The sequence below is a fragment of the Elephas maximus genome, chromosome 9 (genome assembly GCF_024166365.1).
Source record: "Elephas maximus indicus isolate mEleMax1 chromosome 9, mEleMax1 primary haplotype, whole genome shotgun sequence".
Classification (NCBI taxonomy): Eukaryota; Metazoa; Chordata; class Mammalia; order Proboscidea; family Elephantidae; genus Elephas; species Elephas maximus.
In genome coordinates, this window is record NC_064827.1 from 46,901,788 (window position 1) to 47,927,105 (window position 1,025,318).

Consider the following 1,025,318-nt stretch of genomic DNA (forward strand, 5'->3'; position numbering starts at 1 on the left):
CTGCCCGCTGTCTCGGGGGGCACTGCAGTGCACTCCAGGGATCCCCACTGTTGGGGGTAGGGTGATTAACAGGGGACATTGTCACAGTTTACAGCACGGCCTTCACGGAGGAAAGGTGGTGCCGAGTGCCCTTAGGGACGGGGCGGCTACCCACTTTTCCTTTAAAGGGACTGAGCCTCCGGTTCATTCCCCGCGCGCCAGGTCCTCGGAGAAATATTTATGCTAATGAGCATATTAGCATTGCAGATGATGGATGCGGCCTACCGAGGCCACTGGGGCCGGCCGGGCACCAGTCGGAGAGCAAGGCTAAGGGGAGGTCGGAATGTTTGCTTACCTTTTCACCTCTGAGGAAGTCTTGGTTTTAACCGCGTTCGCTGTTTACCTGGCAGAGCGAACTGTGGGAACTTTTAATGCCTAAGGTTGTGGGAGTTGACAAGGCTCCATGTTATTCAAGGCCCTCGGTTTACAGATGGAGAAACTGAGGCTCAGTGGAACATCACACAGGGGCCCCGATACCAGTTCCCCAGTGTGGTCACGTAATGATGTCATTTCCACTAGTCTTTTCTTTGCAACTTCAGATCATGTTGTCCTCAAAAATGAGGAAACTGAGGCAGAAGGAGGGATATAGCTTGTTCAGTATATCTTTTCCTGGTGTTCACACCCAGGGAAGGCAGTATGCTCCAGAAAGCTGCCTGAAATTGAGGTAGCTACCTCTAGGGCCTCGTTGAATTTGGGTGGGCAAGCCCCAGAATACGCTTAACCCTAAGGTGTGAGTACCTAAGAGCTGAGACATTCTGTAAGAATGTTGATTTATTAAAATGATAGCCCACTGGATGCCTGTATATTATAGATGTCATCTGGGCTCTTGGAGAGCCTGTTTTTCCTGTCCTTAGGAAGAGTGGGCCCTGTCAGGGCAGGCAGCAAGGCCAAGGGCCCTGTTGGCCATGACACAGCCTTAGCTATGCTGGAGCTGGAGGTCAGCTCTCTGTGTGAGACTCGAACAGAGAGCTCTTGCTTCTTCCTCTTGAACCCATCAAGACTCATGCCTGAGATTACAACGATGAAGTGTGAGAACCTAGACTCCAACTTGGGTCTTACTCTGAAGCCGGTGCACTGATCACTCAACCACACACAGTGATGCGGTAGAGTTGACTGCAGACTGACTCTTCAGGATCAAGCTGTTTGCCTTTTCCTCTTTGGTCAGACAGGATTGTCATCCTGTATGAGCCAACTGAATTTTCCAAACCCACTCTCTGACCCCCCACAGTCACAGACACCCACACAACCACACAGCCTTTTCATTGCCTGAGATCCACTTATTTATCATTTACAAGAAATAATCTAAAACGTGTGTACGTCTGTCTGTGTGCACACACCCTTCGTGTGTCCCGAGGGATGGTGGAAGGACCGGAAGTTGACCTGGGCTAAGATGTTTGAGTATCCTTAGACTTAAATATCTCAAATTACTCTTTAAATCACCCTTCTGCTGTGTAAGCACTTAATTATCCTGCATGGAGGGGAGGTCCAAATAGAAAACCTGAGAGGCAAGGACATCTTCATTGGAAGCCCCACCTTTCAACCAACTACACACCCTCTCCTGCTCCTTCCCCTCTGATTTCTGCTCCCAGTCTCTTAGGGGTACAACAGCCAGATCCTGGCAACAGGCCAGGTCACCTGGGACAAGAAAGTCCTCTCCAGGATCTAGAAGCCTGTTCTCTGCATGTGGGTTGAACATGGAAGAGTTCCCTTTGCCTTCTCTAAAGGTTTGGAAAGAGAAGTTATGTTTCACCACTTCTTTTTTTCATTTCACTTAGAGCAGGCCGTGGGGTCAGACCCACTTTCCCATGTGATGCCCCTGCGGGGGTTATAATTTGTAAGCCAGAATTATTGTAATACTATAGCATTATGCCAAGAACTTCCAGAGCGTTTGTGTATCTGCGCAACCCCCAAATGCTCTGTATGTAATTAAGCCTCCACAGCATCCCTGCAATCTGGTATTGTTCCCAGTGTACAGATGGGGTAACTGGCTCAAGGTGGTGTTTACTTCAAGCAGACAAAAAAGCACATGGGTGTTTTCCTTTGGAAACCAGTAGAAATGTACCTTACAAGATTCAGAATCAGAAATAATCATTGTGAAATGAAATATAGGAGCTTCCAAAGAAAGATATTGGAGTAACAGGTGTGTCAAATGATTTCGGGAGATAGGGACTTGTAGGAAAAGGAGCAGAGCAGTATAGGGGTTTAAAGCTGGTCAGATTCTCCTACCGTAGACCCAGCAACGCCGTTTCACAGAGGGAAAACTGGGACCAGTGAAGGGAAGAGATTTGAGTCAGGAGGCACAGCTGGAATTAGTACCCAGGATCTCAGCGTCACAAACCCAACACGATGCTAGCCTGTAAACTCTGTCCATCATTCTTGGCATTTTTATTTTTGTGCCCCCACCCCCATATATTCTTATTGGAAGTGTTGGCTATGACCCAGTTTTTGCCCTTGTCTCAGCTTCTCACTTTTGATCAAAAGCTCCCCAGAGGCTGCACCTTTATCTGCCCACTTTTGGGAGGAAAGCCATGCCAGCGGTAGAGGCCCAGAAAAATGGTGCCACCACCACAGACTCATTTACTTTTAAGAAGCATCATTCGTTCAGTTGAGTTGATCAGATATTAATGTCAGTTCTCTGTCTATGTACCAGAGACAATTTAGATGCTGGTTCTATCTCTCACCAATAACTGGACAAGACAAGTGGAATACAGGACAGAACAAGGTACAAAGTGCTATGGGACCATGGAGGAGAGAGTTTAATTCCGAGGGAAGTATGTCACGGAAGGTTTCCTAGAGGAGGTGATATCTGGGCTAGGCCTTGAAGAATGAGTAGCGTTTGGGTATGGGAAGTGTAGACAAGGGGATTCCAGGCAGAGGGAACAGTATAAGCAAAGACATAGAAGCAGGAACATGGGGGGTACCCCTTGGGCAATAGTAGTAGTCAGTCTGGTTTGAGTGGAATGTGAGTAAATGAGAGTTTGTGAGGGCATGAAATGGTGGGTAAAGGTAGAAACATAGGCTGTGGCCCATCAAGGAGAGTTTTGAATGCCAGACTAAGGAGAATGGAACTTTTATGTTGTAAGCAATAGTGAGCCATTGCCGTAGGAATAGGGAGTCTTTGAGCAAGGAAATGACCTAATTGTTTCTGCATTTTATAAAGATTGCTCAGTACATAGTTGTGAATGATTAAATAACATTGGAATAGTGGAAGAGTGTTAAGCCATTCTCAGAGTGGACTCTGCATGACTCCCAGGCCTCTGTCTTTAGGCTACCCATGAGTGGTGGCAGCCCCTTCCCAAAGAGGGGTAATACTGTAGCAAAGAGTAAGCAGCATTTTGGGGAGAAAATGTGGGCTCAGCATTAGCACAAATGTGATGTGCAGGACAAGGGTCTGGGCTGGAGGCATAGATTGGGAAGTCATTAGTGCTTTGCTGCTAACTGAAAGGTTGGCGGTTCAGACCCACCTAGCAACTCTGTGGGAGAAAGACCTGGCCATCTGCTCCTGTAAAGATTACACCATAAAAAAAAAAAAAGAGAGATTACAGCCTAGAAAACCCTATGGGGGCAGTTCTGTTCTGTCACATGGGGTCGCTATAAGTTGGTATCTATGTGACAGCACCTAACAACAGCAACGGTGCTTAGTGAAGATCTGAAACAAAACCCTCAGTCATCCTTGATCCTTTGGTTCACTACTGCTCCATCCAACCCATCAGCAAGGTGTATGTGGAATCTGACCACTTCTCACCACCTCTGCTGCTACCACTCTGGTCCAAGATACCCTGGTCTCTCAACTGGATTATTGCAGGAGCATCTGACCCATTTTCCTGGCTTCCGCCTCAACACAACAGCCACTGATCCTATTAAAAGTTAGTCTAATTATGTCCCTCCTCTGCTCAAATCCCCAATTAAATCCTGTTTCCCTAATAGTAAATGCTGAGATTCTTACAGTGACCCACAAGGCCTTGTCGGACCAGGCCCCCTTAAACTCCTGACCTCATCTCGTGCTCTCCCCTCTCTCCGCTCCAGTCACACGGACTCTTTGCTGGCCTTTGAACACTGGAGGCACACTCTTTCCTTGGGTCTTTGCACCTCTGTCTCCTCTCCTGGAATAATTTCCCCCAGCAATCCCCATTGCTGGCACTTCACTTTCTTCAGGTCTTTATTTAAATGTCATATTCTCAGTGAAACATTCTCTGGCACCATAACTAGAATTACAGGTCCCACTCAGCACTTTCTATTCCTGCTCTATGCTTTATTGTTCTGAGTATCACTTATCTCCATCTAACACACTGCATATTTTTTGCTTGTTGTTTGTCTGGCACCACGATGTAAACTCTACAGTTGTCCATTGCTATATCTCCAATGTCCAGAACAGTGCCTGGCACATAGTTGTTGTTAGGTGCCATTGAGACAGTTCTGACTCATAGCAACCCTATGTACAATAGAACAAAACACTGCCCAGTCCTGTGCCATCCTCATAATTGTTGTTATGCTTCAGCCCATTGTTGCAGCCACTGTGTCAGTCCATCTCAAGAGTCTTCCTCTTTTTCACTGACCCTCTGCTTTACCAAGCATGATGTCCTTCTCCAGGGACTGATCCCTCCTGATAACATGGTCAAAGTATGTGAGATGTAGTCTCGCCATCCTTGCTTCTAAGGAGCATTCTGGTTGTACTTCTTCCAAGACAACTTTGTTCTTTTGGCAAGCCATGGTATATTCAATATTCTTCACAATATTGACACCACACTTCAAAGGTGTCAATTCTTGGGTCTTCCTCATTCATCGTCCAGCTTTCACATGCATATGAGGCGATTGAAAACACCATGGCTCGGGTCAGGTGCACCTTAGCCTTCAAGGTGACATCTTTGCTCTTCAACACTTTAAACAGATCTTTTCCCAATGCAATGTGTCTTTTGATTTCTTGACTGCTGCTTCGATGGGTATTGATTGTGGATCCAAATAAAATGAAATCCTTGACAACTTCAATCTTTTCTCTGTTTATCATGCTGTTGCTTATTGTTCCAGTTATGAGGATTTTTGTTTTCTTTATGTTGAGGTGTTATCTATACTGAAGGCTATGGTCTCTAACCTTCATCAGTAAGTGCTTCAAGTCCTCTTCACTTTCAGCAAACAAGATTGTGTCATCTGCGTAATGCAGGTTGTTAATGAGTCTTCCTCCAATCCTGATGCCTCGTTCTTCTTCATACAGTCTAGCTTCTCGGATTGTTTGCTGAGCATACAGATTGAATTGGTGTAGTGAAAGGATACAACTCTGATGCATACCTTTCCTGACTTTAAAGCACACAGTATCCCCTTTTTCTATTCAAATGACTGTCTCTTGATCTATGTACAGGTTCCTCATGAGCACAATTAAATGTTCTGGAATTCCCATTTTTTGCAATATTATCCATAATTTATTATGATCCACAAAATTGAATGCATTTACACAGTCAATAAAACACAGGTAAACATCTTTCTGGTATTCTCTTTCAGCCAGGATCTATCTGACATCAGCAATGATATCCCTGGCTCCATGTCCTCTTCTGAATCTGGCTTGAATTTTTGGCAGTTCCTGTCAGGGTACTGCTGAAGCGGCTTTTAAATGATCTTGGCAAAATTTTACTTGTGTGTGATATTAATGATATTGTTCGAGTAATTTCCACATTCTGTTGGATCACCTTTTTTTGGGAATAGCCATAAATATGAATGTCTCCTGGTCGATTGGCCAAGTAGCTATCTTCCAAATTTCTTGGCATAGATAAGTAAGTACCTCCAGTGCTACAGCTGTTTGTTGAAATATCTCAGTTGATATTCCATCAATTCCTAGAGCCTTGTTTTGCAATGCAATTCCAATGCTTTCAGTGCAGCTTGGACTTCTTCCTTTAGTACCATTGGTTCCTGATCATATGCTACCTCCTGAAATGGTTGAATGTTCACCAGTTCTTTTTGATATAGTGACTGTGTATTCCTTTCATCTTCCTTGGATGCTTCCTGTGTTGTTTAATATTTTCCCCATGGAATCCTTCACTATTGCAACTCGAGGCTTGAGTTTTTCCTTCAGTTCTTTCAGCTTGAGAAATGCCAAGCATGTTCTTCCTTTTGGTTTTCTATCTCCAGATCTTTGCACATGCCATTATAATATTTTGTCTCCTTGAGCTGCCCTTTGAAATCTTCTGTTCAGCTCTTTTACTTCATTATTTCTTCCACTTGCTTTAGCTATTCAACGTTCAAGAACAAGTTTCAGAGTCTCTTCTGACATCCATTTTTGTCTTTTCTTTCTTTCCTATCTTTTTAATACCCGTTGCTTCTTCATGTATAACGTCCTCGATGTCATTCCACAACTCCTCTGGTCTTCGGTCATTAGTGCTCAAGGCAACAAATCTATCCTTGAGATGGTCTCCAAATTCAGGTGGAATATACTTGAGGTCGTACTTTGGCTCTCATGGACTTGTTCTAATTGTCTTCAGTTTCAGTTTGAACTTATGTATGACCAATTGATGGTCTGTTCCTCAGTTGGCCCCTGGCCTTGTTCTAACTGATGATATTGAGCTTTTCTGTTGTCTCTTTCCAAGATGTAGTCAATTTGATTCCTATATATTTCATCTGGCAAGTCCACGTATATAGTCACCATTTATGTTGGTGAAAAAAGGTGTTTGCAATGAAGAAGTCATTTGTCTTGCAGAATTCTATCATGGGATTTCTGGCATCATTTCTATCATCAAGGCCATATTTTCCAACTACCAATCCTCCTTTGTTTCCAACTTTTGCATTCTGATCACCAGTAATTATCAGTGCATCCTGATTGCGTGTTCAATCAATTTCAGACTGCGGAAGTTGGTGAAAATCTTCAGTTTCTTCATCTTTGGTCTTAGCACTAGGCATGTAAATTTGAATAATAGTTGTATTAACTGGTCTTCCTTGTAGGTGTATGGATATTATCCTATCACTGACAGCATTATACTTCAGGATAGATCTTGAAATGTCCTTTTTTACAATGAATGCAACACCATTCCTCTTCAATTTGTCATTCCCTGCATAGTAGACCATATGATTGTCTGATTCAGAATGGCCGATACCAGCCCACGTCAGCTCACTAATGCCTAGGATATCGATGTTTATGTGTTCCATTTCATTTTTGACAATTTCCAATTTTCCTAGATTCATACCTCGTACATTCCACATTACGATTATTAATGGATCTTTGCAGCTGTTTCTTATTTTGAGTTGTGCTACATCAGCAAATGAAGGTCCAGAAACTTAACTCCGTCCACATCATTAAGGTCGACTCTACTTTGAGGAGGCAGGTCTTCCCCAGTCATCTTTTGAGTACCTTCCAACTGGAGGGGCTTATCTTCCAGCACTATATCAGACAGTGTTCTGCTGCTATTCATACATAAGGTTTTCACTAGCTAATTCTTTTCAGAAGTAGACTGCCAGATCCTTCTTCCTAGTCTGTCTTAGTCTGGAAACTCAGCTGAAACCTGTCCACAATGGGTGACCCTGCTGATATTTAAATACCGGTGGCATAGCTTCTAGCATCACAGCAATATACCAGCCCCCACAGTATGACAAACTGACAGACACAAGGGATGGCACATAGTAGGCACACAATAAATATTTGTTGAAAGAATGAGTGGACGTGAGTGGTTGAGATGATGGAGGGTGGACTAGCAGAGGACTAAACCCTGATGTGTTATCCCTGCCTGCTTCAGACTTGGGGCGACTGGCTGGCTGTTAGCTTTGGCCTGGATGGGACCTGTCAGACTAGCTGCATTTCTGAAGCAGATGTGTCCCCTAAGTGGAGGAGGCTGTAGTGATTCATCTCTGTCTCTCTAGCATCTAGTGGGGGCTCCAGGGAGAGTGTGGCATCCAGGTAGCCCCTTGGCACACAAGGCGAGGTTCTGCTGGCACTCACGCCTGTCCCAGTTGTCGCCAAGCCAGCTCTGTTGTTTTCTCTGCATCAGGTACAACTAATCTTAGGAATCTCATTACAGGTGGAAAGATAAATCCGCTATATCTAGATTAAAGGCTGTGTTTTGACCGTTACTGTATATTGAGCATTGAGCCGACAGTTTAATTGAGCTGTTTATGCCTCTGCCTTGATCTCTTCCCAGAGAATTTACAACTAATTCCGAGTGTCTCTGTGAATTAAGTGGGCCTCTCCCAACATGCTTTGCCTGTTGTCTGCCTGTGCCAAATCCCACTTGTCCTTGTGTTACCCAATTACGGACTCTCTCACACTGCTGTCTCTGGCCAGGACCGCTTCCAGCCCACTTCCTCCCTGAGATGACCATTAACGATATGGCCCTAAGAATGGCCAAACCCCAGGACAGGCTCTGTAATAACTGCAGCAAAGAATGGAGGTGGAGGTGAGGAGGGGAGGGAGAGAAGAGAGGACATAAATCACACTCAACCCTTTGAAGTCACCTCTGAGCAACTGACAAGTAACCCCCTAAGAATAGGAGGGTGCTTGTATGTTTAGCGCAGTTAAATGTAATAGAAGGAAAGGGTTCTGGATTGGAATCAAGGCTCCGGAATTATTTTCCTGGCTCTTAATTGGGGGCCTCGGTTTTCCTGTTTGTAAAATGGGAGCTGGCAGATCATTGTTTCTCATTCTGTGTTATGGAGATGGCTTAAGGGTAGGGTTGCCAAATGTAGAAAAAAAAAAAAACAACAACAAAAAACAAAAATGGGGATTCCTGCAGTGGAACATACTCATACTAAAATATTGTTTGTCTGAAATTCAAATACTACTGGGTGGTCTATATTTTATCTGGCAACTCTACTCAAGGGTCACTGTAGGGGATAAAGAGGACTCCCCACCCCTCTTCGGGCCTCTGTTAAGGAAAAAGACAAGAGCAAAGGTTCTCAACCCTGTTTGAACATTAGAATCACGTACCCTCCCCAACACCCCCACAAAAAACGAAACCTGCTGCAGTCGAGTCAGTCCAATTCATGACGACCCCATGTGTTACAGAATAGAACTGAGCTCCATAGGGTTTTCTTGGCTGTCATTTTTACAGAAACAGATTGCCAGGGCTCTCTTCCGTGGCACTGTTGGGTGGGTTCAAACTGATAACCTTCAGGTTAGTAGTGGAACGCAAACTGCTTGCACCACGAAGGGACCTAGAATCACCTACGGAACTTACAAAACTCCCTGTGACCAGTCTTTACCCCAGAACAATTAAATCACAATCTCTGGGGGCAGGTACAGGCATTGTTTAGAAAGCTCCCCAGGTGAGTCCAATGTACAGTCAAGTTCAAAAACCAGTGGTCCCTGAACCAGAGCACCAGCATTACTTGGGAACTTGTTAGAAATACAGACTCGCGGGTCCTACTGCCAGGCCCTTAGAATCAGGAACTGGGGGCTGGGGGCCCAGCAATCTGTTTTAACTAGCCCTCCAGGCGATTTCAATGTATACTAAAGACTAAGAGCCAGTAAACGAAACTATTTGAGGGTTCCTTTGATGACATTGGAGCCCTTTTGGCACAGTGATTAATAGCTGAGCTGCTACCCACAAGGTTGGCAGTTCGAATCCTTATGGGGCAGTTCTACTCTGTCCTGTAGGATTGCTATGAATCAGAATTGAATTGACAGCAACGGGTTTGGTTTTATTTTTTGATGACGGTGGAGCCCTGGTGGTACAGTGGTTAAGAGCTCAGGCTGCTAACCAAAATGTTGGCAGTTAAAATCCACCACCCGCTCCTTGGACACCATATGGGGCAGTTCTGCTCTGTCCTATGGGGTCTCTGTGAGTTGGAATGAACTCGATGGCAGCAGGTCTGATGGCATTAGAGGAGTCCTGGTGGCACAGTGGTTAAAGTGCTCAGCTCCTAACTGAAAGGTAATGGGTTTGAACCTGCCAGCCGCCCAGTGGGAGACATGGGAGTCTGCTTCCATAAAGATTACAGCCTTGGAAGCCCTATGGGGCAGTTCTGCTATGTCCTGTAGGGTGGCTATGAGTTATCAACTCTACAACAACTGGTTTTTTGATGACAGTGGGGCTCTGTATCTCCTGGCCGGTCTACAAGTGGGTGCTAGGAAAGCAGATGAGTTAAATTGCCTTGCAGGAATGCATCTTAATGGTCAAACTGCCTGCCATCTGGCAATTTCAGCATAAATTATGGAGATTGCAAATGCACGGAATGCATTCCTCCTACCCCCCAACATCAGTCTTAAAGGCCACCACTGGCACCTGGAGTTTATTGGTAATAGGATGAATTAAGCCAGGAAGAGCCAGAAGGTGGGCCAGAGGGATCTGAGTGCACAGGTCTGGCTTAGACAGCCTGAAAAGCCTGTGGAGTCTGGGCAAGGAGCAAGGAGAAAGTGGAACACTTGGAGGCAAGGAACCAGGTGGAGTCAGAAGGTGCACCCCAAGGAGCCCGCCAGCAGTGAGAAGGGGGCCTCGGGATATCTCCAGGGCTGGCCAGGCTGGGTTGAGCACTGCTTCTGAGCTAAGGCTGGCTGGAGCAGGGGGTGTGAGAGGTGAAGAAGGAGGGCTGGCCTGTTTTAACGAGCAAGTAGTGATCCAGAATAGCTGCGTTTTCCTACAGTCAAGGAGGCCTTAAATACAACCAATCCAATAGCACCATTAGGTTTTCTTCTATGAGGACAGTCACAGCTTGGTTTCAGGGATGCCAGGTGCCCAGGATGTGTGATGGACCTGCCCTTGAGAGACATCTGCAGGACAGCAGCAGAGGCTGCGCGTTAGTCATTCTGTCCTGCCTGGGATTCACTCAGGGCCTGCCAAGTGCTGGGCCAGTGGCTGTGTGTAGAGCTGAATCCATAGAGAGCCACCAAATCACTGTTCTTAAGTGTGAGTTCTCAGCTCAGGCCTGAACAAACGCACCACTTAAACCGCAAATGTTCCATGTAAAAAAGGCACTTTTCTTCCGGGTGGGAACATTGCAGTGACTCCCCTCCTCCTCCCTCCCTCCCTTCTCCTTCCTTCCACTTCCTTCCATTGAGCATCTCTCCCAGGCTTGGTGCAGACATGTCCAGATGTTAGAGCCACACACAGCTCCCCTACGAGGGCTCTGCACACAGTAGGGTACAATTGAAAAGGAAGGCATAATCACACCAAACACTGAAAATCGCCAGGATTAAATTTGTTGTTGTCATTAGTTGCCTACTCACGGGGACCCCAACTATGCAGAGTAGAACTGCTCCATAGACTTTTCCAGGCCGTGGCCTTTTCTAAGCAGGTGTCCCGGGCTCTCTTCACAGGTGCTTCTGGGTGGGTTTGAACCACCAACGTTTTGGTTAGTAGTCCAGTGCTAAACTATTTGTGCCACCCACAGACTCCTAAGATTAAATTTACTTGGGTTTTGAATGACTTTGGGTGCTAGTGTGTAGAAGTATAAATCTAAATAGTTTAATCTGTAGTCTCCTCCTTTCTAACATAAACTTTGGAGTTCCTGAAAAGGTGAAATATTACTCTAAACCCTATAGTTGTGAAAGTGATTGATTTCTTCAAACTTAAACCACACCCACACACTCACCCACCCACACACACCATGTTCTTCTCATGCAGTTTCTATCCTTTTACTTTGGTTGTAACATTTAAAGACAATTTTCAAAACTCACTTTTCATGCATAATTTTCTCCCACTATATACACTTTGTTATTTTTTTCTTTGAATTAAAATGGTTTCCATGCTGCCATCTGAGTCTTTGCTAAGTGGAATGTGTTAGTCTTTGCCAGAGCCAAGAAAGAGTTAAAGTTGCCCATGGCTGTCTCTTGGCGGGGGAGGGGAGCTGGAGACTGCCCAGTTGTCTGTCCTTCCCCTCCCCTCTCTTGGGCTGAGTGCAAGATGTTGGGTCTCCCAAATAACTCAGACCCTGTGGGTAGATGCCTGCTGGAAGCAGGGGCTGCCTTGGAATGGAGAATTCTCAGGGTTAGAAGGGAACTTTAGTGGTCTGATCCCCAGGGCTGCAAGGGAGAGGAGCCCAGACACCTAAGCCAAATATCCACCTTCTAAACCACTTGAGTCCTCACCCGGACCACAGGGAAACCAGGTAACCACTGTTGGGCTTCCTGCAACCAGATGGCATCCCCAGGTGGCATTTGACAGCATGTGGGTCCCCAGGGAGAGAGTCCAGAGATATCTGCAGATCCAGGCCAGAATCTAAGTAAGCATCTCTGATACTGGAATTTCTGGAGCCCTTGGAGTTTACAAGATGCTGTAGAATTGCTGCATATTCTAGATGTCCAGAGGTGGGCACTATTGGTTTTTGAGGCTTCCCATAGTCACAGTGGCTGAAGGGTCTCCCACCCTGCCTCAGAGCCCCCTCTGATCCTTTGGTCCTAAGGTACAGACAGGGATGGATTTTGAGGCTCTAGACTGTGGGTCCCCCTTGCCTCCACTCCCGGGGCAGGTGCACCATTTCATCCATACACTCTTGAACCTGGAGCTCAGGGAGAAACATAACGTTCTATTTTTCCAAGTCTCCTGCTTTTATCTTTATGTACAACTCAATTCATATTTCCATTTGCTCCCATTTGTGGACATTTTTGTGGCAGACATAACCTTTTAATGCCATTATTAGGCGGAATCACCTCAAAGGCTGCATACAACTAGTATCTGGCGTCCTCTCAGAAACAGGCGCAGGTACCTTAACCCAAAGTTTGACGCTGCGGATGGAGCCATTTTCCAGAAGAGGAGATGGAGGCTTAGAGGTCACACTGCCAGTAAGTGGTAGACAGTTCTAGTACACTCAGGTATGTTCAACTTAAAGGGGCTGGCTCTTTTCTTTCTTTTTTATGGAGGGGGTGTGGGGGAGGAAGGGGATTGCGTGTAATTTTTTTCTCTCAGCACTTTATTTTGGAAAATTTCAAACCTGCAGAAAAATTGCAAGAATAGTACAATGAATCCCCACAGACGCTTTCATTGTTAGTATTTTGCCACATTTGCATTCTATGTATTTATCTCTATCTTTGTATCTGGAAACCTGGTGGTGTAGTGGCTAAGTGTTATGGCTGCTGCCCAAAAGGTTGGGAGTTCAAATCCACCAGGTGCTCCTCGGAAACTCTATGGGGCAGTTCTACTCTGTCTTATAGAGTCGCTGTGAGTGGGAAGGAAACCCTGGTGGCGTAGTAGTTAAGTGCTACGGCTGCTTACCAAGAGGTCAGCAGTTCAAATCTGCCAGGTGCTCCTTGGAAACTCTATGGGGCAGTTCTACTCTGTGTTGTAGGGTCACTGTGTGTCGGAATCAACTCTACGGCAGTGGGTTTGGTTTTGGGTTTATGAGTTGGAGTTCACTTGATGGCAACAGGTGTTTTTGGTATGTCCGTATCTAAATCTATAGCTATCTGTACAGCTATAGCTATATCTATACTACCTATCTGTCTAATTTTGTTAATCCATTTGAGAATTACTTGGAAGAATTGTGTCATTTACTTCTAAATGCTTCAGTTTATCTCCAAAGAAGGGCATTTTCCCACAAGCCACAATAAAATTATCACATCTGGGAGAGTTAACATTAATACATTGCTATTTAACTAACATGTGGTTTATTTTCCCAGTTGTTTAAAAAATGTCCTATATAGTTTGTTTGTTTTTTTTAATTCAAGTCCCAATCCAGGATCACTCATCGCATTTAGTTGTCCTGCCTCTTTAGACTCCTTTAATCTAGAACAGTATTCCCAGTCTTTTTTATTTTTTATTTTTTATTTTTGTCTTTCATAAAATTGGCTATTTAAAAGAGTCCAGGCCAATTGTTTTGCAGAGTATCCCTCAGTTTGTATTTGTCTGATTGTTTCACCATGATTGTGTTCCCCTTAGGGCTTTATAACAGGGAGAAAAGCTTTGCTCTTTTGAATACTTCCCCCTGTCTCTTACCAGGTTAGGATCAAGTTTGGCCTTTGTATTGTTAAGGGGACCAGTGGTAGTAAGGGAAGCAGCAGAGCTTGATGGAACGGATGTAACCTTTGAAGGGCAACAAAATGAGTTCAGGTCCTTGCTGGCTGACCTTAAGCATGTCAGTGAACATTCCTAAACCTTGGCTTTCTACTTCATAAATGTAGATGACTTCTGTCTTGTAGGATTATAACTTCATGTTAGTAAAGAACCTAGAAGATCACCTTCTGTATAATTAATCAAAACTTCATAAATGGCAGCTGTTACTATTAGTTGGCAATCCTGGTGGTATAGTGGTTTAAGAGCTACAGCTGCTAACCAAAAGGTTGGCAGTTCAAATTCACCAGGCGCTGCTTGGAAACCCTATGGGGCAGTTTTACTCTGTCCTGTAGAGTTGCTATAAGTTGGGATCGACTCGATGGCAACAGGTTCAGGTTTGGTTCGGTTATTATTATTGTTAAGTCCTTAAATATAATATGACAAAATACCGTATTTCTTTTTCCAACACATGTCTTGGATGCACCCTTTTCTGTGCTTTTTTACATTCTACCGCTTTAGAGCACCTCCATCGCCACTGGCTCCTTACTGTTGCCCATGCCCCAATCTGTCCCATGCACGCCACAACTGGAGGAGTGCTTGCCCTAAAATGTAGCCCTTGCCATTGTATTCATCTGGCTTCCTTCTTCCCCAGCACCTCAAATTTGAATGTCTGGCGTTCAACACCTTCCATACCCTCATGCCATCCCACCTACTGAACTTACCTCCCACTGTTTCTCATGGGGAAATGTGGTTGCTCTTGAATTGGCTATTAGCACATTCTTCCCACATTCTTTTATTAGAGCCACAGATCCTTCCCCTCCTCCATCACAGGGTATATACACGGATCAGTTAGGGCACAGCACAAACAGAAACCAACCTAAACCAAAATCACTGCCATTGAGTCAATTCAGACTCTTAGTGACCCTATAGGACAAAGTAGAACTGCCCCAAGGTTGTAAATCCTTACAGAAGCAGACTGCCACATCTTTCTCCTGCGGGGTGACTGGTGGGTTCAAACCACCAGCCTTTTAGTGAGCAGCCAGGCACTTTAACCACTGTGCTACCACAGGTCCTTAAACAGAAAACCCTTCTAGGTATTTCAAGTAGGAAGGAATTTAATGAAGGAGATTAGGTACTTGCAAAATCACTGGAAAGGCTAGACAATCAAAGGTCAAGGAAGGTCACCACTGCCTCTCAGTTTTGTCACAAGCTTTCATTGCTAGGAGTTTGAAAGAACTCAGGAAACCACTGGGAATTATCATAGCTGCCTCCAATACTGAGGCTCCTGATTCTCAGGAAAACACTAAGAGGCTGCTGCAAAATGTCTGCCTAAGCCCAGAGTTTGACACTACCAGGGAAAAAAAAATTATTTATTTATTTATTTTTTTTTACTGCCAGAGGAGCAGATATATGGCTTCTGCTTTTCTCCTGTCTTCCAAATCTTGACAAGTGCTTCTCATGGATGTAGTCTCATCTAGAACTCTGTGGACGGGGATTCTGAGACCTATAGTTTCCAGGCTTCTAGCCCCCAGTGATAGTTTTTCTCTGGAACTGTTCTGATGGACGTGGTGGGGAAGACTTTCTCTTGCTTCTGGAGTCACAGCTGGAAGGACATGAAATTGCTTACCTTGAAGGCCGTCTTCCCCGACTCTTGGAAGGAAGCCCCCCTGCCTTAGGAGAGAATGAGGCACTCAAAGGGTGAAAAACAGAGTTGCAGATGGAGGAGACAGGGAAAGAGGAGGATGGAGGAAGACTGAGCTGATGACATTGTGTCAGTCCCAGGCTTAGTCATACCTTTGCCAGTGCTATCCACGTCCTTCTCAGTTACTTCAGCCCATAAATTCCTTTTTGTCTAAACTAATGTAACCAAAATCATCCTAATGAATATGAGAAGGGAGACATGCAAACATAGATTCAAGGTGTGATATGTACTATGCTAAGGGGGTTAACAAAGTGATGTGAGCTCCCAGAGAAGATAATGAGGAAGGAGCCTATCATCATTTTAACTTTTATCTTAGAAACATTATTTTAGCCATACATTTTATCTTACTTATTACTTCTCAGGAGCCCTGGTGGCACAGTGGTTAAGAGCTCAGCGGCTAACCAAAAGGTCAGCAGTTCAAATCCACCAACTGCTCCTTAGAAACCCTATGGGGCGGTTCTACTCTGTCCTGTAGGGTCACTACGAGTCAGAACCGACTGGACGACACCTAACAACAACAACAGCAATATTACTTCTCAGGGCCTTTATTCCTTTCTAGAATTCTCTTCTTCCTTTCCTTCTGCTTTCCAGAATCCTGCCTGTCTTCTAAAGGCCAGTTCAAATCAGCCTTCTCCGGGGGCCTCCTTGACCACTTTATTTCTGAATTCTTGGTGTACTTAGCACAGAACAGTTGGGCATCAAACTACTTTTTATTTTTTGTGTATTTTGACTCCTCTTATTGACTGTGAACTCCTTGAGGTCATGGACTACGTCTTCCAACCCCTGAGCATCCCCCATTCCCAGGTTTATCACTGTTGTCTCGTGGTCAATTAATATTTGAGAATTCATGAACTGATTGCTCAATGGGGAGACTGAAGTTGCCACAAGCAATTAATTGAAAGAGTACGAGTGGAGGAGAGGAATGCTGCCCAGGTACCAGGCATCCAGAAATAAGGGCACCTTTCCAGAAAGAATAATCAAGCTGGCTCAAATGTGCTTGGCACTCAGGAATAGACCCAGTACCAGGCATTGCACCTCTCCTAATGGCCACAAGGGGGAGGCAGAGGGCATGGGCCCTGTGCCAGGCTGTTGCATCTCTGAGCCTGGACTTTTCAGAAAAGACATCAAGGTCTTGATGATCTGCTTAGGACAAGGTGGGCCTCCAGAAAGCCTGGGAAGCTAAGTGCTTGTACCATGGTTGGGAAAGCCAAAAATTGAACAAGTGGATGGCTGACATCAATAGGCATCTGGGAATATGAGTGGGAGCCTCTGAAATCAAAAGTGAGTGGACTTCAAGAAACCCAGATATTCTACTAAGGACAAGGAGGTACTTCAGTGCCTTGGTGAAGGAAGCAGGAAATCCGGGCATAGTATAGTGAGAAGGACAAAGCCTGAGAGGCAGCTGTCTTGGAGTCCCATGTCTATGTTTTTGTTGTGTAACCTAGGCGATGACTTTTCACCTCTCTGACCTCAGGTGTCTCAGCCTATACAAAGAAGATTGGTATCTGGAGACCTAGAAACCAGCCCCACCTTTGCATTTGGCTCTGGGGATCCTTGCAGCTTAAATGGTCTCTGGGATTATGTGAACAAAGCAGTTCAGTTGACTGCAGACATTTCATTACCCGTGTCTGTGCACATCTGTTGTCTTTACAACTTTAGGTGGGCCCCAACCCTTGGGACCAGGAGTGTTCAAGGACCTCTGTAGGAGCTAATCAGTCTAACCTTAGATACACCACACCACATCATATCACACATCAAAATGCCCCTACAGCCCACTGCAAATGGCAGCTATTTTTGCTCTAAAATAATTTTGAAGCCCTTTTTTTTTTTTTTTTTATCATTTTGCTCCCAGAATTCTTTTGTGAATTGATTTAATTTTCAGTGGCTACAATTTTCAGAAATCATTGTGCATAGTTGGGAATTCCTTGAAGTGAAAGACTCCACAAATTGTTTTCAAATATAATATTTTATAGCCACTACATTTAACAATTCACAGAGTTGACATTATGTTGTGTTTCATAGACATTTTCTTAAATTTCAAGTTAGGAGATTTCATTTTGTATCTTGCCATCAACACAAGTTTTTTGCAGTGTGTGAACATTTTTAGAGGCTCTTCAAAAGCTGTAGGTCCTCAGCTCTGTGTCTGCAGCACCTGATGAATAAAACCCCCCTGCCTTGGACAACTGAAATGATGGTGGGTAGTCACCCCTTTCAGTTATTACGTTTTGTCTTATGTCGCCCAGCCTGAGATCCTCAGTAAGCTCTGTGTGCATCCTCAAGACAAGGTTGTCCCCTCCCCCCCCCGCCACTTACCGTTAATCTCAGAAACTTCATTTTAACACATATCTTTCAGCTGAGTGCTGTCATATAGGCAAGCATTGAGGTGGCAGTATATCCCCCTTCTGGGATTTTTTTTAAAGACTGGCTCTCCGCAACCCTCTCAGGAATACCATGTTCAAACCAGACAACATCCCCATTATCAGAGTTTCCACAGAAATAGATACCCCACAAAGGGGAATACCTCACCCAAGAAGTTGTTTTCTCTTGCTGATAATTTCTCTCCATAAACATTTTTGAAAGAGATGAATAAGTGTACCTTTCTGGAACAGCGGGCAGATGCTGGGGCATGAAATGACTTTGCACAGTGCACCATGTTTTATGGATGAGGGGAAGGCGCCCAGGACTGCCTTTTATTTCCCCAGCCTCTGACCTGCGAGCAGCTTGCCAGGGTCCTCTTCTGCAGCTCTGTCTCTTTCACTGCTGCTACTTTGACGCTTTAAAGGTTCAGCTTGTGTGGAAGCTGCAGAGACGTTCACAGACTTGGCTCAGAACACCAAGAGCCTATAACAGCTCTAGGTCCATTGAAGACCTGGGTTCCCTTGGTGCATTTCACAGCCAGAGCTATAGTCTTCAGATACTTCATTATGTTAGGCTGTATATATATACATATGTGTATATGTGTACACACACCCAGATAACATACACGCTTATATGTATATTATATACATGTACGTGTATATAATATACATATATGTATATGCATATTTTTTTCCCTATATTACAGCTATGAAAGGAATGAATTTCTTCCCATCATGGTGTTAATGAATCTCGAAAGAAAAAAAAAAGAGATGTGAGCTCAGAAAAATAAAGATGCCAACATAAAAATGGAAGACACAGTGACTGACCTTCAACAGAATGAACAAACGAGGGAGTTTTCTGTTTGTCTTTGTCTGGGGGATGGGGAGGATGCTTGTTAATAACGAAGTGGTCCAGAGTCATTTGCCAACAGTTCATCAGGGTCCCTCTAAAGCCCAGAGTCATGAATACCAAGTAACTAATGAAGATGGCAGACCAATGTCCAGTGAGATGGAGGAACACAGAGCTCAGGCCCAGGCCACCAGCTTCGAAAGGAATTTATTCTCACCCCAGGGTCTGGTTGCTAGGTTTAGCAAAGAAAAGTACAGGACGCCCAGTTATGTTTGGGACATTGATCTGAAATTCAAATGTAAGTGGATGTCCTGTATGTTCTCTGGCCAGCCCACCCCAGGGGCACAGCACTTGTCATCATTTTTCTAGTACTTACCCACTGCCAGGCTGGCGCTCCACCACAAAGAGGCCCCTTCCAGTCAAGGCTTCTTGAATTTGTTATTGTTAGCTCTCACAGAGTTGGCCCCCGATTCAGGGTGACACCATGCGCCATAGGACAAATAGATCAGCAGACCTTCCTTCTTAGTCTGTCTTAGTTTGGAAGCTCTGCTAAAGCCTGTTCATAGCAACATGCAAGCCTTCACTGACAGGCAGGTGGTGTCCGCACATGAGGGGCATTGGCTGGGAATTGAACCTGGGCCTCTCACATGGAAGGTGAGAATTCTACCACTGGACCACTACAGCCCCCTCTTGAATCATCTTAAGCCATTGCTGTCGAGTCAATTCCAACTCATAGTGACCCTGGTGGTGTAGTGGTTAAGAGCTATGGCGAGTTACAGCTGCTAACCAAAAGGTTGGCAGTTCAAATACAGCATGTGCTCCTTAGAAACTCTATGGGGCAGTTCTACTCTGTCCTACAGGGTCAGAATCACGTTAGAGACCCAGATAAATAAAGACTCCCTTCCTCCCCTCCCCCCGAATCAGTTACTCCTTTCTGTCCCCCTCACCTGTATCGTTTTGTTAATTCTTCTGTTTTGGTTTGTTTAGTTGCTTATAAGTTCCCCCTCTCCCCGCCAGACTGGAAGCAGCTCAAGGGTAAAGATTATGGCATGAATTGAACTGTGTCCCCCCAAAATATCTGTCAACTTGGCTAGGTCATGATTCCTGGTATTGTATGATTGTCTACCATTTTGTCATCTGATGTGATTTCCGTATGTGTTGTAAATCCTATTGCTATGATGTAATGAGATGAATTAGTGGCAGTTATATTGATGGAATCTACAAGATTAGGTAGTGTCTTAAGCCAATCTCTTTTGAGTTATAAAAGAGAGAAGCAAGCAGAGAGACAGGGGGACTTCACACCACCAAGAAGGCAGCACCAGGAGCAGAGCACATCCTTTGGACTGGAGGTTCCTGCACTGAGAAGCTCCTACACCAGGGGAAGATTGATGACAAGGATCTTCCTTCAGCGCCAACAGATAAAGCCTTCCCCCGGAGCTCACGCTCTTGATTAGGACTCCTGGCCTACTAGACTGTGAGACTACATTCTGTTGAAGCCATCCGCTTGTGGTATTTCTTTTATAGCCGCACTAGGTGACTAAGATGGATTATATCTAGACTCTTTTACAAGTCATCCCCAGTATAGCTTCTCCTTTGCCTGATGTGATGTAGGTACTCAAGGAATGTTTGCTGAAAGAATGAATGAGTGGATTATCATGGCTAACATACTTTGAGTGCTGACTATGCGCCAAGTGTCGTTCTAGGCACTTAACATATAGATTTACATCATTTAATCTTCTAGTAGCCCTTTCAGGTAGACACCATTTTTATTTTGATTTTAGAGATGGAGAGAAGGAGGCACAGAGAGGCTGAGTAACTTGTCCAAGGTCACACAGCCTAGTAAGGGACAAAGCTGGGATTTGAATACAGGCAGTATGCTTCCAGAGTCTGTGCTCTTAACCTCTAGAATATATTAAATGAATGAATGAACAGAAGAATAAGTGAAAGAACAAATGAAGAAATGCATGAGCAGAGGCAGTAAACAGGTATTAAAACCAGGAAGACCCAAGAGGTGAGAGTCAAGATAGGTGCTAGGAGATCAGAGGCTGGTGGAGTCAGGGAGACACTAAGAAGACAAGGTGAGAGACAAACCTGGAGTAATCTGGGTGGCTTGAATCCAAAAGGCAGCTCAGTAATAGAAAAGGGCTGGTCTCCTCTTTTCTTGTTCCTGCCTTGGAATTCAGACTTTGTATTCCATCTCCATCTCTTCAGGGGCCTGACTCTAGTCCTCTTCCTTGCTTCCTGCCCTTTAGCCCTTCCCTTCCCAGAGTGAAACCTACCCTGTCCTTTGCTGAGAGGTTCAGACCAGCTGAGCTCTGAAGCCAATCCTACCTTCTCCCTGGGAGCTCTCAGCCAGAACTTAAAGGGCCTCAACACAGTCAGCTGGACCTTGGTATGGCACTTGCCAGGGTGTGATGTGTTTTGTGACGGAACTGATGTGATCCATGGAGGGTAACCATGGACTGCCAATCAGCACTGCCAAGGTTCTCCTAGCAGCAATGGCACAGACACGTAACAACCCTTTAAGCCTACGGAAACAGTAGACAGTGGCCTGTTCATGTCTTGAACCTCTTCCTTATGAAAGGCTGTGTTTCTATAATGGCCAAGAGCAATCTCTCATTACTTAATGGAACTGAGCAAATAGAAAGGTATAACACAATTCTGTGGGCATATAGGAGTCCCTGGGTGGTGCACATAGTTAACACACTTCACAGTTAATTGAAGGGTTGGAGATGCGGGTCCATCCAGAGACTCCTTGGAAGAAAGATCTAATGATCAACTTCTGAAAAATCAGCCATGGAAAACTTTATGGGAAACGGTTCTACTCTGACACACATAGGGTCTCCATGAGTGAACTCGACCGCAACTCATTTGGTTTATGAGTAGATGATCTAGAGACAGAGACCAATCCTAATTTTGACTTTGTGTCTCTGAACAAGTTATGCAACCTCTAAGTTTCCATCTGTTTATTGGAGGAAAGGCCTCTTTTTGTTGTTGTTGTTGAGAATATATGCAGCAAAATATATACCAATTCAACAGTTTCTACATGTACAATTCAGTGACATTGATTACATTCTTTGAGTTGTACAACCATTCTCACCCTCCTTTTCTGAGTTGTACTTCCCCCATTAACATGAGTTTACTGCCCCCTAAGGTTCCTGTCCAGTCTTTTGAGTTGCTGTTGTCAATATGATCCTGTAATGATAGATCTTGGAGCTGTAGATCTGGTGGCACAGTGGTTAAGAGTTATGGCTGCTAACCAAAACATCAGCAGTTTGAATTCACCAGCCACTCTTTGGAAACCCTATGGGGCGGTTGTACTCTGTCCTGTAGGGTCATTATGAGTCAGAATCAACTCCACAGCAATGGGTATAGATCTTAAAAGAGCATAATGCTCGAGGCAGACTTTTTTTTTACTAGTTAAGCTAAACTAGTGTTTGGTTTTAAGACAACTTCAGGGGATATTTTTGATTTAAGGTTTAAAGATTACCTTAGGGCAGCAGTTTTAGGGGTTCATCCAGTCTCCATGGCTCCAGAAAGTCTGGAGTCTATAAGAATTTAAAATACTGTACTGCATTTCTTGTAGAATCTTTGATCAAAATGTTTAGTAATGGTAGCTGGGCACCATCCAGCTCGTCTGAACTCATGGCAAAGGCACATATTCCATTTCCTCCTATTCCTGGCTCTCCTTCCTCTGTTGCTCTAGGCGAATAGAGAGACCAGTTGTTATGCCCTGGATGTCCACTGGGCAAGGCCCTGATGACACAGCCTTCTCCTTCCTCTGCCCTGATGTTGTTCCTCAAAGAGACGGGAAGTGAGAAATGGGAAATGACTTGTTAGATATATGTCTTCATCTCAGCAGCCATTACTTCGAGTGTACTATTTTTTTCCTTTTCATTATAAAAATAATTATTGCTTATTTTTTAAAATGTGGAAAGCTCAGAAAAGCGTTGGAATCGGGGAAACATTCATAACTCCGTCACTTAGAGGCAACAATTGATAACATTTTAGATCCATTACTTGTAGTCTGTTTTCTAAGTGAGGCAAACTTCTTTAATCCTTGAGAGTTCCTGTTTTCTAAAAAGGAGCTATTCATAAGGTTTTCAGTGGTTAATTCTGAAGAACGGGGCATCAGGATTGGAAGAAGATTCATCAGCAACCTGCGTTATGCAGGTGACACAACCTTGCTTGCTGAAAGTGAAGACTTGAAGCACTCACTGATGAAGATCAAAGACCACAGACTTTAGTATGATTATACCTCAATATAAAAAAAACAAAAATCCTCATTACTGGACCAATAAGCAACATCATGATAAGTGGAAAAAACATTGAGGTTGTCAAGGATTTCACTTTACTTGGATCCACAATCAACACCCATGGAAGCAGCAGTCAAGAAATCAAATGACACATTGCATTGGGCAAATCGGCTACAAGAGATCTCTTTAAAATGTTAAAAAGCAAAGATGTCACCCTGATGACTAATGTGCACCTGACCCAAGCCATGGTGTTTTCAGTTGCCTCACAGGCATGCAAAAGCCGGACAATGAATTAAGAGGCCCAAAGAAGAATTGATGCCTCTGAATTGTGGTGTTGGTGAAGAATATTGAATATACCATGGGCTGCCAAAAGAATGAACAAATCTGTCTTGGAAGAAGTACAACCAGAACGCTCTTTGGATGCAAGGTTGGTGAGACTGTGCCTCACGTGCTTTGGACACATTGTCAGGAGGGACCAGTCCCTGGAGAAGGACATCATACTTGGTAAAGTAGAGCTTCATTGAAAAAGAGAAGGACCCTCAACGAGATGGATTGACACAGTGGCTGCAATAGTGGGCTCAAGCATAGCAACAATTGTGAGGTTGGTGCAGGACTGGGCAGTGTTTCGTTCTTGTTGTGCATAGGGTTGCTATGAGTGGGAATCAACTCAACGGCACCTAACAACAGCAACAAAGAGGAGCTACTCATTTTCACAGCAATCAGCAGCAAAGTTAGCAGACCTCTCAGTTTCTTAAACATATCTTTCTTTGTGCTTGTTCACTTTTTAGATGTGTCACTTTGAGTGAAAAGCAATTAATTATAGTGGAAATGCCGCTTGGAGACGTCATATGAAATTATGTTAATATGAATAGAAAGAGAGAGAGGGAGGGAAAAGGAAGTTGATGGGCAAAACAACTGAAGTCTATTTAAGTGGATAATTTCCTTTCCTTTCAAGTTGCAGAGTTGGGGGCCTATATATTTATGAAAGGCTAGAAAGCTGTTATAGTATTTCCAATTTGTCAAAATCAGTAAGACGTATAACTGATAAGCAAAGTTGATAAACCAGCCAACAGGCAACAAAAGAATGACTTTGGTAAGTGTCATTTTAAGTGTTTTTGATTTAAGGAACACTGTTTTATCAGTTCAGGAAAAAAAGATCTGAATTATCTTCTGAAGATGCAAAAAGCTGGTGTTTGGGAGGGTACAGAATGTAAAGGCTACAGGTGTGGGGTGTGAACACCACTTCTCTCTCCTGCCCTCTCAGGAATTTCCAGGCTCAGAAAACAATGCTTGGGGAGCTTTGGGGTTGGTGTTGTCTAAAGGGGTTGGGCTTTGGGACTGTGGGAGTCCTACCAAAAGCCAAACCAAACCCATTGCCGTCAAGTCAATTCCAACTCATAGCAACTGTAGGACAGAGTAGAACTGCCCCATAGAGTTTCCAAGGAGCGCCTGGTGGATTCAAACCGCTAACCTTTTGGTTAGCAGCCACAGCATTTAACCACTACCCCACCAGGGTTTCTGTGGGAGTCCTAGAAGGTATCCTTATAGACTGGCCAGCTGGGACCCCTGGGATGGCCTGACCTGCCTCCTGGACTGGTGGGATAGTACGTGAAAGGTGCTTAGCACAGCATCTGGCACAGAGGAAGTGCTTGATAAGTGTTCCCTGTAATTGCTGTTATGTGGGGTGGGGAAGGGAATAGGCTTCTGGGTCTTCTCTTGGAGGTGGGGGTGGGGAAGGGAAAGGAGGAATAGCAGGGAGTAGATGGGTCTCTTTATCTACTTTCTAATTCCACTTTAATCCAGGCCTCCAGGGTCCTGGTTGGGAAAGGCAGGTATATGTATGTATGTGTTAGGGCATATAGAGTGAGGGAGGCTAAGGGAGGGGGAAGAGTCAGCTAATATTTATTGAGCATTATATTTTTTTTTTATATACAGGAGGCATTGGTGGTTCAGTGGTAGAATTCTCACTTGCCATGCGAGAGACCCAGATTCAAGTCCTGGCCAATGTACATCATGCACAGCTACCACCCATCTGTCAGTGGAGGTTTGCTTGTTGCTATGATGCTGAACAGGTTTCAGTGGAGCTTCCAGACTAAGATACACTAGGAAGAAAGGCCTGGCAATCTACTTTTGAAAATCAACCAATGAAAACCCTATGGATCACAATGATCTGATTGGTTGGGAATGGCACAAGACCGGGCAGTGTTTCATTCTGTTGTGCATGAGGTTGCCACGATCAAGGGCTGACTCCACTGGAGCTAACAACAACTCTATACCGGACGCCATGCTAAGCACAACCTTGCATGAGAGGCTAAGTAATATGACTAAGCGTTTGCATCAGGCTTGTCTGCCTGAAAGGAGCCCTGGTTGCACAGTGGTTAAAGTGCTTGACTGCTAACCAAAAGGTCGGTGATTTGAATCCACCAACCATTCCATGGGAGAAAGATGTGGCAGTCTGCTTCTATAAAGATCACAGCCTTGGAAACCCTATGGGGCAGTTTTACTCTTTCCTAAGGAAACCCTGGTGGCGTAGTGGCTAAGGGTTGAGATGAGTTGGAATTGACTCGAGCGGCTTGTTTGGTTGATTTGTCTGCCTGACCCAAAAGCCTGAGCAGAGACAGCTCCTCTACTTTCTGTGGACTTACAAAAAGATTTCCTCCATCAAGTTCCTTTAGGGCTTGGGTCTAACTTTGTGTCTGGTAGGGTTTTAAGAAGCAGAGTTTCCCCCATTCATGAAAAAAACAGAGATCGGTCCCTTGGGATATGGAGGGGCTTTCTCCCATTCAGCAGTTAAAGGGGCTGAGGGACACCTTCTTGGGGTCCTGGTGTGCCCTTGCCAGAAACTTTCTCCCAGGCCATACAGAAAGCCAGGAGACCCCATGGCCCCTGCCGGGTCCCACTCAAATCCTATGGAAGGGCTGCAAGCTCCAACCTGCAGGCCAGGCCTGGCACACAGTGGGGCGGTGGGCAGACTGCCATCCTTGGCACCGTTGGGGCCACGCTTCTTGCCAAATGGTCTTGAGTTTCAACATGTTGGGAGAGCACAGGAACTTGTGAGCATAACTTTGCCGTCATCCCTGAAGCCAGGCCAAAGACCCTAGAGAGCTCCACCAGCACAGATGGAAGAGAAAGGACAGGGACACTGGGTTCCTGGGGACTCAAGGCTTGGGGTGCAACCCTCTCTGGGGGAAGGTGGAGCAGCATCTCACTCCAGGGGATGGGGCTGTGATGGGTATTTCACGAGCCATACCAGAGGATGGAAGTGAGCTGCTTTCTTCAGGTGTCTTACCTGTGAGATCTTAAAATGTAGTCTAGAAAGGAATGTAGAAATGATCTAGTCTAACTCCATCATCATACAGTTGGGGAAACAGAGGTCCAGAAAGAACAAAGGACTTGCCTGGGGTCACATGTTGGAGCTGGTAGTAGAGCTGGACCAGAACACTATGCAATGTTCTTTATACTTCTCATATTAATTGATTCTCTCAAATGACTGCATAGTTATAAAGGGCTCATAATTGTGCAGGACTGGTCTACTAAGGTAGAACCCAGGTGGCACAGTGGTTAAGAGCTTGGGTGCTAACCAAAGGTCAGCTGTTCAGATCCACCAACTGCTGCTTGGAAGCCCTATGGGGCAGTTCTGCTCTGTCCTATAGGATCTCTATGAGTCGGAATCAACTCAACGGCAACAGGTTTGGTTTTGTTTGGGACCCTTTTGCTTTCAACAAACTCTGTGAAGTCTTGAGAGTTTCCCAACAAACGAGGGGATTATAGCATTTTTTGATTCAAAGAACAGGGATTAGGTCAGATCTCTCTCCCTAGCCAAACCTTCCTTGCTTATTCAAAATCCCCTGAAACTCCAATGAATAGTGGATGGAAGCCAGCCTAACAGGCCAACCCACTGTCTCCACCAGTGGAACATTCCCGCCTGACGTTTTGATGTGTATGCCCCTGACACACTGCCTATATCTGTATGTCTAATCTATATCCAAGGAGCCTTGGGGTGGCGTAACAGTTAGGAGTCTGGCTGCTAAAGGAAAGGTTGATGATTTGATAAAAGACCTGGAGATCTGGTCCCGTAAAAATTAAAAACAAACCAAAAAAACCAAACCCATTGCTGTCAAGTCAATTTTGACTTATAGTGTCTCTATAGGACAGAGTAGAACTGCCCCATAGGGTTTCCAAGGAGCACCCAGTGGATTTGAACTGCAGTCTTTTTGGTTAGCAGCCATAGCTCTTAACTACTCTACCACCAGGGTTTCCCTGTAAAAGTTACAGCCTAGGAAACCCTATGGGGCAGTTCTACCCTGTTCTGTAGGGTCACTGTGTCTGAATTGACTTGCTAGTGCACAACAAATCTATATTTAATCATTTATCTATTTCTTTTATATACATTGTGAGTATCTTTCCATCTTTTTTGATATGTGCTACATTTCCATTGTATGATCATACCCAATTTGTTTAATTAATAAGCTAGAGTTAAGTTTGTAGGTTTTTTTCCTTATTTTTTGTTGACTGCATCAGCCAGGCACTTCAAACAGTACTAAACAATGGAAGAGATAAGTGCTATTCTCTTATTTTGATTTCTAGAGACCTGTTCCTAGCATTTTACTGCTGAGTGAATGTTGCTGAAATTACATATCCTTTATCCTGTTGGAAACCCTGGTGGTGTAGTGGTTAAGTGCTACAGCTGCTAACCTAAAGGTCGGCAGTTCAAATCCACCAGGCACTCTCTGGAGACTCTGTGGGGCAGTTCTACCCTGTACTATAGGGTCGCTATGAGTCGGAATTGACTCGACAGCAATGGGTTTGGTTTTTTTTTTTTTTTTTTAATCTTGTTAAGGATTTTTATCAGATTCTTTTTTGACCTTTATCAAGATTATCGTATTTCTCTCTCCTGACCTACTAAAACAATAAATTATAATAGATTTTCTAATATTGAATCAGCCTTGTAGTCATCATGAGATATTATTCTTTTGATATATTGCTGGATTTGATTTATCAGTATTCAACTTGATATTTTGCAAATGTATTTATGTGATATTAATCTTTAGCTTTTTTATGTGTTCAGTACATTTTTGTGAATGAACAAATGATAAGGTTTGGCATGAGGGCTGTGTTAGCTTTGTAAAACATTTTAGGGGATATTTCAGCTTTTATGCTGTGGCCCACATAAATAGCATAGGAGTTATCTATTGCTTGAGGCTTTTAAGTAATTAACCTGTAAAACTATATAGGCTTAACACCTATTTGGAGGGTTATTATTATTATTTTTTTAACTACTTTTCCAGGCTCTTCCATTTTTTAAAAAAATCTCTTCTTTCTATATCTTCTTCAGCAAAATTTACTTTTTTTTAAGAAAAGTATTTGTTTTAATTCAAATATTAAAATTTCCTCAGAATCTCTGATTATGTCTCCTTTCTTACTTTAGTTATTATTTGTGTTTCTCTTTTTTCCTTGATTAGAGATGGCTATTATTTGTCTCTACTGTTAGCCTTTTTGGGTAATTTGCTCTTGGATTTACTTATTAATTCTACTGTTTTTTTCTTTGATGTGGGGAGGGTAGTTCATTAATATCTACTCTTACTATCTGCTAATTCCTCCTTCTTTCTTTAGATTAATTTTCCCCCCTACCTTTTTTAGTTGAATGCTGAGTCTATTATTTTAATTTTTTTTTTCTTATTTTAAAATAAAAGTATTTAAACCTAAGAATTTTTCCCAGATTGCAGCTTTAGCTGTACCACATAAGATATTTGCAACATTGTATTTGCACATGAATAACAACTTGGCTGAATATAGAATTTTTGGCTTATAATCTTTTCCCTTCAGACTCTTCAGATGTTACATCATTTTTTTCTTGTGTTTACTATTTCAGAGAACTTTAATGTAATCAGATTTTTTTTCTTTTATCTGAAGGTTATTGTTATTTTTATTCTGCTTTGATTAGCCTATGGAAGTTTTATTCATCTCTGGCATGGAGCTGGTGCTGACTGAATGATTAAAAATTATTAAAAAAATTCACCAGATTATAACAAGGAGTACATCTCATTTATTTAATTTTGCCTGGTATTCTGTATGCTCTTTTGATCTGAAAACTACTGTGTTGTTTGGCTGAGGGAAATTTTATTCTACTTTTTCTTTGATTATCGCTTCTCTATCTGCTCAGTTCTTGCTCTTTGAGATTCCTACTAATATCTGGATTCATCATTCAAGTCACTTTTATTTTCTCTGTTCCTCTCCTTTGAATTCTCAGAGAATTCCTTGAGTTTGTCATCCAATTCAAAGAGACACAGCTTCCACAGAGATTTAAAATTCAGCAATTGTGTTCTACATTTCAAAACAACCTTTCCTGATCTAGTGGCTTCCCACATTCATAGGCTCAACAGACACTTCTTTTCCTTATATCACTCAGTCTTTCCGCAGAATATACAAAGTTATGTCGTTTTTCTATATAGTAGCAATGAAGAATCCAAAAATGAAATTAAAAAAAAAAATTCAATTTATACTAGCATTAAAAAGAATAAACCACTTAGGAATAAATTTAACAAAAGAAACGTAAGACTTGTACACTGAAAACTACAAAATATGATCTGAAGGAATTAAAAAGACTTAAATAAAATGGAAAGATATCCTGTGTCCATGGTTTCTTTTTGGGGTGATGAGCATATTCTGGAAATAGTGATGGTAGTTGCAGAGCTTTGTGAATACACTCAAAACTACTGAAGTATATACTTTAAAAGGTCAATATTATAGTATATGATATACATTTCAGTTAAAAAAAAAAAAAAAGTGACTCACCCCAAAGCAGGAACACTGGTGGAGAAAGAACTCTCACAGACCATAACAAGTTTGGCACATCTACCAGACACAGGTTCCTACAGCAGGGAAGGACCCTCATCTGGAGGCAGACAAGCCCCCTCTTGGGCTAGGAGGGCACTCAGAGGACGCTGGGTCCAACTCTGAGTCCAGGACAGAATCCTCTTTTAAGCATTCCTGCCAGGCATCATCAGGGCTCCACTTGCTTGCCTCCCTTGACAGGGAGCTCATTTCTGCTTATGGCAATGACTTTTATCTTAAGCTGCTCAATTTTCTGAAAGTTGTTTTATTGAAGCTGGATTTTTCACAGAGTAAACTAGGAAATTATCATCACATACATTTAGATTGTTGTTGTTGGGTGCTGTTGTTGGGTGTTACAGGAGCAAATCACATCTTTCTCTTGTGGAGCAGGTAGGTGGGTTAGGACACCAAACTTTGGGTTAGCAGCTGAGCACTTAATCATTGCACCACGAGGGCTCCTTGAAAGTTGTTTCATGGAGAAGAAATTCTTCCTGTACTTTTCTTCTACTGGTTCTGGCTCTGCCCCCTTGAACACAAGAGAACATGTCCACTCCCTTCCCTTGGTGACAGCCCTTCCCAGACCTAAATCTGCCCACCACAATCTCACAATCTGCTACTCTCTGTACGTTCAAAATCCTTGGCTTACCAGGCACTGGATATCCTGAATTGCCTTCATCAAAGCAAGAGATAATTTTTTGTATTGCTATTATAAAAAAATTTTAAAAATAAAATTTTTTTTTTTTTTTGATAATGTGTGTGGTGTGGTGTGTTTTAAATAAAAACAACCCTCTACTTATGTAAAAACTCTTCTAACAAAACACAGCTGAGGACGAGGAACTAAACCAGAAGTCCTGTGAACCTTTCTAAATGGTGTCAGAGTCCAGGCACTTTACTCAAAAAATAGATAATACCCAGCCTTTTGGTGCTCTGGTGGCATAGTGGTTAAGAGCTCGGGTGCTAACCAAAAGGTTGGCAGTTTGAATCCACCAGCTGCTCCTTGGAAACCCTATTTTAACTCTTCATTTACATATGGTTTTAACACATTTGACTTCCTGTTCACCAGACCATGGCAGAACAGAATGAAGATAGAACCTTCTAGGAGCAGGCCCATCATTTCCAGCTCCTTTAAAAGGACCCAGCTTGCCCACCCATTGAATATCGTATACAAAGCTGCTAGTGGTAACCATGCCATCTCCAGAAATGCCCTGTTACTCCTTATCTTCCATTATCCTAATTTCTATCCATCCCACCATTACCCACATTTTGTCACCATACCTGGCCACTTCAATTGATGACCAGGTTTTGGACACGCCATTCTAGTCTTTATCTTAGGATTTAGGCTCTTTTTCCACTTACTTGTCACATACAGGTCACTTAACCACATTAAACTCTATTTAATCTGTAAAATGGGCATGTGCTTATACCAATCTCACAAGTTTGCATGTGAGCACCAGAAGCTTTAGTGTGTGTGAAGCAATAAGCAGTAAAAATCAACTGTCAAGGTGATCTGACTTGTTTGCACAGATAGCAGCTCAGTGTTTACAATTTGGGGAATTGCTCTAGCCAGGCCTAGCTTTCAAAGGCAGGTGTTTGGGAGGGCAACAGCAGCCTGAGAGTAAGGACAGAGGCAGGAAAACTTGAAGACTCTGGCACTAATGTCTGGGTCCTTTAGTGAAGGGGCAATAGCTCACCATCCTTCATGGATTTCCAAGAACATCATCATTACAACATGTCCTTCATTCTCTAAGCAAAAATGTTTTGATCACTCTGTGCTAGTCACTGTTCTACCCACTGGAGTTACAGCAGTGAACCAGAGACAAATATCTGTGCCCTCATGAAGCTCCCATTCTCATCGAGCCTGAGTCAGGAGAGGAGATGAACTAACCCATCACTAGAAAAGGACATCATGGTTGGTGAAGTAGAGGGTCAGCTAAAGCAAGGGAAGTCCTCAGTAAGATGGACTGACACAATAGTCACAACAATGGACTTAAACATACCAATGATCATGAAAATGGCACAGGACCAGGCAGTGTTTCTTTCTGTTATACATACAGTCACCATGATTCGGGGCTGACTTGACAGCGACTTGACAGCAACTAACAGCAACAACAGGAAGCAAGAAATGCCATTGTGTGTTTTAGAAAGATGTACATTCTGAATGATTACAAGTCTTATTATATCCAATATAATTATAGTTTCAGCATTTTGACCAAGGGAAAGCTTCAGTTATCAATCAATTTGAAATGGAGCAGAAAGTACCAGATTTTGTTAGGTAATGATACAGTCAACATTTTATGAGTGTTTACTATATACCAGGCTCTGTTCTAAGTGCTTTACTTGTATTAACTCCACTGATCCACGTAACAACCCTATGCAAGGGTACAAATAAATTATTCTCAGTTTAAAAATGAGGAAACTGAAGCACAGAGGGGTTTAGTAACTTATCCAAGGTCGCAGAACTAATAAGTGGCAAGCTTGGATTTGAGCCCAGGGAGTCTGGCTCCTGAGCCTACGCTCTTAAACGATATGTTCTAGGTTGTCCCAGATAATGAGGGCTTTCTCTGGATTTTTTTACTCATTCACAGAAGGTGTATTGCAATGAGAACTTGAGAGTCAGAACAAATTGGGAAGACCTTGGAAGCTTGACATCTTGACCCCTCTCCAGCCCTCTGCAATTTTACAGATGAGGAAACTAAAGACACGGGGACTTCCCTGAGGTTACAGCGGCAAAGCCTGACTTTCCCTAATTGTTATGGGTTGAATTGTGTTCCCCAAAAATATGTGTTGGAGTCCTAATCCCCATACCTGTGGATGTAATCCTGTTTGGGAATAGGGTTTTCTTTGTTAATGAGGCCATATCAGTGTAGGCGTGTCTTAAACCTAATCACTTTTGAGATATAAAAAGATGATTAGGCACAGAGAAGCAAGCACAAATGGGGAAAGAGATGCCACCTGGTGATCACCAAGGAATGCTGAGAGAAGGCTAGAGAAGCCGAGACAAGATTTTCCCCCAGAGCAGAGAGAGCATTCCCCTAGAGCCAGGGCCCTGAATTTGGACTTCTAGCTTCCTAAACTGTAAGAAAATAACATTTTGTTTGTTAAAGCCACCCACTTGTGGTATGTCTGTTATAGCAGCACTGGGAACCTAAGACAACTAATACGTTTATCATGCTATCATTCTTACTCACTCTCTCCTTCTTTGTCTCTTTGTTTCCCAGCCCCAAAACTTCTCAGTCAGAAAGTGCTTGCATTTTCCTCCCCAGTATAAGTAATCCCCTGGTCCTGAATCCATCAAAAACACACTCTGGCTCCCCCGTTTCTGCCTTGCCTGCTTTGTAGGAGCTGTTCGTGGAGGGAAAACACTGGATCTGTTTTGCCCTTAATTAGAGTCAGGGTCAGAGCTGAGGAATGAGGAAAGGAACATTGAACCACGAGATCCAGGCCATGTGATTGGAATGATAGAAACCAAGTAATTTCAGAACGTTTTCAACCCTAAAAAGAAATTCCGTACCCGCTGGAGCTGCTTCCTGTTCCCACCTCCTCCCGGCCCCTGGGAACAACTAATCTACTTTTTTGTCTCTGTGGATTGATACAATGGCTACAACAACGGACTCAAACATATCAATGATTGTGAGGATGGCACAGGACCAGACAGTGTTCCCTTCTGTTGCACATAGGGTCACTACAGAGTTGGAACTGACTCGACGCAACGTAACAACAACAACACATGGGTTTGCCTATTCAGGACATTTCATGTAAATGGAATCACGTGTGTTTTTGTATGTGTGTGTGGCTCCTTCTGTTCAGCATAATGTTTTCAAGGTTTGTCCATGTTGTAGCATGTCTCAATACTTCGTTCTTTTTTATGACTGAATAATATTTCATTGTATGCATCTTCCACATTTTGGGTTGTTTCCACTTTGCGGCTAATATGAATAATGCTGCCATGAACAAGTCTTTGAATGGACATATGTTTTCTTGAATAAACACTCCCCAGATTGCTATAAGCCTTTGGTTAATTACTAGAGTTTTGAAAAGCTTAATTCTGACCGTTTTTTTTTTTTTTTGCCAGTATTTTCATTGCTTTCGTGGAAGAGAGAATTTGCCATTTTCACTGATGTCACCCTGGATCACTTCATGTTAAACCCTGTACTAGTATTTGATGAACCAAAATGGGTTGAGTTTTCAAGGTAAGTAACCCTGAAGTTTGTCTTCCAGATCATTGCTGTGGTCAGCAACATCACCTGCCTCTGTTTTTTAAATTTACTTTTTCCAGTGGGCCAAATGCTGAATGAGATAAGGGGCCAACTAAGCAAATTAGACCTTTAACCAGCCTCTGGGTAGGACTTGAGGGAGCAGGGCTAGTGTGTTTCTGGGAAAGATGGCCGAGTTCCCACAGAGCAAGCTATGGGGGATGGGAAGTGACTGTGAGATGTTGAGAGTCCTGGACTGGTGGGAGAAGGCCTGGCTTGTGGCCCTGACAGGCCGTGGGACCTTCTTCCAGGCCTCAAATCCCTAGCTGTATAACACATTGTGACCAGGAGTCCCCAGAAGCCTCCTGGGTGACCTGCCCTGGGAACCACGTGTTGCCAGGTGATGGAGATGCTGACATGCTGTGGCACATCACAGCTTCTGTGGGATTTCCTGTCTAGGTAGATGGGGGATGGTGCTGTCCAGCAGCAGAGGGATGAACAAGTTGACCTCTCAGAGTCTGTTGCTCCTGCGGAACAAAGTATGATCATCTACTTCTCCTGGGTTGGCAGAAAATGGATGTTATTTATGCCCGTATGGAAGATGGAGGAACTGAGGCCAGAGTGGGGTGGGGACAATCTCAGCTCTCCCTCACACCATCTGGTTTGTCCTGCAGAATGGCCCACAACAAGGCAAAATTTATCCAGGACCAATGTCAAGTGCTACTTTTGGAACCAAAAAGCTAATTGCAGTATTCCAGCTCAACAGAGGTAAATGAAAGAGGCAGGTGGCTGAGTTGATGGCATTGGGTAGGAAGTGTGGAGACTAAGAGGGTCTTGGGCTGCACTGATGGTGGAATAATGTCTAGAAGGAGGGAGGTGAGTGTTCTACTTACTGTGGGCTGTATCAGACATGCCCGAGGTTTTGTGTCCTGGACTATGTCTGAGCTGAGGAGGGAGGCCTGGATACTGTGTTATGCTGGAACAAGTGAAGGACAGCTGAAGGACAGACTCAAGGGACATGAGCATTGTCTGCAAAGCTCTAAAGGGCTCTTGGTCCTGGCGCAGAGAGAGCAGATTGCAGGGCCCCTGACAGCAGGGTTGAACCCAGAGGGGGAAGCCTCAGAGAGGCAGACCTCAGCTCAGCATAGGCCTTATAAGCAGAGCACCCACGCATGGAAGCCTGGGCCCAAGTTTATAGGTAGTGATCTCCCAAGTCAATCTTAAGTGGCTGGGCTGAGAGAATTCCAGAAAGTGTTTTGCACAACATCTGCAATGATGTTCTCCCCAAACGTGTTGGAGCTGGCCAGGTCATTGTGTCTTCAGAACTGCCCTTCCTTCATTCCAGATCTCTGAAAGAATGGCCCTGCCACCCACCTAGCCTGGAAGTCAGAAACCTGGGCATTTTCCTAGAATCCTCCTCCTTTCCCACCCACAGCAATCAATCAGCCAATCAATCACCAGGTCCTGTCCAAGACAATGCCAAGATACCTCATGCACTTGGCCTCTTTTCTCCATCTCCATTGCTGCTGCCTTAATTCAGATCCTCCTCTTTCTTCCTTGGCCTTTAATGAAGCTTCAGGTTTGTCTAGTGACAATCTTAAATGATTGTCTTAGTTATCTAGTGCTGCTATAACAGAAATTCCACAAGTGGATGAGTTTAACAAAGAGGAATTTATTCTCTCACAGCCTAGGAGGCTAGAAGTCCAAATTCAGGGTGCCAGCTCCAGGGAAAGACTTTCTTCCTCTGTTGGCTCTGGGGGAAGGTCTTTGTCATCAATCTTTCCCTGTTCTAGGAGGTTCTCAGTGCAGGGACCCTGGGTCCAAAGGATGTGCTCCTCTCCTGGCACTTCTTTCTTGGTGGTATGAGGTCTCTCTTGTCTCTGCTCACTTCTCTCTTTTATATCTCAAAAGAGATTGACCCAAGATATAACCAAATCCTGTAGATTGATTCCTGCCTCATTAATATAACTGCCTCTAATCCTGCCTCATTAACGTCATAGAAGTTAGGATTTATAACACATAGGATAATTACATCAGATCACAAAACGGAAGACAACCGCACAATACTGGCCTAGCAAGGTGACACACATTTTGGGGGGATACAATTCAGTCTGTAAAAATGATCCTCCTTAAATGCAGACTGATTATGTTCATAGCTTGTTTGAAATATTTGCCATCTGTCCACAATCTCAAGATATAGCATAGAAACCTGCTTCTCTGGGCTCACTGTCCCGTCAGGTACTCTACACTCCAGCCACCCTTGGGTACTGCCCTGCCTTTGTCCATGCTGGTCTTCTTAACATTCTCTTCCACGGCTTTTTACACATCAAAATCTCCCCATCCTTTAGGGTCTTATGTAGATGCTACCTCCTCCACGAAGCCTTCACCAATTCTTTCAGTTGGAAATATTGGCTCTCTTCTCTCAATAATATTTAAGGCCCATCTTTTATAAATCAATCTCTCTCTGTCCAGTAGGGTTGGATATCCTCCAGCAGGTCTGTCTAACCACCAGTATACATACTCCATACATCAACCCTGCTGGATAAATTTTAACTTACAGATGAAGAAACAGCTAGCAGACATGAGGGCTGAGACTTGAACCCAGGCCTGTTTGCCTCCAAACCTGCCCAGAGCCCTTTTCTTGAGTCCTCGACCCTGTGCACTTTCTGTCTTCCCCTCTAGAGTGATAACTTGAAATCAGGGGCCATTTCCAATTCATCACTGGGCCCCCAGAATGCAGCACAGGACCCAAAGCAGAGCAGGGGTTCAAATACATGTGGATGGATTGACATATACTTGGTTTTGTCAAATCCAATGAACTCCTAGCTGGAAGCACTGAAGAAAGAAAGCAGGAGTGCTTGGGCTGTCTGCAGGAAAGGATTGTTGCCCCACACACTCCGCAGAGCCTCTGGGCCCCTCTCACGAGTGAACATGTTAATTTCAGTGAAAATGACCTGAGCTGTGCGTGCGTGTGCCTGCTGCTGCGTGGGCTCCACCTCCCCACATCTGGGACACTCTTAAGAGGGAAATGGGCTCCTTTCATCCCAGCCTGGAGAGGCCTGGAGAGGCCCATCCTTCCGCTGCGGCTCAGCTGGAGCCGAGCCAGGCTCCAAATGGGCTCACGTGTGTGCACTTGAGCGCCAGCCACCTTGTCTTCTTCAGAGATCGCACCTCCAGACACATAGTTCTCCTCTCCGCTAATGCAATTTATATGTCTGAGCATGAACGGGGGATTTGTGAGCGTTCAAAGCGGTGGCTTTGGAAATTACCACAGCTGGCTGAGGCTGCTGGATAGAGACCTGGGGTGTTAGGAGACTTTGGGAGGATTATTTTTGAAGGAGGAGAGGCTCCTCCTGGACAGCGGAAAAATGTATTCTGGGCTCGGGGAAGCTCATGTCTATCCATGTCCTCCCCCAGACCTGTCTCTAACATTGTTGTTGTGCGATGTCAAATTGATTCCAACTCATAGTGACCCTCTAGGACAGAGTAGAACTGGCGCATAGGGTTTCCTAGGCTATAACCTTACAGGGGCAGATTGCCAGGCCTTTTCTTCCACAGAGTGGCTGGTGGGTTCGAACCGCCAACCTTTCATTTAGCAGCCGAGTACTTAACCATTGTGCCACCAGGGCTCCTTGATCCTTCTCTAGGGTCCCTTTTTAGACACACCCAGTAAGACTTTCTGGTTGTAACAATGAGTATGACGAGAACTACACAATACAAAGGAACAATGGTGACAATGGCTCAGGGTCAGGTAATGTTTCGTTTTGTTGTACCTGGGGTTGCCATGAGTTGGAGCCAACTCAGCAGGAATTTAACAACAACAAACAGCTACCCTGCAGGATTGCTTGGAGGGACTACCAGTACACGAGATTATGGGTACCCAGAGTAGTACCTGGCACACAGTAAGGACTCACTAGTCATCAGTTCCTTTCTCTCTCCTTCTTAGTAGATGTCGCTCTCTCCGGCCCCATTTCCAGGCCTTAACTTCCCCTTCTGTCCCGATAGACCTTCACATACATCCCTCTCTAAACCCTCTCATCTCTCTTGATTGACAGTCATGAATCTGCTGACATTTCCCCATCTTCAGTTCGAAATTGCCTTCTACACCTGCCTAGAAAAGGCTGTTTGTGAATCCCATTCTGACCAAGCCATTTTCCTGCTTAGAAACCTCTTATGACTCCATTTTGCCTAGAAGATAAAACCTAAACTCCTCGTCCTAGCCCTCAAGGCCTTCCCCATCCAGCTTACTTTTTCTTCCCTTAAGCAGATGTTTGGTCACTGTGTCAGATTCAGTGGCTGCGGTTCCCAGTTTTAAACCTCTCTCATCCGTATTTCTTATGTTTTTCATTATTGATCTTCCTCCCTCCCAAGATGAGGAGGGTTTTCATGCTGAATTTTGAAAATGATGATTTCTTGATCTGGTTTAAAAAATAATTCCAGGGAAAAACAAAATGGCAACTTTTTTCTTTACGCCTTGAAAACCTCTTGCGTTTTGCCATGGATTTATTCACTGTTTTCTCTGAGCTTCAGTCAGAACATTTTTTCTCTGTAATTTCCCTGTGCTGGGTTGCAGGCCTGGAAAATGATAGATGCCTAAAATTGATCAGGGTAATCGATGCTACGTGGAGTATTTACACATGATGGATGTATCATCTGCCAGATGTGAGCATTGGCAACAGCTTTCGTGTTTATAAAGCCCGAGATCCCATTTGTATCAGTGACTAATGTTTGTGCACAGGCCTGTTTGCTGTTTCAGAAATGGCTATTCGACATGACCACCTTTCTCCTTTACTTCCTCATTCATCACCAAGCCTTGCTGCTCTTTTCTACATAACACATTCTGGGTTTTATTCAATCTTCTTTCTCCTTGACCTCTGTGATATGTGGGGCAGGTTTTAGTTTGCATTTCCAACTGGCCTGTAGTCTCGCCTCCCCTTCTAATCCCAAAGTTTCATGTTGCTGGTATTTTCTCAGGAAGCTACCCATGACCGTACCTACAACACAAACTCCCAACACCCTTAAATGATGTATAGAGCCTACTCCAGTCTGGCCTCAGCTCATCTTTCCAGCTGTACCTTTTACTGAGGACCCCAGCACTGGACAGGGATATTTGAGTTGTAAGTATGAGAAACCCAACCTGACTAGTTTATAACAAACGAAAAACCAAACCTATTGCTGTCAAGTCGATTCTGACTCGTAGCGACTTGATAGGACAGAGTAGAACTGCCCCATAGGGTTTCCACGGAGCAGCTGGTGGATTAGAACTGCCGAACTTTTGGTTAGCAGCTGTAGCTCTTAACCGCAGTGACACCAGGGCTCTGACTACCTTACAAGCACAACAGTATTTGCTGAGAGGTCCTGCCATGGGACACAGAATTGAAGACAGACCTGCCCGAACCAGTCCAGCTCTGAGGACCTGACCAAAACCATCAGCAATGCTCATGCCCCTGTTTCTGCTTCTCTTGTGTGATGGCTCCCTTCTCTCCTTCTGCAAATAGGCTTTCTCTATATGGCAAGCAATATGGCCACTTTCAGCCCAACTCCTCAATGAGGGTAGCAGGCTTCCTCCCACCTGAATGAGGGGAAGAACTCTAATTGGCCTGGCTTGGGTCACCTGCATTCCTGGACCAGTTATGGTATCCAGGGGGTGGGGCACTATAACTGACCCAGCTGGCATCATTGACCCAACTTTGTAGTCAGAAGCGCAGGGCCTGCTCCTAGCAGAAGGGGATAGAGAAGTGTGCTGGGCAGAATGAGCTGTGGCTACCACCCCTACTCTCCATGGTCACTGGGCATCCGTGCTCTGTGCCAGGCTTCAGCCTCGACTTCAGTTGAGCTCCAACCTGGTTGAGGTAACAAGCACTCAAACAGACCATACAATGCAGGGTGTTGCGTGACCATCAAGACAGACTCAGAACACGATCAGAGCACAGGTGGGAGGCCTTTAACTCAACCTGTTCAGCCAAGGAGGCTTCTTGGAAAACTGACTTGAACCTGAGCCTTATAGACTAGCTGGGGTGAGCTGAGGGAAGGGAGGAAGGGCATTGCAGGTAAACAATAGCACGAAGGTGTGAAGTTGTAGGCCTGTGCCCAGAAGTACCAGCCGCTTAAGCAGGCCAAGGCATCAGTATAAGATGGAGAGAGGCCAGGCAGGGCTTGCAAATGCCTCACCATTTGCCTTTGCTCCTGCCCCTCCCTCCTGCCTCGCATGTAATGAAATCAATTCCACTCTGCCTCAAGCTCTAAAGCTGTTGTGTCTTCTCTCATCCCTCGGTGTCAAATCACAGCTTTCTTGGGGATTCCGCAGCGTCTTACAGGTGCCTCTATTCCAGATGTCTGTTCCGCCTTGCTTTCAGTTATTTATTTACACATCTGAGAGCCTTCACTGCATCAAAAAACCCTTGGATACAGGAACTGCGTTCTAAACTTCTTCCTCTCTCCCATGGCCCAGCTTAGGGCAGGGGCTTGTTCAGTGTTTTAATTGATGAATTGTGATCCTTTGCCTGCTTGGACAGTTTTTCTTGTTTTGTTATGCTTTTTTTTAACCGCTTAGGCTCAACTAGCCCAATGATACTAGTTTCATGTAAGTAGAGAGAATTTAAAAATCATCTGTCAATATTTTCTCAACATATCCCGCTATTTTTTTCCCCAAAAATGAAAAGAGCTTTATGGCTTTTACGATTATAAGGTTGATAAATACGCATGTAGACAATGTACGCATAAAACTATTGCCATCAAGTCAGTTCTGACTCATAGTGACTCTATAGGACAGAGTAAAGCTGCCTCATAGGGTTTCCAAGGCTGTAAATCTTTATGGAGGCAGACTGCCACATCTTTCTCCCATGTAGTGGCTGGCAGGTTCAAACCGATAACCTCCTGGTTTGCAGCTGAACACTTCAACCACTGTGCCGTAAACGATACATAAAAGCTTAAAGAATAAATTTAAAATCACTAAAGATACCATCTCCCAGAGGCAGCCACTGTTAACATTTCAGAGAACCACCTTCCGGACATTTCTCTATAAATCCAGCTATTACTAATATATACTTTCATAACAAGGTAGTAAAAAATGCAACATTAACTAGCCCTCAGATAATAAGTTCAAAGGAAAGTAACAGTTGAATATTTTTTTCTAGACTGTCTCAATTAGTTCTCTGATGTTCCCTGAGGGATTAAATAACAATATTTGCTGCGGGAGGTTCTACTTAATCCCTATCTTTTTGAGCACCACTCACTCAATCCTGTTTTCTTTCAAAATATCCGTTCCCCCATCTTTTCTTTTCACCTTCGCTGCTCCTGTCCCAGCTCTGCCGAACTCTGAGAGGGGTGTCTTCCTGTGATACCGCAGTCACCTGCCCACTTCTGATCCTTGGTCTTTGGGTGTGGCCCTCACTGGAGCTGGGGTTCTAAGGAGCTTCGTGTGGTTCCTTGTGGCTCTGCCTCTTGGCAAAGTGGAGTCACACATGGTGAAATGCGAAGGAGAGGATCCGCTGTGGGATTTGGAGGCAGGAGCTCTGGGTTCTAAACCAGGCTCTGCCACTGCTTGCCAGTGGACTCAGACAAGCCCTTCATGTTCTTCGGACCCTGGTTTCCCACTGTGCGGTGGGCATACAGAGTTTAACAGTCTCAAAGTCCCCTGCCAGCTCTGATGTATGGTGATCTACCACTGGTCATCTTTCTTCCAAATTCAAAGCTCACTCTTGGGGCTTCTGAGAGGTTTTTCTTCTTCCCGTTCTTGACAGACTCCTCCTCTACCAAGTCCTACTCAGACCTCCTTTCCTGTCCTTGACTCACCCCACTCGGCTTTTCTCCCTGCCCTGTGGCTTAGGGGGTGTATGTTGATGTACAAATTTATTCTGATTGTTGGCATAGCTTCTGTTTCTGTATTCTCTTGGTCTTTTCAGAGATTCTTCTGCCTTCTGTCTCTCTATTCCACCCCAGTCTCTGCACTAATGACTAGCAGGATCTTTCTAAAGCATAAGTCTGAGTGTGTCACTCCCCTGCTGAAATACCTTCAATGGCTCCCCAGTGTCGCAGGATCAAGGCCATCCTTTTGTCCTCTTTTTCAAGGCTCCCACATCTCACTGCAGTCTGTTCTCAACTCAGCTGCTCTGTTCAGCTATTCCTGAAGGGACAGGCCTTCTATTCTTTTCCTTACTCTGTTCCCTCTGCTTAGAGTGTGCCTTTCCCTGCACGCTGAAATCCTACTTGCCCACTAGGCCTCAGATCAAACGTCATCTTCTTAGGAAGCATTCCTTTATCTCCTCATCCAAAGCAAAACACTTGTGCTTCTGGATTCCCACAGAATGTTATTCATTCAGTCACTTCCAGTCCCTCCACACTCCCATGGCCTCACACTGTGCTGCCCAATGTGTGACCCATGGAATGTGGCCTCTGGATAACGTAACTATAACTGCAGAGTTCCACAGGCAGGGTATTGACTGCACTGTTCGGATTTAGAGTTGGAGAGTCAGAGAAGTGAAGTGTTGGTTTAAGACCACACAGGTAGAAAGTGGCAGGGCTGGAGATTTGAACCCAGAACTTCTGACTCCTATCTGGCTCAGGGCTTTCTCCACTGCACTTCATGGCTAGGTGCATCCGTTGCCAAACCTGACTCATGTGCATCCATATTTAAGCACAGAGCAGATAATAGCAAGAAGCAAGGATTCACACGAGGACCTAATCACTGAACACAGAGACGCCTGTTGGCACAGGGCGCTGTGGTGAAATTCCCAGCGAGTGGTCACAAAAGCAAGTGGTCAGTGAAGCTCACAGGTAGGGTTCATACCGTGTCGAGCTGGGAAATTTGAGCATCTGGACCCTTCCAGAGCCTGGAATGTCAGAGGTAGTGCCGATGCCCCAGATCAGTGTACCCCAGCCATCTCATTTTATAGATACAGAGCCTGAAGCCCCAGGAAGGCTGCCCAAGGCCACCCAAGGAGCCAGGGCAGGGTCAGGACTGAGGCTGAAGCCCCAGGAAGGCTGCCCAAGGTCACCCAAGGAGACAGGGCAGGGCCAGGACTGAGACCTAGGCTTCTTCCTCCCAGCCCTGGGCTCTTCCCCTCCCCAGGTTGTGCTGTATCGTTGGAGTTCCTTCATCCTTGATTTCATGAACAGGAATCTTCCTAGACCGGGATTAATAAGGCCTTGAAATTGACACCTATCTTTGAAATTCCAAGAGCAAAATCACTGACGGAGAAAGTAGGAAAGAGCCAGAGAGAATAAGAGAGACATCAAGTGTGTGTGAGAGCAAGAGAGAGAGAAAGGAAGATGAGACAGAGAGAAACAAAGAGGAAAGCCAGAAAGAGACAGAGGGACAGAAAGAGTTAGCACGGAAACAACAAAAAGCCAACAGACAAAGAGACAAAACGAGAGGCAGAGAGAGACAATGTGTGAGAGACAGCAAGAAGCAGAGAGACATGAAGAATATATCAGAGCCCTGTCCCTGAGTAGTGCAAATGATTAATGTGCTTGGTTATTAACCAAAATGCTGGAGGTTCTGGTCCATCCAGAGGTGCCTCAGAAGAAAGGACTGGCAATCTTCTTCAGTCATTGATAACCCTACGGAGCACAGTTCTACCCTGACACACATACAGTCACCATGAGTCAGAATAGAGTAGATGCAACTTTTTTTTTTTTTTCTTTCCCTCTGCTTCCTGCTTTCTCCGTCTACCCAACCTCTGAGAAATTCTCCAAAGGTAAGAGCAGATGTCTTCCCTTTTGGGTTCTCTGAGACTCTGGGATGATATGGCCTCTAGGGCCTTTGTCCCAAGAGTACTTTATTGGGGGCTGAGGCTTCAGCTTTTCAGGTATGTGTGAGCTGTAGCAGCCATGTGGGCTGCAGAAGGAGATCAGGAAGGCAGGGACATTAGGAGCTCTGACACTGGTGTGGGGTTTGGCACTACCTGGCTCAGGTCTTCAGAAGGTTTTCATCCCAGGCCTGGGACCAGCAGACCCCTGAGGGTCTTCTAGCTTTAAAATTCATGACCAAGCGAACCCATTGGACCTAAGGATAAAGGGTTCAATCATTTCAGGAGGTAGCATATAATCAAGAACCAATGGTATCAAAGGAAGAAGTCCAAGCTGCACTGAAGGCATTGGTGAAAAGCGAGGCTCCAGGAATTGACAGAATACCAACTGAGACAGTTCAACAAATGGATGCAAAGCTGGAGGTGCTCACTCGTCTATGCCAAGAAATTTAGAAGACAGCTACCTGGCCAGCCAACTAGAAAAGATCCATATTTGTGCCTATTCCAAAGAAAGGTGATCCAAGAGGATGTGGAAATTATTGAACAATATCGTTAACATCACACACACAAGTAAAATTTTGCTGAAGATCATTCAAAAGCGGTTGCAGCAGTACATTAACAGGGAACAGCCAGATTCAGAAGAGGACATGAAGCGAGGGCTGTCATTGCTAAGGTCAGATGGATCTTGGCTGAAGGTAGAGAATATTAGAAAGATATTTACCTGTGTTTTATTGACTATGCAAATGCATTTGACTGTGTGGATCGTAACAAATTATGGATAACATTTCGAAGAATGGGAATTCCAGAACACTTAATTGTGTTCATGTGGAACCTGTACATAGACCAAGAGGCAGTTGTTCAAACAGAACAAGGGGATACTACGTGGTTTAAAATCAGGAAGGGGGTCCATCAGGGCTGTATTCTTTCACCATACTTATTCAATCTGTATGCTGAGCAAATAACCTGAGAAACTGGACTACATGAAGAAGAGCAAGGCATCAGGATTAGAGGAAGACTCGTAACAACCTGCATTATGCAGATGATACAACCTTGCTTCCTGAAAGCCAAGAGGACTTGAAACACTGATGAAGATCAAAGGCTATAGCCTTCCATATGATTATACCTCAACATAAAGAAAACAAAAATCCTCACAACCGGACCGATAAGCAACATCATGATAAACCGAGAAAAGATTGAAGTTGTCAAGGATTTAATTTTTCTTGGATCCACAATCAATGCCCATGGTACCAGCAGTCAAGAAATCAAATGACATGTTACATTGGGCAAATCTGTTGCGAAAGACCTGTTTAAAGTGTTAAGAAGCAAAGATATCACCTTGAGGACTAAGATGTGCCTAACCCAACCTATTGTATTTTCATTCACCTCATATGCACACAAAAGTTGGACAGTGAATAAGGAAGACTGAAGAAGAATTGATACCTTTGAATTATGGTGTTGGCGAAGAATATTGAATATACCATGGACTGCCAGAAGAATGAACAGATCTGACTTGGAAAAAGTAGAGCCAGATGCTCCTTAGAAACGAGAATGGCGAGGCTTCGTCTCAAGTACTTTGGACATGTTATCATCAGAAGGGACCAGCCCCTGGAGAAAGACATCAAGCTTGGTAAATTAGAGGGTCAGTGAAAGAGGGGAAGACCCTCAACAAGATGGATTGACACAGTGGCTACAACAGCAGGCTCAAACACAGCAATGATTGTGAAGATGGTCCAGGACCAGGTAGTGTTTCGTTCTGTTGTACATAGGGTCGCTATGAGTTGGAACCAACTCCATGACACCTAACAACAACAACATCCCTTCTCCTTGGGTATTGCCACTCACTGACTACCACTCCTTTGAGATCATGTCAGCTATTAAGGCTGTATATAGAGAGGGATTGATTATCCATGCAAGGACACTAACTCTGCCTATTGATTTCTCCAGCAATGAAAGCTTCTTGGTAGAAATGTTAAGTCACAGACCATCAGAGCAGAAAGGGTAGCAGACACATCTTACTCAACTTCGTCATGCTCAGATGGGAGGCAGAGCCCTGAGAGTCGTCGTCAGGGCAGGAGCTAAAAGCTAGAACTCAGGTCTGTGGGCCCCTAGCTATGTATCCCAGAGCATCAGGCTACATGCTGAGAGGCAGAAAGGTAAGCTGGGAAGACAAGACTGGGGTTTCTTAGGCAGTAAGAACAGCCAAGGCTCCAGAAACACCCCAGAACTTGAGGCGGGGCAGCACTGTTTCTCCCTTCCTCATTTTAAATCAGGCTGTTACTCAGAGCTTCTTGATAGCCCTACTTCACTGCCCAGGAGCTGAGAGGCAGCTGGCTGCACACTTTACCTTTATGTGCCAGGAACGCAGGTTTCCAGCAACTCAGTCACAAACCTTGCTGGCCAGTGGGGCACTACCTTCAGAGAAGGCTCCTCCATGACTGAGCTTTGTTGGGGAGGGTGCTGGACAGTGGCTGAAGGAGGCAGCTGGTGGGGATAAGTGGAGAAGGCAAGAATGTTAAAGAGATGAAGTTCAGAAACATCTATCTACATTCCACACCACCAATCACCAAGTGGTGGAACTGACTTTTTTTACAGACATTTTAGTGTTGTCTTTTTCTTCATTTCTTTACTTATTCATTCATCTGCTTATTCATTCACTCATGTAACCAACCCTCCAGTCATTCATGGTACATATGCTCACTAGTGGTGATAGTAGTGGTGGAAGTGGTGGGTCTGGGGGTGGGAAGATGGTGGTGGTGGGTGTAGGTGGTAGTGACAATAGGGATAGTGGTGAAAGGTGTTGTTTAGAGGATAAAGGTGGTCTGTTGATGGGGATAATGGTAAGAGTGCTTCTATTGTTGATGGTGGTAGTTTTGGTTGTACTGGTAATGGATGTAGTGGTGGTGTTGATGGGTAGTGGTTATTGCAGTGTTTCTGATGATGTTGTTGGTGGCGATAATTGTAGTGGTGACTGTGATGGTATTGTTGATGATAGTATTATTGTGGTGGTATTGTTGATGATGGAGTTTGTATTAGTTTTCTATTGCTGCTGTAACAAATTACCACAAATTTAGTGATTTAAAACAACACAAATTTATTATCTTACAGTTCTGTAGGTCAGAAGTCCAACCAGGTCGTACTAAGCTAAAATTAAGGTGTCATCAGGCTGAGTTCCTTTCTGGGGGCTCTAAGGGAGAGCTGTTTCCTTGCCTCTTCCATTTTCTAAAGGCCACCCACATTCCTTGGCTCATGGCCCCCCTCCTCTATCTTCAAAGCAAGCAAGATCACATCTCTCTGACTCTTCCTTCATTGTCAATTTCTCTGTCCATAGCCAGGAAAGGTTCTCCATTTTTATGGGTTCATGTTTATTTGACCCACCTAGATAATCCAAGATCATCTCCCCATTTCAAGGTCCTTACACTTAATCACGTCTAAAAATCTCTTTTTCTGTGTAAGGTAACGTATTCACGGGTTCCAGGGATTAGAGCGTGGGCATGTTTGGGGGACTAGTATTCTGCGTACCATAGGGGTAATGGTGGTAGTGGTGATGGTGATTATTTTTGGTGGTGGTCTCTGTGATGTTAGTGATGATAAGTATAGTAATGGTGGTGGGTGATAGTGGTTGTAGTGATGGGGATAGAGGTGGTGGTGATGATGTTGGTAGGTGGTGGTGGATGGTGATAGTTGTGATGATATTGATGGGGGTAATGATGGTAGTGTTAATGGGGGTATTGAAGGTGGAGATTTGGGCAGTGGAGACAGATCACCCAGTTTGGTCCTCAGTGCACTCACAGTCTGTTTAGGAAGGAGATGTGACCTGGATACAACACCTATAACTGCAAACACCTGGTGCCCAGGGATGTGGACAGGGAAAATGAAGAACTTTGGGGACTTAGAAGAAGTAGAGGTTCTTGCTGGCTGGAAGTTAGAAAGCTATTCCTGGACACTGAAGTGTAAGTAGCCATTAAAAAAAAAAAGAAGAAATCTCCATAAAATTAATGACTTTATTGTTATATTTGCAATACATGTTAATTAAACAGAGTCAAACAATATAAAAAAATAGAAGAAAAAATGTAAAATTAACCAAAATCTCACTTCCCAGACATGAAGAATGGGGAAGGGGATCATTTTTATAGTCGGGGATAGGGGTTGGGTAATTCCCTGACTCTGAAGGACATTCCCTTCCAGATGGAGAAACCAGTGAGATCAATGAGAAGGAGGCTTCAGAGGGTAGGACTTGTTCCAGAATAGCCATGTCCTTCCGCAGAGGGGAGGGCCTGCCCTCCCTGGGAGGAAGGGGCATAGCCCATGGGGTTGTGAAAGGGAACATGCTGTTCCCAGATTTGGGCACAGATGAGATAGGGTGGTGTGGGCTGGGCCCTCCCCCGCCTGCCGTTTGTCCTGTGACCCACCTGGGCGAGCAGATAAGCTTTGGGAATCATTGTGTTCTGTTTGTCACTGGGGGAGTGTGTATCCAAGTGTATCAATGCAGGCTGATGCAGAATCTCAATGAGCTAGAGAAAGCCTGGAAAGGAGCAAGATCATGTCCTTTGTCTCCTCTGCCTCTGACACCATCCCTCCCTTCCCTGCCCAGAAGCAGAGCCTCCCTAGAAATCCTGGCATTTCTGGTGGTTCGTGGATCTGTGGAAGGCATTGGAGCACTCTTGGAAATGACCTTGGGGGAAAAGGCTCTTTGAGTCCTGTAGCAGCTAAGGGATACCTGGACGGTTTCAGTGCAATCCTCGGAATTCTAAGGACCCCTTATCAAGCCTAGGTCTTTTCAGTTCTTCCCTCCTTATTTATCTGTTAAAGGTATAGCATCCTTTTATCAAGCAAAATCTGTGGTGAAAGTCTAATATGGACGCCAACAAAAAGGAGGCTGCTTTGATTGAAACAAAGGAAGAATATGCTATATAAGTGGGCATCTTGATCATGTCATCCCTGGGCCTTGGTTTCCTTATCTGTAAATGGGGATGATCATACTTGCCTTTCAGGGATGTTAGGAGGACTAAATGGGATGACTCCATATGCTGAGGGCATTGAGGGCTTCCTAGCAGTTTGGGGTTCACTCTGAACTCAGCTTGGGAGGAGGAGCCCAGGGGATAGAACCTGAAAGATGGCTCTGGAAGTTGTCTGGGCAGGCCAGTTGATATTCTGACAGTCCCTAAAAAAAAAAAGGTTATGGATTAAATTGTGTCCTCCTCAACATATGTGTTAGAATCCTAATCCCTATACCAATGGATATAATCCAATGTGGAAATAATATTTTTTTTTGTTAGGTTAATTAGGTCATACCTGAGTAGCCAAAAAAACCAAACCTGTTGCTGCGAGTTGATTCTGACTCCTAGCAGCTCTATAGGACAGCGTAGAACTGCCCCATAGAGTTTCCAAGGAGCATCTGGTGAATTTTAACTCCCAACCTTTTGGTTAACAGCCATAGCATTTAACCACTATGCCACCAGGAGTAGAGTGGGTTCTAAATCTAATCACTTCTGAGTTATAAAAAGAGCAGATTAGACTTACACACACACACAGGAAGACAGACGCTACGTGGGGATTGTCTACAAGCTAAGGAACTCCAAGAAACCAAGGAACACTTAGAGCTTCCAACAAGGAAGGAATTGATGAGGCCAGGGCCCTGATTTGCACTTCTAGCCTCCAGAACTGTGAGACAATACATGTCTTATTTATCTAGTGCTGCTGTAACAGAAATACCACAAGCGGATGGCTTTAACAAAGAGAAATTTATTCTCTCACAGTCTAGTAGACTAGAAGTCCAAATTCAGTGCGTCAGCTCCAGGGGAAGGCTTTCTCTTCTCTGTCGGCTCTGGTGGAAGGTCCTTGTCATCAATCTTCCCCTCATCTAGGAGCTTTGCAGTGCAGGGACCCCAGGGCCCAAAGGATGCGTGCTCCTGCTCCCAGTGCTTCTTTCTTGGTGGTGTTAGGTCCTCATGTGTCTCTGCTCGCTTCTCTCTTTTATATCTCAAAAGAGATTGGCTTAAAACACAATCTAATTATGTAGATCTCATCAACAAACTGCTTCTAATCCATCTCATTAACATAATGATGATAGGACTTATGCCACATAGGAAAATCACATCAGGTGACAAAATGGTGGACAATCACACAAAAGTGGGAATCATGGCCTGGCCAGATTAATACACATATTTTGGGGGGACACAATTCAATCCATGACGACACTTTTGTTTTTTAAAGCCACTCACTTGTAGTATTTGTGTTACAGCAGCACTAGGTAACTAAGATAGTCCCCAGCCACCTCTTGCTGCAGGCAGCATTTAATTCAGGGTCCCCTTGATGTATACGTTTCTTCAACCTCTCAGTTCCAGGATCATCTTTATAACAATACTAACCAAACCAAACCCTTTGCTGTGGAGCCAATTCTGACTCATAACAACCCTATAGGACAGAGTAGAACTGCCCCCATAGGATTTCTAAGGAATGGCTGGTGGATTTGAACTGTCGACGTTTTGTTAGCAGTTGTAGCTCTTAACGACTGTGCCACCAGGGCTCCATAACAATATTAGCAGCTAATACTCCTGAAGCACTTGCCTCATGCCAGGTACTGTTTAAGGTCTCCACACATGTTATCTCATTTGATGTTCCCAATGACTCTTTGAGGTAAGTTCTGTCACTATACCTATTTTATGAGGGAGTTGCATCACACAGGGGTACATGATTTGACAAGGCCATGCAGTTAATAAATAGCAGAGCTGGCACTTGATGTAGGCACAACTGTGCCAGAACACACACCCTGTGAACCCCACTTGTAGTGTTCCCATCCCTGAAATTTCAGCAACCACATCTCATTCCCTGGCCATAGCTTCCCTCTGCCCTTACTCTTCAACCTTACACAGACTTCTAGGCCCTTTTTGTCCCCGCCACATTTGCACTTAGTCTGTTAGCCCCCTCCTATCTTCACTTCTTTATCAGCCAGAAGCTTTGACCTCCCATTCTCCCGTCACCATGTCTGTGAAAACCTGACTTTGCTCCTATTCAACTATATGGAATGAGAGAAAACTGCTCTTTTGAAAACTGGCTGTTTTGGAACCTACTGAAAGGTCTGCAAAATTCTTCTGAAGAAAATTGTTCTTCCATTTAAAGAAGCTCCTTTGAGAGACTTTAGGTGAGGCTCAGCAGGTGGATTGGGGCTAGGCCAGGTCCAGATAGGAGAGAGGAAGAGCAGGATGGGCATTGGAAGTAATGGGCTCTACTCAATAGTAAAGAGTAAGTTAAAAAAAAAAAGTTAGACAAAAGTTACCCCCCTAGAACAGTGCTGTTCAATAATAGGACTTTCTGTGATGACGGAAATGTTCTATACCTGTACCATCTAAATATGACTGCCACTAGCCACACGTGACTACTGAAACTCTCGAAATGTGGTTGGTATGACTGGGAAACAATTTTAGGTTTTAATTAATCAAAATTAAGTTAAATGTTAATAAATTTAATGAATATATTATGTATAGGGTTGCTGTGAGTCAGAATCGACTTGATGGCAGTGGGTTTATTATGTATATTATATTTACATGTAATATAATTTAATTGAACATACAGTCATGCATTGCTTAGCATCCACAATATACAGTCTGTGAAATAGGACATTATTTGATTTGGACGTTGTGTGAACACCATATTGCAGTATTACAAGAGACACGAGATACATGTGTTGCGTGTGGGAAGCTGTTGTGTTTGCTACGTCCACTATCTCCCGTTCTCCAGTCAGGATTTCTGAATTCCATTATTACCTTCTGGAACCATGGATGTATAAGCAGTCAGACATTGCCCAAACCAATGTTATGTAATGCATGATTATAAGTATATTTAATATATGACTTATAATTCATGTAAGCGTAATTTATATATAAATATATACTTTATATTTATATATTAAATACATAATTAACTTAATATAAACTCAATAAATTAAATTTTAATGAATTTCAATTTAAATAGCCACAGGTGGCTCATGCCTATCATGCTGGACAGCACAGCCCTAGAAAGCCAACCACCCTTGCACCGCCCGTTGGACAGTGCTCTCATGTGACATTGAAAGGCCTTATTTTTGTGTTTTGAATAAATGTTCTTAACTCTGACGTATGTTTATTTGCTTATTGCCCTTTGTTGCTACTAGAAAGCAAGCTTCATAATGGCAGGGACTTTGTTTTCTGCAGTATCTCCAGCACTTAAAAGCGTGCCAGGGACACAGCAGGTGCCCAGTAAATGATTGTGGAATGAACAAATAAACATAGGAGGTTACAGTCTTATCAGGAGCCCAAGTAACAAGGGACTCCCCAAGGTGAGTTCGGCTGATGAGCTTTAACAAGAACGATGCCCGATGTTTAATTTTTAAATGGTTTCTGTGTTCTGCAAAGTAATTCCCTGCCCTTAACCTCAGAACTTCAGTGAAGTGTGTGGCTGTTGTTAATGATTCTTTGGGAAATGAAGGTCCATGAGGTGGGGCGGGGTTTTCTTTTAGAAGCAGATTGCCAGGCCTCTCTTCTGAGGCACCACTGGGTGGGTTGGAACAGCCAGCTTCAGGTTAGAAATTGAATAGTTAACCAGCTGTGCCACCCAGGGACTTGCACACTCCCATAGCTTCTCTCAAAGGGACCTGTGCTTTGGACTTGTCCCTTGGGTCCTCCTGACCTTTTCCCTACTATCAAAGGGAGCCACAATGAAATGGGAGGAGGAGAAGTGGTGGGATTTGAAGAGAGAGGATGCCTTTCTAGGCTTTCTGTTCTAGGGACTCAAGCCAGGGTCCTTGTCATGAGGTCCTCGTCTCTGGGCATGGGGCTGTCTGAAGTGAGGGGGCTTAGGCAGGGTGGAACGCACTGGTCTCAGTTATGCCTGTGACTGGGATGGGGTCCCAGGCTGCCATTTTGCTGCATATCTCCTGCCCCTGGGAATTCCCCGTTCCCTCTCCCTTTCCACCTAACAGGGAATTCACCAACATCAGAGTTGGAAGGACCCTTAGAAACCATTCAAACCTGCCCCCCCAGCCCCCTCCCCCACCTCCCCGGTCCTACTTCATCTTACATCTGTAGAAAGAGAGCCCCAGAGAGAGGAAGGAGCTTGCACTCCTCCACGTTGCCAGTTGGCGCAGGGCTGGGCCTAGAGCCCGAGGCTTCTGACCCAGCCAGGGGGTTTCCAAAGCATCAGCCTGTCTCCCGCTCATCATCTTATCCTGTCTCATCTTGTCTATTCTCATTAAGGGTGAAGGCTGAAGAGAGAGAGAACCAAGATGGGATCTTCAAATCAACTTTAGAACAGCTCTTGGCGTGTACAGTGTGTTTTCTGATAGAAACCCTTCCCTTCCCCTTCACTTGAGCCAGGACTGGCAACCACCCATCCCAGGCCTCCACGCCAGTCTCCCTTCTTTGCTGGCCAGGCTGTCTATGTGGGGTCTCTGGACAAAGCTCCGAGCAGGGGAGAAGTGAGTAATAATGAGCACGACACTCCTTTGGGGTGAGAAACCTCACCAAGCATGTGCTTTTGGCACCAAGGCAGACGGACAGTCAGCCCCCTGTTAGAATGGTTGCTTCGGGATTTCATGGAGTTCTCTAAAGGGAAGGTGGAGGGAGGGAAGCAACTAAGACTGGAGCCAGTGAAGAAGGAGAAAAGGCAATGACTAAGGCCTCTTGTTACCCCAGGTAGATAGAGAGTATATTTAGGGCCCCTTTCTACAGGAAGTCCTCCGGGATTGATTGCAGGATTCCTTGCAGCAAAGGCAAGTGCATTTTGTTCACTGAGTTGTTTATGTTCACAACTCTTGATTGTGACAGAAACCCAATTCAAACAGTCTTAGGCTGGTTGGGAGCGAGAGGTTATTAGAAAACACTGGGTTTTCCCATGTCACTAAATTATGGGAAGGCTTTTCTCATATCAACAAATCATGTCCCTGTGGACCTCAGGGACACTGGAACAGGAATGCAAATGCAACCAAGATCCTCTTCCCATCCCTCATCTCTGCTTATCTGTGTGTCAGTGTCATCGTTCAATGGCTTCTTCCATGTTGGGGGACACAGTGTTAACCCCTCTTGAGTTCAGTGATTTGCCCCAAGAGACAGATTGCTCCCTTCCCACAGGTCCAGCTGGGGGAAGTCCTTAGAAGGATTCAAACTGGCCTGGATGGTTAGCTTGGTGCTTACCCATGGCCTGAACCATGGTGTGTTGGGAACTGTCTCCAGAGAACAGAAAATCACAGTGAGCCAGGGAGCCTGCTTCAAGAGGAGCCTACTCCCGATTTATTTATTTAGAATGCTTATGAATGTCTCCTGTGTGCCACACCCAGTCTGGGGCAGAGCTGTGAGGCAGCCCCAGTCCTTAGGGAGATCAGTTTAACAGGCCAGCAAAGCACAAGGCAGGAGGTTCTCAGGGCCTTAAACAGAGACAGATACAGGGCTCTGGGGAGAAGATCATTTTAGAATCACCTAGAGAGAGCAGTGTGCAAAGGCTTGGAGGGAGCTGTGAGCCTCTAGTGCATTGCTGGCGGGGGTAATGGGTGGTGAGGCTTATGAACAAGGCTGTGGAGCTTCAGTTTTGTCCTGGGGACCACAGAAGGCTTTTAAGCAGGGGAGCGACAGGGTCAGTCTTGTCCAGTTCTGTCCTATAAGGCCCAGTGCTGGGTCTGGCACAGAGTTGTTGGCTGGCTGTTTTTAGGAACTCCCTTTCAATGGTGTGTGAGCTGAGCTGGAAGGCAGGGAGTGGATGGGGTGCAGCCACAGGCTGGTACTGGCTTGGGCTCAGCACTCCAATGTACAATGAAGGAAAAGCCATTACTAGCATCACTGAGCTCCTTTGTTCCGTGCGGCTATTTCTCTGTGAGAGCCAGGAGAGAGACAGCCGAGACTACAAGAAAGGGAAAAGTGTTTGCTCCATGAAATGTAATTAGTTCATCAGCTGCAGAAGCTGCTTCTGGTCTAACTTGAACGTTAACTTAGCTTTCTTCCCTGGCCTTGTCCTTAGAAAGCTTCCAGTCCTCTGCAGCAGGCTGCTCCTGCCATTGGCAGCCGAGGCAGGCAGGCTATGTCCTGCCCTTTGGTGCCTGGGGTAGTTCGAAGCTTTGGTCAGCCTCTGTGGTGAGGAGGAAGCTCCTGGTAGGACAGCTGGTGACGGGAGAGTCCTGGGGGCATGGTGCCAGGCACAGGAGTCACGTGTTTGTTAGGCTCTCATGCACCCCTGGCAGCATGCTGGGCACTGGGGAAGAGGGCAGAAATGGGTTAGACACACGGCCCCCCTTCACAGGGACACTGGGTATCTGGTCTTCACTCACCGGGGTCAGGAGAAACATGCGGTATCTTCCTGGTGCATCAGTTGATATCAAAGATTTTGGGAGAAAAAATATTCTGTATCTTTTTTTTAACTATTTAATTAATTTTTTGTTGTTGTTGTTGAGAGCATACATAGCTAAACATACACCAATTCAGCAGTTTCTACATGTAGAATTCAGTGACATTGATTACATTCTTCAAGTTGTGCAACCATTCTCACCCTCCTTTCCTGAGTTGTTCCTCATCATTAACATAAACTCACTGCTCCCTAAGGTTCCTATCTAATTTTTCTAGTTGCTGTTCTCAATTTGATCCCATATACATAGATCTAAAACAGCATAATGCTCAAGGCAGACATACTTTACTAATATGTGTGCTTATATATGGATAAGCATGTATGAATATACAGGTGCATATGTATAGGTGTTTCTGTAGGCAAATGTATATATATGTATGTGTGTGTTACATATATATTCATATATAAAATAAAGCACATAAGGGACACAGTTATAGATACTTCCTAGAGATAACCAAATACATTCAGGGATTGGTTTACTGGGTTTCAGGGCCTAGGACCATAGTCTTGTGGGGCAACTTGGTCAATTGGCATAACACAGCTCATAAAGGTAATGTTCTACATCCTAGGTTGGTGAGTAGCACCTGGGGTCTTACAAGCTTGTGAGTGGCCTTCTAAGATACAACTACTGGTCTCTACACATCTACAAAAGAGAAAGAAACCAAAGACTCAAAGAAGAAGCTAGTCTATAAGACTAATAGTCTATGCGAACCACCACAACGTTACCTACTTTGAGACAAGAACTAGATGGTGCCTGGCTACCACTACCAACCATTTGGACCAGGGACACAGTAGATGGCCCAGGATAGAATGGGAGAAAAATATAGAACAAAACTCAAATTCCAAAAAATGTCATACTTACTGGATCAGTAGAGACTAGAGGAACCCCCGAGACTGTCTCCTTGGGATACCCTTTAAACTTGGAGCTCAGAACAATTCCAGTGGTCACCTATCAGCCAAAAGAGAGAGTGGCTCGTAAAATAAATAATATCAATGTGAGTACTGTGCTCTTCTAAACAATCGTCTAAATGAGACCCAACGGTCAACATTTACCCTAGACCGAAGATGAAAAGGTAAGGGGGAACAAGGAAGCCAGATTAATGGAAACAGAACAACCAAAATGGAAATAATGAAAATGCTGACACATTGTGTGAAGTGTAACCGACATCACTGAATAATATGTATAAAAAACCAAAAAACCAAGCCCGTTGCCATCAAGTGTATTCCAACTCATAGCAACCCTACAGGACAGAGTAGAACTGGCCCATAGAGTTTCCAAGTGGATTTGAACTGCCGACCTTTTGGTTAGCAGCCATATCATTTAACCTCTGTGCCACCAGGGTTTCTGAAGAATATGGATGGAAACTGTTAAGTGAGAACCTAAGATACTCTGTAAATTTTCTCCAAAAATACTATAAATTATTTTTTAAAATTATGATACCAAAAAATTTGTAAAAATCAGATGGGTGTATTATGGAGTAGAATGCAAAGAAAAAAATCTTACTTCTGATGGCTGCCTTGAACCCCATCCTCAGTGCCCAGGGGTCTGTGCTCTTGACCCTTAGTCCTTAGGGACTTAAGGAGCTAAAGAGAGCATCCAAGCTTGGATTTAGCACACAGCAGGCCTGCAGAAATAACTTCCCTTCCTCCTTCTCTTCCTTCCATCTTTTTTTTTTTTTTTAATGTAGCCATTAAAAACAAAACAAAAACCAAGCCTGTTGCCATCAGGTTGATTCTGACTCATTAGAAAGCCTTTATTGCAAACCAAGATGTCGTGAATCTGAGTCCCCTCTCCCACCATCGCTGATTTCGTTTATTCTGGAGGTACTTTCAGAAAGCTAAGTCTGAACTATTGCTCAGCTGAACCCTAGAGAGTGACAAAGACAAATTAGTGGGATCCTTGTATGCCAACATAAAGTATGGACCCTGTCACCACCAATATGTTTAGTCCAGTAAGGATTTTTGTTGTTTTGTTTTAGAACATTAAAAAAAATTATTGTGGTAAAATATATATAATGTAAAATTTGCCATTTTAACTATTTTTAAGTGTGCAATTCAGTAACATTAATTACTTTAACAGTGTTGTGCAACCATCACAACTATTTCCAAAACTTTTTCCATCCCCCCCAAACAGAAACTCAGTACCCTTTAAGCAATAACTCCCAGTCCCCATCTCCCCCCAGCCTCTGGTAACCACTAATCTACTTTTGTCTATTCTAGACGGTTCATCCCTTTCCCCCATCTTGCTCTCACAGTCTAGACGGCAGGGTGTGCCCCAGACGACTCTGATAGGCAGCAGGATAAAACACCTTTCACCAGGAGTTAGAGCATTAAGTTGGGAAGATGGGCAATCCCTCCCATCTGGGACATCCTCAGGTAGACAGCTTCATGGAGGGGCTGATATTAAGCTGGGCAGAGAAGGTGGAGAAGCACTTTGCAGGTGGGAGAAAATGGCAGCAGCAAAGGAGTCTACACCTGAGCAAAGGCCTGGAGGCAGGAAAGTTTGTTTGAATTAGCCATCACTGAGGAGAAGGAAGAGGGTTTTTCTCCTTTCAGTGACATAAGCAGGCCTGAGGGATTCCAGTGGGCTCAGGCCTAACCCTACCCTCCTTGCCCCGTGCCAGTCAAGGTGCTCCTTTAGGCCAAGGGAGCTGGCATTTTCTGGCTCCTTCTCTAGACCTCTGCCTCTGGTGTGGCACTTTTCTCTGCCGACCACCCACTCTTTCTTGAAACTCTCTCTTCCTGGGGCTCCTAACACATGGATCCCTAGGTTTTTTTTTTCTCATCTCAGGCTGCCCCTTCTTGTCATCTTTGATTCTTCATCCAGCTCCTGAAGTGTCTCTAAGGGAGAGGCCTTGGCAGCTTTCTGCACATGATGCAAACCTGCCATCAGGATCCCAGGGAAGGGGCTGTCACTGGTTGAGGGAGTGACCTGCCCTGTGAATTTAGCCTTTATTGTTGATGCCCCTAGAGGAGCCCCACTCTGCCCTCTCATTTCTCTTGCTCCAGATAAAACAGCAACTGCTCCTTTCTGGCCGAGCTCAATCAATCTGAGTTTCTAGAGGCACCCAGGCATCTGGTTAAGGAAACAGAGCCTTGGACAAAGGGATGAGGGCCCTACCTACATCTGGTCTCATGGTGGAGACAGAGATGAGTCCCCTGGCTCCTGCACTCAAAGAGGGGAGCCAGGTTGGGGAGGCGTTACAGTCACCGTGACAGACAGTGTCAGAGAGACAAGCCCTGTTGCTATGAAGCTCAGAGGAGGAAGCCATCAATCCAGCCTCAACGAGGAGATTTGAGTAGATTTGACATTTTCACTGGGGAGATAAGCTGTGTAAACCCACACACGGAAACAAAAACCAAAGCCAGTGTGTTCTCAGAGGCACCAGAGATAAAAACAAATGCTTTAGGTATGGGAGGAAAAAGGCATTCTCCCCTCTAGGGGACCAAAACCTCCTGGAGGAAGTTGAGTTTGATCCAAACCTCGGCAGGCTGGAAGCAGAGATGGGGTGGCAGTAGAATGAGTCCAGAAAGCGAGCAGAGTCCCTGGGGGCAGGAAAGTATGTTTGTTGTTGTCGTTAGGTGCCGTGGAGTCAGTTCCAACTCATAACGACCCCATATACAACAGAAAGAAACACTGCCTGGTCCTGTGCCATCCTCACAATCGTCGTTATGCTTGAACCCATTCTTGCCGCCACTGTATCAATCCATCTCTGTTGAGGGTCTTCCTTTTTTTCGCTGACCCTCTACTTTACCAAGCGTGATGTCTGTCTCCAGAAACTGATTCCCCCTGATAAAGTGTCCAAAGTATGTGAGATGCAGTCTCGCCATCCTTGTCTCCAAGGAGCACCGTGGCTGTACTTCTTCTAAGACAGACCTATTCGTTCTTTTGGCAGTCCATGGTATATTCAATATTCTTTGCCAGCACCACAATTCAAAGGAGTCAATTGTTTTTCAGTCTTCTTTATTCATCATCCAGCTTTCACATGCATATGAGGCAATTGAAAACACCATGGCTTGGGTCAGGCACACCTTAGTCTTCAAGGTGACATTTTTGCTTTTGAATACTTTAAAGAGGCCTTTTATAGCAGATTTGCCCAGTGCAGTGCGTCATTTGATTTTTTGACTGTTGCTACCATGGGTGATGATTGTGGATGCAAGTAAAAAGAAATCCTTGACAGCTTCAATCTTTTCTCCATTTATCATGATGTTGCTTATCGGTTGTGAGGATTTTTGTCTTTTTTTGTCAACGTGCAATCCATTCTGAAGGCTGTAGTCTTTGACCATCATCAGTAAGTGCTTCAAGTCCTCTTCATTTTCAGCAAGCAAGGTTGTGTCATCTGTATATTGCAGGTTGTTTATGAGTCTTTCTCCACCCCTGATGCCCGTTAGTCCAGCTTCTCAGATTATCTGCTCAGCATACAGATTGAATAAGTATGGTGAAAGTATACAGCCCTGATGTACACCTTTCCTGACTTTAAACCATGCAGTATCCCCTTGTTCTGTTTGAAACACTGCCTCTTGTTCTATGTAAAAGTTCCTCATGAGCACAATTAAAGGTTCTGAATTTCCATTCTTTGAAATGTTATCCATGATTTGTTATGATCCACATAGTCGAATGCCTTTGCATAGTCAATAAAACACAGGTAGACATCCTTCTGGTATTCTCTGCTTTCAGCCAGGATCCATCTGACATCAGCAATGATATCCCTGGTTCCAGGTCCTCTTCTGAATCCACCGTGAATTTCTGGGAGTTCCCTGTTGATGTACTGCTGCAGCCGCTTTTGAATGATCTTCAGCAAAATTTTACTTGTGTGTGATGATTGTTCAATAATTTCCACATTCTCTTGGATCACCTTTCTTTGGAATAGGCATAAATATGGATGTCTTCCAGTCAGTTGGCCAGGTAGCTGTCTTCCAAATTTCTTGGCACAGATGAGTGAGTACTTCCAGTGCTGCATTCATTTGTTGAAATATCTCAATTGGTATTCCGTCAATTCCTGGAGCCTTGTTTTTTGGCCAATGCCTTCGGTACAGCTTGGACCTCTTCCTTCAGTACCATCAGTTCCTGATCATATGCTACCTCCTGAAATGGGTGAATGTATGTTTTAAAAAAAAAAAATAATGGCAAATGATCTAGGGTGGCTGGAGCCTTTTGGTGATGGGGACTCAGAGAAGGTTCTTAAGTGGGGCGATGGGATCGGAGGTGTGCAGTGATTGGCAAGGTTCTCCTAATAGCAGCATTGTACCTGCCATTAGCTGAAAGTATTTGGCTTGGGAAAAGTGAAATCCAACCTGCATGGACACCGTAGCAATGATTTCTGGGCAAGCAAAATGGGAGATAGTCTAACTTTTTGGAAACCAGTTGCTTGAGGCATTGATGAGCAGCTGTTTAGTGGATCCTCAATCTTTCTAAAGATGCCATCTTAACCTAGTTTCCTGGGACTTGTACCACTGAATATCTAATGCTTTTAAAATTGAATTGGAAAACCTCAAACAGGGTAGAAAGAACTGTTACTTCAAGCTTCCTATTGGCCCAGTTTCTATTGCCTGTGTGTCTGGCAGCTGGAAAGGCAGTCTCTGAGAAGAGACATTGATGGAGGAGCAGGTCTGCTGGGAGAGCAGAAGATGAGGGCTTGGTTCTGGGTGTTGGGTTTGAGGTGCCTGGTGGCTTGGTAAGTGGAGATATCCAGCAGGCAGTTGTGGCTATGAATTTGAAGCTTTGGATATAGATTTGGGAGCATATTAGCCAGGGCTCTTCTAGTTGTAAATGACAGAATTCCGACATCAAATGGCTTAAGCCAAAGAAATTTAGTGGCTCATGTAAGTGAGAAGCCCAGGGGCTAGATGGTCAGGACTTTAGGCATGGCAGGATCTAGGGGTTCAATGATGTTGTCAGAGCTCTGTCTGTCTGATTGTCTCTCCACATCTCATTTCTGTTGGTCTCTGCTTGGTTTCCTTTTGCATGTATGCTTTCTCCATGAGACAAGTTTCGAATCTCCAGTGGAAAGAGGGAGTAGTGGCCAGAGAAACAAACACACAAACAAAAAAGCCAAATCCATTGCCATCGAGTTAATTCTGACTCATGACCCCATAGGACAGAATAAAACTGCCCCATAAGGTTCCCAAGGAGTGGCTGGTAGATTTGAACTGCCAACCTTTTGCTTAGCAGCTGGGCTCTTAACCACTGTGCCACCAGGGCTTCAGTAGCCAGAGAGGTTGTTGTTTTTTTGTTTTTGTCTTAATAAGGAGACACCTGATCTTGTGTTAATGCTTAAAGGAAAGGTTTTGGCTCAGGGAGGGGACTCTGAAGGAGATGGGCAGGGAGTTAAGAACAGAGGCAGCAGCATTACCTTTGGTTCCAAAAGACCGTTCTTTCTGCATGCAGCCACACGACACGCAGAGTATACATTCCATTTTGGTCACTTAATATTATAGCATATGCATTTGTCATTTGCTGTACAGTATTCATACTTACCTTCTAAAAACTTATATAAAATTTTAAGTTATAAAAGCAATGCATACACCAAACCAGTTACCGTCAAGTCGGTTCCCACTCATAGTGACCTTATAGGACAGAGTAGAACTGCCCCATAGGGTTTCCAAGGAGTGCGTAGTGGATTTAAACTGCTAGCCTTTTGGTTAGTAGCCATAGCTCTTAACCGCTATGCCACCAGGGTTTCTGTTAATGCATATACAGTACAAACGACAAAAAATGCAAACAGTTCAGAAAGGAGTAAGATGAAAAATAAAAGCCTACTTCCTAGAAGTTATGGCTTTTTATAGTTTTCTTCGGAATTCTTCCAAAAACTTTCAATGCATAGATAAGTGTATACATGCACATGTTTTTAAATTGACAAGTGGGATCTCACTGTGCATACTTTCCTGCATTTTGCTTTTTTCACTCAATGCTGTATCTTGAAAACACTTCCTTATTAGTATATATAGAGATAGCTCATTCCTCTTCAAGAGCAAGGTGGTGTTCTATTGTGGCGTTAGATCAGGGCTTGGTTAACCACTGCTCTACTGAGTGGGTTTTCTGTTGTTTCCAATCTATTGCCATTAAAAATAATACTTCACCATACCTTTTAGTCCATTCATCTTTGCATACAGGTGGAACTATTTATATAGGACCCTAGAAATGGAACTAGTGGAGAATACATATTTGCTGTTGTTAGGTGCCGTCCAGTTGATTCTGACTCATGGTGACCCCATGTGTTACAGAGTAGAACTGCTCCATAGGGTTTTCTTGGCTGTAATCCTTACAGAAGTGTAACAGGTAATGCTAACTTGCTCTCTAAAGAGGTCCCATAAATGTTAATATTTTAAAACATGGTCAGGAGATGCACGGATGTTCATTATGTTATTGTCTGTATTTTTCTGGCTGCTTGAATAGTTTATAAACATGGACAGGAGGTCACACAATTTACACTTTCATGAGCAGTGATGGAGAATGCCCCATTTTGGCCAACAGAACATTAACAAACCTTTTAAACCCTTGCCCATCTTAAGGATGGAAAATAGTATGTCCCTTTTTTTTTTTTTTTATGGCTTTAATTTGCGTTTATTTAATCACAAAGGTGGCTGATCTTTTTTTTTCAGTGAATTGCTTTTTCCATTTCTATTGAGTCATATTTGTTCAATGCCTACCAAATATTTCATTTTACATATGTGCCCTAATTTACTTAACTGTCTTCTTGTGGGTTATTTATGCTGTTTCCAAATGCCTGTGAACATCTGTATAGATAAAGCTTTTTTCTGTTCTCCTTTTAGATTTTTTTCTTTAGTGTACCATTCCAGAAAAAGAATTGCTGGGTCAGTGGTTTGGACAGTTTTATGACTCAGTACATATTGTCAGATTGCTTCCTCAAGGGACAGAACAATGTATGATACCCTGAGTTTCACTATATTCTTGCCAGTGTTGGACATTGTTAGTAAAATTATGATTATTATTTTTGCTACTTTTATAAGTAAAAAGATAGTGCCTTACTTTCATTTGTATTTTTTAACCATCAACGTGGTCTGACATTTTAATATATGTTTGTTTATTGACTGTGTTTTCTCTTCTCTGAACTGCCTGTTCCTCTCCTCTGCCTATTTAACTGATAGCACATTCTTATACAAAGGAAATGGCATCGTGTCTTATCAAGGAAACCCCTATTTCCTCAGGCCTTGTAACCCTCTAGGAAATTATTGATTGATACCATGGTGTCAAAGTCAATGTCTTACATGACAACGTGTGGGTGGGAGTGGTTGGGAAGACTTGTGCTTGCTGTTAGCTGCCGTCAAGTTGACCCCCAACTCATGATGAAACCATGAACAACAGAACAAAATGCTGCCCTGTCCTGTGCTATCTCCATGATGGCTTGGGGATCTGACCATTGGATCCATAGAGTTTTCACTGGGTGATTTTTGGGAGTAGATTGTCAGGTCTTTCTTCCAAGTCTGTCTTCGTCTGGAAGCTCCACCGAAACCTATTCAGCATCATAGGAATACATAAGCTTCCACTGACAGACAGGTGGTAGCTATGCATGAGGTCCATTGACTGGGAATCAAACCTGTATATCCCACATGGAAGGTTAGAATTCTGCCACTGAACCACTACTGCTCCCTGAAAAGACAGAGAAACGCTATTGAGTGAAGAAGGAAGACTTGAATGAATAGAACCCTAGGCAATGATGGTGGGTTCCAGAGATGGGAGGTGAGAGGAAGGTGGGAAAGAATTTGTGAGTCAGATTGAAAATATCTGGGTAACATACTAGGCTCAGAGCTTTTGGGATCTGAGCTTCAAATGGAACTCTGAGATGACCAGTACAGCAATGGCTGTTTCAGAATTTCAACCTGGCGTCATCATTTCTGCTAGGTGAGGCCTTCTTCCAAGGCCAATGCTGCAGAGTAGAAAAGGGTTGAGATGAGGGAGAATTTTGTCTAGCCCTGGGGAAGCAGTTACTGAGCCCTGCTTCTTCAATAAATTTCCCTTTTTATCCAGAGAGTCATTCCATTTCATCATTGTGAAGCAATCTTTGTTAATTAATTTGATATCTAGATTTATTGTTGTTTCAATTTGTATTTCTTTTATTACTACTTTTCATTTTTCATGTATATCATTTCCTTTTATTACCTGTCATATATATAAGGATGGATATATACTATCTGTATGTATGTACATGTGTAATATATATACTTACCATTTTATTACTGTGTGTGTGTACTCCCATCTTTTGAGGGAAGTTGACTGTTCATATTTATTTTCTTTCTTTTGGGATGTTAATGTTTTCTTATTGGTTTCTAAATAATCCTATATATTAAATGTCATGTTTCTCACAAACACTTTTTCTAATTTGTCATTTGCCTTCTAATTTTGTTTATTTTTCCCCCTTTTTGTTATTGAAATGCATAGGGCTTAAGTATAAGTTTAATGAGTTTTGACAAATGCATATGCCTGTGTAACCCATATTCCTTTCAAAATATAAAATATTTCTGTTATCCCAGAAAATGTCCCTGCCTCCCCTCCCAGTTAATTCTCACCCTCCTGCTGCTCTGCCAGAGGCAATAACTGCTCTGATTTCTACCACCGTAGATCAGTCTTGCTTGTTCTAGACTTTCATTTCATATAAATGGAATCATAAAATATGTGCTTTTCTGTGTCGGTTTCTTTAACTCAGCATGATGTCTTTGAGATTTACCCATGCCGTTAGTATATCAGTAGTTTGTCCCCCCCCCCCCTTTTTTTGCTTGGGATTGCATTGTATGAATATAGCACAGTTTATATCCATTCTTCTACTGTTTGCTGTTTGAGTTGTTTCTAGTATTTAGCTATTATGAATAATTCTCCAATGAACATTCTTATATAAGTGTTTTTGTGTACATATATTTTTATTTCTCTTGGGTAAATATCTAGGAATGGAATTGCTGGGTTTTTTTATGATAGGTGTATGTTAAAATTTTTTTTAGCATCTTCCAAACTGTTTTCCGAAGTGATTTACCATTTTACATTCCCACCAGCAGGGTATGAGAATTCCAGTTGTTCCATATCCTTGCCAACATTTGGTGTTGTAAGTCTTTTTAATTTTCGTTATTCTAGTGGATTGTAGTGGCATTTCATCATAATGTTAATTTTCATTTCCCTGATAACTTATAATATAAACACATTGGCCACTCATATTATAGTGTATTTGACTTGGAGAAACTTTAAGTTTTATGTAGTTGAATTCATTCATCTTTTCTGTTATGACTTTTATTGCTTTTATATGGAAAAATCTTTCTTAGTACCAAAATCTAATAAGTATTTACCTATATTTCCTTCTAGTACTTTATTGGTTTAATTTTTTTTACTTTTGATTCTTTAATCTACGTATGATTTGTTGTGTCTTAAGTTTCAAGTAAACTATTTGTCCTCATATAGCTAACAAATTGAACTATATACTGTATAATCAGTTCTTCCTTTCCCCATTTATTTGATTACCACATTTATCTTAAACCTACATATAACATATTATTGGATCTATTTTCATGCCACTACTTTACTGTCTGAGTCCCTGGGTGGTACAGCAATTAACATGTTCCACCAAAAGGAGCCGTTAATTGAAAGGTTGGAGGTTCAAGTCCATCCAGAGGCACCTTGGAATAAAGCCGGGAGATCTACTTCCCAAAAATCAGCCAGTGAAGACCCTATGGAGCACAGTTCTACTCTGACACACATGGGGTTGCTAGGAATTGAAAGCAGCTCAGTGACAATTGATTTGGTTATGTTACTGTTCATTTTTCCACCAATAGCACATTGTTCCAATTATTAAAGTTTTAGAATGTATTTACCAAGTAAACAAATCTACCTTCATTACTCTTTATTTCTTCAAAAATGTCTTGGCAATTTCAGCTGTTTGTCTAAGCTAACTATGGTAGGCTGAGTAATGGTATCCCCAAAGATGCCCATGTTGTAATCTCCAGAACCTATGAATATGTTAACTTACATGGTAAAAGGGACTTTGGAGGTGTGATTAAGTTGAGGATCTTGTGATAGGAAGGCTATCCTGGATTACCTGGGTAGGGCCGAAGTAATCACAAGGGTCCTTATAAGAGGGAGGCAGAGAGAGGAGATGATGGAAGCGGAGACCGGAGACATGCGGCCACGGGTCAAGGAATGCCAGCAGCCTTTAGAAAATAGAAAAGGCAGGAAATGCAGTCTCCCCTGGAACCTCCAGAAGAAACCAGCCCTTAAGGAGCCTGGTGACACAAAGGGTTTGCACTCGGCTGGTAACCAAAAGGTTGGAGGTTCTAACCCATCCAATGGCACCGCAGAAGAAACAGACTTAGAGGTCTGCTTCTGTAAAGAGTATAGCCAAGAAAACCCTATAGAGCAGTTGTACTCTGTAACATATAAACCAAAAAACCAAACCTGTTGAAGGGAAGGACAACACACAATACAGGGGAAGTCAGCACAACTGGACTAAACCAAAAGCTAAGAAGTTTCCTGAATACAACCAAACACTTTGAGGTACAGTAGCAGGGGCGAGGGTCTGGGGACTATAGTTTCAGGGGACATCTAGGTCAATTAGCATAACAAAGTTTATTAAGAAAATGTTCTGCATCCCACTTTGGTGAGTGGCATCTGGGGTCTTATAAGCTAGCAAGCAGATCTAAGATCCATGAATTGGTCCCAACCCACCTGGAGCAAAGGAGAATGAAGAACACCAAAGACAAGGGAAAACAGGAGCCCAAGAGACAGAAAGGGCCACATAAATCAGAGACTCCGTCAGCCTGAAACCAGAAGAACTAGATGGTGCCCAGCTACCACCAATGGCTGCCCTAACAAGGAACATAATAGAGAGTCCCTGACAGGGAAGGAGAAAAGTGAGGTGCAGAACTCAAATTCTAGTAAAAACACCAGACTTAATTGTCTGACTGAGACTGGAGGGACCCCAGGAGACATGGTCCTCAGATTCTCTGTTAGCCCAAAACTAAAACATTCCCGAAGCCAACTCTTCACTCAAAGATTAGACCGGACTATAAGACATAAAATGATACTTGTGAAGAGTGTATTTCTTAGCTCAAGTAGATACTTGAAACCAAGTGGGCAGCTCATGTCTGGAGACAAGATGAGAAGGCAGAAGGGGACAGGAGCTGGTTGAGCGGACACGGGAAATACAGGGTGGAAAGAAGGAGTGGCTGTCACATTATAGGGAGAGCAACTAGGGTCACATAACAAGGTGTGTATAAGTTTTTGTATAAGAAAACTAACTTGATCTGTAAACTTTCACTGAAAGCACCCATAGACACACACAAAAAACCAAACCCGTTGCTGTCAAGTTGATTCCGACTCAGTAACTCTATAGGACAGAGTAGAACTGCCCCATAGGATTTCCAGGGAGCGGCTGGTGGGTACAGACTGCCAACCTTTTGTTTAGCAGCCGTAGCTCTTAACCCCTGCACCATCAGGGCTCCCTGTGACACATGGGGTCTCCTAAATCACAAATCAACAATAAAAACAAATCAACAGATGGAACCAGCCCAACTGATGTCTTGATTTTAGCTCCCTAAGACTCATCTTTTTTTTTTTTTTTTTTTTTTTTAAGACTCATCTTAGACTTCTGACCTCCAGAACTATACGGGGATAAATTTGTGTTGTTTTCAGCTACTCGGTTTTTGGTAATTTATTACAGCAGTGATAGGAAACTAATACACTAAATTAAGAATTTTTTAAAAAATCCGGTTCTGTATGTTGCGCCACTGTGCTTTTGATTGGAATTATATTAAGCAGAAAATTTAGTTGGGGAAGAACTGACAACTTTTATACTCTTCAGCCTTGCTATCTAGACTTCTTTAGAAAAGTGCCCCATATCACCTCTCTGGCCACTTCTGTCCATGGCTCGCTGTCTTTGGTTTCTCCAGACATATACCTGAGGCAAGGGTTTGCGTGCAAGTAGGTCATTTGAATGGTGATTCTAGGAAACACCTGTGGGAGCATGAACACACAAAGCAGGGAAGGGAACGCAGCCAATAAAGGTGCTTTATCAAGCAAGTGACCACCGTGGGAGACTGGTGTTTAATCCCACAGGGGGGCACTCTGGGAGCCTATGTAGAAAGAACATGCATTTCAGAGGTGTCCGAGTTTTCTCTAGGGAGAAAATGCATCACTTAAGCAATGGGAGGGGTATCAGACCTGGTAAGATCAAGTGAGCCTGGTCTCTGCATCCGCTGGCTACGTTTGGGCATCTCCCTTCCCTACCTCGGGTCTCCAAACCAAAACTAAACCAACTGCAGCTGAGTCAATTCCAACTCACGGCAACCCCAGGTGTGCAGAGAACTGCACTCCATAAGATTTTCAAGACTGTGACCTCTCAGAAACAGATTACCAGGCCTTTCTTCCAAGGCACAGTTCTAGGTGGGTTCAAACTGCCAACCTTTCAGTTAGTAGTCAAGTGCTTAACTGTTTGCACCACCCAGGGACTCCTTGCCCTGGGTCTCAGTGTCTCCGTAGTCCCTCCCTGCCTCCTCACAGGGAGGTTGTTTTACGAAAGGGGATAAGGCTGGTCTAACTCTGCACAGGAAGTGGCAGCCAGAACAGCTTCCCACAGGTGAGTTGCCCACCAAGTGTTTAAATAGATGTAGCAGGTGAGCCCTTTGCCCTAACCATTGTGATGGGCGCCTGATTCCCAAGTGCCAGCATCTGCATCTCTTTGCCCAAGGGCTTCCCCTGCTGGCCAGAGCTTCTGGCAGGCCAGCAGTGCCAAAGGATTAAGAACACCCTGTCTGAAGCCTCCAACCAATGGCTGAGTGAGGTGGATGTGCAAATACCCCAGCTCTCTTGCCCCAGGGAAGTGGGAATGCAGAACTCTGAGGCATGAGTCCTCACAGGTTCGCAGCATTCCCCATGGGCTAAAGCTCCAGGCACTCCATGCTTGATAACACACCCCTTATTGGCTACCTTCCTTTCCCTGTCTCACATCCTCATGCCCCAAAAGGTGTCTTCTGAAGTCACCTCCCAAATAAATACTTACACCGGAATCCTTGTGTCATGGTCATTATCTGGGGGAACCCAAACTAAGATAGTCAGGAATGGGCTTAAATGGCTCAAGAGGTGAGATGGAGGCATTTCCAGGCATAGGAATCAGAGACAGGCAACCTCTGAGCTGAGAGAGGGAATGTTTGAGCCTGGGTGCTAGCTGGGAAAATCTAGGCCTTCTTTTACAGCTTTTGTTGTGGTTGTTATTTGCTGCCGAGTTCATTCAACTCATGGCAACCCCATATGTGCAGAGTAGAACTGCTTCATAGGGTGTTCAAGGCTGTGAAATTTTGGAGGCAGATCACGAGATCTGTCTTCCAAGGTGCCTCTGGGGGGTTTGAACCGCTAACCTTTCAGCTAGTAGTTGAGCACTTAACTGTCTGTACCACCCAGGAATCCCCTTTACACCTGTATTTTTATGACTTCCCTGACCTTTCCTTTTGCTTGGCTGGCTGGTCACAATGACTATTATTTGGGGTCTAACCCTAAGAATAGCATTCTAATAGTGGTTCTGGCCTCAGGGCAAGCCACTCTGAACTTCCAGAAGGAGTGAGAGTGAGGCCCTTTACCTGTCTGGAAAGTTGTTTGCTCCTTTCCATTGAGGCAGCAGAACAGGGGGCCACCTAGAAGGCATGTCGGCAGGAGAGCTGAGAACAAAGGCTCTAGTAGGAACAACTATCTGTGCAGGAGAACTTAATGTGCTCCTGGGAGGGAGGAACATTGGCAAGACTGATCTAGTGCTCCAAGGAGGACATTCTGAGGGGCCCTCCCTTGTAACCATGGGGATGGAGGGAAGTGGGAGCCTGGCAGGATCCATACCCCCATAAAAACGTTGGCGGCTGGATTTCAGGATGAAGTGCCTGCAGATACCCTCAGACGCCACGTAATTTATGGGGCAATCAGAACTCCTCCTGAAGGGCTGCGAGGGAAAAGAAGCTGTGATTCAGGGCCTCCAGGGCTTGGATGTTTAATGCGGCACTGGGAGCCCATAAAGATTTAGATCAGAATGATTTGCCCATTTAGGATGCTGAAGTGTGTATCAGCACGGCACCCCAGGATGCCGCTTCTCCTCCGAAGCTCAGATGTCTGGATACCGAAATCAGCAAACCCAGTATTGAAGGGGTACCGTGTAAGTCGCCAAGCCAGAGATCCGGAGGCCAAAAATTATCCATCTGGAACCTGTGGGCTGGCTACCACCAAGGCACTAAGAGAAGCTAAGAACCTCTAGCTGGAAAGGTTCTTGCACAGGAGAAAGCTGAAGCCAGAGAAGTCAAGTGACTTGCTCACAGTCACACAGTGTGCCCGGGCCGTTGGCACCAATGTTAAGTTCAACTTTAAGAAAAAAGGAACTAAAGTCTATGCAAGTAGTCCCTGGGTGGCACAAACTGGTTAAGCACTTGACTGCTAACAAAAAGTTTGATGGTATGAACCCACCCAGTGGGTGCCTCAGAAGAAAGGCCTGGCGATCTGCTTCCACAAGGTTACAGCTATGAAAACCCCATGGAGTGCAGTTCTACTCCGAAACACACAGAGTCACCAAGAGTCGAAACTGACTCGACAGCAACTTTTTTTTTAATAATTTTTACTGTGCTTTAAGTGAAAGTTTACAAATCAAGTCAGTCTGTCACATATAAGCTTATATACACCTTACTCCATACTCCCACTTACTCTCCCCCTAATGAGTCAGCCTGCTCCCTCCTTTCAGTCTCTCCTTTCGTGACGATTTTGCCAGTTTCTAACCCCCTCTACCCTCCTATCTCCCCTCCAGACAGGAGAGACAGCAACTTTTTGATGTTGTTTTTAATCTATGCGAGAAAAAGCTGACATGATTCCTTCTTGGAATGCAACGAAAACCAAAACCAAACCCAGTGCCGTTGAGTTGATTCCGACTCATAGCGACCCTATAGGGCAGAGTAGAACTGCCCCACAGAGTTTCCAAGGAGCGCCTGGCGGATTCGAACTGCCGACCCTTTGCTTAGCAGCCATAGCACTTGACCACTGCACCACCAGGGTTTCCCTTGGAGTGCAAAGAGGTGCAAGATACACAAATAGTATCTTGGTGTTTTAAAGCTTGACTATTCAGGTTGCTTTTCTAAGTGCAAGATATGAAGCAGTGTTGCAACATTTTCAGAATCTGTAATGGTTGGTTCAGCAATTAAGAGGGAACCTATTAAACCATATATGTGGTGACTGACTCGTGAAATTGACTAAAAATGGCACCTGTGTGCCTTTGAGCTGAGAGATTTCCAGGGCCTGGGGATGAAAATGCTCAGCAGATGTTCACTGAATCAAAGGATGAGTAAGTCCAACTCTCTCAGAGGAAAAAAAAATTTTTTTTCCTTTCTGACTTAAAAAGTAATACATGTTTATCTCAGAAAAGTTAAAAAATTCAGAAAAATATAAAGAGGAAAACAATAACACTCATCAACCACTCTACCACTTCTAGAAACAACCATTATTAACATTAGGATATGTTTCTAACAAGCCTTTTGTTTTTTCTTACATAGATATTTTTTAAATTTGTTATCGGCTTTAGCTAGAGGTTTATGTTTCGCTTTGATTCTAGCTTACCATTTAACAGCGAGTCTCCAAAGAGATGACGTTAGGTAGCTGCATTATATTCCACTGAAAGGTGGTGACATAATTTATTAACCTGTTTCTAGGTCGTTTCCAATCTTTCAGTATTATAAATAACACGGTGATAAACACCCTGGTGCATAAATCTGGGTGCCCCCTCTGGCCGTGAGGGGCAGTTCTGCTCCCAGCAGTGAGAGCCCGCAGAGAATCATGCCCTCCTGGCACTTCTGGTGCCAGGCCCCGAAACCTCCAAATCCTGGAAATGACCTAACGTGGTGGAGGAGAAAGACTGGATCATGTGAACTCACTGACTGCACTGCTGAGCGCTGTGCCCTGGGGCAAGTCCCTCTGCCTTTCTGTGCCTCAGTTTCCCTTCTGTGAAAGGTGAAGCAGGAACTAGGTCAGTGGTTTTCAATTTAATTTTTAAAACCCATTTTGTTTAAAGGAAAATCTACATAGAAGCCCATATGGAAAACTGAAAAGAAAGGTACTCCTTTGGCTGGGGTTAGAGACTTGTCTCCTTGTTTTTCTTTAATTCAACAGAAATCACGGAGGGCCTGTGTGCCTGGCTCTGTGCCTAGACCCGTTAGGCCCTTTGTTGGGGTTTGAGCTGAAATGGACACTGCTGGTGGTACTAAGGTTGACACCATCAAACAGTTACTTTTTGACAACATTAGTTGAATTGCCCAAGGCTCTGCTCCCTTGCAGTGACAGCCTTGCCTGATTCCATGGTGTCTGGTGGCCCCTGAGGTACCTGCTCAGAGCCCCAAGGCCCTGCAGGCCCAGTCTGGACAAGGCCCTGCACGTCTGTCCATTCCAGAGACCTGCAGCTCTGGTACCACGATTTATACCACTAATACTCTCAGGAACAGATTACCCAATAAGCAAGGTGTGAACGGGCTTACTTGTGCTTACTTTCTATAGTGCACAATTTCACTTGTTTTTCACCACAGCAAAGATGTGGTCAAACCCACGTGTAATCGTTCACTACAGATTAGTGAGTAAACACAAACAAGCTCATGCGTACCACGCTTACTAGTTAATCCGCTCCCAACAGCAGCCGCTGTCCATTGAGCTCTCCTGACTCACTGGGCCCCATGCTAAGTGTTTTATGAGTGCTGTCTCACTCAGTCCTCACAATGACTTGGAGGTAGTTTCTACCATTATCCCCATTTTACAGATGAGGAGACTGGGTTCAGCGTTGCTAAGTATTCTCCTAAGGTTACCGTCCTTCTGGCTCCAGAGCCCATGCCCCTGGCCACTGCACTCGCTGGCTGTGGGAGCCCGACTTCATGCTTCCACACATGGCAAGACTCAGATTCCCACAAGGCTCTGGGTGCAGAGGGCTCTTCTATCACCAGCTGGTGCCCTCCTGTGTACCCTGCTGACCCATCACCACTTCTGCCTGTACCACAGAGGAGCTGTGAATGGGGTGATGCTGACTCCATCTTGAGGCAGCCGTGGTTCTAGCCTGACTGGGTCTGGCTGGTAGCATGGGTTGGGGCTGAGGGACCCAGGCTATGTGTCTCTGTCTAGAATTCCCTGACCTGCCCTGAACCCTGCTGTGCTTCCCCACACCCACCCCTCCTCAGTAGAAAGCTATTGGCAGCTTTCTCTTTCCTGTCATCTCAACCCAGGCACCTCAGTAAGCCCAAAAATAATTTGTGACAAATCAACTAACTTTGGGACTAGAGTTCCCAGGGACCTTAGGTTCTAGAATTGGCTCAGCTATATACTGGCTCTGTCTCCTTGGCCCCCAGCTTCTTGGCTGTGATGCAGGAGGATGTTGCTGCCCTCCCCCTCCTCCAGGCTCTGGGCCGGGCTCTTGGAGACTCCTGATAGAGTGGACTTTGTGAACCCTGGAGTGGTGCATGTGAGAAGGGAGCCTAGAATGACCTAGGGAACGAAGCTCCAGGAATGGTGTTCACCAGTGGATTGAGCCCGGAAGGACCTTACTGTGATGCTGAACAACCTTCTGGCTGGTGAAGCTTAGAGACTGGCCAGCAGTGACCTGCAGCCTCTCTTGGAGCCTGAGTTTCCTTATCTGTAGGATGCGGTCATCCTACTCCCAAACAGCGGATGTGAGGACGAATTGAGACAACACATGGGAAGGTCTTAACACTACCCCTGTCCCCCGTAGGTGCTCCAAAACCAAATCCATTACTGTCAAGTTGATTCAGACTCATAGCGACCCTATAGGACAGAGTAGAACTGCCGATTGCCACATCATTCTCCCACGGAGCAGCTGGTGAGTTCGAGCCGCCAACCTTTCAGTTAGCAGCTGAGATGCTTAACCACTGCAACACCAGGGCTCCTTCCGTAGGTGCTCAGTAAGTGTGAATTCCCTCCTCCTCTCCCTCTCCCCCAAACCCTGGTGGCATAGTAGTTAAGTGCTACGGCTGCTAACCAAAGTGTCAGCAGTTCAAATCCACCAGGCGCTCCTTGGAAACTCTATGGGGCAGTTCTACTCTGTCCTATAGGGTCGCTATGAGTTGGAATTGACTCAATGGCACTGGGTTTGGTTTTTTTTTTTTTTGGTCTCCCTCTCCCACAGATTCCTGCCCTGGACAGAAGGGCCTCACAGTTCCAGCCTCTCTGGGTTCACCTCCAAGGTTTGCAGTGTGGCCAAGAAGCTCGGCAAAGCAGTCTGGGATGGGGATAGCCAGGTTTGAGCAGTGTGACAAGTCCTGAGTCTCTGGGAGCAGAGATGAAGATCAGAGGCCAGGCCCCAGGCAGGTGCCGGGCTGAGCTGAGTGTGAGAGCTGCGGCTGCACCAGGCCTGGGGGATGGGCACTGGGAACGGAGCGTTGGGTCCTTTTGTCTGTTGTAACCCAAATCTCACAACTGCCCTGGGAAGTAGGTGCATATTCAGTCTCTAAGATTTCTACCTTTCAAACGGGGTGAAAGGGTGGGGTGTGATGACAGCTGGCCCTGCTGCTGACAACTGTGTGGCCGTGGGCAAGCCCCCTCCCCACTTTGGCCCTCAGTTTCCATACTGGTAAAACCAAGGTGTGTTTCGATGCATGCTGAGGAATTGTGGTCTGCGACTCTGTCTCCCCCACCTGGCCCCTGGACGGGATTTGCAGGTGTCTTGGTTCTGCGCATTAGTGGGATGGTTGTTGTGTCTGTGGCCCACCCTGCCCACTGGCCTGTGAAATCCCCGAGGGCAGGGACCGTATCTGATTCATCTGTCAGTACCCTCCTGGGCTCAGGCCACAGTGCTGTTCAGTCCACGTCTGACTAAATGAGGGAGTGCAGAGCTCTCTGGGTGGGGGCTGCCAGCCAGTGTCCCTGCCTGCCTGCCCTCCCCCAGGACCAGCCTGGCTCCAAGGCTGGGAGCTGGGAGACTGGCTGTCAGGGCCACAGGCAGGTTTAGTGTGCTCTTGTCATTTTCTCTCCAGTGCAAAGCAGGGTTTGTCTGGGTGATGCTAGACAATAGCCCACAGGGCTTCTGTTATCGGTTCCAGATCTGTCTGGTTGGCCAGGCTGGGCTTTTAGAGGTCAGGGGCCCGGTCAGATTCCTCTCTGTGTCCACAGTATCCAGTGCAGGGTCTGGCACAGAGTGGGGCCCAGCGGCGGGCAGAGAAGCCATTTCATTGTTGGCCTTTACTACTGTCCCCCATTTAAACCTTCATTCAGACCATTCCTCAGTCACCATCACCGAGAGCCACGCAGACCTGCACTAGGCTGTACTACGCAGGAGACAGAGCTAAAACTACCCAGTCCTGATCCTAGCCTGGAAGAGGCTGACAGGTCAGCTTAGGGTTGTAGTGGACAGTGTGCTATGGGTGCAATGGAGGACAAACCAGAGGAGGGAGACAGTAACCAGGGACAGGAAGCCAGCCTCTGAATCCACAGGCCCCAGAGCCAGATGCATGTGCTCAAATGCCAGCTCTTTCATGATGAGCTATGCAACTCTGAACAAGTTATTTAACTCTTTGTGCCTCCGTTTCCTCATCTGTAACAAAAATAATACCAGTAAGGACCTTAGAGCAACTATTGGCAGATAGCGAGCGAGTGAAAACCAGGTGCTGTTGAGTCAACTCCAACTCCATGTGAGTCAGAGTAGAAATGTGCCCCACGGGGTTTTCAATGGCTGATTTTTTGGAAGTAGATCACCAGGCCTTTCTTCCAAAGCACTCCTAGGTGAACTTGAACCACTAACATTTCAGTTAGCAGCAGAACATGTTAACCACCCAGTGAGTGAGTAGTTATTATTGTCAGTTAAAGGAAGAAAACAGACGGCTTCACATTTGAATGGGTTTCCTGCAGGGGACAGGAGAGGTTTCTAGCCCACTCCCTGGCCTCTAGGTCCCCTGAGGACTTTCTCAGAATTCAAGAGCTTTGCCACCCAGTTTGAACACTGCTCATCTAGGGGGAGACTGAGGTGCAGGGAGAGACAAGTGCTTGTCTGAGTGGCAAAGCCAGGACTGAACCCAGGAGCTCCTGCCTCCCAGCCTAACCTGTTTTCTCCTTACCAGGCTACCTTCCTTGTAAAACTCCATACCTGTTTGTCACTTATATCAATCACACCAGGCCTGGTGTGAAGCGCAGCCGGATGCTTTTCAAAATTCTTCCCAAAGCAAGTGCGTGAGCTGGTATTCACTGATGCTTATACCAGCCGGAGCTGTGATGAATTTAGAAGGGTTTCTTTTTTAAAAAATATTTAGTTTAGGTGCTTTTGCCATTTGGAAACCCTGGTAGTGTACTGGTTAAGAGCTATGGCTGCTAACCAAAAGGTCAGCGGTTTGAATCCACCAGGCATTCCTTGGAAACTCTATGGGGCAGTTCTACGCTGTCCTATGCGGTAGCTAGTTGCTTTGAGTCAGACTCGACAGCGAAGGGTGTGTTTTTTTTTGCCGTTTAAAAATCTATCCAGGGAAGTGTGATCACATACCTCCCTTTTCTTATGATGCATTCATCAAAACAAGAGAGAATGTGATTTTTTGAAAATCACTTGCTTCCCTTCTACTTCCCTTCTTGCAAAAGCCACCTTCTCTGTCTCCTGCCAGGATTCAAAGACCTCGAGAGCCTCTTCACCTGACCTCTCCAGCCAGGCTCCCACTCAGCCTCTTGCCTTTCTTACACTATTGCAGCAGCATCTTCCCTGTGTCCTGGCACATCGTCTTGCTGCCTCCATTCCTTTCTCTACAGAGCTGTTATCTACAGAGCTGAGGTATATTTAAAAAAAAAAAAAAATGTATTCCCACCCTTTTCCTACCCCAAATCTTCTGACTCCCCGGAATCTGCAGGGTAAGGTCCAAAGTCCTCAGCTTCAGTTGGCCTATTCGTTTCACTTCCCTCCTCCTTCCTCCTTCCTCCTTCCTAGACACAAACCATGTAAACCCTGCAGAGAAGGTAGAACAGTGTTTGTAATGTATATATTAATGGCAAAGCATAATGGTAAAATGAGCATCTGTGAATCCACTACCCGCCTCTGGAACTTGAACATTCTTGGTGCTCTTGCATCTTCCTGATCCTACCCCCTTGCTTCTCCGGAGGTGACCATGAACCAGAATCTGGTGGTTATCATTTCTTTGCTATTTTGTAATAGCTTTAGCCCATATGGAAACCCTGGTGGCGTAGTGGTTAAGTGCTACAGCTGCTAACCAAAAGGTCAGCAGTTCAAATCCACCAGGCGCTCCTTGGAAACTCCATGGGGCAGTTCTACTCTGTCCTATAGAGTCGCTATCAGTCGGAATCAACTCAATGGCACTGGTTGGTGGGTTGTGTTAGCCCATATGTAAATAAAAAAACAAACCAAATCTGTTGCCGTTAAGTCAATTCCAACTCACAGTGACCCTATAGGACAGAGTAGAACTGCCTGCCCCACAGAGCTTCCAAAGTGTGCCTGGTGGGTTGGAAATGCCAACCTTTTGGTTAGCAGCTGTAGCTCTTAACCACTACACCACCAGGGTTTCCGAATAATAACAGCTGCCATTTATGAAGGTTTGATTAATTATACATCAGGTGATCTGCTAGGTTCTTTACTAACGTAAAGTTATAATCCTAAAAAGAAAAAAAGTTATAATCCTACAGGACAGAAATTATCTGCAGGGTGTTTCCCTGGCTTCTCCACCTTGGGGCTCCCTTTAGCGCCCCCTATTGGCAGAGCCTAGGGAGCCGGTTTGCCAAACAGTTGCTAACAGAGTCCTAGCTCTGGCATCACAAAGCAAAATTCAGAGAGGTAGATTTAGAGATGAGAGGCACAGCAACCAATTAAAAAACACGTGATCACTTTTGACTGAATAAAAAACAACTAGACTGGGTGTGGCCTGGAGGCCACCAGTTTAAAATCTCTGCAAAGCGGCATTATTTCCTCTGAATCTCCATTTTGTACTTTCTGTTCTTGCCACAGGGAACGTCTCAACCTTTCCCCAAACCTGGAGCTCTTCCATGGCTACACCTTCATTTATCCTTTTCTGTCTCAGATCCTTCCCCACCTGCCATACTTTGCTCCCTGTTAAGTCCTTCTCATTGCTGAAGGCCCATTTCAAATGCTGCTTCCTTTGTAGCGTTTTCTCTGATCTCTCCAGTTGGAGGTAATAAAAATATCCTTCCCTTGGGTTCCACAGCTCCGTGGCTGCCCTCTCTCTGGGCAACAGGCATTGCTCCCTCAGCTTCACAGTTGCTTTGGTTATGACTCATCTCTTTGCTTGGAAATTTTTTTTTTAAGTTTACGAAAGGCAATACAACAGTATGGGAATAGAGAAATGATCGCTTATAACCCCACTGCTGACACAGCTTCTATCATTTTAATTTATTCCTTTCTAGTCTTTCTGTCTGCATGTTCTGATGTATGTAGCACACATATAATGCTGTATCCGATTTTTTTACCCTTAATAAAGGGTCAAAAAACTTTTTCCCATGTTGCTTCAGTCTTCATCACAATTTTAATTGTTACGCACTGTTCATGGTGTACTCGTTAGTAATTTTTTGGTTATGAGTGGCAGAAACTCGAATCTTAACAAGCTTAAGCAAAAAAGGGAACTTTGTGAAGAGGATATTGAAGTATTTCACAGAAGCCAAGGGTAGATGTGTGGCTGGGCCTTGGGGGGCCCCTGAAACAGGGAGCCAAATGACACAAGGTTTGTCTGTGGCTTGCCTTGGCTTTACTCTCTTCTATTCTGCTCACAGACTGGCTCCCTCTGCTTTCCCTCTTCATGTGGCAGGAAACACCTGCTACAAAGCAGAGTTACATTCTGCTAATGTTAGTTGCATCGAGTGGACCCCAACTCATAGCAACCTACGCACAACAGAACAAAATGTTGCCCAGTCCTGGGTCATCTTCATAATTGGTGGCATGTTTGCATCTTCCAGCACTATATTGGACAATGTCTTGTTGTCATTCATAAGATTTTCATTGACTGATTTTTGGAAGTAGATCACCTGGCATTTCTTCCTAGTCTGTCTTAGTCTGGACGCTGCTGAAACGTGTCCATCATGGGTGACCCTGCTAGTATTTGAAATACTGGTGGCATAGCTTTCATCATCACAGCAACATGCAAGCCACCACAGTATGACAAACTGAGAGACAGGTAGTGGTACTAATGTGGTGACCCTTAAATAACCAGTAGTTAGTAGTGGCACAGGGGTTAAGAGCTCAGCTGCTAACCAAAATGTCGGCAGTTCGAATCCATTAGCTGGCTCCTTGGAAATCCTATGGGGCAGTTCTACTCCGTCCTATAGGGTCGCTATGAGTCAGAATTGACTCGACAGCAATGGATTTCAATGGGTAGCGTAGAAAAAAAGCCCTAGTGGCCTAATGGTTAAGAGCTTGGCTGCTAACCAAAAGGTTGGCAGTTGGAATCCACCAGCCGCTCCTTGCAAACGCTACGGGACAGTTTTACTCTGTCGTGTTATAAGGGTTGCTACGTGTTGGAATAGACTCAATGGCAATGGGTTTGCTTTTAGTGTAGAAAACGAGAAGATACTTTCATTTTGAGATTTTACTTTGCTTCCAGATAACTGCTGCTGTAGTCATGTCATGTATTAGCATATAAAGTTTTCTTCATTTTAAATTGTTTTCTTTGGATTAATTCTTCGATGGGATGACTTGGTTGTAAAGTGTTTACATTTTTATGATACTTGATATTATTGCTCAATTGATTTCAAAGAGTTACCCGAGTTCACTCCCATCTAACAGTAGTGTGTAAGAGAGACCTGTTTCATTGCACCGTTGAGAGAACTGGGCGTTATGACTTGAAATATATTTTTTGCTTTTTTAATAATCGTTAAAGGAGATCTCACTGTAACCTTTATTAGCAGTTTTCCTCTACTAAGGCTGAAGACTTTCCCATAGATTTGTTTATTAGAGTATATCCCCTTTTGTGAATTGTCTCTTCCTGTTTCTGTCCATTTATCCAGTGGAATGTTAATCCCCATTCAGACGTAATTCTTTCTTTCTTTTGTATGTGCATGGCACTTTCTCTACCTTTTAGGGGGCACGAATCACATTCTGTCTTGTATTGTGGTTCTTTGTGTCCATGTCTGATCTCTCTTGTTGGACTGTGAGCTCCTGCTGGGCAGAGCCAGTCCAGGCACCATCCTTGCATGGAGCCTTGTCCTAGTAACATGCTTAAAACAAAACAAAAACAAACAAACCCACTGCCCTTGAGTCGATTCTGACTCATAGCAACCCTATAGGACAGAGTAGAACTGCCCCATGGAGTTTCCAAGAAGCGCCTGGCAGATTTGAACTGCTGATCTCTTGGTTAGCAGCCATAGCACTTAACCGCTATATCACCAGGGTTTCCAGTAACGTGCTTAAAAAAAAAGGGGGCTTAGTGATGATTAATTGGATAAGATAAACATACGGCTACAGTCTACATGCTGCAGAAGTAATTGTTCAGCCTGGGTCCTACTGCATACAGGCTACCAGGATGCAAGAAGCACAGACTTCATTCATTCATTCATTCAACACATGGTTACCGAAGATCTAGTGCATTCCAGGTTCTGGGGGAGTGCTGGTGAGCACGTCTTCCTGGAGCTTACAGTACAGCGGAGGCAGAGAAACAAACACCTGTCGCATGGTTAGTGACACTTCCTCCTTATCCCAGAGACTTCCAGACAGTTCTGGAGTGCAGGTCTAACACTGTCTAGCGTAGGGATCAGCAATTTTTTTCTGTAAAAGGCCAGAGAGTAAATATTTTAGGCATTGCAGGTCATATATTCTTCGTGTGTGTGTGTGTGTGTGTCTTACAACCCTTTAAAAATGTAAAAACAATTCTTAAACTCATCAACCTTGCAAAAACGGACTACAGTTCTGATATGCTTTGCAGGCTGTAGTTTGCCAACCTTCATCCAGCACGTCAAAGCTGGGAGGGCCAACTCCCTCATTATACAGATGGGGAAACTGAGGCCCAGCGAGGAGAAGCTATGTGTTGGGGTCCTGTGGTGATAAGTGTGCTGAGCAAGGTAGCGGCAGACTTCCCTGGGCCTCAGCACAGTCCCTGCACCTGTGTTCTGGGATAACCCATTCCCTTCCTCCTAAGGGAGCAGGATTATGGCTCTACCGGCGCTACCCCGCAGGTCAGGATGTGGCTTGTTAGCAGAGCACAGTGTCCCTCCTCAAGGGGTGGTTCCTATCCCTTCCAGCATGGAAATTCTTTGACGCTATGGCCTCCTGTTGAACTGGGGCTGAGGGCCTTGGAAAAGATGGAGCAGCAGCATTGTTAATTAAAGCTTGTGTACCCTGAGGCTGAGAATTCTGTTGCATGTTGAAGTGTTTTCCTTATTACAACTGATTTTTACAGCAGAGGTGACATTGTTTTTCAACTGAATCATGTATGAGGTAGAAAATACTAAATATAATGCTTCTTCTCTCAAGATAGCTCCCCTGACCAAATACACAGTCAGCAACAAACAGGACCCGCAGCTGTTTGGTCTGTCTCCAGAGGCTTCCACTGGCTCAGTGATCTCCCCGGCCCTCCCCTCACAGTGCAGAAAAGAGGGAGGCCAGAGGGACACTCCACTGGAGGTGCCTCTGCGTGGTCTGTTAGCCCAGGGTCACAGGGACCTTGCAGATGCCTCGACACTTCTGCCTGCACCCCCGAGGGTCATGAACCACAGGGCCATGTTAGGAGCCAACACCACTCCTGTTTGATACAAGTGTCCTGCCCAGCCACAGGTCCCCGCGAGGCTCCCATGTCTGCTCTCATCAGGCTGTTTTCCTGCAAAGAACCACCACCCCATCATCCCCAACTTGGTGTTCTTAATATCACCTCTCACCGTGGAATGTTTTGATAGCCCAGCTTGGGATGGGGAAAATTTGCCAGGAATGAGGAATCACTTGACCTGATAATCAGATGGTTACTTAGGGGCCCGGGTTCTTGTGTTCACACTGCTTCTGCCTGCAAAGTGACCTTGGGTGAGTCTCCACCTCTGTCTGAGCCTCAGTTTCCCCTTTGGTACTAACGGAGAGCTGACGTTGCTGTTCCTTGGTGTGTTTGTTTCTGGCAACCTTATTTTTTTTATGACAAGGCTGACTCACCAGAAGCCACTGGAGGTTTCTGTGTGGGTGAGTGAAGGAGTCAGGGCTTCGGATCACTCTCTGTTCAACAGTTTGGACCTTGGAGGGACGGGTTTAAAGAGGTAGTAGCCGTGGTGAAAGTATTAAGAGCTGACATTCTAGTGGCTCACACGTGCCAGCACCTTTTCAGGGGTTTCATGTCCATTGACTTCTTTACCTCTCACAGCTCTCTAGGGTGAGGGTAAGTGCTGTTATGATCCTCATTTCACTGATGCGGAAATCGAGGCACAGAGCAGATAGGAGAGTTGACCAAGGTCAAACTACTAAGTCAAGGCAAAGTTTGGACCTGGGAAATCAAGCCCCAGATATCATGCCCTTAACCATATTCTCTCCTGCCTCTCAGGGTACATGTGATGGAGAAGGAGGAGTTTGGGAATGCTGAGAAGGGCTTGTGGCTGCAGGGGTGTGGGGGTGAGGGAGAGACCAAGTCTGACGCAATCCCTGGTTTCTGATTTGGGACATGGAGGATGGTGGGGTCATTTGATTCAGCCTCGTGAGTTTCAGGGCCTTCCTCTGGCCTTTTCCTTTTTTCCTAAACTCTGTTCAAGGACGGAGCATCTGGTCATCATTGTACCTTTTGTAGTTCAGCAGGATATGTCAACACATTTCAGTTATCATGCAAATGAAAACCAGAAACACTTTCACCTATGGAAAACATGACTCTATTCTATGTATGCAAAACAGTGAAAAGCACACACTCATGGACAAGCAAAGTTGTTGAACTTGCAGTTTTATTCTGTTTCCCATTAAGATTCATTCTGCCATTTGTTCACTTATTTTTTTTAAATCTCTGCTCAGTAGTAGACAAGCATTTGCAAGTACTAGAGTTATAAGGAAAATGCATCAAACAAAAAATTTTAATTCAGAAAATTCTGTCCATGAATTTAATGTTTATTATCATTATTTTGAAATTGAGAATGTTCCCACCCAACCCTCAAAGTACCAGAGTTGGAGAGCCATATCCAACGCTCATTCTGTCTGACTCTGGAAATAAGTGTAACCTGAATTCCCTTGCCCTCACTCACCTGTGGTTGCAAATGAGGTTATATGAACAATAATGACTTAAATTCTGCTAGATCTTCAGCCACCTCTCAAAATCTCTCCAGGATGTTCCTTGGGAGTGTCCCACATGTGCTCACAAGTAGTTCCTGCCTCCCACTGATGTCTGTACTCATGGAGTCCCTTGAAGGAGATGCCTCATCCCTGGGTCTACTGCTAAAGCCCTCTGTGGTAAAGCTGATTGTCTGTCCAGAGTTTATCTCTTGGCGCTCCCAACATGCAATCCTGAGAGATCTATGGCTTATAGTAGCAGAAACCCTGGTTTTTAACTAGGCACAAAGCCACATAGAATGAAGAGTAAATTTCCTAGCCTCCTTTGCAACTTGGTGTGGTCAAGCAATTAAGTTTAAGCAAAAAAAAAAAAGGGAGGTAAATAGAGATGGCATATAATAAACCTTATAGGAAGTGCCTTTTAAAAGCAGAAGAGATGCCCTTCTTCCTAACTTCCTGCTTGCTAGATTATAGCTGTAATGGTGTAGGTCCAGCAGCCATTTTGGACCACGGGTTGACTTTGGGAGTAGAAGCCATGCATGGTAGAGCATCAAGACAGAAGGAACCTAGGTTTTTTATATTGTTGATAGTGAACGAGTGCAGCTAGCAGTTGCTCAGCCACTATCAAGCAAGACCTGTTCTTGATGTCCATTATCATCAAGACCCTGAGCATTGCCTGTAACTCAGCTTCTGTCTTAAATCAGCCAAAAGTGGTCAAAATCAGTTTACTAGCCTCAAAAGTGTCCTATAGTAACCTAAGCCTCATTAAGATCTAATTAAATATTAAAATCTCCACCCAGGGTGGAACTTACCTGCCATTTTCTGTACATACTAAGGGAAAAAAAAAAAATGCCATTTGTCTCACTATGCTTGCGTGCCATGGTAATCTATGTACTCCATGACGTTTGTATGTACTTCCTTGTGAAGAGTGGTATAGAAAGTTCTGCCTCCATTTGTTCGGGAAGCTTGAATTGAAGTATGCACCTCTTTACTCCTTGCCTGCACACTTGTAATAAATGCTCTTCCTCCCTCCTCACCTAGGTGTGTCTTTATTGATGAGAAGCTGCACAGGGCAGAACCTGCTTCAGGTGACACTGTGGCACGCCTTACCAGCTCAGTACCGTCTACAACTGGACTTCTAGTTTACAACACTTGTCAAAGAGAGAAATTGATAGCAGATATCTTGCTTTGATTTGAGGGTTTTCTTACCCACAAAACCAAATAGTTTTCACTTTAGAGAAATCCTTGACCAAAATTAATCAGCCAGCACTTTCCTTTCACCCAAAGTTGCAAATCCTTTCTTTCCTGTTCAAAGTGTTGAATGGAAAAATTAATAACAGACATCTTACTTTGATTTCAAGGTTTTTTTCTTATCTACAAAACCAAATATTGACCATAAAAAGCCTGACCCAAACTGTAAAAGTCTGACAGAAACTGCTCTCTAGCAATGTAAATTTGCCTTATCCTGCTAGAAAAGGATAGTTGTCAAACCAAAAAGCTCATGACTGCAGACAGGTGAGGGGCTAAATTATTAGCAATCAGTCCAGAGGTAACATAACGTCAGTGGATCTCAGTAAAGGGGGAAGGCAGGGTTCAATCAATCACATTAAGATTAGCCAGTGGTTGATCTTCTATGTTTCTCGCTCCTCTTCTCTTTATAAACCCCATTGTACCTAGCTTCTTTAAGCCATTTGCTTTTTCTGGAATCAAAATGGCCTCCCTATACGCATATAGAATAACTGGTCAGAATAAACCTTATGTTCAAATTGTGTTGAGTGTTGATTATTTCCAACACACTATTGCTTGGAGTTTTCTTCAAAGCTGAACCCTACCTCAATGAATACTGATGGCAGAATGGAACTACCATCTCCTCAGTCCTCATGGCCAGAGCCTTACTGTATCCAAGCTAAAGTGGGGACAGTCTGCCCCTCCCCAACTCTGCTACCCACCATTTAACTTCAGCCCCAAAGCAAAATGTCCCCAGCTTCCCAGTGCAGCCCTTTTCCTTGCCTTCTTTTCCTCTGCGAACAGAAAAAGTTGCTATCAGGCTGATTCTGACTCATGGAGACCCCACTTGTGCAGAGTGGACCTGCACCCTGGAGGCAGATCACCAGGCCTCTTCTTCAGAGGCATCTCCGGGAGAGTTAGAACCTCCAACCTTTCAGTCAATACCCATTGCCATCAAGTTGATTCCGACTCATAGTGACCCTGTAGAACAGAGTAGAACTGCCCCAAAGGGTTTCCAAGGAGTGGCTGGTGGACTCAAACAGCTGACCTTTTGATTAGCAGCTGTAGCTCTTAACCACTGCACCGCCAGGGCTCTTTTCACTCAATCGCTGAATGGTTAGCCATTTACACCATCCAGGGACTCACTAGCAGTACCTTAGTCCGGGGCTTCTCACACCTTAACATACACAGGAATCACCTCGGAGCTTGTCAAAATGCAGATTCTGATTCAGTAGCCTGGGGGTGGGGCTGGAGATTCCACAGTTTGGGAAGGAGCTCCCAGTTAAAGCTTACTAGCCTGAGGGCACTGAGTACTGTGTAGACTGCTGGCTGCTGGCGAGCACAGGCTGTGCAGAATCTTTCCTGTCTCCACAGAGCTTGGCACACAGTAGGTACTCCGTGTATGCAGAATGATTGACTAACTAATAAGCAATAATTATACAAGATGCCAGGAAGTCCTGCAGGAAAGAAACCTGCCACTCTGTTTACTCTGACATCTCGACTTTTTAAAACTGAAACCCAGTTTTCAAAAATACCTATTAATATTTCATGGAAATAGTGCTCTGAGAAACCCACTTTGGGGACCCTGGTTTAGAGCGGGGTCTTGGCAGACAGTGTAACCAGAATGAGATGATCTCTGTAAGAGAGTCTTAAACCCAAGATTCTATCTGGGTGTCTGACTCCCTGTATCCCTGAGGGCTAGTAAACTCCTTGAGGGGACATATTTGAATATATTAAAATATGGGAGCAGATGCCATTGATAAGGTGTTCATTTTTTTTCCTCTCTTGGCAGTGCCCAACAGGCCTCTGACCCCCTCAGGGCAACGGGAGCCAGAGTTATTTGCCAATTAACATGATCCTGTAGATTTGTTCAAATTTCTTTGTTCCCAGGTTGAGGTGAGGAGGAAGTGCTGGGGAGGAAACTGAAGGAGGAATTGGCTGTAGTTTGAAGCTGGGGGAAAAAAGCTGGGTCCCCCTCAGGGGGCAATGTTGACTAGTTTAAGCCCCAGAGCTTTTCGCTGTAAAAGAAGCCTCCTGGGCTCTGGAGGGCCCAATTTGCCAGCTTTGAGGGAAGGAGGATACTGGGAGTTAGGGCTTCATCATTTCTCTGGGGTAGCACTGTCAGAAATGCAGATCTGCCTGTCTGCTCAGGAGCCCCAAGTGTGGCCCGCAGCCCCCCAAAAGTAGGCTTCATAGGATCAAGTCGTTGGGTCTGCTTGGGCTATATCCCGTAAAATAGAACTTGGGCCCTTTGTCTTCATTTTGGGCCTTTGCATCAACTGAGTCAATAGGGAAAATCCTACTCAACATCCTGCGACATATGTAAGAAGAAATGGCCCCATGAAATAAAGTCAAGGAGTCAGAAGGAGAAAAGGGATAGGCATTCTTTAAGAAGTCATAGAATGAGACTTTTATTTTGTTTTAAATTAAATGAAAAGGAAAATTGATGAGAAAAGGAAATACTGTAAGAGAAACTGAAAATGTAATCACAGAATTAAAATCCACTTTTAATCCCTTGGTAAAATTAAAGAACAGAACTACTGGAGCTGTAAAATATTAAATCAGCGCTGTTAGAGGTCAAGGTTGATAAATCTCATCAAAAATGCAGAGGAAAGGATAAGGAAATTAAGATGACTGGAGGAAAGCTTAAAGATATGGAGACCGGAGAATAAAGCGCCAGGCAAATGCTCTGTGCTTAAGCAGACACCTGGTGCCTCCGAAGGTGACACCAGAGAGAAGCAGTAATCCAACAGTTAGAGAATACCACACAAATCCTGTGTGTGCAGCTCAAAAGAGATCAATATGTGTCAGGATGAAGTTGCTGAAAACGGATCTACATCTAGACATTGGTGAAGGAGCTTTTAAAAAATCTAGGTGCTTGGTGTAAAGAGAGGCTTCTGCCAAAACTGCGGGCTGGAGTCCGTTTTTGCTGTTTACTGCTCATTCTGAGGAAACCCTGGTGGCGCAGTGGTTAAGTGCTACGGCTGCTAACCAAGAGGTTGGCAGTTCAAATCCACCAGGCACTCCTTGGAAACTCTATGGGGCAGTTCTACTCTGTCCTATCGGGTCGCTATGAGTCAGAATTGACTCGACGGCAGCGGGCTTGGTTTTGGTTTGACTCATCCTGAGCTCTCAAAAGTCAGCTAGCCAGCAAACCTCAGAAAGCCTGCAGGCTCCCCTCCTCTCCCTTCCTTCCTCTCACAGCATGCTCCCAGGAAGGATAGTCACTCTGGCTGGCTCCTGAAATATCCATAGATTGAGCTGTTAAATGACTCAACCTTTACAATTAACAAAACAATGTTTAAGGGAGTTTGCAGTTGTCGGGTGCCTGTTAAATCATAAATTTGTAAATATCAACCAGTCAGAACTTTTTCCTTGTAAGTTCCTGGCTTTTCTGTATTTAAATTCCGTGAAAAAATTTCTTTCCTTGGAGTCCTCTGGTGAAACCTCATGAGGTACTTGCTCCACCTGGATCTTTGCTCCTTCAATAAACTCTTCGCTTTAGAAGCTCCAGCTTGCTCTTTGACACATCCCACAAAAATGTCTGAAGAATCCAGATTTTAAGCCTATACGCAGAATGAAGAAGAAATCTACAAAGGAAGACAAATCAGACAGGCTTGTCCTCAATTCCAATGGAGAATACCTACAGTTTTCAGAAGAATAAAAAAGATCGTGATCCAATAATTTAATTCCCAATCAAGGCAGATTTTTATGTTTAGAGTCTAAATGAAGATACCCTGGAATATGCAAGGGTTTAGAGAACATCCCACCCTTGTACCCTTTTTGAATAAGGAACTTTGTAATAAGGAACTCAAGACAGGAAGCAAATGTTAGAACTCAGAATGGTACAAAAGGACAGAGAGTGAGTGCCTGTTACACAGGTCTATCAAGCACTTTAAAACAAAAAGGAAGCAGAAGCCCTAATGTTAATTTCAGGCTAAGCAGGATTTAAGGCCAAACAGATTAAATGCGACAATACTTTGATAGCGGGTACAATTTCCTTGAAGATATAACTGTCATGAATATGCAATAAATAACATAGCATCAAACTATACAAAACACACACAGCGGTTGTCACTAGGCAGGGAAAGATAAGAGACACCTGCCTTTTCCTTTCTCCTTGTCCCAATTCAAGAGAGGAAGTACAGGGTAAAAGGGAGGGGTATGTCCACCAGTCTTGCGCACCATCAAAGTCAACAGCAGGGCCTGCAAAGGCTCTCTTCTGCTACGTAAAATAGGAGGGAGTGGGCTGGTGTGCACTGAAGGTGCTTTTTTTTTTCTCAGTCTGTCCTACGAATGGAACCGTTCAGGCAAAAGCCTACCTTTCTTTCTTTTTTTTTAATTGTACTTTAGATGAAGGTTTACAGAACAAACTAGTTTCTCATTAAACAGTTAGTGCACATATTCTTTTATGATATTGGTTAACAACCCCCCCACATGTCAACACTCTCCCTTCTCAGCCTTGGGTTCCCAATTACCAGCTTTCCTGTCTCCTCCTGCCTTCTAGTCCTTGCCCCTGGGCTGTTGTGCCCCTTTAGTTTTGTTTTGTTTTATGGGCCTGTCTAATCTTTGGCTAAAGGGTTACCCTCAGGAGTGACTTCATTACTGAGCTAAAAGGGTGTCAGGGGGCCATACTCTTGGGGTTTCTCCAGTCTCTGTCAGGCCAGGAAGTCCAGTCTTTTTTTGTGAGTTAGAAATTTGATCTATATTTTTCTCCAGCTCTGTCCGGGACCCTCTATTGTGATCCCTGTCAGAGCAGTCAGTGGTTACAGCCAGGCACCATCTAGTTGTACTGGACTCAGTCTGGTGAAGGATGTGGTAGATGTGGTCCATTAGTCCTTTGGACTAGTCTTCCCTTGTATCTTTAGTTTTCTTCATTCTCCCTTGCTTCTGAAGGGGTGAGACCAGTGGAGTATCTTAGATGGCCCGCTACTCACAGACTTCTAAGACCCCAGCCACTGCTCACCAAAGTAGAAGGTAGAACATTTTCTTTATAAACTGTGTTATGCTAATTGAGCTAGATGTTCCCTGAGACCATGGTCCCCACAGCCCTCAGCCCAGCAATTTCGTCCCTCAGGGAGTTTGGATGTGTCTATGGAGCTTCCAAGACCTCGCCTTGTACAAGTTGTGCTGAAAAGCCTACCTTCTGAGTCACCACCAAAGAGAAGACTAAAACCTCCTAGATCATTGTTGGCCATTAAAAACACCATTTGGTTATTCTATTCACCCAAACTCCAGCAGTGGCCTGACACTTGCCTAGGCTAAATTCTCACTTATACTTGACATTTATACAACTAATGCATAAGCAGGACCCAGGCTTCCTCCCAGTAGGAGTGGGGGAGTGAGGCAAAGTGAGAGTGACCAGGGAGCTCATATTCCTCAGAAAGTCCCCATTCCAACCAAGAACAAAGAAAAAACAGAAAAATCAGCTATGGTAGTTTCTGGGGCTCTCTCCCTGTGCAAGGAAGATGTTTAGGCCTGGGCGGGGGATGGGAGGCCAGCAGCAGCCAGGGTTGGGAAGAATATCTGCAAAGGGACTACCTGGACTTGGAAACCCAGAGGAAAGCCTGATATAAAAGGGTCCTTTCCTGAGAAAAGCCACTTTTGCTACCCATAAAGAGTCACCTGCAGATAGGTTTTTATTTTCTATAGAAAGAGTTCTATATTCTGTCCTATACGGTTGCTGTGAGTCAGAATCGTCTTGATGGCAACTGGTATAGAAATAGTCAATCCTTCCCTGTCTCCTTCTCTTGTCTTGAGACCAGAGCAAAATAAGAAGATAAGTGGTTAAGAGCTAGGGCTGCTAACCAAAATGTTGGCTGTTTGAATCCAGCAGCCGCTCCTTGGAAACCCTATGGGGCAGTTCTACTCTGTCCTATATATATGGTTGTTATGAGACAGAATTGACCTGATGGCAACAGGGTTTTTCCTGGAGAGGAACAGGAATCCTGTGACCTGGCGGGGGGTGGGGGGAGGTGGGGGGGGTGGGGGGGTGGGGGAGTGGGTTAGGGTGGAGAAGAGACCTCCAGGCCTGAGTATGTCACTTATCATCATCCTCTTCCTCCAATACTTAGGACTTGGGTGTGTTCACTGCCTTTTTACCTCCTTCTCAATGGTGCCTGCTGTGTGAATCAGATGGCCGTTTTGAATTCAAATATATCACACACCTAAGGAGCCGCAGGGAACCCTGGTGGCGTAGTGGTTAAGTGCTATGGCTGCTAACCAAAGGGTCGGCAGTTTGAATCCACCAGGTGCTCCTTGGAAACTCTATGGGGCAGTTCTACTCTGTCCTACAGGGCCCTCTGTCCTACAGGGTCACTATGAGTTGGAATCGACTCGATGGCACTGGGCTTGGTTTTTTTTTGGGTAAGGAGCTGCAGACCGCGGCCTATTCTGCCTTAGCACCTGGCCTTTCTTGCACACTCTGTAATGGCTCAGCACAGTCTTCACACCTCTCTCCTTTTAAAAATTTTAACAGCTTTATTGAGACATAATTCACATGTAATACAATTGACCCATTTTAAAGTGTACAATGTAATAGTTTTTAGTGTATTCACAGATATGCGCAACCATTACCACAATCAATTTTAGAACATTTTTATCACCTCAAAAAAAAAAAGAAACCCTGTGCTCTTTTGTTATCACCCTCATATTCCCCCACTCCCCCTAGCCCTGAGCAACTATTAAACTACTTTCTGTCTCTATGGATTTCCCTGTTCTGAATTCTCATATGAGTGGAATCATAGAATGTGGTCTTTGTGACTGACTTCTTTCACTCAGCATAATGGCTTTAAGGTTTATCCATGTTGTAGCAGGTATCAGTACTTCATTCCTTCTACACCTTTCTTGAGGGTAGTGGGCAGATGAAGCTATGGCTCTGTGGAGTAAAGAAATATTTCCAGAAACCCTGGTGGTGTAGTGGTCAAGTGCTATGGCTGCTGACCATAAGGTTGGCAGTTCAAATCCACCGGGCGCTCCTTGGAAACTCTATGGGGCAGTTCTACTCTGTCCTATAGGGTTGCTATGAGTCGGAATTGACTCGACAGCAGTGGGTTTGGTTTTTTTTGGTTTTCCAATTCCAGGTTCACAGTGAACGTTGCTTTGTTTCCAGCCCTGGGTATACTTCAGTTTGGAGAATTTCATATATTTCCTTCTTAAGGCAGTAGGTGAGCTAGAGACGAACTTCTTACTTTAACTTCTTGTTGGCCTGGTACAAATTGTCTTCACACTAGATGGATGAACTTTCACTCAAGGCCACCATGATCACCTCACTCTTGCCAAAGGGCATCTGCTGTGTTTCCAGGTGTTCCGGATGCACTTCATCCTGCTGTAGTTCACGCTGGCCACAGGGAGGATCAAAAGGTATTACTAGGTGTCTGCACGTTTCTGAAGCCCTTCTATAGGCTCCGTTTGAGTCCTAAACTGTCCTTGGCCACTTTGGGTAAGGAAAATTCTTGGCATTCTTAGACTTGGGCATAGTGCTGTCACTGGAGTTTTAAACTAGACTTGGTTGGTCTGGACTTTTAATACCAAAAAATGACCTGAGAGGCATATGATCTGTTCGAATGTCATCATGGGGCAGGAAGGAGAGATTTGATAGAATTTATTTGAAGGCAAGAGATTGGAGGAAAAAAAATAAAACAATTTCATGTTTGTGGCCCACCAACTTCAGACCGTTCAATACACTGGTTATACACTTAAGAACACAGATGCAAAAATCCCAAATAAAATAGAATTGAATCCAGTATTATATTAAATGAACAATACGTCATGACCAAGTCAGTTTTATTTCAGGAATATAAAGATAGCTCAGTATTAGTAAATGCATTAGAGGAATTTATCACAGCAACAGGTCAAAAGAAAAATCTTTGGCAATAGTTAGGGAACCTGTTCACACAAGCATTTTTATTACACTAGGACCCGTGCCAAGCAGAAGCCACCATGACAAAGGCGATGTCTGTTAGGGATGACAATGTATGCTGCTTTGATAGACTTATCCTCAAAGAAGCCACTGGACTTTGGAGCAGCGACAAGTGTGCCTCGTATGACTGAAGTGCCGCATTGCGTCATTTTTGCAGCAACAGAGGAAGTTCAGGCATGGGTGAAAAATTTCTTGAGTGTGGAAGAGTCCTGAAGTTCAAGGTGTCAAGACTTGTATTTGAGAAACTCTTCAGGCTCCATCTGTAATTGCCAATGGGGCTTGTCAAGGTGCTTCAAAGGCCAGGAAAAGGAAATTGCTAAACACGGGAGCAGCAACCCACCCGGTTCAATGAAGGAGTGGCCAATGATTCAGAGGATATTAGGGCAAACACTGGATGCAGCTTCTAAACATTTCAAGTTCAAAGTGATTTTGTTGTCTGATTCTTCAAGAAGGGTCCAGGTCATATTTCTTTAGAACAGTTCCATTAAGGTATATCTTACATATAATAAAAGACACTAATTTTAAGTTGTGTGTACAATTTTTTAAGTTTTAGTTGTGTGTACAATTTTTTAAGTATACAATTCAATGAGTTTTGGCAAATGTTTTCATTTTAACTACTACCGCAATCAAGATACACTTTTCCATCACACCCAAAATTTTCCATGTGTTTACTTACGGTCAATTCCCTTCACACACCTTCGTGCAACCACTGATCTTTCTATCACTATAGTTTTACCTACTGCTGGTCTCTAGAAAGGAGCCCTGGTGATGCAGTGGTTAAAGTGCTTGGCTGCTAACTGAAAGGTTAGCGGTCCAAACTCACCATTCTTCTATGAGGGAGAAAGACAAGGCAGTCTGCTTCTGTAAAGATTTCAGCCTTGGAAACCCTATGGGGCAGTTCTCTTCTGTCCTATAGGGTCACTATGAGCTGAAAAGGACTCTATGGCAATGAGTTTTTTTTTTTTCCTGGCAGGTAGGAGTGGTCTCTAGAGCTCTCTCTCTGTGTGCAGCTCCCCCGTCTCTGGTATTCTACCCTGCAAATTCTAGCTGCCTCAGCCTCTCCAAATTCTGGTCTCTGTCCCTCAACTAAGTGGATCTGCCTGACTTGTTTTGGGTCATGCTCCTTGTGTTGTGGCCTGGAAACTCCCTCCAAGCAGTTAGCTGGCACAGATGCAGGCCTTGCCTTGTGGTTTTCCCTCTCACAGGGATCACACTCCTGCGCCGCCCGTGTCCAATAGCTATAGGGGAAGTTTTATACATTTTGTTTGGTTTTTAGTTGTTTACATTAGAGGGGCAGTTTCTGTAGCAGTTAACCCTTCGTGGGCAGTAGCTACAGGGCTATCACTCATATTTTGATCATCTCACCAGAGGAAGTGCGCTATGCCTTCCTCTCTTGAGGGCGGTGTACAATGTCAGCTGAAATGGAACAATTGGTGTCTCCAGTTTGGAACCCAGTGCTTCCTCAAGACATGAAGAAATGTGCAGGTGCTTTTCCCCCACTTTAAAAAAATTGTCATAAAAGGGACAGGACATAAAATTTGCTATTTTGATCATTTTCAAGTGTACAATCCTGTGGCATCAATCACACTCACAATGCTGGGCAACCATCATACAGGTGTCTTTTTTAATAATTTATTTTGAAATAATTTCAAGCATAGTGGAAAGTCGCAAAACCAGTAGTATGAAGACCTCCCATTGTTTCCAACTGTCCCGGCAATGTTTCCTTTTCCAGGGTGCCACACTGCACTAGTTGACATGTCTCTGTAGATCTCTTCAGTCGGAAACAGTTCCTCCATCTTCCCTGGTTCTTTCATGTCCTCGGCAGTTTTAAAGGTACAGGCCTTTTGTTCTGTAGCAGGTTCCTCAGTCTGAGTTCATCTAATGTTGCCTTGTTGTCCACTCTCAGGCCATCCATACTGTCCTGGCGGGAATTACACAGAAACGATGCTGTTCGGTACACTGAGTCTGGAAACACATGATGTCAACCCGTCCTACTTGTAGTGATTTAATTTTAATCACCTGATTGAGTTTGCTGTACAACAACTTTCTCCATTGTCAAGGCACCATTTCCTCCTTTGCAACTCAACAGTATTTTACCAGGACACCCTCTAAGACCGTGCTGATATTGACAGGTGCCTTTTTGAGGGAGGAAAACATTTAGGGTTTAACTTTGCCCTAAATAATAACAACGGTATAACAATTGCTATCATTTAACGAACATTTATTACGTGTCAGGCACTGTGCTAAGCACTTTGTTGATAGCTGCTGTCAAGTTGGCCCTCAATTCATGGTGACCCCATGCACAAAGAAGGGGAATTCTGCTCAGTCCTGTGCCATCTCCACAGGTTGCAGATTTGACCATTGTGATTCATAGGGCTTTCACTGGCTGATTTTTAGAAGTCAGAAGTAGATCATCAAGTCTTTCTTCCTAGCTGTCTTAATCTGGAAATGCTGCTGAAACCTTTCCAACATCCTAGCGACATTCAAGCCTCCACTGACAGATGGGTGGTAGCTACACGTGAAAGGTGCGTAGGCCAGAAATCAAACCCAGGCCTTCCACACGGAAGGTGAGAATTCTACCACTGAACCACCAGCATCCCTGGCTAAGCACTTTACTAATCTTGATCCAATCCTCAAACCCTGTGAGTTAGGCACCGTTATTATCCCCTTTTAAAAGGAGTCCTGGTGATGCAGTGGTTAAGTGCTCGGCTGTTAACCTAAAGGTCTGTGGTTGTAACCGGTCAGCCCCTCAGAGGGGAAAGATGTGGCAACCTGCTTCTGTAAAGATTTACAGCCTTGGAAACCCTATGGGGCAGTTCGACTCTGTCCTGCAGGGTCTCTATGAGTTGGAATCAACTTGATAGCAATGTTTTTTGTTTGTTTGTTTTGGTATTATTCCCTTTTACAGGTAAGGAAACTGAATTGTGATGATGGATTTTGAACAGAAGGCATTGGATGCCACCTACTCAGTGTTCTTGAGTACCAAAAAAAAAAACTTATTTCTGTCTAGTAAAAAAAATTGTTAAGGCATTAGCCAAGGGAGAGTTAAAAGCAGAAAACGTAAGTGATTTGTATGTCTCTTCTGCAGCCCAGACGATTCTGTTTGTGGCAGTGATGATCCACGGGCTCCGTCTGCTAGCAGGTAACATATCTTCCAATCTGTACCCATTTTAAAATCGGGTCAAAGGCACTTATTTAGAGTCACCAAAATTGTCAAAAATAAGCCCCACCAGACCCCATTATTTCTACCCAGGTATGTCAGTTCGTGAAAGGAAAATGAAAGATAATGACTTAAAATGTCAACCCAGTCAAAGTCATCGAGAAATTTGTTGGTACAGGGCCAAGGCCAAAAGAGACCTGGAATACGACCTCTACGTATAAAGAAAAGAACCATCACAGGCATTACTAAAATATAAGAACTCATGGAATAATTTTGATGATGGTAATAAATCAGGAAAGTATTTTCACATACCCTAGACAAAGAGATCATAATTTTCTCCTGTATTAATTATAAAGTAAACCTTGTCTATCAATCTTTGTTTTAATTCTTAATGAATATTTTTCTCTGAATTCATTTTTATTAAATCTTTCTTGGGAGAAAAATGGTGCATTTACAGATTTTACTAAACAAAAAACCAGACCCATTTATTATGGGCAATTTGCTCTGGCCATAAATTTTGCAGTTGAATGACAGTGACAAGGGGGTAGAATAAAAAGTGAATTGAGGCTGAGAAATAGGGTGGGATTAGAGGTAGGGCTTGCACAGCAGACAATATTTACGTTTCGGTACAGCTCAAAGTGGCCCAGGTAAAAACGAATGAAAATGTTGTTGTCGTTGTTAGGTGCCCTTGAGCTGGTTTTGACTCATAGCTACCCCATGTATAACTGAATAAAACATTGCCTGGCCCTGTGCCGTTCTCTCAGTCGTTGCTACGTTTGAGCCCATTGTTGCAGCCACTGTGCCAATCCATCTCATTGAGGGTCTTCTTCTTTTTTGCTGACCCTCTACTTTACCGAGCATAATATACTTCTCCAGAGACTGATCCCTCCTGATAATGTGTCCAAAAGTAAGCAAGACAAAGTCTCACGAGCCTCACTTCTAAGGAGCATTCTGGCGGTACTTCCTCCAAGACAGGTTTGTTCATTTTTGTAGCAGTTCATGTGTCTTAGTTATCTCGTGCTGCTATAACAGAAATAGCTCAAGTGGATGGCTTTAACAAACAGAAATTTATTTCCTCACAGTTTAGGAGGCTAAAAGTTCAAATTCAGAGCGCTGGCTCTAGGCGAAGGGTTTCCCTCTCTGTTGGCTCTGGAAGAAGGTCCTCATCCCTTCAGTTTCTGCTTCCTGGTTCCTTGGAGATCTCCAAGGGTCTTGGCGTATATCTTACCCTACCTCTCATCTGCTAACTTCTTTAATCTCTTTTATATCTCAAAAGAGAGATTGACTGAAAATACAACACCCTACACTAATTCTGCCTCATTAGAAAAGACAATCTATTCCCAGATGGGAGAGGTTAGGATTTACAACACATATATTTGGGGGAACATAATTTAATTCATAACATCATGGTATATTCAGTGTTCTTTGACAATACCATAATTCAAATGCATCGATTTTTCTTTGGTCTTCCTTTTTCATTGTCCAGCTTTTACTTCCATATAAGGTGACTGAAAACACAGTAGCTTGGGTCGGGTACACCTTAGTCCTCAAAATGACATCTTTGCTTTGCTCACACAGAAGACAGTTGTTAAACATTTTGATACAGCTCAAAATAAGCCAAGTAAGAAGTGAATTGAAATAGCCACATCAAAACAGACTGCTTCAAGTGGCGCACAAAATAAAGGCTATTACTTGCAAGATTGGTGCCCTACTTAGAAACCATCAATACGAGACCAGAAGGTCAACAATTACTCAAAAGCAAGGATGAGAAGGTAAGGACACAGGGAAACTAGAGTACTGGAAAGGGAACAAACCAAACACAAATGAAAGAGAATGTTGACACAGTGTGATAAATGTAACTAATGTCACTGAACAATTTATGTGGAAATTATCAAATGGAAACCTGACTTACTGTGGAAACTTTCACCAAAAACTCAATAAAATGTTAAAAGCCTGAAAAGCCCGTTGCGGTTGAGTTGATTCCGACTCATAGCGGCCCGGTTGGACACAGTAGAACTACCCCATAGGGTTTCCAAGGAGTGGCTGGTGGATTTGAACTGCCGACCTTTTGGTTAGCAGCCGTAGCTTTTAACCACTGCACCACCAGGGCTCCAGTAAAATATTATTAAAAAAAAAAAAAAAAGACTGTTTAGCCCGTACACCTATCACCCGCTCATTCCAACTCAAAGGATTTGTGGCATTCACTGGCATAACATGCAGTGTGGGCTCTTTCTAAAGGTTCCACAGGCCACGGATTGGATTCCTGAGTGATCAGGCCAGCATGTTTGATTTAGGAAATAATATTGGAGCTATTATCCCCTGTCCTTGAGTATAGAGAATGTGACCCAGCTGGAGCTGGGCTCACAAGGACTCACAAGGACACATCAACTGGGCCCTGAGGTATAAAGACAATAGTTAAGATAATCTTGGAAAATATCTTCTAGGAAACATTTCACATAAGCCGGGACACAAAAGATTTTCCACTCTTACCTTTTTCTGTTAATATTTAGTGAATAGAAATTTGTTGGACCAATGACTGTCGTTACTGAAACCTGTACCAATGATTGTTAAGAAAGACAATTCAAAATGTAGGATCACAGTTTCTAGCCAATCTGTGAAATGGTGAAGCTTTTGTCCATTTATAATGTTAATATATACTGATGACTCTATAACCTTCCCTGGACTCGGACAGACATGGCTGTGGCGGCATGCTTGTCCGTTTTCCCATTCTTGCTTATTCTGTAATATTTCCTTGGACTCGGGCAGATGTGGGTCTGGCAGCATGCTTGTCTCCTTCTCAACTTTTGCCTTTTTGGATATATGCCAAATGAAACTTTCTTTTTGCTTTACTAAACTTCTTGAGTTTTTTCCCCTACAACATGTTGAACCAAGATGCTGAGCTAGTGAGTGAACCTAACAGACCGCTCAGCAACCAATTCCCCCTGAAGTTTGATGTTCTCAAGTCACCATTTGGAAGTGCGTTTCCCTAGGGCCTGAATGGAGTAAGTAACAAATTGGATGTCTATGTCAACGCTGAGCACTTGATCCCAAATATAGAAACCATCTGTGTGGTAAGAAAGATTTGTGTTGTGTGTGGTATTTGAGGCTCTTTAAAGCTTGGGGTTCAGAGCAGGGTCTGAGGACAGTACTGAAAAGACTTCTTAGGGAACCCCACCCAAGCGACCTCTGCTTACATGTCATTGGCCATGACATGTAATTGGCTGTTAACTGCAATGGAGCCTGGGAACATTGTCACTTCCTGCAAAACCAGGATGAAGGGATGACTATCAGGCCGGCCACGAGTGGTCTCTGCTATACTCCCCTTGTCCCTCTCCTCCCCCACTCCCACTCTCTCTGCCTTAACCCTCTTCCCCAGCCTCCTTTCCCTACCTCCATATCTCAGTCCTCCCTGCTGTGCCTCCACCTTGAGCTGAGAACCTCTGTTCCTCTGGGTGCCACACTTAGCCTAGCAGCCCTGGACACAGAGACCGAAAGAAGCTCTAGGCGGCCCCCGGTACTCCCTGAGCCGTGCCTCCAGGAGCAAGCCATCATCCCTAGGCCCAGTGGTTGTCATGGAGACAATTGGCATGAGCAGGGTGGGGGACCATGGTGCCACCTGTCTCCCTGCTCGCCCTCCACCCAGGCATGGAAGGGCCGTGTCTCCAAATGTTTATAGATTATTATCCTCTGAAGAGCTGCCAAAAGGGTTTGCTGCATTCCCGACGGCTCAGAGTGGTGCCTTTCTCTGGGAAGGTGAGAGTCCTACCCAGAACTCACACTAACCACAGGGTCTGGCTGTAGGGGCTTCAGTTCCCCCTCCCCCCTTAGGCCCTGCCCCTTTCAGAGCTAATATTATAAACAGAAGATTTTTGGAGTTGACTCAAGACTGGGAAGGTGAGAGATACTCTTTTTATATAATCAGTTACCAGAGATACGCCAGCAAGAAATTGTCTTTTGTAGACTAGGAAGTCTGACAGTTTTTTGGGTATTTCACCTGGAGGCCAGACCAGAGTGACCTCAGCTGCCACCTTTATCCTCGGGACCTGGAGCATCCGCTCCCTTCTCAAGTCTCAGATCGAGCAAAGTAAATGATGACTGACAGTTTAGCCTGGAGGCTGGGATTGAGGATGAGGTGGGAACTGGGGAAGAAGTGTGGTTCAAAAGAGCCTGGAACTATGAGGTAGGGGTGGGGTGTATGGAAGGTTGGCTGGGGGCAGAGGCATGAGTCCCTCCCATGGCTGAGGGCAGCTATGTGGGATACCTTGAAGTTCTAGAGTACAAGGGGTCCTGCTTGAGTCTTCCACACTCTGTGGACTTGGACAAGTTGGACTCACTTGAACTAAAATGAAGGACTGAACACACTTGCTCCGTGTGTGCATTTATCTAATGAAAAAGGGGTACTTTCCCGTTGTGAACTCCTCTCTTTGGGGACCTATCATCCTGGAAACGAGCAAGCGAGCAAGGGGCAGATTTCCCTGGTGCCTTGATAGGGAGCCTCATCAGAAACAGAGCTGTGTGTATATGCACGTGGGTGTGAGCACAAGGTCATATGTGTGAGTGTGTGTTCATGGCATGCTCAAGAGTGCATGTATACATACATGTAGGTGCCTGGGTATGGCTGACCCCCTTGTCCTCCTTGTGACTAGCCTCTATTTCACCTCTGTCTCTGCATTCACAAATGTGAAAGCCAGAGACCCTAAAAGGACACCTCTCCGAAACCAAAAGTGCAGAATAGCACCCCAAGCTGTAGGTCCTAGGGAAGCAGCTTTGCAGGCTGAACATACTGTAGAAAAATAAGCAACTGGGCTCATGGCAGCCTGGGGCTGGTCCTCCCTTGCCAGGGCCTGCTCTAACAGAATCATTGGTGAAGATCAGTCAGACAGAGTGGACAAGCACAGAGTGGCCACAGACCCCAGGTAACTAGGGTGGAGGTGGAATGAGCAGGTCAGAGAGACAGCAGAAGAAGTCTCTGCTTTCCTTGCGGCCTTCCTGGCTGTATCTTGCACAAAGAGAAGCCAAAGAAAGCCCTGCTGTTTCTGTAGAAATATTGTGTAGCATGTGTATGTGTGTGCACATGTGTGCATCTATGTGGGTGTGTATGCATGTGTGTGCATCCATGCATGTGTGCAGGTGTATGTGTGTGCACATGGGTGCGTGTGTATGTGAATGACCATGAGGGTGCACACACGGAATACACCCACAACGAATGTCATAAAGGGTGGGGGACACACATTATCCCTTTAGTTCAAGAGTTCATAACTGGGGCCCACACCTGGGTGTCCGTGAATTCCCTCAGATCGTACGCCAGAAATTCATGTGTATAGTGTTTTGGGAGAGAAGACCTGATTTTCTTCAGATTCTCCAAGTTGCCAGATGGTTGAGGACTATGATAGACAGAATAATGACCCACCACACCTTAATCCCCAGAGCCCATGAATACGTTAGTTTACATGGTGAAGGAGAATAAAGGTTGTAGATGGAATTAAGGTTGCTAATCAGGTGGCTTTGAGATGGGGAGATTAGCCTGGATTATCCAGGTGGACCCAATGTAATCACAAGGATCTTATAAGGGAGGGAGGGAGGCAGAAGAAGACCTGTTTCAGAGTGAGGCTACATGATAAAGACTCAACCAGTTATTGATGGCTTTGAAGGTGGAAGGGGCCATGAGCCAAGGATTTCAGGCAGCCTCGGGAAACCGGAAAAGACAAGAAAATGAATTCTCCCCTAGATACTCCAGAAAGCCCTGCCAAATCCTTAATTTTAGTCCAATGAGGCCCATTCGAGACTTCTGACTTACAGAGTTGTAAGATAATAAATTTGTGTTGTTTTAACCCTCTTAGTTTGTGGTATTTGTTACAGCTGCCCCAGGAAACTAATGCAAATACCACTTTTCTCAATCATGTCACTTCATGTTTGTAGTGGGCAAATACAGGCCAACCACCTTCCACATTCCTGGCCTGGTGCTAGCTCCTTTACATCCACTGCCTTAGTCCTTAGCAAGACTCCCACAGGTGGACATTGCTCTCCCCTTCTGACCAACTAAGGAAATGAAGGCCAAGACCGATTAAGTGGTTTACTTAAATTCATTCAGATATAAAGTCGGTGTTATAGATTGAATTTTGTCCCCCCCGCCAACCCCATACACATATTGAAATCCTAACTCTTGTACCTGTAAATATGGCCCTCTTCAGAAATAGGGGATTTCTTTTAGGTTAATGAGGTCATATCAGAGTAAGATGGGTCCTAACCCTAATCACTTCTGAGCTATAGAAAGAGCAGAATAGACACAGACACGGGGGAAGATGCCATGTGAATACAGACACACATGGCAGATGCATCTACAAGACCAGGAACACCAAGAGTTTCTACCTACTAGAAGCTGAAATAGACAAAGAAGGACCTTCTGTATAGCCACATCCTGAATTTAGACTTTTAGCCTCCTGAACTGTGAGAAAATAAACCTCTGCTCTTTAAAAGTCACCCACTTGTGGGATTTTTTTTTTACAGCAGCACTAGGTAACTAATACAATGGGGAAGTCTGTTCTATGCCTAAGGTGGGGCAAGGAGTGGGTTTAGCAAAGAGTCAGTGTGCGGCGGTGGGAAGAACTAGACTGTGTCTTAGCTGTGGCTCCACACTAACTTGCTGTATGACATGAGGCAAGTCCCTTCCCCTTTCTGGGCCTCAGTTTCCCCATCTTTAATGAGAGAATTGTACTAGAGCATTAATAGTCCGGACGCTCAGTGGCTCTGAAACAAAGAACATATATATAATCTCAAGTGATTTATTAAGACTCCTGGAACAACAAAGAAGAAGGAAACGCCGCCCTCCCCAGCCCTGCCCCTGCTTCCCAGCCTTCTTGCCAGATCGCATTGCCTTGGGGCCAAAATAGCTGGAAGGAGGCCCAAATGTGTCAGTGATTGCTGAGGTGAGAAGAAAGTGTAGTAATTAGCAAGGATGTAAAATTAGACTTGTGAGAGGGTGCTGGGGAAGGGAAGACCCATGGGGAAAAGCAGAGTCTTCCCACCTCCAATATCTCTGAGATGCCACCTTGGGTCATTCTAGCTCTGCAGTTTTGATGGGGAAGTTTGTTTTCTGGCAGAGTCCTATGTAACCATGAAATGACCCGACTCCTGCCAATACTTGCTCCAAAATATCAGGTAGGTTCCGCACAGCACCAGCAAACAGAAGACCTGGACTTAGAATCAAGAGGCCTACATTCAGTTCCCCCACCAATCTGCAGTCATTGCCTCTCTGGCTGGAGTTTCCTCCAGGACCACTGGGAGAACCAGTGAGCTAGTGAGGCTAGAATGAGTTGTAAAACCAAAGCACAATACAGCTTTGAGTCCTTATTGTGAACTTATTGTTTCTTAAGCTGTTTCCTTCATTCTGGAGAACCACAGACTCAAACTTATTTTACCCATCAATTGGCAAAGAAGACTCACTATAGGTAATGTAGCGCCATCGCTCTTGGACCTGGTCCTCGTGCTTTAGACTTTTGCTACTCTTAGTGGCAGGGCAGTGGTGGTTCAGTGTAGGGTTCTCGCCTTCCATGTGGAGACTGGAGGCTTTCATGTTCAAACCCTGCAGAAGGGAACAAGAATCTTTGTCCAGCATTTCCAGCTGAAGTTCTGGTGTTTACTCTGATTGGACCAGTGCAATCACTGTGGCCCAAGATAATTCTCTGTAAAATGAAAGAAGGTAATTTTTGACAACTTAAATCAAGTTGGCAGGACAGAGTGATAAATTCAGTCATTTATTAAAAAAGGAGATGAGAAACCACACTGAGTTTGCTGGAAAATATCTGCTACTGAAATCGTGGAACTGCATTTAGCTCTGAGCTTCCTGGTGGCCAAGGCAAAGAGAAACCCTAATAACTCACAGAGGTCTTGTTAGCTGAGAGAAACAGATGCAGCAGGAACTAATTCTGCCCCCAAAATAAGGGACCAGAAAAAAAACAAACCCAGTGCCATCGAGTCGATTCTGACTCATAGTGACCCTATATCACATAACAAAATGATAACATCATTGTTGTTGGTCTTTATGCAAGATACTGACGTGTTCTTCTGTGGCTCCTCCTTATAGACTTCCTTCTGTTAAGCAGAGAGCATAACATTAGATCGCAGTTCAGAGAGTGAGGATTCCGTAGACTTCACACCTGCTTTGTGCTGGTTTATTCAGATCCAGGAATTATGCTGAGAAACTCAGGGGAGTGGCTGGGTCATCACCAGGTCCTCAAAGCTGCTTGGAACTTGGGGTTTTGCACTGTCTGTGATGGACCATCAGTACAAGGGGAGAGGTCTCGTTTGTAATGAATCAAACAGCGGTGAGAGCTCCTGCAGGGAGCTTTCATTGATTCCAAACACATCAAGCAAAATGGCGCCCAGCAGCCAGTGAGTGCAGCCTTGGAGAGGCTTGCCAAATTGGATTAGCGAACTAAATGTCTATTCTAATGGCTGAGAGATAGACGAGGCACTTATTAAACGGTCCACAGGCAGAGATGTTTCGAATACTTAATCAACTCTTCATTTCCCTCCTCCAGGGAACAGGGCAGCCTCAGTGCCACCTATGGTGAAAAATTACCAATCCCTGCAGGATCCATCTCTGCCATTTTCACTGCAGAACGTGCATGAATCATAGGAAGGGCAAGGAGGACAGGGTGAGGGGTATACAGATGCAGGGCTGTGGAAACTGCCGGAGACAGGTCCTGCCCCTCCACCCGCTCACTGTGAGACCTTGGGTCAGTCCACTTCCTTCTCGGACCTCAGTGCTCGCTTCCAGACTCTCTCTGATCTAAGGAGCTCAGGACAGTTCTCTGAGGAAATGTGACAAGAGGCAGCTGGCAAAGAGGCCTGTGTAGCCAGTGGCTTTCCCAGGTGAGGGCTTACTTCAAAAGTAATATCCTATGTGGCTGTGTTGCTGGAGGAGAGGTAGGATGCTCCTTTTTGGTTTTAATTCATCCTCTGCCTCCTGGATGGAAGCCCCCTTCTGTCCTCTCAATGCCTCTCCTTCCTCTGTTGTCACTTGAGAAATTTAAATTTTAGAGCAGAGGAAACCCTGGTGGCACAGTGGTTAAGAGCTCTACTGCTAACCAAAAGGTCAGCAGTTTGAATAAACCAGCCACTCCTTGTAAACCCTATGGAGCGGTTCTACCCTGTCCTATAGAATTGCTAAGAGGTTTTGGAGGCTGGCTCTCTGTTGGAATCCCTGAGGCATCCCTCTGTATTCTTTGGTATTCACTCTCCCAGGGTTTTTTTTTTTTTTTAATTAGGTGGAATTTCCTCTCTTTTTTTTTTTTTTTTTTTTGCCTTCTCCACCACATTCTCTTGCCAAGGATATTTCTGATTAAGCCCACTTTTCCCCTCAAAGGAGAAACAAAGGTTGGATGGGTTTGCATCAAGGCTCCTTAATTCTAGTTGCATGGTGGCTTTGACCTAAATTGGTCCAGGCCCTTCCTTGTACACTTTGGGAGACTGAGGCTAAAGACCGCGTGGTGAGTTTGCAGCGGAGCTAGTCTGGCTCTCTCCCGTGCCATTCCTCCCCTCCCTGCCTTGCCTCAGGCCCCACCTAACCAAGCCAGGAACCTCCTGCCAGCACAGGGCCTGGTCAGCAGGGGACACAGTCACAGAGGAGCCCACCACACTCTTCTTGAGTCCTTGCTTGAGTCCTGAGGCATGGGATGTGTTCTCTGCTGGATGCCCTGGGTATAGGAGGAGAAGTAGCCATTGTTTCTTTGCTCTCAGGAGTGTTTCCTATAATTAGAACAAGCTCCCCAGGCCAGATTCCTGGTGGATATAGTTCACTTAGTGGAGGCTTAGCAAGTCTTCCCGTATCATTCCTTATTAAGACAGCCAAACACAAACACCAAAGAAAGGAGTAGAAAGTCCTGGGGGCAGGGGACTGGCAGGGGACAAACCCACGAACTTCTTGTTAAAATTTGGCACTCATCACCCTAATCCTTACCTTATCCATCAGTGCTGAATCTAATCCCGCTCTTATCACCACACTTCAGTAGAACACTTCTTTCAAGCCGACCAGAACATTCTTTTTCAGGGTCCAACACTTTTTACCTTTGATGTTCTTGCAAACCAGGCCCTTCTCCTAGCTCTCCACTGATCAGATGCCAGGGGCAGCTTCCACTTTCAAATCTCCCTGACTCCATAAGAATGAGGATAGAAATACTTGGGTGGGGGGAGGGTGGGCTCCCTTGGGCTCCAGCTGCCCCTCTCCTTCCACATGGGAGGATCAAAGGGAGGGATCAGTTAACACCTCAGTAGGGGTGGGGGCGGCCCTGTTCCCTGCCCTTCCCGGTAGGAGCTGATTTCTTTACTGATTTATTTGCCGCCTGGCTCTTTCCTCATTTTTTCTGATTAATAGTTTAGTTGGGGGTTCTGGGAAATTTACATCCAATTGTTACCATAGCAACGAGCACTCTCCCACAGGATCCCATAGAAAATGCATTTGGGGCCTTCTGAAGGAGCTGGAATTTACAAGGATCTCAGCTTATACCAGGGCGGAATGGGCAAAAAGATAATTTGACTGATAACCCAAATCCAGTGCCATCGAGTCGATTCCGACTCATATGAGTAAGAATTATGAGCAGGGATGTGAAAGGATCTCGCCACATCATAAATTGGGAAGGATGGTTTTAGTGCATTCCCTCTTCGCTTTTCTTTGTTTCTCTTTCACCAGACCCCCCTCCCTCTCAACCTTCTCTCCTGGGTACCAGGAAGTTAGTTCCCCACAGGACAAAGGCAGAACCCGAGGGGGTGGAGGGGGAGGGTTGTCATGGGGAGCCCATTTCCTTTCAGCAAGAGGAAGAATTTGTAGCAGGCAGAACCATCTGAAGAGGCAGTTGGCAGCCTTGGGAGCTTGGGAGGTGGTAATCTCCTCCTCTCTGGAGGTGTGTTAGTGGGGGTGGGGGTGAGGGGTGGGGGGGTGCTGTCAGGGGGCTCTAGAGAGTACTGTGCAGAGGCCAGGGTGAGGGGCGGCATGGTGGAGCCCCTGGGCCTCCCCCGGCCCTGACATTGGAGAGCTGAACTGAGCTTGTTTCTGAGACAAGCTCTCACCTAACCCCAGCCCAGCAGAATGTCAGATTGGGCACTTTAGCCCCTGGGCCCCTGAAATGTCATTTGTTTCCTATAAACTCAGTGTCCAGGACCTTGCCTGGCCCATGGGTGAATGAATGGATTTCCTGGGGTTTTATTAAGTGTGCTGGCATAATTTATTAACCATCTAGGTGTTCTCTTATTATGATGATTAAAATATACTTTTTGGAGCACAGTCAAATAACCTGAACACATTCAGAGAGAGAAAAAAAAAAGACATTGCTACAAGACCTTGTCCCACAGGCTGGAGTTGTTCCCTGAATTACAGTGAGAGATGGAAGTGTTTGTCTTACACAAACCTCGTGGAAAAGATGAAAGGCCGTGCAGTTGGGAGGAAAGCTCTGCCCAAGGAAATGGAAAAGCTCACCTTGGACAAGACCCTTAACCTCTCTCTGCCTCCATTTTCTCATCTGAGAAATGGGAGTAATAGAAAGCATCAGGAATGATCAACTGATTTTCCCGTACAGGCTGACTCTGATTGACTTGTAGAGGCTGTCTGTAGTGCAATGCACAGACGGATTCAGAAGTTGTTTCTGGGCTCAGTCAAAGGGTATGTGAAATAGATTAGCAGTGTCTATTCTGGGCACCAGGTAGGAGCAGAGAGGCACATATGTCACTTAATTGCTGTCCCTGGAATGTGTGGTCTTGGAGGGCCTAATGGCTCTAGGTACCAAGGCTTAATGATTCTAGGTCACCTCAGTCATTCCTCTGCCTTGAAGCCAACTTTCTTGGTCCTTCTCCACTCCCAGGTCTCTGAAAAATTGTGAGGAATCTGCGAGGTGCTGCTTCAAAACTTCGTCATATTCTCTTTTCTAAACAGAGTGGCCTGTGGGGAAGAAGTGTCTAGAAGCAAGAGGGTGTTGGATTGGTTTGTCAAGATGCTGATCAGTGGAGAAATGCAGGATTTAGATTCTAAGAAACATCTGGCCTGCAGCAGCTTGCAGAATAGTTAAATGCAGGCTAGGGGCTGCTGAAGTCTTTTGACAAGAGGACAGTGAATGAGCCGCTAGAAGGTATGGTATCTTAGTTATCTAATGCTGCTATAACAGAAATATCACAAGTGGATGGCTTTAACAACGAAAAATTTATTATTTCACAGTTTAGGAGGCTAGAAGTCCGAATTCATGGCACCAGCTCCACGGAAAGGCTTTTTCTGTTGGCTCTGGGGGAAGACCCTTGTCATCAATCTTCCCCTGGTCTAGGAGATTCCCCGTGCAGGGACCCCGGGTCCAAAGGATGCACTCCGCTCCTGGCCCCTCTTTCTTGGTGGTAACGAGGTCCCTCTCCTCTCTGCTCACTTCTTTCTTTTATATCTAAAAAGAAATTGACTTAAGATACAACCTACCCCTGTAGATTGTGTGCAGCCTCCTTAACATGTTGTTGTTGTTGTTAGGTGCCGTCGAGACGGTTCCAACTCATAGCAACCCTATGCACAACAGAATGAAACACTGCCTGGTCCTGCGCCATCCTTACAATCGTTGTTATGCTTGAGCTCATTGTTGCAGCCACTGTGTCAATCCATCTTGTTGAGGGTCTTCCTCTCTTCCGCTGACCCTGTACTCTGCCAAGCTTGATGTCCTTCTCCAGGGACTGATCCCTCCTGACAACATGTCCAAATTATGAAAGGCACAGTCTCGCCATCCTTGCCTCTAAGGAGCATTCTGGTTGTACTTCTTCCAAGACAGACTTGTTCATTCTTTTGGCAGTCCATGGTATATTCAATATTCTTTGCCAACACCACAACTCAAAGGTGTCAACTCTTCTTCGGTCTTATTCATTATTCAGCTTTCATATGCATATGATGCGATTGAAAACACCCTGGCTTGGGTCAGGTGCACCTTAGTCTTCAAGGTGACATCTTTGCTCTTCAACACTTTGAAGAGGTCCTTTGCAGCAGATTTACCCAATGCAATGCGTCTTTTGATTTCTTGACTGCTGCTTCCATGGCTGTTGATTGTGGATCCAAGTAAAATGAAATCCTTGACAACTTTAATCTTTTCTCCATTTATCATGATGTTGCTCATTGATCTAGTTGTGAGGATTTTTGCTTTCTTTATGTTGAGGTGCAATCCATACTGAAGGCTGTGGTCTTTGATCTTCATTAGTAAGTGCTTTAAGTCCTCTTGACTTTCAGCAAGCAAGGCTGTGTCATCTGCATAAAGCAGGTTGTTAATGAGTCTCCCTCCAATCATGATTCTCTGTTCTTCTTCATATAGCCCAACTTCTTGGATTATTTGCTCAGCATACAGATTGAATAGGTATGGTGAAAGAATACAACCCTGACGCGCACCTTTCCTGACTTTAAACCAATCAGTATCCCCTTGTTCTGTCCGAACAACTGCCTTTTGATCTATGTAAAGGTTCCTCAAGAGCATAGTTAAGTGTTCTGGAATTCCCATTCTTCTCAATGTTATCCATAATTTGTTATTATCCACACAGTCAAATGCCTTTGCATAGTCAATAAAACACAGGTAAACATCCTTCTGGTATTCTCTGCTTTCAGCCAGGATCCATCTGACATCAGCAATGATATCCCTGGTTTCATGTCCTCTTCTGAAACCAGCCTGAATTTCTGGCAGTTCCCTGTCGCTATACTGCTACAGCCATTTTTGAATGATCTTCAGCAAAATTTTGCTTGCGTGTGATGTTAATGATATTGTTCTATAATTTCCACATTCGGCTGGATCACCTTTCTTGAGAATAGGCATAAATATGGATCTGTTCCAGTCAGTTGGCCAGGAAGCTGTCTTCCATATTTCTTGGCATAGATGAGTGAGCACCTCCAGTGCTATATCTGTTTGTGGAAACATCTCATCTGATATTCCATCAATTCCTGGAGCCTTGTTTTTCGCCAATGCCTTCAGAGCAGCTTGGACTTCTTTCTTCAGTACCATCAGTTTCTGATCATATGCCACCTCTTGAAATGGTTGAACATCGACAAATTCTTTTTGGTATAATGACTCTATGTATTCCTTACATCTTCTTTTGATGCTTCCTGCGTCATTTAATATTTTCCCCATAGAATCCTTCACTATTGCAACTCAAACCTTGAATTTTTTCTTCAGTTCTTTCAGCTTGAGAAACGCCAAGTGTGTTCTTCCCTTTTGTTTGTCCATCTCCAGCTCTTTGCTTATGTCATTATAATACTTTGTCTTCTCGAGATGCCCTTTGAAATCTTCTGTTCAGTTCTTTTACTTCATCAATTCTTTCTTTTGCTTTAGCTGCTCGACATTCGTGAACAGGTTTCAGAGTCTCCTCTGACACACATCTTGGTCTTTTCTTTCTTTCTTGTCTTTTCAATGACTTCTTGCTTTCTTCATGTATGATGTCCTTGATGTCATTCCACGACTCATCTGGTCTGCGGTCACTAGTGTTCAATGCATCAAATCTATTCTTCAGATGGTCTCTAAATTCAGGTGGGATATACTCAAGGTCATATTTTGGCTCTCGTGGACTTGCTCTGATTTTCTTCAGTTTCAGCTTGAACTTGCATAGGAACAATTGATGGTCTGTTCCATAGTCAGCCCTTGGCCTTGTTCTGACTGATAATATTGAGCTTTTCCATTGTCTCTTTCCACAGATGTAGTCAATTTGATTTCTGTGTGTTCCATCTGGCGAGGTCCATGTATATAGTCACCGTTTATGTTGGTGAAAGAAGGTATTTGCAATGAAGAAGTTGTCCGTCTTGCAAAATTCTATCATTCGATCTCCAGCATTGTTTGTATCACCAAGGCCATATTTTCCAACTACTGATCCTTCTTCTTTGTTTCCAACTTTCGCATTCCAATCGCCAGTAATTATCAATGCATCTTGATTGCATGTTCAATCAATTTCAGACTGCAGCAGCTGATAAAAATCTTCTATTTCTTCATCTTTGGCCCTAGCGGTTGGTGCGTAAATTTGAATAATAGTCGTATTAACTGGTCTTCCTTGTAGGCGTATGGATATTATCCTATCACTGGCAGTGTTGTGTTGTACTTCGGGATAGATCTTGAAACTTTCTTTTTGACAATGAATGCAACGCCATTCCTCTTCAAGTTGTCATTCCCAGCATAGTATTCTATGTGATCGTCCAATTCAAAACGGCCCAATATCAGTCCATTTCAGCTCACTAATGTCTAGGATATTGATGTTTATGCATTCCATTTCATTTTTGATGATTTCCAATTTTCCTAGATTCATTCTTCGTACATTCCAGGTTCCGATTATTAATGGACGTTTGCAGCTATTTCTTCGCATTTTGAGCCGTGCCACATCAGCAAATGAAGGTCCCGAAAGCTTTACTCCATCCACGTCATTAAGGTTGACTCTACTTTGAGGAGGCAGCTCTTCCCCAGTCATCTTTTGAGTGCCTTCCAACCTGGGGGGCTCATCTTCCAGCACTATATCAGACAATGTTCCACTGCTATTCATACGGTTTTCACTGGCTAATGCTTTTCAGAAGTAGACTGCCGGGTCATTCTTCCTAGTCTGTCTTAGTCTGGAAGCTCAGCTGAAACCTGTCCTCCATGGGTGACCCTACTGGTATCTGAATACTGGTGGCATAGCTTCCAGCATCACAGCAACACGCAAGCCCCCACATACAACAAACTGACAGACACGTGGGGGCTCCTTAACATAACTGCCTCTAATCCTGCTTCATTAACAGAATATAGGATAATTACTGCAGGTCACAAAATGGAGGACAACAGCACAATAGTAGACATCGTGGCCTAGCCAAATTGACACACATTTCTGGGGGGCACAATTCAGTCCATAACACATGGGTAGAATTAGTCCTGTAGGGTTTTCTTTTGGGCACACATCTGTGCTGCAGGGCTGAGGTTCCTCTTTGGCAGCAAGAGCCCAAAGCGAGAGAGAATTGGCTGGACCTTCTTGGGTAGGTGGCTTCTACTATTTCCCCCCTAATCTCTCCTCTGGCTTCATCTGCCTCTGTTCCTCCCATCCACCAGGGCTCTGCTTACACTGGCTTCTGCATCATTCCTGAACCTACCACATGTTCTCTAAACTCATGCCTTTGTCAGCACACCTTTCTCTACCCAGCAGACTCCTATTCGTGCTTCAAGATCTGGCCTCAAAGTTATCTCTGAGATGCCTTCCCAGCCCTCAGAACCACACAGAGTCCTGCAGCCCCTTCTCCATGTCTAGACTAATAATGTTGGCTAGATTTTTAGTAAATCTTTGTTTTGCCCTGGGTAAGCGTGGACATTGTGGGGTGAAACACCCCAGAACAAGGTCCTTTTGTTACAGAAAACAAAGATGACTTAATTCTCTGATGAGAGCAGGGAATCCAGTTCCAACCAGACCCTCTGGAAAGTGCATCTCTCAGCTGAGGGCTGCTTGAGGGTTTTGAGTGGATTCCCTTGGCCCAGGGCCAGGCTTCTCTTGGAGACTGGCCCAGAGGGCCATGTGGCTGAACCTGACCTCACAAAGGCCTCCTATTTAATTACTTCATGGTATCTCCATGTGAGGATACATGACCCGTCATACAGATACACTGACCAGATTGAAAGAAAAAAATGTTCAACAGACAAAGTCACATTTGCATCCTGTTACTGAACCACACTCCCTGTTGTGCACTACAGATTCATATGCTTTAAAAATAAATCCTGTAATTATCTTGTGATTAGCAATTAACTTGCATCGCCTTTTTTATTTGATAGTAGATGTGATTGTTTGTCAAGCATAAAGATTTAAATAAATTACAATTTTGGTAACTATTTCTTCATATCTTCACTTAGTATAAAATATTATAGTATTAGGCACCTCAAAAATTGGAAGTAGCGCAGGCCTTGCTCAGCCTCTCAGGGACCTCACACTGCCTAGGAATGAGTTTGTATGCAATCCTGTATGATAGTTGTGTATCCTTGGGCAAGTTGCTTAAACTCTCTCCCCAGGCCTCAGGTTCTTCATCTGCTTAGCTGGAAAATCTTTCTGTGATTCAAAGACAAAGTAAGGTGATGTACATGAAGTACCTATCAAGTTTCATGTATACAAGGTTCCAGATATATAGTGTGTACCCAGTAATTGGTAGTGATGGTTATCATTATTTTATCCAAGTTCCAGTTTATTTTTAGTTGTTTGGATACAGAACACTTCCATATCAGTTATCTATTACTGCATAAAAAATCACTCTAAAACTTAGTGGCTTAAAACAATAAACATTTATTTAATTTTACTTAAGATTCTGTAGGTTGGCAGTTTAGGCTAGGCTCAGCTGGTAGGTTTTTTGCTCTCAGCTGGGATTCCTCTTGCTTTTGTAGTCAGCTGTGGGTTTGCTGTAGGTTGTCTTTGTTGATCTCTCTCATGCATCTGGGGCCTCTGCTGGGACAACTGGGCTCACTCATTATCTCTCATAATTCAGTAGGCTAGTTCTGGGCTTGATCACATGGCAGAGACAAGGGTCCCAAGAAGGCGAGTGAGAGGGTGCAAGGCCTCTTGAGGCGTAGGCTTTGCACAGTGTTACTTTGGTCACATTCTATTGATCAAAGCTAGTCACAGATCCAAGAAGTGGGGAAATAGACTCCACCCCTTCATGGGAGGAGCAGCAAAGTCACATCTGCAAAGCAGCATATATAAATATATATATATATTAAAAAAAATTTTTTTTTTTTTCAATGAGGGAAATGATTGTGGCTATTTTTACCCACACTCCACCACAGCTGCCCCTTTTTAAAGAAAAAAAAACCAGTCTTAACATTATCCCCTATGTGCCCCAGTGGGCTAGTAGGAATAAATTCTGCTCTTTTCCGATGGCTGATTTAAGCCTATTTTTAGATCGAGTCTAATAAAATGAATTTCACACCTGGTTTACTCACCCACTAACAAACACTTTATTCTTATTGATGCCTGAGACAAGCATCTAGGCAGCCTGGATTTGTAGTTCCATTACCTCCAGAGCACAATAATTGTAAATTACTTGCTTTATTTGGTTCTGTTGCGTTTGCCAATAGTCAATTACCCATGTTAGGTTTTCTTGTGATCAGTGGGGCTTATCCAATATTGCAGCTTAGGTCTGTTTTTGTCTCAGAGATGTCTTTTCCAACAGAGTTAAAGAAAACCCTTGTTCACTAGTTTATTGAATATTAGCCTTTATCTGCTTATTTCAAAGTCCCCTTATTCACTGCTTGCAGCACCACAGCGCTCAGGCTGAGCTGTTAGAATCGAACAAAAGACTAAAGATAAGCCTCCCCTTTGCTCATCTGACTAAATCCCAGAACATGGGATAGAGAAGAGAGAATTGTGGGATCTCAGGGAGTTCATTTAGCTCATGCCAGAATCTCTGAAACTGCTTATCCCCTCTAATCCATCCTCCACCTTGCTGCCAGTGACCTAACACAGAGATCCAGTCACATTACACATAGTAGATTGCACTGATGGGCCTGATTCTTCAGTCCTCCTTACAGCCATGCCCTTTGTCACATGATTTTGCAGGCTTACTTTGTCACATGACTTTTCAGGTTTTCTTTGTCACATGACTTTGTAGGTTCTTTCACTAGTTCGCTTCTCCTTAAAGTTGGACTAGGCCACATGCCTCCTTTTGGTCAACAGAATGAGGTGGAAGTGACAACGCATCAGTTCTGAGCTCAGTCCCCAACATACCTTGTATGTTTCCTTTTGCACTCTTGTGCCTCTACCATTGCCATGAGCATGACATGCCCAGGCTGGCCTGGGGGGTCCCAGGAAGAAGGGAAGAGACACATGGAGAAGAACTCACAGTCTTTGTGTGAAGCCCAGCCAAAATCAACCAACCCGAGATGCGTAAGCATAAAAATGCTGTTTGTTGTTTTAAGCCACTGAGTTTTGGGGTGGGTTGTTACGTGGCAAAAGCTGACTCATCATTCTTCTGCTTAACCTCCAACACTGGTCCTCTGTAGCCTGAGGCATAAAGTCCAGGCAAAACCTTCCAGCATCTGTGTCCAGCTACTTCTGTCTCCTTTTCCTTTCACTTTACACTCTAGTAATGAGCTCAAATGTCTTGCAGTTCTTCAGATGCATCATGCTGGTTCACATATATGTGCCTGTGATCATTAAGGTTGTGTGTTAACTTGGCTGGGCCACGCTTCTCAATGGTTTGGCAGTTATGATGTAGTTTGGCAGTCACATGGTGATGTGATCACTTCCATCGTGAGATTTAATATAATGTGATCACCTTCATGATGGGATCAGCTGTGAGTAGCCAATCAGTTGGAAGGGAGTTTCCTTGGCGATGTGGCCTGCATCCAATATAGGTGGACCCTCTGACAAGGCTCATAGGCTTTTGCTCACTCTGGATCTTGAAGTTGGCTCCTGTTCTTCTGACCTTCAGTACTTGGGACTTGAGCTAGCAGCTTACCTGCAGCCTTACCTGCACATAGCCTGTGAGCAAGAGCCCTGTTGTCTGACCTTCAGATCTTGGGTTCACCAGCCCCTGTGGCTACATGAATCAGGAGTAACCTTCAGCTTGACCTGTGGATTTGGGATGTTCCTGTCTGTATAACTGCATGAGCCATTTCCTCTATGTAAATTTATTTATATAGATATTTATACCCTTTACTGGTTTTGCTTCTCTAGAGAACCTAGCCTAAGACAATGCTTTTGTGCATGGTGTCCTCTTTGCCTAGAATACCACTCTCTTTTGTCTGCCTGGAAAACTCCTACTCATCTGTAAAAACCGAGCTCAGGTATTGCCTCCTCCAGGAAGCCTCACAGTACTTTCCTCTCCCCTGTGAACTCCTGTTGGTGGCCTGGACTCACAAACACATCTGTTGATACTGCATATAACATGGTACTATGATGTGGGTTCTTTTTGCTTTTGTTTTTGCCCATCTTGGCCATCTATAAGACGACTCATTTGAGAAGAAGAACAGCCTAATCTACTAATGTATTATCAGTACCTAGCACCAGGCCCGATTCCAACAATGCTTGATGACTAAGAGGTGTTGGGATTTGTCTAGCTGGGGTATCTGGAAAGGTGTAACATCTGGGCTGGGCCTTGACCAAGGGGTAGGATTCTGTAAAAATGGTATGGGGACTTGGATCTCCTCATCTAACTTCACAATGGCGGAAGAGAGTCATTATCAGCATCAACAACCCAAGGCTGATAGCTATGAGGTAGAGGTCAGACATACCTCCACCCTCTAACCTTTTTACCAATTCTGACACCACTCTTCCCTCCCAGTCTCTACTTCTCTTCATTCTCTCTAGAATGAATGAATGTTATCTTTCTGGAGGACTCACCTACTGAGAAGATATACAAGGCTGTGTCCCATAGGAAGCCAGATACCCTTTGAATGCGGAGCCAATGATCTGGCCAGGGTGGCGTAAGGGCCGTCCTCAGAGCCACCCCCCTCCCCCAGCTGGATGCATCTGTCTTCTTCAAGGCAGCTCTTCACTTGCTGCCCCTGCTACAGCCTCGGGGAGTCTGGCGGCCGAGGGGTTAGCTAGAGGATGTCTCTTCACCCTTGGGTGGTAGATAGTGACCCTAGACACTGCCATGTGTAGCTTGGCCCCTTCTGGAAGGCGAATCTCTCTGCTTTCTGATTGGAGGAAATTGTACCTCAAGGAACAAACACAAAAAATATTACCAGAATATAAAAGCAGAGATGCTAAGTACCCCATCCTTGGTCCCCATCTCACAGAGAAGGGAAGGGACTTGCCAGAGGTTTCTCCCTGCACAGGGTTTTTCCCTCACCAGCTGTCTCTGCCACTTGAAACAAATTCAAACATTATGATGGACTGGGATTTTTAAACGTTGTTGTCAGGTGCTGTCGAGTTGATTTTGACTCAAAGTGACCCTGTGTATGCATAGTAGAACTCCCCATAAGGTTTTCTAGACTGTAATTTTTACAAAAGCAGATAGCCACATCTTTCTTCCGTGGAGCTACTGTCAACCTTTCAGTTAGCAGCTGAGAGCTTAACGGTCGTACCACCAGGGCTCCTTTTTTAAACATTAACTTTCCTCAATTATAAAACTGATACATATCTCTGTGATCTGATCCTGTGGCACCCTGTATCAGCTACATCATGGCTCTTGTTCCTTGGACCTATGGTTCCCTAGTTACTCTCTGTCACCCCCACTAGGCCACAGGACTAGGGGACAGGAACTAGTCTGTATAGTTTGCAGCTGGATCTTCAAGGCCTGGTACTGGACCTGGCATTGAGGAGATAATGCATTTGTTGAATAAATATATTGGTAAAAAGTTCAGAAAACAAAGATATGCTCACCCACTAGCCCAACACACAGAGCAATGACTGCAAACATTCTAGCAATATTCCTTCCACGTTTCTCCCTATGCATATATATTTTCTATGTTTCTGAATGAAGCTTTTCTTCTTAATACTATCTCACGTGATTAAAATTCTTCACAAGTAACAATTTTAAGGACTACATAATTTCCCATCATATGGGGGCTCCCTATTGTTGAATATTTACGTTTTCTCCAATTTTTCACAATTCTCCCAAAATAAGTATCTGAGTGGGGAAGATATTTTTGCACATCAGTTTTTGCTTATTTTCAAATTATTTTTTTCAGGATAGACTTCCAGAAGGGGGCTAAAAAAGCTGAGCATTATAGAAACTCCTGGTACTTTTTTGCCTAGAAAGGCTTGGACTCATGTCTGCTCTGATAGGTTGACATCAGGGTGGGCTAGAAGCTCAGAGAGGCAGCCTGGAGTATTGGAAAGATGCCATCCATAGTATATGAAAACCTGGATTTAGGGAGGACTTTGAACAGGCCCTCCCCTCTCTGGTCCTCAGTCTTCACTTCTGTGCAATGGGAGAAAAAGCATTGCACTGCTTAATTCACAGGCTGCTGTGCAGTGGTCCAAATGAGGGGAGACACTGGCAAGGCCTTTGAGAGCCGAGAAAATCAGTTCTTGTTGTTGTTCTTTTCATTTCACTATAAAGAGTTTAAGGACTAGGATTATTAAGACAAATAGCATCTTCCAGAGGAACGGTCACTGCTGTGCTTGCCCCAGCACTGTGAGCCTTCAGGAAACCAAATAAAATTTCCTTTCTCTATTTCAGTAATCACTCTTTTCTCACAAATACCCTGCTATTTATGTCATTGCACTTACGGTATGACTCCACTGTACCAAAAAAACCAAACTCTAATCAATTCCAGCAATGTAGTGAATTACTTAATATGGCCCCTCTAGCCATGTAGCCATGCATGGTTTTGTGACTTCTAAAAAATGATTGGGTGAGACTATGCAAATAAGGTGCTTGTGGTCCACCAAGTGGATTGGACAAACAGACAGCATTGCTAATAATGCAAGTCGGGTGCATGGCACCTTTGTGGGGGTGGGACCATGCAAATAAGGTATATGGAACCCTAACAAGGGAATTGGTCAGTTTTGCCATCCAGCTAGGATTAAAAAGAATCAACCCCAGAGTAGATGAGGGGCCCCACTACCACCTAGAAAGTAGAGCCAGGAGTGGAGCACACCCCTTGGACCCAGGGTCCCTGCTATGAGAACTTTCTAGGCCCAGGAGACAGGAGGCAGTAACACCGAAGATAGCACTAGACGGTGAGAAACAGTGGCAGAGAAATAGTGGCAGCAGAACCAGGAGACAGTGAGGTGGGCTTCTCAGCCCATGGAGCAAGGTGGCTACAGTGGGCTTGCAACCCACAGAGTGAAAGAACTGAGCACCTCCAGGGAGAAGTTTCCTGGTGGAGTGGGGTGCCTCTGGGCACTTACTGGCAAAGCTAGAGTTTTGTAACACTTGCCTGAGCAGGGCAGAAGCAAGGCTGAGAGGCTGAGGGCCCGAGAGAAGCCTGCCTGCGAACACGGCTGAGAAGCAGCTTTCTGATCAAAGAACGGTATCCTGGGTGGTTTCTGATCCTGAATTGTAACCTGTTACTTCCCTAATAAACCCCAGAACGGTGAGTATGGTCTGTGAGTTCCGTGTGGCCATTGCAATGAATTATTGAACCCAGCAGAGAAATAGTGCTGTGGGAGAGATGGCTCGTGTCAGAATTAGTAAAAAGATTGAAGGGTGGAGGTATGTTTGATCTCCACTTTTTAGCAATCAGCCTTGGTCTGTTGAGGCTGATAATGATTCTACCTCCCCCTTTGTGAAGTTAGAGGAGGCAGTCAGACTAGCCATGCTATTACTTTTGCAGTTGCCATTGAATTGATTCCCACTCATAATGACCCCATAAGACAGAGAAGAGCCGCCCCATAGGATTTCCAAGGCTGTAAAACTTTACAGAAGCAGACTGCCACATCTTTCTCCCAACTCAGAGTGACCCTATAGGACAGAGTAGAACTTGCCCATAGGGTTTTCAAGGATAGGCTGGTGAATTCAAACTGCTGAACTCTTAACCACTGTGACACCAGGGCTCCTAGGAGTTCCTAGGTGGCGCAATGGTTAAGAGCTTGACTACTGGTTGAAAGGTTGGTGGTTCAAACCCACCCAGAGGCACCTTGGAAGACAGGTCTGGCGATTTGCTTTCAAATAGTTACAGCCTTGAAAACCCTGTGCACACCTACAGTTGGCGTGAGTCGGAATCAACTGGACAGCAACGAACAACACAGCATATTGGATTAGGATCCACTCTAGTACGGCCTCATCTAAACCTGGTCAAATCTACGAGGACCCTATTTCCAAATAAGGTCTGGTTTACAGGTACTGGAGCTTAGGACTTCAACATTTATTTTTCGGGGGTCGGGGGAGGGGACACAACTCAACTCATAACGCCTCTGAGGTGCCAGGCACTGTTCTGGGCCTGTGGATAGGGTGGTGGCCATCACAGACACAGGTCCCTGCCTTTGGAAGCATGCATTCTAACTGGGGAGGCAGGAAAAAAGAAGATTAAACAATCTGGTTAAATAAAATATCGTTTCTGTCTGTTCGTTCCCACGGCTGGAGGAAGTTTCTATGCATTAGGAAAATAGGTTAGTGACTGTCTGATCTAAAAATTAGCCATATGTGAAAAGCACTTGGGAGGCCAAGGGCATTTCAAGGAGACAGGCAGTTGTTCTGCAGAGCAGTGAAGCCTGAGCTACAAGCAGAGGTCAGTTAAGGCTGATCCTGCGACGCTGGCTACCGTACACCATGGGCAGAGAAGGGGCAAAGTAACGGTGCTTTTAAGTATGAGCCCCACTTCAAATGGCTCTAGGGCACAGTCTAAACTGCAAGCGCTGATTTGCAGTCAAGCTGTTTTTCACTTGGACAACTTTATATATTGTGCTCCAGGGTGGGAAGCAACAGGGGTGTATTTATGTAATGATGTAGGGAAGGCCAGCCAGTAAATAAAACAATTACAAAGTGTGACAAGCACTTTATAAAGCGGCCTGAGATGAGGTTGGGGGAAAGGCAGGGGCCAGATTGGGTGGGGGTTTGAGACGGTGTTAAGGAGTTAGGATTTTATAGTAAGTGCATCGGAGAGCGCTGCGATGGGATTTACATTTAAAGAATACCACTTCTGCTGGCATGTGGAGTCAATCTTGATTTAATTGAATCAAATATTTCTGCAGAGCGGTCAAACAAATTGGCATGTACTTCCTGAAGCCATCAGCTCCCCAGGCTGAATTCGACTACCTCCTCGTAGAATTGGAGACCCTAATTTCCCAAGGAGACAAACATTCCATTTCTGGCTTAGATTTGCATTAGAAAGAGACCCTAATTACTCTGATCTCTAACACCTCTGAGGAGCTGATCTGAGCTTTTCAGATGCAAAAAGTGTTAATTGGCTAAGGGGCCCAGCTGAGTGAAGCCCTCAACCACCAAGTGGGAAGGGGGTGGGGTGGGGAGATGGGGTTAGAAAGAGGAGGGGGCACACCTCCCATTTGTCAAGTTTTCTGGAGGTCTGCTGGGGCACTTGAGGGGAATGCATGTAGACCCATATGCCTGCTTTCAATTTTTGAAGTCTCCCTCCTCCTTCAAGATCCAGCTCACTCCCACTGCCTCCAGGACTCCCCCTGACCCCAATGCACCTGTCCCCTTGCTTCTTGAGCAGACGGTCACTCCCTTGTTGTTAGGTGCTGTGAGGCCGATTTCCACTCATAACCACCCCATGTGACAGAGTAGAACTGTCCCATAGGGCTTCCTAAGCTATAGGTCTCCATGAATTGAAATCGACTCAAACAGCGATAGGTTGGGTAATCTTTACAGAAGCAGATTGCCAGGCCTTTCTCCCTCAGAGCCACTGAGTAGGTTTGAACCACCAATCTTTCAGTTAGTAGCTGAGTGCTTAACTGTTGCGCCACCAGAGCTCCTTAGTCACTCCCCATTGTTGTTGACTCATAGAGACCCTGTAAGACAAGGTAGAACTGCCCCATAGGGTTTCCAAAGCCGTAGTCTTTAGGGAAACCGACTGCCACGTCTCTCTCCCATGGAGCAGCTGGTGGGTTTGAACCACCAACCTTTAGATTAGCAGCCGAGCACTTAACCACAGCACCACCAGGGCTCCTTCATTCCAACTCATAGCAACCCTAAAGGACTGAGTAGAATTGCCCCTTAGGGTTTCCTAGGCTGTAAATCTTTACAGGAGGAGATTGTCTGGTTTTTCTCCCCGAGAGCCACTGGGTGGGGTTTGAATTGTCAACCTTTGGTTAGCAGCTGAATGCTTAACCATTTCGACACCAGGACTCCTAGTCCCTACTTATGCTTCTGGTTTTTAATCACAGTAAACCCCCTTATCCAAGGGGGATGTGGTCCAAACCCCCCCTCCCCCCGTGAATGTCTGAAATCTAAGTACCAAATCCTATACATGTTATGCTTTATTCTGTACATACCTATGATAAAATTTAATTTATAAATTAGGTACAATAAAAGATTAACAATAACTAATAAAAATAGGACAATTATAACAATATACTGTAATAAAAGTTTTATGAATGACAGAGTTGGATGGCACCTGTTGAGATTTCATCACTCTATGTACTGTACTCAACATTTTCAGACTAGGGTTGACTGTGGGTAACTGAAACTGTGGAAAGAGAAACGGCTGATAAGGGGGGATTACTGTATAGCACTTCCCACCCTGAACTGCATGGTCAGGTTCCTAGATGGCACCTCCACTTGGGGACAAAGGCTCTGTCTCATGTAGCACTCTCTGTCTCCTTGTACAACCCTAAGTGGGCACCCAGGAAATGTGAAATGAATGACTAATTGAACAAATTCCAATAACATAATAACAAAAGTCAGCAATTATATAGGGCTTTCTGTGTAATGGGCCTGTTCAATGCTCTTTAGTCTCAGAGTTAGAAGATGTTTAATTCTGTTCTCCAATTCCTGCCAGAGCAAATCTCCTGCATGAATCTCTGTTGGTAGTTATAGTTATTTGTGGAACAAGAGCCTAAGAACTGGAACCTGGGACCCAAATGTTCATCAACAGTTGGATGTATAGACACATTCTGGTACATGCGTACAATGGAATACTATTTAGTAACAAAAAGGACTGAACCGTGGGTCCACACAATATGGATGAATCTTCAAATAATTACGCTGAGTGAAAGGAACCAGACAAAAGAGAAAGCATGGTGTACAATCCCATTGTTATAATTTTCTGTCCCTAATGACAGAAAGCAAATCTGGGAGGTTGGGGAGGCGGGAAGAGCAAAAGCATAGGAAACCTTTGAGGGTGATGGATACGCTCACTATCTTGAGTGATTTAGTTATATACATGATTAAGTTGTATATATCTGCCAAAGCTTACCAAATTGTATACTTTGGAATTATACACTTAAAATATCTACAATTTGTTGTATGTCAGTTATATTTCAAAAGTTGTTTTTAGAAAGTGTATTTGAGCCATAATAAGGCATATGCCAAAACAAAACAAACAAGCATATTCCTGAGCCTTGTCCTACATCTACCGATTCTGATGATCTGCGTATGAGGCCCAGGGTTGAGGTTTTGTGATTCTTTTAAAAAAAAAAAAAAAAAAGAATTATTGTGGTAAAGATATAGGTAGCAAAACATTTGCCATTTCTACAATCTTCACATGTACAGTGCAGCGACATTGACTGCATTCATCAAGTTGTTCAACTATCACCCATATCTGTTCCCAAATTTTTCCATCACCCTTAACAGGAGTTCAGTGTCCCCTAAGCATTGTGTTTTCCTTCCCAATCCCCTCCCCAACCACTAGCGGTTTTGCAATTCTGATGCACACTACAGTTTGATGAAGTTGATGAAGTTGAAGCCCCTTCCTGTGGCCTGCTGCGTTTTGCTCTTTCTCTCCCTGCTTCTTTGGAGAGTCTCACCTCTCCCTACTCCCCATTTCAATCTCTGACCTCCAGCCAGCCCTGGCTGCCAGGGGTTCCCTGAAGATCCAGGCTGTTTTGTCTCCAAGCCTTGTTAAACACTATGCCCTCTTCTTCCTGGAACACACTTCTGCTCTTCTTCTGTTGACCAGTTCCTACTCAGGCTTCAAAACCCAGCTCAGACTTCACCTCCTTTGGGAAGCCTTCCCTGACACCCTGTCCCTTCTCCCCCAGGTCTGGGGTGCCACCACCTACCAGCTATCTTTTCCTGGGGATCTCGCTGAATTTCAGTTTCATGATAAACTATAAAACGAGCTTTAAAATGATAGCTACCTCACGGGATTGTTTTGAAGACCCAGTGAGGTAACATATAAACTAGTATAGTTCCTGGTACGTTTTAGAATTCAAGAAATGGTGGCCTGTTATTGTGGCTGTTACTGGTATTAGGTCATCATCACTGTTGTCACCAGCTCCTCGTTGTGCCCCCAGAGCCTACTGAACACATCCTGCATAACCCCCAACACACTGGCTGCAGCTGTTGGGTCAATTGTTGGCCTCCTCCCCTAGTCTGTGACTTCCCTGAGGTCAGGAGTGTGCCATAGGCATTGGGTGAGTTCAGCTCACAAACACTGTCTCTGGGCGTCAGCCCCTGTCCCAGGTGCTAGGGACACAAAGATTAGGAGGAAGGGAAGGGCATGGGATTGAATCTGAGCTCTATCACATGTAGCTGTGTGATCTTGGGCAAGTTAATCTGTTTCTCAGTTTCCTCAGCTGTAAAATGGGGGTTACTAACACCTTTCTCACTAGGTTGTTGTCTTAGTTATCCAGTGCTGCTATTGTAACCAAAGGAGGGTTCTTGTCCTGTCCTATTAGCAAACGGAAGTAAAACGGACACCATGCCACCAGTTGCAAAGGAAAAAGAAAGTGGAAATTTATTGTTTGCAGCAGACAAGGAGCAACGCTAGGTCTAGCGTCTGTAAGGCCACATGCTCGCTTTTTGAGGAGGTTGGGGAGTTTTTTATTTCCAGTGGCGTCTGGGGGTTGGGTTTGGTGCCTGGAACTCTCCACCCTTAGCCCTCCCACATCCACATTTGGAGGTCTGGATGCTGAACGTTGGTGATGTTCAGGTCCAAGCACAGATTGAGGACACTGTGCTTCAGGTCCTGCGCATGCGCTAAAATCTTTGCGCATGCGCGGGATTCTGGCACCAAATTCAAACTGCGTTAGGGCCACAGTGTGGTTGGGCCAAACTGTAGTTTGAAGCCTGGCTTGGCTGGCTGCAAGGGGCTGGGGAACCAGGGCTGAGCAGGGGGAAGTCTCGGCGGAGGCTTCACTATAACAGAAATACCACATTAACAACGAGAAATTTATTCTCTCAGAGTCTAGGAGGCTTAAAAAACCAAAAACCAAACCCAGTGCCATCGAGTTGATTAGGGACCCTATAGGACAGAGTAGAACTGCCCCGTAGAGTTTCCAGGAGCGCCTGACGGATTCGAACTGGAGACCCTTTGGTTAGCAGCGGTAGCAATTAACCACTACACCACCAGGGTTTCCCTAGGAGGCTTAGAAGTCCGAATTCAGGGTGCCAGCTCCAGGGGGAAGGTTTTCTCTCTGTGTCGGCTTTGGGGGAAGGTCCTTGTCATACATCTTCCCCTGGTTGAGGAGATTCTCAGCTCAGAGACCCCAGGTCTAAAGGACATGCTATTCTCCTGGCTCTTGTTTGTGTTCTGAGGTCCCCATGTCTCTCTGCTGGCTTCTCTCTTTTGTACCTCAAAAGAGATTGACTCAAAACACAACCTAATCCTGTAGATTGAGTCCTGCCTCATTAACATAACTGCTGCTAATCCCACCTCATTAACATCATAGAGGTAGGATTTACAACACATAGGATAATCACATCAGGTGACAAAATGGTGGATAATCACACAATACTGGGAACCATGGCCTAGCCAAGTTGATAAACATTTTGGGGGGACACAATTCAATCCATGACAGTTGTCATATCATTTTATTTTACTTTAACATAGATAGTGCTTTCTCAAATGAGCTAATATCTCTGTAAAACACTGAAGGTCCACTGGTCTGGCAATTAGCAGGCCCTCTGAGAAGGAGAGACCCCTTTCAGAGGCACCAGAAGCCAAAGTGCCAGGGGTTACTCAAAAGGAGGAAGGGAGGGCCGTTAGTGGAAACAGCTCCTGGGAGATATGAAGATGGAACGGGAGAGGCAGAGGGCAGCAGCTTGGTGGGGGAGGGTGGGCAAGGGAGAGACTGAACATGTTAATAAGCTAAAGGGAAGGTGTCACTAGGACAAAAGTGACTGCAGCTACAGGAGAGAGGGAGGAGGGCAGAGTGCAGTGCAAGGCAGGGAGGAAGAGGGTGGGGTTATATTCAGGGTCAGGACTCTCCTCCTCCTTCAGGCATGGAGGACAGACATGAGGATGATGGTGTGTGTGTAGGTACAATGGCAGCTCCTTTGTGTCTGCTGCCCTCCATGCTCTCAGGGGAGCAAACTCATCTGTGGAGGGAGAGAAGGGTGGTGTAGGGGGGCCTGGGGAGGGCAGATAATACGTGAAATAGCTCCTGAGGGGATTTCAGGAGGGCATGGACCAGGTCTAGGGGAGGGTTATAAAGAACACCAGAGACCAGAATTTGAAAGTGTGCCAGTCATAGGGTATAGAGTTTGCGGGGAGGGGTTGTTTCCCGTACAGCCACTGCCCCTGGGGCAGAGGACAATGAGGGTAAAATGAGGGTAGAGGGTAGCATTGCTTTAGGACTGGGGAAGTTGGGCAGTAGAATGACCAACTTGTCTTGGTTTGTGCAGGACTGTTAGGTTTGAAAACTGAAAGTCCTGAGTCCCAGGAATGCCCTCAGGCAGAGGCAAACCAGGCCAGTTGGTCACCCTATTGAGCAGGGTGATGAAAACTGGGATCCAAGGGATATGTGGATGCTGGTTCCCAGGATCAGGGATCGGGTCCAGGGTGGAGCGGGGGTGGGGAGGACAGAGGAGTAGCCTAGACATTCAGGAAATAGGTGTGGGGGAGAGGCATGTATTAGGTTCCTTGAGCTGCAGTAACAGAGTACCACAAATTGGGTGGCTTATAAGAGCAGGTTTTTTTGTCTCTCAGTTCTGAAATTGGGTTATTCCTTCTGAGGAAGAATCTGTTCTATGCCTCTCAGCTTCTCATGACAGCCAGCGATCCTTGATGTTCCTCCATTCACTGCCTCCTCCTTCATATGGCCATCTTCTCTTGATGTCTCTGTTTCTTCCCTTTTATTAGGACACCACTCATATGGGATTAGGACCCACCCTACTCCAGCATGGAAACCCTGGTGGTGTAGCGGTTAAGTGCTATGGCTGCTAACCTAAAAGGTCAGCAGTTCGAATCCACTAGGCGCTCCTTGGAAACCCTATGTGGCAGTTCTACTCTGTCCTTTAGTGTCGCTGTGAGCCAGATTGGACTCGATGACAGTGGGTTTGGTTTGGTTTCTACTCCAGTATGACCTCCTGTTAACTGATAATATCTTTAAAGACAAGATCACATTCACAGGTACCAGGGGTTAAGGCTCCAGGATTTTGGGGGGGGGGGGACACAATTCAATCCATAACAGGGGGTCACAGATCTGAGGGTCTTACTCACTCCTGTTTCCTGGCACCAGAACAGTGACTGACCCTCAGTAAGCACTAAATAAATATTCATCTAGATATTGCAAAACCAGGCATTCAAATACCATTTTTAATTTTTGCCACATCTGCACAGCTTCTTTATTATTCACTTAATATTCTTTAAAATCAGCCCCTCAGTAAATGTATCTTAGAGGAAATAATCTATATCCTGTATGAAACAAACAACAACAAAAAGCCCATACATCACCACCAAACAGGTTTGGATTCTAACTGGATCTGCTGCCTGACAAAGGATCCCTCTGAGGCTAAGGCTGCCCGTGCCCTGTTAACCTGGGAGATGAGCCAGCGTTGGAGAGACGGTTAAGATGTGCTAACCCCAAACTTTGGGGCAGTGGTAGTTCAGTGGCAGAATTCTCTCTTTTCATGCAGGAGGCCTGGGTTCGATTCCCAGCAAATGCACCTCACGCATTGCCACCACATGTCTGTCAGCAGAGGCTTGCTTGTTGCTATCATGCTGAACAGGTTTCAATGAAGCTTCCAGACTGAGATGGACTAGGAAGAAAGGACTGGCAGTCTGATCCACAATCGATCATGGGGATGGTGCAGGACCAGGCAGTGTGTCATTCTGTTGTGAATGGGTCGCCGTGGGGGTGGGCAGCAGCTAACAACAGCACCAAACTGAGCCTTTCTCTTGGAGGTGTTTGAAGGACTGGGGCTCAAAAGGGGCACAGCTTCCTATGTTATTGGATTCTCTGTTCCTTTACTGCCTAAAAACCATCCAGCCTCCCTCGCTTTGGAAAATGCTGTGGGAAAGTGATTGAGACTATAGCTTTCTCTAGTGTTTGCATGAGTCAATGACAGCTGTGTATTTAAATAAAAAACCCCCGATGAAATTCTTGTGGCACTCTCTGAGTATAGGCTAGGAGAATGTTGTGGCTGCAAAAATCCCTGAAGACTTAAATCATCTGGGCCCCCACCCATCTTGGTGTGTGTTTTTTTCTTTTTTCCCCAAATGGAGGAAGAAATTCAAGTCCACAGAGGGGTAGGGACTTACCCAGGGCCTCACAGCCAGAGCTGGACCAGTCCCTACCCTCCCATCTCAGCCATCACAACCAGTTGGCTACTTATCTCACTCTTTCCCCATTTGCCTTTGGAGACAATTTTGCTTCTTGATTTCTGACTTCTTGTCAGCTGTGATTAATGAGAGAGTCTCCTGCATACACAATTTTCAGCTGTACCCGCTTTACAACAAACAGATTAGACCATTTAAGTCAGAATAATGCCATTTAGCAAAGCCAGATTTAGAGCTGGCAGAAATTAAGAAGATTAATTTAAAGGTAAAAAAAGAGTGACAATCATAGATCAACACCTGAAAAATCTTGCTGCCTGTACACATTCCTAATTGAGAAGTATGTGGGAGATTCCATCCGTGAAATTCAATTATCACGCAAGCTGGAGGAAGCAGCTTCCCTGGGGAAGAAACCAAGCAGTCCAAATCAAAACGGCCCCACCTGTCTGTTTTCCTGTCAAAAGAGCGAGAAAACCTGCCTTGGTGACAATGAAATATGGATGGTCTGCATCAACTTAATGAAAGTTTCCAGGGGTTCTTTCCCATAATGGGATTACCTCCTGAGTGCCTCCATCAAAGGTCAGCACAGAACACCTCTGAGGCACCACAAAGCTGCAGGATACTGAGGGCAGGCAGCACTGGCACCCCACTCCTGACACCCCTGCTCCCAGCTTCAAGGCAGAACTGGATGGGGCTCACAGACAAAAGGAGCTCTTGAGGCCCCATAGCCCCTGCCACTGATGAGGGGTTTCTTAACGGAGCAATCAGTGCAGAAAACTGGAGACAACAACTATAATGATTACAAATGAGCCAATGGTAATTGGCCTGCCTTTTAACTGCAGGGAGGGGTGCTGGGCGATGGGGGTGGTGGAAGATTCTTCAACACTTGCTTTGTCTCCTGGATTCTGTTGGGAATTGCCCAGGCATGTGGTGGAGAATAAAGGCATATTCCCTTCTGGTCCTTAAACTAGTACGACCAGTTGCTGTCCAGTCAGCTCTGACTCAGGGCGACCCTGTGTGTGTCAGAGTAGAACTGTGCCCCACAGGGTTTTCGGTGGCTGATTTTGTGGGAAGTAGATCACCAAGTCTTTCTTCTGAGGCACGTCTGGATACACTTGAACCTCAAACCTCTCAGTTAGCAACCGAGTGCATCAACCGTTTTTGCACAACCCAGGGACTCCTTCTGGAGTTCCCACTCATTGCTGTCAAGCCGATTCTAAATTCATAGTGACCCTGTAGGACAAAGTAGAACTACCCATAGGGTTTCCAAAGCTATAAATCTTTACAGAAGCAGATTGCACATCTTTCTTCCATGGAGCAGCTGGTGGGTTCTAACCACCAACCTTTTGGTTAGCAGCCAAGTGCTTTAACCACTGTGCAACGGAGGTTTCTCGTCTAGAGTAAGAGTTTACAGTTTGCGGATGCTTTCACATTCATCAACTCAGAAAATTCCACTTAGAAAACTGAAGATAATGTCTCCCATTATTCAGACGAAGAAGCTGAGGTTAAGAATTGGCCTTGCCCCTTTGAAAGATAGTTGTTGGGTTCTGGTTTGTGTATGTTTGGCACTATGTGAGTTAATTTAGAGCAAAAGAAGGTGCAGATGTTGGTCTTTCAGGAGCTCGTATTCTCCTGGGGAAGATAAAACAAAGACTGATGGGAATCATCATTGAAGGTCAAGTGCCATAGCGTTATCAGAGCAGGTGCTTGGGGGTTGTTCAGAGTGGGAGAAGCTGCATGCAGTTCAGGAGAAGGGAGGAAGGAATTCTCCCTAAGGGCAGGGCCAAGTCTGTCTTAATCACCATTGTAGCTCCAGATCCCAGGACTGTGGCTGGCACAAAACAGATTTCAAAAATTTCTGTTGAATAAATGAATGAATGATGGTGATGCCATTTGAGATAGGCCTTGAAAGATCTTATACATTTTGATAGAAAAAGATGGGATCTTGGAGGAGAGCAAGTATGTCAGGAATTATTAACCAGGGGAGTAGAGCGTGAAAATTGTAGGATATCAAAAGCCCAATAATATTGGTTTTGCTGAATCCATGCTGAGTACAGACAGATTCTGGCTGATGTTAGCAATGTGTTTTGCTAATCTATTAAAGTGCAACAAATCTTTGCAGCATTATCTCATGGAGGGTGATAATCATGTCCCTGGTTCAGGCCCATCCCCCTTCTTTCTAAGTTCACTAAAAGTGTTGCTTTGAAGACCATCTGTGCTTCTTCCACTGGCTTAACCCATTGTCGTCAAGTTGATTCCAACTCATAGTGACACTGTAGGACAGAGTAAAACTGCCCCACAAGGTTTCCTAGGCTGTAATTCAAAATGGATGTCAGAAGAGAATCTGAAACTTGCTCTCGAATGTAGAGTAGCTAAAGTGTTTGGAAGAAATAATGAAGTAAAAAAGCTGAACAAAAGATTTCAAAGGGCAGCTCACGAAGACAAAGTAAAATTTTATAATGAAACATGCAAAGACCTGGAGTTATAAAACAAAAAGGGAAGAACACACTCAGCATTTCTCAAGCTGAAAGCACTGAAGAAAAAATTCAAGCCTCAGGTTGCAATATTGAAGAAAATCTATGGGCAAAATATTGAACGACACAGGAAGCATCAAAAGAAGATGGAAGGAATACACAGAGTTACTATGCCAAAAACAATTGGTCAACAGTTAACTATTTTAGGAGGTCGTATATGATCAAATACAAAAAAAAAAAATTTTTTTTTTTTTTTATATGATCAAGAACCTATGGTACTGAAGGAGGAAGTCCAAGATGCACTGAAGGCATTCTAGAAATACAAGGCTCCTGGAATTGACAGAATACCAATTGAGATGTTTCAAAAATGGATGCAATGCTGGAAGCACTCGCTTGTCTATGCCAAGAAATTTGGAAGACAGCTACTTGGCCAACTGACTGGAAGAGATCCATACTCATGCCCATTCCAAAGAAATGTGATCCAAGGGAATTTGAAAATTATTGAACAATATCATTAATATCACATGAAAGTAAAATTTTGCTGAAGATCATTCAGAAGTGGTTGCGACATCAACAGGGAACTGTCAGAAATTCAAGCCAGATTCAGAAGAGGACATGGAATAAGGGGTAATTACTAATGACAGATGGATCTTGGCTGAAAGCAGAGAATACCAGAAAGATTTTTACCTGTGTCTTATTGACTATGCAAAGGCATTCAACTGTATGGATCATAACAAATTATGGATAACATTGCAAAGAATGGAATTTCCAGAACACTTAGTTGTGCTCACGCAGGACCTATTATAGATCAAGAGCCAGGTGTTCAAACTGAACAAGGGGATAATGAATGGCTTAAAATCAGAAAAGGTGTGTATCAGGATTGTATCCTTTTACCATACTTATTCAACCTGTATACTAGCAAATAATCCGAGAAACTGGACTATATGAAGAAGAATGCGGCCTCAGGATTGGAGGAAGACTCATGAACAACCTGCCATATGTAGATGACACAGCCTTGCTTGCTGAAAGCGAAGAGGATTTGAAGCACTTACTGTTAAAGATCAAAGACTACAGCTTTCAGTATATGTTACATCTCAACATAAAGTAAACAAAAATCCTCACAACTGGACAAATCAGCAACATCATGATAAATGGAGAAAAGAATGAAGTTGTCAAGGGTTTCATTTTACTTGGATCCACAATCAATGCCCATGGAAGCAGCAGTCAAGAAATCAAACAACGTATTGCATTGGGCAAATCTGCTGCAAAAAAAACCTCTTTAAAGTGTTAAAAAGCAAAGGTGTCACCTTGAGGACTTAGGTGCGCCTGACCTAAGCCACGGTATTTTCAGTCACCTTATATTCATGCGGGAAAACCCTGGTGGCGTAGTGCTTAAGTGCTAAGGGTGCTAACCAAAAGGTCAGCAGTTCGAATCCTCCAGGCGCTCCTTGGAAACTCTATGGGGCAGTTCTACTCTGTCCTATAGGGTCACTATGAGTCGGAATCGACTCAACGGCAGTGGATTTTGGTTTTTATATTCATGCGAAAGCTGGACAAAGAGTAAGGAAGACCAAAGAAGAGTTGATGTCTTTGAATTATGGTGTTGGTGAAGAATAATGGATATACCATGGACTGCCAGAAGAACAAAAAAATCTGTCTTAGAAGAAGTACAGCCAGAATGCCCCTAGAAGCAAGGATGGCGAGACTTCATCTCATGTACTTTGGACATGTTATTGGGGTGACCAGTCCCTGCAGAAGAACATCATGTTTGGTAAAGTAAAGGGTCATCAAAAAAGAGGAAGACCCTCAATGAGGTGGATTGACACAGTGGCTGCAATAATGGGCTCAAACATTGTGAGGATGTCACAGGACCAGGCAGCTTTTTGTTCTGTTGTGCATAGGGTTACTTTGAGTTGGAACTGACTCAATAGCACCTAGCAACAACAATCTTTATGGGAGCAGACTGCCACATCTCTGTTCTGCGGAGTGGCTGGTGGGTTTGAACTGCCAAGCTTTCAGTTAGCAGCTGAGCTCTTTGACCGCTACACCACCAGGCCGCCAGTGACTTAAACGAAAACAAAAAGCCCAGTGCCGTCAAGTCGATTCCGACTCATAGCAACCCTACAGGACAGAGGAGAACTGCCCCATAGAGTTTCCAAGGAGTGCCTGGCAGATTCGAACTGCAGACCCTCTGGTTAGCAGCTGAAGCACTTAACCACTACACCAGCAGGGTTTCCTCCAGTGACTTAGAGGTTTCAAATTAGTTTCCCTCTCCAATAATAATTTTGAATTCTAATGGCTAGTCCCACATTGGGGCAGGACTAAAGGGAGAGGAAACAAGCTGAGGGGAATGGGAAAATGCTGTGTTTAATTTGGGGCTTGCGTAATTTTCAGTGCATAATGAAAATCCATGAAGATGGCTCTTTATGCTGACTGTGTATTTTGAATCCTCAAGAAATACAGTGATGAAGGGGGTGCATACCTCAGCCTGGAAGGGAGGGTCCAGTGTCAGGGCAGATGCTCTGGTACTACTGTGCCCCCTCAACCACCCTCCCTGAGCTGGAAGGGATAGAGAACATGACATCATCTCTAGCACTGAACCATGGTCTTCACACTTGTGGTCTGAGACAAGTGGGCCTGACAGGCTCAGGATCAACGTGAAAGTCAACAACTTCATAAAAGGGTGAAAACAGGTTGTGTTCATTTACATGAAGAAAATCTGCCTGTCCCTGACTATGGAATTACCATTTCCAACATCTAACCTAAAAATAACAATGGATTTGTCAAGCCTGATCAGGAGAGTTTTGTTGGAGAAATCTGATGGTCACATTCCAGGGTTAGATGGAAGCACCGTGAGCAAGCTCTCCATTTGTAATTTCCTTCTAGATCTGTTCTCTGGTTTTCTTGGCCCCGCTCTGTCCCTCAGTGGCTGACCCACATGGATGGCACTTTCTGGGCACCTTTCGCCTCTGATGAGTAGCGCAAATGATCAATGTGCTCAGCTGCTAACTGAAAGGTTAGAGATTTGAGTCCACTCAGAGGCACCTCAAAAGAAAAGTCTGGTGATCTACTTCTGAAAAACCAGCCATTGCAAACTCTATGGAGCACAGTTCTACTTTGACATGCATAGCATCACCATGAGTCGGGGTCAACTCCACAGCCACTGATAACTGATTGACTTCCGACATCTTGTTAGGTGCAGCCAACGGAAAGCTCTAGAAGAGATCAGAGTGCAGGAGGAGAGAGAAGTCAGGGTATCTCTTCCATGCTCTCTTCTTGCTTTGGCATCATGTCTCTGGCAGGGTCTGGGTTCCTCTGTGACCACCGGTCCTGCCAGGCGACCACTTTTCTGAAGCTTCAGCTGTAACCAGGCTCCTGGAACACCATTCTTTCCCCTTGTTCCTTCGAGTAGTAATGGTTCCCGCTGTTGCTTGTCTCTGGATGCCTCAACATCCTGCTTACATGTCTGGAAGGTGTTCCTTAAATAAAGTCTCTTCATTGAGTGGATTTACATTTTCTGCTAAAATCCTGACTGATATGTCCCTGGAAATCAGGAATCCTGCCTGGACTCTCCTGGTCTGATTGCAGAGCCTGGCTTCAGAACTCTCAGTAAATAGACACCGAAGTCCTATCTTCCAGGAGTCCACAAGGCTTGAGGGAATCCCTGTTCATTCCCCTCCTCTTTCCCCCTGGGCTCTGCCTCTGTCACAGGGAGCCTGGACACATCAGGGCTTGGCTTGAGAGGCTCACACCTCTAGGCCCTGCAGCTTAAGATCTTGGCTACTGGTCTGATGTGCAGTGCATCTATGTTCCACTCCCAGGAACCCACCCTGAGATCTCTAGAAATGACACACGTACCATGTGGCTGTCATGGGGGCAGGTGAGAAAAACCATAGTGAAGGAGGAGAAAGACCTCACCCTACCTTCAAACTTACCATGTCCCATGAAACCAGGTTTCATGGCAGAAGAAAACAGATGACTTTAAGGGTTGAATAAACCTGGATTTGAATCCTGGTTCCTTCTCTTGCTCACTGGGTAGCCTGGGGTAAGTTGTTTCATCTCTCTGAGTCTCTTTCCTCATATGTAAAATGGGAATGATGTTGGTCTCCAGGGTCCAAGTTCCCTGTGAGAACCACACAAGGTTGTGGACAGGAAGTCCTGGATATGCGGCTGGTCCCTTGTGTCCCCCACGTGCTCATCCTCAGAGCCGCCTCACTTTTGAGTAGGATGCTGGTGGGGAAAGTATTTCCCTAGCTCAATCTTCCTCTCTCCTGTGAAATAACTTTATAATACTTCATTCCAAATGCAGTCTTTTACAATAGAATAAGATGATAAGATTGACTCAAACCCCCAATTCCATTCTGAAGCAAGTCTAATGGTCCCCAAGATTCTTGTCCCATGGCCACCTTTGACTCTGAGCTAGTTCCCTTTCTGGATCATCTTTTTATCTCACCAGTGGTGTTTTTTTCTACACTGCTAATGAGGTACAAAACACAGCCCTCTTCACTATTTCCGCAAAAACAAACAAACCTTCCCCAAACAGAACAAAATTTGTACCCTGCGATAGCAGATTCTAGCAGGTTCTCCCCTCACTTCATCTCCCCTCCTCAGCCCTCCCTCTTGGATTGTACCTTGGGAACTCCAAATTCTCCCTGTATTGTGCTGAGCTCCAAAGCTTGGTGTAGTCCCTGCTCCCAAATCCTGCTGCAGACCACCTTTGGTGGCCTGAGTCTATAAAGTGTACTCAGAGAACAAAAGGGCTTTCATCTTACAGGTCCACCCCTGTGAAAGTAGCCATGCATGTAAGCAGGGATGTTTTCCATCCACTGCAGAACCAGGGTGAAGTCCAAAAGCTCTGCTGCCGGTAAGACTCGATGTCCTTCTGCCTCTTCCACCGGCTCTCCTCAGGAGGTTGGACAGAGGTGGAATGGGAGCTGCCTTCTCCATCTCTTCAGACCTCACTTTGAGTCCTGATGCTGGTGACCTTGAGATGTTCTAGGCATGAAACACTCCTTTGAAGAGCCTGCCTTGAAAGTCTAGCACTGGCCAGCCAAGGCTGAAGGTAGAAGAATTCTATGTAAAAATGTGTGGTGAGAGTGGAGAGGGTGGGGACAGTCCAGGGGAGTCAGTTCATAGGCATCAGCCACCACCCTGACAGTAAGAATTGCAGCTGGCTGGTGTGGAGTCAGGCATCCTGGCTCTAGTCCCAGCCCTGTGAATGGCTTACTGGGTAACCCTAGGCAGTCTGCAGCCCCTCTCTGGGTCTCAGTGTCCACAGTGACAGGTGAAGGTGTGGGGCCAGGCAAACTCTGGAGGCTCCATCTTGAGAGTCCCCAGCCTGGCACTGGGGGCCTGCTGAGATGGCCGGAGCACAGATGTCCCGGCTTGGTGCTCACACATGCACACTTTCAGACTGAGCCCATGTTTTCTCTTGATCACGCTTTCTCCTCACCTTGTCCTTGTGTCACTGGATAAGATCCCATCTGTCACGCTGAGCCATCTGCTTCTTCTCTTGCCATCTCTGCTGCCCAACTCTAAGTAAATTAAAAAACAAAGAGGCAGGAAGCTGCTGACAGCCGCATTTATTCTCATTTCTGCGGCTGGTGATGGGGGCTGAAGGGCTTCGTGAGTCTGAATTAAACATTAGTTAGGGCTGTGGAGTGGGCAACAGTCCCGTGGTTGTGAGATTCTGACCACGGATGATACCACAGTGACAATGAACATCAGCCAGGGCTGGGGCGGTAGAGATTTAAGTCAGAGTGAGGGGCAGAGGTGGGACGCTGGCTTCAGAGTCCGGCACACCTGGGTTCTGGTCCAGTTTTCTGCCTTCTATGTGTATGACCCTTGGCAAGTCATTCACCCATAAGCCTCAGTTTTCTCTTTTAGAAAGAGGGCATAATCAATCTTACTTACCTCCCAGAGTGGTCGGGAGACTCTAAGGGAAAAGCATATAGACTACTAGCAGGTATACAGCAGGTGCTCCATGGAGAGCCGATATTACTGAGGGGCTCAGGGTAGGCAAGGAAGAGGTTGGGCTAAGCACTGGGATAAGTGGTAGAGTTACTTGACAAGGAAAGAGCATTAGGGAGGAGTTTAGCGACCTGCGTCTTCTCTGCAGGCCTCCTCATCCCTAAAATGGGACTAGGACTGTGGGGCCAAACATTAGGGAAGGTGCTAAAGGAGCGGGAAGGACAGGCCCTCAGGGGGTGAGCCTGGAGGATAGGGACAGATTACCCAATAAGCAAGGTAAGCACATACTTAACAACAATAACAAAAAACCAGGCCTATTGCCATCGGTAGATTCTGACTCATAGAGACCCTATAGGACAGAGTAGAACTGCCCCATAGAATTTTCAAGGAGCCGATGGTGGATTTCAACTGCCAATCTTTTGTTTAGCAGCCAAGCTCTTAACCACTGTGCCACCAGGGCTCCAGCATGTGCTTAGAGCATTAACAAAACGGGGGGACCTGTTGTCCAAAGCAAAGACCCAAAGATGTCAAGCAGACAGGACACAAGGAAGAGAGCGCTGCAGTGGAAGGGAACAGGCAGAGCACTAAATTAAATTGATACCAGCTCTAGTGCATGAGAGTATCCTGGATAGAAATAAAGCTCACGAGGGTGCCCACGCACAAGTTTGTATAAGCTATGAGGCCTCTACCATTTCAACACCTTCATTGACATCTGTGTCCTACAGTTCCCTTCCGTGTAATTGAAACTCCTTATCTTGGTTATCTCTTAGGAGTATGCTATCTCATTCTAATAAACAACAGGTGGGAGTAGGCTGACAGGAAACCCTAGTGGCGTAGTGGTTAACTGCTACGGCTGCAAACCAAAGGGTTCGCAGTTCGAATTCGCCAGGACCTCCTTGGAAACTCTATAGGGTAGTTCTACTCTGTCCTATAGGGTCGCTATGAGTCGGAATCCACTCAACGGCACTGGGTTTGGTTTTTTGGTTTTGGGGGTGGGCTGCCAAGTCTTACTCTTGCTACATTCACCCAATACACAACTGTAGCCAACATGAGCAGTTACTGGGCAAGGGTGGGTTATATTAATAGATAATGGGTCTCTGATCCATTTTGAGAGAACCATCTTGTACATTCATGTCTGCTGACCCAAAAATTCCAACCTGGAGGGCCTCAGCAATGCTCTTTGCCATGATACAAACACAAGGGTATACTCTTTTGCACGTCCTGGTAAACAACCAGTGGGAATTCTAGTCCGAGATGATGCACAAGAGTGAGGAAGCTCAAATAAGTCGGCCATTGCAATGAATTCAATCAAGTTCCTTTTTGACTGTATACCACTTACGTACAGTTATGTCCTAAGTAAAAAACCTTAGTAAAACATCCTACATCCACTAAAAATTTTATAATCCAGTTCATCTCATTCTGCTAAATGGCATATGACAATTTTGCATTCAATTTCTAGTAGTATAAAAAAAATGAAGTTACATCATGAATAGCTAAGACATGCACACGCACACATATGCACACACACAAAAACCAAAAACACCAAACCCGATGTCATCAAGTTGATTCTGATTCATAGTGACCCTATAGGACAGAGTAGAACTGCCCCATAGGTTTCCAAGGAGTGGCTGGTAGATTCGAATTACCAACATTTTGGTTAGCAGCCAAGCTCTCAACCACTGCACCATCAGGGCTCCACACACACACACACATAGACACATGTACAGATATAACTCACATATCCCATTCAAAAGCATGAGTAAGCAGAGGAGGGGGTACTACAAATTATCAGTGCCTAGGGCCCTCACATGCCTTAATCCAGCCCTGCTGGAGGACATGCGGTGGCAGAGGTGCAGAAGACACAGAGGGAGGGCCATCTGCTGTGACTTTATTATTGCTCTTTCCCTTCTGCCATGAGACCAAAATAAGCTGTTCTTATTTAGTTTGGGTCTAGAACATGGAACAGAGTCACAGCTGACCCACAGCAGGTATGAATGTGAGCCAGAAATAAATGTTCATGGGAGTCACTGAAATTTTAGGCTTATTTGTTACTGAGGCAAAACTTGGCAAAAACTGATTTAATCAGCTCCTTAGAATTCCAAAAAAAAATTTTTTTTTTTTTTAGAATTCAAGCTGGTCCTGACCTGCATCTTGGAAAATGGGTGCAGTCTGCTCCTGCCTGGATTACTGAAGTCTCTGGGTTTTGCCAGATGGGGTGCCTGGGCAGGTGGATGACCCTCTCTGGGTCTCAGTAATTTTGTACAAAATGATTGGGTGTGGACAGGTGAAAGGCAACAAGGGAGGGGGAGGACGAAGGACCATACTGCCTTGCCATCCCCAGTCCCAGAGGGCCCTCAAGTGTTGACATGTATGTGGCATGAATCAAAGTGTGATGGGCATTCCATTCTCTTTGTGTTCTCAGCTTCACAGCGTTCCCGATGTTCTCACAAAACACACCTCTGTGATCGTCAGGGACCAGTGAGCAGGCCACTCTATCCCCAAGCCATGTACCTGCAATTATAGAGAGGCCTTCAGGACTCATTCCAGCGATGCCAGCTTCACCCTCCCTTGATGTCAGGGCCTAAGTCACCCCTTCCTGATCTGACCCAATAGCACTCATGGTCAGGAAATGGCCAGGGTTTAACTGAGATTCGGCAGTGTCTGTCCCAGGCAGGCTTATAGTTTAATTAGCTTCAAAATGAAAGCTGTGACATTTATTTAGAAAGAGGGGATAGCTCATGGCAACACTAATCCTCTTCCTAGCGTACTGAGATATTCAGTTCTGGTCCCAAAGTTGATTATTCCACTCAGTCAGCGCTGTAGGCAACCAGGTCTTCCTGTTTGTGAACGTCTGTCCCTGGGGAGGCATCCCAGCATCCAAACTCCCTGCCTATGTTTGGGCTGCAGGCAGAACCTGACTCTCCCCTTAGAAGCAGGAAAGTCTGGACACTCACTTTCCAGGCCTCCCTTGCAGCTAGGCCACACGTGAATAGACCCACCTGCTCCAGTGACACAAAGCACAGTGGGGGCTCCATCCTGGTGCAGCAGCAGCACCCAGCCTCAGGGACTGTGGTGGCCGTGGGGCAAGTGGCAGCACTCAGTGCCCAGTGCTAGCAGCAGTGCTATGTGATACTCTGGCTCTGTGACGTCACTGGGGCTCTGGTCCTGACTCTTTTCCAGCATTCCTTTTTCTTGTCCATTTTCTAATCCAGGTTCTGTGCCTGTCCCAACCATCCTGTGAGTTGTTCACTATGCTTTCACTGAATTAATTTCCTGCTTATATCAGCTACAGTCAGTTTTTGTTGCTTGCTAATAGGTGCCCTGGTGGTTATACCACTCTACTTAGAAGGCTGTTTAGCAAGCAGCTGTTGTCACCAGACCTAGCAGATTATCAGGGTGTTCTCTCCAGCCATGTTTGGTTACACCTGAGAGAAGCATTCTGGGAAATACATTTTGTTCTATTTCCAGGATTATTTTATTGCTCCTTGTAAATTACCATCCCAAACAGCAGCTCCACTTGTCCCTTCCTTAATCTGAGCAGGACTGGCCCCACCCTCAGAAGGAAAATGTGTTGAGGCATCACATAATTGTGGTTTGTTGTGACTCCAGTCACATGTGACAAGAGCCAACTCCTATTCTGAGCATCATACAGGAGGTGGGTGCCTGTCCACAGCTTCATAGGTGTCATCCCTAGAAGGACCCCTGAGATGGTCTAGTCCAGTGAGTTTCAAAATGGTGCCAGCAAACCAACTGTATCAGAATCACTTGGGAAGCCTTTTTAAAAAGTACATCCCAGGTCCTATCTACTGAATCATGAGGCTCAGGGATCTGTATTCTGACTCTCAAATCCAACTTCCAGACCCCATTACAGAGATAGGGAAAGAAGAACCCTGGTCTCCTGGGCCTCAGTCCAGTCAATAAACCCTCTGCAGTCCTTTAGGTAGATTCTACCCCGCCAAGGCAAGAAAGTGTGATCCAGGTTGGCTGTCCACAAGGCCAAGCTGTTGGGGAGGGGATGCTGCTTCTGGAAAAAACTGCCATGAGTATGGAATTTATAATTGGGCTATTTCAGCAAATATTTGTGTACTTTGCTGAAAGGTGCACTTTCAGATCAATTCTGCACTGCGTCTTTTTAAAATTACTATTCTAAGCTTGCAAAATTGAGTTTATTACTGATGTGAAAATAATAAACTCAGGAATCATTCTTTACTCTCCATCCTCAGGAGTCAGACTGTTTCCAAAAAAACAACACAGGGAAGTTCAGGATGACCTCAGATTTCTTGACGAAGGGGCTGGGGATGGTGATGCCATCCACTGAGGTGGGAACTCGATGAAGGGCAGGTTTGGGAAGCAGGTCATGTTGATGTTGTGGTGCCTATGGAATAACTGTAGGAGTATCAGTGGGCAGAAGGCCAAACAGGCCTGGAGCTCTGGGGAGAGGTCAGGTCCTAAAGCAGAATTAGAACGCTGTAGCAACGCGAGATGATTCAGAGACAGCGTTTTCTGTGAGGAGTGAGAGGACAGACCTAATCAGCCATTTTGTCCTTCAGTAGAATATGGGGGAAGGGTAGGGAAGGAAGGGCAAGGGGTGAGAGGCTTGGGCTAAATGGCTTATAAATTTCATCTAGCACCAACATTCAAATGTGCCATAAACATTTGTGAATTCAATTCAATCCAATTCATTTCAATTTAACATTTTCTTTCACTGTGCTGAGCACAACTTAATTTGTCAACTATTTATTGTGCACTATTTACATTTTAGAGGGGCTCCTGGGTGGTGCAAACAGTTAAGTGCTCAACTACTAGCTGAAAGATCGGTGGTCCAAATCCACCTAGAGGTGTCTTGGAAGACAGACCTGGCGATCTGCTTCCTAAAGGTCACAGCCTTGAAAACCCAATGAAGCAGCTCTACTCTGCACGCATGGGGTCGCTGTGAGTTGGAATTGACTCAATGGCAACTAACAATAACAATAATATATTTTAGACCCTGGGGATATACTGGTGAACCTTGAGATGGTCCTTATTCTGAGTGGACTGCCACTTGTCGTATTTGGCAATGGGTCAGGTTGTGATGTTTAATGTCAGGACAGATGAGAAAACTGAAGTCCAGAGAGGGGAGACAACATTTCCAAGGTCACGGGGTGAGATGGTGACAGAGGCCCAACCCGTGACTCCTGACTCCCAGCCCAACATGGGGGATTTCTCTGCTGCATGGTGTAGCCCGGAAAAGGTGACAGAATATGAACAGGACAACGTAAAAACATGATTAACACTTGATTATTTGCACAGGGGATTAACAAGTGGGTTGGTCTGGAGTCCTATTGAAGGTAGTACGGTTTCTGGGCTCATGACAATATTTACGATTTCTTGAGGTGGATGAATGGATGAGACAATCTCAGGACTCAGAGGTCATCTCATTCAATCTTCTACCATTTAAAACAATCCTGTACACCCACAGTGACGAGGAGCTCACTGGCCTTCGAGGTAGCTCATTTCATACTTAAGCAGCTCTGATGGTTAGGATTTGTTTTTTACAATGAGGTGAGGTCTTTCAGACTGTGGTTCCTATCCGCTGATTTATTTTAGCTCAGCCCTGCATCCCACAAATCATGTCTTTTCCCTTTATCTTGTGATAGCCCCTCAGAGACTTGGAGGTGACCACATCCCATTGAGCTTGTTCTTCTCCAGGTTGAGTGCCCCAGATTCCTCAGCCATTGGGCCCTCCCAGAATTGGGTTCTTTCCCCATCCTTTCCTCCCACACCCGATGCATTGTGGTTCACCATTGTCGCTCTTGCAGAGCAGAGGTCAGCACTGTGGAAGTGTAAGCTAGCACACCCTGTGATGAATGTGTCCCTTTAATGCTCATTGCAGGAGCAGGAGTCATATGATCTTGTGACCCACAGCCCATCTACCAATGACCCTGCTTCCACTTAAGGACAAAGGCACCTCCTTGTTCCTCCGTGTATGTGGGAGAGGGGTGGAACAGGCAGGGCACAATAAAGATGGTTTCAATACTGTGTGAGTGAAAACCTGAGAATACAGAAGGTGACCTATAAATTCACAGCATTCATTAGTGACTGGCTGGCAAGTAGGTTTCATTCCCTTGCTACTCAAAGTGTGGTCTATGGACCAGCAGCATCAGCACCATCTGGGAGCATTTTTAGAAGTGCAAAATCTGAGGTCCCACTCCAGACCTGTTGAACCAGGATCTGTATTTTAACAAGGCCCCCTGGTGGTCCATATGCCCTTTATTTGCCTTTTGTAGGTCATGTTGATTGGTTCAAGCTCCAGGGCATGATCCACACAGAGGCCAAGATGATCTTCTTAAAACTCAGATTTGGTCATGTCACTCCTCTGCTGATATCATTTTAAGGGGTCTGTCATGGATTGAATTGTGTCCTACCAAAATATCTTTCAACTTAGCTGGGCCATGATTCTCAGTATTATGTGATTGCCTACCATTTTATGTGATTATCCACCATTTTATCCACTATGATGTTATAAGATGGATTAGCGGCAGTTATGTTGATAAGGTTTACGAGATTAGGTAGTGTCTTACGCCAATCTCTTTTGAGATATAAAAGAGAGAAATGAGCAGAGAGACATGGGGATCTCATCCCACCAACAAAGCAGCACTGGAAGCACAGTGTGTCTTTTGGACCTGAGGTTCCTGCACTGAGATGCTTCCAGACCAAGGCAAGACTAATGACGAGGACCTTCCTCCAGAGCCGACAGAGAGAGAAAGCCTCCTTCTGGAGCCAGTGCCCTGAATTCAGACTTCTAGCCTACTGGACTTTGAGAGAATAAAATTCTCTTTGCTAAAGCCAGAAACCCTGGTGGCGTAGTGGTTAAATGCTATGGCTGCTAATCAAAGGTTCGGCAGTTTGAATCCACTAGGTACTCCTTGGAAACTCTATGGGGCAGTTCTACTCTGTCCTATAGGGTCGCTATAGGGTCAGTATGAGTTGGAATCAACTCAATGTTACTGGGTTTGGTTTGGTTTTTGCTAAAGCCATGCATTTGTGGCATATCTAGCAGCACTAGATAACTAAGACAAGGTCCCCATTGCTTTTAAGACAAAGTCTACACTGTTAGGTTGGCTTTATGATCCGGCTTGCTTCTGTACCTTGGTTGCACCTCTGTTACTCCACTCATACCGAAATGCCCCAGTTGTACCAAATGACCCCTAAACCAAAAACCAAACCAAACCCAGTGCCGTCCAGTCGATTCCGACTCATAGGGACCCTATAGGACAGGGTAGAACTTCCCCATAGAGTTCCCAAGGAGCGCCTGGTGGATTTGAACTGCCAACCCTTTGGTTAGCAGCCATAGCACTTAACCACTACACCACCAGGGTTTCCAAATGACCCGTAGTCCCTCCAAAATGTCAGGCTGTTTCCCACCTCTATGCCTTTGTACATGGTTTCTTCTGCCTGGAATTCGATCCCTAGAGTTTTTCCTCTGAGAGACTCCTCCTCAGCCTTCATCTCAGCTTCAATACCTCTTCCTCCAGGTGTTGCCTGATCTGTGCCTGCTCCAAACCTAGTCCTTCTCTCTAGCAGAGTGCTTAGCACACTGAGCTGTCATTACTGACCCGCATATGTCTTCCTCACCAGGCAGTGGATTCCCTGGCAAGTCTATGTCTGATTTATCTCAGGCACACAGTGAGTGCTCAGTAAATGCTAAAATTGCTGAAGTAGTTAGCAAAGGCCCCGTGTACATAGAAGAGCCCAGCTGGAGGAAAGGCTGATTAAGAAACTGTATTCCTCATATCGTACCTGTCTCACTGCTCCCCAGGGAGGGGGCCGCTCTGCCCATGAAGGGTCCTCAGAGAGTCAGTCACATCATCATCCCCTCATCAGTACTTAGTTAAACAGCAGCCAATGTCACCCACCAAGAAATGAGTTTCTGAGAAATGAGAAAAAAGTTTCCCTGACTTCTGGAGGCCTTCTTCAACTCGGGCCATTTTTTTGTGCTCATTGGGCTGAGCTTAACTCCCAGGAAGCCAGAGATAGAGCCGACCCATTCCTTGCCTTAGGTGGCTCAGAGTCGGGCCAGGAGGACTGGCCCAAATAACTTGCAAACAGTGTTCTGAGGTTTAGGGATGGCAACTCCCCACTGGGTAGGATGTCACCAGGCAGGGGCAGGGCAATGATGACATCCAAAGCAGAGGGAACAGCACTAGCAAAGGCTGGTATAGGGAATGGTTATTTAGCTGAAACAGAGGGTATGTGAAATGAGAGATTGGGGCCAGATCACATTGTTGTTGCCGTCTAACATCCCTCATGGTGACCTCACACACAATGGGACCAGACCATTGTGATCCATAGGGTTTTCCTTGGTTAATTTTTGGGAACTGTGTCACCAGGCCTTTCTTCCTAGTCTGGAAGCTTTGCTGAAACCTGTTCAGCATTATAGCAACATGCAAGCCTCCAATGACAGACAGGTGGTGGTTGCACTTGAGGTCCGTTGACTGGGAATGGAACCCACATCTACCACATGGAAGTCGAGAATTCTACCACCGAACCACTACTGCCCACTGGCCAGCCATGAAGGGCCTTAAGTGCTTAGAAGACCCATTGTCCACAGGGTCTCCCATATGTGGCTGTGCAGGTTATAGACTGCATAAGGTCATATCTCAGGATTACATCCACGTCGTAGGCATCTTCATTATTTAGAAAGTTAAAAAAAATAGTGTTTAATTATAAATTTGTTCACTCTAAAGATGGGTGATACATACATTTATCGTGACAATTTTCTAGTAAATGAAAGTAGACCATCTTGTTCTAAGTTGATTAATACATGTTGGTCTCTTTCTACTTTTGAAGGAGGGAAAAATTTGATATTCAAAAGACCTGGTTAGCAAAGATATAGACTATAGATTATAAGCTAAGATGTACTCTCAAAAATATTCACTTTTAAATTAATTTTCTTAGTACCAATTTTGACATGATGTTTCATATAAAGTTAGTAGTATAAATAAAAGAATGCATGAACCGAAATCAGTGTACAAAATGCCTTCGAAAGCATCAAAGGAGATTAAAAATTCTTTAAAGAAAAATTAAATGATGTTTAAGAAGAATATATTCTTGATGCTAAGCAAATTGCCAGCTTCTCCAAGGAAGGGAATATGAGTTAACTATGAATTCCATGACTGGCCCATGTATAACTCAAACGAAATTTAAAAAATCAATTTCTTTTTAAAAAACGTTGAATGCAACAGTATTATTTTTATAAGATTTGCAATACCAAAAAAAATCATGATCTTTTTATTCTCTAAATGACTAATGTAATTTGAAGAATTATTAAGAACTTGAACTACTGCAACTATCTAAAAATTTACAATAGAAATTAACTGCTATGCTATTGATGGAGCATCGACCTGTCAGGTACTAAAAACCCTGAATTGTTTTCTAAACTCTCCTTTGATATTTAGCAATACACTTCCATCAATAATTTACTAGACACATGTCTGAATACTTTTGTAGCTCTGAGAATATATTTAACTTTGCCAATATTGGTTGCCAACGGAGAACATAACTTCTTGAAATTAAAATGTATTTAAAATTACTTAAGATTTATAATTTGTCTAATCTAACAACTATTTCCAGAGACAATAAGATATTAAAGCAAGCAAGCATTAAAATAATCAAAAACAATTTGTTTCCATAAAAACAAGATGCATGTCTTAGCCTAAAAAGCAGAACCTGAGAACATGGCTTACGTATAACCTTAAATTGTTTTCTAAACTCTCCTGGGAAAACGACGCCAAGGAACTGGGAAGAGTAAAACAGGAAGGAAAGTCAGTCCATGCCATTGTTATCCAGTTGGCCTGTGCCTTGAGCAGTGGGCCTCCATCTTGCTGGGACCCTCTGAGAAGCCCAGTCTAATGCACCTCAGAATTGTCTGCCTATAGGATTGGAATGTGAAAGTTGGAAACAAAGAAGAAGGATCCGTAGTTGGAAAATACGGCCTTGGCAGAAACAACGCCAGAGATCACATGATAGAATTCTGCAAAACAAACAACTTATTCATCAGATATATCTTTTTTGAACAACATAAACAATGACTACGCACGTGGACCTCTCCAGATGGAATACACAGGAATCAAATCAACTACGTCTGTAGAAACAGACAATGGAGAAGCTCAATATCATCAGAACAAGGCCAGGGGCCTACTGAGGAACAAATGAAAAGCTGCTCATATGCAAGTTGAAGTTGAAGAAAATTAAAACAGATTCATGAGAGCCAAAGTACAACCTTGAATATACCTTGCCTGAATTTAGAGACCTACTCAAGAATAGGTTTGACGAACTAAACAGTAATGACCAAAGACAAAAAGAGTTGTGGGATGACATCAAGGATATCACACATTAAAAAGACAGGAAAGAAAGAAAAGACCAAAATCAATGTCAGAAAAGACTCTGAAACTTGCTCTTGAAAGTAGAGCAGCTAAAGCAAATAGAAGAAATGACAAGGTGAAAGAACTGAAGATTTCAAAGGGTAGCTCGAGAAGACAAAGTAATGCTTTATAATGAAATGCAAAGACCTAGAGTTAGAAAACTAAAAGGGAAGAACACATTCGGCCTTTCTTAAACTGAAAGAACTGAAGAAAAAACTCAAGCCTTGAGTTGCAATATTGAAGGATTCTATGGGAAAAATAGTTAAGTGCTACAACTGCTGACCAAAAGTTCAAATCTACCAACTGCTCCTTGGAAACCCTATGGGGCAGCTCTACTCTGTCCTATATGGCAGCTATGAGTCAGAATCAACCTGACGGCAATAGGTTTTTATGGGCAAAATATTGAACAACGCAGGAAGCATCAAAAGAAGATGGAAGGAATACACAGAGCCACTGTGCCCAAAAGAATTGGTCAATGTTCAATCATTTCAAGAGGTAGCATCTGATGAAGAACTAATGGTACTGAAGGAAGAAGTCCAAACGCCACTGAATGCTTTGGCAAAAACAAAACTCCAGGAATTGACAGAATACCAACTGAGATGTTTCAACAAACAGATGACATGCTGGAAGCAAAGTATGGAAGACAGCTACCCGGCCAACCAAATGGAAGAGAGCCATATTCGTGCCCATTCCAAAGAAAGGTAATCCACAGGAATGCAGAAATTATCAAACAATATCATTAATATCACATACAAACAAAATTTTGCTGAAGATAATTCAAAAACAGCTACAGCCATACATCAACAGGAACTTACAGAAATTCAAGCCAGAGGAATATCATTGCTGATGTCAGATGGATCTTGGCTGAAAGCAGAGGATACCTAAAAGAGATTTACCTGTGTTTTATTGACTATGCAAAAATATTTGACTGTGTAGATCGTAACAAATTATGGATAACATGGCAAAGAATGGGAATTCCAGAACACTTAATTATGCTCATGTGGAAGCTGTACATAGACCAAGAGACAGTTGTTCAAGTAGAATAAGAGAATTCTGTGTGGTTTAAAAATCAGAAAAGGTGTGCATCAGGCTTGCATCCTTTTACCATACTTATTCTATCTGTATGCTGAGCAAATAATCTGAGAAACTGGACTATATGAAGAAGAATGTGGCATCAAAATTGGAGGATGACTTATTGACAACCTGCTGTATACAGGTGACACAACCTTGCTTGCTGAAGGTGAAGAGGGCTTGAAGCACTTACTAAAGAAGATCAAACACTTCAGTATGGCTTATAGCTCAACATAAAAAGAACAAAAATCCTCTCAACTAGATCAAGAAGCAGTATCATGAGAAGTGGAGAAAAGACTGAAGTTGTCAGGGATTTCATTTTACTTGGATCCACAATCAATGCCCGTGGAAGCAGCAGTCAAGAAATCAAATGACATATTGCATTGGGCAAATCTGCTGCAAAAGACCTCTTCAAAATGTTAAAAATCAAAGATGTCACTTTGAGGACTAAGGTGGGCCTGAGCCAAGTGTGGTATTTTCAGTTGCCTCATATGCATGTGAAAGCCATTTAAAAAAAGACTGTAAGAAGAATTGACGCATTTGAATTATAGTGTTTTTGAAGAATATTGAATATACCATGGACTGCCAGAAAAACAAGCAAATCTGTCTTGGAAGAAGTACAGCCAGAATGCTCCTTAGCAGCAAGGTTGGTGAGACTTAACCAGTCCCTGGAGAAGGACATCATGCTTTTTATCTGCACAGTCAAATATTTTTGCATAGTCAATAAAACACAGGTAAATCTCTTTTTGGTATCCTCTGCTTTCAGCCAAGATCCATCTGACATCAGCAATGATATTCCTCTGGCTTGAATTTCTGGAAGTCCCTGTTGATGTGTGGCTGTAGCTGTTTTTGAATTATCTTCAGCAAAATTTTGTTTGTATGTGATATTAATGATATTGTTTGATAATTTCTGCATTCCTGTGGATTACCTTTCTTTGGAATGGGCACGTAAAGGGTTATCAAAATAGAGGAAGACCCTCAATGAGGTGGATTGACACAATGACTGCAGCAATGGACTTAAACATAGCAATGATTGTGAGGATGGCACAGAACCGGGCAGCATTTCATTCCATTATATACATAGGGTCACTGTGAGTCAGAGTTGACTCAATAGCACCTAACAACAACAAAAACAAGACGGAAGAATGGAGTATGTGTCTACTGGTGCCCATTCCCCACTGGCCAGACGTTGTTGCTCAGTGAGGTCCTAACTTCCTGTACTTCAAAGTTTGTCAGAATGTCCTAAGAGGCTGCAATAGGAAAGTCCCAGAGCTGAAACCAAGAGACTGGGATCAGATGAGGTGAGGTGCTATTGGTTACACTTGCCCACTGCGATTACCTCAGAAACAGCTGGAGTAATAGGTGGCTGAGAGGATGTGAAGTGGGGCACAAGAGGAGTCCAATACAAATATAACAATTTAAAAACAAATAATTGTATTCTAATCCTAATTATTGTTTTTAGGTGCTGTTGAGTCAATTCCAACTCATAGTGACCCGGTGTACAGAAGAACTAAACATCCTCATAATCATTGCTATGTTTGAGCTCATTGTTGCAGCCAGTGTATCAATCCATCCCATTGAGGGTCTTCCTCTTTTTTGATCACCCTCTACTTTACCAAGCATGACGTCCTTCTCCAGGGACGGGTCCCTCCTGAAAACATGTCCAAAGTATGTGAGACAAAGTCTCGCCATCCTCACTTCTAAGGAGCTTTCTGGCTGTATGTCTCCCAAGACAGATTTGTTTGTTCTTCTGGCAGTCCATGGTATATTCAATATTCCTTGCCCACACCATAATTCAAAGGCATCCATTCTTCTTCACTCTTCCTTATTCATTATCCAGCTTTCACATGCATATGAAGCAATTGAAAATACCACAACTTGGCTCGGGCACACCTTAGTTCTCAAAGTGGTATCTTTGCTTTTTAACATTTTAAAGACGTGTTTTGCAGCAGATTTGCCCAATGCAATACATAGTTTGATTTCTTGGCTGCTAATTCCGTGGGCATTCATTGTGGATCCATGTAAAATGAAGTCCTTGACAACTTCAATCTTTTCTCCACTTCTCACGATATTGCTTCTTGATCCAATTTTTGTTTTCTTTATGTTGTAGTGCAATCATACTGAAGGTTGTGGTCTTCGATCTTCATCGGTAAGTGCTTCAAGACCTCTTCACTTTTAGCAAGCAAAGTTGTGTCATCTGCACATCACAGGTTGTTAGTGAGTCTTCCTTTTATCCTGATCCCATGTTCTTCTTCATACAGTCCAGTTTCTCGGATTATTTGCTCAGCATACAGATTGAATAAGTATGGTGAGATGATACAACGCCGACACACATTTCCTGACTTTAAACCATGCAATATCCCCTTGTTCTGTTCAAAAGACTGCCTCTTGATCAATGTTCAGGTTTCTCATGAGCAAAATTAAGTGTTCTGGAATTCCTATTCTTTGCAATGTTACCTATAATTTGTTATGATTCACACACTCAAATGCATTTGCATAGTCAATAAAACACAGATAAACATGTTTCTGGTATTGTCTGCTTTCAGCCAAGATCCACCTGACATTAGCAATGATATCCCTCGTTCCACGTCCTCTTCTGAATCTGGCTTGAATTTCTGACAGTTCCCCATCAGTGTACTGCTGCAACCACTTTTGAATGATCTTCAGCAAAATTTTACTTGCATATGATATTAATGATATTGCTTGATAATTTCCACATTCTGTTGGATCACCTTTCTTGGGAATAGGCACAAATATGGATCTCTTTCAGTCAGTTGACCAGATAGTGGTCTTCCAAATTTCTTGGAGTGAGAGCTTCAACATCTATTTGTTGAAATATCTCAATTGGTATTCTGTCAATTCCTGGAGCTTTGTTTTTCACCAATACCTTCAGTGCAGCTTGGACTTCTTCGTTCAGTACCATCGGTTCTTGATCATATGCTACCTTTTGAAATGGTTGAACATCAACCAATTTTTTGGCACAGCAACTGTCTGTATTCCTTCCATCTTCTTCTGATGCTTCCTGAGTCATTCAATATTTTGCCCATAGAATTCTTCACTATTGCAACTTGAGGCTTGAATTTTTTCTTCAGTTCTTTCAGCTTGAGAAATGCTGAGTGTGTTCTCTTTTGGTTTTCCAACTCCAGTTCTTTGCATATTTTATTATAAAACTTTGTCTTCTGGAGCTGCCCTTTGAAATTGGCTCAGCTTTTTCATGTCATCATTTCTTCCATTTGCTTTAGCTGCTCTACAATTAAGAGCAAGTTTCAGAGTCTCTTGTAACACCCATTTTGGTCCTTACTTTCTTTTTTTTGTCTTTTTCATGACCTCTTGTTTTCTTCATGTATGATGCCCTTGATGTCATCTCACAACTCTTTTTGTCTTTGGTCATTAGTGTTTAATCTGTCAAACCTGTTCTTAAGAAGTCTCTAAATTCAGGTGGAATACACTCAAGGTCTTATTTTAGCTCCGATGGACTTGCTCTTATTTTCTTCAGCTTTAGCTTGAAATCCAAAACCAAAACCAAACCCAGTGCTGCCAAGTCGATTTCGACTCATAGTGACCCTATAGGACAGAGTAGAACTGCCCCATAGAGTTTCCAAGGAGCACCTGGCAGATTCAAACTGCCGACCCTTGGTTAGCAGCCATAGCACTTAACCACTAAGCCACCAGGGTTTCCAACTTGAACTTACATATGAGCAATTGATGGTCTGTTCTGCAGTCAGCCCCTGACCTTGTTCTGAGTGACAATATTGAGCTTCTCCATAGTCTGTTTCCACAGATGTGGTTGATTTTATTCCTGCGTATTCCATCTGGCAAGGTCCACGTTTATAGTCACCATAATTTACGTTGTTGAAAAAATGTACTTGCAATGAAGAAGTCATTGATATTGCAGAATTCTATCATGTGATCTATGGCATCATTTCTATTACCAAGGCCAATTTTTCCAACTACTGATCCTTCTTCTTTAGCATTCCAATCACCAGTAATTATCGATGCAACTTGATTGCGTGTTTGATCTATTTCAAACTGCAGAAGTTGGGAAAATTTTTCAACTTCTTCATCCTTGGTGTGTAAACTTGAATAATGATTATATTAACTGGTCTTCCTTGTAGACATATGGATATTATCCTATCACTGACAGCATTGTAATTCAGGATAGCTCTCGAAATGTTCTTTTTTACAATGAATATAACACCATTCCTCTTTAAGCTGTCATTCCCAGTATAGTAAACCATATGATTGTCTGATTCAGAATGGCCAAATGCCAGTCCATTTCAGGTCACTAATGCCTAGGATATCGGTCTTTATGTGTTCCATTTCATTTTTGATGACTTCTAATTTTCCTAGATTCACAGTTCGTACATTCCATGTTCCTATTATTAATGAATTTTTGCAGCTGTTTCTTGATGTTTTGAGCCATGCCGCATCAACAAATGACAGTCCTGAAGGCTTGACTCCATCCACGTTATTACGGTTGATTCTACTTTGAGGCAGCGCCTCTTCCCCAGACGTCTTTTGAGTGCTTTCCAACCTGAGCAGCTCATCTTCTGGCACCATATCAGACAATGTTCCTTTGCTATTCATAAGGTTTTCACTGGCTAATTTTTTTTCAGAAGTAGACTGCCAGGTCCATCTTCCTAATCTTTCTTTGGAAGCTCTGCTGAAACCTGTCCACCATGGGTAACCCTGCTGGTATTTGAAATGCTGGTGACATAGCTTTCAGCATCACACACCACGCAAGCTGCTACAGTATGACAAACTGACAGACAAATGGTAGATTATTTTATTGAAAATATTTTATTGTGGTATAATATAAATATGACACACATATCTCAATAAATTTCAAATATTCTTTTGTGTTCTACAAAATGACTTTGTTATAATTATGTTGTTATTGATACATAAATAATATATTCATTAAAAAATTTATGTGGCAGGGGGCATCTTGTTCTAATTTGCACAAAGGTGCCATGAAGGCTCGTGGTTGAACCTCTGAGCAATAGTTCTGTGTGTCCTAAACGAGGTAAAAAGACAGATGCTGCATTACTCAGCACTTGAGACTTGGGAAAATTGTGGCCAAACTGACTTTTTGTCATCTGAATATTTTTAAAGCCTCAACTAGGAGAACTTGCTCTCATAAGGTACTTGCAGTAATAAGAGGACTTCTTTAGAGCAGGGTTTTTCAGCCTCGGCACTACTGACATTTGGCCCAGATAATCCTCTGTTCAAGCAAGCTGTCCTGTGCACTGCAGGCTGCTTAGCAGATCCCTGGCCTCCACTAAATGCCAGTAGCATGCCATCCTCAGTTGTGACAACCAAAAATGTCTCTAGACAATGCTGAAGGGCAAAATCACCTGCAGCTGAAGAACCACTGCGTTAGGGGGCGAAGGATCTATTCCCACAGTGAATGGTTTCCCTCCAAAACTTCTGTTCAATAAGCACTGGTGTTTATACTTTTTAAAAAACCAGTCCTGAGGCTTCAGTGAAAACCACAACTCAGGAGCCTGAATGATGAGATGGCCAATGTCTGAGAGAGTTCAGTTTCTGGAAGCTGGGTCAGGTTCTCCGACCACAAGACCACTTCTGACCACAGCTGGGCCAGCATGTGTGTGATGGGGACCGATTAGAGGTGGACAGGCGTCCAGGTGAGACTGCATCACCCTGTTAGAAAAGCGTGCAGCTGCACCACTGTAGCTGGACGACACCATGGGACCCAGGGCCAGGCAGCCCAGAGCTGAACTGACTGGCCTGCAAGGTGCAGAACCTGGATCTTCAGGTCTTGGAGTACAGCAATCTCTTTTTCCCTATGTGGGTGAAAGTACTAGGCACGGTGTTCAAACAACATGGGGCAGGACTGTTATCTTCTGTGGATCTACACTGTTTTAAAGTTGTTCGACCTTGTTCACATTCATTCACTTAGCTGATCCCCACAAACAACCTAACGAAGGAAGAAAGTCTGGACATGTTTCCCCTGATTTCCTGAAAAAGAAAGTGAGGCTTGGAGAGGGGGAAGGTCATACAAGAAAGAAATAATGGAGTAACAATTTCAACACAGGTCTTCTGACCCTAAATCAATGTATCTGTAGAAAACTCAACAGACATGGCTGGATTTAAAATAAAATATTAAAATTCTATTTTTCCTGCTTAAAAGTTAGATGTCAATGAATGTTCATTACAGTAACAATTATACCCCCACAAAAATTGAAACAACGTAGATTTTTGTTTCTGAAAGAGTTCTCTCAGAAAAATGGCACTATGTAACCAACAAGCAAATGAAAACATGCTCAATGTCGTTAACCATTGTTGTTGTTGTTACCGTGTGCCATTGCGTCAATTCCAACTCATAGTGGCCTTCTATGACACAGTAGAATTGCCTCCAAAATTTCCTATGTTGTAATCTTTATGAGAGCAGATCACCAGATTTTCTTCCTTAGAGTCAATGGGTTAGGTGTTTTTGAGGGCAAGTACTCAAACAGGTACTTGTACACCAATGTTCATTGCGGCACTATTCAATAGCCAAAAGGTAGAAAAAACTTGAGTCTATCAACAAATGGATGAATAAACAAAATGTGGTTTATCACACAATTGAATATTATTCATCCATAAATAGAAACGAAGTTCTGATACATCATATATATACATACACATACATTTATAAAACCGAATTCATTGCCATCGATTGGATTCTGAGTCATAGCAACCCTAATGGACAGAGTAGAACTGCCTTAGGGTTTCCAAGGCTGTAATCTTTACGGGAGCAGACTGACATCTTTCTCCCTGGAGCAACTGGTGGGTTTGAACTGCCAACCTTTCAGTTAGAAGCCGAGTCCTTAACCACTGTGCCACCAGGGCTCCTATTTGTACTACATACCTTATAAAAAAGAATAAAGTAGATTGATATATATATAATGTGACAATGATGTCATAGAAAAATATTTAATAATATGGAAAACTTTATGAAATATTAAGTACAAGTGGCAAGTTAATAAAGAGTATGTTGAGTATTATTGTATTTTTGTAAAAGCCCGCCTAAGCATTGAGAAACTAGATTAAGACATCACATGAGAATGTTCAGAGTGGTAATTACTGAGTGCTGAGAGAATGGGTGATATAAATTTTCTCCGGTTTGCTTATGTGTATTTTCTAAATTATTTACAATGAATAAATGCTACTTTATAATCAGCAAAATTTAAATATTCTATTTCAGAGACATTAGGAAACCTTCCTAATTAAAGAACAGCAGGCCTCTCCCATAGGGTGTAGGGGGAGAGGGGCTTCCTCTCCCCTCCCCACTCTCTCTGCCTTCCCTTCCCTATCTGCTTACAGGCCCCAAAGTTATTTGCAAGATAGGAGCTCCCAGGTCTTGGAATGAAAATGTTTCCCTCTTATTGCTCTCCTTAACAAGCGAGTGCTGTGGGTGCTGTGGGCAAGATGTCAAAAGTAAGTGTTCAATTTGGAATGCACAGTAGAGAGAACCTTTAATATAATATTAATTCATCGTGCAAATTAGCAAGGCTTAATGATCATGCGAGCCATCGGGAATCCTGGTGTGACTCAAAATGACATCTGCATTAATAATCTAATTAATAATGTATATGTTAATAAGAATCTCATTAAAGACTGGGTACAATTATCAATGTAGAATGCAATTCCTTAGCATCCATGGGCCAGTGCAGTGTTTTGGTGATTCCAGTTGCAATTTTCAATGATAAATGACCTTTTAAGTCTCATGAATTGATTAAGGAGGCAGCTATTAGTGTAAAAACTCAACTCCTTTGGAAATACAAAAACCACTGGTAAGACAGTGATTACAAACCTAGAGGAATGGGAGCAGTGCATCAGCAGGTGGGTGGGGGTTGCACAGAGAGTAATGAAAGACCGCAGATGCGTTAACCAAAGCCCACTCATCCACGTCTCCCTCCCTACACCCCAGACCTGGGCATTTGGCTCTGCTCTTAGGAACATTTTAACAAGAATGACATCAACACTGCTTAAGTTTTATGGGAAAATTATTTTTTTCAGATCAAGCATAGTAAAGTTAGTTGACTCCTCTGGTCATTTTTCTCTTTGATTTAGTTCTTGTCTTCCCAAGTTTTCCAATTCTCATTTTGATCTTAATTGAATTAGTTCAATCAAGGCTATAAAGACTTGGTTTATCATCAGGTTCTTTGAGATGGCATATATTAAAATTGACTCACGATATTGTCTGTCATTGTGGCTCTTGTTTTGTGGCCACTATTTCTACCAAGTTCAAGTGCCCTGGGTCGCATTTAGCAAATCAACATAGTGTCAAGAAGATTCAATTCTTTGTCAATAAAAATGTCCACTCTGTGGGGCTTTAACCCTTGTCAATTTTATTTTATGCTGATTATTGCCACTAGTAATCCTCATCATAAATTGGGTAAATGACTGAGACCTTGTCTTTAGTCTTTCCCAATCCATGGAGGGAGAAAATGTGAGCAAGTTTATGAGCTGGAGGTGGACACTGAGGAGAGGGAAGAAGGAAGGCAAGTGGGAAAGGAGAGTGGTAGATTCAAGAGGGAAATAACAGTTCTGGACAGTGGTGTTGGTGTCACCCAGTGCGGTGACTCATGGTGTAACAGTTTTGGTTTATGAGCTTGAGGTGAACATTGGGGTGAGGGAAGTTTATGAGCTAGAGGCAGATATCAGGGAGAGGGAAAAAGGAAGGGAAGTGGGGATGGAGAGTGATAGATCCAAGAGGGAACAATACAGCAAGAGATGGAAACTGATTAGAAAATGTTGTAATACTTCTCACCAGTAGGAGTGGTGTCACCCAGTGCAGTAACTCATGGTGTCACCCTCCCTCCCATCCCACCCCCCTGGCAGCAGTGAAAACAATAGTGCATGGGGCCCAGCTGGGGTTCAAGGGTGTCCGGTATCTGAGTGAGCCCGCCGCTTGAGGGCAGAGTACCCTAGCGACTCCTGGAGTGACAGCACTGGGCGGGCTGGGGCCAGGTGCTGCAGCCCTGGGCGCAGACGGAGCAGCTCCTGGGCACCCCAATGCAGACCTAACAGGGTGTGTACCAGCAAGCACAGCTCTGTGGGCAGAAACAAGGGTCCAGGCGGGGTCAGGCAGGGACCAGGCGCCCTGCTCCTAGCTCCCCATTCAGGGGAGGGACTGATGACATCACTGCTGTCGTTGCAGGCACTGCTGGTATCACCCCCCAACAGTGTCACCTGGTACAGTCCACACCCCCTGCAGCCCCCTAATGATGCCCCTGGTTCTAGCTTATTTGTGGCAATCTCAGTTTCCTAGTGCTGTTGTAATAGAAATACCAAGAATGGATTGCTCTGAAGAACTGAAATTTATTTTCTCACAGTTCTGGAGGATAAAAGTCCAAATCAGGGTCTCAGCCATTTTGACTCCTTCAGTGTCAGTAGCTGTGGGTATTACTTGGTTTGTAGTCAATCCTCACACGCATTTGTCTTCCTCTGTTTGTGTGCCTCTGCGTGTAATCTGCTGCTTTTATAACTCAGAAGTGATTCGATTTAGGATATACCCTACACTAGAGGGATTGATTAATTATATTACTTTATATTGCAATATGGAAAGTGATTACATTACATTACATTACATTACATTACATTACATTACATTACATTACATTACATTACATTACATTACATTACATTACATTACATTACATTACATTACATTACATTACATTACATTACATTACATTACATTACATTACATTACATTACATTACATTACATTACATTACATTACATTACATTACATTACATTACATTACATTACATTACATTACATTACATTACATCGACAGGTATAAACTAGTCGTTGTCAAGTCGATTCCAACTCATGGTGACCCCATGCATATCAGAGTAGAACTGTGCTCCATAGAGTTTTCAATGGCTGATTTTTCAGAAGTGGATCACCAGGCCTTTCTTCTGGGTCACTGGACTCTCCAACCTTTCAGTTAGCAGCCAAGGGTCACCCATGACTCCTTCCGTCTAGGTCAGAGCACCCCCTAAGGGAGCCTCCTGATCTCTCCTTCTTCACCCTCCAGTAAGGGTTGACTAGGGGCTTTTTCCTGGATGTCCCAAGACAGCTATGAGACACTGTGAGAGGTCCTGCAGGTACTCCTTCAGCCCAGGAGGCTAGTCCCAGGGTCTACCGAGAGGCCAAGTCTTCTTTGGTCCAGAAGTATATTGGGGCCCGCAGGACCTCACCAAGCCACCACCTCCAGGGGAAGCAGGAGCAGCTATGATAATGAGCTCTGGGCAGCAGCTCCTGGCTTAGCCCTCTCCTTGCCAAAGGACCCATCAGAGAGATAGACCACCAGAAGTCAGCCCCTGCAGCCCCCAGACTGCGCTAACGAGAGACAATATAATTCCCCTTGACGCTATGCAGAATCTTTTTGTTGTTGTTTTTCTTGTGTTTTAGATGAAAGTTTACAGCTCAAGATAATTTCTTATACAAACATTTATACGTGTATTGTTAGGTGGCCCTAGTTGCAATCCCTATAATGTGACAGCACACTCCCTCTTTTCATCCCGGATTTCCTGTGTACATTCAACCAGCTCCTATCCCTTTCTGCCTTCTAATCCCATCTCTGTACAGGAGCTACCCATTTAGTCTCGTGTACCTACTTGAAGGAAACCCTGGTGGTGTAGTGGTTAAGTGCTAAGGCTGCTAACCAAGAGGTCAGCAGTTCGAATCCGCCAGGTGCTCTTTGGAAACTCTATGGGGGAGTTCTACTCTGTCCTACAGGATCGCTATGAGTCAGAATCAACTTGATGCAGTGAGTTTGGTCTTCACGAGCATTATTTTATGCTTTATAGTCCAGTCTAATCTTTGTCTGAAGAGTTGGCTTTGGGCATGATTTTATTTCTGGGTTAACAGAGAGTCCAGGGGCCATGTCTTCAGGGGTTCCTCTAGTTTCAGTCAGACCATTAAGTAGAATTTGAGTTGTGCACCACACTTTTCTCCTGCTCCATTAGGGACTCTCTGTTGTGTTCCCTGTCAGGGCGGTCATTGGTGGTAGCTGGGCACCATCTAGTTCTTCTGGTCTCAGGCTGATGGAGTCTCTGGTTTATGTGGCCCTTTTGTCTCTTGGGCTAATATTTTCCTTGTGTCTTTGGTGTTCTTCGTTCTCCTTTGCTCCAGGTGGGTTGGGACCAATTGTTACATTTTAGATGGTTGCTCAGTAACTTTTAAGACCCCAGACACCACTCACCAAAGTGGAACGCGAACATTTTACTAATAAACTTTGTTATGCCAACTGACTTAGATATCCCCTGAAAACGTGGTTCCCAGACCCCTGCCTCTGCTACTCTTCCCTCAGAATGTTTGGTTGTGTTCAGGAAACTTCTTAGCTTTTGGTTTAGTCCAGATGTGCTGACTTCCCGTGTATTGTGTGTTGTCCTTCCCTTCATCTAAGATAATTCTTGTCTACTTTGGAAACCCTGGTGGTGTAGTGGGTAATTACTACAGCTGTTAACCAGGAGGTTGGCAGTTCAAATCCTCCAGGCGCTCCTTGGAAACTCTGTGGGGCAGTTCTACTCTGTCCTATAGGGTTGCTATGGGTCGGAATTGACCCGATGGCAGTGGGTTTGGTTTTTTTGGTTTTACTATCTGGTTAGTGAATTCCCCTCTCCCTCCCTTCCTACCCATGTAACCATCAAACAATGTTTTCTCCTGTGTTTCAACCTTTCCTTGAGTTCTTCTAATAGTGGTCTCATACAATATTTGTCATTTTGAGAAAGACTAATTTCCCTCAATAATGCCTTCCAGGTTCATCCATATTGTGAGATGATTCATGGATTCATCATTGTTTTTTATCACTGCGTAGTATTCCATTGTGGGTACATACCATAATTTCTTTATCCATTCATCTGTTGATGGGAACCTAGGTTGTTTCCATTTTTTTGCTGTTGCGAACAGTGCTGCAATGAACATGGGTGTGCATATATTTATTCATGTGACGGCTCTTATTTCTCTAGGATATATTCCAAGAAGTGGGATTTCTGGATCATATGGTACTTCTATTTCTAGCTTTTTAAGGAATCGCCAAATCGTTTTCCAAAGTGGTTTTACCATTTTACAGTCCCACCAGAAGTGTGTAAGTGTTCCAGTCTCTCCACAACCTCTCCAACATTTATTTTGTGTTTTTTGGATTAATACTAGCGTTGTTGGGCTGAGATGGTATTTCATTGTAGTTTCTCTAATGGCTAATGATCATGAGCATTTCCTCATGTATCTGTTAGCTGTCTGAATGTCTTCTTTGGTGAAATGTCTGTTCATATCCTTTGTCCATTTTTTAATTGGGTTATTTGTCTTTTTATTGTTGAGGATTTGCAGTATCTTGTAGATTTTAGAGATTAGATGCTGGTATTATTAGATCAGATCAGATAGGTCGTAGCCACAATTTTTCTGTCTGTAAGTTGTCTTTTGACTCTTTTGGTGAAGTCTTTCGATAAGCATAAGTGTTTGATTTTTAGGAGCTCGCAGTTATCTAGTTTCTCTTCTGGTGTTTGTGCATTGTTAGTTATGGTTCGTATTCTGTTTATGCCATGTATTAGGGCTCATAGCGTCGTCATGATCTTTATCGTTTTAGATGTTATATTTAGGTCTTTGATCCATTTCAAGTTAGTTTTTGTATGTGGTGTGAGGTATGGGTCATGTTTCATTTTTTTGCAGATGGATATCCAGTTATGCCAGTACCATTTGTTAAAGAGACTGTCTTTTTGCAACTTAATGGACTTTGGGCCTTTGTCAAATACCAACTGCTCATAGGTGGATACAATTACGTCTGGATTCTCAATTCTGTTCCATTGGTCTATGTATCTGTTGTTGTACAAGTACCAGGCTGTTTTGACTACCGTGGCAGTATAATATGTTCTAAAATCAGGTAGTGTGAGGCCTTCCACTTTGTTCTTCTTCTTCAGTAATACTTTACTTATCTGGGGCCTCTTCTCTTTCAATATGAAGTTGGTAATTTGTTTCTCCATCTCATTAAAAAATGCCACTGGAATTTGGGTCAAGATTGCATTGTATCTGTAGATTGCTTTGGGTAGATTGACATTTTCACAGTGTTGAGTCTTCCTATCCATAAGCAAAGTATGTTTTTCCACTTATGTAGGTCCTTTCTCGTTTCTTGCAGTAGTGTCTTGTAGTTTTCTTTGTGTAGGTCTTTTACGTCTCTGGTTAGATTTATTCCTAAGTACTTTATCTTCTTGGGGGCTGTTGTAAATGGTATTGATTTGGTGATTTCCTCTTCAACATTCTCTTTGTTGGCATAGAGGAATCCACCTGATTTTTGTATGTTTCTCTTCTATCCTGATACTTTGTTGAAAACTTCTATTAGTTGCAGTAGTTTTCTTGTGGATTTTGGGGGGTTTTCTGTGTATAAAGTTCATATCATCTACAAATAGGCACACTTCTACTACTTCTTTCCCAATTTGGATGTCCTTTATTTCTTTTTCCTGCCTTTTTGGTCTGGCTAGGACCTCTAGCACAATGTTGAATAAGAGTGGTGAAAAGGGGCATCCTTGTCTGGTTCCCGTTCTCAAGGGGAATGCTTTCAGAATCTCTCCATTTAGGATGATGTTGGCTGTTGGCTTTGTATAAATGCTCTCCTGTTTTGCTGAGAGTTTTTATCATGAATAGGTGTTGGACTTTGTCAAATGCCTTTTCTGTATCAATTGGTAAAATCATGTGGTTCTTGTCTTTTGTTTTATTTATACGGTGGATTACATTAATCGTTTTTCTAATGTTGAACCAACCCTGCATACATGGTATAAATCCCACTTGGTCATGGTGAATTATTTTTTTGAATACGTTGTTGAATTCTGTTGGCTAGAATTTTGTTGAGGATTTTTGCATCTATGTTCCAGAGGGATATAGGTGTGTAATTTTCTTTTTTTGTGTGGAGTCTTTAGCTGGTTTTGGTATCAGGGATATGCTGGCTTCATAGAATGAGTTAGGGAGTATTCCGTCCTTTTCTATGCTTTGAAATACCTTTAGTAGTAGTAGTGTTACCTCTTCTCTGAAAGCTTGGTAGAGCTCTGCAGTGAAGCCGTCAGGGCCAAGGCTTTTTTTGTTGTCGTTGGGAGTTTTTTGATTACCTTTTCAATCTCTTTTTTTGTTATGAGTATATTTAGTTTTTCTACTTCTGTTTGTGTTAGTTTAGGTAGGTAGAGTGTTTTTAGAAATTCATCCATTTCTTCTAGGTTTTCAAATTTGTTAGAGTACAATTTTTCATAGTAATCTGATATGATTCTTTTAATTTCAGTTGAGTCTGTTGTGATATTGTCCGTCTAATTTCTTATTCTGGCTATTTGCTTCCTCTCCTGTTTTTCTTTGGTCAGTGTGGCCAATGGTTTATTGATTTCATTAATTTTTTCAAAGAACCAGCTTTTGGCCTTTTAACTCTTTCAGTTGCTTTTCTATTCTCTATTTCACTTAATTCTGCACTACTTTGTATTATTTCCTTTCTTCTGGTGCCGTTGGGCTTCTTTTGCTGGTCTCTTCCTGTTTGTTCAAGTTGTAGGGTTCATGTTTTGATTTTGACCCTTTCTTCTTTTTGGATGTGTACATTTATTGCTATAAATTGACCTCTTAGCACAGTTTTTGCTGTGTCCCAAAGGTTCTGGTAGGATGTGTTTTCATTCTCATTTGATTCTGTGAATTTCTTTATTCCGTTCTTGATTTCTTCTATAACCCAGTAGTTTTTAAGCAAGACGTTGTTAAGTTTCCATGTATTTGATTTTTGTCCTTGCTTTTCCTGTTATTTATTTCTACTTTTATGGCTTTTTGGTCAAAGAAGATGTTTTGTAGTGTTTTAATGTTTTGGATTCTGTTAAGACTTGCTTTCTGACCTAATATGTGGTCTATTCTAGAGACTGTTCTATGTGCATTGGAAAAGAAAGTATACTTTTTTGCTGTTGGGTGTAGTGTTTTTATGTGTATGAGTTCAAGTTAGTTGATTGTGGCATTTAGCTTTTCTGTGTCTTTATTGAGCTTCTTTCTGAATGCTCTGTCCTTCACTGAAAGTGGTGTGTTGTGGAGCTGTATAACTCACTTTTCAATGCTGTTAGTTTGTTTTAGGTATCTTGCAGCCCTGTCATTGGGTGCATGAATATTTAATATGGTTCTATATTCCTGGTATATTGTCCCTTTAATCATTATATAGTGTCCTCCCTTATCCTTTGTGATGGATTTTGCTTTAAAGTCTATTTTGTCAGAGATTAATATTGCCACTCCTGCTCTTTTTTGATTGTTGTTTGCTTGATATATATTTTTTCCATCCTTTGAGTGTCAGTTTGCTTGTGTCTTTGAGTCCAGTGTTTGTCTCTTGTAGGCAGCATATAGACGGATCATGTTTTTTTTTTTTTTTTTATCCTTTCTGCCACTCTCTGTCTCTTTATTGGTACATTAAGTCCATATACATTCAGCGTAGTTATGGATAGGTATGAGTTTAGTGCTGTCATTTTGATGTATCTTTTTTTTTAATGTATGTCATTGACAGTTTTTTTGTTTCACTTAATTTTCTGTGCTGAGACATTTTTCTTTATGAATTTTCTTTTCCTCTTTTTCATTGTTGTTGATTTTGTATTTGTTGAGTCTTTATTTTTTCTCCTTTTTAATTTTTATGTGTAAAATTGTTAGTTTCCTTTGTGGTTACCTTAATATTTACCTCTATTTTTCTAAGTTTAAAGCAATCTTTTATTTCTTGTTATCGACTTAACTTCTCCATATGGAAGTTTTATGACTAGTCCTTTTTTGTTTTAATGTTGTCATCTCTTACAGATTGACATCTCTGTTTTCCTATTTTCAGTTTTGATTTATTTTTGTGACATCCCTATTGAGGTTGGTATTTGGTTGTTCTGTCCTGTGTTCTAGTTTTGGGTTGTTATCTGATGGTATTTATTTTCTAGCCAGAGGAGTCCTCTTAATATTTCTTGTAATTTTGGTTTTGTTTTTACAAATTCCCTTAACTTCTGTTTATCTGGAAATGCCCTATTTTCACCATCATATTTGAGAGACAGTTTTGCAGGGTGTATAATTCTTGGCGAGCAATTTTTATCCTTCCAGGCTTTATACATGTCATCCCACTGCATTCTTGCCTGCATGATTTCTGCTGAGTAGTCAGAGCTTAGTCTTATTGACTCTCCTTTGTAGATGACTTTTGTTTTATCCCTAGATGCTCTTAAAATTCTCTCCTTATCTTTGGTTTTGGCAAGTCTGATTATAATATGTCTTCATTACTTTCTTTTGGGATCTACCCTGTATGGGGTTTGATGAGTTTCTTGGATAGATATCTTCTCGGATAGGTATCTTTTCATCTTTCAAGATATCAGGGAAGTTTTCTGCCAATAAATCTTCAACAATTCTCCCTGTATTTTCTGTTATTCCCCCACCCCCACCCTGTCCTGGTACTCCAATCACTCGTAGGTTATTCCTCTTGATAAAGTCCCACATAATTCTTAGGGTTTCTTCATTTTTTTAAATTCTTTTATCTGATTTTTCCTCAAATAAATTGACATCAAATGCTTTATCTTCAATCTCACTAATTCTGATTTCCATTTCTATGACTTTGTATTTAGTTGTCTGATCCTGAAATTTTATTGTTAAGCTTTTGGATTTCTATAAGCTGTCTGTCTATGGATTCTTGCAGCTTATTAAATTTGACGATATGCTCTTGTATAACCTTCTTACATTCTTCTGTTGCTTTGTCTGTGTGTTTCATGGCTTGGTCTGTGTTTTGCCTGGCCTCCTTTCTGATCTCTTGGAGAGCTCTGTATAGTAATCTTTTCAATTCTACCTTTGGTAATTCCAAGGCCTCCAGGAGGTTTCTTAGTTCTTTTTTTTGGTTGCTCACTGAAGCATCATGGCCTGCCTCTTTATGTGATTTGATATTGACTGTTGTCTCTGAGCCATCAGTAAATTATTATATTTATTTTATGTTTGCTTACTGTGTCCTAGCTTCTTGTGCTGTTTTGATATGCCCAAATAGGCTGGTTATGTGAGGTAATTTGATTATTGGCACCTTTGAAGCTCTCACATCCTGTCACCAGGTAGTTAGAGCTGTTGCTAGGTATGTGAGCCCAAGAGTCTGTTTACTTTTCTTGTGTAGATTCGGGTCAGGTGTCCAGGTCATCAGTCAATGGGTGTGTGGTACAGGCTCTCACCTACAGTCCTAGATGGGAAGGGCTACATAGGGGTGATTGGAGTAGGCACAGATATCCGGCTTCAGTAGTGGGTTATGTGTTTAGCTACCCCTGAGTGCCTGGGTGGAAGTCATATCCCTGTTCCCTAGAGTGTGTAGGTGGAAGGTGTATCCCTGTTCCCTAGAGTGTGTAGGTGGGTGGGTGTTGCAGCTGGACTTTGGGCACCCAATGCTGTTGGCTGTAAGGACTGGGAGACACCGCTTATTCTCAGACCCCTGTTGTGGGTGGCTAGGTGGAATGGGTGAGCCACCAGTCCTCAGGCCCCTGACGTGGGAAGGTGAGGACCCTGCTTAATGGGCAGGGCAGTGTCAAACGTCATAAATCTGCCACTCCCCCTTATTTGTTGCAGTTGAAAATAGGCTTCAGGTATATACCCTCTGGTACTATGCTAATGAGGGCCTGTGCTGTTAAAATGGGCCCACACAGGTCTAGGCAGGGGTTAGGTCATTCAAAGTTCATGGACCCCTTATGCCTGTGCCTAGGCAAAGGGGCTGTGCTTGCCCTGAGTTCTCGGTCTAGGGTTGCTCAGAGATTATTTTTTCTTGTTTGTTAATTTGTTCCCTTTCCAAAGCCTGGAGAATGGCTGGGGATATGTGATGGGTCCCACTTCTGGCCCATGTGGGCAGGAATCATTGAAGCTGGCCTGGGACCGAAACAGAGTGAGGAGGGGTACGGTGAATGGTAGAGAGGTACTTCTCAGAAGCAGGAAGGGTTTTTTTTTTTAATCTCACAAGGTACGTTAGATGCACTTAACTTTCGCAGATTCGGTATTGGCTCTCCCCGGTTTCAGAGGCTTGACCAAACTCTCCCCCTGCTCAGTTTCTCCTAATGTGGAAAACTCACCTCGAGCACTACTTCTTGCCTCAGCCTGCACCCGCATGCAGATCCAGCCTGCAGGGTGTTGGCCAGGCCAGGTCTGGCACATCTTCATTGCTTTGGAACTGTCTCTACCTCCCCCTGCTGCTTAGTCCAACTCCTCAACTTTGTCTTTGATGTTCAGGGCTCCTAGATTGTCACATGTAATTGATTCATATGTTTTTTCAGGTCTTTGTTGTAAGAGGGACCACATGAAAAGTCTGACTACTCTACCATCTTGGCCCGCCCTCATGCAGAATCTTATTTTTTTTTTTTTAGAAAGGAAGGGCCTTAGGAGATGATCTGGTTGTAACCCTTGCTGTTCAGAGGGGAAAGCAACTGTCCAAAAATCAGGGCAGGGCCGGGCCGGGCCCTACCCGGGCCTTCTGATGGCACGAGGCTCTTCTTCTGCCTTTTCTCAAGAATTCAAAAGTCAAATGAGGCTCAGCTCCAGAGCCTTACAAAGGCTTTTCTTCTTTTGCTCCTCCTTCCCTTAAATTTCCTTTTTTAGAGTCACTTTCTGCTTTCCTTGTGCTAAGAATTTCACAGCAATTCACACACCCTCAGGGGTGAATGTATAGCAGATTGCGAGAGCCAAGCTGTAATTATCCATTGTTCTGCACGGAGTGAAGAATTCACTTGCACCAGAATGAAGGCTTGCTGGTCTGTTACCCTTGATGGGGTTTGTAGAACACCCAACCTGGGGCTGCCCTAGACAGGGAGGAGACACAGAGACAATCAAAGTGTGCGCCCTCAGGGAGTTCCTAGTCCAGTGGGGGACTGGAGGAGGACCACAAACAGCTAGGAACAGAGAGACGTGAGGCATGTGTTCAAGGAACAGACACCTAAAGCCCTGCAAAGATTCAGGTGGGATTTGGACAGCGGAGGTGGCAGGGGTGGGGCTTGGGGACAGTTGTTTTATATATGGAAGTAGCATGAGCCAAGGAGTAGTAGAATGGAAGGGGAGGATTTGGCTGTGTAAGGTGAGTCATGAGGTGTCATGTATTGAATTGTGTCCCCCCAAAATATGTGTCAACTTGGCCAGGCCATGACTCCCAGTACTGTGTGTTTGTCTACCATTTTGCCATCTGATGTGATTTTCCTGTGTGTTGTAATCCTACCTCTATAATGTTATTAAGGCAGGATTAGAGGCAGTTATGTTAATGAGGCAGGACTCAATCTACAAGATTAGTTTGGGTCTTAAACCAATCTATTTTGAGATATAAGAGAGAGGAGCAAGCAGAGAGAAGACATGGAGAACTCATACCACCAAGAAAGCAGCACGAGAAGCAGAGCTTGTCCTTTGGACCCCGGGTACCTGTGCCTGAGAAGTTCCTAGTCCAGGGGAAGATTGATGACAAGGACCTTCCTCCAGAGCCAACAGAGAAAGAAAGCCTTATCCTGGAGCTGATGCCCTGAATTTGGACTTCTAGCCCACTAGACTGTGAGAGAATAAAATTCTGTTTGTTGAAGCTGTCCGCTTCGAAATCGACTTGACAGCAATGGATTTTTTGGTTTGGAGATAACTAAGGCATGAGAGATGAAATTGCAAATATGAATTGGGATTTGTGTATTATGTATTAAATTGTGCCCTCCCCGCCCCAAATATGTGTTGAATTCCTGGCCCTTATACCTGTGGGTGTGATTCTGTTTGGAAATATGATTTTCTTTTCTTATGTTAATGAGGTCATACTAGCATACGATGGGTCCTAAATCTAATCACTTCTGAATTATAAAAAACCAGAATAGACACAGAGATACACACATGGTGGAAGCTAGACACTGTATGAGGTTCATCTACAAGCCAAGGAACCATGGAACATCCAGGGCTACCAACAAGGAAGGCATTGATACTGCTGGACCTTGATTTGGACTTTTAGTCTCCAGATCTGAGAGAAAATAAATTTCTGTTCTTCAAAGCCACCAACTAGTGGTATTTGTGTTACAGCAGCACTAGGTAACTAAGACAGTTCATAGGCCCTAAACTCCTGTGAACTTGGCCTTGGTCCAGAGCTTATAAACCAGCTGCCTCACACCAGACTGGGGTTTCAGACAAATGAGGCCCCAGTTTCATTTTCATTTTTAATATTTTGAACCAGTTGCCAACCTTTAAAAACCAGATGATTTCACATGAGAAAGGGATTTCCAGCTCTCTGGGAAAATCCAAAGAACTGGCAACTCTGTGCCTGCATTTCTGTCCAGCAACACAATTGCCATGTATTTGGGGATGTGCATTTTTTGAGAAGCAGGTGTGTGCTTCCATAAGATTTTCAGAGGGGTCCATGACCCCTCCAAAATTTAGAGTCACTGTTGAAGAAGACCTTTTAATGACATGGAAGACTGTTCATGAAATAAGTGGGAAAAAGTTACACAGGAATATTGTATGATATTTTAGAAAAATGTATATAGTCATAGGAAACCCTGGTGGTGTAGTGGTTAAGAGTTCAGCTGCTAACCCAAAGGTTGGCAGCTCGAATCCACCAGGCTCTTCTTGGAAACCCTATGGGGCAGTTCTACTCTGTCCTATATGGTTGGCTATGAGTTAAAATCTACTCAACAGCAAAGGGTATATATTCATAGAAAACACTGGTTATCTGTAGATGGCATGATTAAAGATGATTTTTACTTTCTTTTTTTGCTTGTCTTCATTTTTTTACAAGGAACGTATATAGCAAGACAATTATTTTTTTAATCAGCTTTTAAAGTAAATCTGAGTTGATCGACAGTGTTTAAATCCTTTCAAAAATTTCCAGCCACTTATAAGAAGAAACATAAACTCTTTAGTCCCAAGGTGCAGAAATCTGCCTAGAGGAAAACTTACTGTCACTAGGCATACTTAATCATGCCTACACATCAGCCTCACAGAGGCCAATGGCAGAGAAGATGCTGAATTGTGGGAAAATGTGCCCCCAGAACTTGGGCACCATCACCATAACAAAAATAATTTGTTAAGTGTGAGCAGAGAGGGCATAAAAAGTTGGTACTTTCTGGAGCATAACTCCTATACCAGGTTAGATATGGTCTGCTCAGGAATTGGGGACCCCTCAGCTCCATAGCTCCAGGTTTCTCCTGTGAACTTGGGTGAGCCGCTAGCCCTCCTGAGTCTTCCTTTCCTTTGTCTGTATGATAACGGATTCCTTCATTCAACAAATATCTACTGGGAGCCTGTTTATTATGGGCTGAGGGTACCTCAGTGAACAAAACAGACAAGACACCTGCCCTCAAATAGTTCTTTTTCTAGGGTGATGGTGGCACTTCCTGCCCTTCTTTCTCCTGGTGAGGAGACAGAAAGTTGGGGAAAGCCTGTGAGAGGCTGTTGTGGAGATCTACCCACCCTGTAAATCAGGTGGTCTTTAGTCATTCAGAAAACTATGTTTCTCCAGCATTTGGGTTCCAGGGTGACCCTTGGATGTGACTTCTGCTCCTGAAATCAGCCCTCTGGCAGAAGGTTCAGGACCAGACAAACATAAGCTCTGGCTGCACTGCTGGCCCAAAAGGCACATGGGCTACTATCAGGCTCTCAGGACCAGAGGTGTAACTAGGGTGAGGCAAGCAGGACACAACATTTAGAGACACTCTCAGGTTCTTGCAGTGCTGACCTTGCATGACCCAAGAGTGAGGCCTTTCTTTCATTTCACTCCCTAGGCATCCTGCTTGCCTCAACCTAGTACGGAGCTGCCTAGAACCCACCTCCAACTCCCTACCTGCCTTCCCTTGAGGCCTGCCCTTTACAGAAACATCATGTTTTGTAGACTCTGTCCTCTATTTCCTTCCAGAAAGCACCTGGTTCTTTGGCTTCATTCTGCCTTCCTAAGCACAAAGCAGCATCCTGAACAGTGGCTTGCAAAGTGTGGTCCTGGACCAGCAGCCTCTGGGAATTTGTCAAAATGCAAATTCTCATGCCCTACCTGAGACTGACTGAACAGGAAACTGGTTAAATGGGGGCCCATTAACCAGTGGCTTAATGTGGCCTCCCGGTGCTTCTGATGCCCACTCAAGCCTGATACCCTATCCTCTGGAGGGGAGGTCACCAGCCCAGAATCCCAGGCCTGGCTCTGCCCTGACTCACTGTGACTGGGCCACTGGGTCTGCCTCCCCTCTCTCTGTACAATAAGGAGAGGCTGCAGGAGACTTCAGCCTTGACTTTCAGGACTCCCTGCTCACCAGCTCTCTCCAGTCCAGACCACAGTGCCCGTGGCAAAGAGCTGTCCCTGGAGCTGACTCCGGGGACACGGCTGTGCACTGCAAACTCCTCTGTCTCCATGGACATCGTTAGCCAAAGAGTGGTGCTGGCTGAGGAGGTCTGACTCTGAAATGGAGGCTTAGCAAAGACAGGGATTTCTACATAGGCTGTAGGGAGAGGCACTGTGAGCTGCGGGGCAGTCATAGCCCTCACCCTGGTAGTGGCAGTAGGGATTGACTGAAAAAAGGCACGAAGGAAATTTCTAGTATGAAGGTAATGTTCTTTCTTTTGATGTGGGGTTCAGTTACACAGGTGGATGAACATGGCAAAGCTCACTACATAGTAGACTTAAAATATGTGCATTTGATTGCATGAAAATTTACCTTAAAAAAAAAACTGTAAACAAATATGGAGCTCAAGTTAATGATATGTGTGTTGAAGTGTTTCTGGGTAAAGCATATTGATGTCTGCATCTTATTTTGAAACGCAACCAAAAAATAAGATAGAGAGATGGGTAGATGGATAGACAGGTGATAAAGCAAATAAGGCCAAAGGTTAATTGTAGTGAGTATATGGATGTTAACACTACCATTTTTTCCATATGTTTGAAAATTTTCATAATAGAACATTGGGGGAGGGGAAATAATCGGTGTGAATTCTATTTCTTGACTGGGCTCTGATGGACACGATCTATGCGTACACTGTAATTGACTCAAGGATTCCTCTATTGAGTGACATGTAGATGAACATTTTTCACTGTAACTAGGAAGAATGCCATCCTTATTTGTGTCTCTTTGTATATAAATGCACTCTGAGAGTACATTTCCCAGGCAAACATCTAGAAGTGGCTTTGTTGGGTCTCCATCACTTTATAAGGGCCCACAGGAAACCAGGTCCCAAGAAGAAGATGACTGACTCAGGGTCACACAGGGAGTCAGCAGTGGAATTGGACCTGGGCTCTAGCTCCCACGCTCTTTCTACGCAAGGCGGAGGCCTTTCCTTGCTTCCTTAACCTCTAGGCAATGCCTATCTCTGTCTTGGGGAGACAGAAATGGCACAGGTGAACAATTCAGAGTTAGGTCGGGGTGACAAGATCCTTGGAGGAACATGATCAGCAGGGGGGACCACCTAGAGCAGGTGGCCGTGTTCACCCTCAATGCTGTCCAAAGCCTCCATGCCTAACTCAGAGGCACAGCACTGAGGAGAAGCAGTGGGCAGAGAGGGGGCTGTGCTTTTCCTAGCAAGCATGTCCTGGCCAATGACCACCAACCATAAGAAAGCAGGCTGGGCTCGTGGAGATGACAGTGATATTCTAGACAGTGACTCAGGTCTGGAAGGACCATCTGTTCCCCAGGGTGAGACACTCAGGGGCTGTAGATGCAAAAAGGCAGCAAAGCCAGGCAGGCTGGGGCTCCCCTCTCCACTTACTGGTGTCTTTGTAAATTCCCATAGTAGAAGAAAAGAAAGAGGAGAGAAGACCAGAGGCAGGGAGTCCCCTGTGAGAGTCATCTGGGTGAGAGGTGACATTAGCCCGAGAGGCAGGGGGAGGCAGGAGGGCAGATGTCAAGAACATGATGGAGGTGTAAGTAACAGGGAACTATTTAGATGAAGAGAATAGGAAAGGGAGAAGCATGAGTGCCCTCCCTCCTCCCTGTCTGTCCTCTGAACATTGGTGTGCCTGTGGTACCCTTTACCATTCAGGGAATGACATTTGGATTGGGGAACAATGATGGTTCTTTTTTAGACATAATGAGTGTCAGAATGAGTTCTTGATGTGGAGGATAATTTTTTGGTGCAGAAAAAAGTAACAAATTAAAAACCATATTTTTGCTAATAGAAATAAGTCAGACCCAAAAGGACAAATATTGTTTGATACCACGTATATGAAATATCTAAAATAGGCAAACACATTGGGACAAAAGTAGATGAGTGGTTACCAGGGGCTGGATGAAGAGGGGAATGGAGAGTCATGAAAAACAAACAAACAAAAAACAAAAGCATATTTTTCCCTAAGACTTTAAGTTTAATTTTAGTTATTACCCTAATTATAAATCCAAATTATCTTCAACAGTCTTAGTTACAATTGATTTTATTAAATTCCTTTAAGCATTTTGAAGTACATTTTTAATTTGATGCATCCTATTTTTGTTGGGAGCACTTTGCACACATGACCTAACAAGCAAAACCTTTCCAAGCACTTAAACTACTCTTGTAAATTTAATAAATCAAAATCATAAATATGGTGGATCTCAAGTTCTCATAAACATTCCAATACTGTTTACAAAACTAATCAAATTCTCTTACAACTTTTAATTTAAAATCACAAGTCTAAAATCAATTATTCCAGTACATACTTACAGGGTAATCCCAGAAAGCCAAATTCTCTTTATACATCACAGACCTCGCAAATACTGAATAGGTACAGATCATTCCTAAACGTAACACAAATATATTAACATTATGGATTCAATTTACTTCAAAATTTCCGTATTTAATTTTATGCTTTTCAAGGGATTAAAGGATCCCTTTTCATTAAGGGAATCAATCCCCCCTCCCAAAAGAATTGAGGTCACCATCTCAGAAATACTTCTTCTTATTTCAAGTGAGTTGAGGTTCTTCAGTCGATCTTTCATAGCCATGCTATAGTTGCCATCCCAGTGGACTGCAGTTGCTAGTTGCCCAGAGGTTTTAACTGGCACTCAAGACTTAGGACCATAATGTTCTGGATGATTCCTCTCATGTCCTTTCTAATGTGACTTAAGGGGATTCCAAGTTCATACTGTTCAAATGGAGGTGGACTCATAACCTGGGCCCCCAAGGTTCAAGTTGCATCTTTACTTAAATTATTTATCTAATTTGACTGCAATTCCCCAAACCATGTTGCACCTAGCTTTCTTCAACTAATCACTTTGTTCAATATCTAATTAAAAGCTCTATTCTTTTCCTATTTTTCCTTTCTGAGAGGGACATCACTTGTAATAAATTTGAAAACAATGTCCAACTGGATTCTACTTGACTCTCATGCCTTTGCCAGGCTCTCTCGTCGGTAGACTAAATTAATTTAATGGCATTGCATTGAAGGTGGGGCAAGCCAATGGAGATTTGTGGTGGCTATGGAGGTGTGTGCTGCTCCAAGCTTCCTTTCAGAGAGTCTTTGTTGGGGGCATAGGTCACTGACAGCTTCCATTGCAACACCGTTGAATCCATTGCAGCATTTATGTGGTGAGGCTGCACTTCCCTAGGGCTGCTACCAGCCAAAGACTGAGCACAGCAGAAGTACTAGTGTGGCTGGTTCCTACCCATCATAGGACTACTCTACGGGGCAACTTTTGCTTGGCAACTGCCCATTGTGCTGACCAAGACCTTCTCAGAACTGCACTGGAGTCTGACACCTTCTATCCTGACAATCCTTCCTGTCCTCTTTCTCTCCAGAGGTGTCAGACCCACATCATGGTCTGAAGGCTCTCCCTGCCTTTTTCTACTCCCTCCCCCTTTATCCTTCACAGTTGTGTCTCTTAAGATATCTTTTGCACGTCTAATCTTATCTTGGTGTCTGCTTCTTGGAGGACTTGAACTCTCAGAGGTGATACCAGAAGTTGGGTAGAAGAAGACAGGCAGTAAGATGTTGGGGCTTTGGTACTGGCTCATTCGCCACTGGCTGTGTCAAGATGGACCCCATCCCAAAATTCCTCAATGTAATAAAGGGCATCTATATAAAACCTACATCATTCTTAATGGAAAGAGACTGAAAACATTCCCCTTGAGAATAGGAACAAAAGGATGCCCTTTATTACCACTCCTATTTAATGTTGTGCTGGAAGTCCTAGCTAAAGCAATAAGGCAAGAAAAATAAAGGGCATCCAAATTGGAAATTGGAAAGGCAGAAGTAAAACTGTCCCTATTTGTGAATGATATGACACTATACATAGAAAACCCAAAAGACTCCATGAGAAAACTAATAGAGCTAATGGAAAGATTCAGCAGAGTAGCAAGATATAAGATAAATGTACAAAAATCAGTTGGATTCCTATACACCAATAAAGAGAACTATGAAAAGGAAATCAGAAAAATACCATTTATAATAGCCCTTAAAAAAAAAAAAAAACTTAGGAATAAATCTAACCAGGGATAAAAAAAGACCTATTCAAAGAAAACTACAAAATATTACTGCGAGAAAATAAGAGACCCACATAAATGGAAAAACATTCCTTGCTCAGGTTGTTGTTGTCAGATGCTGTCGAGTCAGTTCCAACTCATAGTGACCCTATGCACCACAGAACGAAACACAGTCTGGTCCTGCGCCATACTTACAATTGTTGTTATACTTCAGCCCATTGTTGCAACCACTGTGTCAATCCATCTCATTGAGGGTCTTCCTGTTTTCCACTGACCCTGTACTTTACCAAGCATGATGTCCTTCTACAGGGACTGATCCCTCCTAACAACATGTCCAAAGTATGTAAGACGCAGTCACGCCATCCTTGCTTCTAACAAGCATTCTGGTTGTACTTCTTCCAAGACAGATTTGTTCGTTCTTTTGGCAGTCCATGGTATATTCAATATTCTTCACCAACACCACAATTCAAACGCATCACTTCTTCAGTCTTCCTTATTCATTGTCCAGCTTTCACATGCATATGACGTGATTGAAAATGCCATGGCTTGGGTCAGGCTCACCTTAGTCTTTGAGGTGACATCTTTGCTTTTCAACACTTTGAAGAGGTCCTTTGCAGCAGATTTGCCCAACGCAATCCGTCTTTTGATTTCTTGACTGGGTGTTGATTGTGGATCTAAGTAAAATGAAATCCTTGACAACATCAATCTTTTCTCCGTTTATCATGATGTGGCTTATTGGTCCAGTTGTGAGGATTTTTATCTTCTTTATGTTGAGGTGTAATCCATACTGAAGGCTGTGGTCTTTTTTCTTCATCAGTAAGTGCTTCAAGTCCTCTTCACTTTCAGCAAGCAAGGTTGTGTCATCTGCATATCGCAGGTTGTTAATGAGTCTTCCTCCAATCCTGATACTCCGTTCTTCTTCATAGAGTCCAGCTTCTCAGATTATTTACTCAGCATACAGATTGAATAGGTATGGTGAAAGGATACAACACTGACACACACCTTTCCTGACTTTAAACCACTCAGTATCCCCTTGTTCTGTCCACAAAAGTGCCTCTTGATCTATGTACAGGTTCCTCATGAACACAAGTGTTCTGGAATTTCCATTCTTTTGAATGTTATCCATAATTTATTATGATCCACACAGTCAAATACCTTTGTGTAGTCAAAAAAACACAGGTAGACATCCTTCTGGTATTCTCTGCTTTCAGCCAGGATCCATCTGACATCAGCTATGATATCCCTGGTTCCATGTCCTCTTCTGAAGCCTGCCTAAATTCTGGTAGTTCCCTGTTGATATATTGCTACAGCCGCTTTTGAGTGATCTTCAGCAAAATTTTGCTTGCATGTGATATTAATGATATTGTTCAATGATTTCTACGTTCAGTTGGATCACCTTTCTTGGGAATAGGCATAAATATGGATCTATTCCAGTCGGTCAGCCAGGTAGCTCTCTTCCAAATTTCTTGGCATAGACTAGTGAGCACTTCCAGTGCTGCATCCATTTGTTGAAACATCTGAATTGATACTCCTTCAATTCCTGGACCCTTGTTTTTCGCCAGTGCCTTCAGGGTAGCTTGGACTTCTTCCATCAGTACCATCGGTTCCTAATCGTGTGCTACCTCTTGAAATGGTTGAACATTGACTAATTCTTCATGCTCATGGGTGGGTAGAATTATGTCAATGTCAATTCTACCTAAAACAATCTACAAATACAATGCAATACTGATCCAAATACCAATAGCATTCTTTAAAGAAATGAAAAAAAAACTAATCATTAGCTTTATGTGGAAAGGGAAGAGGACCCAAATAAGTAAAGCAGTATTAAAGAAGAAAAAATAGGAGGACTCGAACTACCTGACCTCAGAACCTACTATACAGCTATGGTACTCAAAACAGCCTGGTGCTGGTACAAAGACACACACATTGACCAATGGAACAGAATAGAGAACTCAGATGTAAACCCATCCACCTACAGTTACCTGATCTTCAACAAAAGCCCCAAGTCCACCAAATGGGAAGAAGAGTCTTTTTAGCAAATGGTGCTGGCAAAACTGGATAACCACCTGCAAAACTATGAAACAGGACCCATACCTTGCACCATACACACACACACACACAAAAAATACACAAAAGCTAATTCAAAATGAGTCAAAGACCTAAATATAAAGCCAAAAACTATAAAGATCATAGAAGAAAAAACAGGGTCGGCACTAGAGGCCCTAATATACAGCATTAACAGGATACGAGTCAAAATTAACAATACATAAACACCAGAAAGTAAGCTAGACAGCTGGGGTCTTCTAAAAATTAAACACTTATGCTCGTCAAAAGACTTCACCAAAAAAGTAAAAAGAGAGCCTACACACTGGGAAAAAAAATTTGACTATGACAAATTTGATAAAGGTCTAATCTCTAAATTCTACAGGAAAATCCAACATCTCTACAACAAAAAGACAAATAATTCAATTTAAAAAATGGATATGAAGAGACACTTCACTAAAGAAAACATTCAAGGGGCTAACAGATACAGATACATGAGGAAATACTCTACATCACTAGCCATTAGAGATGCAAGTCAAAACCATGATGAGATACGATCTCACCCCGACATTACTGGCATGAATAAAAAAAAAAAAAAAACAGAAAATAACAAATGTTGGAGAATCTGTAGGGAAATTGGAACTCTTGCACACTGCTGGTGGGAATGTAAAATAGTACATTTTGGAAAATGATATGGTGCATCCTTAAAAAGCTAGAAATAGAAATACCATATGATCCAGCAATCCCACTCCTAGGAATATATCCTGGAGAAATAAGAGCCATCACAGGAATAGATACATGCACACCCACGTTCATTGCAGCATTATCCACAATAGCAAAAAGATGGAAACAATCTAGGTGCCCATCAACAGATGAATGAATAAATAAACCATGGTACATACACACAACGGAATACTAAAAAACCAAAAATCAAACTCACTGCCGTCTAGTCAATTCTGACTCATAGTGACCCTATAGGACAGAGTAGAACTGCCCCATAGAGTTTCCAAGGAGCACCTGGTGGATTTGAACTGCCGACCTCTTGCTTAGCAGCCATAGCACTTAACCACTATGACACCAGGGTTTCCAATGGAATACTATACAACGATAAAGAACAAGGATGAATCTGGGAAGCATCTCAGAGAATCTGGAGGGTATTATGCTAGGTGAAATAAGTCAATCACAAAAGGACAAATATTGTATGAGACCACTACTTTAAAAACTCATGAAAAGGTTTACACACAGAAAGAAACAATCTTTGATGGTTACGAGGGAGGGGAGAGGATGGAAAAACGGTAAATAGACAAAAGATAAGTGGTAACTTTGGTGAAGCTTAAGACAGTACACAATACTGGGGAAGCCAGCTCAACTTGTCCAAGGCAAGGTCATGTAAGCTCCATAGACACATCCAAACTCCCTGAGGGACTGAATTACTGGGCTGAGGGCTGTGGGGACCATGGTCTCAGGGAACATCTAGCTCAATTGGCACAACATAGCCTATAAAGAAAATGTTCTACATCCTACTTTGGTGAGTAGCATCTGGGGCCTTAAAAGTTTGTGAGGAGCCATCTAAGGCACTCTACTGGTCTAACCCCGTCAGGAGCAAGGAAGAATGAAGAAAACCAAAGACAGAAGGGAAAGATTAGTCCAAACGACTAACGGACTACAATTATCACAGCCACCACCAGACTGAGTCCAGCACAGCTAGATGGTGCTGGGCTGCTACCACCAACAGCTCTGACAGGGATCACAACAGAGGGTCCTAGACAAAGTTGGAGAAAAATGTAGAGCAAAATTCTAACTCACAAAAAAAAGACCAGGTTTACTGGTCTGAGAGAGACTGAAGAAACCCCTATGGGGCAGTTCTACTCTGTCCTATAGGGTTGCTATGAGTTGGAATTGACTCAACAGCAATGGGCATTGCTTCCTCCATATTTTTCAAATGTATGTACAGTGGAACCTGTGAAAACCGGAACTCAGTGGGACTGACTTGGTTGATAACTAGGTTGATAACTAGGGTTAAATCCCAGCATAACCTGGCTGGGGACACGCTGGGCCTGATAAGGGAGGAAAGAGATTACACCTCAAAGGAGCTGCAAGAATTAGCCAGCACATACCAGGGCAGGGGAGTCTTCTGGGTTTGGATTACAAGGGTGCTTGACAAGGAGGCTGGAACATATGAAATAAGAAAGAATTTATAGACTTGGGGGCACTTTTTTGGAACATCGAGATTTAACACCCTGGCAAGGATTCCAGGGCTCTAGGCAAACTCACTGCAAGAGTGGCTCTTGGAAGCCTGGTGAAAGCAGTGCCCACCCTGAGCAAAGTGGAAAGGCCTGGGTTGCCCTGCTGATGGTAGAGGGAGGGAGAAGTCGGCTCAGGGAGGTGGGCATGCTGGAGTGGGAATATCGCATGAGGCTGGAAGATCCACTGGAAGATTATGCTCCATGGGAGGGCCCAAGGACACGCCATTCACCCAGCCATCAAGCACGTTCTGGTAAGCAGACACTAGTATCCCCAAGTGGAACAGTGATGACTCCCCTTTGCCACTAGGGCTAACAGTAGGAGAGGTGGTCACAGAGCAGGGCTTGTGGACAGCCATGAAGAGGATGGGACCCTGAAACAGGCCAGGTGGCAGCACTTATCTACCAGGGGGCACAATATGGTGACAACCAGCCAGGTTGAGTGGCAGCCAAGTGGGGTTGACCACTCGAGGGATTGTGGAGATGGTTAACAGAACATGGCTTCCCTAGGGGCAGAGTCCCCGGGTGGGTTAACACACTGGGCTACCAGAAAGATCGATGGTTGACATCTATACAAAGGCACCTCAGAAGAAAGGCCTGGCAATCTACTTCTAAAAAATCAACTACTGAAAACTCTATGGATCCTACGCACATGGGGTTACCATGAGTTGGAGTCCACTCAACAGCAACTGGTTTCCTAGGGGCAAAACAGGCAGGTGGGCAGTCAATGAGCATGCTGCGTAACCTCTACAATCAGAAGACACCATTGAAGGAGCAGGGGGCTGAGGATGGTTGCCCCAAGAAAAAGTCATGACCCTTTGCTCAGCTCACAGACGTGAGCCAGTTTTCATTTTCGGGGCCCACTGACTGAAGAGGTGGCCAGTCTCTAGGAAGAAGGACCCGAAGACACCATAGCAAGTGTACGCTGTGATGATTCCTCCATTCCTCCTTCAAGGGGTCTACACTGGGAGCACCACACGCGGTCCCTGTCGCAGCTGCTCCACTCTGCCATTGTGGTACAAAACCAGCCATAGACAACACATAAATGACTGTGGCTGTGTTAAAATACAAGTTTACGTATTGACACGAAAATTTGAATTTTATATCATTTTCACATGTCATGAAATATTCTTCTTTTGATTTTTTTCAACTATTTAAAAATGTAAAAACCATTCTTAGCTCAGGAGTCATGGGAAAACAGGCAGGTGGTGGGCAGATTTGACCTATAGGCCATAGTTTGACAATCTCTGTTCTAGTGTGTTAATATTTGTCAATTTAACATTTTTAATAAAAAATAATTAGTATTACTGATAAAGAAGTTATAGCATCTTGGGAAGTCACTGACTGGTTGTGTCTACCTCAGCCCATGCTGCTAAGATTCACTCCTTCTTGGGAACAAGAGCCTTTTCTCCCAGTCTTAAGGTTCCCCAAAATTTTGCCTTTGAGATCCTCAGGAACCTGGACTCAGTTAACATTATAAACTCTCTAAGTGTCATGAATTGTACTGTGTCCCCCCAAAATATGTGTCAACTTGATTAGGCCTTGATTCATGGTATTGTGTGATTGTCCACCATTTTGTCATCTGATGTGATTTTCCTCTGTATTGTAAATCCTATCTTTAAGATGTTAAGGAGATAGGATTAGTGGCAGTTATGTTAATGAGGCAGGACTCAATCTTCAAGATTAGGTTGTGTCTTAAGCCAATCTCTTTTGAGATATAAAAGAGATTAGGGAACAGAGAGATGTGGGGACCTCTTAACACCAAGAAAGCAGTGCTGGGAGCAGAATGTATCCTTTTGACCTAGGGTGCCTGCACCTGAGAAGCTCCTAGATCGGGGAAGATTGATAACAAGGACCTTCCTCCAGAACCGACAGAGAGAGAAAGTCTTCCCCTGAAGCTGACGCCCTGAATTCGGACTTCTAGCCTACTACACTGTAAGAGAATAAACTCTGTTGAAGCCATCCACTTGTAGCATTTCTGTTACACCAGCACTAGATAACCAAGACACCAAGTAAGACCTGGCTTTACTTTATCAATGCAGAGCAATTTTGCTCCCATTTGTCACAACCTCTACTACTACCTCCCACTCCCCAAAACCAAGTTCTGGGCTTTGCCTTTATATAACAAAGATCTAATTGTGTGTTTTCCCAAACAAAGCAAGTCTGCCACTAAGGTGAATTTAGCTTTGATCTCTAAAATGCAATGACTCTGGCAAGCAGTCTTATGAATAGCAAATTTGATCCCCACTCTACACAGCCAACTCGATTCTTACCACAATCATATGTGGATGGAAAGTAAGGAAACTGAGACTTTGCCAAGTTGTACAGCTGAACACTTCAATGAATGGGAAGTGGTTTGGTTAAACTGGAAACATAAAACAAGTGTGGGCATTATCGTCGTCACTCTTTTGACCCTATCCACAGAAAATGATTCAACCAACCCAGCAGTTGCCAGCTCAAATGTCTACAGAGGCCAGACTGGTAACATCAGTGACTGAAGGGGACCAGGTGTAGGAAAACAGGGAAAGGTGGGATTGAGCCCAACTAATGACGTACAGTGTGTTCGCTATGTAAAGCATATCCCTGGATGGATGCAACCCTCGGGCCATCAGTTTGTAGCCTCTCCGTCTGTCTTTGACATTTATCCAGCTAGACCATGCACGAACGCTGTGTAGAGTGACATCCTGAAAAAGCCCCTTCTTGAACTCCCCAAGTCCAACTCCTTCATTGTGAAGACCAGCCAACTAAAGCACACATTGGGGAAGGGACTTGTCCAAATCAATACAACCAAGCTGCTGAGGCAAAACTGGGATTCGAATCCACTTCCCCTCAAGTCCGATTCCCAGGGCTGCTTTTCCCAGCCCTGTCTGCATCCACCTAAAAGAGCTCACAACAGAGGATTGGAAGGCTGGCAAAGTAAAGCCTGTAGCTGTTCATTCTGGCTGCATCACTTAATTAATTCATCTACCAACTGGCTGAGCAAATGAAAAAAAATGAGTCAGCTGGCATTATGAATAAGTGGCTCCCAGCTGCCTCCCGAAGGCCAGAGCTGCCCTACATTTGAAGGTCAGACATCAGAGCGCCAGGTCTCCCTGTGGAATTTAACTAGCCGGGCCTACATGCAGGCAGCTAGACTGAGGAGGGGGATGGATGCTCACAGACTCGGGGTCCCGGCCACTCAGAGCCACTTGGCTACCTTCCCACCCTCCCACGTGGGACTCAGATGATTTAAATATCACAGCCAGGGAAGACAGACACACACTTCAATGTCACAGCATTTATGGGGCTTGCAAGGTTGGGTGGGCCCCTGAGGGAGCACCCGGGACGCCTGCTGGATGAGAGTGTGAGAGCCACACAGCCACGGAGGCCCCGCACCCAAGTCTTTTTTAAGGGCAGTAGGAAACTTTGGGTCCAGCTGTGCCGTGTGATCAAACCCCAGTCCTTTCCTTGACCACTGCTGTGACACAGACTGATAGGATCCTTACCTTGCCTATCAGACCGTGTACTCTTGAGGGACAAGAGCCATTATGAAGGTGGCAATGAAGAGTAAAGCACGAGAAGATGCTGCTATTACTACTAAGGGCCCAGAAGGTGGCTGTTAGGTGTGAAGGGCTAATAGAAATATTTCTTTAGGAGTGAGTCACTATTATGCTTGGGTTGTGGCTACTGTTGTTGCTATCAGAAGGGCTCTATTGAGAGGGAGGAGACACAGAACTGCTCTGTGTGGCTCTATTCCAGGGGAGGGGACACAGGGCTACTCTATGTGGCCCCAGAGACAGAAAGATTAGAAGGCCAAATAACAGGCAGTTTGGGGAACAGCAGGATGAAAACTTGTACTAAAGCTATACAAAGAAGAAGGGACTGCCACCAGAGACAGTGGGTTTGCCATCAGTGGGTCTGTCCAAGCTAAGGCATTTGGCAGTGATGCTGGGAGACAGCCCAGGCATCTAGTGGAAGGAGGAGGATTGCTCTGAATCACTTCTGGAGTCCTTTTCAGGCCCCATTCTCTGAATTTCAGATTTGGTAGAAGGTAATGTGGGTAAAAGGGGCAGTAGTGGTTCAGTGGTAGAATTGCCTTCCATGTGGGAGACTTGGGTTCGATTCCCAGCCAGTGCACCTCATGCACAGCCACCACTCCTCTGTCAGTGGAGGCTTGCATGATACCCTGATGATGAACAGGTGTCAGACTAAGACAGGCTAGGACGAAAGGCCTGACAATCTATTTCCAAAAATCAGTCGGTGAAGACCCGGTGGATCACAATGGTCTGATCCAAAACCAATCATAGGGATGGCACAGGCCTAGGCATCTTTTTGTTCTGTTGTGCATGGGGTTGCCATGAGTTGGGGGCCAAACTTACGGCAGCTAACAACAACAGCGGTGTGGGAGCAAAAGGAGGAAGTGAAAACAGGGACCAAGAAGCATGGCTCTAGCTCAGGCTCTGCCTGTCTAGCCCCCTCCCCACCCACCCCCACCTCTCCTCCCTGAACTCCACAGCCTAAAAGCAGTAACTTCACTAGCTCAGTGTGTTTGGATTCTTTTCCATTTACAGATGCCATGATGGTTAAGGTTGTGTGTCAACTTGCTGGGCCATGGTTCTCAGCGGTTTGGCAGTTATGATACAGTTTGGCAGTCGTATGATGATGTGATCCCTTCCGTGATGAGGTTTGATATAATGTGATCACCTCCATGATGGGATCTATTGTGAGTAGTTGATCAGTTGAAACGGAGTTTCCTTGGGGGTGCGGCCTGCGTCCAATATAGGTGGGCTCTCTGGCAAGACTTGTGGGGTTTTGCTCACTCTGGATCCTGCAGCTGGCTCCTATTCATCTGACCTCCAGTTCTTGGGACTTGAGCTAGCAGCTTACCTGCTGTCTTGCCTGCCCATCTTGGGATTCGTTGGTCATCACAGCCTGTGAGCAAGAGCCCTGCTCTCTGACGTGCTGATCTTGGGTTTACCAGCCTCTGTGGCTACGTGAATCAGGAGAAGCCTCCATCTTGACCCACAGACTTGGAATATTCCAGGCTCTACAACCTTGTGAGCCATGTCCTTGATATAAATCTGTCTATACAGATATTTATGTGCTTTACTGGTTTTGCTTCTCTAGAGAACCCCGACTAAGGCAGATGCCTTTTCAAGTGGAAGGCATACATTGAAGAGCTGGGGTAGAGTTGTTTGCCCCCTGGTGACCTTGGTGGTCCCTTCAGGCAAAGTAGGACTTTGAGGAACACAGATTAGAAACCACAGCTTGTACACTAAGGACGCTTCAGCTTTATATTGGGTTCCAGGATCACCTGGGAAGACAGGGCCCCCTCTTAAGTTGTTGTTGTTAGGTGCCGTCAATTCAGCTCCGACTCATGGCGACCCTATGCACAACAGAACGAAACACTGCCTGGTCCTGAGCCATCCTTAAAATCGTTATGCTTGAGCTCATTGTTGCAGCCACTGTGTCAATTCACCTCATTGAGGGTCTTCCTCTTTTCCGCTGACCCTGTACTCTGCCAAGCATGATGTCCTTCTCCAGGGACTGATCCCTCCTGACAACATGTCCAGAGTATGTAAGATGCAGTCTCGCCATCCTTGCCTCTAAGGAGCATTCTGGCTGCACTTCTTCCAAGACAGATTTGTTCGTTCTTTTGGCAGTCCACGGTATATTCAATATTCTTTGCCAACACCACAATTCAAAGGGGTGAATCCTTCTTCAGTGTTCCTTATCCATTGTCCAGCCTTCACATGCATATGATGTGATTGAAAATACCATGGCTTGGTTCAGGCACACCTTAGTCTTCAGGGTGACATCTTTTCTCTTCAACACTTTGAAGAGGTCCTTTGCAGCAGCAATGCATCTTTTGATTTCTTGACTGCTGTTTTCATGGCTGTTGATTGTGGATCCAAGTAAAATGAAATCCTTGACAACTTCAATCTTTTCTCTGTTTATCATGATGTTGCTCATTGGTCCAGTTGTGAGGATTTTTGTTTTCTTTATGCTGAGGTGTAATCCATACTGAAGGTTGTGGTCTTTGATCTTCATTAGCAAGTGCTTCAAGCCCTCTTCACTTTCAGCAAGGAAGGTTGTGTCATCTGCATATCGCAGGTTGTTAATGAGTCTTCCTCCAATCCTGACACCCCGTTCTTCTTCATATAGTCCAGCTTCTCATATTATTTGTTTAGCATACAGATTAAATAGGCATGGTGAAAGGATACAACACTGACGCACACCTTTCCTGACTTTAAACCAATCAGTATCCCCTTGTTCTGTCTGAACAACTGCCTCTTGATCTGTGTAAAGGTTCCTCATGAGCACAATTAAGTGTTCTGGAATTCCCATTCTTCGCAATGTTATCCATAGTTTGTTATGATCCACACAGTCTAATGCCTTTGCACAGTCAATAAAACACAGGTAAACATCCTTCTGGTCCCCTCTTAAGAGATTAAAAACCCCTCTTAAGAGATTCTCAATTTGTCTCCCAGAAGAAGCCTTCTCAGGCCTCTCCCCTTTCCCTCCCTGCCTGCCGCCCCCCCCCCCCGCCATGTTCTGTGCCCTGAAAATCAAAGGTGGGAGTGTGGATTTCCATAGGAAATTACTTGATTAATGTCCCTGGTTCTGTCAGAGACTTAGGTTGAAGGGAGATTGTTCGAATTATGAAAACATGCCCATGTCTCTGGGGAAATCAGTCCATTTTCATATCCTGGGCTAACAATTAGTCCACAGGGAGCCGGAGCCCTGTGATTCCTGAGTTGTCTTAACCTCCCCTGCTGCCTGAGCCATCCTGCTGGCCAGCCGCAACTTGGGGGTGGGGAATGGAGATGCAAATGGGGCTCCACCATACAAGCTCAGCTCCTTGCTCACTCCCAGTGCAAAGCACGCCTCAATTCCCTGGTGGCATACCATTTAAGTGGCTGCTAACTGAAAAGTTGGTCATTCGAACCCACCAGCCGCTCCAAGGGAGAAAGATGTGGCAGTCTGCTTCTGTAAAAGATTACAGACTAGGAAACCCTATTAGGCAGTTCTACTCTGTCTTCTGCGGTCACTACGAGTCGGAATCAACTCGATGGCAACGAGTTTATTTTGCGGGTGAAGGATCCCTGGTGGGGCAACAGTTAAGCGCTCCGCTGCTAACCAAAAGGTTGGCAGTTCCAACCCATCCAGCAGTTTCTCGGAAGAAAAGACCTGGAGATCTGCTTCCGTAAAGATTACAGCCTATGGAACCCTATGGGAAAATTCTCCTCTGTCATATGGGGTCGCTATGAGTTGGAATAGACTCAGTGGCAACTAACAGCACCATTTTGCAGGTGATCTTTAGAAAAGTGAAGACAAAGTCAAATGTGAAAGTAAATCCGCCTGTTTTCACATACATTTGTCTTCTGAGCTCCTTGTGAGCAGGGACAGCGCTAATGTCTGAGGTGGGTACATGCGGGCTCTCCCAGTCCTCCTCAGGTGCCTTTTACTGGTTCTGGGGGGCTTCTCTTCTGGATCCCCTCTTCTTTCGCTTCTAATGGTCTACAGCTGTGGCTCTTCTTCAACAGCCTGCCCCTAGGCGACTGGAAACTCTTTCCTTCCCACAAATGCAGACAGACTGAAGTGCCAGGAAATTAACTTGCCCTTGGCAGTGACTGGCAGGTGCAGGAGTGTGGGGCCCAATTCCCTGGTCTTGGGACAGGAAGCCCTCAGGCTCAGGCATAAACCTGTATCCTACATGGGATCAGGCCGAAGCTACCATCAGCGAGACTTGGCCTGAAATACTCCCTGGCTTATCTTCCTCCTCTTCCCTCTCCTGCTGCCCACTCCCCTTACTGTTTTTCCTGGGCCTGTTCCAAGCACTGGGAATCTGGAGAAGAACAACACAGGCTCCCCGCTCAGGAGGGGTGCCCAGGCTAAGCAGGAGACAGATGATAAACAGCCTATTTTAATATAATGCAGTACAGGCCAATCTGGGGTGAAAGGAGGGCTGGCCTGACCCATTTTTGAGTGGACATCAATGGTGATGGAGTGTGAGGCTGGGGGTGACTGTCAAGCTTCTGGGTCCCACTATGGCAGTCCCCTGGGCTGTTAGCCTGGAGAAGATGAAACATCAGGTTAACGGTTCTCAGAGTGATCCCTGATCCAGTAGGATCATCACCACTTGGATACCTGCTGGAAAAATGAAATTCTCCCCTCTCACCCCAGACCTGCTGAATCAGAAACCCTGGGTGCGGGGTCCAGCAATCTGGGTCTTTACGTGCTCTCCAGGTGACTCTGATGCATGCTAGGCTTTGAAACCACTGCATGAGACGATAATTATCTATCGGCTTAAGGGTTTGATAATCAGTATTTGGAATTTGCAGGTTATAGCAAGCGATCAGGTGTTATCGATTTGTCCAGTGGATTCTGGAGTTTGTTTTATTTCACTGTCTACTGCTTGATTTATTGGTCCAACTATCATTGACTTCTGGTTCCATAACATAACTCTCCCCCTGGACCCAGGAGTGCCTGGGTGGTGCAAACGGTCAGAGTGCCAGCGGCTAACTGAAAGGTTGGGGGCTCGAGTCTACATAGAAGCACCTCAGAAGACAGCCCTGGTGATCTGCTCCCCAAACATTGGCCACCGAAAGCTCTAAGGAGCACAGTTCTACTCTGACACCCATGGGGTCACCACGAGTCAGAATGGACTCAATGGCAACTGGTTTCCCCTGGGCCTAAACATAAGGTGTTTTTGAGCACCTGAAATGTCACTGGGGCAGAGCCCTTATCCTTTATCAGCCTGTTTCCCACCCGTGAGATGAGCTGCGAGAGTTGGAGTGCATGAACTCTAAGGTTCTCTGCACCGGTGACTGTTCTGAGGGAACATACGCACTACTCATGCTATGTGACTGGGTAGGAGCTGAGGGCCCATGGCCTGGAATGGGGTGGAGTCTGGAGTGGGGGCAGGGTCTGGAGTGGGGGGCAGATCCCAGAGCAAGAGGAAGCAGGGCAGGTAAGGAACCCATACAGGAGCCTGTGGGGCCCAGAAGGCACTGTGTCACAAGCTACATGCTAGGAAAGTACAAAAGAGACAGAACTTACTCTCTAGGCGGAGGAGGTGCTTGAGTTCCCTATGATGTCCATTGCTCCCCACAGAGCCTCCCCAGATAAACACACAGCCCACCTAAGACAAAACACAGCTTTTAGACATTTGGCATACCATGCCCCACTCCTTCAATACAGTGCTGCCCCTAAACTCCTGCTGCAAAGGTTCTGGGTTGTCAGTACTGAGCAATCCCAGGAGGCTTCTGGGAAGAGGTGAGGTAGCAGGTAGGCCTGGAGAGGTGAGCAAGAGTCTCTGGGCACAGGAAGCATCAGGAGCAAAGGCCTGGAGGCCTGGGCAGGCAGCCACAGTGGGGCACAGTGAAAGACCTCTGAGGCTGGCACCTGGGTATCTGAAAAGGGGTGGAAAAACCCGATGAGCAAAGAGAAAGGACCACACATGCCAGGGTAAAACATTTCAAATTTATCTTCTAAGCCAGTTTCTTGTCCTATATTCCTTAGCAGCCAAATCCTTTAAAAACCTGAAATCGTACATCAATCTCTTATGTCTAAACCAGGTAACAGTGGCTAACAGTTATTGATTACTTTCTATGTGCCTGACATCCATTGATTCATTTAGGTCTCATAATAGGGCAGGCGTATCGCTATACCTGTTGTACATTTGGTTAGAGGCAGAAGTGGGCTTTGAGCTCCGGGATTCCAGTGTCAGAGCCCTCCAAACTCAAGCTTTGTTTGAAGTGGGGCTGGAGGCTAGCACTGGACTTGCTCAGACTCTCCCACCCCTACAGTGGGCCACTTGCTGGACTTGCTCAGACTCCATGTGACATGATGGCTCTAGGGAGAAGGGGTTAAAACTGTTGTTCTGATCTGCCCAGGATTTTAACGGGAGAGACTCAGGGGTCCCAGTGAGGGAAGAGGGCTGAACCAGGCATGGGGTAGAGACAGAGCTGGGCAGAGACATGAAGTGAGGGCCTCTTCACAGCTCCAGCACTGCTGGAGGTCAGGGGACCCGGCTTCTCAGCCCAACCCTGGCCCTAACTCATAACTTATAAATTTATATTTTGGCTCAAATTTATCAGCACTACTTATTATAAAGTCAACCAATGAGAATCATGAGGCTATGTCAATAACCCAGATAATTTGAAATTGCACATTATGAGTTATAATTGCAATCCCGTACTAGCATCAATATTCAGTTTATTCTAGGATTTTGATTTGGTTTCTCTGTGTCATAAAAATCCTGATTCACCCCCAAAACTAGTTGCAGATGGTAACAGATTTTCAAAACACTTCACCTTACAATTTCGGAATATTCTTCACTTAAACTGATTCAGGAACTTCAAGAGGAATAATAGGACATTATTTTGTTTTAGGTTTGAATTATTAATAATATCTAGGTCCTGCTCTCATTCCTTGAACAGCGATTATTAAATCTGGAGGAAGACCACGAGTAGGTTTCTTAGTTTAAATATTCATTGTTGGGCAGGACAGATGCTTTTCACATGTAGCTTAAAGGAGGTTCAGGATCGTCCTTTAAGAATATCGCATGCCTTTGTGCCCATTTTTGACAGCTCTTCACTCAAACTTTCTCAACAGTCAGATTGTATCCTGTTTTGCATGTTAAGTCAGTGCTTTAGGGTTCAATTCATCCTAAAGACTGTATAGTGGGACCCTACATTACCAAACAGAATCCGTCCGAGTTAAAAAAGTCAGACAAGACATCCCCAAACTTCTTTGTGCAACCAAAGATTTTTACCATGCAACAGTATCGAGACTTGTGGTGTCCTGACCCATCCGGTTTTTCTGCCCAGCCCTGTGCTATGTCCCAGCAGGCTTCTAGCTGGGCCATACATTAAGTTGAGCCACAGCACTCAAGTCACTGAGGAGTGGGCCCACAGGGACAAGGCGACATGTTCAGACCGAATTATCAGCGGGGACCAGTGCATGTGAACAACCTTCTCAGGCAGTGGCTCAGAACCCACCCTGTGGCAGGCCCGAAGGACAGCTGGAGAAGCTCTATCCCAAGGTCTGAGTACATATGCCGTGGGCGCCCGTGGGCTAAAACTGGGGAGCATGCACAGCCTTTTTGTTTCAAGATGTGAAATAATTTAAGATATACTGGAGCCCTGGTGGTGCAGTGGTTAAGAGCTGTGGCTGCTAACCAACAGGTCCGCAGCTGAAATCCACCAGCTGCTCCTTGGAAACCCTATGGGGCAGTTCTACTCTGTCCTAATAGGGTCGCTATGAGTGGGAACCTGTGCCACCTGAGGCCTAACAACATTTAGACAATGCTTGGCCTTCCTTGGACCCTGAGGGCTCCAAAACCGCCAGTCTGGAAACCACAGGCTTAGCGTTCTCCCAGGGCCTGACATGAAGGACCACCGAGCCTTCGGCCGACAGAAACGGGTTGATGATTAATTCTATTTATCCTCCCATCCCCCAACCCGGATGTTTCCAGGAGTGGAAACCCCAAGCCCTCCCGGTCACCCCGCCCCCCAGCCTATGGGATTCCCTTCTAGGAAAGTCATTACTGCCTCTCTTGGTCGTCTGCCAGCTCTAAAGTGTCTTTTTAATTGCATCTAATTTGGCCTCATCTCATTAAATCCTTAATTTAAACCGGAGCGATCCCTCCAGCGCTGGCTGCCTAATGACAAAGGGGCCCGCGTTGCCCTTCCCCCTCCAGCGGCTCCCTAGTCGGGTCGCTCTAATTTCCAGATGGTCTCTCTGGGAGGCTTCTGACAAGTGGCTGTCGTCCTCGCCACGCTGAGTGCAGAGCCCAGCCAAGAGGGCTTCCCGGGAGTGGTAATTACTGGTAAAGCCTCAACCCTCCACCCCACTGGCACCCCGGCACAGTACCCAAGTTGCTGCATCGACAGCGTCAATTCCGGTGGAGCAGGAATGGGAGCCGAGTGGGCAGAAGACACTGAGATTAAACGATAACAAACACATGATGATAACAGGAGCTACTGCAGAGCTCAGAACATCATGCTTTAGATACATGAGCTCACTGGCCTCATGCTGCTAGTGAGGAAATTCAGGCTGGACCATGGAAAGTGGTGGGAGGATCTCAGAATATAAACACACACCGTCCAGCCTCAGCAGCGGGGTCTTCCCCTCATCTCCTCAGCCAACCTCATCTCCTACCAGGCTCACCCTTGGCAACTCCTCCCAGCCACCCAGCCATGTCAATGCTCCTCAAACATGCTCACAGACTCCTGCCCCAGGGCCTTTGCTCTTGCTATCCCCTCTGCCTGGAATGCTCTTTCCCTACATGCTTATCTGGCTCACTTCTTTCCATCAGATTTCAGCTCAAATCTTCTCTCTTCAGAGAGACCGTCCTTCCTCCAACATTCCTTATTCGCTTTCTATCTCCTTACCCTGTTTTATTTTTGTTTTGTTTATTATTGCTGGTAGTACTTATCACTGGAGTCCTGGTGGTGCAGTGGTTGAGAGTTTGGCACCTAAACAAAGGGTTGGCAGTTAGGATCCACCAGCCGCTCCTTGGAAACCCTGTGGGCAGTTTTACTCTGTCCTATAGGGTTGCTAGCTCTTATTAAATTATACATTATCTGTTTATTGTCTGTGTCCCCTTTTAAAAATGAAGCACTATAAGGGCGGAGATTTTTCTGTCCTCTTCGCTGCTCTATGTCTAATACCTAGAACAATGTCTGGCTCATACTAGGTCTTCAATTCACATTTGTTACTTGAATCCATCATGGCAATGTGGACTGTAACCGTTTCACATTCCTCCAGCACTTCCTTGGCTCGAATGGTTGCCAGGATCGAGGTCTCTCCTAACTTTCTCTGAATCAATTCCACCAAGGAGAGGCCAGCCAGAACTCTTCCCTGGGGACAAGACTTTACCCTAGAGGCCCTGAGGCGTGCTACATTGATGTGGACCTTGGGAAGCTGGTTACTATAGAAACACCTATTGCCTCCTAGATTCCTGCCACAGAGTGGGTTTCCCATGCTGTGCTAGGCACCCTGCATCGCTAGGATATGGGAGGGAGGCACTAGGTCTGAATGAGAATAGTTGGGCATCTAATTCAAATTGCCCATTCTGTGGGCAAGTCCTCTCACCTATCAGAGCCCCAGTTTCCCCAACTGTAAACTGGGGTTCATCATGCACACCCTTCACAGGGCTGTCGAGTCAGTGAAATGCCAGCTCTATTCACAATTTTATAAAACGTCAGGAAAACTGGAGCCTGCTTTTATAAGAGTCAACCTTTCACAGTCAAGAATTGTGAAGGGTCTGAGATTTTGCCCTAATTACATGCTAAGAAGTTAGCCTGCCAGTTTCACAGATATTGGCAGGAGATACAAGACTCCTGGGTCAGAGACAAAAGACTTTATTGCTTATGGTCTAGCAAGCAGCATGAGCTTCACATTCACCCCCCAAGTCCCACTGCGGTGATGCAGAGCAGCCTGGGGGGTGCTGCACATGCTGTGGGTATATGTCAAAACTGAGGGACCCCAAGTTTCAAAAACCCAAATCTGTTATAAGCAAACTTATCTTTGCCCCAGAGGAAGACATTACCTTTATTATTATTATTTTTTTTTTACCGGACAGCAAACAAACCTTCCCTCTACTCTGGAGGACAGCCTGAAGGGAGAGTAGATTCAGGGTGCAGGAGCACCCTTGAAAAAGATGCCAAAGCATTTTTCCACTTTAACCTGCAGGTAATGACTGACCACTGAAGGGGAGTGGGATGTAACATAGATTCTAGTTAATTTTCTTATTACTGAAATAAAATATCCTGTTAGAGAAAATTTATAAATATCAATTAGAAAAAAGAAACAAAAGAAAAACCCAGAATACTCTGTTGCCCTGGAGTCGATTCTGACTCATAGCGACCCTAAAGGACAGAGTAGAACCGCCCCATAGAGTTTCCAAGGAGCGCCTGGTGGATTCGAACTGCTGACCTTTTGGTAGCACTTTACTATTATGCCACCCAGAATATTAATCACCCCTAATTCCTCCACCCAGAGAAAGCTACTGCTAACATTTAGTGAATTTCTTTCTAGTCATTTTCGTATGGGTACCCAGTCACCCAAGCCAGAATCCTGAAAGTGCCTTGCCTTCTCTTTTCTTCCACACCCTGTATCTTCTTTCAAAAGCATGCACGTAAAAGACAAATCATATTACTTTATTTTTAAAAAATCAGACTCACAGCCTCTACCTCTCCCCCTGCTGAGATGGTGGGGTATTCATGGTCAGCCATTTAGGTGTGTGAGGGGAGCACCTACCCTTCCTAGATCTACAAGATGCAGGAAAACGAGGAGACTGGCTCCTAGTTCTTGGTCTGTCCTGGACATCCCTAATTGCCGCTCTGGCCTACAGGTGGTCGCTGCCAGAAGCCCTGTGGCCTCCGTGCCACCTGTGGTGCCAGGAACACTTGCTGAGCCTGGGTGCTGTGGAGACAGAGTCCGGCCCCCTTGGGGACACCTCACCTATGAAGACTGCCACCTCCTTCCTCATGGCTTCTCACAGGCCCTGCTGGCCTCGCCTCCACTGTCGTGGGGAGCCTTACCTCTTTAGGCCAGCTGCTCTCTTGCTTCCTCCTTTGCAGGAACCCCTCAAGCAGCTCAAGTGTTTGGAAAACAAAAGCTAAGAAGGACTAGATGCCCACAAGCAAAACCTCCTGAGTCAAGGGAGAGCAAGGCCTGGTTCCTTCTTGGAGCCAGGAGGGAAAACACAGAAGAAATACAGACAAGCATCTAAATATATGTCTGCAAGACACACACATATATATACATGTGCTTTTGAAAAGTAAAGCACGAATCCCCTGCCTCATTAGGTGGCAGTGCTGAGTGAGCTGCCTTCCTTCCTAGGGCAGATTTGCGCTCAGAGAATCCGTCATCCCCTCCATCCTCCACCCCTCCCCCCTGCCCCCCCCCTCCCCACCACCACCACCAGAGAAGCCAGGCCTCCCCTCCCCACCCCACCACCAGGCTGATGAAGAGGCAGGTAATGAGGCCCTGGGCAGCAGACTCCTTTCACACTTATTCCTGATAATTGGTCACCACTTTCAGGAACAGGTGGGTCCTGATGTGGTAATTGACAGGGGGCAGGGCGGTCACTCAGGGACTGGAAAGGTGTTAATTGCTCTTCCTTCTCGCCCCACGTCTATTCCTATTAGGAAGGGGGCTGTCAGGATAAGGGATATCCAGGAGAGGTCCCAAGACCACAGAGGCTTAGAGGCTTTCCCCTGATTCTGTAAAGAGGGCAAGGTGGACAGGCCACCATTCAGGAACCCCTTCAAGGTGCCCTGGCTAGTAAATGGTAGAGGCGGGACTTAGAGACCAGGCTGTGAGACTCCAGAGCCTGAGACTTGACCACTTCTTGTCGAGTAAAAAAAATCTTGTCGAGTGGAACTGATTAAAGAGAGGACACCAGCTCAGGTGATCCCTGCGGTCCTTTCCGACTGAGTTCTGGCAAGTCCACCAGCTTGGGGAACTAGAGCCCAGGTTAGGGGCCAGGTCCCTTCCCCCCATAGAGTTCACCTCAGGAAATGAGTGCTCAGTGGGGCTGTTCTTTTTAAATCACACTCTCTACCCAACACATTTTATTCATTGGAAATTACCTCCGTCCAATATTTTATCAGCCTGACACACCGGGTAATTGGAAACAGGTGGACTTTCCCACGACAATGATCGGTCCTGGAGAGCATTAATTAAGCTTCCCATAGATGAAGGTGGGCCTCAGTCTGTGGCATGTGGAAATGCCTCTGGAGGCCCAGGCAGTGTTCCAGCAGCCAGAGGCCCTGAGCGCTGGCGTTCTACTCTGCGGGGGGAACACCAGCCTTGTCTGGGTTTTGGCGGCCAGGCACTGCCGCAGTCACTGTGGGGACAGCAGTATACATGCATACAAACATACATGAACATGAACACACTCACTGTGCCCTTGAGACCGCAGTTATCCTGAAGACAGAGACTTAGAGACCAGATTCTTTTAGCCAGTGCTCATGAAGTTGTCTAAGCCTTCTCCTTTCCTTCATACCTTGTACCCAATCAATCCCCAGGTCCTGGGCATCATGCCTCCTGCTTCTGATAATTCTGCCCCCTGTCAATGTCTTAGTTCAAGTCTCATCATCTCTGACCAGGATCTCCACAGCAGCCTCATTGCTGGTATCTCTGACCCCTGTGGCGCAAATGGCTTGAGCTCAACTACCAACTTTGACTCAGATACTTTGGACATGTTATCAGGTGGGATCAGTCCATGGAGAAGGACATCGTGCTTGATAAAGCAGAGGGTCAGCAAAAAAGAGGAAGATTTTCAGCAAGATGGATTACACAGTGGCTGCAACAATGGGTTCAAGCATAACAATGATTGCAAGGATGGCACAGGACTGGGCAGTGTTTTGTTCTGTTGTACATTGGGTCTCTATGAGTCAAAACTGGCTCCATGACACCTAACAACAACAACTAATCTAAAGGTTGGCAGTTTGAAACCACGCAGCAGGCCATGGAAGAAAGGCCTGGCAGACTACTTCTGTAAATATTATAGGCAAGAAACCCTATGAAGTACTCTGTAGTACATGGGGTCACCATGAGTTGGAATTGACTCCAGGGCCATGGGTTCTTCGGTTTGGTATCAATCCTCCACCCTGTTACCACAATAATCTTTATGAAATTCAAACCCTCTGTGGTTGCTCATCACCAAAGCATGGCATTCAAGGCCTCTGCCTCTCTCTCTTGCCTCAGCCTCTTACTTGCAGTCCTGACGTTCTCCATCTTGAACCTCCAGGCCTCTGCTCCTATTGTTCCTGTTGTCTGGCATGTTCTTCCCATTCTCCAGAGCCTAAATCTCACTCACACTTCCAGGGCCACTTCTAACGGTACCTTCAAGCCTCCCCAGGAAGACTGACTCCCTCTGTTCATTTCAGCTTTGGACAGTTTACATCATATTAGAGTTGATTGTTCATGTGTCGGTGAGTCCCTGAAGGGCTAGGGTTGGAGCTGATCCTTTTTCTAGCTCCCAGTACAAGGTCTGCCACAGATATGATGCTGAGCAAACATCGGATGAACGAATGAATGAAGGAGTGAGTGAGCGAGTGAGATGCTTCCGCCCACCCCCAGTACCAGCAGGCCCACTCTAGACATCAGGCCTTTGAGGCCCCATGGGCTGAAACTCTATGGAACTGATTTTTGTTTCACAGCCAGAAAGCATGATTTCCTGTGTTTTTAATCCTACCACCCTATCCTGCCATGTCCAAAAATATTATTTATGTTTCCTCAAGAACAGCCTCCCTGGCTTACCGAGAACACTTGGCCTTCCTACATCAGCTCACTTCTAGTAACGCTCATGTCCATTAACAAGGACATTAGGGTCAGAGACTTGTGGAACATCAGGACTGTGCGAGCCTTTACAAATTCGTCCATCTCACCTCCTCATTTACAGATGGGGAGACTGAGGCTAAGGGAGGGAAGGGGGCACATGGTCAAACTGCGGCACTGCAGGATCAGGACAAGAACCCAGGCCAGAGCTGTTTCACCTGCCTCTCTCTAGGGCCCAGATGCTGGTATCAACACTCCCATTTTACAGTAGAAAAAACTGAGGCAGAGAGAAGTTAAATCACTCCCCCAAGGTCAGCTAGCTGGTGGTGCTGATTTGAACTGGTCATAGCTCCAGAGTTTTCCCTTTAAACCTTTGCATTGTACTGACAGATAGGGAAACTGAGGCTCAGAGAGGGTCCAGAGAGTGGTGGCTGAAGAGGAAGCAGGTTAGAGGTAAAGTTCAAATCAGAGCCTTCCAAACCCCCAAGGGAGGGAGAGCCTTGACTGAAAGCTGGCCTTAGGAGTTTGCCTTCTTCAATTAAGCCATTTGCTTTTCTGAATTCAGAGGATAATTTAACTAATGGCACTGGTTTTCTGACACTATCGATCGGCCAAGATTAAATATGTTTGTCACAGTCAAGTGAACTAATCACTTTATTGTATTTCAAATACTAATTTCATCAGATAGATGTCGGGGCTGACCCGGGGGAGGTGAGGGGAGATGCACCCGTGCATAGAGCAGGGCTCAGAGGGGGGGCAACGGCGTGATCAATGGAGCCAGTCTACCTGGAGGAGTCTGGAATCTCAGGCTCCTCGGACGCCTGCAGCTATGCCACTCAGACAAGAGGAATCTGCGTTTGCCCGGCCTCCTCCATCACTGTTCCAGGCCCTCCTGAAATCTCTGTTCTAGGGCGAGGCAATTTCTCAAGCATTATTGGAAAATGGTAGATGTTCCCAAATAGCTATCCTAAATCACCCCCTGGCCACTAATCCTACAGCTGCTCTGACATTGCCAGATGCAAATGCCGCCTCTTGGAGCCATTAGCCTTTCCAGGAGCCACCGATTCACGGCAAAACCTGAAAATGAACTCATCTGTCTTTCAGGTTCGGAAAGGCTTTGCCATTTTCATAGCTCAGCATGTTGGACAAGGAGACCCAGCGCTCATTAAATCACCCCCCGGTCCTGGTACAATTGAGCAAAGTCATCCCTTATGGGAGAGGGTGGGTATATGCGTGTATACACATGCACACATGTACACGTGTCCACACAAACGTGCACACATACAACATGTACCCACACACCACACATGTATGCACAAATATGCACATATACATGCAATGCACAGAGCGCCATGTACACTCACGTTCACATTCACACATACACACGTGTACATATGCTCAGTGCTCACACATTCACACACATACAAGTTTTGAAATTTCCCAAACGCATGAAATTGGTTTGCCCCCCTGCACACAGAAGCACCTGAAATGGCGTGATCGAGTGCTTCTGAAGACCCAGCTAATTTCTCTAACTCTGGACACAAGACCACCAACATATCACTCACCTCATGTTGGCGTATTTAATCACACCAAACATAGGCTATGAACAGTAGCCCCTGCAGCTGAAAAAGTTAGGTAATTTTCTTCTACACTTAGGTTTCTGAATGTCAACCCTTTGGTGATTAGACTCGAGAAGGGAATGGTTTCCATCTTAGCTTCAGGAGTAACCCACCACAATCCTCGTAAGCGCTCATTTAAAAGGGAAATACGTATTCAGGCACAGGGTTCTTCAGGAGGGAGTCCTTGGGTGGTGCAAATGGTCAGCATGCTGGACTGTTAACCAAAAAGTTGGTGGTTCGAGTCCACTCAGAGACACCTTGAAAGCAAAGCCAGTAATCCACTTCCAAAAAATGAGCCACTGAAAACCCTGTGGGGCACAGTTCTGCTCCGACACACATGGGGTCACCAGGAGTCGGAATTGACTTGGTGGCAACTGTTACTGTTCCAGAGGAAAAGGCATTCATCTGTACGGAAAAGCCACTCACAGCTGCCCCCAGAGCCCCACAGGCTGTCTGAACGTGCTTGGCCCGAGCTCCTTAACCCGAGATCAGGTTCTTTTACAGGGACAGATGCCTCACATCTGTACTGCTTCCAAGGCCATTATCTCCCAGCAACTCTGGAAGCAGGTAGGGCTTGGAATTTACCAACCCTATTTAAAAAAAAAAAAAAATATATTTATTTATTTTTTTATTTTAGATGAGGGGCCCTGGTGGCACAGTGGTTAAAGAGCTTGGCTTACAAATGAAGGTGCCCTCGTGGCACAATGGCTAAGCGCTCTGCTGCTAACAGAAAGCAGCTCTGCGGGAGAAAAGACCTGGATATCTGTCCCCATAAAGATTACAGCCTAGGAAACCCTATGGGGCAATTCTACTCTGTCATATAGGGTCACTATGAGCCAGAATCAACTTGATGGCATACAACAACAACATTTTATAGATGAGAAAACTGAGGCCCAGAGAGGAAAAGACTCACTAATGCCATTCAGACAATCAGTGTAGAATTGGAGTTGGAACTTAGATTTCCTCACTCCAAGACCAGTGTGCCAGTCCTTTGTGAATCTCTGGCCAAAACTTACCCAAGCTTTCAGAGCTTTGCAAAGTCCTCACTGTATCATTTCCTGTTCATTTTTCAGTCTTTGAACTCATTGCTGGATTCCCTGACCACAGTTCTGACCTGGAGCAGAAGTCCCCAAATACTCTTCCACGCGGCTGCATTTCCAGGGAACTTCAAGCCTGGTATCAGGAAAAGACTCCCCGTGTGGCAGGGTTGAGCGGGATCTAGACCTTTGTCCTTCTCAGGACGCTTCTCTTTGAGAAGCACCTTTTTATGGCTTAGAACCTGTGACATGTGGAGCTCTGCTGAGGAGTTTGCTCAAGCTCCAGAAGAAACATCCATTCCTGGGAGTCCTACTGGGTTAAACAAGACAGAAAAAAACTAGCAGCATCTCCCCAGCGGAACACTGGAAATCAGAGCATCAACAAACAAATTTGCGGAACGTTTCAAATCTTCCAGGATGGTTAAAACCCAGAGAGCCGTGCGTTGAGTGTGCATCCTGGCCTTTTAGTCTCTTTTCGTGCTAGGTAACTCCACATGTTTTACCTCCTGAAAAGATCTGTTTTTCTACATGACAGAGTACCCAGTTTGCAAAAAAAGTCCCGGTACCTGCCCCGAGCCAGCAAAACATCAGCAGCGCTCCAACTTCCAATGCATTTGTTAAAACCCAGACCTAAGAAGTGTTCCACACTTGAGCCTTGAGGCCTGATGGATTTGAAATCAGAGGACCTGAGCCTTAGCCCCAGCTCTGCCTTCAACTTGTTGACTGAGTGGCCTGAGGTCCCACAGAACATCAGGGCAGACCCAGTGTTGAATACCCAGCCACATGCACTTTGAGCAAAGGAGAATCAAATTGAACAAGATCAACAAGCACGTACAAACGGGGGCTGGGAACAGGGAGAAAGTTTAAGCATGTGGGCAGTAATCGTGTCTAAAATATCTCCTGGTTGAGCTGTTGGAGGAAGAAAATATTCCCTTTCCATCTTCTTTTTCCCTAAGCAACCTTCTGGGAGGTGCCAGCCAGTGAGGTACCCCCAGTCCCACAGGGAGGGACTGGGGCCATAGGACAACCAGAGGGGCCCTCAGGCATACTGGCATTAATGTGTTGGAATCGTCAGCCCTTGTCAGGATCACTGCCAAGTCTCTTTCTCTGATGTTGGCTACTGGTCCTCTCTGTCATTTATACTGGTGACACTTAGCACTTCCCAAATCCCTGCCCCTCCCTCTCCCCATTCTCCAAGTGTCTCCTCCCTCTGTGGCTGCTTCCTCTTTGCTGGTCCTATCCTTCAACCAATTTCTTGAAGACTGGTTGGTGTTCTCCAGGGCCCTCTTCTTTCCTAGCCTATCTATCTTTTTTCCTTCCTTCTACTTCCCCACCCCCATGGCTCCTATCACCCCCCACATATGTGCAGAAGACTCTCCAGAGCTCCAGTCATGTACATACACTTCACTATGTAACTTCTCCACCCTTTGCCCCACAGGGATTTTTCTCACATGATAAGTCTAGAAGCAGGCAGTATCTGACATTGACTCAGCAGCTCAGATATCAAAGCTGAGGTCTCTGTGGTTCTCTCGGCCTTTTCCTATGGTTGCATAAAGGTGGCCGTTGCACCAGCCATCCCACCTGCATTCTTGATGAAAAAGAAGACATGCAGAGGGACAAAGGGGCTTCAATGACTAAGAAGCCTTTTATAAAGAGTCTTCCAAGAAGCTCCACCCAGCGACTTCCACTTACATCTCCTTAGGCATGCCTATCTGCAGGGGGAAGGCAGTGTGTCCTATCTGGATATGGTTTTAGTGACCATGCTGCCATCCCCACTGTGGGAACAATAAGGGATAGGAGGAGACCCCTCCCCAGACTCCTCAGCCCCTGTCCCTCTCGTTTCTTCTGATGGGTCCCTACACACACCCAGAATGATCTTTCCAGCGTGAGACTGATCCCACAACCCTCATCAATGCCTTCGCCAGTTGTCTGCCCCATCCTGAACGCCCCTAGGTAAGACTCACTGGCCTGGAGGGTAAAACTGCCAGCCTGGTATTCAAGGCCCTGGCAGATTAGCAGAGTTTCCAGGAACTGAATGGTCTGTTTCCTTGTTGCAATGTTCCTGCTGGATTTCATAAAAGTGCAGCCATTCCTGAGGGGAAGGGTGGCTGCTATCAGAGGATTTAAGAAACAAACACATTAGCTCTGGCCTGCCCAAATAATGGATAGAGGAGAAGGTTATCTCTCTAGCTGATTTATATTTTTATGGTCTTTTCCACCTACTGAAGTGGGAGCATCTCTACATCTCCCGCCCTCTTCATTTGCTGTGGCAAGGAAATCTCATTTTTCACGAACCATGGGAATTACCGAACAGCGGTGGTTTTATTTGCTAAGGATGGAACTTGGCCATCTCTTCCAGCAGGGGCTGAGCCCTGCTATTATGCATAACTTCTCATCCAGAGAAGATGGAGAATAAATCAGGATCAGGGCTCAGTATGTCAGCCGCAGTCTGGCAGGACCTGGGGGCTTGGGGGTAATAGGGTCTCCTGGCAGAGAGGAACTGCCAGCCAGGCAGGGAAGAGGTGGGGAGGTGGAAACTTTGAAAAAAGAATGGGAGAATTTTGCCACTTCATAAAATCAATGTCAGTGGGTGAATCATAAACCATCCTGGGAAAGTGAGAGGTGATAAGGCCTTCATGATAGGTGAGTTTGGGGGTACTTCTTAACCTAAGAACTGCGGGTAAGTTCTAAGGGGTCCATGAACCCCTGAAATTGTGTGTAATTTTATCTGTGCATGTGTGTATTTCCTGGGGCTACAGTTCATAGCTTTCATCAGTTCATAAAGGTTAAGAACTACTGCCTGGTTTGACCCTCTAATCCTATAGATGAGAGCACTATGGGGCCCTGGGAGAGAGAAAGGGCCAATAGAGTTCCAGGTGAGAAAGTGGCAGAAGTGGGATTAGGAGTTAAGAGACAGACTCAGTCAGGTTCTGGCTGTGTGACCTTGAGCTGATCACATCACTTCTCTGAGTGTTTTACCACATATGAAATTAAGGGGCTATTAAAGGGATTAATATGGGAGCCTTGGTGGTGCAGTGGTTAAGAGCTACAGCTGCTAACCAAAAGGTCAGCAGTTCGAATCTAGCAGCTGCAACTTGGAAACCCTGTGGGGCAGTTCTGTTCTGTCCTGTAGGGTGGCTATGAGTCAGAATCGACTCAATATAAATGAATTTGCTTTGGCTTTGGGCTTTTTTTTGGGCTTGGGTGGTGTAAACAGTTAAGTGCTCGGCTATTAACCAAAAGGCTGTCAGTTTGAACCCATTCAGAGATGCCTTGGAAGAAAGACCTGGCAATCTACTTCCAAAATGTCATGGCCATTGAAAATCCTATGGTGCAAACCCCTACTCTGACATACATGGGGGCCACGATGAGCCGAAATTGACTTGATGGCAACTGGTAAGGGGATTAAATTAAAAAAAAAAATTAATTCAGTGTCAACACCTACCCACAATGTTAGTATGTAACTCATGTTCAATAAGTATTCTTTGAATCACTGACTAATTTTGAAAATCATTCATTTCAGCTATCATTTATTCAGCAAATATTTATTGAGTATCTGCTATACCAGGACATTGGACAAACAAGGCAGGCACAGTCCCTGCCCTCAGAGAGCTGGGAGTTAAGTAGGTGGTACAGTTAAGAAAACAGACCATTGTAATAGCATTGTTTTTTGTTTTAAAAATATTTTATTGTGTTTTAGGTGAAAGTTTACACAGCAAATTAGGTTCCCATTTAATAATTTTTATACAAATCGTTCTGTGATGATGTTTACAATTTTTACAACGTGTCACCATTCTCATTATTTCCCTTCTGTTTGTTCTGTTTCCATTGATCTAGCTTCCCTTCCCTTCCTTGCCTCCTCACGTTTGCTCTAGGGTAAATGTTGACTGTTTGGTCTCATATGTTGATTGTTTAAGGGACCATATTACTCACAGGTGCTACTGTTTATTTTATAAACGATCTATTATTTGGCTGAAAGGTGACCTCTGAAAGTGGCTTCAGTTCCAAGTTCAAAGGGTATCTTAGGGCAATAATCTCTGGGGTTTCTCTAGCCTGTATTGGTCAGGTAAGCCTGGCCTTTTTTAGGATGAACTATGACACTGTTGATGTAGCCGTTGTAACACAGTGTGGTAAATGCCATAACAGAGTCAGCACAGGATACTGGGGAAGCACAGGGTGGGGCACATAAATAAAGGTGGGGTGGGTTAAGGGGAATCAGGAAAGGCTTCCCAGAGGAAGCAGCAACTAAGCTAAGACCTGAAGGATGAGTAGGAGTTGGCCAGACAGAGAGGGCTGGAACATCGTCCAGAGAACAGCATGTGCAAAAGTCCAGAGGCAAGAGAAAGCTTGATGCATTTGTTTTGGGGAGTGAAAATAGATCAGTCTTGCTGATTTTAGTTTCTGCAGGCAGACAAGAGAGGGTGCTCTAGAATCAGCATGAGTTCCTGGCACACCTGCTTCCCTCTTCACCATTCATCATCTGTTGCATTTGTTTATTTGCATTGGGCAAATCTGCTGCAAAAGACCTCTTCACAGTGTTGAAAACCAAAGATGTCACTTTGAGGACTAAGGTGTGCCTGACCCAAGCCATGGTGTTTTCAGTTGTCTCATATGCATGTGAAAGCTGGGCAGTAAATAAGGAAGATGAAAGAAGAATTGACACCTTTAAATTGTGGCATTGGCGAAGAATATTGAATATACCATGGACTGCCAAAAGAACGAACAAATCTATCCTGGAAGAAGTACCAGCAGAATGACTGCTCCTTAGAAGCAAGAATGGCAAGGCTATGTCTCACACGCTTTGGAAATGTTGTCAGGAGGGACCAGTCCCTGGAGAAGGACATCATGCTTGGTAAAGTGGAGGGTCAGCGAAAAAGTGGAAGACCCTCAACGACATGGATTGACACAGTGGCTGCAACAATGGGCTCAAATGTAGCAACAATTGTGAGGATGGCACAGGGCTGGACAGTGTTTCGTTCTGCTGTACATGGGGTCACTGTGAGTCAGAACTGACTCATTGGCATTTAACAACAATGACAAAAATCTTTGTACATAACCATCTCCTCCTCCTTGCTGATCCAAAATGTGGGACCTCCCTCTAGCTAGCCCCAGGGACTCTTTCCACCTCCTGTCTTTAGAGGTGGGGAAACCGGATGGGCAGTCTTGCAAGCTCCTGTTATCAAAGGCAGATGACCACTATATGGCTTGCTTGGGCTGGCCCAGCCTGACCGAGCTGCCTGGGTTGCTGCCCTGCCAGGGAGAGCCTGAGTTATTGCCCCGGAGATGATGAATTCCTGCATCCCTCAGATGGCCCTAGGTCTGCAGCCAAGTGCTGCTGTCATCTCTTTATTCTTCTGCTCCATCCTTATTGAAAATCAATACGCCGTCCAAGCCGAATGAAGTTCAGTGACTGGGACCGAGTCCATAAATCAAATAAAAACTAAATTATATTTAAAAAAGGGAAATAGAACTAAGAAGGCAGCTCTGAGGCGGAGCTGGAGTCCCTGAGAGTTAGTTATCAAAGAGGTAAACAGATGAGCAAGAAACTGGTACTACTTGCCCAGAGACACCTTACCCGGCTCCCTTATTTTACAGATCAGAAGACTGAGGCCCAGAGGGGAGAATTTTCCCTCTGGTCGCACAGTGAGAGGCAGAGCTACCTCCAGACCCAGGCTTCGTGCCTCCCTAGAGATATGTTCTCTCTACCAACTGGCACTCAAATCAAAAATAGCAACTAAACTGAAGTGAATTTAAGAGGAGGCCAACAACTAGGTTTTACATTTTTATGTTGTCTAAGATATCACTCTTTTCCTTTACAGTTGCTGCCTTTAACGTTATGCTTTAAAATTCCTAAGCAAAGATGTCTGCTTCCAGCCAAGAAGTGGAGGCAGGGTAATTCCTGAAGTTGATGCAGGGCTGGGAATTCTTTATGTTCCCACCAGCCAGGATGGAAAGGCCTCCTAACACAAGGTGCATTGAGTAGGGACCTCAGATGGGTGTTACTTAATGGAAAAGCCTAGAGTAAAGGCTGCTCAGGGCCCAACTTAACAAATCTTAAAAGAAAGCCTTCAAGAGGTCTGAACTGTGCTTCAGAGTAAAATCCAGTGGTATTTCAAGGAATACTACAAAATCCAGAAACCAACAATGTAAAATTTACAATATCCAGCATCCAACAAAAAATTACCCAAGGGGGAGAAACCCTGAGAGTATGGCCCCCCGAAACCCTTTCAGTGCAGTAATGAGGTCACTGTTGAGGTTCACCCTTCAGCCAAAGATTGAACAGACCCGTGGAACAAAAGAAGATTAACGGGTACACCAGCCCTGGGGCAGGGACTGGAAGGTAGGAGGGAACAGGGAAGCTGATAATAGGGAACCCCGGGTTGAGAAGGAAGAGTGTTGATGTGTCCTGGGGTTGTCAACCAATGCCATGGAACAATGTGCGTACTAACTGTTTGATGAGAAACTAGTTTGTTCTGTAAACCTGTATCTAAACTTCAATTAAAAAACAATAAATAAATAAAAAGAAGTTAAAAAAAAAATTGCCCTCGGAAATGAAGTAGGAAAATATGGCCTATAACCAGAAGAAAAACTAGCCAATAGAAACAGACAAAGAAATTAGAGCTGATGGAGTTAGTTGACAAGAACATTAAAATAGCTATTATTCTCCATATGTTCAAAAAGATAGAGGAAAATACAACCATTGTAAGGAGAGAAATGGCTTTTTTTTTTTTTTAAGATCCGAATAGAATTTCCGGAACTGAAAAATATGGTGTCTGAAATTAAAAAAACACGTGGGATGGGATTAATACAGATTAGACTCTGAAGAAGGACACATCAGTGAACTTGAAGATATATAGCTTTAAAAACTTTCAAAAATGAAACGTATGCTTATCAAATGACCCAGCCCTCATAGATATCAACTCTTAGGTATCCACTCATGAGAAATGAAAACATATGTTCACATGAAGACTTGAACTTGAATATTCATAGCTTTATCATAATAATAAAAAGCTGGAAGCAACCCAAGTTTATCTATTGACTGGTGTATGGATAAGCTAATGTGATATATCAATACAATGGAATACTACTCAGCAATAAAAAGAACTACTGATACTTGCAATAAAGCTGGTTGCCATGGAATCGATTCCAACTCATAGCGACCCTATAGGACAGAGTAGAACTGCCCCATAGAGTTTCCAAGGAATGCCTAGTGGATTTGAACTGCCTACCTTTTGGTTAGCAGCTGTAGCACTTAACCACTATGCCATCAAGGTTTCTGTCTTACCACAGGGTAATGTAAATATCCACCTACATTTTCTTCTTGTTTCATTTCTACAATTGAAATTTATTGTGGTCTGTGCTGTAAGAAAATGTTTTTGTGTTTTGTTTTCTTTCCAAAATGTTAACCAATTTTCCTAACACCACTTACAGTGTAATTCATTTTCCCTAAACCCTCAACACATGTTTGAAAAGTTACCTTTATCACATACTAAATTTGCAGTTATTTTTTTAATTTGTGTCTGTTCCATTGAGCTGAATGTACATTTCTTTACCAGTGCCTCCCTGTTTTCTTCCTGTAATCTTATAATATTTTTTAATGACTGGTAATGTAAGTCTCCTAGTTTGATTTTTCTTTTAAAAATGGTCTTGGCTGTCCTTCCATTTATGAACTTTAAAGTCATTTTGCCAAGTTCTCAAATATTCTGTTGGATTTTGATTGATATTTAATTAAATTTACAAATTCATTTGGGGGAGAATTGAGAATTTCACGTTATTGAATCTTCCTACCCAGGAACATGATATGTTAAAGACAGAGAAGTGATTGAGAGCTACAGCTGTTAACCAAAAGGAGAGCAGTTCGAATCCACCAGCTACTCTTTGGAAACCCTGTAGGGCAGTTCTACTCTGTTCTGTAGGATTGCTATGAGTTGGAATCGACTCAGTGTCAGTGCGTTTTTTTCTATCACACTGCACAACCTGAGGGGGATGCCATTCACATTAGAGTTGTGAAGTGTTCAGCCTGTGTGGCTATAGTCAGAGGCTGTGGATATGTTCTCCCATTTACTCAAGTTGTCTTTACATCCCTCAGTAAAGCATTATAGTTCTTGTCGTAGAGATCCTATACATTTTCTGAACATTGATTTCTGGGTCATTCATTTTTTGCTACTATTATAAATGGGCTCTTTTGGTCCTCTGGATTTTCTCCCTTGTTATTGATCATGTATAGAGAGGGAATGATTTTTATATTTTTATTTTGTAACCGACTACCTTACTGAATACAGGCAGCTCCAGGATTATGAATGAGTTCCATTCCTAAGTCTGTCTTTAAGCCGAATCTTTATGTAAGTGGGAACAGTTAGGTATAGTTCGTATCTAACATCAGTCAAATGTTTGTCTTAGTATATAGTATATAGTGTACCTTTCTATGCATAAAAAACATTAAAGAAACACTTCCAGGTACACTAAAACGTCTTTAACCTAATAATGCAGCAATAGTAATAACAATGTTTTGATGCACGTCACAAAGTAGCACCTGTTTGTTATTACGAACCATTGTATGTACCTTGAATTTTTAATACAATAGGCTTTTTTTTGGTTCATAAGTACGGGTTGCCTGTAACTCAGATGTTTGTAACCCAGGGACTGCCTCTATTCTCATTCATTCTAGCATAGTTTATCAGCTGATACTTTTGGATCTTCAAGCTAGAAAATTATATCACCTACAAATAATATCTTTGATGCCTTCTTTACATATACACCCTTTGCTTAAAAAACAATAAGCTCTCTTCTGTTAAATGAGAATGGTAATTTCAGGGATTCATGTTTTGTTCCTGCCCACAATGAGGATATATCTGAGGCTGCACTTTGGGTACTATGTCAGCTATCAGATATTCATCTCAGTTACAGAGATATCTTTCTATTACAAGTTTACTAAGAGTATTTAAAATTAGGAATAGAGGTTGAATTGTATTTAAACTCTGTGGTTGCTTTTTCAAAATGTTGTTGACGTTAGGGGCCTTCAAGTCAGTTCTGACTCATAGTGGCCCCATGTACAGCAGAACGAAACACTGCCCACTCCTGAACCATCCTCACAATCATTGCTGTGTTTGACCTCATTGTTGTAGCCACTGTGTCAATCCATCTCATCGAGGGTCTTCCTGTTTTTCGTTGACCCTCAACCTTACCAAGCATGATGTCCTCCTCCAGGGACTAGGGCCTCCAATAACACGTCCAAAGTACGTGAGATGAAGTCTTGCCATTCTCGCTTCCAAGGAGTGTTCTGGCTATACTTCCAAGGCAGATTTGTTTGTTCTTTAGGCAGTCCGTGGTTCAATATTCTTTGCCAACACCATAACCATCAATTTTCCTTCAGTCTTTCTTATTCATTGTCCAGCATTTGTATGCATATGATGTGATTGAATATACCATGGCTCGGGTCAGGCACACCTTAGTCCTCAAGGTGACATCTTTGGTTTTCAACACTTTAAAGAGGTCTTTTGCAGCAGATTTGCCCGATACAATTCATTGTTTGATTTATTGACTGCTGCTTCCATGGACGTTCATTGTGGATCCAAGTCAAATGAAACCCTTGACAACTTCAATCTTTTCTCTGTTCATCATGGTGTTGCTTATTGGTCCAGTTGTGAGGATTTTTGCTGAAATGCAATCCAAACTGAAAGCTGTTGTTTTTGATCTTCATCAATAAGTGCTTCAAGTCTTCTTTGATTTCAGCAAGCAGGGTTCTGTCATCTGCATATTGCAGGTTGTTAATGAGCCTTCCACCAAACCTGATGCCATATACTTCTTCATATAGTCCAGCTTCTCAGATTATTTTGTTTAGCATACAAATTGAATAAGTATGGTGAAAGAATACAATCCTGATGCATACCTTTCCTGATTTTAAACCACACAGTATCCCCTTATTCTGTTTGAACGAATACCTCTTGGTCTACGTACAGGTTCTTCAGGAGCACGATGAAGTGTTCTGGAATTCCCATCCTTTGCAATCCAAAAACCAAACCAAACTCAGTGCCGTCGAGTCGATTCCGACTCATAGCAACCATATAGGACAGAGTAGAACTCCCCCATAGAGTTTCCAAGGAGCGCCTGGGGGATTCAAACTGCCGACTGTTTGGTTAGCAGCCATAGCACTTAACCACTATGCCACCAGGGTTTCCCATTCTTTGCAATGTTATCCATAATTTGTTATGATGTACACAGTTGAGTTCCTTCTTGTAGTCAATAAAACACAGGTTGTCATCTTTCTGGTATTCTCTGCTTTCAGCCAAGATCCATCTGACATCAGCAATGATATCCCTCGTTCCAATACTTTTCTGAGCCTGGCCTGAATTTCTGGCAGTTCCCTATCAATGTACTGCTACAATTGTTTTTGAATTATCTTCAGATTTTCAAAATAATCACATGGTATTTCTTATTCGTCCTGTTAATATAATGGTTCATGTCAATAGATTTATTAATATTGAACCATTCTAGCACTCTTGAAATAAACCTGATTTGTCATGGTGTATTATCATTTTTGTTTGTTTGTTTTATTATCATTTTAATATATTGTTTTTTTTTTTTTGCTATTGCTTTATTTGTAAAGAAAATCTATACACAAGCATACTGTATTGTGGTATCTCTGTCAGGCCTGGGTATCAGGGATATGCTAGGCTTGTCGAAGGAGTTTGGAAGATTTCCATATTTTTATTTGGCCTGGAACTGCTTAACTAGCATAGGAATTGTTTCTTGAAGGTTTAGGAAAATTGACTCATAAGACAGTGTGAGCTCTTAGCCTTATTCGATGGTAGCTCTTTAGTAATGTTGTTTTCCTCCATGGTTTTTTTTCTCTTCAGTTAATTTTGCCAATTTATATTTTCTGATAAGATTATCCATTTCTCCCAATTTTCAAGATATTAGCATAGATAATGACACAGAATCTTCCTATAATTATAAAATCTCATCAGTATTTTTGGTTTTGTCACCTTTCTCAATATTAATATTGTGTTTTCAGTTTTCCATCTTTTTGTCTTGATTAAATTTTCCCAAAGTGTGTCTAATTTATTGGACTTTTGAAAGAAACTGCTCTTATTTTTTTTTTTTTATTAATCTCTCTATTGGGTCCTTGTTATTGAGTATATCTGTTTTATTTTAATCTTTTTTTATTATTATTATTTTCCACAGGTTTATTTTATTACTTTTTGTAACTTCTTAAATTGAATGCTTATTGACTGATGTTGATTGTATATTTTTAAGATACGCTATGAAATTTTCTTCAAGAACAACAAAACAAAGCAAACCAAACCCATTGTCCTCAAGTTGATTCTGACTCAGAGTGATGCTATAGGACGGAGTAGAACTGCCCCATAGGGTTTCCACGGAGCATCTGGTGGATTGGTGAGCAAATCACACTTAACCACTGTGCCACCAGGGCCCCCAGAGAACAATAGTAACCGTTAGTTGTTTATTTAATTTTGTTGTGGTAAATATATATTATATGAAGTTCGCCATCTTAATAATTTTTAGCTGTACAATTTAGTCGTTAGTTTTTTTTCTTTTTTTACATCCAATGATGTTTTAATATATAATATTTTCATTTTTCTAATTTCTCTGCTGTTAGGTTTGATTTCTTCTTCGATGCAAGATTTATTTAGAATATTTTTTTAATTTCCAAGTCTTTTTTTTCTCTATTTTAATTTTCATTTCTAAGCTCCAGCTTTTGTAATAGAAGTTCTTTCTCTCAGTTTTGGCTGAAGCCCAAAGGCTAGGAATTAAAATCCCACATTTTGAAGCTAGAAGCCAGACCACCTATGCAGGTCTTGCAAAGGAAAAGAACAAAAGGAAGCATCTGGAAACTGACTTTTGCCACCTTAGTCCAATGTCCACTTTAAGAATATAAAAGGTTGGTAGTGAAGAGCTGGGAGGGAACACTTCTCTGGTCAAAGATGTTGGAGTGCTGAGATATTTGCCTTTCCTTTGTCCATGACGGCTGGGAGTGCTTCCTCTTCATTCGGGGGAAGAGGGAGTGGACTGGGAATGATTCACTCCTGAAAGATGCAAAGGCATAAGGCTGAGGTTGTCCACCTGCAATGGCAGAAAGGAAAGGACTGCACAGAGCATGAGTCCCACTTCCGCCAGTGGTTGGAGGAGGACCAAGGATGCATACACTTTCCCACGGACGTGCTGTAGGTCATGTGGGGGAGGCTTGACCTGGGGCCATCTTAAGAAGGAGCACCCCAAAAGGCCACTTGGAGGATTGATGGACCCAAAAAAGATAAGGTGGGGGAAATGGACCACTAGGTAGCCCAGGGCTCAGGGTTGAAGTCAGCTGGAGTCAGTTGGAGATGTCCACCACCAACTGAAGACAAGCCTCCATGGGGAACATCTCTGTGAAACCCACAAATATGCCATCAAGCCCAGAGAACACCAGCAGCACATCCAAGCAGGACCAGCCACATCAGACTGTGTACTTGCCTCTAACACTGTCTTTCTCTGGGCCCCACCTGAAGGGCAGGGAGGAGCAGAGCAAGGAGGGATGTGAGCAGAGCTTACCATGTCCACCTCCCCACCATAGGCTTCCCAGCCCCAACTTGCTAGAGCCGAGGGAGGGGAGGAGCTTTAACTTTGGAAAGAGGGCACATTTTAATCACTGGAAGAAAAGTATTTTTATGGCCAAAAGTGGAGGTGGCCAGGAGGGTTTTGTTTGTTTTAAATCCAAGTTCTTGTTGTTGTTAGATGCAGTCGAGTCAGTTCCGACTCATAGCGACCCTATGCACAACAGAACGAAACACTGCCTGGTCCTGAGCCATCCTTACAATTATTGTTATGCTTGAGCTCATTGTTGCAGCCACTGTGTCAATCCACCTCACTGAGGGTCTTCCTCTTTTCTGCTGACCCTGTACTCTGCCAAGCATGATGTCCTTCTCCAGGGACTGATCCCTCCTGACAGCATGTCCAAAGTATGTAAGACGCAGTCTCACCATCCTTGCTTCTAAGGAACATTCTGGTTGTACTTCTTCCAAGACAGATTTGTTCGTTCTTTTGGCAGTCCATGGTATATTCAATATTCTTCACCAACACTACAATTCAAAGGCATTGATTCTTCTTTGGTCTTCCTTATTCATTGTCCAGCTTTCACATGCATATGATGTGATTGAAAGTACCATGGCTTGGGTCAGGCGCACCTTAGTCTTCAGGGTGACTTCTTTGCTCTTCAACACTTTGAAGTCCTATGCAGCAGATTTGCCCAATGCAACGCATCTTTTGATTTCTTGACTGCTGCTTCCACGGCTGTTGATTGTGGATCCAAGTAAAATGAAATCCTTGGCAACTTCAATCTTTCTCCGTTTATCCTGATGTTGCTTATTGGTCCAGTTGTGAGGATTTTTGTTTTCTTTATGTTGAGGTGCAATCCATATTGAAGGCTGTGGTCTTTGATCTTCATCAGTAAGTGCTTCAAGTCCTCTTCACTTTCAGCAAGCAAGTGCTGAAAGTGAAGAGGATTAAATCAAGGGTAATCAGAAAAGCTGTGGGACACACCCAAAATTTTAACTAGGGACTGGAGAAGAAGTAATTTACACTCAATTTATTTCTGCTTGTACGTTCTTGAATTTTGCCTGCTTACCAAACAGCTAGAATGTATCACATTGTGAAAAGAAGATGGCCTGTACAATTCCTTCTTTTTGGAACTTCTTAGGCTTCCTTCACGGCCTAATATACCCCAATGGAGTGGACATTTATCTTTTTTTTTTTTTTTGGCTGCTCAATATCTGAGATTTCCTTTGTAAGTTTGGTATTGGAAGTGCCTGATACCTGCTTTCCCGGCCTTCCGTGCCACTGGGGCTAGGCTCAGCCAAATTGATGCACCTGCCTTAGACAGAACCTATTGGTGCATGACGCAGGAGCCTTGAAAAACCCACTTCTGGCCATGAATTGCAGCAATTCTGAGTTTCCAGGGCTAGCAGGACCAGGAACTTCATTCAATGCCTGATGTCCACCTTATGGGTGGCACATCCAGAGCTCAGGGCTCTTCACCAGTAAAGATAATAAGTAAATAAATTATATAGTGTGTTTGAAAGTAAGAAATCCTACAAAGAAAAATAACGCTGAGTAAGGAAAATCAGGAGTGCGAGGGGAGTTCAGATAGGGTGTTTGAGGTAGTGATATTGAGCAAAGACTTGAAAGAGTCAAGAGAGTATACCAAGTGGATATCTGGGGGACCAGCAGGAGAAAAGGTCCTCAGGTAGGAGTGCCTGGGGGGTTCAGAGAGCAGCAGAGATACCAATGTAGTTAGAGTGGAGTGAATGAGGGGAAGAGAAGTAGGAGATAAGGTCAGAGAGGTGACAGGGGTAGTCGCGGTGGGCCTTGTAGGTGATTATTTACTCTGAGTGAAATGACAGTCCATGGAAGGTTTTGAGCTGAAAACTGCCACGATCTATCTGACTTACATTTTAAAGGAATCACTTTGAGTGTCTTTGGAGAACAGGCTGTAGAGAGAATAGGGTAGAAACATGGAGACTAGATCATAGGCTATTGTGATATTCCAGACCAGAGAAGATGGTGGCCTGCGATAAGGTGGTAGTAATGAAGGTAGAGAGAAGAGATCAGATCTTGGACATATGTTGAAAGAACAGCCAACAGGATTTGCTAAGAGGAGTCCAAGTTGAGCCCCAGGTTCCTGGCCTGATCACCTACGACAAAGTTGCCATTTCCTGAAAGAGGGAGGATTGTGTGTAGCACCATTTGGGGGAAGATGAGGAGGTCAGTTTTGTACATCAGAAGCTTGAGACAACGCTTAGGTATCCAAGTGGATGTATTCGGTTTGCAGTTGGAAATTCAAGCCTCCGATTCAAGGAAAAAGCTTTGGGTGCCAATGTAAATTGGGGAATTGTTAGCAATTAGATGGCATTAAAGGAGACCTGGTGGTGCAAGAACTAAGTGCCGGGCTACTAACTGAAATGTTGGCGATTCGAAGCCACCAGTGGCTCCTCAGACCTGGTGATCTGCTTCTGTAAAGATTACAGCCTAGAAAACCCTATGGGGCAGTTCCACTGATGCCACCTAACAAAAACAAAAACAGAAAAACAAAATCCGTTGCCGTCGAGTCAATTCCAACTCATAGGGACCCTATAGTGAACCTTAGGACAGAGTAGAACTACCCCATAGAGCTTCCAAGGGGCGCACGGTGGATTCAAACTGGCGACCTTTTGGTTAGCAGTCATAGCACTTAACCACTACATTACCAGGGTTTCCATAACAACAACAGATGTTATAAAATTCAGGATTTGCAAAGGGAAGACTGTGGATGGTGGAAAGAAAAAGCCCAAGCACTGAGTTTGGGGGCGTGTCAGCAGCAACAAGGGGGGAAGAGGATCTAGAAAAGAAGACTGAGAGGCAACAGAAAGTGAAGGGGAAAAACCTGAAGAGTGGTTTCCAGTGGAGAAAGTCTTTCAAAGAGGAGAGATAGTTCCACTGCACCAAATGCTGCTGATAAGTTATAGAAGAAGACAGAGAATTTACCGTTAGCCTTTGAGGCCTGAAAGTTATTGGCGAGGTCCTATCCTCTCAACACTTGGTATTGTCAGACTTTTTCCCTAATCTAACGGGTGTGAGTGGTAACTCACATTTACTCAACTGTTTTCTCTGAGATTCTGGGCATGAATTAAATAAGAAAATGGTGTTTGCAGGGAGTGGGCCCTAAAGGTGTGGCTGTTTCCAAAAAGCAGCCCTCACTGTTCTTGTTTGACTCTACGCTTGTCAAGGGTCTGACAGTGGAAAAGGTGCGAAAGGTTTCTGGCTGTTTTAAGTAATTCTTTGATTCACTAGATGAAATTGAGAAGGCTTTTTTCAGTCAGCTTTACTTGTCTTATTGATGGAGTATCCTTTCAGATACTGGGATTAAGTTTTCTGTCCACCTTAGTCTTGTTAATCTTCTGTGTGTTTGTGAGGAAATCTATGTCTCCTTATTGTATTAGTGACAAAATGAAGGGGAGGGACATGGTTAATCAGGTGCCATTTTAAACAAGAAATCTCTCTTAGAAATATTTAAGTAAGAAAAGCTCCAAACCACCTGTCCCCAAATTCTTGCCTGTTTTAAATATCCATCTCATAGACATACCTCTGCTTGCTTAACTTCTGAAAATTTTTCAACTTTTATGGAGAAAACAGAAAAAAAACCCAAAAGCATTGCCGATGCAGAGACTGCCAAGTGGCCTTAAGTGCTACAAGTCTCCTTGACCCACCCAGCTGAGGGACCTGGCCTCCAGGACCTCTGCTTCCCAGTCCAATCAACAAGAGGTTGGACTAGATGATTCCCGAGGGCCCTTTCAGTTCTAATATCCCGGGCGGTCTGAGATGTGGAATTCCTGAGAACACACCATTTCCATCTACCAAAATGGCAACATTTACTCCAGCTAATAAAAAAGAATAATAGACGGTGTTGGCAAGGATGTAGGGAAATAGGCAGGAGAAGGCATTCTAAGCAGAGGGAGTAGCATGAGCAAAGGGTAGGAAATTACTTGTATTCAGGGAAGGAAAAGTGGCTCCGGGTAACAGGATCACTCAGTGATAGAGAGAAGGATTTTTTTTTTTTTAATTGTTTTGTTTGGTACAATATATATAACAAAACATTTGCTGAGTCAACATTTGTTACATATACAATTCAGTGATATTGATTTTCCATATTATTCCATCACCATTAACAGAAGCTCAGTGCCCCCTAAGCAATGACTCACCCTTTCCTCCCTTCCCACCCCTGGTAAAATAATCTTTGTTCTCCATGCATTTGCCTGTTCTAGCTGTACAAATGGCTTGGCGGGGGTAGCTTCGGATCTTCCCTAACTTCACAAGGGGGTAGGAGGATAAGATCAACAGTCCAAGGCTGATTCCTACTATGTGGAGGTCAGACATGCCTCCACCCTCCAACCTTTTTACTAATTCTGACACCAACCGTCCCTCCCACAGCACTCTATGCTTCTCTCCGGGGTTTGATAATTTGTTGCAATGGCTACACAGAACTCACAGACAATGCTTATGATTAAGGGGTTTATTAGGGAAGTAACAGGTTACAATTCAGGTTCAGGAATGCTCAGGATACAGTTACTCCACCAGGACAGCCTCTTCTCAGCTGCGCTCACAGGCACACTTCTGTCTGGCCCCTCAGCCTTTGTCCTGTTCAGGCAAGTGTTACAAAGCTCTTTCAGCTCTGCCAAAAAGTGCCCCCAAGGCACCCCACTTTGCCAGTAAGCCTATGGCCGAAGGCGCTCAGCTCTCTCTCTCTGTAGTTAGGTGAGCCTAGCTCTGCCGCCAAGTGTCCAGAGGCACTGTACTCCACCAGTAAGCCTCAGCACCAAGGTGCTCAGCTGTAGGTCTGTGGGTTGGCATGGGCCAGGGGGCTCACTGCTCCGTCTCCTGCAAGTCTCCTGGTTTGGCTGCCTCTGCTGCCATGGTCTCTTGTTGCTGCTTCTGGCTGTCTCTGGTGTTACAGCTCTCTCGTGTCTCCTTGGTCTAGGATGTCTCAGTGCAGGGATTCTGGGTCCAGTGGATGTGCTCCTAGCTCTTCTTTCTTGGTGGTAGTAGGTCCCCCTCTGCTCTGGGATTAACTGCTCTTTTTAGCCTAGCAGGATGGCTAAACTGACCAACCCCTTCATTGGGGTTCCATACACCTTACATGGTCCCACCCCTACAAGCGTGCCATGCACCTCATTTACATTATTAGCAAGCTATCCAATTCATTTGCATAGTCTCATTTGGTGGGAGTTACAAAGACTATGGCCAGAAGGGCCATATTAAATAATTCAATACACCACACTAAGTATTTTATATAAATGGGATCTGTCTTGGTTACTAGTGCTGCTATAACAGAAATTCCACAAGTGGATGGCTTTAACAAAGAGAGATTTATTTTCTTACAGTCTAGTAGGCTAGAAGCCCAAATTCAGGGCATTAGCTCCAGCGGAAGTCTTTCTCTCTCCGGCAGCTCTGGAGGAAGGTCCTTGTCATCAATCCTCCCCTGGACTAGAATTTTCCCAGCACAGGAACCCCAGGTCCAAAGAACGTACTCTGCTCCTGGTGCTGCTTTCTTGGTGGTATGAGATCCCCACTCTCTCTTCTCACTTCTCTCTTTTATATCTCAGAACAGGTTGGCTTAAGATGCTATCTAATCTTGTAGATCTCATCAATATAACTGCCACTAATCCATCTCATTAACATCATAATGATAGGATTTACAACACACAGGGAAATCACATCTGATGACAAAATGGTAGGCAGTTATACAGTACTGGGAATAATGACCTAGCCAGATTGAAAGATATTTTGGGGGGACACAATTCAATCTATGACAGGATCATAAATATTTGTCCTTTTGTGACTGACTTTTTTCACTGGGCGTAAGGTTTTCAGGGTTCATCCATGCTGTTGCACCGATCAGGACTTCATTTGTCTCTGTGGCTGAGTAATACTTCGTTGTATGTATGTACTGTGTTTTGCTTATCCATTCATCTATTGGTGGACATTTAGATTATTTCCCTTTTTGGCTGCTGAATAGTGCTGCAACGAACATTGGTGTACAGTATCTGTTTGTATTCCTGCTTTCAACTCTAGAAGGAAGGATCTTGATGTCTGCACTTTGTGGTTTCTGAAGCCCTTTCACATCCTCCTCACAGTCATACCACAGGGCCAGTATTTTTATGCTTATTTTACAGAAAAGGAAACTGAGGCTCAGAGGGCAGAAGTTACTTTCTTAGGGTCCCATAGCTGGGAAGCAGCAGGGCTGAGATTTGAACCCGAATCTATCTGTACCTGTTATGGATTGAATTGTGTCCTCTGAAAATATGTGTCAATTTGGTTAGGCCGTGATTCCCAGTATGGTGTGGTTGTCCTCCATTTTGTGATTTTTCCTATGTGTTATAAATCATAATCTCTGCCTTTGGTTAAAGAGAATTCGGGTGGGATGTAACACCCCTGCTCAGATCACAAGCCTAATCCAGTGTAAATGGAGTTTCCCTGGGGTGTGGTCTCCACCATCTTTGATCTTAGAAGAGATAAAAGGAACAGGAAGCAAGCAGAGAGTTGGGGACCTCATACCACCAAAAAAGAAGCACTGGGATCAGAACTGGTCCTTTGGACCCAGGGTTCCTGTGCAGAGAAAATTCTAGTCCAGGGGAGGATTGATGACAAGGACCTTCCTCCACAGCCAACAGAGAGAGAAAGCCTTACCCTGGAATTAATGCCCTGAATTTGGACTTCTAGCCTACTAGATTGTGAGAAAATAAATTTCTCTTTGTTAAAGCCGTCCACTTGTGGTATTTCTGTTATAGCAGCGCTAGATGACTGAGGCAGCACCCTTCCCCTGACACAGCAGAGCCTTAGAGGCTGTGATTGAGCATGTCTAGTCCCTCTTTAACATTACCCTAATGATAAATGAGCATGTAATTCGTTAGGCCAGCCTTACAGTCATTCTGAGTCCACTGTCAAACTAGGGGAAAAACAGCTCCGTCATTTCTTGATCCAAGGTTTTTTATTTTGATTCCCCCTCCTGCCCACCCCCTGGAGAGCCTGGCGAGGAGACATATTTTGATTCTAACAGTGGTGTGTACACCGGTGCCTGCCTGCATGTGCGCGAGGTGAAGGAGAGATTATAAGTTTATTCTCGCTTGGGGGCAACTGGTTATGTCTGGAAACATTTGAACATACTATAAAGCTCATTTCTTTTGCAAATGAGTCAGATAACACGGAACACTTCAAAGCGAAATTCCGTTGGGCTTTCCATCTGGCTGGCCTCTGGGGGAATGCGTTGCACACTGCCTTTGTTAATCAGGTCCTGGGATTTACAATTTTATGCTGAAATACAAATAACTGTGCATTCGTGGGGAACAAAGCCAAGATATGATCTCAACTGCATTTGGAGCAAAATTCCCCATTTCCCGCTAATGCGCTCCACCTTCCAGCAGAGAGCAACGAACATTTTCTTGCTCCAGACAGCTGTGCTTTTTTTCACCCCTTTCACCTAGGAAGGCTATCATGGTTTAAGACACGGCTCACTCAGCCCTGTCTCCGATTGCTGTGTGCTGTTAGAACTCTCGTCTGTGCGAGCCTCCCTCTCTTTGCCTGTGTGTAATCCTAGAGCCTCCCACGTTCTCCAGAACATAGTGCCCTGAAGAATCACGTGGAGTGGAGAATTCTGCCTGTCGTGGACTGAATTATGTCCCCTCCCCCAAAACATGTGTATCGATTTGGCTGGGCCATGATTCCCGGTATTGTGTGATTTTCCTGTATGTTGTAAATCCTGCCTCTATGATGTAAATGAGGAAGGAAGGGCAGCGGTTGTGGTAGTGAGGCAGAGCTCAGCCTACAAGACTGAATTGTGTCTTGAGGCAATCTCTTGAGATATAAAAGAAAGAAGCAAGCAGAAACAGGGGGACCTCATACCACCTAGGAAGCAGTTCCAGGAGCAGAGCGCATCTTTGGACCTGGGGTCCCTGCACAGAGAAGCTTCTAGTCTGGGGGAAGATTGATGAGAAGGCTGACAGAGAAAGAAGCCACCCCCTGGAGCTGACACCCTGAATTTGGACTTTTAGCTTACTTTACCGTGAGAAAATAAACTTCTCTTTGTTAAAGCCATCCACTTGCCGTATTTCTGTTATAGCAGCACTAGATGACTAAGACACTGCCTAGTCTCCATTCCATCCTTTTCTGGATGGAGAGGGTGAAAAGCTTAAGATCACATTCCGCAGACTCCCTTGCAGCCAGAGTTGTGGATGTGAAGAAGGTACCATCTATATGATGCACACATTGGATGCCATGTTGATGGGCCCACTTATAGGAGTTTTGGAACTCAGAAGTGAGGTAGATTCATTTTCCTGCCCCCCCCTACTTGCTGTTCCTCCTGGCGACCAAGGTCTCAGAAGCAAGAGGGCTTCCTGAAGCCACGCTCCCTGTCCTTTCCCCAGTTTCCTAGTATCCAGTCTTGTGCAACAGTGGTGCAAAGGTGGCAGTTTCGGCTTTTTTTTTTTTTTTCAAGCAAAGCCCCAGCGGTGTTCTCAGGGGCATTAGCAATCCCAGTGGATCAGTTCTGTACTGTCCTGAGAGTCATTCCTGGAGGCTAGCCTAGAGCTCACTCCTTTAACCTTCCAATGATTTAAGCCATTGAATGCCATCTGTTGAGTCCTGCTTAAAATGCCTAGCGTGGTTTGTGTTCCCTGCACTGAACCTGCTTGATCTACCTCTGTCCTGAATTTGATAAAGTCAGTCTCCTCAGGAATATTTCTTAAGATTTTTGTACGTGGGGAGGGAAATAGATGTGCCCTGGTTTTTGCCTACATCTCTTGTTCTAAACATCTGTAGTAGCTTCCACTCACCATCTCTGGCTGCCTCTTTGCCTTGTCTCCATTATATTCCTGTACTTTTTGGTCCTCTCTGGTCCCTTGTACTATCAGTTTTGACACAAACCCTTCTCTATCATTCTCCAAAGCACCACTAACACAAAGGCCAAAATGGCATCGTAGAGCAAGAAACAACTTAAAATTGCTGGCCAGCCATTACTTGTGCTCAAATTCATTGACCATCCCTGTGGTAGGGAGCCACTTTTGAGACACCTCTCTCCTTGGTTCCTACCCATGGCCGTGCTGATGGGCCCACTTCTCCCTACTGAGTCCTCCGCCATCTCCACACTCTCAATGCTAATGGAAAAATTGGAAATTCCTATTGCTTCCTTATACAGAGAAAATGTGTTCCCTCTGTCTCGACTTTTTCCTTTCAAATCATGCCTTTGGTCTTACCTTTCGCAAGCCAAGGCCCAGTAGCATATCTCCTTAACAAACCTGGTCTTCTCCAGGTAACTACTTAGTAACACAAAAAAAAGGGGCACAAACTCTGACATTACCGTTATTATCCATCATATGAGGCAGGGCTTAGGGTCAGAGTATCTGTGCTTCCCTCCACTCTCAACAGCCTCTATAAACAGAAAGCATGGACCAAGGATTTGTGTGCATGGTCTCTGCTCACCGTGGCCAAAGCAAACACTAGGGGTTATAGAGTTTTGTTCTCTTTTTTTTCTATTTTCTCTTCTTCCCATTACAGTGTTTCCAAAATCTCTAGAATAGCTTTTGTCCACGATTTAGTCCTGGCACCTGGATATTGCCTCAGATGGTTGGTAATATGCTCACCAAATGATACCTAGCTACCCAGGGCAGATTCCCCAACTCATCAGTTACCTTATAAAGTATCAGAGATATTGTGGGAGGGGGGCGGGGGCGGGTACCCTACCTAGGTCCCTCCACCTCATCTAGCTCCTCTACAAAACCCTGTGTCAGGCTGAACTCAACCAAAACCACTGGACATCTCTATCAGGTCCTGTGTGGCCCGGAATAGTCCCCGGTGGGGACTTTCATGACCAGACAAGAGGAATGGGATCCTCACCTTTGCTCGCAGCTACCTCCTACTTATCCCCAGATCTAAGCTCATTACTGTGTTTATTCAAGCAAGAAAGGATGGGCCCTGCTGCTATTGAGAGACGCTTCTTCCTGCTCCACCCCAGTCTTCTGTGGGGTCCAAGGTATAGCCATGTGCAAAGCAGTCCTCCCTAAAGCCCTCATAGGCACAAATTAAGAGAAAACTCATCTAAGCCCCAGGAATCCTGCTTACATTTACATGCTGAGCTTATTGAAATGTTGGTCTCGTGATAGCTCCCCTGAGCATGACCTTTGCTTCATTGTCCTTCCGTTTGTCACAGCCCCGCTTCGCATGCATGGTCCAAACTGCCTCACAAAACCCTAACGCCCAGGACAGTAGAGGTGTAGCTGAGCAAAGCCCCATGTGAAAAGACGGAGGGATTTGACTGAAACATCAGTTGTGGATGCAGCGAAAGTGGACACACCTACAACCATTTTCGAAGTTTGCGTTTGTAAAGCCAGCTCTTCAAGCCATCAGTTTATGTATTCACACAGGATCCTCCCTTCCTTTTCCAGCTGTGCTACAACAGGAATTCAAGACCGCTGCTCATCCCCACATCCCCTTTTCTTCAGAGGCTCCATTAAGCTACTTTATAACCCTGGTGGTGTACTGGTTAAGTGCTACGGCTGCTAACCAAAGGGTAAGCAGTTCGAATCTGCCAAGCGCTCCTTGGAAACTCTATGGGGCAGTTCTACTCTGTCCTATAGGGTCGCTATGAGTCAGAATCAACTCGACAGCACTGGGTTTGGTTTTTTTTTTTTTTTTGGTTTTATATCTAGCAATAATAAAGACCTGCAAGTGCGCTAACATAACCCACAAAAGGAGCCATGTGCATGTCTTGGGTCTCAAGCATTAAAACAAACAACTCTTCCCCAGTTCTCTAGACCCAGCCATTTCATTTTCCAACAGCTGTTCTGACATACAAGGAACATGCTGACAGGCAGGAGGTCAAAGATGAGCTGGATGACTTCCAGGCACAAAGGACAAAAAGGACCCAAACTGCAACGAGAGGTCCCCAGCAGCTGAATGAGTGATCTGGCTGTAGTTTGGTGGACATTGTGAGAAGGAGGAAGATGCCTCCTTTTAAACCCAGGCCCTGGAACTTTCTCCAGCCCCAGCAAGATCTCACTGCTTTTTTTACAATCAGCATCTGGCAGGCCGATTCACAGATTGTGGAAGTGGAAAGTGACCTTAGACTCATCTGGTCCAACTCCTTCATTTTGGAAACTGAGGCCTGGAGTGAAGAAAGCCCTTCTAGAACATACTTCTTGTCCTAGATTGCCTGGCTAGGGAGGCAGGACTCAACCTACAGGATTGGATTCCCCCCTCCTGCCCACCCTCTTTTCCTTCCTTCCTTCTCTTCTTTGTTTCTTTTGTTCTTTCATTTGTCTTCTGCTTCTTTCTTTTTATTTAAAAAAATTTTAACACATTAAAAAAATATATTCATGCTCAAGAATTGCCCAAGACATCTGGGTCTTTTTAAAAGTTACTACAATTTCAATAAATAAGATGTATTTTAAAACATTTTAAAATGACATTCCATTTTGTTAAGATCAGTGACTTATTAAATAGCTTTTAAGATCATTTCTATATTATGACATCTTTAACCAAGGTAAATTTCTAACAGTGTGCTTATATTGTTTCCATATGGCTCTCTATAATTACATATATCTGATGTTTTCTAAAGCCTTAGTAAATATCACCGAAAAGATATGTCCCTTTTTTGTTTTCTAAGTGTAGCCTAGAGATGGGCTTTACTCACTATTCGCTTATTCAGCAAACATTTCTGAGCACCGATTACATGCCAGGCCTTGTACAGTATGCAGACATGGAGGTGAATGAGGCCCGGTCTCCAGCTCCTAGGGGCTCACAAGTTAAAGGGTGCAGAGACATGCAGTCAAGGGAGAGGCCAGGTACCCCAGGTGCTGTGAATCACAAAGAGGTTGAGGGGGGTTGTCTTAGTCATTGGGTGCTGCTTTAACAGAAATACCACAAGTGGATGCCTTTAACAAAGAGAAATTTATTTCCTCACAGTAAAGTAGGCTAGAAGTCCTGATTCAAGGTGTCAGCTCCAGGGGAAGTCTTCTCTGTCTCTATGGGCTTTGGAAGAAGGCCTTTGTCCTCCTCAATCTTCCCGTGGTGCAGGGGCTTCTCAGGAGCGGGGACACGCTCTACTCCTGGTGCTGCTTTCTTGGTGAGGTCCCCCTGTCTCTTGCTTGCTTCTATCTTTTATATCTCAAGAGATTTCCTCAAGACACAATCCAATCCTGTAGGTTGAGTCCTGCCTCCCTAACAGAATTGCACCCATCCTCCCTCATTAAGATCATAGAGGCAGGATTTACAATTTACAGGAAAATCACAGAATACCAGGAATCACGGCCCAGCCCAATTGATACACACATTTATGGGGGGGACACAATTCAATCCATGACAGGTGTACAAAGCAGAGGCAGGTCAAGTGCACTGGTAGGGAGCGGGGTGAGTTAGGGAAGAACGGCTCCAAGATTCATATCAGATCTTGGCCTGAATCTTAAAACAAGTTATTGTTAGTTGCCGTCAAGTTTTCTCTGACTCATGGCTACCCCACGCACAATAGAACAAAGTGTTGCCCAGTCCTGTGCCATCTTCACGATCATTGGCATGCTCGAGTCCATTGTTGCAGTCTCCGTGTATTTTGAATGCCTTCCAATGTCGAGTGTCTTCCAGCACTCTACTGCACAATATTCACTTGTGATTCATAAGGTCTTCAATGGTTGATTTTCAGAAGTAGATTGCCAGGCGTTTCTTTCTAGTCTGTCTTAGTCTGGAGGCTCTGCTGAAATCTGTCCACCATGAACGACCCTGCTGGTATTTGAAACACCAGTAGGAGTCAGGAAAGGGCAGCTCAGGCAGCAGTAGCAAAAGAATGGAAGGCTCAGTGGTATTGAAGAATGTGTACACTGGGAAATTGGACATGATTCCTTCACGGGACTGGGAAGGGGGCAAGAAGTGAGAAGACCAAGACACAAATGTCACACAACTGAGCTGACACTCGATTCCAGGACTCAGACTCCCAGGCCATTCTTCCTCTTTAGAAAATCAAAATGTCCTGAGCAACGTGCACCTCACTTCCCTGTGACCTGCCCCACTGAGGCCTCCAAGGAGCAGACCTTTAGGAAGTGTCAGTACTAAACCCCCACCTGCCTTGGCCGATCCAGCACCAACCCCAGCCCTCGGCAGATGCCCTCCACCGGGGCTGTGCGCATTTCTAGATGGTGTTGCAGTGCATTTGCATGGGAATCACCCTCAAGTTCATTTTGGGGGCCAAGGTTGAAAGGGAAAGAACGTGAACAGAGCATTCACTTGTAAGCCAGGCATTGTGCTCAGAATGTCCCATGTGTTGTCCCTCGTCATCGTCACCCCAGCCCTGCAACTGTCATCTGCCTCCCCTTGACTTCTTGACTTTGCAGTGGCTCCAGTCAGCACAGAATGTGATTGTCCCCGGCCTCCCTCAGCAGACTGAGTAGAACTGTGGAGAAGGTGGACAGGTGTGTCCATCCAGAAAGCAGCAGTTCCCTGTGTCTGGGGAAGGATGCCAGCACGCAAGGGGGAACTGAGGGCATTGACCAGAAATAATGGAAGAAATAGCTCACTGGATATGCAGCCTGAAAGGGAAGGAAGCGAAGTCACGAAGCAGTTGAGTGAGTAGAAAAGTGTAAAGAGGGCAAAAGGCTCGAGGACCCGGTGGAGCCAAAGGATAGAAGGAATGCTGTGTGAGCGTGGGCATTGGCACTACAGTCAGAAAGAGGCGGCTCAAATTTAAGGTTTGGGAAGTGGATCAACGGCAGGTACCACGAAGACCTGGTTGTGGCCACGGGAGTCCTTCGTCTCCTGCACTCAGACATCTGTTTTGAGTACCTTCTGTGTACCAGCCTTGGCAGTCAGGGGTTGAAGAGAATGGAGAGGAATTCCCCAGGGATGAGGAGGTGAAGGGCCTGAGATACCAAGGTGTGGACAGGTGATCATCCATGTAGACATGGTAGTCACCCAGGTTGAGGCAGAAAGGAAAATTGGTCATGCACATTTTTGATGAAGTAACTAGGTGACCTTGACAAGGGTAGGTGTCAGATAGCATGGACTCCAAAAGGTAAGAGAGATTGCCACCCCCACCCCCAGCCCTGAGTGGGGTGTGGTCAATTTAGAGCCTCCCTGTGGGAGGGCTACAGGGTAGCAGTGTACTCAGGGGCTCCAAAGCTCAGCCAAGGCAAAGGTGGAGGTTGTGGTCAGAGAAGGCTGCAGGTACAGGAGGGCTTGTTAGCCATGGAGCAGGCAGGCATCCTGCAGAGGGATGCAGCAGGGGTTGGATCATCTGCGGATGAGTCCATGGGTGAGGCTGGATAAACACAGGGGCTATATCTTAGGCAGTGACCAACGGATCTGAGGCGAGGATGGGATTGGTGCCTGTCATGGATTAAATTGTGTCCCTCCAAAATATGTGTCAACTTCGCTAGGCCATGATTCCCAGTATTGTGTGGTTGTCTTCCATTTTTGTGATCTGATGTAATTATCCTCCCGTTTGTGAATGAGACAGGATCAGTGTGAGGTGTGCCTTGAGTGACAACCTTACAAGAAGGGTGACTTCAGCCACACTCTTACTCAAGTCACACCTTTACTTAAGTCACGCCCTTACACAAGTCACACCCTTGCTTGAGTCACACCTTTTATCTTACAAGAGATAAAAGGAGAGAGAAGCAAGCAGAGAGGGGAGAGACCTCACTACCACCAAGAAAGAAGAGCTGGAGTGGAGTGTGTCCTTTGGACCCAGGGTCCCTGTGGTGAGAACCTCCTAGACCCAAAGGAAGATTGATGCCAAGACAAATGGAGATCTCCAAGGAACACCAGGCCCACAGGTGTTGAAAGACAAGGAGTTTCCCCAGAGCTGACAGAGAGAGAAAGCCTTCCCCCTAGAGCTGGCACCTTGAATTTGGACTTCTAGCTTCCTAAACTATGAGAGAATAAACTTCTTTTATGATAGCACTAGATCCCAAGAGTTAATGCCAACATTCAGGGATGGAATCAATGTGCTTTCAAGGTTCTTTGCATAGTGGCCTCTGAGGATGGACTCGTTGGCACCCTGGCTTAACCATTGTCCTGAGGCAATCCTGGTGAGGGGACTGAAAATTCCTACCTAGATCTCAGGCCCTCACTGGCTGGGGGTTGGACAAAGCAGCTTCCACAGGTGGACAGAATGGGGAGAGTATATCCAGTGGTAACCTCTCTGGAAAGACTGAGGCCTCCTTAGGCCCAGTTGTGTTTCTGTGAAACAACATGGCATGGGGGGGGCATTAGCCTGAGGAAAGTTTTTCCCACAGACGGTGTCACACTGTTTCTGAACCTGTGAGCCTTCCCATCTTATCCCACACAAGCTCACTGCTGCCATTTTGAAGCAAGGCATCAAGGCTGCCCTCATATACAAAATATTAGCCAAGGGGAATGGTCTAAGTCTGGCCTGGAAGCCTGTACATTTAAGATCTCAATCTAGTTCTGTGTTGCTGTACGTGTGTGGCCAGGGCCCAACCCCTCTCTGGGCTTCAGTGACCCTGTCTAAATAGTGCAGGCTGGACTAGCATCTCCCCCAAACCTTTCACCTCTGAAGTCTCAGTTCCAGGATTCAAAAGACAAAGCAAAACAAAAACTACACTCTGCAAGCAGAGCAGGTGGCCAATTTGCCAGCCAGCTGCCCACTCTGGCATGAATGGCTTGTCCTGCACTAGTGCTTGGCACTGGTCAGGGGGAGGGCTTGGGAAGAGGCTCCGGCAGGCTGGCGTGCCTGGCCTCACAGATGACTTCCCAGCCCAGTGTGCCAACAGGAAACCAACAGGGGCGGATGGCCAGGGTGGGCAGCCAAGGAAACAGAGCAGGTGGCCCTGGCACAGCCGGTTTGGGGAAGTCATGTCTGGGTGTTGGCCCGGAGACTGTTAGGCTGCTGGAGAGCGGAGGAAACACATGAATGTGCTCAGTGCACAAATGGGAAAGGGCATTGGGGTGGGGACTGCATCAGGCAGGCTCTGTAGGGCCCTGGGATTGCTGCCTGCAGACTGGACAGCAGCATTTAAGGCCATAGCCAAGCCCCAAGTCGAGGCCATGCTCTGCGGTGAGGAGTGTAAGCTGGCTCACCACATAGGAGGGAGAGGTCTGGGTGGCCTGCCCACCTGAGGATAAGGGGGGAGTGGAGAAGGTAAGCTCTGAATGGAAAGGGAGGAGGTCCAGTGTCAGGTTGAAGTCCTCTCATTGACACCCTGAGCATGTATCCCCTCCTGTTTGGGCCTCAGTTTCCTTAACAACGTGAGAGAATAACAGTACTTGTTCTGCCTTCCCCACAGGGGTCTTGTGAGAAGGCCAGACAGGAGTGTGAAAGGGCTTGTAAAGGGCCTGCCCTCCACTGAACACCTCCAGCTCTTGCCTCACTGATTCTGTGACAGGATTTAGGGGTGGCAACAGAGTTGGCAAGGGATGTGAGTGACAGTTGTGGCCTATCTGGAAGCTACATTTCTATACCACTTATCAGGAAAATTTGTGAAGACTTTGAAATGGGCATAAAAGATTACTGGATATCCTTCTAGAGTATCCTTCTGGGTTATCTGCTCCTTTCATTGTTTTTTGAGTAGTTTTACAAGTCTATAAATTGTTGAAACTGAGGGCAATGCGAATGACTCTTGCCCACAGAAATGCAAAAGAGTTTTGTCCAGTGGAATGCGATTGATTATCGCTCTGTGGGTTTTGGCCACTTTCACATCTGTTTCAATATTTGCACATTTTTGATGAAGTGACTAATTACCTTAGGTACAGCTCTTTGAATTCTTCTTTGAACCTGTCGTACTATTTTATGGATTCCCTCATTTACCTTTAAAAAAACACAATTTACGATGACTGAAAGATCTGAAAGTTCATCAAAGAATGGGGAAGGGCTGATGGAGGTTATCAGGGTTCTAAAACCTTCCTCCACAGGCCACTGCTTTGTGCTGTAAATGGCCCAAGTCCTGACTGGCTCTAAGGTCAACGTGACAGTAAAGTGAAGTCTGGCTTCAGACTGGGAACTCCTCCAAAACTGGAAACCGGTCCTATTCATATGTTACCTGATCTGCAACCCTTAAAGCAAGCCCTGTAAGTGATTTGAGTCAGAGTGTGAGAGGATTTCATTTTTTATTTTTCTCCCTATCTTGATTCACCTTTCTGTTGATATAAAAACAAAACACTCACTAGCATACAAAAACTTTTGGGAGTAGGATACACTAGAGAAAGAGCCCCAAAGAGGCTCCAGCAATGATCATAAACCCAAAAACCAAACCTGTTGCCACTGAGTTGATTCTGACTCATAGGACAGAGTAGAATTGCCTCCTAGGGTTATCCAGTGAACGGCTAGTGGATTTGAACTACTGATCCTTTGGTTAGCAGCTGAGCTCTTAACCACTGCACCACAAGGGCTCCCAACCAAACCAAATCCTTTGCGGCTGAGTCGATTCTGACTCATAGCAACCCTACAGGACAGAGTAGAACTGCCCCATAGGGGTTCCAAGGAGTAGCTGGTGGATTCAAACTGCCAACTTTCTGGTTAACAGTCAACCTCTTAACCACTGCAGCACCAGAGTAAAATGGTTCCCCAGGGACTCACAAGGGCCATCAGGCCATGTTCCCAGAAGATGGGACAGGAGTGGTGCGGTACAATGGATTTCTCTTATATGTGGTCTTTCTGTCCTTAAACCCACAGCCATCGAGTCGATTCCCATAGAGTTTTCAAGGAGCGCCTGGTACATATGAACTGTCAACCTCTTGGTTAGCGACCTTAGTACTTAACCACTATTTCACCAGGGTTTCCTTTCTGGCCTTAGGTTTATAATTCTGTCAGAATGATTGGCTAGATCACAATCTTGCAAAGGAATTGGTTAGTTTACTATGCAAATAGGGTATGTAAAACTACCCAGTAGGATTAAGTGACCTTTTGGGAATTGGTTTTTACTATGCATATTGAGTGATTGTGGTCTACTGAGGGGATTGGCCAGCTCATGGTCTGGCTGGGAAGGCCATGCCTTGACATTGAATATAAAGGCCAAACTCACAGAGGTTGAGGGGGACCTCACTACCAACAAGAAGAGCCTGGAATGAAGTGCGTAATTTGGACCTAGGGTCTCTGTGCCGAGAACTTTCTGGACACAGGAAAGGGAGAGCTGTAGCACTGAAGACTGCATGAGATGACAGGAAACAGCACTAGCCACAGCAGAGCCCAGCACCAGAAAAGTGGTGACCAGTGTGAGGTGACCGCAGTGGTTTTGCAGGGCCACAGAGTAAGAGAGACCTGAGCACCTTCAGGTAGGAGGCTTGTTGGAAGAGCGGGGTGCCTCCGGGTACTTGTCAACGAAGCTAAAAAGCTGTAACCCCTGCCCAAGCAGGGCAGAGGCCCAGAGAAGGGTTTGTCAGCTGGCACGGTCAAGAGAAGGGCTGCCTGCCTGAGGGCATGGCTGAGAAGAAGCTGAGAGCTGTCTTGTTGGAAGCTGTCCTAATTGAAGAACTGTATCCTGTTTCCTGAGTTTTATCCTGTTATTTCCAAGTTGATCCTGATCCCAAGTTGTAGCCTGTTACTTCCCTAATAAACTACATAATTGTGAGTACGGTCTGTGAGTTCCGTATGGCCATTGCAACAAATTATCGAATCCAGCAGAGAACTAGAGAATGCTATGGGGAGGATAGCTGATGTCAGAATAGTGAAAACATTGGAGAGTGAAGGTGTGTCTGACCTCTACCTTATAGGAACCAGCTTTATACTGATTTTGATTCTCATTCTTCCTCCTGACTGTAGACAGGCCCTGATGCTACTAGTTTATTTGTGGCTAGGATTTAACTTTGGGGTGGACAGAGAACAAGACAGGCCAGCAAACCTTCCATCTGGTCTACCCTCATGGCCTGTGTCTCACTCTTCTCTACTGGAGAAAACTTCACAGCCCAGAGCTTCACGAACCTCCTCTCCTCCTTCACCGCAGAATAGCTCATTCTATCTTTACCCCTGAGCTTTAGCCTGGAATTTCTTTCTCCCTAACCTCCACCAAAGAACCTCTGTTCATTCCTTAACACCCGACTCAGAGATCAGATCTTCTGGGAAACCCTCCTTCAGAGGCATCACAGCACAGCACTGGAAAGAAAATGGGCTTTGAATTTAGTTTCTGCCCCTTCCAAGCTGTTTGGTCTTGGGCAAATTGTATGCGTTCTCTGAGCCTTTGTTCTCTCGACTGTGAAAGGAGTGCAAATGTAATTGTCCATGATAAAGCCCATCATAGTAACTGATAAGCAAAATAATAATAAAACAGCAATCGTGCCTTGAGTGCAGTGAGCCAGACACTGTGCTAAGTGGTTTAAATGCATTGTTTTTATTTAATCTCTCCAAGAATCCAGTGAAGGAAGTTCAAGTCTTACTCTATTTTGCAAATGAGAAAGCTGAGGTTTAGAGAGGTTGAACTGTCTTATCTCTCTTTAAAGCTCGTGATTGCTCTTAGTCAATACGCCATATTGCTTCCTAGAAGGCACTCGAATTGTCACTCCTTTTCCGCTCTCTCTTCTTCACCACCAAAGGAAGGTGAGGCTGTCTTCTGAATCACCGAAATTGCTAACTCCATCCCGCGTCTCTGTGTAGCTGCTGAGCATCAATGCCTCTATATTCCCATAGAAGACGTTTCTCCCAGCCTCCAGCAATGGTTCTGGCCCAGTGTGGGCGTAGAGCACCCGTTATTGAAGTCAATTAATGAGTCATCTTGTGTCTTTTAAGGAAGTAACCGGGGCATAATTAATCTAATAATATGATTGCAAACCATACATAAATCAAGTAAGAGGACTGTCCCTTCCACTCCATCCCCTTCCCTCATGCTATCTCACGTAAAGCTATAGGCCCCACAGGAACCCAACAGCAGACAGATAAAAACATCAAGACCCATTTCAGCTTCACACCAGACCCTGGAATTTAATTTAACGCGCACAGACATCAGTGTTGACGCTCTTGGGGACTCCCAGAGCTGCCTCACGGAACAGCTGGTAACAGCTGTGATGCGTTTGCCTTCACACCTCAGATTGAATCACAAGGGAATCCCACGAAGGCAGGGCTCTGGAAACCAGCTTATAGAAAGGCTCTCATACTTACAGGACCTCGGTGTCAGAAGGAACTGTGTCCAGGTCACACAGTGACCCCTTCATTTTTAAAACAGTGAAACTGAGGCCCAGGGGTTTTCTCCAAGGTATACAGCATCCCCAGGTTTGGATGAAACAGCAATATGAGTGTAAGCAACCGCAGCATTTTATAGCTTTAAGTGTGCAGTTCCCATACTAAATAGTCTTCCTTTCCTTCCCTTTCCAGTGTGTCCAGCAATTGGCATATGCTGCCACCAGCTAGCCGTAGACACGGGTGGTCAGCGCGGTTAAAGTGGTCCCACTCGCGTCTACGTGAGATCCAGATCACCGTCTCAATTCCCGCTTTGTGGTGTTTTTATATTAAATTCTGACTTTTCATGCTACACTGTGACTATCTTTATATTAAACTATGACTCTTCCATATTAAATTCTGATTCTGAAAGCAGATAATTCAGTGGGAGGGAAAAAAACAGCTGTTAAAATGAAACAAATATAGAACATGTTTCTTGTGATCTTTTTAATAATTTTCTATTGCTAGCTGAATTTAACCCTGATTTTGTTTCACATATTGATTGAAACTATATTTTCTAACTCATCACGCATTTTGATTTGTAGGCCAAAACCTTGGAGCTTTTCCCTCAGCTTCAGCCTTGGACTTAAATTTTCTATGCTTGCTTATTTTACAGAAGACTGAACTCTGTCAATTCATTAAAATTGAAACATGTGTTTATTTTTTTTTATTTTTCTTTAACATGTGTTTATTTATTGAGCACTTACCACAGCCAGGGCTCCGGGGTGAGTGATTTCTGGAGCAGGAACCTGAAGATACAAACAAGATGTAGGCCGTGCCCTCAAGAAACTCATGATTAACCACAGAGTAAAATCATCAGCAGGTCATTAAAAACAACGTGGGAACATGAGGCCAGAAATAATAAGGGAAAAGATTTAATTACATAAATGCTTAAAATTTCTGCGAGGCAAAAGATATCATAAACAAAACTTAGAGACAAATGACAAATTGAGGAAAAACGTTTTCAACATGTACGACACGCCAAATGTCATTGACACACTTAAGCTTAGTAGTATTAATATAAAGAACTTTCTATGACTCAATAAAAAAGAAAAGAGTAAATGGGCAGAAGACTTGAACTAAAAATTAACTTAAAAAGAAATAGAAATGGCCAAGCGCTCTACTAACAAAGAAGTACAGATCAAAACAACAAAAATACTTTCACCTAACAGACTGGCAAAAGCCTTAAAGATTGATACACTTCAGGCTGGTGAGATGGTAGGGAAAGACATATCCAGTTGGGAAGGCAGTGAACTGGGAGAACGTTTTAAAGGCCATTTGGCAGAATCCATCAAAGTTTAAAACGTGAATCTTCATTGATCCAGTTATTCTACGTCTAGACATTATTCTGCGGATGTCCTCATGCAAATGCACAAAGATACACGTCCAAGGATGTTCACGGCAGTAAGGTTTGTACACGTGGGGAATTTGAAACATCTTATGTGTACATTGAGTTGGGATTGACTCAACGGCAACGGATTTGATTTTTTTTGGGGGGGGGGTGGTGTTTATGTGTTCTTTAGGAAATCTGTTATGAATTATTTGTTATTTTATTTGTTTATATATTTGTTATGAATTTAGGTAGTCATGAAATGTAGTATAATACAAATGTTAAAAAAAGAATCTGAAAAGACATTATCATGTGTTAAGTGAAAAAAGCAGGAAACCAGACCATATATACAATATATTCACAGTTGTTCAAAAATGTAAAACATAAATATACATACACCTATAGATGTGTGGGGGCCCTGATGGTGCAGTGGTTAAGAGCTCCACTGCAACCAAAAGACTGGCAGTTCAAATCCACCAGCCACTCCTTGGAAACTCTATGGAGCAGTTCTACTCTGTCCTATAGGGTCGCTATGAGTCGGAATCGATTCATTGGCAACGGGTTTGTTTTTGTTGTTGTTTTATAGCTGGGTAAGGAACCCTGGTGGTGCAGTAATTAAAGCATGCAGCTACTAACTGAAAGATCAGCTGTTCTAACCTACCAACCACTCTGTGGGAGAAAGATGTGGCAATCTGTTTCCATAAAGATTTACAGCCTTAGAAATCCTATGGAACAGTTCTGCTCTGTCCTTTGGGTCACTGTGAATCAGAATTGACTCGATGGCAGCAGTATGGGTCCGTGTGTTAGGCCTCCGGGTGGTACAAATAGTTTGCACTTGGCTACTAACCTAAAAGTTGCTGGTGCAAACTCATCCAGTGGCACCATGGAAGAAAGGCCTGGCCATCTGCTTCTGTAAAGATTGTTGCCAAGAAAACCCATGAGTTGGCATGCTGTGGCACTTGGTTAATTAAGGAGCCCTGCCTAAGAGTTGGACTGGTGAGTGGACCATGTGAAGAAGCAGCAGAGTTAGAGCTGGTTCATGGAAGCGGTTGTGGTGTTCATTGGTGGGACCGTCATTCCTGGCCAGCCTAAAGTGTAATTGTTCGACCCCCTGCTTCATGATCTTCTGCAACCACCTTGCTTTCTGCCCATTGTCCAAACCCACACCTCCAGCTTCCCATTGATTCTATACACTCAATTATCCTTCCCATAAATTCTTTCTACATTTTTTTTGCTAAAGACTCAATTTTATTTTATTTGCAACTGAGAACCCCTACAGAGTCAGTAACCCCTCGCCAAACTAAAGTTGGCTCTTTCATGCTACACAAGGCAGAGTCACAAGTTCCTAAATGATCTGAATTCCTTTGTGTGGGACCCAGGTGCCCTGGCTGAAGACAGCTGGCCTCTTTGTGGATAAGAATGCAGATGGGCCCCTGAAGTTCTCAGAATCCAGAAACACTTTCCCTCAGATCGGGCGCCTGCAATGAGGGCTGTTCCTTTAACCAGTGGGGCCCAAGTCCTGGGCTACAAGCTCTTGCCAGAGAATCTTGTTTCAAAGACTCCCAGGTGTGAGTCAGGAATTGATGGCAAAACCACACCTGCCAAGCCTGGCTGCAAGCCACTGATATTTGAAGCAGCCTAATGGTCATGCCCACTCTCCAGTCCTACACTCCAAGGACTCCCTGAATTAAAGTATCTAGGCCAGGTTTTCTGAGCTTGTCCAACCTAGAAAATGTGTTCTCCAAGCTATGACAGTCACACTGCCCTTATCTTTGTAGAGGCTGCACATGAAGTGGTTGCTTGAACAGAATGGTGCTGCTGCTGACCCATAGGTAAGGCAGGTTATCTCATTGAGCCTCAGCGTCCTCATCTATAGAATGGGGGAAGTAAAACCTACATCTCAGAGAGACTGTGAGACTCAGGGGAGCTAAAAAAAAAAAAAAAAAGAGTTTTTTCAAACTGTAAAGACCTGCACAGATGTGGGAGAGAGAGTATAATTATGTTATTTAATGGCCTTAAATATGACATCAAGGAATAAATTCCCTCCGTGATTTAGTTCTAGGGAAAAAAAACCTCTGCCAAAAGGATGATCCATGTGGCCCCTACTGCCAAAAATGAACGATGGTAACTTTAGTAGCCAGGGCTCTTTTAACACAAGCGATGGAACCTAAGATGAAACAGCTTAAGACAGAAGGGGAATTTATTGGTTCATGTAACCCAAAAAGGGCAGAGATGCTGTCTCTCACCTTTGGGTCCCTCTGCATATTGATTTTGTTCTCTCCATCTATCTGTATGCTTCTTCCACATGCTGGGGAGCATGGCTTCAATTCTTTCAGGCTCTCTCCAGCTCAGTAACCGCAGAGGAAAGAGAATCTTCCCCTCCAGCTTCAAACTAAAAAATCCTGCAGCAGAACTCAGACTGGCCAGCCTGGACCAGCGTTTTTAGCCAGGGAAATAATATTTGATGTATGGCAGAGTGCTAATTGCCTCCCGATATCCATTTTCCCCTTCTTGCTGGGACCCCCATTTTTACCTTGGCACACTGCTGCCTAGTTCATACACTTTCCAGCGTACCCTGTAATTAGGTGTGGCCATGTGTCCAAATTCTGATCAAGGAGAGGTAAGCAGAGGTGGTGTGAGGTACTTCTGGAAACTTTTAAAAAGGAGAGCCTGCCCTTCTCCTCTTTCTCCTCCTTTCCATTGCTTGGATGTGGAGCTTCTGCAGCCTTCCTGCATCATGAATGGAATTTAGGAATGGAAGCCACATATGGGAGAGGAATAAGACAGAAAGAACCTAGGACTCTGACACCATGAAACTTTCCTATCAGCCTTGAACTGCCTCCTCTGGACATTTTTATGTGAGAAAAAAATACATTTCTGTCTTGTTTAAGCCACTATTATGGAGTCTTTGTTATTTGCCACCAAATCTAACCCTAAATGATGCACAACCCAGGTTAGGGGTAGGACATCCATTGACAGAAGAAGGAGCTGGGGAGAAAGCATCCCAGGAAAAACAAAACAATAGTTATTAGAGCAGCCCAGTGCCCCATTGCCTCCCTTCCTGCCTTGGCCATTAGGAAACTCTCAGCAGCTTGGGGCTGTCCACTTTCCATGCTCCTTCAGCCCCATTCTGGGATGTCCTTTCCCATGCTTTGGTGGATACCAATCCATATAGAAGCAGGCAAGGTGTAAGATGAAAACCTTTCCAAAAGAGTGCTCCATCGAGTACTTGCTTCCTGGGTGCTGTGGAGGAAAAATGGCCTGTGGTGAGTAAGTCTGGGGAATGCTATAAATCCTCCCCCCTCTCCAAGAGTCACAAAGCACATTAGCATGCTAAAGGCTTGGTAAAGTCCTTCAGTTAAAGAAACCTAATTGAATTTCTTTAATACAGCTTTTCCCCAATCTTATTTTACCATGGAAACCCCCTTTCTCTCCACATAAAATCTATTAACATCCCACGTGGAAGATGTTTTGTGAAATGGAGGATTAGTTAAATCACAGCAGACGTAGTTGCTGTGACCTCGGAAACTGCTTGCGTGAACAGGGTGTTTTAGCAGCATCACTCCGATTGACACGAGCAGTCATCAGCCACGAGGACCTGCTTGGTGCTGGGTTTCCCTGGGCCGTGAAGTCTCAGCTGTGGCCGAGTGGGACTATGGCCTCCCTCATTCTAGGCCCAATGTTCCAAGGTATACAAAGATAATCCGTCTCCTTTGTTTCTTTCATGGGAAGGTTTGGAACAGCTCTGAGTCTGTTTTTGGTGGGATTAATAATAGTTTAAACCCACAGGCTCAAACCTGCCTTCAACAGACCCAAGACAGGATGAGAATTAAAGCAAGAGATGTTCGTATAAGCTGGGGAAGAGACGTTCTCTGTAGTCTTGGCCAGATCCAAGCCAGAGCCCCCTGTGAATTATCTTTTTTTTTTTTTTTCCAACCGCCTGAGCATCTGAGCTGCTCTTGACTCATGCACTGAGCAGGCTGTCACTGCTTATTACGGATCCCAACAAGCAGCTATCCCTGGGTCTGCTCAAGTCTGGGGGACCCGCCCTACAGATTGTCTGAGGGGAAGGTTCCCATTCTGTTTCTCCTGGTCTGGGAGCACAACTCTGGATTGCTGGCTGGCTTATCCTCTGCAAATTGACAGTCCAGAGGCTGCCAAAGAGAGGAACTGAGGACGGAGTGAAAGAAAGAAATTCCCGAGGCCCATCTGCGGGGAGAATCCCTCTCCCTTCTGTCACAAAGGCAGGCGGCAGCAGGTGCCTCCTGTTGTTCCTTCAAAGTGAAATCTCCCTCCCCTGCCACCCCCAAATATCCAGTGCCTTCCAGGTCCATCCAGATGTGGGACAGGCTGGCCTCAGAATCTATAGACCTGCACTTGACTCCAAGAGCTGCCTGCTCTTTATTGCCTGTGTGGCCTTGGGATAGTCAATTTGACTTCTCTGAACTACAGAGAACTTGGGTTATTTGGGGGATATAATGACAGCAAAGAAGCTCTTGTGGTGCAGTGGTTGAGTACTCAGCTGCTAACCAAAAGGTCAGAGGTTAGAAACCACCAGCCCCTCCATGGGAGACAGATGTGCCAGCCTGCTTCCGTAAAGATTCACCCATTGCTGTTGAGTCAACTCCGACTCATAGCCAGCCTTTAGGGCAGAGTAGAACTACCCCATAGGGTTTCCAAGGCTGTAAATCTTTATGGAAGCAAACTGCCACATCTTTCTCTCACAGAGCTGCAGGGGGGTTTAAACCACCAACCTTTCCATAAGCAGGTGAGCACTTAACCACTGAGCCACCAGGGCTCCTTCTGTAAAGATTACAGCCTTGGAAACCCTACGGAGCAGTTCTGCTCTGTCCTATAGGGGCACTATGAGTTGGAATCACCTCTATGGCAAAGGGGTTTGTTTTCTTTATAACGAAAGCGACTATGTGAAAACACCCACATTGTGGGGATTATGTACGTATATGTACACACACACACACACACACACACGTATAAATGCCTCCTCTTCCTTGCTTCCAGCTTTTTCGGATTCTTCCAAAGTAAGCTTTCCCACTCTCAAGTCCTTAAACTGAACTCGATTGATCATAAAAGTGGGATTTTCTCACCTTTTTTGTTGTGGGCACAGGACTAATGTATTTAAAACTGAATTTAAAGACAGTCACAACTGATACTTTGGAATCAATTTCGTTAGTTTGACAAGTTAATTCTTGGAGCTGATCTCCATGCTTCGTGCTTTCCGGGGAGTTTTTCGTTTTTGTTTTTCACGGGGACATGCTTCCATCTAATTCTGTGAAAGATTATCCCGGACCAAGTACAATTCTTTCTACCTTCTCTGTGGGGATTTCCAGAACAAAGAGGTATAAAGTCCCAAACTGGACTGACTTCATATATTGCAGGGGGTGGGGTGAGGACAGGAGAGAGAACGTGCCACACAGAATGAGTGGGGAGGGTGAGGAGAGAGGAGATTGGTTTTCAGATCTGTCCTGAACCTCTAAATTTTATTCATAGAAATCAGAGCCAGCCGTGGTTATAAAGACAGCCTTCTTTCTGTCTGAGGCGTCCTCAAGCTCCTCAGCAGAGCAGAGGCTTACTCTGTAGGAAGGAGATCCACCTCGTTTGTGTATAAAGAATTGCTTTCTCCCCACTTTCTAAGTAATCATAACCGGAACCTGACTTGGAAGCAGGTTTCAGCATTCTTGTTGTGCCGGACATTGTCCTCACTCCCACTTCTGCTGTGGGTTCCCCCTCCCCTGCACTGCATGGTCTTCCTCAGAGATGACCAGGCATTCAAGGCTCTCCTGTTGGCACAGAAAGTGAAATCCATTGCTTGAGGACTGTTCCCTCAGGAGAGCCCTAAAGAAAGTGAGTGCCTCCACCGCTCACCCCTCTTTAGGAGACCCCAAGGGAAGGAGTCCCTACAAAACTAATGCAGCCAGGTCCATGACCGGGTACAGCTCCCAGAGTCCACATTTGCTCATACACAAGCCCCCGATGCAGATTGGGACACCCAGGCCCTTCAGGGACCCCAGCCGGACCCAGACAACTTGAAGTAATTTAATATGCAAAGCATGTTAGCATAGTAAAGGCTCTGAGAAGTCCTGCAGAAAGGAAACACGCTTAACTTTGCTTAACTCAGTTTTTTCCATGTGTGACTAACCCTGGAATACTTTCCCCATGCCAAGCCCTTTATCTCACTAAGTAACATTGCACAGGACACTGCGGAACATGACGTACCGGAGGCACAGCCGTGTCCAGCCCTCTGGAGGATAGAGATAACATCTCATTCAGCTTTGGGTCCATAGAACCTAGCACAGGGTCTAGAAAAGAGTGTTTGTTGCATGAATATATGGGCAAATTAATGAAGTCATGCCCTTTTTAGCATAGGCTGAACCTGGGATTTCTAACTGTGTGCCAAACACTCTTTTCCAGGACAATTAAGCCTGTGGCCAAGGCATAGCTTTGTTAAGACCAAATCTTTTTTTTTTTTTTCAGCATTTACACCAGTTATAACCTGGCAGGCCTTGGACCAGATCTGCCTAACATGTGTGTTTTGTTTGGCCAGAACAAGGGTTTAGTTTTTATTTTTTTATGCCTTTAGGTAGGGCCTGAAGTCCACAGTGTAGCCAGGTTCTGCCTCTCCCTTCCCTATCCCAGCTTCTTCACACATTTGCATCACCTGCTTAGCTTCTGAGTTTGCCACCTTGGTTTAAATCTCCCTGGGAAGCTGCTTTTTCAATCTGACCATGAACATCATGTATTTATTTTGAAATGGATTTGCCCAGATGAGAAATGCACAGATCTTTAAACCGTAGACTGTTTGCAGTGCGGTATCTGTACAGTCAACTGTATAGCCACAGTCATCTTCCTGGCTAGCTGGCCAGCACCAGGCCCCAGGATATGACACTGCTGCTCCTGGTCCAGGGCCACTCTCTGAGATCTGCTGCGCTACTGTTTACAAAGTCCCTCCACAGCAGGCATCTTATTAGACCCCGACGACCAAACTACATCATGAACAGGGCAGGATCACTACCCCCGGTTCACAAATGAGGAAAGGGCGACTCAGAGAGGTTAATCAATGACCCAAGGTCACACAGCTTGACTTGAATTGGGGTCATCCAGTGCCAAGTCAAGCTGTCTGCTGGCAAGGATGTGGCTGAAAGAGGCCACTCAACATTATTCTGCTTTATGACAAGGACAAGGGGAGTTGCCTTCTGCAGGAGAGACCTCTGCCTGCAAAGCAGGAGCCAGTGGCCTCCCTGCATCCACCTGAGTGCAAGGACTCCATACTGCAGCTCTACACAGACAAGAAGTGAGATGGTCCAGTCCCCCTTGTCCACACCTCCGGGGTGGTAAGGCAGGAGAGAGGCAGAGATGTGCTCCCCCGGCGCTGAGATACCCCCTGCTGTATTTTCTGTGTAGCAACCAGAGTGGAGTGAGAGACAGGCACAGACAGGCACAGACTGCAGCTTTTGGGTGGGAAGACAGGCTGGAAGATGGGGGGAGTGTGACCATATGGAGCAAGAGAAACAGAATTTGGCATTGCAGCCTCCACAGATGGGCCTGCTTATGTCCAGACACGATCTGAGGCCAAAGACTGAATCATCTCTCTAGCAATTTCTTGTTTCCAAACACGTCTTTTGAAGAATGTGGGGATACTCTGTGCAGATACCAGAAACTCTTGCTGGGAAAGAATATGCAGACAACAGATAAGAAAAGTTGCTTTTGGGGGAAAAGAATGGACCCTAAATGTCCACTTGAGTGGGGTGGAAGCCAGCGGATAGTAAGGGGGAGCCTGGTGGTTTGGGGGTCCATATAAAGTGTTTTATGTGTGTTTTCTTGTGTGATTCTCACAACACTGTAACAGAGTTATCATTGTTGTTGTTGTTATCTTCCATCAGTGTGGCTTCTGACTCATGGAGACCCCCCGCACAAGGGAACGAAATGCTACCTGGTCCTATGCTATCTCCATGATTGGCTGAGGATCAGACTGTTGTGATCCACAGGATTTTCACTGACTGAGGCTCAGGTCTTTCCTCCTAGTCCATCTTAACCTAGAAGATCCGCTAAAACCTGTTAAGCATCAAGCCTCCACTGACAGATGGGTGGGCTGTGCATGAGCTGTATCATCTGGGAATCGAACCTGGGTTGCCCACATGAAAGGCAGTAATTATACCACTGAACCACCACTGTCCCTGGAGTTATCATTACCAGCCCCTGAGATTATAGAGGGTAAGTGATTTGTCTAAGGTCACCCAGCTGGTAAGGGCAAAATCAGAGTGAGGAAGAGGGGATGGGGCATCCACACATTCCTAAGATTCTTGTGTCAATCTCCTATGTGGTCCTGTGTCCCAGGCTCTGGAGTGGTCTTCCAATAAATTACTGAGTCCCTGCTGAGGTTGCCCAGAGTCCACCTTCAGATAAAGCCTGGGCTGCTCTGCCTGGCATTCGAGGCCCTGCCTCTCTAGTCTTATACCCATCACTCCTCAACATGTTCACCAGCTTGGGTCCAGCCAGGCAACTCATTGTTCCCTGAACACACTCAGTGCTCAATCTTGGTGTTGGCGCCCCTCCAGCCACATCTCTGCGGTTCTTCTTTAAGTTATCTTGTGTCCATGTCTTTTCTCTCCTTGTGTAATTATCTGGTCTTTAAGGACTGTCAGCTCCTTTCCTTTGCCTCTTTTCTCCTGCACTGTAATGAGCATCCCTGACACACATCCACCACCTTCTGGTGAACAGGCCTCTGTCCCCCATGAGGTGTTGTAACAGGGTGGGTATTAGCCTTGTTTCCAACTGAGGCCAGAGGAGGAAAGGGACCTGCCCAGGGTCTCACACCTTGCTGGCAAAGCTGCAGAGATTGAGGCCTAGGTTTCCAGGCTTCAAATCCAGTCTTGGGGAAGGTGACTTTATTTCCTTGAAAACAAGACCTCTGTCACACAGGGGTGGTGCCCACATGCCCCTGGGTTGTCCTCGGGGAGAAAGGAGACTGTATCAATTTCCTGTGGCTGCTGTAACAAACTACCACAAACTTAGTGGCTTAAATAACACAAATTTATTACACACAGTTCTGTAGAAGTCCAACACAAGTCTCACCAGGCTATAATCAAGATGTCAGCAGGACAGCCTTCCTTTCTGAGACCCTGGGAGAGAATATGCTTACTTGCCTTTTTGCTTCTAGAGGCTGCCCACCTTCCTTGGCTCATGTCCCACTCCCTTCATCTTCAAAGCCAGCAATGTTGTATCTCTCAGCTGTTCTTCCTTAGTCACATCTTCTTTGACTCTCTTCTCCTGCTCCCCTCTCCCACGTTTATGGATCGTTCTGATTACATTGGTCCCATTCAGGTAATCCAAGATAATCTCCCTGTTTTAAGGTCATCTGATTAACAAGCTTAATTCCATCTACAACCTCAAGTGCCCCTTGCCATGTTGTTAGGTGCCGTCAAGTCGGTTCCGACTCATAGCGACCCTATGCACAGCAGAATGAAACACTGCCTGGTCCTGTACCATCCTTACAATCGTTGCTATGTTTGAGCTCATTGCTGGAGCCCCTGTGTCAATCCACCTCGTTGAGGGTCTTCTTCTTTTCTCCTAACCCTGTACTTTGCCAAGCATGATGTCCTTCTCCAGGGACTGATCCCTCCTGGCGACATGTCCAAAGTATGTAAGATGCAGTCTCATCATCTTTGCTTCTAAGGAGCATTCTGGTTGTACTTCTTCCAAGACAGATTTGTTCGTTCTTTTGGCAGTCCATGGTGTATTCAATATTCTTCACCAACACCAAAATTCAAAGGCTTCGATTCTTTTCCGGTCATCCTTATTCGTTGTCCAGCTTTCACAAGCATATGACGTAATTGAAAATACCATGGCTTGGGTCAGGCGCACCTTAGTGTTCAAGGTGACATCCCTGCTTTTCAACACTTTAAAGAGGTCCTTTGCAGCAGATTTATCCAATGCAATGTGTTTGATTTCTTGACTGCTGCTTCCATGGCTGTTGACTGTGGATCCAAGTAAAATGAAATCCTTGGCAACTTCAATCTTTTCTCCGTTTATCATGATGTTACTCATTGGACCAGTTGTGAGGATTTTGGTTTTCTTTCTGTTGAGGTGCAAAGCATACTGAAAGCTGTGGTCTTTGATCTTCATTAGTAAGTGCTTCAAGTCCTCTTCACTTTCAGCAAGCAAGGTTGTGTCATCTACATAACGCAGGTTGTTAATGAGTCTTCCTCCAATCCTAACACCCTGTTCTTCTTCATACAGTACAGCTTCTCAGATTATTTGCTCAGCATACAGATTGAATAGGTATGGTGAAAGGATAAAACCCTGACGCATACCTTTCCTGACTTTAAACCAATCAGTATCTCCTTGTTCTATCCAAACAACTGCCTCTTGATCTATGTACAGGTTCCTCATGAGCATAATTAAGTGTTCTGGAATTCCCATTCTTTGAATGTTATCCATAGCTTGTTATGATCCACACAGTCGAATGCCTTTGCATAGTCAATAAAACACAGGTAAACATCCTTCTGGTATTCTCTGCTTTCAGCCAGGATCTATCTGACATCAGCAGTGATATCCCTGATTCCACGGCTTCTTCTGAAACCTGCCTGAATTTCTGGCAGCTCCCTGTCAATATACTGCTGCAGCCATTTTTTAATGATCTTCAGCAAAATTTTGCTTGCGTGTGATATTAATGATATTGTTCTAGAATTTCTGCATTCAGTTGGATCACCTTTCTTGGGAATAGGCATAAATATGGTTCTCTTCCAGTCAGTTGGCCAGGAAGCTGTCTTCCATATTTCTTGGCATAGGACGAGTGAGCACCTCCAGTGCTGCATCCGTTTGTTGAAACATCTCAATTGATACTCCGTCAATTCCTGGAGCCTTGTTTTTCACCAATACCTTCAGAGCAGCTTGGACTTCTTCCTTCAGTACCGTGGGTTCCTGTTCATATGCTACTCTTGAAATGGTTGAACACTGACTAATTCTTTTTGGTATAATGACTCTGTATTCCTTCCATCTTCTTTTGATGCTTCCTGCGTCGTTTAATATTTTCCCCATGGAATCCTTCACTATTGCAACTCGAGGCTTGAATTTTTTCTTCAGTTCTTTTAGCTTGAGAAATGCCAGCTGTTCTTCTATTTTGGTTTTCTATCTCCAGCTCTTTGCACATGTCACTATAATACTTTACTTTGTCTTCTCAAGATGCCCTTTGAAATCTTCTGTTCAGTTCTTTTACTTCATTATTTCTTCCTTTTGCTTTAGCTGCTCGACTTTCGTGAGCAAGTTTTAGAGTCTCCTCTGACATCCATCTTGGTCTTTTCTGTCTTTCCTGTCTTTCCTGTCTTTTCAATGACCTCTTGCTTTCTTTATGTATGGTGTCCTTGATGTCATTCCACAACGTGTCTGGTCTTCAGTCACTAGGGTTCAATGCGTCAAATCTATTCTTGAGATGGTCTCTAAATTCAGGTGAGATATACTCAAGGTCATATTTTGGCTCTCACGGATTTGTTCTGATTTTCTTCAGTTTCAAACTGACAGACATGTCGGGGGCCTTTGCCTTGTAACCTAACGTATTCACAAGGCCTAGAGATTAGGACATGAATGTCTTTGGAGAGCCATTGTTGTGCCTATCACAGGGACAAAAGGCAGATTCCTGCCCATGAGCCCATCAGTGAGGTCACTTAGCATGGTGCAGATGTGCGAGGGCCTCAGCATCTTTGTCCTGGGGCACAGTCTCACAGGGCTGCCTCCTCAGGCAGACCTTGGAGAGCACATGGATAGGCACCATGACTTCTGACAGTCTTGCCCTTTAAAACCTGGAGCAGTATTCCCAGGGTCAGTTTGCCCAGGGAAACTGAGGCTGCTTTGTTCAGAGGCATTAGATGTTGCCAACAAGTTTCCCTCATCTTATTCATCTCTTCATCCCTCCCCAGACCCACTGCTCCCCCAATCTCAGGATATGGCACACTCTCCAACCAAATACCACCCCACACAAAATACACACCCAGAGACCCTGCCCATTTGTAGTGAGACTGGATCACTTAGAATAAAATTCAAACTTCTTATCAAGGCCTCAAGGCCCTGCACACTCTGACCTCAAGCTACTATTCCCTGTCCACTGAGCTCCAGGAAAACCAGCCTCCTTTCCATCACCTGAACAGCCTGTACGTCTTCTTGCCTCGGGGCCTTTGCACATGCTATTTCTTCTTCCCGGAATATTCTTTCCACTCTTCCCCTGGCTGATTCCTGCTCATCCTTCAGATCTTAGTCCAAGTGTTGCTTTCTCAGAGACATATTCTCTGATGCCGCTCTCCCACTGCAATGAGTTCTCCTTTATCATTGCCTCTTACTGAAACCCAGCTCTTTTTCTTTGTGGCATCTATTTGTGATCATCATCTCTGCCACTGTACAGGACAGAATATACATGAACTCTGATATTGCAGCGAGGTCCTCTTTTAGACTGGGAACTTCAGGATTAAAAGGCACTAAACTCTGGGATTTTATCTTCTCTTTTCAAGAAACTGGAATAAGTCCAGCCTTAGAACCTCACCTCCTTGGGACTGTTTTTTTTCATGGGCTTTGAGGTCATACAGACCCACACCCTGTTCCCTATTCCTCCATCAACAATTGTGTGACCCTGGGCAAGTCACTGTGCCTCTCTGGGCCAATGGCTCAGCTCTACTCAGCTGACCGTACCCAGGAGGGAGGTGGAGAGGACTTCACTAGCAGGCCACAGGAAGGCCAGAGGCCGTGCAGTCCGAATCCAACACCCCAACAAGACCAGAACTGGTGCCGGTTAACCAAGATGCAGGTTTGTTCCCAGGGTGCCCTTTCTGATGCCCTCTTCTGTTCATCTCCCATTAGCACCCTGCAGCCTCGGCACAGGACGCATGCTGTGTGGACCAGCTTTGCAACTTGATTATACTGCTCAGAAGGCCTGACTTTCCCATCAAGGACTTCGTGGATATCTCTCTGCCCAGAGCCCAGGGCTGGTCTCAGAAACCAGACTAAGCAGGGGCTAGTCCACTACTGAACTGCCGAGCCTCCAGGTCCACATCTTCTATCTTGTATGCTTCTCTCCCAGCCACATCCCTAGTAATGGAGCCTTAACCAGCCTGTGCTGAGGATGATTCTAAGGGTGGGGTAACTCTCCCCTCTGCCCTCAGCTTCCCCAAAGAGGGAAGGACATTAGGCTGATGCATGAGATAAGCTGGTGTTCCAGATCTCTTGGGGTGACCAGGGGCTGGTTCCTCTGAAGAGGTCCAAGCCACCACTCCCAGTCCCCACCCACTGCAGGGCAGTGAGACCACACTGCTTAATCTCATCCAGAAGCACCATGATAACATCACGAATCATGAGGGTCAAGATTTTTTTTTCGAGTGCCTACTATTTGCCAGATTTTTACTGAGTGCTTTACCTGCATTTTCCTCCAGTCCTCCTGTCATGGATTGAATTGTGTCCCCCAAAAAAGCCTGTCAACTTAGCTGGGCCATGATTCTTAGTATTCTGTGATTGTCCACCATTTTGTGTGATTTTCCTGTATGTTGTAAATCCTATAGCTACGGTGTAATAAGATGGATTAGCGGCAGTTATATTGATAAGGTCTACAAGATTAGGTAGTGTCTTAAGCCAATCTCTTTTGAAATATAAAAGAGAGAAGCAAGCAGAGAGTCAGGGGGACCTCGTACCACCAAGAAAGCAGTGCTGGGAGCAGAGTGCATCCTTTGGACCTGAGGTTCCTGTGCTCAGATGCTTCCAGACCAAGGGAAGACTGATGACGAGGACCTTCCTCCAGAGCCGACAGAGAAAGAAATCCCTTCCCTGGAGCCAGCACCCTGAATTCGGGCTTCTAGCTTACTGGACTGTGAGAGAATAAACTTCTCTTTGTTAAAGCCATTCACTTGTGGTATTTCTATTACAGCGGCACTAGATGACTATGACACCTCCTAACAACCCAAGTTTTAGAGATGGGTAAACTGAGGACAGAGAGATTAACTGTCTTACACGTGGTTACCTCAACTTACAAACTGAGAATCCAAGGTGAGAACCATGCTTTCCCTCACTAAGATTATTATAGTCATAATAATTAATCCCATGTACACAGCACTTTGGAATTCCTGGGTGCTCAGCTGCTAGATGAAAGGTTGGGGGTTTGAGTCCACCCAGAGGCACCTTGGAAGAAAGACTTGGCAATCTACTTCTGAAAAATCAGCCATTGAAAACCCTATGGAGCACAGTTCTGCTCTGACACACACGCGGTTGCCATGAGTCAGAGCTGACTCAATGGAAAATGTTTTTTTTTTACGTAGCTCTTAAACCATGTGGAGCGGTTATGCTCTATAACACATAGACTCACCAGGAGCTGGAATCTGCTCAGTGGCAACATGTTTACTGTTTGGTTTTTACAATCTACAGAGCTCTTTCCCATCTGTCATTCTCACTGATCTTCACAACAATCCCTTGGGCCAAGTAGTATTAGCCCATTTATACAGATGGGAACACTGAGATTCAGAGCAAGGAGCTGACTCGCTCAAAGTCCTACAGCAAGTCAGAGGGCGTATGAGTTATTTATCACTGCATAAAAAATTATCCCAAAACTTGGTGTCTCAACACACATTTATTATCTCACAGTTTCTGTGGGTCAGGGATCCAGGCACAGTTAGCTGGGTCTTCTGCTTCCTGGTCTCTCACAGGCTGCCCTCAAGGTGTCAGCCCAGGATCCGTGGTCTCATCTGAAGGTTCAACTGGGGAAGGTTCAACTGGGAAAGGTCCACCTTCCAATCTCATTCTTGTGGTTGTTAGCAGGATTCAGTTTTTTGCAGGTTGTTAGACTGAGGGCCTCAGTTGCTCGCTGGCTGTTGACCAGAGATCACCCTCAGCTCCTTGTCATGTGGGCCCAGGGGAAGATTATCCAATAACCAAGGTAAGCACAGATTTACCTTGCAACAGATTTACTGTGAAATGTATGTGAAAACATTCACTACAGATTAGTAAGTAAGCACAAGGAAGCCTGTGTTTACCTCGCTTACCTGAGTCATCTACCCCGTCAGGGATTGTGAATTTGAAAAGACGCTTTGGTTCTGTAGGAGGGTGTTGTGGGACTGGGAGAGAGGCAGATGCCAGCCACACCTAGAAGCAGAATCTCTGATGTGGTGAAAAAATGTGAAATTGTTCACTACAGATTTGTAAGCACAAGTAAGCCTATGCTTACCTTGCTTATTGGATAATCCACCCCTGTGTGGGCCTCCCAACATGGCAGCTTTCATTATCAAAGTGTACAAGCCGAGAAGGCAATAGAGACACAGACTGCTAGCAAGAAGAAAGTCACAGTCTTTTGCAACCTAATTATGGAATTGACACCCCAACACTCTTACTCTATTCTACCCATTAGAGGTATATCACTAGGCCCAGTTCACACTCAGGGAAGGAGATCACACAGGACATGAGTATTAGGAGGTGGGGGTCATCAGGGGCCTTCTTTTAAGTCTGCCTGTCGACCACAGCAGGGAGCTGGGCAGGAACCTGGTGTGTGCAGATCCGCGTTGGGGCTCTTCCTCCTGGACCTGTTGTAGGGTAAAAACATCACAAAGTTTAGCAAAGCAACAAGAAAGTTTTATTCGGCATATATTCAAAAAGGCAAAAGTGGGAAGTGGACAAGCATGCTGCTAGAGCCATGTCTGCCCAAGTCCAAGGAAATGTTACAGAACAGATAAAAGTGGGAAGATGGAAAAGCATGCTGCCACAGCTGTATCTGTCCAAGTCCAAATAATATTACAGAGTCATCAGTATATATCAACATTACAAAATGGGCAAAACCATTGAAAGCATCACCTTTTCACAGATTGGCTAGAAACTGTCATCCTACGTTTTGAATTGTCTTTCTTAACAATCATCGGTACAGGTTTCAGTAACAACAGTCAGGAGGGTCTTCACTGGTCCAACAAATTTTCTATTCACTAAATGCTAATAGAAAAAGATAAGAATGCAAATCTTTTCAGTTCTCTTTGATTGGCTTTATGTGAAAAGTTCCCTAAAAGATATTTTTCTTCCTTAAAAGATAATTTCCAAGATTGTCCCCTCTATTGTCTTTATCTCAGGGCCCAGTTGATGTGTCCTTGTGAGTCCTTGTGGGCCCAGCTCCAGCTGTGTCACATTCTTTATGCTCAAGGACGGGGAATAACGATTCCAATATTATTTTCTAAATCAGCCTGGACTGTGGTAATTCACTGGCATGGCCAGCTTCCTCCCGGGGTCATGCTGAGCATGAGCCAGGCTTCCCATCCCAGGAAGAGAGACAGACAACCACATTTTAATCACATCGTCGCCCCCCAGGGAAGCCTGTGCTCTTCTCTGGATAGTTTTGTTCTCCTTTTACTGCCATTCCCGTCTTTAAATCAAAGCGGTTCTCTGTTTGAGGGCTTCCGGCCCCAGGCAGGAGGAGGATTTATGAGTGGGTAATCGGGAAATGTAATATAAAGGAGTCAAGACCCAGACGGTAATGTACACCGAGAGGTCCTGGGGAGGCAGGTGGCCAGGGCCTGGTGACCTCTCAGGCCCAGCAACCTCACGGCCTCTGCTTTATGAAACTCTTCCATCATCCTTGCCTGCTGTTACCCATGGGGTCCCTCCTCGTGGCCTGCACTGCAGCCCCCACCCCCAGAGAGAATCAGGCGGCCTGCAACTGCCGGAAGCTGACTCTCCAGAACTGCTTCCACTGTCCCTCATCTTCTGCCTCTCCTCCTCCCCGTCTCCAATCCTTCTAGGCACCACCTAGATCAATACATTCCCTTCTCGGTGCCTCTGCTCAGGCTGGTTCCTAGAACTGCCTTCCCCTTTCCCCATAGCCCTGTGTCCAATCCTCCTTCCCTACCTGCTTCTGCAAAAGCTGGACGCTCACACTCCCTCCCTAAGATGTTCCCAACTCACCCTCTGGCCCTCTTTCATGGCACTGAGCACCATGGGCCTTAATATTAAGGTCCATTCTGTCCATCCATTGTCCCTCCATTAGACTGAAAGCTCTTCTTGCCAGTATCTCCCAGGGAAGGTAATTAATAAGGCCAGAAATGCCTTTGGTTGGAAAGAAAGTCAGTGCTCTCCTGTACCCATTGCACGCATGGGTCAGGGGCTGTCACCCCCCTGCTCCCGCCTACCATTGCCTCCTCCTCTCATCTCTGGGTTACCTTACCTCTCATACCAGGCCCTGGGCCTGCCTGGGTACAGCACCCCAGCCCTGCCACATACAACATGCTCCCAGCACCTACACTAAAAATCCCACAAGTGTTAGGCAGATGATGGGTAGAGGCAAAAGATCCAGTGAACCCATGTCTACCCAGACACATACATAGGGCCACAGATACCCAAAGGAACGCAGACACTTGTGCTTAGAAAAAGGCTACTCCATGGCCATCTAAGATACTCCACCGGTCTCACCCCTTTGGGAGCATGGAAGAATGAAGAAAACTAAAGACACAAGGGAAAGATTAGTCCAAAGGACTAATGGATCGCTTCTACCATGGCCTCCACCAGACTGGGTCCCGTATAATTAGATGGTGCCTGGCTACCACCACTGACTGCTCTGACAAGGATCACGATAGAGGGTCCCGGACAGAGCAGGAGAAAAATGCAGAAAAAAATTCTAACTGAAAAAGAAAGACCAGACTTGCTAGCTTGACAGAGACTGGAGAAACCCTGAGAGTATGGCCCCCTGGATACCCTTCCAGCACAGTAATGAGGTCACTCCTGAGGTTCATCCTTCAGCCAAAGATTGAACAGACCCATGGAACAAAAAAAGACTAAAGGGGCACACCAGCCCTGGGGCAGATGCTAGAAGGCAGGAGGGAACAGGAAAGCTGGTAATAGGGAACCCAAGGCTGAGAAGGGATAGTATGGACATGTCGTGGGGCTATTAACCAGTGTCATAGAACAATGTAACTAGTCTGTTCTGTACACCTTTATCTAAAGTACAATAAAAAAAATTAATTTAATTAAAAAAAAGAAAAAGGCTACTCCACCCTCTCCTGCTGTCTACCTGGCCCAGTTGTCCTTGCACAGGCCTGCCTGGGTAATCCGGGAGTGATCCCTGACTCCTTCTTCTTCCTCAGGTTACCCCAATCAGTTCCGTGTACCCCAAGTTCTACCTTCTGTGGAAAGTGCTCCCCACATATGCACCCCTTTCTCCACCCTAACTGCCACCTCCCCATCCAGGCCACCACGTCTCCCCTCGTCATTACTCTCCTTGCTTCCACCTCATCTTATTCATCATAGTCTCCACTCAAGTGACCAGGGGGAAAAAAAAGCCCGTTGCCATCAAGTCAAATCTGACTCATAGTGACCCTATAGGACAGAGTAGAATTGCCCCATAGGATTTCCAAAAAGCAGTTGGTGGATTCAAACCACCAACCTTTTGGTTAGCAGTAGAACACTTCAAGCACTGTGGCTCCCAGACATCGTTTAATCCAGTCACTTTGCTGTTCAAAAACTTTTGGTGGCTGCCAACTGCCAGAGGAACAGAGCTCAGCAATTCAGCCTGGCATTCAAAGCCCTCCCAACCTGCCTGGCCCTGGGGTCTTCTCTAGCCTCATCTCCCACTTGCCTATTATCTCCACCCACTCTTTTTTAATTATTATTTTACTGTGGTGAAAATATTCGTAACAAAACATCTCAAGAGTTTCTACAACTCGGTGGCATTGATTACATTCTTCAAGTTGTATAACCATTCTTGCTGTTCTTTTTGGAATCCTTCCACCACCTTAACATAAACTCAGTGCCCCTAAGCAAACACTCCCTCTCCCCACCTCCCTGCCACCCTGGTAACCACTAATAATCCTTGGTTTATATACATTTGCTTATTTCATATAAGTGAGATCATACGGTATTTGTCCTTTGGCAGCTCACTTATTCCTTTCAGCATGATGTTTTCAAGGTCTCCCCTCCCTCTTGTGGACCAGTCACCCTGGACTACATCCTGTTCCCCAGTACTCCTGCTACATATGCGGTCCCTCCACTCGGAATGCTCTTTCTCCTCATCTGGGCCCATCTAACCCTACCATCCTTCTAGGACAGCTCAAAGGCCACTTCCTCCATGAAGCCTTCTCTGACCACGACCCAGGAGGCAGTGGACTCTGAGTCCTCTGATCTCCCAGGGCCCAGGGGCTGGGTTTAATTTGGGGCCTCAAAGACTTTGCATTAAAGGTATTAAAGGTATCCAAGCCTGGCCATTCCTCCCCTGAATTGTGAGTTGGGGAGTAGAAGGGGGAATTCGGGGGATGGTCAAGGAGCCTGCCTCACTCCTCTCTCTTCCAAACCTCACCCCCTGACTCTGCCTTCTCCACAGAGACAAAGACAAAGGCAGCCCTTGGGGGAGGGGAGCCGTCTTGAAATCTCTTGGAGGCGCCTGACAGCTCAGTCCCACAGAGGAGAAAGCGTGCCCAGAAGGCTGTGCTTCCAGGGAGGGGTTCTCACCAGAAGGCTCTGTGCTGGGATGGAGCCAGGGAGTGTTTGCAGGAGCCCAGAGGGGCAGGGGTATGTGTGTGGTGGGAAGAGACTTGGCAGCTGCTGGGTGGTTTATGATAGGCTCTTATTCTGGTTTTCTGATGTCTTTGTTCAGAATCCCCAGGCCGAAGCTGCAAACCAGGCACTGGAGGAGGACAGCTCAGAGAAGAGGCCTTGGGAGGAGTCAGCTCCCCTTTCTCAAGGGGACACCTGGGAAAGGGGAAGAAGCCCTAGGAGGAGCCCTTTGTTAAAGTGCATCCTTCTGACTGGGGGCAGGGTCACGGCCCTTCGGCATCTTGGGCTGATTCTTGCTCCTGTCTTCTCTGTCTGTCCTGAGTCTGCTACCTCTCCCTCTGCACCGGCTCCTTCTCCTCAACAGCCCCCTGAAGTTGCCCACCCCCCTCCCACCATCCCCTGCTCCCTTCCCTAGCACTACCCTCACCTGGGATGCCAGGGAAAAACATTAGAAGCCCCTGCCTTCCTCTTCTTTGGCACCCCATCCTGTTCTATTGTCTAAGCCAACCTATTATCTTTTGTCCCCACCTTCCCTGACTCTGAAGTACTTAACAAGCAACACATCTCCAAAAGACAGCCCAGTTTCCAGTCTCTTAGGCACCTGGAACTCAATAGTCCCAAACAGAATGTATAGTTTCCCCCCTCAAACCTCCTTCTCCTCCTGAATTCCCCATCTCAAGAATGACACCACGCTCCACTCAGTCCACAAAGCCTCCAGTGGCCCTTCCCTCCAGGTCCAGGTTCAATGCCAGCTGTGTCACTTGTAAGTTGTGTGATCAGAAGCCTCGGTTTCCCCATTTGCAAAATGAGATGATAGCAGTATGGACCTCGTAGACGTTGTGGAAGGATAAAATGAAATAATTCACGCAGAGTTGATTTCGATTCATGGTGATCCCATGTGTTGCAGAGTAGAACTGCTCCATAGGGTTTTCATGGCTGGGACCTTTTGGAAGTAGATTGCCAGGCCTTTCTTCCAAGGCACCTCTGCTTAGATTTGAACCACCAACCTTTCAGTTAACAGCCAAGTGCTTAACCATTTGGGTCATCAAGGGACTCTCCAGCTAGCTGAAGAGGGTTTCTATTATTTACAAGTCCTAACTCCTACGGTGGAGTTCTGGTGGTGCAGTGGTTAAGAACTTGGCTGCTAACCAAAAGGTCGGCAGTTCAAATCCACCAGCCACTCCTTGGAAACCCTGTGGAGCAGTTCTACTCTGTCCTATAGCGTTGCTATGAATCGGAATCTCCTCAACTGCATTGGGTTTGGTTTTTGTTTGTTCAACCCCTACAGGGAGGGTCAGTACTCTGAGTCACATGGCCTGGACCTCCCTGAGGCTCCGTGGGGAGGTCTGTGTGGTAACTGTGTATGACTGTGGAGGTGGGCACATGAACCTACACGGGGCCCAGGGCCGGGGACATCAAGGGCCCTTTTTTTTTAACCTTGAACTTTAAACACCACTCCTGTCCCTTACCCTCTCTGGGCAGCACTGGTCTGTAGGAGGAAGGAGCGGCATGCTGAGGCCCTCTCAGCTCTCCCCTTCCTTTATTTCTATCCCCACACTGGGCACACAGCAAGCACTGGATGGAAGTGTGTAGGGCTGAGCAGAAGCCATCCTGAGAATCCTTAGTCCTGTGGCAGAGGACAGTCTGAGGGGAAGGAGTGAGTCTCAAGAGAGCATTGTCACTTCTTAGAGAAAAGCAGAACAGCTAGAAAAGCCCCAGTCAGCTGCCCCAGGCAACCAGAAAACAATTTGCAAGATGGAATTCAACAAGCAATGCCAACAAGATCATAATGACCATATTTATAGGAGAATGTGGAGGCCCAAGCGCCGGTTTTCATTATCGTGTGTACAAATGTGATAGGCTCAGTGTAGCCAGCCTCCTGCTCAGGGCGGCAGCTGTTGGCTGGTGCAGAGTAATTCGATGTAAATTACCCCCAAATATGGTAATTTCCTTCTCTGTCAGGGGAGTTTAAAGTCGCAAACTTGGAGATGTTGGCAGCAGATGTTTTCTTACTTCTCTGGAGGCTGCTGGTATTGTGGAAAAGGGCAAGTAAACCCAGAGACAATGTTACTTTCACTGCCTCCCACTGCCTGCTGCGTGACCTGGGTGAGCCACTTAACCTCACTGAGCATCAGTTTCCTCATCTGTAAAATAGGCACAATGTCCTCTCAAGGTCATTTTGGGTATTAGAGAAGATTACCCAGAGCGCCCAGCACAGTGCTTTTATCTGTATTGGTTTTTCAGAACTCAGAGGTGGCAGTTGTGGGGGGTGGACGTTCAGCTCCCAGGACCACCCCTTGGTCCTCAACAGTGGGTTCCCCCAGTGAGCAAACAAGAAGAAAAAAATGATTAAAGTAAAAAAGATAGTGCTGGGGAGAAATGTCTGACCTCGGACTGGATGACTAAGAGTTAATGTCTTTAGGATCTAAGAGCTCCTTGGAATTTGTGAGAAAAAACATCAATACCCTGATATGTAAATGAGTAAAGAGCACAAATAGGCAATTCACACCAGAGAAAACAAATAACAACCAAGTACAAGAAAAGATTTTCCCCCCTTTTCTTTTTTTTTTTCTCCCTTAACCATTAGTGAAAGACAGCAAATTAAAGCAACCTCAAGGTGGCTTCATTCCAACAAAATGGGAAAAACATTAAAAACAGAATACCTGGTGCAGGTAAAGTTTCTAGTGAAAGTGATATACTCAGCCAGGAGCTGGCTGCCTCCATTGGCGTGGACATTTTGTAAGGCAATCTAACCATATGTACCAAAAGTTGAATAAAGATAAATGATCAGGAATCTCACTAACGAGAGTTTCTCCTGAAGAAATCTTTCAGTAGAAGGAAAAGCCAAATGAACACAAAGGTGCTGTGAAAAAACAAAAAAGGAGAGGACATGACGGCAGATGCCAAGGTAAGTGGTGGACCCAGTCAGGACGCTTCCACGTGACATGCTCAGCTCTTAAAAGGGTCGTTATGTTTTGAAGAGTGGTTGTATCATGTGGAATAATGTTTATGGCATGTTTTCATTAAAAAAAAAAAAAAGAAGAAAATGCTGTTTACAGAATGATTGAAACTATATGCCCATGTGCCTGAGTGAGGCCAGCTGTGGAGGGGGTGAGCGGGCAAAGATGAGAGGATGAAGAGTGGGGCGTTCAGCACAAAGGGGAGACCACTCTCTGGGACGAGATTTCTGTCTCTAAGTCTCAAAAAGTCATCCCAGAGCAGAAGCGGCAGCAGACGGGCTTTGACGGGTCCTGAAAAGCAGGCCTGGGGTGTGAGGGAAACTCTTTCATTGAGCAGATGGCAGCTTAGCTCAGGGAAAATCCTTGTGGTCAGAGCCTTCTAACAGTGAAAGGAGCTGGCTCCTGAGGTAGTGAGCTCCCAGGGTCTGGAGGTGTGCAAGCAAAGGCTGGAGTAGAGTCAAGCACTGGCTGGGCAGCCAGATGAGATGTTATCTAGGATGGTAAAAGGTTCTAATCACAGCCCATCTGGCCAAGTTTTCCCCAAAGAGAAACAGGGTAAACCCATTTGTTCATGGAACATAAGAAAAGGAATGAAGGAGAGAAAGAAGGAAGGAGGGTAGGGAGGGAAGGAAAGAGAAAGAGAAGGGGATAGGGAGACAAAAAAGGAGACAGAGAAGGAAGGGAAGGAGGGAGAGAAGAAGAGAGGAAGGAAGGGAGAAATAAAGGAAGAAAGAAAAGAAGGAAGGGTGAGAGGGAGAGAGGAGGGAAGAAGGAAGGAAGAGACCAAGAGACAAGGCCTGTCATATGCTAAACAGGGATCTAATCCCTTTGTAAACACTGTCAGAAACTTGTCTTCCTAATTGAAAAGCCCGTGAGGGCTGGTTAATCCAGTCCACGTCAATGAGAGCAAAACACATTAAAGCAGATATTGACTCCAGTCCTCACGGTGCTGCAGCTGAAGACACCAAGAGAAATAATTGCCGAAGCGAGGTGGGGCCAGCCAGACCTCTGTGGACATTATCTCGCTGCTTATTCGCTTAAACCAGCCTGAAACAAGACCCAGTCATACTCCAAGGAGCTGCAGGATTTTCATGGGGAAAGCAATACTCCCATTACTGGGATCTTTGTCTTCCTTGAATAGAAGAAAGTGGCCTTAAAAATAAAGCCTAGATAAAAACATTCACTCAGATGAGAATAGCAGAGAACAAACCTCTTCATGGGACTTTTTGGTTGTGAGTTTTCTTTCTTTTTTCTTTTGGTCCATTTGATGACTTCAGAAAGAAATCATTACCAATCCAAAGATGGGCCTTTTGGGAGCCCAGGCATAAGGCTATGTCTGACCAATTCTGTCTCCTGCTTGTGGCATTTAACCTTGCCTACGCAAGGTTAATGCTCTTCTCTTTGGCTTGGCTTTGCTCTTAGCAAAAATTCCCTCATCGTATTTTCAAGTAATTACTGAGGCCATAAAGTGCTGTGGCTGAGGGCCTAGAACTTGGTGCAGGGCTCATTCCAGCCTTGCCATCCCTCACCTGGATCTCACGACACTTGTGTCTCCAGTTTACTTGCCTCCAGTTTCACCCTTTTCAATCCACCCTCCACACAGGCTACCAGAATATTCTGTCTAGTTTATAGCTCAGATCATGCCTCACTCCTACTTAAAGGCTTTCCATGCTCCTCATCACCTGCTGGATAAAGCCACAAACCATTCATCTCCCTTAACCACACTCCTAATCACCACCACCCTGAATTCCCACCACTGGGCCAAGTATCCCCAAAGAGAAATAGGGTAAATCCATATGTTCATGGAATGCAGGGAAAGAATGAGGGAGAGAAAGGAAGGGGGAGGTAGGGAGAGAAGGAAAGAGAAACCTAAACACACCCTAAACTCTGGCCATTGATCTGCTAAAAGAAAGCGACTTAATTTTGAGTTAAGTCCAAAAGAAGGACTCAAACCAAAACGCTTTGGCCAATGCACTTTACATTTCATATAACACATAGTCATCTGGTTTGAAAGATTTTAAAATTTTATAATGCTAGTCCCATTGCATTATACAACACTTCACAGTTTACAAACCTTTTCAAATAGAGTATCTCATTTAATCCTCACCACAACTCTGTGAGGTGGATATTATTATCCCCATTCTCAGAGGGAAGAGGACTCAGCCGAGGTCGTCCAGAGGTTGGAGGTAGAGCTGGATCCAAGGACCGGAACTCAACTTAACTGAGCACTGTTTGCAGTCTGGGCAGACAGTTCCTAATTACAGAACAGGAAACTGAGGCACAGAGGGGTAAGGAACTTGCTCACGTCACAGTTATTGAGTAGTGTAGGAGCTCTATAGATCCAACCAAATCCATCGAGTTCAATGTCCCATTCTCCTTCTCCTATACTCCAGCTGCCTTTCTGAGGCCTTTAACCTTGGCAGTCATTCTTCACTGGGTTCTGGGCAAAGGGTCTGATGGGTCATTATTTAGAATGTGATGGAAAGTGGGCATTTAACCAGACAACATCTGTCACGTGAATTGAGTGACCTAGTTGTCCCTGAGAAATGTACGTCCCCTTGGAGCAACTCCCAGTCTGCTCTGATATAACTAATGGAAAATCCATGGCCCATCCTGAACTTGTCGTCTTATTGTTAGCTGCCATCGAGTTGACTCCGACTCCTGGCGACCCTTTGTACAACAATGCAACATCATCCACTTCTGTGCTGTCCTCATGGTCACTGTATGTAGGAGTCCAGCGTTGCAGCCACTGTGTACTTTGAGTGCCTTCCAACACAGGGGGCTCACCTTCCAGCACTATATCAGATGATCTTCTGTTATCATCTATAGAGTTTCCAATGGCTAATTTTTTTTTTTTTTAATTTTTAGAAGTAAATTGCCTAGTTTTGGTCTGGAAGCTCTGCTGAGACCCTGCAGGCATTTGAAATATTGGTGGCATAGGTTCCAGCATCATAGTAACATGCAAGCCACCACAGTATGACAAACTGAAAAACGGGGGGTAGGAACCTGATGGCAGAGAGACTTACACCCTGAAGCAGCCACCAAATTTTAGTTCTATTGGGGTCGAGGGCTTGCCCAACGCAGACTGATGAGCAGGGTATTGCATTCCCTCAAGTTGTGTTCTGCGAACTGCTTCGAAATCCTAGGACAACACATTAAGAAGGCATCTTTGGTTATTTGTTCATCTATTCATTCATTCAACAAGCATTTCTTGAGAACCTACACCATGGCGGGTGCCTGCGATTCCCAGGTGAGTAAGACACAGCCCCTACCTTCAGGGGCTCACCGTCTAGTGGATGAGACATACTGGTAAACATACAAGTAAGAGGCTTTCTTGTCCAGCTCTTACCTTGACCACATGAAGGAACTGAGGCCAAGAGAGGGGAAAGGCCATAATCTGCTATCAAAGAAGAGATGTGCTACAACTTTGCGTTGGAGCCAGAAGCCTCACAATGGCATTTTTTTAGGAGGCTGAAGGGATTGAGATTTCTGTTTTCCCCAAGGCAAGCTGTAAGAGCATTTCTTTGACAATTTAGTAAAACATCTGTGTTTACAAGCAAGATAAGGAGGAATGTGGCAGGCCAGGCCTCTGTGGCTGCCTCAAAGATGCAGTCTGAGGTAGAGCCGTCCAGAGGCTGAGCAGCCTGGACCTGCCCAGAGCTGTGGGTGCTGGTCTCTTCTGCTCTCGGCTTCTCCTCCCAGTCTCCCATCTTGGTGGATGCTGGCAAACCCTGACCTGGAACCAGGCCTGGAGTGGCTGCTTATGGAGTGGCTGTTTGATAAATGCATTTTATCTCATCTCTGCCCGTTTCCATCCAACACTCAGTTTACATTGGGATTAGAATGTTTCTTAACTCTGCTGTTCCCGTTTCCCACAAGGTAATGTTATTTTTATTAGGTGATGTCAAGTCGGTTCCTGCTCGTGTATAATGAAATGTGCAAAGACCTGGAGTTAAGAAGGCAATGGCAAGCTCCTTATCCTCACATTCATAGACTTCACAGAGCCCACCTCTCCAGCCTTGTCTCCTTCCCTACCTTCCACACACTCACACATTCATGCTGAACCCAGATGAAAGAAAGTTCTCGTTGTAGTCAAGCATGTACCTTCTTTTCTCTAGGCCTTCGCTCATGCTGTTCCCTCTGCCTGGAACACTCCTCCCTGACCCTCTGCTGCCTGTCCTTTAAGGCCCCTCCTCTTCCCTGCCTACAAAGATACAATGGGTGCCTCCTCTTTGAGCATCCTCCAAGGCTAGCACTTATCATGTTGTTGTGTGCCATCAAGTTGATTTTGACTCATAGTGACCCTATAGGACAGAGTAGAACTGCCCCATAGGGTTTTCTAGGCTGTCATCTTTATGGGACCAGATCACTGGGTCTTTTCTTCCTCAGATCCACTGGTGGGTTAGAACTGCAGACCTTTTGGTTAGCAGCCCGGTGCTTAACCATTGCACCTCCAGGGCTCCTTGCACTTATTACATAGTGTACTATACAGGTAGTCCCTGAGTTATGAAGACACATTTGAGTTACAATGAACCACACTTACAACTGTCCCTTTTATTTATTTGGGGTTTTATTTTATTTTATTTTTTTAGTATAGCTTATCATTAGTATATCTTCCTGGGCTGAAGTTACTGGAAAATGCATGCAGGGGACGTGGAAAAAATTGCTGAGTTACGTGAACATGCTATAACATTTGATCAGGATAATATTATGGAAGGGATAGGAGGAAAATCGTTCATATGGCGAAAACGCTGAATTTAGAACTTGATGTCGCTGATGTGGAACAGTTCATCATGAAGAAGGGGAATTCACAGATCAGGACTTAATGGACTTGGAAGAGAAAAGAAATGCTGAAGAAGAAAAAAAATTAGTGAGGAAGAAGAAGGAGAGAAGTTGTCAAAAACTTTACAGTGAAAGGATTAGCTGGAGTTTTTTCTAAACTAAATCAGGGGCTTCAGTTGCTTGAAAACAGGGACCCAAACGCTGATTGCTTTGCTAATGTCGATAGTCAGATTTGGGAAACATATGAAGAAAAGAAGGAAAGGACCATTCAGACAACTTTCACTAATTTTCTGACTAGAAATGCCATTGCCATTCTCAGGAATAATCCAGAATGATCAGGACCTTCCACAAGTGGAGTTATTACTGCAACTGACAAAATGCCAACGTTGTCCAACTATTCTTCATTGTTGGAGTAAATTTTTATGATTTGTGTACTTTTTCTGTATATATGTATTAAAATATATCTGTAAGTTTATATGCAGTGTTTTCAACCCCCAAAGACAAATAAAGATTGAATGTATAAAGATACTGATTTTAAAAAAGAAAATAATAATGAAAACTTAAAAAAAAAGATATTCTACTTACGTATGTTAGAACCAACTTGCAGCCAGACTTACATACGTCAGAACCGACTTACGACCAGAGTCGTTGGAATGGAGCCCGGTGGTAAGTCCGTGACTACCTGTGTTAATGTTTTGTGCATCTGTTTGCTCTGTTGAGCTTTAAGAGCCCTGAGGGCAGTGGCGGCATCTGGTGCCTCTGGGCTACGGTGGATACTATGCAACAACTTGCTCAACACCATTCCACCCTCCTAGTTGAGAAACCACTCTAATTCTCCTGGAATCCAGATTTCTGGGGCCACGGAGTTGAGGTGACCCACCCAGGCCATTTGCCCTTAGGTGTCATTTTGAACCTTGAGATTTTAACCATTAAAAACCTGATGCCGTCGAGTCTGACTCATAGAGTCAGTAGGAGAGAGTAGAGCTGCCCCATAGCGTTTCCAAGGAGCTGCTGGTGAATTTGAACTGCTAACCTTTTGGTTAGCAGCCAAGCTCTTAACCACTGTGCTATTGAGCCTTTAAGGACTCCTTGAGCCTTTAAGGAACTGGTTTTCCGGGAGTTACCTTCAGGTCAAACCTAGTCAGCAGTTTGATGGAAAAGGTTTTGCCTTAGGCGTTGGGCTCTTTTGGAGAACTATCTCTGTGGTCAGTTTCCAGAAGCCAGATCTCCAGGATCTGACTGGAAGCTGTGTTTTAGGATATATGGTATGTCCTTAATGACCTTTTTACAACTGACTGACCCTGAAACCCTGCACATGCTCCGAGAAACCAACACAGAAGGAATTTACAATGACCTTCAGGAGACTACTCTGGCTTTCACTATATCCTCTTTGGAGAGCCTTCCAGATACCTTTGAGCTGATGCTGCCCAATTCGAATCATACCTACTTGTGAGAAATACATTGTTACACTAATGTCTGGTGTTTCTCTTCACATTTACATTTTTTAACATAGTCGAAGAGGCTAGAAAGCTAAACTCCATGTTCTCCAGGCTCCCACGCAGCCAAAGTTCTGGTTGTGAATTGGGTTCACCAGTGAGATGTACTCCTGTGGGATCTGGAAACCACAGTGAGTCGAGGCCATCATCCTTCCTCCTTGGGTTGTGCCTGCTGGTGAGAAAGGCTGTGGAAACACGAGGCTTTTCTACAGCAGCCTTCCCATGTCCGCTCTCCATGTCCCTGGGCTTTGAGAAACTGTCACAGGGGCAGAATGGTCTGAATGTGCCTTCTGCACGTGCCTGGTCAGAAGAAAACGAACAAGGAGAGATTTGGAGAGAGTATCATGCAACAAACTATCCGTTAAATAACCTGGGAGAGGGCAGGTAGCTTTTTTGCTCTTTCTGAGGAGAAATAGCTGATCCAACCCTATGACTAGGGTGATGCCCAAAGTAGATGCAACCGCAGTTTATCTGTTCTTGAAATGACATTCCTCCTTCCGTGGAGGACTAACTTGGAGTTAAATCTTAACTCTACCGTTCTGTCACTAGGTGGACACTTCTACTCTCAGAGCCTGTTTCTCAGTCTATAAAATGGGTCTGATGAGCCCACCCAACCACCCAGTCTGAGGTCATGGATGTGGAAGTGCTTTGTAGACTGTGAAGTAAATCCACTCAGGAGGTTGTTTTTCTCATCTCTACCAGAAGAAGATCCTGGGTACCCAGCAGCATCTGAGTTTTGTCCCCCTGGACAAAGGATAAGGAGCCCTGGTTGTGCACTGGTTAAGCACTCAGCTGCTAACCAAAAGGTCGGCGGTTCAAACCTACCAGTTGCTCTGAAGTAGAAAGATGTGGTAGTCTGCTGTGGTAAAGATTTACAGTCTTGGAAACTCTATGGGGCAGTTCTACTCCGTCCTAGAGGGTTGCTATGAGTGGGAATTGACTTGATGGCAACAGGTTTGGTTTTGGTTTGGACAAAGGATTCTACTAGAAAAAGCATTCAGGAAGCAAAACTCATAACACAAAGCCTGACTAAAAAGATTGTCAGTCGAATCCCCCCCAAGCCTGGAGTCCCACAGGTTGGTGGAGGCAGGATCTGCACACGAATGCACCCAGGAGCTTTAGGTGTCTTATGGCTGAGAACAGGAAGGGTGGTAGGCCTGGGCAGAGTCAGCGTCCAGGGCCAGGGGCTCCAGCAGCAGGAGGGAAAGACTGGAGAGAGAGGCCCATCCTCAGTCCTCTGGGTGGTGACCTGTGACACAGCAGGCTAAGAGGAGGACAGCAGCCAGGGACACAGGGATCCTGGAATCTAGGCCCAACCCTGCCATGGGCTCATTGTGTGCTCTTGGACAGACCCCTTTCCCGTTTGTAAAACAAGAACTAGATGGTCTCTAAGTTCCCCCTCTAGCCTGAGATTCTGTAGTTTAATGAGAAATCACCCCTCCTTGGCCATCTATTCCTGCACATGCCCACAATTCTATGAAGGTGGAGAAGGCAGGTCGTCCTATGTTCACTTGGAAATTAATTCCCTGACTCAATCTATTCTCCACCAAGTGCTCGCTGTTGCCTTTCCAGATTTCCATATGAGGGCCACAGCTCCAGGTATCTCTGCATTTGATGCCGTTTCTCATCAGCTCAGAGAAATCTCTTCTCCCAAATCACAGCCAAGTGGAGCCATCTGCGACATGAAGCTGAAAGCAAAGCAGCAAAAAGACTTCTGTGTGTGTTGGGAGTGGAGAAGAGGTCAGAAACCACCCCTCAGCCCTGGGGGCTGAGACAATGTTGGAACACCAGACCTTGACCATAAGATGGGTAAGAAGAAGGGACCATCTGCATCCCATGAAACCATTCTTCCTCACAACCACCTCAGCAGTTCAGTGCCATTTCCCCCATTTTGGAGATGAGGCAATCAAGGCTCAGAAAGGTGAAGTCACCTCTCCTAAGTCACACAGCCAGTGGCAGAATCGGGGTTCAAGTGAAGTCTTTCTGGCTTTCCACTGTGCTATACGACCTCGCATTGACACTGATGTAGTTCCAACACTTGCAATCTATTTCACAAGTCTCGTTGGTGGCGTCACCCTTCAAGGGCAAGAGCTGGGTGGAGTCAGCTCTCATCACAGGGCTCACAGACACAGAGCAGATGCTTGGTGAATGTTGGTGGAACAGAATCAAATCGAATTGAATTTTCACTGCAGCACAATTGACACTCAAAATTGATGGACAGGTGATCCCCCCCTTAAGGCCGAGGCATGTATCATCTCTGCAATGGCTCCTGGGGAGTAGGGCAGACAGACAAAGTGCTTCCGTCCCAGTGGGAGGCACAAGGTCAGACTCTTAGGAGGAATTAATAATATCCAAGGAATTCCTCTGGAACAGTGGGGGGGAATAAAGCTTCTTCAAAGAAAGCCTAATAGCGAATTTTCTGGATTTTCCAGCTAATTTGAAGGTACCTACTTGGAACATTTTCTTGTCAGAAAAGATTTTAAAATACATTCATTCAGTGTGACATGATAATTGGGCCTGGCTGCCTGATGAATGCCTTTTATCTATTCCTGAGGTATTGTTCGCTGGGATCAAGCTGATGGGCGGGAACAGGCACTTTGTTAAACGCACAAACAGAGCCATTTGTGATGAATGATTCCAGCCACGGGATGCAGTGGGGTCTCTGAAAGATACAGTTGGGGGCTTGTAATCATAAGATGTCAGAGAAGGAAGGGATTTCAGGGATTAAACAAAGCAACTTCCTCTCTGTACACGGGGAGACCAAGGCCCAAGGGAGGGGCAGGGACCCTCCTGTACCACATAACATGGAGCGGCAGAGGCCAGACTTGGACCTGAGTGCCTTGACCCCGAGGCCAAGCCTCTCGCCTGCCTCACAAGACTGCTACAGCGTGAAAGATAGGGGAATGGACAGTGTTTGTCACGCGAAGCTGCTCATGCTCCCGCTGGGTCCTCAGCTCAGGCCGGGACAACACTCACCTGCTTCACTCCAGGTCTTAGCTGCCAGAGGGGGATGCATTTCTAACAGCTGACTTCTCTCAGCTATACAATGTCGTTATTGAATGCCATTTTCAGAGATCTTTTCTTCTCTCTCTTTCTTTTATGTTTTCCTTTATTTTTATGCCTTTGTCTTATCCAAGGCAAAGTCCATGGTCTGGCCATCTGCTAGCCATCTGCAAAGGCTCTACTTCTTCACGGCCCTTTCTGAGAAGGAAGGCATGCTTAGACTTATTATTAATCTTTGAATATTTTTTTGGTTTGTCTTGATTTTTTTAATTGAAATTCCTTCAATTTTTGTTTTTGAGCCAGGATCTCCTTTTGGGTATCTCAGAGCTCTAAATTCCCCTCCACCCCTAAAAAAAACCCAGGCCTATTGCCATCGAATTGATTCCGACTCATAGTGATCCCTATAGGACAGAGTAGAACTACCCAAAAGGGTTTCTTTGCTAAATCTGTACAGAAGCAGATTGCTACATCTTTCTCCTGCAGAGCGGCTAGGGGGCTCGAACTGCAGACCTTTGGGTTAGCAGCCGACCACTTAACTATCCTGCCACCATGACTCCCTCAGAACCCTAAATATGTTAATAAGGTGATAGCAAAACTGAGGCTTGGGTTTTCTGCTTTGTCAGAGCAGGGCTACTACTTTTCTTAAAAAAACAAAAAAAACCTCAATGTATTATCTGAACATTTAATGAATAAAAGCATTTCATTGGGATTATAAAGTTGACATTCCATTGTTTTCTTTAGAAAACACTACGACTTAATCATCCCTTGAGGGACTGCATTTTCCACCAAAGGGAGACAACAAAGGCCCCGGCTAGGTGTAGATGGGTGTGCACATGCCTTGGTGTTTATATGCGTATGCACGTCTGTGCTTTTAAGCTTCTGTCTGTGTTTCTAAATGTGTATTTATGACACTGTACATGTAGCTGTATCTGCCAGTGAGTCATTGGCTATATGGATGCCTGGGTTGATGTGTGTGTGTGTGTGTAGATAAATCTGTGCAGATCCATGCGTGTATATCTGGCTGATCTACAGTGCATGTGGATATGTGCACTGTGTGTCTGTGTTTTGTGGTCATGTGACTGTGTTCATGACTACGTGCTTGCATGCACATGTGCTGGTGTGTACATACACATAGCTATCTGTGTGTGTGTGCTAGGCGTGTGACAATTTATGGCTTTGTGTGTATCCATGTGTCTGAGTGTACCCACATTGTGTGGGTATGTCTTTGTCTGCTTTTCTTTGCTGGAGTGTTTGCACGTGAGAACGCTCAGATTTTTGTGCTGAACGCCTCCTATACACATGTACACAGTGCCCTCTAGTGGAAACCAGGAGAAAGCACCCGCCAAGACAAAAAACAAGAAAACAAAACAGGGTCTAAATCACCTATTTATTACTGGCAAGTCACCATACACAGGGTGAAGTTTCCGGAAAGGTCCTTGAGAGGACATGGTGAGTGCCATTATTATAACTGTAACTGAGGCTTAATAAAGCTAAATAACATGCCCAAAATCACACAGCTGAGAAGTAGTGGTAGACAAATTTTGAACCCGGAATTGTTCAACTTCAAAACCATGCTTGTCCTCATTAAGGAACATTACAAGGGCCAAACCCCCATTTTACAGGTGAGAAAACTGACACCTAGAGGCTGGGCATTTGATAACAATTTGACATAAATCAATGCCTTAAGAAAAATGTATACATATGTCCTTTTAAGGACAATTGCCAAAGATACACCAAGCACTCATGGGAGACCAAGGGCATAAAGATTTTTTAAAGTCAGGTAGATTAAGATATAATTTATATACAGTAAAATTCACCCTTTTTAGGTATTCAATTCTCCATATGGAGACAAACATATAGTCTTATAACCATCATCACTATAAAGAAATGGCATATTTCCATGAACCCCCAAAGTTCCCTCCATGCCCTCTGTAGTCAAATACAGGTTGCCAGAGGTTGGGGGTGCGGAGAAGGGTAAGTACAAAGCACAGCACAAGAAGTTGGGAGGAGGGGTGATAGAATAGTTCCGTGTCTTGGTTGTAGTGATGGTTACAAGTGTAAGTGAAAAACCACCCACAGGTTTTTCCAGAATGTCATAAATGGGAGCATAGAGTAGGAGGCCTGCTTATTCTTTTTTAAAATTGAGGTATTATTTACAGGTATGTTTTTAAAAAAAATGTTGTACTGTGTTTTAGGTGAAAGTTTACACTGTTTTTTTTTTACACAGCAAATTAGATTTCCATTCAACAATTCACACACAACTTGTTCCATGACATTGGTTGCTATCCCTGCAATGTGTCAGCATTCTCACCATTTCCACCCTGCCTTCCCTGTTTCCATCCATCCAGTTCCCTACCCGTCCTTGCCTTCTCATCTTTGCTTTGGGGTAAATGTTGACCATTTGGTCTCATATAGTTGATTGTTTAAAGAAGCACATTCCTCACGGGTGTTATTGTTTATTTTTTAGGCCAATCTACTGTCTGGCTCAACGGTGACCTCTAGGAGGGCCTTCAGATCCAGGTTAAAAGGGTATCTAAGAGTGACTGTCTCAGGGTTCTTCTAGTCTCTACTAGTCTAAGAACAAATCTGTCTTAGAAGAAGTACAACTAGAATGCTCCTCAGAAGCAAGGATGGCGAGACTGCGTCTTACGTACCTTGGACATGTTGTCAGGAGGGATCAGTCCCTGGAGAAGGACATCATGCTTGGCAGAGTACGGGGTCAGTGGAAAAGAGGAAGACCCTCAATGAGGTGGATTGACACAGTGGCTATAACAATGGGCTCATGCATAGCAACGATTGTAAGGATGGCTCAGGACCGGGCAGTTCTGTTGTGGCCACTATGAGTTGGAACCAACTTGAGGGCACCTAACAACAACTACAGTGAGTCCAGGAAGTCTGGTCTTTTTTTATGAATTTGAGTTTCGTTCTTCATTTTTCTCTCATTCTAACAGAGACCTTCTATTGTGTCCCCTGTCGGAACAGTCAGTGATGGTTGCCGGGCACCATCTAGTTCTTCTGGTCTCAGGCTAGAAGAGGCTGGGATTCATGTGGGCTATTAGTCCTGTGGACTAATTTCTTCCTTCCTCGAGTCTTTGATTTCCTTCCCTCTCCTTTGTTCCAGACAGTAAGAGACTAGTGGTTGTATGTTAGACGGCCACTTGAAAGTCTTTAAGAACCCAGACGCTACTCATCAAACTAGGATGTAGAATATTATCATTATGAACTAAGTTGTGTCAGTTGAGCTAGTTGTCACACAAGACCATGGTCCTGAGCCTTCAACCCCAGTAAATCAATCCCATGAGGTGTTTGGATATGTCCAGGGAGTATCCCGAACTGTGACGTGTCTGTTTTTGTTATAGAGTTCTGTAAGTTTTAACAAATACACACTTGTAACCATCACTACAACCAAGACACGGAACTATTCTATCACCCCTCCTCCCAACTTCTTGTGCTGTGCTTTGTACTTACCCTTCTCCGCACCCCCAACCTCTGGCAACCAGTGATCTGCTTTCTGATCCTATAATTTCACCTTTCCCAGAATGTCACATGAATTGAATCATATAGTATGTAGGCTTTTCAGTCTACCTTCTTTTACTTACCATAATGCATTTGAGATTCATCCGTGTTGTTGTGTGTATCAGTTTATTCCAGATGGTACAAACGGTTTAGGGCTCAGCAGTTTGAATCCATTCCCGGGTGCCTCAGAAGAAAAGCCTGGAGATCTACTTCTGAAAAATTACAACCGATTGAAAACCCTATGGAGCGCATTTCTACTCTGAAACACATGGGGTCGCCATGAATTGGAATCAACTCTGCATCAATTGGGGTTTTTTTTTTTTGGTATTTCATTGTATCATAGTTTGTTTATCTGTTCACCAGTTTAAGGGTTGTTTCTCAATTTGGTGATTATGAATTATCCTTTGAATATACTGCTAGATTTGCTCTGATAATATTTTATTGAGGTTTTTGCATCTGCATTTGTGAGGAATATAGAACTATGTTGTTGTACCCTGTCGAGTCGATTCCTACTTATATTGAGCCTATCAGACAGAGTAGAACTGCCCCATAGGGTTTTGTAGGCTATAATCTTTATGGGAGCAGATTGTAAGGTCTTTTTTTCCACAGAGTGGCTGGCCGGTTCATGCGACTGACCTATCGGTTAGCAGCTTAACCAGTGCACCACGAGGACTCCTTACATTGGACTATAAACCAAAAAAAACAAGCCAAACTCATTGCTGTCAAGTCAATTCCAACACATAGCAACCCTATAGGACACAGTAGAACTGCCCCATAGAGTTTCCAAGGAGCAACTGGTGAATTTGAACTGCCAACCTTTTGGCTAGCAGCCGTAGCTCTTAACCACTATGCCATCAGGGTTTCCTATTGGACTGTTGGTTTCCTACTGGACTATAGCTTTCTTTATTTGTAACGTCTTTATCTGTTTTTGGTATCAGGGAAATGTTGGCCATACAGAATTATTGGAAAGCGTTCCCTGCTCGTCTATTTTCCTGAAGAGCTTGTGTAGAATTGGTATTATTTCTTCCTTAAATGTTGGCAGAATTTTCCAGTGATTCCATCTGAGCCCGGAGTTTCCTTTGTTGGAAGGTTTTCAATTATTAATTCAATTTGTTTAACAGATACAAGGCTGTTCTTGTTATGCATTTCTCCTGAGTGGAGCTTTCGCAGTTTGTGTCCTCCAAGGAATTTGTTCATTTCATCTAAGTTACTGAATGTGTTATTACAAAGTTCAGGTGAAGCCAGTGCTGAAATAACCAAACAGGAGTGGATGACCATAGAGGAGGGGGAGCAGGATCCTGGCTTAGGAAATAACCTGAAATTCAGGAAAAAATTCATGCTTTTTTGAAATTAGGCAGTTTATGAGAAAGTACAGTTATGCACAAAGATGTAAAGCAAAGTCTTAAAATATAAAAAAAACTGGAAACCACATAAATATCAAAGAAAGTTCATATGATATATTCATTTGATAGAATGTATATTACGTATTACTTGAAGCATGTAAAATATGCATAGCAAAGTCTAGAAAGGAATATGCCCACAAGTTGTTATTTTTTAAGATTTTGAGTCTATAGGGTCCTTTTTTCTATTTTTCTGTATCCTCCAAATTTGCTATATAGTACTTTTATAATAAGTGAAAAAATGATTACGAAAAACAGCATTTCTTTCCACCTCTAGTGGAATCTGTCAGACACAGGACCTGGCACATAGCAGCCCCTCAATAAATGCAGTAATGTGCCAGTACCTGAGGCTTGAAGGCAGCTGCCTCAGCTTTTCAGGCCTTCTACGCAGCCTGAGGCCTGTCCTGTCTGCTGCGACCTCACCAGGCTCGGCCTCCGGAGACGCCACCCGGGAGTCTGCAGGGAAGGACGAATGGCTCTGCCTTTGCCCCTCAGGACTCGGCCTCATCTCTGGCTGTGGGCGCTCCGCCCTAATGGACCTTTACTGAGGCTCCCACACACTGTTCCCACTGCGGACACCGCGCTTCACAGCTCTCATCTTGAAACAATCCGTCCAACTGGGGCATCGTCCATTCATGGTCCCGCAGGGTGAGTTTGAGAAGCTGATCACTCACTGAAGGCAGGTTCCATAAGACTGCACGGTCCTTCTGATCAGTGCTGCCATTTCCAGGACGCTGGGGCTCTTGGGGCACTGGACACGGCTGCTAGCCAAGCCCGTGTGGCAACTGGAGCTGGGCCCCTGGCCGTGTCCTCAACTCTGCTTCCCTATTGTAATGGATTGAATTGTGTCCCCCCAAAATATGTGTCAACTTGGTTAGGCCATGTGTGGTTGTCCTCCATTTTGTGATTTTCCTGTGTATTATAAATCATAATCTCTGCCTGTGGTTAAAGAGGATTAGGGTGAGATGTAACACCCTGATCCAATGTAAAAGGATTTTCCCTGGGACAGGGCCTGAATCGTCTTTTATCTCTCGAGATAAAGGAAAAGAAAGCAAGCAGAAAGTTGAGGACCTCATACCATTAAGAAAGCAGCACCAGGAGCAGAGTGTATCCTTTGGACACGGGGTCCCTGTGCCTAAGAAACTCCTCTACCAGGGGAAGATTGAGGACAAGAACATTCCTCCAGAGTTGACAAAGAGAAAAAGCCATCCCCTAGAGCCGACACCCTGAATTTGGACTTGTAACCTACTAGACTGTGAGAAAATAAATTTCTTTGTTAAAGCCATTCACTTGTGGTATTTCTGTTACGGCAGCACTAGATGACCAAGACACCTATGGAGGAGGAGAGAGTGCAAGGTGAACAATTCCGGAGGGAGTTCGGCAGCAATGGCTCCGCCGGCTGGCTCGCATAGGCCAGGCAGGCCAAGGTGGCTGAACACTAAAGCAGGGGATGTGGGAAGGCTCCTCGGGTGTGAGGAAAGCCCCGCCTGAATCTCCCCTGTGAGTTTAAACCCCCAGATCTTGCCTAAAGGAAGAGAAGGAGGCCAAAGGAGAAAAGGAGCAAGGAGGGCAAACTGAAGACCAGAGAGAGAAATGGCTTGCCTGAGGTCACACAGCCTGCGAGTAGCAGAGCCGGTACTGGAACCTGACACAGATCACAGTGATAATCTGAGGTTCTCATTCCCTGTTTAACCAGGAGGATTCCCTGCTTTTCCACATGGTTTTCCATTCTGGCCCAGTAACTGAGCTCCTGTGCATACTCACGCCGTGTCTAGCAATGAGGGTCCAGAGAAGAATACCCACACCTCAGACAGCCATGGAGGAGCTCCTGGCAGGCAGGTGGTACAAATGGTTAAGCACTTAGCTACTAACTGAAAGGTTGGCAGTTTGAGTCCACCAACAGGTGCCTGGGAAGAAAGTCCTGGTGATCTACTTCCAAAAAATCAGCCATTGAAAACCCTATGGAGCGGAGTTCTATACACGCACACATGGGATTGCCATGAGTTGGGATCAACTTAACGGCAGCTGGTTTGGTTTTTTTGTTTGTTTTAGTGGATATTTGAGAGAGCGTATGAGTGAATGAATGAATGGATGAATGTGATCCCAGGCAGGCAGGGCTGGGCTGTCACACATACAGCCAAGACTTCTAGCAGCCCAGATGCATCTCCCCACATTTCTTACCAGCTGCCAGGCCATCACATCAGCTCAGGTTTTCAAATAGAAGTGAGAAGTTGAATGTTTGAAGCTAAACAAAGCAGTGGGCTGAGCCAAACTTGCTTTGAGGCAAGCTGCTTCCCACCACCGCCCTGGAGCCCACAGCCAGGCCTGTCTTGCACCCAACCCTCCACTTCCAAAATCCACATCCAGCCAGAGAGTGTGGGGCTTTCGGCCTCTGGGAGGTTTGGAACACCCTCCATCTTCCCATCCTGGATGACCAGGGCAGACCTGGCTCTCCTTGGCCAGTCCACCCTACTCATGACCGACATGCCCAGATCCTGGGGGTGGTGGGCTACATTCGGCAGTGGAATAAGAGAAAAGAAGAAAGGCGAGCCCACACCTCTAAGCATCCCCTGGGAGCCTAGGTGCTGGGTGTTTCATATGTGCCATCTTGTTTGTAGAGTCCCTGAATGTCGCAAATGGTTAATATTCTTGTCTGCTAACCAAAAGGTTGGAGGTTCGAGTCCACCCAGAGGTGCTTTGGAAGAAAGGCCTAGTGATCTACTTTCAAAAAATCAGCCATTGAAAACCCTAGGAGCATAGTTCTATTCTGACACACATGGGGTCACTGTGAGTCAGAGTTGACTCAATGACAACTGATAAAAAAAAAAAGGGTGGGCCCCAGGCAGATTTTTCAATCTGACACGTTTGAGGAGAAGGCAAAGGAGGAAGAATACTGGGACTGGGAGACCAGGACAAGGTCGTGCAAGGAGAGGAGGTGGTGGGGACTGGAGATGGTGGGAGCAGGGGTCTGGGGGGTGGAGCCAGGGCCAGGGCCAGGGATAGATGGGGTCCCTTTGAGAGATTCTGGGGTCTCATGGGCACGAAAAGGAGCCCCGGGCTAAAGTAGTAACACCTGGTCTCACTCTGTTCGGCTCTGTACGGATGGGTACTGTAGCCTGGGCAGACTCCTTTTCCTCTCTGGGCCTCCGTTTTCTCATTTGTAGAGGTCAGGGTGTGTCTAGATACTCTTCAGGGCTCTTCTCTGGGCCTTCAGTCTCCAGCCCAGGGCCCGGAGCAGGCATCTGTGACGTGCTTATAGAATAGCTGAGTGAGAGGCTAGATGGAGGAGGACTGGTGTCAGGCCAGGGGGTTGATTTAATGGAGCCATCCCCTTGGAGGGCATGCTCATTAGTCTCACAATTATTGTGTATTTACAGCCCTGTTTTTCTTCACTGGGTGATCTGCAGACATTTATTATTAAATCCTCACTGTGGGCTAGGGAGGTGAACCTGGAGGGTGGGGCCTGTGTCACAAGCCTTTCAGTAATGGTGGGTAGGAGGGGAGGGAACAGAGAGGCTTGAGCCACTTGCTAGAACGGAGCCCAGCTCTCCAGCCGAAAGAGATGTGGGAAATTCTTTTGTCGAACACTCAGCAGCTCTGTAGCTTGAATTTTCTCCACTTGAGAGAGGAAAACAGGCAGCTACAGGTCAAATCCGTATTTTGCTTGACCTGCAGAGGGTGTTTAGTACTGTGTAGCTGATCTTTAAAACCAGGGGGATTTGGAGCACCTGGAAACTCCATATGCACATATGGGATGTAAGTGGGTCCACTTGGTATAGAAAGCTGGTTGGCGTTATCTACTAAAGCTGAACACATGCCTGTCCAGTGACCCAGCAATTCCACTCCCAGGTATATGCCCAACAGAAATGTGTGCATATGGACACCAAAAGACATGTGCAAAAGTGTTCATAGCAGCATGGTTTGTGACAGACTCAAAACTGGAAACAACCCAAACGCACATCAACAGTACCGTAGGTACACAAATTGTGGTACATTCACACAAAAAAATGCTATACGGCAGTGAGGATGAGATAACAACAGCTAGATGCAGCAATGAAACCCTGGTGGCGTAGTAGTTAAGTGCTACGGGTGCTTACCAAAGGGTCAGCAGTTCGAATCCACCAGGCACTCCTTGGAAACTCTATGGGCAGCTCTACTCTGTCCTATAGGGTCACTATGAGTCGGAATCGACTCGATGGCACTGGGTTTGGTTTGGTTTAGATGCAACTACATGAATGAATCTCGTACAACGTTGGTGAAGGACACCAGGGGCAACGCCATATAATTCCCATTTGTAGAAGTGTATTTATGGGAAGTCCCCAAACAGACAAAATTAGTTTATGGTGTCAGAAGTTAGGACAACAGTTACATTTAGGAAGGAAAAGGAGCTCTGGTGATGCAATGACGAAGTGCTTGGCTGCTCACTGAAAGGTTGTTGGTTCAAACCCATCTAGTGACTCCTCAGGTGAAAGACCTGGAGATCTGCTTCAGTAAAGATTATAGCCTAGAAAACCCTAAGGGGCAGCTCTACTCTGTCACGTGAGGCCGCTATGAGTTGAAAGTCGACTTGGTAGCATCCAACAACAACAGTGACTGAAGGGGACGTCAGGAGGAGTGGGGGCTTCTGGGTGCTCACAGTGTTCTGTTCGTTGGTCTGGATGCTGGTTTCACAGGTGTGTTCATTTTATGAGAATTCTTTAGGCTGTATGCTTATGATGTGTGCACTTTTCTGAACGTGCATTATACTGCATTGAAAAATTTAAAAAAAAAAAAGGGAGAATGTTTATAACTATGCAGATTTTCTGCTTCTCTGGTCAGACCTGGCCTGGCTGTCCCGAGAAGCCTTTTTCCCTTTACAGAAGGTGTGTGATATCCGCTGACCACAGTCCATCTCACTCTCTCCATCTCCTGCCACTGAGGCGGAGGACTAGTCGCTGTTTATCTTCCCAGTTGCATCAATGTTTTTCTTAGGGTAGAGAAATATTTTTCTGTATCCTCACATCTATCAAAAATAGAAAAATAGGCCAAAATGGGCCCATATTCCAAGGAGAAATGAGAGACCCTTATTTGTAGGAGTGAAGAGCGGCCCTTGGCATATTTAATATACAAACCCACTTCACTGGTTTAGGTCATCTGCCTGGCCACCAGAAGCATTTCAATTTGCAACTCACGGTTCAACATCAACCTTGCCAGTGGCTTGTGCAGTCTCTGCACATCCTGGTGCTCGTCCCCACCTCCCTCCCTCTCCCTTCCCCACCCCCTGCCCCAAGGCGGCATTCTGAGACAGTTAGGTTTGTTAGAAAGCATCTTATCAAGCTGACCTGAAATTTGAAAGACTCCCACAAGCAGCTTCCAGACTAAGACTAGGAAGAAGGACCTGGCAGTCTACTTCTGAAGAAATTGGCCAGTGAAAACTTTATGAATAGCAGCAGAACATTGTCTGATATAGTGCCGGAAAATGTTCCCTCAAGTGGAAAAAAAAATTTTTTTTTTTTAAATTTGGAAGGCACTCAAAATACGACTGCCTCCTCGAAGTAGAGTCGACCTTAATGACATGGATGGAGTCAAGCTTTCGGGACCTTCATTTGCTGATGTGGCATGACTCGGTATGAGGAGAAACAACTGTAAACATCCATTAACAATAGGAATGTGGAATAGTCAAGGTATAAATTTAGGGAAATTGGAAGTGGTCAAAAATGAAATGGAACACATAAAGCTGGATATCCTAGGCGTTAGCTGAAATCGACTGGTATTGGCCATTTTGAATCAGACAATCATATGGTCCATGTCTTAGCCATCTAGTGCTGCCATATACCACCAGTGGATGGCTTTAACAAAGAGAAATTTATTTTCTCACAGTCTAGTATGTTACAAGTCCAAATTCAGGGTGTTGGCTCCAGGGGAAGGCTTTCTCTCTCTGTCAGCTCTGGAGAAAGGTTCTTGTCCTCAATCTTCTCCCAGTCAAGGAACTTCTCAGGCTCAGGGACTCCATGTCCAAAGGATGAGCTCTGCTCCTGGTGCTGCTTTCTTGGTGGTATGAGGTCCCCAACTCTCTGCTTGCTTCCCTTTTCTTTTATGTCTTGAGGGATAAAAGGTGGTGCAGGCCACACCCTAGGGAAAATCCCTTTACACTGGATCAGGGAGGTGATATGAATAAGGGTGATGTTACAATCCCACCCTAATCCTCTTAACATAAAATTACAGCCACAAAATGGAGGACAACCACATAATACTGGGAATCATGGCCTAACCAAGATGACACAGATTTTTGGGGGACACAATTCAATCCATGACAGTCTATTATGCCAGGAATAACAAATTGAAGAGAAATGGTGTCAGTTCATCATCAAAAAGAACATTTCAGGATCTATCCTAAAGTACAATGCTGTCAGGGACAGGATAATATCCATACACCTATGAGGAAGACCAGTTAATATGAATATCGTTCAAATTCATGCACAAATAACTTATGCCAAAGATGAGGAAATTGAAGATTTTTACCAACTTCTGCAGTCTGAAATTGATCAAACATGCAATCAAGGTGCACTGATAATTACTGGTGTTTGAAATGCAAAAGTGGAAAACAAAGGATCGATAGATGGAAAATATGACCTTGGTGGCAGAAAGGACACCAGAGATTGCAAGATAGAATTTTGCAAGACCAACGACTTCTTCATTGCAAATACCTTTTTTCAACAGCATAAACGGACACTATACACGTGGACTTCACCAAATGGAACATACAGGAATCAAATCGACTACATCTATGGAAAGAGACAATGGAAAAGCTCAATATCATCAATCAGAACCAGACCAGGGGCCAATTGCAAAACAGGCCATCAATTGCTCATATTCAAGTTCAAGCTGAAGTTGAAAAAAATTAGACAAGTCCCCGAGTACCAAAGTATGACCTTGAGTATATCCCACCTGAATTTGGAGACCACCTCAAGAATAGATTTGACACATTGAACACTAACGACCAAAGACAGACAAGTTGTGGGAAGGCATCAAGAACAACATAGGTGAATAAAGCAAAAGGTCATTAAAAAGACAGGAAAGAAAGAAAAGACCAAAATGAATGTCACAAGAGATTCTGAAACTTGCTCTCGAATGTAGAGTACCTAAAACAAATGGAAGAAATGATGAAGTAAAAGAGCTGAACACAAGATATCAAAGGGCAACCTGAGAAGACAAAGGGAGGTATTATAATGAAATGTGCGAAGACCTGGAGTTAGAAAACCAAAAGAGAACATGTTCAGCATTTCTCACCTGAAAGAACTGAAGAAAAATTCACTCCTCAAGTTGCAAGTTTGAGGATTCTATGAGCAAAATATTGAATAATGCAGGAAGCATCAAAAGTAGATGGAAGGAATACACAGTTACTGTATCAAAAAGAATTGGTCAACTTTCAGTCATTTCAGGAGGTAGCACATGATCACCAACCAATAGTGTTGAAGGAAGAAGTCCAAGCTGCACTGAAGGCATTGGCGAAAAACAAGGCTCCAGGAATTGATGGAATACCAACTGAGATGTTTCAACAAAAGGATGCAGTGCTGGAGTCACTCGTCTATGCCAAGAAATTTGGAAGACAGCTACCTGGCCAACTGACTGGAAGAGATCCATATTTGTGCCCCTTCTAAAGAAAGGTGATTCAACAGAATGAGGAAATTATCGAAAAATATCATTAATATCACATGCAAGTAAAATTTTGCTGAAAATCATTCAAAAGCAGCTGCAGGAGTATATCAACAGGGAACTGCCAGAAATTCAAGCCAGATTCAGAAGAGGACATGGATCCGGGAATATCATTGCTGATGTCAGATGGATCTTGGCTGAAAGCAGGGAATACCAGAAAGATATTTACCTGTGTTTTATTGATGGTGCAAAGGCATTCGACTGTGTGGATCATAACAAATTATGAATGACATTGCAAAGAACAGGAATTCCAGAACACTTAATTGTGCTCTTGGGGAACCTGTACATAGAACAAGAGGCAGTCATTCAAACAGAGCAAGGGGATACTGCATGGTTTAAAATCAGGAAAGGTGTGTGTCAGGGTTGTATCTTTCACCATACTTTTTAAATCTGTATGCTGAGCAAATAATTCGTGAAGCTAGACTGTATGAAGAAGAGTGTGGCATCAGGATTGGTGGAAGACTCATTAACAACCTACGATATGTAGATGACCCAACCTTGCTTGATGAAAGCAGAGGACTTGAAGCACTTATTGATGAAGATCAAAGACTACAGCCTTCAGTATGGATTACACCTTAACATAAAGAAAACAAAAAATCCTCACAACTGGACCAATAAACAACATCATGATAAACAGAGAAAAGTTTAAGTTGTCAAGGATTTCATTTTACTTGGATCCACAATCAACACCCATGGAAGCATCAGCCAAGAAATCAAATTTTGTATTGCATTGGACAAATCTGCTGCAAAAAAAAAAAAATTCTTTTAAAGTGTTGAGAAGCAAAGATGTCATCTTGAGGACTAAGGTGTCCCTGTTACAAGCCATGATGTTTTCAATTGCCTCACATGCATGCAAAAGCTGGAAAATGAATAAGGAAGACCAAAGAAGAATTGATGCCTTTGAATTATGGTGTTGGTGAAGAATAATGAATATACCATGGACTTCCAGAAGAACAAAAAAATCCATCTTGGAAGAAGTACAGCCAGAAACATTCCTAGAAGCAAGGATGCAAGACTTTGCCTCACATACTTTGGACATGTTATCAAGACGGACCAGTCCCTGGAGAGGGACATCATGCTTGGTAAAGTAGAGGGTCACTGAAAAAGAGGCAGACTCTCAATGAGATGGAATGACACAGTGGCTGCAACAATGGGCTCAAGCATAATAATGATGATGGGGATGGCACAGGACTGGGCAGTTTTTCATTCTGTTGTTCATAGGGTCGCTATTGTTACCAGAATAAGGTTCTTGCCTCTCACTGGTCAAGAATGAGCAGGTAAGGCACGTAGTTTTCCACACAAGCAAAGCTTTATTGAAGAGGCTCGCAAGCAGAGATGAGGAGGGCCTAGAGCAAAGCTTACCCTCATCGCACAGAACAAAAGATGGGCCTGAGTTTTTAAGAGCTCTTGGGCAGGAAAAGATTCATGTTTATTCATAGACACAGGCGCGGATATGTTAACTAAGGTGTCGGTACAGTAGCTTTCCAAGATGGCTCCTGTTCCAGAGGCCTCTGGGATTCGTAGCAGGACTTATTATGGGGTGTTGCTCCTGCACAGTCTCTCGCTCCCCAGGTTCAATTCCCTGGCTGGGGCTGTAGCCCCTCACTGCTCCTGGTGGAAGGTCACACAGCGGTCACTGGTGGATGTTTTGCTCATGTCCCTGGGCCTGGTTTTCTCCAGCTGCTTCTGAAAGTCAGCTTTAAAGAAGTTTGCAGCTATTTTTAGATACCCTGCCCCATTGTTCTGGGGAATGGCTTTGTTTCTGTGCCCTGGCCCATTTCTTTTTACTTTGTTTGCAGATTTGGGGGCCCCTTTGTTCTCTGTCTTACTAAGTCTCTAGGTTCTACACTCGACCCTCTATTACCTCCCTGATAGTATAGCCCATTTCTCTTTTACTTGCTTCTCCTCTAACCACACCAGTCTCTTCGCTGTTTCTCAAACAGGCACCCTCCAATCTCAGGGCCTTTGCTCCCAGTCTTACTAGGAGTTAGAACGGACCTGACAGCACCTAACAACAACAAAGGCATTCTGGTCCTAATCTGTGAAGTGTTACCTTATATGGAAAAGGGATCTTTACAGATAAGGCTAAGGATCTGGGGAGATTATCCTGGACGACTTGGATGGGCCCTAAATGCCATCACGATTGTCTTTATAAAAGGGAATGAGAGTGAGATTTGACTCAGAAGAACAAGGCAATGTAACACTGAAGCAAGAGTCTAGGTTGCTGGCTTTGAAGATGGAGGAAGAGACCATAAACCAGGAATACACGGAAAGCAGCTCTAGAAACTGGAAAAGATGAGGAACAGATTCTCCCCTAGAGCTTCCGGAGGGAGCACAGCCCTGCTGACACTTAGCTTCAGCCCGGGGAAACTAATTTTAGATGCCTGACCTCCAGAGCTGTGAGAGAAAAAATGTGTGTTGTTTTAAGCCTCAAGTTTGTGGTAATTTGCTACAGCAGCCATAAGAAACTAATATACTGTGTCATCTCCACTCAGTAATGTCAGGGAAGCAGATCGCACCTCTGGCTCCAGGCTGTGTGTGCAGGGGGCTTCAGGCACCCATAGCCTTTGTTGTCAAGGGGAGAAAGCATTTTGCTCTCAAGCCCCAAGTCACCTCTCTAAACCTATGTTCTCCTCTGAGGCGGGATGTAATAGCTGTGTTACCCACTGCATCGGTGTGGTGAGTCTTAAGCGAGGGAATCCATATAAGGCGCTACATAGCACGCGGTACCAAAAAAACCAAATAAGCTGAAACGAAACCCATTGCTTTCAAGTGGGTTCCAACTCACGGCACCTACATGTGTAGTAGAACTGTACTCCCTAAGGTTTTCAATGCCTGAGTTTTCAGAAGGCCTTTCTTTCTAGGTGCCTCTGGGTGGGTTCAAACTGCCAACCTTTCAGTTAGTAGCCAAGTACTTAACTATTTATACAACCCAGGGACTCCATTAGCACCAAATAAGCCTCCGATAAATATTACGTATTAGTACACTCCTTAACCCAGACAGACGGATCACTTTTCAGTGTTCCCTATTCCATCCTACCTTAAAATTTTCAACATGAAGAGGAAGGGTCAGTAGATTAGTAACATGGTGACATTTTCAGGTACACCTAAACTTAGCATTTCAAACTCCTGGGAGACACAAGACAGGGTCTAATCAGAAGTCTGTGGGACTCAAGTTCCACACTCAAAGCACAGGGCAGGCACCTGGTTCAATGTTACATCGGTGAGTGTTCTGCTCCCAGCATGCCTTAGATTGCAAGAAATTACCCATTTATGCCTGTTTGGGGAGGGAAGCACCTGCTCTGATAAGCAGGTTAGAATTTAAAAAATTTCTTCTTCAGGTTTCTCAGGAACTTGGTTTGCTATGGACTTCAGGGCTTCCTGAGGGGGTGGCCTCGAGCTTTCAAAAATAATTGTTTTTCCTCCTCTGTGCTCAGCAATGCTCTTTAGCCACAGGGAGAAACCGTTCCCTAGCTCCAGAGAGCTTTAGTAATGGAACCCAGGGGGCTACAGACTCAGGGAGCAAGCAGGGGTGGTTCCAGGTGTGGAGGAGCCTAAAGCCTCCCCACTCACTGAAATAGAGATGGTGATAACAAGTACAGGAAGATAACGACTAAAAGGGTTTGCAGAAGTTGTTTGGCGACTCACCACCAGACCCTTTGTCCCCAGTCATCTGAGGTGGGCTTTGTTTCGAATGCAGCCTGAGACTGAGTTCTCTCAGCTGAGGGATTGCTCTGCTCCTTACCAACCCCCTGGTCTGGTTTCCTTTTCTTGAAAACAAGATTGAATTATCTTTTTCCCCTCTGGGTGTTGAGAGTCGGGAAGCTTGTTAAATAAACACGTCCATTAAGGGCCTTGCTCTGCTCCCAGGGGGCAGTGATTGCAGTGACTTTGGCATGCAGAGGCAAGAGAGTGGGCTTCTGCTCCACCCTGCCCAGGTCTCTTTGCTTGACCGTGGGCACGTTCTAGGCCCTCACTGGGATTCAGTTTGCTCTCCTGTACGATCCAGTACAATACTACTCATTTATATTCTTCCCATCACAGTAATGAAGCCCTCTGGCTCAAGCCAAAAATGATAGAGCAGGACTCATTTTCAGCTGAAAAGCACTAATATTAGAAGCTTTAATATTGAAATATTCCTCTAGCAGGTGGTAAACAGCCACTGAGTCCCTCAAGGGCCTCACCACTACCCTTCCCTGGCACCCCTGAAATTTCCCCAAGACCCAGCATCTCAAGGAGTAATGCTGGCCTAGGAGGGACACAGGCTGCAGCATAGAATTAGAGCCAGGCCCTATACCAACTGATCAGAGCCCGGCTGTCCTGTCATCTCGTGTTTGGAATACCTCCTTGGGGCCTGGGCACTTCCCAGTATCTATAGGGCTTCCAGAGGAGCCTCTTCAGTCCCTCACACACCAAAGTCAGGCCCAGCCTGTGGAAGAATTAGGAGTTCAGCTGGGAATGGAGCCATTTCTGAGCCAAGGAGGCCTGGTTTGTCTGCCCCAGGAGGACAGATCTGGCCAGCTGTTTCGCAGACCCTTTGAAGGACCCTTACCTGGCCGAGTAGACATCACTCTCTGGTTTCCTGCCCCTGAGTCACCTCATGCTGCCCCTTCTTCATGAGCATTCCCAGGCACTTTTATCCTAAAGGCAAAGCTGGGAGAGACCACGGAGCCACAGAACCCCTTATAGCTTCCTCAGGGGTCACGGGAGGAGGGAGAGGGAGGGGTCCAGCAAGCAGCTGCCTTGGATCTGGCTTGATATTGGGCTTCTGTATGAGATCTCATTTGGGTCTTTGGGCTAGCCTAATCCCCTCATGTGCAGATAATTAGGCAGTAGCCTGAAATCCAAATCTCTGGACTCCCAGCTCCCATCTCATGCCGTCTCTCCTCTGAGGGTCCATCCTCCCCTTCATACGACAACACACTGCTCTGGGGAAGGAATAGGTGAGAGATGTCTACTAATATGGAAACTGCTGGGCCCAAGAAGGGGCTGTGATGAGGAAAAACAGTCCGAACTGGCTGGAGACAGAGGTGAAAGTCAAGGGCATCATGAATCACTACTGCCCCTGCCCCTGGACTCCAATCACCCAGGAGCTGGCAGGCTGTGTCCAAGAGGCCCTTGTGCAGCATTCCTTGGCAAATCTGCACCGCATGCTGCTAACTGGGGGGCAGCATTTCAGGCTCCCTCAACCAGCAAATGTGTGAAGATACGCTGGGCCCCTGCCAACACTCTGCACTTCAACCACTGCCGCATAATGGCCCGTAACCAGCGATGATAACAGGATGGCAGAGTCAGTTGGTGGAGTTTCGCAAATAGAACACTTCAGGGTCCAAGGTTTGCAGTCCGAGGACCCCGCTAACAGCGTACACTATTGAACAGTTCCGCCACAGCTTTCTGGGGCCCTGTTCCCTGACCCATAATGGCCTTCCATCCATCTTACATTCTCTTCCTTTTACAGTGGGGGAGACTGAGAGTGAGAGAGAGGAAGTTGCCCAAGGTCACACAGAGCCTGGAGCCAGGACCGGAACCCAGACTCTGACACCCAGCCCTGTGCCCTTTGCACCACACCTCTCGGGTCTGTTACTGCTGTCCAATAATTAACTGGTTTTAGATAAAGATACGGGCCCCTAGGGCACAATCATCAGGGTAGTGGAGGGCCGCATCCACCCCAGAGCCCCTGAACCAGGAGGGCACACTCTACTGTTTGGTAACATAATCCTTTCTCTCTCTCTGTCTCTCTTTTTTTTTTTAACATGAGCAGGTACCAAAAATAGAGAGTATAATGAAGTCCCTTGTGCCCATCAGCCAGCTTAAGTAATTATCAACACTGGCTGTTCTTGGCAACACAGTTCTTATCTTTCAGTTCCTTGAATTCATCTGCCCCCCACCTCGACCCCCACACCCCATGCTCCCCAGGTCTGTGCATATGCTGGTCCCTTTACCTGACACTTTCTTCATTTAGCTGACTCCTACTCGTCTGTCTGAGTTACTTAGTGCTGCCGTAAGAGAAAAATCACAAGTGGGAGGCCTTAACAAACAAATGTATTCTCTCATAGTTTAGGAGGCTAGAAGTCTGAATTCAGGGCACTGGTTTTAGGGGAAAGCTTTCTCTGTCGGCTCTGGGGGAAGATCTTTGTCTCAACTTCTCTAGTGTTCTTAGCACTCCTTGGAGCTGTCCACATGGCATCTATCTTCCCCTGATTTGTGCTTGCTTGCTTCTGTGCCTAATCCGCTGCTTCTATATATCAAAAGTGATTTGGTTTATGACACACCCTACACTAACATGACCTTATTAACACAACAAAGAAAGCCTTATTCCCAAGTGGATTACATCCATTACCCGTTGCTGTCAATTTGATTCTGACTCATAGCAACCCTATATGACAGAGTAGAACTGTCCCATAGGGTTTCCAAGGCTGTACATCTTTACAGAAGCAGACTGCCACATCTTCTTCCAATGGAGTGGCTCATGGGTTTGAACTGCCAACCTTTCAGTTAGCAGCTGATTGCTTAACAACTGTGTCACCAGGGCTCCTTTCTCCACAGGCATAGGGGTTAGGATTTACAACACATATTTTGCGGGGACACAATTCCATCCATAATATTGTCCTTCAGGTCTCATACTCTAACATTGCCATTCAAAGTGGTTGGGCACCAGCAGCACTGGCATCGCAGGGGAACTTGTTAGAAACGCAGACCATAAGGTCCCCAGAATACGTAAGATACTATGATGGGCAGTTGTCCCTCAAAAATATGTGGTGGAGGTGGGAGCAGGTGTGCACTGTCTTCAGAGGGAAGGAAAGAGTAAGGAACACAGGCAGACAGACAGAGAACCAAGTTTGTGGCAAATACCCTGGGCTGATTTGGTTTGAAAACATTCAGACTTTGGTTATGCTTAGAGAGTGCAAACTTTACTTAGGGGGTCACTTAGCGTCCTGAGTTGAATAGCATTCCCCCAAAATTCATGTCCACCTGGAACCTCAGAATATGACCTTATTTGGAAATAGGGTCTTTGCAGATGTAATTAGTTAAGAAGAGCTGACACTGGATTAGGGTGGGCCTAAATCCAATCACTGATGTCCTTATAAGAAGAGACACAGATACTCAGGGAGAAGGCCACATGAGACAGAGGCAGAGACTGGAGTGATGCAGATACCAGCCAAGGAATGCCAAAGATTACTGGCAACACCAGAAGCTAGACATGATGAGGAAGGATTCTCCCCTAGAGTCTACGAAGGGAGCATGGCCTTGCCAACTCCTCGATTCTGGACTTCTGGCCTCCAGAACTACAAGTGAACGAACGTCTGTTGTTTTAAGCCACCCAATTTGTGATAATTTGTTATGGCAATCCTAGGAAACTAATACACTTAGAAAAAAAAAGAGGGAGAAAAAAAAAAAAAAACTTGTTTTGGTTTGCTTTTTACATGCAACTTCATTTTTAAATTTTCATTCCCTGCAACTCCCCCATCATCTTGAGCCAGAATTCCATCTTCTGTCCAAACGCAGAGAAGGGAGGCACCATTATGCTCAGCGTAGAATAAACGCCCAGTTCAGCTCACATATCTTTTTGTTTGGGACCTGTCTGATCTGTTCATTATTCTCAGAGCCTAGAATCTTCTTCAGTAACTCCTAGACATATAAGGCTCCGAAATGCTGAAAAATCGAAACAGCTTTTCTTCCTCCACCAGTCCTGTGTAAACACATCCCTGGGTGACATTCTCTACTGACAATGGCCTGACAGCAGCTTGTGTTATCTCACTGTTTCCCATTCGGTCCTTTTCGTCCAAACACTCACAGTGGCTCCAAGCCCAGCGTCTGTTACAGAGCCCTGGAACTCTTTTGCCCATTAAAACGCTGAATCCAAAACATTTCTGAAAAATAGTCACCCCTCTGAGAAAACAATGTGTCCATTTCATTTTACCCTCAGCCCCTGCATACCCAGCCTTCTCTCCAAACCATAAATGTCAAGCATTGTGGAAGGTTTGCTTTTCTTTTTTGATGATTTTCCAAATGCCTTGCAACGGGAATGCTTTCCTGAGTTCTGGTGCCAACCACAGCTTATGAAGTGTCAAGGGTGAGGGTGTTGGATGGAATCTAGATACAGACAACGCATTCAAAGGCCAAGTCATTCATTCTCTGAAAACATCCACCACAGAGTCACAGGATCCCCAAAGACCACTCAGTCCTGGGCTTCCCAAATATGGTTGCACGTAGAAGCACATGAGAAACTTGAAAAAGAAATTCCTGAGCCCCAGCTAGCACCTACTAATCCAGGATCTCTCAAGGTAAGGCCCTGGGAGATTTTTTTTTTTAAGTTCCCCAGGCAATTCTGATGCACAGCTAAGTTTGGGAGCCGCTTGTACGGTCTAATTCTTACCTGATACACCCCTCTACAGGATTTTTCCAAGTACTGGTTTCTCCCTACTTGTAGTCCTCCAGTGATGGAGGGCTCACTGCCTTTCCAGGCAGCCCCTCCCATCCTTTGTCAGCTCTGCTCTGTCAGGAAGTTCTGCCTCCATGTAATTTCCCCTGCTCATCAGGCTCTGCCTTTTAGGACCAGTCACAGATCACATCTGTTTTTGCCCTTCAGAAATTTGGAGGGTGCAACCTTGTCCCCCGAGTTGTTAGGATGATCACCCCCAGTTCCTTCAGCAACTCCTCACAGGACACAGCTGCCAACCTTTCCCCATGAGGACCCTTTCCAGCCTGTCACTGGTCCCTTCAGACCTGCCACAGCCTGCCAGTGTGGTCTGACCACTGAGGACTGATCCTCGCTTTGTACTAGATGCACTGCCTCTATCAATGAGATCAATGAACCTGTTAATAATTGACCAATTAATCGTTAAGCCATCTAAGCAAGGAGTACCATGCAGAGTGCCCACAGTGTGCTAGGCTGTGGGAGAGGCACAGTGGGCTTTGCAAGGGTCTCACATGTTTCCAGAGGAAAATATGGGCACCGACGTGGCAAGACACAAAACGCAGTACCTTGGGTTAAAGGGTTAAATTTCACAGCCTGGGCTATGAGCATCCTGGGGGTAATATAGCTGTGAAAGACTCCACAGAGATGTAGTTTCAGGAAAGAACTATGGGAGCCAGTCAGGTTCAAGCAGGAAAAAGGTAACATTCTAATTAAATATGTAGATAGGTAGGTGGCACAAGTAGTCAAGCGCCTGGCTCCTAATTGAAAGGTTGTGTGTTAGGGCCTACCCAGAAGTAACTCAGAGGAGAGGCCTGGTGATGTTCCTCTGAAAATCAGCCACTGAAAACCCTTCGGAGCACAGTTCTACTCTGCACTGCATGAACTGCCATGAGTTGACTACAACTGGTTAGGGATTCAATACAGGGACTAGGTGTTGGTAGAACTGCTGGAAGGCCCAAGGCAGAAGCAGGCCCAGCTAGACCTTCAGGCCCAAGCCCATTGCCGTCGAGTCAGTTCTGACTCATGGCAACCCTATAGGACCAAGTAGTACTGCTCTATAGGGTTTCCAAGGAGCACCTGCTGGATTCGAACTGCCGATCTTTTGGTTAGCAGTTATAGCACTTAACCACTACGCCACCAGGGTTTCCAGGCCTCCAGGACTGACTCTTAAAATAGACCTGGCCCACCAGCATCGTTACCACCTGAGGCCACCTCTGGAGCTATTTTATTCAAGACACACCTCTGCAGCCACAATTCAAAGAGCAGGGAGCTGTGGTTAAGAAGCCGCGGGCACAGCTCCACACCCAGGAAGCTGGGGAAGGGACAAGGAACGGTGCTGCAGAATACCCTCACATTTCTGCAGTCATGCTTGGGACGGGAAACAGCCCAAAGGCAGAGCAATACCCTCCAGCTCCTTCTCACCTTCCACATCTGACCGGGATACGGGTAAGGGGCAGTGCCTAGTTCACATCCCAAACCCCAGCTGCAAGCCAGGCTAGGAAACAGGTTCTCACTTTCGAAAGTGCAATGTGGAGCGAGCGAGCCATGCCAGGGTAGCTCACACCATGGGTGTGCACAGAGATGTGTGCTCAGGGCATTCACGTCAACATGGTATACAGCAACAAGATGGAGACCACTAAATGCCCATCAACGGGCCACCTGTCCACTCTACAATGGAATTCTAAGCCACCTGGAGAGGATGATGCAGTCTGCATACAGTGACACAAGGTCATAATATAACACCAAAAAAAAGAGAACAGGCTGCAAAATAGAGTTCACCAAATAATTTCATTTTTTATTAAAAGAATTTTTGAAGAATGCAGAGGAAAAAAATGCCAGCAGAATAAACACTAGACCATGCTGGTGCAGTGATTAAACTCTGGGCTGCTAACTGAAGGGCTGGCGGTTGGAACCCACCAGCTGCTCCAAAGGAGAAAGGTGTGGTGGTCTGCTCCTGTAAAGAGTACGGCCCCGGAAGCCCTATGTGGGCAGTTCCACCGTCCTATGGAGTCCCTGTGAGTCAGAATTGACTCCACTGCAACGGGGTACCTTTGGGCAAAGGGATTACAGGTAATATTTTTGCTTTCTCTCAACCTTTTCTGTGTTTTCCAAGTTTTTAAAATTGCACATATATTCTTTTTGTCCTTAGGATAGAAACGAATTTTTAAAATGCACAAATATCCTCATAAAGGAATCGGGAACAGTGAAAGTGGATGGCATGGTCAGAAATTAGTGAACCCAGGGGCGTGGCTGCTATTCATAAGGTTTTCACTAGCTAATGCTTTTCAGAAGTAGACTGCTGGGTCCTCGTTCCTAGTCTTAGTCTGGAAGCTCAGCTGAAACCTGTCCCCCATGGGTGACCCTGCTGGTATCTGAATACCGGTGGCATAGCTTCGAGCATCACAGCAACACGCAAGCCCCCACAGTATGACAAACTGAGTATATCGATAGGGAACTGCCAGAAATTCAGGCTGGTTTCAGAAGAGGACGTGGAACCAGGGATATCATTGCTGATGTCAGATGGATCTTGGCTGAAAGCAGAGAATACCAGAAGGATGTTTACCTGTGTTTTATTGACTGTGCAAAGGCATTCGACTGTGTGGATCCTAACGAATTATGGATAACACTGCGAAGAATGGGAATTCCAGAACATTTAACTGTGCTCATGAGAAACCTCTACATAGAGGAAGAGGCAGTTGTTCGGACAGAACAAGGGGATACTGACTGGTTTAAAGTCAGGAAAGGTGTGCATCAGGGTTGTATCCTTTCACCATACCTATTCAATCTGTATGCTGAACAAATAATATGAGAAGCTGGACTATATGAAGAAAAACGGGGTGTCAGGATTGGAGGAAGACTCATTAACAACCTGCGTTACGCAGATGACACTTCCTTGCTTGCTGAAAGTGAAGAAGACTTGAAGCACTTTCTAATGAAGATCAAAGACTTCTGTATGGATTGCACCTCAACATAAAGAAAACAAAAATCCTCACAACTGGACCAATAAGCAACATCAGGATAAACGGAGAAAGATTGAAGCTGTCAAGGATTTCATTTTACTTGGACCCACAATCAACACCCATGGAAGCAGCAGTCAAGAAATCAAACAACACATTGCATTGGATAAATCTGCTGCAATGTGTTGTTTGATTTCTTGACTGCTGCAACCTCTTTAAAGTGTTGAAAGGCAGGGATGTCACCTTGAACACCAAGGTGTGCCTGACCCGAGCCATGGTATTTTCAATCGCATCATATGCATGTGAAAGCTGGACAATGAATAAGGAAGATGGAAGAAGAATTGACGCCTTTGAATTGTGGTGTCGGCAAAGAATATTGAATATACCATGGACTGCCAAAAGAATGAACAAGTCTGTCTTGGAAGAAGTACAACCAGAATGCTCCTTAGAAGCAGGGATGGCGAGACTGTGCCTTACATACTTTGGACATGTTGTCAGAAGGGATCAGTCCCTGGAGAAGGACGTCATGCTTGGCAGAGAACAGGGACAGCAGAAAAGCGGAAGACCCTCAAGGAGATGGATTGACACAGTGGCTGCAAGAATGGGCTCAAGCATAACAACGATTTTAACGATGGCGCAGGACCGGGCAGTGCTTCGTACTGTTGCGCATAGGGTCGCTATGAGTCGGAACCGGAACGGACTCAAGGGCACCTAACAGCAACAAAAATAACAGGGGGCGTGGGGGAGGAGGAGAGACAAAGAGGTTAAGGAAGGGCTAAGGCTGACCGTGGAACAAGGTGTCTCGAGCGGGAGTGAGAGGGAGAAATGCAAAACGTGGCTAGGGTCGAGCCTCCAACAGTCTATCTGTAAGACCTGGGGAGTCCTAGCCCCTCTCAAGGTTTGGTTTTCCGTCCCAAGCGAGCGCCTTAGGATCCCACCTCTGAGCGGCTTGGCCACAGGGCGCACACAGAGATGCGGGGGCGAGAGCGCCAGAGCAGTACCGGCTGCCCCAGGGGAAAGGGAGTCGGGCAGAGGAAGATACAGCACTGGGCCCCCGGCAAGCCCGAGCCCGGTGCCCGAGGGAGGGAGGGCGGTCTTGGCTGAGAAGCAGGAGATAAGCGGGCCCGGTGGGGGTGGAGGGGTGAGGGGGGCCTGCGGCGAGCATTAGGTGGGCAGCTGGACTAGACCAGGGGGGCGAACCGCGTCCTACCCCTGCCCCTGCCCCTGCCCCTGCCCCTGCCCCTTCCCCTGCTCCTGCTCCTGCCACAGGTAACCAGCCGCCCTTCTCCCCCTCGGCTCCCCGGGCAGGCCGCAGCTCCTGGCCTCGTGATGGAGGCTTTTCTCTCTGGGCCCCACCTCTCCATCTTGGGGCCTGCGGATCCTCTCCACGCCCCTAATTCCAGTTCCAGGGAGCGTCTGATAGGCCCCGAGGATGCAGGAGCCCCAACCTTACCCAGTTAGCTGGACTTCACCACTCCGCCCATCCGGTCCACTCCAACCGAGACCCTCTGGCTCCCGAGGCCAGGACATGTGGGGAAAACGAGAGTGTACAATCCTAAACAAAACAAGAGTCAACACAGGGCGACTGTAAGAAATTGCCCATATTCCAGAGGAAGCATAAAGCTAGCGCTGTGGAAATTGCACTGGGCCTCCACACTTCCTTGCCCTGTGTCCTGGTTGAGACCTTGAACCTCTCTGATCCCCAGCCTTCTTCCAGAACAGGGGTGGTCATCTGCTCTGATCACCATGGGGCTGCTGTGAGGCTCCGTGAGTTAACTGATGTGAAGATGCCTGCAAACTGTAAAGTGCGATTTGCCTGTGAGCAGTGATCTTCCCATCTGCAAGTGGAGGCACCAGTGTGGACACAAACAGACCCCTAGAATAGGAATGGCAAGAGTGGCCAGCCTTAGTCTGTGACTGCCTCTCCTGCCTGCTTAGCGCCTTCACCCCCACCCCATGATTCCTGACTCCCCTTTTCCCCACCTCCCCTTGAGCCCTGTTACGGATTGAATTGTGTCCCCCAAAAATGTATATCAATTTGGCTAGGGTATGATTTCCAGAATTGTGTGCTTGTCCAACATTTTGTGACCTGACGTGATTATTTTATATGTTATAAATCCTAACCTATATGATGCTAATGAGGCAAGATTAGAGGCAGTTATGCTGATGGGCAGGACTCAGTCTACAGGATGAGGTAGTATTTTGAGTCAATCTCTTTTGAGATATAAAAGAGAGAAATGAGCAGAGAAGAGAGAGACCTCATACCACCAAGAAACAAGAGTCAGCAGTGGAGCACGTTGAGAAGCTCCTAGACCAGGGGAAGACTGATGACAAGGACCTTCCCCAGAGCCAACAGAGAGAGAAACCGTCCCCTGGAGCTGGCGCCCTGAATTTGGACTTCTGGCCTCCTAAACCGTGAGAGAATAAATTTCTGTTTGTTAAAGCCATCCACTTGTGGTATTTCTGTTATAGTAGCATTAGATGACTAAGACAGGCCCCTTCCCTCTTGGACAGGCCTGCTGGGCCCAAGACAGGCTCTGTCCCAGCACCAGGCAAAGCCTTGAGTAGAATGGAACCTGGGCCCCTCCCTTGACAGGGCCATTGGTTCAACTTTCTCCCAAGGGAAGGCTTTACTGGTCAACATTGATTTTTATGGGCTGGGCACCTGGCTGGGACCTCGCTTTCCTGAATTCATACTTTGCCCCTCCCATACCCCATTTCCTACCCCCAGGGGTGGAAGGTGGAGAGTGCAGAGATGGGTGGGCCAGGCAGGTACAATTCAGTTTTGCTGCTAGATAAGGTAAGACTCAAGTGAAACAGCAAACAGGGAGGGATTTTAATTTTGGCGAGAGAATAACTTCAACTAATCTAGGAACTTTTTTTACACTCTTTAAATTTCAATGAATAAATATTATATATGGCTTTTTTTTTATGGCTTAAAATTTGCATAGTTCTACCACGTTATTAGAGTCATAGCCAAGAATAAACGTACCTGTCCTCCCAGCCAGAGTCCCTGGGTGGTGCAAACAGTTAATGTACTCAGTTGCTAACCTAAAGGTTGGCAGTTCAAGTCCACCCAGAGGCACCTCAGAAGAAATGCCTGGCGATATACTTCTGAAAAATCAGCCACTGAAAACCCTATGGAGCACATGACACACATGGGGTCTCCATGAGTTGGAGTCAAATTGACAGCCACTGGTTTGGTCTTCCCAGCCACTGCATCCCTGGGAAAGCCTAGTGGGGACTGGGCCTCGTTGGTTTCTGAGAGCACTGCCAATTCTGATGACCTGGCGTGGAGTGTGTCAGACTTTTATATGCACAACCTTATTCAACATGACCCGTGAGGCATTTCGGGTATGAGGAAACTGAGGCACAGAGATGAGGGCAGTTACTCTCTCAGAGACAACATCTCTGACTCAGAGCCCCTGTGGTTTCCCCTCTCCTCGCTCAGTTCTTGAGCAGCCTTTGTGGAAATTTCTGTTTCCCCAGTCTATCATTCAGTAACTACTTACCGAGCAGGTGTCCTGTCCAGGCATAATTGTAGACATCAAGGACGTAGCAATGAATGAAACAGAAAAAAAAATCCCTGCCCTTGTGGAGCTTACAATTTATTGGAGGGGGGGGTGAAACAGGAAATAAACACATAAGCATGTAAATATAGTATTTTATGTCAGATAAGAAGAAATAAAGCAGGGTATGGGGAATAGAGAAGAGCCCTGGTGGCGCAGTGTTTAAAGCACTCAGCTGCTAACTGGAATCCACCAACCGCTCTGTGGGAAAAAGATGTGGCAATCTGCTTCTATAAAGATTACAACCCTGGAAATTCTATGGGGGCAGTTCTACTCTGCCCTATAGGGTTGCTATGAGTCAGAATTGACCCAGCGGCAACAGGTTTGGTCTTGGTTTGATGGGGGATAGAGAGTGCCAAGGGTGGGAAGTGTTGCAGTTTTATCAAGGGTGGTCAGGGAAGGGCCTTGCTGAGAAGGTGGCATTTGAGCAGAGGTGGAGGAGTGAGCTGGAGAATAGATGGATCATAACAGGGTTGGACTGGAAAGTTATTCTGGGCCCTTCTACGCCTTATAATCTATATTCTAGAGGCAATACCACTTTATGCTAAAGTCTTGAACTACTGAGCTGGTGGGCCTTTGAGTGACCACCTTGCCACTTCTCACCTGCTCACCTTGGTTCCTCCGATCCTTTTCTAGAGTGGTCAGCATGCTGCGCTTCCTGGTGCCCCGGCTGCCTTGCCTTCACATCAGGACCACCCCGTACTCCTCGGCAGCAGCACTCCCAAGCCCCATCCTGAACCCAGACATTCACTACAACCAGCTGTTCATCAGCAACGAGTGGCAAGATGCTGTCAGCAAGAAGACCTTCCTGACAGTCAGCCCCACCACTGGAGAGGTCATCAAGCATGTGGCTAAAGGGGATCAGGATGATGTGGACTAGGCCGTGAAAGCAGCCTGAGAGGCCTTCCACCTGGGGTCTCCATGGTGCCGGAGCCAAGCGGGGCTGGCTGTTGAACTGCCTGGCTGACCTCGTGGAAAGGGATTGTGTCTACTTGGCCTCACTGGAGACCCTGGACAATGGAAAGTCCTTCCAAGAGTCTTATGTCTTAGACCTGGATGAGGTCATCAAGGTGTACCAGTACTTTGCCAGCTGAGCTGACAAGTGGCATGGCAAGACCATCGCCATGGATGGTGAGCACTTCTGCTTCACTTAGCAGGAGCCTGTCGGTGTCTGTGGCCAGATAATCCCGTGGAATTTCCCCTTGGTCATGCAGGGCTGGAAGCTCGCCCCAGCATTCGCTACAGGCAACACTGTGCTCATGAAGGTTGCAGAGCAAACCCCCCCTTTCTGCCCTGTACTTGGCCTCTCTCATCAAGGAGGCAGGCTTTCCCCATGGAGTGGCGAACATCATCACAGGCTACAGCCCAACGGCAGGAGCAGCCATTGCCCACCACATGGATATTGACAAAGTTGCCTTCACCAGCTCCACAGAAGTGGGCCACCTGATCCAGAAGGCAGCCAGCAATTCCAAGCTCAAGAGAGTCACCATGGAGCTGGGTGGGAACAGCCCCAGCATTGTGTTGGCCGATGCTGACATGGGCCATGCCATGGAGCAGTGCCATGAAGCCCTCTTCTTCAACATGGGCCAGTGCTGCTGTGTTGGTTCCCGGACCTTGGTTGAAGAATCCATCTATGAAGAGTTTCTTGAAAGAACCATGGAGAAAGCCAAGCAGAGGAAAGTTGGGAACCCCTTTGAGCTGGATACCTAGCAGGGGCCCCAGATGGACAAGGAGCAGTTTGAACAAATCCTGAGCTACATCCAGGTTGGCCAGAAAGAAGGTGCAAAACTTCTCTGGGGCAGGCAGGGTTTTGGGGAGCATGGTTTCTTCATCAAGCCCACAGTCTTTGGTGATGTGCAGGATGACATGAAAAATCACAAAGGAGGAGATCTTTGGGCCTGTGCAGCCCCTGTTCAAGTTCAAGAAGATTGAGGAGGTGATTGAGAGGGCCTACAACACCAGGTATGGCTTGGCTGCTGCCGTGTTCACCCAGGACCTGGACAAGGCCAAGTACTTCACCCGGGCACTCCAGGCTGGGACAGTGTGGGTGAACACCTATAACATCGTCACCTGCCACACACCATTTGGGGGTTTCAGGGAATCTGGCAGTGGAAGGGAGCTGGGGAAGGATGGACTTCAGGGTTACACGGAGGCGAAAAAAGTCACTATCAAGGTTCCTAAGAAGAACTCATAAGAATGGCCACCATGAGACCAACCCAGTCCACAGATTCCACAGTCACCTAGACGAGTGGTTGCCAAACTTTTTTTAGCCACAGACCCCCTTTCTTTGATCCAAATGAACTCTTAGAGGAAACCTCAACAAACGAAGCAATTAAAATCAGGTCTGTTCTATTTAAAGCAGGTATCAGGAAACCCAGAGTCCTGTATACCTGGTCTCTAATCCCAACCCCTTTGGTGGTCCTGGGTCACTTCCATGAAACCTTAAGAGTCTCTGGAAGACAAAGGAAAAAGATTTGAGCAATAGCTTTTAGTTCTTCTTGCCTGATCCAAGGACTTTCCAATGGATTAACTTGATTGCTTAGTGGTCAGTCTCATCTTAGACATACAATTGGAAGGCATTAGAAGGTTTGGACTATATGAACACCAAATCTTGGCCTCACTGTTCATTGACTTAATCTAAAAATTAAGAGTGATTTTCCTTTTCTAAGTACTAGTTGCTGGCTATTTTGCTTGCGTGCATTTCATCTTGCTATTGATTTTCCTGAATTTTAGAGAAGAAATAGGCAAAGGATACACTTACATAATCATACCTTTAAAAATAAACTGAAATAACCCAAATTTCCATCAACTGGAGAAACAAGATGTGGTAGAGCCATACAGTGGAATATTATTTGGCTGGGAAAAGGAATGAAATCCTGATACATGCTAGAACATGGATGAACCTTAAAAACATTATGCTGAGTGAAAGAAGCAGTCAGAAAAGGCCACATGTTATATAATCCCATTTATATGAAATGTCCAGAATAGACAAAGCCATAGAATGTAGGCTAGTGGTTGCCAGGGGTTGGAAGGAGAGGAGAAGAGAATGGGGAGCGACTGCTAGTGGGTACAGAGTTTCTTTTTAGGGTGATAAAAATGTTCTGGAATTATATGTACAACTTTGTGAATGTACTAAAAATCACTAAACTGTATACTTTAAAAGGATGAATTTTTTGTGGTATGTGAATTATATCTCAATTTTAAAATAAATCAATAAACTTATGCATTCTGTTTGCAAGTTCACTTTTGTCTCAGTATTCTGTTGCTGCTGAACACTTTACAGAGTCTTGAGGATGGGAGGGACCCTGGTAGTCATCTAGTCAACCCCCATCGCAGGTGCAAAAATCTCCACACTATTTCCATTTTTGTTTTGTTTTCTCTTGGCTGGGTGACAAAGTGCAGCTTTAAGACCCATATGTAACAGCTCTGGTCCCCGCCCAGAGAAAGTCCATTTCAGATTTGATTTCAAGGCTTGCACTGGCATTATCCTGCCAGCACCTGCCAACCCCACACTACTCCCCAAACCAAGCCCAGAACTGGGGCCAACCTGACAATGCCAGAGGTTTCCAGAATTTCAAACCTCAGAATTCATTACTGTTGGTCTTACTACTTTCATTCCCTAACTGATGGGAGTGAAGATCAATCCAACTCAGCCAGGCCAGATACAGAAGCAGAATGCTGACCCCATCTGTCTTTGTCCTCAGCTTTCCTATACCATATTACTCACAAACAACCCCATCTCCAGGCCCACTTGATCTTGCACATGCACACCCTCAATCCTCTCTCATATCTTATTTCCCCACCTGGGCGGTGAGATGATTTTGTTCATTATCGTAACTTGGATTTGGCCTTAACCATTTCCTGAGGATTCAGGGGCTGTCCCGTCCCATTGTCTCCCTATCCTAGGACCTCCTTTCCATGCCATTTGTCCAAGGCTGAGGTGACCCTGACTCCCAGAAGTGTACCTCTTATCTGAACTCTGGGAGGCCGTTGCATCACAGCAGTGAAAGTTTCTCATAGACAAACAGACTGGGGAAACAGGAATAGGGAGGTTCTCTAATGACTACCAAACAACATCACAATATTTTAACAAATCCACTCCATATTTGTTTCTCAATACTTCCACATCAAAGAGGAATTTAATAGAGGGTGTCTCAGTATGGAGTGGAGTTGGGAAAAGACAATCTGCAAGGCCCCTTATTTCCATGCTTGCAACCCTGAGGCCCAGCACCATCTGTCAGTTTGTCACACTAGGGTGGCTTGCCTGTTGCTGTGATGCTGGAAGTTATGCCACTGGTGTTTCAAATACCAGCAGGGCCACCCATAGTGGACAGGCTTCAGCAGAGCTTCCAGGCTAAGAATAAGGAGAAGGACCTGGTGATGTACTTCTGAAAAAATTGCCCAGTGAAAACCTTATGAATATCAGCAGAACATTGAGGCCAGAGAAAAGATTGAAGTTGTCGAGGATTTAATTTTACTTGGATCCACAATCAATGCCCATGGAAGCAGCAGTCAAGAAATCAAACGACATGTTGCATTGGGCAAATCTGCTGCAAAAGATCTCTGTGAAGCGTTAAAAAGCAAAGATGTCACTTTGAGCAATAAGGTGTACCTGACCAAAACCACAGTATTTTCAATTGCCTCACATGCGTACAAAAGTTGGACAATAAATAAAGAAGACTGAAAAAGAATTGACACCTTTGAATTATGATGTTGGCAAAGAATATTGAATACACCATGGGCTGCCAGAAGAACGAACAAATCTGTCTTGGAAGAAGTACAGCCAGAATGCTCCCTAGAAGCGAGGATGGTGGGACTTTGTCTCCCAAATATTGGACATGTTATCAGGAGGAACCAATCCCTGGAGAAGGACATCATGCTTGGTAAAGTAGAGAATAGGATTTGTAAGGCAGTTGTCCGCTTTCCTGGGTATCACAGTAATGGGTTTATCAAATATTTTGCCATAGCTTAACGATGGTGACCAGCTTTTCAGCCTACAATATCTTTTCCTCACGACTCATTTCCCAATTCTTAAGCTAATGCCACGTATTTTAGATTTTTTTATGGCAGCACTTAAAATAGAATAAATAACACTAGCTGCCATAATAGACCAACCCAAAATTTTAGTAGCTCAACACAACAGAAATGTATTGCTCTTTCTCATGAAGTCTAATCATTGGGGGGTGGGATTAGGTGGTGGTAGGTGAAAGTCCTTCTCCACAGTTATTCAGGGACCCAGGCTTTTCCATCTCTCTCTTAAAGCTTTTGTCAATTCCATTTTATTAGGCAAGCAAATCACTCGGTCAACCAGGGACGTATAATTCCCCTGCAGGGAGGGGCACCGAGTACGTCTACCACAGTAGACAACTAGCACAGGCGTGCCACCCCTGCCTTTGAGATGTCAATGGTTCTAGGAAAGCCCCAGTCCAGCCTACCTCTCTCCCTCCAGAGCCCCTTCTTCACTCTTGTCAGCAGCCCCACATCCCCAGAAAGATGTAACCCTTCATGGCCTGGTTAGCTTCTAACTGAGCTTAAGTCCATAGAGCAGGCCCATTGGCTGAGGGCATCCAAATAAATCCAAAATGAACACTGCATTTGTGAACAAAGCCATGAATCTTGCAGGTGTCTGCTTGGGCCCCCTCTCTGGGCTCCATTTTGCTCATCTGGATCATGAAAGGCTTGGATTTGATCAGTGGTTCCAAACCAGGGGTCTGCAAAGATTGGTGTCGTGGCTGATGGAGGGGCAAGTTTTATCCCTGACCCTCCCTTTTGTATAGAAGGGAGGAGATGACTTCAGTCTCCCGAAGAAAGTGGTGATACTTCCAGCCCTCTCTCCACCCCATCTCACCAGATCCTCCCCATGAGAAGAGAGGTGACCAATCTGATTAGTGACACTGGGGAGAACATGCCATTCATTGGGCATATTCACCTGAGGGCTGGGCCACTGCCCAGAAAAAGGTGATAGGGCCTCTTCTCTGGAACCCATTTGCTTTTAAGTGGAACACATTCTCCTTCTGTTTCCTCCTCTCTGCCTTGATGAACAAACCAAGGCAAGTCCTCCCCCAAATGTGAATGGTGTGGAGGTATGGATTGTGGTGAGGAGCAGGGCCAGTGAGGAGACTGCCACCCTCTGGCTTCTCTAGGATGGGTCCATTAGTCAGGGTAAGAAATGCTAGCTGTTATAACAATCCCAGATTCCAGTGGTTTAACCCAATGAAAGTCAATTTCTCATTCACCCAAATTCAAGTACAGATATTCCTAGTCAGAGAGGCTCTCCTGGGCAGCTCTCCTTCAAGTGGTGGCTTGAGGAACCTGGTTTCTTCCATGCTGTGGCTCCACTATCTTTAACATGTGGCATAATCCAGCTGGCAGATGGGGCAGAGGGCAAAGTATATGACGAAAACACGCCCACTCTTAATTGCCTCAGGCAAGAAGTGATACACTGGCAAGATTAGTCATATGGCCTTACCTAGATACATGCGATCAATTTCAGAGTGTAGAAGCTGATAAAAATCTCCAGTTTCTTCATCTTTGGCCTTAGTGAATAATGGTCGCATTAACTTGTCTTCCTTGTAGGGGTATGGATATTATCCTATCGCTGACAGCATTGTGCTTCAGGATAAATCTTGAAATGTTCTTTCTGAAGATGAATGCAACACCATTCCTCTTCAAGGTGTCATTCCCAGCATAGTAGACTATATGGTTGTCTGATTCAAAATGGCCAAACCAGTCCATTTCAGCTTTATGTGTTCCATTTCATTTTTGACGATTTCCAATTTTCCTAGATTCATACTTCACACATTCCAGGCTCCAATTATTAATGGATATTTGCAGCTGTTTCTTCTCATTTTGAGTCTTGCCACATCAGCAAATGAAGGTCCTGAAAACTTTACTCCATCCATGTCATTAAGGTCGACTCTACTTTGAGGAGGCAGGTCTTCTTTAGTCATCTTTTGAGTGCCTTCCAGCCTGGGGGGCTCGTCTTCCAGCACTATATCAGACAATGTTCCACTACTATTCATAAGATTTTCACTGCCGATTCTTTTCAGAAGTAGACAGCTGAAACCTGTCCTCCATGGGTGAGCCTGCTGGTATCTGAATACCGGTGGCATAGCTTCCAGCATCACAGCAACACACAAGCCCCCACAGTATGACAAACTGACAGACACGTGGGGGAGAATAGCTGCAGAATATACCAGAAGGATGTTTACCTGTGTTTTATTGACTGTGCAAAGGCATTCGACTGTGTGGATCCTAACAAATTATGGATAACATTGCGAAGAATGGGAATTCCAGAACACTTAATTGTGCTCATGAGGAATCTGTACGTAGATCAAGAGGCAGTTGTTCAGACAGAACAAGGGGATACTGACTGGTTTAAAGTCAGGAAAGGTGTGCATCAGGATTGTATCCTCTCACCATACCTATTCAATCTATATGCTGAACAAATAATCCGAGAAGCTGGACTATACGAAGAACAGGGCATCAGGATTGGAGGAAGACTCATTAACAACCTGCGTTATGTAGATGACACAACCTTGCTTGCTGAAAGTGAAGAGGACTTGAAGCACTTACTAATGAAGATCAAAGACCATAGCCTTCAGCATGGATTGCATGTCAACAGGAAGAAAACAAAAATCCTCACAACTGGACCAATGAGCAACATCATGATAAATGGAGAAAAGATTGAAGTTGTCAAGGATTTCATTTTACTTGGATCCACAGTCAACACCCATGGAAGCAGCAGTCAAGAAATCAAAAGATGCATTGCACTGGGCAAATTTGCTGCAAAGGACCTCTTCGAAGTGTTGAAGAGCAAAGATGTCACCCTGGAGACTAAGGTGCACCTGACCCAAGCCAGGGTATTTTCAATCACATCATATGCATGTGAAAGCTGGACAATGAATAAGGAAGACCGAAGAAGAGTTGATGCCTTTGAATTGTGGTGTTGGCGAAGAGTACTGAATATACCATTGACTGCCAAAAGAATGAAGAAATCTGTCTTGGAAGAAGTACAACCAGAATGCTCGTTAGAAGCAGGGATGGAGAGACCACGTCTTACATACTTTGGACATGTTGTCAGAACGGATCAGTCCCTGGAGAAGGACATCATGCTTGGCAGAGTACAGGGTCAGCGGAAAAGAGGAAGACCCTCAAGGAGATAGATTGACACAGTGGCTGCAAGAATGGGCTCAAGCATAACAACGATTGTAAGGATGGCGTAGGATCGGGCAGTGTTTCATCCTGTTGTGCATAGGGTTGCTATGAGTCTGAATCAATTCGCCGGCACCTAACAACAACAGATACATGCGTATATTCAGAGCACTGGAACATGTTGTATTAGTTTCTTACGGCTGCTGAACAAATTTCCACAAATTTAGTGGCTTAAAACAACAGAAATTTATTCTCTCAGAGTTCTGGAGGCCAGGAGTCTGAAACCAGTTTTACTGGGCTGAAATCAAGGTGTCAGCTGGGCTGCACTCCCTTTGGGGGCTCTAGGGGAGAATCTGCCCTTGCCTCTTCCATCTTCTGTGGCTGCCGCATTTCCTGGCTTTGTGGCTATATCACTCCAATTTTCGAGGCCAGCATCTTTAAATTCCTATCTGATCCGTCTTCACATCTTCTTCTCCTCTTTTTCTCTCTGTATAATCTCTCTTTCCTCGCTCTTACAAAGACACATGTGATTGCATTTAGGGCCCACCCAGATAATCCAGGATAGTCTCTCCATCACAAGAGCCTGAATTTAATCACATGTGCAAAGCCCCTTTTCCCTATAAGGTGGCATTTACAGGTTGTAGGCATTAGGATCAGTTGTCTCTGGGGGCCATTATTCTGCCTAACACATGAATTTAATGAGCATCTTGCTAGTCTCTGCCACAGAGGTAAATTCAAATCAGGGTGAAATATGAAGCAGCCCTTGTCTTGTTCTCCAATCTCACGTTGCCAGAAATAACTCAGCTCATTTGCAGTCAGTTTCTCATGTGTATACACTCGGGGCCAGGGAGGGGAGCGTACTGAGCACATCTGATCAAATCTCTAAATCTGAAGGCCCCTGCTGAACAACCCAAACATCCAGCTTCTTCGCAGGATCCATCAGGGCTGCTGCTCCATCACGCTGGTCCTTTCCATCAGATGTGAAACAATCTAGAAACCGGTTCGGTTGCCTCCATTCTGGGTGTGAGACTGACCCCTGGTGGCCACGTTATTAATTAAAGTCCCGGCTTTGGGGAGGAGAAAGAGAATTGAATAGAACAGTTCAAGGAGGAGTTCCTGGGTGGTGGAAACAGTTAACAAGCTCAGCTCCTAACTGAAAGGTTGGAGGTTTGAGTCCACCCAGAGGCACCTAGGAAGAAAGACCTGGTGATCTACTTCCAAAACAAAAATCAGCGTATGGCAATTGGCATAATATGGTTCTTCAAGTTTATCTTCTACCTGCTAGTCTGGTAAGTAGTGTCCGGGGTCTTAAAATCTTGTGAGCAGCCCTCTAAGATACAACTATTGGCCTCTATTCTTCTAGAACAAAAGAGAAAGAAGGAAACCCAAGAATCAGAGAAGGAATCGGACTACAGGACTAATTGCGTCCATGACCCACTGCCTCCTCTACCTTGAGACCAGAACTAGACAGTGCCCAGCTACCACCACCAAACATTCTGATCAGGGACACAATAGATAGATCCTGATAGAAAGGGAGAAAATGAGGAACAGAACTTCAAATTCTTAAAGAATTTACTGGACCAGGCTTACTGGACCTATTGAGGCTGGAAGAGTCCCTGAGACTATGGCCCTGAGTTACTGTTCAAATCTTGAGATGAAGCTGTCCTCTGAAGTCACCTGTAAACTAAGCAACAGTTTAGTTCAAAAAGTAAAGATTGTCACTCTCGAGTATTGCATTATTTGAAAAAATTATCTATATAAGACCAAAGGGTCAACAGCTATTTTAAAGCATAAATGAGAAGGTTGGGGGGCAGGAAGTTTAAGTTAATGGGAGTAAAACAAGTAGAAAGAAATAACAAGAAGGCTGACACAATGTCCCTGATCATTACGCCTAGAAACTATGGAATGGGAGTCGGTTTTGCTGTGTATATTTTCACTAAAAATAAAATGAAATATTAATTTAAAAATCAGCCTATGGAGTACAGTTCTACTGTGACTCACATGGGGTCATCATGAGTCAGAGTTGACTTGATGGCAACCGGTGGTTGTGGCTGTCTGGGAACTCAGCCTGGCAGGGGAGACAATTACAGAATGGGGTGGAAAGTGCTGAGCAGAAGTGTCAAACCAAAAAACCAAACTGATTGCCATCATTACCACTGCGCCACTAGGGCTCTGAAGACAAAGTACCCGCTGCCATCAAGTCGATTCCAACACATAGCGACCCTATAGGACAGAGTAGAACTGCCCCATAGTATTTCCAAGGAGCACCTGGCGGATTCAAACTGCCGACCTTTTGGTTAGCAGCCGCAGCACTTAACCACTATGCCACCAGGGTTTCCACAAAGACAAAGTATAGGGGCCATGAAATCTCAGAACAAGAATAACATTTACTAAGCACTATAATCTGCCATCTCATTTAATCCTGCTAACTACGCGCAAGGCACTTATTACTCCGCACTTGATAAATAAAACATCAAGGCCTAGGTGTGTTCAGCCAGTTGTCCTGGCTCCACTGTTCAGCTGGTAAGTGGTGGAGCCAGGACTCCAACTCAGGATTACGGGCCTCTTGGCTCTCAGCCAAGTATTCTTCCCATGTGTATTCGGGTAACATTAGAGGCCAAAACAAAAATGCCCAAGTTTGAGGGGTTCAACCAATAGAAGTTTATTTCTTGTTTATATAACAATCTAATGCAGGTGTTCTGGTTAACAGGCATTTTCCTCCACAGGGAGATTCAGGGACAAGGCTCTTTTTTCTGCAAATATGTGTGATGAGTGGGTTTATGAATGGAGGGAAGAGAGGCTTCTGTTCCCCCCAATCCCAAGCACTAATACTACTTACTTTTCCGTTGACAATCAACCATGAGGAAGAAACAAAGAAAAAGGAAACCCAAGTGACTCTGCCTCCTGGGTACCACACACTTCTCACCCCTTGGATGCACCTGAGGCTGAACACGAAGGCAGCCCTGGCTGAAGGGAGTTCACACTCCAGGAGAGAAAAGCCAGCCCCCTGAACCCGAGTCTGGGAGAGCATCAACATCCAACCCTGTCCTGAGCGACAAGCTCCATGTTCCGAATTCATTATCCAACTGCAGACACCAAGGCCCTTTGGCTTCCCTTAATTAATTATCACAGAATAATCCTCCTCTGATTTAATGCCCAAGAAGCCCTGGCGAACGCTGAAATTCACTAGCCTTCGCTGCTGATCGACTGCATGTTCCCATCATTTCCCTGTGTCACCCACCCTCAGGCGGGGGGGGGGGGTGATGCTTTTTTTAAGACCCAGGAATTAATTTCACCGTAAAACGTGAAGAAAAATCCATTTGGACTAAAAAACAGACTTTTTTGTTTAAGGTGGCAAGTGAATGCATTTGGAATTGAACACTGGCTTTAGAATTATCTTCCCCAAGCCCAGTTCTAATCTTGACAACTATCCTGCTCAGAAAACTGAGATGCCAGTTTCTCGCCACTGGCAGCATCAAGTCCACCCTTTTCTGATGGCATTTCATGGTGGGTGTGATCGTTAAAGTTGTGTGTCAACTTGGCTGGGCCGTGATTCTCCCTGCTTTGGCAGTTATATGGTTTGGCAGTCACATGATGTTCTGATCACTTCCATGATAAGATTTCATATAATGTGATCACCTCCGTGATGGGAACTGCTGTTGAGTAGCCAGTCAGTTGAAAGGGAGTTTCCTTGGGGGTGTGGCCTGCTTTGAGTATAAGTGGATATTCTGGCAAGGATTGTGAGCTTTTGCTAGCTCCAGACCCTGCAGCTGGCTCCTGTTCGTCTGACCTCCGGTTCTTGGGACTTGAGCTAGCAGCTCACTTGCCGTCTTCCCTGCTGATCTTGGGATTCGTTGGTCTTTGCAGCCTGTGACCAAGAGCGCTGCTGTCTGAACTGTCAATCCTGGGTTTGCCAGCTTCTGTGGCTACTGGAATCAGGAGAAGCCTCCAACCTGACCCAGGGACTTGGGATGTTCCAGCCTCTACAACCTCGTGAGTCATTTCCTTGATATAAATCTCTATATACTTACATGCTTTACTGGTTTTGCTTCTTTAGAGAACCCAGCCTAAGACAGTGGGCCACCTCACTTTCCACTGCAGCTCCAAGCAGCAGCCACTTGTCACTACACCCTGTTCACAAACCATGCTGCATGTCTGCACCCCCTCTCCTCTATGGGCTGTTTCCTTAGCCCTAAGTCCTTCACACCCACTCTGAGTCCTCTGAAGCCAGCTTAAATGCCTCCTCTTCTGGGAAGTCTTTCCTGAGCTCCCCCTGCTCTGATCACACAGTGGACACTTTGTGACCCAGCCCCACCTAACTCCTGCTTGAATCTAACCTCCGAGTGCAGGGCCTGGGGCCACTCACCTTGACACCCAGCATCTTGCACTCTTCTGGCACCTGGAGAGTGGCTTTTCAGTGTGTGTGGGAGACGACAGGGAGCAGATCTAATGAGTGAATTAAATGCAAGAATTGCTTATGGCCCAGGAGACACAAGCTCAGAGGGCAGCTAGAAGGATCAGGCTTGCAGTAGAGTAAGATAATTAGGGCTGGTTAAAGATTGCAACCACCACCCGTCTGTCAGTATGTCATACTATGGTGGCTTGCATGTTGCTATGATGCTGGAAGCTATGCCACTGATATTTCAAATACTAGCAGGATCCCCTATATGGATAGGTTTCAGCCAAGCTTCCAGACTGAGACAGACTAGGAAGGCACGGCAGTCTACTTCCAAAAATTAGCCAATGAAAACGTTACGGATCACAACACAGAGCTCACTTGCTTTGGACACGTCATCAGGGGAGATCAACTGCTAGAGGAGGACATCACGTTTGGTGAGGCAGAGGGGCAGCAAGGGTGAGGAGGACCCTTGGCGAGGCAGAGAGGCAGCAAGGGTGAGGGAGACCCTTGGCGAGGCAGAGGGACAGCAAGGGTGAGGAGGACCCTTGGCGAGGCAGAGAGGCAGCAAGGGTGAGGGAGACCCTTGGCGAGGCAGAGGGACAGCAAGGGTGAGGAGGACCCTTGGTGAGATAGACGGAAAAGGTGAGGAGGACCCTTGGTGAGGTGGAGGGACAGCAAGGGTGAGGAGGACCCTTGGTGAGGTGGAGGGACAGCAAGGGTGAGGAGGACCCTTGGTGAGGTGGAGGGACAGCAAGGGTGAGGAGGACCCTTGGTGAGGTGGAGGGACAGCAAAGGTAAGGAGGACCCTTGGTGAGATAGACGGAAAAGGTGAGGAGGACCCTTGGTGAGATAGACGGAAAAGGTGAGGAGGACCCTTGGTGAGGTGGAGGGACAGCAAGGGTGAGGAGGACCCTTGGTGAGATAGACGGAAAAGGTGAGGAGGACCCTTGGTGAGGTGGAGGGACAGCAAGGGTGAGGAGGACCCTTGGTGAGGTGAATTAGCTCAATAGCTGCAACAATGGACTCAAACATGCTGGCGATTATGAGGATGATGCAGGACCAGGCATCGTTTTGTTCTGTTGTTCAGAAGGTCGCCATGAGCTGGGCAGGTGTGAGAGGTAAGGAGGGTACAAGCTGATGTGGCTGACTCGGGCAAGGAGAGAAAAGGGCAAGACACATGAAGGATGACAAAGAAGCATCAGTGGGATCTGGGCCACCTACATCAGTTCCAAGGACAAGAAGGCCACAAAGGCTGTCTTAAAAACGTTTATTTTCAGGGCACAGAGGTCATCTGACATCAAGACATCTATGGAAGTAGGACAGACAAACACAGGCTTTGGAAGGATCATGTTTCAAAATGGTAACAGCAGCCAGAACACAAGTTCACTCAGCCTTGGCTGGGTCTCTGGGCTCTCACAGCCGAAAACCCACAGGGCTGGAACAATCACGTTAATCCACCTTTTGGTTACAGTGAAAATTTCAGGCAGTGGCATTCTACTACTCACCTTGTCCTCCACACGCTCCAGCCACCTGCTTTCCGGGGCTACATCCTGATCCCCATGTTTGCCCAGGCAAATTTGAGGTGATTCAATTGATTTTGCTGAATGTGCTTATTAGCAGATACATGAGGTTGTTCTGCTGCCTCCTCCAGAGCCGCAGCATCCCCAAGGTTTTCAGTCCACAACCTGACGCAATTTCACTAAGTGTCTTACCAAGTCATGTCCCAACCATTCAAAGCCTAGGGGAATTAACTGCAGACCCTCAGATCTGGAAAGGGAAGGGTAGGAGGAGCTGAGTGGGGAGGGGATGTGAGCAGGGACCCTGGCAACCCCAACTCCCAACAGACAAGAGCAGCTTCACCTGGATCCGTTTCAATTCTGATTTTATTCAAAGAATGGGCTACTGTCTTAAAGCTTGGAAGCCATCTGTCTAGTTTCATTCCCTTCCTATTTAAGTGGGGAAACTGAGGCCCAGAAAGTGGAAGGGGCTTGCTCAGGGTCACACAGCATGTCAGGGACAAATTCACAAATGGACCCCAGGTTTCCAAATTCCCAAGTCAGTCTCCTCTACCACGCGTATGTCAGAGTGACACTATCCCCATATTTCAGAAGTGGAATGGCCAGGCTTAAAGGCAGAAAGTTCAAGTCCAACAAGGAGTTCAAAATGTAACGGCCAACATGAGGGACGTGAGAGTGTGCAGTACAAGCTGAGATGAACCTTGATAAGAATCCCTGGAATCTGAGGACTGGGCAGCACCTTACTTTACACAGTTGTGAGATTATCCTGAGAAACAGCACCGTGTAGCAGAAAGAGTGAAGAGGAAGGCCAGGCGCCCTGAGTTCCAGTCCTGCTTATAGGCTCAGACCTTGGGCAAGTGGCTTTACCTTCCGGAGCCTGGTTTCTTCATCTGTGAACAGGGAGAGACATTAACACCAGTCCTGCCCTTCCTCACGGAGTCGGGGAGTGATCACAGATGGGAAAGTGCTTCATGACCCTGAAGGACCGTCCAAATGGGAAGGATCCCAATTCTGACTTCAAAAAATTTTAATCACCTAGGGGGTCTACTTTTTTAGCCCAGGGAGTAAACATTCTCCCTCTTTTTCCATTAAAAAAAAAAAAAAGCTTCGTTCTTGCGTGGGGTCAAAACATCTGTAAAATGTAGTCTACGCACTGCTTCGAGTCGATTTTGACTCATAGCGACCCTATAGGACAGAGTAGAACTGCCCCATAGAGTTTCCAAGGAGCACGTGGTGGATTTGAACTGCCGATGTTTTGGTTAGCAGCCATAATGCATAACCACTACGCCACCAGGGTTTCCGTGTACCACACTCTAATTCCACACCCTGCAGACACCATGTCACACTGTTTTTACAGTTGGATGTCCGGAAGCCAAGTCTCACTGCCCATCCTGGCTGGAGAATGCTGGGCCAACAAGTGGATATACCTTGGTCCCCAAAAGCCAAGGCAAGGGGCTCCAGAGTCTGGTGAACTGTCCTATCAAGGACTAAATTTCTTTATAAAATGGGGAAAAGGCAGGAATAGAATAGCTGTGGTATGAAGCAATAGCATTTTTTTGTTTTGTTTTGTTGTTGTTTTTAATGGCATTTGTTTTTGAAGACTAGCAGTCCAAAAAGAACAATAAGACCACACTTTCTGTATTTCTGACGTAGGGTCTTCTTACTCTAGGATGGCGGGGCTAGAAGGGACACTGGTAACAACTAGTCCAAATGCCATATTCACAGGTGAAGAAACCAAGGTCCAGAGAAGGGGAGGGACCCATCTAGGTCACACAGCAAGTTAAGGGCAGGCAGAGAAGAGTGAGGAGCCTGCTTCCCTCCTTCCACAGCACATACTAAGTAACAGAACACTCGCTAATTAGTCCTGAACAACTGAGGTAGGGATTCACAGTGGACACATGCCTGGCTTCCAGCCCTTTGGAATTACAAATATACCATCACGTGATCTTCCCTGAAAGGAGTAGTTAAGAATTCTCGCAGAGCAATTCATTCCAAAAGTATAAAAAAAGCAACATGCATTTGTTTTCCCAATGTTTGCCTGGCTAAAAACTATGTATGAACCTAGTTTGCATCTAATTTTTAAAAACATACAAAAGGAGTCATCTACAAACACAGTTTTTCCAACTCTTCACAAAGCAGAGCAATCCATGACTTGACTTTTCCATCATCCTGTGATCAGCGTTTCTAAGTCCCTAGGAAGAAAAGGGGGGCAAAATTAGAAAAATAAGCCTGATCCGTCACAATCAACTATGTGTTCAATGGGAGGTGGGGAAAATGTCCCTTAACTTCACATCTCTCCAGGGCAATGAATGGTGCCAGTGGGGAGCAGAGGGGACTGGGGGAGACCCCAAGAGGTAGATTTTAGACCAATGGGTCAAAGTTTCTGGGAGGCGGGTTCCAGCTTAATATGAGGAAGAACTTTGCAACTACTGGAAAATCCAAGGGTGGTTTTCTGGAGGTGGTGAGCTCCGTATCCCTGGGGATATGTGAGCGAGGCTGGCCAGCACTGCCTGCCGTGGAGGGAACTCAAGACCTGGGTGGTGATGGTCTTAACGACTCCATGGTTTCTCTGTGGCTTCCTTTTTAAAACTCACAATAGACTACACTGACACCCCAGAATCATTTATGTTTTAAAAATGTATATATGGATTAGGTTTTTGGAATCTCTGGGTAGTACAAACGGTTAATGCGCTCAGCTGCTAACTGAAAGATTGGAGGTTCAAATCCACCCAGAGGCACCTCAGAAGAAGGGCTTGGCAATCTACGTCCAAAAAACCGGCCAGTGAAAACCCTATGGAGCACAATTCTACTCTGACCCACATGGGGTAGCCATGAATTGGAGTTGACTTGATGGCAACTGGTTTTATTAGTTCTTTAAAGTAGTAAAAACAAAAAAGTCAAGAATTGGGAAGACGATTTTAAGACCCTCATCTCCTAACTCTCTGCAGAGTTTTTCTTCCCCATTTCTAGAAGCTCTAGCTACTCACACACACTCATCCTCAGCTCCAATGTGACTTTTCTTGCTTCAAGCCCACACAACCCCCTGACGGCTGCACTCCTGTTATGATGACGTTCCCATTTTGTTTTCCCCACGCACCCCCTACAGACCTGGTGTATGGCCATGCCCACAGAAAGCATGCAACTAAGTGGCCGGATGAACAGTATAATTAAAATCACTGCAAAATCCTTCTGCTTTTACTAAACCCTATCAACCTTGCTTCTAATTTTTCCAGCTCTATTACAAAAGCTGTTGGTCGGCCCTGGTGATGGCAGCTGTTCACGATTCTTCACTCCTTCTGTCCCCGTAGGCGGCTCTCACATCCCTGCCTTTGCCTCCTGGGAGGAGTACACGTCACCCCACTCCATCGACTTTGGGTGTGGCCAGGTGACTTGCTTCGGCTGATAGACTATAAGGAGCATGATGTATGCCACATCTGGGCAGAAACTGCTCTTCCTTCTGCCACAGGAGTGGGCAGGTCCTACATCAGGGCTGCTCCTTCGGCTGGGCCCTGGAATGTGAAGACACTAGTGGGGCAGAGCCATGGCCAGTCTGCCCAGCAGCCTGCAGTGTTGACAGTGAGAAGGCAAGACCTGGAGATGGCAAGACTTGGAACTGCCACCAAGGCAGGGCCCGGGGACAGACTGACTTCACTGCAGGATGTTTCCACACGGATGCTGTCACGATGACACTGTCTGCTTTGTCACTCGGTGCCCTCTCTAGGAACACCCAGAGGAAATACTCCCTTCAGCCTCAAAAACAAAAAATTCTCTTTTTCATTTTTATGGACACCACGATGTTTATAACTTCTGATTCTGTGGGCAAGGAAGCTCAGAGTGATATCTGCGCAGGACACACTGTAGATTCCGCCTGAACATGTTCATCTTAATATGTTCCTACATCCTCCAGTTCCCTTGATTTATGTATCTTCCATCATATATCTCATAAGCCATTGCAAATCTCTTACGACATGTGTATATAAATATTAAAATAACTTAGAGCATGTGATTTACTCCATCATATGGGTCATCAGGAGCTGGGAGGTGAGGGTTCTGTAGGTACTCACTCAGTTCTGTGATCGTCACCGTGCCGTGGGACTGGGCCTCCCCAACCGTGTTGGCCGAATGGCACTGGTACACTCCTTCATCTTCCTTTCTCAGTGGATTGATCTGGGAATAAAACAGGCAAGAGAAAGAACAGGCAAGTTTGTGTAGTTATACATGGCGCAGAAAAATGAAATCCTTGTTTAGTTCCTAATGATACATCTGAACAACTATTCCTTTTCAGAATAAGGCCCTATTTCTCATCTTGCCTTGGCTGCCAAGAAGCACATAGTTCAATTTTCTTCTCAGCTGTCCTCTTTAAGGGCATCTCTCTCGTGGCTCTCCTTTTAACAATTCCTCTCATTCCTGCCTTTCACCATGAGCTACTTGGTCCTAGTTTTGAAGGTAACAGGTATAGATTGGAGTCCTGGTGGTACAGTGGTTGAGAGCTGCGGCTGCTAACCAAAAGGCCAGCAGTTTGAATCCACCAGCCATTCCTTGGAAACTCTTTGGGACAGTTCTACTCTGTCCTATAGGGTCTCTATGAGTCAGAATCAACTTGACAACAACGGGTTTGTTTGTTTGGTATGTATTATAAGGAAAACATTGCAAATTCAGTTTAAAAAAGAACAAAAATCTACTGAATGAAGAATGACCCAAAAATGCTCCTCATGGAGGCAGCCTCTATAAAATAATATCAGAGATAGCCTCCCCCCATCTTTCCTTGTAAGAAAATGGGGGAAGATGTGCTTTGAAAAAGCCGCAGACCTAGCTGCACTCCAAGTTTCTCAGCTGGGTAGAGAAGAGATGTGGGTGAAAATGAAGAAGACGACTTCAGAGAGCACCCTGTTCTCACACTCTCTGCAACGCAGACCTTCTGCCTTTACTTGCTGTAACAGCCTCTGTCAATCGCAAACCACCTTACAGACCACAGAGAGGGTTCATGCACACCATCTCATTCGAACTTGTGGCAGTCATGGTTGAAAGGTGAGTGTTACTGTCCTCATTTACAGGTGACACGCAGGAAAACCACAGCCAGTTAGGGTCGCAAGTGCCCTCAGACATTGTCCAGTCTGAGCCCTTTTTTTACAACTGTGGCAATGGAAGCTGCCACAACAGGAGTGACCAGCCCACCATGAACCCCCATCTCCTCACACCACCACTCTCTCAGCCACCTGGCGTTCCCTGGTGTTAGTAAACAAGCTGCAAGGGGCATACGAGAGCCCTGGAGGGGGACCGGATGTGCCGTCTTCCTCTTATCAGCCATGTGGTCTTAGGCAGGTGTATTCTTTTCCTGCTGCTGCTGTAACAAATTATCACAAACTTAGTGGTTTCAAGTGGAAACCCTGGTAGTATAGTGGTTAAGAGCTACAGCTGCTAACCAAAAGGTCGGCAGTTCAAATCCACCAGGTGCTGCTTAGAAACCATATGGGGCAGTTCTACTCTGTCCTATAGGGTCGCTATGAGTGGGAATCAACTCAACGGCAACGGGTTTTTTTTTTTTTTTTTGGTTAGTGGTTAAAAACACTACAAATCTATCACCTACAGTTCTGGAGATCAGAGGTCTCAAATGGGTGTCAGAGGGCTAACGTCAAGACTGCCTTCCATCTGGAGGTTCAAGAGGAGAATCAGTTTTTTGCCTTTTCCAGCTTCTAGAGGCCACCTGCATTCCTTGCCTTGTGGCCCCTTCCTCTATCTGCAAAGCCAGCAATGCTGGTGGAGTCCTCACATGCATCCTCCTGCCTCCCTCTTCCCCATTTAAAAGGCTCTTGTGATTACATTGGACCCATCTGGATAACCCGGGATAATCTTTTTATCTTAGGGTTGGCTGGTTAGCAACCTTAACTCCATCTGCAACCTTAATTTTCCCTTGTCATGTAACAGCATATTCACAGGTTCCTGGGACTAGGACATGGACATCTTTGGGGGACTGTTATTTGGCCTACCAGAGCAGGCCACTTATCTTCCCATGGGATACACCACCTCCCTGCCTACCTCACAGCTACCATGGGGCTCAATGAGAAATGGATAAAAACAGCTTTAAAAATTGTAAGATTCTAAAGAAATATAAAAGATGGTTAATGTGCTTGGATGCTAACTGAAAGGTTGGTGGTTTGAGTCCATCTAGAGGCACCTCAAAAGAAAGGCCTGGTGACCTACTTTCAAAAATATCAGCTATTGAAAATCCAGTGGAGAACGGTTCTACTCTGACACGTATGCGGTCTCCATGAGCCTGAATCAACTTGACAGCACCTGGTGACTGGCTGTCAGGCAATCATATCCAGTAATCCTAAACGAACAAGACACTCACTATAATCCAGGTCGTGGCCTCGTGATCGGAAGGGCCTCCCCGCACCTGGACAGCTATGTTGACATGGTCCCCAGGCAATTCCTCCAGCACCTGGGTGCCCTCAGGAGACTGCGTGACCTATAGAGAGCAGAAAAACCAAGAGTGGGTTAGAAAAAGTATTTCTCGATAAGGACTGTCTCACAGACATCCTCACCATCCTCATCCTCCCACTGATTCAAAGGCGACCCTGTAGGACAGAGGAGAACTGCCCCATAGGGTTTCCTGGGCTATAACCTTTACAGGGAGCCTTGGTGGTGCAATGGTTAAGAGCTAGAGCTGCTAATCAAAGGGTCTGCAGTTCCAATTCACCAGTTGCTCCTTGGAAACCCTATGGGGTTGTTCTACTCTGTCCTATAGGGTCACTACGAGTATAAATTGACTTGACAGCAATGGCTTTGGTTTAGTTTTTTTTTTGACCTTTACAGGAGCAGATTGCCAGGTGTTTTCTCTTATGGAGCCGCTAGTGGGTTTGAACTGCCAACCTTTCGCTTAGCAGCCAGTGCTTAAACATTGCGCCACCAGGGATCTTTGCCAAAACTCTAGAATGTCTTATTTCTCCTAAAATGATTTGTCTCTTTTTAATTCTACAAGTATGTATAGACAACCCCTGCGGGACTGTGAAGATCTGAACGCTCCCAAACAAAAAAAAATCAAACCTGTTGCTATCAAGTCAATTCCGACTCACAGTGACCCTATAAAACAAACAAAACCAAACCCAGTGCCGTCGAGTCAATTCCAACTCATAGCGACCCTACAGGACAGAGTAGAAATGCCCCATAGAGTTTCCAAGGAGCGCCTGGCAGATTCGAACTGCCAACCCTTTGGTTAGCAACCGTAGCACTTAACCACTATGCTACCGGGGTTTCCGGTGACCCTATAGCAGTTCAGAATTCCAGGGCCCTCCTAGGAGATGATAAAATATGGTGAAATCCATTTCAGTCACTCCAAAATGGATATGCAGGAAGATTTATTTTTGCAGTAGGGTTGGGTCATCTGCCATCAGCCAGGTTTTTCTAACACCCAGCTCTTCAGTGAAGTAGTCTCTAACTTCACTGAAGCTAATTTGGCTAGATAAACAGCAGAACTTTCTGGGTGCCTAAGTGGTCAAGGGAGCAAATGGCACAGGAAAGAATGCAATGTCTCTGTTTTGGGGGAGAGCTTTGAGGTAAAAGTTTTGAGGTATAAACCCGGAAGCTGAGGAGTAATAAATAAGGTATCTTTCTTTAATCCTCTGACCCACATATAGACATATACACACACACACACTTTAAAGAAAAAAAAATCCTTTACTATCCATGTTTGTCTGTCTGGTTCTCTCTCTCTCCACACACACACGCACACACACACACACAAACACATGTGTGCACTCAGGCATGGGTCCTTGGATAGAAATACCTTCCTCCATGTGATGACTGGGGCAGGCACGGCCCTCACCTCACAGGACAGGTACACCTGTGCCCCGGTGACGTTGTGAACACTCTGGGGTGGAATGATGACCACAGGAGCTAGGAGAAGAAGACATGGGACAAACCCTTCACCTGCTAGGTTCTGAGCACCCCGCCTCAGTGTAAAATCGCTCTGCCTGCCAGGAGTCTGTTGGGACATCGAACATCAGAGTCAAGTTTTCAGGCTCTCACCGCACAGGAGCCTCCTTCCTCATCCTGAAGTGGTGAGGGGAGCAGCAGCAGGTGAAATCCCCCACCCGTGAAGAACAGACTCTTGGCCAAGGAATTACAGGACAGAGTTTTCCCAGGACCTGGAAGGATGCCTACAGGCTTTCGAATCCATCACCTTTGTTTCACCAACAGGAAAATGGGTGCCCAGGGAGGTCTGGCAGAGCTGGTCTCCTCACACTCCCTCCCAGGGCTCCTTCCACGACCTGGCTGCCATCTGCGTACAGCCTCCACTCAGCACCATGGCAGCAGACTCCAAGAGGGGCTGGTGTCATTTGGCAAAGTCTTCCAACAGATGGCCTTTTCTCCTCTCACGTTGAGGCGGGGGGATTCAAAGAATAGCGCTGTGCATAACAGCTGTACTCACCCTGGGCAGGGACCCCTGCGGTCCATTCAAGACGTCCATTTGCATATCACAGATGCACTGACTCCACAGGACACCTACCCCTTCCCCCTCAACCCACACCTCCACCAAGGCAGATCTACAGACTAAAGATGAGGAGCCAGGCTGACCTGGGGAATCAGGCAGGGGTGTTCTAGGCTGCAGAACACGACAGAAGGCAGAGGGAGGGTGTGGGCTCTCTGGCCGGGATGAATGGGCATCTCAGCTCAGAAATCTTTGGCTCATACTCCACAGACTCTGCCTCCCCCTCTGTGCCTGCATCTGTTCTGTGCACACTTGGACCGGCATGATCCAGTCCAGCCACCTTTGCCTGGCATTCAAGGCCCCACTATACATGTCCACACTGCCCTGGATGCACCCCGCTGTCCCCTACCCCTGCCTCCCCAGTGGCTAGCTCACCCATCCTGCAAGGCCTCGTCCAGGAACAGGTGGTCTCTGCCTCTGACCTACTGAGTCACAGCCTGCCTTGCAGCCCAGGTGTCGACACCTGTCTCACCTTGCACTAGACTGCAAGCTTGGGCCACGCTGGCAGCCAGCTCCACACTGTCCTGGGGAAGGTGCAATGGGAGGCCTGGCAAAGGTAACGCTCTCAATGCAGATTTCCCCATCTGTGAAATGGGGACAATTCCTTCTGCTTCACAGAGTTACTGAGCTAATTTAACCGTGCGACGAGGGCAGAAGTGAGGGTTTAAGCTAGCATGATGTGGAAGTATGGTCAGGAGCAGGACTGCTAACCAGGTGGCTGGATGAAGTAGCTCATGCCAAATAAAAGCGCATACACACTGATTCCTGGACCACCAAAGTGCACAGTCTTTGACTCTGGGGTCTCTGCCTGGTGATTCCAAGACACCCCTGCTGCCCTCCACAGGCCTGTCCTGGAGAGGAAAAGGGCCCTCGCCACCTGGGCTAGGCCACAATGAAAATGGAAAGCAAAGGGCGGGGAGACAGAAAGGAGAAGAGACAGGGTCAAACCAAAGGCACAGGAGCCGAGGGCTGAAGATATGAGACTAGTCTGGGCCCTCCACAAAGACTGGGAAGTGACCCCACCAAGCTGGTGCCAAAAAAAAAAAAATCTCTGAGAAATTGTCTTAGAGCCACAGAGTCTCAAACTGGAGAGTGCCTCTGGCATCCCAACTCTCCAAGATTCTATGCCTGACTGTCTGTAAAATGCTCATCCAGCCTCCACTTGTATACCTCCAGTGATGGAGAGCTCACCACCTCTGGAGCCAGGCCCTTCCATCCTTGGCGGGTTCTGTTAGTGAGAAAGCTTATTCTTAAGTGGAACTGAGATCCACCTCCCTTTAACTCCCTCCTCTTGAGCCCAGGGCTGCCCTGTGGAGTCCCCACAGCCTTCTGGTACCCAGACAGCCCTCCAGGAAGCTGAATACAGAGTCTGTCCTTCCCATCCCGCTTTCATCTGTCCCCACCTGACCAGCCCAACTCCTTCCACTGTGCCCAGCTGACTGCCCTGCAAAGGACCACGCCCCTATCCCCCAAGTATAGCCAAAGCCTCCCCCATGCACCCAGGTCTTCTAACAATGCCCAACGTGCCCCAGTGTCCGCCCTGCCGCCACAAGAATGACAGAACCCATGCTGTCCCACAGATGCCCGTCTGTGATGACAAAGACTATCTAATTTATGCACCTCCTCCTGCCAGCCACTCAGCAGCCAACAGGCGCTGCAGGCAGCCTCCACCCGACCCCAGACTGGTCCTCGAATGGCTCACTTTGGGGACAATCAGAACTGCATTTTCCACCAAAGCCCTCTCTGGATTCCAAAGGGACACTCAATCAGCATGTTTGACTTCCACTGGTGTAAAGTCATAAATTTTCAATGAGATTTCATCAATCCCTTTCAGGCCTAAGTGAATAAACCAGTAAATCACATTTCATCTTTCTCTCTCCCCACCGTTCCCTCTCTTTCTCTCTTTCAATAACTACAATTAAGAAAAACTGTCTGGGAAACACTGTCTTTGTCACTGATTCCCTAGCAGAAAAAAAAAATCTTTTCTATTACAAAAGAGACCCCTGCTTTCAATGTTAAGATGACATTTGGAATTTTTAAATTTACATGCCGTACAATGGACTCTTTTTGGTGTCAGTTCGGTAAGTTTTGACAAATGTGAAGACGTGAAAGCACCATCCTAACCAAGCTAAAGCTTCAAAACTCCCTTGTGCTGCTCTGTCATAATACTCTTTTTAAAAATTTTTAACACACCTGTTTTTCAATTTAAAACCCTTTTGTCCACAGTAGCTCCTTACAGTCAATAACTATTAGCAATAGTAACAACTGCAATAATCCCACAAGCCAGCTAACACTTCCTGAGCGCTTGCTGTGTGCTCAGCCCTCTTCTCTTGCTTACAGGTATTAACCATTTAATCTCCCCAGCAATCCTGCCAGATGGGAAAGCCATCCAGGGTTGTTGTTGTTAAGTGCCGTCCAGTCGATTTTTGACTCATATCAACCTCCTATGACAGAGGAGAACTGCCCCACAGGGTTTTCTAGGCTGTAACCTTTATGGGAGCAGATCACCAGGTCTTTCTCCCACGGACCGGCTAGGTGAATTGGAACTGCCAACTTTTCCGTTAGCAGCTGAGCATTTTGCCGTTGTATCCCGCTGTGGCAGGATTAGCCGGCCTCCAATGGTGGGGCAAGGCTGGGGACCCCGGGGCTGGCCCAGACCTGTGCTCTTCCTACCCACCGCCCACTCCATCACACCTTCTCCTTAGAGGACATTTCCACGCATGCTACTCCTTTATCCTCGCACCAGCCCTGCGAGGTACGTGCCTTTATCTCCATCCTATTTTTTTTTTTTTTTACAGATGAGAAAACCAGAGCTCAGAAAGCTGAAGTGCCTGATGGAGCTGGGACACAAACCCAGGCCCCTGATTCCATTAACTTCCACACTGACTTAAAGTGATGCCTTTTGAAGTGAAACATTTGTTGTCCGCATGGACTCCATTCCAGAATAAGAGATTAGCTCCTTAGGGATTAAACGCCCAAATATCACACCCAGGAAACAGATCTTGAGAAGACCCACGTGAGACAGGTGATGGATCGCTGAGTCTAGCAGGGCATTCCCAGCCCAGTGTCCCTGAGGGCACATGGACACACTAAAGCATGAAGCTGGGATACTCAATGTCCTGACGCCACAGGCAGGAAGGACAGCATGACAGGCTGGAGCAGGGGATCACAGGTTCAAATCCGGTCTTTGCCATATCCCAGTGCTGTGACTTGGGCCTCAGTTGCTTCTTCTTTAAAATGGGCATAGGAGTCCCTGCCCCTCCATACCCCCTCAGGCTGTTGTGAGGACCCAATGACCTAGGGAAGGTCAAGATCCCTTACAAAGTGTAGAAGGCTTTCACAGGGGGTCCCGAGGATTCGGTAGGCTGTGCTAACCAAAGGCAGTCTCCTATAAGCTTCTCGCACGCTCCAGGCCCTCCACTGGTCTCTGCTGAGAGAGGCCATCAACTGTCCCTGCCTGGAGGCCCCAGAGGCCACACCCACAGCCCTCACGCTGGCCAGCCTGGAGCACAGTCTCTCACCTTACTGTTTCTGGGCCACAACACTCCCAGAAGAATCAGAACTTTCCTTTCTATATGCCCTTGACAAGAGGGGGTGTCCCTGGGTGGTGCAAATGGTTAACATGCTTGGCTGCTAACTGAAAAGTTTCAGGTTTGAGTCCACCCAGAGGTACCTCGGAAGAAAGCCCGGGTGATCTACTTCCAAAGACTCAGCCACTGGAAGCCCTGTGGAGCGCAGCTCTCCTCTGACACACACGGGCTTGCCATGAGTCGGAGCTGACTGGGCAGCAGCGGGTTTGACGAGATGGAGGATGGCCCCCTGTCACTCCAGTCTCCCAACGTGCTGGCTTCATCTCTCTACCTCTCCTTGCTAAATACCTGCTTCCTTCTGCTGTGCCAGTAACAGTCCTGGAAGCAATGGGGCCACATGAATCCATCCATCCAAGGGGTGACTGGCAGGTAACCCAGGTGTGCACTGTCCCCAGAGGCAGCACTGTGGGGTGGGCATAATAGGACCACAGGGAGGCTCAGATGCCCGGGGTCCAGTTGCAAAGCTCCAGAGGTTGGGCTAGTTACTACCCACTGTCTCCTTATGTGCAAATGAAGACACTGACCGCTGCCCGCCATCCTCTGGGGTGAAGGGAGGTAACAGATGTGACTGCGTTATTAACTGTGCAGTTTGTGCAAAAGAACGGATCGATACAATTATTATTGTGTGGGGAGATCGGTCCCCCACTCTGTAAACTACACTGGCCGTTGGAGACTGGAATGAAAAACCCTGCCAAATGCCTCTGAGATTTCTTTGAAGTTAATGATGCTAGGGAAAGAAAGAATATCAAGTCATCCCCCAGGACTCCATCTGCCTGTGTTAAAAAGCGTACAACCAAAGAGTTTAATAATCAACGCACTGAACAGCCCTGATAATTTATGCTAATAGTCACGTTGCTATGTGAAACAAACAGCTTAATCCTGTTCCCTGCAGCCAGCGCCTCAAACCCCTCCCTCGGCATGAAAGGCTTCTGAGCACGAGGCCCCCTTCTTTGTCCCTCTCACAAAGTGGCAGTCGCTGCCTCTCCTGGTTACCTGGTAACACGTGCCTAGCACAGCCCCAGGCTTCTAAGTGGAGCTGGAATTTCAACCGTGGTGAATTTTCTAAGAATTCAGGATCTCAAGAGCACATTGAAGCTGCTGGGGCTCAAGATCCCCGTGGGCCCTGGCACCGGACCCGTTCCTACCTAATTGAGCATTCCAAACACATCATTGACTTGCTGTCTGCAGGGTCCAGCTCCAACTCCCTGCCCAATGTTAACAAACAGTCCGGGGTGCTATTAGTCTTCTAAAAGGCAATCCAGCCTCTTAAAGCAATAGTGTTAACAACAGCAATAATACTATTAACGATAACTACATAAGACCATGTCATCTTACAGGTGAGAAACTGAACCAATAATTTAGTACAGAATGAAGTCTCACCCCTCAGCCTGGCACTTACGGCCTGCGATGACCCTGCCCAAACTACTCTGGGGCCTCATGTCCTTCTCCCACCATCCCACTCGGCAGCTGCCCAAGGGCCCACTGTTCATCCCAGCACCATGCCTCCATTCAGGCTGGGACTCCCACCCACTTCCAGACCAGGATTTTCTCCCCATCTTCAAAGCTCCCCTCAGGACCTTCCCCTTCTGTGAAGTTATCCCTGCTCCTCTCACAAGCCATCTTGTTGTTGTTAGCTGCCGTCAAGTCAGCCCCTGACCCACAGCAACCACGTGCACAACAGGATTAGACTATTGTGATCCATACGGCTTTCCCTGGCTGATGTTTTCGGAAGGAGATCGCCAGGCCTTTCTTCCTAGTCCGTCTTAGTCTATGAGCTCCTAGTACGTTAAAACCTGTTCAACATCACAGCAACATGTAAGCCTCCACTGACAAAGGGGTGGCGGCTGCACATGAGATGCATTGGCTGGGAATCAAACCTGGGTCTCCTGCATGGAAGGCAAGAATCCTACCACTGAACCACCAGGAGCCGTCACCTAGTGCTAAGGAGAGGGACAACAAGCCACAGGGACAAACAGGAAGGGTGACCCAGACTGGGAAATCCTCAAGACTCAAGCTGTCACACAAATCCCAGTCAATCTGCAGCCGCTTTATAATAAGGTTGTCAGCAGGCTAGAGATGCGTGGTGCCGATCTGAAAAGAGCCAGGGAAATCCACGCCATAGCCCATGTCAGCTGGGAACTAGCCGTGCGGCCCTGGGTCATTCCTTTCTCTATGCCTCAGTTTCCCTTCTATTAAATGGGAGTGAGAGAGGGTGGTTGTAAAAATCAAGTGAGAAGGCTGATGCAAATGTGATTTCCAGCAGGAGAACTATTCACGCATGGTAACACAGTGGGTCTTCAACAAATGCGTGACGATCAAATGACTACAGGTAGTCCCCAACTAACAACATATTTGAGTTACAACAAACTACACTTACGACTATCATTTTTTTTTATGATTTGTGTATTTTTTTAGTTATATAGGTACATATTAAAATATATCTTAAAGTTTATATGTAATGTTTCCAACCCCCAAGACAAATAAAGATACTGATAATAAAAGGCAATAATGATAAAAACTAAAAAAAAAAAAAGGAGGTATTCGACCTACATCAGAACCTACTTAGGAAGGAGTCACTGGAACAGAACCCCGTTGTAAGTCGAGGACTACCTGTACTCTCCTTACTAGGCATTTCGGGATGTTTCAGGGCATAGGAGGAAAGGCCATCGCTTAGGCCCAAACGCTGTATCCAAATGCCCCTCAGAGGAAAGTGTAAGGACACTTCCCAACACTGCAAGGAACCTAATATTTACCAAGGCCTCATTCCGTTAAAGGCACAGTGGTCGTTTATTGAAGGAGTGGCTAAGGAGCAAAGGAGGAGGATTTTATTACCAATATCAAAGCAGAACAGCTGCTGCTCCGACTGTCTGTTTTCCTTCCATCAGGGCCCCGAGGGGCATTGTTAAAAACCGCTCCCACTAGGTCATCTGAATGAAGGCTAGAGCTGGGGCAGCACAGAATAAGGGGCTGTCTTGGCTAGGAAAAGATGCCCCTGTCCACACCTTCGTGTTTTACAAGGACACAAGAGCAGGGCCCACACAATGCATCTCAAAAGAAGACACTGCAGGAAAACAGAGCCCAGGTCTGTGGTGGATGACACAGATTCTGGCAGGAAGCTGAACTCCAGGAGGTCTGGGGCCTTTCACTAATGGGATCATTAAAAGCAGCTTCTGAATTGCTTCCGTTCAGTTCGTGTACATCTTTACTCTAGGGGCCTGTGCCTGGGGTGGGCCTCCAAGCCCATAGATCAGAGTGGAGGGGCTGTCACCATTTACTTGTCATTTGGTAATTTTCAATGAGTTAGGACTATGGAGTTTCTAGCTGCCATCTGGCCTCACTCTGGTAACCATGGCAACTACTATCCGCCTGACTTAGAAGGATAAATCCCGTCCCCAAAAAGCTCTGGGCAGGCTGTCGGGGACCTGGGAGCTGGTCAGGCTCTGCAGTCACCCTGGACAAGTCCCTGGCCCTGCCTGGGTCTCAGTCTCCTCTGCAAACTAACAGATTTGGTCTAAATGTCTTTAAGGTGTCTTTTCCTGGAAACAGAGTAACACACCAGGGAGACATAATCTGAGACTAGGAGCACCGTACCGATTACGGGGACTCTGAGACCTGGCCAGCATTTTGTAAGTCTCCTGCATGCAGGTTTGAGAGTGTTACCTGCCTGGAGACAAAGTGAAGTGCCTGTGAATTAACTGCTGAGGAAAGCAGATTGTAAATGCGTTGTGACAGGAACAAGAAGAAGGTAGGAGAGAACGAACTGTTTAAATGCCATGGGGCAGAAACAAAGGTTCAAAGTGGAAGGGACCCCAACACAGCTCCACAGGGCTGACAAGGCCCAGAGAGGGGAAGTGACTGGCCGAAGGTCACACAGGGAATTGGCAGCAGCACCAGAAGCACCAGCCAGCTCTCTCCTCCACTGGCAGCACCAACCAGAAATGGCCAACGGTGGTGTTCCAGTGCTCCCGGGGCCGCCTCAGGCTCCTCAATGGGACGTGCATTGTTTTTGTTTCCCAGGACAGAAGAATTCTTGCCCCATCTCCAAAATCCCACCTGGTCTCCTGGACTCAGTAATCTACCTGGAATGCTTGGAGGAAATAATACTACATACTTGTTAGGGCAAAAGGTTCCCATGAGCCAGGGCTGTATGTCAAGACCCACAGAGGGTCCTGCAGCCTGGAAAAGCCCCCACCCCACCGGGTTTCCTAGTTGGAGCTGAAGTCATTGCACTGACTTAGGTCTTTAAGTCTCGACTAGGTCTCCAGGCCCAGGCCAGAATTCTTCCCCAGATGGCTGAAACCCACTCCCCAAGCCAGGCTCCCCTGGACTCACCGGCCACACGCTCACTCACCCTGAATTCTACACTGCTGCCTAAAGGCAGCACAGACTCGGGTGGTTCTCTAAAACCTAATGAGCAGTCCGCACGCATGCTTAGGGAGCCAGCAGAACAGGGCATTTGGCTGGACAGCCTTATATTTAAGCTCGTTTGGTTTATATTTGTTTTTTTTTTTTAAATTACACGTAGAGGGTGGGAAAAGATGGCATGCAGAGACAGCTTTACAGTGATGTTAATAAAGCAATTCATAAAAAAAAAAAAATTCTTCATTTTCTATTTCTTTACTTACAGCGGGCCCTTCCAAATTATATAAGCCTAAGGCCCACAAGGAGCCTTGGTGGCCCAGTGGTTAGGAACTGCAGCTGCTAACCAAAAGGTTGGCAGTTCGAATTCACCAGCCGCTCCTTGGAAACTCTGTGGGGCAATGCTACCCTGTCCTACAGGGTTCCTATGAGTCGGAATTAACTCAGCCGAAAGGGGTTTGGTTTTTGGTTTGGAAGGCCCACAAAGGTGGGTCTGCCCCTGATGGCACTATAATCTTTTCAGAGCTTAGGTCTCCAAAGGTCTTATTCGTTCTGGGTGGGCGTTCCCTCAGGTCCTGCAGCTGAGCCCAAGCCTCAATTGCTGATGTCCTGGTGCTCTGGCCCTGTGACTCCTGGGACCCAGTCTGGAACTTCTCTTGTATCACCCTTCTCTTCCTTCCCTCTCCATTCAAACAACCCCCCCCCCAGCCGAGGCCAGGTGCTCACCCAGGGACATACAATGGTTAAGACCCCGTGGAAACTCCCAGTCTCTCTGGGGCAAATATGTCAGGCCTGAAAACAACTGCTCTGACATGTACTTAAGGGTCACCAAAATTCTGACTGCTCTGTGACCAGTGTCTCCAAGAACTTGGTAAGGGGAGGCCCACGCTGTGGATTCCCGTCTCCGTCGCCCCGATCACGGAAAGAAACTAGAAATACTGATTCCAAAGGGGAAAGTGAGGCCCTGGAAGCGCTGTCCGGACCTGTGGGGTCCAGCTTTCTCCACCCACCCCAGCCGAACTCACCAAACTCGCAGGGGCCGTCGCGCACCTTGTGCAGGTGACCGAGATGCGCGTGGGGCGCGTGCCGGGCGCGCACACGCAGCGCGCAAACGCTGGGGTAGGAGCGGCCGTCGGAGCCACAGACAACGCCTCGCTGCGCGCACACGCAGAGCCCGGTGCCCTCGGGCGCCGCCCCCGCGGCGCGGCTGGCGCACACCAGGCCCGAGCCACAGCGCGCACCGGCACGCCCCCCGCAGCTCGCGCCCTCGGCGCCTAGGCAGCGCGCGCAGCAGCTGCACTCGTCCAGCGCAGACATCCAGGGTGCAGGGCAGCGCGCGGGGGCCGGGCAGCGCTCGGGGCCGCACGGACCGCACTCCGGGCGCCGGCCACCCGCGCCGTGGAGCCCGAGGCCCACGGCCAACGGCGGCAGCAGCAGAAGCAACAGCAGGAAGGGCACCGGTGAGCGCGGCATGGTCGGCTCCGGGAAGGCAGTGGCGCCTGTGCTCCGCGCTCCGCTCCGTTCCGCGCGCGGCGCAGCCAGTCCGCCCGCCCCACGGCCGCTGATTGGCCGGGTCTGCACCGCGGGGCGCCCGCAGACCGCTGCTAGGGCTGGGCGCAAGCGGGGCGTGGTGGGCTCCGGGCCGGCGGGGCTCAGCTGGAGAGATGTCTGAAGATCTTCTGTCCCACACCCATTGGAATTTTGGGGAAACTGAGGCCCGGTCGGTGTGGGAACTTACCGGAGGTCGCTTCGATAGAGCCTGAACTGGTTGTCTGGTCCAAGATCCAAGGCTGGCTCCGAATATTCCCCTTAATCATCCCAGAGGAACGCGCTATTTTATTTTGCATTTAGTGGTTTTCAAGGTTTTATTTTTAAAAGGGATTTCCGTTGCCGTGGAGTCGATTCGGACTCATAGTGACCTTTCCAGGGCTGTAATCTTTACGGAAGCACACTGCCACATCTATCTTCAGAAGAGCAGCTGGTGGGTTCGAACTGCCTAGCCAGCGCTTTTAAACACGGCACCCACCAGGGCTCCTTTTAAAAGTGATTACCTGGTTTTAAATTTAAATTTTACAAATGGATGTAACAGTGAAAAGAGGGTACCAGGTAACTCGAAGCTACCCTTGTTACCAGGTTCTTGTGTATCTTTCCAGGAATTTTCTATGCCTATGTTTTTATGAAAGCGTGTATGATTGCATAGCCCCTCCCTTACACACACACACACAGAGTAGCATTCTGTACACATTGTTCTGCACTTGACTTTTCCACCTATGGTATTTCACATAGTTTTCCCACATTTTATTATCTATGAAATCGAGCTTCTTGTACAATTACGAGCATGATTTCACCGGCAGTTGTTTTGTTTTTCCTTGACGCTACATAGTGTATCCTGGTCAACGACAAAAAAACCCAAAGCTTTGGTTTTGATGCGGTGTGGTGATACATTTTAGAGCTCCTACAGAGTGGCCATGGACTTTCTAACATCGCTCAGTGTTTAATTGCACAAAAACTGGAGTTTACTTAACCAGTTGTTTTTAGTCTTCTCGTTACTACAGACGATGCTCTGACCAGTGTCCTAGCGCACACAAGTGTCAGCACACCCTTGGCTTAGCAGGAATGCATATTGGAAAGATACAAGTTCTGGCCAAACAAAAAAAACATTGCCGTTGAGTCAAGCCCAACTCATAGCAACCCTACAGGACAGAATAGAACTGCCCCATAGGGTTTCCAAGCCTGTAATCTTTATGGAAGCAGACCGCCACATCTTTCTCCCAAGTAACGGCTGATGGGTTCAAACCATCAACCTTTTGGCTAGCAACTGAGTGCTTAACCACTGTGCCACCCAGGCTCCTAACAGGTTCAGTTATTTATTCTTACGGCCCCCAGGCCTCCTCCAGCATGGGTGTTTGCCCCATCCCTGCCCCAATTCTGGTAGGGGACCCAGACAAGAAACCCAAAGGAGTTCTGATTGCTGGAATGTGAAGTGTGGCCAAGCAAAATGAGGACACTGGATGGAGGGCGGGACTTGCTAGCCAGACTTCACGGGAGACTTTTTCTGCCTTCACCAGTACCCCTCATTTACCCCATGCTCTTTTCTTCCTTTGCTGAACTCCTGGTTGTTGTTGTTTGGTGTTGCTGAGTAGATTTTGAACTCATAGTGGACACATGTGACAGAGTAGAACTGCCTCCTAGAGTTTTCTAGGCTGTAATCTTTCAGTTAGCAGCCTAGCGCTTAACCATTGCGCCACCAGGGCTCCTGGCTGAACTCCTAGAGATGGAGAAAGGCTTTAGGAGCCTGGGAAGACAAGCTGTAGCTCCTCTGGGTGGTGTTCATTTTACTTCTCAAGCCCAGTTCCCTCCCAGCTTGCAGTCTTCTAGGGGATGTCCTTACCCTCCAAAAGGAACCCCTGCAGAGGCCACGATATATGGTGGTCAGAGCCGGGCCAGCTGCCTGGCCACTCTAGCTCCCCCCTTATAAGCAGCTGCAAAGAGCAGGGATGGTCAGGCCTTATTGGGGGTTGGGAAGATTAAATATAATAACGTCGGTAATTTACTCAGCATAGCTCTCAGTATTTATTAACAATTACTTTCAACCCAGAGGCTGCCGTCTTTACCTGGAATGGCCTTTTAAAGGGCTCACACCCCCTTGACCCTCTGCTGCCCTCCTATGAATCTCTCCTAAGAAAATAATCACTATGTGCAAAGACTTCATCCTGGGGTTGGTCACTACAGTGAAAAATTGGAAACTACCAGTAGGTAAATACCTACTAATAGGCAAAGATTAGATTAATTATGCTGTATTCAACAATAGAGGACTCTGTGGGCATTGAAAATAAGGAAGGAGATGGAAGTTAATTGAAATGAAAAGATGTTGATAATGTATTGTTTAGTGAAAATGGCAATTAAAAAGTGCATGTCTATTGTGATGGCATATTTGTAAATACGTGGATGTGTATGTATGCAGAAATTTAAGATAGTTTAGTAATGTGAGAGAAACATTTCTAATGTTAAATTAACAAAGCAGGATTTGAAAGGAAACCCTGGTGGCGTAGTGGCTAAGTGCTACGGCTGCTAACCAAGAGGTCAGCAGTTTGAATCTGCCAGGCGCTCCTTGGAAACTCTGTGGGGCAGTTCTCCTCTGTCCTATAGGGTCGCTATGAGTCGGAATCGACTTGACAGCAGTGGGTTTTGGTTTTTGATTGGGATTTGAAACAAAATAAACAAACTCCATGCTGCTTCTCAGGGATGTCGTTCCTAATAAGTTCAAATTTTCTAATGGTCATGGCTGTCCAAAGAGAGAATGGGCTGCCCCATATGTAGCGAGTTCTCCATCTGCGGAGGAGTTCGAGGACAAGTCTTGTCAAGGAGTATGGAGGGGGTCAAAGTGTCAGATGGGGGTTGGATGATGACCTTTAAGTCCCTCAAATTGAGCCATGACTCCCATAGTACAGTGCCTGACCCTGAGACCCGGACTGGACCAAGCCTGAACAAATAAATGTATACAAGAATGCTTTGCCTGCTTTTTCTGCAAACATTGAGGGAGCAGGAACTGAGCGGTGTCGTTATTATGAAATTAATATGTGTTTAAGGCAAGTGGGGATACACAGTGCCGACAGGCGCATTTACATATGATCTGCAGGCCTTTTTAGTGGTAGGGAGTGCATCGTGTATTCATGGCAACTAGGAGAATTAAAGCAGGAGATGGTTTTCCAGCCCTGAGCCTGTGGCATCAAAGCCGGAGTATCTGGGAGGAGAAAACACTCCAAAGCGTTGAAGGCGATCAGCGTCCATTTCTTCCTGTTCTTTATTTTTAAAAATTGTGGCGTACACACACACATATAAAACATTTGCCCTTTCAACATTTTTTACATGTACAATTCAGTGACAATCACGGTCACTGTCGTGCAGCCATCACCACTATCCGTTTCCTGAACAAAAGCTCAGCGCGTCCATTTCTTCTTAGAAATTGCCCCAGAGCCCCACAGCCCAGTGCATGCGTTAGCTCTTCTACCTCTCTCTGGTCCCCAGAGAGCCAGTTAACACTGTGGGAACACCGGTGGGCCCCATAGGATGATGGGAAAAAGCAGGGACCGACTTCTCTGGGCAGGGGAGGGGGTAGAGGCACCTCTGTTGTCTGGCAGGGGGCGAACTCCCATGTACCCAGTCCTCCAATAGAGTAATTAAGCAGCATCGATGGGTTTGATTTTCCACCTGCTCTGTGCACAGCCCACACGGAGGGGAGGGTGGCTAATGCCACTTAGGGTCAGTGCATATACATCCAGCAGCTGCCGAAGTGGATGTGAATGTCACAGGGCTGTGAGCCATGGCAGCGGGAGGCACACAACGGAGCCCCACGTCTACCCACTCTTCTCCCTGGGGATGTTTTCCAGGCTGCCCAGCAGAAAGGTGGAGACCAAGAGGAGGCAGAGATCAGGCTGAGGGCTAAGGCAGCTGGGATTGGGGTGCAGAGGGGTGGGGCACAGAAAGGGAACCCCAGAAATCTGTGTGGAGATTCTCCTTAGACCTCTGCTGACCCTGGCCTACACAAGTGCAGGGCAAGATAGGAGGCCTTGCAGAGAGCAGCTGCTGGGGACTGAGTGGAGATTCTGGGGCTCCCCCAGGGTTGACAGGACACTGGCGTTCTAGCCACCCAGAGCTGAGTGTCCCAGCCCCACAGGGCTCCTTCTCCAAGCTCAGAGACACCAGCAGCAGCCAGACAGCATCCCTCTGCAGAGGCCTGAGTTTCAGCTCCAAGGACCCCCTTCTACATACTTCTAAGTTTTAATAATTTCAACCTTTCCCTTTGTTCTCCTAGCCCTAATGGTGGTAACTGCTTCCTGCAATTGCTACCCCCATGTCCGAATTAACAATTCTTTGTAATAAGTATTCTCTGTCACCTGGCTAGAACCTGAGTGTTGTTTCAAAATTGTTGTTGTTATTGTGTGTGTGTGCCGTGGAGTCGATTTCAGCGCATAGCAACCCTATAAGGACAGAGTAGAACTGCTCCATAGGGTTTCCTAGGCCGTAATCTCTACAGGAAGAGATCACCAGGTCTTTTCTCCAGTAGAGCCACCGGTGGGTTCGAACTGCCAACCTTTCAATTAGCAAATGAGTGCTTAATCATTGTGCCACCAGGGCTAAAAATAATGTGCTATTATTGTCCTAAGGTGCATTTGATCCCTCCCTGAGCCAGGGCCAACATAAAAATAGAGCTACTTTTTTTTTTTTTTTCTTATTCTCAAATGTCTCCCCCTCAGGTTCATCTTGCCACCTCACGTCCCTACTTTGTGGGTGCATTCATTCATTCATTCTTCATTCAGGAAGCTTTCAGAGAGCCCACGGCTGCTCGGGGCTGGTGCTGGGCGCTGGGGTGTAGAAGAATGAGCCATGTGTTGTGTGCTCAAGCAGGCGGCCCGGGGCAGGGGAGTAAGCACACGATGGCCTTTAAGTGCAGTGACTGCCACTGTAGAGAAGAAAGAGCTGGGTGAAAAGAGTCAAGGAAGGCTTTCTGGGAAAAGCTGCTTTCTAAACTGAGTCTTGTTGAGCCATTAAGTGTTGGCATGGAAGGAGGCTGGCGAGAGGGAATCCAGGTGGAGGGAACAGTATGTCCTAAGGCGTGAAGACCAGAGAACACAGCACATTCAGGAGAGAGGGGTAAGCTCAGCACTGCTGCAGTCGAAGGCAAGGCCCAAGAGGTCTGTGAGGCACAGCCCAGCAAGCTAAGAAGCTTAGAAATGGTGGATGCAGGCTTGGCTATGGCCGCTCAGGCCTTTATTGGTTTCTGACAGACCGACACTTTATGGACAGAGGGAAAGGGGACAGCACATACCCACCGGCGAGCCAGAGGATAAGTCTCTGAGGACGGTCCTTCCTGTTCTCTCTTCCCTTCAGGGTCTTTCCACAGGGAATTTCACCAAAATGCGAGGTTTGTTCTGTGGCTGCCTGTAGAAATTGCCACCTTGTGGACAATTCAGGAATTACATATCCAAAGAGGACCTTGTTACTGATAAAAAAAAAAAACCCAGTGCCGTACCCAACCCCAAAAAAGGTACGTTAATTCAATAAATATTTCCTAAGAGCCAAGGTCCCTGGATGGTGAAAACAGTTTGTACTTTGTGGTAACCAAAAGGTTGGCAGTTCAAACCCACCCAGTGGCACTGTGGAAGAAAGGCCTGGCAATCTGCTTCCATAAAGTTTACGGCCAAGAAAACCCTAGGCAGCAGCTCTATTTTGTAATACATGGAGCTGAGATCAGTCAGAATTGACCCCATAGCACCCAACAACAACAGAATGAGCCAAAGTGCTGGGATAAGAAGCTCTCGGGAGAGACCAGAACTGCATATAGACAGTCACTGGATGCCCAGAAGTATGAGTTTGCCTGAAGTAACGGGGGTTGGGGAGGCACAGGGCTGGATTAAGCAAGGTACACAAGGGCCCAGTTGTGCCTTCCCACCAATATGCAGTTCTGCAATGTCACCTGTCCCCACCATGTCAAAGGCATGCTGAAGTTGCTCACCACAGATTAGCCAGTAAATGCAATTCAGCCTGAGAGTACTTTCTCAATCCAAGCTGGTGTATACCGTGTTAACCTGCCCCGGGAGGGAGATCAAGCTTCATAGAGATGACATCTGAGCAGGGTCAGGTAGGGAGAAGAGGTCTTTAGAGACCACCTCTGACTTCCTCGTTCTACAGAGGAGGTGACTGCAGGACAGTATAGGAAGGGATTTGCTCAAGGTCACCCAGCAATTGAAGGGCAGAGCTGGGGTGAGGACCTGGGTTTCTGGGTATCCCAGTCCAGGGCTCTTTCTCCTGCACAGGCTGGTCTTACTGTTGAAATGGATCCTACTCCTGGTGCTCTACAAATGGCTGTTGGATGCTCTAATCCTCCGCTCACGCCTGTCCCCCTGAACCTCCATCACAGTAACCCCTCCCAGCCTACTTTCTGGTACAGCAACCTCTTCCCTCATTCTCCACACTCTGTATGTGTGAAATTGCAAAACACTAAAGCCCTTCCTGGCAGGACCCTGTGGATAAGCCAGGATCTCGGCCCACCTGGGAAGAAGGCCCAGGGAGTATCCCAACAGCATCTATCCTCAGGGACTAGCATGGTGTTAGCACATAACCAGTTGCCATAGAGCTGATCCCGACTCATGCTTCGTAAAGATTTGTGACATGAATGAATGAGGGAGGGGAGGGGAGGCGTATGGGGCCCACGGGTTAGTCCCAATGTTCCTGTGGACTTGAGTCTATTCTAGGAAGATAAGTTCCAGCCAGATCTTAAAGGCCACTTAATGCCCACTTAAGGAGTTTGGCTTTGTTCTGCTAGCAAGGGAAGCCAGGGATGTTGTGAACAGAGGTGGGACAGGATTGGAATATAACTTAGCTTTATTCTCCTTCAAAGAGAGAAAAATCATTTCTAGTCAAGGGTCATACCCACCATAGAAAGGCATTGATATTATTTAATGAAGAAATTGCACTGAGCCCTCTTTTGTTTTTAAATTTAATAATCAAGACGTATCACTATAAACAGAGGCTGTCTTGTGATCGGCCCCTCAACACTTGGAATGCACAGCTCACTCTGCTCTGCACATCACTGGAGCTCTGAACCCTGCTAAATGCGGGGTTCAAACTTGGCAACTCCTCCTAATCTGAGCTCTGGTCTAGTCAGTCGTCTCTGCCAACTGTAGCTCCATTACGTGGTCCCTGGGAAGAGGTCTCTAGTGGAGTGCTACAGGGCTCTGTTCTTGTCAATGTTTTTATCAATGACCAGGATGAAGTGAGGGAAAGTATGCAAATACCCCAAAGCTGAAAAAGAAATTAATATGCATTGGATAGAAAAAGCAATATTGGAAAAGGTTCGTGTAAGAACAGTAGAGATATGTGTAAAATTCTACATCGGGATTCAACACTAACAAAAACGAGAAAGCACGAGAAGGGGACATGAAATCTAGCACATACAACTTGCCCAAATTTGTCAGTTCAGAAGAGGCAATACGTGGAGCATGGTAGCGCCTCAGAAATGGGACCTCGTTTCTAGGGATAAGATTTTCTTGAACTTAAAAGTTTTAGAACAAGCATCGTAACTTTTCTTCCACTTTAAAGTAGTTGCGGCCACCAACCCCGCAGGGCAGTGGCAATTCAATAATGAGCCTTCTTCCTTAATGGTATGAAGACAGGAATTGTGGAATTGTGAGATGAATTACTGTGATCGTTAAGGTCCTGTGTCAACTTGGCTGGGCCACGATTCTCAGTGGTTTGGCAGTTATGGAGTTTGGCACATGTATGATGATGTGATCACGCCCATGGTGAGATTTGATATAGTGTGATCACCTCATGATGGGATCAGCTGCAAGTAGCCAATCAGTTGAAAGGGAGTTTCCTTGGGGGCGTGGCCTACATCCATTACAGGTAGACTTTCTGGCAAGGCTCTTGGGTCTTTTGCTCGCTCTGGATCCTGCAGCTGGCTTCTGTTCAAAGTCTGACCTCCAGATCCTGGGACTTGAGCTAGCAGTTTACCTGCCATCTTGCCTGCCTATATCGGGATTTGTCAGTCTTTGAAGACTGTGAGCAAGAGCCCTGCTGTCTGACCTGCCGATCTTGAGTTCACCAGCCTCTGTGGCCATGAGAATCAGGAGAAGCCTCCAGCTTGACCCATGGACTTGGGATTCTAGCCTCTACAGCCACCTGAACCATTTCCTTGATATAAATCTTTCTCTGTAGGTATTTATATGCGTTACTGGTTTTGCTTCTCTAGAGAGCCCAGCCTAAGACAACCACCATGGATAAGTCAAGAATTTAAAATATTCATTGGAAGTCTGACAATGGAGCCAAGAAGCCCTGGCAGAGGGCACTCCAGGAAGAGATAGCCGTCTCCCTGTGCCTTGAAGTGGAAGAGCCTTGCTATTCTTTTATGTGAATTATGTGAGTAGAGGCACTAAGAACTGCCTCTTCCAGTGAATGCAGGGCCCGGGTTCAGAGAAAATACATCGACAGTGTTTGTTTCTAAGTACCCATAAGTATCATATTTCTCTGTCTTTTTCATTTTTATTTCATCATTTTCAACTGAACAAGCACATATGCTTATTCTGTCGTGGCCCAGACATTGTGCTGCATCAGATCTAGTCCTGGCTTCCAAGCCACTATCATTTAGTACGGGAGTTGGGACTTAGAAACAATTCACTGTGATGTGGCTGTGTATTCAGCAACCTGTGATAGAACAGGATAGAAGTTTATTTCTAACATGATAGAAGCTTATTTCTCACTCATGTAAAGGCTCAAACAAGTATTTCTGGTCTGTGGTCAGCCTCCTCAAGTGTTGATTCAGGGGCCCATGCTCATTCCATGTTGTGAGTCCACCATTTTCAATACTAGCTTCAAGGTGGCAGAAGGGAAAGGAGAGAGTGAAGAAGATGCCCCTCTTCCTGAGCCCCTGACACAAACGTGAAGAGATGGATAAGAGCCACTGGGAGGCAGAATGAATGGAGTGAGAGCAGGGGAAGAACCACAGAGGACTCTTGGGTGATGAGAGTGGGGTGGTGCCATTAACTGGCCCAGGAGCTTGTTGGATTGACAGATGAGGACACCTGGGTTCCAGTTCTCATTTGGCCCTGGAAACAAGGAGCTTATTTAGGACCCATGGCCTGTTCTGACGCCTGGGCAATCTCATCACATCCTCAGCAGCAGGAGTCATGCTTTGCTCTGATCAGACCTGACCATTCCTTATGCCCCTGCATCTCACTGGGTACTAGTTGGTTTTTGGTCCCACTGATGATTACTTGGCTCTTGCTTTGTGTCTCAAGGTCAGACTCCTGAGAGAGAGGATCTGCTGGGCCCAATTAATCACCACTGCTCTTGTTGGGCAAGCTCTGTCTGGGTGGTACAAACAGTAAAATGCTGGGCTACTAATCAAAAGGTTAGTGGTTCAAACACACCCTGAGGTGCCTGGTAAAAAGGGCCTGGTGATCTGCTTCTGAAAGGTCACAGCCATGAAAACTCTACTGAGTGAAGTTCTACTCTGCACACATGGGGTTGCCATGAGTTGGCACTGACTTGAGGGCAACTGTTTTTTGTTTTGTTTTGGCTTTTGCTGGGCAGAGTGTTCAGAGCACATAATAGATTGGCATGATCTATGATTGGCGGTTCTTGGGTTAGGCGTCCAGCTTTGGTGCAGCCAGCAGTGGTCTGGGCACAGAGTCCCGTGCCCAGCATGACTGCTTTTGTGAAGGGACCCTTGGAACAGCTCTGTGGGCATGGCAGACTTCCTGAGGCTTGGCCAATCCTGTTAGCACATGTCCCTTCTTTAAGCCTCAGTTTTCTTATCCTTAAAATAAAGGACTTGGACCACACGATGCTTATAAGTCCTCCACATTCTGTGCTGTGTGAACTAGAGTAACACTAGCTGCTGTAACAAATAAGCCTCCCACTTCACTGGCTTATTATGTAGAACTTATTTCTTGCTCAGAGCCCAGTGCATGAGTAAGACAGTCTGTGTACAGGACAACTTCTTCTAAATGGTGATTCAGGGACCCAGGTGCCTTCCATCTTGCAATCCTACTTCCTCTAGGGCCTTGGAGTCCAACTAGCAGATGGGGAAAGAGAGGGCGGAAAAAATTACACTTGGTTCTTAACTGTCTTGGCCCAGGAGTGACTCATATCTCTCCTACTCACTTCCACCGATGAAACCTAGCACCATGTTTACTCTGTGATGCCAGGGGACTGGAAAGCACAGCCCCTGCCCAGCAGCAGCCTTATTGTATGGAAAAAAACAAAAAAAAAACCTCAGTGCTGTTGAGTAGATTCCGACTCATTGTGACCCTAAAGGACAGAGTAGAACTGCCCCATAGGGTTTCCAAGGAGTGCCTGGTGGATTTGAATTGCCTGCCTTTTGGTTAGCAGCCATAGCTATTAACCACTGCACCACCGGGGTTTCCACTGTATGGAAGGGAAGCAGGGATTCCTGGTGGACAGTTAGCCAGTTCTGCCACATGGGTAAGGCTCAGTTTTGAAGTCGTCTCTAGCCCCTTCTCCCAGCAAGTGGACTGCCTCGTCTCAGAGGAGAATCTTGAACGCAATGGTCCCAGTTTACGGCCTTGAGGAGGAGTCCTAGTTTATTGCTGTAATAATTTTTTTACAACTAGCCAAAGGGGTCTCAGCTTCTGGGCAAAGCTCCAACATCTCAGGGGGCCAGGGCTCACAGTAGGGAGTTCAACAAGACAGAAAGAGTCCAGGGAAGAGGAAATAAGGAAAGAAGTTCCTGCTTTTCAGCATGAGAACGGGAGGAAGACTAGCCACCAGAGTGCTTAAACGAGGAAGAAGACCGCTGCTTTTATTCTCTAGTAAATATTTGACTGGATGTTTGCCTTTCTCCAGTGGAGTGTTTTTTTTTTTTTTTTTTTTGAATGTTGTAAAGAGAACTAGTCAGAACATCAGAACTTCAGAAGAAGTTATAACTAGGAGCCAGGAGAAGCTCAAAGAAGGATCCAGAGAAGCTTCGTTTGCCAGCAAACTGCTCACCAGAGTGGCAGGAGTTGCTTTGACCTCAGGATGTTTTCTATAAGCTCAAGGTGAGTTTTTGGTCATGTCTGAGACAAGTCATACCGGACAATCACATGTTCCTGGCAACTTTCTTCTCTGATGTTGGGAATTAACGGAACCTGGGAGAAAGGCAGCGTGGTTTCGCTCATCTCTAGACGGTCTGGCCCAGAGGAAAGAAAATGGATGGGATCCTGAACTCTGGGTTTCTAGGTCAGTGAATAGAACTCCGCTCGTCTTCAGTACGAACCCTGTGGTTCTCTTGTGTTTGTTTTGAGAGTTCAGGCTGTTTCTGCCATAGGAGCTGGCAATGACACTGAAGACTCGTAGAATTTGAAAATAGGGAGGAGCTACTTACGTGATCATCCTAGAGCTGAATCCTGGCCCCGGCACATGCCAGCTATGTGAGCTTGGACAAGGTTCTTGATCTTTTGGTGCCTCAGTTTCTTCATTTGTAAAACAGGTTACTAACAGTACCTCTCGTATACAATTGTTGTGAGGATGAAATTAGTTAACAAATACAGGTCATGAATGTGCATCACAGCTTGGTGCAAAGTAGGCCCTTGAGAAATGTTAGCTTTCCATCCATCCATTCAGGAAACATTAGTGAGCACCAGCTACTGCCGTATGTTGGGCTAGGATCTAGCACATGGTGATAAATGAGAAGGGTCCCCACACTTAAGGAGCTCCCATCTGGGGGACACAGACTCACGGAAAGACAGTTCCAAATAGTGGGCTGGCTGCTGTGATAATGGGGTATGTTCATGGTTCACAGCAGCCTGACCCTTTTGCTTCATAAGTAACCAAACTGAGACCTGGGGATCTCCCAAGCCCAAGGACCCACAGCACTTAGCTGTAGAACTGGGACTTGAACCTGTGTCTCCTGGCCAGGCCTCTTCACATTAGGGCTGCAGAGGAGGCCAGCAGGTCATTCTGGGTAAGAGTGGGGTACTTGGGGCCACTCTTCCAGCAAAATGAAAACAGAGACTGGTTATGGGCCAAGCCTGGGAAGCTGCTTTGGCTACTGCTTAACCAGATAAGGGGCTGAAGTTCACTGTGTGGTCGGTGGCCCCAAGGGCAAGGGAGTATCTGTCACCCCCACTACTAGTAGGAGGCTGAGGGAAGCCAGCCTGGCTAAGTGTGACACACATTGGGCTGAGGCTGGAGAAGTACAGGAAGGCAGATCCTGTGAGGAACACCGAGGTGGCCACTGCCCAGCCTGGAGAAGGCTGACCCCAGATACTGGAACAGAGGAGCAGACAGGGGCTGGGGTCTGAGGGGGTAGAAATGTAACCAGTGATGGTGACATTTCAGCTTGATGAAAGGAAAAACTCTTTTCTTTGGTCAGAGCTGTCCAAAACCAGGGAAGGGATGCGAAAGAAAAGCGATACTCATGAGCTTCTATGCTGGTCACTTGACTCTCATTGTATTTGACCCTCACAGCACCCTGCAAGGCAGGCATTAGACCCATTTTAAGGATGAAGAAAGTAAGGCGCAGAGAGGGCACACCTTACCCACAGTCATACAGCTGGGGAGTGGTAGAGTTGAGATTCACTCTCAGGTCTGGTTGGCACCAAAACCAAAAACCAAATTTGTTGCTGTTGAGTCAATTCCAGCTCACAGAGATCCAATAGAACAGAGTAGAACTGCCCCATAGGGTTTCCAAAGAGCAGGTGGTAGATCTGAGCTACTGACTTTTTGGTCAGCGCCTGAGCTCTTAACCGTGGTGCCTCCAGGACTCCTGTTTGGCTCCAGAGCCAGGCTCTTTCCACTGAGCCTCGCTGACTCAGTAAGATAGAAGAGTCTGCCTTAAGGGGTAGAGGGTTTTCCACCATCAGAAGTGCCCAAACAGGGCTTCATGGCTCCCCAGTGTATGTTTGTTGTTATGGAGTGCAGACAAACATCAGACAGGGCTGCACGTGGGAGCCTTTGAGTGACCATTCCTGAGCCTCTATGATTCCACGACCAAAGGTGGATAAGGGTGTCTTCATTAAGTGTGGACAGGGTGTCACTCTGCTATATGCATGTCAGGCACACACAGTGCGGTATACTTCTCTCTGTCCCTCTTCGTTCCTCCCTCCTTCCTTTATCTTTCTTCCTCCCTCCCTCCTAGCTGTGTCAGCTTGGACAAGGTTCTTGATCTTTTGGTGCCTCAGTTTCCTCACCTGTGAAAGGGGTTGCTAATAGTACCTCTCTCATACAGTTGTTGTAAGGATGAAATTAGTTAACAAATATAGTTCATAAATGTGTACCGTAGCTTGCTTGGGTTTATTATGTACTTCATCCCAAGTCAGAAGCCACAGGTAGGGGTGGGTGGGAGAACGGTTGGAGTCCAAAGTTCAATAAGACATGTCTCTTGCTTTTGAAAAGCTCACAGTCTAAAAGTGAGAGATCGGAAATGAAAAATGCATTGGTAATAAGAAACACAAGTGATCAGTGCTAGAGGGCCCTGCAGGCCAGGTGCTGGGGAGAAGGGGGAGGCTGGAGAAGGGGGCAGGGAGATGAGGGAGGCTGTTGCAACAGTGCAGGAGGGAGGAGATAAGGGCCTGAGCTGAAGTTCCCAAATGACCTCACCTGCTGTTTGCACATCTGAGCAAGTCATGGTGTTTAGGAACCCTATGGTGCAAAGACATACTTTCTGGATGTGTCATCAAATCAAAGGCCATCAGGGACGGGTCGGCCTCTAGCAATCATCTGACCAAAAAAAAAAAAAAAAAAACCAAGCCCAGTGCCGTCAAGTCGATTCCAACTCATAGCGACCCTATAGGACAGAGTAGAGCTGCCCCATAGAGTTTCCAAAGAGCACCTGGCAGATTCGAACTGCCAACCCTTTGGTTAGCAACCGTAGCACTTAACCACTAGGCCACCAACGTTTCCAATCATCTGACAGTCTTCTTTAAACAGCTGGTGGCAACCCATTAGTGGATAGTAAAATTAATTTAGTGCTTATGACCAATATTTTAGAAAATGGAACGGAACAGAAATGAATGGAATCAAATTAAAAATTCCAGAAGGTAGTTGTGCATATTAAGGGTATTGTTTTGTGAAAATTTGTTACACACACACATCTCAACTGGGTCGTAGCTATAATGTGTATTTGACCACAATTGTGACTTGTCAAAAAAAAACCTTAAAAACACTGATTTGGTCCAATCTTCTCATTTCACAGAGAAGGAAAAATAAGATTGCAATGTGGAGTGTGGGGAGAAGAGGGTAGGGGTGGGGTGCTGTTTCCTTCCTGTGTTCTTTCCTCTAGACTTTTGGTCTTTCTCCTAAAGCGTAATTCATAGTCACCTCCATCCTCCAAACTCAGATACCTGCATTATCCTAGGCTATACCCAGAGCCCAGTGGGGTGCTGGGAAGCTGCAATAAGTGGCTCCCTAAAATAAGTATGCATATATGTACACAAATTTATTATAATTTGTACTGATAAAACAGATGCATCACACAAAATTTACAAATAATAATAAAATTTATAATGCTCTTTATTGTAAATTCCATATAGCCAGTTGATTCTTCCAGAATGCTTTCACTGATTTTTGATGAACTCTTGTATTTGGAGTCAACTTTTGGTTGCATTTGACCAATGAGTATAGTGCTGACATGAACGTTGGTTGATGTTTTCGTTTACATTAAGGAATAAGACCAATGTGAAACAACAAAGACGTACGTTAGAACTTCACTCGTTTGTCAATGGATGGGAACTACTCTGTTGAATCTGATAAGAGTTTTTGAATTTTGGAAGAATATTTCCTCAATTTCTTTTAACTAATACATTTAAGTTTAATCTGCGTTATTAACATTTTCTCCATCACTTTATAGACAATCTTTAAAACAATAAATCAAGCCCTGATTTGTAGTGTTTGCCAATTTCGGTGGTGTAAATACTCCCATCATGGCTAATTTCAAACTACCGACATGATCTTGGAGCTCTGGTGGCGCAGTGGTTAAGAGCTATGGCTGCTAACCAAGAGGTCAGTCGTTCAAATCCACTGGCTGCTCCTTGGAAACCTTATGGGCCAGTTCTACTCTGTCCTATAGGGTCGCTCTGAGTTGAAATCGATTCAGTGGCAAAGGGAAACATGATGTTACTGAGCATGGAGTTGGGAAGAGATACACAATAGAACATCATTATATGGTATTTCCACCACACAGATACAATAGATGAAGGTAATCCCAACAGCAGAGATGATGTTAAAAGGTAACAAAGTAATTAGGAAGTGATGAAGTAGAGTCTTTATTATGTTTATTTTTAATATAACTTATTTAATTGTAAATTTATATAATCTAATTTTAACAACTGTCTTGTAACATTCCTGATAATTTGACTGTTGGTTCTCCCAGACTGGTACAAGCCAGCGTCGGCACACCACTGCACCTGCCTCAGGACTGCAAGGCAGGATTCTGGGAAGGCTGAATGAACTAGGGGATTCACGGGATTCAGAAAGGCAGGTCGGGGCTGGCCCTGAATCAGATACCTGGAGGCTGTGTTGCTGTAGGCATCACATGAACACACACACACACACACACACACACACGCTCTGCGAACACCCCTTCCTCCTTCCCTATCCGTTTTTTGCACTAAGCAGTGGGAACAAATTTCCTTCTGCTGCCCACGTGGTGGCCAGCAGCCTGCTCCTTGAGCTAACAGAACTGAACCAGAACAGGTTGCGTGATATAGGCTGGTCATTGACCCTCTCTGGGTCTCAGTTTCCAGAGGAGGTTTCCATTGAATTTAAGCAACATTCTCTGAGCCTCTCTGTGCCAGGCGCTGGGCTGAACTCTGGGGATCAGATGTGAGTCAGACAAAGCAGAAGAGGTCAGGGAACTCTCAGAGCTCTGAGCAGCTGAGACAGTAGGATGGTGACCTGCCCTGGAGCCTGCTCCCAGCTTCCCCTCCCCCTGGGCAAATTATCAAGCGTCTTCTGGCTTCAGTTTCCTCATTTTAAAAAGTGGATAATACAACCTACCTCAAAAAATTCTTGTAAAAGTTAAATTAGGTAATATAAGATAGCCAGGGTGCCTAGAATCCAGTGTTACGCAATGAAGTGGCATTGATCAATGAAAGCTATTGTCATATATTTAACTTATTACTGCGTTGTTGTGTGCCATCGAATTGATTCTGACTTACAGCAGCCCTATAGGACAGTAGAATTGCCGCATAGGGTTTTCTAGGATGTAGATCTTTACAGGAGCAGATCACCAGGTCTTTTCTTCTGTGGAGACTCCGGTGGGTTCGAGCCACCAACCTTTTGGTTAGCAGCTGACAGCTTATCTGTTGAGTCACCAGGGCTCCTTAAGTTATTATTATAAAAAAAATAGAGTGGTGATATTAGGACCAAGGGAACCAGAAGAGTTGTGGGAGCACAGAGAACCGCTCCCAGCAGATGACCAGCACGGGGGAGGGTGTTGGGGAAGAGAACTGGGAATGCAGATAACCTACACAACCTACACTCTGGACTTAGCAGCTGCCCATCCTTCCTTGGACTGGCTTCATAGCTTTTGGTTTTTTTAAAAAAAAATTTTTTTAACTTAATGAAATATTTGTAATGTTTAGCCTAGCACAGAACAAACCTTGTACATTCTCGCTTTAGGCTAATTTCATTCATGTCTTCCCTGCAGAATGGTGCCTTATTGCTTTGGTACAGCATTCAGTCTTTTCTCTGGTTACAAAAGCAACCCATTCATTCCAGCAATATGTGTTTATTGCCTTCCACTTGGTGTCAGGCACCGATCTACGCTGGGGGCGGGGGCGGGGGGTAAGGATGGGGAGGGGTGGGGGGATACCCAGCTGTCAAGCAATACATCTCTGTTGTACTACACTTGGAAAATTCAGGGGGAAAAAAAAACCCATAAAGAAAAAGAAAGTAGGATGGCTTCTAATTTCACTGCTCAGAAGTGGCACAGTGGTTAAGTGTTCAGCTGCTAACCAACTCACCTACCACCCCTCAGAAGGAAAACGTGGCAGTCTGCTCCTGTAAAGATTACAGCCTTAGAAACCCCGTGGGGCAGTTCTACTCTCCTACAGGGTCACTGTGAGTCAGAATCAACTCGACCACAATGTTTCATTTTTGTGCTTTAAATGAGAGCTTACAAATAAAGTCAGTCTCTCATATAAAAATTTATATACACCTTGCTATATACTCCTAGTTGCTCTCCCCCTAACAAGACAGCACACTCCTTCCCTCCACTCTATATTTTTGTGTCCATTTGGCCAGCTTCTGACCCCCTCTGCCCTCTCATCTCCTCACCAGACAGGAGCTGCTCACATGGTCTCACGTGTCTACTTGACCCAAGAAGGTCACTCTTCGCCAGTATCATTTTCTATCCCATAGTCCAGTCCAATTCCTATCTGAAGACTTGGCTTCGGGAATGGCTCCTGTCTTGGGCTAACAGAAGGTCTGAGTACCATGACCTCCTGGGTTCTTCTAGTCTCAGTCAGACCATTAAGTCTGGTCTTTTTACGAGAATCTGAGGTCTGCATCCCACTGCTCTCCTGCTCTCTCAAGGGTTCTCTGTTGTGTTGCCTGTCAGGGCTCTGACTACAATGGTTTTAACAACTAGGTATCCTATTGTTTTATATATATATATTTTTTCACTTAACAGCATACAGATAGTCCTTGACTTACGATGAGGTTCTGTTCAGATAACTCCATCATAAGTTGGTTCTGACGTACATCAAATACCTCATTTTTTTCATTATTATTGCCTTTTATAATCAGCATCTTTATAAATCCAGCAGTATTTTGAACAATAAATCGTAAAATTGAACATCTGCAAGTGAAATCTGAGAATGATAACATCAGCAAATTACATGCTGCAACACATCACTAGTGATAAGATGTACAAAAGAAAAAAAGGACAGTCATAAAAAGGACAGTCATAGTGTGGTTCGTTTTATCTTGAATATGTTGTAAATCGGGGACTACCTGTATTCTAAGCACATTTCTAAGTCATCATCAGTGTTACGTGGATCTCCTAAAGTTGGGGGATACTGTTTTGTGGCTGCCCTGTCAATGCTGTTTACCCTTCAACAAATCTGCCCGACCAGCCCTGGGCTCACCAAGATGCAATATGGCCCTCGGAGCCCAAGGAATTGGGTTTAGTGGTCTTCTAACTCTCAGTGACTTCAGGGACTGATCTATTTGTTCACTGCAGTGGCTGCTGGAGTGGGAGGTTAGCCCAAGGGGGCCAGACTCTAGCTATGGACCTGTAGCTAATTTAGAGAGCTACACTATAAACCCTCCTTGAGCTTACCTGTTATAAGATGCTACCAGACTAACTCCCAGTTCAGCCCCTCCAAGTAGGAGACAAGCCCATCGAGGAATCTGTTGAGGCAGACTCATCCATCAAAAGAAATTAGCTAGGTTTTATATATTGATATGAGAAATTTCCTTTATTTATTAAATTAAAAAAAAATCAAGTTTAGTATGACCCCATTTTTGCTTAAAAATTGTATGTTATATATATTAAAAACAAAAACGGTTGCTCCTGAGTTGATTCCAACTCATGGCGACGCTATGTGTGTCAGAGGAGAAGTGCCCTCCGTAGGGTTTTCAATGGCTCTGATCTTTTAGAAGTAGATGCCAGGTCTTCCTTCGGAGCTGCCTCTGAGTGGATTGGAACCGCCAACCTTTTGGTTAGCAGCATAGCTCTTAACTCTTTGTACCACCCAGGAACTCATATATAGGTTATAAACACATATAATTATGGGAGGAGAAAAGACTTTCATTTTCTACTTTGTACATTGGTAGATTTTTGAATGGCTTACAATAAGCATGAATTAACATTTAAAATGTTATGCGCACATATGAGGGAGAGATTGAGAGAGAAACCTTAGTATTTTAGTATACATTCTTAAGCAGCTCTCTGACTATTTTATTTGCTTACATTTTTAGAAGTAGAATTCCTAGAAATGGAATTGCTGCATTTTAAAGGTCCTTAGTATATATTACAACGTTAATCTTCAGAATGGTTTTGCCAGTTTATACTCTGACCACCAGTTAATGTATACCAATTTGTCTTAAGTTTCAGTAATGCTGGGTAGTTGTTTTCAGTATGTCTCAGTTTAGTAGGTAAGATGACGTCTCATCTTAGTTTCTACTTTTATTACTATTCGAAATTGCAAGTATTTATCAAACATCTGTATTTCTGTGTTGGTGGCTTAACATTCTTTGGATGTTTTTCTTCTTGTCGTATTTCTCTTTTAATCTTTGTTGCCTTTTTTTCTCATTTGGTCGTTTGTTGCAGAGATTGAATTTTCTCTCATATACACTTTTCAATATGCTGGTCTGAGAGCTTTACATTCTATTCATACTTTTCTCGTAGTTAATATGGATTTTTAACACATTTACTTAGAATTATATTTGTCTTATAAAATCTGGAAAAAGAAAACACATTTCTTTATTTCTTCTTGAACATGATGAGAACTTGATAATCATTTAACTTCCTCTGCTCTCCACACCTCTCCCCACCCATGTCTCCCTCTTCTCATGTGGGGTTTCATCTGGTATTTTAGTTCAAAATTGGCATTTCAAGCATTTTTTTTTAATTAACTTTTATTGAGCTTCAAGTGAACGTTTACAAATCAAGTCAGTCTGTCACATATAAGTTTACATACATCTTACTCCGTACTCCCACTTGTTCTCCCCCTAATGAGTCAGCCCTTCCAGTCTCTCCTTTCGTGACAATTTTGCCAGCTTCCAACTCTCTCTATCCTCCCATCCCCCCTCCAGACAGGAGATGCCAACACAATCTCAAGTGTCCACCTGATATAATTAGCTCACTCTTCATCAGCATCTCTTTCCCACGCACTGTCCAGTCCCTTTCATGTCTGATGAGTTGTCTTCGGGGATGGTTCCTGTCCTGTGCCAACAGAAGGTCGGGGGACCATGGCCGCCGGGATTCCTCTAGTCTCAGTCAGACCATTAAGTATCGTCTTTTTATGAGAATGTGGGGTCTGCATCCCACTGATCTCCTGCTCCCTCAGGGGTTCTCTGTTGTGCTCCCTGTCAGGGCAGTCATCGATTGTGGCCGGGCACCAACTCGTTCTTCTGGTCTCAGGATGATGTAGGTCTCTGGTTCATGTGGCCCTTTCTGTGTCTTGGGCTCCTAGTTGTCGTGTGACCTTGGTGTTCTTCATTCTCCTTTGCTCCAGGTGGGTTGAGACCAATTGATGCATCTTAGATGGCCGCTTGTTAGCATTTAAGACCCCAGGTGCCACATTTCAAAGTGGGATGCAGAATGTTTTCATAATAGAATTATTTTGCGAATTGACTTAGAAGTCCCCGCAAACCATGGTCCCCAAACCCCCGCCCTTGCTCCGCTGACCTTTGAAGCATTCATTTTATCCCGGAAACTTCTTTGCTTTTGGTCCAGTCCAACTGAGCTGACCTTCCATGTATTGAGTGTTGTCCTTCCCTTCACCTAAAGCAGTTCTTATCTACTAATTAATCAATAAGAAACCCTCTCCCTCCCTCCCTCCCTCCCTCCCCCCCTCGTAACCACAAAAGTATGTGTTCTTCTCAGTTTATACTATTTCTCAAGATCTTATAATAGTGGTCTTATACAATATTTGTCCTTTTGCCTCTGACTAATTTCACTCAGCATAATGCCTTCCAGGTTCCTCCATGTTATGAAATGTTTCACAGATTCATCACTGTTCTTTATCGATGCGTAGTATTCCATTGTGTGAATATACCACAATTTATTTACCCATTCATCCCTAGATGGACACCTTGGTTGCTTCCAGCTTTTTGCTATTGTAAACAGAGCTGCAATAAACATGGGTGTGCATATATCTGTTTGTCTGAAGGCTCTTGTTTCTCTAGGGTATATTCCGAGGAGTGGGATTTCTGGGTTGTATGGTAGTTCTATTTCTAACTGTTTAAGATAACGCCAGATAGATTTCCAAAGTGGTTGTACCATTTTACATTCCCACCAGCAGGGTATAAGAGTTCCAATCTCTCCGCAGCCTCTCCAACATTTATTATTTTGTGTTTTTTGGATTAATGCCAGCCGTGTTGGAGTGAGATGGAATCTCATCGTAGTTTTAATTTGCACTTCTCTAATGGCTAATAATCGAGAGCATTTTCTCATGTATCTGTTAGCTGCCTGAATATCTTCTTTAGTGAAGTGTGTGTTCATATCCTTTGCCCACTTCTTGATTGGGTTGTTTGTCTTTTTGTGGTTGAGTTTTGACAGAATCATGTAGATTTTAGAGATCAGGGGCTGGTCGGAGATGTCATAGCTGAAAATTCTTTCCCATTCTGTAGGTGGTCTTTTTACTCTTTTGGTGAAGTCTTTAGATGAGCACAGGTGTTTAATTTTTAGGAGCTCCCAGTTATCGGGTTTCTCTTCGTCATTTTTGGTAATGTTTTGTATTCTGTTTATGCCTTGTATTAGGGCTCCTAGGGTTGTCCCTATTTTTTCTTCCATGATCTTTATCGTTTTAGTCTTTATGTTTAGGTCTCTGATCCACTTGGAGTTAGTTTTTGTGCATGGTGTGAGGTATGGGTCCTGTTTCATTTTTTTGCAAATAGTTATCCAGTTATACCAGCACCATTTGTTAAAAAGACTATCTTTCCCCAATTAACTGACACTGGGCCTTTGTCAAATATCAGCTGCTCATACGTGGATGGATTTATATCTGGGTTCTCAATTCTGTTCCATTGGTCGATGTGCCTGTTGTCGTACCAGTACCAGGCTGTTTTGACTACTGTGGCTGTATAATAGCTTCTGAAATCAGGTAGAGTGAGGCCTCCCACTTTCTTCTTCTTTTTCAGTAATGCTTTACTTATCCGAGGCTTCTTTCCCTTCCATATGAAATTGGTGATTTGTTTCTCTATCACCTTAAAAAATGACATTGGAATTTGGATCGGAAGTGCGTTATATGTATAGATGGCTTTTGGTAGAATAGACATTTTTAGTATGTTAAGTCTTCCTATCCATGAGCAAGGTATGTTTTTCCACTTAAGTATATCCTTTTTAATTTCTTGTAGTAGAGCTTTGTAGTTTTCTTTGTATAGGTCTTTTACATCCTTGGTAAGATTTATTCCTAAGTATTTTATCTTCTTGGGGGCTACTGTGAATGGTATTGATTTGGTTATTTCCTCTTCGATGTTCTTCTTGTTGATGTAGAGGAATCCAAGTGATTTTTGTATGTTTATTTTATAACCTGAGACTCTGCCAAACTCTTCTATTAGTTTCAGTAGTTTTCTGGAGGATTCCTTAGGGTTTTCTGTGTAAAAGATCATGTCATCTGCAAATAGAGATAATTTTACTTCCTCCTTGCCAATCTGGATGCCTTTTATTTCTTTGTCTAGCCTAATTGCCCTGGCTAGGACTTCTAGCACGATGTTGAATAAGAGCGGTGATAAAGGGCATCCTTGTCTGGCTCCCGTTCTCAAGGGAAATGCTTTCAGCTTCTCTCCATTTAGAGTGATACTGGCTGTTGGCTTTGCATAGATGCCCTTTATTATGTTGAGGAATTTTCCTTCAATTCTTATTTTGGTAAGAGTTTTTATCATAAATGGGTGTTGGACTTTGTCAAATGCCTTTTCTGCATCAATTGATAAGATCATGTGGTTTTTGTCTTTTGTTTTATTTATGTGATGGATTACATTAATGGTTTTTCTGATATTAAACCAGCCTTGCATACCTGGTATAAATCCCACTTGATCGTGATGAATTATTTTTTTGATATGTTGTTGAATTCTATTGGCTAGAATTTTGTTGAGGATTTTTGCATCTATGTTCATGAGGGATATAGGTCTAAAATTTTCTTTTTTTGTCATGTCTTTACCTGGTTTTGGTATCAGGGAGATGGTGGCTTCATAGAATGAGTTGGGTAGTATTCCATCATTTTCTATGCTTTGAAATACCTTTAGTAGTAGTGGTGTTAACTCTTCTCTGAAAGTTTGGTAGAACTCTGCAGTGAAGCCGTCCGGGCCAGGGCTTTTTTTTGTTGGGAGTTTTTTGATTACCGTTTCAATCTCTTTTTTTGTTATGGGTCTATTTAGTTGTTCTACTTCTGAATGTGTTAGTTTAGGTAGGTAGTGTTTTTCCAGGAATTCATCCATTTCTTCTAGGTTTGCAAATTTGTTAGAGTACAATTTTTCGTAATAATCTGATATGATTCTTTTAATTTCAGTTGGTTCTGTTGTGATGTGGTCCTTCTCGTTTCTTATTCGAGTTATTTGTTTCCTTTCCTGTATTTCTTTAGTCAGTCTAGCCAATGGTTTATCAGTTTTGTTAATTTTTTCAAAGAACCAGCTTTTGGCTTTGTTAATTCTTTCAATTGTTTTTCTGTTCTCTAATTCATTTAGTTCAGCTCTAATTTTTATTATTTGTTTTCTTCTGGTGCCTGATGGATTCTTTTGTTGCTCACTTTCTATTTGTTCAAGTTGTAGGGACAGTTCTCTGCTTTTGTCTCTTTCTTCTTTTTGTATGTGTGCATTTATCGATATAAATTGGCCTCTGAGCACTGCTTTTGCTGTGTCCCAGAGGTTTTGATAGGAAGTATTTTCATTCTCATTGCATTCTATGAATTTCCTTATTCCTTCCTTGATGTCTTCTATAACCCAGTCTTTTTTCAGGAGGGTATTGTTCAGTTTCCAAGTATTTGATTTCTTTTCCCTAGTTTTTCTGTTATTGATTTCTAGTTTTATTGCCTTGTGGTCTGAGAAGATGCTTTGTAATATTTCGATGTTTTGGACTCTGCAAAGGTTTGTTTTATGACCTAATATGTGGTCTATTCTAGAGAATGTTCCATGTGCGCTAGAAAAAAAAGTATACTTTGCAGCAGTTGGGTGGAGAGTTCTGTATAAGTCAATGAGGTCAAGTTGGTTGATTGTTGTAATTATGTCTTCCGTGTCTCTATTGAGCTTCTTACTGGATGTCCTGTCCTTCTCTGAAAGTGGTGTGTTGAAGTCTCCTACTATAATTGTGGAGGTGTCTATCTCACTTTTCAATTCCGTTAAAATTTGATTTATGTATCTTGCAGCCCTGTCATTGGGTGCATAAATATTTAATATGCTTATGTCCTCCTGATCAATTGTCCCTTTTATCATTATGTGGTGTCCTTCTTTATCCTTTGTGGTGGATTTAAGTCTAAAGTCTATTTTGTCAGAAATTAATATTGCTACTCCTCTTCTTTTTTGCTCATTGTTTGCTTGATATATTTTTTTCCATCCTTGGAGTTTTAGTTTGTTTGTGTCTCTAAGTCTAAGGTGTGTCTCTTGTAGGCAGCATATTGATGGATCGTGTTTCTTTATCCAGTCCAAGACTCTCTGTCTCTTTATTGGTGCATTTAGTCCATTTACATTCAGCGTAATTATAGATAAATAAGTGTTTAGTGTTGTCATTTTGATGCCTTTTTATGTGTGTTGTTGGCCATTTCATTTTTCCACATACTTTTTTGTGCTGAGACGTTTTTCTTAGTAAATTGTGAGATCCTCATTTTCATAGTGTTTGACTTTATGTTTGTTGAGTCGTTACTTTTTTCTTGGCTTTTATCTTGAGTTATGGAGTTGTTATACCTCTTTGTGGTTACCTTATTATTTACCCCTATTTTTCTAAGTAAAAACCTAACTTGTATTGTTCTATATCGCCTTGTATCACTCTCCATATGGCAGTTCTATGCCTCCTGTATTTAGTCCCTCTTTTTGATTATTGTGATCTTTTACATATTGACTTCCGTGATTCCCTGTTATGAGTATTTTTTTTTTTTAATTAATCTTAATTTGTTTTTGTGATTTCCCTATTTGAGTTGATATCAGGATGTTCTGTTTTGTGACCTTGTGTTGTGCTGGTATCTGATATTATTGGTTTTCTGACCAAACAATATCCTTTAGTATTTCTTGTAGCTTTGGTTTGGTTTTTGCAAATTCTCTAAACTTGTGTTTATCTGTAAATATCTTAATTTCGCCTTCATATTTCAGAGAGAGTTTTGCTGGATATATGATCCTTGGCTGGCAGTTTTTCTCCTTCAGTGCTCTGTATATGTCGTCCCATTCCCTTCTTGCCTGCATGGTTTCTGCTGAGTAGTCTGAACTTATTCTTATTGATTCTCCCTTGAAGGAAACCTTTCTTTTCTCCCTGGCTGCTTTTAAAATTTTCTGTTTATCTTTGGTTTTGGCGAGTTTGATGATAATATGTCTTGGTGTTTTTCTTTTTGGATCAATCTTAAATGGGGTTCCATGAGCATCTTGGATAGATATCCTTTCGTCTTTCATGATGTCAGGGAAGTTTTGTGTCAGGAGTTCTTCAACTATTTTCTCTGTGTTTTCTGTCCTCCCTCCCTGTTCTGGGACTCCAATCACACGCAGGTTATCCTTCTTGATAGAGTCCCACATGATTCTTAGGGTTTCTTCATTTTTTAAAATTCTTTTATCTGATTTTTTTTTCAGCTATGTTGGTGTTAATTCCCTGGGCCTCCAGATGTCCCAGTCTGCATTCTAATTGCTCGAGTCTGCTCCTCTGACTTCCTATTGCGTTGTCTAATTCTGTAATTTTATTGTTAATCTTTTGGATTTCTACATGCTGTCTCTCTATGGATTCTTGCAACTTATTAATTTTTCCACTATGTTCTTGAATAATCTTTTTGAGTTCTTCAACACTTTTATCAGTGTGTTCCTTGGCTTTTTCTGCAGTTTGCCTTATTTTGTTTCTGATGTCTTGAAGCATTCTGTAAATTAGTTTTTTATATTCTGTATCTGATAATTCCAGGATTGTATCTTCATTTGGGAAAGATTTTGATTCTTTTGTTTGGGGGATTGTAGAAGCTGTCATGGTCTGCTTCTTTATGTGGTTTGATAAGGACTGCTGTCTCCGAGCCATTACTGGGAAATTAGTTTTTCCAGAAAATCCGCTAAAAAAAAATGCAGTCAGATCCCTATCAGAATTGCCTTTGGATTATAACCACCACCTTGTCCCCTGTAAGGATGAAAGTCTGAGATTTGGATCATATATGCTTGGCTGTAGCTGGTTCTGTGTTTTTAGTCCAATTAGGGGTGGATTTTTGGTCCCTGGGTTTTTTTTGTTGTTGTTGTTCCTTCTCTCAGGCCGAAAGAGTGGGTTAGGAAAAGACCAAAAGAAAAAAAAAGGCGGGGGGAAGCAAAGCCGCCGCGGAGCTGGAGCCATTCTCCCTCTGGCTCAGGCAATTCCAATGTTAATGAAGCCGCCTGGGGAGGGTGGGGGAGGGATCAGAGAGATAGGAGAGTAGCACCTCAGAATATAGCCAGAGTTGCTTGTCTTGCTTGGAATGACTATTATATCTGAGATTCATGCGGGGTGTGTTGCCTATGTGTGCTGGCTGTGTGGAGATTGCCCCCGGGGGTCTGGCCCGCTGAAGTCACGGTCAGATCTTCCACTGCCAGTCCAAATCCTAGCGTCAAGGTTCCCCTGCTGGGACGCTTTACTCCCGGCTCCAAAATCAGTCGCTGCCTCCCGGGGACTTCTCGTCCCGCCAGCCGTGTCGCCACACCGCCCCCGCGAACCAGCTGGGCCCCCTCCCGGAGTTAGTTCAGGGGAGTGGAGCAGCTCCCCGTGCTTGTGCTGTGACAGCGCCCAGTCAAATGCCTGGCGGCACGATTCCCCGGCTGGGACGCTGCTCTCCCAGCTCCAAGACCAGTCACTGCCTCCCGGGGACTTCTCCCACCGGCTGCGTCGCCACGCCGCCCGCGCGAACCGGCTGGGCCCCCTCCTGGGGTGAGTTTAGGGGGGTAGGGCTGGGCCCCTTGTTTGCGCCGTCAGCTCCCCTGGGCTCTGCCCTAAATTGGGCGCCAAAGGTTACCTGACTGGGACGCTGGCTCCAGGCTCCAAAAACAATCGCTGCTTCCCTGTATTTGTTCATTTTCCGTCTCTAAATCTGTGTTTGTTGTTCAGGATTCGTAGATTGTTATGTACGTGATTGATTCACTTGTTTTTCCGAGTCTTTGTTGCAAGAGGGATCTGAGGTAGCGTCTACCTAGTCCGCCGTCTTGGCCCCGCCACATCTTTTTTTTTTTTTATTGAACTTTAGATGAAGGTTTACAGAACAAACTAGTTTTTCATCAAACAGATAGTATACACATTGTTGTATGACATTGGTTAACAAGCCCACAACCTGTCAGCACTCTCCCTTCTCAACCCTGGGTTCCCTATTACCAGCTTTCCTGTTCTCTCCTACTTTCCAGTTCCTGCCCCAGGGCTTCTGTGCCCCTTTAGTCTTGTTTTGTTCCATGGGCCTGTTAAATCTTTGGCTGAAGGGTAACCCTCAGGAGTGGCCTCATTACTGAGCTGAAAGGGTGTCCGGAGTCCATACTCTCAGGGTTTCTCCAGTCTCTGTCAAGCATCTTTTTTTTTTTTTCACCATTATGGGGTTTATTATAAGGGACCCAGAAACACTTAGGACACAGCTCTTTCATCAGAATAGCCTCTTCCCAACTGTGCTCTCAGGTACGTCTCTCCCTGGCCCTAGGACCCTCCCCAAGGGCACTCAGCTTGCTTTCTCCGGGGGCCAGAAAGCCTACTGTGCCATCTCCTGCTGCCAGATCTCTGCTCCTGGGTCTCTCTTGTCACCGCTTCTTACCATCTTCAGGGTTACAGCTTGCTCTCTCTCTTAGTCTCATGCTTCCAGGAGCTTCTCCACGCAGCAATCCTAGGTCCAAAGGATGCACTCTCCACTCCTGGCTGTTTTTCCTTGGTGGTGGTAGGATCCTCCTCTCTGCTCTGGAATTGGCCCTCTTTTAAGACAAATCCGACCAATCCCCTTGGTGGGCCACAATTACCCTATCACACAATCCCACCCAATCACCTGGGTGGGAGCTACAAAACCATGGCTAGAAAGGCCACACAAAAGTAATCAATCCCATCACAGGCTATCCTCTGGCTTTTCTAGCCATGGTTCTTTCATATTTGGAGGATAACTTCCCCCTCCCAATCATTTTACCAGCCCCAAACAGTCATTAGCAATTAGTCTTTTTTTTTTAATAATTTTTATTGTGCTTTAAGTGAAAGTTTACAAATCAAGTCAGTCTGTCACATGTAAGCTTATATACACCTTACTACATACTCCCATTTACTCTTCCCCTAATGAGTCAGCCCACTGCCTCCTTCCAGTCTTTCCTTTCATGACCGTTTTGTCAGTTTTTAACCCTCTCTACCCTCCCATCTCCCCTCCAGACAGGAGATGCCAACACAGTCTCAAGTGTCCACCTGATACAAATAGCTCACTCTTCATCAGCATCTCTCTCCAACCCATTGTCCAGTCCCTTCCATGTCTGATGAGTTGTCTTCGGGAATGGTTCCTGTCCTGGGCCAACAGAAGGTTTGGGGACCATGGCCACCGGGATTCTTCTAGTCTCAGTCAGACCATTAAGTATGGTCTTTTTATGAGAATTTGGGATTTGCATCCCACTGTTCTCCTGGGCCCTCAGGGGTTCTCTGTTGTGCTCCCTGTCAGGGCAGTCATCGGTTGTAGTCGGGCACCATCTAGTTCTTCTGGTCTCAGGATGATGTAAGTCTCTAGTTCATGTGGCCCTTTCTGTCTCTTGGGCTCTTAGTTGTCGTGTGACCTTGGTGTTCTTCATTCTCCTTTGCTCCAGGTGGGTTGAGACCAATTGATGCATCTTAGATGGTCGTCAAGCATCTTTTTTAAAACAATAATTACTTATTTAGATATTTAACACTAAGTTTTATTAAAATTTCTCTTCAATGGCTTTTAAATCTTTTCATTCTCATAGATTAATTTTTCTTATTACTTGAGAATTTCCCCCAATCTTTTTTTCAGAGGTTCTGTAGGTGGGATGGTTTCCCTTGAAATTAATGAAACTTAAGCCTCGAGTCCCCTCATTTGCACAGACCCCTTCCAAGGCTCTGAGAGGGTGGGAGGGACCCTAGTTACATGTTTACATGATTGTAGGTTTTCATAAAATTTGAAAAAAGTAAGATATTTCTATAGTTTCATTAAAGAGGCCTCCCTCCCAAAATTTTATAAGCTTTGGGCCCCACAAAAACAGAATTTACGCTGGCTGCGACACCAGGAAATGAAGGTGTTAATTCCATCAGTAGGGTAGTTGAGTAGAGAATCAGACTGGAGAAAGAAATATGAAAGTCTATCAATCCACTTAGAGAAGATACATCACAGGTGAGAAGTACTGGCTCTGAAAAGGCAGAGTTTAAAAAGATCCAGTGGTCTTAGTGGGCTACAAGACAGACTTCTGACCATGATGCTCAGGGCTGAATGACTGCAGCAGTGACTGATGGTGTGAATTTTGCTTTTTGGCCTGTTTTTCAGAACCAGGCAGCTAAATGGCACCTGTGTCGGCTCAGTGGACATGGAGCTCTTCCTCCATTACTCACTTATTCCATCGGTAAGTTGGGGTAGGGAAGGGATGAGGAGGGGAGGGGAGGGGAGCTGGGCTGCTATCACACCCAGGCTCCCAAAGAGGACTGAATAGGTCAGGGGAAAGACGTCAGCTAAGCTTGCTTCTAAAACCATGACTTGCTCACCTATGTTATGTACCAAACACATAGCAGAGCCCTGAGAAGAAGGCTTTTAAGTGCCAGGAGTCAGGAACACTGGCTTTTAGGGAAGTCTAAAAAAGGTTTTTGAGGGAGTTATGTTGGAGTTGAGGTCTGTTGGAAGATCAAAAGTTAACTAGGTAAAGGGAGAAGTAAAGAACATTTTCAGGCAAACAGGAGAGCTCGTGCCACGGCTCTGTGGAGGGAGGGAGTATGAGGGTTGTGAGGAACTGGGAGAAGCCCAGTGGCCCTGAGTGGGGAATCGAGGTGGAAGTGGGCAAGGCCAGGCCAGGCAGACCCCTATGGGCTGTGTTAAGGAGTTTTGCCTTCTTTTTAAGCACAGTGAGAAGTCATTGAAGTGTTTTCAGCATGAGGGTGTCATGGTCAGATTTACATTTTTAAAGCGCCACTCTGGTAGTCAAGAGAGGAGGCAGGAGGCTCATCAGGAGACTGTTGCAGAAGTCTGGGTGAGAGGCGATTTTAGCTCATCATAGAGGGTGGTGGTCAACTTGAGATATTCAGGAGGTTAAAACAAGAGCACTTGGTGTTGGGTTGGATAGAGGAGGTTGGGAAGAGGGAGAGGTTGAGAGAGGCTCTTAGGTTTCTGACTTGCACAACTGGAAGGATGGTGGTACCTGCATTTACTAGTTAAGAGAAATTAAAATAGATCCTGGTTTAAGGCGAATGAAGGAAGAGGGCAGGGAGGAAAATCATGAGTTCCGTTTTAGATATACTGAATTTGAGAAGTCTTCAACACATCAAAAATAAATGTCGACTATGTACTTGGATGGAACCCTGGTGGCGCAGTGGTTAAGAGCTCAGCTGCTAACCAAAAGGATGGCAGTTCAAATCCGCCAGCCACTCCTTAGAAACCCTATGGGGCAGTTCTACTTTGTCCTATAGGGTTGTTATGAGTCAGAACCAACTTGACAGTAATAGGTTTGGTTTTGGCTTATGTAGTTGGATATACAGTTCTGGAGCTCATGAGCAAGGTCTGGGCTGCAAGTTCAAGTTTGTGAGTCTTCTTGTATGTGTGGTCATGGATGACATTACCTACGGAGAGAGGATCAGCTAAGAAGGAGGAGTGGTCCTGGGACTGAACTATGAGAAACATGGGTTCTGGAGCTGGAGGAGTCATAGGTGTTTTGCTCTGCTCACCCATTCATTCTTTTTCAGTGAGGGCTGTGCTGAGAATGAACATTCCCACCAATCCTCTCATCTTCTCTTCCTGTAGATTTTCATTATTTTGGTCTTGTCCTTCCTCCAAAGACGAGGGCATCGTAGACAGAGAGATGACACTTCTTACCTCCTGGGGAGCCACTTTGGCATCATCATGTGAGTTGAACCACAATCCACTGGTACAATGACTGAGGTCTTGATTAGAATTCAACTCAATTCACTAAAATACATTTCCTCAAATGCGTATTGAGGACCTACTCTTTGCACAGCACTTTGCTAGGTCCCCATCCCGAGGAGTTTATACGTTACTAAACAAATGATAGCACAAAATGAGAGGTACAGAAACAGGGATGTGAATTTAGTGCCAAGGGGACATAGATGAGGTAGCCATTAAGTGGCCGTTAGGAGTGGGCCATCAGGGAGGCTTCTTAGAAGAGGTGCTCCTTGAGCTGAGCCTTAAAGGTGAAGAAGAGCAAGCCAAATGAAAGAGGAGGTGAGATCCAGATTCTGCTTCCCAAGTCCCTGCTTGCAATGCTTTGCTCTCCCTGCCCACTGCCATCCTCAGTTCTTTTTTTTTTTTTTTTTAAGGCCAAGTTGTTTATTTGATCTAGTCAAAGCTCTTTTGATTACAAGAAACAGATATCCATTCAAGATTGTTTTACATAAAGGGAAAAAGAATTGCTTGTAAAGTTACATGGATGTCATGGAAACCAGCAAGGCAGGCCTCATGGGAACTGGAGTTTTTGGGATGGGAGTTTGTGGAAGATTGATTCTTTGTGTCATTGGAGCCCCCTCAGCACCATTTTCCCATTTTCCTCTCTATCTGACTTTATCATCTGATCTAGGATCTCTGCACCCCTGTAACCTCAGCTTATCTCTAGCACTGCCTGGATCCTAACTTGGCATGACTTTCTAAACCAGAACCTTACAGCTAACTGGCTCAGGTCTTCTGAGTTATAAATTCAAAATACCAGACATGCATCTGACTGGTCCATCCAAAATCAGGTGGTCATCCATAGTCCAATCAGATGTGGCCAAGAAGACATGATCACATGGTCCTAACATAGCCACAGATACCCAGAACTTCACTGGGGACATTGGAAGGAATAAATCTCCAGAAGGTGGCTGGGTGCAGGGCAGGATCCCCCAAACCTGTTTAGGACATACCCCTTGCTCTGGGCTCTCAAGGCATACTGTCTGTGCCTCTCATGAAGGGAGCTCATCCCATTTTTGCTTTATGTTATGGTTGCCTTTGTCGCCAACTAGACTTGAAGCTCCTCAAGGGCAAGCACTTTGTCTTCCTCACTTTAGTATCCTGAACCCATGGCCAGCACCAGGCTCGGAACACAGGGCCTCAGGAAATGTGAGTTGAATCTAATGGTTCACCAGCCAATAATCTCACTTTAGGGCAGGTTTGCTACTTTGAAGATGAACTGTGAGAATGTTTCAGAGCTACCTTCTGGTCTCATAGACTGCTTTTCTTATTCACAGGCCTCTGGACTTTGTGGGCACATTTAGTAACCGATGGTCCTATGGAATCGCCTTTGGGGCCACGGCCAATAAGATCATGTTCTTGTTCTCAGAAGGCTACCAACCCCTGCAGATCCCGCAGTGGGCCCAAGGTACAAGGGCTGCCTCTCACTTGCTAGGAATTTTACCATAAGAATTCTTGCTTTCAGAGACCCCGTGCCAGGGTTTCTCCGGAATCAGGGGATAAACTTTGTGAACTGTTAATGTTCTTCTCAGCTTGTTCCTTGCCCAAGGTCAGTGCTTAACCCAGAGAGCCTCAAAGCTTGTTTGTGGGACTTTCCTCCATTTAGATTCAGAGGATTCAGTTAGATTGAGATTTAGACATGATGTAACAAGGGATAAGAAAGCAGGTTCTCCATCACCCATCCCAAAAAACTCTTCTGAGTCTTGGTCATGGCTGCCTTCTTGATATCAACAATCCCTAGGATTCTTCTCAAAAAACAACACTTAATTCTTTGGCCATTGGTCTAAGGTCTCTTCTTTCCCCCATGCCTCATGTTCTCCCTGAAGGAGCAACTCTAATATATAGAGTCAACTGTCCCTTACACAATGATTGCCAAACCTCTCTGTCCAGCCCAGATCTTTCTCAGGGGCTCCAAGCCTATATGATCAAATGCCTATAAACACCTCATTAGAATTGGGAAACACAAACGAAAACCACAGTGACATACCACTGTATGCCTCTTAAAAGAATACAATTTGATACGTTTTGACATATGTTTACACTCATGAAACCATCACCACAATCAAGGTGATGAAATTAAGTATACATCTCTCTGGAGATGACCATATGATTTTTCTCCTTAATTCTATTCATCTGATGGATTATATGAACGAGTTTCCTCATATTGAAACTCCATTGCATTTCTAGAATAAACTGCTTGGTTAAGATGTATTTTATTTCCTAATATGTTGTTAGATTCTGTTTGCTGATATTTTAAGATTTTTTTGAATCAATATTCATAGGTGAGATTGATCTGAAAATTTTTTACTGGTCCAGTCTTTATAACATTTTGGAGTCAATGTTATCTTCATGTAATGAAACCAATTTGGAGGTTTTCCTTCTCCTCGTATGTTCTGGGATAGTTTAACGAGCGTGAAGCCGCACGGCCTCCCAGGACTACCCTGAGCCCAGTGAAAGGGAACTCACAGCCTCTCTGGCGCTGTCTCCCCCAGCTTTTGTGCTTCTGATTGGAGGCATTGAAGTCGGCCTGTCCCACTTCCCCTTCTTTGCCTGCCTCTCATCGGAGTTCCGGCTGGTCAGCGCCATCCTCGGCTTCAGCTACTCTCTTATATGGTAAGATGGGCTCTGCCTGCCTGCCTCTCGTGAATTCTTGACCATGGCCGAACTCTGGACAGAGGGCTAGAAGTGACCTGAGAGCTCTCTGAGGAGGACATCTTTGCCCAGAAGGGGGAGACTGAGGCCCAGGGTGGGCAGGGGTGACATGTCCAGGGTCCCATTGCAGCCCCTTCTTGGTCCTTCCCTTGAGGCTTCAGAAGATCATACCAGCTTTTGCCTACCTCACACAGGGCCTCTTCTGAAAGCCTCTCCTAGAAGTCCCAAATTTAGAAAAATGAACTTCTATAAACTGCCGAGGGTCCCACTAGGGGAAGCAGGAGTCCCAGTTGGAGGCTTCTGCTCAATATTCTCATAACTTCCCTTAGAGCCCGGAGGAAAGTTTACGTGCCTTAGCTTGGCAGTCAGGGCCCATCAGAGTCTGACCTCTCCCAGTCTCAGCCCCCTACCACCCCCTACCAATCTCTAGTACACACCTCCAGTAATACAAAACTCCTATGTTCATTCATCCAACCACTTCTTCATTCAACAAACATTCTATTACATCCCCACTGTGAGCCAAGAAAACCCTGGTGGTGCAGTGGTTAAGAGCTATGGCTGCTAACCAAAAGGTTGGCAGTTCAAATCCACCAGGTGCTCCTTGGAAACCATATGGGGCAGTTCTACTCTGTGCCATAAGGTCGCTATGAGTCGGAATCGTCTCAATGGTAATAGGTTTGGTTTTTCGGTTTTATGAGCCAAAGAATACACCGGAAAACAAGATACAGCCTCATGTACCATGTGTTCTGGTATCTTTATCTATAGGATTCTATCCCCTGCATAGATCATCTTTCTCCTCTAATCTAGTGATAAGTATATACTCATCCTTCTGGACCAAGGCCCTCACCAGACTGAGAGCTTCTTGCCCTTCCTGGTGAGCTCTGTGCCCTCAGCACCTGCCACAGACCTGGCACAGAGTTGGCCCTGAGAAATATTTGTTGACTGAATAATCACATGGACAATTCTACTTTTCAGCCTGTGAGGCTCTTTTCCTGGTATTCAACCCCCTTGCTGGGCCTACTTCCCCCATCCAGCATTTTCTACGGGGCGGGGTCCTCCTGCCCAGTGTGCAGGGCCACTGCAGTCTGTCAGAGTTGACTGGCAGGAGGCTCATAAGCAATTGACACACCAATGGGCATAGCTCCAAAGTGTGTAAGTGGTTTTCTTTCTTCCCTTTTTTTTTTCTTACTTTAGAATTTTTTTATGGTGGTAAAATCTATCTAACATAAAATTTACCATTTTTAAGTGTACAATAACTTCACCATTTTTAAGTATATAATTCAGTGACATTAATTACATTCATAATGTTGTCTATTTCCAAAACTTTTTGTCACCCCAAACAGAAGTGGCTTGCTTCTTAAAAATCAAAAGAGAGGGCATCCAGGGTTAGACATGGAGTAAGTTCATCTCCTCAGGTTCTGACAGGTTTCTTGGCCAAGAGAGGAAGGGTGTTGGGAATCACTCAGAACATGAGTACCATGGGAGTCAGACCCAAGTGTGACTGTAACCACGAATGAGCGTCAGGTGTCAATAAAGTGTTGAGGCATGTGACTTTGATGCAGTGTTTATGGAAAAGGTCAGGTAGAAGGAGTCAGGAGACCTGGGTCTAAGACCTGGCTCAGTCAGTGCCTCTGTGTGGGACTCTGAACTCACTCCTTCCCCTCTCTGAACTCCCAACTCACCATCTGAACCATGGGGGGTGGGGGGGGGTGATGAGGATGACATCTCAACGGCCTTCGTGTTCTGCTGTCCGTGGATTCTGAGACGGTCCTGAGCGAGGCCTTGTGGAATGAATGAAGGGTGACATAAGCAGGTGCTTGATCTGGGTGGGAGGTACACTGAGGCTTAGGAACCAGCCCTCCCAAGGGGGCAGGGATGAGGGTGGTAGCTCAGGATGGTGGCACCTGAGCTATTTTCATAGGGGCTGTTCCAGGTACTCTGCTGGGAGGGGAATGAACACAAGTGCCACATGTCCTGTTTCTGTTTTTCAGGTTTTCTGTCACCGTCCTTTATATCACACAGTGTCCCCATGGGCAGGTGAGTCCAGGTGAACTGTGTTTAGGATGTTCATGTCCTATTACCACAGCCAACTTATCACGTGACCTCAAATTAGCCTCTACCCCTCTCTGGACCTCAGTTTCCTCATCTGTGAAAAAAAGGGTATTGGAGCCATCATGATTGCTCACTTCTGTGTTCATCAAGGTGTTCGTTCACAGACACGTGATGCTCATGGCAGCCCTGCAAGGTAGGGAGGTTATCATGAAACCTATTTTACAGGTGAGAAAACTGAGGTCCAAGTATATCAAGTAATTCTTAAGTAGCGGAGGGCTTGGGATTTGAAACCAGGTCTAGGTAAGCGCTGAGACAGTGTGTCTTGGTGGGAGCAAACTGCGCAGGCAGAACTCTGTCTGCAGCTTCACCAAGTCCACAAGGGGCTCTGGCCCTCACCCCACCCACAGCCTGCGCCCTGGGGTCTCCTTCTGTTGCAGCTGGTGGGAAAGTACGAAGGCATCATACTCTACTGGCCCTCACTGCTGTGCCTCGCCTTCCTGCTGGGCCGCTTCCTGCACATGTTCGTCAAGTCTCTGAGGGTCCACCTGGGCTGGGAGCTCCAGGCCGTGAGTACAAGTACTGAGCACTCTGTGTATACTGAAGGGTTAATCCTCACAACTGCCGCATGCAGTTGGTACTATCATTACTTCCCACATTCTGGACTAAGGAAACTGGGACTCTGAGAAGTAAGTTGAGTTGCCCAAAGTCACCTAGCTACTCTGTTGCAGAGCCAGAATTTGAACCTAGGCAGTTTTGCTGTCTAGGCTCTCTCTTAACCACTATGCTACACAGCCTCTCTGGCTTAGAGCAAATGACTCCAAGTTTGAGGTCACAATGGGGCCAGGATTGTCCTTTCTCTGTTCCCCATACCCCACTGTTAAATCAGAACTTGTCAGAGTTTCCAATAATACATGCAAACTTTATGTCTCCATTGCTCATTGTCATGAGCTTTGCTCTCTGTGTCAACTGAGTTTGAAGGTGTTGTGATTAGTTCATTTTACTGACCTTGAGTTTTTCTTGTCCTTTGATTATCTTTTCAAAATGAGCATGTAACAGTCAGGTCAGGCAAAGTTTTGCTGTAGTAACAATCAGCACCGAATCTCAGTGGCTTAAAAAATAAGGGTTTATTTCTCACTATTGTATTGCTACATGAACATCATGGGTGTGTCTGGGGCACAGTTCCATGTTCTCCCCACTCTGCGTGTCCAGCTAATGGAGCAGCTACCATCCAGAACATTACTAATGGACACAGAACAGGAAAAGGCACAGGGTGACAGACACTGGTGTTTAAAGCTACCACCATGATGTCACTTCCACTCAGACTCCATTGGCCAAAGCAAGTCACCTGGCCACACCCACTTTCAAGCCGGGGGGGAAAACTGCAATCCTCCTACGTACCCCAAGGAGGGGAAACCAGAATGCTTGTGCGTAGTTTCACAGCCCAGATCCTGGAGATGGTGGATCATGCAGGTGCTTAAAAACAAATAAACAAAAAATAACTATGAAGAGGTTCCAATTATTACTCCAAGCTTCAAAACTTTTCAGGTTTGAATATGGAAATGAATTCTTCCTGTATTTCCCCGGATTACAGAGGCTGATGAGGAGTTTCTCCCACAATAAAGAAGTTTATCAAAATACATTTTTTTTCTCTAAGGAAAAAAGACCATTTTAGATGCCTTTACTGGCAGTTGAAGAAAAAACAGTACCGTTGCCATCAAGTTGAATCCAACTCATGGCGACCCCGTGTGTTTCACAGTAGAACTGTGCTCCATAGGTCTTTTCAACAGTTGATTTTTCAGAAGTAGACAGCCAGGCCTTTCTTCCAAGGAACCTTTGGGTGGTCTTGAACCTCCAACCTTTCAGTTAGCAGCCAAGCACATTAACCATTTGTACCACCCAGGGACTCCAGTTGAAGAAAAGGAAAGGAAAATTTTTACATTATATGAATAATGCTGCAAATGACCTCTTTAAAGTGTTAAAAAAAAAAAAAAAAAAAAGAAAAGAAGTAAAGATGTCCCTTTAAGGACTAAGGTGCGCTTGACCCAAGCCATGGTATTTTCAGTCACCCCATATGCATGCGAAAGTTGGACAATGAAAATAAGAAAGACTGAAGAAGAATCGATGGCTTTGAATTATGCAGTTGGTGAAGAATATTGAATATATCATGGACTGCCAGAAGAACAAACAAATCTGTCTGGGAAGAAATACAGCCAGAATGCTCCTTAGAAGTGCGGAGGATATTTAATATTGGACGTGTTATCAGGAGGGATCAGTCCCTAGAGAAGGACATCATGCTTGGTAAAGTAGAAGGTCAGCAAAAAAGAGGAAGAGCCTCAAGGAGATGGACTGACACAGCGGCTGCAACAATGGGCTCAAACAGAGCAGGGATAGTGAGGATGGTGCAGGACCGGGCAATGTTTCATTCTGTTGTACATAGGGTCGCTGCAAGTTGAAACCAACTCGACAGCACCGAACAACAACAACGTATGAACAAGTGCCACACTTATTGGCCACCTGCCCTGGGCAGGCACTGTGCAAGTGCTTTCAATATTATCTCATCCTCATGATGAACTTCTGAAGTAGGCACTATTATTTTCTACATTCACCGAAGAGGGGCCTGAGTGATAGGATGTAACCTGGTGGAGGCACGCAGTTAGTAAGTAGCCAGTCAGGATTTTAACCAGATCTTTTGGACTCTACCCAACATTCAGGATACATAAGATTTTATCTTATAGCATGTAAAATTTACACATTCAAATATATGTAGCAGGACAGATGACAACCATGAAATGTTCATTGCACTTGGAGAAAACCTTTCCTAACCATTAAGGTTTCATTTTTTTAATGTTGAAAAAATATGAAGTGAGCAAAAGAAATTCCTCTCTACAAAAACTAAAGCCACTGGGATTAGGGGGCTTTCATTTTCAAGCAATGGCTTGAAATACAGTGACAAATCACCAAATCTGTAAGGGAATAAAAGACTCCACAAAACAATGACTGGTGCAATCAGTAAAGAGAAGAGTGAAGCCAGACCTCTGATATTTTGTAAAAACAAGCTCTTGGTGAACAGGAAACTGGACCCAGTTCCTCTTCCCAAAAAGTGACAGGTGCCTGTGAAGGGCTAAAATGAGAAAAGCAACTCTTGCCCAAATTCCTACCATCTGTGGCTATAGCCTCCCAGAGAAGAAAGCCCTAACCAGAATTTGTGAGCCAAAGTGTATACCTCTCTCCCTTTCTCACAGGAAGAAAAACCTTTCCTGGAAGTTCACCAGGCAGAGCACGTCAAACAGCTCCTGAGGAAGGCCCCTCTGCAGTAAGCCACAGTTATATTCATTCTTCCCTCAGTCTTTGCACTGATACTGATGAGCCCTGACATGTGACAGACCCCCAGGATGACTGGAGGACACTATACTAGCCAGGACTTTTGTGTTCACTAATGTGAGAAACTCAACTAAGACTGGCTTAAAGAGAAAAAGGAAATTTATGGGCTCACATAATTGAAACGTCTAGAGGAAGTTCTGTTTCAGGTATAGTTAGATCCAGGGACTTAGGGGATGCCATCAGATTAGATCTCTTTCTCTATATCTTCTCTCAGCTCTGCTTTTCTCTGTGTTGACCTAAAAAGTTAGGTGAGCTTCCTCCACATGCTGGCCCCCAGAATTTCTAAGCTTATACCCTTCTTACCCTCCTGGCTTCAAACTCAGAGGAAAGAGAAATTTTTCCTTCCCAATTATTCAAGCTAAAGTCCCAGGACTGAATTTCACTGGATCAAATTGGATCACATGACACCCTGGAACCAATCACCATGGCTAGGGGAGTGGAGTAAACTGATTGGCTAAGCCTGGGTCACTTGTTCACCATTGGAGCCAGGAAGTAGTGTCAATCTCGCTTAATTACATGAATTGAGGGTAGAAGAGGGGTAGTTCCCCGAAGAAAAATGTAGGTGCTGTTACCAATACAAGAGAATGTGGAGGGAAGAGGACAAGTGCCACCACTTCGGCCTCTACCACTATACAGATGGGGATATGTTCCAGAGAAGGGGCATGTCTTTATCCAAAGTCACACAGTGATTCGATGGAAAAGTCAGTATTTAAGTTAAGATTAGATTTGTCTACATATAGGATAAAACCCAAAATAATAGTGACACAAACAAGAAAAAAATTATTTGCTTCTCATGTAAAAGATCTCTGGAGGTAGACAATTCATACTGATCCAGGTTTGTCTACCACAGCAGCTCAGTGACCATTAGCCTTTTTGCTCTAACATCTTAGTATGTAGTTTCCAACCTCAAGACTATCACGTGGCCCAAATGGCCTGTGGAGCTCCAGCCTGGCCTGGCCACCACATCCACATTGCAGACAGCAGGAAAGAGCTAAGAAGGAAGGGCAAAGGGTCCCCCAGAGCTGTGTCAGGTCCATCTAAGCAGCTTCCCAAAGTTCCACACAATACTGCTGCTCATATCTAAGAGGCCTAAACTTCGTCTGGTCACTCTTAGTTGCAAGAGAGGTTAGAAACTGTTGTCATTTAATTTGATGAATTGCTGCCCTGAATAAAACTGAGTGTTCTTAGGGAAAAGGAAGAAATGACAAACCGTGGAAGCAACTCCCAGTATTCTTTCCCTACTTTAAGTCCCAAGACAAAGAGGAGGAGATGTTGGTATTCTGAGATGAATTGGGCATTTGTTTACCTACCAGAGCCTCTTTTCTTGTGTTTATTTGTTCACAGAGAGAGAAAAAAGTCTTGGTTCCAAACTAGGATATATGAATGGGATCCCTGCTTTCAGTTCCCAAGCAGAATGATAGGAACCACTGTACTGGCTTTCATTTGCCTGTACCTTGTAAGTAAAAAAAAAAAAAAAATTCCCTGAGAAAATCCTTTTCTATTTCATGAATGGGGCGGGGGGGGGGGGGAAGGGGACAGGGGCTTGTGCAATCTTCTATGGAGGCAGCACGTTCCTCAAAAGTTGGGTCATAATTGAATTTCTGTCAATCATAGAAGTAGAATGCTTTGACCCCACCATCTTGACTCCAAGGGCACTCTAGCCACCAAGGTAAATATTACTAGTAAAAAAATCCCCCATATAGGATTCAGCAGAGTCCTGGATTGGGAGAAGTTCACAGTCTAAGTGAAGGAGATGTGTCATGAAGTATCTGTCATCCTAAGAGAGAAAATGGAGAGGGTGGGAGTGCACTGGAAGTTCAGCAAATTATTCTAGATTGGGAAGTTTCCCGAAGATGATAGCATTTGAGCTCCACTTTCAGAGATAAATAAGATTTGGTTAGTGGAGAAAATTGGCAGCAGGAGCTATGGAACCAGTGGCATGTTGACAGGAGACGTAATGGCATTATGATAGGATATAGGACGGCGGGCAAGCATAAGATGTGTAACAGGCGGCAATTTGGCTGTTTGTCCGAGATGCATGATGGGGAGTGGTGGGAGATATGGCTGGGATCATCCTCAGAGTCATGCCTTACTCAAAGTTAGTCATTCATTTCACTCTGATTCATTAATGTTTGAAGAGCTCCTTGAGACTTTGTAGGGCCTACTTTTGTTTGCTGTGGGCTGAAGAACAGAGTGTGGGGTGTCTCCTATCTCTGAAAACTCACAGCCTAGAACAGCCAGTGTCCAGAGTCAATCTCAGAAGAGTTTCGAATGTCTGGTAGAGACTGGGTTCTGAACCTATGAGAGATCTGCATGTTGTTTACATGCTGAGCTGGACTCAGCTGATGCTTTGAAACCTTTGCTTTGTGTCCCCAGTTCATTGTCATTGAATTCTGTGTCTTTGTGTATGTGAGAGATAAGATGGCCATGCTTGAAGGCGAGCTGGAGAACTACATCACCTCCACGAACGGCACAGGGACTCTGACCCCAGCCGCTCTGCAGGTGAAAGAGCTGTTCGACGTGACCCAAGGTAAAATCTTTTTAATTGGATTATTAGTCTTTTTATTATTGGGTTGTAAGAGTTCCTTATATATTCTGCATACAAGTCCCATTAACAGATATATAATTTGTGAATATTTTCTCTCATTCTGTGGGTTGTCTTTTCATTGATTTATGTCTTCTTTCATTTCTTTCCACAACATTTTGTAGTCTTCAGTGCGTAAGTATTGTATTTCTTGTTAAATTTATTCCTAAGTATTTTATTACTTTTTAAAATTTTATTGTGGTGAAATGTATGTTATAAAACATTTGCCATTTTAACCACTTTTAAGTGTACAATTCGGTGACATTAATTACATTCACCATGATGTACAACCATCACCACTATGCATTTCCAAATGTTTGTCATCATCCTAAGCAGAAACTCAGTACCCATTAAGCAACAACTCCCCACTTCTCCTTCCCCAGCCCTGGTAGCCACTGATAAACTTTTTTTTCTCTGCACTTGCCTATGCTACATATTTCATATTGCCAAGATCATACAATATCTGTCCTTTTGTGTCTCACTTGTTTCTCTCAGCATGTTTTCAAGGTTCATCCATGTCATAGCATGTATCAGAACTTCATTTCTCTGTATGGCTGCATAATATTCCATTGTGTGTATATATCACATTTTGTTTATCCATTCATCTGTTGATGGACACTTGGGTGATTTGCACCTTTTTATTGTGAATGCTGCTGTAACGAACACTGGTGTTCAAGTACCTGTTTGAGCCCCTGCGGTCAAGTCTTTTGGGTCTGTACCTAGGAGTGAAATTGCTGGGTCACATGTTAATTCTATGTTGAACTTTCTGAGGAACAACTGAACTGTCTTCCATAGTAGCTACTGTTGAGCTACTCCTGTGAATTTTTCATTTCAGTTATTGTATTTTTCAGCTCCAGTAATTCTGTATGGTTCCTCTTTATAGCATTTGTCTCTTTCTTGATTTTCTCATTTTATTTGTGTATATATTCTTTCCAGACCTTTCTGATATGGGAAGTGTTTCAAAAATACTGTTTCTGGTTTATTTTCTGAGGACTCTCATATCACTTTTTCTATTTCAGGAGTCTGGGTGGCAACTATTTTGCCTGCCTCCCTCACGTGTGCAAACTATCTGTTCCACATTTTGGCCTGTTACAGGTAAGCGGGCTCTAGGAGTCTTTGGTATGTCTTCAGCATCTGCCAGGCTTTTCTGAGAATTCCTGAGTGGTGCCAGCAGTGCCCAACATGGGCTCAGGAAATATGCAAGGTCTAGGGACAACCACATCTATTGGCAGGAAGAAAAAAAACCTACTGGAATTGAGCTCCTACTATGAGCTAGACATTGTGTTATGAATCCTCATTTGGTTTTCAGTAGAACCCCGAGGGACATGTATTTTCATGTCCATTTTTACAGCTGAGGAAGTAGAGACTCAACATAATTACACAAAACTTGCCCAAGCAATTAGCAGCAGAGCAAGTCTTTCCGACCCCAGAGGCCTTGTTATTTTCTGTACACACCAGGCCTCTCTACTGGTTGTCAAGATCTGCCATTATCACCTTTGGTCATGAAAACTGAAAACAAATTAGAAAAATGCTGGAGATGAAATTTAAGGAATCAAAGTGGACACAGATGTAAATGTGGACTATTAACTCTGTAAACATAAGATTTGTGCATAGGGCCAAGGGCCAGACTAGAAGGTGGGGAAGGGAAGCAGTTGATTTGTTGAGGGGGTGGGATTATAAGGAATTGTTGCCCTTTTTATTTCCCTTTATGTTGGTATAAAGGAGCCCTGGTGGTGCAATGGTTAAGCACTCAGCTGCTAACCGAAACGGTGGCTGTTTGAATCTACCAGAGGCTGTTTGAATCCACCCTGGCTCTACTCCTGTAAAGATACAGCCTAGGAAACCTTATGGGGTAGTTCTACTTATCACATGGGGTCACTATGAATCAAAAATTGACTCAATGGCACCCAACAACAACGTGTTAGTATAAAGTTATGCTATCAATAAAACTGATTTTCTGTTTTTAAACAGATACATTCATTAACACATATTCATTGTAGAAAAATTAGAAAATATAAATAAGAGAACGAAGAAAATAAAGGCCACACATAATCTTGTCTATCAGATTCAATCACAGTCACCACTTTAGTAAAAATATATTATTTTAACGAAGTGGGATTGAAATGGCTGGATTAAGACTTTTACGGGAAATCAGAAGCCTCTGGTGGCCATGAACTACAGCCAACACAGGGCGGCTGAGCTGCCTGCCATCACCCTCCACAGGCCTTTTTGTTGATATCTCTTGAGCTCTGATCATGCATAAGGAGCTGTAGTTACTAATTTACTTAATTTTCCACTTTTTCTCTAGAGAGCACATAAAGAGGTTGTGGTCAGGAAATAAAAACTTTCTTCCCTTGACGTTCCGTAATCCTTCCTCCTCAGAGAGTGTGGTAAGTCTCCAGAGGCCTCGCTCCATTTCCAGGCAAAGCAGTATGCTGCCCCTCCTCTTCTGCACCAGGGCCAGGGCAGCGCTGGAGGCAGAGCGCCAGGCTGGGAGCCCAGACTCCTCAATTCCAGCCCTGCCAGCTGCTGTGTGACTCAGGGCAACTCCCATTCTCCATCCAGCCCTTCAGTTTCCTCATCTGTTAAATGAGGACAATCACCACACCTGCTTCCCTGGGCTGGAGGGTGAACTGCAAATGAGACAGGAATGCTGGGTAGATGTGTTAGAGATAACGAAGGTTTGCTCTTCTCCAGGATTTCCTTTTCTTCTTTTTTCGCTTCAGTTTTGCCTTATTTCAAATTTTACTGTGGTGAAAATATACTTAACAAAACATATGCCACCTCAACAATTTCTACATGTACAATTCAGTGACATTGATTACCTTCTTCAAAATCTTTTCCAAATCTCATTACACCACTGTTAACAGAACTTCACTTTTCTTTTTAAATCTCAGGTGGCCATAGCAAGGTATTCTGGGTGGCAAATAGCCTATATCCTGTGGGGTAAGTGCTATTACTGGACCCATTCAGTCAGCACACAACTCCTGGGCACCTGCAAAGTCCCGGCTATGGGTAGGGGGAAGAAAGGGGAGGCAGACACAGCCCTAGCCCCTGCCCTCGAGGGGCTTTCAGTATGGAGGGAGAAACACACACTCAAATAGGTCATCATCCCACCTGTCCTGAGCCTATGGGGCACTATGTGCTAGGGGCGGTGGTGGCCCAGAGAAGGAAGTACGTATCCACGCCCAGGGCAGGGCTCGGATGCTGCCAGAGAAGTTGATATTAGAACTGAACCTGGCGAGGTGAGTAGGAGATCAGAGGAAGAAAGGGGCATTATGCCAGGCAGAAGAAATGCCATAAGCAAGCATGCCAGAGTGGGAGACTGCATGGCCCATGATGGGGAGGAGGTAGATGGTAGTCTGCAGGGGGGAGCATGCGGGGCTGGATCATGGATGCGGGGCCTTGAGTGACCACCACTCCCTCCACCTGCAGGCTACCTTATCATCCACGTGATGCAGAGCCTATGCGGCATGGTAGTCATGTACAGCCTGGTGTTACCCATCATCCACAACAAGGGCCTGGAGATGCTGCGAGGCCTGGGCATCGGGACGTGAGTGCTGGCAGCAGCCTGTCCTTGCTTGGGTCCTGGGAGCTGGTGGGCCCCTGTAGTTACTCTCCAGGAAGCGTCCCTTCCCTGCTGGGCTCTCCCCAAACCCTGGGCCCATGGTCTTTGTTCTGACCAGGAATGATTCACCGTAGCGATTCACCGGGAAAGGGAAGCTTATAGTGTACAAAAAGCTTCCTCACTCACCATTCCATGGGGTCCTCATAACCATGTCAAGGGAGACGCATATGTTCATTTTACAGCTGGGAAAATTGAAGTTAGGGAGGTGAAGTGAAAGATAGGACAGGATGGTAGAAGGAGTCAGGGAATCTGAGCTCTGGTTTTGGATCAGATACTGACTTGCTGTGTGAGTTTAGATAAGTGGTCTCCCTTCTCTGAGCTTCAGCTTACCCACATGGAAGATAAAAGTGAACGCTAACATCATTAAGTGTTTACCATGTACCTATTCTCTTAATGACCCTATAAGGTTGGTGCTATGTTAGCCTCTGTTCACAGGCGAGGTAATAGAGGCACAGGACAGGTAAGCAATTTGTCCCAGGAAGGGGAAAAGCCAGGATTTGGAGGTAGGCAGTCTGGTACTTAAGCATGTGTTCTAACCACTACCCTATATTGCCACTCAGGAGATGCAAACATAGGATGCAGTGATCTCCAGGGGCCTCCTTGCTCTGAGCTCCTCTGGTCCCATACTTGCTTTGAGTCACCTGGCTGCCTTGCCAGTCTCTTGTGGCCTTCTCAGACACTTCTGAAAATCTCATTCCTTTCTGTGATTCCCAACTGTTACCCCAACTGCCACCCCTGACCAAAACAAAACAAAACAAAAAACCCATTGCCATCAAGTCAATTCCCCATAGTACAGAGAAGAACTGCCCCGTAGAGTTTCCAAGGAGCAGCTGGTGGATTCAAACTGCCGACCTTTTGGTTAGCAGCCGAGCTCTTAACCACTGCACCACCACGACTCCACCCCTGATCTTAGAGGACATAAATTAAATCCTGGAATAATGAGCTGTGATCTAGAGCCAGAAGACCTGACCACCTCCCCTTTGTGAGCCTCAGTTTTCTCATCTGCACAATGGGCATATGAGTGCTCTGTAAGCACGAAGCACAGAGCCTGCATTACCGTTGGTCTGGTGGGCAGGTGGCATCTCTCCTCTGTCACTGGGGGGCCCAAGAAGGGCCTGGCAGACAGTGAAATGGCCACCTCAGGATGATAGGTGACCTCAGGATGGTCTCACCCTGCGTTTCAGCCTCACCGTAGCCGTTGTCGTGGGTATCATGATCCTGCAAGTGTGGATTGCTGCCAGCTTCTTTCTGCAGCCAAAGATGGGCACAGCTGACAAGCAGAAGCCCTTGGCGCTCAACAACAGGTGAGGGGAAGGGGAGGGAATGGAGGAATTGCAGAGCTTCCACCTTGGCTGTCTCTGGTCCTGTCCCCTCACCCTCTGCAGGTTCCAGAGTGGGCTCTCTGGGGACAGTGCAGTGTAGCAGTTCAGCAGGTAGGCGCTGGAACCAAATGGCCTGAGTCCAAATCCTGACTCCCCCACTTACTAGCTGTGTGACCTTGGATGACCTTACTAAACATCTATGAACCTGTTTCCCCAATTTACAAATAACTGTACATACATCAAAGAAGTGTTGTGAGGATGACATGTATTAAATATGAAAAGTTCCTAGAACAGCAGTTTCTGGCACGTGGTAATCTTTCTAATTCATTTGTCCAAAGTCATTTACTCACTGGGGAAACAACATGGGCACTGAGGGTAAAGAGAGAATCTCTACACACCTGCCTTTGAGAAGTCACAGTCCACTGGAGAAGACAGACGCAGAAACAGAGTACAATCCAGAGGATGCAAAATGATTGCAGAAGAAATATGGATAATGGAGGGGGAAAGACGGAGTGGTAGACAAGAGGCAAAAAAAAAAAAAGCCTGTTGCCGTCAAGCCAATTCCAACTCACAGTGACCCCATATGTTTCAGAGTACAACTGCTCCATAGGGCTTTCTTGGCAGTAATTTTTACAGAAGCAGATAGCCAGGTCTTTCTTCTACAGTGCCATTGGGTGGGTGTGAACCGCCAACCTATAGGTTAGTAGCTGAGTGCAAGCCATTTGTAACACCTATAGTCTTAAAAAAAAAAAATTTTTTAATTCAATTGCAGATGGGACATTGGAGGTGAGGGCAGTAGGTTGGATAGGATTTCTGCAGGTAGAGGTGGAGAGAGGATATACCGGCAGCTGCAACTACGGGATGGAGGCAGGAAAGAGCAAAAGGGCAGGAAGTCTTAGGAGAAGAGTAAGTAATCCAATATGGTGCCATGCAGTGGCCTTAGCAGGTAAGGGGCAGAGGGAGGGCACAAGGTGACAACCCCAGAAAAGGGCCCTGATCAGGGCCTGGAAAATCAGGATGAGAACTTTGGACTTTATCCCATAGCCAATGGGGAACCATGCAACCAGACAGTGATTTGGGAAGCTCGGCCTGGAAGATGATGGAACAGTCCCACCTGGAGGCAGATCACTGTTGGAACAGACAGTGGGAAAGCCCCAACCTCTGCTATAACCACAAAGCCAGTTGTAGCCACAGGGGATTTCTTATACAGGAAATCGCAAAACCTGAATGCCATATGAAACAATTACAATCACCACTCACATTCACCCTGTGCTCTGCTCAGTGCCCTGTCCGCTGCATCAGAGCGAGCCCTCACGTCAGTGCAGTGAGGTAGGTGCAGTCAGTGTCCACTTAGAGCACAAGGCACAAAGCTAGGAGATGGGAAATGTTGCCTAGTCTGGGAGACTCAGGGCCCGCCTGCCTAGGCACCTTGCATTACTGAAAGGGCATGCCCTTGGGCCGGCTTACGTTTGCAGGAAAGCATTCCACAACTTCAACTACTTCCTGTTCTTCTACAACGTGCTGCTCGGCCTGGGCGCATGCCTCTTCAGGCTGTTGATCAGCTGTGTCCTGGGCACGTGGCTGATTGCGCGCATCGACAGGACCATCATGCAGAACGGCTACGAGAGAGCAGACATGGGTAGGTGACGGGCCCTGAAGGCCCCACCCCTGGGCAGGGCTGTTCTTGCCAACTGTGTGGAAGTTGCCTGGGAGGCTCTGAGTTTACCCCCTTCCCTTATCCTCTGCACACATCTCCTGATCGATTGTGGCTGTCAAGCTGACCGGTAAAATCACGCACAGCCCAGGGGTCAGGTGGGCATTCAAGCTCCTCTGAAGAGACATCCTGCATACTCGACAACCCTTTGAGGTGTAACAGTGGGGCAGTAAGAGGGAGGGGAATGCTGTCTGGACAGTTGGAAGTTAATTTATGAATAAAAACCAAAAGCCGAACCAGTTGCCACTGAGTCAATTCTGACTCAGGGCAACCCCATGTGTGTCAGAGTAGAACTGCTCCATAGGGTTTTCAGTGGCTGATTTTTTGGGAAGTAGATCCCCAGGCCTTTCCTCTGAGGTGCCTCTGGGCGAATTCGAACTGCCAACCTTTCACCTCAGCGCTTGACCACTTGTGCCACCCACCAAAACCAAACACACTGCCATTGAGTTGATTCTGACTCACAGTGACCCCATAGGACAGAGTAGAACTGCTCCATAGGGTTTCCAAGGCTGTAAATTACGGAAGCAGACTGCCACATCTTTCTCTCAGTGAGCCGCTGGTGGTTTCGAACTGTTGACCTTTCAGTTATTAGCCAAGTGCTTTAATCACTGCGCCACCAGGGTTACTCGTTTGTGTCACCCAGGAGTTCCAAATTATGAGTAAGCTGTTTGGAAATTTTTGCATAGAGCTCTGAGAAAGAACACATCTTGAAATTACTAGCATTGTTAGTTAGAAATTTATTTAGTTAAGAAAATAGTCTACTTAGTGGACGTATTCTATAATTAAAGCCACTTCAGGGAATAAAAAGTAATTTTTGTTCTGTTTGTAACCCACATCCATCCATTCACCCGTTCATCCAATGTGTGCACTAAGTGCCTTCTCTGTGTAAGCCGCGGTGGTCCTAGCCCCTCTGAGCTTCAGGTTCCCGGTAAAATGGAAGGGTTGGAATATAACCTTTAACAATGCTTCCAACTCTTCATACCTCGTTTTCTAAGTTTCTCAGCAAAGACATGGGCACCATTTGGCAGCAGACTGACCCTGCAGTCATGTCATGAAAAGCACAAACTAGGCCATCCTGAGAAGTCTGGCCAGGGGACAGGGAAGAATCACTGCCCAGCCTGAAGTCCTTTCTGGCTTTCAGGGTTCAGAGCGTGGATTGGCATGCTCTACGTGGACCATTATCACACCAACCCTGTGCTCGTCAGCTTTTGTCACATCCTGATGACAGGTCACAGGGAGAGGAAGCTGCAGCAGGCCATCAAATACTGGCGCCTAAGCCAATCAACAGGTAAGTTCTAGTTTTTAGACCTACACTGGGGTTGGATAGCAGGAAATAAATACCTAATACCTCACTGGGGTCTGTGAGATGCCCTAGGTACTACCTTCTCTTCCCCTTGCTCCTCCACTCCACACTGTGGAAGCTCTTCTACTTGGATGCTCAGGAGGCTTAGCTTCCAGTCAGCCTGGCTGTGGAACCCACTCAGGCCTGTGTCTTTGTCCTGCTAACTGGGCTCTTTCCTTGTTCCTGGAACTGAACTATAGCTCTGCTCGCTGAGTCCTCCATTCTCCATTTGCCTGGGGCAGGGCCCCAACCCATGTCCCACACCACATACCAGACACCTTCCAAGATGGGGCTCAAGTTTGTTTGCTCTGCCCTGTTGCTCACCACAGCTCTGTGGACCACCAGCTCCTGCTTCCTCAGGGATCCATAGTGTCTACTCCCGCCACTCCCATCCCCATTATAAGTTCTACCTTCTGCTGGGAAACCCACCAGTGAGCCCTGTCTCTGCCTGTGGACACTCACCTGGACTGGTACTGTTACTGTTCCCAAATACTGCAGATACACAACTCTGCGGGGCAACCTTATATCCCAGTGTGACCTCCCCCATGTCCCTAGGAGTCCCAGTCCAGCTCATTCTGCCACACTCGTCCAACAGCCTCACCCTGGTCTATCTGCACCAATTCTATCCTAGGTCCCCGAGTCTCAGCTCGTTCCAGGACAAGGTGGCTTCTGCTGCAGACTCTGATCAACAACCCCAGCCTCATCATGTTCAGAAAACCAAAAGGGCACGGCTCCCAAGAGTTTACCCAGATTCTGCTGACATGCTCAGAGAGCTGACACTGGCCCCAACACCTGCTCCAAGGCCAGGCCAGGCCATCTCCCCCAGAAGGAAGACTCAGGCTTCCCAGCAGCTGTCCCCTGTGGTGAGATGGGATGGCACCAGGCACTGTGTGCAGGCAGCAGACAGCACCAACCACCTGTGGGATGGCCCACCTGGGCTCTCCATGGAGCCCCAGGACAATTTCACTCCCTTAACAACAACAACAACAACAACAAAACCTAAAGAAAAGTTCTGCTGAGCAAACTTTACCCAATAATGCCTTCCACTGTCCAGGTGGGGAGGCAGACTTGGGAGTTATATGGTAGAACCACTTAGTTTGACTACAAGGCAGAACTTTCTGTCATTGAAGAAAGTGGTAAAATTTCTCTATCAGAATAGTCAGACCAGATTTTTCTCTGGAACAAAGTGGGGCCTTCATCTCAACAAGATCCTCATTGCTTCCTCCTTTCAAGGCATTATGGTTGGTGGGAAGAAAAGGAAACCTACGATCCTGGCCCCCAATCTGGTAGGGCTAGCAGGCACAAATCAAGCTGTCTCCTCCATGGCCAGGGGGATGAGGGATGGATCAGAACTGGCCTAGGCAGTGATCAGAATGAAGGTGTATATGTTCTCTCTGACATTGGTGAGGTGACCAAGAGAGCTGCCTGGCCAAGAGAGGCAAAGATAGAAGGCGGGGGCTCCCAGAGCAGAGGTGTGAGACCAGGCAAGCCCAGGGCAGGTTTCAGGAGGGTGAGCCATTTAGGAGTGTGGGGGTACAGGGTGTAGGGGGCTGGTTAAGACCATTCCAAGGAGGGCCCAAATGCCGCACTACAAGGTCTGGTCTTTTCTCTTTGCTGAAAACAAAAAACAAAAACGCATTGCTATGGAGTTGACTCCCACTCATAGCGACCCTATAGGACAGAGTAGAACTGCCCCATAGGGTTTCCAAGTCTGTAATCTTTATGGAATCAGACTGCAACATCTTTCTCCCACAGAGCAGCTGCTGGGTTCAAACCACTTACTTTTTGGTTAGCAGCTGAGCATTTAACCACGTCACCACCAGGGCTCCTCTTTGCTGAGAAGACCCAATCCTTATGCTCAGGCGTAAGGTATCTGATAACCTGGGGTCCTATACAAAGCCTGACCATTCAAATCACTTGTGAAGTCTCTCCAAATGCCACGAGGACCCAACCGGCAGGGCAGAGGGAAGTCTCTGGCCACCTCAAGAGTCCCAGAGCCATTGAAATGTGGTAACCATTATTAACTACTTACTGTAAATCCAGTCCTGTTGCTAGGTGTGTTTGCCAGAGCTATCTCTTTTAACTCAATCAGCACAACTAACCTGTGTCATCCTGCTTTAATAAGGAATCAGTTGCTGGCTATTCTTAAGTCAGACGTCCACACCTCTCAGTCCGTTGCCTTTGTTACGAAGTTCTCCTTTGCCTTCTTTCTACGAGTTGGAATACCCCAGGGCTTACATCTTGCCACCCTCTTTTCTCTAGTTATACTCTCTAGGGGGTCTCGTTTTATCTTATAGTCCTAAACACCATTTGGATGCTGATAACCTCCAAACGTCTATCTCCCATCCAACCTCTCTCCTGAGTTTAAGACTCATATATTCAAATCCTTAAATGACATCTCCGTTTTGATGTCTAATAGGGAGTTCAAACTTATATGCCCAAACAATACCCTTGGTGTTCTCTTCTTCTCCCCTCCCACCCCCCACCATACACCTCCTCTGTCTGTCACCCACTTGCTCAAGCCAAAACCTTGACATCGTCCTTAACTTCTATTCCCTCACCCCTAATGCTCAATTCATTAATAGTTGTGTTGGCTTTGCCTCTAAAATTGATTCCAAATCCATCCCTTCTGTCTCCACTGTACATTCTAGTCCTAATCAATCATCTCTCATCTGGACCACTGGTACATAACAGTCTCTGAACTGTTCTCTCTTGATGGTTCTCTACTAATGACTGGCTCTTCCTGGTGTCAAACTATTCCATCCGCCAACCTCTATAATCCATTCTCCACACAGCAACCACAATGAACTTTTAAAAATCTAATCAAGTTGAAACCAAACCAAACCTGTTGCTGTCAAGTTGATTCCAACTCATAGTGACCCTAATGTGACAGAGCAGAACTGCCCCATAGAGTTTCCAAGGAGCACCTGGTGGATTTGAACTGTCGACCACTTGGTTAACAGCCATAGCTCTTAAACCAGTATGCCACCAGCAAGTTAGGCTCTTGCTGAATACTCTCCAGTGGCTTCCTGTTTCGCATTGAATGAAATCACAAGAGCTACGTTTTCATCTCTAATCTACCACTGACTTCTTGCATTATCCTGAGTATAAACCCTTTCCTTTTTCTGGGCCCCAGTTTCAGGATCTTCAAATGAACTTGGCCTGAGGGACTGATGTGTGGGGATAGAGGCTGAGGGAGGCCCCAGAGCTCTCCACCCCCACTTCAACTGCTTTCTCTGATGCTGTATTGCTATATCTTGCCTGTGAAGAATGCAGTAGAGAGTTTTCATATACGGTTTTTCATCTGCAACCTTACCCTGGAATCCTTTTTACCCCTTTTTTTCTTTTCATACTCAGATTTTTATTTGAAAATTTTTATTTTAAAAAATTTCATTTTTGGTGAAAATATATATAATAAAACATATACCCATTGAACATTTTCTACATGTGCAGCTGAAATGATATTTGTTACATTCTTTGCATTGTGTCATCATTCTCGCTATCTCTGACAATATATCTAATATTGTTTCACCACGATTAACTTTAACTCTCTGTTCCCTAAACTTCTGTTTTACTATTGCCAATTGTATCTCATGCAGATAATTCTTTTTAATTATTTAACCTTATTTTTGGTGAAAATATACACAGCGAAACCCATTCCCAGGTCACAGTTTCTAGACATAACGATCAGGGACATTGGTTACATTCTTCACGTTGTGCCAACATTCTCACTATTTCTGTTCTAGGTGTTTCACTTGCATTTGCTTAATCTCCCTGCCCTGCAACCTTCTTATCTATACTTTAAAATAGCAGTTGACCCTTTGGTCTTATATAAGGAAAAAAAAATGTTTTAAATGCAATACTCAGTGGTGACAATCTGTACTCATTCAGCTAACCTGTTACTTAGTTTAAAGGTGACTTCAGGGGATAGTTTCGAGATTTGAAGAAAAACTCAGGCCATTGCCTCAGACTCTTCCAGCCTCAATAGGTCTAGTAAGTCTGGATTATTTAAGAATTTGAAGTCCCGTTCTATATTTTTCTCCCCTTTTATCAGGATTCATCTATCGTATTCCTGATCAGAATATTCAGTAGTGGTAGCCAGGCACCATCTGGTTCTTCTGGTCTCAAGGTGGAGGAGGCAGTGGCTCATATAATTAGTCCTGTAGTCCAACTCCTTCTCTGATTCTTGGGGTTCTTGCTTTCTCTTTTGTTCCAGATGAATAAAGAACAATAGTTGTATCTTAGATGGCCACTTGTAAACTTATAAGATCCTAGACACTACTCACCACACTGGGAGGTAGAACATAAACTTTAGGAACTTATAGCAACCCCATAGGACAGAGTAGAACTGCTCCACATGGTTTCCAAGGAGTGTCTGGTGCATTTGAACTGCTGACCTTTTGGTAAGCAGCTGTAGGTTTTAACTACTACGCCACCAGGGTTTCCTTAAGAACTATATTATGCACATTGACTGGATTGTCCCATGAGACCACGGCCCTAAGCCTCCAAAGTAAGAGAGCTAATACCATGAGGTGATTGCTATGTCTAATTAGTATCAGCATCTGAAGCCCACCCTCTTTCTCTCTCTTTTTTTTTTGATTGTTATTGTTGCAAAACTGTACACAACCTAGCATTTGCCCATTCATTCTTTTTCATTATGCACAGCTTATCGACATCAGTTGTATCAGTCATGCTGTGCAAACTTCACCCATATTTGGCACCACCTTTCCCATTCCTATAAACACAAAATGACTACTTCCTGGAGAGTCCTTCTCCCTTTTCCCCCACTTCCCTTTCATATAGATAATTCTTTAAAAGAGTGCACTGCTCAACGCAAACATGCTTTACCAATTGAGCTTAACTGTTATTTAAAGATGACTTCATGGGATCTTTTTTTTTTTTAATTGCAGCCAAAGGATCCCCTCCTTTCGTCAGTGGTAATACTTACAGTTTTCCCTAAAACTTTGTGTGTGTGGGTGTGTGTGTGTGTAGGAATCCTTAAAAGAGGCTTCTAAAAATCTAGAAATAAAGTTAGAAAATTTTTGTAAAGTCTTGGATTGAAAAGAACATGACATTAAACATACCTGGAAAAAAATGAAGGGGTTTGCAGTCATACTCTGGAAGCTAATACTGGTAGCTTCATCTCATTAGCTAATATCCTAAGGCAAAACATACTCTTGCTGAAAGCTTTATGATTAACAATAGCTGATAAAAATTCATATTTCAGAATGTCTTCTGTTTAGTAGGCTTCTTGTCCAGTTTAACCAGGAGTCCTTAAGTTGTCTCTTTTTTACTTCATCATGTGGTAGACCAAAGGCATGTATAAAAAGTAGAAGCAGTCTTAGCTCTGCCATTTTCTTTGTGTTCACTTGAGCTTGGATTCTTTGAATTATCTTCCATTTGTGATTTTTCTGCAAGAATGTTTAGCCCTCAAGCCCAGCTCGTGAGAATTAATTAAAATAGATAAAGTTATCTGAAATCTGCAGAACTGGTCCATGCTAACTACACGACTTTGCAAATCACAGAAAGCAATCCAAAAGCTTGGCGAGGAGTCTGGCTTCCTGACCCTTGGTGGGATTCCCTGCCCCCTCTGGGTCCCTCACTAGCACCACATGTGGCCCATGACCATCTGATGCATGACCAAGGAAGGACTTAGATTTAAGCATTTAAAAAATAGTTCCAATAATTTTTTCCTACATACCAGTGAATTTCCCTGGGCATCCAGGGGCTGAACCCACTTGGGAGGCCACTGTACCCACTTCCATCACACATTACAGCTGCTTTTTTTCCCACCTGCTCCTGGAAAGCTCCTCTCCTAAGCTCCCTTCTCTCCCAGCCCTGGCCACACAGTGCCCTTCTCCTTTTCCAAAGAACCTGCTCTGCACCTCTAGGAGCAGAGGGAGTGGCAGACACTGACCCTGCATGTTAATGATTTTTGTCTCCAAGGCAGGAGCCCTTGGTTGGGTAGTTGAGTTCCAAGCAGCTTTTTCTCTACCTGTACCCGTTAATTCTGGTCAACAGGTCATCACCTGAAATGGCCACTATGGTTCATCAGTATTCTGGGACTCACAGACCTAGAATAGCTTTGCCTTTTTAAAATTGGAGAGAAGAATGGATTTTAAGAAATCATCTAGATTAAATTTACTATTTCATTCAACAAGTATTTCTTGAGTATTTACTATGTGTTGTTTGTCCCGAGAATTCAGTCTGAAATGGGCTACTTAACCATTTCCACACACTGTGGTCCCTAAACCTCAGAAAACAGCAACAACCTGGAGGTAACCAAGAAGACTGAGAGCAGAAATATAATGAAAGCTACATGTGTAATTTTAAACTTTTGAGTGTTGTTGTAGTTTGGTGCCGTCGAGTCAGTTCTGACTCATAGCCAACCTATATATCATAGAACAAAACACTGCCTGGTCCTGTGCCATTCTCACAATTGTTGCTATGTTTGAGTCCATTGTTGCAGCCACTGTGTCAACTCATCTCATTGGGGGTCTTTCCTCTTTTTGCTGACCTACTTTACCAAGCAAGATGTCCTTCTCCAGGGACTGGCCCCTCCTGATAACACGTCTAAAGTATGTGAGATGAAGTTCCGCTATTCTCCAACTTCTAAGGAGCATTCTGGCTGTACTTCTTCCAAGACAGGTTTGTTCATTCTTCTGGCAGTCCATGTATTCAATATTCTTCTCCAATACCATAATTCAAAGGCATCAATTCTTCTTCAGTCTTCCTTATTAATTTTCCAGCTTTTACATGCATATGAGGCAATTGAAAATACCATTGCTTGGGTCAGGTGTACCTTAGTCCTCAAAATGACATCATTGCCTTTTAACACTTTAAAGAGGTCTTTTGCAACAGATTTGCCGAATGCAATACATCATTCGATTTCTTGACAGATGCTTCCGTGGATGCTGATCGTAGATCCAAGTAAAATGAAATCCTTGACAACTTCAATCTTTTCTCTGTTTGTCATGTTCTTGCTTATTGGTCCAGTTGTGTTTTCTTTCTGTTGAGATGTAATCCATACTGAAGGCTGTAGTCTTTGATCTTTGTCAGTAAGTGCTTCAAGTCTTCTTCACTTTCAGCAACTGAGGGTGTGTCATCTGCATATCACATGTTGTTAATGAGTCTTCCTCTAATCCTGATGCCACATTCTTCTTCATATAGTCCAGCTTTTCAAATTATCTGCTCAGCATACAGATTAAATAAGTGTGATGAAAGGATACAACCCTGATGCACACCTTTCCTGATTTTAAACTGCACCGTATCCCCTTGTTCTGTTCAAATGACTGCCTCTTGGTCTTTGTACACATTCCTCATAGGCACAATTAAGTGTTCTGGAATTCCCGTTCTTCCTAATGTTATCCACAATGATCTACACAGTCAAATACCTTTGCATAGTCAATAAAACACAGATAAACATCTTTCTGGTATTCTCTGCTTTCAGCCAAAATCCATCTGACATCAGCAATGATATCCCTTGTACCATGTCCTCTTCTGAATTTGGCTTGAATTTCTGGTAGTTTCACATCGATGTACTGCTGCAACCATTTTTTAATTATCTTCAGCAAAATTTTACTTGCGTGTGATGTTAATGATATTGTTTGATTGATTTCCACATTCTGTCGGATTACTTTTCTTTGGAATGGGCACAAATATGGATTTCTTCTAGTCGGCTGGCCAGGTAGCTGTCTTCTAAGTTTCTTGGAATAGATGAGTGGGCGCTTCCTGTGTTACATCCATTTGTTGAAACATCTCAATGGTATTCCATCAGTTCCTGGAGTCTTGTTTTTCACCAATGTGCTTCAGTGCCGCTTGAACTTCTTCCTTCAACGCCATCGATTCTTGATCATATGCTACCTTCTGAAATGGTTGAATGTCGACTAATTTTTTTTTTGGTACTTTGACTCTTTGTATTCTTTCCATCTTCTTTTGATACTTCCTGTGTTGTTCAACATTTTGTCTGTAGAATCCTTCAAAATTGTAACTCAAGGCTTGAATTTTTTCTTTAGTTCTTTCAGCTTGAGAAATGATGAGCATGCTCTTCTCTTTTGGTTTTCTAACTCCAGGCCTTTGCATATTTCATTAAAATACTTTACTTTGTCTTCTTGAGCCGCCTTTGAAATCTTCTGTTCAGCTCTTTTACTTCAACATTTCTTCCATTTGCTGTAGCTACTCAATGTTCAAGACCAAGTTTCAGAGTCTGTTTTGACATCCATTTTGGTCTTTTCTTTCTTTCTTGTTTTTTAATGAACTTTTGCTTTTTTCATGTATGATGTCGTTGATGTATTACACAACTCGTCTTGTCTTCAGTCATTTGTGTTCAATGCATCAAATCTATTCTTGAGATGGTTTCTAAATTCAGGTGGGATATACTCAAGGTTGTACTTTGGCTCCTGTGGATTTGTTTTAATTATCTTCAGCTTCAACTTGAACTTGCATATGAGCAATTGATGGTCTGTTCCACAGTTGGCCTCTGGCCTCACTCTGACTGATGATACTAAGCTTCTCTATCGTCTCCAACTACAGATGTAGTTCGTTTGACTCCTGTGTATTCCATCTGGCATGGTCCATGTGTAAGTCACTTTTATGTTGTTGAAAAAAGGTATTTCCAATGAATAGGTCATTAGTCTTGCAAAATTCTATTTTGCGATCTCCAGCATCTTTTTTTATCACCAAGGATATATTTTCCAACTACGGATCCTTCTTCTTCATTTCCAACTTTGGCATTCTATCACCAAAGCATCTTGATTGCATGTTTGATCAATTTCCAGTTGCAGAAGTTGGTAAAAATCTTCAATTTCTTCATCTCTGGCATTAGTGGTTGGTGCATAAATTTGAATAATAGTTGTATTAACTGGTATCCCTTGTAGATGTATGGCTATTTTCCTATCACTGACTGCTTTGTACTTTAGATGTTTAAATGTTCTTTTTGACAATGAATGTGATGCCATTCCTTTTCAAGTTGTCACTCCCAGCATAGCAGACCATATGATTGTTTGATTCAAAGTGGCCAGTACCAATCCATGTCCGCTCACTAATGCCTAGGATATTGATCTTCAAGTGTACCATTTCATTTTTGACAAAACATCCAATTTTCCTAGTTTCATAGTTTGTACATTTCACATTCCAATTACTAATGGATGTGCACAGGTGTTTCTTCTTATTTTGAGTCAAACCACATCAGCAAATGAAGGCCCTGAAAGCTTTTACTCCATCCATATCATTAAGGTCGACTCTACTTTGAGGAGGCAGCTCTTCCCCAGTTGTATTTTGAATGTCTTCCAACCTGAGGGCTCATCTTCTGGCACTATATCAGACAACATTCTGCTCCCATTCATAATGTTTTCACTAGCCAATTTCTTTATAAGAAGATCACCAGGTTCTTCTTCCTAGTCTTAGTTTGGAAGCTCTGCTGAAACCTGTCCACCATGGGTGGACCTGCTGGTATTTGAAATACTGGTGGCATAGCTTCCAGCATCACAGCTACATGAAAGCCACCACAGTATGACAAACTGACAGACGAATGGTGGAACTTTTGAGTAGCCAGTATCAAAAATTAAAAAGATTATCATTTCAACATGTAATTAAAATAAAAAGTTATTAACTTCCCATACCTATGCTGCCTGCTGACCCTTCCCACCTCTCATGACCAACATGGCAGAGTGCAAACCAGGGATCATTGCTGTGCTTTTTAATTGAACAGATTATACATATACATGGTCGAAAACGTAAAATGACCGTTTGCTATTCAAAATGTGGTGAATCATACCGTTTTTTCCAGTTTTATCTTGTTTTCCTTGGACAGACTTTATTTTTCAGGATGTGTTCATTCTTTTTTGGTTCCTCCCAGGAACTGGGTCATAATTCTTGACTCCCAGCCTTATTATGGTTGCCGGGCATTTAGATTTCCACTGTTATCAATTAGTTTGTGATGAGCAGCTTTAGATATAAGTCTTTTTCTATTTTAAATATCATTACATTCTGATATGTCTACTTACTGGGCCAGAAGACAAGGACAGAGTCTTCAACCATATTGTCAGGTTGTTTTCCAGAACATCACACACGCATGCGTGCGCGCGCACACACACACACTCATACTCACACTCCCGTCCCAGCAGCACCCAAAGAAACTGCTGCTGTATTGCACTAGGTATTACCATGAAAAACAAAAACCAAACCACCCTGCTCATTTGAGAGAGATGGAAAATGGAATCTCTTTGGTTTAAATTCCATTTCTTTGAATAATGATGAGGTCCTCATTTCTCCACATATTTTCGCATAAATTGAATTTCCTCTTCCATGATGTGCCTGCTCAGCTGGGTTCTCTATCATCACTCTTGGCCTATGATATTTGCTACAGTTTTTGTTTTTATTTTGGTCTATCTTTTGATTCTACTGAATTATTTTTTAGATTCAAGTTTGAAGTTTTCGTTTGCTTTAGATTGTCAAAACTTCTCTTTACATTGGGATTTTTTCTTTTACTTTACTTTTACTTTTTAGTTTTATTACCTATAGAGGTTTGTTGGCTATTGCTTATCTGTGGCTTTTGCATTCTTAGAATACAAAATGCACACACAAAATGCCTACAGTCCCCATCACCACGGGGCCCTGAAGCTTAAGCTCCATGTCCTTCCTTCATGGTCAACTGCCCCCTTCCCCATGCTTTACAGTCCAACCTCATCCACCCATACGGCCCGGTAGGGCACACCTTTGCTCACGCTGCCCACTGGTCAGGCATACGCTTCCCACTATGGCAATTCCTGTGACTCACTTCTGACCTCACCTCCTCCAGGGAGTCTGTCTTGTTTTTGCTTCTCTTTGGAGTCGCTGCCTGTGTTTCCAGTCTCTGTGTTATCATTTACCATGACCCCATGAGCAACTGTGCACAGCACAAGGCCTCTGATAATCAGCAAGGTCATCAGTCATGGTTAAGAGCAATGATCCTGAGTCCCATGTCAGGATTGGGTTTGGTTCCTTAGAGCTGTGCGGCCTTGAGTGCTGGTGCTGTTTGCTCATCTATAAAATGGGCCAAAATTACTGAGCACACAGGAGGGGCTTATGAAAAATAGTAACTCCCCCCAACATTCACCCAGTCCTGGTGGTCTAACCTGTCACCTTGTTGGGCTCCCTCCCACTCCCTCATACACCAGCCAGGGCTGCAAGCAGGGTCAGGCTAGACCTAGGTTCCCAGGGTCCTTTCAGCAAGGCCAAGGAGAAAGGGGTAGAGAAAAAGGGGTGTGGGCTGGCCTGACCTTCTCCCCTGCCTGGACTTACTGGCTTGATGGCCCCCTCCACGTCCCCCTGGCCCTGGTGGTCCAATGAGCTTTTGCTGGTGACATCACAGAACCAGGGTGACGGGAAATATTTGGTATCTTCCACATCTCCAGGCTCTCCAGGCTCTCTGCACCCACCCAACACTGCACCCAGAGTCCCTGCCTGGCTGGGTTAAGGGTAGCCCCAGGGGCCCCAGAGGGGCTGGGGGGAATAGAGCAGGTGGTAGGGATGGAGGCGATCGTACCGAACCAGTCACAATGTCCTTGGTGCATTGCACATGTGTGCATGAAAACACAGGGCTCAAGTCCATGCACTGCCGGTAGCTCCCTGAGCGCCCCGAGCATTGTGTCCACCTGCATCCACCAGCATTAGGTAGGTCCTTGAGCCCCTGTGAGCCAACCACTGTGGAGGGAGCATGGCGCCATTCCTCTGAGCACCCACTTATGAGTTCCACATCCAACTCTTCAGTGTGCACCTGGGAAACTGAGGCAGGAACAGGCTCGGGGCAAATTGGGCAGAGTCCAGATGATAAAGAATTCCAGCCTCCTAAGTTCTCCCATGAAAGGAGACCTGGTGGAGTAGTGGTGAAATGCACGGCTGCTAACTGAAAGGTCGGTGGTTCAAACCTACCAGCTGCTCTGTGGGAGAACAATGTGGCAGTCTGCTTCCGTAAAGATTACAGCCTTGGAAACCCTATGGGGTGGTTCTACTCTGTCCAGAGGTCATTCTTCTGTCCTCCCCCCCGACTCAGACTCTACTTGCACCCGTCTCCACAGCCTGAGCTGGTCAGAGGAGGAAAGAGGGATCTCTGAGATCATATTATTCATTCATTCAGCATATACGGCTTGAGCACTCACCCTGGATGACCAAGTTAGTCCCTCCCCTCCAGGAGTTCAAAGTCTAGATGGGGAAATGGCCAAAAGCATACATAAAAAAGAAAAAAAAAAAAGCTGAAAGAAAACAGCAAGTGCTAGAGAAAAATAAAGCAGGGTGCTATGAGGAAGGCTGAATGGCCAGTAGGTGGGAGGGTCCAAAAGGCCTCACCGAGGTGACATTTATGCTGTGAGCAGAATGGCCAGAAGGCCCAGCACAGCACAAGTCTGTGTGTGCCAGAGAAGGCACTGCAGAGACTCAGAGGCAGAAGTGAGTTTGTTCAGAGAGGAGGGTAGAAAGGCAGCCCGTGGCGCTGGAGTGAGATTAGGAGAGGACGGAGGGAGGAGGGCAGATCCTGGGGCCCGTATCAATCATCTATTGTTCTGTGACCAAACCCAAAACCAAACCCACTGCCGTCAAGTTGATTCCGACTCATAGCGACCCTACAGGACAGAGTAGAACTTGCCCAGTGGAGTTTCCAAGGAGTATCTGGTGGATTCGAACCGCCAACCTCTTGGTTAGCAGCTGTAGCACTTAAGCACTACGCCACCAGGGTTTCCGTGTTCTGTGACATTACCTCAAAATTTAACAGATTAAAACACTTACTTGCTTGGAGAATGTAATCAATGTCACTGAATTGTACATGCAGAAAATGTGGTGTTGGTGTATGTTCTGTTGTGCATATTCTCAACAAGAGCAACAAAAATATTACCGAAAACAAAACAACAAAAATTAATATTTCTATGTTTCTGCGGACCAGGAATCTGGAGATGGCCTAGCTGCGTGCGTCTGCCTCAAAGTCTCTCAGGAGGTGGGGGCTGCAGTCTCAGCTGAGGCTTGACTGGGGGAGGTTCTGCTTCCGAGATGACTCATGTATAATCGGCAGGATTCGGTTTCTCGTGAGCTGTTGGACTGAGGGCTTTGAGACAGGCAAGAGATCGGGCTGGCTGAATTAAATAGCCTCTGACTCACAGTATTCTTGGAATTTAAACCTAAGTGCAGACAACCACATAACTTTTGCTGCTGGCACCCGAAAACTACTTGTGATTAACAAACTAGGTGCTTAGACAAGGGGCTACACTTAAAGGCCCTGTGAGCTCGACCAGCTATAAATTACTGATAATCCTCCTGAGTTGTTTTTCAAGGCCTCACCAGGTGCAGAGCGTGTGCAGTAAAGATCAACATGGCCTATGAATGACCTTCCACATGAGACAAACATGAGCAGGGACCCCTCACCGGGACTTGAACCAAGGTCCGGAGGCATCACGCATGCACAACATCCCAGAATAAGTCCTGTTCAACATCCTGGCAGCCTTTGGGACAGACTCCATCTTAGTTCCAGCAACCTCGGCAAGAAAATCCATCCTGAATTCTAACCGTGCATGCATTTGATTTTTATAATCCCGCCCCTTCTCCTGGCAATCTCCACCCATCTAATGAGTAAAGATAATGCTTTTTCCTGCCTAAAAACTTTTATAAGCCCTAGGAAATCCTATGTCCGGCGAGAGACTGGAGGCTAGCATAGGTAGAAACCCTTCTCCCCCTCTCTCACGTGAGCCCTTACTTTCCGTCCTTAATAAACCTTTGTGTGGAACTTCTGAGCCTCTCCTGGTCATTCTTGGTTAGAAGAAGGTAAGAACCTAGGCAGGGCTTCTTTTCAAGCTGGGAAGCCTTGCCCTGCAACAGCTTCAGTTCCCAATGCCCAGGCCCTCCCTTGGTTCTCTGCCACATGGGCCTCTCCACAGAGCAGCTCATAACATTACACCTTGCTTCCCCAGAGCAAGGGGTCCAGGGAGAGAGGGGAAGGGACGCAAGAGACAGAACACGAGATGGAAGTCAGACTTATTATAACCAAATCTTGGAAGTAACATCCTATCACGTTTGTCATATTCTATTGGTTAGAAGTGAGTTGCTAAGTCCAGTCTGCACTCTAGGGGATTACATAAGGATGTGTACACCAGAAGTCAGGGAGCATTGGGAGCCATTGAGCAGGAGGCCCATCACATAGGCCAAGACAAGGCACTTGGGTCTGATTCTAATTATAATGGAAGCCACTGGAGGGTTTTATGCCAGAGAGTAATGACCAGGGACAGATTACCCAATAAGCAAGGTAAGGACATGCATAGGGCAGCAACAAAACAGGGACACCAGTTGTCCAAACCAAATACCCATAAATGCCAAGCAGACAGGACACAAGGAAAAGCGAGTGCCACAGTGGAACTGGCAGGGCACTAAATGGAACTGGCACCAGTTCTAGTGCATGAGAATGTACCAGTCAGACATAAAGTTCACACAGGGTCATGAGGGTGCCCTTGTACAAAGTTGTTTAAGCTATGAGGCCCCCACCACTTCAACACCTTCATTGACATCTATCTCCTATGGTCCCCTCCTGTGTAACTGAAACGCCTTATCTTGGAGGGTCTCTTGAGAATATATTATTTCTTTCAAATAAATAGGTGGGAGTGGGCTGTTGAGTCTAAATCCTACTACATTCACCCACCAAAAAATTTATAATCCAGTTCATCTCATTTCACTAAAAGGCATATACCACTTTTGTGTTCAATCGCTAACAGTGTCGTCCCATTTAAAATGGAGTTACATCATGGATAGCTAAGACACACATATATCCTGTTCAAATGTGTAAGCAGAAGTGACACCACAGATTATCAATGTTTAGGGCCCTCACATGCCTTAATCTGGCCCTGGTAATGACATCTTTAATTTCAATACAGATTGGTAGAGGAGGCCAACAGGGGAAGTGACTTAGCCAAGATCACAGCGTTAGAACCCTGGTCTGCTTTGAGGTGTACTCCATGCTGCTCACCGCCCTTTCTTATAATCTTTCATCTCTAAGTTTGTGCACTAGCTATGAGTGACACCAGTTCATAGGTTTTATAGGTATTATCTTACACCTGATGTCCTTAGGAAGTCTATAAAATGATCCCCACTGCAGGAGGGGAGACTGGGGACACCCTGAGAAGCACAATGACTTGTCTATGGTCACAGAACTGGCAAGAGGGATAAGTTGTCTGCCTCTCAAAGCTAGCACCCTGGCTGCACCCAGGCCTTTCCCAGGGGCTATGGGGAAGTCTGTGTTGGTGTAACTGTATACAGTTGAGATGACGGCATGGGGGAGGGTAAACAGTCGGGCTTTTGGGGATGTCTTATTAGAGAGGAGGCACAGGTAGAAGTAGAGCTTCAGAAAAGGCACCCCAGGAAGTGACCTCACTTCCTCGGCAATGAAGTCCAACTTAACTTGAAACCCTTGTAACCAGGTACCCACATTATAGAGACAGTCTCCTACCCAGCACACTTGGCCAGAGATACTCAAGAAAGTAAACTCTTCTGTGTCCCTGATTCCTGAGCTTCTAGCCTCAGGAAATCCCAGAGTGAGGCCTTTCCCAAAAGTTCAGGCATCTTCTGAGCCATCACCCTTGAAGCCTCTGACCATTTGCCAGTTAGAATCGAAAGGTAACACAGGGCAGCCCAGGTCAGGCCAATTGAGAACAGACCACCACTGTGATCCTGCCTGGGTAGCCTCATACTCCCATCTCCCACGTGGCCCCCCAGGCAAAAGCTAGGGGGATAGAAGGTCTCTGAGCCTCTACTCCAGTGTTCCCCCAATCCCTGGTACCCAGAACCTGGCCCAGGCCCAAGTCCTGGTTTCTGTGGGTGCCCGGCCCCTGGCGGGCCCTTGCAGTAGTAAAGCATGAGAAGGGGTGGGGAACAGGTAATGGACTAGGGGACCCCTTCTGAGGGACACTGGCTGTGTGCCTTCCAGGGCATTCTTATCAAAGGTTAAGTGTCTTTGGCAATCACTGCAAGGTATGTGTGGGGGGTGGGGGGTGGAAATTAGAGACCCACCTGGGAAGCAGTCACCTTGTCTCCATTCCCCTTCCTTTTAGATGAAAGAGGGAAGTCTGATGCACAGATAAGGGAGAGACCAGTCCCAGTGGAGGGTGGGGGTAGAGGGATGGATCAAGGACAACTTCCTTGAGGGACTGTGTGAACCCATATCTGAGAACAGGTAGGGGCCTGGATGGAAGTGGACGTGCGGAGGGGCCTCACCAGAGCAAAGACCTGGAATGTGGCTCCCTGTCCCACCCAGCACCCCCTACCCAAGCTCAGTCAGCATCCTGTCCTTCCCTCTGACCCCAGGAATTCAATGTATTACAGGAGATCAGCCTGCAACAACTCTAACATGGCACCCCAGGCACAATGTGGAGCCTGGCTTCAGACAACACAGCATCTCAGTGAGACAGAGAGCTAAGGCCTGGACAGCAACAGGCCATTGGCAGGGGACAATTCCAGAGAGCCTGTGGCCATGGACCTTTTTGCCTGGGGAACCTGGACTCCCGCTTCTGGGCTGGCACTGGGAGGGAGACCATGAGGTGGCCACTTGCCAGGAGAAAGTGAACACAGGGTGGCCATAGGGCTGCTGCTCTGTTCTGTAGCCACAACCCATCATGTGCACTAGATCTCTGGTCCAAGTTGGTGAGCAACACCAAGGCCAAGTGAACAAGGCCACCATTAAGCACTGGCACAAATGAGTGCCAGGACTTGGGCAGGCAGAGGCATGCTACCTTGGGGCTCAGAGAAGCTTCAGGGCTAAGCATGGGCTTGGGGAGTTAGCCAGCCTGGTGCTGGGATCCCAGCTCCTCTGCTGACCAGCCCTGTGAATAGGATGAGGCGCTTCGCCTCTCTGGGCCTTGGTTTCCTCCTCTGTAAAGTGGATTGATGCTAAAAGATCTCTCAGATGGCCTGAGTAAATGGGGGTACTGTTGACTGAGCACTTCACACAGTGCCTGACACATACAGTTCAGTGATAGCGGGTAAAGGGTAGAGAATTCTGAGGTAAGCTGGCCCTCCCATCCAGCCTCCAGCAGAGCCCAGCACCAGTTGCATCTCTCACTCCAAGTCCTATGTCCAGCTCAAATGCAGACAGTATCTCAGCAGCAGAGCTCAGCTGACACACTCAGCTTGAACTTGGCCAGGTCCTCCAGCTCCAACTTGGAAGGGATCAATGTGAGCCTTCTCCTGGAGTCCCCAGAAGGCCAGGAGAAGAAGGTGACCTCCTTGTCCCTTCTTCTGACAGTCCTTCCCCAGCCCCTCTCTTGATGGTGCCAGGGTTTCCCACTCCATACCCACAAAAGGGGCCTAGAAACCCTGGCTCCAGACCAGAGCTTATAGAAGTCCCCTGGAGCTCTGGACATAGGACTCGGGTGCCCTGCAGGGTCTGGATCTTGCTGTCCTCCACAGTTCAGGAAATGGACCTTCCCGTTGTCCCTGAAGACATGCAGTGTCAGCTCAGCCTCCAGCAGCACCTTCTACTTCTTGGCCTCCACCACGGCCATGGCCTCCATGTGCACGCAAGCAAGCTCTGTCTTAGGGGTCTGTTGCAGCTCTACACCCAGACGTGGGTGACTCCTGCATCATCTGTGTCAGCCTGGGCATGGACAACAGCAACGTGAACAAGAGTGGTCCCCTCAGTCAAACCTCTCTGGGGACTGACTTGTCCTGAAAAACTATTTTGACAAGACATCAGCTCTGGGCCTTCTGGCTACATGCCCACCCCTGGGAGGAGGCAGATGGCTGTCAGAGCACCCCCACTGTGCACAGAGGGAATGGAAGTAGGCCTACTCATCCCTGGCTGATGCTTGGGGGTTCATGCCTCAGTGGAGGTGGACAATATGCTCAGAGAACCTTCTTCTCCCTGCAACCACACCAAGCCCTTGCCCACCTCAGAGACTCCCTGCCTACAGAGCTCTTCCCTGTAGCCCACCGTACATAGTGGACTCACCTTCAAGGTTGGGCTTAGAGGTCACCTCCTTGGGGCTCTTGTGCAAGTCACAGCCTGTGAGGTCAGACTGACCTAGGTTCAAACCCACAGCTGGGCCACATTGCAGCTGCGTGACAGGCAAGCACATGCTGTGGCTTTGGAGGCTGTTTCCCCGAATGTAAATGGGATCAGTTACTTAACCTCATAAGGGTATGTTGGGGATTAAAGCAGGGAAGATGAACGTACCTAAAGTGTTTGGATTTCAGGAGCCCACGTGGCCCAGTGAGCACTCAACCCAGGACAAGGCCTCTGATGACCAGCATGGGTGTCAGTCAGGGTTAAGAGCAATGATTCTGAGTCCCTCATCAAGGGCTGCCTTGTTCCTTAGAGCTGTAGGGGGCCCAGGAGGGGCTCCCTAACAACAGTAACAGCCCAGCACATACTCACCCTGGTGCTTGGTGGTTGTGCCTGCCTCTTTACTGGGCTCCTCCGCCCCCTCTCATGCCAGCCTGGGACAGGCTGGACCTCAGGTTCCCAGGGTCCTGCCAAGCAGGATAGGGCTTGGGGAGTGGGCATAGAGGAGGAGGAGAGGGGATGACCTGATTTTCTCCCCTGCCCAGACTCACCATCCACCGCCTGACCCTCCACAGAACTGGCCCCTGTGGGTGGCATCTGGACACCAAGGCCGTGGCGATGGAGGGATAGTTTGTGTACCCTGCTTCTCCAGGCTCTCCAATGCCACAGCCCTGTGTACAGTACCAGCCACGGAGAGGGCAGCGGTTGCGGACCGAGGGATCGCGTGAGACCAACGGCTCAAGGAGAGACGTTGGTGCATCGCGCTTGCGCATGTGGCGAGGCGCGGTCACTTCCGCGTGCTGTTCGTGGACCCAGAGTGCGCGCCCGCCATGGTCACTGTACACCCTTGTCCTGTTGGGTTAGCGAGATCGTGTGCCCGTGCGCATCCAGCATCATGCTCCATCCACACCCCATCCAGTGTGGAGGGAGCCTGGGCACCGTGTTCTGAGAGCACGTTTTCGCAATTCTGGAAACCGCCCCCCTTCCTCTCTCCGCCCACGGTACAATTGGAAAACCAAGGCCGAGAGGGAAGCAGGGACTAGCATAAGAGCACACAAAGGGCGCAGCCTCTTGTACTACTGATCAGCCCCTCCCATGGGGTTACTTTGGGAATGAGAGCCCTTACCTGGGGGACCCCTGCCCATCCGTACCACGTGTGAGGCCGTTTTTTTCTCAGCATCCCCACACGCACACGGGTGGACACACACACACACGCACTGACTTCACATGGAGACCATGAGAGTGGTGACAGGAGGAGAGGTCGCTGGGGCAGTGATGAGGGGTGGATCCACATGTATATGTCCATGAGCACATAGTGTATGTGTACTTGCCATAAAGGGGAACTGTAAGTATTATCATTAGTGTATTTTCTTTTTGGTGAGCTTATCACTCTTTTCCAGCCATTACCCCACACAGTTCATAGTGACTCCCGTGATCCCTAGAAGTTGTTTTCTAAACTCTCTCTGATCTTTCTGCACCATTTTGGTGAGTGAAGCAGGGTAGGTGGGACCCCTGTCTTACAGAAAAGACTGAGGTCTTAGAGAGATCAAGGAAATAGAACCACATGATTGAGGGAGAAACATGAGTTCCAGTCCTGCATTTATTTCCGGCAGGTTCTAGGCCAGGGGAAACAGGTAGAAAATAGCAAAAAGTGCTTACTGGGTATAGGGTCACTATGAGTCGGAATCAACTGGACTGCAATGGGGAAAAGGGGGTGCTAGGTGCCCAAGGGGCCGTGGAACTTTGATGGGGCCTCAGGGGCCTCGTACTGAGTAATGTGGGATTTGGGGGAGATAGTCTGGATTCTAGAAAGCCTGTTCCAGCTCTGAGATCCCAAGTCATGCAGGCAGCAGTGGGGGTGGTCTCAGGTGGGGGGGGTGGAATGACATTTTGACAACTCCAGTCTGAGGCCGGGAGCTTTGGAGCCAGAGCTGCTTCATAAACAAGAGTTGTTAGGTTTAGTCAGTGGCTCTGCAGGGGCTTGCCTTCCAGAAGCTGTCATTTAAAGGGATCCTTGGGGGAAAAAAAAAATTTTTTTTTTTTTTGGCGGTCCTGGAACTGGATTGGGGGTGTCAAATCATCTCCGGCACAGCCCTGCCCTCCTGGGAACTCTCAAGTGGCAGGGGTCAGGGTCTGGGGGGGTGTCCCATGGCACTCCCCGGGAACAGTGCTCCTCCTCCTCCTCCACCACAGTGGAGATCCCTGATGACATCAAGGTGTCTTAAGCCAGCGGTGACCTTTCCAGGGGCCAGGCCCTACCTCCCATCACTCTAGCCTTTCTCAGGTGGCACACCCAACTGAATGCGAGGGAGTCTCTGCCCACCCCCCATGCCAACCCTCCCCCGGAAGAGCACAGAGAGCCCCTCTTCACAGACTGTACTCTGCACCCTGTGAGTGAGAGGGGGCCTCCCACCAACTCCTGTTGATGTCACGGCAAGTGCCAGGTCCCTGCCTCACTGCTCCCTGGGCTTTATGAGACCACAGGAGTTGGGGGTTAGCGGGGAGGGAGGAGTCTGGAGGAGGAGGGGGATTGGATCTCGGTATAAAAAACAACAGCAAAAAATGTTTACGGATTGGGGGAGGGCAATATTTATCTGTTGAAAATAGCAGATGCTAACCTTGAACATTGTATTAAAATGCTGTTTCCACTGCAACCTGGGACTTAAAAGACACTCACATTCCTCACTGAAATAAGAAATCTTGCAGGGTCATCAGTTTATTTTATGTGGAAGAAGAAGGGCAGCCAGTACCTAAGTCTACCTTTCACAGCGCACATGTCCATTTTAGTGTCAAATTGGGCAAGGTCCTGAGACAGCTCATTAGAACTCCTGGGACTTAGAGGATGAAGGTACTGTCATAAGGCAAAGCAACAACCTCTGAAGTGTGCGAGTGTTTAAAATAACCTTTGCAAGGACCATTTCCTTACCCAGGATGATGACTGCCTTTCTACAGCCTCGGGGGACGACAGAACATTTTCTGCTTCTGTTATGTAAGGTTTCTTTTGACTGGCAATTAGGAATTTATAGTCTTCAAGGTCAAACTCTGGAATTCCATTTAGTTCAGTGTACTTTTTAAATTTCCCTTGAGACTTCATCTTTGACCCATATAGCATTTAGAAGTGTGTTTAGTTTCCTTCCTTTTGGTGATTTTCTAATTACCTTTTTGTTATTGCTTTCCAGTCTGATTCCATTGTTGTCAGAGAACACACTGTATGATTTCAATTCTCGTAAGTTTGTTGAGGTTTGTTCTACAGCCCAGGATATATTCTACGTTGGTAAATGTTTCGTGGGTACTTGAAAAGAATGTGTGTTCTGCTGTTGTGGGCAGAGTGTTCTATAAATGTTGATTAGATCCTGTTGGTTGAAGGTGCGGAGTTTTTCTACATCCTTGCTGATTTTCTGTCTTGTTGCCCTATATCGGTTGTTAAAGGTGTTGAAGTTTCCAACTATGATTGTATATTTGTCCTTTCAGTTCAGTTGAATTTTATAGCTCTGTTTGTTATTTGGTGGAAACCCTGGTGGTGTAGTGGTTAAGTACCACGGCTGCTAAGCAAAAGATCAGCAGTTTGAATCCACCAGGTGCTCCTTGGAAACTCTATGGGGCAGTTCTAGTCTGTCCTATAGAGTCACTGTGAGTCATAATCGACTCCACGGCAATGGATTGGGTTTTTTGGTTGTTGTTTGGTACATACGCATTTAGGATTTCTATGGCTTCTTGGTGGATTGAGCCTTTTGTCTTTATGTAATGTCCCTCTCTGTCCCTGATAATTTTCTTCACTCTGAAGTATATTTTATCTGATAATAATGCAGCCACTCCTGCTTTCTTTTGATTAATGTTCGTGTAGTAAAAGTAATCCTTTTCTTGCAACCTATCTGTAGCATTATATTTGAACTCTCTTAAAGACAGCATGTTCTTTAATCTACTCTTCCACTGTCTTTTAAGTGGTGTGTTTAGACCACTGATGTAATTATTGATATTTAGGGTTTAAGACTGCCACTTTATTTTTTGTTTGTTCCCTCTGTTCACTTCTTTGTTTTCTTTTGCCTGCCTTCCTGTGGGTTACTTGAACAATTTTTAAAATTCCATTTTGATTTAGCTAGAATGTTCTTTTTAGTGTATCTCTTTCTACGGAAACCAGGCCTGGGGCGAGCGGGCTGGCTAAGAGGTCAGCTACCACGTGGGGCGCCCTCATTGCTAAGGACAAACCCCTTTCCCTTGAGAGGCGGAGAGAGGGCGGGGCTAGCGCGGCAACCTTCCTTCGGCGTTGTCTTGGAGACAACAGACAAGCTTCTTTTGGCGGTTGTGGCTCGACCCACGAAAGGTGAACTTCAGGGCCTCTTCAGGAAGGTGTGGTCCCGGCCAGACCCCTGGGCGCTGAACCCTCCCATTCGATAGACCCCCAGACCCTGTTTCCCTCAGGACACCCCAGAGCTGCCCGAGGTGCTCGCTGCGGCAGGGACTGGGGGCAGGAGGGAAGAGATTGTTGCCTCCAGTTGGTGTGTCCCTTCTGCCTACAGCCGGCGCCTAATTAGCGTCACCGAAATCCAGCTACTCGCTCCCTCTCTCCACTACTCTCCTGCTCCGTGTACCTACCTGTGTGCTCGGCTCGGAGTTCAGCGTCAGGTCGAGGTTAGGCCGGGTTCAAATCCCAACTGACTCCTTGAGCGCCTTGACTTTTCCCGGGAGAGATTGGGAGAGGGAAGCACAAAACAATAATCAGTTATTATTGTTCCCCCCCTCCCTGCAAAGCTCGTCTCGGACTTGCGCGTTGCGCGCTGCTTAGAGGAGAGAGCCGGCCAACTCCGCGAGTTCTGTTCCTGCCAAAGGTTTGCTTCGTCCTCTCCTCCTCCCTTTCTTGGGTTTTGTTTTTTAGTTTTCAACCTGCGCTTGGGGGTGGGAAGAAGGAGCCCTGAAGTCTTCTTCCCTTAGCAGAGGGGTTCACGGCCCGACCTTGGTGGGTCCCACCTGGGCTGGGCTGCCTCTCAGGCCACCCTCTGACTCTCCCGCGGATTTGCTTTTGGGGAAGGGGCAGAGCTGGTTTCCCAACATAAAAAAAAAAAAAACCCCAGTGCTGTCGAGTCGATTCCGACAAGCAGGGTAAGAATTGAGGCTAAACCTCCGACAAGTTTCTGGATAATGGCGTCCTGGCAGGTGCGACTGACTGGCTGCCAAGATGCCTTCGGTGGGGCGAGTGACCCAGGTTCAGAACGGGAAAGTCTACCAGCAGATCTTCGAGGCCCAGGTAGGCTCCTTCCTTCAGCCGTCTTCTCTCAGCAACCCCAGCTTCCCTCCGTCGCCCCTCTTTCCTCTCCTTCCACTTCACCTTCTTCCTTCTGCCACCTTCCCCTAGAGCCGCCAACTTCCCTGACTGGCAATCCAGTGAAATAATGGCTTTGAAATTGCTTTGATTTTAAATGAATTCTTATTGGTTCTTAAAATGTATGGCTAGAAAACTAATGCCTATTTCCGACAATTAGAAAATTTAACTTAAAATTTAAATTACTTAGAGATAGCCAGAATTAGCTTTTCAGTGCTCTAGGTCTTTTTGCCATGCATTTCTGATTTTTCTTTAAAAAAACATAGATTTGCTTCTTACTAAATCAGTTACTATGGAGTCCATTCCAACTCATGCCAAACCGATGTATGTCACTGTAGAACTGTGCATTTTTCTGATGTAGATCACCAAGCCCTTCTTCTGAGGTGCCTCTGGGTGCACCTGAACCTCCAAGCTTTCGCATGCTAAATGTTTGCACTACCCAAAATCTCCTGATTCTTCCTAGGGTTTCAGAACCTGATTTTCCTCCTTAACAGTATCTCGCAGGCCCTTTCCCAGGCATGTGCGTTCATCTATGTCTAGCCGCTGCCTAGTTGTTCATCTCAGAGCCTTCCATAGTGTGTTGAAGTAATGTTATGGTTGCTTAGTGACCATTTTGGTTGCCAAAATTGCCTTGTGATCTGCAAAGCACTGTGCAGACAAAGCAAGGATCTTAAAAGGAGCAAACACCTCTGAATCCCACCTTTGAAGTTTTGCACTACCTATTTAAGAGTTTTTCGTTCCTAATTTGAGCCCTAAAAATGCTCTCTGAAGAAGGTTTGGCAACTGTAACAAGGTATAAAGAAGTCAAAGAAGCAATGGCACTCATTACTCACACCATCCTGATCCCTATGGGCAATATACTGTTCTTAATGTTTTGGGGTATTTTCTTCTGCTCATTTTTCTGTGCATTTTAAATTTTGAGATCATGCTGTATGATTTTGTTTATAATTTTTAATTTATACTTTTGTATTTTCACATCATATCACCACCAAAGCATTTCCCCACACCATATATAATTCTTTGTGTAATTCTTTTTTTTAAATGACTGTCTAACATTCTGTTGGATAAACATACCCCCTTTACCCAACCAATCCCCTGTTATTGGACAGTTACATTTTTCCAATTCCTAGTGATTATGAAAATAAGATGGGAAGTTTTTGCTTAGAGAGCTTTGAGTTTACGTTGATGGTGGTGAAATAATTTGAAAAAGGATCCAAGAACGGTTGCACAACTTGAAGAATGTAATCAGTGTCATTGAATTATACATGTAGAAATTGTTGAAATGGCATTTTTTTGTGTGTATGTATTTTCACTACAATATAAAAAAGTAAATAAATAAGACTGGGATGAACATCTTGGTCCTCATTTAAATTTCTTAGAAGAAGCCTTCCCAGAAGTGGCTGAATGACTGTCAGGGGGGTTTGGAGCCCTCCTCCAGGGCACCGGTGGTGTGGGGTTGAAGGCCTGGGCTGGAGGTACCTTCCTGGTGGCAGCTCCCACATGACCCTCAAAGTCCAGCAAAGTCAGCCTGAGGGTATAGGGAAGTCTGTAGCCCTGACCCCCATCTCCCATGGATTCAGGTGCAGCTGGTCCGCTCCCTGGCAGCCAGCAGGAAGCGGGCTGTGGAGCATTCTATGGGCCCGAAGAGCGGCAAGACGCCCTTGATGAAGAAGGTGGAGGTGCCCGAAGGAGAGATGCTGTCTCCTCGGCAGCAGAAATGGGTGCACAGCCTGCCCAACGACTGGGTCACAGAAAACCCTGTGCTCTACAGGTACGCCCTGCCATCCAGGCCACACCCCACATATGTGTCCCTCAGAGTCTTCAAAAAGTCGAAGAGAACTCATACAAGGTGAGTCCCAGAGGGGAATGAAGGCTTAGGTACTTTTCCTGAAGGAGGGCAGTGATAACACCTATCTTGCAGGATTCTTTGTTTCTCCTTCCCTCCCTCCCTCCCTCTCTTCTTCTCCCCAGTAGTTATTGAGTGCCTAGAACCAGGCGCTAGGCATGGGTATCCTACCCTCACAGAGCTTGAGATTCTGGACTGCTGAAGGAGCGAATGAGGACACATGCCAAACACTTAGCCCTGGCCTTGCTTTATCAGGCTTGTCCTCGCCCCCTCTGACCCTGTTTCCCCATGTGAAAAATAGCTCCCGCCTGCCCCCCACACTTGGTTTGCAGCCACAGCCCAAGCATGCTCCCTAAGGGCAGGGACCTCGTCTTCTCAACTAGGCACCCCAGTGTCTGGTTGCAGGAGACACCGAGCAGTGCTGGTTGGGAGACTGGGCACTGCCTTGGGGTTTTCTGGAGTCAGGTGGGGTCCAGCTATTGCTGCTGCCCACAGGCACCCTGGAGACTCACCTACGTGTCAGAGAGCAGCTGTGGGGCCCAGGCCTTAACTGTTCCCCTCTGCTTGTGCTACAGGGAAAAGAAAGCAGCCAAGAGGGAAAAGTCCTGCGAGAGCGAGAGCACAGTCGCTGCCCGGGAAGTCCGGGGCCTCAGGGACACCATTGGTGAGCCTCTGGTCCTGCCCTGGGGGCAGGCCTGGCTAGGGCAAGAAGAGCCCCGCAGGGGCAGATCAACCAGGAACCTTGTGAGGAAGCAATGGCAGCGCCCACTGTGTTCCTTCTGCTCCATCATTTAGTGGGGCTCTCGCCTTGGGCTTTCAGGTGTTGGGGAGGTGTGGTCGCCTTATACTTTCAGTGGGGACAGAAGCCCTGACCTTGCCTGTGTGTTAGACCCCACTACCCCTTGTGGGTCCAGGGGGTGCTGTGATGGTGGAGGCAGGGCCGGAGTGCTCCTCAGGCCTTTGTTCTTGGCTGCCTTAACAGGTCGGGCTTGCTTTCCACATCAGGTGGCTGTGAACATTGGCATCGTTTTTGTTTGATTGTTTGGGGCAGAGTTGCTCCACCCCCTCAAACGGAATTTAAAGGATTTTTAGCTTTCCACATCTCATCTGAACTAGTTACTTGAAATTTAAGAAGATGGCTACATTTCCCTTGAATGACTGGGTTCAGAATTTGTGATTCAAAAGACTTCTTGGTTGACTTCATTAGCTAATATGGATCTGAGATGCTTTTTAAATGTACTTGTTGACATAAAAGAGTCTGTCCTATCTGATGGTGCCTGAGGATAATTCAAAAATGGTTGCAGCAGTATATTGACAGGGAACTGCCAGAAATTCAAGCCAGATTCCGAAGCAGACATGGAATGAGGGATATCATTGCTGATATTAGATGGATCCTGGCTGAAAGCAGAGAATACCAGAAAGATGTTTACCTGTGTCTTATTGACTATGCAAAGGCGTCCGACTATATGGGTCATAATAAATTACGGAAAACATTGCAAAGAACACTTAATTGTGCTCATGTGGAACTTGTACCTAGGCCAAGAGGCAGTCATTCTAGCAAAACAAGGGGATACTGCATGGTTTAAAACCAGGAAAGGTGTGTGTTAGGGTTGTATCCTTTCACCATATTTATTCAATCTGTATGCTGAGCAGATAATCTGAGAAGCTGGACTATATGAAGAAGAACATAGCATCAGGAGTGGAGAAAGATGCATTAGCAACCAGTGTTATGCAGATGATACAACCTTGCTTATTGAAAGTGAAGAGGACTTGAAGCACTTACTGATGAAGATCAAAAACTACAGCTTTCAGTATGAATTGCAGCTCAACATAAAGAAAACAGAAATCCTCACAACTGGACCAATAAGCAACATCATGATAAATGGAGAAGAGGAGTTTCAAAGATTTCATTTTCCTTGAATCCACAATCAATGCCCACGGAAGCAGCAGTCAAGAAATCAAACGACGTATTACATTGTGCAAATCTGCCTCAAAGGACCTCTTTAAAGTGTTGAAAAGTAAAGATGTAACCTTGAAGACTAAGGTGCCCCTGACCCAAGCTGTGGTATTTTCAATCACATCATATGCATGCGAAAGCTGGACAATAAATAAGGAAGACCGAAGAAGAATTTATGCCTTTGAATTATAGTATTGACAAAGAATATTGAATATACCGTGGACTGCCAAAAGAATGAACAAATCTGTCTTGGAAGAAGTACACTCAGAATGCTCCTTAGAAGTGAGGATGGCAAGACTTCATCTCACATACTTTGGACATGTCACCAGGCAAGGTCAGTCCCTAGAGAAGGACATCATACTGGTACAGGGTCAGTGAAAAAAGAAGACCCTCAACAAGATAGATCATTTGGCTACAACAATGGATTCAAACATAGCAACGATTGTGAGGGTGGAGCAGGAACTGGGCAGCATTTCATTTTGTTGTACTAGCGTCGCTGTGAGTCAGAACTGACTTGGCAGCACCTAACAACAATAAGATTTGTGACTTGTAACACCAACTCTACGTGTTTTCTCTGACACCAAGTGCAAATGAAGTTTTGGCCTCACCATCCAGAGTTAGGTCCAAACTTCACATGCTACAGGGCACAGTCCTCCAGACTGCCAAGTCTGCCCAAGCCTGCAGTCACCAGAGCACATTTAGGGTTCCCAGGACACCCATGCTTCTGAGTTGCTGGCTCCAAATTCAGGGCTTCCCACTGCTCCCTCAGGTTCAATAATTCAATATAACGACTCACAGAATTCAAGAAAGTGTTATACTTATGATTAAAGTCTTATTATAGCAAAAAGGATACAAAAGAAAAGACACATAGGGTGAGGTCTGGCAGGGTCTCCAATACGGATCTTCCATTCCCCAAGGGATACGTTACCCTCCTGTGCATCAATGTCTATCACCAACCAGGAAGCCCACCCAAACTACAATATCTAACATTTTTATTACGGTTGCATTACTTTAAAAAAAAAAAAAAAAAACCCGTTGCCGTTGAATCGGTTCTGACTCATAGCAACTCAATAGAACAGAGTAGTAGGGTTTCCAAGGAGCGCCTGGTGAATTTGAACTGCTGACCTTTTGGTTAGCAGCTGTAGCTCTTAACCACTATGTCACCAGGGTTTCCTTGGATTACTTAGACGTGATCAATTAAATCATTGCCCACCTGGTTGGACTCAGTCTTCAGCCTCCTTCCTCTCAGAGGTCAGGCTGATTATCACCTGGTTGGTCTTTTTGGTGTAGCCAGCCCCTATCCTGAGTAAACTAACAATTGTAGCCTCAGGGACCCACCATGAATAATAAAGACACTCCTATTACTTGGAAAATTCCAAGGGTTTAGAGGTTATCTTCCAGGAACCAGGACCAAAGACCAAGTTCTTTGAGTAAAGTGGTTCTTCACTGCCACAGTGTTCTTTAGCCCCCATACCTAAGTTCCCCCGCTTGTAAACTGGGGATAATAATAGAACCTGGCTCTTGGCCTTGCTATGAGTCATTGAGGAACAACAATACCAGACAGGTGGTATTGCTATATGAGTATTGGTTATTATTATAGTACCTGTATTTTCATCTATAAAAAAAAAAGAACTTAATAAATAAATAAATGGTACCATTCTATACATACCATCCTGGGACTTATCTTCTGCATTTAACTGTATCTCTGAAACCTGTTCCCTGTTGCACTTAAGGATCACCTCCATCCTTTTTCTTTTCCCTAAAGCCTCTGTTACTGCTTGCCTGGCTTTGTAATCTGGGTTCTGAACAAAGACCCTGGTGTGCAGGTGCTCTCTGCCTATGCTGTCTTCCTGAGAACTCTCAGATCACCTTGTAGTCCTGAGAGCAGCCTCATCACTTCTGTTGTTTCTCCCCTAGTTCCTGAGAAGATAAGCACCATCACCCTTCAAGGGCGAGGAGACTACAAAAGGAAGAGCTACGAGAACGCTTTGGTGAACTTTCAGGAGGAGATCGAGCAGATTGGGATGGTGAGCCTTCCCTCTTTCCTCTTCCATTCCTGTGCCATTCCAGAGGTGGGTTCCTTCTTACACACGCCCTCCCTTCCACCCCAGCTGAGAGGTCCTCAGTGGCACACCACGGAGTGGATAGAATCATAGTAGCCATGTGTGAGTGCTTAGTTCCTGCTAGGCTGAGTGCTAAGCTTAGCTCCCTCTAATATTTGGAACAGCCCTGGATGTTAGATACGGCTATTACCACCATTCTGCAGATGAGATCCACAGAGTCTTGCCTGACGTCACACAGTACATAGGGGCCAAGTCAGAACTGGACCCCAGGTCTGATGCCAAAGCCCAGCTTTTGATCTCCCTGCTCAGTCCTACTGATGAGCAGCCAAAGGACTTGGCCTGCCATTGATGGCCTGATGCTTCCTGACCCTTAGCACCTCCCCATACTTGGTTTTCCTTTTTCTCTCTAGAGACCTCATCCCTAGCCATCCTGGTCTCTAGAATGTTCCCTAAAGAAAACCAGCTGTCCTGCCTCTGAGCCTCTTCCCTTCCTGATCCTCTCCAACACCCAGACATCACTTGCGGCCTTTTCCCCTAGTTTTCCTTACCTGCATCACCTAGTCCTAGATTCCTGGAGCTGGCTCTGTAACAGAGCACCAAGAGCATGCTCTTGGTTACCGCTTTCATCTGCAGATCTCAACTAGACACCAGCTGTTCTATAACCCACAAAATCTGTAGCCTTGGTCGTACAGCTGAGCCTCAGTTTCCTTGTCTAAAGTAAACTTGGAATTCTTTAATTTAGCCAGTTCTTTGGTAACTATTTGTCATCCATGGCCCAATGTCAGCACCTATGTCTTAGAATTGTGATGGGAATCAAGTGAGATGAAGGATGAGGGCTCAGCTCAGCGCAGAGCGTCCAGCATATGGTGTGTGCCCCAAATGGTGGCTGCCATCTATACTGTAGTGAGTTAAGTATCAGGAACACATCACTCCTGAGGACTAGGTAATAATTACTATTCTTGAAGACAAGACCATGCCTGGTACTTCCCCATCATCCACCTGGCCTATTTTAGGAAATGGAACCTCTCATCTTGGAGTCGGGAACCCTTTTTTTGAGAAAGCTGGCTGAGTGTGATGAAGACATTGATCATCTCTTCACAAAGGTGGAAAACGACTCCGACCTCCAGGAGTATACCATCCAAGTAGGGCTCCCCTCTTGGCTGGGCCTCCACACCCTTTCCTGCCAGATCCTGCTCCTTCCCTTCTCTCCTTCCCATCTACTCTGTGTTTAGACTCTGTGGGAGCTGCGGGATAAGGTGGCTGAGAAGTGCCTGCTCCGGAAGCAGTGGATTAAGGAGCTGGATGAAACTCTGCACTCGCTTGAGTTCTCAAGAGCTGATAAAGTGAGTTGGCGTGCAGACGGACACCTCACTGGTTTTTACTTGCTGGGTGTGTTCAGCAGTGTCTGTTTCCTTTGAGTTCTTCAGAGGAAGAGATAGTATTAACTATGATGCCTTGTCATTCATTTCTAGCTTAAAGATGTGTTGAAGAAGTATGTGGAAATCATTGAGAAAACTTCCTACCTGATGCAACCTGATGTATATAGACTGATAAATAAAGAAGCCATGGTGAGGGGCGTTCATCTACAGGGAGCTAGCCCATGGGAGAAGGAACAGGACCCCATGACGCCCCAGAGCTTGGTGTCTCAGGAATGGCCTGCTTCTTATATGTAACATTTCAGAGTAACTCAAGTTGGCCTCTTAAGTTTTAGAGTCAGTGCCTTTGTTATTTTAAGCATTTTCTTATAGGAATCTTTCTAAAGTACATCTCATATTTCCCTGCCATCTTAAACCAGGTGTACCTAATCTAGTGTTATGGTTTTGAACATTTTATCGAGTGCCTGCTGTGGGTTGGGCATTAAGCTGGACACACAGTATACAGGGAGACTAAGTTCCTGGTCCAGTGGTGAACCAGGCATGTTGGGAAATGATCACAATACAGTGCGAGGGGCTGTGTCTCAGTTATCTTGTGCCCTGGGTTGGGTGCTGTGATACGGAGTCATCGTCTCAGGGGCTACTGTGATCTCAGGGTTGTTTGCACCCTCTTAGGTGACCACAGCTGCTCTGTTTGTCTAGTTTTTCCAGTTGATCTTGTCCCTAGGCAGAACCATGTTTCTTGAGCGCTTTGAGAAATTTATGGAGGCGTTTTGGATTGTTTCGTGACTGGTGTGGGTTTGGGGTGACTACTCATATTTAAGGGGGATCAGAGATGCTAAACAGAAACACAGCACCACACAATGAGGAAGTATCTCTAGCCCCCACCCCCACACCAAGAGTGCCCATGTGAGAACCACCAGGAGGATGGCTGAAGAATATTCCACTTCTAGCCTTATTTGGTCATTGAGGAAAAAAGAAGGTGCTTGTAACAACCATAGGTGACTGGTCCCTGGTGATGTGAGCACTCTACTTTTGGAACAAAAGCATACAAAAGAGTTAAATACTTAGCCTCACAGGAATGCCTAATGCCTTTCACCTTCCCTAACAAACGATCCTGTCCATGGATAAGTCCTCCAGAAACGCCCCCATCTCCACTGTGGCTGCTCCATCCCAGGCACCTTCCTTGGAGTGCCCACTGACCCCTTGGTGTGCCTAGCATCTCTCAGACCCTGTCACCACCACACTTGACCATCGCCCCCTTGGCCACCGCCCAGCTCAGCCTCAGGCCCTTGGGCTGCGGTTCACCTGGCACCTCTCCAGCCTCCCACCGCCTCTCTCTAACTGAGCTTTTGTCTGACCCATGAGAGCCCTGCCGCATCTAGAACCCTGCCTGCCTGTGACTACAGATCATAAACCAGGCCCTGCTGGGCAACCGGAGGGCCATTGCTCAGCTGTTCCTCAACCTGATGGAGGCCACCCTGCAGCAGGAGGTCAGCAACCACCACCGCTGGCAGGACCTAGTGGACACCTGGAAGGCTCTCAAGAAGGAGGTTCTGGTGCAGAGTTTCAGGTCAGCAGTTGCCTGTGCTGCCCACAGGCCACCCACCCTTGGAGAGTGTGGGGGGTGTGGTCTTCCCTCCAACCCACCTGGGGGCCAGCACTCGCTGGGAGAGTATTCTTTATCCTTTTTTATTCTTACCCTGTTTTTCTGGTGGTAAAGGTAATATGTGATCTTTAAAAAAAAAAAAAAAACCTAGAAATAGATTAAGGTATAAAGAAATTAATAATCACCACTAATCCCTCCACACAGTGAAAAGCACTGTACGGTATTTTCTCAAAGACTTTTTAGGCCCTTAGTGTATATGTGGAGCCCTGGTGATGCAGTGGTTAAGAGCTCCGATGCTAACCAAAATATCAGTAGTTTGAATCCCTCAGCTGCTCCTTGGAAACCCTATGGGGTAGTTCTGCTCTCTCCAATAGGGTCGCTATAAGTTGAAATTGACTCAACGGCAATGGTTTTTTTTTTTTAAGTATGTATGCAATTTTTTATCTTATTTTCTTCATTAACATTATTTCACATGCTTTTTCGGAGTGTGGTACAAATTGTTTAAAAACATCATTGTGAATATCTGCGTAATTGCCACTTTTTACTGCTTCCCATAACCCTGGGTCAAAAAGAGTGGATGTCTTTCAGGCTTTGGCAAGGTGGACTAACCAGTAAGCAAGGTGTGCATGGGCTTACAGTAAGTAAGGTTTGCACAGGCTTAATTGTGTTTACTTACTAATCTGTAGTGCACAGCTTCACATAGGTTTCTCCACATCAGAGAAAAACAGGTGAAATTGTGCACTGCAGATTAGTAAGTAAGCACAAGTAAGCCCAGGCATACCTTGCTTGTTGGGTAATCCATCCCTGGGCTTTGCATACATCTCACCCTTGGTTAGCAAGTTTCACCCATGGGAGGAGGGTGAAGAGAGGGCCATCTCCACCCCACCCCTCCAAGTGATACTTTGGTTAATACCCACACAAAAATCCTGGAGCTTTCAGCCAAAAAGGACGTTTTGGGCCCAGATGCCTGAAGAACATCAAAGAAGTGTCCCTCCGCACTGCCGGTCCTACTGGGGTCAGGAGGTGGAAGACCTGTGTGCACATCTTCCCGAGTAGATGGTAGAAAGCACGAGACTTTCACCAGAGTCTGAAGTGGAGGATAAAGGAAAAGTATACCAAGGCGTGGCTCCACCATTACTTTCCCTGTGACCTTGATCAAGCCACTTGAACATGAGCCTGTCTTTTTCTGTACAAAATGGGCATAATAATGGACCTGGTGGTTAGGGTTTCAGGTGATCCGAGAAGATACTGTATGGAAAGTCCTGGTTCTGGGCCTGGGACTGGGAAGCTGTTACAAACATCAGTGAAGGTCAGCAGTGGTTGCAGTAGCTGACACCTCCTGGCAGTTCCCATGTACCAGGCACGGTGCTCAGGGCTTTGCTTACGTTATTGAGTCCTCACAAGTATGGTATGAGGAACATACCATCATTAGCTCCACTTTAGAGAAGAGGCAACAGAGGCTGGGGGGTGGTGACTTGCCCAAGGTCACAGAGCTGGCAAGTGGCAGTCAGGACCCTGTAGTGAGTTCCAGGAAATTTGGGGCTGATCAAGAAAGAGATATGACCATGAACTAGGGTTGCATAACAGCAGGCAGCATTGGCAGCGGCCTCCAGGGGGCAATCCTCCACAGCAGGAGGCCTGCCAGAGGCAAGCAGTGCAGGGAACCACCAGAAGGGGAAGCCAAAACCAAACCCATTGCTATCGAGTGGATTCCGACTTACAGCGATCTCGATCTTGTAGGACAGGGTAGAACTCCCCCATAGAGTTTCCAAGGAGTGGTTGGTGGATTCCAACTGCCGACCTTTTTTGGTTAGCAGCCAAGCTCTTAACCACTGCGCCACCAGGGCTCCCAGAAGCACCTTAGTGCCCTTATAACTACAGAGTTTTATCTAGTGCTATCAGGTGTTGACCGCAGTTTCACAAAGTACGTAAAACTGGCAGGCTCTATGTGGCTAAAAATCTGCTTATGTGGGCTATTTAAAAAAAGAATTCGATGTGTACAAATTTGAGTTTGGCGCCCACGGACTTTTTTGGGCTAACTGGCCTCAGCTTGCTATGAAGAAGTAAACAACTTGGTGCCAATACAGGAAGGCTATCTTTGCTTCACTTATGTAACAGACCTCCACTAGATCTGTGCCTGTAGGTCTCCCCTCTTAGCCCCTGAACGTCACTAGGGACTCTGGCCTCCCTTCTCCCTCTACCTCCTTCCCTTCCTGTTTTCCTTCTTCTCTCCCGTCCTGTCTTCTTCCTTCCTTCTGCCCTCAGTCCTCCTACTTCCTTCTTCCCTCCTTTTTGTCTTTCTCCCTGCTTCTCCCTCTGTCCCTCCCCTCCTTTCCTGTATGCCAGAGGCCAAGGAGGGCAGGAAGGGGCCTGTGTAAGGGAAGGGGGTGCCCAGGGCTCTGAATGTTTTCCCACGGGTCTCTCCCTCTCTCTCCCACATACCCTACCCCTTCTCTCCTTTCCATGGTGCAAATATGTCTGGCTGCCCAGTGAGTTCATGGCCAGTAAGAGGATCCAGTCTCCTCCAGCCGTGAAGAAGGAGCTGGAGGCCATGCTGAAAACCCAGAAAGCCATGCAGTGGAAACGACTGGAGCACCTCTACATGTTCTGGTACCACAGGAGTCCTGAGGGAGGGGCACATTTTGGGGTCCAGTGGGGAGGTGGCTTTACCATCAACAGAGACCTCACTCCTCAGTCATCCTGCAGACTAGGCTATTTCCTGGTTCTCTAGTTATGGCTGGTCCTCTGGGCCCATGTTCTTGGGCCTTCCAGCCCCATTGATGAGAGAACTTGGCACACTTGCTGCAGAAAGAAGTTGAGTGTGACTGTGGCAAAGAGCTTGAAAAAAGCAATAGTGGGGGTAGCAGGACAGGACCAGAATATGCAGGGCCCGTAGGCCTTGTTAAGGTGTTTGGACTTTTTCCTGAGGCCAACAGGAAACCAAGTGGCTCCATCAGCTTTGCTGCTTGGGAGGGTGGGTTGGAGGCATCCGAGGTTGGAGGCCAGCAGGTTGGTGAGGAGCTGCTGCCATGGAACAGGGGACCTGATAGAGGCTGTGGACGCTCCCTTCAGACGGAAGGCAGTGTGACCCTGAGCCCATCGTAAAGCTGTTCCTTAGGTTGCACCCTGAATGTTCTAGACAACAAAAACCCATTGTCCTTTAGTGAATAGTGTCTACCCTCAGCGGCAAGATGGAGCCTATGTGGTACTTCATGTGTTGGCACAACGGCCCTCCTCTTTCCATGCACCGCCCTCACCCCTTCTACCCTGGTAGCCTTGAGTCACAGGCTCTTCCTCTCTCCCCACCTCAGAGCCTGGGCTCTCCTAAGATGTAAATGATCGTTAGGACCCCACATGACTTGAGCCAGGGAATCTCCAGCAGGGCACCCCCTGCCTGTTCTGCAGCCACGTTTTGATCCAGGTGTGAGATTAACAGAGTGGTTAAAAATCTCAGTGCAAGACGGAGTGCTTTTGTTTTGTATAACTCAGCTTAATTCTGACTCTGAGGTCCCATTCTTCAGCCTGGGCAAAATCTAGTCTTTCTTGGGGCCCCCTCCAGTGAGGCAAACTTCTGGAGTCTCACACAATGCCAGGACTGGGGGCAAGATCTGGTCCTTCACAATTTGTCCTCCCAGATGGGGACTGCCTGATGCTCCCAGACAGTTGGACTCGGGAATCTCAAGGATGCTGCTCTGAGCCCCAGCAGCCCTCAGACCCAAGCAGCCATTTCCCTCCAGGGCCCTGAGTCTGCCTGCTTCTATGATCATGCTGCAAGGAAACAGGAGCCAGGCTGTCACTGCTCTCCTCTGTCCACCGCAGGCCCCCCCCCCCACCCCCCAGTTCTAGAGGGCTTAAAGGGAGACTCAGGTCCTCAGCACTGGCCCCTGCTCTCCAGGTCTGTCATTTCACTCCCACAAATGCCTTCTCTTTCTTTTATCTCATTAGTGCTCCAGGCCCTCCTAAGAGATTAGGCTTTAGAAGCAAAAGCCTGAAAGCCTCCTGGGTTGCTCCCCTTTCTGCTCTGCCACATTCCCCTCACAGGCCTTAAAAAGTGGGGCTGCCTGGCTCCCTGCCTGAATGGAGGGGAGAGAAGGGGCCTGACCCATGACACACGGAGGAAAACGCATGCCTTTGGCTATAGCGGGAGATACATGATGTAATGGCAGTGTCTGCAGGAGGAGCATGGAGCTGGGTGGGGGATTTGACCTGGCCTGGGGGGGCGAGGGATAGCCAACACCATGCAAATTAGAGGCAAGAGAACAATAGCTCCTTTGCAGTGGGAGTACGTAAAGAGGTGAAGTCAAGACACAATTCTAGTGTCCAGAAGTGTGTGCCATGAATACAAGGCTTGTGGACGCAGGCTAAGGTAAAAGTGCGAAGGCTTGATCATAGAATTCCAGCGAACTTCAAGAGGGAACGTTCGGGTTTGTGGTTTGTGCCAGGAGGCCTTTACAGTGCTTGCAGAGCACACCTTGTAGGTGACACCATTCCTACTTGACTTCTCAGGTAGCTTAAGCAACCTTCTAATCATGCCAGAGGAGCTGTCCCGAGGAACTGCCTTGTTTGGCAGCAGGGGGTGACCCACAGCCTATCCTGATTCTCATCTCCAGGCCCTTCCTCTAGAAACTTCAGGACTCCTTGTACCTGGCAGAGAGCCTAGCTTTCTGCTCACATGCAGGCCTGCAGGCATGTGAGTGGTGATGACAAAGGGGTTGGGAGTCTTGCCGAGATTCCTCATGGATTGTTCTGGCCCCAATAAGTATATGTGCATATAATTTTTAAATACTTTTTTGATCTGGGGCCTTGGCTAGAACACCTGTGACCTCTGTCCACGTGGTCTCTCAGCCTCCAAGAGGCTGGCTCAGGCTCATTTACCAAATGGCAGAAGAGTCCCCTGCAGCAAGACAGGGCAAGCCCCAATGCACAAGTCCTTTGAGGTGTCACATTCACTAATGTTCTGTCAGCCAAAGCAAGTCACATGGCCAAGTCCAGATTCAAGGGATGGAGATTAGAGTCCATCTCTTTATGGGAGGAGTCCTTGATATTTTGACCACTTTTCTATCTGCCATACTATTACTTAATGACTTCAGATTATGATTTAATGTTGTTTATTTAGACATTTTGCTATCGTTGTATATGAAGGTTATGATTTCTTGTGTTTATAAGGAATACTGTTAGTGAACATCTTAATGCATAAAATTTTATCTGGATTTTATATTATCTCAGATTAGGTTCCTGGAAGTAGAATTCCTTGGCCAAATGATACAAATAGCTTACTTTTTCCCATTAAGAAATTTCAGTTTTCTTTTGCCAAGAGATACTTTCAGGAGATTTTTTTTTTGGCACCAGGAAATCCCCAGGAGGTCACTCTGTTCTTCAGACTTTAGTTAGATAATACTCTGGAGCTATGTTCCTTAAAGATGCTACTGATTTTTTAAAGTACACGTTTTATTCAAGTGTGGCTTACTCGCCATATCTTCCTTCTCCAGTGAGCTTCTGCCCCCTGTTTACAGCCAAGATCGGCTGACTGAATGGTATTCTTCTCTTGTCGCCCTGAATAAGCAACTGGGTGAGTGATGTTTACAGGATTCCACCCGGGTCTCTCCAGGGCTCTGCTCAAGTAGTAGCTTTGTAGTAACTCGAAGCATTCAGTGACCATTTATTTGAGATTCTGTTATGAACTCAGGAAGTAGGGGGCAAGTTCATCCTGGGGCAGGAGGGAAGCGGGTGTGGAGGGCAGAGTGAGCTGAGGCTCACAGAGCTGAGCCTTTGGGAAAAAGAGAAGGAGGCAGGGAGGCTGGAAGACATAGAGGGCCAGGCTGTGTAGGCCATCAGCCATGTGAAGGAGCCTGATTTCATCCTGAGGGCACTAGGAGCCCATTGGAGGGTTTTGAACTTGGTCACAAGTTGCGAATGGATCAGACAGTGGCAGGAGTGGAAGCAGGAGGACCTAGCAGGGGTCTGTCACAGAGACTTCTCGGGAAGGGTGGGGATGCTCTGATCTGGGAAGCGACCCTCCAGATGGGAGCAAGTGACCTGGAGAGCATCTCCTCTCCGGTCCAGTGTGTATCTCCTCTTCCTAGTGTACTAAATCTACACCCAAGCACCGCCCACCCTTCCCCTCCTCCACAGCCTTTGTCAAAGAACAACCACCGTAGCATCTTTGTGTTGTCTTTCAGTTTCTAGAAACTGCCAGGAGCACTGAACTTCAGAACCATGACTGGCTTGTGGCTTTGCTTATCTTAGACACCAGGAGTCACACTGAGTTTATTATAAACTGGGAAGCAATAGCGAGGAGGGAGAGTAGAAAAGAAATAAGAAAATAAGTTTCCAAGCATTCTGCTAGTCCACCGCATCTTAAGGAATCAAGCACAGACATGATCTGTGAACTTGCATTAATTTGCACCAGAGTTCCTGTTGTATGGCTTGACGGGATTCCCCCCCCGCCAAAAAAATTTGCTAGCCTTGAAACTGAGTTAAGAGTCGGAGCCAGAATGGGACCAAAATGAATTCAGAAAAGATAAAGACAAGCTCCTCATCTGAGGCCCTTGTCTTTGGGTGTCAGAGACTGTGGGGGAGAGCCCATCACTGGATCTGAGTAGGGACTACTGGTCTTGGATTCCATCAGTATAGCTATGGAGGCACTTTGCTGGGGAAAAGCTGCTTCCCTTTGCCAAAGAGCAACTCCTTTTTCTGACTTCCTCTCTTCTGGAAGAGAGAGCTGACATGTTTTGTTTCCATACCTTCCTCCCCCGGAGACACCTACCACGTGGACTGCATGATGCGAATCCGCCAGCAGTACGAGAAAACCTGGCAGGAGTGCCTGGCCCAGGTGCAGAAGTGCAAGGTGGGCTCCCCCTGCCCTGGGCCCTGAGACAGTGAACTAAGGGGATGGAGCACCAATGTTCTCCTCCCTGGCTCTGTCATCATTCCTTCTGCAGCCTCATCCCCCCACCACACACACCCCTTCACCCTGCAGCCCCAACTCCCTACTTTTCCTTCCTCACACGCCCCAGGCTGTCACTGGCCTCTGGGCCTTCTGGTGCTCTGTTCTCTCCACCTGGGATGTTCTTCCCTCCCTGCACACCCCAGCTATTTCCACCCTTCCCTTGTGTTTTCGCCTCACATTACCTCTTCCAGGAAGCCTTGCCTGACCCCACAGATGACGTTATGTGATCTCTGATCACCCCAGACCTCACCCTCCAAATCACTTGTCACAGTTGATGTTCTTTATTTAATAGAGGAGGTATCATGGGGTTATTTCCAATTTTTTGTTTTTATGAATAGTGCAGCTGCTCCTGTCAAGCCCAGCTTTTCTCTCCACTCTGCCCGCCTCTGTAATAGGGTGAGACAGTGCACTCTGCTGCAAACCCCTTCAATGATGATGACTGGTATTCTGGAGTGGGAAATATTTTGCCAAAATGTCCCCTCCTGCCCCCCACCTCCACCCCTACCCCACCTTAGTAAAACCTTTTAGATGAAAAACTCAACAAAGATATAATGGGGTTGAAGGTGGTCTAAACTCCCGGGGGGTGGCAGTAGAAGGCCCCAAGCAATGAGGGCCCAGTCTGCTGCCCCCAGAGAAGCTGCTTTCGGCTCCGCTGCTAGCCAGGGAGCCGTGCACCCTCCAGCACCTATACTCACCAAACCCTACAAGGTCCTGGGGTGCAGGTGCCAGGACGAGAAGACCGAGTTTGTGAAAGGTCCAGGGCTGCCCATCTCCTCTGTGGCCTTAGGGCAGCCGTGCAGCCTCTCAGTCACCTCAGAAGTAAAAGCTGCAGGGAGAGAAGCGTGCTCAGCTTTGCTGACTCCTTGGGTTCCCTCTGTGGGGCGCATATAGGGGAGGAATGCCTGTACTCCCCCAAAAGTCCACCAAGACTGACCGAGGGTGCCTGGTATTTCTGTTCATCCACTTTGGAAGTAAGCAACTAGAGAAAATTTGAATTTGGGGGAGGTCTCATTGTGAATTTTGTGCATACTTTGATATACTGAGAGGTTGCTTTTCACATGGCATCATTCAAGGCTACAGAAAATGTGAGCCCATGTCCGGCTTGCAGCCACACCGAGGCTGTGTAGGATGGCTGTTTATGCCTGTTGGCGTGGCCTCCACCATGTTACTTCACTTCTCTGAGCATCGGTGTCCTCGCCTGTTACCCAGGGCTGCTGAGTACCCCGCCATGGGGACCTGGCTGTACCACATGGTGCATCATGCTCCCAGCACCTGGACACAGTGCACAGTGCATGAAAATGGGCTGGTCTATCATGACTAGGGCTTCCCAGAGGGTCCTAGAGATGGGGTGGGGGTGGGGGACTAGGAGAAGGAGCAGGCTCTGAGGTGAGGGCCAAGCCTACTTGTGCCTTCAGCTAGGCTCTGCCTCGGACTTTTCCAGAATCAGCTGCTGGACTGGAAAGCTTTCACCGAGGAGGAGGCAGGGAACCTGGTGAGCCCGTCCTTCTTCCAGATGGTGGGTGTGCTGCAGAGCAAGGTGGAGGAGGAGCTGGAGTTCATGGATGTGAGTAGCTGGGAACCCGCCAGCTGGGAGCAGGGCAGTGGGCATGGGCACCTCAGGTCGCCGGGGTGTGAGGAGAGGGCTAGTCTGGGGCCTCTGACACAGTATGTCTTGTGTGTCCATTCACCGTTGTCATCAGTAGCTCCTCTAGGACCAGGTCCTCCACACCGGGAGCTCTAGACCCCGAGAGCTTCCCAGCAGCCATTCCTGACTCTGGACACTGAAGAGCTACAAAGGAACAATAAGCCCCCACCCATAAGACGTTTATAATCTTGAGCCGAAAAACCCCAGAACCAAACCCATTGCCGTCGAGTCAATTCCGACTCATAGCGATGCTATAGGACAGAGTAGAACTGCCTCATAGGGTTTTAAGGAACAGCTGGTGGATTCGAACTGCTGACCTTTTGGTTAGCAGCTAAGCTCTTAACCACTGTGTCACCAGGGCTCCATAATCTGGAGCAGGGGTTGACAAATAGTTTCTGTAAAGGGCCGAGTAGTGAATATTTTAGACTCTGCGGGTCATGGGGTTTCTCTGTAACTTCTCAACCCTGCCACTGTTGCACAGAAGTAGCCATAGACAATATGAAAGTGAGTGGGTGTGGCTGTGTCTCAATCAGATTTATCTATGGACACTGAACTTTGAATTTCATATCATTTTCATGTGTCACAAAATACTATTCTTTTGATTTTTTTCAACCATTAAAAAACGTAAAACCTATGCTTAGCTCACAGGGCTCTTCAAAAACAGATGGAGGGCCAAAGTTGCCAACCCCTGGTTCAGATGAGGATATGAGACACATATATTAAAAAACAACAGCCCATAACAACAACAAAAAAAAGGTGAAGAGTGATGGTGTTTAACAGCAGAGGGAGGATTTAGCCCAGACTCGAGTCGAGAATTCCAAAGAAGGAAACCCTCTCAGGCCAATTTCATTGTTGCCTGCCTGCATGTCCAGGAGTGTCTAGCGTTGATTCTTCCATCTCCTAGGCCCCAAATGCCATCTTCTGCCTGTCAATGGCTACAGTCGGACATAGGACAGGTCTAGATCTGACTTCAGGGTCAGTGGGCTGAGGGGTGACATTGGAGAAGACCAGCGGTGACATGCCCCTGAGGAAGGAGGGTGGTGGCATAGGTGTAGCCCAGAAATTGAGCTTGGGGGATGATGCCCAGGCAGGGATGGCCAGTCCTCAGAGACATGGGGCCTCCTCTGACAAGCCACGGGACCCCTGTGGATGGGACCCTCCTTCTTGACTGGGGCCTTGGCCTCTCAACTCCCTTCTCTGGGTTCTGTCACGACAGAACTCCTTCGAGGTCCTGGCAAAGCAGACGGAGCGGCAGAGCCTGGATCTCTTTAGGTACTTCCAGGATGCTATACAGCTGTGGGAGGCCCACTGGAGCGTGCTGTCGGTGCAGGAGCTGGAGCTTGAGAAGAGGATGGAGCAGCATCGGCAGAAGCAGAGCCAGGAGAATCAGGTGCAGCCGCTGCCACCCCAGGGCCAGCTATACCCCTGAGACGGTCAGCCTAGAAACTTGGCCAGCTTCATTCATTCATTCAGTGTGCACTTACCAAGCACCTGCTACGTGCCAGGACTAAGGATACAATGGTCATCAAAAGAGGGGCTACACCCACCCTGCCCCTCCCACTACGAACTCCTGGCCAGCAGAGAGGGTAGACACTAGACACCTCCTGGGAAAGAGTCCAGGACTTTGGAGGGCCATAGTTGGAGGGTATTGGTGGGTGGAGAGGGCCTGGAATGGGGTGAGGGAGGGGAGAAGGTGAGGGCCTGACTGACCTATGGCCCAGGCCCCATGTATGACAGTGAGGCCCAGTGGCATGTCCAGGAGGGTCTCTCTAAGGCCTTTGTGAGTGAAAGTGGCATCACGGTCTAGGCTGAGCCATCCTGGGAGGGCCATCCCTGGACCCAGTGGCCAGGGTCCAGTGGCTGTGGCAGTCTTCTGTTTCCTTCAGCTATAAGAGCCCACAGCAGCATTCTTCCCAGTAGATACAAAATCCTGGATGGCAAAACCAGCATTTCCATTAAGCTCCTAAGCCCCAGAGTTAAAACTGCCCATTTCCTCCAGAAAGCGTGGGCCAGGCTAAGGGCCCAGTGGTTCAGTGGGGTTCGGGGATGAACAGGGCAGCCCTAGCCCCCAGTAGGCAAAGAGCCATCAGACTCCAGAGGAGCAGGTGAGTGAGTGCCAGAGTGCCTGGACCCGTCAGCCTCGTCCTCACAGTGGAGGTTAACAGGGGTTGGGCATGCGGGACAAAAGGCAGTGATTACCCACCAGAACAGGAGGCCCAGGTCTGTGGCCAGCAGTCTCCTTCTGGTGGGGACCCCCGGGAAGCCAGGTGAGGGTTAGAGGGAGCCAAGCACGCTTGTTGGGTATTTCATGACTTCTGAGAGTCCACGGAATTGCTTTCTTCCACTATATCCAGATTGCTCAAGAGAAATCATTCTTGGCATCATGGAGAGGCATAAGGAAAGATTATAGTTTAGCAATAGAGTGCAGGGTTCCCCCTTTTAAAGATGGTAAAATTGAGGATATTGAGATGAAGGAAAAAAAAAAGATCCTAGTCCCAAATGTAAAACCGCAAGCTATGAAACTTGTACAGATGGGGTTGTTGAGGCTCTGCTTGGCCATGAGGCTGGGTAGAGAGCAGAAGAAATCTCCCCGAGCCTGTGTAGTGGGTCCCTGGATCTAAGAGTATCTGTTAGAGAGTATGTGAAGGACAGACAGACAGATTGGAGGCTATGGAGCATCTGCTCCTGACCAGTGCCTCTTCTTCCCAGGAGAACCGTGGTACCCCCCGATCCTGCCTCCATCCAGCACCTAATTTCAAGTGTGACTGTGAGAATGAGCAGGTGCCATGAGAAGGTGTGGAGGGGCCTGAGCAGGCAGGGTGGGGTCATGGACATGTCCATGAGGATGCACATCTGAGCTGGGGAAGGAAGAGCATTCTAGACAGAGAGAAGAGTGTGGAGGTGGTAGAAGGGAGAGAAGGCCCAGGGGACCAGAGTGGAGAGAGTGGGGATGAAGGTGAACCTGATGTCCCTTTTGTAGAAAAGAAAGTCCTGGGCTTGCCCCAGGAGAGTGGCCCTCAGTTTGGGCAGGGCCTCTGCAAGGCAATAAAATGCTATGAGTTTGGTTTCTGCTCTGGTAGCCAACCTGCAGCCCCCCAAAACACATCTGCTTCTTCTTGTTTTGTGGACTGCTACCAGGCCCAGGAAGCCAACCTAGATAAGCTTTTGGACCAACTGAGGCAACAAAGCCATGAGCAAACACTGAGGAATCAGCTGGAAAGGGTCAAAGAATTCCTGAAGAACATGAAATTAAGGTAGGTAGACGAGGCCCCCCGAAACCAGAAGAAGATGGCCTGGAGTTCATGTCCAAGCTCATGGACATGATGGTCCAAGGGTGTGCTCAGCAGGGTGGAGTTTAAAATGTTTGCCTGTAACTTTGGAGAATGTTGTGGTCCTTTGCAGCTCTGCTATCAGCTAGTGCAGTAGCTTCAGGGAGAAAGTGTTACACTGATCTGAAAAGTTGATGGAGAAGTTTTAAGGCAATGCAAACTGAAGATCAGGAGCATGGGCTCCTCTCCTACTTTAAAAATGTGTAACATATAAGCTCTCTGTTAAAGAAAACAAAAGCCAGCCAGTGCAAACATGTGGAAACTTTCTCCACATTCCTGCCCAAATACGTGAGAATATACATATATATAACCTCAGACACATTGCCGTCGAGTGGGTCCTGACCCATAGCAACTCTGTAGAACAGAATAGAACTGCCCCATAGAGTTTCCAAGGAGTGGCTGGTGGATTTGAACTGCCAGCCTTTTGATTAGCAGACAAGCTCTTAACCACTGGACCACCAGGGCTACGTATAAATATTTACACACAAGTATTCTTTAAATACAAGTTGGATTATACTATGCACATTGTTCTGTAGGTGTAGATATATTTCAACTTTTAAATGACCGTATAGAATTCCTTAACATTGTTTAATGTGGATGCTTCTTAATGATTTAATCATCCTCCAGTTGATTAGCTTTTTTTAGATCGGTTTCAGTTTCTCAATTTTACACACAGTTCTGTGTGAACTTCCTTGTGTCTTTGTGCCCTTGTACAACTCATTCATTATGCTGCATTCGCAGGAAAGGAATTGCACTGCCAAACTGATTGCAGTGTTTAGATTTAGAAGCATAACTTCAGGTAAATAAGGAACCCCTGAGCCTTGGTTCCTTACCTGAAAAACAAAAATAGAAGCCTGGGCCTTGGACACTTTGAGGGTTTGGAGGGTTGATGCAGGCAAAGCCCCAGGATGGCTAGGACAGTGAGCAGGAAATGAATGAGAGCTCCTATCACAAAAAGACGAGGTAGTGATGGTTCAGTAGTAGAATTCTTTTCCTTCCATATGGGAGACCCAGGTTCAATTCCCGGCCAATGCATCTCAAACTTAGCCACCACCCATCTGTCGGTGGAGGCTTGCATGTTGTTATTATGCTGGACAGGTTTCAGTGGCGCTTCCAGATTAAGATGGACTAGGAAGAAAGGCCTGGTGACCTACTTCTCAAAATCTGCCAATGAAAACCTTATGGATCTGCAACTGGTCATGCGGATGGTGCAGGACCAGGCAGAGTTTCATTCCACTGTGTATGGGGCTGTCATGAGTCGGGGCCCAACTCGACGTCAGCTAACAGCAACAGCAACAATCACAACGAGCAGAGAACTTCTCCCCTGTATGTTTTCGAAGTTTTCTACAGAGAGCATGTATTTCTTGTATAATCAGAAGAATAGCAAAACAAAACCAGGAATTGTTACTGTTGAAGAGAAACCCAGGCCCTAGCTCTCCGCAGCTCGAAAGACCAAATTTGGCCCTGCCTCTTTGGGGTCAGCAGCACTGCTCCTGGCCCTGGGTCTCTTCCACACAGCTGACCACCCTCCTCCTTAGACAGTGGTCTCACTACCCACGTTGCAGGTATGAAAGTTTTCACTGCATCCTGACAAAAGAAGTGATGGAATATCCAGGAATGATACTGAAAGAGCTCAATTCCTACAGCTCCGCCCTCAGCCAACACTTCTTCGTTCGCGAGATCTTTGAACAGGTATGGAGAATACACCTGGCTGCTCCCAAGACGCAAAAGGGAGGAGATGACTTTTTGTTCTCCTCTGCTGAGATTAACTGCACTTTGGGCCTCAAGGAGTAAGAAGATGAACGTGTCTCTAAAAGAGACCATTTCTTTGTCAGTGTAAAGGAGGTCGAAGGGCTCAGAATGCAGGGCTCGTGGCTTGAATGGGATTGTAATGACAAGGGTTATTTATATGACACTTTAAGTTTCGTTCATCCCGTGCATCATGGCCAATAATCCTAAAATACAGCTCTGACCTACTGTGTTGCTCAATGTCCCTCACCAACTCTCCACCCCCTACCAAACCCTACCCACAGTACTTCAATGGCCATATAGGCCGCCACACTCTCCCACCTTTACTCTCCCACCTTTACTCTCCCTAGTTTGCAAACTCATCCCCCTTCCTGCATGTGCCTCCTGCTGGTCAACCCTTCCTCATGTGGCTGCCTCTTCTGGGATCCTTTCCTTGTGCCACCACATGTCCCCAACCCACCCATACTGCCAGCCCGCTTCCAGCAGCCACCCTCCTTGACCCCTCATTTCACCTCCATCCTGCCCTGCCAACACCTCTCCCCTCTCTGAATGTGCTTGTATGTTGCTGGTTGATGTCAAATTCAATTCAGAGCATCCAACTAGAATGTGTTTCCTGAAGGGCGGGTATGTCTTATTAGTTTTATTTCACTTCTTTTGCCCTTAGCACAGCCTTGCATGTAATTCTGACTCAGCAAATGCTCCCTTTGGTGAATGTGTGAATACCTGGGATATCCAGAGTTTGGCTGTTTCCCCATAGATCAGCCAGAGTCCTGCATGGCCAGAGAGCTGACATGCTTGTGGCTGGCACCAGACCTGTCCATAGGTTTCCTATATGCATGGGATACCCAATTCCTTCTTAGAGAATCCCTCTCCTCTCCCTGTTCCTATTGCTTATACACGCTCCCTGTGATACTAATGGGAAGGTTGGCAGTTTGAACCCACCTGGAGGTACCTCAGAGGAAAGGCCTGGTGATCTGCTTTTGAAAGATCATGACCTTGAAAACCCTATGGAGCGCAGTTCTACTTTGCAACACATGGGGCCTCCATGAGTTGAAATTGACTCAACAGCAATTGGTTTTTTTGGTTATAGGTTGAATATTACTATACTGAACACTTTTTTATTATAATATTTCAAGGTGGAGGGCCAAATATGAGTTTATAATTTCTTGCTCTTTGTCCCAGATCACTACCAAAAATGTATCAGAAGAGGTATAATTCCTTTAATGCCCAAGGTGCTGACTGAGTTTTCTAGTCTGTTTGGGATTAAGAAAAACACACCCTTGGGTTGGGACCATGCTGAAATAAATTGGCCAAGGCCTGCATCCAGTGTTGAAGGAGAGGGACAGGCCCTTCTACTTAAGAAAAAAAGAAGCATTTGGAAGTGGCCCTCTGGTCACTATGTGTCCTGTTCTTTTCCTTGTAGAACCTGGATGGGGAAGTCTTTTTCAGACTCAGGGAACCAGGTAACACTTTCACAGTTCAGGTCTGGCTCTTGCTGACCTTGCTCGTGGATGTTTCTGGGGTGGGGAAGCCTAACCTGGGTTGTATTGCTAACCTGTTTTTCCCTGTGCCCTGGTGTTTGTTGTCAACAGAAACCAACGAAAAGCGCTTTCAGGAGAGAGTGCGAAACCTGAGGAGAAAACAAAGCGCTACCGGTGAAAGAAGCAAAAATGAGGAAAGCCTAAGTAGAGGGGCAAGTTCCCCCAGGCCAGAAGAAGAGATGGAAGAGATGGAAAGAGAAAAATATCAAGAAACCAACCCCTTCGTAAATGAAGAGATGCTGAGCCAGCCAGAAAAATCTGTTCTGTTTGACAAGAGGGCTGAGTCCAGAGAGGGCTCTATTCAAGGGTTAGAGGAGACACAGGTTCACAAAGAGAACACCTCAAAACCATTCCTGACTGAGGAAAACATCATGGCTCAGGAAGAGGAGGAAGAGGGCCTAGAGGAGGAGGAGGAGGAGAAGGAGGAGGAGGAGAAGGAGGAGAAGGAGAAGGAGGAGGAGGAGAAGGAGGAGAAGGAAAAGGAAGAGGAGGAGAAGGAGGAGGAGGAGAAGGAGGAGGAGGAGGAAAACCAGGAGGAGGAAGAGGAGGAGGAGGAGGAGGAAAACCAGGAGGAGGAGGAGGAGGAGGAAAAAGAAAAGAAAGAAGATGAGAGTGCATCCGCAGACGAGGTAGGCTAGCAACGGATTTGCTCTTTGGTCTGAGAAATTTTGCCATGTTCTTCTGTGTGTGTCCCTAAAACAAGCTGAGGTCCTCCGTGGCCCAGCCTCCGTGGAGGGACATGACAAAGAATTACAAAGGCATTCATGCCCTTTCTCTTTTTGTCAGCGGGAATCCAATTCTTAACTCACGGCAATACTTTCTACAGATTCCTCTTGCTCTCCTCATGTCGCATCCTGCAACCTGCTCTGGGGTCACCCTCAACTCTGGGGTCACCCTCATCTCTCTCCAACCCTCTCCCTTTATCAGCCCCTCTTTATTGTGTAATGGAGTCCCTGGGTAGCACAAATGGTTAAGCGCGTGGCTACTAACTGAAAGGTTGGTGGTTGGAATCTGCCCATAGGCACCTCAAAAGAAAGCCTTGGCGACCCTCTTCCAAAAGATCACGGCCTTTGAAAACCGTATGGAGCAGTTCTGCTCTGAAACACGCGGGCTCACCATGAGTCAGAATCAACTCAGCAACTCTTTTTTGTTTTTTTAATTGTGTAAGTCAACTTAGCCTCCTTGGGTGAGAGAACCCTGGCTTACCCCAGTCTCGCCACTCCTTCTCTCTTCCCATTCTCTGACTGCGTAACACAAAAGAGCCATCGCCATACTGGCAGACAGAACTCTGCTTAGAGAACAGGGAAGGGACTCATATTAATAAATCTTTTCCTCAAAACATATTCAAATTCACAGAACAACAACTGGAAGCCCATAACCATAGAATTGCAAATGATACTTTTTCCTCTATTGCTTTGTGGGCATTGGCACATGAGAATTCTTTTTGAGCAGGGATCCCAAACTCAAATGCCCACAGGCATGTAATAGAAAAGGGGTCTGGAGACCAAGCGTAAGATAGTGAGGAGTGGTGGAGACTGCAGTCCTCACTCAGCCCCGGACAGTGATGCCCTATGGGAATGCAGACTCAGATTTGCCAGATTTCCTGAGAGAAATCAGAATCCAGATTTTTTACATGGGGGCTCTCAATTCTAAAAAGCACTACATGAGCCGGGGTGGCGAGGGGGATCGGTGGTTCAGTGGTAGAGTTTTTATCTTGTGTGTCAGAGACCTCAGTTCAATTTCTGGCCAGTGCACGTCATAAGCAGCCACCACGCATCTCTCAGTGGAGGTTTATGTGCTGCTGTGATGCTGAACAGGTTTCAGCAGAGCTTCCAGACCAAGAAGGACTAGAAAGAAAGGCCTGGCGTTCTACTTCAGAAACCCAAACAATGAAAACCCTATGGATCACAATAGACTGATCTGCAACTGATCATAGGGATGGCACAGGTTTTGTTCCACTGTGCATGGGGTCACCCTGAGTTAGGGGCCAACCTGGTGGCAACAAACAACAACAACAACCTGGGAGAGGGGCTGTAGGCAGATTTGGCCCACAGGTCACTAGTCAAGGAAAGTGTGGTTGGGATCCTAAAATATATTTAAGGATGCCAAGTCTAAAGGCTTGTTATCTGCTTAGGCCAGCGCCAAGGAGGACATGGAGTCCTTCACGACTTCCAGTGGGAACACATATTTCGTCTTCCTGCCCCTGGAAGAAAAAGAGTGTTGCAGGAGGCCCCATTCCTACCACTCGGCCACGCTCTCCAAGGACGCTTGCGATGCCAAATTCTTACAACATGTGATCATTCCATCCAGCCTACTTTCAGAAATTAAGAAGAAGTGAGTAGAAGAACTTTTTATTTTCCTTCTTTTGTCCTCGGTTTCATTAACTAAGTGGAATATTGTAACATTGGACTAGTTTCAGCTGGGAAAAGCAAAGGTGTAACTACGGGGAGGGGTGAGGAACACAGTAAAAAATAGCTAATGTCCAGGAATTAGTCTTTGCAGTTGGCAGTATCCAATGTGTGGGTGACACTCTGTGCCCCTCCCAGGTTCACAGAGCTTCCCCCGCCCTCCTGTCCAAAGGAGGCTGCTGGGCTACATCTATCAAAATTACAAGTGTATTTACATTTTGATTCAGCACTCCCAGTTCAAGGAATCTACTAGGAATGCCTCTACACTGGACGTATGTACGAGGTTATTCACTGCAGCCTTTTTTGTAAGACCAAAAGACAGGGAACAATCCACCTTCCTGAGGGAGGGGTTTGATTACATGAATTATGGTCCATCCACATAATGAAATACGCGATAGTTGGGGGGAAAAAAGGCTCAGAGTGTGCCAATGTGGAAAAGTCCCTTGCTGGTCCTGACTGAGGTCAGGGTTGACCCTTGCCGGTCTCTCCCCTAGGCTGCGACTTGGCTTTTTTGAGCACCTTGAGAAATGGTTTGACCAGTGTGCCATCAACGTCCGGGTCATTGTGGCCACCAAGCTTGAGGAGCTGGAGTCGGAGCTGGAGCTGCGTCTGCACCTGCACCAGCCCAGAGCCCAGCACATTGAAAGAGACATCCATAACGTCAGGGCAGGTAGAGATTCCACCTGGGAAGGCCCCCTCCCCCTCCCTGCCCAAATCCTCCTGTATCACGTGCCTCAACACCACCGTGGCATTTAGCACATCGTTACCAAGCTGTGAAAGATGCGTGTGAGGCGTCATGACCCCCAGGCTCCCAGAAAAAGGTGGCTGAAAACATTTGAAAAGAAATAAGAAGCAACTATATGCTGAAGGTCCCTGGGTGGCTCGACTGCTAACTTAAGGATTGGTGGTTCCAACCCACCTGTTGGAGCCACGGAAGAAAGCCCTGGCTATCTGCTTCTGTAAAACTACAGCCAAGAAAACCCTATGGAGCTCATTTCTACTCTGTAACACATGGGTTTGCCATGGGTGGGAACCACCCAGGTGACTGCAGTGAGTTTGTTTGTTTTCATATGCTGAAATGGAGGGTATCTCCCTGGTTTAGCTCTGTGGAACCCAGATCTGCTCACAAATCCATCAGATACACACCTATGTGGCGGTTGCTCTAGAGGAGAGCCTGTAGCTCAGGGATTAGAGCCCTCAGGCTCAACCTCTCCAGCTGTGTGACTCTGGGCAAATTACCTAACCTCTCTGACCTCCCCTCTCACCTACCAAAGAGGGGTGCTGGGGATAATTTAACCCTCCTTAAGATGGCACAGTGAGAAATCTGTGAATACCGGGTACAAGGTACAGCCTCCACAAATGGTAGCTGTTATTTTCACTTTATAGTTCGTGATACTTAAAGAAAAAAAACGTCGTTTCTTTCTGAGGCAGTGGGCTTCGTTAACGTGTGGAACCTTCAGTGCCTGGTGTTGATTTTCACTCTCATCATACGTCATGCTCCATCATAGACCTTTAGAGCTAACAGAGACCCTCTTGTCCCCCCCATCTGACCTCCCTACTGCCTGGAGCCATGGAAGTGCTGTGGAATCCAACAACCTGGCTTCAAATCCCAACACCACTAACCACTCCCCCCACCTCCCCTTGCAACTAGCTCTTGGGCAAGTTGCTTGGCTTCTGGAACCTCATTGTCGTCATCTGGACAATGTGCACATTAAAATGCTGAGATATGAAAAGGACCCCTCGTGCACTGAGTAGATGGTCCCTAATGATGGGGAGCTCCTTCCCTGGCTTCGCCTTTGCTGGTGCCCTGGCCCAGGGTAAACGAGGAAACTGAAGCTAGAGAAACAAAGTCACAGAGTCACATCACTCTTTTTTTTTTTTTTGATGATTTTGTTTTTGTTGTTGATTTATGACTTAGGAGACCTTTTGTGTTACAGAGTAGAACTGCTCCATAGGGTTTTCCTGGCTGTAATCTTTGTGGAAGCAGATCACCAGGCCTGTTTCTTCTTCAGTGCCACTGGGTGGGTTCGAACCTCCAACCTTTTGGTTGCTAGCCAAGTGCAAACCATTTGTGCCACCCAGGGATCTTTACACCAGTCATTTTTGGCAGAGCATGGGCCACCCCTTACCTGTATCACCCCTCCTTCCCATCTGCTCCCCTCTAGCTCCCCCTGTACTCTCCATCTCCCTGGCTTTGCTCTCCTTTGTTCTGCTGCAGGCAGGGTTTCTGCACCAGCCGGGAGCTCCAAACTCACAGCAGATGCCCCTTCCAGCTAGAGACCCTGGGGTAGTGCTGTGATCGGCCTCTCTGGGATCTGCCCCCATTCCCAGGCCAAGCCCTGGCAAGAGTGGCAGGGGCAACATAAGGGAGCTTAACCTGAATAGACACTGTTCTGCAGCTGCTGGTCATTGTCCCAGGAAATGAGTGTCCTGAGGGGACTCTGGACTCAGAGAGGGCCCCAGCTCCCCTGTCCTCTTTCAGCTGAGCTCTTGCTTCACCAAGAGCGGTTGAACAGTCATTGTGCCGGGGTAGTCGAGGCGCTGAAGAAGGAGAGGCTGATGTTCTGCCAGTTCCAAGAGGAGCAAAACACGCGGAGCAAAAACTTCCGCCGCAAGATTTATGACATGGAGCACATCTTCTTGAATGCTTCGAGGAGCCACAAGTAAGGGGCCCTGGGAGTCTCAGTCAGCACTGTGGCTCCAGGAGCCTAACCAGTCTGCCACTTTCCAACGGGCAGTCCCTCCCTGATGGTTAAAAACAGCAGACTAGCTGTGGTGAGTCGATTCCGACTCCTGGGGACCCCATGTGTGACAGAACAGAACCTCCACAGGATTTTCAGTGGCTGATTTCAGGGAAGTAGATCACCTGGCCTTTCTTCTGAGATGCAACTGGGTAGACTTGAACTGCCAGGCTTTTGGTTAGCAGCTGAGAACATTAACCATTTGTACCTAGAAAATCCATTGGGGGCAAGTCGATTCCAACTCATAGCAACCCTATAGGACAGAGTAGAACTGTCCCATAGGGTTTCCAAGGAGCACCTGGTGGATTCGAACTGCTGACCCTTTGGTTAGCAGCTTTAGCCGTTAATGGACCCCCTCTAATGGATAAAGGAGCGGCTTTCCAGGCACCCTAGGAGCCTTCTCTTTTGAGTTAACCTCATCAAAAGACTAAAAGGGTAAAACTCCTGTGTGAGAAATCTGTGTTTCCCTAGGGTTCTGTCTGCAATAACCTTTCTAGAAGGATCTCTGGGGAGACAAAAGGGAATTCTATACAACCTCTGCCTTTCAGAGACTGGGGGTAGCTGGGTAGGGGAGCTGCCCAGGAGGAGAAAAGGATACAAATAACCATAGTGCAAGGGTGCAAATGGCATACTCTGAAAGGGAATGGGAAAGACCATTTCTATCAGGAAATCTGGAAGAGCTTCCTGCAGGAGGTGGCATTTGAGATGAACTCAAAGGTCACTGGGTGTGGGGATGGAGATAAGTGGGGAGGGAGCAGAATTCTCCCATTAGAGAAGCAGCACTGGTCCGGCTCTAGGTGGGGGTGTGCTCAGGGGAAAGCAAGGGACTCCAGGGGGGGTCACTTAGGGATTTGGTAGGTAACAAGTGAGGAGCCATCCCAGGTGCCTCCACAGCAGTCAGCTACACACGGAGCATCTGGTCAGGGGGGACTTGGTTGTAGACTGGGAGCTGGCAGGACGCTCTTCCACGAGAGCACTGGGTACACAGGCACCATAGTGCAGGGGTTGAAGAGAGAGCATGTATTGAAGGAGGACAGAGATTCAGGAGGACCTGGGGACTTGAGGGTGGCAGGGGCCAGAATGGGGAGAGGGGTGCCCTCTGATCCAGCACACTGAAGTTACAGAATGTGTCCAGCACACACTGGTCCTTTGAACTTCTGCCAGGCAGTGGTTCTGGTGGCCCAACGCTTGAGCTGAGCATGTGGAGCTCATGTGGCCTGGGAGAGGCTCCCAGACCCAGGTTACCACCCTGTCCCTCCTGTGTCCTGCAGGTTGGTCATTCTCAGCAGCACACTGCACAGGGAGCTGCTTAGCTACGTAGACGTCATCCAGGTGTCCCTGCGCAGCTTCCGGCAGTACTTGGAGGAAAGTCTGGGAAAGCTCCGCTATACCAACATCGAGTTTGTCAGGCACTGCAGGTGGGAACCAGCATCATCCCGGGGCCTCTGTGAGCCACCAGGGTTCTGGATGGGGACATGGTCTTGTATCTTCCTTATTTTTTGCCCTGTAATCTTTTTTTTTTTTTAATCTTAGCTCACTCCTAAATTAAAAAAAAATCCTGGATTTAGTCTTTGACATTTGTGATAGGCTAGATTTGTTTTTTAAAATCTTATATTTTTTAAATCAGAAAGCTTATGTTCAATGTAGCATAATCAATCAAAATTATATAAAAAAAGCAAAATGCGCTCTCCAAGTATACACGTTCTGTGCGCCCATATGTACGAATACGTAAAGAAAAGCACATTAGTTTTGTACAGAAATGGAATCCTAGTACACATGTGACCACCACCGCTGGCACCTTTTATGTTGGTATCTGCAAATCTTGCATTTGTTCAGATTTTTCTAGTTATAAAACTAGTATGTGGTTTTTGTAGAAAATTTGGAAAATAATGAAAACAAGAACTGTAATTTGACGTATGTTAGGCATCTCTGTCTTCCATACTGCAGCACGATGCTCTCATATTTTAGCCTCATTCTGGCTATCTTTCTCAGATTGTCCTTCCTATTCATAGATTAGCTCTTTAACTGTGTTTAATCTCTTGATGAGTTCATTCATTGAGTTTTCAATTTTAATTATTACAGATTTCATTTCTGGTTATGTTGATTGTTTTTCAAAACTGCTCACTTCCTGCTCATATTTTCGGGCTTCACTTTTACTTCTTTGAACATGTTCATCTTAGTTATTGTATAGTCTATGTTTGATAATTCCAATATCTAAGGTATTTGTGGTCTGTTTCTGCTCTCTATTGCACTGATTCACGCTCATGATATTTTGTTTCCTTGTGATTTTTTTTCCCCCTTGAGCTTCATGTTTTCCTTGGAATTTTATTTGTGGCGTTCTTTGAGGCTTGGGCTGACGTTGCGTTCCCCCACAGAGAATTCTTATTTGCTTGTGCCAGGCAGGTGGCAGCACTAACTACCCACAATCATCTAAAATTCTTGGTTTTTCAGATCACCCAAGGGAATATGAATTCAGTTTGCAGTGTGTACGAAGGACAGTTTGTGGTTATGAATTCTCAGGGGAGAAATTTCTGTCCCTCCTTTTCTTCAGATCTAGAAAGTCCAGTGTCCTGGTATCTGGTGGGGCTCATGTCTAATTCACCTTATACTGAAAGTGTAGTCCTCTGGGCTTCAGCCTCATGCTGTCTCTCTCCCTGTGCTGCCATCAAGGCTGACACTCAAAATCTCCAAGGCAAAAGCCAGCTTGGCAATCACTCACATTCCAATGGACCTCTTGCTCATGGGGGGACTCTGTAGAATTCTTACCTTTATGCAGCCCAGAGCAAAGTGGCTTTATTTTAAATTTTACCCAGCATTGTATTTGTTTTAGTAAGGTCTGACAGGGTATCTGATCTGACAAATTGGCAGCAATGGAAACTCTACATCATTTATGTATCCCTGCTCCTGTAGGTTGAGCTGCCTGCACTGATTTGCCCATGATTTTGTACTTTTAGTCTAAAGCCTTGGACACCACAGCATTTGGGATAGGCGGGAAGTTACAGTCTGATCAGTGACTTGTATGTCTTCCAAATAATTTTCAGATTGTTTTCGGAGGGAGGCAACTTCTCTGCTGAAGAAATCGACTCACTGTGTAGTAGGCTGGAGAAAGAAGCCTCCCGGATAGAGTTTGTTGAAAGTTTAATAATGATCAACATGGAGAAGATGGAGAGCGAGTACCTGGACCAGGTGGGTGAGCCCTGCCCCAAGCCCTCAGCCAGGACACTGGGCTACAACATGGTCACCTTTTTCAGTGCCAGATGGGAGGGTCAAGCCGCCTTTTCAACCATTAATTAAGCCTTTCGTTTCTACTTCCAGAGTCCAAAAAAATCTAAATTAAGCGCCCCTCTTTTACTTTTGTTCTTTCTCTACAGGCCAATGATGTCATTAATAAGTTTGAAAGTAAATTCCATAATCTGTCTGTGGACCTCATTTTCATAGAGAAAATCCAGCGATTGCTGACAAATCTGCAAGTGAATATCAAGTGCGAGGTAGGATGGATTCATTCTTCAACCATGAATATTTATTCGACACCACCTGTATAGCAAGCACTGCCCCAGGTGCTGGGAATATAGGCATGCTCTCTGCCCCAAGGCACTTGCACACCAGCTGGGAAAGACAGAAATTAAACCACAACAGCCACTAACATTCATTGAGTTACTGTGCACCATGCATCATGCTAAGGAGCGTATTTTGACTAGCTATTTTAGTCCTCACAGAAACTGTATGAGGCAAGTACTGTGATTTATCCCCGTTTTAGAAATAAACTGAGGCAAGAGTCATTAACTGATTAGGGCAGGAAAACAGAGCTCTTAAATAGTGGAGCTAGAATTTGAACCCAGGTCTAACTGAGGCCAAAGATCATGGCCTTTACCGTGGACACGCCATCTGTGCCACAAAAGGGGAAGAGTGGGTCGTGGGGCCAGAGGACAGGATCAAACCTGGGCCAGGAAAACCTGAAAAAGTCAAGCCTGTTGCTGTTGAGTTGATGCCAACTCATAGTGACCCTATAGGACAGAGTCGAACTACCCCTACAGGGTTTCCAAGGAGTGGCAGGTGGATTCAAACTGCCGACCTTTTGGTTAGCATTTGAGCTCTTAACCACTGCACCACCAGGGCTCCTGGGCCAGGAAAGTGGTGCTTAAACCTTTTGAGGGAGGCTTGAGGAAGAAGTGGCAGCTAGCCAGGCAGGGGGGAGAGGAGCAGAATGTCCTGGAGAAATCATGAAGGAAATTCAGAGGGGCTGGAGCCAAGAAGCGAGAAGGTGAAGAGCCATGAGGCTGGAGGGGGCCAGGCTGCCCAGCAGAGCCTTGTGCGCAGTCTTCAGTGCTGACAATGACATGGGAGCAGTAGGGCCATTTGCTCAGGGCTGCATTTGGGGAGAGCAGTCAGGCTGCTGGCTGTAGAATGGATGGGAGGTGGGTGGGAGTGGAGGCAACAAGGTGAGGAGGCTGAGATGGAGAGAATAGTGATCTGGACAAGGGTGCTGGCAGAGAAAGCTCCAGTTCCAGAGCTGGGTGATGGTGAGACAAACAGGACTTGGGGTGCATTGGAGAGGGGGGAGCAGAAAGAGGCCAAGGTGAATCCCAGGCCTGGCTCTTCTAGGGAACAGTGTTGAGGACCTTCTGGGTGCTGGAACAAGCAGAGATGAAGTAATCGGTCCTGTCCTCCAAGCGCTTGCAGTGTCAAATGAAAGGGTTTGCTGAGATCTCAGGTTTTGGGGTCAAATAGGTGTAGATTCTAGTCTAGGTGTGCACTGTGGCCTCAAGGCAAGCCTCTTCATTCCCTGAGGGGCCTCCGTTTCCTCATCTGTGAAGTGGAAATCATCTGGTAAGATTATGGCACAAATAAGTGAGCTAATATATGTCAAGCTCTTGGTACAGTCCCTGGTGCATAGTGAATCCTCAGTAAATGGAGACTTTTATGGAGGTGTGAGCAGAGTGTCTCACAGTGGAACCCTTAAGTCACCCCAAGATGGGGGAAAGGAGGGCCAGCTTCATGGAGCTGGGCCAAGGGTCCCAGCACATGACCCCTACCCCTTGTCTAAGGAGCGTGTTCCTAACTGTCCTCCAGCTGAAGCTGTCACAGATTCCTTTTTCTGAGCCTCCCTGGGCTGGCATTTGGGGAATGTGTAGTATACAGTGGTTTCATCTTTTAACTCATAAAACCATGCTAAACAAAATACATTTTCATTATGGAAAATATTGAACACATACAAAAGGTAGAAAATAATCCATATTTCTATCAGCTGGTAGTAACTCCTGCTAATTTATATATATATATATATATATAAATTGGGGAAAAAAACCCAGAAAATTGGCCTCTTGCTATGCATACAATTTTCTAAGCTGTATAATCTTGAAAAAATTCTTCTAAAACACCATCTTTTTAATTGTGATGAGTATAGGTATAACAAAGCATTTGCCATTTCAGTACTTTTTTTACCTGTGTAATTCAATGACATTAATTACCTTCACCACATCGTGCAACCATCACCTTTAACACCATTTTGATGGCTTCCCTCTCCCAGATGTGTTGCAGTTTTACTTAACCATGGTTTTTTGGAGGAACCGTTAGGTGGATTTCCCTTTTGCATTATGGCGTGTATACTTGCACAGGAATTTGATTATGTCCTTAGGCTAACCTGCAACAATTAGAATTGCTGGGTCAGAGTAGGAACCTTTTAAGGCTCTTTTTGCACACAACCAAGCCACTTTCTAGGTGACTTCTATAGACTTGTCTGTTCCCAGCAGTACCTGGGCGCACCCTTCTCAAAACTGTGGGTTGCCAATTTTATTTTTAAACTTCAACTATTTGATAGTGTGGCCCTGGAAGCTAAAAACAAAGATGGAGCTACTTATGCCCAGTCCAGAAGAGCATAGCTGCTACCTGGTTTCACAAGGCAAAAGTTTAAGATAATAAGTAACCTAACTTTTAGAAATAGTAATTAGCTTGTTTCTGTAGATTTATGTAGATAATCAACAGTTCCTGCTCTTTAACTCCTGCATTCCTGCATTTAACTCCTGCCTGGTTATCTGCCTCACTCAGCAGGCACAGACCCTGCCCCAGAAAAACTGCAACATTTGTCTTTTTAAGCAAACTGATGTTTCAGAGAAGAAAGGACTTTGAAGGACATTTTCCTGAACCTCTGAAAAATAGGCTAAAACCACCCAGACATCTCAGATTCTTTGTTCCTCTTTGACTGTATTAACCCTGATGCTGCCACACTTCTTTGGAACACACTGTTGAGGCTGTGTGTTCCCTGCTCTGGGCATCTCGGGGAATTGTTGATTGAAAAATAAACCTCTAGTAATATTTTTAACTTTGTTTCCATTCCCAGAAATTCTTTTACAATAGTAACAAAAAAAAAAAAAAAAGCTTTTTTTTTTTCTCCTTTTTGGCACTGATCTAGTTTCTAGTAGGTTGTATGGGGTATGGATTATTTTTCTTTTCCCCTGATTTCATTTTTCAGTGCTTAATCCATTTCCCAGATAACATGTTTGCTGAACATTTTCCTGATCAAAACAAGTATACTAGAAACAAAGTCTGGAACCTCTGGTTTTCTAGGTGGCAAAATCTAATTTGCAAGCAGATGAATTAAATTCTTCTCTGGAGCAACTTCAAAGCAAGATAGAGACCTGTCGAAACTCAAGAGATAAAACTGTAAGTGCTCAGTAGATACCAAACAGTGAATAGCAAGGATGCCTCATGCTAGAACCATAAACTTGAGATTCAACTTACATCTGTGTTCAAGATGTATTCAGGATTTCTTCGGCACCAGGGAGCCCTGGGAGCCTTGCTTGGAATTAAGGAAGAGAAGAGAAACAGCTGCCCCCCAGCCCACAGCCACCAGAAGGCATGTGGAGTCCAGTGAGTGTGAGGGTTTGAGTGTGGCTTCCTATGACCTCACCGTCCCCCCTCCCCATGTGACCGGACATCCCTGGCTTTAATCGGAATCTAGCCCTGCATAAATTCTGTCCTGAACGGCTGCTGGAGCCCTGGTGGCGCAGTGGTTAAGTGTTCAGCTGCTAACCAAAAGGTCAGCAGTTGGAATCCACCAGCCACTCCTTGGAAACCCTATGGGGCAGTTATACTCTACCCTATAGGGTTGTTATGAGTCGGAATCGACTCCACGGCAACAGGTTTTTGGAACATCCACTTTCTGTCTGATTTTTCATTTGATCCTTTAGATCTTAGCACATAAACTGGTTACTTCTGTTTTCTACGCATAAACTGTGAAAAGTCCAAATTGGAACAAAGTTTGGGAGAAGTGAGGTACTTTGTAAGTAAGTGCCTAACCAGCACCCTGGGTCTCTGGATGTTTGTGTGCTTGTCTTTCTGCCACTCCTGCTCGTCACTGACCTACTCCACCGGCCCTGATCACCCTGAGCAGCTCAGCTGGGCACTCCAAGAGCCGGGGCCCCAACCCCACATGCTTCTTCCTCACCGCTCTCTCCTCTTCCATTTCAGTGACTCTGAGTTGTGGTTTTATTGTTATTGTGACTGAAAGCACATTTGTTTTTCTCTTTATTGCTTTTTCCTGCAAAGTAATGCATGCTTCTTTAAAAAAAAGTTCAAATGACCCACAAAGTATAGAGTGGACAACGAGCAGTCCTGATGTTATTATTCTCGTGTCTGCAGAAAGCAATGTCGAATGAACCACATCCCATATCTCGTGTGTGCGTGTCTACAGCTTCACCGGTTGTTTGCCCTACAGTGGAGATGTGCAGGGAAGACGGGTGTCTATTCTTTGCCCATAACTTTCCTGGGCTCCATTAGGAACTGCCACCTACTGGGCAGCAGATGACAAATGATTAATCTGATGTGATCTTTTAAACAGCTCTTTAGAGAAAGCTCTGCCTCACCAAATCGAAATGTTTCCTGTCTCAGATTTCCTCACCACCTACCTCCCTGCCCTGCCCTCTCCAGATAGTACCAGGGTGTATGTGGAGCACAAGGGAGCCCGGTGGGGAGGGCGTGAGCTCGTGTGTGCTGGCCTGCCTGTGCTGATGGGGGGACCGGTTTGACAGTTCCACAGAGTAGTGATTAAAACTAAGAGGTTAGGAGATGCTAGTGATGTGTTGGATACTTGGTGAAGGTGAAGATACTTGGGGTACCCCCCTGTGTATCTGTGGGGCATGGTCTGTGAAGTCACTGCTCCAAGGAGGGGTAGGGAGCGTATTAGACCTTGTAAAGGAAATGGCCACATCGCCTTCCAGAAAGACTGTGGTGGTGTCATTCCTACACACCCTTACCAGCCTTGGGCCAAATGTTTCCTTCTAAAGGAATAAACATACACTGTGTTAGAGCTGGAAGAGACCCTAGGCAACATCATGTGAATCCAATTCGTAGGTGGAGAGGCTGAGTCCAGCAAGTTTAAATCATTTGCCCAGAAACGAACTTGTAGAGCCAGGAATAGAATGCCCGATGCCCACATCAGTGTTGGATCTGTTTCCCCCGTGCAGCGTCTGAGAGAGCCAGCCCGGCGCCCCGATTCCCCAGGCCCCAGCAAGTGAGAGGCCTCCATGGAGCCAAGAGGCATCCTCTCCAGTTCAGCCCCTGTCCTGCAGTGCTGGGGGAACCAGCTAGGGCTTGAAGCCCAGACTCACCCAGGTTCATGGGGCTTCCCTCGCCCTCCCTCAGGCTGCTTCCTTGTGGCTTCTCCTCTGTGTTCTCTCTAGACAGTGACCACAGATGATGTCCTCAGCTTTGTCCGAAGCTGGATCACAAAAGTGAGCAAGAGGATTCAATACCTCAACTGCAGCCCGGACCTGGTGACCGTGACTCAGGTGGTCTTTACTGTAAGGAACGGGAAGGGGCAAGGGAGAAGGGGGACTTGAGCTGCTGAGTCTGGGTTCTAAGGAGATCTGCAGGGCTCAGCAGAGCTGAGGGGGAAGAGAGGATTTCTGGGCCCCCGTTGGATATCAGACCTACTGGGAGGTCTTGGAACGGTCACAGCCTGGAGTCAGACTTGGATTTAAATCCCAGATAGGCCACTTACCTGCATGGGGCTCTGAGGAAGCCCCTTACCTCCTGCCACTACCGCCTTATGTCCATCAGGACCCTCAGGTCACCTCACCTGCTTGAGTCTCAGGCTGGCCCCACTGTCTCTTCCTTCCCACCAGCACCCATGAGCAGCCACTGACTTTCCCTCACCACCTCATCCAAGCCCCCCATCCCTGCCCCACTGGGCTTCCTGTGTCCTCTCACCATCACCACCACCCCATGGCCCATTCTCCAAACTGGAGTCAGGCCAAAAATTAGAAAAGGCCAGTCTGACTGTGTCACTCCTCTACCCTCAGGGTCAAGTTTAAGCCCTTTTACCTGACACAGGCTGTCCCCATTTAACAGGCTGTGTCCCTCAAGACTGTGAACTCCAAGAGGGCAGAGCCCACATTGCCCTCACTCCACACCCACATCTCACCCAGGCTTTGCACGCAGGAGGTGCTCAGTTGATTCCTGGGGAGGGTCACAGAGCCAGTGACATGCATAAGAGAATGCCCCTCAAGTTCTGCGCTAGCCACCTCCAATCCTTGTCTCTCACAGTCACGTTTTGAAGCAGCCCTGCTATGGGGATGCACTTTCCACCATGCAGCCAACACTAAGGGTCCACTGCACGTCCATTACTGAGCCTAGCCTGGGTCCTTCCCTCGAGGGGCTTACAGCTTATCACTGAGACCAGACACAGAATAAAATAGGGAACGGTTTAACTAAACACTAATTGTCGGCCACCAATTCGACCCTTTCTCTGAGATGCAACTCATGGGGAAGTTGGCCACTCATTCGTCCAAGCATTCATTCATTCATTCAGTCATCTATTTGGTCAAAAACACTGCTTGGGCACATCTGTGGGGTTGGCCTCACAGACCTGTGACCTTCAGTCTCACTTTAATCTCACAGAAGATGCTGGAACTTTTCCTTCATAGCACCGATCCCAATTTTGACCAAATATTTATTTGGATTAGTGTATGTTAAGTACCTTCCCCTGGCTAGAGTCTAAGCTCCATGAGGACAAGGGTCATGTGTGACTTCTTCCCCACTGTGTCCTCAGGAGCCAGGACAGAGTCTTGCAGAGAGCAAACACTCAGGAAACATTTTTGGAGCTGCTCATGCATGCATTCATATTTGAATGGATGAATGAACAACCCTCTAAGGGAGAGATGATCATCGCCATTTCATAGAAAAGAAAAGGAGGCTCAGAGAGGGTGGGTAGTGGTGATGGGTCTAGGAAGTGGACCCAGGCCTGCCAGTCTCCCCAGCACCTGGATCGGTCCTCACATACTGTACGTCTCCTCTCTGGCCTGCAGGACCACATCATGACTGAACCAGAGGTGGAGAGTGACATCTTGGTGTCATCAGAAGTCCTTGAAGAAGATGCCAAGGTGGACGTGGTCACCCCGGAGTCCTTCGCCCAGCCGAGCCGCATGGGGAAGTCCATGATTGAGGACCCAGTCGTGGAGGTGGTCAAAAGGATCCTGCAGTGAGTGGTCCTGGGCACATAGTGGGGCCCTGCATTGTGGCCTACAGCCCTGAGCCTTCAAGGGGTGGCTTTGGAGGCCCATGCCTGAGTTTCTGTGTGAGCCCCACCCTGACAGCCTTTGTCCTCAGGCAAGCGGCTTGACCTCCTGAAGCCTCAGTTTCCCCATGAGGACACGATGGTGTCCAGTGCCTGTGTTGTCCTCACAGTCATTTCGGAAAAGCTCACATCCTTTCGTTCGCTTTCAGACTTCCTGACACAAAATCCTCAGGCCATTTGTGTGAAAAAGATCGGTCCCAGACAGGTAAAAGCGAATAGGGCTGTTGGTCTCTGGGCAGCCGGCGGTGGGGAAGTACAGTGCCACGTGATCCATCCTCACCTCCTGTCTTCTGCTCTTGTCCTGGGCACTCATCCCCAAAGGCTTCAAGCGACCTGGGCGCCGGGGGGAGAACTCCCTGAAGAAGGCCTTGTCCGTTGCCAGTGCCATCTCCGTAGGGAGGTAGGGACACTGGGGTAGGACAGGCCCCTTCTCCCAGCCAAAGCTGTCCTGGAATCTTCCCTCTCAGACCCTCACCCTGTCCCCAGTAAACGGAGGCCAGAGAGGACCTCGTTGCTTTACCAGACTTTGTTCTCAGCATGCAGCACTGGGGCTCTGGCTCCGAGACTCTGACACGACATTAGTTAGGCTTGAGCTTATTCCTGCTGTGTGAGGTCTTTCACACAGACCTTCCATCTTGAGAACATGCCTGGGGGCTTAGTGATTTTCGGTGGTGACACCTGGTGATCCAAATCCCTGTCAAACACACACATCCTCATGGTTAGAAAGAGGGACAGCTGAGCCACAGAACAGGTGGTTTTCCTTGGGTGTCATGAAGGAACTGTAGAAGTCCTGTGCCTTGGTGTTCTGGTGGTGTGCTGTGTTCTCTAAGCTGTCCCACACACTGTCAGGCCTCCAGCTGGCTGACCCACGCACGAGGATTTTATAGAAGGTGGGTGACAGAAGACACATGGCTGAACAAACTATCTTGGTCTTCTATACACCATGGTTAGCATGGTTTAATATGCAGTTTTGCGAAAGTGGCAGTGAGAGAAACCACTGCTCGGTTAGAAAATGTTTGGGTGTCCAATAAAATGGAGGCCTTCTCCCATGCAACACAGGAAACATTGTTGTTGGTGTTAGTTGCTAGCTAACCAGTTGTTAGTGACCCCACGTGTGCAGAGTAGAACGCTCCACGTAGGGTTTTCCAGGCTGTGTGACCTTTCAGAAGCAGATCGCCAGGACTGTCTTCCGGGATGCCTCTGGGTGGTTTCGAACTGCCAACCTTTCAGCTAGTAGTCAAGCGCTTGTGCCACTTAGGGACTTCTCATTTGGGACAAACTTATACTCAAAAAAGTATCTGTTGCTTATCTGAAATTCAAACTAGGCATTCCATTTTTATTTGCTAAACTTGGCAACCCTACATGTTGCTCAACCTGCTTCTCTTTGCACATTTCTGGGCCTGTGCACTTCTGCCCTTCTGCCGTCTCTCAGTGGCGTAAGTTTGGTTTTATCAGTTTATGGCTTCTTTACCAACAATATCTTCAGAGGCACTGAGGAGTGTGGAGGTATCTGGAAGTGGTTGGTCCCAGAAGGGAGTTAGGTTGCCCCATGGGTGAGCCCATCCCTCCGGTGACCCAGCGCGGGCCTTGAGGCCCCATCTGCTTGTTGCCTATCCTCAGTCCCCAGGGCACTGATCTGCCTTTGTCGCACAGCTTCAGCCGGTACTCCAAGCACAACCGAATGGACAAGAAGTACCAGATACTTGGGGAGAAGTCGCCTCCTCCAGCCCAGTAAGTGTCCAGGCGCTTTTCCTTTTGCTCCATTTAACCTGTTGTTTCAGTCAAGGGGTGCCTAAACCAGGCCTGGCTAAGGGGAAAAATAAGGAGGGATGGAGCACAAAAGCAGAAGGAGAGGGGGAGGGGAAGGGGAGACAGTTAAGGGTCAAAGTCAGTTTGTCTCAGGCCATTTCACCTAAATTTGTTGAGTGACAGACACATTCATCAAATTTCACATTTTCTAAGGTAAGCGTTTCATAGGTCCTAGGAGGGTGGCACACCCCTTTGATGTTTGTTTTCGTAAATTTTTCAATCTCCCCACCACTCCACATACACACTTCTCCTTTCCTTTATTTAAAGTTCAGTGGTTAAAACAAAATCTGGTTCACTTAGTATGGCTTCATTTCAAGCAAACAAGTAAAATTTCAAGTTCAGAAAATGAGAACTATTAGGAAGCTATCAAGACCTACAAAGGGACCCCCCCTTCCTAATTAAAGGAACCCACAGTCACAGCACCCCTTGCCTGTCAGCCCTTTTACCCCTTGGGGTTTACCTGTGGGATTTTGTGAACCATGCACAGTAGGGTGCCTTTTACACACAGGTGGCAATACACATATAAAATGTTAACTGTGATTGTCTCTAGATAATTAGCTTGTCTGGTATTAGTTTTTCCTCCTTGACTTTCAGTACATTTCTAATTCTCTCAAATTACAGTGAGTAAATTTTAAAATGAAAAGATCAAATAACTGGTAGATGTAGACTGTAGAAATGTGGCCGACAGGGATGCGTGTGCACAGCAGTCACTGCGTCCCTTATCGTCAGAGGTGGTGAAAAAGCCCATGTCCTGGAGCCACGTGCAGGTCTAAGGCGTCCGTTCCACTTTTCATTCTTACTTTGGAAGTGGTTGACCTGACGGACCAGAATATCCACTGGGCCTGTGCAGATGTGCTAAATGAGGCTCCGGTGCGCATGCAGTCGGCCTAAGAGACAGGGTTTCCAGAAGGCGGATGTTTGGTTCTCCGAGAAGTCCTGTTCATTTGATTAATATTTATATGAAACATTCTGTCTTCTTTCAATAAACACTGAGGCCCTGACAGGTGCAGGGGATGCCCTGGGGTGTCCTTCTGGACTTTACAGTCAGCTGGGAGAGTTGGGTGGCAGTTAGCTAGACACACAATCGGTCCCAAATCTGCTGTGGGGTCGCTGTAGGGCAGAGGTGTACTCTGAGAGCATCAGAACTGAGGGCAGGAAATGACACTGCCAGGATGTGAGAAAGAGTGGCAGAGACTAAGAGGAAAGTGAGCAGTGTTCTCTAGAGAGGGACTAGCTTATGCAACAGCCCCGGGGTGAGAGTAATGACTGGGAGTGATGAGGCTGAAGTGCTGATGATCAGACAGGCCAAAGGGAAGCTGAAACAGAGCAGAGAAGCTTTTAAGGGCTCAAACCCAGCTTGTTACATAAGGTTAGAGACATTAAACTTGAGAAATAGAAACGCTGGGTAGGAACACCTTGGGCAACTCTGATTCTGACTAGGCAGCTGAGTGTTTGCAAGGGACCCCTTTGGTTCTGTGTGTGTTGGTGTGTCCAGGCCCCTCAGGTCTCCCTCACATGTGTTGCAGGCATTTTAAAGGGATCATCCTGACCCTCCTCTGGGAGAGCAACGAGCTGCTGTTGACTGTCATCGAGGTGAGGGCCGGCCGCCCACCCCTCTGCCTGCTGCTGGCCACACTTCCCCAGCTGCCTCTGCCTCCTGCACTCTGCTGAGAGAGGCTGAGCAGGAAAAATGAGAAAAGTGGATCCCACCCCCGACCACCACAGCTACCCAGCTTCTGTCATTCTGTGTGTGGTGTTTTTCCTCCCAGAAACTTCATTCACTCATCGGTTTATTCAGTCACCACACATTTCCTGTACACCAACTGCATGTTACATACTGGGTGTGCCAAGAGGAAGAAGCCCAGCTTCCGGCCCCAGGAGCTTTGTGCCCAGCAGGGGAGCAGACAGGCACAGTGGGGCACAGGGAGACAGGCAGGTGGGCTGTGGGAGCCAGCTCCTGGGAACATGAGCAAAGGCAAGGAGGTATGGAGACCAGAGCAGAGTGGGGCATGCCAGGAGTACGGGCCAGGCTCCCACAGTGAACATCCAACCTTCTCCTGCAGGAGTTTTACCGCAAGGAGAGGCGCCCAGTCACCAGGCCTGACTGCATGTATGAAACCTTCGACCAGTGTGCAGAGAGCATCGGAAAGAAGATCCTGGAGTACCAGAGCCAGACAGATGAGTACCACAACTCCTGCCTCATCGGTGGGTGCCACGGGAGGGTGGTGTGGCATGAAGCCAGGGTCCAGATTGAGCTAGACCAGGGCCTGATGCCTGCATAAGACCCTCCTCCTCATCAGGAGGGCACAGAGGGAAGCCAGAGAGCCCTCCCTATGAAGAGAAGAAATCTTGGATACGGTAAAATCCTTGACCAAGCATGATGTCCTTCTCCAGGGATTGGTCCCTCCTGATAACAAAGTACGTGAGACGAAGTCTCAACCATCCTTGCTTCTAAGGAGCATTCTGGCTATACTTTTTCCAAATCAGATTTGTTCATTCTTTTGGCAGTCCATGGTATAGTCAATATTCTTCACCAACGCCGTAATTCAAAGGCATGCATATGAGGAGATTGCAAATAACCATGGCTTGGGTCAGGCACACTTAATCCTTGTCTTAGTTATCTAGTGCTGCTATAACAGAAATACCTCAAGTGGATTGCTTTAACAAAGAGAAATTTGTTTTCTTATAGTCTGTTGTTGTTAGGTGCCGTTGAGTCGGTTCCAACTCATCTCGACCCTATGTACAACAGAACAAAACACTGCCCAGTCCTGCGCCATCCTCACAATTATTATGCTTAAGTCCATTGTTACAGCCACTGTGTCAGTCCCTCTCGTTGAGGGTCTTCTTCTTTTTCACTGACCCTCTACTTGACCAGGCGTGATGTCCTTGTCCAGGGACTGATCCTTCCTGATAACATGTCCAAAGTATGTGAGACATAGTCTTACCATCCTTGCATCTAAGGAGCATTCTGGTCATGTTCATTGTTTTAGCAGTCTATGGTATATTCAATGTTCTTTACCAACACCACAACTCAAAGGCATCAGTTCTTCTCTCGTCTTCCTTATTCATCGTCCACCTTTCGCATGCATATGAGGCGACTGAAAACACCATGGCTTGGGTCAGGCGCACCTTAGTCTTCAAGGTGACATCTTTGCTTTTCAACACTTTAATGAGGTCTTTTGCAGCAGATTTGCTCAATGCAATGCTTCTTTTGATTTCTTGACTGCTGCTTCCATGGGCATTGATTGTAGATCCAAGTAAAATGAAATCCTTGACAATTTCCGTCTTTTTCCATTTATCATGATGTTGCTTACTGGTCCAGTTGTGAGGATTTTTGTTTTATGTTGATGTGTAATCCATACTGAAGGCTGTGGCCTTTGATCTTCATTAGTAAGTGCTTCAAGTCATTTTCACCTTCAGCAAGCAAGGTTGTGTCATCCACATATCACAGGTTGTTAATGAGTCTTCCTCCAATTCTGATGCCCATTCTTCTTCATATAGTCCACCTTCTCGGATTATTTGCTCTGCATACAGAATGAAGAGGTATGATGAAATGATACAACCCTGACACACACCTTTCCTGACTTTAAACCATGCAGTACCCCCTTGTTCTGTTAGAATGACTGCCTCTTGATCTATGTACAGGTTCCACATGATCACAATTAAGTGTTCTGGAATTTCCATTCTTCACAATATTATCCATAATTTGTTATGATCCACACAGTCAAATGCCTTTGCATAGTCAATAAAATGCAGGTAAACATCTTTCTGGTATTCTCTGCTTTCAGCCAGGATCCATCTGACATCAGCAATGATACCCCTGGTTCCACATCCTCTTCTGAATCCAGCTTGAATTTCTGGCAGTTCCCTGTCAATATACTGCGGCAGCCACTTTTGAATGATTTTCAGCAAATTTTACTTGAATGTGATATTAATGATATTATTCAATAATTTCCACATTCGGTTGGATCACCTTTCTTGGGAACAGGCATAAGTATGGATCTCTTCTCGTCAGTTGGTAGCTGTCTTCCAAATTTCTTGCCATGGATGAGTGAGCACTTCCAGTGCTGCATCTGTTTGTTGAAACATCTCAATTGGTATTTCATCAATTCCTGGAGCCGTGTTTTTCGTTGGTACCTTCAGTGCAGCTTGGACTTCTTCCTTTAGTACTACTGGTTCCTGATCATATGCTACCTCCTGAAATGGTTGAATGTCAATCAATCCTTTTTGGTTTGGTGACTATGTATTCCCATCTTCCTTCTTTTTTTTTTTTTTTAATTTTTATTGTGCTTTAAGTGAAAGTTTACAAACCAAGTCGGAATCTCATACAAAAATTTATAAACACCTTGCTATATATTCCTCATCGCCCTCCCCATAATGAGACAGCAAAGTCATTCCCTCCTCTATTTCTTTTCAAGTCCATTTGGCCAGCTTCTGACCCTCCTTACCCTCTCATCTCCCCTTCAGACGGGAGATAGCAACATAGTCTCATGTGTCTACTTGATCCAAGAAGCTCATTCTTCACCAGTATCATTGTCTATCCCATAGTCTAGTCCAATCCCTGTCTGAAGAGTTAGCTTTAGGAATGGTTCCTGTCTTGGGCTAACAGAAGGTCTGGGGACCATGACCTCCAGGGTCATTCTAGTCTCAGACCATTAAGTCTGGTCTTTTTACAAGAATTTGGGGTCTGCATCCCACTGCTCTCCTGTTCCCTCAGGGGTTCTTTTTTGTGTTCCCTGTCAGGGCAGTCATCAGTTGTAGCTGGGCACCATCTAGTTCTTCTGGTCTCAGGCTGATGTAGCCTCTGGTTTATGTGGCCCTTTCTGTCTTTTGGAATCATAATTACCCTGTGTCTTTGGTGTTCTTCATTCTTCTTTGCTCCAGGTGGTTTGAGACCAATTGATGCATCTTAGATGGCCGCTTGCTAGCATTTAAGACCCCAGACGCCACTCTCCAAAGTGGGATGCAGAATGTTTTCTTAATAGATTTTATTATGCCAGTTGACTTAGATGTCCCCTGAAACCATGGTCCCCAAACCCCTGCCCCTGCTACACTGGCCTTCAAAGTGTTCAGTGTATTCAGGAAACTTCTTTGCTTTTGGTTTAGTCCAGTTGTGCTGACCTCCCCTGTATTGTGTGTTGTCTTTCCCTTCACCTAAAGTAGTTCTTATCTACTATCTAATTAGTGAAAACCGCTTTCCCTCCCTCCCCCACCCGTAACCACCAAAGAATATTCTCTTCTCTGTTTAAACTATTTCTCGAGTTCTTACAATAGTAGTCTTATACAATATTTGTCCTTTTGCAGCTGACTAATTTCACTCAGCATAACACCTTCCAGGTTTCTCCATGTTAGGAAGTGTTTCTAGGATTCATCATTGTTCTTTATGGATGCATAGTATTCCATTGTGTGAATATACCGTAATTTATTTATCCATTCATCTGTTGATGGGCACCTTGGTTGCTTCCAACTTTTTGCTATTGTAAACAGTGCTGCAGTGGACATGGGTGTGCATATATCTGTTCGTGTAAAGGCTCTTATTTCTCTAGGATATATTTCAGGGGGTGGGATTGCCGGATCGTACGGTAGTTCTATTTCTAGTTTTTTAAAGAAGCGCCAAATCGATTTCCAAAGTGGTTGTACCATTTTACATTCACACTTGCAGTGTATAAGCATTCCAGTCTCTCCACAACCTCTCCAACATTTATTGTGTTTTTTGGATTAATGCCAGCCTTGTTGGAGTGAGATGGAACCTCATTGTAGTTTTGATTTGCATTTCTCTAATGGCTAATGATCGTGAGCATTTCATGTATCTGTTAGCCACCTGAATGTCTTCTTTAGTGAAGTGTCTATTCATATCCTTTGCCCATTTTTTAATTGGGTTATTTGTCTTTTTGTAGTTGAGTTTTTGCAGTATCATGTAGATTTGAGAGATCTGATGCTGACTGGAAATGTCATAGCTAAAAACTTTTTCCCAGTCTGTAGGTAATCTTTTTACTCTTTTGGTGAAGTCTTTGGATGAGCATAGGTGTTTGATTTTTAGGAGCTCCCAGTTATCTGGTTTCTCTTCTGCATTGTTAGTAATGTTTTGTGTACTGTTTATGCCATGCATTAGGGCTCCTACCATTGTCCCTATTTTTTCTTCCATGATCTTTATTGTTTTAGATTTTATATTTAGGACTTTGATCCATTTCGAGTTAGTTTTTGTGCATGGTGTGAGGTATGGATCTTGTTTCATTTTTTTGCAGATGGATACCCAGTTTTGCCAGCACCATTTGTTAAAAAGACTGTCTTTTCCCCATTTCGCTGACTTTGGGCCTTTGTCAAATATCAGCTGTTCAAATGTGTATGAATTTATGTCTGGATTCTTAATTCTGTTCCATTGGTCTATGTATCTGTTGTTGTACCAGTACCAGGCTGTTTTGACTACTGTGGTGGTATAATAGGTTCTAAAATCAGGTAGAGTGAGGCCTCCCACTTTGTTCTTCTTTTTCAATAATGCTTTACTTATCTCGGGCCTCTTTCCCTTCCATATGAAGTTGGTGATTTGTTTCTCCATCTCGTTAAAAAATGTCATTGGAGTTTGCATCAGAATTATATTGTATCTATAGATGGCTTTTGGTAGAATAGACATTTTTACAATGTTAACCCTTCCTATCCATGAGCAAGGTATGTTTTTCCACTTAATGTAGGTCTCTTTTGGTTTCTTGCAGTAGCGTCAAGTAGTTTTCTTTGTATAGGTCTTTTACATCTCTGGTAAGATTTATTCCTAAGTATTGGGGCTACTGTAAGTGGCATTGATTTGGTGATGTCCTCATCAATGTTCTTTTTGTTGGTGTAGAGGAATCCAACTGATTTTTGTATGTTTATCTTGTATCCTTATACTCTGCTGAACTCTTGTATTAGTTTCGGTAGTTTTCTTGAGGATTCTTTAGGGCTTTCTGTGTATAAAATCATGTCATTTAGAAATAGAGATACTTTTACTTCTTCCTTACCAATCTGGATGCCCTTAATTTCTTTATCTAGCCTAATTGCCCTGGCTAGGACCTCCAGCACAGTGTTGAATAAGAGTGGTTGATAAAGGGCATCCTTGTCTGGTTCCCGATCTCAAAGGGAATGCTTCCAGACTCTCTCCATTTAGGATGATGTTTGCTTTGTATAAATGCCCTTTGTTATGTTGAGGAATTTTCCTTCTATTCCTGTTTTGCTGAGAGTTTTTATCATGAATGGGTGTCGAACTTTGTCAAATGCCTTTTCTACATCGATTGAAAAAATCATGTGGTTCTTGTCTTTTGTTTTATTTGTATGATGGAGTACATTCATTGTTTTTCTAATGTTGAACCATCTCTGCATACCTGGTATGAATCCCACTTGGTCATGGTGAATTATTGTTTTGATATGTTATTGAATTCTATTGGCTAGGATTTTGTTGAGGATTTTTGCATGTAAGTTCATAAGGGATATAGGTCTGTAATTTTCTTTTTCTGTAGTGTCTTCACCTGGTTTTGGTATCAGGGATATGCTGGCTTCACAGAATGAGTTTGGGAGTATTCCGTCCTTTTCTATGCTCTGAAATACCTTTAGTAGTAGTGGTGTTAATTCTCTGAAAGTTTGGTAGAACTCTGCAGTGAAGCCATCTGGGCCAGGACTTTTTTTTGTTGGGAGTTTTTTGATTACCTTTTCAATCTCTTCTTTTGTTATGGGTCTATTTAGTTGTTCTACCTCTGTTTGTGTTAGGTTAGGTAGGCAGTGTGTTTCTAGGAATTCATCCATTTCTTCTAGGTTTTCAAATTTGTCAAGAGTACAATTTTTCATAGTAATCTGGTATGATTTTTTTAATTTCATTTGGGTCTGTTGTAATATCGCCCATCTCATTTCTTAGTCAGGTTATTTGCTTCCTCTCCTTTTTTTTCTTTTGTCAGTTTGGCCAATGGTTTATGAATTTTGTTCATTTTTTCAAAGAACCAGCTTTTGGTCTTGTTAACTCTTTCAGTTGTTTTTCTGTTTCATTTAGTTCTGCTCTAATTTTTATTATTTCCTTTCTTCTACTGTCTGATGGTTTCTTTTGTTGCTCTCTTTCTATTTGTTCAAGTTGTAGGGATAATTCTTTGATTTTGGCCTTTCTTTTTGTATGTGTGCATTTATTGACATAAATTGACCTCTGAGTACTGCTTTCGCTATGTTCCAAAGGTTCTGATAGGAAGTGTTTTCATTCTTACTGGATTCTATGAATTTCTTTATTCCATCCTTAATGTCTTCTATAACCCAGTCTATTTTGAGCAGGGTATTGTTCAGTTTCCAAGTGTTTGATTTCTTTTCCCTGGTTTTTCTGTCATTGATTTCTACTTTTATGGTCTTATGGTCAGAGAAGATGCTTTGTAATATTTTGATGTTTTGGATTCTGCTAAGGCTTGCTTTATGAGCTAATGTGTGGCCTATTCTAGAGAATGTTCCATGTGCACTAGAAAAGAAATTATACTTGGCTGCTGTTGGGTGGAGTGTTCTGTATATGTCTATAAGGTCGAGCTGGTTGACTGTGGCATTTAGATCTTCCGTGTCTTTGTTGAGCTTCTTTCTGGATGTCCTGTCCTTCACCGAAAGTGGTGTGTTGAAGTCTCCTACTATAACTGTGGAGCTGTCTATCTCACTTTTCAGTGATGTTAGAGTTTGTTTGATGTATCTTGCAGCCCTGTCACTGAGTGCATAAATATTTAATATGATTATATCCTCCTGGTATATTGTCCCTTTAATCAATATGTAGTGTCCTTCCTTATCTTTTGTAGGGGGTTTAACTTTGAAGTCTATTTTTTCAGAAATTAATTTTGCCACTCCTGCTCTTTTTGGATTGTTGTTTGCTGGATATATTTTTTTTCCATCCTTTGAGTTTTAGTTTATTTGTGTTTCTAAGTCTAAGGTGTGTCTCTTGTAGGCGGCATACAGATCATGTTTTTTTTAATCCATTCTGCCACTGTCTGTCTCTTTATGGGTGCATTTAGTCCATTAACATTCAGCATAATTATGGATAGGTATGAGTTTAGTGCTGTCATTTTGATGTCTTTTTTTTTGTTGTTGTTGAAAGTTTCTTTTTCCCACTTAATTTTTTGTGCTCAGTAGTTTATCTTTATCTATTGTCTTTTCCTCTTATTCGTTTTTGTTGATTTCGTTTCTGCTGAGTCTCTATTTTTTTCTTGTATTTTATTTTGATGAGTAGGATAGTCTCCTTTGTGGTTACCTTAATATTTCCCCCTATTTTTCTAAGTTTAAACCTAACTTTTATTTCCTTATATCGCCTTGTCTTCCCTTCCATATGAAAGATCTATGTCTACATTGCTTAGTCCCTCTTTATTATTTTAATGTGGTCTTCTTTTACAGAATGACATTGCTGTTTCCCCATTTTGAGGGTTTTTTTTTTTTTTTTTTTTGGTATTGATTTATTTTTGTGATTTCCCTGTCTGGGTTAACATCTGATTGCTCTGTCCAGTGTTCTAGTCTTGGGTTGATATCTGATATTATTGATTTACTAACCAGAGATCTCCCTTTAGTATTTCTTATAGTTTTGCTTTGGTTTTTATGAGTTCCCTAAACTTCTATTTATTTGGAAATGTCCTAATTTCACCTTCATATTCGAGAGACAGTTTTGCTGGATATATGATTCTTGGCTGGCAATTTTTTTCCTTCAAAACTTTATATAAGTCATCCCATTGCCTTCTTGCCTGCATGGTTTCTGCCGAGTAGTCTGAGCCTATTCTTATTGACTGTTCTTTGTGGGTGACTTTTTGTTTATGCCTAGCTGCTCTTAAAATTCTCTCTTTATCTTTGGTTTTGGCAAGTTTGATTATAAAATGTCTTTGTGACTTTCTTTTAAAATCTACCTCGTGGAGTTCGATGAGCATCTTGGATTGATATCTTCTCATCTTTCAGGATATCAGGGAAGTTTTCTGCCAACAAATCTTCAATAATTCTCTCTGTATTTTCTGTTATCCCTCCCTGTTCTGGTACTCCAATCACTTGTAGGTTATTTCTCTTGATAGAGTCCCACATGATTCTTAAGGTTTCTTCATTTTTTTAATTCTTTTATTTGATTTTTCTTCAAATATATTGGTACCAAGTGCTTTATCTTCAAAGTCCCCAATTCTGCCTTCCACTTGCTCGATTCTGCTCCTCTGACTTTCTATCGAGTTGTCTAATTCAGTAATTTTATTGTTAATCTTCCAAATTTCTGATTGATGTCTCTCTATGGATTCTTGTAGCTTATTAAATTTTTCATTATGTTCTTGAAGAACCTTTTTAATTTCTTCAGCTGTTCTATCTGTGTGTTCCTTGGCTTGTTCTGTGTATTGTCTGATCTCTCCTTCCTTATGTCTTGAAGAGTTCTGTATATTCATCTTTTTGAATTCTGCATCTGGTAATTCCAGGAAAGCACCTTCATCCAGAAGATCCTTTGATTCTCTGTTTTGAGAGCTTGTTGAAGCGATCATGGTCTGTTTCTTTATGTGGTTTGATACTGACTGTTGTCTCCGAGCCATCTATAAGTTATTGTATTTGTTTATTTTATGTTTGCTTACTGTATCCTAGTTTCTTGCTTTGTTTTGTTTTGATATGCCCAAATGGATTGCTTGAGTGAGCTAGCTTGTTTTTTTTCGCCTCTCGAGCTCTGACATCCTGTCACCAGATGGCTAGAGCTGTTATCAGGTATATGATCTTATGAGTCCATTCACTTTTCTTGTGTGGATTCAGCTCAGGTGTCCAGGTAGCTGGTCATCAAGTGTGTGGTACAGGCTCTGTCCTACAGTCTTAGAGGGGCAGGAGTGTTTGGTGTAGGTATTGGTATCTGGTTGCAGCAGTGGGTCATGCTCTGAACAAGGCAGGGGGCTGAGAACCGTCCCCCGAGTGTCTCTGAGGAAAGCACATCCATCTTCCCTAGAGGTGGGTGGGTTCTACAGACAGACCATGGGCACCCACTGCTTTTGGTTGTAAGGACTGGGAGGTACCAGTTATCCTTGGACCCCTGTTGTGGGGGCTGGGTGACCTGAGAGGAGCCACCAGTCCTTAGGCCCCTGATGTGGGTAGGTGAGGACCCTGTTTAATAGGCAAAGCCGTGTCAAATATCAAACACCCACTTCTCCATCGCACAGCTTAAACAGTCACAGTCTGCCAGCAAGGGCCTATTTCCCTGGAATAGGCCCATACAGTCCAAGCAGAAGGGAAAGGTATTCAAAGTTCACGGACCATTTATGCCTGGCCAGGAGCCACTTCTCTCCTGAGATCCCCAGGTTAGTGGAGCTGGCAAATTATCTTTTAACTCCTGTTGTGAATTTATTCCTTCTCCAAGTCCGGGAGCATGGCTCAGGGCGCTCAGATGGGTCTATCACAGGCCTAGGGAAATCAGCCAGTGAAGCCAGCTTGGGGGTGGGTGGTGCAGTAAAGTATATGCAAGTACTTAGCTTTTGCCGAGAGTGCTGTTCTTCTCTAGTTCCAGAGACATGAGTAGGCTGTGCAGCTTGGCTGCTTCTCCCTGAGAAAACTGCAGCCGAACTTTACCACCAGCCCACTGCAGCCACTTCCGGGAATGGTGCCTGAGGGATCTCAGTGATTCAGGTCTGGCAACTCCTCTCTGCTTCTGAATGGTCTCACTCTACCCCTGCCACTGAGTCCATTTTCTAACTTTGCCTTTGATGTTCAGGGCTCCTAGGTTGTCATAAATATAATTGTTTCACTTGATTTTTCGGGTCTTTGTTGTAAGACAGATTACCAGAAGTATCTGGCTATTCAGCCATCCCAGCCCCGCCTCTCCCATCTTCTTTTGATGCTTCCTGCATTGTTTAGTATTTTCCATGTAGAATCCAGTCTAGGAGGCTAGAAGTCCGAATTCAGAATGCCAGCTCCAAGAGAAGGATTTCTCTCTTTGTCGCCTCTGGGGGAATGTCTTTGTCATCAATCTTCCCGTGCTCTAGGAGCTTCTGAGCACAAGGGATCCCGGGTCCAAAGGATGCAAGCTCCTGGCTCTTTTTGCTTGGTGGTAATGAGGTCTCCATGTCTCTGTGCACGCCTCTCTCTTTTATGTCTCAAAAAAGATTGACTCAAGACACAACCTAATCCTGTAGATTGAGTCTTGCCTCATTGACACAACTCCTGAGGCCTGAGGAGGGCCAATCTGACTTCATTAACATCATAGAAGTAGAATTTTCAACACATAGGAAAATCACATCAGATGACAAAATGGTGGCAATCACACAATACAGAGAACCATGGACTAACCAGGTTGACATACAATTTTAGGGGACATAATTAAGTCAACAACAGTCCTCAAAGTGACATCTTTGTTTTTTTTACCACTTTAAAGAGGTCTTTTGAAGCAGATTTGCCCAATAAAATACACCATTTGATTTCTTGACTGCTGCTTCCGTGGGCATTAAATGTGGATTTGAGGAAAATGAAATCCTTGACAATGTCAATCTTTTCTCCATTTACCATGATGTTGCTTATTGATTCAGTCGTAAGAATTTTTGTTTTCTTTATGCTGAGGTGCAATCCATACTGAAGGCTGTAGTCTTTGATCTTCATCAGTAAGTGCTTCAAGTCCTCTTCACTTTCAGCAAGCAAGATTGTGTCATCTGCCTATCTCAGGTTGTTAATGAGTCTTCCTTCAATCCTGATGCTGTGTTCTTCTTCATATAGTTCAGCTTCTCGGATTTATTTGCTCAGCATACAGTTTTAAATATAAACCACATAAAGCTGGGACCCTACTACAGAATAAGGAGAATAAAACATAAACCAAGTCCCTTTGTTCTTTTCTCCGTAGGCTGGAAGGAAAACCTTGTTACTGAGTGAATAATTAGGGGGAAAAAAAAACACTAATGAGATTCCGTAACTATAAGCTACCCCGTGTGTGGTTTCTAAACCTGAATTCACATTTCGTGCCTTATCCAAAAACCTCAAGTTGAGACCAGCTTAAAATGATCTTGAGATGTCAGTGCCCCAGATGCTTGGTAGGGACACATGCAATCCTCTCTAGAGAAGCCCACCTTCAACTAAGGCCTCTAAGGGTTCCACAAATAAAATGCCAAGAATAAGAGCTCACAGTAAAAAAAACACAAACACAAGGAAACAAGACACCTTGATCAAGAGGCATCAGAAACAGACCAGCAAAGACTTCAGATATTCACAGTATCAGACAGACACAGGATATAAAATAATGTACTTATTTAAATTAAAAAGGGAATTGAAAATGTGAGTAAGGAACAAGAGAATATCAAAGTGACTAAGTAGATATGAAAAAGAACCAAATAGAATTTCTATGTAGTAAGGACAGAATAATTGAAATTTTAAAATTATGGATGGGTTTTCTACCAGGTTATACACAACTGAAGGTAGAGTTGGTGAACTTGGAAGACAAATCTGAAGAAAATATCTGGAATACAGCATAGAAAGGCAAAAAGATGAAAATCTGGAAGAGAGGAGAAGAGATGTGGGTAAAAGAGAAGATGTAACATTTGCAGGTCCAGAAAGAAAGGAATGAGGCTAGGGTCAAGGCAGTATCTAAAGAGATGAGGGATGAAAGCTTTCTGGAGCTGATGAAAGACACAATGCATTTTAAATGAGCTGAGAAGTCCTTCAGAATATAGGGGAAGGAAAGCTCTTTGAACCTGCTTAACCCAGTATTTTCTATACTGATTTGATCATCGGAACCCTTTCTGATGGAATAGCTATTACCACACTGTAGATCAAGTTTTTTTCCTTTAGGAAACTGCTTTGGACCTTTGTTGGAGAGATCAGCTTAGCAACTTAGTTCTTCCCTGTCCTCTGTGCCCAACCCTCAATTCCTGCAGAATTACGAGTTCAGCTGAGAAGATTTGAGGAGCTGCTGCCCCAGGTGTGTTGGCTGGTGACAGAGAATTTCAAGGAGTACTACTGGAGAAGGTTTTCCTCCTCCATGAATGAGATTTGGGGGCAGTTCCAGGAGCAATTGAAACAGCTAGAGAAAGCTAAGGTGAGGGTCTTCGGACCAGGCATTTCCAATCCAGGACCACCGGTTTTGGGAGTATAGAAATGGAGGCAGGACATGGGCAGGGCAAAGTCCCAGAGAAGGAGATGGTTTCGGCTTGAGATTGTTGGATGTGGGTTGAGGGACACAAGGCACTGGAGAAATGAGAGCTGAGACAACAGCTTCTTTACAGAAGGCCTTCAGTAAATGCCTTGAATTTAATGGATGGGTCTGCTGGGTTTCTTGGGGCTATGGTCATTGAGATCAACAGTGATTTTTCACATGGATCCTTGGAACCCATGGGACATGAATGCTGCAAATCTTACTGGACTAAAACCCTAATTGTGCTGAGTTTCCCCTCTTTCTGATCTTCAGAGTTGGCTTCAGCCATGCTCCCATCTTGGCTTCTCTGCTACTCCTCTGCCCACCCCTGACCCTTCACACCAACTAGGTCAGAGGACATATCAGTCTGGCTGTGGCCATAATTGGCAGACAATGTAAGCTACTGAGTTTGTTTTGAGGTAGTCCTGACCTCAAGACGTGGTTAAAATGCCCATTAATTTCTGGCTTGTTTGAAGGATGAAAATGCCCAGAAGCTCCATCCAAATCTTGGACACCCAACAAATTTCCAAGAAATGGAGTCTCTATGCCAACTGGAAGAGAGAAGGCAGGAAGAGCTGGATAGAGTGATTGAGGCAAACAAGGAGAAGCTGGAGGTCAGTAGTGCCATCTACTTGCCAAGTCCAAGTTCTGGGGACCACACTGACCTCTCAAAACATTGCCCCCATTGACAGCCACTGACAGTGCTGAACATGCCCTCTGCCGGCACTCTCACCAGAGCGGTGACTTTTATAGGTGAAAATGGTCACTACTAGCTCTTTTAACTTGCATTTCCTTGATTTCAAAATTAGTTAATTACAAAATTACTAATGAGGAGAGCTTTTTTTAAACTTTTAGGTTCACAGAATGAGGGGAATATTTTTATTGCAAAATCCACTGCTGCTGTATTTCCTTGTCTGTAAAATGCCTGTGTGATTCTCTTGACCACTTTTGAGTCATTTTTTATCTTCAACCCAAATCATCTCTTGGAGGATGCTTCCTGGTAGAGGTCCAGGTGCCAAGTTAACTGGAACACAGATGACAGAATGGCTTTGGTCTTGTCTTGCCAGCTGCCTCCACAAAACCTCTCGCTAGAGAACACTCAGCCCCTTTCTCAGCCTGCCTTCTGAGGAAAGTTCCTCTCCCTGAAGCTCTGGGTTCACCATGTTTCCCACAGGAATTCGCCAGGAAATATGGCCGGTTTTTCATAGCCAACCTAGCCAACTTCACTGAGAAATTCCTGCTGCAGTTGGATGAGGTGATCACCATCGATGATGTCCAAGTTCCACGTAAGTGACACAACAAACCTCTGTGTGGCAGGGGGCTCTGTCTCCCATCCAAGACTCCAGGTGGGAAAGAGGGAAGAGAGCCCTCACTTCCCTAAAATTATGGTCAGGTAGAAGTCCCCTTGATCTGAGGCTGTTGGGCAAGGCACAATCAGTAACCTGTTCCTTGCCTACCCAGGGATGGAGCCTCCCAAGCAGAATACATCAATCCTCATAAGGAGGAAACTCGCTGGGCTCTCCCTGGAGGAAGAGCGAGAGAAACCCCTGATTGAACGAGGGAGCAGGTAAGAGCAGAGAACAGTGAGGAATACTACAAATGGCTGCAATTTGCTAGGGGACAGGGCCATGTAAGGGTTAGGGCTCTGAAGTCAGGCAGACCTGGTGACCTTGGAAAGGTATTATGATCAGAGCCTCAGGTTTCCTCACCTGTGATATGGGAGATAGCAGCCTGCCTTACTTGGCATTATGCAGAGTAAGTTAAATGAGATTGTACTTGGAGTGCCCCTGGCACATATGTAGAGCTTAAAAGCTATTAGCTCACTTGATAAGGACCCAACAAAGGGGCTCACAGAAAACGGGAGGCCTGTTCCAGCAGGTAGAACATTCTCAGGTCAATAGTGGCAGTGTGAGCCCCTCTAGCTGTTAGTCATATGTGACAAGAACTATCAAAGTAGCTGTCCCCTGTGCCCCAAGAATGTGACTCTGGAAGAAGCAGCAAAGCAGTGAGTTGCCCAACACTGTGCTCTCGGCAGCGGTGCTTATAGCACAGGAAGAAAGCAGGCCAGGGGCTGGTGACCACTGTCTGCCCCGCAGACTGCCCTTGGAGTCAGAAGGGAGTCTGACCTTAGCTGGTAAAGGCCTGTTGGGGCACTAGAAGGTGGATGATGATGCAATGATGGTCATAACTCCCTTTTTTGAGCTCTTCTTCTGTGCCAGACAGCATGCCGGGCGTTTGGCAAAATAACTTTATCCATGATAAAGGTCCTGTCATCATCCGCATTTTACAGATGGGGAATCCAAGGCCCGGAAAACACTGTCTCTGGCTGAATCCACAGGTGTGGCAGCCCCATTCCCACCCAGAACCCAGACTGTCTGTACACACCAATTAAAACTGTGTGGAAATACGGGGCAGAGAACGTGAAGAAGTGTACAGTGAAATGTTCAGCAGGGTTTTTCTTCTAATTAAGATGTTTAAAGTCATGATACTTAACTTATATAGAATGCTGAGCTTTGCCACCAGGGCAGGCGGGTGGCCTGTGAGTGATGAAGCCAGGCCCACGGGATGTTTTCTTGAATGTTTGTTTGTAGAAAGTGGCCAGGAATCAAACCCACTGAAAGCTCCATCCAAAACAAGATTCTCTTCCGGAAAACGACATCCACAACCACCACCAAAACAACCCTGGGCCACCTGGCAGCCGTGGAAGCCCGAGATGCTGTTTACCTGGTGAACAGAGATGATGGGTGGGTGGGTGTGTCCCAGGGACCCCACGGCAGCACAGTTTGGCACAGTCTAGCTGCCTTAGGAAGGAGGTAGAGAGCTCCCTGCCACTGGATACCCCAACATTTGACTTGTAGAACAGAGGTCACAGGTCAGGGCCCCCCAGAGCTGCAGGTCTCAACACTTAGTACACTGATGTTCACAGGCATGAGGACATGAGCTGCGGCCCACGTACAGTTCCAGCGCAGACCCTGTGAGCCCCAGTGTTGCAGGAGCCCAGCTGAGGGACACCCCACCCAGAGTGCCGGGTGAAGAAAGGCTTTCCAGAGGAACAGTGGAGTCACAGCTAGTCAGGCATGCCAGGCAGAGAAAGCAGAGTGGGTGGAGGTGTGGAAGTAATGGGAATAATGGGTTCACAGAGGGGCCACAGCAGTAGTGAAAAGTAACAGGTATGAGTACTCACTGGGGCCTTCTATTCTTGACACGAGTTATCTCATTGAATCTTCCTAACAACTTCATGAAAGGAGAAGGATTATCATTTCCATTTTAAGGATGAGCAACCTGAGGCTTAAAGAAACTTGAACCTTTTGATGCCCTGACATAGTTGCAGAGCTAGGATTTGAACCCAGGGTCTGGTGAACCCCCATGGGGTCCGCCTGACAAGGAGGCTGCAGCCAAATACTGCATGAGGGACATCTCCGCTCTAAAGTTCTGTGGACCATAGGTCCTGGTGCCCAGACAGAAACTTTGTCCTGCCTGGAGATCGGCTGGTCCGAGTACTGGGAGAGCCTGGATTGCCCATCCACCACACCAAGCCCCAAGTAAAGGGAGCAGCTCTGCTCACCAGGCTTAGTGAGGGCTCCAGGCTTGGAGGGAGCAGTCTCCGGAGGAAGCCAGGACTCCTGAACTTCAGGGAGGCCAGCAGTGCAGTGTCCAAGGTCAGACAGGTAGGGGTTCTAGTACCTCCTTATGGTTAAGCACTCAACCAGTAGCCAAAAGTTTGGTCGTTCAGTCCCACCCAGAGGCATCTCAGCAGACAGGCCTGGCAATCTGCTTTCAAAAATTCACAGCCTTGAAAACCCTATGGAGTGCAATTCTACTCTGCACACATGGAGTCCCCATGAGTTGGAATCGACTCAGTGGCAACTAACGACAACAACTAGTCCATGCTTGGCCCCAAGCAAGGCTCAAAGCCTCAATTTCCCCATCTGTAAAATGGTGAAAATAACTAGGCCTGCCTGATCAGTTGTTGGGAGGAATTTGTGAGAAATAACTTGTGAAGATCTTTCCAGGGGCCTGGAGCAGGCTAAGAGTTCCCTGCCAGCCAGCACAGCGTTCCTCTAGAGCACAGGTCAGAGAAGTCTCTTCTCATGAGGCTTCCTCCTGCTGCCTTGCTCCCAGAAATATTTAGCCTTATTTGAGGAGGAGATGAAGAAGATCCAGAAGGACAGCATGTCGCAGGTGAAGGAGGCACAGCGCTGGAAGGACAGCTGGAAGCGTTCCGTGTGCACCATCCAGGGCCTGTACTTGTGATGCCCTCCGGCCCCAGAGGCTGGGCCACCCCAACCCCAAATAAAGGCTCACTTTGTATGAACTCAGCTTCTGGGGATTCATTCACTCATTCACCCTAGCATCTACTGCAGTATAATTTTTGTACCAGCTGATTCATTGGCCATCCCAGAATCAGTAATACTTGATTCCCTTGCTTCAAGTATTAGTTCCCCCACCTCCATCTCCCACCCTACGACTGGGGCCTAAGCCAGCTGACAGCTCTTAACATCTGCACCCTTGGAATCATTCTTATTTCTGGGCCCTGTCCAAGGCTGAACTGTGTGACCCTCACCTCACAAGAGGGCAAAGGTGACTTCTTGGATAGTCAAGGCCCTCCCCTGTTGGTTCTGTGACCTCTCTCTAAACAAAATCTCTTTAAGCCTCCATTATCTCCTGTTCTCCAGTGTTCTGTGGCCGTGTGGGCTCTACAGCTTTCGGATCAACCCCTTCTGGGGATTAGCCCCTTTCAGCTGACTCACCTTGGAGGCCTTTGTGGGCAGATTAGGGGGTTTTGCTTAATCAGCACATCCTTAGCTTCGCCAGGGCCTGGGTGTTAGCAGGGTGTGGGCAATCTCTTCGTTTTTTGTTTTGTTCTATTTTTTCTGCTTACTCAGTTAAAACAAATCCAGTTGTCTAGAAATTTCTCTGCATTTGTTCATGAGGGAATAGCTGGCAAGAGAGCGATTATGATGTGAATGATTAACCAAAAGTAGATCTACCCAAAGACTCCTCTTGCCAGTGGTCCATATTTACAGACCTTGTGTAAGCAGAAGTCCCCAGGAGCCTGAGTTCCATCCACAGACAGCGCTTTGAATATGTTGTTTAGCTTCAAAAAGGAGTATTGCTAAAATTATTCGTGAATAAATAACTCAGGGATGAATAAAATATAAACTCTGTTCAGTCGTTCAAAAGGGAGATGTGGACTGGAGGGAATGAGTGTACCGTCTCATTAGGGGGAGAGCAATTAGGAGCATATAGCAAGGTGTGTATAAATTTTTGTATGAGAGACTGACTTGATTTGTAAACTTTCACTTAAAGCATAATAAAAATTAGGAAAAAAAAAAAAAAGGGAGATGTGACAGAATTATTTCCTGTGCTCTCCTTCACTATAACTGAAGTGAGAGGTATTCTAGAAGCTGAGGTAAATGAGCAGCCACTTCCTGGTGGGAGCTTCAAGGAAGGCTTCCCTGGAGAGGAACTATGTGAGACAGGGAATGATGGCACAGCTGAGTCACTGCAGTACATAACGTGACAGAAATGAGAGGTTGTGTGTGGGGGGGAGGGGGCTACGATATAAAGAAAAATGTTCCGACAGGAAGTAAGATGAGAGCAACCAGAGGTCTCTAAAATTGCCGCTCTAAAATTTGGAGGGAGATGTGAGTACTGTGCTCCCTTAAATAATCAGCTATGAGACCAAGCAGTCAACATTTATCCTAAAGCAAAGATGAGAAGGTAAGGAGGGGACGGGAAGCTAGATGCATGGAAACAGAACAAACGGAATGGAAATCATGAAAATGCTGGCACGTTGTGAAAAATGTAACCGATGTCAGGGAACAATTTGTATAAAAGTTGTTAAATGGGAATAATTTGCTGTGTAAACTTTCACCTAAAACACAATAAACTATTATTAAAAAAAAAATTTGTGGAGGGTGAAAAGAGATGTTTGTAAAGCTACCTGCGGTAACTGTGAAATCCACAAGGCTCTGAGAGGAAGGCGAGGCAGTCTATCTTTCTTGGGCTGTACTTCAAAGACTCAAAAGTCTATCAGGTGAGAAAAACCCCAAATGAGCTATGGATATGTTCTTGGAGCATAGTTGCTGTCTCCCCCTCATTCTAAATGGTGCTTGCTGAACTGAAGGGAGGGCAGGAGATAGGGAAGGAGATTCATCTTAAACAATAGCACTGGCCCTGTCTGCCTTGCATAGGTGGTATGGACAAAAATGCATGAAAGGGTTTAGATGGAGGCTTCACACTGGAACCATTTCCACTTTTCTCAGTCTAGGATAAGCTGGCAACAAACCCATCTTCCTTCCTCATATCTGGGCCTTGATTTACACTCTCTCTGCACGAGAATCTCCCTCTTGTGAAGTATCTGGAAAGCCACAGATTACCTGCCAGGCTGCTGCCTACAGCCAGGCAGGGCTGTACTGATCTCCCTCCTATCCACCTTGTCTACCCCCAAAAGCCACCTGAGCAGACCCTGAGGACCTCTCCGTAGCCCTTGGGAGCACGCCTGCCTCTCCCAAAAGATGCTCCTGGCCCTGCCCCCCTGGTCCAAAGATGAGCTTGGACTTTTGCTGGGATAATGCCTTTTGTCTGAGTCTCATCCATTCTGAAAACTCTGCTCTTCGGCCTCGTGATATATGCCTTCCTCAAAGGCAGGATTTATGGAGCCCCTGAGTGGTACAAATGGTTAAGCACTTGGCTACTAAATGAAGGTTGGTGGTTCTAATCCACCCAGATATGCCTCAGGAGAAAAGCCTGGCAATCTACTTCCAGAAGGTCACAGACATTGAAAACCCTGTACACAGTTCTACTCTGAAACACATGGGGTTGCCATGAGTCAGAACTGATTCACTGGCAACTGGTTTGGTTTTAGTTTTAAGGTGGAATTTAACATGGGTTCATAGTGGGGCTTCAGGGACTCCAAAACCTCTGAAATCATACTCTTAAAAGTTGTATCTATGTGTTACTTTCACATAGTCTGGTCCCTTCCCCCTCAAAAAAGTAAAAACCATTGTGCCTAAAGAGATAACAATCGATGTCATCTCTGATATTCCTTAATTCTCCTGAAATTCAATTATATCCAGGGCATGGGAGTGAATTCTTGAACTTCCTGGGCCTTGAACTACTTTGCACAGAAAATAAACACAACTTCCTAACCTGTCCTTGCTATGTCAGCCAACAGGGACTTCTGAGAAACCTCCTGATATGCCTTGGCCAAAAACCTACCTGCAGGATGGACACTGTACCAAAGGACATACATAAAAGACAATAAACACATGAAAAGATGCTCAACATCATTCATTAGTCATCGGGGAAATGCAAATGAGAACCTCAATGTGATATTCCTGAACATCCACTGGAATGGTTGAAAGTAAAAAGACTGGCAATACCAAGTACTGGAAAGGAACTGCAACAACTGGAGCATTGCTGGGGGGAGTCCAAAAGTGTGCAAACACTTTAGAAAAGAGTTGGTTTATTATAAAGTTAAAAATATACCAGTAGAACTAGCAATACTACTTCTAAGTATTTCTGCTAGAAAAAATACGACCACACAAAGATCTGTCTGTGCTTACAGAAGTTTTATTCATAATAGGCCCAAACTGGAAACAACACAAATATGCATCAACTGGTGAATGGATAAACAAATTATGATATATCCATACAATGGTATTATAGAAATAACCTGTGGGCTGCTTCTGACCTCCTCTAACTTCACTTGGAAGAAAGAGATCAACAGCCCAAGGCTGATTCCTATGAGGTGGAAGTCAGACATGCCTCCACTCTCCAACCTTTTTACCAATTCTGTTACCAACTGTCCCTCCCACGGCACTCTCTACTTCTTTGCTGGGTTCAATAATTTTTTCAATGGCCACACAGAACTCACAGATAATATTCACAATTATGGAGTTTATTAGGGAAGTAACAGGTTACGTACGATTCAGGTTCAGGAACGCTCAGGATACAGTTCTTTGCTCAAGACAGCCTTTTATCAGCTGCGCCCACAGGGATGCCCCTCTCTGGCCCCTTGGCCTCTGCTCTGCTCAGGCAGGTGTTACAAAGCTCTTTTAGCTCTGCTTATAAATGCTTGGAGGCACCCTACTCTGCCAGTAGACCTCAGTGTGAAGGTGTTCAGCTCTCTCCCTCCCTCCATTCCACGGGTCAGTGGTGAGCCTAGCTCTGCCATCAAGTGCCCGGAGGCACCTCACTCTGCCAGGAAGCCTCCTGCTTGAAGGCGCTCAGCTTTCTCACTCCGTGGCCAGGAAGGCCACTGCACTGTCTCCTGCCAGTCTCCTAGGTCTGCTGCCTTTGCTGCCACAATTTCTTTACTGCTGCTTCTCACCATCTCTTGCCATCTCCAGTGTTACATCTCTCTCTCTCTCTGTCTCCTGGATCTAGGAGGGCCACCAGGTCCAGAGGATATGCTCCACTCCTGGCTTTTCTTTTTTGGTGGTGGTGATATCTCCCCTTCCTGCCTCTAGGATGGCTCATTTTAAGCCTAGTAGGATGGCAAAACTGACTAATCCCCTCACTAGAGTTCCATACACCTTATATGCATGGTCCCACACCAACAAGGGTGCCATGCACCTTATTTACATTATTAGCAAGCTATCCAATGCCCTTGGTGGGCCCACAAGCACCTTATTTGTATAGTCCCACCCAGGCATTTGGTGGAAGTTACAAAGACTGTGGCTAGAAGGGCCATATTAAGTAATTCACTGCATTGCAGGCATCTACTGAGCAATAAAAAGAAATGAACTATTGCTATACATAACAGATAACTCTCAAAATAATTAAGCTAAGTGAAAAAAATCAGTCCAAAAAAAAAAAAAAGAGTCTACAGAAAGTATCATTCCATTTTATGCATAAAACTCTAGAAGCACAAACTATAGTGACAGAAAGCAGGTTAGTGGTTCAGGGAACAGGGAAGGACAGGAAATAGAGATTACAAAGGGGCATGAGAATACTTTTTAAGGTGCTAGATATGTTCATTATTTTGATTGCACTGATGGTTTCACAGGTGTATACATATGTCAAAACATCAGACTGTACACTTTACACATGTGCAGTTTATTATATGTCACTTATACCTCAATAAAGCTATAAAAAAACAACTCTGGTTGAACACTCAGGCCCACAGTAAGTGCACATAGAATGAATGCATAGCAATGTTCAATGTGGTGCTCAGTAAATGCTGAACTAATACACGATGACTCTGCAAAACATCTCGCAACATGGGTGAATCTGGAGGGCATTATGCTGAGTGAAGTAAGTCGATCACAAAAAGACAAATAATGTATGAGAACACTATTATAAAAACTCACGGAAAGGTTTACACACAGAAAGAAACAATCTTTGATGGTTAGCAGGGAGGGCAGGGGTGGGGAGGGAAAAACATTAACTAGACAATAGATAAGTAGCAACTTTGGTGAAGGGTAAGACAGTACACAATAATGGGGAATCCAGCACTACTGGTACAAGGCAAGGTCATGGAAGCTCCGCAGACACATCCAAACTCCCTGAGGACTGGGGGCTGTGAGGACCATGGTCTCGGGGAACATCTATGTCAACTGGCATAACATAGTCTATAAAGAAGATGTTCTATGTTCTAATCTGATGAGTAGCATTTGGGGTCTCAAAAGCCTGTGAGTGGCCATCTAGGATATACTCCACTGGGCTCACCCCTTCGGAAGCAAGGAAGAATGAAGAAAACTAAAGATACAAGATCTACCACAGCCTCCACCAGTCTGAGTCCAGCACAAGTAGATGGTGCCCGGCTACCACCCCAGACTGCTCTGACAGGTTTCACAATAGAGGGTCCCAGACAGGGCTGGAGAAAAATGTACAACAGAATTCTAACTGACAAAAAAAGACCAGGCTTATATGGCCTGACAGAGACTGGAGAAACCCTGAGAGTATGGCCCCCGGATACACTTTTAACTCAGTACTGAAGTCACTCCTGAGGTTCACCCTTTAGCCAAAGATTGGACAGGCCCATAAAACAAAACGAAACTAAATGGGCACACCAGCTCAGGGGCAAGGATGAGAAAGCAGAGGGGGATAGGAAAGCTGGTAATGGGGAACCCAAGGTCAAGATGGGGTGAGTGTTGACAGCCAATGTCACAAGCATTATGTACATTGTTTAATAAGAAGCTAGTTTGTTCAGTAACCCTTTGTCTGAAGTACAATAAAAAAAAGTTGAACTAATTATTCAGTAGAAATAAGTAAATAGATACTAGATGTTCAATAATTTTATAATTAATGAGTGAATTTGACAAAGAGTTATTTAAGGCTGATCACATGCCAGGGCACTAACCCACGCTCTGGGAATGGATTAGGGAACAGACCAAAGATCCCTGTGCTCACAGAGCTTTAATTTTGGGAGGATGTTTTGTTAACTGCCATGGAGTTAGGCCCCTACTCATGGTGACCTGACGCACACTGCCAGGTCGTGGGTCAGACTCTTATGGTCCATAGGGTTTTCTCTGGCTGATGTTCAGAAGCTGATTGCCAGGCCTTTCTTCCTAGTCTGTCTCAGTCTGGAAGCTCCACTGAAACCTGTTCAGCATCCTACAACACACAAGCCTCCACTGGCAGACAGGTGGCGGGTGCCCTGAGGTTCACTGGCCAAAATCTAAAATGGGTCTCTCACTTGGAAGGCAAGAATTCTACGACTGAACCATCAACGCTCCCTTAGGAGGCAACAGACAATAAAAAGATAAGTAAAACATATACCGTGTGTTAAACAGGTACTAAGAAGAAAAACAAAGCTGAGAAGGGAGCTAGACAACGTCAGGGAAGTGGGGTGAAATTTCAGAGTATGGCCACCGTCTCTGAAAGGGTGACTTTTGAGAGAAGTCCTTAAGGAAATGAGTTGAAGAATAAAAATCATGTTCTCCAGATGTTGAAGAAAAGAATGAGCAAGAGCTGAAGGAAATGTCCGAAAGAGCAGGTGAGCACAACACGTAGCAGCAGCGCGCCGATTGCCGGCGAGAAGCTGCCCACGCTCCCTGGACGTCCCGGGCCCTCCCGACCCGCCGGTACTTGCGTCGCCCACGAGGAGGCGCTCCGACGCCCGTCCTGGGTCGCCTTCCGCCGTCCGCCCGTGCGTGGGCACGCGCAGAAACCGCTAGGCGGTGTCGGTTTCTCTTCCCACGCGGGGACGCCGGCGTGGGCCGACGCGGCCACGGCGCCCGCGCGTGCGCAGAGACGAGGCCGGGCAGCCCTCGGGGCGGGGCGGAGCGGGGCGGGGCCGAGGGGGCGGGGCGGGGGCTTGAGGTGATGCCCCAGCCGCGGCAGCGGCCGCTGGGTCAGTGCGGGGAAACCGAAAGTGGGCGGCGCCCGCAGCTGTGGCCCTGGCTGAGACGGCGGCGGGAGCTGGACCCAGGAGCGCGGGGACGGGCCATCGGCCCCCGGAACTAGGTGAGCGCAGGTCCTGCGGGCTCCGGGCGCGACAGGTGCAGAGCGAGGTCTCGGGCGGGCGCGGCGCGCCCGGGTCACCAGCGGGGCATTGGCCCTGGCGGGGCTCGAACTGGCTCAGGGCGTCTTTCCTGCAGCCGCAGGGGATGCGCCGATCCCCAGCCCTGGAAGCCGGACTGGGGGCCGGAGGAGTTGGAGTTCCAGAGCGTTGTGTTGTAAATTTCTGATGGGAGCCCTCCCCCGGCCGCTTGGGGCCGTGCTGCGCATTCACCGGGGAGTCGGACAGACCTTCCTGCCGCCTGGGAAACTCGGTGCAGAGGGCTGAATGCAGCAATGGGGGTGTGGACAGGGGCGGGAGATGCTGACCAGGAAGTGGTTCCCGGTACCGGCGCGGCGGACCACGGCTGAGAGCCGCCGGAGCAAGGGCGAGCCGAACCGCGGCTGTTTGAACGCTTGTGTTGTACACCATAGGCTTTAAATTTCTTAAAGGCACGGACTTCTCTTTACAGACTCTATACTATCGAGACCCGCCCGCGCAGGCCGCTAAAGTAATAAAAAGAGAGGACACAAATACATTCCTGTCAACCCGTGTGCACCTGGTGGGTACAAAGCACCAAAATAAGTGGGAAACAGAAATCCACGAGTAAGCGGTCCCTTAACTTGCACCAGGATCCTCCAGCACGGTCAGGTTCTCGGCCTCAACTTGCTGGGAAGGAGGCTTGGAGCCATCCCAACTTTTCTGCTCAGATCCATTAATAGCCATGGGTACCACTCAAATAATTTTCCAAGAGCCAGGAAGGAGAATATGTATAATAGAAAAAGTCCCTGCAGGAAAGGATTCTGATAACTGCCCCTACAAAATGTAACAAAACCAAAACACCACTGATCTCTGTCATTACCCCCATCATACAAGTGGAAGAACTGCAGAAAAGAGAGGGGCTCTACCTGTGGATATGTAACAGCTTCCTGGCAGAGGTGTAATTTAGACCCCAATCCCTAGCCTCTCCCCGAACTGCCTTGATGTATAAATCTTACATAATAAAAAGGGCCTGGGTTTGCAGACCTGGGTTGGAATCCCAGCTCCTCCATTTGCTAATTGTGTAATCTTGAACAAACTGCATACTTCTCTGAGCCTGGTTTTCATATGTATCAAATGGAAATATTTAACTTATTTTGCAAGGCTTTTGTGATATTACTGTAAGCTCTTTGGCTCATGATAATAAAGAAAGGTTAACTTTCTTCCCTCTAACTTCCCATATTTTACATACTTGGGCTTCAGTTGGGCAAGAACATATTTTTAAGTTCTCTGTATGAATATAAATTGGCACACGTTGGAGATGTTTGCAGTTTCCCTCAACAGACATTCACTGAGCATCAGTTACATGCAAGGCACTGTGCTAAACACCCCCCTCAAAAAAAAACCCTTAGCCATTGAGTCAGTTCCGACTCATAGCGACCCTATAGGACAGAGTAGAATTGCCCCATAGAGTTTCCAATGAGCCGTGGATTCAAACTGCCGACCTTTTGGTTAATAGCTGTAGCTCTTAACCACTGTGCCACCAGAGCTCCAAAGTGCTGTGCTAGGTGCAGGGAATTGTTCCTGGGGCCTCTGGATTAGAACCTGTATCTCCTGAACACCAGTCCAAGGCCCTTTGGCCTCCCTCCACAGCCTTTTCTTTGCTAGTTAAACACAGTGAGGCTGTGATGCAGCACTTGGCAGTGCCTTCTGACTTCAGTCCCTGTAGATTGGAAATGAAATGTAATCCCTGCTAATGCCCTTTTAAGTGTATTGGTTGAATTTGCCTGAATGAACTATTGTATTCTGCACCAGGAAATGTAAACTCCTTGAAGGACCTCTCTTTAAGTTCTGTGTGTAGTATAATCTAGTTGGGAACTTAATATGAATATAAAGGGAAAAAATGCTTTATAATCCTACTCTAACCCAAATCTGTGCTTGAGCAGTTGGTCTTTCCAAGAACTGAGATTTGACACAGAGTGAGTGCATTGCATCTGGGCACTTTGAAGCTCAGCAGATAAATACAAGACAGAAGCTCCTTGGTCCTTGGAGTGAAATCTAATTTTATATTTATGTGATTTTTTTTTTTTTTGAGTGAAACCTACCTTCTCCTCTCTCCCACCTTCGTACTTTCGAAAGTTTTGTTCTTTTTATTATTTATTCATGGGCCTTTTTTTTTTTTTTTTGTCTTTCAAACTATTTAAAAGTAACTCATGTATTTTTTTCATGTATTTTGCGATTTTTAGTAGAAGATGTGTATATCTGCCAGTCAGAGCATCTGATAAGCATAAGAAACCCCAGGTGGCCCCAAAGCAAACTTAGCTTTTGCAGCTTTGTCATGAGTAAGCAAACCCATGGTTTCCATTAGGTCCTTGGACCTCAGTTTTGCTTTGAAGGACTTCAAGCAAAGTTGAAAATCATGAATCCTGCCCACTCTCTTTGTCTTCCATGTAAAGAAAGAGATTTGAAATGACTTGCTCAAAGGAACACAGCTAATTAGTAGCAGAACTAGGATTAAGATCCACATTCCTGACTAAGCCACTTTATCATCTCAGGGTTCTCCAGTATGTAGATTTATGGAAAACCCTTACTTACACATTCTTTGCTATATAGTTAAATGTGCATGCATACTTTGGGGCTTGAAGACAAGAATAAAAAAGAAACACGCTTCCTAAAGAAACCCTAAGGAAGTATACCTGAGTACATTAATTATTATCTTGCCTTTAGGAAAGTTCAGTGAAGGAGTAGTTCAGGTGGTAACAAGTAGAAGTCAGCCTGAAAGGTCTTTGATGAAAGCCATACCTTTCGGAGGCTCAGTTTATTGATTTGTAAAATGAGGGGTTTGGGTCACACTAGATAACGTCTAAAGTCTTTCTGAGACTTTAGGGGCCTGACATTGATAAAATAGTGTCTTCAAAGAGAGGGGTAGTAGTTACCAGAAGCATACATGCTAAGGAGATACTCAAATACCCTGAACCAGGGCTTTGGACCTCATTCTGGTTCAAACCCCTGCTAAGAATTTGCATTTTCACCTCAGATATACTGAATCAGAATCTACATTTTGATAAGATCCCCAGATTATTCTTATGTATAATAAATTTTGAGAACCACTGTTCTGCTAGTGGTTCTCAGAATTGGTTCTATCCACCAGTTCAAAGCCCTGCTCTGAACAGAGAAGGTAAGAGAGATTGCTTGGTGATTTCAGTATACTCTTAATAATTCTTCAGATTTATTTTGGAATTGTGTGCCACTCTACAATCAAATTCAGGACATGAACAATGTGATGAAGAAGCTGAGTCAAATAGAACAGTTGGAAATAATTGAGAAAAGAGGAATTTAGGAAGAAGAGCATAAATGAGAGCCAGAGTAGCTTGGCTAAAGGTCTTTGGGAATTACTAGTGACTGAACTCTAGCCATAGGAAGCAGAGGACCCTTGATGGCACAGTGCTTAAGCACTCAGCTGCTAACCGAAAGGTTGGCAGTTTGAACCCACCAGCTGCTCTGTGGGAGAAAGGTGTGGCAGTCTGCTTCCATAAAGATTACAGCCTTGGAAACCCTATAGGGCAGTTCTCTGCCCTATAGGGTCGCTGTGAGTTGGAATGGACTTGAAGGCAGTAGGTTTGGCTAGGAAGCAGATAACATGTAAACTATGAGGGAGGTGGGATCAATGGTAAAGACTTTCTTGGGGCCATTTTCAGAAGTATTAAAGAGAAAAGCTATGAATTTTAAAAATACAGTTTTGATTGAAAGAAGTAGTTTACGCTATTTTAAATTGTTTAAATCTTGCTTTCCCTAAAGGAAAGTAAAGGTCATTACTTTCTCCTATTCACCGTCCCCACTTCTTATACATTATTAGTGTCTTGGAGTACTCATAATTAATTGTGTAGCAAAGAGGAAAGGGACAGAATGAAATAATAAAAGGAGATAGCAAGTGATACCATTGATTTTTTTTGGCAAGACAGCACAATTTTTTTATTTGGGTGTCACACCTTTAAATTGGAATGTGGAAGGTCCCTGTTTTATGCCACATTAAGAGATAATCCCTAAGAAAGCCACAGGATCTCTGAATCAGAATTTACTTTCAGAAGCCAGCCCTTTCAGGAACAGTGGTCTGAAAGGAAGCCCTAGCTTGGGAGCCAGGAGACCTGGATTCTTACTTTGGTTATAGCTGTAAAAATATGTGAGATTTGGAACAATTACCCTGGGCCTCAGCTTCCTGAGTTTGGAGGAGATAGTGTTAAGGTGCCCACTAATATGGCATGACTCTCCCAGGTCTCTGTTCTGAAGTTGGGCCCACCATGCTGTGCTATGTTCTGAAGCCAGGCAGTATCCCTGGGCAGTCTGGAATTGTACACCTGGCAGGGGATCTCTGCTTCAAGACCCTTTGCCAAAGCAGTGAAGTGACTTGTTGCCCACTAGTTAGAGGAGAAATCTTGAAGAAGACCCAACGGCTTTCTTACCAAGCTTACCAATTTGTAAGTATGCTCATGAAGCAAGTTCAAAAATCTGGGAAGTTTCTGATATTTTAGATTTAATGCTGTACTGAAAGTTTCTCCAATATACCATTGCTTATGTCATGGCACACTTAGCCATTTAATTCTATTCACGGGTAGCTACCCATCCACACCCTGCTTCAAGGAAAAATTTTTTTACTAAGGAACTTCTGAATGCCAAGTATTGTGCTAAAGCACATAAAACTGTACTTTTGATGCTTGTCAATCAGAAAGAGGCAAGAAAAGGAGAAAGAAAAAGAGAGTGAGAAGAAGGAAGTGAGGCCAGAATGTCAAGTGCGATCTGTTGTGGTCATTTTCTTTCCCCTCAACTAAGTAAAGTCTTTGCTAGCTGACCTTGGTCAGACTTTGAAATCAAAGGTGCTCTGATTAAATAATTCCTCAGACCCACCTTCACTTTACTCAGCTTTTCAGGATTCTTATTCAACTCATACCATACCAGTCACCTTTGAGTTGACTCTGACTTATTGCAACCTCATGTGTGTCAGAGTAGAACTGTGCTCTGTAGGGTTTTTAATGGCTGATTTTTTCAGAAGTAGATCACCGGGCCTTTCTTCCAAGGTGCCTCTGGTGAACTCAAACCTCCATCCTTTCAGTTAGCAGCCCAGCATGTTAACAGGTTGTACCACCCAGGGACTCAATATTCAACTCAAGCAACCTCCCATATGATCTAGGGAAACCCTTAGGGATTTTAAATTGAGAACCTGTGTTCTAAAACAGTGAAGGCCAGCCTTACTTTTCCCACCCTAGTCTAACTTATGGTTACCAGGGCCTGCCTGACAGTCTCAGGTTCTCAAAATAAAACTAATTTGAATTCTTTTAAACTCAAAATTACATGTATCGTAATACTTTTAGAGGATAAAAAGATGGGGAGAAGAGAGTTGAAAGGTGAAAATTACAGCTTAAAAATCTGGGAAGCCACTTTAGAGAAAATTCCAAACTTGATTTTTTGGGGGAATGCCTAAAAATTTGCTTTGGGGACCCTAATAGTTGCAATTCCAATGATAATTTTCCTCTTAATGGATGACATCCAAGATAAACTTGATTTTTATACTTAAAGGAAAGTCTTTTCAGGTACCTTTTTAAAAAGCTCTTGGAAGTGTAATTGCCATCTTCACAAAATCTCAAAAAATTCCATGATGGCCAAGGATTTAATGAAAATTAGAGCATTTTAAGGTAATATAGCATATTAGAAAATGATAACTTTTTTAAAGCTTTAAATTTAACTTTTTTGGTTCAGTGCATAGAATTCTATTGCTAATAATGTAGGAATTGCAAACGGGACTGAAGAAATTGAGAAGGATTAGAACAAGGCACACATCTGATGACAACAGCAGTTACCCTTCCAGGTCTCGCAGCTTCCTACTCCTTCTCACCAGCTCTGGGATTCTCAGCTTACAGCCCAAGAGACTACCCTACCCTCCAAAAAGTTGTTTGCAAATAGAGAGTTACAGTATTTCATGAAAGATAGCATACTTTTAAAAAGGGGAGACTTTGGAGAGTGGCATCTGAGGTCTTAAACGCTAATAAGCGGCCATCTAAGATGCATCAATTGGTCTCAACCCACCTGGAGCAAAGGAGAATGAAGAACACCAAAGACACAAGGTAGTTATGAGCCCAAGAGACAGAAAAGGCCACGTAAACCAGAGACTACTTCAGCCTGAATCCATAAGAACTAGATGGTGCCCGGCTACAACTGATGACTGCCCTGACAGGAAACCCCTGAGGGAACAGGAGAGCAGTGGGATGCAGACCTCAAATTCTCGTAGAAGACCAGACTTAATGGCCTCACTGATACTAGAAGGACCCCAGAGGTCATGGTCCCCAGACCTTGGGTTAGCCGAAAACAGGAACCATTCCCAAAGCCAACTCTTCAGACAGGGATTGGACTGGACTATGTGATAGAAAATGATACTGGCGAGGAGTGAACTTCTTGGATCAAGTAGGCACATGAGACTTGGGGGCAGCTCCTGTCTGGAGGGGAGATGGGAGGGCAGAGGGAGTCAGAAGCTGACCAAATGGACATGAAAATAAAGAGTAGAAAGAAGGAGTGTACTGTCTTATTGGAGGGAGAGCAACTAGGAGCATATAGCAAAGTGTGTATAAATTTTTATATGAGAGACTGACTTGTAAACTTTCACTTAAAGCACAATAAAAATTTTTTAAAAAAAAAGGAGGAAGAGGACACTTAATTTACAAATTGCAGCCTGGTGGTCAAGCAGAGCTTCCCAGCCTTCTCAAGTGCAAGGTCCTTCTTTTTTTTTTTTTAAGCTTTTGAAAAACATTTATGAAACCTCACATACTAGTAGATATACTTTTAATATCCATTGGTCGATAAATGTATAGCTACCAAACGCTATTGTGAATTCAATAGCAGTTGTTTCACGAATCCCAGCAGCATCTGTGTGCTTGTGAAAAGCAAGAATATATATAATATATATGAAACATCCACCAGTACTCAAGCAATGCTTCCTGCCCATCAGAATGTGTAGGTGCCTTACAGTAACACTGTGGTCTTGACCTGGGTCTGCTCCTTGAGAAAACTGGCTCAGAGTGGAAAGGCCCTGAAATAATCTACCTGACAGTTCTCAGCCACAGTTAAATGACACAATTGACTGTCTCAATCAGTTTATAACAATCATTAAAATTTACAAATAGTTTTTTAATAAATTGGACTCAAGGTTTTTCCTTTAGTAGCTATTCATTATATTGCAGTGAGTAGGAAGGAAAAGCAATGGTGTTAGGTAGATAGAGAATTTCTCATTCATTCATTCAGTAATTATTTATTGAGCTCTTACTGTAGACTTTGTGTAGTGCCTTCCAACCTAGGAGACTCCTCTTCCAGTGCTGTATCGGACAGTATTCTGTTGTGATCCTTAGGGTTTTCATTGACTAATTTCAGGGAGTAGATTATTAGGCCTTTCTTTCTGGCCTATTAGTCTGGGAGCTCTGCTGAAACCTGTCCACTGTGGGGGACCCTGCTGGTATTTGAAATACCAGTGGCATAGCTTCCAGCATCATAGCAACACACAGCCACCACAGTACAGCGGACTGACAGGCGGGTGGTAGATGTCTACACATATGTGTATGTAATTAGTATCCAAGGCCCACTTAGATATGCAGATATGCAACAATGAAAAAGCTCCATTTTACTCAGAAGAGCTCTGGGTGAGTAGGTGGGATGGATTGGTTTTGAAGTGAAGGAGAGAGTAGATAGGTGGGAAAGGTAGAGATCAAAGAGAGAAAGTTGAGACACCTGGCCTGGGGAAGTTAGCAAGTGATCTTTTAGTTTCTGCTCTCACAAATTAAAACTTCCTCAGCTTCCGCTATTTTTACTATTTGAGGAAGTAACTGTAGAATAAAAACTCAGTGATCTTTGACTGTTGAGTCATGAACCGTCGTGAATCAAAGTATTTCCCCTGTAATCAGGAGTTTACTATATAATAGCCAGAATTTCTACTTCATACTTAACATATGGCAACCTTGAAGTGTAAGTCCTAAAGTCCCCCTCCCTTTCCTGCTCCCTAGCACACTCATTCAAAGTAGGCACTTTAAGGGCAGGGAGGTGCTCAGACTACGCAGCCGTCTTCTCTTTGAATTTTCTGTCTGCTCCTTACCGTGCCTGCCTGTAGCTGTCCCACTGACTCAGAATCCACACCGCCCCTATGACTAGGTCAAGTCCACTATTGATTTCACATCACCTTTTTTTCCCCCCTCTTCTCTATGCTTACTGTCTTTCTTGGTCCCCATTTGTTGTTAATTCCTCAAGGTTTTTTTTTCAGTAGCAGTAGGCAGGCTGATAAAATGGGAAGAATGTGGGCTTTGGCATCAAACAGAACAGGGCCCAAAATCCTGGCATCTCTACCTCCTGTGATATCTTGGTTAAGTTATTTAACTTCTCTCAGCCTTAGTTATTTCCTCTATGGAATAAGAATAATACTTTCCTCCAAGTATTAATGGGTTTTAAATTTTTAGAGAATCTACATCTCAGAGTTTATACAAGAGAAATAAAAGCAAGTCTTGCCAAAGACTTGTATATGAATGTTCAAAGTGGCTTTATTTATAATACCTCAAATTGGAAGCAACCCAAAAGTCTATCAACTTTTCAATGAATAAACAAATTGTGGTATATCCATATAGTGGAACACTAAAAAAAACAAACAAACCCATTGCCATCGAGTCAATTCTGACTCAAAGAGACCCTATAGGACAGAGTTGAACTGCCCCCTAGGGTTTCCAAGGAGTGCCTGGTGGATTCAAACCGCCTACTTTTTGGTTAGCGGTTGTATGTAGCTCTTAACCACTACGCCCCCAGCTTTCCAGTGGAACGCTATCCACCAATAAAAAGGAATGAATTGCTGACAAAGGCGGTAACATGGATGAAATTCAAAAACACCAGGCAAAACTAATCTGTAGTGACAGAAAGCAGATTAGTGGTTGCCGTGAGCTGGGGCTCTGGGGGAGGGGGGCAGGGGAAAATTGATTGACTGCAAAGGGGCACAGTTGCAAGGAGCTTGGTTTTATTTGTTTTCAGGTTTATTGAAGTGTGCTTTCTGTACAGTAAAAGTCATCATTTTTGGTGTGTAGTACATCATCCAGATCTGGTTAATCAATTCCTGTTGATTCCACCACCTAATTAGCTCTCAAATTAATTTTCATTTATTCCCAAGGTCCCGTTTTCAGGTCCTCCATGTTTCCAAGAATTCTTATAATTTGTTTGTCTTACTCTTTTCCAATTTATCTTCCCCACTTTCTAAAATACAGAGCTGATCATTTTATTCCCCTATTTAACATCTAAGGCCCCGTGTTACTTTTGGCAAAAATGCAAGCACATTAGCATAACATAGTAGTTTCTTCAGAGTCTGTCCTTTCCTGCGTCTCCCAACCCCATCTCTAAGTCCTCAGCTTGGCGTCCTTATTCAGTCTTGTTCAGCCACTTGTTGTTGCCATCAAGTTGGCCCGACTTCTGGTGATCCCATGCACAGCAGAACGAAGCACTGCCCGGTCCTGTGCCATCCCCATGATCGGTTGCAGATGGGACTGTTATGATCACATGATTTCCATTGGCTGATTTTCAGAAGTAGATTGCCAGGCCTTCCTTCCTAGTCTGTATAAGTCCGGAACCTACAGTGAAACCTGTTCCTGTTCAGCGTGACAGCAACCTGCAGGCCTGCTCTGACAGGTGGCTGGTGGTTGTGCATGAGTTGCACTGGCTGGAAACTGAACCCAGGTCTCCCTCATGGAAAGCGCGAGTTCTGTCGCTGAACCACCAAGGCCCCACGCCAGCCACTTAACTGTGTGGGATTTCCAGAGCATACCATGTACTTCTCTCTCATCTCTGTGCTTTTGCACATCCTGTCCCCTTTACTTGGGGCTGATAACCATTCCTCATCTCTCCACCCTTTTCCTCGTTGCCTGGCTGACTCCATCTTGTCCTTCAGGACTCCATTCGGGCCTCCCTTCAGCTGGGAAACATTCCCTGATACAGTCCCTCCCCAGGGTTGACTTTGTGACTTTTGACTTTCCCCTGTGTGCTCATGATATTCTCTACTCTTCTTATCATAGCGGTTATTTCCCTGTATTGTAATAACACAGAAAATATTCGGTAATGATTTATGGAATAACCTAACGAGTTTCAGGTCTGAGAATCTATTTGAATTCATAGACTAACAAACCTGATTATAGTAACCTGCTGCTGCATCCGTACAGGTGAAGATGCTGGAAGCAGATCTGGTTTCGAAGATGCTGCGGGCTGTTCTGCAGTCTCATAAGAATGGAATCGCACTCCCCCGGCTCCAAGGAGAGTACAGATCCTTAACTGGAGACTGGATCCCGTTCAAGCAGCTGGGTTACCCTACGCTAGAAGCCTACCTGAGAAGTGTGCCAGCAGTTGTCAGGATAGAGATTAGTAGATCTGGAGAGGTAAGAAGTTAATTTTGCATGTCAGAAGGCTCAAACCCATTCTTTTTTTGTGTGGGTGATTTTTTTTTTTTTAATAATTTTTATTGCGCTTCAAGTGAAAGTTTACAAATCAAGTCAGTCTCTCACACAAAAACTTATATACACCTTGCTAAAAAACACCTTGCTACATACTCCCAGTTACTCTCCCTGTAATGAGACAGCCCGCTCTCTCCCTCCACTCTCACTTTTTGTGTCCATTTCGCCAGCTTCTAACCCCCTGTACCCTCTCATCTCCCCTCCGGGCAGGAGATGCCAGCATAGTCTCAAGTGTCCACCTGATCCAAGAAGCTCACTCCTCACCAGCATCCCTGTCCAACCCACTGTCCAGCCCAATCCACGTCTGAGGAGTTGGCTTCGGGAATGGTTCCTGTCCTGGGCCAACAGAGGGTCTGGGGGCCATGACCACCGGGGTCCTTCTAGTCTCAGTCAGACCATTAAGTCTAGTCTTTTTATGAGAATTTGGGGTCTGCATCCCACTGCTTTCCTGCCCCCTCAGGGGTCTTCTGTTGTGTTCCCTGTCAGGGCAGCCATTGGTTGTAGCCTGGCACCATGTAGTTCTTCTGGTCTCAGGATGATGTGGTCTTTGGTTCATGTGGCCCTTTCTGTCTCTTGGGCTCGTAATTGCCTTGTGTCCTTGGTGTTCTTCATTCTTCTTTGATCTGGGCGGGTTGAGACCAATTGTTGCATCTTAAATGGCTGCTTGCTAGCGTTTAAGACTCCAGATGCCACTCTTCAAAGTGGGATGCAGAATTTTTTCTTTATAGATTTTATTATGCCAATTACTTAGATGTCCCCTGAAACCATGGTCCCCAAACCCCTGCCCCTGCTACACTGGCCTTTGAAGCATTCAGTTTATTCAGGAAACTTCTTTGCTTTTGGTTTAGTCCAGTTGTGCCGACCTCCCCTGTATTGTGTGCTGTCTTCCCCTTCACCCAAAGTAGTTCTTATCTACTGTCTAATTAGTGAATACCCCTCTCCCACCCCCTCCCTCCCCCCTCTTATAACCACAAAAGAATGTTTTTTCTTCAGTCAAACCCATTTTTAATTGCTTGTTCAGCACATGTAACTTCATAACTAGAATAGAAGTCGAACCGAAAAGTACTAGCTGAGGGGTTTGAGATCGGTAGTGATAGTGCAGCATCCAGAGCACAGCCTAGAACTCTGATGTCTTTTATTTTACCCCCAGATTCTTTGCATTGTAAAAATAGGTTTTTAACCACATTAAATAAAACTTTTTAAAGTTGAAATTTACCCAGTCTCACCATTCAGACAAAATAGCTGTTCTGGAGGCCTTACCTGCCTAAATGCCACACCCATCCACATACAAACCTGTTACCACTGGTTTTGCCAAGGTCTCTAATGAGTACCCAATCTAACAGGCACTTCGAAATTCTCACCGTTTGACCTCAGCCTTGTGTATCCTGTCTGGATCCCAGTTCAACTCCTAATTGATCATTCCTCACTTGATGATTGCAAGAGCCTCCCTGCAGTTCGTCTGTCTTAGTCCCTTCCCTCTCTGGCTTGGTCTGTCCTTCATGCCACCCAACCCAGTGCTGTCGAGTATGATCAAATTATTCAACAATTTTAAATCCTTTGGTTTCTCTGGATGAAAATGTTTTATATATAATATGGGCAATTTGGTGGTAGTAGATAGATCTTTTATTGCATATACTCTGTGAGCCAGCAGTTTCAGTTCTTGGTATTTACTCAGTGGACAGTATGATAGAATGTAGACAAACCACCACCCAAAAGAAAAACAAAAACACACCTACCCCAAATGACAGCATTTTTCCTGGGTACACTTCTGTGTATGTAGGTACATAGGATAGGTCTGGAGTATTTCTCACCAAAACTGGTAATAGGAAGGGAAAGGTGGAGGAAGCAAAAAGAAGCCAGGATCAGGGGAGTTGTCAGAGGGGAAGTTAACCTTATCTACAATGGTTTTTACAAAGAAAAGGTATACATTAATGTAATTTATTAAATATTAGTAATAAAATTGCTGCAGTGTCAGAGAATCTCCTTCCCTGACCCTCCCCAGTGGAAGCCCTCCTTTCTGTCTCCTTGGCATCTTGTAATACAGCTGCCTAAGACTCAGGAGTATCAGCGTTTTGTATTTAGTCTCTTCACCTTTCTCTTTTGCCTTCACAAGTTTTTTGAGGATGAGAGACTTTTTTACCCCTAATAGTTGATACTTAATAAACGTGGTGAACACAAGAATGTTCAAATGTCTGAATGAATAAATAAGTTAATAAAGGATCAGAGAGAACCTAGCTGTGTGACCTGAGAAGGTTGCTTAACTTGCCTAAGCCTCTACTTTTCCATATGTAAAATGGGAATAAAATATATCTCACGGACAATATGAGGTAATGTATGCAGGACACTTAGTATTCCATGAATTATCACTCTTGAAATGAAAAACGGGTTTCTTCGGATTCACTTGTTAATCCCATAGTACCCAGCACATTGTAGATACTTAATAAATACTTGTTTAAGGAATGAATGAAAATTTTAACTTGGGGAAAGAAGATGATTAAATGTACTCTCAATTATGCTTGATTCAACCCTGGTAGAAAATGCAAGTTTGCTCTAACATTATCAAGGAAAGAGAGACATGATGATTTGTATATAGCTTGATTTGGGACAGGTACGCTGTCCCAAATTGACTTCTGGGCAGCAATGAACTAAAAAATGTCTCTCCCCTCACCCTGCCTGTCATGAATAGATAACCTGCTATGCTGTGGCGTGCACAGAAACTGCGAGAATTGCCCAACTTGTGGCTCGCCAGAGGAGTTCTAAAAGGAAAGTGGGGAGGCAAGTGAATTGCCAGATGAGAGTGAAGAAAACCATGCCGTTTTTTCTAGAAGGTAAGGGTTTCTTTCGTGCAAAAATCTTTAAGCCTGCCGCCTGTGGAAACCCTGGTGGTGTAGTGGTTAAGTACTACGGCTGCTAACCATAAGGTTCGGCAGTTCGAATCCACCAGGCGCTCCTTGGAAACTCTATGGGGCAGTTCTACTCTGTCCTATAGGGTCGCTATGAGTTGGCATCGACTCAATGGCCCTGGCTTGGTTTGGTTTTGGTATGAATACCTGCTAAAAAGAATGGTGGAAATGTTGCTTGTGTTCATGATGAACATCTTATATGTGTTAACATTCATGTCAAGAGAAAAATCTGAAACCTCATGTTTCATTTGAAATTATTGAGTGAATGAGATGAACATGAATTACCAAATGAAGTAATTACTCATTGTGAAACAACTCGAAGCAGATTTTAATGAAACTTACTATAACCAAGTTTGGCTTTATTCTTTTAGGTTATTTGGGGGAAAGCCTCATCTAGATGTTCGACTAACCAAGAACTTAATGATTTAGTATTGTCTTTAGCAAATCATATCTTTTAGTACAAAACCTCTGTTTCCAGAAAACTGTGAATTATATAGTACACACAAGCATTATGGAAACCTTGTTGGCATAGTGGTTAAGAGCTATAGCTGCTAACCCAAAGGTCGGCAGTTCAAATCCACCAGGCACTCCTTGGAAACTCTATGGGACAGTTCTCCTCTGTCCTATAGGGTGGCCATGCGTCAGAATTGACGGCAATGAGTTTTTCAGTGTTAACAGGCAACTCAACCTGTGTTTCTTGAGCACTTAAATTCTCAAGACACAGCTCAGTGATAATACAAAACAGTAGAGGACTGAATGCCACAATGAACGTTTTAGACAAGGGAGTGATTGCTGTGAATGAGAATGGCTGTGGAAGGCTTCTTGGCAAAGGGGAGACTTGAACTTAGATCTCAAAAGATGGGTGGAATCTGGATTGATGGAGAAGACATGGGAGGGCTGAAGTATGACTGAGTGTGATGGCTTGGAAAGGACATGGGGTGGCAGCCACCAAATTGTTAAATTGGTGAGTAGAAGGAAAGTAACCGGTTAGTCTAGCAGATGGTGACACATTTTGGGGAACTTCATCTGCTGAGTGCTTGCCAATCTTCTCTTCTAGTGGCAACCTCCTCATGTCCTTACAAACTGTTCTGAGATAGATACTGAAAACATCTGGTCAGGGGAATCACGTAATAAAACCAGGGTTTTGGGAAGCTAATTGATTCCATTATATATGCGTAACTTCATAGGAAAACCAAAAGCAACGCTCAGACAACCAGGATTTTCTTCAGATTTTTCTGTCAACAAGAAGCCTCCTCCAGCACTGTTAAGAGATAAAGGAAACTCTCTTGGAGTTAAGTCTGGTGCCGAAATGCCACCTTACACAGTACACACGACTCTTGGAAGCGAAGTATTGAAAAATGTTCCCACGCAGAGACACGTGACCTTGTCTCCCAACAGCAGGTATTTAGTCTTGGGCTAAAAGGAAAAGTTTGGTGAACCTAAGATAATAAATGTTAAAAATGTATGTTCAGGGTAAGAGCTATGCTTTCTGTTGTGTCTAATATAAATTCACATGAAGTAGAGGAATGCATCATGACTAGTAGGTCCACTTTTCCTGGCTACATGAACATCATTCTCTGAGTTTATCTCCATTCTGTATTTTCTCTGTATCTTTGGTAATCGCTCCCTGTAAGATTCATTTTAAAAATGCTTATAATTGTTTTAAGATTATATTTTAGCATAACTTAAAACTTTCTCTGGAAATCTTTTAAGTAAGTAAAGTCTGCTTGAGTTGCATACTCCACTGTGTTCCAGTAATCCACAGTTACACACTAGCATCATACAGCCATGCTTCAGAATACTGGGCTGGCAGTAAGAAGACAGCCTGAAAGTCTGAGTTTTGATGCTGCCATTTACTAACCAGGTTAAATGAGTTAAGTATTTAATCTTTTGGAACTGTGGTTTCCTCATTTGTCCAATGAAAATGTTAAGCTATATGATCTAAAAATTTTATGATTTTTATAAGGTAGCTCAGGAGTGGACACACTAAGACCCATGGGCCAAATCCAGCTCTCTTCTTGTTTTCGTGAATAAAACTTCATCGGAACATATACGTGTCCCTTCATTTACGTATTAACTGTGGCTACTTTCAAGCTACACCTGTAGAGTTGAGTGGTTGCAGCAGAGACTGTATGACCTGTAAAGCCTGGAATATGGTGATTGTGACTATAAAGGGGTAGTAAGAGAGAGCCGTGTAGTGATGGGACAGTTCTGTATGTTGATTGTGGTGGTAGTTACATGAATCTATACATGTGATAAAACTACACAGAACTACACACCAAACCAAACCCAGTGCCGTGGAGCCGATTCTGACTCATAGTGACCCTATAGGACAGGGTAGAACCGCCCCATAGAGTTTCCAAGGAGTGCCTGGTGGATTCGAAGTGCTGACCCTTTGGTTAGCAGCTGTAGCACTTAACCACTACACCACCAGGGTTTCCGGAACTACACACACACACAGATAAAAGGGTATATATAAAAGTGGTGAAATGTGAATAAACTCTGTGGTTTCAGTTTCCTGGCTTTGATATTGCCCTGTAAGTTGTTTACCAACTTCCCATGAATCTGTAATTATTTAAAAATAGAAAAGTTTAAAAAAATCACTTCAGAAGCCTTCTGTATGCTTTTAGTTTTAAGGGTTTGTAGAATTGTGTACCTTGCTGCCTTCAACTGTTAAAATGCTCTCATATGGACTATGCTACAGACTATTTTAATTACAGACCAAGATGTTATAAAACATGTTTATCAAATCTTTTTTTTTTTTGAAAAAAGAGCCTAATACAAATAGAAAGAAAACTTTTAGAGAAATCGAAATACCACCTGGTAGCACATGTTATGGGCAACCTTTTTAGTTTTAAAATGAAAAAAGTTACTCTTAGCAAAATACAACCATAGCAGAAGTTTTTTTTTTTTTTTTTTTAATTTCCACTTCTAGATCAATGTAGTAGAAACAGTTAAACCTGTCGTGACAGGTACTTAAACTTAGGGTCACCAAACCTTTTGAAAAGCTGATTAAAGTTGTGAATGCTTTTCTCAGAAAAAAAAAAAAAAAGCATGCACATATACATATATTTTTGAACATGTACATGTATCTTTGTACACAAGTTCAGGAGATTGGAGGGCCGTGAAGCCCACTATTAAGAACTCTAGTTAAGAACTCATGCCTGCCACTTAATGAGCTAGAAGGTTCTAGAAAATACCGTATCTGATATTCATCATTGTAAATTTGACTCTGAGTTTACCATGTGTCTTCTCCAGTAAAATAGAAAGAGAGGGGTCAGAAGTATGACTATATGATTGACTTGTGGTCTCTCTGGTATATATATATATATATGAGGGAAAACAAAAACAAAAAACCAAACCTACTGCCATCAAGTCAATTTCGACTCATAGCGACCTTATAGGACAGAGTAGAACTACCCCATAGGGTTTCCAAGGCAGTAAATCTTTACAGAAGCCAACTGCCAAATCTTTCTCCCATGGAGCCGCGGGTGGGTTCTAACTGCTGACATTTTGGTTAGCAGCCAAGCGCTTTAACCGCTGCACCACCAGACTCCTCATATGAGGGAAGGAAATGTTTATCTCCAAAATAATACAGTTTGTGATCATTGTATTCTATTAAAGTTACAGTATGGCTAAAGCTTAAATACGTATGGTGCTGAAGGCTGAGGTTCCCGTTAGTTTAGAAGGAGACAAGAGATGGCTGTATGTATATTGTGGTAAGAGCATGGACTTTGGATAGGAATAAATGACTGTCACTAACTAACAGGCACATGATTAAAAAGCTGTCTTTCAAGTATTAAGATAAAGTAAATGAATGTAAATTTATTATTTCTGAACCCTTGAATGTTTATAACTTATTTACTAAATATGTGTAGAAAGCATTCTAAAAATTATATTTATTGCTTTGTTCTAATTACAAAACAATTATACACATGGTGTGAAAAATTTGTAAAGTACAAGAAGGTAAAAAGAAGAAAAAATCGCCTTTAGTCCAGACATCGTTAAAACAAAAACAAAAACTTCTTAAAAAAATTTATGTGTATATAAGTTTTTTTAAATACAAATTGAATCATGCTATTCATTACTGTTTTATAACTTGTGAACATTTTCCATGTTATTAAATATACTTATATATTATCATTTTTAATGTCAGCGTAGTCCATTGTTCAGTCTCTTATGGTTGAATATAAATGATTTTCACTATTATAAATAATTCTGCAATAAACATATTTATAGAAAAATCCTTGAGTATATTCACGCCTAGCTCCTTAGAATAAATTGGTGGGAATAGAATTTATGGGTAAAAGGGAATACACATTAAGGCTGTTCTTACTGATTTGTGCTCCAAACAGTTTATACCAGTTTATATTCTTCTAGAAATGAATTGGAAGTGGTTATTTCTTATATCCTTGCCAACATTGGGCTTCTGTTTTTAATTTGCTATTTTGAAAGGTGACGAAATGTATCTGTGCTTTAATTTTCAGTTCTTTGATTTTGATTCTTAAAGAAGTTATATATTTCATCATATACTTATTAGCCCCTTTGTAGGTCTTTTATGAATTACTTATCTTTGTCCTTTGCATAATTTTTCTATTGGCTTTTTCTTCCTAACTTGTAGAAGTGGTTTATAAATTAAGGACATCCCTTTGTCTGTAATATGTTGACAGTATTTTTGCAGAAAAACATTTCCATCCCAATATAATGTAACATGCCTTCTGTTTTCCTTTAGGATTTTTATGGTTTCATTTTTTACGTTTAAATCTTGAATTCATCCAGAATTTATTTTGCTATATAGTATGAGTAGGATCTTTTTTTTTTTTTTTTTCCTCTGTTAACCAAATGTCCTAAAATTAGTTATTACATAGTCCTTTCTTTCCCTGCTGGTTTGAAATGCTATCTTTACCAGTTCTAAATTCTTGTAAATATATGAAGCAGTTTCTGGGCTCTATGTGGCATCATTGATTATCCTTTTGCAGTACCAAACTATTCATATTATTATAGTTTTGTAATAAATGCCAATAACTGCCTCTCTACTTCCTCCTCTCTCCGTCTTCTAACTTGGTTTGTTGCTTCAGTTGTGTGCTTTCACACCTGTTGCCCCATCACAGCAGCTAGTGGACTTTGTTCTGATATTTAGATTTGTTGGTGCATTTGTTACCTATTGTCGTGTAACAAACACATTACCACAAATTTAGCAGTTTAAAACAACACTTTTATTACGTCGTATTATCCGTGAGTCAGGAATCCAGTTAGGTCCTCTGCTTCAGGGTCTCTCACGAGGCTGGAATCGAGGTGTCAGCCATGGCTGGGGTCTTAGCTGAATGCTCAACTGAAGACGGATCTGCTTCCAAGCTTGCTCACATGATTACTGGCACAATTAAGGTCCTTTTAGGTTGTTCCTGAGGTCCTAGCTGGCTGTTGGCCAAAGGCTGCCTTCAGCTCCTTGTTACACAGGCCTCCCCAACAAGTCAATTTGCTTCATCAAAGCCAGCAAGGAAGACATTATTCTAGCAAGATGGAAGTTAGGATCTTTTGTAATCTCATGAGTTGTCATCCTCTTCAGCGTTGAAGTATTCTATTGGTTAGAAACAAATTACTCAAGGAAACTGAATTACACAAGGCCTTGAGTACCAGAAGGCAAGATCATTCGGGACTATCTTAGTAGCTACTTACCACAGTCAGTTTTCTCAGCTATACCGTATAGTCCATGAGAAGAGGGACATGTCATTCTTGCTTATGATTTATCATTACTGTCTGGCACACTGCTTGACATATAGTAAGTGCTTAAACGTTTGTGAGATAAGAACATGTCTCTAATGAACAGTATATGTTTAGATTTGTTTTTAGACCAGTCTAAGTCTTTGTCTTTTAAGAGGTGAGTTTAATCTTTTATATTTATTGTTATAAAATTTGTTGGATCTCTTTCATCTTATTTTATTATGTCTGGTTTTCATGTAGCTCTACAGTTTCCCTTGAAACTTTTGCTATGTGGACTGTTTTCTTTGCTTTCTACTAGACCTAGCAATGCTTGAACTATAGCAGTCTCTTCTGTAGTCTCTCTGTATCTTCACTTTTTTGCTCATATCCCTCTGCCTTCCATTAGAGCCAGAAACCCTGGTGGCATAATGGGTAAATGCTACGGCTGCTAACCAAAAGGTCGGCAGTTCGAATCGACCAGGCAATCCTTGGAAACTCTATGCGGCAGTTGTACTGTGTCCTGTAGGGTTGCTATGAGTCGGAATCTACTCGAAGGCAACAGGTTTGGTTTTTCAGTTTTCAATTGGAGCCCTCGATGCTGACTCAAAGCAGGGGAAGGTTTCAGTTTACATTTTTAGGGCTGATGCAGGGGAAAGGAGTGCTGTCTTCCTACCAGTTCTGTAAAGGTAGGAGTTGGATATGTTTTTGGCATCTTCTGTTATTACTCATATGCATTTATCCACCAATATGATGCTCTTATAATTGCATAGCATCACATATGGAATAAGCTTTACTGGTGGCCTGCAACCTAATCATTTCTTTTAGGATTAAAATATTGTGAGGAAATATGCTTCATTTTAAAGAATTGATCTGATTTTTAGAGTACTCCACACTATTTAAAAATTGGGAAAATATGTACTGTGTCATAATCACCCACTCTAGCCTTACGCCCACTTCTGGGCAAGATATAGTCATTGATTCATTCATGCTGTTCATTCTTACAGTGTTCATTTTCCCTTCCGTATACCAAGCACTGCCCTAGGTACTGGGAATGCAAGTAATTAAAACACGTAGGGTCTAGTGAGGGAGACATACATGAACACAAATGATTCCTTTTTTTGTGTGCTTTATTTATTTGTCCTTATATTTAGAAAAATGTTCCTCACACAAATCTCAGATATAATCTGTATAAACATTCTTTTGGTGAGGGTACCAGGTAGGGATCCGTGTTTCTTCTTTCCCAAACAGTTATTTGAGCAATCACTCCCTTCTCTGGTTTAAATGCCACTTTTGTCATGAGCTAAGATATAATGAAAGTTGAGCGCCTCTAAGCTTTCTACTATTTTACTCACCTGTCCAACTGTTTTAAATATTGTAACTTTATAGTGCATTTCAATATCTGGTGATGCAAATCCTTCTTTTTTTGGTTATCTTTCAAAATAGTCTTTATTTTCAATTTATTCTTTGGATGGTTTTCATTGTTTTGTTTTGCTAGTCCTTAAAGGTGATTAACTGGAATTCTGATGTCCAAGTTCTGAAAGAAGCTTTTAAGTAATAACTTTAAAGACCTAGTTTAAATTTAGTTTTACCTAAAATGAATGCGAACATTCACTGGATATATGTGAAATGTGAACGATATGAGGCCATGCTGAGTTGGAAATAGTCTGATGACTTCTTTTGCTGTTCAATGCCAGAGACTTTAAATTCAAAGCACAGTGTTTAAAACTTGATACAGACTTTGCTATTCAAATTTTTATTTTGTTTGTTTTTTGCATCTTAGGTTTAGTCCAAAGGCATCTCTTCCACCAGCTTTTCAGATGCATCTATCAAGACCCAGTAGTAAGGAAATGAACGGTATGTTTTCCAAACATTATCTTCGTGATGCGTGTTGGCGTCTGGAACCTCAGAGGCCCAAGGAGAATACTGGATGGTGGCCTTTTCCATTGGTTCTCACCCTATCTTACTCTGACTATCTCTCTCCTTCCCTTTTCCCCAGTTTTTTAATCATGAATTGAAGTGATCTAAAGAGAAAATAATACGTCCGAGGGTATCACTCCTATTTTGACTTGAGGCCTTTCTCTTAACAGACCTCTGTTTCACTTCAACAAGTTACCTGCAGAGAGACACTGTGGCCCTCCTTAGCCTGGCACTCATCAATTAGAGGCCTCACTTAAAGGAAGCTCCCAGCTTTGGATTTAAAATATGTAAATATGGGACTTAAATTCAAGAACTTAATATCCATTTAAAAGCTGCCACCCTAAACTGAGTGCAGTGACCACTAATCATAAATATAAATGACTACTCAGGTTATAAAATCCCAAAGGGCTTTTCAGTAAGGCAACTAAAAAAAAAAAAAGGCAACAGTAGGACACATAATAAAGTCAAGGAATCTGAAGAAGAGAAGTATACTCACTTGTCTTATCCTCTTACCAGTCTGTGAATCCCCTGCTCATAGACCTACCCCGAGAAACAGCTTTTTCAGATCCAGTACCTGCACTCCAGGAAATTCAAATGTGATGTTAAATGATTTGCTGCTTCAAGTGTGATTCTTACCAAATTGAAACTCATTAATTTTGTAGCAGAGCACATCTCCCGTATGATTTTTGCTTATATGAATTATTTTTACACATGTATTATCTGAAGCATGACTCGTCAGTAAAGTCAGTATTTCTTATGAAAATTAGTTAACAGTGTGATTTTTGTTTCTAGGAATTACTTTTACATATGCATTATCTGAAATCCTTTTGGAGGGTTAAATTCCTATAAACTTTTCCTGCAGAACCAAGCAGATTTGTTTTAGGACGGTTGCGAATTACCTGGCAGACATAGTATGCATGCGTCCACACAACCTCTCCTTCATTCTGGCAGGCTAGATTGCTTCCCTGATTTGTTTAACAAAAGATACAGCAGCTTAGTTGACTCTGGTGGCCCCAGCGAACAGCCACATTTACAAAGACTCCAGATCAGCTGTTGACTCCCTCTCAGTAAGGGAGGGTCTGGCCCGTTCTGCAAGACTCATCTTTTCCCTCTCCCTAGTCCTTTTATATCATTGTTTGGGAATATGGCCTTATATAGGAAATATTTATGAACAGCCAGGACCCTGCTTTCGCTGAGCCAGACTCAGTCTCAGCAAAGCCTGCAGGTTCTCCTGCACTGTGGTGGGAAAAGCAGAGTCAGCGTCTGGACGTCCTGGAGGAATAGCATAGCCTTTGGCATCCTCACATCCCCCAAGGCCAGCATCCTGAAACCAACGTGTATGTCTCCACTGGCCAATAAAGAAGTAAAATAAAAATTATTAAATCCCAGCAGAAATACTGTCTGATTAAAATAATATCTTTTACTTTTAGGTGATAACATTTAATATATTCTGATCTATATCTCAGTGAAACTTAGAAGAGGTTTGGAATGGATTCCATAGTTCTTAAAATACCAGAGCTGTCAGCTATAGTGAACCCTCAAATTCATTTATTCTCTTAGCATGTTAATTCAGCCATTAAATAGAAAGTAAATGTAAGAGGGCTAACCAAAACCTTATAAATATTTATAAAACCTCATAAATATTCCCTTATGAATATTATTAACAATTATCTGTGGGCTCCAAACATTTTATTTATGTTTAGACACTGAGACTAGGATGATTACTGTAGGTGGAACAATTTTTGGGCCTCTGTGTATTGCACTGGGTTTTGGTTTTTTTGTTTGGTTTTTGTGTATTGCTAAATTATTCTGCTAAAGGGGAAAATCCATGCTCTCTTAAGTGTGGACAATTTTTTATCTTCTACCAAATCTTCAGTCTTTATATTAAGACATACTTCTTAGGCTTTGTGGATATAGTTGTATTCAGCGTTGCATATATCCCAGCATTGTCTAAAAATTAACTTAGTTGCATGTAGAAAATGGTTGCTTAAATCAATTTCATTATTCTTTTTATAGCAAGCCATCCTGATGTTCAAACTATGAAGCACCCATGCAGAATAAAGGGGGCTACTATACATCCCTCTGTGGGTGACTGTTGACCCTGCTAGTTATTTCAGAGTTAAAACTTAGAATGTGGTTTTTCAGGAGCTGCCTTGCTTAATCCTGATCCCTTCTAAGTCCCTTGACCCCTACAAGCCTACAATATAATAGCAGAGCCTAAAGACAGGTAAAGTACTAGGTGATGGGGGTAATCTAAAATGTTAAACATTTTGGTTAATTCTATGATTTTTTTAATTTAAAGATAATTTAAATCAGACTGTTGAAAAACCAAATGTCACGCCTCCTGCCTCTTACATTTATAAACTGGATGAGGTTCAAAATCGCATAAAGGAAATACTAGACAAGCATAACAATGGCATTTGGATATCTAAGCTTCCACATTTTTACAAAGAGTTATATAAAGAAGAACTTAATCAAGGAATTTTACAACAATTTGAACACTGGCCTCATATTTGCACGGTACGTTTTCCTTTTCCTCCCTCCTCCTCATCTTTGCTCCCTGTCCCCCTTGTGTTACTAGCCATATCAACTTTTATCTAGGGAGGGCAAGGCACTTGACATACATCATCTCAGTAAGCTTTGTCTCTAAGATTGACAAATACTGGTTCTCGTTTATAGGAGAAGTATGACAAAGTTCAGGGCCTTGTGTATAACAATTGCTTTTGTTTTTTTATTTTATATTATTTTTAAAATGCATTTAATATATAATAGTATGTATACCATTTTGTATTTAATACTACTAAAAGCCACTAATAGCTTTTCCATTTTAATAACTTGAACTTGCTGGTAATAAGAATTTTTTTAATCAACCTCAAATTTTGTATGCTTCTTGGTCATTTGAAAAGACTTTAAGTTGAACAAATTTTCGTTAAGCTACTCTTTTAGCTAATTATTTATAGAATACCTTCATTTTATTTAAAAATTAATATAGGATTCAGATTTAAAAGTTTTACAAACTGCCTTTGGAAAAAAAAATTAAGAAGTGATCTGATTTATCAATTTCCATACCTATTCCTGCTTCCAAAAACCAAAACCCATTGCCGCGAGTCGATTCCAGCTCATAGCAACACTATAGGACAGAGTTGAACCATCCAGTAGCAGTTCCAAGGTGTGGCTGGTGGATTCCAACTGGCAACTTTTTGGTTAGCAGTCGTAGCTCTTAACCACTGTGCCACCAGGGCTTCTACTTAGGAGTCTGTTATTATAATAAGATGATAGATCAGAATAGTTTGGCTAAAGATAGGTAGCTAGATTCTTAAACCAAAATAGGTTACCTTTAGGTGTTTCTTTTTCTTTTTTTTTTAATTTTTTATTGCACATTAGGTGAAAGTTTACGGAGCAAGTTAGTTTCCCGTTCTGTAGTTTGTATATAAAGTGTTTGATGACATTGGTTTCAGTCCCTACAATGTGTCAGCAATCTCCCCATTTCCATTCTAGGTTCCCCGTTCCTTTCTTCCTGATTTTCTACCCTTTCCTGCCTTCTCATCTTTGCTTTTGGGCAAATGTTGCCCTTTTGATCTTAAGTAATTGATTGTTCTAAGGAGCACATTCCTCTCAGGTGTTCATTTCATGGGTCTGCCTGTGGTTTGGCTGAAAGGTGTTTTCTGGGAATGGCTTCAGTTCCAGTTCAGAAGGGCGTCTTAGGGCCATAGTCTCAGGGTTTCCTCCAGTTTCTGTCAGACCAGTAGGCCTGGTCTTTTTTGTGAATTTGAATTTTTGTTCTACAATTTTTCTGCTGCTCTGTCTGAGACACTCTGTTGTGATCCCAGTCAGAGCAGTCGGTAGTGCTAGCTAGGCACCATCTAGTTCTTTTGGTCTCGGGTGGTGTAGGCTGTGGTTCATGTGGTCCATTAGACCTTTGGACTAATTGTGCCCTTGAGTCTTTGGTTTTCTTTACCCTCCTTTGCTCTGGATGGTAAGAGACCAATAGCTGTATCTTAGATGGCTGCTTGCAAGCTTTTAAGACCCCAGACAAATACTCACCGAAGTACCGAGTTTATGGTCTTTTGCCTTTGAGCCTAGAAACTGCTTCCCGTGAGGTGTTTGGTCATGTCTTAAGAAGTTGCTCTAACTGTGGCCCTTTTGTGCTCAATTGTTTGTATTAATATATGAGCAGCACCTATAGTTATGTATGTAGAACTATCCACCACCAAACCTATATCTGCAGGTAGGTGTGTTCCCTTAGACCTTCCCACACTTCTTGACATACCTATCTACCTTTGTATCCGTTTGTAAAATAGCGTTTGTTAATACTGTTGCTGCAGGATTGCCTTTGCTTAGGTGATTCTTAATGTTTTATTTACGTGGACTATAATCAACGGTGTAACTGTTTTAAGTGGTAACATTAGCAGTTACTTGGTACTTGTGACCTTGTAGAATTAAATACGCATGAATATCGTGTGTTTTGATAGATTTAAATTTTTAAATTTAAATATATATTTTAGCCCCCAACTATTGTTGGACAAAGTATACAACACTCCCTCTTTATAAGCAGCTGGCCTAAAGACAGTATGTATTATTATTATTTTTTTTAACCACTTCATCCTGTAGGCCACTATCACAGGCTTGAGTCCCATATCCACTTCTGGGCAAGAATCATCCATCCATCCATTCATCCGCCCACAAACATCCATCCATTCACCCACACATCCATCCATCCACCCATCCACCCACCCACTTATCCATCCACCCACTCATCCATCCTTCCATCCATCCTGTTTTTTCGTACAGCATTGACTGCACTTGAACGTGCCAGTCACAGCCTTTTCTGAGACCACCGGTGACTAAGACACTTAGAGTCTAGTGAGGGAGGTAGACATAAAAACAAATAATGGCATTGTGACAAGTTTTATATTAAAACATAGCTTTAGTCAAAAACATTTCATCTTTATGAGGATGTTGCCTCTGATTTATATGGAATGTGGAGTTTGTTCCTGTAATGGGATTTTCAAAGGTTACTATTCAGTTCATTCCAGTTTTACTATTTTCTGGGAAGGATTTTCTCACTGGGTGCAGGGTTAGCACATTGACGTATCCCCTCAAACTTCCCTGTTGTGCAGGGGACTTTTGAGGACGCTTTCACCAGACTGTTTGAAGGTTCAGAGCATGAAGCGCTTTGTGGAATATACATGGTTCTTTTATTTTTTAAATCCATAGACGATCCTGAAATTTACAGCATGTCCTCAGTGAACTTAGAGCCTTTTTTATTGTCATGATATTTGTATAACTCACTATTAAACTTTGATAGAGAAGCCATCCTTGCAGTAAAATTTTTAAAAATTAAACTTCACAGGTTCTGATTAATATATTACATTTCTAGTTATTTTATACTCCATCATAATTACTAGTATTTGTGTAGTTGAATTTATGGCATTTTTTGAGATTTCCATCTTTGCTACTCTGCATGTCTACAGAACCCCAGAATTTCTCCTGCTAGAATTATAGGTGAGAGCATCTACCTTTCTGATGTTAAAATTTTACCTAAAATGAATGATTTCCTACTCAACTGCATGTGCTAAAACAACTGATTTTTTGTTGCTTTTTCAATACTTGAATTCATTTTTCTTTCATCGTAATTTTCTGTCCAGGCAGTGAGGGTAGAACCTGAAGCAGAAATGTAAGACACCTTGCCTAGCTATTTGTTGTGTCTTTCATATTTGAGTAGGACTGTTTAGATGCAGTCACTATCAATTATTAGGTGGTTAGAATTTGCTTAGTGAAGCACTGTGGATGCCGAAAATGGCCAGTCATATTGACAACCATTAATATTTTTCAAAACTCTTCTTTTAAAAAATTTTTATTGTGCCTTAAGTGAAAGTTTACAAATCAAGTCAGTCTCTCATACAAAAATTTATACACGTCTTGCTATGTACTCCTAATTGCTCTCCCCCTAATGAGACAGTACACTCATTCCTTCCACTCTCTCTTTTCTAGTCCATTTGGCCAGCTTCTGACCCCCTCCACCCTCCCATCTCCCCTCCAGACAGGAGATGCCAACATAGTCTCTTGTGTCTACTTGAGCCAAGAAACTCACTCTTCACCCATATCATTTTCTGTCCCATAGTCCAGTCCAACTCCTGTCTGAAGAGTTGGCTTTGAGAATGGTTCCTGTCTTGGGCTAACAGAAGGCCTGGGGACCATGACCGCCAGCGTCCTTCTAGTCTCAGTTAGATCATTAAGTCTGGTCTTTTTACAAGACTTTGAGGTCTGCATCCCCCTTCTCTCCTGCTCCCTCAGGGGTTCTCTGTTGTGTTCCCTGTCAGGGCAGTCATCGGTTGTAGCCAGGCACCATCTAGTTCTTCTGGTCTCAGGCTGATGTAGTTTCTGGTTTATGTGGCTCTTTCCGTCTGTTGGGCTCATAATTACCTGGCGTCTTTGGTATTCTTCATTCTCCTTTGTTCCAGGTGGTTTGAGACCAATTGATGCAACTTAGACGGCTGCTTGCTAGCATTTAAGACCCCAGATGCCACTCTCCAAAGTAGGATGCAGAATATTCTCTTAATAGATTTCATTATGCCACTTGACTTAGAAGTCCCCTGAAGCCATGGTCCCCAAACCTTCGCCCCTGCTACATTGGCTTTCAAAGTGGTCCGTTTGTTCAGGAGACTTCTTTGCTTTTGGTTTAGTCCAGTTGTGCTGACCTCCCCTGTATTGTGTGTTGTCTTTCCCTTCACATAAATTCTTATCTACTATCTAATTAGTGAAAACCCCTCTCCCTCCCTCCTTGCTCTTGTAATCATCAGAGAATATTTTCTTCTCTGTTTAAATTATTTCTTGAGTTCTTAAAATAGTGGTCTCATACAATATTTGTCCTTTTGCAGCTGACTAATTTCACTCAGCATAATGCCTTCCAGATTCCTCCATGTTATGAAATGTTTCATGGATTCATCATTGTTCTTCATGGATGTGTAGTATTCCATTGTGTGAATATACCATTATTTATCCATTCATCCAAGGATGGGCACTTTGGTTGCTTCCATCTTTTTGCGATTGTAAGCAGTGCTGTGATGAAGATGTGTGCATATAGCTGTTCGTGTAAAGGCTCTTATTTCTCTAGGATATATTCCAAGGGGTGGGATTGCTGGATCGTATGGTAATTCTACTTCTAGTTTTTTAAGAAAGCGCCAAATCGATTTCCAAGGTGGTTGTACCATTTTACATCCCCACCTGCAATGTATAAGTGTTCAGTCCCTCCACAGCCTCTCCAACATTTATTATTTTGTGTTTTCTGGATTAATGCCAGCCTTCTTGGAGTGAGATGGAAAATCATTGTAGTTTTGATTTGCATTTCTCTGTATTTGTTCGCAGCCTGAATCTGTTCTTTAGTGAAGTACCTGCTCATATCCTTTGCCCATTTTTTAATTGGGTTATTTGTCCTTTTGTAGTTGAGTTTTTGCAGTATCATGTAGATTTTAGAGATCAGGTGCTGGTCAGAAATGTCATAGCTAAAAACTTTTTCCCAGTCTGTAGGTAATCTTTCTAGTCTTTTGGTGAAGTCTTTAGACGAGCATAGGTGTTTGATTTTTAGGAGCTACCAGTAATCAAGTTTCTCTTCTGTATTGTTAGTAATGTTTAGTATACTGTTTTGCCATGTATTAGGGCTCCTAACATTGCTCCTATTTTTTCTTCCATGATCTTTATTGTTTTAGATTTTATATTTAGGTCTTTGATCCATTTTGAGTTAGTTTTTGTGCATGGTGTGAAAATTTTTTTTTAAACTCTGAATATTTTTTAACAGCCTATCAGTATAATCTGCTTTTGAACAATTATACCAGGGTATTTTCTCTTTTATCTGACTTGTTTTCACTTTGCTGAAAAGCAGAAACACTGATAGCACACCCAGGGCTGATACTATTGCAAGTAAAGCCAGACAGTCTCAAACACAATGTATGAAATTTAGGATAAGAAAAAACTTGGTAATGGTTTGTCGTACAATTGGAGAAGAAATTAAGTGCAACGTTGTATTTCTTCTTCTTTTGAATGTGCTTCTCTCCCTAATCAAATAGAACACTTTATGTAAAAAAGATTGAAAAACAAAGTTATAAAAGAAATAAAAATCACTCATAGTCCTACCACTCAGAGATAGCCACTTGCAGGGATTTCTATTTGAATATCAGAACGGGCAGCATCAATTTCAGGGACCAAATAGCCACTCTGAAATTTTCCCTCCGTGAAGGTTCTAATCAGGTATATGCTAGTAGCCACTTTACTGGGATGTTGGATGACATTTTGATACAGGCAGAAGAAGGCTTTGACTCTGTCGTTTTTAATCTTTTGGATCTCTCAGACAACAAAAACATTTTTTGGAGCCAGATGGACCTAGATACATTCAGCTGAGAAGAGTTACTGCCAGTACCCTCTAAGACCTGGCACTGAAGCACTGGGGGGCAGCTGCCAGGCAGCAGGAGGCACGCCAGGTCTTAACTGTGTTGTTGTTTAGGGGCTGTTGAGTCGATTCTGACTCATAGCAACCTCATGCACAACAGAACGAATCGCTGCCCGGTCCTGTGCCATTCTCACAATTGTTAGGCTTGAGTCCATTGTTGCGGCCATTGTGTCAGTCCATCTTGTTGAGGGTCTTCTTTTTCCTACCTCCTTTACCAAGCGTGATGTTCTTCCCCAGGGACTGCTTCCTCCTGATAAAATGTCCACGTACGTGAGAGGAAGTCTCGGCATCTTTGCTTCTAAGGAGCATTCTGGCTGTACTTCTTCAGGACAGATTTGTTTGTTCTTCTGGCAGTCCATGTTGTATTCAGATTCTTCACCCACACCATAATTCAAAGGCATCAATTCTTCTTGAGTCTTCCTTATTCATTGTCCAGCTTTTGCATGCATATGAGGCAATCAGAAATACAATGGCTTGGGTCAGGCTCACCTTAGTCCTCAAAGTGACATCTTTGCTTTTTAGCACTTTAAAAATAGGATCTTCTGCAGCACATTTGCCTAACACAACGCATGGTTTGATTTCTTGGCTGCTGCTGTCATGGGCATTGATTGTGGATCCAAGTAAAATGAAATCCTTGACAACTTCAATTTTTTCTCCCTTTATCATGATGTAGCTTATTGGTCCAGTTGTAAGGATTTTTGTTTTCTTTATGTTGAGGTGTAGTCTGTACTGAACTCCTTTTTGGAACTCATCGTGCTGGTCATGTTAAAGTTGTTAGGTGATTGATTGCATCTCAGGCACAGATGAGAATGTAAGGTTTGGGACTGGGAGTGGGGAGACTAAATCAGCGTTGAGGTATGCCATATTTCCACTTCCTTCATTGGAAAGAAAAGGATTATAAAGCTGAGGAGCCCCTCTTATCCTCATTTGGGTTAGAAGAAACCCTGTGGACAGTTGGGGAATGAAGCTTGTGACAGTTATTTTAGATAATTAAGACTGAATATCCTTTTCATGTGTTTGGTGGCCATTTGAATGTCCTCTTTGGTGAAATATCTTTTCAAGTTCTTTGCCCATTTTATGATTGTCTTTTTGCTGTTGTCGAAGTTTTATATATATTTAACATATATAAAACATATATAGTTTCATATATGGTTATGAAATTCTTAACTGACATATGGTTTCTGAAGATATTTTCCAGTCAGTAGCTTGTCTTTTCGCTTTTTTTGTAAAGTCTTTTGATGAACAAAAGTTTAATTTTTATGAGGTCCCATTTGTTTATTTTGTCTTTTGCTATTTGTGCTTTTGTTATTATATTAGTTAATCCATTGTTAAAAGCTAGACCTGACAACATTGCCCCTGCATTTTCTTCTAAGAATTTTATGGCTTTAGATCACACATTTAGGTCTTTAATCCATTTTGAGTTGTTTTTGTTTATGATGTGAGGGATAGGTCTTGTTCCATTGTTCTGCATGTGGAAATTCAGTTTTCCCAACACCATTTATTGAAGAGAGTCTTCTTTCCCCATCGAATGGACTTAGCACCCTTGTCAAAAATCAGTTGATCATGGATGTGTGGGTTTATTTCTGGACTCTCAATTCTATTCCATTGGTCTGTGTGTCTATCCTTATACCGATACCAGGCCGTTTTGATTACTGTGGCCTGTATATGTTTTGACATCAAGAAGTGTGAGTACTCCTACGTTGTTCTTCTCTTTCAACATTGCTTTAGCTATTCAAGGCTTCATGTCATTCCACATAAAGTTGAGGATTGTTTTTTCTGTTTCTGTAAAGAAGGCTATTGGAATTTTGATTGGGATTGCATTGAATCTATAGATTGCTTTGGGTAGTATTGACATCTTAACAAATTAAGTCTTTATACGGAACATCTTTCCATTTATTTAAGTCTTCTTTAATGTCTTTCAGTAGTGTTTTTATAATTTTCATTGTATAAATCCTTCACATCCCTGGTTAGATTTATTCCTAGGTATTTTATTCTCTTAGATGCTATTGTAAATGGAATTGTTTCCCTAATTTCCATTTCAGATTTCTCATTGCTGTTGACTAGAAATGCACCTGATTTTTGTTTGTTGACCTTGTACCCTGCAACTTTTTGCTAAATTCCTCTGTTAGCTTTAGAAGTTTTGTAGCCTTTTTGGAGTTTTCTGTATATAGGATCATATCTGTAAATTGAGATAAGTTACTTCTTCTTTTCCAATCTGGATATCTTTTATTTCTTTTTCTTGTCTTATTGCTCTGGCTAGAACTTCTAATACAATATTGAATGCAAATCAAAACCATAATGAGTTACCATTTCGCTCCTACTAGAATGGCTAAGATACGAAAAACAGAAAATAACGAATGTTGGCGAGGATGTAAGTAAATTGGAACCCTTACCCGTTGCTGGTGGGAATACAAAATGGTACAGCCATTGTGGAAAACAATGTGGCAGTTCCTCAAAAAACTGAAAACTACCATATGGCCAAGCAATTTCACTCCTAGGTATATACCCAAAAGACTTGAAAGAAGAGACTCAAACAGAGACTTGTACACCAGTGTTCATTGCAGCACCATTCATAACAGCCAAAAGAACTAAAACCATAGCCAAAAGGTGGAAATACCCTAAATGCCCATCAACAGATGAATGGATAAACAAAATGTGGTACAAACATACAATGGAATACTGCTCAGCCAGTAGGAGAAATGAAGTCTTGATACAGTCTACAATATGGATAGAGCTGGAAAACATTATGCTGAGTGAAATAAGTCAATCACAAAAGGACAAATATTGTATGATCGCACTTATATGAAAAACCTCATGGGATTTGGTTCCTCAGTTTGGAGGTTTAGGATCATGGTTTCATGGGACATCCAAGTTAATTGGCCTAATAACATGTTTAGTGCTGCTCTTCTACCTCATAGTTTGATGTGTAGTGCTTGGGGTCTTAAAAGCTTGTAAGTGGCTATCCAAAGCATGACAATTGGTCTCTCTTCACCCTGGAGTAACAGAGGAAGGAGGAGAGTCAGGAATAGGAGTAGGATATGGAATGTTTGGCTAATTGCCTCTATGAACAACTGCTTCCTTTGCCATGCAACCAGAAGAACTGGATGGTGCCTGGCTACCCTTACTGAATATTTTGATCAAAGATACTATAGAACAATCCTGATCAAAAGGGAGAAAATGCAGAACAGAATTTCAAATTCTCATGGCCTCCAGACTTTCTGGAATCATGGAGGCTAGATGAATCTCTGAAACTATTGCCCTGAGATAATCTTTAAAACTTAAACCAAACAATAGCTTAGCTAACCTAGTAAAAAAATGTCTGCCTTGAGCATTATGCTCTTTTAAGAACTATCTATATGGGATGAAAGTGACAACAGCAACTAGAAAGATTAGATTGGAACCGTAGGGGGCAGTGAGCTTATGTTAATGGGTAAGGAACAACTCAGAGAAGGAGGGTGAGAAAGGTTGTACAACTGGAATAATATAATCAGTATATCTGAATTGTACATGTAGAAACTGTTGAATTGGTGTATCTTCTGCTATGTATATTCTCAACAACAAAATAAATTTAAAAAAAAGGGACTGAATATCCTCTCCTGAAATTAGCCTCTACAATCTGCGTCAGGGAAGGGGTCATAAAGGTCATAAAGGTTGAGAAGAGGTTGGTAGGTGAAAACTGAAGAAGGGTTTTAAGACAGGCCCTGCAGGTTCGCCAGGCTTTGGGTATGGAGGACTGCCATGTCTAATCTGAAATTTCGTTAATGTGGATTCTATATGACAAGTGAATCATCACATAGAATTCTATTTTCTTTTTCCACGTATTCCCAAAATACGTTTCTCAGCCCTTTTCTGAACACCCAGTCTGTATTCTTGTATCTTACCAAGTGTCTTAAAGCGCAGTGAGGATTGACATTTTATGGTTCCAGGCTTTACAACACGGGTCTCTAGAGAAGCGAAGTAACCATCAAGAGCAGAATGAGATGCACTCCAAATATTCGTTCTTCTCCCTGTGGTTTAAAATTAGGGATATAAATTGGGAAAATCATTTAATACGCCCTTTAGAGTATCACAAGGTGCTGACAGCAATACGCCACTGGTGATAAGGAATGCCTGCAGCTGCCACACACAGACTCCATCACATACATCCGCTTTCACTGATGATTCGGGTTTTTCCAGCGTGGAATTTCCCCCCAGTTCTCTACTCAAGCGCACGTTGGCAGAAGAATATGAGGAGAGAAACCAAATGTAACCTTATACTTACAGATATAAATATATTAACAACCATTCATCTCTTATGTATCATCCAGAATACATAGTTAGACTAAAAGGTTTATCTATTTTTAAATCATATTAACCGTGTCTTTTTTGTTGTTGTTGTTAAAGCTCTTCTCTGGGAATAAGATAATACCTTCTTTCTTATACAGACACGTTTTATGTTCCTTCTTCCTAAGCATTATGTGGAGAGTGAAATAAAGGGCGTCAGTGTTCTTTACTAATAAGCCTCCCACCCAGTGTACTTTAGTATTTTGTTCTCCTGGGCGAGTGGCTTCTTGTTAGTCTGTATTATTACCCTAGCATCTGGAATACCTTCCTAAGGGCTTAATTGCAACTAAGAAATTGCTAAATAAAAAAAAAAAAAAGAAATTGCTAAATAGGATCTGACAAAATAGGAACATTTCAGAAGGCCGTGAATATTTCTTTAGTCCAGTGGTCTAGTACAGGGTCAGAAAATTTCTTCTGTAAATGGCCAGGCAATAAATGTGTTAGGCTTTGTGAGCCAAGGGCACTGAGACAACCACACAGTTTCTGTCGCAACTACTCAGCTCTGCCATTGCAACACAAAAGCAGCCACAGACAATACATAAATGAATGTGTTCCAATAAAACTTGGTTTATGGCTACTGAATTTCATGTAATTTTCACATGTCATGAAATATTACTATTTTGATTTTTTTTTTAATCTTTTAAAAATACAAAAATCATTCTTAGCTCATGGGCCGTGCAAAAACAGGTGGTGAGCTGGATTTAGTTTGTGAGCCGTAGTTTGCCGACCTCTGGTCTAGTACTAGAAGGGCTTAGAACTTGAGAGAAATAGTGGCGTACATCAATTTTTCTTTATATAAAGAGATGCCATCAAGCTGTACCCCCTCAGGAATGCTACGCAAATAAAATTAGAGACTGGATGATATAGAAATGCCAGGTGTTTTTTACTCTTGTTCATTGAAGAGGCAACACTTTCAGCTAACCTTATGCTGTGGTAGTTGTAAAAATATGTACCCTAACTCTGGAATGTTTTTTTCCTAAATTATGGAAAACTGAGGAAATAGCAGGAAGAAGAAAGAGATGACATTCCCGTTCTGTCTAAACATTTTCTTGCTTTCTTCCCATTGGTTTATTCCTTACTGTTTTGATAACCTTTTTACCTTGTAGTCAGTCAGTTTTGTAATCTGTTGCTTTGGATGTGGCAGAGAGAATTAAATATGCAGTTTACAGGGCGGAAGCACTCATGATTTCCTAGGTTTATTGAAGGGTAGATGCCTTGCACGTGAAATTAATACTGTTTTATTACCCTGCTTATTTCTGAAGTGTGGCTCATGATGTTATTTCCAAGTGAAGGCAATGCATTAAAGTCTTAGTAATTGAGGATAGTAAAATTGAAAGTAGTAAAATCTATGCTTTTGCATTCTCTTGATTAATTTGAAAACTGTGTTGCTCTCAAATTTAAAAATGCATTAATGTGTTTTCAGGCTGCCATTGAAATATCTATCATTTGCCTACTGTATTTAAAAATTTTAGGTGGAAAAACCATGCAGTGGTGGTCAAGATTTACTTCTTTATCCAGCTAAGAGAACACAGCTTTCAGGAAGTGAACTGGACAATGAAAAAGTGCCTCCATCCTCGCTACCTGCTCCAAAACAAACACCAACATTAAAAGGGTGTCCAGCAGTTATGCCAGAAGACTTCAAAGAGAAAGTTGCAGAGCTGCTGGAGAAATACTCAAATGGCCTTTGGGCCAGTGCACTCCCGAAAGCATTTGAGGATATGTATAAAATGAAATTCCCTAAGGATGCCTTAAAAAATCTTGCGTCACTTTCTGATGTATGCACCATAGACTACATTTCTGCAAATCCCCAGAAAGCCATTCTCTATGCTAAACTTCCAGTGCCCGCTGATAAAATCCTCAATGACGCAGTGCAAGCACAGGGTGATTGTGATATCAAGTCTATGATTGAACAAGAATATTTGCAGATAGAAGGAAGCATTGCTGAAAGAGGTGATACCTTAATGGAGTATGTAACAGTTCCTCCTTTAATCATTCCAACCGAGGCATCCCCATCTGTGCTGGTGGTGGAACTGAGCAACACAAATGAAGTGGTTATCAGGCAAGTTCTGTTTTCTAATTCTTAGGATTCTGGTGTATATTATCACTTCACTTTTGTTCACATGAGTGCTGGGGTTTGAAGAAAGAATAGTATGTTCTTAGTTCTATAGAGTTAAAGTATAATATGCTTATGCTCTTTTTTTTTATATAATATGCTTATGCTCGATGTTCAAAAAGTAAAGTTATTCTTGTGAGAAAAATGCTTACTAACATCTTTGAAAATTGGAATGATAATATGGACTTAACTTGAAAAACATCTGTGTGAAGGCAGGATGATAATGATATATATGAGAAGCAATGCCCGGTCCGTAGAAGAGCAAGTCCCCCACACACTAGGTAATATTATTTAATCTGGAACATGTAGCATTTCCTAAAAGTCAGTATAGCAAAGCACTGCCTTCCTAGTCTACACATCAGGTTAGCCCTTGGACCCAAAGGTGTCCTGGTTACCTGAGCCTTTCAATATCAATGCCTGGGAGGAGGAGCCATTGCTTAAGTGGCTAACGATAACTGAAATTACTAAAGACAGTTCAGCTCTAGGCCCTTGATGTGGACTTTTAGGGAAAATGTGGAATACATCTAAAGACTATCGTTTGTGGTTTCCAACTCAGGAAAAAGAGTGGAAACCTGTGTAGCTGCATCTCTGGAGGTGCCAGCCCAGGGTGTGGCTGTGACTGGACAGATCAGAAAAAGGCTGAAGCAAAACAGAATCCAGGTTCCTTCAACCAAAATATTCCTGTTGTTTGGGCTGTCACCCCCTCCTCCAAAGACTCACAGCTGAACTGTGAAAAAAAAAAAAGACCACAAAAAATACTCAAAGACCTTCAATGAAAGGATAGAACAAAAATATTAACGCTTTTCTATTTCAGTGCACAGTGGATTGAACATAATATCTTGGAATGCTGGAAGAACCTGCGGAAGCTTTAGAAAGAGGTCTTGTTTTATACGGGAGTTATAAATGTATAAAGCTTTTCTTCTGTGATGTGGTATGGCCTGAAGATATAAATAGGTGGCTGAGGGTTAGGGGTCCCATTATGGTTCACTAATATATTGAAGTAAACAAAGGATGTCGAGGGGCACATTACTTTTACAATTTGACACTGTAACGAAAACTTAAGTCAACCCCAATGGCAGGACTCTTTGGTATCTGTTACCAATATTCCTTGATGCCATTGCCAGGGACCAAGCACTGGGCTGGATTGGTAATGTGATTTCTGATGTACTTACCAAGGGTTGGCAGGAATCTGAATCAGTTTTAGCGTTTCAGTGGGGGTTCCAATCTATTCCAGGGTAATAAGGTCCCAAAGCCTGTTGCCGTCAAGTTGATTCTGACTCTTAGTGACCCTGTAGGAAGGACCTAGTAGAACTGCCCCATAGGATTTCCAAAGCTGTAATCTTTATGGAAACAGAGTGCCACATCTTTCTCCTGTGGAGCAGCTGGTGGGTTCAAACCACCAACCTTGTGGTTAGCAGCTGTGGGCTTAGCCACTGTGCTACCAGAGTTCAATAAGGTCCAGAATCCTCAGATACTTAGATGCCTTTTTCCAGTGTGAATTTGAATCCCGAGTCAGCATTCTACATGTTCAGGAGGGTGGCTGGAATCCAGCAAGCATGATGTGTAACGTGTGTGCCATTAGATTGGCCCCAGGTAGCTTTTCCTCCGAAGATTTGGCAAATCCCTTCCAGGCTGAGGCCTGTTCTGTTCCTACATCTTCAGGCAGGCACTAGGCTCTGGAAGCTGTGCCGTGGGTGCCATGTGAAGGACCTGGAGAGGTGTTGTGGCAGAACCAGGGCTTTGAACCATTCTTCCTGGTTCACTCATAGCCAAGGAAGTGACACCAGTCAGACCTGAATTTTTAAAATGTGGTTGAACCAGAACAGGAAAAATTATGTATCGAAACCCTGCTATAAACTTAATCTCCCTCCTAGAAAACAAGGGCATCGTAGGCATTGCATGCAACCAAATCTCCTGCCTGTTGGATTTTGAGCAAAGTCAGAAATAGCAGCGCCTCACTCAAAGATAGGGATGCCCTGCTCAAAGATGGCGGCCAACACACCACTTTGAATGTGTGTCACTCTGCACAGGCCTGCCAATAATCCAGTCTCACACATCAGGTTTCTGAAAGGGCTCATTATGCCTCTTCCGAGTCTCCCATTCCAGGACTTCAACCCGTAATTCTTCCCTTTCTAGTTATCGTTCCAGATCACCCAAATTGTAAAAATTTGGGTCTGTTCCAGTTTCACTTCGTCAGCCATGACAGAACTGGTTCAAACTGGTTCAAAGCCCTGGGCAGAACCCTCATGTCAAGCATTATGGGAATCTGTTATTTCTGGTCTCAAAAATTAACTATGTAGAACTTTGGTTAATGACATTCTTGTATTAGCCTACACATTCTTTGCTTTGCTCAGATAATTTGGGGACAGTGTATGACCTCGTTCTTGCCACTCCCCACTATCACACCAACTGTGGCCTTACCCAAGCTGTGTAGCCATCCTTTTCTACTTGTTGCTGCAGCGAGCAGAAGCTGCCTGCCGATCCCAGGCTGCTTCTCGCCACCTTCCTCCTTCCCTGGCAGGAGCCTGTGCTAGGCATACTGCCAGATGGCAGCTGCAGCCCACCCTCCACCAGCTGAGCTCCCAGGGCTGCAGCAGCGCTTGTGAGGGAATGCATAGGGAGCCCGTGGGACTCTGGGTCCCAGGAGATGGGCACTTGGGCAGAGTTGTAGGCCTCTTGGAGACTTCAGAGCCAAGAGTACAGCTGCATTCCAAGCAGTGCTTTAGCATTTGTGAGGCCCAGTACACTTAAATGATAGCTTATGACAGCCTCTACAGCTGTTTCTGGAGTGAATAATATGAGTGTAATATTTGGTTTTAAAAGAGCTATTGCCTCAAAAGAGATCCCCTTTCCCTTTTGTGAAAGACTTTTTAAAGCCTTTTTAGTCTTTTTAAAGAATTTTTTTCTAGTAATAAGGTTGGCTGTGGCATCTTCTGCCCTGCTGGTAGTTACCAAGACTGCATGAAAATGCTCTTAAAAAATAGTTTCTTAAAGGTCTGTATGGCCACCTGGGGCCTTGGGTAGAAACCAGAACAATGCAAAGAACGTTGTTGTAACCTCTGCAGCCTCCCTCCCGTACCCATCTCCCTGTCCAGGTGGTGCCAGTGCTGTTAGAGCACAGGCTTCTAGCTAAAGAGCTGTCATTTTATGAGCCCCCTACTTGATTTGCACAGCCTTACATCTGGAAGGAGGTGCTTGATGGAAATGTCTGTGAGGACTGAAGGGCAAAAAAAAACAGTAGCTTGTTGTGGCAGGAAGGAAAATGGTATGTTTTGGTAGCATGAGCTGGGACAAGGTGGCTGCAGTTGTCAACAGTAGAAAGTTATAGACAGGGATAGGAGCAAATTGGAAAAAAAAAAAAAACACTTCTCAGAAAACATGCAGTTTTAGAGGCATTTGCCTAGAGCCTGAGTTAATGTCTTTAAGGGTGTCAGAACACAACATTTTGCTGTAACTTGTTCTAATTTGTACAATAAGTTGGGAGAGTTGCCACATGGTTGTTTTAGAGTGTGTTTAAAGGCTTTGTTTTTCTCTAGTAAAATTTCAGTACTTTTCAAAGTTTGATCCTTGTTCAGACCAGCTTTAGGGCAAAACTATCCGCTAGATTCTTTTAGTAATCTACAAGGATTTCCAGCAGCCTTAGTCAAAATTCTTAGTTTGAGCTTTGCCAATCTGGCCTCCGTTGATGCGTCCTTTTTCCATCATGTCTTCCTCTCTTCCCTTTCCTTGAGTCCTTTCTCAGCCTAGTTCTTGCTGAAGACTGTCACGATGACTGCTGTGTTACGCCTTCTAGTTCTCTGGTTCACGGTCGAACGTTTACTCTATTGTGTGGTGTGGTGGACCTCTGTCGTGTTTTGCATGATCTCCACAATACTCTTTCTTAATCAACATATGTTTACTGAATACATGCTGTCTTCCCTGTCGATACAAGGAAGTCTGGGGCTGGCGCCAAAGATGGCAGTAGAGAAAATGGAGTTACACCAATGGATCCCTATAGTTTTCCTCCTTCTGGGTTCCTTCATTTGTGTTCTCTTCCCTTAACCAATTCAGGTATGTGGGAAAAGACTATTCTGCTGCTCAAGAATTAATGGAAGATGAGATGAAGGAATACTACAGTAAGAACCCTAAGGTTGCACCAGTTCAGGCTGTACACATTGGGCATTTGCTGGCAGTAAATGCCGAAGAAGACGCTTGGTTACGGGCACAGATCATCTCAGCAGATGACAACAAAATAAAGGCAAGCACTGCTTACCTTGTCATAGCATAAACAAGGCAAACACCATACAGGTTTTTAAATGTAAATGTTGCTTTTAATATTGTGTCCTTTTAAACTGTAATTTTCTCTGGAAATAGAAAAGATAATAGCTGTACAAACTTGTCCCTGTCAGCTTTTAAGTCATGGATGGTCATATTGTCTCAGAGTTTTAGAAAAAAAATTTTTTTCTCCATGGGAGTTGCCATAACCCACGATCTGATCAGGAGAAGGCATTTCTTCTCATTCCTGAGGGATAAATGATAAATATTGCTCAGAGCTCTGTGGGCCTCTCATCAAGGTTGGTACTATGGAGTGAGAGAAGCAATTCAGATCAGAGAAGACATTCTTTCTCTCCTGCAGCCAGCTGACGAGAAACCTGAGTAGGACTTAGGTCTGTGTCTAAGAGCTCCTGCTGAGTGTTGCCCTCTCAGTCCTCTTCAAAAGGTCAGAGGGCTTTTTCGCCGTTTTCTCCATCAGCGGACTCTAAGAGTTCCATACTTGACCACATCCCGGGGGATCAGCCTCTGCGCGGTTGCCTCTTCTTTCTCTCAGTGCAGAGGATGAGAACCAGACTCTCTTGCCCACAAGGCACAGTCTTCCTGAGATCAGTGGTGCCTTAGGGCTTTGGAGCTCCCCAGATAACAACACAGGAGGTTGACATTAGCTCTGTCTCTTTTTAATGTGTCACTTCTTCCTTTCCTGGTGAAAGCTGTGTGTTTATCTAGAATTTTCATTTTTGAATCATGAGGCCGCCTCTTGAATCTTCCCTGTTTACCCCTTCACAGCAGAGAGGCTACTACATGGAGGATTTTGCAGGGGAAGGTGTCTTGATGAAGATGTCTGCCCTTCCCCAAAGGAAAATGTGCTGCAAGAGTTTGGCTCATTTCCACCCGTCTTGATAGGAAAGACACTGTATAGGAGAAGGGTGTCCCTCGATGCCCAGTTTTAGTCTCTCCCCACTTACACAGAAGGGAAACATGTCTTGGGGTTTCCTCTAGATTTTGCCTGCAGGGAAATCCACTTCTATTTCTGCAGCCTCTGTTCTGTAGGACTAAACCCTATTCTATTCAATGTGCCAGCCTCAGCCCCTAGCCAAACTAACTAGTCCCTGAGCCCAGGTTTAACTTCATCAGTTACGGTCCATTGAAACCCCTGCCCTCAAGCACAATTTAGGGAGATCAAAAAAGGATGCAATGCTGCTGTTCCTTACCCAGTTTTTTCTGTAGGAGAGGCCTTGACTACTCCCCCTGCCCTGCCAAGAAGTGAACCCACCTCATCTACCCAGCTGCCCTTAGCCATTCACAAAGGAATTTCAGAAATTCATTAACCAAATGTATAGAGATACAACTTGTAAGCAATTTGACAGGACTTTAAAAATCAAAAACTTGCAAAGAGTTTGGTAGTTTATAAATTTAAACCCTTGTCATATGACCCCTAAGTAGTTACCCTGGCAAATGAAGACTGTCCACAAAAAGACTTGTACACATGTGTTTGTAGCAGCCTTATTAATTGCTCAAACTGGAAACAACCCAGATGTTCACCAACAGGTAAAAATATGAAGAAATTATGGTTTCTCCACATAAAGGAATACTGTTCAGCAAAAAAAAAAAAAGAACTGCTGATATATGTAATGACATGGATAAATCTCACAGACTATGTGGAGTGAAAGAAGCCAGCATACTGTGTCCTTCCATTTAAATGACATCTTAAGAACAGGCAAAAATTCATCTGTAGTAATAGTAATCAGATCAGTGGTTGCCTGGGACAGGAGCTGGAGGGAGGTTAATTACAGAGGGGCAACAGGGAACATTCTGGGATGGTGGAAATGGTTTCTGTCTTCATTTTTCACTGTTCTAGGGCAGAGGACAAGACAGACAAGTCATTGTTCTCAAGATGCTTATATTCTAGTGAGAAGAGACAGGTAATAAACTAGTGACCAATAAACAGACAACTTATGTACAAAAAAAGAAATAACCAGGGTGTTGTGATAGCAAATACCTTGGAAGGAAGGAGCCGGCAAGGCAATGTCATCGCCTTTATATGTTTTAAAGATCAGTCTAGTAGCTGTATGGAGAATGGATTATAGTAGGGCAAAGAAGGAAAGTAAGATCAGTTAGTTGGCTATTGCAATAGCCGGTTTCCTGTAGACTGAATTAGGGTGTCAGTAGTGGAGATGGAGCTAATGGGGGCAGATTCAGGATATGGAGATAATGGGGTAGATCCAGGATATACATTGGATGTGGGGGGTAAGCAAAAGAGAAGACTCAAAATGGCTGCTGGATTTGGGCTTGAACAACTGAGTGTTGAAATTAGGAAGTTGAGAAGAATAGGTATGGGAGTGAATCAAGAATTTAGTAGAATCTGTTAGGTTTGAGAATATCAGATTCCACATGATGAGTTTGGAGCTCAGGGAAAGAAGTCAGTACTGGGGATACATCGGGCTGGGAGGTATCAGCATATAGGTGCTGTTTGAAATCATGGGACTAGATATGATCACCTAGGGAAAAAAAATACAGATGGAGAAGAGAAGAGGGCCCAGGATGAAGCCCTGGAACACTTCAGCATTTATGTCTTGGGCATAAGAGGAGCAAAGCAGACTGCAAGAGTGGCTGAAGAAGAAGGAAAGCCAAGTGGGTGATGTCAGGGAACCCAGAAGCAATGTCTCACACAGGAGGGAGCAGACCGCTGTGTCATTGCTGCAGAGAGTTGTAGGGTGGTTATTAGAAATTAAGAAGATAGCTCGGTATCTTGTATGGTAGTGAGCTTGTAAGACAACAGTATCTGTAGCAGTTCTTCTGGCCTTGATCTTGAAGTAACCCATGAAGCTGACAGATTATTCCTCCTTTTATTTGGAGAAACCCCAGCCTCTTAGCAATGGTTTAGTTTCTCTTGAATTGTGCTATGCCTGGCAAAAGTAAAAGATTTCCACCCTGTTTTCTACTTGTCAGATCCTCGGTGAGTATGGGAAACAGGAAAAGGATCCCTGACAAACATGTTGTCATTCCCTGAGGTTGGTGCTTGTTGGCCTGACCCAGCCCTGTATCCTAGGGATGTCTGCTGGGTATTCTCAGATGGTACTGGGAGACTTACGGCCACTTGATGGCACCAGAGAACCAGGAATGGACTGGGACCAGCCGCTAGGTTGTGAGTCAGCTTGTGCTGATCTCAGCATTAGTGAGAGAAGCTGTACTGAGTCCTCACAGAGTGAAAGGCACAGGGTGGAGTGTGATGAGAGTCAAACTGGGAAATCCACCTGGAAGTGTTTAGCTGCCTAACAAATACGTGATGCAGTGATTAAAAAGAAGGAAAGAAAAGGGAAAAAAGCGACAAGCATTACAGAAACCCTTTGAGGATTTGGGAGCAGTTATTCTTTAGTCCTTGTTATGCTAAGAATACATTCTGAATTTCCCGGGAGTCATGGTTCCACATATTATGTCCTTTATCAAACCATGTATCCGCATTTTGTGTTTGGGAAGAGTAGAATCCGAGCTGTAGGTGGTGATAGCTATTAAAGGAAACAAAAGCTGCCTGACTCTTGAGGCCTGCGAAAACAGCAGGTGTCAATTTGGGAGAGAGAAATGGGCTTGTGTGCTTGGCCCTGCAGGAGTCTTGAGTCAAGGTGTGAACTGTAGGAAATGGTCTTTTCTAATATGGATATGCAGGCCTCACAGACCCTCTTATCAAATGTGCCTTCTTTTTAGACTAATGCTCTGTTCACAAAGGCAGTTGATGGTCTCTCTGTCTCTTCTTGTGTCCTTAGAGTTTTTGTTTGTGTGTTTAGTACCAGACCCTTGGCCTAGCTTAGAGGAGGCCATCACAAATGCTGCTTTGGGGGATTTAGAATCTGATAAATACCACCAGAGTGATGCCTCCTCCAGAAACAAATACTGCTGCGCAAGGAATGGCTGGAAGCGTGAAACCAAGAAAGAGTAAAATGATGCAGGCGTGATGTTAATGAAGGTGGGGTGGTCAGGGCTGGCAGAACCAAACAGTGTGCCTGTGAGAAACTGGCATTGACAGGGCATCACAGTTGAGCACAGTCTTACCCTTGTTCTTCCCATGGGCAAAGGGATGCAGTAGAGGAATGGACCCCACAAGTCAAGGGTCCTGGTTTCCTGTGACCCAGCCCCAGCCTTTCATTTCTGGGTTAAGTAGGGTTCACCTCTCTTGGCATTTTCCAGGGAGCTGTGGTGCCCTACACTTGGAAAAAAAACAGTGGTCCCACTTTAAAATGCTGATTATGGAATACAATGGAATCAAATATATCAAATAGTATTTTTTATAAAGAAGTGAAGATAGAAAAATTTATTTGAACCTAAACATTGTTTTTTTATCATTAGGTATGCTATGTTGACTATGGTTTTAGTGAAAATATTGAAAAGAGCAAAGCATACAGATTGAATCCTAAGTTCTGTTCACTCCCATTTCAGGCTACAAAGTGCAAGCTAGCAGGTAAGAGGAATTTTTTTAAAGCTTTCTCTGCCTTGATAAGTTATGAGCATTGTACTTTGGATGGCTAAATACTAAAATGAACTAGGTATAAATACATGTTTAATGAATTACAAAATGTGATCATTATAAAAACGTGGTCCTATTGGACATCTTAAAAGTTTTTCTTAGTTCTGGCTGATAAAGGCCCTGTATCATGGGATTTGACCAGTTTGAATCATTTGTTTGATTGTGTCGTGAGGTGGTTCTCAGCTGCCTTTCTACTGAGATGGACTCTGTGGGCAGTGCTTACAAGTAGCATACCTGATGCACCCAAGCTCAAGTTCAGCTGTAGGTCATGTGCAGTTTCTGCCACAGTTGATATATCACCGTTCTTTTTTTTTCTTCCTTAAGGAAGAATAGAGGAATGCACATGTGTGAGAATGACATTATAGGGATAACGGGACACAGTGGTCTTGTTAATGAGAAAAGGCATTGGAATATGCATCATACCAGGAGAGCTTGAGCTAAACTCAGCAAATGGCCATCATGCTTTCTTGAAAAGTAGCCCTGTGAAGGAATTCCTCCTTCCCAGCAAGGATGAGTCCTTATGTTGGAGGAGCTGGGTTTGACTCCATCTGTAAGATAAATCTCAAGTAATTTTATAAGCCTTTTAGGAACCCATAGGAGTTGGTTTTGAAAAGAACATATCAAGAGCACAGGATGAGATTTAGGGGGTTGAAACGAAAGGTTTGAGAAAAGCTATGAAGTTGCATGTCTGGAGAACAGAACAAGAGAAGAGTAGCTTACAAAGTGTGAATTTTAGCTTGTGGATTTAAAGGAGAAAAATACAGAAATAGGCATTTTAGTACCATTGGGGAAATGATGAACTAGTTCTAATCAGCTTAGTAGATTAACAGAGTAATTTTCAAAGAATTTTAAATAGTACTTGAACTAGAATAAAATTCATTTAATATTTGTATCATGTTAAACATTTAATCTTTCTTTGATAAATTGGAATGTTATTTGGTGTCCTCAAGGTCATCATTCTGTACTTTTAAAAAAGGAAAGAAAGAAGTGTATATCTCAATTTCCAATAAATGTTCATTTTATAAGAAAAACAGTTGTAGATATTGGAAAATGAAAAAAGTCAAGGATAGGCTCTTGGATTTTAGGAAGAAAAAGACAAATATGTGACTGGCAGATATAACTGATTGATAGCTTTTTATACGTATTAGTCTTTTGTTTTAAATATGTATGTGTGTATATAAAATAAAGGCTGCTTCTCCTGGGGTAGAATTTCTGATTGATCACCAACTTTTCTTCTTGTTTGGAATCACCTGCTTTAGTGCAGTCATTCAAAAAGTTTTTTTTAAAACCTAAGGGAGCCCTGGTGGTACAGTGGTTAAAGTGCCCAACTGCTAACTGAAAGGTCGGTGGTTTGAACCTACCAGCTGCTCCATGGGAAGAAGACGTAGCAGTCTGCTTCCATAAAGATTTACAGCCTTGGAAACTCTGTGGGGCAGCTCTACTCTGTCCTGTAGGGTTGCTATGAGTGGGAATCAACAGCAGTGGGTTTGGTTTGGGGAAGGGTAGACAATGTAAGGAAGATTATGAAACAAAGCTTCCATTTCAAATCGAAAACTTTTGTAGTCGATTCCTAATTGTATAATGAAGAGTCAAAACAGAAAAATCAGTTTATCCATCTGAAAATGATTTCTTTAGAAATTAAAATACTTAATATTTTTCAGGATTGGAAGTTCTAAGTGATGACCCTGACTTAGTGAAGGTGGTTGAATCTTTAACTTGTGGAAAGATCTTTGCAGTGGAAATACTCGACAAAGGTGACATTCCACTTGTTGTTCTGTATGATACCTCAGGAGAAGATGATATCAATATCAATGCCACCTGCCTAAAGGCCATATGTGACAAGTCGCTAGAAGTTCACCTTCAGGTACCACCGTGATCATTATCAGCATCTGTTGCACATATTGTATGAAGGATAGCCATCAGAAAAGAATGTTACAAACCTTAGACTAACAATTGTACAGTGTCTTAACTAAAAAATGTATATCTTATGTTATTGGGTTTGAAGTTATCCTTATATTTATAATAAATTCTGAACTTAAAAGACAGTGAGGTTACAAAACTAATATTCATAAAACACCAATTTTTTTTTATGCAGATAGTAACCAATTAGAACATACACTTGAGGAAAAAAATCTCATGGGCAATAATTGCAAACATAAAATATCTAGAAATAAGAATGTACTTAGAAAATTTTAAAACTTAGACACACCAAAACAAATTTGAATAAATAGAAAAACATCTAGTTTTCAGCTGAATACAAATACAAATTCTTTCCCAAATTAATCAATCAATTTAATTATGATCATGAAACTCCGAATTTTGGGGGTTTTTTTTTGGAATTTGACGAAATGATTCTAAAATTCTTCTGAAAGAACAATGTAAGTATACAAAGGCTGCCGAAAAACTTTGAAAAACTAAAGTATTGAAAGGAAACCAGTCTTAACTAAAAATTAAAATATGGAATAAAGCATCAGTAGTTAAAACAATATGGAAGAAGCCCAGGAATAGAAAGAGGTATTAATGAAACAGAATAGTTTAGAAATGTTTCAGATGTAGAGCATATATACGCTCTCTTCACTTATCGACTGTCTCATTATCCAACATTGCCCATTTCAGACAACAGTAAAAAATTTACTGTCTGACTATAATTTGCACACTAATGAGGCGGCAGACATGGCCACGATGGCTGCAAAGTGTCCTGTTCCTTGAGGAGGGTCTCTGGGGGCCTCTGGGAAGCTAGGCCACACTGCCCTGTGTCCTCCACTCCATCCTGCCAGTGGGGGTGCCACGTCCACCTGCCCTCCCTGTGGCCATGGCCTCTGGGCAGACATGCAGGCCACACCTGTTCTGGGTTCCCAGCTCCTATGTAGCCTGAGGTCCTGCAGCTCAAAATTGCTGTAGGGTATAAGGAAGGAAGGAAAGAGGCACCAGAGAGGGTGTTTGGAAGAAATGTGTGCAAACTTAATGACATCCTAAAGTGAGCCAAACCAGACCTGGCTCCCAGCACCCTCACCCTCATAGGAAGCCCCAAGCCTTAGTGACTCATCAGTCTGGGAGGGCAGAGCAGGGTCCTGGATCGTGAACGCAGAGGTAGCAGGGGTAGGAGTGGAGCCCTGGAGGTGGCTCCTCAAGGGAAGCTCTGGCCCAGCACAGGAGGAAGGTAAAGTGGTTGAGCCGTGGGCCCTCCAGTCACACAGCCCAGCTATATCCAGCTTTGTCTTCTCCAAGCCTCCTTTTCTGCAGAAAAATAATCCATAACTGGATGACTCATCACAGTGACGAGCACATCAGTAAATCTTAGCTGTTATTATTTCTGTAATCATATTTTCTAAGTAAAAAAAAGCAGACAAATGGATGGTCTCAAAACAGAAAAAAAAAAAAAAACTCCATTTTTACATAACACTGATTTTCACACAATGGCCAGGTCTTTGGAACCTAACTGTGTCAATAAGTAAGGAGTGAGCATAGTGTATGCTAAAGATGGTGTAACAGGTAAGTAGAGAATTTAGGGGTTATTCAACAAATAGTGTTAGAACAACTGGCTAGCCATTTGGGAAAAATAATTTTTATTTATACCAAGAATAAATTCTAGGTGGATCAAATACTTAAATATGAAACTATCAAAGAAAGCATAGGTGTAGAGCATTATATTCTTAGGCACGCAGAGAGTGTTCTGAGTATGACCTGGAATCAAAAAGCCGTAAAGGGAAAGCGATATATTTGATTGTATGGAAGTGCACCTTGTCTAAAGCAAAGCAAAGAACACCATAAGCAAAAAATTCAAAGCTGTTGTTTTGGAAAAGATTTGTAACACATATAACAAAGGATGGTTTTCCTTAATATATAAAGAGTTCTTTCAGCTCAATAATAAAACTGTGAATAGGTCAGCGGGACAGTGGTTCTCCAAGTGTAGTCCAGAGGCCACATTATTTGCCTTTTCTCACTGTCTCATGAGTGTACAAGGGCGGTTTCCAGAGGCTGCGTGACGTATGACATCGCAACAGACTGAATATCTGCAGAAGCAGATATGAGAATCTACCTGCCTTCTATTAAGTTAGGCATTAAAGATATTTCCAAAAATGTAAAACAATGACACTCTTCTCACTTTTTTTTTAAAGTTATTTTAAACAATAGACTGTTAACATGTAATAGGTTTATTTTTATTTTAAATAAATTTATAAATATTTAAAATTTTTCTCTTAATTTCAAATGTGGTAAGTATTGATAGACATATTTCACATAAACAAAAGCTCTCCAGGTTTCTTAATAATTTTTAAGAATGTAAAGGGGTCCTAAGATGTTTGAGAACGACTGTAATAGAAAAATGAGCAAAGGATATAAAGAGGCAGCTCACAAAAGAATATGGTACAGATAGCCAGTAAATATGTGAAATGTGTATGAAAATGTACTCAATCATGATATGTTATAAATGACATATATAAGCACTAAAAACCTTAATTTAAAAAATTGCAAAAGAACTAAGCAAGCAATCAATCATAAATTGGTAATTAGTATATGGAAAAACATTCCAACCTCATTAGTCATTGAGGAAATGTGATATACCTTTTTGCCCACCAAATTAGCCAAGGTTTATAATATGGTAATCTGTCCTAATAAGGGAGCATTACTAGTGAAAGTATAACCAAAACCAAACTCATTGCTGTCGAGCTGATTCCAACTGATAGCAACCCTGTAGGACTGCGTAGAACTGTACCACAGGGTTTCCAAGGCCGTAAGTCTTTACAGAAACAGACTACCACGTCTCTCCAGTGGAGCAGCTCGTAGGTTCCGGCAGCCGAGTTTTTGGTTAACAGCTGAACACTTACCGACTGCACCACCAGGGCTCCGCAGTGGAGGTATAAGTTAATGCAGATCTTTCTGGTAGACAGTGTGGCAGTACGGATGAAGCAGCTTTAAAATGCGCTTTATCTTTTACCCAGCAATGTCTTTGCTAGGCATCTTTCCCAAGGAAATAGAAATGTGGAAAAAAAATGTGTATGCTAAACATTTTAGATGGATTGCTTTTGTATTGAGAAAAAAAGCAGGGGTGGGGGGAGGCTAGGAAGGGAAAAAAACACCAAAACATTAATAGTAATTGTTTATTAGGAAATTATTAGGAATTATTTATTAAGAATTCCTGGTATATGCCCTACATTAAGCATATATTCATTTTATGTGGAATTTCTTTGCAAGGACAATGTTGCTGCTGTTGTGTGTCGCTGAGTCAATTCCGACTCATAGCAACCTTATAGGACAGGGTAGGACTGCCCCAGAGGGTTTCCTAGGCTGTAATCTTTACAAGAGTAGGTCCCCAGGTCGTCTCTGCTGTGGAGTGGTTGGAGGGTTCCAACCACTGACCTTTTGGTTAGCAGCTGAGCGCTTAACCACTGTGCCATGAGAGCTGCAAGAATAATAGGAGAGGGTAATATAAAAAATAGGAAAATTAAATCCATAAAGATGTTTATACTGTATTAGCTTAAAAATTTTTAAATATCAAGAATACAGATGCCCCCAAAGAGGGAAACCTTTGAATAAATTACAGAGCGTGCGCTCTACAGAAGAGGATGAAACATGAAAATGATCATTTTAAAGACTTACACAACACTGAGAAAATATTTGCTTTAATAAGTGAAACAACGCTGAGTTGTCTTTATATTACGATTTGAACCAGAATGGCTAAAATTAAACCTTTACTGTGGTTACAATTTTTAAAAAATTACTAAAACTCATGTGGCTTATGGACCTATAATAGACCGATTGATTCTGTTAATGCTGCAAAGATATGGTTTACATAATAATGTATTTTAATAAGTGGAGAAAAAATAAACCAAAGTTAAAGCTGCTCGTAGCCTTTCAGATAATGGGGATATGGTAATGCATTAATACATGCAACATGTCTGTTTTGTGCCTGACAGATAATAGCAGATATTCCTTTTGGAAAGAGAGGGATCCAGATCAGTTCTTTAGATTTAAGTTATGAATTTCATTCTATCCTATCTGTCCTCCAACAATGAGTTCCTGGGTGCTGTAAACAGTTAACTCGTTAAGCTGCTAACTGACAAGGTTGGCAGTTTGAACTCATTCAGAAGAAAGGCCTGGCAGTCTACTTCTGACAGATCAGCCGTTGAAATCCCTGAGAAGCGCAGTTCTACTCTGATACACGTGGGTGTGCCCTAAGTTGGAATCAACTCGATGGTAGCTGATTTTTATCCTCCAACTTGCATGTGTTAAAATGCAAATCTTGTAATGAAAAGAACCTCATTGGACTTTTTGGAAGGGTGAGAGATTTTGAAGTAAAATATGTTGAGATCTACCTGGTAAGATATTTTGAGAGAAATGGGAGGATGTAGTCATTCAAGGTTAAAAAAAAAAATGTGGCCATTCCTCTTAAAATATCTTAGGTAGGTGAGCACTCCATTCTCTTCCCAAACATTTTCGCTGTCTTTAACTTTACCAGTGTATCCCTTGTTTGTTCCAGGTGGATGCCATGTACACAAGTGTCAAAGTGACCAATATTTGCTCTGATGGAACACTGTACTGCCAGGTGCCTTGTAAGGGTCTGAACAAACTCAACGACCTTCTACATAAGATAGAGGACTACTTCCATTGTAAGGTGTGACGGGGCATCATCTACCTCTAACATTAGCTCTAAGATGGCAAACTAGAGTGGTTCACTAAATTGCATAAATATGAGTAATTTTTATATAGTTTGAGGTAGCCTTTCTGGAATACCAGGTAAGAACATCAAACGTCAAAGCTTAAGGAAAAAAAAAAAACCCTTCTTTGAGCTCTGAGTCTTAGTAGCTCTGTGGCCTCGGTTTTTGCACTGTAAAAGGAGGATAATAATAGTGTGTACTCATACGGTGATTGTGAGGGTTTGTTGTAAGATTGCTTAGCCCAGTGCCTGGCACAAAGTAAGTGCTCAGCAATTGGTAAATCTGCAAGCATCTGATGAGCCTGCAAGTCAGCTGGCCCTTCTGCCTCGGCAAAGGAGAAACCCTGGAACTTACGAGAAGGAGAAAGCCATTCTTAATTCTGCCCTCATCTTCTCAGGCTTCACTCCCCAAGTTCTTTATGGTCCCTGAAAACCTGCCACCTTGGTAAATGTGCTTCTGCAGTTTACATTGAATTAATAATTTCTTTACCCCTTAATTCTACTATTATTTTCTGAATCGGTATCTGTAAGGGTTTGCTTTATTTTAAATTCTAAGGTGGTTTCCTTTACCTCCGTTAGGACATTACAGTTGTAATCTAGAATATATCTTGATTTCCCAGTGGTGAAAGTCTAATGCTCCTTCAACCCCCACCCTCTCATCCTTGGAAGTGAGATTTTCCCTTTAACCTACAAAGTACATTGGCACCTCTTGGCATTGCTGTTCAGCTTTGTATTTTAGCTGTTTGGATACTTCCCTCACTAGAGTGTAGGCTTCGTGAGGGCAGGAACTGTGTCTTACCAATTTTTATATCTCTTACAGTACCTAATCTAGTGTGTTACATAGAAAGAGTATTTAAATTTATTGGGCAAATCAAGTTAATTCTGTATTCAGACAGACCATCGTCTGGAGTTGAGGCATTGGATCTATGGCTTTGCCGCTGTCTGCATTACAGATGTCATATATGTGTTCCACGGTCATTACTTAAGTCTAATTTATTTATCTTGGAGAAATCTGAGATGTCCAAGAGAGGCTGACTCCAGTGACTCATTTGCATGGATGTCCTTACAGCCTGTGGTGGTGAAAAGCCTCTTGATATTTCCTGGTGCAGGTAACCCGCGTTGAGCTGTGGCCTGTGGGGAGAGTAGTGCTCCTCACCCTGCACTTGTGCAACCATGAGCAGGTCCCCAGCAGAAGAGGATGAAGACCTACAGCCGCCATTTGTTGGCGCTCTTCTTGGAGGGAAGAGGCTTGCCTGGAAGTTCTGTAACATTCTGCTTAAACAGTCTGCTTGTGCTACAGCTACCTGTGTGTTTTTTAATGGTCTAGCAATACGCTCTTTGCTAAGAGTAATAAAAATATCATGCATTTCTGTGTTGTAGCACATGACCTCCGAATACTTCATTTCATTACCCTTCTGTGGGAAAATCTGCCTCTTCCATTGCAAAGGAAAATGGTCACGAGTAGAGGTAAAATAAATCATTTAACTTTATTTTTTTAAACTTATTATAAAATATTTCAGACAAACATACAAGGTTTTTAAAAAATGGAATAAGTCCCCACATGCTCATCACTGGTTTAAGAAATAAAACATGACTCATATGGTTGAGGGTCCCTGCTTGCATCTCCTTTCTTCTGCCACCAACCCCTAAGAGAACTACTAATATGCATATAATGACATATAGTAAAGGAATAAATAGATAAATGAATATACGTAAAAGTGCCCCATAGGCTTTCCAAGGAGCGGCTGGTGGATTTGAACTGCTGACCTTTTGGTTAGCAGCTGTAGCTCTTAACCACTTTGCCACCAGGGCTCCATGGGGCAGTAGGAAGTGGCTTTTTTTTTTTTTTGCTATATATGACTTCCGTGCCTAGACTGACGCAGTCCATCTTGACGGTCCCTGCCTTGAAGACACCACCGTTCTTTTGGTGGCATTTAATGCAGTTGTAGGTTTAAAACCCTCTTACAAATGACCGATTTCGATGGGGCTGTATTTGGCCAGTGTAATCACATTCAGTGATGGCAGATATCACAGTGACTCATTAAGGGAAGTTATGGACACTTAAACGTACACCTAGAGTCTTGTATTGTGATGTTGTCATCATGGATGTGAATCATTTTATTACAGGTAGGTAATTACTGCTCTGACTCAGTGTGTCAGTTTCCCATTTTCAGACTGTTAATTTGGACTTATTTTACCTCCGTATAACTTTCTGAGTTTCGTTTCTTTCAATTAAGACAAGCGATGAAATTATCATTAGGTTTTCTAATGAAGCTATAGCATACCAAAATGCAGTATCTATCTACAGGTAAAATCTGTCTCTAAATTACCTCTGTTCTTTATCTCCTCATTGCTAATAGTTTTTTCTCACATTTTAATATTTTGAAGAACAAGCTTTATCTTCTAATCAGGAATATGTAAAAACGTGTTAATTTTTTACTAATAGTATTCTAGAGTTAAGGAAATAGTACTGCTATATTTATGAGTTTTATTTATTATTGTTATTAGTTTACTGATTATTACTGATTAAGTGAATTAACAACTAGATGTTGAAATCAGTTCTACTCTTAAAAGAATATCTTTCCAGTAAACAAATCTATCTTAAAATTAGGGAAACCTTAACGCTAATAGTCTTTGTTACTTTTTATATGCAATTTAGAGTTGTACAAAATGTAATTGCACAGAAGTGTTTGGTCTTTTGGAGATGCTAATAAATTAGCCAGCGCTTGTCTTGTTTCAGATTACAAACGTTCACAGTAGCCGGGCTCTCGATGTTCAGTTCCTGGACTCTGGTACCGTAACATCTGTGAAGGTGTCAGAGCTCCGGGAAATCCCACCGCGGTTCCTCCAAGAAATGATTGCCATACCACCGCAGGTACTTAATGGCACAAGGCTAGGTTAGCAGATCTGCTGGGAGAGATTTGGATGCATCTGTAATCGTTTTGTGAAATGCCCCCGGAGTTTTGTTCTCATTAGTGATTGAAATCCTAGTTTTTAAGAAAATCAGAAACTGTCTAAATGCGGTTGTTTACTGGTTTTCAGAAGTGGAAGTTGGCTGATGTATAGTAAGACAGCCAAGAGTACAGAATATTGTTTGATAAATGTTTGTTTTCAAGCAGTTACACTATGTTTTAGCTAGAGGTTCTGTTTTAATAATTAGATGACAATACTGATTCCTACACAGTTCCAATGTATTGTATGTAAATATTTACTTCCAGAGTTCTTATTTCAATTAGGTAACCATCCCTTTGGAAATCTGTTTTTATTTAATCATTTTCTTTTATGATTCTATCCCCACAGATAAAAGATAGTAAAAAAAAATTCAGTATGCCTGCAATACTAATTGCAGATTTAGTGGGCTCGACAGCACTGGGTTTTTTTTTTCTCTGATTTTAGTAACTTTGAATTATTTTGAGTCAATCAGAATTGTAAGACCTGCTTCCCATGTTTAGGAGAAGTAGATTTTGTACAGAAATTAATACCTTTTTAAAAAAATAAAATTGCTTATTATTCTTTAGTTTCAAGAGGCCCCCTGGCTTATATTTGCCAGAAGGCATTTTATGCCATTAAAAGTCAGTGAGAAAAAAAGTAGTTGATCATAATTACCGTGGCTTTTATAATTTCTCTCACTCCATTTAAGCTCGCCGTTTCAAACAATGACTGTCACAGAACAGCTGTTTAACTTGTGCTCAAGCACATTTTTAAAGTCATCCTTACTTCGTTGTTGATCAGCCACAACACTGAGAATGGATAGACCCTTAAGTGCTATTGTTGTTGTCAGTTGCTGTTGAGTTGTCTCTGACTCGTGGTGACCCCATGTGTCACTCAGACTGAATTACACCGTTGGCCTTTGTGTCCCCTTGTTAGAACACCTACCCAGGCCAGCCGTGCCTAGAAAGGGCTCTCTGGGCCGGGGAGGAAGAAGGGACCTTTTCCACTGCTTCGGACTGCCTGAAATTCACCGAATAGTACCTTCCTTGTGCTACGGCATAAAAAGCCATTAAGAAATTATTAATCTTATCTAGATTTGTTACTTGATAGATGCGAGGACTCTTGGGGAACCCTAACGGCCAGCTAGCCCAGTCCTCTGGCTGACAACCTCCCTGCCAAGAGGTCTAAGTCAGAAGTATCAAAGTGATGGGCCGTAGACTCAAACTGACTCATAGGTATTGGTTTTTGGTTCTCACAGTGTTTTAAAAATGTGAATTAGTTGCCAAAATTTAAAAATCAGAAAACTTCACACCAAAATTCCTACTTCTAGCTTCTCTTGACAAATTAGAAGATGTGATCTTATGTAGTACTCTTCCAATGGGCAAAGACCGCTCCACAGGAGCTTTGGAAATGGCTGTCTACAGGGCCTATACACTCCAGTGTGCTGGCCCCATCTGGCCCACCTCACTCCGTCCATTACCTTCCTGGCCTCTGAGGTATTGTCTGCCTGGCCCCTGCAGGTATTAGTGGGCTCTCTCTTTTCTAAGTGACCTCTTTCGCACCGAGAAAGGTGCCATATCCAGGGATCATAGTGGAGACCTGGAGCCCCTGAAGGAGGAGAGTTCACAGAGGGAGTTCACAGAAGGGGCTCAGAGGGGAAAGGAGGAATCCTGGAAGTAGATTTTATCTCCTTCACAAAATTGCCTCCATCAATTATAAAGGCTAACGTGAGGGTGAGGGGAGTCCCTGAGGTCATCTTTCAGTCTCTGCTCTCGCCATTCCACCAAGAGCTTGTGCAGTGATGGTTGGATGGGAGAAAATCGGGTTTTTGGGTATCTGTGGATTTTAGTTTTTCTTACCTTTCTTGGAGCGCTGGTGGCACAGTGGTTAAAGCAGTAGACTGCTAACTGAAAGGTTGGCAGTTTGAACCCACCAGCCACTCCTTGGGAGAAAGATTTGGCGGTCAGCTTCCCTAAAGATTTACAGCCTTGGAAACCCTATGGAGCAGTTCTGCCCTGTCTTATAAGGTCACAGTGAGTCAGAATCAGTTCGACAGTCATGGGTTTTTTGGTTTACCTTTCTTAATTCATTACAGCCTCCTTCCAAATGTGAGCATGATGCCTGATACCCACAGGGTGCTCAGGAAATGCTGATTAAGCCTCCAACAAGATTTTTACAGCAGGAGTCAAGTGTGATCCAAATGACATTTCATTGTTTTGAGTTTGGCTTAGAGGGGAGACCCAGAACTCAGCTCAGCCCTGTCACTTTGCAACTCTGTGATCTTACATCAGTTAGTCTGAGTCTGTTTCACCATCCATAAAATGGGATTAGAACACCGTCTTGCAAAAGTGTTGTAGGGCAAGAAGTACATGAAGTACCTGGTACAAGTCCTAGTTCATAATAGTATGAACTATGTGAAGTAAAGATAATAGCAGTAATATAAATAGGGCCAGGAACACAGCAGATGCTCAAATCTGAGGGCTGTGATTGTTGTTATTAGCTACTTCTCTTGTTTGTTCTCTGTCTTGGCAACATCCAACTTGGAAAAAAAAATAATGTTGACATCACTCATAAGTACTTATTTTAAGATGGTATGTTTTTGCCTTCCATTATGTTTTCTTTTCAGGCTATAAAGTGCTGTTTAGCAGATCTTCCACAGTCTATTGGCATGTGGACACCAGATGCTGTGCTTTGGCTAAGAGACTCTGTTTTGAATTGCTCGGACTGTAGCATAAAGGTTAGTTATCTTACTGATTCTGATACATGTAGAACGGGAGCTGGCAGCCAGAAGGGCTCATTTGGTTTTTGTGAAAGAATTTTTTCCTGTTATAAACTGAGGCTTTCACATCTGACACGTTTTTATAGTCAAGAGATTGGATAGATGTATAGTTATATTTCATGGCTTAATTGTTTTTTATTTAAGAAGTTATCTTGTTTCTCCAGTATTATTTTTAATCCCTTTATATGTGTATTTTTTTTTCCATTATTAAAAGGAAGCAGAAATGTCTTCTACTCCTGTCTGTACAGAGGGGTCACATATCTCCTGATAAATATTTTTAAAAATTATTTAAATAACCCCTCTGTTTTGTTTTTTTTTTTCTAAAGTAGAATGGATTGTAAACTAGTGAGTTTCTGATCTTGGCTTTTGCTTGTTTTTTTTTTAAGTTTATTTAAACTGCTTTACTTATTTTGCTGGATTCTGTTTCTTTTTCTGCATTTCTGCATCTTCATTTCAAAGACGTTCATATTTTCAAGAATAGAATGTAACAAGCTCTTTGGTCTGTTGTTAACAGATGCAAATGGTGTTACCACTTTATATAAGCTTTTAACAATGAGATATCCTTGAGAAGGATCTTCCTGAGGATCTTTAAATTATTCAAGTTCACATTGATTTTCCTGTCTTCATTCTCTTCTAGAGTTTATAATGTATAATTACACACTTAATTATATGTACCATTTTATATTATTGTTCCATTGTCCTATGATAATATTGTTTTCTCACCTACTTTTTAAGCTCCTAAAGCCAGGGTATTGGGTTCTAAATAAAAATACTTCTTAACTGGTTGATTTTTTAAATCGTACTCCTGTATCATAAATATCAAAATTAACGGCCAGTATTTCAAAAGATGTGTTGCATTGGGCAAATCTGCTGCAAAAGACCTCTTTAAAGTGTTGAAAAGCAAAGATGTCACCTTGAAGACTAAGGTGCGCCTGATCTAGGCCATGGTATTTTCAATTCCTCATATGCATGTGAAAGCTGGCCAGTGAATACGGTGGACCAAAGAAGAATCGATGCCTTTGAATTATGGTGTTGGTGAAGAATATTGAATATACTATGGACTGCCAAAAGAACAAACAAATCTGTCTTGGAAGAAGTATAGCCTGAATGCTCCTTAGAAGCAAGGATGGCAGGGACTACATCTCACATACTTTCGAGGGATCAGTCCTTGGAGAAGGATTTCATACTTGGTAAGGTAGAGGGTCAGTGAAAGAGAGGAAGACCTTCGATGAGATGGATTGACACAGTGGCTGCAACAGTGGGCTCAAGCATAACAATGATTGTGAGGATGGCACAGGACTGGGCAGCACTTTCTTCTGTTGTGCATAGGGCCGCTATGAGTTCGAACCGACTTGACGGCATCTAACAACAACAACAGTATTTCATTGCCAATTCGAAGGATAAGTTTGAATAGATTCATCTTACTGGGAAGAAATGAAGTAAATGATTGCGGATGGGTTGCCTTGCTGGTGTCTCCCCCTCTTCATGCCTGTGTTCCTGCCTTTCACTTCTAGCCCTATATGATAAAAGATGTGGCTAGAAGTGTCTCACTTTTGACATTCCTAAGATAAACCAGAAGAGCTGATGAGAAGAATTAAGTCACCTAACCCCTTGGGACACAGCAGTTCTAAAGTGCAATCCTAATTGCCCGTATCTTCCTTTATTCAATGTATGGTCTTCTCATACAAACACTCACCCCTCTGTAGAAACAGCAGAGGTAGCTAGGTAGTCAAAAGGTCTCCTGGGTAAAGGGGGCAGAGCTGTAAAGGAGCTCTCTTTCTCTTTTTTCTCCCCAGGCCTCTCTTCCCCTGTGAAATTGGGAAGGGGAGGTGTGGGGTGAGGAGAGATACTAGGACTAAACAGGGAAATTGGACCAGAGGTCCCAACCGTGTGGTGGATGTCAAGGCTTTTTACTTTCCTTCCCAGTCTGTGGGCACACCAGCCTTAAACAGAACTGTTGACACACATTCTGCCATTACTATGATTATTTTTCATTGTTGAGGTTGGGTGATAAGCACATAGGTGTTCATTATACTCTTCTTTTACCGTGAGGTTTAAAATGTCATCAGTGTTTTTTTTAATCCTGATACATAGAATCATTTTCTCAGTGATAATGGCCTCTAACAAGAGACAGTTACTAGGTATTCTCAGAGTTTTAAAGGTTAGTACTTGTTTCATTTCTGTAAGGTTGCTGCTGTTTTCTAGACTACTTTGACTTAAAAACTTATTCATTGCCTAAAGCTATGGTTGATAATTCATCTTACCTTAAATGAATTTTAGGCTTTCTTCAAATTACTGTATTTTAATAGTGAAGATTTATATGTAAGATTAATTTTATAACTTGGATTTCTTAAATTGTTTTTGTTTTCCAAAGGTTACAAAAGTGGATGAAATCAAAGGGATTACACATATTTATTTATTTACCCCTAAGAATTTCCCTGATCCTCACCGCAGTATTAATCGCCAGATTACGAACGCAGACTTGTGGAAGCATCAGAAGGATGTGTTTCTGAGTGCCATATCCAGTGGAGCGGGCTCTCCCAACAGCAAAAATGGCAACACCCCTATGTCAGGCAGTACTGGAGAGGGTTTCAGAAAGAGCCTCAGTGATACCGTCAAAAAGTCCGTGGTAGACCAGCCCAGCCCTTCCTCCGAGGAAGAACTGCCACCTCCTGTCCAGTTGTCGAAACCAGGGGAACACATGGATGTGTACGTGCCTGTGGCCTGTCACCCAGGCTACTTTGTCATCCAGCCTTGGCAAGAAATACATAAGTTGGAAGTTCTGATGGAGGAGATGATTCTATATTACAGTGTGTCTGAAGAACGCCACGTAGCCCTGGAAAAAGACCAAGTGTATGCTGCCAAAGTGGAAAATAAGTAGGTCCTCGGAGAAAGCATTTTATTCTACTCCTAAGAAAAATGTGTAGAATGATGATACCAAGAGTCCTTAATCCTCGCAGGGGGACTTTGAACTATACACATGGGAATTTTGAATGTGAAACTGACCAATGAATTGTCCAGTTTTCTTAATTTTTAAAATTGTCATTTATCTAAAAATCTAGTAATTACCCTGTGAAAACCTAATTTTACCTAAACTGAAGTTTTAAATTTTTTCTACTTCTCTATTAGAAAATATTAGAAAAATATTTTTATTCAGAAAATAATCAGGCTTTTAAAAATTTTTAATGACTTTGTTTTAAAAATAAGATGTTTATTGTAGAAAATAGAAAGTACAGAAAAGTATAAGAAAGAAAATTAAAATCAGCAGTCAGACATAACTTGTTAAATGTATTTCAGTTTTTTCTGTGCATATTTATATAATTGGGATATAATTATTATATATAATTTTGTACCTGCTTTTTTCACGTAATGTTATACTGTGAACATTTTTCCAGCGATAAAATTTCTTCATAAGCATTTTTAATGCCTGACTAATATTCCATCATATGGAGAAATCATAACTTACATATCATTCTCTCTTGTTCTTTAGGGTTTTTTCCCCACATTTTTCACTATTATAAATAATGTTGAACATAAATATTTGCACCTCTGATTATTTAATTATGGGATAGATTCCAAGGAGAGAAAGTACTTGTTTAAGGTTACACAATTCATGATACATGTTGTCAGTTGCCTCCCTGAGCACTTGTGTTACCATTTATAAGGTGCAACAATGCATATGTCACTGCCCTTTGGCCTCTGGACAGGGAGGACCGTATTCCTTACATCTGTTTAGCACATGAGCCTGTTTTTCATTTTTTCACTTTTGGATCCCCCGCCTCTGCTCCCTAGAGCCCCTCTCAGTGTGTGGTGTTTCCATCCCAGGGAAGCCAAGCCCTCAGCAATCCGCTCTACACTCAGGCCACGAAAACTCAAAAGATGGCACAACTTTCCCCATCCTGTCCTTTTTGCCAGCTTTCTTAGGGGAAATGAACAGGCTTATTTCGTTGATGCTGAACACAAAGAATTGTCCCTCTCTGTGCTCTCCCCCCCGCCCCACATACACTGTCTCTCCCTCTCTCTCTTTCTCCTTCTCTCCCTCCTTCCCTCTCTCCATCCCTCCTTCCTTCCCTCCCTCCCTCCTTTCCTTCTTCCCTCCCTCTCTCCCTCCCTCCCTTTCTCTCCCTCTCTCTCCCTCCCTTCTTCCCTCCCTCTCTCCCTCCCAATCTCAGTTTAAAGGGTAAAACTGCTTATTTGTATATAAAATGTTTTAATTCTTGCTTCAGATAGCAAACAGGCACTTAAAAATTTTGTCAGTTTCATGGGAGAAAATATCTAACTTTTAACTCTGAAATATGGAAAGTATAGTATAACTTTCTCATTTTGCAAAACATTCAACTTGTATGTTGTAAGCGTCTCATTAAAAAAAATTTTTTTTTTTTTGCTATGTCATGTTATTTACAACCTTAGGCATAGTTTTAATTCAATATGGGAACATTATTTGTATTAAATTTGCCTCAATCAGAGCTATTTGTAGGATAATTTAATCAGTTAAAACCAAACTAAAGTTAACTTTATTATCTGGGGGCAGATAAATGAGATTAATCCAGCAGGGCCTGGGGAAGTCCTACCTGGAGGAAGGGGGGAGAAGTTATGTTTGGAAAGAAAACCCATAAACTAGAGGCCTGGAGTCTGGAGCTTCAGACTCCTGCTCCACCCTCCATGGACTTGAACAGCTCCGCCCCAGTTAATTTGTACCCGGATAATCGAGGGATGTCTTATATACTAAGAATGGTTTGTTCTTTTTTTCTTTTTTTAAAGTTCATGAGCTGAATCAATATAAGTGTTTAGAGCTTCTGTCTTGCTTAAGACTCAGGAGTATTTCCTAAACTTTACATAAACCTTGTCCCCCAGTATGATAAATTAAGATTTAGGAATTTCAGATGCATTTTTTATTACAGTGGTTTCCAGCCCTATCTTAGCATAAGACTAACCTGGAAAACCTACTACAAATACAGATTCCCAGTCTTCACCTGGACATCCTGAGGCCGGATCTCTGGGTAGAGCCCTGGAAACTGTTTTTAACACTCACCAGGTGATTCACAGGCAGCTTTCCACTGAAATTATAATTAAGTCAAAACTAAAGACTTTATTTAAGCTATTATTTTTGAAAGTTGAAAGCAACATTGAAGTACAACACATAAGTCCTCTGATGGCTGTCTCCTCGTTGATCTGTGCCTCTTATGTATGGACTAAAAGCACAGACTACCATCGTTTTGCCCTGTACAGTTTAATGGTGACGCTATCAGTGGAAACCAAAGGTTTTCATCTCCTTTCGCACTTACACAAATTAGCAACTTGCACCAAACTGGCATTTTCACATAGGAAAATTTCTCTTCAGTTTGGTCTGAAGTTCTTATTTGCACAGCTTATCTTCATTTTAATACTAATAATAATAGCTCCCATTTGCCAAGTGCCTGTTACATGCCAAGTAATGTGCTAGGCACTTTTCTACATTATTTCTGCGGGTAAATTAATATTAAATATTACACACAAGGTACCTGAGGCACAGAGAGGTTAAATAAAGAGCCTAGGGTGACACAGCTGAAAAATGGCTCAGGTGGGACTCTTGACCCGAAAAGCTCATATACTTTTTATGTGCCTTGCTGTGTCTTTGGAAACCCTGGTTGCATAGTGGTTAAGAGCTACAGCTGCTAACCAAATGGTTGGCAGTTTGAATCCACCAGGTGCGCCTTGGAAACTGTATGGGGCAGTTCTACTCAGTCCTACAGGGTCGCTATGAGTCGGCATCTACTCGACGGCAGTGGGTTTGTTGCTGTATCTTCATAGCTAATTGCTTGCTGCACCTGTGGCATATCTGAAGGTTTCTGGAGTTCCCCAGAAGCCCCCAATCACATACAACTTTTAAAGTTAGCCTCTTGGTAGATTTCTCACTGGGTTCACCCTACAGCAGCTGTGCGAGTTTCCTGTACCCGTTCTCTGCTAGGTGTGCGCTGGCTGCAGAATTGGTCCAGTCTGGGCAACCTTCACCCAATGACGTGTTGCAGTAAGAGGCCTGCTGTTTAGTATGGCGCTGGGCTTGGGGCTGATAAACCTGTTTCAAGGTAGCTGGGCCTGCCACTGTGGTAGAGCTGGACTCCCACCATTCAGGAGCAGACACTGCCTCCATAGCCACATTGCTTTCAGACAGTGTGAACAATCTTCTTGCCTTAGTGTGATAACATTCTTTAACAATGTAATCAAGGCTGTAGGACTTTAAAATAGCCCTTCATATCTTACCTTTGAAGTCTAGGCTTTTCTTATTTTGATGATGTTGATGTAGGCCCCGAGGGGAAAATTATATTCGTGTGAATTTCTTTGTGGTATCTTGAGCTCTGGATCTGAAATCATGCTCCTTTCTCTCCCCCTACTCACCTTTCCCCCATATTCCTCTACCCTTTCCACGTTCTTTATTTTAGGTGGTGGGTTAGATTTTGCACTTTGTTTTATTTTGCTTTCTGACATCCTTGGCATAATTAAAATGGTCAACTTTGCGTTCACAACCTTTTGTAATCTCTCCCCAGTCTGCTTTCCCAGTCTGGCTTTCTCTTCCATTCCTCCATACATTCTGCCTTTCAGGTGTCCCGGAGTGTTTGCTGGGTTCTAAAACGCCAAGCCTTTCCAGTCTTATGTGCTTTTTTTCTCGTGTAGTTCTTCAGTCTGGCCTGGTCCTGTTTGCCCACCTCTTTCCATCTTCCAACATGAGCCATGTGCCAAACACGTAGCCATTTTCTGTCTCCCAGGTCAAGTCTCCTGGCTTTGTCCTGATTGTCTTCAATGACATGTTTCATTCTCTTTACTGTGTGTTTGGTAGTTTATGTGTCAGACTCCTTCACTAGCTCCATGAGACCCATGAAAGTCTATTGAGTGAACAAATCCCATCAAATGAACCAGCGGCAAAGGAGAGAGTAGTAACCTTTGAAAAAAAGAAGTAGCAATCTCATTAAAAACTTCTCTAACAGTATAGTTTTATGTTTTGATAATCATCATTCGCATTAACTATTCTTTTTATCATAAAATGTCACTTAGCCTTAAGGCAGGTATTAACTTTGTGTGTTTTGTTTTCCTTTTTAATTCAATACACATCTAGGTGGCACAGAGTGCTTTTAAAAGGAGTCTTGACCAATGGACTGGTATCCGTTTATGAGCTGGACTACGGCAAGCACGAATTAGTCAACATAAGAAAAGTACAGCCCCTAGTGGACATATTCCGAAAGCTGCCCTTCCAAGCAGTCACAGCTCAGCTCGCAGGTAATTTCTGTGGAGTCTGAACTCACGCTGTCATGCTGTCCTGGATGCTAAGCCAGTGCTGAACCATTGATCTGTTAAGAATTCTTCCCTCCCCCACCACAGAAATCATCCTGACCATAATGGAAATTTTATTTCCATTTTATAACACAGCATTAAATCTCAAATGAAACTTGTATCTGTAGGTAAATGTTTACAGAAGTGACTCCATTCAGAGTAGATAAACTACAAGCTGGACTGTTGGAAGATTGTTTAGCAATTAACACAAGTAGTTTTCCAGCATAACAGATCTGAGAAAGGCTTGTCTGACCCCTCTCTTGTACTCCCTGTCTTTCTCTCAGGAGTGAAGTGCAGCCAGTGGTCTGAGGAGGCTTCGATGGTATTTCGAAATCACGTGGAGAAGAAACCTCTGGTGGCACTGGTGCAGACGGTTATTGAAAACACTAACCCTTGGGACCGGAAAGTCGTGGTCTATTTAGTGGACACATCGCTGCCAGACACTGATATCTGGATTCACGACTTCATGTCAGAGTATCTGGTAGAGCTTTCAAAAGTTAATTAAGCGCTGCTTCTGAGAGCTTAACAACTAATTCAGATTTTTTTAGCAATAACGAAATGTAGTAGGCTTAAAAAAAATCTTATCTCCGCTGTATGGCTCTGACGCTTGTTTGTGGGGGATTGAAGAGAATATGCTTATGTTTAATGAAAGATATTTAATAACAAGTTTTGTTTTAACAGAGTTGGCTTTTCAAAGAAAATTGCTCTTGAATTATTACTGTAATATTAGAATAAAAATGTTTATCAGTGTAAAAACTGGCTCCCTCGTAATTTCTAGGCATTATGATCTTAAAATGAAAAGTTTCCCTTTCTAGTCGTGTTGTCTTTCCTTGCAATTCTGGGTTCTTCTCTAGTTAGATTTAGAATTTTATGACTTAGGAGGCCCCTGGTAATCAGTTGGAACCTGGGTGGCAAAAGCAATTTGCTATAGGCTGCTTGCTAACCTAAAGGCTGGTGGTTGGAAACCACCTGGCAGCTCCACCAACGAAAGACTTGGAGATCTGTTTCCATAAAGATTAAAAAAAATTTTTTTTTTTTTTTTAAAGATTACAGCCAAGAAAATCCTGTGGAGCACAGTTCTGCCTTGTATGTAACAAATGGGGTCGCCATGAGTCAGATTGACTCAGTGGCAACAGGTTTGGATTTTGGGGGGATGGATGTATCTCTGGAAGATGTAATAAGTCAATCTTCCAGAGATACACCCATCCCCCAATTTTAGAGAGGGAGACGAGTCCCAGAGAGACGCAGTTTGTCTTAAGGCCACTCTGGACTAAGCTAGGACTAGCTGCCAGGCCTCTAGCCTCCTAGTCCTGGACGCTTTTCCGAGCTTCACGCAGCCCCTTAGCTCATCCATCTCCGAGAAGGTGTCCTGCCTTCCTGCGCGCACCACTGCCCAGGGTCCTTAGCTTCTGTTTGAAAGGCCCCTCTCAGGGCAGTTCCCATAGAGAAATCAAGTACATACCTGGCCAGCTGTCACTTGCTGTTACCTCTGACCTTGCTTTCTTCCTCAGACCTGTGATGGGCTTTAAGCAGACATTTGATAATCACTGTTTTGGAATAATAGATGCTTTCTCAGCATCATACCTCCACCTTAAATAACCCTACCCTGGGGTGGCGGTGTGTCCCAAATCAGGTGGTCACCAAACCATGTGAAGACTATCCACATCAGTGTTGTAGTGGGGCTGGTTGGAGGAGCCGCCCAGGCAAGCCAGCATGCCCCTCATCAGCCTTTCTTTCCCCAAAGCTTGAGTGGCTTCCCATTGCCCAGAGAGTATAAACTATCTATAAGAAAAACAAGCAATACATTTGAACTAACACTTCATAAAAGAAGAAAAGGTGCTCAACCCATTAGGACACAGGGAAATGCAAATTCAAACCGAAATGAGACAGATGTGCCAGAATAACTAAAATGTTGTAGTTTTTCTTAATTCCAAGTATTGTTGAGAATGTGAAACTGCTGTGTAAATCGGTACCATGAGTTTGGAAGAATTCAGCATTATGTCTACTAAAGTTGAAGCTAGGCATACTCTGTGAGCCAGCACTTCCAACAGAAATGTGTGCATTCGTACACAAGTATCCTGGGTAAGAATGCTCACAGCAGCACTACCTGTAATAGCTAAAACCTGGAAACAACCGAAAGGGCTATTAAATAGTAAAACGGACTAAGTGAAAGTTTACAAAGCAAGCAAGTCAGTCTCTCACACAAAAACTTTTATACGCCTTGCTACATACTCCCAATTGCTCTCCCCCAAATGAAAGAGCCCACTCCCTCCCTTCACTCTCTCTTTTCGTGTCCATTTTGCCAGCTTCTAACCCCCTCTACCCTCTAATCTCCCCTCCAGGCAGGAGATGCCAACATAGACTCAAGCGTCCACCTGATCCAAGAAGCTCACTCCTCACCAGCATCCCTCTCCAACCCATTGCCCAGGCCAATCCATGTCTGAGGAGTTGGCTTCTAGAATGGTTCCTGTCCTGGGCCAACAGAAGGTCTGGGGGCCATGACCACCGGGGTCCTTCTAGTCTCAGTCAGACCATTAAGTCTGGTCTTATGAGAATTTGGGGTCTGCATCCCACTGCTCTCCTGCTCCCTCAGGGGCTCTCTCTGTTGTGTTCCCTGTCAGGGCAGTCATCGGTTGTAGCCGGGCACCATCTAGTTCTTCTGCTCTCAGGCTGATGTAGTCTCTGGTATAAAACAGACTTTTGAAAACTCGTGCTATACTCATACAGTGGAAAACTCTACAGTATAATCAGTGTGAACAAACCACAGCCGCAGGAAGCACGGATTAATGTCACAACAAAGTTGAGCAAATGATGAACTACAGAGGAAATAGGAAAGCAAGGACGTGATTACCATAAAAATCAAGAATGTGATCATCTCTGGGAAGGAGTTATGACTGGGAAGGGCATGAGAAGGCTTCTGGGCTACTGGCAGCATTGTTTCTTGACCAGAGTGTTCACGTTATACAATGTCACAAAACTGCACGATGAAGATGTATGCACTTTTCTGTATAGTTGTATTGCACAACAAAAAAATATAAAATTAATCTGAAATAGCAAATCATTGCCTTATTAAAATACATGGCACATACTCCTTGAAAAGAGCATTCTCTTACAGCTGGAATACATTTTAGTGGAAAACTTTTTTTTTTTCCAAAATGAGTATTTCTCAATAGTCATCTATATACCAAGATTAAAAATAGTTGATTTTACTAGGGTCAATTTACTTCACCATAAAAGAGACTTTTCCTTATGTCCATACAAATTCCTTTGTATGATAGGTTTTTTATTCAAAACAAAATTTCTGTTTCAGTGTGATTTGTTCTGGAAAACATACTAGCCTTCTAGAAACTGGAATTTACTTATTTGGTGGTGGTTATTTTAAGTTGCAATTTTGCACACTATTCTCTCAGGATGGAGAGCAGCATTCCACTCTGTTGGAACTATATATGTTAACAAAATGATTTTTATACCAGCTTCAGTCATACCAGACGTAGCTGGGCTGCTGGTAAAATGGGAAGAGTCGTCGCTTCAATCCAATGAAGTCAAACTGGAGCAGTCTCTCTTTTTTTTTTTTAATTTTGTTGTTGAGAATATACACAGCAAAACATACCAATTCAACAGTTTCTACATGTACCATTGATTACATTCTTTTCAGTTGCCCAAACATCCCCACCCTCCTTTAGAGTTGTTCCTCCTCCATTAACATGACTTCACTGCCCCCTAAGGTTCCTATCTGAAAGGAGGCCCGGTGGCAAAGTCATTAAAGCGCTCGCTGCTAACCAAGAGGTCTTGGTTCAGCCTCTGGGAGGAAAGATGTGGCAGTCTGTTTCTGTAAAGACTTACAAGCCTTACAGACCTATGGGGCAATTCAACTCTTTCCCATAGGGTTGTTATGAGTTGGGATAGACTCCACGGCAGTGCGTTTAGTTTTGGCAAGTTTCCTAGTTAATCTTTTGAGTTGCTGTTGTCAGTTTAATTCCATATAGATAGTTCTTAAAAGAGCACAATGTTCAAGGCAGACATTTTTTACTAGTTACACTATTGTTTGGTTTTAAAAAGATTTCAGAGGATACTTTTAGTTTAAGGTTTAAAGATAACCTCAAAGCAATAGTTTCAGGGGTTCATCCAACCTTCATGGTTCCAGGAAGCCTGGAATCCATGAGAATTCAGAATTCTGCTCTGCATTTTCCTCCTTTTGATCGGGATTCTTCCATGGAATCTTTGATCAAAATTTTTCCTACATCCCTTTAAAACTTTTTTTTATTGAGCTTTAAGTCAAATTTTACAATTCAAGTTATTGTTATGTGACCCTAATTGCTCTTCCTATAATGTGACAGCACACTCCTCCTTTCCACCCTGTATTTCCTGTCTCCATTCAACCAGCTCCTGTCCCTTTCTGCCTTCTCATCTGGCCTCTGGACAGAAGCTGCCCATTTAGTCTCATGTATCTACTTGAGCTAAGAAACACACTCTTCAGGATTATCATTTTAGGTGTTATAGTCCAGTCTAATCTTTGAAGAGATCGCTTTGCGAATGGTTTTAGTTTTGGGCTAACAGAGAATCCGGGGGCCATGTCTTCTGGGGTCCTTCCAGTCTCAGGCCATTAAGTCTGACCTTTTTACTAGAATTTGAGCTCTGCACCCCACTTTTCTCCTGCTCAGTCAGGTACTTTCTGTTTCATTCCCTATTGGGGGGGGCGGTCATTGGTGGTAGCCGGGCACCATCTAGTTCTTCTGTTCTCAGGCCGATTCATCCATGACTTTTAAGGGCCTCCCAATTCTTAAAATCTAGAGTCCACAGGAATGAATCTGCTAACCTTTTCCCAGATAACAACCAGTCACTTAAACAAACTCTTCCTGGAACACGTCAGGAAACCGAGACTCATAGAGGGGGAGACCAGCACCCATTTTGCAGCGGAGCCAGGTTTCCCCGCGGCCCCCCAGAGGATGTCGCTCCCCAGGCAGGAACGGTGCAGCCTCGAGGCCCCCAGTGGAGGGGGAGGGGAAGGAGGAGAAAACGGCGGGCGGGGCGGGGCGCGGTGACAGCGGAGCCGGGCCCGCCCCTGGCTCCCACCCCCGGAGTCCACAGCGCCCGCCCGCCGCGGCCGCCCAGGAGCCTGTCCAGCCCGTGCTCCGCTCGCCAGCCGCCCGCCCGAGCGCCGCTGTGCCGCCCGCGCCCGTCCGTGGTCCTCCGTGTCCGCCTAGCGGCAGCCCGCGCCCGCCCCCGCTCCCGTGGCTCTACCACCGGGTAAGCCCCCCACTCTGCCTGGGGTCCCCCTCGCGCTCGTGGGGCTCCCTGCCCCCGCGCCGGGGCCCCAGCCATATCTGGGCAAAATATTCAGCTGTCGCCGCCGCCGCCAAGAGGGACTGAGCGTGGCTCCCTCTATAAATAGCCGCCGCGGCCGCTGCCGCCGCCTCAGGTTGCCTCCGGGGCTGGGGAGCCTGGGTTTCGGAGTCCGGAGCCTGGTGCTCGGGTCCCCACCGCCCTGGGCGCGTGGCCTTAGCCAGAGTACCCTCCGCTTCAGGCCTCCGCGACCTGTCTGTAAACGAGAGAAGGACGTGGGGGCTGTGGGGGAGCAGCGCCGAGGGCCCGGGTAGTGGCGGAGCGGGGCGCCCCCGCCGCCCTCCGGGCTCCAGCGCGGCCGGGCTGTGCGCCTGCGGGCCACTCTGCTGCGCACAGGTGCCCGCCGAGCCCCGGACGCGGACGCGGCCTCTTCTCCGCCCGTGGAGGCTCTGGGGGTGGAAGTGGGGGCGTAACTGCTCGGGCAGACGAGGACTCAGGGCTCGGCAGCGCCAGTTTGTGACAGAAAAAGTTTCCCAAAATGTGGGAGATGGCGAGATTTAAAGCACCACAAGACGCGCGTCAGGCGGCAAGGTGGAGCGGGAAAGAGCCTGGACACAAGAGCCGCCTTGCTGTCGCCAACTCGCGAGATGGCCTTGGCAACCCCCCTCCTTTTCCTGGGCCTCGGTTTCCCCATTTGTAAGAGTAGGTTTGGTTCGCGTGGTGGAGCTAGGAGCCGCGGTGTGAGAGCGGCAGGGCGCGCTCCTGGCCGCCCGCTCTGCCTCCACCTGTTGGGTTAGCTCGGGCCTGGGACCCAGGGGACACAGCAGCTATATCCGGGGGACTCTCGGAAATCAGAGACTCTGGTGGCCCCCCAGACCCAGGTCCTATCCGGGGGCCCCACCAGGGTCCTTGGAATGGCGTGGGCCGTACACCTCCAGGAGGTGCGTCCATAGTCCTTAGGGGACTCTCTCCGCCGGGAACCCTGCATCACCTTCTCAAAGGAGCATGTGACCCAAACAGCTTGAGACTCAATGAACTAGGTAGGGCCAGGGGTTCCAATCCAGCCACTCTCTGACCTCAGTTTCCCCGTCTGTGCCGAGAGGGCCCCACGTGCTCTAAGGCGAAGCGCCGCCCTCCGCTCCTTTTGCTTTTACGGATCTTGTAGGCGGTACTTGCCGCGCCCTTCGACTCTCTCGGACTCTCAGAGGTGGCCCGGCTCAAGTTTTCGTGTCCCAGATCCTGATCTGAACCCAGGCGCTGGGCCCTCAGCGGGAGCACCCCAAGGACCTCCATCGTCCGCCCCGAGGTGACCGCCATTTTGTTTTCCGTGAGGGGTCGCAGAACCCTCTCTCTGCTCAAGGTCACAGGTTGAAGGCCACGCCAGGAGGTCTGTAGTCTCCGGTGGTCTCCGTCTCTATTCCTGACGCTTCCTGCTGCACAGGGCAGGTCTTCAGGATCTGTGAGCACCCCCACCAAGGCTCCCTCTCTTTGATCCGCTGGTGGGGGAGTTTCTCTTTCTCAGACAATAGCGCCCTCATCCTGAAGTTTCCTTTTTGTGTCTACTTTTTATTATTTTCTGTAAAGCCATCTTAAAACCACACAGATAAAAGAATTAAGGAGAAACCAAACCCAACTCGAACTCGTCGCCATTGAGTTGATTCTGACTCATAGCGACTGCATGTGTTACAGAGTAGAACTGCTTCATAGGATTTTCTTGGTTATAATCTTTCTGGAAACAGATTGCCAGGCCTTTCTTCTGTGGTGCCACTGGTGGGTTCTAACCACCAACCTTTGAGTTAGTAGCTGAGTGCAAACCGTCTGTACCCCTAGAAATGGAGCCAAATAACAAGGTTCACATTAATTCAAGCCACATAATAGACAGGGTTGCTATGAGTCAGAACCGACTCGACGGCACTGGGTTTGGTTTTTGGTTATAATGGTGAAAACAAGGAATGCTGTCACTTTGGTGTATAATTCTTTTTAATGAGTAAGTCTCGCAAACGCATGTTTTAGACAACCCTTGGGTTCCTCCCAGCCTGAGTGGAAAGCCAGTGTCCTCTAAAAATAGCCTTCGCCCCAACTTATCAGGTCCTTGCACCTTATCCTCCAGGGTGGGGAGGCATCCTGCAGTGCAGAGAAAACTCAGAGTATGTAGCGGCAGCTCTGAGTAATGGGAAGGTGGTTTGGTGTAGAGGTCAGGGCACCTGGCTCCAGCCCCAGCTCTGCCACCCACTCTGAGTGACCTTGAGCAATGAGGGGATAGACAAGATGGTCTCTAGTGGACTTGGAATCAAAAGGGTTTGGAGTTTCTCTCAGAAGACTTTCTAGGATGAGAAAAATAAAGTGCCAGGAATGAAATCCTGGGGAACCCAGGGTGAAGAGAGAGGGGTGGAGGAGGAGTGGGAGAAAGTGACTTCCCAAGAGCCAAAGGAGAAGAGAGGTTAGCAATGCTAGTTGCTGCAGAGACAAAGGTGGGTGAGGACTGGGAAGGGGCCATTAGAATTGGCAGTTAGGTCATTGGTGACGTTGGCCAGAGCATGCCAGAGGGTCCAAGAACAGTATCTGCCACTGCCTTATTGGGGCCAGTGACCAGAGGCATATCTATAGAAAACAGCATCTATGGCAAGCACTAAAATTGCCACCCCCCGTCCAAACACCTGACACCCATCTTTTAGATAAATTTACCATAACATCAGCTCAAAAATACAAGTCAATCCCAATCTTTTACTTAACACATTTTGGCACTACATGAAAATTACAACTACACTTTCCTTGCTTTCACTGACGAAAATTTGTCCATGACGTGCTCGAAGTCTTTTTTTTTTTTTTTTAATTTTTTCCCATCCTACTCTCAGCAGAGCAAGCTCATATAGCCTGCCTTGACCCATGAAGGCTCTCAAATATGAAAGTATTACTTTAAACTTACTGAATGATCTCTTACAGGTGGTAATGGAAACTGCGATGATTAATAGAAACTGCTTAGTGGTGCCCCCCTTCAAGGGGCACCCAGTCACATGCCATACCTTAAATACGCCTCTGCTGGTGACCCAACCTGTCCAAGCCTCAGTTTCCCCTGCCATACAGTGGAGATAATAATAGGACCCATTTTACATGGGTTGCTGTGGGGTTAAGTGAGATGATGCAGGAGAAGCCCTCAGCCCAGTGCCTGGTACCTTATGATGATATTATTAGTGTCAGTCAGCAAGGGGCAGAGGCAGAAGCTAATGGGAGCTGAAGCAGTGGAGACAGCGTGCAACTCTATCTAAAAGCTTGGATGAGAAAGGAAGGGCTAAGGAAAGCAGTAGGAGCTGGGGACAGGAACATAGGGGAGGCAGGTCTTTCTGGGAGGAGGAGTGTGATAAAATGTGGAAAATGACCCAGGAAAGGGAAGGAGGGTGAAAAGAGAACCTAAAGGCTGTCTGTGCTTTTGGGAGGTATCTGAGGGACCTTCCTTAAATCACTTGATGTCACAGGCCCTGCGGTTGCCTGAGTCCCCTGGGATGGGGCAGAGCAAAGAAAGGGTGAAATGAAGCCATGCTGGTTCAGGCTCCTGTATCCCCTTTTGGCCAACTTCAGTATCTGTGAAGGAGGGTGATGATGGGCTGTGACTGGTAGCTTGACCCTGCCCAGGCCTCGTGACCTTGGCTTGCTTATTTCTGAAATGACGTCATCCATCGATGACTCCTGCTGAACCCAGTCATAATGGCCTTTTCCAGTCAATGTTTTGATTTTTCGGTCTTACTAATGGACCAGCCTTGCTGCCAACATTTCTAAAAAGGCCACTTAACTTTTCATTTAAAGCCAGAACACCAGATAGATCAATTATTTGGCTGCTAGAATCCATTACCAGCTTAAAGCCATAGACCTGTTTCAATGGAAGAACATGAATCAAACAGCATAATTCTGGGGCTGTTTCCTCTCTCTCTAGTTTTTTTTTTTTAATCCTCCCTTGGTTAATCACGATAGGACCTGACTCTGCTTTTGATGACAACAAAACAATGAGCTCCTTGGAATCAACCTGGGATGCGTCTGGGGGGTTTTCTTCAGTGTTAGGGGGTGCTGGGTCCTTGTCTTATCTGAAAAACCAAACAAACTCAAGCATTACTTCTCCTCTTACATCCTTTTGTTTTTCTATTGGAGAAAACAAGTTTGTGAAAGAGCTGGACCCTACTGGGCATGAGGAGGAAGGAGAGAGAGACAAGGCCTGCCCATATGTCTCATTTCATTTTCTTGGGATTCCCATCCCAAGCCACCACTCACTCTGGCACCTCTAGGGTGGTGGCTCCAAGGTCCCTTCCTGGACATGATTCTGGTGGGTGATGAGTTGTGACCCCTGGGGTATACACTCTCCATGCCCAAGAGAACTGAGGGAAGCAGAAATGCCTCTTGGCCTTACTCAGCCTCCTTCACATACTTGTAAATGTTGATGCCACTCTCAGCCCTATTTTGTTTTACCCCACACCCTCTCATTGGGCAATCTCATTCACTCCCATGGCTCTACCCACTAACTATAAACTCACAATTCCCAAATCCATGTGTCCAGCCTGTACTGCTCTCCTCAGCTCTAGGGATGTGTAACTCCCTAGGCAATAGGATGTTCCAAAGGCACTCCCAACCTAACAGGCCAAGACACAGGTTCATCACCCAGTCTTCCTCCCGCTGTGTCCTCCATCTTGGATTACGGTAATAGCATTGACCCAGATACCAAGCCAGAAACTTCCTTCTTTTCACCACCCCATTCATTTGGTCATCAAGTCTTGATAAATCTACATCCGTAATATCTCTTATATTCATTTCTATCTCCACATCCACTGCCCCAATTGAGCACTTCACCATCACTCCCCTGAGCTACTGTCAGAGCCTTTTAAAGTCTGTCTGCCTCAAGTCGTCCCTTTCTTCCATGCTGCCATTAAAAGATATTTTATAAAACATGGCTACGGCTGTTATTTCTCTTCCTTCGAGAACTACCCATTTCCTACTGGATAAAGACCACATTCCTTAGCACAGAACGCCAGGACCTTCTAAGATCAGGCCTGAAGATACTTTTCCAAAATTACCTCCTGACACTCCCCAGAAGCTTCTTGCCTTCTGGTTGTGGTGTGAGTATGCAGTGCAGTGTCATGCTCCCTGCCTTTGCTCTTGCTGATCCTTCTGCCTAGAATGCTGTTCCCCCCTCTTAGCCTGGTGGACTTGTAACCATCCTTGGATGCAGAGCCTCTCCTCGTCCGACCCGTGCTCCCGCAGCCCCCTGCACGAACTCAGAGCACCGGTCACTGTGTGTTCTAAATTCAATCATCTGCTTAAAAAGTCTTTATATCTGGCTAGACTGAACGCTCCTTAAGAACAGGGTCTATGGCTTATTTGCCTCCCACCTCCCTAGTGTCTAGCTCAGAGCTCAGATTTGGCATAGTGCAGGTACTTTAATTTTCAATAAACAACTGACCATTGAATGAATGAATGAGTAAAAAACATAAATGAATGAAAGCTCTGTGATAACTATGACTATCACACAACACCAGCCAACACTCATGACACGTTTTTCCCACCCACCAGACCATCAGCTCCATGAGGCTGTTGAGACCAGCTTGGTCTGCTCCCCAGTGCCTCCCCAGCCCCCGTCTGCCCCCTCACAGTATGTAGCCAATGAATGAATCCACTATCTCATTTGAAACTGATAGTAATCCTGTGAGGGAACAAGGGTAGATATTATTACTCCCTTTTGCAGATAAGACGGTGAGTCCCAGTGGGAATTGTTCCAAGCCACCCAGGTGGGGTATATATTCCAGAAAACCAAAGTGTTTCCCAGGGTTTGAGTAACTTGATTAATGCACATGCAAATCACCTGGGATCTTGTTAAAAATGCAGACTCTGAATCAGTAGATCTGGGGAGGGGCCTGAGATTCTGCATTTCTAACAAGCTGCCAGGTGTCACTGATGCTACTGGCCCTGGACCACTCTTTGAGCACCAAGACAAGCACCAGTTATCACAAAGATTTTGCTGGCCATTGCATTAAGATAGTGTTTTTTAAACCTGCAAAGGACCATTTAAGCTGTGACTCCAAATCAAGGGCTCTTCCTGGTCTATAACTCATTCACACTGCTTATAAGTTGGGTACCTATGAGCGCAGGATGAGTGTCTGGCCAGTGCTGGCCTGAGGATCTGAGACGCCTGCATCAAAACCAATCAGAAGTCTGCAAATTCCAAGGCAAGGGAGAGGTCAGGACAGATTCCTCCATGCAAACTCAGGAAGAGTTAAAAATTCAGATTGAGTGGCAAAATTGTACACATTTATTTATGGCTTTTAAATTGCATTCCACTTACACCATTGCAAGGGTTGGAGATGACTTAAAAGAAACCTACACAGGTAATGTAACTACTAAGGACAGAAATGGGAAAAAAAAAAAAAAGACAGGGCAGAAGCCTTGAAGATTAAGATCTGAGAATCTGATGGAGACTATGGACATTTGCTCGAGAAAAATGAACGCATCTGTATACACAACAGTTTGCATACTGTCATGGATTGAATTGCATCTCCCAAAAATACCTGTCAACTTGGCTGGCCCATAATAACCAGTATTGTGTGATTGTCCACCATTTTGTCACCTGATGTGATTTTCGTACGTATCGTAAATCCTATCTCTATGATGTTGATGAGATGGGATTAGTGGCAGTTATGTTAATGAGGCAGGACTCAATCTCCAAGATTAGGTTATGTCTTAAGTCAATCTCTTTGGAGACATAAAAGAGAGAAGCAAGCAGAGAGACCTGGGGACCTCATACCACCAAGAAACAAGAGCCAGGAGAATAGCACATCCTTTGGACCCAGGGTCCCTGGACTGAAAAGCTCCTTGACTGGGGAGGATTGATGACAAGGACCTTCCCCAATAGCTGACAGAGAAAGAAAGTCTTCCACTGAATTCGGACTTCTAGCCTCCTAGACTGTGAGGGAATGAATTCTCTTTGTTAAAGCCATCCACTTGTTATAGCAGCACTAGATAACTAGAACACATACTGTCTCAGAAAATGCGCTGATCCCCCTGAAGCCCATTCAAAAGCCCAGGTAAGGAACATCCAACACAGAAAATAAGGAGAGAAAATTATGCCAGCATCTAGGCTGAAGATGACAACTGTATTTGGATGCTCAAATCAGCTCTAAGATGAACTGGGGCAGCTGAGGTGAAAAGGGAAACAAGATAGATTGCAGGCTCTTCATGTCTGATAATAAAAGGAAGAACACCAGTCTTTCAGGAGAGAGAAATGTTTTCTTAGTCCTAATTCTAAGAGTATATTATCATGATGGGCACTAGATGGGAGGCAGTTTAGTATAGTGGTTAAGAACATGGACTTTGGAGACCACCTCCGTGGGTTCAAACCTAAATGCTGCGAAGTTACTGGTTGTGTAATTTCAGGTAACTTTCTTAACCCCTCTGTATCTCAGTTTCTCTATTTATAAAGTGGGCTTTTCATGGGGGATTAAAATAGTTATTATATGTGAAATTCTTAGGGCAGTGCCTGTATGTTGCTAGCATTATGTGTTAGCTATTATAGGATGGCAGCATGGGGTAGTGATAATGAGTGCAATTAGATTGCCTGCCTGGATTCAAATCCTGGCTCTACCACTTCTTAGCTTTGTGACCTTGGTCAGGTTCCTTCACCTCTCTGCACTTCAGTTTCTTTGTCTATAAAATGGATTTAACAAAAGTACCTACCTCACAGAGTTGTTAAGAGGACTTGAAATGATCAATGTAAAGAGCTTAGCACAGTGTCCAGTATGCAGTAAGTACAGAATAATGCTTGCTACTATTATAAGGTTCAGGGGCATAATGGATAATAAAACCCTCTAACGCTCCATTTTATGTCTACGCTATATCTACTCAGTTCTCTCTTGATGGACTTTAATGTGGTTTTCAGTTTTTTGCTATTATAGATTATATCATACCAGATAAGTCGTACATATATCTTTGCAGAGTTCAGTGGGTAAACTGGTAGGATAAATTCCTAGAAGTGTGATTGCTGAGTCAAGGGGTATGTGTATTTTGATAGATATGGCATAAATTTCCTTAAAAGAGGGTGTGCAAATGTGTCCTTCTATTCTGTGTAAGAATGCTGCTCTCTCCACAGCTCGTGAACACTGGAAATTCTCAGATGTTTTAACATTTGCTAGACTGGCAGATGAGAACTGATAGCTCATTTCTCCATCTGCTTTTCTATAATTATGAGTTGTTGTTGTTATTGTTAGGTGCCATCAAGTCAATTCCGACTCATGGCGACCCTGTGTACCACAGAACGAAACACTGCCTGGTCCTGCACCATCCTTAAAATCGTTGTTATGCTTGAGCCCATTGTCGCGGCCACTGTGTCAATCCATCTTGTTAAGGGTCTTCCTCTTTTCTGATGACCTTATGCTTTTTTTTTAAATACCTTTTTAAAATTTTTTTATTGTGCTTTAAGTGAAAGTTTACAAATCAAGTCAGTCTCTCATATAAACATTTATATACACCTTGCTATATACTCCTAGTTGCTGTCCCTCTAATGAGACAGCACATTCCTTCCCTCCACTCTCTATTATCGTGTCCATTCGGCCAGCTTCTAACCCCCTCTGCCCTCTCATTGCCTCTCCAGATGGGCGCCGCTCACGTAGACTGATCCTATACTTTACCAAGCATGACGTCCTTCTCCAGGGACTGATGCCTCCTGACAACATGTGCAAAGTATGTGAGACACAGCCTCTCCATCCTTGCTTCTAAGGAGCATTCTGGTTGTACTTCTTGCAAGACAGATTTGTTTGTTCTTTTGGCAGTCCACGGTATAGTCAGTATTCTTCACCAACACCACAATTTAAAGGCATCAATTCTTCAGTCTTCCTTATTCATTGTCCAGCTTTCACTTGCATATGATGCTATTGAAAATACCATGGCTTAGGTCAGGCGCACCTTAGTCTTCAAGGTGACATCTTTGCTTTTCAACACTTTAAAGAGGTCCTTGGCAGCAGATTTGCCCGTTGCAATGTGTCTTTTGATATCTTGACTGCTGCTTCCATTGGTGTTGATTGTGGATCCAAGTAAAATGAAACTCTTGATAATTTCAACTTTTCCTCTGCTTATCGTGATGTGGCTTTTTGGCCCAGTTGTGATGATTTTTGTTTTCTTTATGTTGAGGTGTAATCCATATTGAAGACTGTGATCTTTGATCTTCATTAGTAAGTGCTTCAGGTCCTCTTCACTTTCAGCAAGGAAGGTTGTGTCTTCTGCATATCAGGTTGTTAATGAGTCTTCCTCCAATCCCGATGCCCTGTTATAATTATGAGAGTCATTATCTATTCACGTGTTTATTAGCCACTTGTATTTCTTTTTATGTGAACTGCTTGTTTCTTTCCTTTTCCCATGTTTTCATTGGGCTCTTCTAATTTTCTTGATTGATTGTAGGCACTCTTTGTCTCTTCAGCAAATTAGCCCTTTATCAAATGTGCAGCAAATATACTTTCCCCCTTTTGCCATTTGCGTTTTGGCATCGTTCATGCTAATTTTCATATTGGTTTTCCAGGAAATGCAAAAGCCTGCTTCATAAAACTGTACCTCGTGTTAACACCTTCCGTGAGGCAAAGTGAGAAAGTTCATGTTTGTAAAATGGAGAATGAGAAAAGGAGTGACCTACATAAACTTTCTGGCAAGCAGACTTCTACCAATGCTTTTGACTTATGGCTGTCAGAGCCAATAATATTCATTCATTCAGTAAACATTTCTTGAGCACTAAGAGGGGAAGAACTTAGTTTTGGATCATGGGAGACCATAGGAGATGCTTGCCCTCAAGTAGCTTTCAGTCTTGGGGTCTGGAGGTAAGGGGGACAGAACAATGAAATGGCTTCCATAGAACTCCAATGGCTTCCCTCATTTGCATTAAGATACTTGGCTTCCTAAAACCCTTTTCAACTGTGCTGGGGAAGATGAAATGGAAAGGGCAGAGTCTGGTGGCAGGCAGGCCAGTTTGGGGAGGGGACATATGCAAAAGCCCAAATGAGAGCTAATGGTGGCCTGAACTAGGGAAGTGGCAGGAGTGGAGAGAGCCACAAAGTAGAGTGCAGCATGGTTGGAGGGCAGATTGGCAGGCCAGCTGGGACAGGAAGGTGGTTTCAGAGTCTTTTCCTGGAACCTTGTTGCTTATGATGATTCACGTGATGACCCAGACACCTTGATGACCTCAAGAGAGGCAAAATGAAAACACACACATGCACACATACACATCATCCACAACCCCCCACTCCCCACACACCCACACATTCATCCCCCTCCCCCTACATACACACACACATTCATCCCCAGTCCCCTAAATGCACACACACACACACACACACATATGCACATATGAGGTCTTTCTAATTTTAGCCATTTGACAACTTGGACTGACACGTGGACCTTTGAGGCTCAGTGTGTCCTGGGATGGGGCTTGTAGCAACTGCAGAAAGTGTCGGAGTCAAACACTACGTTTAGTTTTCCTGCTTTTTCAGAAATTTCGCATATGACTGAGAGAATGAGATCAGCCAGGGAAAATAAATGCAAAGAGGCCAGAAAACAGGTCTTTTAAAGAGACCTGGTCATTAAGTCCTCATCCTCCATTCAGTGGCTCCCAACATGTCTTTCATGAGGGAATTAGGGCTTGAAAGGCCTTAAATCTCACCTAGTCAACTCCCCAACAACCACCGCCAGTTGATGCATTACCCCCTCTGTAAGACCCTTACTTAGGACTCTATCATCCCTGCTTACCCCCCAGAAAACCCAAACTCGTTGCCACTGAGTTGATTCTGACTCATAGTGACTCTGTAGGACAGAGTAGAACTGCCCCATAGGGTTTCTGAGGCTGTAGTCTTTACAGAAGCAGACTGCCGCATCTTTCTTCTGCAGAGTGGCTGGTAGGCTTGAACCGCCAACCTTTCAGTTAGCAGACAAACACTTAACCACTGTGCCATCAGGGCTCCTTTTCATCTCTGCTTACATGTTTGTAATGATGGAATGCTCACTACCTCCTGAATCAGCCCAGTGTATCCGTGGGGCAGTTTTTATAATTAGAAAGCTTTATTTTTGTGTTGATTGGAAATCTACATCTTGGTAATCTTGGTAAATCTATGTCTTCTACCCCTGGGTTCCCACAGAACACTTCTGTTCCATCTTCCCCAGGTCACCCCATTAGAGATTTCCAGAGTGTGGCCATGTTTCCCCTAGTCCTTCATCTATTCTTCATGTGACACCCAGGGAGCTGGGGCACAGGAAGGGCCTGGGCTGGAGAGGGAATATCGGAGGGTCATTCTGCTTATTACTGGTAGCAGAAGCCACACAGGAGAAGATGAGAACTACCCAGGGACAGCATGAAAGTGAGAAGGGGACACAGAGCCCAGGCGAACAGGTGAGCCAAGAATAATGCATCATGAAGAAGATGCAGAAGGGGGATCAGAAAAGAAGGGGACTGAAAGGAAAAGGGACTCATCCGAGTTACTTTAGTACAGTGGGGTGGGGGTAGTGGTGGACGCCGAGGACAGTAGGAGGACAGGGTTCTCATGGGAATCCAACATGATCCACAGCAAGTAGGCCTGAGGGAGCAGGAGCCGGGGCACTTCTGGACACAGGGTTTTCCACCTCCCTCTCAGGCAGTGAACTCTCCCTCTCATGACGACAATCACTGTCAACATGTCTCTATCCTCACAGCCCAGTTTGCACATGCTCCTCATGGTCAGCTCAGCTTCTGTTCCCCCCCGCTCCCCTGCCACCTGCCCTATTCTCTCCTTAAGTCCCAGTTCAATGCCAAGAAATGGAAGGAGCTCATTTGCTCAACTCTTCTTTTTTTTTTTTTGGTGCCGTGCCACCTCATAGGTCATTGACCAGCCAATCAGTTTGGCTGCCCTTGAAGCAGGCACCCACTCTATCCAATCACCTGAGAGTGAGTGGTCACGTGGTACAAAGCATGGCTGCCCAGGAGGTATCTTTTGAGGAAGGGCTGAGGGGAGAGGAACAACTTTCTTAGGAGGGACTTGTGGTATCCCAGGCATCCTTGTGTCCCTGAAGCCAAGGGAAGAGAGAGGGTCAGGAAAGAGGAGTAGACAGCAGTGTCCTGGGATGCAGGATTTAATGTGAGGGATCATCTCATAATGATAGTAATGGGGTATGAAGAATCAAACTTTGTTTGAAAATCAACCTTTCTTCACCCATCCTCAGACATTGACTGTGGCTGAAATAAGAAGATGGTCTAACTGGAAAGTACTCATATGAGCTGTGACTCAGCGCTTCCTGAGCTCAGGGCAGTGCGTTCCATAATCAGATGCTGCTCAAGTGTTTCTTCCCTGAGTATTCCCACATGGGCAGAGGCTGGGGAGCCCATTAGCAGGAGAGACTGGAGCCACTTCCCAGGAACGATTTAAAGAGCATCCCTTACACCCCTACTCCAAGGAGCTTCCCTGGCTCTGAGCTTTCACTTCTGAAGCTTCCCTGATGGATGGTCTCAGCCTTTGACCTGCTAATTTTTACTATCCAACCTGCTGAGTTTTTACTTCCTGGCACAGCTTGTAAATTCTCTTTTCACATTTAACAGAGGCTTAGGGCCTCTGCCATTGAGAAGCATGGTGGCTGGATGTGCTGCAATTGTGAAATATACACCAAAAGTGGAAGACAAGTTTTTAAGTTTATTTTGAATTTACTTAGCAGCCTTTTTTTTTTCCCCCTAATCAACTCTTACTCAGGACCCAATCTATATAGCAGGTTACAAAGGGGCTATTATGGTTCAGGTGGGCCATGGTGGGAGCCCGGGAGGCTTTACACCCTCTTCCTGCCTGTCCCATCCCTCCCTCCCAGACCTACTCCAATCTTTTCATTTTAAGAATGGGAAAACGGGATCAGAGGAGAGAAGGGACTTGCCCAAGGTCCCAAAGACGCTAGAGCAGAAGTCAGGTGTGTTCATTTCCTCCTCAGGGACACCTCTGGGCCAGGCACAGGGCTAGGCTCTGTGGAGGTGCAGACAATAAGACTGAGGGACCTTACAGTCTTACGATAGTGTGTGAGGGAAAGCAGCCTCCTAATAACAACCTGTGCTGACCAGGCTGCACACCTTATCTGCTGTTGCCACTTCAGCCTCACAACACCTGTGGGGTGAGTACTGCCACCCGCTCACTCTGTAGACAAAGAAACCCAGTCCAGTGACTTCCAATTTTTTTAGCCACAGAAGCCTCTCTTTAAAGGAAATTGTATTTGGAACCCCAAATATATAAAACAGCTAAAATTGGGGTTGAGTCCCCTCAGTCAGCCTCTCCTTCCCCGCCCCCCCCCCCCCAAGCCCCGCAGTGGCCCTGGAGACACTTCCTGAGCCTGCGAGGTCGTCTGGGCACAGTTTAAAGACCGCCAACATGGCTGAACAGCATGATGAATGTCTTTAATATCACTGACTTCCGTATGTGAAGATTGTTGGAATGATGAATATTTTGTTACCTATATATTTACCACAATAAAAAAAAGAAAGGGAGGAGGGAGAGAAGAGAGAAAGAACAGAAGGAAGAAAACAAAAAAGAAGGAAATAAACACCAATGTGATGCAGTTATTTCATTTTACAGATGAGCAAGCAGGTGCCCAGAGAAGGGAAGGAACTTGGTGACAGTCACCCAGGGAGCTACCGTCACAACTAGCTCTCCAGCCAAAGTGTTATGAATCACAGGCCTGTGCTCCATCCATGACACCTCTTTTATTAAGGAAACGGAGGCCTTTTGTTAATACTTATAAGATACAATATCTTCCAAGCCATAATTGAAGACCGAGCTTACAGCGGGCTCTACTAATGTGCTAGTTTTCACCTCCTGCCCACCCTGCATCTTCCCTACCTCCGGTCCCCTTACGTCACCGACCACAGGAGAATCCTCCTGTGTAGAAATCGCCCTGTGGCCAAGTCAATGAGTGTGGCGTGAAGCTGACAGCTTCATAGTTTACCTTAGGAGTTCTCAGTTCCCCTCAGCTTATTTAATTTAATGCCTCATCATTCCATGAAATTCATGAGGACGCTTGGCATCAGAAAGGGCTTTTTAAAGTATGAAATAGAATTTTTGAGTTCAACAGCACCTTGGGGGTGTGTAAATAGTGCATTAATTTTCCTGTATGTGAAAAGAGGGAGACTTCTTCAGGAGATATAAGGGTCTTTCTGATGATTGCACCCCTCAGGGTGACATCTCTGAGCCCACCTCCGTTTCTCAGCAGGCCCCATAGTTTCCACCTACTTCTTATTCCTTCCCTGGCTCGTTTTTCACTGGCCTGCTTTGATACGGAGTTCTCTCTCCTCTGTCCCTTCACTCTGGTGCTTTTTTTCTCCAGGGTCAGCCCACTACTCTTCTTCTACAGGTTTTATTGCAAATCATCTGGGAAAAGAGTCTGGTGGCAAAGATAACAGATACGAGGCACTCCAAAGGTCCCAAGCCTGTCCAACTTCCCAAGAGATGTGTCCCAGCTGGTCCTGTCCCCACCTACATCCCTTCTTGTATGGTTCTGGGTGTCTTTCTGATGTGACCCAGAAGTGAGCCTGTTTTCCAACTTTGTTTCATGCGATTCGAATTCCAGGAGCAGTTTCTCAGAACAATGGCTTCATAGTCAAAGTCTGGGAAAATCTGTTTGCAACCTATCCATTTGGTGATGCCCAGCTCGTGGTAGCATATCAAAGTTTTTGAGTTTTGCAGTCAAGGGTCTTGTGGAACTTTATATAACCCAGACCTGCTTGAGTGCCAAAAACTTGTGTTTTGCAGCCCACCTAAACAACCCTAAGAGTTTGGAGGTGGTTCTGACCTCTCTGTGAGTTTCTTCCAGAAGCCTCCATGTCCGTCACCAGGGCCAGACTTGGCCCCTGTATGGAGATGAAGGCTCCTCTCCATTTCCTGGCTTCCCTCAGGAAAAGCCAAATCACGTTGTTCTCTGAGGGCCTTCAGGGAGACTCTCACCTATACCAGAGCATTGTCAGCTGGTTGTGCTTTCCTTGGAACTAAATAGGAATGAATTGAGTGGGAGGGGTCCACTTATGGTCTGAACATCGCAGTCCTGGGATCTGGTAAAAGGAAGACATAGACCAAGCTAAGCTGTCCTCCAGGAAAGAATGGCACCGGCGTTTTCTGTGCTTGGGAAGCAAGTCGTTTCTTATCAAGCCAGCTGTCAGATTTCTCTTACAAATATACCCACACACCCGCATACTTAAACTGACAAAACATGCTCTCCGCTTTCGGAAGTGGAGGCTTCTTCTGTTAGCTTGGTGAACTTTAGTTTTGGTTTAAAAAAAAATTGTTTTTGATTAACAACTAGTTTTTTGATTGCTTGGTTGGTTGTCTTCTAGTCTTCTTTTCTGTCTACTCTGGGAAATTCTATCAGTCATTTCACAGATGAGCATGGATTTTGTTTGCGGGGAGGTCTAAAAACTGCTAGGAAGAAGGTGATGTTGTGGGTATGTACAGTGGGTTACAGTACTGCTTTCCACCCTGCAGCGTTTAAGGAAGCCTCGAGCTCCGACCTCGCTGACTAGCCGTCAGCTTCAGAAAGGAAGGCTAATGACTCAGCTCACGTAGGTCAAAGGACAGACAGGCGGGGACAAACAGAGATAACAGCCGCTTCTGCAGCAAGCTAACATTTTCCAAGAGGAGAAGAGACCAAATTCTCCTCAAGGCTGTCTGATTGGACCATCAAAAGCAGGTGGGGAACTGAAATTGGGTTCATTTCAGTGAAAACTTCCTTCCATGTGCATGGCCCTGGGCTGGGCCCTGGGGAGCAGAGGTGGGGGGATGAAGCAAACCCAGACCCTGCCCATGGGGAAGTCAAGCGGGAGGCAGATGAGCTTTGTAGAGAGGTGTGGACCCAGACCACTGCCGTGGGCCAGATGAACTTTGCTTAGTGAGGGGACGCTGCAGCTTCTCAGAGAAGGTGACCTGTGAGCCGGGCTTGGAGGGTGCTTGACTCAAGCCATGTTATCAGATTTAGTTAAGCTGGAGGACTGAAGGGCTGAGGACCTCGTCTTCCCAGATTAGGTGAGAGACAGTGTGTGTAGTAGGGAGCCCTGGGGTCTGATATCAGAGGTCCTGGGTCAAGCCCTAGGCCAGCCCTGTTTTCTCCATGATTAAATGGTTTAAATTAGAAGACCCAATTTACAGGGTGTATCGTCAGGATCACATGAATTAACACATATGAAAATGTTAAGGGAAGTAGCAAAGACAGGATTCAAACACAGGTGTTAAGTATCTTCCATGAAATGCAAACCAACAATAGCCTTCTCTAGCCAAAGAGAGCGCAGCCTGGGACGTGGGGGACCTGGACACTGGTCCCTTTGAGCCCCCCTGGCACATCATTTCTTCTCTCCAGGCCACCTTCCTTGGGAATAAAAAGGAGGGGTCCAGACTAAGCAGTCCCCTTTCTGCATGACAGTAAGTGATTCTATGAAAAGGGCATTGTGATATGATGGCTAGAGCGATGCGGGCACTGAAGCCAGTGGATCTGGGCTCAAATTGTGGTTCTGCCACTTCCTAATGGTGTGATTGTGAGTAGGACACTTACCGCTCTCTAAGCCTCAATTTCCTCACCTGTAAAGTGGGGATAGTAATAAACACCTCACAGGTTAAATGAGAAGATCCTTGTGATGTGCTTAACATGCTGCCTGGCATATGGTAGTAAAAGTTATTATATTGACAAATATTTCATTGTATATTTTTACCACAGTGAAAAAATTTTTTTAAAAAACTATTATTGTTGGCTATATTTTGTGAGGATTGAATGAGATGTTTAGGGCTTGCATGTAGTAGGTGCTCGTTTAACTATTGATGCCCCCTCCTTTTTTTAAATCAGCTTTGGCAGAGTTTCTGGCATTCATGATTCCCATTGGAGTGTGGGGTGAAAGATAGGGGTTTGTACAGAAAAGTGTTCAAACTACTTGAAGAATCAAATTGTTTTCAGGTACTCTTAAGCCATTTATAATTACTCATTTATTTGTAATCAATGGTCATGCCAATTACAACTCATTAAATCACATGCCCTAAGGACCTCTACTTTGTACAGTTTTATCAGAGAATTAGTCCAGATTAGTGCAGTGTTCCACCATAGTAATCACCATCCTGGCAGCTTAGGAAACATGGCCAGGTCACCACGTGAATGGTGAGCACCCACCTGAGACCCTGAGAGCACCAGTCTTGTCCAAGGAGGCTCTTTCTAAGGCTTTTCTCTTTCTGGTAGGTCACAGAGCTACACAGAAGCTACAAGACAAAGACAAGTTCTCCTACAATGTCATACAGACGAGAACTAGAGAAATACCGTGACCTGGATGAAGATAAAATCCTCGGAGCCCTAACAGAGGAAGAGCTCAGGACCCTGGAAAATGAGCTGGATGAGCTGGACCCTGATGTGAGTAGGCATGAAAGGGGAGCACGTTGTCACAGGTGCAGGAACAGAAACCCTTAATTACCACCTGGGGGAGGGATAGGTGTAAGCTTCCTGAAGCTACCGTATCTTTTTCCTTCTATGGCAATGACATCGAAATAAACATTGCCTTTGCAGATGTTTTTAATGTGTCATGGAATGAATTAGCTGAGAAATAAAAGACTAGAAGAATCCCTTCCACTCGTCTGGTGTTTTCTCATCGAATCTCATAGCTGGCATATTTAAGAAGTTTGTTTAATGCTCAGTACTCACTTCTGCAGTCAGGATATACAGCATCAAAAGGCAGGAGGACACTTGGTCCTGTAGGGGGTTTGGCCAGCCATGTGGGAGCCGTGAGCAGGGCCAAGGGAGGAATTTGTAGATGGCGTGCTAGACAGAGACTTTTGCCCTCTATCTCCATCCCAGGTACCCAGGTTAATGCTCAGCACTGAGCAAGTAAGTAATGAATATCACTTAATTAAATGAATTTTTCATTTGCTATATTTTTTAATTAAAAGAATATTTCACTTTTTTTTTGTTAAAACCACCCGTTGCCAAACTCTGGTTTAGCAGCAATCCATTAAAGAAAACACTTTAGTACCGTTTTCACTAACCCTCAAATAATTACTGCTAATGTAGGAGGCGCAGTGGTTAAGAGCTGCAGGCTGCTAACCAAAAGGCTGACAGTTCAAATCTACCAGCCACTCCTTGGAAACCCTATGGGGCAGTTCTGTATCCTATAGGGTCACTATTGAGTCAGAATCGATGGCAACGGGTTTGGTTCTTTTGGTAAATGTAGGAGGAACACAGTTTAGCAAGAAAAATGCAGGACTAGAGATTTGATAGGGATTCCTGGGTGGTACAAACAGTTAATATGCTAGGCTACTAACGAAAAGTTGGAGGTTTGGAGGTTCGAGTCTACCTCGAGGCACTTCGGAAGAAAGGCCTGGAGACCTACTTCCAAAAAATCAGCCATTGAAAACCACTTGGAGCACAGTTCTACTCTGATACGCATGGGGTTGCCATGAGTCAGAATCGACCCAACACCAACTGGTTTAGAGGTTTGATGTTCCAGTTACAACCCTGGCTTTGTCTCTTATATCCTGTGTGACCTTGAGCCAATTGCTGTCCTTCCTGAGGCCTCAGTGTCCCTGTCTTAGTTATCTAGTGCTGCCACCACAGAAATACCACAAACAGAAATTTATTTTCTCACAGTTTAGGAGGCTAGAAGTCCAAATGCAGGGCGCCAAGCTCTAGGGGAAGGTTTTCTGTCTCTTTCGGCTCCAGAGGAAGACCCTTGTCTCTTTTTGAGCTTCTGCTCCTGGGTGATCTTCATGTGACTTGTTATCTCTCTTCCCCCAACTCTGCTTCCTAGCATTCGTTTAATCTCTTTTATATATCAAAAGAAATTGAGTCAAGATACACTCTACACTAATCCTGTCTCATTAACATAACGAGGACCAACCCATTCCAAATGGGATTATAACCACAGACATACAGGCTAGGATTTACAACGCATATTTTGGGGGGACGTAGTTCAATCTATAACAGTCTCCATCCATGAAATGATGGGAGTTGGTTGGTTCTTTTTCAGGTCTTACCTCCAGATGTGATTAGATAGTTTATTTCTAGATAACGCAGAATCTTCGTCCTGTGTCCCAGGCCCTGTAGGATGAAAAACCCCTCCAGGAGTGCATCCTCATCTTGTTATTCACGACTGTCCCCTGCCCCAACCACGAAGAGGTAGTTCCCCCAATGAGGCTGCTCAGGTTGATAGAAGGCACCCCTGGTGGCTAGAGCCCTGGGTCTCCTCCTTGCTCCCCTGTGCCATTTCTTTTTCCTACTGGACTGGGTTTCAGTAAAAACAAGTGATGTAGGCAAGGAATAATCAGGCTTCTGGCTCTGCTGCTGTCAAATTCTTCTGTTCTAATTCTATCCACTGTCGCATAGAGTTACAAGAACAGCTTTAAAAAGCGAGAAAGAAAGGGGGATGTAGCTACTTCTATTCAGTTGAATAAATGTGACTCAGTTGCCTGCCAGGCACCAGACCCTCTGTTGGGCACCCACAGGTGAGCCTGGCAGGGATTCTGTTGTCAGGAGCTCAGTCTGGTGGGGACAAGGGTATAATAAACTGTGTCCTAAATGGGAGCAGATGAGGAGCTCAGAGAAAGGATTAATTCTTACTGGTGGGAGGCTTCACAGAGCAGGTGATATTGGAACCGAGCCCTGGATTTTTCTAAGTCGAGAATAAAAAGAGGGAATTCCAGGCTGAGTGAATGCCACAAGCAACAGCTCGGGTACGGAAGGTGACTGGGGATGGTAAATCTCAGTGTGGTTTCTGTGGAGGGTTAGATGGGACTGGAAAGGGGGTTGGGACTAGATTAATGGGGGTGGGGGCAGGGTTTGCACACCAGACTGAAGAGTCTGGACTCTTCTTCTTGCTCCCTGGGAGCCCTGGAAGGACAGTGACTCTGTGGGCTTTGTGGTTTAGGAACCGGGTCCTGAAGGCAGATGGACTGGAGGGATGCTGGGGAGATGTGTGAAAGGTAGAAGGGGCTGGTGTGGGAGCCCCCACCATCCTGCCAGCAGGGTGGGACAGTTCTTTTCCTGAAGGTAAGGGAGGGCCCTGCCCCGCTCCACAACCCTTGCCGCCATATTGTAGAGGCTTTGCTGTTCCCAGGGAGGAAAAGTGAGGACCCCCACATATCTCACAGGCCTGTTGCCGCTTCTGTGCGGTTAGAATTGTCCTGAGCCATCAGGATAGAATCGAGAATAGATTAGGCTGTGGCTGCAAATAGTGCGAGAATGAGGGTCAGAGCCAAGGGAGTGGGGAGGGGGCAGATAGAAGAACCCTCTGAGGATTGAGTGTAGCCCCTGAGGACTGCCCTGAGACCCCAAACCAAGCTCTGGTTCACTTCTAAATTGGCAAAGAGCTCCCACACATGTTCCCCTTCAGTGCCCCCACCGAAATATCAGGACATCTGGTCCCACAGCAAATGCCCAGGGCCTCCATACCTCTGGATAGGCAGCTCTTCCTCCTTCCAGCCCTCCTCCCAGGTGACCAACAGAAAGGGGAGGGTATGCTCTGCCCCTTGGAGGCTAAGAACCTGAGACTCAGCAAGCTCACCAACTTGCCTGTAGTCCTACTATTAGGGTGTGGAGACTCGGGTTTCAAATTGGCTTCTAAGTATGTGCACCTCCCACTCGAACCCAAAAGTAACTGTGAGTATGGATTTGAGAGTAAAAAAAAAAAAAAAAAAAGCCATTGTCATTGAGTTGATTCCGACTCACAGCAACCCTATAGGAAAGAGTAGAACTACCCCATCACTGAGTTTCCAAGGCTGTAATCTTTTCAGGAGCAGACTGCCACATCTTTCTCCCATGGAGCTATTGGTGGGTTTGAACCACAGACCTTCAGGTTAGCAGCCAAATATTTTAAACATTGTGCCGCCAGGGCTCCTGGGATTTGGGAGTTGGGATGGGAAATTTGAGACCTGTGATTCTCGTACCCTTGTGGTTTCAAAATGTACACTTTTTCAGATCCCTTTCTTTCTAAGTTCAAAGAAAAGAGAAGACAAAAAGGAGTGTATAGGAGATAACAGAGACCAGTGGGTTGTTGGTGCCAGCCACACAATTAGCTCCTTCATTGAGATCTTCTGTTACCTGATTTGCAAGACAGTATGTGATTTCTGAAAAGGTCTAGTGGGCCTCCTTTCTTCCTGAGAGCACAAACATTCCAGCTAGAGTTTCACCCTCTTTGGCCCACATTCTGAAATCACAGCACAGGGAGAGGCCAAAGGTATGCAGACCTTGAGAGGCCTCTGAGCCAGGAGGGGACACAGAGACTAGCAGGTGTCCAGCCCCCCACTTACACAGTGGGAACTGAGCCCAGAGAGGGGAAAGAACTTGCACTAGGTCTCACGTCCAAACTGAGAACCAGACCAGAACCCAGCCCCTCTGATGCCAAGGCCACTGCCCTCCATTATACTCTGTACTCTTCTTCTGTTTATTTTTGCTTAACAAGTACAAGCAGTCTCTGGGTTACGAACGAGATGCTTTCCTAAGTCTGTCTTCTAGTCGAATTTGTAGGTAAGTTGGAACAGGTACATATGGCTCCTATTTAGCATCAGTTAGTCAAAAAAAAAAAAAAGAAATTTTTTTTTTTTTTTTTAGTGAAATGTTTATCTTAGTATATAAAAAAATTTTACCTTTCTATGCATATAAAACACTTCTAAACCATGCAATGTTTTCATGAGCATCACAAAGTAATTCATGCATTCGTTATTATGAACCATTGAATTTAACTCAAATTTTTAATATAATAGGCTTTATGGCAGCATGTTCTCAAGCATGAGTCATCCATAAGTCCATAAGTCGGACGTTCATAACTCCGGGACTGCCTGTGCTTATATGGCACTTGCTATGGGCAGGCACTCATTTAATCATTACAACCCCAAGATGCAGGCACTATTATCATCCCCATTCTACAGATGAGGAAACTGAGAGGTGAAATAACTTGCCCAGGTCCTACAACAGAGTCTTGATGTGGTTCCAGGGTTCATGCTCTCAGCCACGCCACTGTAAGTCTTCACATGAGTCTTCAGGAAGGTTGGGCCACAGATGTACTCTGGTTTCCCGGTTTAGGACGGTGATGCATTACCAAAGCATCTTCCTTTCTTTCTGGAAAGAGCCTGAGAGGCAGGAGTCCGTATTCGAGTCACATGCTTTCCCCCTTTGGATCTCCGTTTTCCCCTCTGTAAAATGGACAAAGTCAGCCTAGGTGCCCTCTGACGCCCTCTCCAGCTCTAACCATCTGTGAGTTTGTGAGCAATTCTGGCAGTCTCATTACCTGTACTGAGCAGACACTTCAGGGGGTTACGTGTTCAGTTATGCAATTGTTAAGCCCCAGTGTCATGTGACAGAGTAGAGTACGAGGAGTTGGAAAGCAGCTCTGTTTGCAACAGAGGATTCCTAACTGCACATTAAAAAAAAGCCACGCCCGAAACTTTCTATCTCTAACTCTCGGTCTGGAAAAGCTGGGGCTTATCATGAGATTGCTGCACTTGGACTCCCTCGGGAGAGGAATGCTGCATGTGCTAAAAGTATCCACTGTTGACTGATTCCCCAAGAGGCCCTGCCCTTTCTCGGTCTCTCTGGAGTTAAGTGGATGCTGCTCTGAACCTGAGCCAACTGCTCAGTTCAGATTGCCTTTGTGCTGGGCAGCAGGGAAAATACGTAGTGTACACAGAGGTTTGAAAATGACAAGTCACATGGTGACTTGTGCAGGGAATAGGGTACAAGTTCTTATATGACTGCTAGATACGGACTGGCTGGACCACAGGCAAACCCCTTTGTGGAATGATCTCATTTAATCCTCCAAGACGTAGGGTCAGTTATTAGCCCCATTCTAAAGGTGGGGAAAGTGAGACTTAGATGAAACAACCTGCCCAGGATGCAACACAGGTAGTGCTGGGTTTCCAGCCTAGACAGTCTTGACCGCTAGTCTGTGCTATTAACCGTGGCCACCTGTGAGCGCATGTGGGACCCAACCTGGAAAGGAACTAGGGGAACGGGGTGAAGTGTAACCAGCAAATTGTTTGGTCCAATTCACATTCCTTTGAGGCTGTTATGTTATTTTCACCATGAACACTATTCTTAAAAGAAGAATAAGAAGAAACAAACCACCTACACAAGGAATTTAACTATAAATATTGCATGTCAATGAGGCATTGGGGGAAAGGCAGAATATTTTTTAAAACTGCCTAGTAAAAGGATCAAAATATTTGTAGGAAAGAAGATGATAGAGATAATCCTAACCTCATAAAGAAATTGGACCCTAAGAGTTAATTTTAAAGTCAGCTGTTTGGAATCTGTGACACATTATAACCATAGAAACAATAATAGAAGCAACAGTTCCCAGGCATGGAAAGCCTGAAATAGTAATAATAGTAGTAACTATTATTCTTTATTGCTGTCCTCCTATGTGCCAGGCACCATGCAAAGCACTCTACGTGTATCATCTCCTAAAATTCCCACAAGGGTCCTCTGAGATTGGTCCTCATATGTTGGGGTTAACACCATTCTATAGAAGTACAACCAGAATGCTACTTGGAAGTAGGGATGGCAAGACTGCGTCTTACATAATTTGGACAAGTTGTCAGGAGGGATCAGTCCCTGGAGAAGGGCATCATGCTTGGCAAAGTACAGGGTCAGCCGAAAAGAGGAAGACCCTCAATGAGGTGGATTGACACAGTGGTTGCAACGATGAGCTCAAGCATAACAAAGATTGTAAGGATGGCGCAGGACTGGGCAGTGTTTCATTCTGTTGTGCATAGGGTTGCTGTGAGTTTGAACCGGCTGGACGGCATCTAACAACAACAGATAAGGGAAGTTCATGGGTGGTGCAAACATTTAAGCAGTCAACTACCAGCTCAAAGATTGGTGGTTTGAACCCACCCTGAGGCACCTCGGAAGACAGGCCTAGCAATATGCTTCTGAAAGGCCCCAACCTTGAAAGCCCTGTGGAGCAGTTCTACTCTACTCACATGGAGTCACCATGAGTCAGAAACGACTCCACGGCAATTGACAATGACAACAATATAGATGAGGGAATGGAGGCCCAGAGTCACACAGCTTGTAAGTGATAGGAAGTAAATTCAGGCAGACCCTTCCTTCCTGAATTCGTGGGAACAAGCAGCCACGAATTGTAGAACGAAACGATGGAGGAGAAAACCTAGAATTGTAGAATCTCGAGCTAGCAGGACGCCTAGAAAACTCTCTCCCCCGAGGCCCTGCCCACCCCTGACGTATACATACCTGGTCAGTTACAGGAACCCAAGTCCCTGGGTGGTACAGGTGGTTAACATGCTCAGGTGCTAACTGAAAGGTTGGAGGTTCGAATCCACCTAGAGGTACCTTGGAAAAAAGTGTGGCAATCTATTTCTGAAAAATCAGCCATTGAAAACCCTATGGAGCATAGTTCTACTCTGACACACATGGGGTCGCTGTGAGTCAGAATCAACTCAACAGCAGCTGGCTTTAGTTCCTGGACACACGTTGTTCACTCAGTGCTTTGTGTATTTCATCAAATCCTAATACCAACCCTATGAGGTAAGTATTATAACTACCATATTAGTGATGAAAAAGCAAAACAACAACAGAAACCCAGAGAAGACAGGTCACATAGCAAGCTGACTGCAGAGCCATGGCCAGAGCCTGGGGCTTGCTGTCACACCACATGGCTTCCTGCCAGCCTCCACAGAATCGTAAGATCCTCCCCACTTAGGGCCCCAGGTCATGTCTGTAAGCTGGAGGGCCCTCTTGGCCATGCAGGAAGCAGCCAAGTTCGGGCCACAGCCATGATTCTCCCTTGTAACACAAACCAGCAGAATCACAAGCCTAGGACAGAAGTAAACAGTTGAAATGGAAAGAAATAAATCTCTCCTCTAAAAATAGGCACACATCCTTAGAAACACTGCCTGCCCTTGCGCAGAGCCCAGGATGGGCCTAGTGGGATGAGGGTGGGTCAGGCCAGGTGTCATTGAGCCTCCCCCTACCCTCTGTCTTCTGGTCCCACTGACCCCCTGCCCCAGCCCTGCCTTCTCTCCCTTCCTCAGGCTGGCCTTCAGCCTCCCCAGAATGCTCCCTTTCCCCATCATTCCCTCCTCCTTACCTTTGCTTGCAGGGTGACCTCTTAGGCCTGGAAGCCCTTGCTCCTCAAGTCAGAGTCTTCGCATGTTTCAAGGCCCAGCTCCTTCACCCCTCCCTTGGGAAGCCTTCCTGATACTTCTTCCTCCAAGAAGCAGCATAGCACCTCCCCTTCACTGAGGATGCTAAGCGGTTTCCCTTTTGATTTTAACATTTTTCATGAGGAACTATTTAAACACATAGGAGAGTGCAGAATATACCTATGTTCCCGTCAGCCAAATTTAACAAATGTTAAAATATTGACTATTTGATTCAGATCGGACTTACAAAAAAATCACTATAGGTAAAGTTTAAACTCTGCCTTCCTACCCTCAATCCCTTCCTCATCTCTCCTACTGTCCTTAATATTTTCTACCTGAGAAACAGCAAACTAGGCACCCATTATGTCAGGTAGGTGACATAACTGAAGGAAGAGGGACCAGTTTTTCTGAAGCGTGTGGCTATCTTCATTCATCTTCTGCTCTTACACTCTTGAAAGAGATGTGGATATAAGAATTTTTCACTTGCCACATAACTTTCCAGGGAGAAAAACAATAGCACTGCCAACGATAAATGGTAACTTACTCTTGACCTCTGTGTCAGAGACAGTAGGGAGTGGCGGGGACTGTGGCAAACAGAAAATCTCGTGTTTGTCCAAAGGCCATTTGCCATTCATTGGCACTGAACATTGCCAGTGTGAGAGTGCAGGTCCAGTATTGCCAGATTGTCTAATTTTTCAAGAGATGCTGGACATCTGCATTTTTTATAGGCTAACTGCCTGTTTTTAAATGTTAGCAGCTCATTCAAATGCACAGACTAGATAAACCCAGTTTCAGTATTAGATTGGACTGTAGGCTTCCCAATTTGTGACTCTGGTTCTGCTCCATATGACAAGTTTTAGTTTTTCTTTATATATATATAGTAAATATGATTAGATATATGAAGAAAAGCTGGACAACGAATAAGGAAGACTAAAGAAAAATTGATGCCTTTGAATTATGGTGTTGGAGAACAACATTGAACTTACCATGGACTGCTAAAACAAGAAACAAATCTGTCTTGGAAGAAGTACAGCCAGAACGCTCCTTAAAAGCGAGGATGATGAGACTTTGTCTCACATACTTTGGACATGTTATCAGGAGAGACCAGTCCCTGGAGAAGGACATCATGCTTGGTAAAGTAGAGGGCCAAAGAAAAAGAGGAACACCCTCGACAAAATGGGTTGACAGTGGCTGAAACAATGGGCTCAAGGATAACAACAGTCATGAGGATGGCGCTTTTGTTCTATTGTACATAGGGTCACTGTGAGTCAGAACTGACTCGATGACACCTAACAACAACAGTGTATGAAAACCACCTAGCCTAGTGCCTGGCACATAAAAAAAAAAAAAATTTTTTTTTTTTTTTAGCAGGTGCTTAATAAATGTTGCACGTGAACATATGATTGTCCAGTAGAATCTAAGCTTCTTAAGACTTGGAACCACATCTCATACCACCATAGATCTAAGGCAGCCAGGTATAGTTGTCCATTACACTCCAGGAGACACTGGTCACGTAGACTAGAGAGTAAATAGTGCCTTGGAGTTGTGAAGTGCAAAACCTGCACAGCTTGCCCTGACAGAGTACCTCCATAATGAGGTATCTATTAAGTTGAATGGAAATAAACAATTACGTCCAATCGTGATAAAAATGGTTAGTAATAAGCTGCTTTTATATGGAGTACAAGCCTTTATTTTGAGATTTCAAGCTAGCAGGGGCTTTAGAAGCTTTTTCTCAGATGGGAAATCCAAAGCCAAGGAGCACCAGTACCCTGTTTTGTGGCCTCACAGTCCTGGCCTGAGAACCCAGGTTGCCACTTAGGATGCAGTCTGGCTCCAAGTAGCAAAGATTCAGAATAACATCTGTCAGGTAAAAGTCCAGAGGTAGGCAGTATAGGGCTGGCATGGAGCTCTGCTCCCTACATACCCCAGCGTCCCAGGCTCCTTCCAGCTCACCTTTCTAAGTCAATTTTTTTTTTTTAATTCATAAAAATTTTCCAGAGATTATGCGTTACTGTATAGAGGCTGGTGAGTCAAAAGAGATTGGCAAACATTGATCCAGTTAGCCTCTCTTTTGACAAATATGGAAATGGCATTAGTGTTCTGTGTGTGTCCGTCACAGTCCATATGCACACACAACACTTAGAAAATCACTTAAAAGTATTCATTTTTAAAAATATTTTAAATTGTGCTTTAGATGAATGTTTACAGAGCAAATTAGTTTCTCATTAAACAATTAATAACAATACTGTTTTGTGGTATTGGTTGCCAAACCTGCAATGTGTCAACACTCCCCCGTTCTTGACGTTGGGTTCCCCATTTCTATTTGTTCAGCTTTCCTGTCCCCTCCTGCCTTCTTGTCCTTGCCCTGGGCTGGTGTGCCCATTTAGTCTCCTATATGTGGTTCAGCTACATTTAGGATTTTTTTTTTTTTTTAATGGGCCTGCTTAATCTTTGGCCGAAGGGTGAACCTCAGGAGTGACTTCAATACTGAGTTAAAAGGGTGTCGGGGAGCTATACTCTTGGAGTTTCTCCAGTCTCTGTCAGACCAGTAAGTTTGGTCTACCACCTCACCTTTCTGCCATTCCTAGGATATATGTAGCCTTCATCCTCCTTGTCCAAGCTGGTGGCCACAGTAGCTGCATTCCAGACAGCAGAATAGAGGAAAAAAGAAAAACAAGAAAAAAGAGAAGAAGAAAAGCCACAATCTAGGTGCCTTTTAAGAAACATTCCAGATATTGCCAACAGGCATTTCTCATGTTATTGCCCAGATCTTAGTTACGGGGTTAACCTAGCTGCAAGGGAAACTGGGAAATGCAGTCTTTAGTCTGCATGGCCATGTGCTGAGCTAGATGGTGAGTGTGCTTTTATTCCTGAAGAAGGAAAGACTTGATATTGGGGACAATTTGGAGTCTGTCACTCTGAGTTTCCAGTTTGATGGCCTGATGTTCCACTCTGTTGAAGGCACTGAGGTGAAATGAGAGATATTGGCAAGAATTTAACCGACAAATCCAAGCCCCAAAGAAAACATTGCAAACCTCTCACTCTCTAGGTTGGCATTTCTCAAAATCCCCGTCAAAGAGCTCTGGTCCCATCTTGAACATCCCTTACTCTTGAAAAAAAACACTTGTCATTGAGTCGACTCTAACTCAGGGCAACCCCATGTGTGTCACAGTAGAACTGTGCTCCACAGGGTTTCAATAGCTGACTTTTTGGTAGTAGATTGGCGAGCCTTTCTTCTGAGGACTGCTGGGTGAACTCAAACTTCCAACCCTTCAGTTAGCACCTGAGCATTCTTACCATTTGCACCACCCAGGAACTGCCCCCCAACACTTATGTCTTTCACTGTGTGTCCTTCCCCCCCCCCAAATCTCCTTGAAGATCAGTTGGGTGACCCAGCAGACAGCTTGGGGCAACATGTTGTGTTGGCCTGAAGGGTGTCCACGTCATTCCATCCTCTTCCCAACTGGAGCATCAGTGGCGTGTGATTCTGGACAATTCAGACCACATTTACTTAGCACCCGTGCTTGGTCCTGAGGATCTAGAAAAGACTAAGCTACATCTCAGCTGGCCTTTGAGGGGCATCCAGTCTCCTTGGAGAGAGATACAGACAAATAGATGTGCTCCGAGACAAAGTAGGATGAGCATTATATAACAGCTGGCCAGATGCCATAGGGAGTTTGGAAAGAGAATTGCCAGGTCAATGTGGGAAGCACTGCTAAGGCTGAACAGGGTGCCAAAGGGAGGGACTCTAGAAGACGAGGGCAGAGGGAGGAAGGATGGAATGGTGGGCAGAGGCCACAGCCTGAGCAAAGGCCTGGTGGTGTGAGAGTGCTTGGCGGCTGTGAAACGTGGAGCACCCCAGAGAGGCTGGAATGTGGATGGCTTGAAGAAGAGAAGAGGATCAGGAGGCTAGAGAGGCAGCAGTAGGCTGTGGCCAAACCGTGGAGAGCTCTGTGCCTGGCTGATGAATTTGCTCACGATTCTGTAGGTCAGTGATGGCGCTGAGCATTTCTGAGTGTGTTGGGAAGTGAGCCATCAGATATGTATGTTGGTGAGGTCTGTCTGGCTGCTGGGAGGGAAAGGCATGGAGGTGGAGAGGCTTGAAGCAGGGAGACCAGCCAGGAGGTTGCTTTGATGGCGCCAGCTTGAACAAGAGTGGTGCTCATGGAATGGAGACATTTCTGGTCCCTGCAACCTTGGACTTACCCAGACTCCTTTCCCAGCAAGCCATGCCCCCACCCCATGCCTTAGCCTGTGCTGTGCTTTCTGTCCCCCTGAAATGCCCCGTCTCCTCCTTGTCTTCACCTGGCCATCTTCTCTTTGACCCCTAAGACTCAGCTCAGGAATCACTTCCTCCAGGAAGTCTGAGGCTGGGTAAGGTGCTTACACTGGTCTTGTATCTTTCCTCTAGCTCTGAACTTTATGGAGTAACCACCACCAACAACCACCAGCTGGTATCAAATTGATTTCAACTCATGGCAACCCCCTGTGTGTCAGAATAGAACTGTACTCCACAGCAATTTTCAATGGCTGACTTTTTGGAGGTAGATCACCAGGCATCTCTTCTGGGGAGCCTTTGGGTGGACTCAAACCTCCAACCTTGCAGATAGCAGCTGAGCATATTAACCATTTGTACCAGCCAGGGATTCCTTCTATGGAGCAGGGATCACAAGTTCATTGTCTCAGGATGCCCAGGGCCCAGCACACAGGACTAGGACATTTTCTCTGAGAGTGAGGCAGAACTGGAGAATTAGGAGAAAGACAGGAAGGGGAGGTTTGGCCTCACCTTCGACTTGACGGCAACGGGCTTGCCATGGACACCGAGGAGACATGGGCTGTGCTTTTATGACCAATCTGCCCCACCAGAAACAATTGCTGGGCTTGGGCCATAGGGCTGCCTGTCGACGTCAGCACTAATGCCCTATAAAGCTGACTAAGAGAAGGAGCAGCTATTGAGTTTTCCTAGCCCCGCAGCAGTCAGGGGACCAAACCAAAGGCCTGGATCTTTCTGGAGAGAAAGAGAAGAGAGGAAGAGGCCCGGGGTGTACATGTGGGGGCAGGATGGGGGATGTTTGGAGAGAGGAGGGCATTAGAGGTTCAGATCCCCCTTGTCTCCTTTGTGCCTGAAGTCAGGATTCTTTGACCAGGGCATGAGTGGGGTCTCCTTGCCCCTTTGCTTCTACACTCTCAGCTTAAGTCCTCCCATGTGTGATAAGAAATTGCCATCCCTGATGGAGCAGGAGAACAGTGGGATGCAGACCTCAAATTCTCGTAAAAAGGCCAGACTTAATGGTCTGACTGAGACTCGAAGGACCCCAGAGGTCACGGTCCCCAGACTTCCTGTTAGCCCAGGACAGGAACCATTCCCAAAGCCAACTCTTCAGACAGGGATTGGACTGGACTATAAGACAGAAAATGATACTGGTGAAGAGTAAGCTTCTTGGCTGAAGTAGACACATGAGACTATGTTGGCATCTCCTGTCTGCAGGGGAGGTGAGAAGACAGAAGCTGGCTGAATGGACATGGAGAATACAGGGTAGAGAGAAGGAGTGTGCTGTCTCATTAGGGGGAGAGCAACTAGGAGTACATGGCAAGGCGTATATAAATTTTTGTATGAGAGACTGACTTGATTTGTAAACTTTCACTTAAAATCACAAGTAATAAAAAGAAAAGAAAGTGCCCCCATTGAATGCAAAGCTCTCCAGCTTTGTGATCCGCAGCAGGACCCGGAAGCCGGGTCATTAATGCTGAGACAAAGCATTCTGTATCAGAAAGGGCCCAAAAGGACAATGATTTTTACATAAGTGAAAACAGACATGGCAGATAACTGCGAAATAAAATTCTAAAAAATGTTTTTTGGTCAAATACTTTGTAAAAGGTGTTTGGGAGACTGTCTGGGCTAGACAACATTTTGGCCTGGCCAGGGGTAGTGGGGGGGGGGAGGGAGGGGCTAGGGGTCTAGGGCATGTTTAAGTTAAATTGTTTGAAATAGGAATGGGAGAGAGGAGTCAGGGGGAATTTGAAGAAGATAAGCCTCCTCATTTCATTCTTACCCCAGGCCAGTAGTAACTCCATGCCTCTGGGCCTCAGTTTCTCCATCGGTAAACTGAGACTAGTTTGATAAGGAGGCGAGATCAGTCTTTCTAATACTTGGAGTGTGAGCGTGGTTCTCACATGTGTCACATCCGGTTTCCTGGATCTGTTCCTAGAAGAAGGCAGCCAGGTGGGTTGAAAAGCTTTCTGTGGCTTGGAAAAGAGTTCTGGGCTCAGTCTAGTGCCTGTCCCTCGGCAGGACCCTTCCGCTTCCTGGCCCTTGGCTTCCTCCAATATCCAACGAGGAGGTTGTACCACATGGTGACTAACCGGCCCTTTCTCCACTAAGGAATTGTGTATGGTTCAGAAATAGACCTGGAACCCAGGACCAAGGGAGGCACATTTGCATTTCTTCTTAAAATGTGTTGCCTTTCAGTCAATTCCGACTCATAGCGACCCTATGAGACAGAGTAGCATTGTCCCATAGGGTTTCCAAGGAACGGCTAGTGGATTCAAACTGCTGACTTTTGGTTAGCAGCGGAGCTCTTAACCACTGAACAACAAGGGTAGCAATTTATTTGAGAAAGTAATAAAACTGCTTGTTTTTTGTCATTGTGAAGAATCGAGGTAAGGGACATTTTATGTATGCTTAGCTGCCAATCGGAAGATACTCATATCAATCCTGGAGCATGCTAATTGTATACAGTGCCATCTGTATACAAACTCAGGTCCTTGGCGGCATGGCTAACAAGCTGTGTGACTTTGGGCAAGTAATTTCAGTTTTCTGCACTTTAGTTTCCCCAATTGAAAATGTAAGAATTGGCCTAAAGGACCTCTTAGGGCTTTGCAGCTCTGATCTTCTGAGAGTCTGTGATTGTTTTAATACAGATGTATGTGTGTGTGCATGTGTTACGTGTGTGTGTATGTCTGAACAACCCACCCTAGCTGAGCTGCGATGGCTTCTCACGTAGCCCTAGCTATCTATAGCAATGATAATTGTGTAGTTACTTGATATTTGGCCTTACTAGCACCTGTTTGCAGGGTATTAGGACCCTAACAGCACAGTTAAGGATCAAAGTTTCCATTGTCTTTTGGACAACTGGACTTCAGAGTGTGGTTGTGAGCATTAGACTAAGACGCTAGCCTCTCAAGCTGCATATCCGCATTCCAATTTTACAACCTTTAAAAAGAAGTCACTGTTTGAGAAAACCAGGAGTAGGGAACTACAGGAAGAGGTTGCCTCATTTTTCTCCCTACGATTGTTTCCAAGAAAATGTTCAATTGTAATGTGTTTTTAAATAAAAATTCTAAATTAAAAATCCATTTATATACCTCTTTGTTCCTCTAGCCCAGGGCTTAGTATGGGCAGGATGCTCGGTAAATATTTGTAGAATAAATGAATGAATATCTTGACTTTTCTGTACATGGAATTTTAGCAGAACGGTAGCCCAAGGGTTGAGTTTGGCCTCCAGATGTGTTTTATCCTGCCTGAACACTGTTTTAAAAATGGTTTAATTATTTGCCAATATTTAAAATCAAGAGACTTCACACAAAAATTGGCATATCTGCCACATTCTCACATGGCAACAATGTACTGGAGCTGGGTAGTTTGGGGGCATGAAGGCTCCAGTGTGCCAGTCTCTCCCACTCCCAAGTATTTAACATCTATAATTTTAGTCTACAATCTACATCTAGAAATCCTCTTCCTTAAAACCAACACTAACTTTCCTACTGGAAGATGATAAGATCACCCAGGCATTAGTCCCTGCCCTCCTCACACCAGTACATTTCCCGTTGTAAGGGCCTGAAGCTTTGCTCAGGATCCTGGATAACAAAACTTTTCAAAGCAACTCTAACCTGTAACCAAGTTGTCTTCAGGGTAAAAGTGTATGTGTGACGTGTGTACGTGAGTATAGATTCCATTAATGCAGGAATTGATAATGATTCTGGAGGAGAAAAATTGATGCTTCCCTTTGAACTAATTATAAAGAAAGCACTTTCCAAGCAAATTTACCCTGTGCGCGTTTTAAGACTGAGAGAATGATGCTTAAATTCCTTAAAGGTTATATGGTTCCACTTGCCCACAGGCACCATGCAGGTAATTTATAGGCCAATGATATATTATTCTTTGCTATTCAGTAAAGGAGACACTCCTTTAGAATCTTAATTACCATGTGTTTACTGAAAAAACTCAAAAACTAAAAAAAATTACATTTTTCCTACATCTGCTGTAATTGAGATTTTCTCTGATTTCACTCTACTTCCCCCCATTCACCTTCTGTCTCCCAAAACCAAAACAAACCAAAGCCATTGCTGTCAAGTTGATTCTGACTCATAGCGACCCTATAGGATGGAGTAGAACTGCTCCGTGTGGTTCCTAAGGCTATAATCTTAATGGAAGCAGACTGCCACAGCTTTCTGCCACCGAACATACTGGTGGTTTTGAACTGCCAGCCTTTCTGTTAGAAGCCAAGCGCTTAACCACTGTGCCACTGGGGCTCTCCCCATCTCCCTGGTGACTCCGAATTTGAGAGATCTTTGTAGAGTCTTGACCTAGGTTCTTAGCACACAGCCTGGACACATAATACTCTCTCGGTGGAAGTTTGTTCAATGAAAAAGAAATGTAGGCATGAGAGATACATTCGTACACACACACACACACACACACACACTCACCAAATATCTGCTGATAGAGTCAAACACCAAATGGTTGTGGGAACCTTCTCCTCAGTTATTGGATAGCTTGAGTCTGAATGTCAATTTTAAGTTCTAATCAACATGAGAGATCCAAGGCAGTATTTTCTTACCCATGGAACTTTTCCATCACTAATTTGTATCATAAACCACATCAACAGGATACCGTTTTAGACTTTGGTCAGCTCTAGCCTGGTCAGTCGTGACATTGTTGTCACCCACTGTTCTATGAACATGAAGAACCTTCTATCCTTAGCATTCCATGGCCAGTTAGTCATTGCATTAGCCATTTTTATGATTTTCCCTAAATAACATATTCTGTGTTTCTAATAACAGCTTTATTGAGATATAATTCACACACCATACAATTCACTTATTTAAAGCATACAATTCAATGGTTTTTAGTATATTCACAGTTATGCAACAATTACCGTTAATTCTAGAATATTTTTATCACTTTATAAAAGAAACCCCATCCCCATTAGCAGTCACTATCATTTTCTCCAAGGCTTCCCAGCCCTAGGCAAGCACTAATCTACTTTCTGTCTCTGTGGACTTGCCTATTCTGGATATTTCATGTAAACGGAATCATACGACCTGTGGTCCTTTGTGTCTGGCTTCTTTCACTTAGCATAATGTTTTCAAGTCTCATCCATATTGGAACATGTATCAGTACTTCATTCCTTTTTGTAGCTAATAATGTTCATTTTATGAATATACCACATTTTATTTATCCTTTCATTTAGTTGATGGACATTTGAGTTGTTACCATTTTTCAGCTATTATGAACAATACTACTATGAACATCCATGTAAAAGCCTTTGTGTGGGCATGTGTTTTCATTTCTCTTGGGTATATACTTAGGAGTGGAATTGCTGGGTCATATGGTGACTCTATGTTTAAACTTTTGAGGACCTGCCAAACTGTTTTCCACAGCAGCTGCATCATTTTACATTCTCACCAGCAAACTATGAGGGTTCCAATTTCTCCACATCATCACCAACACCTGTTCTTATCTGACTTTTTGATAATAGCCATCCTAGTGAGATGAAGTGGTATCTGCTTGTGGTTTTGATTTACATCCAGGGTCGCTATGATTTGGAATCGACTCGACGGCAATGGATTTGGTTTGGGTTTTTTTTTTTTTTTTTTTTTTGATAATTTTTACTGTGCTTTAAGTGAAAGTTTACAAATCAAGTCAGTCTCTCACATAAAAACTTACATACACCTTACTACATACTCCCAATTACTCTCCCTTCAATGAAACAGCCTGCTCCTTCCTTCCAGTCTCTCTTTTCATGACCATTTTGCCAGCTTCTAACCCCCTCTACCCTCCCATCTCCCCTCCAGACAGGAGATGCCAACATAGTCTCAAGTGTCCACCTGATGCAAGTAGCTCACTCCTCATCAGCATCTCTCTCCAACCCATTGTCCAGTCCAAACCATATCTGACGAGTTGGCTTCAGGAAAGTTCCTGTCCTGGGCCAACAGAAGGTTTGGGGACCATGACCGCCAGGGTCCTTCTAGTGTCAGTCAGATCATTAAGTCTGGTCTTTTTATGAGAGGTTTGGGGTTTTGGGTAATGACTAATGATGTTGGGAAACCCTGATGGCATAGTGGTTAAGAGCTATGGCTGCTAACCAAAAGGTTGGCAGTTCGAATTCTCAAGGCACCCCTTGGAAACCGTATGGCACAGTTCTACTCTGTCCTATAGGGTCACTATGCCCCTGTCCTATAGGGTCGCTATGAGTCAGAATCAGCTCGACAGCAACGGGCTTTTTGTTAATGACGTTCAGTATCTTTTCATGTACTTATTGGCCATTTCTGTGTCTTCTTTGGAGAAATGTCTATTCAAATCCTTTGTCCATTTAAAAAATTGGGTTATCTTTTTATAGTTGAGTTGTAATAGCTGTTTATATATTCTAGGTGCAAGTCCCTTATCAGATGAATGAACTGTAAAATTTTTCTCCCATTCTGTGGGTTGTCTTTTCATTTTCTTGATAGTGTCCTTTGAAGTGCAAAAAGTTTTTAATTTTGATGAAGTCAATTTAGCTACTTTTCCTTTTGTTGCTTGTGCTTTAGGTGTCACATTTAACAAACCATTGTCTAACCCAAGACCGCCAAGATTTATGCCTATGTTTTCTTCTAAGAGTTTTATAATTTTAGCTCTTACATTTAGGTCTTCGATCGATTTGAGTCATTTTTTACATAAGGTGTAAGGTCATAAGCCATTTTTGGAAACAAGTTAAAATAAATGATGAAGAGTTTAAAAGATACATTATTACTAACGGACCTTAACTACTATAGTCCCCATAAGACTGAGTCCAGCACAACTAGATGGTGCCCAGCTACCACCACCAACTGCCCTGACAGGAGTCATAATAGAGGGTCCCGGACAGAACCGGAGAAAAATGTAGAACAAAATTCTAACTCACAAAAAAAGACCAAACTTACTGGTCTGACAGAGACTGAAGAAACCCTGAGAGTATGGCTCTGTGACACCCTTTTAACTCAGTTCTGAAGTCACTCCTGAGGTTCACCCTTCAGCCAAAGATTAGACAAGCCCATAAAAACAAAATGAGAGTAAATGGGCACACCAGCTCGGGGGCAAGGGCGAGAAGGCAGGGGGGCAGGAAAGCTGGTAATGGGGAACCCAAGGCTGAAAAGGGGAGAGTGTTGACATATCGTTGGGTCAGCAGCCAATGTCACAAAACAATATGTGTATTAATTGTTTAACGAGAAACTGATTTGCTCTGTAAACCTTCATTTAAAGCACTATAAAAAAAAATTGTTATCTTTGCTTTTAATTGAAAATCATGAGATGTTTCATTAAGCTTTAATGGAAGGAAAATAAGCTTTGACTTCTATTGAGGCTGCTATTCTCAATATTTACTTTAAAACTCTGATAAGCTAAGAATTACTAGAAAAGGCTTTTGATGTTTTTATGTTTTAAACAACTACTTTCAATAAAGATTTAAATAAATAAAATTAAATTTTAATGTGTTATGTAAGTAATGTTTTTGACATACATTATAAACTTTTTTATTTCCATATTATAATTATATGGACTTTGGTTTAACACGGTGGTTCTCAAATGGGGGCCAGTTTTGTCCCACAATGGACATTTGGCAATGTCTGGAAGACATTTCTGGTTGCCACACTGGGGAGTGGCAGGTGCTACATGCATCTAGTGGGTAGAGGCCAGGGTTGCTACTAAATAACCTACAATACACGGGATGGCTGCCCACAATAAAGAATTATCTAGCTCGAAATGTCAATTGTGCTGAGGTTGAGAAACCGTGCATTAATTAAGTCAGTGGCCACAATCATATAGATTTGAAGAAGGATGAGAGTGTGCAAACCCTCTTCCTCTCAGTTACAACGCAGTGGGTTTCTCCCATCACGATGGGAGCTGCAACGAGTCCTCGTAAAGCCAGTAAACCAGTTGCCGTCAAGTCAACTCCAACTCATGGAGATCCCATGTGTGTCAGAGCACGGTCTTCAATGACTGATTTTGAAAGTAGATTGCCAGGCCTTTCTTCCAAGACACCTCTGGGTGGACTTGAACTTCCAACCTTTTGGTTAGCAGTCGAGCACATTAACCATTTACACCACCCAGGGACTTCTGCCTTCACATGCCTGATCTCATTCCCCTCTCAGAGGGGCTTTCAGGAAAGGACCTGGAGTTTGTGTAACTGAGATGTGCGTTTGATGGTAAAAAGGAATCCTCTCCAATTTAGGCTATTTGGGGGTACAGCAAGAGCTTAGATGAGGTGCTACACACTTCTGCCCTCCAGGTATCCTCCGAAGCTCTCTGAATGAAAAGCAATAATTAGAAATAAAGATTAAACCCACCCTTCAAGTCTGAACAAGGATGCTGATTTTCTATATTTGCCCCTGAAGCCCTTTGGGCAAGTCTTTCCTTGCTCTGGTCCTCAGTTTCTCGTTGAGGTCAAGGAGGAGGGTGCACTAGATGATTTCCAAGGATCTTTGCAGCTATAAGCTTCTTTGAATTGCTAAGGTACTGGGGCTGCGTTAAAGTGAAGCCCATGTGATTCGAATCTACCCTAATTAGGACTCCGGTTAGTAGTAAGCCCACACAGAAGTCTGCTCATGTTTGAAGAAGAGAATGCAGGGATTGGTTGATGCTATCTTTCTTGGGAGACCCATCTCCAGGGGCGATGTTCAAAATATTTAACAACCAGCACAGCCGAGCAGGGACCAGTCAGGAGGTGTGGCAGCTGGGACCAGCGCTCACAGCCTAAAAACATGCCTTGCCCACCCTGTGGTTCTGCTCAGCCTTTCTCCTGCCTTTTTTTTTTTTTTTTTTGGCTCTGCTCCTTCCTGCCTTATTCTGCATCCAGGACCCTAACTCGAACTCTTTGGCTTCTTTCCCCTCCAACCGCTTTACACACAACTGCTGTTAAAACTCCATGCATCCAAACACCAACTTAATAGGAGTTATCACTCAGCAGGTGCTCTTTGAGGGCCCCTCTGTGCTCAGGGTCTGAGGACGGAGCCCTGGTGACACGGCGGTTAAGAGCTTGGCTGCTAACCAAAATGTCGGCAGTTCGAATCCACCAGCTGCTCCTTGGAAACCCCGTGGGGCAGTTCTACTCTGTCCTATAGGGTCATTATGAGTTGGAATTGACTTGATGGCAACAATTTTTTTTTTTTTTTTTTTTGTTCTGTGCTCAGCACCAAGCCAGCTGCCCTGTTCCCTTGCCCTCTTGCCTTTAAAACCATAGACATGGGGAAACTAGGCAGATGATGAGACCTGAGTCGTCCCGTAGCTCTGCCCCTCATCTGCTATGTAATTGTCTTCGTTCTCCAGCGCTGCTGTAACAGAAACACCGCAAGTGGAAGGCTTTAACAAACAGAAGTTTATTTTCTTGTAGTTTAGGAGGCTAGAAGTCTGAATTCAGGGGAAGTCTTTGTCTCTCTGTCGGCTCTAGAGGGAGGTCCTTGTCTCTTTTTGAGCTTCTGCTCCTGGCCGATCTTCATGTGGCTTGGCATCTCTCTTCCCCCATCTCTTCTTGCTAGCTTGTGTTTAATCTCTTTTGTATCTCAAAAGAGATTGAATCAAGATACACCCTATACTAATCCTGTCTTGTTAACAGAACAAAGACAACCCATTCCCAAATGCGATTATAACCACAGACATATAGGTCAAGATTTATAATACATATTTTGGTGAGGTCACAATTCAATTCATAACAGTGACCTTGGGTGAGTCTCTGCCCCTCTCCAGTTCATATTCCTTACGTGTAAGAAGTGGCACTTGGATTGAGCAAGCTCTGAGGTCCCTGTTGTTCAATGATGAGTTTCTACAGAAAGGCAAGTCTTCAGCAGCTGATGGCTCTCTCTGTCTGTCTCTCTCTCCCCCGTCACCACCACCTCCACTGTAGAATGCATTGCTGCCTGCAGGCCTGAGGCAGAAGGATCAGACCACCAAGGCGCCCACAGGCCCCTTTAAAAGAGACGAGCTCTTGGATCACTTGGAAAAGCAAGCAAAGGAGTTTAAGGACCGAGAAGACCTGGTCCCCTACACAGGGGAAAAACGAGGTATTGCACAACATTGCTTTTGTTAATACAGTAAAACCTGCAAAAGCTGGAACCTATGTAAGACAGAAACCTGTCAGAAAAGGAAAACTAAAATATTTCCCATGAAAATGAGCAATAGAAAAGTGGTTAAGACTGTACCCTGTCAAAGGCAAAAAACTTGCAGGATTTAACAAAACAAGGCATTATATAGACTCGTTGAGTTCCAGCTTTCGCAGGTTTCGCTGTATGTTATTCCCCATGCATTCATTGAGTGCCAACTGTCTGCCGGGCCCTGTGTTGGGCCAGATGTGACTGGACCTCCTTGCCTTCACCCCTGCCTGGCCAAAACACACAAACCCAACTCTGATAGCACCAGTGCATAATGCAGTAGGTTTGGTGAAGATTTTAGAAAGACTGAGAAGAGTTATATTCACCCAGACCAGCAATCTAAAATCTAAATCTCCTTTAACTAGGGTGTCCTGATTATTTTTTGTGTAAACCTAGACACTTTTGAGAGTGAAAGAAGGAGCTATTAATAATGATATCAGGGCATCAGGCCTAAACAAGGACTATCTCAGGCAAACCAGGGATAAGAGATGCCCTAACTATCTCTGCCCTTACTGTCCCCACTCTTCCCCAAAGCTCCTCTCTCTGCATCATCCTTTTCTTCCCTTTCTTCTTCTGTCTCTCCAAGTCTCTCTGCCCCAGCCCAAAGCAAGCCACCTAGAAGGACCTAGGGGAACAGAGGGGCTCTCCCTGACTACCCACTTTCCAGGACTTTCTGTTGCCCTCCGGATCACTGCACCATGCTCCCCCTTGCTTGCTGCACTGCTGTCCCACAGGCCTACCTTCCATTGCCCAAACACTTCAAGCTCTTTTCCACTGCAGGAACTTTGCACATATTTCCTCCTTCTGGAATACTGGTTCTGCCGCCCGGCTCCCTGCTGTCTTCATAGCTGGTTCTTTCTCCCCTTTAAGAGGTGTTATGATTTAGAAACACAGCCTAGAGTTGTATCTGCTTTGGTTCTAATCTTGGCACTACCAATTACTAGCTCTGTGAGCGTGAGTAGATTTTTAAAGTTACTGTGCCTCCTTTTCCTTCTCCATAATATGGCGAAAATGAAAATAATATAACCAACCTCATGAGGTTGTAAGGAGCCCTGGTGGTACAGTGGTTAGGTGCTCGGCTGCTAACCAAAAGGTTGATGGTTCGAACTGAGTATGAAGTTGTTATGAGGATTAAATGAGCTAAGACATATATAAAGTACTTAGTACATCATCTGGCACGTAGTGAATGCTATGTGTGTATTAGCTACTACTATCCTTTAGGTCTCAACTGTATTGTCTTCTCTTTCAAAGAAGTTGCCTCTCTGCTGCTTAGGATATGACTTCTCCTTCAGCCCTCCCTCCAGTATTTTCCATCTCAGGAATCTGTGTGTGTCCTTCATATGAATTTGCATTTTATCATTATCTCTTTGTTTATCATTCTCTCTCACTAGCCATAAGCTCCATGAGGGCAGGGACTTGGGCTGTTTTTGCTCACATAGTACCTACAGGGCCTAGTGTTTATAGTAGGGCTCAGTAGAGAGTTGTCGAATGAATTAATGAGCTAAAATTAAATACATGTGTAATGAACCTTGTAGGCTTCTTGTTTAGAATATAAGCTCCATGAGTGTAAGGACCCTGTCTGTCTTGTTCATCATTATCACCAGCTAATAAATTCCTAGCACATAGTAGACAATCAATTTGTTGAACTAAGATATAATTCTAATTAACTGGTTGTCTAATTAATTATTTTCAATCTCCTCCATTCTCCCCAACGTGATGAGATGAGGGTCCCTGTCTGTCATCTCTGTATTCCTGTTGTATTAGCACAATACCCTGCACAGAGTACCTGCTTAGTAAATAATAAATAGAAACAGCAAGCAAGAGCAGACGTTGTGGGGAGGACTTTGAGCCATTCCAAACCTCGGAATTGGAGCTCAGTCCAGGTTTTACCTAAAACTGGAAAAGTCAGCAAGGCCCAAGGGACATCTGGATTACAGAATTTGGGAGGGATTGTGTGGTCTGAGGCACCCTGAAGGGGGTGGCAGGGGATGAGGTGGTGGGGGTGGGTAGCAGTGGGCTGAGTTTGCTGGGCTTGAGAGTATGGGCACCAGAGGTCTTTTTAACAGGGACCTTGTGCCATGAGGAATGATTTCTGTGCAACGGATAAAGATAAAAGACTCTTTGGGTTTCATGGGACCTTAAAGGTCCTGTGTTCCCACCTACGTACACATTTGAAAAATGGGGAGACTGAGACTGGGAGGGAGTCAGCAGCAGACCTGAGTGGACAAACCAACCCTGCCACTCCTCCCCAGAATGCTGGCTCACCCTGAGCCGGGACAGCTCTTCAGCCTCCCAGAGCCCTGGCTACCTTCATGATAAACCAGGCTAACCCAAGAAGGGTGGCTAGAATGGATTCTCTTTTTTTTAATATAATTTTTATTGTGCTTTAAGTGAAAGTTTACAAATCAAGTCAGCCTCTCACACAAAAACTTATATACACCTTGCTACATACTCCCAATTTTTACATACTCCCAATTACTCTCCCCATAATGAGACAGCCCGCTGTCTCCCTCCACTCTCTTTTCGCATCCATTTCGCCAGCTTCTAACCCCCTCCACCCTCTCATCTCCCCTCCAGGCAGGAGATGCCAACATAGTCTCAAGTGTCCATCTGATCCAAGAAGCTCAGTCCTCACCAGCATCCCTCTCCAACCCACAGAATGGATTGTTTCCACACAGCAACACAAACCTAAAGGTTCATCATTATCATCCTCATCCTCCTCATCATTAATATGAAGTATGTAAAGGATGATTGTTAGAGCCCTTATGACTGATGAAGTGGAGTCTTGGCAGAGGGGACAGAGAAGAAGTCCCTCCAGGTCAAACTGGCAGATTCAGGACCATTCATTCCAGCCCTTACTGAGCACTTGCCCCATGCTGGGCCTGGTGCTGGCCTGGGCTGAAGGGGAACAGCACTCCAGTCCCCGCAAGACCTGGTGGGATGTGATAAGAGCCATAAATTCCTGAGGAATTTGGAATAGGACATTGTTCTCATTCAAGTAGGGGAATCGGAATAAAGCTCCATGGAGGATTTTATCCTTAGGATTAGATATGGCTGTATGTGGTGGAAAAAATAAAAGGACAGGAGTTTTAAACAAGACGGAAGTTTAATTTCCTTTCACTTAGAATTGCTGCCGGGTTAGACATCCCAGGACTGGTAAGGCACCTTCCTTGGCATCAGGGATCAGTCTCTTCCCAGTTTTTCATTCTATCATCCCTGCAATATGTCCTTGTCCTTATGGTGCATCTGGCTGTTGAAGCTCCAGTCATCACATCTACATTCCAGCTAGTAAGATGGAGGAAGGGAAAAAGCCCAGGTCCCCTCTCGTAGTGTCTTGGAGTCACCACCCTTGCTGGAGGAACCTGCTGCAAGGTCTTAAATATTTATTGAATGTTCATCTTAGTCATCGAATCTTCCTTTCATAGCTGGATTTGTTTTTAGGCTTTTTTGTTTTCTTTGTATGTTTTACACTCTTCTGGATTCCTAGAGTCTGATATTAAGATGGAGATTATGATACATTTTTTCCTCCAAATGGCTTTGTCCTGCTTATGTAGATAATTGCTCTTTGCTGCAAACAATTTAAATAACAAAGCAAAGTAATTCTCTCCACTGATCCGATTTGAGTGAACATCCTTCTGGATATTTCTCTATGTACTTCCTGCTCCCTTCCCACCTCCACCGCTGGTCCAAGTCACTACCTTCTCTCGCCTGAAGCCTGGACTATCCCAAGTGCCCCCTGACATCTCTTTGCTTCCATCCTCGCCCCATCTTCCCTTTCAGGCTTTCCAGAATCAACAGCCAGAGTTGCAGAATGAGCCGTTTTAAATCTAAGTCACAGCATGTTGTGAATCTTCTGCTAGGACCCTCCCAGCTCAGAGGAAAAACTAAAGTCCTCTCAGAGCCTTCCAAGACCCTATGTGATCTGCCCCCCAACAATCTCTCTGACCTCATCACCTACTAGTTCCTCCTTCCCTAACTTCACCACAACCACACCCTTTTCCTTGCTGTTCCTGGAACCTGACCTCAGGGCCTTTGCCCTTCCCCAGATTACCGCATGGCTCATCTCACTCTTGCCAGGTACCAGATCATAGGTCATCATCCCAATGAAGTGTTCCCTGTCACCTCCCCAAAATAGCAGCACCCACCTCACCCACATCCCAGCCTGGTGCTAATACCATCTGATATCTTTACATGTTTGTTTCTTATCTGTCTCTTTCCACTAAATTGTAATGCTCCATGAGGACCTTACTGCTGTGTCTCCAGCCCCTAGAAAGGCACCTGGCACATAGGAAGCACTTTTTATCCATTGCATGGATAAATATGTATATACTTTTTCATAAATTGAATTAAATGCTCATGCTATTTGTAACTTACTTCTTCATACACTTGGTCTTGGGCATTTTCCTCCTTAGTAAGTAGAGGTCTCAGTCATTCTTTATAATAATGTTGGAATTCTATCGTCTGGAGGCACCATGATTTCTTCAATAATCACACCTAGTGGACACTGCAGTGACCGTCTTTGTACCTGCACCTTTGCTAAAGCAAGGTTAGATTTTTACTCCCTATTCTTCTTTTAATAATCTGAGTATATTTTATTTAGAAATGTTTCCAAAGTTTTCTTTAATATCAGAACACTTGATTAAGGTTATCTCACCCTGGCATTCTATTATATTTTCCTCTTTGAATTTTTTTTCCTGTTTACAGGTTGTTTAAAATTGTGACTGATGCTTTCAATGGCCAGTGGTCTGTTTTTACCAAATTATGAAATTTATTCTTTTCAAATGTGAAGGGTGCTTTTGTTGGAGATCTCTGGTTCCATTCTTTAGGGAAGTTCGACACTCACCTGAAGGGCACTGTAACAGCCCATCTGGGCCCGTGCAGAGGCTGGCCATCATAGGTGCACCCTGTAATGGGCACCCCGTGTGTTTGCAGGAAAGGTCTGGGTCCCCAAGAAGAAGCCAATGGATCCCGTGCTGGAAAGTGTGACGCTGGAGCCTGAGTTGGAGGAGGCCTTGGCCAACGCGTCCGATGCAGAACTCTGTGACATTGCAGGTAAGGGGCATTCAAGAAGCTTCCCCACATCCTCCAGGAGGGTTTTATCAGCTTGTGTAGGGAGCCTTTTATGGTTTATTTCAACATGAAAACCCTTTGTATTTTCTAACAAGGATTAAAGGAGATCAAGAATGTTAAAACAGATATCCATCTTAACCCAAACGAGGTAAGCAGAGATAAAACCACCAAATGCTCCAGTCCTACCACACAGAGGAGCCATCTGTTGTTGCTGAGACTTCACCCCAGAGGGATATGGAAGTATCCCAGAGAGGCTATGTTCCAGGTGGGATACCCTCACTAGCCCTTTGCCTCAAATCCTGCCCATGCCACATAGGAAGAGAGAATAGATTGGAACAAAGGACTCTTGGCATCTCCAGTTTGGGAGGCTCACAAGGGGGTGGGGCAAAATCTTCTGATTTTACAACCTTGCATTTTGCCTGCGGCCAGCTCAGAAACCAGGCGTTGAGTAAGCATATCATATGACTGCAACACCTTCCATTTCCATGTGTGTTCCCATATGATCTTCATAACCTGTTGCCGTCGAGTCTATTCCAACTCATAGCACACCTACGGACAGGGTAGAATTGCCTCACAGCGTTTCCAAGGAGTGGCTAGTGGACCTGAACTGCCAACCTTTTGGTTAGCAGCCTGAGCTCTTAACCAGCACGCCACCAGGGATGCTACTCATTATTCACGAACAACCACTAAATCCCCAGGCCAAACCCAAACCCGTTGCTGTGAAATTGATTCTGACTCATAGCAACCCTACAAGACAGGGTAGAAGTGCCCTATAGGGTTTCCAAGGAGCAGCTGGGGGTTTCGAACTGCTGATTTTTTGATTAGCAGCCGAGCTTTTAACCACTGCACCACCAGGGCTCCAAAACCCCAGAAGATGGCCTGATATTCAGAACTCTTCCCGCTGCCCTTCTCTCCTGACCAGTGTCTTCCCTTCCCCACTCTGTGTTCCAGCCCTGCTGAGGGCCAAGCTCTGACCACATCACACACCACGAGGGCTCCCCATTGCGCTGTGTTCCCCTGTCTTTGAGAATGGGTGGTCTTTTTATACTGCAGATTTGGGAGCTGCTGATGGTCCCCCAAATGATTGCAGGAGAGGAAAGGGGTAGGGGAGAGACTCAAGGCAAGTGGGAAGGGGAGAGGAAGGAAGGGGCCTGTGTGACTGCCTGGCTGTGAGAGGTAGAAGGCTGGTTGCACTTAAAGGGAGGAGTCAAGGCAAATGTCTTGGTTTCTGACTCAAGGAACTAAGTGGGCAATGGTGCCATCCATGAAGGCAAGGTAGGAGAGCAGGATTAGGGGAAATGCTGAGATCAGCTTAGGGCCTGTGGAGTTCAAGGTACCTTATGTCGCCCAGGTGGAGACAGTTGCACATGAAAGTCTAGGGTTCTACAAGGAGTCCACGTGGGTATAGAGATGCGGGCACCATTTACACTGTGAAGCTCTGGACGGAAGACATGGCAGGGGCGGAGGCCTGGGACTCTGGAGGGGCAAGTGTGTGGGCCAGGTAGAAGCCTTTGGGAGGCAAGTTGTAGAAATGGAGCAAAGCCAGCATGGAGGCCAGTTAGCAACAAATGAACTGGGAACCAAAGGTCAAATCCAAAAGGGTAAAACCCAGGACAACAGCCAAGGAGACAGAATGGGTTTCAGGGATGGCGGAGGAGACCCCGAGGTACACACACAAGGTGAGAGGCCAGGAGGGGCTGCCAATGCCAGGGGACTCAGCCACAGCTGTCTTTTGCCTCGTCACATCCACCTGCTTCTCGTGGGTACTGTGCACATCCTCTTGGCTATGAGTGGGGCAGAGAGAAGACTCAACTGTGTATGAAGGGTGACCCTAGGCGGTGGAGGCCAAGCCAGGCTTCAGGAACCCAAGAAGTGAATGAGGGAGAGCGGGTGTATAGACCCTGCATCCAGACAACACTTTCTACTGGATAGAATGTTCGGGGAAGGACAAAAGGCAGTGGCTTGAAGGGTGGCAGGGCTGAGAGAGAATGGTTTTCATTTTTGCTAGGAAGTACAGAAGCATCGAGTATTTCCCCCAAATAGAAACAGAACATTTAGCTCAGGGAACCTGGTTTGCTTTGCAGTTAAGGATTTGTTTTGTTCTTTCAGAAGCCACACACGTTAGGTCGTGTTAGACCCTACATTTATACCCATATATTTCACCGAACCATTTCCCTGAGGTGGGGAAGCCCCTGGACTCCAGGTTACTCTGTGAAGCAAGTAGGTAGGTGATGCCTTCATCCAGCATCTCCACGTTGACTCACCCTGGAGTTGTTTTCATCCAGGACTTTCTCCTCTGATGACCCTGCATGATGTCATCCCCTCATTAGGCGGCTCAGAGGGATTATCAAATGGCCCTGCTGTCAGACCCACCAGCTCCTGCCAGTTCCTGTGCCAAAATAGCACTGCAATATTGTGCTAAGTTCCTGTCTTGCTTTCTTGAAGCAATTGCTCTTTATTTTTGTTGGCATGATTAATTATTATCTGTTCATGTTACCATACCCTTCCGATGTCCAGAAAGGAGAGGGGTAGCTGTAAGGCTACACTAAGGTTAACTGGCTAACCTTGAGTGCCTACCATTTTATATCAGCCATTTCAAAGGTGGCAGTGTCTCTGGGGAGGGAGGGATTGAGCATTTGTTGACCACCAACGACTTCCCAGGTGCTAAGTGAGTGGCTTTGAATACGTTTTTGTATTTATTACCCTCAAAAATACTATGAAGTAGGTTTTATTATTGTCCCCGTATTATGGTTGGAGAAACCAGGCACCATGAGGTTGAATAGGAGTCCCTGGGTGGCACAGTTAATGTACTGGGCTACTAACTGAAAGGTTGGTGGTTCGAATCCATTCAGAGGCAGCTCAGAAGAAAGGCCTGATGATCTACTGAAAGGTCACAGCCACTGAGTGGAGTATAGTTCTACTCTGAAACACAGGGGGCATCATGAGTTAGAATCTAGTTGATGGCAACTGGTTTGGTTTTTAATTTTATGAGGTTGAATAACCTACTCAGGAGGTATGAACCCAGTCAGCATCGTTCCAGGACAGACTTCCAGTGTCATTGCAAGTGTAACCTGAACAAAGCCCTACAGGGTGGAGAAGGGCCCAGTGAGCCCAGAGGTTGGGCTAAGAGGGTGCTTGGCCAAGTCAAAGGAAATCATCTGGAGGGGAGGGCAGGCCACAGTAAGAAAGGAGGTAAAACCTGGGACTAGGGGAGTGTGGGGAGGGAGCTGATGACAGCAGAGGTTTGGGAAGAAGAGTGATGGTGCTTAGGCCCCAGGGTGAGCCTGAGGGCTCAGGCAGAGCAACGGAGACCCGGTCCACCAGAGACCAGCTGCTGCTGGTGCTGAACCAGAGGCCAAGATGATGCCAGGCTTTCTGACCCGCGTGCTGGAGAAAACAGAAACAGACTGGAGCAGAGACCTAGTGAGGGTAGCAAGCTCCCAGGGGCAATCTCTAAACTTGCAACCCCCAGTTTGGCGGTGCTGGTGATGGGGGGTGATTCGCTGGCCACATGAGCTGGAAGCGGGCTTCGGGTTGGCCGTGCTGTGTGTGGCAAGTCTACCACCCACAGGGCCTGTGAGTGTAGATGATTCCTTAGAGAAAGAGAAGTAGGGACAGGGGGACGTGGGGCCTGCCAGGTCATCCCTGGTCTGCCTGACCCAACCACCAGGTAAAGCATATTCATTAAAGTTGCCTTGGCTTATTCACTCCTTCCTACATTCAACAACAATATATCTAGTGCCTTCTTCTTGTGTGCCAGGCTCTGGACTAGGCTCTGAGAAGGAATGGTCAGAAAACAGCCCTCATGGAGCCAAATGTTAAACAAATAATCAGGCAGCTATTACCTGACAAATGAGAGTGAATGCTATACAGGAAAAAGGACAGGTGTAATAATCGGGAGGTTTGGTTTTTTTTTTTTTTTTTTTTTGGTTTAGGTGCTGGGGCCGGGGGAGATGAGGGAAGGGTATGGAAGCCGAATCTAGAGGAGGAAGAGCAGAGGTGAGTGAAAGGAAGTATAGAGGAGAAAAGTCCCAAGCAAGGAAGCCACCGGCACCCAGGCTCAGAACTGGGGAGGAGGCCGGCCCCTTTGAGTGGCTTGCTCTGCAGGCTTGGTCTGTGCCCATGGTAGGAACATGGAGGTGGATACCTAGGGGCAGGTGTGGACACAGGTCAGGCAAGGCCTGCAAACTTTCATTTGTTCATTTGCTTTCTTGTTTGTGTATCATTCGTTCTTGCATGCATTCATTCATTCAGCGTACATAATGGAACTCCTACTAGGTACAGGAATGAATCAGATCCAGTCCTCTCCTGGGGGCCCAGGATTTCATGGGGAGGACAGACAAGAAATGTAAATTCCAACCTAAAGAGTGTCCCCACAGGGTGAGGGCAGAATGCATAGGACCCTGACAGCACTAAGTTCTCGGTCTGTGGCCTTGGGTTGTAGCCTGGGAGGCCTGCCGGGCGTCAGCTGCAAGCACTCAGAATTATCCCTGCCCCCCCTTCCCACCGAGGGATGTGATCCTGACTTATCTTTAGGGACCCTTCAGGTGGGGCAGATGCCCAGAAAGGGAATAGGGGAAGGGGCCGGAGTGGGGTTGTCCTTCAGAAGAGGCATCCCCCGGCCCATCCCCAAGGGCAGTTGACACCTCCCCTCCCCGGCGTGCGGCTACCTGAGGAGATACCTTTAGAGTCTTAGCCAGGCCAACTCTGGCTTCTGGTTTCTTCTCATGTTCTTAGGCACCTGTCTAGGGATTCTGAGAGGGTCAGGGCCTGGCTTATCCGGAAGTGTTCAGCTGCACTCAAGTCCTGGGCTGGAGCCAGCTCCTCCCACCTTTCTGGGAGGCAGGAAAAACATCTTCCTGCCTGCCATCTGTGTCTGCTCCAAGCCAGCCCAGGCCACTGGCAGCTGGAGAAGCTGGGGATGAGTGCCGTTATCTCTGCCTCCTAAATGGAATTACAAACTACACGAATACTGCCAAGGCAGAGACTGGAAAGAGAACGTGATGTTCTTTTTCAGAGCTCAAAAATAGCCCTTTTTGAGTTTTGGAGAAGATGTAGACTTTTTTTTTCTATCAAGTTCGCTAGCGCTAAATTCAGCCTTGTTAGTGTCTACAAGGAATGAAGCAGCAGGCTGTGTCAATGTGCTGTTTCTCCCATCACCCACTCCTGGTGACGTGGGTGTATAAAGCCAAGCAAAGGGAAAGTTGTTATTTGGTGCCTAGGCCTGGCCAAGGTAACACTAGCTTCAGACTGCCAGGCATTTGCTCACCAATGGAAATTTAGCTTGGCCCCTTCTTCCCTTCCTTGCTATGTTTCCTTCTTTCTTTCTTCCTTCCTTTTTGCAACCCTAATTTCTTCGAAGCTGCGAAATGGTTTTTATTTCTTCTTAGGCCTGCTATTGACATATATTTCCTCCTAGAATATATGTTATCTGCCTTTAGAATTTCAAAGTCAAAGGGAAGTTCTAAAGCTTTAGAGCTGCTAGTGACCTATTGTGCGGATGAATGGGTGAAATTCTCCACTAAAGGGTGGATTAACTGGTAAGCATGGTGTGCATGGGCTTGTAATAGACAAGGTAGGCACAGGCTTGACTGTGCTTACTTACTAATCTGTAGTGCACAATTTCATGTGAAAGTGTGCACTACAGATTAGTAAGTAAGCACAATTACTAACTTAGAAGACGGGGAGTCCTCACTTAATGGTCTTTGGCAAACCATTTCTCTCATAAGTGTGCTGGACAAGCCAGGGTCATCAACACCTGCCCTAGATGCTTATTGGAAAAATCAAAGGGGATAAAAAGAGAAATTGTTGTGCAGCTAAGTTGTATGCAAATGTAAGAGATCTTCATTCAAACACATTCCATTTTCTGGGTGAGAAAACTGAGGCCGATAAAGGGAAAGTACTTGTACAAGGTTATTCACAAAAGTAATACCAATGCTCAGGCTAGAGCCCAAGTCTCCTTCCTTTTTGCCCCCTGGCAGTTCCTTGTGGCCTCTGCCCTCCTTTCTAGATCATTCCAGGAAGCTGGCATCTGAGCACCAATTGCATCTTCCATCTCTTTATACAGATGGCAAGACCAGCCAGCCATATGAGGCTGATTTTCACATGATTCCCAGCAACCTTTCCAAACCTTGTTTTCCCTGAAAACCAAGCCACAGCCCAGAATCACCACGAGCTGCCCCCTCTGTGGGAGCTAGAGGAGCTGGTTCCAGGAGGTGACTCACAGTGATCTGATTCACCTGCTGCTGACTCAGGCCTCAGCTCCTATTGCCCACGTAGACACAGCCTAAGTTAAAACCCAGAGAGCTCACAATAATGGAGATGTATCTCTCCTAACCATTTCTACTTAGTGATGAACGAGCAAGTCTAATTTTAGCAGAGAAGACTCTTAGAATATGAGAAACAGAAGGGACTTCGAGATCATCTTGTCAGTGGTTCTCAGCTCCCACTGAGCAGCAGAATCATCCAAGGACATTAAAAATAGTATCTCCAGAGATTCTGATTGGTTGGTCCTGGATGGAGCCTGGGCATTGATGTTTAAAGCTCTCCAGGTGACTCATATATGCAGCCATGATTGAGAACCACAGATCTGGTCTAACTCCCTCATTGTACCAAAGGCACACATTGTACAGAAGTGGTACCCAAAGACGGAAGGGGCCTTGCCCAAGGTCACAGTAGTGTCAGGGGCATAGTCAGGACTGGAACTTGGGTCTCCTGACTCCTTATCCAGGGCTCTCATGCTGTTTCTCTAACTGGGAGCCATGTCTAATAAAATGGGGGTTTAAAAAACCATCACGAAATATTTACCAAATACCGACTGTATTATAGGAAAGGCGGAGGAGACAGATAAACTATTCTTCCTTGATCTCCAGAAGCTCACAGACCAGTACAGGAAGCAGATGCGTATCCAGGCGTCTCTAATATCCTGTAGACTACGTGCTGTAGCAAACACCAAGTGTTGTGAGAGAACCAAGAGGGAGAGCTGAGAGAGAGGAATCCAGGAAGACTCCCTGGAGGAGGAAGGGTTACTCAAAGTCCTATAGGATGGAGGTAGGGATGTTACATAAAATATAGGATTTAAATTTCAGATATACAACAAATAATTTTTAAGATAAATATGTTCCACTCAATATTTGGGACATATCTGTACTAAAACAAATATTCATTGTTTATCTGAAATCCAAATTCAACTGGGCATCCTATATTTTTATTTGCTAACTCTAGCAATCCTATTGTTGTTAGCTGCCATGGAGCCAGCTTCGACTCACGTCGAGCCCATGCACAATGGAGCCATTGTGATCAAGAGGGTTTTCAGTGACTGATTTTTGGAAGCAGATCACCAGGCCTTCCTAGTCTGTCTTAGCCTGGGAGCTCCACTGAAACCTGTTCAGTATCATACAAACACACAAGTGTCCGCTGACAGACAGGTGTTGGCTGCACATGAGGTGCTTTGCCTGGGAATGGAACCCAGATCTCTCGTATGGAAGACGATTCTACCACTGAAGCACCAATGCCCGCATCTGGCAACCCCAGTGGGGGCCGTTTCAGCAGTGGGCACTGCAAATGCAGAGAGAATTGCCAGCATAGGGGCCAGCACTGGCAGAAGCAGGAGATGGTACTGAGCAGTGACTGTGCAGCTGGAGCAGAGAGGGTGTGGGCAAGAGGCCAGGCTGTCTATCGAGGCAAGGCCAGCTCAGGGAGGCTCTGGAAGTCAGGCTCTGGAGTTTGACCTTGGCCATCAGAGACCACTGTCTCTGGATGGCTGTAATAGCCCTTTGGATCCCTCAGGTCCACATCTCCCCTGTGTAGTCAGTTCTTCACACACTGCCAGAGTAATGTTCTCAGAATCCCAGTCAGACCTTCCACTCCCTCCTCAAGCCTTCAGTGGTTTCCCAGGCTGTACCTGGGAAAAAAAATTTGAACTCCTTACCTCAATCTAGCAGACCCTGTAGGGTCCCGCCTTGCCTAGTTGAATAAAATTCATTCTAGAGAATTGTTGGGAGGGTTGAGGATGTTAATGTAAGGCACCAGTACTCAGCCTCAACTGTGCATTGAAACCACCTGAGAGCTTTAAAATAATGCAGATGCTTGGGCCCCACCCCCAGAGATTCTGATTCAATTGATCTGTAGTAGGCCTGGGCATCTGGAGCTTTGAAAATTACCAGGTGATTCCAGTGTGCAGCCAAACTGAAAATAGCTGATTGTCTTAGTCATCTAGTGCTGCTATAACAGAAATAAAAGTGGGTAGCTTCAACAAAGAGAAATTTATTTTCTCACAGTCTAGTAGGCTAGAAGTCCAAATTCAGGGTATTAGCTCCAGGAGAAGGCTTTCTCTGTCAGCTCTGGAGGAAGGTCTTTGTCATCAATCTTTCCCTGGACCAGGAGCTTCTCCATGCAGGAACCCCAGGTCCAAAGGATGGACTCTCTTCCCCACACTGCTTTCTTGATGGTATGATGTCCCCAACTCTCTGCTTACTTCCCTTTCCTTTTATCTCTTGTAAGATAAAGGTGGTGCAGGCCACACCCCAAGGAAAATCCCTTTACGTTGGATCCGGGATGTGCCCTGAGCAAGGGTGTTACATCCCACCCTAATCCGCTTTAACCACAGGCAGAGATTATGATTTATAACACATAGGACAATCTCGAAATGGAGGACAACCACACAGTACTGGGAACCATGGCCTAACCAAGTTCACACATGTTTTCGGGAGACATAGTTCAATCTATGTCACTGATGGTAAAGCATAATTTGTGGACCATAGCAAGGACTCAGTAGGTGGGTGGTGTGATCATTGTTATTTTCACCACATTGCCAACTTCATTTTTATTCTTCTTCCCTGTTTCTCCCAGTGCTCCTTCCTCGCTCAGGGCTTTGCACTCACCATTCGCTCTGCCTGGAGCATTCTTCCTCCCTTCTCTTAACCTGGTGTCCCTGGTGGTGCAAATGGCTAATGCACTTGGCTGCTAACTGAAAGTTTGGAGGTTCTAGTCCACCCAGAGGCACCTTGGAAGAAAGGCCTAGTGATCTACTTCTGAAAAATCAGCCATTGAAAATCCTATGGAGTGAATAATCTTTAAATGTTAAACCAAAAATATCCCCTGAATTCTTCTTAAAACCAAATCGACTACATCTGTGGAAAGAGACAATGGAAAAGCTCAATATCACCAATCAGAACAAGATCAGGGGCCGACTGCGGAACATACCATCAATTGTTCATATGCAAGCTCAAGTTGAAGCTGAAGAAAATTAAAACAAGTCCACGAGAGCCAAAGTACGACCTTGAGTATATCCCACCTGAATTTGGAGACCACCTCAAGAGTAGATTTGACGCATTGAACACTAATGATCAAACACCAGAGGAGTTATGGGATGACATCATACATGAAGAAAGCAAAAGGTCATTGAAAAGACAGGAAAGAAAGAAAAGACCAAAATGGATGTCAGAAGAGACTCTGAAACTTGCTCTTGAATGTAGAGTAACTCAAGCAAATGGAAGAAATAATGAAGTAAAAGAGCTGAACGGAGGATTTCAAAGGGCAGCACGGGAAGACAAAGTATTTTAATGAAATGCGTAAAGACCTGGAGTTAGAAAACCAAATGCTTGGCATTTCTCAAGCTGAAAGAGCTGAAGAAAAAATTTGAGTTGCAATATTGAAGGATTCTATTTTTTTATAGCAAAATATCGAACGACACAGAAAACATCAAAAGAAGATGGAAGGAATACAGAGTCATTGTACTAAAAAGAATTGGTTGGTGTTCAATCACTTCAGGGGGTAGCATATGATCAAGAACTGAAGGGATTGAAGAAGAAGTCCAAGCTGCACTGAGGGCATTGGTGAAAAACAAGGCTCCAGGAATTGACAAAAGACCAACTGAGATATTTCAACAACTGGATGCAGGGCCAGAAGTGCTCACTCGTCTATGACAAGAAATTTGGAAGACAGCTACCTGGCCAACCAACTGGAAAAGATCTATATTTGTGTCCTTTCCAAAGAAAGGTGATCCAACAGAATGCAGAAATTACCAAACGATATCATTAATATCACCCGAAAGTAAAATTTTGCTGAAGATAATTCAAAAACAGTAGCAGCAGTACATCGATAGGGAACTGCCAGAAATTCAAGCCAGATTCAGAAGAGGATGTGGAACAAGGGATATCATTGATAACGTCAGACGGATCTTGGCTGAAAGCAGAGAACACCAGAAAGATGTTTACCTGTATTTTATTGGCTATGCAAAAACATTCGATTGGGTGGATCATAACAAATCATGGATAACATTGCGAAGATTGGAAATTCTAGAGCACTTAATTGTGCTCCTGAGGAACCTATACTTAGACCGAGAGGCAGTCGTTCAAACAGAACAAGGGATACTGCATGGTTTAAAATCAGGAAAGGTGTGCATCAGGGTTTTATCTGTTCAGCACACTTATTCAATCTGCATGCTGAGCAAATAATCCAAGATGCTAGACTATATGAAGAAGAACAAGACATCAAGATTGGAAGAAGACTCATTAACAGCCTGCAATATGCAGATGACACAACCTCTCTAGAAGACTTGAAAGCAAAGAAGACTTGAAACTCTTACTGAGGAAGATCAAAGGCTACTGCCTGCAGTATGGGTTACATCTCAACATAAAGAAAATAAAAATACAACTGGACCAATAAGCAACATCATGATACCCAAAAAAACCAAACCCACTGCTGTCGAGTCGATTCTGACTCATACTAAAAAAAAAAAACTTTTTTTTTTTTTTTTTTAAAGAGAGAATATATTGAAGTTGTCAAGGATTTCACTTTCCTTGGATCCACAATCAATGTCCTTGGAAGCAGCAATCAAGAAATCAAACGAATTCCCGAAGACAACTCATCAGACATGGAAGGGACTGGACAGTGGGTTGGAGAGAGATGCCGATGAAGAGTGAGCTACTTGTATCAGGTGGACACTTGAGACTGTGTTGGCGTCTCCTGTCTGGAGGGGAGGTGGGAGGGTAGAGAGGGTTAGAAACTGGCAAAACCGTCACGAAAGGAGAGACTGGAAGGAGGGAGCGGGCTGACTCATTAGGGGGAGAGTAAGTAGGAGTACAGAGTAAGGTGTATATAAGCTTATATGTGACAGACTGACTTGACTTGTAAACTTCACTTAAAGCACAATAAAAATTATTTAAAAAAAATAAAAAAAAATCAAACGATGTATTACTTTTGGCAAATCTGCTGCAAAAGACCTCTTTCAAGTGTTAAAAAGCAAAGATGTCACTTTGAGGACCCAAGCCATGGCATTTTCAATCACCTCATATGCATGCAAAAGCTGGACAATGAATAAGGAAGACCAAAGAAGAAATGATGCCTTTGAATTATGGTGTTGGCAAAGAATATTGAACAGACTTCCAGAAGAATGAGCAAATCTGTCTTGGAAGAAGTACAGTCCAATTCTCCTTAAAAGCAAGGATGGTGAAACTTTGTCTCACGTACCGTACCTTGGACATGTTAGCAGGAGGGACCAGCCCCTGGAGAAGGACATCATGCTTGGTAAAGTAGAGGGTCATCGAAAAAGAGGAAGACCCTCAACGAGGTGGATTGACACAGTGGCTGCAACAACGGATTCAAACATAACAATGATTGTAAGGATGGCACAGGACTGGGCAGTGTTTCTTTCTGTTGTACCTAGGGTTGCTGTGAGTCGGAACCGACTTGACAGCGCTTAACGACACAGTAAAGAATGTCCGCCTTGAAACCCCTGAGGACGCAGGAGTGCAGTGGGATGCAGACCTCAAATTCTCGTAAAAAGACCAGACTCAATGGTCTGACTGAGACTGGGAGGACCCCAGAAGTCGTGGTCCCCAGGCCTTCTGTTAGCCCGAGACAGAAACCATTCCCAAAGCCAACTCTTCAGACAGGGATTGGACCGGACTATGGGATAGAAAATGATACCGGTGAAGAGTGAGCTTCTCAGATCAAGTAAACACATGAGACTATGTAGGCAGCTCCTGTCCGGAGAGGAGATGAGAGGGTAGAAGGGGTCATAAGTTGGCCGAATGGACACGAAAATAGAGTAGAGGGAAGGAGTGTACTGTCTTATCAGAGGGAGAGCAACTAAGAGTATATAGCAAGGTGTATATAAAATTTTGTATGAGAGACTGACTTGATTTGTAAACTTTCACTTAAAGCACAATAAAAAAAAGAATGTCTGCCTTGAGCATTGTGCTCTTTTAAGAACTATCTATATGGGATCAAATTGACAGCAGTTAACTTGAAAGATAGGAACCTTAGAGAACAGTGAGTTTATGTTAATGAGGGAGGAACAGCTCAGAAAAGGAAGGTGAGGAGGGTTGCACAACTTGAAGAATATAATCAATGTCACTGAATTGTACATGTAGAAACGGTTGAATTGGTTTATGTTCTGCTGTGTATATTTGCAACAACAACACAAATAAATAAGTTAAAAATAAAACCCTGTGGAGCACAGTTTGATTGTGACACATATGGGGTCGCCATGAGTTGGGATTGACTCGATGGCAACTGGTACTGGTTTTCTCTTAACTTGGCCAACACTTACTTCCCATCCCAATTCCCTCTGTCATTCCACCCAGGACACACAGAGCTTTGCCTTTACAACACTTACCATACTCTGTGCTTATATTTGTAATTGTATGGTTACTTTCTTAAAGTCTTCCTCCCCGAGCAGACTGTAAGCTACATGGACAGAGACCCTGTCTTTTTTATTCTCTGCTGTCCCCCCCAGAGCCGAGCGCACGATGTGGGCACTCAGTAAATGTAGTTCAAAATGAATGAATGAAAGAGTGACTGAGCACAGGACAGATGTGACCAGATTAGCATTTCCAGGAAGATCTTTCTGCCTATTCTTTGCCAAATACTGGGGGTCAGGGGCGAAGACGAGAGAGGTCAGGACACCAGTGACTATGTAGCTGTGATTGTTCAGCCAAGAAATGATGGTCTCTACCAGCATAGAGGTGATGAGACAGAAGGTGGGACCAATCTGAGTGACACTGCAGAGATTGAATGCACTGTTTAGGAAGGTGAGGGCTGGGTAGGAGGAGGAGGTGCCGTGTGCCTAAGGTTTTACCCCAAGGGAGAGGCCGGATGACAAGATGGAAGGTGATCCAAAGGAAGAGGTCATTGCTGGGAAAATTGATGACTCTGTTTTGGCCAGGTTAGGTTGGCAGTACCAATGGGACACTGGGGCAGGGGGATATCTAGGAGTCTGAGGTAGACTAGAAAAGTCTAGGCTAGGGACGGGGACTTGAGAGTCATGTAAAAAGAGACAAGAGTACAAATAATATAAATATTTAAGTTTTCGCGCAAGTGTTTCTTGCTATTTCTGTGAGGAAAAATTCCTGGGGTGTGGAGCATTTGTCCCCAAGAGGCTTTTCTTGTCTGAGAGAGGAGAGTCACGGGCCCATCCCTGTTCCCCGCAGCTATCCTGGGCATGCACACCCTCATGAGCAACCAGCAGTACTACCAGGCCCTGGGCAGCAGCTCCATCGTGAACAAGGAGGGACTCAACAGTGAGTACTCGGCCCTGCCAGCTGGCCAGGCTTCTGCCCGTCCCCTCGCCCCCAGGGTCACTCATGGAAGTGAGAGGCCCTCACACTTCTTGCTTTCCTCTGCTCACTGATGCTCTGGCTCCTTGCAGAAGCTTTTGATTCTTATGTAGCCAGATCTGCCACTCTTCCTTTTCACACCCTCCTGGGATCTGCGTCTTATTTACGAAGACCTTGTCCATCCCAATATTATAAAAAGATTCCCCTAAATTATGAAAAGATTCTTCTAAAACTTTGAGAGGCTTACATTTTATATTTAACCTCTTGTTCCACTTGGAGTTCATGTTTGTGAGGGGTGTGAGATGAGTTTGAACTGTCTTTCATTTTTTAATGGCTATCCGATTGTCTCAATGCCAGTTTTTAAATAGTTCATCTTTTCACCACTGACTTAAGGCTCCACCTTTATCATAACCTTCCACGTATTCACTGTTTCTGGTGTCTCTTTTGCTACATGAGTCCATTTGTCCTTTCCTGTGCCAATATTGCATCGCTTTAATTACTCCACTGCATTGCTTCCATGCTGGTGTCTTGGCCCCAAAGAGAAATAAGGGTGCTGAAAGAATAATTATCCCTCCCTTAAAAAAAAAAAATTTTTTTATAGAACAGTTACACTTTTTTTTCCCATCCAGGCTTCGTTTTATCCTCACAAGAGCCCACTGAGCTAACAAGTGCAGGTAGAATGAGTGTTCCCACTTTACAGATGAGAACACTGAGGCTCAGAGAGTTTAGGTAATTGCAGGACATCAAAGGCAGAGTCCAAGCAGAGCTCGAGCCTCCTGGCTCCCTGAACAGTGCTGCTTCCTCAGTGTCCCACTTCCTGGAAGCCCTTGAGATGCAGAGCCTTCACATGTCCCGGAACTCTGCTGATGCTTCCTTTCAGCGTCCTTGTGTTTATGTGAGCCCCCTGCCATTTATCATCACTCTTTCTAGGTGTCATCAAACCTACACAATACAAGCCTGTGCCAGACGAACAACCAAATTCAACAGACGTAGAAGAAACGCTGGAGCGGATAAAGAACAACGACCCGAAACTTGAAGATGTTAACCTCAATAACATCCGGGTAAATTCCTTTTATTTCATTTCATGGGAAAGCCACATCCATGTCCTATACCAATCAGATGCAAACAGCCTAGGCTTGACCGGGCAGAGTAAACAAGGTCCTGTGCGGCCTCAGGGTGTTTCTGGATCAGGAATGTGGGCAAAGCCTTGCCAATCTGAGTGCTTGAGAGGAGTGAATGGTATAAACAAACATAAGGCCCAGATGTTCACCATGAGCCAACCCAGCTCTATCTCTGGAAACCCTCCATGCTGTTCAAAACACTGAGAGGTTCTTAGAGATAAATTGTGAGTCAGACACACACCTGAAAACACCAGTGCCCACCAGACTCGGGGATGGGGAGAACCCTACCCTGAACCATCATTGCTACTAGGATGTTCATATTCAACCTCATTTTACAGCCCCAGAAGGAAGCTGTTGGCCCAAATGTCCAAAGAAATCTTCCAAGCTCTCTGCCTGTATTTCTCTGGACATTGCCCCACGTGGCCACCAAGGACAGAGGAGGGACAGATGGAGAGGCAGTTCTAGCCTGGGCAGGCTGTAGGAGGAATTCAGAAGCAGTCACAGCTGCCCACCCACCTGCTCTACCCAGAGGTCTGCTGGATTAGTTCTGGAAGGGGGTGAGGGTAAAACAAGAAGCTGGCCCCTCACCCCCTGCTCCTCTTTCCTTTCTTCTCTGCTTTCTTTTAAGTGGCTGCCAGCCCTATGGCACAATCAGATTAGAAACCTGCACCTCCAGTGTTCTCCTCTACCTGCCTCCCCCGTGCTCAGCTCCCACAGGAAGCTAAAATGACACCCTGAAATAAGAGATCTGTGAAAACACAGCCAGGGTCTCTCTCCGGTGCCTCAGTTGTCTGTCACGTGCCCAGTGGGAGGCCTGCCCAGTTTAGAATTGTGTGCGCTGGCAGTGAATGCCTACGTGGAGCCACGTGGGAACCTGGAGCCTGGCCTCGGCTCTGTGCCCTCACTGTGGGGCCTCAGGCAAGGGCTCAGCCCTCTTGGGGCCTCAGTTCTGCCTTCTGCACAATGAGGCAGTTGGCCTAGATTAGCCGTTGTTACCTGAGGAAATACTTTAAAATACCAGTGCCCAGACCCTATTCTCAGAGATTCTGATTGACTTGTTCTGGGGCGGGCCCCAGGCATCAGCATTTAGGGAAAATTCCCCAGGAGCCTCTGATGTGTAGCCAAGGCTGAGGCACACTGGGATAGCTATCTCTCAGAGATCATCTCACACAACACTCTAACCATACTTTCCAGAAACAGGGCAAGAAAGGGGAAGAGACTTTCCCAGAGCCACACAGCAGGTCAGAAACACTGCAAGGCGGAGGCCAAGCTCCTGTTCCCTCATCCTGCACAATGCTCCTCTGAGTCCCCTGCCTTGATTTTTTGCTTCTCCCTCATCTCTGCACGCAGAGTGAAAGAGTTGCAGGTCTTATCTGAAATTTTCAAGAAGAGTTTTCTTAGTCTGTTTACCAGAAAATTCTCCTCACATCTCATCCATCTGGGGCAAAGCCAGGGAATGGGCAGCGCCGGGATCCTTTGGCCACTCAGCCTTTTGGTCAGGGACTTGCTAGGAGTCAGCAAGGAGAGTGGTTGCCTCATCTGTCTGCACTGCCCTGTGCCGGGTGGAGGGCCACTGGTCACTGCCTGCCTTTCCCTCTGCAGAATATCCCCATACCCACCCTCAAGGCCTACGCAGAAGCCCTGAAAGAGAACTCGTATGTGAAGAAGTTCAGCATTGTTGGAACGAGGAGCAATGACCCCGTGGCATATGTATGTACCTTTCTGTTCCGGCTGGATTGAGGGTGGGGGGCATAGAAACATAAGAGCTAACCCTGTGGTCTCATGACTTGTGCCCATGTATGAAGAACCCCTGCATGGTGTGTGAGAAGGCACTGGGCTAGGAGCCAGGAAAGGGGATGCAGACAGGAAGGTCTTTACCCAGGCCTGTCGGTACATATCTCCAGCTAATCCTCACAACCATCCCCTGATGACAGAGGTGCAGGCCTTCCCATTTTGCAGATGAAGTGCCTGAGGTTCAGAGAGGTCAGGTGACTTGTTTGGTCCAAAGTCATGCAGCCGGCAAGCAGTGGAGCTGGAATTCAAATGCAAGTCATGTGGATACTGAAGCCAGATCGCTCTTCACTCAGCTCATCACATTTGAATCAGGGCCTGCTCCTTCCTGGGCCTCAGTTTCTCCATCTCTAAATCAACGTCTTCATCTGTGGGTTCCAATGACCAATTTTATTTTGTTTTTTACCCATATCTTAAAAAGATGTGGTCAATCAAACTGAATTATACTTATTATTAAAGTAGTCATGAGTTTTGTTTTTTTTTTAAAGCATTCAACACATGTTTAAGAGCCTCTCTGTGCCCAGCACTGAATTAGGCTCTGGGAATACAACTGTGACCAAGCCAGCCTCAGCTCTGCCCAGTGGATGTAACTGCCCATTTGTACAGTGTGATTACTACAACATTAAGAGCAGGTTAAAAGTTCAGGAGTTAGCGAACCAGGGGTGGAAATCAATCATCTAGTAGCAATCAGTTCTTTTCTCATTTTTAAAATAAGCAGGACAATTTTCTTCAGTATTTTTGAAAATAATATAAATAGGTCTCCCTTTGCTGCCTTGGGGACCCTGGTGGGAAACCTCTGGACAGAGGACCTCTGACCTCAGGAGCACTCCAATGGATGCTGAGTTAGCCTGTGGAGACAATACTGGAAAGTCACAGGGCCTGTCCCCTGTTCTGCCACTGGTCAGAATCCAAGCACATCCATGCTGGTGCTCAGTTCAAGTCCAGAAATGTTCCTGGGCACTGCCTCTGTGCCACGCCAACAGCTGACATCAGCTTTTTCATACCGTATACCCACTGTCAGATACTGAAATGCTTCTAGGCCAAGTGGTAAATAACGCTGTCAAAGCTCTATAAGTGTCCCCCACCACACACCCCAGCTCCTCCCCTGGGTCCCAGACAGTTCCTCCGTCATGATCCAACAACCAGGAGTTAATATCCTGCATAGTAGGGACCCCTAGGACCCTGCACAGCCACCAGCATGTCCCTCTGATTGGCCTAGTGCACTTGTCTAAACCAAACCAATCCAAACCCTTGCTACTGAGTTGATTCCGATTCATAGCAACCCCACAGGACAGAGTAGAACTGCCCCATAGGGTGTCCAAGGCTGTGATCTTTACCGAAGCAGACTGCCACATCTTCTTCCCGTAGAGCCACTGGTAGGTTCGAACCACTGACCTTTTGGTTAGCAGCCGAGCATTTAAGCACTATGCCAGCAGGGCTCATTGTGTACTTGCCTACTGGTTGTGAAGTATCTTGATGATGAGTCCAGGCCAGGCATTTCCTGGTTGGGGGAGGGGAGGGTGTGGAGGGCATAGAGAGGACACAGAAGAGGTTCTCCCTAGGGAGAGGGGAGTGGGGAGGGAGCTCAGGGAGGCAAATGGTTGCAGAGGAAGCTGACCCGCCATCCTGGGCTCACTGACTTTTCAGGGAGCTGAGGAGAGAGTGATGACTTCAACAGCAAAGGCTCCCCGGGGGAGGTGGCTTCGATCTGAGCCTCGACTAGGGTTTCAGCAAGCAGAGAGAGTAGGGCAGGCATGCCTGGCTTGAAGTATCATTTCAGACAACCGGGCCCCACTGATCTGTACGTCCTGGGCCTATCACTGCTGGTGTCTTCTTTCCTCTGACATCCTTTCCACCAACTGCTAATTACCTCATTTCCTTCAGATGCTCTGATTGTCATCTACACCCACTGGTGGAATTCCCCAGAAATGTACTGGGGGCACCTGAGCTCTTCTCTTCCACTTGGCCCTGGTCACTTGCCCCTAGGCAAAAAAAGAAAAAAAGTGGGGTTGTTTCCCAGGCCCAACTCTTCCCCCTTCTGCTCTCTGCAGAAGAAACCATTGGTCCATGGAATTCCAACAGGGAAATAGAAGAGAAGTGGAGAGTATGTGGGGGGAGTGGGACTCCACGAGTGAATAGTGACTGGAGATCTACTATGTTTTCTGGCACTTTGTGGGCCTTGAGGGCAAGATGGGATGAATGAGATACATTTTCAGTCCGCCAAAAACATATAGTCTAATGGCAGAGCAACACCAATGTAAAAACAGAGGAATGCAAGTTCCAGTAGGGAGGTTATGGATAAATTCTGTGGGGGTTCAGAAGGGCAGACCACAGCTAGCTGGAGATGTCAGCAAAGGCTCTTGGAGAGAGGGGCATTTGAGAATGGCCTTGAAGGATGAGCAGAATTTGAACAAGTGAGGTATAAAGGAAAGGGCACCCAGGTGACAGAGATAGATTGCCAAAGGCAGAGTACCAGGGAAGCACTGGGCAGACACAAGGTGCTGAGAGACGTCCCACTGTCAGGGAGTGGTGAGTTGTGGATGTGCAGGGGAGTAGCACTAGGTATAGAAGGCTTTGAATGGAGTCTAAAGGAGTGTGGCATTCTCCAGTAGGGTCTCAGGAGCCATGGCAAGGTGGAGGGGAGGAGAGACCTAGAGTTGTGTTTGGGTAATGGCCAACCTCAGTGTATGAGGGCCTCTTGCTCCCAGCAAGACCCCGCTGGTATTTTAGGAATCGACCCAGAAGGGGCTCCAGCCTTGCTCTGTGTGACACTCGAGCACTCCTGTTTCTCTCTCGTGGTTCCAGGCCCTTGCTGAGATGCTCAAGGTGAACAAGGTGTTGAAGACACTGAATGTGGAATCCAACTTCATTTCTGGAGCTGGGATCCTGAGACTGGTAGAAGCCCTTCCACACAACACTTCTCTTGTGGAGCTAAAAATTGATAACCAGGTAGGACGGGAAGAACCTCCTTGGGTCTTTTACTTCTGAAGCTTTCCATTCTGCACTTGCTTGCATGCTGCCGGTGGAGCAGGCGATGCTGATTCTGGACACCCAGGAGCCCAGCTTTAAGGGAACTCAAAGATTGTCCAGTCTACACCTCTCCACCACGCTCACCTTCTTTCTTCATCCTTCCCACCAAGTGCTCTTCCTGCTTCTGCTTGTTCACACCCAGTGATGGCGGTGGGGGATAGGGGCTCAGTCATTACCAGGATGACCCCCTTGGACAGTGCCGACTATGAGAATATCTTTCCTTATGTTAGGTGGAAATCAGCTCCCTCTAAGTCTTGTTTGCTGGGCTTCATTCTGCCCTCTGCTGCCCACAGGACACACCTGGGCACAGATCTCAGAAACCGTTGGCATCTTCTTCACCATGCTAAATAGCCCTGGTTTCTTCAGGGTTTTGAGGCCCCTCTATCTAGGTTACTCTCTCAGAAAATTCTAGTTTGTCTTTGTCCTTATGGAATTATTATTTCTCTGTATTTTTTTTCTGTGGGTCAGTCATTTAGCTTTAGGGCAACTCTTTCAGTTCGGACTTTCTAAGATGATGCCAATAACATATCTTGTATTGTTACATATGTTGAGGGTCTACTCTGGGCCAGGCTCTGTGTAACACACCTTATGTACATCATCTCTGTTCTTCACAATAGCCTTGCAAGATGTAGGGATTATCAGTCCCAGTTTGCAGAAGAAACAGCTCAGAGAGGTTAAAGACAAGCAACTTTCTCAGCATCACAAAGTTAGCACTTCAGGAAGCGGGATTTGAATCTGACACTCTTTCCACTACACCTTATTGTTTCACATGCTTTCTTCTTTATGGGGAAGAAACTCAGTGCAAAAAAAGTTTTGTTGTTTTTTTCTGCATAAAAAGTTTTGCTGAATGAGTGTATAAATATATGCATAGAAGAAAGATTGGAAGGACATATTACAAAGTTGTAAACAGTTGTTATCCCTGAGTGCGATTTTTAGTACTTGTTATCTTTTTTTTATTGTAAAATATGACAAACATACAGAAGAGTACATAAAACTTAAATGTACAACTTAAAGAATCATAACAGACATGTGATCGCTATCTGGGTCAAGAGCTACAATGTTACCAGCCTCCAGGATTCTCAGAGTGCTCCTTCCCAATCACAACTCGTTCAAAACTCTTTACAACTTGCTCCCTATATACCTTCATGCCTCTATGCATTTGCTCTGGCTTTTCCCTCCTCCTGGAATGTCCTCTCCTGCCCCTGCCCCCTTCTCTGCCTGGAGAAATCCTCTTTTCCTTCCTGCCAGTGGTGTTCTGGAGCCAGCTTGAATGCGAGAGCAGACTGTGTACATCTTCCCAACCCCACATCAGGGATGGCTCGTTGGTACCTTGAAATTGCCCGTGGTAGGAGTATTTACACCATGGAAATTGGCAAATGCTTCAAATCAGACCTTTTTCTCCAAGAGCCAGCTTACCAGCACAACACTGCCTTCTCCCATCAGCCAGCTGTAGCTCCTCCAAGCCTCTCCTCAGGGAGAGTAAAGGGTTCCCTCCTCTGTGCTCCCCCAGCACCTTTGGCTTCCCTGTGAGCTTCTCAGGAGCTGGTGCTGTGTTTTTTCAGAAGTCATCTCCAAATCCCAGTAGCCATCTCAGGACCTGGCCTGGCAGGGGTGCTTGAGGCAGGGGTGTTTGGTGAGCAGCGCCGCCCCGGGTGGTTGTGCATGGTGTTCATGCATGTTGTACATGATGGTTGTGCCTGACTGTGGTGGTGAGGGGCAAAATCCAACCCACACTCCACTCTCCAAGCTGTGTGCCTTGGTGTGGGGCTTTGTCCATCCAGAGAGGGCACTTTCTTCTAATTCATACAGAGGCCATGGGAGCCAGCAGCAGCCCTATCATGTGAAATTGCTGCACTGCACTCCGTACAGTGGCATCACCCATCCCCAGCCCCCTCCCTACCCTCCCCTACCCTTGCTGCCACCTCTGTTGGCCATTGCTGAGCCTGCTCTATTGAAGGCATGAGGGGAGAGCAGATGAACAAAGGTGTGCAGCAGGCTTGCCCACAGCCCTGGGCCAACCCTGAGATTGGCTACTCTGTGACTCTGGGCTTGGTCAGGCAGGGAGTCAGGGCCTATCCAGCGTCAGCTGAAACCTGACTCCTGGGCCTGAATATTGGCCAAAACCTACCCAAAGCCCTGATTTCAGGTCGCTGTGGTGGCAGCTAAGGAGGAACGAGCTGCCTGCCTTCCCTCTCACTGCTGTCCCCTCAGAGCCCAGAGATGGAGCCAGTGCTGACTAGGTCATCCTTGCTGAACACCCCAGGGCAAGAACATTCACTTCCTGTAGCCTCAGTTTCCTCACCTGTAAAACAGGAATAAGAAGAATCTCAACTTCTAAGGAGATGATAGATGTAAACTATGAAGTTGTTAATTTTTATAATTACTTTGAAGGTGATCCAGGGAGTTCACACTTATTCTAAGAGCTAGTTTACGAGCATTTATGATGCTTTATATCCATCACCTCGTTTAATGCTCACCAAAAAAAAAAAAAACCCATTGCCATCAATTCTAACTCATAGAGTCCCTATAGGACAGAGTAGAACTGCCCCATACGGTTTCCAAGGAATGGCTGGTGGATTTGAACTGCTGACATTTTGGTTAACAGTCAAGCTCTTAACCACTGTGCCACCAGGGCTCCAATGCTCACAAAGACCTTGTAAATAGGTATTAAGACACCCATAGATGAGGAAGTTGAGGCCCGGGCCAGCTAGGGAACCTGCCCCAGGTCACACAGTAAGTGGCAGAGGCAGGATTTGAAGCCAGGTCTGTGACTCCAGAGTCCATGTACCTCGCCTGTCTGGGCTCTTGAAACCAGTTCATGTTCATGTGAACCTACTTGGCATTTGTCATTTGTCCCTTCCACCCTGGTAAGGGGCCAGTGCACGAGTCACCCCCTGGAAGCCTCTTTATTGAGTGCTGGCTGCACACCAGGGCTGTGCTGGGCTCTGCATGAACAAGGCTCAGGCTCTGCCCTTCAGAGATTCCAGGCTGGATGGGAGAAAAAACAGGTACAGAAATGCCTGTCATACCAGATACTCAAGCAAGCCACAAATAGTAGGCCATGTGGGTCACTGGAGGGAGGCCCTTGGTCAGGAGCAGGGATCACGGAGGACTTCTTGGAGGAGGTGGAGTTGGAGATGAACTCCATAGGATGGATAGAAGGTGAGATAAAGGCTGTGATGTCCCAGCTGGAAGGAATACAGGAACAAAGAGAAGGAACAGGAAAGCCACAGAACCCATCCAGAAAGTAGTGGCAGTGCCAGGTGCCTGGTGGGAGAAAAACCAGAAAAGGAGTTGGGCCCCTGAAGGGCATTGAATGGCAGGTTTAGGGAAGGTGGGCTGTGGGCTGCCGTCTACACCAGAGCTGTGCCTTGGGTAGACGGTTCCTGGTTGGATGGGAGAGGGCTGCAGGGATGGGGAGGGCAGGATCAGGGCCACAGAGAGCAGCACAGAGCCATGGCCCCAACAGGAGGGGTGGACCTGTGAGGAATATGCTTTTGCATGGCTGGAATCTGGATTTGGGCCTGGCACACAGGGTGAGGGAGGGGTGGGAGGCAAGTCTCTGGGGAGGGGGTTCTGCTGGCCCAGGCTCAGGGAAAGGCCACTTGCGCCCCTTACCGAACATTCCAGAAGGCCTGGGGATGGCGAGCTGCCTCCCCTTGGGTGCCCCAGCCCTGGGCTCCAGGGTGTATGACAAAGAGGAGGTGCTGAGTGGCATTTGATTTATTCCTTATTCTGGGTTAGTCACCGAGGTCTTTGGAGGCCGGAGCTTTCTCCTTGGCCCTTGTGCTGGTAACCTGTGTCAGTGAGTCTCTCCTCCTTCTTCCTTATATGGCCAAAGAAAAGGACTTGGGGAGTTCTACCCCGGGTGACAGCTCGGGACACAAATTCAGGAATCAGGACTCTGAGGCCGTCTGTTTACTCAACCAGTCTCTCACTATCTCTAAGCAAAGTTCTGTTACCGCCTGAAGTTGTTAGGGTTGCCTTGAGACCGCAATGAGGGTAGGGAGGGTGGAGGGGGCCCTGACCTAGAACTGAAGGGCTCTGAGAAATCATTCAGTCCACCCCTTCCTTTTACAGGTGGGGAAACTGAGGATCGGAGACAGGAAGGGACCACCTACAGTCACTAACAGATCAAGCTGGTGTCAGAGCTGAGTTGGAACTGAGATGTCCTGGCTTCCAACAGGCTATATTGATCCAAGGATAGGAGAAACCCTCTCTGCACCCAGGGAGCAGACACTACAGATGGGAGGAGGCTGCCTGCAGGCCCCATCCCATCCCAAGCAGGCCATATCCAAACAGTGACTCTCTGCCCCTCTTGATTTACCCCCCTAATCTCAGCAGGCTCCTCTCTAGTACCTTCTGGACACAGGGCACTCTCCTTGCCCCTCAGAACAGATAGGGCCTGAAAACATGACCCCCCACAATGGTATTTGCAGTATCTCAGGGTCCCGGCCAATATCTTGCTTTTCATTCCAATTTGACAAACAGGGTCCCTAGGTATTAAGTAAGGATGTGCTTAATATTTTGAGGAGAAGTGAATGAAGTGGATTGTACTTCTTTGTCCAGGTCGGGTTATTTTCTGAGTGGAAACCGGTTTAGAAAGAAAACAGAAGGACCTTGTAGGTTTTCACACATGGCAAGACACCCCCTTGATTTCAGATTACACCCTCGTAGCAGCTGGCTCAGTTTATTTCAACTGAGGCTGAATACGACTTCTTATTTTGCAAAATATAAGGAAAACACACACTTGAAAACCAAGAGGCAAGATTTCCTGATCAATCGTGTTCTCTGCTTTGTTCCTTACACGTTTAGCCTCTGAGCAGTCACTCTTGGTTTGTGCACTAAATGTCTTTGTGTCTTGTAGTCTCATTGTGTACTGAAGTAATTCAACCTGGAAATGTTCGGCCTCCGTGAGATGACGATGTGTGTCCGGTCTCTTCCTCTAAATGGCAATTATGTTCCTTTCCTGACCTTGCTTCTCAGGGAAAATGAAATTATATCAGTGGAAATGAGAGGAAAAATATGACTCAGAGGAAACCTTTTTCTACACAGATCAGATTGAATTTGAATAGTTTGTGACAACAGCCATGTGACACCATGAGTCAGATCCCCATGGGGGCTGCAATCTGTTCTGAAAAGCCAGGGGGTTTCTAGACAGGACACACACCAACCAGGGATGAACCTGACTTCATATCTATGACACTTGAGGTCAGACAACGGATCAAGTCCCAGCTAAGCCCCAGCTGTCACGTTCTGGCTGTGTATCTGGGGAAAGTCACTTAATGTATCCATGACTCAGTTTTCTCATCTATAAAATGGGAATACGCATACCTATCTCAGAGTTGTGAGAGAATTTAATGTGTCAAAGTCTGTTGATCCCTTTAATCAGTGTCTGGCATATGGTCTGCCCTCAATACATGGGGGCTGTTAGTTCTATTGCTAACTAGAACCAGTTGGGGGTCCAAGGGTAGAGTGGGGAGGACTGACCTCTGAGAGACAGAGTCTAGCTTGTGGAAGGAAGACATTTTGCCTCCCTTTCTCTTTACCTCCTTCCCTCCTTTTTATTATTTTTTTTATTGAAGAATAACTTACATATAGTAAAGCAAATACATCCTAAGTGTACCGCTCAGTGAATCTTTATATATGTATGCACCTGTGTAATCACCACCCAGATCAAGCTATAGAACCTTTCCAGCACCCCAGCTAACTCCCTCATGCCTCTTCTCAAATGATATCCCCCAAAGTAATCATGTTCTCATTTCTATCACCGTAGATGAGTTTGCCTATTCTTAAACTTCATACAAATGGAACTACGTATATATGCTCTTTTGTGTATGGCTTCTTTTGCTTAACATTGTGAGTGTATTAGTTATCTATAGCTATGTAACAAATTACGCCAAAACTTAGCAACTTAAAACGACAATACACATGTATCATCTACAGTTTTGAAGGGTCAGGAGTCCAGGAGCTGCTTAGCTGGGTGGTTCTGGCCCAGGATCTCTGGTGAGGTTTCACTCAAGGTGTCCTCAGATGAGGTAGCAGTCATTTGAAGGCTTGACTAAGGTTGACAAAAGGCCTCAGTTCCTCAGTGGCTATTGGCTAGAGGCCTCAGTTCCTCACTGCTATTGGCTAGAGGCCTCAGTTCCTTCACTGTTATGGGCTAGAGGCCTCAGTTCTTTGCCATATGGACCTCTCCATAGGGCTGCTTGAGTGTCCTCACTATATGGCAGCTAACTTCCCCAGAGTAAGTGATCCAAAGAAGACAGAAAGCCACAGGTGCCTTTTAGGGTTCAGCTTTGGAAGTTACACAAGTCACCTCTGCCATATTCTGTTTGTTAGAAGTGATTCACTAAGCGTACCCCAAATTCAAGGGGAGGGGAGTCAGGCTCCACCTTTGGAATGGAAGACTTTAAAACTACCACAGGGAGACTCATCCATATTCTTTTGTGTAGCAGAAGTTTGGCAAGGAAGGCCTTTTTAGTCAACAGAGCTACCCAGGGGTGGAGGAGGGTGCCCCAAAGGGTGGTGAGCTCCTATTACCGGAGGTATGCAAGCAGAGCAGAACAATTTGGCAGCTGTGGTGTGCAGGGAGTTTTAATATCAGCAAGGGTTTGGGACTCTGGAGTGGGACTAGATCATTTTCCAGGGCTCCTTTCAGCTGTATTTCCAAGTATTCCAGGATGTCCATATCTTCCATATCATGAAGGAAAAGCCACGATTGACCCCATCAGATATACAAAGTGATCTTCTTGATGTCCCTGGTGCCTCTGTCCAGAACGGGGGTCTCAGAGCCACAAGCTCCAGGTCACAGTTCAATCCATTCCACATGAGTTATTGGATGTTTGTTTTGTTAAATAGCAAATCCGATCATTTCCCACATCAGATTGGTAATATCAGTCGAGGTAAAGGTGCAGGGAAACAGCACTGTCACACACTGCTGAAGGGCATGCCAATGGTTGCGTCCTTTCGGAAGGGCAATTTAGCCATTACTATTTGCTGTCTCATAACGACCCTCTAGGACAGAGTAGAACTGCCCAACAGGGTTTCCTGGAGCTGCTGACCTTTTGGTTAGCAACCATAGCACTTAACCACTGTGCCACCAGGCTCCAAGGAATCCTTAGGTGGTACAAAAGGAGCCCTGGTAGCGCAGTGGTTAAAGCACTAGGCTGCCAACCAAAAGTCCTGTGGTTTGAACCCACCAGCCACTCCCACAGGGGAAAGATATGGCATTCTGCTTTTGTAAAGACAGCCTTGGAAACCCTATGAGGCAGTTCTACCCCATCCTACAGTGCTGCTGTGAGTTGGAACCGACTCCATGGCAGTGGGTTTAGCTGGTGCAAATGGTTAACATGCTCGGCTGCTAACTTAAAGGTTGAAGGTTTGCATCCACTCAGAAGTGCCTTACAAAAAAGGCCTGGTGATCTACTTGCAAAAAAATCAGCCATCAAAAACCCTGTGGAGCACAGTTCTACTCTGACACATAAGGGGTCACCATGAGTCAGAATTGATGGCAACTCATTTTTTATTTTAGTTAAAAATGTGCCCATCTTTCAACCCAGCAATTCCACATCTCTATATTTACCCAAATGGCAACTCATTCTCTCCACTGTCAAGTTTGTAATAGGAAAAAACAGAAGCCACCTAAATATCCATCTATGCCAGGCCATACCATGAAGCAGTGAAAAGGAATGAGGTAGTTCCATATGTCCTGACTTAGCAAGGTCTCCAGAAAATACTAAATGAAAAAGGCAAGTTGCAGAATAATAAGAATAGTATGTATCCATTTTAAGAAGAAAAAGCACGAAAAAATAATAACAAAACAAACGAAAAAACCCAACCCTGAATATTTCTGTACAACCATGCGTAGAAAAAATCTGGAAGGACACAGCCACTGGCATGGTGGTTACTTCTGTGAAAAGGGGATGGGACTAGGGATAAACTGTGTGAAGGGAGACTCTTCCTTTTTACTTCACCTGCTTTTGTATTATTTGAATTTTTAATAATGAAGCCATATTTCTTCACAAGGTATTTATGTAGCAAATCTGAAGGGGGGGCAAGTGTTCTCCCCTGACCACCGTCTCCCTGGCCCTGCTGCCCAGAAACTCCTGCTGCCAGTCCTGGCCTGGCCAGCTACTTGGTCTCTCTTCAAAGGGATCCTCACTACTTCTCACCCACTGTTGAGGATGCCTTCTTGATTTGTTTTATGCTATCCAAGCAAGCTCTTCATACACTTACAGAAAGTAGGCCCCAGGGGCCTTAAAGGTCGTGGAGCCTAAGCCTTCCCCGTTCATGGTGACATCTAGAGAGGCCCTCACCAGAGGTGGTCTTCCCTGTCTTGCACACCTCCAGGGACAGGCAACTTACTAACTTACGAGGCAGCTCCTTCAGGGTGCAGATACTTCTAATGGTTAGATAGCAATCCTGCATGCTGAGCCAAAAATCTGCCTGCCTGTAACGTCTCTCCCCAGCACTCCATCTGCCTTCTGAGCTCTCTCCCAGGCAATCCAGTGAGGTGGGAACCGGCACAGGCTCTGGAGCAAACTGCCTGTATTCGAATCCTTGTTCTGCAACTGACTCACTCTGTGATGTAGGAAAAATTCCTTAATATGTCTGTGCTTCACTTTCCTCATCTACAAAATGAAAATTATATGAATAGTACATATTTCATAGGTTTATAGCAAGGAGAAAATGAGTTAGCTTATGAAAAGTGCTCAAGACATTGCCTGCACACAGTAAGGACTAAATAAGTATTCGAAAAATAATTGGGAGACCTGGCAGCCCCTCTGCTGAGGGAGACCAGTGCTTTCTGAGACTAGCCCTGCCTGAGTGCTAGCAGAGCTTTCCCCCCCAGGTGACCTCAGGAAGAGGCCAGGCTTCCTGCTAAATGAGGTGGGGTGGACAGGGAGAGGGGAGCTGCCAGTTCCTTCTTGGGGCCTCCTATGGTCACTTCATCGTCTGCCAGGCCAAGCCGGCCAGTGCCAAAGGCCTTGCTGAGTCCACCAAAGACAGGCCTGAGCTCTCCCCAGTACTTTTAGGAGCCCTGCCAGATGGGCTGGTAGAATGTCACTAGCATCTCTCAGCCTGCTGTGGTCAGCTTTCTCAGCCCCGTCTGAACTCAGCTGAGCTCTGGTGAACTCAGAATGCCTGGGAACAGTTCTCAGTCAAGAGTCTTAACTGTAGTTCCATACTTGTCCTTTTAGATGGTGGCCTAATGTATCCTCTAACCGTCCCTTGCTGCTGAACAACAAGGATGTTTCTATTTCCTCCCTTTAGTTCTGTTCTACAAACCTGGGCTAAGTGCTATTAGGTACTGTGTACTTCGTATGCAGAGGCTCACAGCCTAGAGCAGTGTCATACAACAGAACTTTCTGTGGTGATGGAAATGTCCTATATCTGTGCAAACCAATATGGTAGCCACTAGCCACATGTGGCTACTGGGCATTTGAAAGGTGGCTAGTGCAACTGAGGAATTGAGTTTTAAATGTTATTTAATTTTAATTATTTAAGTTTAAATAGTCACGTGTGGCTAGTGTCCTGTACTGGACAACACAGGTCTAGTTGGAGAGACAGCTACAAAGGCAAGTGACCCAAACAATTTAGATAGACTGTGCTGGGCCAGTCTAGTGGAGAATGGGGAGAGATGATGTCCCAGGGCAGGGATCATGGAAGAGGCTTTGGGGGAGGGGGGCAGGTAGAGCGTTTCCAATGTGTATTAAACCAGTAGGGATACATGAACATAGAAGTGTAAGCGTTGTCCTTATGGAGGAAAGTGCTTGAGCTAAGGCAAGGAGGCAGGAGAGCATACCTGACTGCACCAAGTACCAGACCACCAGAGGTAGACAGGTTGAGTAAGGAATGAGAAGGGAAAGGAAGGCAAGGGCTAAGCTATGGAGGGCTAGGCAGAGGGCCACTCATCCAGTGAAGGACATCTGGGTAGCTTCCAGTTTTTGACAGTTTTGTGTTCATTCTAGGTAGTCCCTTATCTGGTCCTTTGGCTAGAGCAAGCAGGCTTTTGTTGGATTTTTTTTTTTTGTCCGTGTCATTGGCATTTGTGGGCTGGCAGCTTCTTCAACTCCAAGTCTGGGATTTATGAGGCCAAAAGAAAACCCAGTAACTCACCGCTGTGTTGTTCCTTGGGGCCTGAGGAACCTCACTGGTCTTACTTCTTCTCTGCACTTTTCAGAGTCTTCTTGTATTTGTTTAACATCTGTTATTGTATAACATCTGGGTTTTTACACTCTACTTAGTGGAAGTCCTTGCTTTCTGTGTCTTTTAAAGCCTTTTTTCAAAATTATTTTTTAGTTATTTTACTATATATGGTAATTCAAATAGTACAATAATATAAAGGAGAAAATAAAAGCTCTCCAAAATCCCACCATTATCAGCCTACCTCCAGATATGGAAAATATAGGTAACTTTACACAAATATAACCTGTTTTGTGACCTAGATTTTTTCCCCATTCAGTATCATTTTATGGCCATCTTTCCAGGCCGGCGACTAAAGATTTGCATCATTATTTTACAGCCCATGTTCTATTATCAGGCTAAGCCATCATTTATTGGAGTAACTCCCTCTTGATGAATGTTTATTTCTCATTTTCCCCCACTGTTATATACAAGACTGTGACGAACATCCTCATCATATTCTTGTCAACACTGTGTATTGTCATGTTTTTGCTTTTTTAATCTTTGTCACATGATCAGTATAAATTTGGGGGCAGGGGGCTAAATGATTGGAATGGGGCTTTAGGAGGCAAACTCTGGCATTCCCAACTTACTGTGTGATCTTTGACAAATCCTTTTCCCTCTCTGTGCCTCAATTAGTTATGAGGTAAATGGAAGAGATTAGACTAGTGTTTTAGTTATCTAGTGCTTCTATAACAGAAACACCACAAGTGGATAGCTTTAACAAAGAGAAATTTATTCTCTCACAGTTTAGGAGGCTAGAAGTCCAAATTCAGGGTACCAGCTCCTGGAGAAGGCTTTCTCTCTCTCTGTCAGTTCTGGGTGAAGGTCCTTGTCATCAATCTTCCCCGAGTCTAAGAGCTTCTGAGCACAGGGACCCTGGATTTAAAGGATACATTCCACTCCTGGCCCTTCTTTCTTGGTTATATGAGGTCCCTCTCCTCTCTGCTTCACTCCCTCTTTTATATCTCAAGAGATTGACTCAAGATACAACCTAATCCTGTAGATTGCGTCCTGTCTCATTAACATAACTACCTCTAATCCTGCCTCATTAAAATCATAGAAGTTTACAACACATAGGAAAATCACATCAGATTACAAAATGACAACCACACAATACTGGGAATCATGGCCTAGCCAAGTTTGATACACATTTTACCAATCACAACTAGCTCACTTGTTCTCATACTTGGCTGCATCTTGGAATCACCTGAGGAGTTTTAAGAACTATGATGGCCTAAGTGTCACCCCCAGAGATTCTGATTCAGTTGGTATGGGGTGCAGACCAGGCAGCAGGGTCTTCTAAATCTCCCCAGTGTAGGTGATTTGAAGGTTCTCCCTGCTCAAATAGTCTAGGGTTCTCCTGTGGTGGAGTTCCTACCTGGACACCTGCTCAAAGAGAAGTTGTGGTGAGGCTGTGGAAAGAGCTGGGTTTGAACCCCTGCTTAGTCACTCTGGCTGTGTGACCCTTCAACTTCTCTAACCTCCCATCTCCTTGCTCTTGGAGAGGAGATTAAAATCTTTCCTTGCCCACCACTCAGGGTTTCGGTGTGTCGAGGTGGCTTAGGTACTGTACAAAGAGAATGAATGGTGATTATTGTTTTTTTCTTGACCAAAGAGCCAGCCCCTGGGCAACAAAGTGGAAATGGAGATCGTGAGCATGTTGGAAAAAAACGCGACACTTCTCAAATTTGGCTACCACTTTACCCAGCAGGGGCCCCGGCTGCGGGCGTCCAATGCAATGATGAACAACAACGACCTTGGTGAGTGGAAACTCACTCCCTGCCCACCTGCCTCCACTCCCCCACCTGCCCACCTGCCTCCACTCCCCCACCTGCCCACCTGCCTCCACTCCCCCACCTATGCCAGATGTGCCAGGGGAAAGCCCACCGATACCCTCTGCAAGGGGAGTCCTCTCCATGTGCCTAGCCCCCAGTTTTTCTGTTGATCGTGTCTTCCTTGTTTTCTATCACTGCATTTGTGCTTTGTCCCCTCCCCTAGACCGTGAGCTCCCTAAGTGCCAGGGCTGAGGCTGAGTCCTCCCCCTGTCATGGCTCGGCTCCATGCAGGGCTGGGCCCAGAGCTCACGCTCAGCATGTTGGCTGAACGCGATGAAACTCGGAGTATACAAGTCTTACCTATAAATCTTTTCTTCTTCTGAGTCTCTTCTCTAAACTCTGAAGAGTCCTCTCCTTGTCAGACAATCTCTTGCCCCAATCCCAAAGTCACCAGCGTTACAACCAAAGCCCCAAGCCTAGGAGACTTGACATTGCTTTTAAGGTAAAAGTTGAAAAGTCATCTTCAAAAGTAAGGTAAAAGCAGATTACATTCATTTAATCTGAAGAAAATGTCACAGGCTTGCTTATGAGTATATGTCAATTAGGTAAGCAAATCAGTTGAATGAAAAGGTTGATCAATTATCCATTGACTTCCAGAATGGCAATCGTACACAAGCTCTCACGAGTATTATGTGTATCCTGCTGGCAGCTAAAAAGAACTTGATATAGTTTATAATAAAGGAAGTATGTCTGATGAGACTATCAGAAAACAAGAGAAAAATAAAAACCAGGACAAGGAGCAGTTCGAATATTGTCAACATGATTGATCATTGTATTTAGCCCCAAGTTTCATGGCACCAAGGCAAAAGGAAGACAAACCAAGTTACATTAGTCTTATTACCGGAGAGAAGGAAGCACATGAGGTTCTTAACAGAGTTTTTTCCGGAGCTAAATTATGAAGTAAATATATTTTATAAAGGACATTGTTTTCAGCCAGTTTTTCATCAAATTCAGACCTGCCGTACACATGGCTCTTTCTGGTTTCCAACCCTCAATAAAACACAAAGAGCTTAATACTAAAGCACAGCTCAGAGTTCAGGGGTGTTGCTTCCTAATTATTAGTCTCAGGCTAGGTGAGCATGGGGAGGCCCTTGAAGACTGGAGGTGTGTAGGTGTGCACACGCAGGTAGGAACTCACAGAACCTTTGTGTATACACAACCACAGAGGTAGACACTCGCACTCACGCACACATTAGATTGAGTCCCTCAGTTCAACAAACATTTATCAAATTTTTTTTTTTTATATACAGTTGAAGATAATAGGCTTTTGCTTTTAAGGATATCACAGTCCAGGGGCCATTCATTCATTGTTCACTCCAGATGCTACTTTTTTTCTAGAGTCGCAAGTCTAGAAAAACCCATTAGAAAAAAAAAAGCACCCAGTGCCTGGCTTACCTGGAGTGCCTTCATCTGAAATAAAATAAGAACAAACATGGATAACTAAAAAGCCCTAATTATTATCGATAACAGAGGTGATAGCTGCTAAACTGAATTGTTGCGGGCCAGCAGTCTAAATGGTTGGCCCAGCTGTGCTACGACTTCAGAACCAACACTTAAGTCTTGATTTTTATTCTGATATGCAATAGCCTCACGTTTTTTCTTCTAGCATAGATGAAACTTTTTATGTGCCCCCACTTTGCCTAGCTCAGGGCTAACCCAGCTTGTGCCTTCCAATGGCATGATGATCTGGAGGTCTTTTTTCTGGGGGCAGGGGTTCTAGATGACCAGAGATGAGTGGTACTGGAGAGGGGATACCAGAATCAACTAGGGGTTGGACAAAACAGCCACTGAGGACTCTCCTAGTCATAACAGTCTGTGATTCCAAAATTCAGCCCCACTTCCCATCACCAGGGACCTTTGGAGGCCATGGTCATTATTGTTAGGTGCCATCGAGTTGATTCCAACTCATAGTGACTCTATGTACAACAGAATGAAACACTGCCATGTCCTGCACCATCCTCACAATCGTTGCTATGTTTGAGCCCATTGTTGCAGCCACTATGTCAATCCATCTCATTGAGGGTCGTCTTCTCTTTCACTGACGCTCTAGTTTACCAGGCATGATGTCCTTCTCCAGGGACTGGTCCCTGCTGATAACATGTCCAAAGTATGTGAGATGAAGTCTCACCATCCTCGCTTCTAAGGAGCATGCTGGCTGTACTTCTTCCAAAGGAGGCCTTGGTAGGACCCTAGAATGCCAAAGCTGGAATGGACCTAAGAGCTCATCCCATTCAATTTCCTCATGGAGAAACTGAAGCCAGGGGACGGGAGTTTCTAGGCAGTGGCTCAGTCAGGTCACATCTGTTGTTAACTACAGCAACCATTTATTGAGTGACTTTTGTATGCCCAGGACTGTGCTGGGTGATATAAGGTGTAGCACACGATGCAGAAAAGCTAGTTAGTCCTCTGACTCAGGAAGCCTTATGGCCTTCCTTTGAGAAGACTCAAAGACATGTCTAAAAATTCAAGAATGCTTATAACCTGTATCCAAAGTGAGGAAATGACTTATGAGGATAGATTCCAGTTAAGCAAAACATCCTGGTTGGGAGGGTGAATAAGGGGTAGCCAGACTTGAAAAGAAAAGATAGGCTGATGGGGGAGGTCAGGAGGCATCCCTGGCAGGGGTACTAGCACAAGCAAAGGCAAGGTGGTAGGACCCAATATGTAGTATGGGAGAGATAGATCTAAGTGGGTTCGAGGAACTATTATAGGGAGTGAGACCTTGTAGGATAAATAGGAACTTCACAGAGAAGGAAGGGAAGGGCATTCCAAGCAGAGGGAACAGCATGAGCAAAGGCAGGTCAATAGACAAGTATATGGGGTGTTCACAAGGAATGGTGCTGGTGGGAGGTGGGGAGACTGTGAACCAAGGGCCTTTATGCTAACCTCAGGAATTTGGTGCTAGAAGCAGGCAGGAAATGAAAACTGTGGTAGTTTCCTGAGGAGGGATGGCAGGTGATAGAAATGGGCCTCTGGGTGGCGCAAACAGTTAAGCACTTGGCCGCTAAGCAAAAGGTTAGTGGTTTGAGCCCTGGTTCGAGGCCATTCAGAGGTGCCTTGGAAGAAAGGCCTGGCGATCTGCTTCCGAAAGATCACAGCCCTGAAAACCCGATGGAGTTCAGTTCTACTCTGTAACACATGGCGTCAGCATGAGTTGGAATTGACCTTGATGACAATGGGTTTTTTTGGGGTGGGGTGGGGAGGAGAGTTACCCCAGGGACTCATAGCAACTCCTAGCGTTGGAATTAACTCCACGGCACATAACCACCACCACCCCAGGGAACTATGTGCAGCTGCTCCCTTGGGGTTTCCCACAGAAGGAATGGGGGCAGAATAGTCTTGCTACATGATGACACGCAACATTCAGAGTGCTAGTTAGTGGTGTAGGATTTCTCGCTTTAAAAGCAAATTTGTGGCCATCTGCTAATTTTTGCAAGAGAAATGCTTTGGAGTCTGACAGTACATTAGTGTCTTCTTGCAAAAGAAAGTCCAGACTTCCTTTCCAACACAGTACTTTCATCCTGCTTTGGATGTGACAGGCTTCCATGTTTTCCAGCTGCATGTTTTGATCATGAAAGCCTCCTGCCAGCCACTCCCCAGCTCTGTGATTGTTAGCAGTGTCTGTGCTCTACAGCTATAGCCAGCAGCAGGGCTCCCAGATTGGCCAGGGAAAAAGCTTGCTCACGTTTCCTTCTCACTCTGACCAGCCCGTGCTGGCTCTAGGCCCAAGGCTGGGGCTCTGGGGTGCTGGGGCTTGGCCTGCCTGCGAGGTCCCCAAGGCCACCAGGTCAGCTGGTGCCTCTGCAGACCACAACCAGCCTGGAGGTCAGTCCTGACTGGCACTTCTTGGGTCCTTCCCACCCTGTGCAGCAGGGATCCAGGGTACAGTGGGTGTCAGGGAGGAACCGGCTGTGAATCCTGAATTACATTTCCCCACAGCAATGCCTCAGGTGACTCCTGTCTCCACACTATTTATAGCTCAGAGCCAGGCTCAAGGGGTGCTCAGGTTCCGGAAGTCTGGTGCTGAAGCGCTGTCCACTTAATGAAATCTGAATTGCAGCCTCCAAGTTAGACAGTCGTGTGTTGGGGTGGGGGGCATAAGGTGGGGAGGAGGTGTAACGTGTTTAAAAGCAGAAAACACCCTTCCCTGGGAAAGTCGCTCTTTTGCCTTATTTTCAAGGGCAACCTTTCCAAGAAGCATCCCAGCCTGTTGCTGTTGAGTGGATTCCAACTCATAGCAACTCTATAGGGCAGAGTAGTACTGCCCCATAGGGTTTCCAAGACTGTAACCTTACAGAAGCAGACAGCCACCCAGGGGTGGATTAACCAGTAACTAAGGTATGCAAGGGCTTAATTGTGTTTATTTACTAATCTCTAGTGCACAGTTTCACATGGATTGTGCTTATGAAAAAACAGGTGAAATTGTGCACTACAAATTAGTAAGTAAGCACAAGTAAGCCTGTGCAAACCTTGCTTATTGGGTGATCCGTCCCTGAGTACCTCATCTTTCTCCCTCAGAGTGGCTGATGGGTTCAAACCACTGACCTTCATTCTTCAGCTTAGAACCCATTCTGGGCTTCCATTGCTCTCAGGGTAAACCCTGACATGGCTCACAAGACCCTTAATAATCGTAGTACTTCGTGTGTGCCAGGCACTGTTCTAAACACTTCCCACATTACTGACTCATTTAATTCTCCCAACAACCCAGTGAGGTAGGTGCTATTATCACCCCATTTTACAGTAAGGAAACAGGCCTTGAGAGCTAGGTAAAGTTACTCAAGAAAGTGGGCAGAACTGGGATTGAACTGACAGTCTGGCACCAGAGCCTGTGCTTTTAATCAGGACACCCTGGGCCCTGCCAGACTCACCTCTGGACACCTGCTGACAAGCTGTCCTCTTGCCATATCATACGGGACCAATCATTCCAGGTAGCTTGAGAGCCCAGTGACCCAAGTGAAAGCACACCTTTAGAGGGCCATTACTCCCAGTGCTCTCCCCACTTGCCTTCCCTCTACTTCTTCAGCATTTAAGGTTTAGCTGTTGTGTTACCCCTAGTCATCCTCAGAAGATCTGACCACTTCATTCATTGTCCCCCTCCTACCTGATCTAGAGATCTACCACGGGACCTTGTGATGTTTTATCAAGCTTCTTGTTTGTACATTTTGGTCCCCTGCTAGGCTGTATCTTTATTTCTGATTCCTGTGCCTAGCATGTAATCATAACCATAAACAGTTGTCATCAAGTCAGCTCTGACTCATGGTGACCCCATGTGAATCAGAGTAGAACCGTGCTCCACAGAGTTTTCAATGACTGATTTTTCGGAAGTAGATTGCTAGGTCTTTCTTCCAAGATACCCCTAAACCCAACCAAAACCCACTGCCGTCAAGTCGATTCATACTCATAGCGGCCCTATAGGACAGAGTAGAACTGCCCCATAAGATACCTCTGGGTGGACTCAAACCTCCAACTTTTCGGTTACTAGCTAAGCACGTTAAGTGTTTACACCACCCAGGGACTCCTACACATGTAACAAAAAAAAAAAAAGCAGCACTCATTAAATGCTGTTGAACATATAAAGGAATATAAAAGGCTTCCAGAAGACATGATGGGGATGTTCAGGCAGGAAGTGGTGGAGGGGTTCAAGCATGGGATGGAGGATGTCAGTCCAGACATCGTGAGTCCTTCTGGCTCTGACAGCAGACGGGTCTCCAGCTGTTGCAGTGGTAAGCAATGAGAAGTCTAAAGAAAGTAAAAAGCAGATTGAACTGAAGGAAGGTGTTGGGAGAACTGAGTTCAGCACACAGATCTGCCACTTAGCCACCGTGCCCAGGGGCAAATTGCTTGCCCTCTCTTGGCCTCAATTTTCTTCAGCAGTAAAACGGAAAAAAATACCTTACTACATGGGTGCCCTTCCCTTTTCCCCTTCCATTCCTTGCTGGAGTCAGTGCTGGGGACTCTGTGTAAATCCAGCCTAGTGTACAAAGAGGGCATGTGGAGGGATACGAATCATCGAGTCCCATCCTGTGCTCTGAACCATAGGTTGGGGGACTGATGCCCTGGCTCTGCTGCTGGCTCCCAGGAACCATGGGTCTCTTCTCTTCTACAGGGAAAAGCAGCTAATCCTCCCTGTGAGAATCAGATAGAATGTGGTTGTGTGAACCCTGCAGAGAGGAGGCAGAATTGTCTTGGGGGAGGTAGCAGGGCAGGGCCTTGTGGGGAGGCACTGGACTGAGGCTCAGATGAGCCGCAAACCTTGTTTCCCTCTGGTACTGGCTTTATTGCTTTGAGCAAGAAATTTATCCTCTCTGCCTTACTGTCCTCATCCATAAAATGGGAATGATAACAATACCAGCATTCCAGAATTGCTGGAGGGGCTCAGTTGAGGTATAGTGTGTGAAAGAAGTGCCATGGCAAGCAGATGCCTAGGAGTCTGGTCCCTGTAAAAACTCTCTGGTCACTCTAGGCAAACTCTTCCTGCTCTTTGGATGTTGATTTTTGTTCCTTCACATTTATTCCAAGCTGTCAGAAATTCTGATGTTAGGTGCCGTCCATTTTGGATTTATAGCAATCTCGTGACAGAGTCGAACTGCCCCTTAGGGTTGCCTAGCCTGTAATCTTTACGGGAGCAGATTTCTAGGTCTTTTCTCTTGTGGAGCTGCTGGTGGGTTTGAGCCAGCAACCTTTCAGTGAGCAGAAGAGCACTTAACTGTCACACGGCCAGGGCTCCTTCAGACATTGGTATCTCCAAGAATTAGGATGGACACTGCCCTCTATCCAGGATACTTCTGGCCCTGAGTTGCAGTAATTATTCTTTTCATCCCGGCGTGGGGGTGGGGAGAGCTCAGGCATAGACTGAGCTCTAGGTCGGACTGGGCAACCTGTGTACCCCAGGCCCCACCCCCCCATCCCTCCCGCAACAGCTCCAGACCACGACACCCCATCCCTGAGTGGCTCTGCCTTATAGTGTCATGCACAAGCTGATTCGGTTCTTGTTACAGCTCTGTTGCAGCTTGTTGCGATCTGGTGGCCGCAGGTCTACCGCCTCAGCCCGGGAACTGGAAGACATCTAAGTATATAAAAAAAAAAAAATTATATATAGACAGACTTTTTTCCTCTCAGCAATAGCTTCCTGTCTCTGCCACACCAGCAGGCCCCTTGACTGCCACCTACCGGCTCTTCAGACTTCCTTGACCTTCCTCTTGTGGCTGATTTAGCTTGTTGCTTGTTCTCCATCTGCAGACACTGTAATTCATTTCAGAACTGTCCCTTGTTGTAGCAAAGGAGATGCCCCCCTCCCCCCATCATTCTATAAGCTATGTTTCCAGCCTGCAACTTCCTGGCTAGTGCTTTCCTCTTTATGGCATTTAACTTGAGCTTATAATTGTCCTGCCCTGGGGAAAATGTCTACACTAAACATGGGGACAGATGGGGACAGATACTGCAGTGTAATCTTTAGGGTGGAAACTGTTGTTTAGGGGGGCAGAAGCACCCAGAAGGAGCTGGGGAGCTGTTTCATGAGGTTAAGACCCTGGTCTTGTTAAGACAGAGACCCAGTTTAACTCTTATCTAAACCAGAGTAAATATCTTCAACTGTGGGGCCTCTGTAGGCAAAGGAGCGTCAAGGGCTTTATACTTGTGTGGTCAACCATTGTAAATGAATTTACACTGTCACAGGCTTAGTGTACAGTGAAAACTGGAGGGCCATTACACAACTCACACATAACTGTCCTTTAAAACCAACAGACTTAAGTCTTTTGCTTTAAAAAAAAAAAATTATCGAAAGGCTTGACAGTGCTTTCTCAGTGCAACACTTACCTCTTATCTCCATTCCTTTGCAGTGAGGAAGAGGAGGCTCGCAGACTTGACTGGGCCCATCATTCCCAAGTGCAGGAGTGGCATCTAGTGCGTGGAAGCGAAAACCATGCCTTTGAACTGGACATGTTCTACCGATAATCTGTGCTCTGCCGGGCAAACCAGAAGGCAAAATGCCGGCACAAAATCCTTTTGTGGTTCAGTTCTTCATGCACTAAGGTTTTAGGTTAACTAGTGGTTGTAGTGGAAGTTTTTATAAAATATGGTTAATGTGAAGTTTTTCTTTAGTCACAGAAGTTCAGTCTAGTTATTATTTTAAAACTAAGAAACCCTCAAACCGGCAGATCTTACTGAAGATGGAGTTACATTGACTTAACCCCAGGAGCCCAGTTTCGGTGGCCTTGCTATGCGGTGTTTCAGGTGTGTAACACATGAACAAACAGCACACTCTTCCACAGGATTCTAGAAGCCTTATAAAATACTTTATTACAAATTTGATCTTAGCTATTTAGCAAATAGAAATATTTTTATTAACCCTTTTTTAAAAAAAAATTCTTTAATTCAAGATTAAAGTTGCCGAGTTGCTTAATGGATCAGGAACACAATATTTCCCCTCAAGAAAAAGACTGAAGCCACAGAGCTCTGCCAGGAATCAAAGAACAGGAGATTGTTTTGCTGGGTGTAAGGAAATGACAGAAAAAGCCAGTGGTGAAATTTCAAGTTTCGAAAACCATCTTTCCTTACCAATCCCAGGCAACAAACACTTCCCTGAGTGTTCTTTATGAACGTCTGACATTTAGTTACAATTTAATACTGGAGTCAGAAAAGACTTTCCTTACCAAATGCCAACCTTATGATGGATGGGAAAACCTACAGCCAAATACTTGAAAACACCTTTCTGTATTGCACAATGGGCAAAAAGGAGAAATCAGAGCATGGCTTATGTGACGTAAAACACTAGAAGGATAAACTTACAGTTCATTGTGGCTATTATGGTGTTAGCATGGCCAAGCTTATGAACTTCAACTACCTATCTCATCATGTATTATTAAACAAGCTATCACTGATCTCAAACCTGTAAATTAAGTCTCTGAAGGACAGTGGTGAAGAAAATCCAGATACTAGCAAATCAGGAAATCCTGGCCAAACCATCCAAAGATGATTACTCTGAAAATGTAATTTTGGTATTTCTGCTATATCCCTTTTTAATGTCATGTGCATCTCTTGGGATCCAGCAAAAATGTTAAGCCATAACGCCCTTGTGCCTTTTAATTAACCACAGTGCCAGTTAAACTAGTACTTCTGTTGCTTTGGGGAGTTTTTTTTCATGTGTAATTCAATAAATCTTATGATAAAGGACAAGGCCAAAGAGCTGATGAGCAGAGACTAAGCTGCAGAGCACTGAGCAAAAAGGCTTTTGATGAGAAAGGGAAAATCCTGTGCACTGAACTGTAACGGTACGGACAGTACAGGGTAACAAGGTGGAGCCAGGCCTCACCACTATGGAAGAGGGTCGACCGAGGCTGCGGAGGGCCCGGGACCGGCACCATTCTGCAGGGAAGGCCATCCCCACTGGCTTCTCCTTGAAACACAATTGCAGCTGCATTTTGCATCACTGGAAACTGCAACATAATATTACATCTGTTGGTCTGTGCATGGCTGTGTATATATTTCTTGGAACTTGTGGGACACGGACATGGCCTTTAGGCAAAAGTGCCCAGCGCGCTGGCCAAAAGCCTGGGCAGCCACGACAGTGCTGAATGACCTCACTAAGAATGTGTCTTCTTACATCCCATGTGCTAATCTAAAAACTGCTGCCCAAATGTCAGCGTCATCAAGCCTTATTTGAATCTATCAAAGAGAATACCTAAAAGTTAACAGTCTGGGTGCTGGGAGAAGTAGGGACTACTGGGAAAGACCTCTTAGAGAAAACAAATCAGTAAACAGTAAAGGTGGACCTCATCCTTAAGGCCATCTGCTCCGTCAGATAAGCTGTTGGTCTAGATCAGAGGCTGGCAAGCTTTTTCTGTACAAGGCCAGATGGTAAATGTTTAGACATTGTGGGCCACACAATCTCTGCTGCAGCTACTCAATTCTGCTACTGTAGTGCAAAAGCAGCCATAGATCATATGTAAAGGAATAGAATGGATGTGGCTGTGTTCCAGTAACAATTTATTTACAAAAACAGGAAGTGGGCCAAATGCCATGCTCTAGACCCCTGGTCTAGATGCTCTCAGGCTGTCAGAGAAAAGATGGTGGCAGGGCTGGGTGGCAGATGGCCTAAATGGCCTGGTTCAGAGAAGTCCACTCCCAGGGTCACAACTTTCACATTTTTGCTACTAAGATTGGCAGGTTTGATGAAAAGAGCAGTATCTACCAACAGACCTGTTACATGGCAGAGAAAGGGCATAACACGGTCACCAGGCTCAAGACTCTATCCTTCAGCAGCTATGGGATCCCCCACAGCTCACCATTTTACTGTACTCTAGTATCTTCTGAGTCAGAATATCTCAGGTAAGTGGTCAGATAGCACCCAACTCCCTCTCCCCTCCCCCTGTGAAGTGTAGGTGCCCAATATGGTGACCAGTTGGCCCTGGTGGCATTGGCCAGCACTGAAGTTCTCCAGTTCTCTGTTGCTGCAGCCTTGATATTCTCCTATACATGGATGCCCCAAAGCTAGCTTTGTGAAGGACTGGAGAAAATGCTGAAGGTGCTGCTCACATAAGCAATTGTTCATCTTCACCAACATCGGGTCCTGGCTCTCGGTTCACAAGGAGTCATGCCTGCAGTGAAAGTTCCCTGGGTATGCGTGGCCGTCGGGCTGTACACTCACATTCCTCTTTAAAGCTGTTCTGCGCTGGGCTTGAAGCCTGCCTGCTCCCTTTGTCCTGACATGTGACACAACAGGCTGTGAACCCCTGTCCTCGGCAGGCAGGGCAGGACAAGACGAGCTGGCGGCACTTGGGAGTTGAGCAGAGTTTATACTGGTCCCACTGGACTCCACAGTATGAACATTCTGGGAAAGCAAGGAAAACCCTTGTTAAAAGCATGTGCATACACACATACACACACACACGTACATGTAGACAGGAACTTCTCTAGTTTACAAATATAGCTCTTAGCTCACCAGAATCTAATATATCCTGTTGGACCTGGGGAAATTTCTAAATAGTCTCTCTTCTAACAAAAAAATGTGCTCCCCCAAACTTTTTTTTTTTTTGGAGGGGAAGGGCGCTTCTGGGAATTTTCTTTATGATTCCGGCACCTACTAACCCAGTTTTCTTTTCCCATCCAGAGCACAGGTATTACCGTTCCTCTCTCGTTAGTAGTTCCAAAGCTGACATAACAGCCCCTTGTTAAATGATCTTCTTCCTTTAGATCATTCCTTTTTCCAGGAGGGCAACATAGCAGAATACAGACGGTCCCATACCTACATTCGACATTGCAGGTCCCATCTCACTCACTCTCTTCTCTAGGCCTGAGACTTCCCTGCTGTTGCTAGGGTACCTGATAACCTAATTCTGAATACTCACATTATCTCCCCTCTTAGCCTGTGTTTCCCCTGCTGACTTCCTGTTACCATTGATAACACCTTCTTCAAATCTCCTTACCTTGCTGATTTAAGCTACCTTTCGGCCTTCTTTCTCCCCTTCACATTCACATGCAGGCACCCATTAAGTCCTACCAATATTTCTTCTGAAAAAATCCGTCAAATCTACTCTTCCTACTTATTTATAATTTATACTGCATCTAGCTCCAACACAGGTCTGTCAGTAAGAGACACAAATACAAGACCATCAAAGCAAATAAAAAGACCAAGAAGGAAGGGAGGAAGACAATCAAATGCATCTTATTCATTGTCTGAATGGTAACTCACTTTCAGTCCCTGATCATAGGAATTCTAGAAAATTGCAACAGACACTAGTGTTGACTGCTTGTGACCGTTTCATCTCCAAACTGTGGCATACAGGGGAAGCGCAGGGGCCACTTTTCCATCCTTCTTCTGTCACTGGCTGCCCTCATCTGGTACCACACTTCGGCGCAAACTCAACACTGCGGTCAAACCGCAGGCCTCCTGTGGCCATCACTTCCTGTGGCCATCACTTCCTGTGGCCACTCCTGCTTCTAGCCTGGGCCCTAGATTCAGCTCCCACCTTAGAATACACCACCCACTCCTCAAAACGTGCATGTCATGTGTGTCCACAAACCATCTAAACTCGGGGCTCTTATAGTTTTATGAGCCATGGATTTATTTGGCAGTCTGGTGAATCCTATGGGCTCCATCTTAGAAAAACGGTTTTAAATGCATAAAATACACAGAATTACAATGGAAATATGTTATATAGAAATACAAAAATATTTTTGAAATTTGTGAGATAGTAAAATATGTGCTTCTTTATTAACACATTAAATAAGACTCGGTGCTAGCTTCAATAACTATTTCAATTTTGAAGCAAAGATGAGTATGAATGCTATTTTGAGATCTATGCAGTAAGTGTACTGTGGTATGAAAACACTGTGATTTCTATTGATGGCAAAGTCACAGGTACATCCAACATGACTGGTTTGTTGTCTACATTCAAAATTGAAGGAAATACTACATTTTAGTGAGGGGTTATAGAAAAGAAAGCTATGATTATTTTCCCTTCCAAATTCACAGACCCCCTCTAATATCTATATACTGACCCCAGGCTATGACCCCTGACTTGGACTATTAGTCCAGCTCTTAGCAGGTAGGCAGGGCAAGTGAGATGATTCTGATTTTAAAGGACTGGCCCAGGTCCCAGCCAGTAAAGGCAAAGCCAAGATTCCAACCCAGGCCTCCTGACTCCTGATCCGGGGCTCTGTCTGCTCCACTGTTGTATCTCCAATTTTGCTGGCAAAATTCTAGTACTTCTTTTCCCTGCTTTATTCTTCAGATAATGAGTACCGGCCTGCTTTTGCTGTGTAGCTCCTTTAGAATGCTTAATACAAAGAGTATCTGATTATCAGTTTGGGTTCTGGTTCTGTGCTGACCCACCTGACACTACATCACTGTTGTAGGAAAGGGCAAAGCGCTCATCAAAAACAAACAACTTCCCTTTGTAAAAACCATCAGGAAACTCTTCCAGGTACTTGTGGATGCCACCTTTGAGCTGGAACACTTCTTTGCACACTCCCTATGTGTGAAAAAAAAAAACAGGACATTTGGAGAGACAAGCAGAGACCAGGAAGAAGCTCCACAGAGGAGTAGAGAATCCCTCTCTGTCAGCAGGGCTCCTGGTCCTGGTCCATTAAGGCCTATCACTGAGACACTGAGGAAGTGCTGACCAAGGAGGTCAAGGAAACAACAGTCCAGATCCTGCCTACTAGGGGGATGGGTGATGGCAGCAAGCAGGGCCTTCACCTTCTAGATCCTGGGAAGCCCAACTATTTTTGCTGTAGCCTAAATATAGGAAGACACCTGTTGGGATGTGTAATGTCACTGAATTTGCTCTTCTCAGGATCGAGCAAAAGGATAAGGGGCAGGGAGATGTTAACTAATCTTTCCTTTTTATACTTGATGAGTCTTTAAGACCATTAAGTGCTTTTCACATTTTGAGATTTAAGAACCTCAGATTTCATACTTAAAGACTCTAAGCTGAACCCAGACAAGGAGAAAATAAACCCTGTGGCTGGCTGGGGGTGTGGGAGGGTGCAGAGGTGGGGGATGGAAAGTTCCACTCATGCTGTTGGTGGAGGCTTCATTGCCTCCACGACTCACCTTGGCTTTGAGGTAGGCTGAACCCCGCTCACAACGAATGCCCCCAGTGCAGTACATCAGCACCCTCTTCTCTCTGAAAAGCTCTAGGTTTTTGTCAACATAGCTAGGGAAGTAACTGAACTTCCTGATGTCTGGGGCTAAGCAGCCCTGGAACCGTCCCTACAATAGAGGAGCAGAAGGAGAATAATCAGAAAAATATACCTGGCATGAATAAAGCTTCCACCTGTGTCAAACAACTCCAGTCTTGACCAGGAAGCAATTGTTAGTGGCTGTTCTCATCACTCTGACCTTTCAACTTCGAGATCTACAATTCACAAACAAGGACGGATGGGTTGTGGGTCTCCTCGGGGGAACTGGAGAGGCTGCCCAAAGCAAACTTTACAAGGCCCTTATCAGCTACATATGTCAAGGGTAGGTTCATGGGAGCCAAAAAGTATATCATGTGCCAAGGTGTTTGTAATTCACACTCTCACCAGATCCTGAGTTCAAAGGCTTGGGTTTTCTCTGAAACTGTGAATACTAGGAGGAGATCCATGTGACTGAACCACAGATGGGCACACAGCTTCCCCCGGGAAACATGCCATGCTGTGCAGAGGGGGAGACCTACCATTTCACTGAACTCAAGCCTGGTTCATACTTACTATTTTGCTTTCATAGAAATTTCTGCAGTCCAGTAGGATAGTATCACTTTGTTCTTGATTTGCCAGAGTTAAAAAGTTTTCTACTTCTTTATGAAATTCACCTGGGGATAAATGGATTCCTAAAATCAAATTAAAAAATTATGTTAAGAAAAACAAACAAAAAAACCCCCAAAAACAAAATCAAAATTGGACTAACCTGTGCCTTATTTGTATCCACCTGAACCTTTTCTCTTCATAAACAACAAGTATTTCTGAAAATAACACTATTTGATGATCACGATGAAACAATTTAGTAATTCCAGGTACCCTCAGTCTCCCTCCTCCCAAGATGAACACTATGGAGACCTGGCGGTTTAGAAATAATGAATCAAATAATTTTGCATCCTCATACTTGGCTCCACAAGACAAATGGGATCTAAATTGCCATGTGGGTTTACTGGTCCACTGTATGGTCACTAGTGGGTCAGGAAATGGCCACTATTCTATTGTCACTGCTATTCTATTGTTACTGCATATGGAGGGGAGCCTGAGCAGGTATGTGCTTAACTAAAGGCCTTGTAAACTGTTCTATACCAAGGTCAAGCCCAAGTTCAAGGCTAAAAACCTTGGTGTAGGCAGGTGTGGGCATAAAGTTATGGAATAAAGTTGAAATATATATTTTTAAAAATACAAGAGAGATAAGAAGAAAGGTCTATGTTTCTGTACATAAGTAAAAGAGAGGGTAGGAGGGCTTGGCAGCAGAAATAATATAGACAAAGAAGGAAGAGAGAAAGAAGGATGAAAAAGCTGTAATATTGAGGAGAAAAAGGAGATGAAGAAGATCAGTAAAATGCAAGGAGACTAAAAAGAGGGACCATAAGTCTGGTGAGGCTCTTTGCCTCAACTCCCCAGGACACAAATATTCCCGTACCTTTGGGGGTCCAGACATCTCAGTAGATTGTGGGAAACTTCTGCAGAATTTAGCAATGCAGGGTTACTACACCTTGTGGGTGGGGGCTCTAGTAACTTCAGCCGCTGTTCACGATGGAGCTCACAGCACCAAAGGACCCTCATTCTGCTCAGGGATGAATCCCAGCAACCACCTGAAACTGCTCCATGCCCAGGTGGGGTTAGAGCATGGCGGAGTAATCAGGATTCCTACCTGCCCAACCTAGGATTGTAGGAAGAATGTGATGAGGCCAGATTCCATACAAGTTACTGGCAGATGCTTAAATGGACACCCAATAGTGGGGGTGAAAACCAAACCAAACCCACTGCCATCGAGTCAATTCCAACTCACAGCAACCCTACAGGACAGAGTAGAACTGCCCTCATAGGGTTTCCAAGGCTCTAAATCTTTACAGAAGCAGACTGACAAATCTTTCTCCCATCGAGCAGCTGGTGGGTTCAAACCACCAATCTTTCGGTTAGCAGCCGAGTGAAACCACTGTGCCACCAGGGCTCCTTTGGGGGTAAAAAAGGGTGGGTCAAAAATGCAATGAGAAGGAAGGAAAATCTGCTAAAACTCTGCTCTCAGGGAATCTGTTTCCGCTGTGGCTATTAACGCTGCTGCTCCACCAACCTTGAGGCCTGAGGTTCCTTAAACAACCTGGCTCCAATGAAAGTAGTAGAGCACTGCCTGGAGCCTGCTCTCCCCTAAGGTCCTGAGCAATGCCCTGTAGGTGCAGGAATAGCTGTCTGTAGTCATACTGCCTCCTGCTAAGACTGGGACACAAAGCAGACACAGTTCCTCTTGGCCCTTATCTCCTCACGTGAGCCTCTTCTCCCAGATGCTTGTATCTTACTCCCATTTACCTCTTTCAAAATATTTACATATTAAAAACTGACAGTCAAGTAGACCTATGTGCCTCTTAATTAAAGAAAATGATACTACCTATGAAGTAATCTTGTAAAAAAAACAAAAAACAGAAAAAAGGAAAAGCAAGAACAAAATCAAACCTGAATCTCATCAAGCCTCCAGATCTGGTCTGTCTAGTATGGTGGCCAGTAGCCACATGTGGCTACCAAGAACTTGAAAGGTGGCTAGTCCAAGCTGAGTTGTGCTATAAAAGGGTAACACACATACTGGACTTCAAAGACTTAGTATGGAAAAAATATACATAAACTATCTCATTAATAATTTTTATATTGATTAGATGTTGAAATGATAATATGTTAGATATACTGTTAGAGTATATTATTAAAATTAATTTCACCTGTTTCACTTTACTCTCTTAAATGTGGCTACTAGAAAATTTAAAATTACATATGTGGCTCACATATTTCTACTGGGCAGTCTTGCTCTAAATCTACCTACCAATTTATGGAAAATACAGAGGACAGAGGAAGAAGTTAAACACCATGGAGATACAATCAGCATAATCCAGATTGTGGGAAACTCTACAGCCAAATGACACAGTTCCTTCAAAAAATAAGCTACAATGGGGGAAAAAAAGATGGAGAGGAATCTATAGGTCAAAAGAGACAAAGAGGTCTATCAATGAATTACAATGCATAGATCACATTTAAATGCTTATAAAAACAAACTTTGAAAACACTATGAGAACTGAGAATTTTGAACACTGAAATGGACATTTGATAATTTTAAAGAATTACTGTAAAAATGTTTTAGATGTGATAATGGTTTCACAGTTTTTTTTTTTTTTTTTTTAATGATATGACAATATCAACTAAGATATTCATACATGAAATGACATGATGTTGGTGATTTCCTTCAAAATAATCCAGAAGAGGGGAAGTTGGTAGGGGTACAGATGAAAGACGTTGACCATGAATTGGTAATTGAGAGATATGTACATGAGAGTTCACTGTACTATTTTCTTCTCTTTTTCTGTCTGAAAATTTGCATAGTAGAAAGTATTTAAAAAATAAAACTTCCACAAAACAAATGTTTTTCAATCCTCTATAGTAACCACGGAGGGAGGGTGGGGGAACATTCTACAGCACTTGGAAACAAACTGTTTAGGTGTTAAAAGCCACTTGCTTCCTGTAGCAAAAAGCCTGTTTTATTCTGCTGAAGAACTCTTTAGAAGTAATTATTATATTCTTCCCAAACTGATATCTTTGGAAAGAGAAAACAACTTGAAATCATCATCAAGAACAACTAAGATAGGACATTCAATGGGGAGTCTTCAGTTACCACAGCACCAAAGAGAAGAACCAATTCACGCACTGAATGGGCCCAAGTATTAGCCACCCACAGCTATTTCAGAGAGAGGATTCATTACGACTCGCTGATCAGAGTTCACATTTGTCTCTCTATTAAGTTTTGTCCCTGTGAAGAAAAGCACAATCCTTCTAAAAGCAGACATACCAGGCTTCTTGTAGGAGATCTTACTGGGGCTAATCCCCATGGGCACGATTTCTTCAAATACACCAACACGCAATTCTGGAAAACAGTGAGCTCCTCCTTTGCTGGTCTGACCAATGAGAAACAAAAACAGAATACAGTCTTCTTCTCCCACCCCCAGGTATAAGACAAGTGACAATACAAGAGTTATGGCTTGTTCTGTAATAATGATAATTGTAATCTTAAGAAGCCTCAAATGAGGAACTACTCAATGGCAAAAGGGGACTAAGTCTAGAATGTTCCAGATCGTTCAATATTAATAAATATTTGTTGCATACCTACCATCTCCAGGGATATAAAATAGAAAAGCTATTTCTATAGCTATACGCATTTATAAACCTGAAACACCACTGAGCAATTCCAACATGTAATTGTGTCCCAGCTTTTGTTCCAAAGCAATGATCTTTCTTTTCCTGTTGTTACCAGCATTAACATTAGCAAGGTGTTTCCCATCATCTATTTATATTTAGCTATTATACTCCATGTATCATCTGTTATGATAAAGAAGAAAGCCACTCAAACAAAACAGCTCAGCTATGAAAGCAACAGCCAAGTGGTCTCCCAAGTGAGCAAACATGCCCCAGTTATAGAGTCCTAGGTTGTGTAACCTCTAAGGTCCTTGTTTTGTAAGAAGGGAGACGAAGGTCCAAAGAAGCCACTAATTTGCCTAAGGTCACATGGCTACTCAGTGGAAGAACTGGGATGAGCATTCCAAGTGTGTGGCCCCATATGCCTTCTATTATTGCTCTGCCCTCATAACATAATGGGGAAAGGGCATTTACCTGGTACTGCTTATTTCTCTACATTGACTTCCTCTTCAATAACCTGGAGGGAGGAGAGGAACTAAGGCAGCAGACAACTCTAGACGCATTTTATTTTCAATTTCTCTTACCTTAAAATCATCCTTACACAGGTAGTCCTTAAACAATGGGCAGGAAAGCATGACTTCCACATAGAGTCTGGTAGCCAATTTGCTTCCACCAACTGTCCCATTGATTCCTTCTTTAGCGATTCGAACCTAAGATACAAGATGGTGAGAGAAAGGGAAGAGAGCCCATTCTTAGCTTAGCTATGTTTCTAGGGCTGAACAACAGGCTCATATGTGTCAATGAGTATAGCAGGAAAAGCAGACACACTGCTGTAGACACCAAAATGTGACTGGATAAAGATACCTGCGTTTTTCTAAAATGGCACTGTCCATAGGGCCAGTACAGATGAGGTATTCAGATAATGTGTGCTGAGCAAGAAAATGAATGAATGAAACCTCTAGAAAGCCCCATTTGCTCCGGAGCTCCTGTTATCCAAGGGCCAAGGAAGTGAATTTGAGCTCTACCTACTTCAGGTAGTATAACAGAGTCTTCCACAGAGGTCAGCAGATCTAGGATCAAAATTCAGTTCTGTCACTTACTTGCCACTTGGCCCTGAGAAGGTTAATTTACTTCTCTGAACCTCAAGTCTTCATTTTGAAAAAATGGGGGTAAAAGACCATCGGCAATGAGAAAACTGCTAAAGAAACATTACCCGAGTCCTAAAGCACAGAGCAAATACGAGGGCGTGGAATGCGTGTGAGTACATCTCTGCAGTGTTTGGGGGAAAGCCCACCACCAGAAACCCTCCCATTGGAATGCAGGTTGCAGGAGGGTATGTGTCCGTTTTGCTCACTGTTGCACACCCATTCCTACAGCAGTGCCGGCCACATAGTAGACACTCAGCACATACTTGCTGCAGCAATGAATGTGTATCCACATCGAGAGATCTTTGTTTCTTAAACCCCGTATTCTCTTTGACATGCTTCACCATGGGGGCATTAGAACCTGGGTCACAAGCCTACCTTAAGGGGTCATGCTCTGGCAGACCTACAAGGCTGACTGTTTTGGTATTAAAAAGTCCTTTAGCTGAGTTTAAAGATGTATCATCTCTTCAGGGAACTGAGATCTCTAGAGAAAGTACAGCACTATGTGCTATCATGGCATTCTCTGAAAAGAGAAGCAACTTAAGGCTCCTCGGAAGAAAGGCCTGGTGATCTGCTTCTGTAAAGATTACAGCCAAGGAAACTCTATGGAGCAGTTCTACTCTACGATACATGGGCTGCCACGCGTCAAAACTGACTTGATGGCAACAGGTTTTTTTTTTTTTTTATAAATATAGAAAAATACAGCAGAACCCATAGAGGGGTCAAGAAATCCACTCTGAAATTGTTTCTGGCTGGCAGGCTACGACAAAGAGATACATACTTCTATGCAGCTGTCTTTTGAGTAGGGTAATCCTTCCCTGTGTTATTTTTTCATCTCAGAACACAAAAAACAAACACATCTACTTCCTACATAGTGAGGGCAGAACAGTCTCTAAGCTCACACACTAGACTTTCAATCCCTGGGATTCTTCAACACAAATACTCCAAAGTAGCTCTTGGAGAACAGTAATAGCTACCATTTACTGAGCACCTACCTGAGAAAGGAGCTTCACATTGTAATTCTGAAAGGTATCATAATCCCCACTTTACATAAAAGGAAATGGAAGATCAGGGAAGTGAGGACACAGAGTTGGTAGGTGGTGGATCTGTATTTAAAACCATATCCTTCTGGCTCAAATCCTCTAATTTTTCCTTTATATCAAAGCCTCTGATGGTTCCCTGAAATTCCTTGAGGTAGTAAAGAATGGATAGCAATAGGGATCAGAAGCTTCTCTCCATAATTCCTGGATTTTCAGGTTCTTCTTTCCCCTACCTAAGTGCCAATATTCTAGCAAATCTCCTGCCATCAAAAAACTATCATAGTAAACTGGGCAGATATTGTTGAAGTCTGGCAATTTGGAGCCGAGCTCTAGGCAGGTGCTGCCACCTTTTGCCGGGGACCTTCACTGCTAATTCCCCTCCTGGACTGGGCCAAGGATAAAAATTTGCCACCTAAACCCAGAAAAGGGATTGATTTCATATTTTGCATGTTCAGTTTTACCGTTGAGTATATCCATCTTTCAAGGCATAAAGTTCTTTGAATAGAGATGGTAATATTCATTCCACAAAAATTTTTTTTTTTTTTTAACTAAGTACCAGGAATTGCGTTAAGGGTTCCTGCCCTCTTGGGGTCTACAGACTAATAGAGATCACAGATAATTAAGATAAAACTCACAAACTGACAAGTGCAAAAATAATAACTACAAGACAATACTGAGAGAGTGTAATGGGAAAAATGAATTTAGACTGACGAGTTAGGAAAGTCCCTTTGAGGAAGTCACATTAAAATTGAGAACTGAAGTGTGAATAAAAATTAGGAGAAACAGAATGGGTGTAGGAGTTCCTTGAAGACAGTCCTCAGGTAAAAAGACCCAAAGGCAAAAAAGAACTTGGTGGGTTTCAGCAAATGAAAGACCATGTCGCTGGAGTGTAATGAATGAAGAATGGTCAGAGATCTGCGGAAAAGACAGGAAGTGGCCAAATCATGGAGGAACTTAAGGGCTTATAAAAGATTTTGAGTATCACTCTGAATGTGCTGGACAACCATTGGAAGATTTCGACCAGGGGGTCGATATGATTTTCCCTTCTAAGATCATTTTGGCTGCCGTATGGAGAACGGGTTAAACAGGCGGCGGGCAAGGACGGAAGAACAGAAAGTAGTCTGGAAGCTCCTGCAGTGGACTAGCTAAGAGAGTAGTGGCCTGGCCTAACATGGTGCAGTGGAGAAGTGGAGTCAAAGGATAGTTTATAAGTAGAAATGGCAGGACTCAGTGACGGACTAAATGAGGTAAATGAGGTTTTCTGTCACCACGTTAAAAAACTTGGTTGTGGAAAGTATCACTGCCTAATCAATTGGCTGCCTCAGGAAATTAAAACCTGGGACATGTGTGGAAAAGATTAGGTATAAGACAGTATGATGCTGGAAACCAGAGGGGATCTCAAAGGGAACCTAGCTTATTTATGATTTAAATTAAAAAATAATAAAAGTATTTACATACATGTGTGTATATACTATACATATACCTACACCAAAAAGTCCTTGATGACTAAATACGTACATACATTATGCATACATATAAAATCATGGAGAATAGTTTAGAAAAATAAAAAGAAAATAAAAACGATCCCTAATCCTGTCAGGCAGAGAGAACCATTACTAACATTTGGGTATCTTTACACGTACACTTACATACACATAGGATACTTATGGTTCTGTTACCAACATGTATTCATTCCCTTTATTCAATGTTCCACATGTTTACTGAGTGTCATTATTTGCTAAGCCCTGTTCTAGCACTGAAAATACATCAGTTAATTAAGACAAAGTTTCTGTTCTCATGAAGCTGTAAGGGAAACAGATTATAAAGAAGTAAACAGATGTTATACATTCAAGTAGTGATCAATTCTTTTGGAAAAAAAAAACATAGTTCATAAAGTTATGTTCTACATCCTAGTTTGGTTAGTACTGTCTGGGGTCATAGAAGTTTATGAGCGGCCATGTAAGATACAATTATTGGTATCTACTCCTCCGGAGTAAAAGAGAAACAAGGAAACCAAAGACTCAAAGAAGAAACTAATCTATAGGACCAACAGTCTATGCGAACCATGGCCTGAGACCAGCAGAACGAGATGGTGCCTGGCTACTACTACTGACTGTTCTAATCAGAGCCACTATAGATGGGCCCTGATAGAATGGGAGAAAATGTGGAACAGAACCTCAAACTGCTTAAAAAAAAAAAAAAAAAAGACAGACATACTGGAGTTGTTGAGACTGGATGACTCCCTGAGACTATTCCCAAGATACTCTTCAAACCCTGAACCGAAACTAACCTGGGTTCCCCTTGTATCTAACAAACTGGCTCAAGAAATAATGAATATCACTCATAGGTGCTATGCTCCTCTAAAAAAAAAATCACCTTTATGAGACCTAACAGTCAACCAAAACCAAACCAAACCCGTTGCCATCAAGTCGATTCCAACTCACAGTGACCTTACGGGACAGAGTAGAACTGCCCCATAGGGTAGGTTTCCAAGGAGTGGTGGAAGATTTAACTACCAAGCTTTTGGTTAGCAGCTGAATTGAACTCTTAAACACTGTGCCACGAGGGCTCCAAACAGTCGAGTTACTTTAAGACAAAGATGAGAATGTATGGGGGCAGAGAAGCTAATCAACGGAAATGGAACAGCCAGAATGGAAATAACGAGAGCATTCACACGTTGTGAAGAACGTAACCAATGGCACTGAACAACTTGTGTAGAAATTGTTGAATGGGAACCTAAACTGCTGTGTAAACCTTCAACGAAAACACAACAAAATGTTATTTTTAAAAAAAAAAGCAGGGGAAGGGGGTGATGAGGATTGGAGAGAGAACGACATTAAGTGCTGAGGAGGTGACAGCCAAGCAGAGACCTGAAGTGACGGACAGTGAACGGGCACAGCAAATGTCCACACTCTCAGATGGTAGGAGACCCTGGCACGTTCCAGGGAAAATACGCAGTAGCTTAGAATCACACCTTTATGTATAATTTTGTAGAATGCTTTTTTAGTTAACACATCGTGACCATTTCTTTACGCCAGAGGTTGGCAAACTATGCCTGTTTTTGTACGTTAAGTTTTACGGGAATGTAACAATACCTATTCTTTTATATATACAGCAAAAAATTACATAATTTCATGATAAAATGGCAGTGTTGAGTAGTTTTAACAAAAACCATCTGGCCTGCAAAGCCTAAAATAGTTATTATCTAGCCCTCTACAGAAAAGGTTTCCCGCTGTTTAATGCCCCACGGGATTTTGCTAATTCCCAAGAATCTAACAGAGAATCCTTTTTGTGATGAGTATAGCCTCCGTAATCCAAGTTTGGGAGGCAAGATGAGCCCCGTGAAGGATGAGGTAAGAGAGGCGTTACCTTGCCTGTGAGGTGCAGGTTCTGACACAGAGCTGTCTGCCAGGCACAGATCCAGTGGGGATCCTGCAGGTCACAGTAGCAGTAATAAAGTAGCACCTCCCCTCCGTCAATGCCCTGGCCACTACAAAGAGAAAACCAGAGGGAAAGAACATTTGAAATCTGGCTTAAGAATGTCATAATTCATAGTCACCCACTTATTTATTAAAAAAAAATTTTAATTGAGGCATAATTTACAAGTGAAATGCACAGACCTTAAGTGTATGCTTTTGACACATGCAAACACCTACGTAACTCATGCCTCTGACAAAACTTAGAACATTTCCAACACCTCAAAAAGCTTCCTCTCTCACATTCCCAGTCAAGCCCCCGTCCCCATCAGAAGCAACCTCTGTTCTGCTATCATCATATGAGTTTAGCCTGTTGCAGAACTTCATGTGAACAGAAACAGAAAGTAGGTACTCTTTGGCTTCTTTCTCTGCCATCCACTCACACATATGCCTGTGCATCAGAAGTGCCAGCTTTCATACTGCTGGGTGGTATTCTGTATGACTGCACCAGAGTTTATGCGTTCTCTTGTTGATGGGCATCTGCAGCTGTTTTCCGTTTTGGGTTATTATTAAATAAAGCTGTTATGAGCATTCTTGGACAAGGCTTTTTGTGGACTTATGTTCGCATCTCTTTTGGTTAAATACCTAGGAGTGGGCCATAGGCAAGATGTATGATAAACTTTAAAAGGAACTGCCAATCACTCTTCCCAAGTGGTGGTACCATTTTACGTTCTCACCAGCAACGACTGGGAGTTTCAGCTCCTCCACCTCCTCACCCACATTTGGTGGAGGCAGTCTTTTTCATTTTAGTTATTTCAGTATGTGGGTAGTGGTATCTCAATGTAGTTGGAAAAGTCTTTTAAAATCAAACCAAAACTATCAAATGAAAATCTTACCCTATCAGCTTATCAGGACTAAAGCAGCTAATATCAGGGAGCCAAGCAGACACTTCGTGGTCATGAGTGAGGTACTCTTTTAGAAGGTTCCTTTTGTCTGCAGACTTAAGACCCTTTGAGGAGCTTAATGTCACAGCCAGCTGCTTTAAAACAGAAGCAGTTTGGTGACAAATTTCATCGGCATGTTGTGTTGCCACATGTCTATGGATGCTGATCTGGTCCTTGAATAGTTGTTGACAACATTTCCACCATTTTTCCTTACATTCAAAAGGAGATGCTGGAACTTCTTTGGTTTTGACGAAAAGAGCAAATGCCTGCAATTACATTTCAAATAATGTCACTGTTAAATAAGCTTAGGTCTAAGGCTAGTGAAAGTTTCAGTGAAATCCCCTATATTACCTTTCTACAGAGGTTTCTAGCTTTATGTTCGACTCTTTTATAGAATTCCCTGTGAGAGCAACAATTCTCTCATTAGCAAGCTTTAGAAGAGATGACTAGAGAAGCTAAAAAAAAACTGGGTTTTATATTACGGAGGTTTAATAATTCCCAGCATCATAATTTTATTCTCAGAATGCAAACCTATACATCACACTGGAATAGCTATACAATATAGTTTGACATTGTGTTGCTTTCAGCAGCACACATTCTATTACTGGAAAAACATACAGCATCAGAACATCAATACTGATTTTCCACAGCTGGCCCCCTCGCGACTTACCTATTCTCTTCCTCCACACATGCCTGACACATGGCCTAACCCAGACTCCTCACTGTTTCCATTTACCTGTCTTTATTCCTGCTGTTCCCTGTATGCAGAATGCCCTACTCTAGCCTCCCTCTTCTACTGAATTGCTTTTAAACTTTTACTACCTAATCCTTGACTGAAAGCCCCCTTTCTTAACAGTAGACAGCCTGAGGTTCCAAGGAAGGAAAATGACTTAACTGAGGAAATGCAACTGAGACTTAGTTTTTTGTTACTTCCAACCTATTACCTCTCCTGCAAACTATCTTTTATTGGCTCCATATCAATGAAGAAAGACGGTTTCTGACAAAAAAGGATAAAAGGCACAGAGAACAACATCAATACCATCCCCATCATAACCCAACCTCAGCTATACTCAGTATGCCTGTCCTTTTTCTCAACCAACGGACCCCACCAACCCACCAGAAGTCTTACCTTACTAGTCAGCAGGGTTTACGAACAGTTTCAAGTTTGGTCACCTCACTGGATGGCAAGTACCTATTGCCCATCTCTTCTGCTCATGACTAGGTCTCCCGGGTTCCTGGGATTCCTCCCATAACCCCGGGTGGGGAAAGGAATCTAGTCCATCTGTCTAGAATCTGGCTTCCTCAAAGACTGAGCCACACCTGTACCAGGGTCTCATCTTGCCCATGATTGTCCTTTGTCTGGCACTGAATTAACATCACTGGTTAATGATTAGGCCTTATGATGAGTATGGCTAGTCTTACTAGCTCTCCAGTTTCTGGAGGACAAACTTGATGAGCTATTTCTAGATGTACCTGCATTAACTATATTTACATGATTATGAACCATTCATTAGTAGTTATGTTACCTTTTTCTTTGCAAAGGAGTATTTCTTCTTTGTACTGTGATCTAACTCTGCTTTGAGACAGCTACTGGGATCGCTAAGACTTGTGTCTTTTAAATCCAAGTCTGAAAATCTTAAAACACAGGACTCCAGGTCATCTCCTTGGTCTGGTGAAGTGGAAGAAGGCATCTGGTTTGGCTGCAGCAGTGGGGCAGAGATTCCTTTCAGTTAACTACCTCCTAGGATGTAAGCAAGGGAAAACAGCAACGTCAAAGGCTTTGATTACCTCTTGAAGTAAAATTAAAGTTAATAGATCATGCAAATAAGCATGGGCCCTGTAGCCCAACCTATCCATTCATTTGCTTGTTTGTCCAATAAATATTTATTTAACACGTACTCTACACCAGGCACTGTTCTAGACACTGGGGATACATCAGTAAATGAAACGGAAACAGTCTCTGGCTTTCTTAGAGTTTACACTCCAGTGGGGAGAAACATAAGGTAAATGAATAAACTGACAAAATGTTAGGTGGCGAAAAGGGATATGAAAAAAAAAAATAAGCAGAGAAAGGAGACAGACTGATAGAGGGTCCCTTTAAGGCACAGAGGGCAGGAAAAGCCTTTCTGATGCAATAGCATTTAAGGAGAAACCTGAATTAGAGGGTACATGACACCAGAAAAGCACCAGGAACAACCACCATCAGCCAAGCAGTGTGCTAGTACGTTTGGTTATGAACACCGTTGCTTTTTGCCCCCTAATTTCTGAGCAGGAACCCTGGTGGTACAGTGGCTAAAGCACTCGGCTACCAACCAAGATGTTGGCAGTTAGAACCCACCAGCTGCCCCACAGGAGAAAGATGTGGCAGTCTGCTTCCGTAAAGATTTATAGCCTTGGAAATGCTATGTGGCAATTCTACTCTGTCCTACAGGGTCCCTATGATTTGGAATAGACTTGACAGCAGTGGGTTTTGGTTTAATTTCTGAGCTGTGTGAACGCCTTTCCTTAGAGGAAATAGCTAAGTGAGCTCCATTTTAATGAGCCAAAATAAATGTCAAAATTGCTACTGTGGTCAAATCTTAGCAAACTGGACACAGTACAACCAACACACTACATTCTGTCCTTCATAAAACAGACGTTGCAGGTGACAAACACCTAGAGGCAACTTGAAGAACTGGGGAAAGCACGGGCTTTGGATTGGGGCACAGCTGGCTGCAGCTACGTGAACTCTGAGTTCTAATTCTCTGATTTGTATGACAGGGATATCAGTATCTACCTTATGTCATTATAGTGAGGACTGGAAAGGAATATGTGAAGTGTCTAGCTCATTGAATATTTCAATTTAATTGAAGGCTGTATTTTAAATTTAAAATTAAAAATTTGATTACTCTAAAACCCAGCTGGGGCAGAGAGCACACTCTGATCCCACCCGACACATTCAGTTTGCTTTCCCAACCTGCCTTGTATTGGATCTACTGTTTCAACTGGTCTCTTCACCTTTTCACTCATATGCCATGTTGATTCCAGCTTTTATGGTTTCTGCCTCTTTGTTTCCCTCACTTGCTTCTCCCTTCTTCTGCCCAAATGCTAATCACTTATATCAAGATCTAGCTCAAATGTCACCTCTTTCATGGTCTTTTGCCACCCCAGTGCCACTTCTTCCTCAGAAAGCCTGAAACAGTCACCCTACCTTTCTAGGCTCATCTCAGGCAACACTCCCCCTCACATACTCTGCTCGGCCACACTGGACCTTTGCCTAGTTCCACAAGCAACCCTTGCTTTCTCCTGGTTCAGGATCTTCACACACGCCTTTCCTACCACCCCAAAATGATCTCTTTCAGTTACCACCTAATTTAGTTTCATTTATTTATACACTTTAACTATTATTTGTGGACATTCTCCTGCGTGTCTAGCTATGTGCTGGAGATGAAGTTCTGAATGAAAAAGTCAAAGTCTCTACTCACTTGGACTTTATAGTTTAGAAAGGGGCAAAGGACAATAAATAAGTATACAAATAACCATAAGACCTCCAAGACTATGGCCCTAAGACACCCCTCTGACTTGGAACTGCAGCCATTCCTGGAAACCACCTTCCAGCGAAGGAATAGACAGGCCTAAAAAATAAACAATAACACCCAAAAAGAATACACTCCATAGAATAAACAATTATACAAGACCAACAGGGCAACATATGCCCCAAAAGTAAAGATGAAAGGGCAGGAAGGGGTAGGAAAACCAGATGAAAGGAAACGGGGAACCCAGGGCGGAAATGGGGAGAGCGTTGACACTGCGAGGATTGCAACCAATGTGTGGAACACTGTGTATGCGATTTGTTGAATGGGAAAATACTTTTCTCTGTAAACTTTCACCTAAAACAATAAAACATTTTAAAAAATAAACAAACGTGAATACCAGATAGTGGTAAGTGCCACTCCTTCTCAGTTTCCTTTGCTGGATCCTCCTAGTCATCCCAACCTTTAACTGTTAAACTTGCATATCTGTGCCCACTCCCCAGGTGATCTCACCTAGTCCCAAAGTCTTAACAACTACATTTGCTTCAAAATAATGGTGGAGGTTGGGGGGAAGAGCACATTAACATAGGTGAAACCAGACTGGCCTTGAGTTGATAACTGCTGAAGTTGGATGATGAGTACATGAGGGTTCATTATATAATTTTCTCTACTTCTGTAAATACATCCACTAAGAAAGAAAAATAAGAGAAACAACCAAAAATTTATGTTTAGTATACCACACATCGGAGCCCTAGTGGCGTACTGATGAAGAGCTTGGCTACTAACCAAAAGTTCTGCAGTTTGAAATCCACCAGTCGCTCCAAGGAAACCCTATTGGGCAGTTCTACTCTGTCCCATAAGGTCTCTATGAGTCAGAACTAACTTGATGGCAAGAGTTGTATCTGTTTGTTTTTTGGCTTACATATTGAATGACCCCAAATTTCTATCTCTAGCCTGTACCTCTCTCTTGAATTCCAAATTCACAGATTCAACCGTCTACTGGATAGCTTTAGCTAGATGTCTAACACGTTTTTCAAATGGAACTGTTCAAAACTGAACTCTTTATGTACTCCTCCCAACCCAAACCTGCTCTTCCCAGTCTTCCTCACCTCAGTGAAAGACAATCCTATTCTTCCTGTTACTCAGGCAAAAAACCTTTGGGATGATCCTTGAGTCTTAATTCTCTCACACTATCATCCTATTCAGAAATCATTCTGTTCAGAAAATCCTATCAGCGTTGCTTTTGAAATATAAACAGATCAGACCATTTCTCATCACCTTCATTACCACCCTAGTTCAAGTCACCATCATTTCTTGCCTGAATTATTCCAACAGCCTAATGCCCTCCTACTGTAGCAGCCAGTGTGATACCTATAAAAAATAAGTAAGATCACCCTCCAAGGCTTCTCGGTTTTTGCAGATAAAGTCCAAAGACTTTGCCATACTTCTCCCTCCCACAACCTCTCTGATCTTATTTTCTACTACTCTCCCCTTGCTTCCTATTCAGACTTCACTGGTCTTTTTGCCCATGCCTAAATGGGTCATGGGAACCCTGGTGGTGTAGTGGTTAAGTGCTATGGCTGCTTACCAAAAGGTCAGTGGTTCAAATCCACCAGGTGCTCCTTGGAAACCCTGTGGGGCAGTTCTACTCTGTCCTATAGGGTCGCTATGAGTTGGAATCGACTCGATGGCAAGGGGTATGGTACTGTACGGTAAATGGGTCATTAGAATTTTAGCTCCAAGAGAGCTGAGGTTTTCCTTTGTTCACCACTATATTCTCAGCATCTAGAACAGTCCCTGGTACATAAACCAAACCAAATAGATGTCATCGAGTTGACTCCAACACATGGCAACCCTATGAGTGTCAGAGTAGAACTATGCTCCATACGGTTTTAAATAGCTGATTTTTCAGAATGAGATCACCAGGCCTTTCTTCCAAGGCACATCTGGGTGGACTCAAACCTCCAATCTTTCAGTTAGTAGCCAAGCTCATTTACTGTTTGTACCACCCTGTGGCCATGTCTGGCACACACCCCCCCCCAAAAAAATACAGTGCCCTCGAGTGGATTCTGACTCATAGTGACCCTATAGGACAGAGTAGAACTGCCCCATAGAGTTTCCAAGGAGCACCTGGCAGATTGAACTGCCGACCCTTTGGTTAGCAGCCGTAGCACTTAACCACTACGCCACCAGGGTTTCCGTCTGCCACACAGTAAGTGCTAAATACAGTATTTGTTGAATGACTGAATGAATGAAATAAAACAGCAACGCATGATCTCGTGGCAGGGACAGCTAACTTATATTAGGTAGCCAGGGAAGATCTTACTAAGAGCCTGATGTTTGAGCTCAGACCTAAATAACAAGAAGTTAGCCACACAAAGATTTAGGAGCAGAGACCTTCTGGCAAAAGAAAAAGTTGAGTGTAAATTTCTAAAGTGGGGCCAAGCTTGACTTATTGAAGGAACGGGAATAAAGCCAGGGTGGTTGCCGCACAGTGATGAGAAGGTAGAAGAGTGTACGCCATGGTTTGCAATTCGCAGTGGAAAGTCACTGGAGAGTTTTATACAAGGAAATAGCATGGTCTGATTTACATTTTAAGAATATCTTTCCGGCTGTTCTGGGGGGAAAGGACTGCAGGCAAGGAAAGACCCACGGAGGCCAGTCGGGTTAGACATTCATCAGGGCAAGAGATGACGCTTGCAGCAAATGAAGAAAAAATGGCAGCAGTGGAGAAATGTGGACCAATTCTGGATTTGTTCTGGAAGTAGAGCCAGCAGGAGATACGGGTAGATTGTTATGCAGAAGTGAAGGAAAGAGAATTCTAGAATGACTCCAGCCTACATTTTTGGATTAAGTAAATGGATGGTGCCATTTTCTGAAATGGGTAAGCCTGAAGGAGGAATAGGTTAGGCCAGGAGGATGAAACAAGACTTCTATTTTCGATTGTGAAATTTCAGATGGCCATGGACGAGGCAGTCAGAGAAACCAGTGTGGTGCTCGGAGAGACGTCAGGGATGGAGATGTTCATATACACATACACAGTCGCCAATAGCTAGTGAAAACGATACTGAGAACGATCAACTTGTTCGTCCTTAAACCAGCCACTCGTCGAGGTGAGAGGTAAGATGACAGCCAGAGGGTGAGCCCCGGAACCGGAGGCTCGCGTCAGGGCCGCTCCTCCCATCGTAGGGGGCGACACGTGCGGCTCCGCTCCCATCCCGGCCCCACCCCGCACGGTGGGCCTGGCCTAATCTGTCCGCCCAGCGTTCCCGAGGCACAAGACGGGAAGTGGGGGTAAAATGAGCACGTACCCGCCAGTCGGATCTATTCTTGGGTCTTTCTTCACTGAACTGTGTCCGCCTAGCAATGGTCACTCACTGCACTTGGAACCTACAACCCCGGTTGTGTGTTTACGTAGGGACGAACGCTCGGACGTCACCTCGCTCCGGAAGTCTTGGTGGCCGTTAGCGAAAGGGCCGCCGGGAAAACCATTGAGAGGACCCGGGGGCGGGGCTGAAGCTGAGGCTGAGACTAGAGAGTCTGTCCCAGCCGCCCGCCGCCTACATGCCTGGCTCGCGGCCGGCGGGCTCTGACTGGCTGAAGCGGAGGCGGTTTGTGCGTGGCCCCGGAAGGACATAGAGCGACTGGCGGGAGGAGGAAGCGGCCGGGAGGCGGAGGAAGGCTGAGGGGGGTGGTTGCGTGCAGACCACACGTCGGCTCCTGGTTTGCCTCTAGACGCCGTCTCTCCCGGATCCGAGCCCGCCGAACCCTCTCGGCCGACCCTCCTTGGGTTTTCGGGAGCTGGAGCGAGCGACTGCGCCTGCGCGCCGGTGGGTCCGCGCTCCTCGCCGCTGTCCTCGCGCCGGCCGGCTGCTGGACGGTTCCTGCCGTGCCTCCTGCCCGGCGTCTCGGTTCTGAAGTGCACCGGCGTGCGGCATGTCGCGGCGGCGGCACAGCGACGAAAACGATGGTGAGTGCCTAGAGCCTGGCCGCCAGGGCGCGCTCCGGTGGGAGCCGAGGTTTGCCTTCCTTGGCTTTCGAGTCTCGAGGGAAGGAACGGCAAGCCCTTCTCTCCCGGGAGCGTTCGCGGAGCCACGGAGGATGGCGGGGCGGGGGTGTGGCTGGGCGGATTCGGGAAAGCTTCGTGCCAGCCGCAGCGCCTTTGGTCGTCGACCGATGGTGGGGAATGAGGCTTGGTGAACCCCTGGTCTATAGGGACTCTTCAGAATTTGGCCCTCGACATCATGTCTGTGCTGCCGTCTCAGAGAGCGGTACCCACTGGTACCAGGCGCTCGTTTTGATCCTCAAAGCTTTATCTGAAAATAGCTTTTTCAAGACTTTACTGAAGAAAAGGAACAAAGCAGTGACTGAGAGATCGGGTGAATTGCAGTCTGAGCTCTACTCCTCTACTGTACATCCGTTGATTTGCCTTCTTTCGAGCTGGAGAGAAGAGATTTTGTGTCTTCACCCAAGAGGTTACTCACTAATAAGCAGATGTATAGTATTGCATTAGATTTTAAGCTGACTATAAACATATTTCCATGGCATGCCGGAGAACTAGCAGGAGAGCTCTTAGAGATTTAGAGTTGGGGTTCCCGTCTTCGTTTGGGTGGTTATACTTATGGGGGTCACGTTGTGGCCGTTGTAAAAACTTAAGAATTTTACTAGTAAAAAAAAACAGCAAAAGTTGCTTACATTCACATAAGCATTATGAAAATCAGTCAAGAACACACATCCACAGACAGAAAGACATGAAAGATTAAGTCTGTTATTGATATTTGAGTGCATTATTTGCTGAAGAGGGTGTAGAGTAATGGTTGAGAGGCCAGGCTTTGGAATTGGGGGTATAGGTTACAAGCTAGACCCCACGATTTACTTTGGGGTTTTGCCCAAGTTATATAACCTTTTTTCACTCTTAATCTGTAAAATATGAACAACGCTGCTTACCTGTTCTGGTTTTTCTGAGGGTTAAATGAGATAATTCATGAAACAAATGGCTCGTAATGATTTTTTTTTTTTCTTTTTACTTTATCTGTTAAGGCTTAAGTGGTGATAAGCAGTGGCAGATGCCCACAACGTAAGGAAAAAATAAAGAACAAAAATTTTTAATTCAGTACATTTTCTTCTTGAATATTGGGGCAGTTAGAGGTGAGGACAGAATCACAAATCTGAAAATACCAGATTGCTACTAAGGTATGGCTTGAGAGGATTTTCTGGCCCAGCCTCCTCAGACACCCAAGGGTACAGAGACTTAGTGTAATTAACATGGAGACACAGCAAGAAGTGCCCAGACACCAGCTAAAGCAAGTTCAGGGCTCTCTCTACTACACAGGTGTTATTGTACTGCATGCTTTGATTTTAACACATGGAGTCTTCTTGTGTAACATGCATAAACTAATCTCAACAACTCAGTGCCGTCGAGTCTATTACGACTCATAGCAACCCTATAGGACAGAATAGAACTGCCCCATAGAGTTTCCAAGGAACATACATACAGGACACAAAAACTACAATTTTTGTGTACTTAGAATTTGACTAATCCAAAAGTATTATGTTTGAAGTCATCGCTTAGGGTTTAGAGAACATGAGTCTTTTGTTCTTCCCATTTTCTTTGTTCTTACGTGTTTCTCTACCATTCCTCTCCCTCTCCCTTCTAAGGCACCCCTAAAAGGGAGGGAAAATGAGTGTATAATTCAGTGACATTGTTTTTAACATTGGCTGGCACTAAATGACTGTACGTTTGGACCTTGCTGCAAGAACCTCAAAGTAAGTAAGTACAGACAAAAAGAAGGAAAACAAGGAATTAAGCAAAATTCACTATGGCAGATGATTTAGTAATGGAGGGACAATTTATAGTTCCTCCTTATAGTACATCAAATTGGGAACTTTGTAAATTGCTACAGTATGGGTAATGATTATTAGAGTTTACCTTAGACAGTGACCTGAATCAAATATTTTGAATGCTTTTTTAATTAAGCTTCTACTAATACTTTTAAATGACAAATATTAAAAGCTTCAATATTATAGAAGGATATTTTGGTGGCGTAGTGGTTAAGTGGTATGGCTGCTAACCAAAAGGTCAGCAGTTTGAATCCATCAGGTGCTCCTTAGGAACTCTATGGAGCAGTTCTACTCTGTCCTATAAGGTCGCTATGAGTCGGAATTGACTTGATGCAACGGGATTTTAAAAATAAACTAGGGATTGCTAAAGTCAGAATTAGATGGATATAGCTGAGCATTTCTGGATTATTATCAGCTCTCATCACCCACTGATAGCCCTGATTTTCCGTGTGTCCGGCTGGGTATAATCATTTATTCAATAAATATTTAACAGTACTGGGCACTGTTCTAAATACTGGCAGTACCTCAGTAGATAACATAATGGTAGAGCCTCCATTCTTGTATAGGGCTACAGACAGAAACGATTAGGTAAAATATCATGGAGCATATGGTGATGAATGCTTTGAAGAAAAGTAGAATTGAGTATAGGGGATAGAGACTGTGCTGTGGGGGAGAAATTACTACATTGAAACCCTCAGGAGCCTGAACTCAAAGAGACTGCCTTGTTTTCTAGGTCTCGCAAGTTTTCCACCTTTGACAAAGTGCAGTCTTACCACTTTTCTGTTGTTTTATGTTGGTGGGACATACTTGAGTTTTCCTTTTCTGACAGGTTTCCGCCTTTCACAAGTTCCAACTTTTACAGGTTTTACTGTGTTAGGTACGTAAGTAGATAGGTCAGGGAAGGCCTCACTGAGAATGGCATCCGATTAAAGAACTTCAGGGAGTAAGGAAGCAAGCCATTTGAATACTTGGGGAAGAGCAGTGTTAAGAGAAAAGGGAAACATGAGTAGGCCTGAAGGCTAGAGCATTTTTGTCAAGTTCACAGAACAGCAAGGAGGCCAGTGTGGCTAGAGCAGAATGAGGAAGGGGGAGAGTTGTAGGTGATAAGATCAGAAAGAAAACAGAGGGTCAGAGCATGTAAACCAGTTGCCATCAAGTCAACTCTGACAGATGGTGACACCGTGTGTGTCAGAGTAGAACTGTGCTCCATAGTTTTAAATGGCTAATTTTGCAGACAGGCCCTTCCTTTGAGGTGTCTCTGGGTAGACTCAAACCTCCAACCTTTCAGTTAGTGGTAGAGTGCATTAACCATTTGCATCACCCAGGGACTCCTCAGGTTATGTAGGGGGATTTAAAAAGTGTATCTCTGGCTGCTGTGTTGGGACTAGACTACCCAGGATCTAGGGAGACCAGTTAGAAGACTATGCCAATGAAGTTCATCTAGTGGTCAGTTTATACACAAGGAAAGGGAGGTCATAAATGGAAAGTAATCTGTATGGATACTTCTTGTTGGCTAGTGACCCCATGTACACTGAGACAAAATGCTTCTCGGTCCTGCATCATCCCCATCATTGACTTCAAATCAAACAGTGTTCCTTTGTGATCCATAGGTATCTTAGTGCTGCTATAACAGAAATACCGCAAGTGGATGGCTCTGACAGATTTATTCTCTCACAGTTTAGGAGGCTAGACGTCTGAATTTGGGGCGCCAGCACCAGGGGAATACTTTCTTTCTCTCTCAGCTCTGGGAGAAGATCCTGGTCGTTAGTCTTTCCCTAGTTTAGGACCTTCTCAGCGCAGGAACCCTAGGTCCAAAGGACACTCTCCGATCTTGACTGTTCATTCTTGGTGGCACTGAGTTCCCTCTCCTCTCTGCTTGCTTTTCTCTTTTATGTTTCAAAAGAGATTGGCTTAAGAAACAACCTAATCCTGTAGATTGTCTCCTGCCTCATTAACATAACTACCTTTAATCCTGCCTCGTTAACATAACGGACAGCTCACTGCCAAATAGTTTCATAACCACACGCGTAAAGGTTAGGATTTACAATACATGGGATAATTATATCAGATCACAAAATGAAGGACAACCACACAATACTGGAATCATGGCCTGGCCAAGTTGACACATATTTTTAGGGGATGTAATTTAATCCATGGCATAGGGTTTTAATTGGTTGATTTTTGGAAATAGCTTGCAAGGTCTTTCTTCCTAGTCTGTCTTAGTCTGGAAGCTCTGTTGAAACCTGTTCAGCATCATAGCAGCGTGCAGGCTACCACTGACAGACGAGCTGTCGCTGTGCATCAGGTATATTGGTCAGAAATAGAACCTGGGTCTCCTCCCACGTGTTCTGCCTTTGAACCATCAGTGCCTCGTATGGATACTAGTCTGGTGCTAAATCTAACACATCATTTCTTAGAATCTCTTTAAGAATGTGTCTGAAGCTTTTCAGTTATTGTAGGCTATGTATATAATAGGTGATCGATACATTGTTTATTTTGTTCTTTTAAAAAGGTATTTAGATTGTCCATAGTTGTCCAAAAGCCCATATTAGAACCATTTAAGCTACTTAGATCCTTATCTTTTAGACTGACTGATTTTTTTACTTAACTGTATAAATTTTTTTAAGCATAGAAATGTGGGGATTTGTTCTGAGAGAGAGTATATATGGTTTCAGAAGCAATGCTTAACTGTTTTAAATCTGTAGAATCAAAGTTATCTTTCTCTTTTACACTGTTGATTTTTTGTTTTCCACTTCGTGGGTCTAAAATTTCTTATAGTGCCTCTAATACTAATAAGGTTATAAGACGTACTACAGTTTATATATGATTGGGATCACCTTATGGGGAAAAAATTGTTTGGTGTGTTCAGATCCGAGGATGGCTGCTAACCAAAAGGTCAGTAGTTTGAATCCACCAGCCGCTCCTTGGAAACCCTATGGGACAGTTCTGCCCTGTCATATAGGGTCGTCATGAATCAGAATCGACTCTACGGCACTGGGTTTGATTTGGCTTTTTGGATTCAGATCCTCTAGAATGAGTTTTAAATAACAAAATATAACTTTACTTTGTAAAACTGATACATAGTTATATTTTTGTGCACAAAGAAATAGAAAACTTTAATATTAAAAATAGCATAATGATTCCATATCATGGTCCACATTAGATTATTTTATTCTAATATATATGTCAGAGATCAAAAAGATTCAGAGAAAACAGCCAGGATAGTTAAAAGCGCATTAGGATTTACATATGATGAGTGGTTGAAAAAACAGTTGCGGTGTTATATTATGGTGTGGTGGATCACTTTGGTGTGGCCTTTCTAGCCATGGTCTTGTAATTCCCACCCAAGTTATTAGGTGGGACTGTGCGAAAGGGCGATTGTGGTCTACCAAGGGGATTAGTCAGTTTTGCCATCCCGCTGGGCTTGAAATGAGCCACCCCAGAGGTGGGAAGATGATCCTACCACCAGTAAGGAAGAACAGCTGGGAGCCAGCACGTCTTTTGGACCTGGGATCCCTGTGCTGAGAAGCTGCTGGAACCAGGAGACAGACAGCTTGAGAAGCGATGGCAGAGAAACGACAGCAGGAGACGGCATGGTAGACTGAGTGTCTAGGGTGCTTCTGGGGACGTATTGGCAGGTGCTAAAAGAGCTTTGGAACACTTGCCCAAGTAGGGCAGAGGCTGAGGGCCAGGGAGAGGCATGCCTGTGAGCACGGTTGAAAAGAAGCTGTCCTGATGGAAGAAGTATATCCTGAGTGTTCCTGAACCTGAATTGTAACCTATTACTTCCGTTAAAAATGCCATAACTGTGAGTATGGTCTGGGAGCTCTGTGTGACCATTGTGATGAATTATGGAACCCGGCAGAGAAGTGGAGAGTGCTGTGGGAGGGACGGTTGGTGTCAGAATTGGTAAAGATGGAGAGAGCTGGCTTGTCTGACCTTTGTCTCATAGGAGTCAGCCTTGGGCCATTCATCTTAATTCTCCTTCCCCCCTGTGAAGTTAGAGGACGTCAGACACTGCCCCCATGCTGTTTTTACGTATATAAATGGGAAATGAGATTCATAAACATGAAAGCTATGATAGAAAATGATTTCTTCTGCTTTATTCTGTTTTATACTTTATAAAATAAAGGTTTTTGATTCTTAAATTTGTTAGAAATATACCAACCAATACAACTTAATTGAAATAATTAGTAGAGATATTAGTAATATACTTAGTTGTGTAGTTTATGGCCAGCTATAGGCTTTATTTTCTCAAAGCTTGTATAACAAGCACATTGGCAGGATTTTTTTTTAATAATTTATTTTTGTTGTTGAGAATATACACAGCAAACCATATACGAATTCAGCAATTTCTACATGAACGATTCAGTGACTGATTACCTTCTTTGATTTGTGCAATCATTCTTACCCTCCTCTTCTGAGCTGTTGTTCCTCCCCCATTATAACAATGGCACAGGGGCGACTTCTGACCTCCTCTAACTTCAGAAGGGGAAAGGAGAATCAACAGCCCAAGGCTGATTCATATGAGCAGTGGTCAGACATGCCTCCAACTTCCAGTGTAGGGATCCCAGGTCCAAAGGACATACCGCACTCCTGGCACTCCTTCCTCAGTGATGGTGAGATCCTTTCTTTCCCACCTCTGAGATGGCTCATTTTAAGCCTAGTGGGATGGCAAAACTGACCAGTCCCCTTGGTGGGCCACAATTACCTTATTCACACAGTCCCACCCAGTCATTTGGGTGGGAGTTACAAGACCATGGCGAGAAAGGCCACACTAAAGTGACCCATCACACCACATCCATTAACATAAACTCTGTCCCCTAAGTTTCCTATATAATCTTTCAAATTGCTGTTGTCAATTTAATGCCACGTAGAGAGATCTTAAAAGAGTACAGTGTTCAAGGCAGACATTCTTTACTAGAGTTAAGCTAAATTAGTTTTTGCTTTTAAGAAGACTACTGAGAATATTTTTGGTTTGAGGTTTAAAGATTATCTCAGGGCAATAGTTTTAGGAGTTCATCTGGAATATAGTTATATTTTAATGTGAAGTCTGTTCCTGCTTTGGGAGCTACCATGGATATGTTTTCTTAAGGGTACATCAAAGCATTCAGCAATTGGCAAAATTTTATTCTTAATTGTTTTACCCCACTCCTGGCCCAGGTCCTCCTGAGTTCAATACCCTGTTATTGTCCGTGAGTTCAGATTATATTTATAGTTTACATTCACCTCTTTATTCTCTCAAATATCAGTTCAGAGTGGTGCACGTCATACCTCTGCCTCCTGCCGTTCTCCAAATTTTGTCTTTCGATATAGCCAAAATGACGAGATGGGAAAAGAGGGGTTGCAGTTGAGAAATACATGTATTTTCTATTTTTTCCTCAGAAACTCTTTGTCTCCCTGCAGCATTGTTTTCCCCTTTTCAAGCTTATTAGAGGACTCCAGAGAGTTGTTTTAATGACTGGAGTATGATTCCAAACTGATTTGGGAACAAGCCAGCTGGAGAGTTAATTTAGGGAGGCTGTGGGGGTGGGATAAAGGGTTGGCAAAGTAGATAAAGGACCAGAGAGAAGAGAACAGTGTGTTTGTGGGTTTTTTTTTTCCCTACTTAAACTGTTCTCATTTAGCCAGTTTTCCTGCAGCTGCATTCTCCTGTCCTCACTGGAATCCGATTCTAAAGAGCACTGTTAGTATGTCCTGTTCTCTAGAATACGGTTTCTCAGCATCAGCACTGTTGACATTTTGAGCTGGATTATTCTTTGTTGTTGGGGGCTGTCCAGTGCAATGTAGGATGTCTAACAATGTCCCTGCCTCTCCTCACTAAATGTCTCCAGATATTGCCAGATGTCCCTGGGGCGGGGGTGGGGGGGTCACCTAGTTGAGAACTACAGTTCTAGAGGAAGGCTCTTTTAATGTCCTGGCTGACAGATTAAAGAAACATTGCATCAGCTGTGCAGTTATTTTTCAATTAATGAATTCTGGAAATAAAAGACGTTTATGTTTAAAGTAGGCTCTTAGGGTGGTAGAACCTTAATAGAGCCTGTGACTTAGTCTTGATGTACACTTGAGAATCAAGGTCACTGATGTGACTCTGTCACATGTCTACAACTTCACAAGGGCAGATATCTCCAGGAATACATCTCAGCTGTCAGGCTGCATACATTTTACACTTTTGGTGGCATTATCCCTTGGAAACTATGTTCAGTGGTTATTAAAACCAAATTATAATGGTAATTAAGGGGCTGGAGTGTCAAAGCTGAGTGATTTACCCTGTAGCCTTTTATAGCATCTGTCTGGATAATAACAGATTGGTTTTATTCAACTACTTTAGGTTTATGTGGTATCTGAAGATCATTTCAGTCATTGGAGGCACTTTATAACAACCCAAGCTTAGAATAGCTAGGGACTGTTTTGTGAGAATCATTATACGGTTCAAGCCAAATGTATCAGAAGGCAAGTAGGTGATTATGAACTCTATAAATATAGTTCATTTCCTTTGGCTGTACAAATCTGAAGATTGAAGGTGTATATTAACTTGCTCCTGGGTAACCCTGTATCCAATTGCAGATTTTCATTATTAATCCAGATTCCCAGCACAGTTACAGGTTATTGCTTCCTTGTCTGTATGCTGTTCTAATAATCTAATTGGTAAAGTTTAATTTGAATTATATCAAGAGACTAGCCAACATTGTGTAGCAATGGCACCGTGTTCCTTAGCATCATTATTGTAATTTTTTTAGCCTCATGTTATTCCACAAGATGATTTAAGGTGGATATGTTACAGTTTAAAACAAAATGGTAAGAGGTCATCAAGAGCGAGGGTCTGAACTATTAGATGGTCCGGTGCTTAAGGTGGTGATTTGTAGCATAGCTTCATTCCAATTGAATTCTTGAGCAAATGAAAGGACAGATGATTGGTAATAATTTCAGAATGATAGGTAGTTTTTTTTTTTTTATATTAAGATTCTTTGGATGATATAGTTTTGAATGCAATCAGGATCAGTAAGTATTTTTAGTTAATGAAGAGCCAGTTATAGCAGGGAATCATAAAACACATGGTACTTTTTTCTGCCAGTTGTTTGATAACAGAGCTCAAGACTTTCCTTTGAATGTGTATGTCTGCTGTTAAAGTTCCCCTTATTTGTGGTAAACTATACCCTAGTGCTGTGTGGTTTTGTTGTTCTTGTTGTCAGCTGCCGTGGAGTCAGCCCCCAACTCATGGTAACCCCATGCACAGTGGAACAAAATGCTGCCCCGTCCTGCGCCATCCCCATGACCAGTTGTGGGTTTTCACTGGCTAGTTTTCAGAAGTAGATTGCTAGGCCTTTCTGCGTAGTCTTGTCTTAATCTAGAAGCTGTGCTGAAATGTGTCCATCATACAATGTTAATTTGTCTTTTTTAAATTATGGAAACAGGGGGACAGCCTCACAAAAGGAGAAAGACCTCTGATGCAAATGAAACTGAAGATCATTTGGAATCTTTAATATGCAAAGTAGGAGAAAAGGTATGTACCACAGTAGGCAACCTATGATGACCTTAGGGTTGTGATTGACCCTGCTTTGATAGATTTCTGTAGCTGAAAACCATGATCTAAGTTTTAGGCAACCTTCTATTACCATGCATGTGTATCCCAAAGTAAGTGCATATTAAAAACCCCTTGGATACAGATAAATGAGTAATTTTCATAGAATATGAGCTTAGAAGGGACCTTAGGAATAGTTCTCTCAATTGATAAATGAAGAACCAAACAAGTCCTGGATACTTGAGGTGGTTTGCACAGAGTCATATAGTGAATTAGTAAGATGGAATAGAGCCTATGGTGTCCTAATATTTATTCTGCTCTACTACACTACTTTTTAACATCATCAGTTCTCTTTTCATGGATTTCTAAAGAACAATAACTACCTAAATTGATTTATACTAGTCCTATCCTAGTACCTTATGCATATGAGACTTTAACTTTTTTATTATCATCAAGAAATTTTATTTAATTCATCAGTTGCTGAGTACTTGACAAATATATAATATGCTGTCCTCTACAGAGTGCCTGCTCTTTGGAGAGCAACCTAGAAGGCCTAGCTGGTGTTTTGGAAGCTGATCTTCCTAACTACAAGAGCAAGATCTTAAGGCTTCTTTGTACAGTGTATGTATGCAAAAGATTTATGAATCCAGGTGATAATGTATTATCTACTCTTCATTGCTTTGGGGAATGTTCCTTCTGTGGGGAAATTTGTACAAATGAAATGACATTTGGTCCTTTGGTGAACTCTTTCTTAGGGATGAATAATACTAAAATTGAGCATTTTCCTTGTTTTGTTTCTTGGAATCTTAGAATCATTTCACTATTTTGAAATGAGAAAGTAGACACTTCCACATTGAGAGATTTTTTTTAAGCATGTACATTTAAATAATAGTTGAACTTGTATTTTTTAACCAATAGTACCAAACAAATTTGAGAACTGGTCAGTTGACTAACAGCCCATCTCTGAAGACTCAAGATGCTTTGCTTTTGAGCCTATTAATGGGCATAATCGTTTTCTGAGTTAGGTTAGCTGGAACAGGTGGTAGCATTTAATTTTTGAGGAAATAGAAGTAGGAAGAGTCTCACATTTTTATAAAATCATGAAACAGTCTCTCCCAGTGGTGAAGATAGCAGTCCAGACCTTGTCATCTCTCAGAGAGACATTGATGTACTCTGATGACTTTTATTTTAAAAGCATTTATTAAAATGAATGAAAGTAGTATTTATGCTGAAACTGTGATGGAAACCATGATTTTTTTTTTTTTTTTTTTTTAAGGCTTAACTAGTTTTTTTTTTTTCTTTAGAATACTGGCAGTGTTCTTTTTAAGTTTTTGGTTTTGGGAGGGTTTGAGGGGCCTGATTACTATCAATGCAAGTATTTTTTTGAAGCCCTCAATTGCCCCTAAAACTCTGCTAGACACCATGAAAGAACCAAGTATAAGAGGATCCCTTCCGGCTGAGCTATTACAGATTTTTACTTGCTTTTCTAAGGCTGCCTAAAGGAAGCAATACATGCATTTTCCAAAAATTAAGGGCTTTTATTTTAATCCTCTTCCCTACTTTTCAAATAACTAATGAAAATTAATATGCTTGGGGGAAGCAAACTGAGCTATAAAGAAATCTTACTATTTCAGAGTACCATGTTAAGAATTCAGCAGTTTAACTGATAGGAACTAGTTGAAATTGGTTTTAATTCTGTATCTTTTCAAAGCAACTAGAATAGTGTTTCTCAAAGTACAATTCTGGTCCTGTGACATTTGTTAACTAAGTTTAGAAACACTGAATGCTGTATACCCTTTAATGATTCTGCATTAAAGAAACTTGTTTCAACCACCATGGAAACCATTTTCTGTGGAAGTGCTATTCAGTTCCACTAAATACAACTGGTATTTAGAAAAGCTGGTCTAGCGTTATATTTTTTTCAGTTTGGCAACTTCACAATTAGAGTGTTTTGCTTTCTTAACTCTTGCATTAACTAGAATTTAAAGGAAAAATGGTGGGTAGCATGTCTTCAACTCTTCTCCATGGCATTTATGCCATTTCTGAAATAGTTTTCAAAACATATTTAAGAGTAAACCTGTTCCAAAGTTCATGAAATGATAAAAAGAGTTTGTATAATTTAAAATTCGGCAACCTAATATAATGTCATCATTTTTGTCATTTTCTTGTACTGGGTTCTCAAATCAGTGCACGTCTCTTACCTGAGAAGTTGACGATTTATACAACATTAGTCGGACTGCTGAATGCCAGGAATTACAACTTTGGTGGAGAATTTGTAGAAGCCATGATTCGTCAACTTAAAGAATCACTGAAAGCGAACAACTATAATGAAGCCGTATATTTGGTAAGTTATTTTTTTAGTGTACTATGACTTAGTGTTGGGATGGGGGGAAGTGAACTACAGCCAAGTAATTTCTCTTGAAATATAGCCCCCGCACCAACAGCCACTTTTTCTAAACCATTCTTGTTAAACGTACACAGAGCTCATTACCAAGTGCAGTGGCTTGTTCTCATTCTAAATCATAGTTGATCTCCCTACAGCACATGATTTTTTACAGTATCTTTTCCACCTTTGGTTTCTGCAACACCACTTTTTCAGGACCTCCTGCTGCCACCTCCCTTTTATTCCTTGTCTCCTTTTACTGATCATCTTTCTTTGCCCCTTAAATGTTTGTATTCCTCAGGGTTCTGTTCTCACTTTGCTTCTCCTTAAAAACTCTCCTGTAGCATTCTCATAGCTTCATAGCAAACAAAAAATCAAACCTATCGACTTCGAGTCAATTCTGATTCCCAGCAATCCTGTGGAACAGAGTAGAACTGCTCCATAGGGTTTCCAAGGAGCAGCCTGGTAGATTCAGATTCCTAACCCTTTGGTGAACAGCCGAGCTCTGAACCACTACTGCACCAGGGCTTCATAAACCACCTTTATTTTGATGATCCTCAAATCTATAATCTATATCTCCAGCTTCACTGTTTGTCCTGAGCTCTAGGCCTGTATTCTAAATGCTACCTGGGTGACTTTCAGGTATCTTACTTGGAAGTTCCTAAATTAATGTATTATTTATAGCTCCTTTCCTTCTGCCCTCCACCCAGTCCACACAACATCCGCACAGTGGCCACCATGTACTGAGTAACCCATCTAGAAACTTAAAATTAATTTTTATCTTCCCTTTGTCCCCTCATAACTGTAAGTAGTTCCCAAGCTCTATCAGGTCTACCTCTTAAATATCTCTTATATCCATCCCTTTCCCTTTGTCTCTAGGATCTCTAACATAGTTCATGCCTTCCTCCTCACGTTCTCTACAGCCTCTTAACTAATCTTTTTACATCCAGGTTCTCTGCCTCTCACTTTGTCTCCTACAGTTGCACCAGAGTGATCCTTTCTATAACTTGGTTCTTCCTGTGTTTTTTTTTTTTTGTGTTAGTCTACTGGTTAAAACTTCACTTCCTTCCCATTGTCTACAGTGGCTGATCTTCATAGCATGATGCACACAGTGATTCATTGGGTTGCAGGAATATTACAGCTCCTATTATCTTTAATGGAAATAGAATTTTTACTAATATTTAATATATAGATTGGCAATGTTACAGCATATATTATAAATAAATATTCATGTGGCAAAGATGTATAATCCCATTCTTTTTTACTGATAAATGTACACAATTAAAAAAGTTTGGACAGCCATCAGCCTATAGGATTAAGTCTAGACTCCGTAGCCTGACCCATTATGGTTGCCCTAATATGTCCTCCATTCTTGCCTTCCACCTCCCAGCCTTATCAAAATTACTTGCCGGGTTCCTAAACACACATTGTTTTTGAACCCCTGTGCCTGGAATGTCCTCCTTGCTCTCCTCTTGAAGAGAACCTTTCTAATCCTTTATGACCTAGCCCAATTGTTACCTCCTTTATATGACCTAGCCCAATTGTTACCTCCTTTATGATGCTTTCCCTACTCCCTTCATCACTATTCTCAGAGTGCTTTTTATTTACCTTTTAGTGTAGGAGTCACCCCTTTGGGTTGAAATTGTGCTTGTCTACTAGACTGTGAGCTCCTATGTGGCTGGGAATTTTAGTAGTGCTTAGCAGTGGCGCACAAAGGACACTTAATAAATATCTGTTCAGCAATTTTTATTTCTGCAGTCCAGTCAAAGTTTATTCACAGCCAAATGGAAGAAGAAATTGTAGGTTGAAGTAGCTAAAATATTTTGATCTGGCTTCTTCGCATAGTATAGCATAGAAACTTATAAAAAACACATTCTTTTCCTTCATACAATCTCTGTCACATCTACTGATACTCTGCTGTTGTAGCACAAAAGCAGCCTTAGACAGTATGTAAATGAATGAGCATGACTGTGTCCCAATGAAAGTTTATTTGTAGACACTGAAATTTGAATTTCATAGGATTTCTGTGTGTCATAAAAGAACTCTTTTGATTTAAAAATCTCAAAACTTTTTAGTTTGCAGGTTGTGCAAAAAAAAAGCAACGGGCTAAATTTGGCTCTTGGACTATAGTTTTTCAGACCTCTGGGTTAGGCCATTGTAATATTGCTTTGTTTTATAAGTATAAAGTGCAACAGTTAGATCTAATAGCAGAAATTGTTTTACCCAACAGGTTCGCTTTTTATCTGATCTTGTGAACTGTCATGTAATAGCTGCCCCATCAATGGTTGCTATGTTTGAAAATTTTGTAAGTGTAACTCAGGAAGAAGATGTACCTCAGGTAAGAAAACTGCTTATGCTGAGTCTTGTCCAAATAGTGATACGAATTTTTTTACTAGTAACCTTTTAGTGGGTGCACACGGTTAAATGCTGGGCTACTAACTGAAAGGTTGATGGTTCAAATCTACCCAGAGGCACATCGGAAGAAAGGCCTGGCGATCTACTTCTGAAAGGTCACAGCCGTGAGAACCCTGTGGAGGACAGTTCTACCCTGGAACACATGGGGGTCACCATGAGTTGAAATCAACTCCACAGCAAATGAGGCAGGGGGGAAACCCTTTAGTGATAAAAAACAGAAGATAACATTATAAATTCTTAGTATCTAAAGGGATGTCAGCTGGCATACTGTGGATTCTCATGACATCTCTGTGTTCATTCAAATGATTCTATCCGGTAAGATTAGAATATATCTAGAAATGCTCTGGATGAACCATATGTCTTACTTAAGACCTATTAACTTAACTTCCATAGGATTTCATTCAAGAATGAATAAAATGTGAATGAAAATTGAATAACACCTATTTTTAACTTACCCTTTAAAAAATTCTTTAGGTGCGGCAGGATTGGTATGTGTATGCATTTCTATCGTCTTTGCCCTGGGTTGGAAAGGAATTGTACGAAAAGAAAGATGCAGAAATGGACCGCATCTTTGCCAACACTGAAAGCTATCTGAAGTAAGGGCACAGCTCATAGTATTCTTTATTGTTTAGGTAAAGGATATCCTAATGCAATAATAAATGTGATAGTTTTTTTTTTTTTTTAATAATTTTTATTGAGCTTTAAGTGAATGTTTACAAATCAAGTCAGTCTGTCACATATAAGCTTATATACACCTTACTCCATACTCCCACTTACTCTCCCCCTAATGAGTCAGCCCGCTTCCTCCTTCCAGTCTCTCCTTTCATGAGAATTTTGCCAGTTTCTAGCCCTCTCTACCCTCCTATCTCCCCTCCAGACAGGAGATGCCAGCACAGTCTCAAGTGTCCAGCTGATACAAGTAGCTAAATGTGATAGATTTTATCTGCTAGTGATACCATTTGAGTTTAAATGGTCAAAAATAAGCTGTAGAGTTTCTGAAGGCTTTCTCTAGGAAACCTCATATACCTACTGTTGTAACTCACTGAGACTTCAGAGTTCTCAAATGTGTTTGCTTACTTTGCCACTGCAAAGGAGTTGGTAACATAGTTTCTTCTAAGCTGCTTGTGTAGATGTTAGAATGGTTCTGAAGTATTAGTGTGCGTAGTCGCCTGTGGCTCTGAAATGTGTTCTGACCCTACCACTCCCGGATATACTGAATTACACATTTGGAGAGAGAGGTTTGGACATTCACATGTGGTGCAAAATGGTTGATGTGCTTGCCTGCTAACTGAAAGGTTGGAGGTTCAAGTCCATCCTAAGGCACCTTGGAAGAAAGGCCAAGCCATCTACGTCCAAAAAAGCAGCCACTGAAAACCCTTTGGAGCACAGTTTACTTGGACACACACGGGGTCACCATAAGTCAGAATTGATGACAGTGTTTTTTTTTAATTGTTAATATAGTCCCCAGGTGGAGAACCATTTCCCTAGCATGCAGAGCATATTTATTTCATGGAGTTAATCTGAAACCAACTCTTTAAAACAGTGAGTGGTCTTAACCTCCCATCACAACTCACAACATGAGTAATGTGACACATTTCAATTAAAGTAGCCCCATATCTTTGCATTTATTTTATTAGACATGATACAAATAATAGGCTTGTTAGTAAACCTATGCTTAATTACCAAGCAGCATGGTAATGGTTATGTGTCCTATTAATTTTTTTCAGATTAGTTTTGTTAAAAGTTTTATTTTCTGCATATTAAATGGTACTTCTTTGGATACAGTTAATATCTACTTAGTTCCAAATAAAGTTAAGATGTCTAAAGATAAGAATCTACTAGTTATACAATATATATAATATCTACATACATAATATACATAGTATATATAGTATATCATAAATATATATTAAGCTGCCATTAAATGATGGGTTTTTTTTTAATGTATTTTTATTTTTATGATTTTGAAAAGTTATACTGGTTTAAAAAGATGTTTGCAAGAGAAGATAGTTCCCATTATCCAGTTCCCTGCCCCTGAAGTAACCATTGTGAACATTTCTTTGTTTTCTTTCAAAGATGAAATATGAATATATTAACATTTGAGTGTTTAACCGGCTTCTTTTTTTTATAAATGATAGGTCAGTATACACACTGTTATGCACTTTATGTTTTATTCTTTTAATGTAACTTGGTTTTTGTTGCATAAAAGTACATAGCTCTACGTCATGTTTTTTGAATAGCTATATAGTACTCCCTTGCTTTAATGTACCATGATTCCTTTAACCCGTCCCCTACTGGTGGATATTCGGGCTGTTTCAGTCTTTGGGTGTTACAAACAATGTTGCAGTAAATATCCTTGTGTGTATGTGCAAGTATATTTGTGGGGGTTGTGAATTCTTAGAAAATAGCATTGCAGGGTTGAAGTGTCTGAACAGTTTTAATTTTGACAGTCAAATCAGATTGTCTTCCAAAGAGATACACTCTTCCAGATCTCTTCTAAAGAGATAATACCCATTAACTGTGCTGCCAGTGATGTTTGAGACTGCATATTTCCTCACATTTGGCAATACAGTATATTATCAAAATTTTTGGTATCTGCCAATCTGATAGGAAAAAAATATTTTCATTGCTTTAATTTGCGTCTTATTAATTAAGAAAGCAACTGAGCATCTTTTCATGTTTTTAAAAGCCTAAATGTAAATTGTCATTTTTATCTTCAGAAGACGCCAAAAGACTCATATACCCATGTTACAAGTATGGACTGCTGATAAACCACATCCCCAAGAAGAGGTAAAGTGATTTCAGTCTCTTATGATACAGGCACAGTCAACTCCTGAAAAAATTCTTACCTTTGTAGCATATTCAGATCATTCCATTTGTACACCTTAGCTAGGTTCCCACATTTCACATCAGCGGTCCAGCTCTAATAGCCATATAGTAGCGTTTTGATAAACATGCCCTTGTTCTCTGCATTCAGGTATCATACAGTTGACAGATTTTTTATTCATATATCAAATTGGAGAAATGTAAGTGTAACAGCCCCAAACAGACTTTATAAAGCAATGAAGACAAAATCCTAGCATATTCCACTGTCCCATATTTAATTGCTAGTCAGCTTATTTATGTATCTTAGAAGGAGTGACTTCTGTTTTTGTCTAGTCAAAATGTTATTTCTTTTAGCCTCCAGATCCATATTAATTATTAAAAATTAATCTGTCTTCAGTATTTAGATTGCCTGTGGGCCCAGATTCAGAAATTGAAAAAGGATCGCTGGCAGGAACGGCACATCCTAAGACCTTATCTTGCCTTTGACAGCATCCTGTGTGAAGCCCTGCAGCACAATCTGCCTCCTTTTACTCCACCTCCTCACACGGAAGACTCGGTGTACCCGATGCCGCGGGTCGTCTTTAGGATGTTTGATTACACGGATGACCCTGAGGTGCGTGACCGGCTGACGGGGCCTGTCAGAGAATCTGTGTTCCATTGCACTTGTGCTTGGATCTTGGCTTGGATTATGTCTGTAATAAGTTTCAACTTTGAATTATTATCTAAGAAGGTTGATGGCAGTGAAGTTAGTACTTTAATTTGGCGAATGGTATCATCTTATAATGCAAGACATTATACTCGGCATGTGTGTGTAGATTAACCGGAGGCGTAGTGTGCTGGTTGAGTGTAGATTTGAGAGCCAGATTGAGTTGGGTTTTAATCTTGACTGTGTGATCTTCAGTGAGTTGTTTACCTCTCTGTGCTTTAGTTTCCTAGAGGAATGATAATAGTATCTTCCTCATAAAATTGTTGTGACAGTTAAATTAATGCACATAAAATGCATAGAATTGAGCCTGACACATGATGAGTGCTCAGTAATTATTAGCTGTTATTATGAATAAGGTATGTTTCCAAAAAAGCACTCAGTTTTAAAGATTTTTCCCTCTTTCCAGCCCTCACATCTTGTCTTAAATTATTATTAGCATGTTACATAATTATTTAAAAATAAATGTTAGAAAGTATTTTTAATTAAACCCCATAGGTTAATATAAAGTGACTATAGTTTTTACATATATGCATTGTTATTATGAAGTCATGTAGTTGGCAGCCATTATACTGTAATAATTAAGAAAATACATAATTTTAATGTTAATAGTTGATATAAAAATTTATATTTTAACTGTACTTTAATTATTTTATACCTCTGCATGTTTGACTATCTTAATTTTAATAGCTGGGCAGCAAGCATAGTGATTACCGGATTGATTCTGAATAGAAGTTTGCTTGGCTAACTCAAAATTGGCATTTTGCGCTGGATAATTCTTTGTTGTGAGGGGCTGTCCTATGTACTATAAGATGCTTAGTTAGCATCATCCCTGCCATCTATCCACTAGGGGCCAGGATCATTCTCCCTCCCCCTCAGCTGTGACAAGCAAAAATGTCTCCAGGGTGCCAAAATGTTCCCTGAGAGGCATTTCAGAACCACTGGCATAGAGGTATCTATACAAGAGCTTGTATTACCACCTAAGGCCAAATTTGAATTTTCTTTCTCCTACCTTCTCTTTTTAGTCCTATGGTACTTTTAGTGCTTATGACCAGTGAAAATTGAGTGTATGTGTAATCTGCCTCAGAATAGAAGGTTGTCAGATAATTGGTTATATATACAAAATTATCAACTTGTTGCCCATTTTACTGTGTTCCATATATAATGAAGCACTTTTAGTAAATATTATGGAACAGCCTAATTAGGCATATTTAACTGGAGGTCTTTACCTTTAAGACTACTAAAGTCTTTGAGATGAGATATTTACTTATGTAAGGGGGACGAGAATGGGACCTTGAAATTTGTTTTGCCTGTACTATTTATATTTAAGGATGGTGTTGCCTCTGTAATGTGCCCATTCATCCTTTGCCAGAGGGGAGCATAAGTAAATGAAATATTTATTCCCCTTAAAATGAAGAGGATTTGTTGTTTCATTCTGGCTTTAAAAAAAAAAAAAAAAGTTTATTTTAAAAAATTAGAAATTACAGAGAATAATCAAGGAAAAAAATCACCTTGAAGTCACCATTTTAAAAAAATTTTAAAAATGTCATGTGGGTAATATTTTGTAACTTTTTAGAAACAATATGGACATCTTTCAGTGGTTTTTTTTTTATGTCTTTGTTTATGATGGAAATAATCCATTATGGTTAAAATGAACTATATAGGGTTATTAATATACAAGAATTACTTAGTTTGTTTCAAATAATAATTGATATGTGCAGTGGTAGTATGATGTGGGATGTAGCGGGAAAAGCACTGAAGTTGGTGCTCTAATTTTGTTATAGATAAAAGTGAACCCCACATAGAAATTTGCTGAAACACAGAACCTTAACTCTTCAGAACTTTTATCCCTAGCGCCCAATATAGTGATGCTGTTGATGGAACATAATAGGTTCTCAAATACTTGTCGAATCAATGAAACAAAGTATTTTTTCTAGGTCTGTAAGTGTGTACACTTTGGTTTTCTCCCAGGGTCCTGTTATGCCAGGGAGTCATTCCGTGGAAAGATTTGTAATAGAAGAGAATCTTCACTGCATCATTAAGTCCCACTGGAAGGAAAGGAAGACGTGGTAAGATTATTTTCATGGTACTATCAGAGGAGAGAAAAAGTGGCAGTTTTGATGATTTTGTCAGAGCAAAATGATGTGTGTGAAGACTATAAGAAATTCTTCCTCTCTTTCTGACTCCCTACTTGTTATGACCAATCTCTAAAGACATTTGCTTTACTTTCTTGGGTCTCTTCACCTTCAAATAGTACTTTTCTGGGTGCTTTACAATAATGTGCATAGGATGCAGGCTTTTGTGTGTGGATATTTGCCATATGCTTATGGGAGAAAAGAACTTGAATGGCAAGCTGCTTTGGTTTCAGTGTTATAGGAAAAAAATGAGTATGAATGATGTTGCTCTACTTTCTAGCATTTATACACTGAAGCTTTGGGGAAAAAAATTTTTTTTTATAACATTTCCTAAGACCTGGGAAAGTTTCGGTTTATATTTTATAGTGGAAGGGAATATCGTTTTTGGGGAGTGGTCCATCCTATTAAAACTTTATGTAAAGTTAGTAGATCTGAATACATTTCTTCAGCGTTATTACTTCGACTCCTTTGATCTTTCAAGGAGTTTTAGTTGCATGAAAAAAGCTTTTCCTTGTAGAACACAAAATAATTTGTGCCATAGTTAAATGAAGTAACTGAAATATAGAATATTTCGGAAGAGATTTCTTTATATGTAAATACTGCTTTTGAAACTGATTTTTCATGTATTTTTCTGTACTTGTTAAACCTAAATTACACTTTTTGTAGTGCCGCACAACTAGTGAGCTATCCAGGGAAGAACAAGATCCCCTTGAACTACCACATAGTTGAGGTATGCGTTCCACATAGAGCATTTTTCTAAGTTTCAGAATCTATCTGTTGGTTTTAAAGTGCAATCTACTCTTGGTTTATTTTTTTCTTGCTACTTGTCAGGCACTGAAAATTAACAGAGGAGCGAGGAAATTGCTGTCAGTTTCAGTGCTCTGTTAGCCATGTTAGTAAAGAGAAAAGAGGAGGTTGAGACCAGTAGCCAAAATGGAATTTTGAGTTGCCTGTACCCTGGTGGTGTAGTGGTTAAGAGCTAAGGCTGCTAATCAACAGGTCAGCCGTTCAAATCCACCAGGTCCTCCTTGGAAACCCTATGGGACAGTTCTACTCTGTCCTATAAGGTCACTATGAGTCGGAATTGACTCAACAGATGGGTTTGGTTTTTTTGGTTACTTATTATATATATGGTATGTCTTCATTCGTGGATGGTGATCATGAATAATGTAAGTTACCTCTAGCTCTCTCAGCACATTGTCCACGTGACAAATGTGTAAGTGGCTTAAATACCTTTTAAAAATTGTGTACTTTATAGGCAGATAGCCTATTTTTAACTTTGCTTGTCTGACGTATGATTATTAGTATACTCCTAAGTATGTTAGTCCCTGTATCACAGGTAAGGATAAGTATGAATCTTTTATTCTTAGAAATCAAAAGAGGCAAGCAGTTTGCGAGTAGGAAGACTAGAAATGTTTTTGACCTCATATTAACCATACAACAGAATGATATTAATGGTATAGTTGAACACCTTATAGAGATTTATGTCTCAAAAAACAGGTTTTTCACTTGACAATCACAAGGATATAATTTGTCGAACTGTTAACCTTGTTAAAGTATTCATGAAAGTGAGGACGTAGTTACGTGTTGCTTTAGGATTGACTTTTTATTCATATTGCATTTGCATGCTTTTTAAAAATTCTTTTTAAAAAGTACTGCATCTGTCCTATCTTTACGAAGCTTGAGAATATGCTTAGGCTATGAGTTTGACTTATTGACATGTCAATTTAATTGCAAAATGCAAGTCATTTTTTAATCTGCAAAATATGTAGAAATTCATCAGATTGAAGTGTAGGAGTGTTGGGTGAGAAGAAGGAATGCAGACCAGGGCTTTAGAATTCTAGGTAGGTGGTCCACGCGTTATTTAGGGAGGGTGGAAAGCAGAAGTTTCTGAGCAAGAGACATGGCAAGTTTTGAACTACCAAAACAATTTCTAGGCAGCTGTTTTTTTGGGTTTTAAAGTTAACGTGTAGCAGTGTGGAATGAGTTGCCAGTCTTCTGTTTTCCATCCTCAGAGTCTAGCAGGGGTTCTTACTGCTCACAGGAATGAAACTGTAATGGGTCTGTTGAGTCCCTCGGTAAACTGTACATCCCTGAATCAACTTTGATAACTTCCAAAGTTGAAATTTAACTGCACAGTTCTCTATGAGTATGGGTGAAATGAGCATTGATCTTGCATGCTGTTGAGTTATAGAAAAAAGAAAATTTCATTACACTGTTTAATCATAGACTTTTGTGTTTGAAAGAGCATAATTTTAAAGATTAAAAATGAAGTTTTGAATGCAAGGAAGTTAGAGCTTAGATTTAGCATGTTGAGGACTTCTAACAGTGGGAGTGCATAGAGAGCTGTTGAATAGAGTTCTGACTCATGATTCTTTTCTAGGTGATCTTTGCAGAGCTGTTTCAGCTTCCAGCACCCCCTCACATTGATGTGATGTATACAACACTTCTTATTGAACTGTGCAAACTTCAACCTGGCTCTCTGCCCCAAGTTGTATCCTTTCCTTTGTTTTTAAACTTATTCTCTTTGCCTGTTGGCTTTAAAAGATTAATTTAAACATTTCTGCTTCTAGGTTTAAATTTTTTAGATGCAAAAACACCTTTTGAAATAATATGTATTAACATGTGTATGTCTGTAAATGTATGTGTCTGTAAATATTTCACTATTTCAGTCAAGAACTTCAAGAAAATACTATGAAGAAAGCTTGGTGTTTTCAATTTTTAAAAGAAGAAAAAAAATCTAAATTCTCTAAACTAACATAGTCTTCTTTCTTAGATCTCTAGGAGGTTAGAGAATCATTTAATAGGAGGAAAAGACCAAATAACCCCTTATAAAACTAGTATTCTATTGCTAATTTAAAAAATAAATGGGTGTCCCAGGAACATGGGGGAACTTTTGGGGATAATGCAAATATTCATTATTTTAATTTCACTGGTATATACAGGTCAAATTTATTGTACATCAATGATTCCTCAAAGCTGTGGGAAAAAATCAATTACATAAAAAGATGCTTAGCATTATTACTCATTATAAAGACTTCTGGGAAACATTATTGTTTTTTTCTGTCACGGCTTATTTTAGGGGAATGTGGAGAATAGTTTTCCTTAACTTCAAATTCACAGCTTGCACAGGCAACTGAAATGTTATACATGCGTTTGGACACAATGAATACAACATGCGTAGATAGGTACAGTGACTGCTTCATTTCCATACTGAGTATTACTTCTACTCCCTTTGCCATATAAAACAGTTTGATCAGTGAGACATTTGTCTTTTTAAGAATTTCCAAGTTGATTTTTTTCTTACTTGCCTCTCCAAAATAATCCATTATAACAAACGTAAACATTTTTCTAGTTGATTTTCAATATGAAATTATGTCCATACTGGAATTTTCTTTAATTTCATTCACTGTGTAGGTGTTTGGTGCTTTGATGTAGTTTTCTTTTTTTCTCTGTACTTGGGTATGTTGTATTTTTGAAAATAGGTTGTGTATGAGGAGATTTTAAATACAGTATATTTTATATAAATTTGTGCATTTTTGTTTGTAGATAGTACCTGATTTTATAATGAATAACTTCTACATTAAAGTCTTTTCAAAGTCCAACACCCGTTCATGATAAAAACTCTAAGCAAAATAGGAATAGAAGTAAAATTCTTCAGTAAAATAAAAGGCATTTACACAAAGCTAACAGCCAACATCATCCTAAATGAAGAGAGTCTGAAAGCATTCCCCTTGAGAACAAGAACCAGACAAAAATGCTCTTTATCACCACTCTTATTCAACATTGTTCTGGAGGTCCTAGCCAGAGCAATTAGGCTAGATAAATAAAGGGCATCCACATTGGTAAGGAAGAAGTAAAAGTATCTCTGTTTGCAAATGACATGATCTTATACACAGAAAACCTAAAGAATCCTCAAGAAAACTACTGAAACAATGAGTTCAGCACAGTGTCAGGATATAAAATAAACACAGGAAAATCAGTTGGATTCCTCTATACCAACAAAGGGAGCGTTGAAGAGGAAATCAGCAAATCAATACCATTTACAATAGCCCCCAAGAAGATAAAATACTTAGGAATAAATCTAACCAGAGACATAAAAGACCTACACAAAGAAAACTATAAGACACTACTGCAAGAAACCAGAAAAGACCTACATGAGTGGAAAACATACCTTTCTCCTGGATAGGAAGACTCAACATTGTAAACATGCCTGTTCTACCAAAAGCAATCTATAGATACAGTTCCAATCCAAATTCTGACATTTTTTAATGAAATGGAGAAACAAATCACTAGCTTCATATGGAAGGGAAAGAGGCCCTGGATAAGTAAAGTGTTACTGAGAAAGAAGAACAAAGTGGGAGGCCTCCCACTACCTGATTTTAGAACCTATTATACCGCCACAGTAGTCAAAACAGCCTGGTACTGGTATAACAGTAGATGTATAGACCAATGGAACGGAATTGAGAATCCAGATGTAAATCCATCCACATATGAGCAGCTGATATTTGACAAAGGCCCAAAGTCTGTTAAATGGGCAAAAGACAGCCTCTTTAACAAATGGTGCTAGCATAACATATCCATCTACAAAAAAATGAAATGATCCATACCTCACACCATGTACAAAAACTAACTCAGAATGGATCAAAGACCTAAATATAAAATCTAAAACGATAAAGATCATGGAAGAAAAAATAGGGACAATGCTGAAAGCCCTAACACATGGCATAAACAGTATACAAAACATTACTAACAATGCACAAACACCAGAAGAGAAACCAGATAACTGGGAGCTCCTAAAAATCAAATACCTATGCTCATCCAAAGACTTCACCAAAAGAGTAAAAAGATTACCTACAGACTGGGAAAAAGCTTTTAGGTATGACATTTCCAATCACTGTCTGATCTCTCAAATCTACATGATACTGCAAAAACTCAACAACAAAAAGACAAATAACCCAGTTGAAAAATGGGCAGAGGATATGAACAGGCACTTTATCAAAGAAGACTTTCAGGCAGCTAACACATACATGAGGAAATGCTCACGATCATTAGCCATTAGAGAAATGCAAATCAAAACTCCAGTGAAATACCTTCTCCAACAAGGTTGGCATTAATCCAGAAACACAAAACAATAAATGTTAGAGAGGTTGTGGAGAGACTGGAATGCTCATACACTGCTGGTGGGAATGTAAAATGGTACAGCCACTTTGGAAATCGATTTGGTGCTTCCTTAAAAAGCTAGAAATAGAACTACGATCCCTAGCAACCTCAATCCTTGGTGTATATCCTAGAGAAATAAGAGCCTTTACACGAACACATGTATGCACACCCATGTTCGTTGCAGCACTGTTTACAATAGCAAAAAGATGGAAGCAACCAAGGTGCCCATCAATAGATGAATGGATAAATAAATTATGGTGTAGTCACACAATGGAATACTACGCATTGATAAAGAACAATGACGAATCAGTGAAACACCTCATAACATGGAGGAATCTGGAAGGCATTATGCTGAGTGAAATTAGTTGCAAAAGGACAAATATTGTATGAGACCACTGTTACAAGAACTCAAGAAATAGTTTAAACAGAAGAAAATATTCTTTGATGGTTATGAGGGTGGGGAGGGAGAGGGGAGGGGGTATTCACTAATTAGTAGACAAGAACTATTTTAGCTGAAGGGAAAGACAGCACACAATACTGGAGAGGTCTGCACAACTGGACTAAACTAAAAGCAAAGAAGTTTCCTGAATACAACGGAATGCTTCGAAGGCCAGCGTGGCAGGGGCGGGGGTCTGGGGACCATGGTTTCAGGAGACATCTAGGTCAATTGCCATAACAAAATATATTAAGAAAACATTCTGCATCCCACTTTGGTGAGTGGCATCTGGGTTCTTAAGTGCTAGCAAGCTGCCATCTAAGATGCATCAATTGGTCTCAGCCCACTTGGAGCAAAGGAGAATGAAGAACACCAAAGACACAAGGTTAATTATGAGCCCAAGAGACAGAAAGGGCCAGATAAATCAGAGACTACATCAGCCTGAGACCAGGAGAACTTGTGTCTGGCTACAACCGATGACTGCCCTGAGAGGGAACACAGCAAAGAATCCCTGATGGAGCAGGAGAACAGTGGGATGCAGACCTCAAATTCTCGTAAGAAGACCAGACTTAATAATCTGACTGAGACTAGAAGGACCCTGGAGGTCATGGTCCCCAGACATTCTGTTAGCCCAAGACAGGAACCATGCCCAAAACCAACTCTTCAGATAGGGATTGGACTGGACTATAAGAAAATGATATTGGTGAGGAGCGAGCTTCTTGGCTCAGGTAGGCACATGAGACTATGTGGACAGCTCCTGTCTGGAGGGGAGATGAGAAGGCAGAGCAGGACAGAAGCTGGCTGAATGGACACAGGGAATACAACAGGGTGGAGAGAAGTGTGCTGTCTTATTGGGGGAGAGCAGCTAGGAGTACATAGCAAGGTATATATAAATTTTTGTATGAGATACTGACTTGGTTTGTAAACTTTCACTTAAAGCACAGTTTTAAAAAAAGTCTTTTCAAGCCTACAGCTTTAAGACTCTCAGTTTATACCAAAAGAACACATTGGCTTTTTATAGCTGTGGTAATTGGATGCCTAATTGACCTCACCTTTTGGGAGAGGTCCATGTAGCCACCTTTACTACCTGGTGTTCTTTCTTACCTCTGTCAGTTTCCCAAATTGGATCAGGACAGATACTGAACATTTCTTCAATTTCCATGACCTTCCATGTTCATTGTTCAAATTCCATATCTGAAAATTACCAGTAAGGGCTCTCCTGTGTCCTTGACTTAGTGTTTTGAGTAGTTTCGATTGATTTCATTTAAAAATACATGTTGTTGTTACGTGCAGTCTAGTCAGTTCCGACTCATAGCGACGCCACGTACAACAGAACAAAACACTACCTGTTCCTGGGCCATCCTCACAATCATTTTAGTGCTTGAGCGCATTGTTGCAGCCATTGTCAGTCCATCTCATTGAGGGTCTTCCTCTTTCTCGCTGACCCTCTACTTTACGAAGCATGATGTTCTTCTCTAGGGACTGATCCCTCCTGATAACATGTCCAAAGTATGTGAGACGTAGTCTTGCCGTCCTTGCTTCTAAGGAACATTCTGACTGTACTTCTTACATTAGGAAAGTGTCTTCCGTGGTTTTTTTCCCACTCTAATTAATAAAACAACTAGTTTTGGACATTCCTGTCATGCCCTTTATTCAGCAAATGCTTATTGGGCGCTTACAAAGTTCACAGCATTATACAGTGTACAAAATGTTCCCCATCTAGAGAGATCAGATGTGTTTTTAGGGTAAGAAGTGGCTTTGATGGTATATTTTGTTGTTTGTGGTAAAAGGGCATGGTGTAATTATGAGAGCCTATACTTTGGCTCTGAGGGAGCCCTGGTGGTGCAGTGGTTAAAGCGCCTGGCTGCAACTGAAAGGTCAGCAGTTCAAACCCACCAGCCACCCTGTGAGAAAGACATGGCAGTCTGTTTCCATAAAGATGTACAGCCTTGGAAGCCTTATGGGACAGTTCTGCTGTATCCTGTAGGGTCGCCGTGAGTCGAATTGACAGTAACAGTTTGGGTTTTTATACTATGACTCTGCCATTTATGTTTTATCTGCAGTTTCTTTCTTCTCTCCCTTCCTCCCTCCCTCCCTCAGTTTCATTGTCTATTATTATGGGGGAAATAATACTATCCTTGAAAGTTGAGAATTAAATTACATAAACATATATAAGGCACCTGGCTGGCACAAAACAGGCATTCAGATGGTTTCTGTTATTTGCTTAGAAATGATAGCACTGTTAGAAGGAGTGAGATAGAGGACTTTTTTTTTTTTTTTAAAGAAAAAGATGAGTTAACAGGATGTGCACAGGTGAGGGTGGCAGGGGAAGTTACATATATATGGGGGGGTGCTTTTCATATAAAATAGGGTTTTTTATCTGTTTGAAGGATTATTTAAGTTCCTGTTGTAAATTCCAACCATTTGTCTTCTGCTTCCCCCCACCACTTTTTCACATAGGTTTATTAATTGGTTCTCCCATCATCTAAGTAACTTTCAGTTCCGTTGGAGCTGGGAAGATTGGTAAGTGGTGTTGTATTTTGTTTTATTCTTCTTTTCTCTGGAGTCTGCCATAACTAACTGTTAATATTTAAAACCATAACATAGAAGCAGTCTTCCTCACTGTCTGAGATAATTTCTCTGATATTTACTATGTATAAATGAAATAATTAAGGTAGAAGGAAACTGTAGTTAAGTACAAGATGGATGTAAGTGCAGACTGTGTGTAGGAATTCATAAAATTACATTTCCTCATTAGGTCAGATTGTCTTACTCAAGATCCTGAAAGTCCCAAACCAAAGTTTGTAAGAGAAGTACTGGAAAAATGTATGAGGTAAGTTCTTTCCCTTGCTCCTTAGTTTATGTCTCGTAATTGTAGGGGATTGTTTCTGTTCTGTGTGTTTGTGATATGTGTCCAGAATGTGATTTTTAAAACCCAAGTATTTGCTTCTCTTCCATTTTAGTTTTTAACTAAGTTTAGGCTGAAAAAATTAGGCAACCATGGCCATCTGGATTCTATGTGAATCATGCCAATAAGTTTTTTTTTAAATACTATTCTTTGAAATAATGTCAAATTTACAGAAAAGCTGACAGAATGGTACAAAGAACTCTATATCCTGTTTACCTAGATTCCCTTGTTGAGATTTTACTGTGTTTGCTCTAACACTCCTTTTCCCCTTTCTGTCATGCCCATTACATTGGTCTTTTTCTGAACCTTTGGAGAACGAGATGCAGACATAGTATCCCATCATCCTGTAACATTCCATTCTATATTTCTCCACAACAAGGACACTGTCCTATATAACCAACATAAGGCTCTTCAATCAGAGAATCAGCTTTGGCACAATACTACCGTACAGTCTGTAGATGATGCTAATATTTTGCGAACTGCCCCCACAGTGTCTCTTTTTCCTTTCTGGTCCAAAATCCTACCTAGAAATATGTGTAGTAGTTAATTGTCATTCTCTTCAGATGCCTTCAGTCTCAAACAGTTGCTTTTCTTTCTCTGTCTTTCATGTCCTTATCAGTTTTAAAGAGTATAGGCCTTACTTTCTTGAATGGCACCGATACTTTCTTATGACCAGACTCAGGTCCTGCGTTGTTGGTGCCCTTCTCAATGCATTGTATCACAAGGCACGTGAATCCCACAATGGTGATGTTAACCGTAATCGCCTGGTCATGTCATTGCCGGGTTTCTCCATCTTAAATTCCCCATTTTTCCCTTTGTAATTGATTAGTATTTTGTGGAAGTGTTCTGAGGTTACACTAGTATCCTTTTCCTCATCACACCTTCACCCACTAGCTTTAGCTTCCACAACCCCCACATTTATCAGCCATTACTGTGATATTGCCAAGTGGGGATTTTCTTTTTCCATCCTTCTGTATTTACTAGTTGACATTCTACTGTGAGAAAGACTTTCCTTTTCCCTCATTTATTTATTCCTTTATTTGTATACCATATTCATTACCGTAATTATTTTGATGCCCACTTGTCCCTGATTTGTCCAGTGAGAGACCCTGTAAGCTGGCACCTGTGTCTTTTTTTTTTTTTTTTTCTTTAACATCCCCCACCATTCATAAGTATTTCCTCATTTTCTGGTACAGACGTTCTAGGTTCATCTTGTGTTTCCTTGCCCCTGCCCTGGCATCATCTATTTCTTCAAGGAGCCCAGATCGCAGTAGTAGAGCATGATACTTAGAAACCGAGATCTGGGCGCTAGATGTGCTTGTTGTTATTGGGGTGTTATTGATGATTCTAGGCCCATTTGGTTGACTGAGCTAGGGAATATATGCATGTACTGGCAGTCTGGATTACGAACTCTGACTTACATACAACCCATAGTTATGACCCGACCCCCATAAAGCCTTTTACATTAAAAATTCAAAATAAGTACAATGGTTTGTAATAACAAATGGGTACTACTTTGCGATGCATATCAAAACATTATTGCTATTACTTTATTATTGTGTTAAAGATGTTTTAGTGTACCTGGAAGTGTTTCTTTAATTTTTTTATGCGTAGGAAGATACACTATATACTTTATACTAAAACAAACATATGACTAACTGACATTAGATATGAACCATACCTAACTGTTCCAACTTACGTACAGACTTAGGAACAACTCATTCGTAGTCCTAGGACTGCCTGTATACACACAACACACCTATACCCACATATATATCTATAACTATTTTTATATCCACCCGTATTCGGAATTGACTTGACGGCACTGGGTTTTTTAATACATATATATATAAAACTGTGAGTTCACCCCAATTCCTCCATTTCTAACCCAACATCTCATTCTTTCTAGCCTTCCCTTTGCAGTGATTGTAAATACCTTCTCAGCCAGAATGAAACTGCCCCCGTTACCCTCATTATTATTTAGTACGATGTCACCAGTCTCCCAGCCATGCAGACAATCTCCTGCATTCCATTCTACTCCACTCATACTGCCACACGTTCTAGGCCACCAGGCTTGCTAGTCCACCATGCTACATGGTCCCAAGTGCCCACCATCAGCACCCCACATCCTTGGCCACCAGGCTGGTAGGCCCACTGGCTCACATCTCAGTGCAAGCCAGTAAGTTTTGACGTAAGCCTAAGCTTTTGTGTGCTGGCTTCGACAAAGGTTATAGGACTTTTTTTTCCCTTTCACTTCTTGCTTGTTGGCTGAGTTCTGGGTGCTGGAGATTTTACCTATCCAGATAAACAGAGTGTTACTGAAGAATGGAACTGATGAAAGATACTTTTTGAGGTTGTTATTTGTATTGTAGGTTGTCTTACCATCAGCGTATATTAGATATCGTTCCTCCTACCTTCTCAGCTCTATGTCCTGCAAACCCAACCTGCATTTACAAGTATGGAGATGAAAGTAGCAGTAAGTAATAAAATGAAATAAAACCCTCTGTCTTTAAAAAGTACCAATGCAAGTCTACTCTGGAGTAATTTACTTAAGGTGGAGAAATTGAACTTTCTTTTCCTGGGGTTTATATTTTCTCTACTTAATAGGTGGCCTACACTGGTGGCTTTTGATTTGTTTGCCCTATAATCATTTTGAATATTTTATTGTGATCTAATTAATTATTACTGGCTTGTATTCAGTTGTTTCCGATGTTATATCCATGACATTATTTTAAATATGCTGCTAAATATAGCAAGATGAACTTAAAAAAATGAAAACAGGTGTTTGTTATGGTGATGGAGATAACTTGAACTGTTTCTCCTCCAACATCAGGTCTGGCATGGTGTGGGAGCACAGGTGCACGTGGACTATTTGCACAGACGGCCTGCCTCTAGAAGGAAATTCTTAAATAGGGTTTTTCTTACTTTTTGGCCCATCATCTCTGAGGTTGCACTATAAGTCAGAGGGACAGTAACTTCATAAGCTGTTTTCTACTTAGCACAATATTTATACTCCATGAGGTAAGGTGTGTTGTACACTGATGGTCACCGTAGAGAGTTAGGTGTGGAGTTTTTTCAAGTTGGTCTTTTCAGGTGGCACCGAATGCAGCTCCCCCACAAGCCTTCCATTTGATGTTGTGTAACAGTTCTTTACATCTTCAAATTTTGTCCTCGCTACTGTCTTCTCAGATTTTATCCTAGTTCTCCACCTATTTCTCTGACTACATCTGTCTTCCTTAAAATAAACTGTCTTGGTCGCAGTGCTGAGCATATAACCTATGTTATTATGTGGCTTAACCCTTAAAACAGCTCAGAAAAATAGGTATGATTATGCCAAGTTTACAATGAGAAAATGACTTCAGAGAAGGAAAGCCAGAGTGAGATTGCTCCTGAGCAGTAGAGCCCAGGTTGAGCTCCATACTCACCAACTGAGAAGCCCATGCTTATTACCACTGTGCGTTCCTGAAAGAGCAAAGCTTGATGGAGCACTTACAAGTGCCGAGCCTTGAATTTTGCCATAGTGGTTCACAGAATTGTGAGGAACAGCCTTTGATATCAGAGAGCTCAGGATATTGTTGATTGATCTTTCCTTTTTCCCATAGGAACAACTCAGCCTGACTTTCAAGGCCCTCCTAACAGTTGTTCCTATTTTGTTTTTTTTTTTTTTTTTTTTTCCTAAATGAACCTCAACTCCAGGCAGGCCCTCCTCCTTTGCTACTTTTTGCATACACCTTTTTCTTGGCTTTACCTCTGTGCCGTAACTCCAGTCTGGAGTGTCCTTTCTAACTCTAATTTCTACCTTCTCTTTAGTGTCCAGCCCAAGCACCGCTCCTGTAAATATATTTTAGCCTTTAGCAAGCCAATGTTGTATTGCTCTCTGGCAATTTATGTGAATATTTTGACACCACAGCTAAAATGTAGACTCAGTGAAAAGTGGATTTCCTATTGTCCTGGTACTGCCTTACATTATAGACCAGCGTAAATCTTATACAATAGACATTAATAGTAAATACGTGGCGTCACATCACATGAGCATCTATATAGACTCAGCAAAAGAGAAAAGAAAAAGTCTCTTAAGTTGGTGCCCTTCACATTGTTCAAACTCAAACTTAGTTTCCGCCATCTCAAGGAAGATGAGGAAAGGGGCCTTGGCAAAAAATAAAAGCAACATACAGTGATTCTTAGCTTTTGAGTTTACAAAAGCCCAGGGTATCTGAGGGCTGGTAAGGAGTAGTTCTAATCCATCTGATACCAGCAATGATACCCCTTGTTCCACATCCTCTTCAGAATCCTATTTGAATTTCTGGCAGCTTCTCGTTGATGTACTGCTACAAGTATTTTTGAGTTATCTTCAGCAAAAATTTACTTGGCGTGTTTCCGCATTCTGTTGGATCACCTTTCTTTGGGACTGGCACAAATACGAGTCTCTTCTAGTCGGTTCGCCAGGTAACTGTTGCTCAGATTTCTTAGCATAGATGAGTGAGCACTTCCAGCACTGTATGTGTTTGTTCAAACATCTCAGTTGGTATTCTCTCAGTTCCTGGAGCCTTGTTTTTTGCCAGTGCCTTCAGTGCAGCCTGGACTTCTTCCTTCAGTACCATCACTTCTTAATCATCTGCCACCTCTTGGAATGGTTAAATATCAACCAACTGTTTTGGTACAGTGACTCTGAATTCCTTCCATCTTTTTTTGATGTTTGCTGTGTCATTCAGTATTTTGCCCATAGAATCCTTCAATACTGCAACTTGAGGCTTGAATTTTTTCCTCAGTTCTTTCAGCTTGAAAAATGCTGAGCGTGTTCTTCTGTTTTGGTTTTCTAACTTCAGGTTTTGCACATTACATTATAATACTTTACTTTGTCTTCTCGAGCCACCCTTTGAAATCTTCTGTTCAGCTCTTTTACTTCATCATTTCTTCCATTTGCTTTAGTTGCTCTGCATTCAAGAGCAAGTTTCAGAGTCCCTTCTGACATCCACTTTGGTCTTCTCTTTCTCTCCTGTCTTTTTAATCATCTTTTGCTTTCTTCATGTATGATGTCCTTGATGTCATCTCACAACTCGTCTGGTCTTAGGTCATTACTGTTGAGTGTGTCAAATCTATTCTTGAGATGGTCTCTAAGGATATCATTTTACTGGGATCCACAATCAACACCCATGGAAGCAGAAGTCAAGAAATCAGACAATGTATTGCATTGGGCAAGTTTGCTGCAAGAAACCTCTTTCAACTGTTAAAAAGCAAAGATGTTACTTGGAGGACTAAAGTGCACCTGACCTAAGCCATGAAATTTTCAGTCACCTCATATCCATGCAAAAGCTGGACAATGAATAAGGAAGACCAAAGAAGAACTGATGCATTCGAATTATGGTGTTGGCAGAGAATATTAAGTATACCATAGACTGCCAGAAAAATGAACAAAGAAGTACAGCCAGAGTGTTCCTTAGAAGTGAGGATGGCGAGATTTTGTTTCACATACTTTAGACATGTTAGCAGGAGGGACCAGTCCCTGGAGAAGGACGTCATGCTTTGTAGAGGGTCAGCAAAAAAGAAGAAGACCCTCAGTGAGATGGATTGACACAGTGGCTGCAACCATGGGCTCAAACATAACAATGATTATGAGGATGGCACAGGACCAGGCAGTGTTTTGTTCTGTTGTACATAGGGTCACTATGAGTTCGAACAGACTTGACGGCACCTAAGAACAACAAGAAGGAGCAGTTCTGTAACACACGAAGTCGCCATGAGTTGGATTCAACTTGATGGCAGTGGGTTTTGTTTTTGTTTGTTTCTTAGTTATTTCACTGTTTGTCGAAATAATTTTTAAACCTGATCTTCCTTGCTCCTCCCCCCCGCCCCCCCCCCCCGCCTTCTGTATTTAGATTCTCTTCCTGGACATTCTGTTGCCCTCTGTTTATCTGTTGCCTTTAAAAGTAAGGCAACCAATGATGAAATCTTCAGCATTCTGAAAGATGTACCAAATCCTAACCAGGATGATGACGACGGTAAGAGAATTAGATACGTCTTGAGTGGAACTGTGTATAGGCCAAGTGAAAGCATAAACATAATTGGCAACATGACTTCTGCTTAAATCCCACTGGGTGTTCATAAAGCAATATATTTGTTTGGTCTATTCAGCTAATCCAGGTATTTCCTCCCTTATGTAAAACGAGATCCAGACACCCCTGTAAAGTAGCTTACATTAAAAATATAACTGCATCCTAAATATGCAGAAAAATATACCACTATCGTTCAACAGTTTTTAAACATTCCCTGTTTTCACTATAAAGAGGCTCCTAAATGGGAAGACTTGGTGTATTTTATTATAAAAAGTTGTATGTTTTCTCCAAATTAAGCTATCTTACTAATATTTAACATTTACTGAGTACATACAATGTAATTCAACCCAAAATCCTAGTTGTTTTTTTTCTGGGGAACGTGGGCAGATTGACAAAACAATTAAGTTTATCTGAATCGATAAATGGGTGGGAAAAAAAGTGATGAGGGGGTACTTGCCTTATCCCATATTAAAGCATGCTAGAAAACTACAGTGACTAAAGCAGTGTAGTACTGGCACAAAGAAGAGACAAATCAGTGCAACAGATGAAAAGTCTACTAGGACAACTGGGTAACCACTTCAGAAAAAAAAGAATTTTTTTGTGTGTATAAGGATGTGTGCTTAAAAAATAACTCTTCGAATCAAAATAAAACAATAATGGTCTTTGGGTGTTTATTACTAGGAATTTGTTCGGATTTCTCTAAGAAACTAGAATTATGATATTAGAGAAAATATGTTTAGAAAGCTCAAATCAAAACATGATTAGTATTAAAGGTCACGGGTATTCTGAAATCTCAGGGCATAGTCTTATGTGTTGACGATTTACAGTATTTATATTAATTATTATTTATCCACCATATAGACAGAATATAAACAAGGAAATTTTTCTGGTGTTTTAAACATAAATGAATCACATAGAAGAATTAGGAAAAGAATCACAAAGAAGTAAAAAATTACAATTATTCTTAGTTTTAGATTTTGAGTATTTGAAATCAGTGATCGTCTTTCATTGTCTGTGAGTACTTGCAGAAGTTACCCAAATGTCGACTTAGTGTTTTGATGTGAACAGGCTATTTAGTGTAGCAGATGAGGCACCAAGGAATTGCTGTACTTATATTTTTCTGTCTTACTGTGGATTAATTTTCAGATGAAGGATTCAGTTTTAACCCACTGAAAATCGAAGTCTTTGTACAGACTCTGCTACACTTGGCAGCCAAATCATTCAGCCACTCCTTCAGTGCTCTTGCGAAGTAAGTGCGACAGGAGCACAGCCTTTCTTGAGGGTTTGGGACTTTGCTTGCCGAAAACCAGTGGTATAGTAACTTTTACTAAAATTGTTGAATATGATCTTAATGGTATACTATTGTCATGTGATTTGATACACTGAGTTTTGGTTTGTAGTAACTAAAATCCCTAGCCCATGGCTTTTATCAGACTGTATGTGTTTGCATATATACACAGACTGTGCATTTTTTTCACATAGACATTTAGAGAAACTAGTGAAAAACCTAGGTACTTAGGATACTCATATATGTAGTCGGAAGTTCTCGCCCTGTCTAACCATCTTCCTCAAGGGAAGTAAGAAATGAGAGTAGGACTACGTTTTGGGGAGCCACCTAAAGGTTGGCATCTAAAGACAGAGCTTCCTAACTTGTCAGACAGACTTCAAAAGATGAATACTTGTATTCTCCCAGCCAAACAGAGAAACTCTCCCTGTCATCTCCCAGTGCTGCATACTACTTGCAGGGTTCCACAGAACGTAGAGTCAGAATACATCACCTGTGTTTGGGGATGGTTCTTGAGCCCTTATCTGTTAGATAGTCCTTGGCTAACAATACCCACTGCTGTCGAGTTGATTCCAACTCACAGAGACCCTATAGGACAGAGTAGAAGTATCCCATAGAATTTCCAGAGCTGTAATCTTTAAGGAAGCAAACTGCCACATCTTTTTCCCATGGAGCAGCTGGTAGGTTTGAACTGCCGACCTTTTGTTAACAGTCAAGGGCTTAACCACTGTGCCACCAGGGCTCCCTACAATGTAAATCTCTTAAGCCTTAATGACAAGTTCCACAAAAACTGTGAATTCCTAATCATGCCTCCTACATCCTTAATGGTTATATTTTATTTTTCATTTCTATTTAAAGAGGCTTTGAAAACATTAAAATGTTCATTGAATTAGTGTGTATGTGATTTTTTTTTTCCCTATTGCCAACAGGTTTCATGAAGTCTTCAAAACCCTAGCTGAAAGTGATGAGGGGAAGTTACATGTCCTAAGAGTTATGTTTGAGGTCTGGCGGAACCATCCACAGGTAAAAATTATTGTATGACTAATAAAATAAGCCAGTTAAAGAGCAAGCACTGTGATTGGACTTTGGACTATAACACCTCAACACATTTTAAATGTTTAGGTAGACTACTTACTACTTGTAAGATTCTACTAGTTGGGTAGGAAATGGCTACCTAGTCTAACCACTTTATACAAACAAGCTTCAGATTTCTCAAACCTGAATATATGGTTTTCATATTATTAAAAAACCCATTGCCACGGAGTCGATTCCAACTTATAGCAACCCTATAGTGCAGAGTAGACCTGCCCCATAGGGTTTCCAGGGAGTGGCTCATGGATTCCAACTGCTGACCTTTTGGTTAGCAGCCAAGCTCTTAACCACTGCACCACCAGGGCTCCTCATATTATAAAGAGGCATTGAAATAAATTTCAGAAGATATTTAAGAGTATTTTATGATAAAACATTCTTGTATTTTTAACTTTTGGGACTCGGTGGAAATTATATATTTTTTTGTATAGGTATTATCTAAAATAAAAAACAGTTAAGTGTTGCCATTTAGAGATTTTTTTTCAGTCAGTCTTTATGGGTACTGTAGTATCTCTTACATTACCAAAGCCAAGCATAGGGAAGAATAAATCTTCAGCCCTAGTAGTCAAATTGATCCCATAGCCACTGAAAATGACTTTTATAGTCCTTATATTTTACTTTTGCAGCAGTAGTAGTATTTTGACCTAATAAGCATGACTTACCCTAGTAACTCTTCTGTTGTTGTAGATGATTGCTGTACTAGTAGATAAGATGATTCGTACACAGATTGTTGACTGTGCTGCAGTAGCAAATTGGATCTTCTCTTCAGAACTATCCCGTGACTTTACTAGGTAATACGGATTCTAAGTATTAGTTTATGTGTAATCTCTTAATACAAGAGCTTCAAATTCTAGTCCACTCCAGGTTTGTATTAGCATACTAATGGTCCAATCTGGTAGGATTGGTAAAGATTCCTGTATGATGGAAATATACACAGCCAGTCAAGTTGCATTGTCTCTCAGGGACACACACATAATTTGAATCAGGACCCACCCACCCAGTCAGGTAGAAATGCTGATAAAGGGCCCAGACTGTCGAGGGAAGAGTCCAGCAGGAGCCAGGCTGTGTGTCAGAGCCTGAGCCAGACCAAGCAGAAATTCACATAAGGGCTCTAGCTCCAGTGGGAACCCGAAATGCACACCAAGAGCTAAGAGAGAGACTAAAGTTGTAATAAGTTAAGCACACATCATGGAGCAACCGACAAAAGCTTGGTGGGCCTCCCCTCAGTTGTAAAAATCCTAGATTTAGTGCAGAAGATGTATTTAGACCTAAAGGGAAGAGATTTTTCACCAAGTTGGTTCTAACTGGTGAAGTTGGGTCCACAAGCTTTATAATCCATCAGAATTGGGACAGCAGGAGTAGACACCAAACAGGAAACGCAAAAGCAAGTTACTTGGAAAGACAAAAAACTGTCACAGCTTCTAACTTCTCCACTGTATTTAGTACTGCCAGAGGACGCTGCTCTGAAAGGTCTCCTTAGGGTGAAACGGTGTGTCCAGCCATGTTGGCATTCACAAATGAAAGCAACACAAAGATATTCTCACATCTTTGCCAGCTCTCAGAATACTGACCACCAAAGTGTGTGTTAGTCATTATTCTGAGGGATTTACATTTTCAACTCATTTAATCCTTACAGTAACCCTGTAGGGTAGGTTCCATTATTGTTCTCATTTTATAGAATAGGAAAATACCTGAGTGCTTAATTAGCTTGTTAAGAGTCACAACTAAGTCACAGAACTTGGATTCAAACCCAGGTATTCTTAAATAGAAACATTGCTCAATATCTGTCCATTCTTTAACACCTAGCTCACGTATCTCCAACTTTGTAAAGCCTTCCCTGACCACTCTGTCCAGAGTTAAAGTGCTCAACTCTTTTATTCTGTCTGCTAGCATGCTAAACTTTGAGATTTTTAAACATTTTGTCTTATTTTTTGTTTAAAATTATCTCATTGGTGTCAAAATTTTTAGAAGGAAGTGTTATACGCATCCTGGAGTTAGGAGACTTAGCTCGTCGATATAAAAGTAACTAAGAAACTACTTTAAAAAAATAAAACATTCATGCAGCAAACAAAGCACATACAAGGTGATCCTGGTACTTGAGCAGTTTGGCTAATAAGATAGGTGACATAAATATTTATTTCATTCTTAATGCACGTCAGTTGATAGCTATCAGCTAATGCCTTTCTTAGATGATCCAAGAGAATTGGCTGAGTGTGTGCTAGTTAAATTGTATAAAGCAAGTGAAATGAGCCTCAGGTTAGTGGTTGCTATTTTGGGAAAATTCAGACAGTTAGTGTTTAAATTTAAAAGAGAGAAAATGTATTTTTATTCCTAATGTTAGTGTTTGCTATTTCTGTAAATATGTACATGGACCGTCAGTGTATATATAGTAGCAGATACAAACAATGACAGAAACTAAAAGGACACAGTAATGCCCTCAAAGAGCTCACATGACTCTAATGGGTAGGGAGAGTTGCTTGCACAATTAACAAAGCAAATCATAAGTATAGCTGTAAAAATATACTAATTTTGCCCAAAGGGTGGAAGGCTATTTTAGAACTTAAGAATGAGTAGGTTATAAAAGTTCAGAGGATTTATTATCTGTAAGCATAGCAAACTTTAACATACAGTAACCAATTGCCATATTCCTTTAAGATTGTTTGTTTGGGAAATCTTGCACTCCACAATTCGTAAGATGAGCAAACATGTTCTGAAGATCCAGAAAGAGCTAGAAGAAGCTAAAGAAAAACTTGCAAGGCAACACAAACGGGTAAGCCTTGTTTTCACTTTTAAAGAAGGTATACCAGAAACTCTTGAGAATAGTCAGCGTCTGTTACCTTGATGGTGATTTGTTTTTCCTGAGCCCTAGTCAGTTTGACACACGGCACGATGGGTTTGGTTTTTGGTTTTTGAATTATGCAGAGCTGTGTGTAGAAGTGGAAGAGGATCGATAGGTGGTCCGTTGCTGTGTGCTGTTATTCTGCATGGTGAACCTGTTAAGGAAGGTGGAAACAATTTCTCCATAGTTCACACCCTCTAGCTCAGCTTCATGTTTGCCCTACTAACAGGGTAGAAGAAGGAAAGAGGACACTTGTATTTCTCTAAGAGTTTCTGGTACAAGAGGGGAAGTGGGAGAGAATGTAAATACTTACTACTTCCTAAGTACTGTGAAGCATTGTGGGGCAGTCTTTCCAGGTTTACAAAATATTTCTTATATTAATGAGAAAACCAGACTAAACCCATTGCCTTCAAGTCAATTCCGACTCATAACGGCCCTGTAGGATAGAGTAGAACTGCCCACAGGGTTTCCAAGGAGCAGTTGGTGGATTCGAACTGCCAACCTTTTGGTTAGCAGCCATAGCTCTTAACCACTATGCCACCAGGACTCTATATGAATGAGAGGTTTAGTATTTTAGCCATTTTTTTGAGGAAGCAGCGAGCTGACTGTATAGTGTGATTTAGCATAATGGTACCAGTATTCTTTGTGACAGTATTTTCCAGTGTTAATTTACACAGTAAACAAGTTTAATGATTTTGATGAACCGTACCAAGTTCAAGTGCCGGGCTCAGTACAGACATACACTTAAATGTGTGTGTATGTATGTAGTGTATATTTAAGTATGTAAACATACACACTCATAAACCTAAAACACTGCGAGGTAAATAGTATTCCCGTTTTATAGATGTATAAACTGAGACTCAGAGCAGTTAACTACGTAACTTGTTAAAGGTTACATAGCTAGTAAATGACAGACCTAGGATCTGACCCAGGTCTGTCAAATCCCAAAGACTTTACCTCATGCCATACTATTCCCTAAGTACCAAGTCCAGTACAGAAGTCACTAGCCACGTGTGACTAAATTTAATTAAAATTAAATACAAGTCACGAGTCACATTTCAGGGGCTCAATAGCCACATGTGGCTAGTAGCTGCTATAATGGACAATACAGATGTATATAGCATTTCCATCATCACAGAAAGCTGTCTTGCTCAGTGCTGCTCTCAGTCATACCCCAGTATGGTGCTGGGAGAAGACAAACATGTACCGAGTTGCCTAGAACATAAGGTGGACCCCATAACAGGTGCCATGCTAAATATAAAAGCAAGTTCTATGAAAATGGTGGGGACGGGTGAGGTTTTTTATAACTTCTCTTATGGACTGGAGTAGTCTAGCAGAGATGGGGTCTTAGCAGTAGAGTATTGCCTGGAGGGATTGCTAGGCTTTCTAGGTTCAGTGATGCCCCTGTTCTTACCAAAAGGACCTTGCTATACAACATGCCTGCGTTCTGGCTCTGCCCGTTTCTGGCTGTGTGACGCAGGGAACGTCGTCTGACCTGTCTCATCCTAGTCCTTTTATCTATAAAATGAAGAGATTTCCCTTTCTCATTTGTGAAGATTAATATATATCTTGTTTTTTCTGTCCCCCCACTCCTTTTTTTTAAGCCTAAGCTAATGCTGTGCACTCCTCAGGGCTGGCGGGGAGGGAGCTGTAAAGCTTTGCAGAAGTATAGTGAGCTCATAACTGCCAGCAGAGTGTCCTGAATTGTTACCGGCCATTCATAGCCATTTCTGAATTGTGATGAGGAAGAGCAGCAAGTGGTTCATGAGCGACATGAGGGCCTACCCGGGTTTGCCATGTGGCCCATTCTTTTCGCAAACTGCCTCCCTATTGTTACTGCTCATATGGTCAAATAGTGATGAAAAGCACTGTCAGTTTTTTCTTGGGTCATTTACTTTGTTGAATAAAGAATGGCAGAGTTAAAAGAATAGTTTTTCCAGAGGAAGAAGGAGAGTCAGAAATAGGGTGAAGATATGAAATGTATGGCTAATTGCCTCCGTGAACAACTGTCTCCTTTGCTCATATGGTCAAATAGTGATGAAAAGCACTGTCAGTTTTTTCTTGGGTCATTTACTTTGTTGAATAAAGAATGGCAGAGTTAAAAGAATAGTTTTTCCAGAGGAAGAAGGAGAGTCAGAAATAGGGTGAAGATATGAAATGTATGGCTAATTGCCTCCGTGAACAACTGTCTCCTTTGCCTTGAGACCAGAAGAACTGGATGGTGCCCTGCTACCATTACTGAACATTCTGATCAAAGATATCATAGAAGTATCCTGATTAAAAGGGGGGAAATACAGAACAGAATTTAAATTTTTCATAGACTCCAGACTTCCTGGAGCCATGGGGGCTGGATAAATCCTTGAACCTGTTGCCTGAGATAATCTTTAAATCTTAAACCAGAAGTATCCCCTAAGGTCTTCTTAAAACCAAACAATAGTTTAGCTTAATTAATAAAGAACGTTTGCTTTGAGCATTATGCTCTTTTAAGATCTATCTATATGGGATCAAAGTGACAAGCAACTCTAAAGATTAGATAGGCACTTCAGGGGGCAATGGCTTTATGTTAATGTAGAAGGAATAACTCAGAAAAGGAGGGTGAGAATGGTTACACAACTCAAGAGAATGTAATCAGTGTCCCTAAGTGGAACATGTAGAAAGTGTTGAATTGGTGTATGTTTTACTTCCTATGTTCTTAACAACCAAAAACCAAACCCGTTGCCGTCGAGTCGATTCCGACTCGTAGCGACCCTATAGGACAGAGTAGAACTGCCCCATAGAGTTCCCAAGGAGTGCCTGGTAGATTCAAACTACCAACCTTTTGGTTAGCAGCCATAGCACTTAACCACTATGCCACCAGGGTTTCCGTTCTTGATAAGACAAATAAAATCTTTTTTTTTTTTTTTTTAAAGAATACACAGTTTTTCATGGGGCTCAAAGCTGTTTTCATTTTTTTTTGTTGTTCCTTGTTTTCATTTTGAATAGAGGAAAAATGTGACACTCTTTTTCTTCCTAAAAGGCCTGTCTTGCAAAAAAGGTAGCTCACTACTGCTTTATGGCATACTTTCCCACCACTGTCACCCAAGATAGGTACAACTAGATTTCCCTGGCCTAGGTAAATACTCTGTTGTTGTTGCTAGTTGCTGTCGAGTCGATTCCGACTCATAGCGACCCCATGTGTCAGAGAAGAACTGTTCCATAGGGTTTTCAAGGCTGAAAACCCTTGCAGAAGCAGATCACCAGGCCCGTCTTCTGAGGTACCTCAGGGTGGGTTCAGAACAATCGTTTCAGCTATTAGTCGAGTACTTAGCCACTTGGACCATCTAGGGACTCCAATATTCTGGGCCGAGATAAATAAAACTTCTGAGTGAGAAGACTGTGTATCTGGAACCACAACAGATCTTTGACAAAGTCTAAATAGTATTAACCAGACATAAAATAATTTCCATTTTTAATAGGATTTAATACATTGTACTTCTCAATAATGTTTTCCTTTTGTTCCTTTGTGTCCTGTAGCGAAGTGATGATGATGACAGAAGCAGTGACAGGAAAGATGGGGCTCTTGAGGAGCAAATAGAAAGGCTACAGGAAAAAGTGGAGTCAGCTCAGAGTGAACAAAAGAACCTCTTCCTTGTCATATTTCAGGTATCCTGGCCTGGGACATTATATGTAAAAGGAAACAGTATCTTTCTTTAGTTTAAAAAATGTTATTTTTAATAATAAAAGTAATACATGTCCATTTATAGAAGAGTTTTAAAATAAAAAAAAATACAAAGGAAATTTAAGTCACCTAAAAGTTCACTCCTTAGCAGTAACCATGTATACATTGCAGTTCTGTGTTGTTACTTGGCATTCTTGCATAAACATTTCCCCATGCTTTAAAAAAATATTTTTTGGATGCGTTTGTCTCATGTTTAGTTCCCATTGTTGAGCATTTAGCTGATTGTTTTCCTTTCTGATGCACATCTTTGTGCAGAGATTCCTGTTCACATTTGTTATTATTTACTTGGAATAAATGGCAAGAAATATAATTATTAGGGTAAATAATTTAGACATTTAAAAAAAAAAAGGCAACTAGGAGTACTTAGCAAGGTATATATAAATTTTTGTATGAGAGACTGACTTGATTTGTAAACTTCCCCTTAAACCACAATAAAATTAAAAAAAAAAAAAAAAAAAAAACCCATTTCCATCAAGTCAGTTCCGACTCATAGTGACCCTATAGGACAGAGTAGAATTGTCCCATAGGGTTTCCGAGGAGTGCCTGGTGGATTCGAACTGCCGACCTTTTGGTTAGCAGCCATAGCACTTAACCACTATGCCACCAGGGTTTCCAGTTTAGACACTAGTGTCTATATATTGCCAGAAAGTATATACCAACTCATATTATCACCAACCTGCCTTTCTAGATTGACAACATTTAATGAATTAGGAGTTAGGAATAGACATCACAAAAAAACAGGGTGAAGCAAACAATACCTTGAGGTCTTTGTCATAAATATAATTGCTTCTGAGAAATTCTCCCTCTAATGCTTCTTCGTTTCCCCTTCTAGCGTTTTATCATGATCTTGACTGAGCACTTGGTACGATGTGAAACTGATGGGACCAATGTATTAACACCATGGTATAAGAACTGTATAGAGAGGCTCCAGCAGATCTTCTTACAGGTTTGTGGGAACCTTTGATTAGATAATAAACACTGCTCTTTTCAGCCACAAGGATTTTCCATTAAGAACATCATTGTCAAATTTGTCAGGACTCTGTGTACCTGTAGTCCCTTTTAGTTCATGCCCTTTTGTCCGTCCCTACTGTTGCTCATCAGAATGTTTAGACTTAATTTGGTTCTATACCACTGAGATTCCTAACTGCCATTTTCTACGCTGGAGAATCTGTAATATAAAATGTAAAGAAAAGTATGTTAAGGGCATAGTAATTGCATTTATAAAGATCCTTAACATCTAATGTTTAGATGGTAAACATTGCCTACAGAACCACAGTAAGTTCCCTGAAGTCTTTATGCAAAAACAAAATACAAGTCGTATCCTTTGCTAGATAAGTTAAAAATATTTATGAGAGTGGGACTAACTCTTTCTTATCTTCAAACACTACCCCCAGAAAATCTTCATTTGTTCCAGAAAAGTGATTAAAGCAGAATCATTAAAAAAGAAGAGTTAGACTGATTCTTTAAGCTCTAAATAGGAATTCTCGCCAGTCTAAATAGGAGCATACAGAAGAGAGAATTTTTGACACTTTTTTTTCACATTTAGGCTCAACAAGGTGTCACAGATTTTCAGTAAGACAGATGAGCTATTTATTTAAAAAACAAAACAAGGTTTTGGAAAGTTCCTGTTTTTCTTTTGCGAAGTGGTACTCTAAGGTTGTAACAAAAAAAGGGGGAAGGGGGTGGTTCAAAAACATTCATGTTTCACAGACCCTGGTTTTAACCTTAACCATAGCAGTTATTCTATTCCTATTTATAACATTACCACTTTGTTGTCTTTTTTTTTTTTTTAATTTTCCTTAATCACTTTCTGCCGTCAGGGCTGCTTTGCAGAAATCATACATACTATGTCCCAATTGGTTGGGGGCAGAAGCAGCTGAACCTAGTCTGTAAGAGAAGTAGTAATAGCGCCTGGTACTACCGCCTTGCATCATGAACTGTATTTACATAGAAACTGGGTCAGAACTGGATTTTTAAAAAAAGCTTTTGAACACCTTTTTTTCTCATTCTCTACATTTTCTTCATGTTGAAGCTTTTCAAGGGCCTGTTACTCCTTTCAGCATGAATCTTTTTTTTTTTTCTCCTGCTGAGGGAAGTGTTCTGCAGGATTGCTGATGTGCTCTTTCTCGTGACTGAACAGCCTTTCCTGTGTCCACAGCATCACCTAATAATCCAGCAGTACATGGTGACCCTGGAGAACCTTCTCTTCACCGCTGAATTAGACCCTCACATCCTGGCTGTGTTCCAGCAGTTCTGTGCCCTGCAGGCCTAAGTGTCATGTTTTCCTTCTTGTCAAGATTTTTTTAAATATCTTAAAATAATGTCTTATTTTTGATGGTTTGAATGCTTGCTTTCTTGTAGTATCCTTCACTTATTAAATGAAACAAAGGGGGAGGAGGACAGTGAGGAACATGAAGTTGGTTATCTTTAATTGCCCGTACAAAGCAAACGATTTCCTAATGACAGTAACGTGACGCTGACCATGGGACGTCTTATGTGCGACAGATACAGCTTTTCTAATTTGGTATTTTCTTAAGGCATTAAAAAAATAGATAACTAATTTGAGGTATGTGAAACACTAAAGGTCAAGCTTCCAAAGTAGTATATAGAACTGGTGCATTTATTACCAAGTAGCGTAGCTTTTCACAGCTCCTGGATAACCTAACATGGCTGAATAAAACTATGTTTTTTAAACTTTAGTATTTCATGATTTATCATCAGTCTGCTTTAAAATTGGTAATTTCTTACTGAAGATATATTTATCTTCACTTGAAATTTTCTCTTCAAAATATTTTTAGTAGTATCTTATGACACTTTGTTAGTATATAAAACTGTTACTACTTAAGAGCAGTCGTTCCCAAATTTGTCTGAATATTAGAATTACTTGGGAATCTTCTAGAAACGATTTTACAAATTAAACCACTCTCTCTGCAAGTGCGACACAGTAGTTCTTAACGTCCCCCAGGTGATTCCAATGGGCAGACAAGTTTAGGAACCACTGTCTTAGAGCTGCAGCCCTAGTGGCACAGTAGTTCATGCGGTCAGCTGCTAACCAAAAGGTGGGCAGTTTGAACCCACCAGCCACTTCGACGGAGAAAGATGTGGCAGTGTGTTTCCATAAAGTTTAAAGCCTTGGAAACCCTATGGGGTTTTTGGTACACAGCCAGAGCTTCGAATCAGTTTTTTCCGGTTCAAACCCCTGCTGAAAATTCGCGTTCCCACCCCAGATGTAGGCAGTCCTCGTATTATGAATGAGACCAGTTCCTGTGTCTGAAGTCGCATTTTTAGTAAGCTGGAACAGGTGCATACAGTTCTTACTTAGCATTTACTACAAGACAAGACTCAGGCTGTTTCAGCGATTTAGAAGCTGCACGTGCAGGAAGTTAAGCTGATCGTGAGGAAGGATTTGTCGGATTTGTAGTGAGGGCAGATTTACATAACAGAAAAGAGTTAAGTACTAGTTGTCCTCAAGTCAGACAGACGTCTGTTAGCTGTATCCTGAACCAATCTACATTTTAACAAGATCCCCAGGTGATTCTTAGAGATACTAAATTTTGAGAACCACTGCCCTACTCCCTAACCAGCAGCATTAGCATTGCCTGGGAACTTGTTAGAAAGGCAAATTCCCAGCAGGGGTTTGAACCAGAATGAACCTGTTCCAAGCCCTGCCTAGAGCATCCAGTCATTTCTCCTAGCCTCTGAAGGTCATATAGAGGTAGCCAGACGGGCTAAAGCTATACTTGGAATTAGATAAGGGTTTGAATTTTGTTTCTAGGAAATCTGGTCCAAGTAACTACTAATTCCTACATGGTTTTGAGACTGTTTTGTAAAATAAGTCTCACATTCCAAATTGGCAATCTGACATTCCAGATTTCTAGAATTTTTTTTTACTTCTTTCATGAAGCTTTAGAGAAACTTTACCAATAATCCCACAACTACTGGTAGTGTTTTTGTGTGCTTCCAACATAGGTATCTCCTTTTACTCAATATATAATAAGCTTATGATGCATTGAGCATTCTCCGTATATGGTGTTTTTGGTGTACCGTACATTCACTTGGCTACAGAATATAGTCCACTCAATAGATGGAAATTCCTAAGATTTTTAAAACCATACTGTCTAAGACAAGAAATAATTATTCACAAGATCATGGTTGCATGGTAGGATACTAGCAGAAAGGGGTAAAAACTCAGGTTCTTGGCTAATGTTCTTTTGTTTACATGTTCCTCCTTCCCATTGTGTGAGCACAGCACAAACTATATAGTTACTTAGAAATGGCTCCTGTCCTCAAGGAATCAAAGGATAATCATTTAAGTCGTTGCAGCTTTTTATTTGAGCCTGACCTGCTTTGTAATCCTTGCATAATGTATTGCAAAGTTTGGCTAGTTGTACTTGATCCAGATTCTAGAGGGGTTTGTAGGTTTTCATTTCCTTTTTTCTTGAATCCTCTCTTCATGTGTAATGGTTACTTCTAACAACTGTTCTACTGATGTGACCTGCCCTGTCCCAGTCTGAACCTATATCTATGGAAAAGCTGAAATAGGGATTGAATTTGGAAGAAATAAAAGTACAAGAGTAAACATTCACTTTCCCCAGTAATGAACTCACACAGACAAAAGGATGGCACGTCACTACACATCACCTTGCAATAAATCAATATTCTGTTAAGTGTATTGATGCCTTTTAATATGCTTTTGATAAAGTGAGCATATACCGTTTTCCTTGATTCCAAATCTCCCCTCCAGGAATTAGTCGTGCAGCGATTCAAATGAAGATAATGTGTTTTGTTTTCCTGGAAATAATTTAGCATTGGTTTGTATAATTACATCCAAAAATGAAAGACAAGGAAAGACCTTGCTAACATGGGTAAAACAGATTGAGCTGTCAGTGATATCTGGATACCAGGATTGTCTAAAACTCACGACGGTAAAACGTGAATACAAACATACCTCAACTAGACAAAACTAAATATACTGGTCTTGATGTTAATATGTGCTCATTAACTGGTGGCTATTAGTGCCAGGTGCTATAAACGCACCATATTTATTCATCACAGTAGTCCTGCCCACAGGCCCCTAGAGAACTTGCCCAAGGTCGGCAGCCATTAAGTGGAGTTTGAACCTAGACCATCTGGTTCAAGAGCTCATCCCTTCCTCATTGCAGCCCAAACCCCTAATTGTTACTCTTTCATCAAGATGGAAGCTTTTTTGTCCCAGGGAATATTCTGTCCCTGTTCAGAATCAACACTTGAGAAATATATAAAACGTTTCTGCATTGAATACTTACGTAGGGTAATTATAGTCTCAAGCCTGACTGTTATGGTTTGACTTATTTTGACTTTTGCCTTTCTCCAAGAATAATCGCTAGCAGCTGGTTGAAAGATAAAAATGTATACGTGCCCTACCTATATTTGTAGCTGTAGGATAAAGAGTTATATTAGAGAACAACCTGAAAATACCCAGTTTTATCTTAACTGAACTTTTGTCAAAAAAAAAAAAAAAATGCATAGTTCCTATAGTCAAGCACATGGGATCAAATCCTATTATTTACTAGCTGTAACTATTCTGTAATCCTTTTTACAAGATACGGGGGAATGTGATCAGCTAAACTTGATCCAAATGCCTGCAGTGATGTGAGATGATGTCACTTCCTTCCCTCCAAAAAAAAAAATAAACCCAGTGCCATCAAGTTGATTCCAACTCATAGTGACCCTATAGGACAGAGTATAGCTGCCCCATAGAGTTTCTAAGGAGCACCTGGCAGATTCAAACTGCTGACCCTTTGGTTAGCAGCCATAGTAGCACTTTACCACTTTGCCACCAGGGTTTCCTCCTTCCCTCAGAAGTGCCAAATAAGCAGAAAAGCAAGTTGTCTCCCTTTCAGGATTGCATGAGAATACCCATGAGGCACTTAGCATAGTGCTTGCCTGGCATGTAGGAAGTGGTAGTGGTGGTTATGATAAACTTATCAGTACCTGATTTGGTCAACAATCAGATAGTCAACCTTGAAAATGGCTGTTTTTCCATTTTTAATCTAGCATTTGAAAAGGGCTGCCTAGACACTAATGTCTGAGAACATGGCCAGACTCCCACAATTCATTTTGTGTTCCAGCTATTTGTCATGACTTCTCCCAGCAATAGTTCCCTACACCCTCCACAGCATTGGAAAACAGAAATACCCTAGAAGGCCTGACCCATCCTCTAAAGTGCAGAGGTATACTACCATTCCTGTTTGTTTCTTGGGATGAGTCCAGTTCAGCCAGCATTTGCCTTTATTTATCTTCCTCCTACCCTAGCAGTCTAGAGTCTGCATTAGTCTCTTATTCCTTCAATCCATAGCTCTAACCTGCCGCTTTTGAACATACTCTACCACTCAGCTCCTCACCCATTATGGAAACAACAATCACAGATCCAATACTCTGCCCACAGCTGGGCCCTTTGAACCTTAACTGACACTTGTCCTTAGGCCATATTGTACATACTTTTAATGAAGCAGTATCTATACAGTATTGCATCTACAGAGACTTCTACATTTCGGTGAATTTTGAATAGAATTTAAAATTACTTTGAATTCATACTCCCTAGGGTCAATCTTTGGAAAACCCTTGTGTAGTAAGAAAGAGCTACGGCTGCTAACCAAAAGGTCAGCAGTTGGAATCCACCAGGCACTCCTTGGAAACCCTATGGGGCGGTTCCATTCTGTCCTTTAGGGTCGCTGTGAGTCGGAATCCACTCGATGGCTACGGGTTTAAGGCGAATCTAAATTTCCTTTATTTAAATACAAAATACTGTAAAACAGATCACTGAACTAAAAATTACATTTTCTCATAAGTCAGTTCATGGCCACACACAGTACAAGTCTTTCGGTACATGTCATCTTCTACGTTTTCTTCTGGTCCATACTCATGCTGATGTGCAGCTGTTTCCCTTTTCCACACACTGCTTCTTATTGCTCGCCGCAATTCTAAGATAAAAATAAAAGTCAGTTTTTCATTGGTGGTGTTCAGCTGAACCCCAAAATAAATCCATCAGGCTTTCCGCTACATCTATAAATAGATAATAATCAAAATTGATTATGTAAAAACTTGGCAAGCTTACTTTTTTACCTCTCTGGTGTAGCCTGTGAAATCATTCAAGTTATTGTTAAAGTAGTGTGAAATGGGAGACTCAGAATGGGGTTAAAGAGATGGCAACAAGAGAACCAACAGACGTAAGGGGAGATGAGTTAACAGGATACCGTGTGTTTGGGCAGCTGACTGTAGAAAACTGGATGTCGCAGCAGGAAAGGGGAGTGAGCTGAAATGACTTAAGAAAAACATTTTTAAATTCTTTGTGTATAAACTGGGAGCTACTTTTATCTAAAAGGCCTGTGAAGCTTTGCTTCCAAAAAAAGAAAAAAATTAATGCCAAGAACTCTGCCACTATGCTGATGTCTCATCTCAGAAAAACTGCTCACGCACTTGACCTTAAGTCTCTTAAGTTCTTTATCCTATAAAATGACGGCACCATCTTAAGAGAGTTGCTAAAAATTATTAGAAAGCATAACCTAAATAAAAGAATCAGAATATTAAGAGCTGGAAAGAACAACAGAGTTTTGTTTTATTTCACTTTATTTTGCAGCTGGGAAAACTGACAAAGATAGAATGTGAACCTAGGTCATCTTACTCCAATGCTTGGAGCTTTCTCTACTACATCATGTTAAAATGTCATCTTGAAATAGAGCTATGTGTATGCTTTAAAAAGCAACTAAGTCACATTTTCAAAGTTCTTATTACATTATTACCAAGAAACCAAATGCTTAGTGTTAGTTGAAAATGAACAAACAGGTAACTTCTCAGTTTCTAGTTTAATGAAAAAAAGCAACCTAACGGTTTATGTTTGCATCCTGACCAGTAACCCATCCAGCCCAGCACTCTTTGGCTGAGGCACCAGACCACCTCAGTGAGAGTATGAGAGCTATCATCTATAATCTCTGAACCATAAAAATCAATGTATACCAAGAAATCACAGATTTTCCTTAACCCACTTCAGACTTAAAATCTACGTCAATATCGAAATATTACTTGAATCTTTGTATTTACACCTTTCTTAGGTTGTGAGGATAAACACAGCTATGTATCGGGCACTGTTCTAAGCCCTATATACATAAACTCAAATCCTCACAGCCCTGGGAGATGAATATGACTGTCACCCCAGTTTTATAGATAAGAAGTTATATAAACTGCCCAAGGTCAAGCAGTTAGTTGATGGCAGAGGCGTAGTCTATGTGCTTAACCACTAAGCAGTACTACCTTTTTTATACCTCCAGTTTGAAAAGCACTTTCTTTTAAATTTATTATTTTTAAGCTTCAATGTATACACCTCTAGGTAAGTTCCCAACCTGGGTGGGGGGGGATCATGTTCGTCCAAATTCTAACCTTTATTCCTGTCAATCTCCTCTTGTATACTGAAGATCTCTGATTTTTTGAGACATCTGGGATGTTCTATGTCCCTTTATTATTTTACTTTACCCTGGAACATTTTCTAAATAAAAGATAAATGAAGACATATGCTGCCCAGACTGCTTGGATGACTCATGGATTCAGATAAATGGTAGGAAGACGCTTCCTGTTTGATTTCCAATACCTACTTGATTTTCAGCCTTGTTCTGAAGAAAGGTATCCTGGCCACTTTACTGCCCCGCTGAGAAAATTCTTCAAAATTTGAGTGTAGCCCAGTCACTGACAGGCTAACCTCTCTGCCTAATATATTAAGTGCACTTAAGAAGAGAGGTAAGAAAAATTATTTTCTTAACACTAAAAGAATAAACCCATTGCCATCAAGTCACCTCTGACTCATTTACTTAAAGCGAAAGTCTTAGCTTTCTAGCAATAACTGAACATTAAGGTTTACACTGCAATGATCAAATACTATATTAAGGATAATGAGAGCAGGTTTCTCACTGTCAGAGACAGGAGTTATAAATAAAGAACCCTGCAGTTTTAAATTAGAAGAATGTATCAGGGTGAACTCAAGGTTAATTATATGTAGTTTTGCTACTGATATCTGCTTACACTTTTTACCCAAAGTTTTTCCCTAGGCCCTTATTTCAATGAAAACAATTTTATACCACCAACTTTACTTAAACACCTTAATTTTACAAAAGAAGCAGGCCAAATGCTGCTTATGAGGTAAACTTTATTAGGAACTGTTGGAGGGAGGCTAGACACTTTAAAGACCTGATAGGAGGGTGGGAAGTATTACCCTAGGAGGCCCATTTAAAAATGCTGGCAAGAGCATAACTTTAAAGAAAGGCCTTATCACTACCTTGTTTGTAGGAAGGAGGGTTGCAGACCCAAAATGTATCTGCACCAACTGAAAGTTCACATCCAATGTCAAGGCCAAAGAATACTGTATTTTTTTGAAATTCAGTTTAACTGAGCAGTAATGATGCTATCATTACTGTTTTTGCCTTCCTGGATCTAATAGTTCTTTAATAGCTTGAAATCACTGACAAGAACGTTTTTTCTCTTGCACCTTGTCTACTTAACATATACCTAATACTATTTATACTTTTTTTCGTAAGATAAATTCTCAGATTGCTAAAGTAGAATATCATAATCTAAAAGCAGGTAAATGTAATCTCTTACCTTTCCATAAAGAGGTAAGCTTTGTGTCAGCTTCTTTGTGGATCAAAATCAGAAGACCAAGAGGAATCAGGTTCCAATTCCTTTTCAACTAAAAAACTTTTAGATTTGCCTTTATTCCTCTCTGTTCTGAGCCTTCTTAGCAAGCTGCAGAGTAAACTCCTTGTTTCTAATCTCTACAGTGTCTACTTCACTCTCAGCCCTTTGTGGCCTAGCCAGGAGGACAGGAACATATCCACCAACCTCTAAATTAAATCAACAAGAAGAAGCCATAATTAAAGAAAGCATCACATTGACCTCTGCACACGAAACACCAGAAGACAGTGGGGTAAACATTACAAAAGGATTTCATATGCAAAAGCAACAGAAAAACATTCTTAGATATGTAAAAAAAAAAAAAGATATGTAGGGACCTGGAAAATGTACCACTTAAAAGACATGCTTCATCCAAACAAGAAATGAAATGACCCAGTCCTAAAAAGGTCTTACTCAAAAAACTTCAGGGCAAATTCAAACTTCAAGGATGAGGAAAATTCATAGTAGTTTACAGTGATTAATAACAGCAATTTAATACAGTGAGAAAAACAGCCAGTTATATCTGAATTTGTAATTCTTTTTTAAAAACCCTGAGAATTGTGCAAATCTAAAAAATGTTCTGTTCATACTATTATTTAATAAATATGCTATCTTAATGGAATCTTTATAGTAAAAAGCAAAATGAAATTAAACCGATGTCAATCTTTTATTCTTTAGTCAAATTAGTGAGTCACCATTAGCTATTTTCATCCAGACTACAAAAGCCAGAAAAATTAGTCTCTTTTTTTTTTAAATATTTGTGACTTTGTAAATATAAATTGCAAATCCTTTATTCCTTTATCCACAATTGTTGTCTGTACCAAAATACCATAGGAAAGTGATTTAAGGAGGCAGCTGGGAGGGAAAAGTTAAGGCGATCCAGGTAGCTGAGGTTAGTAAAAACCCTAGGCTAGTACATAATTAGTCTACAAATATGCCCTCCTCGTTCACACCCCTTAAGATGTCTTTTTGTTACTTTCTTTAACCGTCAAGGCTCTCTGTGATGTTGGAAGAGAGGAAGGGCTAGGGGAGAATATTGACAAGATTAAACAAAGGGGCAGAATTCAGGAAAAGTCTTTTCAAATCCTCTCAGTTGGTCCTTGCTAATGTCTTTGAATACTGTGACAGCAGTGGCTAAGTTTGAAAAGATTCTTCAATGAAATGTTCTTATATAATAATTTGCTATAGGAAACTTCTATACAAAGCCTAAAAGTGCATACCCTCTGATTCAGGAATTGATAAGTTAGCTATAATGTATACAAAGATGTATATGACGATGTCTATCATGGGCTTGTCTTGATAAACTTGATAAATGTACAACAGTACTTCTGTTTTTATAAAAATATTAAAAAGGATCTATCTATAGAAAAGAATTGGAAGAACAGACATTAAAATGTTAGTAAGAATTGTCTCTGGGTAGTAGTTTTCACCTTTTCTGCCCTGCATTTTTATACTAAAAAAAGGGGGATCAATTTAAGTTTTATACACACACACGTGTCTGTAATTTACGCCACACTGGGACTCTATATAATTAATATATGAAGAACATTTATGCCTCCTTTTTAAGACTCTTTAGGGATTCATGATAGAGCACACAGTGCCCTTTGTGCTTCTATAGCACCCTAAGTTCATCAGTATCTTAGCACTTATCACACTGTTAGGATTTTAAGTTTGTCTTTCTCCCCTGACAAACTGACAGTATTACATTAGCACAAAAAAAACCACCAAACCCATTGCCATCAAGTCAATTCTGACTCATAGCAACTCTATAAGACAGTAGAACTGCCCCATAGTGTTTCCAAGGAGCAGCTGGTGGATTAGAACTGCCAACCTTTTGGTTAGCAGCTGAGCTCTTAACCACTGCACCACCACGGCTCCATATATACAGTACCTGGCAAAGAGCTGACACTTGGTAAATACTGGATGAATGGCTGGATGGTGGCATAGAACTGACAGACATGCATATATGGATAGATGGGTGATGCACGGACAACAGAATGGGTAGACAGATGGGCAAAGGAATGGACAGACAGATGGGCAAAGGAATGGACAGTTGATGGGTAGACAGATGCATGGATGGAGAGATGAATGTAGAAATACAGACTTACAGTCAACAAAGTCTGGTTCCAGTCTCAACTCTTCACTATTTAACAGTCTACCTTCCTAAGTCTTTTATTCACATGTAAAATAAGAGTGATTCAACTAGCTAATGTCAGAAGGTCCCTCCTAGCTGAAAAGTTAGATGACTCAGATTTTTTCAATTTAAACAATCAGAGTGGTTTGCTGAGGAGTATCTTTGCTTTTTACAACACTGTTGGTCATTTTAAGATGTCATCAGTGCCAAATCCTTGGCCAGGAATACCATCCCGACCCTAAAGCTGTTACTATATAAAAGCATGTCTCACTTTAAGATGACAGCTTACATGCTTTTCAGAAATGCAATACTGTGAGAGTTGGACTGTGCCTCCAACACCAACCTACTAAGGGCAAACTTGACCTTTTTTTCCCCCAATCTGCAAAATCACATCCCTATATATCTTCTTCACACAGGAAGAACTTAGCTGAAGGCTTTTTACAAAGTGGTAAAGCAGTATGTCATGATATAAAATGCAGCCACTTACCTTTTACTTTTTTATCAAACTTCTTCTGTTTCATTTTTTCCCGATTTTCCTGTCGAACTTCCTTTGCTGCTTCTAATGCTTCCTGACTACCCCAAACCTCTAGAGACCTCTTCACAATCTATAACACAGAATCCATATTTAATTTGGTTGTGATTCAAGGTTGAAAAATACTACAAGGTTATAATTATCTAACTCAAGTATAAATTTATAAATATCTGAAATTCAAAAGATTTTACATATTAATGATAAGCAATTCTAATAACATGTCTGTCTACATCTAAGAAAATCTCAGTAAATATATACGGAATTAGATTGTAAATAGAGAAGTTGTTCTCCCTCTGAATCTATTATTTGTTTTATTTGAAGATATGGGATCTTCTAGTACATACAATTCAAACTGTGCTCTAAAGCAGGTCCTCCCAATCTTTTCAATATAATGGCACAGAAAGGGTATTATTATATTTGTACCATTCACTGGGGTAGATACAGGAGGCTGTGACTCAAGGTAACTAGCCTGGGCACTCCTGCAGCCCAAGGCACTAGGCAGATAAACAGCTTGGCACACTTTTATAACCATTCACAGAAGTGGCATAGCAGTTGAGTGCTCTGAGATATACTAGAGTTACATGGATAGGGTTCCAGATGGGTGTTTCCCAGGTGGAATTAAATCTTAGGTTATTTGTGAATTCCTGAAATTTTTCTTTTTTTTTTTTTTTTTAATGATCCCCCCTACCCCCCCGACCCCCCACCCCGGGGAAGAGGGTCTGATGTTTATTCCAAACTTTTTTACTTTCTGAATTGCACGCCTAACATCACCCAACAGCATTATATTTATTCCAAAGTGCCATACTAAAAAGTAAAATATTATGTTGTTAAATATCATTATACGACTGTGACTCATATACAAAGGAAAAAGATCTTTTTAACTTTCTGTAAGCAAAACTGAATTATAATTAGTTCATTGTTAAAACTTCACCTGATCCAGAGTTTGAAATGAATACAACTAATGAGAGACCTGTAATTTTAAGTAGAGTTTCATATCGCCCCACTGTGAATGGTGAGGGTTCTTCTTCACAATAAATTTAAGAGCTGGTTCTCTCTTTTCTAGATCACACTCTTTCAGAAGATATTCTTGTTTTGCTTCTGTTTTGGTTATAAGCTTGTGTTTATCATCAGCATCTCTGAAAACAGATTAAGTCCATTATATAAATTCATTTTTTACTAAACTAAGTTTTCACCAAAAGGGAAATATACTTTTTCCTGCAGCTCTTGAGGTCAAATTAGCAGCATAAAAATTCTAAAAGAAAAAATACTTTATCTTTTACTTATTCTGAAAAGCTGTTACATTGGCAGCAGACCCATATCATCTAACAGTTTAAGAATTTTTTTAATTTTTATTGTGCTTTAAATGAAAAAAAAAATTTTTTTTTAAATGAAAGTTTACAAATCAAGTCAGTCTCTCACACAAAAACTTATATACACCTTGCTACATATTCCCAATTGCTCTCCCCCTAATAAGACAGCCCGCTCCCTCCCTCCAGTCTCTTTTCGTGTCCATTTCGCCAGCTTCTAACCCCCTCTACCCTCTCATCTCCCCTCCAGGCAGGAGATGCCAACATAGTCTCAAGTGTCCACCTGATCCAAGAAGCTCACTCCTCACCAGCATCCTTCTCCAACCCACTGTCCAGTCCGATCCCTGTCTGAAGAGTTGGCTTTGGGAATGATTCCCATCCTGGGCCAACAGAACGTCTCGGGGGCCAGGTCTGGGGGCCGTAACCACCGGGGTCCTTCTAGTCTCAGACCATTAAGTCTGGTCTTTTTTACGACAATCTGGGGTCTGCAACCCACTGCTGTCCTGCTCCCTCAGGGGTTCTCTGTTGTGTTCCCTGTCAGGGCAGTCATCGGCTGTAGTCGGGCACCATGTAGCTCTTCTGGTCTCAGGCTGATGTAGTCTCTTGGGCTCAAAATTACCTTGTATCCTTGGTGTTCTTCATTCTCCTTTGATCCAGGTGGGTTGAGACCAATTGATGCATCTTAGATGGCCGCTTGCTAGCATTTAAGACCCCAGACGCCACCTCTCCAAAGTGGGATGCAGAATATTTTCTTAATAGATTTTATTATGCCAATTGACTTAGATGTCCCCTGAAACCATGGTCCCCAGACCCCTGGCCCTGCTACACTGGCCTTTGAAGCATTCAGTTTATTCAGAAAACTTCTTTGCTTTTGGTGTAGTCCAGTTGTGCTGACCTCCCCCGTATTGTGTACTGTCTTGCCCATCGCCTAAAGTAATTCTTATCTACTAATTAGTGAATAACCCTGTCCCACCCTCCCTCCCTCCCCCTCTCATAACCATCAAAGAATATTTTCTTCTTTGTTTAAACTATTTCTTGAGTTCTTATAATAGTGGTCTTATACAGTATTTGTCCTTTTGCAACTGATTAATTTCACTTAGCATAATGTCTTCTAGATTCCTCCATGTTATGAAATGTTTCACAGATTCATTACTGTTCTTTATCAATGCGTAGTATTCCATTTTGTGAACATACCATAATTTATTTATCCATTCATCTGTTGATAGACACCTTGGTTGCTTCCATCTTTTTGATTTTGTAAATATTGCTGCAGTGAACATGGGTGTGCATACATCTGTTAGTGTAAAAGCTCTTATTTCTCTAGGATATATTCCAAGAAGTGGGATTGCTGGATCGTATGGTAGTTCTATTTCTAGCTTTTTAAGGAAGCACCAAATGGGTTTCCAAAGTGGTTGTACCATTTGACATTCCCACCAGCAGGGTAGAAGTGTTCCAATCTCCCCACAGCCTCTCCGACATTTATTGTTTTGTGTTTTTTGGATTAATGCCAGCCTTGTTGGAGTAAGATGAAATCTCATTGTAGTTTTGATTTGCATTTCTCTAATGGCTAATGATTATGAGTACTTCCTCACGTATTTGTTAGCTACCTCAATGTCTTCTTTAGTGAAGTGTCTGTTCATATCTTTTGCTCATTTTTTAATTGAGTTATTTGTCTTTTTTTGTAGTTGAGTTTTTGCGGTATCATGTAGATTTTAGAGATCAGGCGCTGTTCGGAAATGTCACAGCTAAAAACGTTTTCCTAGTCTGTAGGTAATCTTAAGAATTTTTTTTTTTGTACTTATTTCAAGTTCCTCATATGCCACAAATGATTTGAAATGACTTATGAGAGTAAACATAAGTAAGCGCAAAGACTCAATAAGAAAGAAAATATAAAAGCATAAAGTCAAGATGAGCAAGAAATGAGGAATATAAACATGCAAGCTCCAACCACCTAACATGAGTTTCCAGTTGGATCTAAGCTTTTTCAAAGCCAAGATAAAAATGTAGACACAGTAATTACATAGTTCTTCTCATTCAGCTGTTTCCCATCGATGTGCCAGGTTTGAGGCACTGGGAACAGAGCAGAGAATACAAAGCCCTGTTCCCATGAAGCTTACATTCTAGTTGGGAAAAGACAATTAACAAAAAATGACAAGTAAAAGTGCTATAAAGAACTGTAAGCCATGGTAAAGGGACAGGAATTTCCAGATAGGCTGGGTGATCAGAAAAGGCCATGATGACGTGCTATTTGAGCAGAGCCCTTGAGAAGGCAATAAGCATTCTGGATAGCTAGAGTACAGTCACAGCACAAGGAACAGCAAGTGCAAAGGCTCTAGGGCAGGCGTGCTTTGCAGCTGAAGCTCACAGCAAGTAGGTGGTGTGACTAGAATGCTTAAAGTGAGGAGGAGTAGAGGGAGCTAAAGTCAGAAGTAGGCAAGGGCCTCGTAGCAATGGCAGAGATTAAAAATTTTATTCTGCATGGACAGAAATCATTAAAGAGGTTTGAGCAGAAGAGTGGCATGGTCTGGTTTATATTTTTAAAAGATTGTCTGGCTGCCATATGGAGAAAAGACTCAAGGGGTGCAAAAGCAAGGGGCCAGAGACCAGTTAGAACACTAAAGCAGTGGCCCAGGCAAAAGCTGATGGCCGCCAAGACTAAGGTAGTAGTAAGACAGAATGAGAAGTAGACTGATTCAGGATATGGTTTGAGAATAGAGTCAAACGGATTTGGAATTAAAGATGGGATAGTAGAGAAATGAAGGAGGTCTTTACGAAATGGTGAATACTGAAGCAAGTGCATGTGTAGGTCAGGGAGGGGAGAAATCAGTGGTTGCAGCAAAGGATTCTATCACAAAACCACAGGACTTAAAATTGGGAAGGACACCAACGCAGGACTTGGCTGAGGTAAACAATAGGGATAAGAGAATTATGTGGAGTGAGAAGTATTATTGGGGTGATAAAGTAAAAGAATAAACGCCAGAAGAAGAAGAAAAAAGGTAAAAAAAAAAATGACAGAAGAATGTGATTTCTCCTCATCTATTCTCTCCCTGCCTATCCAGTGGGGGAAAAGTTGAGTGGAAAGAGGTAGGCTGAAAGGACCACTAGAGTGGTTGAAAAGGTTTTTCTCCCCTCCTCTCACTAATGGCCCCAGTTCTCTGACCAAGGTGTCAACATACACTGGGATAAGTAAGAAACAGGGATTCTTAGAGTCTGGGTGAAGAGAAGGGCTGGAAACTTGCTACTGAGAGATGGTAAAACCCCACAGGCCAGCTGAAAGGAAAAGGAAATTTCTATGGCAAGGCCATTGGCATCCTTCCTATATAGGACATATCATAAGTTTGACAAGCACAGGCTAGAGAATTCCTGTATTTCGTTCTCAAAATGGAAACCAGAGAAATTTTAGTCAACTCCCAAAATCAAAATCATAACTAAGGAAACATTAAAGCCAAAAGGATCGACTGTTTTGCCCTAAACCTATATGTAAGCATTAAACATAAGCAATGAAGAACACTGTCTGAAACAAAGTTAAGTACCTGCAGTTATCACAAGTTGCTAAATCAAAGTGGTTCATGAGATAAGAATCCATAAATTCTTTCCCACATTCTTCACATATTGTATAATCAAATTCCATAACAGGTCCTAAAAAAGGGAAGATTAATTCTTTAAGTTTCCTTTTTCCGTAAATAGAACAATACATTTTCTTCTACTTTATTCTCTTATGTATTTTATGCCCAACACAAATACATTTAAGTAGAAGACAAAATAAAAAACTGATTAAATAATCATATATATCTAAAAAAAAGTTTTTAAATGAAAAAATGAACTAATCTAAGGAATAAGGTTCTCAATAAATATTTCTTGAATGACCTGTTAAATGAGAGTGCAGGCATTATAGCCTAGGATAGATTCAGGATTCTACAGAATAGTTAAACTGAGTCTTCATATACATAATCACAGGGACCCTTAAAGATGACTGAATTCAACACCTTCCTTCCTGATGTAGGAATTCTTCTCTATAGTATCCCTGTCAGGTGGTCTTTCACTCTCTGAGCTCCTCCAGTGCTTTGCTACCTTGTGGCAGCACTTCGCATGGTTAAGAAGTTTCTCCATTTTGGAGTCACTGTGAGGCTCACATGATACACATGCCAGCATCTAAGTGCAAAATGCTAAATGTATGTAAGTTAGAGGGCTACATGGGGCCAAAATTTACCCCACTGTAATTCTCACCCATTGTTCCAAGTTCTGCTCTCCAAAGCAAATCACACTAAGTATAATCCCTCTTCCATAAAGGAGGACTTGTTGCATCTGCAGGCAGCTGGAAGCCTTATCCCAGTTAAACCTAACCGGTTTTGACAATTGTTCCTAATATGTCAATTTCAGGCTTCCATTTTGGCCACCCACTTTTGACACTAAACATTTGTCAATATCCCTCTTAAAGTATGGCATCCAAACTAATCTTTCAAGTCTAACCTTCTGAATAAAATAGTTCAGACATACAGAGAATCTTACCTACCTTAATGAGTACACATCAGTTGCTTCATCTAAAGACTAGAATAGATTCTTTTAAACTGTCATATTACACCATTGGCTGTCAAACTTATGATCAAATAAAGCTTCTAGTTCTTTTATGTTTTCAAAGACTGAAGATATCCTCATCCTGATTATAACTTTTACTGAAACATTGACCTTAGGTTACAGTATCTTATACTTACGTCAACAGTTTTTTAACCTCCCAACATAAGTACAAGAACTTACCTAAATGAGGTTCTGGCCCCTCATTTCAGTCCACCAAGATATTCTGAGTATTTATTCTATCAGTCAATATATTAGCTATCCTTACCTATTTTAGAACAACAGTGAGTTTCAACCCTTAGTACACAATCAGAAACACAAACACAAAGTAAACTATTGATCATTTCCATAGGTACAGGTGTTTCTTTGATTTTTAATCTACTAGCAAAACTGCAAAACTTATCACTTTTATGAAGTTAATCTGCTCACTGAGTAAAATAAGCGCAGTGCAATTTAACATCAATCTTCAAAGAATTATGCATATTACACAAAGTAGCCAATTCTAGATAACCTATTTTCTGAAGAATACACTGTACCTGGTAGATGAACAACTTTTCCAATTTTATGTTCCTCTTCTTCTTCCTCTTCTAAAATGAAGCCTCCTCCTGTGTCAATTACCTTCGGGTTTGCTTTTACATTCACCACACCTACAAAAAGAAAAAACAGTCAACAAGTCAAACAGGTAAACCCATATGTTCCCTTGAACATAAACAGACTTTCTTTAAATTTATTATATATCAAACAGGACAAAGATGTCCACTATCATCACTTCTATTCAACATTATAATGAAGGTCCCAGGTAGTACAATAATGCAAGGGGGGAAAAAAAAAACGTAAAGTTTAGAAAGAAAGAAGTAAAACATCTTTTATTCACATATAGTTATATATGTAGAAAATCCACAGGAATTCACAATTAGAATTAATAAATATCAAATACCTAGGAAGAGATGCAGCCCTGGTGGCACAGTGGTTAAGCATTTGGCTGCTAACCAAAAGGTCTGCAGTTTGAATTCACAAGCCGCTCCTTGGAAACCCTACGGGGCATGTCTATTCTGTCCTATAGGGTCGCTATAAGTCAGAATTGACTCAACAGCAATGGGGTAGGGAGAGGTATAAAATTTCTACACTGATATCTACAAAACACTACCAACAGAAGATCTAAATAAATGGGGAAATATACCATGTTCATAGATAGGAAGCCTCAATATTGTAAAGACATCAATTCTCCCCCAAATTTACCCAAAGAGTCAATGTAATCCCAGTTAAAACTGCAACAGTTATTGCGGTGGGGGGTTAACAAGCTGATTGTAACAGTCATACTCATGGTTATGATTACAGCAAAAAGATGTAAAGCAAAATCAGCAGAGGGAAAAAGTGCATGGGGCAAAGTCCAGAGGAAACCAGGCAAGTTTCCAAGAGCCCTCTCCTAGTGGAGTGACTTAGGATGCATTTAATTCCTCCATTATCACATTGTGACAACACTTGTGAAGTACTGTCTACCAGGAAAGCTCATTAGAGCCTCAGCACCCAAGGTTTTTGTTGGGGCTGGTCACATAGGCACCCTCTGCCTAGCATGTACCAAAATTTCAGACTCCCAGAAGTCTAAGCAGGCATTTCACATAAACCACACTGTTGATACAATTTAGGCAATGTAAACTAAACTACCTTGATCATTTACACTCCCAAAACCCAAGTTCCCAAAAGCTGGTATAGTGCCAACCTTCAAGCAGGCTTTGGTAAGGATAATAGTCTCAGGCCAGGTGTTTACTTCTGTCCAATACGAGATTTAGGATTATGTGTCAAATGAGAACCTAACATGCTATATAAACTTCCACCGAAAACTCTAACATATTAAAAAAAAATTTAGATATACATAAAACCAACATCTTTGACAGTCCATAACGCTACTACTAATAATAACTAATATTTGCTAAATGTTAACTTTGTACCAAACACTGTTAAAATCACTTTAAGAGGATTATCTTAACCAGAACAGGGAGCAAACAGGATAAACGAAATTGGGGAAATTTCTATCTAAGGGCTGCCTTGAGGGTTTAAAGGTGGGAGGAATGTGAAGAGAAGTGATTCATCATTAACAGCAAACAACAAATTGAGCTGGGAATATTGCAAAATATGTAACAGCAAAAAGTCAAAATCCTTAATGTATGAGTTTGCTGAAGTGCAAAAAAACTTTTTAGGACTATGGTGTTTCAATGGACAGGGGTATTTAGTCAAGACACGTAGACCGAATACCTCCCTGTTCCTGCCCCCCAAAGGGGGACAAAGACCTTATTGGTTTGACTTACATTACTGGTGATACCCAACACTGCCTAATCTTATATCACTTTCTAGTTTCCTTTGTGATCTGGGTCTAGCTGGCATGGGAGTTCTTTACTTTCTCTATACTTGGCATGTTGTTGAAAGTTGGGGAGGATCCACATGGCTTTAGACAGTACCTCTGGCACCAGTATGTTGGAGAGGGGAGCGCTTTCAAGGTACTATGTGTCAATGTTCATGCGGCTTTATGGATAACGGGGAAAATGCCTCTTGATATACCTAACTTTCAAGGTCTGCATTATAATCAAGATAGATAATGAATACAAAAAGCACTTTATAACATACAAGACTTTAAAAATAACTTGGAGAACTTCTCTAAGGTGGTTTGCCGGCTTTAGTTACAAGGCAGATTCTCTGCCTGTTACACTGTCAAGGGGGAGAGAAATTCTGCTCAGAACCAATAGCAAAAAGCAACAGAGCAAATTCAATGGCAAGTTTGAAAACAATGCTTAAATTGTATACTGCTATAAAATATAAGTGTTATTATTTAATAACAGGAACACTTTGTGAGGAAAGGAGGAGAATGTACAGAAAAGGGACTGGAGAGCAGATGCATTCCTACCTTTCATCCAGTCAACAAAGCCTGAGTATCACACTTGTGCTAAGGGCTAGAGACAAAAACAAGATGCAAACCAAGGAGCTGCCTTCTAGAAGCTGAGACTAAAACCCGTTGCCGTTGAGTCGATTCCATCTCATAGCGACCCTAGAGGACAGAGTACAACTGCCCCACAGGGTTTCTAAGGAGCGGGTGTTGGATTCGATCTGCTGACCTTTTCGTTAGCAGCCAAGCTCTTAACCACTAAAGCTCAGACTAGTGATGGAGAAATCACATGAGGTGAACTTTCCAGTCACAAGGTACAGCAAGGGTAAGGTACAAAGGGCAAAAACAGTGTCCCATGTGCTGGATGGGTGAAGAGGAACTGCAATATTGACGGAGTTGAACGTATGAGGTGAAAAGAGAGAAGGCTGTGGAAATATGGAGAACCCAGGTGATGTAAAAAAGAGCTCCAGGTTTATCATGGAGGCAATGGAAAACCTTTGAAGGGCTTTAAGTAGGAAAGAAAAATATGTGTGTGTTAGATCAGCATTCAGAGACAGGAAAAACTGGAAGGCTTATCAGGGAAAACAGGATGTAGGGAAAAAAATTTAAAAAGGGGGTGGGGTGGAGAAGATGGAACAGATTCTAAAACTTTGTGGAAAGTTTGAGTGAATCACTACCAAGGGCAAAGCCAGCAGCCAGAAACCTGATTATATTAATCAAGGGCTGTTCCGGGAAAGGGGGAAGACGAGATCCACTCCCCTAAGAATAAGTCTTTCTTCCTGAGGATGAGAGATGAGTTTATTATCAAAGAGGCAGCTGGTGGGCAAGGAAACTCTGAACCCAGTGTCAGAAGCCACGAGTTCTAATCCTGATTATCCTGTGCACTTGCCGAACCTGAGAAAATCCCTTTCCTTTTCTGGGCCTTAATAACTACATCTGTAAAACACGGATACCAAAGTCTGCACTATTTATTTTCCAGGTTGGCTGTGAGAATCAGATGAGACCATTCGAAAGCCCTCTGAAACATGTGAGGCACTACAGGTGCCACTCGGTTAGCTCCAAAAAGGTAGCGGCTGTGGCAGTCTTGCTCATCTCTTAAGCCTAGGCACGCAATAGCTTTTTGGTGAGTGGGTGAATGAGCGAGCAGGTGTAGGATTATTATTTAAATGGTTACACAGCTAAAGGCTTTCTACAAGGACCTCCGCTGGGGCTGTAAGAAGCTCTGCAGGAACAAAGCAGAAGGGGAAGGTCTGGGAGAGCTGAGGCGCTGACAGGCACCGGCTGGCACCTCCAGGCGGCGGCTGCATTCTCAAGCTAAAGACCGAGCTGGGCACGCGGCGTGCAGTGAGCGAAGCCCGGGCTCGGGGGCCAGGAGGCCTGGGTTGTCCCGGGGAACGGCTCCGTGGTCTTGGCCAAGTCGCTCCGACAAGGCCAGCTGGGCGGATTCCCGCGACTGCGGGAGGATCTGAGCGCAGATGTGACGGGGCTCAGCGCCACACCCGGAGCCCGGCCCCGACCCGCGCGAGTCTGTACGGGGACCAGGGAGGTGCGGGCAGGGACCAGGGAGGTGCGGACAGGGACCACGGAGGTGCGGGGAGGGACCACGGAGGTGCGGGCAGGGAACGGGAAGGCGCGGCCAGGGCCCAAACCTCCAGTAGCCGCTGCCGCCGTCGCCGGGTAGGGCCGGGCGGCCAGCCGGGCCTGGCGCAGCATCAGCGCCCGCTGCCGCTTCCGCTCGATGCCCGCCCGCACGGAGGCAGGCAGCTCCGCCGGCTGTTCTAAAGCCACTGTCTCCAGCGAAGCTCTCTCGGAGGACGCCATCTCGGACGTCCTCCGACCGCAGCCCCAGCCCCGCGCACGCGCACCGCCGGGGCAAAGCGTGCCCACGGCGCTGATGTGCTCTAGCGCCTCCTTTCGGCGGCCTCCAGGGAGCGGACTCAGAGGGAGCGCGCCTGCGCAGCCGCGGGGGGGCGGTGGAAGGGAGGGGCCGCGGGGCGGGGTCTGAGTGCGCGGAAAAACCGGAACTACCTGTTCGCTTGTAACCTGACGGAGCCCTCCTGGCGCGGTGGTTAAAGGCTACGGCTGCTAACCGGAAGATCGACAGGTCGAATCCACCAGCCGCTCCTTGGAAACCCTATGGGGCAGCTCTACTGTGTCCCGTAGGGTCGCTATGAGTCGGAATCCACTCGACAGCAACTAGTTTGGTTTGTTTGTAACCTTAGAGAGGGGTTGGTACAGATACAACTTCTCGGGATCTTTAAAATAACAGCTTCGCTCGGTGGTTCAGAATTCCTAATTCTGACACTTACCCTCTGGGTGACCTTGGGTAAGTTAAATTCTGAGTTCAATTTCCTCAGTGGTAAAGTGAGGACAATTATGGAACCACTTCATGAGTTGTTGGGAAGATTAGATGTAAAGTCTTCATCACAATAGCTTCCAAAAACAATGATAACAGTTAATAGTAGTAGTGCCAGTCAGAGAGACCAGTACCTGCTTGACCTGATTCCCTTCCAGATGCAAAGTCAGGGGGACAGAGCCTTAGATTTGAAGTCAGAAGGCTTGGGTTCAAACCTTCACCTACTTGCTGTGTGATGTCAAGCAAATGCAGCACCTGGGACCAAGGCTAGGATGCATGAAGTTGACTGTCTTTTTCATGGACTATTCCTTCAGTGTGGCTGAGCTGCCACCAGAGAGACAGTGGGTCTGAATCGAGCGCCAAATATCCTTTTTTTCCCAAAAGTGTGGCAAATGGAGCAAAAGAAGCATTGGTTTTTAAGAAAATTACAAATAAAGCTTAATTGACAAGAAGATAGAAACAACCTAGATGCCCATCGACAGATGAGTGGATAAACAAACTGCGGTGCATATACACAATGGAGTATTACACAACGATAAAAAACAACGATGAATCTGTGAAGCATCTCATACTATGGATGAATCTGGAGGACACTATGCTGAGTGAAATAAGTCAATCACAAAAGGACAAATATTGTATGAGACCACTACTGTAAATACTCATGAAAAGGTTTACATACAAAAAGAAACAATCTTTGAGGGTTACGAGGGAGAGAAAGGGTAGGGATGGAAAAATACTTAATAATAGACAATAAATAAGTAGTAACTTTGGTGAAGTGTAAGACAGTACACCATATTGGGGAAGCCAGCGCGGCCTGTATAAGGAAAGGCCATGGTAGCTCCATGGACACATCCAAACTCCCTGAGGGACTGAATTGCTGGGCTGAGGGCTGTGGGGACCATGGTGTCAGGGAACATCTAGCTCAATTGGCATAACATAGTTTGTAAAGAAAATGTTCTACATTCTGCTTTGGTCAGTAGCGTCTGGGGTCTTAAAAGCCTGTGAGTGGCCATCTAGGATACTCCACTGGTCTCACCCCATCAGAAGCAAGGAAGAATGAAGAAAACTAAAAGATACAAGGGCAAGATTAGTCCAAAGGACTAATGGACAACACCTACCATGGCCTCCGCCAGACTGAGGCCAGTACAGCTAGATAGTGCCTGGCTACCACCACTAACAGCTCTGACAGGGATCACAATAGAGGGTCCTGGACAGAGCTGGAGAAAAATGTAGAACAAAATTCTAACTCAGAAAGAAAGACCAGACTTGCTGGCCTGACAGAGACTGGAAAAACCCTAAGAGTATGGCCACCAGACACACTTTCAGCTCACTAATCAGGCCACTCCTGAGGTTCACCCTATAGCCAAAGATTGAACAGGCTTGTGGAACAAAATGAGACTAAAGGGGCGCACCAACCCTGGGGCAGGAACTAGAACACAGGAGGGAACAGGAAACCTGGTAATAGGGAACCCAGGGTTGAGAAGGGAGAGTGTTGACATGTCATGGGGTTGTTAACCAATGTCATACAACAATGAGTGTACTAACTGTTTGATGAGAAACTAGTTTGTTCTGTAAACCTTCATCTACAGTATAATAAAAAAAGAAGAAATAAAGCTTAATTGAAACCAAGAATCCAGATCAAAGGAGGGAATATGTAAAACTGAATTTCAAACTTTCCTGGAATTCAAATTTTCTGGAGCCATAGAGATGAACCTCTGAAATTATTTCCATGAGATAATCTGTAAACCTTAAAGTAAAATATCCCCTGAAGTCCAATTAAAATAGTTTAGCTTAACTAGTAAAGAATGTCTCCCTTGAGCATTATGCTCTTTTAAGATCTATCTATATGGGATCAAATTGACAACAGCAACTCAAAAGATTAGATAAGAACCTTAGGGGACAGTGAGTTTGTCAGTGGGGGAGGAACAACTCAGAAAAAGAGAGTGAGAATGGTTGCACAACTTAAAGGATGTCACTGAATTTTACGCGTAGAAACTGTTGAATTGATGTATGTTCTGCCGTGTATATTCTCAGCAACAAGAAAAATAAGTTATATTAAAAAAGAAAATTGAAACCAGAAAACATTAAGTTCTAATTACTACATATACTATTCAGGGCGAATTTTCAGAAAGACCAGCCTGACAGACTGAGGTTTCCCACGAATATCCGATGGCTAAAGTTTGAGAAGCATGAATCTAGTGATTCTAACGTATTGGTTATATGTGTATATTTGAAACAGCAAAACCATATACAAAGCAGATAAATGCTGAGATCTTCTGGTTGAACTGGAGGGAGGGATCTCAAGCCATCCTCATTTCCTTTCCCCTCATATCTCTCTCCTTATCCGTTGATCATCTCCAAGTGATAAAAACCCAAATTCTGCATGACACCAAAAGGACCAGCAACAAAAGAAAAAATTGTTAAATTAGACTAAAGCAAAATTAAAAACATTTGTGCATCAAAGGATTCTATCAAGAAAGTGTAAAAAAACACAGAAAAGTAGAAAATATTCACAAGTCATATATCTGATAAGGGTCTAATATCAGGCATAGATAAAGAACTCTTAGGACTCAACAACAAAAACACAAATAACCCAATTTTAAAAATGGGTAAAGGACTCGAATAGACATTTCTACAAAGAAAATATACAAATAGCCAGCAACACATGAAAAGATACTCAACATCATTAGTCATTAGGGAAATGCAAATCAAAACCACAATGAGATACCACTTCACAACCACTAGAATGGCTGTAAGAAAAAAACCTGAAAATAACAAGTGCTGGTGAGGATGTGGAGATATTGGGACCCTTGTACATTGCCAGTAGGAATGTAAAAGGGTGCAGCTGCTTTGGAAAACAGTTTGGCAGTTTTTCAATAAGTTAAACATATAACTACTGTATGATTGAGCAATTCCACTTCTGGGTATATACACCCAAAAGGACTGTGAGCAAATGTTCACATAAACTTGTATACAAATGTTCATGGCAGCCAACAGATAGAAACAACCCAAGTGTCCATCACCTGATGAATGGATAAGCAAAATATGGCATAGTCATACAGTGGACTATCATTCAACCATAAGAAGGAAGGAAATACTGATGCATGTTACAATATGGGTGAACCTTAAAAACATGCTGAGTGAGAGAAGCCAGACACAAAAGGCCGCGTATAATATGATTCCATTTATATGAAACATCCAGAATAGGCAAACCCATAGTGACAGAAAGCCAAGGAATACCCAGAAAAGGAATGGGGAGTGACCATTTAAGGGTACAAGGTTTCCTGTTGGAGTGATAACGATGTCCCAGAACCAGATGGTGGTAGTGGTCGCACAACATGGTGACTGTACCAATGTCACTAATATTAAATATTATGTAATGTTTATTTTAACACAATAAGAAAAAAAAAAAAAGCTCAAAACCTGACTGGACCCAGGAAGGTAATGGAAATTAATTGAACCTGGCCGCCACCAGGGCTTGTTTGGCCAGCTAGCTGGTAGTTCCCAAGAGAAAATTTTGGCCCAAGATTATTTGATTGTCCAATGTTTCAAGAAGAGTAACTGCTTCTCAAACGTGTCATTCACCTGCAGATCTTGTTAACATGCAGATTCGGAGTCTGTCAGTCTATGGTGGACCTGAGATGCACCCCTGGTGATGCAGTGCCTCCTGAGACCACACTTTGAATGGCAAGAGTCCACATCCCAGGTTCTCAAACTTGGCTGCACATTGGAAGCACCTGGGGAGTTCAAAAAACACTGCTGCATAGGTTCCACCCCAGGGATTCTGATGTCATTAGTTAGAGTGGGATCCAGGCCTCAGCATTTTTTTTAAAAAACCCTTAACTTCCCCCATCCCCTTCAGTTATCCTATTAGACAGCAAACTGTGAGAGCCAGGGCCCTAGATGACTTCTGTAGCCTCCACACTGCTCTGAGGGAGATTTCTGGGGGAAAAGTTAACATCTCCCCTCCTATCCCAAGGTAACCTTTTGAGAATAATCAGCACCCAAAACCTCCTCCTCAATGAAGTATTCCAAGCCTGAATACTGGAGACAACGGCCATAGCTCAGATGCTGTCCAGGCCTCGATATTTTGAAATTCTTGACAACCTGTTGGTCTTCCTTTGCTGGCAACTCCCTCCCCTTTGATTTACTGACCTTTGTTAGCAAGTTTCGTGTAATTTGCGTCTAAATTGCTAGCTGACTCCACAACCAAGCTGAAAGGAGACTCCTTTAGAGAAGGGAAGAATGCATGCCCTGATCTGTGTGCCCCACAGGGCGGCTGAGTCTGCAGGGCTTGCCCAGGGCACAGCAGCGTGAGTCATCTTGGTGGGGGCACAAAAGGAAAAAGACCAGGGGATGTGTTCTTGCCTCTCCCATTCACAGTTCCAACATGTGACAACATCTGTCTTCCTGCTTAGTACCTCTCTTACCTCCCAGACCAACTGTGATCCTGGCTAAAAGCTGGTAATTAACAAAACAGGAGTCACTAGATGGCACAGATGGTTAAGCATCAAAGGTTCAGCATTAGGCTACTAACCAAATATTGTCAATTTGAACCCATTTAGAAGCACCTCAGAAGAAAGGCCCGGCAATCTGCTTCCGAAAGGTCGCAGCCTTGAAAACCCTATGGGGTGCAGTTCTACTCTGTAACACATGGGGTCAACATGAATCAGAATTGACTCACTGGCAACTGGGATTTTGTTTGTTTGTTTTAATAAGCACAGAAAGAATTGAATGCCCTAACCAAGACCTGAAAAAGAGTAGACAAGAAAGAATGGAAGCCAGAAAGGGAAATGAGAAACTTGGCAGGGCTTCCTGACAGGGCCTCCTCTCTAAGTGCATTACTGGGGTCATTCATGCCTGAGATGACGGATGTGAGCACATTTGTCTTTATTATCTGGTAAATAGTACATGTGTGTGGCTTTTTATTTTTACTCTTCCTCTTATTCTCCAGAGCTTTAGCTCTTAATATGGTCACTTTAAACATTGTTGGCCTAAATCCACAATAGGAAAACACCTGTGGGGAGGAACAAGCCAGGGGGACACACAGGGAGAAAATTGGCTCTTCCTGGGACAAGGGTGCTGTAGCCTAGAAATCTGCCCGATTCTGTTGACTTAGGCTGTGTTGACCTAGAAATCCAAGGAATGCAAACCTTTTTGCTGTGATTCCCTAAGCAAACCTTCCTGGAGAAACTTGGTTCTCAATCTCCCTGAACCAAAAGATAAAGGAACAGAGGCAAAAACATCATGTTGGAGCCTTGATCAATAAAATGTGTCTGCAGAAAGATTTGACAAGCATCTTGAACACTCACAGAAATTGTCTTTCCAAAAGCAGTAAGGTGTGGGAGAGTCCAAATGATTCAACTAAGGACAGGGCCTAGAGAAAAATGACATCAGCTCTGGACATCAAAATCCTTTGTCACTCATAGACCAACAAGGGCACATCTTCCCCACTGGGCATCCCCAAGTCCTCCGTATGGCCCAGAGGACCTTGCTTCTCACTGCCTCCTCCAGGAAGCCTGCCCTGACTGCCTCCTCTCTGCCTCTGAACCTCATGTGTGCTGATGTTGTTACTTATCACACCAGAGGGGATATGTACCTGCCGTCCTTTCTAGGTCCTTGAGAGTTGGGGCCATCTGATTCATCCCAACATGTCCAGAGCCTAGCAGAGTCTCTGGTACAGAGTAGCTGCTCAGTAAATGTTTGTGGGATTAAATCAATTTGGATGATTAGTACTAAATAAGCCTCGTTGGATGACTCACCAGCACTGAAAAGTCAAGTTTCAAAGCTAAACCTAACGGGGACCTCGTCTCTGCTTGTACACCCGTGGTAATAGGGCACTTTCTGCTTCAGAACAGTCCGTTTCACTGTTGTCTAGCTTTGGCTATTATTCATTGTAATAATAATAAAAACAACAACAATACTTATGTGGCACTTACTAGTTGCTAGGATTTTATCTAAGCGTTTTAAGTTTATTAATTAATCTGATCCTCATAACTACTCAAGGAGTACATTCACTAATCCCAGTTTTACTGATGAGGAAACTGAGGCACAGAGATGTTAAGTGACCTGTTCAAGGTCATACGGCTAATAAGTGACAGCTGGGTTCAGCCAGGCACAGTCCAGCTCCAGCATCCCACAGTTTCAACGCCAAGTTCTCAGTCTCTGACTTAGGAAAAGACTTCCTCATATTTCCTCTCAAGCGCTTGTCCTGCCTGGGTTAGTGCAGAGCTGAGAGCAGAAGCCAGGTCCTTGCCAATACCCCAAGTGACTAACCGAGTGGCTTGAAACAGAGAGGGCTGGCCCTGCCTGAAGCCTGGCCCCAGGGTTGTTGCTACCAGTTGTGGGTGGAGCCAAGGGAGTAGGAACACAGTCCAGGACAAAGTGTGAGCTCCAGTCCACATCATGGAGTTACAGGCTGGTGGTTTCCTGTTTCTTATTACCCCCAATTGGGGTTTTCCTTTCAATTACCTTTTAAATAAGTGTGGGTGCAGCTTCAAACCACAAACCACTTATATTTTATTGGCAAATGTTTCCTCTAATAGTTCTGTTGCATAGGTGAAGTATTTATCACCACATGCACTTGTTTTTATGGTTTTTATAATGTTTGGACCACCACTCGTCTGTCTGTTGCACTGTGGTGGCTTGTTTGTTGCTGTGATGCTGGGTCATCGAATGGTGGGCAGACTAAGTAGGGTCACCCAATGGTGGGCATACTAAGAGTGGGAAGAAGGACCTGGCAATCTACTTCTGAAAAAATTGGCTAGTGAAAACATTATGGATAGCTGGACAATGAATAAGGAAGGCAGAAGAAGAATTAATGCATTTAAATTATGGTGTTGGCAAAGAATATTGACTATACCACAGACTGCCAGAAAAACAAATAAATCTGTCTTGGAAGAAGTACAGCCAGAATGTTCGTTAGAAGTGAGAATGATGATACTTTGTCTCATGTATTTTGGACGTAATATGAGGAGGGACCATTCCCTGCAGAAGGACATCATGCTTGGTAAAGTAGAGGGTCAGAGAAAAAGAGGAAGACCCTCAACGAGATGGATTGGCACAGTGGCTGCAACAATGGATTCAAACATAGCAACAATTGTGAGGATGGAGCAGGACCAGGCAGTGTCTCATTCTGTTGTACATAGGGGCACTATGAGTCAGAACTGATTCGACGGCACCTAACAACAACAACACAATGGTTGGAAAGTGGCTGAGTGTCTCTGGTCCCCATCCCTTTTCCAACCCCACTGCTCCTGGCCTAGTTGAGCCCCCACCGTCTCTTCCCTGAGTAGCCTGTAGACGGGTCTCCCAGCCTCCAGGCTGATCTCCTCTAATCTGTCTTCCACTCGGGCTTTCACCTCATCTCTCTAAAGAGCAGCTTTAACCACGATGCTTCTCTGACGGAAAACCAGCCATCAGCCCCCCAGTCCATAGAAATCGGATGTTCTCCTCACCTGACTCCAGCCTCCCTCTGAGAGGCTTACCTTCCATGAGCCCTCATCATGACTTTTGTAGACCTGTCCCGCACCCCTCTGCTCTATGCTTTGCTCACGCTTTTCTCTCCCTCTGCAGTTCTTCTGCTCACACCCTCATTTATTCTTTCATTTGTATATTTATTCCCTCACTGAGCACCTGCTCTAAGCCAGATTCTGTGCTGAGATTCAGGAATACAGTGACGAATCAGTCATGACCCCCCTCGCAAGCAGCTCGAAGTCTAATCTGGACTCTTTCTGGTCACACCCATCACCACCTGTCACAATCTTTTCTGAAAGGATACTCTTCTCCTCCTTGAAGCCTTTTCTCAACGATTCAGCTGGACGTACCCTCCCCCTTCTCAGAGGCCATATCCGCTCCCGCCCCCCATCTTCAGGCACATTCTGCCTTGTGTTGTAATTATGCAGGTGACTTATATCCCCTGTATGATGCAAGATGCACTTCAGCGTCTGTGGGAAGAGCCCCTTTGTGTCCAGGGACGAGTGGAGTAGCTGACCCACACTGCTGATTTCCACTGAATCCACCACCTGTCAGTGGGAACCCAATTCAGAGGGATTACATAAAGCACACATGAAAGGCAGTGTCTCCTAGTGTTTGTTATTTCATAACAGCTTTATTGAAATATAATTCACATACCACACAATTCACCCATTTGAAGGGTACAAGTCAGTGGTTTTTAGTATATCCACAGAGTGGTACAGCCATCCCCACAATCCATTTTAGAACATTTTCCTCAGCCCTGAAAGAAACTCAACAGCCACTGTCAGTCACTCCACACTCTCCCCAACTCCCTCAGCCCTAGGCAACCACTAATCTACTCTCTATAGATTTTCTTATTCTGGACATTTTCTATGAATGGAGTCATATAATATGTGGTCTTTTGTAACTGGCTGATTCCACTTAGCATAATGTTTTTGAGATTCATCCTTGTCATAGCATGTATCAGTACTTCATTGCATTTGTGGCCAAATAATACTCCATTGTATGGCTAGACAGGCTGGAACAGAGCAAGTGTGAATGCATGGGAGGAAGGGAGGAAGAAGGGAGGCTCAGAGATGCCCTTGGTCCCCAGGGTGGGAGTGCTGAAGGCTCCCAGTTCCCCTTCGGGATGGAGGCCACCTGGGGAAGAAGATCCCTTGCAGACCTTGTACACGAGCTCTGGTTCAGACGGCAGCTTTGAGCAGTGAACAGCAGGCACAGGGCTTATTGGCCTTGTGACCCTGCTCCAGCCTAGGCCTCCCCATGTGTTAAAAGAGGACGTTAACGGCCCCTTCAGGGCAAACTTTGAGGTATTTATTTATGTGAGGAGAATGTGTCACAGTGTAAGGACTGTGATGAGTAGTAGTGAAGAGGAGGAATGACAGAACACGGGCTCCCACAGGTCTGGGTTTGAATGCAGCCTCAGCCACTTTGGGCAGATTATTGAATATCTGAGCTCTGGAGCAGGTAAAACTACCTACATATAGGCCTGTTCTTCGAATCTGCAATTAGAAATAACGATGCATGTTGAACCCTCTCTGCCCAAGAGGCACCCAAGAAGGGGTAGCTATTGTTGTTACAAAAAAAAAAACCACTAGAGGGCACCAAACTATTCTAGAGCTGAAACCTGCCCTGGTGTGCAGATCACAAAGGAAAGCAAGCCTTATACAAAGAACTCACACAAAGGCTGCAGGAGAGCCACCAGGTATGAAGGTTCCCCCACACACTTCCTTTTTACCGGAAAGCTAGAAATTAAACTTTACATTGTGCTATGTCGGGGTCAGTTAATAACAGGAGCAGCTTGGGGTAGTAGAAAGAATACCCCAAAGAAGTGAGTTCTAGTCCCGTCCTTGGGTTGTGTGACTTTGGACTGTGTCCAGATCCCCTCTTGTACCTGAGACGGTCGGAGCAGGTGACCTCCAAGGGACCTTCCAGCTGTCTGTGACTAAGATTCTGGGACAAATACATTTTACGAAACCTGCAGGTGGTGGGGGTCGGGGTGGGGGAGTGGACTAACAACCCTTGGATGCCCTCGCTTGGCTGGGATTTGATCAAGGGAAGCCAGGTAGAGGCTAATCCCGGCCTCACAAAGGAGTGCGGTTAGAGTTGTTGGGTGGTGGCGATGTTTTCTGCAAGTGCACACCATGCTTATCATCTTTTGTGCAGGTGAAGCCGCAGCTAGGGAGACCACCCAGCCTGACAAAGAAAGGAATTCTTGTCTGCAGTTGACAGCCCTCAGGTTGACGGCTTTCCATTTGCCCCGGAGGCTGTCACTCTCAGAACAATGGCGACGAGCAGGGTGGCTCTCACCTGAGCCTGGCGCTGGCGGAGCAGACGGGCAGGCCGGGATTTCCGGGAGGAGGGCTGTTCTCAGTGCTCCCAGGGCAGGAGGGCTGTAAGATCACTCTGGGCCGCAGCACACCTGCTAGGGGAGGCTGCGGAGGACTTTTCCTGCGTGAATGGCGTCTCGTGCTGCAGATTGGAAAGCAGAAAGGGCTTAAGACGTGACTCTTCATTAAAAAAAAAAATTTATAATGAACTACTGATACAAAAATATAGATAAATGTCATAAATATTTTGCTGAGGGAAAGACGCCCTATTTAAAAAAAAATACCTACTAAATAATTGCATTTCTATGAAGTTCTAGAGCAGGCAAAACCGAGCTCTGGTGATAGATCAGAAGCTGCCTGGTTAAAAAAAAAAAAAAAAGTTAGGGGAGGGTAAATTTGACGGCAAAACGTCAGTCCTGAAGGATCTTCCTAGGGTGAAGGAAATGTTTTCTACTTTGATTGGGTGGTGATGACATGGGCTACATACATACCTTTGTCAGAGCTCATTGAACTACGCATTTAAAATGCACTTAAAATCAGTCATCGTATGCAAATTACGCCTCAGGAGCATCGACAAAACCGAGTTGCAAAAGAAAGTTAAAATGACCTTTCTCATTCGCAAAAGAAATACGTGTTCACACCGTTGTTATCGTTGTTACAAAGCGCTTTGGAGTCGATTCGGACTCAGAGTCGCCGCCCACTCACAGCGACCAGAACTGCCCCATAGAGGTTTCTTGGCAGTGCTCCTTACCGAAGCAGATCACCAGGTCTTTCTGCCGCTGAGCTGCTCCTGGGTTCGAACCACTAAACTTTCGGTTAGCAGCCGAGGGCTTAACCATTTGCACCACCATGTTCACACTAGAAGACAAAAAAAAAAAAAAAAGAAATCCCCAATTCCATCACCCATGGTTAACAACTTAGTATTCATTGATACAGCCAGCCCTTTATTTTCACAAAAGTGACATCGTTCTGTCTTTTAATCTGCATTATTTATTTATTTATGCATTGAATTGTCAATATATACACATAATAAAAAATTCTAAGGGTACTAAATAAAGGGAATAAAGTAAAAAATAAACCTCTCTCCCACAGGCCCTCTTGCGAGGCGCTCACTCCCGTCAGGTACTTGTGTATCCCCCTACAGGTACGTTAGGCGTTTACAAATACATAAGCGTGAGAATCCTGAAGGAAACAAAACGAGAGCACACTGCACACACAGTTCTGCACCTTGCCTTTTTCACTGAATACATTTTGCACCTATAAGAAAACCAAAACCCTTTGCCGTCGAGTCAATTCCAACTCATAGCGACCCTGTAGGGCAGAGTAGAACCGTCCCATAGGGTTTCCGAGGCTGTAATCTTTACAGAAGCAGACTGCCACATCTTTCTCCCGCGGAGCAGCTGGTGGGTTCGAACCACCGGCCTTTCGGTTAGCAGCGAAGTGCTGCTTAACCACTGCACCACCAGGGCTCCTTTTTTGCATCTTTATTAAGCTGTGTTTTCAACATAACATGGCAATTTCAATATCTTTCCATGTCATTAAACTTTTTCTACAATGTCATTTTTAAGCAGACTTCTGTTTGAAGTAGTACATAAAAACAGAAATGTGCAAAAATCATAAGTGTAAAGCTCAAAGAGTTTTCACTAAAATGCATCTGCTTTTATATCTAGCACCCTTATAACACAATAGAGCACCCCCAGCACCCCAAAGCCTTTTGGGCGCTGTTCCAGTTACAGTCCCTTCTTTCCCAAAAGCAACCACTGTCTTTACTTCCAACATCTCTTTATTTTTTGCCTGCTTTTAAACTTCGTATAATGGAATTATGTAGTATTTATTCTTCTATATTTTTTCACTCAACAATGTACTAATGAGATTCTCTCATGTTACTGCATATAGCAACGGCTCACTCACTCTTGTTGGCTTACAGTGCGCCGTTGTGTAAACGCATCACTATTACCCACTCTACCGTTGATGAGCACGTGAGTTGTTTCCAGGTTTGGGCTATTATAGCTGCTATGAAAATTCCTTAGATGGCTTTTGGTGAGCATACGTATCTATTTCTTTCACATTTATACTTAGGAGTGCAACTGCAGCGTGACAGATATGCACATGTCCAGCTTTAACAGACAATACCAGCTGGTCTCCAAAGGGCCTTTTTTTTTTTTTTTTTTTTTTTTACCAGCTGGTCTCCAAAGGGGTCGCACCAGCTTGCAGTTGGAGCTCTGGTTGGAATTGCCCTACTGCCTGACCTACAGCATCAGTTTTAATGGTTACGTCGCATTTCCTCATATAGATATACTTTCCTATAGTTGAAGGATTCTTAACCTTTTTTGTGCCGTGGTTCTCTCTGGCACACTGGTAAAGCCTAAAGGACCCCTTCTCGAAACATGTTTTTAAGAATTGTGACAGTAAAATCTGTGCCTTATTATGAACACGTTAAATGGCAGCATCACTATGAATTGAAGTTGACTTGATAGCACCCAACAACAACAGTAGCTGATCTAATAATCACAATAATTTTAAAATGAGCATAAACAGAAAAATGTTTACCGGCTTTTTCTGGGAATTCTCTTGCAGCTTTTCTTCTCCTTGGCTTTTGCTAATTTTTCATGGCCTATTTATTTTTTAAATTTTTATATAAGAACTACATATGGCTACTAAACCTACCTGTGAAATATTACAATTGTTTTCATTTATCATTGTTGTTGTTGTTGTTAGGTGCCATCAAGTCAGTTCTGACTCATAGTGACCTTGTGCACAGCAGAATGAAACACTGCCTGGTCCTGAGCCGTCCTCACAATCGTTATGATGGAGCTAACTGTTGCAGCCACTGTGTCAATCCACCTCACTGAGGGTCTTCCTCTTTTCCACTGACCCTGTACTCTGCCAAGCATGATGTCCTTCTCCAGGGACTGATCCCTCCTGAAAACATGTCCAAAGTATGTAAGACGCAGTCTCGCCATCCTTGCTTCTAAGGAGCATTCTGGTTGTACTTCTTCCAAGGCAGATTTGTTGCTTCTTCTGGCAGTCCATGGTATACTTAATATTCTTCGCCAACATCACAATTCAAAGGCGTCAACCCTTCTTCAGTCTTCCTTACTCATTGTCCAGCTTTCACATGCATATGATGCTATTGAAAACACCATGGCTTGGGTCAGGAGCACCTTAGCCTTCAAGGTGACATCTTTGCTCTTCAACACCTTGAAGAGGTCCTTTGCAGCAGATTTACCTAATGCAATGCATCTTTTGATTTCTTGACTGCTGCTTCCATGGCTGTTGATTGTGGATCCAAGTAAATGAAATCCTTGACAACTTCAATCTTTTCTCTGTTTATCATGATGTCGCTCACTGGTCCAGTTGTGAGAATTTTTGTTTTCTTTATGTTGAAGTGCAATCCATACTGAAGGCTGTGGTCTTTGATCTTTATTAGCAAGTGCTTCAAGTCCTCTTCACTTTCAGCAAACAAGGTTGTATCATCTGCATAACGCAGGTTGTTAATCATTAGCATTGCCTTTTTTTTTTTTTTTTTAAATAACAGCTTCTTTATTGAGAAATGGAGCCCTGGTGGCACAGTGGTGAAGAGCTTGGCTGCTAACCAAAAGGTCAGCAGTTTGAATCCAAACCAGCCGCTCCTTGGAAACCCTATGAGGCAGCTCTACTCTGTCTTAAAGGGTTGCTATGAGCTGGAATCGACTCGATAGCAGTGGGTTTGGTTTTTTGGTTATTGAGAAATAATTGACATACCATACCATTCACCCTTTTAAAGTGTACAGTTTAGTCCTTTTTAGTGTATTCACAGTTTTGCAACCATCAGCACCATCTAATTTCAGATTATTTTCATCATCCCCCCCAAAAACCTCTCACTCATTAGCAGTCACTCCTCATTTCTCCCTCTCCCCAGCCCACTAATCTACTTTCTGTTTCTATGGGGTCGCCTATTCTGGACATTTCGTATAAATTAAAACTTACAAAATGGGGTCTTCTGTGACTGGCTTCTTTCAGTTACGTGGCGTGTTGCAGCAGGTATCCGTATTTCATTCCTTTTGTGGCCGAATAATATTCCATTGTGTGAATATACCACATTTTATCCATCCATTCATCAGCTGATAGACATTTCGTTTGTTTTCACTTTTGGGCTATCATGGATAATGCTGCTACAAACTTGTGTACAAATTTTTATGTGGACATGTGTTTTCACTTCTTTTGGGTATGGACTGGAATTGCTGAATAAATGATGCCTATAAAAAAAAATTTTTTTTTTTATGTGTAATATTTTGAGGACTTGCCAAACTGTTTTCCACAGTGGCTGCATTTTACTTTCCCACCAGCAATATATAAGATGTTTATGACTTTTTGATACATTAACTTCATAATTTTTATGTGGTAAAATAATTTTTGTCTTTATGCTTTCTGATTTGAGTCATTCTTAGAAAAGTTTGCCCATTCAAAATTACAGAAATAGTCACTCTCTCTCTTTTCTCTCTCTCAGGACCCCTGGTGGTACAGTGGCTGCTAACCAAAAGGTTGGCAGTTTGAACCCACCAGCCGCTCCATGGGAGAAAGATGTGGCAGTCTCCTTCTGTGAAGATTACGGCCTTAGAAACCCCATGGGGCAGTTCTACTCTGTCCTGCAGGGTCACTATGAGTTGGAATCAACTCTACAGCAATGGGTTTGGTTTGGTTTGGGTGTGTGAGTATATGTGTGTAATGTGTGTGTGGTGTGTGTGCGGTGTGTGTGTGGTGTGTGTGTGTGTGTTTTCTTTTCATACTTCTGTGGTTTTCTTTTTTGTAATTAAAAATTTAAACAAGCACTTGGAATATACATTATGGGACGCTAGGTCTTCCTAAGTCTTTCTGCCACTTGGGTAGACTTCTTAATCCAGCTCTATTTGCCTTATAATGAATGGTAATTTTTCCCAGATTCTGATTGTTGGTCAGTCTTCAGAGGTGTGGTGAATTTTTCTTGGTATCTTTTCCTGTTTCTTCAGAAGAAGTTCTCTATGGCTGTTTCAGGTGCTGCTAACCAGATACTATTTTTTAAAAAACATTATTTAAATATAATAATATTTAAATTACATTATATTTAAATAACAAAACAGTGCTCATTTGAATGCATTTTTTCAGTGGTATACATTTTATCAGGATTGGAATAAATAGGCTATGGTTGGTCTTTTAGGCATACTTTACTCCGTGTGCCCTGTCTTTTTCCTGCTTTCGTTATCTTGAGACTGAATGGTGGCTCCGTGTTGGCGAGAAGATGAAGATTGACGAGATAAGTAGTACTGTGAAGGGGGGGCAGGGGGCAGGTGTCTGGAAGTATTTGTTACGTTTTCCCACCTGCCCCCAGCTAGTTCTCCCTCTCCCCGCCACCCTCAAGCAAAGTAAATAGGAAGTAGACAGTCCCTGTTTGCAATCGTGTAACCAAGCCTCAATTTCCAACTTCTCATAGCGTTTTTATTCTGTGTTTCATCTTTACAATAATCCTGGGCAGTTAGACAGGACCCAGGGCTCATTAGCTCCATTTCACAGATGGAGAAACAGAGCCCCTGAGAGGGTAAGTGCTGAAATCATAAGGCTTGGACCTTTTAGAGCTGCCTCTTCACAGTCCGGGACTCTTGATGCAAAGCCTCAAAAACCCCTGTTCACTAGGGAAAGAGAGTCAAAAGGTCCAGGGTGTGTACACACACAGCCCTCGAAAGGAATGTAGGGTTTTGTGGTTCGGGTTTTTCCTCCCCTTTCTAAGCACGCTTTGCATGCCAGCAGAGGGTGTGCAGAAGTGTGGTGGCGGGGCGGGGTGGTGTGTGTATGTCATTCTTAAGCCATTTTATAAGGAGATCCAAGTATTGAACCTGTAATGAGGCCAAAAACCCTTCTGATCTGTTTCTCATCAGCGTGGAACTTCTGCAGGGGAATGACTCTAAAGGAGACCTGACACCATGGTGGGAACTGGGCTTTGGTTCCAGATAACATGACTCATTAAACGGCTTGTTGTGATCTGTAAGTGGACGTTTGTAAAAACGGCATGGAGGGGGCATCTGACCTCCCCTAACTTCCTGAAGGGGAGAGAGAATCACTCTCGCATCAATAGCACAAGGCTGATTGCTATGAGGTAGAGATCAGACATACCTCCCTTTTCCAACCTTTTTACCAATTCTAACACCAGCTGTCCTGCCCACAGTGCTCTCTACTTCTCTGCTGGGTTCCGTAATTCGTTGCAATGACCACACGGAACTCATGACAATACTCACAATTATGGGGCTTATTAGGGAAGTAACAGGTTACATACAATTCAGGATCAGGAAGGACTCAGGATACAGTTCTTCGGGCAGGACAGCTTCTCGGCCATGCCCCCAGGCAGGCCTCTCCCTGGTCTCTCTGCCCCTCTGGACTCTTGGGCCAACCTGGCCTCTGCCATGCTTGGACAAATGTTACAAAGCTCTTTAGCTCCACTGATAAGGACAGCACTCAGATTGGAGTAGGACCCGTCCTACTCCAGTATGATCTGGTGTTAGCTGATAACATCTTCAAAGACCTTATTTCCAAACATGGTCATGTTCACGGGAACCAAGGATTAGGATTTCAGCATATCTTTTGGAAGGGAACAATTCAATCCATAACACATGCTTTCGCCACCTCTCTTGGTCGCAGTGAAAATTAGTACATTTGCGGCTCCAAGAGGTTTTGCAAGGAAGAGTCCTGTTGAATGCTTTAACCTCGGATTTACCTAACTTCTCTGACTACTGAACCCTCTTGTCAGGCAACGTCCAAGGCCTCTTGACGAACTAAGCTTTGGGCAGTGCTGCTATAGAACATATATTCGTAGTACATATATTTACTTATAACAATTCCAATCTTTTAAAATGTTAATACATTGCTTCATGATTTCCAGTTTATGACTTTAAACAATACTGACAATGTTTTTGAGCCTAAATAAATACAGGTTAAATTCTGTTACAACAAACTCCAAAAGGCTGCTGTGCTCTTAATGCATAAATAGTCCTTGTTGTAAGTGTACTATTTTCAGAAACCAAGCGCTGTTTTGATATTTTTAGGGCATAAGAAATATATTGTAATATGCTTCGATCTGTATGGTATTTTTGAGTGACTCAGACTTGGTATCTTTTATTAATATTCATAAAATATTTTTTCAAATTTTTTATTATTAATATATCATTAGTTTTAATTGAAGTTGTATATGTAATTTTACATGAAAATATATAATTGGATTTTCCCTTTGGGGCATTCAAATATTTGATTGAATTGAATTGTTTTTTTCTATTATAAGAGTAATTGATGATGACCCCTTTTAAATTTTTAGAAAATAAAGAAAAGCAGGAAAAACATCTATTGTCTATTTTCTCAGATACGACCAGTGTTAATACTCCCATCTCGTCTTTTCTTCACTGCATCTATTGCTTTTACATAGTTGAGATCCCAACGTATAATTTTTGTCTCTTACTTCATTGACTTAACATAATAGCAAGAGCATTAGCATTGGTTTTTGTATTTGAGGCATGTGTAAATAGAGAAACCAATGTGAAATAAAAAACCCTGCATTCAAAGAGATATTGGTGGTGTCCAATATTTGGGGTTCAGAGAAGTAACTAAGGTTCCTCACAGAATGCAGAGAAATGCATGGTGCCTTAAAGGATGACCTTGAGGGTCAATGAAGTAGCATTTTGCCCCCAGCAGTCCCCCTCCCCACAGCTAAGTCCAGGTGGGTCTCCATGCAAGCTCCTCCCCACCCAGGTGCTGGAACCACCCCTGCCCTCAGTCAGGCCTCAGGCAAGAGATGGAGTTTAAGAAGGATGGGTGAATCCTCCTTTCGTGGAACTGAGAAAATCCAGATAAATGGCCTTCCCTCAACCACCAAGTTTTGCTTTTCCTTTTCTCCTGAGTTGGAAATCAGATGAACAATTGCATACTTCTTTGTAATTTGAACTCATGGTAAAATACATAATCTAATGTGGTCCTGATGTGAACCTTGTATAGATGAGTTTGTTGAGATTCCGGGGGCTTAAGTGACTTGGCCAGGAACCCTTTCAGCTGGTTAGTGGGTAGCTCTGGAATCCAAGCCCTGGACTTTGAAGTCAGAATCTCTGGCCGTTCTTGCCCTTCTCTGAAGACTTGCCCCATAGCTTTCAGCAGGCATAAGATGCTAGGTAAAATATAAACAAAAGTACAGCTGTCTCTGGCTGTGTGGATTTTGAGGATATTTCAATCCAGCAGAATTAATGGGCTTATTACAAAATCCTTCTAATTCCTCAGTCAACTGTCTGAACCCTGGTTCTTGGTCCTCCATTGCTGAAGTTTCGTCTGTGGCTGACAGATGCCGCCACATTCAGAATAAAAAGCACGCAGGGCTGGGATGTGGCTTTGCTGTTCATAATGGCCACAGGTGTTCTGGGCTGCCTTTCTGCTTCACTGTTTTTACCCTGTGCCGGATGACAAAGACATGGCAGCAAGGGCTGGTCTGCCTTTACAACTAGGAGGGTTTGGTGTGCAAGACAACTGTCATTTTCCTGCCTGTGCTCCTCCTGGGAAGGTAGGACTCTCAAAAAAGGCTCAAAGCTTTAGATCTGAAGGGCCATGAAGGACTAAATCTGAGCTAGGAAAGGCATGGGCTCTATGGTTAAAAAAAAAAGTCTAGGATGAAGTTGAAAGAGACTTCTAAATCCAGCTATGTGAAATTCGGTTTGCAATCTGCTGGTAAGGGCCAGGGGATAGTGAGAAAGAAACTAAATTGCTTGAATTTGTTACTTTAAAAACAAAACAACTTCGCCATGCAATGTATGCAATTGGTCATCATTGTGAATGAATCAGGAACGCCAATACCCATGCCAGGGGCTAATAGGGCCGTAGATCGGACCTTCCAAACGTCCAGTCCCTCAAGTTTTCCTGAAAGACTGGGATGGAAGATATGTAGTTTCCCAGTCTAGGTTTCCATTGCCTCGCCTATAAAATGGGGGGTTTTGAAACGCAAACCCTGAGGGTTTTCCCAGTGTGGTTTCTATCACTCTTTTTTTTTTTTTTAATTAACCTTTATTAAGCTTCAAGTGAACGTTTACAAATCCAATCAGTCTGTCACATATAAGTTTACATACATCTCACTCCCTACTCCCACTTGCTCTCCCCCTCTTGAGTCAGCCCTTTCAGTCTCTCCTTTCGTGACAGTTTTGCCGGCTTCCCTCTCTCTCTATCCTCCCATCCCCTCTCCAGACAAGAGTTGCCAACACAATCTCAAGTGTCCACCTGATATAATTAGCTCACTCTTCATCAGCGTCTCTCTCCCACCCGCTGACCAGTCCCTTTTATGTCTGATGAGTTGTCTTTGGGGATGGTTCCTGTCCTGTGCCAACAGAAGGTCTGGGGACCATGGCCGCCGGGATTCCTCTAGTCTCAGACCATTAAGTTTGGTCTTTTTATGAGAATTTGGGGTCTGTATCCCACTGATCTCCTGCTCCCTCAGGGGTCCTCTGCTGTGCTCCCTGTCAGGGCAGTCATCTATTGTGGCCGGGCACCAACTAGTTCTTCTGGTCTCAGGATGATGTAGGTCTCTGGTTCATGTGGCCCTTTCTGTCTCTTGGGTTCTTAGTTGTCGTGTGGCCTTGGTGTTATTCATTTTCCTTTGCTCCAGGTGGGTTGAGACCAACTGATGCATCTTACATGGCCACTTGTTAGCATTTAAGACCCCAGACGCCACATTTCAAAGTGGGATGCAGAATGATTTCATAATAGAATTATTTTGCCAATTGACTTAGAAGTCCCCGCAAACCATGTTCCCCAGACTCCCGCCCCTGCTCCGCTGACCTTTGAAGCATTCATTTTATCCCGGAATATGTATTTGATTTAATGACCAGCAGCACTGAACACTTATCCTATGTCAGACTTTCTTCCTGGCCCTGACAGCGCATATATGCACATTTCCTGCCCACAGGAGGCCCACTGTTCTTTAGGAAAGGATGGACCTGTGGAGAGGATGGTAATTGCAAAGCCTGAAATGGTACAGGGGCTAAGGAAGCCCCTGCAGGTGGCTAAGGGTGTAATGTGAGTACTTCTGTTATCCACATGAAGAGAGGACAGACATCATGGAAGAGATGGCATTAGACTGGGCCTTGAAGGATAAGAAGGATTTCAACAAGAACAGGGTAAGGGATTTCAGGCAGGGGAAGAGCAAGACAAAGGCAGGAAGCAGGAGAGAGCAAGGTCAGTTCATATCATCACGAGATGCGCTTGTCTGGGGCAGCAGGCCTGAGCAGGGGAATCATGGCAGATCAGAAGGCCTCGAGCCCCGTGGCCAGGGATTTGTAGTAGATCTGGTGGCCGTTGTTGTTAGCGGCCATCAAGTCGATTCTGACTCATGGTGACCCATGTGTTATGGAGTAGAACTGCTCCCATATGGTTTTCCTCCCATATGGTTTTCTTAGCTGTAATCTTTATGGAAGCAGTTAATCAGGCCTTTTCTTCCGAGGTGCCTCTGGGTAGACTTGAACTGCCACCTTTTCGTTAGCAGCTGAGCGCTTCACTGTTTTCTCCATCCTGTGACTGATTTGATTGATACCAGGAAGTTATTGAAGGCTTGAAAGAAGGGATGTAATATCATCAGAATCATGTTTTAGAAATATTATCCAAAAAAAAACAAACCCAGTGCCGTCGAGTCGATTCCGACTTATAGTGACCCTATAAGGCAGAGTAGAACTGCCCCATAGAGTTTCCAAGGAGTGCCTGGTGGATTTGAACTGCCGACCCTTTGGTTAGTAGCCATAGCACTTAACCACTACGCCACCAGGGTGCCCGGCAAAATGAGCAGCTTGATTTTCCTAAAGGCCTCCTAGGTGGTAAGTCGAAGAACTCGGACTAGAGCCAATGTTAGGCTTGTGCACATAGTTTATAAGCCACACTGATTCCAAAAGGGCCATGGGAAACAAACTAGATGAGATTCAAACCCACAGTTCCTGGTTTTAGACACCAATGTCCTACCCAGAGGGACACACTGGGAAGAAAAAATAACATCTGACAGGGAAAGGATGGAGATTCACTGCTAACTCCTGGGTTATCTTTTGTTAAATCTAACTGATTCACTTAGATAGATAATACATGCGTATGGTTCAAAATTGAATAGATAATACATATATAGTCCCAAACTTAGGTGCAAAGGATATATGCCAGAAAGGAAATCTCCCTCCTTTCCATCCCATCAGCCATGCTGATTTCCTCCCCAGAGGTTTCCTCTACTACTGGTTCTATTTGACTTTTTTTTTTTTTTTTTAATTGTGTGACTCCAGGATTTTTGAGAAAATTATCCCAAAATAATCTTGAAAGTGGTGTGTGTTCATGGGGTAATGGACAGAGCCCTTGCCCTTGCACACAGACAGATATGGGTTCAAGTCCTGTCTCAGACCCAACACATAGAGCAGTGGTAACTCTCTGGACAAGCTCCCCAACCTCTGAGGGCCTTTGTCTCCTCCACTGTGGAGATGATGACACGTCCTACCTCTAGGATTGCTGTGGGGACTAAATGAGATGACATGGGCAGAGCTCAGAGCAAGGTGACCTGTGTGTGGCTGCCCAGAATTACCATCTTTTGAACTAACGCCACTACTGCTTACACTGGGGGCCCACTGAGGGAGCTTCTCTCACAGACATCTCTCCACTTGGAATCAGTCAGCGTGTCCTTTGCTGACATGCCTAAAGAGGTGGCTGCATTCTTGTCATTCTAGGGTTGTTTCTGACTGTCTGTGGTAACTTCTTTAAGTGGTGATGGAAAACCTACATTGATAAGCCAATTTTTGGATCCCCTAAAGAGAAAGTAGTGAGCATTATGGGGCAAGGGGACGAGCCTGGGCTACAAAGACAGGGTTTGGGGCTTCTCCCCATACTGGTCTTCCACCTGCAATGCCTGTTCTCCTAAGTGTAACAATTCTGATGGCAACTGTGCAATGAGAGGCTTCAATGTATAGAAAGGGCACAGGATTTAGGGGATTCAAACCCACTCTTCCCCTCTGTAAGCCTCAGTTTTCTCTATCTCTAAAATGGGGTTAATGCTGTTTTTCTTGTCATGTGGGTCACAAAGGAAGAATCAGGGGCCAATTTAGAAATTACCTACTGCACCACCTTATTTCAGCTCTTTTACGTCATCATTTCTTCCTTTTCCTTTAGCTACTCTACTTTCAAGAGCAAGTTTCAGATTCTCTCTCTTTTGACATCCATTTTAGTCTTTTCTTTCTTTCTTGTCTTTTTAATGACCTTTTGTTTTCTTCATGTATGATGTCCTTGATGTCATCCCACAACTCATCTGGTCTTCGGTCATTAGTGTTCAGTGTGTCAAATCTATTCTTAGATGATCTCCAAATTCAAGTGGGATATACTCAAGGTCGTATTTTCATTCTCATGGACTTGTTTTAATTTTCTTCAGCTTCAACTTGAACTTGCACATGAGCAATTGATGGTCTGTTCTGCAGTCAGCCCCCAGCCTTGTTCTGACTAATGATATTGAGTTTTTCCATTGTCTCTGTCTACAGATGTAGTTAATTTGATTCCTGTGTTTTCCATCTAGCAAAGTCCATGTGTATAGTCACTGTTTATGTTGTTGAAAAAAGGTATTTGCAATGAGTAAGACATTGGTCTTGCAGAACTCTATCATGTGATCTCCAGATCACCAAGAACATATTTTCCAACTACAAATCCTTCTTTGTTTCCGACTTTCACACTCCAATCACCAGTAATTATCAATGTATCTTGATGGCATGTCTGATCAATTTCAGACTACACAAGTGGATAAAAATTTTCAAGTTTCTCATCTTTGGCATTAATGGTTGGTTGAACAATAGAGATATTAATCAAGCTTCCTTGTAAGCATTTGAATATTACCCTATCACTGACAGCATTGTACTTCAGGATAGATTCTTGAAATATTCTTTTCTACAATGAATGTGATGCCATTCCTCTTCAATTTGTCATTCCTGGCATCCTAGACAATACAATTGTCTGATTCAGCTGTGCAGGATATAGCTCTTTATGCATTCCATTTCATTTTTGATGACTTCCAATTTTCCTAGTTCATACTTCATACATTCCATGTTCCAATTATTAATGGATGTTTGTAGCTGTTCCTTCTCATTTTGAGTTGTGCCTCATCAGCAAATGAAGGTCCTGAAATCTTGACTCCATCCACATCGTTAAGGTCAACTCTACTCTGAAAAGGCTGTTCTTCCCTAGTTGTATTTTTTTTTAATTAATTTTTATTAAGCTTCAAGTGAACATTTACCATTCCAATCAGTCTGTCGCATGTAGGTTTACATACATCTTACTCCCTTCTCCCACTTGCTCTCCCCCTATTGAGTCAGCCCTTTCAGTCTCTCATTTCGTGCCAATTTTGCCATCTTCCCTCTCTATCTTCCCATCCCCCCTCCAGTCACGAGTTGCCAACACTCTCTCCAGTGTCCACCTAATTTAATTGGCTCACTCTTCATCAGCATCTCTCTCCCCCCCGCTGACCAGTCCTTTTCATGCCTGATGAGTTGTCTTCGGGGATGGTTCCTGTCCTGTGCCATCAGAAGTTCTGGGGAGCATTGTCTCTGGGATTCCTCTAGTCGCATTCATATCATTAGGTATGGTCTTTTTATGAGAATTTGGGGTCTGTATCCCATTGGCCTCCTGCTCCCTCAGGAGTTGTCTGTTGTGCTCCCTAGCAGGGCAGACATCGATTGTGGCCGGGCACCAACTAGTTCTTCTGGTCTCAGGATAATGTAGTTCTCTGGTTCCTGTGGCCCTTTCTGTCTCTTGGGTTCTTAGTTGTCATGTGGCCTTGGTGTTCTTCCTTTGCCTTTGCTCCAGGTGGGTTGAGACCAATTGATGTATCTTAGATGGCCGCTTGTTGGCATTTAGGACCCCAGGCGCCACAATTCAAAGTGGGATGCAGAATGTTTTCATAATAGAATTATTTTGCCCATTGACTTAGAAGTCTCCTCAAACCATGTTCCCCAGACCCCAGCCCCTGCTCCACTGACCTTTGAAGCTTTCATTTTATCCCGGGAACCTCTTTGCTTTTAGTCCAGTCCAATTAGGCTGACCTTCCTTGTATTGTGTGTTGTCTTTCCCTTCACCCAAAGCAGTTCTTATCTACTGATTGATCAATAAAAAACCCTCTCCCTCCCTCCCTCCCTCCCCCCTTTGTAACCACAAAAGTATGTGTTCTTCTCCGTTTTTTCTATTTCTCAAGATCTTATAATAGAGGTCTTATACAATATTTGTCCTTTTGCCTCTGACTCATTTCGCTCAGCATAATGCCTTCCAGATTCCTCCATGTTATGAAATGTTTCAGAGATTCGTCACTGTTCTTTATCGATGCATAGTATTCCATTGTGTGAATATACCACAATTTATTTACCCATTCATCCGTTGACGGACACCTTGGTTGCTTCCAGCTTTTTGCTATTGTAAACAGAGCTGCAATAAACATGGGTGTGCATATATCTGTTTGTGTGAAGGCTCTTGTATCTCTAGGGTATATTCCGAGGAGTGGGATTTCTGGGTTGTGTGGTAGTTCTATTTCTAACTGTTTAATGTAACGCCAGATGGATTTCCAAAGTGGTTGTACCATTTTACATTCCCACCAGCAGTGTATGAGAGTTCCAATCTCTCCGCAGCCTCTCCAACATTTATTATTTTGTGTTTTTTGGATTAATGCCAGTCTAGCTGGCGTGAGATGAAATCTCATCGTAGTTTTAATTTGCATTTCTCTAATGGCTAATGATCGGGAGCATTTTCTCATGTATCTGTTGGCTGTCTGAATATCTTCTTTAGTGAAATGTGTGTTCATATCCTTTGCCCACTTCTTGATTGGGTTGTTTGTCTTTTTGTGGTTGAGTTTTGACAGAATCATGTAGATTTTAGAGATCAGGCGCCGGTCTGAGATGTCATAGCTGAATATTCTTTCCCAGTCTGTAGGTGGTCTTTTTACTCTTTTGGTGAAGTCTTTAGATGAGCATAGGCTCTCAGTTATCTGGTTTCTCTTCATCATTTTTGGTAATGTTTTGTATTCTGTTTATGCCCTGTATTAGGGCTCCTAGGGTTGTCCCTATTTTTTCTTCCATGATTTTTATCGTTTTAGTCTTCATGTTTAGGTCTTTGATCCACTTGGAGTTAGTTTTTGTGCATGGTGTGAGGTATGGGTCCTGTTTCATTCTTTTGCAAATGGATATCCAGTTATGCCAGCACCATTTGTTAAAAAGACTATCTTTTCCCAATTAACTGACACTGGTCCTTTGTCAAATATCAGCTGTTCATACGTGGATGGATTTATATCTGGGTTCTCAATTCTGTTCCATTGGTCTATGTGCCTGTTGTTGTACCAGTACCAGGCTGTTTTGACTACTGTATAATAGGTTCTGAAATCAGGTAGAGTGAGGCCTCCCACTTTCTTCTTCTTTTTCAGTAATGCTTTGCTTATCCGGGGGTTCTTTCCCTTCCATATGAAATTAGTGATTTGTTTCTCTATCCCCTTAAAATATGACATTGGTATTTGGATTGGAAGTGCGTTATATGTATAGATGGCTTTTGGTAGAATAGACATTTTTACTATGTTAAGTCTTCCTATCCATGAGCAGGGTATGTTCTTCCACTTAAGTATGTCCTTTTGAATTTCTTGTAGCAGAGTTTTATAGTTTTGTTTGTATAGGTCTTTTACATCCTTGGTAAGATTTATTCCTAAGTATTTTATCTTCTTGGGGGCTACTGTGAATGGTATTGATTTGGTTATTTCCTCTTCGGTGTTCTTTTTGTTGATGTAGAGGAATCCAAGTGATTTTTGTATGTTTATTTTATAACCTGAGACTCTTCCAAACTCTTCTATTAGTTTCAGTAGTTTTCTGGAGGATTCCTTAGGGTTTTCCATGTATAGGATCATGTCATCTGCAAATAGTGATAGCTTTACTTCCTCCTTGCCAATCTGGATACCCTTTATTTCTTTGTCTAGCCTAATTGCCCTGGCTAGGACTTCAAGTATGATGTTGAATAAGAGCGGTGATAAAGGGCATCCTTGTCTGGTTCCCATTCTCAGGGGAAATGCTTTCAGGTTCTCTCCATTTAGAGTGATATTGGCTGTTGGCTTTGCATAGATGCCCTTTATTATGTTGAGGAATTTTCCTTCAATTCCTATTTTGGTAAGAGTTTTTATCATAAATGGGTGTTGAACTTTGTCAAATGCCTTTTCTACATCTATTGATAAGATCATGTGGTTTTTATCTTTTGTTTTATTTATGTGATGGATTACATTAATGGTTTTTCTGATATTAAACCAGCCTTGCATACCTGGTATAAATCCCACTTGATCTGGGTGAATTATTTTTTTGATGTGTTGTTGGATTCTATTGGCTAGAATTTTGTTGAGGATTTTTGCATCAATGTTCATGAGGGATATAGGTCTAAAATTTTCTTTTTTTGTAATGTCTTTACCTGGTTTTGGTATCAGGGAGATGGTAGCTTCCTAGAATGAGTTGGGTAGTATTCCGTCTTTTTCTATGCTTTGAAATGCCTTCAGTAGTAGTGGTGTTAAGTCTTCTCTGAAGGTTTGGTAGAACTCTGCAGTGAAGCCGTCTGGGCCAGGACTTTTTTTTGTTGGAAGTTTTTTGATTACCGTTTCAATCTCTTTTTTTGTTATGGGTCTATTTAGTTGTTCTACTTCTAAATGTGTTAGTTTAGGTAGGTAGTATTTTTCCAAGAATTTATCCATTTCTTCTAGGTTTTCAAATTTATTAGAGTACAATTTTACATAGTAATCTGAAATGATTCTTTTAATTTCATTTGGCTCTGTTGTGATATGGTCCTTCTCGTTTCTTATTCGGGTTATTTGTTTCCTTTGCTGTTTTTCTTTAGTCAGTCTGGCCAATGGTTTATCAATTTTGTTAATTTTTTCCAAAAACCAGCTTTTGGCTTTGTTAATTCTTTCAATTGTTTTTCTGTTCTCTAATTCATTTAGTTCAGCTCTAATTTTTATTATTTGTTTCCTTCTAGTGCTCACTTTCTATTTGTTCAAGTTGTCGGGACAGTTCTCTGATTTTGTCTCTTTCTTCTTTTTGTATGTGTGCATTTATCGATATAAATTGGCCTCTGAGCACTGCTTTTGCTGTGTCCCAGAGGTTTTGATAGGAAGTATTTTCATTCTCGTTGCTTTCTAAGAATTTCCTTATTCCCTCCTTGATGTCTTCTATAACCCAGTCTTTTTTCAGGAGGGTATTGTTCATTTTCCAAGTATTTGATTTCTTTTCCCTAGTTTTTCTGTTATTGATTTCTAGCTTCATTGCCTTGTGGTCTGAGAAGATGCTTTGTAATATTTCGATGTTTTGGATTCTACCAAGATTTGTTTTGTGACCTAATATGTGGTCTATTCTAGAGAATGTTCCATGTGCACTAGAAAAAAAAAGTATATTTTGCAGCAGTTGGGTGGAGGGTTCTGTATAAGTCTATGAGGTCAAGTTGGTTGATTGTTGTAAGTAGGTCTTCCGTGTCTCTATTGAGCTTCTTACTAGATGTCCTGTCCTTCTCCAAAAGTGGTGTGTTGAAGTCTCCTACTATAAATGTGGAGGTGTCTATCTCGCTTTTCAATTCTGTTAAAATTTGATTTATGTATCTTGCAGCCCTGTCATTGGGTGCGTAAATATTTACTATGGTTATATCTTCCTGATCAATTGTCCCTTTTATCATTATATAGTGTCCTTCTTTATCCTTTGTGGCGGATTTAAGTCTAAAGTCTATTTTGTCAGAAATTAATATTGCTACTCCTCTTCTTTTTTGCTTATTATTTGCTTGATATATTTTTTTTCCATCCTTTGAGTTTTAGTTTGTTTGTGTCTCTAAGTCTAAGGTGTGTCTCTTGTAGGCAGCATATAGATGGATCGTGTTTCTTTATCCAGTCCGTGACTCTCTGTCTCTTTATTGGTGCATTTAGTCCATTTACATTCAGCGTAATTATAGATAAATAAATTTTTAGTGCTGTCATTTTGATGCCTTTTCATGTGTGTTGTTGGCCATTTCATTTTTCCACATACTTTTTTGTGCTGAGACGTTTTTCTTAGTAGATTGTGAGATCCTCATTTTCATAATGTTTAACTTTATGTTTGTTGAGTCGTTACGTTTTTCTTTAATTATGGAATTGTTATTCCTTTTTGTGGTTACCTTATTATTTACCCCTATTTTTCTAAGTAAAAACCTAACTTGTATCATTCTATATCGCCTTGTATCACTCTCCATCTGGCAGTTCAATGCCTCCTATATTTTGTCCCTCTTTTTGATTATTGTGATTGTTTATCTATTGATTTCCATGATTTCCTGTTATGTGTTTTATTTTGTTTATTTATTTATTTTTTAGAATTAATCTTACTTTGTTTGTTTTTGTGCTTTCCCTATTTGAGTTGCGTTGATATCAGGACGTTCTGTTTTGTGACCTTGTATTGTGCTGGTACCTGATATTATTGGTCATCAGGCCAAACAATCTCCTTAAGCATTTCTTCAGTCTTGGTTTAGTTTTTGCAAATTCTCTAAACTTATGTTTATCTGTAAATATCTTAATTTATCCTTCATATTTCAGAGAGAGTTTTGCTGGATATATGATCCTTGGTTGGCAGTTTTTCTCCTTCAGTGCTCTGTATACGTCATCCCATTCCCTTCTTGCTTGCATGGTTTCTGCTGAGTAGTCCGAACTTATTGATTCTCCCTTGAAGGAAACCTTTCTTTTCTCCCTGGCTGCTTTTAAAATTTTCTGTTTGTCTTTGGTTTTGGCAAGTTTGATGATAATATGTCTTGGTGTTTTCTTTTTGGATCAATCTTAAATGGGGTTCGATGAGCATCTTGGATAGATATCCTTTCGTCTTTCATGATGTCAGGGAAGTTTTGTGTCAGGAGTTCTTCAACTATTTTCTCTGTGTTTTCTGTCCCGCCTCCCTGTTCTGGGACTCCAATCACTCGCAAGTTATCCTTCTTGATAGAGTCCCGCATGATTCTTAGGGTTTCTTCATTTTTTTCAATTCTTTTATCTGATTTTTTTTCAGCTATGTTGGAGTTGATTTCCTGGTCCTCCAGAAGTCCCAGTCTACATTCTAATTGCTCGAGTCTGCTCCTCTGACTTTCTATTGCGTTGTCTAATTCTGCAATTTTATTGTTAATCTTTTGGATTTCTACATGCTGTCTCTCTATGGATTCTTGCAACTTATTAATTTTTCCACTATGTTCTTGAATAACCTTTTTGAGTTCTTCAACAGTTTTATCCGTGTGTTCCTTGGCTTTTTCTGCAGTTATCCTAATTTCATTTGTGATATCTTTAAGCATTCTGTAAATTAGTTTTTTATATTCTGTATCTGATAATTCCAGGATTGTATCTTCATTTGGGAAAGATTTTGATTCTTTTGTTTGGGGGGTTGGAGAAGCTGTCATGGTCTGTTTCTTTATGTGGTTTGATATGGACTGCTGTCTCCGAGCCATCACTGGGAAACTAGATTTTCCAGGTAATCAGCTAAAAAAAAATGCAGTGAGATCCCTATCTGAATTCTCCTTCTGGCTCAGGGTATTTGGATGTTAATGGAGCCGCCTGGGGAGGGTGGGGGAGGGATCAGAGAGCTAGGCGCGTAGCACCACAGAATATAGAGCTGATCCCCGCGTTCATGCTCCGCCCCCGTCCGCCAGAATCCCAGCAGGACGGCTCCCCGGCTGCGACGCTACTCTCCCCTCTCCAAGATCAGTCACTTCCTCCTGGGGATTTCTCCCTCCGGTGCGCTGCACTGCTCGCGCGAACTGGGTAGGCGTGGCCCTCATGAACAGCTGGGCCCGCCCCCGGGGTCTATTCAGGGGAATGCGCTTGCACCCCGCCCGCTCTCGCCAAGATCCCAGCAGGACGGCTCCCCAGCTGGGACGCTGCTCTCCCCGCTCCAAGACCAGTCACTTCCTCCCGGCGATTTCTCCCTTCGGTGCGCCGCACCGCTCGCGCGAACCGGGTGGACGTGGCCCTCACGAACGTCTGGGCGCCCCCCCCGGGGTTGCTTTAGGGAAATAAAGGTGATCGCTACGCTCGCACCTCACCCGCTTCCCGCCAAACTCCCGGCAGGACGGCTCCCCGGCTGGGATGCCGCTCTCCCCACTCCAAGATCAGTCACTACCTCCCAGGTGCTTCTCCCGCCGGCTGGGCCACTACGCTGCCCGCGCCAAACAGCTAGACTCCCTCCCGGAATGGGTTCGGGGGGGGTAGAGCTGGGCCCCTTGTCTGTGCCGTCTGCCCCCCTGGGCTCTGCCCCAGATCGGGCTCCGAAGGTCACCTGCCTGGTACGCTGGCTCTTAGTTCTGAAAACGATCGCTGTCTGCCCGTATTTGTTCGTTCTCCGTCTCTAAGTCTGTGTTTGTTGTTCAGAGTTGGTAGATTGTTATGTATGTGATCGATTCACTTGTTTTTCTGAGTCTTTGTTGCAAGAGGGATCCGCGGTAGCGTCCACCTAGTCTGCCATCTTGGCCCCGCTCCCCCAGTTGTATTTTGAGTGCCTTCCAACCTGAGGGGCTCATCTTCTGGCACTATATCAGACAATGTTTTGCTGCTATTCCCTAAGGTTTTTACTGGCCAATTTTTTCAGAAGTAGACCACCAGGTCCTTCTTCCTAGCTTGTCTTAGTCTGGAAGCTCTGCTGAAACCTCTCCACTATGGGTGGCCCTGCTGGTATTTGAAATACCAGTGGCATCGTTTCCAGTATCACAGCAACACACAAGCCACCACAGTATGACAAACTGTGAGACTAAAGTGAATGAAGGAAATGATAAAGTAAAAAAGAGATGAACAGAAGATTCCAAAGGGTGGCTCAAGAAGACAAAGTGTCATAATGAAGTATGCAAAGACTTGGAGTTAGAAAACCAAGCTGAAAGAACTGAAGAAAAAATTGAAGCCTTGAGTTGCAATATTGATGGATTCTATGGGCAAAAGGAAACCCTGGTGGCATAGTGGTTAAGTGCTACGGCTGCTTACCAAAGGTTCGGCAGTTCAAATCTGCCAGGCGCTCCTTGGAAACTCTACGGGGCAGTTCTACTCTGTCCTATAGGGTTGCTATGAGTCCGAATTGACTTGACGGCACTGGGTTTGGTTTTTTTTAACGGGCGAAATATTGAATGATGCATGAGGCAACAAAAGAAGATAGAAGGAATATGCAGAGTCACTGTACCAAAAAGAATTCAACCATTTCAGGAGGTAGCATATAATCAAGAACCAATGGTATTGAAGGAAGAAGCTGCACTCCAAGCTGCACTGAAGGCACTGGCAAAAAAAATAAGCCTCCAGGAATTGATGAAATACCGATTGAGATGTTTCAACAAATGGATGCAATGCTGGAGGCACTTGCTTGTCTATGCCAAGGTATTTGGAAGACAGCTCCTGGCCAACTGTCTGGAAGTGATCCATATTTGTGACCATTTCCAAAGAAAGGTGATTCAGTAGAATGTGGAAATTATCAGACAATATCATTAATATCATACACAAGTAAAATTTTGCTGAAGATAATTAAAAACGGCTGCAATGGTACATCGACAGGGAACTGCCAGAAATTCAAGCTGGATTCAGAAGGGGAACAAGGAATATCATTGATGATGTCAGATGGATCTTGGCTGAAAGCAGAGAATACCAGAAAGCTGTTTACCTGTGTTTTATTGACTATGCAGATGACTTTGACTGTGTGAATCATAAGAAATTATAGATAATATTGTGAAGAATGGGAATTCCAGAACACATAACTGTACTCCTGTGGAACCTGTACATAGACCAAGAGGCAATTGTTCAAACAGAACAAGGGGATATTGCATGGTTTAAAATCAGGAAAGGTGTGGGACAGGGTTGTATCCTTTCACCATACTTATTCAATCTGTATGCTGAGCAAGTAATCCAAGAAGCTGGACTATATGAAGAAGAACATGGCATCAGAATTGGAGGAAGACTCATTAACAACCTGAGATATGCAGATGACACAACCTTGCTTGCTGAAAGCGGAGTGGACTTCATGGACTTACTGATGAAGATCAAAGACCACAGCCTTCAGTATGGTTTACGTCTCAACATAATGAAAACTAAATCTTCACAACTGGACCAATAAGCAATACCATGATAAATGGAAAAAAGATTGAAGTTGTCAAGGATTTCATTTTACTTGGATCCACAATCAATGTCCATGGAAGCAGAAATCAAGAAATCAAAGGACATATTGCACTGGGCATATCTGATGCAAAATACCTCTTTCAAGTGTTAAAAAGCAAAGATGTCACTTTGAGGACTAAGGTGGGCTTGACCAAAGCCATGGTGTTTTCAATTGCCTCATGTGCATGTGAAAGCTGGACAACGAATAAGGAAGAGCAAGAAGAATTGGTGCCTTTGAATTATGGTGTTGAGGAAGAATACTGAATATACCATGGACTTCCAGGAGAATGAACATGTCTGTCCTAGAAGAAGCACTGCCAGAATGCTTCTTAGAAGCGAGGGGAGGGTGGCGATACGCCGTCTCACATACTTTGGACAGGTTATTAGGAGGAACCAGTCCCTGGAGAAGGACATCGTGCTTGGTAAGGTAGAGGGTCAGCGAAAAAGAGGAAGGCCCTTGAAGAGATGGTTTGACACAATGGCTGTAACAATGGGCTCAAATGTAGCAAAGATTGTGAGGATGGTACAGGATAGGGCAGTGCTTTGTTCTCTTGTACACAGGGTCACTATGAGTCGCAACTGACTTGACGGCACCTAACACAATAACAACAACCTCCTTATTTTACAGGTGAGGAAACTGGGTCCCAGGGAAAGTAAGTTACCTGTCCAAGATTACGCAGCAAGTCAGTAACTGAGCTGGGATTGAAACTCAGCCCTTAGGACAGATCCCTTGACTCTGTCATTAGCAGGCTAGTAATACGCATGTGATAAACCATAACATACCAGGCAAATGTCATATGAGATCATCCATCTTAAGGACAGCTAGACTTCAGTCTACCTGTTTCCTTTCCTAAAGTTCTGCCCAAAATGGATATAAGCCCCAAACCTCTGCTTTTTAGCCCTCGAAGGAAGGTCATGGTGTATATGAATTACCCATGCATCTGCAGGCCTCTGTTCCTAATCTCCTCCTGACCACTGGTTGCTTGTGACAGCAGTGACTTCACCCACCTCTCTGTGCCCCTGGATCAGGAATGCAGGGAATTAGCCCTATGCATAAGGCCACTTGACCTTCTGCAGGTTGACATGGTGGTGGGGACAGGGCGGCGGAAACCTTTTAGCGGCAAATGAGTCTTACCAGGATTGGGTAAACATTCTTAAATCAACACATAACTCTCAAATGTTTGTCTCCCTGACTTGTACTTTATTCTTTCCAGATTGTTTGAAACTAGGAACCAACTTGGGAGGTTTCCAGTAAATGTTTGCCACTATCCAAAACAAAATACCCTCCTTCTTTTTTCCTATCTCTAAAAATAAAATAACAAAATATACTATCTTGAGGAACAAGATTGCATTGGAAAAGGTTATATTTGAACTAGCAGGAACAGGCAGAAAGAGAGGCGGTTTGGCCACCTTACTCTATGACAGCTAAAAACACCCAACACTCTATTTTCCATCACTAACATCTAGAGACACACACACACAAATTTTATTGTGGTGAAAATATACACAACAAGACATACACCAATTCAGCAACTTCTATGTGTATAATCCAGTGACATTGATGACACTCTTCAACGATCCTTCACGGTCCTTTTCCAAATTATTCCACCAGCATTGATATAAACTCACTGTCCCCTAAGCAAAAACTTCCTCTTTCCCCATCTTTCTCTCCCCCATAAGGAGCCCTGGTGGCGCAGTGTTTAAGTGCTCTGCTGCTAACCAAAATGTCGGTGGTTCGAACCCACCAGCAGCTCTGCGAGAGAAAGATGTGGCAGTCTGCTCCGTTAAAGATTACAGCCATGGAAACCCTCTGGGGCAGTCCTACTCTGTCCTAGAGGGCTGCTATGAGTTAGAATTGACTTCACAGCAACAGGTTTGGTTTTTTGGTTTTCTCTCCTTTGGTACCAAAAAAAAAAAAAACCCATTTCCATGTTGATTCAGACTCATAGTAACCCTGCAGGACAGAATAGAATTGCCCTTTAGGGTTTTCACATCTTTCTCTGTAGGAGCAGCTGGTGGGTTCCAACTACTGGCCTTTTGGTTAGCAGCCGAGTGCTTAACCACTGCACCACCAGGGCTCCTTACTTCCCTGGTAACCACCAATAATATTTGGTTTTTATATATTTTCTTATTTCATATAAGTCTAATCATACAGTATTTACCATTTTGTGACTAGTTTCGCTCAGCGTAGTGTTTTCAGTGTTCATCCATGTTGTGGTATGTATCAGGACTTCAAAAAGGCTGAGTAATATTCCATTGTATGTCGATACATTTTGTTTATTCATTCATCTTCTGATGGACATTTCAGCTCTTTCCACCTTTGGGCTATTGTGAATAGTGCTGCAGTGAACACTGGTGTTCATGTGTCTGTTCAGGTCTCTGCTGTCAAGTCCCTTGGGTATATACTGAAGAATGGAATAATCGGGTCATATGGTAGTTCTATGTTCAGCTTTTTGGGGGACTGCTAAACTGTTTTCCATAGTGACTGTACAGTTTTACATCCCCACCAGCAGTGAATTAAGATTCCTATTTCTCCACAACCTCTCTAGCACCTGTTGTTTTCCATTTTTGTGATCATTGCTGTTCTAATGGGGGTGAGATGGTATCTCATTGTGGTTTTGATTTGCATCTCCCTAAATTTTTTTTTTTAATGTCTAATGATGTTAAGCATCTTTTTGTGTCCTTATTGGCCATTTGAGTATCCTCTTTGGCAAAATGTCTGTTCAAGTCCTTTGCCCATTTTTCGATTGGATTGTTTGTCTTTTTGTTGTTAAGTTGTAGAAGTGTTTTATATATTTTGGATATTAGACCCTTATCGAATATATGGTTCCCAAAATTTTACTTCCAATCTGTAGGATTTTTTTTCCTTTTTTGATAAAGCCCTTTAATGAACAGAAGTATTTAATTTTTATGAGATCCCATTTATCTATTTTGTCTTTTGCCGTTCATGCTTTTGTTGTCTTATCTGATAGCGCATTGCTATAAACTAAGTTCCACAGCTTCACCCCTACATTTTCTTCTAAGAATTTTACAGTTTTAGTTTTTTTTTAATTAACATAATTCCAGAGAACGGGATTTTTTTTCTTTCTTTTTTAAATTGTAATTTAGATGAAGGTTTACAGAACAAACTAGTTTCTCATCAAACAGTTAATACATATATTGTTTTATAACATTAGTTAACAACCCCACGACATGTCAACACTCTTCCTTCTCAACCTTGGGTTCCCTATTACCAGCTTTCCTGTCCCCTCCTGCCTCCCAGTCCTTGCGCTTGGGCTGGTGTGCCCCTTTAGTCTCATTTTGTTTTGTGGGCCTGTCCACTCTCTGGTTGAAGAGTGAACCTCAGGAGTGACTTCATTACTGAGCTGAAGGGGTATCCGGGGGCTATACTCTCAGGGTTTCTCCAGACCCTCTCAGGCTAGCAACTCTGGTTTTTCTTTTTCAGTTAGAATTTTGTTCTACATTTTTCTCCAGCTCTGTCTGAGACCCTCTATTGTGATCCATGTCAGAGCTGTCAGTGGTGGTAGCTGGACACCATCCAGTTGTCCTGGGCTCAGTCTGGTGGAGACTGTGGTAGCTGTGGTCCATTAGTCCTTTGGACTAATCTTTCCCTTGTATCTTTAGTTTTCTTCATTCTTCCTTGCTCCCAATGGCGTGAGACCAGTGAAGTGTTCTAGACAGCCGCTCACAGGCTTTTAAGACCCCAGACACTACTCACCAAAGTAGAGTGTAGAACGTTTTCTTTATAAACTATGTTATGCCAGTTGAGCTAGATGTTCCTGGAGACCATGGTCCTTGCAGCCTATGGTTTTAGTTTTCATGTTTAGATCCATTTTGAAATGGTTTTTGTGTATGGTATGAGGCATAGATCCTGATTCATTCTTCTGCATGTGGGAATCCTATTTTCCCAGTGCCTTTTATTGAAGAGACTCTTCCTTTCCCATTGGATGGACTTAGCACTCTTGTTAAAAATTAGTTGATCATAGATGTATGAATTAAAAAAAAATTAATTATAAAACTCAGTAGAATTCAAGGGACCCATTCGGTTTTCACTTAAAGCCAAGCAGATGTACTATTGAAATAATAACCATGGGGAGATATGTGGGAACCCAAAGGTGCTTGCCAAATGTTGGAAGCAAGTATTGTCATTAAGCAACAGTTCTCCCAGCTCTGACAACAGAATCTGGAAGCATATTTCAATCCAAATCAAACCTAGTCCCCTTAGGACACTATCTAACAAGGGTCAAACCTAGTCCCCTCAGGACACTGTCTAACAAGGGTCAAACCTAGTCCCCTCAGGACACTGTCTAACAAGGGTCAAACCTAGTCCCCTCAGGGCACTGTCTAACAAGGGTCAAACCTAGTCCCCTCAGGACACTGTCTAACAAGGGTCAAACCTAGTCCCCTCAGGGCACTGTCTAACAAGGGTCAAACCTAGTCCCCTCAGGACACTGTCTAACAAGGGTCAAACCTAGTCCCCTCAGGGCACTGTCTAACAAGGGTCAAACCTAGTCCCCTCAGGACACTATCTAACAAGGGTAGCCGGGTTTGGTTAAAGCAGAAGTCACTGGCTGCTTTTCAGTTTTTTTATAGCAGTTGAAATCTCATGGGAAAACATGTACCCTTCAATCCAAATTTTTGAACCATGAAGCAACCTTTACAATTTTAGTTTGATTTCTTTCAGCAGCAGTTATCAAAGACCTACTGTGTGCAGAGCTTTGTGCCATGGCAGAGGGTTAGGTCATTCTCTCCTGTCTGAAGCACTGTGTAAGTCAGAAAGACAGAATTATGAGCCCAAGGGACAGAAAGGGCCACATAAACCAGAGACTACATCAGCCTGAGACCAAAAGAACTAGATGGTGCCCAGCTACAACCAATGACTGAGCTGACAGGAAACACGACAGAATCCCTGATGGAGCAAGAGAAGAGTGGGATGTAGACCTCAAATTCTCATAAAAAGACCAGGCTTAATGCTCTGACTGAGACTAGAGGGACCCCAGAGGTCATGGTCCCCAGACCTTCTGTTAGCCCAAGACTGGAACCATTCCCAAAGCCAACTCTTCAGACAAGGATTGGACTGGACTATAAGACAGAAAATGATACTGGTGCAGAATGAACTTCTTGGCTCAAGTAGACACATGAGACTAGGTGGGCAGCTCCTGTCTGGAGGTGAGACATATGAACACTTAATTCAAATCAAAAAACAAGGTACACTGAAGTAACTGTTAACTAGAGATGTATGTAATGGTGTTAAAGGTGACGTGAAGTGAAATCAGAGAATAATTCTGATTGGAGGCAAGTGACTTGAGAAAGCTTCGTTGAGGAGATAGGAGTTGGGTTAAGTAGGATTCCCATAGGTGGAGAATGAGCAATAGGTAAGGGCATTTCAGTCTGAGGAAACCGAAAGAGCATGGTGAACATGGCACTAGTTGAAGAGAGGAATGAGAAAAGAGCATTTGAAGCCATCCAAGTCCTTTTTTTTTTTTTAAGTCCTGGGGAGTTTTAGATGCTACGGATATTGAATGTGTTCTTTATTCTGTAGGTGCTGAGAATCCCTCGATGCATTTAAGCTTGAAATGGACATCATCAGAGGGACATGACGTCATCAAAGGGGAGTTGTAACCCTTGACGGCCACGTGGAAGCTGAAGGAAAGCGGGAAGGGAGAAGAGACAAGGAGATCTGCTAGGAGGCTGTGACAAGAGTTCTAGATGGGGCAGAGTGGGGTTAAGTGAGAAAGAGGTGCAAGGGCAAGAGAAATCGTCTCCCCCAAAATGAACCCTTAGCTATGGCTCTGTAAAATGGGGCCATTGGGAGGCTAAACAAAAAAGCACACGTCAATGAGGTCATGCACGTAAAACACTTAGCACCAAGCCAGGCTTGTGATAGGGGGCCGGTAAATTCTAGCTACTATTATCGTAACTGAGACAAGATCTGAGGGGCTGGGAAGAATGTCCCCATCTTCTTAGTCCATGGGGGGGACCTGCCCCCTCACTGGCTTCAGGAAAGGAGACTGGGTCTGCCTGCTGGTGTTTCTCTTTGTGTGAAGCTGTTAGAATTGCCCTCCATTTGCGGACTCAGCCACCTCCCAGGCTGTTTGCTTTTCCTAGTTGATTGACAGGTTCATGAGGGCTTGAAATAGGTTTGGTAATGCTCCTGATCACTCAAAAACACTTACTTCCTCTCCAAGGAAAGGGAGCTAATGTGTACCTTGTGAATCCATACTTCCAACAACATTTATTCCGTCTTCTTTTCCAGGGTACACTCCAGGTTTGTGGTATTTGCAGTCCAAGGCTGTGGGTGCATTCCCTGTAAAGGTGGTTGTGAGAGCGAGGTTGCCCACTTAAAGACCTGTGGGTACAATGGAAACGGTTTCTTCTGGATCTAAGAAGCCTGTTACCTAAGCCTTCCAATAGTGGCATACGATAATCTGGAACTTTAAAGTTACACATATGTTCCATTTGTCCTTTTTATGTATAAAATTTACATAAAAATGTAACTTTTTATTTGGAAATAATTTCAAGATTACAGAAAATTTACAGGATTTGGACAAAAAACTTTCCTATACTCTTCACCCAGATTTACCAGTTGTTAGTATTTTGACCTATTTATCATTCTCTCTAAGCCATATCATTTCCTTCTAAGTCATTTGAGAGTAAATTGCCTACATCATGCAGCTTAACCCCTAAATACTTCTGTGTGTTTCCTAAAAACAAGAATATTTTCTTACATAACCACAATGTAGTTATCAACCTCAGGAAATTTAACATCGATTACAATAATTTTAACAAATCTACCATCTTTATTCCAATTTCTATAAATTTTTCTAGTAATGTCCTTTATAGCACTTTTCTCTCTTCCAGTGCATGACCGGGCCCAGAATTACATAAAGCATTTAGCTGCATATCTCTTTAGTCTCCTTTGATCTAGAACACTTCCTCAGCCGTTCTTCTTCTTTCATTGATATTGACATTTTTGGAGAATATAGGTTTTTTTTTTCAAAGAATGATCCTCATTTTGGGTTTGCCTGATGTTTCCTCATGATTGGATTCAGGTTTTGCATTCCAGGCTGAATATATACACAAGTGATGTTGTGTCCTTCTCAGGGTATCATATCTGGAGGTGCACATGTCCATCTCCCCCTCGTTAGTGATGTTAATTTTGATCTCTCAGTAAAGGTGTGGTCTAGTTTCTCCACTATATAGTTAACTCTTTTTTCTATTGCCACTAATAAGTAATCTGTGGAGAGACGCTTTAAGATCATACATATATCCTGCCTAACATCACAATTTTTTCTGCACCTCCGCAGTAATAATCACATCCAACACTCAGATTGCAGTTTCTAAATATCATTCTCCAGAGAAAGAAACCAGGTCACCTTGGAGAAATTGCTCGTTTCAGAGCTGAGGCAGGGAAAATGCAAGTTGAGCCCGGAGCATCTAAACAAAAAAGCCACTGCGGAGCATCTAGTAGTGGCAAAAAGCAAGGAAATACTCGAAAAAAACAAAAGGATGAGGAATGTTAAGGCAACACAGGAGCCAATCTGAAAGAGCTTCCAATGGCCAAAACTGGCAAAATTTGAGCAACGAAATAAATAGGGTGGAATTGGATTACAACCCAAAGAATAAAATAAATATACATGAGACTACACTGGTATAAATAAATTATTCAATAAATAAAGGAATGAGACAAATGTTCCTTGAAGAAGATTAATCCTTGCCCCCGCTTTGGGGATGGACTTAGTGACTCGCATCCAGAGAATAGAACGTAGAAAGGGGGGAATTAGTAAAGTTATAGTAGAGAAACCTGGCAAACACTATGTCTTAGGCTGGATTTTCTAGAGAAGCAAAACCAGTAATGTGTATAAATACATATAGAGAGAGAGAGAGAAAGATTTATACCAAGGAAATGGTTCATATGGTTGTAGAGGCTGGAATGTCCCAAGTCCGTGGGTCAGAATAGAGGCTTCTCCTGATTCATGTAGGTACAAGGTTTGGTGAACCCAAGATCGGCAGGTCAGAGAGCAGAGCACTTTCTCACAGGCTGTGAAGATCGATGAATCCCAAGATCGGCAGGCAAGACTACAGGTAAGCTGCTAGCTCAAGTCCCAAGAACCAGAGGTCAGATGAACAGAAGCCAGCTGCAGGATCCAGTATGACCAAAAAGCACCCAAGCTTTGTCAGACTATTCGCTTATATTCAATGCAGGCCACAGGCCCAAGGAAACTCCCTTTCAGCTGATTGCCTACTCACAGCAGATCCCATCATGGAGGTGATCCCATAATGTTAAATCTCATCACGGAAGTTATCACACCATATGACTGCCAAACCACTGAGAATCGTGGCCCAGCCAAGCTGACACATAATCTTAACCATCACGCACTACCTTAACCAAATGATTAAGGTTACCATCACCAGTGATGTCATCGATGTCATGACATGATGTGATGAGAATGTCACTTTACCTCTGTGGGATTCTTTCCTCAAACCCATAGCCACAGGCTAGCAATGAGAAAAACATCTAACAAATCCAAAATGAGGGAGATTCCACAGAATATCTGGCCAGTAGTCCTCAAAAGTGTCACAGTAATGAACAACAAGGAAAGACTGAGAAACTGTCACAGAATAGAGGAGACAAAACAACTAAATGCTGTGTGGAATCCTGGATTGGATCCTGGAACAGAAAAAGGACAGTAGTGTAAAAACTGGTGAAATAAAGCCCAGAGTTTATAGTTAATGCATCAGTGTTGGTTCCTTAGTTTTGACAAATATACCATGGTAATGTAAGATGTCGGCTTTAGGAGACACAGGGTGAGGAGTACACAGGAACACTTTGTATTACCTTTGCAACTTCTCTGTAAATCAAAGGTTATTCCAAAATAAAAAGTTTATTTAAAAAATTTTTACCCTAAGATGTAGCACCCCATGTTGATTCTTGTCCAAACTAATTTTTACCATGATGGTTGCAAAATGATGATCTCCCAACTCCAGCACTTCCCACATTTATGGTTGGTATACTACTGTGAGCAAGAGCTCTTTCCTCTACCCATCTCATTTGTTTATTTATGATTGATTATCAGTAACGACTCATAGGTCCCTATTTACTCGATGGTTTATTATTCCTTATTTTCTTAATTGTTTTGGAGCACAAATTGTCCCAGATTTGGCCAGTGAGCTCTTCAAGCTGGCTGACTCCTGCGTCCTTTTGACATGCCCCAGCATTTTTTTTTCTTTTTTGAGCACTGCCTTACTTTCTGCAATTAAAAGATGTTCCAAGCTTATTTTGTAAAAGAAAACTATGGAATTCAAAAAAGTGGCCCTTACAGATCAAAAAAGATGATTGTGTACTGGCAAGTTAGGTATAAGTTAAGAGCTAATTACTCTTCAAATTGGTAATGAAGAAGTAAAACTGTCCCTATTTGTGGTTGATATGATACTATACATAAAAAACCCAAAAGGCTTCACAAGAAAACTACTGGAGTTAATAGAAAGATTCAGCAGAGTAGCAGGACACAAGATAAACATACAAATATCAGTTGAATTCCTATACCCCAATAAAGAGAATGATGAAAAGAAAAATCAGGAAAAACAATACCATTTATAATATCCCCTAAAAAAAATACTTAGGAATAAATCTAACCAGTGATGTAAAAGACCTGTACAAAGAAAACTGCAAAACACTACCACAAGAAAGCAAAATAGATCTACATAAATGCAAAAACATACCATGCTCGTGGATAGATTGACCCAACATTGTGAAAATGACAATTCTACCCAAAGCTATATGTAAATACAATGCAATCCCAATCCAAATACCCACAACGTTCTTTAAAGAGGTGGAAAAGCTAATCATATATGGAAGGGGAAGAAGCCCTGGATAAGTAAAGCACTACTGAAGAAGAATAAAGTAGGAAGAATTGCACTACCTGATCTCAGGACCTACTATACAGCTACGGTAGTCAAAACAGCCTGGTACAGGTACAGTGACAGATACATTGACCAATGGAACAGAATTGAGAAACCAGATGTAAATCCATCCACCTGCAGTCACCTGATTTTTGACAAGGGCCCAACGACCATCAGATGGGGAAAAGACAGTCTCTTTAACAAACGGTACTGGCAAAACTGGATGTCCATCTCCAAAAAAATGAAACATGATCCATACCTCATACCATACACAAAAACTAATTCAAAATGGGTCAAAGACCTAAATATAAAACCGAAAACTATAAAGATCATAGGAGAAAAAATAGGATCAGTGCTACTGACTCTAATACATGGCATTAACAGGAAAGAAACCATAGCTAACAACACACAAACTCCAGAAGATAAGCTAGATAACTGGGATCTTCTAAAAATTAAACACTTAATGCTCATCAAAAGACTTCACCAAAAGAGTAAAAAGAGAACCTACAGACTAGAAAAAAATTTTGCCTATTACAAATCTGACAAAGGTCCAATTTCTAGAAATCTACAGGAAAATCCAACACCTCTACAACAAAAAGACAAACAATCCAATTAAAAAATGGGCAAAGGAAATGAACAGATACTTCACCAAAGAAGGCATTCAAGCGGCTAACAGGCACATGAGGAAATGTAATCACTAGCCATTAAGAAAAAAAAAAAAAAAGGTTGCCATCAAATCGATTCTTTTTTTTTTTTTTTTTATTAAGCTTCAAGTGAACATTTACCATTCCAATCAGTCTGTCACATGTAGGTTTACATACATCTTACTCCCTTCTCCCACTTGCTCTCCCCCTATTGAGTCAGCCCTTACAGTCTCTCGTTTCGTGCCAATTTTACCTTCTTCCCTCTCTCTCTATCTTCCCATCCCCCCTCCAGTCAAGAGTTGCCAACACACTCTCCCGTGTCCACCTGATTTAATTAGCTCACTCTTCATCAGTATCTCTCTCCCCACCACTGACCAGTCCTTTTCATGCCTGATGATTTGTCTTCGGGGATGGTTCCTGTCCTGTGCCATCAGAAGTTCTGGGGAGCATTGTCTCTGGGATTCCTCTAGTCGCAATCATACCATTAGGTGTGGTCTTTTAATGAGAATTTGGGGTCTGCATCCCATTGGTCTCCTGCTCCCTCAGGAGTTGTCTGTTGTGTTCCCTGACAGGGCAGACATCGATTGTGGCCGGGCACCAACTAGTTCTTCTGGTCTCAGGATATTGTAGATCTCTGGTTCAAGTGGCCCTTTCTGTCTCTTGGGTTCTTAGTTGTCGTGTGACCTTGGTGTTCTTCCTTTGCCTTTGCTCCCGGTGGGTTGAGACCAATTAATGTATTTTAGATGGCTGCTTGTTGGCATTTAGGACCCCAGGTGCCACAATTCAAAGTGGGATGCAGAGTGTTTTCATAATAGAATTGTTTTGCCCGTTGATTTAGAAGTCCTCTCAAACCAAGTTCCCCAGACCCCTCAAATCGATTCTGACTCATAGTGACCCTATAGCACAGAGTAGAACTGCCTCATAAAGTTTCCAAGGAGCACCTGGATGGATTCAAACTGCCGATCTTTTGGTTAGCAGCCATAGCACTTAACCACTACGCCACCGGGGTATCCCACTAGCCATTAGGGAAATGCAAATCAAAACCACAATGAATTACCATCTCACCCTGGCATTAGTGGTACAAATCAAAAAAACAGAAAATAACAAATGTTAGAGAGGCTACAGGAGATTGGAACTCTTATATACTGCTGGCGGGAATGCAAAATGATACAACCCTTTTGGAAAACCATATGGCGCATCCTTAGAAATAGAAATACTAGATGATTTAGCAATCCTATTCCTAGGAATATATCCTAGACAAATAAGAGTTGTCACACAAATAGACATATGTACACCCATGTTCATTGAAACATTGTTCATAATAGCAAAAAGATGGAAACAACCTAGATGACCATCAACAGATGAATGGATAAACAAACTATGGTGTACACACACTATGGAGTGCTACACAAAGATAAAGTACAGCGATGAATCTGCGAAGCATCTCACAACATGGATGAATCTGGAGGGTATCATGCTGAGGGAAATAAGTAAATCACAAAAGGAAAAATATTGTATCAGAACACTAATATAAAAATTCATGAAAAAGTTTATACACAGAAAGAAACAGTCTTTGATGGTTACGAGGAAGGGGAGGGGTGGGATGGAAAAACACTAAATAGACAATAGATAAGTGGTAACTTTGGTGGAGATTAAGACAGTACACAATACTAGGGAGGCCAGCACACGTCGTACAAGGCAAGGTCATGGAAGCTCCATAGATACATCCAAACTCCCTGAGGGACCGAATTGCTGGGCTGAGGGCTGTGGGGATCATGGTTTTGGGGATCATCTAGCACAATTGGCATAACGTAGTTTACACAGAAAATGTTCTACATTCTACTTTGGTGAGTAGCATCTGGGGTCTTAAGAGCCTGTGAGTGGCCATCTAAGATACTCCACTGGTCTCACCTCTTTGGGAGCAAGGAAGAATGAAGAAAACTAATGACACTAATGATCTTTGGAAAGATTAGTCCAAAGGTCTAATGGACCACAACTACCACGGCCTCCACTAGACTGAGTCCAGTACAGCTGAATGGTGCCCAGCTACCACCACTGACTGCTATGACAAGGATTATAATAGACGGTCCCAGACAGAGCCGGAGAAAAATGTAGAACAAAATTCTAACTCACAAAAAAAGACCAGACTTACTGACCTGACAGAGACTGGAGACACCCTGAGAGTATGACCCCTGGACAGGCTTTTAGCTCAGTAATAAAGTCACTCCTGAGGTTTACCCATAAAACAAAACGAGACTAAGGGAGCACACCAGCCCAGGGGCAAGGACTAGAAAGTAGAGGAGATGGGAAAGCTGAGAATAGGGAACCCAAGGTTGAGAAGGGAGAATGTTGACGTGTGCTGGGGCTGTTAACCAATGTCATAAAACAATATGTGTACTAACTGTTTGATGAGAAGCTAGTTTGCTCTATAAACCTTCATCTAAAGTACAATAAAAAAAAAAAAGTAAATCTTTCTAAGTATGCAACACAAAGAAACAACTATGCATAGAAAAAAGAAAGGACTAGAAGAAAATATATCAAAATGTTACTAAATGGTTGACTCTGAGTGGTGAAATGATGATAAATTTTTTTCATATTGCTCTTTTTTTCTCTATATTCCAAGTTTTATCTGATCGGAATGTATTACAGTACTTCTATAATGGGGAAAATGACGTAAAAGTTTTTTTTTTTTAAGAATCACTGAATGGGCCAGCTCTGAGAACACTACAAAAGGACGAATAAATCAGTCCACAAACACTAATAAAAATGTACCCAAAGCACCTGTTAGTCATCATTAATTACAACCGTCAAAAACGAAGCCTTGTACCGTGGACCAGCACAGAACCAGGGCTTGGAAAACCTGGCTTCCTACATTTGGTATCTGGCATGTGCTTCTGGGTAACTTTAAGCAAAACGCTTCATCAATTTGAGCCTCACTTTCCTCATCTGAAAAAGGGGACAATAATTTCTCGCTGTATCAGCAATGTAATGAGGCTCAAATAAAACCGTACATATGAAAACGCCTTTAAAACTCTTACAAAGGTAAATGGTTTCCTTAAAAAGCTTTTTTTTTTTAAAAAAAAAAGCTTGTTTAATGCTTTATTGAATAGTGAATTTTTAACAGTTTTCTTTTTAATGGAGTGGCCAGTTGGGAGGACTTGTGGGTTTGGGCAGAGATGCTCTGGGAGCCTCGGTAAGCCCACCTGGGTTCTGGCTTACAGACAGGCCAGCAGCAAGGTTGTGTCTTATGTCAGGTTCCCCAGAAACTACCCTGGGATACCAGCAAGGAAGTGAGAAAGTAGGATCAGATAGGAAAGGAGGCCCAGCCAGGGTGCTTATCAAGCAAGTCTGTCGAAGGATAACTGTGGCTCAGTCCCTCAAGTGAGCACTGGAGACTGAGAAAGTCATATCCAGAGTTGCCCTGGTCAGGGGCATGAGAGCTGGATCAAGGGAGCTGGGATAGGTGTACCAGTGACACCTATCAGTAAAAGTGAAGGGTACCCAGTCTCCCAGGCAGTCCTCTGACAAGCAGATGTGGGTACTGGCCACAAGTAGGCCCAAATATGGCAAAGAGATTCAAATGGATACAGGTAGAGCACTGACAACATCAGCCCCACCCACCCATTGCTGTGGAGTCGATTCCGACTCATAGTTCTACTCAGAGTAGAACTGCCCCATAGAGTTTCCAGGGAGCACCTGGTGGACTTGAACTGCCAAACATTTGGTTAGCAGCTGTAGCACTTAACCACTACACCACCAGGGTCTCCACATCAGCCCTAAGAAGGTCCTAATTCCTTTAAGGCTAGACATTCAAAACAAAAGAAATAAAGTAAGAACCACTGTCACACATAGGACAGGCCTTCAGGGTACATGGAAATGGGGCCCAGAAAGGTTGAGTACCTGCCTAGGGTCACACAGGTGGCAGAATCAGAACTCCAGCCCTGCTCTATCTGAGTCTGAAGCCCACTGTCTTAGTTATCTAGAGCTGCTGTAACAGAAATACTGCAGGCAGATGGCTTTAACAAATAGAAGTTTATTCTCTTACAATTTAAGAAGCTAGGAATCTGAATTCAGGGTGCTAGCTCTAGGGAAAGGCTTTCTCTCTGTCATTTCTGGGGGAGTCCTTGTCATCAGTCTTCCTCTGGTCTAGGAGTTCTCAGCGCAGGGACCTTGGGTCCAAAGGACACTCTGCACATCTGGTATTCCTTTCTTAGTGCCGTGAGGTCCCTCTCTTCTCAGTTCAATTCTCTTTTTTATATCTCAGAAGAAGTTGACTCAATATACAACCTAATCCTGTAGACTGAGTCCTGCCTCATTAACATAACTGGCTCTAATCCTGCGTTATTAACATCATAGAGATTGGGATTTACAACGCATAGGATAAATACATCAGATCACAAAATGGCGGACAACTACACAATACTGGGAGTCATGGCCTAGTCAAGTTGACACACAGTTTTGGGGGACACAGTTCAATTCATACCACCCATGTTATCCCATATTGTGTCACTATACTGGGGCCAATGCCCTTTCTATGGAGGGCCACCCACAGGGAATCCTCATCTACCACAGAATCTTACAGACCCCACCTGCCTTTGGAGATTCCAGGGCTCCCATAAAAGTCCTCAGGATGGCATTAGTAGCCCCCTCTCTACAGTCACTCCTTTCGTTTTGAATTTGTCCAACATTGGGCACCAAGATGGGTGGAATCATGACCTTATGAACTCTGGAAAGAGAGGGTTATGTCTCAGATACAGGGTGGCCCATCTCCTGGCTACAAAGATTGTATTAGTGATTTGGGGAGAGTCAGTTAGATAAACAGGTACCATCCCAAACAAAAGACCTCGTGAGCTCATCTGCTTGTTTCTTCTTTATTATACTTAAAGGCAATTTCTCCACATCCTGCGTTTTGAACATGAACAAACATGTGAAGAAGCCAGACACGCAGGAGCTCAAGTCCTGAAGCCCTCAGATGTAGCTGGGGAGTCACGGACTTAGAGTCCAGAGCCCCAGTTCAGTGGCCAGCCCCGTCACGAACAGCTGAGGGATCAGCCGAGGGATCACTGGTAAGATGTATAATTTCTTCAGGTCTGAACATCCTCATCCGTAAAATGGTAAAAACCGTTAAAAAAAAATCGCTGTTGGGTTGATTCCAACTCCTGGCGATCCCGTGCGTTTTACAGGGTTTTTGATGGCTGTGACTTTTTGGAAGCAGATCGCCAGGACCTTCTTCCAAGGCATCTCTGGGTGGTCTCAAACCACCAACCTTTCAGTTAGTAGCCGAGCGCTTAATTGTTTGCATCTCCCAAGGACTCTGGTAAAAGTCATACCCACCCCATAATGTTATTGTTAGGATCAATGGCATAAGGTATTTAAAGGGCTTCATAAAGTGTCAAGTTCAATGCGCATGTACAGATATTGTTAACCATTTTTGTTCTACCAGCATGATTTTTATAAAACCAAACGGAGTCACTCCTCTTTTCTGGGGATCATTACACCAACACCTTCAGATACCGAGACCCCAGGCAAGAGTCAAGGTGTAAGTATGGAAGGCCTCGGGGCTTTATGAGATGCCATGAACCCACATACTTTCTTCACAATGGGGCAACCAAGCTCTAATGCCCGGCATGGTTTCTTTTAGACAGTCCTGACAAGCCTTGTTATTGTGCCTGATTTCTCAGAGTAGAAGCAAACAAAGACTCAAGAAGTTGGCCCACTGACCCCAGCAAAAAACAATATTTAACAGCCTGACAGGAGAAATGGCCAAAAGAGCACAAAAGGGAGCTGTATTCACTCAAAATCATAGTCTGGAGTTGAAAGCCTACACGCCCCAGGAGCCCCTGCTCTTGGTAATACTTCAAGACATCAAGAATCTACTTGCTTTGTGATCTGTGCTATTTAAGAGGATAAGGACAACTAGTAGAAAAATTGACAGAAAAATGTCCAGTAGCACTAGCAATTAAAATAAAAAACACATTAAACAACTGTAATTATTTGATGTTCAAATTAGCATATATTTTTCTGAAATGAAAACATTCAATGCTAGTGTCAATGAGGGAAAACTGGTGCTGGAAACCAAAAGCTACGTAAATATCCCCCAATAAAAGAAATGTAAGATGCATTTTTGGTTAGATAAAATATGGCATATTCTGCAGCCATTACCAAAAACCAAACTAAACCCACTGCCGTCGATTCCGATTCAGAGCGACCCTATAGGGCAGAGTAGAACTGCCCCGCAGAGTTTCCAAGGAGCACCTGGTGGATTCGAACTGCAAACCTCTTGGTTAACAGCCATAGCAATTAATCACTACACCACCTGCAGCCATTAATAATGGAAAATTTGAAAGCTATGCAGATCAAGGAAAATTTTTTATGGTATGTTACATGAGACACCACGAGACGTTAAATTGCATGTAGAGACTGAATACAACTTCCCACAACTATACGCCTAAGAAACAGAGGCTAGAAGGAGTATCAGTGTGGCTTCCTTCCTTGCATCTCCTCCTTCCTTAGCACTTTAAAAATGGGGAAACAGAGGCCCAGTGGCTGCCCCTGCTGCCAAGGACCTGTCCCTACAGTTTCCATGTGGCCTGCAAGGGTCTGGAGGAACTGGTGGCCATGTACCAGGAGAATGAGATTGCAGAAGACAATTGGAGTTGGTGTGGAAAGGACTGGTTCACCACAGGCTTTGGGACCTGCTTACGGAAGTATGATGCCTACTCAGTGCCAGGCCCTGAGAGGCAGAGGCAAATCAGACCTGGTGCCTGAAGCCCCCAGTCTGGGGAAAGAAATAGACATGCTTTAACTGAGCATATGGGAGGGAGAAATGCTCTCTACCTGAAGTGACCAGGAAGACATAAAGAAGGAGGTGATGTTTGGGCCCTGACGTGCAAGAAGATCTATGGCACGCTGGAGCTGGTTTGTATAGACTCACAAAAGCTTGACTGCTAAATTTTTAGGAATCTTGCAAGCAGTACTTAAACATAGCTGTTATTAAAAATTAAATTATATAAACTAATCAGATAAATTAATATTGAAATCAAAGATAATACAGCTCATCACATCCTAATTATTTTGCAGCATTTTACTGTTACCTGTGCTGTCGAGGTCAGTGGTTTGCATCCACCAGGTGCTCCTTGGAAACTGTACGGGGAGTTCTACTCTGTCCTATAGGGTCACTACGAGTCAGAATCGGCTCGACTGGCAACGGGCTTGGATGCTGTTGAAGGAAACCCTGGTGGCACAGTGGTTAAGTACTACGACTGCTAAACAAGAGGTTAACAGTTCAAATCTACCAGGCGTCCCTTGGAAACTCTATGGGGCAGTTCTACTCTGTTCTATAGGGTCGCTATGAGTCGGAATCAACTCGACGGCAACGGGTTTGGTTTGGGTATGCTGTGGAGTTTTGCTATGAGTCAGAATTGCCTTGACAGCGACGGGTTTGCTTTTTTGTTTTTTTTTTGCTGTTGAGTTACCATACGAGCTGCCATTGTGGTGACCTCATGGGTGTCAGAGTAGAACTGCACTCCACAGGGTTTCCAATGGCTGTGATTTTTTGAAGTAGATAACCAGGCCTTTCTTCCAAGGCACCTGTGGGTGGAGGCATTGTTGGGTGGATTCAACCTCTCCGTAGCTGAGTGCTACACCATTTGGGCAACCCAGGGACTCCTGCTGTTGAGGTTAATTACATCTGATTCTTTCCGTATGGTGGAAACACTGTAACAGTGTGCTGCTGTACATCTCTCCCCAGCTCTCTGTTCAGTGGCATCATGTTGGTAACCTGAAACTGATTGGCCATAATGTGGGTATTTACACCGTAGAAATTGGCAAATGGAACACATCAGGGCTTGATTTAATGTTTTCTTATTAGTCTAGAGTCTTAAGAATGTGATGGAGAAAGTGTTAATAATGCAGATTAAACTAAAAAGATCTGTTGTGTCTATAAGCCTTTATATTGTGATTAGAACCAAAAAAATTTAGAAAATTCCTCTAGTGCTTGAAAACTGTTTTCTGATTCAACAAAAAATGTTGGTGTCATTGATGAACAAGTGACATCTTCATTGTCTCACTTTTGTCTTACTGATTAATGTAAATGAAAATATCAACCAACACTCATTTATTCATGACGTAAGTGACTTCTTTGTTGAATTGGGTAATAACCAAGCATTTATTCATAGTCTGATTTTGTAACACTACTATTGGTGATAGAATTATAAAAACTGACAGTGGGTTTTCCAAGGAATAGCAATACTGAAGTTAAAGGTGTATGGAATTTGCAATAAAGGAGTTCCCCTGGGAGTCATTCCACTGGACACCCATTTCCTGAGCAGCTGTGAGGGTTCCTGGGGTTTTTCAGTCCTTGCCGTCAAGGAGCACCCAGCATGCAGAGCCACAGTGCATAGAGAAAAGTGAGAGTTTGGGTGAGGAGGTGGGCTTGGGGCAAGTCGTCAGGGGTGAGGAAGACTTCGGTAGGCAGACATTGGCAGGGGAAACACTGGACAAGTCCAAGCCTGGCACTTTAGAGATGGACACATGAAGGAGGATCGAGAAGTTGGCTGACTCGGGTCCCCACCTCCCATTGTTCCATCTCTCCATTCACTTTGGAGTTTATCTCGTGGGTAAAGTTGGATTGATACAGTGTCGATAGAGACTAGCAGATATGTAAGAGCTTAGTATGAACTTAGAGGCATAAGGCAAAGCAAACGTATTAAGCAAATCACAATTCCTGACGTCCTTTTTATGCTTACATCAGCTAATATTTCACAAGGAAGAAGGACATCCCCCGTGGCACAGTGCATGACTTCTGTTAATAAGTGGTGTTCACACAGTATCTTAGTCTCAAAGTCACATCTACATGGAAGTTCAGATTCAAGGGCAAGAACTCATCTCTAACAGTGCTTTGCTTTTTTCAGAGCCCTGCCTGGAGCTTGGCACAGGGGAGCCGGGAGGTCAGTGCTCTAGTCGCCCTGGCTTGCTGTGTGAGCTGGGCAATTCCCTGTCCTTCTCTGGGCCTTGGCACCCCCATCTGTAGAATGGAAGCATTAGACTAGATTGTTTTCCCCAGGCCTTTTCAGATCTGGAGCTCTAGTATTTCTCACTTCATGTTTTTTTGAGGGGGGACAGTAGTAACAGCCTGCAGAGGCAGACATTGTTATGCCCATTTTACAGATGGAGAGTTGAGGCTCAGAGGAGGGAACAGTCAGAGGTCACCAAAAAGTCAGAAGCTGAGAAAAACCAGAACGCACAGCCCCACACCTTTCCTGAGTGTGCCTCCTAGAAGGTCATGCGTGCATCCATATGCTTGTACACACATGCGTGCGTATGAGGGTGCGTGTTTCCACATGTGCCCCAGAGCTGCCCTGCGGTTGTTCCCCGGGTGCTGCATGTGTAGACTTGTTGGCTGGACTGGGCTTGTTCCAGGCAGTTCCACCCTGAAAGAGGGGGGAGGAACGGGAAGGAGGGTAAGGGGTAGAGAGCTACACCTACATTTTTGTGCTGCCCACTAATTTCAGCTGCTGAAACACAGGCTTCTGGCTGCTGTGTACTTAGCTAAGTCTGAGTGACTCCATACAGGGGCAGTGGGCTGGAACGCTCCCCTTCAAGCACCAGAGCTGACAAGCTCTTCTCACAACTGGGATCCAGGCCTGCAGAAGCATACCGGCCCTTCTCCACATAGAAGCACACACACGGGAGCAGGCACACACTCACACTCGGCAAGTGGCTTCTCCTCCTGCCTTATCGGAGGGTTCCTAAAGTTCAGAAGCATTAAGGTTTGCTTCCAAGCTGTAAGGTAGGAGGGAGACCCTGTTGAGATACAATTCAATCTGCCCACATGAATGGCAGAGAAGGGGACTTTTTCCTTTTCTTTAAATAATAAAATAAATGGAGATTAGATACATTTACTCTAGCTTTATCATAATACAGAGTTGGTAATTTCAGTCTCAGAAGCAGAGTTGGCTGTCTGGCACCACCTCCCACCCCCAAATCTGGCATGGTTTGATTGCAGAGAAATTTCTGATTCGAGATCTAAAAGGGTATTTTGTTGTTTGGAACCTTGGTGGCACAGTGGTTAAGAGCTTGTCTGCTAACCAAAATGTTAGCAGTTCAAATCCACCAGCTGCTCCTTGGAAACCCTATGGGGTAGTTCTGCTCTGTCCTACAGGGTTACTATGAGCTGAAATCGACTCAATGGCAACTGGTTTTTGTTGTTTTTAGTATTGTGTTGTTTAACTTTTTAGGAAGATTACATGCTCAAGTGTTAAGAGAATAAACCCTGGAACCAGACTGCCCCGGTTCAAATCCTAGCTCTGTTATTTACTAGTTGTGCCAGTGTTGCCTCAAGCATGTTATTTAATTGCTGTGTGCCTCAGTTTCCTCCTCTGTCATGTGGGAATCACTATAGTACCTACCCCATGGAATAGTTGTGAGCACTTGTCATTATTAGTTTTTTTCCAGGAGGAGTAGGTGGTGGTGATGGTAATGGTGATGGGCATATTCAGGGTCATTCATTAATTCATGGCCAGCGCAAGGCTAGTCCTGGGCTGTCCTGTGTCTCCGGCCAGCCCGCACTGGCTTTGGAGGAACCCTCTGTTGTTGGAAGGAAGGGCAGCTACTTTACCCCAACTCTCTACTCACAGCCTTGCCGACAACCTGCACAGGAGACTTTAATGAGGGAAGCTCAAGCTCTCAGTGGTTAAAAGAAAAGAGGTAGGGCTCTCTCTCCGGCTTTGTACTGGTTGCCAGCAGCAGCGCCACCACCATCTGAGCTTGGACATGAGGTCTTGTGGCACAGGGTTTGGGACCCAGAGGGCCATAAGAAAGGACCCAGAAATGTATCGGAAAAGGGACTAGACTAAACGAAGAATTAAGCTCCAATTTCTGCTCTGTCCCTGACAAGCTGGGTGACTCTAGGCAAGTCGTTTCATCTCTCCGAGCCTTGGGAGATAGCAAATTTGTTGCAGTTCCTAAGGCCACAGTTTAATGGGATCAATAATATCTCATATTCCAAAGGACATCCAAAGAAACATTTGCTCAGCTTGGTGTAGGTATGAGGAGAGATCACACGTGGAAACTTACAAGGAAGCTCAAGCACAGAGATTTTTACTCGAACTGCTAAGCTAAGAGCCATATAAGAGGCCATTATTAAAAAATTATTTGTGGGAGAAATTTTACAATTTAAAGGCAGCACAAGAAGCCAAGACACAAAAGATGAAGTCACGGAAGCTGTGTCCCTGCTGACGGGAATTGGAGAAGCTTCTAGGCACGAGGTGTGGATGAGAACTGTGGTGAAATAACGAAGAACATGAGTTTGGGTATTAGGAAAACCTGGGTTTGAATCCCTGATTGGCCACTTATTAACAGCTGGGTGACCTTAGGTAATTCCCTCACCCCTCTGAGCCTCAGCTTTCTCATCTATAAAATGGGCGTAATAATCATGGCTCATGTGGCTGTGGGAAGGGTTTTGTTAATTGATGCAGTGAAAAAGTTCCCGGCACATAGTAAACTCAATAAATGGGAAATGTAGGTCTCATTTAGGACTCTCTTCGTTTGGAGTAATAGAAGTCAACCTCGCACCCGTTTAAGTAAAGACGGGGTTTTACTGTTTTAAGTAACAAAGAAGGACAGCGGTGGAGCTGGCTTTAGAGAGGTCTAGGACCAGGGACTCAGGCACCATCAAAACACTCTCTTCTCAGCTTCTCAGCTCTGTTGATTTCATTGTGTTGCATTGAGGACATGGCTACCAACTGGCCTAGATACACATCTCCCTGACCCAAAAGGAGAAGGAATTATTCTCCACCAGTTAAAAGAATCCCAGGAAAGGACAATGTCTTGGGTCACATGACCGCCCCTAGGCCAATCAGAGTGGCCAGGAAGATGGGGTGCTCTGATTGGGTCAGCCTGGGTCATGTGCCCACCCCCACCCTGTCAAGGAATGTGTTCCTAGAGGAAACAGAGAAAGCGGGTGCTGGGCGATTTCTTCTCCTGAGGGAGTCCAGCATATGGGTGGATTAGAACGGTTGTCTGCGCTAGGTGCTGGGGATGGCATGAAGCCACTTCTTACAAGTGCTACATCCTCTTACTGGCTTTGGTGCCATGTTTATCCTAAAATATACTCTTTGTAGAAAAAGCTCGACTTAATACAGCTTAATGCTGACCAAATCCACCATCCTCAGCTGCTATTTGCAGAGCTTAGGCAGCACTCACAGCAGAGGAAGCCCAGATATGGTTGCTGTCTCACCGGAGGACCCAGTGGCTCTTTCCCTGCCAGCTAAACGGGACCCTGGCCTCCATTTTCTCTATTGACCTGTGGGCTGCAGGCCTCAAGGGGACTCGGGGCGCTGTGCTTAAAGAAAAATGTGATAGAGCTGGAGGGGATCTCAGGAACCACTTGGCCCATTTCACAGGTGGGGAGACTGCAGCCAAGAGAGGGCAAGGGGTCTGCCTGCCCAAGGCCACAGAGCTCCATTGGGACTGTCTTCTCCATCTAAACAGCCTCAGCCCCTCGTGTATAGTAGCTCCAGTTGCCCACATGGCAAAAAGTATTTGATGAAAGAATGAGCTAAGATTTGAATTGAAAAAAAAAAAAAAGTTTCCATCAGGTCGATTCTGACACATAGGGACCCTATATGACAGAGTAGAACTGCCCCATAGGGCTTCCAAGGAGCGGCTGCTGGATTTGAACTGCTGACCTTTTGGTTAACAGACGTTTGAATCCAGGCTATATTAATTTCCGAGGGCTGCTGTAACAAACTACCACAAACCAGTTGGCTTATAAACCAAAAAACCAAACCCGTTGCATCGATTCCAACTCATAGTGACCCTATAGGACAGAGTAGAATTGCCCCATAGGGCTTCCAAGGAGCTCCTGGTGTATTCGAACTGCTGACCTTTTGGTTAGCAGCCATAGCTCTTAACAACTATGCCACCAGGGTTTCCGGTTGACTCATAAGAACAGAAATTTACTATCTACTTTCTATAGACTGAAAGTCCAAATCAACATGTCAGCAGGCCATGCCCCCTCCAAAGTCTCTAGGGGAAGATCCTTTCTTGTCTCGCCCAGCTTCTCTGCTAACCTCAGACATTCCTTGGCTTTTAGGTGCATCCTCACGTGTCCATCCATCCTGTGTCTCTTCTCCTTTCTTATAAAGACACCACTCAGATTGGATTAGGATCCACCCTACTCCAATATGACCTTAGGTTAATTCAACTGCTAACATCTTCAAAGAACCTATTACCAAACAAGGTCACATTCACAGGTACCAGGGATTAGCACTTCAGCGTATCTTCTTGGAGGACACAGTTCAATCCATTAACACAGGCTCATATTAATTTTGCTGTATCATTCTCCTTCCCCTTAGAAGTAAAAAACTTAATTTCTAGATCTAAAGTCCTTTCTTATTCCAAGGGCCAGGATGGGCAGGAGGGGTGTGTAGGTGCTGAGGCAGCCTCAACCCTCACAGTCCCAACTTAAGTGAATGTAAACTGGCATGTGGTAATGGGGGCAGGGAGACAGGAAGAGAGGTGAATATGTACTCATTGTATTGTTGCAATTTATGATTTGGTCCTATGTGCGATAGGTGGAGCAGGGATTCTGTTTACATCTGATAGATGAGAAAACTGAAGCCTGAAGAGGGCAAGTGACTTACTCAACCTCCCTCCACCCTACCTAGCAATTTGTGGAGGAGCTTAAACCCTTTCCCAGGTGTTTCGGCTTCTGGCTTACTAAGCCTTTGTTGCAGACCTGTTGGGGCCTCACCCACGTGCCTCAGCACCTGTTGATCAGCCTGGGGGCTCTCTGTGCTGGGCACTGCTGGTGCAGGCCAGCCACGCTGGGGAATTAACAGCCCCCTGCCTAGGAGCATGCTCAACCAGTGCCTGAAGGGAGTTGGTGGATACATATTCCAGCTGGCTTGCCCCTCAGGGAGACAACTCTGTGGCCCACATACCACACTGGCTTCCAGAGTTCCCTAGCAGGTCCGAGCTCCAGTTGCCCACATGGCTAACATGCTTGATAATACATTCTTTATTGTGTTCTTTCCCTTCCCTGCCTTACTTCCATGCTCCTTAGCAACCTCCTCTCCTGTGATCACCTCCCAAATAAACTACTTGCGCTCGAGACCTCATCTTAGAGCCTGCTTCCGGGGTAACCCAAACTAAGACAACTACCTCCTTTAAAAACAAGGGGGGGGGGGGCAGCTTATTTTTTGGTGGACCAAAATATGACAAATACAGCCTTTTAAGAATAAACCTGGCAGGTCTAGAATACCTCAATGCCTTCTTACCACCTGCCTGCCCCCTTCCTGGCCCCACCCTCACCAGTCTTGCAAGTTTCTCTACCACCCATTAAGGAAATCATTACCTGTGAGGGTGTCACAGTTCAGGCTACTGAGAACCAGCACAATGCAGGGCCTGACTCCAGCCTTGAGCCATGGGTGGCAGTTTCCCATGGCTCTGACAAGATGTCAGGAGGAGAGTTGGCACATACCCTGACTTTGCAGACAGGCTGCTGGTCTATCCCTGCACCAAACATAATCCCAGCCTCATGTCACCTAATTCCTGAACTGACTCCTCTGGGTGATCTATGCCCTGGTAGGACAACCTCAAGACCACTGGGTCTAAGAACCAGAGTTATAGAACCATGGAGTCCTAGAGCAGGAGAGACCATAGGGACCGGCCAGCTCATCTAACCCCCTCATTGTAAGGATGAGTAAACTGAGGCCTAGGGAGGGACTGGGTCTCGTCCAGGGTCGCTCAGTGTATCAGGAGTAGGGTGGAGCATAAACCCAGGGTTTTTTTTTTTTTTTCTTTTACCTCAAATGCAGTCCTTTTGGCTCTTTATTATCAGATCTTGTGGAAAGGGGAGAGGCAAGCCTGGCAGAAGAGCACGAGGCAAGAGCACTGGATGTAAGGCCAGGCAGACCTCAGCTTGAAACCAGCCGTGCTGACTGTTGGCTGCGTAGCCCTAAGCGAGGTACTCAGTTCCACGATTGTAAGACTAAGGTTCTATGACCCACTCGCAGGATTGTTGTGAGTCTTAGCAGGATGATTGGAGTGGAAAGCACCTGGTAATAATAAATGCTCAATAAACATTGGTTGACTCTAATGTAAAAAGAGATCCGTCCCATTTCGTGCCTCCTCCCTCACGTGGGTTAAACGCCAGAGTTTAAACAGAAGTGTCCTCATCATTTCTGTAATCACTTCTGGAAAGTTTACAGCAGGATCCAATGCAGCGTTCCCAGACAGTGTGCTTCAGAGTGCTGTTTCTACGTGAGAAAGGGTGCTATGTGAAAAAACGACTGCACTGCCAAATAAGTTTGGAAAGTGTCACAGTAACGCGGACCGAGTCCACATACTTCAGGACTTCTCACAGCCTTTGCTTCTCAATATCCTTTGTGCATGCTTGGTGTTTTCCAGGCATATCTCTTTTTGTGAGGAGCACTAAAAACCTCAAAATGGTTGTGGGTGCTCCAAAGAACAGTTTGGGAAACAGCTGATGGCCACGTGGAAGGGTCACCTGATTGAAGTCAGGAACCTTTATATCTGGCATTCACTTGTTGTGTGACCTTGGACATGTCCTTGACCTCTTGGGTCTCGGTTTCCCCATTTGTAAAGTGGGAGGGGGGGAACAGAACCAGTTCCCCAAGGGTGTTTCCTGTGCTGATGTGCTGGCATCTGGAAGCTCTCCTGCACTACCCAGCATACACAGCTCTGGCCAAGGACAGCCCTGGGAGAAGGGCAGAGGGTTCCAAGAGGATGCCTGCAAGAGGTCCCATTGCTGGTCTCGCGTCTTGCCTTTGAAAGGCAGGCAGAACGGTGCAGGGCGGGGCCCCACCTGCCTCCTGCTGGAGAGGAGACCTGAGTGCCGCTGTCCGTCCCTCCCTCCTCCTCTTCGCCCCTGTCGGGACAGTCAGCCGCTGGGGGATTAAGAGCGGGCCCAGCGCCCATTCAAACCATTCAGCAAGACAGGAAGCCAAGCGCGCTCCTGCCCGCCCGCCTGTGCTGGGCAAGCCTGCGGGATTACGCGCATTGTGCTCAGCCGCGCACAAAGGGAGGCCCAGCCCGTCGGGAAAGGCCGTGTCTCGGCGGGCAGGCGGGCATCCACCGCCCGGGAGCTGGGGCGGCCTGCCCGGCTGCAGAACCAACTCCTTCCGGCTGCTGAGCCAGAGGCCAAGCCTCACCGGGGTAGCCTTCTCTGGGGGCCGGCGCTGCCCTTGACCCGTCCACGGTGGGTGGGCTTACACACCCAGAGGGCCGTGGGCGCCATCCCCGGTAGTGGCTGACGCCTCAAGGTCCCAGCCCTCCGCACACGAGGTTTCAGCCTGCGCGCAGGAGTCTTTTCCCAGGACAATGCAGAGATCTGCACAAAAGGCAGGCGGGCAGGCGGGCAGGCGGGCAGGCAGGCGGGTGAAGACAAGTTCGTCTCCGTGAGTCGAAGCTCGTGAACGGTTCGCGGGAACCTGCACGTTCATTTTCGGTGCCTCATTACAGCCTCTAATCCTTAACCCGGACAAGCTGGGTTTGGCATTGAAGGCTACTCTAAGATAGGTGTCCTTGCCAGCTACTGACCGCCGGTGGACCAGATGTGACTGGAAGCCGGACCACTTGAAGAGGTGGGGGTTCATTATTGGGAACCTGTGCAGAAAATCTGTGCTTCACGTAGTGCAAAATCCCTGAAATTCACTCATTCCCAATTTCAGCTGTATCTGCCTACTACCTGTACTATTATAACAACTCACTCTTTAAAGCATGGGTTTTATGGGCTGGTAGCTCCTAATACAAGGAGTCCTGGTGGCACAACAGTTAAGCGCTCAGCTGCCAACCAAAAGCTCTGTGGTTGAAACCCACCAGCAGCTCCATGGGATAAAAGACCTGCTCCTGTAAAGACTACAGCTCAGAAAGCCCTATGGGGAACTCTACTGTGTGACATGGGGTTGCTATGAGTTGAAACTGACTTAATGGCACACAACAACAGATCCTAATACGATAAAAGATAAAGTAATTATAAGTTAATAACTTTGAAAAAAAGATTTGTCCCTATACTACCTAAAATCAGCTTGGGAATCACCAGTGGTAAGCGAAATAGATGGGGGTTAGATAGTCTGTAAACTCTCTTCAAATCTTGGGATCTAGTATTTTAAGATATTGAGAATCCGTGATGCTATTGGCTCCAAAATGCTCCTCCATCGCTAAGCCAGACATTTGAGTCATCCTAGCCTTCTTCTTCCCTCCTGTGATGCAGTCATTAGGTGGTCAATTGCCTCCTGATCACTTCTATCTGTCCCATTCCAATGGCCATTACCTCAGTTCAGGCCTTCAGCTCTGCTCACCTGAATCCCTGCAGTAGACTCTCACTGGTCTGCCTGTCCCCCTTCTGCCCACTTCCAACCCACTCACCACCCTGCAACCAGAGTAATCTTCTTACAGTGTGTATCTGAGGTTCCTGGAACACAGTTAGCACCTCATTAATGATAGCTATGATTACAGTATTTTTAAAAATACAAATCTGGTCATGTCTCTTCACTGCTTGAAAGCTTTCCATGGTTTCCCTGTAGACTTCAGGATGAATTCCAAATTCTTTAATGTGGCACATAAGGCTTTTTCTGATCTAACCCCTACCTACTTCTTCGGCTGTATTTTCTCTCATCTCTCAACTTTATCCCTTTGCTCCAGCTAGATGAAAACACTAAGGTATCCAAACTTGTCATGCTGTTCCATGTCTCTGTGCCTTGGCTGATTCTGTCCCTTCTGCCAGGAATATTCTCCCCTCCCTGCCCCCCCCCCATAGATGTCTAGCCAATTCAGGAATCCAGAGGACATGTCAGCCTAGAAGAAGACAGATCTGGATTGGGCCAGGATGAAGACTCTTCCTTCTAGTTCTTTATCTTTGAAGTTTGGGGCACACTCTCAAACAGTAGTTTCTAGAGGCATGCCTGAAGGGACTATATGTAATCTCAGGTATGCAGAATTTACCCGCCTGCCCCTCAGCGTTATGACACTGTGTAGTAGAAGTGATTGTTGCCCTGGCTGTACTCCTTTGTATACCCACAGAGCAGAGTTCTTGTGTGCAACCCTTCGTTGACATGGTCCCTTGCTACCTGTGCCTCGTAACTCTCACTCATAGTGAGTTGTACCCGAACTACACTCAATCCCAAAATCCCTCCAGCTCAGTCTTCCAACCACGTCAGAAATTACTCTTGGCTGTAGCTGAAATTGAGTTTACTGGTACTTCAGTGTGCACTGGTTAAGAACACTGGTTAGCTAGAGAGCTAAGCTAATGAGACTCTCTAACAAGGAGCCAGATGTTTATATCAAAACCCCTAACGTAGTTTGTCAGAGCTTATCCGTTTGTAGTATGTTGTATATACACTTATACATAAATATATTATAAAATACATGTAATTCGTTTTTAATAATACACTTTAGCCATTCTTTTTTAATAGTCCCATTTATCTTAATTTTTTTTGTAATTGCAGTATTATGTACACAGTCTGGAAACCCTGGTGGTGCAATGGTTAAGAGCTGTAGCTGCTAACCAAAAGGTCAGCAGTTCAGATCTACCAGCCACTCCTTGGAAACTCTATCAGGCAGTTCTACTCTGTCCTAAAGGGTCGCATGAGTCTGAATCAACTCGATGGCAACGGGTTTGGTTTTTCGGTTTGGTACACACTGTAACCCAAGCCGAAACCAAACCCACTGCTGTCAAAGTCGATTCCGACTCAGAGTGACCCTGTAGGACAGAACAGAACTGCCTCATAGGGTTCCCAAGGCTGTAAATCTTTCTAGAAGCAGACTGCCACATCTTTCTCCTGAGGAGCAGGCTGGTCGGTTTGAAACACTGACCTTTTGATTAGCAGCCAAGTGCTTAGCCACCACGCCACCAGGGCTCCTAGCACACTTAAAGTGCTGGAAATGTTCATATCTTGACCTTGGCCTATGCACATGTGTTCCTTCATGTCTGGCTTCTTTTGCCCAGGATAATGTTTTTGAGACTCATCCATGTTGTGTATATCAATAGTTTGTTGTTTTTTTATTGCTGGAAAGTAATATAATATATTTGTTTATCTGGTCACTTGCTGATGGACATTTGGGTTGTTTCCAGTTGAGGGCTATTATGGATAATACTGCTGTGCATATTCTTGCCCTTGTCTTTTGATGAAATACATTTCTCTTTGGTATATACTCAAAAATGGAATTGCTGGATTGTACAATCAAAACCCAAAACCAAACCTGTTGCCATCGAGTCGATTCCAGCTCATACCAACCCTATACGACAGAGTAGAACTGCCCTATAAACCCTATACGACAGAGCAGAACTGCCCCATAAGGTTTCCAAGGAGCAGCTGGTGAATTCGAACTGCTGACCTTTTGGTTAGCAGCTGAGCTCTTAACCACTGCACCACCAGGGCTCCACGATTGTACAATAAGTGTATATTAACTCTAGCATACAATTTTTAAGAGTGACTGGGTTTTGTCCCTCTAGGTATTGATATACGCAGAACCCCACACTGGTTGGACACTGCTTGAACCTCGGCCTATATTCTGGGACTCTAGATGGGCACAACCAGATCAGCAGCCCCCTTTACAGAATGTTGTTTTAAGAAGGCTTTCTTCTATACTGGTGTTCTCACACACTTTGTTGCGAACACTATTTTATGTGTCCCACACCCCCTCCCATCTCCATTAGGCTAAATGCTCCTCCTGCTTCAAATAGATGATTACTGCCTAAAGAAAAATAGCAGTGGCTAATTTCTTCATTATCTACTGCTATGTGACAAATTACCCCAAAGGTTAGTGGCTTAAAACAACAAGCATTTGTTACCTCACAGTTCCTGTGAGTCAGATCACTGGAAGCATCTCAGCTATGTGGTTCTGGCTCAAGGTCTCTGTTATGGATTGAATTGTGTCCCCCCAAAATATGTGTTATGAATCCTAATCTCTAAGCCTCCTGTGGTTATAATCCCATTTGGGAATGGGTTGTCTTTGTTATGATTACTTTGTTATGATTAGTGTAGGGTATATCTTGAGTCAGTCACTTTTGAGATATAAAAAGAGATTACACAAGTGAGCAGAGAGAGAGATGGGGTAAAAGACACATGGAGATCTCCAGGAAACCAGGAAGCTGAAGCTGAAAAGACAAGAAACTTCCTCCAGAGTCAACGGAGAGAAAGCCTTTCCCTAGATCTGGCACTCTGAATTCACTTATAACCTCCTAAACTATGAGAAAATAAATTTCTGTTCGTTAAAGCCATCACTTGTGGTATTTCTGTTATAGCAGCACTAGATGACTAAGACAATCTCTCAGATTAAAAAAAAAAAAAAAAGCCCAAGGCACTGTGAGATTAAGCAATTTGCCCAAAGACTCATGGCAAATGACAGAGCTGGGATGTGAAGCCAGAAGTCGGACTCCAGAACTTGTGCTCCTAACCACCAAGCTGTATAATGAATGCAAGATGGTGGATGATTCTGTAAGTCTATGGCTCTCAGACAGGGAAGTGTATTCTACTTCCCTGTTCATCAGTGTTCTTGATGGCTAGAATAGATTGTTTCAGGCATATTAGCATGGATTCTTGTCTTTTGCATCAACTTACTCTGGAACAGCAGTAGAAAAACTAAAATCAGGTAAAAACGAGAGGAAGAAAATTATATAATAATCACCTACATTGTTGAGCTTAAGTTTTACTCTGAGCTTCCTGGTGGCTGAGGCAAAAAAAGAACCAAGATGGATTATATAATTTTCATTTTCTGTTAAAAAGGAGCCATTTCCCCCTCAGAGCCTACTGTACAGCGACAGTAGTCAAAACAGCCTGGTACTAGTACAATGACAGATACATTGACCAATGGAACAGAACTGAAAAGCCAGATGTAAATCCATCCACCTGTGGTTACCTGATCTTTGACAAGGGCCCAAAGAACATCAAATGGGGAAAAGATAATCTTTTTAACAAATGGTGCTGGCAAAACTGGATGTCCATCTGCAAAAAAAATGAAGCAGGATCCATACCTCACGCCATACACAAAAACTAATTCAAAATGGCTCAAAGACCTAAATATAAAACCAAAGGCTATAAAGATCATAGAAGAAAAAACAGAATCAATGCTAGAAGCCCTAATACATGGCATTAACAGGATACAAACCATAACTAACAACACACAAACTCCAGAAAATAAGCTAGATAACTGGGATATTCTAAAAATCAAACATTTATGCTCATCAAAAGACTTCACCAAAAGAGTAAAAAGAACCTACAGACTGGGAAAAAAATTTGGCTATTACAGATTCGACAAAGGTCTAACCTCTAAAATCTACAGGAAAATCCAACACCTCTACAACAAAAAGACAAAAAATCCAATTAAAAAATGGGCAAAGGAAATGAACAGACACTTCACCAAAGAAGACATTCAAGCCACTAACAGACACTTGAGGAAATGCTAGCAATCAATAGCCATTAAAAAGAAATGCAAATCAAAACCACAATGAGATACCACCTCACCAGGCATTACTTTGTTGTTATTTGTTGTGAGGTGCCTTCGAAGAGCGGTTCCAAGTCATAGCAACCCTGTGCACAACAGAACGAAACACTGCCCTGCCTTGCGCCATCCTTACAATTGTTGCTATGCTTGAGCCCACTGTTGCAGCCCCTATGTCAATCCATCTCATTGAGGGCCATCCTGTTTTTCTCTGACCCTCTACTTTACCAAGCATGATGTCCTTCTCCAGGAACTCCAGGACAACATGCCCAAAGTACATGAGACATAGTCTAAACATCCTTGCTTCTAAGTAGCATTCAGCTGTACTTCTTCCAAGACAGATTTGTTCATTCTTTTGGTAGTTCATGGTATATTCAATATTCTTCACCAACACCACAATTCAAAGGCATCAATTCTTCTTTGGTCTTCCTTAATCATCGTCCAGGTTTCACATGCATATGAGGCAATTGAAAACACCATGGCTTGGGTCAGGGGCACCTTAGTCCTTAAGGTGACATCTTTGCTTTTCAACACTTTAAAGAGGTCTTTTGCAGCAGATTTGTCCAATGCAGTACGTCCTTTGATTTCTTGACTGCTGCTTCCATGGCTGTTGATTGTGGATCCAAGTAAAATGAAATCCTTGACAACCTCAATCTTTTCTCTGTTTATCATGACGTTGTTTATTGGCCCAGTTGTGAGGATTTTTCTTTTATGTTGAGGTGTAATCCATACTGAAGGCTGTGGTCTTTGGTTTTCATCAGTAAGTGTTTCAAGTCCTCTCCACTTTTAGCAAGCAAGTTTGTGTCATCTGCATAAAGCAGGTTGTTAATGAGTCTTCCTCCAATCCTGATGCCCTGTCATAGAGTCCAGCTTCTTGGGGTATTTGCTCAGCCCACAGATTGAATGAGAAAAACAATGTTGGAGAGACTGCAGGGAGATTGGAACACTAAAGCACTGCTGGTGGGAATACGAAATGGTACAATCATTTTGGAAAACAATATGGCACTTCCTTAGAAAACTAGAAATAGAAATACCATATGATCCAGCAATCCCACTCCTAGGAATATATCCTAGAGAAATAAGAGCCATCACAGGAATAGACATATGCACACCCATGTTCATTGCAGCATCGTTCACAATAGCAAAAAGATGGAAACAACCTAGATGCCCATTAACAGGTAAATGGATAAACAAACTATGGTACATACATACAATGGAGTACTATGCAACGATAAAGAGCAATGATGAATCTGCAAAGCATCTCACAACATGGATGAATCTGGAGGGCACTATGCTGAGTGAAGTAAGTCAATCACAAAAGGACAAATATTGTATGAGATCACTACTATAAAACTCATGAAAAGGTTTACACACAAAAAGAAACAATCTTTGATGGTTATGAGGGACGGGAGGGATGAGGATGGAAAAACACTAAATAGACAATAGATAAGAGGTAACTTCAGTGAAGGGTAAGACAGTACACAATACTGGGGAATCCAGCACAACTTGTACAAGGCAAGGTCATGGTAGCTCCGTAGACAAATCCAAACTCCCTGAGGGACCGAATTACTGAGATGAGGGCTGTGGGGATCATGGTCTCAGGGACCATCTAGCTCAGTTGGCATAACATAGTTTATAAAGAAAACGTTCTACATTCTACTTTGGTGAGTAGGATATGGGGTCTTAAAAGCCTGTGAGAAGCCATCTAAGATACTCCACTAGTCACACCCCTTCAGGAGCAAGGGAGAATAAAGAAAACTAAATACACAAGAGGAAGATTAGTCCAAAGGACTAATGGACCACAACTACCACTGCCTCCACCAGACTGAGTCTAGTACAATTAGATGGTGCCCAGCTACCACCACCAACTTCTCTGACAGGAATCACAATAGAGGGTCCTGGACAGAGCTGGAGAAAAATGTAGAACAAAATTCTAACTCACAAAAGAAGATCAGACTTACTGATTTGACAAAGACTGGAGAAACCCTGAGAGTATGGGCCCTGGACAGCTTTTTAGCTCAGTAATGAAGTCATTCTTGAGGTTCACCCTTCAGGCAAAGATTAGACAGGCCCATAAAACAAAACGAAACTAAAGATGCACACCAGCCCAGGTAAAAGGAGTAAAAGGCAGGAGAGGACAGGAAAGCTGGCAATAGGGAACCCAAGATCGAGAAGTCAAAGTGTTGAGATGTCGTGGGGTTGGTAACCAGTGTCATAAGACAATATGTGTACTAACTGTTTAATGAGAAGCTAGTTTGCTCTGTAAACCTTCATCTAAAGTAAAATTTTTTAAAAAGTCATTTCCATTCTTTAAAAATCATATCTTTTCCTCATATTGAATTCTAAGAATAACTGAGCAAGTATGTCTTCACACAATGGATATTGAACAAGGCAAGGGATGAAATGTTCGACAGTGACTTAGAGAAGATCCAGGAACTTCTTCTCATGGTGGTTCTTGTTTAGTTTTATCCCTGGATAAAACTACAACCAGACAGAAAAACAGAGTTCCACATCCTGACAACACAGGCTGGCACCTCATGTGGATACAGTGCGCAGTCATCCTGTATGATGCTCAAACAACACCTGAGAGCCAGGCAGGGTAGGTGGTATAACCTGCATTTTACAGATTACATGGGATCGCCCCAAGTTCAAACAGCTGGTGAGTGGCAGAGCTGGGTTTCCCTGACACTCCAAGAGCAGGTCTCCCAAGCATGCTCGTTGGACTAATTTGAATGCTTCAGATTAATCTACAATGATGTCATACACATCAGTCTTGTCTCTCCAAGCACCCTGAGTATTTATGGGCAGGGTTCTCAACTCACACTTTTTGGGAAGCTCCAGGTGCCTGTTTAGGGGCCTAGGACTGATCCAAAAAGACGTCCCACCATGTGTCACGTCTTGACCCAAGAGAGACAATGTCTCCCCCACGCCTCCGAAGCCTGGTCCCTCAGGTCAGGCCCCAAGCTAGCTGTTGCCTTTGGCAGCCCTGGGAAGTTCCCATACAGTAAGAATAGTCATCTAAAGGGGAGGAGGTGAGGATAGTGTATGGGGGTGCCAACCCAGCATCTCACAGAAAGATCAAGAGGAGGACCACACCTAGGGCCAGCTGAAGGCATGTCCAGGGAGCTGTCCACCTCTGAAGTGCTGACCGGCCTCCAGTTTGGGAATAGTTGGACCCCACAGAAGGTGAGTTTGGCCTCAACTCCCTCCTCCTTGTACCTGATCCTTCCCAACAAGCAAGAGGCTGAGGGAGTTGGGGACGCTTCCTCAACTGAGGGACCAGAAGAAAAGGCGGACAAGAGGACTTGTCGCTTCTGCTTTTCCCCTCACCCCCATGTCCTTTGGTGCCTCTCTAATTCATCCTCTTCCTCCTCTTTCACCTGCTTTTATCCTCCCCTCCATTCCCTTGGAGTCACTTGCTTTCCATCTCCCTCTACCCCTATTCCCTCTCTCTAGTTCATCCCTCCCTCCATTTTCCTCTTCACCCACTGTCTGTGCAACTGCTTTCAAGTTTCTGAACTTCTCTGAGTGAAAATTCTGACCTCTCGGGGTGGTTGTCCATTGGAACCCACCCAGCGGCACCGCAGAAGAGAGACTGGCAATCTGCTTCCATAAAGATTACAGCCAAGAAAACTCTATGGAGCAGTTACACTGTGTAATACATGGGATGGCCACAAGTTGGAATTCACTCAACAGCAACAGGTTTGGTTCTTTTGGTCAGGGTGGTTGTAAGTCTGAGTGGTCAGCATAGAGAAGATGCCCAATCCAAGGGCACCCTCCCACTTATCCCCTTTCTCCCAGATGGGAAGGAGGACAGGTGGGGACACCACATTAGTTCCCTTTCCCTCCACCACGGAGCTCCAGCATGCTGACTGTCCAGCAAACCCTGGAGAAACAGCCACCCGAGATGTTGTTGGGGCCTTGAGGCAAGATTCATCTCCTCCTCTACCTAAGGAGACAGGCCCTGGCCGAAAGGCTGCATTCAACAGGGCTGTCAGGTGACAGATGATGATTGGTGAAGATCTCTAAGGGAAAGAATCCTGATTTACCATGCACCTGCTATGTGCCAGATATAGGCTAAGCATTTTACATACATTATAACATGTGGTATTCATGAGAACCGATATAGCAAGTACTATTATTAGTATACCCACTCAAGAGATGAGTAAAGAGGCTCACAGAGGTGAAGTGACTTGCCCTGGGTCACACAGCTTTTAAGTGTTTAAGACAGATCAGTTAGACTCTAAATGTTATACTCTTTGTTTTAGCTTCTACTATGGGAAAATTTAAACTTACAGAAAAACAGACTAAAGATAATGAACCCCTAAATACCTATCACCCAGCTTCATTGATCAACTCATGGCCAATCTCGTCCCATCCTTATCCCCACATACTTCACCCTTTCCATATTTTGAAGCATATCGCAAAAATCATCTAGTTTATACATAAATATTTCAGTGTGCCTTTAAAACACAAAACTAGTTGTTAAAAACATAAGCAAAATGCCATTATTATGCCTTACAATTTTGTAATCATTTCTTAAAATTATCACATACCAAGGCAGCATTCACATTTTCAGTCACTGCCCTGTCTTTTCTGCTCTTCCTTGCTGCCTCTTTTAATGAAGATAATGATATCTGTTCCACTGCAAAACCCTTCTATACACATTATTTTATTTAATGCTCACATCTGCCATTGGAGGTACACAGGGCTGAAAATGTGGAAACCAAGGCTCAGAGAGGAGAATGGACTTGCCCAAGGTCAGAGAGTTTGTTAGGGGTAGGAGCCTCACAATGGGAGGCTCCAACTGCCTGGAGGCCTGGCCTGCCAAGCTTGGTGGCTCCAGTGAGGTCTGGAGGAGCAGGCTCGAAGATGCTCCTCCCAATGATGCCTACTAACTAGTGTGGGTTCCCAGCTGGGGAGGTAATCCCATCCCCTTTCTAATTCCCTGGCTCAGGCTTGTTTGCACACCATAGCCCCCCAAAGCCTGGGCAGTGGCTGAGACTTACTGCCTGGCCTCCCAAGAGCTATGACTTAAGCCCCCTGCACTATGGCAAATTGGATGCCAAAGCCCAAAGGACAGGCACAATACCCGGAGCACTCATCCGACCCCATCCTAATTCTGCTCTTCGCCTAAGTGCAGGAGGAGGGCAAATGTTCCTCTGTTTTTCTGCTGGGAACCTCCTTGCCTAGCCAGCCATGCACATGCAAAGAATGCCAAGGATTCCATTCTAAATCCTCCGGCTTTTGTGGGTAATTCTTCCATTAGTCTGCAGGCTACAGAGCAAACTCCTCAGCCTGGCATTTAAGACCTGCGGTCTGCCCAACACCACTGATGTCACCTATCACAGATACCAAGGAGGTCGTGGTGCAACTTCAGGGAAGCCAAAGAAAGCTTCATACTAGCTAATTTCTGGAATTTTGCAGTTAGAGCATTACTTCTTTAGCTTTAGACTGTGTTCTCTGTTTAAATCCAAGTTTCGTTCCTGCCAGCAGTGTCCATTAAGTCTCCTTCCATACCTCAAATTTAATGCCCTAATAATACCATCTGCTAGTCTTTTGCCCATATAAACTGTGATGTTTCATTTCTCCATGGCTTTGCTCACGCTCATCCCTCTGCCTGGAACCTCATTCCCCCTTTCTTCATCTACTAACTACCAGGGATGCCTCAGGACTCAGCTGAGACATTGCCTCCTCCAGGAAACCTTTCTGAACACCTTCTTTCTCTCATTAACCTCCCCACCTCCCATAATGGGTGGCAGGCACTTTCACGGTCTTAAATTTACCATAGCATTTACCTTGCTATAGTATAACTAGTAGATTGACAGCCCCTCAAAGGCAGGGGTCATGTGTTGTTCTTCTTGAGCTTCTTCAGGCCAGAATGCAGGGTCTGGCACATGGTATCATCTCAGTTTAAGGTGCTTATTGAAGAACTTTATCTCACCGAACCCTCACTGCAGCCCTGTGGGTTAGAGAGGTCAGGAGTGATGGTTCCTCCCATTTTATAGAAGTAGATACTGAGCCACCCAGAGGCAAAAGGATGTGTCCCAGGGCACCCAGTGTTGAGTGGGGAGCCAACACACTTACCCATGTCTCCTGTCTCCTGGTCCTCTGCTGTGCTTCTGCTGCTGCTCACCTGGGTTGGCCTGAGATGCCCAGGACAGGGGAGATGTGACAAGTGTGGGGGGCAGGGCGCAGGCAGCAGTGCCTCTGGGCACTTTGGATCTAGTAGCTGTGCTCAGACACCTCAAGCAGCTCCCTGTTGTCGCAAGGTAAAGCCCAAATCCCTCATCCGGGCATCAAGCCCCCCTCCCCCCACAGCCTTCCCCAAGCCCACCTCTCCATCTCATCCCTTACAATGCCCCCTCAGACATCCTGCTCCTGCCACACTCACCTATTTGCCCTTCTCTGGGCTCACCCTGAGTTTTCAAAACCCTCTATTTGGCACCTAAACTCTGTCCCTATCATGTCCTGAGACCCTATGGCCAGTGTGACTGGGTGAAGATGTGGGGCATTTATTCACAAGAGTATTCCAAAGTCAGGATGACAAAGCAGTGAAGTGTGCAGAACAAGCAGGTGGATCAGCGTTTCCCAAACTGTGTTCATGGAACACTAGAATCCCGAGAGATCCTTGTAGCTAGTCCTTCATAAAAGAATCCCACGGGCAATATAATAATCGCGCCTGACATACTTGCATGCTTATATTCCAGGCACTGTGTGAAGCATCCTACATGCAATCCACATTTCATCCCCACAACAACCCTAAAAGACATTCACAGCTTTTTTTTTTTTTTTTTTTCTGTATTACAAATGCAGCTCAGAGAGGTCAGTGAACTTCCCCCATGGTCACACAGCTAGAAAGTAGTAGAACCAACATTACAAATCCAGCCACTATGCCAATGTACCTTTCCTGCATCGCCCTTAGGGGAAATTCTCTGGGTAATTAGCATATTCTTAAACATTCTGAGAAGTCTTGCTTAAATTTAACCAAACATTTCTCACACTTACGTGAGGCTGGGACAATCCCATCTCCCCCCTCCCTTTTGTTCTGCTGAAAACCTATGAACATCCCACAGAATGCTGATATTAGCTGATCACGGTTTGTGAGACGCTGTGCTAGAAAATGGCAGCTCTAATTGTCCTGATGGCCTGAGAACACAGGATGGAGGAGTAGAAGGACCTCTCTCCTCCCCCAGACCACGGTGACCACGGTGCAGAACCTCTTTATTATGCTTGTGGGATGCTGAGGCCTAGAGAGTGGCAGGCGCTCTCCAGGGTCACACAGCCAATGAGAGGAGGAAGAAGGTCTCCCAGGGCCACAGAAAGGTATGTTACTCCTGGCAGGTTGGTTGGGGCTGGTGCTTTGGAAACCTTCCAGTAGGTGGAATTCACACACTTTCCTGTAGAGGCCGCACTGGCTTTGGGAGATGGAAACTGCTGGAAGGAGCACCATCTTAAGGAAAGGAATCATAAGACCTGAGGACCACAAAGCAGGACGGTCCCAAATCTAACTCCTCCAACACAAAGCCCCAGAGAGAGGAAGAGACTTGCCCAAGGCCAAACAGCAAATCCAAAGCACAGCTGAAAGGGGAATCCAAGCTTCCTGCCTCAGGCTCCAAGGCTTTTCCTGTACTTGCTTGTAAGTTATCTGTCTCCTCAGCCTGGCTGGAGGACCCTTGAGAACAAGGAGAGTGCCCCGTTCATGGCTGACTTCCTGGGTCCTGACGTTTACTGCTAGAGAAATATTAAGTGGATGAATAAATAAAACACTTGACTTTTTTTTTTTTTACCAAAAATCCTATTTCTCAGCTTGATCACTTATGTAACTGGGATTAACTTTTGGCTGCTTCTGAAAATGAGTGTACCATCAAAGGATAAACATTTGTTACTAAAAAATAACAGCAGCACTTATGTATGATGTAGATATAGCTACCAAAAAAACCCAAACTCGTTGCCATTGAGCCGGTTCCAAATCACAGTGACCCTATAGGACAGAGTAGAACTGCCCCATAGTGTTTCCAAGGAGCAGCTGGTGGATTCAAACTGCTGACCTTTTGGTTAGCAACCAGATGCTCAAACACTGTGCCACCAGGGCTCCAGATAGATACACCAAACACTGCTTGAAGCATTTTACCTATATTAACATATTGCCATCTCACAGCAACTATAAAAGTTAGGCACTATTATTGTCATCATCTTCATTTTATAGATGAGAAAAATGTGGCATAGAGAGGTTAAGTAACTTGTATAAAGTCACACAGCTAATAAATAATAGAGTGGATTTAAACCCAGCTGCTCTAACACCAAAAGCTTAATAACCATTAAACTGCACCGCCTCTCAATGCTGCCATGTTTATCAAACATCTACTATGTATCAGGTACTACGTTATAGCATCGCTTAAATTATCTGTAACACTCAGAGCAAAGCCCTGAGATAAATATTATCATCTCTATTTTACCGCTGGAAAAATGGAGACTCCGAAGTATAGAAGGACTTACTTGCCACACAGTTAGGAAGTGGCAGAATTGGGATTTGAAGCCATCAACTCTAATAACATTTTTGTAGTCACTTCTGATACATAGTCTGTACCTAAAATGCCGTATACAATTCAGTCAAAACTTAATTTGAAAAACAATGCATGATCATCTTCTATAATATCATGTGAAATTTTTTCCTTCCAATATAGAAATACCTTTCTTTTGTTGGTTTCGTTCCAAAGTTGACTTATTCATTAATTCATACATTCAGATAGACACCCGGTATGCAGTAAACGTGACAGTCGCTGTCTCTACGTCCATACAGCTTACGTTATAGTAAGACGGATCATCACGAAACAATTCATTCCACAATTAATTAGCCAGTTAAAGTGGTGGTAATTGCTGCAAAGCAGAGGTAGAGGGAGCCACACAGGACACTGGTGAGCATGCTCCAAATGGAAAGGACTGGTTAAACGTTACCTGCTGAACGTTTTGAAAGCTGTCATTAAGATGAGCTTTTCCATAGCTCCATACGGCAGTTATAAAGAGAGCAGGGAGAAAGAAGTTCTTGTTTATCTGAAGGAAATGAAAAGAAGTCATTGATCAACACATATTCCTGGAAAGCAGGACTATTTAAGAGCAAAGAGAAGAAATTTAAGAGATACTCAACAAGAGTATCTTCTAAGCACCTACTATCTGAACACCTACTAAGTGGTTCTACAGAGTTCTGCAAGGAGCTTTCCCAACACCACCATTAAATAGGAAAACACTTTGGCAGTTCCTCAAAAAGTTAAATGTAGATTTACCGAATGATCCAGCAATTCCACTCCTAGGTAATTACTCAAGAGAAATGGAAACACGCATCCACACAAAAACTTGCACATAAATGGTTTTATTATTATCCTCATTTAAAGAGGAGAAGCCAAGGCTCAGAGACGTTAGCTAACTCTCTGAAGGCCAGCCACACAGCTACGGGGTAGGAACCCGGATTTAAACCCAGGCTGATGTGACAGCAATACTTAGTATCTTCCCTGCACTACGTTCTATTTTCTAATCTTAAAAGCTGCTCGGCCAAGAGTTGAAACATTGGACTCTGGCATCATAGGTATGCAAAGTCTTCTTGTCAATACCTTCTCTCCTCCATGGGGCCTTGGAAGAGCTACATTGCATTTTCCGGGAACCAAGAGGATCAAAATGAGAAAATCACGTATGATGCAAACCACCCTTCTTGGGGGAATTGTTAGTTACTGGAATGATTGCATTCCTTTCCCCTGAGATACAGGTTTCTTGAACAAAAGCTTTAATATTTTTTTATGCAAATAGAGTAACCTTTCTCCATCTCTCAAACAAGATGCTCAAGTGGGGTCTTTTCTCTGTCTTTCTAAGACTTAACCAAACATTTTCCTGCTCTAAGGCAATTCCACCTCTCAGTGTAGCCAAACCTTGCCCAGAATCCCCGGCCCCAATCAATTGGGCTCCACTTTTCATTTGAGGAGAAAAGGGTTTGTCTTTCCTGGACTCATCATCTGGCCTGGGGATGATCTTTACCTGATCACCCTCATGGGCCTTATCTCACAAATGCCTTTTCCCATCAACGAGCACTTTGGAGCATTTCCCAACATTGAGATGAATCCAACTTTGGAATAGAGAAGTGTGGAGTGTGCCTTGGCCAACCTGCCTTCTGGGGAAGTCTGTTCTTGGAAGCCCACTGCTCCTACCACCTGAAGCTAGTCCTCCCATGTGAGTCTGGGAACCTATGTGTCCACAGAGCTGCTGCTCCCAAAGCAGACACCCTGCCTTCTTTAGAACGAACAGGGAAGAGGGCACGCGGACAGGCATGTACGAACAACCCTCGCTCCTAAGAAGCTTGCCTTTCAGGTTTCCTAAGAGCCAATGTGCCTGTGGATTCTGTAATGAGGAGGGATTTGTTTGTTGAAGGATCTTTTCAGCTTTATTGCTTAACTCAAAGGTGAGAAGGGGGTGGGAGCAACACGAAAATTACTCTCATTTGTCTTCCTTTGCCTTCTCGAACAGTCCAAATTAAAGCTTTGTCTGCAGCTGCCCTGAAACAGCAGCCAACATAGTTTTAAGGATGGGACCCAGGGGTTTTGTCCTGGATTGGACCCCTGACCTCCTGCTGACCAGGGGCACACTCCTCCCCATTGATTCAGTGAGAGAGCAAGGCATGATTAACTGTGCCTCAGTTTCCTTATCTATGCAATGGGCATTGCAGTAAATATCTGACTTCACTCTCCCAGTAGTTAGAAAGGTCAGCATGGAGCAATGTAAAGAAAGCTAGATCTGAGAACTGAAGGCCTAATGTTGGCAGTAGATGTGTTAGAACTATAAAGCCAAAAACACCAATCCTGTTGCCATAAAGCTGATTCCCACTCATAGGGACCCTGTAGGACAGAGTAGAACTACAGCCGAGCTCCTAACCACTGTGCCATCAGGGTGCTAGTTAGAACTATAAAAAAATAAAAAAGAACTATAAAGTAGGCGCAAATTCTCATTGGCTTTAAGATTTCCTTGGCAGTGGCTATCAATCTGTTTGTGCAACAAATATAATTTATTTTTTTAACTTTTTGTTTTGAAAAACATTTCAACTACAGAAGAGTTGCAAGGATAAGATAGAGAGTTCCTGTATACCCTTCATGCAGTTTCCCCTAATGTTAACGTCTTGCATAACCATGTACAATAATCAAATTATCAAAACTGAGAAATTAACATTGGTATATAAACTAAACCGTAGACTTTATTCAGGGTTCACCAGTTTTTCTACTAATATTGGTTTTTTGTTTGTTTCAAAACCCAATAAAGGGTACTGCATTACATTTAGTTGTCATGTCTCCTTACTCTCCTCCTATCTATGACAGTTTCTCAGCCTTTCCTTGTTTTTTTCATGACCTTGACCTTTTTGAAGAGTACTGCTCAGGTATCTTCAACTTGGGTTTGTCTGATGTTTTCTCACGATTTCACAGGGATAATGAATGTTTGGGAAGAGTATCACAGAGATGAAGTTCCCTTCTCATTGCATGGTATCAGGGATCTGACAAAAATATACTATTACTAGTGAGGTTAAATTTGATCACTAAGTTAAGATGGTGTCTGCCAGGCTTCTCCACTGTGAAGTTACCTTCTTTTCCCTCTTCATTCTCTACTCAGCATACCCCACACACTGAGACAAGAAGTGGGGAATTAAGCTCCACCTTCTGGAGGGAGGAGAATCAAAGAGTTTGTGGATATATGCTGTTAAAACTACCATAGTAACTAATAAACATTTTGGGGGAAGTACTAAGGCTATGGAGCCCTGGTGGCGCAGCGGTTAAGAGTTCAGCTACTAACCAAAAGTTTGGCAGTTGAATCTACCAGCTGCTCCTTGGAAATCCTATGGGGCAGTTCTACTCTGTCCTATAGGGTCGCTGTGAGTCCAAATCGACCCGATGGCAACAAGTTAGATTTTTTTGTTTTTGTTTGTTTTACTTTGATGCTATACAAATACCCTGTTCCTCCTTAAAGTTTTGCCCACTAATTTTATCTTAATCAATAAATCTTGAAGTTATTACTCTGATGTTCTAGTTGTGATTTTCTATTTCCCTCATTCTTTCTATATTTATTATTTGGAATTCTTTTCTAAGAAAGGTTTGTCCCTTTGCCTTTTTTTATTTATCCATTCATATATATTTTTAATGGATGCTTATTTTATTTTTTAGGTTATAACCGAGTACTATATTTTTATTCTCAAATTGTTTCAGCTTTAGCAGTTGGAATCTCTTTCAGGTTGACTCCTATGTCCTTTTGCCATGTCCCTATGTTATTTATTTAAACACTTCCTTACTTCCCGGCTCTACAACATACTTTAAAATCATCTTGTATTTTCCTCCCTCAGTCCTAGAATTAGCCATTTTTCCAAGGAGTGCTGGGGGTTTTTATTGGAGAATGGTATTTAGAAACCAAGATCTGGGCAGTAGGTGTGCTAATTGCTACAGGGTTGTCACTGTTTCTAGGCCCTCTCAGCAGATAGAACAAGGAAATACATTTATGTATGCTAACTCATGTAGACACATTTTTTATATTTATTTCTGTATCTGTCTATATATATGTGTATATATATATATATAAACATGAATTCATAGTGATACATTCAACTCTAATCTAGCATTACAGATTCACTCTAGTCTTTACCCCTTGCTCATTTGTAACTTCTTTCTCTAACAGTGAGAAACCTGACTCCCATTAGCTATAATTTATTTACTTATTTGTTTAACCCTAGTATACATGTCGTTTCAGAATGCTAACTTGTTTTCTTGTGAGAAACAAATTTACCAACTAGAGTACAGTGTTTATGAACACTTCTTTTTCTATTTAAACAAGCCAAACCCATTGTCATCGAGGCGATTCCGACTCGTAGTGACCCTACAGAACAGAGTAGAACTGCCTCATAGGGTTTCCAAGGCTATAAATCTTTTCGGAAGTAGACTGCCATATCTTTCTCCCACGGAGCAGCCGGTGGGTTCGAACCGATGACCTTTCAGTTAGTACCCAAGCTCTTTAACCACTGTACCACCAGGGCTCTTTCTTCTATTTAGCCAAATACAGTTTTTAAGATTAAAAAAAAAATTAAAAAAAGCTTGGATTCAAACCCCAGCTTTGCCATTCACTGGATGTGTTGATATAAGGCACACACTTCACCTCTCTTTGGTCTCAACTTACTCATTGATCAAATAAAAATAACCTCTGCCTTACCCACCTCATAGCCCTGATGGAGTGGGGAGAATTAAAGGAGATAAAGTATATAAGGGGACTAAGAAAAATCACCTAGCACTCCTCAAATGTCTAATATCATTGTAACATGTCAATCCTTAAGTCCCAGGTTTGGGCCCTGCAGATGACAGTTCCTGTCTCTGGGCCTTGTTCCTGCTCCAAGGCACATACAAGGGTCACAAGTGTCCACTCCTTTCTGCATCCAACTCAGTGAGTCTGATCCAGGCTATGCTGGGAGAGAGCCTGGTCTCTGCCTAAATAAACATGAACACTAAGAACGTCTGGGCTCTTGGCAGCTCTCACTACCTACTGGGGCATTTCAGTCCAACCAGCCTGGCCAGTGCCAGAGCTCTCCACTGGCCTTTGCCCTCAGCCATCTCTTCCTCCACAATCAGTAGGCCTTCCTGGGGCCTCCCTTCCTGGAGAAGGCAGGCCCCCAACATCCTGAGATGGGAAGCTTTGCTCTCACTGTTTGCAGACTGGCAGGGCCCCTTGCCTTCCCTGGTCCTCAGTTTCTCCATCTGTAAAATGAAGGAGTTGGCTTAGATCAGAAGTCACAAACTGGTGGCTGGATCTAGCAGGCATGTGTTTCATTTGGCCCACAGAATGTTTTCAGTGTATTTTTAAACCGGGATTAACTGACAACATTTAAGATCAGAAGGTGTTACATTGAAATCCAGACTTTTCGGCTCCTCTTGAAAAACTGGAAGACTTGATATCACTGGATCTGTCTTCCCAGTCGGCAACAATTGACTGGAGTTGAACAGCACTAGCACCCTTTGGATGGCGCAGGAGGGACACCCCTCATACAGCCTCTCTTTCCTCCTGTGTGACCTGCCAGGTCCTGGTAAGCATTTAGACTGAGCTTTGCATCTTACTCGTGGAATGAGTTCAGGTAAATGTGCCAATTGTTTTCCATTTGTACCATTTCCCATCCCCAAGCCTATTTCCACCCTTCCCTGTCCTACTGTGTGTCCTGGGAGGCTAACCTCAGCCAACCGCATCTCCCAGGCTCCTTAAGTTGCTGACTTCTGGGGGTGGGGGTGACTCAGGATGTGTTAGCAATAGATCATAGGGTGGGAGAAGAAGATGGGCTGCTAACCTAAAGACTGGCAGTTCAAACCCACCCAGCAGCACTGCAGGAGAAAGGCTTGGTGATCTGCTTCTGAAAAGATTACAGCCAAGAAAGCCCCATGGAGCGGATGTACTCTGTAACCCATGGGGTCACCATGAGTCAGAATCGACTTGACGGCAACAAGATATACCCCCACAGTGCTCCTTCCCTGCTTGGGCACCTACTCTCTGGCAATAGCTATGTCCCTCCCAGACTATGGTTCCTTCTGGGCACCCCCTTCTCCACAGTTCCAATCCTCACTAAAACCGAAAAAACCAAACCCATTGCCTTCAAGTTGATTCCCACTCATAGTGACCCTACAGGACAGAGTAGAACAGCCCCATAGGGTTTCCAATGAGCAGCTGGTAGATTCGAACTGCTGACCTTTTGGTTAGCAGCAGAATTCTCACCCACTGTGCCACCCTTTGTCCCTTCCCACTGCGACTAGCGTCTGGGTCTTTCAAGGTCTCTTGCCTATTTCCTTAACTCTGCTCCTCTTTTATAAGTAGTCCTTTCATTGTTGTTGCTGTCAAGTTTGCTCCAACACATGGAGATCTTTTGTAAAACAGAACAAAATGCTGCCCAGTCCTGCACCATCTTCATGATCCGTGTCTGTTGTGCCAGTCCAACTCATTGAGGGTTTCTTCTGTTTTCTCTGAGCCTCCACTTTACCAAATATGATATCCTTTTCAAGTAATTGGTCTTTCCTAATGATCTGTCCAAAGTAAGTGAGACAAAGTCTCATTATCCTCACTTCTGAGGAGTATTCTGGTTGTATTTCTTCTAAGACTGGTTTGTTCATTCTTCTGACAGTCCACAACATATTCAACATTGTTCTCCAACACCACAATTTGAATGCATCAATTCTTCTGTCTTCCTTTTTCATTGTCCATCTTTCGTATGCATATGAGGCAATTGAAGAGACCATGGCTTGGATCAGGCACCTTAGTCCTCAAAATGACAGCTTTGCTTTTTAAAACTTTAAAGAGGTCTTTTGCAGCAGATTTGCCCAATGCAATTTGTTGTTTGATTTCTTGACTGCTGCTTCTATGGACACTGATTGGTGTCCTTTCATTAAAGTCTGTTTATTTGGAACCATCTAGGTGGATTCTGTTCCCTGTTGAAACTGATACAGCAAGTTATTTACTTTCTCTGGACGTCACTTCCTCTTCTTAAAATGGGAATAATGCTAATGCCCACTCTATAGGGATGATGTGACAGCTAAACGAGAAAATGTAATATGGTGCCTTGCACAGTGCCTGGAATTAATAAGCACTCAGTGAATGTTCATTAATACTACCATCATCACTATCATTAGAATTTATAAGCCTGGGGCTACATGGTCTCTATTGGAAAGGGTATGGATGGATTATTTGCTATAAATTCATATAAATGATTTTAATTTTTTTATCCCAAAGTAAAGTTGAGGCATGGGCTATGTAAATTGTAAGTATCTCTCACTATTTACAAGCAAGAGAACTGTGCCCTTTATAGACAGCTTTGATATCCAATCTTTCCTCATATGAAGGAAATCACAAGAAATATTCATCCACCTTTATACATAACAGATAACACTTACAGGGATGTTTTCTCTATGCCAAATAATCCAAGTCTTTATACGGAGAATTATGTAATTATCATGTATTACTGCCTCTGCCTCTACAGATGAGACAAATGACGTTTAAAGAGATGAAGGGATTTGTCCAAGGTCACACAGTCATATGTCTTCCCCCTCTGGGGAGGGGCTCCAAATAAATTTTTCAATGAAAATTGGCTGAATGGAAAATTTAAGTCCAAATATTCATTTAGATAGATCAGTCTCAGAAAATAGCCTACTCCATCTCAAAGAGCCTACTTTGAGGCTTTCTTCAGTGCCTTGAGCTCCATCTTTCTGCCAAGTCCTATAGAAGTAATCCTCTCCTGATTTATTTATAGCTCCTGGCTCTTGGCTCTGTAACACAGAGATTAGCTGGATCCAGGATCTTTTTTTTTTTTTTTCATTCTACTGTGAAGTTAGGTGACTTGTCAAAGGCCACAGAAGTCTTCTGACTCTGAATCCAGTGGTCTTTACATTCTAATAGGCTGTTATCTTTGATTGAAAAGGAAGGGGTATCTTTGAGCTTGCTTCCCAGTAATGTTTCTCTCAACCTCAGGAGCTAAGTCCCCATGAGGGAAGCACCTTGCCCAGACTGGGAAGCAGAGCTGGGACAAGAATCTGGGCTCTCTAACTCTTTCTCTTGGGCTCTCGTCATTCCAATAAGGAGAGAGATACAAGGCAGAGACTACTTGGAAACAACAAAATGAGAGAAATACTTTAGGTTCTCATACTCCCCTTAAATTCCTGTAGACAGTGACTAAGGCGAGAATTTCTAGGCCCCAATACTCTACCTGCCTGAAGGACCCAAGACTGGGATGTCTTTCCGAAGGCTTGGTCTGGCTGCCCAGCTGCTGCCTAGGGAGCTCAGAGATGGTATTCAAACCCCCTGAGCCAAGTGTAGGGACCCTAGAGTGCCTGGCTGCATGCAATGCCCTCTACAGTAGTGCTCCTGGCCCAGTTGTCATACATGAGTGAATACTCAAGCAGGTGCTGGGAAAGAGAGGTGGTCAGGGCTGCTAAGGGGGGCCAGGGCTACAAGAGGTACTTGATTTGTCTTTTGATGGAGCCAAGGACACGCTCTGGTGACACCCATGGCTACTTCCTCCTATTGTGCACCCTGTCTCTCTGGAAGCCTACCTTTAGCCCTGCCAAAACAGACTGGTGGGAAGTGATCTGGAGATCCTGCTCCAAACTAAGTGGCCAGTGGGAGCTGGGTGAGCCAAGAGAGTCTTGGATAAACTCATCAAACATTTGCTGACTGCCTGCTGTCTGTCAGACTCTACACTGGGAACTGACAATTCTGCAATGAGTTGGAAACAATGTTTGTCTTTTACAGTCTAGTAAAATTTGGACCCAAGTAGCTCAAATGCAACGCAGAGAGTGCCAGAGCCCTAAAAGAGAAATTCCAGAGTTATTCTACCTGGTCCAGTGTCAGCTTAGTCCCATGATGCTGGGTGACCTTGGGCACGTTGCTGAACCTCTCTAATCTCAGTTTCCATCCGTGCCTTCCCTTCTTCAGAGTTTCTCAATAAAGGAAATGAGACAGTGGGTGTCATGGTTTGAATTGTGTCCCCTCAAAATATCTGTCAACTTAGTTGGGCCATAAGTCCCAGTCTTGTGTGATTGTCCATCATTTTATGTGATTTCCCTATGTGTTGTAAATCCTATCACTATGATGAAATGAGATGGATTAGTGGCAGTTATATTTATGAGATATACAAGATTAGATAGTGTCTTAAGCCAATCTATTTGAGATATAAAAGAGAGAAGCAAGCAGAGAGACATGGGGATCTCATACCACCAAGAAAGCAGCACCAGAAGCAGAGCACCTCCCAGGTACCTGAGCTTCCTGCGCTGAGATGCTCCCAGACCAATGGAACACATCCGAAGGAAATTCCTTCAGAACTGACAGAGACAGAAAGCCTTCCCCTGGAGCCAATGCCCTGAACTCAGACTTCTAGCCTAGTGGACTGTGAGAGAATAAACTCCTCTTTGTTAAAGCCATCCACTTGTGGTATTTCTGTTATAGCAGCACTAGATGACTAAGTCAGTGGGCTTAAAAGTACTTTGCAGACAGAGGCTGAGCAGGGAGAGATGATTATTAGCATTTCATAATGTAGTTGCCACTTATTTAGCACCTTCCAAGTGCCAAACATTCCACTTGAATACAAATGTTGGAAACAAAGAGGAAGCATCAGTAGTTGGAAAATATGGCCTTGGGGATAGAAACGATGTGGGAGAACACATGATAGAATTTTGCAAGACCAGTGACTTATTCATTGCAAATACTTTTTTCAACAACATAAATGGAGACTATACATATGGACATCACTGGATGGTATACACAGAAATCAAATTTACTGCATCTATGGAAAGAGATGATGGAGAAGCTCAATATCATCAGTCTGAACAAGACCAGGGGCCAACTGTGGAACAGACCATCAGTTGTTCATACACAAGTTCAAGTTGAAGCTGAAGAAAATTAAAACAAGTCCATGAGAGCCAAAGTAAGACCTTGAGTATCACCCACCTGAATTTGGAGACCATCTCAAGAATAGATTTGACACATTGAACACTAATGATGGAAGACCAGACGAGTTGTGGGAGTACATCAAGGACATCATATATGAAGAATGCAACAGGTCATTGAAAGGACAGGAAAGAAAGAAAAAAAACAAAATGGATGTCAAAAGTGACTTTGAAACTTGCTCTTGAATGTAGAGTAGCTAAAATAAAAGGAAGCAATGATGAAGTAAAAGAGCTGCACAGAAGATTCCAAAGGTGGCTCAAGAAGACAAAGTATTATAATGAAATGTGCAAAGACCTGGAGTTAGAAAACCAAAAGAGAACATGCTCAGCATTTCTCAAGCTGAAAGGACTGAAGAAAAATACTCAAGTCTCAAGTTGTGATACTGAACGATTCTATGGGCAAAATATTGAATGATGCAGGAAGCATAAAAAGAAGTTGGAAGGAATGCACAGAGTCACTGTACCAAAAAGAATTGGTCGACGTTCAGCCATTTCAGGACATACAGTATGATCAAGAACCTATGGTACTGAAAGGAGAAGTTCAAGTTGCACTGAAGGCATTGGCAGAAAACAAAGCTCCAGGAATTGATGGAATGCCAATTGAGATGTTTCAACAAATGGATGCAATGCTGAAAGCACATACTTCTCCATGCCAAGTATTTGGAAGACAGCTTCCTGGCCAACTGACTGGAAGAGATCCATATACATGCCTATTGCAAAGAAAGGTGATCCAATGGAATGTGAAAAGTATTGAACAATATCATTAATATCACATGCAAGTAAAATTATGCTGAAGGTAATTTAAAAATGGTTGCAGAAGTATATTGAAAGAGAACTGCCAGGGGTTCAAGCCGAATTCAGAAGATGTGCAACAAAATATATCATTTCTGATGTCAGGTGGATCTTGGCTGAAAGCAGAGAATATCAGAAAGATGTTTACCTGTGTTTTATTGACTCTACAAAGGCATTTGACTGTGTGGATCATAACAAATCATGGATAACATTATAAAGAATGAGAACTCCAGAACACTTAATTGTGCTCACGCAGAACCTGTACATAGACCAGGAGGCAGTCCTTCAAACAGAACAAGGGAATATTGAGTGATTTAACATCAGAAAAGGTGTGGGTCAGGGTTGTATCCTTTCACCATACTTATCTAATCTGTATGCCGAGCAAATAATCTGAGAAACTGGACCATATGAAGAAGAACGTGGCATCAGGATTGGAAGAAGACTCATTAACAATCTTCAGTATGCAGATGACACAATGTTGCTTGGTGAAAGTGAAGAGAACTTGAAGCACTTACTGATGAAGATCAAAGACTACAGCCTTCGGTATGGATTACATCTCAACATAAAGAAAACAAAAATCCTCACAACTGGACAAGTAAGCAACATCATGATAAACAGAGAAAAGGTTGAAGTTGTCATGGATTTCATTTTACTTGGACCCACAATCAATACCCATGGAAGCAGCAGTCAAGAAATCAAATGACACATTGCATTGGAAAAATCTGCTGCCAAAGATCTCTTTAAAGTGTTAAAAAACAAAAATGTGAGCGCCTGACCCAAGCCATGGTATTTTCAATCACCTCGTATGCATGCAAAAGCTGGGCAATGAATAAGGAAGACCAAAGGAGAATTGATGCATTTGAATTCTGATGCTGGCAAAGAATATTGAATACACGGACTGCCAGAAGAACAAACAAATATGTCTTGAAAGAAGTACAGTCAGAATGCTACTTAAAAGTAAGGATGGCGAGACTTCATCTCACGTACTTTGGACATGTTATTAGGAGGGTCCAGTCCCTGGGGAAGCACATCATGCTTGGTAAAGTAGAGGGTCAGCAAAAAAGAGGAAGATCCTCAATGAGATGGATTGACACAGTGGCTGCAACAATGGGCTCAAACATAGCAACAATTGTAAGGATGGTACAGGACCAGGCAGTGTTTCGTTCTGTTGTACATAGGGTCACTATGAGTCGGAAATGACTCAACGGCACCTAATGACTAGAAGCACCAAGTGTCTCCTCATTACTGCATGTAATATTCCAGCAACCCTGGCAGAGCTGTATTATTCTCTATATTTTGAAGATGAGATATGGATGCTCTGAGGGAGGACTTAGGCATGGTCACACAGCTTTTAAGTGATAGAGCTGGGATTCAAACCCAGGTCATTGGGATTCTGGAGTGTATGTTCTTTCTGGGTTGCCTCCTATGGCTTCCTTTTTCTTCACTCGCTGATTCAGTGTTGATTTATTGAACCCTTTTTACAATGAAACTTGTGAGAGCCGGCACTCAACAGAACAGCCTTGTTTTTTCCGGGTCTCACAAGTTTTCCACCTTTGACAAGGTGCAGTTACCACTTTTCTATCACTCTCTAGTGGAAAATATTTGAGCTTCCTTCTCTGACAGGTTTCTGCCTTACACAGGTTCTGGCTTTTGCAGGTTCTCCTGTATAGGCCAAGCATTACGCTATAGGATGGCTATGAGTCAGAGCCAACTTGATGGCACCTAACAACAACAATGCTAAGCTCCAAAAATACAGAGGTGAGTAAAACAGCCATGAAGCCTTCTCTCATGGACTCACAGTCTGGTAGGGAAGACAGACAACGAAGAGTAATTAAAAGCCTAATAACTGTCTCCAAGGGGGAGGAACAGGGCCCTCTGAGAGTGGGAACCCATCTGAGAATCAAGCAAGGTCTCCCAGAAAAAGTGATATTTCAGCTAAAATCTGAAGGTTAAGTGGGATTTGATTGGACAAAAAGGGAGGGAAGAACAGCATGGAGCCTGGAGTCAAAAATGTGGTGTGTTAATGAAACAGCAGTCGCCAGGGGCACAGGCAGGAGGAGGAAGGACTGTACAAGGTTTGACTGAGGAGGGAGGCAGGAGTCTTGAAAGGCATGCCAAGGAGTTTGGACTTGATCCTCAGGGCCCTTGAGAATTGAGTTCACAGAGTCCTCATACCCTTCATTTTAATGTCTTAGTGGTTTCCACATTTGCCCTCTGACTGGCTAAAGAGTGAGTGCCAGAGGAGCTGAGAGTGACCAGGCAAGCTGAGGGCAGCATGGAGCTTCAGAGAAGACAAGATAGGCTGGGACAGCAGCCAGAGTGGAGGTGAGACGGCACCAGGGACAGCTCTCAGTGGCTCCTGGGACTCAAGGGCAGAGATGATTCACTCATTCATTTATTCTACAAATATCTATTGAGCATCTACTACTATGTTCTGGACACTGTTCTGGGCACTGGGGGATAGATACATCAACAAACTAAACAGACAAAATTTCCTGCCCTCTGAAGGTTACTTTCTAGTAGATGGAGACAGACAATAAACATAACCAAAAAAAAACCAAACCCAGTGCCGTCGAGTCGATTCCGACGCATACACAATTATATTAGAAGGTGACAAGTGTATGGAAAAAATAGAGCAAGGATGGGAGATGATGAGCAGTGCGAGTGGAAGGAGTCAGTTTTAACCTTAAATAAGATGGTGTCAGAGAAGTCTTTACAGAAAGAGTGACATCTGGGCTTGAAGAAGGTAGAGGAAGAAGTCAAGAACATTCATACAGGAAGAGTTTTCCAGGCAGAAGGAGCAGCAGGTGCAAAGGTCCTGAGATGGGGAAATTGCCTGATGTTTTGAAGACACCGTGAGGTGGTTAGGGTGGGAGAGTAGGAGTGGATGGTTTCATATGGCTGTGGGGCTGGATCAGAGTATAGGGCCTTGGGGGTCATTGTAAAGACTTGGTTTTTACTCTGGGCAGGATGAGGAGACCCTGGGGAATTTTGAGCAGCGAGGTGACATGATCTAACTTATATTTTAACAGAATCCCTCTGGATGCTGGGGTGATATTAGATTGTTGGGGTAAGGATGGTGGCAGGGAGAGCAGTTAGGAAGCTATTGCAGTATTTCAGAGGAGATTAAAGTTGGAAAAGTGTGCTCAGCATATAAAGGCTTAACAAGACCAGCAAAGGAGCAACGAAGGCCCTGACTAGGGGCCAAGAAAAGTCCGGAATAGAGAGGAATAGAAAGCCCACATTCCTGGTTCCTGGAGGAGAAGCTGGGCACCTATAGGAGTCTAGGATGCCCAAAGGGAAAGATGAGCACAGAGGCAACAAGGCCCTTAGAACTAAGACTCCCACCTTATCCTGCCTTCTAAATCTCAGCATTTTCTTGCCTCTTCTTCCGTGACTCCTAACCATTGCATGGATCTCCTGCCTTGAGTCTCTCTTCTTCTAATCCCTCCTCCCTGCTGCCCCAGTATGCTCTTCCTGAATGCGTCTTCTTGGACACTGCCACTTCCTTGTACTAAGACCTTCAGTGACTCCCCTGGTCTGCAAGGTAAAGTCTGACCTCCTCATTTGGTCTTCAGTTCCCCCATGATCATGTACCACCCTTCTCTCCCAGCCTCATCCCTCACTATTTTCCATCATATACCCAATATTCCAGCTATATTCAACTCCCTGCCTTTTTCCAAATAGGCCTCAAGCTTTCCTTGCTTTTCCTTAGAATGTTAACCCCAGTTGATACACTTTGACCACCAAGATCATCCAGGGAGCCTTCCCAGGCCTTCTTCCCCTTCCCAAGCTAGAGGAGATCATACTGTCTTCAGAACTTGCACAGCCTTTGAGCCAGCTACCTTATTTCTGTCCAGGGCTTTGAATCAGTTCATTCTGGTTTGAGCTCTTCTGACAATTTGCATTTCTAACAAGTTCCCAACGATGCTAATGCTGCTGGTTAGGGACCAATTCTGAGAACCACTAGTAGAGCAGTGGTTCTCAAAATTCATTATACATAAGAATCACCTGGGGATCTTGTGAAAATGTAGATTCTGGCTAAGTATATCTGGGGTGGAAATGAAAATTCTCACCAGGGGTTTGAACTGAAACGAACCAGTTAGAAGCCTTGTTTTTATCAAGGGTCAGAGAAAGGGGCATGGAAAAGAAAAACCGAGTGAGTCTGCAGTCAGCACTCAAGGTCAAAGGGCAGAAACTGAAGTGTGTGTGAGTTCTGATGTGCCAGTCTAGGAAAGAGCAGGTGCCAAGTATCCCAGGCTAGCCTGAGACACATTTGTCCCATGATCCTGAGAGGCAGAATGTGAAGGGAGCCTCTAAGAACTATGGACCAAGCATGCCCCTAAGAAAATCACTCTCCCAGGAAGGGAAAGGAGAAGGAAGCCACTCCTAGTAAATACCTAGTATGCACCAGGTACTCTACTTACATTCTGTCTACTCCTCTCAGCCACACTGTGAGGTGGAAGTTATTATCTCTACCTTTCAGATGAGGAAAATGAAGCTCAAGGAGGTTAAGTTACTTGTCTGAAGTCATGTAACTAATAGTGGTGGGCCTGAGATTTGGGCCTAGGTCTCTCTGGTGATTTCAGGCCCTGCTCTAGGAAGGTTTTGTGGGATTTAAAAGCTAAGTAGACTCTGAACATGTAGAGGTAAGGATAATGGGACAGGGAATTAAATATTTCAAACAGAAGGAATAGAATAGCAGGAAAAAAAAAGTAATTATGGATCCCTGAACTTAAAAAAATAATTAGTTTGCTTTAAAAAATAGAGTATAACACCTCAATCTCCCCTTCCACAAGCCTCCAGGTCCACCCTGCTCCCACCCAGCTACCTTTTCTCTCTCTCTCTCTCTTCTCTTTTCTTCATTCCCCCTTCCCAGCCCCATACACCACCCTTCCTTCCTGTCAGCCCTCTCAGTGCTGCCACGGCTAGCGCATCCTCAACTCAGACCAACCACTGCACCGGGCTCACACTGTCCCTCCTTTCCGACCACTCGACTAGCTACTGAACAGAGGAAAGAGAGCCTGTACCACTCCCCATCTGACACCCCCACCTCTCTAGTGAAAGGCTGTAAATGCTCCATACTGCTGGACCGACACCAGGAAGCAGACAGCACCCACCCAGTCCACCCTCAGTTACCTCGCCAAACTAGTGTACAGCAAACAGGTCTTGCCCTACCTGCTGCTGCCTCACCCATCCTAACAAGGTGGTGAGAGCTATTGTGTCCTCAGAAAAGCAAGTAGCAGAGCACATGTGGCCTGCCCACCCTGACATACCAAAACAAATCAAAGAGGCAAGATTAAACAAATGAACACGCAATCAATAAATTAAAAAAAAAAAATGGCACCTTAATGTCTCAGAGACAGCAGACAATATCAAAATATATAAAAAAGCAGGAAAATATGGCTCCAGCAAGTGACCAAAATAAACAGATGACTTTCTGACAGAAGAAATGGCAGTGGAACTACCAGATATGGAATTCAAAATATGAATATTTAGGTCTTGCCAATAGATTAAGAAAGAGATCAAGGAAAACACAGACAAAACCAAGGAAAAAAATAGACAAAATCACGGAAAACATAGCCAATATCAAGAATAACACAGACAAAGCAATAGAAGAAGACAAGAAAATAATACAAGAACAAAACATCAAAATACGTGAAAAATTAGAAATCACACAAGAATAGCAACTAGAAATCCAAAACATAAGTAACAAAATTTCAGAAATGGACAACTCAATAGGAGGTTTTAGGACCAAATTTGAAACAATGGAAGACAGAATCAGCAAGATTGAAGACAAATCCATGGAGGCCACATTGAAGAAAAATCAGAGAAAAGAATGAAGAAAGCCTAAGAATTCTGTGGGACACAATCAAGAGCAAAAATTTACATGTGATCAAAGTCCCAGAACAGGGGGAGAAAATGGAAAACACAAAGAAGATTGTTGAAGATTTGCTGGCAGAAAACTTCCCAAGTATTAAGAAAGAAGAAAAGCTGACCACCCAAGAAGCTCAATGAACCACATATAGGATAGACCCCAAAAGAAAGCCACCAAGATATATCATAATCACACTTGACAAAACCAAAGACAAAGAAAGAATCCTGAGAACGGCTCGAGAAAAATGAAAAGTCACTTACGAAGGGGGAAACAATAAGACTAAACTCTGATTACTCAGCAGAAACTATGCAGGCAAGAAGGTAATGGTATGACATATATAAAACCTTGAAAAAAAAAAACTGCCAACCAAGAATAATATACCCTGCAAAACTCTCTCTCAAATATGATGGTGAAATTAGGGCATTTCCAAATAAACAGAAATTAAAGGATTTCATAAAAACCTAACCAAACTTAGAAGAAATATTAAAGGGAGTCCTTCAGCTAGAGAACCAACAACAACAGATAACAACTGGAGTCTAGGACACAGGACAGCATCAACCAGATACCAACTTAGGTAAAGAACTCTCAATAATAAAGCAAAGCTAAAAGGTAAAAGACTTAAAGCAGAGAAACAGAGATGTCAGTCTGCAAATGATGATTACGTCAAAGCAGTAAAAGGAGGAATAAACAGTATAGGTACAGAACTTTCAAATAGAGAGGAAGTCAAGGTGATATCAAGAAATAAAAGACTGTTCAAACTTAGGAAGATAAGAGTAAATTTCAAAGTAACACAACGAAAGCCAACAAACTTACTGATCAGAATAAAACAGAAGAAAAACATAGTGCCTCAGTAAACACAAAATCTATAAAAATGAAAGAAAGGAAAAGAAAATCCACAAACAAAAGGAATTCAGCACAGGACAGTAAGAGGAACAAAGAAAACCTCAGCACCAAAAAAAAGCACAACAGGACTCATCACTTAAAAGCTGGTGACTAGCCATCTAAGATACTCCACTGATTCCACTCTATCTGGAGCAAGGGGGAATGAAGAAAACCAAAGACACAAGGGAAAGATTAGTCCAAAGGACTAATGGACCACAACTACCATAGCCTCCAACAGAGTCTAGCACAACTAGATGGTGCCCAGCTACCACAACTGACTGTTCTGACAGGGATCACAAAAGAGGGTCCTGGACAGAGCTGGAGAAAAACGTAGAACAAAATTCTAACTCACAAAAAACAAAACAAAAAAAAAACAGATTTACTGGTCTGACAGAAACTAGAAAAACCCCAAGAGTATGGCCCCCAGACACCCTTTTAACTCAGTACTGAAGTCACTTCTGAGGTTTACCTTTCAGCCAAAGATTAGACAGGCCCATAAAACGGAACAAGACTAAATGGGCACACCAGCTCAGGTGCAAGGACGAGAAGGCAGGAGAGAACAGGAAAGCTGGTAACGGGGAACCCAAGGTTGAGAAGGGAGAGTGTTGACATGTCATGAAGTTGGCAAACAATGCCACAAAACAATATGTATATTATTTAATGAGAAATCAACTTGTTCTGTAAACCTTCATCTAAAGTGCAATAAAAGAAAAAAAATGACCCAGCAATATACTGTCTAAAAGAGATACACCTTAGATACAAAGACATAAATATATTAAAAATCAAAGGATGGAAAAAATATAACAAGCAAACAGTAACCAAAAAAAAAAAAAGGCAGGAGTGGCAATACTAATCTCAGGTAAAATAGACTTTAAGGCAAAATCAGCCATAAAAGCCAAGGAAGGACGTTATAGAACAATTAAAGGAACAATCCACCGAGAAGACATAACCTTAATAAATATCTATGCATCCAATGACAGGGTCCCAAAATACATAAAACAAACTCTAATCGTACTGAAAAGAGAAATAGACCATTCCACAATAATAGTAGGAGACTTCAACACACCACTGTCAATAATGGACAGAACATCTAGAAAGAAACTCAACAAAGATACAGAACATCTAAAGGCCAAAATCAAACCAACTTGACCTCACAGTTACATATAGAACACTACACTGAACAGCAGCAGCAAAGTATACATTCTTTTCCAACACACATGGAACATTCTCCAGAAAAGACTACACTTAAGGCCACAAAACTACCCTCAATAAAATCCAAAACATCTAGATAATACAAAGCATCTTCTCAAATCACAGTGCTATACGAGGAGAAATCAATAACATGAAGAGCAAGGCGGAAAAAATCAAATACATGGAAACTGAATAACTCCTTGCTTAACAACTGGGTAATAGAAGAAATCAAAGAGGGAACAAAAAATTATTAGAATCAAATGAGAATGAAAACACATCATACCAAAACCTTTGGGACACAACAAAGGCAGTGCTCAGAGGTCAGTTTATTGCAATAAAAACACATCAAAAAAGAAGAAAGGGATAAAACCAAAACATTAGCCCTACAACTGGAACAAATATAAAGAGAGCAATAAAAGAAGTCCATGGCTACCAGAAGAAAGGAAATAATAAAGATTAGAGCAGAAATACATGAAATAGAGAACAGGAAGGAAAAAAGAAATAGAATCAACAAGACCAAACGTTGGTCCTTTGAAAAGATCAACAAAATTCACAAACCATTAGCCAAACTGACAAAAGAAAAGCAAGAGAGAAAGGAAATAACTCAAATAAGAAATGAGATGGGGACATTGCAACAAACCCAACTGAAATAAAAAGAATCATAACAGAATACTAGGAAAAATTATACTCCAACAAATTTGAAAACATAGAGGAAACAAACAGATTTCTAGGAACACACCACCTACCTAAACTAACAAACTGAGACAGAAAATCTGAACAGATCCACGGTAAGAGACTGAAGAGGTAAAAAAAAAAAAAAAAAAGAAACTCCCAACAACAACAAAAAGCCCTGGCCCAGACAGCTTCACTGGGAATTCTACCAAACATTCAAAGAAGAGCTCACATCAGTACTACTCAAACTATTTCAGAACACAGAAAAGGGAGAAGTACTCCTGAATTCATTCAATGAAGCCAGCATAACCCTGATACCAAAGCCAGGCAAAGACACAATATAAAAAGAAAATTACAGACCAATATCTCTCATGAATATAGATGCAAAAATTCTCAACAAAATTCTAGCCAATAGAATTCAGCATCATATCAAAAAAATCATACACCATAACCAAGTGGGATTCATACCAGGTATGCAAGGATACTTCAACATTAGAAAATCAATCAATGTAACCCACCACATAAGTAGAACAAAAAAATCACATGGTTATCTCAATCGATACAGAAAAGGCATTTGATAAAGTCCAACATCCATTCCTGATAAAAACTCTCAATAAAATAGGAATAGAAGGGAAATTCCTCAACATAATAAAGGGCATCTATACAAAACCAACAGCCAACATCATTCTCAAAGGAGAGAGACTGAAAGCATTCCCCCTGAGAACAGGAACCAGACAACAATGCCCTTTATCACCACTCCTACTTAACATTGTGCCGGAAATACTAGCTAGAAGCAATAAGGCAAGAAAAAGAAATAAAGGGCATCCACATTGGAAAGGAAGATGTAAAATTATCCCTATTCATACATGATATGATCCTATACATAGAGAACCCCAAAGTTTCCACAGGAAAACTACTATAACTAATAAAAAGATTCAGGAGAGCAGCAGAATATATGATCAACATACAAAAATCAGTTGGATTCCTATACACCAACAAAGAGAACTTCAAAAAGGAAAACAATACCATTTATAATAGCCCCTAAAAAGATAAAACACTTAGGAATAAATCTAACCAGGGAGGTAAAAGACTTATACGAAGAATACTACAAAACACTATTGCAAGAAGCCAAAAGAGGCCTGCATAAATGGAAAAACATGCCATGTTCATAGATAGGAAGAATCAACATTGTGAAAATGTCAATCCTACTAAAAGTGATCTACTAATATAATGCAATCCAGACCCATATACCAACAGCATTCTTTATCAAGATGGAAAAACTAATCACCAACTTTATATGGAAAGGAAAGAGGCCCCAGAACTCAAATTTTAGTAAAAAGACCACACCTAATGGTCTGACTGTGACTGGAGGGGCCCCATAAGACATGGCCCCCGGACACTCTGTGAGCCAAAAACTAAAACCATTCCCAAAGCCAACTCTTCAGACAAAGATTAGACTGGACTGTAAGGCATAAAATGATACTTGTGAAGAGTGTGATTCTTAGCTCAAGTAGATACATGAAACTAAATGGGCAACTCCTATCTGGAGGTGAAAGGAGAAGGCAGAGAGGGACAGCAGCTGGTTGAATGGACATGGGAAATACAGGGTGGAAAGGAGGAGTGTGCTGTCACAATATAGGGAAAGCAACTAGGGTCACATAACAATGTGTGTATAAATTTTTGTATGAGAAACTAAGTTGAACTGTATACTTTCGATTAATGCATAATACGAAAAGAAAAGATACCGTATGATCTAGCAATCCCATTCCTAGGAATATACCTAGAGAAATAAGAGCCATCACACAAATAGACATACGCACACACATGTTCACTGCAGCATTATTCACAATAGCAAAAAGATGGAAACAACCTAAGTGTCCATCAACAGATGAATGGATAAACAAACTATGCTACCTACACACAATGGAATACTGCGCAACAATAAAGAACAATGATGAATCTGTGAAACATCTCACGACGTGGATGAATCTGGAGGGAACTTTGTGAGTGAAACAAAGTCAATCACAAAAGGACAAATACTGTATGAGACCACTCTTATAAAAACTCACGAAAAGGTTTACAGAAAGAAAGAAACAATCTTTGATAGTTACTAGGGAAGGGAGGGATCGGAAGAGAAAAACACTAGACAATAGATAATTGGTAACTTTGGTGAAGGGTAAGACAGTACACAATACTGGGGAAGTCAGTACAACTTGACCAAGGCAGAGCCATAGAATCTTCCTAGACACATCCAAACACTTTGAGGGACCAGGTTACTGGGGCTGTGGGCTGGGGACCATGCCCTCGGGGGACATTCAGATCAATTGGCATAAAGTAGTTCGTAAAGAAAATCTACATCCTACTTTGGTGAGTAGCATCTGGGGTCTTAAAAACTTGCAAACAGACATCTAAAATACGTCTATTGGTCCCATCACATTCAGAGTAAAGGAGAATATAGAAAACTAAAGACGCAAGCAAAACGTCAGTCCAAAAGACTAAAGGACCACATGAACCACAGCCTCCACCAGCCTGAGCACAGAAGAAATAGATGGTGCCCGGCTATCACCACTGACCATTCTGACACGGATCACAATAGGGGGCTCCAGACAGAGTGGGAGGAGAAAAATGTAGAACAAAATTCAAATTCACAAAAAAAGACCAGACTTACTGGTCTGGCAGAGACTAGAGGGACCTTCAAAACTATGGCCCCTGTATACCCGCTAACTCAGAACTGAAGCCACTCCCGAAGTCCACCTTTCACCCAAGGATTTAGACAGGCTTATAAAAAAAACTAATAACACACTTGAGGAACATGCTTCTTAGTTCAATCAAGCACAGGAGACCTAATGGGCAACAACTGCCCAAAAGCAAAGGTGAGAAGGCAGGAAGGGACAGGTATCCTGGACAAATGGAAATGGGGAACCTGGGGTGTAAAGGGAAAGGAGGAGAGTGCTGACACATTGCAGGGATTGCAAGCAATGTCACAAAACAATTCGTGTATAAATTTTTTTTAATGAGAAACTAATTTGCACTATAAACTTTCACCTAAAACAGATCACTTCCCTGTTGAGATTTGATATGTGATCGCCCCCATGATGGAATCTGCTATGAGCAGCCAATCAGTTGAAAGGGAGTTTCCTTGGGCATGTGGCCTGCATTGAATACAAGGGGATGTTCTGGCAAGGCTCAGAGGGTTTTTGCTCAGCCTGGATCCTGCAGCTGGTTCCTTGTTCATCTGTCCTCTGGATCTTGGGACTTGAGCTAGCAGCTTACCTAAGGCCGGCCAATCTTGGGATCCATCGATCTTCGTAGCTGTGAGCAAAAGCCCTGCTCTCTGACCTGCTGATGTTGGGTTTGCCAGCCCCTGTGGCTACATGAATCAGGACAAGCCTCTATCCTGACCCACGCACTTGGGGTGTTCCAGCCTCTACAACCTCGTGAGCCATTTCTTTGATATAAATCTCTCTCTCTCTATGTATATATCTTCGTATGCATTATTGGTTTTGCTTCTCTAGAGAACACAGTAAAAAGCAAATAAATGAACAATAGAGTATGTGCCAGCCAATAAATGAAGCTAAGCCTGCGGAGGTCAGTTGAGAACAGTTCGTGAAAAAAAAGAGCCTTGAATGCCAGGCCAAAGTGGGAGAGACAGAGGCAGGAGAGTCAAGGAGCAACCTCCTACCCTTGCACTCAGAAGGCATCCAAGCTGGTGGCCTCAGTGGAGAGACTAGAGGAGTATTCAACACCACAAAAGTAAATCGCTTCTCATGTCATATTTAACCAAGCAACTTTAGCTACCTTTTGGAGGGAAAAAAAAAATATTCCAGGCTTTGCCTGATGTGTCTACAAGGGCGTTTTGGAAACAGACAGGCTTGTGGATCAAAATATAATGCTCACCACTTAAACAGCTTTATTTCTCAACAGCTGCACTAAGTCTCTAAGCCTGCCAGCACAACGGAGGAGGTAAAAAGGCATCAATGTTCCTTGCAGAGGACAGACAACCCAGTCTGCAGGCACTTTGGGCTCCAGCTCAGACCCACAGAAGAAATGGAGCTCTATCACCAAAAGTGGCTTTAAAAGGGCCAAGGGAGCAGAGGAGCTTCTTAGATCCTGGACCCACTCTACCCTCTGACACCCAGAACCTGAAAGCAAAATTTTAAAGGCCTACTGGAGAAACTGAAGGTAAGGAGTCCTGGTGGCACAAATAGTTAAGCACTTGGCTGTTAACCAAAAAGTTAATGGTTTGAACCTACCCAGCAACTCCATGGGAGAAAGACCTGGCAATCTGCTTCCATAAAGATTACAGCCAAGAAAATCCCATGGGACAATTCTGGTCCTCACGTGGGGTTGCTGTGAGTCGAAATCAAGTCGATGGTACCTAACAATAACAACAGCAGGGACTGAGGGATGGATTTGAAAGGGTCTCAAATGCCCACTACTTTCAGCTCCTTATTGGGCTACTTGTTTTGCTCAGGGTATCTGCCATATGATGTAGCTCCCACTACGGGGCCTCACCATGCAGAAGCTGTTGGAAAGGCCACACTCCCACCCTGAGTCCATCCTCAATGCCCCACAGCCCTACCCACAAGGCTATATAGGTCTATCAACCTCTACCGAAGGTCGGAGAGAACAATGGGGAATTGAAACTGGATTCCAAGTATAATTCTTCCAAGAATCCAAGAAAAAGAAATACGAACCCTTCATAGGGGTCTTCTCAGGTTTCCTGTCTTGAAAAGCACTTTCCTTCCCCTTCTCTGAGAGAGAAACCCCTTTGTAGTCCTTCACCAGGTAAACCTTCACTCAATTAGGAAAAGCTCAATCCTGATCCATAGGGTTGGGACTTACCCAAAGTCAGGGAAATCCATAGTACATGATAGCCCTCTAGTAGTAAATTTCTCAAAGTCTAGTCTAGAATAACCATGTAGGGTCCCAGCAGAATAACATGAGGTGAGCTTGGGCATTCCAAAAACAGTCCTCTTCAAGGTGTCTCCACCAATATGAAATAAAAATGACTATTTGTTCTTCCCACAATTTTCCATTTGGCAGTGTTTGAAACACACACACACACAATCTTCCAAAGCTGAGAAATAATTCTTAGAGACAGTATAGAGTTCAGGGTATAAGAAGAAAAACATTTTTCTAAATCCATATAATCTGCACAGATTTCCCTGCCAACCTGGAGATCCATCTTACATTATTATGCAAAGCAGTATCCTCTTCCCCTTTTTGCTCAAACTATTGAGTTTCTGTCACTTAAAAATGAGAGTCCTGACCAGTACGCTGCACCTCCCAGTATTGGTTAAGAAGCTTTCAGCTGCAAACACATTACCTCACAAAACAGAGTGGCCTTCAAGGTGAGTTGATTCATGTGTTCAATGGTGACATCAAAATTCTTCCAAGATCCCCACTCTGCCTAGAACCAAGATGGCCATGTGATTTCAGACATAATATACGTATGAATTCATCCATATAATGGCAACCCAAAGAAGAAGAATCATCTCTTACTATGTCTCTTTCTCATGGATAAGGCAAGGAAACCTTCACCAGAAGTCCCCTGCAGGTATCTCCTAAGTTTCATTGGCCAAAATTAGATCTCATGCCTTTCCTCAACCAACCCCTGGAGAGCGAAATGGAATTTTGCTTAGACTAATCAGGCTCACCTCTGGAGTTGGGAGTGGGGTCAGAGTCCTCCAGAGGCAGATGACAGTGGCTGTGTATGATGAGGCTACCTCAACCACATTAGGGTTCTGTTGAGTAGGGAACAAAAGGGGAAAGGACATTGACCAGGCAGCCAATGACGTGCACTGCACTACATCCAATGGCTGCTCTTGCTGAAGCTTTCCTTAAACTTGTTGTTGTTAGCTGCCCTAACAACTGACTTGTGGTGTCTTTACGTACAACAGAACAAAATGTTACTTGGTATTGCATCATCCTCACAATCACCTCACAATTAGAGTCCATCGTTGCAGCTATTGTACCAATCCATCTCACCAAGGGCCTCCCATGCCCTCACTGGCCCTCTACTTCACCAAACATGTTGAACTCCTTGAGCAGTTGATCCCTGCTGATGACAAAGCAAGTGAGTCAGAAAATGTTCCTGTCCCTGTCTGCCTTCTCATTCTTGCTCCTGAACTGGTGTATCCATTTAGTCTCATTTTGTTTTACGACCTGTCTAATTTTTGGCAGAGTACCATCTAGTTGTGCTGGACTTAGTCTGGTGGAGGCAGTGGTAGTTGTGGTCCATTAATCCTTTAGACTAATCTTTCCCTTGAATCTTTGCTCCAAATTGGGTGGGACCAGTGGAGTAACTTAGATGGCCACTCACAAACTTTTAAGACCCCAGACACTACTCACCAAAGTAGAATGTAGAACATTTTCTTTATAAACTGTTATGCCAATTGAGCTAGATGTCCACCAAGACCATGGTCCCCAGCCCCCAGCCCGGTAATTTCATCCCTCAGGGAATCTGGATGTGTCTATGAATCTTCCATGACCTTGCCTTGGTCAAGTTGTGCTGACTTCCCCAGTATTGTGTACTGTCTTACCCTTCACCAAAGTTACCATTTATCTATTGTCTAGTTAGTGTTTTTCTCTTCCCGCCCCTCCCCCCACCCCACCCCCCAGTAACCATCAAAGATTGTTTCTTTCTCTGTGTAAAGCTTTCCATCAGTTTTTACAAGAGTGGTCTCATACAATATTTGCCCTTTTGTGATTGACTTGTTTCACTCAGCAAAATGCCCTCCACATTGACCCATGTTGCGAGATGTTTCACAGATTCATCATTGTTCTTTATTGTTGCATAGTATTCTACTGTGTGTATGTAGCATAGTTTGTTTATCCATTCATCTGTTGATGGACACTTAGGTTGTTTCCATCTTTTTGCTATTTTGAATAATGCTGCAGTGAACATGTGTGTGCATATGTCTATTTGTGTGATGGCTCTTATTTCTCTAGGATATATTCCTAGGAGTGGGATTGCTGGATTGTATGGTATTTCTATTTCTAGCTTTTTAAGGAAGAGCCCATATCATTTTCCAAAATGGTTGTACCATTTTACACTCTCAGCAGCAGTGCATAAGAGTTCCAAGCTCCCTGTGGCCTCTCCAACATTTGCTATTTTCTGTTTGTTTGTTTGTTTGTTTGTTTTATTCGTGGCAGTAATGTCGGAGTGAGATGGTACCTCATTGAAGTTTTGATTTGCATTTCTCTAATGGCTAGTGATCTTGAGCATTTTCTCATGTGTCTGTTGGCTGCTTGAATGTCTTCTCTGGTGAAGTGTCTGTTCATATCTTTTGCCCATTTTTTAATTGGATTATTTGTCTTTTTGTTGTAGAGGTATTGGATTTTCCTGTAGACTTTAGAGATTAGAACTTTGTTATATAATTGGCTAAATTTTTTGAAGTAGATCATCAGGCCTTTCTTCCTAGTTTGTCTTAGTCTGGAAGCTCCACTGAAACCTGTCCACCATAGGTGACCTTGCCAGTGTTTGAAATAGCTTAGCTTCCAGGATCATAGCAACCACAGTATAGCAAACTGACAGAGGGATAGTAGTCCTTAAACTTACTGTTATTAGGTACCGTTGAGTTGGTTCTGACTCATAGTGACCCTATGTACAACAGAACGAAGAAACACTGTCTCGTCCTGTGCAACCCTCATAATCTTTGTTGTGTTTGAGCACATTGTGGCAGCCACTGTGTCAGTCCATCTCGTTGAGCATCTTCCTCTTTTTTGTTGACGCTCTACTTTACCAAACATGATGTCCTTCTCCTGGGACTGGTCCCTCCTAATAACATGTACATGGCACAAAGTCTTGCCATCCTCGCTTTTAAGGAGCATTCTTGCTGCTCTTCCAAGACAGACTTTTCATCCTTCTGGCAGTCTGTGATATAGTCAATATTCTTTGCCAACACCTTAATTCAAAGGAATCAATTCTTTGTTGGTCTACTTTATTCCTTGTGCAGTGTTTCCATTAATATGAGGTGATTGACAATAGCATGGCCTGGATCATGTGCACCTTAGTCCTCAAAGTGACTGCTTGGATTTTTAATGCCTTAAAGAGGCTATTTGCAGCAGATTTGCCCAATGCAATACATCATTTGATTTCTTAACTGCTGTTCCCATGGGATCCAAGTAAAATGAAAACCTTGGCAACTTCAATCTTTTCTCCATTTATCACGATGATGTTGCTTATTGGTCCAGTTGTAAGGATTTTTGTTTTCTTTATGTTGAGGTATAGTCCGTACTGAAAACTGTAGACTTTAATCTTCATCAGTATGTGCTTCAAGTCCTCTTCACTTTCAGCAGGCAAGGTTGTGTCATCTGCATATTGCAGGTTGTTAATGAGTCTTCCTCCAGTCCTGATGCTCAGTTTTTCTTCATAGAGCCCAGCTTTGCAGATTATTTGCTCAGCATGCAGATTGAATAAGTATTGTGAAAGGATACAACCCTGTACTTCTTTCCTGATTTTAACCACACAGTGTTGCCTTGTCCTGATCGAATGATTGCCCCTTGGTCTATGTACAGACTCCTCATGAGCACAATTAAATGCCCTGGACTTCCCATCCTTCACAATGTTATCCATAATTTGTTATTCACACATTCAAATGCCTTTGCATAGTCAATAAACACAGGTAAACATCTTTCTGGTACTCTCTGCTTTCAACCAAGATGCATCTGACATCAGCAATAATATCCCTCTTTCCATGTCTTCTTCTGAATTAAGCTTAAATCTCTGATGGTTCCCTGTCAAAGTACTGCTGCAACTATTTTTTAAATTATCTTCAGCAAAATTTTACATACATGTAATATTAATGATATTGTTCCATAATTTCTGCTTTCTGTTGCATCGTCTTTCTTTGGAATGGGAACGTATATAGATCTCTTCCAGCTGATTGGCCAAATAGCTGTCTTCCAAATTTCTGGGCATAGACGAATGAGCACTTCCCGTGCTGCATCCATTTGTTAAAACATCTCAATTGGTATTTTATCAATTCCTGGAGCCTTGTGTTTTGCCAATGCCTTCAGTACAGCTTGGGTTTCTTCCTTCAGTACCATCGGTTCTTGATCATACGCTACCTCCTGAAATGGTTGAATGTCAACCAGTTCTTTTTGGTACAGTGACTCTGTGTATTCCTTCCATCTTTTTTTTTTTTAATTGTGCTTTAAGTGAAAGTTTACAATTCAAGTCAGTTTCTCATACAAAAACTTATACACACATGGTTATGTGACCCTAGTTGCTCTCCCTATAATGTGACAGCACACTCTTCCTCTCCACCCTGTATTTCCCGTGTCCGTTCAGCCAGCCCCTGTCCCCTTCTGCCTTCTCATCTTGCCTCCGGACAGAAGCTGCCCATTTAGTAACACATATCTACTTGAGCCAAGAAGTACACTCTTCACCAGTATCATTTTATGTCTTATAGTCCAGTCTAATCTTTGTCTGAAGAGTTGGCTTCAGAAATGGTTTTAGTTCTTGGCTAATAGAGAGTCCAGAGGCTGTATCTCCTGGGGTCCCTCCAGTCGCAGTCACACCATCAAGTCTGGTCTTTTTGCTAGAATCTGAGTTCAGCACCCCAATTTTCTCCTGCTCCATCAGGGACTCTCTGTTGTGTTCCCTGTCAGGGCTGTCCTTGGTGGTAGGTCTCGGGCTGATGGAGTCTCTGGTTTATGTGGCCCTTTCTGTCTCTTGGGCTCTTTTCTTGCGTCTTTGGTGTTCTTCATTCTCCTCTGCTCCAGGTGGGTTGGGACCAATTGATGCATCTTAGACGGCTGCTTGCTAGCTTTTAAGACCCCAGGTGCCACTCACCAAAGTGGGATGCAGAACATTTTCTTAATAAACTTTGTTATGCCAGTTGACCTAGATGTCCCCTGAAACCATGGTCCCCAGACCCCAGCCCCTGCTACTCTGTTCCTCAAAGTGTTTGGTTGCATTCAGGAAACTTCTTAGCCTTTGGTTTAGTCCAATTGTGCTGACTTCTCTATATTGTGTGCTGTCCTTCCCTTTACCTAAAATAGTTCTTGTCTACTATCTAGTTAGTGAACTCCCTCCCTCCCCAACTTGTAACCATCAAAGAATGTTTTCTTCTGTGTTTAAACCTTTTCTTCAGTTCTAGTAAGAGTGGTCTCATACAATATTTGTCCTTTTGCTACTGACACTCAGCATAATGCCTTCCAGATTCATCCATGTTATGAGAAGGTTCAAGGATTCATCATTGTTCTTTGTCATTGCATAGTATTCCATTGTGTGAATATGCCATAATTTGTTTATCCATTCACCTGTTGATGGGCACCTAGGTTGTTTCCATCTTTTTGCTATTGTGAACAGTGCTGCAACGACCATGGGTGTGCATATATCTATTTGTGTGAGGGCTCTTCTTAATTCTCTAGCATGTATTCCAAGGAGTGGGATTGCTGGATCATATGGTACTTCTATTTCTAGCTTTTTAAGGAAGCACCAAATCAATGTCCAAAGTGGTCGTACCATTTTACATTCCCACCAGCAGTGTATAAGCGTTCCAGTCTCTCTACAACCTCTCCAACATTTATTATTTTCTGTTTTTTGGATTAATGCTAGCCTTGTTGGGGTGAGACGGTATCTCGTTGTAGCTTTGATTTGCATTTCTATAATGGCTAATGATCACGAGCATTTCCTCATCTATGTGTTAGCTAGCCACCTGAATGTCTTCTTTGGTGAAGTGTCTGCTCATATCCTTTGCCCATTTTTTAATTAGATTATTTGCCTTTTTGTTGTTGAGGTTTTGCAGTATCTTGTAGATTTTAGAAATTAGACACTGGTAGGATTTGTCATAGCCAAAAAATTTTTTCCCAGTCTGTAGGTTTCTTTTTACTCTTTTGGTGAAGTCTTTGAATGAGCATAAGCTGTTTGATTTTTAGGAGCTCCCAGTTATCTTTTCAGGCCGCAGCAGCTGATAAAAATCTTCTATTTCTTCATCTTTGGCCCTAGTGGTTGGTGCGTAAATTTGAATAATAGTCATATTAACTGGTCTTCCTTGTAGGTGTATGGATATTATCCTATCACTGACAGTGTTGTACTTCCGGATAGATCTTGAAATGTTCTTTTTGACGATGAATGCAGCACCATTCCTCTTCAAGTTGTCATTCCCAGCATAGCAGACTATATGATTGTCTGATTCAAAATGGCCAATACCAGTCCATTTCAGCTAACTAATACCTAGGATATTGATGTTTATGCGTTCCATTTCATTTTTGACAATTTCCAGTTTTCCTAGATTCATACTTCATACATACCAGGTTCCGATTATTAATGGATGTTTGCAGCTGTTTCTTCTCATTTTGAGTTGTGCCACATCAGCGAATGAAGGTCCCAATAGCGTTACTCCATCCACATCATTAAGATCAACTCTACTTTGAGGAGGCAGCTCTTCCCCAGTCATCCTTTGAGTGTCTTCCAACCTGGGGGGCTCATCTTCCAGCACTGTATCAGACAGTGTTCTGTTGTTATTCATAAGGCTTTCACTGGCTAATGCTTTTCAGAAGTAGTCTGCCGGGTCCTTCTTCCGAATCTGTCTTAGTCTGGAAGCTCAGCTGAAACCTGTCCTCCATGGGTGACCCTGCTGGTATCTGAACACCAGTGGCATAGCTTCTAGCATCACAGCAACACACAAGCCCCCACAGTATAACAAACTGACAGACACCAACTACTAGGGCCAAAGATGAAGAAATAGAAAATTTTTATCAGCTGCTGCAATCTGAAATTGATCAAACATGCAATCAAGACGCATTGATAATTACTGGCGATTGGAATGTGAAAGTTGGAAACAAAGAAGAAGGATCAGTATTTGGAAAATATGGCCTTGGTGATAGAAACAACACCAGAGATTGAATGATAGAATTTTGCAAGACCAACAACTTCTTGATTGGAAATACCTTCTTTCACCAACATAAATGGTGACTATACACATGGACCTTGCCACATGGAACACACTGAAATCAAATTGACTATATCTGTGGAAAGAGATGATAGAAAAGCTCAATAGCATCAGTCAGAACAAGGCCACGGGCCAGCTGTGGAACAGACCATCAACTGATCATATCAAAGTTCAAGCTGAAACTGAAGAAAATCAGAGCAAATCTACGAGAGCCAAAATATGACCTCGAGTATATCCCACCTGAACTTAGAGACCATCTCAAGAATAGATTTGATGCATTGAACACTAGTGATCAAAGACCAGATGAGCTGTGGAATGACATCAAGGACATCACACATGAAGAAAGCAAGAGATCACTGAAAAGACAGGAAAGAAAGAAAAGGCCAAGACGGATGTCAAAGGAGACTCTGAAACTTGCTCTCAAATGTTGAGCAGCTAAAGCAAAAGGAAGAATTGATGAAGTAAAAGAACTGAACAGAAGATTTCAAAGGGCAGCTTGAGAAGACAAAGTATTAGAATGACATGTGCAAAGAGCTGGAGATGGAAAACCAAAAGAACACGCTCAGCGTTCTCAAGCTGAAAGAACTGAAGAAAAAATTCAAGCCTTGAGTTGCAATAGTGAAGGATTCTATGGGGAAAATATTAAGCGATGCAGGAAGCATCAAAAGAAAATGGAAGGAATACACAGACTCCTTATACCAAAAAGAATTTGTCGATGTTCAACCATTTCAAGAAGTAGTGTGTGATCAGGAACTGATGGTACTGAAGGAAGATGTGCAAGCTTCTCTGAAGGCATTGGCAAAAAACAAGGCTCCAGGAGTTGATGCAATATCAATTGAGATGTTTCAACAAACAGATGCAGTGCTGGAGTTGCTCACTCGTCTATGCCAAGAAATATGGAAGACAGCTTCCTGGCCAACTGACTGGAAGAGATCCATATTCATGCCTATTCCCAAGAAAGGGATCCAACCGAATGTGGAAATTATAGAACAATTATCACACGCAAGCAAAATTTTGCTGAAGATCATTCAAAAATGGCTGTAGCAGTATATCGACACAGAACTGCCAGAAATTCAGGCGGGTTTCAGAAGAGGACGTCGAACCAGGGATATCATTGCTGATGTCAGATGGATCCTGGTTGAAAGCAGAGAATACCAGAAGGATGTTTACCTGTGTTTTATTGACCATGCAAAGCCATTCAACTGTGTGGAGCATAACAAATTATGGATAATATTGCGAAGAATGGGAATTCCAGAACACTTAATTGTGCTCATGAGGAACCTCTACATAGATCAAGAGGCAGTTGTTCGGACAGAACAAGGGGATGCTGATTGGTTTAAAGTCAGGAAAAGTGCGTGTCAGGCTTGTATTCTTTCACCATACCTATTCAATCTGTATGCTGAGCAAATAATCCGAGAAGCTGGACTATATGAAGAAGAATGGGGCATCAGAATTGGAGGAAGACTCATTAACAACCCGCATTATGCAGATGACACAACCTTGCTTGCTGAAAGTGAACAGGACTTGAAGCAGTTACTACTGAATATCAAAGACCACAGCCTTCAGTATGGATTGCACCTCAACATAAAGAAAACAAAAATCCTCACAACTGCACCAATGAGCAACATCATGATAAACGGAGAAAAGATTGAAGTTGTCAAGGATTTCATTTTACTTGGATCCACAATCAACAGCCACGGAAGCAGCAGTCAAGAAATCAAGAGACACATTGCATTGGGTAAATCTGCTGGAAAGGGCCTCTTTAAAGCGTTGAAGAGCAAAGATATCACCTTGTAGACTAAGATGCACCTGACCCAAGCCATGGTATTTTCAATCGCATCATATGTACAGCTGGACAATGAATAAGGAAGACTGAAGAAGAACTGACGCCTTTGAATTGTGATGTTGGTGAAGAATATTCGGACTGCCAAAAGAACGAACAAATCTGTCTTGGAAGAAGTACAGCGAGAATGCTCCTTAGAAGCAAGGATGGCGAGACTGACATACTTTGGACATGTTGTCAGGAAGGATCAGTCCCTGGAGAAGGACATCATGCTTGGCAAAGTACAAGGTCAGCGGAAAAGAGGAAGACCCTCAACCAGGTGGATTGACATAGCGGCTGCAACAATGAGCTCAAGCATAGCAACGATTGTAAGGATGGCGCAGGACCAAGCAGTGTTTCGTTCTGTTGTGCATAGGGTCGCTATGAGTCGGAACCAACTCAACGGCACCTAACAACAACAAAAACCCAGTTATCTAGTTTCTCTTCTGGTGTTTGTGCATTGTTAGTAATGTTTTGTATTCTGTTTATGCCACGTGTTAGGGCTCCTAGGTTTGTTCCTATTTTTTCATCCGTGATCTTTATCATTTTAGATTTTACATTTAGGTCTTTGATCCATTTTGAGTTAGTTTTTGTGAGTGGTGTGAGGTATAGGTCTTGTTTCTTTTTTTACAGATAGATATATAGTTACGCCAGCAACATTTGTTAAAAGAGACTGTCTTTTCCCCAGTTAATGGACTTTGGGCTTTTGTCAAATGTCAGCTGCTCATAGGTGACTGATTTTACAACTGGATTCTCAATTCTGTTCCACTGGTCTATGTATCTCCTGTTGTACCAGTAGCAGGCTGTTTTGACTACTGTGGCAGTATAAGAAGTTCTAAAATCAGGCAGTGTGAGGCCTCCCCCTTTGTTTTTCTTTTTCAGTAATGCTTTACTTATCCAGGGCCTCTTGCCTTTCCATACAAAGTTGGTGATTTGTCTCTCCATCTCATTAAAAAATGCCATTGGAATTTGGATCAGGATTGCATTGTATCTGTAGATTGCTTCAGGTAGACATTTTCACAATGTTGAGTCTCCCTATTCATGAGCAAGGTAAGTTTTTCCACTTACGTAGGTCTCTTTTGGTTTCTTGCACTAGTGTCTTGCAGTTTTCTTTGTATAGGTCTTTTACGCCTCTGGTTAGATTTATTCCTAAGCACTTTATCTTCTTGGGGGCTATTGTAAATGGTATTGATTTGGTGATCTCCTCTTCGACATTCTCTTTGTTGGTGCAGAGGAATCCAACTGATTTTTGTATGTTTATCTTGTATCCTGATACTCTGCTGAACTCTTCTATTAGTTTCAGTAGTTTTCTTGAGGATTCTTTAGGGTTTTCTGTATATAAGATCATATCATCTACAAATGCAGATACTTTTACTTCTTCCTTACCAATCTGGATGCCTTTTATTTCTTTTCCTAGCCTAATTGCTCTGGCTAGGACCTCCACCACAATGTTGATTAAGGGTGGTGATAAGGGGCATCCTTGTCTGGTTCCTGTGCTTAAGGGGAATGCTTTCAGACTCTCTACATTTAGGATGATGTTGGCTTTGTATAAATGCCCTTTATTATGTTGAGTAATTTTCCTTCTATTTCTATTTTGGTGAGAGTTTTTATCATGAATGGGTGTTGGGCTTTGCCAAATGCCTTTTCGGCATCAATTGATAAGATCATGTGGTTCTTGTCTTTTGTTTTATTTATGTGATGGGTTACACTGTTTTTCTAAAGTTGAACCACCCCTGCATACTTGGTATGAATCCCACTTGGTCATGGTGAATTTTTTTTAATATATGTTGTTAAATTCTATTGGCTAGAATTTTGTTGAGGATTTTTGCATCTAAGTTCATGAGGGATATTGGTCTGTAATTTTCTTTTATTGTGGTATCTTTTTTTTACATGGTTTTAGCTTCAAAGTTATGCTGGCTTCATGGAATAAGTTTGGGAGTATTCCATTCTTTCTACGTTCTGAAATACCTTTAGTAGTAGTGGTGTTAACTCTTCTCTGAAAGTTTGGTAGAAGTCTCCAGTGAAGCCATCAGGGCCAGGGCTTTTTGTTGTTGTTGTTGTTCGGAGTTTTTTAATTACCTTTTCAATCTCTTCTTTTGTTATAGGTTTATTTAGTTGTTCTACCTTTGTGTTAGTTTAGGTAGGTAGTGTGTTTCTAGAAATTCGTTCATTTACTCTAGGTTTTCACATTTGTTAGAGTACAATTTTGATAGTATTCTGTTATGATTCTTATAATTTCAGCTGGGTGTGTTGTGATATCGCCCATCTCATTTCTTATTCAGGTTATTTTCTTCCTTTCCTGTTTTTCGTTTGTCACTTTGGCTAGAGGTTTATTGATTTTGTTGATCTTTTCAAAGAACCAGCTTTTGGTCTTGTTAACTCTTTCAATTGTTTTTCTATTCTCTATTTCATTTAATTCTGCTCTAATTTTTATTATTTGCTTTCTTCTGGTGCCTGAGGGCTTCTTTTGCTGCTCTTTTTCTATTTGTTCGAGTTGTAGGGTTAATGCTTTGATTTTAGCTCTTTCTTCTTTTTGGATGTGTGCATTTATTGCTATAAATTGACCTCTGAGCACTGCTTTTGCTGTGTCCCAAAGGTTCTGGTAGGATGTGTTTTCATTCTCATTTGATTCTGTGAATTTTTTTATTCCATCCTTAATTTCTTCTATAACCCAATAGTTTTTGAGTAAGATGTTGTTCCACGTGTTTGATTTTTTTCCCTTGCTTTTTCTGTTATTGATTTCCACTTTTATGGCTTTCTGGTCAGAAGAGATGGTTTGTAATATTTTGATGCTTTGGATTCTGCTAAGGCTTGCTTTACGGCCTAATATGTGGTCTATTCTGGAAAATGTTCAAAGTGCGTTGGAAAAGAATGTATACTTGACTGCTGTTGGGTAAAGTGTTCTGTATATGTCTATGAGATCAAGATGGTTGATTGTGGCATTTAGATCTTCGGTGTCTTTATTGAGCTTCTTTCTGGATGTTCTGTCCTTCACCAAAAGTGGTGTGTTGAAGTCTCCTACTACTATTGTGGAGCTGTCTATCTCTCTTTTCAATGCTGTTAGAGTTTGTTTTATGTATTTCGGAGCCCTGTCATTGGGTGTGTAAATAATACGGTTATGTCCTCCTGGTGTACTGACTCTTTAATCATTATATAGTGTCCTTCCTTATCCTTTGTGGTGGATTTAACTTTAAAGTCTATTTTGTCAGATATTAATATTGCTACTCTTGCTCCTTTTTGATTGTCATTTGCTTGACATATTTTTTTCAATCCTTTGAGTTTTAGTTTGTTTGTGTTTTTAAGTCTAAGGTGTATCTCTTGTAGGCAGCATATAGACCGAAAGTGTTTTCTTAATCCATTCCACCACTTCCTGTCTCTTTATTAGTGCATTGAGTTCATTTACATTCAGCATAATTAGTGCTGTCATTTTGATATCTTTTTTTGTGTGTTGTTGACAGTTTCTTTGTTCCACTTAATTTTCCGTGCTGAGTTGCTTTTCTTTATGTATTTTTTTTCCATCTTTTTCATTGTTGTTGATTTTGCATTTGCTGAGTCTTTATGTTTTCCTTGTTTTTTTTTTTTAATCTTGTTGTGTAGGATTCCTAGTTTCTTTTCTTGTTATCTTAATATTTACCCCTATGTTTCTAAGTGTAAACCAGTCTTTTATTTCTTTATATCACCTTGACTTTCTCTCACATGAAAGACCTTTGACTACATTTTTTAGTCCCTCTTTTTCATTTTAATGTTGTCATCTTTTACATAATGATTTGTCGGTTTCTCTATTTTCAGTGTTTTAGCTTTGACTTGTTTTAGTGATTTCCCTATCTGGGTTGATATCTGGTTGTTCTGTCCTTTATTCTAGTCTTGGCTTGTTATCTGATGTTATTGATTTTCTAACCCAAAGACTCCCTTTAGTATTTCTTGTAATTTGGGTTTGGTTTTTTTCAAATTCCCTAAGCTTCTGTTTATCTGGAAATGTCCTAATTTTGCCATCATATTTGAGAGACAGTTTTGTTGGATATATAATTCTTGGCTGGCAATTTTTTTTCCTTCAAGACTTTATATATCATCCCATTGCCTTCTTGCCTGCATGGTTTCTGCTGAGTAGTCCGAGCTTAGTCTTACTGCCTCTCCTTTGTAGGTAACTTTTTTTTTATCCCTCGTTGCTCTTAAAATTTTCTCTTCATCTTTGGTTTTGGCAAGTTTGATTATAATATGACTTGGTGACTTTCTTTTGTTATCTACCTTGTATGGGATTCAATGAGCATCTTGGATAAGTATCTTCTCGTCTCTCACAATACTGGGAAGTTTTCTGCCAACAAATTCTCAATAATTCTCTCTGTGTTTTCTGTTATTCCCTCCTGTTCTGGTACTCCAATCACTCATAGGTTATTCCTCTTGATAGAGTACCACATAATTCTTAGTGTTTCTTCATTTTTTTTTTAATTCTTTTACCTGATTTTTCCTCAAATATGTTGGTGTCAAGTGCTTTATCTTCAGTCTCACTAATTCTGACTTTCATTGCCTCAATTCTGCTCCTATGACTTTCTATTGAGTTGTTTAATTCTGAAGTTTTATAGTTAATCTTCTGGATTTCTGTTTGCTATCTCTATGGATTCTTGCAGCCTGTTAAATTTGTCATTATGCTGTTTTCTAATCTTCTTAAGTTCCTCTATTGCTTTGTCTGTGTGGTCCTTGGCTTGTTCTGTGTTTTGCCTCATCTCCTTCCTGATCTCTTAAAGAGTTCATATATTAATCTTTTATATTCCACCTCTGGTAATTCCACGAAGTTCTCTTCACCTGGAAGATTTCTTGAATAATTTGTTTTGGGAGCTTACTGAAGCCATCATCGTTTGTCTCTTTACGTGATCTGATATTGACTGTTGTCTCCAAGCCATCCATAATTTATTATATTTATTCACTTTATGTTTGTTTACTGTGTCTTAACTTCTTGTTTTGATATGTCCAAATAGGCTGCTCATATGAGCTAGTTTGATTACTCGTGCATTTGAAGCTCTAACCTCCTATCACCAGGTATGTTATACTAGATATGTGAACCCAGGAGTCCGTTTACTTTTCTTTTGTGGATTCAGCTCAGGTGTCCAGGTAGTGGGTCACCAAATGTGTGGTTCAGGCTCTCGACTACAGTCCTAGATGGGCTGGGGTGATTGGTGTAGGCACAGGCATCTGGCTGTGGTAGAGGGTCACGTGCTGAGCAAAGCAAGGTGCTGACAGCTGCTTCCGAGTGTCTGGGAGGAAAGCGTGTCCCTGTTCCCTACGGCACGTAAGTGGTCATGTTTTGCAACCAGAGTATGGGCGCCCATTGTTGTTGGCTGTAAGGACTGGGAGCCATCACTTATTCTTAGACCCCTGTTGCAGGTGGCTAGGTGGGGTGAGTGTAGCCACCAGTCCTCAGACCCCTGATGTGGGTAGGTGAAGACCCTGCTTAATAGGCAGAGCAGTGTCAAATGTCACAAACTTGCCGCAGCTGTTGAAATGGGCCCACACATGTCTCTGCAGGGGTGAAAAGCATTCAAAGCCTGTGGACCACCTATACCTGTGCCTAGGCAAGTATCTGTGCCTGCCCAGAGTTCTTTGCTTAGAGGAGCTGGCAGATTATTTTTTATTGTTTGTTAATTTGTTCCCTCTCCAAGGCCAGAATAGCTCAAGGCACATGGCAGGTCTTACTTCCGACCTAGGGGACACAGCAATCACTGAAGCCAGCTAGGACCCACTGCAGAGTGGGCAGGGGGCAAGTAAATGGGAGAAAGGTTTTCCCCAAAGGGGTGTTTTTTGATCTGAGCAGGTTAGATGCATGTACATATCTTTCACCAATTGAGTTCCGCTTTTCACTGATTCTGGAGGCATGAGTGGACCCTCCACAGTTCAGTCTTTCCCGATGTGAAAAACACATCCCGAATACCACTGCTTGCCTCAACATGCTTGTGCCAGTGGATCCAGCCTGTGGGTTGCTGGTTCTCGCAGGGTCAGGTCTGGCAACTCCTTGCTGCTTCTGAACCATCTCTCCCTCTCCCTGCCACTCAGTTCAATTCTCAGCTTTGCCTTTGATGTTCAGGGCTCCTAGATTGTCATATACAATCAATTCGCTTTTTTGGGGAGGGTCTTTGTTGTAAGAGGGACCACAGGAAAAGTCTGACTACTCCACCATCTTGGCCCCACCTCCCTTCCATCTTCTTCTGATGCTTCCTGCATTGTTCAGTATTTTGCACATAGAATCCTTCAATATTGCAACTCGAGGTTTGAATTTTTTCTTCAGTTCTTTCAGCTTGAGAAATGCCACACATGTTCTTCTCTTTCGGCTTTCTATCTCCAGATCTTTGTATATTTCATTATAACACTTTACTTTGTCTTCTCAAGGTGACCTTTGAAATCTTCTGTTCGGCTGTTTAAAGTGATCATTTCTTCCTTTCATTTTAGCTATTCTACTTCCAAGAGCAAGTTTCAGAGTCTCTTCTGACCCATTTTGGTCTTTTCTTTCTTTCCTGGCTTTTTAATGACCTTTTGTTTTCTTTGTGTTTGATGTCCTTGATGTCACCCCACAACTCACCTGGTCTTTGGTCATTAGTGTTCAAAGAGTCAAATCTATTCTTGAGAAGTTCTCCAAATTCACATGGGATATACTCAAAGTTGTACTTTGGCTTTTGTGGACTTGTTTTAATCTCCTTCAGCTTCAACTTGAACTTGCATATGAGCAATTGATGGTCTGTTCTGTAGTCATTCCTGGCCTTATACTGACTGATGATATTGAGTTTCTCTCTTGTCTCTTTCCACAGATGTTGTCAACTTGATTACTGTGTATTCTATCCAGCGATGTCCATGTGTATAGTTGCTGCTTCTGTTGTTGAAAAAAGGTATTTGCAATGAGTAAGTCATTGGTTTTGCAAAATTCTATCTGTGATCCCCAGCATCTATCACCAAATCTTCGTTTTCAGCTTTCACATTCATATCACCAATAATTATCAATGCATCTTGCTTGCATGTTTGATCAGTTTCAGACTGCAGAATTTGGTAAAAATCTTCAGTTTCTTCATCTTTGGCTTTAGTGGTTGGTATGTAAATTTGAATAGTAGTCATATTAACTGGTCTTCTTTGTAGGCGTATGGATATTATCCTATCACTGACAGCATTGTAGTAGTCCAGGAAAGATGCTGAAATCTTCTTTTTGACAACAAATGCAACACCATTCCTCTTCAGTTTGTCATTCCCAGAATAGTAGACCATATGATTGGCTGTTTCGGCATGGCCAATACCAGTCCATTTCAGCTCGCTAATGCCTAGATTATCAATCTTTATGTATTCCATTTCATTTTTGATGACTTCCAATTTTCCTAGATTCATACTTCATACATTTCACATTCTGATTATTAATGGAGGCTTGCAGCTGTTGCTGCTCATTTTGAGTGGTCCCACATCAGCAAATGAAGGTCCTGAAAGCTTGACTCCACCCACATCACTAAGGTCAGCTCTACTTTGAGGAGAAAGCTCTTCCCCAGTAGTATTTTGAGTGCCTTTCAACCTGAGGGGCTCATCTTCCAGCACAATACCAGACAATGTTCCGCTGCTATTCACAAGGTTTTCACTGGCCAATTTTTTTTTAGAAGTAGATCATCCGTCCTTTTTCTTAGTCTGGAAGCTCCAGTGAAACCTGTTCACCATGGGTGACCCTGCTGGTATTTAAAATACCTGTGGCATAGCTTCCAGCATCACAGCAATATGCAAGCCACCACACTACGACAAACTGACAGATAAGTAGTGGTCCTTAAATTTAGACCACATCAAATTCCCGGGCAGGAACTTTCCTCCCACTATTCCCTGAGAGAGGATGGTGACCAGTGTAGATAGGCATATACCCTGTCCAGCATGAACTTTCTGGCATCAATGTTTGCTCTCCCAGTTACATTGAGGAAGGTTCCCCAATGGATGTGGTAGTTGGACTACAGTGAGGTGGGGCTAGAGGCAGGAACACCAGTTAGGAAGCAGTCAGGCTGTCAGCCCAGGACTCAGGAAACAAGAAGACAGCCCAGCCCATTAGCACTGAGGCATGATTTATGAGCAAATTTCCAATGGCTGAGAACAAGAAGGGTGTGCTCAGAGATGGAGGTCTCTCAGGGATTCTGCCAAAGGGAGAATGGGCCCACAGTCCTTCCATGAGGACAAGGCAAGGAGACAAGACTCTGTGAGTAAGGAGTGGAGGGAGAAGTTTCCCAGTGTCCTCTCCTTCACTTGTCCTGATTGGTGCCAGGCAGATTAGGCAGATAGAACCCTCTCCTCAGGCTGCCCCTGGTGGTCTCTACTCCATCAGCTCACTGGGCATTCCTTGGCTGACTGGAACAGGGAACCTGGGATTTGATCCTGCTGCTGTCTCTCCTCCATCCTCACCCCAACCTTCACTCTGAAAACATTGTGTGCTCTCTCTTGCCTTCAGGCCTTTGCCTAAGCTGCTTCTCCCTTAGGAATGCTTTTCCTGTGAGGAATTCTCCACTTCTTCTTCCTCCACAGTGCAGCAACTGGAGCCCCAGCTGAGTGAGCAGCTCACTCCTTTTACTCCCACACAGCTATAGGGCTGTATGCCTCGCCTTGGGTTGTCACTTCTATCCCCATGCAGTCTGTCTGTCTCCCAGGATGAGCTCTGAGCTCTTCAGGGCCAGAGGCTATGTCTCATTCATACTATGACCCGCACAGTGCCCAGCACAGTGTAAAGCCACATCACGTGCTTAAGAAGTGAGGACAGAGAAGGCTGAAAGGAGGGGGCGGAGTGGCAGTTTCCTGCTGCTTTCTGTGGAGCTAAACTGTCCAATCCAGTAGCCACTCGCATATGGGGCTACTTAAATTTAACTTATTTAAATTAAATCAAAACTCCAGTTCCTTAGTCATATTAACTATGTTCCAAGGGCTCAATAGTCACATGTGGCTAGTGGTTACCAATTGGACATTGTAAATATAGAACATTTTCTTCATTGCAGAAAATTCTAGTGGACAGTGCCATTCGTGAAACTTAAACCATTGCTGCAGCTCTAAGGGAGAACAGACCATTCTACAAACTCCGTGCTCTCCAGTCTAGCACCTTGCACAAAACCAAGCACATCTTCCTTTTTCATCTCTCTTCTTTCTTTCCACCTATCTTCTCCACCCCTCTCCTTTCTCCATCCCTCCGTAGGATCAGGAGAATAATTCTGAAGCCCTTCATGTGCAAGGGTCTGCAGTGTTCACAAGCCTTTTTATAGTCTTCGTATCTCAGACTCTACACTCAAGTCCTAAAAGGCATGCGTTATAATTTTCATTTTACATGTGAGGAAACCAAGTCTCAGAAAAATGAAGACACTTTCCCAATGTTACCCAGCTGCAAATTTTGGAGGCTAAATCAGACCTAAGTTTAGACTCCAGGCCCTTCTTTTTCCCCAGTGCCATATTGCCTCCCACTACAGGGTCATCTATCGTAATTCTACCTGCTATTTAGTGCACTAATCCCTTCAACGACAACCCTTTCAAGGGTTTATCCAGCTTTTGTTTAAATACTCCCCATGATGTGAACTTCACTACCACTTCCTGAAGCAGTGCAATCCATCTTTGTATAGCTCTACTATAAAATTCTTGCTTATGATGAATCAAAATCAGTCTTCTTATACTCCCCCACCCTGGAACCTAAGAAACCATGTGATACAGCCACAAAAATGCCTTCCATTACATCAAAGCCAGCTAGATTCCAGCCTCAGCTCACACCTCCACTTAAAGCAACCCTTTTTGCCCTTGGTTATTTAAAATCCAGCCTCCCTCCTGTGGATCTTCCCCACTGGCTTTGCCCCCTGGGGCTCCCACAGACAGAAGCGGTGACCATGCCCCCAAATTTGCTTTTGTCCTAGCTGTGGCCTCAACAAGCCATCAGAGACATGATACTGTCCCATTAGCGCAGGAGCCTCTTTATTCCATGGACCCCTCAAGAGGCCAAAATCATTTCAATAATAATCACCACTGCCATGTGTTCACCATGTGCCTTATTAAGTGCTCTGCTTATATTTGATCTCCAATAACCCTGCAAGGTGGTCGTTATTATTCCCATTTCAGAGACAAATAAGCTGCATATATACATGCCTGTTACACCAGGTAAGAAGATAGTTGCAGGTATCTGGAGAATAGATACAACCAGAGACAATTTTGGTTTGAGCCTGGGTCAGTCCCAGGACACAAGGCTCCAGGGAGAGTGGAGGAGTTTAGAAGCATATAGAATCTGATTATGAGCACAGTCCTTGAGTTAAGTCTAAGGTAAACTGCAGTCATTTACCAGCTGTGTGACCTTGAACAAGTCCCTTCGCCTCTCTGAGCCTCCATTTCTTCATATGTAAAATAGAGTTAGTACAGAGTATGGAGCTCAGAGAGTTAAGGTGAGGAGACAATGAATATTTTAGCTCTGTGCATGGTGCTTAGAAAGTGCGCAGCAACAAGAGCTAATACTGATACATCGGTAGTATCATGGAGAGACCAAACTGAGGCACAATGGCTTCCTGCACCCCCACGTTGCTCCCCGAACACTCTTGATATCTGAGATGAGTTCAGATGTACTAAGTAGTGGGGAGGGGGGAGAGAGTGAGGAGCTGTGAGGGGCAGGGGCTGCCCCTGTGGGCCGCCAGGCATTACGTACAGCTTTCTACAGAAAAGAGAGAAGGGAATGGAGGAAACAAGGAGAGAGAAGTGGGGAGATAGAAAGGAAGAAGAAACTAAAAATGAAGACACCTCACTCTTGAGGAAAACATGGCTTTGGGCAAGTTATTTTCCTCTCTGAGCCTCCATGCTCAACTTTGTCAAACGGGGTAATAGCTCCTCACTTGGTGAGGGTGAGGTGAGACGCTGTATGCGCAAGCCCTGGTCAGGTGTAGCCTGCAGGGGTGCTCGGTGAAGGTCCGTCTGCTTCTGGAGCAGCTGAGCAGCTCTTGTGGTGAGTTCGGAGCATCATGGCAGTGGCAGTCAGTCAAACAACAGAATACCTACAGGTTCTGGAGCACCTGCTGTGGGGCAATCCTGACGCGACCCTGGAGGAGGTTCCCTATCCTCAGTTTACAGGTGAAGAAACTGGCAGTTCAGTAGGGCTTACATGCCCACAGTCACTCAGTAAACCAGTTCTGTCCAGAGCCTAAGTTTCTTTCCTGACAACAAGCTGTGAAGACCCGTGAGCCAAGCCCTGGGTGCGGGAGTCTTTCAGCACATCTTCCGGCATAGGGGTCACCTCCACACACAGGGACTGCTCCCACTGTGTGTAATGGAGGGGCATTGGGCCACCATCCAGAGCCCTGAGTTCTAGTCCCCTCTCTGCTACAAAACGGCTGTGTAGCCTATGGCTAGTCCTTTCCCCTCCTAGGACTGCTGGTTTTCAGACTCTAACACTTGGAGATTGTGCAGACAGTAAAAATAAAAAGCTAGCAGAAAATCAGAGAAGCAAAATTTCTTAAATGGGAACAGAGTACATTGTGTTCCTCCACCCTTAATAACCACTAATTAGTTAATTCCCCTGGCAGCAGGGTCAGTTATTGGGTATTATTATCCCCAATTTACAAGCAGGAGGTTGAACAGGCTCCAGGCAGGGATGGGATCAGTGAAAACAGCGCAGATGCTACAAATTGCTTCAGGATTGGGGTAGAGGGTGGTAGAAGGGAGAGGGAGGCCTCAAGGGGGAGAGCCACACAGGAATTTGTTCCTGATCCTCATGGAGTTGAAGTCCCTTCAAGGGCATCTGAACCAGTGCTTCCGTGCACAGATGGGCAAACCAAGGCCCAGAGACTGGGAGATTCTGGCCCAAGGTCACACAGCCAGAATTGCAGATCAGGAGCACATGGTGCCATGGCTGCTCTGCTGGGGGAGGGGGCTGGCTCCTGAAAGCTGGGCTCCCTCTGTGGCCCTCCCTGAATTCCTCGAGAAAGCAGCCAGCTATAAGCCCCTGGGGATTATGTGTGTACTAATGGCCTGTGACAAAGGCAGCAGGATAAGCTCCCTGCTTTGCAGACTAAACAAGGCGCAAGAAGCCAAGTCAAACAAAAGCTGAGGTTTTCTGTTGGCCCGGCTGGTGGGCTAAAAGCGACTCAGCCTCGTGGGGGGCGAGGACCGGAACCACCTCCCGGAATCCACTCTGGTGGCCTTTCTGCCTTTTGCCACTGAAGACTGGACGGAAACACATCCATGGCACATCTCTTCACGTCATGGCCACGCCTGCTTTGCAGTGTAAAATGTGCTTTAGCACACTGCCCCTAGACAGGACACTGAGGGGCAAAGAGGGAAGGAAGACGCTTGTTCAGTCATATGGCAAGTCAGGCAGGACACTGAGACCCAAGGCCTCCTGCTTCCCCAGTCTACCACCGCCTTCCAATTATTCATTAAATTACTGCTGAGTGACACGTGAACACTGGGACAGAGGGAAATGTAACACTGGGATTTCTATCTGAAGTATTTTCCTGCCTAATGTCTCATCTGAGTCCATGAGCACAGGCTTTGGCAGCAGACAGGTCTGGGTTCAAGTCCCACTTCTTCTTTCTAGCCAGTCCCAAGACTTTGGCAAATGAGTTCACCTTTCTGAGCCTCAGATGCTTATCTCTGAAATGGGAGAAATAACAGTAACCCCCTCTTAGAGTTATTAGAATGATTAAATGAGTTAATGGATGCAAAGACTTTTGCTCCACGGTTGGTATTCAGTAAGCACTCAATTACTGTTGCTGCTATTAGCAACTCTGGCACTAACTGGCTGGATGGCCCTGGGTAAGGCTGAGGGTAATGTCCTCCACCTGATCTAAGTCTCGTATTTTTCTCTCTCAAATGAGATGTCACCAAGACTTCTAACTCCAGAGCTCTGTGGTCTCCACCAACTTGTGCCAACTGAGACGACGGACCCCAGAAGCAAGGAATGAAGGTGGGAGCCTCAGTCAATTTCCTGTTTCCCTTTCTAGACCTGGCTGCTTGCCCCACCCCCAGCCACACACCTGCTCCAGGATGTCCTGGGTGTGAGTCCCCACTGCAGCCAGTCTGTCCATTTCCAGAACTGCTGCTGAGTCGTCCCTGGTGCCCTTCCAAAGATTTGCACAGGATTACAAATTATGAGACTTTTGACCTTAGAGAGAATTTGGAGATTAGGGCTGAGGATGAGGGTCAGGAAGATTTGGGGGCTGTGAGGCGAGAATAGCATTCCTCTCTTACCTGGGGGTGCTGTCTGAAAGGTATAAAAACGAACAAACAAAAAACCCAAACCCGTTGCTGTTGAGTCAATTCCCACTCACAGTTAGTTACCCTAGAAGACAGAGTAGAACTGCCCCATAGGGTTTCCAAGGCTGTAATCTTTATGGAAGCAAACTGCCACATCTTTCTCCCGTGGAGCAGCTGGTGGGTTCAAACTGCCAAACTTTTGGTTAGCAGCTGAGCGCTTAACCACTGCACCACCAAGGCTCCTCCCTAAGGGTGTAGAGAGAGAAATCCTCCCTGCATTGCCTCAGGTAAAAACTGCTGGAGACACAAACACCCTCCTATCTCCAGAGAATTTACGGTCTCCAACAACCCCTTAGTCATATGACACAAGAAGCCCTCATGACAGCCCGAATTGTGCAGGAATTTTTCTGGTCCTTTCTGAACACAGAACCCTTCATATATTTTAGAACTCCATTCTGAAAAAAAAAAAAAAAAAACTGACAATGATTTGGTTTCAGGCCTGCAGCCATTTCTCACTCCTTTCTTGCTGGTTCCCAGCATGAGCAAGAAGGGATCTGCCTGGTGGGGATTAAAGCATAGAATTCTCTCCCAGCCAGCGAGGTGGCAACAGGACTCGTGAGGAGATTACCTACCAGCCCCTGCTTACCTGTCTCTGTGTCAAGTTTAAGCCCCTGGAGGGTTGTGTGTAACACTCTTTACGAATCTTGAAAAAGAGAGACCCTATAGCTGGGATTACAGGGTGTGGAGGCATTCTCGCCTTTCACATTGAGGCTTCGGATGCCTGCCAACTTCACTGAATCTGCCAGTTGCTGAGCCCTGCTTTACACAGAAGAAATTGATTCCAACCTGATTAAAATTAGTCACATCCCTCCACCTGGAGCAAAGGAGAATGAAGGACACCAAGGTCACACGACAACTAAGAGCCCAAGAGACAGAAAGGGCCACATGAACCAGAGACCTACATCATCCTGAGACCAGAACTAGTTGGTGCCCGGCCACAATCGATGACTGCCCTGACAGGGAGCACAACAGAGAACCCCTGAGGGAGCAGGAGATCAGTGGGATGCAGACCTCAAATTCTCATAAAAAGACCATACTTAATGGTCTGACTGAGACTGGAGGAATCCCGGCGGCCATGGTCCCCAGACCTTCTGTTGGCACAGGACAGGAACCATCCCCGAAGACAACTCATCAGACATGAAAGGGACTGGACAGTGGGTGGGAGAGAGATGCTGATGAAGAGTGAGCTAATTATATCAGGTGGACACTTGACATTGTGTTGGCATCTCCTGTCTGGAGGGGGGATGGGAGGATAGAGAGAGTGGGAAGCTGGCAAAATTGTCACAAAAGGAGAGACTGGAAGGGCTGACTCATTAGGGGGAGAGCAAGTGGGAGTACGGAGTAAGATGTATGTAAACTTATATGTGACAAACTGACTTGATTTGTAAACGTTCACTTGAAGCTCAATAAAAGTTAATAAAAAAAAAAAATTAGTCACATCCCTGAAGCCCTTTATCTTCGGAGCACATCCTGGCACTGACCAATTTGGATTCAAAAGAGTGTTTCCAGACACAGGTATAGTTAGGAAAACGATGGATTCATGTTAAAGGCTCTGCTCTTCCAGACACCTGCTGTATGACCTTAACCAAAAAACCAAACCCAGTGCCGTCGAGTCGATTCCGATTCATAGTGACCCTACAGCACAGAGTAGAACTGCCCCATAGTTTCCAAGGAGCGCCTGGTGGATTCGAACTGCCGACCCTTTGGTTAGCAGCCGTAGGTCTTAACCACTATGCCACCAGGGTTTCCTGTATGACCTTAGGCAGGTCATTTTCCCTCTTTGGGCTCTGGTTTCCTAACCTGTTACCAACAGATAATAACCCCTGTCCATGCCTATTGTTCATGGTTAGGTAAAGGTGCTTTCTGAAATACGTATCATGGCACAAATTTAAGTGCTTATCACTGTCTTCTGGGGAAAAAAATGCTGAGAGCAATGTCTTCCAGGTCTCAGTCCATGGTGGAAATGTGGGGTAGCAATCAGATGGTTGTTATTGTGAAGAACAGGCTGGTCTTTATTCTGAGTTATGTATTTCCTACTTATTTTCTTTTTGGTTGTTAAGATTTTTTTTTTTTTTTTAATAAAATGACAGTAAACCATAGTTTTTTTTTTGCTAGTTTCTTTGCCCTGACCTGGTAAATGAAAAATCACCAATGCTGTGTAGAGTCCCCCCAGTTTGACTTGAAATATTGGCTAGTCTAAAAGTCTATGAACCATTGGCTTAATGGGCCAAGATCGTACCTGCTAAACTGTTTTTATTGGCAGGGAAGTGGCTAAGCTGTAGCATCTCAGAACTGCTGCAACCATGGGGACCCCAACCAGAAGAGCCTTCTTCCAGTCAGAGGAGAGTGTATGGTTCCCTCCCTCCACCATTTACCTGAAAGCTGCAGGCTCAGAGCACAGGAGCAGGGAAGCTGTCTGTACCCACACTGAAGGGCCGAGCACTTGGGAGAGCACAGCAACAGGCAGAAGTCAGTGCTGCCTAAAAGTAAAGCCATTCTTGGAGTAGGAAGTATTTCTGGCAGACGTTTTGTAGCGTGTAATGCCATCACAGTGGGAGGGAGAGAGACTTCTAATTCTCCTCTCTTCTACCTTTCTAGAGCTCCCATCAGTCTGAAATTGTTTCTCCTAAGTTGACCCTCAGTTTTTTTTATGTTTTTTTTTTTTTTAACCTATTTTCCACTTCAGAGCGTTTCTATGTACAACATCATGCCTAACCCAGCCAGGGCAGGCTCCCCTCTTTTCATAAATCATTTTATACTCCCTTGGAAGGGTCTCTAGGGAAGAGAAGATTCAATATTCTTTCAGTGTCTTCTCTGAGTTTCACAGGCTTTCCTGAAAACTGCAAGTAAACAAAAATATTTTTTGTCCTGAAAAAAAGAAGCAAATGTTTTAGGAAATGTGCAATTTCCAAGAGGCAACATAGTGCAGTGGTTAGAGAATGGACTAGTTTCCTCATCTGTAAAATGGGGATAATAATAGTTTTTTTTTTTAACTCATAGATTTGTTGTGAGGATTAAATATACTAAAACACGTGAAACATTTAGAACAGGGGTTGGCATATAGTATCAATATATAGTATCTGTTATTATTATAGGCATTTTGTGTTTTAATAAAATAAGTTTGCCTCAAAATCTAGATAAATTCCATCCCAAGGTGTGAAAGGAAGTTGTAAACTATAATCTCAAAAGTACTCCCTGTAATCTGATTACTCACAGAGAAAAGGAGAGGTAGAAAAAAGCAGAGTGGTGTGAAATGTCTTGATTTTCAAAACAGCAAAAGAAAGTAGGTCTTTAAAAGTACATTGATCTTTCCATCACCATAGGCATAAACTCACTACTTCCCAAAGAATGACTCCCTGTCTTCCACTTTCCCCCCACCCAGGAACCAATAACCATTGGTCTCTATATATTTACCTGTTCTTGTCATCTGCTGTAAGTTAGGTCCTTGTCCTTTTGTGATTGACTTATTTCACTCAGCGTAATGCCTTCGAGGTTCATCCATCAGGACTTTATTTCTCTTTATGGCTGAGTAGTATTCCATTGCATGTATGTACCATATTTTGTTTATCCATTCATCTGTTGATGGGCACTTAGGTTATTTCTACCTATTTGCTATTGTGAATAGCTGCAGTGAAAATGGGTGCACATATGTCTGTCCAAATTGCTATTTTAGGTTCCTATTGATCAAGTACTTGATAGATGAATCCTGATCAAATGGGGGAAAATGTGGAGTAGAATTTCAGTTTTCTTATAGAATCCAAACTTACTGGGCTTGTTGACTGGAGGAACCCCTGCATCTGTTTCCCTGGAAAAAAGTCTTCAAACCTTGAATGAAAACTATATCCTGAAGTCACCTTTAAACTATAGCTTAGTTGAATTAGTAAAGAATGTTTGCCTTGAGCATTGTGCTCTTTTAGAGAATTATCTACATGAGATCAAATTGACAACAGGAACTCTAAAGCACAGATAAGTAGTTTAGGGGACATGAGTCTAAGTCAATGGTGGTGAAATAATATGAGTAAAGATAGCAAGAATGGTGACAAAACATGAAGAATGTGACCAATGTCACTGAACTATACATACAGAAATTGTCAAATGGATGCATATTCTGCTGTGTATATTTTCACCGAAAATGAAATAAACATATTTTTTAAAAAGATCAATTAAAAAAAAAGCCTGCACTGATCTTATCAACAATGAAATCTCTTAGAAAGTAAAACAAAATGCCAAAGAGATGGAAAATAGTGGAGAACATGTAACAAAATTAGAATATTGATTCAGGAGAGTTGACTAATTGTTAATTCCAGGGAGAGAGAAAAGAGAGAATGGAAAATTATTTTTAAAAACAATATATTTCTCCATAACTGGAGGACATAAGTGTCCACAATGAAAGAATTCTTGAAAATAAGCTCTATGAATTAAAAAAAGATCCACACCAGGCAATCGCTGCAAAATTTTAGAACACTCGTGATAGAGAAAAGATCCTATAAGCTTCCAAAGCACAAAAACAGGCCACATACAAATCATCAGCAACCAAAATTACCGAAGACTTTTTTCTCAAAAGTAACACTAGAAATCAGGAGACAATGGAACAATGTCTTCAAATTTCTAAAGAAGACTATTTTTCTAGTCTAGAATTCATTGTCCAAGCAAACTACCAATCAAGTATGAGAATAGAATAAAAACATTTTTATGCAAGTGACAAAATATGTACTTCCTATCAGAGCTGAGTCAAGTCACATCACAGGCTGAGGCAAAAGAAAATCAGTTACACTAAGCCTGTCTTTATTTTAAATTCTGATGCTTTATTCATCATGGATATTTTTAAATTAATTTTCTTAATATTACATTAAAATGTTTTTATCTTGATTACTGAGTGTTTGGTGTCCCCTTAAATTTTATGCTCAAGGCAAGTGCCTCATTTGCTTCACTAAACCCCAGTCTCATTTCCCACAATCTTTCTCAGGAAATTACTAAAATAAGTGCTCCATCAAAACAAAGGAGAAAACTAAGAAAGAGGAAGGCATGAATATAGGAAGCAGGGCATGCAACACAGGAGAAAGACGAAGGGAATCCCTGGAATGTTGGTAAAGGGTCATCCTAGGGTGATGGCTGTGCATGGGTCACAGAGGCCAAAAGATCTAGATTGGAGAAAGTCAGAAGACTCCAGGAGAGACTTCTTAAAGAAAACGAAACTTTCATCTTCCACAATGGTAAATCTTAAACTTGAAAAATTAGATAGTAGCAATTTAAACATGTTATTTAGAGATATGGAGTGAAAATACAAAAGAATTTAGCCAAAGAGTTAAAAAAAAAAAAAGGTTGTCTTGCAGGAAGGAGAAATGGGAGAAGGAAAACAAGAGGGCTGCTCTTTTTTGGTACCAAATCTCATAGTGCTATTTGACTCTTTAAACTACGTGTATGTACAGCTTTGGTAAAAATAAAAACTTTTTTAAACTGATGTGTTGATAGGTGTTTTACAGGTTAGTTGTGACTAACAGGTACATTGAAACTAACAGGTAAGTTGAAACATTTGGGAATAATAAGGGAAAAAAAGTACAGAGAAAAAAAATCAAATTAAAAAAATCAAAGTGACTACTAACTCCAGGAAAAACAAAAAGAAGTAAAAGAGAAACATAGTATAATACTTAGCATTGAACAATATTTATAGTCATATTAATGTACACATTGAATATTGATTACACCAAAAATTAGTATAGTGAGAGAATGGAGGGAAAGTTAAAGAAGATTAATTAAAAGGGCTAAATCCTCTTCTGTAATAATAGGAAATCAACATATAATGCCTAAAATTGATAAATCAAGAAACAAAAGTATGTTGTTTAGAAATGCAGATAAAAGTATCAGAAGAAATAGCTGAAAGAGTAGGAAGTAATTATCTGGGGGAGCTGCCATGAGGAGTAAGAATGAATAAGAGAGTTAATTTTCATTATAAGTAAGACCTTTAGTATTATTTAACTTTTCAATATATGTACATGTATTTCTTGGATTAAATTGAAAATTAATTTAAAAATAAAACTAGAATCACATGACAGCTACAAGGAGGCTAATTTGGACTCCAAATAAGGAAGTACTTTCCAATACCTGGAGTTTTCCAACAGTGGAACTGGCTGCCCCTACAGATAGTGAGTTCCCTGTCATCAGAAGTATTTAAACAGAAACAATTTGTTCAGCTGTCAGAAATAAGGTAGAGGGCTCCAGCTTTGACTGGGAGGTTACACTAAATGATTTTTCTGATCCGTTTCACCTCCAAGACCCCTTACATTCTACACATCTGTGAAGGCTGCAATGTTATTGTCATTTACCTCCTAAGTAATATATCTTTGCATTTAATAAGCACCTTTTTTGTACCTATTTTTTTTCTTGCACTGCACCAGGTACTGGGTCCTAGGTCAGGGAAACCAAAATAGGTATACTATAGTGTCTGCCTATATAACAGTCATTGAAGTTCAGTGCTGGAAAGCCCCTCAGTATTTGGCTGATGGAGCCCCTCATTATACGGAGAAGGAAACTGAGGTCCTGAGAGGGCCAGCAACTTGCACGATGCCACCCAGCATTTGTGGCAGAGTCAGGCTCACATCCAGGCCTCTTGATTCCTATGCCAGTACTCTTTCTGTCACAATGCCTTCTCTGAGAAGCGTTGTCTTAAAAAACAACAAAAATGAAGCTTCTTCACAGTATTGTAATGATCTCAAGTAGACATCATTACAAAACAAATTTTTTTTTTTTTTTTTACTGTAACAAGGTTTGGCTTCTTGGATATCTGCTTCAGAAGGGCATGCAGTGAGCCTGCTAGACACACTCAGTCAAAATTCAGTGAACCCAAACCTCCAAGTCATTCACCAGAAAGAGCTAAACCAACAGAAATGAAACTAACTGGCATTGCTTTGTCTCACCATCTTGTGAGATGCGTGAGAATTCTTAGGTAGAGAGTTAGCCTATGGGTAAAACCCCAAATCATTTTGCGGAGTTTGTTATTGTTCCAATAGCTAGAAGACAGCCAACATCTGCATGTACCAACATCTCTGTGTAGTATCACTTCCTGGATCCTCGTTGCTTGATTTGGTTGTCCTGTCTTTGCCACCTTGAAAAAAGTACCATAATCTTGCTGAGCTTCAATTTCCTCATCTTCTTTTTGAAACTAAGAGTCATGATGGGTGTTAAACTAAACCACTGGTTCTGAGCCAGGGGCTATTTTGCCTACTATGCCTGCAGGGGACATTTGGCAACATCTGGAAACATTTTTGGTTGTCACCACTGAGATGGTGACATCCATTACTGTCATCTAATGTGTAGACGCTGGGGACGCTGCAAAACATCCTACAATGCACAGGGCAACCCCCAACACACACACACACACAGAATAATCCAGTCCAAAATGTCGATAGTGCTGCTGTTGAGAAATCCTAGGCTGGAATCTTTGTCTGCAAGTGACAGGAACTAAATTCCAACTTGTTTGATTTAAAAAAAAAAAAAAAGAGAGAGAGGGGTGGTTATTGGAAAGATATTATCATTGCTTAACAAAAGAGCTGGGAAAAAAAATCCCTCAGGAAGGATATGCCTTGGTGAGTAGAATGAGTGAATTCAATCCCCATCTGTTCCACCTGGATTATTTCTCCCCTGTCTCTGTTTTTCTTTCTTTCCCATGTGACACAGTACTAGCCACCCAAGCTCTGAGTTCATATCCTCACAGCTCTTCAAATAGACAGGAAATGTCCTTTTCTTTCCCAGTTTCACTATCACAAATTCAGGGAAGAACCTCTGATTGGTCCATGTCTTAGTTATCTAGTGCTGCTGTAACAGAAATACCACAAGTGGGTGGCTTTAACAAATTTATTTTCTCACAGTTTAAGAAGCTAGAAGTCCGAATTAAGGGTGCTGGCTCTAAGGGAAGGGCTCTGTCGGCTCTGGAGGAAGGTACTTGTCTCTTTGGGCTTCTGCACCTCTCCCTCTCTTTCTTCTCTTCATATGGCTTGGCATTTCTCTTCTCCCATCTCTGCTTCTTTCACTTGCTCGTTTAATCTCTTTTATATCTCTAAAGAGATTAATTTAAGACACCCCCTACACTAATCCTGTCTCAGTAACATAACAAAGACAACCCATTCCCAAATGGGATCATAACCACAGGCACGTTGTTATTGTTTAGTGCTGCCAAGTTTGTTCCAACCCATAGTGACCCTATGGGCAACAGAAGGAAATAGTTACCAGTGAGCTCTCCTCACAATGGTTGATATGTTTGAGCTCATTGTTGCAGCCACTGTGTCAATCCACCTAGTCAAGGCTGTTTCTCTTTTTCACTGACCCTCTACATTATCAAGCATGATGTCCTTCTCCAGGGACTGGTCCCTCCTGATAACATGTCGAAAGTATGTGAGACGAAGTCTTGCCATCCATAGGCATAGAGATTAGGATTTGCAACATCTATTTTTGAGGGACACAATTCAATCCATAACATTTCACCCTTTGGCCCCCCAAGATTCATGTGCTTACCACATGCAAAGCACATTCACCCCATCACATCATTCCAAAAGTCTTAAATCAACTCCAAGACCAAAATCTCATCTTCTGAATCATCTAAATCAAATATGGGTGAGACATTAGGAATATTCCATCCTGGGACAAAATTCCTTTTCATCTGGGAACCTATGAAATCTAGAATACAGGTTATCTGCTTCCAAAATACAATGGCAGAACAGGAACAAGGTAGACATTTTCATTACAAATGGGAGAAATTGGAGGGTAAAGAGGGATAACAGGCACCAAGCAAGTCCAAAGCCCAGCAAAACTATTTACATTAGCTCTTAAGGCTTGAAAATAATCCTCTGTTCTCTGAGACCATCTGGGCAATGGCCCTGCCCTCCAGATTCTGGGTGTTGGCCACTCTCCCTGGATTCTAAGTGGAGGCCCTTCAGCCCTGGGCTTCAGCTCTGCCTTGCAGGCCACTGGGAAGGCAACTCTGCTCCCTTGGCTTTAGGCAGCCCCATTCTCTTAGTACATCAGAGTGGTGACCAACTCCTTTGGCCCCAGAAATCCCCATTCTTCTGTCCCTGGGACATGGCAGCCCCATCTCCTCAGCTTTAGGCAGTGGCCCCATCCTCCTGGCCAAACTGAACAGCAAACCCACACTGTTGAACTGAGTTGGTGAAGATCTGACTCTTTGAAACCTAGGCAGCTGTAGCTCTACCGTTTGACATCCCAGAGGCCCTGGCCCCACCCTTTGAGACTCCAGAGGCTGTGGCCTCACCCGTTGAGACCAGGGCAGGTCTGCTTCCTGTTCTCCTTCCAACAGTCCTGCTGATCTCTGAGCTGCTCCAAGGATGGTCCTTTTCTTGTCTTGGAGGACAACAGATGTAGCTCCTTTGGCCTGTTCCTGCCTACAGAATTCCAAGAGGCAGACAGCCTTCTTTCCTTTTGATCTTTCTCTGTCTGCTTCAGTCTAAGCTGATGGGTTTTCTGCAGTGGTAGTTGGTTAGATCCATCAGTCACAGGCTTTATCTCTTTTACAAAAGATTGTGTACCCATGTCCTTAGTGAGAATTCTAGGACATGTGTCCTTAGTTTGTATAACAGAATTTTCCAAATCTTTCAGTTCTGTGTTCATTTTGCACATTTAGCACAGTTTATTTTTAAGTCCATATCTTCCCTCTCTCATTTTACTGTAAGTGGCAAGAGAAACCACACGGTCCCTTTAAGATCTTGCTTATAAATCTCATCAGCCAGATATCCAAGTTTATCACTTACAGTTCTACCTTCCAACAAACATTTGAACATAGTTTAGGCAAGTTCTTTGCCACTGCATAAAAAGCATGAACCTTCCTCCACTGTCCAATCACACGTTCATCATTTTCTTTTAAAGCCTCACTGGAAGTACATTTAACGTCCACATTTCTAGCAACATTCTGTTGCTGGTTCCATATGTATTCTCGAAGATGACAGAGACTTTCTCTATAACTCTCCTCAATTCCTTCTAAGCCCTCACCAGAATTGTCTTTGACATCCATAATTCTACCAACAGTTTCTTCAAGGCAATCTAGGGTTTTACTATTAGGCATCTTAAAACTCTTCCAGCCTCCACTCATTACCCAATTCCAAAGCCACTTCCACATTTTAGGTGTTTGTTAGAGCAGCACCCCCACTTCTTGGTATCAAATTCTGTCTTAGTCATCTAGTACTGCTATAACGAAAATGCCGTAATTGGGTGGCTTTAACAAACAGAAATTTGTTTTCTCACAGTTCAGCAGGCTAGAAGTCTGAATTCAGGGCTCCAGCTCTAGCGGAAGGCTTTCTCTCTGTGTCAGCTCTAAAGAAACTTCCTTGTCTCTTTGAGCTTCTGCTCCTGGGCGATCTTCATGTGCCTTGGCATCTCTCTTCCCCCATCTTTGCTTTTTTCCACTTGCTTATTTAATCTTTTATATCTCAAAAAAGGTTGACTTAAGACACACCCTACACTAATCCTTTCTCATTAACGTAACAAAGACAATCCATTCCCAAATGGGATTATAACCACAGGCATAGAGGCTAGGATTTACAACATGTGTTTTGGGGGGACATAATTCAATCCATAAGAGTCTGCCTTGGGTTTCATGCTCAGTTCTGAACCAATGATTAAGGCCAGACAGAGTGAAGTACTATACAGTGATTGACCTAGCTTGGGACTCATGCTCACCCCTATGGCCAGAAGGATAGAATCTATTTCCTGAAGTGAGGGAAGAAGTTCTGGACAAAAACAATATGGAATAATAGGGTATTGGATATAAGGGTCAAACATCTGGGTGCTATTCCTGGCTCTGCCTCTAACTTGCAGTGTGACTGTGAGCAAGTGTCTTCCCTTCTCTGGACCCCAGTTTCTTACCTGTACAATGAAAAGGAAGACCAGAGGTCAAATGGCTTTTCCATCTCTAACATTTGATAACTTTTGGTTGGTTGTTAAGTGCTATTCATTACCCTAACAATGACAACATTTGAAAATATTTGCTAAATCCACTCAGACTACTGGTTCCAGAATATAATATTTTCAATCACATCATACGCATGTGAAAGCTGGACAACGAATAAGGAAGACCGAAGAAGAACTGATGCTTTTGAATTACGGTGTTGGCAAAGAGTACTGAATATCCCATGGACTGCCAAAAGAACAAACAAATCTGCCTTGGAAGAAGTACAACCAGAATGCTCCTTAGAAGCAAGGATGGCAAGGCTATGTCTTACGCACTTTGGACATGTTGTCAGGAGGGATCAGTCCCTAGAGAAGGACATCATGCTTGGTACAGTGCAGTGTCAGCAGAAAAGAGGAAGACCCTCAATAAGGTGGATTGACACAGTGGCTGCAACAATGGGCTCAAGCATAACAACGATTGTAAAGATGGCACAGGACCGGGCAGTGTTTCGTTCTGTTGTGCATAGGGTCGCTATAAGCTGGAACCGACTCAATGGCACCTAACAACAACAATGGAAAAATATAGACAACTTTTTAATGATAATGAAAACAGCATCAACTAAAATGCTATAGAATCTACTCGTATTTCCAAAATGGTCCATGTATTTCTTTGTGTTTCTCAATTCAGACACCCCAAAGCCAATTATACGTTGTTTTTTTTTTTTAATGAATTATTAGTGATAAATTCAAGGAAAATTGAATAAATGAATAAAGTCTGCTTTCAACTTGGTATACAAGTTTTATCTTAAGCCATACTGTGAAATGTATATAATCAAAACAAATAGATGATGTAGGGAAATCCCCAACAATATGGAAGATAAAGCAAAGATTTCAATGTCACCTACCATTCATTCATTTGACAAATATTTCCTGAGTACTTACTATGTGCCAGGCACTATTCGGTGATCCTAGAATTCATCAGTAAATAAAACACAGGTCCCTCCCCTGTGGAGCTTACATTCTAAGTGGATGCAGTTACATCCTAGTGATTGAAAAATAATTTCTTGAGTCCTAGTCCAACATCAGGAGAAAGTCAATACCTCTCAGCCCTTGCCAACCTTTCCATCCCCAAGAGAAATCCTGCTTACATACTCCAAATCCCACCAAACAGAACTTCTGGCTTACCAACTCCAGGAATCACTAGTTCCTTACACCTCTTCTACTTGGAACCCTTTTGCCTTCTTCTTACATTTGTGTCCCCTCCTCTGGGAAGCCTCCTCTGATAGCTCTTCCCTCCTACCCTGTAGATTTAGCCCTTCCATCCTCTCTGCTTCCAGAACCTCCTACGGTTGTATACCACACAGCATCTCTCGCTTTAAATTGAGATTATTTATGTCACTGCTTCCCTCATTGGACTGCAGGGTTTTTTTTATGGAAAGGAGGGAGTTTTATTTACCTGAAGGTTTTCAGAGCTTAACATTTAACACACACACACTCACACACCCCAAACCTGCTCTTCCTCAAATGAGCTTTTTATATATATACACATATACATACACACACATATATGCCATTTATAATCTCTAAATAATTTTACACAGGTAAGGAATTATTTTAATTTTTTTTTTTTTTTTTTTTTTTTGCATTTTCTCTGGATCCTTGCAAATACAATTAGGTGCTGCTCACACTTGCATATTACCTCTAGGTGCAGCATTCAAGAAGAAAAATGTTGCCACTGCTCATCTCTGAGGAGATTTAGAAACTAAACGTTATGATTAAAGAATGGCTAACAGAACATCTTTGAAACAAATTGTACTGGAGGCACTACTGGAAACAACCTAAATTTTACTTAAGCAAACAACACCAAATTGCTACAAATTTTTAAAAGCTAGCCATTTATAATACTGCTATTAAGGAAATAACTGACAACTTAGAACAGAATAGAAAAAAAAAATCAAAGCAATCTTGAATTCAGTTTTACACCTACCAAATTAGCAAAACCACTTAAAAATGGTAACTCTTGATGCTGTTAGAATATAACCTGTGCATACCTTTGGGAAAATAAATTGATAATATATGTCAAGGACCAAAAAATAATTATATTCTTGGAAATTAATCCTAAACAAAAATGTCAACAGAATAAAAAGGCTTTACATGCAAAAATATGCAGTATTACTTGTAAATAATCAAAAATTGCAAAGAACTACAGTAGTAAAGAAGTGATTTGGTAAAGTACGGCACATCCACTGAACGAAATATTTACAGTCACGGCCATGGTGTTCGTGGTCCCATCGACAAAGCCCCTGAGAGCCCTACTGGGCTGTTTCTGCGTGTTCAGGAAAGTGCCAAGCTCTCAGAACAGATCTTTGCTTAAGTGTTCAAGCAGGACAAGGCCAAGTTCTTCAAGGTGTTCCCAGTGAAGCTGTTCAGCTTAAGCCAGAGTTTGTGAAGTACCAGGGGCAATCAGCTGGCAGGAGCTCCAGGCCAGGTTGCAGCTAGCACTGGGCCCTCCAGTATTCCAGGAGCTCGGTACTGATTCTGCTCACAATGGGGCTATCTATACTATGCTGGCCTTGAAAGAGACTGTGGACATCTGAAGCACGGCTATGTCTTCTGCACTACTGCAGTTGGCTCCCCACCAAAATTAAGAAGACAGCCCAACTCTCTGGGGAGAAGAAGCTAAGTTCATTCTAAGAAGCAGGTGGTAAGAAGGCCTTTGACTCTGTGCTTCATGTTTGTAAGAGGGTCCCAACGAACTACGCCTCCTGGTATTCACATCCTTGTGTATCTCTCTCCTTGAATCCAGGCTGGTCCAGGGACTCACTTGTAACCAACAGAATACAGCAGAAGTGATGCTGCGTGACTTCTGAGGCTACATCAGAAAAAGCCTTGTAGTGTCTATCTAGAGCTCTTGAAACACTTTCTCTGGAGCCCGCAGCCACCACATAAAAAGTCCAGTGACTGCCATATTGGAGAAGCCATGTGTAGGCATTCTGGTCAACGGTCCCAGCAAAGCTCAGCCTTGTAGCCAGTCCCACCAAGACATCAGACATATGAGCAAAGCTATCTTGGATCCTCCAGACCGTCCCACCCCCCAAATGAATCCCCCAAGCAATCTCAATAGAATACCACATAAAGCAGAAGAAGCACTCAGCTGATCCCAGCCAGAGTTCCTGACCCACAAAATTATGAGACATAATAAAATTGTTGTTTGAAGCTAGTAAGTTTGAAGATAATTAGTATGCAGCAATACATAACCAGAGCACCACCTTTGAAGGATGCTCAGGAATAAACTCATTTTTCCAAAAACAGGTAAATAGTCAAGCATTTATCCTGCTTTTCCTTAAAGAACTGTACTTCATAGTTACCAAATAATTGATGAGAGCAAACTCTTCTTTATAGAAAAATCACAGCTAATAAATGAAAAGGAATATCAGAATTCGAATACCACCATTTTGAAATCCCTAGTGAAATAATAAAGCTAGGCAATAATGATCATCAATGACTGCTAAACTCATCAGGCAAAAAGTTGATGAGGAACATTATAATGGATGGATTAGGCTGAAAACACTTGAACCCATTGACCAATATCTGATTAATTACCCAAGATGAGAGAAAACCAGACATTACATGGCTCTTAATGTAAGGCAACAAGTCTTATATGGCACCCCCTCTGAATAATTCCAGCCCCTAAATCAAACCTGAATCTGAGATAACATCCAGATTTCACCATCAGGGCCCAGAAAAAGAAAAAAGACAAACCTTAAAAAAAAAAATACGCAGCAAAAAGTGGGGTGGGGCAGGGGGGAGTGTGTTGTTTCCAGTGAAAAATCTCTGAGTGATCTGAATGCAAGAAAGACCTTCTTTACCTCTTCCCCCCTCACCAAATCCCCCTGCACTTACAGGCATCTGAAGTCACATTTTAAGGATGCATAATGGCGGGGAGTTTGGAGAGGGAACCAAATTATTAAGGAGGATTATACTGTCACCGCTTGACACAATGGGGACTGCTGCTTTTAACTACTTTAAACAAGTCTTACTTCATACCAGAGCTGCGATTCAAGAAGGCGTCGCCATGGGAAGTAGATTCTGCCCACAAGATCAAATCTTTCTTCCTGGCTGAGTCTTTGAGTGCAAGCTCCCTCCCTACACAGTGAGAGGATAGATAGGGCTCTCAGAATGCACTTGAAATTCTTTTTTTTCCTTTTCATGGTGCCCTTGCAGCCAGGTGTCTTGGGAGGCCCAGGAATGAAGGCACCTCTGGATAAAGTGGTTGTCCTGCCTGAGACTGCAATCCCCAGTCAAGTGACTGCCCTTCTGTGGGTCTTTCTTTCCTCCAGATGAAATGAGAGGTAGTATGGCATAACGTTAGCCAGTGGGCTCTAGAGACAGGTGATTCCGTGACTCATCAGCTGTGCAACTGTGGGCAAGTTACAGAACCTCTCTGTGCTTGTTTCCTTTTTATAGAGATGATAATATCTACTTCACACTGTCGTTGAAAGGATACATTAGATCATGTATGTACAGTGCTCAGCATACTCAAAAAATAGTTATTGCCATTATTTATATCTCCATAAAATATGGATGGGACCTAATGATCTTTAAAGATTTTCCTAATTCTACCGTTAGAGGTCTCAATTCATTTATGCTGGTGCTAAGGAGAAGGCATACCTGACATGGGAATTAAGGGCAAAAGTCAGCATACTCAAAATTACTCTTGTTAATCCCTCCATCATCCACTAACCTCTCAATCACTTGCTTCTCCATTCAGAGGTCTGGGCCATGGATTGATGGTAGCTGAGGGATCTTTCAGGGCATGGCATCTTGTCTCCTCCTAGGACCTGGAACATGAAAGCCTTAGACTCTCCTCCAATCAGAAGCAAAACTGCACTTCCTCCATTGCCTCTGAGTTCTCAGACATAGTCCTGGAGAGGGCCTCAGGGGTCACCTTCTATGATGGTTAATATTGCATGTCAACTTGGCTGGGCCATAATTCTCAGTGTTTATATGGGATCACTCCCATGATGGGATTTGCTATTAGCACCCAATCAGTTGAAAAGGAGCTTCCTTGGGCATGTGGCTTGCATCCAAATATAAGCAGAAGGTCTGGCTTTTGCTTGCTCTGGATTCTGCATCTGGCTCCTGTTCATCTGACCTCCAGTTATTAGGACTTGAGCTAGCAGCTTACCTGTTGAACTTGGAATTCGTCAATCTTCACAGCCTGTGAGCAAGAGCCCTGCTCTTCGACCTGCCAATCTTGGGTTCGCCAGCCCCTGCGGCTACGTGAATCAGGAGAAGACTCTAACCTGATCCATGGATTTGGGATGCTCCAGCTTCTATGATCACATGAGCCATTTCCTTGATATAAATCTCACTCTCTATATGTATTTATACACTTTACTGGCTTTGCTTCTTTAGAGAACCCACCCTAAGACACCTTTCATAAAGTTCAGGGACGCCATGTGACATGGTCATCACCCAGTAATCAGGAACATGCTGCTTTGTTAGGCTCATTGACCTGTTCCCATCATTCCAAACAAGTGTTTTGAGCATCTACCATGAACAAAGTATGCTGAGCACTGTAGGAACAGAACAAGTCAAAGGTGATTTGCCCCTCGGGAAGGGCACAGTCTCCTACAACTTACAGATGTGGGCTCCAGCAACAGTAAAGTATAGTCAACAGTAGCCAGGGCCACTGGAAGCAAAAGCAGAGACTAACTACGGGGACTCAAGAGACAGGAAGAGTAACCCCATTTTCCTGGGAAGGTGACATTGGACCTTGTCTTAGGCTGGGTTCTCTAGAAAAGCAAAACCAGTAAAGTGTACAAATATATATAGAGAAAGAGAATTATATCAAGGAAATGGCTCACACAGTTGTACAGCCTGTAACATCCCAAATCCATGGATCAGGATCGAGGCTTCTCCTGAGTCACATAGCCACAGGGCCTGCTGAACCCAAGATCGGCAGGTTAGAGAGCAGGGCTGTTGCTCACAGGCAGTGAAGATCAGTGAATACCAAGATCAGCAGACAAGACAGCAGGTAAGCCACTAGCTCAAGTCGTCCCAAGAACCAGGGGTCAGATGAACAAGAGCCAGCTGCAGGACCCAGAACAAGCAAAAGCCCTCCAAGCCCTGCCAGAACATCCACCCACACTTAACGCAGGCCACACACCCAAGGAAACTCCCTTTCAGCCGACTGGCTACTCACGGCAGATCCCATCGTGGGGGTGATCACATATCAAATCTGAACAGGAAAGTGACCACATCACACGACTGCAAAAACACTTAGAATCATGGCCCAGGCAAGACGACACACAATCTTAACCATCATGCACCTTAACCTTGGAGGACGGGGAAGATCTGAAGTGCAAAAATGGAGAAAAGATACCTCAGGATTAGGATGTGGCACGAGGCAAAGTCTAAAGGCAGTAATGCATGGGTTGCATCTGCAGAATGGTAGGTAGATCATACGGTTGGTTGAACGGGAAGCTGAGGCTGGAGAGGTTAACAGGGCCAGGTGGTGAAAGACCTTAGGTCAGGCTGAGGAGAGTACACTTTGTTGTGTTGGCAGCAGAGAGCCGGGGAGATGAATCTGGGCTTGGGAAGAGGACCCCAGCTGGGTATAAAGCTCTCCTCCACATACCTGTCCTAGACCCTTTCCTAAGAAAATGCACAGCACCCCCCTAGATTTGGAAAGCCCCAATCATAAATCTTTTGGCCCCAGAATCAATCCTTTCCACAGTGGCTTCAGCAGCAACTTTAGGGTCAAGAAAGGCAACCTTCTGGGGTCATGAGGAAATTCTCAGAAAGACCAAGAGAAAAAACATACTTTTTTTTCTCTACACAAATGTCATTTCTGGAGAAACCACATCAAGATGCAGTAGGGGTAGCGGAGGAGATGAAGGCTAAACGTAAGGAAGAAAGGATAGTGGCAAAGCCAGCACACTAAATAACCTGAAGGCTCACCTGCTGCAAAACACCCAGAAATGCAAGATACATTTTATGTTTTAGTCATTTTAGACGTATAGCTGAGTTCACAGGAAAATAAGGGCATTTTCCAAGATTAAAACCGAGTGACAGCTGAAAACCAGAGTAGAGAGAGGGCTGCTGCAGCCATACAGAGTGTAAAGCAGGAGCTGTCAGGGCAGCGGTAGAACTGGGAGGTTGCCTCCGGAGCAGGAGGGAAGCTTGGTAAGGATTGTGCTAGAAGGGCCCTGAGAGCCTCATGCTGTCGTGCTTCTGAGTCCCTGACTGCCCTCTGCTTTCAGTGCTTGGAAAAGCCATGAAAATTTTGTCTCAGGAGACACTGGGACAGTGGAAAGAACCACTGACCTGGCTCTGCCTCGAGCTTCCCGCATTACTTCTTCCCTTCTCTAAGTCTCAATTTTGTCATCTTTTAAGTGGAAATGATGCCATTACAACTGACCTCATCTGTTACAGGGAGGATTTATTCATTCGTTCATTCTACAAATATGTATTGAGCAGGGAGTATGACAACGGCTAAGATATGGAATTGAACAGGATAAAATCCCTGCCTGCAAGGAGCTCACATTCTGATGAATACACAGATAAAACATAAAACAATATGGAAGTGTGGTTGCAGAGATATGTATAAGGTAGAGAGAAAAGCCAAGGTCAGGAGGGTTGGCAGACTCTGGAAGAGATGATGTCTGAGCTGTGTCTTGAAGGAGGAGTAGGAGTCATCTTTCACCACCTAAGCATGGAGTTCAGAGTTGATTTCCTAATTCAGTTTGAAGCCACTGGGTGTTCTTGCCATGTGCCTCCTCAGCATATGGACAGTAGCTCAAACCACACGAGTGGCTGAGATTATCCAGAGAAAGTCTGTAGAGTGACAAGAGCTGTAAGGCAAAAGTGGACCCTGAAAAACACTAACATATTAGGAAAGGACAGAGAAAGGGGAGTCACAGAGGAAACAAGTAACAGGAAAATTTAGTCTCAAGTGTACCAAAGGGGTAGGGTATCCAGAAGGAGAGGCTCCTCAGCTGTCAAATGCAGAAAAGAGGTCAAGTCAGATAAGGACTGGAAAGCTTCAAATGGGTTTGGCTATTAGGAGGTCTTGGTGTCCTCAGGGAAAACTAAGGTGGGACTGGGGGCAAAGTGCAGTGGGTAGATGAGTGAACAAGCAGTGATGAAGGAGGGATGGTAAATATAACCACTGTGAAAAAATTTAGATAAGAAATGTAGACCAGTTGAGAGGTAGATACAGGAAAGATGATTGCTGGAACAAGATCGTGGAGAGAGCAGGAGGGGCTGGATGAGGTTCAGAGTGGAGGTGGAGGGATGGACCTTCACCAGAACGACGGACACTCAGAGTAGCATGGGAATTGGGGTCTCTTAATCTAGGAGCTTTGGTTTCTGGAGACGACTGAGGTAACCAGACATGTGAGGCATCTCGGGATTAGACATGAAGGTCTCCTAGAGAAAGATGGACTTGAGACAGAAGGCATGTGGCTGATGGGCCACAGTTCTCTCCTGTACCTGCTAGTGGTGCAGCAACCACAGAGTGAACCTCATGAGGGACTGTTCTCTTAGCTGGTTGGCACTGGAGTTCACTGTGAGGCTTCTGGGCAGGAACCACCTACCTGAAACTGGATGCTTAGCCTACTTTTCTCTCTGGTGGTGCAGTGCTATGGCGATCTGAAGCACGAGGTATGCAAAGCCTGCCACTTTGCTCGTGGATGGTGCCATGGTGTGGCAGGCAGCTCCCAAAACATTCCACACAAGTGCTATTCATCTGAACACCATGGCAGTTTCTCAGCTGGAGTCTGTAAACCCACCCTCAAGCTTTCAGAGAGGATTTTAATTTTTTTTATCTTGATAATAGATAGCCTTAACAAATTATAATATTCTACATCAACTAGATGTAGGGTTGCCAAATAAAACACAGGATTCCCAGTTATACTTGAATTTCAGAGAAACAATGAATAATTTTTTAGTATAACTATATTCCAGATACTGTATGGGACATACTTATATTTAAAAATTACACTTTATCACTAACTATTGCCACCCAGTGCCAGTGCCCATGTTTGCACTGTTTATGATGAAATTAGGGCCAAGCAGTGGTACTTCATCTGTAACCGTCAATGAGAAAAGAAAGGCAGATGCAATCTCAAGGTGATGCGCTCATGCCAAATGAAGATGAAATGATATCTCAGAAGTTAGAATAAGAGAAAAGTTGCGGGAGAGCTGAGTCTTCCCACATACACAGTAGGGTAGCCATGATGGATTCAAAAGAACCTGCCCCTTAACAGGTCAGCCCCAACAGGTCAGCAGATACTCCAAACAAATTGGAGTATCTGCAGGAGAGGAGAAAGAAGAGGGAACAGAAAAATATTTAAATAAATCATAATCAATGACAACATACTGTATGATTCCACTTATGAAATGTCTAAAATAGGCAAGCCTATACAAACAGAAGGTAGATTAGTGGCTGCCTAGGGCTGGGGAGAATGAGGGATCGGGAAATAACAGCTAAGGAGAGCAGGGTTTCTTTTTCGGGTAATGAAAATGTTCTAAAATCGACTGTAGTGAAGGATGCACATTATCCAAACATATACAATTGTTTTTGTTGTTAGCTGCTGGGGAGTTGATTCCCACTCATGGCGACCGTTTGTGTGTAAAGTAGAACTGCGCCATAGAGTTTTCAAGGCTGTGACCTTTTGGAAGCAGATCACCAGGCCTGTCTTGCAAGGCACCTCTGGGTGGGTGAGAACCGCCAACTTTTTGGTATTATACTATACTTGTGTAAGATGTTACCACTGGGGAAGAATGGAGGAAAAGTGCACAAGACTTCCCTGTATATTTATTTGCAACCTCTTATGAAGCTATAATTATTTCAAAATAAAATATATTTTTTAATGATTTTAACTCATTTGACCCAAAAGACAGCAAGAAAAAAGTAAAACGGGAACAAAGAACAGATGGGACAAATAGAAAACAAAGAACGAGATGATAAACCTAACCATATCAGTAATCACATTAAATGTAAATAGCCTTAACATCAAACTAAAAGGCACAGATTATCAGATTGGATTAATTAAATTAAAGAAAAGCTAGACTCATCTATATGCCGCCCATAAGAAATACACTATATACAAACAGGTTAAGGAAAAGGATGGGGAAAGATATATCATGCTAACACTAATCAAGACAATGCTGGAATATCTACATTAGTACCAGACAAAGTAGATTTCTGAGCAAAGAACATTGCCAGAGATAGAAAAGTTCATTTTATAACGATAACCGAACCAAACCTGTTGCTGTCAAGTCGATTCCAACTCACGGCAACCCTACAGGACAGAATAGAACTGCCCCATATAGGGTTTCCAAGAAGCAGCTGGAGTCAGAGATTCTAAGCAGAAAAGGTGGGAGAACTGTTGACTGCGGTTACACGTAGAAGTACCCTTTCTCTCAAAATGTTTCTGTACAGAGAGCCAAAATTGCAGATAACCCAGGGACAGCTAGGTGATAACTCTATTTGACTCTTGGCTGCTAAGTTTAAGGTCGGCAGTTCAAACCCACCAGCCACTTCATGGGAGAAAGATGTGCAGTCGATTTTCTTAAAGATTACAGCCTTGGAAACCCTATGGGGCAGTTCTACTCTGTCCTATAGGCTTGATGTGAGTTGGAATCAACTTGATGGCAATGGGTTTGGTTTTTTTGTTTTGACATGGGCAGATTAACCAATAAGCAAGATACGCACAGGATTAATTGTGTTTACTTACTAATCTCCAATGCACTATTTCACATGAGTTTCACCATACCTTTCATGTGGTAAAAACAGGTGAAATTGTGCACTAGATTAGTAAGTAAGCACAAGCAAGCCCTGTGTACCTTGCTTATTGGGTAATCCATCCCTGCAGTGTATACCATTCATTACCTCCACAACTTGTTCAACACCTATCCCCTACGCCCAGCTGTTGTAGGAACCCACTAGTTGGGGCCTACACTCAGAAGTTTAGACAAGGTGCTATGGAAGCATAAAAGAGGGACTAATGAATTTTTTTAGAAATGCTTTAAATTTGAGATAGCCATTTTTTCTGTTTTCATGATACAAACATGGGTCCCCACCTTGACAGCTCTGTGGCTGTAGGCAAATCCCTTCACCTTTCTGAAGCTCAGTTTCCTCAACTGTAAAACAGGAATAATAAGACCTACCTCCCATGGTTGTTGTGAGAACAAGAATGAGATAATGTCTCTGCAAGTGCTTTGTAAACTGTAAAGTTTTGTTTATCAGCCCAAGTTAATGCCATCACCATCATCATCGTTGTGACTGCTCCCCAGGGTGGTTCAGCCCAGAGGAGAGAGGGGATCCCAACCTGCCCCTGAGACTCTGCTGGAGGCAGGGCCTCTTTCTAATTAACTCTACCTGGCAGGAGTTCCTTGCTGGACATGTTTGCCTACGAGCAAAGAGCCAGGTGAGGCTTCCAGGGGCCGCCCACTGGCCCTGATGCACGGGGTAGGAATGGTGACTCACCAGCCTTCCTAACAGCCTCGCTGACAGGCTTCTTGGCCCAGCCTGGCAGAGACTATAGAGGGCTGGCACGGGTGCAACGGGACCATTGGGTCTTTAAGGAGAGAAAGATGGTAAAATGGAAAGAGAAAGAGGAAGAAAAATGAGAGATAAAGGAAGATTAACTAAGGCAAAAAAAGGCAGAAGTAATGAAAAGGGGAGGAAAGAGGAAGGAAGAATGAAGGGGAGGGAAAGGGAGGGAAGGGGAAAAGAAGGGAGGGAGGAAAGGGGAAAGGGAGATAGAAAGGGGACAGGAAGAAGGAAGAGAAAGAAAGGAGAGAGGGAAGGACGGGGAAGGAAGAAGGGGAAAGGGAGTGATGGAAGAAAGGAATGCGGGAAGAATGGAAGGAATGAAACGGAAAAGAAAAGAGATAGAAGAAGGCAATTAAGGGATGAAAAGGAGATTTTTTAAAGTAAAAGAAAAGCGGGAAGCCGGAGCTCGGTACAAGGAAGGACCTCGAACCAGCTTCTTCAGCGGTTCGGACTGAGCGCGCGGTGGGCGCGGAGGGCGCAGACAGGCGCGGAGGGCGCAGACAGGCGCGGAGGCGGGGTTGCTTCCCGTGACGTCATCGCGCTGCGCCGCCTACCAGTCCCCGCGTCCCGGCGTTGTGAAATCGCTCGCAGCTGTAGTCGCCGGCCCGACGCGCGGGTACAGCTCTGCTTGGGAGGCTGCGAGTCCCTTGGCCTTGGCCTTCTGCGCGGCAAGCCCAGGCGGCGGGCGGACGATAATTGCCCAGAGACGCAGCACTTATCTGGGCCGGTTGTGCAAGGCACGCGGGAGGGAGGGCCCGGGGCGGCGGCTCTCACGGCTCAGCGGCCAGGCATGCGCGCGGGGGCGAGGGGCGGGCGAGGGTCCCAAGAAAAAAAAGGGCGCCTCCAAATGCTCCCGCTCGAGACGCCGCCCCCTCTGTAAGGAGCTGCGGAAGACCGCGATATCTTCGCTGGGGATGGCGAAGGAGCGCGGCCCTGCCGCCTGCTATCTTGTGATGTCGGACAGGTCACTTCGCTTTTGGCCCAGGGTCCTGTTCTGTATACCAAGCCCACTGCCGTCGAGTCGATTCCGACTCGTAGAGTAAAAGCACTACCTCTCGTGGTGATGGTGAGGAATTAATAATGTAGGTAAGACCCCTAGAACAGTGCCCAGCAAGTAACAGGTGTACGGCGAATGGGGGCAATTATTTCTCTTATCCCCCAGCCTGAGTGCTCACGCCACGTTTTATGGGGGGCTCTGCTGTCTGGCCTTCAATCAAGACCTGGGTTCAAATTTTGCGTGCTACTGGCTTGCTGGATGACCTTGGGGAATTTACCACCTCTCTACCGACTCGACGGCAGTGGGTTTTTTTTTTTTTTTTTTTTTTGGTTCGCCACTGAAGCTCGATGGTGATGATCCCCACCGGAGCAATCTGTTGGGAGGGTTAAATAAGGTGATCCTTGAGAAAGTGTCCGGGACATACTTTATCAGACTCTGCCAAGGCTCCTTTCCCTTAGCTTCCACGGCAATGGATGCTCCTGGTTTTCTTCCTCTCTAGCTTCTCCTTTCCAGTCTCTTTGCAGGCTCCTCCTCCCTTAAGAGTTGATGTGCCTTGGGGTTCTCTTTTAGACATCACTCTTTTTCTCACTCTCCCTTGTGACTGCATCCTAAGACTTCAGGTCCCAGCAGCCACTTGTAGCCCACACCTCTCTTCCGTTGATCCAGATATTTACAGGAGACTTCCATTCTGTTTGGTCCCACAGGAACCTCACGTTCAGTGTGTCCCAGGCTGAACACATCGTCTTCCTATCCCAAAACCATAGGACAACTTCTAGGTTCTCCATTCTCTCCAGGCCAGAGAGTAACCTTAAGGCTTCCCCCTCTCATCCTCTATCCAAACAATCACTAAGCCCTGTCCTTTCTACCTTATTAATGTACCTTCAGTCTGTCTTCTCTATTCCATCTAAGTGTCCCATATTGCACACTTAGAGGACTTCAACAACTAAGTGTCTCCCTGTCTCCAGTCTTGCCCCCTCTAGTCCATTCTCTGCACTGAAGCCAAAAGGACCTTTCTGAAATACAAATCTTGTCATTTCACTCCACATCTGTTTCCTGTGCATCCTTCCAATTTGTCTGGTTACTCACCTGCCCTCCAAATTCTAGCTACATGGCACTTACTTCAGTTCTCAGAGTACCATGCCTCTGGGCCTTCTCAAATGCTTTGCTCAAACCCTTTGTCTGGAACACTGTTGTTTTTGTTAGGTGCCATCAACTCAGTTCCAACTTCTAACAACCCTACGTGCAACAGAACAAAATACTGCTCAGTCCTGCGCCATCCTCACAATCCTTGTTATGCTTGAGCCCATTGTTGCAGCCACTATGTCAATCCATCTTGTTGAGAGTCTTTTTTTTCCATGACCCTGTACTTTACCAAGCATGATGTCCTTCTCCAGGGACTGGTCCCTCATAACATATCGAAAGTATGTGAGACCAAGTCTTGCCGTCCTTCTAAGGAGCATTCTGGCTGTACTTCTTCCAAGACAGATTAGTTTGTTCTTTTGGCAGTCCGTGGTATATTCAATATTCTGCGCCAACATCACAATTCAAAGGCATCAGCTCTTCTTCAGTCTTCCTTAATCATGGTCCAGCTTTCACGTGCATATGAGGCAATTGAAAACACCATGGCTTGCGTCAGATGCACATTAGTCTTCAAGGTGACATCTTTGCTTTTCAACATCTTAAAAAGGTCTTTTGCAGCAGATTTGCCCAATGCAATGCGTCATTTGACTTCTTGACTCCTGCTTCCAGGGTGTTGATTGTGGATCCAAGTAAAATGAAATCCTTGACAACTTCAGTCTTTTCTCCGTTAATCATGATGTGGCTTATTGATCCAGTTTTGAGGATTTTTGTTTTCTTTATGTTGAGGTGCAATCCATACTGAAGGCTGTGGTCTTTGATCTTCATTAGTAAGTGCTTCAAGTCCTCTTCACTTTCAGCAAGCAAGGTTGTACAGTCTGCGTAACACAGGTTGTTAATGAATCTTCCTCCAATCCTGATGCCCTGCTCTTCATATAGTCCAGTTTCTTGAATTATTTGCTCAGCATACAGATCAGATAAGTATGGTGAATGGATACAACGCTGATGCACACCTTTCCTGACTTTAAACCACTCAGTATCCCCTTGTTCTGTTCAAACAGCTGCCTCTTGACCTATGTACAGGTTCCTCATGAGCACAATTAAGTATTCTGGAATTCCCATTCTTTGCAATGTTACCCATAATTTTTTATGGTCCACACAGTCAAATGCCTTTGCATAGTCAATAAAATACAGGTAGATATCTTTTTGGTATTCCCCACTTTCAGCCAGGATCCATTTGATATCAGCAATGATAGCCCTGGTTCCACATTGTTTTCTGAATCTGACTTGAATTTCTGGCAGTTCCCTGTCAAAATACTACTGCAGCCACTTTTGTATCATCTTCAGCAAAATTTTATTTGCATGTGATGTTAATGATATTGTTTGATAATTTCTGCACTCGGTTGGATCACCTTGAGCATAGGCATAAATATGGATCTCTTCCAGTCGGTTGGTCAGGTAACTGTCTTCCACATTTCTTGGCATAGACCGGTGAGCACTTCCAGCACTTCATCCGTTTGTTGAAACATCTCAATATTCTGTCAATTCCTGGAGCCTTGTTTTTCACCAGTGCCTTCAGTGCAGCTTGGACATCTTCCTTCAGTACCATTGGTTCTTGATCATATGGTACCTCCTGAAATGGTTGAACGTCAACCAATTCTTTTTGGTATAGTGACTGTATTCCTTCCATCTTTTGATGCTTCCTGCATCATTTAATATTTTCCATGTAAAATCTTTCAGTATTGCAATTCAAGGCTTGAATTTTTTCTTCAGTTCTTTCAAACCCTTTTGGTTTTCTATCTCCAGATCTTTGCACATGTTATTATAGTACTTTGTCTTCTTGAGCTACCCGTTGAATCTTCTGTTCATCTCTTTTACTTCATCATTTCTTCCATTCGCTTTAGCTACTCGACATTTAAGAGCAAATTTCAGAGTCTCTTCTGACATCCATTTTTGTCTTTTCTTTCTTTCCTGTCTTTTAAATGACCTCTTGCTTTCTTCATGTATGATGTCCTTGATGTCATTCCTCAGCTCATCTGACCTTTGGTCTTTAATGTTCAACGCATCAAATCTATTCTTGAGGTGGTCTCTAAATTCAAGTGGGATATACTCAAGGTTGTACCTTGGCTCTCGTGAACTTGTTCTAATTTTCTAATTTTCTTCAGTTTCAACTTGAACTTGCATATAAGCAATTGATAATTGATGGTCTGTTCCACAGCCGGCCCCTGGCCTTGTTCTAATTGATATTGAGCTTTTCCACCATCTCTTTCCACAGTAGTCGATTTGATTCCTGTGTATTCCATCTGGCAAGGTCCACATCTATAGTCGCTGCTTATGTTGTTGAAAAAAGGTATTTGCAATGAAGAAGTTGTTTGTCTTGCAAAATTCTATTGTGCCGTCTCCAGCATCATTTCTATCACCAAGGCCATGTTTTCCAACTACCGATCCTTCTTTATTTCCAACTTTCTCATTCAGATCACCAGTATTTATCAATGCATCCTGATTGCATGTTCAATCAATTTCAGACTGCAGAAGCTGGTAAAAATCTTCAATTTCTTCATTTTTGTCCTGTTACATCCCTTTTATTTTGCCCGCTTCTACTTATCCTGCAGATGTCTGCCTAGATGACACTTCCCTTTGTGGAGCTTTCCCTGATTTCCCCGACCCCTGCCTAACTTAGGCACCCTCCTGTTTTCTCTGTACATAGGAATACGTGAACTCCAATAGTGAGTTTGTTTTGATACAGACTTTCTAGAGAGCAAAAGGAAATGTGTGTCAAAAATTCTTAAACATGTCCGTATCCTTTAACCCAGCAATTCCTTTTTGAGAAATTTAATCCAAGAAAATCTTAAAGATGTACTGAAATATTTAGAGACACTGATATTCATTAGAGTGAAAAAACATAAATAACTGAAAGGTCCAACAATAGGGGATTGGTTAAATAAATGATATCATATCCACACAATGGAATACTTTGGAGCCATTAAAAATGTAAAAGACTGTGTAATATAAAAGTGGTCACAATATAATGTTAGGTGGGAAAAACAGGTTGTAAAATGTTAGGTATATGTTTATAGTATGCATGTAATTTTTAAATATGTTAAATCTTATGTTAATGAGACAGCATTAGCAAAGGGTGTGTTATATAAGTCAATCACTTTTGAGATAACAAAAGAGATTAAACAAGTGAGAAGCAGAAAGGGGGGAAGATAGATGCCAACCCAGATTAAGACTGTCCAAAAGTGGAAGCTCAAAAGAGACAAGGACCTTCCCCCAGAGCCAACAGAGAGAGAAGACCTTCCCCTAGAGCCGGCACCGTGAATTTGGACTTCTAGCCAAACGAAATCAATTTCTGTTTGTTAAAGCAAAAAAACAATTTTTTTTTTTACACAGAAAAAAGTAACTGGAAGGCTATATGCTAAAATGTTAATAGTAGTTATCTCTGAGTGATGGGATTATGGGTGATCTTAATTTGGTCCATTTTGTTTATTTTCTCCTATAATCCTATATTTTCTCTCTAGTTATGTGATTTTTTTTTTTTTTTTAAATAAAATGTTGACAAATTGGAATGATTCTCCAAAGACCTGAGCCAACCTTGCTGGAATGGTTGGACCTCTTGTGGCTCCTTACCTGTTTGAGAGGGGAGGGGCCTAGATGCCAGGCAAAAATGCCTCTCACCTTGTCTGACTCAAATACATGGCAAAGCCAGGAGGAAGAAAAAAACAATTGCTCTTTTGGTATAAATGGATACAGGAGGAGTTTTCATTCTTTGGAAAACTTGGCTTGGGTTTTTCTAGACTGGTGCTATTCAACAAGGCCTTGGAGATCTTCAGATCCCACCCCCTCATCTTGGAATTGGGGAACTGGAAACCTAAAGATGATTGGTGACTTGACGAAGATCACAGAGGAAGGTTAATGGCAGAGCTGGAATTTGAACATGTTTGCTTAATCCCTGGTACCTGCTTATTCCAACATATATTCCCACCCCCATCCTCCGCAATTGATCCCAAGTCTTCCTCTACACACACACACACACACGCACGCACACACACGCACGCACAGCGTACATGCGCTGACCTCTAGTTTTCCATCCAAAATCTATAGATGCAGAAACTAGACCAGCCTTGGATTCACTTGATTTTTTACTACAAGAAGTTAACCAGGCTAAATCCCCCACCAAGCTCTCTTCTAAAGAGAAAAATTCAACTCTGTAATGATTATGTTCCAAACTCAACGGTTTTCTGTTTTGTGCCAGGCAATTTTACATAAATCATTCTTTTCTAATCTCCAAACAACCCTACAATGTAGATACTTCATTGTAATTTTTTCCTACGTCATTTTTCCGTACAAGGAAAACGAAGTTCAAATGGGCTATATTACCTTTTCGAGGTCACGGCAGTAAGTGGCATAGCCAAGATTTAAACTCCTGTTTTCAGGAGACCCCAGCCTGTACCAGTGTTTCCTTGGTCCACAGTGCCACACCAGCACACAGGTCCTTTTTATAGTCTCCAGAGACGCATTTTGTGACTCACAGGAAATTGGAGCTAAAGAGACCTTGCAAGTCACCTAGTATGGCCTCCTCGTTCTTCAAATAAACCATGTTGTACAAAATGGTTTAAACTTTGAGCTCTGGACGAAGGACCTGAGTTTGAATTCTGCCTGTGCCGCTAATTGTGTACCTTTGGGCAAGTTACTTAACCTCTCTGTGCCTCACATTCCTCATCTGTAGAGTAGGGATAATAATAGTACTTAATTCAGAGAATTGCTATGAGGATTAAATGAGTTACTACATGAAAGTACATAAAACAGTGCATGGCACATGGTTCTCCATAAATGGAAAGCTTTTATCATCATCATCATTACACTGGACCATTATTACTACACTAAGGGTTTATGATGGGGTCTCCTGAGCCTTTTTTTTTTTTTCACCCCATTGTTTGGGAATCTGCCTGTGGACTGCACATGTAGGCGTGACCCAAGCCTTTCCATGTGGAACCAAAAAGAAGCTCCTAAGGTCATGGCTGCCCCCAGTTGAAGGTATTAACTAGCATGTAGGAATAGTCAATAAACCTTGCTCAGTGAGTCAATGAGTAAAGACGTTGGTGAGATGCCAGTCAACTCTCCCCTCAGCTCTCAATGTGCAGGCAAGAGGCAGTGACACAGGGAAATGGCACAGGCAAAGCTGTTATGGATGAGCCCTAGGGGACAGCTGGACACCCCTCTTCATCTTCAAAAAGGTGGTTCATGGGGCAACACCATCTGTTTCTAATGCCCTAAAGGGAAAAATTTGGCTCACTCAATTCAAGCACTTCTACAATTATGTTATTTGCTATGTTCCCAACTCTGTAGAGAGGAAAGTAAGTCAGCTCCAGGCCCTACCCTCAGGGAGCTCACATTCCAGCAGAACAAATAAACCATGACAAACTGCTATCCTGCAAGGTAGAAAATACTTGGGGCCCTGAGAAAGGGACAGATCAAAGACACCCAGAATCTAGAATAAGAGCTCTCACAGACAGTGTGGCAGACTGAGTAATAGCCCCCAAAGATATCCACATCCCAATCCCTGGGACCTGTGAATGTTACTTTACACAGTAAAAGCGATTTTGCTGATGCGGTTACATTAAGGATCTTGAGATGGTGAGATTGTCCTGAATTATCAAGTGGGCCTTAAATGTAAATCACAAGTATCCATATACAAGGGAAGCAGAGGGAGATTTGTCTACAGAAGGGGAGAAGTGATGATGGAAGCAAGGAGTTGACGTGATGTCAGGAAGGAGCCATGACCCAAGGAATGCAAGCAGCCTCCCAAAGCTAGAAAAGGCAACAGATTCTCCCAAAGAGTCTTCTAAAGGAACCATCCCTTCCAGCTTCTTGAATTTAGTCCATTGAAACTGATTTTGGACTTCCGGCCTCTGGAACTGTAAGAGAATAAGCTTATGTTGTTTTAAGACATTGAGTTTGTGGTAATTTGTTAGAGCAGTCATATGAAACTAATAACAGATAAATTGCTGCCTTTATATGCTAGGCACTAGAACTGGGTTTTATATATGAACTCTGGAGCTAGACTGCCTGGGCTCAAATCCTGGCTCCAGCCTTTCCATCTGTGTGGTTTGGGTCATCTTACCTCCCTGTGCTTCAGTTTCTTCACTTACAGAAGAAAAATAATAATACCCCAAAAAAAAATTTTTTTTTCATTAGAAATTATATTAGGAATGGTATGTAGGAGATATTACTAATGCTTTGGTTTTCCTTTTCTACGTGGACATTGAGGAATCTACACTTTCCCTTAAAGTAAAAGGGAGCCTTGGTGGCACAGTAGTTAAGAGCTACAGCTGCTAATCAAAAGATCAGCAGTTTGAGTCTACCAGCCACTCCTTAGAAACCCTACTGGGCAGTTTTACTCCGTCCTATAGGGTCTCTGAGTTGGAATCCACTTGATGGCAACGGGTTATATGAAGTAAGATAGCATCAGGTGATTAGTTCTAGCCGATGAAATGTAAGCCTCCAGGCTGAGGCGTGAAAAGCCCATTTGTGATCCGAGCCGTGTAGCCTCTGATATCCTTATGCCTGTGGGCAAGTCACAAGCTCTCTCAGACTCAATGATGTGAACGTCTCCAATGTCCTTTCCAACACTCACTGTCTAGGACCCTCCGCATCATGCGACAAAATGAGCAATAATGAGAGGAAGTGAGAAGTGAATTAAAAGGGTTCGGGGGGGCAGTGTGGATCACATGTCGGGGAGAGGGGAGAATGTAGTCCCCAGAGCATGTATGCTGTTGTTGTGTGCCATCGAGTCGATTTCAACTCATAGTGGTCCTACGTGACAGAGCAGAACTGCTCCAGAGGGTTTCCTAGGCTACAGACTTTACAAGAGCACATCACCAGGTCTTTCTTCCACAGAGCTGCTGGGTGGGTTCAAACTTTCTGGTTAGCAGCTGCGGGCTTATCCACTGTGCTGCCAGGGCTCCTACAGCATGTATACCTACCACCAAAGATGATATTAGATGGCACCAGGATGAACTTAGTTATTATCATAGCTCATTAATTTAATTATGGCAAGTGATACAGATTTTTCATCTAAAGTTTCTTTCTAGAATAAATTTATGTTTTTAAAAAAGCAAGTTAATATAAAGATATTAATGAAATAATCTCACAGATGGTTTGCAGATAGGGCAAAAATTGTAAAGGAGGAATCAAAAGACTGAAATACGGGCAAATTTCCTGGAACAATGAAAAGCTCGTGGGCTTTGAGATCAGACATCTCTGGGTTTGCATCTAGTTCCTTCACCTGGCAGTGTGGCCTTGGTGAAGGTACTCCAGCTCTCTGAGATGGCTTCCTTATTATTTTATAATGGAGATTATTATCCCTACCTCATAGGGTGGGTGTGAGGATGATGACTTACTTTCACCATTGTTTGACCTTGTAGTCTTCCTTCTTATTTTTACCTGTGAGTTTTGATCCATCCAATTGAATCCACATTCCAGAAGACCTAGCTAGGTTCTGGGGCTGCAAAGCCTAGTTGGGCCAGCTTCCTACCCTCTAGGAGCTCCCAGACTGGAGAGGAAGATTGACACCAAAAAACTGGCACAGCCCAAGTGCCATGGGAGAGGGGAGATTCAGTGCTGTGGAGGCTCCAAGGAGATCCACAGGAGTCAGGAAGGGATATTGAGTCATGAGTAAGATTTCAATGGCAGATGTGGGCAGGGATGCATACCAGGTTACCTCACCTCTCTGAGCCTCAGTTTCCTCTATCATAAAACACAAACAATACCACTAACTTTTGCTCTGCTACTGGGAGGATTAAGTGGGATAAAGTATGGGAAGCACCTACCACAGTGCAGGGTTCCAATAGGCCCTGGATAAATGGAGGCAATTACTTTATTATTACGTGGATAATAAAGCCCCAGTGGGTGGCCCCCTTCCATAATGGATTTATTCTCTCCTCCCCTGTGACTCACCGCCAGGGGGTTGCCCAGGGGCAGGGATGGCCCAAGCTCCTGGGCAGGTTGGAACCACAACACTCCCTGGAGAAAAACCTTTATTCAGAAGAGATCAACCCTCCCCAAAACCTCACCGTGTTCCATGCCCATATGTTACAGCCACAGATCCTTGGTCCCCAAGAGAAGAAACATGATCTTTCTCACAGTATCAGGGCTGAGCCTCAAGTCCAGATTTCCCCCATCTGAAGAGTGAAAGACCCTGTCCTCGTGTCAACTCCAGATCCTCCCAGCTTCACCCTCAAGAGCTGGCTACGCGGGAGCCCAGAGAGACCACCCGTTGGGAAGAAACAGGAGCCTTGGGTTCTGGAGACCTGGATTTAAATCTACCAATTTGCTGCCTAAACCAGGATAACAGGAACAGGAAACCAGGATAACAGTCCCTTCCCCCTCTGAAACTTCCACCCAGGACTGACAATCATAAACCAACAGGATGGCACCGGCCAATCAAAGCAAACACTGGCAGGGTCCTGGCAGCACCCCCCAACCCCCAGGTGTTAACCCTTTGCCTGCTGGGGCTAGGGCTGTCCTGGGATTCTGGAAAGAAGCAGCAAAGCCAGGATAACAGGATGCAGCAATTCTTAGCCCCACTCATACACCTCTCCCTCACAGGGTGGTTGTGAGGGTCAAATGAGCTAGATGAGAGATGCCTTTCTCCACAGCTCATTCTTCCCTCGCCCCCCTAAGTATGAAGAGAGAACTATGATATGGAGCCCAACCTCATCATTTCACTGATGCTGGTCTTATCCAAAGTCACACAAGCGAATCAGTTGCTCAGGCCATGGCTGGAACCAGCCTCCAGCCTCTAACCTGGTGTGCCTTCTCTTCTCAACCTGTCCAGGTCCAGAACTGGAAGCATTCCTTGACAGGGTGGGTGGTAAACAGACCAGATGAGAAGAGAGTGAAGGGGTGTATGGGGGAGGTGTTAGAACATGCAATATGTGTAGTGTATTTCCCAAAGTGGAAATGGGCCAACTTCACATCTCTCACCTCCTTCCCCCTCACCTCCCCTCAGGTGTCTAGGACTGGTTTTGACATACACCAGCTCCACCTCAAGGTCAAATTTGCATCCTTCAGTCCCTCTCCGAGGAAGGTCCCATCCCCAAGGGAGAGATGAAGACCTCATTCTTTTTTTGTTTAAGTTTTATTAAAGTAACATTTATATATCATAAAATTCATCCATTTTAAGTGTACAATACAATAATTTTTAGTAAATTTGCAGAGTTGTGCAACCATCACCACAGTTCAGTTTTAGAATATTTCCATTGTCCCACAAAGATCCTTCAAGCTGATTTGCAGCCAACCCCCATTCTCATCCCCAACCCTAAACCTAAAACAAACCCATGGCCAACAAGTTGATCCCAACTCACAGCAACCCTATAAGACAGAACAGAACTGCCCCATAGGGTTTCCAAGGCTGTGATCTTCACGGAAGCAGACTTCCACATCTTTCTCCCGCAGAACGACTGGTGGGTTTGAACTGCTAACCTTTTGGTTAGTTCTTAACCACTGTGCCACCAGGGCTCCTTATCCCCAACCCCAGGCAACCACTAATCTGTTTTCCATTTCTGTAGATTTGCTTTTTCTGAACATTTCATATAAACGGAATCAAACAATAGATAGATCTTTGTGTCTGGCTTCTTTCACTTAGCGTGATGTTCTTGAGGCACGTCCATGTTATAGCATGTATCAATGCTTCACTCCTTACCTCATTTATTTTGTATCCTTGATACCCACACAGTGCCTGACACGTTGTTCTTGTTGTTGTTAGCTGCAGTCGAATTGATTCTGACCCGTGGCAACCCCATGTGTTCAAAGCATAAGTGCTCCATAGGGTTTTCAAGGCTGTGACTGTTCAGAAGCAGGCCTGTCTTCCAAGGCAGCCCTGGGTAGGTTTGAACCATCAACCTTTCGGCTAGTAGTCAAGCACCTAACTGCACTACCCAGGGCCTCCTCTTTGCACATAGTAAGTGCTAAGTAAAAGGCTGAGGAATCCCATAAAGAGATCAGATGTCCTTTCAAAATGAAGAAGTCCCAGTCATCCTCCAAGCTGCTGGGGACTAGGTGTTGGATCACCATCCCGCTGCCAATGATTTGAATATAATAATTTGTTTTTTGTTTCGTTTTGCTTTTTGTGGTAAAATATATATAACAAACCATTTTCCATTTTAACCTTTCCTAAGTGTACAATTCAATGACATTACTTGCTTTCACCATGTTGTGCAACGATCATCACTATATAAACTCATTGCCATCGAGTTGATTCCAACTCATATAGCGACCCTATAGAACAGAGTAGAGCTGCCCCAGAGGGTCTCCAAGGAGTAGCTGGTAGATTTGAACTGCCAACTTTTTGGTTAGCATCCGAGCTCTTAACCACTGTGCCAACTTCATAGCAACGTGTTTTTAAACTCATGACTGTACAGCAGTTTAACTGTCATGCCCTCGACCTCAGGGGGCGTGCAGCAGCATCCCATCCACTTATTTTGAATTTGCCCTTATTCCCCCATCATCCTGGCTCTGAAACCACGGTGACTCATCGCTCTGTGATTAACTCTCCTTCTTCAAGCCCCGGTGGCTGAATTGCCTGAACTAGTTGGAGGAGAATGACACTCCAAATACAATTAGAGCTCTCTGAGTGGAAAACAGCTCTGTGGAAGGAGATATTTATCCTGAGTTGGCAAGGGCCACCCCCTGTCTCAGGAAGATAAGAAACCGAAGTTTTCTCCCTTGCCTCGGCACCGGTTTAATTGGTAGCTCTAAGAAGGAAAAAGGTTGACTGTCTTTCGTATGGTTAATACAGAAATATCTCTATAGAAAACATAAGCATTAAGTATTTTTTACGTGGGTTCCTGGACTCCCAGCCTCTGGCCTCTCAACGAAAATATCTACTGACTTTCTATTATTGTGTCAGGCACTGTGCTAAGTATAAACAGAGGAGGAGCACAGAAGTATTTTTTTTAAGTGTGGGCCCTGGAAAGAAGTCCCTGGGTGGTGCGAACAGTTAAGCACTCAACTACTAGCCAAAATTTGGTGGTTCAAACCCACTCAGAGGTGCCTCGGAAGACATGCCTGGTGATTTGCTTCTGAAAGGTCACAGCCATGAAAATCCTATGGAGCAGTTCTACACATGGAGTTGCCATGAGTCAGAATTGGCTCAATGGAACTGGTTTGGTTTGGCTTTGGGAGATGGAAAGACCTTATACAGAAGTCCCTCTTCCCCTACCAGGACTTTACAATTGCAGCCCTGCAGTGGAACAAGTTGTCATCACTCCTGGCATGCTCCACTCCATCTTGGAGACCCCAGAAAGGCCAAGGCTCCTTCTGTCTGTCAATTCCCCCAACACACCATTTACCTCATCCTTCATCATCCAGGGCAAATGCCCTTCCTCCAGAAGCCTCTTCCCACTTCCTAAATGCTGATACAGGTTCTCTTGCTTCTGAGATTAGCTGCCAATCTCTCTTGTGGCCTTTAACCCTTCCTACCAAGATTAGAGTGCTTGTTGTACGCCCCCAGCTGGGTGAGCTCAAGAGCAGGATGCAGACCTGACACAGAGAGACGCATAGCATGTTAGATGCAGGTCTGAATGGACAAACTGAACTTTCACGGGGCTTCTGGGTTCACAAATACTTTTCACACCTACACCTCCCCTTCACTTCCAGCATTTGCAAACTCTCCTTCTCTGAAAGCACTGGGTACACCCTGCCTTGTATTACTGATGTCTGTGTCCAAGGAGGCTCTATACTCAAGCCTCTGAGCTCCCTGAGGAAGGGATTGGGTCCCAGGCATCTTTGTATCCAGAAATAGTTATTGCAAGACTTTACACAGGATTGAGACAAAAATTTGTTGGACTAAATTTGTTTTGCTTTAAAAAAAAAAAAAACTTTAAGCCCCAAAATACTAATCACAGAATTATATAGTTATACTTGAGGTAACCTGGAAATAACCTAAATATCCAACAATAAGGAAATGACTAAGTTAATTATAATGAAGCTTGATGAAACATTCTGTAGCCATTCAAAATAATAAAATAAGTAATAACTAACAACATAGGAAAGCTTTTATGAAATAAGCAGAGAAAGTAGGTCATACAAATGTATACACACACTGATTACAGCTACAATTACTGACATGTATTGAGTACCAAGCATTTTATAAACACCATCCCATTTTACTCTTACAACGCTTTGAGTCAGGTATTACTGTCCCACTTTTACAAATAAGAAAAAGGAGATTTGCACAGGTGAAATAAAATGTCCGAGGCCTCACAAAAACAGTTGGTAGAAAAAAAAAAAAACACAGCATGACTCAAACTCAGGTCTGTGCTAACCCAGAAGTCCAAGCTCTTAACCACTTTGTTATATTGCCTTCCAGCAAAATTAACTGTACAACGTAGCATTCCTGGAGAAACGAAAGCTGAAAATATTGTTCAGGGGGCCAGGTGATCTAAACAATGTTATTCAACATTATTTGAATACTAATTTTTAAATATTTTTAAGGATAAGAAACAAGATGTCAATGATGGGATTTCCTAAGGGCAGCAAAGTGGAAGAATAGCTGGAGACAGGGTATGCAGCTGAGAGCTTGGCTTGGGGATCAAACCAGGAAGCAGTTTTACCAGACAGGGGAGCATGACTTACTCACCTCAGTGTCATTTGAGGCCAGCACAGGGTGGGCAAAAGCTTCAGAAATGCTTAGTTGGTGAATGAATAAAGGAATGGATGAGTGACCCTGCAGAGTTGCATAGTAGGCTGCTGATGCTGACTATTGGGAGAAGTGATGGGCTGGTGCCAGGTACAGAGTATATGAGACCCAAGAGACAAAACAGAGAGAGAGAATGTGTGTGTAGGTGGAACAAGAAAGGCAGGAGTAGACAAAGCCTTAGAGAGGCTGGTAAGACAAGCGTGAGGGGAAAGGGCTAGGGAAAGAGATGATCAGAGAAAAGGGGACTGGCCAAGGGCTTCTGCCCTCACTGGAGTCTTCACAGCAGACTGGACTTGATCATTCTCTGATCCCTCTCAGATAACACCATGGGGGTCTCCACCAGAGATCACCAGAAAGCCTGCCAAGAATTCAGCCATTCCTCATTCCACCTACTCCAGCCTCCAGGTTTTGTCTTCCCCTTCTTGGCCTGAAAGTTTGGGGCTTCCTGCAGACAAATCATGCCTTGTGAGCTGCTTTGCCTTCATTAGCTCATCTCATCCTCCAGCAATTGTGTAGGTAGGTTCTAGTATTACCCCCATTATACAGATGAGGATACTGAGACTTGGAGAGGGAAAGCAAACTGTCCACAGTCACATTCCTAGCGAAGGCTGCGCAAGGAGTCTGCTGGACTGGGTTCAAATCCCAAGACTGCCATTAATTCTCTCACCTTCCACACATGTAAGGTGGCATTAGAGATCCCTGCCCTCCTCCCTCCCAGAGTGGCTGCTAGAGTTATTGAGGGGATGGATTCAGAGCCACTTTGTAAATTAGGAAAACAGGAACTGGGGTGGGAAAGGGCCCAACCTGGGTTCAAATTCCAGCCTTATAGCTCACTTCCCGGTGACCATGACCAAGTTAGCCACTCTGGACTTATCTTTTTACCTACAAAATGAAGGGAGTAACACTGACCAGTGAGGATGTAATTAGATATCAAAAGTCAGGCATTTAGCACATGCCCTGACACAGGCAACCTAGGAAGTAGTGTCTCTAATAATCATAGAATGGTCAATCCAGGGGAAAACCCAGTTGCATAGTGGTTAAGAAATATGGCTGCTAACCAAAAGTGCAGCAGTTTGAATCCACCAGGCGCTCCTTGGAAACTCTATGGGATAGTACTACTCTGTCCTATAGGTTCACTATCAGTCGGAATCTACTCAACAGCAACAGGTTTGATTTTTTGGTTTGTCAATCCAGAAGCTCATTAATCATAGTATTTTGTTCTCATCAAAGGACAGGAAGCCATAGAGTCAAAGCCAGACCAGTATCAGGGAATGTTATTTACATGGAAATAAGAAAATTCTGGATAAACAAAACCAACCCAACCAGGTGTGAAAAATGAGATCCTGAGGCATTTGTATTTTTAGAAGCCATTTTGCCTGTCATTCTTGTTTCATTTCCCTAATTCTCTGTGGGGACAGGTTTTAAAATAATTTGACTGCTGATCTTCAAACACACCCTCACTCAAGGAGGTCAGCCAATGCCCTCCATTCGTTTTTCATTCATTCAATTGTTTGTCTATTCAGCAGTATTTACTCAGCACCTGGTGACACAGTGGCTGACCAGACAAATTCTTGCCCTCAAGGAGCTTCTAGTCTTGTATAGAAAACAGACAAACCAACCACAAGTTGATGGGGAAGAGGGACAAACACAGAGAGCTTCCCTGAAGAGTTGGCATATGGACAGCTCTGTTTTCTTCAAATTTCCTCTTACTCCTTTCCTGCTAACCTGGAAATAACAACAGATAAAACAGCAGCCTTGGACCCAGAAATTGCTTTCACATATTGAGGGTGGCAGAGCCAACCAGCCAACCTGAATCCCTGATGGCCTAGTGGATCCAGCTATCTACCTGCTGTCAAGTACACACCAATATTTTTACTATTATATGAGAGTTATTAACTTTTATCTTTAAGTCACTATATTCTGAGGTGCCTTTGTCACAACATCATCTTAAGAAATTAAATAAATAACAACAGAATAAACCTAAATAAAAGTGAATTAATAAAATATTAAAGAATATGAACAGAAAGTAAATAATGTAAACAGAAATAAACTGCAGTAGAGAGGATCGAAAGTTGCCTCTTGGAAAAAATCTCATAAAATTGACAAAATCACATGTAACTAATTAAGAAAAAAGAAGATACAAAAAAATTAGGAATAGAAAAGTAAACATAATACCTACTGCAGTGATTAAGACTGAGAAAATATGCCAAACAACTTTATGCTAATAAGTTTGAAACTAGGTGAAATGGATAAATCCCTAGAGAAATATAATTTATAAAAACTGACTTAAAAAGAAATTAAAAACCTAAGTAGTCCTACAATCATGAATACTTTGAACTAAGTGTTAATTGTTAATTCAAAGGAAACAACAAACCCAAAAGATTTTAACAGCAAGTTCTTTCAAACATTTAAGAAAAGAATAATACCAATAGAGAATAAGAGATTATTCACCAATTATTTTATGATGCTCCCATAAACTTGAGATGAAAGCTTGAAAATAGCATTAAAAGAAAGGAAATTACAGACCAACCTTACTCATGAGCTAGATACAACAATCCCTGACAAAATATGGTGAAACATTACAACATTCCTTTAAGGTAGAGATCAAAACAAGGATGGCCATGATCATCGCTTGCATTCATCATTTTATTAAAAGCACTAAGGCAAGAAAAAGAAAAACGTTACACATAAAAAAAACACCAAACCCAGTGCCGGCTCATAGCGACTCTATAATACACACACACAAAAAGAAGCAAAAGTGTCATCCCTCACAGATTACACAATTATCCATGTAGAAAACCCACCCAAATCTAGCATAAATTATTAAATTTAATAAGATAGTTTAACCAGTCGCTGGATACAAAATAAATGTAAAAAAAATTTTTTAAACTTGTATTTGCAGCCCCCAGCAACAGGTGGAAAATGCAATTTAAGAACACTTGACATTTCCTATTTTACCCCCCAAAAAAGGCAAAGTATTAGGAACAATTTTAATAAGATGTGTAAGACTTTTATGGGAAAAAAATAGAATGCCATATTGATAGACATTAAGGAAAAGCTAACTAAACTGAAAAATATAGCATATTCATGAATTGGAAGGCTCACCATCATATAAACTTTTTAGCTCCAGCTACCAACTTAAGGGAAATACAGAAGACAGAGAAAAGGAGAGACTGGCAGGAGGGAACGGCTGACTCATTAGGGCGAGAGTAAATGGGAGTATGTAGTAAGGTATAAAAAAAAAAAAAAAGTTTATATGCGACAGACTGACTTGATTTGTAAACTTTCACTTAAAGCACAATAAAAATTATTAAAAAAAAGAAGAAGAAGATAGAGAAACATGTCAGACTACACCACAAAAATACAATCAGGAAAATCTAGGATATGGGAAATTCTACGAGGCCAACAACACCCAGTTCCTTCAATAAATAAATTTCAAGGAAAAGGTTAAAAATGAAGTGGGGAGATATATATAAAACGGGGCTTAAAACACTCACAAATAATCCCAGGCAAAATATTTAAAAAATCAACAAACCAAATAACATTTATGAGACAACTGGAAATATGAGCCTTGCCTGAAAACTTATTAATATTAAGGAATTACTGTTAATTTCTTTAACGGGACAATTATATTGGGAGTTTGTAATCTTTTAGACATATACACTAAAATTATAAGAAATGAATTTATATGCTGTCTGGGATTTGCTTCAGAATAATATGATAGTAGGGGAAGGTGGGGGTATAAATAGGGCAGAAATGGACAAAGATTGTTGGTTATTGGGGCTGGGTGATAGGTGCCTGGGGGTACGTTATTCTATTTGTTTTTTATATGTTTGAAATTTCAATTTTTTTCCTCTTTTTCTGTCTATTGTAGTTAAACATACACACCAAAACATTCACCAACATAACAATTTCCACATTTACAACGCAATGACATTGATTATATTTTTCATGTTGTGCCACTGTTATTGCTGTCCTCATCCAAAATATTCCATCACCGTTAACATAAATTCGATGCCCCCAAACAAAACTCCCTCTCTCCCCCTCCCTCCCACCTGGAATTTCATTTTTTTTAATTACATATATTTAAAAAACCAAACCCCTTACCATCGAGTTGATTTCAACTCATAGCAACCCTATAGGACAGAGTAAACTGCACCACAGTGTTTCCAAGAGTGGCTGGTAGATTCGAACTGCTGACCAGTTAGCAGTCTGAGCTCTTAACCACTGTGCCACAAGGTCCTGATATATATATACATGTATATATGTGTGTGTACGTATGATATATATGTATGTATGACATAGACGTATATGATATATATGTATATGAATATATATGTGTATATATCATATGTATATGTGTGTGTGTATATATATGTGTGTATATATATGTGTGTATATATATATATATATGGAGCCCTGGTGGCACAGTGGTTAAGAGTTTGGTTGGTAACCAAAAGGTAGGCAGTTCAAATCCACCAGCTGCTCCTTGGAAACCCTGTTGGGCAGCTTTACTCTGTCCTATAGGGTCACTATGGTTGGAAATCGACTCGACAGCAACAGGTTTGGTTTTTTTTTTTTTTTGTATATTATATATATATATAACAAATTTTCTTTAATTCATTTATAGATTTAATATGATCCTAATAAAATCTCAACAGGAAACTGATTAAATAAGTGTAAGATATATGTGTTAATAGAATACCAGGCAGCCATTAGAATGATGCTCTTGAAGAATATTTAAGGACATAGAAAGTTGTTTATAAATATTGGTAAGATAAAAGGCAGATTATAATGCATTATGTATAGCAAACACCCATTTATGTTTTAAAAAAAAAAAGGAGGACAGGAACTGGGATAAGAAGGTTTTGCAGAAGGTTAAGTATCAGAGAGGTTAAACTAGCCAAGCAGTTCTTAACCTTCACTGTACATTAGAATCACCTAGGGGACGTTAAAGACGTGCAGATGCCCAGGCCCCACACCAAGAGTCAGTTTCACCCGGCCTTAGATGAGGCCCGAGCAGCGATAGATTTTAAAACATTTCCAGGTGATTCTAATGTGCAAGACTAAGAACCAGTTATCTAGACTTACAAAGAGAGGTGTAGATGGATGGAGAGCAGGAAGATCAATAGATGATGATGATGATAAGAAGAAGAAAGAGAAGGAGAAGGTAGGTAGGTAAGTAGGTAGGTACGTGGGTAGAAGACCCTCAACGAGATGGACCGACACAGTGGCTGCCACAATAGGCTCAAGCATAACAACAACTGGGCAGCGTTTCTTTCTGTTGTACCTGCGTTGCTATGAGTCAGAACCCACTCCAGGGCACCTAACAGCAATGTAGGTAGATAAGTGGGAGACTTGAAGGAAGGCAAGAAGGAGGGAGAAAAAGGAAGAAGAAGAAAGGAGGAAATTTAGAATGACACAGCCAGATCAGAAATCAACCAGAACTCAGTCCCTAGATGAACAAAGAAGAGAGTGAAACAAAAGTGAATATGGAAAAATTAAATTAAAAAGTAGATATGGCCTGCTGATCGCAATGAAATTTGTGGGTTATCTATTATTTATTAATTTAGAATCCATACCTTCTACTCATTTTCTAAAGGTATTTGAGATGTCTTAAAAGTTAAAGAGCTATTAAAAAATAAGAATAGAACCAATGAAAAAGAGCAGAAGATGTTACCAGGCAATTGGGATGAGTTTGCTACAAATGGCACAGCTAAATATGTCCTGAGTCTCCTAGCAGCTAAGGTGAAAGAGGAAATCCACCAGGTTATTGGGTTCTCAGTATATATTCACGGGCTGTTTGTATATGAAGGTCTCCCTCTTATTTCATTTGGCCCACTTTCTGTATCACATCCCCAATGAATCCAGGAGTGAACGTGAGTCTTTCCTTTACAAGGTTTGACTCAGCTAAGAAAGGAGGATTTGTCTCTGCTGGAGGGGACAAGTCAGAGCTCAGCTCCCTCCCCTGTGGAGTGCTAGACATCTGCTCAGAACCTGTCATCAAACAGCTCTGAAGAATAGCAGCTCCTGCCTGGCCTTGGTAGGCCGGTTTGAATGGCTGTTTGTTCAGCCTGAGCAGGCAGAGTCGGCCTGACAGTGATGGCCTGGTCGGTATTATGTAAGGGGACCCCCGCTTACCTGCCCATAGACAGACAAAGGGATGATTTGACAGGCAAAACAGAGCCGGCCTCCTCACTCCCAGGCAGCCAAGGGGCTATTCAAAGCTTGGCCTGGAAGATTTTCATGAGGTGCTGACATATGAAGCCGGAATGCGGCAGGAACACAGCAGAACTGACACCCCATGCAGTCAGGCATGGCAGGTGACTCCACATATCCAAACTGGGCCTTCAGGAGCTTTGACTAGGTCCCACCCATAAGAAAGAGGGAGAAACCTTGGGGGTGAGGGCCCCAGCTTCAGGCCTGAGCCTTCAGCAATCCTCACCTTTGCCACCACCCTTGTTACTTGTTCAACTGAGGAAAACCTTCCAGACCAGGCCTCTCTCCTTGAAGCACAGGACTAGGTCTAAAGAGTGGGGAGCACTTGGCCCCTGGGTTACTAACCAGGCTGGCCCTTGTCAGCTGCTGGTAGGGGTGGCAAAAGAACAGTTATTCAGTGCCTACCGCATAACAGGCCCTTGCTAGGGGGCTCTGCCCTCAGTCAATGATTTCGTCTTCACGGGAGCCCTAGAAAACATCCCATGATCACTATTTTGCACATGAGGAAATAAAGTCTCCAGAAGAGTAACTTGCCCAAGGTCATACTGCTAGGAAATAGCAGAGCTGGAATTTAAACCCAGGACGACCCAGCAGCTGAGTTGGACCTCCATTTACGAAACGACGCAGGTGGATTGGGCACTCTCTAGCAGCCTGTTTCAGCTCTGATTTTGGGTGATTCTGTAGGGGTAAGGGGAGAGAAAGATCACACTTTCTGCAGCTACCCTACCCCCTTAAAAAGCCAAAGCTTATATTATGGTCACGTTTGAGGATAGGCCAGGAATATTCTAATATAAATAATACCAAAACCAAAAACCAAACCCAGTGCCGTTGAGTCGATTCCGACTCATAGTGACCCAACTGCCCCATAGAGTTTCCAAGGAGCACCTGTTTGATTCGAACTGCCGACCCTTTGGTTAGCAGCTGTAGCACTTAACCACTATGCCACCAGAGTTTCCATAAATAATACATATTTATATAAATAAATGTATATTTTAAAATATTTATATAAGCAAACGGCAGATCTGTAAGCCTGATTCAGTCAGAAGCAGGCAAGCAGCGTTCTGAGCAGCCAGCTCCTTCAGTCTATGTACAGAGATTGCTCAAGTGCGCACAGCACATTACAGTGTGCAAAGCCCTTTCCCTCCTTTCTCTCATTTAACACTCAGCATGGCCCTCTGGGAAACCTGGGTGGCATAGTGGCTAAGTGCATGGCTGCTAACCCAAAGGTCGGCACCTCGAATGGGCCAGGTGCTTTGGGAACTTTATGGGGCAGTTCTCTGTCCTATAGGGTTGCTATGAGTGGGAATTGACTCAAAGGCAATGGGTTTCATACCGCCTTCTGAGGGGAACACGGCAGATGTCATCATTCCATTTTACTGACCAGGAAACTGATGCCACAGGGATGAAGTGACTTGCCCAGGCGCATAAGGAGAATAATACCAGAGCTGAGATGTGAACCCATAACTGGGTCCCTGACTCCATTGTCCTCTTTTCCTTTACACAATTCACCTGTAAACAGCAAGGAAGAGATGAATTCACTCAATCAAAACCTGATTTCGAGGCTTTCAAGTTTACCACCTGGTGGAAAACGGCCCAGTACAATGGAGCATTTTAAAGTCAAATTTGGGAAGAAGGGTGCATGCTCTGATATCAGGTGGGCTTGTGGCCACGGACAGTCAGCCTTACAGGGAGGCCAGAGGCCAGGCCTGTGCCCCCAGCATTGTAGCGTGGCAGCTGGAAGGCTGGAAGACATGGAATCTCTGAACACTGAAATCCTGAAATACTGCCAGATCCACAGATAGATAGCAACTGCCTGAGCCCTCAGCCACTACCCGGTGCACCAAGCTGTCCTGGTTGTCTGAGCCCTTCCCCTGGGGCTTTCCCCAAGATCTGGCAACTAAAGGGTTAAAGCCTGGCACCCGGGGCAAGGGACTCTGTCCTAGCATTTCATTCTGATTGGTTCCCTGTCCCAGTGCTATAGCACTGTATACATTCTTTTCAGTCAACGCTCTTGCCCTACTGGTTCTTAAATATTTTTAATATTATGCCATTTGGCTAAAAGAGACCTTGGGGGAATGTCTCAGTGTATCCCAATTGTTTTGAGTGTCAGGATAATTTTTTAATTGCTACACATTTCACAGTCCTTGCAACATACATACCCGTACAATGGAAATACATTTTAGTAACCATTGATTGAGAAAATTAGTCAAAAAATTACCAAAACTTCAGTAGCGTCTTTAAATGAATTTGCATTTTATTTATCACACAGCTTTACATACATTTGAAAATATAATCAGTGAATAATTTAGCAATACCTATATACTGGGGTTTGTGAGTGATTTGGAGTCCATGGGTGATGCAAATGGTTAACATAGTCGGCTGCTAACTGAAAAGATGGAAGTTTGAGTTGACCCAGAGGTATCTCAGAAGAAACGCCTGGCAATCTACATCCAAAAAATCAGCCATTGAAAACCTTATGAAGCACGGTTCTACTCTGACACATATGGGGAGACCATGAGTCTGAATCAACTTAAAGGCAACTGTTTTTTGTTTCTGTTTTTTACTGGATGAATAATTCAATCAATAGACAATGTCTAGTGCTTAAATGGAAACCCTGGTGGTGTAGTGGTTAAGTGCTACAGCTGCTAACCAAAAGGTCAGCAATTCAAATCCACCAGGTACTCCTTGGAAACTCTGTGGGGCAGTTCTACTCTGTCCTCTAGGGTCACTATGAGTTGGAATCAACTCGATGGCAACAGGTTTGGTTTGGTTTTAGTTTTAGTGCTCATATGTTTTGCAGCACATCTTGCAGTCTTCATTTCCATGGGGTGAGAACTACTAATCTAGCCAACCAAACCTCGCCCTCAATTTTATGGTGAGGAAACTGGAGACGAGTGTGGACCTGCCCAAACTTATTAGTTACTTAGAGCTAAAACTTGAAGCAGCTTTACATCCAAGATTAATCAATCTTGGGGTGTCAAGTGGTGTTTTATCAGGGGATGCTGACAGGGCAGAGGACATCTTGGGCCACAGAAACTATTCATGGAGGTAGCCAGAAACAAAGACCTACTGCCCTTTATAGAAAATATGGATATAAAAAAAGTCTAGAAGGAAAAGCACAAACATACTGAAAATGTTATGGTAATGAACACACAGATAACTTTTTACAATCTCATTTCCCAGATTTTCTGTGTTGTTGTTAGGTGCCGTCAACTCGGTTTCAATTCATAGCGACCCTATGTACAATGGAACAAAATACTGCCCTGTTCTGTGCCATCCTCAAAATTGTTGTTATGGTTGGGCCCATTGCTGCAGTCACTGTGTCAATCCATCTTGCTTAAGATCTTCTTTTTCGGTGACCCTCTACTTTACCAAGCATGATGTCCTTCTCTAGGGACTGGTCCCTCCTGATAACATGTCCTAAGTATGTTAGATGAAGTCTTGCCATCCTTGCTTCTAAGGAGCATTCTGGCTGTTCATTCTTCTGACAGTCCATGGTATATTCAATATTCTTCTCCAACACCATAATTCGAAGGCATCAATTCTTCTTTGGTCTTCTTTATTCATCGTCCAGCTTTCACATGCATGTGAGGCAACTGAAAACACCATGAATTAGGTCAGGTGCACCTTAGTCCTTAAAGTGACATCTTTGCCTTTTAACTCTTTAAAGAAGTCTTTTGCAGCAGATTTGCCCAATGCAATGTATCATTTGATTTATTGACTGAGTGTTGATTGTGGATACAAGTCAAATGAAATCCTTGACAACTTCAATCTTTAATTCATTTATCATGATGTTGCTTATTGCTCCACTAGTAAGGATTTTTGTTTTATGTTGAGGTGTAATCCATACTGAAAGCTGTAGTCTTTGGTCTTCATCAGTAAGTGCTTTAAGACCTCTTTGCTTTCAGCAAGCAAGGTTGTGTCATCTGCATATCGCAGGTTGTTAATGAATCTTCCCCCAATCCTGATGCTGCATTCTTCTTCATATAGTCCAGCTTCTCTGATTATTTGCTCAGCATACAGACTGAGCAGGTATGGTGAAAGGATACAACCCCGATGGACACCTTTCCTGATTTTAAACTACGCAGTATCCCCTTGTTCTGTTCAAACAACTGCCTCCTAGTCTATGTACAAATTCCTCATGAGCATAACTAGGTGTTCTATAATATGGCTATATTACTTTTATCTTTAAGAATTGATCATTTTTCCAAAATTTGAAAACTAAGAACAGAATAAAGTATTTATTCCATCTATGAAGAACAGAATAAAATATCCCAACTATGAAGAAGTAATCTTTCTCCTGCAGAGTGGCTGGTAGATTCCAACTACCAATCTTTCTGTTACCAGTCAAGCACTTGAACGACTGCACCACCAGGGCTCCTACAGGCAGTTCTACTCTGTCCTATGGGTTTGCTATGAGTCAGAATTGACTTGACAGCTGCAATAGGTTTGGTTTGGTTTTGGTATGAAGAAGCAATGATTCCTATTAATTGAATCCATAGAAGAAATTAAAAAGGAAAATATTGAAGCATATGACTATATGAAGTTTTTAAATGTACCCAATCAAAATTAAAAAGGATAAGGAAATCAGGCTAGGAAAATATTTGCATCAAATTCATCAAGGCTATACACTCAAAATATAAGCTTATTAATTTAAAAAAATCAACTCTCAAGTATAAATAGGAAAAAGAGTTGATTTTCAACAAAGGTGTCAAGGCAATGATAATGATAATCTGTTCAACAACTGGATAGTCATATGGGGGGAAAATGAACCTCAGCCCTTATCTTACATCATATTTTAAAAGTTAGCTTGAAATGTATCATCCATCTCAATATAAGAGCTAAACCTTCTAGAAGACAAAAAGAATACCATAGTGACTTTGAGTTAGCCAAAGATTTCTTAAATAGGGCACAAAAATCACTAACTATAAAAAGAAAAAATACAATAAATTGGACTTCATCAAAATATAACATTTGCTCTTCAATATACACTGTTACAAAAAGAAAAAGGCAAGCCACAGACTGGGAGAAAATTTATTTGCAAATCATATATGTGACAAAGGATAGTGTCTTAGACTGGGTTCTCCAGGGAAGCAAAACCAGTAAACCATATAAATATACATAGAAAGAAATTTATATCAAGGGAACAGCTCACGCAGTTGTAGAGGCTGGAACGTCCCAAGGTTGTGGATCAGGATAGAGGTTTCTCCTGATTCACATAGCTGCAGGGCCTGGTGAACCCAAGATCTGCAGGTCAGAGAGCAAGGCTCTTGTCTACAGAGTGTGAAGATCCACGGATCCCAAGATCAGCAGGCAAGGCCCCAAGGCTTCTCCTGATTCACATAGCTGCAGGAGCTGGCGAACTCAAGATTGGCAGGTTGGAGAGCAGGGCTCTTACTCACAGGCTGTGAAGATCAACAAATCTTAAGGTCGGCAGATAAGCTGCTAGCTCAAGTCCCAAGAACCAGAGAGCAGACGAACGGGAGGCAGCTGCAGGATCTAAAGCAGGCAAAAGCCAGAGCGTCCATTTATATTTGGATGCAGGCCACACACCCAAGGAAACTCCCTTTCAACTGATTGGCTACTCACAGCAGATCCCTTCATGGGGGTGATCACATATAAACACAGAAAATCATGGCCCAGCCCAGATGATACAAGATCTTAAGCATCACAGACAGTATCAAAAATATACAAAGAACTCTTACAACTCAGTAAGAAGACAAACAGCCCAATAAAAATCGGCAAAAGATTTCACCAAAAGCACTACATCAAAGAAGATTGATGGATTGAATTATGTCCTCCCAAAAATGTGTGTAACAACTTGGTTAGGCCATGATTCCCAGTATTCCGTGGTTGTCCTCCATTTTGTGATTGTAATTTTGTTAAGAGAACTAGGGTGGGATTGTAACACGACCCTTACTCAGGTCACCTCCCTGATCCAATGTAAAGTGAGTTTCCCTGGGATGTGGCCTGCACCACCTTTTATCTGTCAAAAGAGGTAAAAGGAAAAAGAAGGAAGCAGAGAGTTGGGGACCTCAAACTACCAAGAAAGCAGCACTGGGAGCAGAGCACGTCCTTTGGACCCGGGGTTCCTGCACCTTAGAAGCTCCTCAGCCAGGGGAAGATTGAGGACAAGGACCTTCATTCAGAGCTGACAGAGAAAGCCATCCCCTGGAGCTGACACCCTGAATTTATACTTGTAACCTACTACACTGTGAGAGAATAAATTTCTCTCTGTTGAAGCCATCCACTTGTGGTATTTCTGTTATAGCAGCACTAGATGACTAAGACAGAATTTGGTACCAAGAGAGTGGAATGCTGCTCTAACAGATACCTTAACTGTGGAAGCGGTTTTGAAACTGTGAATGGATTGATTTGCAACAGCAGCAGAGAACCTGCAGTGGCAGAGAAGTGGCAACAGCAGAGAACCAGCAGGAGCAGAACCAAGAGACCATCACAAGACAGCTCTGGAGTAGACCCATGGAGCGAGAGAGCTGAGTGCCTGTGCACAGGAGGCTTCCTGGCAGAGTGGGGTGCCTCCAGGAACTTATCAGTGGAGCTAGGCTTGCTGACCCATGGAGCCAGACAGCTGAGTGCCTGTGTGCAGGAGGCTTCCTGGTGGAATGGGGTGCCTCCAGGAACTTACTGGTAGAGCTACAGAGCTTTGGAACACTTGCCCCAGCAGGGATGTGGGTGTGAGGCCCAAGGAGCTGTGTGAGGCCCAAGGAGCTGAGAGGCCAAGAAACCAGGAAGTAGAAGCTGAAGAGACAAAGAATACAAGAAGCTGAGGTGCCTCAGTCTCAAAAGGTATGGACATGTCCTATGGGGTTTCAAAGGGTGGAGCTATGGACTTTGGTGTTTCTAAGGGTGGAGCTGCCACTCAGATGGACAAAGAGAATGGTGTGCCTAAAGCCGAGGGAGCAGAGTTGCCATCCCAGTGGGCCTGGAAGGTGGAGTTGAAGCCCAGGGCTGAGCAGCCTCCACTCAGAATCCAAAGAGTGTGGCCAATACCTAGAGTCTGGAAGGCACAGCCGTTGTGTAAATTGTCTCAGAACAGAGGGTTATTTTCAAAGCTTTGAGGGCTAAAGTAATGTGTTCTGCTGCCTTGCTTGGTGCCTGTTATCCCTTCTTTTCCTCTGGTTTGTCGCATTTGTAACGGAAATGTCTAGCTTGTGCCTGTTTTGCCATTGTGCATTTGGGAGCAGATAATTTGTATTCTAGATTTTACAGAGGAAGAGGTATTTTTGGATTTTGGACTTGGAGTTAGACTTTTGCTATGATATGAGAGGATGAATATGTTCTGCATGTTGCAAGGATATAATTTTAGGGGAGGACAAAGGATGGAATGTCATGGATTGAATTGTGTCCCCCCAAAAATGTGTGCATCAACTTGGTTAGGCCATGATTCCCAGTATTCTGTGGTTATCCTCCATTTTGTGATTCTAATTTTATGTTAAGAGGATTAGGGAGGGATTTTAATACCCCCTTATTTAGGTCACCTCCCTGATCCAATGTAAAGGGAGTTTCCCTGGGATGTGGCCTGCACCACCCTTTATCTCTCAAGAGAGACAAAAGGAAAAGGAAGCAAGTGGAGAGTTGGGGGACCTCATACCACCAAAAAGGCAGCACCTGGAGCAGAGCACATCCCTTGGACCTGGGGTCCCTGCACCTGAGGAGCTCCTCAACCAGGGGAAGACTGATGACAAGGAATCTTTCTCCAGAGCCGACAGAGAGAAAAAGCTGTCCCCTGGAGCTGATACCCTGAATTTGAACTTGTAACCTACTAGACTATGAGAGAATAAATTTCTCTTTGTTAAGCCACACCAATTCCTGACTCGCAGAAACTGTAAAATAATGTTTATTGTTTTCAGCCACTAAGTTTGGGGTAATTTGTTACACAGTCATAGATAACTAATACATTATTAGTCATTGTTGTTGTTAAGTGCCATCAGGTCGGCTCCGACTCATAGCAACCCTATGTACAACAGAATGAAACACTGCCCAATCCTGCACCATCTTCAAAATTGTTGCAATGTTTGAGCCCACTGTTGCAACCATTGTATCAATCCATCTCATTCAGAGTCTTCCTCTTTTTTGCTGACCTTCTACCAAGCATGATGTCCTTCTCCAGGGACTGGTCCCTCCTGATAACATGCCCTAAGTATGTGAGATGAAGTCTTGTTATCCTTGCTTCTAAGGAGCATTCTGGCTGTACTTCTTCCAGGACAGATTTGTTCATTCTTTTGGCAGTCCATCATATATTCAATATTCTTTGCCAACCCCATAATCCAAAGGCATCAATTCTTCGGTCTTCCTTATTCATTGTCCAGCTTTCGCATGCATACGAGGCAATTGAAAACACCATGGCTTGGGTCAAGTGCACCTTAATCCTTAAAGTGACACCTTTGCTTTTTAACACTTTGCAGAGGTCTTTTGCAGCAGATTTGTCCAATGCAATGAGTCGTTTGATCTCTTGACTGATGCTTCCATGGGCGTTGATTGTGGATCCAAGTAAAATGAAATCCTTGACAACTTCAACCTTTTCTCTGTTTATCATATGTTGATTACTGGTCCAGTTGTGAGGATTTTTGTTTTCTTTATGTTGAGGTGCAATCCATACTGAAGGCTGTAGTCTTTGATCTTCATTGGTAAGCACTTCAAGTCCTCTTTGCTTTCAACAAGCAAGGATGTGTCATCTGCATATAGCAGGTTGTTAACAAGTCTTCCTCCAATCCTAATGCGGTGTTCTTCTTCATATAGTCCTGCTCCTTGGAATATTTGCTCAGCATACAGACTAAATAAATATGGCGAAAAGATACAGCCCTGGCGCACACCTTCCTTAACTTTAAATCACACTGTATCCCCTTGTTCTGTTGGAACGACTGCCTCTTGATCTACGTACAGGTTCCTCATGAGCACAACTAAGTGTTCTAGAATCCTCATCCTTCACAATGTTATCCATAATTTGTTACGATCCACACAGTCTAATGCCTTTGTATAATCAATAAAACACAGGTAAACATCTTTCTGGCATTAGTCATTAAAAAAAAATTTTTTTTAGGGCAATGCAAATTAAAGCTACAATGGGATGCCACTATACACTCACTAAAATGGGTAAAATTAAAAAGATTGAACATATCAAGTATTGATGAGGAGGTGGAGCAACTGGAACTCTCATATACTTCGTTGGCAGTGTCTTAAAAGTTGAAACATACACATACCATACAATCCAGCCATTCCTGTCCTAAGTATTTATTTACCTGAGGGAAATGAAAACACATGTCCACACAAAGACTTGTACAAGAATGCTCATAGCAACTTTAGCAGCTTTGTTTGTAATAGCCAAAAATTCGAACAACCCAAAAGCCCATCAACAGGTAAATGGATAAACAAATTGTAGTACATCTATGTAATGAAATACTATTTAGCAATAAGAAGGAATAAACTGTTGATATCACAATAATATGGATGAATGTCAAAATAGCTATGCTGAGTGAAAGCAGTCAGATAAAAAAGAATACACTCTATTAATACTCTGTAAAATGTAAATTAATTTATATGACAAAGTAGATCAGTGACTGCCTAGGAATAGTGGTGGCTGGGAAAGTAGGCATGAGGAACCTTTTTGGAAGTGATGGATACGTTAATCACCTTGATTGTGGTGATTTCATGAATATAATATATGTCAAGACTCATCAAATTGTATAGCACAAATATGTGCAGTTTATTATACATCATTTATTTCTCAATAAAGCTGTATTTAAAAAAAAAACAACAACAATTTATACCAAAGGAAATTTACTGAGTAAGGAAACACACAGGGAAAGCTTTCAATCTCACCATAATAATAAATGAAGTTAGGGCAATTATTAAGTTAAGGCAGTTATTAGATTATCAAAGATGATCACTGTTATTGCTACTATTAGCTTATATTGTTTGGATTTCTGTAAATTAGCAAGATACTCTTGGAGACACTTTGGCAGCACTATATTAAGAACAATCGAGCTGGATGAATGGAAATGGGGAAACCAAAGTCAAGAAGGGAAGAGTGCTGACACATCATGTGGTTGGCAACCAATGTCACAAAACAATATATGTATTAATTGTTTAATGAGAAACTCATTTGCTCTGTAAACTTTCACCTAAAGCACAATTAAAAAAAAAAAAAAGGCATACATCTTCAAGCAAGAAAAAAAAAACATCAAAATGTTCATGGCTCTGTAAACACTGTTCTTAGGAATTTGTCTTAAGGATATTTCAAAAGAAATAAAAACCTCTTTATACAATTATATTCACAGTGGCAACACCTATATCAAAGGTACTGGAAACTACCTAATTGCCCAGCTACAGTGAAAATGTTAAATCAACACGAGACCATTTCATTCATTATTACAGATGAAAAATGAGACTGGAGAAACAACATACAGATATGTTTACAAAATAATCCAAATGTTCTGTGTACAAAGACTACAGAATTGTACATACACTCTGGTTACACCTATGTAAACATACATATAATATGCACAAGAACACAAAAGAGGAGAAAAAAAAGAACAGAAAACCGAGTACATGAACACTAGGTAATTGGCATGTGGGTGAATTTTTTCCTTCTTGTTTGGACTCCTGTAATGTTAGGATGTTTTCATAACAGTTTTTAAAATGTCTCCTTGTTGTTTTTGGCTCAGTCTTCCAACCTGTGTGATTATTCTGGATCTTGAGTTTGTCAATTACTAGCATCAGCATATAAGTGCCCCATCAGCTTGCCTTCTATTTCTTCATCTAAGTCATTAATAAAATGCTAACAGACCTGGGTTGTGGTGTGAAGGATACACCTTTTTCTTCCCTTGATGGACGATGTCGTCACTGGTAGTCTGCTTAGGTTATTTCAATATCATAAATGACAGTTTCTAGAAACTCATTTCCCAAGAAGGAGAACTAGGAGGTGGGTCAGGAAAGTGAACCTGGAAAAGGAGGTAATGATGCTTACCTTTGCTTGGATGGTCTTGCTCACTCATTGTCAATCATCTGTGACTGGCTCCACTAAGGCACAGAAAATCATAGTAGGAGGTCTAGGAGGGGGTTAGAACTTTGAAAAAAAGAAGTGACAGGAGCCTGCAGAGGCTTTCGGAGGGCATTAATATGATTCTTTCAATAGTTACTTACCAAGTCCCTGCTTTATATAGATGGGGAGGCGAAAGCCCTGTCTTCAGAGAGTCAGGGTCTATCAGGACACTGACCCCATGTGGCAGCTAACTGGTGACGCTTCCCAAGTCTTTTCAACTCTACCTTCTTGTCATTCCTGGAAAGACCTTACCTCTCCTTCCTCTTGCTTCTCTCCATCCCCACAGCCCTTGCTCACATCTAGGGCTTCACTACTGCATTTTTTTCTACTGTTCCAGAGCCATGTTCCAGTGGTCTGCTTGGTCCCACCACCTAAGGGTAGTTTGACCTGTCCAGAGCTCAGAGAAAGCAGGGAGCCACACACACCAGAAGGACAAGCCCAGATCCCTTACCAACCCTATAACCCCCGGAGTTCCGCCCTACTCCATGGTGCACAGGATGCACATGACGGGTGGCATCAGGATTGGAGAATATGTCTCTGAAAGCACAAAGGCCGGGATCCAGCCCAAGGCCAAAGCTTTCCCAAACCCTCCTGATAAAATGTTGAGCCAGACCTGCCAGGGCAGAGGCCAAGGCTGCAGATCTAAGACTGTAAGCCTCCAGGGCACCAGAGACAGAGGCTGCCCTGGTGAGACCCCGTCCAGTAGGGCCAAGTTGCCTGAACTGCCCCTCAAAGTCCTCTTCTTACCTCAAAGAGTCCCTGAGAGATAGAGCCTTATGCTAGCTGTGTAGGCCCACACCCCAGCTCTCTAAAAGGCTTGGGCAGCCTTCAGAAGGCTCACCTCAGTTTTTAGATTGCTCATAGATTCCACAAAGATTTCCAACCTAGAAATTTCATAAACATCCTGTGACCTCCTGTGAGCCTGCAGTCCTCGATTCTGAGCTTGGCCTAGAGGTATAGGTCCCTGACCTCAGGGTCCAAGGAGGCGGTCCCATATCAACCTTGGTGCCATGGTCATTCCCATGACACTCTTGCTTCCCATGCTAGTGAAGCACCCTCTGCACCCTTCTGCAGGCCCTGAATCTAGGGTAGAAGAGGCTGGTCTGAGTCTGAACACCCCACATGCCCTGCTCACCACCTGTGGAATGCCAGCCTCTGGGCTCTCCTGCTCACCTGCCTAGATGGAAGTATCTTTCCAATCACCATGCTTTTAGGTCCTGGGCACTGCCCATCCTCCTTAATGTACCTCTATTGCCTATAACTGTGTCTGTAGTCCTACCACCTGCCTCATCTCTCCCCAGCCCAGCCACTAAAGGACATACCTAATCTCTAGATTCCGGTCTCTCCCGGTCTGCACTATCCCTCCAACAAGCTCAGAATTCTGCTCTTACAAGAGGAATCTGGTCAAAGTGGATACAGTGAACTTAGCCTTGCAATAAAACATAACTCAGAACACGTGTCTTCTATATTTTAATCACAAAGTGGATAATAGTTCAATGGAAGTAGTCTCTATTTGGCTTGCTCTTCTGCCTTTAGATCTGTAGGACTCTGCAACTTGCCAAGAGTGGCCAAAATTGGAAACTTGAGGGTGGTTAGTTTCATACTGAGCCTTGTCAAGGTGTTTCCTCCACCCTTCCTCCACACACCATCACTCACTCTCACCCCAGCCATCTCCAGTCACCTTACTCACCCTCTTCAAGAAGCTGTGTCCATGTCCAGCTCTCCCATTAGACAAGCAGCTCCTTTGACCGTACGCTTTTTGCATCACCAACCCCAACCCTACTTCACAATACTTTGCCTAGTTCTTTCACATGTAAGAGCACAATGCTTTTCCCTAGAAAATATGAAGGAATAAGACTTAAAATACCAAGGAACAACATTTAAAAACAAAAAGAACTCCCTAGAAATAGCTAAGGCTTGTTAAAAGTATAAGTTGCAGGTACTATGCTAAGCACTTTAATCCTTATCATTCTTATTATCCCCATTCTGTAGATAACTGAGGCTTGCTTTGTTGTTGTTAGTTCACGTACAATAGAAAGAAACATTGCCTGGTCCTATGCTATCTTCATGGTCATTGGTGTCCATTGTTGTGGCCACTGTGTGCCTTCAAGTCTAGGGGCCTCATCTTCCAGCACTATATTGGGCAATATTCTACTGTGATCCGTAGAGTTTTCACTGGATAATTTTCAGAAGTAGATCACCAGGCTCTTCTTCCCAGTCTTACTCTAGAAGCTCCTCTGAAACCTATCCACCAAGGGAGGCCCTGCTGGTATTTGAAATACTGGTGGCATTGCTTACAATACCATTTGAAAAAGAAAAAAAAAAAAAAAAACCACTGCCGTAGAATTAATTTCAACTCATAGCGACCCCCATAGGATTTCCAAGGCTATAAATCTTTACAGAAGCAGACTGGCACATCTTTCTCCCTTGGAGTGGCTGGTGGGTTCCAACTGTTGACCTTTTGGTTAGCAGCCAAGCCCTTTAACTACTGTGCCACCAGGGTTCTTGCCAGTATCATAGCAACTAGCAAGCTACCACAGTATGACAAGCTGACAGATGAGTGGTGGAAAGTGAGGATTATAAAGGTTAATTAACTTTCCAAAAGTGCCATAGCTAGGAAGCAGGGGAGCTGGGAATCAACCCAGGCTTGTCAGTGAACTGCTAAAACTGTATTAAGTCTTATGAAAAACTGATCTCATAGGATTCATGTTGGTTTCTAGCAATCTATACTAGTGTCAGTCACTGCTGTACTCATTCCTTGAGCTGGGTTCCCTTGCTGACCCCCAGCTCCTGGTCACATCTGGCTTCTTTCTTTTGGCCCCAGTGGTGAGGGGTGCCAGAAATGTTGGTGACTTGGTATTAACTTCCAAGGGAAAGGGAACCACCATTTTTCTTCTGAGAGTTTTCTGCTCTGCTTTCTGTCCTGGGTCTGCTTGCTACAGAAAGAAAAAAAATTCTTTAAGTACTCAAAACTCTAACGTAGGAAGGAGCCTTAGAACCTCTAGATTCCCCTGCCCTGGCTTGGCTGACCCAATTCTCTGTCATAACCTATAAACTCAACCTGTCTAAAGTAGCAGAGGGAGAGAAGGCATCCTTCTCATTTTTGTAGAACTTTGTAGACTTACAAATATTACAAATGCATTGATCTATTTAATTCTTTGTGGCCTTTGGGACCAAAGGCAGGGGAAGTGAGAGGGAGCCCAGGACCCAAAGGCGAGTGGACAGAAAGTCAGAGGAGCTGACTTCCACTCCATACTGCCCAATCCTGCATCCTCTGGATGGACAACCATCTCTCTGGGCAGCGTCTCTCTCCACATGGTCCTGCAGAGCTAAAGGGCTGATACTAGCAGCCTGGGCCTGGCTAATATGGATTGGGGGCGAGAGACCTCACTCCCTGACTGTGCCCCCCAATGGGAATGACTCTGTAAAGCTGAACCCAGAAAGAAAGGACGGGGGGAGCACATTTATACAACGAGGCAGAAAGACCAGGAGGCCGAAGGAGACAGGCACTCCACATTGCAAGGCAGAGAAGGATGCAGGAAGTGAGCAGGTGGCTAAAAAGGAAGAATGAGAGCAAAAAGGCTGAAGGAAAGAGGCCGGAGGAAGTTTGGGCCGCCCTTTGCGGACACAACTGGCTCCCGGAGCCACCACCCACCTCCCCGCTGTGGGCACCAAGCAGCCAGCCAGCGGGACTGGGGTGGCTGGAAGACCAGCCCAAGGCACAGCGCCACGTTCTACTCAGCCCAGCAGAGGACCTTGGAGGCATCACAGACCCGAATCAGAGGCCTGAGAGTGAAGAGGTCACTGCTTTTTCCTGTGCCTCTGCGAGCTGAACTGGCAGCCAGGCTTCTCTTCTCTAAGAGCTGGGAGTGAGGGGAATCACCGGTCCTTTTGAGACTGCATTGCAAACCACGGACGATCCCCCGCAAGCGAACACCCACAAGCTTCTATACAAACTCTGGGCTTTCTAGAGCCCCAAGGAGGCGCACGGAGCTCCGACGCAGCCCGAGACACTGGACGCCGACATTCCCCGAGGGCCGCCCCTGGCCCATGGTCCCAAATCTAACCCATGTGTCCCTCTCGCCGCCACCCCAGCCACAACCTCAGCTTTCCCAGGAGTCTCCACCACATGGCCGAGCCCGCTCCCATCTGAGGCCTCACCTCCACACCTCCCCTCTGGGGTCCGAGCGCTCCGCGTGGCCAAGGGAAACGCAAAACGCGAGAAGCTAGCCTGGGAGGTGGAGGTACTGGCCGAGATCGCAGCACGAGTCCCCCACTGGGCCTTGTGCAGTGGTATAAGTCTGCGCCCTCTCAGAGCGGTGACCCCTTCCGGTCGCCACCATCGTCACTCCGATCTCCAAGTCACCTCCTTTGCTCCCTGCTCCTGGGACTCGTGGGCAGAGTTGGGAGAGGACTCGGGGCAGGCACTTCCTCCCGGTGAGCCAGAAGGCTTGGGGGTGGGGGTGGGAGTGGGGGTGGGGGTAGGGGTGGGGGCGGGGGCGGGGGTGGGGGTGCGGGTGGGGGCGGGGGGGCAGGGGGACCCCCTCTTTCAGGGTCCCAGTTCCTCAGTCCGGCCGGAATAATATTTCTCCGTTCACTGGGTTTAAATAATGCGACACGGAGTAAGCACTGGGCGGCCCCACCGGCTCCCGAGGTCCCCGCAGCGCGGAGAGGGAGACAGGCCACGCCCGTGGGGGCCTCCGGACCCGGGATCTCCATTTCTTCACGAGAAATGTTCTCCTTTAGTCAACCAGTACTTCTCGAGGGTGGCACCTCGGCCCATGCCGGCAGCAGTTTGAATTTTCCCCAGCGGCTTGTCTTTTTCCACGTCCAAGAATTCGCCAGAGAACAACCTTAAAAGCGAAGAAAACGATCATGGCTTGGCGATGCGGCCGACTCCGTCCTCTTGACTTCCTGGAAGAGAGGGAGTGGTAGGGGGGTCCCCCACTTCACAGATGGCGCAAATGAAGCCTAAGAAGGGCAGCGATGCCTCACGTCGGCCAGGGAGGCTATGAACCGAGCCGGAGGCTGGAGCCCTTACTCGCCCCGCTGTTACAAACCGACGCCTGCAGTCGTAGACAGGGCTGAGTGGCCGGACTCCCTGTGTGGCAGTGTCTAGCTCTTATGCCCTCTGGGGCCATACAGCCCGCTATCCCAAACAGACTGTCCCAGAGTCATCCAAACACAGGTCACTTTCAACGCTCCCACTGGTAACTAGATTCTTGGATCTGATTGATGAGCACCCAGCCCCGGGGCCTGGAAGGAGAGTGGCCTTGCAGGCGTCTTCGGCATAATAAACTAAGGAAAAACTGAGGGCCCTGCGGCGGGGCCAGGGAGGGGGGGCGAGGGGGAGGGGGGCAGTGTGAAGTCGGAAAGCCTTAGTTTCCCTCCGGTGTAGCCGCCTTTAAACAAGTCCCTTCCGCAATCTGGGCCTAGTTTCCTTCCAGCTTGAATTTCCAAGATTTCCTTAAGCGGAAGAGTGGATTATCTCGGTGTCCGTAGGAAGGGCATCTGGGGCAGGGGTGTGGAGGAATTTTCCATGACTCCTTAGCTCCCTTGTTTTATTTACAAACCCTCCAAGGTCACCTCAAACCTGCGAATGTGGTTGCCGCCGAAGAGCTCCGAGTCTTCCACGATCACCAGTCCCCTCCCCCCCAAAAAAATTCCACGAAAGAAAAATGTAAAAAATTGTACAAACAACGGCCTGCAACTGGGCAGGTTTCTCCAAGGGGTGTTGGGGATACACGCAGGGCAGAACACAGCCCAAAGCAAGTGGAACTCAACTGCTGGCGCCCACAGTCACACGAATCCACCTCTGCCACACTGGGAAAGCTGTCTACAGGGCTGGAACCCACCCTGGTAGCTTTCAAGTAATTCTCAGCAGGGTCTGTGATGCCTCAAAGGTTAAGGAGCACAGCATCAGAGAAGAGGGGAAGACTTGACCATGATCACCCCACCCCCCAGTAGGAAACAACAGAAAAAGCAGGGAAATGCCCAGACTCTGTAGGGACTTTTCCATATGGTTTTGATCCAAACGGGTAAACTGCCCCAGTTCACTCTGACCTGTGCACTTACTAAATTGTTTAATGGGGATTTTACATCACGGATTCATAGAATCTTCAAATTATAGAATTTTAGAAATGCATTATTAGAATAAAACATTTATGGAATAGGATCTTAGTGTCCTTTGTTCATGAAGATTGTAGAATCATGATCTGGGGCTTCTGGTCTCAGGATGCTAAGATCTTGGTCTCCCTCACACTGTAGCAGTAAAGTCTGAGAAAGAAGAATCGGAATTCTAGAACAACTGGGTCACAAACACCAGACACAGAGAATCAAGAAATCCTGAGACATGGAGACTTTTAACTATAGTCGCTGAACCTTAAAAGTCGGGGGACTGATTACTAAAGCGTAGGATTCTGAATATTAGAACCAGATTCTTGGAATTTACAGAACTCAATACTAACATTTTGAAATTAAGGAGGACAAGAGTTGCTGATTTATTGAACCCGAAATTTCCAATCAGGCATTCCTAAACAGAAATTCAAATTAAATAATTTATATCTTAGAGCTGCAAAAAGACATCTAAAAACTAGGAAGCAGAAGCTTCCTGTAGCAGGCGTCAGATTTTCAGGCACAAAATCTTAGTCCGAGCATCTTAAAATATGACGACCAGGCTTTTATTCTTTGACCACCAGAAGCATAAAGTCACAGAAATATAATCAAAATCGAAGCATTTAGACTCCTGGTCATGGAATCTTAGAATTATAGAATCACATCCTTAAGATGTATGAAACGGCGATGTTAGGACAACGGTTTCAGAATTTAAAACGTGGAAATCCAAATCTCAGAATCTTGGAAATACAGTCAAAGAACCACAGAAGCCCGGCTTTTTTTTTTTTTTTTTTTTTTTATTAGATAAGCCCGTTAAAATAGAAACCTCTCTCTTTTTCCCCACTTTAGAAAAAACGAAATAGAAGGACACCTCGATTTTCACATCTTCGTTACTTTCGAAAAGGGAAGATGAGACTTTGTTGAGCGAGTGAAAAGCTCTCCCCCTCCGTTTGCTGGAGCACCCCTTGGCTGCAGGAGGCTACCAAGAAAACGGCGCGACTGATTCCACACACAGGTAGGCGGAGCGCGGATCTCGGCTCTTTGCCCGGTTCCCCCGAAATCAGCTGCCCAGCGTTTGGCCGGACTGAGCCTGCCCCGGCTCAGCGCCACGAAGAACACGATGAAAACCCGCGAAAGCCATGCCGTCTTGCTTCTGGCCAGAGCCCTCTGCTTGGGATCGCCAGCGCTCCTACAGCTCTGCCTCCCGGGAAAACTGCGTCCTAGCTGGGGCCAAGGGAGCCCTAGTTGCGCAGTGGTTCAAGTGCTCAGCTACCAACCGAAAGGTCGGCTGTTGAAGCCAAGAGCCGCTTGTCAGAGGAAAATGTGGCAGTCCGCTTCCAGAAAGATTTACAGCCTTGGAAACTCTATGGGGCAACTCTACTGTGTCCTGCGGGGTCGCTATGAGTCGGAATCCACTCAATGGTCTGTGTTTGGTTTGGTTTTGATTTTTAACTGGGGCCTCGGGAGCCGGCACCAAGGCCAGGAATCTGAGGATACAGGGGCCTCGGAGATCCGCATATGCCCTCCTGCCCCCAACTCACAAAGGAGAAAACTTGTGAGGCCGCAGAGAGGACTCTGGCCAGTGGGACTATGGCCATGGGGAGTCTTTCAGAGCCCAGAGGGAAAGGACTCAAAAACCTGAAAACCACGAAGCAAAAATGCCGATTGGGCTAGCCCCCTTCTCTTCGGAGATGCATCCACCCGACGCAGCCCCTTCCCCCCACGCCCACCTGGTGAGAGCCGCGGGGGGGGGGGGTAGGGGGGTCTTCGGAGCCACCAGAAGCTCTCTTGGACTGGGCGAGTTGGAGAAGGGGGTTACCAAGAAAGGGCAAGAGCTTTCCCATCTTCCCCTGTAAGCCGTGTGCCACTCTCCATTATAGAGAGGGGTCTGGAGTTGCCCAAAGACGGATAATTACAGGAGGAAGATTTCCCCTAAATATCGACAGTGGGAGGATTCTTACGATCCAAACCCTTCGAATACTCGAGGTACCTGTGGCTCAGGGAGGGAAAGTGTCTGCCTCGGGCACACCGCGGGGAAGCGCATCCCTACTGAAGAAGCAGATTCGAGGCTCTGCTAAGCGGCCAAGTCGCGGTGAGACCATGGCATGTCGCTTACCCTCTCTGGACCTAGGATTCCTCCTCCGGAAAATGAGGGGACTGGAGAATGGAGTGTGCGCAAGCAGTCTTGACTAGGGTCGAAAATCCTGCTGAAAAGACCTTGGGAGGCAGTTAAAAAAAAAAAAAAAAAAAACAAGGAGCAAATGACTTCTCCTTCCCCGTCCCCATTCCACAAGCACCAAGCACTCCCTCGGCGCAAAACAGCCCTTTTCCAACTGGTCCAATTCTCACCCTCTCAGGACAGAAAAGCGAGGCAAGTCCTTCCTTTCACCTGCGGATCTCAGCCCTCTGCAGAAGCCGGAGAAGGCCTGAAGCTCTGCGTTCAGCCGCTGAGGTCTCCGGAGCCAGTCCCTGGCCTCTCCCGGCCTCAGTCCCCCAGTTGGCGGCAGAAAAGCCTGCCCGAGGGATCTCCTAGTACCCTCCCTGCCTGTCGCTGAGAGGCTCCTGCTGCGCCGCCACCTGCGGAGGTGCGCCCGGGATTGGGGGGAGGGAGTGGGTAGTCGGGGGGCGGGCAGGAGCGGGCGCCGCCCCAAATTTCTCCGCGCCTTTAAGGAGAAGCCGGTGGAGGGAGGAGCCGGCCGGTGTGCGCCCCGCGGCTTTTAGCAAGTGGTCCCGGAGCTAACAGCACAGCGCGGCGGTTAGAGTCCCAAGGCGCGGAAGGACGCATCAGCGGCCGCCCTCCTGGGCCCGCCACCCGACCTCGCCGCTGGGTCTCGCCTCCCTGCCCGCGGCGCAGCCCGCAGCCTCCGCCACCGGGGGCGCAGCATGGGCGGCCCTCTCCCGAACACGCCGCGCCTGGCTTAACTGCTCTCGCTTCGAACTCGCAGCCTCCTCCGCGCGCACGACCTCGCCGGGCAACGTGGGACCAGCGGGGACCCCAAACCAGCTGCAGCTGCCCCAGGCCGGGAAACTATCTCCTGGCGCGCCCGGGCCCGTGACCTCCTGGCACCAGCGCGCGAAGGACCTCTTAGCCGGCGCTGGGGGCTAATCCCGGTTCCTGAGCCGCCACCTGGTCTCGAGCACCGGAACACGAGCAAAGCCTCGACGAGGGATACATTCCTGAGCCTGAGCCGCGCCGGTCGGGAGACAGCGGGGGCCGAGTCCCCAGCGTATCTGCCGAGGAAGCTGTAGTCTCCCGGTGCCGGCCCGCTGGGACCCAAGAGCTCTCTGCAGAAGGGCCCTGCACCCCCGTCGTGGTCCCCCGCACCTCGGATCCGCGTCTCCCAGGCGCGCCATCCCTCTGACCCTAGACAGCGGCCAGCGGCGCGGACATCTCGGGGGCGCCGGCAGAGCACGCCATGACCGCCGAGAGTGGGCCGCCCCCGCCGCCGCCGCCACCGCCCCCGCCGCCGCAGCCCGAGGCGCTGGCGGTTGTGAAGGAGGAGCGCAGCGAGGCGGTGGTGGGGGCCGGGGTCCTGGCGGACGGCACGGGCCGGGGCGCAGGCGGGCGGCGGCGCAAGCGCCCCCTGCAGCGCGGGAAGCCGCCCTACAGCTACATCGCGCTCATCGCCATGGCCATAGCGCACGCGCCCGAGCGCCGCCTGACGCTGGGCGGCATCTACAAGTTCATCACTGAGCGCTTCCCCTTCTACCGCGACAACCCCAAGAAGTGGCAGAACAGCATCCGCCACAACCTCACGCTCAACGACTGCTTCCTCAAGATCCCGCGCGAGGCCGGCCGCCCGGGCAAGGGCAACTACTGGGCGCTCGACCCTAACGCCGAGGACATGTTCGAGAGCGGCAGCTTCCTGCGCCGCCGCAAGCGCTTCAAGCGCTCGGACCTCTCCACCTACCCGGCCTACATGCACGACGCGGCCGCCGCAGCCGCCGCCGCCGCCGCCGCTGCCGCCATCTTCCCGGGCGCTGTGCCCGCCGCGCGCCCGCCCTACCCGGGCGCCGTCTACGCGGGGTACGCGCCGCCGCCGCTCGCCGCGCCGCCCCCGGTCTACTACCCCGCGGCGTCTCCAGGCCCGTGCCGCGTCTTCGGCCTGATGCCCGAGCGGCCGCTCAGCCCCGAACTGGGCCCCGCGCCGTCGGGGTCCGCCGGGTCCTGCGCCTTTGCCTCGGCCGGCGCTCCCGCCACGACCATCGGCTACCAGCCCGCCGGCTGCGCGGGGACTCGGCCGGCCAACCCCGCGGCCTACGCAGCCGCCTATGCGGGCCCCGACGGCGCGTACCCGCAGGGCGCGGGCGGAGCGCTCTTCGCCGCCGCTAGCCGCCTGGCGGGGCCCGGCTCGCCCCCAGCAGGTGGAGGCGGGGGCGGTGTCGAGGGCACAGTGGATTTCTACGGGCGCACATCGCCCGCCCAGTTCGGAGCCCTGGGGCCCTGCTACAATCCTGGCGGGCAGTTGGGGGCGGGCAGTGGAGGCTCCTACCACGCTCGGCATGCGGCCGCCTATCCTGGCGGGGTGGATCGGTTCGTGTCCGCCATGTGAGCCGAGAGTTAGGGACGAAAACTCTTAGACATCTCGGCAGTCCACACGAACTAAGTTTCCACGCGGCCTGAGGACACGGCTGCATAAAGGACCAAACTGGGAGCTCTGTTTTACTTTTTGCGGAAGGGGCTGAACGGGCAGGAGAGGCGCATGCCCCTGGCGCAGCGATTACACACCGAGTTCGCTTTGTAAACGGGAGGAGGTGGGGAGAGGCAGCCGCGACCCGACGGACTGGGACAAGGGACAGTCGGTAGGGCAAACTCCCAAAGGACATACCTTTCTCACCGCCTACCGAGTAGGGTTCTTGGCGATAAAGCGAAGTCTCGTACTGCCTACACCAGAGCCCAGGATCCGAATTCTGGGAAATCATACAGTTTCACCCTTCCCGGTGCTGCGCGGAACTCAGGCCTCTTGTGCCTTTGACTATGTTACTACAGTAAAAGGCAGCCTTCCTTCCCCTTAAAGTGAGGCCAGGTTTGCAGGAGCCTTTCATATATATATATATATAATCCACTCTGCATGATCGTGGGCTGGTTTTCCTTGCCGCTGATAGCCGCAGACCTAGCTTCAGTGTGCCTTCGCTCCGGTGTGATGTTGGCCCAGTCCCGTAACCCGTCCCAGTCTCCCCTTTTGTTACACAAGAGGGCTGCACAGTTGTATTCCCCCACTATTTGATGTTAAGGGCCCCATCATCGCGGGTGCCACCCTGGATATTTGGCGGTGTCCAAGCGGTACCCAGAGCCTACCTCCTACTCCGAGGACGCTAAACAGAGCGCATGGCAAGCGTCTAACCTAAAGTCCCAAGATTCCCTTTGGGCAGCGATTGTATTGTAGTTACTTGAATCTTTCCAGCAGAATGTGCTGGCCACTCCACAGCGATTACGGCCAGGACGTAACTCTGGTTTGCCAGTGAGGCAGGCTTAAAATACATCTGACCACTGTCCACTCTTCATCAAGCAGCTCTGCATCCAATAGGCTAATTAAAATCTAAAGATGAGAAGACTCAGGAAAAAGGAGCCCCATAGTGACAGCTTTCAGTGGAACGGTTTGGCTCTTTGAACCCTGGCACCTTCTGCTGCACCTTAGCTGTTGTCGGATGCAGAAAGGAAAGAAAAATTAATTGAGATGATCAGTGAAGTAAGCTTTAGAAAGAAACTCGATTTTCTAACTTTGTTTTGTTTGTTTGCTTGTTTGATTTTCTTCAAACAGCAGACTGACCAAAATCAGAAAATCCAACCGTTTTCCCACCTTTCTCTTGGGAAATTGTGTAAGTTTCCATTAGGGAGCAAAAAAATGCCAGCGTTAAATATTTCAGAGGCTCAGCAGGCTGCTGTCAGGTAAAACTGAGTGTTTAGATGAACTGTTTTAATAAAAGCCTTTGAGTGTGTGAGTTCTGGCAAGTGAAACACAGCCTCGTTTTTGACTGGTTGACTTGGTAGGGAAGGATGAAAAAGACTGTATGAAAGCTATTGGTGGTTTTTAATTTTGGCCACTGCACTGTCCTGTTTACAAAGACATGTGAACATGGTTCAGTCCACACGGGGATTTGTCTAAATCGCTACTGTCGGATAGACATGTAATGTAAACCACATAGGTAGTTTTAAAATTTCTAGTAGCCACGTTAATAAAATAAGAAACATGAGAATAATTTTTAAAATGTATTTAGCCCCATATCCAAAGTATTATTTTGATATATAATCCATGTAAAATCATTGCGCTCCTTTACTGTTTTAATACCAGTGATTCCACATCTGGTGTGTGTTTTGCACTTAACAGCTCATCTAAATTTGGCCGAGCCACATTCCCAGTACTTGATAACCATGTGTGGCTAATGGCTACGGTATTGGACAGTGCAGCGACAGGTGGTGGTTCTCCGTGGCTTTGGTGGCAGTAAATAACCTGAAGGCAGGAGGCAGTTGGAGCACTGACCCTGGCCCTAGGGGGTTCAGATTCCAGACCCAGCCCTGTGACTCTGGACTTGTCAGAGGATTTAGGCCTCCCTCATCCTTGCAGGTCTGCAATTCAAGGTTCTCGATGTGCAGTTAGGAAGGCTGCCTCTCCCAGGCACAGAGATCAGAATGCCTCGCCTAGTTAGCAGGAGCCTGGAGTTGAGAGCCTTCCATCCGGGGAGTTCGTCTGTGACTGCTAGAACCCAGCTGCAGAATTTTGGCGGGAGAAGCGAGGTCTCTACAGCCAGCTAGCGCAGGAGTTGAGCCTTTCTGTTTTCCTGATTCCTAAGAAGTCAAGCGCTTTGGCAGCGCCATTAACAAGCTGTGACCTTAAACTTGCTAAGTTCGGTTCATCTTCTGTCCTTATTTGTAAAAATAGGAATTCTTGACCCCGAACTCACAGGATCCTCCTAAGGTTAAATGAGACAGGGAAGGGGAAAACCTTTGTAAAATGTAAAGTTTAGGGCATAGGAGCGAGGAACGACTTTAAAATTTTAAAAAGCGCTGCCTTGACACGAAGCCTCCTGGAGCGTCGCGGTAAAAAGCCCAGGGAAGGGAAAAGATGGAGGGGGAAAGCGCGGGCGTCTTTGCCCCCCACACTCCTTGTTAGCTTGGGCGACAGACTAGGCTGGGCGAGGGAGGCTTTGTGGCGAAGAGGTGAGATTATGCCAAAAACGAGAGGCGCTCCGGGAGCGCTAGGCAGCTGCGGGGCGAAAACCTTGCGCACAGCGGGAGGGGCAGACACCCGCGAGGATCGAGGCGTTGAAGGCAGAGACAACCTTTCTCCGCTTCCCTTCCGGCTGACGACACCCAGAGCTGGCGCGCCACCGGGCCGGGCAGAGGGAGCTCCTCCAAGACGGTGCGCGCCACCCGGGCTGAGCCACAGCGGGCCACGGGCAGACCCTCCAGAACACGCGGCCTCTCAGATCCTGAAAACCTTCCACTGCCGCGTCCGGGAGCGTTCCAACTCAGGCGACCCCAAATCGCGGAACAGGACCTCCCAGTTCCCAATCTGAGGACTTAGAGATGGAAGGTGCGTGTCTTTTTCATTCTTTTTCTCCGTCTTTTTCTTTCTATTATGAAAACAAAAATCTTTTGCCGCTCTCTGGGCCCTGCACTCCCAGCGTCGTGTGCAGGCGCCCCGGGCTGGGCGCAATTAGCTAGGTTCTTACCTAATTGCCCAAGGCTCGTTAGCATTCGTCCCAGAGCTGTAACATTTATTTTCTCTCAAATTAACTTTGCTTGCAATTAAAGTTAGGAAACCAGCAACAAAAGCCGACTTGGCCCGAGGTCTTTTACTACAAAAATAGAGGTGGGAACCTTCTTCCCGGACTTGTTCCGGGAAAGATTCCCGCGGGCAGCGCTCGGGGCAAGCGGCTCAACCACCGAGGCCAAGCTGGAGCAGGAAGCCGCTCGCCGTGGTTGGCCTTGGCAGCGGCGCTGGCCCTCCGCCTCGTCTCGGTGACTCGTGTACTGAGAAGAGTGAGGAGAACCTTATTGAAATGACTTCTGGGCGATTTGAAGTCAACTAGATACCGGTGACACGAAGCTGCTCTGTGTACCTTACCCTTTACCGAGCACATTCATAAACATAATTTCATTTACTACAAACTTTGTGAAAATTTTATTAAAATTTTTTTTCTTTTTACAAAGTTGGTACATGGTCATTGTGAAAAAATACAGGTAGGCAAACAAAAAATTTAAAGGAACCCATAGTTGACCCAGAGAAAACAAGATTAACACCTCAGAGAGTATCTTTTCTAGCCCTTTCTCCTTGCCCATCCCCTCACTGCATACAGGAGACCTGAGTCTTTGCTTTGTCACCAAATTGCTGTGAGATATTGAACAAGTTCTTGCCTGCATTGGGTGGGACTCAGTTTCACCATCTGTAAAACTAGGACCAGGCCCCTTTCAGCCTTACATTTTTTAACCCCTCTGTTTTGATGGAAACCCTGGTGGAGTAATGGTTAAGAGCTATGGCTGCTAACCAAAAGGTTGGCAGTTCAAGTCCACCAGGCACTCCTTGGAAACCATATGCTCTGTCCTATAGGGTCACTATGAGTCGGAATCGATTCGATGGCAATGGGCTTGGTTTTTTGGTTTTCTCTTTTGATGGTTTGAATCTGGGGCGCACTTCTGTACGGGCTAGAAGAGGGGCTGCAGAAAGGCTTGGAGCAGGAGGCATGCCCTCTGTGCCATTTTACACAAAAGGCTGAGGCCCTGAGGCCTCGGTGTCAGGCCATGGACTGACTAACAGGCATTTCCTGGCATTTTATTAGAAATGCAGAATCTCAGGCCCCACCACAGACCTACTGGACCAGAATCTGCATTTCAGCAAATTCCTCAGGTGACTCCTATGCCTGGGCAAAGAGGCAGAACTTTGGAGAAATGAAAAATGTTTCATGTTGTTGAGATCCGAGACCCCAGAATAATTTCTTGTTTCTGGCCAAGAATCCCAGCACTGCAGCCTGCCTTGTGGCTCTGGCTGCAGAGAGGCAAGAGGGCCGAGGTGGAGCACTGTGCCTCCTCCTTTGGGTGACTTTCTTTCTAGGTCCTGAAACTTAGGCTGAGCAGGCTTTCGAGTGCCTCTCACCTCTTCGCCTCATCTTTCCAGCCTTACGGGTGACTGCGACAATAACATTCAACTGGAATGTACCTGAAAGCATCTCGAAAGCTGGGCTCCAATTAGAGCCAGTGTAGGAAATTTTTTAGGAACCCAGGCTTCTGACTCCCAGCTGAGGCACTTTTGGGAACTTGTGCTCTGATATCTGTGCTCTCCACCCTCAAGCGTATGTCATTTCCCATGTGGGGAATAAACTTGGCCTCTGATACCTCAGCTCTGTCCCTGAGTCTGGGATAGTTGGCTGTTTAGGAGAAAAAGAAGGCTTTCTTCCCAGGATGTAGTTACCAGCAGGAAGGGGTCCCTATGTCTGAGTCAGTTTGGGCTGAGGGATTCTCTGTTCGAGCATGTTAAGTGCCCCCTTCGACTGGCTAAGACCCTCGGAGTCCTAATGACTCCTCCCCCACCCCAAACACACACACCTTTCCGAGAACTTGGGTCTGTGCTCATCCTGTTCTGAGAAACGCTGACCAGTGGGTGGGAGCTGGCTCACATCTATTCTCAATAATAGCAATAGATAGGAATACCCAGAGTGTGTGCACAGCTTCTCTACAGGGCCAAAGAAGGGCCACAAGACTTGCCCAAGATCTTACCGCTGTAAATGTCCAAGCCTGGATCAGAATCTATGCCTCCCAGAGGGGAGACTGCATTTAGTTATCATCTTAATAAAAGCAATGTAGAAGATGAAGTAATCAGGCAGAGGTGGGGTGCAGCTTGGGGGACTGCCCTGTTAGAGCTTCCATTGTATGAATGGGCAAACTGAGCCTTGACTGGGTAAATAAATAGCTTAGAACCACCTACAAGAAAAGCCATCGGGTCAGTGCTTCTCAGTCAAAACTGAGTAGTAAACAAAAGAAAAGAATGGGGCAGGAGGAGGGAGGGTCCAGTGAGCTTGGTGCCTGGTCCCTCCTTGTCCTCTCTCCTGCATCTCCTCTCCCAGGCCTTTGCAGAGCTCCCAGAGTGGTCTTTGCTGTTTGGCCTCAGGAGAGGTGGATAATCTGCTCTCTTTGGAGTTCCCTGTCCCCTCATCAGCCCCGGACCTCCTCTCCGGAGAACCCCAACTCAGATTTCCAGCTCAGGCTAGAAGAGTTAGGCGGGCAGGAGCATTGTCGTCAGGGAGGCTGGGGTTCAGCAGCCAGCCCCTCCCAGGGTGAGGACAGGATTGGGAAGGCAGAATGGGGTGGATCTCAGCCCTGCCTGTCTCACTGAGAACCTGGAGTTGCTTCTCCCAGGTGTGGGCAGAGCAGAGCCCCAGCCATGGTTTTCTGGTGTGGAGGCTTTCAGCAACCCAGAGGTAAAATGTGAGAACCACAGCCTAGGAAAGCTTACCCCCTACCTCGCTCTCACCACTGTTAGCCAGAGCCGCCCCATGGGTGTCCCTGTCTCCTCCCTCCATTCTGCCCCCACTGCCAGCCTCACCTTTCTGAGGCTGAGCTCCAGTCCCATGGGAGCAGACTTCTTGCCGTCTGCAGGAAAAGGCTCTTCACCTGATCCTCAGAACCCTCGTGACCCTGATGCCAACCTCTTCCCAGCCTCAGCTCCCATAGCTGCCCTTCCTGCACCCCTAGGCTCCAGCCAAACACACCACTTGCTGCTCCCCAGACACCCCCACACATTCCTATCACCATGCATTTGCTCTAATCATTCCCTCTCCAGGAACCACTCAACCCCATTTCATCCCTCTAAGGCCACTAGCTTTGTAGGAGCCCCATCATCTCTCTACTGGATCACAGCCCCAACCTCTTAAGAGGTCTCCATGTTTCCCTTAGTGCTCCCCTCCACAACAGTGTGACTCATCCAAGCATCAGTCAGAGAGGTCCAGACCTCAGGACCAGAGACTGCTCATTCCTAAGCAGTCCTTTCAAGGGTCTCTTAAGTATATCTGTACAATGTTTTCAAAAGTTCCCCTCCAAATGGTTGAATTGGTGTATGTTTTGTTATATATATTCCCAAAAAGAAAAAAAAAAATTCCCCTCCCATGTAACACTGCAACTTTTCAGCAAAGCTTCATACAGTTGTCCAACCTTGTGTAAAGTGGAGCCTGCCCACACTTTCTCTGCCCTGTGCTCATAAAGAAAGAATGGTGCCCCACCATGGGACCACGTGCAGGAGTTATGGTGGTAGAGCTGAGAGCCACCGGAAGGACCATGTTGAGGACAACTCTACGGTGAGCAACTGTGGACAAAAACCACACAATCTACTCCTTTTCTGGCATATTCAAGAAGGTTGTGACACTACAGTTGTCTACTCAGCCATCTTCCCCCTTCTTTGCTCATCAAAACAAAAATAAAAACCTATTGCTGTCCAGTTGATTCCGACTCTTTGCTCACAGCACCCTGACTTTGTCCAGCTTTCAGCTGGTCAAGTGCTTTAGAAGAAGTTTTGCCTCTTGTCTATCCCAAAGGGTTAGTCTTGACTTGTCTAAGGTAAACATCACTCTTGCCAGTGATTGATTTAGAAACAGGCACAAAATCCATTCCTGGCCAATGAGACATCCAAGAAAGTCTCCTGGGGGCTTCTGAAGGGAAACATTGCTCTTAAAAAGAGGAAAAAAACAAACAAAAACATTGCCATTGAGTTGAAGTAGAATTGCCCCATGGAGTTTCCAAGGCTATAACCTTTACGGAAGCAGACTGCCACATCTTTCTCCTGCAGATCCACTGGGTGGGTTCGAACTGCCAACCTTTCAGTTAGCAGCTGAGCACTTAACCACTGTGCCACCAGGGCTCCTATGGGGCAGTTCTATTCTGTCCTACTCTGTTCTGCTTTGTTGTTATGAGCTGAAATCAACTTGACAGCAATGGGTTTGGTTTTTAAAAAGAGACAGGGGAAGAGAAAAAGCCTTTTCATTTCCTACTTCTGGATGTTGTTTTTACATGACACCTGGAAGTATAGCAGCTGTGTTGGACCTGGAAGGGACCATCCTAAGAGAGCAAGCCAAGCTGCTGAGGACGGTAGAGCAGAAAGGTGGGGAGAACCTGGGTGTCTGATGACATCTCTGAGCCACTGACAGAGCCAACCCTGGAACCATTATACTTGTGGGCTCCTATCATTAGCGATAATAAATGTCCCTCAAGTTTAAGCCTCCTTTGGTTGGGCTTTCTGTTTCTTACAGCCAAATGCATCCTAACTGATAGAGAAGGTGATAAGAGAAAACTGATTCTTGGTTTGTTCCCTTTGAGACTGCCCTTGCCATTCTTATAAATAAATGTGGAGCTTAGAAGTTATATAGTTGTACCTCTTGCTTTACAGAAGATAGAAACCAAAGACCAGAAGGGACTTGCCATGGTTGCACATTGAGTTAACATCTTATACCCCAGCCCAGGGCTCCTCACCACACCATTGCTCTTTCCCACCTTCAAGTGCCTTAGCAGTAGCGCAGCTGACTGATTACAATCCCGATAAGCTCAAAGAACCAGTGGTGAGGGTGTACTAAGCACATTCACAAACATTAACTCTTTGGATCCTCACAACTGCTCTGGAGGCAGCAGGTTTCAGCTGCATTTTTCAGATGAGGAAACTGAGGTCTGAGAAGAGGAGATAGCTGGCTCAAGGTCACATGACCTTTGCATGGGGGGCACTGGCCTTCAAGGAAGGTCTAACCAAGTCCGCAACAGAAGGAATCCAAGTCTGAGGATTTGCTCTCCCTGGATATGGGAACCAGGAGACTTGTGTGTTACTTTTGACTGGAGCTCCCAGGGAGTCGACTCTCTTTGGGACTCTGAGCAGGGAGCATCTTCCAGATCATGCAAGGCTTCAAGATAATGTCTGTGAAGTGTGTAGATCTGGTTGCTTCAGCCCCTACAAAGTGGGGGGGGGGAGGTTAATATCAAAGCTGAGGGGGACTAGCTGTGGCTCAAAACAAGCCCTACCATCATGGGGCCATGCCTTCTGTCACCCCACCCTGGCCCTCTCTGCTTCAGCCAGCATTGGTCCCACAGAGGCAAAGCTGCAGCGGCAGGCCCATAGTTTACAGAACACCTGGGAGAGGCTGCAGGTAGCTGGGTAATTTCCAAATTAATTGTCGGAGAAACCTAACAAAACAATCTACAGGCTAAGCGTCCTGGGCGCTCGGCAGTGAGACTGACAGCCTGGAATTCAGAGAGCACAATGCCGCAGAGACCACAGATGGGGGAGCCCTTCCTCCTTGAGGGGAGGAGGTTGACTTCCTTCCAACAGGGACCTGCCCAGGCCTGTAGCTAGCTGATAGAGAGAAAAACTCCAGGACTGAAGTTGCTTTCCACCCAAATCCCCAAACTAAGATTCATAATTCCTGAAACACTACTGAGTGGTTGGCTGGCCCAGTGTCCTCACAGATACCTCGTTTCTCAGCAAGAGGCTTTCCATCCTCATTTTGAAGAGTTCCTCCTGAATCCTCCTCAGGAAACCTGGCTGTCCCTGCTGCCCTCTGCAGACTATAAATGCATGAGCCTGGTGTCGGTGATGATACTATGAATTAGTCGCATTTCACCTTTGTTTGGTACTTTGCAGTTTTCAGAGAGGCTGCCTGCATTCTTGACAAGAGTGCTGGCTCAGGTCCTGGCTCTGATACTCAGAGAAGCCTCTGCCTCAGCTTCCCCAGCTATCGACTGGTCACAACACTACCTTCCCTCTCTAATACCAATCATAATAGCTGACATTCAGTGAGCTATGTAGCAGGCACTGTGCTAGTGCTTGTCATGGATTATCATACTCAGTTCCCACATATTCACCTAGAAGGTAGTTACTGTGAATTAAGAAATGGTGGAGCAGCATTTCAATCCAGGCAGTCTGGGTTCAGAACTTCCCAGTAGCAGTAGTTTGCATTATGGAGGGCCTTCTGGTTCTCAGAGAGGCACTGGCTACAAGTTGGAAGACCTAGGATCTTGTCCCAGTGTAGCCACCGACTCTGTGTGTGACTTTGGGTGAGTCCTTTCCCTTCAGCAGTCTCATCTGTTCAATGCATGGGTGTGTGCGGCTGGGGCGGCGGGGGACAGATGGTCCCTAATGCCTCTTTACAAGTCTAGTCTCCTTCCCCTGAATATCATGAGGATTCAATGGCATAATGGATGTGAAGGTTTTCATGAACTATAGCTTATCATTTTCAAGGCCCTTCCGTTTTATTATCTCATGAAATCCTCACAACCACCCCAAAGCGAGTGAGATGGGGAGGTTTTACTATAGTCATTGTTATACCTGGGGAACTGAAGCCCCAAAATGAGTCACTCAGAAAGTAGAGTTGAGCCCAGACTGGACCTGGGCTCTGAGGCTCTGACCAGTGCTCTTGCTGTTACACCGTATAAATGTTTGTAAATGAATGAAAGCCCACAGTGCCCACCCGCTGCTGTGCCAGGCATAGTGACTTGCCTGCAGTGGATGCCCAGAGTACTGCAGACCTAGGAAAATGGTTTGGTAGGAAAAAGCTTGAGCATCATCAGCCCCACCTTGGATCCTCAGCCCGGGGTTCAGGGGGCCTTAGGACTGCCACCCACCCAGATCTGGCCTCTATCTTCTAGGCTGTTCAGATCTAGGGTGCCCAGGGATAACCTGGTTCTGTAGGTTGCCCCCAGGCCCCAGTCCTCTGTCCACCACCTATTGTGTATAACTTTTAGGCAGAGCACTGATGGTTGTCTTGTGTCTGATGTGCCCTGGGGCCCCAGACCTCATACCCCGTCTCACCCACCCTGCCTGTTCCACATAATCTAGGGGTGTGGTAGGCAGCTTCTCACATGGCTCCCAGTGGGCCCTGCCTCCTGGTATTCATACCCTGTGTGATCCCCTCACTTTGAGTATAGGCTGGATCTAGTGGCTTGCTTCTAGGAATAGGATATGGCAAAAGTGATAGGATGTCCCTTCCGTGATTAAGTTATAAAGACTGTGACTTCCGTCTTGCTAGCACTCTCTTTTTTGCCCTCTCACTTGCTTGCTGTAATGAAGCTAGCTGCCATATCGTGAGCTGCTCTGGGGAGAAGCCCATATGATAAGGAACTGAGGCTGTACTTGTCCAACAGCCTGCAAAGAACTGAATCCTGCCAACCACCACGTGAGCGAGCTAGGAAGCAGATCCTTCCTATTTGCATCTTGAAATGACTGAAGCTTCTAGGAAACCCTGAAGCAGAGGACCCAGCTAAGCCATGCCCAGGTTCCTGACCTTATTCCTGAGATAATCAGTGTTGTTGTTTTAAACCACTAAGCTTTAGGGTAGTTTGTTATACAGCAATAGATAACTTATACACAGGGGACACTCTCACTTACACCATAATCTTATGCCAGGCTACCCCAGCTCAGCCAGAAGGGGTGGTCTGGGTTCTTCTGCCAGGTCAGCAAAGACTAGAAAAAGGGACCCTGAAGCTGGAGGATCCCCCCAGGCTTGTGCACAGCTGATACTTAGGGGGGCGAGAAGTCTAAGGAGTCCTCCTGAGGTGACAGAGGAAGGAGGATGGGGAAGCTGACCCCCAAGGGGCCTGGATCTGTACACAGGCCACTGGTTACCCTGCCAGGTGACACTGAGTATTTCACTACATCCATGAAGGGGATCCAAGTTTCAAATATCCAAATCCATCTTGCAGCCTTTTTTAAAAATAACTATTAAGTACAGCATTTATAAATGCAGATTCAACCCACTTTTCTTTTGGTCTTTAAGCCCAACATTAAGGTTAGAGTTAACTGCACCCAAAGGGAAGTATTATCTATTACAACCTGAAGCGAGAGGCTTACCTGTGGAGAGAGCATCCAGCCCCAATCTGGGCTGAAGTTTTCTTGCAATTATGTAAGTGACTTCTGCCCCAAACTGTTGGGACACTGCTTCTGAGAGAGGTAGTATTTCCTAGCATTCTCTTCTTCTGCATATTCAGAGCAAATGAGTATGCTCTAAGGGAGATACAGACACTCCCTGACCCCGTGACAGGATTTTTCTGACTGTGCCATGGAAAAAGTAGGCAAGGTCTGCCATATTTTTAAGGACAGCTGTGAGTTCAAAAAGAAGATAGAACAGGGATAGGCTGAGGGAGCCAGGATGCATAGCAGCCTGCATGAAAAAGGCTTAGCTGAATCTTAACTCTCTATGAGTCAGAAGCGTCACGAGGCTGCCATAATAATGAATTTTATTTGAGGCTGCATTAAAAGAAGTAGAGTGCCCAGAGTAAGGAGGCGATGATCCTGCCTGATTTTGCTCTGTTCAGAGTGCCTGGATTGCACCTGAGCTTTACACTTATTTTTTTTTTTTTTTTGAGGTAAATATATAGATAAGAAAATATTTGCCATTTCTACGATCTTCGCATGTACAGTTCAGTGACATTAATTATGTTCTCATGTTGTTCAACCATCACCATTAACTATTCCCGATTTTTTCCATCACCCTTAACAGAACGATCTGCACACTTTTGGAGGGATATTGATTAACTGGAATGTACCAAGAGAAGGCAGTCAGGCTGGGGAAGGAGCTGCAGCCTACGTCCTAAGGGGCAGTTAGAAGACTTAGGCTTGTGTAGCCTGAAGAAAGTCAGAAGGGGAACATTTCCCTTCCTTCAAGTCTCTGAGGAGCTGTCAGGACGAAGGGAGAAGAAGGGGGCAGAAATAGGACCAATGCTATGGTGCATTAGATTTCACTCAATTAAAGGAAGAAGTTTCAAATAGTCGGGGCATCCAATGGGGGAACTGGCTACCTCAGGCAGTAGTAAGTTCCCCATTTTGGAGAAGTATCCAAACAGAGTTGAAAAAGCAGTCAGTGTGGAGATGTTGTAAGGAAATCCACTCACTGGGTGGGGGTTGGGTCCAAATGACTATTGAAGACTCTCCCAGTCCTAAGTCTCTGGGATACCAGGTACCCACAGAAGACTAATCCACATCCACATCCACATTTCTTGGTTCCAAACAATAAAATATGACCCTGAATAATTAAGCAGTAGCAGGAATGTATTTGAAGGCTATGGGGTAGCTCAAAGAACTGGAGGGAAAGCTGAGGATTCAGGTCTTGGGAAGGACAGGATTCAAGAAGTAGCTAAGACCCAGGTCCCAAGAGCTAGTGCCTGAGCTCTTCTGGGTGCCAGTCACAGAGTTGCTCAGCTCACAGTTCAAATTCCAGGAGGCCTGTCTGACTGATCTCACCAGTGTCACCTACCCCCTTAACTGGTAGGGGGCAGGGCACTTTGACAAACAGAGTTCCATCATGACCACACCCAATGAAGGAGGGGTGACTTCCCCAAAGCAAACTCATGAAGATGCTATCAGAAGAAAGGGCTGCTGTGCTGGTGTAATAAGGGGATCTGAGTCTTGCTTTTGCCAGCTTAAGTCAGCAGAAAGTTGTCAATATGAATCTAAAGGCTGTTTCTCCAGTCTTTTCCATTGCAGTGAGAGCCATGATTTCCTTGATCCTATAAAAGGCACACAAACTGTATCAAGGTCAAGGCCCTGGGTTACATTGACACTTTGAGATATAGGTACAGATAACTCTGTGAAAGGGCACTGGGACTTCTGTTCCCACCAGCTGAAAAGATCCAAATGCCATTAAAGAAATTTCCAATAGAAATAGCTAAAATAGCTAGATAAAACATCTTTTAGAATGCATTGCTGAGTGAGCAAAAAAGTTTTTTAAAAAATCCGTAGAGGCCTAAAATGAAATAAAAGCAGGAATTCAGGGAGATGAGAAAACCCTAATGGTAGATCATTCCTGGAAGATAGCTGCCAAATCCAAGTGGACTAGAGCTGTTTTGTAGCATCTGGAGGCACTGGAGGCAAGGAATAGAAATCTAGAGCCTACCCAAGATGGAGAATCTAAGAGAAAAGTATTGGAATTCCTAGAAGGATAAAAAAAAAAAAAAAAAAAAGATATACACTCAAGATAATGGTGAATGAAAATAAACCCATTGCACAGAAGGAGGCATTAAGGAAATTTGCCTTTTTCAACATTGGCACTGGGTAGAGGAGGGAAAAGGCATCCCAAAGATCCTCAACATAAGCCATCCTCACACCTGTTTTTGGCCTAAATTAATCTACCTTTGCAGCCCAAACCAACCAAACAAACCCACTACTTTTGAGTCAATTCCGACTCATAGCAACCTTATAAGACAGAGTAGAACTGCCTCATAGGGTTTCCAAGACTCTAAATCTTTGAGGAAGCAGATTGCCACATCATTCTCTTGTAGAGAAGCTGGTGGGTTCGAATCGCCGACCCTTCAGTTAGCAGCCAAGCACTTAACCCCTGTGCCACCAGGGCACCTTCATCGAAGCCCAAACCATCTCAATTAGAGAAATTAAAGTGGTTTCAGGTTAGTAATACCTCCAAGCCAGCACTTCCCAGTATTTTTTTTTTTTTTTACATTATGACACACATAGGAAATAATATTTATACAGAACAATGGTTAAGTAGACAAATTTGCTTGGGGCCAGAGATAACTCATACAAGACCTCTGGCCACCCTAGGCTACACCTAGCCATCCCGAGAAACCGAGCAGGTTAATATCTCAGCATACTTGTGATTCATTCACAGCGATCCAGAGTGCCACAGGCTGCAAAGATCTGTTTCTCCCTGGAAAAAAGCAATTTAAAGACAAAACTTAATATTATTAAGATGTCAGTACTACCCAAAGTGATCTATAGATTCAATGCAATCCCAATCAAAATCCCAACAGCCTTCTTTACAGAAAAAGAAAAACATCCTCAACTTTATGTGGAATAGCAAGAAGCCCTGAATAACTAAAACAATGTTGAAAGAGAAGAACAAAGTAGGAAGGCTCACACCTTCTGATTTTAAAACATACTACAACAAAAACAAAAAAAACCTAAACTTGTTGCTGTCAGGTCAATTCTGACTCATAGCAGCCCTATACACAGAGTAGAACTGCCCATAAGGTTTCCAAGGCGCAGCTGGTGGATTCAAACTACTGACCTTTTAGTTAGCAGCTGAGCTCTTAACCACTGTGCCACCAAGGCTCCAAAACATACTATACAGCTACAGTAATCAAAAGAGCCTAGTGCTGGTACAACAGTAGACACATAGACCAATGGAATAGAATTGGAATAAGCCCACATATCTATGGTCAACTGATTTTTGTTAAGGGTGCTAAGTCCATTCAATGGGGAAAGAAGAGTCTCTTTGATAAATGGTGCCGTGAAAATTGGATTTCCACATGGAGAAAAATGAAACAGGATCCATGCCTCACACCACACACAAAAACAAATTCAAAATGGATTAAGGACCTAAATGTGCAAACTAAAACCATAAAATTCTTAGAACAAGCAGGAACTACACAGTCAGGCCTAGCTTTCAACAATGGATTATCTATTATAATAACAAAAGCACAAACGGCAAAAGACAAATAAATGGAACCTCATAAAAATTAAAAACTTTTGTTCATCCAAAGGCTTACCAAAAAAGTGAAAAGACAAGCTACCAGCTGGGAGACTATCTTCAGAAACCATGTATCTGACAGGAATCTAATAACCAAAAAATATATAAAACTGTGACAACAACAAAAAGACAACTCAATCATAAAATGGGCAAAGGACTTAATAGACATTTCACCAAAGAGGACATTCAAATGGCCACCAAATATATGAAAAGATGCTCAGCATCACTAGCCATCAGAGAGATGCAAATCAAAACCACAATGAGGTATTATTTCACTCCCACTAGGATGGCTAAGATTTAAAAAAAAGAAAGAAAGAAAATAACAAATGTTGGCAAGAATGTGGGGAAATTGGAACCCTTTACCCATGGCTGGTGGGAATGCAAAATGTACAGCTATTGTGGAGAACAGTGTGGCAGTTCCTCAAAAAAACTGAAAATAGAACTACCATAAACCAAAAAGAAATCTAAACCCATTGCTGTGGAGTCAATTCCAACTTATAGCAACCCTACAGGACAGAGTAGAACTGACCCATGCAGTTTCCAAGGAGCAGCTGGTGGATTCAAACTGCCAACCTTTCAACTAGCAGCCGTAAGGTTAAACACTCAGCCACCAGAACTACCATATAATTCAGGAATTCTACTCCTAGATATATACCCAAAAGACTTGAAACCGGAGACGCAAAAAGAGACTTGTACACCAGTGTTCATTGCAGCGCTATTCATAATAGCCAAGAGGTATAGACAATCTAAGATGCCCATCAACAGACGAATGGATAAACAAAGTGTTGTACCTACATACAATGGAATACCACTCAACCAGTAAAAGAAATGAAGTCTTGATACATGCCACAGTATGGATGGAACTTGAAGACATTATGCTAAGTGAAATAAGCCAGTCACAAAAGAATAAATATTATATGACCTCTCTTATATAAAAAGACAAGAAAGGCAAATGTATAGAAATCAAAGTTTATTAGGATTTACCAGGTGTGGGAGGAGTGGGGAAAGGAGGTTAACAGTGATGGAAAAATCACATTGATTAAGGGTAGGGTTCCATAGCTGATTAATGTAATTTTTGTCAATAAGTTGTACACTTGTAAAAAGTTGAACCGGCAAAAGTTGTGTGATAAGATATATTTACAGCAACAACAAAAAAGAAACAATAGCTGCTGAGGCAGATTATGTACAACCAAAAACCTCATGGGATTTGGTTGCTTGGTTTGGAGGTTTAGGGTCACGGTTTCACGGGGAATTCCAGTTAATTGGCCTAATAACATGTTTAGCGCTGCCTGTTCTACCTTAGTTTGTGTAGTGCCTAAGGTCTCAAAAGCTAGCAAGTGGCCATTCGAGAAATGATTGGTCTGTATTCACCTGAGGAAGAACGAGAATCAAGAAAAGGAGGAGGATATGGGATATGTGGCTAATTGCCTCCATGAACAACTGCCACCTTTGCCATGAGACGAGAAAAACTGGATGGTGCTCAGCTTTCATATTGAACATTTTGATCAAAGATTCCACAAAAAAATTCTCATCAAAAGAGGAAAAATGCAAGAACAGAATTTTAAATTCCCAAGGACTCCAGACTTCCTGAAGCCATGGAGGGTGGATGAACCCCTGAAACTATTGTCCTGAGATCATCTTTATTAAACTTTGAACCAAAAATATCCCCTCAAGTCTTCTTAAAACCAAACAATAGTTTAGCTTAACTAGTAAAAAAATGTCTGCCATGAGCATTATGCTCTTTTAAGAACTATCTAAAAACCCAGTGCCGTTGAGTCGATTCTGATTCATATCGACCCTAGAGGACAGAGTGGAACTGCCCCGTAGAGTTTCCAAGGAGCGCCTGGCAGATTCGAACTGCCGACCCTTTGGTTAGTAGCCGTAGCACTTAACCACTACACTACCAGGGTTTATCTATACAGGATCAAACTGACAACAGCAACTCGAAAGATTAGACAGGAACCTTAGAGGGCAGTGATTTTTTTTTTTTTTTATAATAACTTTTATTAAGCTTCAAGTGAACGTTTACAAATCCAATCAGTCTGTCACATATAAGTTTACATACATCTCACTCCCTACTCCCACTTACTCTCCCCGTCTTGAGTCAGCCCTTTCAGTCTCTCCTTTCTTGACAATTTTGCCGGCTTCCCTCTCTCTCTATCCTCCCATCCCCCCTCCAGACAAGAGTTGCCAACACAATCTCAAGTGTACACCTGATATAATTAGCTCACTCTTCATCAGCGTCTCTCTCCCACCCGCTGACCAGTCCCTTTCATGTCTGATGAGTTGTCTTCAGGGATGGTTCCTGTCCTGTGTCAACAGAAGGTCTGGAGAGCATGACCGCCGGGATTCCTCCAGTCTCAGTCAGACCATTAAGTTTGGTCTTCTTATGAGAATTTGGGGTCTGCATCCCACTGCTCTCCTGCTCCCTCAGGGGTCCTCTGCTGAGCTCCCTGTCAGGGCAGTCATCGATTGTGGCCGGGCACCAACTAGTTCTTCTGGTCTCAGGATGATGTAGGTCTCTGGTTCATGTGGCCCTTTCTGTCTCTTGGGCTCTTAGTTGTCATGTGGGCTTGGTGTTCTTCATTTTCCTTTGCTCCAGGTGGGTTGAGACCAATTGCTGCATCTTAGATGGCTGCTTGTTAGCATTTAAGACCCCAGACGCCACATTTCAAAGTGGGATGCAGAATGATTTCATAATAGAATTATTTTGCCAATTGACTTAGAAGTCCCCGCAAACCATGTTCCCCAGACCCCCGCGCTTGCTCCGCTGAGCTTTGAAGCATTCATTTTATCCCGGAAACTTCTTTGCTTTTGGTCCAGTCCAATTGAGCTGACCTTCCATGTATTGAGTGTTGTCTTTCCCTTCACCTAAAGCAGTTCTTATCTACTGATTAATCAATAAAAAAACCCTCTCCCACCCTCCCTCCCTCCCCCCCTCGTAATCACAAAAGTATGTGTTCTTCTCAGGTTTACTATTTCTCAAGATCTTATAATAGTGGTCTTATACAATATTTGTCCTTTTGCCTCTGACTCATTTCGCTCAGCATAATGCCTTCCAGGTTCCTCCATGTTATGAAATGTTTCAGAGATTCGTCACTGTTCTTTATCGATGCGTAGTATTCCATTGTGTGAATATACCACAATTTATTTACCCATTCATCCGTTGATGGACACCTTGGTTGCTTCCAACTTTTTGCTATTGTAAACAGAGCTGCAATAAACATGGGTGTGCATATATCTGTTTGTATGAAGGCTCTTGTATCTCTAGGGTATATTCCCAGGAGTGGGATTTCTGGGTTGTATGGTAGTTCTATTTCTAACTGTTTAAGATAACGCCAGATAGATTTCCAAAGTGGTTGTACCATTTTACATTCCCACCAGCAGTGTATGAGAGTTCCAATCTCTCCGCAGCCTCTCCAACATTTATTATTTTGTGTTTTTTGCATTAATGCCAGCCTTGCTGGTGTGAGATGGAATCTCATCGTAGTTTTAATTTGCATTTCTCTAATGGCTAATGATCGAGAGCATTTTCTCATGTATCTGTTGGCTGCCTGAATATCTTCTTTAGAGAAATGTGTGTTCATATCCTTTGCCCACTTCTTGATTGGGTTGTTTGTCTTTTTGTGGTTGAGTTTTGACAGAATCATGTAGATTTTAGAGATCAGGCGCTGGTCGGAGATGTCATAGCTGAAAATTCTTTCCCAATCTGTAGGTGGTCTTTTTACTCTTTTGGTGAAGTCTTTAGATGAGCATAGGTGTTTGATTTTTAGGAGCTCCCAGTTATCGGGTTTCTCTTCATCATTTTTGGTAATGTTTTGTATTCTGTTTATACCTTGTATTAGGGCTCCTAGGGTTGTCCCAATTTTTTCTTCCATGATCTTTATCGTTTTAGTCTTTATGTTTAGGTCTTTGATCCACTTGGAGTTAGTTTTTGTGCATGGTGTGAGGAATGGGTCCTGTTTCATTTTTTTGCAAATGGATATCCAGTTATGCCAGCACCATTTGTTAAAAAGGCTGTCTTTTCCCCAGTTAATTGACACTGGTCCTTTGTCAAATATCAGCTGCTCATACGTGGATGGATCTATGTCTGGGTTCTCAATTCTGTTCCATTGGTCTATGTGTCTGTTGTTGTACCAATACCAGGCTGTTTTGACTACTGTGGCTGTATAATAGGTTCTGAAGTCAGGTAAGGTGAGGCCTCCCACTTTCTTCTTCTTTTTCATTAGTGCTTTGCTTATCCGGGGCTTCTTTCCCTTCCATATGAAATTGGTGATTTGTTTCTCTATCCCCTTAAAATATGACATTGGAATTTGGATCGGAAGTGCGTTAAATGTATAGATGGCTTTTGGTAGAATAGACATTTTTACTATGTTAAGTCTTCCTATCCATGAGCAAGGTATGTTTTTCCACTTAAGTATGTCCTTTTGAATTTCTTGTAGTAGAGCTTTGTAGTTTTCTTTGTATAGGTCTTTTACATCCTTGGTAAGATTTATTCCTAAGTATCTTATCTTCTTGGGGGCTACTGTGAGGGCAGTGATTTTAATGAGGGAGGAACAATTCAGAAAAAGGGGGTGAGAATGTTTGCACAACTCTAAGAATATAATCAACGTCACTAAATCGCACGTGTAGAAACTGCTGAATTCATGTGTGTTTTGCTGTGTATATTCTCAACAAAAAAGAAAAAACAAAAAAAAGACATATGAGGCATATTTATATTTGAATTATCAAACAAGGATTTAAAATATGTTTAAAATGTTTTAAGAGATAAAGCAGAAGTGTGAAAATATGATCCAAGATCAAGACACCATAAAAAAAGACCAAGCATATTTGAAAAACAACCAAGTAAGACTTCTGATGATTAAACTAAAAAACTGATTGGATGGATTTAAGAGTATATTAGATACAGCTGATTAAATATTTACTTACCCAGAAGATAGTCCAGAGAGTCAAAGAGATAGAAACTACGAAAAAGAGTTAAGAGGCATGAAAACTGTGGAAACGCTAATATGCCTAATCAGAATTCCAGAAGGAGATAGAGAGCCATAGGAACTAATACAGCTGTCTACAAGAAACTCACTTCAAATATAACAATATAGGCAGGTTGAATGTAAAAGGACCAAAAAAAATGTTTTACCAGAGACAGATAGAAACATTATATAAAGATAAAAGGGTAAATCTACCAAGAAGGCATCGCAGTCCTAAATGTGTATGAACCAAACAACAAGCTGCAAAGTAAGTGAAGCAAAAACTGATAGACCAGATAGGAGAAATAGACAAGTCCACAAGTACAGCTGGAGATTAGAAAAGAGAAAATCAGCCAGGACACAGAATTCAACAACACCATCAAACAACAGGATCTAACTGGCATTTATAGACCATTTCACCCCAAAACAACAGAATACACATGTATTTCAAGAGCCTATAGAACATGTTCCAGCATAGACCATATCCTGGGCTATAAAACAAACCTCAACAAGTTTAAGAGAACTGAAAGCACACAAAATGAGTTCTCCAAGAAAGATAACAGGAAAATCTCCAAATACTTGAAAACTGCATAACAAACTAAATATTCCTTGAGTCAAGGAGGAATTCACAGGGAGATTAAAAATACACATGGAAGTGAATGGAAGTGAAAATACAACAGTTCATAATTTTGTGGGACACAGCTAAAGCCATTCTGAGAGGGAAATTTATAGCACTTTTAAATGCATACGTTAAAAAAGAGGAAGCATCTCAAATCAATAACATAAGCTCCCACCCCTGAACTCTTCTTAAAAACAAACAATAATTTAGCTTAAACAGTAAAGGATGCCTGCTTTGAGCACTGTGCTCTTTCAAGATCTATCTATATGGGATCAAATTAACAACAGCAACTCAAAAAGATTAGATAAGAAACTTAGGGGCCAGTAAGTTTATGTTAATGGGGGAGGAACAACTCAGAAAAGGAGGGTGAGAATTGTTGCACAACTTGAAGAATGTAATCAATGTCACTGAACTGCCCATGTAGAAATTGTTGGATTGGTGTTTGTTTTGCTGTGTATATTCCCAACAATAACAACAAAGTAAATAAATTTTTTTCAAAAAAGAAGGGGTACAGGCACAAAGGATATGGGTATGAATATATAAAAGGGCAATTTGAGGGAGAGGTTCTGTATCTTGACAGTATCAATGTCCCTATGCTGACTGTGTACTACAGTTTCCCAAAATGTTACCACTGGGTAAAACTAGGTAAAGGTACACAGGATCTCTCTGTATTATTTCTTATAAGTGATGTGAATCTATAATTATCTCAAAATAATAAGTTTAAATTTTTAAGACAGAGATGTCAGGTTAATATCAAAATCAAGCTTTGGTTACTGTGATAATATCAGACAAAAAATATTTCACAGCAAACAAACAACCTCACTAGAAACAAAATGCATTACTTCATAATAACAGAATTTTCAAATCACCAGGTAGATAATAATTCTAAATTTGTATGTGTCTAATAACATATCTTTAAAATACATAGAACAAAAATTGGACGATGAATAAGGAAGACTGAAGAAAAACTGATGCCTTTGAATTGTGGTGTTGGTGAAGAGTATGACTATACCATGGACTGCCATAAGAACAAACAAATCTGTCTTGGAAGAAGTACAACCAGACTGCTCCTTAGAAGCAGGATGGTGAGACTATGTCTCACAGACTTTGGGCATGTTATCAGGAGGGATCAGTCCCTGAAGAAGGAAATGATGTTTGGTAAGGTAGAGAATCAGTGAAAAAGAAGAAGACCCTCAATGAGATGGATTGACACAGTGGCTGCAACAATGGGCTCAAGCATAACGACAACTATGATGATGGTGCAGGACCAGGCAGTGTTTCGTTCTGTTATACCAGGTTTGCTGTGGGTTGGAACTGACTTAATGGCATCCATCAACAACAACAAAAAAATTTAAGTGAACACATCTCTCTCAACAATAACAGCTCAAGCAGACAAAAATATCCTAAGGATAGTGAATATTTGAATAGCTCAATTGATAAATGCGACCTAAGGGTCACACCTGGAACTTGGCACCCAACAATAGGAGAAAATTATTTTTTGCTAGCACACATGGAATGTTTACAACTGTTGGTCAGATGATAGCCCATAAAGCAAGCCTCAAAAGATTGGTATTACCATTAACTCTGGCCACAATGTTAGAAATCAAAACCAAAAAATAATTTAAGACCTACATGTTTGGAAAACTTAAAAGAAGAAATCATAATAAAATGTTTTAAATATTTTAAATCAAACCATAACTAAAATATTGCATACCAAAATCTGAGAGATAGGGCTAAAGTAGTACTTAGAGGAAAAATTATAGCCTTAATAATATTTACCTTAAAAAAAGAAGTGTTCTGAAAGATTAGATAGGAAACTTACGGGGCAGTGAATTTATGTTAATGGGGGAGGAACAACTCAGAAAAGGAGGATGAGACTGGTTGCATAACTCAAAGAATGTAATCAGTGTCACTAAATGGTATATGTAGAAACTGTTAAATTGGATATGTTTTGCTGTGTATACTCTCAGCAGCAACAACAAAAGAAATAAGGTTTTTTTTTAAAAAAAAGAAGTGTTCAAAAGTAATTAGCTAAGCATTCTAACATAAGAACTAAGAAATTAGAACAATAATAAACCTGAAGAAAGTAGAAGATAAAGATAAAAAAGAATAAAATAGAGAAAATACAATGCAGAGATATTAAAAAAAAAAAGTATGTATTTTTGAAAAAAAAAAAACAAACCCAGTGCTGCCAAGTCGATTCCGACTCACAGCAACCCTATAGGGCAGAGTAGAACTGCTCCATAGAGTTTCCGAGGAGTGCCTGGCAGATTTGAACTGCTGACCCTTCGATTAGCAGCTGTAGCACTTAACCACTATGCCACCGGGGTTTCCATATTTTTGAAAAGTTTAATGAAATAGACAAACTTCTGATGAGACTCTTAAAAAGAGACAGAGACTAAGAGGGAAAGAAGGCTCCAATAAATAAAAGTAGTTATGAAAACAATAAACACAGATATATCAGAGATTTAAAGTAAAATTTTTACAACTTTATATTGATGAATTTGAAAATGAAGGCAAATGGGTATATTTCTATTGAGTTGTCTACTTCTGTAATTTTATTGTTAATCTTCTGAATTTCTGATTGCTGTCTGTCTATGGATTTTTCCAGCTTATTAAATTTTTCATTATGTTCCTGAATAATCTTTCTAATTTCTTCAATTGCTTTATCTGTGTGTTCCTTGGCTTGTTCTGCGTATTGCCTCACTTCCTTCCTGATGTTTTGAAGGGTTCTGTATATTAAACTTTTGTATTCTGTGTCTGGTAATTCCAGGAATGCACTTTCATGTAGAAGATCCCTGGATTCTTTGTTTTGAAAGCTTGTTGAGGTGATCATGGTCTGTTTCTTTATGTGACTTGATATTGACTGTTGTCTCCTAGCCATCTATAAGTCATTGTGTTAGTTTATGTTTGCTTACCGTGTCGTAGCTTCTTGCTTTGTTTTGTTTTGATATGCCCAAATAAGTTGCTTGAGTGAGCTAGCTTGATTATTTTCGCCTTTGGAGCTCTGACGTCCTGTCCCCAGATGGCTAGAACTGTTATCAGGTATATCAGTCTAGGCGTCCATTCACTTTTCTTGTATGAATTCAGCTCAGGTGTCCAGGTAGCTGATCATCAAGTATGTGGTACAGGCTCTGTCCTACAGTCTTAGAGGGGCAGTGGTGATTGGTGTACGTACTGGTACCTGGTTGCAGCAGGGGGTCACGCTCTGAACAAGGCAGGGAGTTGAGAACTGACCCCCGAGTGTCTCTGAGGAAAGCGCATCTCTGTTCCCTAGAGCATGCAGGTGGGTGGGTTCTGCAGATGGACCATGGGCACCCAGTGTTTTTGGTTGTAAGGACTGTGAGGTGCCAGTAATCTTTGTACCCCTGTCGCGAGTGGCTGGGTGACCTGAGTGGAGCTACCAGTCCTTAGGCCCCTGACGTGGGTAGGTGAGGACCCTGTTTAACAGGCAAAGCAATATCAAACATCAAACACCCACCTTTCCAGCGCACAGCTGAAACGGTTGGAGTCTGCCAACAACGGCCTATTCTCCTCAAATAGGCCCACACACGTCCATGCAGAAGGGAAAAGTGCTCAAAGTCCACAGACTGTTTATGCCTGGACAGAAGCAGCTTCTGTCCTGAGCTCCCCCAGTTAGTGGAGCTGGCAAATTATCTTTTTCCCCAAATGCAAATTTTTTCCTTCTCCAAGGCCAGGAGGATGGCTCTAGGCACTCAACAGGGCCTGTCTCAGGCCCAGGGAATTCAGCCACTGAAGCCAGCTTGGGGGTGGGAGGGCGCGGTAAAATATACGCAAGTACTTAGCTTTTGCCGAGAGAGCCATTCTTCTCAGATTCTGGAGGTGTGAATAGGTAACTCCTCTCTGCTTCTGAACCATCTCTCCCCCTACCCCTCTGTTCGTTTTCTAAGCTTGCCTTTGATGCTCAGGGCTCCTAGCTTGTCATAAGTATACTCGTTTCACTTGTTTTTTTCAGGTCTTTGTTGTAAAGAGGGCTTGCAGGAAGCATCTGTTTATTCTACCATCTTGGCTCCACCTTAAATGGGTATATTTCTAGAAAAACTCATGTTACCGAACTGATTGTGAAGTAGAAAATCGGGGTAGTTATTGTGGCAGATTGCAAATTCCTCTATCTCAGTATACATGCCCCTTTGCAATGGAGTTTTCCATTTCTCCCATCCAGAGCTGTAGACTAGTTTCCAACCCCTTGAATCTAGGTTGGCCTTGTGACTTGTTTTGACCAATAGAATATGACACAAGAGTCCTTTTAAGTGACTTTCAAGGCTAGGCCTTAGAAACCTTAAAGTTTCTGTTTCACCCTCTTGGAACCTTGCCTTGAGACCACTAAGGAAGATGGTTAGCCCCCAAAGAAGAGAAGCGCCAACTCCAAGGCAACAAATGACAGCAACATGTGCTAAACAACATGCTGATATACTCTGACATATATCAGTGCTGACCGTCCTTCAGTCACTCATAGGTCACCTTCGTTGTTGTGTGGGGTTTTTCTCCATATATACATGTAACTGATGCTAGTATTTACATAGTATCTTTCTTTACACTGGCCCACACTGTGTCAAATCATCCACCCAACATGGTACCTTCAACACCTGATGCAGGATACCTATCAACCTGTTGCCATCGAGTCGATTCTGACTCATAATGATCCTATAAGACAGAGTAGGACTGCCCCATGGAGTTTCCAAGGAGCACCTAGTGAATTCGAACTGCCAACCTTTTGGCTATCAGCCATAGCTCTTAACCACTATGTCACCAGGGTTTCCAGTACAGGATAGGTACTTGTTCAATATTTGTTGAATATAATTAAATTTCTCTTTCAATTCTCAGTATCACCTCCATGGAAAAAAACTAATTCCCTAAGTATCTAGTCAATTAGTATAACTCTAATTTCTGTAACAAATAAAGCCCAGAATTTTGAAATTTGACACAAAGGATCTTCCTGGTCGCCAGATGATTTTGCTGTGTGTGGCAATTCAAGAACCCCAGGCTCTTGCCATCTCATGGCTCTCCCATACCCTAGGTTCCCATCTTCCTATAAATCCAGACAGCAGAGGTGAAAGAGAGCATGGAAAAGGCACCCTCAGCCCCTCTTCTTCAGAGCCTAGGTCCAGAAGTGACACACATCAAGTATGCTCATCTTCCATAGGGGAGAACCACTCCCAAGGCCACAGCTGAATGCAAAGGGGCCTGGGAAATGGAGTTGCTGGCTGGGCAGCTGCTTCCCAGTAATGGATGACTCAACACTGTGGAACCAGGTGCATCCATCTCAGTGGACAGATAGCTGGCCCTGTCTCAGAGCGTGTAAGGTATTGCCAGCTCACATCTCAGGTGTCATCTTTGGCCCCCAGAATGTCCCCTCCACAGCGCACTGTCATGCAGGTCAACTGAGTCACCCAAACCATTTAAATGGCAGTGAATGCCACACCTCTGATGTAGTCAAGAGGGGATATATTAGACAAACTTCTGTCTATTGTGTGAATTCTTGAATCCGATTATCTAACCCAATCTCTCCCACCCTCTACCATTAGACAAATAGTAAAACCAAGAGAGGGGAAAAGACCGTTTGTGGTTACATAGCAAGTCAGGGGCTGTATAGGACTCTGAGCTGCCAGCACTGGGTTGACAGCAGAGGGGCCCATCCCACCCCCCTTTCGTGGAAGCAGCCCAGGGAATTAGTTCTGATGCCCACGCCTCGCTCTGGAGTTCCCAACACCTCTTCTTGGATCTAGGCCCTTTCAAAAGGAGCATTTCAAATAGGAACCATCAACACCAGGGAGGGCGGGTCTTAATCCAAAGAGGATCACTAGCTTCAACCAAGCGACGGATATCTATCAGCACCTCTCGTTCTTCCACCATTTTTCTATCTGCTAATTATCTGGGATTAAGAATTGACACGGAGCGACATGGTCATTAACCACATATTTGCATGGCTTATTCATGTTAGTGGGGCTGCTCGGTCTCACCAAGTCTAATTAGACACGCCCACAATGCTGCACAACATATCTGCATCTGCCAGGCTGTCAGCAGCTAATAAAGGACTGCAGGAAGTGTTGACTTCCAAAGGAACTTGGCTCTTGGCAAAAGCATTTTTGCAGGCACGCTGGGCGTCTCGGCTTCTGGCAGTACGAACTGCGGCTTAACTCAGAGCACGCATTCAATCATTTTGTCAAACGTTCGTTAACTCAGGCACTGTACCAGGCAGGACACTGGCCCCAGGAGGCTCTACAAAGGTGAATGGGACACTGTCCCTTACCTCTCAGAGATTTATCTCCAGATGAAAAAACACAAGCAAGCAGAGAGAGATAAGAGCCATGAGAGGGAGAAGCAACATGCTATGGGAATGCGGCACAGGGAGATGTTTGTTTGGTCTGAGAAATCAGGAGGGTCTTCACAGAGGAGGTGGCATTTTCAGCATATAGCCAGAGAGAGGAATTCCAAGATGAAGGAACAGCAAAGCCAAGGGCACAGAAATATTTGAGACAAAGAGGGAGTAGCCTAGTGTGCACAGGCCACAGAAGGGAAGGAGGCAGCCTGGTAGACTGGGGTCATGTCACAGGTGAGAAGGAAGTGGCCTGGTAGACTGGGGTCAGGCCACAAGTGAGAAAGAGGTGGCCTGGTAGACTGGGTCATATCATGGAGAGCTTTGAGTCCTTTGCTGGGACTTGGAACATATTCCCCTGGGCATGAGAAACAAGGGAAGGGACTCTGTTTTGGGGAGTGTGTGTGTGTGTGTGTGTGTGTGTGTCTGTGTGTGTGTGAGTAAACATTTATTGAAGTGTAACATACAGAGCAGTGTAAACATTTTCACAAACTGAACACACCTATGTAAACAGCACCTGAATGAAAAAAACAAATCCCTACTAAAACTCCAGAAGCCCCCTTTGTGCCCCATTTCAGGCATTTCCCACACGCAAGAGGCACCACTATCCTGACTTTAACACCATAAATTCGTTTTCCCTGTTTTCTTGTGTGTGGCTTCTTTCACTCAACATGATATCTGTGAAATTCATCCATGTTGTAATAAATGCAGTTTAATAAATATCCTACTTTATGAATATATCATGATTGTTGTTGAGTCTTTGTGCAGTGTCTAGTTTTGGGGGTATGAACCTTCCTTCTTGTACATGACTTTTGGTGCCCATTGGATGTATATCTGCTGGGTCATAGGATATGCATATGTGTTTACTTGAGTAGACAGTGCTAATTTTCCAAAGTCGTTTTACCAATTTACATATCCACTAGGAATGTGTGAGAGCTCTAGTTGCTGTATATCCTTGTCAACACTTCGTATTATCAGTCTTTTTATGTTTTATGCTTGCTTTTGGAGGGAGTGAAATTATCCCACCTGTGGTGAAGGATAGTTACTCTGGCAACAGAATAAAGTGTGGTGGTTAGGAAAGAGAAATCCTGGAGCAAAGGGATGAGTCATGAGGCCAGGCACTACAGCCCAGAGGCAGGTAATGAAATAAGCGGCAAAAGAGCTGGAATGAAAAAGATAAAAGGAGCTGCTGGGATCTGCAGGACTTGGAGATAAGATAGAAGTGACTTAAGAGGGAGATGTTGGAGGGTTTCTGTATGGCATGACTGGCTGGGTGAAGGGTTCCAGGTTTGAAGGTAGGAGAAGGTACTGTGTTTAAGATGTCTATAGGCCAAGGAGATAGAGGTATCCAACAAGCTGTTGGCCAGATGGGTCTGTTGCTTAGGGATGGGGTCAATACTGGAGACAGAGCTAGGAGTAATCATCAGAGAGGTGGGGGCTGAAGCCACGGTTGTGGCTGAGATTTCCCAAGAGGGTTATGTGGAATGAAAGAGGAAAGCTGAAGACCAGACGCCTACCTTTAGGGGATGAACGGAGGAAGAAGTACATCGCTTCCCTCTGAAATGCTGGCAGGGCCTGTGAAGCATGAGTCAGGACACCCTTCAAGCCCCAGCAGTAGCCTCAACAGCCTAGGGTCCTTCTCATTGGCCACAGTTTTCGTCCAAATGAACTTGCATCACTAATCTCAACAGCTGTATTGCGAAAACCGCATCAGATTGCGTACCTCTGACAGCGTCCTGGGGAAATTGGGCACCAAAGAATCACAGCATCTCGGGGCTGGGAGTCTTCCTCACCACCTCCACAACATTCCTGCCAACTAGCTATCCAGTTTCCAAGCAGCAATCTCATAACTTCCCACGGCAGCCCATTCCATCATCGGGCAAGTGAGGATGCCAGAAGACCTTTTCTTACAAATGCAGTCTCACAGTGTTGGAAGTCGAAGGCAAAGATAAAGCAGCATTCCAGTAGTAATGACCCTGGATAGAGTAACTTGCAAGGGCTCTGCATGCTGGAAAATCTCTCTCTGTTATTCTACCAACCAGCATCTTCTAGCCGGGGGTGGGGCCACAGTATTTTACTCCCTCCAGGAAGCTGCAGTGATTTCACTGACATTCGCGCCCTTGCTGGGAATGTGCTCATCCGCTACGGGCATTCCTCTGGCTTCACCGAGCAATGAGTACTAGGGCCCTGGAATTGGGCCAGCCTCTCAGGACTGAAGTGGTGCATGCTACAGCACGGACCCTCCAGGCTGGACACGTGGGAAGAATGAGCAGCTGTGAGCTGACTGCGAGACCACTGCAAGCAAGGTGGGCATGATGCCATTCTGTTCAACATTCTTTCTAAGTACTTACCTGCACCTGGCCCTGAGTGGGTCTCTGGAGAAGAAGAAGGAAGATGGATATGATTAAGAAACGGTCCTCACCCTTGGTCAGATTGGTAGATGTGGAAGAGACAAGCATGCAAGAGGAAATGTGGCTGAACTTTTTTATTTTTTGCTTTATTTATTTTATTTTCTGTTATATAAATTAACCCACTTATTATAGGCTAAGCTTCTTAGTCATAGCGACCCTATAGGACAGTGGAACTGCCCCACTGGATTTCCAAGGCTATAATCTTTAAGGGGAGCCCTGGTGGTACAGTGGTTAAGAGCTTGGCTGCTAACTAAAAGGCCAGCAATTTGAATCCACCAGCCACTCTTTGGAAACCCTATGGGCAGTTCAACTCTGTCCCATAGGGTTGCTGTGAGTCAGAATTGACTTGATGCCAATGGGTTTGGTTTTGGGTTGTTTAATCTTTAAGGAAGCAGACTGCCACATCTTTCTCCTGTAGAGCAGCTGGTGGGTTCCAGCTGCTGTTCTTTTGGTTAGCAGCCAAACACTTAACCACTGTGCCATCAGAGCTCCATAAAAAAAAAAAAAAAACCAAACCCAGTGCCATCGAGTTGATCCCAACTCATAGCGACCCTATAGGGCAGAGTAGAACTGCCCCATAGAGTTTCCAAGGAGCACCTGGCAGATCTGAACTCCCAACCCTTTGGTTAGCAGCCATAGCACTTAACCACTACGCCACCAGGATTTCCTCAGAGCTCCATAGTATAGGCTAAAGATGTTTCCAATGGTGGCGCTCTATTGGTTTTCAATCCCTTCAGTCTTCTGATGGCAGATTGTACTGTGATTGCAGAAGTAGTGGCATAGGTCCAGGCCCCACTGGCTACTGTTCTCATGAAGGAACCACAGTGCCAGATCCCACAGCTCGTCACTTCATCTTGGTTTTGCCACAGAAGGAGCAAGTGTACTTGCATGCTGGTTGATTTCAATTTTCTTCACCATTTTCCTGAGGGAGGTGCCATAACAGGTCCCATGTTTACCGATGATCCTGACCTTCTTGGTGTGTTTAGCCATGGCACTGCAAACTAGCTGCAAGCTCAGAAAGGAGGCTTTTGCTTTATTTTCATAAATTAGTTTGTACTTACTTTTGCAATGCAATATTTATAAATTATTGTAAAAATAGTATTAAAATGCCGCTTTTAAGAAGACCCGGCAGTCCCCTGCCCTGCCCTGCCCTGCCGTACTCCCACCCCCCGCCCCCGCCCCGTCCTGTTCCCCAGAGGTAACTTTCAACTCTGTAAGCTATTTCTTCTGAGGGTTACCTCTGTATTTCTTGATTTTTTTTTTTTTAACTTGTACCCAGGTGGTTAAGTATTTATTTATTTTGGTTGTTGTTTCTTTATTCTCTCTCTCTCTTTTTTTTTTTTTCAATTTTATTGTGCTTTAGGTGAGAGTTTATAGCGCAAATTAGTTTCTCATTCAAAAATTTATGTACAAACTATTTTGTGACATTGGTTGCAATCCCCTCAGTATGACGGCACTCTCCCTCTTTCTATCCCAGTTTCCCCATGTCCATTTGTTCACTTTCCTGTCCCTTTCTGTCTTCTCATCTTACTTTTGGGCAGGAGTTGCCCATTTAGTTGGTTACCTCTGTATTTCTAATTCATATGCCATAACAGAGACTTTCCAAAATCCAGGTTGTCCTCTTTTTCCTGGGCACACACCCAACCTCATTTCTCAGCATGCCCCTGCCCCCATCCTTGTAGTTAGACACAGTCATGTGACTGAGTTTAGCCAACGACAGTGAGCAGAAGAGCCAACTGCCAGTTCTAGGTCTGGCCTCTCAAATCACACGTGTGCTCTTCTCTTACCTGTCTCCTCCGGGCCTGCCTGGAATGGAGATGACCTCCAGGAGGACTTTGAAGCCATATACTGAAGCCATATGCTAAAGAGCCTCTGTCTTCCCAAACGTCTGAATAAAAGAGAGAAGGAAGACCAACCCACCAGTCTGCTTCCACCCACTCAGTACAGCTGTGTAAGAAGAAATAAACTTCTGATATGTTTGAACCACTGCACATTTTGACACTTGTTTGGTACAGTTTTGCCTACCTTAACTATTATATGTACATATATTGATTACTGAAGTACTTTGGTGGTACAAACAGTTATGTTTGGCTGCCAACCCAAAGGTTGGAGGTTCGAGTCCACCCAGAGGCGCCTTGGAAGAAAGTCCTGTATCAGGCATTAAAAACCCTTTGGAGCACAGTTCTACTCTGACACACATGGGGTCACCATGAGTTGGAATTGACTTGATGGCAACTATTTTGTTGTTGTTGTTTATATTGATTATCAATTAGGAAGTGCACTAGTAACACAAATCTGAAAATGGTGCTTGTCTTAGTCATTTAGTGCCACTATAACAGAAATACCACAAGTGGATGGCTTCAACAAAGAGAAATTTATTCTCTCATAGTTTAGGAGACTAGATGTCCAAATTCAGGAAGCCAGCACAAGGGGAAGGCTTTCTCTCTCTGTCCATGCTGGGGGAAGGAAGGTCCTTGTCATCAATCTTCTCCTGATCTAGGAGCTTCTCAGCTCAGGGACGCCAGGTCCAAACGATGCGCTTCTCTCCTGCTTCATTCTTTGTGGTATGAGGTCCCTCTGTCCCTCTGCTTGCTTCTCTCTTTTATATCTCAAAAAACATTGACTTAAAACACAACCTAATCTTGTAGATTGAGTCCTGCTTCATTAACATAACTTCCTCTAATTCTTTCTCATTAACATCATAGACGTAGAATTTATAACACATAGGAAAATCATATCAGATGACAAAATGGTGAACAATCAACACAACAGTGGGAATCATAGACTAGCCAAGTTGATGCGCATTTTTTTGGGAGGACACAATTCAATCCATAACAGTGCTCAAACAAGTTAGGGTGTTATTTTTCTTTGACATAAAAAGAAGTCCAAATTATGACAGTAGCTTCATCATACCAAAGGACCAGACTCCTTACGGCTTTCTCGTTTAGAGCTGTCATCTTTTGGATGTGACCCTCTACCTCTGTCTCAGTCCTTCATTATAGTTGTGAGAGCTCTAGCCATTCTATCCTCATTTCAGGCAGGAAGAAGTGAGAGGGTAAAGGGAAAAAAGGGAAAGTGCCAGTTGAGTCACCCCTCTGGACTCTGCTGACACTTCAGTGTCACCCCCAGGGGGCTTCTGCTTGCATTTCAACTGTGAGAACTGTATTATAGGCCACCCCCACTGCAAGGAAGACTGGGAAATGTAATTTGTAGCTGAGTACTCTGCCATCCCAAATAAAACCGGTGTCTGTCAGTAAATAAGAAAGGGAGAACGGATATTGAATAGGTAACAGTAGTCTTTATCGTAATTGCAATTTCTTATTTTTTTTTTAATTTGTAATTTGTGTTTTGAGTTCCTACTGTGGAAGATAAAGATTCGTTCTATACTTTCCTTTGCTTCCAGTTTACCCTTCTCTCAGGCTACCAATATATTTATTCAATGTTTACTGTTATTCAGTGTTCACTTTATTATGATGAATAAAACTTGTTTTCTGATGAACCAAGTAGTAAATATATATTATGTATTAAATTTCTTTTCTTATACGATTTTTGTTTTTCTTAAGAGCTTCTCTCTCTCTCTGTCTTTGGTTTGTTAGGGGATTGGAGAGTAACTGCTAATGGGTATGAGGTGATGATGTTGTTCTGGAATTAGAGAGTGATGGTGGCTACACAACCTTGTGAATATTCTAAAAACCACTGAATTGTACAAAATAAAATGGTGAATTTTATGATACGTGAATTATATCTCAATAAAAAAAGGTTAATTAGTACTGTAAGTCTTTTAACAAAAACAGCAGCCTCTTCTGCCACAAGTCCTCTTTCCCAGAGGCAATCACTTCAAACTCTTTTAGCTGTTTCTCGTACTGTTCACCTGTTTTTAAATAAAATGCTTCTTTAATATTTCTTGATTTATTCGTTTTGGACATTATATATTGACCCCTTAATATGGACCATGAGGATTTGGCTTTCAATGCTATTTCTATGCTGTTGTTGTTGTTGTTGGGTGCCATCGAGTTGGTTCCAACTCATAGCGACCCTATGTACAACAAAAGGAAATACTGCCTGGTCCTGCGCCATACCCACAATCATCTTTATGCTTGAGTCCATTGTTGCAGCCATTGTGTCAATCCATCTTGTTAAGGGTCTTCTTTTTTGCTGACTCTCTACCAAGCATGATGTCCTTCTCCAGGAACTGATCCTTCCTGATAACTTGTCCAAATTATGTGAGATAATCTTGCCATTCTTGCTTCAAGGAGCATTCTGGTTGTACTTCTTCCAAGACAGACTTTTTCATTCTTTTGGCAGCCCGTGGTATATTCAATATTCCTAGCTGACATAGCTGAACTCTATGAAGAAGAACGGGGCATCAAGATTGGAGGAAGACTCATTAACAACCTGCATTATGCAGATGACACAAACTTGCTTGCTGAAAGGGAAGAGGACTTGAAGTACTTACTGATGAAGATCAAAGACCACAGCCTTCAGTATAGATTACACCTCAACGTAAAGAAAACAAAGATCCTGACAAATGGACCAATAAGCAACATCATGATAAATAGAGGAAATACTGAAGTCATCAAGGATTTCATTTTCCTTGGATCTACAATCAGCAGCCATGGAAGCAGCAGTCAAGAAACCAAAAGACGCATTGCGTTGGGCAAATCTGCTGCAAAAGACCTCTTTAAAGTGTTGAAAAGCAAAGATGTCACCTTGAAGACTAAGGTGCACCTGACCCAAGCCATGGTGTTTTCAATCACCTTGCATGCATGCAAAGCTGGATGATGAATAAGGAAGATGGAAGAACTGATGCCTTTGATTCCATGCTCCTAGTGGAGTTATAATTTTTTATTGACTCAACGTTCAGGGTAGATATTAACATGGCTATATAAGGCCTTTCTTAAATGTCAGGTGATCTTTGGCTTTCTGGTTATATTTAAGAGTAAGACCTTAAATGTTCGGGGCCTCTATATGTGGGGGTGTTTCACTTTAGAGTGAGCTGAGTTTTGTGGGCAGATCCTCAGATGTCAGTATCTGTAGATCTTTCCTCTAGGAAAGGACTCTCCAATCTCCTGCCTGGGGTTGTGTGCCTGGCAAAAGAAAATCCTGGCACGAGAGGTAGTAAAGGTGGTTGCTGGGGAGTGGGGACTTGGAGAGCAGGGTTCTATTGCCCTGTGTGCAGACTTCCAGTTAATTACCGCATTTCACCCCACTCTGCTCTACTTGGATCCTTGAGCTCAAAAACTCTTGAGTTCAAATTCTCCAGACAGATACCACCGATCACTGCCCTGACAGGGAACACAACATAGAATCCCTGATGGACCAGGAGAACAGTGGGATATGCAGATTTCAAATTCTTGTAAAAAGACCAGGCTTAATGGTCTGACTGAGACTGGAGGGACCCTGATGGTCATGGTCCCTGGACCCTTTGTTAGCCCAAGATTGGAACCATTCCCAAAGCCAACTCTACAGACAAGGATTGGACTGGACTATAAGAAGGACAATGATACAGGTGAGGAGTGAGCTTCCTGGCTCAGAAAGACACTTGAGACTATATGGGCAACTCCTGTCTGGTGGCAAGATGAGAAGGAAGAGGGGGACAGGAGCTGGCTGAATGGAAATGGGGAATACAGGATGGAGAGGAGGAATGTGCTGCCTCATTAGGAGGAGAGCAGCTAGGATAGGAGTACATAGCAACTTGTATATAACTTTTTGTATGAGAGACTGACTTGATTCGTAAACTTTCACCTAAAGCACAATAAATTAATTTAAAAAAAATTCTCCAGACAGAGATGGAGGGATGGGATGAGTTAGAGAAGAGGAAGGTAATTTAAATATTTTTAAGTTCCCAATTATTTATTGCTAATACATGAAATAAAATAAATTTTTCTTTTTTGACTTTATATCCTGTGACCTTTTTAAAGTCACTTATTAGTTCTAGTAGTGTTTTATTGATTCTTCAGGATTTCTATGTAGATAATCATGTCATCTGTAAATAAAGACCGTTATATTTGTTCCTTTCCAACCTGTATGCTTTTTCCTTTTCTTGCCTTATTACATTCGCTAGCATCTCCAGTAAAATATGGAATAGAAGTGGTCTTGGTCCTGATCTTATGAGATAAAGCATTGAATATTTCACCATTAAGTATGGTATTAGCTATATGTTTTTTTGTAGATGCTCTTCATTAGATTGAGTAATCTTTTTTTTCTATTTTTAGTTTTCAAAGAGTTTTATCAGGAAAGGATATTGGATTTTGTCAAATGCTTTTTCTCTGTCTGTTGAAATAATCACACAACTTTTTTTTTTAGTTTGTAAATACAGTGAATTATAGTTATTGATTTTTTATGTTTTTTGTGGTAAATATATAGGTAACAAAACATTTGCCATTTCAGCAATCTTCACATGTGCAGTTCAGTGACTTTAAATATGTTCATCACATTGGTTGATTTTTTAATGTCACACCAACCCTGCATTTCTTGAATAAATCCCTTTAATATACAATTGAATTCAATTTGGTAAAATTTTGCTTAGAATTTTTGCATCTATGTTCATGATGGGCATTAGTCTGTAGTTTTCTTGTGATGTTTTTGTCTGGTTTTGGTATCAGTGTAATGCTGGAATTATAGAATGATTTGGGAAGTATTCCCTTCCCTTCAGTATTTTGGAAGAGTTTGTATAAAATTGTTTTTTTTTTTTTTTTTTTCCTTAAATATTTGATAGAATTCACCAGTGAGGTCATCTGGGCCTGAAGTTTTCTTTGTGGGAAGGCTTTTAACTACAATTTCTTTTTTTTTTTTTTTAATTAGGTGTAGAGCTATTCAGGTTATACATATTTCCACTATTCAACAAATCTGTGAAAGACACAAAACTCTGAGTGAGTTTTGATAATATGTGTCTTTCACAGAATTTGTTCATTTGGTCTAAATTGCTGAATTTATTGGCATAAAGTTGTTGATAATATTCCTTTTAATATCTGTAGAATCTATAGGATGTCACTTATTTCATTCTGGTAATTTGTACTGGTAATTTGTATCTTCTCTCTTTTCCCGTTCAGTGAGGCTAGAAGTTTATCCAGTTGGGCTTTTATTTGTTGATTTTCTCTGTTGTTTTTCATTGGTTTCCACTTTGGTCTTTATTATTTCCTCTCTTCTGCTTATTTTAGTTTACTCTTCTTTGCTGCCACTTACTGGGGTTTCAGCAGGCAACAGAAACAAATGCATGAGTTCACTCTATGTTCATCCGGAAGTCAGGGATGTGATTTGAGAGAAAGAAGTGATGAGCTCAGTTTTAGTGCCCCTTTTTTCTCTTCCATTTGTATTCATGGAACTGTCTTCTGCAGATTCTCTTATTCTAGAAACCTTGGAGTTAGTGGTTAAGAGTGTTGGTGCTGCACATTGACAGACTCAGGATTTATACCCAAGTCTTCCCCCTTTCCAACTGTGTGATCTTGTAGAAGTATCTTAATGTCCTTGAACTTCAGTTTGTTCATCTGTAGAATGGAAATAATAATAGTATATTTTCTTATAAGTTTGCTATGAGGATTAAATTAGATTGTCTGTTTTAAACTCTCAGCTCCATACCCGGCCCAAAGTGCTTGTTAGCTATTATTTGTTACTCTTTCATCATAAAACTCCAGCGTGTTCTAAAGACTTCCTCATCATTTAAGGACTTCATTATGTTAACCTTTACTGTTAGATAAGCTCCACTTTTCCAATCCTCCTCTCAAGAGTGTGGTAACCAGATGTATCAGCAAACACTCCAGAATTTAGTGATTTAAAATAATGAACTTCTTTTTTTCCCCCCTCATTGTCCTGGGTATTGTCTGGGTAGTTTTTCTGGTCTAGGCCAACTTCACTAGAGCTGGGTAATCTACCATGCCCGCTTTATGTGTCTGGAGACCGATTCGTTATGAGCTGGGACTCAGCAATGTACCTTCTCATAGTTCAGTAGGATAACCAGGCTTGTTCCCGTGATGGTGGAAGGGTTTCCATCAGAAAGAGAGGGCAAGCTCTGAGAGCCATGCTTCTCCCGCCTCATGACCCACTGGGCATTTTGTGCAAAGCTTCACAGATCAACACATTTTATATCACTTATTTTCCCCCTTTCCTTGTCATTTTCAAGCACTCCTTGCTCATGTTTTCCTACTATATTGAAGTATCTTTGTGTGTGACTTTACATCTTGGCAAAGATAGAAAGTTAGGCGAAGAGTTAAGAAAGGCCTGGCAATCTAATTCCCAAAAATCAGCCATTGAAAACCCTGTGGAGGAGAGGAAGTGGGGATTTTTTTTTGCTTAGGTGGCATTGAGTTTATGTTAATGGTGGTGGAATGATTTTCAAAACGAAAGTGAGAATGGTTGTACAACTCGAAGCATGTAATCAATGTCACTGAATTGCACATGTAGAAATTGTTGAGATGGTGTATGTTTTGTTATGTATATTTTCATCACAATTTAAAAAGAAAGAAAACCATCTGGAACACAGTTCTACTCTGTACACATGCGGCTGCCATGAATCAGAATCGATTCGATGACAACTGGTTCTGCCTTGATTCCTGGACCTGACGCCCCTGGGAAGCCTGTGTAGCCTCTCCAGGACTCAGGCCCTGCCTTGGCTCTGCCAGTTCTCTCAGGCCTTGACCACTCCCCCTAGCCAAGCAGGGCCTGAGCCCCTGTCTGTTGCCAGCCCTACTCCATCCCACACAGGCTCTGCTCTGCTCACCTGCCAACAGGCCAGCCTGGTCTTTTTCCTGCCTCCCCTCCCACCTCAGCACTGCCCCCTTGCCCAGTGGGCACAGTCTGTCTCCAGCTCCTCTCCTTCCTGCTGACTCAAATGACAGAACTCAGAGTTCCCATTTGGACAGTGGACAAGGGCCAGTCCTGGGGACGCAGAGAGAGCAATTCCCACCAGTCCCATTGCCTGTGAGTTCCCTAAATGCAAGTAGACACAGAGCCAGAGGGTGGAGCTGATGAGTGAGTGGATCCTGCAAGCAGAGACCCATCCCTTAGTCCAGGAGATTGGGCAAACTGCACAGGTTTGGTGAGTACTGGGCTAAGGAGCTTTCTGGCGGCTCAGCCCTCTGCCGACACACCATCCAAATGGGTGCCTGACTCCTGCCTGGAGGCACAATGCCTTATCCAAAACCCTGTCTCTGGAAGGACAGAAAACGTCAGTGCATCCTCAGGGACAAAGCGGCCCAGGCTCAGCCAGCTATCTGTTGCAAGCTGGCTCAGCTCCACAGCTGATGTGTGACTGACCTGATGGTTTTTGGTGTTATGATCCACAGTTGATGTTCCACGAGAAAGTAAATGTGTTTCTAACCGTATTTATCTGATATTTCTAGGTGTGTGTGTGTTTGGGGGGAAGGATATGTAGACATCTCTTTAGATATATAAATATATCCCATATGTGATGTTCCAGGAGAAAGCAAATATGTCTCTAACCATCTTTACCAGATATTTTTTAAGGGGGGGATATATAGATATCTATTTAGATATATAAATTTATCTAACTTATCTGTTAAGCTACACTAACATATCAGGTACATTCCAGTTTGAGTACGGGACATTTTGTTCTCCATATGTTTCCATATAAAAATAATGTGCAGCGGTGATTAGAAGAAAAATCACAACATCCTGAGGTGAATAAAGTGAAAAGCTGCCTTCCCCCATAAGCCCCCAGAGACCCTCCCCAGAGGTAACTATTGTTAGCATTTTTTTCCTTCAGCCTTCTAGAAATTGTCTACGCATGTGTAAACATGGATTTGTATAACCTTGTATTACACATATGAATAGAATATTTTAATGTATACTGTTCATGACCTGTTTACAAGCTTTCTCACATGGCTTTATGGCTAAATCATTTTATAATACAGACAGTCCCTGACTTAGAAGCATGTGGTATCCCAAACTTTAATTTGTAAGTCAGATTTCTGGAATTCAAAACACCTTTCCAGAGAAATAATGTTCTAAATCATGGGTTGGCAAACTTTTTCCAAAAAAGACCCCATAGTAAATATTTTCGGCTTTTCGAGCCACAGTATCTGTCACATGGGGCTGCCATGAATGGAATCAACTCAACGGCAACTGGTTTTTTGACTGGCAGAGTCCCCCAAAATCTGTTTGTCCAGCCAAGTAAGCCAGAGCGGAGTGGTAAAGAAAGGGTGCCAGCGATGGGAAGCACAATAAAAATATTACATAAGTTCACAGGTCATTTAAGAGTTGACAAAATACTTGCCCGAGGATTATCCTTGTGATAACTCCGTAAGGCCAGGGATTTGGAGCTGGGTGCAATGACTTGCCCAAGGTGACAGAGCTAGCACCCGGCAGAGCAGAAGCCAGGGCTTCAAGTTTCTGAGCCTAAACCCAGCACTCTCCACATTTCCCACCCTGCTTCCCAGGAGGTTCCATGCAGATCTGGTGGGCGTGGTTGTTTCTGTCCTCTCACCCTGATTTTCATTTAGTGGTTGGATTTCCATGACCACCACTGTACTAATTAAAGCGTCCTGCGCTTAAGCCTGCAGAACTGCTGTCCCTCACTTAAACCAGGAGGGTTGGCTAAGCATCCACATCTACACTGGGGAGGCAGTAGGGCCAAGCTGGGAAGAGAGCAGACTCCGCGGTCAGCCTGGGTAGGCTGAAATCCTAGATACGTGGCTGACCAGCTGCGTGAACTGAGCATGCTACTTAACCTCTAATCAGTGTATGAAAAACACACAAACCAGTGCCAAGCACATATAAAAGTTGAGTAGCATACAAATTTCCATTGAGTCCTCATCTGACTTCTTTTGGGACTGTATCATAAATAGAAAACCACCCACAAGAGGTTGATTCTTTTATGTTTTCAACTTCATTTCTTCTTTCCAAGGGAAAAAAGTCACACACACCTCAACACAGTGAATGCCTTATGCACCCATGCTGACGGGTTTGGCTAACGAGTCTACCTGGTTGTGCACAGCCCCCTGGAATATAACTGATCCGACCCCTTAAGCCAGCTCCAATTTAAGATAAATTTAATAAATAGCAATCGTCCTTCTAATCTCTTTCTACATGTGATTGACAGGCATTTCTGGGAAAATAAGTTACTGTTCTTTAAGCTGGGACAGATGGACCTAAAGGCAAAATTACCTGAACACCTTCTCAAAACTGTGACAATCAGGTATCAGGGGCTCCCCCTGCAGGCACCAGAAAGTAAAGGCTAAAATTCAAGGTGGATGTCATTTATATATCCTGTTCTTTTGAAAAAGTTTACAAGATGAAAAGGAATATATACTTGCCTCAAACTTCTCATCTTTCTGAAAGGTGTAAGTTCATGAAATGGATATTCTAACTTCCTCACAACAGGACACCTGAAGTACATGCCCGCAGACCCAAAAGGTCACACCAGGGACTCACTGGAGCGGGGGAGCTTGAGAGCACGTTATAGGAGAAATGGTTTAAGAAAATGGGGGTGCTCAACTAGTGAAGGCCAAGAAGTGGGAGCTGGAACTGTCTGACAGTTTAATGTGTGGAAGCAAGGAGCCTTACTCTGTGTGGTCCGACTCATGGGCGGAGCTTTTATCTCATATATAGGACATTTTTATAATGAGCACTGTCCATATAGAGTGAGCCGCACAGGGCAGGTGTGAAGACCTCATGAATGAGGGTGTCTAAGCAAGGCCTGGAAAGTCAAACACTGGGAATACTGAAGAAAAGACCCATGAACTGGCAGAGTTCCTTTTTTGCTCTAAAGTTCTGCAGATGTAGAATAAAACCCCAAACAAGAGAACGGTCTCCTTGCTAGGATGGCTGGTATCATTCCCAGAGTTACTTTTTTCCATATAAGCATCAACATTTTGTGCTTCAAGCCGTGATTCACTTTCAAAATAATTTTTTAAGAGAAAAAAACATTAAAATCAAACAAAAGAGTAGACCGTACCGTCAATCTCCTGGTTCTCATATTGTGCTAGTTACATAAGGTATCACCACTGGGGGGAGCTAGTTGAAGGGTACATGGGGCTGCTATTTTACAACTTCAGTGAATCTGTAATTATTTCAAAATATAGTTTTGTTTTTAATCAAATTTAAGGTATTTTCCCAAGAAGTTCTAAGTAAAATCAAAGACAACAACTACAAGCCCATTTAGTTCCACGGTACAGTGTCATCCGCCACAAACGACTCTACAAGTATCTACAAGCAAAGGGTTCATTTCAAAACCATGATCAATCGGCTATTAAGATTTACAACTATGATTAGGAATGCCTATGTCATGTTGACAGGTGTCTAATTTGGTTACACTGACCATAAATCTTCAGTTATCTGGGATCACATCACTCGAATTACTTACAGGCAATACATTCTTACAACTGCTTCCTACTATGTATACACACACAGGAACCTTGAACAGACTTAATTGCTGATTTATCAAACTGTATTACAATGATTTGCTTAAGTCTTACTTCCTCTCCTACCCATGATTTGCAACAAGAACCGTATCGTGTTCATCTCATTTTATCACCAAAACCTAACCCACAGTAGGTTCTCAATAGTCACAGAGTAAGACGTGAACCAGTAATTACTTTCTTTGAAGATCCTTTTCTGATACAAAGACATTCAAAGAAATTCAAAGAGTCTCTTTTTCAGGATCAGGATTAAATATATATATTTATTAAAATATATTTTATATATAACTAACATATAAATACGTATATATCAGTCTCTGAAACACAGGTTTAATGTGTTTATAAAAACCGTCTGCTTTTGATTTGTTAATTTCTAAAGACATTGCAACTCAGAATAAAATAGAGGGCTTTTCCAGTCATGAAAACCAATGTCAATGACTGAACAGATCCCCTCAGCTTGAAATCTCCTGCTATAATGGTCTCTTTGCCTAATCTTACCAAGTCCCAAGAACAATCAGCTTCTTTCAGAACTCAGTGAGAGAGGATCACCTTTGAATTCTTTATAGTAACAGGCCAAAAGCAAAAGGCAGTTGCGCTACATTTTCTGTTGTTTATTAAAAGACGTTTTTCCAATAAACAGTTTGCACAACCCAAATCACTCAGTGAGACTACAAAGTGTTACTTCCTTCTGCAAAGAAGATACATTATTTGCTTGTACAGAAAATCCAAATATCATATCCAAAGGTCAACTCAAAGATGTAATGGAGAATCGTTAAGATCCCAGAGACACCAAGGAATCTGCAGGGTCGTTCATCTGAACAGGCTCAGAGGCATGCTGGATCCTCAGAACTTCTGCAAAGCCATCACCAAACCAGCAAGTGACATGTGCTATGTCTACGGTAAAATAGAAAAGACGGTCTTGGCAGAGCTTCCGTCGATACACAGACCGAGGATCCGCTGACAGCACGGCCTCGATGGCGCACTTTGCTTCTCCTGCTGATTGAAAATATTTAAATGCAGTTTGACCAACACCTGCAATGAGAAGAACACAATCTAACTCTCAAAATTGTGCAGGTCACATTTCATTACCATTAACTTCGATACAGAATTTGGCTGGTTCCTTGAACAATCACTTAAAACAAATGGAGTTTGGAAATCTATTTAGTCATTACCAGAAATCACCTGTGGCCCACTCTGGGCAGGGATCTGACCCCCGTGGTGGCCCCTGCTCTCTAGGAATATTAACATCAAGTTTTCTGCTTTCCAGTTCTCTCAAGATAAAAACGCAAGTCCTCACAATAGCCTATAAAACCCTTCCCTGTAGCCACTCTGACCTCAGCTTCTTCCACTCTGCTCCAGCCACGTAGCCTCAAACGTGCAGCAGCCGTTCTCAGCAAACACTCTACTGAGTGCCTGGAATGAGCTGTGCTGAATGAACAGCTGTTGAATGAAACACATCAGATGATGGTGTTGCCCAGTATTGTTTTATACTTCCGTGTTTCTTTTCAGCAGTCATACTGACAAATACTCCATGTAACTGCCTTCAGGTATACCAAGCTTAGTTCCACCTCATAGTAAAAGCTCACCCGTCATTCAGAAATAAAAAAACTGAAGGCACCTGGCTCACCTGAGCTGAGATGCCTGAGGTCCATCTCGGCGTGAGGGGTGAATCGAACTTCTAACGTGGTCACAGGCGCCTCTCTTACCCAGGCAGGAACCATACTGTAGGGGGCTTCATCAGCAGCCCTGGAAGGGTAGTGAAGGGGCCCAGGCTGTGTCTCCACACTGCTTCCCTGTAGGATCACTGCCTTTTGCCCCCTCCTTGACCTCTTATCTGTGCCTTCCTCAGAAAAGCTCTTCTCCAGGTGACATGAGCCAACCTGCTCTTCTGCCACAGTCGAATTCTGGCCACTTCTTGATTCTAAACCAAAACCTGCTGCTATCTCCTCCTCATGCTTAGGAGAGTGTCGAATTTTTGCTCTGTCATCACATTCCATGTGTTTCTCTTCTGAGGTTCTGTCTTCGAGACATTTAGGTTTCTCCTTAGTGCTCTTGTAGGGTTGTGGTTCAATGTACCCTGAGAGCTGTTGCTGGTCACAGTTATCAGTCATGCCACGAGACTGAAACTCAGTTTTTGGTTTATGTTTGCTACCTTGTAAATTAAAGTCTCCTAAGGGCTCAGTCAAACTCTGTGGAGAGTCATAGTCAGCTATGTAGGGCTTTATGTCCAAAACAGGTGTCCCATGTATCATGTCAATTCCAGAGAGGTAGATAGCTCCACCTATAATGTGAAAAAAAAAATTATCTTAAGGATATTAATTAACAATGATGAATAGTGCAAACAATGAAAGAACGTAACTGTACCTAAAAATTCTCTTTCTGCTGCCATCTGCTTATGCCTCACCAAGCTTACTCACAACGTTCTTATATGCACCAGGCTCTTTACACCCGGTACCAATGTGTGATTCTTTTTCTGCCTGGAGACCCATCCTCTTCTTCCCTGTCAAATTCCCACTTGCTCTACAAGGCCCTCAAATCACAGCTCTCCTACAAAGCCTTTCTGGCTCCTCCAGACACAAGCATGCTTTCCGACAGGTTGCTACAGAGGAGCCTGCGCACACATCTCCACTAGAGTACTTCCTGCACAGCACAGCAGTGACCTGCTTAAAGGGGCTCTGCCCCAGGTGGAGGGCAGGACCCCTGGGCACAGGGTGCGGTTGGCTTCTTAAATGTCAAGTTGTCACTGAGCATTAATTTTTGAACTCTTACTAATTTTTAACCATTCTATATTTACTATTTAATGGATACAAAGTCTTACAAGTTATTTTTGAATAATATAATTGCTTTTGATATATGGAACGACATGACAAACTGCGGGTGCCCTATGAGAGTGTATTTCAAAGTGTTGTTTGTTTGGTCCTTTTTTTCTTATTGTGCTTTAAGTCAAAGTTTACAGTTCAAGTTAGTTTCTCATATAAAGACTTATACACATATTGTTATGTGACCTAGCTGCTCTTCCTATATTGGGACAGCACACTCCTCCTTTCCACCCCAGATTTCCCATGTCCATTCAACCAGCTCCTGGCCCTTTCTGCCTTCTCATCTCACGTCCGGACAGGAGCTGCCCTAAATGTATCTACTTGAGCTAGGAAGCACACTCCTCACAAGTATCATTTTATGTTTTATAGACCAGTCTTTGTCTGAAGAGTTGGCTTCAGGAATGGTTTTAGTTTTGGGCTAGCCGGGAGTCCATGGGCCATGTCTCCTTCATGTCTCCCTTCAGTCTCAGTCAGACCATTAAGTCTGGTCTTTTTACTAGAATTTGAGTTCTGCACCTCACTTTTCTCCTGCTGTCAGGGACTCTCTGTTGAGTTCCCTGTCAGGGAAGTCATTGGTGGTAGCCAGGCACCATCTCGTTCATCTGGTCTCAGGCTGATGGAGTCTCTGGTTTATGTGGCCCTTTCTGTCCCTTGGGCTCATATTTTTCTTGTGTCTAAAAGTGCTTTTAATGCTAGCATTCTCGTCAATCATTTTATTTTCTTCAATGCCTAGTGGTTCTCAGGGGTTAGCACCCTTGGCACTAGTCTAAATAACAGCCAATGGTGAACACTATGTTGACTTTATAAGACTTTCTTTGGGTAAGGAAAACAAGTTAAAAGTAGACATGAAATAGGTTACCTTCTACCTTTTCCAGTTTGGCCAGGGTCAGTCCTATGGCATTGGGGCGATGGGGGCTCCTCGTGGAAAAAACACCAGTCTTTGCACCATTCAGCCTAGGAGGCTGCACTTTTGCCTTACAGCTCAAACGACCATTTTTGTGAAAAACAAACAAAATCCTATCGGAAAGAAACCAAACCAAGTAATAAAAGAGCAAAAATTATTTTCTCACATATCTGGGGGGAGGGGAACACTTTAATCTCCCAAAATTAAACAGAAAGAATGCTTCTCACATGAATGTTCTCCACGACATACTGTTAAGTAAAGAAAACATATTCCATTTTTTAAAACAAACACCCACACGACGTGTATATTTACGCTTCTATGTGCATCTAAAAAAAAAAAAGAAAATGTCTGGCAGGATACACACCAAGCTGTTAAAAGTGATGATCTCAGAAGAGTGTGGGAGGGGTAGGGAAAGCAGAAAAGGGGAAAACAGAAGAGATGAGGAGAAATTTCTTTATAAACTTTTGAATTCATTTGGATAAGCAGCAATTTTTTTCACTTAACAATCCAACCGAGATCAGATAAACTAGGTCAGAACACCCAGGTTTCTCTCTTCCTACTTTCTACTCTACCCATGTCTCTGAATTTACATGAAAAACAAATGAAACTACTTCAAAATAAACAATTTTAGGTTTTCACCTGTAAAGCTCAATATTATCAGTCAGAACAAGACCAGGGGCTGGCCAACTGTGGAACACATCATCAATTGCTCATATGCAAATTCAAGTTGAAGCTGAAGAAAATTAAAACAAGTCCACAAGAGCGAAGCACAACCTTGAGTGTATCTCATGTGAATTTGGAGGCCATCTCAAGAACAGATTTGACACATTGAACACTAGTGACCAAAGACCAGATGAGTTACTGGATGACATCAAGGACATCGTACATTAAGAAAGCAAGAGGTCATTAAAAAGACAGGAAAGAAATAAAAGACCAAAATGGATGTCAGAAGAGACTCTGAAACTTGCTCTCGACATTGGGTAGCTAAAGCAAATGGAAGAAATGATGAAGTACAAGAGGTAAACAGACGATTTTAAAGGGCAGCTCGAGAAGACAAAGTAAAGTATTACAATGACATATGCAAAGACCTGGAATTAGAAAACCAAAAGGGAAGAACACGCTTGGCATTTCTCAAGCTGAAAGAATTAAGAAAAAAATTAAGCCTTGAGTTGCAATACTGAAGGATTCTACAGGGAATATATTAAATGATGCAGGAAGCATCAAAAGAAGATGGAAGGAACACATACAGTCACTGTACCAAAAAGAATCAGTCGATGTTCAACCACTTCAGGAGGCAGCATATGATCAAGAACTGCTGGTACTGAAGGAAGAAGTCCAAGCTACACTGAAGACACTGGTGAAAAACAAAGCTCCAGGAATTGACAGAATACCAATTGAGATGTTTCAACAAATGGACACAGTGCCAGCGGTGCTCACTGGTTTATGTCAAGAAATTTGGAAGACAGCTACCTGGTCAACCAACTGGAAGAGATCCATATTTGCACCCACTTCAAAGAAACGTGATACAACAGAAAGCAAAAATTATCAAACGATATCATTAATATCACACGCAAGTAAAATTTTGCTAAGATCTTTCAAAAGTGGTTGCAGAAGTACATGGACAGGTAACTGCTAGAAATTCAAGCCAGATGCAGAAAAGGACATAAAATGAGGGATATCATTGCTGATGTCAGATAAATCTTGGTTTAAAGCAGAGAATACCAGAAACTGTGTTTTACTGACTATACAAAGGCACTTGACTGTGTGGATCCTAACAAATTATGGATAACATTACAAAGAATGGGAATTTCAGGACACTTAATTGTGCTCATGAGGAACCTGTACATAGATCAAGACGCAGTTGTTCGAACAGAACAAGCGGATACTGCGTGGTTTAAAGTCAGGAGAGATGTGCATCAGGGTTGTCTCCTTTCACCATACTTATTCAATCTGTATGCTGAGCAAATAATCCAAGAAGCTGGACTAAATGAAGAACGAGGCATCAGGATTAAAGGAAGACTTCATTAACAACTTGCATTATGCAGATGACACAACCTTGCTTGCTGAAAGCGAAGAGGACTTGAAGCACTTACTGATGAAGACCAAAGACTACAGCCTTCAGGATGGATTACACTTCAACATAAAGAAATCAAAAATCCACACAACTGGACCAATAAGTGACATCATGATAAACAGAGGTAATACTGAACTTGTTAAGGATTTCATTTTACTTGCATCCACAATCAACGTCCACAGAAGCAGCAGTCAAGAAATCAAACAACACATTGCTTTCTGCAAATATGCTGTAAAAGACCTCTTTAAAGTGTTAAAAAGCAAAGATGTCACTTTGAGGACTAAGGTGCACCTGACCAAAGCCATGGTTATTTTCAATCTCATATGCATATGAAAGCTGGACAATGAACAAGGAAGACAGAAGAATTGATCCCTTAGAAGTATGGTGTTGGCAAAGAATACTGGATATATATCTTGGGCTGCCAGAAGAACTAACAAATCTATCCTAGAGGAAGTACAGCCAGAATGCTCTTAGAAGCAAGGATAGCAAGACTTCATCTCACATACTTTGGACATGTTATCAGGAGAGACCAGTCCCTGGAGAAGGACATCATGCTTGGTAAAGCAGACTGTCATCCAAAAAGAGGACGACCCTCAGTGAAGTGACTGACACAGTGGCTGCAACAATGGGCTCAAGCATAGCAAAGATTGTGAGGATGGTGCAGGCCTGGGCAGTGTTTTGTTCTGTCGTACACAGGGTCACTATGAGTTAGAACCGACTCTATGGAACCTAACAAAAATGAAGAAACTTAGACCAATTCAGCCTGCTGAATTTGAAGTGAGGCAGAATGGACAGAGATCGATAACCATATAAAAAAAAAAACAAAAACTCTGCCACTGAGTCAATTCCAACTCATAAAAGCCCTACAGGACAGACTGGAATTGCCCCATAGTATTTCCAAGGCTGAAATCTTTACAGAAGCAGATTGCCACATCTTTCTCCCATGGAGCGGCTAATGGGTTCGAACCATGACCATTCAGTTAGCAGCCTAGAGCTTTAACAACTGCGCCATAACACTTTATTAAAAGTATCCAAATTTCTAAGATTCCCTTTGCCTTTCAGAAAGAACAGACTTAAGTCTTCACAGGTCTAGAGCAGGGTTCTGAAAACTTTTTCTGCAAAGGGTCAGAGATCAACACTTTAGGTTTTGTGGGCCAACCGGTCTCAACAATTCCGCTGGAAGCACAAAAGCAGCCACAGACAATACATAAACAATGGGCGTGACTGTGTTCCAATAAAACTCAGTTACGAAAACAGGTGGTGGGCTGGATTTGGTCTATAGGCCACAGTTTTCTGACCCTCCGGTCTAGAGGACAGAATAATGAATGATCATAAGCAGAATCGATGAGGTAGCATATTTCCGCTCAACAGAAAGCATCTGACACAATTAGAAACAACTTCAAGTGGAATATGCAGCCACGTCAGTGGGTCCTGAGCTTCCCTGAGGGGGCCCACGCTGTGCTGACATATGCAGGAAGGCAGTACAAGAATTTCATGCAATAGACAACGGTGATGTGTATGGCTGCCTCCAAGGTTGTCCCCAATTGTAGTTCACTCAGTGACAAGCTCTGACCCAAAATACCACTTCTAACTATAACACAACTTACCAAACATGAGAAAACTGATCTAGGCCCATCAATGAATGTTCAGGATTATTAAAGATGCTCTTTCTAATCTTCAAACAAGCCCGTGAAAGGCTACAAATGGATGGCTGCCTTGGAGTACCATTCTTGGCTGAGAAACATGATTCCAAGTAGCCAACTGGCTCAGTTAACAGGTTTCCTACAGAAGAAAATTGCGTAAGAAATTATTAGTCAAAACATCAAACAAAAGATCTAGAAAAATACTTTTTGGAATGCACTGATTTCATAGCTTTTAAATCTACCAGATGCTATACATATATAAAAAAATGGTTTTTTTTTAGTATTCACCATTACAGACACATAGTAGTGTCCCTTTAGATGATATCCTAGAAAGAGCACTTGTCTAAGAAAGAAAGAAAAAACTGGTAAGAGAAAAAGGATATTTTAGAAAACCTATTATGGCTATAGGGTCCGTGCATGGCACAAATAGTTTGCACTTGGCAACTAGCTGAAAGGTTGGCAGTTTGAACACAACCAGCAGCACCGTGGTACAAAGGCCTGGTGATCTGCTTCTGTAAAAATTATAGTGAAGAAAACCCTATGGAGCTCAGTTCCATTCTGTAATACATAAGGTCAGCTTGAGTTAGAATCAACTTGTTGACATAAGACAACAGGCAACAACAATCTGGCAGTGTACAACAATTTTTTAAAGTGAACACATGCTTTGACTACGTGTCATGGACTGAACTGTGTCCCCCACAAATATATGTCAACTTGGCTAGGCCATGATTCCCAGTATTGTGTGATTGTCTACCATTTTGTCATCTGATGTGATTATCCTCTGTGTTCTAAATCCTACCTTTATGAAGTTAATGAGGCAGAATTACAGGCAGTATGTTAATGAGGTAGGACTCAAATCTACAAGATTAGGTTGTATCTTAAACCAATCTCTTTTGAGAAGTAAGAGACAGAAGCAAGCAGAGAGATAGGGGACCTCATACCATGAAGAAAGAAGCACCAGGAGCATAGCATGTCCTTTGGACTAGGGTCCCTGCTGAGAAGCTCTTCAACCAGGGGAAGAATGACAAGAACCTTTCCCCAGAGATGACAGAGAGAGAAAGCCTTCCCCTGGAGCTGGCACCCTGAATTCAAACTTCTAGTCTCCTAAACTCTGAGAAAATTAATTTCTCTTTGTTAAAGCCATCCACTTATGGTGTTTGTTATAACAGCAATGGATAACTAAGACACCAAATAACTGTACTTCTAAGAAATTTGACCTAAGTTAAACACTTAAAGCATACACAAAGATTTTAGTTTCAAGAACTTCCATTTAGAACAATGAAAACTAGCAGTAACAAACACCCATTAATAGGAAACTGGTTAAATAAGTTAAAGGACATCTATAAAACAAAACAGTACGCCACCCTTTAAAGTGAAAAGTATTAACTGCAATAGAAAGAAGATTTTAATGAAGTTTAATAATACTGAGTTTAAAAAGTAGGCTATAAAACAAAGACTCGCATATCACTTTATTTTTCTAGTGTGTCTGAATGACTCCAGAAGCATCACAAGATGGAAGGAATACACAGTCACTGTACCAAAAAGAAATGGTTGACGTTCAATCACAGCAGCAGGTAGCATATGGTCAAGAACTGATGGTACTGAAGAAAGACGTCCAAGCTGCACTGAAGACACAGGCGTTGACAGAATACCAATGAAAGGGGCCGCATGAGAACGAGACTGTAGGGGCCTAGTCCCAGGTGTTATCGCGTTGTTTCTGCACGGCTTGCATAGTTAGCTTTTGCATACCCCCGTGATTTTGTGATTTCTGGTTGGTTTCCTCCCTTCCCTCTCCCATTCTCCATGATTCTATAAAGTTTAAAGTTAACCTATATTCCTCTTCAACAACCAGAACAAAGATCAATAAGATCTGGGATGAGACAACTACACAATGGGGGCTCATCTTGTGACCGAAACCAGGATGGCATCAGAGGACCTCTAAAGAATACCCACAGAAAGTCAACATGTCTGAAATGTGGTCAACATGCCCTCCCCCACAAAGGGGGGAACTGCCATTCTCCAAATTCTTCAAGCCTAAGCCCTAACCCTAAAACCCTCTGGTAGGTCTCAAGCAGACAGATTTTTGGAGGAACCCATCCCCTCTGTCTTTTGTATATATACATATATAATAAAGCCCTCTTACCTCACCCGTCTCAGTATTGGCTTTACGGCAGATGGCTCGAATGCGTGTTTTGTGGTAACACCAACTGAGATGTTTCAACAAATGGATGCAGTGCTGGAAGTGCTCACTGGTCTATGCCAAGAAATTTGGAAGACAGCTACCTGGTCAACCAGCTGGAAGAGATCCATATTTATGCCTATTCCAAGGAAACGTGACCCAACCAAATGCAGAAATTATGGAACAATATCATTAGTATCACATGAAAGTAAAATTTTCCTGAAGATCATTCAAAAGCGATTGCAGCAGAACACTGACAGGAGCTCCCAGAAATTCAAGCCGAATGCAGAAGGGGACATGGAATAAGGGTTATCACTACTGATGTCAGATGGATCTTGGCTGAAAGCAGAAAGATGTTTACCCAGGTTTTATTGATTATGCAAAGGCATTTGACTGTGTGGATCATAACAAATTACAGACAACACTACAAAGAAAGGTAACTCCAAGACACTTAATTGTGCTCATGAGGAACCTGTACATAGATCAAGAGGCAGCTGTTCGAACAGAACAAGGGGACACTGCATGGTTTAAAGTCAGGAGAGATGTGCATCAGGGTTGTATCCTTTCACCAGACTTACATAATCTGTATGCTGAGCAAATAATCCAAGAAGCAGGACTATCTGCAGAACAGGGCATCAGAACTGGTGAAAGACTCACTAACAACCTGCATTATGCAGACGATATGACCTTGCTTGCTGAAAGTAAAGAGGACTTGAAGCACTTACTGATGAAGATCAAAGACTATAGTCTTTAGTGTGGGTTACACCTCAACATAAAGAAAACAAAAATCCTCACAACTGGGCCAATAAGCAACACCATGATAAACAGAGAAAAGACTGAAGTTGTCAAGGATTTCATTTTAGCTGGATCCACATCAACACCCAAGGAAGCAGCAGTCAACATATCAAATGATGCACTGCATTTGGCAAATGTGCTGCGAAAGACCTCTTAAAAGTGTTGAAAAGCAAAGATGTCACCTTGAAGACTAAGGTGTACCTGACCCAAGCCATAGTGTTTTCAAGGGCCTCATATGCATATAAAAGATGAACAATGAATAAGAAAGACGGAAGAACTGATGCCTTTGAATTACGGTCTTGGCAAAGAATACTGAATATACCATGGACTACCAAAACTAACAAATCTGTCTTGGAAGAAGTACAGGTAGAATGCTCCTTAAAAGCAAGGATGGCCAGACTTCATCTCATTTACTTTGGACGTGTTATCAGGAGGGTCCATCCACTGTAGAAAGGACATCATGCTTGGTACAGGGTCCGCGAAAAAACAGGAAGACCCTCAATGAGATGGACTGATACAGTTGCTTCAACAGTGGGCTCAAGCATAACAACAATCATGAAGATGGCACAGAACTGAGCAGTGTTTTGTTCTTTTGTACATGGGGTCACTATTGACAGCACCTAAGAAGACCATGCAACTGAAACAAGTATGGAACGTATACACCAAGATATTAACAGAGGCTTTCACTGGGTGATGGCAGCCTATTTTTCTTCCCTTTGCTTCCTATAGTTTCTAAAATTAATATACTTCTCTCCATGCCTGCTATATTATTCTTGATGTTAGTTGCCCTCCAGTTGATTCAGACTCATGGTGACCCCACATGCGTACAGTAGAAATGCTCCAGGGTTTTCAAGGCCATGACCTTTCAGAAGCAGATCGCCTGTCTTCCAAGGGACTCTGGGTGGGTTCCAACCACCAACCTTTCAACTAGTAGTGGAATGCTTAACCGTTTGTGCCACCTGGGGACTCCTATCCCCTCTCTGTGTTGCTGTGTGCCCTGGAATGTATTCTGACTCAAAGGCACCCTATAAGACCGAGTAGAACCGTCCCATAGGGTTTCCAAGGCTGTAATCTTCATGGGAGTAGCCTGCCACATCTCTCTCCTGCAGAGCCACTGCTGGATTAGAACCAATCAACCTTTCCCTTAAGCGGAGCGCTTTAATAACTGAGACACCCCTACGTAAAGTAGTGTAAACAAACTCACACTTGGCTTTCCACGCTCCTTTCAAAATTACTTCCACCCTCAAAACTTTCCCCCTTTTCCTTTTTATTTCCTACAGCACAGGATGTCCTCTCCAGAGACATTAAGTGGTTCCTAACCGGCACAAGGAGCCCTGGTGACACAGCGGTTAAGAGCTACAGCTGCTAACCAAAAGGTCGGCAGTTCAACTCTACACTGTCCTATAAGGTCGCCACGAGTTGGAATCCACTAGACGGCAAAGGTTTGAGTTTTTTGTTGTTGATAACCGGCACGACGCAAGCTGTCCTCTCCTACTGGAGCCAGAACTCCCTAAGACAAAGAACGTAACACTGCCGACCAGCCAAGTTCAGGAACACAGCAGCCACTTAGAAAAGGACGGGCTGATTGACGTCATCCCACTAGGCTCAGACACATCACGTGGTCCGATGAGCACGTGAGCGTCCCTTCGCGATAGTAAGCGGGGTGACGCACGCAAATTCAAGATCTCGCGACTCACTTCCCTCTTACGGTGAAGTCAGCTTGAGCCTAGGCTGCTTTTGAGTACCGTACCGCCACCCTCTTGGAAGTTACCTGTCTCCAGAGCCGGCTTGACACACCCGCACGGGGTCGCTGTGGGCCGAGGCCCTCCCTCCTCCAAGCCGCGCATGGTCACCGATCTCTTGTTGCCTGGCTGACTCGTCAAGCCTTCCGCTTCCGTTCGCCGTGCCTTGGCGCCTGCGCAGTAGTTGCGCCAGCGGCGTGGCGCGGCTATAGGCTTGGACGTGCTCACTGGGAGTCGGGGCGCGTGCTGGCGGCGGCCGTGGAGTGGGCGTCCACGCTGGGCGGTGCCTCGGGTCGGCGGTGGGTTCCTTTGGCGCGGGTGTCACTGTGTTTGCTCTGGGCTGGTGCGGTTGGCCGTTCGACCCGGGCAGTAGCGCTACCGAATTCCCCGCGCTTTCCGAGAGGGAACGCACGGATGAAGATTGCTGCACAAAGATGTCTCTCGTGGCATTATTAATAAGCAAAACATTGGAAGCAGTCTACATATTAAACGAATAATCCTATTTTTTTTAAGGTATGTGTACAGGCAGTTGTTCGGTGCCGTGGAGTGGTTCCGACTCACAGCGATCCTATGTACAACGGAAGGAAACGTCCAGTCATACGCCATCCTCGTGGTTGTTGTTATGCTTGAACCCATTGTTGGAGCCAGTGTCAATCCATAAACCAAACCCGTTGCTGTAGAGTCGATCCCGACTCATAGCGACCCCACAGGCCAGAGTAGAACTGCCCCATAGAGTTTCCAAGGAGCACCGGGTGGATTTGAACTGCCGACCTTTTGGTTAGCAGCCGTAGCTCTTAACCACTACCCCACCAGGGTTTCTGTATCAATCCATAGACACAAGAAAAAAGAGAGGATGTTAGGAAATAAGAATTCTTTTTGGCTGGTGGAAATACACAGATGATTAGTTCTACTTCCATGTATGTTCCAAATTTTCCGTAATAAAAATGTTGCATCAAAAAAGAACCAAGAAACCTTATTTCAAGTCTGTCTTAGTGGAGCCGCACACTGGAGTAGGGCTTAAGAGACTTTCTTGTGTTCCATACCTCACAGGAGCTAAAGTGAGAATGAAATGATGAGAGTCAACATGCTGTGTCAGTTGGGGGGATTGTTGTTTCTTGGCAGCTCTGAAAGGTTGAGGGCCAGTTATCTTTTTTTTTTTTAATCCCATGGATGACCAATTGTCCTTGTATTGGTAGCCTGTCCTTTACCAACTGACTTGTAATGCCATGTCTCACATGTATCAAGTTTCTCTGTATACATAATTCTGTTTCTGGGCTTTTATCTCTTAAAAAAATTTTTTTTTTTATCTATTTCTATTGCCTGCAGTATGAAATATTCATAAGCATGCAAGTAAGTCTACAGATTTAAAAGCTTAACAGGAAAAGCTGTTTCTAAGCCAATTCAATTTGTCATAGACTAGTAGAAAATAACGGCAGTAGGAGCCAAGATTGTGGTTAAAAACAAACAAGAACTTTAAATTTAATCAAATTTTTACATATGTCCTTGGGCAAGTGTTTTCCACTTGACAATTGGAAAAGGCTACTATTACTCTCTTTTCAGCAGGGCAGCTGGAGAACAAGTTTGAGAATCGTTGGGCTGGCTGCACATGATAAACTGAGGCGGAAATAGCTGCACTTGCCACTAGATGGTGGTGGTGGTGTTGCTGAAAGTGATAAGTCTTCCTTAATCTGTGGAAAGATGCGTGCTGTAGAAGATGAGCTGATATTTGCCTTCCTGGCCTTAAAGACTGGAAGGTAAGGTAAAGATTAGATAATCATACACACAAAAATATGTAATTACCAAGTATGACAAGTACTGAAATGCAAAACAGACTTGGAGACATTGATGAAGTAGATTCCTACCTTTCATAGGTAAAAATTCCCTTACTGAAAACAAGAATTTAAATGAAATATGTAGCACTTTTAAATATGCTGTATGATTTGAGGTTTTTATTATCTTGCCTAGAATCATCTCTTATTATTCTAGTTTGTAAGACTTAGTTCTTTCTCTGGAGGTAAGGCCTAGGAATCTGACTTAAAAAAAAACACTGTAATTGATTCCGAAACGTGATCATCAGCCTACACTTTGAGAAACACTTCTCAGCGTAATGATTCTTAACCACTCTTTTGGGTGAAGGACCCCTTTGAGAACCGATTATAGCTGTGGAGTTCCTCACTCATCATATTTAATATCACAGAGTTCATGGATTGTTAAGAACAACGATTGTATCTACCTTGGAAGAAGGGCAGCACAAAGTTGGGATTGATGAATTTATGAAAACTTCAGTTCAGACTGACCTCAATGTTCTAAGTCAAGTAGAAAACTGGGACATTTTTAGATGCACAGTGGTTTTCGAATGAAGAGAGTGAGAAAACAGAGGTTGTGTGTATATAGGGTGGGGTAGTGTAACAGAGCAGGTAGAAAGGGTCCTGGAAGATAGAGATTGCTCTTCCTCTAACATACTGTATTCCTCTTGCCATCTACTTCCCCATCTCTTTCACTTTTATGTCCCTGTACCTCCTACATATGCAAATCTTTTAAGTTTCATCTTAATGCAACACTACTAAAATTTGAGATTTCAGTTTATAGTCTTTATTTTCTAATCTTTATTTAGTTCCCAATTTGTGCTTTCACATACACTCCTTTACTTGACCCAATTCTGACTTCTAGCAACTCTATAGGTCAGAGTAAAACTGCCTCGTAGGGTTTCCAAGCCTGTAAATCTTTATGGAAGCAGACTGCCACATCTTTCTCTCACGGAGTGGCTGGTGGATTGGAACCACTGATCTTCTGGTTAACAGCCAAGCATTTTAACCACTGCACCACCAAGGCGCTTCTTACTTCCAAACCACTTAGGCAGGTGAAATTGAGATAGAAGAACCATCCCAAAGATGGAGCATCGTGATTATGGTGGATAAGGTTGTGTGTCTACTTGTCTGGGCTATGATTCTGGCAGTTATATAATGATGTTATTTGGCAGTTATGTAATGATGTAGTTATCCTCCATTTTGTGATATAATGTAATCATCTTCCTGATGTGATCAGATATGATCAGCCAATCAGTTGTAAGGGGAGTTTCTTTGGGGATGTGGCCTGCATCCAGTATACATGGATGTTCTGGCAAAGCTCGTTGGCTTTTGCTCACTCTGGATCTCGCATCCAGCTCAGCATCGTCTGACCTCCGGTCCTTGGGACTTGAGCCAGTAGCCTGCCATATTGCCTGCTAGTCTTGGGATTCGTCAGCCTCCATAGCTTGCCATCATACCTGCCAATCTTGGGATTCATCAGCCTCCACAGCTTATGAGCCATCAGCCTGCTGTCTGACCTGCCGATCTTGGGATTTGTCAGCCTCCACAGCTTGTGAGCCAGTAGTTTGCTGTCTGACCTGCCAGTCTTGGGTTTGTCAGCCCCTGCAGCTATGTGAGTCAGGTGGACTCCAGCCTGATGCCTGACCCACAGACTTGGGACTTTCCAGCCTCTACAACCACATGAGCCATTCCCTTGATATAAATCTCTCTCTCTCTCTAAATATATATAAAACCAAACCCATTGCCATTGAGTCGATTCCAACTAATAGCGACCATATAGGACAGAGTAGAATTGCTCCATGCGGTTTCCATGGAGCGCCTGGTGGATTCAAACTGTTGACCTTTTCTTTCACAGCTGTAGCACTTAACCACTGCACCGCCAGGATTTCCATACGTGTGTGTGTATGTGTGTGTATTTCACTGGTTTTAACCTTTTTAGGTTTTTTTTTAGACAACCCAGCCTAAGACAGTGGTGAAAGACACTGAGATAATTTAGCCTTTCTGAGGTTATTCCCTCATCCATTAAAATGGGAATGATAATCACTCCCTAGTTGATTTCACAGTCTTTTCAAGCAGGTCAAATGAAAGTGTATGTGAAAGTATAAATTCTGAAGTGCTACCCAGATGTAAGGGGTTGTTAAGTGGTTGTGCAACCTGGAATGTTACTTGAGTAATATAGAGTATGAGTAATGATTGTACAATGAATATACCCTGAGGTGGGAAAAACTTAATGTTTGGGGAGGAAAAGAAAAAAAAAAAAGAGAGGCAGCATTGTAACCTCCCACTAAACGAGTGTTTCTCAGCCCTAGCTGCATATTAAATCACCTGGAGAGCTTTTTTTTTTTTTTGTGCTCCATAGGGTTTTCTTTTCTTTCTTTCTTTTTTTTTTTTTTATTATTGTACTTTAGATGAAGGTTTATAGAATAGCTTCGCAATAAACAGTTCACCTGGAGAGCTTTTAAACCCCACTGTCATCAAGTCAATTCCGACTCATAGTAGAACTGCCCCATAGGGTTCTTCAAGGCTGTAAATCTTTATGGAAGCAGAATGCCACATCTTTCTCCTGCAGAGTGGCTGGTGGGTTCAAACTGCCAACCTTTTGGTTAGCAGCTGAGTACTTTAACCACTGTACCACCAGGTCTCCTTTTAAACTTAAAAAAAAAAAAATCTGTTGCCATCAAGTCAATTCCAACTCATCATGACCCTAGAGGACAGAGTAGACCTGCCCCATAGTTTCTAAGGAGCGGCTGGTGGATTCCAACTGCTGACTTTTGGTTAGGAGCCTGAACTCTTAACCACTGCTCCACCAGGGCTCCTTTTTAAACTAAAAATACCCTAAATGCTATATGGTATCCTGGATTGGATCCTGAAGCATGAAAAGGATATTAGTGGAAAAACTAACTAGTGAAATCAGAATACAGTCTGTAGTTCGGTTAATGGTAATGTAACAATCTTAATTTCTTAGTATTGACAAATGGTTATGTAAGATGTTAACATTACACTAATTAGGGCAAACACTTTCTGTACTATCTTTTCAACTTTTCTATTATTGTAAAATTACTCCTCCAAAACAGGTTACTTAAAGCAAAAAAAAAAGTTAAAAATACGTATACCTGTGCCTGACCTCACCCTGGACAGTTGAATCAGAATCCCTGGAGAAAGGGTCTGGGCATCTGTATTTTTAAAATCTTACCCAGAGTTTCTAATGCCCCAGGAGGTTCACCAGAAATGCCTCAGGAACTGGGATCTTTGTTCTTTGCTATAGCCTAGTACCTAGCACAGTATCTATATGGAAAGCTTGAGTACTTGTGCCCTTGCTGAGTGACCCTCATTTGCAAAAGTCTCCTTTACTTGGAATCCTCTTTAGTTACAGAAAGAAAAATGAAAAAAAAAAAAAACCTGAACCCCTGCCCCAAAAAATACCAGGAAGATTTTCAGACATCTTCCCACCCAGAATAGTTCCTATCCCTGACCCCAGTCTCTTATGGTTTCCAGTTCATCCTGACTATTATCACCAAATAAATATTCCTAAAATACTAAATCTGCCACTCCATTGTTCAAAAGTCTTACCTAGGTCCCCATTACCTAAAAGGTAAGTGATAATTACTCCTTAGTTAGGTACACAAAATTTTCTACCATCTGTCTAGTAAAATACCAAATTGCTTGCATGCTAGTCTACTATTCCATATGAAACCTATACTAACTAGGGTAGTTTGCATGCAGTTCTCCTGACATGTCTGGAACTCGCCCTTCTCTGTGTCACATACAGTAGTGTTGCTTATCTTCACCTATACTAATCCTCTCCATATTTGTCATGGATTGAATTGTGTCCCCCAAAAATATGTGTTATCAATTTGGCTAGGCCATGATTCCCAGTATTTTGTGGTGCACCATTTTGTCATCTGACATGATTTTCCTGTGTGTTGTAAATCCTACCTCTATGATGTTAATGAGGTAGGGTAGGTAGCAGTTGTGTTAGTGAGGTAGGATTCAATCTACAAGATTGGATTGTGTCTTGAGGCAATCTCTTTTGGGATGTAGAGGAAAGTGGGGAGCAGAGAGACAGGGGGACCTCATACTACCAAGAAAGTAGCGCCAGGAGCAGAGCGTATCCTTTGGACCCGGGGTTCCTGCATGGAGAAGCTCCTAGTACAGTGGAAGATTAATGACAAGAACCTTCCTCCAGAGCCGACAGAGAGAGAGAAAGCCTTCCCCTAGAGCTGAGGCCCTGAATTTGGACTTCTAGCCTACTAGACTGTGAGAAAATAAATTTCTGTTTGTTAAAGCCATCCACTTGTGGTATTTCTGTTATAGCAGCACTAGATGACTAAAACAACATTTCAAGACTCCCCTTTTCAGGTCACTCCAGCAAAAAGTGAGCATTTCCTTTATTGTTTCTATTATTCAAAGCGTGCTAGCATTTACTATTTACCTTTGTAATTATTTATTTTCCATTTTATTCCCCCATGAAACTAGACTAAATTCCTGGTGAGCAGGGACTATGTCTTATAGGCCTTCTAACCCCCAGTGATTAACATGATGCCATCCACACAGTTAAGCATGTAATAATTATTTAATATACAGTTTGCACAAATAGAATATTTAAAAAGTTAAAATATAATATCAAAATTCAAATACAAAAGTAAACTACACTCATCCCTCTAAGATTATCTTTGAAGATGTACCAAAATGATAAAAATTGCTAATAAAATTAACTAAAAGAGCCAACTAAAACCTGAATAAAATTTTGATGTTATTGTTACATTAATAATTGAACAAAGTTTACAAGAAAACTATATACTTCTGAAATTTTTTAAATGTTAAGAATTAATCAATTATCTACCATTAATATTTAGGGAGAGGGAAATTATTCAGCCCTCCTCCTTCCCTTTTTTTTGCTTTTCTCATCACCACACACACACACACACAAACACACACACACAAGCAAGATACTGTCTATGTAACAGAGCCTAAAAAAACCATGTTAGTTCTCTCTTTCAGACATGGTCTATAAATGGAAAAACGACTAAGTTAAAATTGTAATGGCTGTTGTAGAGATGTATATTCCATTGGATGGTAACTATTATGGCTGAGCATTGTTAAAATAAAACATAGCTATAGATGTCATTTTCTGGGTGATCCTCTTGAGGACTGTTCAAATTTGATGGTGTTCCCGGTTCTTCTGCTTTGGGTTTTTCTTTGATTTCTGTAATATCAAATACAATTTAAAAAATAGGTTCAATAAATAGTATTGGGACAATCAACTATTCATTTGGAAAAAAAATCTCTACCTCACACCATGCACAAAATAAATTTTAGATAGATTAAAGATTATAATACCATAAATGTTTAAAATATAGAATATTTTTCTAATCCTAGGATTAGAAAGACATTTCTAATCATGCCACAGAGACCAGAAACTACAAAGGAAAAGGTTGACATGGTTGACTAGCTAAAAATTAAAATTCTATATGGAAAAAACCACTATAAGCATAGTTAAAACAAGCAATTGGAAAAAATATTTACAACCTATATATAGGTAAAAGTTTAATAACTATGCTATTTTAAAAGGTTTTTAATCAATTAAAAGAGGCAAACATCCCAAAATAAAAATGTGACAAAAATTCTAACAGGCAATTCACACACATGCAAAATCCAGATTTTCAATAATCATAAAACAATGCCCACTAGCATTAATAATCAAAGAGAAAACTAAAACAATAAGGTATTATCTAAAAATAAAGACAGAACCTACCAGACAGGCAAGGGTTCTTAAATTCCTTTAAATGTAATAATATACAGTATTGGCAAGGGTGTGGGGGAAGGGCGCTTTCATCAACTCTTGGTTTGTACGAATTGGTACAACGTTTCTGGAGGCTAGTCTGGCTAAATGTATCTGATCTTTAAATGAGAAGTCTTTGACCCAGAAATTCCACTTCTAGGGATTTAGCCAAAGGAAATAATCAGACAAATTTATCTTTTCAGTGCCTCAGTTTCCTTATACATAAAATGGTACAATATTACTTATCCAATAGGATTGTTAATAGTGAACAAAGATAATCCACAGGGAATGTTTAATTCAGTGTCTGGCACATAAAAAAAAATTTTTTTTAACAAATGCTAGCCCAATAAATATACTTCCGATGATGTCCATTAAACTTTGTTAAAAGAGTTAAAAAAGGAACTAAGCTACCACCAGGATTTCTTTAGAAAGCAGTTCCTTGGGCGTAACTGATCTGATAGATTCAGCCCCTGTCTGATCCACCTACAATTCCATACAAAGAGAAACAACAGTCTCAGTTTTGTCCCTGAGGCAAGAAAAGATCCACCACCCTCAAAGAAAGGTCACATGATTTTCAAAAGTCTGTGATTGCCAAAGAAAGAAAGGAGAAAGCTTTTCAGCAACAAATATTGAAAAAGAAGGGGTTTGTGGTAAACCTGACAAATCTTACAAGAATGATTTCTGGCAAAAGGATCATATTTTATGCTTTTGTCTCTCCCTCAGTGCCTTTTATCATGAATTTACTTGCCTTTAGTTTATCAGGAAAACTAAAATTTCTAGAAAAAAACCTTATTCATCAAGCTTTTTGTTAATCTAGACTTAATTGTCCTTTAAGATATTTTGTACATAACTTATCCTATATTGGGTTTCTTTCCCTCACTGACTACAGCTTCTCAAAATGGATAGTATGTGTAAGTACCTACTGTACATGCTTGCATTTTCAATTATTTTCTTTTAATTTTTTTGGAAATGTTGCCAAGACAGACATTGGTTGAATGAAAAACCTTTTTTACTTGGAACTAGCCAGTGACATTCATGGTACATGTTGAGATAATAGGCTAACCTGAGATTGTCAAAGAAGGTTGGAAATCAGCACTCTGGTGGGAATCTACCTTTGTTGGTGCTGTGATTATAAATGGGAAACACAATTAAGTGATACTGTCACTGTCTTGTCTCCAATGAACAGCCCCTACCTCGAGGACTAGTATAAAAATCCTTGGCATCTTCCTGGTGTGCTATAGGATCCTGGCCTTCAGGCCCACCTGTTTCTTGGTGTGGCTCTGGAAAGCATTCTTTAGGCACATTTTTATTTGCACATGTCTTAGTAGAGAGGTCTTCAGGACCAGATGTTTCTTCATATATTTTAGGTGAATATTCTTCAGATCTAGGTGTTTCTTGATATATTTCAGGAGAATGTTCTTCAGGCCCAGGTTTCTCTCGGTATATTTCAGGAGAATGTTCTTCAGGCCCAGGTGTTTCTTGGACGGTTTTAGGAGATGGGGCTTTAGGCACAGTCACTTCTTTATATGTTTTATGAGAGGAGTATTCAGGTTCAGTTGTTTCTTGGTATGTTTTTGTAGAAAGGTCTTCAGGCACAGCTGTATCTTGTATTTTAGGAAAGAAGCTTTTGTTCTCAGCTGTTCCTTGATCTGGTTCAGAATTCCATTCCTTGGGTTCAGTTGTTTTTTGGTCTGTCTCAAGAGGGTAGCCTTTAGGCACATCTGGTTTAGGGTATACTTCAGGAGAGCATCCTTCTAGGCCAGCTGTATCTTCAGATGTTTTAGAAGGAAGGGCTGTCACTACAAATGTTCCTTGGCACATTTTAGGAGAAAGGTCTTCAGGTTCAGCCATATCTGGGTGCATTTTGGAAGGATGGTCTTGAAGTACAGCTATTTCTTGGCACATTTCAGGAGAGAAGTCTTCGGGTTCAGCTATATCTTGGTGTGTTTCAGAAGGGTGATTTTGTGCCCCTGTTTCTTGGTACTCAGAAGAATTTTTCTGATGTATAATGCTTTCTTGACATGTTTCAGAAAAGTATTCCTCAGCCACTGCTTTTTCTTGGGAGGTTCCAGGAGGTAAGGCTTTGGTTACACTCCCAGGAGGCTCAGTTTCTCGCTCTGTAGGTACCAATGCTTTCTCTGTCATTTCCTTTTCTATTTGTGGCTCAGGATCCACCTTCAGTACTGCAGTTTGTTGTCTCTTTCTGCATCTTCTTTCATTTCCTTTTCCTGTTTTCTGCCGCTTGCTTTTCTTCTGTTCTCTGTGGAAAGATCAGAATTAGTGTCAGCAACAGGGCTACAGAATTCAAACAAATGCTTAGTAATAAAGACCCAGGCTTCCCACTGCCTTGTTGCATGACCTTGAACAAGTTACTTAATCTCTTTGAGTTCAGTCTCCTTGTTTGTAAAATGAAGGAACGGTGCTAGATGTTCTCAATGGTCGGGAGAGGAAATGTCCCTCCGGGCCTTTTTGGCTTTGCTCACCAGGAAACTTCTTGCGGGGGTGTGTGTGTGTGTGTGTGTGTGTGTGTGTGTGTGTGTGTGTGTGTAATAGATTAGCATTCTGTTGGAAGCTTAGGGGACATTTAGTTTGTTAATGGAGGAACAATTCAGAAAAGGAGGGTGAGAATGGTTGCCATAACTCGAAGAATGTCACTGAATTGTACATGCAGAAATTGTTGAATTGGTACATATTCTGCCATGTATATTTTCAACAATAAAAATAAAATATTAAAAAATAGCATTCTGATCCTACTTTGGAGAGTGGCGTCTGGGGTCTTAAATGCTGGCAAGTGGCCATCTAAGATGCATCAGTTGGTCTCAATCCACCTGGAGCAAAGGAGAATGAAGAACAGCAAAGACATATGGTAAAGATGAGCCCAAGAGACAGAAAGGGCCACATAAACCAGAGACTACATCAGCCTGAGACCAGAAGAACTAGATGGTGGCCGGCTACAACCGATAACTGCCCTGACAGGGAACACAACAGAGAACCCCTGAGGGAGCAGGAGAGCAGTGGGATGCAGACCCCAAGTTATTGTAAAAAGACCAGACTTCATGGTCCAACTGAGACTAGAAGGACCCCAGAAGTGATGGTCCTCAGACCTTCTGTTAGCCCAAGAGAGGAACCATTCCCAAAGCCAACTCTTCAGACAGGGATTGGACTGGACTATGGGCTAGAAAATGATACTGGTAAAGAGTGGGCTTCTTGGCTCAAGTAGACACATGAGACTATGTGGGCACTCCCTGTCTGCAGAAGAGATGAGAGGACAGAGGGGGTCAGAACCTGGCTGAATGGACATGAAAATAGAGAGTGGAGGGAAGGAGTGTGCTGTCTTATTAGAGGGAGAGCAACTAGGAGTATATAGCAAGGTGTATATAAGTTTTTGTATGCGAGACTGACTTGGTTTGTAAACTTTCACTTAAAGCACAATAAATATTTTAAAAAACTAGCATTCTGGTTTATACACGAGTGTCTTTGGATTTAGCATGTGTGTTAGCCCATTACCACCTGGGTAAACTGATACGATTGAGTTTCTAGATCCACAAAGCTGCAGATCCACCCAGGCATGACTCCTGTCTGTGCAGCCTGCAGGTGGATGATATATGTAGCTTGCTTATCATTTACAGTGTCTCATGTAAAGAATGCTAATTAGCTATGTTGTTGTAGTTATGTGCCATCTAATCAATTCAGACTCATAGTGACCCTATAGGACAGAGTAGAACTGCCCCATAGGGTTTCCAAGGGGTGGCTGGTGGATCTGAACTGCCAGCCTTTTTGGTTAGCAGCCAAGCTCTTAACCAGTGCGCCACCAGGGTTCCACTAATTAACTGTAGTACGCATCACATAACTGTACTGTAAGCTGTGTCAAAAGCTGCAAACACATTTCTTAAGGTTAAGAGGCCTGTAGAAAGGCATGAACAACCACATCACATTACTCCTAATTAGCAGCTAGATTGAAGATCTAGAAGATGAAAGGATATGCCTGGAAATTGCAGCCAGTGACAAACTGTTAGACACTACAAATATAACCAAATACAGATGGCTAATACAGATGGGCTCAAGGGGAAAAAAGATCCTATAAATAAGCATGTCATCTTTTTTCTAAACATGTTGAAATTCTGCTCCATGCTACCTGCTCCATGGAGCCTTCTCTAACGGACCACCGGCTGCAATGCTCTTCCTGCCCAGCACTCCTGTAGGCTTTATTATGGGGATCCTGCTTAAGGGGAGGAACATAGGCTGCCTCCTACTGTATTAGTACAGGAGAACCCTTATTTCTTTTAGTAAACTAGATGTTCTTTGGAAATAAAACCATTGTTTTTTGAAGTCCTTGTAGTATTCATAGATTCTTACACATTAAAAAAAATGTATACCTTGCTCTACTTTTGTGTAATCAACACCTATGGAAGCAGTAGTCAAGAAATCGAACGACGTATTGCATTGGGCAAATCTGCTGTAAAAGACCTCTTTAAGGTGTTCAAAAGCAAAGATGTCATTTGAGGACTAAGGTGCGCCTGATCTAAGCCATGGTATTTTCAGTTGCCTCATATGCATTTGAAAGCTGGGCAGTGAATAAGGAAGACCGAAGAAGAACTGATGCCTTTGAATGGTTTTGGTGAAGAATATTGAATGTACCATGGACTGCCAGAAGAACAAACAAATCTGTCTTGGTAGAAGTACAACTGGAGTGCTTCTTGGAAGCAAGGGTGGTGAGGCTTCGTCTCACATACTTTGGACATGTTATCAGGAGGGACCAGTCCCTGGAGAAGGACATCGTGCTTGGTCAAGGAAAAAGAGGAAGACCCTCAAAGAGATGGATTGACACAGTGCCTGCAACGATGGGCTCAAACATAGCAACGATTCTGAGGATGGTGCAGGACTGGGCAGCGTTTTGTTCTATTGTACATAGGGTTGCTACGAGTCAAAACTGACTCAACGGCAGAGAACAACATCACTTTAGTGTATGTTTAAAAATTTTAAGAATGATTACATCACCAAACTCAGTTTGTGGTCAATATCAAAAAACTGTGTGTATGTTTGTATACATATATATTAGGACAGTCAAAAATAAATATTAAAAATCATATAGAAGAAGGGGGAATCTAAAGATCGTTATGGCACCTTACCATTTTGAACTATAACTCCAAGCAACCATGGTAACAAGATGAATTGTAATAAAGTTCTTATGGTCAGATTTTAAAAAAAAGGTATATCTGAATTCTTCAGGAAACACTTTTTTTTTCCCTAGATATTAAATCCTAAAGAATTTTTTATATAGATCTCTATATAACAGAATCTGAGTAATATAATGTACGTGCCTTCCCTGGTAGTTTTTGAGAAATATAAAAATATCCGTGTGGCCTAGACTTTAGTCCGTCCTCTAACACCTATCAACAATGCGATTTTGGGCAGGTCACTTAAGCCTTAGTTTCCTCATCTGTAAAATGGGGGGAATATCTGCCCAACCTCACATGGTTTTTGTAAGAATTACATTTAATAAATTAGATGAGAAAATTATCCAGATATAAATATAACCAAAAAACCCAAACTTGTTGCCATCTAGTCTATTCCAACTCATAGCAACCCTATAGGTCAAAGTAGAACTGCCCCATAGGGTTTCCAAGGAGCCGCTGGTGGATTTGAACTGCCGACCCTTTGGTTAGCAACCAAGCTCTTAACCACTGAGTCACCAGAGCCTCAAATACAAATTAGTTCTCTAAAATTAAAGTAGGAAACACAGTGTTCCCTATGTGCCATGAACGGTTTTAAGTTATTTACTTATTGCTATCAAAAAAAAAAAAAAAAAAACTTTTTTTTTTTTATCTCATATAATCTTCACATCCACCTATAAAGTAGATACTGTTACTATCTCCATTTTATAGATGACAAAACTGAGGCACAGAGAAGTTGAGGAGCTTGCCCAAGGTCAATTGGCTAGGAAGCTGGGGAGCCAGGCTTTGAATCTAGTCACTCTGGCTTTAGCAGCCAGACTCTTAACAGTTGCACTGTGCTGTTTCTCCGGAACTAAGCTTTCACTGTGTGCAGTACCTAGTAGTGAGAAAAGAGGATACAGCCCTCAGTAGTATAGAGATATGTTGCCAAAGCAAGACCAGCCAGGTGCCAAGAGGTCCACCAAGGCGTCATCTACCTTGATAAATGTCTCAGTGTTGTCCCCTCAGCCCAGCAAGCTCAGAACCCCAATTCTGTCAGCACACTGAGCCTAGCTAGCTCCAGTCCCCAGGGACCAAGCACATCAACGAGGCTCAAAGAGACTGATAGGTAAACCAAAAGCCCAATGTATAACAGGGAGAAATACAGAGTCACTCAGAAGAGAATGCTTGAGCTAGCAAATGAAAGCACTCTTTCTCTGTAGGCAAGTATGGGGAGCCAAGGACCCGAGTACAGGATTCTCTGTTACAACATATGTTCAATTCAAAAAAAAACTCACTTTCTGCAGAACCATGCACTAAAAGTAACAGTGGTTATGGGGGGTGGGGGGAATAGGGTTGAGGCAAAGGACTCAAAATCTATGCAGCTATTTAATACTGGCAGAGATCATTTGAATAGTACAGACAGGCAGGTAAGTATGACTGGAGGCTGCCTCAGGAGATAGAAAAAATACACAGAAGCAACAGCGTAAATGCAGCTTGCAGACGCTGAGACCATGCAAATAAGAGGGGCGCTCTGAGCCAGCGGTGCAGCCGTTAAGCTGGGCATAGGAGGAAGTGCAGCCTGCCACCTGCGGACAGCTGTGCGAGGTGGGAGGTGGTGGTGGTGAGCTTATCTGGGGAGGGAGCTGTGAATGCAGGCACTCGTTTTCAATTTTCATAAAATACTGCTGAAAAGGATCTTGCTTATACATTGCAAGCCAAGCTGACGGCTTTTCCTGTTGAAGATTTTAATTCTATTCCACTATTCTGGCTCCCCTTGAAAAATCACGAACCAGTGCCTCTGCCACATTATACGGACATCATTCTCCTATTTACCAATCCTATGTGAGCTAAATGAGCTCTGGGTGCTGCAGTGGTTAAGCACTCAGCTGCAAACCAAAAGGTCAGAGGTTCAAACCTATCAGCTGCTCAGCAGGAGAAAGATGTGGCAGCCTGCTTCCCTAAAGATTAAAGCCTTGGAAGCCCTGTGGAGCAGTTCTACTCTGTCCTACAGGTCAGCTCACCGGCAGTGGGTTTGGTGGTTTTAATTATATCCCCAAGGAGCCCTGGTGGCGCAGTGGTTAAGTGCTCAGCTGCTCACTGACAGGTTAGGAGTTTGAACCCATCAGCCATTCTGTGGGAAAAAGATGTGGCAGTCTGCTTCTTTAAAGATTACAGCCTTGGAAACCCTAGGAGGAAGTTCTACTCTGTTCCATAGGGTCGCTTTGATTCGGAATCAGCTCAACCGCAGTGGGTTTACGTGAGCTGATTGGCACTGTAGAAACGTGTGTTACAGCAGAGCACTGTGTAATAGCATTACAGACAGTATTCAAGCCGTGGGGGAGCAGAGTCCTCTCTTGAGAAGAGGGCTTAGTTAGATCAGTGGTTCTCAACTGGGGGTGATTTTGCCCACTAGGGGGCATTTGGCAACGTCTGGACATGTTTTTAATTGTCACAGCTGAAGGCCCTGGTGCTACTGGCATCTAGAGGGTAGAGGCCAGAGATTGTTAAACGGAGATGCACAGGACAGCCCCCCACAACAAAGAATTACACTGACCACAGCACAGTGTAGAGGTTGAGACACACTGGCTTAGATGGGTGTTGTACTTCGGGCTCTTTGGGCTCCCTTTTCTATCTTCAGGCTAGCCCTTGTTTTCACAGTCATACTCTAAATGGATGTAAATAGATGCTGCCTCACTTACGATCACGTTCTGTACTCTGTCACCGAGATTACATAGAGGTGACTTTGACTGGAGGTTCAAGACTCCCCAGACTCTTCTGTCACTCACTCACTCCATGGAGAGTTAATCACACCTGTACAATAAAGATTTGACTAATAGGAAGCTTAGAGAACACTCTCAGAGGCTTCCTCAGTGATGTTCCCCACTCCCAACAACACGATGCTTACATGTTTCTGTGATCACAGTAGCTGAACCCCAGGCCTCTCAACAATATAACTGGATTGCTTGATGCTCTAATTAAAAGAGACCAGGGATAAAATTCTGTTCCCACCATTTTACTAGCTATGTGAACTCAGGCATGAGATTTAACTCATCAGAGACTTACTTTTCCTTTTTAGTAAAACAGAGATTCCAAAAAACCAAACCTGTTGTCGTTGAGTTGGTTCCGACTCATATCGACCCTACAGGACAGAGTAGAACCGCCCCATAGGGCTTCCAAGGCTGTAAACCTTTATGGAAAAAGACTGCCACATCTTTCTCCCACGGAGCACCTGGTGGGTTCTAACCACTGACCCTTTGGTTAGCAGCCGAGCACTTAACAACTGCACCGTCTTGAGCCTTAAAATAGAGATTATAATGCCTGACTCACAGGATTGTTGGAAATATAAAATATAGTCTGTGAAAGTGCTGAGCACTACTTGACATGTAACATATACTCGATAAATACTAGTTCCTTCCCTTGCGCTGATACCGTACCCAAATAGCCACTGGGAAGTTTGTTTTTCTTCTGCTGCAACTTTTCTTTTTCTGAGTTGCTCCCGGTTTCGCAAACTCCAAGTTCCAATGACTTCTGTAGAACCAAAATGAAAGTTATAGGAAAAAGTGATGAATTATGGCATTTATCAGTCAAAGAGTCCTATGGAAAGGTGATAAAATCTCTATGCTGGGTGTCTAAGATTTTTCTCCTCTAGCTTTTTGAGGACCACTTTTCAGATAGTATTTATACATGAGTGTGTTATCAACCTATTCCCTTCTTCAAAATGATTTTTACATATTGTATAAATAGAAGAAAAAAATCACTCATGCTCTGCCATCCTTAGCATGGTAGCCTGCTGTCATTTTATTCATTTCCATCCAATCCCTGTATTACACAATATTAAACAAGTTGTAATATAGCATATTACAATTTTGTATCTCTTTAGCCTAACATTGTATCAAATATTTTCCACAGTACAGTCTTCATAATTATAATTTTAATGATTACATGATACTTAATCAAGCTGATGTATTGTTATTTACCTAACCGTTTGACTTGTAGTGGGCATTCAGGTTGTTGACAGTTCTTTTTTGCTATTGCAGACCAAAGTATAATAAGCATATTCATGCTGATAGCATTTTCTTTCTTTAGGATTATTTCTTTAGGATTATGTTTTTCCAGGTTCTTTGAAATATTAAAGTTATTATCAAAAAAGCTTCTGTTGCCATGCAAGTTTGAGGAGAGTTATTAGGTCTTTGATAGAGAGTTTCCTGAGCCTTTACTATGCGAGCCTGCACTGTGGCTCCCAGAAGGGACAAAGTATGCTGCACGACCACGGTGCCTTGTTCTTAGGACACCACCACCAGCTGCCGCTGCGCCGACGCGGGCTCACGGTGACCCCACGTGTGTCCGCCAGGGGCCGCTGCGCTGACGCGGGCTCACAGTGACCCCACGTGTGTCCGCCAGCTGCCGCTGCGCCGACGCGGGCTCGCAGTGACCCCACGTGTGTCCACCAGCGGCCGCTGCGCCGACGCGGGCTTACAGTGACCCCACGTGTGTCCAAGGAGAACTGTGCTCCATAGGGTTTTCAATGGCTGATTTTTCAGAAGTAGATTGCCAGGCCTTTCTTCTGAGGCTCCTCTGAGTGGACCCAAACCTCCAACCTTTCGGTGAACAGCTGGGCACCTGAACCATTTGCATCATGTGGGGGCTTCTATTCTTAGGACAGGGGTTCTTAACGGTGAACTTGGATGGGAAAAAATTACACCTCTATTTTTACCAACCTCTAATTAAAATGACTATTTCCGTCAATTATGAATGTAGGCCACAAACCGTGGTAGTTTTAGCAGTAGCTGTGGCTTTGTCACGCAAAGAAATGACAGACTTGATTTTCATGTCACATTACCATTGCTGCAGGTACCTCAAAATATCATTTATTTACATCAATATCATTTATACACAGCATAAATATCATTATGCTAGCTATTAGACCCAGCACTGGATCTTGTTGTTTAACGCACCTACAAACACATATATTACTGTATTTCAAGCTTCCTTTTTTTTTATTTTGATAATCATGTTTTGATAACTCGATTTCCTTTCCAATCCTATGTATTTAATGTCCTATGTTTAAATTTTTTTATTCTAAGAGGGGGTCTGTAGGCTTCATCAGCATGGCACAAAAAAAAGTTTAAGAACCCTCTCTTAGTGTATCTCAAGGCCTAGGATTCTGCAAAACATTTTGAGAAATGCTGCTTTAGGACAGACCCAAGGAGCAGGATTCGTGAGTCAAGAGAATAAACACAATTACAGTTCTGGCTACTCAGTGCCACAGCTTTTTCTAAAAGTTACACCAAATTTATGCTGCCGTAGGAGCATACGGGTATATTTGTTTTACCACATCCATACAGTATTGTATATTTTCCCTATCTTTTGTTTTAATAATTTTCTTACTAATAATTTATTTATTATACTACCTTGTGTTTTCTGTCTTATTAGAATCTTAGTGCTAGAAGGCTCCTCAGGAAGTTACACAGTCTCAGTTTTTCCCACCTAAACTTATATGAACCTACTCAGTGATGCCTTTTTTTTTTTTTTTTTTTGCCAGATCCATAAAGCATAGGCAAGTAATCACAACCCCAATTCCTCCCAACAGCCACTGCCTCTGAAGGTCTCTTTCATTACCTGGAGCATGGTTCTCTTGTTGATGAGGAGCAGGTGTCCCATGGAGTTTCACATGAGATTGGTCTGTTCCTAAATCCATCTTGCCGCAGTACCTTCCTGCTATTTAGTCTGACTTCCACAAGCAGCTTAGGAGCTTTTTTAAAATATCAAAAGTAACTAACACTTAAACACACGCACACACAAGTTCACTTGTCACTTGACTTCCCGCCTAAATGTTTTATCTGGTTGGACCACAGCTGCAGGCTAATTCTGCTTTATCACCCTGTGCAGGTGTGAGAAGGGGGAAAATGGCTGGTGCTAGGTCCTCCTCCTCTAATAGGGTGCTCTTCACACAGGCAGGTACTCTGGCCACAGCCTGGTGTGCCACAGACCTCAGGACTGCAGTCATTTGGTTCTACCTGCCACAAAGTGTGGGGATCTGATGTCCTTGTTTACATAGGGGGGTGGCTGGTGTGGAAAGAGCACTGGGTGCAGGCTCTCACCAGCTCTGTGACTCTGTTTCCTCCTTTAAAAAGTGGGTAAATAATTCCTGTCTTGCCTACTTCATACAGTTCTCATGGAAGTGAAAATAATGGATGAGCAAATTTTGAAGTGTGCGATACAGATGTGAAATTCTCAGCTACTGTTTCTCTGCACGTGGCTTTTTTTTCTCCTGAGTCTCTTGCAAAATAATGTTGTCTTGCCATGTATCCTGTTAGATTTAAATAAATAAAACATAAAGAGAAGAACCAAACTAGGAATTCAAAGCAAATTTAAACCCTTTTCTGCTCACCCAATCATTCAGAAGAAATCTAAGATAACTAGAGACATCCACTGTTACTCGTCAAGGGGAAGGTCAAAATCATTTCTCAATGAAAACATTGCCATGTTATGAAGTTAAATTGAAATCAAAGGAACTATGCCATCTTTTGATGGGTCGCCCTGTTTGTAAAGGCAAAGAGGCAGAGAGGGCCATGGTTCTACTAAGGAAGGAACCTGAGCCCTTCCTGATGCGGGCAGCCAGCCTGGGAGATGCAGGGCTAACACAGAGGCTGAACTGAAGACAGCATGAATTCCAGCATTTCTATTCCCCGAGTCTGTGGCCTTGGGCATGTTAGATAGACTCAGGAACAATATTGGCTTCTACTTCTTGGGGTTGTTGGAATGATTAATTCAGATCGTCCATATAAGGCATTTTATATGTGCCTGGGATATTGAATATATACAAAAAACCCAAACTCATTGCTGTCCAGTTGATTCCGACTCATAGTGACCTTATGAGACAGAGTAGAACTGCCCCACGGGGTTTCCAAGAAGCAGCTGGTGGATTCAAACTGCCAACCACTGTGCCACCAAGGGTCCACTGAATACATTAAAAAAAAAAAAAAAAGCCAAACCAAACCCACTGTCGCTGAATAGATTCCAACTCACGGTGACCCTATAGGACAGAGTAGAACTGCCCCATAGAGTTTCCAAGGAGTGCCTGGTGGATTTGAACTGCCAGCCTTTTGGTCAGCAGCTGTTGCTGTTAACCACCACACCACCAGGGTTTCCACTGAATATAGTGCCTGGCATATTGTACTTGTTTAAGAAATGTTAGTTGCTTGTATTAATAATGACAGTAGAGTGAGTGTTCTTTATATAACATCTGTTCCGAAAAGTTGTTTGGAAGCCAGATTTTGGTAAACCAAATCATATTTTAAATGGAATAAAGAAACTCATAAAATCTGAAGGCAATCCTTTATAAAGAGAAAAACCAAAAAACCAAACCCACTGCCACTGAGTCAATTCCAACTGATAGTGACCCTACAGGACAGAGTAGAACTGCACCGTAAGGTTTCCAAGGTTGTAAATCTTTACGGAAAGAAACTGCCACATATTTCTCCTGCAGAGAGGCTGGTGGGTTGCGACCAGCGACCTTTCAGTTAGCAGCCGAGCGCTTTAACAATTGTCCCACCAGGGCTCCTTTTATAAAGACAAGGACTTTATAATGTGACTAGGTTTCCTCTGCTTTTATAAGACATTAGAACTGGAAGGGCCCCAAACCATCTAGTTCCTGCCTCTATTTTACATATGGAGAAAATGGGAACCAAGGAGGAGGAGGGCTGACTGGCCCAATATTTTCATACTTATTGGTGGTAGCACCTCTTACTAATTATGAGATGGGTCATCTTTTTTAATTGAACTTGCCTGGCTATGAAAATGTATGTGTGGTGGGAACGTATGATAAGCAAGTTCTTCAAACACACTGAAAAGTGTTGACAATCACACAACAAACGCCCAAGTACTCACTGCTTACATTTTACTTGGTTTTTAATAACCAGGTCCTAATGCTTTAGCTTTAAGTTTCTCAGTCCCCTAGTCTTTCACTTAAGTAAATTTCTATCTAAAATCCAGATAACCTTGGGGAGCCCCTATTCAAACTAGTCCTGTAGGGAATGGAAGGCTTCCTTTATAATTTGTCTCTCGATAATTTTGGATATTCAGGTATGGAGTTCAGTAAAGACATCAAATACTGATTAAAGTACCCTTGAAAAGTATAAAATAGTGCTTTTTAATTTAAATTGTTGTTTCAAAAGTTGGTCTCTTTGAGATGTTTTCATTCTTACTAGTACAGTTGTTTGTTACATTATGATAACTCAATAAAATAACCCTTTAGAATCCCTCTGGGGCACCTTACAGAGAATATATAGGTACTTCTTAAGTAGGATTATCCTGGCTCAGAGCTCACAACATCCAGTTCACCAATTCAGCACATCTTACTGAGCACCCACTCAGTGCCACATCCTGAGCAAGGCTGCCAGGCTACAGAGATGGGTAGATGCAGCCCCTCAGCTCTTTGCCCCGTAGGCTCATAGAGGACAGAGATATACAAAGCTTCATTGTAAGGCAACAATACTTTGATTCTTTACACTCTGCTACAAACTTCCTAAATCGATTCCACCACTGCCCCCATGTTCCCTGTATCTAGAAGCAGAGTATGGAGGAATTATAAGAGGGTGGGGTCTCCAGTTAACAGTAAATAAAGGGCAGTGTTGGGCGGAGGAGGCCAGTAGAGGGACTGACTAGATTGGAAGTCAGGCAAGGTGTCTCCGGTGTGATAAGCAGGCCAGAGCGGGAAATTGCCTGGGACAGAAATAGCCAAGAAGTAAGTTTACAAGCCATAACCTACTAGACTCTAGAGTTATCACCAGAATGTGAAGTATTAAGGCATTAAAGGGTGGATATTTTAACAAACGCTGCCTTGTTCTAGGGTTATTTGCACATATACATGAAACCTACTTCTGGTTCATCTTTCTATCTCTACAGCATGATCTAGTGGAAGGCTGGGCACACAGTAGTTCCCATCAGTGCCCTCACTACCTGTATGCAGAGCTGGCTTCTTGGGACACCGACCTATGAAAATACTTTGGAAACTCTGAGGGGCTGATGCTGCCATGACTTAATAATAATATTTCTATCATCTGCTCCACAGTTCTTTCTACTGGCATATCTACTCAATGCCCAGTGTCCTGGAGACATAGCTGTTAAAAGACAAAAGTCCTTGCCCTTTTGAAGTGTATATTCTAATGGTAAGAGGTAAACAATAAACAAATGAACGAAATATGCAATATGTCAGATGGTGTTTTTTTTTTTTTTTTTTTTTTAATCAGTTGGTGGTAAGCGCTTTGGAGAAAATTAAGCAGGGAATGATGGGTTGGGGTGAGAACGGGAAGGTTGATGGTGGCTGCTGTTTTAAATAGGATGGTTGAGTGGAACTGATGGAAGTGAGGGACTAGCCATACGGATAACTGGGGGAGGGGAGTGCATTCCAGGCCTAAGGCACCAGCAAAGTTTCTGAGAGGAGAGAGTGGTAAGAGGTGAGGTTAACAGGTAGCTTGTTGACACTGGTACGGATTTCTCCTCTGAATGGGATGCGTAGTCATGGGATGGTTTTGTACAGAGGAGTGATGTAATCTGACTTATATTTTAAAAGGATTATTCTGGCAACTGTGTGGAGACCACTGAAGACAGGTGAGGAGGTGGAAGCAGGAGGTCCAGTTAGAAGGGTATTGCAGTAATCCAGAAGGAAGACGATTAAAGCTTGGACAGTGATGAAAGTGGTGAGGAAGGGGTCAGATTTTGGATTAGCTGACAAATTGAATATGGGGAGATGAGAGAAATCAAAGACAATGACACAGGTTTTGGTCTGAGAAACTGGAAGGATGGAGTTACTTACTATTAACAGATGAAGAACAGCAGAGCAGCTTTGGAAGAGAAGACCAGGAGTTAGCTCTGGATGTGTTAATAGATTGTGGAGATACGAGAAAACAGCGAAGGAGCAGCCAGTAAGGCAGAGGAAAACCAGGAAAGTGTCCTGTCCCAGAAGTCAAATGAATATAGGCAGATGGAGTAATCAACTCTGTCAAATTTCGCTAATAAGTGAAGTAGAAGAAGGATTGAAAATTCGTCCTAACAGTTTATTTTCTAACAATTCAGTTAAATGAAATATAGATGGCGGAGCCCAGAGAGTTTATGTGACTGGGACAAAGGCATACAGGCAGGATTGGCTGCATAGTTGGCAGGGCCCATGTAAAATGAAAACACAAGAGGCCTCCTCATTTAAAAATTAAGAATTTCAAGATGGATACAGCAGAGCATTAAACCCAGCACAGGGCCCTACTTTAATAGGTATCTCACTGGGTCCTTGCAGCGAGCTTATAAAGTGGCTATTATTCTTCTCACTTTTCAGCTCAAGAAACCGGTGCTCCACGTAAAGCCACAGAGCTAGACTGGGAGTTTGAGCCTGGAACCCGGGCCTTCAGCCTCTAAGTCTGACCCTCTTCCTACCAGACCAAACTAGGTATTGAGGGAGAGAGTTGCTTTCCTGCCTCCTAACCCGTCTGGTATTGAGTATTGAGGTCTAGACCTTTCTTACTAGAATACTTTTTTTAAGCTTTTGAATTCTCTTCTAAGAGGGGATCAAGCTTTGTTTTCCTAAGGAGGGAAGGAGAGTTTCTCATCTCACAGCCTGCTGATGCATGATAAATGAGTTGTCTCTGCTAAAACATTTGCTGCTGTACACATACAGATAACGTGCTCTCTAACTTTAGAATGCCCGTAGCCTGGCTTTCAATCTAGTTTGTTCCAAAGTCCCTCCTCTGGCCTCCTCCAGCCAGTATTGCCTTCCGCTTCTTAGAGACAAATTAGCAGGTCTGGGTAAACACTGGTGAGTGGTCATTTATCTGGGGGTAGAGTTGTTCTGCTCCCATCTTGAGCCATCATCCTAACCCTGTCCTTTCATTCCTGAGTTTCTCAAATGAATAGTCCTCCTCATTCCTTTGCATGTGTAATCTAGTTTTGCTTCCACATGTTATTCTCACTTAAGTTACCAGTGATTTCCTAATGGCAAAATCTAGTGCTCCCTTCTCAGGTTTTTCTTTTTGGCCTCTCTGCAGCTCATGATTCCTCTGACCATTTTTATCCTCCTCGAAACTCGCTCCTCTCTTGGCAGCTGTGATGGTGTGTTCGCCTCTCTCTCCCCCTCCTCCTCTCTCTCTCCCTCCTCCTCATTCTTCTTCAACAGGCTTGTCTCTCACTTCCATCCAGGTGGGAGGCATTTCTCAAGGATGACTCCCTGATCCTTTTCTTTTTATACTCTCATCCTTCCTAGACAATTGATCCAACAGCATGCCTTTAGCTATTACCTCTATGCAAATGTCTTCTAAATAAATCTGTCTCTAGCCTTAAATCTCTTTTGTGAGTTCTTAGATACCTTCTCAAGTGTCTGTTGGATATCATTCATTATCTGGATGTCTCACTGTATCTCAGACTTAGCATAACTAAAAGCAAATTCATCTTCCCCCTAAAACCAGTCTTCCCTACTCTACTTCTGTTAGAATAGTAGTGCCATGTTCCTGGTCATCCAGCTGTAAACCTTCAGAACTGTCTTTGACTCCTCGTCCTCACTTTGCTATCACATCCTCTGGACACTGAGTTCTATCCAGTTCATTCTTCCCAATGTCTCGCATGCTCATTGTCTCTTTTCCTTTTCTATGCTGCTATCCGAAGGGGGGACTTCAACATCTCATTGGAGGAATTAGATACACTTCCTAAGTGGTTTATCTGCTTCTATCTCCCTCACACTCCCAGTCCACCCTGTACAAATAGCCAGAACATTCTTCCCACAGCCAGCTCTGAACCAGTCCCTATCCTGTGAAGTCCGTAAAGTCTCAGTATTGCCTACAGAATCAAGACTACATTTCCACCCTGGCACAAAAGACTAATTTCCCAATCTTACTTGCCAGAAAATACCCTCTGTTTCAATCAAATAGGGCCATTTGCCTTTCCTGTTTTGTCTTAAATCTTTCTAACACCCACCATACCAACCTTTTAGTTGTTCAGTGTTCCTCCCTTACGTCTCCTCCTACAAATAGTGAGTTCCTCCATCACAAAGCCATTGACAATGATGATGATGATAATTGTGATGACAACAATGATGGTAGTGGTGATGGTAATGATGAGATGTTAGCCATTTTACAAAAACATATCATGTATTGACACTTTACATGCATTATCTCATTTAGTTCTCTCAACTAATATAATCCTCATTTCACCAACTATAGAAAACTATAGTTTAAAGAGGTTAGGTCACATAAGCTAGTAAGTGGCAGAGTCAGGGCTCAAACCACTAGTGTCTAACTCAAAAGTTCACAGACATAACCATTATATTCTACTACCTTTTCCTACCTAGAAGTGATCTTTCCACTCTGAGTTATAATCATATTATTTGAACCTTTTTTACAGTAAATATTACATAATAACTTATTTTATTTTATTCATGCATACACATCTTTTGTACTGTATTCATTCAGCAAGCATTTATGGAGCATGTATTTCTATCAAACCCTTTGCTAAGATTTGGAGATATAGAGAGAAATCAATGAGAAGAGCTTGACCTCCAGGAACTCCCAGTCTAACTGAAGGTTGTTGTTGTTAGGTGCCGTTGAGTTGGTTTTGACTCATAGCGACCCTATGCACAACAGAATGAAACAGTGCCTGGTCCTGTGCCATCCTTACAACTGCTGTTATGCTTGAGCTCATTGTTGCAGCCACTGTGTCAATCCACCTCTTTGAAGGTCTTCCTCTTTTCCGCTGACCCTGTACTCTGCCAAGCATGATGTCCTTCTCCAGGGACTGATCCCTCCTGACAACATGTCCAAAGTATGCAAGATGCAGTCTCATCATCCTTGCCGCTAAGGAGCATTCTGGTCGTACTTCTTCTAAGACAGATTTGTTCATTCTTTTGGCAGTCCATGGTATATTCAATATTCTTCACCAACACCACAATTCAAAGGCGTCAATTCTTCTTCGGTCTTTCTTATTCATTGTCCAGCTTTCACATGCATATGATGCAATTGAAAAAAACATGGCTTGGGTCAGGTGCAGCATAGTCTTCAAGGTGACATCTTTGCTCTTAAACACTTGAAAGAGGTCCTTCCCAGCAGATTTACCCAATGCAGTGCATCTTTTGATTTCTTGACTGCTGCTTCCATGAGTGTTGATTGTGGATCCAAGTAAATGAAATCCTTGACAACTTCAATCTTTCCTCCGCTTATCATGATGTTGCTCATTGGTCCAGTTGTGAGGATTTTTGTTTTCTTTATGTTGAGGTGCAATCCATACTGAAGGCTGTAGTCTTTGATCTTCATTAGTAAGTGCTTCAAGCCCTTTTCATTTTCAGCAAGCACAGTTGTATCATTTGCATAACACAGGTTGTTAATGAGTCTTCCTCCAATCCTGATGCCCCGTTCTTCTTCATATAGTCCAGCTTCTCAGATTATTCGCTCAGCGTACAGATTGAATAGGCATGGTGAAAGAATATAACCCTGACGCACACCTTTCCTGACTTTAAACCAATCAGTATCCCCTTGTTCTGTCTGAACAACTGCCTCTTGTTCTATGTAGAGGTTCCTCATGAGCACAATTAAGTGTTCTGGAATTCCCATTCTTCGCAATGTTATCCATAGTTTATTTATGATCCACATAGTCAATAAAACACAGGTAAACATCCTTCTGGTATTCTCTGCTTTCAGCCAGGATCCATCTGACATCAGCAGTGATATCCCTGGTTCCATGTCCTTTTCTGAAACCAGCTTGAATTTCTGGCCGTTCCCTGTCGATATACTGCTGCAGCCATTTTTGAATGACCTTCAGCAAAATTTTGCTTGTGTGTGATATTAATGATATTATACTATAATTTCCACATTCGGTTGGATCACCTTTCTTGAGAATAGGCATAAATATGGATCTCTTCCAGTCAGTTGGCCAGGAAGCTAGCTGTCTTCCATATTTCTTGGCATAGATGAGTGAGCACCTCCAGCACTGCATCTGTCTGTTGAAACATCTAAATTGATATTCCATCAATTCCTGGAGCCTTGTTTTTCACCAATGCCTTCAGAGCAGCTTGGACTTCTTTCTACAGTACCATCGGTTCTTGATCATATGCTACCTCCTGAAATGGTTGAATGTTGACCAACTATTTTTGGTACAGTGACTCTGTATTCCTTGCACCTTTTTTTTGGTGCTTCCTGCATCATTCAATATTTTCCCCATAGAATCGTTCACTATTACAACTCGAGGCTTGAATTTTTTTCTTCAGTTCTTTCAGCTTGAGAAATGCCTAGTGTGTTCCTCCCTTTTGGTTTTCTAACTCCAGGTCTTTGCACATGTCGTTATAATACTTTACTTTGTCCTCTCAAGCCGCCCTTTGAAATCCTGTGTTCAGCTCTTTTACTTCATCATTTCTTCCATTCTCTTTAGCTCTCTATGTTCAAAAACAACTTTAGAGCTTTTTCTGACATCCATTTTGGTCTCTTCTTTCTTTCCTGTCTTTTTAATGACCTTTTGTTTTCTTCATGTATGATGTCCTTCCACAGCTAGTCTGTTCTTCAGTCACTAGTGTTCAATGCATCCAATCTGTTTTTGAATGGTCTCTAAGTTCAGATGGCATATACTTAGGTCATATATTGGCTCTCGTGGACGTGCTCTAATTTTCTTCAGCTTCAGCTTAAACTTGAATGTGAGTAATTGATGGTCTGTTCCCCAGTCGGCCCCTGGCCTTGTTCTGACTGATGATATTGAGCTTTTCCATTGTCTCTTTCCACTGATGTAGTTGATTTTATTTCTTTGTATCCCACTGTCAAGGCCCACGTGTATAGTCACCGTTTATGTTGTTGAAAAAAGGTGTTTGCAATAAAGAAGTTATTGGTCTTGAAAAATTCTATCATGTGATCTAAGGCGTCATTTCTATCACCAAAGCCATATTTTCCAACTATTAATCCTTCTTCTTTGTTTCCAACTTTCACATTCCAATCACCAGCAATTGCCAATGCATCTTGATTGCATGTTTGATCAATTTTAGACAGCAGAAGTTGGTAAAAATCTTCAGCTTCTTCATCCTTGGCCTTAGTGGTTGGTGCGTAAATCTGAATAATAGTCATATTAACTGGTATACAGATATTGTAGGTATATAGATATTATCCTATCACTGACAGTGTTGTACTTCAGGATAGATCTTGAAGTGTTCTTTTTGATGATGAACGTGATGCCATTCCTTTTCAATCTGTCATTCCCGACACAGTAGACCACATGATTATCCAATTCAAAATGGCCAATACCAGTCCATTTCAGCTCATTAATATCTAACATATCAATCTTTATGTTTTCCATTTCATTTTTGATGACTTCCAATTTTCCTAGATTCATACTTTGTACATTCCACATTCTGATCATTAATGGACGTTTGCAGCTGTTTCTTTTCCTTTTGATGTGGCTCCTTTTGAGCCACATCAGCAAGTGGAAGTCCTGAAAGCTTTACTCCATCCACATCATTAAGGTCAACTCTACTCTGAAGAGGTAGCTCTTCCCCAGTGGTATTTTGAGTGCCTTCCAACCTAAGTGGCTCATCTTCTGGCACTGTATCAGACAATGTTATGCTGCTATTCATAAGGTTTCCATTGGCCAATTTTTTCAGAAGTACACCATCAGGTCCTTCTCCCTAGTCTGTCTTGGTCTGGAAGCTCCACTGAAACCTGTCTACCGTGGGTGACACTGCTGGTACATGAAATACTGGTGGCATAGCTTTTTGCATCACAGCAACACACAAGCCACCACAGGACAACAAACTGACAAATGGGTGGTAGAAATCAACAATATCACTTGTGAAATCACACGTTTGTGGTATAGCAAATTATATTTCTTTTAAGACACATTATATACTGAACTATTAAAATAAAAAGATGTTTCATCTAAAACTATCTCTGCCGCCCCGATTGGTATGCATACTACATCTTGGGAAATGCTGGCTTATGTAATTAATCCATCAGTGAATTCTTTTCATTTCACAGAACTTCTAGATCATGTCCAAATTTATGCTAATACCAAAGTGCCTCTGCATTAACTATTTTATCATTCAGAAGGGACAGAGCAAAAGACCCAACTCACTCCCTGGCCTGCCACTGACCCGCTGTTACTCGTATCAGCTACTCTCTATGGAGTCTCTGGTTGAACATTAGCCTCTCCTGTTGTTGTTTGTTGCTGTCAAGTCAATCTTAACTCACGGTGACCCCATGTGTGCAGAGTAGAACTGCTCCACAGAGTTTTCAAGGCTGTGACCTTCCAGAAACAGATCACCAGGCCTGTCTTCGAGGAGCCTCTGGGTAGATTCAAAGCACTAACCTTTTGGCTAGCAGTTGAATGCTTAACTTCTTTGCCCCTTGGAGTTTTAGCTTCCCTGGCATAGAATACATACTAGAACCTAATATGGCGTTTTAGCCCCGTTTGTTTGGAAACTTTAACTTCCTACTTCCAGCAGATTCTATCCTCTAGACTTAGAGTTTAGAGTTGGAATAAGCTAGGCAAGTCCCTACTTGAAAGGGACCGCTACTGGCAAATTGTAACCTTCCAAATGGGTCAGCCCCCAGTGCCTACCAAGGGCCTGGTACACAGTATGTTGTCGTTGTGTGCTGTTGAATCAATTCCAACTCACAGAGACCCTGTAGGACAGAGTAGAACTGTGCAATAGGGTTTCCTAAGCTATAATCTTTACGGGAGTACATCTCCAGGTCTTTTCTCCCATGGACATACTCAGTAAATTGATCGCCTAAATTAATTGAGGTGGAGGTGCCTCTGGCTAAAACTGCTGCCACTAGGTGGACATAAATGGCAATTGCACCATTCTGACCTGTCAGCTAGGTCCTGTGAGCTCTGACTCCAGCACTGTCCCTTGGAGGCATCCTGCCTTGGTCCCTAATTCTCTGACTCTCTGTTCCTCTTCCTTCAAGTCCTCCACTGAGTGAGTTAGCACTGGGGATGTTTGCATACCAGATACTTAGCTAATTGATATTCTGTCACAATCTGTTCAACAAATGTTAGGCTTTTTTGTATTTTGTTATTTTTCAGTGACACTTTGGTTTTATTTTTAGCCAGGTTGGGGAGGGAAGAGGAGTAACTTCAGGAGGCAGGGGGTGCCTTGCCAGGTCTTTCTTGCCTGGCATTCCTCTAAGCAGCTGTGAGGACCTTTAACAGATGGGGCTCAGGATCTGATCTGGTCTGATTTTATCAGCATATACCCTGGGCAGGTTCAGCATGAAGATGAAGAACCCCTTTGTGATTCGTTATGTTCCACCTCGTCACCCTGATTGCTAGTACTCTCCTCTCACTTTTAGGAAGTCAGCCTTGCTCAGCCGCGACAGACACCTGTGTGGGAGTGTGTGACAGGTGTGGGAGTCATATGGCAAAGTCTGAGGCTCCAATGGAAGAAAAGAAGGCAGCCAACTTGGCCCAATACTTCACAATGAGGACCCCATCAACAAGATGGACATCTGATTCTTCTGACATTTAAGTGTCAGTATGTTCTCAGTAATGAAGGGAGAAATTAAAACAAACCCAGACAGAATAGTCATCCCCAAAGACTGCCAGCAATACCCAGAAGTACCCATAAGTCTTTTATTAAAGAGCCTTGGACTTCTTGATGAAAGCAAAAATAGGATCTTACACATTATTATTGATAAAGCCTTTATCATTAAAATTAGAGAATTATTTTCTTTCTTAGTTATCACTAGTTAATAGGAGCAAGCATCACCCTGAAAAGTATGTGGGGCAATGCATACAGCCTGGGTTTTGAATCAGAAGATAAGTAGAATATCTATTTCCCCCGGGATGCTATAAGCTTCCATCTTTACCCAGTTCTAATGAGTGTACAACACTTCATTCTCATGCAAGGATGTTGGGGAGAATCTTCTCAGATAGAACTTGACTTGGTCCATCAAATCAAAGCTGACTGTTCTTTCTAAGAAACCATGCACCTACACTGACCTTTAGTAAGCTCCATTCCCATATCTCACTACCAAATAGGGCATCCAAATGGATTTAGTAATCTCTCTGATTAGTGAACCTTCACTAATCCAGTCATTTACCTGCTGTTTTCCTTTAACAGGAATTAAACCAAAATCTCTATTATAGATGATGACAGTTCTGCCCTCTAGTCTTATACAGAATTTACTCCTGTAGCTATTAATCCTAGTTATCTCTGATAGAGGAAGTAAACGATGTAATCAAGTCAGACGATGATTAATCAAGTAGAAAGCAGAATGAGTGGGAACAGTAGACTGATGAGTAGGTGAAAGAATAAGTGAATAATGGGCTTGAGAATCTTTGGTAAGGCAGACAGGGATGCTGGGCTGGGCAGCTATTTATTTTGGAAATTACTTGCAAGCAGATAATTGTACTTTCTGGAGTTACCTGAACCTCCCCAACCCAAAACACAGTAAATATTAAATTTCATAGTTGGACGACGCTTAAATGCCATCTAGTCACATTTCCCAAGAGATACCTAAAAGCCTTCCACAGACTAAATTTGTTAGAAAATGTTTCTGATTTTAAGCATTAATGAGAAAACACAGCAAAAATATTTAAATAACCACCATATGTTATAGTTCTGATTGGTATTTCATGACCCTGGGAAAGTTACATTACCTCTCTATTAGTTTCCTTATCTACAAGTAATAACACCAGCTTAGCCTTGCCTGCCCCTCATAGTGAATAATAGGCTAAAGAAGATAAAGTGCAAGTGTTTTGGTAACTGTGCAATATTGTGTGCATTTTAAAATATAAAAAAATTATTGCTATCTAAGAGTAGCAATGTTTTATTCACCTCCATTCTACTAAGAAGTTTCTCTCCCTTGGCCCTAATCCTCCCCCACAAACTCACACGCAGATGGATCCCCACAAGAGCGTCCAAGGGATCCTGTGTTTTTCATGTCCACAAGGAATGGACTTGTGCAGGTCTCAGCGCCTGCAGGGGTAACAGCCAGCATACAGTGAGGCTTTCAGGGGGAACAGCTGCAGGCCTCTAGCTCTTCCCCACATTCCCAAGCACTAGGGGCACTTGTCCATAGAACTCTGTCAGCGTGGGTGAGCTCCAAGGAGCATGGCAGCAGCCAGCCACACAGAGCAGTCTCATAGTCTTAGTTTTCAGTCCCAGTAGAACCTCATAATGGCGCTGATTGTTGTTCATTCTAACAGACATTTAGTAAGTGTTTATTATGAGTCAGGTCCTGTGCTAGCTACTGGGGATAAGAGCTGAGTCAGACTTGCTGCCTGCCCTTGAAACCTCACAGTTTAGCAGAAGAAACAAACACATGATCATCATACACAGGGCGTGCTGTGACCAAGGCCTGCAGTGTTTGGGGCAGAGCAGATGGACCACTTAAATCCGTCTCCAGGGCTCAGGGAAGGCTTCTCAGAGGAGACAAGATTTAAACTGGACCTTAACGGAGTGTAGAAATTCACCAGGGAATAAGGGAGAGCATTTCAGACAGAGAGAACTGAAAGTGCAAAGGCATAGAGCTGTGAGAGGGCATCCTGGCTCTGAGCACGAAGCAGTCGGGCTGGGCTGGAGTGTGTGCTGTATGTAGGGAGTGGAAAGAACTGAAACCGGAGAGGTAGTTGGGTCCTGTCTTAGTTTTCTAGTGCTGCTGTAACAGAAATACCATAAAAAAAAAAAAAAAAACCATAGTGGGTATTTAATAAACAGAAATTTATCTTCTCACAGTTTAGGAGGCTAGAAGTCTGAATTCAGGGTGCCAACTCTAGGGGAAGGCTTTCTCTCTGTTGGCTCTGGAGAAAGCTTCTGAGCTTCTGCTCCTGGGCAGTCTTCATGTCGTTTGGCATCTCTTTTCCCCCATCTCTGCTTCCTTAATCTTCTCCATTTACATTTTGTAAGAGGTTGTCTCAAGACACACTCTATACTAATCCTGTCTCATTAACATAACAAAGAAAACCCATTCCCAAATGGGATTATAACTACAGGCATAAAGGTTAGAATTTACAACACATATTTTGGGGGGATACAATTCAATTCACAACAGAGCCTGAGAAGCCTGGCCTGTACGCTGAATGGGGAGACAGGGAAGGATTTTAGGGAAGAGACTGACATGGTCAGGTAAGGTTCTTAGAGAACTGAGGTACCAGTCTGGGGGCTGGGAGGCAAAGGAGAGAGATGAGAAATAAGAGATTTAGAAGGTAAAATTGATAAATATTATTGGAAACTCTAAGGGCTTCTGGAACAGGAAATTAAAAGAGAAAGAAGGCAGGCTGAAAATTTAGTGAGGGCCCACAGGCAAGATGACAAGATACCTTGCATCAAACAAATCAGACCTTGATTTCAATTTCTTGACTGCCTGGCCAAGATGGCCTATGTAATGTTTGTGGACAGTGGGTCAAAAGCTCTTATTATGAATTTTTTACAGTTACAGGGGTAAGGACACCAGGGAGGATTCAGCAGAACTGGCTGCCTGGGCCAGTGTTCCCTTCCTCCTCCCTCCAGTCCCACATGTCTTAGCCCCAAAACAAATTGCTTTGTCAGAGAAGGTTAAGGATTGAGAAATAGCTGCTCTAGGATTTCCAAATTAAGCCTTTTCTAGAGCCACGTAGACAGGCCCCAAGGTGGCACAGTTTACCCTCGACTACTAACCTAAAGGTTGGCCTTGTGAACCCTCCCAATGGTACCATGGAAGAAAGCCCTAGTGATCTGCTTCTTTAAAGATTATAGCCAAGAAAGCTGTATGGAACAGTATCACTCCGTAACACATGGGGGCGCCTCGAGTCAGAACTGACTCCATGGCAACAGATTTGGTAGATCCATGTATTACCACTAAGAACTGCATAACTCAGCATGCTGTGCTACCTGTAGCGCTCAATTACAGACCAGGCATAAGGGCAAATTTCTCCAAGAGTTGATATTTGAGCTGGGTCTTAAGGGAAGTCAAAGTAAAACTAAGTACACTAAAATGTTATCCAACCTGGTTTAGCCCTTTTCTCAAAGTATAACTAGAAGGATCTTGAGCAGCACAGCTCAATAGAATTTTCTGCAATGATTCTTCTGCACTATTCAATACGGTAGCCACTTGTTACCTGTGACTATTGAGCACTTGAGATGTGGCTAATGCAACCGAGGAACTGAATTTTTAATGACATTTTAATTAATTTAGATAGCCACATGTAGCTAGTGGGTACCGTATTGGACAGTGCAGCTCTGGAGTCTCCTTAGTATCCCCAGATTCTGCTTCACAAGGTCATTCCTTGTTTCATTTTCCTTGCGACCCTTGCCTATCTCTGCCCTCTTCTGCCTACTTCCTCCAGTTTGACTTACTAATTGGCCACCTTCCAGCTTCTAACATTGGCTCTGTTTCCTACTTATTGATTTCCTCTCTCTTTCTTCACAGCAGAGCTCCAGAGTATCTTCCACTTGTCTCAGCCTTGATATCTCCCCAACCTGTGCTGGAGGGTAGGCCTAGATACAGTAGCTTCACAGAATCCTGTCTTGCCACATTGAACCTTCTGTAGGCCTCATTCACTTCCTCCCTCCCCCGTTCCCTTAACTTCTTTTCCGTGCCACTTTAACCAGCCAGTTAGTAACCTGGAAGAGTCTTTGATGCTTTTCCTCTCTGATAACTTGAGATAGAGGACGGAACAGTTGGGGTGGAGGTGTGTTTGCAGGGAGGAGAGGAGTTTGACTGGTTGAATGAATCCTTTGACTTGAGGAGACAGAGACAGCAAGAAGCAGCGGCAGAGAAACAGGCAGCATAGGCAGCTGAACCATACCAGCAGGAGATGGTGTGTTGGGCTTCCTGGCCCACAGAGCAAGGCGGTTACAGTAGGTGTACCGACCGACCCACGGAGGGAGAGAGCTGAGTGCCTTTCAGCCAAGGCTTCCTGGTGGAGTGGAGTGCCTCCAGGCACTTATTGGCAGAGCTACAAGAGCTTTGTAACACTTGCCCGAGGAGGACAGAGGCTGAGGGGCCAGAGAGAGATATGCCTGTGGGCACGGCTGAGAAGAAGCTGTCCTGATTGAAGAGCTATATCTTGAGCATTCCTGAACTTGAGTTTTACTGTTATTTCCCTAGTATACCCCATAATTTTGAGTATTGTCTGTGAGTTCCTGTGGCTGTTGCAACAAATTATCTAACCCAGCAAAGAAGCAGAGAGTGCTGTGGGAGGAACGGTTGGTGTCAGAATTGGTAAAAAGGTTGGAGGGTGGAGGCATGTCTGACCTCCACCTCACAGGAATCAGCTTTGGGCTGTTGATCTTGATTCTCCTTCCCCCTTGTGAAACTAGAGGAGGTCAGATGCCACTGCCGCCACGCCATTTTTACAATGACAAATTTCAGGTCCTGTATTTGGGTCTAAATAGCTAGTTGCCTAAGTATCAATATGTGGTTTAGAAAACTCAGTGGAAAGTTATTACAATCTTGGAAGCGTTAATAGGAACAGTGCCCAACAAGAGAGTGAGAGGCCTGCTCTGTTCCACCCTGATCAGACCACACGCGAATCATTATCTAAGTTCTGAGCACTTCACTTGAAGCAGGAACACTAACAAACTGAGGGAGTAACCAGGATGGTAAGAGACTGGGAACCTGTCACATAAGGAATAGGACCACTGAACCCTAGAAGAGCAGACCACAGGGGACGGAGTGACTGTCCCTCTCTGAAACGTATTCACAGAGCACTGGGAGCAGGCATGCTCTATGGGACCCCAGAAGGGAGAGCAAAAATAAATGAGTAGAACATTATACTGAGTATAAAACAAGTCAGACACAAAAGGACAAATATTGTATGATTCCACTTACATGAAATATCCAGAATAGCCAAATGCATGGAGACCAAAGTTTATTAGTGGCTACCAGGGGCAGGATGGGCAGGGGAAATCGGGAGGTAGTACTTAAAGGGTACCGAGTTTTTGTTAAATGTGATGAAAACATTTGGGAACAGGTAGTGGTGGATGTTTCACAGCATAACTGTACACATAAAAATGGTTAAAATGTTTTGTTATATATAAGACCAAAAAACCAAACCCATTGGCATCTACTCGATTCTGACTCATAGTGACCCTATACGACAGAGGAGAACTGCCCCATAGGGTTTCCAAGGTGCAGCTGGTGGATTCCAACTACTGACCCCTAGGTTAGCAGCTGAACTCTTAACCACAACTCCACCAGGGCTCCTTGTTATATGTAAAACCAAATCCATTGCCGTCAAGTTGATTCTGACTCATAGCGACTCTATAGGACACAGTAGAACTGCCCCATAGAGTTTCCAAGGAGCGCCTGGTGGATTCGAACTGCCAATCTTTTGGTTAGCAGCCGTAGGACTTAATCACTATGCCACCAGGGTTTCCTTTTTATATATATTTTGTTTGTTTGTTTTTGTGGTAAATATATATAACACTATATATTTATAACACTATATATTTACCACTATAAATATATAACACTATATATTTACCACAAAAACAAAAAAAGTAGAAACTTGGACAGATTTCAGCTGGGTATAAGGAAAATGTGGCCAATTGTCAGACTGATTTCTGGCAGTTCAACCTGGTGCAGAAGCAGATTTTAGTAAAGAACCTAGAGGAACAATGTCAAACACGCCCCAAAGCCAGTCTGCTTAAATATTGATTGTCTCTGCAGTGCTAAATAGCCAGTTCAAAATATGTAGGCCCTCTCCTTCCTGACCCTGTTTAGGTTACAGGTTCTATATTAACTACCAGACTCTTCCGTTTCTAGCTCAGGATTCTAATTAAATAACCTTGGCTCCTTCCATGCAGGAAACAGGTTTTAAGCACAGAACCTCTAGCACCAAGCAGAATGGCAACATAATTTTAGCTCCTGAGCAAAATGGGTCTCACAATAGCTTCAGTACAGTATGCACATTAACATTTGAATATGCTGTATAATAAGCCTACTAATTACTCTGAGAAGAACTCTTTAAGCATAAAATGAGCTGTGATCATTAGAGGAGAAAGGGGTTAGCAAGTTATGGCATGGGCCGCTGTTTGATATTCAAAAGTACACGTCAGCTCTCATCGCCAGTAAAAGGTAATTACCGTGATCACAAAATGTAATGATAGTGGCAGGTCGTGATCAGAATTTTATTGGAAATAAGTTTGTGATAGTTTTCTGACCACTTTCAGATTTAATACTAGTAGAAAAGTATCCCCAACTGGTTGGTTGGTTACTTTTGACAGCTTAAAATGTGACCCCATTGCTATATTTCTAATCTCAACTTTGTAGAAATGGCGGACATCGTTCATCAGAGATAAGCTGAGATGGAGAGGCCACAGGTAGGGCACAGGAGCTTGATAATCACCTTGTGCAGCTATTAAAAACAAAACAAAACTGTTGCCGTCAGTCGAGTTGATTGCGACTCATAGCGACCCTATAGGACAGAGTAGAACTGCCCCATAGGGTTTTCAAGGAACACCTGGTAGATTCAAACTGCTGACCTTTTGGTTAGCAGCCAAGCTCTTAACCACTGCACTACCAGGGCCCGAAAATATAAAACTGTAAAATGGAGCTGGCGTCACATACCTTAGATGACTTAGACCAGCAGTTCTCAAAGTCTGGTCTGCAGACCTCTGGGGGATCCTTGAGGCCCTTTTAGGGGGCCCTTTTTTTTTTTTTCAGGGGATCAAAATTATTTTCATAATAAAGTTGAGATGCTATTTGACTTTTTTACAGTATGGGAAAGGATTGATGGTAGAAAAGCAATAGCAGATAAATCTACTGGCATATTAGTATAAATCAAGACAGTGGCACCAAACTGTTCTACTAGTCACCATGTTCTCCATTGTCACACACTTGCAGTAAAATAAAGGGAAAAAATGCTGATTTCACTTAAGAATGTTGTAAATATAAAGAAGCAGTAAATACTGTTAATTTTATTACATCTCAAACCTTCAGTGTATAACTTTTCAATATTCCATGACAAAATGAGAAATACACACGAAGTATTTCTGCTGCCCGCCAAATTATCATGGTTATCTTGAGGACATTGAGTTGTATTGAGTTGCAAACTGAACTAGTGCTTTTTTCGTGGAAAGCATTTTTTTACTTGAATGAACAACTGTCAGACAAACACTGATATTTTGGACTTGGGTATTTGGCAGACATTTCCTCTAACGTGAACTAAGTGAGGCTGCACTTCAAGGAAAACAACTGACAGTATTTGTTGTCAGTGATGAAATTCAAGCTTTCAAGTAAAAATTCCGATTTGGAAAACTAGATTCTGTCACTGTGAGTTTGACAGTTTCCCAGTACTTAAAAACCATTCTGATGAGATTGATGGTGATATTAACAAACGTGATTTTTTTTGCTAACATATAACGAAATGTGTCAACATTTTGAAGACCTGCATAATTCAATGAACTGATATTTTCCAAATGACCAGGTTTTGTAACAGAATACAAAAAGCTCATTGATACAGTTTCAGATTCCACAAATGCAACTGACCTTTATGAAGCTACCACTTGACGAGTTTTGGTGTAGAATCAAAGAAGACGATCTACAGTATTTGAAAGCTCTATTAAAATACTTGCCCCATTTTCAACTGCATACCTTTTTGAGGCTACATTTTCTTCACATAATTCAACGAAAAATACGTATCTCTGTTAAGTGCAAAAGCAAATGTGAGAATCCAGCTATCTTTTATTAAATTGGGCATTAAAGAGATTTGCAAATATATGAAACAATACCACTCTTCTCACCGATTTTTTTTTTGTTTTGGAAAATACGGTCATTTTCATTAACATATGTTACTTATATGAACATGTAAATGGGTTCACTATTTTTAAAATAAAGTAACGAATATATTAAATTTTCCTGAGTTTTAATTTATAGTATACTAATGGTTTTGTGAATACAGTAAGAGCTACATACACAAAGCCCTTTCGGGTTTTCAATTATCTTTAAGAGAGTAAAGTGGTCCTGGCAATAACCTACTGAGTAACACCTGCCTGCCTTTTAGATAGCTCACATGGTTTCTAGTTCCTTAGTGCCTCCTCAGTGCCCACCTGGCTTTTAGGAATAGTAGCAGAGAGCTGGGGGACCCTGGGTGGTGCAAACGGTTAAGCACTTAACTACTAGCCAAAAGGCTGGTGGTTCAAACCTACCCAGAGGTGCCTCAGAAGACAGGCCTGGCGATCTGCTTCAGAAAGTTTACTGCCTTGAAAACCCTATGAAGCAGTTCCACTCTGCACACATGGGGTCGCCATAAATCAGAATCGACTTGACGGCAACTAACAACAACAAAGCAGAGAGCTAAATCCTAACTTTATAATAGTAGGAAGTCAGTAGGTAATGTCTACAATTGAAAATAGCAACAGAAGCACACATTCATAAGTATGGAGGCAAATATCAGAAGAAATAGCTAAAAGAGTTGATGGTAGTTGCCTCTGGGGAGTTCTACCAGGGTAGGGTGGGACAAGGAACTGCAACGGGTTTTTGTCGTAAGCTTTGAGTGCTCTGACTTTGAGACTCCTTCCTGGTTGAAAACATATGTACTCTTCTCCCATTTCCTAGTTCTTCTCCTACCTTCCTGTGGCCCTTCTTCTGTGTAGGGCTATTTCCTAAGTGATAGTTGAATCATCTTTTTAAGGTACTCTTCCTCTCTTGATGACCTTATTCACTCCCTCAGCCTCCAGGAGACTCCTTTCCTTACTCCTGTTCTCTCACCTTAAACTCCAGGTCCACTCCTCACACTTGAAGAAGTCTAAAAAATATTTGAAAATATCTTTCCAACCATCACTTAACAAGTCATAAGAATGTATCTCTTTCATTTACTTAATATTATTAGCCATTTTTAAGCACTCAGCTGCTAATCTAAAGGTCAGCAGTTAAAACCCACGGGCCGCTCCGTGAGAGAAAAATGTGGCAGCAGGGGCCTATCTACGGAAAATAGCACCTATGGCCATTAGTTTTAAATTGCTGAACGATCTCTCAAAGCTGGCGATGGAAACTGCTACGGCCAATAGAAACTGCTTGTCAGCGCCCCTCGCCAACTGGCACCAAGGGCACATGCCCTACCTGCCATACCTTAGTTACACCTCTGCGTCCGTAAAGACTAACAGCCTTGGAAACCCTAATAGGCAGTTCTACTCTGTCCTACAGGATTGCTATGGGTTGGAATTGACTCAACAGCAACAGATTTTATTTTTATTTATTAGTGATTATTTCTTTTGTTAGAAGAAATGGGCATTGATTGAGCACCAACCATGTGCCAAATTTGGTACCAGATGCTATCACATGGTTTTGCTGTTTTAACATCTCTTCATGCCCTTTAAGTTTTTGTTGGTTTCCTCAGTTTAATCATCTAAAAAGTGTAAAGTTATAAGGATTAAATGAGGCAGTATTTGTAAAGCCTTTAAAAAATACTGAACATAGTAACAGCTGCTTAAGTATTTGTTAAAATTTGTGTTATTAATTAGCATAAAATTTGGGGAGCATCTCTTTGGTGTACTGGGGTTAGGGATAATAAGAAAATACTCCTGCTCTTAAGAGTCGCCTTTAAGGGAGACATCATATTAACCAAAAGTGATGTAATGGTGATACAATGTAACAAGGCCTTATATGAGGAATACAGATACAAGGAATATGATCAAAATACTGTAGGAACCCAGAGGAGGAAAAGAGCAACTCTTCTTGGGCTGGGGTGGGGAGTGGGGGTCTAAGATTTCACAGAGGGCTATCATCTTAGATGGGCTTCAAACAACAAGTAGTGGCTTGTTCACAGGTTCCAGGGATTAGGATGGGAGCATCTTTGGGCCATTATTCTGTCTATGGCATGGATATACCACATTTTGTTTATGCATTCATCAGTTTATAGATATTTGGGCTGTTTCCACTTTTTGGTTATTATGAACAATGGTACTATGAACATTCATGTACAAGTTTTTATACAAATATGTATTTTCAGTTCTTCTGGGTTACAGCCCTGCTGGTGCAGTGGTTAAAGTGATTGACTGCTAACCGGAAGGTCAGTGGTTCAAAACCACCAGTAGCTCCACAGGAGCAGTATATGCTCATGTGGAGGCTTACAGCCTTGGAAACCCTATGGTGTCCCTGTGAGTCAGAATTGACTCCACAGCAGTGGGTTTTTTTTTTTTTTTTTAATTATACCTAGGAGTAGTATTGCTGGGCCATTGGTCGCTCTGAGAAGCTCTGGTGGTACAAGAGTTAAATGCTTGGCTGTTAACCAAAAGGTTGGCGGTTAGAACCCATCCAGCAGCTCTGCAGGAAAAATACCTGTCGATCGGCTTCCTTAAAAGATTACAGCCAAGAAAACCCTATAGGGCAGTTCTACTCTGTCACATGGGGATGTTATGAGTCAGAATCGACTCAATGGCACTCAACAACAACGTCAACATGGTGGCTCAATGTTCAACTTTTTTAAAAGTGTAAGTTCAGTGGTTTTTAGTATATTCACAAAGTTACACAACAAGCCATCACTACTATCTAATTTCGGAACATTTTCATCATCCCCAAAAGAAACTCCAAACCCACTGGCAATCACTTCCTGTTGCTACCTCCCCTCAACTCCTGGAAACATCTATTTCCTGTCTTTATGGATCAACATGAAATCATACAATATGTGGCTTTCTCTATCAGGCTTCTTAGTATAATTTTTCTTGTTCACCAATGTTGCAGCATGTATTGGTACTTTTTGGCTATTACGAATAATGCTATGAACATTCATGCACAAATTTTGTGTAAAAAAAAAAATTTTTTTTATGTATTTCCTATTGAGTACATACCTAAGAGTGGAATTGCTGGATCATGGGGGAACTCTATTTCTAACACTTTGAGGAACTGCCAAACTGTTTTGCAAAGTGGCTCCACTGTTTTATGTTCCCACTGGCAGTGTCTAAGCGTTTATAGTTCACATCTTCACCAACATTGTTGTCCATTTTTTTATTAAAGCCATCCACGGGTGCCCTTGTGGCACAGTGGTTAAGAGCTACAACTGTTAACCATAAAGGTTGGCAGTTCAAATCCACCAGCTGCTCCTTCGAAACACTATTGGGCAGGTCTACTCTGTCCTATAGGGTCACTATAAGTTGAAAGCAACTTGACAGCAACATGTTTGGGTTTTTTTTTGTTTTGAATGGCTAATAATGTTGAGCATCTTTTTATGTGTTTATTGGCTACTTGTGTATCTTCTTTGAAGAAATGTCTATTGAAGCCTTTTGCCAATTTGAATAATTAGGTCATTTGTATTTTTAGAAAGTTTTTTTTTTTTTTTTTTAATGTTCTGGATATAAGTCCCCTATCAGATACAGTGAAACCTGTGGGAGCTGGAACTCGGCAGGACTGCCTTGTTTTTCCAGGTCTTGAAAGTTTTCCACCTTTGACAGCGTACAATCTTACCACTTTTCTCTCTCTCCTTTGAGTGGAAAAATTTGAGTTTTCCTTCTCAGACAGGTTTCTGCCTTACACAGGTTCCGGCTCTCACAGGTTTTAGTGTATATGATTTACAAATATTTCCTCCCCTTCCATGCATTGTCTTTTCATTTTCTTGATAATGTCCTTTGTTGAAGACTGTTCTTCCTCTATTGGATTGTCTTGGCACCCTTGCTGAAAACAAGATTCTAAAAAGATAAAACCTAGTTTAGGTAAGGGTGAGGGTAAGCCTTACCTACTGCAAGTGAGAGTACATAATACAGCCTTTGGAGGGTACGTTGGCCACGAATACACAGATTTGAAATGTACATATTCTGATTCATGAATTCTACTTCTAGGAATTTATTTCAAGGAGCTAATTGGTCAGATATGCAAAGATGTTATATATAGTGGGAAAACTCGAAGTAGCCTAAATGTCTATCAGTAGACCAGGTTAATAAATTATGCTACATCCATACAATGAAATATGATGCGGCTTTTAAAAATGATGAAGTAAATCTATATTTATTGACTTTGAGCAATCTTTATGACCACCGTTTATAATAGGATTGCATTTATATGAAATTAGATATCTTACATACACACCTACATTCATAGAGATAGCTGGGAAAATGTTCACAAAAATGTTAACAGTGGTTGCCTCTAGGTAATGGGATTTTGGCTGGCTTTTATTTTCTTCTTTATACTTTCCTGTGTTGCATGAATTTGCCACATTAGTATGTGTTATCTTCATCAGAAAAAGTTATTTTCATTTTGTAGAATGCCCTCCAAGAATATAGATGGTAGAAGACTATTCAATGACATAGAAATATGTTCATAACATCTTGATAACCGAAAAAAAGGTTACAGTATCATTCCAGTTTTGTAAAATTTTAAAAAATTAATATATACAGTATTTCCTAGGTACTGATAGTTTTTTTTTCTTTTTTCATTTCCTACTATTTCTGAAATAGGGATGTCTCATAATGAATGTGACTGTTCAATGGAGTGGATTTCCCTTTCTGCCTCCCCCAAAAGCTGTTATTAATGAGATGATGCTTCTGGCAATCTGAGACTTGAGAAACTGCTATTTGTGTCCAGAGAAAATCCTAGAGGAATAGACACCAAAATGTTCATATTGTTTAGCCCTGGGTGGGGATTTTTATTTTCTTTTTTGTTTAATTAGTTTCCAAGTTTTCTATAGTATATGCATAAAACAAACAAAAAAACACAAACCCATTGCCATTGAGTCAATTCTGACTCATAGTAACCCTATAGGACAGAGTAGAACAGCCCCAACGGGTTTCCAAGGCTGTAATCTTTATGGAAGAAGAATGCTACATTTTTCTCCCATGAGTGACTGGTGGGTTTGAACCTCCGACCTTTTGGTTAGCAGCCGAATGCTTAACAACTTTGCCACCAAGGCTCCTTGTATAAGGATACCAAAACCAACCAAACCCAGCGCCGGCAAGTCGATTCCGACTCATAGCAACCCTATAGGACAGAGTAGAACTGCCCCATAGAGTTTCCAAGGAGCGCCTGGTGGATTCAAACTGCCCACCCTTTGGTTAGCAGCCATAGCACTTAACCACTATGCCACCAGGGTTTCCCTTGTATAGACAGAGATACACAGAAAACAAACAGGAGCCTGGCTGCCCTGCTTTTCAAGGAATAAGTAGGATATGAGGGTACTGGGGACGTCTGGCAGCTTAAGGACCACTCACCCCACCTCAGTAGAGCCAGGGACCAGAGAAGGGAGGATTGACCTGGGTGTCCACCACAGACCCCTGGCTGGGCAGGGGCTGGTAAAGTGACCTCGAGAACAGATGGTGGCATTCACTCAGCAGGTGCCGGGGCTCTTGTCTCAGTTCTGAGAGGGCAAGGAAATCCCCGTGAGGTAGGAGAGGGTCCAGATGGTGGAATGCTGGGTAATTAAGGAAGAGAAGGATACCTGACACTGTTGGGTCACTCAGACATTTTCCAGTGTCGCTCAAGAGGTCGTTCCAAGTTCAAGAGAGACCAAGAACTGTGTGAAACAGAAAATGAGGCCACCCCTTTTGAGAGTCAAAAAATTTACACTGGTTTCTGATAAGCCCTTCTCCCCTCAGCCACAGGGGCAGGGTGGCTACAGGAGATGGAGGACATGGAGCAGAGGTGGAGGCCTCTGGCTGCAGCAGAACTTAAATGGCTCCTGAGAAGGCCAGCTAGCTCTTGGGCTCTCCTTAGGTTGAGGGGGAGACTAAGGCCTGCAGTAACTGTGGTTGGGACGCAGAGGAGTGTGCCAGGCACTGTGCCAGGTAGAAGTTTCACCCACATGATTACGTCTAACCTTCACAACAGTCCTGAGATGATCAGACTGAGGCCCACAGAGGCCGTGTGGTTTGTCCAAAAGCACATAGCCAGTAAGTGATCGATTGGGAATCCCCCTCAGTAGACTCTTCCTCTAAAAAGGGAAAACCATTCAGTGAAGTTAAATTAACATAGATTTATCAGAGCAGCATGTGAAAAAAAACAAGTTTTAAAGAATATCTTGAATCTAATCTCCACATTTTTTTTGTTTAAACATGTATGGTTATAGACGGAAAAAAAGCCATTAAGGACATATACCTGAAAGGTGTTTATATGTCTCAGTAGTAAGAATTTACATTTTTTAAATTTTCTGTGTTTTTCCCCTCACAATGAGCATGTAAATCTTTTTAAAGCAGGAAAAAGTTTTTTTTCAGAAGCAGTTGTGAGGCCTAGTGGATCAAAGTGATGAGAGTGAATTACAGTGATACCTTAATGACAGAGAAATCCAGGTTCTTACTAGCTATGTCTCAGCAAACCCACTTGGCTTCTCTGAGCCTGTTTCCTAAACAGTCAAATGTGGATTATAGTCCTGTCCCAGTGAGCTGTTGCCAGGATTAACTGAGATGCAATGTACATGAATGTCTCAAGCACAGTGCTTGGTTTAAGAATATTAATCAACATCAAACCTGACTGTGGGTAGTCAGAGCTCTCCCCTGCTGGCCCAGGAAGGCCTCACGCCTACAGCTGGTTTCAGAGAGCAGAAAGGGACCTGGGTCCCCTGGCGGAAGCACCTCCCTGAACCTGGAGCTGCCTACACACTTGCTCTCCTGCCACTCTCTCCATGCCGATTAGCTCGTTGTTACTTGCCATTGAGTTAATTCTGATTCTCGGTGACCTGATGTGTACAAAGTAGAACTGGTCCACAGGGTTTCCAAGGCTGTGACCTTTCAGAAGCAGATTGCCAGGTCTCTCTTCTGAGGCGCTTCTGGGTAAGTTTGAAACATCAACATTTTGGCTGGTAGTTTAGCACTTAATGGTTTGTGCCACCCAGGGATTCCAGGCCTCTGTTTTTACCATTTGGAAACGAACAGGATTCCATTCCTTAACGCATGTTCACCTCAACCACTTGGCTCTCTGTCTCAACAATCTCAGCTACCTAGATAATATTTTTGAATACATGTGACATTATTTTCAGTATAACATTTGCAGAGCACCTACTATGTTCTAAGCATGGCCCCAGGCTTCTACTGTCCATTCATCCCATGTTAGCACAGGCTCAGACTGCATGAGAAGTTAGACCTTTCAACATCTACTACTTGTTGCCTAGCTGATATGAGTACACACACCACATCATGGAAGCTCTGAGGGCAGATCTATTCTCACCAGTGTACGCACGCCTGCACGAGAGAAGGGAAAGAATGAAGTACTCAGTATGTAAAAATTTCCTCACCCTATGTTACGTATCAGCTTCACATACAGAAAATGTGCCCACTCTGCTGAAGTGATTTTAAAGGTAGTTAAACCAATGCCTTTAAGTTAGGCTGCTTTCCTTCATCTTCAGATGTATTAAAGTCTGTCCACAGCCACAAAGTTTGTGGAAGGCTGGAGTCATCTGTCAGTTTGACAAATAGCACAGCTGTTGCTGAGGGAGTGGAAACCCTGCTGGTGTAGTGGTTAAGTGCTACAGCTGCTAATCAAAAGATCAGCAGTTTGAATCCACCAGGCATTCCTTGGAAACCGTATGGAGCACTCTACTTTGTCCTATAGGGTTGCTATGAGTCGGAATTGACTTGACAGCAACCGGCTTGATTTTGGTTTGCTGAGGGAGTGGGGTGAGTAGCAGGTCCAGGGAGTTTCAAACTATCTCACAGTGTTCTCAGGCTTTTTACAGCTTATTGAAATATACACATACATTCTAACACAACTGTAAGACTCAAGGAGGGGCTAAAATCTGGCATTATTTAATATTTTTATTACTTACTAGGCAAATATTATTATTAATGAAGTAAAAAGAGACTTCCCTACAGTTCAGACTTTCTAACAAACTAAGCTGTTTTCACTTTTCCTTATTCTCTTCCAGCCCTTGTTCAAATTCATACCATGTGGACATGGTAACAATTGCAGATTAGATACCATTATATACTCTCTTTCTCAGGCACAGATGCATACACAGAATGACGGTAAGTACAACAATATTCAAAACTAGGGCACTGTGACAACAGCCCCTTCAGGCCTGTGGACTGACAGCCCAGTAGGAGATGTTGGCAGGGCAGGGAGACACACCCTGTTCTGCCTGTGTTATTTATGCCTCTGGCAGTGAAGCCCCTGACAAAGAAGCATGTCACTGGAACACATGCTCTTTGTTCACAGAGGTGCACGCCAGCACCGGCTGCCTAAGAAGGACAGTACCATGTCTGTAGTCTCTCCTCCTTTGACTCTTTGGCTCTCTTTTTATTTGCTGCACATTGTGGCTATGTTTATTAATTACTTTGTAGCTTAATCTTATAAAACACACATTCATCCTGTGAGCTATGTACCAAGGGGAAAACGTTCTTCATACTCTTGAGTGAATCATAAAGAGTGGACAGGGTCTTGAGATTTGGCCCCATGAGCCACCAGGTTACTAAGCTTTCCAGCACATGGCTTCCACCATTCAAGTCTTCTTCAACATCTCCTCTCTACCTGCAAGATGCAGCCTGCATGCTGTCTGGTATCAAAGGCCCTCTACAACTGTTCCCAACCTACCATATCAAAGCAGCCCCCCTATGCTGTGACTTCACTCCAACTAGACTGACAGTGTGGCAGAAAAGATGGCAGGCTCTGGAGTCAGAGCCATCTGGGTTGAAACTCTAGCCCTGTCTCTCATTTGCTGTGCAGCTTAAGGTTTCCAAGCCTAAAATACAGTCTGCTTCACAGAGTTGTCTGCACATTACAAGAATACATCCCTCCAAAACAGGTACTCAATAATTGCTTTAGCTCATAGAGTTATTTGTCAGTTTTTCATAAAAGAATTCATTGCACGGCCCTATGGTTCACAACCTCATTATCTACAGACCTCTATGAGAGATCCTGAGGACCAACTCCCTCTCCATGTTCCCTGTCACAGACAGGCTAACATTTTAAAAACTATGACAGAATTCAGGAAACAGCACACTAGGTAGTTTTGACCTTTTCCAGTAATCCTTCTAAAACTTTCTTTTGCTTTGAAATTTTAATCGTTTACTGTGTTAAAAATTGACATATATATATGTAAAATTAAGTTTGGTCTGTTTGCCACTAAATTAACTTAGATAAAAAGAGTGATTTTTTTTTTCAACTTCTGGAAAACCCTAGGTTAACACACACAATTTTAAGTTTTTCTCTTAAAAATGGTTCTTTAGTGCCTCTTGTCTATACTAGAAGTAACAAGGTATCTTACGTGACACATTTACTTATTTTACACTGAGTATGTTACCCCTCGGTGGTCTGCAAACCATCCACACCCCGACCTGGTGCTCTAACCCCTAAGTCCCTGTGAGCCAGACCATTACAAAGGCTGCCTGCCAAGCTTCCCCGAAACTGAGACCATCAAGAATTTACACACCTAAGGGGTGCCCTAGAATAAATGACATATGTCTTCGGGAAAACTCTGAGGTGCCATTAAAAATGCTAATCACTCCCACCGCTAGCTTGTATTTAAATGTTACAAAACCGAGGGGATTCTCCCGAACCCGGGGACGCGAGGCTCCTCAAGGGCTCAGCCCAGCGGTCGGGGCCGCCGTGTCCCCAGCCGGCCGACTCCGCCCGGTGCCACGCAGAACAGCTCGGGCCAGCCGCGATTCCGCCTCGACGGGAGTCCTCAGCAGCACCTCCGACAGCACCCGCCAACGAGATAGCGGGGTTTGGACTGCTGGCCCCAGTCTGTCTCGGGGAGCGGAGGGGAACCCGAAAGCCCCTGTCCGGGCTGTCCACACCTCTCGCCTCAGCGGGCGTCGGGCTGGCTTGGGCGAGCCTCCGCGGACCATAAGGCCTCCACAGCCCCCGCCAGCACACGTCCAGGCGCTGGTCGGAGACCCGCCTCCCCGGCGCTGCGAGGTGCGGCCCGGGGGTCTCAGTCCCGCTGCGGGTGGGGAAGCCCCGAAGGCAGGTCTTACATCAGCCGCCCCACGTGCAAGCCGAGGGAGGGAGGGAGGGAGGGAGGAAATCGCTCCAGTCCCCCGGGCTGCGCCTTTTTCCCCAACCTCCGCCCCTCCCGCCGCGCGTCTCCCCGCCCCGTCCTTGGTGCAGCCGCGGCAGCCGAGCCGAGCGGCGCCACGCGGGGCCGAGAGGAGCCGAGCATCCGCCTGCGCCGCGTCGCCGGTTTAAGCGCAGTGCGGGGCCGCGGCCGGGGGCGGCGGTAGTGAGGCCAGCGCTGCGCTCCTGCCCCCTTTTCCCTCCATGGTTTCTCTCCGCTCCCGTGAGTAACTTGGCTCCGGGGGCTCCGCTCGCCCGCCCGCACGCCGCACGCCGCCCAGGACCGCGTCGCCGGCCTCTGCCGCCAGCAGACCCCTTCCGACGGCCTTCGTCGCGCAGGCCTGGACGCCTCTCCCCCCTCCGCCCCCGCCGCGGAAAGTTAAGTTTGAAGAGGGGGGCAGAGGGAAACATGGAGAGAAGGATCCACCTGGAGCTGAGGAACCGAACCCCTGCGGCTGTAAGCAGAGCCCCTTCGGGCGCCCTCTCCCCCGATGACTTGCATGTAATGGTGGCCACCTGCGGGGCTGGGGCCGTGGGTTCGCCAGCCCCGGCGCGGGGAAGGGCGCAGCTCGCGGGCTCGGGCGGGGAAGGCGGGCGGGCGGGCGGGCGCGAAGGGGGGAGCCAGCGCGCGGGTATTAACTCTTTGGCGCCCGCGGGCCCCCGCGGCCGCCTGGGGAAGGCTGTGGGGTTGGGGGAAGCAAACTTTGAGCTTCTCGCACGCCGAGGTCCTTTGCCGGAGGGAGCGTGTGCGTGTGGCCGGCGGCGAGGGAGGGAGGCGGGGGTTGTGTAACGCTGGGAGCCATGTTTGCAGGCTCCCGGGATGCGCGACCGGGCCCGCCGAGGAGCCGCGCGGCCGGGCCGGGCCCTCTGCGGACCAGGCCGGCCTCCGCGCGCCCCGGGCGGCATGGGAAGGGGCGCGAACAGGGCGGGGGCTCCGCCGGCCGGGGCTCGCGGTTGGCGCGGGCCGGGCCAAGGGCAGGGGTAGCGGGATGAGGAGGGGGCTTTTTCCCTTCGAGGGAGGCGAGAAGCCCCCGCGGGCACCCGGGGGCATGGGCGGGCGCGGCCTGGCGCGAGGGTGCGGGGGAGGGGCGGGCCGGGGCGGCGGAGGTGGCGCAACCGCCGCCCCTTCCGGGGCCAAGTTTGAAAAAAGGACGCGATTCCCGCCATTTTTCAAGCCTAAAAATAAAACTTTCTTCCCCTTTTCTTTCTTTCGCTCCCCTTTTCGTTCCCCGGACCTCGTCTACTCCCAGCCTCCCCGGGTGGCACCCGCTCGGCCCGGCCAGCCGTTTGGCAGCGGGGCGCGGTGGCTTCGCCCTCCCCCACGCCGCGGCGGAGCCTGGGGGCCCCTGCCCCGGGAGGCTGGCCCCTCGGTGTGGGCGGGCGGCGGTTTCTCGCGCCAGCCGGGGCGCGCCACAAGGAGACACAGCGCCATGTTGGCGGGCGCCCGTCTCCCTCCGCCGGGTGAGCCGGCCTGCGAGCCCGGCCCACCGGCCTTGCCCGCCAGCCTTCGGCGACGTCTGCCGGCCGCCGCTCCAGTCCCGGGCGGCGGTTTCTTCCCTGCCCGCGCCGCCCGGGCTTTGCTTGCGCTGACGGGAGCCGCACGCCGCGGCCGCCGCCGACTCATCGCCTGTGGGGCGAGCTGCCGTTCCCCCTCCCCCTTCTTAAAAGGGCAACGCCAGGCGGCCGCCTCTGCCCCCCGGCCTAGCGCGCCGGTGGTCCGGGCGGGCCTCAGCTAGGCTCGGGGGGCCGAGCTCCTCGGCTCGCACAGGTGCTCGAGTGCGGCCTGGCGTGACTGGCAGCGCGCCATCGGGCCTGTGGGCGCCTGCGGCCGACACTCGGCCAGTGCCCTGGCTGCATGTGCTCGGGGCAGGCCTTTAAGAATCGTCTCTTTCATCTCCACCCGGGCCCTCCCCCTGAATTAGCGCGGCTTCCCGCCGCCGCCCCGAGCGCCCGACAGGCGGGTGCGGGGCCTTGTTTCCAGGCCCCTGCCAGACCGCCTTCTCGGGTGAGTGGCTTTCCCTGGGCGAGGGGAAACCCCCAGAGGTCATCGCATCTCGCCCCAGTCGTTTCATGCAGTCCTGTAGCTGTGGTTAACAAGTTGCTAACTCAGGGCACTCGGTCAACCAGGGTTCACCTGGTGCGCACGAGGTTTTTTTATCCTTGCTACCTAGTTCTGAGGTCACCCCAAAGGAGGTTCGGGGCGGCCCCACTCCTTCCTGGAAGACGTGAGAGTGAGCGCGTCTCGATTGGCTTCCCGGGGTTTAAGTTTGAGCTTTGACCGGCGTTGGCACCTTCTGTCCCTCCGTCAGACATTTTGTGTTCACCATGTGCTTGGTATATCGAATGGTTAAGGATCTTCAGATGGTAGAACTTGAGAAGTGTTCTCACCTTGAGGGGTAATTTCAGACCTTTGCATTATTGCCGTGTAGTTGCAAATAGAATGTGAAATAATTAAATTTAGCGGAAATTCACTTAAGTATGCTGGAGCGCGTACACACGTGGTTTTGACCCACCCCCACCCCCGCTCTGGATTTAAACCGCCCTTTTTTCAGAGTGCTTTTAAATCTGGAATTTAGATTTTTTTAGTTTTGTGTTCAAAGTAAATTACTGTTAACATAGTGGAATAGTGTTGCTCTCTGGAAAGTACAGCTGGCCTGGTGTTCCAGTAGCTGGTATTTTTTAATACATGAAATATGTAACTAAAATATTACTTCAAAAAATATATGTGTGTGTAGGTGTTAATTTTTCAGTTAATGTACTGAGGCCTTACCCCTTTCCCAGAGAGGCCAAACCTCCGTGGCTATTTAAATTAATTAAAATTTAAAATTCTGTTTGTTAGACACACTAGGCACATTTCAAATGTGTCAAAGCTACATGTAGCTAGTGGCTTCTGTATTGGACAGCACTGGCCTAGAGACTATGCTAGTTTATTAAATAAATATTTGAGTACAAACAGTATGCCAGGTCCTGGGAAAGCAGTGTGAGCATACAGCAGCCCCTCCTCTCCTGAAGCTTGAGAACCCCATGGGGTCGCTTGTGCTGCTCTGGTGCCTATTGCACAAAGGCAAGTAGGAGTGGCCTTGGAAAGTGTCATGGAGCCTAGCTAAGATTGTAGGGATTGAGGAAGGCTCTCTTAGGGGCTCTTGACAGGGAGACTGAGACCAATGGGAGTTAAGTGCTCAGTTGGAAAGAGGTAAGACTTGACCTAAAACTAAAGACTCTGTAGAAAAAATGCTGTAGGTTTTGAGGGAAAATTTAAAAGATAAGTTAAAAAGTATTTTGTACAAAGACATCACCCTTGAAGTAAATGAACAGCTCCAAGATGACTCCTTTAAAATCAAACTCAGCTAGTCACATGGGTCCTTATGTATATTGTGTGCGTGTGGGGGAGTGGTCTTCACAACCTGATGTTAAATTGTCGTCTAGGTAAAGAATTTTCTTAACTTTCTGGTTATCAAGACCCCTTTCCATTTTTAAAGCCTATTGAGGACCCTAAAGAACTTTTCTTTTTGTGAGTAGTATGTATTGGTATTTACCGTATTTTAAATTAATTTTTGAAACACAAGAATGTACATGCACATTTTGTTAAGCCCTTGGAGTGATGACATCATGTAGCCTCTGGAAAGCTCCACTGTACATGTAAGTGAATGAGAGTGAAAAAGACAAAAATAATGATGTAACACTGAAAATAATTTTGACCTCATGGACTCCCATAAAGGGAATATCTGTTCCTGCAGGTACATGCTGAGAACCTCTAACCTTAGTAGATTCACTCCCATTGAAATTGTTAAAGTGTAGGTTTTCTGAATACTTAGACAACTGGCCTAAGTCAGGTTCGGTGGTAGAGAGCAGACTTGGCCTCTGGGATCCCACAGACTCTTGTCATTTGGGGAAATAGGAAGAACATTTTTTCCATTGAATATACTCTTATAATATGGGCAGGATGCCCTTAAATACATAACTGTGTCCCAAGGTTAACCTTAATGGTTTTAATGTTAGGTTAGATCAAAAGTGAGCGGTTGAAGACGACCCAGGTAACACTTGGGTTCTCTGGCCAGAGTATCTCTTATAAACATGAGGGTCAAGTTAATAGTTTCAGTTCACCTATCACTATACCCCTATTCCTTATAAGGAGTTTTTGAGTGTGGCGCAGGCAGTTACTAAGAGCTAGGCTCAAGTCCACCCTGAGGCGCCTCGGAAGAAAGGCTTGGGAACCTGCTTCCGAAAGATCAACTGTTGAAACGGTATGGAGAATACAGTTCTACTCTGACACACACGGGGTTGCCACGAGTTGGAATCAACTTGACGGCAACGGGTGTATTATAAACATACCAAAAAACAAACCAAACCCAGTGCCTTCAAGTTGATTCCGACTCACAGCGACCCTATAGGACAGGGTAGAACTGCCCCATAGAGTTTCCAAGGAGCGCTTGGCAGATTCGAACTGCTGACCCTTTGGTTAGCAGCCGTAGCGCTTAACCACTGTGCCACCAGGGTTTCCCACTTATAAACATAGATAAGGTTTATTTTCCCTACCAAATCCCAAAAAAAAAAAACAGTGCCGTCAAGCCGATTCGTTGCAACCCTGTAGGACAGTGTAGAACTGTAGGCTTCCAAGGCTGCCACATCTTTCCTCCAGAGCAGCTGGTGGGTTCAAACGGCTGACCTCTTGGTTACCAGCTGAGTCCTTAACCACTCTGCTACCAGAGCTCTGTATTTTCCCTATGAGGGGCTCTTTTCTGAAAAAGAAATACGTAATTCCGTGTTTTTCCAGATCTAAAGCAGCTCTATGAGAGATATGTTCTTATAATAAAGAAAATGGCCGAAGATGGCATTTTTTAAGTCATTAGTACAATTTCAAAGCATTGTATAGGCGAGGATAGGAATTACTTCATACTAAATGTTTGTATTGTCAGTTACTTCACTAAGATCAGATAATAGTGCTACAACATATTATGTACATCATAGAAATTGGTATTGTCAGTAGGGTGTGAGAAGAGACTGATTTGCAATAGTAAGATATAAAGTGAATTTAGTTATAGTTCCAGTTTGGAAAAGAATACTTTTTTTTTTTAATGTGAGGTTCTCGTCCTTCCATTGTACCAAACATACCCCTGTCTTTGTTATGAGCACCTCATTCAGTCATTCCTCTGGAGAGAGCTAGGCTTGATACTGACTTTTGAGTTTTGTTTTGTTTTTTCTTTAGAAAGCCAAGCAGTTCTTTCCTGTGGTTCACAGTCTGTGCCTCTGTGGAACACTGGTGTGTGCTGTATGCTGGACTGAGACATTTCATATTAGAAATCGAGTTTTTCCTTAATCTTTGCTTACTGAAGAAAATTTAGATTTTTTTCAACTTTTGATGTTTGTTGTCTCTGCTGTGGTGTAATTTTGAGCTCAACTGTGTATTATAATTGGTTATATAGAAGCAATTTATTATTTTTTTTCTGTAAGTAATAGCATCTTCACTGAAAAAAAAAAAACTAGTAGATGTGGGTAAGCAAAAAGAAGAAAGTGAAAATCACACTCTTACCATTTTCTACCATCCAGACATTCTGGTGTATAGTCTTATCAGAAGGTTTCATTCTAATGAAAAGAATTGATAAAGTTATTTCTAAGTCTTTCATACTCCCTGCCCCTGTGGCGAAAACAACTGTTAAAATTGAGGAAGATCACCCAATGAGTTTGGTACGATCAGTCTTTTTTCAGAGTAGCCTTGGAGTTGGGAGAGGATGAGAGGAAAGCAATCACTTCCATGTTTTCTGTGGCTTCTAGCTCAAATGCCCAAAGTTGTCTCCTTGACCTAGAATTTTCTGAGTGACCATTCCTTAAAGAGGGCCTTACAGGTTTTTAGGAATTGGTTATTTGAAACTTGAAATGTGTTTTCCCATAGAAACAATGTTATGAATTGGCAACAATATAGTTCAAGTTTTTCAGTGAGAAAGTAGAAAGCAATAACATTCCTTGGAGACTATAGAAAACAAAAACTAGAGTTTAATAGAAAGTAGTGTGAATTTTCGTTTTCTCTTTTTGTTTACCTTAAATTCATGTTGGAGAAAAAGCACGTTCAATTTGGTGAATGAAGCAGGATGAGTAAACTTGGCCCCCAAATTAAACCATCTGTTCTAGAGTAGAAGTCCAGCTAATTGTGTATGGATCAGATAGCTTCCTAAGTTGTAGACACAAATACAAAAGTGCATGCCCAATCTTCCCTCCTTAGATACCAGCAGCTCTAGGAGAATTTTGGGCACAGGAAGAAACTAGGGACTTTTCTCCTTGATTAGGTTGGAAGTAGATGGGGAGATTGTGGAACTATATGGACCTGGCCTTACCTATTGCTCCAAACTCTGTGTTCCAGAGGGAGATGGCAGTCTGAATCTATTCATGCTCAGAAGGGGGGTGGGGCGCAGGAGGGAAGAGGTGCTCAGTTTTCTCATATACTCCTTCTCTGTTGCTGAAACAATGCCTGAGAGCAGAACACGTTTTCACCAAGGTCCTGTTCAGGACTCTGGAAAGGCTGGAAGGCTACTGACAGCAGGCTCTCCAGACCTGCCATCCTTGGCCAGAGCCCTAAATGAGACCCTCTCATGGTCTCTGCTTTATGCATAATTCCCACTCAGCTCTCTCTGTGTTTATTCCGGGTACTCATCCTCACACTGTGCCCTCAAGCTCTGTTCCAGGGGTGACATCTCTTTACATCCTCGGCCTTGCTGGAAAAGTCATGGTGCCTTCTCAGCCTAGCCATAGAACTCCTGCCCTACTTATTACAGTATATTTTGTTGTCTCCTACTCATGCAGAAAACTAAAACTATCTCTGATCTTTTGCTCTGCCACTTACAAACTCATTTACATCTGTACCTGTCATAGCCTTCTTACCTTCTCCACAGGAGGAGCTATCCCACTGCCAACAAGAATAGAATATTTCATTTTTAATAGGCATTTTTTATTTCTTAAGTCTTCTTTGTAGGATCCTCAGGGTTCCATCCTTGGTTCTCTTCCTGGGAAATTCATGCTTCCACAACTACCTCTGACTAAAAGACGCCCAGATACATAATAACTGTAACCCAGACCTTCCCTAAGCTCTGGCCCACATGTCCAGCTGCCTGTGGATTCTTCTACCTGGACGTCCCGTGGGAACCTTAAACTTGGTGTCCCTCGTATATTCACTGCATTCCCCCTCAAAGCTGCCTTTTCTTAGTCCTATCTAGGTAAATGGTTCCCAGGTTCTCCAAACCAGAACTTCAGCCTCTCCCCATCCTCTTCCATACCCAACAACTAAACCTGCACATTTGAACCAACGTAACCCTTTTTTTTGTTTTTGTTTTTCTCCCAGTTTCTTTTTGATTCCAGTTGCTACTGCTTGGTTCAGCAAACATGTTATAATCCACGTTTGAATGCTGTATGGTAGTTTTGGTAGTTTTTAATGATCTATCGCACTGGCTAAAGTGGAATTTTACCAATTGAGAGAAATGTCTAAGAGGTGATTACTTAGTGAGCTGGGAGGCAGAAATGCCCTAAGAGGCAATATGGCCCTCTTAATTCCCCCTCACATAGTTTTTGGCATGTTGGTGTCATTTAGTATACCATATTTCCAAATTCCCTGTTAAATAGTTCCAGTAAATCCCCCAGGCCAAATAGGTGGGTGATCCCAGTAAGATTGGATTTTATGTGGAGATTGAAAGCATTGTTACTAGGGCCTTCTTTTCAGAACTCTCAGCACCTCCCTTCCAGATGCATGCTTGATTAATGCATGTAGATTTCACTGCTAGACTGCCTTTGTGGGACAGTTAAAACTTTAATTTGCATCACTGTAAGTAGGTCAAGGGAACCCTGTTGGCGTAGTGGTTAAGTGCTATGCCTGCTGACCAAAAGGTCGGCAGTTTGAATCCACCTGGCACTCCTTGGAAACTCCATGGGGCAGTTCTACTTTGTCCTGTAGGGTCGCTATGAGTCGGAATCAACTTGAGGGCAATGGTTTTGGTTTTTGTTTTATAAGTAGGTCAAAGCATGTTAAAAAGTTTTAAGTCAGTCACAGAGCAAGAACTGCAGTAAGGGATTTCCATGGTAGATATGCACATAGTCTGCACAGTAAACTATTACAATGATCGGTGTTCAAAATCCACAGAATTCTTTTGACTCTTAGAAAAAAGATTCATATATGTACCTTGGATTGATTTGAATTTGAATTCTAACTTTCAAGACCCCCAGAGAAGATTTTATGGCCTGAGAAAAGGAAACTAATGCCCAGCAATCCTCTTCCCTGGGAACATCTTTCTAATATGTAACCCAAATTGATCTTGGTTTGGAATTAAGACCTCTTGCATCTTGCTTCCTTCCCAGTGTCAAGATAAACTTGGTAAAGATTAAAATCAGAGATGGGAAGTATGCTAGTGCAGAAACTTAGCCCAAATCTAGTCATCTTGATGGAAAAGTAAAGCTTTCTTCTTTTCCTATGGTCATCTCCTGGGCCTTAGGTGGATTAAAGGGGTATTTTCACTCTGCAAACTTATTTAGGTAAAGCCTGCCCTTGGGGAACAGACTTCGAAAAAGAAATCAAGGGGGATATGCTTTCTTCATTTATATCTGATAAGAATTCCTGTTTCTGTCTCCGAAAAGTAGTGTGTCTTTATTTATGCCTAGTGACAGATAGACATATAGTAATGTTGCTTCTGAAGGCTTAGTTGTTGTTGTTTTCCATCTATTTATAACTGATTTGGGTCTAAGTAGAAGCTTAGAGTGTTTTGCTCTAGGTATTTATGGAGGGAGTTTTTGTTTTGTTGTTTGTTTCGTTCTTTTTTTTGAAAGCTTGTTCTTCTTATTTTTTTATTTTTCATTCATAGGTTCGAGAACTTGTCCTGGACAACTGCAAATCAAATGATGGAAAAATTGAGGGTTTAACAGCCGAATTTGTGAACTTAGAGTTCCTCAGTTTAATAAATGTAGGCTTGATTTCAGTTTCAAATCTCCCCAAACTACCGAAATTGAAAAAGGTAAGTGCTTTTTGTTTAACAGTAAAACAAAATATCCTAAGAAGGGAAAATGTATGATTCTACCTGTAAGGAAGCACTTAGTGTAGCAGGATGCACATGGCCTTTGGAACTGGGCAGATCTGGGGTTGAATTCCAGCTCTGTCATTTCCTTGATGGGTGATCTTCTGCAGGTTATTTAATCTCTCTAAGGCTCAGTTTCTTCACCTATAAATACTGGTGATACCACTTTACCATGCAGAATTGCTGTGATGTTTGGAAATAATGCATGTTGGTTGCTCAACAAAGAGTTATGAAGAATAAATTACTTAGGATAATTTACTATTTGTTAATTGTTACAAATGTATTGTTATAATGTTAACTAGGTTTTATTCTTAGTATGCCTTGGTTCAGGAACCATAGATGCTTCCCACTCTTCATGTTTTATGTCTGTTCATTAAGGGTGAGTTTAAGTAAAGATGCTTCAGATTCGTAGTCTAAAATAATTTAAACCCAACAATAAATCGGGATTTTATTTTGCTGAGTTGTTATAAAAAAAAATAATAATAATTCAAACCTGTCATGTAATTCTCGTGGAGTTTGAAATGTGCTATAGCTGACTGGAAGAATTCAGTGTATTTCCATATTCTAATTGATGACCTGTCATTACTGCTTTACTGGTCTACCCTCTTCTGAACATCCCTACACCTCCAAAAGAATAAAACACTTAAGAAAAATATTTTTCTTGTCTTTGTACATTTGTCTGTCACAGAGCCCCATAATACCAGAGCTAGAACTTACTGATTGATCTAGTCCAGCCCGTTGTTTTATGGACGCAGCAACAGACCCAGGAAAGGCTTTTGCTTCTCCTAATCCAGCACCTTTTCCATTACATAGGAAAAGGTGTCTGATTACGTAAGGTTTTCAGAATTCTCCACTGTTTTCGATGTTTACTGTATTAGGGAACCTGAATAAACAAAGGCACATATAGAAAGAAATTTATTTCTATAATCAAATTTAGGCAAAGGACAAGGTACGCTATTTCTATAGCTTGCTTCAGTTCTGAGAGAGACTTGTTTTTTTGTTAAGTACATGAATTAAAAACTAAAATGCCCTTATTTGCCTTGTTTTTTTAGGCAATAAATGTTCAGGCAGTTCTCATGAGTTTCAGGTGATCCTGCTTTTGATCAGAAAGAATCCTGTTAAATTTATAATTTTCTCCTTTCTAAGTATCCACTTTAGAAGTTCAAATATATTCTTTTTTATATTTGCATGGGTTGTCGAAGCTCTGATTAGCTCACATAGATTTAAGGCAACAACTTTTCAGCATCTGTGCAAACTTGGTGACAGAAGTCCCTAGTTAAAGTATGCCTGTGTTTTTTGTTCTGTTTTCCTAGCATCCTGATATATTTTCCTAAATCACTGTGGTCTCTCTACTGTCAGACTTATTTAGAAAGTTAGCTCCAGTGACTTGTATACGTGGGCTTTATCAATTCCTTCTGATATTTTTAAACTTTAATCTCTTACCTTACGAGTCTAATGAGGTGGGACTGAAGAGATCTGTAAATCACACTTAAAGGCAGATGGAATGTTCTCACAGCTAATAGGGACTTAATTTTCTTCTTAACCTAGAGCACAGACTATTTTTAACTAGAAATGGGCTCTGGAAAAAAATGTGTATAAATGTCACTGGTTTCCTAAGTTTTCACATTACATTTCAAAATAAATATGCTAGAAAATCATTTAGTGGATTGCCTTGCTATTGCTTTCTCCCTAAGATATTCCTGTCAAAAGAATGTGGATAGAACGTGTAATATTCTAATCAACCAGGAGAAGTGGTCTCTGATTTGTAAGAACAAGGCTCTTACTCTAACCATCTCTCTGGTACTCTTAAAAACCATGTGCATTTGTGGATGGTTTTTATTTTGATTTATCAAAATTTCTGTTACATCTAACATTTAAGTCTTTGTTGATTATAGACTTGTATTTTTAAATGTAGAACATGACTAGATATTTAATGGGAATGTCCCATTGGAAGGAAAAGTTTTACATTTTTCCCTCTGAGGTATTTAATGTTAACACTTGAGCAGTTAACTCAAACTTTTCAAAATTCTTTTGTTCAATATATACTTAAATTTTTTAAAGTCCCTCTATTCTGTATCATGTAGTGCATTTCATTGCACACCAAAGACTTCATCATGTGTGTTTTCATGCTGTTATAGGTCCATAGTGCAGTGGGGGAAGGCATGGATTGTTCTGAAGGCAGCCTCCCTGGCTTCCAGTCATAGGTCCACCACTGTAACAGCTGTGTGACCTTGAGTGTGTTAGGTAGCCTCTTTGTAGTTTATTTTCCTCATCTGTAAATGGAGGTAGTAATTCTGCTTACTGCTTAGCTTGTTGTGTAATCAGATGAATTAATCTATTTCTAGTACTTCCAGCAGTGCCTGGCAGCACTTGAGTACTGTGTTAGGGTTAGATACAGTTACTATTGTTGTTGGCACTTAAAATACAGAATTGAAACCAGCTGTGTGGCCCAAGTTTTCTCATCCGCAAAATGAAGGGCTTGAATTAGATGCTCTCCACAGTGCTTTCTGGGCTTCAATTTCTTTTAAAAATTCTAATATTCATTGCTGAAGGGTTCTAATATTCATTGCTGAAGGCTCATTCGTTCGTTGGCATACCAGTTGCCTCTGCTACTGGATCTGCAGCTAAGAAATTAGAGTAGATTCTTACAAAGACTAGTGCCAGGTTTGCACAAGAAGTGGCCTCCAGGGAGCTGGTTTCATCAACCCTTGAGGCTGTTGCCCCACTCCTCCTGTGGTCACAGAGCTTCTTTAAGGGCTCGTTTTTGGGGTCTTGCCCACTTCCATAGACTTCAGAGCAACGTTTCCCGGTGCTTTCCAGATGTAGAACCCCACAATGTGTCACACTGCAAAACAGGTTAGGGGCATTGCAAGCTTTACTTGGCACACAGAATAAGCTGCTCAGAAGGCATGGACCATTTACCCTTTCTGGCAGGTATGGAGTATTACAACTTCTGAAAGAATTCTCATCTGCTTTGCCTCACTTTTAGGTTAGAAAATGTATTCACTGATGTTAGAGGGCAGTTCCAGAACAAACGTATTATTAGCAGCTGGTTATGAAAACATGGCTCTTCTCACCTTGTTCCTGTTCCCTCTTCCTCTCCCTCAGGGCTGCTGGGATTTGTAAACTTACTTGGATTTAGTCAATCAAAATGAGCACATGCCCTAATAGAAATAGGAATCATCTGATCATGTCGATCACTACCTGAGAACGGCATTTGCTATTTGTAACACCTTAATGATGTGTGTGTGTGTTGTGTGCATTTTCTCTTGCAGCTTGAGCTCAGTGACAATAGAATCTGTGGAGGCCTGGACATGTTAGCAGAAAAACTTCCAAATCTCACACATCTAAACTTAAGTGGAAATAAACTGAAAGATATCAGCACCTTGGAACCTTTGGTAAGTAATTAAAAATTTGGAAACCAGGACTTATTGGTCATTTTCATTTTCATATTTCTTTATAGTAGGGGAAATGGTTGGGAATAATAAGGGAGAAATATGATTTTTAAAAAATTTATTTGTATATGTACACACACACAGAGTCTAGTTTTAAAGACCAGGGCCTCTCTAGTTGAGTATATTTCTATAACTTTGCTCTCCCTGCCTAATGTTGTGGTGGCTTCCTTGAGTGGGGTTTTTTGTTTTTTTTTTTTCCCTTGACTTTTCCAGTTCATACTTTGACTATTGCCTTAAGCATTTTTCTTAAATTTTCCCCAGACTGACCAAACTATACTTTTACTGTAAAAACCTTACATTGGGTATATATCTGAATTGTAGATCGAACGATTCAAGGACAGTGAGTTTTAGAACTTCTAATTCATAACCTTGTGCTCTACCTGGTCACTCTTTCCTAAAGTTTTGCATGGAAACCCCCAGGATCCTCCTCAGTCTTATAGATTCGGATAAACTATGGACTAAACTAAATTTTAAGTCTCATTTGGATTGTGGACTTACTGTGTGACCTTGGGCAAGTTGGCTTCTTTTCGCTGGGCCTCAGTTTCCTCATTTATGAAGGAGGAAGGATGCTCCATGCCTTCCTTATTTAGTGTAGGGTTTGGAGAATGAAATAAGGTGGTACACTTACTGTGGTTTGTAAGTTGGGAAGCTGTGCTAATGTGGGTCCAGCCCATGTAGAAGTTGAGTGGCCAGAAGAGAGCTTCCAGAGGCAGAACTGATGACCAAGGTTAATGCAGAATCTGGAGCAGCCTACAGGCTGTGCTGTTTGGCTGCCACCTGGAAATCTTAAGAATTCAAGATTGTTAGACGACTGATTTCCCTAAATAATGGCATTTTATAATTTGGCATTTTAATAAGGCTGATGGGAATTAAGCTTGTATGGCTTTTCTGTGCATTCTGTCTTTAGTGATTACATAAAATCAGTATTTTGGTTTGACTTAACTTGCAAACATTAGGAGAGGATTATGCAGAAGATAAGAGCTGTCTTTCAGAATCCAGAAGAGCAAAACCCAAAAGGATAAAAAGGCGTCCTCCTTTGCTGTTTCTGTCTTTGCTGATGTCACAATATATTAAAATGTTTGGATCTCGGATCACTTTCACAGAAGGCTCTGTTGATACTTCAGGGGATGATAAAAGCTAAATGGTAGCTTCTAATAAAGAGGATTTTCTGGCAGAATTGTGGGGTCTTTTCCCTTCTAATCAATAATTGAGACTCTGCTCCTATGTAAATTTGATCGACTTTTACAGAGTTCCTTTATTTTCATGTTTTATTAAGTGGACTGTGTTTAGGTGCTCATATTTTTCAAAAATGTTGGGAGCCTATTTGTTCTTGTCCTCATTCCACAGTTTGCCTTTTTTTTTTTTTTTTTTCGGTTATAGGTACATCCCAATACTCGGACTCCCTTGCTTTACTAATTACATTCTTTTCCTCTAAACCAACCCCCATTTCCAGTGTTTAAACAGACATTTGAGTTTTACTCTTCAAGGACACTAAAACTGGCCCATTGTATTCACATATAACTCGAAGAGATGAGAATCTCTCCTCACATTAGAGGTGAGGAAACTGAGCTTAGAGAGCTTAAATAATTACTCAAGGATCACAGGATAAATGGCAGCGTAGGAATTCAAATCCAAGTTCATGGTTCTTTCTACTGTCTTTGGGATCTGTTCTCTTTCTGTCAATTTACTTAATGCCCACATTGCCCTAAGCTGGTGATTCCAACAGGAGCACTGAGTTGAGTGTTGACCACTGTCCCAGCCTGTTAGGCTATGCTAGCTCTTTATTAATTATTGGCTAATGATAAGCCTGTCAGTTGTGGGTCACTGTGAGCATAGGGTTTTTCTAGAACAGGATTAGGCAGTATTTTCCGTCCTGGGTGACTGACTGTTGCTTGATTCTCATGGCAGCCTGAGACCTCTGTGATACTCCATTCAGAAGCCTTTGTCAGTGTCCTGGGACACAGAGGCAGAGCAGAAACAAATATTGTGTGGGAGTTGTTGGCTTGGGTGCTCCTGACCTAGCCAGTCATATGTGGGACCCTTTGGTGGCTGTGAAAGTCCCAGGCCCACGACACAGTGAAGGATAAGAAATAATCATCCTTGCATTTAACACTTGGAAGATCTGCTAAGCATCAGACACTGTATGTTATCAGTAATTCCCAAAACGTTTCTACAAAGTGGATAGGAATAGCACGGTCCTCGTTTTGCAGATGCGGAAGCTGAGGCTTAGGGGAGGCTGATCCCTTGTCCAGAGTCACACACTGAGGTGTAGCCAGTGGCAGAGCCACAGTGCTGCACACCCAGGGCTGTCTGGAAAAAGCCTGTGCTCTCACCATTCTGTTGTACTTGCTGTTCCAGTTCCTGGGAGTGCTAGATTGGTCTCCTGAAGTTCTAACTTAGAATAAAATAAGACTGTAGGAGAAGGTGAAGGGGGGAAATGTTGGGTCCATTATGGCTTCTGAAAGTATTCTTAAGTGGGAGAAAACACCATCCTCATCCTCATTAACCGCCTACATTTTGAACACCGTCTACTTTGAGCCCAGTTCTTAAAGTCAATGCAATGATTGTGAATGCCTCTGCTTGCTACAGGGACATTAATCGAGAGACAAAGAAGCCACCAATTCAAACTTCCTTGGACACCTTTTTTAAGAGACCTGGGCCATCCAAACCATCCCCCAAAGCCCTTCTAAATTCTAAGAAGGCAAGCAAAATTATTGTTAATAAAATGTTTAATGTTTATTATGGCTAGCCTGTTAGTTTCAGGTCAAATTTCTGGTATGAAAGAGTTGTAATTTTTAAAAACAGTAATTACAGATTATAGTGGGATCCTCTGAATAATCTGTGTGTAGTGCATTTTGTGCCTGTTGGGCCTCTAAGCACAATTTTATTACTTTAAACAATTTTAGAGTATATTAGAGTTATTTGGGTTTTTTTGTTTTTGTTTTTGTTTATTTCGTTTTGTTTTCTAGCATACTGTTTGGTATGTCCCAATTGTTTGACAATGGGTCGTTTGGCAGGAAGTAGCCAAAATCTCATAGATACATAGAGTTTCAGAAACAAGAGAACCTTGGATGCCCTGTCTACTGGAATAGTCGGTAAAACTGGAGAAAGTGCCTTTGGCGCTATTAGGTGTTAGACATATATCAGAGGCTGTGTGCATTTTTGTGCATCCATTCCCAGGGAATAATTTTGACTAGGAAATGGTTCATTCCTCCTTTAAGTGAAGAATTTTTAGACTGAACCTCTTTGGGAAAGGTGCCTAAGTTTACTACTGGTTATACTTTAGCGGTCGGCCTTTATGAGGAGAAAGGAATTCCCAATATGCTAGCAAGTTGTCGGGGGTGGTTTTTCAGCATTTTTACCCTTTGGCAAGAAGTCATACCTGGCCTTATTCTGGAGCACGGGGCCTGCCCAGTAGGGAAGCTACTCTCGCTGTGATTAGAAGGCATGGGGACAGCTTTCTTGAGAACTCGGAACTGACTTAACATAAAGACACTGTCTGATCCACAAACTCTTGGATCATTGTACATTTGTGTTTTGAGGGGTACAGCATTTGCCTGTTGCTGTATCCCTGCATTATGTTCCCTGCCTGGCTCTGAGGGCTGCTCACGGAGAATAAACAAGTGTGGGAACCTCTCCTTGATGAGGAAGATGAAGATTCTTTAAGAGCAAGGGTCAGCAACCCTTTTCTGTAAAGGGCCAGAGAGTAGATACTTGAGGCTTTGCGGGTCATACAGCCCCTGTCACAGCTGCTCCACTTTGCTATTGTATCACAAAGGGAGCCATAGCTAATAAGTAAACAAACGGGCACCACTGTGTTCCAATAAAATTTATTTTACAAAAACAGGTGGCAGGCCAGAATTGGCCAGCAGACATGGTTTGCCAACCCCTAGTATAGAGCACAGATTTTCAAATCATGTCATAACTCCCCAGAATTATACAGGTACTTAAGTCTTGAAGGCAAGGTTTCATTTTGTCTGAATTTCTTCCCATGTCCTTATAAATTTTCAAATAGGTTTAGCAAAATCAGTTATTTTACATAGCTAATCTTTCCCCATAAAGCATCAAAATCTTTAGGTATCAAAAAAATTTACTTTTACATTCTTAAAAAATACCAAGCCTTTTCTTTTCAGAACTGTCGTTACAAGTTAATGTGTATGTGTGCCCTTTGGGCTTACTGCCCTATATTAAAAGGCACAGACTGTATAATACTTCGCATTTTATGTTTGCTTTTTATAGGTTTGCTCCCTCTACTCCTACCTATGAGGGTCTGCTGTCACTTTCTGGTGCCATCTCCTTACTTGCCTGTTGTGATAGTACCTCCACCCTTCGAATCTCCTAACTCGCCCTTAATCAAAATTCTTAATAGACCTAGGATTGAAATACTAGTACACTGAAATACTAACAAATGAGGATCTAGGTAAAATACATAGACATTTTGCTAGCCACTTTGGCTACTCAGAAAAATTTTCTTGGGCCATATTTTTAGATCTTAACTGTTTTAGATAGATGAAACTGGTTCTGACCAACTGAGGTATTGCAACAAAATTTCAAGGTATGGTAAAATAAGAGGAATTTTACAGAAAAGCCTGGTAAAGTATCAATCTTTGGTATTTTCCCCCAGGAAGAAAAGAACGTAATGTTTCTGTTTCTGAAGTTTAAGCTCCAGCTCCATTGAGTCCCTCTTCCTTTTCTTCAGCCTAGGTTGACTCCTGTCTGCCTGGAAAATATGCGCACCCCCACACAGTATGCGTTATGTTATATTCTGTCCTCTAGCGTTTCCGTCTTATATCTCCAGGTAGAATTGTAAGCATCTTGAGGTTGAGGACTGTGTAACAAACCTGGATTTTTCCACGTACTACTGCCCCAGAAGATGGAAGACCATGCTTGATACCCAGGAAGTTCTCATTGGCCATTGATTATTCAAATATTAAAACTTAGTTTTGAACCAAACATTAAGCTAGCAGTTTGATTTGTCTCATAGTCTAAAAAGATGTGGTTTTGATAAAAATTAATGTAATTTATCTTTAGACTACTGAAAAAAGGATATAGTACTCTGGGAGGATAGCTGTAAGAAGGGAGGGACTGGTTAAAATCTAGTGCTTAAAAGGGTTGCAGGGACTGGAAATTGTTTTCCTATGTACAAGGCTGAGTGGGTAGCAGCTAATTGAATATGAAGCCTAGAATTTTACCTCTCACAAGATGGGTTTTTCTTGCTTATGACTCTTTGGTTTAGGAGTTATGTTTTTTTGATCCTTTACTTCAGAAAAAATTGGAATGTCTGAAAAGCCTGGATCTGTTTAACTGTGAGGTTACCAACTTGAATGATTACCGAGAGAGTGTCTTCAAGCTTCTGCCCCAGCTAACCTACCTGGATGGCTATGACCGAGAGGACCGGGAAGCCCCTGACTCAGATGCTGAGGTGGACGGTGTGGACGAAGAAGAGGAGGATGAAGGTGAGTGGGCTTAACATCCAGTGCGCCTGATTCCTGCCTTTTTAAAGGTCCTGATAAAGCCAGTGAATGTTATTGCTGTTGAGAAAAATAACTTAGATTCATGCTGTGTAGGCATTCCATTAAATTTGGAGATAAAACTTACGCTTAATTTTAGTAAGCTCCTGGGACATTGAAGCTTTACAATGATTCAAAATAAAAATGCCTTGTTAATTAAATAGTCTCTTGTATTTGGGACCTAGAGATCAGGATTTCAGACTGGTTCATTCTGGTTCAACTCTGCAAAGAATTTGCTTTCTCCCTCCCAGATATAGTGAATTAGAATTAACACTTAAACAAGATCCCCCCAGGTGATTCTTATGTATCCGCATAAGGTGTACATAAGAATTTTCAAGAAGTGGGCAAGCTGGTTCGAAGTTCTGCTGGAGATCACAGGTCTCATTTCCTTTTCCTAGCTGTTCCCCTTTCTTAGTCACTGCCTGCTTATCCTTACAAATTCAGCTTTGTTACCACTTCTAGGAACACTCTCCTGGCACCCACAAGCTAGGTTGGGTTCCTGTGTGTAGAGGACTTCTTTTATAGCATTTGTCACCTAATCTGGTATCTTTTCTGCCGTGCTATGATTATCTTCTTCAGTAATTGCTGTCGTAAACAAGGGCGACATATGAGTTGCACAACAACCAAATTTGTGCCTGTGATACTTTGACCCTAGGTGCCCCACTCAAAGATGGCAACTGACTGCGATGCTTTGAATGTGTGTTGCTTTCCACAGTTCTGCCCAAAATCCAGTCTCCCGCATCCGGCTCCTGAAACTCTCAGGAGGAAAGACAGTGGCAGGACTTTGGAAGAGCAACATGATTGGCAGGACTGTGGAGAGCAACACATTCGAAAGCAGTGAGGTGTGCCACCATCTTTGAGCAGGGCACAGCTGTTTGTTTCCTATTTGGGTCATAATAACCACAGATACCAGATTTGGTGGCTGTGCAGTGGGTTAGGCAGCCCTTGTTTACGTCGGCAATTACTGAACAATTTTGAACTGGTTCGAGGCCCTGTTTTAAAGTACTATGTGTTAGATTCCACCTTTTATTAATAAGGAAAATAATCTTCTGGTCACAACATGCAATTTTCAATATGTGGTCAAGGTGCTTTACATTCCATTTATCTTTGAGGTCTTTAAGATTCTCACATTTAAGAGTCTTTTTATATTTTCTACCAAAAATGTCTCTCCTGCTTAGCTTGTTTTCTTGCATACTGTTTTCTCTGAGTCACTCTTGGGATAAAAGTTTTCTTAACCTCAGAGAGGCTTAGAGGAAGCGGAGTGATTGGTTTTCACATCAGTCAGCATGAAGAGAACTTGTTCTAGAATTCCTGGTGATGCTGAAGTTTGTGATATTGCTGTATTTGAGGTATAATTTTAAGTGATCTCTTTTCTTTAAAAATAAAAAGTACATCTTGGGTGGAATTAATGGTGTAGTACCCTGGAAGCATGTTTACTTCCCCTCCCCCCAAAACAGTGAAACAAGGCAACAAGAGATGGGATATATGGTGGTAAAATGGGCGGAGAGTAGGACATCTCACCTTGTTCCAAATGTTTACATCACTCACTTCCTTTGCCATAGGTTCTCAGTTATTCCTATAAACCATCTGTCCTTTTACATTTACCCTAACGGGTTGAAGGCCATGTGTAAAGACAGTTCTTTGGAGGGTGAAGGGCAGTGCTAGAGAGCAAAGATCAGTCAGGCATTTCCTATGTGCCAGGCACTATGGAAAATAGTGGTGGGGGAAAGAAAAGACATGGTTCCTGTCCTCTTGAGGCACACTGTCTGCTAGGAAGAGAAACGTTAAATAATCACAAATAATTACAAGTGAGCAGAGTGCTGTAGTGGAGACACACTAGATGCTGTGAGATCATATAACCTAGATAAGAGGTTTGGGAAGACTGCCTGAGGAAGTGATATTTAACAGACTCAAAGGTTGAGTTGGAGTTAGCCAAGCAGAGAAGAAAAGGCAGAGCACACAGAAGCTGGAGGCAGGAGAGAGCGCAGCAAGCTCTAGGACCCAGGAAAAGTAAGGTCTGCACAAGATGGAGTAGAGACACAGGTGAGGCGCAGGTGCCTCTCATTCTGCCTGTCCCCCGGGTCACAGAGTTGTAAATGGTTGTCCCCCGGGCTCCTGATTTGGGCAGCTGGCTCTGGTGGTACCATTACTCAAGAGGTGGAGCAGACATTTTTTTCCCCCTAGCTTTTTACTATGGAAAATTTCAGACAAAGATAGAAATAATAGAATGAACTTCCATGCTCCCATCACCCAGCTTAAAAAATATTGGTTCATAGCTGATCTTGTTGTATGCATATATACCCTTACATATTTCCTGTATTATTTTGAAGCAAATCCCAGATACTGTAATATTTCATCAGTAAGTATTGTAGTATGCGTCTTTAAAAGACCAGGATTCCTGGCCTCCTGATTTCATGGAACTTTGTTGGACAAAGTGGCTTAGCTGCAATGGCTTTATGGAAAGAGAATGAGTGCGGTTCATGATCTCCCCTGGCTTTAGCTTAGCCCAGTATTTGCCCTGTGGTCCAGCCCACAGCTCTCTTAACACCTTGGGAGATGTGTCCCACGCAACACCAAGAGTACTTATCGAATTCCTTTTTGGACTGTTTTCAGAAGGAGAAGATGAGGAGGACGAGGAGGATGAGGATGGTGAGGAGGATTTTGATGAAGATGAGGAAGATGAAGACGAGGATGTAGAAGGGGAAGAAGATGAAGACGAAGTCAGTGGGGAGGTCAGTGCAACTCTTTTCTGCCCTGCTTCCTATTTGTAACTAAAACACAAGTGCAGATTTAAGGGCTTAAGAAGAAATATATTTGTGAAAGGATTACTCATGTGAGTCTGCTTTAATTTAGCTGCGTCCCCCCTTTTACTAAATACTAGGTGGGGTGCCTGCTGAGTGTTAACTAGACACAGTGCTTGGCCCTGCAAGTTAAGTTTTTGGCCCTTAAACTTTGGGAGGAAGCAGGAGTTGAGTATTCAGTAGGGCAAAAATACTGGCAATGTTACTTTGATAGTATGTAAGTGTATTGATACGTTTACTGAGTTTGAACTTGTTCTCCCCATGTTTTGGTTGGTTTAGTAAATGCATGTACACCCATTCTGTGTACAAAGAATTGGGGATGAAAAGGTAAGTTAGAACATGGTCCTCCCCCGAAAGAACAGATAGTCTGATTAATGGGACACCTAGTAATACAATATTCTGGAGAAAGTGAGTGCTCTCGGCGGGTAGGAGAAAGGAGTGACTTACTTTTGACCGTCAAGGAGGTTTGCGAAATGAAGCAGAGAAAATTACGTATCAAAACACATGTTGTTTTGTAGTACAGAAGTAACAAAGCTGAGTGTTCGTATAATCTCATAGTGTATAATGACATTAAGTTCCTGAAAGAAGCTTTGTATAAGAACAGGAATACAGAAAGAAAGCTTTGTCCAAACCCCCTTTGAAACTCAAGATTTTAGGATCATTTTTTGAATTATCTATTACAAGTTTGTAAAAATGGCTTGAGGGCGGTATCTGACCTCCTAACTTCAGGAGGGGGGAGGAGAATCAAGATCATCAGCCCAAGGCTGATTCCTACGAGGCGTCGGTCAGACATGCCTCCTCTTCCTGCCATCTTTACCAGTTCTGACCCTGCCATCTTTACCAGTTCTGACACTAACCATCCCTCCCGCAGCACTCTCTGCTTCTCTGCCCGGTTCAATAATTCATTGCAATGGCCACACAGAACTCACAGGCAGTACTCAAACGATTATGGGGTTTATTAGGGTACAGTTAAAGCTCAGGAACACTCAGGATACAGTGCTTCCACCGGGACGGCCTCCTTTTAGCCGTGCTTGCAGGCACACCTCTCTCTGGCCCTAGGCCTCTGCCCTGCTCAGGCAAGTGTTACAAAGTTCTTTAGCCCTGCCATTAAGTCCCCCGAGGTACCCCAGGCAGTCAGTTTCTCAGTCTACGGGCCAGCAAGCCCACTGTGTGGTCTCCTGCCACTGTTTCTCCCTGTCTCAGTGTTACAGCTCACTCACTCACTCCCTCTCAGTCTGCTGGTTCCAGGAGCTTCTCAGCACAGGGCTTCCGGGTCCAAAGGATACACTCTCAGCTCCTGGCTATTCTGCCTGGTTGTGGGATCTTCTCTTTCCCATCTCCGGGATGGCTTATCTCAAATCCAGTGGAATGGAAAAACTGACCAGTTCCCTTGGCAGGCCACAATTACCCTATCTGTGTAGTCCTGCCCATTCACTTGAGTGGGAGTTAGAAAATGTTGGCAGGAAAGGCCACACAAGCAATCTATCGCATTGTGAGGTTGCGTGCTAATTAAATGTGTCCGGCAAATAGATTACTTACCTCTGAAAAGTGGGTTTTGAAAAACATTTTTTAATTAAGTTCGTTAAGGAAAATAGATCTCAGTCCATCACAGTAGCTAAAAATAATACAGTTCTCCTGAATGCAGATTACATTTATTTGTAAAGTACATTTTTCCTTGTACTTCTCGACTTGGGAGAATTAATCTGATGATGGGATGCTGTTTGCCATTTTTTAGGAAGAAGAATTTGGCCCTGATGGAGAAGTTGATGATGATGAAGAAGATGAGGATGAGGATGAAGATGAAGGTGGGTCTAATAGCATGCACTTGATTTTTCTCAGTTAAAAATTCAGTGAATGTGTCCGTTAATTCATAATTTGAACCCACAGAGAAGAAGATAAAAGGCCCTTGGCCCCAGTGGTCTTCACACTTGCATAGCCCTATCACTGCCTCCATGCTGGCGCAGCCCCTCCTGCTGCTTCCGGGATTAAGAGTGCCTATCTGAGAGTGGTAGGGTTCCTATGAGTCAGAATCAACTCGACGGCAGCGGGTTGTTTTGTTATCTGAGAGTGGTAGGCCCAGGCCTAAGCCCCACACCGTTTTGAAGTATGTTTCCCCAGTACCCAGTGCCGTCGAGTCGATTCCGACTCATAGCGACCCTATTGGACAGAGTAGAACTGCCCCATAGAGTTTCCAAGGAGCGCCTGGTGGATTCGAACTGCCAACCTTTTGGTTAGCAGCTGAAGTACGTTAGACCCCATCATTTAGGTGATAGTGTGGCATAAGATTTCTGTTCGGAATTTGTTCATAAAGAAGGTGTAATAACTGGGTCATAATTTTTACAGGTTATATAAATAGCACCTTTCTGACATTGTCAGTGTTACTCCTTTTCGCATCACAGCCAAGATTAGTGAAACATCTATTTATTTAATACATGTTGAAGATACAGACTTTCACACTTAAATAGGTTTCAGAGTACCAAGTGGTTTGCTGTGCTTTCTATTTGATCCGTACTTTTACTCAGCACTGCCAGGCACAGGATGTAGCAGTGATTAGGGACCTTGTTCCTGCCTTCAAGGAGCTTTTTGGAACATGATTTAACACAGATAAAGTTAATTCCATTGGCGTGGTCATGAATTTTTACTAATTTAAAAAAAAAAGACTGTGTAGATGTGTCTCTTTGATACATAGAGTATTCTAAAGAAATTTGCTACAGTTTGAGTCTTGACCATGTACAACACTAAGTGCTTAGTGTATGTTATTTAATCCTCAAAATAACTCTATAAAGTCAGTACTGTTGTCCCATTTTACAAATGAGGAGACAGACTTTCAGAGGCTAAGTGGCTTGCCCAAGGACACTTATAAGTGAGCATGGCTCAAAAACAGGCTAGCTGATTGTGAAGTGACTTACCCTGCATTTTAATAACGGCTCATATCTAATTGTATGGACCAACAAGTTTAATAAAAATGGGGAAGGAGCAATTTAAAATAGAGAAAACTGGATTAACTTTGCTGCGTGAGCTGAAGTGCTGCTATACATTTTGCCCTTGTTTCTGTGGGTATCCTTTGTACCTCTTTTTAATTAACACCTCTTACGCAGTAACCTGTTGATCTGAGGAAGTGTACATCTTTGTTATCTACCAGTCATCGTAAAAAATTCTTTGGAACCTTGTATGTTGTAGCCTCTAGTAACAATAACTGGCAGAATGCCATTTAAACTGTCTCAAAGTGAATTTTTGTTATTGTACAGAGGAAGAAGAAAGTGGGAAAGGTGAAAAGAGGAAGAGAGAAACAGATGATGAAGGAGAAGATGATTAAGACCCCAATTAACCTGCAAAAAAAACTGTTGAGTATTGGTTGGACTGCTCATGGATTTGGTAGCTGTTTAAAAAAAAAAAAAAAGGTAGCTGTGATACAAACCCCAGGATACCCACCCACCCAAAGAGCCAAAGAATAGTTCCTGTGACATTCCGCCTTCTTCTATTTAGTCCCTCTTGGAAATCCGCCACCAAGCTTGGGGACTTCACCCCAACAAAATTGTAAGCGTTGTTAGGTTTTTGTGTAAGACTCTTGGCTGTAGCGTGGATAGCTGTGACGGGTGAGTCTGAACCATTCGTGGCTACCAGTTACACTGAGATTGTAACAGCATTTTTACTTTCTGTACAACAAGGAAGCTTTGTAAATAAAATCTTAACATTTTGGGTCTGTTTTTCATGCTTTTCTTTGCTTCCTTTTTTTTTTTAATGAGTTTTTTTTTTTTTTTTTTTTTACATTAGGACATTTTATGTGATAACTGCCAAAAAAGTATTTTTAAGAATTTAAGTGAAATAAACACATTACTCTTTGGTAAAGCCTAGTTGTATGCTTACATTTTTAAATTAGACTCTAGTTGTAAGCTTATGGAAGAACACACTGAAGACCTGGTTTCCTTGGCCTTTTTATGTGGGTGCTGGTTGAGGGGAGATACGCAGGTGTGTAGGCACCTCGAGCTCTTAATCTAGTGCTCATTCTGGATGACGGGGGTAACGGAAGCAGACTCTGAAATTGGTATTTGAAATCGGAATCCCTGGAAAGCTAATGGAATAATGTTAATTTCATATAATAGGTGACGTGAGGAAAAGAGGATAGTATAAAGGAAAGGCCTAACCCAGAATCTCAGGAGATCTGAATTCTGGTTCTGGCTCTGCCTCTGATAGTCTTTGTGACCTTGTGTTGACCTCTGGGTTGCCGCCCAGTCTGTAAAATTGAGGGGGTGTGACCAGAGGGCCTCTGAAGTCTCTTGCAGCACTGATGGTCTGTGACCCTTGCTGACAGAAAGGTCTGAGGGAAAAAATGGGCTTTGCACCAAGGCTGAAACATTTAGGGATTGACAGACAGGCGAACAGAGTATGGTTTGTTACCAAGATAGGCGTGCTAAGGAGGAATGACATGTGAAAAGCCTTGCTCAGGAGCGGGTAGGCACTGCCTAAGGTCTGCTCAGCCTTTCCAGAGATGGAAATTTTCTCTATTCTTACAGAACTTAAAGGGATTTGGGGGAGGGGAAAGATATTCCACAGCCTGTGTATTTAATGGCTCAACCATTTAATGAAAATAGATGGGTGATTGCATTGTCAGTCTTACATATTTTTGTTAGTTGAATTTTAGAAAATCTTAGTTTATATCTACTGGAACGAGTGGGATTTTTATGCATGTAAAAAACAAAGATTGGAATTCTGAATTCGTAACTAGGAAAAGTTACATAGTTTCAGTGGAGCCCCCCAAGCATATTATTTTAAAATTAAATTCTCCCACTGGCTTTAAAGTAGAATTTGCTTTTGCAAAGGAAATTCAAGAAAATCTAATTTGATTTCTCAGTAACTTTGGATGATTATTTTTCCTGCTTTTCCAAGTTACAGAACTTTCCTAGTACCTCCCAAACACCGAGGGTATGCCAAGCCCCTTGGCCAGGTAAGGGGAAAGGGAGACTGGAATATAGAGACACAGCAGCCCGTGGGTTGCTCACAATAGCTTGACAGGGAGAGGAGACGTAGTGTGAGAGTGATATTTGCTAAGAACTAGAACAAAGAGGGTCCAGATAAGCAGCAGGGTTGTCAGAGACTGGAGAGGTCGCATTCAGCGAGGACTGGGGAAATCTTCCTAGAAAGGAAGGAAGGTATTTAAACTGCATATGAGTAGGGTTTAGAAATAGGAATGGAGGGAGGATCATGGTAAGCAAAGGCAGAGGTAGGAAATTGCTCAGTCCCCTTTACATAGGAATAGACAAATTTGACTAGAAGATGAGAAACAGGAATGGAAGGTGAGACTGGAGAAGTAATTTGGGGTTTTATCCTAGAGGTCCTTAAAGGTCAGTCTTGTGAATTTACTTTGTAAAAATGTTAACTTGACCTACTTGTGGTCAGTGAGGATGTCTAGGGAATTACCAAGCCAAAATTTCATTTCTAACATTTTTCTTTTAAAATTGGGTTTTCCAGAAGCCTTTGGCATGATTCTGCTCCCTCTGGGAGAGCCTTGAGGCTCAGCCACCCTTGGCCAAAGAATGTTATAAAATTCTCAGATAAATAAGTTGTTTTTGGTGATGAGCTCACAGCAGACTATTTCTGAAGTTGTCTCCCATCTGAAAGAACTTCATTGGTTTGCTTCCAGCTTTTGCAGTGAATATTTGAGTCATGTCTGGGGTGGACAGGTGCTGTGAGGGACTAGATGACTAATCTTAACAGCCCTACAGGTTCAGTGGAGTGTCTTCCTCCGCGTACCTGCCCTCCAGCCAGAGCAGCTGCTCTGTTCTTGTGTGATAATGTTGAAGTATGTTTTTTTTGAAATTATGGTTCTGCTGCTTTAAAAATCAAAGGTTGGAACCACTGTTCATTATAGAGATGGGGAAACTGAGGCACAGGAGATGGTCAAGGACTGGCCCAAGGTTTCCCAGTGAAGTAGTGAAAAACCGAGCCTGGAAACCGAAGGGCCCTGTTGTCAAGTTTGCGCTCTTGCCTTTAGTTCATTACCTCTGCTACAGGAATCCCGGCCCTGAAGGCTTGACTGACAATTCTCATCTGAAAATGCAGACCAGCTTATATAAGATACTCCACACACACCCTCCCCTGCTCTGATCCCCACCCTCATCACTAACTAGTACACACACAAGGATAATTGCAGGAGAGTCACAATTGCAATTTTCCAGCAGAAATAGTTTCCACATCTGGCGTTTCTATTGGGCCACAATTTTCTATGACCAGAGAAAGGCAAAACAACCAAAAGTGACCTTCACTTTTCTCCAGCCCTGTCACATTGTGCTGACATCAATTTTAACGAGGCTGATGATGTCGAGGCTGATGATGTCGCTGTGTTGACGGTTTGAAAAGGGAGGCTAGAGTTACTGGCCATCTTAATCTTCAGCCGAACAGTCACTCTGCGGGAAACCACCAAGACTGCAGCAAGTGTGGAAGCTCTTCCAAGAGCCAATTTGGTCAGCTTCATAATCTCCAACCAAGTGGGTATTTTATAACTTGGCCCAGAGGCGATGGAGAGGGCACACAGAGAAAAAGTCACCCCTTAGAGTTACCACGTGTCTGAGTAAGGGGATTTGACACCAGGTCTCTAGGGCTTGGTGTGTATGTGTGCATAATAGCATTGCCCTGGGGTATGGAGGTCTCAGACAATCCAGAGACCTGTGTTCTGGCCCCAGTCTGAACACTGGCTGGTGTTTGACCCTCCTGAGTCACTTCCTCTGTGTGAACTTCCAGTTCCTCAACGGGTAATATGGTGCCCAAGCTAAGTGAGCCTGCAGGTCCCTATACAATTCTGAATGTGGTACAATCCCAAGTTCTAACCAGTGATAGGGGTGCTCATGCTGTTCCCAGTGGGAAGCCCAGTTACTCCAGAGCCCTCAGGAGCAGCCAGTATGGGCTTGAACTGGTGGGAAAATGTCAGAGCTGTGCATTAGGCAGATGGAGTAGAGACAGGTAGATCAGCAGGAGACCAATGAGGAGGCTGCTGCAGTCATCCAGGCAAGGCAGGATGAGGCTGCATCCCCAGGACTGACAGGTGTTTTCCAAAAACACTAAAAAGCTAGCATTACACTCAAAAACATGCACAGGAGGTATGTCTGCCGCTAGGGGGCACTTGCACTGCCACCAGGTGGCTGGTGATTGAGTGGAATTCTCTTGTAATCAACCACCAACACCACTGCACTCTTGCAAAATAAAAGAACCATAATCCCCATTTTACAGATGTAGAAACCGAAGGATTTAGAGTGAAGTGCCTCACCCACATTCGTAGCCAGTAAGTGGCCAGGCTGGGATACCACCCAGCTCTGCTGGAGTCCAAAGCTCTTTGGTATACGTTCCTCCTTAGTGCCCTATGGTGCCTGGCTCTGTTCTGATGAGAAAATTAGTGAATGTATTTTCTCCTCAGCCTAGGGGTTGAGTTGCACCCTGGCTAACAAGATGCTAATTACCCTGTTGGCTCTGTATAAGACTCAGGAGGCTCAGGACAGAACAGCTAGATTTTCTAAGTTGGACTATACAACACTTAGGAGTGCAGGCAAAACAGCACTCTATATTGACAACTAGCATTTTGGAGCCCTGGTGGCACAGTGGTTAAACATTCAGCTATTGAGCAAAAGGTCGGCAGTTTGAATCCACCAGTCGCTCCTTGGAAACCCTTTAGGGCAGTTCTACTCTGTCCTATAGGGTCTCTAAAAGTTAGAATCAATCCAATGGCAAGGGGGTTACCACTCTTAGTCATATCGATAATTTTACATTGTGGGAGGCAGCTCTGCCATATACCACATTTGTGAACTTGCAAATGACTCTTGACTTCTAGGAACTCAGTTTTTCTGTGAATTGGGAGTATCCTGACACTATCTGGTGAGCTAATGAGTGTGACAGTGCTGAACACACATGAGAGGTTACTGTTGAGAAAGGCTGGGGGACAGCTTATGACAGGCCTTTCTGTGACACACTACGCTGGCATACACTGAACCAGGGTCTGGACACGTAGAGAATCCCTAGAATAGCAGTTCTCCACAGCTGGCATTAGGCCGTCTGCACCTGGGAGCTGCAGCTGTGATGGGTGAGAAGCAGGCATCTGAGCAGGGTGCATGGTCTGGCACTGGGGGAGGCTGGTAGTGGGTGACAGAACCCTAGGGAGACTTGAGAAGTCATGAAGAACCTCAGCTCCTGGGAATGGGAATTTCTGTCAGGTCTCTCTGACTTTGTCCATTCCATTGCTGGGCTCACTGGGAAGGAACCATTCAGTCATTTTCTCAACATACTGAGCATCAACTATGTGCACCTGTTGCCATCGAGTCAATTCTGACTCATAGTGACCCTATAGGACAGAGTAGAACTGTCCTATATGGTTTCCAAGGAGTGGCTGGTGGATTTGAACTGCTGTGCAGCCAGGGCTCCACTATGTACAGCCCTGTGTTAAGTACTGCTTATTTACACCAGTAGAAGAGCTCAACTGTCAGCCGATGATGAGTCATATTTATATATGGCAATAGAAGGATGAACAATATAGAGATGGTCCCTACCCGCACAGAACTTACAAGCTAGCAAGACAACTATAGAAATAGGCAATTACAATGCAGTATGTAAGTTCTGGAACCCCGGTGGTGCAGTGGTTAAGAGTTCGGCTGCTAACCAAAAGGTCAACAGTTCGAATCTACCAGCTGCACCTCGGAAAACCTATGGGGCAGTTCTACTCTGTCCTAGAGGGCTGCTGAGTCGGAATCGACTGGATGGCAACTTTATTATTATTTTTTTTAATGTAAGTCCTGTGAAAGACATAGTACAAGGTGGTGTGAGAATGCAGAGGAGGGGTAGGACAGCAACAGATCCTCGAATGACATCTATAGCTGAGACCTGAGGGGTAAGCAGGAGAGAGCTGGGCAATGTGTGGAAAGAAGACAGTTTTAGGCAGAAGGAATGGTGTGCGCGAAAGGCCCCAAGGGCAAGAGAACTGAGAAATACTCACCTTGGGTGGAATGTAGAGTTTGAGCTGGGATTTCTAGCCTCCAGAACTGGGAAACCATAAATTTTGTTCTTCCAACTTGTGGTATTTTTTTGTTACAGCAGCGCCAGCAAACTAAGACACCTTCCCTTCTTCAATAATTCAGATCTAAAGCCATTAGGTGAGCAGAGCAAGGTAGGCTTCCCTGGAAGCCATGGGGCCTTAGGTGGGGTGTCAGACCCCAGTCAAGATGAGGAGGCTCCACACATGGCGATGGGCCAAGGTGAGGTATCCAAGGTGAGTGAGAAGAGAGTCCATGCCTGGGTCAGCTTGGCATGGGAAGTCATAGCCTGAGTGGGGAAAGAGAGTGTCCACATGGTAGGGAGGCCCAGCGTGGAGAGTCAGCCTGAGCAGGGTGAGAAGGGCATCCTCATAGAAGGGTGGCCTGGAAAGGGCCCAAGGGGGTGTCAGAGCCCTAGAAGGATGAGGAGGTCATCCGTGTAAACTGAAGTGGAAAAGGAGGAGAGAAGCCCAGTGAGGAATGTCAGAGTCCAAGCAAGGTATGGATTGTTCATGCTGGAGGGTGACAGAACATGGGATTTCAGAGCAGAGAGAGGAGAATGTGCAGGGAGGAGGATTGGTCAAATAAGTTAACATAAGGATATATAAGGATAATGACAGCCAGATTTCTATTGAAGAAGGAAGCTACAAATATGGAAAGAACTAGAATGAACCCTGTGATGATGGATTGGATAAATGGATGAGCTATACTTTTCAATACATACAGAGGGAAAAGTATAGAAATACAGATATAAAATCTGTCTATCTATGTATATTCATTATCATTGTCCACTGAGAGGACCTGGGAAAAGTGACAGCCCATTAGCAATAAGCACACTAGCACACAGACCTTTGCTTCTAAATACCATTTCCCACTGAAAGGAGTTAGGACTTCTTAGAAATAGCTGATTGCTGATTGTAGGACTGGTTCAGGGAAGATGAGCTTAGAACATCTTGTGCCAGAAAGCATAAAAAAGGCTCAAAGAATGATGGGCACATGTCAGAAGGACACAAGCCAATTTGAATGACTGCCACTACAGTGTTAAAACGCATACTGAATAGGTTCTGGTTTT

The 1,025,318-nt window shown here is 44.0% G+C and overlaps 13 protein-coding genes, 1 long non-coding RNA gene, 1 other non-coding gene and 1 pseudogene across 28 annotated transcripts; 10 read left to right on the top strand and 6 right to left on the bottom strand.

Annotated features, from left to right (window-relative positions):
- Nucleotides 1–25,040: 25,040 nt before the first annotated feature.
- On the top strand, nt 25,041–25,111 carry TRNAG-GCC (transfer RNA glycine (anticodon GCC)). The gene has a single exon. It is a non-coding gene; the product is annotated as a tRNA-Gly (tRNA).
- Nucleotides 25,112–151,217: 126,106 nt separating this feature from the next.
- Nucleotides 151,218–707,533, bottom strand: XPA (XPA, DNA damage recognition and repair factor). 4 transcript variants are annotated; one of them, XR_007518770.1, is made up of 7 exons: nt 707,309–707,533; nt 703,318–703,428; nt 701,743–701,848; nt 697,873–698,038; nt 696,858–696,975; nt 690,293–691,499; nt 151,218–151,234 (listed from the first exon to the last, which is right to left on the bottom strand). XR_007518770.1 is itself a non-coding variant. In XM_049896812.1 (7 exons), exons 1-7 carry the CDS (start codon nt 707,478–707,480, stop codon nt 685,678–685,680), a joined length of 846 nt encoding a protein of 281 aa, XP_049752769.1. In that variant the 5' UTR covers nt 707,481–707,533; the 3' UTR covers nt 685,478–685,677. The 4 variants fall into 4 exon arrangements, 2 of the variants coding, with proteins under 2 accessions (XP_049752769.1, XP_049752770.1); XM_049896812.1 differs by lacking the exon at nt 151,218–151,234 and adding an exon at nt 685,478–685,705 and having other exon boundaries at nt 691,355–691,499; XR_007518771.1 differs by lacking the exon at nt 151,218–151,234 and adding an exon at nt 694,165–694,406 and having other exon boundaries at nt 691,381–691,499.
- ALDH1B1 (aldehyde dehydrogenase 1 family member B1) lies at nt 292,169–293,716 on the top strand. Its single transcript, XM_049896807.1, is given in 4 exon segments — nt 292,169–292,452; nt 292,454–292,802; nt 292,804–293,391; nt 293,393–293,716. Coding segments are annotated over 4 exon segments (1,545 nt in total).
- IGFBPL1 (insulin like growth factor binding protein like 1) lies at nt 309,586–323,505 on the bottom strand. Its single transcript, XM_049894949.1, has 4 exons — nt 323,058–323,505; nt 313,379–313,488; nt 311,945–312,061; nt 309,586–309,759 (listed from the first exon to the last, which is right to left on the bottom strand). Exons 1-4 carry the CDS (start codon nt 323,503–323,505, stop codon nt 309,586–309,588), a joined length of 849 nt encoding a protein of 282 aa, XP_049750906.1.
- On the top strand, nt 323,504–373,913 carry LOC126082420 (stimulated by retinoic acid gene 6 protein-like). Its single transcript, XM_049894950.1, has 18 exons — nt 323,504–323,673; nt 352,842–352,917; nt 354,303–354,403; nt 355,739–355,869; nt 356,954–357,074; nt 359,105–359,150; nt 359,603–359,731; nt 362,408–362,478; nt 363,891–364,002; nt 364,923–365,076; nt 366,150–366,225; nt 367,439–367,520; nt 368,028–368,076; nt 368,566–368,683; nt 369,943–370,062; nt 371,556–371,719; nt 372,936–373,082; nt 373,768–373,913. Exons 1-18 carry the CDS (start codon nt 323,504–323,506, stop codon nt 373,911–373,913), a joined length of 2,013 nt encoding a protein of 670 aa, XP_049750907.1.
- Nucleotides 395,431–456,450, top strand: CCDC180 (coiled-coil domain containing 180). The gene is made up of 40 exons (XM_049894951.1): nt 395,431–395,772; nt 395,893–395,969; nt 396,295–396,385; nt 398,041–398,231; nt 398,882–398,970; nt 402,181–402,290; nt 403,340–403,468; nt 403,559–403,669; nt 403,799–403,894; nt 405,109–405,272; nt 407,799–407,918; nt 410,798–410,877; nt 412,067–412,155; nt 413,699–413,821; nt 415,119–415,292; nt 417,041–417,156; nt 418,797–418,923; nt 420,404–420,443; nt 420,573–420,967; nt 421,097–421,150; nt 422,656–422,855; nt 423,424–423,599; nt 425,412–425,592; nt 426,942–427,088; nt 428,712–428,856; nt 429,042–429,158; nt 432,235–432,330; nt 434,349–434,468; nt 435,975–436,147; nt 436,393–436,448; nt 436,565–436,643; nt 437,897–437,974; nt 439,579–439,645; nt 440,116–440,257; nt 451,879–452,039; nt 452,612–452,749; nt 453,310–453,421; nt 453,597–453,702; nt 454,727–454,862; nt 456,258–456,450. Exons 3-40 carry the CDS (start codon nt 396,317–396,319, stop codon nt 456,387–456,389), a joined length of 4,839 nt encoding a protein of 1,612 aa, XP_049750908.1. The 5' UTR covers nt 395,431–395,772; nt 395,893–395,969; nt 396,295–396,316; the 3' UTR covers nt 456,390–456,450.
- On the top strand, nt 463,415–528,663 carry TDRD7 (tudor domain containing 7). Its single transcript, XM_049896803.1, has 17 exons — nt 463,415–463,553; nt 473,787–473,999; nt 476,761–476,902; nt 478,165–478,378; nt 484,458–484,531; nt 486,897–487,114; nt 498,836–499,422; nt 503,527–503,713; nt 508,072–508,183; nt 509,911–510,113; nt 514,728–514,862; nt 516,285–516,371; nt 517,645–517,779; nt 520,462–520,572; nt 522,989–523,491; nt 527,705–527,865; nt 528,204–528,663. The coding sequence occupies exons 2-17, from the start codon at nt 473,793–473,795 to the stop codon at nt 528,422–528,424; spliced, it is 3,297 nt and encodes a 1,098-aa protein (XP_049752760.1). The 5' UTR covers nt 463,415–463,553; nt 473,787–473,792; the 3' UTR covers nt 528,425–528,663.
- Nucleotides 532,988–617,992, top strand: TMOD1 (tropomodulin 1). 3 transcript variants are annotated; one of them, XM_049896809.1, is made up of 11 exons: nt 532,988–533,166; nt 550,423–550,590; nt 572,468–572,624; nt 577,644–577,763; nt 591,218–591,307; nt 592,274–592,404; nt 594,067–594,174; nt 597,061–597,204; nt 609,092–609,236; nt 616,310–616,381; nt 617,150–617,992. In XM_049896809.1, exons 2-11 carry the CDS (start codon nt 550,471–550,473, stop codon nt 617,212–617,214), a joined length of 1,152 nt encoding a protein of 383 aa, XP_049752766.1. In that variant the 5' UTR covers nt 532,988–533,166; nt 550,423–550,470; the 3' UTR covers nt 617,215–617,992. The 3 variants fall into 3 exon arrangements, with proteins under 3 accessions (XP_049752766.1, XP_049752768.1, XP_049752767.1); XM_049896810.1 differs by lacking the exon at nt 532,988–533,166 and adding an exon at nt 547,580–548,895; XM_049896811.1 differs by lacking the exon at nt 616,310–616,381 and having other exon boundaries at nt 532,991–533,166.
- Nucleotides 618,086–640,691, bottom strand: TSTD2 (thiosulfate sulfurtransferase like domain containing 2). The gene is made up of 10 exons (XM_049896808.1): nt 640,533–640,691; nt 635,236–635,450; nt 633,662–633,975; nt 632,719–632,839; nt 627,749–627,874; nt 626,821–626,926; nt 623,508–623,626; nt 622,867–623,025; nt 622,144–622,282; nt 618,086–620,139 (listed from the first exon to the last, which is right to left on the bottom strand). Exons 2-10 carry the CDS (start codon nt 635,398–635,400, stop codon nt 619,901–619,903), a joined length of 1,488 nt encoding a protein of 495 aa, XP_049752765.1. The 5' UTR covers nt 635,401–635,450; nt 640,533–640,691; the 3' UTR covers nt 618,086–619,900.
- Nucleotides 640,790–687,224, top strand: NCBP1 (nuclear cap binding protein subunit 1). 3 transcript variants are annotated; one of them, XM_049896804.1, is made up of 23 exons: nt 640,790–641,191; nt 650,478–650,566; nt 651,105–651,205; nt 652,772–652,928; nt 655,198–655,305; nt 655,857–655,978; nt 658,103–658,172; nt 658,606–658,821; nt 660,883–660,980; nt 661,713–661,776; nt 663,430–663,540; nt 664,170–664,234; nt 669,106–669,168; nt 669,404–669,478; nt 671,926–672,029; nt 675,430–675,552; nt 676,753–676,855; nt 677,821–677,914; nt 678,668–678,771; nt 680,636–680,750; nt 684,333–684,461; nt 685,370–685,483; nt 686,696–687,222. In XM_049896804.1, the coding sequence occupies exons 1-23, from the start codon at nt 641,158–641,160 to the stop codon at nt 686,807–686,809; spliced, it is 2,373 nt and encodes a 790-aa protein (XP_049752761.1). In that variant the 5' UTR covers nt 640,790–641,157; the 3' UTR covers nt 686,810–687,222. The 3 variants fall into 3 exon arrangements, with proteins under 3 accessions (XP_049752761.1, XP_049752762.1, XP_049752763.1); XM_049896805.1 differs by lacking the exons at nt 640,790–641,191; nt 650,478–650,566 and having other exon boundaries at nt 651,144–651,234; nt 686,696–687,223; XM_049896806.1 differs by lacking the exons at nt 640,790–641,191; nt 650,478–650,566; nt 651,105–651,205; nt 652,772–652,928; nt 655,198–655,305 and having other exon boundaries at nt 655,959–655,978; nt 658,698–658,821; nt 686,696–687,224.
- Nucleotides 707,534–785,535: 78,002 nt separating the features above from the next.
- Nucleotides 785,536–828,474, top strand: LOC126083334 (uncharacterized). 4 transcript variants are annotated; one of them, XR_007518781.1, is made up of 6 exons: nt 785,536–786,126; nt 792,920–793,021; nt 803,811–804,068; nt 820,409–820,499; nt 826,436–826,524; nt 827,312–828,474. It is a non-coding gene; the product is annotated as an uncharacterized LOC126083334 (long non-coding RNA). The 4 variants fall into 4 exon arrangements; XR_007518779.1 differs by having other exon boundaries at nt 826,436–828,474; XR_007518780.1 differs by having other exon boundaries at nt 785,536–786,078; nt 826,436–828,474.
- A 61,672-nt stretch (nt 828,475–890,146) lies between these two features.
- On the top strand, nt 890,147–908,709 carry FOXE1 (forkhead box E1). The gene has a single exon (XM_049896961.1). It carries the CDS (start codon nt 890,925–890,927, stop codon nt 892,059–892,061), a length of 1,137 nt encoding a protein of 378 aa, XP_049752918.1. The 5' UTR covers nt 890,147–890,924; the 3' UTR covers nt 892,062–908,709.
- A 13,250-nt stretch (nt 908,710–921,959) lies between these two features.
- On the bottom strand, nt 921,960–922,281 carry LOC126082422 (60S ribosomal protein L37a-like; annotated as a pseudogene).
- Nucleotides 922,282–933,878: 11,597 nt separating this feature from the next.
- On the bottom strand, nt 933,879–946,007 carry TRMO (tRNA methyltransferase O). Of its 3 annotated transcripts, XM_049896958.1 has the most exons (5): nt 945,851–945,933; nt 941,070–941,244; nt 937,344–937,501; nt 935,293–935,946; nt 933,882–934,697 (listed from the first exon to the last, which is right to left on the bottom strand). In XM_049896958.1, the coding sequence occupies exons 1-5, from the start codon at nt 945,924–945,926 to the stop codon at nt 934,438–934,440; spliced, it is 1,323 nt and encodes a 440-aa protein (XP_049752915.1). In that variant the 5' UTR covers nt 945,927–945,933; the 3' UTR covers nt 933,882–934,437. The 3 variants fall into 3 exon arrangements, with proteins under 3 accessions (XP_049752916.1, XP_049752917.1, XP_049752915.1); XM_049896960.1 differs by lacking the exon at nt 941,070–941,244 and having other exon boundaries at nt 933,881–934,697; nt 945,851–946,007; XM_049896959.1 differs by lacking the exons at nt 937,344–937,501; nt 941,070–941,244 and having other exon boundaries at nt 933,879–934,697; nt 945,851–945,932.
- A 6,521-nt stretch (nt 946,008–952,528) lies between these two features.
- Nucleotides 952,529–964,294, bottom strand: HEMGN (hemogen). Its single transcript, XM_049896955.1, has 4 exons — nt 964,187–964,294; nt 962,002–962,095; nt 954,605–955,671; nt 952,529–952,835 (listed from the first exon to the last, which is right to left on the bottom strand). Exons 1-4 carry the CDS (start codon nt 964,263–964,265, stop codon nt 952,729–952,731), a joined length of 1,347 nt encoding a protein of 448 aa, XP_049752912.1. The 5' UTR covers nt 964,266–964,294; the 3' UTR covers nt 952,529–952,728.
- Nucleotides 964,295–994,454: 30,160 nt separating this feature from the next.
- ANP32B (acidic nuclear phosphoprotein 32 family member B) lies at nt 994,455–1,018,934 on the top strand. Of its 2 annotated transcripts, none has more exons than XM_049896964.1 (7): nt 994,455–994,879; nt 1,003,260–1,003,409; nt 1,006,745–1,006,867; nt 1,012,191–1,012,380; nt 1,015,048–1,015,166; nt 1,016,971–1,017,040; nt 1,018,484–1,018,934. In XM_049896964.1, the coding sequence occupies exons 1-7, from the start codon at nt 994,832–994,834 to the stop codon at nt 1,018,549–1,018,551; spliced, it is 768 nt and encodes a 255-aa protein (XP_049752921.1). In that variant the 5' UTR covers nt 994,455–994,831; the 3' UTR covers nt 1,018,552–1,018,934. The 2 variants fall into 2 exon arrangements, with proteins under 2 accessions (XP_049752921.1, XP_049752920.1); XM_049896963.1 differs by lacking the exon at nt 994,455–994,879 and adding an exon at nt 996,109–996,427.
- Nucleotides 1,018,935–1,025,318: the final 6,384 nt, after the last annotated feature.

What these genes read in the sequence shown, in the direction of transcription:
- LOC126082420 (XM_049894950.1), top strand. Translation starts at nt 323,504, where the DNA reads ATGGTCGGCTCCGGGAAGGCAGTGGCGCCTGTGCTCCGCGCTCCGCTC. An exon ending in CTTTCATTTGCCTGTACCTT is followed by an intron (nt 364,003 to 364,922) that starts GTAAGTAAAAAA and finishes TTGTGTCCCCAG; the next exon opens with TTCATTGTCATTGAATTCTG. An exon ending in GCGCCTAAGCCAATCAACAG is followed by an intron (nt 373,083 to 373,767) that starts GTAAGTTCTAGT and finishes ATTCTATCCTAG; the next exon opens with GTCCCCGAGTCTCAGCTCGT.
- IGFBPL1 (XM_049894949.1), bottom strand. Translation starts at nt 323,505, where the DNA reads ATGCCGCGCTCACCGGTGCCCTTCCTGCTGTTGCTTCTGCTGCTGCCG. An exon ending in CGACGGCCCCTGCGAGTTTG is followed by an intron (nt 313,489 to 323,057) that starts GTGAGTTCGGCT and finishes TTCTTCTCCTAG; the next exon opens with CTCCTGTGGTCATCATTCCA. An exon ending in AGGCCACGACCTGGATTATA is followed by an intron (nt 309,760 to 311,944) that starts GTGAGTGTCTTG and finishes TTTTATTCCCAG; the next exon opens with ATCAATCCACTGAGAAAGGA.
- CCDC180 (XM_049894951.1), top strand. Translation starts at nt 396,317, where the DNA reads ATGCCTTCGGTGGGGCGAGTGACCCAGGTTCAGAACGGGAAAGTCTAC. An exon ending in GAAAACCCTGTGCTCTACAG is followed by an intron (nt 398,232 to 398,881) that starts GTACGCCCTGCC and finishes CTTGTGCTACAG; the next exon opens with GGAAAAGAAAGCAGCCAAGA. An exon ending in CGCCCTGAATAAGCAACTGG is followed by an intron (nt 410,878 to 412,066) that starts GTGAGTGATGTT and finishes CCTCCCCCGGAG; the next exon opens with ACACCTACCACGTGGACTGC.
- TDRD7 (XM_049896803.1), top strand. Translation starts at nt 473,793, where the DNA reads ATGCTGGAAGCAGATCTGGTTTCGAAGATGCTGCGGGCTGTTCTGCAG. An exon ending in CAGATGACAACAAAATAAAG is followed by an intron (nt 503,714 to 508,071) that starts GCAAGCACTGCT and finishes TTTTATCATTAG; the next exon opens with GTATGCTATGTTGACTATGG. An exon ending in GAAAATGGTCACGAGTAGAG is followed by an intron (nt 516,372 to 517,644) that starts GTAAAATAAATC and finishes GTCTTGTTTCAG; the next exon opens with ATTACAAACGTTCACAGTAG.
- TMOD1 (XM_049896809.1), top strand. Translation starts at nt 550,471, where the DNA reads ATGTCATACAGACGAGAACTAGAGAAATACCGTGACCTGGATGAAGAT. An exon ending in TGGATGAGCTGGACCCTGAT is followed by an intron (nt 550,591 to 572,467) that starts GTGAGTAGGCAT and finishes CCTCCACTGTAG; the next exon opens with AATGCATTGCTGCCTGCAGG. An exon ending in AGCTAAAAATTGATAACCAG is followed by an intron (nt 597,205 to 609,091) that starts GTAGGACGGGAA and finishes TCTTGACCAAAG; the next exon opens with AGCCAGCCCCTGGGCAACAA.
- TSTD2 (XM_049896808.1), bottom strand. Translation starts at nt 635,400, where the DNA reads ATGCCTTCTTCCACTTCACCAGACCAAGGAGATGACCTGGAGTCCTGT. An exon ending in ACTCCTTTGCAAAGAAAAAG is followed by an intron (nt 633,976 to 635,235) that starts GTAACATAACTA and finishes ATGTAATTGCAG; the next exon opens with GCATTTGCTCTTTTCGTCAA. An exon ending in AGTCCTGATAAGCTGATAGG is followed by an intron (nt 632,840 to 633,661) that starts GTAAGATTTTCA and finishes TTCTCTTTGTAG; the next exon opens with TGGCCAGGGCATTGACGGAG.
- NCBP1 (XM_049896804.1), top strand. Translation starts at nt 641,158, where the DNA reads ATGTCGCGGCGGCGGCACAGCGACGAAAACGATG. An exon ending in GCACAGCGACGAAAACGATG is followed by an intron (nt 641,192 to 650,477) that starts GTGAGTGCCTAG and finishes TTATGGAAACAG; the next exon opens with GGGGACAGCCTCACAAAAGG. An exon ending in AACCACATCCCCAAGAAGAG is followed by an intron (nt 658,173 to 658,605) that starts GTAAAGTGATTT and finishes ATCTGTCTTCAG; the next exon opens with TATTTAGATTGCCTGTGGGC.
- XPA (XM_049896812.1), bottom strand. Translation starts at nt 707,480, where the DNA reads ATGGCGTCCTCCGAGAGAGCTTCGCTGGAGACAGTGGCTTTAGAACAG. An exon ending in GGCGGCAGCGGCTACTGGAG is followed by an intron (nt 703,429 to 707,308) that starts GTTTGGGCCCTG and finishes TTCTTTTTGTAG; the next exon opens with GTGTGGTGAATGTAAAAGCA. An exon ending in GTTTGATAAAAAAGTAAAAG is followed by an intron (nt 691,500 to 696,857) that starts GTAAGTGGCTGC and finishes TTTTTATCTTAG; the next exon opens with AATTGCGGCGAGCAATAAGA.
- FOXE1 (XM_049896961.1), top strand. Translation starts at nt 890,925, where the DNA reads ATGACCGCCGAGAGTGGGCCGCCCCCGCCGCCGCCGCCACCGCCCCCG.
- TRMO (XM_049896958.1), bottom strand. Translation starts at nt 945,926, where the DNA reads ATGCGCGGCTTGGAGGAGGGAGGGCCTCGGCCCACAGCGACCCCGTGC. An exon ending in GATCAGTTTTCTCATGTTTG is followed by an intron (nt 937,502 to 941,069) that starts GTAAGTTGTGTT and finishes TCTTTCCGATAG; the next exon opens with GATTTTGTTTGTTTTTCACA. An exon ending in CCTCAGGCATCTCAGCTCAG is followed by an intron (nt 934,698 to 935,292) that starts GTGAGCCAGGTG and finishes TTCTCATTGCAG; the next exon opens with GTGTTGGTCAAACTGCATTT.
- HEMGN (XM_049896955.1), bottom strand. Translation starts at nt 964,265, where the DNA reads ATGGATTTAGGAACAGACCAATCTCATGTGAAACTCCATGGGACACCT. An exon ending in ACTTCCCAGTGGCTATTTGG is followed by an intron (nt 955,672 to 962,001) that starts GTACGGTATCAG and finishes ATCTTTCCACAG; the next exon opens with AGAACAGAAGAAAAGCAAGC. An exon ending in TTTTTATACTAGTCCTCGAG is followed by an intron (nt 952,836 to 954,604) that starts GTAGGGGCTGTT and finishes TTGATATTACAG; the next exon opens with AAATCAAAGAAAAACCCAAA.
- ANP32B (XM_049896963.1), top strand. Translation starts at nt 996,278, where the DNA reads ATGTGCTCGGGGCAGGCCTTTAAGAATCGTCTCTTTCATCTCCACCCG. An exon ending in CTGCCAGACCGCCTTCTCGG is followed by an intron (nt 996,428 to 1,003,259) that starts GTGAGTGGCTTT and finishes TTTCATTCATAG; the next exon opens with GTTCGAGAACTTGTCCTGGA. An exon ending in TCAGCACCTTGGAACCTTTG is followed by an intron (nt 1,006,868 to 1,012,190) that starts GTAAGTAATTAA and finishes CCTTTACTTCAG; the next exon opens with AAAAAATTGGAATGTCTGAA.